The sequence below is a fragment of the Mustela nivalis genome, assembly GCF_964662115.1.
Source record: "Mustela nivalis genome assembly, chromosome: 7".
NCBI classification, from domain to species: Eukaryota; Metazoa; Chordata; class Mammalia; order Carnivora; family Mustelidae; genus Mustela; species Mustela nivalis.
The window spans coordinates 103,950,487-105,090,567 of NC_139026.1; the positions used below are offsets into that span (position 1 = coordinate 103,950,487).

A 1,140,081-nucleotide genomic window follows, 5' to 3' on the forward strand; every position below is an offset into this window, starting at 1 on the left:
AAGGCCCCCAGTCGCTAAAAAGGTATATTTATGGAATACTATCCTAAAGAGACAAGGGGGGTTTTTTGCCCCTCATAACTCACATCCTGGTTTTGGAGGGAAAAAAAAAGTTTGATAGGGAATGCAAAATGGCGACCCGCAGTGACGTCATGCCTGCTTCGGTCGCGTACCGGGCTTTCAGTAAGGGCGGAAGCGGGCTAAAGCCACCTCAGGCACCGCGGCACCGGCCGCCCCGGCTACCTACGCAAAAGGGAAAGTTTTAACGTCGGGCGGATGTGTCCCCGCTAATAATTTACTGAGGGCGGAAGCTCTCCTTTTAAGGGCGGAAAGGCTTCAACCCAAGGATAACAGCTTCAGCGCCTGTTGCGTTTCAGTCACTTCCGGGGCGGATCGGAAGTTGCTTTGTTTTGCTTCAAGATGGCTGCGGGGATGTATTTGGAACATTATCTGGACAGTAAGAGCAGGCTGGAGGAGGGGGTCAGGGGTCATAGAGTGGCGGGGGGGATCGGGGCTGAGGAACTGTACGGCCCCGAAGTCCCGGTGGTCAGAAAGTCACAATTACGAAGGGGCTCCGTGAGAGAAAATATTGGAGGGTGTGAAGAAAGAGGGGGCGGGGCAGCAGGGTCAAGGCCTGGCTTTTGGGTGTAGAGGAGGGAGGGACTGCGCGGTAGGGCTGAGGGGATGTCTCTTGAAGGGCTAATGGGCAGAGCTGGGAAGATATTTGCCGAGCCCATCTCCAGGGTCTCCAGCCTCAGGCTATTCACCGCCAACCCCCCCCCCCCGCCCGATCGTTCAGGATCGGTCGTTTTAGTATATCACCCCCTGCCATTTGGAGCAACGACAAAGACCAGCTCGCAGCTCCTCCGCTCAGTTCTTTCTCAGAAGCGGTTTCTCATGGGGATCGGGGGTTGTGAATGACCACTGCAGATGGTAAACTGGAACGCTTCTCTTCTTGGAGTAAAGATCCATTTCCTATCATATGGAAATCTGGTGTTATGTTTATGCCATTTGTGTAAACCACCCCTTCACAAAGCCTGTCACTCTTATGCGCTTACATTGTCTTAGTGTTGGGAGTCATCCATTCATCCATTCATTTATTGAGGCCCTGCTCTGTGTCAGACATAATGGCAGGTACTGCGGAGATACCAAAATGAGTAAGACACAGACCCTGCTCTCAAGTGCTCATAGTCTAGGAGGAAACCGATTCTGCTAATAAATAATCATAAAACTGACAAGTGAAATAATAGAAATACGTCAGAAGGACACTTGGTAGCACTGGAGAAAGAGGGGCTAATTCCCTGGGGATGTAGGTAAGGCTATCACAGATTTGAAGATTGAGTGTTTATTTGCGAGGGTGGAGAAATAAAGGAAATTTCTGATTGGGGAAAGCACCAGCAAAGGTATTAAGGTGGGTTTGTGGCAGGTCAAGGAAAAGTGAAGTCAGAGTGCTTGATATATAGGACTCTAAGGTGCGAGATTGGGAAGTGAGGCTGGAAAGAGGTTGGGGCTAGATTGTGCAAGGTCTTTTAAGTCAAGCTAAGAGGCTTGCACTTTAGCATAAAGAACCAACAGATTTTAAAAACAGGTTTTAATAAAGGAAAACAACTGATGTATGATAAGTTCAGGTCTCAGAGAGTGACAGAAGTCTTTAAGAGCTAAAAGGACAACACTGATTGATTGACTGGTTGAGAGAGAAGGAAGAATCTAAGGTGACCCCTTGATTTCCTGCTAGGGAAGTGAGGTGGATATGATACCATCAGCAAGATAGGGAATCAGGAGTAACAACAATATGCCTAATTCAGTTTAAACTTAAGCATAGGCATGGTAGTTGTGAGAGTGAGTGAGATGGAGATCTTTCAGAGAATGTTAAAGAAGGTGGGAAAATGAGAGGATTAAAGTATAATCTCAAGAAAACATTAACATTAAAGGGACAGGCTAAAGAAACATCACTGTTGTAATTATCAGAAAGTATATAAGGAGATTTGGAATCCTAAGAGGAAGAAAGTTGCTGAAAGGAAGAAGATGGTGCCAACTGCTGCAGACATATTTGATAAGATAGGACTAATAACAGATCATTTGTAAGATCAGTAAGTCACTGGTGACTTAAAGTAATCTCAGTAAACTGGTGGTGGCAGACCTGATGTTATAGGTTAAAGCAGTGGAGGTATTTTAGAAGTTTGAAATGGAGTCATGGGAAGAGATTTTTCTTTCATGGAGAGACTTGAGTTATATATGCATGCATTCAAGTATTTATGGAACACCCTCTATACACAAGTCATAGCAAAATAAGCAAGACAGATGTGTCCAGTCCTTTTGGAGGGCTAGGGAGATAGATACCAAATAACTGGTTGCACAATTCATGATTTAATTGCAGTTGGATAAGTGCCCAAAAGGGTAGAGCCAGAAAAACTTGACGGCATCATCAAGGGCACTTGGATTCTGAGAACTCGGAGTTGAACTGAAACTTGAGGAATGAACAGGAGTTTAGTAGGCCAAGAGGTATGGTGGAGGTGGGACAAAGAATAAGCAGTCCTTCAGGACAGAAAGCAGCAGAAAGCTGGGCAGCAGGACAAGCCCTGGCAAGTTGGGGGCACTCAGAGAAGGCCAGTCTGATGAGAGCAGACAGAGCACAAACGGGGAATGACCTGAGTCAAGGCTGGAGTAAGGCGAACATGGGCCAAGAAGTATAAAGGAGGAATAGGAGTTGTGTGAGAGGAAGTTACCAGATGGTTAAAAAGCAGGAGGATGACTTAACCAGATTTACATTTTTTAAGATGCTCTTCTGACTGTGATACAGAGAGCAGATTGGAAGTGTGTGTGTGAAGAATGGAGGATACCAGGTGGGTATTTGGGTTGAGGGCAAGGAGTTTGGAGGGAATCAAGGAAAAGGAGGGGCTGATGGATTGAGGAAGGTCACTGAAGGGGCAAATGGTGGGAAAGCTGTGAAGAGATGACACAGTGAATCATGGAGAGATACAGACACAGCTTCCACTGAGAAGGGAATGATGAGTACTGTTCTGGATAAATCCAGTCATGCCAAGGAGGGACTCTTTTCCTGAGTCTCCTTTTGGATCTGTGCTTTAAAAGCAGCTATAAACCTATAAAGGGCTGTGGTTCTCAGTTTTTCTTCTTCTCCCTAGGTATCGAAAACCTCCCCTTCGAACTGCAGAGAAACTTTCAGCTCATGAGGGACCTGGACCAAAGAACAGAGGGTACGTACAGAGTAAGGAGTTTGTATGTATAATGAATGTGTATGATTTTTTCTTTCTTCTGCTTGGTGTTATCATATCATCTGGTCTGATCTGGAAAACTGTGGCTTCTCTCTGACTCTCTTGCAATTCTTAAAAGGAGAGCAGTGAAGTTCTGCATTTCTAGATCAGCGTTTCCATAATAGAGTACTGCAATAAGGCCTCAAGAATTCAAAGGTGCTCTGTTCTTGATATCTGCGAGAAGAATTGAAAAAGAAGTCAACTTGAGAATCGTTGCTATTCTCTGTATTCAGTAAATCTATAGAAAGACTAGGATGTTTCTACTCTGCTGGATTGTTAGTCATGGTGGTAGAGAAGTTCTTAAAAAGAGAGAGAGGGGAAAAAAAAAAAAAAAGGAAAAGCTGCAATTAACAACAGGATCGCTACACTGTATTCTTCAACCTTAACAGAAGCTCTAGATACTATCTGTGGCCTTCCTTGGATGTTGAGCAAATCTGGCTGTATTGAGGCATTCACTTGGAGCCTGAGGCTACACTGCAGTGGTCAGATTGGTCTCTTCAAGGGCAAAGATGTCATCTGTTGGAGCCATGCCCCGTACCTGCTGAAGGATATATAAGTCTTACCTTCCATTCTTATGTAGCCATGCTCAAGGATGTAACAAGCTGGTGTTAGAAAACCTAAAGCTGTGATATCAGTTACTCTGGGTAAGTTTACTCATGAAAAGGTGAACATCATGTAAAATCCTGGAGGTAGGCTCCCCTCTCCCCAACCCTGAGAACTGCCTGCCAAATCCTGAGAACCAGCTTGCTTCCTTTGTATCATAGTCCCTACTCTTAAGTTCACGCACAGGAAGACCAGTTGGGAGATTATCAAACTACATGCATTTTCAGCTTCCTCCAAAGGCCTCCCACGAAATGGGGCACAAACATAGTTGTACACAGATCCTTCCGGTTGTCTGTCATTGCACCACGTTACAGTCACTCTTGTCTCTTTTCATCGACATTTTTTATGAGTCCTACCAGAGAGCCGGCAGTAAGCATCTACAGTCTCAGGGTCTGGGGACATCGCCAGCCTTCCAATATGAAAACATTCAGAGCAATGTCTTAAGATGAACACAGAAAAAGAGACGAGAAATACGAGCAGGTTGCAGATGATGAGCAAAGTAGGGTAGAAGAACTGTTACATAAATGAACTAGGGCCTAGTTTTAAACGATGAGTCACAGATGTACAGACCTGGAAGGCGGCCGCAGCAGATGACCCAGCCGGCTTCGCAGCACTCAGAGCTGGAATGTTTTTGAGACAAGAAATCCAGAAGCCTGTGAGACAAGATTCATGGTTCAAGAAGCACCAACCCTTTCAAAGCAGCATCTGCAGACAGGAACAAAAATATACTTCATATTAGTACGGTGTGCAAAGACTCCCCCCTCATTTTTCACTAATAAGTTCAGTTCCAACTATGGTAGCAATGTTTTCTGCACCTGAAGGCACCTTTAAAACAAATTCTGTCACTATGTTGCATTACTTGAGTAAATGGCGCAGTACCTATGAACTTTCAGGGCATTTTAGTTCGAAGGTTATGATGATGGTCAATGGAAAAGGCCCAAGAAACAAGAGGAAGAAGTGTGTTTCACGTAGCCACTCAGGGGCCTTTGTGACCAGGCCTCTGTCTCTGTTGTAGACCTGAAGGCTGAAATTGACAAGTTGGCCACTGAGTATATGAATAGCGCCCGCAGCCTGAGCTCCGAGGAAAAATTGGCCCTCCTCAAACAGATCCAGGAAGCTTATGGCAAGTGCAAGGAATTTGGTGACGACAAGGTGCAGCTTGCCATGCAGACCTATGAGATGGTATGGCCCTGTTCACGGCTCCCTACCTACCTCCCATCTAATCCTTGGGGTCCTAGACCCCTCCTTCAGCTGTGTCGGGATCTGTTTTGGGTCTCGGGAGATACATAGAATGTGCCTTAGCCTTATTTTCTTTGGCCTGAACCAGCCTTGTAGCTCTCTCTTTCCCTTCCTCGCACCTAGGTGGACAAACACATTCGGCGACTGGACACAGACCTGGCCCGTTTTGAGGCTGATTTGAAGGAGAAGCAGATTGAGTCCAGTGACTATGACAGCTCTTCTAGCAAAGGCAAAAAGAGTGAGGAGGGGGGCGGGGCCTGAGGAGGGGTGAGGATTCCGAGGGAGAAGCCGCCACCCTTGAGCTACCAGGGAGGGGCACCAGCTTGGAAGGAGGGGGAAGCAAGAAGACTTAACCCATCTTTCTGTCTCTCTGCCTTCTGGCTTTCCCCCTCTTTCCTAGAAGGCCGGACTCAAAAGGAGAAGAAAGCTGCCCGTGCTCGTTCCAAAGGAAAAAACTCAGATGAAGAAGCTCCCAAAGCTGCCCAGAAGAAGTTGAAACTTGTGCGCACGTGAGTGTACAGGGGGGGCACTTTGCCATGCGGCGTATTTTTTTCTCCTGTCCCGCACTCCCACCCCACACTGCCCCTTGCCACTCTCTCCATCTTCTGTGCCAGTAACTTCTCCTCATCATTGTGGTATTTGCTGGATAGAGAAGAGACGCCACAAGTCACTTGCCCCTCCAGGATGTCTTTCTACCACCTCTGTAGCTTCCCTTTCTGCAGATGACACGTTCTCTTCCTCTCGGCATGCAGAAGTCCTGAGTATGGGATGCCCTCAGTGACCTTTGGCAGTGTCCATCCCTCTGATGTGTTGGATATGCCTGTGGATCCCAACGAACCCACCTATTGCCTTTGTCACCAGGTCTCCTATGGAGAGATGATTGGCTGTGACAACCCTGATGTGAGAACCAACCGTTTTGCCTCCAGATGGGGTTCTGGGGGCCACGAGGGAGCGGGTACAAGAGGGGAAAAAACGGTTGAATAGTGGGACTGCAGAATAAGAGGAAGGTGGAGTTGGTTGGCCTTGGGACCTCCAAGATTTCTCCAAAGGGACGGAATACGGGAACACTTCTGAGGAATCTGTGGAGGAAACTTCTTTTCTTTCCTCAGCCCCCTGCCCCGGGCTCCTGACTTCTGCTTCTTCCATCTTCCTCCTTTTCAGTGTTCCATCGAGTGGTTCCACTTTGCCTGTGTGGGGCTGACGACCAAGCCTCGGGGGAAGTGGTGAGTGAGAGAGTTGCGGCAGGCGCCGGGCTGCCCCTGAGCTGCATGGAGGAGGGCACCCCCTCTCACTCACTTTCTCCCTCCGCCTCTCTGTCACATTGTTCCTCTCTAGGTTCTGCCCACGCTGCTCTCAGGAACGCAAGAAGAAATAGATAGGGGCGATGGATTCCCACGGTTTCTTCCACATCCCTGGACCCAGGCTAGTGGGGAGAGGAAAGCCTGTGCTGGGGCTCGGGGGCTCAGGGAGAGTGGATGGCACAGTGTAGTCATCCCTTCTCCTCCCCTCTCCCCACTCCTGGTGCTGAGGCTGCATCCACACCCTGGTAGGGAGGGGTGCCACAGCCGCTAAACATCTGTGCTCTCATTGTCTGCCCCCCTCAGAGGGAAGTGGTCTTGCCCACTGTCCTTTTGCCTCTGTGCTGAGGTTGGTGCTGTATTTCCAAGGGATGGTCCTCTTCACTCCCCTTGCTTTGTATTTAAGGATTGGGGCAGTAGCATGGGGGCACTCCCTAGCCCTCCTGACTCCCTCCCCCTGTAGGGGGGGCTCTGGTGTGATAAACTCTCTTTGTTCTCTTCCTGCTTTTTACATGGTGGGGGCTCCCCAGAGCATCTGGGCTGTGGCCTTAGTTGAAGGGGCACCCCTTCCTCTGTGCCAAGAGGATTCATCCTGGCCTTGTGAATGGGAGAGGGGGCAAGGCGGAGTGCACGTAACTCACGTGTAAAGGAACTTGAGTAGGTGAATAAAAGCTATCCATGTTGGCCTGCTGTGTTTATTGTAGAGACTGTATTTTAGAACATGTGCTATCCATTTTGTTTGCATCGTCTGGGTTGGATTAGACGTGGGAGGAAGTAGAACAAGACATGGAACCAGAAGCGGTACCTCTGCACAAGAATCCACATCTCACCTTGGGAAAGACAGAATTTGAGTGTGTGTGTGGGTGGGGGGGGGGTTGCCTCAGACCCGGGCTTTCCCAGACTTCTAAAATTATGCATCTTTTTTCCATAAAGCATCATTCACTTAATTTCCAATAAATGTGTATTTGTGTTTTATGCATGTACTATTATATTAGCTTGATTTCTTATTTTAAACACAACACATTTTTAAACACAAAAGCATTTTTCCCTTGTGCCAATGCCTTGTCTTGCTTGTGTCCCCCTGGGAAACCACTTCCTCAGACTGAACCACCAGGTGGAATCCTGAGCACCTCCTCACCTGAACCTGCTTGTTTCCTCTTTTGGCTCATTTCTTACGTGGAGGCTCCCTCTAGTTCCTACCCAGGTGGACCCTGGCTTTCCCGTACACTCCATTCCTGCCTGCCCCAGAATCCTGCCTACATTCCTGTCCAGGCCTCACCAACCGTGGGGCAGATTGGTTCTCCAGACCCAGGTTTTGTCATGTGTAAGAGAGGGATAACGTACCCACTTGCTGGGACTACCTCGGGAATGAAACAGGGTAATACAAAGAACAACACGGGGCCTACTCCGTCGAAGGTCCTGGGTCAGTGATAGTTTTTGCCGTCACTTCCCCCCGGGGGAGGGATATGACTCGCGTGAGGACCCTTACACCCCAGGCCAGCGCAGTGAACCCCGAGCGCGCGGCAGTTCCCGCGGCCCCGCCCCCGGCCCTTTGTGACGTCAGCGCCGCACCTTCTACTCCCCCGTCGGCGAGCCCGCGCCCGCCGGCTCTCTCTGGCTTGGCCCGTTAGAGGCCGCTTTGGTCCGGGAAACGCGGGCGGATCGACTGGGGCCATGAGGAAGCTAGCCGCTGGCTTCCTTCTCTTACTCCTCGAGGGTGAGAGCTTCCCGTCTGCCCGAGCAGTGTCTTCCTTCCGGGGTTCAGTCCTCCACCTCCCAAGAGCCCATGCTTTAAGGTTTCGAAACGCCTTCTCAGGGTGGTCGTCTTGGCTTTGCTCCTTGGCTTCTGGGGTCAGACCTTAGCCTCTGCCCCAGGAATCTCATCACCCTGATCCGCTGGGATCTCCGGCGAGACGCCTCCCCGGCCCCGCACCCCCCCCCCGCTTGCTGATTTCCACGGGGCCCGCTTGCCAGTCGGTCTGTCCAGGAACCCCAAGCCGGTATTGGAGTTCGGTCTGTTTCCCTGCCCCGCAGTGCTGCTCCTGCTTCTGCCACCTGCCCCAGCCCAGGATTCAATTTCGGCCTCCACTCCAGGCAGCCCTCTCTCTCCCACCGAATATGAACGCTTCTTCGCACTGCTGACCCCGACCTGGAAAGCAGAGACCACCTGCCGTCTCCGTGCAACGCACGGCTGCCGGAATCCCACCCTCGTCCAGCTGGACCAATATGAAAATCATGGCTTGGTGCCCGACGGTGAGGGCCAGACTAGTGGGGCAGCCCTGTGCTTGCTGGGGTCTGTGCTCGCTTGAGTCAGGAAGGGTATGGCCTGCTCCTTACCCTGAGGCCATATTCTCCACTCTGTAGACCCAAGGAGCCCACTGACCCTCCCCCTCAGGAAGGGAGTTCCCCTCCACTTCTGTGTGTTCACCTTCTCCACCCTTGCCCATTCTCAGGCGCTGTCTGCTCTGACCTCCCTTATGCCTCCTGGTTTGAGTCCTTCTGCCAATTTACTCAATATCGGTGCTCCAACCACGTCTACTACTCTAAGGTGAGGCCCCGGACATTGTCTTTGGCGTCAAGGACCACAGAGAGGTGGAAAGGGTGAAGCATTGAGGAAGGGCTCCAGCAGAGCCATCCTGAGATCCTTCCTCCCTGCCACTTTGCCAATCCTTTACTCACATTCCATAGGACCCTGGGCGTTCAGATGGTCGGAACCATCTCGTTCCAGCAAGAGAAGTAGGGAAGAGGGAAGGGAAGAGGCAAAGGGACAAGCCCCCCTTGCTTCTAACACTTGAATGATCTCATTCAAGTTAAACACAAGAGTGAAGGCAGAGGTGTGGCCCAGACATGGAGTCTTATCTCACAGGGGAACCCTTTCTCGGGTCTAGAGGGTTCTACCAGGGAACATATCCCTTCATCCCTGCCCAGCAACTGTGAGAGAGGAGACATGCCGGAAAAGGACTGAGCCGGAAGCTGGAGTAGAAGTCTGTCCTATGGGAAAGGCATGCCCACTGTCTCTCTCTCCTTACAGAGGGTCCGCTGCTCCCAGCCAGTCTCGATCCTCTCTCCCAACACTATCAAGGAGATTGACGCTTCCTCTGATGTCCCTCCCACCACAATGACCTCCCCCCTTTCATCTCACATCACAGGTGAGACCCTTCCAGTACCGGTGAGGCTGCCTCCAAGCCCTTCCAGAAATCCCAGAGCCCAGGACTTTAGGTGTTGGGGGTCAGGAGGGAATGGGGAAGAATGTTGAACAGGGCTGGGGGGTGGGGGGCACTGGCAGCACACAGCCAGTTACAAAAGGCGGGAGACTGCTTTTTTATGAGTACGAGGTGGGGTTTTCCCCAGCCCAGAGTATTTTCTGACAGTGCTTACAATTCTAGGAAAATTTGCTTTTCTCAGCTCCCCAGAATATTCCTGCATCTGGACGTCCTCTGGGACTTTCAAAAGCCGCCATCTTCACCCTAGAAAGCGTTCCTTGCTAGCTATTCAGCATCTTTGGAGTTTCCTAAGTGAGAGGGACAAAAGGTGGGATTTGAGGTGGGAGTTAGGGAAGAGGAGCCCTTGTCAGGGAGATGGAAAGGAGAACCACGATTGCCATAATCACCATGGCAATTTTTTTTTTAATTTTGATATTCGTATTCTTCCCCATGTCTTTTAGACTCGACTGTGTGAATAGGCTGCTTTCTTGTGCCTTTGTGTTTCTGTGTGTGTCCCTCTGTAACAAAGACCCTCGGGGGCCAGAAGCATGACTGTTCCTTTCCATTTTTCTTTCTCGGTCCTTCCCAAACCCTTCTTCAGCCACAGAACGACAGGCCTTCCAGCCCTGGCCGGAGAGGCTTAACAACAACGTGGAGGAGCTGCTACAGTCCTCCCTCTCCTTGGGGGGCCAGGAGCAAGGGCAGGAGCGCAAGCAGGAGCAAGGGCAGGAGCGCAAGCAGGAGCAAGGGCAAGAACACAAGCAGGAGGAAGGACAGGAGCAAGAAGAGCAAGAGGAGGAGCTGGAGGAGGAAGGAAAGCAAGAGGAAGGCCAAGGGGCGGAGGAGGGACTGGAGTCAGTGGCTGGGCTGCAGACAGACCCAGAGCTCAAGTTCCAGTCTGAATTCGTGTCTTCCAACCCTTTCTCCTTCACTCCCCGGGTGCGGGAAGTGGAGTCCACTCCCATGATGATGGAGAACATCCAGGAGCTCATTCGATCAGCCCAGGAAATGGATGAAATGAATGATCTGTATGATGAAGAACCCGTCTGGAAAAAACCAACCCGTGACAGGTACAGGCAGTTCTGACCACCCCTCCCCCCACCCCACCTGCCGACCCCAGCCACCAGCCCTATCCCCACTGCTGCCTTTTTTGGGGGGGAGGAGAAACTGCCTTTCCCAGCTTCCAAGACCCACTCAGACATGCTTAGACTTCAGGCATGCCTAGCAACTGTCTGCCTCACCTGCTCTGTCACTATCATTTAGCACTGCCTTAGACACCCGTTCTCCAAGTGATGGAGTGCCACCGACCCTGGACCTGGGCCTGGGTTCTGGTCTTGTCTCTGCCCCTGATTAGCACTGCAGCTTTGGGGAAGATTACTTCCCCTTCCTGGACCTCGGTTCCTCCTTTGTAAAAGGAGGCAGTTGGTCTGAAGGCCTCTAGGGCCTCATGGCCATGCTGAATGTGTGTGACTGAGACCAGACACCAAGGGGAGGGGCAAAGAATGGATGTGGCTTTCAACCTCAGCCCTCTGGCCCGTCCCCACCAGCCTGCACCGTCTTCTTGCAGCCTCCTGCAGATGCCCCACGTGGAGGCCTTGCTGGTACTGTGCTACTCGATTGTGGAGAACACCTGTACCATAACCCCCACAGCCAGGGCCTGGCAGTACATAGAGGAGGAGATCCTTGGTTTTGGGAAGCCGGTATGTTTGCAATGCTTCTTAATGGATACATGCTCATTGTCCATCCTCTGAGCCCGGCACTGTGCTGGGCCTTGAGAGTGTGGGAGAGAGGCAGGGATGCAGAAAGCATAAGGCATCATTGGAGAGAGTCTCTGCATGAGAATCCCTTCTTTGGGAGGACATCTCCAGCTCACCTTCAAAGATGAAGGCCCAAGACCTAGCCTGGAATCCAATACCTGTCCAGAGTTCATTCTTCATCTCTCTGAGCTGTTAGGCTTGAATTCCCTCCTGAGCTAGGTCATCCATCTTCAATACTTGGCTTCGCTTTGGATGCAGCTCTCCTTTCCAAAGGGGTCATAGATCCCATTCCAAGGATCGGTAGAGGGATCCCAGGTTCGGTGTGCCCTCAGCACCCAGCAAGTCCTATTCCCAGGAAGGAATTCTGTAGGTTTTCAAATAAGACAAGTTAGCAAACTTGTCTTTGCTAACTTCAACCATTTGTTCAGTATTGCATAGTGTCAAGCCCAGAGGATGGCCAATGAGCAAGTTAGATAATTGATTTTTTAGTACAGCGTACCAATTACATACTAGGTACTTGAGATGTCGGTGATGAGTAAAATAGAGCTAGTCATCTTTAGTGGGAGAGGCAGATGAGGAAACAGGCAGAATAGTGTGATGGATAAAGGCAGCCATGGATTAGTGCATAGTCCAGAGGCAGCAGATGGGGGTCCCCACGGTCCATGTTTGGAGGAGTAGAGAATTCTTAGAGGAACTGAGGTTTAAAACAGAGACCTGAAAATGAAAGATGTTTTACAGGCAAAGGAAGGGGCTTTGGTAGAGGTTCCTGCCAGAGGGAGTAGTAGGGCACCAAGAACGTCATACTGCTCCCACCCTTAAGAGGTCCAAGAATCATGAGGGATTCCATAGCATTATAAAAGTAGTATGCAGTAGTGTTGGAAAGAGACTTTTTAAAAATTATGTTTTAATTTTTTATTTTTAAAGATTTTATTTTGAGAGAGAGAGAACACAAGCAGGAGGAGTGGGAGAGGGAGAATCAGAACCCCCCCTGATGTGGGGCTTGATCCCGGGATCCTGGGATCATGACCTGCGCTGAAGGCAGACACTGAACGACTGAGCTACCCAGGTGGCCCCGAGACTTGTTTTGTTTTGTTTTGAGTGTAGGAAGTTCAAGAGTCACAGAGAGTTCCCTAGATATCAGGGTTTCGTTACAGGACCAGTCAGGAGCCCATTTTTACCTGGAGCAGAGTGGCAGGAGATGAGAGTCCAAGGTTAGGAAGAGTCCTAAGGGGAAAAATCTCAAACAGCAGTTTGGGACATTTGTATCGAACTTGGTATGAAAAGCTAACTCGGTAATGATCTTGAATCAGGGACATTGATGCTGCTCCCTTATGTGCTGGTATGAGTAAGCAAGGTGACATGAGAAATTCTGTGCACTGTGACGTGGGTACCCATGCGTGACTAGAGGCGGATAGCACTGACGGGAGGTGATGGTTAGCAAGCCCCGCCCAAGAATGGGGAGGAAGCCCAGTAGAGGCGCAGACCCCAGTTAGGAGATGGGTAACTCCGCTCTGAAGAATGTCTTCCAAGAACTGGGAGGTTTGGGACCTATGTTCTTGGATAGAGGCTAGGGACAACTGTGAGTTGGCTGGGACAGAGTTCTGCCATCTATTAGACGTGTGGTTCTGAGCAGGTTACTCGGCGTCAACCGAGCCCGTTCCCTCATCAGGCAGTGGGAGATGTTTCTCATACCCAGGCTAGTATAGAGCTCTGGTGAAGGCTAACAGAGGCAAGAGCATTTATGGCCGTGGTGCCTAGCACTATGTGGACTTTAGATATTAGCATTATCATTAGCAGAGAGAAGGAGAGAAAGAGAAGGTCATGAGTCCTTTTCAGAACCTAAGTTAGGAGTAATTGTAAATCTTTTTTAAAAAATTGGGGGCACCTGGGTGGCACAGTTGGTTAAGTGTCTGTCTTTGGCTCAGGCCATGATCTCAGGGTCCTGGGATTGATCCCCCTGGGATCGAGCCCGCTGAAAAGCGGGAAGTCTGCTTCTCCCTCTGCCTCTGCCCCTCCCCACTTCCGCACTCATCCACTCTCTCTCTCAAATAAATAATTTTTTAAATATTTTATTTATTTATTTGACAGAGAGAGACACAGTGAGAAAGGGAACACAGGCAGCAGGAATGGGAGAGAGAGGAGCAGGCTTCCCGCTGAGCAGGGAGCCTGACATGGGGCTTGATCCCAGGACCCTGAGATCACGACCTGAGCCGAAGGCAGGCACATAACAACTGAGCCACCCAGGTGCCCCTCAAATAAATAAAATCTTAAAAAAAAAAAGAAAAAAGAGTAATTATAGGTCACCTGGTGGTAGACACCTGTCGGGTACTTGGCAATGAGGATTTGGAGCTCGGGCAAGAAATGGGAACAGGTGATAAAGATTTGGGTGTTGCCTGCAGAAAGGTGAAGGTTCTTTGGAAGTAAACACATCATCCAGGAAGAGGGTGAAGAGTTAGAGCGCTGAGGAGAGGTCCTAGAGGAGCCTTTGGGGAGGGAGCAGGGAGGAAAGCCAGAGAAGCCTTCTGAAGAGCCTTCATGCAAAGACATTCTGCGGGGACAGCTCCGCAGGGCTACAAGTGTCTCAGCCTCAGTCTGTCAACCACACTCCTGCCCCAGGTCTGTGACAGCCTTGGGCGGCGACACACAGCCACCTGTGCCCTCTGTGACTTCTGCTCCCTGAAGCTGGAACAGTGCCACTCGGAGGCGGTCCTGCAGCGACAGCTGTGTGACAGCTCACACAAAACACCCTTCATCAGCCCTTTGCTCATAGCCCAGAGCATGTCCATCGGTACCCAGGTACCTAGACGGGCAGCCCGCAGTGGGGGAGGCCTCGGGCTCTAGGCAGGACTGGGCAGCAGGAAGGGAGGTCTGCAGGGGAGCTGGGGGCATGCACCTCTCCCCTGTCCCTTGTGCTACAGGTAGGGACCCCAACATCAGGCCGCTTCTATGGGCTGGATATGTATGGTGGGCTCCGCATGGACTTCTGGTGTGCCCGGCTGGCCACCAAGGGCTGTGAAGATATCCGAGTGTCCGGCTGGCTCCAGACTGAGTTCCTTAGCTTCCAGGACGGGGATTTCCCCACCAAGGTCAGCGCCTTTCCCCGAGGCTCAACCCTACCCAACTGTCCCCATTCCTTCCAGTGATTTGCTCCAAGTAGCCCTAAGATGTGCAAGGGGAGGCTAGGCCTCTGGCTTCTGGGAAACCAGTCCTCACTGAGCCTCCTGCCTCTTTCCAGTAGATACCCTTCCATCCCCTCTTCCTCCTCTCAAAAAGAAAAGGAAAAAAAAAAAGGTTTGTGTTTGTTAAAGGAGTAGGAATCAGAGGAGTGGGAGAGCATGGGATGGGGAGGCAGGAGACAGAGCTTCTGATCCCAGCTCTGCAGGGTCCCTGCTGAGGGCCTTGGGTCAAGCCACTTCCCACACTGGCCCAAAGTGAGACTCACCTCTACAACCAAAGATGAGGGGATGCCTGAGGTGTCAAGGACCTGTGACCCCATGCTCCAGTATGACAGGCTCCTTGACCTAGGTTCCAGCACTTTCCCTGCTCAGTAGAATCAACTTTGCTCCCCCTCTCCCCAGAGTGTCCTCCCCTGTAGCTCCAGGGGACTATTGACTGATAGCCAGGTCCCTCTCTCCTATGGTTTAGGAGGAAAAATCAAGGCCAGGAAAAGCCAGGCAGCTTAAGAAAGGGTTGGTAGCTGAGATGAGGGGCCCCTGCACAGCCCTTATCCCTGGGGCTGAGGAGAGGTCCTGGAGGAGCCTCTGGATCTAGAAAGGGTCTCAGAGATCATCCCTCCTCCTCCCCTGGATTTACAGATGGGGAGGCGAGGTCCACAGAGGGAAGTGATTCACCCAAGTTCACTCATGAGAGATTCTTCCCCCCTCTCCCTCACTTGGCCATCACTAGAAGGATCCCTGAGACTGGACCCCTGATGGAGCCCTGTTCCCATGCCCTGGTCCTCAGCTGCTTCCCCAGCAAACTGATGAGCAGGGCAGCCACTTAATTCTCCAGCTCCTGGCTTCTTTTCAGCACCGAACTGTGACTTGAGGGTGGGGCAGGAAAGACAAAGGGGCCAGAGACCTAGTCCTCAGAGAGGGGCACCGCAGGTGTGGAAGGTCTGGTTCTCAAAGGCTCTACCCCTGGCCCTGGTTCAGCCATTATGGGCTCTGTCTGGAGGACTGGTGTGTTAGCAGGCTTCTGATGTCTCCCCACCTCTCCATTCCTGGCTCCTGGCTTAGATTTGTGACACAGACTATGTACAATATCCAAACTACTGTGCCTTCAAAAGCCAACAGTGCCTCATGAGAAGCCGTGACCGGAAGGTGAGTCCTTCACCCCGCCCCCTCCTCCTCTCATCCCCTTCAACGGCCACCACAGGGGGGTCTATTCTGAGCACGCAAGTGCATGAACACACACACACACACACACACACACACACACCCCACTCTGCTCTGAGCAGCAGGAGAATAGTTCCTTGCTTGCATCCCTGGGCTGAGGCCTCCACCAAAGCCCTCTCTCCATCTCCCTCCTGTCTTGGAGTAAGTGAAGCCCTTCCAGGCAGAGATGGCAGCCCGGTAAAGGGGGGGGGCGGTCCAGGAGGGATGCTGCAAACAAAAGGAGAGGGCACCGCAGCGAGAATCCCTAGCTGGGCTGGGCATTGTATATTGAGGTCTCTGGCTTGCCTCTGGCTCTTACTCACCAAGAGTCTGGAATAAGTTACTTCCTCTTCCATCCTTAGCCTCCTTGCTTCTTAAAGGAGAGGCTGGGCTACTTGGTGTCTCTTGCAGCCTTAAAAACCCACATCTGCTTCCTCTCTGCTTCCACTGCCCTGTGCCCATCCCCACTTGTCTCTGGTGCTTGTGGGACCAATGCCACTTCCCCACCTCGGCGCCTCTGCCTCCTGGGCTCTGTGACACAGACTATGTGTCCCTGATCCCCGGGTAGGTGTCCCGCATGAGATGTCTACAGAACGAGACTTACAGTGTGTTGAGCCAGGCCAAAAGTGAGGACCTTGTGCTGCGATGGAGCCAGGAATTTAGCACCTTGACTCTAGGCCAAGCCGGATGAGCTGGGGTCCGTCCTATCTCCACCCCAGCCTGACCTTTCCACATTCCATTGCTTTTAGACCCCATCTATCAGTTTGCTTCCTGGCTGCCCCTTACAGGTCTCTTACCCTTATGGGTCTCTTACTCACGTTTTCCTTGGGTTGGGGCAGCAGTCCCAGAGAGACCCATGATGGGAACTCCACCCGCCTTTAAGGATGTCTTTACATAAAGTGTTTATTTTCAACCTGTGTGGCCTACTTTGGTTCCGATCCCATCCTCAGCACTGTGGTCCTGCCCCATGGGAACCAACACCAACCCCTGAGATTTATGGATCCTTCTGCAGATGAAAGGGCCTCAGGGATGGTGCTCAGGGAAGGAGCCAGGAGAAGACCTAAGGAATCAGGAAGTTAGACTGAAGAAGGCCATGGCCAGGGTCTTAGGGATTGTGTGGGCCATGAGGGCACATGTCTTTATTTCTGAAGCCTGTGACCTCAGAGGAATATAAGATGGTCCTTCTGGAGGGTAAAGGCCGGAGCCTGACTGAGGTCCTGTTCCAGGGGTGCGGGGAATAAGCCCAGGGAAGTAAGGTGGAACTTGCCCTTCATCAGGAGGGAGGAGAGAGCTGGGACCTGGAGCTCAGAAAACCCTTGATTTGACCTCCATTGATGGGCCAGATGATCTGAACATTGAGGTGACAACAATACATTGAGGTGTGACTCCAGCATTGACCTTTAAGAACTTGGGACCTCCCAAAATGTGTTCAAGGATGCACGTGTTTGGGAAACTCTACAGTCTCTCCTCCTTCAGGTGCATGGTGTTTAACAGCATTAAAAAAAAACAAACAGGGGCGCCTGGGTGGCTCAGTGGTTTAAGCCGCTGCCTTCGGCTCAGGTCATGATCTCAGGGTCCTGGGATCGGGTCCCGCATCAGGCTCTCTGCTCGAGAGCCTGCTTCCCTCTCTCTCTCTCTCTCCTGCCTCTCCATCTACTTGTGATTTCTCTCTGTCAAATAAATAAATAAAATCTTTAAAAAAACAAACAAACATTTGTTTATGGAAAAGTTCAAATATGCACAAAAATAGAATAACATACCCCATGAACCCTTCACCCAGCTTCAGTTATGAACACCTGATCAGTCTTCTCATGGCATGGTAAAGACCATGAGAAGCCCTGTCATAGAGAAACCTGTTCAGCTTAGAGTTTCTCAGACTGACTCGACCACAATATCCTTTTTCACATACAGTCAAAGCCTTTTAAGTTGTTTTTGTGTACTGGGCATGGCCAACATGCCTAGCCTTGTTGATACAGGAGGTCAGGGGCTCAGCCAGAGGGCGCAGAAAAAGTCGCTGCCATCCGAGTCTCCCATTCCCCAGAAGAAGGAACTCCTTAGGGGAGCCGGACAGAAGCAGGGAGGAATGGCCCTGGGTGACCATGAATGGCAAGAGCGAAACCACCTGCTGGAACCCAAAAAAGAAAGAGGCACCAGGGGGAACTGGTGTAAGTACAGCTCAGAGTGGGTGGTTAGTCATCCATCCCCGTGGGTGGGTGTGCCAGTTGGGCTTCCCGGAAGCTAGGGAGTGTGTGAGCAATGGGTGGGGGGAGCCATTAGTAGGCAAGAGTTGGGGCTGGACTAAGTGCCACTCTCTGCCGGGGTTTCTTCGCTGACGGGCTGCAAAGGCCACGGAGGGCACTGCTTCCTCTCTCTCTCCCTGCCTGTGTGGGGTTGACTGAGTGCAGGGAGCTGGGAAACCTGGAGATCTGCCGGGAGAATGTGTCCCCACCCATCTCAGGAGCAGGTCCTGCCAGCCCAGCCCAGAGCAGGCAGCGGAAGCCACAGGGAACACAGGTATGGGGGTGTCACCGGTGGGGCTGAACTTTGCAGGGGGCACAAGTCCCTCCTTTCGAGTGGGGTTCATGCATGGGGCTAGAGATGAGGAGGACCATGGGACCTGGAAAATTTTTCTGAATAGAGTGAAAAGGTAAATGTGGCTGCCTCCTGCAGTCTTTTCCAGAGCGAGCCCGGGGAGTCGGTCACCACACTAGGCACATCGAGGAATGCCCCTCTGAAGCCCGAGGCCCCCACACTGGAGAATCTTGGGCAGATATGTCTTCCCCTCCCCCCCCAAGGCCCCCACTGTTCTGCTGAACCCTGGGCTTCCCACAGCCCACTGAGGAGGGCTCTCTGGGGGTGGTGTCTAGCCCTGTCCCACTCTCCCAGACCCTTTCCCCCTCCCCCCAGGCCAAACCCTCTGCTAGATGACAATGAACTCATCTGATTAAACTCCACTAATGGTATTACTGGCACAGATGTGTTCTTGTAGCTATCCTTCCCAGCTAACCAAGGTTTATCTTAAACTCTTTTTTAAAAAATATTATTTGACAAACAGAGATCACAAGTAGAGAGGCAGGCAGAGAGAGAGGAAGGGAAGCAGGTTCCCTGCTGAGCAGAGAGCCCAATGCAGGGCTTGATCCCAGGACCCCAGGATCATGACCTGAGCTGAAGGCAGAGGTCACTGAGCCACCCAGGCGCCCCAACCAAGGTGTATCTTAATGGGATTTTTGAGAAACACCACTTCAACCCAGTGCGTCCATCTTCTGTACGAGATTAGACAAGATGCTCTCTAATGTCCCTATGACTCTGATAGAATATGGCTCATGAGTGGCACGAAGGGGATGGATGGCACAGGTGAGGGTCAACAAGGCCTTATAATAACTGGATCCCACTACTGAGGGCAGCTGCTTACCTGTTACCTGTTACTCCCACTCCTTTTAGGGTGAGAAAGTTGTAGCCCCAGGGGGAGATGGAGGCAAGGATTGAGGGAAAAATAGGAACTTGCCTGCACTTGTGAGACTTCCCTCCTGGCCACTCAGAGACTCTAGAGCCCAGCTCCTCATGTCTCTGCCTGATGATGTTGGCCCTCCCCAGCTTGCTCCCTGCAGAGTACACCCCAGCAAAATAGACACCTTGTGTGTGTGTTTGTGGCCGGGGGCGGGGCGGGGGTGGGGTGTGCCATGGGAAGGAGGCAGCGGAAAAGTGGAGGGCAAAGCCAGAAGCTCCAGAAAAGTGCCGCCCAAGTTCAGGACAAGGTCAAAGAGGTCAAAAGGCTCAGGCTTTCTTTTGGGGGGGCCAGGACCCAACCAGGCCCCAGAGCCAAGGGTAAGATGCGCAGGGACAACTCAGGGCACAGGGCTGTGGCAGCGGGCTGATCTGGTCCCAGCGACTTCTCTAGATAAGTTTTTCCAGGTCTTGAAAGCAGGGTGGAGGGAGATGTGCGGGTGGTGCGGTGACATCCACAGACATGGGATACCAGCTCCTGAGCTGTAGGCCACCTTTGCTTTCTGCTTTGGCCCAGAAAAAATGAGAGAGGTGAGGTCAGAATATCCAGAGGGAGAAGACGTGGCTGAGGAAGATACTGATGGTGCAGGAAGTGACAGGCTGAGGTGGGGCCAGGTGGGGAAAGGCCAGAGCAGGAATTTTGGCTGGAGACAGCAGAGCAGGCCTGGAACAGGAAGAGGGGCCATGGAGAGAGAACACAACAGCCCTGGGGAGCCTGTGCCAGAGGCTTCTCTCCTTGGGAAGATTGTGGCCACCTCCCCATCCCCGGGGGAAGGAAGAGGCCATCCACTCACCTTGGTGTCATTGTACTATCTCCACGCCACAGGCCCCTCAAACGAGCGGGGTTCATCTGTGTCCTCAGAACAGCTCTAGGACAGAGCTGTTCACAAAGCCTTCAAACTTTGGTAAGCTTCTGCTGGAGGCTTCAGCCTGGCTGGGATCTGTTTGGGGAGTCTGAACATACACATATAGCAGACGTATAAATTAGGGGCGCCTGGGTGACTCAGTCAAGTGTCTGCCTTTGGCTCAAGTCATGATCTCAGGGTCCTGGAACCAAGCCCCACATGGGGCTCCCTGCTCAGCGGGGAGCCTGCTTCTCCCTCTCCTTCAGCCCCTCCGCCTGCTCATGCATGTGCGCTCACGCTCTTGCTCTCACAAATAAATCTTTTTTTAAAAAGTATAATTTAGAATTAAGCCTGTCTGTGGGTAAAGGGGACATCCTGCCAGTATTGCCAGCTCACAGCTGTGGAAGTGGGCTTAGCTAAAGAGGGGTGGGTAGAGCGCACAGGGACTCTCAGCTGTGGCCTCTGGAATCTAAAATGAGGTTTGGGAGGCATCTGGGTGGCTTAGTGGGTTGAGCCTCTGCCTTCTGCTCAGGTCATGATCTCAGGGTCCTGGGATCCAGTCCTGCATTGGGCTCTCTGCTTAGTGGGGAGCCTGCTTCCTCCTCTCTCTCTGTCTGCCTATTGCCTACTTGTGATCTCTCTCTCTCAAATAAAAATCTTTACTAAAAAAAAAAAATAAAATGAGGTTTGGGGCTATTCTAGAATGCATCTTCCTGGGCAAGGAGGATGAGATCTGAGGTTCCTTTTCAAACTCCTAGAGGACATGAATGACTAAAGAGAGGAGACAGAGCAAGGCATTTTGCGGGTGTGCAGGAGAGGCGTGGGGCGGCGGGTGCACATGGAGAGTGTGGTGAACAGGAGGGAGCTGGACAGAGAAGAGTTATTTCTTTCCCCACCCTGCCTCCACCGTTGTCCGGAATCACCTATTCCCTTCTCTTCAGCCCCATGGCTGGTCAGCCGCCAGAAGGGTGGATAGCACAGGCAGGTTGTGTGGAGGAGAGGGAGGGATGACCATGACCTAGCCTCCTGCACATTTTTACTCAATTCTCACTTCCTGCCTGGCAGAAAATAGCTCTGCCCCTCTGGCTTATCTCAGCAAAGAGCAGCGCCCAGCCCAGCTCAGAGGGCAGTGGGACAGGTTCAAGAGGCCTGAGGTCATCAGGAACCTGGCCCTCTGATGTGCACCCAGGAAGCTGAAAGAGACCTGAAAGAGACCAGGGGAGGAGGAAGGTGGCTGTCCTGGCTCTGGTGTGTGAGTGGTGTGGAGGGTGGGTGGTGTGCCCTGGACAGTCCCCAGGGTGTTTCCTCAGCCCTTCAGTGTCTTGGCGCGGGGATCTGTTATGGGGATGGCTCCTGAGGCTGCCTGATGTGCTCTGTCTCTCTGGGTAAGAATACTGTCCCTAAGGCAAGGGCTGTGTCCACTCTTCCTCCTCTGGCCTAGTTGTCCGTGCCTCTGTGCATGCACCTACTTGTGTGTTAGCGGGTGAGTGCACATACCGGGGATCTTGTGTGCATGTCTATGTGACTTCGCACGCACATCTGCATGTGGTGCTGTGCTCGTAACCACATCTGTGCGCCTGGAGGTTATTAAGATGATGTGGGCCTCCAGGTCCCCCCTCCTCGCTGGGGACACAAAGCCCCAGTGTTTGATCCTTTCTGGGACAGTTGCTGTTTCTTTGGTTCCTCCATCTCTTCTACAACCTGACCTCTTTCTCAAGGCAGGATTGGGGTGAGATCCAGGGCTGCCCCCCCCCCCCCCCCAGCTAGAGCCCTCCTTCCACTTCCTGTTTGCCTCCTTTTGGGCAGTTTTCCCCATCTTTGCCATCTGGCCTGGCACCGTGCCCATGCAGCTCCACTGACAGGAGCCCCAGGGAAGCAGGCAGATGGGGTGGGGACCAGGGCAGGGCCCTGGCAGTCCTCGATGCCCAGTTCAGGCCCTTGTGTATCTATCAGAAAACAATGACTTTTCCACAAAAAGGACTTCTCCACTTTGGAGTCCAGTAACAAAAGCATTGCCATCTGCTTTACAAAAGGCCTTTCCCTTTAACTAGAAGCTCATCTAATACTTTTCGGTCTCTTGAACATTGTAACTTTGTTGTCAGAAATACTTGGGATTCTTGGTAAACAATTATTCATTCACTCATTCATTGTCTAGTGTGTGTAAGAAGCTATTGATTCTCCAGGTAATGGTTAAGAATGATCAAGTGTGACTGTAGTGACAGTGTAAATTGTTTTTGAAAATATAATGCAGGCTGTTTCCAAACAGGCCTTTTAGGAGGTGGAGTCTTCTACTAGATGAGTTATATACTTGGGCAATATAGGAGTGAGATAAGCGGCTGGCGGACCAACACAAGAGAGATTAAATAGCAAGATTACAGGGTGTGTGAACATGACAGGGAGGGGACAGATTTCCTTCCAGGTAGTCAGTGAATGTCACATGGGCCTGCTAAGCACAGAGACTGAAGTGTGAGTCCCAAGTGTGAGCTTGGGAGGAAAGCCATGGATGAGGGGGTCCCAACCCATGAGCTTACCATCTAGCGGGGGATGATGGAAGCAAATAAACACCCAGGAAACAATCTGAGAAGTTCAAAGCTGTGAACCAATAATGTGCTTAAGTAGGTAAGCAGACATGGTAAGGAGGGGCACTCCTGTGTGTGTGTGTGTGTGAGAGAGAGAGAGAGTGAGACAGCAAGAGGAGTCTGTGTTACCAATGAGAAATGGTGGGCTGTTAAAAAGTGTCTATTTCGGGGCGCTTGGGTGGCTCGGTGGGTTAGGGCCTCTGCCTTCGGCTCAGGTCGAGGTCTCAGGGTCCTGGGATCTAGCCCCGTGTAGGGCTCTCTGCTCAGCGGGGAGCATGCTTCCTCCTCTATCTCTCTGCCTGACTCTCTGCCTACTTGTGATCTCTGTCTGTCAAATGAATGGATAAATCTTTAAAAAAAAAAAAGTGTCTATTTGAACTGGGCAAATAAAGATGTAATTTTATCTGTGGGCTGAGATTTCTTACAGGCAGATGTAAGGGACCAGGTGCTCTGGGCCGCATGCACCCTCATATCCCACCATCCACTCTTGATGCAAACAGCCCTGGGGCAGCTGGGAGCTGGGTGTGAATTCTGAGTGTGAATGCTGATGGAACTCTAGAGCTGCTGTTTCCTGCAAAAACGAGGCTGAACACCTATCTCAAAGGCCTTCTGGAAGGTTAAAGACCACGCATGTAAAAATAGCCTGGGACGGGATGAGTGGCCAGTAAATCATCACTAATATTTTTCCCTCAACATTTATGGACATAGTGGCTGGGGAGACCAAGATGACTCAGTCACGGTCCACAGACCCTCCCTCGAGGAGCTCACAGTCTAAGGGGAAGGGCAGGCTAAGCACAGCTAATTACAAGACAGGTGGGACACTCCTGGTGAACAGTGTACAAAGGGGAATGACATCTGCCTTGCCGGGAGGGAGGGAGGGAGGCAGGTGAGGCTTCACAGAGTCCTAAGAAATGATTGACTTTGTCTGTTGGTGAGGGGGAGGCAGGGCATTCTAAGCAGAAGAGCCCACACTGGGGCATCTGGGTGGCTCAGTCAGTTAAGCGGCTGCCTTCAGCTCAGGTCATGATCCCAGGGTCCTGGGATCGAGTCCCTCACAGGACACTCTGCTCAGTGGGAAAGCCTGTTCCCTCCTCTCCCTCTGCATGCCACTGTGCCTACTTGTGCTCTCTGTATCTCTGTCAAATAAATCAATAAAATCTTAAGGGAAAAAAAAAAAAGCCTGCACTGCACGTGCAAGAGCAGAGTCCTGAAAACATTAAGACCTGTGCAAAACTGTTTTTAGTGTGGCGTGGCTGGAGCAAAGAAGCTTGGGAGGTGGGGCATGTGTCAGGGAAAGAGTCTGGTTTTATTCGCTTTTCAGTGGGTTTCAGCCCCATTTAAAATGATTTTTGTTGGTGAAATTGGTATTTTGCAGAAGAAGTGTTTATTTCCTCTAACTGTTCTCCTAAACCTCTTACAAGGCTTAAACTCTGGTAGTCATGGTTTGAGGGAGAACAAATGAACAACAACAAAAAAACCCACAGGAAGACTTTAGAATCAGGTTTACAGCTTGGTAAGATTTTAAGCAGTTCCTGGGCACCTGGTGGGCTGTCGGTGAGGCGTGCAACTCTGGATCTCGGAGTTATATGAGTTCAAGCTCCACGTTCAGTGTAGCGACTACTTAAAAATAAAATCTTAAGGGGTCTCTGGGTGGCTCAGTCGGTTAAGCATCTGGTTCTGGCTCATGATTTTGGCTCAGTTGGTTAAGCATCTGGTTCTGGCTCATGATTTTGGCTCAGGTCATGATATTGCAGGTCCTGGAATCAAGCCCTGCGATGAGCCCCACTTCTGGCTCTGTGCTCAGTGGGAGTCTGCTGGGGATCCTCTCCCTCGCCCCACTCCCCACTCATGCTCACACACGCATGCTCTCTCTCTCACGTAAATAAAGCAATCTTAAAAAACAATCTTTTTAAAAAATTCCTTTCGGGGCGCCTGGGTGGCTCAGTGGGTTAAAGCCTCTGCCTTCGGCTCAGGTCATGATTCCAGGGTCCTGGGATCGAGCCCCGCATCGGGCTCTCTGCTCAGCGGGGAGCCTGCTTCCTCCTCTCTCTCTCTCTGCCTACTTTGATCTCTGTCAAATAAATAAATAAAGTCTTAAAAAAAAAATTCCTTTCAAGAGGAATAAATCCAGTATCGGGATAATTGCTCAGGGTCTCTGAACAACTTTGTTCCCTCAGATGGCATTTGGACGTCACATTCATAGCATTATTCACAATAGGCAAAAGGTGGAAAAACCCAAGTAACCATTGACAGTTGGATAAAAAAAAAAAATATATATATATATATATATATATACACACACACACACACACACACATACATACATTATTCAGGGGCGCCTGGGTGGCTCAGTTGTTAAGCATCTGCTTTCAGCTCAGGTCATGATCCCAGGGTCCTGGGATCGAGCCCCACGTCAGGCTTCCCGTTCACCTGCTTCTCCCTCTCCCACTCCCTCTGCTTGTATATTCTCTCTTGTCTATCTTTCTGTCAAAATATTTTAAAAAATATATGTGTGTGTGTGTGTGTGTATAAAATTCAGCTATTAAAAAAGATTACAATTCTGATACATACTAAAACATGGATGGACCTTGACAATTTTATGTTAAGTGAAAGAAGCCAGACACAAAAGGACAGATATTATATGGTTCCACTCAGATGAGGTGTCTGGGATAGGCAAATTCAACTTGCACAGCTCAACACCAAAAAAATACAAGTAATCTGGGGCGCCTGGGTGGCTCAGGGGATTAAGCCCCTGCCTTCGGCTCGGGTCATGATCTCAGAGTCCTGGGATCGAGCCCCACATCGGGCTCTCTACTTGGTGGGGAGCCTGCTTCCCCCTCTCTCTCTGCCTGCCTCTCTGCTTGCTTGTGATATCTCTCTCTCTCTCTGTCAAATAAAATCTTAAAAAAAAAAATACAAGTAAGAAAAAAAATACAAGTAATCTAATTTAAAAAATGGGCAGAGGACCTGAATAGACATTTCTCCAAAGAAGACCTACAGATAGCCAGCAGACAAAGATGCTCAACGTCACTTCATCATCAGGGAAACGCAAATCAAAACCAGGATGATAGGGGCACCTGGGTGCCTCAGTCTGTTGAGTCTCTGACTTTTTTTTTTTTTTTAAGATTTTATTTATTTATTTGACAGACAGAGATCACAAGTAGGCAGAGAGGCAGGCAGAGAGAGAGAGAGAGAGAGAGAGGGAAGCAGGCTTCCTGCGGAGCAGGGAGCCCGATGCGGGGCTTGATCCCATGACCCTGAGATCATGACCCGAGCCGAAGGCAGCAGCCCAAACCACTGAGCCACCCAGGCGCCCCAAGTCTCTGACTCTTGATTTCGGCTCAGGTCATGATCTCTGGGTTGTGGTATGGAGCCCCGTGTTGGGATCCACGCTGGGTGTGGAGTTTGCTTAAGGTTCTCTCTGTCCCTCTCACTTTGCCCCTCTCCTCCTCTAAAAGAAAAGACAAATAACAAAGACTGGTGAGAACATGGAGAAAAGGGAAGCCTTGTGGACCATTGGTGGGAATGTAAATTGGTGCTGCCACTATGGGAAACAGTATGGAGTTTCCTCAAGTAATTAAAAATAAAATTACCATATGATCCAGTAATTGCACTACTGGGTATTTACCCAAAGAAAATAAAAACACTAATTCAAATAGAATAGGCAAATTCCTGGAGACAAAAAGTAGAATAGAGTTTTCCAGGAGCTGGAGGGAGTGCAGGGAGGGAATGGGCAGTTAGTGTTTGGCATGTATAGAGTTGTTTGGGATGATGAAAAAGTTCTGGAAATAGTAGTGATGGTCACAACATTGGGAGTGTACTTAATGTCACTGAATTATATACTTAAAGATGGTTAAAACCGTAAATTTTAAGTTGTGTATATTTTACCCATTCCCCCCCCACCACCACCACACACAAAAGATGGAATTTGAGGGTTAAGATGGAAGAGTAGCTTCTGTGGCATTAGGGCATTAAGGAAAGTGGGATTCTGAGACCGTGTCCTATCCTCTGGCTCATCTACCTCCTGGCCATATCTTTTGTCCGCCAGGGTTTGCCTGAGCACTGTGGCTGCCGTGGGCTGCTCTCTCCAGTGGCCTTGGCAGTGCCCTTGGTAACTCCTTGCCTCATTGCCACACGTTCTGGACTTAGGGTCCCCTCTGAGCCCTCACTTAAAAAACCCCTTCTCCCTCCATCAGAGAATCCCAGCCAGGAAGCTCCCTAGTCAGATCCTCCAGGGAAGCACCTGGAAAAGTTCAGCCCACTGAAGTTCACTCCACACCAAGAGTGTGCTGGTGTGTGATCAGCCCATAAGAGCCCATTATGTTATTGTCCCCACTTTACAGACAAAGAAACTGAGAGAGCAGTCAAGCAATCCAGTCGAACCCAGGTTGTTCTGACCACAAATCTAGCCCACACAAGAGCAATCATGGATGTGATGAATGAGGCCTGGATTTTGTACTGTCCTGGGGAATTTGAACTTTATTCTTTAGATAACGGGGAGCCAGCAGACCTGGGGAGTTCCAGGGGCAGTACTCCATCATATTTCTTACTATCTGACATAGGACCTCTTTACTTGCACTTTATTATCTGTCCCCCTTCGGTGGAAGTAAAGGAGCTGGGGTCAAGGCCTTTGTTTTGTTCAGGGCTGTGAATATGCCTGGAATCTTCTAAAGCTCAGTAAACATCTGCAAGAGAAAAGAAGAAAGGGAGAGAGATTATTAGTAGAACCTGTGTACTTAACACATATCTCGTTTAATCTAATAACTTCATGAAGTGGGAGATGCCCACCACTACCACCTTTTTCTCCAGGTAAGGAAAATGAGGCTCAGAGAGATTAAGTCAATTTTCGGAGGGCCTAGATAGGCAAGTTGGCCGAACCAGGATTTAAACCCAGGCAGTCTGACCCCAGAGCCTGGGCTTTTAACACTGTGCTATATAGCCTTACTGTGGAAAGCTATTGTGGCCTGACAGAAAGTTGGGGAAAGATCCGAGGCTGAGAAAAGACTCAAGAGGCCAGCCAGGTTAGCTAGATAGACATTTGGGACTCCTACGCTGTCCTTGCATAATCTTGATTTTGGCTTGCCTTCCTATTCCAGGTCTCCACTGCTGATGAAGCAGTGACCCAAAGTGTCCAACCCCCCCGACAGCCATCTGCCTCGCAGCCATAGTCCACATTCCCATGTCCTGCCTGCCCCAGGACGGTCCCTGCGCAGCCTCCAGGCCCCACTCTGGGAACGAACACGAGGCCAGGACCCTAGCGTGCCCAATGATGTCTCCAGCCTAGCTCCTCTCACACTGGTACCATGCAGCACAACTCCGCCAACAACTCCAGCCTTGCTTCCCAGTGCCCTGACTACCGGAACACCCACTACCTGCACATGGTGGTCTACAGCCTGGTGCTGGCCGCAGGGCTTCCCCTCAACGCGCTGGCCCTCTGGGTCTTCCTGCGCGTGCTGCGCATGCACTCCGTGGTGAGCGTATACATGTGCAACCTGGCAGCCAGCGACCTGCTCTTCACCCTCTCGCTGCCCCTGCGCATCTCCTACTACGCCCTGCACTACTGGCCCTTCTCTAACCTCCTGTGCCAGACGGCGGGCGCCATCTTCCAGACGAACATGTACGGCAGCTGCATCTTCTTGACTCTCATCAACGTGGACCGCTACGTGGCCATCGTGCACCCGCTGCGGCTGCGGCACCTGCGGCGGCCCCGCGTGGCGCGGCTGCTGTGCCTGGGCGTGTGGGCGCTCATTGCCGTGTTCGCCGTGCCCGCCGGCCTGGTGCACCGGCCCTCGCCCTGCAGCTACAACGGCGGCCAGGTGCACCTGTGCTTCGAGAGCTTCGGCGACATGTGGCAGAACAGGCTACTGTGGCTCCTGCTGCTGGCCGAGGCGCTGGGCTTCCTGCTGCCCCTGGCGGCCATGCTCTACTCGTCGGGCCGGGTCTTCTGGACCCTGGCGCGGCCGGACAGCACGCGGAGCCGGCGGGGGCAGAAGACCGTGCGCCTCCTGCTGGCCAACCTCGTCATCTTCCTGCTGTGCTTCGTGCCCTACAACGCCACGCTGGCGGTCTACGGGCTGCTGCGGGGCAACGTGGTGGCGGCCGGCAGCGAGGTGCGCGACCGGGTGCGCCAGGCGCTCATGGTCATGGTGCTGTTGGCCGGCTCCAACTGCGTACTGGACCCGCTCGTGTACTACTTCAGCGCCGAGGGTTTCCGCAACACCCTGCGCGGCCTGGGCACTCCGCTCCGCGCCAGGACCTTGGCCACCAACGGGGCTCAGGGAGGGCACGCCGAACGGTCCACCGAGGGCATCCTCATCACCGGTCCGGCTACCGCCAACCAAAAGCTGCTCCAGCCTTCCAGCTTCGGGACGCCCTTGACCCAGCGCCGCGAGGACTCGATCCTGTGAATGCACTGCGTACGGTTGCGCAATCACCCCCACCTCCCAGGCCTCCGCTCCGCTCATACGCGCACGCTCGCAGGGTATTGTACATGAGGGAAGTGGATCGGGCACTTGGACTTCTGGGCGGCAACTCCTGCCCGTAAATGCACAAGAGAACAAATTGTGGCCAGCCTGGGGCACAGGGAAGGAAGAAGAGTGCTGGTGGAAATGCCTTCTTTGCTTTGGTGGTGATGGTGAGCGTGGGGCGAATCCCTGGCCCAGTGAGGAGGGAGTGACGCAGTGAGCTCCCTCATTGCATAGGCAGACGACTGGATGACATGCCCTTAGTGTGTGGGCATGAAACACTATGGAAGGCTGGTAGATGGAGCAGAAAATGAGTGTCCTGGATTTAGACCAACCACAGCAGTCTCAGTGCCTCTGATGCTACCCACTCTCATTTCCACTTGGCCTTGCCCTGCCCAGCGTAAAGCCATGAGACACTGACAGAATCTGTTTCATTCTTGATTAGTAACTTGTAACAATTTAGACCTGACACCCAGCATGGGGTGGTTGGGGGCAGGACAAAACTGTGAGTTAGAGGATGTTTTCCCCCCAGATGCTGGTCTCTGTAGGCCTTTCTAGGTGTCCTTTCTCCTTCCACCCTGCCCCACTTTCCAGACCTCCTCCATTCTAGGTCCTAAATTCTCTCTCTCTGCCTCTGGCCCTTCATCTAGAATAAGGGAGAAAATTTTTTGTACGAAATTAACAGTTCTCCCCAACTTTGCTCTCAGACCCTTTTACAACTCTTAACAATCGAGGACTCCAAAAAGCCTTTGCTTATACCTTACCTTTTGATATTTAACCGTATTAGAAATTAAAACTCGTTAAGTCCTAACAATGTAACACACAAGCACACATTCCATTAGCTTTGAGAGCAATAATGTCATCACACTTCACGAAGCCTCTGGAAAACTCCTGTGAACAAGGAGATTGCAAAGTACAAACAACATTGGTGGGAGTAATATTCCAAAAATAACTTTGACCTTGTGGACATCTAAGAATCAGTATTAGAGGTCATGTGTAAAGTCTTCCCAGGGCATATGTATACATTGTTTTTTATTACTGCGGGAACAGAGAAATGCTCCACAAATCAATTGCTAATTCTAGTCCCAAAGGCTTGAGGGTTTGCAGGGGTAGATTGGAGCTGCACACCCAGTGCAACATTACTTTGGCTTCCTGGTGCGGGTGGGGCAGCTCTGAGGTGGGGGTGAACTAGTCACACAAACACTCGGAGGAGGGGTGGGGCTTCTCTTTCCCCGGGGAAGGGAAAAGGGAACTGTTGCCACAGCCAGGAAAGAAGTTTCCAGGGACATAAGAGTGCAACGGAGGACAGGAATAAGGTGTCTGTTCTTAGCAAGCTGGGGGCAAGGAAATGGAAGACTGATGAATGGACCACCTACTGTTTCCTTCTTCCCTCTTTACTTGGAGTAGGGCTGGGAGGGGTTGTGGAGTTGAGACTGCATAAGTGAGGAAGTTGCAGCCAAGAGTGTGTCCTGTATGCATTTCTGTCGCTAGGTCTCTCAATGGCGTGTGTGTGTGTGTGTGTGTGTGTGTGTGTCAGGGTTTTCCTGTGTGTGTCTCTGCGTGTTTTAGTTTGGAGTAAGCCTTTTGTGTGTCTTCAAGGGATTGCTCCAGATGGTGATTTACAGAGGTAAAATGACCCCTGGTGGCCAAATCGGAGAACTGACCCAGATTCCTCCTTGATCACTTTCAAGTAGAACCTTTCACCATCTCTTGGGAAGATGGAGCCCTGGGCTAGGCCCTCCTGTAGCTCTTGAAGAGGCCCAATGGTTAGCACCTGCTCCATCTTCCCTCGTCCTTAAGGTTCAAGACCCATGTCGTGAGAGCATAAAATGTGGTGGTAGTCCAAAGTCTCAGAACTTTGCCCTATCCAAACTAAACTGAATTGAAGACAGTTTTTTAAAAAATTGCTTGAGTATTTTTATATTCTGATATGTGAATGAGTTTCAAAACTCACAGAGAAAGTATCTTCTCACATACTACATAATTATTTATTTTTATAATTTTTATAGTTTTCTGTCTGTTCCCCCCCGCCCCAGGTAGAACCGAAGGTCCCTGGGGGCAGGGATTTTTGTTTGCTTGATTCTCTGATGTATCTTCAGCATCTAGAACAGCTCCTGGCACAAAAGAAGTGCATAATAAATATTTGTTGAATGATGAACTGTTGAATTTTGGTGTGGAGTAGTGTACTGTCTCATGGGGGACCACAGAACAAGTTAACAATTACCATTCCAGACAGAAGATGCAAGAATGCAGAGTAAGGTGTTGGCAGTCAATTCCGTGGGCAGTGGGAAGCCCCTAAAGGTTCCTGAGGGAGGTTTTGCTCACTCTGACAGACGGTGTGGGGTAAACTGTAGGGAAGTGGGGAGAGGAGTCTAAGGGGGAAAGGAAGACTGGTCAGGCTGCTGTTAAAATTGTCAAGGAGAGGTGTGACCATGGTGTGTGGAGGTGGATGGAAATGGGTCACCTCCAGTGTGAAATCTCTGGGGTTTAAGCTCTGGTGGACTGTTTCCCCGCAATCAGTGCATCCAAAGAGTTTCTATCACAAGAACAAAGAGGCAGGAATAGATTCAGGAGATGGGGCAGGCAGAGTGGAAATGAACAGAAGAACCTGACAAGCCACAGGCTAGGAAAGCTTAAGAGCATCTGGAGCCAGCCACTGCCGTTTTCATAGCATTCTCCAACACCGAGTGCACAGTAGGACAGATGCAAGATGTGGGGGTGATCCAGAGCCCTCACCCCGTGTCCTGCGGAGACCCCATTTATAGTTTAGGGAAATCCAAATGAGGAAAATGAGAACATCCTAGATGGAGGGAGAAGAGAGTGAACAAGTTTTGGAAATAACTCCCTATGCCAGGATCTCCATGTGGTGCTTATCACTATTGATTATATATTATTTAGTTATTGATTATCATAAGCCTCTGAGTTAAGGACAATTATTATCCCTATTTTACAAATGAAGCACCCTAGGGAAGCTGCAATCCGAAGGTCACACAACCGGGAAGAGGCACGGTAGCTATTTGGCTCCCTAACTCCTACTCTTTGCAGTACTTTCCACCGTCTCTCCCCTTTCTGGGGCTTCCCACCTTCTCATCCTGGCTCTGTCCCATCCATCCTCCCTGGCTTCCTGTCTCCTCCTCACCCGGGCTGCCTCTCCCAACTACTCCTCTCACCCTCTCTGCTCCACTACTTCCTCCATACTCCTAACCCTCTCATGCTCCAACACACCTGCCCCTTCCCCCTCCACCGGCCCCAGGTTCCTGCGCAGAGCACCTCGCAGCTCACTCACGGTTCCAGTTGTGTTGAGCCCCGAAACACACCCCATCAAAGCCTTAGAATGGAGTAGCTAGGTTGTGGCTCACCCAGGTGGGATGGCTCAGCCTTGGTGCAGTTGGCCATGACTCTCCTCCCTTAGCCGGGAGGTACCCAGCATCTCCAAGGCAGCACTCCTGCTTGTCCACCAACTAAGTTGAAGAGAAGACCTCCCCTGGTTCTCCTCAAAGTCTGCCTCTTCTGTAGGAAGAGTTCCCTCCTCTGTAGGTCCCTCCACACAGTGAGTAGCCCGGAGAAGAGTAACAATCATTGAAATAAAACAAATTCAGGAGAACCAAGGCCAAGGTAAGGGGGTCCCAAAGGGTCAGGATGCTTCTCTCTTAGCCCTGAACCAGCTTGAGGGAAATCCCTACTGGGTTGCCACCTGGGGGTCCCGTGGAGGAAATGGGAAAGGGGAGGTTAAATTTCACACCACGGGCCTGCCTTCTCCATTCTTTCAGGAGAACTTGGAGACAGAGGGAGGCCAGGGTAGCCTCACCATGCCATATCCTCTCCAGAAGAGATAGCACCAAAAAGGGAAGTTTCTCACACGGGCCTTCGGGAAACCCAAAGGCTCTCAGAATCAACCTGGGCGGGTACTAATTTCAGCTCTGTCACTTCTTGGCAATGTGACTTAGCAAGTTACTTCAACTCTCTGAACCTCTGTTTTCTCCTCTGTGAAATGGGGAATCACAGTATCTACTTGTTGGGTTGCTGTTCGGTCAATGAGATCACCTTGGAAAGGCACCTGGGAGAAACCCCAAAAGGGGGAGCTCTCTTTTTGACAAGAATGTGGGGAGTAGATGCTATTGGTAAAATCTGTTTGTGATGTTTCTGGAAGACAGCAAGGGTTCCAAGGTGAATCCTCACCCAGACAGGGCTCTGCCAGCAATCAGAACCAGGGCCAGGGGATGGGTGAGCAAGGCAGGCTGGGCAAGTTTCCACAGTGCTAGGTCAAGTAGACAGTTTTCAGGGGCAGAGACTGGCCTGTTGCCCTCTGGGGGCACTCTCTCCCCACTAGGCCTAATGTCTATCCCAGAGACAGAGGAGTGGGTAGAAAAGTGCCTGAAAGGGAGAGGAGAGGGGGCATGGGATGAAGAACCCAGCAAAGGAGAAAGGGCAAGAGAGCAGGCTGGAGGGGAAGTAAGGGCCCAGGCAGGCACAGGGTGGGGCCGGGAGAGGGGCCTAGGGCAGGAGGGCGGGAGGGAGCCTGGGAGGGAAAGCGCCGAGGAGGGAGGAGGGAGGGACAGGGAGGGAGACCAGCGGCGCTGACACAGCCTCGATGTGTGGAACGGGCTGGGGTTTGGCCCACAGGTCAGGCGTCTGGCAGTATTATGGGATGGAGAGGCCTTAGGAGACAGGGAGAGTATTATGGGCTGGAACAGCCTTAGGAGACTGGGGAATATTATGGGCTGGTGAGGCCCGGATCCAACTGGAGGCGGGAGGAAGGGGTGCGGGGCGGGAAGGGGGGGTGGTGGTGGAAGGGAATATTATGGGCTGGAGGCCTCCTGCGACCAGAGGCAAGAGTATTATGGGCTGGCAAGGCCTTCGGTGGCCAGAGGGGGGAGCAGCGGGGGATGGCACCGGCTGCATGTGACTGAGGGGGGGGCCAAGTTGGGGGGGTGGTGAGTGGGGGTGGGGGAGCATATTATGGGATAGCTCTTTGTACCTACTGCGGGGACTGCTTCTCCAGAAGATATTATGGGATGTCGTGTGTGGGAGGGGGAGTGGGGTTGGGGGGATTATTATGGGATGGTGGTGCAGAATGGGGAGGGCCTGAGGAGCTCTTCTCCAACCCCCCCACCCCTTACTCTCTTGCCATCCTCTCTCTAAGGTCTGCCTTCTCTCTCAAACGGCCCAAGGGGAACACCTGAAATCCATCCCCCCGCTACGCACACACTTTGAGCACCTCAACCCATCCTAGGCATCTCCCTTAACTAGCAGACACCTCCAAGGTGCTCAGGGGGAAAGGCAGCCCCTGGGGAATGGGGAGAAAGCCCTAAAGCAGGGTTGTAGCGGCCAGCAGATCACACCTCCCACCTGCACGATGTCCTCTTGGTTCCCAGTCCCCTTGGGCCACTCTCCTTCCCCTTCTCCCTCCACAAAGTGGGGGCCCTTGATCCTCTTCCCCTCCCCCCTCCTCTCCATTTCCTCTCCAGCTCCCTCCACAGCCGTAACCAGTAAAACAGGCGGCCAGCTATTATGGGATGGCTGCTCCCGGCAGCTCTGCAGGGAGGGGGCGGTCACCGCGGAATGTCTCTTGTGGGTGGCTATTATGGGATGGCCGCCTCTCTTTTTTGGGGGGGGGGGTGGGGGCTAGCAAGGAGAAGGATTATTATGGGATGTGCCCTGCACAACTGGGTGGGGCTGTCCTGGGTAGGTAAAGCTCTGGGGAGGTTGGGGGGGTGGTTAGTGGTGAGGAAGGAAAGGAAGGAAGAGGGAGGGAAAGGAGCTGGGGAGGGTGGGGTGAGCCCTGGAGCCAGACCTGAGGCCTGGCAAGAGTAACTAGCTAGAGAGGTTCTTCTGTGACAGCTGTTTGAAGGGGCCCCTGGGGCAGGCTAGAGCTGGTCAAATCTGAACCCTGGACACCTGGGTCTTTTTGCAGCTTGTGAGCTGCAGGGTTGCTGAATCCAGGCCCTGCAGAGCTGGGCTGGCGGTGGTAATGTCTGGGTTCTGTCTGTGTGGCACACCAAAGGGAGTAGTGCTCCTGGGTGACCACAGAACCCAAGTACTCTCCTCCCACTTTGCCTTCCTGGATTTGAGCCTTGGGACCACAGCTCAGGTAGGTGGGTTGGGCCACAGGGGCTTTGCAACCTTGCAGTCACACAACAGAGACCCAGTTGGCTCCTGAAGGGCAAATGCCTGGCCTGTCACCCAGCCCCTCCCCAAAGCCCTGCAGGACCTGCATCCTGTCTAGCCATCACAATGCACTGTCACTGTGGCTTTTCCTCCCTACGTTGTCTTTCCAAAGCCCTTTTTCTGACAAAGCAGGAGAACACTGGTCCCTTAGACCTCTTACAGGCAGTTTCTGGGGCTCACAGAAAATAGAGATGTAGAGAGAGCATGTACTGAAAACTCCATGGACAACCCACTCTGAGTGTTATTCTAGGTTCTTCTGTACCATGGGATGGAAACAGAACTCTAAGGTAACCGGTTACAGAGGTTGTCCCCCTGGGTGCATTAATCATGAGATTATCCCACCCTTAGTCTCTGTGGGCCAATCATGCTAGTGGTTTATTTGTAATTTATCTGGAAGGGTAGTGTGGGGCCAGGGAGTGGGGGAGCAAAGAAGCATAAAGACCACAAAAGCAATACATAAACACACTCATCCTAGCCCTCTCTGTAACTCAAGAGGCAGCAAAGGGATTCTAACATTCTCCTCGTAGTGGGAGCAGGGAGAGGTGGGCAGAGAGCTATGGGGGACAAATTCAATCCGTGTTTATGATCATGGGCACAAAGCTGTGACTACCCAGTTACAAAACTCTCTTCCTGGTTTATATTACGAATCACTGTAGTAATGGGGTTTATATATATGAGAAGAAAAGGCTATGGGGCAGATGGAGATATTACAGAAGGGAATTTGAGGCCCAGAGGCAGGCTGGATTCCCTGGAGAAAAGGGGAGAGAGGAGGGCATAATAGGTATCTAGCAGCTCTACCTGCCAAGGAGAATGTTGTTGAAAGAAGGTATACCCACGTTATGATATCATAACAGAGCTGCCTCCTCTCCCCTAAGTGAGGCTAACAAGGTCCATCCTAAGTACTCAGAATGGTCATGGGGGAGAGTTTGCTCGAATGAATGCGGCCCAATTTTTTTTTTTAAGATTTTATTTATTTATTTGACAGACAGAGACCACAAGTAGGCAGAGAGGCAGTCAGAGAGAGGAGGAAGCAGGCTCCCCGCTGAGCAGAGAGCCCGATTCGGGGCTCCATCCCAGGACCCTGGGATCACGACCCGAGCCGAAGGCAGAGGCTTTAACCCACTGAGCCCAATTTTGATGTCATGAGAATTGAATGAGGAAGACCATGGCAACCTTGTAGAATGGGGGAAATGGCCTTCACACCTCAGGGATGTGGCAAAAGGGTGCTCCAGGGAGTTAAGTCAGGTAGGAGTTGGTGAAAGGTGTATTAACACCACAGGTGCTCTGCTGAGAAGCAAAGGGACGGTAACTTCTTGAAGCAAGCTCTCACCTCTCCTGAATTTATTTCTCCTTGCCACAACTCCAGCCCAGGGGAGGGCAGAGTCCTCTGGCTAGGCCCTTTCTCTAGGAAAGTGAGGTTTAGAAGAGCAATGCAGAGACAGTGTGAGGTTCATCCTAGAAGATGTTCCAGGTTCTCTCCAACCTGTCTCACTGCCATAGTTCTTGGATTTGTATGGAAAAGGCACATGAGAGCAAAGAAAGACATTACCTCTGCCTTGGGGGTTGGTGGCAGCAAGGCAATGGTGCTATGACATTGGTTTTCATTTGGGTCCTGATTCTCTAGGGGCCAGGAAAAGGGAAAAATGACAGGTTTATGGGATCAGGCTCTCTGAGGACTAACAGTTCTTAAGACTGGGCTCTTGGACTTTCTAAGACTGGGTCCCCAAGGTAACTGCAAGATAGGCCCAGTCTGGGAAGGGGAGGGTATACGTTGGAAGGCTGCCTTGTAGCATAACTGAATGAAAGAGGCATCCTGGAATGTTGACTTGTACATGGGAGGAGGAAAGATGGTGAATATTATACATCAAAGGGTTTTTTTGGATGGAGAATGGACCCCAACAAGATGAGAATGGGGACAGTTGGAAGTATGAGACTTCAAGATATAAACAAGAAAGTGGTTAAAAAATACAGGACATAGGGGCGCCTGGGTGGCTCAGTTGGTTGGGCAGCTGCCTTCGGCTCAGGTCATGATCCCAGCGTCCTGGGATCGAGTCCCGCATTGGGCTCCTTGCTCCGCGGGGAGCCTGCTTCTCCCTCTGACTCTGCCTTCCACTCTGTCTGCCTGTGCTCGCTCTCGCTCTCTCTCTGACAAATAAATAAATAAAATCTTAAAAAAAATATACAGAACATTGAAGGTAAGCGGAATTTGGTGTTCAAGAATGAGGATAACAACTCTGGTATGTTAAGAGTCTCTGAAAAAAGAGGCCCATAACGATATTACAGGATTTCAGTTTTAGAAACACTGGATAGATGGACATTGTTTTCCAATCAAAATCCCTTTGTGTGGCAGGGAACAGATAGGAGATATTTTGACCACCCATCTATACTGTAAAACCCTTTTGGAATACCTTCTAGCTTCTCAAGGACTATCAAGAACCTCTACTGGGATCTGATCTCTCCAGTTAGGATCTCTTTTATTTTCTTTAACAGGAAATTGGGAAATAGCACTCAGCTGTGTTCCCTTGACACCAGACATTCTATCTTGTCCCATAGTTGTTTATGCTTTTTAAAGGGAGGCACCTGTGGTCCTTGCACTCCCTGTGGCGCCCAGCTTGCTGCCTTACTAGGTGCTCTGGCAACATCTGTTGAGTGAACAGGAGTAGCAGTGAGGAGGAGAGGAGTCTTGGTTCTTGATATATATAGCAGAATTCTCACTTCATATTATGGTGGGATGTCCATCCATGGGACTGGCCCAGGCATGCTGGACCACCTGACCTGGAGAGGCAGGGTGACATGGGAGAAGGACTGCTGAAATGCTGAGAAATAAAGTAAAGATAAGAGCTTATAATTATTATGGGATGCTATGGCTGAATTAAACTTTATGTAAATGGCTCATCTGATCAGCATGGTATTTGGTTGGCTCTACCCAAAACTTAAGAGCTGAAGGTAAGCATCTGGAGAATAACTGAATTTGGTAGGATTGGATGGCGCCCTAGGTTGACTCTCAGTTTCTGAGTGTCTGGAAATGATGGGATGAGGGAAGGTAGGGTTTGTCCTAGACATCAAGAGGCTTTATGCTAGGATACTACTTTGGCCCAGGAAGGGATAAAGATGTGTACAAGTTGGGGCGGGCACAGGGCAGTGTGGGTAGCCTGCTTCACCCTTGTGGCTCTGGGTGTTAGAATAGACTGACAGCCTGTGGAGGTGGGGGAGGTTTGAATATGAATATTATGGGATGCCTGGCTGGAAAGGCATAGGGGTGGTGGCTGGAGGTGAAGCATTATGGGATGTGACTCTAGGTTGTGCTGGGAGTATTATAGTATGTCTGGTGGACCACGGGCTGCTTGACATTATTATGGGATATCAGGGAGTGGGGTGGAGGAGTAGAACTATGGGATATCTTTCCAGGGTTAGAGGAAAGGAGATTACATGTCCATCTGTAGGGTGACAGTAGGACTGCCGATCATTATGGGATATCTCTCTGACAGAGGAGAAGGTTATTATGGGCTGTGGAGTTAGAATGGATGTATGAAGGCTGAGGGTGGTGTTCTGAGGATCTAGACCCTAGCCTGCTGGCGCTGAGGGCAGCTCAGGCTAGGGGGTTGCTTATTATGGGATGTGAGTATAGAAAGTGGGAAACTGATTATTACGGGATGTGTGTGGGAGGAGGCCGAAGTGTCCGTTGTTGTAATGTGGGGGGGAGGGGGGAGTTTCTGACTATTATGGGATATCTAACTGGGGGTGGATGAAGAGTGGTTATTATGGGATGTCTGTGGGGGATGGGGATGAGTATTATGGGCTGTGAGGCTGAAGTGCTGGGAGGGGTGCTTATTATGGGATGGCCATGGGGAAGGAGAGGTGACGAATTATTATGGGATGTTAGCATTAGGGCCAAAGTGAAGAAGTTGGCAAAGGATGACTATTATGGGATGTCTGAGGTGGGGAAAGGGTTAGTTGCAAAAGGTCTGCAATATTATGAGATGTCAACAGCCTTGGCATATAGGTGTATGGAGTGTGTGTGTGTGTGGGGGGGTGGTAGGGTGTCCGTGTGTATTATGGGATGGCCAGGAGGTGGGTGGTTGCCCGGGTGACACGCGCGCGCGCGCTCGAAGGGGGCGTGGCCAATGGTTGCCTGAGCGACGAGGGGGCGGGGGTTGCCCGGGAGACCTAAGGAGGAGGGTGGCGGTAGTGGAGGGGGGGTTGGAGTTGGTTGAGGTTATTATGGGCTGTCCGTGGGGGGGCGGGGCCTGTGCGGTGGGATTTCCCGGCCGGTGTTTCGGGCCCTTTAAGAGGCGACGCCGGAGCCGGAGCCATTTTCCCCCCTTCGGCCGCGGCGAGGAGGAGCCGGAGCGGGAGTGACACCGGGCCGGACCCAGCGCGACCTGCGGCGGCTCCGGGGTGAGGAGAGCGCGGGGTTCCCAGAGAGACGCCCCTCTCAGCCCGACCAGCCTCCAAGCTCATCCCTCCACCCACCCCTTCCTCAGACGTCCCGGACTCGTGGACCGCCCCCTGCCCAGAGGAGCCGACCCTTCCTTTCCTTTGCCTGCAGGGCGCCCTGCCCCCCCACCCCCGCCCTAAGCCGGCCGAGTCTTGCCCCCCGCGACTCCCACCTCGGGCTTGGTCTCCCACAATGCCCGGCGCCCGCCCCCTCGCCCTTTGCTCACTTGCCCCCCGGGACACGTGGCCCGGCCCCCTGCCCGGTGGGCGCTCCCTCGCCCCCCGGGTCCCAACCTCCAGCCCCCTGGAGCGCCCAAGCCTCCACGCCCCCTCGGCCCCGCAGCTCCTCCGGAGAACCTGAGTTGTCCCAGAGGACAGCCTTTGGAGAGCTGCCCTGTCTGGGGACTGGCCCCTCCCCAGGCGCAGGGAGGCGCCCCCCCACCCCCAAGTGACCTTGTGTCCCCGAGCTCCTCGCCGCCTGCCGCCTCCCCCGGCCCCCCCGCGCCGCGGCCACTCGGACCCCCTTCCCCCCCGCGTCACACCCTGCTCGGTCCAGTCTGGTTTCTCCCCCTCCCCACGCCTGCACCAGCCTGCCCTCGGGGGCGTCGCTCCCGCTCATCTTGGGGGCTCCGTTTGGGGAGCCGGCTTCCGGGCTGCCCTCGAGGAGTGTGGAACTAAGTTCAGCCTGAGTGGTTCGGGTGCCCTGCTAGGGTGGCTGGGGTGGGGGGGCCGCTGGTGGTGGTGGGCGGAAAGAGCGGGTGGGTGTGGGGGAGGGGGACAGTGCGCGTCACTGACTGTTCTCTCTTTCTTTCCCCCCTCCCCCGCACAGTGACTCGGGCCAGTGTAGAGGGCCCCAGGCCGCAGGCAGGAGCAGCTGGGCCGATTCCCTGGCCGGGAGCGGAAGGGGATGGCGTCGGGCCTGGGCTCCCCGTCCCCCTGCTCCGCGGGCAGCGAGGAGGAAGATATGGATGCACTTTTGAACAACAGCCTGCCCCCACCCCACCCAGGTAACATCTTCCCCAAGGGCCCAGGGCAGGAAGGAGGCATTTGGGCCCTCCCTAGCGACTCCGGTGAGGCAGGGTTGAGTTTCTCTCTCTGTGTGTGCAGAGTCTGAGGTGGAGGGCATCCGAAGGGAGTGGTTCTCTTCTACGGAGCTCCTGTGGGAGGGGGTGGAAGCCATGTGCCTCCTGGGCTCTGGGACCTCCATGCAAGCTTGCTGCACTGTCTTCAGGAATGCTATGCAGTTCCCGGTTGAGGGAGCTCTCTGGGCTGGCGGACCTTACCTTGTGCGGGTCCATGGAGGAATGCAGGTGGCTGGGACCCCTGGAGTGGGGGGTAGGAGGAGTTAGGTGTTTTGGAGGATTGCATTTTGGAGACCAGTCGGTCATCTGTGTTAGTAGGATCCTGTGGTTGCTGCTGTGGAAAGGAGAGAGGGAGTGCTGGTTACTCTCTATCTGATTATTTTTAGCTTCTGATCAGTTACTGGTTTTCTGTGCTGTCTCAACTGTGTGAAGTTTGAATTGCGCTCCTTAGCTGGGTTGTAGAGCGCTTTTAGCCAGGCAGATTGTTGGAATGTTTGAAGTGGGGAAATGATGGGGGCTAGGGGTAGGATGTCATAGCCTGAAAGATATACTAGGGAGGGGCAAAAGAACAGAGGTGACACCCTGCGGACTCCCCCCCCCCCCCCCGCCCCACTTTCCTATAGCAAGTGGACATAATACAGTCTTTTTTCCTAGAGGCTTCTGCCTCCATGCAAGGAGCCTAGGGTTTGGGCTGGTGGCATGAAGTGTTTGTGTAGGTGTGTTGGGGGTTGTTCTGTCTGTGTTTGGGGGTGGCTCCTTGGACTGGCCAAACCCGTATGGTTATAATCACCCTGCCTGATTGGAGTAGCCCTTGTCTCTTCTCAATTGGTGATTGATGTCATGCATCTAAGTGGTTGTCTTTCCTTTTAAAGAGCCCTTAGCTAAGTCACCTGCTTGTTTCCTTGACCTTTTTTTGAGCTTTTTTTTTTTAATGCCATTTTTTAATTCTCTGCTTATATTTATTTTTCTTTTAATTTCAGAGCTTGCTCGTCCTGTTTTCGTTTCCCATCAAACTTCTTTCACTTTTGCCTTTTCTCTCCTTAGCTCTAGCAGCAAGTTGAAGTGGTCTGGGAAAGATGTTTCTACATTTGGCGTCTTCTAAGTTGGAAGTCTTCATTTGAAACTGAGGGCACTTAGGAGAGGGGTCTTGTTACTGAATCTTAAGCTGTTGGGATAAGAAACTTAGACTTAGTCTCATCACCATGTAGGCCAAGGTGGCAAATTTCGGTGCTGTTGCCCAAGGTGGGGGTTGGGTGGTGGTATAGGTAATATGATCTGATCCTTTCTGTGAGGGGCCAGAGAAGTAGTAGTGCTATCCAGCCAATGCTGGTTCCTCATCTTGGCTTCCCATTGGCTTTTTGGTCTGGGGCTGCACCCCCCCCCCCCCAGTTGATTGGGAGCTGTGCAGGCTCCCAGGGTGAACTCTGCCCCAAGCTGTAGCGTGACCCAGTTTTTCCACTTGCCACGCCCCATTCCTGCCCCTTTCCCAAATCTTTTATGTCTCAGCCACTTTGCCGCATGTTGTCTCAGCACATTATCTGTCTGAGAAGTTTGGGGGTCTTATGAGGATGGGTGTCCCCTTCACCTGCATGAGTTTGTCCTTGTATCCAGTTTTTATGGAAGTGAGGAAGATGAGGAACGGAGAGATGGAACTGATTAGTGAGGGGGATGACATGAAGATTGCTGGGGAGAAGCCTTAAGAAAATGGTTCTTTCTGGTGAGATCCAGGCTGGTGTTCCATTCCCAAGGGAATGGGAGGGGCTTTCTTATGCCTGGCCTGATCCTGGGCTGAGTGGGGGGAGGCTGATGGTGCTTTGTCAAGCTTAATGTCTCATGTTCCCTAGTATCTGCTTTGCTCAGGAAGGGCGGAGCCAGAAGCATTTTAGGGCCAGTTCTGGGGGTCAGGGCCAAAGAGCATGTGTGTAAGATTGAAGGAAGCATATTGTTGTCCAGCACTGTCCAGGTGCTGCTCCTTTTTTCTTGGTGAAGACATCACTCCCATATATGTTGGATAAGTGGCTATTTGTAATCCGTGAGAGGTGGTTTAGGATTTATGGCTTGGACTCTTGGGGAGATAGGTGGTGAGGAGGAACCTGAGTTATAGAGACTTCTTGTGGGCTCCCATTCCTCAAGGTAAATCTTTTGGATATCAGAAATTTGAGAAGGTTGTATGCTCTGACCATAGCTCCACTGAGCCTTTGTTAAATCTTAGCTCTGATGATTGGAAAAATAACTATGATTGAGGGGAGTAGCCTAGTCCCTCTTGTATTACCCTTCACGTTTGTCTTGGGTTTCCTTGCCTAGGACATTAGAGTGGCCTCTCCAGAACTGTGTTATCCCAGAATAGGTGTTAGGAGAAGTGGCATGTGGACCTGGGGCCAGGTAGTAATTTGGGAAGTCTTTGTCAGGGTAGTCTTTCCTCGGCTACCTTTCCGAACCCCACCCCCTCCCCTGCTACTTCCTGTCCTATGTTGGCAGCTGGGTGCCCTGGGCTGGCTTCTGCGGTCAGGAGCCATTTTCCCTCTCCTCAGTGGGTGAGGCACTCCCTCCTTCTCTCCACTCCCTTCTCCACTCCCCCCCTCCCTGGGCGGGGGTGGCTTAGGAAGGAGAGAGAGGAGGGAGGAGGGAGGTGGTGTGAATGTGTGTTAGTTACAAAGGAAGCTGCATCCTGGTCTTCTCCTCCCCCTCTGTGCCCCTTCCCACCTATCCCTGCCCAGGAGCTCTCAGTATTACCCCAGGCTTTGTGTGTGCTCCCAGCCAGGGGAGGAGGTGGAGCCAGATGGGAGGAGGATTGGGGGGTGTGTGTGGAGGAGATGGTGACAGCTGGGCTGATTTGGGCCCCTGGGGAGAAGAGGCTACTGACCCAGGAGAAGCTGGGGAGGAACTGTGGAGCTGGAGATGGGGAAAGGAAATTATGTTTGGGAGTGGGTATAATACTGAGCTGACAACTGAACCTCTGGCTTGAGGATTCTGGTGGTTTTAAGCAGTGATGACCCAAAGTGGGTAGTGAAGGGTGTGGTTTCTGGGACCCCTGGAGTGATACTCTTCTGGGAATGTGGTTAAGATATATTCTGTCATTTTTGCCTTATGGGGAGGACCTTTCATTTTCATCCCCTGGTTTGTAGGATATTTGGTGGAAAGTTAGAAGAGGGCTAGACCTATTTCTCTTATTAGGTTTATTCTAAGCACCTTGCTTCAGCTGCACTGGTGAACATATAGAGGACTCCAGTGAAGGATGAGGGAAAGGAGGCAGGGGTCTGGACAGCTGCCCAAGGTGGGCCTGGTTTGGCCTGACAGGCCTATTTTGGGTATATACAGCTCTCTCTTTGTCTGTTTTTGTCCTGAGTATTAGCTTCCTTCTGTGGTGAGTATAGCAGTTCTCTTCAGTGGAATCTGGGACAAGAGGTGGGGAAATAAAGTCTAAAGCCTTTGGATTAGGCTCTGACCTTTTGCTATTGATCTTTTCTCTACCTGCCTCTCTCTGCCAAATATATGTAGAAAACGAAGAGGACCCAGAAGAGGATTTGTCAGAAGCAGAGACTCCAAAGCTCAAGAAGAAGAAAAAGCCTAAGAAACCTCGGGACCCTAAAATCCCTAAGAGCAAGCGCCAAAAAAAGGAGGTGAGTGGGTGACTGGATGTTTGGGGAATAAGAAGAAGGGAGAAGCTCTGATGAGAATGGTTGAAGGGCGTGGGGGGACATTTGTTTCTTCTTCTCCAGTGGTGGGCCAGGTCCTGGGGATGAGCCTCAGGGCTGTCCTGAGGTCAGCATGTGTGTAGCATGTGTGTGTCTGTCTCCCTCTCCCCCTTCCCTGCTCCAGCGTATGCTCTTGTGCCGGCAGCTGGGGGACAGCTCTGGGGAGGGGCCGGAGTTTGTGGAGGAGGAGGAAGAGGTGGCTCTGCGCTCAGACAGTGAGGGCAGCGACTATACCCCTGGCAAGAAGAAAAAGAAGAAGCTTGGACCTAAGAAAGAAAAGAAGAGCAAATCCAAGCGGAAGGAAGAGGAGGAGGAGGATGACGATGATGATGATTCAAAGGTGCCTGGACCTCTGTCCTCTCCTGTGTGCTTGCAGTTGGCTTCCTGTCCTCTGTCTCCCAGATACTGCACTGCCCCTTAGAGTGTTCTCTCTCTCCGGTTGTAATGATTTTCTCTCCGCTCTCCTCCCCTGGTCTTGCAGGCCTTCATCTCAGCTCAGATTCCCTTTAGCAAGTATGGACACTAGGTATCAGGTCCTTGACCTTGCTCTCTCTGCAGGAGCCTAAATCATCCGCTCAGCTCCTGGAAGACTGGGGCATGGAAGACATTGACCATGTGTTCTCAGAGGAGGATTATCGCACCCTCACCAACTACAAGGCCTTCAGCCAGTTTGTCCGGTAAATAGTGAAGGTCTTGGGCGCTGGGGAGGAGAGTGCCTGAATAATCTCTATTCGCTTCTCTCTCTGTCTCATTTATTCTCAAAGATTTTCCTCTTTGTTCTTGTCCATTTCTCCACCAGACCCCTCATTGCTGCCAAAAACCCCAAGATTGCTGTCTCCAAGATGATGATGGTTTTGGGTGCAAAGTGGCGTGAGTTCAGCACCAACAATCCCTTCAAAGGCAGTTCCGGGGCTTCTGTGGCGGCAGCAGCAGCGGCAGCAGTGGCTGTGGTGGAGAGCATGGTGACGGCCACTGAAGTTGCACCACCTCCTCCGCCTGTGGAGGTGCCGATCCGCAAGGCCAAGACCAAGGAGGGCAAAGGTGAAATGAGACCCACTGTGAGGGGGGATGGTGTGGGCATGGGATACTGAAGACTGAAGCAGCAGGTGGACGCTGTTCTGTCAGCCTAAAGATAGAGGAGTGTGAGGTAGAAATGAATCTTGGATTTAGGAGGGAAATTTTGGGAAGTTGGACATGGGGAAATGTGCTAAGGAGGAGAATTTTTTTTTTTTTTTTAAGATTTTATTTATTTATTTGACAGATAGAGATCACAAGCAGGCAGAGAGGCAGGTAGAGAGAGAGGAGTGGGGAAGCAGGCTCCCTGCTGAGCAGAGAGCCCGAGGTGGGGCTCGATCTCAGGACCCTGAGATCATGACCTGAGCCGAAGGCAGAGGCTTTAACCGACGGAGCCACCCAGGTGCCCAGGAAGAGAATATTTTATTAATCTTTTCCATCGGCTATCTTGTCACGTGTTTGGATTACCTGATCTTAAGTGTGCTCTCTGACTTTAGGTCCCAATGCTCGGAGGAAGCCCAAGGGCAGCCCTCGTGTACCTGACGCCAAGAAGCCTAAACCTAAGAAAGTAGCTCCTCTGAAAATCAAGCTGGGAGGTTTTGGTTCTAAGCGTAAGAGATCCTCGGTGAGAGCCCAGCCCATCCTGTTTTGGTGAGGGTGCCCTATCTGGTGCAGTGTTACTCTATGTCTGGGTCTGGCCTTCACGGTAGGCAAGTAAGAGTGGGGACTCTTCGCCCCAGAACACAATGACTAGGCTTCTTACTTGACCGTCCTTGCTGGGATTCTAGTACCCCCAGTAAGAGTGATCTCTTCTCTAGTAAATTCTCCTTCCCCTTGGCTTTAACCTCTAACCTTCTTTCATTTCATTCTGCCAGAGTGAGGATGATGACTTAGATGTGGAGTCTGACTTCGATGATGCCAGCATCAATAGCTATTCCGTTTCTGATGGTTCTACCAGCCGCAGTAGCCGCAGCCGCAAGAAACTCCGAACCACTAAAAAGAAAAAGAAAGGTGTGTTTCTTTTTTGGGTCTGTGTGTGATGGGGTGGGGTGGGGATGACTGGGGAAGAATCTCCCTAAGGAGATCGGGGTTGGGTTTATTTTAGAGGGGGTGGGGGGAGGTAGTTTTTTTCCAATAACTGGGCTTTCCCTCTTCCTTGCCCAGGCGAGGAGGAGGTGACTGCTGTGGATGGTTATGAGACAGACCACCAGGACTATTGCGAGGTGTGCCAGCAAGGCGGTGAGATCATCCTGTGTGATACCTGTCCCCGAGCCTACCACATGGTCTGCCTGGATCCAGATATGGAGAAGGCTCCCGAGGGCAAGTGGAGCTGTCCACATTGCGTGAGTACCTGGCCATTGTGGCCCTCTGGAACCCTCAAGAGGAAGGGTGGGGTGACCGAGATCCTTTGGGCCTGGGTGGTGGTATTGGTGTGGACTTCGGGAAGCATTCAAAGAAATGATGGGTGTGGTTCCAATTTGGGTGGGTGGGGGGGAGGTAATAATCTGACTCTGTGGTCCTTTACTGCAGGAGAAGGAAGGCATCCAGTGGGAGGCTAAAGAAGACAATTCAGAGGGTGAGGAGATCCTGGAAGAGGTTGGAGGAGACCCTGAAGAGGAGGATGACCACCATATGGAATTCTGTCGTGTCTGTAAAGATGGTGGGGAGCTGCTCTGCTGTGACACCTGTCCTTCATCCTACCACATCCACTGCCTGAACCCCCCACTTCCAGAGATTCCTAATGGTGAATGGCTCTGTCCCCGTTGTACGGTGAGTGACGATGCTAGCCAAGGTGGGAGGTATGGTTAGTGTAGTCTAGCAGAAGGGTATACTTTTTTAATGTGTAGGCTTCGGGGGGCTGAGGTGTAGGAGAGGTCACTGGAGAACTCTATCTTTTAGCCCTGAGACAGATTGTTTTCCTTTCTCATGTAGTCTGGGGATAGCTTTGTCTGGGAAAATGCAGGATTAGCTTTGAACAGAGGAGTTGATGCTTTGTCCTCTCTATTTTTCTTTCTTTTTTTTTTTTAAGATTTTATTTATTTATTTGAGAGAGAGAGCATGAGAGGAGAGAGGTCAGCAGGAGAAGCAGACTCCCTGCTGAGCAGAGTCCTATGTAGGACTCAGTCCCGGGACTCCAGGATCATGACCTGAGCTGAAGGCAGTTGCTTAACCCAACTGAGCCACCCACGCGCCCTTTGCCAGCTCTTTTAAGGGGTCTTCTTAAAGCCGTGTTTCTCCAGCCTAGACCATCCATTCTGTCTTGGCACTCAGCTTTGGGGTCTTGGTATTTTAGAATGGTTAATAGGATTACTTAATTGCTTTTCAGTTGCTTATGAGAGGAATTCTGGTACCCTACATCTGGGGGTTTTCTCTGCTTTTCTTGTTCTGGGTTATTGTTGAAGTCTCGCTATTAGCTCTGTTAAACACAGGAATGATAGGGGCGCCTGGGTGGCTCAGTGGGTTAAAGCCTCTGCCTTCGACTCAGGTCGTGATCCCGGGGTCCTGGGATCAAGCCTCACATCTCGGGCTCTCTGCTGGGCGGGGACCCTGCTTCCTCCTCTCTCTGCCTACTTGTGATCTCTGTCTGTCAAATGAATAAATAAAATCTTTAAAAACAAAACAAAAAACCAACCTCCCCCCCCCCCAAAAAAACCCATAGGAGTCATAGTATCACCCAAATTCTGGATGAAGTCCAGAAGCAGAGATGGAATTCTATTATTCTTTACATAAAATGGTTCTTCTTAAAAAGAGAATTCAAGAGTTATTTATTTATTTTAGAGAGAGGGAGAGGAAGAGAGCATAAGCAGTGTGGGTGGATGCGGAGAGGGAGAGGATCTCAAGCAGACTCCACACTGAGCCCCAGCGAGGGCTTGATCCCATGACCCCAAGTTTATGATCTGAGCTGCACCCAAGAGTTGTACTCCCAGCTGACTAAGCTACCCAGGCACCTCTTGAAATAAGATTTTAATAATCCTTTGATAAGGCTGAGGCTATGGGCTGTTTATTCTCCTTGGTAATGATTTGATGTTGCATCCTCTTTTTCTCTCAGTGTCCAGCGCTTAAGGGCAAAGTTCAGAAGATTCTAATCTGGAAATGGGGGCAGCCACCATCTCCCACACCAGTGCCTCGGCCTCCAGATGCTGATCCCAATACTCCCTCTCCCAAGCCCCTGGAGGGGAGGCCAGAGCGGCAGTTCTTTGTGAAATGGCAAGGCATGTCTTACTGGCACTGCTCCTGGGTGTCTGAACTGCAGGTAAACCTGGGATAGGCTGGAAATCTGGGGACTGCAGTGAAGAGGGTCATGAGAAACAGCCTTGTGGCTGGAAGGAGCGGATACCACTCCATGGTGGCTGATGTCTCTTTCTGTTTGCAGTTGGAGCTGCATTGTCAAGTGATGTTCCGAAACTATCAGCGGAAGAATGATATGGACGAACCACCTTCCGGGGACTTTGGTGGTGATGAAGAGAAGAGCCGGAAGCGTAAGAACAAAGACCCTAAATTTGCAGAGATGGAGGAACGTTTCTATCGCTATGGCATAAAACCTGAGTGGATGATGATCCACCGAATTCTCAATCACAGGTACCAGTGGAACAGGGTCAGACTGATGGTGGTCTTGGGTGAACTGGAGGTAGGCAGCATAGCCATTGGGAGACTGTTGCCGAAGGGAGTAAGCAAATGGATGTCACTGGTGATTTAAACTTGGAAGAGACATGTCAATGTATTATTATTAACTGACTGAATCCTGCTATTTGAGCCACAGGAGAAGGCTATAGATGAGATGTAATTTTAGGTCCAAAGACTACTGTGGTAGAGAGACTCTGAATACATGTGGCATCTGGCCTTCCTAGAAGTCTAGTTTGGAACATCTGTTATTGGCACTTTTTGAGAGTGAGGTGTCGTCTTCTGGCTCTGAGAGTTTTTTTCTCCTTGACCTTGCAGTGTGGACAAGAAGGGCCATGTCCACTACTTGATCAAGTGGCGGGACTTGCCCTACGATCAGGCATCCTGGGAGAGTGAGGATGTGGAGATACAGGACTATGATCTGTTCAAGCAGAGCTACTGGAACCACAGGTGGGCGGCTTTGCTGAGGTGAGGAGTTGATTCTTACTGAGAAGGACCTTGGGCATCTGTGTGATGTCTGTCTTCTTTCAGGGAGTTAATGAGGGGTGAGGAAGGACGACCAGGCAAGAAGCTCAAGAAGGTGAAGCTGAGGAAGTTGGAGAGGCCTCCTGAAACTCCTACAGTGGATGTGAGTTGGAGAAGAGGGAGGGGATGGTTTGTTGGGTGGGACAATACGTCTTGTGTACTCCAGTCTACGGCTGGTACTCCTGGCGATGCCCTGCCAGCGGTAACTTCAGAGCTAGAAGCTTCCCTTCTTCTCTCCATCATCAGAAAAATGAAAACATAGGCAGTGGTATTTTCTATGATTGAGAAAGTGTTATCTAGGGATGCATTATGTAACTAAGCTTTTATGAAACTTGTATTGGAATCTGGGTCTTACACATTTTTTTTTTTTTTTAAGATTTATTTATTTGACAGGCAGTGAGAGAGAGGGGACACAAGCAGGGGGAGAGGGAGAAGCAGGTTCCTCACTGATCATGGAGCCTGATGCAGGGCTTGATCCCAGGACCCTAGGACCGAGACTCGAGCAGAAGGCAGATGCTCAATGATTAAGGCCACCCAGGTGGCCCATCTTCTGACTCTTAATTCATGGCTCATTTCTTCTGGGGTTTATTTGTGCTATATAACATAAAGACTTTTAAGGTTAAAAAATAACTCCAGGGGTGTGGGGGTACCTCAGTCAGTTAAGTGTCTGTCTTTGGCTCAGGGTCATGATCCCAGGGACCTGGGATCCAGTTCCGCATCAGGTTCCCTGCTCAGCAGGGGAGTCTGCTTCTCCTCCTCCCTCTGCATTTCCCCCCACTTGTGGTTTCTGGCTCTTTCTGTCTCTCTGTTAAATAAATAAATGAAATCTTTAAAAAACAAAAAGCTGACTCTTTAGGGGGAGCATAGGATTATGGACCTGGTGCATCTTGATCAACAGAATTATTATCTTGTCAGGGAGGCTATGACGTGGTCTTTTAGCAGAGATCTGTAGGCCCAAAATCTCAGTCTTTCTGATGGGCTAGTTGTCCTGCTTCCTAGAGGATCCTAAATCAGAGTTACCAGTAGCCGTTGAAGATCTGTTTCCCCACAATTCCTTATGGCTCTTGAGGATCTGATGAGGATGTGTGAGGAGCAAGCATCCGCTATCTTAAGAAAGGAAGAGAGCGCCTTGGCAGCTTTTGACTTCCTTCGTTTCATCCTTCAGCCGACAGTGAAGTATGAGCGGCAGCCAGAGTATCTGGACGCTACTGGTGGAACCCTGCACCCCTATCAGATGGAGGGCTTGAACTGGTTGCGCTTCTCCTGGGCTCAAGGCACCGATACTATCTTGGCTGATGAGATGGGCCTTGGGAAGACTGTCCAGACAGCAGTCTTCCTTTATTCTCTCTATAAGGAGGTAGGAAAGCTGGAGTGGTTCATTGTTTTGTGGGTGGGTATTTCATGTTTGTGGGTTTTTCACACTCCTTAAGAGAGAGAAAAAGGAAAGAAAAATTGATCTGAGAACTTGAACACATTGAGTGACAGTAAGATAGACACATGTACACAGAGATAGATTGAGGGGATAGAGCTCTGGGTAGAATCAGTGGTGGATGCATAGAGCTTCAGGCTTGGGGGAACAAATACCGGTTGAGATAAGCAGAGTTGTGAGTGGAATTAGCACAGAAGGACATGCAGGAAGGGGTTGGGTTTTAGACTCTGTGTAAAGGTGGGTGTGTCGTGGGAAGGAGCAGGCAAAGTGTTTTCATACGTGAACAGAAGTGAGGGTAGGAGCAGCAGCACACATGCCAGTCCTCAGCTGGCCTTAGCGGCAGTGGTAGAGATGGGTGCCAGGCTGGTAGTGTGTTGGGGCCCTCAGTACTTACCCTGCTACTTCTTTCTCCAAGGGCCATTCCAAGGGCCCCTTCCTAGTGAGTGCCCCTCTTTCTACAATCATCAACTGGGAGCGGGAGTTTGAAATGTGGGCTCCAGATATGTATGTGGTGACCTACGTGGGTGACAAAGACAGCCGTGCCATCATCCGAGAGAATGAGTTCTCCTTTGAAGACAACGCCATTCGTGGTGGCAAGAAAGCCTCTCGCATGAAGGTATCTCAGTGGGTGGGAGACCACTCTAGAGGGAGTTGTTGCTGCAGACTTAGTCTGCTTCCTTTGGACTCCCATCGCTGGGGTGAGCCAGGAGGAGAACAGCTGGGAGGAGGGAAAACCCCATAAGTCCCTTGGGTTAGCCTGCACTAGAGGGGGCAAACATTAGTGACCAAGTCGTCTTCTTGTGCAGAAAGAGGCGTCTGTGAAGTTCCACGTGCTGCTGACGTCCTATGAGCTGATCACCATCGACATGGCCATCTTGGGCTCCATTGACTGGGCCTGCCTGATTGTGGATGAGGCACACCGGCTCAAGAACAACCAGTCCAAGGTGAGTGGGGAAGTCAAGGCCTCCGGCTTGAGCTTTCTACACCACTTGCTCTGGAAGGGGAGGGCCTGCGAGAGGCAGAAGGATCAGATGCCTTTTTCCTTTCTCAATTGGTGATTCTCCTTGGTGGCCAGCCTTTAGAAGGGAGATGGAAGGGTGCCTGGGGGGCTCAGTAGTTAGGCCTCTGCCTTTGGCTCAGGTCATGATCCCAGGGTCCTGGGATCCAGCCCTGCCTCAGGCTCCCTGCTCTGCGGGAAGCCTGCCTCTCCCTCTCCCACTGCTTGTGTTCCCTCTGTCTCGGTCTCTCTGTCTGTCAAATAAATAAATGAATAAATAAATAAATACATAAATCTTAAAAAAAAATAGAGGGAGATAAAGATGAAAGCAGTGTGGGGGCTTAACCACTGGGCAGCGAAACAGCTCAGGTTTACAGAGATCTCCCAGAGCCCGCTTTTCATTGGAATTCACCTTCTCCATCTGCTTCTCCAGTTCTTCCGGGTGTTAAATGGTTACTCACTCCAACACAAGCTGTTGCTGACCGGGACTCCGTTACAAAACAATCTGGAAGAATTGTTTCATCTGCTCAACTTTCTAACCCCCGAGAGGTTCCAGTAAGTGCGTTTCTCTGTAATCAGCTGATAATTCTGCTTCTAATTCTTCTTGTTGCCCATTTCCTATTACCACTTTCCTTTCTCTTTCTGAAGCAATTTGGAAGGCTTCTTGGAGGAGTTTGCCGACATTGCCAAGGAAGACCAGATTAAAAAACTGCATGACATGCTGGGCCCTCATATGTTGCGGCGGCTCAAAGCTGATGTGTTCAAGAATATGCCATCTAAGACAGAATTGATTGTGCGTGTGGAGCTGAGCCCTATGCAGAAGTGAGTCAGAAGGGACAGAAGCATTGACTCTGTTTTGTTACGCTAGACACCTGCTAGTCTGCAGAATTTTTTTTTTTTTTAAGATTTTTATTTATTTATTTGACAGCAGGAGAGGGAACACAAGCATGGGGAATGGGAGAGGGAGAAGCAGGCTTCCTGCTGAGCCGAGAGTCCAATGCGGGGCTCGATCCCAGGACTCTGAAGGCAGACAGGCTTAACAACTGAGCCAGCCAGGCACCCCTGCAGTGTTTGTGATTCCTCCTTGTACTCTGCCTCCGGGCATCTGGTGTTGGGAGCAAGCAAGATCTTACCTGATGCCATAGTGCTTAACTTAGTTAAATGCCTTATTTAACGTGATGGTGCCAGTAGTGGTGCCTGTTAGGTTGCCAGCCATTAGGTCCCAATGTGGGATGTGTTGGAAGGAAGATATCAGACCTGGGGACTGTGTTAGGAGTTATATAAAGGTTAGGTTTGAGTCCTGTCAAGGCTCTCGAGTCTGACTTCTCTCTCTACCTTGTCCATGTAGGAAATACTATAAGTACATCCTTACTCGAAATTTTGAAGCACTCAATGCTCGGGGTGGTGGCAACCAGGTGTCTTTGCTCAACGTGGTGATGGATCTGAAGAAGTGCTGTAACCACCCATACCTCTTCCCTGTGGCCGCGATGGTACGCTCTGCCTCCTCTCTAGCCCTTCACTGTGCTGATAGCGCTCCCGTGGGCTTAATGCTTTTTTCTTGTCTTGCTTCTTCCCTCAGGAAGCCCCTAAAATGCCCAATGGCATGTATGATGGCAGTGCCCTAATCCGAGCATCTGGTAAATTATTGCTGCTACAGAAGATGCTCAAGAACCTCAAGGAGGGTGGGCACCGCGTTCTCATCTTCTCTCAGGTATTGTGCGGGCTGGGCCGAGAGCTTGAGGAGAAAGTGGTTGGCCGCCCACTGCAACATGAGGAGAGCAGTTGTCCCCTGACTCGCTCTTCGTGTGCTCCCTTAACAGATGACCAAGATGCTGGACCTGTTGGAGGATTTTTTGGAACATGAAGGTTATAAGTATGAACGAATTGATGGTGGGATCACCGGGAACATGCGGCAAGAGGCCATTGACCGCTTCAATGGTAAACGCGGGGGAGTAGTTTCAGTTCACATGTTCTCATTTACTCATGTCTTTGCATGGATCACTTGTTCTCGTCAGTCTGCTTTTCTTTATGGTTCTTTAGGGTTTTTGTTAATTGTGATATGGAAGAGTAAAGCTTTTGAATGCCTTGATTGAAAGAATGTTTTGGACTATTCCTAGCAGATTTTTTTTCCCCCTTTGGAGTCTTCATTCTTTTTGCCACACGAAGAGCATTTTATTTAAGCCTCTTTGTTGTTCTTGAGTCCCAGAAAGGGACCAGGACTTACCAAGCTCAGTTAGCAAATTCGTAGCAGACCTGTCTCCGTAGCTGCCACTCCTCCCCCACTTCCCCTTCCTTCTTATTTTTAATTAATTTTTTTAAAGAAAGTATATTTTTCTGTTAATCTCTACTCCCACTGTGGGGCTCGAACTCAGGACCCCGAGATCAAGAGTTGCACGCTCTTTGAACTGAGCCAGCCAGGTGCCCCTTCGTTTTTCATTTTAAAATAATTTTGGAGAGGCACCTGGGTGGCTCAGTGGGTGAAAGCCTCTGCCTTCGACTCAGGTCATGGTCTCAGGGTCCTGGGATCAAGCCTGGCATCAGGCTCTCTGCTCCTCAGGGAGCCTGCTTCCTCCTCTCTCTCTGCCTGCCTCTCTGCCTACTTGTGATCTCTGTCTGTCAAATAAATAAATAAAATCTTTAAAAAAGATAAAATAATTTTGGACTTAAAAGTAACAAAAATCAATACAGAGTTCATATATATTCTTCACTCTGCTTCACTTGACAGTAACAGCTTATGTAACCACAGTACAACTGTCAAAAGCAGGGAAGTGATGACTGATGTCATACTAGTAACTAAATTGTAGACCTTAACTGAATAACACCAGTTTTCCTTCTAATGTCCTTTTCCTATTTCAGAATCCAATACCAGATCCCCCATTGCATTTGGTTGTTGTGTCTCTTCCTATCTGTGACAGTTCTTCATTCTTTCCTTTGCTCTCATGCAGTTGATACTTGTGAGGATCACTGGTTAGTTACTTTATAGAATGTCTCTTGAGTTTGGGTTTGTCTGATGTTTTCTCCTAGCAGGTTGAGCTTATTAGACATTTTGGGCAAGAATGCCATAAAAGCAATGCTGTGTTCTTTTCATTGCATCCTATCAGGGGGAGGACATGATGTTGATAATGTCCCATTACTGGTGATGTTAACCTTGATCACTCAGTTCAGGTGGTACCTGCTTAGTTTCTCCATGGTAAACTTACTTTTCTTCCCATTGGAATTGATACTGATAAATGTCTTTTTTTTTTTTTTTTTTCCAGTTAGAACTATAGTTGATACAAGAGTGTTACATTAGTATCAGCTGTGCAAGGTAGTGATTGGACATCTGTGAGTTAGGCTCCCCAGGAGTGTAGCTGCCATCTGTCATCACAATGCTATTACAGTATCACTCTGTATTCCCTGTGCTGTGCCTTTTGCCCCCATGACTTACCCATTCCGTAACTGGATGAGGGAGGTATTTGAGACTATGGTCATGCACTATTTCTCCTTAAACTCGCACATTGACTTCGGCATCCATTCCTGGACCTCGCTTACAGTGATTACTATTGTGTGGTGTTTGCCTGATGTTTTGTATTTCTGACATGCTTTCTACGTTAATTATTAATTAGAATTCAAGAGACTTCTAATGGCGTTTTGGTTCCTTTCTTAGCACCTGGTGCTCAACAGTTCTGCTTCTTGCTTTCCACTCGAGCTGGGGGCCTTGGAATCAATCTGGCCACTGCTGACACAGTTATTATCTATGACTCTGACTGGAACCCTCATAATGACATCCAGGTGAGCAGAGATAGCGGCTTTCGTATACAGTAACTGACTGGTAACCTAAGTGTTCTCTACGAGGGCTCCACCATCTGGAATTAGTTGTTTCAGGGGAAACAATAGATTCTTTTTGTCTTTTACCTTATTGTGAGCCAGAGAGTTTGGGTTAGCTATGGTCTTATTTGGGGTAACATGATAGAGGGTGTGATTAGGGGGGCAGGGTTTTAGAGTTAATGTGAAAGGAAGCTGCCTTGTGCTGAATTTAGCTTATTACGTGGACATCGGGGCAAGAGCAGAAGCCGGAAAATACAGTTTCTTCCATTTCTGAGTTTGTTTTGTGCCCAACTTCAGGCTTTTAGCAGAGCTCACCGTATTGGGCAGAATAAGAAGGTGATGATATATCGGTTTGTGACCCGTGCGTCCGTGGAGGAACGCATCACGCAGGTGGCAAAGAAGAAGATGATGCTGACGCATCTAGTGGTTCGGCCTGGGCTGGGCTCCAAGACTGGATCCATGTCCAAACAGGAGCTTGATGACATCCTCAAGTTTGGCACTGAGGAGCTATTTAAGGATGAAGCCACAGATGGAGGTGAGCTAGTCAGGAACTTGTTTTGGTCTGGGGCTTGGCTTCTTGAAAGGAAATATTTTATACTTAGGGTCCAGAGACATGGACCTAGGGTCCTGTGGGATTTGTTTTTACCACTGCAGCTGCTGAAGGTGACTGAGGGTGTGGACCTCTGATTCTTTATAGGAGGAGACAACAAAGAGGGAGAAGATAGTAGTGTTATCCACTATGATGACAAGGCCATTGAACGACTTCTGGACCGTAATCAGGATGAGACAGAAGACACAGAACTGCAGGGCATGAATGAATATTTAAGCTCGTTCAAAGTGGCCCAGTACGTGGTGCGGGAAGAAGAGATGGGGGTGAGTATGAGTCCAAGGCAATGCTGTGCTTGGTGATTGGTCTGCAAGTTGTTACTGAGACCAGGATGGTATTTGAGACAAGAAGAAAACATGTGTGCGTAAGTCAGTACATTGTCGAATTACTATACCTCTTCCTTTGAAAATAAATACTATCACATATGGGCAGTCACATATTCATTTTTACCATGGCTGTCAGGAAACTCACAGCCAAATTTCACACTCAAAACTTTTATCTGTATTAGTTCTTCCACAGAATCTTATTTTAGCTTATGTATTCTATTAACCCTACACATAAACTTCTGATTGCTGTCTCAGATCTCTTTGGAGAAAAGGCTAGAGATGAGATACATATCTAAGCAGCTGCTTCCCTGTACTTTTTAAAACATTAGAATTGTTTCCCCTTCTTCTTCCTTTTCTGGATTTCTTTTATCAAAAACAAAAAACCTGGGGCGCCTGGGTGGCTCAGTGGTTTGGGCTGCTGCCTTTGGCTCGGGTCATGATCTCAGGGTCCTGGGATCAAGCCCCACATCGGGCTCCCTGCTCCGCAGGAGGCCTGCTTCCCTCTCTCTCTCTCTCTGCCTGCCTCTCTGCCTACTTGTGATCTCCGTCTTTCAAATAAATAAATAAAATTTAAAAAAAAAAAAAACAAAAAACCTGGGGCGTATGAGTGGCTCAGTCGTTAAGCATCTGCCCTTGGCTCAGGTCATGATTCCAGGGTCCTGGGATCGAGCCCCACATCGGGCTCCTGGCTTGGCAGGGAACCTGCTTCTCCCTCCCCCCCCCCCTGCTTGTGTTCCTCTTTTGCTGTTTCTCTGTCAAATAAATAAATACAATATTTAAAACAAACAAACAAATCCTAAGTCTGCTAAAGGTGTGGCTTCTTTAATAATTACTCCCCCACAAAGTAGAGTATAAAATTTAAAAAAAAGGTTACTTTTTCTTCTGGTCCCCTTTAGACCACTCAACTCAGGGTTCTTTGAAATGGCATAGATTTCTGGTAGTCTTCTCCATCTTTTCTCATCCTTTCCACTCAAAACCATCTCCCTTGCTACATTTTTCTCGTATACACCCGTTACCTTTGTTCTTTTCTGGAGGTGATGCTGCCAGCCTTGGTTGTGTATAACTGTGGCTGAAAATTCTGACCTAGGTCTGTGGACAAGGGATATTCAGTCCCAGCAGCCCTCCTGTGAGCTGCTCCGTGTTTCTGTCAGAGTGGTGGCTGGCTGCATGGGGGTGATTGGCTGGGGCAGCACATGCTGAATGTTTGGGAAGGAGGGGTCCTCCCATTGATAACCTCTGCTCTCAGCTACTCAGGTATACAAATGGCCCTCTCTCTTAAGTGGCTCCAGCTGCTGTTTACCTTCTTTAAATCATATTTTTTGAATAAATAGTAATTCACTTTCAAGATTCAAGAGATACAAGATAATCTCTTTTCTGTCTAGGTCGCTCCCTGGAGATCACTGATGTTTTGTTTCTTGTATATTTTTCTAACGGTAGTTTATGCATACAAATTACATGTATGTCTGTCCATATATATGTGCACTTGCATGTGCTCACGTGTGCACAAAAACACCTTTTTCCCTTTCCCTTTTCTTTTTGAGAGAGAGAGTGCATGAGCACAAGTGGGATAGATGGAGAGGGAGAGAAAATCCAAAGCAGGCCCAGCATGGAGGCCTACATGGGGCTCAATCTCACAACCCTAAGATCTTGACCTGAGCCAGAATCAAGAGTAGGTTGCTTAGGTGCTTAACTGACTGAGCCACCCAGGCTCCCCTCCCTTTTCCTTTTAAACACAAAGTAGTTTGTTATACATAATATTTTGTACCTTGCTTTTGTCCACTTAATAACTCTTAGAGATTTAGGGGTGTCTTTGTGGCTCAGTCAGTTAAGCATCTGACTCTTGATGATGTTGCCTCAGGTCATGATCTTGGGGTCATGGGATCCAGCTCCCCTTCCCCCAAGATTCTGCGTTCAGTGAGGAGTCTATTTGGTTTCTCCCTCCTTCTCTTTCTGCCCTCCCCACCCCGCCCCCGCACACTCTCTTTCAATAAATAGATAAAATCTTTTAAAAATAAATAAGGGGGGGCGCCTGGGTGGCTCAGTGGGTTAAAGCCTCTGCCTTCGGCTCGGGTCATGATCCCAGGGTCCTGGGATCCCAGGGTCCTGGGATCGAGCCCCGCATCGGGCTCTCTGCTCAGCAGGGAGCCTGCTTCCTCCTCTCTCTCTGCTTGCCTCTCTGCCTACTTGTGATCTTTGTCCAATAAATAATAAATAAAATCTTTTAAAAAATAAATAAATAAAGAAGGGGTCCCTGGGTGGGTCATTGTGGTTAGGCATCTGCCTTTGGCTCAGGTCATGATCCCAGGGTTCTGGGATCAAGCCTCATGTCAGTGCTACCTGCTGAGTGGGGAGTTTGCTTCTCTCTATCTCTTCCCTCTCTCCCTCTGCCACTTCCCTCCAATCCTGCACTCTCTCTCGAATAAATAAAATCTTTAAATAAATAAATCTTGGAGATGTAGTCGAAATTGGTAAAGACCTCCCCTGTTAAAATTTTTTTAGATTTTATTTATTTGATAAGAGACACAGTGAGGGAGGGAACACAAGTAGGGGGAGTGGGAGAGGGAGAATCCGGCTTCCCGCTGAGCAGGGACCTGGTTGCGGGGCTCGATCCCAGAACCCTGGGATGATGACCTGAGCCAAAGGCAGATGCTTAACGACTGAGCCACCCAGGTAATCTAGATTTCATTTTTTAAAAAAACTTACCTATTTATTTGAGGGAGAGAGAGTGTGAGAGAGAGAATGAGAGGAAGAGCACAAGCAGAGGGGGACCTGCAGAGGGAGAGGGAAAAGCAGACTCCTTTCTGAACAAGGAGCCCAATGCAGGGCCCAGACCAATCCCAGGACCCTGAGATTGGGCCCCAAGCCGAAGGCAGACACCTAATTGAGATACCCAGGTGCCCCTAAATATTTTTTTTTTTTTTTAAAGATTTTATTTATTTATTTGACAGAAATCACAAGTAGATGGAGAGGCAGGCAGAGAGAGAGAGAGAGAGAGAGAGAGGGAAGCAGGCTCCCTGCTGAGCAGAGAGCCCGATGCGGGACTTGATCCCAGGACCCCGAGATCATGACCTGAGCCGAAGGCAGCGGCTTAACCCACTGAGCCACCCAGGCGCCCGCCCCTAAATATTTTTTTACGTGATCTCTGCATCCACTGTGGGGCTCAAACTTGCCAATTTAGAGATTTAAGAGTTGTATGCTATATTGACTGAGCCAGCCAGGCTCCTCTCCCTTTTTTCTTGCTGCATAATATATCCTTGTTTGGAAGTACCCTAACTTACTTACTTTTTAAAATTGAGGTGTAATTGACAGAAAACATTACCGTTTTAAGTATACAATGGATTGATTCAATATTTGTATATATTGTGAAATCACCATGATAAGTCTGGTCAATATCTGTCGCCATGCATACTTAACACATTTTTTTTCTTGTTATGAGAACTTTCAGGATCTACTTTGAGCACCTTTCCACTGTGCAATACAGTGTTACTAATTGTAGTCACCATGTTGTGTGTTGCATTCCCAGGACTTGTTTATAACTGGAAGTTTGTACCTTTGACCCTCTTCACCCATTTTGGCCACTCACACCACCAGAAATTTATTCATTTTGTTCCATAATGATGGACATTTAGGTTGTTTCTGCTTTTATGTTGTTAGTAGTGGTTTAGTTCTAATGTAAGGGATTTGGAATCAGTTACTTGTCCTGAAGTGTCTAAAAAAAATATAAGACTTCCAGAGGAACATAAACATTACTGGGATTTGAGAGGATATATGTGTATAATTTGTTGGTTTGTTTTTTGTGGGTTTTTTTTGCTCACAGTTGGCAAACTTTTATGAAGTTGTGAAGAACAGAAGAGCTTATGGCCCTTCTACTTTATGTCTTATGAAATATTTTGCAGCATTTCAGAAGCCCTTCTGTACTGCCTTGCTATCTAACCTCTCTTTTCTACATTTTTCTATTTCCCAACTGCATAGGTGTCAAAGGGGTTAGAAGAAAGCAGACTGTCTCTTTATTCTTCTCTTGTGATAACAGCGTCATCCCATGTTTTTCTTTAGTTACATTGACTGCTAATCCGTACGTAATTATGAGGAGCCATGTCCTGTCAACTAAATTTATTTTTAAGTTCTTAGGTCCAAGCAGGCATGCTAAGTATTTCAGGGTTCAGTCCTGAAAAGGAGCTAGCAGAATGGGAACTGTGAGGACCAGGGGTAGCTGGTGGTGCTGACTTCAGCAGCCCTGAGTCCTGGCCCTCCCTCTGTCCCAGGAGGAAGAAGAGGTAGAACGAGAAATCATAAAACAGGAAGAAAGTGTGGATCCTGACTACTGGGAGAAATTGCTGCGGCACCATTATGAGCAGCAGCAAGAAGATCTAGCCCGAAATCTGGGCAAAGGAAAAAGAATCCGTAAACAGGTCAACTACAATGATGGCTCCCAGGAGGACCGAGGTGTGTGTGGCCGGCCCCGCCCCCCACCCATGGGCCGTTCCACTAGAGCAGTGGGCCCCGCTCATCTGCCCTCTCTCCCTCCAGATTGGCAGGACGACCAGTCCGACAACCAGTCCGATTATTCAGTGGCCTCAGAGGAAGGTGATGAAGACTTTGATGAACGTTCAGAAGGTGAGAGCTGTGCCTTTCTGCTGGCTTCTTAAGTATCGCTTTAACACTCTTTCCAGTGTCACTCATGCATTCTTCTCTTGCAGCTCCCCGCAGGCCCAGTCGTAAGGGCCTGCGGAATGATAAAGATAAGCCATTGCCTCCTCTGTTGGCCCGTGTTGGTGGGAATATTGAAGTAAGTGTCCTTTGAGTCTAAGGAGGGGTTGAGTGAGTGCTAGATATTTGGTCTTTGATGGAATAAGGCCTGCTCCCTCTCACCTACGCTCCTTCTTTCTCCAGGTACTTGGTTTTAATGCTCGTCAGCGAAAAGCCTTTCTTAATGCAATTATGCGATATGGGATGCCTCCTCAGGATGCTTTTACCACCCAGTGGCTTGTGAGAGATCTGCGAGGCAAATCAGAGAAAGAGTTCAAGTAAGTTGAGAGATGGAATGAATAATGTAGAGCAAGAGCTTTTATTCTTTCTTATTCTTTTTTTTTAAAGATTTTATTTATTTGAGAGAGAGAGAGGGACAGATAACAACAGAGAGAGAGTGAGAGAGAGCAAGGAGCCTGACGCAGGACTCGATCCCAGGACCCTGGGATCATGACCTGAGCTGAAGGCAGATGCTTAGCTGACTGAGCCACCCAGGCGCCCCAAGCAAGAGCTTTTGATCTCTGGTCAATCCATGGTATGAGTCCAGGCTCTGCAGGGGAATTGGCAGCTTCCTCTGTTGAGGTTGGCAGAAGTAGCTGTTAGTAATAGGATTCTTTGTGCTGGTAGCTTCCCTGGAGGAGAACCTAGGGCATGCTGTGGGATCTGGAGAGCCGGTCTTCAGTGCAATGACAGGCTTTATGTCAAGATGGAGCCAGAGTTGTTGTCTAGGATAAGTGGGAAAGATCTCATCTAGGAGTTGGCCTGATTGCTGTTTAACTCATTCCTCACTTCTTTTCTACAGGGCTTATGTATCTCTTTTCATGAGACATTTATGTGAGCCAGGAGCAGATGGGGCTGAGACCTTTGCTGATGGTGTCCCCCGAGAAGGCCTGTCTCGCCAGCATGTCCTTACTAGGATTGGTGTCATGTCCTTGATTCGAAAGAAGGTGAGCCCTGAGCCTCTCTTCCTTGTTCAGTTCCTAGGGGAAACTGGAGGGCCAACAGGAAAGGAACCCAGAGCTGGAATCGGGTCTTCACCTTCTTGTCCCATTGCTATAGGTTCAGGAGTTTGAACATGTCAATGGGCGCTGGAGCATGCCTGAACTTGCTGAAGTAGAAGAAAACAAGAAAATGTCCCAGCCAGGGTCTCCTTCTCCAAAGACTCCTACACCCTCCACTCCAGGAGATACACAACCCAATACCCCTGCACCTGCCCCACCTGCTGGTAAGTCTGCCTATATTGTCCTTTTCTGTCCTTGCCAGTGCTTTTTCTGCTCTCCTGTTCTCAGCTCTGACAGGGGAGTCTGGCAGGACACACAGCAGTCTCCCTCTCAGTTTAGGAGAGCCGTCCTAAGAGTAGGGCTGGCTCTTAAAGGCACAAGAGGACAATTTAAGATGAGACCAACTGAGAAGGCATGACCTTCTCTCTGATTTAGAACCTTCTTCCTAATTAATTGTCTTCTCCTGGTCTGCAGAGGATGGGATAAAAATAGAGGAGAATAGCCTCAAAGAAGAAGAGAGTGCAGAAGGAGAAAAGGAGGTTAAGTCTGCAGCCCCCGAGGCCACTGTTGAGGTAAGAGCTGGGGTGACTAGATGCCATACCAAAGATGAATGGGTAAGCCCATTCATTCTTTCGGTTGCTGGCCTATCTGCCTCAACTTCTGTATTTTTTCCTTTGAAGTGTACACAACCCCCTGCCCCTGCCTCAGAAGATGAAAAAGTCCTTGTTGAACCTCCTGAGGGAGAGGAGAAAGTAGAAAAGGCAGAGGTGAAGGAGAGAACAGAGGAACCGATGGAAACAGAGCCCAAAGGTATCCACATTTTCAAGTTCTTGCATCCAGATCCCTGTGAAACTCCTAGACTTCTAGCTGGGCTAAGGACTTGTCAGGAGGAAGTAATACACTGGAGAATCCTGCACCCCGGATTTTTTTTTTTTTTAAAGATTTATTTATTTATTTGACAGACAGAGGTCACAAGTAGGTAGAGAGGCAGGCAGAGAGAAAGAGAGGGAAGCAGGCTCCCTGCTGAGCAGAGAGCCCGATGCGGGGCTCGATCCCAAGACCCTGGGATCATGACTTGAGCCGAAGGCAGAGGCTTTAACACTGAGCCACACAGGCGCCCCGCACTCCTGATTTTAAATTGAGGTTTTTAATCCCTTAAGACATCTTTCATGACATTTTTCATTGAGATTTAGGGTTAAGACTGTTCCAGTTGCCTATGATGTGGGATGGAGGAGAACATTCTTCTTTTTTTCCTTTTTTTTTTTTTCCCCAAGATTTTATTTTTAAGTAACCTCTGCACCCATCTTGGGGCTCAGACTTATAACCCTGAGATAGGAGAGTTGTGTGCTCTACCTACTGAGACAACCAGGCACCCCAGACCCTTCTTTATACACTCTCAATGCCATCTCTTCCCTCCAGGTGTTGCTGACGTGGAGAAGGTAGAGGAGAAGTCAGCAGTAGATCTGACCCCCATTGTGGTAGAGGACAAAGGTTGGTTTTTGGAGAAGCTGATTTTGATTTAAAAGGATTCTAAAACTAGATGCAAAGACTTTATCTCTGGGACACCACCCCCCTGACTTCTCCCCATCCACACCCCAAGAGCTATTTTATCCCAAGTTAAAAGACTCCCATCTGTCCCTTCGTATGATTATTATGGGCCAGTGGCGCCTTTTTCTGGGTTAGAGAAATACCTGTGTGGAGAGAGGGTGGAGGTGGCTGGATACTGAAAATGTAGAATGCTGTGGGTAAGGGCCATGGTGCTATGCTTCTGCCTGGAGCTGACTTTTTTCCCCCTGCATATCTGTAGAAGAGAAGAAAGAAGAAGAAGAGAAAAAAGAGGTGATGCTTCAGAATGGAGAGACCCCCAAGGACCTGAATGATGAGAAGCAGAAGAAAAATATTAAACAGCGTTTCATGTTCAACATCGCAGATGGTGGTTTTACTGGTATGACAGCGAGGGGCCAACTGGGGTTAGAGGGTTCTGAAGTGAAATTAGGGTTCTAGTCTGCAGCCAAGGTACAAAGCCTCATCTCCCAGATGAAGGGGCTGCCAAGTTGGTTGCACGTTCTCCTGTCTCTGTGTTAGAAAGCCAGAGGTGTGCTCCTAAGATGGCATCTGTGAGGAACGCCTGGGAGGCTCAGTGGGTTAATAAACCTCTGCCTTCAGCTCAGGTCATGATCTCAGGGTCCTGGGAGCTTGAGCCCTACATTGGGCTCTTTGCTCGGCAGGGAGCTTGCTCCGCCCTCCCCCACTGCCTCTCTCCGCCTACTTGTGATCTCTGTCTGTCAAAAATTTAAGTAAAATCTTTAAAAAAAAAAAAAGGGGGAAAAAAAGATGGCATCTGTGGGGACACATAACTTTTGGATTCTTACAGATATTGCCTTTCTTTTTCTCCCCAACCTTCCCCACATTCCTCTTCAGAGTTACACTCCCTTTGGCAGAATGAGGAGCGGGCAGCCACTGTCACCAAGAAGACTTATGAGATCTGGCATCGGCGGCATGACTACTGGCTGCTGGCTGGCATCATAAAGTATCCTTTGCCTGAGTCTGGGCTGAGGTTCTTGGTGAAGGGCTCTGACAGTACTACTGTGTGAGGTTCCTCCCTGGCTTGTTTTGTTTTTCCTGAACAACTTTCCAATAGCCATGGCTATGCCCGGTGGCAGGACATCCAGAATGACCCACGCTATGCTATCCTCAATGAACCTTTCAAGGGTGAAATGAATCGTGGCAATTTCTTAGAGATCAAGAATAAGTTTCTAGCCCGAAGGTTCAAGGTGAGCAGGATGGGGAGGAATACGGTGTTAAAGTGACAGCCTTTGAAGTGCAGAAGGGACTATAGAGGAGGGAGGGAGTCTGTTCATGCAGAGGTGCTGTTTAGTGTCTGCTCCTGCGTATTTGACTTAACTCTTGGTGTTCTGTGAGAGGCTTTGCTCCCAAGTATCTTAAATATTCGAAATCAAGACATGAAGGGGTGCCTGGCTGACTTAGTCTGGAGAGCATGACACCCTTGATCTCAGGGTATGAGTTTGAGCCCCGTGTTGGGGGTAGAGATTACATAAAATAAATACATAAATATAAAAAAGAAAAGAAATCAAGACATACAGAGTTGAAAACTAACCAGCTATTTAAGGGTGGAAGATGAACATGCCTAATGAATGAGACAGGTGAAGGGGTGTCTGGCTGGCTCAGTAGTGCATGCGACTCTGGATCTCAGGGTTGTGAGTGTGAACCCTACACTGGGCATGGAGCCTACTTAAATAAATGAAACCTAATAAGTGACGCAGCCGTGCAGTGGGTGTGTGAGGGGATCCCTGTAGGTTAGTGTGTTCAGGAAAGATACAGAGGTGGGATCGAATTCGATCTCTGAAGAGGGAGGGCTGTTGTGGGCTAGTGGTACTTTTTTCTGGGTTTGAGAGCCCCTGGGTGGATGCAAAGAGGCGATGCAAAGGTAGAGCTTCAGTCTCAGAATCACCAGGGTTAGTAAACCCAGGACTGAGGGGAGTCTCAGTCTGGAATTCAGCAAATGCATGTTGAGGGCAGCTTGTGTGCAGACCATCAGAGTCGGATACCATGAAGACAAGACATGTGAGATTTAAGCTGAGTGTCACTGGGGGAATAAGAAATGTACATCATGTGCCAAGCAGTGAGTAGCATAAGGATACAAAGACAAAGAAAGCATGGTGCCTGTTGTCAGGGAGCTTTTGGTTTAAGGTAGAGGCAAATGTGTGAGCAAATGCATGCCACCCTGTGTATTAGGAGAGATCCATAGGTGAGTTCTCCAAGGGGAATTTGGGGAGCCTGGAGAGAGCTCCCAAATGGCTTCATGGAAGATGGCATTGGAATGAAGTTTTGATTAATGTCCTAGAGATCGCTGGATAGAAGCAGAAGGTAGTTTGAACCAACAAGATTAAGCAGGGCAAAGGACCACGGGCAACAGAGCTTAGGGTGTTTGGAAGCAGCTGGTAGCCCAGTTGGGCTGTAGAAAACACTAGTGTTAGGTGATGGTGGCAGGTAGATTAGAGAGTGAGGGTAAGGGCTAGAGGTTAGTAGGTAGGTTTTTGACACCAGATAAGTGTTTGGACTTTACACTACGACCAAGGGAAATGGAAACAGAACACTCATGAGATTGTAGAACTATGCTATGGTCAAGAGAGGTAGTAAGGGCTGGCCTGTGATGCTGGTTTTGGAAAATGAAAAGGATAAGGTAAAGGAGACAAAATACCAACTAATTGATAAGATTTACTGCTGTGTTGTAGAGTCAGCAAACCTTTTCTATTAAAAGGCCAGATAACTCTTTCAAGCTTTGTGGGACACACATGTTGGAAATACTCTGTCATAGTGTACAAGCAGACACAGGTTCTAAAAGAAGAAGTATGAATGTGTTCCAATAAAACTTATTTGTTGACAAGAAAATTTGAACTTCATATATTTTTTGTAAAGTGTCACAGACCATTTTTATTTTTTCCATCCATTTAAAAATGTAAACAACAACAACAACAAAAAAAAACCCCAAAACATTCTTAGCTCTTGGGCTATACAAAAACAGATGGTGGGCCAAATTTGGCCCACAGGCCATAGTTTATGGACTATTGATTTGACTACTAATGGATTTGAGATACAAAACTAAACTTTTGAGCCCAAGTCACTGAAAAAAATTATCATTGGCCGATCAGGGAAGTGAGAAGAGGGAGCAGCATGTAGAAAAGAGTAAGTTCAATTTTGGAATAGTCTTAACTAATATCCTCCCACTGCCTTCCCCCCCACACCATAAACAAGTAGGATCAAAGAGTGATCAACTACATGAGTGGGATCAGAACACTCAATGCTTGAAATACAGGTTCAGAAAGTATCAGATCCTTTGCACAGAGGGGCTGGCTGAATTGGGAGAGGAGAAATCCCTTAAGGGAGTGCTTTAAAAGAACAGCAGCAAGCCAAGGGCTGATGGTCCTGGAGAAGGTTCATAGTTTGGGACAGGAGGAGGCAGTTGGTGAAGGAGACAGGGTATGTAGATCGAAAGTAGATGCTTGGTCAGTCCGGGGAGAAATTACTCTGCTCAGTGGAGCACGTCTTGTGCAGAAACAACAGCCCATTCTCATACTGTCCTATTTCCTGACCCCTAATGGCTTTATTGTCTTTAAGAAGCAGTGGATGGATACTTGAGCAAATTAAGTCTTATAACTTCTGAATCAACATTCTGTCTCTTGGAATATATTGCAAAGAACCTTTTACATAGCTCCGTCAGGTGACATGTGTAAGTGTTCATTGCAGTATGATTTTGGGGGGTGGGGCCCAGAGGTACCCTAGATGTTTGCCTGGGACATCAATTGGGAGTATGGCTGGGTAGAATGTGGATTCACATCATGGAGCATTTTAAGCAACAGAAGGAACGAAATAGATGTGTTAGAACAACATAAATTGAACGTTCTGAAAAGATCTGAAGTGGGAAAAGGAGTAAGAGGCTTTTTATGTATACAGAACAACATTCTGTAAGTTAGAAATGTGCACACGAAACAAAACTCAGTCTTCAAGAACATTTGCACAAGGCCACACAGTAGGTATAGTAGAAGCATTGTCTGTTGGAGAAAGGAAGGACCGGGACTGAGATAATGAAAACAAAAGAAAAGAAGCAACAGAAGTACTTTTAAAAAGTGAAACAACTCAAATGATACGATGTGGTAGGTAAATCCATAAGACGGACTACCACGCAACCATAAAAATCATCATGAAGGGCAGTTATAACAAAGGAAGCTTTTAATATGGAACTTAGAGTGAAAACACAACAGGTATGTAGAGTGATCTCAGCTACATAAAAAATCTAGATGCAAGGGAAAACCTCAACATGTTAACAATATCTGAGAGGTACAATTACTTAAGATAATACTTTTTTTATATACGATCTGTATTCTAGACTGAAATTTTAATCATTTTTGTATAAGCGAGTCCATAAGGGCAAAGAGTTTTAAAAACATAAACTTGCAAATGGGAGTAAACAAAGTAATGTGATGTTGAAGGGCTCGGGTGTTGGGGAGCCTTCGGTAGGGTTCTTCATAGATTGGGAGAGACCTATCAGAAATAAGCAAAGCAAGTGTCCGTGCAACTCCCCTCTCCTCTTCATCCTCTCCAGCTTTTAGAACAAGCCCTGGTGATCGAGGAACAGCTGCGTCGGGCAGCTTACCTGAACATGTCAGAGGACCCCTCTCACCCCTCCATGGCCCTAAACACACGCTTTGCTGAGGTGGAGTGTTTGGCGGAGAGTCACCAGCACCTGTCCAAGGAGTCAATGGCAGGAAACAAGCCAGCCAATGCGGTCCTGCACAAAGGTAGCCAGTGGCTCCCCTGCCTCCTGCTGACTCAGCCTTCCTCTGCTACCTGTCCCCAACAGAGAGTTACTTCTGATTTCCAAACCTTCTTCAGAGCCCCTGTCTGGGCACTTAGGATGTGCTGGGGATCTTTGCCTTCTTCCTCGGAAAGCTAATGTCTTAGAGGCAATCGAAGACAGTAGTTCTTTGCCTCTTTTGACTCAATGTATTCAAGTTCTTGGAGATGGAAAGCAAAGCAGAATAATACAGTGCTATCTGGGATACTGTAGAGGTAACTTCTGGTAATTTCAGATCCCAAATTCTAGACCCCTTTCAACATTTCTAATTAAATGCTGAGGGTGGGTGGAGGGTGAAATGAGAAAAAGAAGGCTGGTTCAAAGGAAGGAGAAGACGGCTCCGAAAGCAAAAATGGTGAGAAAAGGGAACAATGGAAATCTTCTTTCAAGGAGGGGAGAAAATAGTGACTGTAGGGAGCAAGGTACAGTGAGGATTAGGGGGTGTAACACTGCATAGCATCATGGACAGCTGGAACTGTAACAGGAGGAGGAGGAATGTGAGTGTGGCCGAGGCAGGTCAGGTGACTCAGTGGCCAAAAAATACCGCAGCACTCCAGCATATCACTTGCTGGGTCACTGAGAAGTAATGAGGGGCTGGGTTCTCTCCGTAAGAAGAATCTTAGCCTTGACCACCACAGCTCACCACCTGTTTTTTTTTTCCCCCTCTGCAGTTCTGAAACAGCTAGAAGAACTGCTGAGTGACATGAAAGCCGATGTGACTCGACTCCCAGCTACTATTGCCCGGATTCCCCCAGTTGCCGTGAGGCTACAGATGTCAGAGCGTAACATCCTCAGCCGTCTGGCAAACCGAGCACCTGAACCTACTCCACAGCAGGTAGACCTTTTTCTTCTGGCTGGCTTTCAGCAGAGCCATTCTGGGACTTGTAACTTCGCTCTCTGCCCCAAGTTGTTTCTTACACTGGTGGGGTCTTACCAGGGAGTTCTCCTGGGATTGGGCGGTTTCCTGTGGTTTGGGATTCTGACTTCCTTGGCTCTTTTTCCTACAGGTGGCCCAACAGCAGTGAAGATTGGGATTGATGATACCACCTCCACCGCTGAGCAGTGACCTTCCTCATTTTCCCTTGCCCAGCTTCTCCCCTGGGGCCTGAGAGACCCTCTCCTTCCTTCTGCCCCATCTTCCATGTTGTAAAGGAACAGCCCCCAGCGCACTGGGGAAGGGGAGGGATCGAGGGGCACCGGTGCCCTTCCTGCTGGAGAGACAAGCAGCAGTAGCGCCGGCGCCATCTGCAGGGAGCTGGCGGGCTGGCCGCCTTCTGGGCCCTGGCTTCTCCCCACTGTAACACACAAACTGTTACACACAAACTGTTGTGGGTTCCCGCCAGGCTTGAAGAAAATGATCTGAATTTCTTCTTCATTTTGGTTTTATTTTGTTGGTTTACTTTGTGTTTTCTTTTCTCCTTTTTGGGGGTATTCAGAGTGGGCCGGGCCCCTGGGCGAGACACAGCTACCTCTGTTGGCATCTTTTTAATACCAGGAACCCAGCGGCTCCAGCCACTGAGCAGCTAGAATGAAATAAAGTTGGAAAAAAAAAAAAAAAAAAAGGAAAAGAACCAAAAGCATAAAAAACCACAGCAAATTTCTTGATGAAAATTGAAAATAAAAGTTTCCTTGTATTTTAGTGCTCTGGTTCAGTGTGGGTGTAGGTGCAGGTGGGTGAGTGTGTATGACAGCAGCGCTGGGGAATGTGTATCTGAAAACGAAGGGGGGTTCCCTTCTGTTCCAGTGCCCTACAGAGGAGCCATGTTGTGTGTGCACATGTCTTGCATGCTCTGGACCAAGGGTCCCACCACCTGGAAAGTGAGGGGCTCCAAAACTACGCCTGGGTGCATACCTGTACCACTATTTAATGGCTTTGTGACCTAGGAAGTTAGCTTATCTGGGCTGTAGATTTCTCATAAAATAGCCCTTTCTCATAGAGTTGTGAAGATAGAACTAGTAACGCGGTTGGAAAAGTTTTTAACAGCTGCTGAGCACCGCCTTAGTGCTGATTTGGAGGGCTGGAGTTTGTTCGTTAGCTTGTGTGAAATTAAGACACAGGAGGTCTTCCTCCAGCCTCCAGGGATGGGAAGCCAGGCAGAGAACTTACTTGATGGGCTGAGCAGGGGTCTGTAGGGCCGAAGAATAGGGTTCCCTAATGAAAGGGTTGGGAGAAGGAGAATGTCCTGGGATTCCATGATCTTGAGACGATGTAGGGTGGAGCATGTCAGGAGGAAGGCCGCGATCTTAGGTACCAGTTTATCCCACTGAAGTCTGCAGTGAGGCAAGAACCCAAACGCTTTCCGGGACAGGCGGGGAAGTTGGAAACGGTTTTGTCGTCGTTGCTTTCTCCGCCCTGGGGGAGTGAGTGAAGCGGTCCGCCCCCCAATCTCCAGCGTCCCAGCCGCCAGCCCAGCGCGCGTCTCAAGCGAGCGTTTGTTCCGGGTTTGCGGCCACTTAAAAGCGACCGGAAGAGGCGGGGCGCGAGACGAGCGCGCCTCTGTGCGCCTGCGTGAAACGTTTCCTCGGCCTGTGGTGTCCGGACCCTAACCTCGGCGTGCACGTGGAGTGTTTCGCCGCTTACTGAGCGGGTGTCTTGTGTCTGGACCCTATTTCAGGTGAGCCGAGGCTTTGGGTGGGCGTGGAAGAAGTCGGGGACGGGTGTCTGCACCGATCCAGGCGGGGGCGTTGGGAGGCGGACGCAATGCAAATGGCGTGGGACCCAAAGGCCGGCTGGAGCGTGGAGTGGAGCTTTGATCATACCATGGTGGGCATCGGGGGGTGCTGAGTCGAGGTTCGAAGCGCTTCTCTTTCCCATTCTAATACGCTGAGTCTGCGGTGTCCGTTCCCCTTTCCCACACGCGTGACTCTATCCTCTCCCATTTTTCTCTTGTCCAGTACTATGGGGCGCAAGTTGGACCCTACGAAGGAGAAGCGCGGGCCTGGCCGTAAGGCCCGGAAACAGAAGGGTGCTGAGACTGAACTGGCAAGGTTCTTACCTGCAGGTAAGGGTTAGGCGTGCCCTCCCAGCCCCCACCCAGTTCTCCAGGTTTTGCACTATTGTTTCATCCGTATCACATGCTCCTCCGTTTTTAGTTTCTTTGTACACTTTACTGTGTTGGAGTGGAATTTTCTTTGAATGAGTTATAAGGTTATACATTTGAAGAGTAACCAGAGTATATTGTATGAGTTACTAGAAAGTAAGTATGAATGGAGGCACCGGGATGGTTCCGTGGGTTAAGCATCTCACTTTTGATTTCACCTCAGGTCATGACCTCAGGGTCCTGAGATTGAGTCCCTCTCTCACTCCCACTCCATGGGGAGTCGGCTTAAGATTCTCCCTCTAGGGCGCCTGGGTGCCTCAGCGGGTTAAAGCCTCTGCCTTTGGCTCAGGTCATGATCCCAGGGGTCCTGGGATTGAGTCCCCCATCTCGCTCTCTGCCTGGCAGGGAGCCTACTTCCTTCTCTCTCTCTGCCTGCCTCTCTGCCTACTTGTGATCTCTGTCTGTCAAATAAATAAATAAATATTTAAAAAAATATATATATATTCTCCCTCTACTCACCCAACACCTGCTTACTCTGTCTCAAAAAAACAAAAAAAAAATTTTTTTTTAATTAAAAAGATATTTAAGTATTGGGGCACCTGAGTAGCTCAGTGGGTTAAGCTTCTGCCTTCAGCTCAGGTCATGATCCCAGGGTTCTGGGTTGGAGCCCCACATCTGGCTCTCTGCTCAGCTGGGAGCCTACTCCCCCCCCCCCCACTGTCTGTCTACTTGTGATATCTGTCTGTCAAATAAATAAATAAAAATCTTAAAAAAAAAAACTTAAGTATGAATGAAACACTCACTGTCATCAGCACTTAGAAATTAGGGATAGGGCGCCTGGGTGGCTCAGTGGGTTAAGCCGCTGCCTTCGGCTCGGGTCATGATCTCAGGGTCCTGGGATCGAGTCCCGCATCGGGCTCTCTGCTCAGCAGGAAGCCTGCTTCCTCCTCTCTCTCTCTCTGCCTGCCTCTCTGCCTACTTGTGATCTCTCTCTGTCAAATAAATAAATAAAATCTTTAAAAAAAAAAAAAAAAAAAAAAAAAGAAATTAGGGATAATGTAGCAGAGACCCAAATACCCATGCAAGGAAGGGTGCAGTTTAACACTGAAGGAGGTTAGTGGAGAATCTACACAGAGTTTGAAAAGTTTTTTTTATTCGAGAGAGCACAAGCCAGGGGGCGGGGCAGAGGGAGAGAAAGAAGCAGGCTTCTTGCTGATCAGGGAGCCGGATGTGGGGCTCCATCCCAGGACCCCAGGATCATGACCTGAGTCACCCAGGTGCTGGAGTTTAAAAATATTTTAATCTGGTTTTGGAAAATGGCTGACATTTTAGTAAGTGTAATTTGGGAAGGGAACAGACCAGTCACCATCACCAGCATTGTGGAGGAGGAGGGCAGGGGAAGACACAGATCTGGCTCCCATATGCTGAATAGTCTACTGCATGGAAGGCTGGGTGGGAGAGAAGAGTGGACAGGTAGTTTGTCTTGGGCATTAATTAGATAGAAGATGCAGGTTTTTGAGATATTACAAAGTGCTGGGCACTGGGCACCTGGGTGGCTCATGGGTTAAGTGTTGGACTCTTTATATGGGCTTAGGTCATGATCTCAGGGTTGTGGGATCAAGCTCTGTATTAGGCTCTCTAACCCTTCCCCTGCTTTGCACACTCTCTTACTCTAAAATATAAATCTTTTATACTGAACCCTTTGGACCCATTGTGTCACCTCATTCTGTTGGTGCTCTGTGAGAGAGACATTGTTAAGGAAATGAATGCTCAGAGGTTAAGCAACTTGGCCATGTAAGAGACAGGGCTGAGATTTGATAAGCTTTTTATTTCTTGGAGAATGTATGGAAAACAGCAGTTATAAAGGTAAAAATCTGTGGTCGATTACTGATTAAGTTGAGAGCAGAGGAAAGCAGAAGAAAAAACAATTTTGTTTGTTACGGAAATCCATTTATCATAGACTTAGCAATGTTTGAAATGGTGGAAGTTCTGCTGGTCTTTGAATTCCTACAGTCTTCTGATCGCAGAGTCGACTGCTGCAGCAAAAATGGTGGGGTAGGTCCAGGCACCGCTGGCTCCCATCTTTATGCAGGATCCATAGTGCAAAATACCCATAGCTCAGTAGGCGGTGGCGTCCTTTTCTTTTGAGGATTTTATTTATTTATTTTAGAATGCAAGAGGGGGGCACAGAAAGAGAGGGACAGAGAGAATCTATGACCCTGAGATCACTACCTGATCCAAAATCAAGAGTCGGATGCCTAACCAACTGAGTGACCCAGGTGCCCACCATAGCTCAGTCGTTGCATTTTGGTTTTGCTGCAGAAGGAGCAAGTGTATCTGGCATGCTGGGTTATTTCAATTTGTCTTCACCATTTTCCTGAGGGAGGAATCCTAACGGATCCCATATTTACCAACCCATCACCGATTCAGACCTTCTTGGTGGGTTTAGCCATGTTGCTGCCAACCAGGTCACTAGGTCCAAGGCCAGAGAGAAAAGATGAATTTTGAGTCTCTGTTGTTACCAGGATTATAGTATTGCTGTTTATTGAAATGAAAAGTCTGGAGGGAGGCCCAGTTCAGATTTGGTTGATGAACAACCACATAGTGAGCATCTCTTTTACACTTGTCATTCAGCTCCTTGTAAAGATCTGTGGAGCAAGTTATAATCTCCTTTTAATTAGTATATTAATTCTTTCCCCACTTTTCTTTTCTAATGTTCTTTTACATTTTCCTTGTGACGTACTATTTGCTTTTTTTTTTTAAACACAGCTGGGGATGAAAATTCTAAGAGGCTGTCTAGTCGTGCTCGAAAAAGGTGAGTGTTATGTCCAGACTTCCATAGATTAAATTGGGATTGCTCATCTTTAGTCATGTAGTCACATGTGCTCATACTGACGGGAGGGGCTTTTTGGGGACTCTCTCATTTCTGTGGCAGCCCTAGAGGTATGTTCCATTTCCTAACTCCTTACATTTTTTTAGGGCAGCCAAGAGGAGGTTGGGCTCTGCTGAAGCCCTTGAGACACATAAATTCCCTGGGGCCAAACCACTGCCTGGAAAACTACCCAAAGGTCAGTGAATATAGGAGATGTGTGCTACATGAGGAATCTTCTGGGCCGTGGGTACGGAAGGGCTTGCTGATCATTTCTGGAGTGAAAGAAGCAGCCAGAGGACATTTCTGAGGGTAGAAAGTACAGGCTGCATCAGTGTGTGTGTGTGGCTGCCATCAGTCCAGAATTCTTCAAACCCTTAGGAGTCTCTGGAGGAGCTGTCCAGACACCTGGTAAGAAGGGAGCCCAGTTCTTCCTTCATGCTACTCAAGGCAGGAAGCGTCCAGCACCAACCCTCAGCAGTGAGGAGGAAGAGGAGGAGGAAGAACCTGAAGAGGATGGTGTGCTGAACCAAGGGGACCTCTGGGGCTCCGAGGACAGTGATGCCGATAAGATAGATGACTATGGTGCTGGTTCCAACTCGGAGAACGAGGATGAAGGTGAAGAGGTGAGGTTTAGCTCTAAGGGTATTCAGGAAAGAATCCTTGCCGTTTAGTGTTTCCGGGTCCTTGAGATTATCCCTTAGTGTCAAGGATAAGCTGAGCAGAGAAAAGGGGTTTTTGTCTTCTGCCACTGTTTTCTTGTCACCTGTGTTGGCTTAGTATACTCGCAAGAGTAGAAAAACTGGGCGAGAGCATTTTGAAATCGAGGACGCTCAGTGTTGGTGAGGACCTAGTCAGGTGGATACTTGAGTGCCCTGCTGCGGGGAACAGAAATGTGCACATGTTTTTTAATGAAGTGTCTGCTGTCTGAGAACCTTAGAGAGTTTCTTCCTTTTGACCTAGTAATTCTGTTTCAGAAGACAATCCAGAATGTGGACAGAGATTTATTTACTGAGGTATAAGAAGTTAGGGGGGGACGCCTGGGTGGCTCAGTTGGTTAAGCAGCTGCCTTCGGCTCAGGTCATGATCCCAGCGTCCTGGGATCGAGTCCCACATCGGGTTCCTTGCTCAGCAGGGAGTCTGCTTCTCCCTCTGCCTCTGCCTGCCATTCTGTCTGCCTGTGTTCACGCTCTCTCTCTCTCTCTCTGACAAATAAATAAAAAAAAAAACCTCTAAAAAAAAAAAAAAAAAAAAAGTTAGGGGCACCGGGTTGGCACACGATAGAGCACACAACTCTTGATCTTGGGGTTGTAAGTTTGAGCCCCATGTTGCATGTAGAGATTACTTTTTTTAAAAAAAAGTTATTTGGGACGCCTGGGTGGCTCAGTTGGTTAAGCAGCTGCCTTCGGCTCAGGTCATGATCCCAGGGTCCTGGGATCGAGTCCCACATCGGGATCCTTGCTCCGCAGGGAGCCTGCTTCTCCCTCTGACTCTGCCTTCCACTCTGTCTGCCTGTGCTCGCTCTCGCTCGCTCTCTCTCTGACAAATAATAAAATCTTAAAAAAAAAAAAAGTTATTTTAGGGGTGCCTGGGTGACTCAGTGGGTTCAAACCTCTGCCTTCGGCTCAGGTTGTCGGCCCGGGGTCGTGGGATTGAGACCCGCATCTGGTTCTCTGCTCAGCGGGGAGCCTGCTTCCTCCTCTCTCTCTGCCTGCCTCTCTCCCTACTTGTGATCTCTTTCAAATAAATAAATAAAACCTTTTTTTAAAAAAAAGCTATTTTAAGTATTAATATACAATTAGCATATGAGTATGTTAGAAAAACTCAAGCAAGGGACACCTGGGTGGCTCAGTTGGTTACGCATCTGCCTTTGGCCTGGGTCAAGATTCCAGGGTCCTGTCCCACATCCGGGTCCTTGATCAGTAGGGAGTCTGCTTCTCCCTCTGCCTGCCCCTCCCCTGGCTTGTGCGTGTGCATGCTTGCACGCAGTTTCTTTCTCTGACAGATAAACCAGTAAATAAGATCTTTAAAAAAAAAAAAGACAGAAAACCTCAGGTGATACAAGGTTGTAATGTATAAAAAGGAAGTTCCCATTTGCACCCTTTCTCCCAGTCTGCCTTTTCTCCACAGAATTGCTCTTATAAGATTTGCAGGCACCCTGTGGACAATAATGCCCAAAACTCTGGAAACAGCCAAAGTAACAAATACGCCCAAGTAAATTATAATTCCTTTACACACTAAGTCAATATTTGGCCGTCGTGTCTATGAAAATGCTGGTAATCTTTGAATGAGAAAAGGCAGGAAACAAACTTGAAAACACATCACAATTTTATTTTATTTTTTTAAAAGATTATTTATTTATTTGATAGACATAGATCACAAGTAGGCAGAGAGGCAGGCAGAGAGAGAGGAAGGGAAGCAGGCTCCCTGTCAAGCAGAGAGTCCGATGCGGGGCTCATCCCAGGACTTTGGGATCATGACCCAAGCCGAAGGCAGAGGCTTTAACCCACTGAGCCACCCAGGCACCCAAGAGTAGAAGAGTTTTTGTTGGAGGCTACGGCATGGTTGGAGTCATGAATCAAACCAGGCCCAGACTTGTGTCTCCTTTAAAGTCCGGACACCTGAGGTGCCTGGGTGGCTCAGTGGGTTAAAGCCTCTGCCTTCGGCTCAGGTCATGATCCCAGGGTCTTGGGATCGAGCCCCATATTGGGCTCTCTGCTTGGCAGGGAGCCTGCTTCCTCCCCGCTCTCTCTCTGCCTGCCTCTCTGCCTACTTGTGATCTCTGTCTGTCAAATAAATAAATAAAATCTTTAAAAAATAAAAAATTTTAAAAATAAAGTCTGCACACCTTGACAAGGGATTAAGGACGGGAAAGTTGAGTAACACTGAGGAAGGGTCTGTGCTATGTGTTGTGCGCTCGCCTACGTGACTTCCCACATGCTCTCCCTACGGAAGGGAACAGCTTGGTCAGGGTCATGAGTTCTTAGTTGGTCCTTGTTGTTCCTATACCTCCCATAACCCTGGTTGATTGTCTTGCTAATGGCATTAGCCAAGACTACCTGGCATCACGTGGTTTGCTTGTAGTTAATGTAAACTTGTTATAGAAACTTGTGGCCATCAGACTAGATACTGATGTATTATTCCTCCTATTGTGGTCTGCCTTATAAATGCTTGTAAGATGTGGAATAAAATCGGCACTGTTGGACATCATCCTCGTTGTTCCTTCTGCCCCCATCTCTTTGTCTCTTAATTTCTTCTCACCATCCTCTTACCCTCACGTTTCCTGGTCGATTTGTTGCACCAGCTGGGACAAGTTTTTATGAAAGCCTTGAATCTGTTACTTAGTTTCAACAATGGTCAGTATTTTGCCAGTCTTTTTTTTTTTTTTTAAAGATTTTATTTATTTTATTTGACAGATAGAGATTACAAGTAGGCAGAGAGGCAGGCGGAGAGAGAGAGAGGAGGAAGCAGGCTCCCTGCTGAGCAGAGAGCCCGATGTGGGGCTCGATCCCAGGACCCTGAGATCATGACCTGAGCCGAAGGCAGCGGCTTAACCCACTGAGCCACCCAGGCGCCCAGTATTTTGCCAGTCTTAAATTTGCTTCTTTAGGTTCCATACTTTTTTCTAAGGGTGTTACTTTTGCCTTCAGGAAACAATAAAACACAGAGAATTCTACCTGGGAGGGTGGAAGGGCAGGCTTTCCATTACTAGCCCCTTGTCTCTTTTTTCAGCTGCTGCCCATTGAGAGGGCTGCTCGGAAGCAAAAGGCCCAGGAAGCTGTGGCTGGGTAAGTTTTGGAAACTCTTAGGGTGGAGACCAGGCAGCAGCTAGGATGAAGAAATTGAGGGGGGAGCCAGTGTCTGTTTTCATCTATGAATCACTGTTTCTAAACCTGTTTTTAGGGGCCAGTGGAGTGAAGAGGAGACTGAGGAGGAGGAGGAGGAAGAGGAGAAAGGGTCTCCTGAGTCAGGCCCCCAAAAGTCTGACGAGACAGATGGGGGCTTACAGATCAATGTGGATGAGGAGGAGACCTTTGTGCTGCCCCCTGCTGGGGAGATGGAGCAGGATATCCTTCCAGTGCAGGGTGAAGGGTAGGGAGCAGATGCTTGGGAGAGCGTATTTCCAGGCCCTGGGACATCTTGAAACAGTTCCTTAACACATCCACATGCCCAGGCTCCAGACTTGCAACGAATTCACAAGCGCATCCAGGATATTGTAGGAGTGCTGCGTGATTTTGGGACTCAGCGGGAGGAGGGTCGGTCTCGTTCTGAGTATCTGCACCGGCTTCAGAAGGATCTAGCTACTTATTACTCCTATGGAGACTTTCTGCTTGGCAAGCTCATGGACCTCTTCCCTCTATCTGAGGTACTGAATTGCTAATCTAATGCCCTTTCTGCTTTTCTTTTCTTACTTTCTTTATTTGACACTGTGTGAGGAAGACAGTCATCCTCCTTACTCTTTTGTCATCCGGCTGAGCTCCTTGATCAGCCTGACTTGCTTGCTGCCATTTTGCTTTCCCAGCTGGTGGAGTTCTTAGAAGCTAATGAGGTACCTCGGCCCATCACCCTCAGGACCAATACCTTGAAAACCCGGCGCCGAGACCTTGCTCAGGTGAGGGGTGGATTTTGAGATTTGTTTATCTCAGGGAGGTGTTGACTTCTAACCCTGGAGACACCCCTCTCTCACTTTGACGGTGATGGAAGGGGGATGAGGGGTGGAGTTGGGTCTTAGTAAACGTATTCTTGGTACAGGCATGATTCAGAGGCAGACCAAGGAAGGCCTAGGGTCATGTTGGATTTATCTGGCTTGGGGCCCAGGATGACCTCTGTGAAGTGGGAAACTTGTCTCTTCAGCCTGTGCTCTCTGTAATAGGGTTGAGACACTGTTTCAGGATAAAATTTCTGCTGTCTCAGAACAAAATGGGAGTTGTCTGCCTTTTAGATCATTGAGGAGCTGGTGAAACTATGATTTCTGCACCCAGAAAAAGATATGATGCACGGGCACAAACAGTATTTTCAACTCATCGTTTCCAAGGGTTCAGGGACTCCATGTTAAAGACTGCCTACTGTTCTTTTTTTTTTTTTTTTTTTTTTTTTTTTAATTTTATTTATTTATTTATTTGACACAGAGAGAGATCACAAGTAGGCAGAGAGAGAGGAAGGGAAGCAGGTTCCCTGCCGAGCAGAGAGCCCAGTGGGGGGCTCGATCCCAGGACTCTGAGATCATGACCTGAGCTGAAGGCAGAGGCTTTAACCCACTGAGCCACCCAGGTGATCCTGCCTGCTGTTCTGTGGCCATTGGTGTGGCCTGTGTATAGTCTTTTCTCTGGGTGCGACGTTGACCTACCTGGTTCTGATTTTTCATGTGCTACGTTATAGGATGGTAAGGGGGCTGAGCCTATTGGAAAATCAGAGTTCTGTTACAAGAAACAGAAGGATGGGAGCTGGTAGTCTGCTCCATTGGGATTGAGTTCAGACCTTGGGTTAGAGCCTGAGCCAAAGGGAGAGGACATCAGAGGATGGTATGGGTGAGGCTGTGGTCCAAGAGTCTGTGATGATTGTGTTGTACCTATAAGCTCTGGGAGTTTGATGCTACGGGCCTCAGTAGAACCACATTTTCATATTCCCACCCATTCTGGGTATAGGAGCCTGTGAGGTTTTAAAATCTTAATCTTTCTTATGTTCAGGCACTGATTAACCGTGGAGTTAACCTGGACCCCCTGGGCAAGTGGTCAAAGACTGGACTAGTGGTATATGATTCTTCTGTGCCCATTGGTAAGTGTTTTCTGCCCAGTGGCCTTTCTGCCCCTGCCCTTGTCCCAGCATGTCACAGATGGGTTGTCCTCCACAGGTGCTACCCCCGAGTACCTCGCTGGGCACTATATGCTTCAGGGAGCCTCCAGTATGCTGCCAGTCATGGCCTTAGCGCCCCAGGAGCACGAGCGGATCCTGGACATGTGTTGTGCCCCTGGAGGAAAGACCAGCTACATAGGTATGAGGTGGGCAGGTAGGGGTAGGAGCCATCTGGCTCTCTGCTTCTGGAAGTAAATGGTTTCGCTTACTCTCAAGTGCTCAGGAAAACAGTGCAGAGCAGCTCAGAGTGCTGAGGAGTGCAGGCTGTGGAGTCGGCCTGGGTTTCAGCCCCATGTGCCACCAACTGTCCATACAGCCTTGGACAAGCCCCTGATCTTACTATCTGTAAAATGGGGTAGCAGCTGTGCTTCAAAGAAGTAAGTTAATCTGTGGGACCCAAAAGATGCTCAGTAACAAATAAAAAACCCACCAGCAGGCATGCTCATCAGTGGGTGCAGGTCGACAGATCCGTACAGTAGACAGGAGGCAGCTTACTGGGAGTGAAATGGCCTCGAAGAGGTGTGAGAATTCAGCTGTGGGTTCTTGGGCTAGAAGGTGGCTGGCAGACATGAGGCAGAGGAACTGGCTGGTGAGCTCTGTGCCTCTCTGCCTTCAGCCCAGCTGATGAAGAACACAGGTGTGATTCTTGCCAATGATGCCAATGCCGAGCGGCTCAAGAGTGTCGTGGGTAATCTGCACCGGTTAGGAGTCACCAACACCATTATCAGCCACTACGACGGGCGCCAGTTCCCCAAGGTGTGGCCCCCCCTCTGTGTGTCTTCCTGCTTCCTGACCTCGCAGTGTTTAGACTTGCCCCTAGGAAGTAATGGTGCAGTGCAGATTGCCAAAAACACCTAATCAGCCTACCCTTTTCCCCCAGGTGGTGGGGGGCTTTGACCGAGTCCTTTTGGATGCTCCCTGTAGTGGCACTGGGGTCATCTCCAAAGACCCAGCTGTGAAGACTAACAAGGTGAGGAGTTGGGAGGTGAGGCCCAGAGTGGGGGTGGGGACAGCTGAGAGGTCTGCTGGGCCTTCCGGAGCTGGAAGGGGAGGTGGAGGAGCACACTAAGCAGTTAATAGTTCACCTCTTCTCCTGAGGCTGTCTTTTTGAAATCTTGACATCCTTGCATCGGTCTTTCCTTGGGACAGGATGAGAAGGACATCTTGCGCTGTGCTCACCTTCAAAAGGAGTTGCTCTTGAGTGCCATTGACTCTGTCAATGCGACGTCCAAGACGGGAGGCTACCTGGTCTACTGCACCTGCTCCATTATGGTGAGGCCTCTGTTGTGGTGGAGCTGAGGGGACAAGGGCTAGGAGGGTGTTTGCCCCTTAGAGCTCCCTTCAGCTCCAGCTCCGCTTTTCCTTCTCTTTCTGCCTCCCCTACGTATTCAGGTGGAAGAGAACGAGTGGGTAGTAGACTATGCCCTGAAAAAGAGGAACGTTCGGTTGGTGCCCACAGGTCTAGACTTTGGCCAGGAGGGTTTTACTCGCTTTCGAGAAAGGCGCTTCCACCCCACCTTGCGTTCTACCCGCCGGTTTTACCCTCATACCCACAATATGGATGGTTTCTTCATTGCTAAGTTCAAGAAATTCTCTAATTCTGTCCCCCAATCCCAAACAGGTAAGCGATCTGCTCTTTCTGCCCTTCATCACCACCTTTGCCCTTTCCACCTTTCAGGAGGCATATGACTGCAGGGAAGGGAGGGACTTGCGCCTGCTTATCCCACCTTTGCATGCTTGGATGAGAGGCTTCTTTCATCCCAATTAGAATCGTTCCTGATCCTGGACCCCATCTGAGTATATGTGAAAGTACTTGTGCAGATGGGGACCTTTTGCTTGATTCTGCCAAGTGGCTGCAGTCTTTCAGCACTAAATGCATTCCCAATGCAGTTGTGGTTTGTTTTTCCTGCTTGGCCAAGGGCTGCCTTCCTGGTAACAGACCTCTGCTGGTCCAGCATTGTCAAGGTTGGCACAAGACTCCTCAGAACCATCAGCAGTTCTCTGAGCCCATCACACTAATTGCAAATCTTTTTCTCAGCCATCTTGAGTCTGGCCTGGATCTCAGAAGGGTGGGGTTTTCTGGAACAGGCTTGGTGGTTCTGCATGCTGGGATAGAACCCTAGGTTTAGTTGGAAGAGGGAGAGGCAAGTTTCTCTGAATACATACTGTGACTTACTGAGTTGATTTCTTTTTTTTAAAGTTTATTCAAGTCATCTCTCCCAATGTGGGGCTTGAATTCATGACCTTGAGATCAAGAGTCACATGCTCTCCAGACTGAAGCAGTCTGACACCCTCATATTCTTTTCTTTATAAATAATGTGCCTCACTAGAGTCACATCTGAATGTTAAGAGAAACCTTAAGAAGTGACAAAATTTGCTATAACTTCTTTTTTCCACCTTAACTTTAAAAGTTCGTATTTAATGTCCTTTCTCATTTGTGCCGCCTTAGCCTGTTTCTAGTTGGTGTGTGTGACTTATTTTCTTGCGTCTCATCAAAATCCACATGAAAAACAAAAAAAATCCTGTCTTTTTTTTTTTTTTTTAAGATTTTATTTATTTATTTGACAGAGAGCAATCACAAGTAGGCAGAGAGGCAGGCAGAGAGAGGGGGAAGCAGGCTCTCTGCTGAGCAGAGAGCCCGATGTGGGGCTTGATCCCAGGACCCTAAGATCATGACTTGAGTCGAAGGCAGAGGCTTTAACCCACTGAGCCACCCAGGAGCCCCATATTCTTTTCTTTATAAATAATGTTCCTCACTAGAGTCACATCTGAACGTTAAGAGAAACCTTAAGAAGTGACAAAATTTGCTATAACTTCTTTTTGCCACCGTAACTTTAAAAGTATGTATTTAATGTCCTTTCTCATTTGTGCCTTCTTAGCCTATTTCTAGTTGGTGTGTGTGACTTCTTAATTTTCTTGCATCTCATCAAAATCCACATGAAAAATAAATCCTGTCTTTTTTTTTTTTTAAGATTTTAATTATTTATTTGACAGAGATCACAAGTAGGCAGAGAGGCAAGTGGAGAGAGGGGGAAGCAGGCTCTCTGCTCAGCAGAAAGCCGGATGTGGGGCTCTATCCCAGGACCCTGAGATCATGACCTGAGACGAAGGCAGAGGCTCTTACCCACTGAACCACCCAGGCCCCCCAAAAATCCTGTCTTTAAAAGACAAAGCTGGGCGCCTGGGTGGCTCAGTGGGTTAAGCCGCTGCCTTCGGCTCAGGTCATGATCTCAGGGTCCTGGGATCAAGTCCCACATCGGGCTCTCTGCTCAGCAGGGAGCCTGCTTCCTCCTCTCTCCCTGCCTGCCTCTCTGCCTACTTGTGATCTCTGTCAAATAAATAAATAAAATCTTTAAAAATAAATAAATAAATAAATAAATAAATAAAAATAAAAATAAATAAAAAAGACAAAGCCTAGCACTTAACGTTTATTCAGGATTTACCTCCTGAGTCTCCTGTGACTTGCCCTCCTTAAGGGGACACAGCTTCCTCTGGAAACCTTGCCCAAGGATGAATAATGATCTCTTCTTCTTTCTCTCTCTCTCTTTTTTTTTTAAGATTTTATTTATTTATTTGACAGAGATCACAAGTAGGCAGAGAGGCAGGCAGAGAGAGAGGAGGAAGCAGGCTCCCTGCTGAGCAGAGCCCGATGCTGGGCTCGATCCCAGGACCCTGAGATCATGACCTGAGCCGAAGGCAGCGGCTTAACCCACTGAGCCACCCAGGCGCCCCTCTCTCTTTTTTTTAATCCCTTTCTCTTTATTATGAGGTTCAAATGTGACTTGGGTAAAGGCTAGGTGATACCAAGTAATTGGAATCTAGGTGGTCTGCTTTGAGGTGCTACCTGCCTACAAGGGCGCCCTTGGCTGACAGTAGTCAGGCACTTTCCTTACCTTAGACCTCAGCTTACTTCTTCCACTAATGATCAAATCTCAGTGATGATGCCCAGTTTCTTAAACCACATGTTTAATTTTAACCCAGGGAATTCTGGAGATTCTACCCCTGCAAACCTAGACTTGCCTGAGGTGAAAGGTCAGGTTACCCCCAAGCCTGAGGGCAGCAGCCAGCCTGCCAAGAAGGCAAGAATGGCTGTGAACGCAAAGCAGCAGTTGCAGAAACAGAAACATCCCAAGAAGGCCTCTTTCCAGAAGCAGAATGGCATCTCCAAAGGTACAGACTCAGGATTGTCCACTGTATCTTGTGACACAAAGTTCCAAGCTCCTTCCAAGGTCCAGGACAGTAGTCAGCCAGCTCCAGAAGCTGAAGTGATGAAGGGACCAAAGGTGACTAAGAAGCTAAAGCAAAAGTCAGCTACCCTGCTGTCCTCCAAGAAAGTTGCCTTCCGGAAGCAGAATGGTCCTCTTAAGGGCACCAGCAACAAAGTGCCTGTGCTATCCCTTTCCACGACCCAGGCCACTGTCAAGCCTGAGGACTGTGATCCGCCCCTTCGAAACACCAAAGGGGCTGAGAACGTAAAGCAGCAGTTGCCTTCCAAGAGAGCTGCCTTCCAGAAACAGAATGGCACCCCCAAGGGACCTGAGACTTCCACCATGTCCCTCCTTGGTTCCAGCCGGCCCCCACCAGCAAAGAGGAGGAAATCTCAGTCCAGAGGCAGCAGTTGTCCAGTGTTGTCTAAGATGAATGGTTGAAACTAGACTGGGATGGCTCACTGCTGTTGGCACTGGGTTGGAACTTTTTAACCAACTGAGCCACCCAGGCACTCCATTGGGTTGGAACTTTTTACCTCTGTGAGGTTGGCATCCCCATTGTGCATATGAAATCTAATACACGTTTTATAATCTCTGGTCACTGTGTGTTTTTTGAGGGGACTGGATTCTCGCTTTGCTGCTTTAAAAGTAGTGGTGGGAGGGTGGGCTAGGGCCCCCTCTGAAGAGAGGAAGCAGTGTGGTATCCTGAGAAATCCATTTCAGGCTCTTGGGCGACCTTGGTCTCCTCAGGGTCCAGGGTCGGAGAGTCTTGGAGAGTCCTGGAGTCGGAGCTTAGGGTGTTTGGACTCTGGGGACCACAGGAGGGCAGTAGCGGTGTAGAGAGGATGGGCATCCTGCCACCAGAACCCATGGAATACTGAAGGACCTGGACTTTATTTCTGTCACCCTGGTTTGGGAGCATGGATCGGGTCCGCTCAGCCTCAGACCCGGAAAGGTCCCGGTGCCGGCCTCCAACTGAACCTTTAATTGGCTTCCTCTCTGCCCCGCCCCGCCCCCTGACCTCTGCCCCTTCCGCCGGGCATTCTGATTGGTTCCCCTCGCGTCCTCCTGGCGCCTTATTGGCTCTTCTCCCTCGCCCTCCATCCCTGCTTCTGTAGCGGTCCCTGTCTCCCGGCAGAAGACGCAGCCATGAATCCGTTATTCGGCCCCAACCTCTTTCTCCTACAGCAGGAGCAGCAGGGCCTGGCCGGGCCGCTGGGGGACCCTCTGGGAGGCGACCACTTCGCCGGGGGAGGGGACGTGTCCCCAGCGCCACTCGCCCCGCCCGGCCCGGCTGCCTACTCGCCGCCTGGCCCGGGCCCGGCGCCCCCGGCCGCCATGGCTCTCCGCAACGACCTGGGCTCCAACATCAACGTGCTCAAGACCCTGAACCTCCGGTTCCGCTGTTTCCTGGCCAAAGTGCACGAGCTGGAGCGCCGCAACCGGCTGCTGGAGAAGCAGCTGCAGCAGGCGCTGGAGGAGGGTAAGCAGGGCCGGCGGGGCCTGGCTCGCCGCGACCAGGCCGTGCAGACCGGCTTCGTCAGCCCCATCCGGCCCCTGGGGCTGCCCCTGAGCGCCCGGCCCGCCGCCGTCTGCACCCCTTCGGCGCGGGTGCTGGGGTCGCCCGCGCGCTCGCCAGCCAGCCCCCTCGTGCCCTCCGCGGCCTGCCACTCGTCGCCCTCCACCTCTACCTCCACCTCCTACTCCTCGTCTGCCCGCTTCATGCCCGGCACCATCTGGTCCTTCTCTCACGCCCGCCGGCTGGGGCCGGGACTGGAGCCCACGCTGGTGCAAGGGCCTGGCCTGTCGTGGGTGCATCCCGACGGGGTGGGCGTCCAGATCGACACCATCACCCCCGAGATCCGCGCGCTCTACAACGTCCTGGCTAAAGTGAAGCGCGAGCGGGACGAGTACAAGCGGAGGTAGGGGACCGGGAAGGGGGGACGGGGCTCAGTGTCATGGCACACACATGGGGCCGGGACCAGGTGTGGGGCCGGGAGAGGAGATAGGGAGGAGTAAGATGAGAGTAAAGTTCCTGCTGTGTTAGGAGGAGCTTGGAAGTAGACAGACGGCATTGGGTACAGGAAGTCCGGAATCCACAGGGAATGCAGAAGTCGCACTGGTGACCGGAAGAAGGATCCTCAGAGCTGCGTACTGTGGGGCATACATATTTTTCTTGTGGCTTTTCTGTCTCATCTAGGCTGCAGTGTTTGGATGACTGGGTTCACCGTGGGGTTGTGTGCCCTGTGAAAGGGACTCACGTCTACCTCAGGGTAGACATCTGGGGTACTACTTAGCCTCTCCCAGCTCAGCCCTCAGAGCAGTTTTGTGATAGATGCCGCATACAGATCAAAAGTAAGAGATCAGGATATAGCTTTCACTTGGGAGTCTAAGTGAAATTAGAAGGGTGGGGGGGGGGTGCTGCATCTCCCAGTGGGCGATCCTGCTGTTGCTCTGGGTTTCCCAAGGTGATGCTGATGGAAACTGGGTGCCTACTCCAGTTCCACAGGAAGGGCTCTGGGACCTCGGAACATTGCTTAGAGTAAGTCAGAAAAAGAAAAGTAAAGAGATAAGGGGAAAGGAATTCCCTAGGGAAAGGGGAAGGGATTGCTGGTCCTCATAGGGCTTGTGGAAGCTGCAGGGGGGGTGGTGCGGTGGATCTGTGAAAGTGCAAGGAGCCAAAGGATGACGAAATGTGAGTGAAGCCAGCAGAGGAACCGAGTGCGCGGAAAAGTTGAGAATCTGGACACACCCTGTGAGTATAAGGCAGCTGGGGGCAGGCCCGGTGCTGACCCAGGATGAGGATTTCGCTTTCTTCGGGGAACTGGCAGGGCAGCCAGGTCCCAGGAGAAGGGACGTGATGCTGGTGCTGGCTGTATATCCTTAGAGGCCTGAGAACCCAGGCCATTAGGAAGAAGCACCGGATGCCGTGGTTGAGGAGGAAGATGACAGGTCTGGAGGAGGCTTTATTTTGGGAGCCATCAGGTTTAACCTCTTCATTGGCTCCTCTGACCCCTTGTGGGCAGGCTTGGGAACTACCCAGGCAGCCCTGTGTGGCAGATACTGGTGTGTAAGCTGGGGCGTCAGCTGGGGCTTGGCTGAATGTTCGGGAGCTTAGCCCTGGGTCTGGGGGCAGCCTTCAGGGAGCTGTAACCAGCCAGAGTCTAGCAGATTGCAGATAAGCATACTTTCTGACGCTGAGTCTTTCTTCATGCTGGCTTCCTTCGTCATACGTAGCCCACGTTATAAGTGCTTTGGGAGTCTCAGTTCTAAAGCCATCATTCACCTGCCCCCAGAACCAGCCTGCCCCAGTCCCTGCCCCAGCCCCTGTCCCTGCAGGAGTTAATTAACAATGGTCAGTGGCCGAACACAGTTCTGGAATGCCTAACCATAGAAACAGCTGCTGTTCTCGGGTATTTGTTTTTCTTTAACTGAAAGAGTGTTTGTCCTTGGTCCAGCCGTCCAGGGCAGCAGAGAGTTATTCCTTGGGGACTGGTGAGCTCATCGCTCTGCAGCACGCTGCTGTGCAGAGGGCCCCGCAGCTAGAGGTGTGTGGTACGTGACACTGGCGGTTCCTCATTCTTCCACCCCAGATCCTGTGCCCTCGTTCTGTTCCCTTGAAAATACCGTAGCTCCTGTCTGTGGCCCGGAAGGCATGGGTATAGCCTGAGCACTGAACTGGGAAGGAGCTGAGGCTTCCTGGGTTCTGTTCTCAGCTCCCCTGCTGTGTGCCACCTTGGGTGGACCGCTTCATCCTTCATCCTGGCCTCTGGCTTCCAGTGTGGGAATGGCCCCTGCTTCCTCACTTTGCTCGAGGGTACCATTTATTTAGGAGGGAGGTCTTTAGTGAAGGTAGAACACATGGAAATTGCTCAAATTCTACCCTGTCAAGGGAACCTTGAAAGTGAGACCAGATTGGAATGGAGGTCAGAAGGAACCTGTTTGTGGGAAAGTCTGGCTGCAAAACAATAGAGTTCTAGTAAGCTTCCAGGGGTGCCAGGCTGCCTCAGTCAGGAGCATATGTGACTTTTGATCTCAGGGTTGTGATTTCGAGTCCCACGTTGGGTGTAGAGATTACTAAAAATAAATAAATAAATCTTAAAGAATTCTAGTAAGCTTCCAGGCAATTTATTTTCAGATTTTTTTAAAACACTGTAATATTTTTGTTCATCTCAATCCGCCCCTAACTTCCTTACTTAAATTTCTACTGGAATTTGCTGCTTTCTGCCCTTCCCAATGCATCTTGCCCAGGGTCGCTGTCCCCTTGCCAGGCTTGCTTCCTCCAGGGGCTTACGGACTCAGGGTATGACGGCACTGCGTCCCATGGCTTCAGGTTGTCAATGAAGAAACCACAGGCCCAGGAAAGATAAATATGTCTGAACTGTGAAACTGTTTTACTTGATGCTTCTGGGACCTCTCACCGGCCCTGACCGTCAGAGGGAGAATACCAGAGCAAAAGGAGGAAGGACGTGGGGGCAGCAGGGATGGGGGTGGGGAGCAGAGAGCAAAGAGTCCGGGAAGCTGGGCTGCATGGCAGGCTGGCCTGGTAGTGGCTGAACCGGCTGCCTCTCCCTTGCCCAGGCAGGAGGGGCAGTGGGTGACGTTGGGGAGTTATTATTAGGAGCACTGCAGTGCAGAGCCCAGTGAGGAGCAGGAGGGCTTGGAGGGAAGAGGCTGTGGGCAGAGCCCAGTGGGGAGAAGAGGGCGAGGGGGGGGGAGAGATGGAGGTGGGGCAGGGAGGATAGAGTCCCACGTCTGCAGAATCTGCTCCGTCAGGCTTTCATTTTCTTGCCGTTCTCTCTGTGGCTTCTGGCCACCTTTCTGATCCTGCAGTGTGTCTCATGGTACCGTGCCCTCCTTTCTGAGCCTGTAAGAAGTGGCAGGAGGTGATAGGCTGTCTGAGTGGGGTCTGAGAAGTTCTGCCAGCCCAGGCCTCGAGTCTTGAGTCCTCCTGCAGCGTTCCACTCCAGCACGGCCCTTCTGCCTCTGCTGCACCATGACCTGTGCACTGGCTTGCTGTGGACTCCTGTCTAGTGGAAGCCCTGGCCTTGCATAGCAAGGGGGTAGTCAGGGGGTTCTCTTAGCTGCTTGTGCTCCTAGTTTCAGAATCCTGGAGCATAGGGGATGCCGCTGCTAGTTCCCACCCAGCGGATGAATGAGGCTCTTTTTCCTACTCTGATTGCCCTCGCCCTCGGTGTTTAGGTGCCCGGGACCCCGCAGGCTCCTGCTTTCCACTGCTTTCATGGTTCAGGGCCAGGCCCGTCTCCTCTCCAGGGCTCCCGTACAGGGGCTCCGGGTTGGGGGGAGCAGTTTCTGGACCTTTGCGAGGGGACAGACTTCGAGTGTCTCCTATCAGGCTCTTGACCAACCTTGTTGCTGTGGCGTGTGTCCTGCAGCTGCTTCTCCCCAGTGAAATGGCACCACAAGCAGCAGGGCAGCGGGCTAGAGGAGCCCTGGGCTGGAGCGGGCAGGAGGCGGGAGACCGGATCTGGGCCCCCAAAGGTGGGGGGCTGGGCCAGCGGGCCTGGGGGTCTGGCGCAGGCATGAGAGGGGAGGAGGCCAGCTGGGCAGCTGGCTGAGCCAGAGCCCAAGTGGGACAGGTGCTGTGGTTGCTCTTAAGTACAACTCCTGGGGCGTGGCCCGGAGGTTCCAGGAAGACAGCTGGCGTGCCAGGAAGTGTGGAGCCACCCGACAGCTGCAGCCGGCCGGCTAGTCCTGCCCACGGCTCCTGTACACCGAGGGCAGCAGAGCTAGAGAGAGAGAGCCCTAAGTGAAAGTGGCGGTGGGGGGTGCGCAAGGAGCCGCAGGGGTGGGGCAGTGCAGGACCCCACACCTAGGCTCCCTCCCTGTCCCCCATGTCTGCCAGGTGGGAAGAGGAGTACACTGTGCGGGTACAGCTGCAGGAGCGAGTGAACGAGCTCCAGGAGGTGAGGGCTTCCCCCGCCGTCCCTGCCGTGTCCCCTCACCCTGTCACTGGCCCCCGGCCCAGTCCTCTCCTGGCCCTTCTGTGTCCTTACCTGCCCCCCCGCATGGGCGGCATGGCTCACTCATGGGGCTTTCTCCCTGACTGCAGGAAGCCCAGGAGGCTGATGCCTGCCAGGAGGAGCTGGCCATGAAGGTGGAGCAGCTGAAGGCTGAGCTCGTGGTCTTCAAGGGGCTCATGAGCAACGTGAGTGCGGCCCCCTCATGCCTGGCACCAGCAGAGCAGGCCTTTCTGGTCTGGGCCTGTGGCTCTCCTGGCCACAGCCCTCACCCACCACGCCGCGCTGCTCCCCCACCCCCATACCTGTTCAAGAGGAAAGGCAGGAACCGAAGCTTTGGTGTGGGTGTCCTGTGCAGGGGGCAGTATGGCCTTCGTCGTTCCTGGAGGCCCTAAGCTGCAGTTAAGGACCCAGATCCCCACTCTGCCACCGGCCTGCAGGGGGGGCTTTCTGCATTCCGTCACTGCTCTGCTCTGTCCCCCTTCTCTGTGGAATGGGGTCATAAGGGCGTGTACCTTGCAGGGCAAGTCCAGAGATGAGAATGCACTTAGGGGCGTGCTGGCCCTGACTTCGTACTGAATAAGTGGTAGCCATTCTTCTTCGTGCACTACTTCCTCCACTCTTGGAGCTCCAAATGGGCTCTCTCTCTGGAAGCATAAGTTCTGGGTGGAGCCCCTGCAGGTTCTGGGCCGTGCACTCTAGGGCTCCCCCTCCGACCAGGGGGCCCGTGGCCTGCGCAGCGTGGGAATGCTGTGGGGAGGGCATCCAGGAAGAGTGACACACAGCAGCAGTGTGTGACATGAAGGCTGAGGCTCTCACTGGGCCTTGTCTTACCGCGCCCTGTGTTCCCTGGGCAGAACCTGTCTGAGCTGGACACGAAGATCCAAGAAAAGGCCATGAAGGTAGATATGGACATCTGTCGCCGCATCGACATCACCGCCAAACTGTGTGACGTGGCTCAGCAACGCAACTGCGAGGATATGATCAAGATGTTCCAGGTGAGGGGGCGGGGCTGCTCCCAGGCCCCCGGCCCCTGTGGCACCTGCCCAGTGCCTCAGCTCCTCACGGGAGGGGCGCCGGCCTAGAGCCCCCTTGCCCCTGCCCCCCGGGTCAGCGCCGGCCCCTCCTTCTTGGGGGCCTCACCCTGGCACCGGGGCCCCTCAGTGGGACTAGGCTGGGGGGCAAGAAACAGCCTCTGAAGAGAAGGTTCGAAAGCCGTCTCTAACGCCATCTCTCCCCTCCCCCTCTCTCTCCTCTGTCCGCCTCCTCTCCTCTCTTCCTTTCATCTTCTCTTGCTTTCTCCACAGAAGAAGCTGGTTAGTTTTGCTCTCATGCAGGCTTTTTAATGTCCCAGTCCCAGTTTCTAAGTCACCTAGGCCTTTGGCCTTCAGTTTTGACCCACTGGGCTTTTGGGCCCAGATTTTTACTCCTGTCTCTGTTCTCCTTGCTCTTTCCCCTTTGCTTCATTTCTTTCTGCCCCTTCTCCGACTTTCCAGATCTGGATGTGTGATTCAGACTTTCCTTTGTATACACCTCCTTGCAGCCCAAAACTTTTCCTTTCAGTTTGGTCATTTCATTAGAAAGGACTTTTTTTTTTTCTTTTTTCTTTTTTTTTAAGAAAATAAATCCTCTGTAGCCATTTTGCACATCTGATGTGGTTGCCCCGGGCCATTTCTTTCCTGATCTTACTGCCCTATTTTCTCTGTTTCTCCTTTTTCTTCCTTCTCAGTCTGCAGCCCTGCCCCCATCCGTGTGTGTCTGCCTGTCTCTCGGTAACTCCGGTGTCTGTTCCTGTCGTTGTAACTGTGTCTTCTCTCTCTGTCCACTCTGCCCTCCCGCTGATTCACGCTTCTCCCTCCCCCCCACCCCCCCCACCGCCGGCGCCCACCTGCCCACCTGCCCTTCTCCTCACGCACCCGGCCTCGTCTCTGTAGTCTCTGCACTTGTCTCCCATTAAGGTCCCATCCATGGGGGGGCGGAAGCGGGAGCGCAAGGCTGCCATCGAGGAGGACACCTCCCTGTCGGAGAGTGACGGGCCCCGCCAGCCCGATGGGGATGAGGAGGAGAGCACAGCCCTCAGCATCAACGAGGAGATGCAGCGCATGCTCAGCCAGCTGTGAGTCCCGAGTCCCGCAGGCCCGCAGGCCCGCCCCTCAGCGGCACCCCTGCCCCGAGGCCGGAGGCATCCCCACCCCGTGCCCTGCCCAACGCCCCGACAGCGGCCTGCTGCTGCCCGAAGAAAAGCCCCTGCCCTCCTTGACGGCGGGCTCCCTGTCTCTAGGAGGGAGTATGATTTTGAGGACGACTGTGACAGCCTGACTTGGGAGGAGACTGAGGAGACCCTGCTGCTTTGGGAGGATTTCTCAGGTTATGCCATGGCAGCCGCAGAGGCACAGGGAGAGGTAACGGCCCCTCCCAGCCTCAGGGCCCCTGCCAGTCCTGCCCAGACCCCCAGCTGGCCGCCTGTGCCCTCCCTCCCCTCTGCTCCCTGCACTCCTTGCTGCTTCCCCTCTGTGGCCTTCATCCTCTGCCTGCGTCTCCCCTCGTCCTTTCTCCTTTCTCTGGGCTGTCTCCAGCTTCCTTTAACAGGACTCTCTCTCTTCCCCACCTTGGCCCTGTGCAATGCCCCCATCCCACCCTCCCCACTGGCCTCCCCGTCCTTGCTTTCCTTTTTGCTCCAGCAGCAGGAAGACAGTTTGGAGAAGGTGATTAAAGATACGGAGTCCCTGTTCAAAACCCGGGAGAAGGAATATCAGGAAACCATTGACCAGATAGAGGTAAGGCTGGGGGGACCCCAGACACTTTCTCTTGTGGGGGAGGGGCCTTAAGACCTCGCTCTGCGCAGGGGGCCGGCAGGCAGATTTGGGTTCCAGTCTCAGCCCTGTCACTTGCAACTGCTCATGGGCTGCTTGCACCCTCTGAGCCTGTTTCTTCATTTGTCGATCCTGCCTGCTCACAGGCTTGTCTGAAGATCGGAGGAAATGAGGCCCGCAAGGAGCTGAGGGCAGGGGCTGTCAGCCTGGGAGGCTTTCTGCCTGGCGCTATAGTGCTTATTAGTTTTCCTACTGTCAGGGCCATAGCAGAGGCCACTGAGTGGACTCGAACTCTGCTGTTTCTTCAGCTCAGCCCTTCACCTGACGGAGGAACCTCTGTGGTCCTTCCCTAGCCTGGAGGAATCTTCCCGAGTGGGGAAGGGAAACTAGGGCTCTAAGCTGGAGCTAGATGTGCAGGCCCAAGGGCGGCTTTGTGGCAGCTGCAGGGCGGTGGGGCAGGATGTTGTTTTCAGCAGCCTCCCACTCCTGGAGAGAGCCCTTCCTGGAGCCCTGAGCACCCTGGCGTGGGGAAGAGGCCCCTGGGCTTCTGAAACTCTTGGCCTCTCTTTAAGCCCCTGTGGCCTATTTATGCCCTTGCTGCTCTCACACTGCTGGCATTTTGAGAAGGGACCGACAGGTGATTTTCCTACTTGCGCGTTCTCCCAACACACATCACTTGGTCCTGCTCCTTGAAGCTGAACCTGCTTTTGTTTCTTGCACAGGCAGACGGGCTGAGTTTTAAAGGCAGCAGCCAGGTGTCTGCTCCCCACGGAGGAGGGGAAGGGGAGAGCCACTTTCTGTCCACTCAGGACACCCATCTGGCAGGCTCCCTCTTGTCCTGCAGGAGGATGGCTTTAGGAGAGGTGTTGAGAGCTAACAGGGGGCTTTGGGTATGCTGCTGGCCCTGGTGACTCATGGAAGGTGGGAGGGAATTCCTGCCATCCTGCCTCCTTCCAGTCTCTTGAGCTGAAGCCCTGCCCTGCCCTCCAGTCTCACAGCGAGGCTGGGGGTTTCGGTGGAGGCTCTTGGGTGCCTCCTGGCTTGTGGTGGCTCCCTTCCCTCACGTGTGAAGGGGACCCATACACATGGGTAGAGGCAACTGGTGGCGGTCCTAGCCTTGCCTTTGGGTAGAATATACTTGCTTCATTTCTGTCTTTTTTGTCCTCGCCGGTGACGGGCTCTGGCAGCTGGCCCCTTCCCCTCCTGCTCTCCTTAGCTGGAGAAGCTGGGGTGGTGGCAGTGGCCAGCCCTCACAAGAGCGGGTGAGTGACCTCTATTGTCTTTCTGACGGAGCAGTCGCATGACCCGCCCTCATGGCCTGGCTCTGGAACCCTGGCTGTTGTGTGAGCTGTGCCCACTAGGGCTCCTGCCCCACCGGCGCCACCATCTCTTCTGGCGGGCCTTGTGACCCCTTTACTTCTTTCTCTGAGTTCCCATCCTCTCCCTGTCCAGTTGGGATTAGTTCTGGGTGGTTTCCTCTTTCCAGTTCGGATTATTCACGGGGAGTTTCCTACCCTTTATCTTTGCTTTGGGGCAGTCCAGCAGATCACCGCCCAGTAGTTTTATTCAGCCTCTCTGTTTGGCCCCCTGTCCTTTGTACCCAAAACAAAGAGAGACCAAGATTGTCTCTGGCCCAGATCTTTCCCGCCTTCGCCCTGCCTCTCAGCCCTACCTTTGCCAGGGAGGCCGTTTTTTCCTTGATCTCTGAGCCCACATTTTCACCATGGAACCTTTCTTGAATCGGGGTACATCTAACCATTGGGGCACTGGGTGTGGCCACAGCCTTTCAGTGAAATGCTGCGAATGGCTCACAGGAGAGATGAGAGCCCAGAGAGCCCTCTGGGGAGGATCGACCCTCTTTGAGCCACTCAGGCGGGTCTTCTCCTTTGTGACACGAGGCTTGTCAAGAAGTTCTCTAAGTCACCCAGCGTGGTGCTGGGCCTGTGCAGGCAGAGATGAATAAGCCATGGCCGGCCTTCCAGAAGCACCCGAATGAGTGAGGGAGACAGACGGGGTGCAGTGGTGCACAGGGGCCACGCAGGAAGCCCAGGGAGGGAGCCAGGCTGCGTGGACAGCTGCCCCGGGCTCTCTGTCCTGCCCGCACTTTGGTTCCTGTCATCAGGGAGGATCAGTTGCAAGAAGGCAGGCCCGTGGCAGAGACCCGTGCCTTCCTCTGCAGGCAAAGATGCCCGGGAAAGCTAGATGTAATGACAGTACAGGGGGTCCCCTCCTGCTGGGAAGACTGATTTTTAAATCTGAGGCCTTGCCCATGGGCGCCCAGGACCCCCTCCCCTCCCCCCGCAGTGTTCTTGGCATGTTCGCCTCCTAGGGGTACAGGCCGGGGCCCTGCTGACTTGCAGGGCCCTTCCCCTCCCCGCCACAGCTGGAGCTGGCCACGGCCAAGAATGACATGAACCGGCACTTGCATGAGTACATGGAGATGTGCAGCATGAAGCGGGGACTGGACGTGCAGATGGAGACCTGCCGCCGGCTCATCACGCAGTCGGGAGACCGGTGAGGACCGGCCCTGGAGGTCTTCCACCATGTCTTCCACCAGGGGCCCATGCAGGGAGGGAATGTGGTGGGTTGGTCCTGAACAGCCTGAGGGTCAGTCCCATCTGGACATGGGGCTCTTGGGAGGGGCACCCTGCATGTCCGGCCTGGCCCCCTGGCCTTCTGTCCCTCAGTGGTGGGGTGATGGGTGTGTGTCTGTTCATGGCTGGATGGCCCAAATCTCCTAGTACCACCAGCCTCGGGGGTTCCCTGGTCAGAAGCAGCTCAGAACTGCCGAGGAACAGAAAAGGTGTGGTGGCGGATTTGTATCTAAAGTCAGGGCCATAGTTTGTGCATTTGGCCCTGTGTACGTTCTGCCTCTACAAAGAAGTAAATTTTTAAAAGTCCCCAAAATACTACAGATGGACAAAAAGCTGGGGCAAGCTTTATGCAGTTGGCCTGTGCAGTTGGGACTCAGGCAACATCTCTCATACTGTGGTATGAGATCTTTTTTTTAGATGTTGTTTATTTGAGAGAGAGAGAGAAAGCATGAGTGGGGGGAGGGCCAGCGGGAGGGGGAGAAGCAGACTCCCAGGACCCAGGGATCCTGACCTGATCAAGGTCAGATGCTTAAGTGACTGAGCCACCTAGGTGTGCCCCTGTGATCTGAGATATTTTTGAACTCTGAGCCTCCCAGAGTCCCCAGGATAAAGACAGGGACCATATCCCCCATCACGGTGGGGTACAAGAGCTTTCCCTCCCCTTCCCCGCTTCCCTCACCTTGCCTCCATCCTCACCTCTGTGACCCACCTGTCCTCATCAGAGATGGTGTTCACCAGCCTGCCCAAGAATAAGGCCAAGGAAGAGAGGAATGCTAGCCAGCCTCGTCAGGATTCCTGCCTGCCCCAAGGTGACAGCTGGTGTTTTTTTCTAGAAAGTCTCCTGCTTTCACTGCGGTCCCGCTTAGCGACCCGCCGCCGCCAAGCGAAGCTGAGGACTCCGATCGTGATGTCTCATCTGATAGCTCCATGAGATAGGGACCTACCTCCAGCTTGGAGCCCTAGGGCCCCACCCTGCTGGGAACTCACCGAGGGGAGGGGTGGGGGTTTCACAGAGGGGAATATTATCCGTCCCACTGCACCAAGCCTCGCCCCTGGGGACTGGGGCACTCCTCCCTTGGGCTTCCTGCCTTTAGCCTTGGCCTCCAGGTTTCTAAGGTGTCTGGAGCAAGGCTTAGCTGGACCATCCCAGGCAACTTCCCCCACAGCAGGGGCTCTCCTGCCTTCATGTGTGGGTGTCTGCTACTTTCTCATCTCTAAAATGCTGCCAGTGATCATGGCCCCTTACTTTCTCCTCTGAGTAAGGAATGTGATTGTCAGATCTTCCTTCCAGTTCTGTGGCCTCAAGCCCGTTTACGGTCTGATTCTGTACTGGTGCTAACTGGCCCAGGCACCGGTATGAGGTGGATGAGGCTAGACATTGCATGGCTTGTGGAACCCAGGCTGTGTGTGGGAGAGGGCCTCGCTCCGCCCTGCAGGTGGAAGGACAGAATGGGCAGGGCGCGCTCCCTCCTCCCTCCAAGTGCTCAGGGCCATTTGCCTGTGGATGGCAGTGCCCTGGCTGCGATCCTTTCCCCAGGACAGTGCCTGCCTTCAGGGGTCTCAGTGCCCCCACCCTGAGCTGGGTGGATTCTGGAGCTGACTGGTGCAGCATCATGGAGGGAGAGAGACAGAATCCCTTGCTCGTTTCCCAGTCAGCACTGAGTGGCAGAGAAAAAAGTGAAGCTACATGTGCGTGTGTGTGAGTTGTGTGAGCACGTGCGTGTGCACTCAGGGTCTCAGTCTCTTCCAGTATCAGCTGAAGATGTGCTGTCTCCCTCTTGGTCACACACTGAGAGCAACAGGCTGAGATGTCCCAGACTTGGAAAAGCTTGTTAGAAACTAGGGACACGCGAATGAGGTGTCAGCCTGACTGCCGAGCGGACATTGGAATGTAATCTTTAATAATAATCAAACTGGAGAGTATTTATTGAACACTTTGGTGTCCCTGTTTTAAGCACTTTCTGGTGGTAGGTACGCAATCCATTCTGGGAGTTGCGGCCTGCTTTTCTTCCCCTCACAAGCAGGTGAAAGGCCAGGCCTAGGAGGTTGTATGTAAATTCAGTCTTATATATGGGGTAGCCTGTGCTTCTGCCCCAAGCTTCCCCTGCAGGACAGCACTAATCCCCTTCACACCCCCTCTTAAGTCCTAGAGGTGGAGGTTCACCTCATTTTCCTGATCATGGAGTACAGTGCTTACACAGCTGACCAAACAGAATCCTCCTAGAAGACCTGGGCACTGGCCTATCATTTTACAGATGGGAATAACTAGGGCACATAAAGCAAGAAACTTAGGCCAGACCTCACAGCTGGGAGGCAGAGTGGAGTTTGTCCCCTGGCACTCAGCTGTCCTCCACATTACTAGGGCTCTGCCCCAGAGTGGCCTGGTAACCAATCAAGGCCACGAGACTTGCTAGGCCAATTCCAAAGCCCTGACTTCCTGTGCCAAGGTTACCCTTCAGTTGGCTGCAAACAGAACAGCTTTCAGACAGAGGCACCAGGTCATCTGGTGACAAGACCACCTGTCCTCTAAAGGGATCACATCTCAGTCATGCAGCACCTATGGGCCTTGGAGGGATACTGAGCCAAAGCCAAGACCAATGGCCCTTGGAAGTGAATGCAGTGCTTATACCTTTGGGAGGGATGCTCCTGTTAGGCCCAAGACCTCTGGCAGAGTTCACACCTGGTTGGAGTGTGCTAGGCCGTCCCTGGGTACTGTCAGCAAGATTGATTTCTTTTGGCACTCAGCATAGCTCCCTTTATCCCAGACACTGGAAAAAGCTAAAACGCCCAAGGAGTTGGCTGGGTACAGTATACTTTATTGATGGTACATGACAAGGTAGGGCTCCCCAAGCCCCTCCCCTTCTTCAGGGGGTCTGGGATGGAAACAGTGGAGGTTGGGAGATTCTCAGTGTTTTAGGGGATAAGTTGGGGCAGGGATTCCCCAGCAGCTGAGGGCCTCTTTCTTCCTCTTGCTCTGGCTGGGGCTGGTGGTTCAGGGGGCTCTTATTCCTTGGAGGCCATGTGGACCATAAGGTCCACCACCCGGTTGCTGTAGCCAAATTCATTGTCATACCTGGAAGATCAAGGAGTGAAAGGCTATTTCCCCACACTGGGCACCAGAGGGCGCCAGACTCTAGTCACTTTTCTAGTTGTTGCTCCAACCGTCACCCCCCACGGCACCCCACATACCAGGAAATGAGCTTGACAAAGTGGTCATTGAGAGCAATGCCAGCCCCAGCATCGAAGGTAGAGGAGTGGGTGTCACTGTTGAAGTCGCAGGAGACAACCTGGTCCTCAGTATACCCCAGGATGCCCTTAAGGGGGCCCTCTGATGCCTGCTTCACCACCTTCTTGATGTCATCATATTTGGCCTAACAAGGTAAAAATGAGAGGTTTATCCAAGTTCCAATCTTGCTATTCTCCCCCCACCACCCCCAATCCCTAGCCTGCCACCTCTTCCAACCCACACTTACAGCTTTCTCCAGGCGGCAGGTCAGATCCACAACAGACACGTTGGGGGTGGGGACACGGAAGGCCATGCCAGTGAGCTTCCTACAGACAAGGGGAATCGGGCTCAGCACCATTCCTCTGCCTCTGCACTGCACCACCCCCCTCACCAAGTCCCTAGGGTAGAAAAGCAGCAAGGCACCTTACCCATTCAGCTCAGGGATGACCTTGCCTACAGCCTTGGCCGCACCAGTGGAAGCAGGGATGATGTTCTGGGCAGCCCCTCGGCCATCACGCCACAGCTTCCCAGAGGGGCCGTCCACAGTCTTCTGGGTGGCAGTGATGGCATGGACGGTGGTCTGGAAACAGGGTGGGGGGAGGATGGGGGAGGTGGCAGGAGTGAGGGCCTACACAGTACTCATGTCACCCACCCTTGGGAAGAATTAAGGGACAGAGTCACCTGACCTTGAAACCTCTGTGGCTACCCCCAGCCCAGGACCATGTTCTTCTTCTTTTTTTAAAAAAGATTATTTATTTATTTATTTGACAGAGAGAAATCACAAGTAGATGGAGAGGCAGGCAGAGAGAGAGAGAGGGAAGCAGGCTCTCCGCTGAGCAGAGAGCCCGATGCGGGACTCGATCCCAGGACTCTGAGATCATGACCTGAGCCGAAAGCAGTGGCTTAACCCACTGAGCCCCCCAGGACCATGTTCTAAGCAGAAATATGCAGTCCAGGATGAGAAGTCAATGGGCACTTTCCCCATCATTCATACCATGAGTCCCTCCACAATGCCAAAGTTGTCATGGATGACCTTGGCCAGAGGAGCCAAGCAGTTGGTGGTACAGGAGGCATTGCTGAAAAGAGGGAGGTAGGTCAAGGCCAAGCAAATCCATCCTGTGATACACAGTATTACTAGACTACTTCTCCAATCCTCTGCCCTCTGCCATGCTCACCTGACAATCTTGAGGGAGTTGTCATACTTCTCATGGTTCACACCCATCACGAACATGGGGGCATCAGCAGAAGGAGCAGAGATGATGACCCTCTTGGCCCCGCCCTTCAAGTGAGCCTGCAGTGGAGAAGTTCTTGTAAGCCAGGCCCTCCTTTCCTGTTCTAAGCCCCCAGTCCCCATTCTTCCCACTACACCTACACCAGAGCCCAGGGTCAACACCCTCCCACCTTTACTCTCCTTGGCACTCACCCCAGCCTTCTCCATGGTGGTGAAGACCCCAGTGGACTCCACAACATACTCAGCACCAGCATCGCCCCATTTGATGTTGGCGGGATCTCGCCTATAAGGTAAGACGACACCAAATTTAGGGATGTGACATACCATGTACCCAAGGTGGTCACCCCATCCTAGTACCTCCCTCAGAGCCAGTTTCCTGTTTCTCCTCCACACTTACTCCTGGAAGATGGAGATGGACTTCCCATTGATGACAAGCTTCCCGTTCTCAGCCTTGACTGTGCCGTTGAATTTACCGTGGGTAGAATCATACTGGAACATGTAGACCTGGAGGGATGGGGAAAGGAGGAGGGGGCAGTGAGGGGCTCTGCTTCAGTGGGGCTCTGCTCCCTAGCACGGCTGCAGGGGCAGCACTCACCATGTAGTTGAGATCAATGAAAGGGTCATTGATGGCGACAATATCCACTTTACCAGAGTTAAAAGCAGCCCTGGTGACCAGGCGCCCAATACGGCCAAATCTGAGAAAGACAAGGGGCGGGAAGGAATGAGTGGGGCAGAAGAGAAAAGCCTCCTGGGCATGAAAACAGTCTGAGGCCAACTCATCCCCTTCCAGGGGTGAGAAAATGGCACTTCCCTGCCACTATTAGTCCCAAGAAATCTAATTTTATCCTGTGCAACCCTGCCAGGACAGCATGGCCAATAAGTGAAGCCTTCCCAAGAGGTGATTAGGTTCAAACGCTTGCCCAACTCCCAGTGTCTACCAGTCCCACCAGGAGAAACAGCAGCTCAGGGCATGGTCTGGCCACTCCCACAGTCTGGGCACGTGGCACTTATCACCCCCACTATCTGTGCCCTGACAATGCTTGCACTGGTCTGGCCCAGCTTCAGGAAACACCCTCTGGGCAGCAAAGACTTGCACACTTAGCATCACCAAGCTCAAAGGGCAAGAGTAAAGGTCAGAAATTAACTGGACAAGGAAAGCACATCCCTTCCTCCAAAAAGCAAAGAGGAGGGGGGAAAAGGGTACTTCCCAACCCCCTAATCTCAGGAGTCCAGTTTGCTAACATGTCTGTCCTTGCAAGCCCTCTTCTAGAAATTAGGAGCAGAAGCAACAGGTGTGTGTGTGTGGTGGTGGTGGGCAGTGAGAAGTAAGAGAGTAGAAGCCCAGGCGGGAACTGCAGAAAGGTCAGGCAGCTATATTTAACCCTAGATTAGAGTGGAGTGGGGATCTGATTTCTGGAAGATGGAATAGGGAGAAGGGCAGGATTCCCAAGGCTCACCGACACCTAATCCTCCCAGTGACCTTTATAGCCTTGCCTTTTAGGGCTGGGTCAGCTCTAGGCATCGAAGGAAGGAAAGAGCTTCGAAGAGAGCCAGTGAGATGTAAGGGGCTGCTGCCACAGGAGCCATTTTGTGGTGGAAAATTTCTATCTACCCATGACTCAGCTCCCCCAACATGGCACTAAGCTGCAGCTACCACACCTCTCCTGAGAAAGAAAAAAAAATAACAAGACAGGACTCCCCTGAACCCACGTTTCTGATTCATCAGAGGATCATCTAGGAAGAGCATCCCCGAGGGAAATTTGGTTGGCAGCTTAAGGGATGTGATCAGGTTCTCAAGTCAGGCTCTTTCGAGAGCGAGGCTGCGGGAAGCGTTGCCTCACCTGGCCGACGGGATAGAGGCGACTCCACCCCAGCGAGGCAGGCCTCGGAGGTTTAGTCATAGGCGAGGAAGGAGGAACAGTGAGGAGCTACGGGAGATTTCCTAACGGTGGTTCCTTCACTTCCTTCCCCGTTGCAACATGGCGGCAAGGTTACCGCAAACGAGCCCTCCCGACGGGCTGCGCACCCAGCTAAGCGAGCCCCGGGAGCCCCCGGCCGCGCGCGCTAAGTGGGGGGTGGGGAGGGAAGAGGCTGGTGGGGGAGGGGCGCCTCCCCGGCACGTGACCCCGCAGGGCGCGAAAGCAAAGAAAGAAGCCGGGACTGGGGGATTAGGGGATGGCTCTTAAGCCGGGACAGCGGCGGACCGCTCGAACCCGCAGGGGTGGCATTGCAGGAGGCGCCACGGCCGGGAATGGGGTGGGGGCCACGAGGCTCTCTGGGGCCGGAACCTCCGCCAGGTCAGAGCGCCGACCTTGAGTTCTCCTTGCGGGTGTGGTGTGGGGGGGTAGGACCACCGCACCCACGTCCTCCACCCGCTCGCCCGGGGCCGCACCCTGCCCCATCCCCTAACTCACCCGTTCACTCCGACCTTCACCATCGTGTCTCGGGCACGCGGCTGCGGGGAGAGGAAGGCGAGCATTAGAGTCGGGGCGGACGGGGGCTGCAGTCCGGCCACTGCCCTGCCCTCCCCTCCCCCCACCCCCCGGCCTCCATTCCCAGCCCGCGCCTGGGCACGTCCGTCCTCCCGCCCCTGCAATGCGGAGGTCCGGCCGGGCACGCCCGACCAGCGGCCGCGCAGCCCCGCCCGGGTCCGCGAGCGCCCCTGGTCCCCTTCGGAGCCGTGCCCCGGCCTCTCGAGGTCCCTCTCTGTCTGGCTTTGCCGAGCTTTACCTGGCACTGCACCTGAAGATGCGGCTGTCTGTCGAACGGGGAAGAGCAGAGAGCATCAGAGGAGGCTGCAGTCCAAATTTATAGTGCCTGGGCGGAGCGTGGGGGCGCGGGCCCCGCCTCTCGCCGGCTCGCCCAGTCGGGGCCCAAGGGCGCTGAGGCCTGAGCTACGTGCACCCGTAAAGCCGGGAGTAGCCGGGCCCGAATTTTTGGACCCGCCTGCTTCTTCCAGAGTGCACGCACCTAGCGTATGGGCTAGGGACGGAGTGGGGGAAGGGACAGAGACCAGCTCAGTGGAGGAGGTGATTGCAAATGGCACTCGTGGGCATGCTGGAGACTGTGGACCCCAGGATCAGGCTCCTGGTGACAACGGAAGCCCTCCCGGAGCCAGAGCCGTTAAAGTTGCTTCACAGATGAAACGGGAGGGCTTCGGGAGCTGGTGGGATGGGGAATTGGAGCCGGAGCCGGGACCCCTCGCGGTTGTGCGCGGCCACCCCCCTCCCCTTTCTTTCAGAGGCTGAGAGGCGGGAAGGCTGAGGAACTTCTCCAGGCTCTTCGGTAGTGGCGGGGAACCGCAGAGGAAAAGGCCCGGGAGGGGTCAGCCCGCCTCCTGCCGCGCTTTGCCCAGCCCCCACCGCCCCCTCCCCGGGCCCTGGCTCCCGGCCTCGTTGGGCCGGGGGCCTGGACTGACACTGGGCAGTGGGGTCCTGGAAAAGAACTAGGGCTCGGGAGATGGCTGAGGAGTGGGGGCGGTTTCTGCGCTGAAGGTCACGCTGTCCTGCAAGCTCGGGCAGCCGGGAGGGCTGGTAATTGGGGCGGACAAACCAGGCCCTGTGTGCATCAGTTCCTCTCCCCGAGGCGGGGCTGGGCCGGAGGGGGATGGACGCGAGGCCAAAGGCCTCCCACAAAATCGCTCCTGGGAGACCTGAGTGCTGTGCAGCCAGAGCCAGGAGAGAGTGCCCCTTTCACCGCTTCCAGCCCCGGCCGGAGAGCGGGACGTGAGGGCGGAAGTCCCTCCCCATCCTGGGACGTGCCGGCCAGCCCCAGAGCTAGGGACGCCCCTACCCAGCCCCGCGCCCCGGGATGTTGGGGGAAGGGTGAGGAGTCCAGAAGAGGGATAAATTTGGGACGTCTTGGGCACGTGGTGGGAACCGGCCCTGAGCTCCACGCGAGGTCGAAGGAGGGATCCCTTCTCCTTCCCCATCTGGGGCCCGCTGCGCCGGGGTTTGCCAGCTTTGGACGGAAGAAAGGCTGCGTTCAGAACGCTTGAGGGTTTAGAGGGGATTGGGGTGGAAAGGACAAGTCCCATCAGCAGGTGCTGGGGGCGGGGGATCCAGGGGCCTCTTTGCTGGCCCAGCGTAACCTGAGACCAGCCCCCTTTTCTAGCTGAAGAGCCTGTGGCTAAGTTTAGCCCAGCCTGGTGATAACCTTTGCTTAAAAGGCAGAGAGTCCGCTCTCCGGCACCCCGACTGCAAACCACCCCCCCCCCCCCCCCGCAGTCCCTACCCTTCCAGGATTGCCCTCCCTCCTTGGGGCCCCAGAGCCAAGTCTGTGTCTGTCTGGCAGCCATGTGTATGGTTGGTTCCCAGGCTTTTCACGAACCCCAAGAGCAGGGCCAGAAAGCACCTAATGGTGATAGGAGGCCGGAAACACCACAGGTGGTCTGGTGGGGCCTGGGGTAGGGACTCAGCTGCTAACCCTTCTATTCTGCCCTAGCTCAGCCAGCACCATTAACCCTTTCCCTGGACTTGATGCTCCCACACTACCTAGAATGTGTCTGAGGTCCCATCTTCCCTTTTGCTGCACACACGTTCTTTTTCATTACTGTCTTCTGCCAAAAAGGGAGCTCGGTGCCCATGGAGCATTACCCATGCAGCCTGCTGTTGTCATGGCAGCAAAGACACCAGTGTTGTCATGAGAGCACGCTCACTGCCTAATGGTCCAGGTGACTCAGCAGAGCAGACCTGGGGAGCTGAGGGTGTGGACAAGCTAAAGCAGTGTCCGCATGTGGCTGACTTCCCACAGACCCTAGAACAGTAAAGTGATGCCTTGGTAGGCAGTCTGCACAGATGGTGGGGGGGGGAGCTGACCTTCCATCAACCCTGAGACCAGGTCAGTCCCCTGTCCCAGAGACAGGCTCGGGGAGCACAAATGGGGGAGGGGAGCAGGAAGACCAGCCCGGGGTCTAGAGAAGGGTTCTCTACCTTGGAACCACTGACTGACGCTTTGGGCTGAATCATTCTGTTGTGGGGTCTGTCTTCTCACTGTGTGGTATTTAGCAAAAGCCTTGGTCTCTCCCCACTAGATGCTGATAGGGAGCATCCCTCCCATCTAGGTTGTGATGACAAAAAAAATCTCTAGGCATTGCCAAATGGCCCCGTGAGGGCAAAACCGTCCCCAAGTGGAGCCCGTCTACCTGGAGACTAAACTCTCCGTGCTTCGCCACCGTGCAGCAATCCTGTCACTTGTGCAGTGTGGGGAGGTCAAGAAGGGGAAGATGAGGCACCAGGGTAAGCATGGAGTTTATCAGATCTTGAGATAGGCCCCAGGACTTTTGGGCTCCTCTTTCTGAATTGATAATCCTCTCCCTGCCTCTTGCATCTGGACTAACATGAAAGATGAAACAGACAAGCCTAGGAAAATCTAAAAGTATATAAAAATATTTATTCACTAGGAAATGAGGAGACTGGGAGACATACAATCCGGTGAAAGCAGCTCAATTCAGTTCAGTTGGGCTATTTTAAGAAAAATGCTTTACATTATAAAGACCATTAAATGTTAAAAAAGACAAGATGACAGGCAAACAAGTATTTTACAAGAGCAACGGACTTCTAGGTCACCCAGCAAGACAAGCTTCCCAGCAGGGATAAAAACAGGCAAGATGACCTCTTAGGTCCTGTGCCTTCGAGGAGGTGCTCGGCGGATGGGTGTAGTCTTCTTGGGTGTCTCATCTTCTGTCATCTCTGCTGAAAGCTCTACTCAGAGGATTGGAGGAATAAGAAAAAGCTGAGTCACAAAGATGGTGAAAAGTAGATCTCAGGGAACAAGTGGGATGGCTCCAGACCACGCAGAAGAAACAAAACCCAAACGGCACAAGGGGAAGACACCTCGGGGCGAGGCGGTGGAGACAAATCGATACAGCAGGACCCCATCAGAACCAGCCTCACCCCCCAAGTTACGCTCCCTCTGGGCCAAGGCCAGGAGGGAGCATCGTACCTTCCTCACTGGACTCATCACTCGAGAAGACGATTCTGGGTTTCTTTTTTGAAACTCGCTGTCGGGTGTCTGGATGCCGTTGGGTGGTACGGCGGGGCTCGGGGGTGACAAAGTCACCGTCTGATGAGGCTGCAGAAGCCAGATGCTGGTGCCGCTTAGAGACTAGAAAAGGCAGAGACAGAGTCCGCAAAAAGGAATCTTTCAGAGGAGGGCCGGATCTCTCCACCCATGGGGCAGCTTCACATACCAGTGGATGGTTTCTTGGCTGATGGAGCCCTCTGGCTACCCCCTTGGCCAAGCTCAAGGTCTTCCACTGCATCTAACCCTCTGGTGTGGCAGACCCGAAGCTTCTGTTCAAATTCATCTATTATAGCCTGGAAGGGAAGAAGACATGAAGAGCAGGCCTGGAAACACAGTTACTTCTATGATGAAAAAAAAAGTCATGAAAACACACAGTGAAAACTGAAATGCAGATCAAGGAGAGAACCTAAGCTGACAGGTTCACAGTGCATGACTGCAAGTATAGGATGTTCTGGAAAAGGCACAACTGTGGAAAAGTAAAACAAATCAGTGGTTGCCGGGGGTTGGGGGGACAGAGTGAGTGGGAGAGCCCTGAGGACTTCTTAGCGAAACTGCACTGTAGGATACTAGAATGATGGACACAGGACATTACTCTTGTCCAAACCCACAGAATGCACACTGAGAGTGACCCTTAAGATAAACTATGGACTTTGGGTGATAATGATGTGTCAACAGAGGTTCATCGATTGTCACAGATGTGCCACTTTGGTGGGGGATATTGATCTTGGAGGAGGTGGTGCGTGTGGGTGGAGGTAGGGGGCATATGGAGGAGTTCTATACCTCCCACTCAATTTTGCTTTGAACCTAAAACTGCTGTAAAAAATGAAGTCCATTTCAAAAAAGAGAGAAAGACAAAGAAACAGGAGGCAGAAACAAAAGAGCTGGGCTCAGGTGGTACTGCAGAATTGGCTGCAGGGCAGCCCGGGGCAGGCGAGGCGGGCCAGGCAGTGTGCAGAGGACAAGCCCGGCAGCCAGGCTCACCTTGCCCTCGGGCTTGGCCCCACGCCGCAGCTTTCCCACAACCGACAAGAAAGCACTGAAGATGGACTCATCCGACAGTTTATCCCCAAAGCAGTCAAAGTTGTCCAGCATCTTGCGGAGGCCTCGCTCTGTGAGGGGCAGCTGTGACACACAGTAGGCCAGGTCCCGGTACTGCCGCTCGGTCCTGCAGACGGCAGGGGGGAGTCGCGGGATAGAGGTAAAGGCCCATCCTTCCTCCCACGGCCTTGGGGCTACCCCAGGGGCAGCAGCCTACCTGGCTGTGCGAAAGCGCTGACACAGCTTCTCCACCAGGCTCTCAGTCTGCTTGTCCTTGGTGATGTAGGAGAGCAGCTGCCTAAGGAACGGGAGATGTGGACGTGTGACCTCCCAGGGACAGCCATCCCTCCCCGTGCACCAGCCTTCTGTTGCCCTCCTGGCCGGGGAGAGAATCCCTTCGGCCGTGGCCCATGCCTGCCTCACAGTTCCTCCTGCCCTCTTCCTGCGCCCTCAGAGAAAGGTCCACCCACCCCTGGAGAAATGTTCACCAAGAATGAAAATTTGTAACAAAAGCAGCTTGTCGTGCGGTGAGGACGCCTATGTGCCTAACTCGATCAAGAACTAAGGGGCCAGCATCCCAGGCCTCATTTGCTAGAGGAGGAGCAGATGCAGAGAGGTTAAGTTACTGCTGAAGGCCACGCAGCTAAAAAGTGGCAGAGCCAAAATGCAAACACAGGTCTGTCTGATTCCTAAGGATGAGCTACAGGAAAAATGTGCTCCCGGGCCCAGGCAAACGTACTTCATGATGGTGTGGAAAGGCTCTTCCTCCACCCCTCCCTCAGGGTCTGACAGGCGGCTGATGATATCTGGAAGGAGGTTATAGATCGCATTGCCCTGGGAGAGAGAGAGTCACGTTATAGGGACAGTGTTGTGCCCGCTCCTTCAGCAGTGAGCTCTCTGCTGCCTGGCTGCCTCTCACCTTGTGAGAAAGCTCATTGAAGAAGTTCTTGGCCAGGGCAGCGATCTGAGGTGCGGGGTCGATGAGCAGCACGGCCATCTCGCTCACCTGCCCCTTCACCTTCACCATGTCCTTTAGAATCAGGTGGGTCATCACCAGCCCTGCTGTTCTCCGCACCTGCTGAGCTGGGTCCCGGAGCCTAGGAAGGAAATCCTAACTCACTGGGACCAACACTGGCAGGAAGGGCCCTCAGCAACAATTGCCCCTACTTCTTTTTTTTAAACGTAAATTCTCCCCTTATATGGGGCTCACACTCATGACCCCAAGATCAAGAGTCTTATGCTCTACTGACTGGGCCAGCCAGGTATCACTGTATTATTACCCCCCCCCCCTTTTTAAAGATTTTATTTATTTGACAGACAGAGAGCGTAAGTAGGCAGGGAGGGAGACAGAGAGGGGAAGCAGACTCCCCGCTGAGCAGGGAGCTCGATGTGGGACTCGATCCCAGGACCCTGAGATCATGACCGGAGCCGAAGGCAGAGACCCAGACCACTGAGCCACCCAGGCGCCCCTCTATTACCCCTTCTTAATGTGACATTCTAGAAGAAGTTAGAAAACTGGGATTGGGGAAAGAGGCCAAGCTTGTAGCCAAGGCTTTGAACAGAGGCACCAATCCCTTTTGGGCCATATTTAGCTAAGGCCTGTACAGGTCAGGTATCAAGCAGATGTTCAGGGTAATGCTGAAGACCAGACAAATACAGTTTTAAAGATTCTAATACTGGTCACACTGCAGCCTCTGGGAGCTGGCAAGGCCTGCTAAAGTCTCATGAGGGGAGAGCCTGGGTGGCTCAGTCAGTTAAGCGTCTGCCTTAGCTAGATCATGATCTGGGAGTCCTGGCTGGGATCAAGCCCTGCATCAGACTCCCTGCTCAGTGGGAAGCCTGTTTATTCTCCCTCTGCCTGTGACACCCCTTGCTTTGTTCTCTCCCTCTGTCAAATAAATAAATAAAATCTTAAAAAAGAGAGAGAGAGAGAGAGAAAGAAAGTGTCATGAGGGCTCTCTTACCGAGCATACAGATGAGGTGTCCAGGGGTCCACCAGATTGGGGAAGCGGATGGCCAGATCCCCAGTAGCAATCATGAGGTTAGAGCGGACAATGGGGAGTGAGGACTTTTCCAGCATGGTGAATAGCAGACGAAGCTGGGAGTCACAGAAAGTGGCACTAGGGGGCCAGGAGAGGACCATCAGGGAGCCTGTCGATCCCCATTCTCTCAGAGCAGGCGCTTCCTTCCCCAGGGCCTACCTGATCATGCAGAACTTGCCCAGGGCAAGTGAAGCCGCAGCGGAGAGCTCTGGGCTGCTATAGACGCCAGGGTTGTTGCAGACTTTGAGCAGAAGTGGAATGAAGGCAGCCAGTACCTGTGTGCCTGTCAGAAGACAGCTCTCGGTTTGGGACAGGCTATCTCAGCTGGGGAGCAGACCCTTCGGCCAGTCTTACCATCTAGCAGCTCCTTCTCGCAGATGCCACGGATGAGCTCTGCCTCCGTGTCGTCAGCAGCAGCGCCCGCCAGTCCCATCTCCTCCTCCAGGGTGGTCTCAGAGCCGGTGTGCTGAGGGGAGAAACCAGGCATCACAGCCCATGCGGGGCAGCATCTATCTTCATCCCAGGCTATCTTTCTTTCTTTTCTTTTTTTTCAGATTTTATTTATTTGACAGAGATCACAAGTAGGAAGAGAGGCAGGCAGAGGGAGAGGAGGAAGCAGGCTCCCCGCTGAGCAGAGAGCCCAACGCAGGCTCGATCCCAGGACCCTGAGATCATGACCTGAGCTGAAGGCAGAGGCTTAACCCACTGAGCCACCCGGGCACCCCCATCCCCTCACCCAGCCTATCTTTCATTTTGCAGGAACACATCTGGGGAAAGGCAAGCTCTGCACAACCACTCACTCCTACACCTTTCAAATGCGTCTGTGCAGAGGGAGGACTCCTGAATTCAATAGGAAAAGAACTAGGTCTTTGTATTTTGTTTTCATGTTGCCAAATCTGAATTGGCAAATTCAAAACTGAACAAATGGCATTTATATTCAAGTTGCCAAAGCATATTCCTCCACCTCTGAACACATCCCTCAGAGAATCATGTCATTTCCTGTAAACAGTCAACAAATGGGTCATGTGGACAGTGGTTCAAGGTCACAGAGGTCAGACCTTATTCTACGGCTACAAGACTCTGTGTCTCATTGGTTTGCAAGACATCACTGCCTCTAGTGGAGAACACAAAGTTCCCATCAGGTGGCAGGCCCAGTGACCAAGGCTGATGGGAAAGGGGAGGGCGGGGGTGTGCTTGTCCTCACAAGGAGAGCCTCTGTGGGGGCAGCCTGTGCTGCCGGCTAAGGTCCCTAACTCAGTGCCGTGTTTCCTTAAAGCCTCCCTTCCTGGGTGACCGTGAACGGACTGCTCTGTCTTTGTTCTCACTAATGTCTCCCAGAATAACAGCAGTAAGGAGCAGAGCATCTTTCTCATTTTATTTAGGGGTAGAAAAGCAGGGATCCCCAGGAGGCAAAGTGACTATGCGAATGACGCAGTCCATGAAACAAATCTGGGCAACGCATGGGACACAAACCCATACGCCCAGGCTCTTCATTCACCTTCTCCTTGGGATCCTTCGTCTTCTGCTCCTGCTCCTCTCGGAGAAGCCGGCGCCGACAGAGCTCTCCACTCACTGCCTGCTCCAAATGCACCAGCTGCTGCAGGGCCACGTCGCCCGCCAAGGACAGCAGGTTCATCAGCAGGGAAGTGGGGAGCATGGGGGTGTTCTCTGGAGGAGGGGAGAAGGAAAGCAGTGAGAAAAAGACAAAATCACGTCTCATAGGGCCCTTAAACCCTGCTCTGAAAGCTCTTCCCCTTGCTCACAGGGCGGATCTGGGTGACAAAAGTGACAGAGGACAGTATGAGAGAGGTCAGGGGCTGTGGCAGGAAGCTATGTTGGCAAAGGCTTCTGGCCCGACAAGAAAAGCAGCAGAATCTGGCTGCTGCCCATTGGGGACCCTCTGCCCACTCACTGGGGCCCTCCTGGGTGCCGCTCTTCTCTTGCAGCTTCTCCAGGGCCTGTTTTGCACAGCCCTGCAATATCTGGGCACAGATCACCTCGGGGCCCTCTGCCAGCTGGTAAATGAGGGTCACCGCTTCCTCCTTGAATGGGATCCAGAGTGGGTCTGGGTGGACAAAGCCTGAAGTGGAGAAGGGAGAAGTTACCCAGTGTAGACAAGGGACTCGATTCTGCCCCAGGCCCTTGTGACAGCTCACCCTTTGTGATCACCTCCCGTAGTCGCTCGAAGAGCCTGTGTTCCTGAGGCAGCCGGAAGGGGGGGTGACGTTTGCTCAGAGAAGGCTGTGGAGAACAGCAAAGGCAAAACATGGGTATGTATTGCAAGTGGATAAGAGGATCCCTATTCTCCTGGGTTTGGAGACCCCACATACCTTTCTCCTGTCAGAGAGGTTGGCAATGGCATGGCACACCTGCTGGGCCAGTCTGTAGTCCTGTGGAACCTTCTCGTCTAGCCCTATGCTCACCAGTGTGTCTAAGTTGCTTCCCACAATTTCTGGTTTTCCTCTAGGGGAATGAAGCCACTGAGTTAAAGCTAGTCAGAAACAGCACTCTGTAGGGGACAGTGCCAGGTGGGGTAGGTAACAGATTTGGCGCAAGGCTTTCTGAGAGCCCTGGAGCACTACAGAAGAGGCTCTGACACGGCTAGCCCTCAGAGGCCCTCTTGCTATAATGAATCTGATCAATTCTGTTGGGCAGGCCGGGGGGAAGGGTTTGGGGGCTGGTACTTGCACTCTTTTATTTTTACTTTTCATTGAGGTAACCAGCTCACACATACAGCTGCTGGGCCTGACTGCCGGTACTGAAGGGAAGGGAACTTTCTCAGAGCCCTCCCTCCCTTGCCCTCTTATCCCTACTGCCTGTGGGGACCCAAGCCTCACCGTGCCATCATCCCAAGAAGCATGACAGAGCAGCAGCGCTCCAGAGGAGAGCAGGGGGCCTTCTCGGTTGCCCGCTCCCACAGCACCTGGGTCACTGCTGGCTTCAGTTCATCCTTCTGCACAAACTCACAGAGCTGAAGAGAAAAGAAAAAAGGCTCAGGCCAGAAAATAATGATTTGCCTGGTCCTCGGCCCACTTCTCTGACGAGAACACGGAGAATCTGAGGTGGGTAAAAGCAGCACTTAGGCATGGTGAAGGAGGAGGAAGGCTCGAACATGATCTCAGGGTTTGGGGAGGTACTTACAGCTCTGTCACTTTTTCACCCTCATGCCCTCAAAACTACATTTGTTAAGACAATGTATTGAAAGTGACTTTGTTTGAATCTGTGCGGATCCGTGGTTCTGACCACATTTGAGAGATTTCTCATAGGTCTTATTTCTGTTACCACAACTCAATAAGCAAAACAGAAGGCTTCATCCTTCCTTGCCTTCTCATTTTGCCCAGAGCACTCTTAGTCACATATATTTAGAACTAATTTTTTTCCATGTAGTCTTACCTATTCTTCCTTTTTTTCAATTTTAATTTTTTTATTTTTTAAAGATTCCATTTATTTATTTGACAGACAGAGATCACAAGTAGGCAGAGAGGCAGGCAGAGAGAGAGAGAGAGAGAGAGAGAAAGCAGTCTCCCCGCTGAGGCGAGAGCCCGACTCGGGGCTTGATCCCAGGACCCTGGGATCATGACCCGAGCCAAAGGCAGAGGCTTTAACCCACTGAGCCACCCAGGCACCCCTAATTTTTATTTTTTTTAAAAAAGATTTACTTATGTGGTTGGTGGGGGAGCATGCACATGTGCACACACAAGCAGGGGGTGTGGCAGAGGGAGAGGGAGAAGCAGGCTTAGCCCTGATCAGGAAGCCCGATGAGGACTCAATTCTGGGGTCCTGGGATCATGACCCAAGCTGAATGAAGGCAGATGCCCAACGAACTGAGCCACCCAGGTGCCTCCCCCCCCCCATTCTTCCTTTAAACTCTGTCTTAGACTCAGTTTTGGGGGTCTTGGATGGGTCAGTTGGTTGGGCATCTGCCTTCAGCTCGGGTCATGGTCTCGGGGTCCTGGGATTAGGCCCCACGTTGGGCTCCCCGCTCAGCAGGGAGTCTGTTTCTCTCTCTCCCTCTCTTGCTCCACGCTCATGTGTGCTCTCTCTCCTCTCTCTCTCAAATAATAAAATCTTTTTTTCCCCTTAATTTTTATTTATTTATTTGACACAGAGAGAGAGAGATCACAAGCAGGCAGAGCGGCAGGCAGAGAGAGGGGAAGCAGGCTCCCTGCTGAGCAGAGAGCCCAATGCGGGGCTTGATCCCAGGACCCTGAGATCATGACCTGAGCTGAAGGCAGAGGCTTAACCCACTGAGCCACCCAGGTGCCTCTCAAATAAATAAAGTCTTAAAAATAAATAAAGTAAAATAAATCAATAAAAAATAAAATCTTAAAAATAAAAAAAGGTGCAGTTCCATAGCTTTGCCTCCCACCCTGAGTCCAGTGTTCCAACGCTGCACACTGACAGCAGCCTCCTCTCCACCAATCTGTTCCCAAACGCCTACTCCATTGCGCCATGACTCTGCTCACCCTGTAGAAGTAGCTCTGCTTTGCCCACCGGAGGGGGTCCAGGCCAGGAGCTAGCCTATAAGCCTTCAGGCCAGGGTCTGCCAGCAGGGCCACCCCCACCCCCCAAACCCAGCCCCATCTCCCCCAAGGAGGGAAAGGTGGCCAGTATCATGCTCCATCTAGTGGAGGCCAGTGGTCAGTACCACCTCCACCTTCAGGCTGCGCAGTCCAAATGCTAATATGCCAAACAGCAGATCTGGCAGCAAACAAGGAAAAAGTCCAGGACACGTGAAAGGCCTTCAGGGACCTTTACAGTTCGGTTCCAACCTACTCTCCCACTTTATTATCTTTTCTAGGTAACAATTTCCATCCAGAACACGATATTCATTCTGGAACTTTCTGTACTCTGTTGACTTTCCATCTCTGTCTTCCCTCCTTTCTCTAATTCTCTATATCATACTTCTCAAGACCCCGTTTAAGTCCTACCACCTACCCCACACTGTTCTCTTTGCCTCTTGGGACTTGTCAGAGTAACACACAAGTTAAGAGTATGTTTTCCTGGGGCACCTGTGTGGCTCAGTTGGCTAAGCAACTACCTTTGGCTCAGGTCATGATCCTAGAGTCCTAGGATCGAGTCCCCACATCACACTCCTTCCTTGCTCACAGTGGGGAGCCTTCTTCTCCCTCTGACCCTTCCCCATCTGGTGCTATCTCTCTCATTCTCTTTCAAATGCATAAATAAAATCTTTGAAAAAAAAAAAAAAAAAAAAGGGTTTTCCAGACCTCTTATTGCCTGAGTCTCTCCCACAAACCAGCTGTAATTAGCTGAGTCCCTTAACCTCTCAGTGCCTCAGACTTCTCACTGTAAAATGCGCACAAACAGCATCACCCCATAGGATTGTGTGAGGATCACACAAGTTCGTACGAGCAAACTGCTGAGTAGCGCCTGGCATATACGACGTGTTATTATATTATCATTGCTGCTATAAACACTACTTGTGCACTAACTACCTATGTGCTACATCGTTCTATAAATGTTTTGCATCCTTTGGCTACTCGAAACACTGTTGGTTCCTTTTAAGTTGGGAACTTGAACGCAATCTTATACTTTGTGGGGCTGAGTATATTGCTGAACAGACAGTAACCACTGATACTTATTAAATGAATAAAGAAAGCAGAAGTAAGGGGGCGCCTGGCTGGCTGTGGAATGTGCAATACTTGGTCTTGGGGTTGTGAGTTTGAGCCCCACGCTAGGTGTAGAGATCACTTAAATAGATAAATTGCTTAAAAAGAAAGAAAGGAAGAAAAAAAAGAAGTAAGGAAACTTACAATTTCCTCAAGACACTGGATGGTCCCAACTGAGGCATTCACTAGCAGCAAAGAGAGATTCTGAATCAAAGCCTGGGCCTTGGCTCTGTGGGAAGAACAGAGAATAGAGGTCATTAAAAACTGCTAAGTCTGAACCTGGCAAACAGGTTATTAGGGCTATCCAAACACAGCGTTGTGTAAACACAGAGAATGGACTTGACTAGAAGTCCACTCCCACCCTGAGCTCCATTCCAGATCTATAGGCCTATGGATTCAGAACTCTTCTCGAACTGTGCCCCTGTTCCCTGCCATTTCTTTAGGGGAGTGCAGACGTCCTATGAGAGGTTGGCCTCAGAAACATCCACAAAGGTGAAGGTACCACACTGACCTGGCGGAGTCCCCCTTGGGGCTTAGGTAGAGCTGGCGGTAGGCATTAAGCACAGCTTCCCGGACACCAGGCTCCTTAGACCAGACAAGAGGCAGCATGCGGCGCACCCCGAGCAGGGCCTGAGGTACCCCAAATTGGAACACCGTCACAAAGAATTCAATCACCTCCTGTACCACTGAGAGGACAGACACATGTCATCCAACCGCTTGGCAAAATTCCCTTAGTACTTAGTGCTAGAAGCTTTCTTAGTGTGCAACGCTCAAGTGGCAGCTTTCCTCATTCTCCCTGAGAACGTCAACTCCCAGACGGCCCTCCCGGGAAATACTGTATGTGCTAACATGTGTATGCTCCAAGGGGCTGCACGCAGCCAAAAAAAATAAAGAAATCCCTTTATTTTTGAAGGAGGAGACAGTCGTCAATAAAATATGGATGAGACTGGTTTTTCCAGCCCCAAGACCCAGTCCTTTCAGAGAGGGAGGCTGGCCTACCCGTTGTCGTATTCTCATACATCATCTTGCTGATGATGCTGATGGCCTCGGTAATCTTCAGAGAGAAGCTATAGGCATCCTGCAGATACTGCACCAGCATCTCCTGCTTCACCAGCTCATCATGTTCCCTGGTTTTCCCAGGCTCTGACGCACTGGGCTTGTCTTCACAGACCGTCCGTTCTGGGCCCGTGTTCCTTGCGGGGCCCTGGGAATTCTCCTGTGTGGAAGCTGCTGGGCCTAAGAGAGAATTATGGGATGGTTGTTGCTCAAGGGCATATGGGACAATCCAACAGCTATTGGATGTGTTTCCTCAGTGGGAAGGTATACATTTAGAACCTACTCTAAATTATCTTGGTATTTCTCGATAAAGATTCTAAAGTCCTCTGTGGTTTGGAAACACTCTTTCACACTGTATGACTATTAATCTGAGGCCCTCGGGCTGCTTCCATTCCAGAGCAGAGCCATGGCCAGCCGTGCCTGGATTCCTTTAGCACTGGGTTCTGCTGGCCCAGTCAGCGTCTGGGATAAAGTCAATGGCCCACAAATTCTAGCTGAAATGTTTTATTTGCTAACTGAAAAGGGAGAAGGAATTACCTTTGAAAATAGTCTCCAGGAGATTCAGGAACCTGGCCTCCTCTGAGTCCTCTGGGTCCATGTGACTGAAAGGTTCAGACTCCTGGAAGTGGCCCAGGGCTTCTCGAGTGAGAAGAATGGCCTGCCTAGAAGAACATCCACCTGTTACCAACTTGGAACCCACAAGAGTGTCACTGCAACCTTCTGTCACGGAGCCTACCTCATGGTTCCATCAAGAAGCTAGACCTACTGCCCCAAAGAAAAGAAACACTTCTCATGCTTACAAAGTAGAGAAGTACCTACTCAGAGTAGAGATCAAAACACTTTTCCCATTTCTGAAGTGACAAGACTTCACAGTCTTCAAAAAACCTCAAATGATGCTTTTCAAATTTTAAAGGTCACAAACTTACTCCTAACATCTGGTTAAAAACTTTGCTAAGTCAAAGTTTGGAAAAAATAAATGTTCAACAACTGATTAATTTATGGTACATCCATACGATGGGATTCCGTGTGGCCATTAAGAAATAATGAGGCAAGGGGCACCTGGGTGGCTCAGTGGGTTAAAGCCTCTGCCTTCAGCTCAGGTCATGATCCCAGGGTCCTGGGATCAAGCCCCGAATCAGGCTCTCTGCTCAGCAGGGAGCCTGCTTCCCCCCTCACCTGCCTTTCTGCCCACTTGTGATCTCTCTCTCTCTGTTGAATAAATAAATTAAAAAAAAAAAAGAGGTAAAAAAAAAAAAAAGAAATAACGAGACAGCTATTTATGCATAAATATTAAAAACACTACTCTACATGGATCCATTAAAAAAAAGCCAGTTGGTAGATCAGTGGGTAGAAATTCGATCATCTGTGTTAGAAGGGGAGGAAAAGAACGTATGTTTGATTACATGTCTATGTTATCTCTAGAATAATGAGCCATCAACTCAGAAGGTTGCTTTTCTTGAAAAGGAGAACTAAGTGGCTGGGAAATAGGTTTAGAAGGGACTTTACAATACATGCCCTTTTTGTAATTTTAAATTTTGTACTATGTGAATGTACTAAATTATCTTTTAAAGATTTTATTTTTAAGGGGCGCCTGGGTGGCTCAGTCGTTAAGCATCTGCCTTCTCAGGTCATGATCCCAGGGTCCTGGGATCGAGTCCCACATCAGGCTCCCTGCTCAGTGGGAAGGCTGCTTCTCCCTCTTCCCCCGCTGTGTTCCCTCTCTCCCTATGTCTCTGTCAAATAAATAAATAAAATCTTAAAAAGATTTTAAGTAAGCTCTACGCCTAAGTCTAATGTGGAGCTCGAACTCATGACCGTGATCAAGAGTTGAGCCAGCCAGGTGTCCCTCATCAATCTCTTATTTTACAAGTAAGGAAACTGAGGCCCAGGAAGTTTAAAAAACTAACTTGAAATTATAGAGCTAGAATTACAGGCTTTCTTCTTCAAATGGAGAGCTTTTGCATTTTTAATTATAATATCATTTACATTTAGTTGTTTGTAAAGTTTCTTTTAACACTCCTAAAAGTACAAAAGCATGCTTAACAAAAGAAGTCAATCAGAGATAGAAAATTATCACATGATTTCTCTGATATGAGGAATTTGAGAGGCAGGGCAGGAGGCAGTAATAGGAAGGGGAAAAAATGAAACAAGATGAGATAGGGAGGGAGACAAACCATTAAGAGACTCTTATTAATCTCAAGAAAAAAACTGAGGGTTACTAGGGAGAGGGTGGACAGGTGATGGACATTGGGGAGGGTATGTGCTACGGTGAGCACTGTGAAATATGTAAACCCGATGATTCACAGACCTGTATTCCTAATAATACATTATAAGTCAATAAAAAAATTGCAGACTATGCCTTTTGCATCAATCTGATGTTCAGGACATTACTACAATGAAAACATCTACCATCACCTGGTGGCAGCATACCCTAAGTACAGTTCATTTTAAAGAAACCTTATTCCTCAAGTTATTTCTAAACATAAAAAGGACATTAAAGAATCTTTCGCATACTTGTAACTAGCCTTGGCAAGCAACTGGTGGATGCGTGTTTTCACATCTTCACTGGTTTCTGTTTTAGCAATAGCCTCAAGAATCTCTTCTTCCTGGGGAAGCTTTAGCAGTTGCTGCAGAGTAGCCTTCAACTCTGGCAGCATGGCTTCCCACTCCTCCTCTGGGTCCAGCACTGCAGCTGAAGGAGAAAGTCTCACTTAGACTCTTTCCTTGGACCTTCTGATGGCAGGGAGCAGCATGTCTAGGGTGGGGACTATGCAGGAACTACTTACAAGCAGCTGCAGCTTGTCTCTGGGCCCTCATCTCTTGTAATTTCTGGGTTTCTTTCTGCAGTGGTCCAGCAAGGTCATTGTCACTAAGCTACAAAGATCAAATGAGTTTCAGGGCCACTAGTCACAGAATTTGATACCTGTTTCCACTTAATTCCTTCTCTTTTGGGTAGGTCAAGCTTACTTACCTTGCAAGAAAAGGGATTATTGGCAAGAAAACTGGCCAGCAGCTGAATGGCATTTTTACATACTAACACCGACTTGTCTGCCAGACGTCCCACTGCTAGGGCCACCACTGCTTGGAAACGTGTCAAGGGGAGGGCCTGTGTGGGGCAGGGAGAGAAGGGTGAGCTCACATCCCACATCAGCCATTCTGCTCAAGTTGACCTTGAAGTACCCTCTAACTAAGCTCCCCACCCATTCTAAAGAAACTTTTTTATGGGATATAAAACAGTTTCTCTTTGTAGTGGTTAAGATACAATGTAATCCTTAAATGGAGCCAGGCATTCTTGTCCTTGGTAGAGGAAGACCTTTATCATTGCCAGTAACAATCCGATTCCGAGACTCTACTGTGGGACACTGGATTCCTTTGTTCTTTGGCCTGTACACAGAGTACTGTACATTTTTACCATGCAGAAGGTTAGTCACCTTCTGCTGGACAATTCGGGTAAAGAGCTGTAAGACACGGCTCCGCACAAAGGAGTTGACGTCATGGCCATGGGCTTGCAAGGTGTCCAAGAACTGGTCTCTGGTGTCTCGGGCTGTTTCTTCCAGCTGATCACCATTCAGAACCTGCAGAACCATCTCTGCCATGGCTGCCAGCACAGCATTGCGCATCATGTAATTCTAAGAGAGGGAAAAAGAATTGGTCTAAGGCACTGCACTCCAGTCCTAACTCTCCTTCCCCAAACTCTTGAGCCTGTCCAGGCACAAAGAAGTGGCAAGGCCTTAAGTTAAGGATAAGTTTGCTTCACTATGAATTTTTCTGGTCAGCTGCTTATGTATTCATCCCTGAGGCCCCTGGAAGGGGCTGTGTCTGCTCAGAGGAGAAAGCAGGCACAAAATAAACAAGAGCCCCCAATATTTTTTTCCCCATAAGCCTCATCACATCTACACACATTTGAAAAACATTCATTCCTACCCTTCATCGGAGGACTCAAAGCCTTTGGTCCTTACTAATAAAACAATGCCCACCCCCCACATGTTACTGACAAAGAATGAGACACGGCGAAGTACAAATCAGCCCTAGGGTGCCAAGCAAGTCCACTGCAGAAGGTGGTGAACAGGGACTGGGGTTTTGCCAGGCCAGGGGCCAGAGAATGGGGTCTCGCACAAGAAGTTAAATTAGATTAGATTAGATGACTGAGTAGACTGTTTTTGTCCTTGATGTTCACCTAGAAGTGCCCTGCATCAGTCTGAGCGGCAACCAGGCAGAATGAATGGAGAGGTGGCACTGTCTGGAGTGTGTGTAAGCTAGATGGTAGGAAGAATGGAAGGGGCTTTGTCCTGAGGAAGGGACCCCAAATCACAGCCAAGTGACTCTCACTAGATCTAAGGTGTGGAACTGCCATCCCCTCCATTAGACCTGGATAAACCCAAATGATACTAAAACGGGGATTAATCAGTGGCTCTTTAGTCAAATAACTATCTGCTTCTCTGGGAAGAAACTGCCACCGAGTTATGCTTACATAACCCGACTTCAAGGGAAAGCCGTCTTCTTGTTCTAAGAAACAGCCTTTCAGCAATGGACTTAAAATCCCCAGAAGAATCGATCCCTGGGGGACCACGTACCTCTCCATCCAGATGATCCAGCAAAACACACACGCTGGACATCAGGATGGCTGGGATGCGTTCTGCTAGTTCTGTCAGGAAGGCTGCAAAGCCCTTTGCCCCTGCAGGGTCCCGACTCAGCTCCTGGGGACACTTCTGCCCGATCTCTCTATGAGGGAAGCAAACATAGCCAAAACAAGATAATTCAGTTCCTAGCAAGGGGAGGTAAGACTGCTATCTCATGTCTAAGAAAGCTATCGTGCACAGAGAACTTCCGATCTTTCGGTATCTTCCCCCTGAGAAAGAGGAGAATTAGAAACTTAGAGAAAAGTCACCTTACAATCTCCCCCACTATGCTCTTCATTCCATAATCAGTTGCCCACAGGCTCACAGCTGCCACCAGTACAGGGGCCAGGTGTTCAAAGTGCTGCAGCATCTGGATGATCTTCACCGTGGCACCTGTGGATGTACTAAATTTGAGAAATTATAGGCAAAATGGGAAAAGTGGGGCAAAGCAGAGGGCTAACTTAACTGAGCATATGGTTATAACGTGTCAAGGCGACACCGAGCAGGCGCGTGATGGCATCCCGGGTGGGGCGGTTCTTCTGGTGACTAATGGTGGGGTTCTCCAGGAGGCGGTAGCAGCAGCCAGTAACCAAACTGGGAAAGGAAGGGAGGGAGATGATGAAGTCAGGTGTGTGGATTCCATTCCACTGGAGGCCCATCTTCATTCATTCTCCCTTTCCTGCCCCCAAAGTTAGCCGCTTTTAGCTTTCTTCATTGTATTTTTTTTTTTTTAAAGACTTTATTTATTTGACAGACAGAGATCACAAGTAGGCAGAGAGGCAGGCAGAGAGGGGAGGTGGGGGAAGCAGGCTCCCTGCTGAGCAGAGAGCCCGATTCGGGGCTCGATCCCAGGACCCCGAGATCATGACCTGAGCTGAAGGCAGAGGCTTAACCCACTGAGCCACCTAGGCACCCCTTCATTCTATTTTTTTAATATATTTTATTTATTTGAGAAAGAGTGAGAGAGCAAGCATGAGTAGAAGGAAGGGTCAGAGGTAGAGGGAGAAGCCCACTCTTGAACAGGGAGCCTGATGTGGAGCTGGTTCCCAGGACCCTGAGATCATGAACCCAGCTGAAGGCAGATGCTTAACTGACTGAGCCACCCAGGAGCCCCTTTCTTCATTCTATGGATTACCTTCTACACCATGTTGCTCTGCTGACTCTAGATAGGTGCTCTGTCTTTCAACTAGTTATGATGCCTACAGAGAACCCAAATATATTATAAAAGGTAGGAGAAAGTAATCAAAGACTTGTCATGGTTAATCCAGTCCTCATCTGGATCAACCTTTTAGCTGCATTGGTTGCAGCTGACCATGCCATTCTCCTGGAAACACACTTCTCATCTGGCCAGATGCCAGACTCCCTTCCCCAGGGTACAATAAGGATTTCTGCTCTCCTCTAGCTATGCTTACTGATTTAGTAATCTCATTCAGTCTTGGGGCCGTAAATACCATTTATGTAGATACACTGTATTCCCAAATGGCTATCCTAGCTCAGACTTCTCTCCCATGCTCCAGATTTGTGAATTCAACATCAGAGTTGGACAACATTGATTGGATGTCTGAGAAGCACCTCAAACTTTATATGCAAACCAGAACTTCTAATTGTCACCCCTGAAAAACGCTGCACAGCCTTCCCCATTATTTCAATGACTGCCAACTCTGTTCTTCCAAAAGCTTAGGCTCAAACCCTGGGGGCTTCATCCTTGACTCTCCCTCAGACCTCACACACATCCATCAGCTCAACCTGTAAGCTCTACCTTCAGGAAACAGGTACAGAATCCATGCACTTCTCCCCATCTCCATTGCCATTCCTGGCTTTAAACTCCCACCATCTCTTGCCCAAGTCACTGCAATAGACCCCTAACTGGTCTCCTGCTTTCTTTCCTTCCCTTCATAGTAATGACAGTAACCGGAGCGCGATGATGCTGTTAAAGCCCAAGTCGGATCCCTTGCCGCTCTGCTCGGAATCCTTGAGCAGGGCCCCACATCACGTTGAGAAGATGCCAAAGTCACAAAGGGCCAAGGAGCTGCACAGTTGCCCCTGCACTGCCTGTGGGACTTCACAGCCTGTCCCTCTCACAGGCCCCACTGTCCTATCTCCAGCCTTGCTGCTGTCACCTGTATACACCAGATACACGCCCTCCATGGGGTCTTGGTACCTGCTGTTCCATTGCTCCTTTCCTTGCCCTTGTTATTCCTCCAGATCCTCTCATGGCTCACATGGGCTCCTCTGGGTCTTTGCTCAAATGTCACCACCTCAAAGAGGTCTTGCCTGAATAGCTGATTTAAGATCACAGCTCTGTTCCATCAAACTCCCCATCCCCTCTTTTCTTGTTTCCACAGTAATAACCTATAAAACACACCATATATTTTACTTATTTTAAAAATCATCTTCTGCTCTATAAATAAACTCTAAGAGGGCAGAAACTTTTGTTTCCAGTGCCTGTCATAATACAGCCATGCACCCAGAAGATGGTCAGTAAATACTGTCATCAATGAATAAACGGGCACTAAAGATGAGAAATTCATGGCAGTTCCTAACATTTGTCATCCACGTCCTAACAACTCAGCGTGACGAGTATGTGTTATACAGACTCGAGGCATGAAATGACATATTCAGAAAGAAGACATATCTAGCAGCAGGTCTTCCCTCCTCACAGCTCACTATTACCTGGAGCCATCTCAACCACCCACCTGACAAACTCCTCTTCAATTACTGAATGGTTCCACAGGTGACGAATGTCCAGCTGGAGCAGCTGTGTTAGAAGCTGAAGAACTGGCTGCCTCTCTTCTTCCCAGTCAAAGCCATGGGCGGTCTTGGCCCGGGCTTTCTTCCCCTAAAAAAGAACCATATGTACATTTAAGGGAAAATAAGAAAACAAAGTGGGTCACGATCTGCTAGTCTGAGTGCCCAAAACTACCCAGTACTGAGACGAGGTAGAAACGAACACAGAAGACATAAACAAATTCCAAAATATAGAAGAGCTTCTTGTCAGAGAAGGATATGCTATGATACTTTTGAGTACTTCCTCATATACTCTAAATAAGGACAGAAAGGACTCTCAGAATTGTTCCCCTATCTCTCCCCATCCTATCTCTCCAGGCCAGAAACTCCAAATTACCTTCCCAAGGTCCAAGTCCATAAGGCTTGTCTGGCTGCTCATGGTCTCAAAGGATTCCAAGAGGCGTATCAGAGCATAACAGTTCATTTTGAGAGCATTTAGGTGGGCGCTCCTGACTGACACACTCAAAGCTTCATCATCCAGGACAGTGGGAAGTTCCTGGGAATGACGGGACACCACTGCAAGGGACAGAAGAGTCAGCTTCATTCACTTTCCTCATACATCCTGACTTCAAAACACCCAGGAATTGCAGCCATCAGATTACCAAAGATCTGTGTTTCATCTCTCAGTGGTCACAACACAAGCCAAGTCCTTTGGGACCCCTGACCTCGACGCCCTGAATGTGCCCTGTCCCCACTCTCTCACTCCAACCATCCCAGTTTCTCTCTGGTGACTAGAAGAACCGCCTCTATTAAAGAGGGGTAGTTCAAGAGTAGGAAATAGTTCTTGTTGGTCTGCCCTTACAGCGAACACACACAACTCTGTATTGCCCACCAAGATTACAGACCTTAATAGGTCAAAGGTCCCCGGGCTTAGCCAAACCAACTGAATCACCACAGCCTTGATATCATCACATGGCTGATCAAATGTAGGAAACAGTAAGCGAACAAACAGTGACAAACACCTTCCATCCCCTACCCCCTGACCCATAAACACCTTTTATCAGGAATTCCAGAGTGTCTTCCTTGAGGCCAGGATCTATACTTCGAAAGTGACTATGAGGGAAAGAAAGTGTGGGGGGTGAGACAGGAAACTGCAGAGCCCATTCTAGAGCAGATCAAACCTGAAGAATCTAATACTTAAAAATATCTGTGAAATTGGTAAACTGAATAAATGCAGTGTTAAGTTGGGGTCAATGCTCATTAGTAGAGATTTCAGCATCCAGAGCCTTTACCAGTGAACCTGTAATTTGGAATTTCAGGACTAACATGCAAATTTAGGGTCAATAGCCAACAGTTCTTAAACTACCAGCTAGCCATGTGCGTTATACTTACTGTAGAATGCTGTAGATGGTATCAAAGTGCTCCAGCATAGCCAGCGGCCCCTGAGCACGGAAGGCAGCCTGAAATGCTATAAAGATGAAAGAAACCAATTAATACAGACAGGAGAGGTCTTTCTGGTAAATTCCACCCATAGTAGAAAATTGAGTTAATTACTTTTATTGGCTGAATCACGAAAATAGTTCATTTCGAAGTAACCTATTATAATAATAGTAAATCTTACATTTGTCCTGTTTTATAACGAAAGCCTTACTTGAGTTTCATTACATCTCTAAGTTCAATAAAGCATTTGGTATTATGTCTATTTTAGGGGAAAAGGAATTAAGTCTCCGAGCAGTTGTGTGACTCGTTCAGTGTAGTTAGTAGTGAACACAAACTCAGGATCTCTCTCTTTTTTTTTATTTTGAAATTACAAAAGTGGCAAAAAAACCATACAAAGTTCGTACACTTCTCACTCTAATAGTGTTAACATCTTATATAACCACAGCACAAGAATCTATCCTAAACTAAGAAATTAACCTTAACTCGATGTTATTAATGAATGTACAGACCTTATGTGAATTCTGTCAGTTGTTCTATTTATGTCCTTTTCCTGGTCCAGAATCCCACCCAGGATCCCACAGAGCATTTATTTGTCATGTTTCCTCAGTCTCCTCCCATGTTTTTCACAGTCTTGACACTTTCGAAGTATGCTAGTCAGTTATTCTACAGAATGTCCCTCCGTCTGGGATTGTTTACTATTTTCTCATGATTAGACTGAGGTTATGCATTTTTGGCAAGATGAATGCAGAAGGGAGGTTGGGTCCTTTCAATGCATTCTACCAAGAAATACATGATATCAAAGCCTTATTACTATGTTAACTTTGACCCCTTGGCATTGTTTGCCAGGTTATCTCCTCTGTAAAGTTACTATTTTCCCCCTTTGCAGTAATTAAGTATCTTGTGGAGAGATACTTTGAAACTGCAAATATCTTGTCTCTCATCACATTTTGCCCACTATTTTAGGCATCTGTCCATGATTTTTGCCAGCCATAATTATTACTGAGGTATTTACTATATGGTGATTTGTCTTTTTTCTTTCTCTTTAAAAGATTTTATTTTTATGTAAGCTCTACACCTAATATGGGGTTTGAACTCACAACCCCAAGATCAAGAGTTGTATACTCTCCCAGCTGGGCCAGCCTGGTGGCCCTGTATGCTGATTTTTCTTTCTCCATCATTCCTTCTACACTTACTAATTGGAATGCCACTCAAAGGATGAGCTGTCCCTTCCCCCTCAATTATTTATTCAAATCAGAGTAGACTCATGGATATTTCTTTTATTCTGTTTTAATCCATTCCTCCTACTATCTATTTTGTTTGCTCAGATTATCCCATATTTGACCACTGGGAGTTCCTTCAACTTGACTTGTGTCCTTTCAACATGCTCCCTTCACTTTCACTCTCCCAGTTTCTTGTACTATAAGATGTTTCAGGCTCATCTGGTACTTTCCCTGGCCCAGTCTTGGAATTAACCATTCTCAGTAGAGTCCTGGTTTCTTTTATGGAAGTCCGACATCTAGGAACCAAGTTTGAGGCACTAGTTAGGCCTACTGCTATTGGGAGTATCATAGTTTTTATTTAGGTCCTCTCAGCAGAGAATAGGAGGCATGTGTGTGTATATACATATCCCCCATATCTATTTTTATTTGTGTATATATTAAGAACATGAGTTCATTTACATATTTCCTTAATCCTGGTATAAATATAAAAGAATTTCAAAATTGCTAACCAAACACTTATTTTAAAAAATTTACTAACTTAGATTATAATAATTGTGTTAAGTTCTTCTTTCCAGAGTATATAGTCAAACTACTACTGGTCTTCAGTTATGTAGGTTAGTTCTTTTCTTCCCTACTTTGTAATGTGATTATGTCAGACACTTGTAACATACTTGTTTGTAATTGTCCCTCAGAATAATATACTGCTTAAAATATAACTAACTAATGAAGAGTTGTACTGGTCATGCAAGCATGCTTAAAGATGACCCTGAGAAAAACCTGTACTAGCAGCAGGCCTCTGGTGGAGAGGATGATACATGTCAGTGGAAGCCAAGCAGCTGGGAATCCCTGCCCCATTCACGGCAGAAGGCTGTCTGGCTTCCATTTTTAGTAGTCTCCCATAGGTCAGAGAAAGCCTCCTGTTAAGGTAATCCCTGTAAGTGCATCTGCTCAACTACAAATCCAGGCTGCTGGACCAGACACACCTTACTCCTCTTCTTGTTTACCTCTAAGACTAAGACTTGTAACCAATATAGGACTCACATTCCTTCTTGTTTCCCTACTAGGCCTATGGCTATTGTATAACCTTCTTTTCTTCTTGTCGTTACCTTGTGTCTAATAAATGCCAGACTGAGGAGTTGCTCCAGCTACAGGCCTTCCAGCTGTCTTCCCCTGCTCTCTCTCTCTTACAGCTGACTTGTTTGTGCCTCATTCTTCTCCCAGGCCCCTTAGGAAAGTGGCACTTGTTACCACTTTTTATTACATTTTGAAAACACAGGGTCTTTTGATTCTCAGGTCCAGTGCTCTTTTCACCCTGATCGTATTGTTTCTAGATAAATACTTCAGTATCAAGGGGAGTAGAGTCGAATTATGTCTTACAACATGTAGGAGTGGCAAGGCAGTATGGGGATTAGGGTTTTTTTTTTTTTTTTAAAGATTTTATTTATTTGCCAGAGATAGAGAGAGAGAGTACACACAGGCAGGCAGAGAGGCAGGTAGAGGCAGCAAGAGAAGCAGGCTCCCTGCCAAGCAAGGAGCCCGATGCAGGACTCGATCCCAGGACCTTGGGATCATGACCCGAGCCGAAGGCAGCGGCTTAACCAACTGAGCCACCCAGGCATCCCTGGAATTAGGTTTTGAAGCAAGTTGTACACCAAACTCTTTCTGAGGAAGGGGAAGAAAGAATTCCCCTTTTCTCCAATACTAAATTGGTTTGCCTTGAAAGTAAAACCAGAATCTTGTACTCTAAGTATCGCTGCTGTCACTGACCTGATTCACTGTAGTGTTAGGACGTCCAACTATATATAAATACGCTGTGATTTTTTTTTTTTTTTTAAGATTTTATTTATTTGACAGGGATAGAGAGCGCACAAGCAGGGAGAGGGAGAAGGAGAAGCAGACTCCACACTGAGCAGGAAGCCTGATGTGGGGCTTGATCCCAGGAACCTGGAATCATGACCTGAGCTGAAGGTGATGTTTAACCATCTGAGCCACCCACAAGCCTCTTTTCTGTAATTTTTATTTTATTATTTTTTCTTTTTCTGTAATTTTTAAATAAGCTGTCTTATTCCTCCAGTTCTTACAGCCTCCTTAGCTCTATAATAATAACACATTCTCCTCTTCCTTTATACTTCTTACCCTACGCCTCTCTGACTTTAGTAGATGACGGTTTTCCACTTCATCAAAAAGAACAAAACCCAAAGCACAGGTTCTCACTTATCCTGCTCCCCTGTCAACAAGCCCCTCTATCAACATCTTCCCATTCTTTTTTTTTTTTTAAAGATTTTATTTATTTATTTGAGAGAGAGACAGTGAGAGAGAACATGAGTGAGGAGAAGGTCAGAGAGAGAAGCAGAGTCCCCATGGAGCTGGGAGCCTGATGCGGGACTCGATCCCGGGACTCCGGGATCATGACCTGAGCCGAGGGCAGTCGTCCAACCAACTGAGCCACACAGGCGTCCCAACATCTTCCCATTCTTTGCTTGAGTCTCAGGCAAAAAAGTTTCTCTCATCTAAAACTAATGTGTCTCACTGCCCCAAAGATTTATCTCCTCTTTTTCACCTTTGCTCTTACCCTGTCGAGGATGTGCTCTTATCCTGACAACAGGCTCAGGCCTCCCTTTAAAATAAATAAAACAGGGGCGCCTGGGTGGCTCAGTGGGTTAAGCCGCTGCCTTCGGCTCAGGTCATGATCTCAGGGTCCTGGGATCGAGTCCCGCATCGGGCTCTCTGCTCAGCAGGGAGCCTGCTTCCTCCTCTCTCTCTCTCTGCCTGCCTCTCTGCCTACTTGTAATCTCTCTCTGTCAAATAAATAAAATAAAATAAAAAATTTTAAAAAAAAATAATAAATAAATAAAACAAATATGCTCAATACCTTTCATTTGACCTTACTATCATATCCCTTTTAAATTGTGTCTCCTCTTTCAATTTCCTGAAATCTGTTTCTGAGATTTACCAATATAACAACTATTCTTCTCAAAGATTACCAACTACCCATTTTTCTTTTTCTTTCTTTCTTTTTTTTTTTTTTTTTAAGATTTTATTTATTTATTTGACAGACAGAGATCACAAGTAGGCAGAGAGGCAGGCAGAGAGAGAGGAAGGGAAGCAGGCTCCCTGCTGAGCAGAGAGCCTGATGCGGGGCTTGATCCCAGGATCCTGGGATCATGACCAGAGCTGAAGGCAGAGGCTTTAACCCACTGAGCCACCCAGGTGCCCCCCAAGTACCCATTTTTCATTACAATCAGCGATTTTCTTGGTCCATATATCTCTTTAATTCTTTGAAGCATTACCCACTGATCTAGTCTAGAGTCAGACTAGTCAAGGTTTACATTTGGCTTGAACATTTACCAGGCCAAGCTACTTAGCTTACTAAGTCTGTTTCCTCTTCTCTAAATTGCGTGTAATAAAAGATCACACTTCTAGGGCTTTTCAGGATGGTAAAGGTTGAGATAATCCCCACGAAGAAATCAGAACAATATTAAGCACACATATCTATCTATATTGTATGCACAGTATTTCTGCTTGAGGTCATATCACATATTTAATTCTCTGTTCTGCTTTTTAAAATTTAATATTACAATAAGCATATCATAAAACCTTTGTAAATAATTTTTAATGGTCACATAATATTCCACTGAATGCATGTATCTTAATTAATTTACTATTCTTCTATTGTTAGGCATTGTGGTTTCTTTCTTTCTTTTTTTTAGGTAGGTTTCATGCCCAACATGGGGTTTGAACTCATGACACTGAGATCAAGAGTCATATGCTCTACTGACTCAGCCAGGTACCCCTATTATTAGACATTATGGTCTAATTTTTTCCATTAAAATTCACAACACCGGGCACCTGGGTGAGCTATCAGTTGGTTAAGCATCTGCCTTTGGCTCAGGTCATGATCCCAAAGTCCTGGGATCCAGTCCTGTGTTAGGCTCCCTGCCCCGGGTCCCCCAAATTCACATGTTTATTCCCTTGGCAAATCTGGATTAAATACAACTGACTGCTTACTCCATTCGTGTAACCACACAAATAAAAATGGCTTGACAAAAATACACAATCATGCCGCCTATTCTCACTTTAAACTTATGACCATCAATCTCAAGTGGACCCTTAGTACTTCTTGCTAAGCCTATTACAAATTCCCAGGCCTACTCACTTTCCTCTAGGCAATTATTTCCTATCTTTCCTTTGCTCAGAAGATTAAGAACTTCTTTCCCAGCTCCCTTCCAGTTAAAGGGTTCACTCCTATTTCAGGGAGAAAATAGAATCACAAAGAAGAGAATTTCCAGTTGCCCCGAGATCTGTATCTTCCTGCACTATCTGCATCTGTGTCATGTACCCTGCCTTTTCTTCTGCTGCTACGGATAAACTGTCCCATGCTCTAATAAAAACATCTCCTCCCACTGTGCACTGGATCCCACACTCTCTTACCTATTACAGATACTGCCCCAACGCTCATCCTCTTCCCCTCCTGCACCATCAACCTTTCTTTCTCTGAGTGCTTTCATTCAGCACACACACACACATGTAATGCCACCCATCTTACCAAAAAATCCTCCCTCAATTCTATCTCTCCATCTACTACTACTCCATTTCTCTGTTCCACATTAAAGCAAAACAACCAGAGTTATCTAAACTGTCCTCCCATTTTCACATAAAACTCTTTCATTTAGGCTTTTGCCCCATCACTTCTCTGAAACCGCCTTCCCCAACACTGCAATAGCCACATTGCAAAATCCAGTCATTAATTTGCAGGTAAGCTCTCCCTTTCTTTCTTTCCAGGACCCTGGGATCATGACCTAAGCCAAAGGCAGAGGCTTTAACCCACTGAGCCACCCAGGAGTCCCAAGCTCTCCCTTTCTTTTTGAAATAGTCTCATCATTTAGCCTCCAGGTAGCACCTCTGTTCACTTTCTCCCTCAATGACTGGCTGTTAGTGTCTCCTACTGCTTTCTTCTCATCTTCCCAGCTTCTACATATTGGACTGTCTCAGATCTTATGTTTTTAAGTTGCTTTACATCTCTGTCTACATTCAAGTTTCTTGCTTTAAATGTCCTCTACATGCTCAGTATCAGACCCCAAATATATACCTGCAGATGGCATGTCTCCCCCCAACTCCAGAACTCTACAACCAACAGACTAAACCTGCTCCTCTCAGGCGCCTGGGTGCCTCAGTCAGTTAAGCATCTGCCTTCAGCTCAGGTCATGACCCCAGGGTCCTAGGATCCAGTCTCACATCAGGCTTCCTGCTCTGCAGGGAGTCTGCTTCTCCCTATGCTCCTCCTCCCACTTGTTCCCTCTGTCTCTCAAATAAATAAGAATCTTTTAAAAAAGTAAATAAACCTGTTCCTCTTATATTCTTCTCCATTTCAGTAAATAGCATCGCCATTCTTCCAAAAGCCCTGTCATGCTAGATTCTTCTTTTTCTAACCCTATAAATTCAAGCCAATCCATTAATAGTCTTGTTTGCTCGACTTTCAACATCTGTTCAGTACCTAATTTTTTATAATTACCTCCACTGCTATCACCCAGGCAAGCAACCTGGTACTACTGTATTAGTCTTGCAATCAGTCTCCCTCCTTCTTCCCTTGCCATTCACACTCTCTATTCAAAACAACAGTGATATTCTTTAAAAAAATATTTATTTACTTAATTTATTTGGCAGAGATCAAAAGTAGGCAGAGAGGCAGGCGGGGGGTGGGGGAAGCAGGCTCCCTGCTGAGCAGGGAGCCCAATGCAGGGGCTCGATCCCAGGACCTTGAGATCATGACCTGAGTCAAAGGCAGAGGCTTTAACCCACTGAGCCACCCAGGCACTCCAACAGTGATATTTTTAAAATGTCAGACCATGTCACTCTTCTGCACAAAACCCAATGGCTTTCAAACTCATTCACACTGAAGCTAAATCCTTAACACGACCTGTAAGACTCTAGATTAGTACTTCTCCAATTTAAATGTGCATCTGAATTACCTAGGTATCTTAAAAAATTGATTTTCTGATTCAGCAGTTCTGAGTTAGAGCTTGGATTTCTGATAAGTTCCTAAATCATGATTCTAATGTTGCTAGTCTGAAGACCACACTTGGAGGATCATGACTATAGAGGAATCTGGATCACTTCTCACCTGACCTCTTTTGCCCTAGCTTATTCCACTCCAACCAGATTGGCATTTTACCACCTCAGATCCTCAGCACTGGCTTTTGTCTCTGCTTAGAATGCCTATGAGAATTGGCATAGTTCACTTCTTCACTTTTTTTTTTTTTAAAGATTTTATTTATTTATTTGACAGACAAAGATCACAAATAGGCAGAGAGGCAGGTGGGGGTGGGGGGAGCAGGCTCCCCTCTGAGCAGAGAGCCCGATGGGGGCCCAATCCCAGGACCCTGAGATCATGACCTGAGCCAAAGGCAGAGGCTTTAACCCACTGAGCCACCCAGGCACCCCTACTTCTTCACTTTTAAGGCCTCTGCTCAAATGTCACCTATCAGAAATCCTTCTCTAATCATCCAACATAAAATGCAGTTCCTACTCTGCCACACCCTATCTTTATTTTTTTTTTAAAGATTTTATTTATTTATTTGACAGAGAGAGAGTGAGAGAGCGTACAAACAGGGGAAGCAGCAGAGGGAGAGGGAGACGCAGGCTCCCCATCAAGCAAGGAGCTTGATTCAGGACTTGATCCCAGGACCCTGGGATCATGACCTTAGCCGAAAGCAGATGCTTAACAACTGAGCTACCCATGCGCCTTGTGTCACATCATGTCTTGTTTATCTTGCTTATATTTCTCCCTGGCACTTCTAACCATCTGACAAATCCCATATTTATTTATTCCTTGTTGAGAACATTGAGAGAAAGAACTTTTCAACTTGTATGTTTTGTTCACTGTTGTATCTCCAGTACCCAGAAAAGTGCCTGCCTGACACACAGTGCATCATCAGTAAATACCTGTTCAACAAATTAAACAATTTGTTCTTGCAGAACTTATAGTTAGGGTTCTAGACACCAAAAACAATGGAACTGTTATAAAAACAACAACAACAAAACTCTAATAGTGATTATCTATTTAAAAAATGATGCACTGGGACACCTGGGTGGCTCAGTTGGCTTCTGGCTCAGGTCAGATCCCAGGGTCCTGATAACTCACTAATAGGCTCACTGATAACATATAAATCGCTTTGTTCAGCTCTAGGCTTCAATGGATAACTGCATTGTACATATACTGTTCAGTGTTGCAGCTGTATGTGTTTGTTTGTTTGTTTGTTTTCCCCCATTACTACACTCTTGGAAACAAGAGATCTAGACTTTAAAATTTTTTTACCTAAAACAGGTCAGATCAAGTCCCACTCATTTTGAGAAAGCTACCTTCTCCTATAACCTTTAAATCCACCCAAACTTAATTTTGGCGTATGATAAGAGATAAAGATTAAAAATAAGTTTTTGTCCAAAGAGTAGCCACATACACCCAGACTGTTTATTGAATAATTGAGGAAAGGAGGTCAATGTGTACATTCTTCATGTAATAATACATCCCAAACAATGCTAGGAAAAAACAGTGACTAGGAAAGATATGTTCTTTGTCCACATGGAGCTTAGTGGAGCAGACAGACAATATAATTACATGTGGGATGGTTGTTTTGAAGTGCTAGGCACAGTAGCAGCAGGGGGTCTTACCTCTAAGCTGCGATGGAAGATTTCTGATGGACAATATCTCTTGCACAACATACTGATTCACCCCTCCACTTTTCAACAACTCCTCAGGGGATAGAGGCAGACGAAACTCATACAGTTGGGGAGACATCTTTCTCCCACTGGCTCACAGGGCTGTAACCCAAACAGCAAATAGGTTAGGGTTTATATCTAAGGCCTGTCTTTTCATCTGGTTCTGTTATTCCTGCCCCTTCAATATATGATGCTTATATCAAACTTCTATCAAGCTGGTAACATTACCTCAGAAGACGTGAGATCAACCCTGGACTAGAATCTAATTCTAGTTGTGACTCTGCCACTTGGTCATGTCACATAATCCGGTGAACCGCATCTGCAGTTCTGGAGTTATTTAGCTGGAGTTACTTATCTCTGATTATTTTACAAAGTTGCTCTGAGGATCAAATGAGTCAAGGGCTCATTTTTACAGCTCATGTTTACAGAGCTGTAAATTGGTGTATCAATGCATCAAGTTAGCATTATTATTTCCGTTGTTATGGACAAAGTTTAACACAGAGACCGTCTCACCCGATGCCAGGACAGTGGGCCAGCATGGGTTAGTGGGTGCCCTCGCCCCAGAATAGGAGTATTAACATTTAATACATATTTGTTTACAATGTGTCACCTACTTGGTGGGCTATTTGAATACATCATACCTGATCTAGTTCTCCAAATACTAATATCAAGGAATGCATAGTAATATAACCCAATTTACAGATGAGGAAATTGAAGCTTAGAAAGTTCGGCGATTTGCCCATATTCCATAGCGGATCTGTAAAACGTACTGTTTCTACTACATCTTACCCCAAGGATATACGCACGGAACTTCCCGCCTCTCCTACCCGGTCTAATACCGCCTCATACTGCCTCGAGCCCAACATGCCCAGTCTCTCATTCCCCGCCGCCCATTAATACCATACCTCAGAACTCAGCCGTCGCTCCTCCGACTCAGGTCGCCAGGCGAAATGAAGGGAAAAAGACGGAGTGCACAATACGCACCAATCAGTACCGCAGCTCTCGAGCGGGCAGAGAAACCGGCCAATCCCCTGTAGCAGGAGGCAAAAACCCGCCTCAGAGCCAGGCGCCGCGCGGGCAAAGCCACAAACGTGGAGTTCAAATCTCAACGGCCGTTAGGAGGCCAATCGCAACACTCACTGCAGAAACCGGCCAATCACTCCGCAGGAGGCGGGAAGCCGGGCCGCGTTGCGGACGGAGGGGCGGGGTCTGGATCCAGCGTCCGTTCCCCTCGTCTGGCGGCTGCTGGGCTCTCCTCCGCTTCTAACCGGGAATTGGTAGCGTCCCTGGGCTAGGGCTCACTCAATCATCCCCCCAGGACAGGAGGCAAGTCCAAGCCGGGAGTTTAGAAGGCTTAGGCAATAGTCCACGTTCCGCCATCGCCTCTGCTGTGTGACGTCCAGCAGGTCACTTCACTCTGAGCCTTACATTTCCTCTCCAGTAGAAAAGGGGTAATAAAAACAGCTATAGCGCAAAACCGCTGTGAGGCACAGAAAAAGGAAGCTCGGGGTTCCAGGGTCTGCACCTTCATCTCCCTCACAGTTGAGGGACAACCCAGGACAGGGAGAATTTTCTTGAAATTCAGTTCGGGGGCCTCCCAGGCAACCACGAGAGTAGCGGCTCCGTCGTTCCGACGCTCCCAGACTTCTGCGGGCGAACCGGAAGCACCGGGGAGGGGCGGGGCGGGACTTTGTCCGGGTTCGTACTTTGGAACCAGGAGGGCGGGGCCTATGGCTGGGGAAGGAGGGGCCGAGGCGGGGTGAGGCCCAAGATGGCTCCCTCCGTCTAGTGCCCTCTGACGCTAGTGCGGAAGGTCCCTGTCATCTCTTTGAAGGCCACGTGCGACGCTGCGCTGTTGTGGGGGAGAGACGAGAGCAATGGCAGGGAGCCTCTCTTTGGGGGCAGGAAGGGTCCTATGGGGCCGGGTGCCCTTGGCCTGCATAAGCTTCTCTCTGGGTAAGTGACTCATACAGAAAAATGCCCGAGAACTGCTTGTTTTGTAAGCAGCTCATATTCATTCCATTTCTTCCCCATCCCTAGGTATTCCTAGAATGTTCCATGTAAGGCTCACTCTTCCTCCTCCCAAAGTGGTTGATCGTTGGAACGAGAAAAGGGCCATGTTCGGGGTGTATGACAACATCGGGATTCTGGGTAAGACATGACTCTGCGGCATAGAATCTCAGAATGGCAGTTGTACCTTAAAGACTTTTTTTGGACCAGCGTAGGAATGGTACCATGCTCAATAGTAAGAGTAGACACGTGCGTGTCTATTTACGTTGTGTACGGTGCTGTTACTTCTTAGAATAACTTTTTCACTTTACAGCCAAGGAACCTGAGGCACAGAGACATTGTGTGATTTTCCCAAAGCTAGTAAATGGCAAAATTTGAACCCCCAGCAACCTGAACAGACTGGCTCCAGAGACACTGTGTGTGTGTGTTTTTTTTTTTTTTTTAAGATTTCACTTATTTATTTGACAGAGAGATCACAAGCAGATAGAGGCAGGCAAAGAGAGAGTGGTGGGGTGGGAGTGGTGTGGGGAGCAGGCTCCCTGCTGAGCAGAGAGTGCTATGCGATGGGGGGCTGGATGCCAGGACCCTGAGACCATGACCTGAACTGAAGGCAGAGGCTTATTAACCCACTGAGCCACCCAGGCGCCCCGAGGCTGTGCTCTTGATCATGTGGTATAATGTGTCTTTTCTATAGGTGTAGGTCAGGAAATGGCAATTTTGTGCTGAAGGCTTAGCGGGTGGAGGCTGGCTTCCCTCTTGTCTTGGAACTAATACCCTCTCTCATATTACACAGGAGACTTTGAAAGGCACCCCAAAGAACTGATCAAGGGCCCCAGATGGCTTCGAGGCTGGAAGGGGAACGAATTACAACGTTGTATCCGAAAGAAGAGAATGGTTGGAAACAGGATGTTCCTTGATGACCTGCACAACCTTAATAAACGCATCAGTTACCTCTACAAACACTTTAATCGGCATGGAAAGTATCGGTAGAAGAGAAACCTGGGAACTGTGGAAGAAGCACATCTGTAACACAGAGAAGGGGAACAGTACTTTTCCTTATAAGGAAAGGAATTTGTATGCTCTCTGTAATAAAATGGGGCTTCTTTGGAATCTGTTATCCTCATACTTTATTTTACTCTAGTTGAACTTTTACTTTGTCATGTAGACTATGAAGTCTGACTCATCCATAAGTCTTATAGTCTTAGGTTTGGACTTAACCACCTGCCCTTTGCAGACTAGCCATACCTATAGCTTTTAAAAAATAAAAATTATTATTATTATTTTTAAAGATTTTATTTATTTATTTGACAGAGAGAGATCACAAGTAGGCAGAGAGGCAAGCAGGGAGAGAGAGAGAGGAGGAAGCAGGCTCCCCACCGAGCAGAGAACCCGATGTGGGACTCGATTCCAGGACCCTGAGATCATGACCTGAGCCGAAGGCAGAGACTTAACCCACTGAGCCACCCAGGCGCCCCCCAAAATAAAAATTATTATTTGCACTTTTTGACATTTAGCCCTTCATGTACTGAAAATGGTAACTTTTGATTACCTCATAATTCTGTTAAGTTAAATGTGTTTTTAAAAACACTTTCACACTGGTGGAAATGTAACAGATGGGATTATGCTTCTGCATTCTCATCAAAAATATTGGGTACCTCTTCTATAGGAAGAACAAAATGTAATAGATAATATTAAACAGAAAATAAATAGTAAATAGAATATAGCTTTTGTAAAATATTTTGTAAATAGAAAATAGCTTTTCTAGTTAGGGAATAAAGATTTATTCTCACATGTACACTTCATTCTGAGGCATTAAGGACCATATAAATGGTTTACATCCTAATCCTGACTAATCGTCAGAATCATCTTGGTAGTTTCACAATTTCAAAAGCCTGGTCTCTGCCTCCAAAGATTTGTGATCTTTAGAGCTGAGCTGAGTCTTGCACATCTATTGTGTGTGTTTTTTTTAAGATTTTATTTATTTATTTGTCAGAGAGAGAGGAGCGAGAGTGAGCACAGGCAGACAGAGTGGCAGGCAGAGGCAGAGGGAGAAGCAGGCTCCCTGCCAAGCAAGGAGCCCGAGGTGGGACTCAATCCCAGGACGCCGGGATCATGACCCAAGCTGAAGGCCGCTGCTCAATGAACTGAGCCACCCAGGCGTCCCTATGATTGTTTTTTTAAGACACATTTTAAAAATGTATCCTATATATGATGTAAAATTTAAAATTACTGAAGTGTAATAAAGTGAAAAGTTTCTAACAGACTTTTTTTGTGCTCCTTCACAGAGGTGACCACTCTTTTTTCCCCCAGAGGCAACCATTCTTAAAAGATTCTTTTTAGTCCTTTGGACATACAGTGTGCATGTTCAAGCTTATATTAACTATATAAGTCCTTTGAGAAGAGTAGCATTATATACTACTATTCAGTACCTTTCTTATTTACTTAGTATAACTTGGATATTGTTTTATATCCTCACATCTATACCATAATGTTTTACTAGTTCCATTTTGATAGCTAGTTAGATTGTTTCCAGGTATTTACTTATTCAAAGTATTACTCCTCTAGTTTTCAATAATTCTGATTGAAATCCCTCAGGTAATTTTCATTAGCCATGTTTGGAAACTTCTGACATGGAGATAAATGAGCTAGATAAGAGATTGTATTTGGCCTAATCAGGAGAGTTTTCCTAGAAGAGGACAGGGTTTCAGTAAGGGGAGAAAGAAGTGGAAGAAGTGGTAGAAAGTTTCAAGCAGGAAAAAGAAGAGTGCTCAATGGTGCATATGACCCAGCAATTCCACACCTGTTGGGTATATACGCAACAGAAATGAAAACATGTTCCTACAAAAACTGGTACACAAATGTTCATAGCATTGTTATTCAAAACAGCCAAAAAAGAAAGAACGCAAATTTCTATCAACTGATGAATAAAGAAAATGGGGGGTGGATACGTAGGTGGCTCAGTTGGTTGGGAGTCTGACTTCAGCTCAGGTCATGATCTCAAGATCCTGGGGTGGAGTCCTATGTTGGGTTCCACACTCATCGGGGAGTCTGCTTCTTTCTCTCCCTATGCCTCTCACTCTGCTTGTCTCTCTCTCTCTCAGATAAATAAAATCTTTTTAAAAATGTATATCCACACAATGGAGTATCATTCAGCCATAAAAAAGAATGAGTTATTGATACATACAACAACACGGATGAACCCTGAAAACACTATGGGAGATAAAGAAGGCAGTCATAAAAGACTTATATTTATATGAAATGTCCAGAATAGACAAATCCACAGAGACAGAAAGTAGATTAGTTGTTGCTAGGGGACAGGGCAAGGGATGATGAATGAGAGATGACTGCTGACAGGTATAAGGTCTTTTTTGGGATGATAAAAATGTTCTGGAGTTAGCAGTAATGGTTGCGCAACCTTGTGAATACACTTAAAATCACTGTATACCAAATGAGTGGATTAGATGGGATACAAATTATATCTCAATTTTTAAGATGGGGTAGGAGACTTGATTTATTCCTAAATTAAGCTTTATTTTTAAAATAAAGGTAATACATGCATATAGTTAATCAAAAAGAAGGGAAAATGGGGCATCTGGATGGCTCAGTTGGTTATGTGTCTGACACTTGATCTCAACTCTTGTCTGAATCTCAAGGTAGTGAGTTCAAGCCCTGCATGGAGCCTACTTAAAAAAGGAGGGGGTGGAAATGGACAAAAACATCAGTCCCCTACTTCACCCATCTACCCTCCAAACTACCTTTCTCTAATGAAATGCTTTCACTTCTTTAAAAATTTAAATTCAATCAATTAATGTATAGTATATTATTAGTTTCAGAGGTAGAATTCAGTGATTTATCAGTGTTAAATAATACCCAGTGCTCATTACATCATGTGCCCTCGCTAATGTTCATCATCCAGTTAACCCAAGGGCTTTCACTTCTTTGAATTATTCTGGTATTTATTATCATAACTTGAAATAATATGCCCTACTGCTCTTTATGATTTACCAGCTTTAGACTTTATTAGCTTCCTGTTATGAAAGATGAAGCTTTAGCCCTCCATGATTATCTTAGTTGATACAGAAAAGGGAGTTTAAAGATTCAACTCATATTTTTAAAAGCCTGTTAAACTAGAAACAGAACTTAACTTGGCAAAGATTATTTACAGAGATCAGCAACAAATATTTAATGAACAAGTATTCACTTTAAGATCAGCAACAAGGGGCACCTGGGTGGCTTAGCGGTTGAGTGTCTGACTCTTGATTTTGGCTCAGGTCATGATCTCAGGGTCGTGAGATAGAGGCTCATCTCAGCCTCCATGCTGGACACAGAGGCTGCTTAAGATTCTCTCCCTCTGGGCGCCTGGGTGGCTCAGTGGGTTAAATCTTCTGCCTTTAGCTCAGGTCATGATCTCAGGGTCCTGGGATAGAGCCCCACATCAGGCTCTCTGCTCAGCACAGAACTTGCTTCCTCCTCTCTCTCTGCCTGCCTCTCTGCATACTTGTGATCTCTGTCTGTCAAATAAATAAATAAAATCTTAAAAAAAAAAAAAAAAGATTCTCTCCCTCTCCCTCTGCCCTCTCATCCCACACTGCCCCCCCTCCAAAAAATCAGCAACAAGACAAGGATGCCTGCTGTTACTGCTGCACTTTAAGTTAGTACTGAAAATCCTAGTCAGTGTCATGGAAGGAAGAGAGGGAGGGAGTTATGAGGAAGGATGTGAGGGAGGAAGGAAGGAAGGAATCGAGGGAGGATGGAAAAGAGAGAATGGATATGAGGACTGAAAGAAAAGAGATCAAATTGTGGTCACTTACAAATTATATGATTTTCGTTGTCTAAAACAGGAATCTTTAAAACTTAAATCTAAGTGAGAAAAAGAAACAGAATAAGATTTAAAACATCATGTATGTAATTAAAAGTACATGAACAGAAAATAACATTTTGCAAAAACACAGAATTATATGAAACAATTTATTTGATTTTTTAAAAGACTTTTATTTATTTATTTGACAGAGACAGAGAGATAACAAGCTGGCAGAGAGTCAGGCAGAGAGAGGGGCAAGCAGGCTCCCTGCTGAGCAGAGAGCCTGAGGCAGGGCTCAATCCCAGCATCCAGATAAGGAGATGGAGACCTGAACCCAAGACAGAGGCCCAACCCACTGAGCCACACAGGCCCCCCATCAAACAATTTATAATGTCTATGGCTATGGAGGGGAGATAGAGGAAAAATAAATTTTAAAAAATGAAACATCTTTTGATGGATAAGTAAAGATCATGTGGTCTCTCAGAAAAAGAATGTTCTATTTTTGTCTTTAGGGTGATTTATATTCTAAGAAACATTTATTTCATCCTGTTGGTTTCTTAAACTTATCAGTGTTTATTTTAACAGGTCAAACTTTACACACCCTCAAGTACCTTTTGATATTCTCACCACCTATTACACAATCATGTGTAACATACATGTACAATATATGTATGTTTGTTGCTGATTTGGGGTATATAACATAAGGTACTTCAATATAGCTGTACATACTAGTTTTCTGGGGCAGCCATAACAAAATACTACAACTTTGGTGGCTTAAACAACAGTAATTTACTGTTTCATACTTCTAGAGGCTTAGCAGTCTGAGATCAAGATGTCAGCAGGATTGGTTCTTCTCAGGGCTATGAGGGAAAAATCTATTTCATGATTCTCTCCAAGCTTCTGCTAGTTTGCGGGCAATCTTTGGTGTTCCTTGTTTTGTAAATGTATGAGCTTGATCTCTGCTTTCATGTTAAAATGACATTCTCCCTGTGTGTGTGTCTCCAGATTTCCCCATTTTATAAAGATACTAGTCATACCAGAGTAGGGCCCACTTTACTTCAATATGACCTCATCTCTAATAATTACATCCGCAACAATCCTAGTTCCAAATAAGATCACATTCTGAGGTAGTGAGGGTTAGGACTTCAACAACAACAAAAAATTGTTTAAAAGATTTTATTTTTAAGTAATCTCTACATTGAATGTGGGGCTCAAACTCATAACTCCAAGAGTGAGAGTCACATGCTCCAAAAAAACAGAGCCAGCCAGGTGCCCTGGGACTTTAACTTAAAAAATTTTGAAGGACACTATTCAACTCCTAACAAGAGTCTTCAGTCTCCTAGATATATATATATATATATCTAGGAGACTGAAGACTCTTGTTAGGAGTTGAATATATATATATATATGTATCCCACTGGTATATATATATCTACTAATATACATACCACATTCTTTTGCTTTTGTTGTTAGTTCTTGAAATTCATGATTCCTTATAGCTTCAGCAGATTTTCCAGATTGGATTTTGGAAGAGGAAGCCAGTGGCCTCTATAAGTTATCTTGTCAGGAATCTAGATTTACACTTCTCAATCCCCTCCTTCCTTATGGTCTCCCCACCCCCACTCCTCTTCATCAAAATTATCTCAGGATTTTGGCTTAAATCAGTAGTTCTACATTACCAGGACCACATCAATATTGCTTGCTACTTAGTGTACAGTGGAATAACTTGTGTTTCTTATTTAAAAACTCTGTATCTTTACTGAGATATAATTTTCCCAATTCAATGGCTTTTAGTATATTTGCTGGGTTATACATCCATCATCGCACTTAATCTTTGAACATTTTCATCATTGCTCCAAAATGAAACCCTATATTCCTCAGTTGCTATCCTCAATTCCCTCCCAGCTCTAGACAGCCATTAACCCACTTTCTGTCCCTATAGATTCTTGCCTATTTGGGATATTTCATCTAAATGGAATCACACCCTATTTAATCTTTTGTGACTATTTTTTTAAACTTAGCATAGTACTTTCAAGGTTCATTCATGTTGTAGAATGTATCAGGACTTCATTCCTTTTTATTGCTGAATAACATTCCATTGTATAAATATACCATACCATATTTATCCATTTATTAGTGGGTGGACATTTGGATTTTGTTATTGTTATTTAACTTTTTGGCTATTCTGAATAATGTGACCTATGAACATTCATGACAAGGTTGGTTTTGTGTGGAGATTTTTAAAAAAAATTTTACTTATTTATTTGGCAGAGAGAGATCAAGAGATCACAAGTAGGCAGAGAGGAAGGCAGAGAGAGAGAGATGGGGGGAAGCAGGCTCCCTACTGAGCAGAGAGCCCGAGGTGGGGCTCGATCCCAGGACCCTGAGATCATGACATGAGCCAAAGGCAGAGGCTCAACCCACTGAGCCACCCAGGCACCCCTGTGTGGGCATTTTCATTTCTCTTATGTATATACCTAGAAGCGGAATTTCTGGGTCACATGGTAACTCTGTTTAACTGTTTGAGGAATTGCCAACTATTTCCCAGATTGGCTGCATTATTTTGCCTCTCTACCTGCAGTGTACAAGGGTTTAATTTCTCTTGGCAACAGTTGGTATTATCTGTTTTTGTTTGTTTATTTGTTTGATTTTTCCACTATAGTTATCCTGGTGGGCATAAAGCAGTATCTCACTTTGGCTTTGATTTGCTTTTCCCTGATGGGTGATGATGTAAAGCATTTTTCTTGTGCTTACTGAACATTTTCTTATCTTCTTTTGAGACATATAACTACATTTTCGTTTAAGACTTTTATAGTTTTAGCTCTTACATTTTAGTGCGGAGGCCAAGAAAAACAAAACTGTACCCACCTCGAGTCTAGCCCTGACATAAGTACAGCCATCTTGACAAAGCAAAAGCTGGCACCTTGCACCCCCTCTCCACCCACTCCCCTCCCCTCAGTAGTATGTGTGAATAAATAGTTAACTTTCAGAGATCACAATCCTGTAAGACAGGAGTCTCCCTCAGTTTACAAATGTCCTAGAGATTTACAACAAAGAAAATTAAATTTCTTCTAAACCTAAATCTCACTAACAAGGATGCTTGATAGAAGGAATGTGACATTCCACCAGGAAACTCCCAACTGTCTTCATGTTAGTACCTCATTAGAGGGAAAAATGGCCTTGGCTTGATAATAACCAGGCCTCAATATCCTGACAGTCTTCTTTACCCTGACAGCCCTTCTGAACACCCCCTTTGTCCTCACCCACCGCTGAGTCCACCCCTACTCTGCCTTTAAAAACTTTGGCTGTAATCTGGTTCGGGGTCCAAGTCCCTACTCCACTATGTTGGGTATACTTGGGCCCAAGCTTAAGCTTGTCAAATAAACCCTCGTGTGATTACATCGGTGTTGGCTCCTCGGTGGTCTCTCAGATGTGAAAACTCAGGCATAACATAAGTTTTTGATATATTTTGATTTAATGTTTGTGTATGGTGAGAGGTAGGCATACAAATTCATTCTTTTGCATGCTGACATCCAGTTGTATCAGCAACATTTGTTGAAAAGATTATTCCTTCTCCGTTAAACAGTCTTAGCACCCTTGTTGAAAATCAATTGACATAAATCTGAAGTAACTTCTATTTCTTATTTAACTTTTTATTTTTCCTTGAATAATTGCCTTTTTTTCTTTTATATAGTTTTCTATGTATCTAGCTCTAATTTTTTCCCATATGTATCATCAGACCTATAAAAATACTTGTTGATATTATTTTTCAAATATTTAATATGTCAGATACTTTACCAGTTTTTTCTTTGGAGACTTTTTTGCAGTTTTTTCTATACTCTTACTTAGGACACGTTGTTTCTGGGTCTGTGGCACAGCTACCATTCCAAGATTTTCTTTCATCTGTTTTGTGTGTGGATCCAGCATTCCATTCCCTAAATCTATGACCTTTCTCTTTCTTGTTTGCCAAAGCACATCGTCTAGTAACCTACTTGAAAAGAGAGGTAAGAGTTTGATGCTGAAAGAAATCTGTATTCTACTTTTTGATATTTATTTATTTTATTTTTATATTATCCTATATTGATAGTTTGGTTGATATGGAATTCTAGATTAATGATAATTTTTCTTCAGAATCTTAAAGGCACTGCCACATTGTCTTTTGTCTTCTAATACTTTATTGAGATGCCATTCTGATTCCTATTCCTTTTTCCACCCTTTTTTGAATTCTTTTAGGATCTTCTCTTTTTCCCTAACATTCTGATTTCATAAAAATGTGTCTTGATGTGCTTCTATTTACTTTGTGTTGGGCACACAGCACATTATTTAATCCAGAAGGATTTGTTCAATTCAGGAAAATTTTCTTGTATTTCTCTTATAATCCTGTTTTCTCATTTTATCTCATATCCTGTTTTCTCTTTTTTTGAACTCCTATTAGTCAGACATGGGACAATTTGGCTTGATTTTCCAACTCTTTCTTATTTCCTATTTCTATCTCTGCTGGCTCTTGCTCTTAGAACCTTGTTCCTTATTTGTTTGCAATTTTTGATCACCATTTACATTTCTTGGAACTGTATCTGTGGAAATTCCCCAGGGCCTGGATTGATGATGAGCTCATCTGGAGAGAATTGCATTGCTTCCCGCCTGGTGCTTGGTGGCACTATTTACCTAAAACCACTTTAAATTCTTACCATTTTGTTTTTAGGATCAACAAAACATTTGGCAGAAAAGCGATGCTTGGCTTTATAAATTCTTTGCTAGTACTTAAAAGAAAAAAGGTAAAAGATCTCCATTAGGCACCTAGGTTCCAGACAAGCAATTTTCTATAGCATCCCCTAAGGCAGTGTGGGTGTGAGTATACTTTAAATCCACTCTTCCATGACAATATAGGGGTTCTGACTTTATGGTGGGGAACTTCTGTGAGATTTCTAACCCTAGAAAAGCCCTGAGCTCTGTCTCCTCTGCCACAGTGGCATCCAGTGAGGCCATCAACATACCTAAATTCAACTTTTGAGCAAAGTCCATAACGCAAAACTAGCTTACAGTGTTTAGCTTATCTCTCTGAGTACCAGCTTTAACTTACTTTTTGGTCACACAACCTATATTTTCTTGTCAGCTCATAAAAGCATTTAAAAAATAACCTTTTGAGGCAAAAAATCTAGAATAGCTAAAACTATCTGAAAAAGAAAAGTAAAGTGGTAGAAATAATTCTATATGGTGTTAAGGCTTACTATGTACCTATAGTAATTAAGATAGTGTGTTATTGGCAGAAGGAAAAAGACACACAGATCAGTGGATCTGATCCACTGATCCCAGAAAACCCAGAATTAGACTTTCACAAATATGCCAAACTGATTTTTTAAAAGGAAATAATAATAATACCTTTTTATGTTTTTCTTCCAAGTCTTTATTTATTTTAAAGAATTTTAAAGATTTTATTTATATGACAGAGAGAGAGAGAGATCACAAGTAGAGAGGCAGGCAGAGAGAAGGGGGAAGCAGGCTCCCTGCTGAGCAGAGAGCCCTATGTGGCTGGATCCTAGGACACCGAGATCACGACCTAAGCCAAAGGCAGAGGCTTAGCCCACACAGGCACCCTATTTATTTTAAAAAATTGAAAAAAGTTGGGTGCCTGGGTGGCTCAGTGGGTTAAGCCGCTGCCTTCGGCTCAGATCATGATCTCAGGGTCCTGGGATTGAGTCTCTGCTCAGCAGGGAGCCTGCTTCCTCCTTTCTCTCTGCCTGCCTCTCTGCCTACTTGTGATCTCTCTCTGTCAAATAAATAAATAAAATCTTAAAAAAAATTGAAAAAAGTTTATTTATTTATTTTCAAGCATGAGTTGGGGGGTAAGGACTGAGGGAGAGGAAGACAGAGAAACAGACTCCCAGCTGAGCATGGAGCCTGATGCAGGGCTCTACTGCAGACCCCCAGGGATCATGACCTGAGCTGAAGGCAGACACTTAACCCGTTGAGCCACCCAGGCTCCCCTCAAGTTTTTATTTAAATTTAAGTTGGTTAACATATAATGCAGTATTGGTTTCAGGAGTAAAATTCAGTGATTCATTACTTACATATAATACTCAGTGCTCATCCTAAATGCCCTCCTCTTATTTAAAAAAATATATTTTATTTATTTATTAGAGTAAGGAGAGGAGAGAGATCATGAACCAGGGGTGGGGGCAGAGGGAAAGAGAGAAGCAGACTTCCCGTTCAGCAGGGACCCTGATGTGGGGCTCAATCCCTGGACCCTGATATCATGACCTGAGCTGAAAGAAGCAGCTGATGCCCAACAAGTGCATTCCTTAATGCCCATCACCCATTTAGCCCATTCCCCCTCACCTTCCTTCCAGCAACCCTCAATTTGTTCTCTATAGTTCAGAGTCTCTTACAGTTTTCCTCCCTTTGTTTTTGTCTTATTTTATTTTTCCTTCTCTTCCCCTATGTTCTTCTGTTTTGTTTCTTAGATTCTACATATGAGTGAAATCAAATAGTATTTTTCTTTCTCTGACTTATTTCACATAAAATAATATACTCTAGTTCCATCCACATTGTTGCAAACAGCAGGATTTCATTCTTTTTGCTGGCCGAGTAATATTCCTCTGTGTGTGTGTGTGTATCACCACTTATTTATCCATTCATCAGTTGATGGACATCATCATTTGGGCTCTTTCCATAATTTGGTTCTTATTGATAGCAGTGCTGTAAACATTGTGGTGCACATGCCCCTTTGAATCAGTATTTTTGTATCCTATGGATACTTAGTAGTACAATTGCTGGGTCATAGGATAGTTCTATTTTAACTGCTTGAGGTACCTCTATACTGTTTTCCAGAGGGGCTACACCAGTTTGCATTCCCAACAGTGGTTTCAGAGGTTTTCCCTTTCTCTGCATCTTCCCCAACGTCTGTGTTTTTTTCCGAAGTGGTTAATTTTAGCTATTCTGATCATTGTGAGGTGGTATCTCATTGTGGTTTTGATTTGTATTTCCTTGATAATGAATGATGTTGAGCATTTTTTTCATGCATCTGTTAGCCATTTATACGTCTTCTTTGGAGAGATGTCTGTTCATGTCTTTGGCCTATTTATTAACTGGATTATTTATTTTGGGGGTGTTGAGTTTGATAAGTTCTTTTTTGTTCCTTTTCCAGCTCCTTTAGGTGTGCTGTTAGGTTTTGTTGCCAAACTGGTTTTTGACAAAGGTGCAAAAGCAATTCAATGGAGAAAGGTTTGCTTTCTCAATAAATCGTCCTGGACCAGATGGACATCCATAGACAATAAAATGAACCTTGACCTAAACTTTACACCTTATACAACAATGAACTCAAAATAGATCACAGACTTACATGTGAAACATAGAAATATACAACTTATAGAAAATAAAATAAGAAAAAAATCATCAGGGTCTAGAGCTAGGCAAAGCTTCTTAGACTTTACATCAAAAGTATAATCCATAGAAGGAGAAGTTAATAAATTGGATCCTAACAGAACCAAAAACCTTTGCTCTATGAAAAGATCCCTTTAAGAGGATAAAAAGACAAATGACAGACCTGGAGAAAGCACTTATTAGACAAAGTACTTTATCTAGAATACATAAAGAAGTTCTAAAAACTCAATAGTTATAAAAAAAAAAAAGGGAGGGGGCAACCCGATTAGAAAATGGGCAAAAGGTATGAACAGACCCTTCACCAAAGAGGATAAATGGATGGCAAAAAACACATTAAAACATGTGCAACATCATCATCCACTAGAGGAATGAGAATTAAAACTACAATGATATATCACTACAGACCTATCAAAATGGCAAGAATAAAGAAACTACTGACAACACCAAATGTTGGTGAAAATGTGGGGAAACATTGCTGGTAATTAGTAAAGCGACTGTGGAAAGCAGTTTGGCAGATTCTTCTAAAACTAAACATGATTACTTTCTTACCCAATAATTGCACCTGTCCTTTAGTGAGGTAGATAGTTAAATTATGGCATACTCATTCCACAGAATACTACTCAGCAAGAAAACTATTGATAAGTTGGATGGACTTCCAGGGCATCATGGAGGAAGGGGTGCTTTGTCAACAAGTGGTCCTGGAGCAATTGGACATCCATAGGCAAAAATAGGAAAAAAGCCAATCTTAAAAGGTCTCATACTGTATGATCCCATTTATGTAACATTCTTGAAATAAAGTTATAAAGATGGAGAACAAATTAGTGGCTGATAAGGGTTAGATATGGCTATAAAAGGATAGCACAAGGGAGCCTGATAGTAATGTCATAGTTCTATATGGTGACTGTGGTGGTGGTTACGGGAATCTACACACATATTACATAAAAACACACACGAATGCGTGTAAGTAAGACTGGTGAAATATGAATAAACTCTGTGGATTGTACCAATGTTAATTTCCTGGTTTGAATACTGTACTGTTACCACTGTGGGGAACTAGGTGAAGGGAGATGGGAGGCCACCTTATGTGAATCTACAATTATTTTTCAACAAGTTTAAAAAAATCTTAATTTCGGGGCACCTGGGTGGCTCAATTGGTTAAGGGTCTGCCTTCGACTCGGGTCATGATCCCAGAGTCCTGAGATCAAGCCCCACATTGGGCTCCCTGCTCTGCAGAGAGTCTGCTTCTTCCTCTCCCTCTGCCTGCCTCTCTGCGTACTTGTGCTCTCTATCACCCTGCCAAATAAATAAATAAATAAATAAATTTTTAAAGCTTTATTTATTTATTTGACAGACAGAGACCACAAGTAGGCGGAGAGGCGGGCAGAGAGAGGGAGAGAGGAATGGAAGCAGGCTCCCTGCATAGAAGAGAGCCCGATGTGAGGCTCGATCCCAGGACCCTGGGATCATGACCTGAGCCGAAGGCAGAGGCTTTAACCTACTGAGCCACCCACGTGCCCTGATAAATAAATAAATAAAAATCTTTAAATAAAATCTTAATTTTTAAAAAATTCACTGATTTTTTCTATTGGTTTTTTCCAAGGGAGATTTTTTTTAAGATTTTATTTTTTTATTTGACAGAGAGAGAGAAAGAGAGATCACAACAAGTAGGCAAAGAGGCAGGCAGAGAGAGAGGAGGAAGCGGAAGCAGGCTCCCTGCTGTGCAGAGGGTGTGGGGCTCCATCCCAGGACCCTGAGCTGACCACCTGAGCCAAAGGCAGAAGCTTAACCCACTGAGCCACCCAGGAGCTCCTTCAAGGGAGATTGGGTGGGGTTTTTGGATAGATCTTCCTGGTGGTTTCTTAGAAGATGTATATGAGGGAGGGCAAGACTAGAATCAGAAAGATACATTTCCTTGATTCTAGGAGGCATTTTGTTTATACTTTAACATCTAAATTGGGATGTTTCATTACAACTATCAGCCAGACAGTAGTCATACTGTATTTGTCAAACCTACTCAGAAGAACCAAAACGTGCAAAACGGGTGTCTGAGGCTTGGAAGAAAATTCTAGAGACAGAAGAGGAACACTCTTAAGAAATGCTACATCACCAAAGCCGTTGATGGCATGCACAGAGGACTACATTGTGTGTAAGGCTGAGTATTTAAAAAAAAAAAAAAAAAAAGGAATCATAGGCATACGGCTTTGAATGTGAAGTTTTGGGAATACTGTTACCATGTTACTCTTTTTAAATTTCCTTTTTATGTACGCACTAGAGTGAGCTATTACAAAAACCTGTATCTATAGAAGTCTACACTTTCAATAAATGTAAAATAAAAAATCAAAATTATAAGAAAGCGTGGCATCAGTTCATTTGCCACCTTTTTTATCCTTAGCGGGAGCTACAATAACGGTTCAGTTTTACAACTCAGTGGGTCCAGGCAAGGGTAATAGTCTAAAGTGAGAGCAAGGGGACGCCCGGGTGGCTCAGTCGGTTAAGCGGCTGCCTTCAGCTCAGGTCGTGATCCCAGAATTCTAGGATCGAGTCCGGCATCAGGCTCCTTGCTCGGCAGGGAGCCTGCTTCTCCCTCCGCCTCTGCCTGCTGCTCCCCCTGCACGTGCGCACTCACTCGCGCGCTCTCTCAGACAAACAAAATCTTTGTAAGAAAAAAAATAAAGTGAGAGCAGGACGGTGATACGAAGGGAGCGAATCCTAAGAATGAAAAATCGACTCACCTCGGTGAACGGGTAAGGAAATCTAGGCTGGTTTCCAGGTGGTTTGGGCAACGGAGTCGATGTGGAGACCTGCGTGGGAGGGAGAGGGGGAGAGGGCGTGCACGGGTTGTTCGTTTTAGGAGACACCGCGTGAGGAGCTTGCTGGCTACGCTGAAGGAAAAAGATGAATGAAGTCTCCGCGCGGGGAACTGGGTGACGCGACCCGCGGCTCTGCCTCCTTGAATTCTACACCTCAGAGCTGTTTGTGAGGGGGTGGGAAGGTAGGGTCTGCCTACTTACCGAGCGCTCTCAAGTCTGGGCGACAGCGCGCTGGGGCCCGCCCGCGGCTGTGACTGGCTGGAGCTAGGGACCGTGGGCGGACTTTAGGAACTGCTCCGCGATTGGCTGGCAGGGGCCCAAGGGCCTTAAATCAAACTATTGGCACCGCCCTTCCAGAGAGCAGGAGCCTGTTTCCACTCAGCCCTTAGACTGGTAAGCAAAACTATAGTCGTAGTGGTCAGTGAACGATCCCCTCGGCCACCGCTCCTTCCCGGAGTCGGGCTGTGAGAGGAGAGCTGGGATTGGCCAACTTGCTGGGGTTGGGGGGGCTCGGCCGTAGTCGGGCTTGGCTTCTGGACTGACGCCTGTCCTGCGCGTTGATTGGGCCGCGGGGTTGTCAATGTTACTGGGAGGCGTGGCCGACGCTAATAAAGTGTGGGATCCGCGGGGTAGCTGCGGTAAGTTATACCGCAACTGGAGCTGTGGTGTGTGGTTGGAGGTGGAGTTTGGCGACTCCGTAGACTTCAGCCGCAGCGTTTCCCCGCCCAGGTATCTGGCCGCAGCCTCAGGAGACAAGATGGATCCCTCAACAGCCACAGAAATGTGAGTTGCCCCTGGTGTGGGGGGCTCGATACCTCCTTGCTAACTCCCACCCCCAGACCGGACTCTGCGGGACGGAAAATGGCGCATTGCAGCAGCTGCTGCGACGCGGGGAACCACCACCGCGCGCCGCCCCCAGACCTGGCCGCCCCTGGGGAGGAAGGGCAGCACCCCATTTTTGCAGTAGCCACAGCCAGCACCCCACGGGGGCGGGTAGGGGCGCGGGGGTCCCACTTTCATGGCACTCTCTCCTCTGGCTTGCGGGCGCCCCGTTCAAGTCTCGGTAACGGTGAAGCCCGGGACCGGACGAAGGTGGGGCATGGAGAGACATTGGGGAGGGGGTTCAAGATCCTTTCTTGTTGTCTGATCGAATCTGTACTTAGGGCTTCTGGAAACAGTAAAGAGTGCACCCGCCAGTTAGTAACTTGAGTTGCTCTGCGATCTCTGGATTTATGTATGCCCCTCGACCCATCTGTGCCGTGTTACCCTACTCGCCCACCCCCCTCTTAGCAGTGAGCAAAGATCCAGAAACTTATCCGACAGTTCTTTGGCGCCAGGTGAGCAGCTCAGAAAGACTCAGGGAGCCGTGGCATGTGGTTCCAAGCAGCCATTCATCTCAAGGCCACCTGTATAGGAGGTGTTTTCCCGTCATCCGGACCAGGCCAAGTTTGAAGAGAAATAAAACTGAGGATCCCTGACTTCCTCTAACAGTTCAATTTAGTGTCTGACCATCTTCAACACAACCGGCGTCTCAAGATCCTGAGGGAGAACTGTGGCAAGACGAATGAAGTATATCCCTCTCAGGACCACCATATATTTAATAGACACTTTTCTTTCTTATTATTGTCTGGAGTCCTGGCTTGTCTTAGATATATTTGTGTTGCTTCTCTTAGTGACAAAAAGGGGAAAAGATTTACTAATGTGATGTATGAGTTATGACTACCCCTGGATGTTTTATTGCTGAGTGTTCCCAACTCCCAACAAATAGTAAGTGAAATCGTCCCTTCAAATGCTTTATAACCATTTCGCTTTTTCTCTATTTGATTTCTGCATTTTTTTGAAGATTTTATTTATTTGTTTGACAGACAGAGATCACAAGTAAGCAGAGAGGCAGGCAGAGAGGGAGAAGCAGGCTGAGCAGAGAGCCCAATGTAGCTGGATCCCAGGACCCTGGGACCATGACCTGAGTTGAAGGCAGAGGCTTTAACCCACTGAGCCACCCAGTCACCCCAAAGTACTGATTACCGCCTGAACCGGACTTGAACCCTGGACCCTCAGATAAAAGTCTGATGCTCTACCGACTGAGATACCCAGGCCTCCCGGTGTAGCTCAGTTCTGATTTCTGCGGTTTTAACTGTGATTTTCTGTGCCTTTTGGCCAAGCCCTAAAATTCCATTTTTTCCTCCCACACACTGGGGAGGAGGGGGATGTACTGGTTCCCAACAGCACACATGTGGGATGAACTGAAGGAAATGGGGAAAGCATGGTGACAAGCAAGGCATCACGAGGTCTCTGACCTTAAAATTGTCATTGGTGCGACCATCCTGGACTGCTTCCAAGACCAAATACTGTCTGCTACCTACTCACTGAGTTTTCCACTTTTCAGAGAACTAGATTGCTTAGCTCAGTAGTAACACAAGAGTCTTCTGCCTTCCATGACTTTGTATCTTTTTTCTTTCTTTGTGCTTTAGAGGGAGATGAGAAAGTGATTTCTTTAATGGGGTTGAGTTGGGTATAGTCTGCTAGTAAAGCCTCTGTGAAGAGTTATTCTCTATCTTTTTAGTCCAAAAAAAAAAAAAAATCACTTAGGAAGAATTTCCTGGGTATCAGTTCTGTTGTGAGTAGTCAAGGCATTTCCTTTTTGTGATGATTTAATTCTTAATGCATTTACTCTTGGACTGCTCCTGTGAGGTATGTTTTGTGAGATTCTATTCTCCATCAAGTTTGAGAGCTCTCCCTCTGTTGGTGTATTCTTTCTTGGGAGAGAAAAATCTCATGCCTTAGGTTAGATTTCTGGGAATCTTCAGAAGGTGAATTTAGTCCCCATGTGTTGGGACATGGAAAGGATTTTATCTTGAAGACCTCCACTAGATTCATTCCTTCTAAGGCTAAGGGAAAGAAAGAATCTGTGTAGTAGTGTAAACCAAGATTTCTCTTTGGGACATAAAGAATTAGGGGAGCTTCCTGAGACTTGATGACAAATCTAGAAAAGGAAGGGACACGCTCTATGATGCATGTATGTCAAAGACCATTACCCATATTCTTGATTCCTGTCTGTGCTCTTGGAACAGTTTCATAACTAAGACAATTGCCTGGCACCCCAGGTTTATCTAAGTGAAACACCCATCTTCTCTGCCAAAAACAAAGCAAGTGAACAGTCCTGACTTAAATCTACCTACAGAAACCTTGCCTTTGGTGATTCTCCAAGATTTCCTTACAGCTGCTCCTATATACTAATCATTGTGTGAAACAACAGCTCAATTCCCCTAAGCAGAGTCTGTCAACTTGCTTGTGTTCTTTAGGCTTTGCATAAAAGAGCTGTTTGGTCCGTTAGTGTTAGTTTTTTTGTATGAATTTCTCTTAACCTGAATAGGAATTTTCCAGTTTGACTTCATGTGAAAGGCTTCTCCCCCCCCCCTTTTTTTATTTTAAAGATTTTATGTGTTTATTTGACAGAGAGAGACACAGTGAGAGAGGGAATACAAGCAGGGGGAGTCAGAGAGGGAGAAGGAGAGGGACTCAATCCTAGGACCCTGGGATCATGACCTGAGCCGAAGGAAGACACTCAATGACTGAGCCACCCAGGGGCCCCAAAAGGCTTCTTTCTGACAGTCAGGGAAGTGCCATTTAGTTCAAGGCTGGCACCTTTTCCCCTTTAGCCAATGTGCCAGACGATGTTTGAATTTAGGGCAAAGGATAGCCTCAAAGAAGATCTCTTGATGCCACCCTGAATGTCCCTGAACCCCTCCTAAATGTTGTTACAGGATCTTTCATCTTTTGCTTCTTCCTCTATGCTGCATCTCCCTCCTTGGTGTTGCCAAGAAGTTAGAATCCCTTCTGGTTGCATGGAGCCTCATCACCATAGCGTTTGTCATATGGGGCCAGAAAGCATGTGATTCCTTTCTTGTCTCAGTTACTTTGTGTACTCGGTCCCCTTCCCCTCCACAGGTCTGCTCCAGCTCAGCCTCCCACTGAAGGGGCAGAAGGGACTGCCCCAGGAGGGGGCCCCCCTGGCCCTCCTCCTAATACGACCAGTAACAGACGACTACAGCAAACCCAGGCACAAGTGGAGGAAGTAAGTGGAAAGCTTTTTCTCTGAGAGTTTCCAGATGATGGAAGTTTAGAACCTTTTTTTTTTTTTTTAAATAAAGGGGTGCCTAAAAGCTCTTAGAAGCAAGTCATCCCTGAGTTACACAGGACCAGACTTGAGATTCTGTTGTTTTTCACCCGTCTCTAGCAGGGAAACTTACTAGCTTTGTTTCTGCACCCCTTCAGGTTGTGGACATCATGCGTGTGAATGTGGACAAGGTCCTGAAGAGAGATGAGATACTGTCACAGCTAGATAACCGAGCTGACGCCTTGCAAGTGGGAGCGTCACGGTTTGAGACCAGTGCTGCCAAGCTAAAGAGGAAGTATTGGTGGAAAGACTGCAAGGTGAGTTTTCTTGTTCTCTCTGCCTTCTCTTCCTGGGCCTCAACTCCTGGAAGAAAAGAAAACGCTCAAGTTCTACCTTCCTCACCTCCTGTGGCACCGAGGAACCTTGAGGGGAGGAAATCCGAAAGCCTCCTTGAGATGCAGTACCCAGAATTGACCACCAGGGTAGGCTAGAGCGCTCAGAACCACTAACTGGGTGCCAGCCATACCCTGAGGAGTTGGGAAGTGGTCAGTTGGGCTGCTTTTCCCTCAAAGACGCCTGGGAAAATCTTGCCTCATCCTTCCCCACACACAGCCAACATTAACTCGATGGCTAGATTTAAATACCTGCAGCTTTTAGGAATAAGGTGAATACTTCACAATGGAAAATGAACCAACTGACTAAAGATCCAGTATCTGAGATCCAAAGCTTCAGGCAAAAGGAGCTAAGCGAGATGGAGTGAACCATAGACGCTCGGATGTTTCTGGGAAGCCTCAGCTGTGGTGCAGGGGTGGTTGTCTCATGGGGAACTGGAGGGTTGGGCCCGCCTATTTCCTGGGGGATGAGTGGTTTCTTCCACCGTCCCCAGGATGGAGGAAGTTCTTTTCCCACGTCTCTAGTGGGAACATCCTCTTTCCTCTTCCCCAAATCCAAGGACCCATTTTTATGTCAATGTTTCCTCAGATGATGATCATGCTGGGAGCTATCTGTGCCATCATCGTGGTAGTTATTGTAAGTAAGTATCGCTGAGATTGCTGGTGGGGTGAAGAGGTGGGAAGGTCCTGGAGTCTTCTCCCAGCCCTGCCTGCCTGCCTGCCTGCCTGGGGAGTGGGGCTGCTCTCACTGAGGTATGGAGATCGCTGCTGTGGGATCGTCACCTGGTTTGGGAGGGAGGAAGGGCAAAGACAAGGGACTTCCTTGATGGACAAGCCTTCCCTCTGCAAGATCTCATGGGAAAATGGTCCTTCCTATTCTGAGGAAGTGGGGCTGTGCTGTTTGTCACTGGCTTGGGTCAGAGGGAGACCACGGGATTGGGACACCTGCGACTGAAAGGCCTGAATGTCTAGTAACTTGATGTAATTTGCCCTCTTGTTTTCTCCTGTCTCTTTTTCTTTTCCATCTGGGACTTCCTGATTCCTGTGTCCAGTCTACTTTTTTACTTGAGAATGTGCCACCCCTCCCTGTTCTCCATTGCCATCCAAACTCACATCCCTCTCCCTCTGTTTGCTCTCTCAACGAACGTCCCCATCTACCTTCCTCCACCCTGTCCTGGCTTCTCCATCGCCCATTCCTCCTTTTCTGTTGCTCTCATTTGCACTGTGTCCCTCAACACTAGAACTGCTGCTCATGGCACAGTCTCGAATTAACTCCCTGAAGAGCCACAGCTGGCACCTCCCTACCCTCTTCTTATGTGCTCTCAAGTTCCCCCAAAGCCAAAAAGAATTGGAGGCCAAGAGAAGAGGAAGGGGTGTAGCCAAGGTGACGTGCCCAAGAAGCTGTTAAGATTGGGGAAGGAGAAGGGTGTTGGTGCCCATAGTGTCACCAGGAAAGGCCAGGTCACTGGCGGGAGGGGGCCGGGAACAGCAGGGAGAAGGGCAGCTCACTCTGGACTGCACTGATCACTAGGGGCTCTTCTCTTAGGCCAGACCTGAAAAGGAGCCTGGGGTGGGCCCGAAGTCCAACTTGGTTCTGGGGTAGTGCCCTTTTGGAAAGTCCAATCTGTTTTTGTAGTTATTTCTGATCTGTCCAAGACTTTCTGTCATCAGGGATCGTACAGTCTTTTGCTTTGTTTTCTGGAGACCTACAGAAGGCATCTTAATTGCAAAAGGACCAGCTTCATTCCCACCCTAGAAGCAGCCCTCTAAGCTCATAACTACAAGGGGTTGTCTCTCGTCCACATTTTCTGCAGGATTCTGTATCATTTATGAGAGCACCAAATAGTTTCATAGAGCCAAAGCTGGGGATTCTGAGTTAGTTTTAGTTGTTGGAGAGAACAAGTAGTAATTATAGAGAGACAACAAGTCAAGGGCCTAATCTGAAAATAACAAGCTTGGAAGAAGCCACTTGTTGCCAGCTCATTGGGGAGGGTCCCACTTCTCCCTTCCTCTTGATAAAGCGTGAGGTGTTAGAAATGAGGATACCTGGGCTCTCCAGGACTGCTTTCCTCTACACCCTTCCCATTTACTTACCAAAGATAGGATGAGGCTGGAGGTCTTTCCTGAAGCTGGCAGATTTCTGAGTATTCTGAGAAGTCCAGTATACGCTCCCGACCAGTCTTGGGTGGGAGGGGGGACCGTCTGTGGACAGGTGCGCATGTGCACTGCTGTGCCATTATGGGCCCTCTTATCTAAAGCCACCTGTCTGTTCTTCCTGTGCTGTGTTCCCCTTCTGAACCACCTGTACCCTTCTGAATTCTACTTTGCCTCCTTCCCTTTCCTCTCTGCATGGTTTATGGGGGGAGACAGTGGAACCTGAGGGTGGGAGGCCACGGCTGGGCTTCAGGATAGCTTGTGGAGTGGGACAGACCCAGGCGTGAAGGAAGGAGGAAGGCTGGGAGCAGCAAGGGGGAACACCCATGACCCCTTATTCCTCCCGTCCTCCAGCCCACAAGCAGGAAGAGGCTGAGGCCAGGCCAGGCCAGGCCGGGCTGGGTCTGGGTGCTTCCTTTCCATGCAGCAGCATTTCATTGCACAAAACCATCCTTCCTCTCCTTTTGCCCCTGTTTCCCACATTCCCTTCGTCCTGCCTCAGGGCAGGACTGAAGAGCTGGAAGAAAGCAGTCAGTGTACCCTCCCAACGGCCCCCCTCGAAGGTCTCCAATCTTCTCTGGGCTCCTCCTTGCCTAATGCAGGGGGTCACCGCTGGAGAAGAACTGCCACTGTCCTCGATGTGTCCCGAGCCTGGAGCAAATTCGCCCTCTTGGCCCATCCAGCCCTGTCACAGGAATTCTTTCCTGGGTTTCTGTCCCTCTGAGGCTCACCAGATGTAGTTGGCTTTGTTCTTTTGGGGATGTTTGGCCTTCTCCTTTCTTTCTCACCCCACCCTGTACCCTCTTCTGTGTCTTTGCTGTCCCTCTTCCCTCCCACCACCCATGTGCATGAGCAAATATGCAACCAAACCCTGGGACTTTGCAGTCAAATGAAGCCGAGCTTCCCACATCCCCTTCTTCCTTGGTTTGCCATGAGGCGATGTGGGGTTTCCACTGTGTGTCTGTCATCACTTCTGTCTTTTTTCCTACCCCCAACCTCATACTTGTATAGAATAACTGTTGTACTTCCACCCAACGCATGTGACATATTTACCGATTTCATGTATTCTGAACAAAGGCAAAAAATATATATATATAAATTCCTACCACTAAACTGACTTGGTTGTTGTTTGGGTTGGAGTAACTGAGGAGGGGCGGGGGAGAGGTTCTTTTCCTTTACGGCGTGTTGTTGCGTGAGGCCGGAAGGCTGGCTTACAGGTGCCATGTGGCACTCTCGAGATAAAAGATCCATGTGTTGGCAGAGGAAGTGGTCTCTGCTCTGCGTCTGTACCTGGCGCGGCCCAACTCTTCCAGGTGCTAGTGAGAGGAAGTGGTGACAGGAAGTTGAGTGGGCATCTCACATATCACATCAGAAACCACTGCAGGTTTTCTCTGACTCCTCTCCTCTGCCTCCTTCCTATGTCCTCGTGCTGCCCATCCTGTCCGAGGGGGCGCCCACATGAGGCCTCTGCGGACACACCCTGTTCCCCAGCAGCCTCACGTCCAGTTTTCTTCTGCTGAGTTCCGCTCTCCTTACCAGACACATCTTAGAGTTGGATGGAAGGAGAAATCTCTACCTGGCAGTTGAATGAGGGAGGCTCTGTCCAAAAGAGCACGACCTTAATTGTGGCTCAGGGTTCCAAACAGAGCAACCTGACATGGCGCCCCTGGGCCGCCTCTGAGGGTCTTCGTTTCATACCCTGAACACTCTGCCAGTGGGTGTGGCAAGGCTTGAGGACAGGGCTCAGTTGGGTCCAGTGTGGGGAAAGACAGGAAAGTGAAAAGCTTTGTTTCTGAGGACACAAGAGACTTTTATTTGGACAGAGTTCAAATGTTTGTGTGTTGTGGCCCAACTGCCACACCCCTTTGTCCCACTGCCCCTCCACTCCTTTTTTTAAAAAAGATTTATTAATTTTAGAGAGGGAATGAGAGCACGAGTTGGGGGGAGGGGCAGAGGGAGAGAATCTTCAAGCAGACCCCCACTGAGCATGGAGCCCCATGCAGGTCTCCATCTCATGAACCATGAGGTCATGACTTGCCCACTCTTGCCCACTTACTCCTTTCTTATTGTTTTCCCTTTTTCTTTCCTACCATAGGCTCATTTTGTAACCTCCTACTGAGACATTCTGCTTTCTACCACCCTCTCACCTCTTCACGTTTTCTCCCTTGGTGTTCAGCCCAGGGACACAAGGAAGGAAGGCAGAGACCCACACAGAGCCAGGGTCCCCAGGATCTGTGCCTTCTTCATGCCTTTTTTGGGGTCTTTTTGAGCTCTGAGACTTGGCTGGAGTCCTTCTGGGACAATGTGACTACTGTTCTCTTTTGCTCTGAGGCAGGAGGGTAGTTACCCAGAGGGCCTCAGAGTCTTGGCAGATCTTGGTGAGGTAGCTAGGAGAAAACAAGAAGGAAGGAGGATGTTTTCAATTGAGGTAATCCCAAAAGCCAGGGTCTGTGGTTTGGGGACTGGCTGGAACTCAGGACACTTGGGCTTCATCCCTGGGCTGGGTTGGGAGGTGGCTGGAGCTGGCTGATCTACAGGTAAGGAAGGACAGGGCAGGGCTTACCTTGCCGTCTCTGAAGCCCCAGGAACAGCAGTGCAAGAAGGAAGAGGCTGCTGGCCAAAAGGACTCCAAAGGCTGTTTTCTGCTCTGTAGGTTGAGAACAGCACAGGCAGGAATCAGTAGGTTGGAATAATTTTTGAGGCTGCACCTGCCCCAGCAAGAGGGACAAAACAGGGAAAGAAAGGGAGAGGAGAGAGAGAGCAAGTCTGCGCGTGCACCCCCATCCCTGGTTAAGGAGCTCTAGGCAAGCGTTCTGCTTTCACCTAGGAACTGGGCACACTGTAGTATTCGCATTTGTTGAAGGCTATGGGATGTCCATGTGTTTTCCTACCCCTTTCCACCTTGGGACATTTAGAGAGATTTAGGTTAGATAAGTTGTTGACAGGTAAACTGAAATTTTGCGACTAGCTGGGGAAACGAAGTAAGCTGAGACAAAACCCCAGTTATGGGGAAGCTTGCAGTCTGGTGAGCCACCAAATGGTTCCTGGGTGTTTGCATTTCTTGTTGAAAACCTCTTAATGACATTCTGTGACTTTAGGATGAAATTGCAGCCTGAAAGCCCATTGTGATCTGCCCTCTAATAGCGTAGAGGGTTTAAGGCTGGAGGGCAGTCAATGCCCATTTTTCATATTTTCTTTTTTACTAGGTAGGTGGTCTTGGGCAAATTCCCTGACATCTGTAAGAGCTAGTTTGCTCATCAGTAAAATGGGAGTCATGATAATACATGTGATCATATAGCTAACTACTTAGTACAGAGCTTGATTCATGTAAATGCTCAATAGATGTAATTACTTTCAAGCTCCAGGGCCACTTCTCCCTTTCCCCACATACCCTTGGGTCTAGCTGTGCAGTTCCCCAAGTTCTCCTGGGACTGTTTATAATCTGATCTTCACATATGCTGTTCTTTCCATCTTGGCTGTTTTCTCCCCCACTAAGCTAGCTCCCTCGGCTGGCGTCAGTGGTGTCAGTCCCTCCAAACTAACTAAGCTCCTTGAGGGCAGGAACCCTTGGTCTCCAGCTCTCAGTATACTGTCTGAGGCCCTGGAACCTGGGGTTTGGTGGAGTCTTGGGATGTGGGGGCAGCTAGGATGGGGGGCTGCCACTTTGGGAACCTAGAGGCAGAGGTTGAACAAAGTGCTGTGGGAAGCAGAACAAGGCCAGAGACTGAGCTGGGGGCAGGAGAGCCATGAGCCCAAGTATGGAGGTAGGAGAAAGGAGGGCAGTCCTAGTACCTGGTGGGAGGATCTGGGTGCTGGCCCCCAGGGGCTGCTCCAGGGAGCTGTGGGCGACCTGGCAGGTGTAAGTAATGCCTGCAGGGCCAGGTTCTACGGTCAGGAAGGAGGAAATGCTGTAGGTGCCCGCTGCGCTTTGCCGGAGGCTGGAGAAGGAGGCGCCAGAGACTGGGACCGGGGCTCCACCTGGCTCCTCTCGGCTCCACGTCACGGTCATGTCCAAAGGATAATAGCCAGTGATGCTGCAGATGAGGGTGGCTGGCAGAGTTTTGTTCTCCAAGCTGAGTTGTACTTTGGGGGAAGCTGGAAGAAAGAATGAGGAAGAAGATGCCAGAGGGCCCCAACCTGATGGCTTAATCTCCCAAAGCTTCCTTTCTCTTCCAGCTGGGAGTGAAAGTAGGTTGTGGGAGCTGACGGAATTAACCCCCAGTGGAGGGCCCAAGGTGGGTGTAAGGAGTCCACCCTGGGTGCAGGCCGGAAGGGAGCACGTCTTTCATAGGCAGTTGAAAAATAGTAGTAACCAAGTAAAGGTTGACTTCTTCCCATCACTATAGGCTGCTGGTTTTCAAGGACATCAGTGATTAAGTACTCCTGCCAGTCAGACAGCGCCCACGGCCCCTCCTCAGTTTGCTGCTGCTCCTTCTCAGGATGTGGTCCCAAGGACTGGGGTACTTGGGAGACAGCCAGCCAGGATAGGGCGGTGGGATCCGGGCTGGGAAACTGCCTGGTGGAATTCTCCTGGAGTCTGACAGGGAATGGTCTGTGCCTAGAGGTGATGGTGATGGCAGTTAGGTCATGGCAATGTGACCATCTGCCTCTTGGGGACTTGCCCTTGTGTGTTGGATTCTGTCCTGGAAAATGCTCCCATAGCATATCCCTTCCACTCTCCCACGGAGACCCAAGTATGGCCTCACCTTGGACATGGACCTGGATGATTTGTTGAGCTTGGTACAGAGAGGTGGTGATCTGACAAATGTAGGTCCCTTCATCCTTCAGGGTGAGGCTAGGCAGGGCAAGGGAGGCATCCCCAGCCACAAGTAGCTGTTCAGGCTGCAGCGCAGCGCCCTTGCGCTTGGCCTGCCGCAGCCCCCTGGTCCAGCTGTACACCAGCTCGCCGTTGCCCTTATGGTGCAGCCGCCACTCCACATGGGTCAGGTCCAAGCCCGGTGCCATGGAGAAGCCACAGGGCAGGGAGGCGGAGGACCCCAGCAGGACATTCAGGGATGGGGTCTGTGTTGTCACTTGGAGCTCCACTGCAGTGAGAAAATGAAGGGTGATTGTGGGTTGCTTCCTCCTTCAGCCCATTCAATTTCTAGCTGTAGGCACACGACTGCCCCTGCCCTCTCCTCTGGACAATGAGGTCAGTTGAGCTCATTTCCCACTAGTTGGAACCACAGAGAAATGGTGCTCTGGAAAGGCAGCCTGGCACACATGGTAAACCTAACTATTTTGGAGTCACTTACCCCCAGACAATCTAACAAAAGCTATGGACTTCTCACCAGACAGTCCATAGCCAAAATTAGTGGTTACCATTGACCTTCAGGTCAGGCCACTGGAATAGCAGAAAAAGCTTTGGAACCCTGCTCTTTCTACTTACTAGCTTTGTGACCTTGGGCAAGTCACTGAGGGTTGCCAAGGCCATCTGCTTAAGGCAAGGATGCTGTGAAGACAACATAGGAGTAAGAGATTTATTTATTTATTTATTAAAAGATTTTCTTTATTAATTTGACAGAGATCACAAGTAGGCAGAGAAACAGGCAGAGAGAGGAGGAAGCAGGCTTCCCACTGAGCAGAGAGCCCAACGCCGGGCTCCATCCCAGGACCCTGAGATCATGACCTGAGCCGAAGGCAGGGGCTTTAACCCACTGAGCCACCCAGATGCCCCAGGAGCAAGAGATTTAAAAAGCACACAGTGGTAGTATTTGTGCCAAGTGTGCTAAACCTGAATCTAATGAGGAACAATCAGACACATCCAAATGGTGGGATGTTCTTTGAGACAGTGGGCCTGGACTCTCCAAATATCAGTGCTGGGAGAAGAATGTTCTAGACTTAAGGAAGCTAAGAGCTTAGGGCCCCTGGGTGGCTTGGTTGGTTGAGCGTCTGCCTTTGGCTCTGGTCATGATCTCAGGGTCTTGGGATCAGGCCCCATGTTGGGCTCTGCTGATCAGCGAGCCTTCTTCCTCCCTCTCCCACTTCCCCTGCTTGTGTTCACTCTCTGTCAGGTGAATAAATAAAATCTTAAAAAAAAAAGAAGAGGGATGCCTAGGTGGCTCAGTTGGTTAAGCATCTGCCTTCCGCTCAGGTCATGATCCCAAGATCCTGGGAGTCCCGCATCAGGCTCCCTGCTTGGCAAGGAGCCTGCTTCTCCCTCTGCCTGCTGCTCCCTTGTTTGTGCTCGCTCACTCTCACTCTCTATCTGATAAATAAATAAAATATTAAAAAAGAAAAAAAAAGAAGCTAAAGGTACAGGACAACTAAACACAATGCACGATCATTGTTTGAATCCTGGCCTTAAAAAAAAAAACAAAAACAAATAAACAAACCCAAAATCAAACCAGAAAGCTATGCAGAACATTATTGGGGCAGCTGGAGAAGTTTGAATTTGGACTCTGTACTGAAAGGACTACTATATCAGTTTTACAGTTTCTTAGGTCTGATGCTCAGTGGCGTACCAAGCAGTGGTGGGGGTGATGGGAACAGACTGCCCTGGCAAAGGGGGAGTATTTTATCACTGATAGTGTTCAAGATTGCCAATATGGTGATGGCATAATGGTGAGAATATGCTGAACTCTTTGCATACTGTACCCCAGTTTGCCTGCACCACTGTAGACTGCTCCCCATCTTGGTTTGCTGTTGGGGTGATGGTTTTGTGATTATGAAGGAGAATATCCTTGTTTTTGGTTATAAAGTTTGTGTTCTAAAGGAATACATGCTCTGCATGGAAACTTCTGGGGTGAAGTGTTGAGATACAGGCAACTTACTTAGTTTGGCGGTTATCTATTCTCTCATTTATAAAGAGAGAGAATGTGGCAAAATATTAATAATTGGGTAGTCACTACCCAATTTACTCCCCATTATTCTTTCACCTTTTTTGTAGGTTTGAAATATCCCAAGATAAAAGGGGCGATATCTAGCTGTGCCAGGACTATGGTTGACACTGACATGAGAACCTCTGTTTTCTGATGTGGCAGGATAAATTTAGGTTGCACCACAGAAAACTTTAAGTGTTCTGGGGCTTTCTAAGGATAGAGGGTAGCCCCCTAATCTCTAGACTTGTTTGGGTATTTTTCAAGGCCAAATACTGGGTTTGATGAACTCTCGAGAAATCTATTGTGATGTTCTCAATTTCCTGTACCTGCTGGGATGTGGGTGGGAGAGGGCAAGGAGCAGGTTTTACTGATAAGAGATAATGAATGAATTTGCATCCCTGTCATTGCTTTAATCATCTTGAAGCACCAGACCAGGCTGGCTTTTGCTGGGATACAACTGGTATTTGGCTTAATAAGACTGCTAGGGACAGGGGTGCCTGGGTGGCTCAGTGGGTTAAACCTCTTCCTTCAGTTCAGGTTATGATCTTGGGATCCGGGGATCGAGCCCCACAGAGGGAGCCTGCTTCCCTCTCTCTCTCTGCCTGGTTCTCTGCCTACTTGTGAACTCTCCCTCTGTCAAATAAAAAATAAAATCTTAAAAAAAAAACAACTGCTAGGGACTGCATATGTGAATGGAGCATCACATGTCACTTCCTCAGATTAGGGAGGTGAAAATGATCCCAATCCAATTATTTGGGTCTTTAGGAGAAAGGACTGAGGCTAGGGGACACCTTAAGATGACTCAAGTAGACGAAGGTAGGCTTGTTCCTTCTCCTTCTATTCCGCAATAACTGACAACCTGAAAAAAAAAAAAAAAAACACCCAAAAACTTTCTTATTGCTACTTTTAAATTTCTCACCTGCAGTTTGTATCATCCCCTGGGAGCTCAAGGGCAGGTTCAGTGTGGGGTGCAAGACAGCCCCATTCTCCACATCCCTGGGAGTCTTCATCACCATGGAGACACTAGGTCCTCCTCCAGATACCTGCACGTTGGTGATGAACCAAGCTGCGTTCTCAGTGGCCTGGAGAAAATAGTGGGAGATCTCACAAGTCACCTCCTTCCCATTGCAGTCAGCATGGAGCAAGGCCTCGGCCTGGGGAATCTGTACCAAGTTCACTGCGGGGAGAAGGGCAGCATAGAGGTCTGGTTGGTTGGAGGACACCTGGCCCATGGGAAGCCAGCGCAGTGGGTGTACTCAGGCACCAGGCTATCTCAGCAGAGGGAGCCCAGAAAGATCAGGACACAGTGTGCAGGGCTCTTACCTGAGGCCTCGAAGGTAACAGGTGGTTTGTCTTCAGCCAGCGTGCCCCCTTGGAAGTCGGTAAGGCCTTCTAGGGAGCTGTCATCCAGCACTGGTACCTGCCTCAGCACGAGCAAGGCCTTCACCATGTTCCTACTGCTGGCAAAACCTCCAAGCTGCCTACCTTCCTCCACCAGGAAGCAGTCTAGGACCACATCCACTGCCCGCGACTGCCTTTCTGCTGCAGGTTAAAGACAGGGTGAGCACCCTCTTCCCAGAGAGTTGCTTCTGTGCCCAGGTTACCTACCCCAGCTGTGGAGTCATCAAGGAAGGAGTAAAAGTCTTGCAGGGTCCTAGCTGTCTCTGTGTCCCTCTTTTGTCACCCCACACCAACCTTTCTGGGAAGCACCTGCTAACTCCAGGTACATACTTGGTAGGAATTATTTAAAATCCTGGATTTGCCTTACTTGGAAGAGTTTATTACTACAACTGGCACCAAATACTCTCTTCAGTCAAGGGAATTCTCAGCTAAAGCAAATAAATGAGCAAAGCTGCCACCGGAAGAGGAGACAGGACACTTGAGTGGCAACCATCTTCTCGGTTTCCCAGCCGGCCCACTGGGTCTGCTGTGCTTTCTGCCATTACCGGTGGCCTTCCCCTCCCCAAACCTCCGGGGATCACCTCCTGCTCGGATTTCCTAGCTGGGGAACCCTTCCCCTTCAGGTTCTGCTCCCAGACATTGCCCTCTCCGGTAGGCCCCCCACCACATCCACCCAGGAGGCCCCTCTTCTCTTCATTTGCTTTTCTCACAGTCTTCTACCCTCTCCCCAACACGTTTGGTATCTTACTTTGCTGGCCTTTTCCTGTTGGGCTTAGGAGGCCATCCCGGGCCCTTCCCCCCAACGCTTTCCTCTTCGGGAATCACACCGCGGTGGTGGCTCCCTGGTGCCCTCCCCCATCCCTCCCACCCCCAGCCAGCGCTCCCCACTCACCTGGGTCTGCTGCCACCCCGGACAGAACCAAGCACAGCAGCAGGCACCATTTCTCCTCCGTGCCCATGGGGGCAGCGCTCCCGCCCCCCTCGTACCCCAGCCCCCCAATCCCCCACCGCCCCTCTTCACGGCTTCCCGCAGGCACCGCCCGGGTGGAGAAGAGGGGCCTCTCCAAACCACCCTTGCCAGCCTGTTGCTTTCTCTTCAGTCCTTGGCCTACTTCTCTTTCGCTTTCACTTCGACTCTCACCGCTGCTGCCTTTGCTCAAGAGTGAAGCCACCAGGTGCTCCTGCCAGAGTCCTGTTTCTTGTTCTCCTTTTTCTCCCCCGCCATGGCACCCCGCCAAATCCTCAGATTATCTCAAGATCTGACTTGACTTGCATGCATGCTTTTGGCTCCCCAACCAAGAAAGTGGAGCTGAAAAAGGCGGGGTGGGGGGGGGCAAGACTGAGGGGCTATTGGGGGAACTTTCTTCGTTTTCTGTGGGTGCCACACCCACTCGCGATCCCCACTCCCCGACTTGGGCGGGGCCCCAACGCTAGTCGGCCCTGGAGAGAGCTCCTCCCTCAGATCCCTGATCTGGGAGAGGAGGCTGGGTGTGGCCTGCACCGTGAGATTGGAATTTGAGAGAGAGAGAGACTGAGAGATTGAGCCCGCGGAGAGAGCTTCGGTGTATGGTTGGCTGTCACTTTATTGTGCCAAATTTTTAGGTCGGTGATAGAGCACGTGGTGGTTCTAGGGGAAAGTGTGTTCTCCACATAAGGCCCCACCCTTCCAGTGCAGTGCAAGGGTGAAGGTGGCTGGGCCAGGACACACTGGGGTGGGGGTGGGGCCCACGTCCCACCCTCCATCTCACCCCCATGCGTCCTTGTCGTTGCCAGTCTCCAAAAGGCACTTTCTCAAGTCTGCGCACAGGAAAGAGTCTTGATGACAGGATGGTACTGAAACCCCGGCTTGGGGGCGGAGGTGGGGGTCGGGGTGTGGGTGTGTGTGTGTGTGCCAGGTCTCTGTGCCCCGGTGGATGGCCGCTGGGGTGGGATGGAGGCGGAGAATTTATTGGAGTGATGACCCGCCCACCCAGCCTTCTCGGTGCGCAAGCTCAGGAGTAGGAAGCAGGTTCTGGTTTTCGGTAATCTTCCTGAATGGGGATGGCGCCGCCCTCTTCCTCCCTGGGGCCGCTGTATAGGCAAGCCTCAGCCGGCACCACTGGACTTTCTTCTTTGTCTGCGGGAGGAGAATGGGATGAACCTTGGGGGGCATTGGGGGTGGGACGTGGTGAATGGAGTGGAGATAAGCCAAGGAGGTTCAGGCTCGGGGAGGGCTATCAGGGGATTGCTAGCTGAGAGAAAAGGAAGAGGAGGGAGTAGCCAGGATTGGTAAATATGCATTGAACAAGCCTTTGATGAGGTTCGAGGCATGGTGTCCATGGGGGGCTGGGGTGTTAGGGTAGGGTGCAGGGACAGGACTGACGACCAGTATTTTGTCTCTTACTTAGTCTGCATTTTCTTTGTTGATGGAAGAACAGGGGTCCCATCACGGTGAAAGCAAGAAACATCCCAGAGAGAATGACAAAGATGCGGATGCAATCTGAGCTGCACAGGGGCCTTTGGGCTGTGATAGGCAAGGACCACGCAAGGGTTTTTGAAGATGGCCTCAGCCTTGATTCCCCTCAGCCCAGACCACCTGTCTCCCCTCCTCCCATCTCTCTCTCACCCCTCCCCCACTGCTACCATTTGACTAAAGTCTTTCCTAATCCCTAGACTCTGCTTCTTCCCCTTTTTTCCCCTACTCCTAGGAGCTTTCTGGCTGGCTTCCCTTTCCAGTATGCAGTCTCCCTGGGGGGTAGAGAATGGGGAGAAGACTCCCCATTCTGGCCAATGGGTTGAGAGGGCTGTGGCAGGCAGCCACCTGAAGTCAGCCAGCGTCTGCACCTGCAGAACTGTCCTGGGCTCCTGCATCCCTGCAGAAAGAGGCAGGGTGAGCAGCAGCAGGGAACCTCCCAGGGCACAAGCCTGGGAGGCCCAAGGCCTTACAGTTGCCCTAAGAGGCCCAGGGAGATGGGAAGGCTGACCAGCTGGCCAGGCAGCTGATGTGGGGAGGGTGATGTTTGGGGTGCATCCCTTATCCCTTTGGCTGGACAAAGCATTGGCCGGAACTTACTTTTGGCGTAAGGTAAGTGGGTGGGGTGTGGGAGTGGGTGTGGGTCCGGGGCCCAAGATGGTGGAGGCAGTGTCAGCAAAGGGTTTGAAGGAGGGTCACACTCTGTACACTCCTTGTCCCTGCACTGCCAGCCCTTGGGGCAGGCACACTGTGCATTTGCGGTGAGGGTGCAGTTTCGAATGAGAAGACCTGGGGACAGAAAAGGAACACAAGAAGCTCAGGCCTCGGAGACCTGCCAGGTGTGCTTGCTAAGTTTTGTCCTGAGCTCCCTCCCATCCCAGGCCCAGCTGCAGGGACTCCTGCCCCAATCATGCAAAGGCTGCCCCTCCCTCCCTGTCACCCAGAGCCTCTGCCTTTATTACTAGTGTCATTAAAGGGAAACACTTGGGTTTTTTCCCTTTACTCATGGTTCAGAAAATTCCAACTGTAAAAAGTAGAAACAGCTTGCAGGATTTTCTCTCCTATTCCCTGGCACTTTGATAACTTCTCATTGAAGAACAAGACACAGACAAAGACATACACAGGTCACAAGCATAAAACTTGAGAATGGCTTCAGATGGGAGCCATGAACAAGAGCAGCAGTGTCCCTTCCTAGTCACTACCTCCTCCCACCCACAGATAGCCACCAGCCTGACTTCCTAACGCTGCGAGTCACTTTGCTTGTTTTTGTACTAGTCATGCATGTGTACTCACTTGTGTCTGACCCTCTTCCTCAATCCCTTGTGAAATTCATCCATATTGTAACTGCGGACCACTCGTTCTCATGCGGTATAGCATTTCACTGTATGAATATACCGTGATTCATGTGTCTATTCTGTTAATGGGCATTTGGGTATTTTCCAGTTTTTAAGCAATCAGCAATAGTGCTGCTATGGTCCCTGATAGGTTTTTTAAACTTTACTGGAATGTTACTTGATTAGTAACATACCTTGGCTTTACAGTGTACATTTTATTCAAGTGTAGAGGTCAGGTGCAGACTGATTGCCAAAAAATTGTACTAGGGGAGGAGGATGTGAGGGGCACTGGGTGGGTTTGTGTTCACAGGTGGTTAGGGTTAAAAATAGGAGAGTGATTCTGGGGAAGGCACCAGCACCCGGATGTGGGCAGGCTTGAGCCCAGCATGGTGGGGCCCTGGGACAGTGCACTCGTGGGGACCCAGGGAGAAGAGCCCTGACGGGGCAAGCGGGGTGCAGAAAGGAAGGCTTGGAGGATGCCAAAGACAACGACCAGTGCTCTAACAATTCCTTTAGCAGCTGCCTTTTGCCAGGAAAGGGAGAGGGAGACAGATTCCTTCTTCCCATCCTTATTCCACTTCTTTCAGAATTCTGACTAGTAGCTGCTACCAGAATTTCGTTTCTTTGTGGCTTACCAGGAATCGTGAGCCAACCTGGACAAGGGTCCACAGGAGGAGAAGAGTGATGGGGGAGGTGACAGGGACTGGGGAGAGGAGAAGAGGTAGGCAAGGGCGAGGAAGATCACCTAAGACGCCAGAGGTGGTGGTCAGGAGGGTATCTGCCTGAGGGGAAGAAGGGTTAAAGAGAGGCCTGGGCTTGGTTCTGCAAGGGAGTGCCATCGTTTTCAGAGATGAGTATCCAGAGACTTGGGAGTTCTCTTCACCACGTATAACCTGTGCCCCCAATTCCAGGCTGATGTCTGGTGCTTCTCCATTTTACCCAGGGGAACACTGAGGTCCAGAGGGGCCACGCTTATTCAGCCTCCACTGGCCACCTCCCCCCTGGTGTCCTGCAGCCAGTAGCTATGTGGGTGCTATGGAGGCCCATGGGCTGAGTCTTACAGAGAAGTATCATGGCTTGCCTGGTCTGGAGCCCAGCATCGGGAGGGGGAGGCTGGCTCAGTGTTGGGAAAAGGCCTCCTGGCAGGGCCTACAGTAAGTGGGGAGACTCTGACTACAATATTCTAACCCTGCTGGGGTTGCTGCCAAGAAGAGAAAAATCCAGTAACAGATTTCTAAGTTAAGTGGACTGAGGAATACTTATGTATGTAAGCTATTGTTTTTTGACTGATTTGCAATGGCAAAACCTTTTATTTAGTTCATTTTTGAGTATGACAGTCTAAGAGGCCTACTGAGCCCAAGCATATTTTATAGACAAGCAGGGTAGTGGTTCAGTTCCAGAGCCCTCAGAAGGTCCTGAGAGGGAATGTTTGTTCAAAGGGGCCACTTTAAAGTCTGTGCCTCTATCCCGGCTGGCATACAGTTTCTGAAATTCTAGCTAAGCTGGAGGAATAATAAGAATTCATAACACAGCTGCAGACATTACACTTCTTCATTTAAAAAAGATAAAATTACAAAACAAACAAGAAAAACATGGGCTGCATACATATTCCTTTTCCTAAATTGACTTTTATGCCAAGAAGAAGAAAAAGAAGAAGGAGAATAAGAATAAGAATGTTCCCCACTGGCTGATATTGTTAAATCCTAAGAAAGATGTTCTCCAAGTTCCAAACAAATGCATGCTTCTAGACCAAGCCAGTTCACCCATGGGGGGTCACTCATCTGAAATCTAGGAACCTAGGGCCACTTCTGCTTCCTTTTCCTCACTTACTCCTTTTTCTTGTGGTGATCTGAGTGGTACACCCATTCTTGGCCGCCCCCCACATTCTGCTTACCCCTTCCTTGTAACACCAGAGTTCTCCCCATACCAGTACGTGTCCTGCTCGGGGCCCCCCACTTTCCCACATTGGCTCCCCTTGCAGTAGCCTCAAAGTGACAAGCTCTGCCCCCCCCCCTTGCTTCCCCACACCCACCTCTGCCACCTTGGCCCCCAGAGGCTTGCCCATCTCACCAGAGTTACAATGCCGACAGCTCTCACAGTGGCGCCGGGAATGGTGGTCTGGTGAGAAGGAGGCCCCCTGGATGCACGGGTCACACTGAGCAGACTCACCATGCTTGTCACAGTCCTTCATGAGGAAAGTCCCTGCAAGCAGAGGTCCAGGGTCAAGGCCCAAGGAAGGCCACTTCTCTGCCGTCCTCAAGGCTGGTACAGGATTCCTCTTTTTGAGCTCAGACTCACTCTCCGCTGCCCTTACCCCCAAGCTCCCAGCTAGCCCTCCCCTCTCACCTGGCTTGCACATCTGGCAGCACAGCTCTCCTTGGACCAGGTAGTGCTTCTCCGGACAGGGCTTGGGGGCTGGGGTCGCTGAGAGCCCCGCCAGGGTCCCTAGAATCCACAGCCAGCAGGGAGGTGCCTGGGCCATGGCTCTTGCCCAGGAGCCCTTTCTACGTTCCAGTTGCTGATGCCTGGCCTCCGTGGAGCTGGCCCCTTCAGTGGGGTGCTGGGGCCCTACTCTCAGTACCTCCTGGGCAGCAGCTGCAGGCCCTCTTCGAGCTGCTGGCTTCAGGTGGCAAGCCGACCTTTGATGGCAGCTGCAGCTCTGTTGTGGCTCGTTTTTTCCGCAGAGCCGTGACTTCCACCCCCTCCCCCTTTTCCGTGTGCTGGGTGCTGGGTGCTGGGTACCAGGGAGAGTATTAAAGGGCAAGTGCTGGCAGAAGACCTGCTGCTCTTCAGAGACCTCCATCCCCCGCAAGACGCCCGCATCTCCTGGTTACTGAGATCGGAACCCGCCCATGCCTCTTTTACAGAATGTTGGACACTCGGTTACCACCTCTTCTGTTCACGCGCACAGACACAAAGATGCCCACGTTGCCCCCTGTTAACAGCTTACAAGCTAATAACAGTTTAGAGAGGGAGGGAGAATCTGAATAGAGTATAGGTCCACAGACTTTTAGCTGAAAGTGTTGGGGTCAGATAAGTTTTAAAATGCAGAATTTTTCAGATTTTAGGGAGTAACTAACCCTACCAGGCATCCTCATGAGGCCAGAGTAGCACTCAATCAAGCACATTTCTGCAGCAAAAAAATTGAATACTGGGGCACCTGGGTGGCTCAGTCGGTTAAGCATCTGCCTTCGGGTCAGGTCTTGATCTCAGGGTCCTGGGCTTGAGCCCTGCATTGGGTTCTCTGCTCAGCGGGGAGTGTGCTTCTCCTCCCTCTGCTTGTGCCCCTCCCCACAGCTCATGTTCTCTTCTCTCTCTCAAATAAGTAAATAAAATCTTTTTTTTTTTTTTTTTTAAAGAATTGAATATTTAAACTAAGTGGGGTGAATGAGGACCGTAATTAACTCTTGCATCCACTGAGGTCTGGTTTTATGGCCAAAATACTTTGCTACAGAATTGTTCAGAGTTGTCGACAAGGGTCTTAAACCTGTGCTCTCCTCTCTGTTGAACTCTGCTAAGAGATCATGTGTGACCTCTTTTCATCCTCCTGCCAGCCTGTGGGATGCGTGTCACTCCTGTCCATCTAGCCTGCCCTTGTCACCTCACTGTCATCTTCATCCTACCCCCCCGACTTGGTGCTTGGGATTAGATTCCCTGGATCATCTCTCCCCTGTTTCCGCTGTTCTCCTGGGAAAGCTGATGTGGGGACATTGGAACTTGCTGGACTTTTCTCTCTCTGAGTCCTGGGAACACATGGCTTATTTCTCCAGGCCACTCTTCATTCAAGGGCTTTGCTGTTTCCAGAGTGCTCATAAAATGTCACACTCCTGTGACCTCACCTGTTAGCTCTGTTTTCTCTCTCACTCTGGTTTCCTTTCTCTTCATATTTTCCATCCTCTTGTCTTTCTCCAGCCCCCTCTTCTCTTTAAGAGGGTCCTCACCGTGGGAAGCCACATATGAGTGTGATCTGAAGAATTACTTCTACACAACCATCCTTTTCACTGTCTGACAGCACGCCTGAATTCCCACCTCAGAGTGATAAGCTTGGCATCTGAGGACTGTGCTATCACGAATGGTCCAGCCCCATCCCCAGATGATGGTCACTATTTTCACTATGAATCTTTTTATTTTAAGGTTTATTTATTTATTTGAGAGAGAGAGAGAGATTGTGGGGGAGAGAGGCAGAGGGAGAGAATCTTCAAGCAGACTCCCCATAAGGAGCTCTATCCCACCACCCATGAGATCATGACCTGAGCCAAAACCTTAGGATTGAGGTCACCTGGGTGGCTCAGTGGGTTAAGCCTCTGCCTTCGGCTCAGGTCATGATCCCAGGGTCCTGGGATCGAGCTGAGTATCAGGCTCTCCTTAGCAGGGACCCTGCGACCTCCTCTCTGCCTACCACCCTGCCTACTTGTGATCTCTCTCAGTCAAATGAATAAATAAAATCTTAAAAAAAAAAAAACAAAACAAAACTCTTAGGATTGGATGTTTAATTGACTGAGCCACCCAGGGACACCTCCTCTGTGAATCTTGAACCCTGGGCAGGCATGGTGAGGCGGGGTGTGAGGATGGATAACACCATGCAGGAACAATGAGGAGATGGGACCTTTAGAGAGAACGTTGTGGGAGGGGGAACTGGAGGACCCTGAGAGGACTGACAACTTTGACAGGCCGTGAGCTGCTCACCCATGCAAGGGAGCTTCAGAGGTCTGTGCTATGGCCCATCATTTCCTCTCCATGGGGGAAAGGACAGGAGCAGCGTCTTCCTGGCTCTCCTGGAGTACCCTGGGCAGGAGGAGGAGAGCCAGCTTTCTGGACCTCACTTTCCTCTGGCAAATGGAATGACCTCATCTTCTGCCTTCTGTGTTTGCATCAATTTCTGGTGAGTCTTGGCCTGTCCTGGACTGGCTCCGTGGGTAGTTTCTTCCTCTTGTCTACAGGCCCTGCGAGTGCAGCCTGCTGATCTCTCTCTGGGAATCTTCCACTACCACATTCTCTCCTGGAGTGCAGCTTCTCTCCACACCTGCTAGCAGAGACACATCTTCTCAACAGCTCCCTCCTCTGCTTGCATCTCCAGAGATTGGTCCACAGAAGCCCTTCTCTTTTGATGATTTTCATTACTTTTGAGGGCCTGAATAACCTCTCTGTCTGGAGCAATGACCATAACCAGCAGGTCATCCGGGGCCACCCTGCTCCTTGCTATTAAGGTGACACACTCTTCATCTTCAAGGCAGGATAGGTCCTGGACAGAGTGAGGAAGAGGCAGAACTGTCACCTGGCCCCAATTCCAGTGGGTCTGCTGATGTGGTCACCCCTCGTTCCCACTTGGCTAAAGTCCTATTTCTGCCTCTGTGCTCCTGGCTTATCCCTTACCTCTGCCCTGCCACAGGTTCCAAATTTGGGACACAGAACTTTCTGGAATTTTCCTCCAAACCAACTGTAAACAAAAGGCTGTTTGGTGTGGTGAAAATTTTGCTGAAGGTTTATGTATCATAGGGTTACAAATTGAAATTGCATTTTGGATGTGCTCGTTCTCAATGATCCTTCCCACTGCAGAGATTTATCAGTAGTCTGGCTACCTTACAAGGCAGTAAAGGCACTAGCCATTTTGCTGACACCATCCCCCACCCTGTACAGACTGCCTTTCAGATGTGTTCTGTCAGGCAACATAGCTCATCTGTCTTCAGCTCTTAATCCAAATCAGTCTTGGCCTTTTATTTGATTTATTTATTTTTAAAGACTTAATTTATTTATTTGACAGAGAGACACACAGCGAGAGAGGGAACACAAGCAGGGGGAGTGGGAGAGGGAGAAACAGGCTTCCTATGGAGCAAAGAGCCTGATGTGGGGCTCCATCCCAGGACCCTGGGATCACCACCTGAGGCGAAGGCAGATGTTTAACAACTGAGCCCCCCAGGCGCCCATGTCTTGGTCCTTTATAAATCTATAACCAGTCAAAATACTCAGTGGAACAAAGCTTTCTCCAAGATTTTTTCTTAAAAGGAAGTTCTGTTAACATTACATAGATGTCAGAAATCACTATTCCTGATCCGTATCAACCAAACCCCTTAGTTTTCCTAGGCTTCTTTGTCCCTCCACTCCATTCCTTCATCCTTCACTCCTACTTTTTTTTTTTAAACATTTTACGTATTCATTCAACAGAGAGAGAGAGAAAGAGGGAGAGCGCATAAGCCAGGGAGCGGCAGGCAGAACAAGAGGGAGAAGCAGACTCCCCAGTGAGCACGGAACCCATGGGGGCTCCATCCCAGAACCCCGGGATCAGGACCTGAGCTGAACCAGACACTTGACCAACTGAGCCAGCCAGGCACCCCTTCCACTCCTACTTTCTTTGGTGACACCTCCCTTACCCCTACCCCTCCCTGCTTTAAGTGAGTCTTCCTTTCCCACCTCCCTCCTTCCCAGTGAGTCTTTAAGAGACCAAGTGGGCAGGACAGTGGGGTGAACTCACTTCCCAGTTCCATAATTTGCATTTTTGGGATTTCTGTCTGGATCTCCCAGGGGACTGAGCATTTGTGGGCATTTCTTCCAAACTCTGACAACTTTTCAGGATCTCAACACCAGCTTCTAGTATTGTCTAGCACTTAAGGCACTCACTGAGAATCAGGTAGTCTACCCTCAGTCTTATTCCTAAATGGCTCTATCCATAATTGTAAGGTTAAAATTGCAGGGGGTCCAAGGCCACATTGACCTCCTAAATTCCACTCCTCATTCAACAAGAATCTGTTGCCTGTCCAGTCTGTGCCAGGTACCAGCTAAGTAATGCATTATTTACAAAGATAAAAAAAAAAATAAGCATGTGGTTTCTTCCTTCATGGAATCAACACATCAGTGAATCAGAAATTGATCAAGTCATCTTAAAGACACACACAAAGTTATTAGTAATGGTCATTACTGCAGCACCATGGAGGGCAGGGACTGGATATAAAGCAGGTACCTGTTCCCTCAGGGGTGAGGAGTGTTCAGCCAGGAAGTTTTGCTGAGCTGTGTGGGATCCGATAACTCTCCCTCCACCTTCTTGAGAATTGTCTTTTCCTTTGGTTTAGGTTTCTAGACACCACCCTCTTTTTTTTTTTTTCTTCCCTTTTGCCACTTTTCTTGAGCCGTAATAGTTTTTCTTATATACAGATGACAGAAAATAGGGATAATCTGTTCCTTGAAGTCTTGCGGAATGTGTGTGTGTGTGTGTGTGTGTGTGCATATTTTAAGTGTAGGCTTTTTACTGTGATTTAATTCAGGTTTTCAGTTTCTTCTAGAGTCAGTTTGGTAGGTTTTATTTTGTTGGGAGATTACTTAACCTGTTTCAGATTTATGGGTGTAAATTTTTAAATCACCACTAGATCTCTAGTTATTTTCCCCTTTTCATTCCTAATATTGTTTATTTATAATTTCCTCATTTTTTCTTGATATATTTGCAAGAGATATAGGTAAGTATCAATTGCTTCAAAAAACCACTTTTTGATCTCATTATGTTTTTCTATTATTTCTTTGTCTGTTTCATTTTATTCTCTGGTGTAATTTTTAAATTATTTCCTTCCTTTTACTTTCTTTGGGTTTATTCTGCCCTTCTAACTTCCTTTTTTAAAAAAGTTTTATTTATTTAAATAATCTGCCTACCCAATGTGGGGCTCAAACTTACGACCCCAACATCAAGATTTGTATGCTCTCCCAACTGAGCCAGCCAGGTACCCTCTTTTCTAACTTCTTAAATTGGACACTTAGTTCATTCATTTAAATTTTCCTTTTATAATGTATTGATTTAGGACTATAAATTTCCCTCTAAGAACTGTTTTGGGTATGCTGAAGCAAGATTTTGTGAAATATGTTATTACTAAATATTGTTATGTTGTTTAAAAATTTGTTGTATATTAATATTTAAGTGGGAGCAAAAAAGATCTTTTATGTTGTAAATATATAAAAATAACATTATCTTTAAATATTGTTTTCCCCAACTTTATCTCATTCTTTTTTACTTAAAAAAATGAAAGTGAAAATGGAAAAAAATTTAACAATTCTAGATAGGACTCAAAGTCCTCTTGATCAGTCTTCTCCCGCAGCCCTTATCTTCTCCCTGCCTCCTCAGAGGTAATCCCTGTTTCAGATTAGTGACTATTCTTCCAGAACTTTTCCTTCCTTCCTTCCTCCCTCTCTCCCTCTCTCCCTCCCCCTTCCTCCCTTCCTCCCTCCCCCCCCCTCTCTCTCTCTCTCTTTCTTTCTTTCAGATTTTATTTGTTTGAGAGAGAAAAAGAGAACGTGAGTGAGAGGTCACAAGCCATGGGAACTACAGAGCAGAGAGGGAGAAGCAGGCTCCCTGTTGAGATCATGACCTGAGGTGAAGGCTGCTGCTTAACCAACAGAGCCACCCAGGCGCCCCTTCCATAACTTTTTAAAAACACACAAATAAATTTATACGTGTGTATGTGTTACTAGTTTAGGAATGTTCATCCTTTTCCTTTGTTAGTCTGTATGGTAATAATCAGGTTCTTTTTATACAGCAGAGAATGGAAGAGCAAAACCTCTGCTTACAGACATCTATCAGCAAAGAATTAGGTGGATCTTTCCAACAAAATCTCTTTTCTCTCCTTTTTTTTTAAAAGTCCCTTTTATTTTCTACTTAAAATATTCTTAAGCCATAATCAATTATTTCTTACTCTGATCGCAACCCCTCCTCTACTGAGAACCCTCTGCTTGAATTTGTCAGAGGAGGGAAGACTCCTTGTCCGCCTGGGAAATGGGTGAAAGCCTCATGTACAGCATGAGATCACGACTTCTCTCTGGCAAAGGCTTATCTCCTTCTTCTATACCTGAGATCACTGACAATGAGGACACCTAATTTTAACCTTTCCTTTCTCATCTGGGGGCATGGTAGGTTACCTCTGTTCTCTAAAAGAAATATTACACAGGCCTATAGTAATTCTCCTAACACAGAACAAGAAATAAAGCCCAAAGAACACATCATGCATTTGTTCTGTCCGTTCCTTAGAAAATTATCTCTTAGGGGCACCCGGGTGGCTCAGTCGGTTAGGCATTTCCCTTCAGGTCATGATCCCAGGATCCTGAGATGGAGCCTGCATTGCCTGCTTCTCCCTCTGCCTCTCTGCCCCTCCCTCCACTTATAATCACTCTCTCAAATAAATAAATAAACAAAATCTTAAAAAACTATATCTCTTGGAAGTCAAACATCCCCAAGCCTGGCAATTCCATGTTCTTCTTGCATTACTTTTTTAAGGTCCATCTTTGTCCAGCTAAAGAAAGGGTTCTTACTTGGCCTGGCATCTCAGCCTGCCTCTCAGAAATCTCCAAGAACCTCAGCACAATTGTGTTTTGAGTTTTGTTTCATTTTTAAAAAAATATTATTTATTTATTTCTAGGCAGAGAGGCTGAGCCACCCAGGTGCCCCTGTTTCATTTTTTTCATAAATGATATAAATCCTTCTAGAATTTGCTCTCTGCTTTTTAAATCCAATAACATACCTTGGATGTCATTTTATGTTATATTTCTGGAACTTCTCATTTTGTTAAATAGACAGTGGATGTACCTAGGCTTTTTAGCCTTTCCCCTGTTCATGAATACTTCAGTTTTCTGCCCCCCAACATTTCATTATCACAAATGGTGTCGCATAAACATCTCATATCTCCCCGTGCATGTGGGAGTGTGTCTTTAGAATAAATCCTGGACACTGGGACCGCTGAGTCATAGGGTATGCATACTGTTCACTTTAATAGATCCTGGCAAGTTGCCCTCCAAAGCAGCTCTACCAACTCACACGCCCACCAGCAGTGGAATGAGGACACATACTTCCTCACATCCTGCCAGATTTCATATTAGCAAACCATTTTTGCAATCTAATTGGGGAAAATGCTGTCTCATTGTTGTTCCAGTGTGTGTTCCTTTGATTGCCAGTGAGGCTGAGCATCTTCCACCATCCTTCGTGACTTGGATCTCCTCTTTTGTGACGTCTTTATCCTCGTGTCACCACCAGTGTTCTAAAGTCCAATTCTGGCTCTTCTCTCCCAAATCCTCTGTGACCCAACCTGCAGGGCCTCTGCCAATCCCGTGGATCCCTTCAGATGTTTGCCTTCTGCCCTAAGGGGCTGAGAAAATCCTCCCAATGGCAAGGGAGGTCATTCCTGCTTAGGAGACTGCAGACCTGCTCAGAGAGAGTATCCCTGAGCTCATTTGGGAGATGGAAGTTGGGACATGGCTGACCCTTAGACTCTGTTGCTTTAGCACCACAAGCCTCCCTAAGGACTATAGTGGTCCTGAGCCCACACTGAAGGGCTCCTTGGTGCATGTTGACTTTTTTCTTTTTTTAAAAAAGATTTTATTTATTTATTTGTCAGAGAGAGAGAGAGAGAGCGAGAGAGCGAGTGAGTGCCCATAAGTACAGGGAGCAGCAGGCAGAGAGAAAAGCAGACTCCCTGCTGAGCAAGGAGCCTGACGTGGGACTTGATCTCAGGCTGGGATCATGACCTGAACAGACTGAATCACCCAGATGTCCCTGCACATTGACTCTTTTAAAGTTGAAATAAATTGAACACGTTAGTCATTTTATAATGTACAATTCAGTGGTTTTCAGCATTTTCACAAAGTTGGGCAAATATCACCACTATCTAATTTGAGAACATTCCCACCTCTCCTAAAAGAAACCTCACACCCCACCCATTACATTTAGTCCCACTTTTTCCTTCCGCATCTGCCCTTGGCGCCTGCCGCTGCCCCCCTCCCTTTTCTACCCTCTTCCACTCTCCCTTACTGCCTATTCTGAACACTTCAGGTAAATGGAGCCGTATAATATGTGGCTATTTGTATCTGGCTTCTTTCATTGTAGCATAATATCTTCAAGGTTTATCCATGTGCACCTTATGTCATCAGTACTTTGTTTCTTTTTATGGATGAATGATCCATTGATGGATACACCATTTATCCGTTGATGGGCGGTTGGGTTGTTTCCTCTTTCGGACTATTATGAATAATGCTGCTATCAACATTCATGTCAAGTTTTGTGTGAACATATGTTGGGTATACACCTATGAGAGGAATTGCTGGGTCATATGGTAACTCTATATTTAACTTCTTGAGGAACTGATAAACTGTTTTCCATAGCAACTGAACTATTTTACATTCCTATCAATGGTACATGAATATCCCAGAGAACTGCATAGTTACCAACACATGTTAAATTCCATAAAAAAATTATAGCCATCTTAGTTAGGGGTATCTCATTATGGTTTTGAGATGCATTTCTCTAAGACTAATGGTGCTGAACATTTTCTCATGTGCCTACTGGCCATTTTTATGTCTTCTTTGAGAAACATTTATTTCTTTGTCCATGTGTAAATTGGATTATTTGTCTTTTTTTTTGTTGAGTTGTAAGAGTTCTTTATTTTTTTAAGGTTTATTTATTTAGGGGCGCCTGGGTGGCTCAGTTGTTAAGTGTCTGCCATTGGCTCAGGTCATGGTCCTGGAGTCCTGGGATGGAACCCCGCATTGCACTCCCTACTTGGTGGGGAGCCTGCTTCTCCCTCTCCCACTCCCCTTGCTTGTGTTCTCAGTCTTGCTGCATCTCTCTCTGTCAAATAAATAAATAAAATATTAAGAAAAAAGATTGATTTATTTATTCAAGAGACAGCCTACATGCCAGTTGGGAGGGGCAAAGGGAGCTATAATCTCCAGCAGACTCCCTGCTGAGCACGGAGACTGAGGCTGGGCTGGGACTTGATACAGTGACCCTGAGATCTTCACCTGAGTGGAGTCAGTCACCCAATCACTCAACTGCTCAACTGGTTGAGCCACCCCAAGTTGTAAGAGTTCTTTATATATTCTGGATACTAGACCCTTATCGGATATATGATTGGCAAATATTTTCTCCATTCTATGGGTTGTTTTTTTACTTTCTTGACAGTATCCTTGATACATAAAAGTTTTAAATTTTGATGGAGTCCAATATCTTTTGTTGCCATTTTTTTTCTTTTGATTTTGGTGTCATATGAAATTTGTTGTCTATTCCAAGGTCACACAGATTTTTATCTATTTTTAATATTTTTATGATTTTAGCTCTTACATTTATTATTTTTTAATCAATTTTGAGTTAATTTTTGTGTATGATTTGAGATAGGGGTCCAGCTTCATTCCAGCACCATTTGTTGAAAAGACTATTCTTTTCACATTGAATGGCCTTGGCATCTTTGTTAAAAACCACTGACTATAGATACATGGGTTGGCTCTTCTATGTCTCTTGCATTTCCATAGGAATTTTAGAATTAGTTTGTCTGTTTCTGAAAAACGAGGCAGTTGGAAATCTGATTGGGATTGGGTTGCACCTGTATGTGAATTTGGGAGAGTACTGTCATCTTAATAATAGTAAGTCTTCCAATCCATGAACATAGAATATCTTTCCATTTATTTAGGTCTCCTTTAATATCTTTCAATATTTTGTAGTTTTCCATGTACAAGTCTTACCCTTTCTTCATTAAATTTATTCCTAAATATTTTATTCTCTTTTGTACTATTGTAAATGAAATAGTTTTCTTAGTTTCATTTTTGAATTGTTCATTGTTCAGGTAATGTGTTGACTGTTGAAAGAGGCAGTTGTTTTCCCACAGAGTTGGAAAGGGATACCTTGTGGTGTAGGTGTGTTGCTATCACACCCTGTGGGCCACTGCTTGGGGTTATTTGGAACTTATCTGAAGTCACAGATGGAGAGTTAGATTCTGTGACGCAAAGGGAAACATATCTGACTCATCTTTCCCATACCCCCTTTGGTTCTGAAGGCTTCCTCGACTGGGAGAGGAAGAGGGTGGGTCAGTGGCAGGGGCTCTCTCACAGTTGCTTCTCTTGACCCTTCTCTTCTTCATGGTTTTTAGGGGCCCCACTGCAGTTATTCTTGAAGAGCAAGGATTGTGGTAACCTTCTCTCTTACCTGCAAATTGGGCCCGAATCTTCCCTCCTTTGGTGAGCATTCTGGCCATAGAGGAATGATGAGGATGACAGGCACTGGCAGAGTCCTAGAGTCTTGCGGCAAGGGAAGCGGTCAGAGGAATCTTCTGGGGAGGGAGTATGAGGATCAACCAGATGGTGAAAACCTGAGAAGCAGAGGACCAGACAAGATAGATCTGTGATGCCTAGGTCATGTCCAAGGCCATCTTTCTGCTTGACCGCTTGCTAGCTGGGCCAGTTACTTAAACTATGAGTCTGTTTCCACTGTAACGTGAAGGTGCTGACACTCACTTCACAGGGTAGATGTGAACAGCTAAGTGTGGTAACGTGGGGACACACCCCACACAGGGCTTGATGCAGAAGGTGTTAGTAAATGTTCCTTGGAATATGAGCTGATCCTCAAAGTCCTTTCTTTCTTGGGGTTGAGAGTCACAGAGCTCATAATGGAAGGGAAAGGGGACAGAAATCCTTCAGGAGAGGTATATGGAAAGTATATGGGACAAATCTCTCCTTTACTAGAGCTCAGAGGTAGCAATGGGAGCTTTCACATGGACAATGAGGAGACCCCATTACATTTTATGCCAGAGAAATGAGACAGGCTGGCTAGGGACAGTTACAAGAAGTAGGTTAATGCAAGTTTGTATCTTTTTATATTTGGGGCACACACACACAAAAGGCTATTCATAGTTATAAGAATTTTAAATATTAGTTTATTAAAGCAATCAGCTTCAAAATCTAATTTTTCTCATGCTCTTTAAGTTTAAATTTCAACTTTTGTTGTTGTATTCTGAATCTAATAAATTTGAAAATCTTACTTATTGCTTTTCTTTAATTTCAGCCTATAGATTTTGTTTGATTATTTATAATATAATAAAAACAAAGACAATGATCTTCTCTTTTGGGGAGCATGTTTTTTATTGTGGTAAAGTACACCTAACAAAATTTACCATCCTAACCATTAAGTATGCGGTTCAGAGGTATCAAAGACATTCACATGGTTGTGCAACTGTTACCCTCCATTATCCATCCTTTTTTCCCCCCTAAGATTTTGTTTATTTCAGAGAGATAGAGAAAACACAAGTAGGCAGAGAGGCAGCAGAGGAAGAGGGAGAAGCAGCCTCTCTGCTAAGCAGGGTGCCTGACACAGGGCTTGATCCCAGGACCCTGGGACCATGACCTGAGCCGAAGGCAGATGCTCAACTGACTGAGCCTCTCAGGACCCCTCATTATCCATTCTTATAACATTTTTCATCTGGTAAAACTGAAACGCTGTATCCCTTAAAAAAAAAAAAAAAAGCTCTCCATCTCCTCCTCCCCCAACTTTCAACCCCCGGCAACCACCATTCTCCTTTTTGTATTTGTGATTTTGACCATTCTAAGTACCTCATGTAAGTGGAATCATATGGTATTTGTCTTTTTGTGACTGTATGAAATTCAATGTGTTTATTTTTTCTTTTATTACCTGTGCCTTTGATGTCATATCTAAGAAATCTTGCCAAGCCAATGTTGTGAAGCTTTCTTCCTGTGTTTTCTTCTAAAAGTTTTATTGTTTTAGGTCTTACATTCAGGTCATTTACCCATTTTGAGTTAATAGGTAACTATTCTTTTGCATGTAGACATCCATTTATCCCAGCACCATTTGTAGAAAAGACTGTTCTTTCCCCCATTGAATAGTCTTGGCACCCTTGTCAAAATCCTTTCTCTCTCTCTCTCTCTCTCTCTTTCTCTCACACACACACAAGTTTATTTCCAGACTACCTATTCTGTTCCATTGGTTTGTATGTTTGTGTTCATATTGATACCTCACTGTTTTATTAACTGTAGCTTTGTAGTAAGTTTTGAAATCAGCAAGTGTTAGTTCTCCAGTTTGTTCTTTTTCAAGATTGTTTTTGCCATTTGGGGTCTCTTGAGATTCCATATATATTTTAGTATGGATTTTTCTATTTCTGCAAAAAATACTGGGATTTTGATAGGGATTGCATCAAATCTGTAGATCACTTTGGGTAGTATTGACATTTTAACAATATTATGACTTCCAATCCATCAATAGAAATGTGTTTTCATTTATTTATATCTGTAATTTCTTTCAGCAATGTTTTGTAGTTTTCATCCTACAATTCTTTTACCTCCTTGGTTAAGTTAATTCCTAAGTATTTTTTTTTTTGAAACTACTGTATATGAAATTGATTTGGAACTTTGTTTTCCAGATTGTCCATTGTTTGTGTATAGAAATGCAGGTGACTTTTATGTGTTGACTTTATATCCTACTACTTTACTGAATTCATTAGTTCTAACAGTTTTATGTGTGTGTAATTTTTAGGGTTGTCTACATATAAGATCATGTCAGAGAGAAAATTTTACCTCTTTTTTTTCCCAATTTGTATGCCTTTTATTTCTTTCTCTTGTCTAATTGCTCTGGCTAAAATTTCCAGTACTGTGTTGAAGAGAAGTGGTAAAAGTGGGCATTATTAAGGTAATTCCTCATTTTGGAAGAAAAACTTTCAGTCTTTCACCATTGAATACTTTATTTGTGTGGGTTTTTCATATATGGATTTTATTATGTGCAGGTAGTTACCTTCTATTCCTTGTTTTTGGGAGGTTTTTATCATGAAATGGTGTTGATTTTTGTCAAATACTTCTTCTGCATCAATTGGGATGATCATGTGTTTTTTCCCTTTATTCTGTTGACATGGCATGTTACATTGATTGATTTTCATATGCTGCATGATCTTTGCATTTCAGGAATAAATCCCACCAGGTTATGGTGTATAATCCTTTTAATATGCTGATGAAGTTTATTTGTTGAGGATTTCTTTGCATCAGTGTTCATAAGGGATATTGTTTGTTATTTTTTCTTATAATGTCTTTGTCTGCTTTGGTGTCAGGGTAATCTTGGCCTTATAGAATGAGTTAAGAAGTGTTTTAAAAGAAATTTTGAGAAGGATTGGTATTATTTTGTAATGTTTGGTAAAATCCATCAGTGAAGCCATCAGGTCAAGGGCATTTCTTTGTTGGGAGATTTTGGTGTGGGGGGCATTTTGGATTAGAGATTCAATTTTCTTACTGGTTATAGGCCTCTTCAGATATTCTAGTTCTCCATGATTTAGTTTTGGTAGGTTTTGTGTTTCTAAGGGTTTGTTTCTTTCATCTAGGTAATCCACCTTTTTAGTTACAATTGTTCATAGTATTCTCTTATAATTCTTTTTTATTTCGGTCAAATAGGCACACAAATACTCCACATTCATTTCTGAGTTTATTCTCTTTTTCTCTTAGTCCATCTAACTAAAAGGTCTGTCTGCTTTTTTTTTGGTCTTTTTGAAGAAGCAAGTTTTGGTTTCACTGATTTTCTGTATTATTTTTCTATTTTCTATTTAGTTTATCTCTGCTCTAATCTTTGTCATTTCCTCCCCTTTGCTAGCTTTGGGTTTATTTTGTTCTTTTTCTAGTTACTTAAGGTGTAAAATTAGGTTGTTGATTTGAGATTTTTCTTATTTTTTTTTAAAGATTTTATTTATTTGAGAGAGATTGAGAGAGAGAGAGAAAGAGAGAGAGAACAAGCACAAGCAGGGGGAGTGGCAGGCAGAGGGAGAAGGAGAAGCAGGCTCCCTGGAGGGCAGGGAGGCCAAGTGGGGCTTGGTCCCAGGACCTCATCACAACCTGAGTGGAAGGCAGTTGCCTAACCAATTGAGCCATTCAGGGGTTCCTCTTATTTTCTTTTTAATGTGAGTATTTACAGCTATGAATTTACCCCTTATTACCACATTCATTGCATCCTAAAAGTTTTGGTGTGAGCCTTTTGGCTAGAACCACCATCTTCCAGTAGTTTGCCAGAATGACCAATACAAAGGGAAAGAGCAGAGGCACCCGCTATCTGTTTTCTAGGCCATTTAGAAAACATGGAGTAGTTCCTTTGGCCACATACATATGAATCTTCAAGAAAGGTGCTATTACAGACATCAAGGAAATGGGCAGTGTTCCAAAAGTACTGCCCCACAAATGTTACTATGGCAAAACTAGAAGAATCTGCAGGACTGCCTAGCATGCTATTGGTATTGCTGTAAACAAACACATTAAGGGTATGATTCTTGCCATGCAAATTAATGTACAAGTTGAGCATATTAAGCACTCTAAGAGCCAAAATAGCTTCCTGAAGCATGTGAAGGAAAATGATCAGAAAAAGAAGGAAGTCAAAGAGAAAGTTACTTGGGTTTAACTGAAGTATTAGCTTGCTCCAACCAGAGAATCACACTTTGTGAGAATCAAGGGAAAGGAGCCTGAGCAGTTGGAGCCTATACACTATGAATTCATGGCATGGAAGTCTAAAAAACAAACAAACAAACAAACAAAAAACCCAAAACCCCAAACCCAGAAACCTTTAGACTCTAAAAATATTTCTAGAAGTGTGATGTTCCCTTCCCTAAAGAAATAGTTAAAGCAAAAAACAATAAAAAAAAGTTTGGTATGTTGTGTTTTTATTCACATTTGTCTCTAAGTATTTTCCTTTTTAAAAAGATTTATATTTCTCAAAGTCTACAGTCTCTTATGGAGGGCATGTGCTGCATGGAGCACTGGGTGTGGTACATAAACAATGAATTGGAACACTGAAAAAAAGTAAAATAAAATTTACAAAAAAAAAAGATCTATATTTATTTTAGAGAGAGAGAGAGAGAGAACAAGCAGGAGCAGGGGCAGAGGGAGAGTAAGCCTCAAGCAGATTCTGCATGAGCACAGAACCCTGTGTGGGGCTCCATCCTAGGACCCTGAGATCACGACCTGAACTGAAACCAAGAGTTGACAGTTAACCAACTGAGCCACCCAGAAGCCCCTCTAAGTATTTTCTAATTGCCCTTGTGATTTCTTCTTTGGTCTATTTGTTGTTTAATAATGTATTATTTAATTTCCACAATTTCGTGAATTTTCCAGTTTTCCTTTTTAAATTAATTTTTAACTTCATCCTATTATAGTCAGAGAAGATAATTTGTATAATGTCTACCATTTTTCTTAAGATTTATTTATTTATTTTAGAGGGGGAGAGAGCGAATGGTGGAATGGGATAAAGGGAGAGAGAGAGAGTCCTAAACAGACTCCATGCTTCATGTAGAGCCCATCATGGGGCTCGATCTCATGACCTTGAGATTGCAACTTGAGCTGAAAACAGTTGCTTAACTGACTGGGTCGCACAGGCACCCCAGTATGATATTTACCTTTTAAAATCAATTGAGACTTAGTCTGCAGCCTAACGTATGGTCTATCCTGGAAAATGTTCCATGTACACTTGAGAAGAATATGTATGCTGCTTTTGTTAGGAAGGGTGTTTTATACATGTCCGTTAGTTCTAGTTGGTTTATTGTATTGTCTAAGTCCTCTATTTCTTTACTTTTCTGTCTATTTTTTCTACCCATTATTGTGAGTGGGATATTGAAATCTCCAGCTATCATCATAGAACTATCTATTTCTCCCTTCAATTCTGCCAGTAATATATATATATTGAACCATATATATATATGGTTCAAGCCCCTTATTAGGCCCCATGGAGCCTACTAATTAATATATATACATATATATATATATATATATAGAGAGAGAGAGAGAGAGAGAGAGAGATTGATTGAGACCTGAGATTGAGACCTGAGCTGAGATCAAGATTTGGATGTTCAAATGACTGAGTCATCAAGGCATTTCATCTTCTTGTGGTATTGAACGTTTTATTAATATATAGTGTCCTTTATCTTTTGTAAACTTATTTGATTTAAAGTCTGTTTTGTCTGATATTAGTGTAGCCATCCTAGTTCTCTTTTGGTTACTATTTGCATGGAATTTATTTTTCTGTTCTTTTACTTTCTATCTGTTTCTGTCTTTGGATATCAAGTGATTCTGTTTTAGACAGCATATAGTTGAATCATGTGTTTTTAGCCATTCTACCAATCTCTTTTGTGTTCAGCGACTTTAATCCACTTATTTTTTTTTAAGATTTTAAAATTTTTATTTATTTGAGAGAGAGAGAGGTGACAAGTAGGCAGAGAAGCAGGAAGAGAGAGTGGGGGAAGCAGGCCCCCTGCTGAGCAGAGAGCCCAACATGGGGCTCAATCCCAGGACCCTGGGATCATGACCTTAACCGAAGGCAGAGGCTTTAACCCACTAAGCCACCCAGGTGCCCCTCCTTTTACTTTTTTTTTTTTTTTTAAGATTTTATTTATTTTATTTGACAGACAGAGATCACAAGTAGGCAGAGAGGCAGGCAGAGAGAGAGAGAGAGAGAGAGGAGGAAGCAGGCTCCCCGCTGAGCAGAGAGCCCAATGCGGGACTCGATCCCAGGACCCTGAGATCATGACCTGAGCCGAAGGCAGCGGCTTAACCCACTGAGCCATTGTGCTATATTTTTTTATATGTGTTGTAGATTTTTTTGTCCCTCAATTCATGCATTTCTATCTTCTTTTGTACTTAATTTATTCTTTGTAGTGAAATATTTAGGGAAATAATGAAATACTACAGTGACATTTGGGGCATACATTTAAGATCCTGAAGTTATAATACTTTCGTTTGAACCTATACTGGCTTAAATGATACACAAAAACTCTGCTCTTTTATAGTTCATATCCATCCCCTTTCAATTTTTGATGTCACAGAATTACATTTTATACATTGTGTACCCCAAAACATAAACTAATAATTCTTTTACATGCATTACTTTCTTATATTATGGAGAAAACAAGATTTGGAGTTACAAACCATAAGTTAGAGTGATACCTGCTTTTCCACTAATAATTTTTTTCTTTAAATATATTAATCTCTTAAATCATATAGAAAACAAAAAGTGAAGCTACAAACCACTCTCATGATTGTGCTAGCTTTTATAATTGGCCGTGTATTTACCTTTATTGAGATCTTTATTTTCCATACAGCTTTGAGTTACTGTCTAGTGTCCTTTCATTTCACCTTGCTGGACTCCTGTCTTTAAGGGCAGGTCTAGTGGTCTTGAACCCCCTCAGCTTTTGTTTACCTAAGCATGTCTTAATTTGTCTCTCATGTTTGAAGGATAGTTTTGCTTAATATAGTATTCTTAGTCGATTTTTTTTTTCTTTTAGCTCTTGGAATGTATTGGCCCACTGCCTTCTGACTTCCAAAGTTTCTGATGAGAAATCTGCTAATAATCTCATTGAGCAGCCCCTGTATGGGATGATTCCCTTCTCTCTTGCTGCTTTCAAGATTCTCTTCATTTTTTGCCCTTTGAAAGTTTGATTATATGGGTCCTGGTATGATTCTATTTGAATTTATCTTACTTGGAGTTCACTGAGCTTCTTTGATGTCTTTCATCAAATTTGGGAAGTTTTCAGCCATTATTTCTTCAAATATTTTCTCTGCCCCTTTCTCTCTCCCCTCAGCCTTCTGGACCCCCTTAACGCATATGTTGATCCTCTTGATGGTGTCCCACGGGTCCCATTGGCCCTGTTTACTTTTCTTATTTCTTTTTTTCCTATTCCTCAGACTTGATAATTTTCATCATTTTATCTTCACGTTCACTGATTCTTTTTTCTGCCTGCTCACATATGCCTTGAATCCCTCTAGTGAAATTCTCATTTCAGTTATTATACTTTTCAGCTCCAGAGTTTCTTTTTGGTTTCTTTCCAGGTTTTCTATGTCTTTATTGACATTTCCATTTTATTCAACATCGTATTTTCTTTTATATTTTAAGATTTTATTTATTTGAGAGAGCAAGATAGAGAGAGCAAGAGAGCACAATCAGGATGAGGGGCAGAGGGAAGAGCAGGCTTTCTGTTGAGCAGGGAGCCTGATGTGGGAATCAATCTCAGGACTTTGGGATCATGACTGGAGCTGAAGGCAGATTCTTAACCAACTGAACCACCCAGGTGTCCCATATTTTCTTTTTTAAAGAAATATTTTATTAGAGAGAGAGAGCCCATGAGTAGTGGGGAGGAGCAGAGAGAGGGAGAGGGAGAAGCAGGCTCCCCACTAAGCAGAGATCCTGGTGTGGTGCTCAACCCCAGAACCTGAGCCAAAGGCAGATGCTTAACTGACTGAGCCACCCAGGTGCCCCTCAACACCATATTTTCTTGCCTTTCTCCACATCTTCCTTAATTCTTTGATCATTTTTAAGACAGACTGTGTTAAAGTCTCTGTCTAATATATGTGCTATTAGGATTGTTTCAGGGACAGTTTCTGTTGATGTGTTTATTTCCTTTGAATGGGGTATATTTTCTTACATCCTTGTGATTTTTTTGTTGAACACTGGACATTTGAATCTAATAATGTGGTAACTGTGGAGATCAGATTTCCCCCCTTCCTTAGGGTCTGTTTGTTTTGTTATTGTTATTTTTTCTGTTATTATTATTATTATTTTAAGATTTTACTTATTTATTTGACAGAGATCACAAGTAGGCAGAGAGGTGGGGGGGAAGCAGGCTTCCTGCTGAGCAGAAAGCCCGATGTGGGGCTCAATCCCAGGTCCCTGGGATCATGACCTGAGCTGAAGGCAGAGGCTTTAACCCACTGAGCCACCCAGGCGACCTTTTTTTTTTTCCTTTTTTGTTTTGTTTTGTTTTCATTGTTCTCTCCACACTGAATATCAGCCTGAAGTATAAATTTAGAAGTTTTCTCAGGTCTTTTCTGGGTCTTTCCTGGGCATACACTGTCACTTTCTAGTTTTCCCCATATATGCAGTTGCTTTTGAATGTCCTATTTGTTATTGTCTGGCTCCTGAAGGAGAAAGAGTAAATAAATGAAGAGTGGGGGAAGGGAAGTTGTCCTAGCACTCCAAGCTGACCTTAACAGCATTATGGCTGCTGCCTTGATTCTGCCTTTCGCCCTTTCCAATCTCATACATCTCTCTTGTGGCCAATCTTAACCTTGAACTGTTTGAAAACTGTGGCTTCATCTCCGCAAAGCTGACGTAGTACCAAGCCACTCTGTTAATTCCAAACCTTCTTGTAGTTTAAAGGACATCTCTCTGCTTCAGGGAGCAGTTTTCCTAGCTCGTGTGGCCAGTGTATGATCATGATCTGTAATTACCATCTCAAGAAGACTGAAGTTGTCTATTTGCCTGAGATTTGAGGGTTAGGATGCCCCACCTGTACCCACAAACATCTCTCTAAGTGGGTCTCCTTAACGGAGTGCGCTAAGTTCCCTTAAGTGTTTTAAACTCCATTTATAGATTTAATATTTTGTTTTTATCTAAGTTTATACTCTTCTGATGGGTTTAGATTTGAGCCTGCCTTCTGTATCCAAATTGCAGCCTCACTATAGAACACATGGCAGTCTGGGATCCCCACTCAAGCTGCAGCTACTCTTGGTAACTCTTGCCTTTGGCCTAATGACTGTTGAACCTTTCCTTATTCTTGTCTGAGTGGGTCACAACTATAGAGATGTTCCAATGACATCCTATGTCATTGTGCTCCCAACCTGGAAATCATACTGAGGAATCCAAACATTGGGTAAGGACCCTGCAAAATCCCAGGAGTGATTCCAAGGCATGGAGAGAAGTGTGTGCACTATGTATACCCAGGATCAGGATCATCATAATTCATATTACACATCCAGGGTAGAGCCAGGGAGGAATGTAGGGTTCAAGGCCACCTCTAGGAAAAGGGCTGAAGCCAGCAACAAGCACATGCAAACTTTTCAGAAAGAGCAGTGAGGTCCCCTATGGGACACTGGGCTTGTGTGAAAAGACTTTGTGGACCAGTTGTATAACCAGGAATTTAATCGCTTAGTGCCTGGGGGACTCTGCTCCTGAGTCCTACGCATTATCTGAGCCGAGGCAGGAAGCTTGTTTTTCTGTCTGTCTGGGCTTTGGGTGCCACCTTGTGGTAGAGTAATGATCCTGGGCTTCGGAGAGTCCCATGCCCTCACAGGAACCTGATCTTCTGGCTCAAAGGCCATTACTGCTAAAACATAAGGGCAGAGGTGCCAGTCACCTGACCTCTTCCCAAAGGTTTTCTGTGTCTGAGGAGCAGGCTGGGTTTCAGCGAGTCCTAGGGATTTGGGGAAGCCCCCAAGTGAAGTCAACTGATAGGAGGGAGGGACTTAGTCCCAAAGACTCCAGTCTGTAGCTGTTGAGGATTCTGTCTTTAATATAACTCCAAAGAATGTGCCAGAACATTATCTGATCTTAAAAGGCCCTGTACTTTCCAGCTTATTTTAGCCCAGTGGCTCTTACTTAGCTCTTTTCACGTCAAGGGGCTCCCCTGAGGTTCCAAAGAAAGATGTGGATTTTCCTCTGGAAAATGCACAAGTATACAATATTGTGAGTAGAATTTCAGGGAGTTAGTGAACTCTTCAGGGATCCAGGGATGCCTATAGTTTGTAAAAGCCCCTACCCTAGATTCCTGCTTCTGTTAGTGTTTCAGAGGCTTGATGCCCTCACATAGGTTAGCTGTCCCTCTGAGGAGATTGGCAGTGTCCACATAAAGACGAGATATCTGGAGAAGGAGAAAGGACATGGTAAAACTTCTTCTTGTGAGAGAAGTAGCATCATTAGCTTCAAGATGTATAAGGAGCTGCCTTGTGTTGAGAAACAGATGTTCCTTTTGTGAAAATGTCTGAGAAAGACAAATAATAAAAATAGGTGACTCATGTGATAAGGCGGAAAGCAAGTCATTCTTTGGAAGGGTATCCTCAAGCAGCCTTAGACTCTATTTCAGACAGTTTGAAATGTCTCTGAAGGACTTCCGGAGGCAAGGCAAAATAATTAAGAGATTCAGAAACTCACACTGGCTTGCTTCTAAAATAAAACTTAACATACTGATCCATGATCCTTTAAGGTGCATCTTTTTTTTTTTTAAGCTTTTATTTATTTATTTGACAGAAATTACAAGTAGGCAGAGAGGCAGAGAGGCAGGAGGAGAGAGAGGGGAAAGCAGGCTCCCTGCTGAGCAGAGAGCCCGATGTGGGGCTCAATCCCAGGACCCTGGGATCATGACCTGAGCCGAAGGCAGAGGCTTAACCTACTGAGCCACCCAGGTGCCCCTTAAGGCACATCTTTAAAGGGATTTTCTTTTGGTTTGGTGCTATCCATTTGCCCAACAGATATTTGCTTAATGCATACTGGGAAGGAAAAGTTTGGAGTTGGCAGAAACTTCAGGCATGTTACTCAGATTCCTTTATTCTCGGACAAGCAACATGAGGACCAGAGGGGTAAAACGTCACTCATTCATTTATTCATCATTCAAGCTTAGCAGTCACTTCCTCTGTGTCAGGAACTGGACTTTGTAGGAGGAATAAAAGAGGAAAAACTGAGAATCTAATGGGATAGAGAAGTATTTAGTAATTCATTAAAGTTAATTATTTTAATGGAGGCTCTTCAAAAAGCAGAGGCAGCTTAGCAAATAAACCAGTTATATCTGCTTTAGTAAGATTACTTTACAGAGGAAGTAGCACTTGGGCTTGCAACTTGACAGATGAATGGAGGTTTGCTAGGTGGGCTAGCTGTGTTTGTTCCACGCTTCAGAAATGCTATCCAGGTTGGTCAATCCAGTATGGCACGGGGCCAAGGGATGAGTGGGGCATGAAATCCAGCCTGCATTCTGCTGGGAGGAAGAGGTACCTTTTCCTATTTTGCACAAAGGCACCGTGTGGGTCTCCAGCCCTGAGATGTGGGCAAAGGCAGAGACTTGTAGAAGAATAAGGTATGTTCTGAGAACTATCAGCCCTGAGGAGTGTTAGCTCAGAGCTGCTAGCACAAAAGTGAGTGGGAGGTGATGAGTCCCGGTGAGGAAGGGCTTTGTCTGTCACCAGGGCTAGTGGTGGTCATGTTGGGAATGGGACCTGGGTACCTTCCTTCCCGACCATGACCTTTCTGTGGCACCAAATTGCGTCTGAGGAGACACTGAGCTCTGTCCCGGGTGCCGGAGATCACACAGTGAGGAAAATGCACAGGCCTGGGGGGCAGGGTCTGCAGTCAGGGCTGAACATAAGACCTACAGATGGAGGCTAAGAACAGTGAACTGTGATAGGGAGCAAACAGGAGGAGAAGGAGCACAGGGCACAAACTCGGTCCCCAGAAGCATTTTGCCTCAGGCCAGGGGCCAGGCCACCTGAGCAGGATTCAAGGTCAGGGCTGCCTGACTTCAAAGCCTTATCAATGCCCACACTCTAACTCAGCAACTCCTCTGGTAGGAACCAGTCCGAAGGAAGTAAACGAAGGTGTATTCAAAGCTATAAGGACAGTCTGTTAACCAATTTCTGTAACATTAAAACATTAAAAAACATTACAAACAAAAGAAGTAACTTAAAAACAAAACAAAGCAAAACACTAAACATTGGGGAAAAAAGGAAATAATCTAAATGTCCAACAATAAGAGATTGGGTAAGTGTATTTTATCAAAATTGATGGAATATAAAGTAGGTATTAAAAAGACATTTTATCGAGTCCCGCATCGGGCTCCTTGCTCAGCCGGGAGCCTGCTTCTCCCTCTGCCTCTGCCTACCACTCTGTCTGCTTGTGCTCACTCTCGCTCCTCTCTCTCTCTGACAAATAAATAAATAAATAAAATCTTTTAAAAAAATAAAAAGACATTTTATTTTTTTAAAGGATTTTATTTATTTATAGAGGGAGAGTAGGTGTGGGGAGGGGCAGATGGAGAAGAGAATCTCAAGCAGACTCCACACTGAGCACAGAGCCAGGTGCAGGACTTGATCCCAGGACCTTGAGATCATGACCTGAGCCGAAATCAAGAGTCAGACTCAACCGACTGTGCCACCCAGGTGCCCATAAAACGGTGTTTTAAAAGTATATTTATTTATCAAAAAGGGAAAGGTTCAATACATTATTTAATGAAATGAGTCAATTAAACTACATACTGCAAAATACTGTTTTTATAAAGATATTGAAGACCATATACGTGGTAGGGCACAACAGTGATTAACTGAAAGGGATGTGATGATGGGTGACTTTTATTTTCTATGTTTTTGCTCACCTGCATCTTCCAATTTTTCCTATAATGAGTAGGTCTTATTTATGCAACAACAACAAATACAGTTATAGCAGAGTATTGTACAAAGAGTTTCTATCTCCTCTCTGATAAGCTGGGGGCATCTGTTAGGATTAAATAAGATAAAGCATTTAAACATTCAGCATGGGGCTTGGCATATAGTTAAGCATCATTAAATGTTAGCTACCAATGCTATTATAGTAACCACTACAGCATTAATTACCACGGTTACTCTATTTACTAGTCTTACTGCAACAACACTACTAGGCTATCACTATCACCATTGTTACTGGCTCTGGATCTGGGCCAGGACTAGAAAGAACAGTCTGGAGCTGTGATTCTGGTTTTCAGAACACACTCCAATCAGAGGCTTTGTTTTGGATGTGAGGCAGAGTTAGAGATTAGAAAATAGGGCAGAGACTCAGTTCTCAGGCCAGCTCCTGACCTTGGAGATGTCGGGTTCAGTGCCAAGGTGCTGGGTTGGAGCTGCAGGTGCCAGGGGAGGGCCTGGATGTGGGAGTGGGGGCTGCAGAGGCTGAGGACTCCTCAGAGACTCTCACTAAGCCTGTGATTGCCATGAAGGTCCAGTCACTCTTGCTTTGGTCCATGTTCCATCTAAACCCAGATCCACTGAGAATCCTGCTCCCCCTTTCTTGAGTCCATCCCAGTGGAGATCTTGCCCACCAAAACAGATCCCCCTTGCCCTTTGTACCACCTCCCTCCAAGTTCTTACCCAGCTAGGAGTTCTCTTTCCAAAGTCAGACCTTATCTAATCTTTCTTTTTTTCCTTAAGATTTTACTTATTTATTTGAGACAGAGTGAGAATGAACATGAGTGGAGGTGGCAGGAGAAGCAGAGGGAGAGGGAGAAGCAGACTCCCCACCAAGCAGGGAACCTATTGCAGGACTGATCCCAGGACTCTGGGATCATGACCTGAGAAGAAGGTAGACGCTTCACCAACTGTGCCACCCAGGTGCCCCAAACCTTATCCAATCTTCTCACCACTTCCCAAGTCTGCAACAGTTGGTGGTGCTTTCTGGAATACCTTCCTCTTCAAAAATTGCCTCCCACTATGAGGTATTGGACCACCCCCCTAGCATCTTAGGCTATGGAAGCTAACTAAATCCAACCACTTCTGGCTGTTTAATTGATTTAACAGTAGGATCCCTAACTCTTAATGCCCCAACGGTAGATGATTGATTGTACATTCTTCATCTCTGGTAGCATTTTCTGAGAAGACATGCAGTGGGGCAGGGTGCAGAGGCACCTGAAAAGAGCTTGATTTTTTGCTTTAAAGAAGCTGGCATTTGCTTCGAAGTGTAATTTATGTGCAATACAACACATGATATTAGGTGTTTGATGAATCTGGACAATTGCATCTGCACATGTTACACCATTCTAATTGAGCTATGGAATATTTCCATCACTCTGGGAGGTTCCTGTGTCCCCATTTCCAACGGGTGTCTCCCCCACTCCACCAAATACAATGGTCGTTCTAATTTTTATCATCACAGATTAGTTCTACCTGTTCTAGAATGTGTTATAAATGGAATCATTGTTTTTGTCTAGTTTCTTTTGCCCAACTTAATGTTTTTTTTTAATTAAAAAAATTTTTAAAGATTTTATTTATTTGACAGAGAGAGAAAACAAGAAAGCAGAGAGGCAGGTAGAGAGAGAGAGAGAGAAGAGGAAACAAGCTCCCCACTGAGCAGAGAACCCGATGTGGGGCTCAATCCCAGGACCCTGAGATCATGACCTGAGCTGAAGGCAGAGGCTTTAACCCATTGAGCCTCCCAGGTGCCCCTGCCCAACATAATGTTTCTGAGACTTATCTGTGTTGCTGCCTGTATCCGTAGTTTCCTTTTACTGTTGAGTGTATTCCATCATGTGAATATATGACAATTTGCTTATCCACTCACTTCTTGGTGAAAATGTGGGTTGTTTTCAGTGTCGAAACTGCTGTGAACATTCTAATACAAGTGTTTTGAATATATGGTATTTTTCTTTTTCTTTTTTTTTTTTTTAAAGATTTATTTATTTGTTTGACAGAGATCACAAGTAGGTGGAGAGACAGGCAGAGAGGAGGAAGCAGACTCCCTGCTGAGCAGAGAGCCCAATGTGGGGCTCTGATTCTAGGACCCTGGGACCATGACCTGAGCTGAAGGCAGAGGCTTTAACCCACTGAGCCACCCAGGCGCCCAGATATATGGTATTTTTCTTTTCTTTTCTTTTCTTTTTTTTATTTATCAGAGAGAGAGGGGGAGAGAGCGAGCACAGGCAGACAGAATGGCAGGCAGAGGCAGAGGAAGAATCAGGCTCCCTACCGAGCAAGGAGCCCGATGTGGGACTCGATTCCAGGACGCTGGGATCATGACCTGAGCCGAAGGCAGCTGCTTAACCAACTGAGCCACCCAGGTGTCCCTATATGGTATTTTTCTTAAACATATATTTAGGAGGGCCCTGCATTGGGCTCCCAGCTCAAGCAGAGAGCCCGCTTCTCCCTCTCCCATTTCCCCTGCTTGTGTTCCCTCTCTCTGTGTCAAGTAAATAAATAAAATCTTAACAAAAAAAAGAAACTCCAAAGAGTTTTCCAAAGTAGCTTCAATATTTCAGACTTGCACTAGCAATTCAGGAGCATTCCAGTTCTACCTATGTACTATGATCTGTGGTTGTCAGCTTTTAAAATTTTAGCCAAGCTCTTTCATTAGCTTTGCATTTTATTAATGCAGCAGTGACACAAATTCTCCTTTACCTTTTAAAAATGTTATGGCTTTAAGTTATGACTTATTTTGATTGTGGAATAAATATGTGAATGAGAAAACCCACAGAAAGCATTAAAAAAAGCCTCCACAATGCTACACACTGGTAAGTGTATAATGGTATCTCATAATACCTTTGGATTATTTAGAAGTGTTTTACTCAACTTTCAATTATTGGGGGGATTTTTTGATATTACTTCTAATTTAATTCTGTTAAGTCAGAGAACATAATCTTTTATTTTTATTTATTTTAAAGATTTATTTATTTATTTTAGAGAGAGAGTGCGGAGGCTGGGCAGGAAGTGCAGAGAGAGAGGGAGAGAGAAAATCTCAAGCAGACACCCTGCTCCCACAACCCATGAGATCATGACCTGAGCTGAAATCACGAGTTATACTTATTTATTTATTTATTTATTTATTTGACACAGAGAGATCACAGTGGACAGAGAGGCAGGCAGAGAGAGAGAGAGAGGGAAGCAGGCTCCCTGCTGAGCAGAGAGTCCGATGCGGGGCTCCATCCCAGGACCCTGAGATCATGACCTGAGCTGAAGGCAGTGGCTTAACCCACTGAGCCACCCAGGTGCCCCACGAGTTATACTCTTAACTGGCCGAGCCACCCAGGTGACTTGAAACATAATCTTTTAAATTCAGTCCTTTCAAATGGGTGAGATTTGCTTAAAGATCAGCCTATGATATATTTTAGTGAAGGTTCTATGTGCACTTGAAAAGAATGCATATTTTGCTGTTGTTGGGTGGAGTGTGCTATGAATTTATGTTAGGTTAGATCCGTTGCTACCGTTCAAGTCTTCCACATCTTTCCTGATTTTCTTTTTCTTTCCTTCTTTTTTTTTTTTTTTCGTCTATGTGGTCTATCAGTTACTGAGAGAGGAATTTCTATTATTTTTTTATTTTTTAAGGATTTTATTTATTTATTTATTTGACAGAGAGTGAGCGAGCGCAGGAACAGGGGGTGGAGCAGAGGGAGAGAGAGAAGCAGGCTCCCCACTGAGCAGGGAGCCTGATGTGGGGCTGGATCCCAGGACCCTGGGATCATTACCTGAGCCAAAGGCAGACGCTTAATGATTGAGTCACCCAGATGCCCCAAGAGAATTTGAAAATCTTCAACTATTATTGTCTATTTCTTCCTGTAATATTTTTGTTTCATTTATTTTAAAGTTCTGTTTTAAGATTATTATACACTTAGTTTTATTAATTCTTAATTGTTCATAAGTAATTCTTTTTAGTGAATTGACTTTTTTATCATTATAAAATGAGCTTTAAAAAAATCTCTGTAATACTTATATTGAAACTAGCTGGAGCATCTGGGTGTCTCAGTCGGTTAAGCATCTGCCATCAGCTTAGGTCATAATCCCAGGGTCCTGGTATCAAACCCATATCAGGCTTCCTGCTCAGTGGGAAGTCTGATTCTCTTCTCCTTCTGCTTGCTGCTCCCCCTGCTTGTGTGCCCTTTCTCTGTCAAATAAATACATAAAAATGTTAAAAAAACAACAACAACTAGCTGTCTTACATTTATTTTGTACATGGTATATATATATACTTTTCCATCCTTTATTGTTAACCCATCTGCCTCTATTTTGAGTGTGTCTCTTATAAAAAGCATACAATTGGGCTTTGGTTTTTAAGAATCCAGTCTGATAATCTTTTACATAGAGTGTTTAATCCATTTACATTTAATGATTTGTCAATATGGTTGGGTTTAAGTTCACCATCTTATTTGATTTTTGTATGTGCCCTCTGCAGTACTGCCCTTAGACAGAAGAAAGACTGTCCAGGTTCCCACACCTCAGGGGCTCTTGTGCTTTGGAGTTGTAAGTCTCCCTCCAGTGCCTTGGACCAGTGAGCCTGGCAGGGTGCCTCGGGACCAGACCTGGTCCTGTATGGATGGATCCCTGCCACCAGAATGGTGCTGATACACTGGTTCGGGGTGTCTCTCAAGTTGGACACCTCAGAGCCCTGGGATATTAACGTGGCCATTGCCAACCCTTGGGCTTGAGTCATATGTGTGGGTCTGTGGGTGGGCTCTCCTCTGTTCATGTTACTACCATGGTGTTGCCTCTATTCTGTAGTGCTCAAAAGGGGAGAGGATGAGCAGACATCCTACCCTATATCATCCCCCCACACTCCAAAGGCAGTCACCCCAACCCCTTTACAGGTTCTGAACTCCGAGTCCTCCCTTGGCTGCAGCTGATGTAGAAATGTGTGCTTTTGGCTCAGTCTTTTTTTTTTTTTTAACCAGTTTTGAGATATAATTCAGTTATATCTGAATCATACAGTCATACAGTTCACCTATTTGATGTGTACAAGGCGATAGTGTTTAGAGTATTCACAGAATTATGCAGCCATCCCTACAATTTTAGAGCACTTTCATCATCCCCAAAAGAAACCATGTGGCCATTAGCAGTCACTCCCTATTTCCCTCATTAAGGCAGCCCTAGGCCACCATTAACCTACTTTCTGTTTCTATGGGTTTGCCTATTGTGCACATTTCCTATAAGTGGAATCATATGATATGTGCTCTTTTATGATTGGCTTCTTTCACTTAATGTAATGCTTCTGAGGTTTATCTATGTTGTACCATATATTTGTACTTCATTCCTATAATATCCCATTACTATACCATGTAAATTTTTTAAAAAAGATTTATTTATTTATTTCAGAGAGAGAGAGCAGAAATGGGAGGGGCAGAAGGAAAGAGAAAATCCCAAGTAGACTCCACACTGAGCATGGACCTCACATGGGGGTCAGTCTCACGACCTTGAGATCGGGACCTGAGGCCAAAGCAAGAGTTGGACACTTAACTGACTGAGCCACCCAGTGCCCCTCTTGTCATTCCTGAAGAATATGCACCCATCACCACAGTCAGTTTTAGAATATTTTCATTATTTCCCCAAAAAGAATGTCCACACTCCTGAGCCATCAGCACTCATTTTCCCTCAAACCCTTCCGGCCCTAAACAATAGCCAATCTACTTCCTATTTCTATGGATTTACTTATTCCCAACATTTCATATAGATGAAATCTTACAATATATAGTCCTCTGTGATTGATTTCTTTGACTTAGCATCATGTTTTCTTGCTTTACCCATGTTGTACTTCCTTTCTGTCACTGAGTAATACTTCATTGCATAGATATACCACATTTTATTGACCTATTTCTCAGTTGATGGACATTTACATTGTTTCATCTTTTGAGCTGTTATGCGTAATGGTGTCATCAACATTTGTGTACAATTGTACAGCTGTTTTGTGTGTGGATGTGTCTTTATTTTTTTCAGGTGTATACGTAGGACCAGGATTGTTGGGTCATGTGGTAATTGTTTTTTAAAGATTTTATTTATTTATTTGACAGACAGAGATTATAAGTAGGCAAGAAAGGCAGGCAGAGAGAGAGAGACAAGGAAGCAGGCTCTCTACTGAGCAGAGAGCCTGATGTGGGGCTCAATCCCAGGACCCTGGGATCATGACCTGAGCTGAAAGCAGAGGCTTTAACCCACTGAGCCACCCAGGTGCCCCGGTCATGTGGTAATTTTATGTTTAACCTCTTTAAGAGCTTCTAGACTATTTTCCAAAGTGACTGCAACATTTGACATTGTCACTAGCAGCTTATGAAGTTTTTAGTTTCTCGACATTGTTACCAACATTAGTTACTATCTGTCTTTTTAAAATTGTAATCATCTTAGTCAGTGGTATCTCATTGTGGTTTTTACATGCATTTCTCTAAGCTCTAATGATGTTGAACACCTTTCCATGGCTTGTTAGCCATTTATACATCTTCTTTGGAGAAGTATCTATTCAAGACCTTTACCCGTTAAAAAAAATTTTTTTTTTAAAGTAATCTCTACATTCCAACATGGGGCTCAAACTCACAACCCTGAGAGTCACATGCTCCACCAACTGAGCCAGTCAGGCACCCCAGTTCTTTACCTATTTTTGAATTGGGTTGTTTGTCCTTTTTAATACTTGTGTCATAGGAATTCTTTATATATTTTAGGTACAAGTGCCTCATCAGATGTATGACTTTCAAATACATTCTCCCATTCTGTGGGTTGTCTTTTTACTTTCTTGATGGTATCCTTTGAAGTACAAAAAATTTTAATTTTGATGAAGTCCAATTTATGCTTTTTTCCTTTGTTGCTTGTGCTTTTATTGTCATATTAAAAAAAAAAAAACAAAACCATTGCCTAATTGGGGTAAAACAGATTATACCCATATTCCTTCTAAGAGTTTTATAGCTTTATCTTTTGCATTTAGGTATTAGGTATTTTATCCACTTTCAGTTACACTTTTTAAAAGATTTTATTTATTTATTTGAGAGGGAGAGAGAGAGCCAGCGGAGGGGCAAAGGGAGTGGAAGAGAATCCTCAAGCAGACTCCCCACTGAGTGCAGAGCCTGATGCAGGGATCAATCCCAGGACCCTGAGATCATTACTGGAACCAAAATCAAGAGTCAGACAGTTAACCGATTAACCACCCAGGCACCCCAATACTGGGTTAATCTTAAACCATGCCTGATGAGGAATGAACATTCTTGTGATTGGCTCCTTGGAGTATTGCTCCATAGTTCAGGAGTCAGTTAAGGATTTGAAGGAGTTCGCTGATTTGGGGGCTCTCCTCTTGTTCCTTCTTTTCTGAGAATACCCTTCAGTTTCCAGCTGAGCTGACAATACCAAACTTGGACTCATTAGCAAGAGTGCCAATTTCTTCTTTGGCTCTATCCACCCTCCCCCATGTACATCATGAAAACCTGTAAAAGCCAGGTAATACGACTCTCAATCAGTATGTTTTTCTTTTCTTTTTTTTTAAAGCACTAAATCTCTTCCATTTTCTACCCTTTAGGTAATTCCCCAATGTCTTCAAATAATTGCTTTTTAATATTTTATTGAGAGTTTATAAATATATACAGTAGTCCGCCCCCCTTATCTGTGGGGGATACCTAAGAACACACATAGTACTGAACCTATATATACTATGTGTTTTCCTATACATACAGACCTATGATAAAGTTTAATTCATAAATTAAGCACAGAGGTTAATAACAACTGATAATAAAATAACAGAACAATGATAACAACATGCTATAAGTTATGTGATGTGGTCTCACATGTACACACACACACACACACACACAACACATCTTTTTGTACTCTTCTCACACTTCTTGCGATACTGTGAGATAACAAAATGCCTCTGTGATGAGATAACACAAAGTCAATGAGGTAGGCACTGTGATATGGTATTAGGCTACCTTCTGAGGCTGCATGAGAGGAAGGATCATCTATTTCCAGCCTGTGGTTGGCCAGCGTTAACTGAAACCACAGCAAATGAGACCACGGATAAGAGGGGACTACTGTATTCAATACAAGCTGCCCTGCCTTTATCAGAACAGTCTGATCTATATATAACCTCATGGTCAGACGTCAGCTGGTCTGCTTACAAGAATGTGGAAGGATCAGCTGTTTTCAGGACTGGAAAGTCCAAAATTCTGGCCGAGCCTCAATCTTCAAGGGAAATCTACTCACTGGCTCCTCTTTCTAACACTCAGATTCATTACCCTGGATTCAACATGAAGTGCTAGGCTAGCAGGAGGACTGTCTGAGACATGATTCCTGTCTTCAAGTTTACATCTAGTGAAAAAACAAACATGGGTGTGGTGTTTCACTGTTTACAGAGCACACGTTCTGTCACGTTTGATTATCACTGCAACTCCCATGTCCCGACTTTACAGAGATGGAAACTCTTTGACCACAACCTCCTGTTCTTGCTCAACCACGCCCACTGCACCTGGTCTTCCCTCCGGCTGCCAGTCCCCTGCCTCTCCACTTGATTTTCAGCCATTAGCTCCTTCCATTTTCACTTCCCTGTCCCTCTTAGATCTGACAGCCCACCACTACTTTTCATCATTCTCTTGTTGCTATTATAAAATCCTTTGTGTCCCTGACCTTTAATCACACCTTTGTGGAAGCAGCCTGATCCTGGATGGATGAACAATTTCCTTCTCTGTGCATACAACTGGGTGTCTGAGTACACTGGGTGGTCTCACAGGTCTGCATGGCTTCAAGTTTTTGGTCACCAGGAGAGCCTTTAACATTACCTGGTGATCCTGCCCCATCCCTCTGGTGAATATGTTCTTTCCCTCTGTGTGATGATTGCTCATACTTCCTCCATTCAAACTTCCAAGTCCTATCTCATCCTCTTGCTTTCAACAGCTGACTTGGCATCCATCTTTACCGAGAACCAAACACCACCAAATTTACAAATACACCTGCATTTACACATGTCCTCACTCCCTGTCCTCCTTTATAATGGACAAAGGTCCCTTCTCCTATCAATTCCCCCACATGCACCCAGAACCCCACTTTAAAAAAAAATATTTTATTTATTTATTTGACAGAGGAAGAGATCACAAGTAGGCAGAGAGGCAGGCAGAGAGAGAGAGAAAGGGAAGCAGGCTCCCCGCTGAGCAGAGAGCCCAATGCGGGGCTCGATCCCAGAACCCTGGGATCATGACCTGAGCCGAAGGCAGAGGCTTTAACCCACTGAGCCACCCAGGTGCCCCAGAACCCCACTTCTTGCAGCCTGCTCAGTAATCTCATATTGATGATTCTCTGCCTTTTGAGGTTTCAATCTCTTCTCTACTGGCTCCTTTCCCAAAACTTTTAAATATGCTTGAGCTTCTCCTCATCTTAAAAATAAAACAAAAAACAAAACCCAAAAACTCTTCCACTCAATATTGTTCAATAGTAGTTCTTCCCAACCTCATCTGTAGATTTGACACAATCCCGACCAAAATCCCAGCAGGTTGTTTTGTGTATATTGACAAACAATAGAAAGTTAAAAAAGATCCAAGGTGTGCCTGTCTGGCTCAATCGGAAGAGCTTGAGGTTCTTGATCTCAGGGTTGTGAGTTTGAGCCTTACATTGGGTGTAGAAATTACTTAAAAAAAAAAAAAAAAAAAGAAGGAGCTTCTGCGTGGCTCAGTTGGTTAAGCGTCTGCCTTTAGCTCAGGTCATGATCCTGGAATCCTGGGATCAAGCCCCATGTTGGGCTCTCAGCTTAGCTGGGAGTCTGCTTCTCTCTTTTCCTCTCTTTCTGTGATCTCTCTCGCTTTCGCGCTCTCATATAAATAAATAAAATCTTAAAAAAGAGAGAGAGAAAGACTCAGAGTAGCTAATTCAGTATTGAAGGAGAAGAATAAAGTCAGAAGAAGACTGACACTACCTGCTTCGTCTTACTATAAAGCTTTTGTAATTAAGATAGTATAAGATGGTGGGGAGCCTAGGTGGCTCAGTGGGTTAAAGCCTCTGCTTTCGGCTCAGGTCATGATCTCAGGGTCCTGGGATTGAGCACCACAACAGGTTCTCTGCTCAGCAGGGAGCCCACTTCCCCACCCCCCTCTCTGCCTACCTCTCTGCCTACTTGTGATCTCTGTCAAATAAATAAATAAAATCTTAAAAAAATAGTATAGGATGGGCAAAAAGAATAAACGAATAGATAAATGGAACCAAATAGAAAGCCTAGAAATAGATACAGAGAAATATAATCAACTGATTTTTGGCAAGGGACTAAAGGCAATCAATGGAGAAAAGATAGTTTTTTTCAACAAATGGTGCTAGAACAACTGGACATACAAAAAAAGAGACTAGAATAGGGATGCCTGGGTGGCTCAGTTGGCTGCACATCTTTGGTTTGTTTTGGGTTTGGTTTCGGTTGTGATCCCAAGGTCCTGGGATCAAGTCCCGCATCAGGCTACCAGTATGGAGCCTCCTTCTCTCCCTGCCTCTGCTTGCTGCTCCCCCTGCTTGTGCTCTCTTTCTCTGACAAATAAATAAAAATATTACAAAGAAAGAGAGAGACTAGAATAGACCTTATACGTTTCACAAAAATTAACTCAAAATGGGTAATAGACCTAAATGGATAATGCAAAACTATAAAAATACTAGAAGATAGTATGGGAAAAAAATCTAGGAGACCATGAACTTGGCAATGATTTTTTAAATACAAACAGCGAAAGTAGTGTTTGTGAAAGAAAAAAAAATTGACAAATGAGATTCCCATTAAATTGAAAAATTTCTGCTCTGTGAAAGACACCGTTAAAAGAATGAGGACAAGCCGCAACTGAAAAAAATATTGGCAAGACACAAATCTAATAAAGAATGCATGTTAAAAACTTACAAAGAACTGTTGAAGCTCAACAATATGAAAATAGGCAATTTAATTTAAAAAATGGGCCATCCAATGGGCAAAAAGATCTGAACAGACACCTCCCAAAGATGTACAGCTGGCAAATAAGCATATGAAAAAGAAAAGATGCTAAACCTCATATGTTATTAAAGAATTGCAAATGAAAGCAACAAGATAATACTGCACACCTATTAGAATGGCTAAAATCCCAAACACCAATCTCCCGTGAGTATACAGAACAGCAGGAACTCTCCCTCATTTCTGTTGGAAATACAAAATGGCAGAACCAACCTGGAAGACAGTTTGGCAATTTCTTACAAAGCTACATGTAGTCTTATCACATGATCTGGCAATTTTGTACTTCAGTATTTGCCCAAAAGAGTTGAAAACTTCTGTCTACACAAAAACCTGCCCACATATGTTTCAGTAGCTTTATTCATAATTGCCAAAACTTAGAAGTAACCAAGATATTCTTATATGGTTGAATGGTTAAAAAATAGTGGTACATCTACATCATGAAATATTATTCTGCAAAAAAAGTAATGAGCCATTGAGCCACAAAAAACAAAATAGAAAACCAGGGAATAACCTGAATGCATATTGCTAAGAGAAAGAAGCCAGTCTGAGAAGGCTATATATTGTTTGATTCCAACTATGACATTCTAGAAAAAGCAAAACTATAGAGACAATAAAAAGAATCAGAGGTTGCCAGGGGCTTGTGGAGCAGGAGGAATAAAGATGTGAATCATAGGGGATTTTTAGGGTAGTGAAACTACTTGGTACCATATGATACCATAATAATGGATACATGATATTATACATTTGTCAAGCCCACAGGACAGAGTGAACTCTAATGTTAACTATGAACTTTAGTTAGTAACAATGTATTGGTTTGGTTCATAAGCTGTAACAAGTGTATCACACTAATGCAAGATGTTAGTAGTAGAGGAAGTGGTGTGTGGAGGGGAAGGAAGAGTATATGGACACTCTGTATTTTCTGTGCAATTTATCTGGAAACCAAAGCTTTAAGAAATAAAGTTAAACAAAACAAAATAAACACTACCTTCCTTCAATTCCATATCCCCTTGTAGCTATTGTCATTTCTCTCTTCCCATGATGGCCATGCTTTTGAAAATGTTTGTCTAAGTGCTACAGAAAATGATAATTTACATTGATCGAATGCTTATTATGAGCTGAAATGTAGAGTGTTGTATTTACCTCTCACAACAGTCCTATTGTGTTGGTACGATTTTTATAGATTTGGACCCTGAGGTGTGAAATGTTTGAGCCACTTGAGCAACTTCACATTATTAGTAAGTGTTGCAACCAGTGTTTGAGGACAGGCTGTTGGACCTTATGGGTAATGCTCTTAAATCACTCTACTCATGGGCTCCATTTTCTCTCCAGGGGCTCAACATCAGACAACTCCACACACCACATTATTCTGTAGTCTGTGTAAATGGTGCCTCCTAGGGCACATTTGAAAGGAGCTGTCCAGGGTTGTGCCATGTGGCAGCCCTGCTTACCTCCCACCCATCCTTCATCTCACTTCATCCCCATCTCTTCATTGGATCTACTCTCACTAAGTTCCATGACTACATTTTAACAAATCCAACAGATACTCTTCCATCTTCTTATTTAACTCCTGAGCAGCTTTTGACATGGTTGAATGCCCCTTTCTTCTTGAAACATTTTCCCTCCCCAAACATCATGTTTCCTTGGTTTCTTTCTCCTTTGGGTGTTCTGATTCAATTTCCTTTGCCAGCTCTCCCTCCTCTCCCTGGCCATTGAATGTGGAAGTTCTGCAGGGTCTTGTCTTGGCCCTCTTCTCTTGGTACCCTCATACACCTTGTAGGTGATCTATTCTTACTCTTTTCTTTAAGTTTTTATTTAAATTCCAGTTAGTTAACCTACAGTGTAATATTAGTTTCAGGTGTCCAAATAGTGATACAACACTTCATACAACATCTGGTGCTCATCACTCCAACTGCCCTCCTTAATCCCTGTCACCTGCTTAACTCATCCCTCTACCCTCCTCCCCACTGATAACTAGCTGTTTGTTCTCTTTAGTTAAGAGTCTGTGGCTGAACATCTCCTTAAAAAAAAAAAAATATATATATATATATATATATATATATATATATATATTCATATATATCATGTTTTTTTTAAAGATTTTTATTTATTTATTTGACAGAGAAAGAGATCACAAGTAGGCAGAGAGGCAGGCAGAGAGAGAGAGAGGAGGAAGCAGGCTCCCCACTGAGCAGAGAGCCCGATGCGGGACTCAATCCCAGGACCCCAAGATCATGACCTGAGCCAAAGGCAGCGGCTTAACCCACTGAACCACCCAAGGTGGTGTTGGTTTTCTTCATTAGTTTTCTTCATTCATATTCTTTGCCTGTTTTTCTGTCAGATTGTTTGTCTTTATCTGATCTTTTTCTTTTAAACATTCTGGATGGTAATTCTTTGTCAGTTATATGAATTGTAAGTATCGTCATAGTCCTGTGTTTATGTTGTCTTTTAGTGGACAAAATTTTACATTTTAATATAACCAAATATATTAATAAATAGATAACAATGAAAAGAAATCCCCCCAAAACATAGAAAACAAACAAAAGAAATCAGCAAACAAGAGGGCATTCAACCATGTCAATAATCATGTTAGAAATGGATAGTCTAAGCATACTACTTAAAAGATGAAGTTTAAGAAGCAAGACCCAACTATACGCTGTGTACCAGAAATTCACATTAAATATAGAATATTCAATAGGTTAAAAATAAAAGAGTAGAGAAAGATGTACCATAAAAACATGAATCAAGGGGCGCCTTGGGTGGTTCAGTGGGTTAAGCCGCTGCCTTTGGCTCAGGTCATGATCTTGGGGTCCTGGGATTGAGTCCCGCATCGGGCTCTCTGCTCAGTGGGGAGCCTGCTTCCTCCTCTCTCTCTCTCTGCCTGCCTCTCTGCCTACTTGTGATCTCTTTCTCTGTCAAATAAATAAATAAATAATCTTAAAAAAAACATGAATCAAAAGAAACATGGAATGTTTATATTAATTTCACATAAAGTAGACTTCAGAACAAGAACAGATCAGGGAAAAAGAGGGACACAATATACTGATTAAAGGGTAATTTCTTCAAGAAGACATAGTAATCTTGGGAGTCTGGGTGGCTCAGTGGGTTAAAGCCTCTGCCTTCAGCTCGGGTCATAGTCCCGGGATCCTGGAATCGAGTCCCACATTGCACTCTCTGTTCAGCGGGGAGTCTGCTTCCTCCTCTCTCTCTGCCTACTTGTAATCTCTGTCAAATAAATAAATAAAATCTTAAAAGAAAAAAGAAAATATAGTAATCTTAAACGTATATGCACCTAACAGTAGAGCTGCAAAATATATGAAGCAAAACTAAAAGATCTAAGGGAGAAATAAAAAGATTTACCATTCTAATTTCTTGGGTGATAAAAATGCCTTTTGTTATTTATTTACTTATTTATATAGAAATTCAGGTTTTTTTTTAAAAATAAAGATTTTATTTATTTATTCAACAGACAGAGATCACAAGCAGGCAGAGAAACAGGCAGAGAGAGAGAGAGGAGGAAGCAGACTCCCTGCCAAGCAGAGAGCCCAAAGCGGGGCTCGATCCCAGAACCCTGGGACCATGACCTGAGCCGAAGGCAGAGGCTTTAACCCACTGAGCCACCCAGGCACCCCTAGAAATTCAGGTTTTATTTTTACTTATTCTTACACTGGTGGGAGCCAATGTCAGGAACTTACAGGTGAACAATAAATTTTGTTAGCTGAATGAAAAGAAAGACAATGGGGCGTTATCATTAGGCAAGACTTGCTTTTTCACATTTCACACATGAATGCGATGTTACCCTTTCTGGAACAAAATGACGTGATTGCTAAAGAAACCATCTTTGGAGGAAGTGTTTAATAAGCATATTCTATTTAAACAAATCCTCCAGGAGGAAATGGGAGAATTCATTGCCTCTTCTTAGAAGAAGGCTGTGTTTGTAGTTATCTGTCAAATTCATCTGTGCAGTTCACCAACATCTCCCTATTGGGAACATCAGTATTTCCACACCACGATTCCCAAAATGACTTCTGATTTTATCTTAATTTTTTAAAAAAGATTTTTGTTATTTATTTGTCAGAGAGAGAGAGAGAGCACAAGCAGGGGGAGTGTCAGGCAGAGGGAGAGGCAGACTCCTGGCTGGGCAGGGAGTCCAATGTGGGACTTGATTCTGGGACCCTGGGATCATGACCTGAGTCAAAGGTAGACACTTAACCAACTAAACCACCCAGACGTCCCACCAAAATGACTTTAAAATCCCAAAATTCTGTGGGGCACCTTGGTTGCTCAGTGGATTAAGCCTCTGCCTTCGGCTCAGGTCATGATCTCAAGGTCCTGGGATGGAGCCCCACATCAGGCTCCCTGCTCGGCCCGGAACCAGCTTCCCCCTCTCTCTCTGCCTACTTGTGATGTCTCTATCAAATAAATAAATAAATAAAATCTTAAAAAAAAAAAATAAAACCCCCAAATTCTTTGTCTCCTTTGGCTTCTCTCTTGATTCCACCTAAGCTTTATTAATAGTTCAATTTCATCATCTCCATCTTCATAATTTTCTTTAGAGCATCCACCAGTCCCTCAGTAGGATATATTTCCTACTGATGAGTGCTGTGGGAGGGCTTTTCTTTCTGCATTCTTTTTTCAACTTGGGTCAGGTAGTCCCACCACGTGTTTTCTGCTTTCTTTCTACATAAGAACTGTATCTGTCTTGAATTTTTTTGAACTGCCTTCCACGGAGATGGGTTTCAAGAGATTGTTCATGACCATGGAGTGACTCTTCCCATTCAGATTCTTTACCAAAAGATCAAATGAGGTCTCTGTGAAATGCACATGTGTGTTCTCAGTGGGGACTTGACAAACTCAACTTAAGGTGAGGTAGATCTTCACAAATTTATCTGCCGATCCCATCCGCAATCACTGATTTTCACTGTACATCCCATTGTCAAGGGAGCAACCATGGCAGCTGGCTTTTCATTGTCAAGGGGTTCTGCTGCTCTCTGCGATTTCAGTGGCATCTTGGTCTAGATTTCTGTCTCCATCTTGGACTTTCAAAGGTAAGGGCATCGTGTACTCTTTTTCTAGTGGCCTTTTCCAGCAGCACCTTCATCTCCCCTGGGTCTTTCTGGAGACCCAAGCTGCAGCCTTGGTCAGCTGGGCCCGCAAGGCAAGGCCCGGAGCTGCAGCCACACAGGAGAGAGAACAGGAAACAACGCAGGGAAGCTGCTTGCTCAGAGGCAGAGCCCGAGCCCGTCCCAGCAGGAGTCCCAGCCCAGCGCCTGTGCTTCCTGTGCGCACAGCCAACCCTGAGGCAGCTGTGACCGGCTTCCGCACGTGGCGCCTCTCAAGTGTGTTTTGTCTTCACGTGGTGACTCTTGGTGGGCTCTTGGATAGCTTCAGGGTCAGAACTGGTCACCAGGAAGGTTAAGCCGTAATTAGAAGTTTGGAACTTCTAGCTCTATCCACCCACCCTCCAGGAAGGGGAGCGAGGCTAGAGACTGAATTAATAATAGTTCTGTTTAGAATAAGGCTGCCATAAAAATCCCTAAACTAAGGGGTTCAGAGAGCTTGCAGGTTGTGAACGCATTCATGAGCTGGGACCACGGGACAGAGACTTGTGCTCTGGACTCTTCCAGACCTTGCCCCACGTCCCTCTTTGGTAGCTTGTTTGTATCCTTTATAATACTCTTTGTAATAAACCTGTCACTAGTTAGTAAAGGAGTTCCCTGAATTCTGTTAAACCGTTCTAGCAAATTATTGTAGGTGAAGACGGGGGTCTTGGGAACCCCTGATTTGTAGGCAACATGGACAGAAGTGTAGGTAACCCACAAGCTCTGGGTCGTTAGTGTCAAAATTGAGCTAAATTGGAGGACATGAAGTTGGTATCTGCAGAGAACTGGAGAATCTGCTGTGGAAAATGCATCCATTTGGTGTCACAAGTGTTGTGAGTAGAAACAGATCCTGTAAGTTGGTGTCAGAGGAGTGGGATTTGCTCAAACAGCCATGGCTCACAGAAGCATTGGCTTGGGATGAGAAAGTAAGGAAGGGGAGGAGATAAGGGATCTTTGACCCCTGCACGGCCACCTAGTCAGTCCCTCATGGTCTGAAACAGCAGCTGTGCTGTTAGAAGAGGATTATCTCTTCATGGGCTCAGCTGTGTGCTGTTCTCTAGCACTGATGCAAGAGTTGAACACTGGTTAAAAGTCCCTGTGTTTGGTTTTTTACAGATTCATAGCCTGGCTATGGGTGGTCAAAGGAAAACAGGACTATTAAGGGGATACCTGGATAGGGTGCGACCATGCAGAAATTACTCTGGGAATTTAAGGGGCACATGAAAGCAGGGCAAGTCAATGCCCACCAGAAGAACTCCCAGATTTAGAAGGTGATTGGCAACACGAAGTCAACATTTTGGGGCACTCCCTTGAGGTGAGTGGACACTTGGCTGCTGCAGCTATAAGTAGGGGCTGAATCTAGACGTTTTCCTCTTGCACTGTCTGCGCACAAAATGCCACAAGAGAGAGACTGTAGATGGCTCTGGGAAAGGTGCTGGGAGGAGGGGGAAGGGAAGACCATGTACACAGCTTGTGTGCACACAGCTGGACCAATGCTGGTAGCCCCAGGGAACTGTACATAGGTTCTAATAGGAATAGACCCTTATGCTGGACTGGGCCTTGTATACTTGATAGTAGACCCAAATGTTAAAAATATTTGATATAGTGATGTTGGTAAAATTCAACTACTTCATGCAAATGATCAAATGTATTGGGGGATTAAATTAAAGCGTCTTCAGGATATAATACCTATGAAAAATGATTGGCCCGAGGAAGACCTGGATCTAGCAGACCATTAGCTGATTTCTATGCTAAATAGTAATGTATAAACTTACTATAAGGTACAAATTGCAGTAAATTAAGGGGGAAAGTGAGTAATCAAATTAGTACAAGAATATTAAATGTATGTAATGGCTCTCCAGAACATGCTAGTTGTTTCTTTTCTTCTATCCCTATTCCATACTGGCTTGTCCTAATGTTAGGTATATTGTATTGGTACTAGTGCTGTGTCTGTTCTGTAAATGCCAAATGTCAGGCCAAATGAAAATGCTCTGACAGGTATGATCATTTTGCTCTAAAGAATCTGTGATCAGAACATCTTTTCAATCTACCAGATGTCCTGGCCAATGTAATAAGGCAAGAAAATAAAAGTTTTACAGATTAGAAAGGAAGGCATAAAACTGTTTTTGTTCGAAAATGACATAATTATCTGTGTAAAAATCCCAAAGGATCTACAAAAATGTTCCTAGAACTATTATGTAAGTTTAGCAAGTTTGTCGGATACAGGGCCAATATACAAAAGTCAAACATATTTCCATATCTCAGCAGTGGAAAATTAGAATTTGAAATTTAAAAATATGATTTATAATAGTCCCCCACCTCCCACTCCCCACTTAAGTATTTAAGTATACATATCACAAAGTATGGCCGGGATCTGTATATTAAAAACTATGAAACAGTAATAAAAAAAATCAACAATGATGTAAATAAATGGAGAGATATACTGTGTTCCTGGGTTGGGAAATTCAATATTGCATGGATGTCAGTTCTCCCCAGTTCGATTTAAAGAGTTAGTGTATCTTCAATCAAAATCACAGCAGGCCTTTTTAATATTTTTCTGATAGAAATTGGCAAGTGGATTCTAAAATTTATACGGGAAAGAAAAGGAACTGAAAGGAACTAAAAAAGGAACACCAGTTGGAGAAACTACCCTATTGGATTTCAAGACTTATTAGGAAACTACAGTCATCAAGATAGTGTGGTATTAGCAAAAGGGTAGACCCATAGGCCTGCAGTGCCAAGAGAGCCCAGAAATAAACCCACACAAGTATTATCAACTGAGTTTTGAAAAGATGCAAAGAAAATTTAATGTAGAAAGAACAGTCTTTTTCAACCACAAAAAAACAAACTTCAACATATACCTCATACTTAAACAAAGAGTAACAGCTCATAAGCTTAAACTGAAAGAATGAAGTGACAAAATATTTAGAAGAAAACACAGGAGAGGGGCACCTGGGTGGCCCAGCTGGTTGGGCACCTGAGGATCAAACCCCGAGTCGTGCTTCCTGCTCCGCGGGGAGTGTGCTTCTCCCTCTCCCTCTACACACACTCTCTCTCAAGTAAGTAAATAAACAAACAAGTAAATAAATAAAATCTTAAAAAAAAACACAGGAGAAAATCTGCATTAACTTTGGGCTTGGGTTTGGTGATCAGATTTCAGATACTACATCCAAAATGTAATCCATGGGGCACCTGGATGGTTCAGTCGGTAGAGTATTGCCACTTTTGATCTTGGGGTTGTGGGTTTGAGCCCCAAGTTGGGTGTAGAGATTATTTAAAAGAAAACACAATCCATAAAATAAAAAATTGATAATGTAGATCATATCAAAATTTAAAAACTGCTTTGTGACAGATATGTTAAGAGAATAAATAGGTAAACCACAGGCTAAGAGAAAACATTTGCAGACTGCATGCTTGTATCTGGAATGCATAAAGAATCCTTAAAACTGAGTAAAAAAAACAAATGACTCAATTTAAAAATAAGCAAAAGATTTAAAGAGACACTTTGGCAAATGAGGTATATGGATGGCAAATGAGCATGTGAAAAGACGATCAACATTAGACATTAGAGAAATGCAAATTAAAATCACAATGAGGGACCGCTGTTCACCTCCCAGAATTGCTTAAAACCAACACCACCACCATGAAATGTAATGGAGCATAAGGAATTCTGATTGCAGATGGAAATATGAAAGGGTATACTATAGTCACTTTGGAAGACAGTTTGGCAGTTTCTAGTCCTGAGAAAACATCACAAAAACCCAAACTGAAGGGCATTCTGCAAGTAACTAATTAGCATGCTTCAAAACTGCCCAGGAAAAAATAAGAAAAGAAAAAAAAAAAGAAAGAAACGGTCACAGATCAGACTAAAGGGTCATGACCACTAATACAATGTAGTATCTTAGATTAGATCCTGTACCAGTAAAAGGACATTAGAGAAAAACTGGTGCAATCTGAGTAAAGTCTATCGCTTAATTAGTATTTCAACAGTGTTAATTTCTTGCTTTTAACTAATGAATCATGAGTGTGTAAGGTATTAAAATAAGGGAGGCTGCGTGGAGAATATCCAAACTCTGTATCATCTGCGACTTTTTTGTAATTCTAAATTTATCCTAAAGGAAATAATCTACTGAGAAAAGAAACCCCAAGTGAGAAATAGACCCACTGAAGTGGCTAATAGCAAGGTGAGTAACAATCCCAAGTTAAGGTACATATGTGAAGCAATGCAAATCTCAAGCATTGCTGGTGGGATTGTAAATTACTTCCATCATTTTAGAAATGTTTTAGCAGTATTAACTAAAACCATACAGATTTCCATCTTATGATTTAACAGTTCTACTTCTATGTATATGCTCAAGAGAAAAGAGTGCATATGTCTGTAAAAAGACATGTATAAGAATATTTGTAGTAACTTTATTCAGAATTGCTGAAAACTTGAAACAATCCTTAAGTTAGAAAGAACCAAGAGAATGGACAAATTCAGGTGTATTCATACAGTGGAATACTACATGACAAAGTTTTTAAAAATTTTTTTTACAGAGAGAATGAGAGAGTGTGAGCAGGAGGGAGACTCAGAGAGAGAGGGAGAGAGAGAACCCCAAGGAGACTCCACAGCATGGAGCCTGATGCCGGGCTTGATCTCATGACCCTGAGATCATGACTGAGCCGAATCAGGAGTCAGACACTTAACCGATGAAGCCACAGGCACCCCTGTATGGCAAAATTTTAAAAAGAAACCAAACTACCGATATTAGCAACAGCAAGGATACATCTCGAAAACATGATATTGATTAAAAGAAGACAGACATAAAATGGCTAAATAGACAGCTTAATAGACTAATTGATGGGGATAAGTCACAAGTTAAATCATGAGTATCTCTATGGACTAATTGACGGGGACAAGTCATAAGATGAATAGTGAACATCTCTGGAGATATCCTGTATCTCAAGATATATATATATATATATTTTTTTTTTTTAAAGATTTTATTTGTTTATTTGACAGACAGAGATCACAAGTAGACAGAGAGGCAGGCAGAGAGAGAGAGAGGAGGAAGCAGGCTCCCTCCCCCCTGAGCAGAGAGCCCGATGTGGGGCTCGATCCCAGGACCCTGAGGTCATGACCCGAGCCCAAGGCAGAGGCTTTAACCCACTGGGCCACCCAGGCGCCCCTATCTCAAGATATATTACCTATCTCCCAGAATGTTAACTGAGACCCAAGCAGTAAGGTTTACTGAGGGGGGAGAGGCGTGAAATCTGGGACGCTAAGAAGGTTCTGTATCTTCTGGGATGTAACCCAGTTGTAACACTTCTTCAGGCTGTACACTTAAGATCAGTATACTTTACATAGTTTACCATATGTATCTTATGACTTAATAAAATGTGAAATGAAGAAGAATTAAAAACTAAAGTGTGGGAGGAAAAAGAAACTTAAGTGGTTTCCTATTGCTGTTAAAGTCCAAAATCGTTATTACAGTTGTAAGTCAGGCTGATCAGCTTCCTACCTACTTCTCCAGGTTCATCTCTCTGTTCCCAAGTTCCAGCCCAGCTATTCTTCTGATTACGGGACCTTGGCACGCACCATTCCCTCCTTCCACTGGGAGAATTCTCTCCTCCCCACTTCACCTAGCTCACCTTAATTATTCTGCAGGTCACATCCTGAATTTCCTCAGGGGAGCTTATCCTGATCCTCAAGCTTAGATTAGGTTTCTGATGATATGGTATGTTTCTACTTTATAGCACTTACTTTACTGTAATTATTTTTCAAACTTTGGAAGGTTAGGTAGTAAGTCCGTCTTGTTTGTGTTATCTTCTGATGCCCGGTATAGAGTGAATACTCATTTAATATTTACCGAATGCTTATTTTATTTTAAAGATTTTATTTATTTATTCGACAGAGAGAGATCACAAGTAGGCAGAGAGGCGGGCAGAGAGAGAGAGAGAGAGGAGGAAGCAGGCTCCCTGCTGAGCAGAGAGCCCGATGCGGGACTCGATCCCAGGACCCTGAGATCATGACCTGAGCCTAAGGCAGAGGCTTTAACCCACTGAGCCACACAGGTGTCCCCCGAATGCTAATTTTAAAAGTGAGCCTTGGATTAGTTTAATAAATGAGTAGTCCAAGGCCACAGAGTATGAGCTGAGACCCAAGGCCATCAACAAGTCCTGCTGACTCTGTTTCCAAGAGATAGCTTCAAACTGTACACTCTCCCCATCTGTCTATTGCAGGAGCCTTCTACCTGGTCTCTCGGGTTCCAGTCTTTATTCATTACCCACTGGATTATTACAGATAATAATGCCCTATTGTCTATTCTCTCAAAACAGCCAGATTGATCCTTTTTAACATGAAAAGAGATGGCACTTATCCCTTGCTCAAAACCTTCCAATGGCAGCTCTGAATTTAGAATATAACAAAAGTCCTTATCTTGGTTTATGAAGCCCACTGTGATAAGACTGACTCCATCTGGTGTGCCCCCACCCACCTGACTCTAGCCTAGACATGTATTCCCCTAACTCTGACGTCCCAAGATCCCAGGCACTTTCACACTAGCTGAATATTCCAAGAGGAACACTGGTTCCTTCTGGGTGTTCAGTTCAGATGCCCCCTCCTCGAAAAAACTTCCATGAACTCTTGTCTAAAGTAGCTAGGTAGTTACTCTCACTTTCACTATTTCCTTATTTCAGTTTTCAGTTTAACACTTACTGTTCCCAATTTATTTTGATCATCTGTCTCATCTAATGAGAGCAAGAGCGTGCCCTTATGGTCTGCTTAGCTCTGTATCTTTGATACCTAGAACAATGTTTAGCACATAGTAGGTGCTCAGTAGTTAAAATATTTGAGATTTGATGAATCCATGAATACCTCAATTCCTGGGCTCTTTGTTCCTTCCCAGCTGTTGGTAACCATAGGCTCATTGAATCTGGTTTCTTCATAGACCACTTAGAGCTGTGCTAGAGTCTAGTGCGGTAGCCACTAGCCACATGTAGCTATTTAAATATAAAATTAGATTGGGGCGCCTGGGTGGCTCAGGTCCTGATCTCAGGGTCCTGGGATCAAGCCCCGCATTGGGTTCTATGCTTGGCGGGGAGCCTACCTCCCCCTCTCTTTGTGCCTACCTCTCTGCCTCCTTGTGATTTCTGTCTGTCAAGTACATAAATAAAATCTTAAAAAAATAAGTATAAAATTAGATTAAATTTAAAATTTAGTTCCTTCAGGGGTGCCTGGGTGGCATAGTCGGTTGAGTGGCTGACTCTTGGTTTCTGCTCGGGTCACGTTCTGAGGTCCTGGGATGGAGCCCTGCACTGGGCTCTGGGCTGAGAGCAGAGTCAGCTTGACACTCTTTTTCCCTCTCCATCTGCCCCTCCCTTCATGTGGCTGGCAGCTCCCATATTGGACAACACAGATAATAATTTTTATCATTACAGAAAGTTCTATTGGACAATGCTGATAAAGTTTTTTACAAATGGATTAATCCCAAAGGGAGTTGTTAGGCCTTGAGTGTAAAAATAGTTGCCTTTTGAGGTCTTGTTGCTCTGGAATGGCTGCCTTATTTTTCCTCCTTTGGACTGGTTTCTGCATGAATTGCCCTATTTGATTGGACAAGCTGTTTTATCAGACAGGTGTGTGTGTGTGTGTGTGTTTAATGTTATGATGTTATGTTAGTCACCATATAGTACACCATTAGTTTTTGATGTAGGTTTTTGATGTAGTGTTCCATGATTCATTGTTTGCGTATAACAGCCAGTGCTCCATGATATATGTGCCCTCCTTAATTACCCATCACTGGGCTCACCCAACCCCCCCCCACCCTCGGAAACCCTCAGTTTATTTCCTGGAGCCCATAGTCTCTCATGGTTTGTCTCTGTCTCTGATTCCTCCCCCCTTCATTTTTCCCTTCCTTCTCCTAGTGTCCTCCATGCTATGTCTTATGTTCCACATATGAGTGAAACCATATGATAATTGACTTTGTCTGATTGACTTATTTCACTTAGCATAATCTCCTCCAGTCCTGTCCATGTTGATGCAAAAGTTGGGTAGTCATCCTTTCTGATGGCTGAGTAATATTCCATTGTATGTACCAAGATTTGGATCACATCTTCTTTATCCATTCGTCTGTTGAAGAGCATCTCAGCTCCTTCCACACTTTGGCTATTGTAGCCATTGCTCTATGAACATTGGGGTACAGATGGCCCTTCTTTTCACTACATCTGTATCTTTGGGGTAAATACCCAGTAGTACAATGGCTGGGTCATACGGTAGCTCTATTTTTAATTTTTTGAGGAACCTCCACACTGTTTTCCAGAGTGGCTGCACCAACTTGCATTCCCACCAACAGTGTAAGAGGGTTCCTCTTTCTCCATATCCTCTCCAACATTTGTTTTCTTGCCTTGTCAATTTTTACCGTTCTAACTGGCATAAGGTGGTGTCTCAATGTGGCTTTGATTTGAATTTCCCTGATGGCTAATGATGATGAAAATTTTTTCATGTGTCTATTAGCCATTTGTATGTCTTCTTTGGAGAAGTGTCTGTTCATGTCTTCTGCCCATTTTTTTACTTGATTTTATGTTTTTAGGGTGTTGAGTTTGAGAAGTTCTTTATAGATCTTGGATATCAGCCTTTTGTAGTGTCATTTGCAAATTTTTTCTCCCATTCTGTGGGTTGCCTCTTTGTTTTTTTGACTGTTTCCTTTGCTGTGCAGAAGCTTTTTTATCTTGATGAAGTCCCAAAAGTTCATTTTTGCTTTTGTTTCCCTTATATTTGGAGACGTGTCTTAAAAGAAGTGGCTATGGCTGATGTCAAAGAGGTTACCACCTAGGTTCTTCTCTAGGATTTTGATGGATTCATGTCTCACACTGAGGTCTTTCATCCATTTTGAGTTTATCTTTGTGTATGATGTAAGAGAATGGTCGAGTTTCATTCTTCTGCATGTGGCTGTCCAATTTTCCCAGCACCATTTATTGAAGAGACTGTCTTTTTCCCACTGGATATTTTTTCCTGCTTAGTCAAAGATTATTTGACTGTAGAGTTGAGGGTCCATATCTGGTCTCTACTCTGTTCCACTGGTCTGTGTGTCTGTTTTTGTGCCAATACCATGCTGTCTTGGTGATCACAGCTTTGTAGTATAGCTTGAAATCAGGCAATGTGATGCCCAGTTTTGTTTTTCTTTTTCAACATTTCCTTGGCTATTCAGGATCTTTTCTGGTTCCACACAAATTTTGGGATTCAAACAGGTGTTTTGAGGGTGAGTCCATAATTTGAGGATTTCAGAGGTATACAACTTAGAACAAGTAAATCTTTTCATGATAAGCACATAAAAACAAACAGGTGCCTAGAAGATACAGAACTATATAACTGTTGAGCAGAAGCACGGTTAGGGGATGTGTTGACCTTGGGTTGGGGGAGGTGAGAGACTGGCAGTCCTAGATACTCAACTAAATTAACTCTAAGGTAGAATTCCTTTAAGATGAATGGTTCTGACAGAAATATAAATATAATTATAAAACTATGACCAATATTTTAGGCCCAGTTCATGAATGAGAATCTGAAGTAAAATATTAGCAAACAGGATCCCAGAGGTCCATTCAAAGAAAAACAGAACAAGATTAAGTGTGGGTTTCTTCAGAAAAGTAAAGATAGTTTAGCATCAGGAAACTAATTTATGTAATTTATCAGGTGGATAGATATATAACGAACTCTTTAGAGGCTTAAATGGCATGTGTTTGCGTTTTGTAAAGATACAATATCCATTGTTAGTTTAAAACCACAGTGAAATAAGGGCACCTGGGTGGCTCAGTCGGTTAAGCATCTGTCTTCAGCTTGGGTTATGATCCCAGGGTCTTGGAATCCAGACCCGCATCGGGCTCCTTGCTCAGCAGGGAGCCTGCTTCTCCCTCGCCCTCTGTCCCTGTTTGTGTTCTCTCTCTTTCTCTCAAATAAATTAATAAAATTTTTAAAAAATAAAAACCTCATAAATAAAATCTAAAAAAAAAAAAAAAAAGGGACGTCTGGGTGGCTTACTCAGCTGAGCCACTGCCTTCAGCTCAGGTCATGATCCCGGGGTCCTGGGAATGAGTCCTGCATTGGGCTCCTTGCTCAGCAGGGAGCCTGCTTCTCTCTCTGGCCTCTGCCTGCCACTATGCCTGCTTGTGCGCTCTCTCACTCTCTCTCTTTCTGACAAATAAATAAATAAATAAAATCTAAAAAATTAAAATCTCAGTGAAATAGTAAGTGATGGATATTTTCTTAGTGTAATAAAAATAAATCTATTACAATTCCTGCTAAATGGGGAAATACTAAAAGTATTCCCCTTAAAATCAGGATGAAGACAGTAATGTTCATTAAAGCCGTTGATCATTTAACATTGTTCTGAAGGTACTAAGCAATGTATTTAGAGGAGATTAAAATATCTTAGAAATATAAAAATTAGATAGTTGAGAATAATTTCACAGGATTTAAAGGAAATGACCCAAGTGCATCTACTGAAAAGCTCTTATAGATGTTAAGAGAATTCAGTAGGTAGCTGGGTTAAAAAAAATTAAGTCAGAAAAGATCCCATTTCTATAGCATTTATAAAGATAAAACACCTAGGGGCACCTGGGTGGCTCAGTAGGTTAAAGCCTCTGCCTTCGGTTCAGGTCATGATCTCAGTGTTCTGGGATTGAGCCCCACATAGGGCTCTCTCCTTAGTGGGGAGCCTAGTTCCCCCCACTCTCTCTCTCTGCCTGCCTGTGATCTCTGTGTGTCAAATAAATAAATAAAATCTTTAAAAAAAAGATAAAACACCTAGGAATGGACTTAGCAAGAAATACTCATAATCTGTATTTTAAAAAATTAAACATTAAAACACTAACAAGCCACACAAAAGGAATCAACACATTGAAAGTCACCATGTTCTGTGACGCCTGCATGGCTCAGTCATTAACCATCTGCCATTGGCTCAGATCATGATCCCAGGCTTCTGCCCCACATGGAGCCCTGCCTGGACCCCCCACCTCCCCAGCACAGAGCCTGGAGCAGAGCAGAGCCAGTCCCCCTGCTCAGTGGGGAGCCTGCTTATCTTTCTCTCCCTCTGCCTGCTGCTCCCCCTGCTTCTCTCTCTTTCTCTCTGTCAAATAAATACATAATATATTTTTAAAAATATATCATCATGCTCTTGAAAAGGAGCCAGTGTGAGGAAGATGTTAGTTCTGAGTAAGATATAAATCTGGTGCGATCTCAATACAAATACCAGTGGGAGCTTTTTTAGGGCAAGGGGGACTAAAGACGCTGATCTTGAAATTTATTCAGAAAAGGAAGTAAGAAAACATTAAAACATTCTGGAAAAGGAGATCAAAAGGAGCTCTAATAGATATTAAAATATAAAGCTAAATTAATTGGAAGACTGTGGGTGCTAGCAGATTAAAAAGACAGATGAAAAGAGGAAACCTGAAAATCCAGAAGTAAATGCAAATTCTTACACAAATTTGGTTTATGTTAATGGAAGTGTTACCAGTTAGTGAAGAAAAAAATCAGTTTAATAGGTGATTTCAAGGATAGCAAGATAACATTTGGAAATTGTTCTATAGAAAAATAGTTAGAGATGAACAGACAGTGGAAAGTAAATTACAAATGACTCTTTTAAAAAATTTTTTTTAAAGATTTTATTTATTTGACAGAGAGAGATCACAAGGAGGCAGAGAGGCAGGCAGAGAGAGAGGGAGAAGCCGGCTCCCTGCTGAGCAGAGAGCCCGATGTGGGGCTCGATCCCAGGACCCTGAGATCATGACCCAAACCGAAGGCAGAAGCTTTAACCCACTGAGCCACCCAGGCACCCCATTTTAAAGATTGTATTTATTTATTTGACAGAGAGAGAGAGACACAGTGAGAGAGGGAATACAAGCAGAGGGAGTGGGAGACGGGGAAGCAGGCTTCCTCCTGAGCAGGGACCCCGAGGCGGGGCTTGATCCCAGTACCCTGGGCACCCCAAATTACTCTTAACATAATGAAAATATTTACTAGCAATAAAATGGAAAAGTTCACTCATAATAAGAAATGCAAATAAAAATTATACTCAGATAACATTTTTCACCTTTCAGATTGGCAAAGATCAAAATGTTTGCTAACACACTAAAGTTGGTGTTTGCATATGGAAATGGACACTCTTAAAAATAACTCATGTTCAGGGACACCTGGGTGGCTTAGTTGATTAAGCGTCTGCCTTCAGTTCAGGTCTTGATCCCAAGATCCTGGAATCAAACCCTGAGCCCAGCATCGGGCTCTCTGATCATCAGGGAGTCTGCTTCTGCTGCTCCCCCTGCTTGTGCTCATTCTCTCTCAAATAAATAAATAAATAAATAAATAAATCTTTAAAAAATAGCTCATGTTCAGTCTTTATGGAGGGCGATTTAGTAATGCTATCAAAATAAAATATACCTACCCTTTGACCTCCAATTTTATTTCTAGCAATTAAAAAAAAAGATTTTATTTATTTATTTGGTACAAAGAGAGAGATAGCAAGAGGGAGAAAAAAGTAGGGGGAGTGGGAGAGGGAGAAGCAGGCTTCCCGCTGAGCAGGGATCCCAGGACCCGGGGTCATGACCTGAGCCGAGGGCAGACACTTAATAACTGAGCCACCCAGGTGCTCAGCAATTTTTTGATAGCAATACTCCCACATGTGTAAAACAAAATATGTTATTATTGTGGAACTTTAAAAAAAAAGATTTATTTATCTATCTGAGAGAGATTGAGAATGCATCTGTGAAAGCAGGGGAGGGGCAGAAAGAGAGGAAGAGAGAGAATCTCAAGCAGATTCCCAACTGAGCACAGAGCCCAGCTATGTATGTACAGGCTCTCTCTCATGACCCTGAGATCACGACCTGAGCTGAAGCCAAGAGTCAGACACTGAACCAGCTGAGCCACCCAGATGCCCCTGGAATTGTTTTTAATAGTAAGATTAGAAATGAATTAAAATGCTTCAAAGGGATCCAGTTAAATGGGGTGACCATATAATGGGATACTATGTAGATGCAGATATAACAACAGAGGAGATTTTTGATACTGACATGGAATTATGGCCAAGCTATTTTGCTAAGTGAAAAAGACAAGGGGAAGGATATACAGAGAATGTGGAAAAAAGGAGGAAGGGAATATGAGTGTTTATATTTGTAAATTACCTCTGGAAAAAACATCAGAAACAGTGACAGTGGTTGCTTCCAGGAAGGGCACTGTGGTGTTTGAGGGTCAGAGTGGAAAAGAGACATTCCACTGTTTACTTGTTGATATTTTCTGAATTTTGATCCATATGAATACCCAAAGCAAGAAAATAAAGTTAAAACCAGAAAAGAAAACGAAAACTTAACTTGCTCTGATTTACACAAAAAGAATGTTTCATGAACCATGTTGTTTTCTTTTCTTCCAGGACCTCCATCCTCATCCTTTTTATCTCCCTGGACTTTTCCTCATGATAGCAAGATGGCTGCCACAACTCAGGCATTATGTTCTCACACAAACATCCTCCACAAAGAAAGAAGGGACAAAGAAAACCAAACACTTTCTCCTAATGATGTTTTTTGTCCTGGGAAGGAAGACTTCCCTATATACATCATTGGTCAGAAATGGACCTCATGTCCATTCTAAACCAATTTCTGGCAAAAGGAAACGGGTTTACTTGCTCCTGGGATTAGGGAAAGGGCCTCTTCTGCTAATATCATGGAATCTTTGTCCTAGTACAGAAATGGGGTTCTGTTCCTAGGAAAGGTACAGAAGTCTGCTGGGGAGTTTGTAGAAAGAATTTATCACAGCCATCAATGTGAACTGCTCCATCTTTTGAAAATAAATAAATAAATAAATAAAAACTTCATTACCCTGGGACAACATAGCCCCACATCTCCCACTGCCAGTACTCTATACCCAGTTATGTCCATCTCTCTTATGGACTGCTGCCTTAGCCTCCTTCCTGGGCTCCCTGCAGCCACGCTGTCATCAGTCTGTGTTGCCTTTGTCCCCTGTGTGATAGAGGAGTGGCATTCTCAGAAGTCAAGTATGGGAGGCTAACTGGATTCAGACCCAGTTGTCCCCTTCTCACCTCTTCTTGTATCTGGTTCTTTCATTCTTTTTTTTTTTTTTTAAGATTTTATTTATTTATTTGACAGACAGAGATTACAAGTAGGCAGAGAGGCAAACAGAAAGAGAGGAGGAAGCAGGCTCCCTGCTGAGCAGAGAGCCTGATGTGGGGCTCAATCCCATGACCATTGGGTCGTGACCTGAGCTGAAGGCAGAGGCTTTTAACCCACTGAGCCACCCAGGCGCCCCTGGTTCTTTCTTTTGAAGATAACAATCAACAGGCTGTCCTCATTGCTTTTCTATCAGCTTTCAATCTAGGGAGAGCTCCTCTCAATATTAAACATGCTCTGTTGGTGTGGCTTGGAGCCTGTTAACTCAGCTCTGGCAAAATAATCATGGGCTGTGTTATAGGCTGAATAGGAGATCCTATAGCCCAGTACCTCAGGACACGACTGTGCTTGGACATAGTCTTTAAAGAGGTAATTAAATTAAACTGAGGTCATTTGGGTGGGCCCTTATGCAATCTGACTGGTGTCTTTATAAGAGGTAGAGATTAGGGGTCCCTGGGTGGCTCAGCTGGTTGAGTGTCCGGCTCAGGTCATGATCTCCTGAGATAACACTCTGCACTGGGCTCGTGCTCAGCACAGAGTCTGCTTGTCCCTCTCTCTCTGCTCTTTCTCTCATTAAAGAAAAAAAGGAGATTAGGACGCAAACAGGAGGGAGAAGACCACGTGCAGACACAGGGAGAAGACAGCTATCAGGAAGCCAAGGAGAGAAGCCTCAGAAGAAACCCACCCTGCTGACACCTTGATCTTGGACTTCTAGCCTCCAGACTGGTGAGAAAATACTTTTCTGTTCTTGAAGCCCCCAGTTTGCAGCGCTTTGTGATGGCAGCCCTAAGAAATTCACACAGACTGGTGTGGTCCTAAGTGTGAACGGTGCCACCTAGGGCCTTAGCACCATTTCTTTAAAAAAGCTTTCATCCGTTTTATTTTATTGAAAAATGTATAAAATTTGGTTTTTATCTAAATACATTGGAGTAATGATTAAGGATTCACATAGTCTGGCTCTGGCATACTGGAAGAGAGGGGGATTAACTATAAAGATACAGCTCACTATAGCTTTAAAAAAAAAAATTAAGGGGCGCCTGGGTGGCTCAGTGGGTTAAGCCGCTGCCTTCGGCTCAGGTCATGATCTCAGGGTCCTGGGATCGAGTCCCGCATCGGGCTCTCTGCTCAGCAGGGAGCCTGCTTCCTCCTCTCTCTCTCTCTGCCTGCCTCTCTGCCTACTTGTGATATCTCTCTGTCAAATAAATAAATAAAATCTTTAAAAAAAAAAAATTAAAAAATTTTTTATTTTATTTTATTAGAGAGAGAGAAAAAGAACAGGGAGAGGGGCAGAGGGAGAAGCAGACTCCCCACTGAGCAAGGAGCCTGACTCAGGACTCAATCCCAGGACCCCGGGATCATGACCTGAGCCGAGGGCAGATGTTAAACTGACTGAGCCACCCAGGTGCCCCATGACTTAATTCTTAAAAAAGGAATTTGGATTTAATACTTTCATGGTCAACCTTAAATAACCCATCCGCTCAGTTGGCTCAGATGGCTACGTGTCCCGCAGCCGTGCCATCCTGATGAGCGCCAGCAACAGAGTTCTTAACACTAGACCCACACGGTGGCCTTTTATGGAAGGCGAAGTCCTCTGGCAGCTGCTTCCCTCACAATCCTTCATGTGCAGGTTGTCTCCACCAGGCAGTGACACAGATAAATTCTAGGGCCCAAACATTTCCTAGCAGAAGAGCTTGAGCAAAATAAGACAAAACGGAATAAACAAGTAAAAATCATGAGTGCCCCTTCTGAAGGAGCACCGAAGGAGGTTGGCCTGAATCTCTTCACCGACAGAATGTGAACTTGGTCTCTCATATTTTATCTCTGAAGTGCGTGTCTTTCCCTTTGACCGGCCATGTGGAAAGAACACTCTTTCCACTTTGCACTGTGGCTGGGGGTGTGAGAATTGGCTCCGACTGAATGCCTGGGGGACGTGAAGAAGATCTGCTTATTTGAGAAAACCAGTCCCCCATCCCGCCCCCACCCACCCTCCCCGCCACCCCCCCCTTTTTTTTTAACCTTTTCGGGGTTAAATTCTATGCAGGTGTGTGGTTTGTGAAGGTTTTACCTCCAGAACCAGCCTGACTGGGTGGAAATCCAGCTTTGCCATTTGCAACTGAATTGGGCAAGTCATTTACCCTCTCTGTGCCTCAGTTTCCCCATTTGTTCAAGGAGAATATTGAAAGTATCTCTCTCAGGGAGATGCAGTGAGGATTGCATAAGTTAATACTATAAAGTGTCTGGAGCACTGTCTGGCACCCTGTCAGCCAACCCAGGTTAATACTGTTATCACCTAAATTACATACACCAGCCCTTTGTAGGATTGTATTTTAATGTTTTGACCTTTGCCTTTGACATTGCCCCAGTGGAACAGCATTTCTCTGAGAATCCCAAGAAAATGAGTGATCTAGGTCTCAATCTGTTTATTTGCATGTGGTTACAATTTATAAATACACTTGCCATTTTCCTCCCCCTCCCAAACTCTCCCTTCTACCCAGTAACTGTGTCCAAACCCCCCAGTTGTCAGTCATTCCCTTTCCCGTCCAGGCAGAGAGGGGAGGGGCAATCCTCCATGAACCCCATCTTCCTACAGGGTCTACTTCAGTCCGTGTGAAGGGTGGGCTCTCAAAGGGCCTCTGAAGCTTGGGGAGGAGCACCATGAATCTGCTGGAGGTCCCGCGATGTCCTCACCCATGACCATGTGGCCGGCCTCCTGCTCGGCCGTGTGGAGGCTGTCGAGTGCCGTGGTGGGCGGCAGTGAGCATCACATGCCCGGTCCGTGCTGGAAGCTGAGCTGTCGCAGGCCCCGTGGGCAGGAGGGTCTGCAATGAAGTCTCAGGCCCGCTCAGCTGCTGGTGAGAGTCTTGTGGGGGGTACCTACCCAGCCAGTGCCCGGCCCTGCTCTCGGAGGTGCGTCTGAGGCCTGACCCCTCATGGTCTGCCTCTCAGGGGCCCGACCCAGGCCCTCGGTCAGTCCTGCGTGGGTAGGGCAGCCTCAGGGAGAAGGTGCTCTTGCACATCCCTTCTCCTGGCTGTTCCCAGACTCCAAGAGGCATGGGTGACAAGTTGGGTCCTTGGCTCTGTTAGAGGGCGTGGCAGCCCAGTGTCTCTGTTTCAGCCAGGTGCCAAGCTTTGCCATCCTCCTGGTAGGGTGTGGAGAGCCCAGGAGGGCCAGGGGCACCCTCTTCAGGGGTGGGGTATGGAGGCTCTGGGGAAGCAGGGGGATCTCCGGGGCCCCGTGCTCCCCCCAGAACCGGCCCATTGTAGATGTAGATGTTGCCGGTGACAGTCACAGACCCACCAGTGACATGAATGCCGCTGGTACCTGTGGGAAAGGAGGACGACTGAGAGGGGCTGATGGCAAGCTGTTGGGAGTCTCTGTCTTGCTCTGCTTCAGTCTTCTTATTTCCGTCTGGCCCACACTCGCCTCCTACCCACCATCCCTCCCACCCCACTCTTCCTTCCCTCCCCCTCTCCTCCCTGCTACCTGCCCTAGGCTCACCATGGGCCACCTGGCTTTGCTCTGGGAGCTCGGGCTCCAGCTCCCTGGCCTGGCTGAGAGGACTCTGCTGCTGCAGCATCTCTTCCTCCAAACCTGGGGGTGCTGGGAGCCTGGCCGAAGCGGGGGCCAGGTCTCCAAAGGGCAGAAGTGGCTTTACCAGGTCAGGGAAATGTGGGTTGACCCTTGGAGGCTCCCAGCTTCCATCAGCAGTATTTGATTCCTCTCCCTGGAGGAGAGAGGCAGAGAACCAACTGATGACATGGGCTTTCCCAGCTTTCTTGAATTCCCACACCCCATCCCATGCTTAGGCAGCTCACTGTTCTCCTCTACTCCACTTCATGTTCCCTGCCACAGGGCCTTTGCACTTGATGCCCCTCTTCTTGGGGCACTTTCCCTGAGATGTTCTGATGGATGGCTCCCTCATTTCTTCAGCTCTCTGCTCAAATATCAGTTTGTCAGAGAGGTCCTCTCTGTCCACTCTAAGATAATGTACCCCCACCCTTTGACACTGTCACTGTCCCCCTACTGAGCTTTATTTAGCAACTGTCACCCACTTATATGTATTTCTTTAACTTTAGTCTTGCTCCCTTGGCCTGTAACTCCAGGAGGGCAGGAACTTTGCTTTGTTCACTGCTATATCCATGGTGCCCAGAACGGAGCCTGGCACATGGTAGGCTCAAACACTTATTAATTGAGTGGATGTTGAAGCCTACACACTCTTACCCTGCCTATCCCACCCTGTTCACTTAGCCCAGCCTGGCCCTCCCTGCTGCCTTCTCAGCCTTTCCCATTACCTCTGGACGCCTCTTCAGCAGGGATCCTGCAACGGAAAATGAGATGGGGGTCAGGCCTCCAGTAGGCCCTGGGCCCCCTGGCTTGCACCGTTCACAGCCTGCCGGGGTATATGCCCCCCACCGTGGGTTCCCAGGGCTATCGTTGCCCTTATCTCCGGCCTCAGAATAGGGGGCTGGGTGGAGAGGATGTCCGTGCTGGGGGCGGGCATCGCAAGTCTTCCCTCCCTCATGCAGGTGAGGGCAGCCAGCTGGCCAGGCCTGCCTCCCTGCTTGTATCCAGCTTCTTCCTACCTAGCTTCCTGCAGAGAGAGGGGTGGCTCTTCCAGGTGCAGGCCAGGACGGTGGTGAGGAGCAGGAATGAGGCCAGTGGCAGCAGGATGGCCAGCACCATCATAGTTCCTGTGGGGACAGCAGACAGGAGAGCCGTGATGACAGGGGAAAGGGCAGGGTGGGCGGGGTGGGGGGCTACCTAAGGACCAGGTTTCCAGTAGTCTGGGCAACCTACAGAAAAGGGGGAGCAGCTTTTCCTTTCCAGACCCACTATAGCTCCTAAAGGCAGAATTAGAGAAACTTCCCTTGGGTTACAGAGAAGGGAAACCAAGTTGGACTTGGAGAGGACCTGCTGACAGCCAGGAGCAACTCACGGATGGAGATCTTTGGGGGTGGTGCTGGTGGCCACCACATAGAGACCAGGGAAAGAGGCACTTTGTGGGTCAGAACAGATGCATGGGCAGTTGGGTTTCCAGGGCTGGAAAAGGGGGTGGGAGGCAGTACAGGGAGGGTGGGGCTTAGGTTTGTAAGTGACTCAGGACACAGGGTAGAGCAACACTTCTGTGGACCTGCCTGTCCTAGAGAGAGGCCACTGTAGGGGATGAGTTTGCCCCTCTGTCTCTGTGGGGTGTTGCTGGGGGTGAAAGAGGAGAGGCTGCAAGTTCCCCACCCCCTTGCTCAGGGCCAATTCCAGGAGGGGGAGGGAGGGACTTGGGTTTCTCAGATTCTGGTATGTAGCCTTGGTAATTTCTGTCTTTCACAGCAGAGTCTATAGTGCCCATCACGTGTGTCTGGAGAAGGTTAGGAAGGCTTGGAGAGTTGCATCCTGGAAGCTTGCCCTTTCTGATCCACCTAAACTTGGGGCTTAAGGGAGGATAGAGTGGGAGGTCTGGGAAAAAAACTGGACCTGGAGTTCAAGACCTCTGGGTTCCAGCCCTGTTGGGTGACTTTTTAAGTCATTCCTCCTTTTGGACCATATCAAAGGTAAAATGAGGGGGTTAGGTACATATAGTCTAAAATTCCAGCTCTAAAGTGCCAGTGGCATGATACATGGTTATAAAATAACAAGAGGACATGGAAAAAGATTTAGGATATATCTGAGTGAAAAGTCAAGTTACAAAATATTCAAATGACTCCACTTTTAGAAAAACAACTGGAAGGATATATTAAGAAATGTTGAGTGGATATGTTAAGTAATGGTCCTGTGGGTGGTTTTTAGTTTTGTTTCTCTGAATTTTCTGATTTTCTACAGTATGCATGCATTTATGGCACGGGCTCTGAAGTAAGAAAGAACTGAGTATAGGTTTTCATAACATCAGTTACCACCTGTGTGATCTGGGGCAAGCCACATAAACTCTGCTGAACCTCCTTCCTTCTGTGAACATAATAACAGAACTACAGTTGACCCCGGAACAACATAGGGGTTAGGGGCGCCGACCCCTGTGCAGTCGAAAATCCATGTATAACTTTTGATTCCCAAGAAGTCTTCACTCTGAATAGTCTGCTGTTGGCTAGAAGCCTTACCAGTAACACAGCTGATTAATGCAGGTTATGTATTTATATAATACTGTGTTCTCACAATAAAGTGAGAGCAAAGAAAATGTTATTGAGAAAATCATAAGGAAGAGAAAATGATTTACAGCACTGTGCTGTATTTTTTTTTTTTTAAAAAGCCACATATAAGTGAACCTGCGCAGTCATGTTGTTCAAGGGTCATCTGTACTTTGTAGAGTCATTAAGCAAGATTAAAAGAGTTAGGGACGCCTGGGTAGCTCAGTGAGTTAAGCATCTGGCTTTGGCTCGGGTCATGATCCCAGGGTCCTGGGATGGAGCCCTGCTTCAGACTCCTTGCTCAGTGGGGAGCCTGCTTCTCCCTCTGCCTGCCTCTCCCCCTGTGTGTGCTCTCTCTCTGTCTCAAATAAATATATAAAATCTTAAAAAAATATATTAAATGAGTTAGTGATTGTCAGGTGCCGACAGAGTGTCTGACACACTAGCTCTTGATAAATGAAAGATATCATTATTTGGTAACTTAAAAAAAGTTAATAAACTCTCTCCCAACTAATAATCTTTACAGTCATTGAAAATATCCCTCAATCATTTGCTGGGCTAGGAAACCAATAAGCTCACAGAAACAAACAAACAAACAAAAAGCAACAAACTGAGAAAGAGTCAAATGTGGGGTGAATTTTCTAATAATATAAGCATGTAATGTAATAAACAGATTCTCAGTCTAGTGAGTAGATTATATGACAGTGGCAGGTCCAAAGCGATGACAGTGATGTCAGCTACAACTTCATGTCAGAGTAGAAGTGGTCCTTGGCACACATTGTATGTAACTTACAAGTTATATGTATATATATAACATTATGTATGTGTATACATATATATGTGTATACATGTTATAGATATGTTATGTGTAACATATATAACATGTACACACATATGTATGTATCTTTTAATGTTATATACATATAACATAAGTGTTATATGTTATATACATATTTTAATGTTTTATATATATATAACATAAAAATAGTATATGTTAAGTTGGCCTTGGGATACTCCCTAAGGAACTTCTCCACTTGCCCCAATTCTGAGATGCATTCAGCTTTTCCCCACTTTTTGAGATAGAAGGAATAAAGGCATCTTCCCAGACTTCCCTCCCCACCCTACCCCCACCCCCGCCCTGCCCCATGTGCCCCTCAGCCCCAGGCCCTCACCTGGCATCTCGGAGTGCTCTGGGGGATTTCTGCAGCTGGCGTCAGACTGGGCAGTGCCTGGAACTGCCTCCACCAGGCCCTGCTCCTCACACCTGCAGCAGAGAGGCCCGATTCAGGTGGGCACAGGGCTGGGAGTGGCAGGGTGAGCCCATGCGTGCGAGCATAGGGTGGTCAGCAGCTGGCACTTCTAGGATGGTGGAGGAGTGGGGTGAGGGGACACTCACCTTGTATGGGGCTGGCAGCGGGCCCTGGGGGAGGAGGTGTTCTGGAAGTGGCCTGCCTTACAGGGCACACAGTTTCTGTTAACTATCCCGACTTCATCTGGCAAGAGAAAAGCAAGGCCAGCCACGGTGAGTAGGCACGGGTGGGGGGCAGGTCTTTCCATGCTGTGAATTTCCGCTGGTCCCTGCCTCCCTGCCCATCTCATTCCGTGGCACCTTTCCTGATCTTCCTCTTGCTGAGAGAAGCTTTCTGAGATTCTGCCTCTGTCCAGGTGTCTCTGCAGACCCCTGTGGTGGGTCTTTCACAGGGAAGGAGAGGCGGCTCTTTATACCCAAGAGAACTACCTGGGCGGTTCCCCCCCCCAGCCCTGGAAGGTGCTCCCTGCACCCAGCGTCCTTCCTGCCCTCCTCCCACAGCAACCTCTGACCTGTCAGCTTGGCCTCAGTGCCTGGTGGGCAGTCGGAGAGTGGCTCACAGTGTACACACTCCGTGTCCCAGTGCACGCAGAACATTCCTGGCTGGCAGCGGCACTGGGTCTTCTGTCTGCTGGTGCAAGGCATGGTCTCCTCGAAGCCCAGCACTGGTGGGGAGACAGGAGAGCTCAGCGGAGGGCCCACGCTCTGGGTGATCCCAGCCTCCCCCGAGACCCCTGCCACTTACTCTGGTCACAGGGGCGGCACAGCTGGCAGAAGGAGAGATGGTTCCAGTGCTCGTTGTAGGAATTTTCGGGACACTGGGCACAAACGGTGTTCTGGCTGCGGCTGCATTCCATGGAGACGTGTGTGCCTGGAATGGGAGTTGGGCCCTGCAGTGTCAGGGGAGCCCGGATCCCCCCTTGCCTCTGCAGCTCTGCTTGCTGCAAGACCCTGTCCTCTGGAGAGCCACCCACGAAGGATGGCTGGCTGGCTTTCCTGGGAGATGGTGTCTGTCTTCCCTCCGAGGCAGCAGCGGGGTGGGCCAGAGTCCCCTGCCACTCACCTCCCATCCTCAGCTTCCTCGGGCCATTGCCTCTCACCTGGGGGGCAGCGGGAGCAGCAGACCTGATGCTTGGGTTCGTAGTACTCCTTTTCCCAGTCCCAGCACGTTCGGTTCTCCGTGTGGTATGGACGCTCCTTCACGGGGAGATGGAGGTGGGGGGGAGAATTACTCAGGGGTCTGCTGGGAAGGGCACAGGGACTAGAGAGGGGACTGTGCAGACCCCCTTTTGCCCTCCCAAGCCAGCCACCACCCACCTACATGGGCCCCTCCCTCACCAGTCGGGCCTGGGATGCTGCCAGGAGACAGCAGAGGCCCAGGATGAGAGGCCCCCAGGCCAGGCCGCAGGGGGAGGCGGCCCATGGCAGGCGCATGGCGGCCAGTAGGCCAGTCGGCCAGATGGGTGGAGGCCGGGGCAGGAAGATGGGAGGCCTGCACGTCCTGGGCAGTGGTGGCAGCAAGCTCCCAAGCCCAGGGCCTGGGACAGGGCTCGGGCTGACGTGCCCCCGAGGGCCGTGCGGCCGGCCCTGGCCTGGCCTCCAGGGCTCCAGCGCCGGCTCAGGAAGTGGGAGTGGAGCAAGCCGGCCTTCGGGGCGGGGACAGGGAGCTCTGGGAGCAGAGGCAGCTGTCGCAATCGGGGAAGAGGAACAGGCTTGGCTGCCCCGATGCAGGGCGGGAGGGGGCGGCCGGGAAAGCACGTGAGGGCTGCAGGGCCGGAACCGGGCCTCCTCCCTTCTTCGGAAGCCTGGCCAGCAGGGGAGGACTGGAGGGGTTGGCTAGGTGGGAAAGGGCAGCAGAGTCAGTGGACAATGCTCAGATGAGCCTTGGAGAGCAGGGCAGAACTGACTTGGAACAGAGAGAGACAGACAGAGCTGTGTCCAGCTGGGTGCCAGCTCTGAAAGTGGAAGGGCCTGTGGCTGACAGACATCTCCTTTGGGCAGGGACCCCCAGGGACCCACAGTCAGCCAGCCAGCCAACTGCAGCATCTGGGAAACAGAAGTCCCACTTGGCATCCATCTGGATGCCTGGGAGTTCCTGCCCTGTTGTGTGACTTTTTAAGACAAGCTACAAAGGCATAACAAGTCAGACAGCCCTCCCTGTGCATGATCCATCCCTGTGCTGCGCAGGTCACCAAGAAGACACTGCAGAGAGGGCGGCGGTCTCCGCTCCCCTGTTCTTAGATGACAGGGAGGAACGGGTAGACCCAGTACCCGAAGATGAGGAGGGGCAGCTGCCCTAAAGCTGGACAACCTTGGCCTTCAGTTCCAGCTTCCTCACCCAGGAGACTGAATCCCTCCGCATGGGAGGAGGCTGAAAGCGCACCCGTCCAGCCCCCTCGCCTCAAGGGTGAGAAGACGGAGGCTGAGGGGGCCACTGAGAGGAGACCGGGATTCCAGGGGGTTTGGTCTTATCCCTACCCCCTTTCTTCCCATCATTTCCCTGCGACCCATTAACAGCACCCCCATGTCCCCTGATGCCAGGCTTTCTGGTCTTTAGGTCTCTGTGCTCCTGGCTAGCTCCCATCTGTCCTTGAGCTTCAGCAGGGCTCTGGGGAGCACCCCCCCCATCCCACCCAGGCTGCTCGGCTCCCACCCGACTGCAGTCTGGGACCTGCTGCTTTCTGCCTCCTGCCCCACCAGGTTGTGAACTCTGTGATGGTCTGGGTGGAATCTTTAAGTCCGGCTCCCAGTGCTTAGCCCAGTCTGGCCCATGCCCAGTGTTCGGTATGTATTTATGGAGTAAACGAGGAGGCCTTGTTCATATCACCCAGACAGTCTGTGCAGACCCAGCCTGGAGTTCAGAGTTCCTGATTCCTGGGCTCCAAGCTCGATCAACAACCATGCTGCCTCCTTGTGACTTGGACTGTCTCCTTTGGCGTGAGGGTCTCACTTACTCTCCGGACATAGGCTGCCTAGGCACCGTCCCACCCCTCTCCCTGCAGGGCCCTGCACTCATCCTTGCAGTGGTTGGTCTGACTGGCTGGATAGGTCTTGGTGGGGAGCTGGGAAGTCCTGGTGCAAGAGTGCGTCTGGGGAGGAGGGCTCCCAAGAGAGTGAAGGGCCTGCCTGAGTGTAGACAGCTCAGTTCACTCTCCTGGTACAAGCCTGAGATCTGTACTCTGTGGGCAGTGTTTATCCGGAGGGTCCAAGGCTGCCTGGAAAGGGAAGACATTTCAGAGCAGCATGCACAGCTTGGGGCTGCTGCTCTTTCCCCGTCAAAGTAACTGGGGGCTGGGACTGGACTCAGCACTGAGCTCTCCAGTACATGGAGGCATGTCTGTGTGTCTGGGGTCCCCAGAGCCTTTTTTCTCCTTTTTCTTTTTTACATTTTATTATGGAAATTTGCACTAACATATACGTCCACAAAAGGGGAGAAAATAATATTGTGAACTCCAGCTTGGGCTCCTGGCAGTTTCCTCCATACAGCCTTCCTCCATTCTTCCAATCTTCCCTTGATTGTTTAGAAGCAACCCCCAGACACAGATCATGTCACTTGAAAGTATGGCAGGATTTGATCCAAAAGACAGGAGGAACTTCTGTTTCTTTTAACTGAGGTATAATTCATAAACAACGAAATGCATAAAGTATACTAACCTTATGCATACAGATCAGTGAATTTTCACTTTTGTATGTTTTTTGTGTATCTCCCTACGACACTTCCTGTACTTCAAAGGTTTCTGCTTCACAGGTAAGCACTATCTCAGGTCTTTTTAAAGCCCAACTGGCTGGACTACGTTCTTTTTTCTGCTGCCAATTTCATGCTGTCACGTCAGCCTTCAAGGACTCTCTGGATCCTAGACGAGAGCCTTAAGATCTGGACTTTTATCCTGGTCTATCACTTCCTCACTTCCTCTCTCTGAGCCTCTTTTTTTTTTTTTTTCCCCTTTGCCAGTCACCTGCCGGTTTGCTTACAGATCTGTTCTCTAGTTTCCTCGGCGCTGTGCTGAATTACTATTGGAAACTACATTTCCCAGATTCCTTTTTCCTCCGGCTTCCGGGTAGGTTCAGCCAGTAGGAAGACAGGTGGGAGGAGGACTGGCAGGTGGGAGGAGGAAAGAAGCCAGGCTCCTCTCTCTGCTTTCAGACATCGGACCTCACCTGCGGTTCGTTGTGCTTCTTCCTTCTCTCCTTTCATAATCCCATCTCCTCTTAGGCAGCCCCTACTATTTACTTCCTGCCGAATGGTTAGGGGGCCTCTGGGTCTATAATGCTACATGACCCTGCTGGTTTTCCAGCCCTGGAGGTGAGGCGGCTTCCTGCTTTGCTGCATTCTGGGTTGTCTTGCTGTCCCCCTTGGCTTCTTATCTCCTTCATCACCCATGGCCCAATCCCCTGGGTTAAATTTCTTCTACTTGAAAGACTCAGAGCTTTTCCTGTTTCTAAGCTGGACCATGATGGACAAAGCTTAGCAAGAAATGGTTATTACGCCCACCCAGTCCTCTCCAGGAGGTTGAAGGAAACTCACAGCGGAGATCCATGAATTCTTTATGGACAGGGCATTGTCTTGGTTTCTCTCCTTTGTGTTCTTCGCCAGCTTCCTTCAAGTTGTATTGATTTTCCTTGGGCAGCGCCAGGCCTCGACGGTGTACCCCACAGATTCTCAGAACATTTTGGGAGTGGGGCTCTTCTCCCAGGCCTTCCTCTAAGGGGCCTGCTGAGAGATCCTTCTTCCCAGAGGTCCAGGAAGAATCCAAAAAGGGGGTTGGTGGGAATGGATTCTTTAAAAAAAATTTTTAAGAAAGATTTTGTTTATTTATTTGACACAGCACAAGTGGTGTGGGGGGCGGCCGGGGGAGGTGGCAGGCAGAGGGAGAGGAAGAAGCAGGCCCTCTGCTGAGCAGGGCCTCGATTTCAGGGAGGCTTGATCCTAGCACCCTGGGATCATGACCTGAGTTGAAGACAGAGGCGTAACTGACTACGCCACCCAGGCGCCCCACGAATGGATTCTTTTGGATACTCTTGCTTTTGTTCCTCTTCCCCATGCTGCTCTTAGCCAACTAGTGCCCTTAGAAAGGGTCTGGGAAACACTGAGAGATGTGTCATGGGTGAGGGCCAGCCTCTTCCAGGTTGTTTGCATTTTAACTGGGGACCATCCTTCTCTATAATCCCAAAGAATCATCCAGTTGTCATTTGTGCCAAGGTAGAGAAATCCTGCCTTGACGCAAAGGAATAAACTTCTAATGGTGAACTTCTAAGCCTCCTGCCAGGTGACCGGAGTAGGAATGGCAAGGAGGAATTTTCTGGTGCATCCTTTTAGGTTAAGGAGAAATCCACACCATGTAAGTGCAGATAGAAGTATCACTGTTTTCCACAGTGGGCAGCCCAGTGTTGAAACGCTAATTAGCTCACTACTTAAGTGAGAACAGAGAGTTGCATTTAATTGAGTGACTCATTTTTTACACTAGAAAGGATAGAAGCTGAAATGGAAAAAGTGAAGGAAATTTAGATAAATTAATAGATGACAAATTAATGAGTTATCCAAGGAAATCAGGATGTTTGATGGAGATGCTTTCTTCTAGCGCATCGCTTTCTGTCAAAGATGAACCTTGAGTCTGAAGATGCTGATTTTGTGGTCTTCCGCAGAGTGGGTCAACGAAGAGTGATCAGTAGACAGTGGGGCCACCAAGATGAATAAACTTAGCACCTGTTCTTAGAGAACTCAGTAGGATCTGTGCACACGCACACACACAAACCCATATGTGCACACATGCACAGGTTAATAGTATCCAGCAGAAAGTGCCGCCATAGAATTCTCAACAAGGCTTCTCTGGGAGTGTGGGTGAGAAAGTGATTATTTCCATCATGTCCTTTTTCCCAGAGAGCAAAAGGCCAGAAGACCCTTTAAACTCAGGACCCTCATCCCACTGCAGACCCTCTATATTACTTCTCTCCCTGTAGCCTGTTCCCATTTTATGGTCAAAACCTAGGATTAGGGGATGGCTAGAGCTGGGAGGGAAGGAACAGCTTGGGAGAGGCTGGGGGAACTTCCAAACTGAGGAAAACAAGGCCCTGGGTCCACAGCAGAGCAAGACTCCACTTCTTTGGAAGTCAGGAGAAGAATACTGAGCAGGGAAAAAAGAAAAGGCTCAGTTGTCCTTCTGGCTTCCCTCCTAACTCCTGGGTGACTTTGGGCAGGTCACTTTGCTTCTCCGGGGCCATGGTTCCTTCTTGCATTAAGTCAATTGGAAGGGGCCTTTGGGACCATCTGGGCTGCCTCACCCTCACTTGCCCCTGCCATTTCACTTTTTAGATGAGAGCACAGGGGCCCAGAGAGGTAAAGTGCCTTTTTCAAAGTCACATAGTTTATTTATTTTATTTTTTTTTAAAGATTTTATTTATTTATTTGATAGAGAGAAATCACAAGTAGATGGAGAGGCAGACAGAGAGAGAGAGGGGAAGCAGGCTCCCTGCTGAGCAGAGAGCCCGATGCTGGACTCAACCCCAGGACCCTGAGATCATGACCTGAGCGGCTTAACCCACTGAGCCACCCAGGTGCCCCAAAGTCACATAGTTTAAAGGCAAATATGGGAGTCACAGAATACCTATGACATGGTCCCATTTACGAAAAAAAAAAAAAATACATGTAGACCTATAAAAGCACACCAAAAGATCCAGACCAATATATAGATTATGACGGCTCTCCTTGGGCAGAGGGGTGAGTGGAAAATGGAGCAAAGGGGAGCTTTTGTTGTTCTGTGTATTTCTGTATTGCTGGAAAGCTGCATTGCCACAACAATGTGTTTGGGCATGATTTCTGCACTTTTAAAGATCATGTTTTATTTTATTTATTTAATTTTAAAATTTTATTTATTTATTTGACAGACGGAGAGAGAGCAGGAACACAAGCCGGGGGAGTGTGAGAGGGAGAAGCAGATTCCCTGCTGAGCAGGGAGCCCCATGTGGGGCTGGATCATAGCACCCTGGGATCATGACCTGAATCGAAGGCAGACGCTTAAGGACGGGGCCACCCAGCTGCCCCTCAAAGATAATATTTTAAATGGAGCCAGGACAGAAACAGAAGTGTAGGTCTCAGAAACAGAAACAGGTCTCAGATTTCCATTTCTTGCAACAACAAACTTGATCTGGCCCATTCCAGATCTAGGACACTTTCTCTAAGCCCGAGCTCCCTCCCGGTACCCTGCCAGATAGTTCCAGGGACACCACGTGCTCCTGCTCAGCCCAGCCAGCCCTTGCAATTCTGCTCACAGAGCCCTTGGAGTTGAAAACTCTGTGCTATGCTGCTTTAAGCCACAGTTGGATATCAGACACTAGCAAGGGAATACAGAAGACAGGGAAGTGCCTCTGGGAAACTTCCAGATCAAACAGGCAGGGTGCTGCATACCCTGTTTGTAGGTAGGATCGCTCCTTGTTTAGGGACCTGACTTGAGGGAGAATGGAGGATCTAGGGGTGTCAGGGTCCCACAGGAATGTGGGGATAGTGTAACGAGAGCTTTTCACAGAGTCAGGGAGAGAACTGGGGACCCAGATTGCTGATGAGCCCATGCACTGTGTGTGAACCTTCATAGCTTTCAAAACCAGGTTCAGGGGAGCTCGAATTCCCCATGAGTCTCTGGCTGGTTCATTATGGGAAATAAATGGCAAATGCCCTAAACAGACAATCCCACAGGAGGAGAATTCTGATTTTGTGTTTCACTTGGCTGTCATTTTGTTCTGTGCCCTCAGAAAACTGGCTTCTTCTTGTGGAGGGTCAGTTTCTTCATCTGGAAAATGAAGGAAAGCCCAGCCTTTCCCTTCCTAGGAGGGGGCTGTCCCCTGCAGGCATCCAGGGAAGCCACGGGACTGGGCTGGGAATCCTGGTGGAGAGCAGCTCTCACTTTAAGAGGCCACAAGAGAACTCCTGTCCCAAGGGGAAGCCCCAGGACCTAGCTGCCCCCTGAGTTTGGAGTACCCCGCTTCCCTCTCGTGTGCCTGGTAGACTCCTCCATATTCCTCAAGATGCTGCTGAGATGCTGCCTTCTCCGGGAAGTCTTCCTGAGTTTCCTCAGGGCGAGTGCCTCTCCCTGCCCCTCCCCGGGGCTCTCTCAGCCCTTAGTTCTTATCTCTGCCCAGAGAGAGTCTTTATCTTCTGCTGCCCGCCTGCCTGTCTTCTTCCACCCGCCTCCTCAGTGCTCAGGCGCCTCCTCAGTGCTCAGGCGGTGGGTGTCTGCCTATCCCAGGCCTGCTGCCCCCAGGGAGTTGGCAGCAGCCAGTGACGAGTACTGGGGACTACCTCTGGTAGGGGTCTGCTGTTACTGACCTGCTTTTGGGCTCAGGGTCTGGGCTGTGTGGTTGTATCTCCTTTGCCTCCCTGGGCTTCTCTCTGGGACATCGCCCTGCACCTTCCCTCTCTGCGTGCTCACTGCTTACACTTCACTCTTTATCCTCTTGCTGGATTAAGTTTGGAGCTGAAATTTTGGAGGAAAAACACAGCCCCGACCAGTGAGCTTTTCCTTCCTTCCAAGGCTTGAGCAGATAGGGCTTCCTCCTTGACGCCCAGTGCTGCCCACATCCTCCCTGTCCCCTCGGTGTCAGCTGTCCCTAATGTGCCCTGGGCTCCAGGTCTGTGCCCGGGTGCCCTGCCTGGCCCCTGTGCTGCCTCTCGGTGACCACATTCCTGCAACCCCGTGACCACAACAGGGGACATTACACATTCCTGGCCTGGCAGCCAATGGTGTAAAAAAGAACAGAATGTCCCAGGGTCCCGCCCAAGCTTGAGCTTCACCTGGGCCCCTCCCTGGCCTGGACAAGGTAGGGGGTGGTAGCAAGGAGTCAGGAGGGAAGAGGATGGACCAGCAGGGAAGGCAGTGGGGCCAGGATGTGTTCCCACTTTATTGAGGAAGGAGGAAACTTCAGATTACCCCTTCTTCTTCTGCAAGACCTGGGGGTGAGGCTGACACAGGGGTGCCTTTGGAAGGAGTCCCCAGGGAGGGAAACTAGCTCCTAGAAGCCCACTTGGGGCTTCTTCCCCTTGATCTCCTGCCAGGGAGGGGAGAGTCCATTCAGGGCTGGCTCCCTCCCCATCACCCTCATCTCTTTGCCGCTCCTCCAACTCTGCCCTCCCTCCCGGGCCTCCATTCTGTCCTCCTCCATGGATCTCTCTTTTTCTGCCTTTTCTGTCCTCCTGGTCTCCCCGGCTTTAGTCCCCCTCATCCTGATTGGTTCTTTTTCCTTTGTTTTGCCCTCCTGGCTTGGTGTTCAGGATTTCGCTCCTAGTCCATGATCTCTGGCCCTCCCCTGTCCATCTGTTTCTGGTCTCTTTGTCTGTCAGCACCATTACTTTTCTGGGTGGGGGGCTCTTGCCTTCTCCAGTCCTGGGGAGTGCAGACTCCCCGGGCACCTGCACTCAGGAGCCTTCCGCCCTTTGGAGAACCCTTAGCTCAAACTCCTCCTTTGCCCCTCCCCCTGCCCTGCTCACCTTTAATTGAGATGCTAATGAGGCTTCTGTCGCTTCCATCCCAGCCTGGCGGGCGGGCTCCCTAGCCAGGCCGCTGCACCTGTCAGGTGAGGGGGAGGAGAGGCTCGCCTGCCAGATTCAACTGGAAAGGAACCAGTCCCAGTCCAGCCACAACCTGGGAGCTGGGAGCAGGAGGCAGTCCAGACGTCCTGGAGGCCTTTAGGCCGTGGGACAGAGGGAGTCAGGACACAGTCCAAGGCCAGGGACAGAGACACAGGAGAGAGCCCACCCAGACTGAGAGGGGGCAAGGTGGGGAGGAAGAGGAAGAGGCAGGATCAGAGAGCCTGGCACACAGACAGGAGACCGGCAAGGAAGAAGAGAGCTGAGAAAGAGACCCAAAGAGAAGCAGAAAGGATAGAGAGAGGGGGAACACAAGTCAACGCTGGGACACAGAGGTCCTGCAGGAAGGAGACTAAAGACAGGGCAGACTGATCTCTGAGACAGAAAGGGAGTGCTGGGACAGGACCCCAAAGGTATCTTCCTGTGGAAGCCCAGCTACAGCTCTCTGGCCTCGACTCCTGCAGGTCAGCCTGCTCCTGGGAAGGTGGAGGGAGGGAGAGAGGGGCGGAGAAGAGGGGGCTCCCAGCGGGGCCAGGAGCACCGTCACTCTGGGTCAAGATGATGAGGGGGGAGGCACCAGGGCTCAGAACTTCAGCACTGACTGCTCCCCCATGACCCTCCAAGGCTCATGAAAGGAGAGCAGCGTGAGGAGCAGGGGCCGGGCCCCGAGCCCGCGGTACCCCCGCAGCCCACAGAAGAGGAGGAGGCCCTGATCGAGTTCCACCGCTCCTACCGAGAGCTCTTCCAGTTCTTCTGCAACAACACCACCATCCATGGCGCCATCCGCCTGGTGTGCTCCCAGCACAACCGCATGAAGACAGCCTTCTGGGCCGTGCTGTGGCTCTGCGCCTTCTGCATGATGTACTGGCAGTTCGGCCAGCTGTTCGGGGAGTACTTCAGCTACCCCGTCAGCCTCAACATCAACCTCAACTCCGACAAGCTCGTCTTCCCCGCCGTCACCATCTGCAACCTCAACCCCTACAGGTCAGTCCGCTGTGCGGGGGGCAAGGCTGGGCCAGAGCGGGCAGGGGCAGACCACACATGTGGCGGGAGGAGGGGGTACTCCTGTCCCCTAGGAGATAGGGACTCCCTGACTTGATGGGCTGGGGGCACTGGCCAGCAGGGCCCTCGCACTGCCACACTGCTTATCCACAGTGTGGTTGTTGGAGCAACAGTGCCCTCCCCTTCTTGTCCCTTCTACCTCCCACGGGTGGGGGGGGGGTGCTGATGGAGGGAGATGCGGCTACCCTGAAGGGAAGGGTAGAGATCATTCCTGGCCCTTCCCCAGATTCCCCAGAGTGAGAGGAGGGTGAAGAACAAGGCCTCCTCCACCTTGAGAGAAGAATGTGGTGGAGAGGGGAAGCTGCGGCAGGTGCTGCGGGTCGTGGGTGGTGGGTAGGAGCTGGCAGACCTGTCTCTTGGTGTTGGTATAGAAGGGGGAGTTTGTTTTGGAGAAAGTGACGTGGGGGTGGCAGCCAAGCAGTCCCAGAGCGCTGAAGCTGGGGTGGAGCCAGAGGAGACCAGGACAGGATGGAACCCAGCCCCCTGGTCCTCTGTTCCCCCAAAGACCAGGTGACCACTGAGGTGCTTTCTAGCTCACCTACCCAGGTGCCTGACTTTTAAGTGCTGGGTGTGTCTTGCAGTTTTGGGTTTCATGGGTGTTCTTTGCCAGCTTTTCTCCTGGGAGCTGGAGGGGATGGTGACCACAGAGAAGAAAGGAGGGCGGGGCTGGGTGTTTATATACACCTTTTATTTGTGTTCATTCATTGGGTCACCTTTGCTGGCACCTGGAACTTGCCCCCACACAATGTGAGGCCCGGGGCAGATGGGATCACTCATTCATCCAGTCTTCCCCAAAGGCAGGTAGGTTCAGGGGGCCAGAGGATAAAATAAGATGAAAGAGACAGGCGCACAAATAACAGCCGGACGAAAAAACAAAGGAACGAGCCAACCCCCAAAACCAAAAACACAAGGCCGAGTGAGCGATCAGTCCAATAAAGACTGTGAGAGTCATAGTCTCTGCCTTCAGGGAGTGTAAGATTTATGGGTGCCTGCGGGGTGACCACACAGAGTGTGTGTGTGTGTGTGTGTGTGTGTGTGTCCCATTACGGATGATGGAGATTGGTCACATACTAAGGGTGGGGGCCCCCCCATGCATTCTGTTTGTGTCCGAAGGTGTGTCACGGACCAATAAGGGTTGGGACGTCCTGTGCCCCAGAGAAAACACTGTGGGCCATTCCAGGGATTGGCCTCCATATGCCCTCCTGGCAAAGGGCCCATTTCATGCACCAGCCGCTGCTAAGTACTCTGCAGTACCCCCAACTCCCCCACCAACCCCATGAGGCAGGGACTGTTATTATCCTTATTTTACATTGGAGGAAACCGAGGCAAAGACAGGAGAAGGCCACCGAGATAGTGACCTAGCTGTGACTCATCCTCTGGTCACAAACCCTTGCCTCTTCTTAATTCCCTAGGTGCAGGACATGGAATGGATGAAGTTTGTAGTCAGACATTTACATGTCATTTCCTGGCACTCCTTCCCCTCCCCCTGCCCGAGGTCAGCCTCACTTTTCCTCCTTAGTGCCCATGGGCTTTTGCTTCTCTTCTTCTTGACCCTCTGCTGCTTCCCTGCCCTGATCTTTCCCCCACTTATTCCCCTTCACCCCCTTGGGTCATGGTAGACCACTCTGAGCCAGCAGGGAGGGGAAGACAGGCAGGTGGGAGGGACCATAGGCTGGGTAGCAGGCTTGTGATAAACACTGTGCTCTCACACAGGTGTGAGACAGAGAGGGCCAGGCTCCATCTTTTGAGGCCTGTATATTACCTAAGGTTCTGCAGGGGCTGGGGTCATGGGTAGGGGTAATGGGCAGGCCACGAAGAAGCCCCAGGGATTGAGACCAGAGCAGCAGGCTGGGAGGCAGGTGTCCACAATAGAAAGAATCTATCTGGCATGACTGACTGATGGCCTCAGGGCTTAGTGGAGAGAGTGCGCCCGGGGATAGGAGGGGAGTCTGGGAAGGCCCCCCAGCAGGGGGAACAATGTGGACCTCCTGACATGGGCTCACCCCTGTGCTGTGTGCTTTATTTATTTATTTTTTTAAAGCTTCTTCTTTTTTTAAATTTGAGAGAGAGACAGAGATAGTGAGAGAGATATTGAAAAAAAATGTGAGTGGGGAGGAGAGGGAGAAGCAGGCTCCCCACTGAGCAGGGAGCCCCATGGCTCCATCTAGGGCCCTGGGATCATGAGCTGCAGGCAGATGCTTAACCAGATGAGGCACCGGGGTGCCCCTGGGTGCCTCATAAAGGACTGTCTCATAGAAACTTGGCAAGTCTGGGTAAGACATTATTATTATTTCCCTTTGGGAATGGAGGTGATATGATTTGAGTTAGTAAACTGAGCACTTTGAACAAATAATAAAGAAATAACGACAACAATAGCTAATACACGAATTCTATAGTACTTAATGTGTGCCGGATAGAAGTTTACGTTTTATGTGAAATTATTTAATTCTCACAAAAGACTTCTGAAGTCGGTACTAGTATTAGGCCCACATTATATATGAGGAGCTGGAGGCCCAGAGAGGTTGAATAACCTGCTGGAGTCACACAGGCAGTCACTCTGCCACACCCACCCACGGACCCATCCCACTGAGCAGCCAGTGCATCTCAGGTTACCGCTGAGTCACAAACCCAGTGTGTTTGATTTCAAAGCTCTTTCTCCCTCTGCACTTTAAGGAGGAGCCTGGTAAAGTGCCACAGGGTTGCAGGCTGCTGGTGGGGTCCTATGAGGAAGAGCAGGAATAAGATGAGGGGTACTTGGGGTGCCTGGAATGGTTCAGTTGGTTTGGTCAGGATCCCAGGGTCCTGGGGTTCAGCCCCATATTGGACTCCCTGCTCACTGCAGAGCCTGCTTCTCCCTTTACCTTCCACCCCACCAGCTCATGCTATCCCAAATAAATAAATAATTAAAAAAAAAAAAAAAAAAGCTTTGGAACGGCAGGTGCAGGGGACAGGCCAGATGCGTGATCCCTGAGGGGGGAGGTGCAGACCAGTGGACAGGACAGAAGAGCTGGGGAGAGAGCAGAGTCAGAGCAGGGGTGCCCATAGCCAGCAGCCGGATGTCCCTGGCCAGCAGAGACAGAGCGGTCCTAGGCTGCTAGGACATTTCCAGAAGAGGGGGCAAGGGGCTGAAGACCTTTCATACTAAGCAAGGAAGCGCTAAGAATCCAGTGTGAAGGGTCAGCCAGAGCAGTCCCGTTCTTTCTTGGAAACAAAGGGTTTTTTCTCACCTGAGAGAGAGCCTGTCATATCCATATCGAGGGAAAACAGAGCCTGAGAACATATTATTCATCTAGTCCCAGGAGGGACTGAGGCTGGACCTAAGGCAGAGCTTGAGATTCTCAGCAAAGGAGGTCATAGGATCCTTTCCCAAAGATGGTAAATCCCTTCCCAAGATTGTGCAGGGGTGGGATGAGGAGAGGGGTAGTTTCCCAAAGAGAGAAGCTGTTGGTGGGGAGGGCTCTGAGCTGGGCCTTCTATATCTAACCCTGCAGGGTCTGGAAATCAGGCTTTGTGGGTCGCAGACTGGGCAGGGACAAGAGCCCAGACTCTTAGGACTGCCCTCCTCGGCCCCCAGTGATGGGCTTCTTCTCGGGTCAGGACCCTACCCACCTCTGTAACAGCTGTCCTTTCAAAGTACTTCCTTGGGGGCACCTGGGTGGCTCAGTTGGTTGAGCATCTGCCTTCGGCTCCGGCCACGGTCTCTGGGTCCTGGGATCGAGCCCTGTGTCGGGCTCCATGATGAGCTTGGAGCCTGCTTAGGATTCTCTGTCTCCCTCTCTGCCCCTCTGCCCTCCCCCACCCCTGCACCTGTGCACCCTCCCTCTAAAAACAAACCAAACCAAAACAAAAAACCAAAACTTTCTTCCTTAAATAGAGCTGCAGTTGACCTCGTTAAAACTTCTAGCCTCTGCTTCTGGTTCTGTCTCTTTGAAGCAACCCTAAAGACACCTTCTCCTTCACCCACTGACTAGGACACTGCAGCTTGCAAAGTCCACCAAAGTCCATCAGATTCGGATCCTCCTAACAAGCTCCTTAGATAAAGGAGAGTCCTCTCTACCCCATGCCCCCCACCCTTGCCTCTGCAAGTCAGATGGGCAAACGGAGACTCTGAGAACCTACGGGCTTTGCAAAGGTCGCCCAGCTGTTAGGCAGAGGGGCCAGGATTGGAATCTGCTCTTAGGCTCTACCTTTTTAAGCCCACAGAGTTCCATGGTGGATAAGCAGCAGGCAGGACCCCCGTGTCTCCGTGGCCTGCACTTCTCCACCAAGATGGGATGAAGGCCTAGGCAAATCCAAGGTTGCCCAGTGAGAAGGGCTCTCCCGTGAGAGCAGTGAGAATAAGACAACAGCAGGAGCTGCACAGTGCCTCCTTGGCCGGGTGTTTTTCTCAGGACTTTTCCTGTATTAACTTATTTACTCCCCATAATAACCTGATGCCGCAAGTACTATGAATAGTCCCATTTTACAGGTGGTGAAGCAGAAGCACAGAAGATAAGTAACTGCTCCAAGACAAACCATCTAAACTGTGAGCAGGGCTCAGACATCCATCTGCAGAGCCGATTAGAACTTAGTTTCTTAGTTTTGGGATGAAATGGTTTCTCGAGCTTTCAGTCCCTGGGCTGTCCCTCCTCAGGACAAGCATTCGTTTGGGAACATGTATTGTTCTTAAAATGTTGCAGCCGGGACTGAGTTGAATATGCGGTCTGAGAGCTCAGAACTGATTCTAGAGGGGCTGACTCTGGCTTCACAGGGGCGGTGGTGGGGCTCACTGCTGAGGGGCTGCTCCAGGGCACCTGCCTGTGAACACAGTGTGGTGAAGGCTGAGTTCCCAGAGGTGGGGTGTGTGTGTGTGTGTCTTGAAGGGTTCTATCAGGGCTGTCTGTTCCCAGCCCGCTGGGAGGCAGGTTGGGGGCGCTGAGATTTGGAGGAGAATGGGGCTGAGGAAGGGGTCAAAGAAAGGGAAGTCAAGGAGTCTAGGTGGTCCCTGGAGGACAGAGGGAGGAGAGTAGGTCCCCAGATGCACACTGACTAGAGAGGAAGCTGGTGAGTTTCCAGGGCTCATCCTGCCTAGTGCCTCCGGAAGGCTGAGTGCAAAGGTTCTGCTAGGGTCCTCCTGGGAGTGGGATGAAGGCCTAGGCAAATCCAAGGCTGCCCAGTGAGAAGGGCTCTCCTGTGAGAGGAGGCCACCGAGGGGAAAGAGGGAGGGAGGAGCGGCACACAGGGAGGCAGCAGGGATCTCAGCCCCTAAGCCTCTCAGTCTCCCTGCTCCTGCTAGTCTATCCTGAGCAGGAGATGAGGGTCTGGAGGGGAGATGGCCAGGTGCTGAGAAAGAAGATTTTGCTCCCCATTCTCAAGCGCTTCTGAGCCCAGAGGCAGAAGTAGTGGGAAAAGCAGGGACCATGAAGTCAGACAGGCCTGGGCTCAGATCTTGGCTCTGGGACTTCCTTGCTGAATGGCCCTAGAGAAGCTGCCCGGGTGATGGATGGTCCTCAGTTTCTTCAGCTGTCAAATGGAGATAGTAGTGTCTGCCTGGCTGAAATGTGGGAGGGTGTGGGAGCTGGGTAGTGACCATGGCTGGGTAGGAGGTCAAGGTTTGAAGTCTGGGCTGTTCTGCTGAAGCCCCCATGTCTGCATTCTTTATTCCCTCCTCTGCCCTGCTCTCTTTCCAGCGCCCTCCCGCTTGCAGGATAAGAACTGATGTCATTAGCGGGTTTTACTCCGCATCACTTCTCTTAGTTCTAGCTGTCAGCCGAAAGGGAGGGAGGGATTTATTTTCTGAAGGGGGAATTTGGGGATGCTTCTCCCTTCCTTAAACAACTCCCCATCAACCAAAAGGAGAGAGGCAGACCTTGGGGGAGGGAGTGTGTTTTCTGTGGAGCCTGGCCTCTTCTGGAGGTGGGGTTGGGGTCTCATCAGAGACCTCTCTGGAAGAGGCAGGAAGGAGCCAAATAGGAAGGGGGACTGTCAAGGGGGAAACTGGCATAGGGACAGCCTGGAGCTCTTTGGAGGAGCAGTGTGGCTGGAGAAGGTGCTAGAATTTCTGAGTCGAAGATGAGGGTGAGAGAGTGTACAAGGCAGAAGATGGACGCAGAGGAACTTGAGACAGCTTAAGGAGGTGTGGAAAAGGAATGCTCAGCCAGAGATGTGGTGGCATATGTGACAATAACTCCAGCCAAGGTGGCAGACCTCGATTCTTCCTATGTGAATGGGAGAGAGACGGTTGCGTTTCTCAGGCTTCGGACTCCTGTCCGTGTCTTCCAGATACTCAGTGTCCTGTTCATTTCGTGTCACTGAATATTTTTTTACTTAACCCCCTGAGACCTTCACGTGGTATGGAGATCTAGTGTTATGCCCCTTTTACAGGTGGGGAGACTGAGGCTGGATTCAGAAAGAGTGAGTTACTTACCAACATGACCCAGCTGGAAGTGTGTGTTGGGAACACCAGGACGTACATCTAGTTAATTCTGGGTTCAGTGCTCCTTCTGGGGCAGCTTGTCAACCTCCTAAAATAGCCAGCTCTGGCAGGGAAAGAGTGGAGGACAATAAGATGGCAGGAGTGCTTTCTGACCCGGTTCCTGGCTGGGTAGACTTGAACAAGGCACCTGCCTCAGGTTTTTCACCTGCGAAAAGGAATGACAATAGTATTAGCTGACAGTGGCCAGCAGTTTGCTGAATTATACTGAATATTACATTAAATTATGTCCTTTCTAATACCACAGCGCCTGGCTCAGAGTAAGTGCTCAATAAAGACTAGCCGGTTCTGCCATCCTTTGAATTACCCAGTCACAAGCAAGTCTCTAGGAATGTCAGACACACACCTCTGACCTGAGCTACATTTTCTGAAGAGATAAGGGGCAGCTGGGGCTGATGCCTGGGGCTCAGCCAGATAGACTTTATGAAGGAGGGAGAAACCGAGCCTAGTGGAGGAGACAGTGAGGGTATGGCCTAGAGACTGGTTAGGGCCCTGGGGTTCTTATAAAACAACCTTGTTTGGGCCCCACCCTTTCCCACGAAACCCGAATCTCTGGCATTACTCCTGACACACACGTATTTGACCTCTTCTCTTCGCTTCTCTTCCCTTGCTCTCCTCTTCTCTCTCCTTCCTTCCTCTCTTCCTTCCTTCCTTTCTCTTATTTTTTTTTTAGAGACAGAAAGAGAAAGGGTGAGTGAGGGGAGGGGCAGAGGAAGTGGGAGAGAGAGAATCTTAAGTAGGCTCCATGCCTAGCCTGGAGCCCAGTGTGGGGCTTGATCTCACCACCCTGAGATCATGACCCAAGCCAAAACCAAGAGTCAGATGCTCAACTGACTGAGCCACCCAGGTGCCTCTTGACTTTTTCTTTAATTGAAGTATAACTGGGCACCTGGGTGGCTCAGTCGGTTAAACATCAGCCTTGGGCTCCAGTCATGATCCCACAGTCCCGGGATGGAGTCCCATGTGGGGCTCCCTGCTCAGTGGGGAGTCTGATTCTCCCTCTCCCTCTGCCCCTGTTCCTGCTCCTTCTCTCTCTCAGATATACATAATTATATACATATACATTTTATATACATATATACATACATGTGTATATATACATATGTATGTATATATGTATATAATTGATATACATGTATATGTATATATGTATATGTATGAACATATATGTATATGAACATGTACATATACATAAATATACATATATAATTGTGCATATATATACATATATATATAATTGATATACAGTAACATGCACAAATCTTAAGTTCTCAAGGAAGTTTGACTATCAAGATCCTGAACATTTCCATTATCTGGTGGCCCTTTGAAGTCCATTCCTCTCCCTTGCCTACTGTCATTCTCTTACTTCTGTCACCATCAGTTAGTTTGACCTATTCTCGGATTTTTTAAAGGAAATCACACTTTTTTTTTTTTTTTTGGCATGTGTCTGGCTCAACTTACTGATTACTGTATTTCTGAAATTCTCCCATGCTTTTTGCCTCCTTTTATTGCTGAGTAGTATTGATGGACACTTGGGTTGTTTTCAAGCTTTTTGCTCTTATGAATAAAGCTGCTATGAACATTCACGTACAAGTCTTTATGTTTTCATTGTGCTTGAATGAATAGCTATGAGTGGAATCGGGTAGAATATCCAGAAGTGAAATTGCTGGGTCATAAGGTAGATGGGTGTTTAACTTTGGTAGTCGAGGGCTACCAAGTGGCCCTCAACTGTGCCATTATAGACTCCCACCAGCTGCAACTCCAGCTGCTGTCCATTCCCACCAGCTGCAGCTCCAGCTGCTCTCCATTCTCACCGGCATTTGACATTGTCAATCTTTTAGGCTTAGCCTTTTTTTTTTTTTTTTTTAAAGTAGGTCCCATGCTGGGTGTGGAGCCCAAAGCATGGCTTGAACTCAGGACCTTGAGATCAAGACCTGAGCTGAAATTAAGAGTCAGATGCTTAACTGACTGAGCCACCCAGGTGTCCCTAGGTTTAGCTTTTCTAATGGATGTTAAATGGTGCCTCATTCTTGTTTGTTTTTTTTTTAGAAGTTTCCCTTTCTTAAAATTTATATTTTTTGTTGAAGTGTAGTGAGGACTAATTATATTGAGCACCTTTTCTTTCTTTCTTTTTTTTTTTTTTTAAAGATTTTATTTATTTATTTGACAGAGATAGATCACAAGTAGAGAGAGAGGGAAGCAGGCTCCCTGCTGAGCAGAGAACCCAACACAGGACCCTGAGATCATGACCTGAGCCGAAAGGCTTAACCCACTGAGCTACCCAGGTGCCCCTGTTGAGCACCTTTTCATGTGTTTAGTGACTATTTGTGTATATCTTTTGGTGCATTTTTACTTTTTTTTTTTTTAATTTTATTTTTTTTTTTATTTTTTATTTTATTTTATTTTTTTTAAACTTTTTTTTTTTTTTTTAAAGATTTTATTTATTTGTTTGACAGAGAGAGATCACAAGTAGGCAGAGAGGCAGGCAGAGAGAGAGAGGAGGAAGCAGGCTCCCTGCTGAGCAGAGAGCCCGATGTGGGACTCGATCCCAGAACTCTGAGATCATGACCTGAGCCGAAGGCAGTGGCTTAACCCACTGAGCCACCCAGGCGCCCGGTGCATTTTTACTTTTATTGTCTTTTTTTGGATTTGTTTTTGGTTCATTTAAAAACAATTTGCCTTTTTATTGCTGATTTGTAAGAGACCTTTATATTGCAGGATAAGGCCTTCCTAAGGTGTTTAAAATTTATTTTACTTAAATTCAATTAATTAACATATAGCATATTATTAGTTTCAGAAATGGAGCTTAATGATCCATCAGTTGCTTCCTTAGATATATATATGTGTGTATATATATAATATGTATAATACATATATGTATATATACACACATATATGGTATATGTATATAATATATGTATATGTATTATGTACGTATTTTTTTTACCAAAAAACATAACCTTAAGGTCATGAAGGTGTATCTTCGATGTTTCCTTCTAGAATCTTTCTGCTTCTGAATTTTATGTTTGGGTCTATGATCCAACCTGATTTAATATTTGTGTATAAACTGAGGTGGAGGTTGAGTTTCCTTTTTTTTTTTTTTTTAATTTTTTGTTTTTCTTCTCAACATAGCATACATCTGTTTGAAAAAATTATTTTCATTAGGTTTTGTCAAAACTCAGTTGACTGTATATGTGTGAGTTTATTTCTGGACTTTATTCTGTTCCCTTAATCTATTGTCTGTCCTTACATAAGCACTGCCCTTTTTTGCTGACTGAGGCTTCACAGTGAGTTTGAAGTCAGATAGAGTTAAGGACTCCAGCTTTGCTCTTTTCCAAAATTGTTTTGAGGGATGCCTGGCTGGCTCAGAAGAATATGGGACTCTTGATTTCAGGGTCTGAGTTTGAGCCCCACATGAGGTGTAGAGATTACTTAAAAATAAATAAATAAACTTAAAAACAGAATTGTTTTGACCACTGTACATTCTTTCCATTTCCACAAACACCTTAGAATCAGCCTGTCGATTTCTTCAGAATGTTTGCTGACCCATGAACTCATGTAACTCCCCATTCATTTTGGCCTTTGAGTTTTGTCAGCATGATTTTCAGGATAAAGCTCTTGCCTACCTTTCATTAAATTTATTCCTGGTATTTGATGTTGTTTATTTTATTTTATATGGTGTTGTTTTGTGATTTCATTTTTCCATCTTTTTGTTGCTATTATCTAGAAATACAGTGAATTTTTGTACATTGGTTTTGTATACTACAACCTTGTTGAATTTATTAATGTGTGTTTTGTTTTGGTAGATTCTAGCCCTAAGGCACTGCTATTATGGACTTTCATGATGGAGAGGGTAATAGGGCCTGTACGGGAAGGAATGTGATGATTTACACTGGACAGTGTTTAACTTCTAGTGTTTGGGCCCCACCCATCACTCATTAAAACTGAGTCTTTGATGGGGAGGGGCCGTGTGTGCGACATCTGTAGTTTTAAAGTTCCTGGGGAAGTTTAGAAGTGCAGCTCAGCACCCCTAATTTAGCAGGTGCTAGGTGGCAGATGGGCCCAAAGGCCACTTCGGGAGGCCCGGGGGGCCCGGGGGGCCCGCGGGGACCCGAGTGGGATGACCCGCACACCGCGGATCCGAGGGAGCGTGTGGGCGCAGGACGAGGCCACACCCTGTCCCTGCTTTGGAAAAGGGCAGAGGAGTTCCGGGCTCTCCTCTCCGCCAGGGCGAGTGGGAGGAGAGCGCCCCCCAGACAGGCGCCTCACGCCTCTCCCTTCTGATAAACAGGCCGTAATAACGCCGTCACCGCAGAGGCTCACAGTCCCCTTCACTGCCCCCGCGGAACACCTTGTCTACACCCCCACGTCCCCCGCCCTCCGGGAGAGCCCTGGTGCCACCAGAGCTATTCCCCGCAGGCTTCTCCTTGATGAACCGACCTCACCGGTTTCGGGCGAGGAAACTGGGGCCCTCAGGGGCCCGGGATTCGCGCGAGGCCGACCCCTCAGACCGACCCCCTTCCCAACACCCCTTCCAGGGACACGCAAATTAAAGGGGAGCTGGAGGAACTGGACCGCATCACCGAGCAGACGCTGTACGATCTGTACAAATACAACTCTTCCAGCACCGTGGGGGCCCACCCCCGCGGTCGTCGCGGCCTCGGGGAGACTTGGCCGCACCCCCTACAGCGCCTCGCGGCCCCGGCCCCGCCCTCCCGGGCCCGCCAAGCCCGCAGCGCCAAATCCATTGTGCAGGACAACAACCCCCAAGTGGACAGGAAGGACTGGAAGATCGGCTTCCAGCTGGTAAGGCCCCGCCCCCTGAGCCCGGGAGGCCCCGCCCGCCGCCCCGCCCCGGCGCCCGGGCCCGGGGGCCGCCGGGTTCCTCCTGAGCCTGGGATCCGCCTGCCTTTCCGGACCAGGCTTCAGTTGCCTAGCGACGGGAGGCGGGATCTTGTGGGCCAGCAAAATACTTTAATTAACTAACACCTTTCTGTGTGCGGGCTTGGGGGGGGGGGGTCTCCTCGCCCCGGCCTCTGTGGGAGCGTTCCAGCGGCCGGAAGTCAGCTCTGTTGTGAAAAAAGCACCTTTCTGAATTGTCAGTCCCCACCGGTGGGGCTCAGTTGGGACCCACCAGTAGGGAAGTGGGGCTCTGCCGGCCTAAGAGAGAAGGAGGAGACAGGAGAAAGACTTAAAAAGATTGTTTTAATAAAAAGTAAAATGGACAATAAGCGGAAGTGGGGGAGTAACAGGAAAGAAGAGAAACCCTGTTTGGGGAGAGTGGACCATACAGCCAGGAGACCTGGGTTCTCGTCCTAGCTCAGTTACTAGGGCAAACCTCTTGATTCCTCCGTCTTGCCATCGGTAAAATGGGGAGACGAATGCTTGCTCCACCCTCTTGCAGAGGCTGTAGAAATGACCCACAAAGTGTTTACAGCTCCCCTTCTCCTTAGCCAACCACTCCCTTAAGCCCCTGCTTTCCTGGTCCATTCTCCTCCGGGCTTCAGCTTCTGTCTGCCTTCTGTTCTAACCCCCTCCTGGCTCCCCACCCCATCTATTAGCCCTGGGGACCCCAGACCACTCCATGTTTGACCTCAGCCTGTCCTGCAGCCTGTCCCCTGCTGCCGGCCTTCTGACACTCTGTGGTCTCTGTGTCTAGTGCAACCAGAACAAATCGGACTGCTTTTACCAGACTTACTCGTCAGGGGTGGATGCAGTGAGGGAGTGGTACCGTTTCCACTACATCAACGTTCTTGCGAGACTGCGAGACACTTCTCCGGCCCCTGGGGAGGACATGCTGGACGACTTCATCTTCGCCTGCCGCTTCAACCAGGCCTCCTGCAGTCAGGCGTGAGTCCCTCGTGCCTGCCCTCCGTGCTCCCCACAGGGTCTCCTTCCCCGAGGCCAATCTGAGGCTCATGTGGGCCGCACCCGGCACCTGGGGAAATGCTCACATGCAAAGAGGAGAGGAGGGGCATGCACCTACCTCGCTCAGGTCCAAACCTCTGTCCTGTGGATTATCCTGCAGGGGTTCTTGGTCTGAGTGAGGCAGCCTAGTAGGGATGCCCTGGAAAGGCTGGATGAGGTTGAGGTCTGGCTTTCAGACTCCCATGGCTGGAAGCTTGCATCTCCATTTTTCTAAGGCCTGTTTGTCACTAGCCCAAAACTCAGAAGTGCCTGGGAGGTCATCTTCTCAGAGGAGGTGGACAGTAATGGTTTGGTGGAAATAGCATGGATTGAATCAGGGAGTGAGCCTGAGTCCCTGCTCTGGCTCTGTAACTTCCCAGCCAGGTGACTCAAGGTATTTGATATCGCTCTGCAGAGAGCGTTTCTTTGTTTATAAAATGGGAGAAAATGAGATCCGTTCAATGTTCATTCAGCAAATACTGTTTACTCTCTGGGCTGTGTGCCAGTCACTGTTCTAGGATACACCAAATAGGAAAATATATATAACTTTTGGCCTTTTGGCATTTCTATTCAAGCCATGAGGATGTTGATTATACCCATCTCCAAGTTCATGAGATAAGTGTGAGGGCATTTTATAAACTGCAAGGAGACTTGGGTCGCATCACCCTTGAACTCCAACAGATAGATGTGGCTTGCCCTAGGTTTCCAGGGCAACCCTAGCTAAGGATCCTTCCCACTCCCCTGCAGTGCCCGCCAGGCATTACCTGGGTCAGAACTCCAGTCATTACGTCCTCGCAAAGAGGTCCTCGCAAAGAGGTCGTGGCAGGTGGCAGCCTCTGGCTCCTCCTACCCCTGCCTTCCCCTCTTTTTTTTTTTTTTTTCCTGCCTTCCCCTCTTACTCCTGCTCCATGAGCTTCACGATTTCAGCGGCCATCTGGCTGTCTCTGCCTGGCTGAGGAAGGGTGCTGAGGCAGCATCTCCACTCTCTAGGGGCCTTTCCTTCCCATGTCACTGCAGCACGGCAGCAAGGACAGATGTCACCTGCTTCTGCCCCCATCCTCACCTGGCACACACACTCTGGCCCGCGTATGGGGGATTTTGTTCCTGTTTCTTGTCTTCATGTTTGTTTGAAGACAGGAGCTACCTCCTGGGAAGCTCACACCTGCCATCGAGTGTCTCTAAATGTCACCTTTCCAGAGGTCCTCTCACTGTGCCAGCCCCCTGCTAGTACCTCCCCATCAATGGAAAGTCCAGAGTTCATCTCAGTCTTGACGGTTAGGTCACTTCCTTAGCTCAGAGCCTGCAGCATCATCATATCTCACCCAGCTTATTATAATCCCCTCCCATTGTCTTTTGGACTCCAAATCCTCTCTTTATTCTGCAACTACCACCCCAGTGAGTCTTGCTTAAAATCCTCCATGGTCTCTCATGGCCTCTGGAATCGAGTTGAAGCCCCTTGTCATGGCTTTCTCCTTTTCTCTGTAATCTTTTCTCTAATAACAGTTGATTGAGATACAACACACCATAAAATTCATCCTTTAAATATATACCATTGAGTGATTTATAGTGTATTCACAGAAATGTGCAAGCCCGATCTAATTTTAGAACATTCTCCTCACCCCGAAAAGAAACCCTGCACCTACCAGCGGTCACTCCCCATTCCCTCCCCTCCTCCACGACCTTGGAAACCAGGAATCTACTTTCCACCTATATGTATTTCTTGTCGCGGGCATTTCGTATACATAAAATCATATTCTATGTGGCCTTTTGTCTCTGGCTTCTTTCACTCAGCATGATGTTTTCAAGCCTGTCCATGTTGTAGCATGTATCAACACTTCATTCTTTTAAATTTTTTTTAAAAGATTTTATTTATTTGAAAGAGAGAGTGAGAGAACACAAGCAGGGGGAGCAGAGGGAGAGGGACAAGCAGAGGGAGAGGGAGAAGCAGGCTCCCCATTGAGCAGGGAGCCTAATGTGGGGCTTGATCCCAGGATCTTGGGATCACAATCTGAGCCGAAGGCAGACACCCAATGACTGAGCCACCCAGGTGCCCCTATTCTTTCTAATTTGAAATTTTATTTATTCTTTAAAATTTTTACTTATTTATTAGAGAGAGAGAGTGAGCATGAGTGGGGTTCTGGGGTGGCAGAGGGAGAGGCAGAAGCAGACTCCCTACTGATCAGGGAGCCTGGACCCTGAGATCATGACCTGAATTGAAGATAGATGGTAAACTGACTGAGCCACCCAGGGGTTCCCGCCCCCAACCTTTTTAAAAAAGATTTATTTATCTGTTGCGGGGAGGGGCAGAAGAAGAGGAAGAGAGAATCTTCAAGCAGACTCCCCACTGAGCATGGAGCCTGACGGAGGGCTCGATCCCACCACCCATGAGAACATGGCCTGAGCCAAGGTCAAGAGTTGGATGTTCAACTAACTGAGCCACCCAGGCGCCCCAGCTGTTTGTTCTCTTGATGGCTGGGTAATACTCCATTGTATGGCTAGCCCGCATTTTATTTATCTGTTCCTCAGCTGATGGACATATGGATTGTTTCCGCTTCTTGACTATTACGAGTAACGTGGTTATGAACATTTCTGTACAGTTTTTTGTAGGGATGAATCTTTTGATTTCTCCGAGGCATCCACCTGGGAGTGGAATTGCTGGGTCATAGGGTAATTCTGTATTTAACGTTTTGAGGAACTGGCAGACTGTTTTCCAAGTGGCCATCATCCCAGTTTCCATTTCCCCAGCAGTGTATGAGGGTTCTAAACCCTCCCCTTCCTTCATTTGCTACCATCTTTTTTTTTTACTTTATAACCTTAATAGCAAACTTATATAGCTCTTCCTAAGTGCTAAGCCTCATTCAAAGGGTGATTTCATCCTTACCACACCCCTGTGAGGTAAGTACTGTTATCATCCCTGTTTTACTGAAGAGGAAACTGCAGTACAGAGAGATGAAGTAACTTGATGGGTCCCATGGCTCCTGCTTGTTCAAGCTGGGGTTCACATGTGTGTAGTTGAGTTCCGAAGTCTGTGCTCTTAACTGCCCCGTTCTATTGCTTCTCATAGATTCCCCTATTGTGCTGGATGTATATCTCTCTTTTTTTTTTTGCAAAATGTGATTGAGATGTATGTGTAAGGGGTGGTGCCTCATTTCACCTTTTTTTCTTAAAGATTTTATTTATTTGAGAGAGGAAGAGAGGGTGAGAGAGAGAGAGCATGGGGATGAAGGGATGAAGGGGCGAAGCAGGCTCCCCACTGAGCAGAGAGCCCAACGCAGGGCTTGATCCAGGATCCTGGGATCAGGACCTGAGTCGAAGGCAAACACAGCTGACTGAGCCACCCAGGCGTCCCTCGCCTTTTATTTATTTGTTTTTTTAGTAAGCTTTATTTTAAGGTGCATCCTTGTTGTTCCATCTAATCTGTTGATTCCACCTGCCGCATAGAGCCCGTGGTGGGCATCCACAACGTCGTACCTGTCTGTCCCCTCTCTCCCCTGAGCAGGGCTCATAGGCCTTCCAGGATGGGCCTCTGTTCACTTCCGGAGCCTCTTCTTTCCCTCCCTGAATCCAGCCTTTGCTCTGGAAATGCTGGCTTGCTAGCACATCCCAGAATGGGCACCCATCTTTCACATCTCTGGGCTTTTGTTCTTTAAGGCCAGGGGAATATTCCAGATCATCTAGTTCCAATCTCCTCCTTTGACATACGAGAAAAATAAGCTTAGAGAAAATGACTTGCTCAAGGCCATCCCAGCAGAACCTGGCTCATTCCTGCCCTGGGTGCTGACCTTCTTCCTCTCAGCTCTGTGCTCACTGCTGGTCTCACGGGCTCCTCCAACCCTGTTCGCTCCCAGTTCTCCACTTCATTTTTTGGCCCCTGTTTATTAACCATCTTCTCTATTGTCTGTATGCCAGGAACTGTGCAGTTAACCCAGAGATGATACAGAGATGAATGAGATGTGACCCCTGTCCTCAGGGAGATCACAGTCCAAATGGGGAACTAAGATACAGATACATGAGAAGCTAGGGACACTGCCAAAGTCTTCGTAATGCAGCACAGCGACACCAGAGAGGTCACAAGGCCAGTGAGGTCAGGTGGCCTGGGGGGAGGAGACTGGACTAGAAGGTAGAGGACCCGTTTTTGAGTCTCAAGTTTGTCATCATTGTTGGTGTGACCTTGGGCAGCTCCTTGACCTCTCTGTGCCCTGGCTTCCTCTTCTATGATGTGGGGATGATCCCTTCGATTGGTAAGAGTGGCTTAGGGAGCATGGGTAAAGCTTCCAGGGTGTGCCAGCACATAGTAGGTGGTCAGGAAACCAAGATCACCGAAAGTTCTCTCTCTGATCCCCTACATTTCCCTTTCTGATCCTACTTTCCCTCCTCCTGGATAGGAATTACTCTCACTTTCATCACCCGATGTATGGGAACTGCTACACTTTCAATGGCAAGAACAGCTCTAACCTCTGGATGTCTTCTATGCCTGGGATCAAAAATGGTAAGCCATTCCTCATTCCCGCCATCCCTGACCTCTGCCTCAGGGCTTCCTGCAGCCCTGCTCACCCACACTTACCCACCTTGTGCTCATGTCCTAGAGATGCTGTGTACCTTTGGGCTCCCCTATAACATGCCTGTCTCTATCCTGGAGGAGTCTTCTCTGTTCTTTGTCCCCCTTGGCACCACTGGGTCCACTCCAGGTGTGCTAGGAATCCCCGTCCCAATTCTGCCTGCCCCACCCCTCCCCAGTCCAGTCTAGGGGTTGCCAAATCCCTATGTAGGTCTTCCTGACCCATAGGAAGGCCCTCCTCAGGAGCAGTAGAGACTAGGCAGGTGGGAGAGGGGATTTCCATCCCCTAACACATCTCCAACTCCGCCCCAACTTTGCCCCCTCTGTACTCGCAGGTCTGTCCCTAACACTGCGCACAGAGCAGAATGACTTCATCCCGCTGCTGTCCACAGTGACTGGGGCCAGGGTCATGGTCCACGGGCAGGATGAGCCTGCCTTCATGGATGACGGTGGCTTTAACTTGCGGCCTGGCGTGGAGACCTCTATCAGCATGAGGAAGGCAAGGGTGCTGCCGGGGAGGCATGCGAGGGGAGAGCCACAGGTCGGAGAGAGCAGGAGAATTGACTCAACAGCCCGAAATCCGTAGAGGGAGATCATGTGGGGTGGGTCTGGGGCTGGTGGAGGTCTTCAAGGAGCAGCGTCGGGGACAAGGGGCTGGAGAAGTAGGGAGCCAGTGTCCTTGAAAGTATCCCTGGGATAGTCGTTGGGGGCCCCTGGGGGTATGTTTGGAAATGGCCAGGCAGACAGGAGGGGCTGGCTGGGTAGGAGATATAAACCCTCTGGGCTGAGGGAAGACAGAGAATTCAGGAAGGGGCCTGGGCCACTGGCTCTAACTGAGAGCCTCTGACTTCTGACCTCTGACTTCACTGTGCATGCGGGTACGCAGGAAGCGCTGGACAGGCTTGGGGGCAACTATGGTGACTGTACCAAGAATGGCAGTGATGTCCCTGTGGAGAACCTTTATCTTTCCAAGTACACACAGCAGGTGAGTCCAGCCTGTTTCTATGGCAACCATCTCCCAGTCCTGCCCTGTAGGTCAGTTGAAAGTTGGAGGGGTATATTTGTGTGTGTGTATGTGTGTGTGACAGGTGGAAAGAGGGGTTCCCTTCCCTGCTGTGTGGAGAGGGCAGGCCTGAACCCCCTTTCCCATCACCCTCCTCTCCTCCAGGTGTGCATCCGCTCCTGCTTCCAGGAGCACATGATCAAGCAGTGTGGCTGTGCCTACATCTTCTATCCACTGCCCAAGAATGCAGAGTTCTGTGACTACAGGAAGCACAATTCCTGGGGTGAGCCTGTAGGGAGCCCCAGTCTGACCCTGAGCCCCAGGACTTTCTTGGAGTGGGAGTGAGCGCTCCCCTCTGGGACCCTCTGGGATGCTAATTCTCTCTCTCCCCTGTGTTCCAGCCCTTAGACTCACTTCTCGGTTTCCTCTCACTCTCTCTCCTCTATCCCCATTCCTCCCTCTCAGCTTCCCTCTTTGCATTCTGGCTTCTGTTTGTTTATAGAGAATTGCCCCATTTAAAAATAACTTGCAGCATAAGGAAGGAAAAGCACGTGAGGAAAGTCTTTCTGAGGTCCTGAGATCCCAGTGCACACTTTGCCTATAGCTTCCCCACCTCACTTGGCAGGTGCTGGGCAAGGCACAAGACTGCTCACTGGGTGCTGGAGGAAAATACTAGAAGTTATATGGATCTCTCCATCTTCTGTTCTGTATATGTTTTATAATATACCTAATGGATCAGTTCTCTAGTAGCAAGTATGGAATTTATAAATCAATACATAGAGAGTTACTTATTTAAGATTTTTTTTTCAAAGATTTTATTTATTTATTTGACAGACAGAGATCACAAGCAGGCAGAGAGGCAGGCAGAGAGAGAGAGAGAGAGAGAGGGAAGCAGGCTTCCTGCGGAGCAGGGAGCCCGATGTGGGGCTCGATCCCAGGACCCTGAGACCATGACCCGAGCCCAAACCACTGAGCCACCCAGGTGCCCCTTATTTAAGATTTTTTTTAAAAAAGATTTATTCATTTATTTGGGAGAGAGAGAGAGAGAGCACGCCCGCACGTGCACATGGTAGGGGAGGGGGAGGTGCAGAAAGAGAGGGAGAGAGGAACCCAAGCAGACTCCTTGCTGAGTGCAGAGCCTGATGTGGGGCTCGATGTCCCAACTCTGAGATCACCACTTGAGTTGAAACCAGGTGCCCCAATTTAAGAATTTTTTTTTTTTACCTACAGGAGGGCACAATCAAAAAAGTTTGGAGAGCTCTGAAATCTCCAGGTTTAGGAGTAGACCAATCCCTGTTCCTTTCTGTAACTATAGTTGAGTCATGCTGCATGGAAGCTCTGTACTAAGAAGCTGAGAGAGAAAGAAAATCCCAAACAAGAAACTAGAAAGTAGAGGGTTGGCAGTCCTGGGGCACATGCTCTCACCTGGTTCCACTGACTGGTCCTCCTCCCCGGGCTCCCCTGGGCCCAGCTCTCCTCTCACTGGTGGCTGTGCTGGAGGAGGTGAGCCTCTGCACATGTGAGGGGACCCTGGAGGTTAGCGTCTGCCTCCTTTGGTTCTGTCCCTGTGGATCTTTCTGCCTCCTCCCTTCCCTGGGTGTGCTCCCCACAGGTCTCTCCCCCTGCCCTGTAGTTGGGAGTCCCCGCCTTCCTGTTCTCCTCTCTCCTACCTCAGGTCAGAGCACACCAGAGCTGGAGGGAAACTCAGGGTCCATCTGGCCTCACTGTCTCCTTTCTCAGATGAGCAAGCCAAGGCCCAGGGGGAATATGTGATGTGATGTCCCCGTCCCATGTGCAGAGTGGGGACTCCCTGCCCACTGCTCTTTGCTGCACTCAATGTTCTGAGTGGCTGTGCGTTTGAAGATCTGGGAGAGAAAAGTAACAGTGCTGATTGCTGAGAAGCCAGGAGGATAGGGGAGAGGAATGGGGGAGTGGGGGGAAACATGATCTGCTGTTCCCTAAGGATCTGCTGTTCCCTAAGGATTCCCGACTTCCCAGAGGAAGTGGCCCAGCTGCCCCCCTGCTTTGCCTTTCCAGACCAACCCCCACCCCCCACGCCCCCGTCCTGGCAGACGGGGATTTGGGTCAGAAATGGACGACTTCCAGAACGGGCAACTGAAAGTAGCAGGAATGACACAATAACCTTACTTAGAACTTGGTAAAGAGGGGAGAAGGGGGATCTGTAGAGTCATCTTCCCAACCTTTTTTAGGTAACAGCTTATTGAGATCATTTATCTCCCATTTAATTCACCCATTTGATTTTAGTATAGTTTTAGTTTTCAGTATACTCACAGAGCCATGCGGCAGCCAGAGTCAACTTAAGAACATTTCTATCACTCCCGAAGGAAACTCTTTTTTTTAAAGTTTTTTTTTTAAAGATTTTATTTATTTATTTGATAGACAGAGATCATAAGCAGGCAGAGAGATAGGCAGAGAGAGAGGAGGAAGCAGGCTGCCCACTGAGCAGAGAATCTGATATGGAGCTCCATCCTAGGACCCTAGGGTCATGACCTGAGCCGAAGGCAGAGGCTTTAACCCCCTGAGCCACCCAGGTGCCCCTAAAAGGTTTTATTTATTTGTTTGTCAGAGAAAGAGCACAAGCACGGGGAGTGGCAGGCAGAGGGAGAAGCAGGCTCCCCGCTGAGCAGGGAGCCCGATGCATGCGGGGCTCCATCCCAGGACCCTGGGATCATGACCTGAGCCTAAGGCAGATGCTTAATGGATTGAGCCACCTAGGTGTCCCCCCAAAGAAACTTTTTACCCATTAGCACTCTGAGCTCCCCATGTCCCGCACCCACAGCCCCCCTGTCCCAGCCCAGGAACCACTAATCCACTTTCTGTCTCTACAGATTTGCCCATTCTGGACATTTCATGGGACCGGAATCCTATACTGTGTGGTCCTTTGTGACGGCTTCCAGTATTTATTTATTTATTTATTAAAAGATTTTATTTATTTATTTGACAGACAGAGCTCACAAGTAGGCAGAGAGGCGGGGGGTGGGGGACAGGCCCCATGCTGAGCAGAGAGCCTGATGTGGGGCTTGATCCCAGGACTCTGAGATCATGACCTGAGCCCAAGGCAAAGGCTTAACCCACTGAGCCACCCAGGTGCCCCCGCTTCCTGTATTTAGCGTATGATTTTCCAGGGTCATCACGTGGTGGGATCTAGGGGTACTGGGTTCCTTCTCAGGGCTGAAGAATAGTCTATGGTACAGCTTTGTCTCGTGTGTTTACCCGTTCATCAGTTGACAGACACTTGGCTTGTTTCTATGTCCTGTTTCTGTTTCGTGTGTGAACATGTGTTTCAGTTCTCTTGGGCATATACCTAGAAGTGGCGTTTCTGGGTCATATCGTAACTCCATGTTCGACATTTTGAGGAACTGCCAGACTCTTTTCCAGAGGGGCCGCACCATTTCACATTCCCAGCGGTGAAGAAGGACATTTCTAGCTTCTTCACATCCTCCCAGACACTTACTTATTTATTTCTTTAATGGCCATCCTGGTGGGTGTGAAGTGGCATCTCACTGTGGTTTAAGCACGTGCTTCTTACACAGTTGTTCCCAGTTTTCTTTTTGACTTTAAGATTTTTGTCCATATCCTAGTCATCTTTACATGGATGTGTCCTGGGTTGTATTTGGGTTTGGGTTTTTCTTTTTTTTTTTTTGGATTTAAAAAAAAAAATTCCTGACTTAGCTTAATTTCTTTTTATTTTTTTTTTAAGATTTTATTTTTTATTTGACAGACAGAGATCACAGGTAAGCAGAGAGGCAGGCAGAGAGAGAAGAGGAAGCAGGCTCCCTGCTGAGCAGAGAGCCCGAAGTGGGGCTTGATTCCAGGACCCTGGGATCATGACCTGAACCGAAGGCAGAGGCTTTAACCCTCAGAGCCACCCAGGCGCCCCTTTAGCTTTATTTCTTAAACAGTTTTTGGTGCCTCCACTTGGGTGGCATTGCTATAATGCAACTTGGGATGTGTGTACCCACATATCTTGGGAGACCACTTGGATCTGGGGTGAAGAAGGTGGAGGTGCCCCAGGAAAATGGGCACATCTCTGCACCCACAGGTTACTGTTACTATAAGCTCCAGGATGCCTTTTCCTCGGACCGCCTGGGCTGTTTCACCAAGTGCCGGAAGCCATGCAGGTGAGTGTCTCCTTCCCCTGGGGCATGGGTTGGGCAGCTGGCCACTTGGCTGGGGAGAGTACAGGGTACTTGGGTAAGCCTTTGAGTGGGGGACCCTCACCACAAGCACTGAGCTCCTTTCTCCATCTCCAGTGTGACCGGCTACCAGCTATCTGCTGGTTATTCACGATGGCCCTCAGTGACATCTCAGGTAAAGTGGGTGTGTGTGTGTGTGTGTAAAACTGTGGTCTTCTCTGGGTATGTATATAGATGTGTTTGATGCCACACCATACTCTGTAAGCCTGAAGAATATGGGATGACCCCATTGACACCCCCATTCTTTTCCAGGACTGGGTCTTCCGGATGCTATCCCAACAGAACAATTATACTATTAACAACAAAAGGTCAGTCCTGCCCTGATCTGGCTGGGGAAAGGAGTCCGTGGGAGGAAAAATGAGTCTAGGAAGAGGATGTGATCAGGGGAGGGTGTTTATGAGGGTCTGAGAAGTTAATCCATTGCCATTTCTTCTACCCTCTCCTTGACTCCAAAGAAATGGCGTCGCCAAACTCAACATCTTCTTCAAGGAGCTGAAATACAAAACCAACTCCGAGTCTCCCTCCGTCACGGTATGTCCTTACTGAGTCTGTGATTCTCTTGGAGGTCTTAGTGGGTGGCTGTGAGGGAAAACAAGGGGGTGCCTCTGGGGGGCCACAGGGGTCTAGGCTTTGAAGGTAGGGGAAAAGGAAAGGAGAGGGGACAAGGATGAAGGTTGAGAAGGTTGGAAGAAGGGGAACTTGGACCGAAGAAGTCTCTGGGTACGGCGACAGGGAAGGGTGTGCCAGATGGGTATGACTTGGACAGAAGGGGTCCAGGGAACCACCAAGAGGCCGAAAGGGGTGGGTGTGGGCCTCGTGGAAGGAGGGATGGGGCTCTTCTTCCACCTTGGCCCTCATGGTCAGTGTGCCCTTTTCCCTTACAGATGGTCACCCTCCTGTCCAACCTGGGCAGCCAGTGGAGCCTGTGGTTCGGCTCCTCAGTGCTGTCTGTGGTGGAGATGGCTGAGCTCGTCTTTGACCTCCTGGTCATTACAGTCCTCATGCTACTCCGGAGGCTCCGAAGCCGCTACTGGTCTCCAGGCCGAGGGGGCAGGGGCGCCCGGGAGGTGGCCTCCACTCCAGCCTCCTCCGTCCCCTCCCATTTCTGCCCCCACGCCACATCCCCCTCCTCATCCCCACCAGGCCCTGCGACTTTCCCAGCCTTGACAGCCCCTCCCCCTGCCTATGCCTCCCTGGACCCCTGCCCATCTCCATCCAGCTTGGTGAGGACCAGTGCCTCGGCCTGTACTCTGGGGGAGCCCTGAGAGGGAAGGAGAGTGTCCCCCTCCACCCAAGGCAGGCGCTTCCCCTGGTGGGAGGGGGAAGGCTTGGCAGGATGAGAGAAAGTTTGGGGACTTCCTCTCAGAGCTGCCCAACTGCCTTTGGTGTGGGGGAGGGAAGCAGGATGGGAAAGGGGCTATAGAAATGGCCAAGGAACCTGCCCGGAATGGCCCTGTCTCCTGCCCTGTACCCTCTGGTCCTGTCTTGAGAAGACGCTGATTTCCCTTCTCAAGTGCAAACAAGTCTGCCTTTCCCTTGGATCAGCCAGGCTAAACTTGGAGCTTCGACAAGAAACCTTCCCTGGAAACCGCTGGCGACCGGAAACAAAACACAAGCAAGAGAACACAAAGGCATGCACATTTCCTACCCAGCCCCAGGCCTGGCCTCACTGCTTTCCAGTAGACACGTTAGCACCTCTTCTTGAACTTGAGTGGGGAACACCACCCAAAAGCCCCCTTTGTTAGTTCTTGGGCAATTCCCCTTTCCAGGGCAGGGACTGGAGCAGACCAGTGTAGGAAAGGCTTGGCCATTCTTAGGTGGCCCCAGGACTCTTCCAGTCTCATCTGCCCTACGTCCCCACGGAGCCATATCCCAGTGCCTCTGCGTCCTTTATACCTCTACATATTTGCTCCAGTTCTCTGCTCAGCCTGGAAGCTTTCCTCACCATCTGGAGAATTCCTGCGCATCCCTTAGAACCCTACTCTGACACCACTACTTCTGCAAAGACTGCGGTTCCTTCTTGTCTTCCCCAGAGTTGATCACTTCCCTCTCCCCTGGACTCCCGTAGCACAGCATAACATCTGTTTTAGAGCTGATGTTGCCTGATGTTTAGAGCTGATGATTTATGCTTTCTTGTTCCTTTGTGCCTGCCTCCCCAACTAGACTGTGGAGCTCCTTGGGGTCGGGGACGGGGTCTTGTTCATTTACGTATCCTCAGGGTCTAGCCCGGTGTCCAGCTTAGAGCAAGTAGGCAGGCGCTCAATAAATATTTGCTGCATAAGGAATGTCTGGAGAGCTGTGCAGGGGCACCATCGAGGAGGTAGGGAGGGGACACAAGTCCTTGGGTCACTGCCCAAGCTTGTCGGAGGTCCCAGGGTGGGGCGAGGGGACAGACCCTCCAAAGCCCTTGGCTTCACAATGGAAGCAGCCATTCTTCAGGGGTCTTGGCAGAGACCAACTGTACCGCCAGCTCCTCTGTGGGCATCGCTGAGCACCTGCTAGGTGGCCAACACCATGTTAGGGTTGGATGGCAAAGCCATGGTGCTGTCCCCCTTAGGACACCTACTGGGCAGTGATTGGGATGACTCACCCTCGTCCACGGTTGGAACTTCCTTTCCCTCCCCAACTTTACTTACGTCATCAGTCATCACCTCTCCAACTGCTAAGTGCAATTGGAGTGACTCCGCACCCAGTCTCAAGATAATGCCCTCACCTGCCCATCTCCCCATCAACTGCCCAGTAGTTTGTTAGGAGGGGTGGGGTGTGGGGGAGGATGAGACACAGGCCAGTTCGAACCTTCTGGAACCTCCAAGCCTGGTATATTCTTATCCTCTCATCACTGCAGAGAGCAGCAGCAGGAAGCCTTATGCTTGTATTAAAGGAGCAATGGGGATGTGAGTGGAGCCCCGGTTTTTGGAATCCCGGTTCCTTCCTCCATTCTAGCATCAGACCCGGAAGCCGGAAGTTACTCTTCCTCATCTTCAAGGACAAGTCCCTGCTGCCTTGGTCTTACCCCTCTCAATTACAATCTTCCCTGTCCTGAGGAGCCACGGGAACCTTGGAGAAGGAGGGGTAGGCCGTGAAAGGAACGGAGAGGTAGAAAAGATTGTGACAGGAACTGACGTGAGGACTTCAAACTTCCCTTTCCTAGACTTGAGCTGATGAGGGGAAAATGGTGGTGTCACAACCTCTGTTTGAACCCTCAGGTTCAGCCTGTCTTTGTCTTTGCTCTCTGGGCCTTTCCTCTCCCAGGCCCCAGACCCTCTCCTCTGGCTGCAGGACAAAGCCTGGAAGAGAGTGATCAGCTCCTCCTCCCCTCCCCCCACAACCCACAATGGAGTTTCTCCTGGCCCACTGCCTTTCCACCCTGAGCTGTTTATCTCTTATCTGTACAGACCCTTGGACCCCAGGGTTAGGAGTCAGAATGGGTGTCAGAGAAGAAAGTCTTCAGGTTGCTTTCTTTTCCTTATTGATTGGCAGGTGAAGTGACTTGCCCAAGCTTCTAATTCTTACAGAACCAGCGAGGTCTCCTGCTATGACCCATCCTGGCTCTCTGTGAGACATGGAGTCATGTGATGGGGCTGGGGCTGGAACCCCAGTCACCCAGACTTGGAGCAGTGTCCTTTTGATCATTCTGCTGCTACTGTGTGTGTGTGTGTGTGTGTGTGGTATGTGTGAGACACACACACACACACAAACACACACACACACACACGTGTGGCATGGGGGGAGGGGTCTGTGCTCTTTTCCCTTAATCTGTTAGTTTACAAGCCCTAACAGCCAATTCCATCATGCCTTAGTTCACCCCTCTCCTGTTCCTCCATCTCTTCCATTCCCTCCATCACCATTATTTCTTCTTCCTCTGGAGGGGTCATGACCACAATCTCACCTCCTCCATGAGACTAGTTAGCCTTTCATATGCCTACAAGCACCTACCTCTCACCATCTTTTTAAGGCAGAATTTTATTGAAAATTTATTTATTTTTATTTATTTATTATTAAAAATATTTTATTTATTTATTTGACAGACAGAGATCACAAGCAGGCAGAGAGAGAGGGAGAACAGGCTCCCTGCTGAGCAGAGAGCCTGATGCGGGGCTTGATCCCAGGACCCTGAGATCGTGACCTGAGCTGAGGGCAGAGGCTTAACCCACTGAGCCACTCAGGCACCCTTTATTGAACAATTTAATACCAAATTTTTCAAAATTTAAAGTAAATACACATTCAACCTCAACAATGAAAGAAACTCTCTTTTTGTGCCAGGCTATGTGTAATGGCTTTGACAGGTGGTGCAGACTATTAAAAATTCATCGTGACATTAAAAACAGGACATTAAAGTTGTTTTTTTTTTTTAATTTTTTTTAAAAGATTTTATTTATTTATTTGACAGAGGAAGATCACAAGGAGGTAGAAAGGGAGGCAGATAGAGAGAGATAGGGAAGCAGGCTCCCCGCTGAGCAGAGAGCCCAATGTGGGACTCAATCCCAGGACCCTGAGATCATGACCTGAGTCAAAGGCAGCGGCTTAACCCACTGAGCCACCCAGGCACCCCATAAAAGTTGTTCTTAATTGGGAATACTGTTAATTGTGCAATTACTAACATTGCTACCACTTATTGAATGCTTAATGTATGGTAAACACTTATTTTTTCAGAAGCTGGAGGGTGGGGTGAAGTCAGCCCTGGGTAGCAGGCATGTGAGCTCCATTCCCTTCTACAGATGCCATGCCCTCAGGATCAAAGAGGGGAGGCCAGGGAGAGCCAGGGAGGATGGAGTACAAGAGGTGGGGTCAGCTGGTAGATCCAGGAGAGAAAGGGCCAGGAGCTCTGGTTCCAAGTCACAAAGACCTCTCCGGTCTCCCTTTTTTTTGGGGGGGGGGGTGTACCTCGTGCCTGGGCTGGGCACTATGAAAGTCATTGTGCCCAGAGGTTATTAGGGTGAAAGTTGTACCCTTGTTGTGGGACTCATCTGGGAGATATCCTGCACAAAGGGGAGTGGCCTGAAACACCCAGAGGATGGTATCGTCTGATTCACGCGGACAGATAGAAAAGTGACAATGTTGTCTATCATAGTAAAATGGGCCCTTGGGCTGAAGTTGGAGCTCCCGGTTTCAGCTGGCATGCAGAGAACCTGCATGTGTAACTCCAGGTCTCAGTTTTCTTACGTATAAAGCAGAAGGCTGTGGCAGATCATGTTCAAGGTCAATTAGGATTGATATATCAGAATATTTGGGAGAGGGGCACTGAGAATGTACTGGTAAAACGTGATCGAGGTATCTTTAATTTCCAAAGCATTTTCACAGATACGATCTCATTAATCCTCATGACATCATTTCCCCCATGTAGGTGGGCCAGGCAATGTTACTCTCACTTAGTAAATGAGGCTCGGAGGAGGTTTTGCCTCAGGTCCCTCGATTTTTTGTGGGGGAGCCAGGATCAGCAGCTAGGGGCCTCAGCCAGGCAGGGTGGATGAGAACAGAGTAGGGGGGGAGGGTGTCAGGGCCCCAGTCAGGATGGAAAACTAGGGTGAGGGTTCACTCCGAGTCTGGGTTGGAGGGATAAACACCCAAGAAAGTGGGAGACTAGGGTGTCAGTGGAGAACTTGGGGGGCAAGGGAAGAGCTACTAAGGAACACTGAGTACCTGTCATGGGTCAGACACTCAACCTGTTCTGTCTCAGTAAAACCCTTACAACCTACCCCCTGAGCTAAGTTCTCTCCACGTGGCAAATTGGAAGACAGACTCACAGAGCATAGTTTGCTGGTCCAGGACCACCGAGCTAAAAAGTAGAGCTTCCTGAGCTGGAACCCAGTGACTGCTACTCCAAAGCCCTGAGTCGGTGTTCACGTGGGAAAGGTCGGTGACCGGGTGAATGAGGAGGGAGGAGCTTAGGGTCCCTTGGTGTTGGCTAGGGAGGGGTCGGATTGGTGGGTTGGGGTCCAGAGGCCGCTGGATCCGGGACTCGGGCGCCTCTGACTGAGCTCCAAAGGGTTACAGCCCTTCGCCCCCTCCTCCCGCCTCCTCCCTTCTCCTCCCCCAGGCTCTTCCTGTCCCGCAGTTGCAACACCCTATCTGCCGCTCTCTCCCTCCCCTCCCACCTCCTCGCTCCTTTCTGCTTTAATTTTCTTCCAGTTCTCAGGACTCGGGCTCCAGCTCCGGACTTTGGGGTTGGAGATCCCGGCCCGGGACTGAGCCGTGATCCTCACTCCAGTCTCCACCTCAGCTCCCCTGCCCGCGGCCCGGGCTGCTCTTGGGACCCGGCGGGCCCGCACATCACGGACTCCGCCGCCGCCGCCGCCGCCGCCGCCGCCGCCGCCACTGCCTGAGCCCTGATGGGGGAGTAAGAGGCCACCGCTGGCCGGTCATGGGCCTCCCCACCGTGCCTGGCCTGCTGCTGCCACTGGTGAGCCCTGGGACAAGGGCCGAGGGGGCTGGGGGAGGGGTGGGGAGAGAAGGGGAGGACGCCGCCTCGCCCCAGTGGGCCCTCGTCCCGGCCCCCGGCCTCGGGCCAGCGTGGCCCCACTTCAAACGCGGCCAGAAGTTCGGGTTCCTCATTCGGGCCGCCGGCGCTAGTGGGAGGCCAGGGGGACAGTGAAAGGGAACCTGAGGACAACCAAGGAAGTTTGCTGGGGCTAGGAGGTGGCCGGGAATGTGGGGGCAGGTGATCCCCGAGGATGGAGCAGATTCCAAAGAGTAAGGAAAGGAATGGAAGAAGGGAGTCCCCATGATTCAGAGTTCTGTCCTCTGGTCAGCTGGCCAGCGGGTGTGTGTGGGGGGTGGACCCTGTGCAGCGGCAGGGAGGTGGGATGCGCTTGGGCCCTGGCTGAGTAAACCCTGGCAGAGGGTAGGAGTTCAATGCTAGTAAAGGGGGAAACTGAGTCTGGGAACGGCTATGGGTTGGTGGGTAAGTTTGGGATGCTATGTGTTTTTGCCTGTGTGGAGGGGCATATTTGGGAGTAGTGTGGGAACTGGACAGGGTAGGGCAACCACGCAGAGCGTGTCCGCAGTGCACTTCCCAGGGCCAGGACGCCCACCTGGAGGCATTCTGCACCCCCTGCCTCTGGCTCAGCTTCTAGATGGGTGGCCTCTGTTGGACAACTAGCCTCACCTCCACCTGGTCCAGTCCTGTCCCTGTGCCCGCCTTCCGGCCCCCTTCCCACAGGCCTAAACAACAATCTCTTGGTTTCTTCTTTTACAGCACGGTTTGGGGAAGTTAGTAGAAAGTTGTTTTCGTCACTGGAAAATGTCCCTTTCTTGTGCCTCAGCCTCATTTCAGTGTATCCTTGATCTCCCTGCCTGTCCCGGAGTCATCCTGTGTCATACTCCGAGCACCTCTCTCCCACCTGCTGGGGTGGATTTTCCTGGCGTGTGCTGGCTGGTTTCTTCTATGTCTCTGCCCTTCCCTAGCCCAGATCCTCCCCACTCTCCTCTCCTTCCGTCTTCTCTGGGTCTTGTCCTGTCTCTCCTAAGCATTCCTATCTTTTCTATCGGTTTCCCCATGAGAGTCTCCTTTTTTGAAACGTTTTCTCTTTGGTTCCTCCCTCTCCTCTGTTTGGAGTCCACATTTCTAGACCCTGATCCCCCCAGTCAGCACCTCTCTCCATTTGGGCCTCACTCTTCTTCTCACTCTCCCACCTCCTGTCTCCCCAGTCACAAAGAAGTCAAGAAGTCTCTTGACTTCTCTCAAGGTTGTCCTTCTCCCAGGCTCCCTCCACCCCCCTCTAGCTGCCTGGTCTTACTTCCATTCTCTCTTAAGGGGTAGGTCACTTGGATTTAAATCCTGGCTCCCTCACTGACTAGTTGCCTGAAAACTTTGGGCAGGCTACAGAACCTTCCATGTCCTAGTTTCTTTATATCTAAAACGTATGTAATAAACACTACCTCCAAATGTCGTTCTGAAGATTAAGTAGATTGATACAAAGTTGACCCTTGAACAACAGGGGTTTGAACCACACAGGTCCACTTATGTGCAGATTTTCCCCATTAACTACAGAACTGTAAATATATTTTATGTTTATGATTTTCTTAATGACATTTTCATTTCCCTAACCTACTTGATGGTAAAAATATGGTATAAACACAGAACATACAAAATGTGTGTTAATCAATTGTTTCCGCCCTTGGTTTGGCTTCCAGTCAAAGGAAGCCTATGAGTTGTTAAGTTTTGGGGGAGTCAAAAGTTATACATGGATTTTTCATTAAGGGAGGGGTGTTGCCCCGTTGCTCCTAACTAATGTGTTGTTCAAGATCAACTGTGGGTTAAGTATTCAACTTATCAAGTGCTGGGTCTGTATTAGACATTATTTTTAAGTGCTGGGATGACAGCAGTGAACAAAATCTCTGTCCCCATGGAGTCTACATTCTAGTAGAGGAATAAGGTATAGCGAGTGGAAAGCACTTAGATTTGTCTTGTTCCAGTTAGTAGTATTGTTTGGTGGCTACTGTGTTTAGAAAACAGAAGGTAAGGGTAGTCTCAACAGATAAAGGAAAGTGCCTGGGGGCTGGGGTGGAGATGGTGGGGGACCCAAGCTCAGCCTGGAGCTGGAAGGAAAACGGAAGGTATGGAGGTCTGTCCGAGCTTTTCAATTGCTGGCCATTCAGTGGGCAATACTGAGCACTGGAGTTAGGCTTGTGTGGGGGGATAGTGGGGAAGAAGACTGGAGAGACTGAGACAAAGCCTGTAGGATTTTGCTATTCTCAAGGAGTTTATAGTCTGGGACCCAAGACAGCTTACAGCCAAAAAATCATTTCAGCACAGTCTAGGGGGGAAAATACCCACAAAAGCGTTTTGGTGTGGTGTCTTAGAACACTGATGGGGAAATGGGAGGCACAGCCAGGGAAGGGAATGAGCATCACTCAGCTGTCTCCACTCTGGTCCCAGCTGTCTCCACTCTGGTGATGCTCCAGGAGCACCTTCTGCCTAGACTGCTGTCTCTGACCCAGCAGAGAATGGGACGCATGAGCAGTGGTGCTCCCTAACTCTTTGTGGCATGAATCAAGGAACAGGCATGGGTCAGATGGAATGAGGAAGGGAAAACCTCACAGAAAAGTGGTTTTGGGGCTGAGATTTGAAGTCAGTGGCTGGCAGGGTGGCTGGAAAGAAGGGAGACTGGTTTGGGGAGCGGGGGGAGGGAGAGGTGGGATTTTGTGTTAGGAGTAGGTAGGGGTGGAAGGACCCCTTAGCTGGAGTGGAAGGAGCAGGTTGAAGAACAAGAAGAAATGAGAATGAGAAAATTGGAGGGATTGGGGGAGGAAATGAAGAGAGAATCTTGAATGGGGTCCGAGGTAGAGGAATACATTCATTCATTCGTTCATCCTTTCATTCATTCAGAAACAGTTCTCTGAGGGCCCATGGCTTCTGAGAATGTTCAGAATAGCAGCAATGGACCCCTGCAAGTGCTCATTCAGGGAAGGAGGGACTTGTGTGGACATGATGTTCCAGGTCAGGCTCTGGAGAAGTACAAGCTGAAGCGTGAACACAGACGAGTGTGTAGGATGGATCGGAGCAGTCAGCGGGAAGACAGTTGCAATAATCCAAGTGTGAGGCAACCCGTGGGTATGGCAGGACTGAGAGATCACAGAAGGAGGACTAGCAAGATGAACCGGCAGACCCAATGGATGGGGACTGGGTGGGGAGGTGCGGTGGGCAGGGCGCTCGAGGAGAGAAGGGCCGCAGAGCTTTTGGCACTGGTGCTGAGAAGTATGTTGTGTGACATTTCTAGCTCAGGAGATGGTTCCATTGAGTATGGGGCACCTTAAGGGTTCGGGAATAGCCAGATGAAGTATGCAACTAACAGGCTAGAGCGGGGCTTCTCAAACCCTTTTCTGCCTTCCTGTCATTTGTATGGGCTGCCTTCAGTCACCAGTGATGCTTAGGAAAGGAGCACTTGTCAGACTCTCCGGTCGGGGAGTGTGTGGGTGGGTGAGCATGTGTGTGGGAAGTTCAGGGCATGGTTTGAAAACTCTCCCCCGGAGGCAGGTCTGTTCTTACAAGGGGCACTGACTCTCTCCTCCCCTCTCTGGGAAGCAGTGGCTTCAGCTGGAGGGGAGCACAGATGAGTTGTTAGTCTGGCCAACCCATCATTATTTACTTTGCTCCTGTCATTTTGGGAGCTGAGGAGATACCCAGGAGGATAAGATGCTATCTCTGACCACACTCTCTCTCTGATCGTTCATCTCATAGAGTTTATGGTCTGTTTGGGGAGATCATATCGACTCCCCAGGATAATTATAACAAGAGCCAAAAGTAGATATTGTTAATTCGTGGTATTGAAGATCACAGGGGGCTGAGCATCTAATGAGCTTGAGCGGGGGAAGTGGGATTAATGGGGGGCTTCAGGAGAAGGAGGTGGGATTGCAACTGAGCTCTTGGAGGAGAAGCTGTCATAAAACTCCCCAGAAATTTTGACATTCCAAGAACAAACGCATTTTAATTTAATGAACAAATTAATGCAGGGGAAGGGCCCAGCTAAGGTCCGGAGGTGCTGGGCCAGGGTTAGACCACAGGGTCCCTCACGCTCTCTGGGTTTCTCCTGGGGCTTCTCCGCCCCCTTTGCAGCCCCAGCACAGGAAGTCACACTTTAAAGTCTCCCCAGGCGGAAGTTGTTGGGGAGTCTGAGGGGTGCTGGGCCACCCCCTCAACTGGCTCTACACAGGCACCTCCCAGCTTCCTGCCTTTCCCCTGCTCCTGGTGACAGGTGCAGGCTGGCTAGGGTCTTGGGGCTCAGAGCTTGCTTACCTCCTAATTTAGCTGCAGGGTACAGCGACTGAGGACCTGCTCCTTGAAGCCAGCCCGTGCCTGAGGCTCTGGCTACTAGGGGTCAGAGAGGGCTGGCTGGGGCATTGTGGAGGCTATAGAGACCAGGGAAATAGGGCTGGCCCTCTTCCATCTCTTCTCACCTGCTTCCTCACTCCTGGACGTGGGTGTTCAGGGTTCTGGAATGTTTCCTCAGCTGCCAGTGGACTTCTGGGGCAGGGGAGAGGGCTGTGGAGACTCAGAACTGGCCTCATTTCCTAAGGGTTGTTTGGGGACCCCAGGGAAGTCCCCAACCCCAATCCCACTGGCCAGAACCAGCCAGGCTGTGGGAATGCAGTGAACCCCGGGTGGGAGGGCAGCCTTGGTTTGCTTTCTTTTGCAGCTGGGGAGTGTCAGGGGGCTCCTGTGAGAACCCAGGGATAGGGCCTGTCAGTTGGGGACTGGTCGAATGGGGAGGAGGAGCCAGGCGGGACCTGGTCTAAAGGAAGGATGCTGAGGGGCGGGATGGAGCTGAGAGGCCCCTCAGGGAGGGGTGGGTAGTGACCCCGATGGGAGGAAGCCAGGGGTTGAGGAGACTTCCCTTTGGGATGGAATGGGAGAGGGAGCCATTTCCCGAAATACGTGGCCCAAGTGGGACAGGGGTCCTTTGCCTGGCTCTTTTGAGAGGGAAAGGGAGGGGGAGGAAGTGTACTCTGAGTGGGGATTGGAGGGAGAGCCTGGCCCACAGGATGAAGGGCTCACATGGGGTCTTAATGGCTGGCCAGTCCCTCCGTCTTTGTCTTTGTGCTGACTCATGACCCTTGAGGAGCTGGGGAAGCTGCTAGTTCTCTCTCCCTTCCCCTAGATGCCCTCCCTCCCTGGCCTGAGTCACTGGGCGGAGCTGCTGGGAAAAGATTTCCCTTTCCCGGATCTGACTTAACCCCCAAAGTGCTGGAGAGGGAAGGAGACACTAGGCTTCACAAAGCCTAATGTCTCCCTCCCTCGCTCCCATTCCTGGGAAGCTTATACCTCACATGCCAGTGGTCCCCGAAAAGCTCCCCACCAAGGCTGTCCCAGAACTGGAGCCCCTAGTTTTTCTCCCTGACTCTGTGTCTGTTGCTTGGCTGTGCTTCTGGGGGTGGAGGGGTGGGCGGGCTCCCATGGAATTTTAAGTGCCAGTAACCTTAGGCGCTGAGAGCTCTTCTTCAGGGAAAGGAACCACACTTTCAGGATTGGGAAGTTCTTCCCATAACCACCCCAAACTCTTCCTGTTGCCCTGAATGCCCCAATCTTGTTCAGGGGAGATGACAGTTCCGGAGTGGGTCAAGGAGGGTGCTGCCCTCGCAACAGCCCTTGCTACCCTGTTGCACAGGTTTCTGTTCTTGGCTGAGCCTCCAGCTTCCAGGCTGCAGCGTCCCCCAGAGGGTGCCTCAGAGCATGACCTCCCTACCTGCCTACCTGCCTGCCTGCCCAGGCTGCCGAGCCCTCCTGTCCCAGATGGGGGTTTCCATGATCTGATTATTAGCCTGTTGCTTCCCAGTGTTTAACACAGTTTGAGGACATCCTCTTATCTTGACATAAAGTATGTATACAGAGGGAAAAACAAATCCAGGCCCAGGGAGAGTCAGAAAGAGGCTGACCGGAGATCAAGGGACAAAGTCTGGGTTGGAGCTTGACCCCCACTCCTGGCTTTGCTGTCCCTGGCCAGAACAGAACAGGTGATTCGGTTGTTGTGCGCTCGCGCAAGACTGTGAACATGCCTCCCAGAATGCCCTGGTGTGTAGAGGGCTTCAGGACTCCCACATCCACCCTCAGCTCTAGACTTGCTGGTCCTTTGAGCCTGACCACCCGCTTCTGGCCAGCTCCAGCTGCGTGGAACCTACATGCCTTTGTCCTCTTCTAAACTTCATCAGTCACCTACCTCTTTCCTGACCCAGAACTTTCCCTTTTACTCCCCTCCCCATTTGTCCTGGCTAGCCTGGGGCCTCTGCAGATTTAGTGGTGGAAGAGGATATGGCCTGGAGGCCCAGGGCAAAATCCTAAGTGAGGTTCTTTTTTTTTTTTTAAAGATTTTAAAAATTTATTTGACAGAGAGAGGTTACAAATAGGCAGAGGGGCAGGCAAAGAGAGAGAGGGGAAGCAGGCTCCCTGCTGAGCAGAGAGCCTGAGATCATGACCTGAGCCGAAGGCAGAGGCTTAACCCACTGAACCACCCAGGCACCCTCCTAAGTGAGGTTCTGATAGAGATGTATAAAGAAATTCTTCCTTTTGCTTCTGCCCACTCCCCAGGAATGGTGCCCACAGAAACATCACTTACTTCCACGCCAATCTAATTTTATAAAAAACATTTTTGCCGATAGAACACAATCCAGGGGGCGCCTGGGTGGCTCAGTGGGTTAAGCCTCGGCCTTCGGCTCAGGTCATGATCTCGGGGTCCCGGGATCGAGTCCCACATTGGGCTCTCTGCTCAGAAGGGAGCCTGCTTCCTCCTCTCTCTCTCTCTCTCTCTGCCTGCCTCTCTGCCTACTTGTGATCTCTGTCTGTCAAATAAATAAATAAAATCTTAAAAAAAAAAAAAGAACACAATCCAGGAATGTGCACAGATCCTACCTAACTGTTCACCTCTGTGAATGTAAACAAGGCGAATACACTGTGATCATAGCGTCCTGATGGAGAAACGTCACCCCAATTCTTAGGGCTCCTTGTTGGAAGGAAGGGCCATAACTGAAGTCACTTGCAAGTTCCCAATCAAAACCACCACCACCACCACCACCACCACCACCACCACCCTTCCTTAAACACCTGCCCTGTGTCCAGCACTATTAGCTGCTATGAAAGAAGAAGGATAAAATAGAGCTCAGGGGTCCACTAGCCTTGACCTGGAAGGACAAAAATTAGTCCACAGAACAACGCGGGAAGAATTAAGCACTGGATCACATGGGGCCACCTGTCTGAGCTTAGAGGAAGAACATGGAGTGAGCCGGAGTGGCCTAGGGAGAATGTTCCACTGAGAAGGGACTTGTGCTGGGAAGGCTTTGACTTGCTACCTCCAAGGCTCCCATCCACCCTCTCCTGATGGAATCTCCTCTGTCTGACTCTTCCCCAGGTGCTCTTGGCTCTGTTGGTGGAAATATACCCCTTAAGGGTTATGGCACTGGTCCCTCACGTCAGGAACCGGGAGAAGAGAGCTCTTCCGTGTCCCCAAGGAAAATATATTCACCCTCAAGATAATTCCATTTGCTGTACGAAGTGCCACAAAGGTAGGAGAAAGTGGTAACAGCGAACCTGCTCAGTAATGGGGTCCTGCTTCTTCCTTTGCCTTTTCCAGAGGTTCTAGAACCTGGAACCTTACCTCCAGTCTCCTGACTTTGCTGCCTCTCCTGGGCTGGGATTTTGTCCCTTCTTTCCTCTCTTAGACACTTGGGGTGGGGGTGGGGGTGGGGGATCCTGGCTGTTCTCTCTAGCGGGGGTTCCTTCCTTGAGCTCTCGCTGTTACCTAACCCTGCTACTCCATCACAGGGACCTACCTGTACAAGGACTGTCCCGGCCCGGGGCTGGACACAGACTGCAGGGAATGTGAAAACGGCACCTTTACAGCTTCGGAGAACCACCTCACACAGTGCCTCAGTTGCTCCAAATGCCGAAAAGGTGAGTCTTAGGAGGCAGCAAGGGCTCTGAACAGAGTGTCAGGTAGCTAGGTTAGAGCAGTGCCTACGCCTATGTGCGAGGGCAGACATCTCTGCTCGTGGGTGTGGGTGGGAATGCTTGTACATGGGTGAGTGCATGGATGGGGGCATGTACAGAGAAAGACACACACTGCTGTGGGGCAGGGGCTCACACTCCATCTCCTCCGCTCTCCAGAAATGAACCAGGTGGAGATTTCTCCTTGCACTGTGTCCCAGGACACTGTGTGCGGCTGCCGGGAGAACCAGTACCGGCGTTATTGGAGTGCAACCCTTTTCGAGTGCATGAACTGCAGCCTCTGTCTCAATGGCACAGTGCACATCTCCTGTGAGCATGTCTCTCCCAACCCCAGTCTCCCCCCTGCCTCAGGGTGGTCCCAGCTCAGGCTCAGGAGGAAGCTCTCTGCCTCTGTGCCGCCCCCTCCACACAACACTTTCATTCCTTCCCACTCCCGAAGTCTGTGGGACCACCTACACTCTGGCCATCTACCCCCCTGCCCCTTCTGGTTTTCCCTGTGATCCTTGGGGTTGCAGGGGGGCCCTCCCCTAGCTGTGCTGCATCTCCCCCTACAGGCACAGAGAAACAGAACACAGTGTGCACCTGTCACGCGGGTTTCTTTCTAAGAGTCAATGAATGCATACCTTGTGTTCAGTAAGTATCTCTGTCAGCTGCTGGGCACTGGATTGGGTGGGGAGGGGGTTTGGGGTAGGATGGGGTGGCTGCAGGTGAGAGCCAGCAGCAGGGCAAGGGAGACACCCCAAGATGCTCTGGCTCTTACTGGCTGAGTGGCTGTCACTTCGTGTCAGTACACCAGACAGTCCTTCCTGCTACTCCTTCTCCCCACCCCCTGGGGACTTGCTCCTAAAATCTGAAGGAGTCTTTGGGAATGGAGGCTCATACTTCACAGCCTTGCAGTTCTTTTAATTCAGACATTTGGATTTTGGGGTGACAGGATCTACTACAGTTCATTGATTCTAGGACGTGCATTTCACATCTCTGAAATCAGGCTTCATCTAATAATTGAGAGGTATTATGGTTTAACTGGCAGCTCTGTGTGTGTGTGTAGTAAGTGATGGTGCTTCTTATCACTGATGGCAACTTTGCTGCAATATAGTATTTCTTCCCCAGTCTCTGTTCAGGCCTCCTTACCTCTTTTGGCTCCACGGAGCCTAGTCTTAAACACTTGCTTGCAAAGAAGGAACTCAGGGTTCTAAAGTTCAGTTGATATGGGTTTAAATATCAGTCAAGCCACTTAGGCTGTTTGACCTTGGGCAAGTTACTTAACATCTCGGGGTTTTAGTTTACTCACCTTCAAAGTAAGGCTGATGACATTCACTTGGAATTCACTTGGACGGTTATAGAGCTACAAAGTGTCTGACACTGAACTATTTGTTTTCTTTCTTTCTTTCTTTCTTTTTTTTTTTTAAAGATCTTATTTATCCATTTGACAGAGATCACAAGTAGGCAGAGAGGCAGGCAGAGGCGGGGTGGGAAGCAGGTTCCCTGCTGAGCAGAGAGCCCAATGCGGGGCTCGATCCTAGGACCCTGGGATCATGACCTGAGCTGAAGGCAGAGACTTTAACTCACTGAGCCATCCAGGCACCCCTTGTTTTGTTTTCCTACTGAGTCTGCTTTGCTGCTTCAGAGAGCTTTCACACTCATTCCATGAGGTTCTCACCAGGAGCTTGTGCGGGTGGGTAAAAGTGCCTCTTCCTGCTTTCAGATTCCTGCTGAGAATTCACCTTCCCCTGAACTCCTTTTAGCCCTCCATGGAGTTCTTATCACTCCATGCTCCCAACAGGGAAAGATATGCTTGTTCGAGAGTACTCTCTGGCTGCCCCCAACAATATGTATTTCAAAACTTTTCACATGCTTGCTTGATCCCTCTCCCAAAGTCAGGGATTGTTTATTTCAAGAAAAAGCTCTCCAGTCTCTCTTTACCAGGGGATTCTCATCATTCTCATGGGATTCAGTTGCTGTTACCATTTACTGAGCACTTACTATATGTCAGGCAGACAGATCTCACTTAACTCCTCAATTCTGGCAGGTGGGCAAGAGCCTTATTTTACAGATGAGCAAACTGAAGCTTACTGGTTAAATGGCTTGCTTGGAGTCACACTGCTAGCCAATGATTGGGCTGCAATTCCTAACCCGCCTCTCACTGCTTTTAACTTTTTTCTACACAGCCTCTTGGAGATCAGTTCTAAAATTTAATTATTTTGTGATTAATTGGGTTTCATTCCTCTCCATCAGGAGCAGTTTAATTTCCCAGCAGTTTCATTTTCCATTATATCAAGAGAGAGCTAAAATAATCATAAAGCAAAGGATTTGCAACACTGGATCCCCCCCCCCCCCCCCCCCCCGTCTTCCTCTTATGGAAGGAACCCTATTTACCTGTGCTATCTCTTCTTTTAGCTGTAAGGAAAACACAGAGTGCAAAAAGTTATGTCTACTCCCTGTGGAAAAGGTTACGGTCCCTCAGGACCCAGGTGAGGACAGATCACCCTGTTCCCATGCTCACCTGCCCTGTCCTAATCCTTGATCTTGCACCCACCCAGCCAGCCCTGCTGCCTCCTGTTGCCTCCTCCTCTGACCACAGCCTGCCTTGTCTCCAGGTACCACAGTGCTGTTGCCCCTGGTGATCTTCTTTGGCATTTGTGTTTTATCCTTCTCCATTGTTTTAATGTGCCGCTACCAACGGCAGATGCCCAGGTTCTTCTCCACTGGTGAGTGAGTGGGGCCTTTGGGAGGGGAAAGCATGCTGGCAGGGATGTGGGAGGAGGGTGAATGGGCAAGACAGACCAACTTGGAGGGGTATGAGGAGTGTCCCCTTAGTTTGCTGCTGAGAACCTTGTCGGCAGGAGACAGCTCCGATGGCTTGTGAAAGGTCACATTGCATCAATAGTTCTCTTGTCCCTGGGGCCACTTTAGCCCTGAAGCATGTCACCACAAGTCCCCACGGCCAGCCCCAGTATGGGCGCCAGGGCTGAGAGAGGAAGTGAAATTTGTGACGCTTTGTTTCTTTTTTCTCAGTTTGTGGGAAATCGACACCTACAAAGGAGGTAAGATGAAACTAGGAACCTACCCCCAACCTTCCCTGATTTTCCATAATAATCCTGTGGTACCCAAATGAACCCCCCCCACCCCACCCCTAACTCACTCTAATCCCAGCCCCCTTCAAGAGTAAAGAGGGTTAGGGCTGTTTTTCCTCTCCTTTGTTAATGCTGTGCCTTCTCTCTTTTAGGGGGAGCCTGAGACCCTGGCCTCGGTTCCAGGTTTCAGTCCCACCACGAGCTTCAGTCCCACCACGGGCTTCAGTCCCACCACGGGCTTCAGTCCCATCCCCAACCCCATCTTCACCCCCAGGTCCGTCTTCACCCCACGTGACTGGTCTAAGTTAAGGGCTCCCTCAGAGGCTGGAGAGATGGCCCCACCCTACCAGGAGGCTGGCCCCATGCTTTCCGCGGCTCCAGCCTCCACCCCCATTCCCACCCCAGTTCAGAAGTGGGAGGACAGAACCCACATTCAGCGCGCAGAAGGTGAGTTCCCAGCCGCAGCAGGCGGGGCTCCTAGAGTGCGCGTGCGCGGAGGGGGGCGGGACGGAGGCGGGCCGGGCGGCCGCTGGCGCCGGCTTGTGGGAGGCTCACCGCCTGCTTCCCCGCAGCCGACCCCGCGGACCCGGCGACGCTGTATGCCGTGGTGGACGGCGTGCCCCCGTCGCGCTGGAAGGAGTTTGTGCGCCGGCTGGGGCTGAGCGAGCACGAGATCGAGCGGCTGGAGCTGCAGAACGGGCGCTGCCTGCGGGAGGCCCACTACAGCATGCTGGCGGCCTGGCGGCGGCGCACGCCGCGGCGCGAGGCCACGCTGGAGCTGCTGGGCCGCGTGCTCCGCGACATGGACCTGCTGGGCTGCCTGGAGGACATCGAGGAGGCGCTGCGTGCCCCACCCTCTCTCTCGCCGGCGCCCCGCCTCCTGCGGTGAGGCCACGCCCCTCCCGGGAGGGGCCTGCCCTTAGGACCACCGCCCCCTCGCGGGGGGGGGCCGGAAGGACAGTGCTGGATGCCCTTGGACCCTTTTTCTGGACGAGGGCCTTGGAAGGGCCAGCATGGCTGTCAGCCACCTACTTGGTGCTACTCTCCAAGTGTACATAGATTATCTCAGCTGCCGGAGCACTGCCAGGGGCTCAGCCTTGTGTATGAGACAGGTGTGTGTTTGTGTGTGTGTGTGTGAGATCCTGAGAGAGGCTGAGTGTGCCAGGAGCCCAAGCTTGTGGCTGCAGAGATGGGGTGCCTCGCCTCACCGCCTATTTTGGGTTTGAAGAACCAAGCAAGGCAGCTTAGGGGCCTCTAGTTGGTCCCCGGGCCTTTTTCACAGTAGATAAGCAATCTTTGTATCAGTTATGTTACACTAATAGAAACTGGGCACCCCTCTGCCCCCTGCCTGCACAAGCAAAGAGTGAGCTGACCGTCAGAAGGCAGGCGTGAGCACAGAGCACAGAACAATAGGGCTGCCTGCTGGAACTGTGGACTTTTGTAAATACACTAAAACTCTGGAGTTAAAGCTTTGCTCCTGGAGGGGATAGTCCTTCTGAGTGGTGGGTGTGGGAGGCTGGGGCAGAGACCCGCTCCTGATGTGGGGTGGGGGATGGGAAAGGCCCTGAGATTGGGCCAGGCACCCCACCAGGTGACAGAGTAGCCTGTGTGAACTCTGTGACCCCTTCCCCATCAGGTTCTTTCTGCCCTTGTCTAGGGATGACCAGGCAGTCATTTTTATGCATGACTTTATGTGGGGCTCTGGTATGTCCACGGTACAAAAATGTACAGCACTTGATCCCAAAGCCCTCAGAGCAGGGAAGGCAGAGTGCCTGAGCCAGGCTTCTCAGTGGGAGGTGTGGTTCTTGAGGTAGAGTCCAGGGGTGGGGTGGTGACCAGCACTCTTGGGGAGAGATTTCCTCTGGGAGAAATGCCAAAAGTCCTGAGGGTTCCTCACACCTCTCTGAAAAGAAAGGAGGTGGGAGTCGGGTCAAGTCCGATGTGGCGTGAAGAGAGAGGCTGAGTGCCCTTCCTTGCCATCGCCCCCGCTCCGGTATTGCCCTCCTCTACCGACTCTATCCCCACTGACGTCCTATTCTGGCACTCCCTCCCACTCCATACCAGCCTTCCTTGCTCCCTCCCAGGACACATTCCCTTTGGCACTTACGACACGGACATGGGGGTGTCCAGCTGTACGATGCAGGATCCACGCATCCTCTGCAGTTGGCCCCGGGTCAGCTTCCGAGGCCTGCTGTTCCCAAGCTCGGGGATGCCCTCGATCCTTTGGCTGGCCAGGTCTTCCCGGATCTCTCTGAGCATATCTTCAGCCCGGAGGGTACGGGAGTGGGGGGTGCAGCCAGTTCCCAGGAAGAGGGACTCCTCTTCCTCATCCCCTGAGGACTCCCAGGGGCTTTCCCCAGCAGAGTCTGTGTGGGTCGGGGATGGGGGGAGCTTTCCCCGAAGTTGGGCCCGATGCAAGGTTTCTGCTACCACATTCCCTCCCACTGAGGTCCTGTCTTCTTCCTCCGACCAGGTTGGTGGATCGCCCCTGGGAAGGCTGCTTCCTCTTTGGATAACTTCCCTTGGCAGTTCAGGGGCACTTCGGCGTTGGGGAGCTTGGGGGTTTGGAGGCTGAGGGCGCAGAGGAACATCTCGGAGGTCCAGGGTGGAGAAAATGAGGCGAGGGTCACGCCGAAGGGCCTGTGGGCGTAGTCGGCTCAAATGGTAGGGCCCTTTGGGGGAGCCTGGGATCAGGGTGCCGTAGCCAGAGTCTGAGGTATCATCTGGAACCAACGGAGAGTCTTCGTCTGTGTCTTCTGTCACTACCAGGTGGGGGATGATGGTGGAGAACTCAGGGGTCCTACAAGTAACCATAATAGTAAATGGTTAGAGTCCCATGCCGAGGGGTCAAGTTCAAGTCCAGGAAGTCTCATCCCATCCAGAAATGGCCCCTCCTCCAAACTTGCTTCGGTATCACCTCTAAACCGTAAGATTATGTTCTCATCTTGCTGGCTAGACTGTGAGCTCCCCTAAGGCATTTTAGCCACAGCACCTGGGTCAGGACCAAGCAGGTGCTCAGGTATTTGCCAAAGGCTGCCTGAGCTCCCCTGAGGTTATCCCCCAGTGATGGGTCTTTTTTTTCCTTAACCACGCTGCTGAACAGCTGTGTCACTGTGAATGGACCTCTCACTCTCTCTGGGGGTTTGGACTCACCAGATCCCTGCAGCTGGAATGTTCTGCAAATCCACACTGGCTTTCCCTCTCCATCCCGGGCCTGGGGAGCCTGCTCCTCTCAGGGAGCTCATGTTGCTTGTGTCCGTTTCCTTTGCTGCCTCCCACCCCGCCCCCAGGCAGCCAGAGACTGACTCATCCCCGAGGCTGTCCCATGTGGTCCTTAGCATGACTGATCCAAACCTGTTCTGCTCCAACCCATAGCCCAAGTTCCTCAATCTCTTCCCAGTGCCCCCGAAAGCTGTGTTGACATTTCTCTGCCTTGTGGGTTTCTCTTCTCTCCCTTCCTCCCCGCAGCCCCCACTTTGAGAGACCTGTGGTCCCTGTGGGTCTTACCTCCCCTCTGCGCTGCTCTGAGAGTCCTCCAGGGAAGGCGAGGAGGGCCTGGTGCCTGGGGACTCCTGGTCCTGGTCCCGGTAGAGAGCCAGGAGCTCCCTCTTCTGTTGGACATACTCCTCTGCCTTCAGCTTTTGCAGGGTGACCTGGGATAGCCATACTTTCATTGATGAAGACTTGCTGTATGCCAGACTGGTGCTAAGTGTGCTACAGACATTATTTCATTTAATCCTCACAGATTCTGAATATATTATGAAGCCTATGAGGCAGATACTCTTTATTCTTCCTAATTTATTACAGAAAAACAGGTCACAAAGCAAAAGACAGTGGGATGGAATCAGGATCTGATCTCCTGAGCTGGCCCTGGGAGGGGTGGGTGGGGTGAACAGAAGTCTCCATTTCCGGCTTGCACAGTTCTTCCTGCTTCTCATGTCCCCTTGCTAGCCCTCTATCCAGTCTGTGCCCTCCTTTAGGAAGCCCTCCCTGATAGACAGTGATGGCGATGTAAGTGTTCTGAATGGTGCTGGGCCTCGAGTTACTCCTGCCACCAGGGTGGACAGGGTCAGGCTCTCTCCTCCGCTCTCCTTCAGGGATGAAAGCAAGACCATTGCAAGAGGAATGGAGAGAGGATACACTAGGTTTTCTGTCTTCTTCCCCCAACATTTTCACACAGGTGCCCTCAGAATCAAGTAGTGACATCTGAGAAGTGGCTGACAGGGCCCCTCCACAGGCCTGCGGTAATCTGATACACACCATCACCCTTCGGGGTGGATAGCATGGATACCAGCCCATTTTACAGACGAGGAAACAGGACCTAGAGAGGCAAAGGCTTTGCTCCAGGTCCCACGGGAAGAGAAGCAGAACTGGGACAGGGCCTCCTCTTTGAGTCCTGGTTTGGCAACTGCACTGAAGGGCAGCCTTAAAGGGTGGAAAGTTGCTAAAGGACAATGTTTGCTTGTGGAGGGGGAGGGAAGGCGGCAGAACCTGTAGAGAGGTTGAAGGCAGAGGCTGGGCAAAAAGGAGGTGCTGGTGGCAGCTGTGGGCAGCTCTGATATCAGTACTCTCTAGTATGGCCATATCATTGTTCAAATATTGGAGTACTTCCATAATTGCTCTCTCAGCCTCCTGTCTCCCTTCCCTAGGACTACCCGATCCCTCAAGATCCAGTGGCTAGAGCGATAACATGGCACAGTGGGGGGTCTCTAGGGCACCCCCTCACCCCCAAGATGCCCCACTCTAATTCGATAATGACCATGCTATACTGATTGTTAAATATTTTGATTATCTCCCCAGCTTGAGGTATAGGAACTCGCAACTCCTGGACACTTGGGCCTTCTCAAAACCTCTCCAGAAACACAGCGGGCATCTGGGTCAGGACAGAGACATGTTGGAAAAATGGATGAACAGGGATAGGAAACTGGCATCAGGTTTATATGGCAAGTTTCCTTTCTCTGGGCGTCCAGTCCCTCAGTCTCATGAGTGACAAAGCAGTGCAAAGATTCTTAGCAGTCTCAAAAGACTAGAGAGTTGGCCAGAGCGAGGGATGATGGTGCCCGGGGGTAGGAAACTGGCATATCAGGGCCACGTTCTATGATCTCCCTCCTCTCCAGTGTGGGATGCAACAAGAAATAAGGATGGTGGGCGGAGTCGTTCTTGGGGCCCGGGTGGAGCTGGAGCAGCCTGCTGGTCCGCTGAAATGCCGTGCCCTTGGCCCCACACGACCCAAGTTCAATAGAGTGTTCGGGAAGTCCAGGACAGGGATGGTGTGGGGAAGCAAAGAACTGGAAGGAAGGGGTGGGGTAATACAGGCATCTCCACTCAATGTGCCCCTGGCCCGACCATAGGAAAAAGCAGGGAGGGAGGCATCAGGAACGGGGCTGTCGGAGGTCCTCCCAGACATGCCAAGCCTCCCCAGCAACCCTGGGAGGATCTTCTCAGTTTGGGGAAGAGGACAGACAAGTTGGAAAGGGAAGAGGAAATTGGTTCCTGAGCCAAAATGCGACCCCTCCACAAAGCCAAGGAGAGGAAGGGAGGGCCCCCCCAGCAGGATTCTTCTTCCTTTGCTCTGGTAGAGAACACAGCCTTGACCAGAAACGCCTCTTCTTCCCACTGCTGCCTCTGGGGTGGCTCCTAGATTCATCTGCTCCTCCCAGAGCTGCCCAAGTGGACTAGCACGGATCTCTCAAGGTGCCCACGGACTCTGAACCGCTGTGAGGCCTTTCTCCAGTCAGCACACAGCCCTGCCCAGTCAGCACACCGCCACTATCTTCTAGTGATGACAATAACAAACATTTATGGAGCTCCATTAAGTGCTGGGCCTTGTGCCAAGCGGCAATAATAACTGTCCCATCGCTCCTGCACGGAGGTGCCCACTATCACTGCAATTCCCCAGATGGGGACCGGGGTTGGAGACGCGATGTAACTTCCGTGAGAGCAACAGTTAACAGGGGAGAGCTGGGCTCTAGCTAGTTCCTCAGCTGCCTGCTTTAGCCTCCCTCCCTGCTTTAGCCCTTTTTCGACCTCTGTCTCTTGACGGCTTTTTTTTGTTCCCACCACTGGTTCCTTTTCCCACTTCCCAGACCCTAAGCGTGGACCTTTCCCAGGATTTAGTCTGTCTTCCTTGGAGAAGTTCATTTTTTCCTAAAACCTTAGGCTCTCCAGGCTAGACCTGTGGGAATAAATAATAAAGCTGCACCTACATTTCTGTGAGGGGAGAAAGCCGTAGTGCCATCCCTGGGCGGTTGCTCTATGGAGGAGCCCCACAGCCCTCATCAGTTTACAAAGACTGGTGGCAATAGAGAGCAGTTTTCTTTAAGAATTCGGTGTGAGACAACAGCAGGACACACTAATTTCAGTTTCTTTGTCCTTTGCTTTGCTAAACGAGGCCAGGAGCTTGTGCGCTGCCTGGTTATGTATCAGAAGTGACCTCCTTTCCCTGTTAACCAGGAGTGAGACTTCTGAAGGTGAATTGGTTGGAATAATATCCTAATAGTTTTAGGGGTCCCCTGGGGGTGGGGTGGGTATGTGTCATCTTGGGACTGGGAACCCAAGGAAGAAGAGAACGTTCTGACAGTGGGGTGGTAAAGGAACCGGGCTCCAGTAAGGGCCCCCCACCTGCTGCCTGGGGAGTTCTGTGGCTTGTTTAGGTATTCAAGGAAGCGGCAGTCCTGCAGGGCTGAAAGACACAAGATCTTGAAGCCCTGTCTTTCATTCTTCTTTCTTTCTTTTTTTAATGGCAAAATCCTCATATTTATTTTTTACGCTCCTAATTCATAGTTTTCAATATACTATTTAAACAGAGACTAAGCTCCAAATTTCCTTCTTTTAAATAAGCTCTCCACATGATGGTACGGTATTATAGATAAGAGGGCAGGAAGGATGCTTAAAATTGTTTAAAGAACAAAACTATTTTCACAGGTTCCAGAAGCCGTAATGACCTAATGTGCCAATGACAAATCATTATTATCTATTCATTAAAGCAAGCGCTATGAGAACCACTAATTTGATTTAAACTGTAAAAATAATGAAGTTGCATTCTTTAGAAATAGTCTTTCTTTGTTCAAAATGTCCCCTTTTTTGGTAACTGAGATATAATTGACATATCACATTATATTAGTTTTGGGTATACAGAATAATGATCCAATATTTGTATATATTACAAAATAATCACCTCAGTAAGTCTCATTAATATCTGTCACTATACACTTCACACAAAAAATTTTTTTCTCTTGTGGTAAGAGATCTTAAGATCTGTTCTCTTAGCAACTTTCATAGTTCATCCTTTGTCCCCACTTGAACCTCAGGGCTGTGTTTCTATCCTTTCCAAAGCCCCAAGATATCTCCACTTGGCTACCCCCCACTACATCCTTTCCAAAGTGCTTCTGCTTAAAACTGGACAGTACCCTAGACTCACCCCTCCCAGGAAGCAACAACTAACCCAACAGGTATCTCTTTTTGTTAAGATTTCATTTCACTCTAGGGTTCCATTGCAATCTTTCCAAAGCAGTCTTTCAAATGGGAACTTTGGGAAGGAAGTCATGCTTTGTCCTTTCTAACCTGTGACCTGCATAAGGAGCGTTTACCTAGGGCTGGGTAGTAGGCTGCCTGCTTAATCAGAATGACTTCTTTGACTCTTCCCCATGAGGCAAGGACTGTTATTATTTAAGTCCATTGCAGGTGAAGACATGGAAGCTTGTTGGGGGGGTGGGCACATAATTCACCCAAGATCACCCAGCTAGGAAGAGGTAGTTCCTTTCTCTACTCCCATCCCCTACACATTTTTCATCCCTTTTTGCAACATGTTCCTAAGAACATGGCACTAAACCTCTGTATTTCACACCAAAACTAGTACCGTAAATCTCCTGCCACCAATATCTTCCTCCTCCAGCCCACCTATCACCCTGCCAGCTGTCAATTCAAGACGAACACAAGGGTTTCACCATGGCAATTTCTTGCTCAAGAATCTATGGTGGCTGTCTTGTCAACCCACTCGATTCAACCTTGTCCTGTCTACACTCTTCTGTAGCTCTTGGGAGTCCTGTAGAAACTGGCCTCTCATCACTTGCTCACACAAATCCTTTGCTCCAGACTTAGACAGACAGAATGGAACTGTGGCCGAGGAGGGAGTCACTGTCCCCAAAATAATCCAACCCAAATGCTCCCTTGACGTTCTGCTCACGGTCTTCCCTAGACTTAAAAGGCCAATTTAAATCTTTACTCTCTGGCCATTCTGCTCCAGTGGTGGGTTGAATAGTGGCCCCAGAAAGATACGTCTAGGTCTCACCCCTAGAACCTATTTGGAAGGTTCTACACTTATTTGCACATCTGCAAAGACCTTCAGTTAAGGATCTCTTGATGAGATCATCCTGGCTTTAGGGTAGACTGGTGTCTGTGTAAGAGACGGGAGTGGGAGATTTGGACACAGAGACATACAGAGAGGAAGTCCACAAGAAGACAGAGGCAGAGACTGGAGAGACATGGACACAAGCTAAGGAACACTTGAAGCCACCAGAAGCTGGAGAGGCAAGGAAGGATTCTCCCCTAGCATCCTGAAGGGGAAACAAGTGGGCTTGCTGACACTTTGAGGTCTGAATTCTGGCTTCCACAACTATGAGAAAATAAGCTTCTGCTGCTTTAAGCCATTAAGTTTGTGGTAACTAGTACAGCTCCATTTGGATCTTTTGAATTCCTCTAGCTTTTATCACATGAATCTGCCCTATTAAATACCTTCATTTGCTCCTTGTCATCTGTAGGACAAAGTTCAACTTCCTTAGCATAGCATCCAGTAGTAGGCACGATCTGGTAGTACCTACCTCCCAGCCTCTCTGCCACTACACCTGCCCTTGGACTTCATATCCTGGTAATATGAACTCCTAGGCCAGTGGTTCTCTCCACACACATGGTGTTTCATGTTTTCCACATCAGCACATTCTGCTTCTCCATTTGGAATACCCTTCTTTCCCATCCTTGTTCCCCTACACACTCCTAGATATCCCCACAAATGGTGATCAGACCATCACCCCTCTGTCAAGGTATCACAGCATCTGACCTCTACGCTGTCCCTTTCCCAACCAACCCATCAGACAGAACAATTACTCCCTCCTCGGCCACAGTTCCATTCTGCATACATGTTTCCATTATTTGTATACTAATCTGTCTAGCTAGGCTGCCGGCCATGTTCCCTGAGGGGCGGGATGATGCTTTATTCTTTTCTGAGTCCCTAGCACCCAGCCAGTGCCTGCACCTAGCAAGGGCTCCACTGGTGTCAAATGGAAGACAAAGTTCCAAACATCATGGTTTCGGGGTGTAAAGACCTTTAGGGGACGCTGTCTTGGGCTCTCCCAGTGACTGGTACAGTCGCTGGCCAAAGGCTTTCTTTCCTGCTCTTGTGGATGGTCAAGGCTATGTCTCCCTCCCGAGGGGCCGAACCGGACTGAACCCGCATCCATCCCAGCCTCTTTCTCTTCCTCCTTCCCTCTTGCATTCCCATCTCTGACCTCTGAGGACCCCTCCACCCCTCCCCACTTCTGGCTTTCACATACCTGGGCCTGTTGAGTCTTCTCTAGCCACTGGGCACGGTCTGTAGCACTGGGACACTGCACAATGAGGGCACTGGAGACACAGTGGAATTCAGTGAGATGGATCACCAGGAAGCTGTCTGGGCGGAGGAGAAGGTCTGCTCAAGGGCTAGACCTTATTTGATGCCCATCCTGACTGCTCCTTCCCCTTGCCAAGAGGAAAGGAGAAGGAAAAGGTCCCCAAAGAAGAGACATACTAGGGTCCCGTAGTGGTCGGCACACAAGCTTCTCCAGCATGAGTGGGGGGCGGATGACCTTGGCTTTGTTGAGCTTGCGCTGGGGCTTGGTCACTAGGAGCATGTCAGAGAAGAGGAAGAGGTACACGTCCAGCTGGGAAGCCATGCGTAGAAGAAAGAGACAGGGTCAGCTGGAGCAGGGGAAGAGAGTGGGACATGGATCAGGCCCCGTGTTGTGTGCATGCATGGGTGCACAGGTGCACAGGGGACAAGTGCACAACTGTGGAGTGCTAGAGCTGGAAGGGGTGTCACTTTGGTCCCGTTTCTCACTTCATAGGCCGGGAATGTGGCTGACTCAGGGGCATACAAACAACCAGAGCTTCACCATGCCATGTCCTCCTCCCAACCCACACAGACATAGACACAGATACACGAACACATCTCTTTGCCCATTTCCAGCGTTCCTGACTCTTATTCAGTCTCCCGGCATCCCTCCCTTCTCTGCGATCTCTGTTCCTCCTTCTCCGAGCTTCCCCATAGCCCCTCACCTTCCCTTCTCGCCCCTCCTTCACTCGCACGGGTCCTTCCAGCAGCAGCTGCCTGATGTACTCAGAAGCAACCCCCAGCATGGGGGACGTCAGGTCCAGGGTGCAGAACGGACGCAGGTTCTGAGGGACATGGGGTGGGGAGGATCGTGGTGCTGGGCAGGGCTGCCTCCCCCTCCCAGCCACGGTGGTTCTTTGTTCTGTCACTGGCACCTTCCCTTCTCATCCTTGCCCTCTTGGAGGGAGAAGAAGCATTGAGTACTTCCTTCTCACTCTCTGGAACTCCTCATGCGGGAGGAGTGATGCGCACGGCCCCTCTGTGGCCCCTCTGCCCCTTCTCCGCCAGGCCTCTGCTTCTTCTGTTTCCCTGGGGACCTTGCTTGTTCTGCGCCTCCTTGCCTCTGCCCTGCCTCACCTTCTGCACTTCCTCGCTGGATGGCTCCAGCACGTCGTAGGGCCCGATGCGTCGGGCTGCAGCCACCAGGCTCTCCTGCTCTTCGCTCCGGTGGACGAGTTGGTTGATGTGTCGCAGGAATGACTCCACAGCGGCAATCTACGTGATGGGTGGGGTGTGGAAGGAGGAAGAGCTCAGCCCCTTCCCCTGTACGTCTCCCCCAGTCAGTGACAGCACGGGCGACCAGTCAGTGCCACACGGCCACATGCATATGAAGAAAGAGACCCCTGAGAGTTCCTGGAAATCAGTTCCCACATGCCAGTTCCCAGCTCCCGAGGGCATGGCACTGCCAGGCCACCTACCATGGCGCTCAGTGCTTCCTGGACGTGTGCCTCAGGACTCCTCTTAAGCACAGCCTGGAGCAGCAGTGGGTACTTGGTGACCCGCTGGTGGGGCTTGATGAGCAGGTCCCCCAGCATCTGTCTCCCTGCGAGCTTGTGCTTCTCACACCACTGCCAGCAGAGGAGGGCAGGGGACGGTCAGGAGTCTGCAAGCCCCCTGCTGCCCCATTCCAGTAGTAGCCTCGGCCTCAGACCCAGCTGGAGATCAGGGATGACCTGGAGGTCTAGGGTCTGCCCCAGCCCCCTTCCCAGCACCCCCTCTCCCACCTGCACAAAGGCATGGAAGAGAGGATTATTGTCTTGCTGCTCCCGGGCGTAAGCCATGGTCCGCTTCACTTGTAGGCAGTATTGGACATAGGGCTGGAACCTCTGGCTGAACTAAGGGAGAGATATGGGCAGGCAGGGGGAAGAAGGTCATGAAATCTGGCCTCCAGCTGCAGAGCACGGGGAGCAGGAGGGAGAACCTCTCATTGACCCTTAGTCTAGCTCTCGCAATCCCTAACCCCCATGATGCTTTCCCCTACCTGTGACTGCCAGTCCCTTTCTCTGGAGTCCAGGGAGAAGATGAGGTCCCCAGAGGCAGACCCACTGCTACTCTTTCAGGCCCTGTGCACAGCCCCTGACCTACCCTGCCGCTCTGGACGTACTCTCCCACCATCAATAATTCAGCTGGAATGTTTGCAGGACTCTGCAGGTCCTGTTTCACACGGGTGGTGGCTAGTGACCTGAGTCTTGCCCAGAAGACCTGTTCCTGGGCTTGTTCCCAGGAGATGAGTGCTCCCCCCAACCTCTGTACCCCATTCTGGCTCTGCAAGGCCCAGACCTCTTCCTGGTCAGGTAAGATTGTGGAAGAAAGTCTGACCCCAGGCCTCTTGATTTCTCTTGTCCCATTTCTCCATGCTCTGGGTGATCTGGGGCCTTTTACGGCCCCTCCCTCATTTACCCAGAAGATGCCTTGCTTAGACCCCATTCTTCTCCCAGCTGTTTGGCAATGCATCTCTGGCCAAGAAGTAAGATTCTGTAGTTAAGAGATCAAGTATAACCCTTCCCTGAGATAGCTGCATTTCATTTCGAAAGAGTCACCCAAAGACCAAAGAACTTTTGGGACAGAGGTCATACCTGTGGAATGAAGGGCAGGAAGCGAGGAGATATTCTGGGGTGGGGGCTGTGCTCTCAGACCCCCTTCAAGCCACAGAAGAATGCAAGTGATAGAGGCATACCCTGCAGGCAGGACCTCTCTGGGCCCTCCCAGGCCTGCCCCAGTCAGATGTAGCCCTTTGCCATGTCTCACCGTCAAGAAGCCATTTTGCAGGCTGACAGGGTCCAGAGGCTGGCCTGAGGCTCGAGTCTCCCTCAGGGTGGGCCCCAGCACCTCCTCCCAAAAGCTCTTGTGAGCTCGAATCAGGCTGGGGACATTTCCAAAGAGGATCTCAGCTGATACCTGGAGGAGGGAGCAGAACTCAGCCACAAGCCTTGGCAGGTCACCGTCACACAGCTTGTCGGTGGCCAGGCAAGGACCCGTAAGCTTGGCTGGTGGAGGGTGGGCTCAGGATGAAACCTGCAGGGGAGCTGAGAGATCTAAGGGGCTAGGGTTTTCCCTTCTACTCCTCTGGCACTTGGGCTGAGCTCTGCTGAGTCCTGGAAAAGAGCAGAGGCCAGGCTGCTTGGGGTCTAGAGCAGGAAGGGGAGTAGGAGGGCAGGGGGTGTACTGGAAAATGAGGCCATGGGAATCCAGACAGAGCAGCCTGGGGGGCTCTCTGGGAGCCCACCCCCATTCTGTGGCCTCAGAGCTTGGGATGTGGCCAGGTCCTCCCGAGTGCCCACTCACCTCAGTCAGTAGTCCCACTCGCTGCAGATTCAGCAGGCCAGCGGTCAGGAGCTGGAGGCAGGGAAAGCCAAGGGTGTAGGCACCTGACTCCTCCTCTGGGGACCCCAACCTAGCCCTTCAATGTAGCCCCATCCCAGCTTTACCACTGCTAACCTGATTCCCAAGATCCCCAGCAGGTGTCCAATGGCGGGGGCGGGGGGGGGGTGGGATCTCCCGGTTACATGTCCCCGCCTTCCCTCAGCCCCTCTCCATGGCCCTCCCTTCCTGGCCTGGGAGAGTGGGGGCCATGTGAATGGCTGAGGTGTTGCCTGGGCCGGGGACCGGAGCAACTCACATTGGTCATGATCTTGAGCTTCCGCACATAGATCAGCTCGGTGGTCAGCAGCTCCCAAAGTGCTTCCTGTTGGTGGCAAAGCTCTCGGCTCATCTCCTGGGGTGGGGACAGCACTGGTTCAGTTAGGGAACGATAACAAGAACAGCAGCTGGCACCTGTTTAAATGCTACTAGATCTACCTCACAGATGATGACCTTTTAATCCTCAAGTGTGTAGGTGGTTTTATCCCCATTTTACAGATGAAGCCACTGAGGCCCTGAGAGGCTTCCTTTCTCCATCAAGGTGTCACCAGTAAGTGGCAGACCCAGGAGTAGAACCTACAACAAGATGTCTCCAAATGCTTTCCCCACGTGACCCTCCTTCCCAAGGCCTTTTTCCCCCCTTCCAGGGCGGATGTGAGTTGTCTGTGGGCATCTATGATACTGGAGGGACAGACTCTGTGTTCCAGGCCCACCTTATGCCCAGGCACCAGCTCCTTCCAGGACTTCTCAGTGACCAGGCTGCTGTCGCTGCCCTCTCCAATCTCCCAGTGCCGCCGCTCCTCAGGGGGCAGGCGGGGCATCCCAAACATGCTGAACGTATGCAGCCTCATCTCCAGCTGGCGGGCCTTGCTGACTTCCTGGGGGAGCCAAAAAGGGGATTAACCCTGGCCATATCCTGGGCACGCAGACCCCCGGCCTGGGGATGGCTGCGAGTGCTGGTACGTGCGTGTGCGTGTGTGCGTGTGTGTGTGCGTGTGTGTGTCTGGGAATGGGAGGTAGCACTGTCCCTGAGTGGGGGCACAGAAGCCTGGGGGCAGAAGAAAGGGCGTTGCTGGAACACGGACAGAGAGGCAACTTGGCCTGCAAAAAACGTGCCAGTCAGAGGAGTCTGACTGAGGCTCCCTGACCGGAAAGATACTTTCTAGGCTCTTCTGAGTCAGAACCTCTCATAGGGACCTCCAGGTGGAGACCAAGGGACCTGCGGTCTCAGGCAACATTCTGACACTTGCCTACAAGACGGACATTTTTATGAGGCAGCATGGCTTGCAGATGTGTCCCTGAGAGGGTCTCTCCACAGAACTGAATCCGGCGCTGTACGGGGGCCGGCCACTCTCTCTGCTCTGATCATCTGCGGACCATAAAGCTCAGGCTGTGAGCCTGGGGACAGGAGGAGAGGGACCTCTTACCTTGAATTTAGGGGAGTGTGGTGGACCAGACCCAAAAGGGCCTCCATACTTCTTCTCGGGCTCTAGTTCTTGCATCTTCAGAGGAGACACACCTCGGACCTGGCCAGAGCCCTTGGCAAAGGGGACATAGCCATGGAGGCGTCGGCGACTGGGATCCTGGAGGAGGAGGAAGAGCAGGGTAAGTTCTTAGGGGGCCTCCCTTCTCCCCGAAGTCCCAGAGAGGTAGCGGGGCCAGACTTGACTGCAGGTGGTGTCCTCTACCCCTGCAAGTGGGGCTGGCTCACCTCAAACCAGTCTGGGGTGAGTCACTCCTGCTCTGAGCCACAGCAGCTGCTGCCAGGGAGGCCAAGCTGAGCAGGGCAGGGGCCTGCCAACTTGGCTCCCCTAGAGGGCCTAGGGGCAAAAGTGGGGGCCTCTAGAGCAGGAGCACAGGCACCTACAAGCCTGGGCTCCAGTGTGGATACTCCCCCAGGGCCCGCCCGCTCACATGTGTGCTCCCTGTCCTGTGGGCGTGCATGCACAAGGCACAGTGCAGACAGTATTCTGGCTCCCTCCAGCTCCCCCTGCGTGGGAACGACTTCCCTCGCATGTGGGGATGAGGGCACACACATGTGAGGCCTCCTCCCCAGGGGCGTGCGGCCCGTGTCCTTTCCAGCTGGGAGTGGCTGTGCTTCCTTATGAGAGATTGAGACCACGGCCACAAGTCTCCTCCTGGGCAGGCCTGGTCACATTCCTTGATCTGCCTGTGGCCTAACAGCACATACTTCCTAGTCTCCCTTCCGGCCCTCAGCCCGGGAGAGTCCCCAGCTGTCCTCCCTCTCTCCCAGGGCCAAATCCTATTCCAGGAAGGCAGGGAATACCCCCAGTGGGAAACAGAACTGTCCTCAGGGTGCAGGGGCAGCTTGGAAGCTAAAGGAAAGGCATTTCAGGCAGGCCAGGCGGGTGGAGCTGTGGGGAAGCCAAGGTAGGCCCCCACAGCCCTCCCCACTTGCAGAGTAGGGACACCCTGAACCTTTGCTCTTCCTTCAGTGCTGACTCAGATAGAGTGGGCCTCAGGGAACCCACAGGCTCCTCCCAAGTAGAGGCGGGAGTCTGGGAAGTGCCAGGCTCCCTGCTCCCCGTGACCCCCCCAACCAACTCCAGGCCTCAGACCTGTCTAACAGCACCTCGTCCAAGGGCCTGGCTTCACCCATCTGCCTGGGATGGGTGTGGAGTCCTGAGAGCCTGGATCAACACTAACCTGCTCTCCCTCGAAACCCAGGAAAGAAGGCAGGGGTGAGGGACAGGAATAGACCACCTCATGAAGCTGCAAGAGAGATGTGAAAGCCTCACTATTCTCCCTCCTGCCCCTCCCAGGTCACTTTTGGGGCAGCCTGGACTCACCAGTCCAGGGGCAACTTGGGAATGGAGACGGTCAGCAGAACCCTGCTTGGAGGCCTGATAACGGCCCCCGTAAGTCTCAATGCGGGATGCCACAAGTCCTTGGAAGGGACACTCATCTGGAGGAACAAAGGTCTGCATCTCTTCTTTCCTGGGTCACCTCTGAAGGATCATAGCTTCAATGTCAAGGAGAAAATGTTCCCCTGAGGCTGCAAAGATTAAAAAAAGAAAAAAAAAAAAAAAAAAAAGAAAAAAAAAAGGAATGGAAGGGCCAGCCTTGATCAGTGGGTGGCACCAGGTGGGGGACCAATAGAGGGAGGGGGATGGGAAAGATAATGGAGTGGGGGAGGAAGAGTCAAGGGCTTGTCACTAACTGCAGGAGTATAGCTGCCTATCTGTGACTTCGTGGGGGTAGGGTATGGCCACGCATGCTGGGGAGGGAGCCCCATGGAGCTATGCTTCCTCCTTTACATGTAAGCACATCAGGCATGTGCTCCCTCACTGGCCTCAAAGGATGCTGTAGTCCTCAGAGCAGGTGGGAGCAAGGGTCACAGGCAGGTCCCCAGGCTTCCTGGATGTCCCTCCTTTCCAGGCACGGAGCCATAGCCTCCTTGTGGCCTAGGCAAGAGGTGCTGGGAATTCCTCGGGTGGGGGCACCCTGGAGACTGTACCACCTACCCACTATTTCTGTATAGCCCTAAACTAAGAATGCTTTTGACATGAGGAAATAATTGGGAAAAAAAAAATTAAAAGGATAATATTCCCTAACACATGGAAAGTATATAAAAATCAAATCTCATGATCCCTAAATCAAGTTTTCTTTCTTTCTTTTTTTTTTTTTTTTAAAGATTTTATTTATTTATTTGACAGAGATCACAAGTAGGCAGAGAGGCAGGTAGAGAGGGGGGGGGGAAGCAGGCTCCCTGCAGAGCAGAGAGCCAGATGTGGGGCTCCATCCCAGGACCCTGGGATCATGACCTGAGCCGAAGGCAGAGGCTTTAACCTACTGAGCCACCCAGGCGCCCCCCTAAATCAAGTGTTCTTGGAACACAGCCACATTTACACATCTCCAGTTGTCTACCACTGCTTTCTTGCTAGTTGAGACAGAGACTGTCCCTATAGACTTAAAGTCTGAAATATTTACTGTCTGGCTCTTTACTGACAGTTTGCTCGCCCCTTACCTGGACCCTCCTGCCCACAGACAGGGAGGGGAGGGAGGACAGCTATCAGGTGGCTGGGCTTAGAGACAGCAGGCTATGTTTGGTCTTCCCCGGCCTCTGGGAAACCTCCATGGAGCTGGGAGCCAGCCGGGGGCTCCATCCCTTCCCCTTAAACCTGGATAGAGGACCCACCCTTTGAGTGGGCAGGACCTGGAGAGCAGAGGCCTAAGCATGTGCTTGTTCCCCTTCAAATGGGCTTGAGGCCCCTGCTCAGCCCTCCCCTTACTTTTCTCTGATTTATGAGCGCAAGAGGAAAAAGTTCATTGTCTCCCCGGCCCCTTCCCAATAATCCTCCCTGCGAGGGTTGCCTCCGTCTCCTTTGCCCTCTCCCTTCCCCTGGTCCTTTTCGAGCTGGGACGCCGGCTGGCCTCCGCCTCTCGCCCCCGCGCCGCCCGCGCAGCCCGCACCCGCTCCAGCCCCTATCCCGCCCCGCCCCCATCCTCCCGGCCCCGCAGCCGCTCACCTGTGTCCGCAGGTGTCCCCGTGCCCGCCGCCCGCGCTGCCGCCCGCCGGGCTCCCGGTTCCCGACGGCTCCCGCGGCAATGCCAGCCCCGCTGCCCGGCCTGGGTCTGGGACCGAGCGGCCCGTGGGACCCGGGCAGCGCAAGGCCGGGCCGGGAGGGAAGGTGGCGGGACAGGGGCGGGGACGCGGGCTGGCGCCGCCCTCTCACCACGGGCCCGGGACCCGGCTGTGCCGTGTGGGCGCCGGTGTGGCCCTGGGGACGGAGGGTCCGGTGCCCGTGACAAAACCGCCACGCTCCCCGGGCAAGAAGAGCTCACTGCGCAGGGCTCCTCTTCCCCTCCCTCCTTCGCACCTGAACTCTCCAGCCACCCGGCCCGGGAACCGCGCGCCACGCTGGCGCTCTCTCCTCGCTGCCAGACCCCTTCCGGGCACCAGAGTAATGAGGCACACAGGCGAGGCTGGGCGTCGCAGGAGGCGGCGAGAGTAATGACCCGGTGTCCTCTGGTGCCCACCTTGCTTTCAGGTGCAGTGAGTGGCCGGCTCTAGGGGAGTGGGACTGCCAGTGAGTGCGGCTCCTGTGCCCCCTCGTGCCCATTCTGGGCTGAGTCCAAAGTGTGACCCGTATCTCTCACATGCCTGCCCTGGCCACAGGTGGAAGGCTATGTCTGGACTTTGCCTTTGCTCCAGGGATGGTACCAGGCAAAGACCTGATCCAATGCTTCTCCCACTACCTGAGACCTGCGGTGGGAGGACCCTTCACTGGCCAACAGGCATGTCTCAGGCTCCACCCCAGTGAGGGTGTCATCCCAGTCCACCGCTGGGGCTGCTGACATAGAGGCCTTCCAGGAAGGGCACTGGCAGTGCTCTGTAGGCTGTGCGCTGTAGGAAAGGACCACATTCTCACATTCCCACCTCACGGCACACACTGCCTGACAGGAGGGCTGGGTATTGGTGATCAGAAGTGTCCACAGTGCAGGGTCATTGTGATCTTACAATCAAGAAACCAAAGAGTCTGTGGTGGTGTGGGGGAGGGGGTCGGGGGGGGGGGGGCAGGCTCCAGCACCTCCACCCTGCCCTGTGGTCTTCCTGCCCCAGCCAGCCATGCAGTGACCCATAGGCCTCCTTCCATTTGTAGAGCATTTGGGAATTTATGAAGCACTTTCAAAAGCATAATCTCATTGTAGCACTAGGGAAAGGGTCCTCCATGCTCCTCTCCTGTCTGCCAGCTTAAATCCATAAGCGATTGGAAGTATTCTAGTCCTCATGTGGACTCTGATGACTCCGTTTTGTTTGGGAGAGGAATGTTTATGGGATGATTTCTAACTTCCTCCACCTAACTCTCCTCCTAAAACCATGGGATGGTTTCTGATTTCCTCCGCCCTCCTCCTTATTTGCCCTCCCAAATCCTCTTTTTTCTGAGCTTGCTGTTCTGTGATTGCTCCATTGTTTCAGAAGAGTTCCTCCAGCTTCCCGTATCCTATCTCTTGCTTCCCACCTCTGGGTTGACCAGCATTGGTTTCCCAGAGAGGAGTCCAGTAAGGCAGAACTGTACTGAAGAGAAGCCCTTTTCTCTTCCATTCACAGCTCTTGTGTGTCTATGTGTGTGTGAGAGAGAGAGATAGATTTAGGGGTGACAAGAGTAGCCATGAGGGAGAGAGAGGTAATAAACCAGGAGATGGTGATTACAGGCAGTATTAAATGACACCCCAGAGAGAGCTGATGCCAAGGGGCCTCTAGCTTCTGTTCCCAAAGTCAGAAGAAGGGGGAAGGAGGAGTAAGTGGGAAAGGGAGATTGAGAGAACACCAGAGACAGGCCTGGACTTATAGTGCTCTGGGGGAGCTGGCTGGACTGGCCCAGGGGACACACAGAGAGTTAACCCTTTTACTTCCCTCAAATCTGAGATCCAATCTCTGCCCGACACTGCTTCGGGGCCTGTCTTCGGCCTCTTTGGGAGGATAGGTTCCCAGGGAAAGCTGGAGTCTAAAAGTGGGAGGTGTGGCTGGGTGCAAGCTGTGGGTCGAGAGGTGGAACTCCTGGCTTCTAGTCCTTCTTTTCTGGCTTTGTCAGATCTTTGCCCTCACAACCTCTGTTTCCCCAGAGCCCTGACTCTGCTGTGGAGAGCTGCCTTCAGACAGACTGAAGGGGAACCCAGCTCAGGCAGCTGAATTGAAGCCCAGAGAGCCAGAGGGTTGGAGTGTCGGCCTCTACTCTGGGGCCCTGGGGAGCACCTGACCCTTGGCCTAGAGAGGGGCACCTGGATGATTGTTTTTCTTCCTGGCCGGCCAGGGCTTTCCTCCTACTTCTGGCTTGAGTCCTATTCCTTCTCTGAGCTTGAGTTTCACCCTTAGCGTGGAAACCCTTCATCAAGGGATGCCCCAGCTCCACACCACAGCTGATGAGAAAGGGTCTGTCTGTCCAAGATCAGAGCTTTGTGGATCCAGAGCGTGAGGGTGATTTTCTGGGGCTCCATGTTCCTCCTCCCTTCCCTCACAGGGAGACTCACTTGAGCCCAGAGCTCTGCCTGGCCGGCACCTCTCAGGGCAGGGCGGAGGCTATCCGGGTTAATGAGGTGCTAGCAGGGGCATCCTCCTTGGCCCAGGGTCAGGAAGAGGAAGGAACCTGAGGGCTCAAGCTGGGAGGCACCAGGGCACGTGAGGAAGCTTATCACCAGGAGGCCAGGCCACTGGGCACAGAGCAGAACTGATGCCCTCCTTCCCTTTGCTGCTTTCCTTCTGCCCCCCCTCGCTCTGGGCCTTCCACACTTACTGACAGTGCTCATCCGCACCAGAAGGTACGAGGAATATATAGAACACAGGTTCCCAGTATGAGGAGTAGTCCTCTTCCTAGGATAAGAGACAGTCCCTGGCCTCCAGGAGGCCACAGACTAGTGCAGAGACAGACGGATGGGGAACAGAACACTGATGTACACGTCATACGTAAAAGGAAGGAGCCAAGAGCTATGTACGGGAGCACTTTGGAGGGACTGACAGCGACGTAAAGCAGCCAGGAGAGCTTCATAGAGGAGGTGAACTTTGAGCTGGGACTTTAAGGATGAGTAGGAGTTTGCTGCACCAAGGAGGAGGAAAGGGTATTTCTGGAAGAGGCAACAGTGCGAACAAAGACCCTGACACGTGGAGGAGCGTGTTTAAAAGGCAAGGGGGAAAGGGCAGGCTTTCCCAAAGACCTCCTGAAAGTCAGCTGTGGAGGCTTCCTGGGGACCTCGTACCCTCCAAGCAGCCGATCTCTGGGCCGTGGCTTGGGAGGACGAACCCTCTTCCTGGCATTCAAGGACCTCCTCAATATGACCCCAATGATACTTCCTGCCTTTTCCTTGCTACTTCCCTACTCTATCCCTGGGCATGTCCCCAGTCTCTGAGTCTGCCTTAGTGGCCCTGATTCCATGCCTTTGCTCAAGCCCTTCCTCTCAGCTGGCACAATGTTCTTGGCCCTTTGTCCTTCCATCTCCATCTCTGCCCCCTTCAGGGTCCTTCCCACTAGTTGTTTGCTTCATGAACCATTTCCTGCTGGTTCCCCAACCAAAGGGACTACGTTACTCCCTGCTTTCAAGGCTCCCTGCTTTGGCCTCTGTGTTTCTTTCTTTTCTTCCTTCCTTCCTTTTTTTTTTTTTTTTTTTTTTTTTTTTTTAAGATTTTTATGTATTTGACAGAGAGAGAAAGCACAAGCAGGGGGAGTGGGAGAGGGAGAAGCAGGCTCCCCGCTGAGCAGGGAGTCTGAAGTGGAACTCGTTCCGAGGACGCTGGGATCACAACCTGAGCCGAGGGCAGACGCTTAACCATCTGAGCCACCCAGACATCCCTGCTATGTTTCTTTAAAAGACACCGCTCTCAGGGCACCTGGGTGGCTTAGTCATTGGCATCTGCCTTCTGCTCAGGTTGTGATCCCAGAGTCCTGGGATTGAGCCCTGTATTGGGCTCCCTGCTCCATGTGGAGTCTGCTTCTCCCTCTCCTGCTTCTACTGCTTGTGTTCCCTCTCTCCTTTCTCTCTTGCTGTCAAATGAATAAAATAAAATCTTTTTTTTTTTTTTTTAAGACACTGCTCTTATCCTGCCCAATACTGTTGCTATTCCATATGTCCATGTCCCTCACTAGACTCCAAGCCCCTTGAAGGCAGCCAGCCCCCAGCATAAGGCCTGGCCTAGGACTGGCCCAACCAGTGCCTGTGGTGTTGAACTGTATTGATCCAGATAGAGTCGACTTGTGGGTAGGCTTGCCTATTCTGTCATCTCTCTGTCCTGGCTCAAAGGAACCACCTTTGTTTTTTAAATATCTTGGAGTCTTCCCTAACTTTAGTTTGGCATTCCTGCTTCATTATAGAGTTTCAACATTTCCTCGGTGCTCCTGCTAAAGGATTCTGACCTGTTAGGATGAACACACCATGTAAGTTTTAGCTTGCACATCACTGCTGATGGATTAGTACCGATTTCCCTAGAATATTATGGCAAGGAGGATTCTGTGGATGATGAAGGCTCAGAAGAAGGGGCGCTAGGATGGCTTAGCGACACTCGCCATGTGAGGAGGCAGGGCTCCCTCCACCTTCTGTTAGTCCATCAGATCTTTACTTCCATGAAGCCAAGACTGGAGCACTGGGAGAGCCTGGGGCTTTTGCCTTTGGTGGGAGCTGAGGGAGGACAGTGAGCAGAAGAGCTGAGGGCTCCAAGGGTAGATTTATCTTCTTGAGGTTTTCTAGAGCAGACCTTGAAGTCCAGTGTCTGAACATCCGGGCTGGTGTTCTTACTGGGCTCCCTCCTCCTCTTGACATGATCACTCCCCAGAGGGACCTGTGGACTCAGCCAGACCAATAGGGCTTCATGGTTCGGGATTCCAAGCAGATTCCTTAGCAGGTAATGCTAAGGTGATGACATTCTCACCTGTGGGAATGTCCCTGATTCCTCTCTCCTCCTAGGCAGCTGAGGCTTCAAGAATGAAAGAGGGGGGGCGCCTGGGTGGCTCAGTGGGTTAAGCCGCTGCCTTCGGCTCAGGTCATGATCTCAGAGTTCTGGGATCGAGTCCCACATCGGGCTCTCTGCTCAGCAGAGAGCCTGCTTCCCTCTCTCTCTCTCTGCCTGCCTCTCCATCTACTTGTGATTTCTCTCTGTCAAATAAATAAATAAAATCTTAAAAGAAAAAAAAAATCTTAAAAAAAAAAAAAAAAGAATGAAAGAGGGGCACCTGGGTGGCTCAGCCGATTAAGCATCTGACTCTGATTTTGGCTCAGGTCATGAACTCAGGGTGGTGAGATCAAGCCCTGGGTTGGGCTCCCTGCTCAGGGCAGAGTTTGCTCCTCCCTCTCTCTGCCTCTTGAGTGTGCGTGCCTTCTCTTGCTCTCAAATAAATAAATAAAACTTAAAAAAAAAAGATTTTATTTATTTATTTGACAGAGAGATAGAGAGCACAAGTAGGCAGAATCGCAGGCAGAAGGAGAAGGAGAAGCAGACTCCCCACTGAGCAGGGAGCCCAATGCAGTGCTTGATCCCCGGACCTTGGAATCATGACCTGAGCTGAAGGCAGCCTCTCAACCAACTGAGCCACCCAGGTGCCCCTAAATAAATAAATAAAATCTTTAAAAAAATTTTAAATAATGACAAAAATGTATCAAAAGTGATTAATATCTAACAATGTTTTATTTCCCAGCTTCCTATCTTTGCTCCATTGCACTTGAGGGCTATGGTCTTCCCTAGTGGCATCCCCTGGAAGGGCTATGACTTGGTTTCTGGGGCCAGGAGTGGGCACGCCCCCAAGCCCTACCCTTTCCCACTTGAATGGACCCATGCGGTCTTGCAACCCAACATGCCTCCTCAGGTAAGAACACTGGCTAATGACCTTGGCAGACAGCCCCGGCCTCTACCTGATAACTTTCCACAATGCTGCTCCCAGAGTTTGTGCTTTTGTTCAAGTGGTTTTGATTAGTAGGGGCATGCTCACTTCCTTCAAGCCCCTTTCCTCCTGAGGAGTCATTTGATTTCCTCCCTCAGGTCTATGCTGACCATGGTTCCCCACCTCTTCAGCCTGAGGTTAACTCAAAAGTACTTGTAATTGTGAAGTTTAAGGCTTCAGTGGGTCTTTGCAGATGTTCTCCAAGTTAGAAGAGCTTGGCTCCCTGCCATGGTCAACTTCTAGCTCTGTGGCCTTCATTACTTAGTTGAGGATTGTCGCCAGCCCTTGCTCATGGCATGTGTATTTTGAGGCTCATTTATCCAGGACAGTTGACTGTCTCTTCCCATCTCATTATGACACATCTTGCCCAGTCCAGGAAGATGGGCGGGTATTTTATCCTTTGAGTGGATGCCAGCACCACAGTCCTAACCATTATTTCTAATTTAATTGGACCCTGATTTTCAGGAAGTTCTTTCTCATCTCTGACCCAAATGCCTCCAGCTCAAACTCAAGATAATTTCCTCAAACGTCTGGACCTGGCCTTCTCTGTAGCATGAACCCCTTTCCAGATCATTGAACCACAGTCTGGGTCATTTTAGAGACCATCCTTCAGAGACCCTGGTTCTCAGTTTGGGTTCATGTGGACAGACACCCAAGGCTGAGGCACCTTGGTCTGTACGCCAGGCATGGTATTGGATGCCCTGTGTAGATTAACCAACCTACAACCTAAAGCAAACAGGTATAACTGGTATCATCCCATTTGATAGATGCAAGGCTGAGTCTTGGAGGTAAAGTAACTTGGCTAAGGTCACAAAAATAGCATGTGGCACAACTGGGATCTCATCCCCACATCTTAACAGAGCTCTAGAGCTGGGAGTTGGTCCAACCCCTAGCCTCCAAACAAGAAACCTCTGTGAGCATTTAGGACAGATGTCTTCCTCTGACCTTCCTTCCTTTGTACATTGGTTTCCACCCTAGTTTTGCCTTAATCCTTTCAACCTGCCTGATTGACCTTCAGTCATGGCCTTACACACTCTTTCTGGATCCTTGTTCCGTGTGTCTTTGTTCAAAGGCAAGCCCTTCTCAAGGACTTCTGGGGGCAAAAGGAATTGACTTTTCTATGTCTCCATTCTTATATGTGAAATGAGGATAATAATATTAAATTTGGGGATCATTATGATAATCACAGCTAATATTTTAATAAAGCAGTTACTATGTGCAGGCATAATTAAGCACTTCACAGGTTTCATTTCATTTAATCCTCCCCAAAGTTCTGAGTCAGATATTACCCTCCTAGAACAAATGAGGAAATAGGCTCAGAGCAGTTACCTGACATGCTTCAGGTGACTGAGTCAGCAGGAAGAAAAGCCAAAATTTGAACTCCTATTTGTCTCACTCCAAAGCCTGCACCTTTTACCATTATCCAATGGGAAAATAAATGGGTGGCTGTGTGTAGTTTGCCATATCACAAGAAAACCACGGAACACCAACTGTCTTGTTTCAACTCTCAAGGTCATCTCAGTATTCAAAGAAATAGAAATCCAGCTCTTGAAGCCTTGAGAAGCAACATTGGTCTTTGCTAAAGGCTGTTGACCTAGGTCACAGGGTCTTGCGGCTTACCACACAGAAACATTTCTTAAAAAGAAGCCTCTTTGCATGTCATTCTCTGTCCCCAAAAAATCCCTCCTGATAGCCTCTGTTCAGACCTCTAGCATCCTCCTTTCTGTCTCCTTCGAACCCCTCTGCCTGGTCCTTCCCTCCCTAGCTCCATTCTTTTTCCTTTTCAAAGCCATCCATTCTCCTCTCCCCTCCTGCAGTTCTGTCCCCTCTTCTGCTCAGTAAAACCAAAGATTTTTCAGAGCCTGCTATTCTCTAAAGAGGGAAGAAAACCCGTATACAAATTGAATAGGACTGGCCTCAGCATACTGGGCACAGAATGCTTGTCCAAGCAACCCAGGAGCTGAGGACACAGTGGAGAGGGGATTTAGAAATTGACTTTCTGGGGCACCTGGGTAGCTCAGTGGGTTAAAGCCTCTGCCTTCGGCTCAGGTCATGATCTCGGGGTCCTGGGATCGAGCCCCGAATCGGGTTCTCTGCTCAGAGGGAAGCCTGCTTCCTCCCTCTCTCTGCCTGCCTCTCTGCCTCCTTGTGATCTCTGTCAAATAAGTAAATAAATAAAATATTTTTTAAAAATTGACTTTCCTCCTGGGTCCCCCATTCCATCTCTTTTTGTCCCCCCCTTTAGCACCTGGGGGAGGGAGGAGAACTTGGAGTGATCTGTCCCTCCTTACTCACCATCCGAGTCAATGCTGAACATTTGTGCAAGACCCAAATGAACCCCCGCCCGAGCTTCCCCACTTCTCCAGTGCACAGTGCCCTTTCCTACCTTTGGTTCCCGTTGCTTTTGCACCCCCCCCCCCACCACCATTTGTCTTGCTTTTCTTGTCACCAAGACTTCCAAAGTGGTCTCCTCTTCTTAGCTAGACTCTAGGCTCCTTGAAAGTAAGACCTTGTCTCACCATAGTGCTCACCGAGGTGCTGGGTGCATTAAATGGCGGAACTTGAAATGGATGCTCTGAAAGATTTGCTAGGGAGGTGGCTGGGAAATAATGGTAAGAGGGGTCTCTGAAATGTTCTCCCTGGGTCCCTCACTGTGGCTGATCATCCCTGGGTTTTTATGCCTCTGTGGCTCTCTGCATCTGAGAGTACCTTCCCACACTCCCTCTGAACCTCGCCTGGTGATTTGCTTTGGCCAGCAGAGTGGTAGAGTGATGAAGAATGAGCTCCAGTCTCAGGCCTCAGTAGGCTTTGTGCACTTTTATCCTCTCTGGAAACCTTCCCACCATCATACAATAAGCCCAAGGTAGCCTATGGGAGGAGGAGAGATCACAAGAACAGTCAAGTTATCCCAATTGAGACCAGGCAGACTACATGGCCCCCCATGGCCACAAATGCATGAGTGAGCCCAGCTGCAGGGCCTGGCCTGGTCCAAATCAACAGACCTTCTTAGCCAATGGAGAGGTTCACGCACAAAACTAATTACTTATCACTGGCCTGTTTTTGAGGTTTTGTGGATGCTTGTTGTGCAGCATTAATGGGGCAATAGAGAACTGATACAGCCATTTACCAGCTCTATGACCTTGGGCCAGCTATTCAAAGATTTTAATTAAATAATTAAATAATTAATCTGAGGGATAGCGGGAGAGAGTGAGAGAGCACAAGCAGGGGAAGTGGCAGAGGGAGAGGGAGAGAAGGAGATTGCTTCTCTCTGAGCAGGGAGCCCCATGTGGGGCTCTATCCCAGGACCCTGGGATCATGACCTGAGCCGAAGCAGCAGATGCTTAATGGACTGAGACATCCGGAGGGCCCCTGGGCAAGCTGTTTCATCTCCATGAACCTCAGCTTCCTTATCTGTGAAATGGGGGTGCATTGTTGATAACTTGCAGCCGAATCTCCCCTTCCATGGATTGCTTCAGCTGAAGAGCTGCCTTACTCACATGTCTGCCCCCTCCTCTGGGATAGCTTATATCCAGTGACTGGCTTATGTGCACGTATAAAGTTCTGACCCCCTTGTTCCAATCTGGGACAACTCTGCAGGGCCATCCCAGCTCCGGGGCTGCCTGTGGGGTCAGCTAAGGCTTTTCTTGCAGCTATGTCGTCTCCCTACTTCTCCCTCTGCCTAGTCCTGCTTCATTTGCCCTCCACAAGGGTTGAGGCCAAGAGTGCTTCCGCTGAGCCTCTTCCATTCATATCTTCATCTTAGAGTCCTATTTCCGGGAACTCACCCTTGACAAGGTCAGCCAGTGACTGCGTGGTGAGTTCTGACCAGTGGGGTGAAAGCAAAAGAATCACATGGCAGTTTCCTTACTATTCCTTATTAAAACTGCTCATTTCAAACTTTGTTACTACGACCAAAAGAATTTTGGAAAACGATATAGATCCTTGTGTATTTTTTAGATCTAACATTTTTCTTTATGGATTTAAATGTAACTTTTAGTGTATTAACATCAAGAAAGGATTTTTTATGTTAACTGATTTTAAAAACATTTTTTTAAAAGTTGCATAATAGGGATGCCTGGGTGGCTCAATTGGTTAAGCCACTGCCTTCGGCTCAGGTCATGATCCCAGGGTCCTGGGATCGAGTCCCATATCGGGCTCATTGTTCAGCAGGCAGCCTGCTTCTCTCTCTGCCTCTGCCTGCCACTCTGCCTGCTTGTGCTCGCTCTGACAAATACATAAACAAAATCGTTTTTAAAAAGTTGCAAAATAATACAATGACTTCTTGTATGCTCTTTCCTTAGATTCATCAATTATCAATATTTTGTCTTATTTGCTGTCTCCCATACTCTACACATCATTAGAATGATTAGAATGAAATTGATCAAAACTAGAAATATATTTCAAATTCACATTGAACTTAGAAGTTTATTGGGATTGTACTTCCCCTGTGAGATGGGCAGAGCTTCCCCCTGACCTAAATTTTTTTAGAGAGGCATCAGAGTGCAGGTGTTTAGCTCATGAATAAAGTCAGGCAGCCTGGACGTGAAGCCTGGTTCTGTCACTTATTAGCCGTTTGGCTTTGGGCAAGTTATTTAATTTCTCTGTGTCTCAGTATCTCCATAATAATATCTATCTCATATGGTTGTGATGAGGACGTAAGAAGTTAATATTATAAGGTCCTTAGAGCTTTACCTGATCTATTGTAAGTGCAATTTATGTGTATGATGCAAATAGAATGCATCAATGGACACCTAATTATTTATTCCTAAAATAATTAAGGTTTGGAGCAAATTAACAAGAAAATATGGATTAGCAGAAAATTGGAGGCTTACGAAAGATGTATTAATGATTGTTGTTGAATGCAGTATTTACAGGAGAGCACATCACAGATGTTATTAAATTAATCTAGTAGCAACATGGTTGGAATGAATAAATGAGCCAGGGAGTGATTGATAATTGACAGCAAGCAGGAGACTCGTACCCAAATTAGAGAGAAGAAAAGACCATGACTTTCCATCTTTCAATAATTTGGGAGTAAAGTAAATGAAATTTTTTTCTACAAGTCAATAAATGTTCATGAAAATGTAAAACACTGAAATGCCTTTGATATAGTTCTTTTTATTTAAAGATGTTGCGTTCATCTGTTGAAAGTAAATGTGAAACTTTTCACTTCCTCCTCCTTGAAGTCATGCAAATATGCAAAGAACAGACCCAGACCGGATGGCTGAGGGTTCTGGCTTGCCGCACTCTGTCTAACCCCGGGTTTCGCAGTGAAGGCGCGGAATGTGCTTCGGAGCAGGTCATCACTGTCCAGATCCTTTTTAGGAATCACGAATAGGGTTTTTTTTTTCTTTTTAAGATTTTATATATTTATTTGAAAGAGAGAGAGTGAGCGAGAGAGCGCAAGCAGGGGGGAGGGGTAGAGGGAGAAGCAGATTCCCCACTGAGCAGGGATCCCAGTGGGGAAATTGGTCCCATCATGACCAAAGCAGAAGGCAGAGGCTTAACTGACTGAGCCACCCAGGTGCCCACACATAGATTTGTTAAAAAAAGATTTATTTGGGGGGGGCGGAAGGAGGAGAGAATCCTCAAGCAGACTCCCTGCCTGAGCACAGGGCCTGTGGCAAGGAGGAGCTCAATCCCAGCACCCTGGGATCATGACCTCCGTGGAAATGAAGAGTTGGGTGCCCAACTCACTGAGTCACCCAGGCACCCCTACGAATAGATTTTTTTTTTTAAGATTTTATTTATTTATTTGAAAGACGGAGATCACAAGTAGGCAGAAAGGCAGGCAGAGAGAGAGGAAGGGAAGCAGGTTCCCTGCTGAGCAGAGAGACCGATGCGGGGGCCCGATCCCAGGACCCTGGGATCATGACCTGAGCTGAAGGCAGAGGCTTTAACCCACTGAGCCACCCAGGCGCCCCTATGAATAGATTTTTAAGTACTCTCTATACCCACTGTGGGGCTAGAACTCACAACCCTGAGATCAAGAGTCATAGGGTCTATTAACTGAGCCTGCCAGGCGCCCTTGGGAATCATGAATAGTTTTAAGATGGATAGATCAGGCATGGAGCTCTGCTATGGTAGTACCTGCATGATAGAAGATACCTTTAGTAATTCATTGCTTTGTGCTAAGGGATTCTCCCTCAAGACTTAGGCATTCTGGGACAACTTGGGGCCCAATTAATACTGCCATCCTGCTTCACTGCACTATGCTCGAACCAAATCCATGGGCCATGCTAGCTTCCTTTTAATTTTGCAGTGTGCCCATAACAAAAATATATACATGTCAGAGAAGACATGAAGACCTATGATAGGTCTGTGCTGATTCGATTACAAGGAGATTCACCAAAACCTGTATTTTGGTGTCTTTTTTGTTTGGGGCCTCCAAGCTTTTTGACTCTAAGCATTATATCTTTTTTTTTTTTTTTTTTAAAGATTTTATTTATTCATTTGACAGGGAGAGAGAGAAAGAGCACAAGCAGGGAGAGAGGCAGGGGGAAAGGGAGAAGCAGGCTCTTTGCTTAGCGGGGAGCTTAGCAGGGAGCCTGATGGGCTCAATCCTAGGACCCTGGGATTATGACCTGAACCCAAGGCAGATACTTAACCTACTGAGCAACCAAGGTGCCCTCTAAGCATTATATCTTAATAAAAGTCAGGAGGGATGAGGGGCTGAGGCTGATGTGTTTGACAATGTGTGGATTATATTTTTAACACCTTTCTCCTCTTTTAGACAAAATTATTTTCCGCAGTAATTGTGAAATGAACTGACTTCATTTCTTTCTTTTTTTTTTTTTTTTACTTGAAAGAGAGACAGTGAGAGAGAGCACGAACGAGGAGAAGGTCAGAGACAGAAGCAGACTCCCCATGGAGCTGGGAGCCCCATGCGGGACTCGATCCCAGGACTCCAGGATCCTGACCTGAGCCGAAGGCAGTTGTCCAACCAACTGAGCCACCCAGGCGCCCCGAAATGACTTCATTTCATGCCTACTCTTATTAAACAAAATTGTCCCACTTGGAATCAATCCTCCTTTTCATTGTTTTAAATTTTAAACACAAATAAAAAGTCCAAGTAGACAGAGGTAAAATAACTCGATTTACTTCTTCTGTCTTTATATTCTCAGCCCTGTCATCCTTTCCTTTGACCCTCCTGTTTAAACGCGGACATGAGTAGTTTGCCCGGATAGATGTGCAGACCTAGCGTGAAGGGGTCTTACAACTGGAAAGGGGCACACTCGCCTGAGTCAGGAGTCGAGGGGCCGCTGTATCACTGGAAATCTCAGAAATGAAATTCTCTGTAGAATATAATGTTTCTTGGGGACACCTGGGTGACTCAGTGGGTTAAAGCCTCTGCCTTTGGCTCAGGTCATGATCCCAGGGTCCTGGGATCGGGCCCCGCATCGGGTTCTCTGCTCGGCAGGGAGACTGCTTCCTCCTCTCTCTGCCTGCTTCTCTACCTACTTGTGATCTCTGTCAAATAAATAAAATCTTAAAAAAAAAAAAAAAGAATATAATGTTTCTTAAAAACACGTTATAAAAAATGTTAATTGACTAATACCTATTGTTGAAAGCTAGTGGTAACTGCCGTTTTAGTTTAGATTTAGAGCTTAGACTCACCAAATATTTTTTCAGGAAAGGAATATTTTATCACTGATGTTGTTTGGAATTGCTGCTTGAGGCTGGCTGGCTTTTGGTTGATCACTGTTTTAAATTCTCTCCAGTGCACCCCCCAGCCTGCCCATGGTGGTGGGGTGACAGTTCCCACTTCCTGCTCTTGCACACCGTTGATAAGAGGTCTTATAAAGTGGCAGGACCATGGTGAATGCCAGGAGGCAGGTGGGATGGAAGAATTGGCAGTTGCCTTGACTGCAGGCAGGAATGTCTCAGGAAGGAGGCGACGGGAATATGGGAGCTGGTGGAAAGAAGTCAATTGCCCTCCAATGGTGCCGAGAACCTGTTGGCAGGTTTAATGACCTGTTTCACACAGCAGCTAGCACAAGCCCTCGGTCCTGTTTTTACTTGCTTGTGTCTCCAGTCCTGCTTTCTGGAGCAGATCCGGTTGTCCTGGATCATGAGGCTGAGGGACTCACCTGTAGGGCTGGCAGTGTGGGAAGGAGCCTGGGACCCCGAGGACTCCATGAAAAGCACCCTGTATCTCCAGACTTGACTTAAGTGAGAGAAATAAGATTCCCTGTTTTCTGATACTTCCGAGGGTGGGGAAGGCCCTGACATTTAAGGGACCTGAGGTGTAAAGGATGAATAGGTGTTTTGTGAGTCAAAGGAAGAAGAGATTTCCGGGAGCGGGAAGCTCGGGTAGGAAAGTCAAGAGACAGCATGGTGAGTTTGTGGAAGGGAAAGAAGCTCCAGATGGGGAAGCTCAAAGTTCAAGAGGATATTGGGGGTCTTGAGAAGGAACCCCAGAAGAATGGCAAATGATATATCGTTGTGTGTGAGCCTTACCTAATATCCTAGTCGGGACCTCTGCGGTCCTAGGAGGTTCTCAGAGGCCAAACCCAGTGATCCAGGGCCCTGCCCTCCCAGAGTTGCCCCAGGCAACTTCTGTTGGTAAAGAATCCTGTTTATTATCCTCTGACTCACAGTCACCTGTGGTTCCCTTGGTTGCCACGCACAATATAGCATAAATCCAGTCCTGGAGGGTGGGGTCTGCAGGTGGGGCTCTTCTCTCCCTTGTCTGGTTCAGTACAAGGGACAAGGACCGCTGAGCTGCCCAGGATATAGCAGAGGGGATTGGTGGGGAGAATGTCTTTGTCTACAGTATCTCAGGTGTGAATTTCCTTGGGAGAGGAGGAAAGAAGGTGGGGCATGGAGCTGTCCTCAGGCCCGGGTGGTGGTGGGGTGGTAATACACAGTGTGTGACTGGGAACCATGCAGCCTCCGCTCTCTCCAAATACTTGTGGGAGGATTCCAGGAAATGGAGAGACAGGGAACATTGGGACACAGAAGGGTCAGAGCAGGATTTGGGAGACCTGGCAACCTTCTTCACCAGGGACAAGCAGGGTTTGTACCCTACCTATTACAAGCCAAATTTATAAATGCAAAGCCAGGAGGAATGGACTACTTGACAAATGGTGGGGTTATACATAAAGGAACCAAAAGAAGGGGAAGCCACAATATAGATCTTAAAAGTTATCTCATCTAATGCATTTGCACAGTCTTACAGATCTACACAATAGATACTTGTGTACCTATTGTCTCATTTGCTTTTCACAGAAGCCCTGGGAGGAAGCCAGGACAAAAAATACCAATCTATTTTAAAATGGGGAGGCTAGGGCTTATAGAAATTAACATAGCCAAGGTCAAAACCAGGACTAAAATCTAGCCTTCCTGGCTCCCAATCCAATGTTCTTTTTACTAATTCAGTATTTCTCAAACTTTGGCATCCATAGACCATTTTAATGGATGTCTGGTACACATAAGGTACCTGAATTTTTGATACATTTAAAAAATTGTCACAAAATTTAAACTAATGTAATAAAATGTTTAAGAAGTAACATCGATGGGTTTTAAAAAGTTATTTATTGGGGCACCTGGGTGGCTCAGTGGGTTAAAGCCTCTGTCTTCGGCTCAGGCCCTGATCTCAGGGTCCTGGGATCGAGCTCGGCAGGCATCGGGCTCTCTGCTCAGCAGGGAGCCTGCTTCCCTTCCTCTCTCTCTGCCTACTTGTGATCTCTGTCTGTCAAATGAATAAATAAAGTCTTTTTTTAAAAAAAGTCATCTATTTATTTGAGCGAGAGAGAGTGAGCAAGAGAGTATAAGCAGGGGGAGGGATGGGGAGAGGGAGAAGCAGACTCCCCACTGAGCAGGGAGCCCAATGTGGGCTCCATACCAGGACCCCTGGATCATGACCTGAGCCGAAGGCAGTTGCTTCACCCACTGAGCCATCCAAGCACTCCAATGTCTTTGTTTTAAGTCAATGAGGAAGATATATTTGGAATCTTTGCTTAAGTATTTGTATTCAGCTTGATGTCAGGTAGTTTGAACCATAGCTGAGATCCCATATCCAGTAGTTTTTTTTTTTTTTTTTTAACCATTTCTACTAAGTTAGGAAAATTGAAAGAATGGTGTCGAGTGTTTGATCAGACAGTCCTGGGTAAGCAGATTAAACTTGGATTTAGAACTGTGGGAGAGCATTCTCGGTGAAAATGGTTTGCCAAACTATTAGGACCTATGTCTGTAAGCACATTATGCACAAAGGTTGTAATATTGACTGTTTCAACCTGGGAGTGGAGGGCAAATGAATTCCTTATCCATTCTGGGGCTTTGTTCAGCACTGGAAAGCACTCTTGTTATGATGTAGAATTTCAAGGGCTTGTGTGTGTGTGTGTGTGTGTGTGAAAATACATAACATAATGCTTTCTATTTACCAAAGTGGTTTTAAATATGGCCAATAGTATGTTTTTTATTTCTTTCTTAAATAAATCAAATGTTGGGAAATAGTAAAGTTTTGATGCTGCTACTGGGCCAGAGTTCTAGTTTTGAGACATCCCAGTATTGTATCCCCAAAACTACAGTTGTGAAATTTTGGTCCGGATAAGTTCTGACATATCACTAAGGTACATTGTGTGAGTAGATGGTTTGGAGTTGGACAAATGTTTTTTGTTGGCATTATCAATGTCACAAAGCATCACCTTGCATTTAAAAAACTCATGTAATGAGAAGGAAGAAGTTAACTATCTTTATTGGCAGAGGACATGATCTTCTGTATAGAAGACCCTACAGAATTTATAAAAACACCAACTGGAGCTAATTATTAAGTTCAGCAAAGTTGCAGGATATAAGATCAATATACAAAAACCAGTTGTGTTTCAATACACTAACAATGTATAATCTGAAAGTGAAATTAAAAAAACAATTTCATTTGTAATAGCATAAAACATAATAAAAATACTTAGGGATAAATTTAACCAAAAAAGTACAAGACCTATACACTCTGAAACAGTGGTAAAAGAAATTAAAGATGATCTATGTATATCTAAGAACATCTTATGTTCACTGTCTGGAAAATTTGATATTGTTATGATGGCAAAACTTGCCAAGTTGATCACCAGGTTCAATGCAATCCCTGTCAAAACTGCATTTCCCCCCACCCTTGGAAATGGGCAAGCTGATCCTAAATTTCGTATAGAGTTGCAAGGGACCAAGAATAACCAAAACAATCTTGAAAAAGAGCAAAGTTGAAAGACTCACGTTCCCAATTTCAAAACTTACCACAAAGCTACAGTAATCATGACAGTGTGGTACTGGTGTAAGGATAGACCAATGGAGTAGAATTAAGAGTCCAGAAGCAAACTCACACATTGATGGTCAATTGATTTTTGACAAGGGTGCCAGGACCATTCAATGGGGACAAAACCTTTTCAATAGATGATGCTGGGATAAGTGGATATCCACATGAAAAAGAATAATTTTGGAGTTCTTGTATGGAGTTACATACAAGAACTTAACTCAAAGTGGTCCAAAGATCTAAATAAAAGAACTGAGGACAGAAAACTTTTGGAAGGAAACACAAGTGGAACTCTGTGTGGTTTCATATTAGGCAATGGCTTCTTAGCGCACCAAAAGAACAAACAAACAAACAAATAATATCAAAATTAAAAACTTTTGTAGGCCAAAGCACACTAACAAGAGTCTGAAAAGACAACACACAGAAGGTGGGAAATATTTGCAAATCATATATCTGATAAGGGCATAGTATCCAGAAAATATAAAGAACTTTTACAATTCAACAGTAAAAAAGATAACCCAATTTAAAAAAAAGGCAAAGGATTTGAATAAGCATTTTTCCAAAGATATATAAGTGGCCAATAAACACATGGAGAAATGCTCAATATCATTAGTTATTAGAGAAATGCAAATCAAAACCACAATGAGATGGCACTTCACACCCACTAGAATAGTTAAAAGAATAATAGTAACGACAAAAAGGAAAATAACAAGTGTTGACGAGAAAGAGGAATTGGAGCCCTCTTAAGCTGCTGTTGGGAATGTAAACTGGTTCAGTGGCTGTGGAAGACAGTTTGGCAATTCCTCAGAGTGTTATAGAATTCTCATATGACCTAGCAATTCCACTCCTAGGCATATGCCCAAAAGAACTGATAACATGTTCACGGGAAAACTTGTACGTGAATATGCATAGTAGCATTACTCACTCTAGCCAAAAAGTAGAACCAACACAATGTTCGTCAAACAATGTGATATCATCATATTGTGGAATGTTATTCAGCCATAAAAGGAATGAAGTACTGACACCTGCTACAGCATGGGAGAACCTTGAAAACAGTGTGCTAAGTGAAAGAAGCCAACCCCAAAAGACCAGATACTGTATGATTCCATTGATATAAAATGTCCAGAGTAGGGGCCCCTGGGTGGCTCAGTGGGTTAAAGCCTCTGCCTTCAGCTCAGGTCATGGTCCCAAGGTGCTGGGATCGAGACCCACATTGGGCTCTCTGCTCTGCAGGGAGCCTGCTTCCCCCCCCCCCTTCTCTGCCTGCCTCTCTGCCTACTAGTGATCTCTGTCAAATAAATAAATAAAATCTTAAAAAATAATTTAAAAAAATGTCCAGAGTAGGCAAATTCATAGACAGAAAGTAAATTAGCAGTTGCCAGGGGATCGGGGAGGGAGGGAATTTGGACTGACTGCTAATAGGGGTGGGATTTCTTTTTGGGGTGATAGAGGTTTTGAATTTAGTGCTGATGGTTGCAAAACACAGTACATAGACAAAAATTTCTGGAACATACAATTGAAAAACGAATTTTATGTTATGTGAGTTACATCTCAATAAAAACAAAATAGAACAGAACAAATTCATGTGAGCACCTTTGCCCTCTAGAGTCAGAGTACTTCCCAGGTGTTGGGAGGAGGAAGGAGTTTCTTCTATGTGCTGCTTGTTTCTACCTGAACACATTGGAAAGAATCCATCCTTGGTGACTGCAACCTGAATCACGGTGAAATGTTTCTATATCCTTCAACACTAAATTGGATTCAGGAGGCATATAGAAGACACTCGGGGGTTCTCTGTGAATTAAAGTGTTCCAACTGACATTCATGTGATGCTCACAATAATAATCTTTACTGAGTCCTTGCTGTCTGCCAGACATTCCTACGGACTTTGTATTTCTTATCTTATCCTTACCCTTTGTACTAATCCTTACCCCAACTGCATGAAATAGGTATTGTTATTACTATTAGTATCATCACCATTTCCAATTTTTAGAAGGAAAAAACAAGCACAGAGAGGTAAACTTTATCTTTATTTAAGATTTTAAAATATTTATTTTTGAGAGAGAGAATGAGCACAAGTGTCAGAGGGAGAGGGAGAGAAAGAAAGACTCCCTGCTGAGCAGGGAGCCCGATATGGGCTCCATCCCAGGACCCTGAGATCATGACCTGAGCCAAAGGCAGATGCTTAACAGACAGAACCACCTAGGTGCCCAGTAAACTTCCTTTATTACAACTTCAACCTCTGGCCTCCTTGCTCCCAAAGCCAGTGCTCCAGCTGTACTGATACTCACTGCTAATTACAAGATATTTCTCTCTAGTAGTCAGGAATTTTAGAGATAAGTAGAACAAAACTTCACTATTTTGCCATCATATCTATCATCCTCACGTTCACAACAATTTCACAGTTTGTGTTAGCGCCTGATCTGCCAGCTATGTGATGGCCAGCCGTGGTGTTTGATAAAGCTGCTTTCTCTTTAAGTGTTTAGATCCTTAACTTCACAGTTGGGTCGTCTGTCTTCTCTGTTGTGGCCTTGTACCTGTATTTGCTGGAATGGGTGAGGACAATTAAGAGATGTGCTCTATTTCTGGTGCCTTCTTCTGACTTTGGCACAAAATTAAATTTTTATTCTGGAAAGTGCTATTTTGTGCTTTTTCTTTTCTTTCTTTCTTTCTTTTTTTTTTTTTTTTTTCCAAATAAGCACAGGGAAAAAAAAAGAAACCATTAGTGCAAAAGAAGAAAGACAACAATCAAAAAAAAAAAAAAAAAAAAAAGAAAGAAAGAAAAAAACCAGTAGGCTCTGTCTATGACCGATATATAAATTTTGATGCCTTTGAACCATAATTTGACATTTTACTGCTGATAATGCATTGGGGACAAGGGAAGAATCGTCAATAAAACCTAGTTTCCAGGTAATCTTTGTGGCAGCTCCTATCTGCAGTTTCTTTTTTGCTTGTTGTGCAAAATAATCATTATTACATTTTCCTTTGTCTCGATACATGCAGACATATTATATTCCCACAGAAATCCTGTTTGCCGTATATGCATGACATTGTTCTGGGTTGTCAGATTTATATATTACTATCGTCATTGCTACTTTTATGACTCTATAAAGCTCTTTTGAACCATTAATGATTTTTTTTATAATCTGGGGATATAACATAGCACAACAGTGTGAACACACAAAGTACATTTTAAAACATAAGCAAAAGCATCGTAAGCTGGTTCCTGTAATTAAAGCAGTCCTGAAATCTTCAGGAATGTAATAATTATTAACATAATGAGATGTCTGTGACAGCCACAGTCAATGTCATATTTCAAACTTGTGAAACAGGGGGAGGAGAACTGTTTATCGTTTTTTGTTTTTTTCTCCTGAAACTACCAGTCTTCAGTTGGTAAACTGTTCTTGGAAACATCTCACTTCTCCAAGAGATTTTTATGGGACAGAGATGGGACGCGGGGAAGGTGACTGAAGGAGAAATAGGTAGACACAGACCGTGGGAAGGGTTGAGGGTACACGCCCTTGGGCGGAGCACATTCCCAGGGAATCCTGCCCTTCCTCTGGCCCCGAAGTCCCAGGGCCGAATTACAGCCCATCACCACCAGGGGGCACTGTACCACTAGGGAACGCCAGCCGCGTTCTTCTGAGAGTCCGTCTGGAATGCTGTTTGCGACAGGCATTCTCGAAAGCTACCAGGCCTCAGCAATATAATCCTATTTGTTTTGTTTTTCTCCTTGGTATTGAGGGTTCGTCACGTGGTCAGTGAACATCTAGACCTTATATATAAAATATGCCTGTGATAAGCTGCACATTTCTAGTTAGAGGAAAGTTTTATAGATTTTTTTAAAAAAAGATTTTATTTATTCTTGAGAGAGAGAGAGAGAGAGAGAGCATGACCTGGGGTGAGGGGCAGAGGGAGAAGCAGACTTCCTGCTGAGCAAGGAGCCCAATGCAGAACTCCATCCCAGGACCCCGGGATCATGACCTGAGCCAAAGGCAGATGTTTAGCCAACTGAGCCACCCAAGTGCCGAACTTTCATATTTTTAATCAAACTATCAGAGGGATTTGTGACGTCTTGACAACCAACCCCCTCCCCTCGCCCCAAACCCCAAAGTAATATTATCCCCTTGCTGGTATCAAGTGCACTGATGTCAGGTACTCATTTGTTGACGGCTACCTGTGGCAAGCACTTAATATATGTTGTTTAACATAATCCTCAAAACTACCTCGTGAGACACCTTCACTTCACAGATAAAGAGCCCGAAGATCAAAGAGGCGAAAGTGCTTTTTGCTCCAGGCCACACAGCTATTTAGTGGGGAGGCTGGGATTTAAATCCGGGAGTGGTTCATGCTCACTGATGTGGTTTTGGAACATTCGTGAAGTTCGGTGGGGTCCGGAGCTGATGAACAAGAAGGATTTCTTGAGACGTCTTTGGTGCGAATAAGCGGTTTATTAAAGGACAGGGACAGGGCTGGGGTTGGGGGCGGGGGCAGAAAGAGCTGCACTTGGGGATTGAGGGGTGGCTGATTATATACTGTGGGGCTGGGGCAAAAGAACCTTCTTATGCAAAGAAGACCTATCAGATACCTGTGGCCTTGCCATTGTCAAGTTAAGGTTGTTTTCCCCCCTCTAGGAAGGTATTAACTTTAAGGGAGTTGGGAGATTTCTGGAAGAATCACACGCATCCCACCCAGGAGTGGGGGTGGGGGAGGTTGCAGAGGGTTCCCTTCTGCTTTGTCTTCAGCCAGCCTTCTGCTCCCTCCTCATCACTGGGGAAAACGAGCAATTGGGACCCACTCACCTGCAAACATACAGGAGGCGCTAGTGTGTGTCCAGCAGCGTGCTGGGTGTTAGGGGGAAGGGGGGATGGGACACTTGCTTCCTGCTTTCCTGAACTTAGTGCCAGGAGGAGGTGCTGGTAGTGGCAGTCGTGTTAGTGGGAAACAGAGAGTAAACATAAACGCATGCAACTGCAAATTAAGGAAAGTGCTCCGAAGGAAATAAACAGGGGACAGCAACATGGAAAAATGGGGAAATCTCTGGGGAGGTTGGCTAGGGGTGGCCTGAGGAAATAGCAGCTCCGATGAGAGTAAGGGATAAAACAGGGGCGCCTGAGTGGCTCAGCCCGTTAAGCATCTTGCCTTCAGCTCAAGTCCTGACCTCAGGGTCCTGGGATTGAGTGGGACTCAGTGGGGAGTCTGCTTGCCCCTTCCCCTGCTTGTCCCTTCTTCCCCTGCTCTGTGCCCTCTCTCTCATGCTCTCCCGCTATCTCAAATAAATAGATGGAATATTAAAAAAAAAAAAAAAGATAAAAGAGGCAGAAACAGAGCTTTCCAAGGGAGGAAGAACCTGGCCTAGGTGTCCATCTGAGAGGCTGAGCAGGGGCTCAGCAGGGAACCAGGAGCAGAGCTGAGGGTGTCAGGGAAGCAGAAGTCACATTTGATGTGGGCAACAAAGGCAGAAGGAAATGTTGATAAAATTAAATGTCCTTATGACCTGCAGCCCACTGACAAATACTGAGGCAGGCAGACGGTAACCTTCCTTCAGGAAGCTCCCAACTGTCTTAAGGGGAATGCTTTGCTAGAGGGAAAGACAACCTTAGGTATCCGGTGAGTCTTCTTTAGCTTATGAAAATCCTTTTGGCTGTCGGCTCCGGACCTCACCAACACTTCTCCACAAAAATTACTTCAATATTCTCAGGGAAAGGAGAAGCTGTTGTAGGGTTTAAAACAGGTGAGAAACGCCCCCTCGTTTAAGTTTTTCTTATTTTATTTTTAACTGTAAAAAATCTACCATATTTTTAAATTTTAAATTTACCATATTTTTTAATTTTAAATTTACTGTAATAAAATTTACCATCTTCACCATTTGGTCAGTTTGGGTGAGCTCAGTAGTTTAAGTACATTGACATTGTGCAATGGACTTCTAGAAGTCTTTTGGCAAAATTAAGACTCTACACCCCTTAAATAACAACTCTCCCCCTACCCCACCCACTTCCCAGCCCCCGGCAATCCTACTGTCCTTCTGTCTCTATGAATTTGACTACTCCAGGCACCCCATATAAGTGGAATCATACGGTACACACAAACACTGTATTTTTTGATGACTGGCTTATTTCACTGAGTGTTATGTCCTCAGGGTTCATCCAGGTTGTACCCTGGGTCAGAATTTCCTTCCTTTTTATGGCTGAATAATATTCCAGGGTATGTATGTATGTCACATTTTGTTTCCCTAGTCATCTGTCAAAGGACACTGGGTTGTTTCCACCTTTTGGCCATGGTGAGCAATGCTGCTGGGAGCACGAGTGTACCAGTATCTCTTCCAGATCCTGCTTTTGATTGTTTTTCTTTTCTTTTTAATTCATGTTTTAGAAATGATAATGCATAAGCTTGAGATAAATTTCAAAAGCCACAAAATCACTCTGTCTGGGGTGGAGAAGAGTTGGAGACAGCCCAAAGTACAAGGATGGTATCGGGTCCAGGTCAGTGACAGGGTGGCCTGGCCTGCTGATGGGGAAGAGTGGACAGTGTTGTTCCATTTTTAAAGTCCTAAGAGGCCTGCAAGGGACCATGTCAGTAGGCAGTTGGGTGAGTCTTGTGGGGAGGAGAGAGACTCCAGGAGTCGCGGTGACACAGATGATATCTGAGGTCGTGGGGATGGTGGAGAGGGCCGAGGCAGAGCACACTGGAGAAGATGGGGGCCTAGGACCAGACCTTGATGTTTACAGTTGGCTGGAAGAGGAAGACACTGAGGACTAGAAGGAGAAGGAGGAAGCGTGGGGCCCAGGGGCCGAGAGGAGGTTGTGATCCACTGTGGGGTGGTCGCTGTGACAATGGAAGGCAGAGGAGAAGCACCCCCTGGGCTGGGCCACATGGAGCTGTTGGTGACAAGAGCAGTCCCAGCCCAAGCTAGGGGCAGAGTCCAGCAGGAGGGAGAACAGGGGTACGGGAGTGCAGACAGCTCTCTTGAGAAGCTAGGCTCTCAAGATCGACAGAGAAAGGGACAGTTCTGGGCAAGAGGGATGTGGAGAAAGAACGGGGTTCTGGTAGTTGTTTTGGCTTTTAAAATGCTTTCCACTGTGGAAAACAGTATGGCGGCTCTTTAACAATTTTAAAATAGAAAGAGCATTAGGATCCAGTAATTCCACTATTGGGTATCTGCTCAGAGAAAATGAAAACACTAATCCCAAAAGATACAGGCACCCAATGTCCACTGCAGCATTATTTACAATGGCCCAGATAAGGAAACAATGTTGCAAGTGTCCATCGGCAGATGAATTGGATAAAGAAGGTGTAGTAGATAGACAATGGGCTATCATCAGCCATAAGAAGGAATGATACCTTGCCATGTGCAATGACTCGGATGGTCATTATGCTAAGTGGAATAAATCAGACAGAGACAAATACCGCAGGATCTCTTATATGTGGAATCCAAAAAAACCAAACAAATGAACACGCAAACAGAAACAGATTCATAAATACAGAGGATGACCGGGTGCCTGCCCGAGGGGAGAGGATGGAGGGTGGACGGAACACATGAAGGGGGGTAAGAGGTACAAACTTCCAATTACAAAATAAATAAATCATGGGGATGAACAGCACAGGGAATAGAGTCAATAATATCATAATGACCTTGTACGGTGACAGGTGGTAACTACGCTTATCGTGATGAGCCTGTCACAAAGCTCAGGGCTGTGGAGTCACTGCGTTGCCCACCGGAAACTAATATAATGTGTGTCAACTGTACTTTAATATAAATAAAAATAAAGAAACTGTAACTAGAAAGCCAATGCCTTTCTAGGAGCATGAGTGATGTTGGAGGGAAGGATGCGGGTGGCAGAGAGAATGAAGACAGCTGGCAGAGAGGGCTAAGAGGAGACGTCGAGAGGGTGGATGGACCCAGGGCTCTCGGGGACTGCTGGTTTCTGGGTGGAGGGATCCGTCCTCCATGGTGTCTGGAGAGGAAAAGGGGATGGGGTCTGGTGTAGGGGGGTGACTTTGGTCACTGGAGGTTGAGAAAGCTCTTGTGTGATGGCTCTGTGTTCTGGGGAGGTGAGAAGAAAGCGGTTTGGTGAAATTCAGGAGTGGGAGAGGGAGCTTGCCTCAAAAAACGTCTTAGGATGGCTGGCTGCTACTGGGGCCCCCTGGAGGGCAGTAAGCAGGAAGTCACAGCAATGCCATCTGCCTGACTGCTGTGTGTGCGCCAGCAATTCTTGACTCTGTGTGGCCTGGAGAAGTTCATTCGGGGCTTAGGATTTGTTAGGCGGGTATGATGGGAGGGAAGGGAGGGAATTGAGGACTTGTGGAAGGGAGTGAGCCTAATGACGATCCACTGACTCTTTGCTGGTGGAGAGCGAAGAGAAGCCAGAGGAGGGGCTACAGGCTGGAGATCTCTGTGACATCAAAGGATTGGTTTACAGGCAGTCCCCGAGCAGGTGGCGGGAGCTAGGATGATGGGACAAGTGCCTGGGGAGGTGGGGCAGTTTCAGGTACATGATAAGATCCAAGGTGTGGCTCAGGAGTGGGAAGTTGAGGGGAGAGAAAAATTGTCATCAGGAAGGAAGGGGACCAGGAAAAGAGAGGCCACAGCGATGGCAGGTTGCATGTGTGGATGCTGAGGCTGCTTGAAGGAACAGGAGGAAGGGGGTGGAGAGCAAGATGGGGACCAGAAGTTTAGTCTTCAGGGAAGGAAGGGGAGTAGCTAGGAGGCCAGAAGATGCCACAAGAGGGAGGACAATGCGTTAAAGCTGGATGTCTGAATTCTTCAAGGATGTTTATAAGGGATGGCAGGGAGGGTGGCGGGATGTAACTTCTGGAAGCAGCCACGAAGAGCCAGAAGGATGCCAACCCTACTTCTGGCCCTTAAAGTATGTGGGGAATGTGAGAGTATGTTCAAAGCTAGATTTGAAGAAGAAATTTCTGACCTTGACAGGGCATGAGGCACAAAGACTGGCAGCTGACAGAGCCCTAGGAAGTGTTCTTTCTTCCTGGAGAGGATTAGGAGCACAACTGTCTCCTGCCTCCCAATCCTTCATTTCCCTATCTTCCAATCTTTTTGAAGTCTGCTAGGAGCCGCCGGCCTCATTTGGTGTAGAGACTAGATTCATTCCACATGATTCTACTGAGCCTCAGATTTGTAGACTGTTCCAGGCACTGCAGAGATAGCAGGGAACGTAAGACAGAAAAAGAAATCCCTGTCCCAAGAAGCTGGCGGCTTAGCAGGGGGATTTGTTTAGGTTGTTGTTGTTGTTTTAAAAGATTTTATTTATTTTAGAGGGAGAGAGAGCCAATGAGCTCAGAAGGAGGAACAGAGCGGGAGGGACAAGCAGCCTCCATGCTGGGTGGGGAGCCGGGTGCAGGGCTAGATCTCATAACCTTGAGATCACCACTTGAGTGAAAATCACGAGTCAGAACCCTTAACTGATTGAGCCACCCAGGCACCCTTGTTTAGGTTTGTTTTTGAAGCAAAAGCTACCAGCAGGGTAAATTACTCATGGGTGCTGGAATCTGGATGTGGAGTGCATTAAGAGAGTGAGTCACTCTTGTTGCTCAGTGGGTAGGAAGAGGTGGGGTGACCCTGGACAGAGACAGAAAGAACACCGGGGGCTCCATGTCTGAGGGCTGGGGCTCTGTGATCTTGAATAAATCATTTATTTTTTTAAAAGCCTTGTCCTATTGGCTGAATTGTAAAGCAGGGGAATAATCTCTCATTCCTTGGATTGTTGTGGAATTAAAAGAAAGTGTTGCTTAAATAATTAAGTTCTTTACAAATTGTCATTATGCTATTAAGTCTTCATCTCTTTCTCTGAGTATGGACACATAACAGCACTTACTTCCCCCAGGTGGCTGTGAGCATTAAATAAAATAAAGCACATAAAAGGCTTAGCAAGATGTTTGATACACGTACACGTACACGTAAATGTTGGCCACTATCATTAGTCCCCTGTTCATCTCCAGAGAATTCTTTGCTGTCTGACTACAAAGTTCCACCAGGACGAGTAAATGGGTAATTGTGCCAGGCTGAGGGCTGGAGTTCAGGATGCTGGGGGCCAGGCCTGGGATCCCCTTGGGCCTGACATGGTAAGCAGGCAATGCGTGGTGGGGGCTCACAGTAGTGTCTTCGCTCCTTGAGGATGAAGGAGGAGGAAGAGGGCCACTGATGAGGAAGTCTTATGAGACTTCTAGGGCTAAGTGTAGCTGGAGGAGTGGATGGAGACCCCTGCTGTCCTTTTGCTTGCTCCTTTCTCCTGCACTCCGAAGTCCCTCACCCATTCATTCATTGGGTACATTTTCATGGAGGGCCTACTGGATGAAAATCCTGCGCTTTGCATGCGGGGAGGGGGGTGTGAGAGTGTGGTGGGGTAGATGGGGGTGGGGGTGGGGGTAAGCCAGAGAGGCTCACTGTTCCCCGGGCCCACATCCCAGGTGGGGACAGTGGTGGAGAGGAGTGGTAGGTGGTAGCCTAGGTCATTGGTCTTCTCCCTGGAAGCTAAGGGACTGGTCTTTCCTCCTGGGGCTTGGGGTGCGTGGGGAGGCCCTCCCAGCTTCCGGCTCCAATGTGACATTGGCTTGGGGTCCCCGAGAGGGCCCAGAAACTCATCTTTTAAAAGGACAATGCATTGTGGGAAGACAGAGAGAGAGGCACAGAGAGAGAGAGAGAGAGAGAGACAGACAGACAGACAGACAGAGACAGAGACAGAGACTGAGACTGAGACAGAGAGAGAGACACTCCCCACTCAGTGGCGGGCGGAGCAGAGTGGAGACAGCGGGCGTGGAGACCCGGGCGACGCGTCCCGTGTGACCGCTAGGGGGCGCCGCGGGCCAGGCGCCGGGGCAGAGCCGGCGGCGTGGGGCGGCCGCGCCCGCGGGTGACTCACCGCGGCGGTGGGAGGATGAGTCAGCTGTCCCGCGCCGCGTCCGGACCTCGCTTTCCCCCCTCGGCGGGCCCTGGCCCAGCGCAGCAAGCTGGCCCCGGGAGCCTGTCGGGCCTGGGCGCCGCCCTGTCGGCGTGCACCCTCTCCTCGGGCTTGGCCCTTTCGGGACTCATTTTGGGCCCAGCCCAGGAACTCTAGGCCTTCCCGAAACCGGGGTGCGCGCTGGACCCAGCGGCCCGCGATTTTTCTTCGTGAGACGAGGGCTTCAGGAGGAGACTCTGTGCTCGCCTGGGCCCTGGGCCCCGGGATTCCAGTACTGGCGTCCCCTCAAAGCCCGCTATGTGCCCCCCCCCCCCCGCCCTGGCAGCCCCGAGGGGGGTTCCTGCGGCACGGCCGGGTGGCATTTTCTATGGCGCAGGGTGTCCTCCCGTCGGGAATTGCTTCCTTCTAGAAGGGACTCAGAGCCCCGCCTTGGCCTGGACTGGGATCTGCGGGCCTTCTCTGTGCACCAGGGCTGGGCTGTGGGCGTAGCGCAGAGGGAAACATTTCCCCAGCCAAAACCACACGGGGAAGAACCAGTTCTGTTTCTTGGGCGTGCCTGGGTGTTTTCACCTCTTCTCAGAGAAAGTTGGAAAGAATAGGAAGCCCTGGGTTCTAGCTGCAGGTTGAAGAAGGTGACCCCGGAGAGTCTGGCTTAGAACTTTGGGCTGTAAAGGCTTCCGGAGACCTGGGCTCTGAGCCTCGCTTTGGAGATTCCTCCCCGGAAGGGCTGTGGCTTGTCCCAGGGCCTCAGAGAAGGAGCCCAGAGTTCCTGGGTCTGGGCCTCCCACTCACAAGGTGCATGGACAGAACCCAAAATAGTGCCTGGCACATAGTCAGCCACTATATATTTATGTAGCTCACCTTTATAGGGCTCTTACTGTATGCCTGGTATTGTTCCAAGTGTTCTTCGCCTATTAGTGATCGTACTGGATTCTCACAACTACATAGAGACATAAAGACTAGATTACATACAGCAGCTGAGTAAACAGAGACTCAGAGAATTTAGGTAACTTGCACAAGATCACACAGCTAGCAAGTACAGTGTGGGATTACCCAGATCCGCTGCCTTTAGACACCGTGTATATGCGACTGACTTTGAATGAGTGGCATCTCGTAATACACTGGAAATGCTTTTGTTCAGGGTATCTGAAGAGGACAGCGTTAACCCAGCACCAGAGGGACAAGCCATTTTCCTCTGGCCTTGGCAGCTCTGCGGGTCCTGCCAGAGGCCCAAGCTCTGTGGCTTTCCTGAGGTGCCACAGGCCAGAAGAGAACCGCTGCTTGGCACTCTTGTCCCATTGCTGACCATCTGCATTGTGCCAGGACCCGGCCTCTGGCCTCCACCATTATCCCCATTATCCCTGCTGGTTTGGTAGGCCACACTTATGGCTTTAAGGAAAGTTACCTCTAGCAGGGTTTCTCAAATACTTGTCCACAGAATGAGGTGGACTTGGGGTTCATTGGAGTCCGTTAGGGAGTCTGTTAAACACACAGATCCCTAGCCCACCTGAGAGCAGACATTCTCAGCCTTGGTCCTACACGGATACTCAGTGAGGATATATACTTCAGAACTTGAAGAAAGGCTAGGTTCTACCTCTAGAGATACTGGTTGACTAGATCTGGGAGTCCGCCTGAGCACTGGGATGATTCCAGTGTGCAGCTGAGATGGGGCGCTGCCGTCTCAAGGACTGAGCCAGTAGGGTTGAGGTGGCTCCAGGAATCGGTAATTTTAAGAGACAGCTGCTGCCATTTTCTTGGGAAGACATGTTCGCCACCTCTGGTGTAGAACCCACTTTCTTCTTCTTTTTAAAATTTTCTATGTAAATTCAATTTAGCCAACACATAGGACTTCATTAATTTCAGATGTAGGGTTCAGTAATTCATCAGTTGCCTACAACATCCCATGCTCATCACATCACATGCCCTCCTTAATGCCCACCCCCCACATTACCCCATCCCACCACTGACACCGAACTCACTTTCTTCTAACTGACCTTGAACAGTGTTCCAGAGTCTTCCAGTGGAAATATCTGTGTCACTGCTTTGAAGTCGTGTGTTTTTCAACCTCCCCTGGCCACTGCCTCAGTTTATAGGATTTCTCCTCTTCCCAGGCACTGGCATTCTCACCCACCAAGTAAGGTTCACTCCTTGTTTGTCCTGGGCAGGGCGATCACACCTCTGAGCTTGTCAGCTGGAACGGTGACCCTTGAGCTCTGGCGACTTCGACCAGCCTGCGGGCAGCCCCAGGACCTCAGTGAACCCTCATATCTATCTTCTTTCCCCAGGTCTCTGGTAGACTGTGTTATCAAGACAACCTGTGAGCTGGGTAGAATGATCACTTTCCCTCCCGTTGCTCACATTGGTTATCCCTCTCATGCAGTGTCATAGTCCACCTTGGAGTAAAGTTGTATCTGTCATCTCCCAGTCTGATAGCCGCCCCCCCTCCTTTATTTTTTTCAGAGAAAGAGAGGGTGGAGATGGACAAAGGAAGAGGGAGAGAGAGAATATATTTTTTTTAAGATTTTGTTTATTTATTTGTCAGAGAGAGATCACAAGTGAGTAGAGAGGCAGGCAGAGAGAGAGAGAGGAGGAAGCAGGCTCCCTTCCGAGCAGAGAGCCCGATGTGGGACTTGATTCCAGGATCCTGAAATCATGACCTGAGCCAAAGGCAGAGGCTTAACCCACTGAGCCACCCAGGGGGCCCAAGAGAGAGAATTTTAAGCAGGATCGATTCCTAGTGCAGAGTCCGATATGGGGCCTGATCTCACAATCCTGAGATTATGACCTCAGCCAAAATCAAAAGTCAGATGCTTAACTGACTGAGCCACCCAGGTGCCCCTGGGTACTAAGTGTTTTAAAACTGGATGCTAGGTGCACATACTACAGTAAGTGTTAGGCTAGGAATCTAGGCACCTACCTACCTGTGTGCTGAACTAATTGTGTGCCCTGGGCCACATCACTTAACCTCTCTGCCCCTCAAATTCCACATCTGTTCAATGGTCACAAGTTTTCTGTGTGGCTCAAATGAGCTAGTCTGTAATGGTATGCTTTGGTGACTGAAAATCAGTCGTGACACTGATGTTGTCTATATTCATTGAGTTGGAGAAGTTGAGCTGTCTCTTTCCCAGTTGGCAGAAAGGGCAGAGTTAGTTCCCTCTCGTAGGGAATAACCAAGATGGCAGCAGCTGACAGCAAAGATCCTGACAATGGTATATCCTAGAAGCTTGCCTCCCTTCCTCATTGAATCAGAGTGTACTTGCTGAGAGCCTACTCTATGTTCCCAGTATGGAGTTAGGCATGAGGGTTCTAGGCTTTTTATTGGGAAGCAAGGCAATCCATATAGGAAAAAAAAGCGGGTAATGCTGGGTGAAAACTAAGGGTTATAAGCAGTGTATGCTTTGGTATTTCAGAGTGAGAGTGTAGCGTTAATGACCAGAGGAAAAATACTTTGTGCCGATAAAGAATGGGAACCAGCTAAGACTAGGCGGACAGATTGGAACTGGGTGGAGGGAGGGGGGGATATGGGAAAATGGGCCATGAGAGGAGCTGCCAAGCTGGGCTAAGGGGCCCCTAAGGGAGAGAGAGTGCATTTAAAGGCCACCCCTTGCCCTGATTTCTACTGTATCCCAGCTCATCGGGATTAACCCGGGGCCTGGAGGCCTCTTAGGCACCAGCATCACAAAGGGGTGTCATATAAATGCTCACCAAATGAGGCTCTGGCCCCTTCCTTTCCTTTTCCAAGCAAAAACACAAATCCTTCTTCTAGTAATCTCCTCTGTAGAGAGACCTGGTGCCATGCCCTTCTAGAGTCTGTCACTCACTGATAACCATTTTAGGTGCAGTGACAAGGAAGGATGAATGAAAGTCTTCTTTCTCTCATCTCCCTGGACGGGGGCAGGGGCAAGGCAGTCATAGTTTGATATATCCTTGTGGGCCAACACAGTCAAAGTTGCTTATTGACAACCGTCTAAACATGTGAGGTTGCCAGGTCACCCTGTATAGCGGACTCCCCCACAACCGACTCTCCTTCTCACTGGGTTCTCTGGCATCCCCTGTGCCACCTCATTCTGTGACTTCCTCCCCAACAGAACATCATTTGTCACTACCCAAAGGCCGCCTGCCCTCCCGTGACTGCTATCCATTGTTCTCTTAAAAAACGCTCTTTGGGAATGGAGGAAACAAGGGAAGTTACTCTGGGACTGAGGAGGAAGGAAAGAGGGACAGGAATGGAATGGGTGGGTGATGGAAAAAGTGACTTCCAGCCATTTCCAGGGCTTGGGTCTGGTAGGCAGTGCCATGGTTGCCGTGGTGATGTTCAGACAAGCACAGTGCTGTTTCCCCTCTTCTCAGGACTGAATAATGTTTGTTGTGCCTTTTCCTTGAGACTTGAAAACCTCAAGCCCAGGTCTGGTATGGAGTACAGATGCCCCAGGTTTCGCGATTGGGCCTCAGTTTCCCAGCCTGACCAAAGGAAAATAGAGTATGTTGGCTCTTCCGTTTGTCCCTCCATATGTCTTCTCTACCTGCTCTGCACCCCAGCAGGCTGGCTGTTGTGGACCTTTTCCAGTGGGCTCCTTTGCCCTCTGGCTTCTCATCAGCCTCTGGGAGACACCCCAGGGCCTGGAGGATGACAGAAAAATGGGATGGGCCCTCATGCCCCTGGCTCACTTGCCACTGGGATGCTGATTGGCAGAGGCTTTGTTCCTCTCCTGAAGTCCCCAGTTCCTGGAAGGTAGCATTTCCCTGAGTTTCCAGGCCGTGCTGGCTCCTGCTTCCTTGCCCTGACTTCTTCATGCCCCAGAGAGGCAGAGACTGCCAGCTCTGGCCAGCCCCAGTGTGCTTCACCATCCCTAGGTGGTTTCCTTCAACCAGCCCGTCGCCCTGTGGTTAGCCCCTGCATTAAACTCTTCTCAGTCACCCCTTTTGGATGCATACTCTGTCGTCGCTGAGACTCTGACAGATCCAGACAGTGTCTTAACAATGAGGAAGGAAGGTGGTAGTCTCAGGACTCCTCTGTGGTCAGGACTGGCTGTGTGGGTGGAGTAGCTTCCTCGGTGTCATCGGAGATGCACCCAGAAGAGTGCCCAGCTCAGAAATAGCCGGGCTGAAACCCTCAAGTCAGAGGAGGGACATTTCTCGGAATTAAAATGTTTATCTGTAAAGATGACACACCTCCTAGGAAAGGGAGCATGTTATCTTGTCATTCATTTCTCAACATGTCTTAATTTCATCAGATGATAAGCTTGACTGTAATCTTCATGAATGCAAGGTCTGTGTCTTCATTGTGTAGACATGGGTGTCATGGGGCCTGGTGAAGGGTAAATTTAAATAAATATCTAAATGGTGTATAAATTTAGTCATCATTCATCAACTGCTTCCTGAGAGTGCCTACTATGTTCTTGGCACAGTTCTGGGTGCTTGGGATATATCAATGAATAAAATAGACAAAGATCCCTATCGGGGAGAAAGACAGACAATAAATTATATGTACATATAATGTTGGAAGACGATGACTGCCATAGAAAAAATTAAAAGAGCAGGTAGAGGAGGGGTGGCTGGGTGGCACAGTTGGTTAGGCATCCGACTTTTGGTTTGGGTTCAGGTCTGATCTCAAGGTTGTGGGATTGAGCCCTGTGTCAGGCTCCACACTCAGCACAGACTCTGCTTGGGTTTCTCTCTCCTTCTCCCTCTGCCTTCCCCCTGTCCCCGTGTCTCTCTTAAATAAATCAATAAATCTTAAAAAAAAATAAAAGGCAAGATACAGGAGATAAGTGGTGTGGGGAAGGTGTGATTGAAATTTTATGTAGGGTGTTTGGGCTAAGCCTTATGGAGAAGTTGACATTTGAGCAGACTGAAGAGGGTGGTGAGGGATGTTGGCAGCTAGTAAAAGGGGAGAGTGATACACGCAGAAGGAAGAGCCAGAGCAAGGGCTCTGCAGCTGGAACCTGCCTGGCACCACTGAGACACAGTAAAAAGCCCAGTGTGTTCAGCACAGAGTGAACAAGGGGAAGTGGTTTGCTGTGATATCTTCTTGCTTCCTTTTCTGTGTCTGACCTACATTTTAGGTCTCACACATCAGCCCTTAGGCCTTCAAGAAGGCCCCTGGAGAACCTCACTGAAGCACCTAACTCAATACAGGTGACCTCTGTTCCTGTTGCTCCAACTAGCCAAATCTCCTCCTACTGCATCTGATCTCATGGACAGTGGATAAGGAAAGCAAAGTCTCCTAATCAGTGCAACAAAGATTGCTCCTAGGAGTCTTTAAAGTGAGTATTTTATACTCAATTCCACACTGGTGAAATTTAATGCAATGTAACAAACTGTGTTAGAGACAACCAGGTAGGTTGCCTGGGTGGCTCAGTGGGTTAAGCCTCTGCCATTGGCTCAGGTCATGATCCCAGGGTCCTGGGACTGAGTCCTGCATCAGGCTCTCTGCTCAGCAGGGAGCCTACTTCCCCTTCTCTCTCTGCCTGCCTCTCTGCCTACTTGTGATCTCTCTTTGTGTGTCAAAGAAATAAAATCTTAAAGAAAAGAAACAACCAGGTACTGTCTGGCCCAAGATGGCAGCATAGGAGGCTCCTATACTCACCTCCTCCCAGAGGACTCACCTAATTTATAGCTATACGTGGAGCAGTTTGCTCTGAAAGAGATACAGAAATCAAATCGGTGATTTCTATATGTTGGATAGATACATCAAAATGGTTAGGAAAGCCTGAGACACACTCTTGCCATCACTTCTACCCACCATGGCACAGCAACATGCAGTTGGTAGAGAACCCACAATTCCCAGCTTCTCCCTGAAGAGCAAGGGGCTTAGACCCAATATCTTACTTTTAATACTTCCACTTGAGGGCGAGGGTCCCCTAATGCCTACCTCTGAAAACCAATGGGGCTTGCATCCATAAGACCCACAAAGCTATAGAAAACAAAGAAATGATCCTTAATGGGATATCCCCAGGGCTCAGTATGGAGAGAGCAGATAGAAATGTTCACCTTTGTATTTCCCAGAAAGAGGCATATTTGCATACTTTAAAATCTGCTACCTGAGAGTCAGCCTTCTAAATTAGCACACATCTAGGGGCTAACTTATGATCCTCCCAGAGAGCAGAGCTGGGGAGGCTGGCAGGGTTGTCTCTGTGTTCACCCTCTGGCCTGCTCCAGGTAGCCTGTGTCTTCTTGGAAAGCGCTTGTGCACATGTTTGATGCTCTGGCTTTTGCAGCTACTACCTAGAGGATGCAGCCCTTGATCACTTGGGTCTGGTAGCTAGAAGAGCTTGTATTTGTGGATCCCACAGAATTGTGTCCAAAAGAGAGAAGAAGGAAAGAAAGAAAGAATGAATGAAAAGGAAAGAAACAGAGCATGGAGCCTGATGTGGGGCTCAATCCCAGGATCCCAAGATCATGATCTAAGCCAAAATCAGGAGTTGGATGCTTAACCAACTGAACTGCCCATATGTGCCAAAAGAAGCAGTTCTTAACCAGATATCCTCCTAGGACTCAGAGAGAGCAGACAGAAGTGTCCATCTCTCAGTCTTTCTCTGAAGGAGATCTACTTGCATACTTTAAAAGCTGCTGCCCCGAGGGTCCAGCTTCCAATAAGCTTGCACCTAAGTGTTGACTAAAATCTTCCCCTCTGGGACACTGACAGGTTTTGGCACACCCCAAATTGCTGGGAGCCACTGTGAACAAAGAAGGTGTCTTGGACAATCACATAGTTTTGAGAGACAACCAAGGGCTTAGACTGGGCTGAACAATAAGGTTCATCTTCTACATGATACCCATCCTTTAAGACTGGGAGTGAAGGCTGTTTTATCTAATGTGCAGAATCCAAAGCAAAGAGTAAAGAAAAGTGGAGAAATAGAGGAATATGTTACAAACAAAACTAGGTATAGAAGGAACATACCTCAACACCACAGAGGCCATGTATGTTAAGCCCACAGCTGACATCATGTTCAACAGTGAAAACTGAAGGGTTTTCCTTCTAGGATCACAAACAAGACAAGAGTGCCCACTCTTTACCACATTTATTCAACATAGTACAAGAAATCCTAGCCAGAGCAGTTAGACAAGAAAGAACATCCAAATTGTAAAAGGGCATCCAAATTGTAAAGGAAAAAGTAAAACTGTCTCTAACAGCAGACGACTTGATATTATATATATAAAATCCTAAAGATGCCACCAAAAAACAGAACTAATAAACAAATTCAGTAAAGTTGCAGGATACAAAATCCATATACCACCGACCCTTGAATAACACGAGGTTAAACTGTATAGGTGTGCTTACGTGTGGATTTTTTCCCAGATACAGTATTGTAAATGTATTTTCTCTTCCTAATGGTTTACTTCATAACATTTTCTTTTCTCTACCTTACTTTATTATCAGAATACAGTAAATAATACATATATAAATTTTGTGTTAATCAATATTTATGTTATTAGTAAGGCTTCTGATCAACAGTAGGCTATTAGTAGTTAACTTCTGGGGGACCAGAAGTTATACAAGGACTTTCTTTTTTTCTTTTTTTAAGATTTTATTTATTCATTTGTCAGAGAGAGAGAGTACAAGCAGGGGGAGCAGCAGGCACAAGGAGAAGCAGGCTCCCTGCTGAGCAAGGAGCCTGATACAGAACTTGATCTCCGGATTCTGGGATCATGACCGGAGTTGAAGGCAACTGCTTAACGGACTGAGCCACCCTGGCATCCCTATACAAGGATTTTCAACTGTGTTAGGGTCAACACTTCTCAGTCCTGCATTGTTCAAGGGTCAACTCCACAAAAATCAGTTAGGTTTATACATGCTAATACGGAACTATCAGAAAGAGAAATTAAGAAAGCACTCTTATGTGTGGGGTGCCTGGGTGGCTCAGTTGATTAAGCATCCAATTCTTGATTTTGGCTCAGGTCATAATCTCAAGGTTGGGATTGAGCCCCATATCAGGCCCCATACTGGGTGTGGAGCCTGCTTAATATTCTCTCTCTCCCTTTCCCGCTGCCCCCCCACCCCTCTCTAAAAAAGAAAAGAAAAGATTTTCATTTGCAATTGCATCAGAAAGAATAAAATACCTGGGAATAAATTTAAACCAAGGAGGTGAAAGATCTGTACATTGAAAACTGTAAGACATTGATCAAAGAAATTGAAAAAGACACAAGTAAATGGAAGGATAGTTCATGTTCATATATGGAAGAATTAATATTGTTAAAATGTTCATACTACCAAAAGCAATCTATAGATCCAATGCAATCTCTATCAAAATTACAATGGCATGTTTTTACAGAAATAGAAAAAACAATTCTAAAATTTGTATGGAGCCACAAAAGACTTTGCATAACTAAAGCAATTTTGAGAATGAAGAACAAAGCTGTAGGCATCATGCTTCCTGATTTCAGACTATACTGTAAAGTTACAGTAATCAGAACAGTTTGGTTTTGGCATTAAAAACAAGCATACAGATAGATCAAACAGAATAGAGAGCCCAGAAATAAACCCACACATATTTAGTCAATTGATTTATGACAAAGGAGACAAGAATATACAACGAGGAAAAGATAATTTCTCCAATAAATGGTGCTGGAAAAATTAGAAAGCTACATGCAAAAGAATGAAACTGATCCCTAACTCACATCATACAGAAAAATCCACTCAAAATAGATTCGAGACTTGAATGTAAAACCTGAAACCATAAAACTTCCAGAAAAAAACATAGGGGATAAGCTCCTTGACATCAGCCTGGGTAATGATTTTTTGATTTGACACCAAAGCGAAGGCAACAAAAGCAAAAATAAATAAGAGGATTGCATCAAATAAAAAAAGCTTTTCCACAGCAAAGGAAGACATCAATAAAATGAAAAGTTAATTTATGGAATGGGATATTTGCAAATCATATCTGCCAAGGGGCTAGTATGTAACAGATATAAAGAACTTGTACACTTCAATAGCAAACAAACAAAATTCACAAAAAAACTCCTAATTGGATTAAACATGGCCAGATGAACTGAACAGGTATTTTTCTAAAAAAGGCACACAAATGGCCAACAGATATAAGAAAAGGTGCTCAATGTCACTAGTTATCAGAGACATGCAATCAAAACCATAATGAGATATCACATTACACGTATTAGAATGGTTCTCCGCAAAAAAACAAGAATAAGTGTCAGTGAAGATGTGGAGAAAAGAAAATCCTGTGCACTGTTGGTGGGAATATAAATTGGTGCTAGTATGGAAAACAGTGCAGAGGTTCCTCAAGAAATGAAAAATAGAATTACCTTTCAATCTAGAAATCCCACTTCTGCCTATCTACCTAAAGGAAGGGAAACAGGATATTGAAGAGATATCTACACTCCTGTGCTCATTATTTACAAAAGTCAAGGTATGGAAGCAACCTGAGTGTCCATCAGTGCATGAAAGGATAAAGAAGATGTTATATATATGTATGTGTGTGTGTGTGTATGCATATACACATATGTGTGTATGCATATACACATATGTATGTGTATATGTACATATGTATACACACAGGAGATATGTGTATGTATATATACATATATATATACACACAACATAGGGGAATATTATTTAGTCATGAGAAAGGGAAATCCTACTGTTTGTAACAACATGGATGGATCTTGCAGGCATTATGCTAAGTGAAATAAGCCAGGTAGAGAAAGACAAATACTATGTGATATTACTTAGAATTCCACTTAGAAGTGGAATCTTAAAAAGGAAACAAAACTCACAGAAACAGAATGAAGAAAAGTGGATGCCAGGGGATGGGGCTGGGGGAAGTAGGGAGAGGTTAGTTAAAGGATATGAACTTTCAGCTATAACATGAATAAGGTCTGAGGCTCTAATGTAGAGCACAGTGACTATAAGTAACTATAATGTATTGTACAATTGGAATTGTTGAGAGAGTAGAACTTAAATGTTCTCACCAAGAAAAGAAAAGAAAAAAAAGACAGGAAGGAAGGAATGGGAAGGAGGGAGAGAAGGAAGGAAAACAAGGAAAGGAAGGAAGGAAAGAAGGATTGGTAAATATGTGGCTATGTGGGGTGATGGAGATGTTAATGAACTAGAATAGGAGTACCCTTTCTCAGTGCATGTGTATATCAAATCACCACAATGATGTATACTTGAACTATCTCATGACTTTATATGCCAGTTACACCTTGATAAGGCTGAAATAAAAACAGTCAGATACTGTACATGTTGTGTGTGTATCAATGTCCTTAGTTGCAAATATAGAAGTCATTCCTGTTGTGGTCAGAAAAGGAATTTATTTTGGAATATTTGATTCCCGGGGAACCTCGGGGAGGACCAGGGAAGCTAGTTTGCAGTTTACCCAAACCCTATCTCTGACTACATCAGAAAGGTCCGCCACCCTCCCTGGTCACGGCTAGTGCTTCTCAGGCTGCCCATGCTGGCCCCAGACATGGGAACTGCCCCTCCAGCAGCCCCCAGACCCCGGTGCCTCCATCTCCTCCATCACCCGGATGTGCGGCCCATGTGGTCGCTGCCTCCTTCTGCTCTGTCTTCACTGGCAAGGTGCCTCTGGTTGGTGGGGCGCTGGTCACATGCCTGCTACCTAGCTCCAAAGGAGGCTGGTAAAGCAAGTTTTCCTACTGCTGCCTTGGAAAAGGGGAATTCCCCAGACACAGGGAGGGTATTCAAAGTGTTGGGCCCTGAGAAACCAGGACAAATATCCCCCACTGTAGAGCTATGTGGGAGCTGGGAGGTGAGGGTGAGAGGGTCACGGGCTCTATCAGAACTGTGTTCTCAGATTCTGGTGACCTCAAGTCAGGGGACTTTATTGCAGGGAGGACGGAAGAGTAAAAGTGCATGGAGAGGGGGAAGCGGTAAGAATTATTTGTGGAGTATTTTCTTTGTGCTTTGTTGCACACATTCTTTCTTTGAATTCTCCTGTCAACCTTGTGAATTAGCCATGGTAGCTCCCTCTTCACAGGTGAAAAGACTGAGGTTCAGTGAGGTCAAGTGACCCAAGATCGGACGCTAGAGAGTCGCCGATGCAGAAATCACATTGTGAGCTTTCTGTTGTAAAAATCCCATGCCGCCTCTGTGGTTTGTTTCTCTTTACTTTTGTGTGCATGGATTGTCCAAAATCTCCAAATATTTTTCTGGCTCCTGAAGGCTGGCAAAGGCAGGAAGTGGGGGTGGCTGCCCGAGGCTGTGGAGGAGGAGGAGAGAGGAGGCAGGGGTGTGCCTGTGTGGGGCCCTTTGTAGTCAGGTATTTATAAATCTGGACCTTCTCCCTTGTAGCAAACATTGGAGCTATTTCTTCTGGCTCTTAGACTCGGGGAAGGTGTCCACACCAGTGTTCACAAGAGCTCATCCAAGAGGGGCCGTGCTGGGGGTCAGGTGAGGCCAGGCCGGCCTGGAGGTGTCCTGGAGACTTTGTGGTGTACTATATGACCACACTGCCCTCAGGCCTTCTGAGAAGAACCATCCTGAACCAGGGGCCTGCGGTGGAGCTTTGGTGTCAGGACTGTGCCCACAAGGGACTGACCGGGAGGGGCTGGACCATCCGACAGAGAGGGGGCACAAGCAGGAAGCCACCTAGGAGAGGGAGTAAAGCGACAGCCCTCCAAGAGGTGATCCGGGCTCTGGAGTGCCCTGGGTCCGGAGCACTGTCCCCTTCCTGAATTAGAAGACCCTCGGTATGGCTGTTCTTGGAATCCTCAGACCGTTCTTGCTGTAAATTCTTTACAAGAATCCTCTCAGTTTGAGATCTAATTCAGTGAGAGTGACGTGGCAACCAGGAGATGCATGAGGACTGTCCCAGATCCCAGATCCCGATGTGGTCTGCCTTGCCACCTTCACAGGCCTAGGGGAGGCCCACACTTGGGTCACTGGTTCCTGTGATTCATAGCGATGCCTCGGGGCTGGAGCCTGATGTAGGGGTAAGAAGGGACTAGAAGCCAAGGAGGGGAGAGAAAGGAAGGGCCAGAGGGACCATGGGGTGGGGGACGGTGAATTTCCAGTCATGATGTCACAACATAGCTCAGTTGAGGGCTAGGTTGGTTTTTTTTTTTGGAGGGCTAAGTGGTGTGTTACTCATAATAGTCAAAGCACTACTTTGTATGTTAAAGCATATATTTACTTATTTAACTATTTTAAAATTGAAAAAGCACAGAAGGGAATACACTGTAAAATCTCCCTTCTTCCCGCCTGGCAGCTCCCTCCCCAGAGGGAACTGTTGAAGAATTGTCCGCCTCCTTCCTGAAATGTTTTATGCACAGACCAGCAGACGTAGTCACACATGTTCTTTCCCCCTACTTATTACATAAATGTTAGCATACTATTCCCATTGTCCTTTACTTTCTGTTTTTCACTTGTGACTAACTAGCTTTTCCTCTCAAGAGAGTAGATTTGAGATCAGCCCTGTTACAAGGTGGCCCTGGCTCATTTGCATTCCGAAGGCCTTCTGGCCAGGGAGAGAGGGGGAGGGGCATTCTGGGCAGGGCTGTGTGTGCGCATGTGCAATGAGTGCAGGGGGGGTGGGGGGGTGGGGGGTGCATTTGTGCGTGCTCTACCAACAGGCCCTGCAGGATGGAGTGCAGAGGTCCCACTCAGAAAACCCAGCTCTAGGTCTAGGGTCCCACTCTTAAGCTGGGGCCTCGACCCCCTTCAGGCTGATTCCTTCCCACCAAGGGAGAACAGGAATCTTCCTTGGGATTGTTGTGGGGTGGACTGAGGAGGAGGTGAGAAATAGGCCTGCGAATGGTCAAGTCCTATGAGGTGAGGGGTTATTTTCAGCCTGACTGAGTCTAAAGTGGTTTCCTCCACTTTCCTGAAGGGCAGGTTGGACCTTCTCTGCTCCCCTCTCACCCACCTCCTCAGTTTGAGTTGGTGGTGTCATCTCTACCTCAGGGACTAAACAGAAGGCCTTCGGGTCTCCCACCCACACCCACTTACCCATTTATTGGCATCTACCCCAACTCACCTCCCTCCCACCCTCTCTTGGGCACCTGAAACCTGACTCCTCCCTTGTACTCTCCAAATCCTCAAACTCTCTCTCTTCTGGCTCCTTCGAATCAACATTTAAAAAGTAAACCTTCCCATGATCCCCCATTGCCTTCCACTGTTTCCCTCTTCCACTTGAGAGTCAAACTTTTTGAAAGATCAGCCTAGGCTCCGTACCTTTCCCTCGCCCAGTTTCATCCCTTCCTCAGCCCTCATGTTTCTTGGTTAAATATTTCTCGAGCTCTATGTGTCAGGTGCTATTCTAAACACTTACATGTACTGACCCTTTGAATCCTCACAACAACAACCCAAAAAGGTAGTTACTACTACGTGCCCATTTTACAGATGTGGAAACTGAGGCTGGAGGGGTTAAGTGTGATCATAGCGAGTGCAATCCCCACATAGCAAGTAAGTCATTCTGGTTTCAGAGCCAGATGGGCCATTCGCCTCCAGGGACAGTATGCTTATGATGAAGTTCTAGAACCTAGGTGAGGTTTGGTGGGCTGAGGTCCGGAGCTGATGACCAAGAAAGAATTCTTGAGACATCTTTGGTGCAAAATGGTGGTTTATTAAAGCACGGGGACAGGACCCGTGGGCAGGAAGAGCTGCCCCGGGTTGTGAGGGATGGCAGGTTATGTACCCTGCGGTTGGGGGAAGGTGGGGGGAAGGTGAGGGGAAGGGAGGTTTCAATGGAGTTTTCATATGCTAAAGAGGGCCTACAAGGTGCCAGGATGTCCCAGGCCTACGGGAGGCCTTGCCCTTGCAGCTGGATCAATGTTGTCTTTAGACCAGCCATTAACAGTAAGATCGTTGGGAGACTTTTTGGTGGGTTGTTACAATCCTGCTATCAATCGTCTTTGTTAGTGAGATTTAGGACATTTCTACGCCAAGGGAGACTCCTGTCTAGCAGGATTGTGAGCTCCGCAAGTTAACTATTTGCTTATTGTTCATGGCAGTCAGGGCTGCCTGAGGGATGCTACACAGAGGACTGAGGGGGAGCGGATGGGGGGGGGGGTACAAGGCGCCAGCTTTTGCTTTGTCTTCAGCCAGCCTCATACTCCCTCATCACTTAGGCACATCACTACCTGCCTTCTGTGGACAGTGGTCTAGTAAACCGATTTGTGCAAGGTCAGTGACCTCTGCTAGAAAACAAAATCCAACCAAGTAAATTTGAAGATCTAATTGGCTTTATGAAGTGTTTTATGTATTTGGTAGATGGGAGTCTAGCAGGGAGAGGGGAGCTCCCAGGAATTGTACAGAATGGAGGGTTTTTACAGGAAGGAGGGGAGGGCAAGAATGTTACTAGCAAAAGCAAAGATTGTTTCAGGCCAGGTCATTTTCTTTCCTTTATTTATTTTTCTAAGTAATTGCTACACCCGATGTGAGGCTCAAATACACAACCCTGGAGATCAAGAGTCATTTGCCCAACTAACTGAGCCAACCAGGTCAACCAACCCAGGTCATCTTCCTTTAGGGAGAAGGGCAAGGTGTCTCATTAGGTGGATTTCCTCCTCTTCTTCTGAGGGATAGTGAGGGCCCATGTGACAGATTACCTTATTGGAGCTGACCAGAACATTCCAGAAGGACTGATTGAAAATTCCATTCCTGGAGAAGTTGAAACTGCAGTTAAGTCTTGGTTTGCTGTCCTAGGGGCAAGTTTCCAAGTGTGGTAGACCTGGGTTCACATCCCAGCTCCTCTACTTTGCTGCACTGTGATCTAGAGGAAGTTCCTTGACTTGTTTCTCAGGGACCGAAGTTACGAAACCACTCAGCATGAAGCCAGTGAGCCAGGGCTCTGCTCCTCATTCTGTTCCGAACTGTCTGTCTAATCCCTGCAAACTGGGATCCCTATTGATGAAGAGAGAAAGAAGACTCAGAGAAGTGACAAGGTTAACTAACTCAGGGCCACAGAGCTATGGTGGCAAGCAGTCATCAAGGAGTTCTCTCCTCCTTACTGGACCCAAGAATGCTTTCTGAACCAACACGCAGGGGGCTAGAGCAAAGCTGTGTGAAATTGCATTCGACCCAGATGGAAAGTACACACACACTTTTACCAGAAAGGAGGCAGCGGGGCAGCTGAGTCATGCCACCTCCCATATCAGAATCAGAGTTCACTCCCGTTGTGGAAATTCCAGTGTCTCCCTCCAGATTTCTCAGACTACTAGGGTTGGAGGTTGGAACTCATCCTCTTGGTCAGTTGGCCCCGAGTTCCTGCTTTTGCCCAGGTAGTGATCTTACCGTGACTGACTGGGCAAGATCCTGTTTGTCAACCTCACAACCTTTTCCCCTTCTTTCAAAACTCGTCTCCTCCCCAAAACCATGAAGTGTCTTGTGTGGCAGGTTTTCCTGATGACCTGGGGAGATGGAAAGGAGTTGCTGAGCAGCTGTGAGGACTACAAATTGGAGATTAGACTGCATGTTCTCATTCAGGCTTCTTGTGGCCATTTCTAAAGCCGCAGCTCCTGCTCTCTTCCTGTGCCCTCTGTTGTCACTGTCCTCTTCCTCTCAGAAGTAAAATTAGCTTCCTCACATTCTTTCTTTCTTTTTGTAAAGATTTTATTTATTTGAGAGAGAGTGCACACAAGCAGGGGAAGCAGCAGGCAGAGGGAGAAGCAGGCTCCCTGCTAACTAGGGATCCCCACGCAGGGCTTGATCCCAGGACCCTGAGATCATGACCTGAGCTGAAGGCAGAGGCTTAACCCACGGAGCCACCCACAGGGAATTCCACCCTTCCTTTTTTTTTAAGGTTTTATTTATTTATTTATTTGACAGAGACAGACAGAGTGAGAGAGAGCACAGAGGGAGAGTGAGAGGGAGAAGCAGGTTCCCCGCTGAGCAGGGAGCCCGATGTGGGGCTCGATCCCAGGACCCTGGGATCATGACCTGAGCCGAAAGCAGACACTTACCGACTGAGCCACCCAGACGTCCCAGGAATTCCACTTTCTTTCACCCATAACGTTCATTTTGGCTCCATGCCTTCCTCTGGGGATTCTGGGTGTGGGCAGATGCTTTCTGAGAAATCTCTGAGAGTTAGCAGCTGCCTTGTGCTCTTGCACCGGTGGGGTTTGGCTCTTTCTGCCCCAGGAGCTGGGATGAGACAGTGTCTGTGGCCAGCCCAGGCGCTGCCCTTCCCAGGACTGGCCAGGTGAGAAGTCCACCTCCATCTGTCTGGCTTGTGGCAGGTAACACTCTGTTGCGAGGACAGGTCTCCTATGGACGTGAGCTGAAGTCTCCAGGCTCTGACCCAACACAACTCTGTGCTTTGTTCTTCTCTGTGACTCGGCCATAGTGAGTGAGCACCGTGGCCAGAGGGCTGGAAGGTTTGGTCTGAAATGGCACTTGACTGACTCGGAACTCAGGTAGGCACCTACCAGGAGGCCCCTGGTATCCCTCTCCACTTTGAGCTCTTGTATTTAGAGCCCTCCTATGCCTCCTCGCTGTCTACATGCCCTGTCCCTTGTTACAGGCTTTGAAGGCTGCCCATGAAGCACAACAGAGGTCACATTCCCAGGCTCTGGGGGTCTTTGGGTTCCCAAAAGGCATGCGGATACGGGACGCTGGTGCTGTGGGCTTTGGAGGCAGACAGACATGCTTCAGTCCTGACTCCCATCTCTGTCACTTACTGTGTTAATTTGGACCAATCACTTAAACTTTTTTTTTTTTTTAACACTTTATTGATTTATTTTACAGAGAGAGAGACAAGCAGGGGGAGTGGGAGAGGGAGAAGCAGGCTCCCGGCTGAGCAGGGATCCCCATGCAGGGCTCGATCCCAGGACCCTGAGATCATGACCTGAGCTGAAGGCAGAGGCTTAACCCACTGAGCCACCCAGGTGCCCTCACTTAAACTTTCTGAGCCTGAGTTTCTTCATTTGTAACTGTGGGGATCACAACACCTTCTTTGTGAGGGCTGCTCAGAGGATGAGGAAGATAAAATATGGCATGCACTTTGCACGAGACCCCCATGTTCAGGTCAAGGTCCAGGGAGCAGAGAGGCTGGCCCTGCCCTCTATAGCCTCTGGTGCCTCAGAGGAGGGGGGACTCTCCTGGCACTCCCACCCACCCCCAAGTGTGGCTTCTTCGGGCTCCTCGGAAAGCCTCACTGGGAGATTTGATCTGTCCAGCCAAGGTCACTCACGAAGGCAGCGGGGACTCTATCCCCCCGTGAGTGTTGTAGGCTGACACCCTGAGCTCTAGAGGCCCAGAAAGCTCATTTGTGGACATTGAGCTGCTCCTGGTTCCCTAATGACACCCCCAAATGACCCAGCCCTGGGCATGGACAGGGGCCCTACCGCTGTTCTCTGTGCATACCCTTCTATGTGAGCTGGCAAAAACACTCCATGGCAGGGAGTCTCTGTTTACGTGAGCACTTACGGTCTCTTAACCAGTGTTTGGACCCAAGAAGAAGGAGAAAAAAAAAAAATCAAATTCAGGGTATTGGTTCGATAATTTTTAGGGATACATTCTGTGCACTGGGAAGAACCACCTGTAGACCCGGGCCTGGTCTCCACTGACCCCCTTCCCACTCCAGTGTGCCCTCTGACCCTCTCTACCCATGAATAAACTTGACCTGAGAAGCTCTGGGACTCACGCTCAGGGGTCCTTCAGGGGCTCTGCAGCTGCGTCTCAGCTCCAGGAGAACAGCCTGGAGTCAGCTCGCTTCTGCTGGTGGCCGTGGGATCCCAGAAAGTTGAGTTGCCAGAATGGTGCTGACATGTTGATTTTGTGTGACTGCAACTGTTTATCTAGACAGTGGTCCAGAAAAGGAATATTTGCCCAGGACCACCTTGCCGCACCTGGAAGTAGCCCTGGCTCTGGGCATCTTGCCATGCCTAGAACAAAACAATGTTCTGCCTTCTAGGAGCTTCTACTATGGTCAGGGGAAAGAAATCGGGGTGACAGGGGCTATGGGAAAAACAGAAAGCAAGCAGGGTAAGGGCGTTAGAAGCGGAGGCACGCACCTGCTCACACCTGCTTGGCCTGAGCCGGAAGGAAAATGGTGGGGCTCTCAGATGCACGCCATCGTCTGAAGGTGCCTGTAAAGACTGGCTTTCATCCAGACAGGGAAAGCCACTGAAAGGTTCGAGCCGAGTGCATAATCTGACTTACGTTTTTAAAAGTGTGTCTCCGTCCATTCATGGTCACAGCTGTGTACTATCTCATAGGGCACAGGAAACAGCTCAGTTATCCGCTCTCCTGCGATGGCCTCTTGGGCTCTTCCAGCTCTGCAGCAGCAGAGTTGAGTCGAGTGGAGTCGAGTAGATCAGCTCCCGTCGAGTAGATCCGCTTCCCTCGGAGCGGCTCCTTCCTGCTCTCCTTTGCCCCTTTCTCCTTGCCTGCCTGACCTCCTGGCCATCCTTGGACCTCTTCTCCCTCCTGTTGTCACTTACACATACGTCCTCTCATCCAGACTCGTGACTTTCCTATCAAGTATATGCTAACGTCTCCCAGTTTTAGTGGCTGCCTAGACGCCCCTCTCCTGAACTTCATATATTAAACTACTGACTATGTCTTTCTCTACTGGGATTTCCAACTCTTATATCTAAAGTTCAGCTCCTGATTTCTTCACTCCCCACACCTCCTCCTCAAGCCTTCCCATATCGGTAACAGGCACCTCCATACTTCAGGCTTCTCACGTCCCCAACCTTGGAGTCATCCTTAACGTTTTCCCATCAGCAAATCCCATTAGGTTTGCCCTCAAAATGGTACCCACTTCTCCCTGCTTCCTCCCCTACTGCCGTGGTGGACGTCAGCATCGTCTCTCACCTGGCTTAACCCAATAGTATCGTAACCTGCATCCTCCTCCTTCACTTCCCTACCATCCATTCTCCAACCAGAGAGAAATCTTTAAGACATAAATCAGATCAGAACACTACCTCTGCTCAAAACCAGCAATGACTGCCCATCTCATTGAGAGGAAAACCTGCTGTCCTTGGAATAGCCTATGAGACCCCCCCTGCCCTCTTGCTTCCTTCTGACCTCCTCTCCTGTGACTCCCGCTTTTGCTCACTCTGCTCCAGTCTTGCTGGCTTCTGTGCTGACCCTGGGACCTGTGGGCACCCTGCTGCCTTAGGCCTTTGCACTGCCTGTTATCGGGAAGTAGCTTCAGTGTTCTTGTTTCTTTGCTTATCGTCCGCTTCCTCCCAATAAAAAGCTCTTTGCAGGCAGGACCTTTGGTTTCTTTTCTGCTGCATCTCTAGCATCTAGAACAGTGCTTGGCACAGAGTGGACAACTATCTCTTGAACGAATCAGCTAATGGATTATTATTATTAGGAACTATGTCATCTAACCCAGATAAAGAGGAAGTCGCATCATGGAGGGGGTAGGCGGGGAGAGGTGGTAAGATCAATTGTTGGGAGGCTCTGGGTAGGGTTGGGAGAGGGTTGCGTCTGGACTATGAGAGACAATGAGTTTCAGTGACAGGGAGAAATTAAAGAGTGTGATACCCGGACTGAGTGGAGGGAGGTTCTCCGTTCTACCTCATTGGCTACTTCATCTCAGTCTCCTTCATTGGTTTCTCTTCAGCTTTTTGATTTCCAAAACTGGAGTGAAGTAATGAAAAAGTCTGGGGCAGTCAGTGTTTTCTAACTTGAGAGACATTGCCCATTGGTGAATCATAAAATTTAAGTTGGTGCATCTATAAAAAATGAAGAGGAACAGAATAGGAAAGAGCAGAGCACAGTGCATGTGGCAAGGGTATCGTATTATAAAACTATTTCATTTATGTATGTGTGGATGTCGGTTTTATATATGGTGGGGGTTATACTGAGTCACGTGTATGGTTGGGTCATGGACAAACAAATGTGAAAAACATTGGCCATGAGAGTGGGTGAGAAGGTCAGACAACTGACAGGTCAGGTCATCGGAAGGAGTTTCTTGTGAATCCTGAAATCACCAAGACTTTATAGGGGTCGTACCGGAGAGAAAGATATTTTACCAGGTTCCTCATTCTTCAAGAAATGTCCTGAGAGTCTGTCGATGATTGCAATGAAGTGGGGCTCACTCCTTGCTCTAAGACTTCTCAATCTAATCCTTTCCCGTGCTTCCCCGGCCCAGAGCCTGCCAGCTCTTTTTTCTCCACCAGCATATTGCAATCTGCCCCAGGAGCCTTAGCCACTTGCTCCCGACTCCCGGGTCATAACCCCAGGGGGCTGGTTTCCTCACTCATCCCTCCACTGTCTCTGAGCCTGCTCATTAGTGATCACAGAATCCAGTATTAAGGTGAACCATCATTTACTGAGGCCCTCTCTGTGCTCTGTAGGAACCTGGCAAAGTACAAATTCCCCTTCATTTTAAGGAAGAGAGCTGGGAGTTCAGGGGTTAAGCAACTTGGGAAAAACAGAAGGTCACTCAGTGGCAGAGGTCAGGATTTGAACTCAGGTCTGTTTTCCCAGGGAAGCCTTTGCAGTGCAGCCCCGCTGCCTCCCTCAACGGCTGATGGATTCCCTCTTACAGACTGTCCTCACAGCATGAAATTCAGATTTCATGTTCCAATAGAACTACAAAGCACTACATTTCACAGAGGCTGGGTTCTACAATTCTGACTCTAGTTCTGATGTGTGTTTTTTTTCCCCCTACACCAAGGAATTCTCTGACAGCAGTGTAATGTCCTACAATTCCAATCAATTCTGACACCATCTACCCGGAGATGGCATCAGATGCCACGGGTTGAGGGCTCAGTCCCACAAGACTGTCCCTCCCCCTCTGCCCCGCTTCAGACCCCATTCGCAAGCTCAGATGGTCATTTGTGCCTCTAGCTGACTGGCTATCTGTGGGAGGTTCTTAGGATCCCCTCTGTGGATCTAATTAATTTGCTAGAGCTGCTCACAGAACTCAGGAAACCAGTTTACTTCTGAGATTACGGGTTATTACAAAGGATATTAAAGGATATGAATCAACAGGCAGATGAAGAGATACACAGGGTGGGGTTTCCAGTACAGGAGCTTCTGTCCCTGTGGAGTTGACACCATGGCACGTGGACACGTTCTTGTCCATCAGTGTGGAAACTCTCCAAACTCTATCCTTCTGGGTTCTTTTTTTTTTTTTTTTAAGATTTTTAAAAAAGATTTTAAATTATTTATTTGATAGAGAGAGACACAGCGAGAGAGGGAACACAAGCAGGGGGAGTGGGGGAGGGAGAAGAGAAGCAGGCTTCCCGCTGAACAGGGAGCCTGATGCGGGGTCGATCCCAGGACCCTGGGATCACAACCTGAGCTGAAGGCAGATGCTTAACAACTGAGCCACCCAGGAGCCCCTTACTTTTTTTGTTGTTGTTAAAGATTTTAAAAAAAAAAGATATCCTTCTGGGTTTTTATGGCAGTTTCAGCACATAGGTAAATTGGTTAAGACATTGGCCACTGGAGATTAATTCAACCTCCAGCCCCTCTCGTCTCCCCAGATGTCAAGGGGGTGTGACTGAAATTTCCAACCCTCTAGTCACATGGTTGGTTTCCCTAACACCCAACCCCACCCTTGGGTGCTGTTCCAAAAGTCACCTCATTCATATAACTGCAGATGGGGTTGAAAGAGGTTTGCTGTGAATATCAAGACACCGTCATTGTTCTTGTCACTAAGGAAATCCCAAGGACATTCCTAAAGGAGCTCTATGCCAGAAATAGAGGAATACCAAATACATATTTCTTATGGTAACTCACAATATCACAGGTTCTCTCACAAAGTTGATATGTAAACACAAAATTCTTTTGTTTTTACTTCATTTTTTAATGAATTAATTTTTAAAAGTAGGCTCCATGACCAACATGGAGCCCAATGCAGGGCTTGAACTCATGACCCTGAGATTAAGACCTGAGCTTAGATCAAGAGTCGGATGCTTAACTGACTGAGCCATCCAGGCGCCCCAACATCAGAATTCTTGAATGGCTTCTGTTTCCATTGAAAGCAAGCCTTGTACCCAGAACTGCACTGGGGTTACAGGGAAAGAGTGAAGGCCAGGCCCTGGCCTCGGGAGGTTACAATCAGGGGACTTGAGACCTCAGAGATTCCCCACATTTAACAAATGACAAAACTGAGGCTTGACTCGTAATGGAGAAAATATTAGAAGCTGTGGAGCAAGGATTTGGGATTAGTCATTTATAAACTCCTAGGTCATGCCTCAACATTTCTTGAAGTTTTTAGTACCTAGTAAAAAGTGTTTCCAACTCTATCCCTATAAAATCTTTTTTCTTTTTTAAAAAAGATTTTATTTATTTATTTGACAGACAGAGATGACAAGTAGGCAGAGAAGCAGGCGGTGGCGGGGGTGGGGGTGGGAAGCAGGCTCCTTGCTGAGCAGAAAGCCCGATGATGATGATGATGATGATGACACTGCTGCTGCTGCGATGACTCGGGGCTCGATCCCAGGACCCTGGAGTCATGATCCGAGCTGAAGGCAGAGGCTTTAACCCACTGAGCCACCCAGGCACCCCTATCCCTATAAAATCTTGGTGGCTTCAGAATCCAGGTTTCCTGTCCAGTAGTTTATACTTCCACAGGTTGAGACGATGAAAGGAAAGTATGGGACATCTATGAACTGGGCTCACAGTGCTAGGACTCTACCTAAATACCAGATCCTACCCTACTCCAGGTGTCCAGAGGCATGGGCTCCAGGTGATGCTGCAACCCTTCCCAGTCTTGGGCCTGGGTACTGGGGAATGAGTCTTCCTTAGTCTGACCCTCTTATGATAATTCCACTCTACTTGCCTAGATTTAAGAATGAGTGTGTGGGGCACCTGGGTGGCTCAGTTGTTAAAGCCTCTGCCTTTGGCTCAGGTCATGATCTCAGGGTCCTGGGATCGAGCCCTGCATCAGGCTCTCTGCTCAGCAGGGAGCCTGCTTCCACTCTCTCTCTCTCTGCCTGCCTCTCTGCCTACTTGTGATCTCTGTCTGTCAAATAAATAAATAAAATCTTTAAAGAAAAAAAAATGAGTGTGTAATCAACGAGGGCAGTGGGAGAAGCAGCAAAATGAGTGAAAGGGAGTGGAAGGTACAGGTTTCCAGGTATGGAATGAGTAAGACACGGGGAGGAAAGGCACTGTGCGGGGAATATAGTCAATGTTATTGCACTCGCCTTATATAGTGACAGACGGTAGCTACACTTGTGATGAGCACAGCATGACGGACACACTTGTCGAACCGCTACACTGGACACTTGAAACCAATGTAACATTGTGTGTCAACTGTCTTCAATTAAGAATTAAAAAAAAAATTTTTTTTTAAAAAGTAGGGGAATTAGGGGCATCTGCCTTCAGCTTGGGTCCTGATCCCAAGGTCCTCGGGTGGAGCCCCAGATCAGGCTCCCTGCTCAGCAGGGTGTCTGTTTCTTCTTCTCCCTCTGCCGCTCCACCTGCTTTTGCTCTCTCTCTCTCTCTGTGTCAAATAACTAAATAAGATATTAAAAAAAAGAAAAAATAGAAGTATTGGAAAAAAGAAGAATGTGTATGTAATCCATTTTGGCCAATGAGATGTGAAGGAATGGTTTCTGAGGGAATTTGGGGAATAATTTTCGTGTTCTTAAAAAGACACCCTCTTCTTTTATTTAAATATAGATGTTGTGAGAGGAGATGAAGCCTTGAGCTGGTATAGCCACCTGTGACCACGAAGGGACAAACTCAGGGCAAAAGCCAGTGTGCTGAGGACAGTCAGCCATGGAGCTGCTCTACGTCTGAATTTCTTGTACGTGAGTAAGTTCCTCAGTGGTGAAGATTTTTGAGCCTAGCCTCCTGAAGCTTGTATCCCAAAGCATCTTCACCGGTTAAGGTAGAGTGTGGCCTCAGGTGGCCTTGGCTTGGAGCGCTGTGGGAGGTCAAGCAAAGCAGGGGTCGGAGGCAGCCTGAGCTGTAAGCTCGCGACTGTGACAGATAAACCAGGAAGTCTTGGTTTAATGCAATACAAACTATTTTTCCTTGTGTCCCTGTCAGTGCATGGTCCCAATAAGGCGGCCTTTTGGGTGGTCATTTGGGGACCCATGATCCTTCCTTCCTTCCTCTCTGTGCTTGGGGTGTAGCTGCTAGGTGGGGGTGTGGAAGGTACGCCTAGTTCTTAAGCATTTCCAGCTGGAAGATCTACTCACCTACGGCTGCAAGGAGACTGGCTGGGCAACCCCGCTTCCAGTAACAACTGCATCCGCCACGGGGGGAGCAGGAAGAGCTGAGGGTCAGCGTGCCTTCTCTGCTGGTAGCTATGATGGTGGGTTGATGGGAGTCCAGGCTGGGCCTCGGGTGGGGAGGGAACTGGTGAGGGAGGAGAGATGGACTTTCAGTGGGTGGTTGTGGGCACAGTGTGTATTAAGGGAAAAAGCCGATTCAAAGGGGGTCCAGTTGGGGTAAGGCCTGCATTTGGGGTGGAGAGGTCTATACACTTGAGTGGAGAGAATGAGACCAGAATACAGAGGGCCTTGCACATCTGCGTCAATCTCTTGTGCTTTGTGTTCCCCAGAGTTGGGTTGGGCTGTTATGCAGATGGGCTCTGCTTGGGTCCCTACCTGGTAAGCACGAGGATTCAAGACCCACAATATTCCATGGCATGGATAAAGGAACAGCATGCTTTATTTATTTATTGAGGGGTGGGGGGCGGGGAAGAAACTGTATAAGCCCAGGGTCAGAAAAATAAGTTGTCATGTTCTAATAAAAAGACCCTGGCCCTTTCTACAGGGCAGATACAAAAGCAACTGTGTCAGTGAGAAAACCCACAGGCAGCTTGGGGCCAGTCAGTCTAGATTTGGGGGCTCACTGTTGGCCATAGGGGACGACCTTGGCTCCATGGGTTGGTAAGCTGTGGGCAGCTGAGTTTGGGACAGCCCCTCCCACTCAGAGAAGGGGAGTCCTGATCCCAATGTGCTCTGTGTCATGTAACACTGCGGGAGGGGTCAGAGCCCTTGGATTCGGTAATAACAAAAGGACTTATTGTGCACCTACCACATTCGAGGCACCTTCTATTTGCGCTTAGTAGGCCCAACAAGCAGGGCCCATGGGTTGTAAACTTACAGCCACTCTCTTTTGTCTCGTCCTGTTCTTAAATTGTGTTCAATGGAAGGAGTCTATCGTTGTCCGGGACGGATGTGTGGCAGTCTTAGGACTATCCTGGTGACTTTTAGGGTAAAGGCCTACAGCGACTTTGAGTCGCAAAACACAGTTTTCATTCCAGAATTACAAGGTTTAGTCACAGGTGATAGTCAAAGCTTCCAATTACAGTTAAAGTTATGGCTGCTTTCCTTGTGCTCGGAAAGGAGTGTGCCCAGTGTTTCCTTTCTTGCTTGAAACCTCTCCTCCCCTAACTGCATTTTCTGAGCTCCTTGTTGGAGGAGGTTAAAGATATCCCAGGCCAATGATCAGAGGCATAGAATCAGCCTCTCCCAAGCCCTCCGGTACCGGCAGCAGTGGGAACATGGCCCTGCGTCTGAGCTTCTGGGGTCTGATAGTCTGACCTCCTCCTTCTCTTCCCCTATCCTGTGGTTATTCCTTCTGCATTCCCTCCTTTCCTTTTCTGATTTTTGAGAAAGATGTGTTTAACCAGCTCCGTGTATTCGATTCTTTCTGATGCATTACCTATTTTAGATTCTGTCTTCTTGGTCAGACTCTGATTATACATTGGTTATTTAATGATATCCAACCAGCCACAACTGAAAAAAGATGTAGATTATGTTAAATATAATGGTCAGTTATTTATGGGGAAAATGATGTAATATTTGCTCATGTAAGCCAGGGTTTAATAAAGTACTGTTCTCCCTGGGAAAGATTTGTACTTAACTGAGTGCTATGACCTTCCTTCTCTGCCTCTGCTTTTAACCCAGAGGGCACCTAATAAATATGTCATTCATGGACCAAACTATGAATATGCCTTCCATCCCATCAGCATCATCTGTAGGATCTGGGAGTGGGAAGAGATGAGGGACTCCACTCTGGTCCAGAAGGAAATGGGGGGGGGGGCTTGATATAAAGCATGGTGGTCACTGAATTTGAGTCTAGGTTTTTCTAGGGCTAGTGGGGACAGGAGATGTGGCAGAAGAGATTAAAATGTGTCCCCCACCTTGACATCATGGGGTTGGATTTATTTTCAAGAGACTCAGAGGATTCCTAACTTTAATTTGCTGAATATCATCTTTACATGTCATCTTCATTCTCTGGTTCATTTAATTCCTGATAACTCTTTTAAAGAGGAAGAAAAATGGACTAAGGGGAGTTGGCTCCTCTTTATTGCCAAACCAAAGCAAGGTCGCTCAGTGAATGTTGTTGCCTTCTGTTGTTGCTTCCACTCCTCATTGTTTCATTAGAGTTGTGTGCTCCTGCTCCTTCTCCCTCCTCTTCCTCCCATCCCTCTCCTCCTCTCTCCCCCCTCCTCCTGCTTCCCCTTCCCTCCCCTTCTTTTCCTTCCCTCCCCTTTTCCCTCTTCTTCCCTTGACTTCCTCCTCCCCCTTCCTCTGCTCCTTCTCTACCTTCTTTTCTCTAATGGTTTTTAACAGACTTTGTTTTATGGGTTTCACAGTTTTGGTCAGAATCTTCAAATGTTTCACCACCTTTGGTGCACTCTTAAACAAAGGTACAATTTTACCATCAACCTTAAACATCAACAGAGCTGTATCATCCCACATATCAGAATCGTTGTGCTGAAGGCATACAAATGGGCAAGGAAGAAGGAAAATTCTCATTATATGCAGATGATATGATACTGCATATAGGAAACCCTAACCCACCAAAAACCTGCTGGAACTGATAAGTGAATTCAGTAAAGTTGTAGGATAGAAAACCAATGTACAGAAACCTGTTGCATTTCTACACACTAATAATAAAGCAACAGAGAGTGAAATTAAGAAAAAATCCCTTTACAGTCACACCAAAACCAATAAAATATTGAGGGATAAACCTAACCAAAGAGGTGAAAGACCTGTACTCTAAAAGCTATGAAACACTGAAGAAAGAAATTCAAGGTGATGCAAAGAGAGGGAAAGACATTTTGTGCTCCTGGGTTGGAAGAATAAATATTGTTAAAATGTCTATCCTACCCAAAGCAATCTACAGATTTAATGCAATCCTTATCAAAGTACCAAAAGCATTTTTCACAGAGCTGGAACAAATAATCCTAAAATTTGTATGGAACCACACAAGGCCTCGAATAGCCTAAGCAAGCTGAAAAAGAAAGACAAAACTGGAGGTACCACAACTCCAGATTTTTTTTTTTAAAAATAATATTTTCAAAGATTTTTTTTTTTTAAGATTTTATTTATTTATTTGACAGACAGAGATCACAGGTAGGCAGAGAGGCAAGCAGAGAGAGAGGAGGAAGCAGGCTCCCTGCTGAGCAGAGAGCCCGATGCGGGGCTCGATCCCAGGACCCTGGGATCATGACCTGAGCCGAAGGCAGAGGCTTTAACCTACTGAGCCACCCAGGCGCCCCCAAAGATTTTTATTATAAATCAAAACAGGGAAATGGGATAATAGTTGAAAGAAGTTGTGGGGTCTAAGATGGGATTTATTTTTAAAATATGAGAGTTTTTTGTGACTGTATGTTGGTGGGAGTGAAAAAGGAGTAAAAAATGAGAGTCCATAGGTTCCTGTGAATGAGCACAGAGGCTTGGAGCAATGTATTAATGTTCGCTGTACTAGGGGCAAAGAGAAATCCATTCATTATAATGGGAGGGAAGGCAGGTGCAAGGGCAGATTTAGTAAAGGGATGGTGAGGAGGAAGTAGAGGAGGTGACATAGAAGATGGAATAAAATGTCTATTTCTCTATAGAAGTGAGTCAGAGAGGAGTGAGAAAATATAAATGTGTTCTATGAGAGAGGAGGAGATCATCAGAAAAATATGGTAAGATAGCGAAGGACCCAGTTGAGATCTGCGGGTAGAAATTTAAATGGTATTATCAGTCAGCCAAGTTGTTCATGGCTCAGATGTACATATGGTATAAGTCGAAGTCTAGGAGCAATGAGAGTTGGGATGTTGTTAAGAGAATACCATAGAGAAAGAGAGGTCGAGGAACAATTCCAGATTTCAACTTATATTACAAATGGTAGTAATTACAACAGCATGTTACTGGCATTAAAAAAAACAAAACAAAACACAGAGATGAATAGAACAGAAAGCCCAGAAATAAACCGTAATTATATAGTAAATTAATCTTTGACAAAGGAGGAATGAATATACAATGGGAAAAAGACAAATGGTGTTGGGAAAATTGGACAGCTACATGCAAAAGAATGAAACCAGACTACCTTTTTTTTAACCATACACAGAAACAAATTCAAAATGGATTAAAGACCTAAATATGAGACCTGAAACCATAAAAACCCTAGAAGAGAGCACAGACAGTAATCTCTCTGACATTGGCTGAAGCAACATTTTTCTAGATATATCTCCTGAGGCAAGGGAAATAAAAGCAAAAATAAGTTATTGGAACTACATAAAAATAAAAAGCTTCTACACAGTGAGGGAAACAATCAACAAAACTAAAAGGCAACTAATGGAATGGGAGAATTATATTTGCAAATGACATATCCAATAAAGGATTAGTATCCAAAATATATAAAGAACAGATGCAATATAATACCCAAAAAACAAATAATCCAATTAATGAGGGGCAGAAGACACAAACAGACTTTTCTCCAAAGAATACATCCAGATTCTCAACATTCCTACTTACCAGCAGGGAAATGCAAATCCAAACTACAACGAGGTATCACCTCATACCTGTCAGAATGGCTAACATAAAAAACTTAAGAAACAATAAGTGTTGGATGTGGAGAAAAAGGAACTTTCTTGCACTATTGGTGAGAATACAAACTGGGGCAGTCACTCTGGAAAACAGTATGGAGGTTCCTCAAAAAAGTTAAAAATAGAACTACCCTATGATCCAGGAATCACACTACTGGATATTCACCCCCAAAATACAAAAACACTAATTCAAAGGGATACCTACACCTCTGTGTTTATTGCAGCATTATTTACAATAGCCAAACTAAGGAAGCAGCCCAAATGCCCATCGACTGATAAGTAGATAAAGAAGATTTTCTATGTATGTACACACACACACACACACACACACACACACACACACGTGCGCGTGATGGAATGTTACTCAGCCATAAAAAAGAATGAAATCTTTGCAACAACATGGTTGGAGCCAGAGAGTGTAATGTTAAGTGAAACAAGTCAGTCAGAGAAAGAGAATGCCATTATGGTCTCATTCGTATGTGGAATTTAAAAACTAAAACAAAGGAGCAAAGGAAACAAAAAAAGAGAGAGAGAGAGAGAGACAAACCAAGAAACAGACTCTTAATTATAATTATAGAGAACAAACTGATGGTTATCAGAGAGGAGGTGGGTGGAGGTTTGGGGGGAAATAGGGGATGGGGTTAAAGAATGCACTTATCAGGGCGCTTGGGTGGCTCAGTGGGTTAAAGCCTCTGCCTTTGGCTCAGGTCATGATCCCTGGGTCCCGTGTTCGAGACCCGCATCGGGCTCTCTGCTCAGCAGGGAGCCTGCTTCCTCCTCTTTCTGCCTGATTCTTTGCTTACTTGTGCTCTCTCTCTCTGTCAAATAAATAAATAAAGTCTTAAAAAAAAAGAATGCACTTATCATAATAAGAAACAAAACAAAATGAAGAAAAAAAAAAGGATCGTTACTCTGGCCTGCATGCCAATGAGTAGCCTTCAAGTTCTCATGGACGTCCATGGAACTTGCTACCACCCAGCACCACCATGGCAAGCAGGCTCAAATAATGTAACCAGTGTTTAGATGGATCCATAAAAAACTGGTACCCGGCACCCTACTGTGGACTCTTCTATCTACTCTATCTTGATGTCTGAGTTCAAACTTCCATGTTATCCTGTTATATACAGATTAATATTTTAAAATTGTTTTAAATTAATAGACTTTATTTGTTAGAGCTGTTTTTAGAGTCACAGGAACATTGACTGGAAAGTACAGAGAGTTTCCAAATACTTCTTCCGCCCTATGCCCCTTACACATATAACCTCCCACACCATCAACATTGGCATCAAAGGATACATTTGTCACAACTGATGAACCAATGCTGACACATTGTCATCACTCGAAGTCCATAGTTTATCTTGACACTGTATATTCCCTGGGTTTTGACCAATTTATGATGCCGTGCATCCACCATTACATACAGTATCCTGCAGAGTAGTTTCACTGCCCTTAAAATCCCTTGTGCTTTACCTCTCCATCCGCTCCCCCTTCCTAATGCTTGGCAACCATCTGTCCTTTGACTGTCTTCTTAGTTTTGCCTTTTCCAGAATGTCATATAGTTGGAATCACATAGTACATAGCCTTTTCAGATTAGCTTCTTTCTCTTAGCAGGATGAATTTAAGGTTCCTCCATGTCTTTTCACAGCTTGGTAGCGCGCCCCCCCCCTCTGCTTTTTAAAATACTTTCACTTTTCAAAACTTCCTTGTGAGTTATGTTGTATCAGTTCCTACTTACACATGAAGAAACCAAGGTCCAAGACCATGCTAGCTAAATGCTAGAATGTAGATCTGTTTTAGTGTCTCTCTCTGACCTTCCCCCATCACCAAAGGGCTTCTCTAGGCTTGACTGAGCTTTGTGGTCATGGGCAAGTCACTGCCTCTTTCCTTGGGTTCTCAGTTTCCCCATGTGTTAAGAATAGAGAATATTCCTCATGTTTCCCTGACTCCCAGGGCAGTGCTGAGGGCCAGTTGGATAGCCTACATCCTGCAATGAGATCTGTGGGTACCAGTGACTGCCCTTGCAGGGTGTGTTGGAATAGCCCCCCCGGGTCCCTCACTGCTTGGGTAGGTCAGTTCTGGCTCCTAGAGCCCTGCGGAGTAGTAGAGATTCCACATTGGGAAAAGATCGGATCCTGTCTGCATTGCTGCAGGGGAAGCAGATGGTTTGGGGAAATCTAATTTAAAAATAAAGAAATTGAATTAGCTCTCCAGGGGTCTGCTGGCCAGTGCTTGAATAAAAGCTATTACATTTGCTTCCCAGGCCTCTCCAAGTCAGCATTAAAACTGACGGCAGTCGGGTGGGCTCAGGGGACGAGGGACTCAGGGTGGGCTCAGGGGACGAGGAGAGAACTTAGCTCCATGGGGTGAAAGTCCTCAGCTTCTGATGATCCCTGGCTTGGGACTCATGAACTTGTAACTGCCATTAACTTTCCATGGTTCACAGACCTCTCTGGAACTTCTCTTTCTCAGAGACCCTTACATAAAATCCTGCCTCTCTTGGAGTGTGGTCACACTTAAGGAGAACATCCTCGCCAGGCATATTTACTCTGAGAATTCCATTGCAGGTCACATTGGGGTAAAGACTCTGTGTCAGGGCTCATCCAGGGTGGCTGACCTAGTCATCTTTGCGCCAGTTAGCTCTGACCAGGATGACCAAGACTCCCCAGGAAAGTGGTCCATCCTGGACCACTTTCCTGGGGAGTCTTTTCTGCCCAATTTCCTATGCTTGGAAGGCCATCCAAAGGGCATCCTGAACATTAACACTGCTCCCTTGGCCACAACCACGGGACCAGGGATGGGTGTCCTGACAAGGGATGCCAATGGATGCTTCTTATTGGGCAGGGCCAAACTAATCATTAGATCCCTTCTGCTAAGGGATCTTGAATGTGAGATGCAGGGAGAAGCAGAGATGCATTTGCAGAGCTGGGATGAGCCCAATCTTAGACCTCTGCTAGGCCTGCTGCACCATCCAGGCTAGAAATGCAAAAATCAGAAGTTGTGGGTGGTTGCTGAGATGCTGAATATCCTTCCAACAAACCTACTATTTAAGGACTGGGGTGCTCTTTTCCCTGCATCTTGAAGAGCCAGCAATGGCACTGAATATGGAAAATATGCAACAGTTTCAGATAGAAAACATTATTTTGAAATATTTTTGGGTTGCCCATAGAAATATTCATGGTTCCTATTACTTTAACCTTTATTAGAGGTCCTCTCCTCACTCTCATCCCTCTCCCCTGATAATGAAAAGGAAAACACACATATATAGAGAGAGCGAGCACTGGCTTCCTGATGGAAGGGCCAAGGGCAGGTACCCCAAGATGGGCCACTTTGGTATAAACATTATTTTGAATTAAAAGCCATCAAACCCCAGCACATTCAGGAAAAGCTCTCTACCTCCCCATCAACTGCCTGCTTGTACCAGGAAGAGAGCTGTTAACAGATTCCGTGTTATCTAAGACATTTATCTGCATAATAGAGCAACCTTTGTTTTCCAAGCATCTCTTTTCACCTTCTTGGTCTTTCTCCCCTTTATATCCTCATATCTTTACCCCCCTCCTTAGCTTATATAAGTATCATGTTGCCTGTCTTTGGAATTTCCATGTCTGTATGTATGGATTCCCGGTATGTATGCTCTTAAATATGGCTTCCTACTGTTAATCTGCCTCCTGTCAATTTGATTCTTAGTCCAACTGGAAGGACCTTGAACAGCAGAGAAAATTCTTCCACCCCAACACTGAGTATTTGCTTGGAGACGTACATCTCTATATGATTTTAGAGATGGGAGGGATGTAGGGGTTCCTCAAGGCCCCATTGGTGCAGGGATTGGCACACCCCATCTCCAGATTCTCCTGGAGCCTCCTTCACACTGTGGGGCCCACTACTCTGTTCAATAGCCCCAGGTTCCAAGGAGTTTTCCTTGTTTTAAGCCAACATCTGTTCCCTGTTAATTCTGCCATGAGTTCTCATTGCGGTCTCTGGGACCACATATGCCCCTGGTCTACCCTACAGTTCTTTAGATATTTGGAAACCAAGATTGTTGCATGTTGGTTTTCCCCACCTCACCCAGGTTAGAATCCTTTGGTCCTTCACTCTCCTTTGGGAGGACATGGTTTTAATCCCTCCCCTCTCCTATCTCTAGGTCTTTATTTGGCTCCCTTATTTTTTGAGGACAGGCCCCAGAGTGGAGCACCATACTGCCCTAAGGCCTGACTGCTTCATCTGTGGTAGCTTTATTATCTCCCTCCATCCAGACACCTATGTCTCTGGATGGAACCTGTAACAGCCTCACCTCACAGTTTTGGCTTCTTTAAGTTTGTGGTAAGCTACATTTCTTTGTCTTTTTTTTTTTTTTTTTCAAATGAAGTTATTTCTCCATCCTGCATTTATGTAATGAGTTTTTCCAATCAAGTGATTCCAGTATGTTCCTGTTAAATTTCTTCCTGTAGTATTATTAATCCTGGAGGCGCCACTATGTGAGATGTGCAGTAAGACTGGAGAAAAATAGAATTGGATTCAAATCTGTATCCAATATATTAATTGTATGTTCTGGGGGCAAATACGGAGCTTCTTTAAAATGGAATCTACTAACTTAAAAAAATATATTTTATTTATTTGACAGAGAAAGATCACAAGCAGGCAGAGAAGCGGGCAGAGAGAGGGGGGGAAGCAGGCTCCCTTTCGAGCAGAGAGCCTGATGTGGGGCTTGATCCTAGGACCCTGAGATCATGACCTGAGCCTAAGACAGGGGCTTAACCCACTGAGCCACCCAGGCGCCCTGGAATCTTCTATTTTTTTTTAATTTTTTATTTTTTTAAAGATTTTATTTATTTATTTGACAGAGGCCACAAGTAGGCAGAGAGGCAGGCAGAGAGAGAGAGAGAAAGAAAGAGGAGGAAGGCTCCTGCTGAGCAGAGAGCCTGATGTGGGGCTCGATCCCAGGACCTGGGATTATGACCTGAGCAGAAACCAGAGGCCCAACCCACTGAGCCACCCAGGCACCCCAAGATTTTGCATTTTAGATAAATGGGATACTTGTAGCAAGGATTTGCCCTTCTACTTCCTGCTGTGAATGTAGAGATGGTTGGAGCCATGGCAGCTACCTTGTGACAGAGGAAAGCCAAGAGAATCACAGAGATGCCATCTTTGTGAGTGTTTAGCTGCTGAATCAATACCTGTAGTTGTCTCCAGACTTAATGCACGAGAGAAAAACCCTATTACCTAGCCAGCCAAACATGCACTTAACTTCTTCTTCAGCTAGAAGTGTTAAGGGATGAGGAGCTGTGTTTAAACATATTAGTGTAGACTGCTTGATTTTACTTACTTATTATTTATTCCTCATAAGATATATCCTTTGTGTATCATAATCCAGTATTACAAATCCTGAGATCTCTCTGAACTATAATTGTGTTACTCACATTACTGGGTATTCCTCAGAGCTTTGTGAAACCTGTAATATTTCATAATATTCCAAGTTATTTAAAATACTGACCAGAGAGGGCAAAGCAGGGTCTCCCCAACCCCAAGCCCACCAGTGGATCTCTCCTCTTGTATGGGAGTGTTCACACAGCTATGGATCTGATTGTGCTGGAAGATCACCCAGACTATTCCATCCTGTGCCCAAGAAGCTCAGGAGATCCTTCATTTTCAGTGAAACAAAAATACACCACCCTTTGGGAGTGTCCTGATGCGCTAGTTCAGACTACTTGGCCAGGGAAATGGCAAAGCATGGAAGGAGTGCCTGATACCTGTGGTCTTGCCTCCACCCTCGCACCACTCAGCTCCACAGTAGAAGGCGTGGAGTTTGGGGATATTAAAGCACTCTCAGTCCTTGAAGGGCACCAGATAAAGTAATAACCTGTAATAACCTTTACTGTCCGTTTGTTTATATTCAAATTTGCTGCCCCTGTTCTGCCTTTCCCAGTTGAACCAAGAGGCTGACACATCCAACTGTTTCCCTTTCTCTTTTGCCCAAGGAGGTTCTTTCTGGACCCATAGCTATTACTGTTATTGGCAGTCTATTGCCTTTTTGTGACCTATAACTTCCTGAAGGACTTTGTTCCAAAAGCCCTTCAGGCCCTGAGAGCATTGGCCGATCTTGGTTTTGCCTTAGTTGTAGACCTTCAACTAGACCCATCCACCAGGAGTCAGGGCAAGCTTACTGGGCTGGACTGAGCACAGCGTGGACGCTCCCTTCTGGGGTCTGCCAGCTCTCAGTGATCCCTCTGTTTCTGATCTTAGGTTCAGTCTACAGGTGAGAGGATGGATGAGTCTTTACTACACGTACCCCTCCACTGAAGTCAGGGATAGATACTGCACTGAAAACTGGGGCAGATTTTCTCTCTGGAAATTTCAAGTGAGGCTACTGGAGGTTGTCTGCATAAACTTGGGGGTTGAACACCAGCTCTCTTTGCAACCCATGTGGATGGAGTAGCTAGCAGAGACAAGTGGTCTCTTTGGGGAGCAGAACACAGCACTCAGAAGTGCAAAGCTGCAGGAGTTCCTAGTCCGTGGTTCCAGAAACTTCCTATGGCTCAACTGTGTTTCCATTCTTGGGTTCCAGGAGATACTACTTGTGTTCTTTAGCTTTTGCTTAAGCTAGCCAATTGACCCATTATTTATGACAAACTGAGAAGACGGGGTATAATGCTGAGGTATTTCTCGATTTAAGTAGTAGCAAATCTGTTATACTCTGACCCCCACCTACTCTTCAGCAGAGAAGAGTGGAAATTGTGTAGATGGAACCTGCTTTACCTAGAGGGAGCTGGCAGTCACCAACAGGGCAGACATTAGAATTAACCAGGGATTATGATGCTGACTTAAGATGGGCTCATTCACATTTTCATAGAATAAAGAGTTGGCCTGCTATTTCCACATTGAAACAGTACAATTAGCTCTCAAATGCTCAGATTAATACGGCTCCTGGGGCCACAGAATAGCAATGAGATGCAAGCGCGCTAACTGTGGGTTTTCCCCCTCCTCACATGGGAGGCCTGAAAGGTAATGAGACATTTTGCAGCTCACACAAAACTGTTGCTTATTTTGCTGGCTCATGTCAGCTCCTCCAGCTCCTGGCCTGTGTTTAGCTCTAACACAGAGTGCTAGCCTCAGTGGGACCCATACCCCCATCAGAGGAACAAGAACTGACACAGAGTTGTCTGTCTTCTCAAGCTCCTGTTTGAGTTCTGGCCTGTTCTTGCTCTCCCCAAGGACATCCAGGTGTCCTTCCTATCTGCCCCCTGACCACAAGGCTTCAAGTTCCTGTGTCTGATGCAAAGCCAATGGTCTTAAAGAGACTATGCAAACAACGCTAATGATCGTACAAGGTCAAATCCGTGCAGCAAATTATACACACACACACATTCATATATAAAATGTAAATTATAATATATATAATATTTAACATTTAATATTCTGCCTCCCTGATCAAATGCCCTCATTTATTCAACAAATACTAGTTGCCAACAAATATTTATTGAGCACCTACTACACACCGGAGACAGTAGGTTCTAAGTGTTCGGGGTAGAGCAGTGAAGAAAAACTAAGTCCCCCGCCAACAGGGAGGTCACATTTACTGCTATCTTCCCGACATACAACCTATGATACAAGAAAGAGGCATGAGCTAGGTTCTGGTGCAGACTCTATTAACAACTGTGTGATGTGAGATCAAAATCCCTTCCTGTCTTGCTTTCTTCATTAGTCAAGTAGGGAGACCAACTTTTCCAACCTAATTCTCAAATAAATGAGGTTAGAAGACATTTGAAAAACAAATAGCTTTCAAAATATACAGGAAACAAAAACCAAAAACTGGTCCAGGATATTGTCATCATCATTTATTATGTATCAAATTGTCTTCAACATAAGTTACAACCTGATTAAGTATGATAGACATTTTTTTATCTGTTTAAAGACAAAAAAAATTCTCTTTATGTACAATATCTTTTGTCTAGAGTCTAGCAAATATAGTACCTTTCATTGCAGGATTTCTGCTTAACATAATAAGCAAAACAAACAACAACAACAAAATATAAACCAAAGCAAACCAAATACCCAAATCTCTCAACTATGAATACCAATATTGAATAAAGCATTAAAAAGACAAACATGGAATAACTTTTTTGTTTAGAAATGCAGAATGAATACTAAGGTTAGTGGCAAAAAAAAAAAAAAAAAAAAAAAAAAGTAAAAAAACCAGAAAAAGACAACACCAAAAACCCCCCCAAAACAAAAATAAAAACAAAACAAAAAAACTCCCAAAGCTAAAAAACAGAACCCCAAGAAAATAACCGACAATCTTCAGGACTGGACTTTCCTGCTCAGGGGTGCAAGCTGACTCTAGACCATCTCTCGGCTCCTGCGGATGGCACAGCACAGGATCATACTGAAGATCATGCCAAATATCTAGAAGACAGAAGGGAACATGAGGAACAGGGAGGCTTTGCCGAGGGAAGGGTGAGGGAGAGGAAAGACATGAGTCATCTGGGCCAAGACAAACAAGGATAGTGACCACAGGGCCAGGCACACTGAGGGGTGCCGAAGGAGAGACGGGGGCTGGGTAACGGGAAGAGTCACTGACTGCTGGGGTTCTGCGGGTCTGTGGTGACTTGCTCATGTAAATGGCACAAGCCACTTCCCTGAGGAAACTTCCAGAGCATGACAAATAAGCTCAGAGCTCAATTTAATGCTCAAAGGGCAGATATTCCAATGATCCACACAGGCTTGTACTGCTTTCCACCTATGTGTGTGTCTCTGTTTTATATTCCATTTTAAGAAGTACTGTTATGGTTTTTACTGAAAGTGGCCTTAAGCCTTTCTTAGGTGTAAATAACCACTAAGAAAGGAAGCAATTCTCACTTCTGGGATAGTCTTACTGGGGCAGAGGAGGGCTAAGTCCCCTACATGGTTCTTACTACTCCCTTTTGGGGCAAGAGGGGGTGACTGCAGGGAATCCTGGTTGCCCTTTAATGGTTTCTGGGAGTGCTGATTAGCAGGAGAGTAGATTATCTGAAGCCTGGAATCTTCCTTCTGGCTGTCCACCTTTGGATGCCTTTCAGACTATGGGATGTGTGTGTGTGTGTGTGTGTGTGTGTGTGTGTGTGTGTGTGAGAAACAATTCCTATCCATGTAACTTCTATTGAACTACTTTCTTGGGGAAAAGCAAAGCAGGTGCATAACAAAAACATGTCCTGAAGATTATTCCAGGCTAACAGGTCTGGGTGACCTCTACCCTCGCTACTCAAGAGTGTGGTCTATGGTCCAGCAGCACTGGCATCACCTTACACTTACTCCTGAACGTTGATGGTAAGCCAACATGTACTGGAGAGAGACGTACGGAACTCAAATCCCAGATGCTTCACACATGAGCTCAGAGGCTTTGATCAACTCAACCTCTCTGTCTCTCCACTCCCTAGTCTGTACAAGGGGCATACCAACAGCTCACACTCACAGGTATGGTCAGGATTAAATTAGTTGATAAAGTAATTGATGAGTTAACACACTCCCTGGCCAGAGTGTGTGCTTCATGGACGTTAACCACTAAGACAATCATTCCCTCCCGGTGTCCTCAATACTCACCATCACGACCGCAATCCCGATGCCCACCGCGCCGATGATGTGGAATTTGTTGTGGAAGACTTCTTTTATGGCCTCAGGGCAGGGCTGAGGGGGGCAAACCAGGACTCAGGTCACACACAATCCCTGCTTCAGTGTACCTCCTCCCTCCCATAGCACCTGTCTCACACCAGGAATGCTGGGAGGTCCCAGAAAGGACGCGGGACAGGAGTGCCCAGGTGTCCTGGCTGGTGGATGGAAGTGAGACCCAAGGGATATGGAGGTGGGTCCCTAAAGTCTGGGTAAGAAACAAGGGAAGGAAGAAGGGTAAGCCCCTGCTTTGGGGTCTAGCTCCCATGAGGCCATTGGGTTACTTCTGATTATTCTGAAGTCTGGACATTAGGTCCAGCTTCCAATCATGAACTGTTGGCACATTTAAATACTTCATTATTTCCCTGGTTTGGTCCTTGTTCTGCTGCCCTTGAGGAAGCAGAGGCCTGGGGGGAGGGGAGAAAAGAGATGGACCCACTGAGGGGCCCTTGCACAGGAGGAGAACTCCTCCCAGGAGGAGAGGGCAGGATTTCAAGTCAACCCTGGTGGGATTGGTCCAGAGCAGCCGGCAGGGGCACATGAGTTTACCTTCTCTGTGATGGTTGACAGAACATCCTTCTCGGGGCAGATGTCAGAGATAAACTGTTCCACTCCACCAACCAGACCACAGCAGTTCAGCTGCAGAGGGAAGGGCAGGGACAGGTGAGAGAGACGAACAATGCAGACTACCAGAATACAGACACCGGGTCTGGTGTGCTCAGGTCCCTGTGCACATGCGCGTGCCCAAGGAACTTTTGCGGGGATGACGTACCGCGTAGTGGATGGCTTTCAGGGTATCCCGCTGGGGCTCGTCCTTGGACTTCAGCTTGTTGTAAGTGTCCTTGTAAAACTCCTGGACTTCCTTAATCACCTGGGATGGGCAGAAAAGAGAGGGGCAGACAGGGCCTTTTCTTGGACAAATGTCACCTGTTCGATCTTGTTCCTGCTCAGACAACAGATTCCTGTGCTCAGAGAATGTCCCTGCAGACTGAAGCTACCAGACTGGTCCTGCCTCTCCCAGAGCCTCCAGGGCCCTTCTCGTCTCCTCCCACATCCCTAGGAACTCACGCTGGCCATTTTCCCTTCTTCTCTTGTAACTTTGGCTGGTCCCTTCCACCCAACTTAGCTCCTTCCCTTCTACTTGTGAACAAAATGGACTCTCCCCAGTCTAATGAACGGTAACAACAACATCCTACTCCTGACCAGGCTAGCTCCTCAGGCTTCCCTTTGTTTCTTTATCACTTAGAGGCTGTGTGAGTTCTGGCAAATTACCAAACCTCTCTGTACCTCCTTTTCTGCGTATGTAGGATGGAGATTATAGGAGTTTGTGCCTCAGGGGTTATGGTGAGGATTTACAGGAGATACTGCATGTTAAGCCCTTAGCCCGGTGTCTGCTACAGAGTAAATTTGGCATAAGTATTAGCAACTATAATATGAAGGACAATTATTCTCCTTCTGCACCGGGGTACACCCTAGTTTAACCAACACCTGTCTCTCGCCCTGACCAACATCCAGAATCTCTCCTTCAGCAGCTTCCACTAGCATCCCTTCCTATTTCCATGGTTACAGCATTTATATCTGGACCGTTAAATCTCTATTTTTTTCTCTCTTTAAACGGGGTCCAGGCATCCAGTCTCCCTGCACTTGCTGCTGCTGTACAAGCCAAGACAGCCCTTCCTAAAACACTGTTCTGATGTGGCCTATCCTGGCCCACAACTCTTTAGTGGCTCCCTGTGGGAGCCCATGGTCAGCTGTCTTTTTTTAAAGGAAAGTCCTCGAAGGGCACCTGGATGGCTCAGTCCGTTAAGAGCTGCCTTCAGCTCAGGTCACGGTCCCAGGGTCCTAGGATTGAGCCCCATGTTGGGGGTCCCAGCTCAGTGGGGAGTCTGCTTCTCCCTCTCCCTCTGTCACCCCCGCCCTGCTCAGGCTTGCTTCCTCTCTCTCTCTCAAATAAATACATAAATAAACATCTTAAAAAAAAATAAAATAAAGTACTTAGTCTCCCACCAACTTTCCTCCTGAAATCCTCTCCCTCATCCAAGGCTTGTGTTGATGCCCACTTCTCCATGAAGCCAGAAGAGATTTCCCTTTGGCATGCTACCATCTCCAACTCCTTGGAACTTCTGGATATAAATGACTTCTATGACACTTATCATGCATATCCTTCACCCAGGTGGCAGTTGCTTCAAGGGGGGCTTGCACATCTCTGGACTCACGTGGGGTCTGGACAGCACTCAGCTCATGGAGGCACATATTCAGAGACTAGGTGAAGGGGCGGGGGTGGTGGTGGGTCCAGCCCACACAAAGTCTTGTTTTCCTAAGCCATCTTTCCAGAGGAGATGGGGGCAGGGCTGCTGATTTGTGAGACACACATACACATACACAGACCCAGTGAGTATTTCCTGAACATCTATCATGTGCCAGCACCATCCACGGAACTGGACGGAGTGGCTGGCAGGACAGCCACATCCCCTTCCCTGGAGGAGATCACATTCTGATGGGCACGTGGAAGTGTGGTGAAATAAGAGGCATGTGCGATGGCTGAAAGCTGACCGAAGTGACCAACTGGGACACCCGTCCGTCCTCACCATTCCCACTCCCAAATTCCCAAACCTGTATTACTCCCAAGAGATCTTACGGGAGAAACCTACCTCATCTTTGTGGGAATATCCCCAGATGGCCGCAGCTATCTCAATGGCAAATATCACCAAGAGGAAGCCGAAGAACTAGAAGACAAAGAAGGGATAGGATGAGGATAAATCCCAGACAGGCAATGAGAGCAACCAAAGGGTATTCTGGAGACCAAGGAAGAATGGCAAGTCTCTGGGGGTCGGGCATCTGGGGGCACAAATGAACACCCTGGAAGGGACAGGGGAGAAGTTTATCAAACTGTGAGCCTTAGCTAAGGTGAGGAGTGAAAGCAGTGGTAGGAAGAGATTCCTCAGGAGAAAAGAACGGGGCACAGCTGACCCCAGAACTGGTACTTCTAAGGTGTTAATGAAGAGTCAGTGATAAAATCCCATCACTCACTCACAAAAACCACAGGGATTTGAGGAAATAAAGAGAGAATATACTGTGGAATTTGAAGAAATCTGTAACAAATCTTAAAATAAGAGAAAGCAAAGGTGCCTGCGGATTCAGGGAAAAAAAGCAAACGTGGTCGATAAAGGGGAAAACAAAGTCCTGGCATTTAGTCGCCTAAGGGAAGTGATAAGAGAGAGAGGCTCCAGAAAGGAAGAGGAGCAAGGCATTGCTGCGGGGAAGGAGGACAAGATGGCTGCCTTGTAGGAGGCTGGGGCGGGGCCTGCGGTGGAGTTGCTGAGGAGAGCTCAAGCCCTTAGGAAACCCTCTTCACTCCATCCCACCCCATGTGTTCTATGAGATCTTGGGGGCAGGGGTCTGGGGGTCAGAGTGGCTGCAGGGAGTGGATGGGGTACTCACCAATCCCAGCATGCACTGGGACTCTTGCACGGCTCCACAGCAGCCCAGGAAGCCCACCAACATCATGAGGGCACCAGCTCCAATCAGAATATAAACTCCTGAGGGGAGAGAACAGAGGGCAAGGCAGGGAGTCAGTAGTGTGGAGGCCCAGATATGTCCTACAATTCCTTTATCCCCTCCCTAAGAATCTGGGTTGTGCCCCCATCCTTATCACTCCTCCCTCAGGGGAGAAGTGTCCCATCCTTCAAAACAGCCTCCTCCATCCCTGCTCTTAAGTCTCCTTCCCACCAGTCTGTCTTCTAGGACCCCACCCCATCAAGCCCTCACTCCATCTTACCCTCGCCTTTCTGGAAGGTGCTCACGTCCCCCTAACCAGGACAAAGAGATCCACAGAAATCCTCAGATTTGACTCAGGACACAAACCGATCCAGTCTGTCAGCTGTTTCCAGCAAGATGAATCCACGCACACCAATTAAAACAGACCCTCCAGACTGGGACTGACTTCCTGGGACTCCGAGGAGCCTTGGCCTGGCTTCCCCCAGACAGAAGAGTGTGTCAGTGCAGGCTTCGGTAGGAAGGGATTGCAGTGATCAAACAGCCCTGCTTAGGGTGGGCCAGCTCTGCCTCATTCCCAGAAGGGGTGCCTCCCTGCCCTGCTTCCGGGGGGCAGTGAGGCACGCATGGTCAGTAAGGCCAAGGGCACGTGTTGGCCAAGGAATGAGTATTTGCTCTAGGGAGCAAAACATAGGCCTGGGGTCAGAAGACCTCCCACTTTGATCCTGACTCTGCTACTACGGGCTGTGCAATCTTGGGTAAGACACGTTCCCTCTCTGGGTCTTGGTATCTTTATCAGTAAAATCAGAGTCCGGTGATTAGAAAATTTCAAAACATCCCTTAAAGCACACTGAAGAGGTCTTAGGGTTGCAAATCATTTGTTCCAGGTGAAGGGTGAACAGGATCCTCCTTTAAAGGGAGGATGAGGACACGGTTTCTAAAGTCCTCAATCTGAGTGAGAAGGTCAGTGACTTTTTGCCTGGACCCAACATGGTATAAAACCCTGGGAGGGGAACACAGTGGAGCCTTGCCCTCGTCCTTCCTTCCGGCACCCCCCAGGGAAGGCCCAGAGGGGCCAGTCTTTGTAGTCCTATTCTGGAGAAGTCACAGTTGCCCCACTCCCCAGTGCAGAGGCCCCATGGGGAAGCTGGCAGAGAGGTCCCGTGCCTCCCTGTCTTGCAGGCGAGTTCTGTTCAATCCGGACAGGGGCTCCTGTCACGTGGGGAGAGCACGTCTGGGTTTGAGAGCCAGCTCTGTGACCCTGGGAAAGCGACTGCCTCTCTCTGTGCAATGACCTTCTATCTGTGAGACGGGAGTGCGAACGATGCCCACCTCAGGGTTCGCAGTGCAGACGAAGGGACAGGATCCAAAGGTGTGCAACAAATGCTGGCTGCCGTGATTCTGCGTAATACGAGGGTCAGAGGGCCATCACTCAGAACCACAGTGGTGCATCTTTATACACTTGCTGATCTCTCCTACTCACTGGGACTAGAGAGACTTCCCCCAAGTGCTGGCTGAAGCTGAGAGAGCGTGTCTGTGATGTTTCCGCACAATGCACAACGGGACAGTGCAGTGAGAACCTCGGCAGGTGTTACAGTGACTTCACTGTCCCCCATCTGCACTCCTAGTCCAGAGCTGAGGCTTTGCAGGCAACAAACCGTGCAGCCTGCAGCTGAGCTTCCCGGGCAGACCCGAGCGGAGCGCACACAACGGAGCATTTGTGTCTCTCCCCTTTCCCCCCCACATCTGTCGTGATGTCAAGTCACGTGGGTTTACTGGCAAACCCCTTCGTCGTATGAATATGGGTATTGTTCCCGTGCATGCCCGGCCCAGACTGGGCATGGGGACAAATGCAGCTTGTCCTCGAGTCAAGTCCTAGCCTCCTGGGCTGTCCGACAGTGTGGGGATGGCGGGCCGGACTCAGACAGGCCACGCGGCCCCACGCACTGCACGGGCACTGCGGGAGGGGTGGCCCTGCCATGGGGACACAGGCGAGCCACGGCAGTCAAATGGCCCCGGTTTCTCCCCGCTCATCGGCGGAAGACAACGAAGGATGAGGTCACTCCTTTGAGCTCCACAGCAAGGGCTGAATACACAGGAGGTATTAAGAGATCAAAAGGATTTGCAAGCACATGGAACAGAGTCGGAGAGGGAGTGGGTGGACATGTCTTCTGTTAAGTCCAGACCCCACTTCGTAAACCAGGACAGCCCTGGCAGAAGTCAGGGGAGTTGGGTTGGCAGCATGGAGAGCTACTAAAGGAAAAAGCACTTCCCTCTGCAGAGGGAGAGAGAGAAAGAGAGCGCATGCGATGGATTCTCCTCCTAATGGGCTTGCTTTCTGGTTAATGGTAAATATTCATTTTTGGGCTCAGCAGATGAAGACTGCAGGACAAAGGTCATTGGTGCAGTATCTTGTTTGGAGAGCTGCAGATGTGGGGGTGTCTTGGCTTCACCCTCTCCGGCTGGGGAGGAAGATAAGCAATTCCCGGGGTGGGGGGCTGTTGACAGGCACTTCAGCAGTGGCCATGAAGCTGCAGTCGGGGCTCCTGGGCAACAGGCCCCCTCCCCCACCTCGGAAGCCATGGACCACTGGAGGGTTTGGCTGCTTCTTCACAGGTTCCTGCTGGGCTTCCCTCTGGACAGGCTGCTCCTAGCCTACATCCTGAGCTTGTTAGCAAAGGCAATGACAAATGACAAAGCGTTCCCCTTTACAAAACAAATGAATGTTAGCTTTCTGTCTGACTCATGGAAAAAGTTATTCGTCACGGAGCCTTCTCCAGGATTACTGTATTAATTTGCTTAAGGGCTGTTGATTCTGTTTTCAGGCTGACATTATAGGCCTGGTCAGAGGAGAAGAAAAACCTTTGGTAGAGCAGAAGCATATGCCGGGATGTCCTTTATACACAAAACTGAGCGTTCTTTTCACCTGCGTATCAGGGCTCTGGGCTTCAGCTCCAGGGGGACACGTCGGCATCCTGCCCCGGCCCCAGCTTGCCACTGACAACAACAGTTTCTTGTCTCCAAATACTCAATCAGGGGTTCAAAGGAACCCTACGTGGCTCCCCAGTGGCTCTCTCTTGGTCCCGTTCTGTCCTGTAGGTGGCCGTTCGCACTAATATAAGCATCATGGTGATGCCCCACTTGCCAAGCACGGTATATTTCTGTTTCGGAGAGGCTGTGGGTGTGTGAGCTCTGCCAGTCTCAGGCTGGGGAGAACTGGGCACAGAGCAACAAAGCGCCCGAGGCCGCCGCAAGCTCGTTGAGGGCAAAAGCCACGTACCCTGGAAACTCTTAGGCGCCTTGTCCTAAGAAGAGGAATGGTCCCAGGGAAGGGTGGACCAGGAAATCCAGAGCCTCTGCCTGGGGCCCCCGGATGCCCTCAGTCAGTGGCTATGGTTCTGGAAGGACGCCAAGGAGTTAAGAAGGGCTGCTGGCCTGGGACCAAGAAAATAAAGTTCCCCAATGTGTTTGCGGCCTGGGATTATGGATACTGCTGACGGGCTGAATCTCCCAGGGCCTGAACTGGGGAGAAGGCCCATATAAGGCCGTCAGCTGCTCCGGATTTACTACTGACTGTTGTGAATGTTGGAAAGTTTCTTTTTTCACTTGCTTCTCAGACTGGTTATGCATTCTTTCTCTATTTTAAAAGCCGTTGCCCACCCTGGAAAAAACCCACCCCGTGGTCCTTCAGGTTTTCCGAAGGGCCGGTTGTGTGGTCAGGCTGGCTGGTGGGCTGCGCGGCAGATGGGGAGGCCCCCTGTGCAAGGTACGGTCACCCCACTATGCCCAGAATATCGGCAGGGGTGGAGCGGGCACTCCGCCAGAAGAGGGGACATGGGTCAGTACAAAGGCCGGTGTCACAGCTCGAGGGGGAAGGGTGACGCCTTCTTGGCCCTCTGCCCATGAGTGACGGTGACTCGGTTTCCCAGCACACTCGGTGAAGTACAAGGCCCAGCCAGACCCAAGTGGCCACTTATCTGAGGATGCTTGAGTGTCCCTTGCATTGCCCTCCTTTGTTGGGCTTCTGCAAGCAGAACACACTCTCCAAAGCTGAGCTCTTTCCCAGGGAAGCAAAGTGTCAGTATTCCTCTATTGGAGCCGAGGGAGCAGTGGTCGCTGGCCTCCAACTAGGGATCGCCATGTTTCTTTGGGACTGTGCCTCTGGTCACTTTGCGTAGGATCATGGCCATCCTGCACCCTGTGACTCCCAGAGGAAGGCCATGGCTCCTCCAACCATGTGCTCTTCACTCTCCTGCCATCCTGCGTGACTTCCCCACCTGTCACCTGCTGGCCAGGGCCACCAGTGCTGGGCGCTTCCCTTACCCCAACTACAATTTGGGTGAGGTCAAAGGCCAAACTAGCCTCCTCCCTGCCCACCTCCCCAACAGGGAACATCCAGTTGGTAGAGATACTTTCTCTTTCTACATGGGGAGTCCTCCCCACAATCTACTACGGGTAGGCCAAGAAACAGCTTTCGTAGGCCTGGGTTCAAATCCTAGCCCTGCCTTTTGACAGGTACGAGCTCAGCATGTTCTCTAATCCCTGGGTCTTGGTTCCTTCATTGATAAGGTGGGAATCATTTCATGTATCCTAAAGAGTTCTGAGGATTAAATCACGTAAGAACTCGCGTGAGACAGCGAGCAACCCACGGAGGAGGAGCTGTCTTCCTCCTGGTTCCTCCACTCGCCAGTGAGAGCCTCGCTTCCCAGATCCAGAAACATGGGGAATTAGCCACAGTCCTAGGAAGCAAAAGACCGAAGCCTGCCAGGCACTCTGCAGAGGACAATGGCAGCGGGAGCAGGAGGCCAGGCTCTTCTCAGGACACGGGCCCAACGCTGCCACCCGCTTCTCCATTCCTGGACAGATCTGCTCTCCTGTCTCCCCCAGAGGGCTCGCAGCTCCCTGGCATGACAAAGAGGAGGGCAGGAGGGAGTCAGGTCCCCCTCAGCACAGCGCCCCTATGCTGCTTCCTCTCCACAGGGCAGCATTCCAGGCCGCCCTCCCCCGCCACCCTGCAAAAATGCTGTTGCTAAAACAAGTCTGGGCACTTTGGAGACCTACTCCCTAAAAACTCTGTGTGTGTGTGTGTGTGTGTGTGTGTGTGTGTGTGCGCGCGCGCGCGCTGCATGCATGAGCATAGTTTTTTCAGAAAACATACTTGTACTATTCTTTCCCTTAGTTTCTTTCCGGAAAGTGGGAGACACGCCCTGAAAAATCCCCAAAACAACAGCAACAGGCAATACAAGCAGGGGAACTTCCACAGTGCCAAGTGCACGCAGCCAAGTGGCCCATGGGGGCCTGGCTCAGGTTGCGTCTGGGAGGCGGGAAGGGGGTCCCTGTGCCCACTGGCCATTGCGTCCTTCCAAAAGGCCTGGGGGCTCACTCTCTTCAGGCTGTGTTCTCCATCTTTTTTTAAAATAACTTCTTTGGTGGGTGGGAAGGAAATGACCAAACTTACACTTTGAGCCTGATGACACGGCAGCATCGTCCTAAAAATAGGGGGCTGCTCTTATTTCTCGTAAATGAGTGTTTCCTATCCCAAAACAGAAAGAGCAGTGGGATTTTGTATTCTGTGAGTTGACTAGAAACTGGGGAATTGCATTTGACAAGCCTTGGCAGTGGGTGGAAGGGACAGAATAATGGTAGAAAAGATAAAAAGATGTCCAGGAGCCCTGTGTAAGCTGCTAAGTCTATTTGTGTTTAAAGTGCAAACCTTTGCCCTAAAGCAAAAGCACTTCAGAAAACAAACAAATAAAACCAAATACCCGCCAAATACCCTCGAATACCAGCGGCATTAACCAACCCCCCGAGGTCTGCCAGGTTGGCATCTCTGCTAGACTCTCATTCATTTTGACTGTCTGATCCAGGAAGTAGGTGGTCTGGAGTCTCAGAGCCCCTGTCTGCACAGTGGGGAAGGCTCACCTCTCCTACTCCTGGTAGTCTGGATGCCCAGGACAAAGTTTTTTGAATTAAGGAACTGAGTAAGATCAAGAAGACAGGGCATTAAGAGAGGGTCAGGGAGCAAACACAGAGGTTCTTAAACCCTCAAGAGTGGCAGCAACTTAGGCACAGCCAGCTTCCTACTGGGGGGGATGGTCAGGATGCCAAATTTAGTCAGCATGATAAAAGAAACCACAACAGTCAAATGCAAATTTGTGGGCTGGACTGCACAAAGCATGGCTTGAAAAGGACAGGCCAGGCCAATGGGGGTGCCAGAGGAAAAGTCTTTGCCAAGGCCAATCCCTGGATCAACACAGAATCTCCACAGTTAAGGGGAGGTACTCAGCACCTCCTCCCCACTCACCTGTGTAAAAGCTGGAAGGCTGACTGTCTTGCTCGAAGATGCTCTTTGTCTGGGAGTCGAATCGGAGCCATAGTCCAACGGCAAGGACTGCGATTCCAGCAAGCTGCAAGATATCCCAGATGTGGGCATTAGTCCTGCCAGGGGAGCATAGCGCCATGACACCGGAAGGGAGGCTTGCAAAGGGCTCTGGGACCACCCTCGGTCTCTGCCTCTCACTGTGCACCTGCTAGTAACAGCAGCCAGTGTGGGGATCAATCCATTTGCTAAAAATATCAGCTGGTGGGGAACCACTACCTACCAGCAGCCCAGCGGCAGAACAATGCTGGAACACTACCCAGCCCTGAACATGGGCCACGGTTAGCCACATGCAATTCTATGAGCACATCTCATGGTGTCCAACAAGAGAAGCAAGGGAAACAAAAACACATGCAGTGTGATTCTTTATAGTTACAAATCACTTTACTGTTTAGGGGTCCATGTAAATGACAAAGGAAAAGGAAAAGACAGCAATTATCATAGAGTCAAGTGTGGGGTGCCCTGTAGGGGGAGGGAGAGAATAGCACTCACAAGGGCAGGGTCTAGGGCACTGGGAACAGTCTAGCTTTGGACTTGGGTGATGGTGCCATGGATACTGACGTCGTAATGAGGCTTTAAACCATTCGTGTTTCATGAACTACTCTGTATATGCACTGTATGGTAAAAAAGACGACAGATGCTCAGCGGGCACAGTGTAGCACGCATGAGAGCAGCTGTGATTCCTCACGAAATCACATGGCTCAGTAAGCGACTCAGCAGAGTCTCCCCGGAGTGGCCCACATTTGTCCTTTCCTTCTGTCTCTGACAAACCTTAGAGGCTGACTGGACCCATTCTAGGTTTTAGGCACATGCTTCCAAACGAGTGATCCTTATAAACATCAGGTAAGATACGTGTGAGTAATCCCCCAATCTTCCCAAAAATCCCATTTTATAGGTGGGCAAGTTGAGATACTGAACCCTGAAGGGCAGAGCTTCCCACTAGGAAGTACAACTAAGGTGCCACATCCCCGCCTGGCACTGCTGAACTAAAGGCCTGTGTAGGCGGCCCTCAGCCAAGCTGTCCTCGACCCCCAGGGCGGAGCTGAGCTCCCTCGTCTCTCACCCGGCCCGGGTTTTGTGTGAAAGTGACTCCCAAGCTGCATTGCAGGGCCCACGGGATGAGTGAGTGGCTCCCAGGCCACCCTCCTTGACACAGGTGCCCTGTGTCAGAGCCCCTGCTCCTGAGGGAGCTTGGTTCTCTGCCCTGGGAGTGGGCCAGCCATGGCAAGGCCAGGCCTCTCTCTCTGTTACTGTTTGCTCCTCTCCTTTTCCTGGGGAATTGGCACTGGGTGCAGATGTGCGAGGTGGAGGCGGCGACAGCGGCTGTGATGACCCAGGGCCTCGGCCTGCAGTAGGGTCAAACCCTTGCCCACACCTCCAGCACTGTGTATCCACAGCTCTGGAATTCCTGGCTCAGGGTTCTACTGCCTCAGTTTTCCCATCTGTAGAACAGGAACGGTGACATGTGGCCCCTCCTTACCATTTATGTATGGGTAGAAATAAAAGAGATGACATTAGAAGGGAGGGACCACCAAGTGGGCCTTGTGAGAGTAACTCAGTCAGCACTCAGGTCCCCAGGGTTGTACCCCTCCCTGCGGAGGACAGTCATTCAGCATCTCCTCTTAGCTCTCATCTGATGGAAGGCAACACTAAACATCAGTAAGAAGTAAGGACACCAGGTGACCCATAGCTACACAGTGCAGAATAGAAAAACTCACGGTGCCAAGTTTTCCTTCTTATTCACAAAAGACCTGCAGGTGAGTGAGGGCCTCCTGGCCTAATCCAAAGACAGCAGACACAGCTCTGGGGCGGGGGGTGAGGGCGGCAGGACGAGGGTAGTGTAGAAGTAGGCATCTCTCCCCCATTTCTAGCCTGGGTACCCTGGTTCAGACTGGGTTCTCCTGGCTCAGGAGTGCCACCATTGGGGCAGGGACACGGTGGGGCCAGCTCCGACATCCCCATCCCCATGCACTGAGTCCAGGACAAGCACACACTAAGTGGGGTCCTGACTGTGGTGATCAGGCCCTGGCCTAGCTCCCCTGGGGTCCTGGAAGAGTTAAAGGAAAGGCGGCAATACTTTCTCATCTCCCCACAACATATGGAGGCCCAATGAGAGCCCTGGACTATGGGAGACTGAGGCCACGGGCCTCCCTGTGGACATGATCGTGTTAAACTGAGAACACTATAGGCTGGAGGGAGGTCTCAATTTCAGTCCAAGCTTGGCCACAAACCTTGTCCTCAGTCCTCCCTCTTGCTGGTGCTATTGCTGAGAACACCTGGGACTGAGGAGAGGCCTGCCTTTTCTGCTCTATGCTTTCTCGATTATGTGCAATTATTTCTCTTCGGGAATGATTCCATGGATAACAGCAGGGGTACCCAAACCACACCTGCAATGGTTAGACCTCTTCCATTGTATCATTTCAAGGACCCTGAGCCAAATCTGTGTTAAGTCCAATCATTTCTCTGGTTTACACACACCAGTGGCAAGAAGGACACCAGGCTGGAGAACTGGAGCCAGGAGAAGAAAAGACTTCAGGTCTCACCCTGGCCAAGGACAGGGCCAGAGAGAATTGAGGATCCCACACATGTGCCCTTGGTTGTCAAAGCCACAGCGTTTCGCTAAAATGAGGAAGAAAAAGCGGCTGGCTCTGGAGAAATGGAAAAAGCAGTAATTGATCTCAGTTTTTTAGGCCTATAAACTCACGGAAAGAGAGAAAGAGGAGGAGGCTTCAAGATACCCAGGTAGAAGGGAGGGTCAGAGGTGGGTCTGAGAGCCCATGGTTCACAGAAATCAGAGGAGTGAGTCTTAAGGCCTTTTTGTATTGGATTACTGAGTTAATTGGCCTGAGGGGTAAGATATGTAAGCCATTAGCTGCCCTATTTTCTGGAATGCTACTGGGAGAAATTGCTTTAGTCTGCCAGGTCAGGATGGATGGCTTGGGGTCACAGGGCCACATATACTGGTCACCACCTAATAATGGCTCCCGGTTGTGCATGTGGCACTATCTAAGGGGCTCTGGAGTACTTTCTAGAAGAATTCAGTTTTTGGCGTGGTGCTGGGGGGTGCCCCAGCCCTCCGACCTGGCTCTCACCCCCAGCTATTTAGAACACTAGAAAAAAACAAACGGCAAGAACCAGAGAGAGCTTTCACTTTGAAAAAAAGGCACAGAATCAATTATGAAGGGACTCCATAAACTGAGAAAACAGGGGTCTGGGAGGCCAAAAATTTGCAGGTTTCCTCCTGGGTGAACAAGCTGACCTATGACAGGAACGCTGGCCACACCGATGCCCCGGCTGCCATCTTGCTTTTGCAACAATGCAGGATCCGAGCAGGTCTGATGGAGACGCTCAGTGAACCAGTTCCTCTCATAGGGCCCCTCCCGAAAAGGACAGCAAACTGTCCAAGATCACCAACTGTGTGTGGGGATGGAAGTGGAGAATTCCAAGCCTTGACTCCCAGCCTGAGGCACAGCGAGTCTACCTGGTTACCTTGTTCCCAAAGGAAGCCAAGGGGAAACATTTTGGTTTTGCCAAGAAAAGCTTCTTTCCCTTTAGGCCCCCAAATGGGCCCATCTATCTGACAGTGCAGAGAGAAAAAGAAGAGCTTTCCCCACTGTTGTGTTGGAAATGCTTGCGTTCTTCATGCATGTTTTTTCTTAGAAGATAGCCAGGAGAAAAACCCACGTTGAGGACATTCTACAAAATACTTGGCCCACGCTTCTCCGAAGTGTAAGGTTATCTCTGAGAAACCAGGGAAGACCAGACGTGTCACAGATCAGAGATGAAGAAGACATGGTAACTGTCACGTGGTATCATGGCTGGGATTCCAGAAGAGAAAAGGGTCTTAACCGTGAAATAAGTCAGGTTCGATGGAGCCTGGTTTAGGTTTAGGCAACAGTAATGTACCACGTTAGTTTTCTTCTTAGTTGTGACACATGCAATATGCTACCAGAGGTGTTAATCACAGGGAAACCGAGGGGGAATGGGGGGCTCGCTATACTCTCTCTGCAACCTTTCTATAGATCTGAAACTGTAGATCTAAACTAAGATCCATAGATCTAAAACCGAGCTGGGTTTCTTCTTTCAAAGCTTCCGTCTCTCGATCCTAAAATTCCAAATAGAAACAAACCCACTCTGCCTCCAGGTTCACTGCTCCCTTCTGGTTGCTTGGTGCTCTGACACCGAAACTGGTGGCTTATTCACCTCCAGGTCCCCACAAAGTAGTCACTGTAGAACACACCCAGCCTGCCTCCCGCCCTCCATGTGGGGCAGCAGCCATTTTCCTGAAAAGCTCATGCGGCTGAGGTCAATTGCTCAGTTTTAAGGTTTTTTTTTTTTTTTTTTTTTAAAGATTGTATTTATTTGTCATAGAGAGAGAGAGCATGAGCAGGGGGAGTAGCAGGCAGAGGGAAAGGCAGGCTCCCCACTGAGCAAGGAGCCTGATGTGTGGCTCCATTCCAGGACCCTGAGATTATGACCTGAGCCAAAAGCAGACACTTAACCAACTGAGCCACCCAGGCGTCCCTCGTTTTTAAGTTTTAATTAAGGCATTAGCTGTGGTTCAGCTTTTCTGATCTCTCAGCAGCATGACACCATTGAGCCCTGAGCCCACCTTCTCCCAGCCACCCCTTATATGGAATCACTCAGGTTCCCAAGTAAGTCTCCTGCCTTCTCTCCTCTGCTCATGCCAGTCCTTCCTCCTGGAAGACCATCCTGGCCACAGTGGCCTGCTGCTTCCCCACCAAAGATGTCCTCAGCCTCCTCCCAAGGAAATGCAAGCCCACGAGCTTCGCGTGTATTCTCTCCTGTGCCCTTACACTACACACACACACCCCCTTCCTCTTGCAGGGGTGCTGGGCTTGGGTCTCACTGGAGGCACAAGCTCCTTTATGGCAGGGCTGTTTCTCAGGCTTTCTAGTCCCTTGGCCCAGTCACACCTCGCACACAACAGTGAATAAATTATCAATCAACAAATAATTATCCCGTACATGAGACAATTACTTCAAAGGGACAGAATCTCTGAAACTCCCACCTGAACCTTCTCCTCTCTCTCTCTTCCCTTCAACCAACCTCCTTTCCCATCTGGCTTTTCATCCAGATCCAACTTCTGCTATCTCACTACCAAAGTCAAAAATTGCCAAGAACAGTAACTTGTCCAAAGAAAATACTGAGAAAGACCCACAAGGGCATGTGACGAACATCACAGTGAAATTTAGGGACAAATCCGAATGGAGTCTTTTGAAAATGAGACTTCATGCGGAGCCCCTGAGTCACTGTCCTCACCCCACCAGGAAGTCCAGTTTGACACTCGGATCTTTGAAGAGTGCACAGGTAACCCTGTCACCTGGGGCTCATGCCGGTTCCAGGGGACCTGAGAACCCAGCAGTGTACCAGCTCGGGCCCACAGTGGAGTTTCCTGGTCATCCCCTCTGCCAACGCTGAACACACACCTTGCTCAAGGCACCCACGTGAAGAGGAGTACTTCAGGGAGTCACCCCACAAACCTGGTGGGAGGGCCAGGCCCAGAAATCGTATGCTAAAACACACCTGGAGTTAGAGGAAATGTCTCCAATTTCTGAAGGCGGATTGAAAACAAATCAAAGTGTGATGCCACTTAGGGGCACCTGGATGCTCTGGACCCCATGCCAAGTTTGCAAAACTCGTTCTAGTTCCAACCTGAGGAGGTATTTACAGATAGGCAGCCCCTCGGATGGAAACACTTGAAGAAAGCCTGCAGAAGGATGTGACAAGAAGGAAAAGAGCAGCATGTGTATGTGTGTGTGTGTGGGTGTGTGTGTGTGTACATACGTGTGGCACCGCAGCCCACCCCCTCAGGTGGAAAGAGCCCTATCTGCCTTGGACAAATCCCAGTCCCAAGAAAAATCTTCTCATGGCAAACAAACTGCGTGGTCTTGGCTAGGCCCTTCTCTCCTCCAGGTCCCCTCTTTTCTCCTGCAATGCGACCTGAGGGTCATACTTTCTTCTTTTTAATAGGACAAAATATTCATTATGCTATCTCTATCCAGCTGCCTTAGAAAGCCCAGAGGGGGAGAGTGGCTCATTCTCCACATGTGGTTTCTCTGAGGCTGGCCTCAGACTTTAGGTAGTCACGTCAGCACTCTGGTGGGGTTGGAGGCAGGTCGCAGGGAGGGGCTGGGATAGGGGAAAGAGGGGTGCTTGCTATCCTGCTTCCCACTGTCCTTCTGGAAAAGCTATGGCTATTTTGTTCCCTTGGTGAACCTGTGGTCAAGGAGATGATGCAACACTGTTCCGTGAGGGGCAGGTGGCCTCCCAGAAAGAATGACAAACCAAGGAGTAGGAGGCCCCCGCTCCGCCGGCAGGGCCACCCAGGGCCTGATCTATGTGCGCTGGGCGTCAGAGTCCCCTGTGAGAATTCTGTAGGTGCTTGTGGAGTCCCGCACCCGCCAGGGGAGTCTCTGGCACACCTCTGCTGAGAAGCCATGGACTTGTGACCAGCCGTGGACTCTGGGTCTCACGCTCCTCTCTCCCAAGGTGCTGACACTAGCATTTTCCTTGACTTCTCCACACCTCAGAGTTCTCATTAGTGAAAAAAGATGGCAAGATCCCTGTCTTGGCTTTAACCTAGCTTGAAGTGGGGGATTCAGAAAGGTGAGGCACAGACAAGATCTTGTCTGGAAGCCACAATGTGGCATAGCCAGCTGGATTCTGTAGAGAAAATAATGCCAGTAATAAGAATAATAAACCTTGAGAAAGACACAAGACAATGGGGGGGGGGCGGGCGATTCACGGCACCCAGTGGCTGTTGGTTGTGTCCCTACGGTCTTAGGAGGCGGTCGGGCAGGAGGGAGCAGGGCAATTTAAGTCACAGGGGTTCTGGATTCTGTGGGTCTGTGCGAGCGCCCTGTGATGGAAGGATCATGGATAAATTTACCTTCCTCACACCCATACATGCCTCCCAGGAGCTCTGCAAGGATGAGACAGGAATGGTAATCCGAATGACCTCCGTGGGAAGGAGGTATTCATGGCGCAGAGAGGGAAGGGATTTTACCTCTTTACTTCCCTTCTTCAGAAAGATATGTAGCAGCCCTGGTTGTTACTATTATTATTTTTTTAAAAGGTACCAAGCCTGGGAGACCTGTAGGCATTGTTGCCCATGGCACTCAGGAAATCAATAACAGACTGAATACCAAGGATGGGAGTTTCCCCTATCGGCCTTTTCTGGGCCCCAAAATACCAGCCACACTTTAAGAAGGCTTCAGAAGTGGCGATAAGAGCCTCTATGTTCGCACAGGCTTCAACATTTACAAACAAGTCAGGCCACCCAGACCTGTGGGCTTGGGCCTCACCCATCTCCATGGCAACCCTGGCTCACCGCTGACTGACTGCCAAGCTTCAGATGGGCTGATTCACCCGTCAGGAGGCCAGGCCGGGCACTGGCGACAAGCACAAACAGGAGCCCAGGCCTTACCACCTCTTCAGATCCTCTGCTGGAACCCTCCTCTGCCACCTCCAGAAGAAGGCTGAAGCTGTTGCCTCTGGAAGGGCACAGGCACCCGGCGGGAGCGGAGGCTGGAATGCTCCCAAGAACCGGTCCCACGACATAGGGAAATACCACCAAAAACCCAATTCTGCTCTACTGAGCAGGAAAAAACTGCCATGACCTGCCTCGCTAAGGATCACAAGTAACTTACATGTGTTAGTTACTTCCGAGCAGAATTTGAAGGTATCAACATGGGCTTGTTATTAAGTTTAGTTTTGTTAGAGAGGAGCTGAATAAACGCCGGAGGTGACGGTCCTGGAGAGTAAGTCTCTCTGTGAATCTGGTCATCCCTGGGGTCATCTTGGCCCTCTGGGTCACTTCTGCCCTGGGGCATTTACCAAGACAATGAGGGCAGAAGATGGGCCACCGAGAAATGTGTGGACCCCAGACCAGCAGCAGCCAGCAGCATCTGGGGAATGTGCTAGAAATGAAAATTCACTGTCCGTGTCCTATACTTACTGAATTAGAGGCAGGTGGGGTGGAGCCCAGCAATCGCCCCAGATGATTCTGATGTGCCCTCACATCTGAGAACCAATGCTCTAGGCCTTTATGTAAAGACCAAACAATTGGGACCACATGGAGAAGCTTTCTCTGGGTGTTCTGAGCCCAGAGACTAGCTTCCTAGACGTCAGCGCTGAAGGGCAGGAAGCCATGGAGGGGTGGGGGTGGGGGATGAGCTCTCACTGGGCTCCACCCAACATGGGGCAGAATTTTGGCATTCCCGTTTACACTGCAATCCAGAGTGTGGGCTCAGCTGTCCCACCACAGGACAGGGCCTCAGGGCTACCCTGAACTGCCGCACGGTGACGGCGAACAGGGAGGATACAGGACAGGTAAGCAGGAAGGAAGCGAGAGGTATGAAACAGATAATGGCTGGACAACTCCATCTTGAACCCACTAAGCCTGAGCAGTCCTAGTAAACAGGTCAAGTTAGAACCTGCATTTGGCTTCCAAATGCGGTATTCATCCCATAGCCTCAGCCCTGTGAACTCTCTTCCCCAAGAAGCCAAAATGCTTCCCACAGCCTCTGTAGCAGGGCACTCCTGGTAAGAAAACTTCCTCCTGATTTCTGCAACCAGTGTTCTCCCCAGGTGGGGCTGCCATTATGGCTGAGTGGATTCTTTTCCTCAGCCAACCTTAATTTGGGGGGGGGGAGATTTTTTTTTTTTAAAGCAGGGGCTGATGGGTAATGATGTTGTAGGTTAGTGTTGAGTTGACTTCTGGCAGCCTTTTCTGTCATGAGCAACTCCTTCAGAGGCTAAACAAAGGAAAATCATATAAAAAATGGAGCAATTAGTTATTCTGAGTACCCATGCGTGTCCCACGTTACAGGCAGTGATGGGCATACACCATCTCATTTAATCCTCGTCACCTTTACTTTAGAGGTGAAACAGGTTCCAAGAGGTTAAGTAACAACTCGCTCCAAGAAACACAGCCAGCCAGAGGCCGCGTTCACACTGAACCTGAACCAGGCAGATGACGCAAAGCTCCCGTCCTCCTCAACTGTGCTCCCTCCCTGCCCAGCTGGAAATAGGAAGACTGGGGACCCCTACGGACTTTTCTTGGGGGACAAGAAGGTCCTCTGGACATGATGAATTTGGCTGAATGCTCTGCCCTGACTGAACCTTACCTCACCTGCTGCGGTGAGGTCATTTAGATTCAGGGCACCAGGCCCCACCTAAGGGAAGGCCAAGAGGGACGGAGCCCTGACCGCTAACTTCTTGGGGTTTGTTCTCGCTCTCCTTCCCCTCCCCGTCTGTTGAGGCTAAGAGAGATGGTGGTGGCAAGCCCACGATCACCAGGTGAAGAAATGGCACCCTCTGGGGCCAGCTCCACATTCCCTCTCCTCCCCGTGGTGTCCACATAGAAGCTGTGGTGACTTTGGCCCTGCCCTGCTCCGACACCTGGCTTCAAGGTATAAAGAAAGTTCTAGATAAGAGGAATTGCCCTCCTTTTGGGAAACATGAGAAGTGAACAGGAGAGGTGCTGAGGCCACCCTTCCTGGTCTGGAGGCAGAGCACATTTCTTTTTCCTATGGCTGTTGTTAAACTCTCAGACCCCACAAGGGGGAGGGGGGCTGGGGCAAACGGTCCTGATGCTGGGGCCATGGCCAGTTAAGGCCCAAACTGGGGCCTCGCCTCACTCACCTTTCCCACGCTGGGGATATCTCTGAAATGAGCATTTTGTGGACAGGTGGAAGGAGGGGTTCTTGAATTCACCTTCTGAAAAGGATGGAGTCTTGTGGTTAAGTTTCGGCCTGGAACAATCCTGTGTGAGGCGGCTTTACAGAACCAAAGCAAGAAGACACAGAGGAGTGTGTTTCGGACAACTCCAATCTCTGGAACGTTCTGAGTGGTCGTGGTAACAGTAACTACAGCCAGAGGGGCCCGAAGCAACCCCTGAGCTCTTGCTCTGAGCCAGGCACTGCCACACACTTCACATTAAATACACCATCATGTTCAACAGCCGTAAGACCCTGGCAGTATGACCTTCAGGACTCAAATAATAAAAGTGAGGCATAAGGAGAGTCACTGATTTGCTGCCTCCCCTAAGAATCTGCATTTCTGACAAGTCAACTCCTCCCACCCCCAACCACCCTCTGGGTCATAAAGGGCTCCGCTAAAGGGGGCTGCTCCTCGATGGCATGTCGGGAGGTCAAAACGCAAACCCAACCATCCTTGAGAAGCCAGGCCCCTGAGGAGGCACACTTCTGTCTCCTGTGACCATTTACTGCCCTAAATACTGAGAAAATGGCAACACCCATCCCACCACCTATATAATTCAGTATTTTTTTAAAAATCAGAAATATAAAATATAAAGTAGTTCAAAAAAGTACCTAGTTTCCCCACGATTCCTTGGGCTTACCTGCATCGCTGACCTCCTAAGCACCTGCTTAGCCTGCCTGCTGACCTTGCAGGGGTTCAGGTCCTGGGGATTCTGTGCACTTTGGGGTGCGGGGGTTCCTGGGCGGAGGGGCTCAACAGCTATACCATACGGGTACCCTCCGTTTGCTAAGCATGGCTCTTTGGGGCCATGGTGTACTCCAGCTTGCCTAAGACTGGTGCACAGCTAAGAGGGGAACACGCCCTGTAGGAACAACAGTGGGATTTCCCAGGGAGAAGAGGAATATGAGGGAACTAGATTTCTACCCCTTCTGAATCTAAGAGGGCTGGTAGGACTGCCTTATACCCTTTGAAATAGTTAGGATCATCCCAGTTGGAGATGAGGAAATGGGCTCAGAGAGGTAAAGTAACTTGCCCAAGGTCACAGAGCAGGTATGGAACGACTTAGCTATCAGCTCTCTCCCTCTGTCATCCTGTTCTGCGTATGACTGAGGGAGAGAGCTGATGGCTAAGAGCCAGGAAGAGGTCAGTTACTTGACTGCCTGAAGCAGCCCTGGTGGAAGGGAGTTAGCAAGGTCCTTTCTTCAGGGTGTGGCAGGGGATGAAGGGCCTTGTAAGCTTTTTTTTTAAGCACACCTTGATGGTAATTAGGCAGCAACCTGGTCTGAACAAGTTCAAGAACTGAGAAATTCTCCCTTCCAAGGACAAAGTCAGCATCATTTAAAAACCAGAGCTCTATTCTGCCCAAAAGAGAAAGAAAGTTTTAGCTAATATGGTATATTAATATTAAGCAGTTTGGGGGATGACGGATCCAGAGGGAGGGCCCAAGATAACCTCTTTCTAAACAAGAAACCTCACTGCAAGTTTCCACTGCCTGCTTGCCAGACATGGAACACACATCAGCCAGCCCATAAATCTGGTTCCTGCTGAAAGCAGGCATTCTGATCTTAACCAAAATCATCTGATGTGGGGGATTGTTTTGGGGATGTTTTGCTTTAAATTCCAGAATACCACACATTTGTTTTCCATTGTGTATGCCTCACTAAGATGCCTGGCGACCACACACACACACACACACACACTCACTCACTCACTCACTCACTCACTCTTGTTTAGACACTTTAGCCATGTGGACCAGCTAGCTCTCATTCCATCTGTGGGACCGGTTACCACTTGCCTGCATAGCCCTGAGTGGTGGGAGATGCCCCTTTGTTTAGACCTTTGAAGCCATGCCATGTGGTGTGTGGATTGGCAGTGCTGGCAACAGGCACACCCAGCTCTGCTCAGTGAAATGGCCCTCCTTCCTCATCATAAGGCATTCTGAGCCCAAAGCCAGGGGAGGAGCGGGGCCGAAGGTCTCCAACTGCTGCGTCTAACCTATCATCCATCCCTTTGCCATGATCTCTGCCTTCATTTTGGGTCTCTTAATTATAGTTGCATTTGCACACACAGATTTTAGTTTATATGCAAATTTTGCAGATAAATACACTACAGTTCTTCTCTACCGTATGATTTTATTTATTTATTTTTTGTTAAAGATTTTATTTGTTTACTTGACAGAGAGAGAGAGCAGAAGCACAAGCAGGGGGAGTGGTAGAGGGAGAAGCAGGCTTCCCGCCAAACAGGGAGCCCGATGTGGGGCTCGATCCCAGGACCCTGAGATCATGACCTGAGCTGAAGGCAGAGGCTTTAACCCACTGAGCCACCCAGGCGCCCATCCTTATGATTTTCTTAATACTATTTTCATTTCTCTTGATTATTTTAAGAATGCAGCATATAATACATACACAGAGTATGTGCTAACGTATCTTACTGTTTTCCGTAAGGCTTCTGGTCAACAGTAGGCTATTAGTAGTAGAGTTTCGGGAAGGCAAATGTTCGAAAGAGATTTTTGACTGCACAGGATTGGTGTCCCTAAACCCCATACTGTCCGAGGGTTAACAGTATGCTCCTGGCCAGCCGGCCTGTAAGTCTTGCTCTCCCCATACCCTGCCTGCAGCTCTTTGCCTGTACTCTTTAATTTTCACAACAGACCTACCAAGTAGGTAACATTTACTTCATTTTTTTAGCTGAGGAAACCTGGGCACAGAAGCAGCTCATCAGAGATCCAATAGCAAATAAGCGGCTGAGCGAGAACTTGTACCCCGGAGAGTCTGACTGCAAAGCCCAGATTCTCAGTTGTTCTGCAGAACTGTCTCCTTGATCAGTGTCATTAATTTCAGAGCCAAAATTTTTCACTTTTGTCCTGTCTCCCTCCCAGCCATAGCTGACTGCATTTCAAAAGTGCACCTTATATCCTTAAAAGGTCTCAGAGGAGCCTACTTGAACTAGAACGCCCTACCTTCTCAGGACAGGAAGGCACCTGCCTCGGCCACCTGGCCTGGAGGCATCCGACCCTGGGCTTTCTCTGAGGCCAGCTGCCCAATGAACAGAGTTGAGAGAGACAGAGAGACAGAGAGACAGAGAGAGAGAGAGAGAGAGAGAGAGAATGCACTTCTTGCTGGTCTGTGGCCTGAGAACTTCAACTATGCCCTTGCTGTACTGGCCAGAAAGTTGGTGTGGACACAGCACTGCTCTGGGAAACAGAGTCCCCAGAGTCACCTGGCGTGTCCTCTTCTCATCCCAGCTTTGCTACTACGGTAAGCCTTGCAGTGCAGACACGGTTACAGCTGCCCACTGGCCATGGTCCTTGCATCCCCCATAGGAATGGCCCCAAGGGGAAGCCCAGAACCTCTGCCCTTCCCCCACAGCACCATCCTGCCACCAAAGGGCACGAGTGGGCATAACCACAGGCCTGTATTATGGCCCTGGCTATGGGGTCCTGGGAGGAACCTGCCACAGGAGGAGGATAATGCCAGCTTCTCATCCTAACGGGCTCTCTCCCCAGCACTGGGAGAGAAGCTAATTTCTACTTGAAATAAGCTTTCTGGGTCTCTTAAGGGTTATCTGTCTTAGGGAATCGGAGCTACTAGAATATGGTGGGAATGGGAGAAAGTAGAACATGAGAAGAGGTTCTCAGGCTGGCAGAAAGAAAACTTTAGAAAGCCTAAGCATAACAGTAACGTATTTAAATCCACAGCCCTGTATCACAGGAAGCAATGGGGAGAGCAGGAGAGAGAGTCTTAGTGGGAAGGGACATGAGACAAGTTTCTTGTCTCTAAGGACTGGAGCAGGGGGGCTGCTGCCTACTAGAGGGGGGCACTGATGTGAGCTGGGCATGAAATATGGCACACCGCAACTGCTCACCTAGACGGGAAGAAGGGATGTTGATTTGAACCTGTGAATAATTATGTCTTAGCCTGTTTGGGTGGCTATAACCAATGACCATCGGTCAGGCAGCTTAACAACAAAAATTGCTTTTTACTGTCCTGGAGGCTGGGAAGTCCGAGATCAAGACACCAAAAACTTGGTTTCTGGTGTGGAATTGTTTCCTGGTCCACAGAGGGCTGTCTTCTTGCTATAATCTCAGATGGTGGAAGGGAGGGGGGCACGCTCTGGGGCCTCTTCTTTTATAAGGGCACTTATCCCATTCATGAGAGCTCCAACCGCATGACCTCATCACCCCTAAAAGCCTACCTCCAAATACCATTACACTGGGCTTTAGGATTTAACATATGAATTTTGGGGGAACACAAACATTCTAGTCTATAGCAAACTATCTTTTAAAAACACCAAAATTCTACTGACTTGAAAAGCAAGAGTTTGTAAAGATGATTTTGCTGATTTTTTTTTAAAGATTATATTTATTTATTTGTCATCGGGGCGGGTAATACAAGCAGAGGGATCAGCAGTCAGAGGGAGAAGCAGGCTCCCCAGTGAGCAAGGAGTCAGGTATGGGACTCAATCCCATGACCCTGGGAGCTGAAGGCTCCCGACTGAGCCACCTAAGCATCTGTCCCTTTGCTGATCTTTCTGTATAACGTTTTAATACATCAGGTTTTCATTTATCGTGCTATTGCTTCAATCAATGTAGGCTTAAAGATAAAACTAGAACACTATAGAAACCTGTTTTGAATTCAGTAAAACTGTCTGATTTACTTTATCATATTTTTAAGTCCCATGCAAGGGTCTTCTGCTATGATCCATGTGTTGTGGTGTTTTTATACTTGGAAACTGAAAAGCAGCTTATACTGGGAACAGAAGCAAGGGGCTGAGTCCTGAGCAATTTGGAGGCGAGGGCTTAGTAGAAATCACGGGCCATTGGTCTGCCCGGCCTGAGAGGTGTTCATTGGAACCCAGAATGTACATTGAACACAACAGTAACAGGATTAAGCTTTGAAGGCTGACTTTCCTTCAGCAAGAGCCAGCAAGAGTGACTGTTTCAGCATCCCTGTGCAGTGGCTGGCAAGAGGACTGAACAAGAAGGACCTTTAAAATCCAGATTTCTGATTTTTTTTCCCTCTAAGTCCATAGTCCCCACACCTCTCTACCCAGGGATCTTTGCCAGAATCAAATGAATCCAGGCCCCTCTCAGTTCATCCTCCTCTGATATTCAACCAAACTGAATATCATCTCCTCAGGAGTCCAAATCTCCAAACACCACCCCTGCACCCCCCCACCCCACCCCCCTTCCAAAGCCTTCAAGGGCAAGGCTGGGGAAGGTTGGCTCTATCACTCTCCATTTGATGGGAAGGAGGTGGAGGGAAATGGAGAACTCAGTTCTTCCTAAACAAATACAAATCACCTGAACTATGGGAAAAACTAACCCAAGAAGCAAAACTTGGCGAGAAGCTCATAAAGTCGGATTCTTCATGTGGATCAGAAATACAGAACACTCATTAAATTAATCGAGAGTCAAAGCCACTCCTTGGGCAATGATTAAGCTGAGAGTCAGAGCAAGTATGGGTGGGGAGGCTGGCTCTCCAGTCCAGGCTGCTCTTGATCTTTGGGGAACTCACGCTTTCTCAAGTCACCCCAGATTCCCCCACACAGTCCCTGGGTGGTGGCGAGGCAACCCCCGGCTTATGGCTGAAGCATGGGATTCAGAACAGAGAAGAGGTTGCTTGGAAACCAAGAGAGGAGAAAAGCCAGTATGAGGCATTCATTGGCCTCCAGAAAAAAAAAGCAAAAAAAAAAAAAGGAGGCAAAAGCATTTTTCTGGAGGTGGGTCTCTGATTTTTGTGGAATTCCCTAAAAAGGTTAAGGTCCATGAGCCTAGGACAATGGCACACAGTACTTAAAAACGATTCAGAATGAAGGACTTTTTGGGGGTGGCGGTGGTGGTTGGGGATGGGGGGTGGACAGGAGTTGGAATTACCGGATGGATGTAATTATTATAAAATTATCTCATCTGGAGACAGGATGCTGCTTTCCACAGCTGCATGCCATCACTTGATGGAAAATGAAAATGTCCCTGGACCAGCATTACTTTTTCCACAGAATGAAACAGGCAAGTGATCTGCAGTCAGACTTCAAAACATAAATTTTTGAAAAAGTGTATTGTTAAGATTAGCCCTTCTGGTCTCCTAAATTCCCTCAGTTGCAGAGGACATTTCTGAGTAGTTGAGAACATCGGGCTCTTGCCCAGAGTTTCAAAACCCCAGAATAAGTAAGTCACTGCTTTTTCGTTTGGAAGAGATGGTTTCTGCAGGGCTTCGGTTGAAAAGACCTGTGGCAGGCCCAGAGGCAATCCCACTGACCCCCCCACTCCCCTCCCCTGTACCAGGGAGGGGGGAACGCAGAATAGAAACTTGCTCCCCCTCAAACTTCACTCTCTTCTCCCCAGCTGGACACAGGTCTGTCAAGAATACTTGTCTACCAAGGAGACAACAGGCCACAGAAGCCATGATGACCCATGACCTCAGGTCCGTAACCCTTACCTACAGCCAGGCACACCCAGCAAAGAACTGTCAAGGCTTAGGTTCTTCAGAAGAAAAGGCGCTTTTGCCAGTTGGAGGTGTATTAATAAGTTGGGAACTGTGTGACCCAAAGCCACACCTCCTCATAAAATTGAACTGAACCGGAAAACAAGCACACAAATCAAACACATGACACCCAGCACTGCGTCTAACAGGAAGATTCCACATCTAATACAAAAGGGTGTGAGTACGCTGACTTGTGACGTTTGAAGCCACAGAAGACTCATTTAGCATAGTTGGTTAGGTGTCCTGGCAAGGACGGCCCTACATGGGCTGCTTATTCAAGTGGTTCCAAGTCCTCAAACCTCTTCCTTTGAGTGCAGAAGAGTCAGGTCTGGAATGGTGCCATGGGCCACTCTGAAAGGACAGGGGTAGCGTTTGTGTAGAGGAATCCCCCTGCCCCCCAAAATCAAGAATCAGAGCTTTGCTGTTGACAACCACTGCAGGGAAAAGTGAGGGGCGAGCCGTCAAGATTCCGGGCAGGGAAGAGGTCCTCTTTTTCTTAGCAGATGCAGACACCTGGCCTCCTCTCACCTCTCCCCAAACCTGCCAGCCTCAGTATAGACACCGCCAGCTTTACCAGAGCTCCCGCTGTTTGTGTGCCAAAGGTGGGGAGCCATTTCAGGCAAGCGTCCCAGCTGCTTGCTCAGCCCAACACAGAAGGCCAACAGCTTCTGGGGGAAGCAGCAAGTGGGGTGGGAGGGGCTTTTGCCCCTGTCTACACTGCTAGGTCTGTACATTGCCCAGGCCCAGAAGTCTGAGGTCTTACGGTTTCTCTGCCGTGTAGTTTATTTTCAGAATTGGGGCCGTCCCACAACAGTCAAACGTGGAGCCGCACACGCGATGGAGTGGGTGTCCTGGAGCAGGAATCATGGAGGAGGGGTGGATCACGAGGCTGGCCGGGATGCAGGAAGTCGGAAGGGGGCGGGGGGATGTGTGGAGTGTGGATGCCTGCCTACATCCCTGGTTTCAATTTCCACACTTCTTGGGGAAGGGCTCCTACCCTCCCCATGGCCTCAATCTACTTTCTCAACTGTGGAGTAATAGCGGCTTTGGTTGGAAGTTTACTGGGTTTGGCGCTAAGCTATGCCAAGAGCAGTTCATACGTTCTCTCGTTTAACCCACGGCAAGTCCTTGGCGTAGACACCAGCTCTGTCTGCTCATGGCGGGGGAGGGCTGAATGTACCATGCGCCAACCAGTGGGCAGGACTACCACGGATTGCTGAGGGCCAGGAAAACAGAGAACCCCTAAACAGAGGGACCCTATCCAGGGCGACAGAGGGAGATGTGAGGTCAACAGAAAAGAGACCAAGAATCAGGCCTCAGAGGTAAAGACCCAATTGTAAAAAATTGTAAAACCCATTGGTTTTACAGATGAGCAAACTGAGGTCTGAAACACAAAAGCCACCTCCCAGGGTCTCAAAGTGACCTGAGGACAGATCTAGACGAATACCCAGGTCCCTGTCCAGATTTCCACTGTTTTTTTTTTTTGTTGTTGTTGTTGTTGTTTTGGGGGGGGGAGTAGATGGGTAGGCAAGATGCCCCAGAGGAAAATATAGAAACAACTGAGAGTCAAGAAGTTAGGGTTGTGGGGTGTTGGACGAAAAGACTGGTTGCTGGTCTGGCTGTGAGCATCAGAGGCCCTACTCAGGGAGTGTGGGCTCAGCTGTCACTGGGGTTCCCCAAGGCCAGTGCAGACGTGTGCCATCTCCCCATCCTGATCATCCCACTGCTTCTCTCTCTGGATCGCTGCTAGGCCACCCCTCCCAGCATCCTTTGTTCATGAGGTGTTGCTGGCTCCTGGCCTACACTCCTGTTTTCCAAGGCCAGCATCAGATCCCAAATGCCAAGTTTAAAAATTCCTGGTCTCAAGAGAGAAAGGTGCCATCATTACAATCTGAGCCGTTCCCTTTAAAGGTATCTATGAGAGCTTGTTTCTGCCCGGCTGGGGATGGCAGCGGGTTGGGGTGGAAAGCAGACTGCACTTTAAGCCAACCAGATGTGGCTTTAAAAACTTACTCCTGATGCTATCCTGCCACATGACCCTGGATAAGTCACTTAACCTCTCTGGAGGTTACTGGTACCATAGGGATAATGCTTCCTGCTCCGGCTTCTCTCATGGGACCTGGAAAAGGCCTCTGCAGACTGTAGAACACTGCCCCAGTGGATCCCGATACTCCTTTATTCTAGCATCTCTTCAGGGACCTTAATACATACAGGCCTACTGAACAATCGTTAATTCAGAAAAATGTGGCTTACCCGCGCTGTCCCCCCTCCCCCAAGTCCATTACCAGGTCCCCTTGTTGGTTTCCTGATGGAGACAGAAGAGGATGGGACTTAAGTCAGGGACCCAGGGCTTATGGTATTGATTCGGTCTCAGGGATCCTGGGCCAATCACCCTACCCCTCTCTGGTTCTCTGCTTTCTCACTGTGAATTTCAGGGCTGGACTGGATAATCACCAAAGTCATTCCCAATTGTGGACCCAAACATTTCCAGATTCTATTTGTTTCATATTTGATTCATATTTGTTTTCCAGATTCATATTTGTTTCAGATGACCTGGCTGGCCAGCAGCGCCTAGTCCAGGTAGGGGCAGCTCTGAATATGGTTGGGGTGGTACAGGATGGAGACAATGAGACTGAGCAGATACCGAGGAGCACTGGAGCCTCTCATCAGGCTCCTGCAGGAGCCACATGGCAGAGGGTGTGTGTGTGTGTGTCTCTGTGTGTGTGTTTAATGAAGGCACATGGCAGTCTGTGGTTCCTCCCTGGCCCAAACCCCTGATGCAGCCGAGGCAGATAACTGAGGACTAAGCAACAGGGTGGCAGGGGAGATTGTGCTGGGGAGGGGAGAGGAAGACTCCCCAAGGACAGGGGTGGGGTGGGGCGGGGCTAGCCAGCCTTCTCACATTCTTTTCTGGTGCCAGAGGTTGGTGAGAGGAGGAAGCCCAGCCTGGGAGCCAGCTGGCTGGCTGCTGGGGGCTGGTGGGAACACAGGGAGGAAGAGTGCCCACTGCTGTGTGGGGTGGTCTCCTTAAAAGAGGCCAAGTGTTGGACATCTATGTGGCATCCTCACTAGAATATGCATTGCGTATAGCAGGTCAGACTCTTAGTATCGGCTCAGGAGAGAGGATTAAAATCTCAAGAGGTTTGCCCCAAGGTTCGTGGGGACCCCCGTGACCAGCTCCAGGGGAACAGGTACAGTATATTTTTTGCTACAAGGCTCTGGTGGCATGCCTGTTTCTACAGCCGTCACTCTAGTGGTACAGGAACTGCCTTTCCAAACTCCTTCCTTAACTGCAAGGAGCAAATGCCATCCATTTGTGTGCAGGGCATGGGGGCCTCCGACTCAGGACACAAAGATTCCCTTTTCCTTGCTTCTTTCCGTCTCTGGGTGGTCCCTTAATTCCCCAAGAGAAGGTGCCTGCCTCAGGCTTTCCAGTTGCAGACAGGCCCAGTGCGGCCAGCAGTGGGTGTCCTGCAGCTCCCCAGCTCGGTGTTCTATCCAGGTGAACTACTGTCCGTGGCCCCGCCCAGCCACTGGGTGGGCTGGCACAGGGGTGTAGGCCAGGCTGGAGGACCCGGGCTAGCAGTAGGCGGAGGGCACCTGATCTTCCCCCGGAAATGGGGAAACACAGGACTAAAAGCGCCAACAGGCATTTGCCCCACCTCTCCCCAACTCTCCCAGAGTTCGCTCCAGTTCAGATACTTATCGCCTTTGGGGAAAAAAAAATCAAGACAAGCTAGTCTTTCAGGTAGTTTCGAGGGAGCTCCGACTTTCTCACAGCGGGCTCAGAATCAAGCCTGCAGGCACCTCCTGGAGGGTGGAGGGGGTCTCCCACTCTCACTCAGGGACGCGTTCCCAATCCTCCCTCCCTCTCCCTTTCCAGTGTAAAAGTGTCAACAGCCCTGGGCTGAGCTCTCCTCGCCCCACTGAAGTCCTCAGAGCGCCCGCATCTCCCCCCATCCCCTCCTCGCGGCCCCCCGGCCACTTGTGAGACCCCACCCAGATCGCGAACCGTACTGCCCGCCACAGTCGTCCTTGGCCAGGGCCTGAAGTTCCCAGAAGGGTGCTCCGTTTCTCCCTGCTGCCTTCCCCTTCGGCACTCGGAGGGGCTGGGGGAGGGGAGGGAGCAGACGCGAACCCCACCCCAAACCCTCGGCGAAAAAGAGGGCTAGGGCCGGTCTCCCCGCCTCAGCTCCCTAGAGCCCCCCGCGCTCCGCTGCCCGGCTCGGGTTCGTTGGGGCCCCTACGGATCGTGCTCGCCCCGCTCGTCTCCGGACCCAGTCGAGGAGCCAGCTGGCGGCCACGGTGCCCTGTCTCCTCCCGCCCGGAGTCCACCCGGCGCGGGGTGTGCCAGTTACCGGCAGCCTCGACCGCGGTCAGGGTCCCCGGGATGAACAGGTGGCTCCGGAGAGGAGCGCGCGGCGGTTGGCGCTCACTCACCCAGAAGATGAAGTTAAATCCGAAGAGCAGGTATTTGATGCACTTGGTGCCTCCTTTGACCGGCATGGTGCGGGCTAGACTGGCCTGGGCCGGACCGGTGTGGAACTGGGGGCGCGCGCGGCCGGGACGAGGGTTTGCAGACTTGGGACCGGGGCTTCGGCGGCAGCGGGCTGGCCTCCGGGCTGCACTTTTAAAAAGTGCCACTCCTTACTGAGCCCGGTGGCTGCGGTGCGCATGTGCCGTGGACCCCGCCCCCGGCCGACTCGGCCCCTGGCCCCACCTGCCCCGCCCACGCCCAGAGGCCGGCTCCCGCCCGGCTTCCGGGGGGTACTGGGGCTCAGCGGTCTTGGAGCCCGCACTGCCCTTTCCTCTCTTTCCTCCGGGCACAGCCCTCTCGCTCACCTTCGCTGGCCCGACCCTCCTTCCCGCCGCCGACCTTCCCCTTTCCTCTCAACAGCCCCGGGATCATTCCAGACTGCTCGCTCCCCTCCTCCTCTCCGCTTTTACCTAGGAATTCTGTGGAAGCCTTGCCCTGAAGTTCGCGCTTCGTTGATTCTGATCTCCCTGCCTGAGCCCTCCGCCTCGGGAGACCTTTCTCGGGTCGTTGGGGGTTGGGGTTGGGATCCAGTCCCCTTAGTCCAGGCGGCTGCCCCCCGAGTGAAGGCTCTTCTTGCTCTGGGCTCGATTTGAAGGGGAGCCACCCGGCTTTATTTCTCCTTGAGGCGGCTCCTTGCAAACTTTCATTCATGGAGTACAGTCTTTACTTGGCATCTCACTCTGTGGAACAGGAATTAGCAACTGGCAGTCCAGGCGGCAAGAGTGGATGGAGGGTTATGGGAGTAATTTTCAAATATGGTTCCTGAACAGTAATATGGCTGAGGAAGTCGAGGGGTCCTGCCGTGTTTCCTGGTCTTGGGGTTCAGATGCCCTGAGAGAAGAGAGCGTTCCTAGCCAGGCTTCTGTTCTCACCTCTACTCCGCATGGCCTTTCCACTTGCCCTTTGACCTCTACATGCTGAGTTCTGATCCTGTTTCTCCTTACTTTCTGTAGCTCCCCACATTCAGTGACCTGAGTTGAAATTACCCATCTGGCATTCTGTTCCTCATCTCCTATCTATGCTGAATGCTGCTTTCCGGCCCTACTCAGCTCCCCACCTCTATGTGGCCTAGCCCTGCCTGTGGCATGTGGTGTGGGCCTTGGGGCTGCCTGGCCCTACCCTTTTCAGTTGGAGAAACTCCTCTCCCGTTTCTCACCAAAGGATGAGGAGATTCCTTTTGCTTTGGAAGTCCCCAAGCCCCTTTGTATTTTTTTTTTTCCCAAATGAAGTTTCCCTTACAAAAGCAAGAAACAGAAAATACCAACAAGCAAAAAAGGAGCCTAACTCAAATTTCACCCACTAGAAACAGAGGGTGTCACCCTTTGTAGCTCTGATTTTGCTTTTTATTATCACTCTCAGTTGTTTCATTGATTTGTTCAAAAACATTTTCATGTTCTACTCCTAAGGGGGCTCCTTAGGGGCAGGAGCTGCGTGTCCAGGGCAGGAGTGGAGCGACTCAGGTGGCCAGACAGTGGGGGAGAGTACTGTTTGGGGCTTGGAGATAGGCTTGGAGGCTGAGGGAGCTCCGTGGAGGGGCCTCTGACACAGACTGGGAAGTGATGCTGCAGAACCAAAGGGAAAGTTGTTTCACAGGAGAATCTTCTGGCAAAGCCTGGGGCCCTGGGGCTGTCTGGGGTCTGGGGTGGATCTCACAGCTGGGGGAGGTATGTGGAAGGTCAAGGTGGAGACCCAGCTGCTGGGGTGAGGGGGGGCCTCCCCTTGCTGTGTGATTTAGGTTGAGGGTTACCTGTATTTTAGGCTGTTGGGCGGGGAGGGCAGGAGGTGCAGGCAGCAAGCCCCTTGGGGATAAGGACTAGTGTTTGTCTGTCCCGACCTTGGCTCAGAGCTTTGGGGGATTATGAGGAAGGTGACAGGTGACGCGTTGTAACTGGGTAGTGTGAGGGGAGCGTGGGACACAAAAGGTGAGGTGGGGACATGTGGAGAGCAGTCAGGAGGCCCTAGGAGAGGTCAGGTGAGAGATAGAGAGACGTGAACAAGATGGGGCGATGGGGTATAGGCTGGAGAGTGCAACAAAACCAGAAGAGAGGACTCTGTGTGTGTGTGTGTGTGTGTGTGTGTGTAGGCGGGGGAGGGGGGGCAGATCTCAGCCAGAACAGCTGGAGCCAGATGATGGGGAACTCCATTCACGTGTTCTAAGGCTTCTTGGGAGCCTGCTGTGATGAGGAAAGAGAAGCGAGGAGCTGGAGCCGGGTTCCCCTCAGTGTTGCACAATACTAAGAGTGAGCAACTGCAGGAATTTTGGTAATGCTTCACCTTCGTCACTCACCCTAATCTAGTGTCCACTGAGGACGGCTGGGGCCGGGCAGTATGTGGGGGTGGTAGGAAATCAGACAATGTTCCATTGTGCTGCTCTAAGGCAGAGGCCACCTACCTAAGGAGAAACAGGTTGGAGGAAAAGAGGATTTTATCTTTTGGTGTTCTTCTCTCCTCTCCTCCCGGTTCCCCCACCCGTTAACCAGTGCAGGTGGGAGGAGAGTTCAGGAACTATTTAGCTTATACTAGAAACCCCTTCTCAGGGTAATGTGCTTATTGAATGAAGTAGTCCTGTAGGAAGGCTTAGTTCAGTGCCTGGCACACAAGTGAGCAAGAAATGTTACTGTTACTGTTACAGAAGCAATTGGGGGGGGGGGTATGGTGCAGCTCCAAATTACATACAATCAAGGGGGTCCTTATAACGTTGAGTGTGGCCATCTGAAGTCTTAATCCGACCCTTTGGTTTATTTTGGACAAGTCACTTGCTGTCTCTGGGTGTCAGGCTGTTCACCTGTAGAATGGGCACTTTGGGTTAGGAGATGGCGGGGTGCCCTCCATCTGACAATCCAAAAAGCCTCTGGGCCAAAGTGTGTTTATTATGGGCAGTTCTATGGGTAACCAGGAAAGGGAGAGATGGAAAAAAATGTGGTTTGCTGCAGCTGGAAGGGGAAAATTTGGGTAAGCCCCTGAGTCAGAGATCACATGGAGGCAGAGAGGGCTTCCAGGCTTTGTGGTGCTGGGAGTGGGAAACTTTCCCGCCCTTCCCTTGGGGTATCTTGTTTCTGGAAAAACCCGGGTTGGGGCTGAAGGCCCACTTTGGCTCTTGTGCGCCCCCTGGTGGTAAGGCTTGAAACCTCCGGGGCAGGCGAACTAACGACCTGCCACACCTATCTCCCCCGAAACTGCTCATCTCTCCAGCCATGGGAGGCAACAGGCAGGACCCCCGCTCTCACTGGGCACTCACTGCCCTCCTAGACATCCCACCACGGATCATTTGGGGGCTTGTTTTCTTCCTGCTGCTGCTGCTGCAGCAGCAGCATTTCACCATGCTGACCCTACCTTCTTTCTAGACATTTCTCCCTCGGGTATCCCTGGTGCTACATGTACCATCTTGGTTCACTCCCTTCACTTCTAGAAACTTCTTTCCTGCTCCTCTTACTAAGGTCAAATGCCACCACTTCATGAAGAACATCCCAGTCTTTTCCTCCATGGATTACCTTGTTTGAATCTCCCTCATGCTGACTTATTGACCTTCGTCATATTCTCTTGTGGGTTCACATTTTGGTGGTAAGCTCCTCTAAAGTAAACTTAACCTGATTAATTTCTGTGTTTTCCGTAGAACCCTGTCCCTTGCCGGCCCATCAGGCCCTCTGCAAACATGTGTGGAGAAGCTGCAGAGGAGTGAGCCTTCCTCAGGCTTTGGGCCTCTGCCCTCCTCTCAGCTCTCACGGGGCACTTGCCCCCTCTCACTTTCTCTCTTTGGAGCTGACCTCTCCCTAAACTCATCATGGTAACTGGGGGCCTGTTGGGCAGTTCCACTTTAATGGCCCGTCATGTCCAAACCCTCCAAATCTGTGAGGAGGTCACCGGGCGCGCCAGAGGGCTTTTTGCACAGGTGATTAAGTTAAGGATCTTGAGATGGGGAGGTTATCCTGGCTTATGCTGGTGGGCCAGGTGTGATCAGTGGGAGTCCTATGAGAAGAGACGGAAGGTCAGAGCCAGAGCAGGAGATTTGAAGGCGGAAGCAGAAGGCTGAGTGATGTGAGGTCACGTGCCAAAGAACGCAGACAGCTGCTTCCAAAAGCTGGCGGCAGCAAGGAAGCCGATTCTCCTCTAAGGCTGACTGAAGGAACAACTCATTTTAGACTCCAGGCCTTCAGGACTGTAAAATGATGTGTATTATGGTAAGCCACTAAATGGGTGGTAATTTGTTACAGAAGCAATAGGAATCTCAAAACAAATATCCAGATCAGAGTTCTTGACCTTGAGAGCCTCCCTGCTCAGGAGGTCATTCTCCTCACTGTCTCATCCGTCAGCAGAGAGATTCACAGCACCTGTGACTGCTTCTGCCTCCAGTCCCACACCTGCCCCTCGAATGTGGATCTTGCTTCTGGGAATCTCTCCCACCGCTCCTGGCAGTGGCCACAAGGCTGCCCAATTTAGAGATAAGGAAGCAAGCTGAAGAAGGAGGTGTTGGTGATTTATGGCCAAAGATTGGGTCTTGGGTCTTCTGTTGCCAGCTCTGAGTTTCTCAGCCTTCATTCCTCCTGTCTCCTGTAGGCCAGGCCCTCAAAGCTCTTTCCTCAGACCAAACAACCATTCCACCCTCTTCCTGACCCCCTGTCTTCACTTGTCCAGTTTGCACACATCGCTCGACCCATTGCCTTGCACTGTCACTGGGCTTGGGCTGCTCTGGGCTCCTCTGCTCCCAGCCACATCTTTGCATTGCATGAAACATGCACCCAGTCAACATGGGACCACCCGTGTTTAGTGGGCAGTCCCTGAAGATGCCATGGAGAGCTGGAGGAGGGGGGACTCCTCAAAGGCCAGAGAACACAGTTCTAAAAACCCTTTCTGGGTGTCTCTTTCTGCAAGCTCCCATTCCGTGGCAGCCGCTCCTGCCTTGTCCCCTGCCCGCAGCCCCCCCACCCCCACCCCGCCCCCAGACCTCACCAGCCAACCTTCTGTCCGTGAGGAGCAGTGAGTACTCACTGTGCATTTCCAGTCTGTATTCTCCACTCCCACTTCCCCAGCTCCGCCAAGCAAGTGTATTTCTCAGGATCTGTCCTCTTTAGGCGACTGAGGGGCAGGAGAGGTTGGAGGTAATGAATATTTAATATACTTTGTTGTACTCCTGAAGCTTTGCTTTGTTCTTTCCTACTCATTTTTCCTGCTTGAAAACCTCCTAACTCCCCCTGCATTGACACCGTTTTTCTGAGCACTTTCACCTAACAGACTAGAGACTTCTTTTCTCTCTCTTTTTTTTCGTTTTAAAGATCTTATTCATGTTTTTGAGAGCAAGAGCCAGCAGTGGGAAGGGGAAGAGGGAGAGGGAGAAGCAGATTCCCTGCTGAGCAGGGACCCTGATTTGGGACTCAGTTCTCAAGACCCTGGGATCATGATTTGAGCCGAAGGTGGACACTTAACCAACTGAGTCGCCCAGGCGCCCGAGTGGAGACTTTTCTTGGTATGTGTCCCGTTTATGGGCTGCCTCTTCCTGCTGGAATTTAAACCCCACTAGAGTGGGCGGTTTGAACTGTCCTGCTCAGAGATGTGTCCCCAGTGCCTTGAACAGTACCTGACACACAGTAGGTGCTCAGTAAATCTGTATTTATTGAATGTACAAAAAGCTGATGTTCCAATTCTAAACTCATCACAAAAGCCCTTTGCCCTCTTGTCTTAACGGATTGATGTTTACAATTCTGTCCATGTTCTTGGAGCCTGTGTGCACTCCCGCATCTAGACCTAAGTTCCCACTTCCTCTGTCTTCAGCCCCAGCCCCAGCTCCTGGCCCAGGGCCCTTCCTCCTCTCTTGCCCTGTATGCAGCTGACCCGGCTTTGGGGCCACTGGGGCCTTCCCCTGCCCCAGTACCCTTGGTCACATCAGTCTGCTCTGCCCCCCTCCACCCCAGTACTCTTGTAGGAATTTCTTTCTGAGTTACCTGTTAGACTGTATCCGGACATTGCCCTGGATGGTAATATGACATCTCATGTGTCTTAAAAAAAAAAATCTCCTCAACTAATTATCAGCTCCTGGGGTGCTGCTGTAGGCACTCTGGAGATACTCAGTGAAAAAATAGTCCAAAGCATAACACTTGGATGGCACGTATGATGTGCTAGGGGGCTGTTTTAACTGCTAGATAAGCTCATTGAGCCTGCAAGTGGCCCCATGAGGTTGATACACTTATGACCTTTATTTTACAAGTGGGCAAACTGAAGCACAAGAAGGTTAATGAATTTGCTAGGAAGCAGCAGAGCAAGGATTTGAACTCAGGTGGTCCAGCTCCAGGGACCAGGTGCTCACCTGCCTCTTCACAGGGTAAGGGGCTGTGTTAACATGGCACTGTTCTTTACTGGTTTTTTTTTTTTTTTTTTGCCTTTGATCATGGAGGAGGGTGATGCCCTGACGACGATGTCATCCTGAAGGTGCCTCTGAGCAAGCTGACTCTCCGAGCACAGGTGGTATTTGCACCTGGGTCTGCCTTTCCGAGCCTCCCTTTCTGCAGCTGTGGGAACAGGAGACTTGCTGCATTTTCCGTACTTCACTGGGTGGGGATGGCTGCTGACTTCTGTTCTGGGTGGTGGTTCTGGATTCAGGCGGAGGATCGGAGACTAGACACAGGCTCCTTGCAGAGGGGCAGTGTGTGTGTGTGTGTGTGTGTGACCTGGGACCTTAGTGTGTGGGTTCAGGTAAGTACAGACAGGTGAATTATAGTTAGGGAGAAATAGGGTTAAGAAGCTGTCACTAAGGGCGCCTGGGTGGCTCAGTCAGTTGGACGTCTGCCTTCAGCTTGGGTCATGATCCCAGGGTTCTGGGATCGAGCCCCACATCAGGCTCCCTGCTCAGTCAGGAGCCTGCTTCTCCCTTTCCTTCTGCCTGCCACTCCCCCTGCTTGTGCAGGGGCCGTCTCTTTCTGTCAAATAAATGAAAATCTTAAAAATAAAAATAGGGGCACCTGGGTGGCTCAGTGGGTTAAGCAGCTGCCTTTGGCTCAGGTCATGGTCTCAGGATCCTGGGATCGAGCCCCACATCGGGCTCTCTGCTCAGCAGGGAGCCTGCTTCCCCCGACCCCTCTCTGCCTGCTGCTCTGCCTACTTGTGATCTCTCTCTCTGTGTCAAATAAATAAATAAAATCTTAAAAAGAAATAAAAACAAAAAACAAAGCAAGCTGTCACTAGTGTCCCCCGGGACCCATGGGGAGGTTTCAGAGAGGGAGAATATGGCCACAGAGTCACTGCCCGAAGCTGCACAAGATAGGAGGCCCCTGGCATGGGCTGATGCCTGTCACCCATTTCCCCTCTTCAGCTCCTTATATGCTATGGCCGTTTTGCACTACTTTTCTTTTTTTACTTTCTCTCTCTTTCTTAATAGCTTAAATTTTTTTTTTTTGAAATTACTTTAAGTTTACAGAAAATTTGCCAAGATAGTACAGCTTCCCCCTAACATCTTACATAACCATGGGGTATTTGTCAAAACTAAGAAGTTAATATGGGTACAGTACTATTAACTGAACTGCAAATTTACTCTGATCTCACCAGTTTTTCCACTAATGTCCATTTCCTGTTCCAATACCCAATCTAAGATCCCAGAATGATTTAGTATTTTGTATTCCTTTTAATTCTCTGAATTCACTGGGCTCATTCCCATCCATTTGCCTTTGAGCCTGTGATTTCCTTTGTCTACAGTAGCTTTCCCATTCACACAAACTCTTACACATCCTGCAGCATCCCTTCCGCTGGGTTAGAAATAATGTGGGGCGCTTGGTAGGAGTGGGATTTGGGGATCTGGCCATTCTGCAGTATTAAGTGGGGAAATTGCCACTGCCTTTTCCACACTGAGGATCTCATCTGACTCTCGGTTGGGTTTTCTGCATCCTTCTTTACGCCCATGCAAGCAAATACTAACATACATTACTGTTCACTCCACCCTCCCCCAACCATGGTTCCTTAAGGGCCACAGGTGACTTTCCCAGGACAGTGCAGGCAGCTGGTGGCAGAGTGAGAACCTGAACTCAGGTGTCCGAGTTCCAGTTTCTTCTGACTGTCTCTGTGCTCCGTGCTTTGCCTGTCCCCACTGTCCCCGGTTGTCCAATTTGGGTGGGCTTTGGTACAACACTTGGCTCAATTTGGTGGACGGTGAGCTTCCTGTGGTGTCTCACCACCATGCATATTTAGAATGATTTTATCACCCTTGGCTTTGGGGGTTTTCCTCAGGTTATTCCAAGCTAGATTGTGACTTCTGTCCCCACCCCCCTTCTATCCACCTTCACCGAGAGGCCAGGAAACCCCCCAGAATGCCAGGCCCCTGGGCTCCCTGACTCTTTCTACCACCTGGAACTTTGGTGGGCTTTCTGCCACCCCTCATCCTCTCCACCCTTGAGTCTCCACTGCGTGGGGGCTTTCTTTCACTCCCCCCACATTTGGGGGGCCCTAACCCTCCCTTAAGCATTAGGTTTGGATTTTCCTCTAAATTTAACTTTAGATGATTAAAAGATAAAGACATAAAAGAGTAAGGAGGGAGAAGTGTCCCTTCTGGAAATTGTTCTAGATTAAGATTAAGGAGTCCTGTCAACTAAGGGGAACATGTGGGCCTGGTTGGAATCCTCCTTCAACCATACCAATGACTAAAAAAAAATTTTTTTTTTGTAGGCAATGGGGGAAATTTAAATATTGTCTAAGTATTAAATGATATTAAGGACATGCTGTTAATTTTTTTAGGAGGATGATGGTGTTGTGGGATATTTTTGAAAAACCTTATCTCTTAGAGATTCATCCTGAAAACCTTTTTTTTTTTTTTTTTAAGATTTTATTTATTAGTTTTACAGACAGAGATCACAAGTAGGCAGAGAGGCAGGTAGAGAGAGAGGAAGGGAAGCAGGCTCCCTGCTGAGCAGAGAGCCCGATATGGGGCTCTATCCCAGGACCCTGAGATCATGACCTGAGCCAAAGGCAGAGGCTTTAACCCACTGAGCCACACAGGCACTCCCATCCTGAAATTTTTAAGGCTAGAATGATCTTGTGCCTGGGACTTGTGTTATACTTCTCAGGCCCTTCCCCAAAAGTGGGAAGGTAAATGACATAAGAATGGAAAAATGGTGGTAATTGTTGATGCACGGTGATGGGTACATGGAGATCATTATACTTGTCTCTGTGTCTTGTGTGTATTTGAACCCTTCCATAATGACAAAAGATATCTTCATTGGACTTCTCCATCCCCTATCAGTCTAGCCCTCCCCCAGGAATGAATACCGGTTTTTATGCATGGTTCTTTATGCAAATACTCATATATTAAGACTCACTCCTTTTCCCCACCATTTTTTGGCACCTCGCTCCTGGTGCATTTGCCTTTTCCCACCTTTATTATATGCAGTAGATGGAATAACGCCTATCTGTGCAAATGTCCACATCCTTCTCCCCAGAACCTGTATCTATGTTACTTTATGTGGCAAAAGGGACTTTGCAGATATGATTATGATTAAGAGCTTTGAGATGGGAGATTATCCTGAATTATACAAGTGGACCCAGTCTCATCACATGGATCCTTAAAATCAGAGCCGTGGTCCTGGCTGTCATCCAAGGGAGATGTGACAAAAGGTCAGAAAGACAGGAGAGGGCTGGCTTTGAAGCTGAAGGAAAGGAACTCAAGCCAAGGAATGAGGATGGCCTCTAGTAGCTGGAAGAGGCAAAGCCCCCAGAACCAGGAGCGCAGGCCTGCCGGCACCTTGATTTCAGCCCAGTGAGACCCATGTGCCAGACTTCTGACTTCTCTAAGTGTGTTGTAACCTGTCAAAGCACCATGGAAAACTCCCACCTTCTATCTTGGAGATCTTTCTGTATTGGTACAGATGGTAGCATCATCAGTTCCTTGTATGACACACTGGTTCTGAAGTCTCACCGATCTGGGCTGGGGTCCTGGCTCTGCCACACACAAGCTGTGCAATTCTGGGCAAGTTACATCACCTCTCTGAGCCGGTCTCCTTATCTGTAAAAAGGGAGTAAGAAAGGGCACCTGGGGGGCTCAGTTGGTTGAGCATCTGCCTTCAGCTCAGGTCATGATCCTGGAGTCCTGGGATGGAGCCTGCATTGGGTTCCCTGCTTAGCAGGGAGTCTGCTTCTCCCTCTGCCCCTCACCCCGCTCTTGTTCTCTCAAATAAATAAATAAAATCTTAAAAAAATAAATAAAGGGGAATAATAAGAGCACCTGTGTCATAGTGTTGCTTTGAGAGTTAAATCATACAGGGCATGCAACACATCGAGCACAGTGCCTGGCAGATCAAGGGCACAAGGGGACCCTGGCAGGTTCCTGTGCTGCTCCCACCCGGCATAGCTTCTCTGAGGGATCTGTTCCTCCAGGGTCCCCCGTAATGACTCAGTAGTCAGTTTGGCGTGAGCTCACCCCTCCTCAGGCCGGGCTCCCACCATGGGGTAGTTGTGGCTATTGGAAAAGTTTGCACCCTGCCTGTAACCAAGTCTATGTTCTGCCCTCTGGGGCTGCATAGAATGTGTTTTCTTCCCCTCACACACAGCAGCTCTTCTGCCTTTTACATGAGTGTGACAGAAAGGTTGGGTGTAGTAGGGCACTCACTTGCTGGGTGGGCATGGGGTTGTGTGAGTCTTTTCTGTTTTCATCATCTGTAGAAAAGGAACAAAAACACCTATGTTTCAGGATCATTGTGGGACTCTATGGAAAATATCCCACACATAGTAAAGTCCAGCAAATTTGGCTTTCCTTCTCTCCTGCTCTAGACCACACCTTCTGGGTTCTTTTTTTTTTTTTTTTAAATTTCTTTTCAGTGTTCCAGAATTCATTGTTTATGCACCACACCCAGTGCTCCATGCAATATGTGCCCTCCATAATACCCACCATCAGGCTTGGCCCCACCCCCTCGGGCTAGGGGGGAGTGCAGGGTGCTGACCTATGGGCGGGCCTCCAGGAAATCTTCTGCTGCAGGGCAGTCTGCCTTCAGCCCCTCCTGCCCCACGGTGGGGCAGGGGGGGTGGGGAAGGGGGGTGCTGCCCCGGGGCCCTTCTCTCTGCTTTGCTTCCCCGTGGGAGCAGCCTCTTTCCTCTCTGGGGGAAGCACTGTCCTCTCTCACTGCTGACAGCTGAGGCCGGCCCAGCGCTCCCCTCTTCTCTGGCCCCACTGAGCTTGGTGACAGCGGAAACTCCTCTCTCCACCACAGGAACCCACAGATGCTAATACTTTCAGCTCTGGCCCTGGACCATCCCCCGGCACCCCTCTCCTCCTGAACTTGACCAGATCTGCAAATTTTTGGCCCAAGAGGCCAGCTGGGGAGGGCGTTATACACTGCTCTCTGCCTGCCCGTGTGTGCACTCTCACACACACAGACACACACATACATACTGCATCCTGCCTTGCATGGCATGGGGTTAGCTGTGGCTGGAGTCACCAGCTTTCCGAGGCAAAAGTGGTTAACCCAGAGATTACTGGACTTTCCCTCCCAATTTAAATTTAAGATGAACAAACAACCTCCTTTGGAACAAAGAGTCTCAAACCAACATTGACACAGAACACTGGGCTTCTAAATTGAGACCTGCGGTGTCTCCCCAGGCCTCGCAGACCGCAGTTCGACTCTCTCAAGGCAAGCTTGGTTCCAAGCCTATTCAGCATGAATTCCACCTCTGGGGATTGCTCCACTTCCAAACCTCGACTGGAAGTTCCTTGAGGGCATGGACATTTTGTTTTCATTCCTCCCTGCCCCACCGCTTCCTCAGGATGAGGAAGTATGTGTACGTCGCACCTGTGCTGTTCCCTCAGCCTGGATCCCTTTCCTCAGGACCCCTCCTTCTTCTGGACCTTTGCTATTGGATGGCTTCTCAACTTTACAAAGGACACAGCCCAGCCCCACCCACCCATTCCCTATGGTCCTCCTGGGCTTCTTTCCCTCCATCACCATTGTCACCACCTGCCTTGGTGCCCGTTGATTTGTTTTGTCTTTGTCTTCTTCCACTTGAACGTAAGTTTCTCAGGGACAATGGCTGTTTCTTTTATTTTCTGCTCTATCGCTAAGGCCTGGATCAGGCCTCCAGTGGGTGTTAATACATACTTGCTGGAAAGGAAGGGAGTGCTTCGTCTGTGTGGATGGGTGTGACTTGCAGCGGAAGCCTCTGGGCTGGGAGGGCTGGGCCCCTGGATAAGGACATTGTCAAGGGAGAGAGGGGCCGCCTTGGCTTCCCTTTGAGGGCTAAGTGGGCACCCACTATCTAGGCAGGACACAGAGCGGAGTGTGGGGGGCTGATGAGTGGGACTCCGTAGGAAGTCATGCCAGGCCTAGCCAGAGGTGAAGGGTCCTTGGCTCAGCAGCCAGCCATTCCTGCCCGTCCCTTCCTGTGCAGTGAGTCAGCCAGCCTGGGGAAATGTGCCGGGGAAGTGGCCCCTGTCAGGAGTATAGCAGGGTTAGGGGTCAACAAAACAGGCTCTTACTCATCCACTGCTCCTGCCCTGCCCATCAGGGGAGACTTTTCTGTATGGCCCATCTCTGTCTTGATCAGTGCATGTCTGGTATGGGTTGAACTGTTGTCCCCGAATTCATATGTTGAGGTCCCCACCCCCTAGGACCTCAGAATGTGACTGCAATTGGCAATCGGGTCATTGCAGATATAATCAGTCAAGTTAAAATAAGATCATACTGGTAGAGCGGTCCCCTAATCCAGTATGATTGTGTCCTCATGAAAAGAATGCCAAGCAGACAGGGACAAACTTTGAAGATATCGTGCTAAGTGCCATCAGCCAGACACAAAAGGACAGACATTGCACGGTTCCACTTAGGAGGTACCTAGAATAGTCAGATTCAGAGACTGCACGCAGAGGGGGGCTCCCAGAGGCTAGAGAAGTGGGGAATGGGGAGTTAGTGTTGAACGGGGACAGAATTACAGTCTGGGAAGATGCAAAAGTTCTGGAGATGGACGGTGGTGATGGTTGCCCAACGTCGTGAATGGTGCTTAGTGCCGCTGAACTCTGTGCTTCAGAATGGCTGAATTAGTTAAGTTTGTTGTTATGTATGTTACACACACACACACACACACATACATACACACACACGCGCACACACCCCCTGTGAAGAGAAAGAGACAACAGACAAAGGGAAGGCATTGTGAAGACACAGGGAGAACACCATCTGAAAGTCAAGGAACACCGGTGATGGCCCACCAACCCCCAGAAGCTGGGGGACAGGCATGAGACCTTGTCCCTCACAGCCTTCACAAGAAACAACACTGTGCACACCTTCCTCTCAGGCTCCTGGCTCCTGGGACCGTGACACAATAGGTTCCGTTGTTCGGTGCCCCCCAGCCTGTGGTAGGCTCTGGCAGCCCCGGGAAGCAGATACAATCCCCTCCTGCCTGGTAATTCTTTCTCTCCCGGTCCCTTGAGTTCGGGAGTTTTAAGCAGAAGAGAGAAGAGGAGCTTCTCTTGGTTGCTCCTTCCCTCCGCGGCCTCCTCCCCCTTCTCTACAGTCCCCACACAATATGTGAACAGTTACTTGTTCAGCATCTTCTCCCCCATGAGCCTGTAGGTCCGGGAGGCAGGGGCCTTTTGTGCTCATTCAGGGTGGTGTCCTCTGTGCCTGGTCCTTTGAAGCACTCGGTACAAATTGTAAATGAATGAATTCTGTAGAAGGGGAAGGAATGAGTCTTGTCTCCCCACCACCCTGCCGCCCTGGCCCCATCAGACATGCTATGACAAAAAGTGCTTATAATACGCAGGGGCAGTAGAGCGCCCCTGTGACCACGCCAGATGGTTAGGACCTTTTGTGGGTGGGGTGGATGCTACTACAGAAAGTGCTGGGGACAGGGCAGCGGCCTGGGGGAAAAAGCTGTTTCTTTTGGTCCACTCCACTCAAACCTGGACTTGTCCAGTAATAGAAAGGCCAAGGAGAAAGGTTTCCTGTATTAGGTCAGGCAGAGCCTGGGGCTGGATTGGGAGTGAAAAGCAGAGGGTTGATACTGCAGTACACATTCCTCTTTCTCTTTCTCATTCCTGCCCTCCTCTGCTTCTCTGCTGTGGGAGCAAAAAAATAGGGTTGGGGAGAGAATTGGAAGGAAACGAAAGTCCTCTCCTCATCTTCAATTCATAGATGCGAGGAGTGTTTATGGACTGACGATGTGCCTGGTACTGTGTTTAGGCCAAAGATGGAGAGAGGAAGACACTCAATCCCCGGTCTCAAGGAGCTCACGACCTGAACAGCGAGGTAGACCAGCAAATCGCCCCAGAACAAGGGCACAGCTGCTCTGATGGAGCCTTTGGAGGAGGCTGTGGGAGCGCGGAAGTTGCTCTGAGTGTGGGACTTGGTCAAGGCTGCACGAAGGAGGTGCCATTGGAGAAAGGCCTTGAAGGATGAATGGGACTTTGATGTGTAAAAGAAGGGGAGAGCTTGGAGCGTGGAGAAGGCGGTGGCCGCGTAATGTAATAAGCCGAGGGAATAGCACCTGACAAGGTGGGAAGTCAGGAGAGGGCCTTGCAAGTCTGGGGTAGGGGGCTTGGGCGTGCACGTGGTGGGCGGCACTCGTGGGAACCCCTGTTGTAGGGAGAGAGTGTGGCCAGACTGTGTCCAACTCATGCACTTGGACTTGCTCCTTAGAATGTGAGTGTGTGCTGGTTATTTTCTCTTTGCCCCACTTCTTGCTAGCCCACCCACTCTCTACCCTCTACTCGCCCTCTCCCTCTCCCTAGCTGCTTCCCCTACCCTCCCTGACCACCTGCTGGAAGGTGGGAGGAGAGATGGGTTGGGGTGTTTATCTCCCTGTTGCCTTGTCACATTCCAGGCAGTGGCAGCGTCTCTCTGCAGCCACAGCTCTGGTTTTCCTTGGCTTTGGTAACTTGCCTTCTTTCTCTGACCCTCAGGCTTAGGAAGGTAGAGGCTTCCCACGGGGCTAGTTCCCAGGGCCATCTCCATCCCTGGTTGGTTCACTTAACCCTGCAGTAAGCTCTCTTTAGATTTTTTTTTTTTAAGCTTTTATTTATTTGTCAGAGAGAGAGAGAAAGAGAGCACAAGCAGGGAGAACAGTAGAGGCAGAAGCAGGCTCCTCACTGAGCAAGGAACCTGATGTAGGACTCGATCCCAGGACCCTGGGATCATGACCTGAGCCAAAAGCAGAGGCTCAACTGACTGAGCCACCCAGGCATCCCTTAGACTCTCTTTAGAAGACCCCTGTGGTTGTTCCCTCCGTTTCTCCCTGGCAGTCTGCCTGATGCGGTAGGGGTGTGACTCAGTCAGCATTTGGTGGGGAAAATAGCCCTGGTGATGGTGTAGACTGGGGTAGGGAGAGGTGATATCGAGAGTGTTGATTAAGACACTTTTTTTTGAGAGAGAGAGAATGGGTGTGCAGGGGAGAGGGTATCCCTAGGTGAAGTCCTCTGTAGTACAAAATGCCTGACATCGAGAGCTTGGCAGGTGCTGTGGGAGCAAGAAAGCTGTGTGCTTTGGGGTTCACCGAACGCCTTCATCCACACGATTCTCTGTGCTTTTCCCGGCCTCTGAGACATTCATGATAGGTGGTGCTACTTCTGGTGACAGAGAAGAAGCCAAGGCACTGGTGAAGTTGGGTGACAGTGAATCGGGGACCCCGTGGAATTCACATGCACTATTGTGACTTTTGGTTCAGGACGGGCACACCTCCGTGCCACCTGTCAGGAAGGCCGTGCCCTTTCGGGAGTTGTTCCCAGATGGTGTTCCATAAATGCTGAGGGGTAGGCTCAGAGGAAGCCGGCTTGTGGCAAGGTCCGCCCTGGTCTGGCTGCTGTGAGATGGCCTTTGCGGCGGCCTGGCTGCTGGGGGCGCTGGAGGCCCAGGTTACTCGGTGGTTTATTTGGGGGACCTGCTGCGTCCACTGTTCCTGATGGATTGCTTCAGCAGGATTTGGTGAGCAGATCTCCTGGGCGACGAGGGGAGGCGGCAGACACTGTCTGTTTGCTGGGCTGTGAATAGCTCTTCCGGCCATTGTGCTCGCCAGTGCCCCGGGTCATGAACACAGAGACCAGGATGCCTTTGTAGAAGGCACAGCAACACCCTGTACTTCCCGCCCCCCCGCATTCCAAGGAGGCTCCTGAGTGTGGTCACTCATGGGAGGTCTCCCAGACGCCCGCTTCCTCTTCCTCTCCTGGACTCCATTCTCTTCAGGACACGATGGCCATCTTTGCCTTGTGACCTGGGAAGGGCTGGGGTGGGTGGCTGGGAGGTCTCTGACCATGCAGCTCCCGCCATGTTGGGGCAGCCCTCCTTCTAGATATATCTCTCGACTACACAAAATACTAACATCACAACAAACATTTTCTGATTTAGGCTCTGCTTAAGAGCTTTACATACTAATTTTGTCAACAGTTCCACGAAGCAGATCCTGTGGGTATCGCCCCACTTCCTGTTCCTAGGAAGGCAATGGAAGCATAGAGGGGTCTTTCTTTTCTTTTTTTGTTAAAGCTTTTTATTTTAGAATATTTTTAGATTTTTAGAACTGCTGTTGACGAGGTAGTACAGAGAATTCCCATGTACCCCATGTCCAGTTTCTCCTGTTACAGACCTCCTGCTTTAGAAGTCACATACATCACTATTCAAAAACCAATATCCATACATGATGATTAAGGTATGCCCACAGTTCATTCAGATTTCCTATTTTTTTTCTTAATGTCTCTTTTCTGCTCCAAGATGCCCTATTATAATTCTGTTGTCACATCTCCTTAGTCTCCTTTGGGCTGTGACCATTTCTCCAACTTCCCTTGTTTTTGGTGACCTTGACAATGTTGACTAGTATGGTCAGGAATTTTGTAAAATGTTCCTCAATTAGAATTTGTCCGATATTTTTCTCACAGTGGGGCTAGAGTTATGCCTTTTGGGGAGGAAGAGCACAAGGCTAAAGTGCCATTTGCATTATGCATCAAGAAAGCATACTGTCAACATGACATGTCCCTGTTGGTTTATTACATATTAAGAGTATGTATTGTCAACATGACCTGTGCCTGTTGGTGTTGACCATGATCACCCAGCTGAGGTAAGGTTTGTCTCTTGGAAACTGACTCTCCCTTTCCAATACTGTACTTAAGAGTTATTTCTTTGAGCACTATGAGGAGATGAAGCTGGGGACCCTCCTAGAAGCAGGGGGAGGGGAGGGAGGGCAGAGCAGGCTGATGGCAGGTGTCCTGTATCAGAAAAATCTGCACCTGGCCATGAGAAGCTGGTGGCCTCTGAGGTGGGCTTGATGTAAGAGAAGAGTTGAGGTCCAGGATCAGGGCCAAGCAGCCACTCAGCATGGCCCAGTGTTGGAAGACCCACCTGGGCATTTCCTGGAGAAGCAGGCCAGAGCTTGGGTGGCTGGGGTCTCCTTTTCATGGACCTCATCTCTCAATCAGCAACGCTATAATTAGACATGGAGACACAGTGATGGAACAACAACAAAAAAAGGTACATGCTGTTCAACGTTAAACTGCCATTTAGCTTACCATTGGGCCTTTTTGTCTAAGAGTTCAGCAGAAGTAAATATTTGTTATAACCTGGAAAGTATTTTGTCCATTAGCACCATGAGGTTGCATTATTCAGGATGGAACTGTAAATTTTGCAGTGTAAATATTTAAAATAGATCACAAGTGTCTTAACCTTGTTTGGGGACTTCCTCATCTTATAAAATATAGGTACTGATAATCACAAAAGATGGCTTGGCCGGGGCCCGCTCACAGGACCCCCCAAGAGACCATGCCTCCTTCAAGCACCAGGAGCTGGGGAGAGGGGAACCCCATGTTCAGAGGCCTTGAAGCACCAGCTGCCCCGGGGCTGCACCAACTCCGTGGCCATGTCATGATCTTGCATTCATCTGTCGGTTCCAGATTGTGAGCTCAATACGTGAGCCTGAATTTGGATAGCTGACCGGAGAGGCAAGGCTCTGGCTGGCCAGATTTTGATCCTGATGTTGGGAGGAATGTGGGAAAATAAAAGGGTGCTTTTTGGATGGAAGTGGCCATCTATGATTTTCAGCATAGCTCCAAAGGCCCGTCACTGTGCTGACATGACCTAATCAGAGTAAATATCTGTGACTGTCTGGGGGTCTAGGAGTTACCTGTCAAATGAAAATACTCTGGGATATGAAATCACTGGAGCTCTGGGCAGCTAATATGGCAGAGGAAGAAGTCAACTAGCTTCTTGCTCAGAGCAGAGTCCTGTGAGAGAGGGACCCAGGACAGAGGTCAAAGAAAGGCGGGGGTTAGGGCTGCAAGGGGCAGTGGGTGGGGAGACACAAGGACATTCATGAGTCTGTGGAAAGCTGTCCTGGTGACATCCTATTTTTAGCTCTTTGGCCTCAAATAAGTCACTCCCCCATGCTCTAGATTGTCTACTTGTCTGTGACATGAGGATGGTCCATCAATCAGGATGGGAACTTCTCCCTCATTTTCCCACCACACATTGCCACACAGCACCACTGCCACGGCTATATGCAGGAGCCCCGAGGCTCTGGGCTGCGGGCATAGCACAGATGATGCCTGATTGAATTCTCTCAACCCTGGGACATAGGGTTACTGCCCCCACTGTACAGCTGGGGAAGCTGAGCTTTATAGAGGTGAGAAAATATACCCAAGACCACTGGCCAGCAATGGGTGAGTGTAGGGCCCCCACAGCTGGGTCAATCTGGTTTGGGGCTGGCAAAATTTTCCTACAAAAAGTAAATATTTTAGGCTTCATGGGTGACATATGATGTCATGTCCTCTTCTGCTTCCTCTCTCTTCAACCCTTGAGGAGTATAAAACCATTCCTAGCTCGTGAATGGTACATGAACAGGCCACCAGCTGGATTTGGCCTACAGGCCATGGCTTACCAACCCCTGGTAACAAGGTAGACGGAAATGCAGAATGATGTGCCCTCCCATGTTTCAGAGGGGATCTGAAACCCACTCCGAGAATCCTGGGCCCAGGAGTGTGGTGGGGTTACCTAACTGGTCCAAATGGGTGCTGGTTTGCTGAAGACCCACTGGGATGTGGGCTCCGGGGCCTTTCTCATTGTCTGTTTTGTTGGGCAGCTTCACCCTTGCCCCTCTGCCTGCCCAGCCTCCCCTCTGCTCCCTATTCTGTGGAGAACCTTGTTGGGGTCCCTGGGCCCAGGCCTCTCCACCTCCACACCACACATTCTTGCTTTCCTTTCTCCTGGGACTTCTGTTCTTGGTCAGGTAAGTCCAACGGAGAAAATCTGTCATTAGCTGCTGGTCCCCAAGCCTTTCTGCCAGGCCGCCTTGGTGGCTGGCACGGGCTGGGCAGTGCTGAGGCAGAAGGAGGAGAAAAGGCATGGGAGAGCCACAGCCAGAAGGGAGGAATGCCGTGGTCTAGAGCAGGAAGCCCAGCAACCTCTTTGTTCCTAAGGCGTCTCAGAGTTGAGAAGGTTTGGGAAAGGAAGCTCTTGTGTAAACACGGGGCTTCTGTTTGGGGGGGGGGGGTGGCTGCCTTGCCTGTGTGTCGTATTCAGCCAGTGTCCCTGTGCCTGTGCAGAGGCCAGGTCGAAGGAGCAGGGGCCCCGGGTTCTAGGCAGCATAGAAAATAGTTAGGCTGGGCCTATACTCGGGTCCATCGTTGGCCAGTTACGTGGCCTGAGTCCAGTCCTTCAGCCTCCCAGATGCTCCCTCTCCTCATCTGTGAAATGGGAGGAGCCATCTCTGTCTCTGGGCAGACACTGTGAGGTGTACAAAGTAACGCTGTTTGTGAATGCCTCCTACACACCAGGCACAGTTCTGAGGGCTTTCTCTATAGAGTTGACCCACCCTATTTGTAGATTCCATATTTGCAAATTCGCCTCCTTACTCACATTTTATGTGTAACTCCCCAAATCAATCCTCATGTTTTCATAGACATTCCAGAACATGTGTGGAGCGGGGAGACATTTGAGCTGCCTGGTGCGTGTGTTCCCAGTGGAGGTCGAACAAGGCGACGGTCTGCCTTCTTGTTTCAGCTCCTACTGTCCTTTTTGTGGCATTTTAGTGCTGTGTTGTTCACAATTTTGTGCTTTTTTTGGATCACAATTTCACATGCCCCTGAATGTTGGGAAAACTGGACAGCGACATGCAAAAGAATGAAACTGGATCACCGTATTACGCCGAACACAAAAACAAACTCAAAAGGAATTAAATACCTAAATGTGAGACCTGAAACCATAAAACTCTTGAAAGAAAACATAGGCAGAAAGCCCTTTGACATCAGCCCTAGCAACATTTTCCTAGCTGGGTCTCTGCAGGCAAAGGAAACATAAGCACAGATAAACTACTGGTACCACACCAAAATAAAAAAATTTTCACAGCAAAAGAATCCACCAGGAAGGGACGCTTGGGTAGCTCAGTTGGTTAAGCCGCTGCCTTTGGCTCAGGTTGTGATCCTAGAGTCCTGGGATCGAGTCCTACATCGGGCTCCTTGCTTAGCAGGGAGCCTGCTTCTCTCTCTGCCTCTGCCTGACATTCTGCCTACTTGTGCACTCATTCTCTCTTTCTCTCTGACAAATAAATAAATAAAACCTTAAAAAAAAAAAAAAAAGGAATCCACTGGGAAAATAAAAAGGCAAACTGCTGAATGGGAGAAGATATTTGCAAATTATATAGCCAATAACAGGGTTAAAATCCACAATACATAAAGAACTTACAACACTCAACATCAACACACACACACAAAACCCCAAACAATTTGGTTTAAAAATGGGAAGAAGACCTAAATAGGCATTCTTCCAAAGAAGACATCCAGATGACCAGCAGACACACGAAAAGATGTTTAACATCACTAATCATCAGGGAAATGCAAATCAAAAACACAATGAGGTATCAACTCACACCTGTCAGAAAGGCTAAAATAAAAAAGATAAGAAATAACAAGTGTTGGCAAGGATGTGGGAAAAAAGGAACTCTTATGCACTGTTCTTTGGGAATGCAAATTGGTAAAGCCACTGTGGAAAATGGTATGGACATTGCTAAAAATATTTAAAATAAAACTACCACTTGATCTAGTAGTTCTACTCTTGAATATTTACCCAAAGAAACCAAAAACTCTAATTTGAAAAGATAAATGCACCCTATGTTTATTGCAGCATTATTTACAATAGAAAAGATATGGATGCAACCCAAGGGTCCATCTATAGAAGAATGGTTAAAGAAGTTGTGGTATATACAATGAAATATTGCTCACCCCCAAAGAAGAATGAAATCTTGCCATTTGTGACAACATGGATGGACCTAGAGGGGATGATGCTAAGTGAGAGAAGGCAGACAGAGAAAGACAAATATGGCACGATTTCACTTCTGTGTGGAATCTAAAAAACAAAACAAATGAACAAACAAATTCTCAAATACAAAGCAGTGTTTGCCAGAGGGGAGGCAGTGGGGAGTTAGGTGACCTAGAGAAGAGGGATTAAGAGGTACAAACTTCTTTTTATAAAATAAATGTCATGGAGATGAAATGTCCAGTGTAGAGAATCGAGTCAGCAATATTGCAATGACGTTGTATGATGACACACAGTGACCATGCTTCTCGCCGTGTGCCTTGAGTAATGTACGGAACTGTGGAATTAGTAGACAGTATGACCTGAAACTAATATAGCAGTGTATGCCAATTACACTTCAATAAAATAAAGAACAATGAAAGTGTCCCCCGAGTTTAGCACTGAAGTGCCGTCTGGTGCGCTCCTAAGCTCCAGAAGGCCGTCATGTGCCCGACGAGGAATGTAGGTATGTTGGAGAAGCTTCATCAGGACATGAGTCGTCGTCGTGCTGTCAGCCATGAGGTCACGTAAAGGCATCTACAAAACAGGTGTCAAGTGTGTTCACACCCAAAGCCAGACTCTGTACAGCCGGGCTGATGGAAGTGTGACTGCTTGCGGGAACCTAACCCTTCCTGTATGTCCCCAGAGGCAGTGGTTTAATCTTTGCTAATTTGGTGTACAGCCACTTCACAGAGCAGCACAACCCTGAATACCAAGAAGCAGCTGTGGAAACTCATTTCGTCATAACAATGACCCTCCTAGGGCTCTCATTATCAGCATTTTGCTGATGAGAACACGGAGGCCCAGAGAGGCTGCCTCTTTCGGCTGAGACCATCCAGCTCTAGGTGGCAGAGTTGGCATCAAAGCCAGCTGGTGGCCTCGGAGTCAGGTCAAGTCACGTGCTGAGAGTTTGAGGGGGCACCACCCCCATCATGTTCCCTCATCGAGGCTCTGCCACTCGGGGCCACTGAGGCCCTGGGATCAATGGTCTCTGAAGGTCTCTCTTCTCTGATACTCCAAGCCCTGTGATTTCTGCCCATTCTTCCAAGCTTGCCCTACATTGTAGGAGTGGGCTGGGTCTGCAGGCTAGGGGCTGGCGAGCTGTAGCTTCGGGAGCAGAAGTTGGGGTGCAGAGGCTGTGGGCATGGGAGGGAGCAGGCTGGACTGGAAGATGCTGTGGGCTCAGGTGCTGTCGCAAAGAAGCCTGGAAAGAAACTTGGCTGTCACCTCTCCTGTTGTCCCAGTGTCTTCAGAGCTGTCCCCTCACTGACTGGGGGTGGTGGGGAGGGCTACGATAGACTCATTCTTTTGCACAGACGTGTGGCATGAAGCTGAGAGAGCTCTCCAAGATGACAGGACACCTTGGGATAGACCAGGAACAGAGCTCATGAGGAGTGATATTAAAAATATTCAACAGTGGTGTGGCACAGCCTCCACCCAATATTCCCAGTTGCTGCTGTAGACAAGGAGACTGTTGGCACTGGGGATGTTGGCGGAATCCTTCTGGGGTGCAGGGGTGGTCCTGGCTACTCAGTTCTACTCCTCTGTCTCTTGTCACATACCCAGATGTGCAGAGCTGGAGGGATTTTTCTACTTCAGTAAGAACAGTACCATTGTCTGGGTCTATTAGGCTACATGAATCTTTAGAAGATGCCTTTCCTGGAAAATTCTAGTGCGTGTTATGAATGCCAGGGCTCACATCTCCCTCCCATCACAATGATTACCATTCAGTGCCCTGTCAGTGAGAAGTGAGGGCTGGGATTCTGGAGAGAATGTCTGAATTCAAATCCCAGATGTCCATCAGCCCTTGTCTGGGAGCAAATACGCCTGCCTTTCTGGGTCCGGTTCTCTTATAGTTTAAGTCAGATAAAATCACACACCTCACTGGGTGTTGTAAAGTTGAAGTACAATTTTACAGGTGAAAATGGGTCATATGTTGAAAAATTCTGTCTATAAAATGGAAAGAATTGAGCTGTGCCCTATCTGAAGAGGGGAGGGGGGGATCTTGACATTTAGGTCAGATGGAGCTCCTTTGGATAACCTAGGTAGCAGAACTGCCACTTGGCCACACATTCTCCTTCCCTTCTTCCATAGCCATTGGATTTTAGTAGGAAACTTGACTTCCAGGACTAAGTCTTAATTTCCCAGACTCTTTGGTCACACAGCCAAGCTCCAACCCATGGGATATGAGCAGAAGTGGGTGGAGGAGGGGTGCCTGGGTGGCTCAGTTGGCTGAGCAGCTGTATCTTGCTTTTAGCTCAGGTCATGATCTCAAGGTCCTGGGATGGAGCCCCCCATGGGGCTCTGTGCTCAGTGGGGAGTCTGCTAGAGGATTCTCTCTCTTCCTTTCCCTCTGCCCCTCCTCCTGCTGGCACTCTCTCTCTCTCTCTCTCAAATAAATAAATAAATCTTTTTTTAAACAAAGCAAAGAAAGAAAGAAGTATTGGTGCAATTTCTGGATATGTCCTTAAAGGGCAGAGCTCTTTATTCTACACCCCTCCCCCACCCTGCTCCTTCCTTCCTCCTCCTTCCAGAGTCCGGATGTGGTGACCAGCTGTCTGAGACCATGAGATATGGCCAGGGCCCTCCCTCCCTCCTCCCCAGCCTGGGGATGGCTGAGCAAACATGGATGGTGCTGGGTCTCCTGCCATGCAGAGCTGCTGTAGCACTCTGGGCTCCTGTGTACAGACTAGTGCATGAGGGAGAAATGCTTTTTGTCTCATTTACAGGGTTATTGTTATAGCAGTCAGATCTCTAGTTTACCACATGAAGGTGAACCTGATGGTGAGGTCAAAATGGTAAACCAGTTCTCAACAGGCTAGTTGCTAGAGCATTGCTATTTTTTAAGGCTGGGTGTTGGACTGGGAAGTTGGGAGGACAGGTAGATTTAAGAATACCCTTGAGGGGTGGCTCAGTGGGTTAAGCATCTGACTTTGGCTCAGCTCATGACCTTAGGGTCCTGGGATCCAGACCTGCATTGGGCTCCTTGCCTAGCGGGGAGCCTGCTTCTCCCTCTCCTGTTCCCCTTGCTTGTGTTCTCTCTCTCTCTGTCAAATAATTACTACACACACACACACACACACACACACATACACACACCCACACACACACATATATGTGTATATAAGAATGCTCTTGAGAAGGGCACAGCAAGCTGTCAGACATCTTTGGTTCATTCTGTGAATTATTTGTCAGTAGGCAGTACTTTCAAAATATCAATGGCATAAATACTCTTCTGCCATCTACCCGTTCCCTCAAGACTCCCTCTCTTCCTGGCTCCCTTCCTCTCTCCCTTATCATGCACCGCACATTGTCCCCATTCTGTATCCCTGAGAATACAGTGAGGATGGATAAGACACAGTTTCTGCCTTCAAGGCATGATACAATGCAGACTCCAGCCACTCAAGTCACAAACCCCAGGGTCAGCCTCAACCCTTCTCTCTTACACCCTGTAAAGAATTCATCAGCACATCTTGTTGGACCAACTTTCAAAATCTACCCAGAATCCACCCTTACATTCTGGCATTCTGATTCTCCTGGTCTAAGCCACCACCTGAGGCTCCCTAAGAATTTCTGTGTTTTCATTGATCAATGGAACAGAATAGAGAGCCCAGAAATACACCCTCAACAATATGGTCAACTAATCTTCGACAAAGCAGGAAAGAATGTCCAATGTAAAAAGACAGCCTCTTCAACAAATGGTGTTGGAAAAATTGGACAGCCACATGCAGAAAAATGAAACTGGACCATTTCCTTACACCACACACGAAAATAGACTCAAAATGGATGAAGGGCCTCAGTGTGAGAAAGGAATTCATCAAAATCCTTGAGGAGAACATAGGCAACAACCTCTTCGACCTCAGCCACAACAACTTCTTCCTAGGAACTTTGCATGAGGGAAGGGAAGCAAGGGCAAAAATGAACTATTGGGACTTCATCAAGATCAAAAGCTTTTGCACAGCAAAGGAAACAGTTAACAAAACCAAAAGACAACTGACAGAATGGGAGAGGATATTTGCAAACGATATATCAGATAAAGGGCTAGTATCCAAACTCTATAAAGAGTTTAGCAAACTAGAACCATAATAATAATCCAATCAAGAAATGGGCAGAGGACATGAATGGACCTTTCTGCAAAGAAGACATCCAGATGGCAACGGACACATGAGAAAGTGCTCCACATCACTCGGCATCAGGGAAATACAAATCAAAACCACAATGAGATACCACCTCACACCAGTCAAAATGGCTTAAATTAACAAGTCAGGAAACAACAGATGCTGGCGAGGATGTGGAGAAAGGGGAACCCTCCTACACTGTTGGTGGGAATGCAAGCTGGTACAATCACTCTGGAAAACAGCATGGAGATTCCTCAAAAAGTTGAAAATAGAGCTACCCTACGACCCAGCAATTGCACTACTGGGTATTTACCCTAAAGATATGAACATAGTGATCTGAAGGGGCACGTGCACCAGAATGTTAATAGCAGCAGTGTCCACAATAGCCAAACTATGGAAAGAACTTAGATGCCCATCAACAGATGAATGGATAAAGAAGACGTGGTGTATATATACAATGGAATACTATGCAGCCATCAAAAGAAATGAAATCTTGCCATTTGCAATGACGTGGATGGAACTAGAGGGTATTATGCTTAGTGAAATAAGTCAATCGGAGAAAGACAACTATCAGATGATCTCCCTGATATGAGGCAGTGGAGATGCAAAGTGGGAGGTTTGGGGGGGTAGGAAAAGAATAAATGAAAGAAGATGGGATCAGGAGGGAGACAAACCATAAGAGGCTCTTAATCTCGAGAACAAACGGAGGGTTGCTGGGGGGAGGGGGTCGGGAGAGGGTGGTGGGGTTATGGACATTGGGGGGCGGTGTGTGCTGTGGTGAGTGCTGTGAAGTGTGTAAACCTGGCGTTTCATAGACTTGTTCCCCTGGGGCTAAAAATACATTATATGTTTATAAAAATGTTTTAAAAATTACAAATAAATAAATAAATAAAACAAACCTATTAACAAAGAAAAAAAACCCCGAATTTCCATGTTTTTTACCCTCAGTCTCTTACCCATAGTCTCTTCTCAACAGAGCACCCAGAAGGACCCTCTTACACCATAAATCAGGTCATGACACTGCCCCCTTCAAAAGTTTCCAGTAGTTCCTCATCTCGTTCAGATTAAACCTCACATTCCTTTCAGGAGTCCATATAACCCGATGGGTTGGGCCCTCAAGTCTCTCGCCTCAGCTCCCGCCATTATGTGCGCAGCTCTCTTGGCCTTGGCTATTTTTTCCTGGATATTCCAAGACTTATCCCTCACACAGCCCTCTTCTCCCATATTACCTTCTCTGAGAGGACCTCCTGATGACCCTCTGTAAATATCACTGGCCCCATCACTTGCCACCTGCTTTACCCTACTTGATGTGCTTCCTAGCATTTATTACCAACTTACATTTGTTTCAGGGGCCAGCAGATGGAGTTGGGGGGGCTATCTTCCTGGTTATGCTATCACACTAGGGGGTTGGGTTTCAACAGATGAGTGTTAGCCTGCAAACAAACGGCCAGTCTGGGGCTCTTGTTCATTGACTTCCTCCCCCCACTAGGCATAAGCTCTTTGAGAGGATGGTCTAGGCGTCGGGATCTCCATTGCCTGCGATGATCACCAGCACGAAGTCCGGGCTCTGCACATTCACCAGATGGGGAGTGGGACTGCGGGATGAATTGCTCCAACAGAACACAGGGCCAGAGTGGTCTCCTCCAGGGGTCCAGAGAACGTAACTGGACCTGGGTGTTGGAGGGTGACAAAGAGGGAGTGCTCAGCCTGAGTCCATTCAGATGAGCCAGGCCAGCCAGGCCATGCTCCAACCTCGGTTCTAGGGAGTTTGGTTTGGTGACGAGGGAGCCATCAGGCTGGAGCTGGAGGGATAGATGATTCCTGTAGTCAGGGACTTTGTCCAGGGTGGTCAGAAGGGTGAGGTAGGGGCAGAAGGGATGGCTGGGATTAGAGAGAGCGGGCCTAAATCCAGGGGAAGGGACAGGAGGCAGGGGTGGTGGTGAGTGGGCAGGCTGAGGACTATGGCTGCTGGAGTGCCCCGTGGCGCCTGCTGTCCGCTCCCAGGCCTGGCTGGGTGTTTCCTTGACCAGTACTTTGGACAGCCTTGGCCTTTCCTTGTTGAATGTTACTGCTGAACTTCAGAGGCAGAGTTAAGTAAATACTGGCTCCCAGATACGGGAACTCAAATCATACAGGAAATGTGGGGGCGGGAGGGAGCGGGAGGACCACTTGTTGGTTTCCCCTGCCAGGGGCCCCCAAGAACACACACTCAACTCATTCACCCCTGGCCTTGTGAGAAGCGAAGTGGGTCGTCCTGTGTTTTCCAGTGGAAGCCCTTCTTCATGGCATTCATCTGTTCCTAAAGCTGGCAAACCCTTCCTGAGCCTTAAATGCCATGATCAGGCCAGGAATACAGAAACCTTTGTGTGCCCAAATTTGCATTCAATGTAGACGGTCTCCTGTTCTGTACTTTTTCCTCCTCTTACTCTTGAAACTTCTCCCCACACCAGTTGCACGCCCTAGACGGGTGCTCTATGCCTGGGAGTGGTGGTGTGCTGGTAAACGTTTAAACATCTGATCCTCGGGAAGGAAAGCCCTGATCTGTAGCTGATGAACATGGTGTCCATATTTCTACCATGGCTACACATGGCTACATTTTCATGCTGCCGATGTGATGGTCACTGAATGACAACGTGATGTCACCGAATGCAAAATTGGGCAGAGTAGCCCAGAGGAGGCCAGATAGCATATCCACCACGCAGATTCCATTGTCTGTCTATATGACCTCGAGTGCCTAGAGAATAGTAAAATCCAAAATGTGATTAGGGAGCGAGTTTTGAGTCGTTATTGTCTCTGTGTTAAATACAATTTAATTATAAACTTATGTAATTTAATTTTAAATAATGACTGTACTTAATAAAGGAGCCACAAAATTCCCAAAAATGTAAGTCAGCTCTTATAAGTCAGCCTGTCAGTGCCTGGGACCTTGTCCGAGAGGCCAAATCCTAGACTTTACACCCCATCTACTGAATCACAGTAGGAATTTTAACACTTTTAGCAATGTCCTCAGGTAATTTGTGTACATGTTGGAATTTGAGAAATGTGGCCCTAGAGATAATCACCATTTAGGGCTTGGTATCTTTTAGAACTTATTCACAGCAAAGATGTGTATAATTGTCTCTGGTGTTTTCTGTCTCTTTCTTCTTCTTTTTTTAAAGATTTTTTTTCATTTATTTGAGACAGAGAGAGAGAGAGAGCGAGCAAGAGCATTAAAGGGGGAGAGGGCAGAAGAAGAAGCAGACTCCCTCCTGAGCAGGGAGTCCGACATGGGGCGCCATCCCAGGACCCTGGGATCATGGCCTGCGCCGAAGGCAGACGCTTAACGACTGAGCCACCCAGGTGTTCCTCCAACGTAGTTTAAACAGAAGTGGTAAGAATGGGCATTCTATCTTGTTTGTTATTTTCATGGGAATGAGTTTACATTTCTTATATGTTCTCATTAGAATGAAGAGGTTTTGTTACTCTCAAAGTATTTTCTTTACTTAAGTATTTTTTCTATTTCCAGTTTGCTGAGTATAGTCATTATTTAAATTTGCCAAATGCTTTTTCTGCATCAGTTGAGATGCTCGTCTTAGTTAATCCATTATTTATTTATTTTTTAAAAAAGATTTTATTTATTTATTTGAGAAAGAGAGAGAGAGTGAGAGCGAGCATGAGAGGGGAGAAGGTCAGAGGGAGAAGCAGTTTCCCCACAGAGCCAGGAGCCCAACGTAGGACTCAATCCCAGGACTCAGGGATCATGACCCGAGCCGAAGGCAGTCACCCAACCAACTGAGCTACCTAGGTGTGCTAATTCATTATTTTATATTGAGATATAATTGACCTACAATATGATATTAGTTTCAGGTATACAGAATAAGTGATTCGATGTATATATGTATTGTGAAATGATCACCATAATAAGCCTAGTTAACATCTGTCACCATACATAGTTACAGAACTTTTATTATTTTTATCCCTTAGGTTGCTAATGTGGTGTGTCATAATTATAGATTTTTATGCTAAACCAATCCTAAATTTCTGGAATAAATAAAACTTTTTCATAATATATTATCTTTTTTTTTTTTTTTTTTAAAGATTTTATTTATTTATCAGAGAGAGAGGGGGAGAGAGCGAGCACAGGCAGACAGAATGGCAGGCAGAGGCAGAGGGAGAAGCAGGCTCCCCGCTGAGCAAGGAGCCCGATGTGGGACTCTATCCCAGGACGCTGGGATCATGACCTGAGCCGAAGACAGCTGCTTAACCAACTGAGCCACCCAGGCGTCCCTGTATATTATCTTTTTTATATACTGTTGGATTCAGTTGCTAATATTTTGCTTAGGACTTTTTACATTTACTTTTACCTCTGTGTTCATGAGTAATCTGGCCAGTGGTCTTTCTTTTCTCACTTTTCATTTCTCATGTCTTGTTTTGGCATCAAGATCATATTAGATTTATAGTCTGAAGTAGGGACACTTTTCCTCATGAAAGAGTCTGCTGATGATTCTCTAGTAGTTACTAAAGTCTTGAACAGAGCATCAACTACTCGCTGGCCATATAACTAAAGATTGCATTTCCCATCTTTCCTCCTTGTCCTGCATGTGGTAAGTTTTGTCACTACCTCTTTATTGGCACCATAGTAAGTCACTGCTCTATAGCCTTGACCACTGGGATTTATGTCCTGCATTGAGAAATAGGTCTTTGAGGGCATTTGTTTCAAATGGTGACCAGTTTCATTAAAACTAAGAATATGATCTAGCATAGAAGCTCCTTAATATGTATGTTTCTATATTGGGGTAGGATTAGAGAAATAACTTCATTGCTTCTTTACATCTTCCCTAGATACCTTAACATAGTGGGGAAAAAATATCAGTGCCTGAAGTCACTAAGCCAGCAATTACTTGCACGAAAGGATGTCAGTTATGAAACATTTTCAACTTTTACAAAGGTCTTTAAAAACTTTTTTTTAGTGGTAAGAAAGCTTGCTCCTAAATATATGAACCAATGCAACTTTTGTATTAAACTAATAATAATAATTGTTGTATTATTGTTGATGTGTTTCTTTGACTTTGTTATTAATTGGTTTATATAATTGGCTGCTCCCACGTTAGGAGCACAGATATTTAAAATTGTTAGATCTTCTTTTTGGACAGACCCTTTGACTATGATATAGTGTCCTTCCTCATCTCTTACTATAATCTTTGGCTTAAAATCTAATTTGTCTGATATAAGGATTACCATTCCAGCTTTCTTTTGATGTCCATTAGCATGGCAAATTGATTTCCACCCCCTCACGTTAAATCTGGAGGTGTCTTTGGGTCTAAAATGAGTTTCTTGTAGACTGCATATTGATGGGTCTTGTTTTTTTTTTTTTTTTTTAATCCATTCTGATACTCTGTGTCTTTCGATTGGGGCATTTTGCCCTACCATTGTATGTTACAAATTTCTTGTCCTGAGCTGCTTTCAGATTTTCTCTTTGTCACTAAGATTTGTAAGTTTTACTATGAGATGACGGGGTGTGGACCTATGTTTATTGATTTCAAGGGGGATTCTCTGTGCCTCCTGGATTTTAATGCCTATTTTCTTCCCCAAATTAGGGACGTTCTTGGCTATTATTTGCTCCAATATACCTTCTGCCCCTCTGTATCTTTCTTCTTCTTCTGGGATCCCAATTATTCTAATACTATTTCATAGTATCACTTATCTCTTGAATTCTCCACTCGTGGTCTAGTAGTTGTTTGTCTCTCTTTCTCTCAGCTTCTTTATTCTCCATCACTTGGCCTTTATCACTAATTCTCTCTTCTGCCTCATTTATCCTAGCAGTAAGAGCCTCCATTTTTGATTGCACCTCATTAATACCTTTTAAAATTTCAACTTGATTAGATTTTTCTTCTTTTATTTCTCCAGAAAGGGATTATCTAGTATCTTCCATGCTTTTTTCAAGCCCAGCTAGCACCTTGATAATAGTCATTCTGAATTTTAGGTCTGATATCTTATTAATCTCCATATAATTAGGTCCCTAGCCTTGGTACTTTGGTACTGCCTCTTGTTCTTTTTTTTTTTTTGAGGTGAGTTTTTCTGCTTTTCATTTTATTTAATTTTATTTTTTATTTTTAAAAAAGATTTCATTTATTTATTTGACAGAGAAAGTGAGAGAGGCAGGCAGAGCAGCAGAGAGAGAGGGAGAAGCAGGCTTCCCACTGAGCAGGGAGCCCAATGCAGGACTTGATCCCAAGACCCCGGGATTGTGATCTGAGCTGAAGGCAGTTGCTTAACCAACTGAGCCACCCAGGGGCCCCCGCCTTGTCCTTTTATCCAGATAAGAATAGGCGAATGAAAGAACAAAATACTAAAAGGGTAGAAATGACTTCAGAAAAATACACACTAACCAAATCAGAAGAGACCTGAAACCAGGGGGAGAAGAAAGAAAGAAAGAAAGAAAAGATGCATATACATACACACACACACAAACATATATATATATATATGTATGTGTATGTATATATATATATACACACACACACACACACACACACACACACACACACACATTAGACTGGTGAGTAGAACAGAGCCACGCACTTGATTTTGGGTGTATTTTGGTCTGTTAGAAGAAACTGCCTCCCAAAAATTTAAAGAAAGAAAACTTATATATATACAAAAATAAAGGTAAAAATGATGAAGGGATGGAATAGGATTATAAAGATGAAAATTTAAAATGATTCTTAAAAAAGAATTGGTAAGATGAGAAGTTTGTTGAAAAAAGAAAAGGAAAAAAAGAGGAAAGAATGTGATCAGGCTGGAGACTAGAACAAAGCCATGCACTAGATTTAGGGTATATTTTGGTCTGTTAGAAGAAACTGTATCCCAAAATTAAAAAAAAACAAACCTATACGTATACAAAAAATAAGGTTAAATACAATGAAGGGATAGAATATGACTATAAAAATGAAAATAAAAAATATTTAAAAAAAGATACTGATAAGATAAAATAGTTAAAAATCTTAAAATAGGAAAGAGGAAAAATTAAAAAAATAGAATAAGAAAAAATAAAATAAAAAAAATTTGACTTTGAAAAACTAAAGAATTATGGGGGAAAAGCCATGAATTCTATGTGCTGCATTTCCATAGCTCTGATGTATTGTAGTTCTCATTGATCAGTGAACTTGGGCTTGGCTGGATGTTCTTGCTAATCTTATGGGGGAGAGGCCTGTTGTAATGACTCTCAAATGTCTTTGCCTGAGGCTGAATTGCACCGCCCTTGCCGGGGCCAGGCCAAGCAATCTGCTCAGGTTCGCTCTCTGAGCTTTTGTTCCCTGAACACTTTCCATACCACTTTGGAGGAAGGGAATAAAAATGGCAGCCTCCCAATCTCTGGCCCGTAGGAGCCGAGAGCTCAGGCCCCACTCCTCAATGCACCCTCAGAGAAAAGCCCTCCTGTCTCTCTGGTCTCCAGCTGAGCTCTGAGCTCACTGGGCCTGTGACCGAGCGTTTCTATCTCTGGCACACAGCCCCATTTGGAGTCTCCAAACCCAGCAGATTCCTGCCGCTCACTCCTGTACCACTCCTTCCAGAGGAGGAAGGGGGGTTCCCCCGATCTGCCACTTGTGGGGTCCCTGCTCAAGGAGCAGTGGCCTGACTATGCCTCGGATCAGAGTTTAAGGTAACCCCCAGTGAGAGCCCACTGCTCAGTTCCGTCTCTGTAGCTGGCTTCCCTGCTCTGGTACCTGGGAGCTCTGCCGCACTCAGACAACCATGGTCTTTCTATGACCCCGCGGGTCCTGAGGCCACACTGTCCCCGCGTGGGATCCATCCTCCTGCTTAGCCTCTGGAGTGATATCCCTCAGTGGAGCAGACTTCTAGAATGCTGATTTTGTGCTCTGCTGCTCTCTCACTTGCCAGGAACTGGCCCCTGCCCCCGCAGTCTATCTTCCCGAGGCTTTGGATTCACTTCTCTGCACGTCCTACCTTCCAGAAAGTAGTCACTTTTCTCTTTCTAGAATTGCTGCTCTTCCTCTCTTCAATCTGATGTTGAGTTTGTGGGTGTTCAGAATGGTTTGATAGCTCTCTAGCTTAACTCCTGTGACCTGATGTCATCTCAGTCTGCTACTCCCTCCGCCATCTTGCTCTTCCTCTGACAGGAAGGTTTTAACACCAGGTCTTTGCTTAAAAAAAAAAAAAAAAAAGGCTCTATCCTTTGTGAATCACTTGCTGGGTGGAGGGGAGCTTTTTCAAGGCCCACAGTTGAGGATGCATTAAATTTTCCATGCAAATTATAACAGAATAATTCAGTTTCACAGAAAGAGGTTGAAAGCTTAAGAAGACAGAAGAATTAGAGGAAGTAAGAAGAGATACCCGTTTTTTCCTCCTAAATCTACAAATGCTTTGTAATACAGGAGAAGCTATTTCACATAATAATGATTCTGTTTCAGGCAGCCATGAAGATAGGAGGCAAGTTCCTGGGGCAAACGAATGTGCTGGTAGAAGCCTTCTATAAGAGAGTGTGGACTGCTTTGCAGAGGCATGATCTGTGTCCCCAAGCAGATGCGGGGACCTCTGGACTAACTGAATTAAAAGCAGGAATTGCTTGGTTCAGCCAAATCATCTCATCCCAAAGCTCTTTCCTACCAGTGAAGTCCAAGCTGAGAGGATTCCAGCCTGTGTTTCACAATAAACCAGCGAAGGCTCAGCCAGAGATTCTGGGGTCCTTCAGTTCTGTCCAGAAGCCAGTGCCAATTGGGAGAGTCCTAGAGAAAAGATCATCGCCAAGAGCCCCTCCATGTGACCCCTGATGCCTTTGCTTTTGGATTTGAGGGCTGAGCCACGAGGATGTCTCAGCTTGCACTAAACAGAGGGGAAGGCAGTGACAGTGTACAGTGGAGAGCACTGGACCAGGAATCAGAGGGCAAGGGGTGAACATGGGCTTTCCCACTCCCTCACTGTGTGGCTGGTGACAAGTCACTTCCCTGAGCACTGACTTCCTCATCTGCAAATTGGAAACAACATTGCCTGTTCTTCCTAACTCATGGTGGTGGTACAAGGCTCTGAGGAGGTCGTGTCTGTGAAAGTGCTGTGAAAACTGAAAAATACCACAGATAGGATCCCTATCATATCCAGCACATTTACCCTCTCCAGCCCTTTCTCCCACCATGTTTCCCCTTGTAGTCCTGTGTTCCATCCAGCCATGTAAACTGTCTTTTAATTTCTTTGTAGGCAGTTCTCTTCTGCCACTGGGCCTTTGCACATGCTGGCTCCATGCCCCCAAAGAGCTGCTTTGCTTGGTTTTCATCCTACTCATCCCATCAAGCTCAGCTCAGCTGGCAACCACTCCACCCCCCACCTCCAACAGTTTAGGTTGGATTGCTCTATTACATGTGTGCTTCTCTGGCACCACTATCTTACCAACATAGCTCTTATCACCATTTGCACTTCTAATTTGTTCAGATTCTTGTCAGTCCTTGTCCATAGACCATAAGCTCCTTGAGGTCAGAGAATGATATATTTTTACTCATCTTTGTATTCCCAGAGCTTAGCCCAGAAACCAAGTAAATGTTAGTGAATATAGAGTGGGGACAGGAGTGTGGATAGCAGGGATGCTGGATTTAGGAGCCAGGGTTAGGAACCTCAGAAAGAAAGAAACTAGTAAGGAGTGTCTCCTCTCTGAATAAGCTCTGTGTTTCCCCTTTTACTTCCCCTTCATTTGAGCCAAGCTATGCTCCACTATGTGATGTCATGTTGATGTCCATATACATTGTATACATCAAATACGGCAACTAATTGTTAATCGTAAATCAGGGGATGCCTCTGTGTCCATCAGGAGAGGCAAACAGCTAGGGGTCCAGAGAAGAGTCAGCCAGAGCAGGAAGTGGGTTTCAGAACAAGGAGCATAAGATGTGTTAGTAGATGCTGCTCTGTCTGGAACACTGCTTGGGAGACTTGAATTATTAATAAAAATTCTAGGAAGCCTGTGAGCTTTTCAGGAACTTTTATCCAATTAAGAGAAGATAAATTCCAAGTATGCTTCCAAGCACCATTAATTTTTTTTTCATTTTGAAAACCTCATATTGATGTACAATATTCATAAAGAAAATACACAGATCCTAAGTGCACAGTTCAATATTTTCTTACAAATTAGACACCCTGTGTCATCACCAGCATCTGGGTTAAGGAATCGAACATTTCCAGCACACCAGAAAGTCCCCTCATCCTGCCTTTCAGTCACTTCCCCCTCCTCAAAGGGGAACCACTCTTCTGATTTCTAACAGCTTAGATCAGTTCTGTCAATTTTTGTATTCTATGTAAATGGAATATCCAGTAAGTACTTTTTGAATCTGGCTCCTTTCACTCAACATTATAGTTGTAAAATTCACCCACATTGTTGTGTATGGGTTGTAGATCATTCTCATTGCTATATAATAACCCCTTGTTTGAACATAGCACAATGTTTTTACCCGTTCTACTGTTGATGGCACATTTGGGTTGTTTCCAGTTTGGGGTAATCACACATGGCAGCACTGATAAATTTGGTTTGTTGTAAAGAGATATTAAAAAGTAAGTCAGGGGGGCACCTGGGTGGCTCAGTGGGTTAAAGCCTCTGCCTTCGGCTCAGGTCATGATCCCAGTGGCCTGGGATCGAGCCCCACATCGGGTTCTCTGCTCCATGCAGAGCCTGCTTCCTCCTCTCTCTCTGCCTGCCTCTCCTCCTACTTGTGATCTCTGTCTGTCAAATAAATGAAATCTTTAAAAAAAAAAAAAGTAAATCAGGCTGTTTTTCATTTGTTTTTCTGCCTATATATTTTTTTTTTCTCCAAAATCTTTTCTAGAGAAGTGAGAATCTGGGTGAAGAGAGAGCCTACCCCTTTTCCTCAGAATTCACAGGTGACCTCTCCTTCCTCCTTCTCTCATTTGCAACTTTACTTTGTAAGTTACTTTCTGTATTTGATTTTCCCTGCTTCCTTTTTTTTTAACACAAAAAAAGTAAAGATCATTTTAAAGACATTAAGTACTATTACAAGCACATTGTGAAAAAACTGGAAAATATAGAGAAGCTTAAAAAAGAAAAGGACAACCTCCTCCCACCCAGAGATAGCTGCAAATGCGTTAGCATATTTTTTTAAAAAAAGATTTTTATCTTTAGCTAATCTCCACACCCAACATGGGGCTCGAACCCATGACCCCAAGATCAAGAGTTGCAGGCCCTACTGACTGAGCCAGCCAGGCACTCCATGTTAAGATCTTTCTTTACAGTGTTTTCTTCTCTATATATTTTATACAGTTGAGATTGTATGGAATATGCTTCTTCATCTCTCCTTTCACTTAAGATTATTCCATAAGTGTTTCTCCATGTCATTTATAACAGTTCTTCAATGCTGTTTTTCCTGGCTACGTGATAGTTCATCCCATGTGTGTGCCAAAAGGTACTCGGCTAATCTCCTAAAGTAGGACACGTAGGATGCTTACGCTTTCGTTTTGACGATTAGAAACAATGCTGCAGTGACTATCTTAGATGCAGATCTTTGCCCTCATTGTAGATGGTTTCCTTAACTTAATTCCTAGAAGTGGAATGAACTGCATCAGGAGTATGAGTATGTTATAGGAGTCTTGTACATCATGGGTTGCCAAGTTGTCATTTTTACACTCCCACTAACTTCATGAGCTGAGAGCACAAAAGAACACATTTCACTACATCTTCACGCACTTTGAATATTGCTTAATACGGAGTTATCTTCATATTATTTGGTTTTGAGTATTTATAGTTTTGAGAATTTTGATAATTTCTCTTCTCACTCTCTTTTTTTTTTTTCTTAAGTAGGCTCCAGGATGGGGCTTGAGCTCACAACCCTGAGATCATGACTTGAGCCTAAATCAAGAGTCAGATGCTTAACCGATTGAGCCACCCAGGCGCCTATAGATCAAACTTATTCATTGTTTTAAAAAAATTTTTAATTAAAATATTTTATTTTGAGGAGATTATAGATTCATAGGTAATTGTAAGAAATAATACTGAGAGATCCATTGTATCCTTTGTAATTTTCCTTAAGGATAACATCTTGCAAAACCATAGTAGAAAATTGCTTGTAGGAAGCTGAAGTGGATTCGGTCTATTTTATTCAGACTTCACTAATTTTACTTGTACTCATTTGCGTGTATGTGTGTGTGTGTGTGTGTGTGTATGTGTGTGTGTATTTAGTTCTGTACAGTTCTATCATGCGTACGTTTTCGTCTCCACCATCATGGCAACATAAGGCCATCACAACAAAGATCCCTCCCATTGCCCTTTGATTTATTTATTTATTTATTTATTTAAAGAATTTATTTATTTGGCAGAAATCACAAGTAGACAGAGAGGCAGGCAGAGAGAGAGGAGGAAGTAGGCTTCTTGCCGAGCAGAGAGCCTGATAATGAGGCTCGATCCCAGGGTGCTGGGATCATGACCTGAGGCTTTAACCCACCGAGCCACCCAGGCGCCCCTTTTTATTTTTTTTAAAGATTTTATTTATTTGTTTTACAGAGAGAGAGAGAGATCACAAGTAGACAGAGAGGCAGGCAGAGAGAGAAGGGGAAACAGGCTCCTCGCCAAGCAAAGGGCCTGATGCGGGGCTGGATCCCAGGACCCTGAGATCATGACCCGAGCTGAAGGCAGAGGCTTAACCCACTGAGCCACCCAGGCACCCCCCCATTGCCCTTTTATAACCACAAGCACTTCCCTCTTGTCCCCACCCCACCGTCTGCTCCTAACCCTTGGCAACCGCTAATGTCTTCTCTGTTTCTGTAATTTTTGTCATTTCAACAGTGTCATATAAATGGGGAACTTTTGGGTTTTTTTTTTCACTTACATGTTGTTTATGTATCAATAGTTTATTCTTTTTTATTGCTGAATAGTAATTCATAAATGGATGGACCACCATATGTTTAACTATTAACCCAGTGAAGGACATCTAAGTTGTTTCCAATTTTTGAGTATTATAAATAAAGCTGCTAGAATATTCATGTCTAGAATTTAGTGTGAACCTGTTTCCATTTCTTCTACATAAATGTCCAAGAGTGCAATTAGTGTGCTTAACAACTGTTTAAAAAAATGTCGACTTAACCGGTTTGATCTGTTTCACCCATAGATAATTGAGAAAGACTTTGAAGTTGACTTAGTGACTTATGTATTTTTAAGCTATTTTATGAGATGCATACAAGTTGAGAGTTGGCATAATTTTTTGTCTGCCAAACAAGAACCCCAGGGCTTGGTATAGTGGATCTGGGTTCAAGGTTCTGTGCTGCTGGAACCAGAAACTTCACCAGATGTAGTGCTTTGACACTCTCTACCTCTATGGCAGTAACAGTGTGGTGTCATAGTTACCAGGGGTTTGAAGTTGTGCCATTCTTGAGAACTTGTGCCGCAGATTCGTCATCACCATGATGATGCCTGTGGAGGAAGGAAGTGAGCGTACTATTTTGCCTACAGATGTCCCTGGGAGAAAGGAAGTGGAGGAGGATGACTTCCCTTCAGGTGCGAGCTGTATATGCTGGTAGCTGGGAGCCTGACTTGAAAAATCTGGTGTGTTTGTTCATTTGTAGTGGACTCTGGAGAAAGTTCTCTTACCTGTAGAGTTTGCACAGGAGAAGAGATACTCCAAATATACAAAGAAAGGCAAATATGAGCCCTGCTAGGATGTCTTTCCTCTTTTGAGGTTCTTTTGTATTTGTATTAGTTATGCTCAGGAGAATTTACTCTGCAGGCAGGGGTCGACTCCTGCATCCCCTTGCCTCTGGGCAACATTGCCCAAAGTGCCTCCCACCATCACATGTGTGCTATTCTCTGTTTGCATCAATTCATCATCCTTCAGGGGTCCCTCTTTCTTGAGCCTCATAGCACTTACTGTCCTCTCAACACTAATTGAGCAAGGCTGCTCTGTGAGAGCAGGGCTGAGCAGCATGTGGTTTCCGCCCTAGTCTCCTCTTGCTGCTGGAACACATTGTTACAAACTTAGTGGCTTAAAACAACACAAATATTTATCTTACAGCTCTGGAAGTCAGAAGTCTGAAATGGGTCAAAGTCAAGGAGACAGCAGAGCTGTGTTCCTTTAGTAGGTTCTAGGGGAGAATCTGTTCCTTGCCTTTTTGGGCTTCCAGAGTCTACCCACGTTGCTTGGCCTGTGGCCCTCTACCACTCCAAGCTCTGCTTCTGCGATCACATCTCCTTCCCTGACTCTGACCCTATTGCCTCCTCCAGTAAGAACCCTTGTGATTGGCTTGGGTTCGCTGGGCAATCTGGGATCATCTCTGCATCTCAGAATCTTTAACTTAATCACATCTGCAAGGTCCCTTTTGCCATATAAAATGACATCCACAGGGTTTGGGGATTAGGATGAGGACACCTTTGGGCCATATCTATATTGCCATTAGGTGGCTGGCTGTATCTGCTTAAGACCTGGGATCCCCTTTAGGCTCTCATTGTGCATCTTCTAGAAGATACCATCGGCCACCTGACCAGTCTGTTTGGCTCCTCTACTAATCCACGTCCACTGCAGCTGCAGTGGCTCACCCAGAGTCTACAAGATAAACACAAACCCTTGGGTTTTCAACAGATTGTTCTCATTTTTCTCATCTTATCTCCTACTAGTCATCTTTACTTGTTTTGATTACTAGACTATTTAGTCATTAATTTTAACATGCATAGAGCAATTCTGGTTCTGTGCTTTTACTTCTTTCTGTGCATCTGACATGCCCATTTCCCTCATTTTCACCTATCAAAGTCCTGTTTGGCTTTATCATCAAAGACCTTAAAATACAGATTACCACTGACCCAGAAATTCCACAGGAATTTCATACAATGGAAATAATCCTGAGGGTAGTGTATAGCTACAACTTCAAAATTCTTCACTCACTGCAGTGTTGTTAATAAAAACTAGGACCAACCTAAACAGATAACCAACAATATGGAATTGCTTACGTATGTTGTGGAAGGGAAGTGGAACATTATTCGGTGAACACAAGCAAAAACACTTCCTAAAATGTGAATGAGTTGAATATTTATGATATATTCAAAAGGAAAAAGCCAGATTATAAGACTATCTGTATGAAAAGATGTTATTTAAAAATTATATATATAATATTTAAAATATAAATAAAAATATTATATAAAATAGATAAAATATATTTATATCAATATATAATATATAAATAGAAAATAAATAAAATAAAAATAAATATTAAAATATATATTTTAAAATGGAAGTAACATGCTAAACTCTTGTTGATGGTTGCTTCTGTATAGTAGAATTATGCACAATTTTTTAAAAAAGTTTTTATTTAAATTCAATTTAATTATCATATAGTGTATTATTGGTTTTGGAGATAGAATGTAGTGATTCATCAGTTGTATATGACACCCGGTGCTCATTCCATCATGTGGCTTCCTTATTGCCCATCCCCCACCTCCTTCCCCTCCAGCAACCCTCAGTTTGTTTCCTAGAGTTGAGAGTCTCTTATGGTATGTCTCCCTCTCTGATTTCATACTTATTTTATTTTTCCTTCCCATCCCTTATGTTCATCTCTTTCGTTTCTTAAATTCCATATATGAGTGACATCATATGGTACTGGTCTTTCTCTGATTGACTTACTTTGCTTAGCATAAGACCCTCTAGTTCCATCCACATGGTTGCAAAGGATTATGGGCAAATTTTATTTTCTAGGTTTTTGGTCTATCCTTTTTTTCCCTACAAGAACCAGAGGAGACTTTTGTAATAATAAAGAAGTGATTAAAGTTGTTAAAATATCACTCTACCCTCCCTACGCAGGTCAGTTCACACTCCATCCTTTCCTGCTAGGGAAGATGTTGGCCTCCGCTGGCAATCGTCCTGGATGAAGGTGAGTGCTCTTTCCTTTAGCTCTCCAGCACGGTCTGTAAGCTCTTAGCACACCTCCTGTATTTTTATTTAAGAAACTGCTACAGAAAAACCTCTGGGAGAAGAATATTATCCCTATGGTGTAAGGCTCTGTCTGGGGCTGCTCTTTGCCCTCGGGAGTGCCGCTGGAGAGGGATCCCCCAAGCATCCCACACACCACACCACACCCTATGGCAGGCAGCCAGGAAGCGAGACTGGGTGACTGGAACTAGACCTGGAGGGTCGCTTTTGCTCCTGTGTTTGGAGGTGGGGTGGAGTCTGGGAGGGCAGGCTGATTTCCAAATTCCATTTCTGTTGTCATGGAACTGGTGGTCTAATTAGGGAGATAAGACATCAACACATTACGTTTTAGAAAAAAGTACAAAAATTGCCAACAGATATCTTAGGAATATGAGAACACAGGAAGGAGAGGTCATACAGGTCATGGCAGAGGGATGTGCTCTGGGCTGGTGAAACATCAGGCCCATGTGATTAGACCCCCACACTACATACAAATGTTTCTTAAACACTCACGTGGCTCAGGGCCATTGGCTCATGTCTAGAACTTTCCTTTCAAATAATGTGTTTTTAAACACAGAGAACCTTCTAGAATCCCAGGGAAATCAAACCACATCAGTGGAAATATTAACTCAGAAAAGCCTCCCTGGACAATTTTTAAATGTATTAACTGACCAGTTGCATTTACTATGTAAAATACCTATTAAAATCCTTGGGCTTGTACTGTTAAACGTGAAACTTGGTGGCCTGGCCTCTGACTTGGGATTTCCTTAGGTAATGGGGAATGGCCCAATTCTAGGTATGCTCAGTGGAATCAGAGGTCAGGGTTGGAGGGGGGTGCTGAGGGCTCTGCAGCCTGCTGCAGCAGCTCCCGGTGTCCCTCTCCCTCCAGCAGCCTTCCCTCCCCACCAGTGCAGTTCATGCAGCCCTCCGTGTGGCAGACAGGGAGTCCCAGTGGCATTCATCTCCCTGCCCCTCTAGAGAAAATAGTCTTCGTGTTCTAGGCAAGAGTCTGATAAAATAGAAGTACCAGGGTCATTTAGATATAGGAAGTACCAAGTATTGTGCTAGTTATGGCCACAGAATGCTAGATGAGGGCATGACCCTGGTCTGATGTCACTGTCCCGTCGCAGAGCAATCCTGTGACTCTCCTTGTGTAATTTCCTCCGACCACAGTGGCAAGTGCCCTTTTTCCCCCTTTTAATTTCTGTGTTAAACTGGAGAGCAGCTCAAGATCTTCCTCAGATACTCAGTAGCTATCTGCAGTTCCAGCCCTCAAGCTATGTTTTAATATTATACGCTAATTAAACACCACGGGGAGTTCAACAAACATTTATGGGGGCACTGGCTCCATGCCACGCTCCATGCCAAGTGCTCTAGAAGATACAGAGTTGAGTTAGGCATGGTCCTTGTTCTAGGAGAGCAAAGACTGGAGGAGATAAGACTTGAACAAGAAAATGCACAGTGGGAAGAGTCCCAGTAGAGGTGTCAGGGTGGCTCAAAGGCAAGAAAGTGGTTTCTAGTCAGGAAAGTGGGGGATGAGGGAGGGAGGAAAGGTAAATTAACTCCTGGAAGATTGACAGGTGCAGCGGAAGAAAGAAGCACTTGGCATCAGATGGAAGTGGGTTCAGATGCCTCAAACAGCATAATCCTTTGCAAGTTACTGAGCTTGTGTGAACCCTAGCATCCTCCTTGGTAAGATGAATGGTTTTTAGGAGGTGTGGTGGGTTGTATGGTGCTCCCCAAAAGATATGTCCACGTTCTCACTCCTGGAACCTGTGAATGTGACCTTATAGAGGAAAAGGGTCAGAGTGCCGGCCTGGCTCAGCTGACTCTCGCTTTAGGGGTTGTGGGTTCGAGCCCCACGTTGGGGATAGAGACAGCTTAAAAATAAAAATCTTAAAAAAAAAAAAAAGGAAAAAGGAAAAGTTGTAAGCTAGGGATCCCAAGATAAGATCGTTCTGGATTACTCAGGTGGGCCCTAGTCTCCATGACAAGAGTTCTTGTAAGAGACTCACAGGGAAGGCCCTCAGAAAGAAGAGTGGAAGGCCCGTGTGACAGGCAGACCTTGGAGTGAGGCGGTTAGAAAGGAAGGAATGTCTGGAACCACCAGAAGCTGCAAGAGATGAAGAAGTTCTCTCTCTGAGAGCCTTCGGGAGGAAGGTGGCCCTGTGGAGACCTTGACTTCAGCCTTCGACAGAACTGTGAAAGAATACATTTCTGTTGTTCCAAGCCATGTGGTTTGTGACCAATTGTCACTGCAGCCCCAGGAAATGGACACAGGAGGGCTAAGTAAAGCACAGAGCAGTGTCTGCGCTTGGAAGGTGTCCACCAGATGACAGATCCTTTCTGTCCAGGGGAGTGACATGGAAGGACGATCGCAGGCTGGAGTGGGAGAAGAGGAAGTTCTTTCGGACAGTGGAACTGAGTGAGCTGAGCACAGGAGGAAGTGAGGCCGGTGGGTAGGAGCAGACATTTTGGGGTGCACAGTGGTGCCGAGGCAGGCAGGAGGCAGTTAAGCACACCGACTGTGGGGCACGAGGCCCCAGAAGAGGGCTCTACAGAAAGGGAAGAGGTAGGGGCTCAGAGCTTACTCCGCTGCCCTTCCCTTTTGGTGTCCCTGCATTTTGGCTGCTCCTGCCTTGCCCACACTTTCCTGGGGATCAGGATGGAGCTGAAGTGGCAGTCTGGAGAGCCAGGGGTCCTGCCAACAGGGTCTGGGAGTTGGTGGGCTGCTGGTCTTTAAGGGAGTTGTGTGGACTTGGGAAGGAGGAAGTGCAAGGGGATGGGTTAAGATCTGAAACCTTGACCTTGCTTCCTGAGCTCATGGCATGCTCTGGGCTCTTTGGTCACCCTGCCTGTAAAGAAGGCCGCATTTTATTTGATTGAAGGAAAGCAATATGATGTGGCATGTCTTCTACATGGGAGTTTGGGGACTAAGATTATAGTCCCACCACAGATTGGGAGATAAATATTTACAACTTCTGTAATACTTCTAGGATTTCTTGGCTACCCAAAACACTGGTACCAGTATTGTCTCTGGGAAGGAAACTAGGGGACCGGTAGAGTAACCAACTGTCCCAGTTTGCTGAGAGCTGTCCCAGTTTTAGTAATGAAAATCCCACGTCCCCAAGTGTCCCTCAGGTCACAGCAAAGTGGGACAATTGTCATCCTCCTGGCAGGCAGGGAGGTTTGACTTTTCGCTGTGCATCCTTTCGAACACTGTGTTTTGTACTTTAACCTTGGGACTGTGTTACCTAGTGCCCTTCCCCCACCGAAAAAACATGAAACAAGTCCCCAGACTCTTGTACATAAGAATCCCCACCATAAGTAAAGATTAAAGGTACATGGAGAACTGAGAAAAACATTTGCGTATTAATGTCAGGAAAAAAGAATAATATTCTTTATCTATAAATAGCTTAAATAAATCAGCAAGAGAAGACAAACATCTCAGTGGAAAATGAGCTAAAAACACAAGTGAGAATTTCACAAAGGCAGAAATACAAATGGAGAATTTTATTTTATTTTATTTAAAGATTATTTATTTATTTATTTGACAGAGAGAGATCACAAGTAGGCAGAGAGGCAGGCAGAGAGAGGGGGGGAAGCAGGCTCCCAGCTGAGCAGAGAGCCTGATGTGGGGCTCGATCCCAGGACCCTGAGATCATGACCTGAGCTGAAGGCAGAGGCTTTAACCCACTGAGCCACCCAGGCGTCCCACAAATGGAGAATTTTAGAAACTCTTTCTCCGTAATTAAAGGAATCATTTCAAAACAATAATCTTATACCAGTCTTTTGCCAGTCAAATTACCAAATAATAAAGAAGAATTGTCTTAGCTCGGGCTACTGACTATTAAAAAAAAAAAGATGCTATTATTTATTTATTTATTTATTTATTTATTTGAATGAGAGAGGGAGGGAGCATGCGAGAGTGAGCGTGGGTTGGGGAGGGACAGAGGGAGAGAGAGAGGGGGAGAGAGAGAGAATCCCCAAGCAGACTCCCTGCTGAGCACAAAGCCCAATACAGGGCTGGATCACACAACCCTGAGATCATGACCTGAGCTAAAATTAAGAGTCAGATGCTTGACCGGCTGGGTGACCCAAGTGCTCCAGGCAGCTGACTTTTTAATGGTGTTTCACTATAACAAAATACCAGACTGGGTGGTCTTACCAACAGACATTTATTTCTCACAGTTCTGGAGGCTGGAAGTTCAAGATCAGGCTGCCAGCAGATTCAGATTTTGGTAAGGGTCTGCTTCCTCCCTTGCAGACCGTTGTCTTCTCCCTGTGTCCTCATGTGACAGAGAGAGAGAAAACTCTGTGCCTCTTTCTCTTCTCCTAAGGGCACTAACGCCATCACGGGCCCCAGCCACACGACCTCATCTAACCCTAATTACTTGTGAAAAGCCCACCTCCTAATACCATCCCATCGAAGGGGAAGGACTTCAACACATGAATTTTGGGGGACACAGTCATTCAGTTTCTAATGATCATAAAATGTTTTGGAAGCATAAATTGGTATAATTCTTGGCAGAATATATGAAAGTCTTAAAAATTTTTGTGCCTTTGACTCAGTGATTTTTTTTTTTTTTTTTTTACTGCTAGGAATTTGTTTGAAGGCAATAGGCCATGTATGCAAAAACGGGTGTGCAGGGACGCTAGTCACTCTGCTGCTGGTAAGGGCAAAGCCACATGCCAAGCTCCCTGGATTCAGGCCTTTCTTTCTTTCTTTCTTTTTTTTTGGTGGGTGGGGGGCCTTTATCTTTTCAATGAAAATTTCAAACATACAAAAAACCAGAGAGGATATTCTAGTAGATTAGATACATAGATAATGCAGTCAGCTCGGTCCCATCTGAACCTGTTTCCGTGTTTGCTTCATATTTTTGAAATGATTAGATAAATAAAACATATAAAAGGGGAGTATCCCTTTGTGTACTGCTCTTTGGATCTCATCTTCCTCATTCCTCCCTAAAGGCAGCCACTGCCCTGAATTTACTGGTTATCACACCGAGCATGTGTATGCGTACTTTACTGGCAACTAAACGTATTTGTAAGCAATAGTATATGGTTTTATTTTACACGGTCTTTAACTTTACATAAAGACTGTCACACTGTAGAGATACTTGCTTTTATTTCCCGCTCACTATTATTTTGGGGATTTATCTATGTTGGTACATGTAGTACATGTAATATATATTTTTTAAAGTAGGCTCCACACCCAGCGTGGACCCCCAATACAGGGCTTGAACTCACGACCCTGAGATCAAGACCAGAGGTGAGATCAAGAGTCAGTGGCTTAAGTTACTGAGCCACCCAGGCGTTCTGATAATTTTTTAACTGCTGTTTGGCATCTCATTGAATGAATGTACACAATTTATTTATTCATGCTGTTGAAGTATATTTAGGTTGTTTACACATTTTTGTGACCACGTTCACTGAGGCAAGGAAGCCTTCTGTGCAAGTTGTTTTGTGCACGTGGATGAAAGTTTCTCCAGGAGATATGTCTAAGACTATAATTGCTGGGTCATGGGAAAGAATATCTTTAAATATAATAGCTATTTCCACATTTTGCTCCAAAGTGATACACCATTTGTCCTAACCACAGCAAATGGGAGTTCCAGTAGCCCCACATCCTTGCCAATCTGATGGGTAGATAACTAACTGTGGTATTATTTTGAATTTTCCTGATGACCAGTGGGGTTGAATGGTTTTTCATATGTTTACTAGCCAAATGGGTTTCTTCCTTTTCTGTGAATTGTTTTTCTGTATTACTTACTGAGTGCCCTTGGGTTGTTTGTCCTTTTTTTTTTTTTTTAACTTTAATAGACTTGAGATATAATTGATATATAAAATTATATTAGTTCCAGGGCACCTGGGTGGCTCAGTGGGTTAAAGCCTCTGCCCTTGGCTCGGGTCATGGGATCAAGCCCCACATGGGGCTCTCTGCTCAGCGGGGAGCCTGCTTCCTCCTCTCTCTCTCTGCCTGCCTCTCTGCCTACTTGTGATGTCTGTCTGTCAAATAAATAAATACAATCTTTAAAAAATTATTTAAAATCATGTTAGTTCCAGGCACACAGTGTAATGATTTGATACTTGTATATGTTGTGAAATGATCACCACAGTAAGTCTAGTTAACATCCGACACCATCCATAGTTATAATTTTTTTTTCTGGTGATGAGAACTTGGAAGATCTACCCTCTCACCAACTTTCAGATATCCAGTATAGTATTCTTTTTTTTTTTTTTTAAAGATCTTATTTATTTATTTGACACAGAGAGAGATCACAGTAGGCAGAGAGGCAGGCAGAGAGAGAAGGAGAAGCAGGCTCTCCGCTGAGCAGAGAACCCGATATGGGGCTCGATCCCAGGAGCCTGAGATCATGACCTGAGCCGAAGGCAGAGGCTTAACCCACTGAGCCACCCAGGAGCCCCCAGTATAGTATTCTTAACTAATATCACCATGTTGTACATTATATCCTGTGAGGGATTGATTTTATAACTGGAAGTTTGTATCTTTTGACCCCTTTCACCCATTTTACCCACCCTGTCTCTTGCCCCTGGCTACCATCAATCTGTTCTCTGTATCTATGAGCTTACTTTTTTTTTTTTTTTAAATTTTATTTTTTTATGGGGGCACCTGGGTGGCTCAGTGGGATAAAGCCTCTGCCTTCAGCTCAGGTCATGATCTCAGGCTCCTGGGATCGAGCCCCACATTGGGCTCTCTGCCCGGCAGGGAGCCTGCTTCCTTCTCTCTTCTCTGCCTGCCTCTCTGCCTACTTGTGATCTCTCTCTGTCAAATAAATAAATAAAATCTTAAAAAAAAAAAAAAAGCTTAAATAAATAAATAAATAAATAAAATCTAAAAAAAAAAAAGATTTTATTTATTTATTTGAGAGAGAGGGAGAGACAGAGTGCAGTCATGTGAGCATGAGTTGTGGTAGGGGCAGAGGGAGAGGGAGACAATCTCCAGCAGACCCCACACTGAGGAGTGGAGCCTGAGAGAGGCCTGATCCCACAGTTCTAAGTTCATGAGTTCATGAAATCGAGAATTGGATATCTAAAGACTGAGCCACTCAGGCGCCTCTTTTCTTTCTTTCTTTTTTTTTTAAATAGCAATCTCTCTCTTTTTTTTATGGCATTTTTTACTTTTGTTTCCTTTCAATTTTTAAAGTTTATTTATTTATTTTTAGTAATCTCTATACCCAACATGGGATCTGAACTCACAACTTTAGGATCAAGAATTGCATAAAAATCTCATACTCCACCAAGTAGCCAGGCACCCCTGGAATTCCTTCTCCTCCAAGTCGGAATTCGTTCTTAAGTGCCTTACAGTATTTGTTTTATTGGTAGAGTCATTTTAAAGATTACATTTTATAATTACATAGGAACAGAATAGGTTTTGAAAATTCATCTTATTTTAGCAAGCTGCTGAATTCTTGGAATTTTTCAATGCAGGCAGTCACATCTTCAAATAATAACTATTTTTGCTTTTTCCCTTCAAAGTCACGTATAGCCTTGTGCTCTTTTATTGTACCAGCCTTAATGTCTGATCCAATGTTGACTAGCAGGGATGATACATGCCATCTTTGTCTGCCGGTTGTTAAAGGAAAAGTGGCTTATAATTTATCATGATTGTGAAGTTTCCTCTCTTTCCTAGGTCAAGAACATCCCCTTCTTTTAGCAGATTACTAAGTTTTTTTTTTTTTTTTAAAGTTTGTTATTTTAGAGAGAGAGAGAACGGGTGAGAGGGGCAGAAAAAGAGAGAGAGAGAGAGAGAATATCGTGCCGACTCCACACTGAACATGGATCCCAATGCTGGGCTTGATCTCGTGACCCTGAGATCATGACTTGAGCTGAAACCAAGAGTTGGAGGCTTACTGGACTGCGCCACTCAGGCGCCCTTTACTAAGATATTTTCGGTTGCATGTTTTCCATAAGTGAATGTTGTTTACTTTTACCTGAAGCTTTTTCACTTTGCCTTATAATTCAGTAATTAAAAAAATACATTTGGAGCTTATATTATGAAGTGCCCATGAATCTATAATTATTTCTTCCTGGTGTGCTCAACTTATTACCAACTTTTTATCCTCTTTATGTGTAAAATTTTTATCTTAGATCTATTTTGTCTGATGCTAGTATAGCCAGTTTTCTCTTGGTTGCTCTTGACTTTTGCTTTTTTTCCTTGCAATCTCTGTGTTTTTTATGTTTTAGGTCTTTCTCTTGAACGTTGCTGGATTGTGTGCCATTTTTCTTTGGATTGTCTCATTCTATTATGTTTCTTAGCCCAGCTCTCATTTTTTCATCTCCTTGTCTCTTTGGAGAATTTCCTTGGTTCTGTTTTCCAGCAGTTTTTTTTCTTCAGAAATGTCTGCTGTTTGTATTTGGATTTTTTCAATGAATTTATTATGTATTCTCCTTTCTTAAAGTTCTTTTTCAAGTCTTCCTGTTCTCTTCTCATCATGTCTTATTCCTCTATGTTTTCAATTTCTGATCTTTCACTTACCATATTTTTTAACACTTGGATTTTTTTCCATTTCTACCTGATGATTTTATTATCTGAAGTTCTTGGGGGGGGGACTCTAATCCTGCTTTGGGTTGTGACTGACTATTCTTGCACATGGTGGATTGTTTTCTCAAATGTTTTAACATTTGTGATTTTGAATTGCTGCTTGAGAGAGCTTTATCTCTGGATATCATATGGGCCAGGGGAAGAAAGTTTATCTTTTTAGATAGATTTCAATTATTTGTTTCTACTAGGGGCCCCAGGTACTAACCTAAGACTAACCTCTGTGTCCTCTTCTCAACTTGGCAGTTCCTGGACCATGTGTCAATGTCCATTTGAACCTGAAACCTGCCTGAGTGTGGACCCGTGGCTACAAATTCTAAAGAAAGGCTTCATTTTCCCATCAACAAAACTGATGGAGATAGACAAGCTCCTTTTCTTCTATGTTGGTGGCTGGAATTTTTCCTAGTCCACCTTTTGGAAGGTTTCCCTTCACATATCAACCTTATGTAAGGTCTTGTCCAGCTCTCTGCCTGGGTCAGGCCCAGGCCTTGTTTCATATTCTTGCAGAGCTCAGCCTCAAGACGAAAAGGTACCCAACTCACTAAACCTGTAGGCTGGCATTACTTCCTGCTCTGGGAATCCTTGATCCTTGGAGATATCCATTATTTTCCTCCCATGTCAACTGTGCGTTTAAAAAGTATTTGTAATACTTAACATGGCATTTAAAGATATTTCATAGTGGGCAGATTTTCAGGTTATTTGGTTAAAAAAAAAAAGCAAGCTGGAAGTGGAACTCTTTCAGTACCTTTTCTACTCTATCCTATGAATTATTGCCTCTACTACCATTTTCTTCCTCAGGAACATTCAACCTCCTCTTCTGGGTGGTAGAAGGAGTGGTAGAGCATGAGGCATGTGTGTGGGGAGTGGGGAGGTTGGGGGCAGAATGGTCTCCCAGAGTCTTAGGGCAAGTGGGAATCATACGTGAGAAGCAGTGAGGTGGGCTTCCTTATCTACATGTGTCTGTGTCTGCCCATGATGGTGCCTGGAATCCCATAGTGTGTCACCTTCCTCCTGTTTTTATCAGCTACCTGTTTTAGCAGGGATAGGTTTAGCAGATGATGTGGAGAATTTGGCTCTTCGAAATGGGAGGAAGGATTGAGGTATGTGTGTGTGGTGTGTATATGGTACATACATGCATGTGTGATGTGTGTGGTGTGTGTATTGCATGTATGTGGTATGTGTGTATATGTACACATGGTGGTGTGTGGTATTATGTGGGTATTTGTATGGTGTGGGTAGTATATGTGGGGTGTGTGTGGTATGTGGGGTGTGTGTGGTGGATGCGGGTGTGGTATGTATGTAGCATGTGTGGGGTATGTGTATGTGTGGTATATGTGGGATGTGTGCGTATGGTAATGTATGTGGTGTGTGTGGTCTGTATGGTGTAGTATGTGTATGCTGTATATGTGCTGTGTGTGTGATATGTGCATGTGTTGTGTATGTGTGGTATATGTGTGTGTAGTGTGGTGTTATATGGTTTGTAGTATGTGTATGTTTGTGTGTGATATGATGTGTATGGTGTGTGTATAGTGTGCATGTGTATGGTGTGTGTCTGTTATGCATATGTGGTGTGTATCTGTGTTGTGTGTTGCTTTGTATATGCATGTGCTATACATATGTATATGGTGTACATGCATGGTGTGTATGTATGTGGTATGAGTGTATATATGTGGCGTGTATGATGTGTATGTGCATATGGTGTGTGCTTGTCTGGTGCGTGTATGTGTGCATATGTGATATGTGTATATGTGTATATGTTGTATGTGCATGTGGGGTATATCTGTATATTGTGTGTGTATGTGGTGTGTGTGTATATGGTGTATGTGTATGTTGTATGTGTATATGGTATGCGTGCATGTGTAGTATATGTGGTGTATGTGTGGTATGTGTTAGGTTATGTGTATGTGCATGTGGAATGTGTGTTGTGTCAGGTGTGTGATGTGTGTCTATGGTGCATTTATGTGCATGTGGTAGTGTGTGTGGTATGGATAGTATATGTGGTGTGTATGTGATATGTGGGTATGTGTGTGGTATATGTGTTGTGTGTGTTGTGTAGGTGGTGTGCATGTGTGGTGTGTGTATGTGCTATGTGTGTATGTGGTATATATTGTGTGTGTATGTGCATGTGGGGTGTGTGTTGTGTGGGATACATGTGTGTATGCTGTGTATGTGCACATGGGGTATGTGTTGTGTGTTGAGTGTGTGTGTGTGTATGTGTGTGTGTGGTGTATGAGGTCAGGGACATGTCAGTCCCAGCAGTGGGAGGAAGAGTCTCTGGGGGGAGGACAAGAATGAAAGGGCCCCGGCCATCATTTTACAAAGGCCTGGGCTCAGGAGCAGGCCCTTCATCTAACTAGTCTGTGAATGCTAGCCCCGACTCAAGGGCCTGTTTTTGTCCAGGCCAGGACTACATCATTCATACCTTAACGTGGACAGGAAGCATCCGTTCTCTTCTTTCTCCAAACACAGTGGCTGATTTGGCTCAGGTCGAGGTGTTTTTCCAAACTTCCCCGGAGTCTGTCCTTGGCCACCGGATCCAGAGGCTGTGTTCATCAGGTCTGGACTCTTCCCTGGCCTGGACCAGCCTGCTGGGGGACAGCCAGCATTCCCGGTCATCACGTCTGTGTGGAGCCCTCCGTGCAGGGAGGACCAGGGTTGGGGCGAGGGGGGCGTGGGGATCGCAAGGCAGCTCATTATGGCAGCTGTCCGAGGTCTCCCACCAAACTCCTCCAAGCCTTATCGGCTTGGAGGTATTTCTAATACCATTTCCGCTCATTGTTCCCTTGTGGTAATTAACAGGAGGCCAATCCCCTGCTGGGGCAGCTCTCTGCTATTGTGGTGGGAAGGGAGGGGGGTTGGTGGACGTCACAACTTGGCCTTTATCTCCCCCTGGCTGTGGGAGTGCAGCCCCTGGGTCACTTAGCAGCAAGACAGCCCAGAGCTGCAGCAGTCCCTTCGGCCTTGGCTGCCCGGGAGTATGGCCTAGGCGGGCAGCACCTGTTGTGCGACGCTGAGCTTCCCAACGGACCTGGGGATAACTGCACCCCTGCTTGCAGGAAAAGGTCTGGTCTTTGGGGGGCAGGGCTGGATCAGTTCAGGGAGGAAGATCAGGACTGGTCCCAGCCCCTGGGAGAGGGGAGGTCCTCTGTTCCGGGGCTAGAAGGGCTTACTGGGAGGGTGACTCAAAGCCAGGGACCATCCAATGGCCTGCCCTCCATTGTCGCTAGGGAGTCCTGTGGCCGCCTCTGTTCACGTCCGACTTTACTGCATGTAACATACGACGAGGCAAGCCTGGAGTGAGTTTTGCACTTACCTCTGGCTGTGTTCTGGGAGCAGCTTGATGTACCTGAGTGTTGGGAGCTTGTAGAGGGTCACCTGCTCTGAGACCAAGATGTGGCTCTAGACGTCGAAGTGTCCCTCCCGCATATGCATGACAGATTGGGCTTGTCTCTCCTGGGTTGGATGAGGCACTGGGCAGGAAAGGTGTCACCCCCAGCAAATCTCTGGTGATAGATTCTGTATCTACTTAATAAGGTTTTCAAGAGGAGAGGGGCTATGAGGGTTTGGGGTGCTCTCTGTGGCCAGAGTCAATGGTCTCTCTCTCTGCGGGGAGGCACACTATGGGGGGCCTTGCCCGGATCTGGGGCTATTGGACTGCTGTCCATTCATCAGCTCATTGCCTGAGTAGCTCCTGGGGGCTGGCACCCTGCCAGGTGCTCAGGGCATCATGCTGGAGATGGACCAGCAAATGTGGTTGTCGAGCATTCTCGACATCTGGGGCCTGTGGTAGGAACAGAAGCATTTAATAGTTCTTTCTCCCCAGGATGCTTTTGGGTGTGGAAGGATGGAGAGGCAGGGGGGATTAGGTGTGTGTTAACTGCCGGCTGGTGCAGAAGTGTGGGGTAACGAGAGGCCAGGCAGTCCTGGGGGCATATGGACCAGCGGCAGAGCTTTCGTCCTCTGCCTGGGCTCGGGACGGCTGTTTGGAGAAGGGCACCTGGGGTCTGGCTCACAGTGATTGCTACTCTTGGGCCTGGGCTTGGCTGAGAGCTTTTTTAGGGGGGACCAGTGCTCCATGTTCAAGGCAAACAGGGGCCAGTGAAGATCAATCTTTTCTCTTGCTTAAAAAAAATGTTTTTCCCACTTCGCACATGGACTGTAGTGCATACCAGTGGCTATCTGTGAGGCCAGTGATCGGTGATGATTTCTCCTGCCTCTCTGCAGATGATTCCTGCCAGACTTGCGAGAGTGCTGCTGGCTCTGGCCCTCACCTTGCCAGGTAGGTCTCAAACTGCTTCCATTCTTTACTCCTGTCTCAGTGTCATTTGGAAAAACTCTCGTTGAGGAATCAGCAGGTGTGTTTGGAGCTCACCTGTGTGCCCAGGCCCGTGTTAGGCATGTGTTGGGCCTGCCAGAGTCACTGGTTCATTCCTCTGGCGAAGCTTCTTCCGAGCCCTGAGCCGCTTACCTGTATTCCTCAAGGAGCAGGTGGCTGCAAGTGTCAGTCTGATTGGACAGTTAAGAAGCACAAGGGCCACACAGGACAGTCCTCTGCAGTGGGGTTGCAGGATGGGGAAGAAGGAACTCAAGAATTGGGTAGAGACTGCAGAGGTCATCTAGTTGAACCTCTCAGAGTACAGACAAAGGGACTGATGGTCAGAGAGGAAAAATAAATGCTCCAAAGTCACATAAAGCAGAGATCAGAGGTCGGGTCTCCTAGGTCCCAGGAGACCTCTTTCATTGGATTACACTGTCTTTCTTCCCTTGCTGAGATACCGAGTCTGGGAATGGCAAGAGGGACCATTTTCTGACCTTGACTTGTCCTCACTTAGATCACTCAGGCCAGCAGCATTCAGCCTGCTGCTCACAGTGTAGTCTGGGGGAGAAATGGACATTTTTCGTACCCTCTACAGCTTCCTTCTAGGTGGGTCCTGTGCCAGTGGACCCAGGCAACTAGAAATTTCCTACTGTCCCATCTGACCACACAGACACACAGACACAGACACACACACACACACACACACACACACACACTGGAAAGGTGGCAGGAGGGTCTCCTGGGAGTTAGCATATGATCCTAGAGGAGCTAAGTCTTCATAGATTCTGTGTGTTGGACACACAGGCTAATTTGTTTTAATGTACACTGTTCAAAATATACCAGTAGATTAATGCATAAAGGTGCTCATTACAATCTACTTATATGTTAAAAATTAAAAAATGCTAAGAACCTAATAGTAGGGGCTTATACTCTATACATTCAGATGCAAAATATGGTCACTATAAATCATGTTTTGCAAGTATACACAATGGTATGGTAAATTCTTTATAATACCTGAAGAAATAGACATGTTATAAACAGTTTGTATAGGATGATCACAAATTCGTAAAAAAATCTCTAATTGTATAAATGTTGTGAAATACAACTGAAAGATAAAACTAAAACCTTGACTCTAATTACTGTTGAATGTTGGTTACAGGTGATTTTACCCTGTTTGTATTTTTCTTCTGTATTCTCCAAATTTTCTCTGATAAGCATGCATTACATTTTAAATCAGTGAGGAAACATCATTCAAACAAACAGATATCCTGAAAAGCTGTTCCTCGAGCATTGCTGTGAGTCCTGGGTCATTCTTGAGGGCCAAACGCAACAACCTGAGTCTTGTTTAGGAAGGAATGTGCTTCCCTAATTTTTATCAGGCACAGCTTCATTTCCACGAGGCTGAAGTGCTTTGGGCTGATGGTCCCAGTTTGCTCACCTGCGGTCTCTCCCTCCAGGGACACTTTGCATGAAAGGGACTGTCGGCAGGTCCCCGCTGGCCCGATGCAGCCTCTTTGGAGACGACTTCATCAGCACCTTTGATGAGAGCATGTACAGTTTTGCAGGAGATTGTAGTTACCTCCTGGCTGGAGATTGCCAGAAACACTCCTTCTCGCTTATCGGTGAGTCTGGGGCACTGAAGGGAGGGGTTCAGTTCAGATGCTAGTTAAGCTCAACCTCAGTGCGGGGTGGGGGATTGCGGGGATAGTCTTATGTCGGTGCCTGAATTTTGCAGATTCCTGCCGAAGCGTGGATGGCAATGGCCTTTCCATGACCAAGATCTTCCCTTAGCTATGTCTCTCTCTCTCTTGGGAGCCTGGTGGGGTGGAGAGAGTCTTCCTGCTTTTCCAGTGGTTTTCTGCATTGCTCTGGGTCCAGGCAGCACTCTGGGAGCTCCAAAACGTCAGGAGAAGTGAGCCAGGAGATGCTCTGTAATACCCAGTGCTCCTGGCATACGGAAGGGGCCGTTGCTATGTTCACAGAGGAATTCAGGGTACCTGGCTGATGTTGAGCCCCTCACATGCTCCTGGAGGAGTGCTGGTACTTGGCCCCTGTTAGGTCTGCACCCCACAGCAGCTCTGAGATGTGCATCCGGGTGCAGTCACCCCTGTTTCACACATGAAGAGCCGAGCCCAGGGAGGTGGTATGATCCTGCCAAGGGTTGATGGTTAACAAAAGGTCGAGCTGCATTTAGATCCTGGCTTTGTCAGGATGCAGAACGTTCCTCTGCACTAGAGAGGGAGCTCTCTGGGCCAGGGGTTGGGGGAGGTGGGGGGAGTGGGGTTGGAGGCAGTAATGGGAGCTTGTGGTTTGGCGACCCTAAGAATGAATCAGGTGTGTGCGATGGGTGAGCGAGAACGTTATAAAACTCGCAGAGACGGGGTCCATAGCCTCGGGGAGATGGCATAGCAATGGACAGACCCACACTGTTAAAGCACAGATTTCATGACATTTGGTAAAGATAGTTAGGAAGGCTTTATTCAAGAGGGACCACTGCCATGGGTTGGGGAGGGGTTGCAGTAGAGGAGAGACGTGGGGCTTCACACCAAGTATCATAAGGCCAAGTGGGGATTCACAGCCAAAGAGCTGGGTGGGGATGAGGGGATGGAAAATTACCATGGGGAGCACATCAGGGATAACATCTGGCTAAGCCCACTTGACAGGGTTCTGGTTAAGGCAGGCTGGGTGATAAGACATTGAGGGAGGGGTGTGAGGAGCAGGTCAGATATTGAGGATGGGGGATTTTCGATTAACTGACCCCACAAGATTCTTGCCGAACTGAACTAATCAGACCAAGGACAGAGCCTGAGGTAGGGGCTTACTTGAGAGAAGCCTGATTCAGGTTTGGTCAAGGAGAGATTTGGTCAACACCCAGACCCTTCCCGAGATGCAGGCCCTGGGGCCCTTGGGGCAGTCACTCCACCAGTCTTCCAGGCTGGATGCAGCCCTTGGTGCTCAGTGCAGGGCAAGATGGTCTGGGAGCTGCGTGGGCTGACAGCCGTCCTAACTGGGAGGCTCCTGCCGCCTTCCTGCCCACCCTGCCTCTGCTGGAAAGCCTGTCTCAGTGCGACTTCAGTGGGCTGAGTTTCTCTGGGCCACCACCTTCCCTTCTCCCCTGTGAGCCCCCCCCCTCCCTAAGGGCAAGGACCGTGTCTCTCTCATCTTTGTCCCCTGGTGTGCGGCTCACTGGGGTCTCCGGCAACACTGAAGGTGGGGGTGGGGTGCGGATTCACATAGCACAGTGCTCTGTTGTACCAAAGAGCTGATTTTGTGAAAAGCATGGCCTGTGAGGAGACTTGGGGGAGAGGTTCCAGTTGGGCAGAGAGGACCAAGAGGACGGGCAGGGGGCTGCATGCAGTGGGGACAGCCTGGGCACAGGGAAGAGGCTGAAAGGCATGTATGTTCCCTCAGTGCTGCCTAGTGGTTAGGTCAGTGTGGCCGGCACAGTTGTTCTCGAACAACTACCTCAGGATCGCTGGGAAGGCTGCTTAGAAACAGTTTGCTGGGTTCCATCGTCAGTGTTTCTGGATCTGTGCCTCTGGAGGGGGCCCTGCAAGGCTCATTTCCCAAGTTCCCAGGTGCTGCTGCGGCTGCTGGTTTGGGGATCAAACTTTGAGAAGCATGGAACTGGGGAGTCATAGGTGGTAAGGCTGGTCATGGGGTGAGGCTGACATCCTGAGGGGGGGAGTTTGTGTCCTGATTCAGCAGCACTGAGGAGCTAGTGTAGACGTATTGTGCAGCTGGAAGGATGAAGAGGGAATTGCTACTTAGCCAAAACAGTCCAGGAAGGGAAAAAGGAGGGAGTAGGGGGGTCTTGGCCTCAATAAAAAGGCAGGGGTTGACAAGGACCACAGACATCCCCAGACACCTGGCAAATGGAGGAAGCCATTCTGAACATTGAACTTGGGGACCCCTCTTGCTCCAGAAGCAGCAGCTGTGGAGAGACTTGGGAGAGTAGTTGCAGAGAAAAAGTACCCCTGACCTTCCTTCCCCCGGAGGCTGAAGGCTGAGGACCTCCTCCCTCAGGCAGCCCCAATGTTTATTTTAAGTGGATTTCTCTACCTGAAAAAGCACAGTGCATTGACAGCAACATGGAAGGACCTTGGGGGCGTCCTGCTAAATGAAGTAAGTCCGACAGAGAGGGACAAATACTGGATGATCTCACTTCCACGTGGAGTCTAAAAACAAAAAGAAAAAAAAAAGCCAAAAACAAACCCAAACTCTTAGAAAAGAGATCAGATGTGCGGTATCAGAGGCAGGTGGTAGGGAGAGGGGGTATTGGAGGCAGGTGGTCACAAAGTACAAACTTCCATGTGTACGACAGAGAAGTCCTAAAGATGGGCTGTACGACTCGGTGACTCTAGCTAACACTGCTATAGGGTATGCTTGACAGTTGCTAAGAGAGCAGGGTTAAGGGTTAAGGGTTCTCATCACAAGGCAAAACCCATTTCTCTCTTTTTTGTCTTGCTTCTCAATGAAAAAACCCATAGTGGCCTCTTGTATTTCCATAAGAAACCTAAAAGTTACCAGAGAGAATATCCAAGATTTTTTTTTTTAAATCCAACTTTTTATTTTAAGCTAATTATTGATTCACATGCAGTTGTAAAAAAAAAAAAAAAAAAGAATAAATACTAATCTGTGTACCCCTTTACCCAGTTTCCCTCTATTAGTAACATTGTACAAAACTATCCACAACTATCCCAATTATGAAATTGACATTGAAACCATCCACTGATCTTTCTATGTGTACTCAGTTGTATGCATCTTAAAAAATCATAGTGGGGTTCTATATAGACCTCCTGCCCAAGAACCCCTCCCTAAGATGACCCCGGGGTGTCAGTCGGAATGGATATTTAGGAGTGATGGGAGAAAGATTCTGAAAGAAGAAAGAGTGACACGCTTTCTGCCATGTGGTCTTGGGCTTCAGGGGACGTTCCAGGTTGGGGGACCCTACGGAGACCCAGGGATTACTGTCTTGACTCCCGGCTGTGGACTCCTTACCCTGGAGATGGATTTGAAACATGTGTAAAGAAATCTTGGGGCCAAGCACAGAGTGCATCTTCTGGGCTCAGGGAGGCCAGCATCATGTTGAACAAGTCCCCGTCCCCCACTGACACCCCACTTCAGACCCCTCCCCGCTCAGGGTTGGCCTCGGAGGCAGGCAGGGGACTCAGACTGTCACTGTTGCCTCCTCCAGGAAGCCCCTGACCACACTGGCAATATCCAGCCCTGGGCTCATCCACTTGGGGAGCTGGTTGTTTTCCATGTCCCAGCATGATGTGGCTCTGCCCCCAGCATGAAAGGGAAGTGTAGAAAGAGCCACAATTGTGGTTAGAAAGCGGCGTGCTTGTCTGGGCGCCCCCCTGTTCACGGTGTGTTCTTAGGGAAGTGCGCCGGTGCCCCCGCTGCCCCTTCCTCATCTTTAAGATGGGGACACCCTGAGGATTGAGGGAGAGAAATCACTGACAGGTATGCAGGATTACCCCCATCTTCATGGTTAAAAGCAGCCCCTTAACACAGGGTGTCCACTTGTTGGGCACGAACGTGGTGGGGCCATGGGCTGCGGGGCCCTGGGGGCCGTCTCTGTCAAGGTCAGGGGAGCATTAGTCCCTCCTCCCCAGCCTATCGCTTGGGTTTGTGCCCAAGGGCTGGCCTTTCTGCCCATCCTTTTCAGGCTTTCAAGGGCCAAGGAGAAAGTGCAGGGCTGTGTTAGGCCTTTCTATTTCAAAGCATTTCAGTGGGACACCCCCCCACACACACACTGTACCCTCCACTGGGTTCTTGTTCTTATAACAACTTGTCAGGGAGCAGTTTTCTGACAGGTAATTGGCCTAAAGCAGCGTACTGGTTCATCACACTTTTTTTTTTTTTTTTTTTTTTAAGATTTAATGTATTTCTTTATTTGAGAGAGTGTCCTTGCACGAGTAGGGGGAGGGGCAGACACCCCGCTGAGTGCTGCTTCCTCGGGAGCCCAGACATGGGGTCAGGCATGCTTGGACATGGCAGTTCCAGTTTCCACGTGCATGCCCGTATCCCCTCCCACACACCTCTGCCCCATTGTTCTCCAATGACATCCTGTTTCCTTGCTTCCAAACCACAAATTCCCATTCCTCTCGAGTGCCTGTGGACCTTGTTCATATCCTGGGTAAAGTGTTTATGTCTGAGCGTAAAGGACCACCTGGTGCAAAGGGCAGGGGACCCTGTCCTCAATCCTGGCTCTTGGTCAGGCCGGTCCAGCAGGCTGGAGCTATGGGGCTCCTGGCCCACTGGCACAGCGACGAGGGAGCGAGTCCCCTGGAGTCCAGGAGACCCCTGCTCAGAGAGACTGCTCTTCTTCCGGCAGGCTGAGGGATCCGGTTCCCATGCCTGCCCAGAGAGAGCCGTAGACTGACAACCCACCCTGTACTGAGTCATTTAACCCCGGGTGAGCCTTAGTTTCCATATCAGTAAATGGCGCTATTAGACTGGACCCCCATTCCTCAGGGTTTGGAAGACGATCACCTGCATGAGAATCACAGGAGTGGAGGTGGGTGTCTGTTAGAAATGCATACTAGTGAGTTTCACATTCTAAGGTCCAGGAAAGCACCCCGATCTGACGGATTCCAGTTGCCAGCTTGCTCCCCAGCAGACTTCCCGCTCCAACATGGGGCGGGAGGCCCTTGTTCCCTCACAGAGCCGCCTCGGTCATGGAGTTCAAGAGGCCAGGTGAGAGACAGAGCCATGGGGGAGGACGTCCCTGGTTTGCTCTGGCCCCTTGCAGGGGAGGCCCAGCCCATCTTCTCCCCGTGGCCATAGGAAGTTGGCCCCGCTGTGCGTCTGTGGAGTGTGGGAGTCCCCCCTGGGCTCACTGGCAATTTTTAACGGCTCATCTTCCTCATAGCTGCGCATTGGGATTCTCCCCTGAGTTCTGCAGGGAGGGAAGGAAGCAGGTAAAGATAGGGCTAATTGGGAGTTATGTGAATCCAGAGTGCTGAGTGGTTATGTGAATCCAGAGTGCCGAGATGTCCCGTTAGGCAGCTTTGTGTTTGGAAAGGCGATTTAGCCTTGGAGTCAGAAAACCTGTGGATGGGCTCTGCCTAACGTTAACAGCATAAACCAGTGATTCTCAACCTGGGTGATTGTCTCCCAGGGGACATTTGGCAGTATCTGGAGACATTTTGGATTGTCACAACTTGGGGATGGATACTACTGGCATCGAGGGGGTGGGGGGTCAGGGGTCCTGCTAACTACCCTAGGATACGCTAGAAGGCCCCCACGACAAAGAAGTGTCTGGGGACAGCTGAGTGGTTCAGTGGGTTAAGCGTCTGCCTTTGGCTCAGGTCATGATCCCAGGGTTCTGGGATCGAGCCCCACATGGGGCTTCCCATGCAGCGGGGAGTCTATTTCTCCCTCTCCTTCTACCCCTCTTTGCATTGCTCATGCTCAGTCTCTCTCTCCTCCTCAAATAAATAAAAAGATCTTAAAAAAAAAAAAAAAAAGGAAGGGCTTGATCCCAAATGTCAGTATTGCTGGTGTGGACAAACCATGTTGTAAACTCAGGCATCGTCTTCTCTACCTATGAAGTGGAGTCAGTCTAGATCAGTGTTTTTCAAACCAAGTCATAACGTATGGATTTAAAAGTAATGGGTGTAACCAGCATTTAAAGAAATTATATGGAAGAGAACAGAAAACCTTAGAAGGTGTCAGAGTGCATGGCACATGGGAAGGGTAAGTGACAGGAAGTGTGTGAGTGTGTGTATATAGCCTCATGAAGTCAACTGTGTTTTTACTCTGCTTTTGGGCAAAAACATCTTAAAGCCACCTGTTTAGACCATCCCCAAGATGGTGTTTTTCTTTCTCTCTCTCTCTCTCCCTTTTTAAGATTTTTATTCTTAAGTAAACTCTACACCCAACATGGGGCTTGAACCCACAACTTTGAGATCAAGAGTCATGACTGAGCCAGCCGGGTGCCCCCATAGTTTGTTTTTCTGTACTGAAGTCTTCAGGACACACTTTCAAAAATCTCCTTGCTGCCCCCCACCCCTGCTTTGGGTGTGGAGTGATCTGCTCCTCAGATGTTCAGTGTCAGAAATCCCACAGACTCCTCGAAGTTCAGCCTCACTGAGTGTCCCAATCCCCACTCTCCCTGGGTCCCCGGACAAGTGAAGGCCCTGGGCAGCCAGCTCCACCTCCCCTGACAGGGCACTCACTGCCTCACCACTCTCTCCGCTCAGCAGGTGTTCCCTGCCTTCCCAATGCCTACCAGCCCTCCAGCAACACGCTCCCTGGCAGCCTTGTTCTCCGGAGCCCTTTTGAATCCCCATGAGAGGGCGGGAGATTCTACAGGGAGAGGCACTCAGGGATTCCTGTCCTTTCCAGGAACGAGATGCCTTTGGCTCAGGGGCAACATGCTGGTCGAATTACTCAGTGAGGCAGAGGCAAGACCACCCATCTATCTGCTCTGTGACACTGGGCATGATGGCAAGGAAAGTCGCACAGTTTCTGTGGTCATACAGGACCCAGAGCCCCCGGCTTCTTGGGGTCATCATCCACCCTTTCCCACAGGCATGTGGTGAATGGAGCTGTGACTGGGTGGGCTAACTCCAGAACAGGCCCAGGAAGGGAGCTGCAAAGGCCCAGGGGCACGGAAGGCTCTGGGGAGGGATTGCCAATGGGAGGTGGTCACCAGGCTGTTCCATTTGCTTGTTTTTTCAAGATTTTACTGCAGAAATGTCCAACTATTTAGAAATGTTAAAAGAATAAGACAGCGAGGGGCACCTGGGTGGCTCAGTCGTTATGTGTCTCACTTCCACTGGGGTCATGATCCCCAGGTCCTGGGATCAAGCTCTGTACTGGGCTCCCTGCTCAGCGGAGAGCCTGCCTCTCACTCTCCCACTCCCCCTGCTTGTGTTGCTGGTCTTGCTGTCTCTCTTTCTGTCAAATAAATAAATAATCTTAAAAAAAGAAAATAACACTCATATACCCAGCACTCAGATTCTACCATTAACATTTAACTCTTATTTGTCCAATCACCTATCTCTGCGGTTGTGTTTATTTTTCTTTGCCTAATTTCTTGCTGTCAGAAGGTTTGCTTAACTGTTTATAAAGATTTGCTTGCTGCAATACTGTTCTAAGTGAAAATGCAGAGCAGGCAATCTCCTCAGGCAAACAGGACAAAAACCCCTTTAATGTGGCTAGCATCTCATTTTCCTCCTGACTGTGTCGGTCTGGAGCTCTGCAGACTGTGGTTTGTGGGCTGCGGCTGGTCTGGGGGCTTTTCCTGGGGGCCCCTGAGCTGCTAACAATGGATCATCTAGGAATCTAGTCTTAGAATGGGCCAGTTATTTCCCTGTGACCCCCTCACTGAAATCTCACCGGAAGCGACTGTATTTTCTGGTTGGTGCGTGTGGGTGTGTGTGCGCACGCGCGCCACAGCTCATCGCTGTCCTCCAGCGGCTCCGTCCAGCTCAGGCCTCAGCTGGGAACTCCTCCTCTCTGAGGTCAGTGGCCCAAACCATGGCAGCAGTACCTCATGCTAGCAAACCTTCAGGTCTCCTGCACTTAGTTCCACAGACATTCTTTTTTTTTTTTTTTTAAGGTTTTATTAATTTATTTGAGAGACAGAGAGCAAGAGCAAGAGCAGGAGCAGGTGAGGGAGGTAGTGTAGAGGGAGAAGCAGACTCCCTGCTGAGCAAAGGCCCTACACGGGACTTGATCCAAGGACGCTGGGATCATGACTAGAGCTGAAGGCAGCTGCTTAACCAACTGAGCCACCCAGGCACCTCAGTTCCACACACATTCTTGCCTCTTCTTTTGCTGAGCGGCTGGAGGCCGCACTCTTCTAGGAGAGGGACTGTTTCCTCATTTCCAAGGTTAACTTCTTCGCCTGGGTCCTTTGCCCTATTTCTGTAGGTTCCCTCAGACACTGAACCCCATCTTCGACCCCCTTTTCTCCAGCATCTTCCATCTCTATGTGCACTGCTGCCCTTTCTCATTCCTATTTTCAGCAACTTCCCAGTCTCCAAGGCTGGAGACTCAGCCTCCACGTTGTCCCTTCTGGCTCCTTCACCTCCGTGGCCAGTTGGTAATCTTCGAAGACCGCCAGTTCTCAGGGCCTTGTGGTGGGATTAGTCTCCATGGTGCTGGGGTCAGTGGGGCTCCTGCTTGTTCTCCTGTTCTCAGGTCACTGCCCCCACCCTGTCCTCTGGGTTGACCCCTCACAACGGAACCCTTGTCTCATGTGTTCGCCTAGTCACACATCTCTCGTGGCAGTATCGATCATTTATCGCCTCCTTCCTGAGATTCCCACGAGGAGTGAGGCACTTTGCCAGCAGGAGTTCTAAATGTCTCCCAGAGCATCACATTCAGTAAACTTAGACAGAACTCATGAATCTCTCTCTCTTTTTTTAAGATTATTTATTTATTTGTCAGAGACAGGGAGATCCCAAGCAGGGGGAGCAGCAGAGGGAGGGAGAGAAGCAGACTCCCTGCTGAGCAGGGAGCCTGATGCGGAACTCAATCCCAGGACCTTGGGATCATGAGTTGAGCCAAAGGCAGACAAGAGGCAGCCGAAAGCAAGAGGCAGGGCTGGATGAGAGCTCCATGTTCCGACTCCCACTGAGCTGCCCCAGCATCCCATGAGTCTCCATTTAAAACAAAGAGCCCAGGGATTCTGATTTGGGTTGTCCTAAGAGAACAATTTATATAACTCTATCCTAGGGTATCTGTTACAGATAACTCACAATGTGGCTTTTATTTGCCTCCTTACAGTATAGTCAATTACTTCCTGCTTCTTTTACTTAGATGATAAGCTCCCAGGGACACCTGGTTGGCTCAGTTGGCTAAGTGTCTGCTTCGGCTCAGGTCATGATCCAGGGTCCTGAGATCAAGCCCTTCATCGGGGCTCCTGCTCTGTGGGGAGTCAGCTTCTCCCACTGCCTGCCATTCCCCCTGCTTGTACACTCCCTCTCTCTCTGTCAAATAGATGGGTAAAATCTAAAAAAAAAAAAAAAAAAAAAAAAGATCGTAAGCACCAGAAGGGGTCATGCTTTTATGGTTTTCTTTTGAGAAGAAGAAACTATTGGCGGGCTATATATCCAGAAGGCATTCAATAAATATTTTTAGATGAATAGAAAATGAGTGAGTAAATGGTATTTTGGGGAAGATTTTATTGCCCATTTAAGTCCTTACATGGTGGGGAAAGTTTTCCATGGAGATGAGATTTTCTGATGTACATAAGATGATTAGAAATAAATATCCTAACTTTTTTTGGTAATAATCCATGATACTGACTCTTTTCTCTTTCAGGGGGCTTCCAAAATGGTAAAAGAGTGAGCCTCTCTGTGTATCTCGGAGAATTTTTCGACATCCATTTGTTTGTCAATGGTACTGTGCTGCAGGGGACCCAAAGGTAAGTCTGAAGCCCAGAATGTCTGCAATGTCTGAGTTAAAAAGGACAGGACGCTGGGACGGGTGGCGGGGTTTAGGGTGCTGGTGCCTGGGTGGCTCAGGCAATAAAGTGTCTGCGTTTTGCTCAGGGCATGATCCTGGGGTCCTGGGACTGAGCCCCACATCAGGCTCCCTACTCCGAGGGGAGCCTGCTTCTCCCTCTGCCTACTGCTACCCCTGCTTGTGATCTCTCTTTCTCTCACACTGCACTCCCTCCCAATAAATAAATACAATCTTAAAAAAAAAGAAAAAAGGACCCTGGGGATCTCTCTTGCAACCTCCTTGTTTTTTCAGCTGAGGGAGCTGGGGCCCAGAGAGAGGAAGTAAATGTGCCCAGGGAAAGCAAGAGGCAGGGCTGGGTGAGAGCTCTGTGTTCTGACTCCTGGTCTAGACCCTTAGTGACTTTGCACCAAGGTCCCAACACTGGACCAAGGAGTTGGGGTTGAAAGGTGGGAGAGACACCCAGGAAACACACAAGACTCACACTTCCCAAACTCATCCCTGTCCCTCCAGCATCTCCATGCCCTATGCCTCCAACGGGCTGTACCTGGAGACCGAGGCTGGCTACTACAAGCTGTCCAGTGAGGCCTATGGCTTTGTGGCCAAAATTGATGGCAGTGGCAACTTTCAAGTCCTCTTATCAGACAGATACTTCAACAAGACCTGTGGGCTCTGTGGCGACTTTAACATCTTTGCTGAGGATGACTTCAGGACGCAGGAAGGTAAGTGTCTCACGGATACCATTTCCCTGGAGTTGTGGTATTGTTTGTCATTTCCCTGCTTACAAAACCTTCATTAACACCCCTCCCCAGGCATATCATGTTTATTCTGCCCACCTTAGCTCTGAGCGTTCCACCCCACTGCCTAGACCTGCCCCCAAACCACATCTTGGAGGTTGGTTGGTTCATCTTGGCTTGGTTTAACTTGGATTTGCCCGCTTGGTTCATCTTGGCTTGGTTCAACTTGGATTTGCCCGCAGAAGCTTATACAGGGTAGGTGGTTGGTAGTTGCTGAATGGTTTCAACAGATCCTCCCAAATGAGTACAATAGGACTTCATGGAGGAGGTCTATAAAGGCAGGTCCGTAGTCCAAGAAGGCCAGTCTATGTGTGTGTTCATGAGCAATAGAATATGGACAATGTGGAAACCACTACTTATCTTTAACTGTCTTTTGATAACTTCAATTATGTGAGCATTTAATCAGTGATGCTTCCTTACAGAAGCTAAACGTTTGTACATAAGTTCTTCTTCTTCCTTATGGCCCAACTACCCTCTGATTAAAGGGTGAGCGGTAAGCATCTAGAGAAACAATTGACTGTTCCTTTCATTTCACTGTATATGTTGGAAAATAGTAAGATCATTTGTTTTCATCTTCTCCAGCATTGATTACTCAAAATTTGTATCATTCGATATGTATGCTTTTAAGGCTATACATTTTCCTCTAAATGTCATCTTAGCTACACCAATTATGGTATTTTCATTTTCACTTAGTTCTATGGATTTTCTAATTGCCATTGAATTCTTTCTTAACCTGTAGAGCATGTTCAAAATTTCCAGATGTTTAGGATTTCTAAAGTTATCTTTTGTAACTAAATTGATTTCTAATTTAGAAATTTGGGAGATTTGTTTGTAACCTCCTAGATGATCCTTTTATGTTCCAAAAGAATGTGTTCTTTGATTGGTGCAGGATTATGTATATACTTGTTGAATTAAGTTTGTTAATTATGTTATGCAAATATTCTACATATTTACTACTTTATGTCTTCTTCAACTACTAAGGGAAGTTGAAGAAGACATAAAGTAGTAAATATGTAGAATTGCTTATCTACAGCTAAGAAAGCTGTATTAAATTTTTCTGCAGTGGTGGTGAACTTGTCAATCACTTTGTGTAATTCTATCAAGTTTCCTCTATATATTTTGAAACTTTGCAATTAGATTTTAGAAATATTGAATCTTTCTAGTGAACTGTTCCTTTTATGTAATGACTTGCCATTTTAAAATAATGCCTTATGCCTTAAAATCTGACATTAATATATAAGTACCTCACTTTTTTTTTAGGTATTTGCTTGACATATTTTTTCATACTCAACTGGTCTGTGTAGTTTTGTTTCAGATGTATTACATGAAAGAAGCACATAATTGGGTTTTATTATTTTTTAAAAAATTTTATTTATTTATTGGACAGACAGAGATCACAAGTAGGCAGAGAGGCAGAGAGAGAGAGGGAAGCAGGCTCCCTGCTGAGCAAAGAGCCCGATGTGGGGCTCGATCCCAGAACAACGGGATCATGACCTGAGCCAAAGGCAGAGGCTTTAACCCACTGAGCCACCCAGGTGCCCCTATTATTATTATTTTTAAAGGTCAGATTTATCAAGGTATAAGTCATATACAGTAAAGGCCACTCTTCCAGGTCTAAGAGCTTTCAGGAAAGTGGAGAACCATGGAACCACCACAAACTAAGGAACAGCGTCCTCCCTCCAGAATTCTTGTGCTCCTTTGTAGGTGAACTCTCCCTGAGCCCCTAGCCCTGATAGCCACTGCCCTTTTTTCAAATCCAATAGTTTTGATTTTTCCAAAGTTCATGTAACTGTGACCATTCTAGGAGTACTTCGCCTTCCATGTCTGGCTTCTTTCACTTAACATCATCCCTTAGAGATCCATCTGTGTGGTTGGATGTATCAGGAGACTGTTCCTGTCAGTTGTTGAAGGGTACTGCTACAGTGCATTTATCCATGCACCAGGGAAGTGTCTAGTCTTAGGCAATTATGGATAAAGCTGCTATAAACAGTCATGCAGGGGCCTGTGTAGATCAGTCGGTTAGGCAACTGACCCTTGATTTCAGTTCAGGTTATGATTTTGGGGTCATGAGATCAAGTTCTGTGCTGGTGTGGGGCCTGCTTAAGATTCTCTCTCTCAGGGGCGCCTGGGTGGCTCAGTGGATTAAGCCGCTGCCTTCGGCTCGGGTCATGATCTCAGGGTCCTGGGATCGGGTCCCGCATCGAGCTCTCTGCTCAGCAGGGAGCTTGCTTCCCTCTCTCTCTCTCTCTCTCTGGCTGCCTCTCTGTCTACTTGTGATTTCTCTCTGTCAAATAAATAAATCTTTAAAAAAAAAAAAAAAGATTCTCTCTCTCATTTGTCCTCCGCTTCCCCTCCCCCAAATTCATGTATAAGGTTTTTTCCTCCATTTTAAAAATTGTGGTAAACAGGGGCACCTGCGTGGCTCAGTGGGTTAAAGCCTCTGCCTTCAGCTTGGGTCATGATCCCAGGGTCCTGGGATTGAGCCCTGAATCGGGCTCTCTGCTCAGCAGGGACCCTGCTTCCCTGTGTCTCTCTGTCTTCCTTCCTCTCTGCCTACTTATGATCTCTGTCTGTCAAATAAATAAATAAAATCTTTAAAAAAAATTGTGGTAAACACACATAAAATGATACTGACTGTCCTACTCATTTTTCAGTACACACTTCAATGGCATTAGGTACATTCACACTTTGATGCAATCAATCACAGGGTCTGTCTCCAGAACTCTTTTTCTCTTGCAAAACTGAAACTCTATACCCATTAAGTAATAACTTCCCATTCGGTCCTCCTCTTTCCCAACCCTGGCCACCACTATTCTACTTTCTGTCTCTGTGATTCTTACTACTCCAAGTACCTCATGTAAATGGAGTCATACAGTATTTGTCTTTTTGTGACTGGCTTATTTCGCTTAGCATAATGGCTTTACTATTAATCTGTGTTGAAGCATATATCAGAATTTCCTTTTTTTTTTGTATTTAAATCATTTATTTGAACACAGGCATTGTTTTAAATTTGTACCTTGTGGGTTTTTGTTGGTTTTTTTTTAAAGATTTTATTTATTTGACAGAGAGAGATATAGTGAGTGAGGAAACACAAGCAGGGGGAGTAGGAGAAGGAGAGGCAGGCTTTCTGCTGAGCAGGGAGCTCAACATGGGGCTTGATCCCAAGACCCTGGGATCATGCCCTGAGCCAAAGGCAGGCACTTAACTGACTGAGCCACCCAGGCATCCCTCATTCTTGTTATTTTAATGTAACCTAAACTCTCCTGTCTTCTTACTAGGAAGTTTTATATCCTCTTTTCGTTTATTTTATTTTCAGTTGTGGTGCTGGTGTATTTGGATTTCCATTAACCATCTTATTTTATGCTTTCTACTATTGCTGCTTTTTAAAATGTTACTTCTCTCCTCACTACTTCACTGACCCTTGTACCTTTTTTGAATATCACCAAATCTGGTGTTATTATTATAGCTTGACACAATCAGTGCTTCTTTAGATGTCCCTTCATGTTTAACAGATTCTTTGCTCATAATTTCCTCTTGTATCTTATTCTTTTTTTCTAGGTTCAATTTCACTTTTTTAAACAATATCCCTCAGTTCTTCCTTCATTCAGGGTCTGATAGTGATAATAGCGATAACTGGAACAAACACCCCCTCATTCTTACACGATACTTTAGCTAGGTATAAAAATCTAGGACATTTCTCATAGTACTTTAGAAGATGCCACTCCATTGTTGTTCCGGAGAAGTAGATTGTCAGTCCAACTGTTATTTCATTGCAGATAATATCTTTTATCTTTGTACACAAGTCATCTGAAATTCTGAAATTTCACTATGTTATCTAGATGTGTGTTTTATTTTTATTATCTTTTTAAAAATAGATCTTATGTATTTGAGAGAAAGGAGAGAGAGAGAGAGCACATGTTGGGAGGAGTGAAGTTAAAGGGAAAAGCAGGCTCCCTGCTGAGCAATGAGCCCAGTGTGGGACTCGATCCCAGGACTTTGGAATCATGATCTGAGCCAAAGGCAGATGCTTAACCAACTGAGCTACCCAGGTGCCCCAGTCTTATTTTTATTATCTTGCTTGAGGCTGTGATTCCTGAACCTGAGGACTCCTATCTTCCATCAGATTTAGAAAATTTTCAGTCATTTTCTCTCTGTCTGTTAGACATATATCAGATATTTTTATTCCACCCTTTTTTTTTTTTTAAACCTTACTTTCATTTTTCTATCTCTCTATTCCTCTTTGCTGCTTTTTGGGTGGTGCACTCATGCTGGCTGGTGAGAACCGTTTGCATGTGTCTTTACCAGGTCTGCATTCAATACTTCCAGATTGGTAGTTAGAAACTGGCCATGGTGGGAGTATCTGCTGCATGGAAATCAGCAAATCCTAAAAATCAGGACTTTGCATTTCCCCGGACAGCTGGCTTATCAGCCCATCACTACTTAGATGTATCTTCTGGTTCACTAGTTCCCTCAACTTGAATTTCCAAATGATTTTTTTAACCCACCAATTGGGTTTTCTTTCTATTTCATGACTACATTTGTAGCTTTAGAAGGTAAATTTGGTCCTTCTTCAACTCTCTTGTTTTTTTCTTATTGTCTTGTCTCCTTGTATGAGGTTTCAATTTCTTCTTTATAGTAATAATTTTAAGCATGTTTGCTTTAAAACCTCCATACGAAGATGGTATAACCTGAAGTTTTTGGAGCTCTCATGGTATATTGGAAAGTGGACAAGCCTCTGTGTCATGGTGACAAAGAACCCAGAAGGCACTTGTCATAATGCCTGGCACAAAATAGAAACTCCATAAATTTAAATTCCCTTGGGCTTTTCCCATGGCTTAAAACAACAGAAGTTTATTCTCTCCCAAGTTCAGGAGGTCCAGCATCTAAAATCAAGGTGTTGATAGGGCTGCACCCCTCCAGAGGCCCTATTGGAGAACCTGTTCCTTGCCTCTCCCAACTACCAAAAGCAATCCTTAACATGTGACTACATCACGTCTCTGTGTCTCTGTCTCTCCTCCTGCTGCCTCCCTCTGATAAGGATACGTGTCATTGGATCTAAGGCCCACTTAGATAATCCAAGATAAGCTTTTCCTCTTAAGATCCTTAAAAACTTAACCACATCTTTTTGCCCTATAAGAGAATACTCATAGGTTCCAGGAATTAGGAAGTGAATCTTTGAAGGGTGCCATTTTCCCTGCTGATGACATGCCAGATGCCATGGTCCTGCTTTCCCTTCCCCAAGGATAGTTTATTTTCTATTCTCGAGTACATTATTTGACCTTGAAACATACTTCAGTCTTCCAGACCTGGTTATGCAAAAGGACTGGTTGCCTCAATGCTCCATTAGTCCCTTGGCAGTGGAGACTCAGAAGGGGTATTAGGACTCTCCTTTGCCATGGAAGCCTGTAGACCCTGTCTGTTGTGGGAGATGATGGAGGCACAATCAGTATAAGACTAAGACCCCAATTCTGTGAGAGCCCGGGGGATGCAGTGACTGGGGGCTCAGGTTCCATGTCACTTTCTTACCTTCAATCTGCAAAAACATTTTGAGTGTCTACAAAGCGCCAGATAAGAATTCAGAGATAAGAGACACAGCATGTACCCTGAATTAGGGAGCTCATGGTTGAATGGAGTATGAATATTAAAAAAGGGAATATTAACACAGAGGGCGATGAGAGTTTTGATGGAAGGATGGCAGGGGTGCTGAGGGAACACAGACTGGGGCAGGGGGCTGGGAACAGAACTACTTCAGAGTGCTTCCTGGAGGAAGTGGCATTGGAGCTACATCTCAAAGAATGAGTGGAGGCAGCCAAGGTACTAGGGGGTGGAGAACATTCTGCACAGAGGGGAAAGGTAGGCAAGGGACGGGGAGACAGCGTGGATGCGCACGCTCCTCATCGTCTTTCACGCTGCCCTCCTCACTGTGCGCATCCAGCCAGCCACCCCTCTCCACACACGGGCTGAGCTCTGAGCCCTATGCCCTGTGGTAACCTGCTGAATGCTGCACAAAAGGTACTCCCCACCTCAGGGGCCTATGTACCAACCCAATGGAAGGTTGTTTCAGGTGACGACAAACCCAGAGTTTTCACTTAGTAGTCCTGGCTCAGGCTTAATTGTGACTTTGTTCCTGAAACCTTCTCCACAGGGACCTTGACCTCGGACCCCTACGACTTTGCCAACTCCTGGGCCCTGAGCAGCGGGGAACAACGGTGCAAACGGGTGTCCCCTCCTGGCAGCCCATGCAATGTCTCCTCTGAGGAAATGCAGCAGGTGGGTACACCCCAGCGGGGGCGGTCTGAATGGAGTGGGTCTTCTGGGATTAAGAGGCAGAAAGTCCTCTGGTCTTAGGTCTTCCACTGAGGCACAGAGTGGGCCTACCTCTGTGGTTCCCTCTTGCTCTTCAAAGAAGGGTTCCCACGGACCTCTTTTTTCCTGAAAACCAACTGTGGCCAGAGTTGGTTAGCTCGAATCTAACACTGTTCTGGGCCTGCACCTCTGAAAATGGGTTTAAGGAGTTGGTAGAGTGAACAACCAGACTTTTCTGCTTTACATTCTAATGCCCTCTCTTGTCCCCAAATATCTCCATCATCTCCTGCTGCCCATCTGAAATTCTGCAACGGGGAAACAATTCCTTTTTAGGTGTTCAACGAGTGGTTTTTAGAAAGTACGAATAGGAGGGCAAGGCCCCAAGGCCTTACCAGCATAAGAGCTGGCAGGGGGGTACTTTATATTCAGGGAAGCTGAGCAGAGAGGAGGGAGGTGAGTCTGAGGTGTCCAACCTGTATGTGATAATATTTTCCTGAGGCTGTGGTGGCAAATTAGTCACAAAATCAGTGGCTTACAGCAACAGAAGCATATTCTCTCATAGTTCTAGGGGCCAGAAATCTGAATTTAAGGCCAAGATCAATGTGTCAGGAGGGCCACTCTCTCTAGGGAGGCTCTAGGGGAAAATCTTTCCTTTTCCATGTTCTGGTGGCTGTGGCATTCCATGGCTTGTGGCCACATTAGTCCAGCAGTACCTCTGTAGTCACAAGGCCTTAAGCATCTGTGTGTGCCTCTGTCCTGAGACTCGGGACAGATGGTGGCACCTCCCATCCCTTTCCCCACAGCCCCTGTTTCTAACCATATGGCAGCTTCTTCCCCTTCAGAGTTGTCCCTTATGACCCCACTACCAGACCCTCCCCCTTGGAGAGGAGGGGGTCTGGTGGGAGAGAGTGGCAGGACGGTACTATGCCTCTACCTTCTGCAGGGGTGGCCTTGTGCCATGGTGGGTGGGGTGTTAAGAGGGTGATGTTTCGTGCGTAGGGGGCAGACCTCCCTTGAGGGATGACCCCTCTCTCCCCATGGGGTCCGGCTGCTGAGGCTGAGAGAGGAGAAGCAGCATGGCTCTGGGTAAAGCTGGGCCCTTGTCAGCACATGGATGGCCCTACTGAGGCTGTGTGCACACACTCACTGTCTGGGGGACAAGATTTCTTGGGGATGGCGTGAATCAGGTCTCCTGGGCAGAGAGTGACTGGAGACCTTCTCAGAAGCAGCATCTGTAAGGGAGTGAAAAAGGCAGCGCTGGGCAGTGGGGAGGGCGAATCGCCATGAACTCACAAGGCAGATCCTTCAGGGAGCTCTGAAACCTGGGGGGGGGGGGTGATGCCCACCACTAGGCAAGCCTGAACTGACCACTTGGTCATCGGATATAGGCTTCCTTTGGGGCAGGGAGGCGGGACAGCTCTCTTGGACTGAGGGCAATGCCTACAGCAACTCAGCTGTGAGCCCTTAGCCGCCAGCACTGTTAGCCGTGAGGGGATGAGTCCTGGGCTTTGAAGGGCATTCACACTGCCCTGGACATCCCCTGTAGAGAGCCATCCCCCAGCCCCCACCCAGGGAGCAACCACCCTGCTCCTGCCCCCAGCAAGAGGGCGGCCCCTGGCACACAGCCTTGACAGGCCTCCAGGGCCATGGTGGGCCTCCACAGTTCTCCAGAGCAATGAGGAAAGCAAAGCCTTGGGAGGCTAGGTACCTGACCAGCATCAGCCGCTGACAGGCTACAGAGTCAGAGTTCCCTGTCTCTGGCTCCCTGGTGTCTGCAGCTCTGGCCTCATTATCTCTGCCTCTGGTCCTTGAGTTTTCCCTGAGGAGATGGCTTCCAGGATTCTTAGGGTTCCTTTCAGCTCTAGAACACTGTATGTTTCACTGGATTGGGCTAGAGAGACAGTTTCCAATAAGTCTCAATAAATGTTCAGTGGGTGGTGTTATATGTCTGCAGATTGGGCCTACCTCCACGGTATCGATGTCCCATCTGCAGCTTGCAGAAGTCTGATTTACCCAGCTCTGCCCAGAAGTAGAGAAACTCCAGCCTCTCCTGCTCCAGAAGTAAAAGAAACACACACACACACACACACACACACACACACTCCCCTGCCTTATTGAGCACAAGAGACTTTCATTGCTAGCTGGTAACTCAGGTAGTGAGCCTTTTCCATTTTTGTGGAACAATCTGATCTTTGGAACCAAGGACTTTGTCAGGCACAGGAAAATATTCTAGCTTGATATTTAGTCCAGCTGCCGAGATTGTAAACACAATTTCCAATTTCTAAACAAGCATGATCCGAATGCCTCTTTTTCTTGGGTTTCCAAGGTTTCAGCGGTGCTAGGTTTCCAGCTTGTCCATAAACATCTGTGTCGCCTGTCCTGGCAACCGACTAAGGTCGACCAAGTTCTAACACCCGGGAGGAGGGTGCTGTTGTGTCGAAGAGGGTAGTTTACTCTTCTTTCCAGGAAAACTTTTGAAATATCTGGTGATTGCCCTTGGTAGACCCTCAATTTTTTTTTTCTCCTCCATGGGCCTCTGCATGATGCTAAGGATATGGGTTTGGGGTCAGGCCACTTCCTGGCTTTGTAACTCTGAGGAAGACCCTTGCCTTGTCCAAGCCTCAGTTTCTGCATGCATAAAATGGGCATAGGAAGAGCAGCTGCTACAGAGGGTCACTGTAAGAATAAGAGAAAGAATCTGTGTGGAGTGTTTAGGGCAGTGGAGTTCAACTGTAGGCACTGTTCTTGTTATTATTAATTACTGTTATTTCTTGACTCCCAGCATCTTCCTGCTGTCTGGGCTCTCGGTGGCAGGGGCTCTACCGCGAGTGTGGAAAGAGGCCAAGCACACATAGTGCTTTACGCCTAAGATCCAAAATTCATTCCTTTCTCTTCACCTCCCCTCTTCCTAATTATAACCCAGTTCCTTCTGGGGAAGCTGAGCAGAGACTGAGGTTAGAAGGAGAGAAGGTGTCTAAACACATCCACGCTGAGGGGCGGGTATGTGACCGAAGCCAGATTTTCTTCTAGAGCTGCTTGGCAACCCGAGTTAATTTCAGATGGAGGGCCCTCCAGGAATCAGGTGCGCTGAGGGGCAGGAAGGGAGATTTTGGTCATTTCTGTCTTTATTTCCTAGCTTCCTGTTTTGTGGCTGGCAGGCGCTTCCCCCTCTCCTGCCCTTCATATTTACTCTAGGCAGCGGTGGGATTAGGCAGGGGGTGCCTCCGTGGTGAGGTGGGGTTGTGGGTCACCTAAGTACCTTTAATGCTGAATCCGCTTCTCCAGAGCATGGGCTTTGTCTCACTGCACTTTGCAAACACAGGCCAGTGCCAAGAAGCGCTGGACAAATATTCCCTCACCCTTGGGATAGAAAGGGATACTCTCACCTATCCCTAAGAGGTGGGAGGTGAAGACAGGATTTTCATATGGAGAACCTGATCCTAGGCCACTCTGTCTGCTGGAGACAAAGGGGGGCGGGGGGGAGGGAGGACGAATCCATGAGAAGCCTTGTTTGTCTCCGGGGTTGCCTTTTGGAGGCTCCAGCTGCAGGCTTGCTACTCACTTTGTCTCCTGGGTGTGTTGAAGTCCTCACTAACCAGTGTCCTGGGAGCAGCCTGAGAAACTGGTTTCCAAGTTCTTAGGGCTGGGCTGAGCCCCCCAGACACGCCACACCTCCCCAGGCGCAGGCTTCTTTAAGCTCAGAGGTAGTATCAGGTTGTTTACCTGCGAAGACTGAGCTGGCTTGGTCTCCGCCAATCAGGTTGTGTTCACCCAAGACCGGGCGCCCTCATTGGCTTGGAAACGCAACGACTCATCTCCTGGGAGGTGATTACTGCGGGCTCTGGAATTGTTCTCCATCTGCTTGGTCCCCTGGGCCACCGGGTTCAAAAGTCAGGTCTGGTAAATGGGCATCACTTACAAGAGCTTGCCATTGTGGCTCTAAGGACCATTTGCTGTGGCAGAGTGTTCTGTGGGGAAGGCTACCTTGACCTAAGAACTTTTCTTGAGAGCCGCCAGAATCTATTCTCCCACTTCTCTGGTGCTCTCCTTTCCATGCTGGTAGCCAGGAGTCAGCTTATTCTGAGCCAGGTCATATTACTTATACCTAGGGGATGAATGTTTCCTTGTTATGCCAACAACCCCCCCCCCCTCCAGTCTCCCTGCTGGGACTGAAGAATGCCTTGTTTGACTGCATGCAAATTTCCAGGTTTTTTTCAGCCTTTGAAACAGAGGGTAGGGCTGCTGGAGTCTGGAGCTCAGGGTTCAGACCTAGTAATAAAAAGCCCCAAGCTCTAAATGCTCAGATAATTGATGTTAATTTGCAGGTAACTCTACTACATAATGAACATTTTAGAAAGAGTCTTGGGTTGCCCCCCTTTCCCCCCTTTTTTTAAAAATTCACATTCTGTTAGTCTGGGTACTGTCAGCAAGGGCTGAACCTTATGAAAGGATCCTTTCTTTGTCCTCAGTCCTCACAACGACAGCTAGTCCACCCAATATTCTTACTAACTAGACAAAGAGGCCCCTTCCTCAAGGCACTTCACCGCTCCCTGATGGGAAATTGCCATAATAAGCATTAGAAATGTGCATAGAATGTACGTGTACTTGTGTGGTATCTATGGTGTGAAAGATAAGGCCTCAGCATGTTGCCACCATGCACTGGACACCCTGCAGAACTCTACTCGATGGCTGTGATTTTGACCTTGCTTCCACTGGAAAACACAGTTGCTGTAGCCATCCTCCTCCCTAGGATCACCTCCCCCAAACTGGGAAGACCATCTCTTGCTTTTGCTGCTGCTACCTGAATGTAAGGATGCTTTCAGGCCCTAAGAGTTCTCTCTGTATACCTCCCCAGAGTTGGTCCTCAAGATGACCAGTCTTTCTTGGAAGACTGAGTATACCATATATTGCTTGGCCCTCCAGGGGTCAGTTGTCCTGCAGAAGCAGCAGCAGCAAAATTAGGCAGGTGTCTGGAGCAGAAGAAATTTTTTTCATCGATGTTAGGAATCTTAATTCAGAATGGCAGTGAGCCCGTGTGCGTGTGGTGGGTTGGAGGTGACCTTGACCAGTGTGCCTTTGGGGTCTAGTTTTATAACAGCAATCAGGGGCTGCCACAGGGTTCCCCTAGTCAAGCAGTATTTATTTGACAAACCCTTGAGGAGGGTCAGATAAGGTCCTAGTCCTCAAGTTTTCAGTTTAAATGGCTTCCTAATGTAACAATCTCAAAATCCTTTAACAAAATTAACAAAAGTGGCTTTCTTTTCCTTTTCCTTTCCCTGATGAGGACAAGAATGAGCAAGAATCTGATGGCGCCCATGTGTACATATTTACTGAGGTATTTTATGGGGTCTGGGTGATGGTAATCTGCATGGATTGGATCTACAATCTTGTTCAAGGGACAAACGCTTTTGGGAACATAAATGCCATCTTGGTTCTGTAGGTGACAGATTGCCATAAGAATGGCATTCTTATTACCATTAGAATGGTGAGTGGTGGTGTGGCTCTTAGCACAGAGCTGAGGATCTTTCCTCACTGGGAGCAGGATGAGCAGAGTGGTTCCATCCCCGGGCTTGGACAGACCCCAAACTGGGAACTTGGGGATGGTGCTTGGCCCACATCCCAGCCCACTGAGCCCTGCCCTGGTCTCTGACAATGGCTCAGATACCTTCCAGGAGACCAGGGAAGAGGGTAAGGAGGATCCTTTGGAATATGGGGACTTCTGTGACATATCCAGTTACCCTATTCCTCATGAGGACTGTACCCCAGTCATCTCAGAGAGAGGAATGTCCAACTTTGCAAAAAAAAAAACAACAAAAGAAACAAAAGAATGTCCATTTGGTGGAAATCTATCGACCAGTTTCATGGGGGCTTTGTGAGCCAGATCTTGGAATGTGGGTGGGAGTCCCAGGCCAGCCAGAAGATATAAATAGAATCAGCAACCCTCCCCCATCCGTCCTTGCTGGCTGACCAATGAGAAACTAGGCCCTGCCATGGGGTGAATTCTTGAACCCACTATTCTGGACCTGTTCAGGCGCCAGGCGCCTCCATACCTCCTCCAGGGCCAGCCGCAGAGCACCCACCCCAGGGCTGGAAAGATCAGGGCTGGGGTGAACAATCTTGCACTCTCTATATTAGCTTCTCCTTCCTTTGTTCACTTCAGTCCTAGGAATGCCCCCTCCCCTCTCCTTGGTCAGCTGTTTGGGAACAAACACAATAGCTAAACTTTAGGTCTCCTTCCCTGCCTGCCTGCCTGCCTGCCACTGGGGAGATGTGCTGCTTATTCTCTCCCACTCCCTCGCTCCCTTGGACGGGGCTCGGCATCCCCAGGGAAGAGGCCTGGACTTCTTTAATGAGCTGCAAATGTGATTAAGTTGGGCTGCTGTTGGCTCTGCACACCCGCCTAGGCAGGGTGAAGTCATGGGCTGACGGAGCTGGGGCTGGATCTCTCCCGCCAGCTGCTGGCACTGCAGACGAGATGAAGGAAGATAGAGGTAGCTGCTGCCAGGCACTGGAGCCAGGGACATGCTGGGAGCGAGCAAATGAGCTGACCATCGCTTGTGTCTCTGCCAGAACGGCTCCGCAGAGAGCTGAGGAGGAGCCATTTTCGCGCTGTGAGGCTGCTATTGACAATAGACTAGTGGCACTAGGGGTAGGGCCTCGATTGCCTTTCCCATGTAAACTTGTTCAGTCTTACTTTCCAGTATCCGGCTTCCGTAGGTATTGCTGTCTGTGTCCATGAGGAGTAGGTCCCACTGTGAGTGAGGAGACATCTAAAGTAACAGAGAGGTTTATTTCTCTCTTGGTGTAAAGAAGCCTTGGTGTAAAGAAGCTCAGGTAGGGTGTCCAGGGCCAGCACAGGATGCCTTGGTGTTGGGACCCAGGGTCCTTGGGGCTCGTTTTTCTGTTGTTGTTGGCATGGAGCTTCCATTTCATGGTTCAAGATGGCGGCTTTCACCTCAGGCATCACAGCTGCATTCCGGCAGTGGGGAGAGAAGGGGCTAAGAAAGAAGCACCCTTTCCTTTTGAGGACATTGCCTAGAACGTAGCCCGTTATCCTTCTGCTTATGCCCTACCGGGCAAAGCTTCGTTACGCCTACTCACAGCTGCCGGGGAAGTGAAGAGATGGAATCTTCGTGCCCAGTGGGCACATGCTCAAGGGATGATTGAAAATTGAAGGTGCTGTGACTAAGAAAGAAGGGAGGAAGAGATCCCAGACAACTTTCAGTCTCTTCTCCACTCTGCCTTCTTTACAGGGGAGGAAACAGGCACAGACTGGCAGGATCATTTTCCCACAGATGCACATTTTGGAAGTGATGGGGTTGGGACTGTAGAACAACCACGCTTCTAAAACTCGAGCTCTGTCTCCCATGCTCCGCTTATCTAACCTGGTATGAGGAAACAGGTGGGGAGGGTGGGGGCGTGGAGGAAAACCATGTAAATTGTGGTTTGGTGACAGGTGACAGGCATGTAGGTTGCCATCAGGTTTGAGCCCTGCCGCTACAGGAGTCTGTGAGCTGCGTGGTCTGATGATGCCCTGACACTCTTAAGAATGATAGAAGACACAAAAGAGATTTTCTATAGATTATCTGTTGATTATGGGTTTGGATTATCTATTGATATATACTATATTAGATACTAAAACGGAGACATTTACAGCAAACTCCTTTAAAAATAATAAACACATTATATTTAACATCTTTTTAATAAAAGCCACTATAAATTCCAAGCAGAAAAATGTGTAGAGAGAAGAATGGCATTGTTTCATAGTTTTGTAAATCTCTTTGCTATCTGGCTTAAGAGAAATCAGCTGGATTCCCACGTCAGCGTCAGTAGTCAGTCTGTGGTGCGATTATCTATCGTGGAGCTTCTGGAAAATTCCACTGTGCACTCATGAAAGAGTGAGAGCCCAAAGGCCAGAAAACATCTTAGTGTGATTATTAAAATAGTCTTGCAAGGATCTTGGAAAGTCTTCCAAGGATCTTGGGGGTCTCTAGGGGCTTTCTGGACCAAGTCACACTTTGTGAACCGCTGACCTAGTGAATGCTTTACTCTCTCCATGCCACAGTTTCCAAATCTGAAAGTCTGTTTATCTGGCCTTTCTCTGAGGAGTTTTGTGTTCTTAGAAGGTGTTTTAGGCTTATGAAGGGCCTGTTTGTGGGAGTGGGTGCCAAGGTGGTCTCTGAAACCTCTTTATTTGTTCGGGGGACATTGGTGATATGTGAGATGGGGAGTCGGTGGGGGAGAGCTGGACAGTAGCCAGGATCAGATCCTAGAATGCCTGGCCTCCTGCCTTTCTAAGGAGCTAGAACTTTGTCCTTTAAGTTGGGGTGGGACACCATCAGATGTGCTTGTTGAGTAAAGGTTTGGTCACCTCCTACCTACTGACATCTCTCCAGGTTCCGAGAGGATGCCGTGTCAGCTCCATCCTGGACTTATTTCTGTCTCTGGACCTGGCTTGGCCCCTCCACGTGGAGTGGGGAAGGCTGGGAGGCAAAGGTGGCAAGCAAGATGTGCTGCACTGTGGGGCCCTCAGACTCTGGTCACTCTAATAGGCCACGTTTAGGCCAGAGCCAACCAGAGGAAGACCAGAGAACAAGACAGGGAGACAGATTTTTCCTTTTGTCTCTAGCAATCCTAGCCAGATTTTCAGGTGCACATGGAGAGGCCAGAGGCATTGTTCTCAGAAGGGAGGTGGCTGTTTCTGCAGAAATCCACTCCCATCCTGCAGGCAAATAATCAGAAAACACCCTTCTTGCTACAGCTTTCTGTAAACCATTTAATATCTCAAGGGACCTCCCAGGAAATGTGCTGGAGGATGGGTCCCACTTTTCCCCTGAGCAGGGAACAGACAGGTTTGGGCCAGCTGGAGATGGGCCATGCTGGACTCTGCCTGACATCGCTCTCAGTGTGGGAGGGGACACTGGACTCCTGAGTCTCTTCTTTTTTCTGGTTGACGCTGTGCTGTGCTGGTGATGAACCCCAGGCGCCTGGTCCCTGTGGAACTGTCCTGTGATACAGGGGCTGCTCTGGGCTGCTGCCTGACAGACCAGGTGATGGCAGCATCACTCGAACAAAAAAACCCCCATGGAGTTGCCTTTTTGGGTTTTTCTCTGGTTCCAAATTTCAGATGAGGAGAAGGGCCAGCAAGAGCCCAAGCCTCTGGCCCTCCCCGGGGCACCCTTGGCCGCCCTTTGAGAGCCCAGGAACGTTTCTCTCTGAGGGGCCCATCTCATGGGCCAGACAGTGTAGCAGAATGGAAAGAACTAGACCCAGGCTCCAGCCTCCTCCCCCTGAGCCTCAGGAGAGTCTTAGACCTGCTTGTGGCAAAGAAGAGAGGGTCCTTCCTCCATCCCCTCGCTCAAAAGAGTCTCCAAGATACTAGTAAAGCGATTGTGTTGTCATGGTGGCCATGCATCCCAGTGTTGCCCAGTCTCCCCAAGATGCAGAGGGAAAGGGACAAAGATGTCTTCTGTCCTGCTGCTGAGCTGCCCACCATTCTGGAGGACAAGCCTCCTGGCAGGAGGGAGAGGGGAAGGGACCTCTTTGGTGGCCACGGTGATGATACGGAGTCATCATTTTTGCAGTGAAGCCTTTCCTTGCATGATTTCAATCAATCTCCACTACCATCACATCACATAGGAACTGTCATTCTTATCCCCAGTTGATGGAGGAGCAGGGGTCCAGACAATAGTCCAAGGTCACACAGCTAGCAGGTGCAAGAGGCAAAACTCAGATCCAGGGCTGTGAAGTTGTAACAAGTCCAGGGCAAGACTTTTCTGGCTTCGTCTTCTAAGACCTCAGTTTCCCCTGCATAAAATGCCTAGTGTGGCAAACAGCGGGATGCAGGTCATCACCCAGGACCTCAGTGGTCCTGGGACCGATTACAGTGGTCTTCATTCATGGATCGCTAGCTCAGTGCCGGGCACTGCGGTGTCTTCCCACTGCCTGCAAGGCAGCACCTGCTGGGATTATTCCCGCATTACTCCAGCGAGGCAAGAAGACTTGCTTCAGTCCCTGCCTCCAGCAACGGCAGGGCCTGGGCTTTAGCCCTGCAGTAGGTGTGGAGTCTCCATCCTGAAGCAGGTAAGCCCAGAGAGGTGGAGTCACGGAGGGAGCAGCGGCTCTCAGCAATGGCCGGGCTGGCTCATGGTCCTTGCCCTGCAGCCCTGCAGTCCAGCAGTCCCTGTGGCTGTGGCCTTCCTAACAGGTGCAGGGGAACCCACCACACCCACCTGCTTGGGCAGGGACCCTGGGCATCCTTCTGTGTCCTCCCTGCCCCCCTGCCTGCTGTGACCCCAAGGCAGCTGTGACACTCTGCCCTGCTTCCTAGTTCTGAGGACAGACTCCATGCAGGCCGGGGAAGGGGCAGGGTCCCAGCTCAGGTGGGCTGTGGGCAGGATGTGGGTTTTCCCAGAACCACAGCTTATCTTTGCTATCGCAGAATTGCTGTTCCTTTGGGCTTTTTTTCCCCACGGCCCTGCCTCCCGGCTCTTGATTTGCACAGGCTTGCTCTGGCTATCCTTCCGTAGGGTTTGAGCAGATGGGTTTCCTTCTCATCAGAGCTCTTTTTTACTGTCCCCTGTCCTCACACTGATTTGCTCCGATTTATTCTTCAGGGCACAGCCTTCCATTTAGATGCTCTGGTACTTCTTTCTTTTTGGCAGAAGGGTTTTTTTTTTTTTCTTTTTAAAGTTTTTCTTATTTGTTTATTTTTTTACTTACTTATTTAAAAAGTAGGCCCCATGCCCAGCGTGGGGCACAAACTCATGGCCCCGAGATCAAGAGTTGTGTGCTCTACCGACTGAGCCAGCCAGTCGGTAAACCTTCGCTGAAGGTTTTAAGTCCTTCCATTACTCTCCAGTTGGAGAGTGTTCTGTGTGTGAAAGGGCAGATGCCCCCCGTGGGGAGGACCTGTGGTGACCTTACTGTACTGTGTCAAGTCCTGGACATATCATGGTTCCAGGTGTCACTAAGAAAGAAAAGTCAAGGAGCAGAGAGAAGGAAGCAGAAAGTAAAGCAGTGAGAGGGAGAGAAATCAGAGGGAGGCCTGTTATCTGGGTCAGTGATCATTCACTAATTTTCCTGTAAAAATATACTAAACAGGGCGCCTGGGTGACTCAGTGGGTTAAGCCGCTGCCTTCGGCTCAGGTCATGACCTCAGGGTCCTGGGATTGAGTCCCACATCGGGCTCTCTGCTCGGCAGGGAGCCTGCTTCCCTCTCTCTCTCTCTCTCTCTCTGCCTGCCTCTCCATCTACTTGTGATTTCTCTCTGTCAAATAAATAAATAAAATCTTTAAAAAAATATATACTAAACAAATGAAAAACTAATTCTTTAATGTGTTCTGTAAATTTTCTTGGCCAGTATTCTGAGGCACAGAAGAGAGTCCTCGTTAGACAGCTAGAATAAGAAGGATTTATTGCAGCAGGTCAGATGGCTTACAGGTTATTAAGATGACTCAATAAAGATCTGTAGGGTGAGATTCCAGAATCCATTCTCAAGTCCAGAAAAAAAAAAAACTGCTGCCAAATGAAGTGTAAGATTGATTGGAACAGGCACCTTAACTTCAGAGACTTTATTTTGTCACATAATGGTAACGTTTATTTGGAGCAAATAAACAGGGAATGGCTTCCAAAGCTGTGACTCCAACCTCAGAGATTTTATTTATTTATTTATTTTAAGATTTTATTTATTTATTTGACAGAGATCACAAGTAGGCAGAGAGGCAGGCAGAGAGAGAGAAGGAAGCAAGCTCCATGCCAAGCAGAGAGCCTGATGCGGGGCTCAATCCCAGGACCCTGAGATCATGACCTGAGCCGAAGGCAGAGGCTTAAACCACTGAGCCACCCAGGCACCCCAAGATTTTATTTATTTATTTATTTGAGAGAGAAAGAGAAAGAGTGGGTGGGGCAGAGTAGAGGGGGAGGGAGAGGGCTCCCTGGGAGCCCATGCAGGGATCGATCTCACCACCTTGAGATCATGACCTGAACCTAAACCAAGCGTCAAATGCTTAACCAACTGAGCCATCCAGGTTCCCCATCAACTTCAGAGATTTTAAACTACACACACACACACACACACACACACACATAGTGCAGTTGGACTCATTAAAGCAGAATGTAGAGATGTTTATAAAGACAGCACATAGGATTGTCTCTATTACTGTGTTTCGGGAGTAGTGATCAACAATTTCCACCCCGCCCTGTGTTGAAGGTATTAACAAGGTGGTAAAAGCCAGTGTAAAATGCCAGTCTTTGCCTGGCAGAGGGTCTGGCGGACATTTCTGAGAATCCTAGCTTGTTTTTGTTGATGGGAACGGATTCCGTCTGGCGCCAGGAATCACCTGGTGAACATTGGGAAAACCTGTTGCTGAACTCCACCCCTAGTAGAACTCATTTCAATTTCTGAAAGTCCTGGGGCCCTCTCCTCCTGTGTGGTCGGGAAGGCCTGGTTGGGGAGAGGAGGAGGAGGAAGCAAGGTCAGCGGGAAGGAGATGCCGCTGGGTGTTCCCGGTGCCCGGCTCTGTGCTCTGCACCTTTCATTCCCCTCTCTCTGCTCTTTGCTTTCTTTCCTAGGACCCCCACCCTCACCCCCAACTTGCCATGACTGTTCAGAGGCCCTGGGCTCTGATGTTCAGGGCTCAGCCTGGGAGGGAACCTCAGTGTCTCCGTCTACTTCTGATAGCATGGGTTCAATATCTGCCCTTGCATTGGTAAGACTGTGAGAACAGTTCATCAGCACCTGCTCCGTGCCTGGCGTGAGGAAGATCCCCAGGTTTCCTCGTGGGGTGGGCTCTTCATGGGGCTGTATTCAGGAAGACAGACCCAGTGCCCCATAGAGCCGGGGCTGCACGGCTGCTGTCCTCACCGAGTGGCATCTTGTTCCTGCAGGGCCCGTGGGAGCAGTGCCAGCTTCTGAAGAGCGCCTCGGCGTTTGCCCGCTGCCACCCTCTGGTGGACCCTGAGCCTTTCGTGGCCCTATGTGAAAGGACTCTGTGTACCTGTGCACAGGGGCTGAGGTGCCCTTGCGAGGTCCTCCTGGAATATGCCCGGGCCTGTGCCCAGCAGGGCATGGTCTTATATGGCTGGACCGACCACAGCACCTGCCGTAAGTCCACCGCCCACCCTCCCAGCTGGGGACAAGTGGTATCCATCCCTCCTGTCACTAGGGAAGCCCTCCGGCTTGTCACGCTCCTGGGCCACCTGATCACAGAAGGCTGGCCTGCAGGGGGGTGTCCCTTCCCTTAAAGGCTGTGGCTAGGAAGGCCGCCCGGCCCCCTGCCTCCATCCGGGGCCATGCCTCCCTCAGCGCCCTGGACTCCTTTGGGAAATCTATTCCCTGGACTTGGAGAACATTCCCTGCCTCTGACAGGAAACCCAGCTGTCTTGATTTCAGCTCACAGCTCTGCTGCAGGCCTGTCTGCGTTGACGAGGAGCGAGGAGCTGTCCACACTGTCCATAGTGGTCATGATCTCAGAGAGACCGGCAGCCTCTCCATAAGCCCTTCCCTTTTGTGAACCCAGACTCTCTCCTCCCCACCCGGGGCTCCCCTTTCCTTCCACCTCAGGATGCCTGTGGTTTGGATCTCCCAGTCTCACCGGGTCCCTGATCCCTGTCATTGTCACATCCCCAAATTATCATAATTAAATAGGAGCTTCTTTGGTTCCGTTACAAGAAGGCTGCTCTTTCCCCAGACTCTCCACCGCGGACCAAAAGCCATGCATATGGACAGTCCGCTGTAATTACACGGGCCATCCTGGCCAATGGAGCCGGAACAGCAGGCCAAATATTTGCAGCACACACATGTTTTTCAGTGTGTGTGTTTTTTCCGCTTATAAATTAGAGCTTTTATCTCTGCTGTGGGGGTGTGAGAAGGTGGCTATTAGCAGCTGGCTTCTTGGCTGTCGGGTGGAGTGGCTGTTATTTGAGGTCTTTGAAGATAGGGTGCGGGGGGGTGGGGAGATGCCTCTCGGAGGAGAAGGGGTTCAGAGCCATTGTTCGGTCTTGTGAAGCCCAGGAAGTCACTGGTATGTTCTGGTTCTTCAGTGATTCTGAGCATCAGTCAGCCACAGGGTTGAGAGGCAAAGCAGGGGGGTCGGTCTTTGCCCAGGACGAGCTGGGTCCAGTGGGAAAGGACAGATGCTTGGGTGACAAGGCTCTGAAGACAGTCCTGCAGCGCAGTGGAAAATAAATATGGAGCATGTCACCCACGTGGGGAAAGTGGGCATGAATGGTACTGGGCAGGGGCCTTCAACGGGGACCAGTTTCATGAGGAAGGGGAGCCCTTAGAGGAGGGATGTGATGCAGATGCCACTTACCCCTCGCTTGGCCCACGGAGGACATTTATTTTCAACCTAGAGGACTTTGGAATTACCTTGAGAGGGTTTTAGGTGAAAGGGACAGAGCATAGGGGAGGTGGGGGGATGCCAAGCTGTTCACGGAGAAGCAGATGACCAAGGGGGAAGGGGTGCTGGTCCCAGGTGACTCTGCTGAGTCTTAGCCTGGCCCTATGAGAGGGAAGACTTCCCTTCAGGGCAGGGGGGGCTGGGCCATTGGGGTGCCACTGGGGTGGAGCTGGCCCCTGGGACCCTGAAGACAGAGGGGAGCAGAGGAGAGAGCGCAGGGGCTCTGAGGACAGCGTGGCTGGGAGGTGCCCTCTGGGAGGGAGCTGCTCCGGGAAGACTCCCATGTTTTCCCATTTCAGGACCGGCCTGTCCGGCTGGCATGGAGTACAAGGAGTGTGTGTCCCCTTGCGCCAGAACTTGCCAGAGCCTGCACGTCCAAGAAGTGTGTCGGCAGCCATGCGTGGACGGCTGCAGCTGCCCTGGTAATAAGCTTCTTACTCTACCACAAATCCGAGACCTTGCCGGTGTCCTTGGCTTGGGGAAGCCAGATGAAGGCCACTTGTGTTTGTATCCCGTGGCTGGAATCAGAAGCCTTTTATTTATTTTTTAAAAAAGTCTTTGTACAGAGGGATCAGGATCGAGCCGGGGTTTATTTTTAATTTCTGTTTTCCTGTGGTACTGTATCCGTGGAAGCGCGTGTGTCTCGGAAACAGAAGAACCGTCTGGGCTCTGACAGAGACTTTGTTTGGGGAGCACGTGGCCCGCTCTGAGCGGCACTTTTGTTTCCTCAGTTGAGTGTCAGGGAACGGGTCTGGGCGAGATATTTTAAAATGTCTCCTGGGTTTGCCATGGGAGCTCAGCTGAAAAGAGCTTTGCACTAGAACTTGTTTCTCCGGAGAGGCTGTGTGAGCTTTGGTGAAAAACACTGTTTAATTACTGAGAGTGAGGCCTGTGTGTTTGGACTAACGACTTCCCCGCTGGATGACCTAGAACAAAAACTCTTGCCTCCTTTCTTCATCTGTGCAATGGAAATTAATAAATAAATGACTTCTTCCAGTGCATGACTGTGAAAGTAAGGGTCGTACCAGTTCTCACAGCCTAGACTCATGCTTTCCTCACTGGTGGACCTTGAGCAAAGCTCTTTCCCCCATTTCTTCACTAGAAGAGAAAGATTAATAATCTCCCTCCCCCCAATATCGCCCTATTGGGACAGAGCAACATCACAGAGCAGGTTCTTTGAGATTCCTGAAGAAGCTTAAACTGTGGTCACCCACGGGCATTCTGGAGCTGCGGGATGAGTAATGATGATAAGTTGAGTTTTTGCCTTGATGCCCTTGAACACAGAGGGACAGCTCCTGGATGAAGGCCGCTGCGTGGGGAGCGCTGAATGTTCCTGTGTGCATGCCGGGCAACGGTACCCTCCGGGAACATCCCTCTCGCAGGACTGCAACACCTGGTATGTGGGGCTGTACCGTAGGGTCTGGGAGAGCAGCCCAAGGGCAGTGGGCATCAGGAAGGGCAGTGGCAAGTGCAATAGGATCTGGCTGGGCAGAGGGAGACGCGGTTGAGATGTGGGGGCAGTTTGAGGAAGGGGGGGACATCAATGAGGAGGAGCAGGGATGGGCCTAGAAGAGGGAGTTGGGGAGGAAAGGCCCCTTTACATGCAGACATAGTCTCTAGTGCTCCCCCCCAAGCTCTGCTGTAATGAATGACTCTCTGAAGGAAGACTACCTGACCCTCACCACACCACAGGCAGCTCTCTCTTTGAGGACGGTACCCCTCACTTCATCTTCTGGCCTCTTCCCTTTGCTGTCTTTCCCTTCTCGGCTGTCTTCCAGGAGCCCCCATGGGCTGGCCGGCGTGGGTCTGGGTGGCACCCCTTTCAGCACCCTCCCATCTTCACTTCTCCCAGCTGTGGGGAAGGGACAGCGCCAGGGGGCGGGGGGTGTAGGACTTTCATTGCGCAGTGGCTGGGTGGATTTTCAGGGATCCTGAAATTCCTGAAGATGTGTCTTCAGGGTCCCTGAAGACATGTCGGGTCCCCTCAGTTTTCTTCTCCTCTCTCTTTGTCAGGGTTGCCCCCTCTCAGCCTCATCCCCAAGGTGCTTCCCCCTTTGGCCACAGCCCTGCGCCATTCACGTCCAGCCTCATAAAGACCCCCTTAGCACTCGCTCCCCCTTCTCCCAGATCCCTCCCTTTGGGGGCTGTGGCATCTGTTCCTGGGCCCTCTTGTTTTAGTGATTTTTTTTTAATTAAAAAAAAATTTTTTTTAAGATTTTATTTATTTATTTGACAGGCAGAGATCACAAGTGGGCAGAGAGGCAGGCAGAGAGAGCGGAGGAAGCAAGCTCCCCGCTGAGCAGAGAGTCCGATGCGGGGCTGGATCCCAGGACCCTGGGATCATGACCTGAGCCGAAGGCAGAGGCTTCAACCCACTGAGCCACCCAGGCGCCCCTGTGTTTTAGGGCTTTTTAGTGTTTTTTAGTTTAGTGCTTTTTAGTGTTTTTTAGGCCCTCGTGCTTTAGGTCTGTTCTTGTGCCCTGGTGTTTGCACAACTAGCCACACCCTGTGCTTCTCTCCCCAACAGCATTTGCCGAAACAGCCTGTGGATTTGCAGCAATGAAGAATGCCCAGGTAGGAGCCCTTCCGCTCATCCCCCCTTCTCCCCGATGGAATGGTGTGTCGTCCTTGCTAGATAGGGAGGGCCTTGTCTCAAGGCAGGGGTAAGGAGGCCTCTGTGCCAGCTGGATACAGCCCTCTGACCACGGCTCCGTTTTGGGATCCCAGCTGTGCTGACCCACTCGCGGGCCTGGCAGAGGCACGCCCAGCATAGCTGAAAGGTGAGAATGCACCTGGGCTAAGGTTTTATTGTCCTTTTCTTCTCACCTGTTTGCTCAGGGGATTATGGATCAATGAACTGTAAGAACTGTAGCGTCACAGTCTAAACAAAGATGATGCAAATTCTTTGGAAATTGAGAGGAAAAAGGGCCTGGTAATTCTTTATTAAGTGAGAAGTGAGAAGTTTCTGGAATGCCTGATAGGAAGGCCTTAGAATGGCATCCTGTAAAATGTCTTTAGGAAAAGTTGCTTTATAATAATCTCTGCCCTTTATTGGGTTGTCTGCTTGTCCCCAGCTCTATTCTATTTGTTGCAAAGTTTGCCCATTTGAGGCTCCCTTATGCCTCACCCCCCCATAACCCTGGCTCTTCTCCTGATAATTTTCCCTCTTGTGGTCACTCACATGGTGTTTGCTGTGGGTTAGGCTCTGTGCTAAGCACTTTACATGCCAGCCTGTGGGGCAGGTACAGTTATTCTAGGTCAGAGAAGGAGGCAGAGCTGGAAAGATTACATAACTTGCTCAAGTCACACAGCTTCTAAGAGACAATGACAGGACTCAAACTCACAGCTCCCTGATTGCTGCTTTGCCCTTCCGTTTACTCTCCTTCCTGGTCCTCCATCTGCTTCTTTGCAGGAAGGTCTTTGCCATCCTTCACCGGCTCAGGAGAGGGCCCACGTTTAGTTAAAGACCAGCTCAACCTCAGCTTGTATGCTGGGTACTACTTTTTGGGTTCCCTTGGTCTGTAGAGCACAATAAAAAGCTACAAGGCAAATAGCCTGATAACAGGCTCCCCTCCTTTTGGCTCAAAGAGGCCACATTGGCTTTGGTGGGCTGGCAGGGCCTGAACTTGGATATTGGGGTCATATTTGGGGCCTGTTGGCTGGATGGTCATTTAGGATCTAACTCAATGCCCACCACCCTGGGAAAATTCTGGAACTAGATGGAAAGTGGGCACTAGAGCTGGGTCAGTTAGTCTGGCTTAGGGATAGCCAACCAGCAAGTTTATCTTCTGTGCAATTTTTAAAGGAAGCATGAAGAACAAAAGATTGTTCTTGCAAGGGATATCAATGTTCTGATATAACATCATCATACCCTGTGAAAGACCTAAGGAGCCCTTTGAAAGACAAGAAGTTGCTGTAAATGCCTTGCAAAAACACTGTTAATATCTAAATAATCATTATTATTGTGAGCCACAATAGACTGAATTAGGAATTCGTTTTTTGTCTTTTGTTAGATTAATGGATTTGGAATTCTTTTTTTTTTTTTTTAAGATTTATATATTTATTTGAGAGAGAAAGAGCACAGGGAAGGGCAGAGAGAGGGGGAGACAGAGAATCTCAAGCAGACTCCCCATCAAACACAGAGCCCTATGGGGGGCTGTATTGCACAACCCATGAGATCATGACCAGAGCCAAAATCATGAGTCCATTGCTCAACAAACTAAGGCACCCAGGCATCCCCAGATTAGGAATTCTTAATAATGACTTTCTGTAGGGAGCATCTTTCACTCAGCCAACTGTCCATCTGTCCATCCATCCATCTATCCAACTGTCCATCCATCCATCCAACTAACCATCCATCCATCCATCCATCCATCCAACAACGATTTGAACACTCACTGTGCACATGTTGGAATGCTTGGTCTGGGGCAGACTACAACCCCTGGTCTTCAGTTCAAAATTTAGAAGATAGCTTTGCTGAGGATGTAAGAAATTTTCTTGATTCCTTGATGGGAGGATAATCAGTTCCAACTCTGCAGTCTACAGAGTGGACTATCTGTATTTTGCCCACACAATCACTAAACTCATACTCAGCTCTGACCCTCTTTTTCAAGTTCTGGAGTTTAGCTGGTCATCTTCCATCTCCTGTTGTCTAGTTGTCTCCCATCTCCAAATGCTTGACTCCATTTCTACCTGTAGCACACAGGCATACTTCCATTATTTGCCATGATGCAGCTGGCAGTGGGGCTGTCTTGTGCCCCCAGTGTGACAATTGCTGGTAAAGCTTCCAATGGGAAGGTTCTGCAAGGGGATATGCTTGACTCTGCTAGCACAGCAAAGAACAGGCTATGACTTCTCCACAGTCCCTGGAAGAGCTGACATTGCTCCCTACTTAGAAGTAGGGAGCTGGGTTTTGATTCTCCGGGATAAGATGAGAGTGTACTAATTGTCTATTGTGTAACAAATTACCCCCAAACTCAGCAAACAAACTTTTTCTTTTTAATCTTAGAGCTTCTGTATTTCAGGAATCTGGGTGTGGTTGAGTCTGGCTCACTATTTCTCATAAAGTTGCAGTCCAGTTGCTGACTTGGGCTGTGGTCTTACCTGAAGGCTCCTTTAGGACTTTGATAGCTGACTTCTTCTAGGGTGAGTGACCTCAGAGAGAGTCAGGGAGAACAGCCAAAATAGAAGCCCTGGTCTTTTAAAAACCCAATTTCCAAAGTGATATCCGTCACTTCTGCTGTATTACATTTACTAGAAACAAGTCAACATGTCTAGTCTACACTCAAGGTGAGGGGATCACACAAAGACGTGAATACAGGAGGTGGGACCATGGAGGGAGCATCTTAGAGGCTGCCTGGCACAGGGAGTATTGTGTATGGGGAGTGGGAGGGAGAAGAAATTGCCCAGGAGAACATCAGTCTGTATGGGGAGGGTTGGAGCTTCAGAGCTCCTCTAGGCCTTCATTGCTCACTGAGGCTCTCTGTTCTTATTAGGAATTAGGGAAGCAGCAGGCAAAACTGTGGTTTTCTCAGACTTCCTTTTCTGTAACCCCAACCCTCTCTTCCCTCTCCTCCTCTTCCTTTCCTCTGCAACACATGCTGCCCAGGAAAGTCCTGCTAATTTGGTTCCCATTGAACCATAAATGTTTGATCGGGGGTCCATGAGGAAGGAGCATGCCTATGAACAGGGACTATTCTTCTAATAAAAGCTCTAGAATTTCAAACTCCTGATGGAAGAATGTAGAAGGTTCTCTTCTGCAGCTGGGAAGGAGTGAGTGGAGGGTTCCTCACTTGCCCAACTTATGCCCATTGACAGGTTATCTTAGCAGGGGGCCAAGCCAAGGGCCTGGGCAGTGGGGTGGACTCGGGCAGCCTGGCCAGAATTCCAGTCCCCCCACTTCCCAGCGGGGTGACTCAGCCTCAGTGTCCTCATCTGTGACACGGGGATGGTAACAGCAGCTTCATCCCACAGAAGCTGTTACTTGGCAGACAGCAAGCACTCAATGTTAGCCGTAAGCATTCCCAGTAGCCCCGGCTGCCTCATTAAGCAGGATGGGAGCAGGACTGAGACATACAGGCACACGCCCAAAGGAGTCTGGCCTGTGCAGGGATGGTTGGAGGCAGGGTGTAGCTGGGGCCTGCAGGGCAAGAAGGTCAGAGAGAACCCAGCCCTGCCTTGGACTTGGCTGCAGGGCAGGGGAGGGCCTTGGTGTAAGTTGTTCCTTGTTTGGCTCTGTATAATTTCTGATGCCTTCTAACCCAGCCCTATAATTCAACGTTAGGATTCAAGCTGTCTGTTCGGAAGCCTCTGGGAAGACAAACTTCCTCGTAGGCTAACACAGAAGGTGATCAGGACCAATGCCTGTCCAATGGGAGTGTGGATTCCTAGGCACCTGGGCTCGCCTGGGGGAGTGCCCAAGTTCATGGAAACACTGATGAGGCCTGCCCCAGTCAATACTGGGGCTTCTGGAGTCCCAGCAGGCCTCCTTCAGGACAGGCCAGTGTACTACCTTTAGAAGCCAGGGGTCTCCAAGAAATAAATAAATCTTAAAAAAAAAAAAAAAAAAAAAAAAGGAGCGGCGAGGCGTGCCTGGGTGGCTCAGTTGGTTGTGCATCTGATTCTTGGTTTTGCTCTCAGGGTTGTAAGATGGAGCCCCACATCGGGGTCTGCGCTCAGTGGGGAATCTGCTTGAGATAACTCTCTTCTCTCCACTGCCCCTCTCCCCACTCTCTCTTTCAGATAAATATAAATAAATAAATAGGAAGAAGCCAGGGCTCGTCTCCACTCAGTCTCCGTATCCGGAACTCAGTGGTACCTCAGCCCCTTGGCACGGGGCCCACGTGTGCCCAGGCTCAGGGTGACCCAGGCTTGGCCTTCACCAAGTCGGGCCTATGAGAAACCGCAGGAGCCAGCCCGTGGGGGAGTGCTGGGTGCTGTGGCGTGTTCTGGGCCCTGAAGCCAGGCACAAGGCCCACAAGCAAATCCCTGTCTGAGGACCTTGGGCCTTGGGTGAGTTTTTCTCTGCGCTTCGCTTTCCTCAGCTGCAAACTGGGGCTGGTGACAGCCGCCTCATGGAAGGAGTGCGTGAGACGCACCCACGGAGCGCTTGGAGTGCACCTTGTGCATCTGGGGGACAGGTCATGTTATTGTCTGTCTAGAGGCAGGCTTTGGGGGAAACTTCCACTGGGGAAGTCTGTGTTGCTTTGCGAAAGGCTGGCATTTCTGAAGGCCGTGTGGCAAAGAATAGAAGCAGACCAGCTGAGCGGAGAAGCCCCAGGGAGGTCTCAGGTACTGCAGATAGAAGGGTTTCTTTTAGATAAGATCCTGTGTTCCCACTGGGGGAGAGGGTTCTTTCCAATTTTTTCATGAGGGAAGATCTTTTTTTTTTTTTAAAGATTTTATTTACTTATTTGACAGCAAGAGTGACAGAGCACAAGCAGGCAGAGAGGCAGGCAGAGGGAGAAGCAGACTCTCCACTGAGCAGGAGCCCGATGCAGGGCTCGATCCCAGGACCCCGGGATCATGACCTGAGCTGAAGGCAGACGCTTAACCCACTGAACCACCCAGGTGCCCCAGTGAGGGAAGATCTTTATTCACAGAGCAGATCTGCATTAATTCCCGGCCATTCTACTTTGAGGCTCTTTTAAAGAATCACCTGTTCCTCACCAGACTGTCATTGCCTGCCTTCTCCGTAGGCTGTGCGGGGCGGGGGAGGGAGGGGGCAGCTGTTGATCGGGGGCTGCCCTTTGTGGCTTGACCAGCTAGCTGACTGGGAATGTCCTGGCCATCCTGCTCCAGGCAGAGGATGGGTGAGAGACGGGTTCCAGCTCCCAGGGCCATCCACGAGCCCAGCTTCCCCACCCGTGTTGTTGGGTTTCCTGCGCTCACAGCTCCATCCCTCAGTGGTACCAAGGCGATAAGCTAAATGTCATATTTAGATTTCGATTCCTGAGGAACTTCAGAGCACAAGTCAGTGGAGGTCGGAGCAGGAAATCAGATCGGGCGATTAGATTCAAGCTCTGGAAGTTCTGCTGTTGAATGTGCGTTTTTCTTCTTGACCTCTCTTTTCCTAGGTCTCATTGGAGATAATGCAGGCCCACTTTCATACTCAGATAAGAGCCCTCCTGAGAAAACAGAGAAAGGTCAGGGGAAGAATTCCCACCCATTTTATCGCCATGGGGTCAAGATGTTTGACACCAAGGTCCATATCATTCTGCAGGATCGTGGTGGATTCTGAGAAACAGCCCTTGCAGAAAGGCTTTCCTGTGACACCAGCCGATTTGGAATTTCAGCACATTTACAATGGGCTGGGATGACCTTTGGCCTGCCATGAACAGTGATCCCTCACTCTTGCTTTCTTTGGGGCCAATGTCATGGGAGGAGGACCTGACCTGTCCTATTTACAGCACTTCTGGCATGAAATGTGTGTGGTTTTTCCCCAAGCTAACCAATTCTTTTACTTTCTGGATGCCAGCTGGGTGTCCTACGATTCAGTCCTGACACTAATGACTGGAATCAGTGCAGACCCTGCAGGTTAGGGGCTCCGTCCCATAGAATGCCCCACTTCAGGTGCTGAGCCCAACTACTGGGCTCTCAGGGTACCCACTTCTGTTGGATTGGTTACAAGTTGGGAGTTCCCACAACGCCTTCCTCATGTCCAGTAATTTGCTAGAATGAGTCCCCAGACTCAGGCACTTCATTTACTATTACTGGCTTATTATAAAGGATACAAATCACCAACCAGGTGAAGAGGTGCACGGGGCAAAGCCTAGAAGGATGATGGTGAGCATGGGAGCTCCCGTCCCCGTGGAACTGGGGTTGGTCACCTCCTGCGCGTGGATACATTCACTGACCCAGAAGCTTTCCAGATCCTCTTGTTGAGGGATTTTAAGGGAGATTTTATTATGCACACGTGATCCATCCGTAATCCCCAGCCTCTCTCCGGTTCCTGGAGGCCGGAGGGTGGGACTGAAAGTTCCGACTCTTGCATTTCGCCTGGGTCTTTCTGGTGACCCGCTCCCATCCTGAAGCTGTCTAGGGGCCCACCAAGAGTGGTTTCAGTAGAACAACAGCTGCTCCTAGGATGTCCCAAGGGCTTTAGGAGCTCTGTGTCAGGAAGCAGGGATAAAGACCAAATGTATATTTGGTCTTTATCTGGGGCCTCCCTGATTTTTAATTTCTTCTGGGCTGAGTGTGCCTTCCTGGCCCATGTCATTTTGGGAGGGGTCAGCCGCCCTGGAGACCAGTCAGAGGACACTCACAGTGACCTGAGGCTACTCTCCCCTACCCCTGCCTTCCCCTGTCCTGACCAAAGGCAGGACAACACCCAGATCCAAAATTGTGCCCCCCATGCCTTTCAGTGCAGACGTGGGCCTGAGGCAGCAGGTGGTGGGGACCTGCTGAGCATGTATTCGCCCGGTGGACAGCTCCAATGGCCCCGACTGTGCGACAGACCCCAAGAGCAGCCCCTGGGGGTGGGCTAAAGTGAGACTGACTCTAAGACCATCTTAGGGGGAACTTTAGGTTTCGGCGGGATTAGTGCTCTGGAGAATAGGTGTCTGCAGTTTGGAGGTCAAGGGTGACTGGGTGGGAAGGAGGGCCCCCTACTTTATGGGATGGCCATGGTGGGTGTCTGTATTTCTCTAAAGAGTAGAAGGCACAAATGAGAGAGGAAATACATAGAAGGAGATTGGGAGGGATCCAGATGCCCACTTCAGCTTCAATGGGTCCATTGTGGGTCCTGGGGACGGGATTGCCCCGAGCTGGGTTGGGGCGTGTAGGGGATCACTGGAGACTTTGGCAGAGGGCCCCCCCACCCTGCCGCCCCTGCGCGGACACTGCGGGATGTGTGACCTCTGGTCTGAGGTGTCTTAGGCCAGCCGCATGGCGGGGCTGCGGTCTGGGGGAGGACGGAGTGGGGCTCAGATGGAGGGTGAGCTGAGGGCTCTGCGTGGCAGGGTGACCAAGGGGGGGTCCTTGTCCCCACCCACAGATGTGTCAGCCTGAGCTAGGGAGCTGGCTGGGGCAGTGGTGAGATCATGGGAAGATGGCCTCCCAGCCCCCCATTGGCCCCAACTGAAGTCACAACATGGACTTGTCCATGAGGAGGCCTTAGAGCCGCCCCTCGGCAGAGGGGCAAGGATGGTGCCCAGGCCGCTGCCCTGCTGAGCCTGGAGAATGCCCGCCTCACCTCTCCTCCGTCCTCTGCCTGGGCTGACCTTTCTGCCTGCTTGACTCAGGGGACTCTCCAGGGTAGGGCCGTGCCCCGGAGCCCCCCACAAGACCAGTACCGAGAAAGGCTCGTCCTGGGACCAAGAGGAGCCTGACCGCCGCAGAGCCAGACCCTGTGGGGTGGCTGTGGGGAAGGACGGTGAGCCACAGTGAACCAAGAGCTCAGGCTGCGGGCTCCAGGCCGAGCTCCGCTGCAGACTACATATGGCTCTGTCACTGCCCTTGGTTGTCCCTTCCAGAAAGTGAACCATTGACCTGAAGATCCAGCACTGACCTCTCACTGTTTGAGGACAGGGACCTGAGTTCGAGTCCTCCCGTAGAACTCATTTTCATGCCGATGTGGGGAGAGAATGTCTGTGGAGTTCCACGAGAGGGGCCCGGTTTGCTCATGTGTGGGCCTCCTTTGTCCCCCTCCCCACCCCTACCAGGGGTCTCCTGTTCTCACCTCCTCCCTCTGTGTCCCTCCAGGGGAGTGTCTCGTCACAGGACAATCCCACTTCAAGAGCTTTGACAACAGGTACTTCACCTTCAGTGGGGTCTGCCAGTACCTACTGGCCCAGGACTGCCAGGACCACACCTTCTCTGTTGTCATTGAGACTGTGCAGGTGAGCTGGCCTGTGGCCCTGCAGGAGGCAGTGATGGAAGGGGAGGGGCAAGGGGGTTCCGGCTCTGAGTGGCTGTGGTACACGCTATCCCTCTTTTCTCCAGGAATTGGAGCAAGGAGGGCAAATCTAGAGGGCACATGGCTCCTGCTGAGGACCGAAGTCCCAGATTTGCTTTGGAACCATAGGCCCAAGTAACAGGAAGATAGGCAGAGGCTAGGAGGATGGGAAAGGGTGTGGGGAGCTGCAGGGGTTGGGCAGCAGTGAGCACTGGGCTCAGGGCCTTGTCCCACCACACCTCCAGGGGACCTACTCACAGAGCCCATTCTGTGACAGTAGAATTGTCTCTCAGAAGGCCAGAGATTGCCTGGGGTTGCGCTCTTTCCCTGAGTAAATGGGTCCCAGGCTGGGGTGCCGGACAGGAGGTTTGTGGTGACGTCACTCTGTGTGGCTCTCTTGGCAGTGTGCCGATGACCCCGATGCTGTCTGCACCCGCTCAGTCACTGTTCGCCTGCCCCAATGGCACAACAGCCTTGTGAAGCTGAAACACGGGGGAGGCGTGTCCGTGGATGGCCAGGATGTCCAGATCCCTCTTCTGCAAGGTGTGTTCTGTCCTCCTCCACCAGGCTGGGGGCTGGTCCGCTCACTCCTCAGTCATGCTTCCTGTCCACCTGTGTACAGTCAGGAGGGCTATCCGTGGAGGGGTGGGTATCCTCAGCAGGCATCCTTGCAAGCAAAGAAGTCTTCCTGGAGGGGGAGGATGAGTTGAGGAAGCTGTCATTAGCAGTGTGTGTCTCCCTCTCACATCCCTTCTTGCAGGGTAAAAGGTATGTCTCGTCTTCAGGGAGAAGTGCTGTATGCAGCTCTGCACACTCTTGGCGCAGCCTAGAAGCGGGTGCAAGGGCAGAAGTGCCTGGGGGAATGCTGCGGGGTGTGGATGTGTGGTGTCAGGGATTTAATGGGAGGCAGAGCTGCCTCAGCAGAGGATGCTGGAGCCTCTGCCGCCCTCTTATGGCAGTGGAGTGAATGGCAGGCTGCCTCTGGGATACTGGGGCATCTTTCTCTGGAATCCATTTGTACCAGGTTTATTCTGCTTATCTTTCCTCCTGAGACCCCCTTCAACCTCATGGACATCTCCATCTGTCCTCAACTCCTTGATGTCATTGTTACAGTCCTTTGTGAGACACTCCGTCTCTCCCCACGAGACATCCGCCTCTCACCCCCCCCCCCTCTCCCCATTTCGGCTGAAGGGCTAAACCTTGTCCCTGCTCTGTTCCAGGTGACCTCCGCATCCAGCACACCGTGATGGCCTCCGTGCACCTCAGCTATGGGGAGGACCTGCAGATGGACTGGGACGGCCGGGGGAAGCTGCTGGTGATGGTAGGTGCCCTCCCGGACTCGGCCGCCTTGCAGCGGGGACCTTACAAAGTGCCTCTTGTGCTCTGGGAGAGTGGCTTTCTGTGGTGGGAGAAGAATTCCTCTCTCCCCAGGCCCTCCGCCCCCAGAGGGAGGAACAGGCCTCTCTTGTTTATGAGAGACTGGTGTTAGTTGTTTGGACGCCCCTTGTTTGCCCTGGGGGTTCTCACTTCTGGGGCTCTGGCTCCCCAGGGGCCCCAAGACTGGGTGGGCTCCCGAGGGGCTAAGAGATAGCATTTTGGAGCACAGCTTCCTGGCTGTGACAAATGGGAGCTGGGGGCATCTCCCTGCGGAGGTACCCACAGTGAGCAGAAAGGAAAGAGCCAGTCTGGAAGTGGCCACTGAGACCCTATGTTGTGCTCCCTTGGGGTGCAGACCATCCTGGCCCTGAAGGGTTGCACTGGGAACCACCAGCTCTCTCACTCCTTCCCTGGGCCTTTGCAATCTCGGGGGGCCACTCCCGGTCTCTGTGGTCCCAGAGGCACATTTGGGTAGCAATCCATATATATCACAGGGCTTCCTTATACATTGTTTCCTCCGGAAATTTCCTGAAGCAGTGGGGCAGTATGGTTTTCACTGCTATTTTTATGAATGAAGTGACTCAGACTCAGGTGAGTGGGGAGAGGTACCCAGCACCGCACATGAGGCTGGGGCAGAGCTGGTCAGCGCTCAGGACAGTGTCCTTCCTGCTGGACTGGTGCTTTCATTGTTTGGTCATCACATGCCTTTGTACTCTTACAAATTACTGAAGACCCCAATATCTTTTGCGAAGGATGTAGCTGTCAGTGTTTACCACACTAGAAATTAAATCAGAGGCTTAAAATATGTACTTATGAATTCACTTAAAAATTACAATAATCATATATGGCACACCTGAAACCAATATCATAATGTATGTTAATGACACTTCAATTTTAAAAAAACCCAAACAAAAAATAATAATAATAAAACCACTCCATGTTAATATAAACAATATATTTTTTAAAAAATAATCATGTTTTCCAAAACAAAAATAAGTTGTGAGAAGAATACCATTGTTTTACATTTCTGCCAGTTTCTTTAATGGATGGCTTAATAGAAGACAGCTGGAGTCACAAATATACTTCTGCATTCAATCTTTTGCAACATTGTGTGTCATGTAGCCTTTGGAAAATTCCACTGCACACTTGTAAGAGAATGAGAGGGAAAAAACCAGATAATGTCTTTGGATGATTAGGAAAATAGTTTTGGCCTCATGGATACCTCGCAAGTCCTCGGGGATCCCTCACCCCCAACTCCAACGGATCCCTAAGGCCACACTTGGAGAACTGCTGCCCTAGATCATTCCTTGGATCCCTGGAGAGTCCTTTCTGATGCACAGGGGTCCTGTGGGGCACAGGGCCCTTGGTATAATCCTGGCAGGGGCATTAGGGCATTCCTGATGAGATCTTGGTTTCCTCTGTCCTCATGATACCATATTCTTTCCCTTGTCTTAGAGTCCTGGAGAACGTTCCATCTTAGTGACTTTCTTTTCTTTTCTAAAAAAAATAAACCTTATGACCGCAGATCATAGAGCAGGAAGATCTTGGAGAACACCTTGTCAGCTGCTCATTTGCAATTAGAAATAAAATCCTTTTCTGGAACCAGAAAGAACTCACCCTGGGTCTTGTGGTCATTTAGTGACAGAGCAAGGACCCGAGAACTCAGGTCTCCTGACCCCCTCACCTCCTGTACCCTGGTCTTCAGGGAGGGTGCTCCCCTACCCTGCCAATGGCCATGCCACCTTCTCCACAACCTCCCACTTCCTGGAAAAGGTGCTCTTGATCTGAGGGCTGAGCCTACCCTTGAGTCAAGCCAAAGGGACTGAGGGAATGGATGACACTATTGTCTTAGTGGGGGGTGGTGGGACAGGAGGCGTGGGGTGACCAGAGGGACTTTGGGGGGCACAAGGGCACTGAGTCTGGGGATGAAGCGGGAGGGGAGGGTGCTGAGGCATGGGTAGTGGGGTGGTGGAGTGAAGATATCACTGATTTAGCTGCTCAGCTGGGGCCTGGCCTTGACTGCTAGCATGATGTTTCAGCCTGTGTCCTAGGGAGAGCCTCATTCATTCATGAACTCAGCCATTTGTTCAATCATTGACTCAACACAGCACCTTGTGAATGTGCAAAGTCACATTCAAGAGGCCGAGGTTGCAACAGTGAGACAAAACAGACAAGAAACCCTGTCCTGCTTCATTTATGTTTCCCTCAGGGGAGCCAGACAGGAAACCAAACCAAGCAGTAAATTATATAATATATTAGAAGGTGATAAATCCGGAGGAGATCAATAAAGCAGCAAGAAGGACAGGAAGTATCAGGGTCAGAGGATTTACATTTTAAATAGGGAGGGCAGGGCAGGTCTCCATGCCTAGAGTGGCAATACTTTTGTAAAGCAAACAAGGAAACATCACTCTATTCTCTTTCTTTTAATGCTATTTCCTTGGGTACGTTTTATATGGGTCTGGAACCTTCCACTAGATTGTTCATCCTGCATTCTGTGAAGTCGTAGCTAGAAGCTGGAAGGGGCTTCTAGAGATGACCATACGGGGCTCAGTCCTACCGTCTGATGGTTTCAACCCAGGAAGGCTGTCTGGCCATGTTAATTACATGCAAAGTAGGAGTCAGGAATCTGGGGTCCCAGCCCTGGCTCTGTCTTTGGATCAGGGCCCTCTTACTAGAAACTGGTGGAAGCCCCCCCCACCCCTGTAAAGTGTGAAAGGCAGTTTTGACTCTCCAAGTTGTCCGTGAGTGTGCACTTTGGGTTCAGAAGGATGGAGAACAAACCGTTTGCTGGTGGCCTAGAGCTTTGCCCCCAGAACCATCCTGGTCACCCACAGTAGACTGCCCCAGAGTCCTTGCTGACCCTAGCTTCTCTGATCATAGCCCCTGGAGTCCTCCTTGGCTCATGGTCTTTTTTCTCCAATGACACCCCATGGCTGAGTCGAATCCAGACGGGCAAGTGTTGTTCTTTGTCACCAAATGTGAGCTCTGAGACTACTTGGCCCACAAGGGCCCTGCTTCCCCGACATGTGTGACTGATATAAGTGTTCCGTAAAGGGCTCTTTGCACTCAGTTCTTCTGGGTGGCAGGGCTCGGTGGCAGGGGCATCTCCTCTGATAGGCACAGAGCATGCTGGATGCGGACCTGACCCAGCTATTTGTCCTAGCTCTGCCACCACCTCTGTGACCTTAGGCCAGTCACTTTGGCTCTCCTGTACTGTCTCTCCATCTTTAAATGGCTAGATGATCTCTGAAGTCCCTTCTAGCCCAGCTGCTCTCTGACTCTAATGATTTAAGAGTGGGATGTTGCTGGTGGTAAGCTTACACCCCATTTGGCTCCCCACCCCACCTCTACAGCCTCAGGCTTCTGCTGCAGTTTATTAAAATTGTGTTTATTTTTCACCCGGGGAGCGTTTTTTGATGAAAACCATCTCATTAGCTGATGGGAAGCTGTGGCTGCTTTGGCAGCCGCGGCTCCAAAGGGGTGTGCGTCTCCCCACAGCTGTCGCCAGTCTACGCCGGGAAGACGTGCGGCCTGTGTGGGAATTACAACGGCAACAGGGGTGACGACTTCGTGACGCCCGCAGGCCTGGCGGAGCCCCTGGTGGAAGACTTCGGGAACGCCTGGAAACTGCACGGGGACTGCGAAGACCTGCAGAAGCAGCACAGTGATCCGTGCAGCCTCAACCCGCGCCTGAGTATGCAAGCCCCCGCGGGGGGTACGGGGGGGGGGACCTTGCAGAGCCCTGAGGTCGCCTGGCTTCCAGTGCCTTCCATGGCACGGTGCACCCACTTTAGGGTACAGGTGCACTTGGCTTTTACCATCAGCATTTGATGATCTCCATCTGGATTGTTTATTCTTCAAAGTCCCTTGACTGCGCAACCCCTCACCACCCCCACCTCCCACGCCATGAGCCTAACCCTGGGAAAGAAGAGAACAGTCCATGCTTCTGTCCCTGGACCTTCTCTCAGTCTGTTGACGCAGCAGCCACACCGATCCAGAATTAAATTATTGGAAGATTAATGCTCTGGGGTGGCCATTTGCAGATTTATCTGTGGCAACATTTCAGGCCTGCATTAATTTCCCCCTCTTACCCTGCCCATCCTGGAACTTTCTCCCTTCTGTCAGTGGGTGTGTGCTCTGGAAATGCAGTTTGTTATGTATTTAGGCCAAATGTAATTAGGAGAGTTTATTGGCTGCAGAAGAAAAATCACAGTGATTTCCAGAGGGATGTGAGGTTGTTTTGTGGGGAGAGCTGCCAAGGGAGGAGCTGGTGGGGGGATTTCAGAGCCTGACGGGTCCTGGCTCTCTGGGGGCTGGGCGCTGAGGGAGGTGGGGCCTCGGCCAAACCTGCGCTGCTCTCTCTCCCGCCACAGCCAGGTTTGCAGAGGAGGCGTGCGCCCTGCTGACATCCTCCAAGTTCGAGGCCTGCCACCGCGCTGTGGGTCCTCAACCCTACGTGCAGAACTGCCGCTACGACGTCTGCTCCTGCTCCGACGGCAGAGACTGCCTTTGCAGTGCCGTGGCCAACTATGCCGCAGCCTGTGCCCGGAGAGGCGTGCACATTGGGTGGCGGGAGCCCAGCTTCTGTGGTGGGTGCCCTCCCTCCCCGCCAGTTCCCACACAACCCAGGCGAGCCCTCCTCGGGTGCCCTGCGAACTGCTGGTCCTTTTCTAGACACTGTCTCAGCATTATTGCGTTCAGAACTGGGCCCAAGGGCATTCAGCAAGCCTGGATCCTGAGAACTCTTCATTTGCAGCCTCTTTTTTTCTTCCATCTCCAGCAAGACGCGGTGGTGGGGACTGTCCCACAGGATAGTGTGATTACTCTGGCCTGTCCTAAGAGCTTGAGCTGCACCCTCCTACCTGGAGGTCCAGAACCTTGGAGTCCCTGCCAAGCAGAAATTTCCTGTGGCTGCTGCCACCTAGAGTTCAATACGTGTATGGGCAGGCTGAGGAAAGAGTGAGTCCCAGATCCCAATGGGTCTCTGCATCCCGGAGGGTCTCAGGAAGGCAGTAGGGAAATGCACACACCAGTCCTTCCTTATAACTCCAGGCAAACCATCAGTGGACTCCTGGCCCAAATCTCTAATAACACAGGCTGGCTGGCCCAGCATGGTCAGGCAATGCCAGCGGTGTGACTAAAGCCTGAACCTTCTTCCCTCTTGAGGCATAGGTGGGAACTGTCTCCCTGCTAGGTGACTACACACTGAATAAAAGATAATTAGATTAAGTCAGGGGCAGCCAAGGAAGACCTTCTGGAGGTGGTGTACTTGACCAGGCCTTAAAAAGACTCCACCTTGGCCAAAAAGAGCTGTTCCACTGTGGGACAGTAGTAGTGATTTGGGGGAAATGAGGGGGATATTCTGAGAGGATGAGGTGTCATAAATATTCTGAGTTTTAGAGTGATTTTTAGGATGTGCTTGGAGACAAAAATGTCCATGGTCTTGGCAGAAGCAGGAAAATAGAGGAGCTATGAGAAATGGTGAAAGGCCCTAATCTCATATCATGTATTTGAAAAGAAGCTTAGGTAGGGGGCTCTAGAAGTGTCTAGACCCTTCTAGAATGGTTGGGGCCTAAGTGCCATCTTGTGTTTGGAGTCTAAGCAAGGTCATAAAAAAGAGGAGCAGAGGCAGAAGTAAGTACAAAAGAGACCATGTTTATGCAGGCATGTTGTTGTGCCTCCCTGTCGCTCTGGGCCTGGCACGACACAGAGTCATGGCCAGCAGCCAGAGGAGGAGAATCTGAGGCCTTTCTGGAACCAGCCCTTGACTTCCCTGCTCTGCGGCCTTGAACTCTTCGTCTCGCCCTCCATGCCATAGCTTCGGCCTCGGGGTTTGCTGTTTAGAAATTAGGCAGAGTAGTGAGGAGTAAATGGCATACTGTTCGTGAATATGCTTGTCTGCTATATAATGGCTCAGTTGTCCACCCGCATTAGAAATTCTGTATTATCAGTGTGCTGCAGCATCGGAAGGATTTCCTAATTTAGGGCACTGTCCCAGAGGCTGAGGGCTTACCGCCATATTCGGTAATCTTGAAAGAGCCATCATCCTTCACCTCCATTGAGAACAGAACAGGAGGGAACAGGCTGAGATTTGGTTAGGGAGGCAAAAAATTTGAGGGGAGGTAGGAAGGAGTTTTCTGGATCTATGGGCTAACTTGGAGGTAAACCAGAGTAAAGGTTGGCCAGAGGGCCCGGGAGGCCTGAACCTAAGGAGGATGGTCATTTTCCTCCTGAAAAATGAACAGAGCTCCTTAAGCCACTAACTCCATCCTTAAGAAGAACCATGCTCACTGGGGATGCTCAGGGAGCAAGGATGGTTCACGCAGCTCCTCTGGGATTCTGAGAGAAGTACACCCTTTTTTCCTCTTCTTATAACTGGGCAAGAGCCCAGGCTCCCAGCAGGCAGGGACCAAGTCTTACCATTTCTGCATTCGTGAGCCTAGCACAGCCCCAGGACACAGTGGACACACAATACCCTTCTGTTAAGTTGAGGTGTGTACCACTTCTGGAGAAGAGGGCCAAAAGAGATATTTCACAGGGCTCTCAGCCAACTCTCCCCTCCAAATGCTCCTTAATGGGTGAAACGTGACCTTATTATCATAGGTTCAGTGGCCTGAAAGTGAGTCACATCTTTATGACCCAACACGCCCCATCTTAACCCACCCTGCTCTAAATATTCATCCACTGACCCAGCCTCTCTGCTGGTTCAGTGAAGAATCCACATCTAATATGGCTACGGGGCCCTCTCCCTTCTCAGCTATCCTCAAACCCCGAGCCCTGAGCATTTGCAGGAGGCGGAGGCCACAGGGGCTCCCCAGATGCTCCCACCCCCATGTCTGGGGCTCATGGCCTGGTCTTCCTGTGACAGCTCCCGTGGCACGTGCTGCCCGTAGGTTCCTACTGCAGAAGTGGATCCTAACAGAGAGGGCAGGGCTTCCAGTGGTCTCAGGATTGTGCTCAGAGTGAGGCCCTCCCTTCCTGGACAGCAGCTGGTGCGCAGCAGGAATGCCTGCCGAAAGGGCAAAGGGCTTCCCGCACACCCCAATAAAGAATTTCATCACTGGGGTGCTCCCAGGAGTGTGTGCAGTGGCCAGATCCCCCAGGAGTTTCAGGCCTTCCTCGCCTAGGCCTTTCTCTGGAATGCCCCTCCCTTCGGGACCCCGCGGAGCTCAGGCTGCGTTTCTCCAGTCATCACAGTGATTCAGTAGCCGCGACTGACCGTGTGCCACAGGCCGGGCCTGCCTCAGACCTGGTTGGTTCGCTCAGCCTTCACAACAAGCCAGGCGGGTATGAGTCCCTTCCGGCCAGGAAACTGCTCAAGGTCACGTGGTAACTAGTGACAGAACTGGGTGTCAGACCCAGGAATTTGGGAGACAGAACCCATCTCCTTCCCTGTGTTGCAACACTTGGCCCCACGACCTCTTGGCTCTTGGACGCCGTGCTGTCTTTCTGTGGGAGGCCGGGGAGAGTGAGGGCAGCAGGGAGGCAGGGCTGCCCGCCTTGCTGGAGCAGGTTCAACAGCGGCCGGCTCTTTGCGGCTGTCCTCCAAAGCACGGCTCCTTAGGGCAGTTTGCTTTTAGGGCATAATGGTGAAGAGCGTGAACTTTTGGGTCACGGAGAACTGGGTTCAAATCCTGCCTCAGCTTCTGCCTGGGAGGCATGATCTTGACCAGTCACTCAGCTTACGTTGAGTTTTCTTCCGTGTAGGATGGGGGCCATGAGATCTAGCTCAGTGAGAGGCGTAAAAGGCATAAAAACTGTGTGAAGAACAGGGTTACAGTAGGGGATAAATTAATGATCTTTATCCAGAGAGAAATGTCCTTGCCTGGCACTCCCAGTTCTTTTTAATAGTCACAATATCAACATCCCCCCAATTTCTACACGTCCCAGGCTTTAAGGCTTTGGAAACTGCTACGGCGGCAGCCCTCGGGTTCAGCAAAGGGGAATCCATGTGCATCTGTTATTATCAGAGATGTTTGTGAGCCTGAAAATGCAGTTTTGCTCAGAGTGGGAAAGGAAGGTGGTGATCGTATAGCTATACTTGGAGTCTTGGCTGCAAGGGTGGCACCCCAAGTCCCAGAACCCCAGCCCTTGGCATCTGTGTGCTTCCATGCTTCCACTGAGGCCTTCCTCCCCTCCCTTCTCTCCCAGCACTGAGCTGCCCACCGGGCCAGGTGTACCTGCAGTGTGGGATCCCGTGTAACATGACCTGCCGCTCCCTTTCTTACCCGGATGAGGACTGCGATGAGGTGTGCTTGGAAGGCTGCTTCTGCCCCCCAGGGCTGTACCTGGATGAGAGCGGAGACTGTGTGCCCAAGGCCCACTGCCCCTGCTACTATGATGGCGAGATCTTTCAGCCTGAAGACATCTTCTCAGACCATCACACCATGTGGTAAGTACGAGCTGTGGGATCGTGGACCCCAGGAGTGGCAGAAGTCAGAAAGAAAATGGTCCTCCATGTCCTTCATTTCATGGGTGAGAAACTGAGGCCCAGGAAGGGAAGGGACTCGCCCAGAGTTGCACAGCTGGTTGGAAGCAAAGCTGGGATTCACCCAGCTCGAATGACTTCCTTACCTTGTGGGGACTTAGAACAGGCTACCAGCAAGACTGCTTCGGCTTCATTGCCAACTCCTGTTTGCTGGCTTCCCCTTTTGAGAACAGTAAGTATCCCCTCCACTATAGCCCCCTGACAGGGTTCTCACGCAAGAGCATTTGAGCCAGAGGAAGACTGACTGTGGCAGCTTTTCCTCCCTGGTGCATGGCATCTTGATCTGCTTCTTGCACTGCCTGAAAAATAGCTCCCGCTGTATGCACTTCTTGTGGCCTTTTGCCCGGGGCCTTGGTCACAGTCAGTTTCAGTAGAGCTGTCACAGCCACGAGAGAAACCGGTAACACATCATTTGTTGGGCAAATGCTTCCTTGGCATGTGCTCTGCCCTGGGTGCTGGAAGGTGAACAAGATACACTGTGGGTCCCGAGGAAGCTGACAGTCCAGTAGAGGAACAAATGCACATGTCCTGATTCCAGAATATTCTGTCATGAAAGGAGAGACTGTAGTGTGAGGAGCCCTAAGGCATCCATCCCAGCTTTAGTGATGATCAGCACTTTGACAATCTTATTTATGTATCCCCACCTCTCCTTTTTGGCTGGAATAAAGAAAATCTCAACTCTTACGTCATTTCATCTGAAAATGTTTAAGTCTGTGTTTCTAACAGATAAGCACTTAAAAAAAAAGTGACCGTAATATCATTATTAAGCGAAGTGTTAACAGTAATTCCTGATAACACCTAATGTTCCACCCGTGTCCACTTTTTCCTGTCCATCTCCAAATGTCTTTTTATGTAGAACTGGTATGTTGAAATCAAAATCCAAACAAGGTCTAGACATTGCATTTGGTAATGAAGCTCACTTAGCTGAATTTACAGTCGTTCCTGATCTCCTGTGCCCGAGGAAGGTTTTTTACACTCAGAGTACAGTAGTTGCTGTCATCGGAGTTGGATTTCAGCACAATATGTTCTATTTTCCCTTGGGACCGTGACCTCCCCAAGAGTAGAGACCATATCTTAGGCCCTGATTCCCAGCACCCAACATACTTCTGGTAGGAAATAGGTACAATCAATGTTTCTTGAGATGAAAGAGCATTGTGTTTGGTACACTTGCCGTTTGGGAGACATAAAAAATCTCTACTTGTTCAGGAAAGGGCAGATTGCTTCCAGTTGGAGAAGACTCGGTGTAAGAGGTAGCTTTGGGTTTGAGGAGGATTCTAACAGTGGGCATGGGATGGGCCCATGGGATGAGGGCTTTGGGGTGGGCCCATGCCCAGGGACTGAAACCCACAAAGAGACCTTACCCATTACCAAGGTTAGTCCTCTGTCAGAGGGAGGAGAGAAGCTTGGAGGGATGTTGAGGGACTTTGAAAGGTAGGGTGAGGACTTGAGCAGTAGGCAGTGAGGACCTCAGAGGTGTTGAACAGAGAGCAGATAGCATCAGTGCATTCTGGAACCTTTGAGAGGCATGAAGACAGGGAGACCCACTGTGGGAAGAAGTGGGCACAATCTGGTCAAAAGGTGTTAAGGCCCTGGGCCAATACCAGTCGTGGAAATGGAGCAAGGGGACAGACACCGGAGACCCTGGGAAGTAAACAGACTGGGGGCATGGTAGGGGGATGAAGTTTGCTGAAGATGACCCCGGGACACTGAACTGGAGTGCCAAGAAGACCAGAAGGGAGGACAGGAAGAGCAAGAGGGCTCTTTGTTGGTAGAGGAAAGATAACGTGTTTGGTTTCAGCCCAGATGAATGCGTTACTGAGAAGGCATGTTGGTGAGTAAATGGAAACAGTCACAGGAATGATGGGTGCGGGTGGAACTTGAGTCTGGACAAGATTCGTGGGCAGGTCGGGGGATAGCCGTGGGGGTAGTGAGGTTCATGGAGGACGTGGGCCAAGGAGCAAAAAAGGGGACTGAGTCCAGAGCTTGGGGAGATGTTTAGAGGACCAGGACAGGAGAAAGAGGACCCTATGAGAGAGGCCAAAGGATCAAGGCCAGCAAAAAGGCATAACTAGGGCAGAGCCCTGTTGTGGAAGTGAAGGGACCAGGGGAGTAATAACATCTGTCGGGTTGAACATTGGGCCTTCGCCCAGTGGTCGTTTTACTGCAGTTGTCCGGCTGTAATTTTTAGGGTGTTTCTCTCTGGGACCTTAAAACAATGTTGTTAGGAGTCAAGCATTGCTTTTTTAGCAAAGAATGTGAGGCTTAGAGAGATTAACGCTTTCCCAAATCATTTAGCAAGTGACAGGACCCAGGGACTCCTGAACTTTTCCTATTACATGGAGAGTAGGCGGCTGGATTTGGCGATCAGAAGGTCATGGTGGCCCCCATGTTGCAGTAGCGTGGTGAGGAAAGCAGCTGGAGGGTAGGAGGCTGGGGTAACTTGGAGAGCAGCTAGTGTCCCTGGTCATTTTACTATATTGTAGGCACAGGGAAGGTGGGAGATGAGGTACCTTGGGCCCTGGGTGAATAGGGCTTGGGGGGAATAGCCCTGGCTTCAGGCTGTCTTTGGGATTTGCACATCAGTGACCTCTCCATGATATGGAAACCTCCTATTTCTGGTCTTCCCTTCAGGCACCAGCTGAAAGCTAGTGGCTGTTCTCTCTCCACTTCATTTAGAAAACTGGGATTTCCGGAGAGTAGGAGCCAATGGGAACTCAGGGCCTGTTTGTTGCTCTTTATATTTACTCTTGAGATGATCATGAGTCCCATGGACGCATGCTGGGGGCACCTACAACAGGTGGTAGGAAGGGCAAACACCTGTGCTAGCGTGTGTCTTCAGGCCATTTGGCTGGTCATCGAATGGGCCTCCCCATAGAGTGTTTGCCCTCTTGCAAGCCAAGATCTGGGACAGGAGTTGATTGTAAACCCTCCTGCAAGGTTTCTCTTTTCTTCTTTCTAAAAATAAAATTAAGCTTTTGTTTTTAAAGATTTATTTATTTATTTGAGAGCGAGAAAGAGAGCAGGAGCAGGGGGTAGGGAGAGGGAGAAGCAGGCTCCCCACTGAGCAAGGAGCCTGATGTGGGGCTTGATCCCAGGATGCTGGGACCATGACTTGAGCTGAAGGCAGATGCTTTCTGTGTGAGCCACTCAGGTGCCCCAAAATTAAGCTTTGGGTCACATCCAGATGACAGATCTGACATCTGCGGGAGGATATCTGTAAATCGAGTGTTAGCTAAAAACCAGAGGGTGCAGTTTCTGAAAGTGCCCATGTCAGAAAGGACTGATTCTCTTGCTCATTCGGTTCAATTTTGATTAAACAGCAGCCACATTGAAAATGTTCAAAATCATTACAGTCAGAGAAGTACAATTAAAACAGTGAGTGTTACTCATATCTATTAGAGTAGAAAAACTGGAACTCTGGATAATGCCAAGTATTGGCAGGACTGTGGAATATGGGGCCCCCGATCTGCTACGGGTAGGACATACCCTGGTTCAGAGAACCCAGTAGCTTTCCAAAACCTCAAGCTGATAATGTCATACTTCTGCTTGGAATTCTTTTCTTTTTTTTTTTTTTTTAAGATTTTTATTTATTTATTTGACAGAAAGAGACAGTGAGAGAAGGAACGCAAGCAGGGGAGTAGGAGAGAGAGAGAAGCAGGCTTCCCACTGAGCAGAGAGCCCAAAGTGGGGCTCCATCCTAGGACCCTGGGATCATGACACAGGCCGAAGACAGAGGCTTAACAACTAAGCCACCCAGGTGCTCCCCTGCTTGGAATTCTTAATAGTTTCCTTTCAGGAGGCCTTAGGATAGAGACCAAATCCTCAAGATGGTCTCCCAGGGCCCATGCACTTCGACCCCTGCCAACTCCTCCCCTCTCCAGCCTCTTGGCCTTCCTTAATCTGGAAGGTGGGTTGCTTCCTTCAAGTGCAAGGTCAGCTGCCCCTGGGAGAGCAGTTGGCACAGTTTATGCAAATTAGATATCCACCCTTGAGATCCCCACAGTTCCTTCTGGGGCATGTATACTAAAGAAATCCTCACACTGGCTCTTAAGAACACAGGTATGAAGATGTTAATCACATCTTTGTTTGCGGTGGCAAGGAACAGGTGACAATCTACGTCTATCCATGGGAGGGTACATATGTAAAATGTAGTGGATGCAAACAATAGAGAGCCAGGCAGCCTTAAAAGGACCCTGGCAAGTTGGTATGTATTAGCAGGGTGGATTGTTTGTTTGTTTGTTTGTTTGTTTTTGTTTTTTGAGAGAGAGCAGGGAGGGGCAGAGGAAGAGGGAGAGAGTCTTAAGCGGGTTCCACACTCAGCGCAGAGCCCAACATGGGGCTCGATTTCACGACCCTGAGATCATGACCTGAGTTGAAATCAAGAGTCAGATGCTCAACCGACAGAGTCCCCCAGGCTCTCTGGCAGGGTTGACTCTTAAACACATGGTGCTAAAGGAAACAACCAAACAGTGTGATATACGAGATAACACTGCTTGTGTAAATTAAACATACACACGCGTGAAATAAACACACTTTATGAGAGTACATTCAGGCAGATATACATTAAACAGAATAAGATTGTATTAGTTTTCTTTATCTATGGCTGCATAAAACAATGAACCTCAAATGTAACAGCTGAAAACAGTGAACATGTACAATCTCCCTCTAAGTTTCTCGGGTCAGGACTGCCGGAGCAGCTTGGCTGGGTGGCTCGGCTCGGGTTGGCTCCAAAGCCTGGAATCATCTGGAGCCTCAAAGGGAGCTGGAGCCTCCAGCCCCAGCTCATTCACACAGCTCTCGGCAAGAGGCTTCAGTTCCTCGCCCTGTGGACCTCTCCACTGGGTGGCTTGTGAACTGGTTTCCCCAGAGTGAGTGATCCAAGAGAGGGCACCAAGAGAGAAGCCATAGTCTTTCATCACCTAATCTTAGGTGACACTTGGTATGTCACTGTTGCCCATCCTGTTGGTCACATGAACCAACCTTGGTGCAACCGAGATGACACAAGAGTGTGAACACCAGGATATAGGCATCACCAGGAGCGCTTTAGGAGACCAGATATCATAGAAATAGTGGTGCATGGGAGGGGATTGGAGGAGAGGAAGAAAAGAATATAAAAAGTATATTGAGTACTTTATGCAAAGCCTTGTGCTGGCTGCTGAGGAGATAATGAGTGAGACCAGTCATGGCTTCTACCTTCTTAGATCTCATAGTCCAGTGATGGGGAGAGAGAGAGAGAGAGAGAGATGTTAACCAGATAATAACTCCAATGCACGCAAAGGCATGAGGGTAGGAGGAAGAGAAGTATATGGTCTATGAATGCTTGACATGGGCTAGAGGAAGGGCAGGCGGGGTTCCAAGCACATGGGACCAAGGATGCCATTGTAGGGATTTGGTCTGTATCCATCAGTTCAGAGTTTCTGCTTTGTCTGGATGAGAAGTAGTGGTGGCTCGAGAAGTCAGTCTGAGTGCCAGTGATGTTTTGGAGATGAAGTCCAAGGGCCGGATGATGGCCAGATATAGGGGTGGGGAGAAGGCGGTGGCAGGGCTGACCCCTCATTTGCAGGTTTGTGAACGTGGATGGATGGTGGTATCATACAATAAATCCAAGCACTGGAGGACGACTGGCTTTGGTTGGGGGGGGGGGGTCATGAGGTCAGTTTTGGACATACTGAGTTTGAAGTCTTTGAGACACCAAGATGGCGATCCTGTAAGTGCTTGAATGTATGGATCTCGGGTTCAAGGTGGGAGATCCCAGCTGCTGATGTGAGTGGGCGAGTCATCTCTGTCCTAGAAGCTGTGGATGACAGCATGGGGTGAGAAGAGAGAGTGGAGCAGGGGGTGGGGGGGCGAGCCTAAGGGAGCAACCAGGAAGGTAAGAGGAAACCAGGAGGGATTTTTTTCTTTTTCTAGAAGAACAGAATAGTCACAGTGATGAATAATGTTAAAAGGGATCAGGTAAGGAAAGAACTGAAGACATTCCATTAGGATTGGTAACGCAGCAGGCTGTGTTTCCGTTGACTTAGGAGACTGCCTGAGTTGGAGGGGTCAGAGGGTGAGTGGGAGGCAAGGAAAAAGAGTTGGCCAGGGTCTCCGCTCTTGCAAAGCTGGGCTCTGACCTTCCTGTCTGCAGCTACTGTGAGGATGGCTTCATGCACTGTACAACAAGCGGAACCCCAGGAAGCCTGCTGCCCGACACCGTGCTCAGCAGTCCCCTGTCTCACCGCAGTGAGTACTGGGCTCTCCATCTCCCCGCTGGGCTGCTCTGTCCCACGTGTGCATGCATTCCGGCATGGGTCAGGACTGACACAATGTTTGTGTCTGTATAACTGACTCTCAGGCCTTGAAGTGCTTTCGCATGTGTATACCCAGATTATTGAGGCAAGGAGGAATTTTAGGGGGAAAGATTGAGTTCTCTGCAAGGTGGATTCAGTGGGATTTCTGTTTTGCCCATGGTGACCTTAACCTAGAGGGCAGCTATAAGTTGGTCGCCTTGATTATAGGCGACCTTGGCTCCTTCCTTGGCTTCCTTTTGCCCACAGACATGCTGACAAGGATATCTGTCTGTCTATCTATCTATCTAATCATTTTGATTTATTTTTATTCATCATGATAAGTGCATTCATTAATCCCCCCCCCCACCATGCCCCTCCACCTCCCCTCTGGTAACCAGCGCTTTCTCTATAGTTCAGAGTCTGTTTCTTAGTTTCTATTTCTCTCTCTCTTTTTTTCCCCTCTGCTACTTTGTTTCTTAAAATCTACATATGAATGAAATTATTTGGTGTTTGTCTTTCTCTGATTGATTTTTCAAAGCATTAATACTCTCTAGCTCCATCCATGTTGCTGCAAATGGCCAGATTTCATTCTTTTTATGACTGAATAATATTCCATTGTACATTTATACACCACCTCTTCTTTATCCGTTTGTCTATGGGTGGACGCTTGGGCTGCTTCCATAGTGGGGTTACGTAAATAATGCTACAGTAAACACGGGGCACAGGTATCTTTTTGAAGTAGTGTTTTTATTGCCATTGGGTAAATATCAAGTAATAGAATTATTGGAATTATTGGTAATTCTATTTTTAATTTTTTTGAAGAAACTTATGCTGTTTTCTAGAGTGCCTGTACCATCTTGCATTCCCACTAACAGTGTAAGAGGTTCCCCTTTCTCCACATCCTCTCCAACACTTATTTCTTGTGTTGTTGATTTTAGCCATTCTGACAGGTGTGGGGTGGTATCTCATTGTAGTTTTGACATTTCCCTGATGATGATTGATGTTGAACATCTTTTCATATGTGTGTTGGCCACTGGATGTCTTCTTTGAAGAAATGTCTGTTTATGTCATCTGCCCATGTTTTAATTGGAATATTTGTTTTTGGGGTGTCAAGTTGTGTAAGTTCTTTATATATTTTGGATACTAACCCTTCGTCAGCTGTGTTGTTTGCAAATATCTTTTCCCATTCAGTAGGTTGCCTTTTAATCTTGTCAATTGTTTCCTGCACTGTGCAGAAGATTTTTATTTTGATATAGTCCCAATAGTTCATTTTAACTTTTGTTTCTCTTGCCTCAGGAGACCTATTTAGAAAAAAGTTCCTATAGCCAGTGTCAGAGAGATTACTTCTGCTTCTCTTTTCAAGGATGTTTATGGTTTCAGTTCTCACATTTAAGTCTTTAATGACTAGCATGTATGTTTAGAAAGCTTTTCAGATGGATTTGAAGGCAGGGATCTTGGACCCTTTATTCTCAGTTTGAAGGTCCTCATACTTGGTACGCAGTTTAAGGACAAGGCACAGAAGGGAGAAGGGGTTGGCCCGGCACTGGTGGGACCATATTCACATTATGGTTCAGGGAGAACTAATTGGCTTCCAAATGGAAGTCCTTTGCTTAGAAAGGACTGACCCAGTAGAGGGAGAGGAATGACTTTAGGCAGATTCATGTGCTATTTTCAATGTCCAGCTTGACCACCTCTCTCTGCCTTTCTCTTCCCTCAAGACCCCATCTCTCCAAGCGACCTGGGCGTGTGCTTTGCCTTTGTTCTCCAGTTCGCCCTGGGTGAGAAGTCAGGCTGCCCCGTGTGACTGCTTGGAGAGCATCTCTCAGCCTGGAGCTGGGGCAAGATCCCAAGCACGTGGGCAGCTCAGAAGTTGAAATAAGAACTTGTGACCTTCTTTTTATCTGTTCAGGCTGCCATAGCAAAATACCACAGACTAGGTGGTTTAAGTGTAAGAAATACAGATTTCTGTCTTTGTCTTGTAAATGTACTTCTCACAGTTATAGAGGCTGGAAGTCCAAGGTCAGGTGCTAGCAAGGTCCCAGTGAGGGTTGCAGACGTCTCGTGTCCTTCCAGGGTGGAGAGGGCTGGGAAGCTCAGTGGGCTCTCTTCATCAGGGCACGAATCCCACCCGTGAGAGCTCTACCCTCATGGCGCCATCACTTCCCAAAGGGCTCACTTCCTAGCACCACTACCTCTAGGGTCAACATGTGAATTTTGGGGGCGGCAAGACATTCAGTCCGTAAGAGACCTGAGGGTCACGAAGTCCTGCCCTGCTCTCTGGCAGTTGCTTGTGTCCCCACCCTCTTGGCTTTTTTCTATCCTATAGTCCCTGGAAGGTGACTTTTTTTTTTTTAATAAGTCAGGAAGCTCCTTTGTGCAATTTTGGAAGGCCCACCTAATCTTTTAGGGTTTCAGTTTCCTAACAAAGTTTCTGTGTAAAAATAAGGCTGGAACTTGTCCACAGGAGATAGTAAGTGCTCTATATAGTCAGATATAAATGCTGTGATGCACATGCAGGTTTCTGAAAGGAAAGTGCTGTAGCAACCCTCCTGTCATCATTTTTTCAATCAGCCCGTGATAGGTGCCCACGGTCAGGAGATACGATACATTCGTGTACAAAGGAAACAAAACCCCTTCCTTTGGGTTGTCTGAGTGGCTGTCGGTTAAGCATCTGCCTTTGGCTCAGATCATGTTCCGGGGTCCTGGGATCAAGCACTGCTGAACAAGGAGCCTGCTGCTCTCTCTCCCTTAGCCTGCCACTCCCCCTGCTTGTGCTCCCTGCTTGTACTCCCCCTGCTTGTGCGGTGGGTTCAAGGGGAATGAGGAGTGGGCTGATACAGGGATGCGGAGGGCAGACAGATGCCTTCCACGTGGGCGAAGGTCAGGGGCTCAGATGAGTAGGTGGGGTGGCTCTGCACTCTCACGGGGGGAGCCTGGCTCAGGGCAAGGCCTGCGGGAGCACCTGATCCCAGGCAGTGGGTGGCTGGGTCTCTGGATGCAAGTGTGTGTGGGGGGACCAAGGACAGTGTGAAAGTGAGATCCATTGACTCTTTTGCTTTCTTCTACTTCCAAGGTAAAAGGAGCCTGTCCTGCCGGCCTCCCATGGTCACGTTGGTGTGCCCCGCTGATAACCCAAGGGCTGAAGGGCTCGAGTGTGCCAAAACCTGCCAGAACTATGACCTGCAGTGTATGAGTTCGGGCTGTGTCTCTGGCTGCCTCTGCCCCCCAGGCATGGTAAGCCACCAGAGCCACCATGGAGCCTTGGAGGGTGGGAAGCCTTGCATTTTGCTGCAGGTAAAGCACGGGGCCAGGTGGCTCTGGAGCAGAGAGAGGAAGAAACAGGAGTGAAGCAAGAATGGTAACGGGGGGTGGGGTGGGGGGTGGAGGCTGTGACTGGGGTAGGGGTGGGGGACAGTCTTCTGTGGCTGACTCAGCCACCAGAGCCGGGAAGGGAGATGGTGGGAAAGTGTCTAGAGTCCATCCTGATGAGATCCGACAAAAACACAGGAATTCCGTGCACAGAAATGCCTCAGGAAGCACAGTGAGTATTTCCAGAAAATACTTACATTTCCCTTGAAATACTGGCATTTCCCTTGAAATTTTCCCAAGGGCGGCTGCATTCCCCGAATGAAGAGGAGAGGGCACACATATATTTGTATATCATTTGCATATATGTGTAGAACTTTCTGTTGCAAGAGATGATGTTGATGTTGCTGCCCCTTCACCAGCAAGGACAGGCCCCAGTCCCTTCCCCTCAGTGAGCCTGGTTTTCCTCACCTGGGAAGTGAGTTACGAGGTCTTGGCCAGCTCTTAACAGATACACAGCCTCTGGCCAGCAGTTCCCAGCATGCCTTGCGTGGTCCAAGGTCTGCTGATTTGCCTCTACCTGGTTCTAGACGGCTGCTGGTGGCAGGGGTCTGAGCGTGCCCAAGATCCTTGCCTTCCTCCCAAGTCTGCTGGTGGGTCAGTTTTGTACACATATATTATGGTCGGTCGTTCCCCTACCCACGGTGGAAGTTACCCACCGTCCCTGGGGTCCAGAATCAGGGGCTTGCTGTAGCCTAACGCCGTGTCTCAGTGCCTGTACCATCCCCCTCACTTCATCTTACCATGAGGCATTTTATTATCTCACATCATCACCAGAAGAAGGGTGAGTGGGTATAGTAAGATGCTTAGACCACATTCGTATCACTCTTCCTACAGTGTAGTGTTATAACTTTTATTTTTAGTTATTGTTCTTCATCTCTTCCTGTGTCTGATTTATAAAGTAAACTTTATCATAGGTATGTGTGCATAGGGAAAAAAACAGTATATATGGGGCTTGGTCCTATCTGCGATTTTTAGCATCTACTGGGGGGTCTTGGAATGTATTCCTGTGGATGGGGGTGGGGGGACAACTGCATACATAGGTTATTCTTGTCACCCTAAAGGAGGTAACTTCTGGGTTTTTCTCTTTCAAAAGCCTCATGTCTCTTGGCTTTTCCTGACTCTGATTCCCCGGTACCCAAAGTAAGTAGCTGGGGCTGGGGCAGGAGTTGGAGAGGCCATATGGGAGGGGGTAGGATGGCTGTCCTATATGACTGTACAGGATGTGAGTGATGCCCAGGCCTTGGCTTGAGGGGTGAGGTCCTCGGCCGTGGGGCTGCCAGTGTCCTGTGGAGGGAACCAGGACCCATCACCAGTGGCCCTCAGGCGGGTTGTGCATTGGGGGTGTGCAGGGCACGTGACTGATCTCTTTCCCTCCAGCTGTCCTCCAAGACAGAGAGACGAGTTGTTCACTCTGCCTGGGGTGTTCCCTCTGCCTTAGCCCCTGACGATTTTGTATTGTTTTTTCTAATGGGGGAGCTAGAGATTGGCCTGGGAGCACCCTTGACCTAGAAGGTCTTCTTTGCAGGAGGTGGCTATTCAAGGAGGTTAAATAAGGAGGGGAACCTCAGAGCTGCATAGCAGCAAGAAATAGGACAGGGAGAGGAAGCTTCTGCATTGCTCTTTTTATCCCAAGGGCCTCTTATTTGACTGTCCCTTCACTGTACCTGGAGAAGAAATTCTCCAGACATCAGAGAAGCCTCTGGGGGTCCCTAGGTGGCTCAGAGGGTTAAGCCTCTGCTTTCGGCTCAGGTCATGATCTCAAGGTCCTGGGATCGAACCCCGCATCGGGCTCTCTGTTCAGTAGGGAGCCTGCTTCCCCATCTTTCTCCGCCTGCCTCTCTGCCTACTTGTGATCTCTATCTCTGTGTCAAATAAATAAAATATTAAGAAAACAACAACAACAAACAGAGAAGCCTCTGGCAAGAAAAGGGGCATCCCTCAGGGGCTTATGTCAGCATCAGAGACTCTTTTAAATCATCCCCCCTTTTTTTTCAATGAAGCAAATGAGACGGATCATCTCAGATAATAACCACAATAGTCTATCGTGGTCCCAAATCCCCAGTGGGGAGCTAGACCTCACACACAGCATATGGGCACACCAGGAGCTCCCTGGCATTCCCCAAGCATCTGGCACACACTCTGAGGACAGTCTTTAGGTATCTGTCTAACAGCGAGGTGACTCTAACCTCAACCGCAGGGGACTCAATGCTCAAAAGCTCAGAATGTGAGAGATTGGCTTATTTTCACAACTGCCTCATTAGGATGCCAACAGAGGTGCAAATCGTTGAGGCTAGATTCAGCAGAGCAGAAAAGTCCATGATTTACGAGGTGCGCAGTCAGCTGGCCGCTGCACCGGACACGTGTTCCTGGCCACAATGCAAAGACAAAGGAGCTGTTTGGGCCCATGTGATGGTGTAGACATCCTACCCAGGGGTGTTTCTCTGTGTGGCCTGTCCTCGGGGGGAGATGTAAGGATGTGGCACAGGACCGAGGTCGGGAGTCTGCATCCTACGCACTTGAGCAGGGGGCCGGGGTGGGGTGGGGGTGGGGGCAGGGAAGGAGCTCTTTGCTGGGGCGCAGATCTTGGAGTGCAGAAAGAGCACCTGAATAGGAACAGGGTAGAGGGCCTGAGTTCTCTGTTCCGGCTTCACTCACCCTGGGGTGAGCGTTTGTTCTTTCTTTGAGCCTCGATTGCCTTACCTGTGACATGGGCATATAATTCCTTTTCTGCCTTCCTCACACATCGGCTGTGGGCCCGAAGGGGTTGTAGAATTGTAGGGATAGCTTCAATTCTTTTTGTAAATAACCAAGTCTCAGTCACAGAGGCTCTGTCGACCTCCTCCTGTCCACAGGAGAGAGCCAAGAAGGGCCCGTTTCCTTAAATTTTTGTTCTGTCGTGGACTAAAGCTTTTGTAGCTACAATAGCAGTGAATGATCAGAAAAAGGAAACAGTGAAAGCAAGGACATACAAAATATGTACAAAATGTGCACCCTCCTCCCCATTTTTATTTGATTCAACAGATGTGATGTATTACTCAGGTCAATTGCTGAAGGTTTTTCCAGTGCCTTTCATTTGCATACTCATTATCACAGAGTGACACTGGCCAGGGGACCACGCTGTTGAAGACTGCCTCTCTCTGTCCATACAAGGTATGGCTCCGTGTCCGCTGTAAGACCAGAAACTGTCTGAAAATGTTGGGAATGGATTGGGGGTCCCTCCTCTTTGCAGTCTGTGCCCGGCCTGGCATCTGCTTAGAGCTGGGGTTTCCTGGCCACTTTGTCTGCTCCTGACACTGGTGCAAAGGTCTCCTTGCACAGGACAAAGCCGGGAGGGATGCTTCTGATACATGGCCAGTGTCCTCCTAGGTAAATGGTTAGTGGAGAAGCTGAGTGGGAAGGGCACTGGAGTCCTGTCCTTCGAGGTGTGAACCCTGGCTCCTGACATTTACTTAATGGAGTGGCAAGTCACTTAAAATCCTTGAGTCTAATTTTTCTCATCTGTAAAACTTGGTTAGAAGGGCAGTTGGGAGGACTGGCGGTGACAGTGGCGGGGTCATGGAAGCTGCTTAGTAAGTGGTACTTTGATGACCTCTGTTAGAAGCTTGGGGAGGAAAACTATGAATCGTATTATGAATAGAGAGATGCTATAGGAAGTTATCACACACTGGGAGCAATTTTAAGACCTCAGTGTCCACATTCGGAGGCCCTTGAGATCAATCAAATAAGGGGGTTGCATTAGAAAAATTTCCATCTTTTTCTTTAGTTCAAAAATTGAGTGGATTTGCCTTTGTTGGAATATTACCCACTTTTACCACAAGGTGGCAGCAAAGCACAACCCACTGCCCAGCTCACTCATTCAGCCGCCGGATTAATTCTCTTCAGGAGCAGGATCCAGTGGTGAAGTGAGGAGCCCTAAGGACTCGGGGTTTCTGCCCCTTCTACAACACGGGAGTCTGAGGAAAGACAGGAACCAGAACCACTCAAGGCTACATAGTTCTATCCTGGAAATCCTGGTTTCCTGATTCCCAGGCTGGGACCCTTCAGCCCTATTTGCCTCCCTCTCTCCTGCGAGGTTGTCTTGGATAGTGTGGCACCCCAGCGTGGGGGACGCTGACTTACTCTCTGAAATCTAGAAGTGAGACTTTCCTAGCTGGTACCTAATTCAGCTGCTACGAGGAAGCCCTTGGCAGCTAGGAAACGTGTTCATCTCTCTGGTCCTTTCATGCCTGTTTTTCTCACTGGCCCAGTATGACGACTAAAGAGACTCTGGCATTGCTTTTTTAAAATGTAAAGTCTGGGGCTCTGGGGCCCCTTGGGGGTGGGCCTCACAGGTGGGCACTATAATCCTATGAGATGTAATTTTAAAAGGCCCCAAAAGCCTCTCTGTCTCAAAAATATCTTCTACTCTTTATATGACTGGTCACCTAATCGGGCCTACTGACATAAAGGGAGCATAAATTCATTTTGGCTAATAAGAGTTTTAGAAAAGCTTAATTTAAATTTAAATTTAAATTCTCACAGGAAGTCATTCACACCTTAGTGTGAATTATTTAATCAGGTTCTTGCTTCAGTAACAAACACCTAGCTATAATCAGCTACATTGACCTGGAAGTATTGATGGATAGGGGGAATGAACAAAGGATAGCTGGGAGGCAAAAAAGATTTTGGAGAATGGGTCAGTATGGTGTTCATGCATGGGAGCTGGATGGGGCAAAGGGGAAGATGGTGCCTTTTCAGAGAAGAGCAACAAAACCAATTTTTTTCTACTTCATAATTTTTCTTGGAGCTGCCCAATACCTCGTACCTTGTTCTTAGCATGAACCATTCTTCCTCAGGATGGCCCAAGTTGATGGATAGTGACAATGATTTCTGCCTGTTTTCTTCTCAAGTCTTGGAAGGGCATTTGTTAACTTTGTCTTATTATTGTTCTGGTGTTCCAAAGGGACAAACACTCGGCAGAGATGGTTTACTTTATTTTGAATGTGATTCTTAAGTGACTTTTCCCAGCTGGGGACTGCTGTCCTGACTTAGCCTATGTGTCTGACCAGTCCTCATCTGGATCCTCTATCCTCTTCATCCCCTGTGTTGTGCCTTTATCTTTCAGTCTCCAGGGATTTTTGTTGTTGTTGTTGTTTAATGCCTTAGGACTCTCTGGGTGTTTTTGGCTGAACTGATGTTATTTGATCTTCTCTCCCAAGTCAGAGCCTGTACTGAGGTGAGGCCTGGAAACTCTCTTCTTCCCTTTTAAGGTTTTGCTTTGTCCCCTCTCTAGTAGCTCTCACTTGTGGATCTAACTCCATACCCCTGTTGTCTATAGAAGTCCTCCTCCAGTACAAAGGTCCTATTTTTTTTAAAAGATTTTATTCATTTTTTTCCACAAAGAGACACAGTGAGAGAGGGAACACAAGCAAGGTGAGTGGGAGAGGGAGGAGCAGGCTCCTCTCACTGAGCAGGGAGCGCCAGGCGGGACCCTGGGATCATGACTTGAGCTGAAGGCTGACACTTAAGGACCAAGCCACCCAGGGCGCCCCCCCCACCCGCCAAGTTCCTATTTTAATACTGTAATCCATCCGTGGGTCAGGGCAAAGAGGAGCCTTGTGGTCTGTCAGTGAGAGTGCAGAAGGAGGAAATGGGAGCAGCAGTGGTGACTTTATCTCATGACCAAGCTGGCATTTAAGTTTCTGTACATTGGAAGGGGGCTGGACTCACCCATGGGCCGGGGGAGGGGCTACCTAAGCCCTGGGTGTGCAGCGCTTTTGTTAATGGGCTGAATATCCTGAAGAGAGGTAGAAACAGCCAGCATGCAGAACAGGAGGTGTGGGAGCCTCCACTCTCCCTGCTCAAAGGAGAAGGGGTAGTGCATATTCTGGTGAGGTGAGGTGAGGTGAGGTAAGACAAGGCGAGGTGAGGTAGGCAGAGCTCTGTTTCCTGGAATCGGACTCTGTGCATCACGTTTGTCTCAATAATGTTTCCAATAGGGAGACTTACTGTCTGGTGTCCGTCGTCGGTAGATGTGGGGGCTGGAGAGTACTTCAAGTTTCTCCAGCCGGTGCAGCGGTCATTCTCAGAGTAGCCACTAGGTGGCAGGCCTCAGACTTAGGTCAAGGCTGATGAAGCTTGGGGGTGGGGGATGGATATGTGGGAATGAACCCTAATTGGGACAGCTTCTGAAGGCTGTGGCAGAAACAGAGGCTGCCTCCTCCCTGTGCCTCCCCTTCCCTGTGACTCCCAAGTTGTCATCTTCTCTGCTGGGCGCCTAAGCTCACTGTCTTCCAAGAGCAGGACATGGTGGACCTGCTTCTTCCTCATTCTCTGCGTTCCCACCCTCCCCCTTAGGTGTTGAGGACTTAGGGTTGGATGAAGGTGGTGGTGAAGTAGTGGAGGTTTTTATTCCCATCCCCTCCCAACACACACACACACACACACACACACACACACACACACACACACAGCTTATGGTTCCTGACATGAAAGCCCTTTGTTCAGGCCCAGGCTGCCCTGTTGCCAGAGCCTTGTGGGAACTCGGGCTTGTCTGCGGAGTGACTGGAGCACATGGATCCTGACATATAGACCAGGAGCTCCTCACCCCTTAGGTAGCTCTGGCACAGAAGTGCCATGGTCCCTTCACCTGAGGGTGACCCAGGGCTCTTTGAGATCACCTGCCATTAGGCCACTCCAGAGCAGACAGCCACAGCTGCCCCATCACCCCAAGGGGCTGGGACAGAAGCATGTCTGCACACTGGGGTCAGAGGGTTTGGACAGCTCTTCTGGGACCCACTGGAGCCAGTGGTCTTAGTTCTTTTGTCCTCCTGAGGAGTATGATACGCTCACATAGTTCTTTCTTAATGGGCGGAGGGCAGGGAAGCAGAGCATCCCCCCGTGGAGGGTGTCAGAATCCTGGGGGACTGGGTGAGGAGTGGGCTTGTGGGGCTCCAACAAGCCCCCAGACTCTGGCTTTGGCCCATTCCTGCCTGTGACCAATATGCAGCCTTCATTTCCAGTGCATTAAATGCATTTGAATTTTATTAAATATATCGTCCATCTTTTCTGTTGGAAACATAATACAGGCTCACTGATGAACATTTGGGGAAAAAAAATTAAAACCAAAGACAAAAATAAAATTCCTCTATTCCTCTATCTCAGCCTTCCATTCGGATGGAACTCCTGTATTTCCTTCTAGTCTTTTTTGACATCCAGATATGTATATATATTGAGTGTGTGTATAGTTTTGATAGATATATATGTCATATATATATTTATAATTGGGACCATATGTATGCAAAGTTTTCCTTGTTTTAAAAATGAACAGCCTCAGTGTCTCTCACAGCATTTAAAAGTCTTCCAAAGCGCCCTTCCAAGAGCTGCAGAGGATGCCAGTACCTGGAGATTCTTTAATAGATATTGTTAAACGCTTGGTTGTTTCCATTTTTTGCCATGATAAATGTTTCTACATTAACCTTTGTCCATAAGTCTGTTTCCTGTGGAGAAATCCTCTGTGTGGAATTACTGGGTCTATGATATGCACATTCCAGGGGCTTTGGCCACAGGTTACCACACAGTCTTCACCATGGTCCCAGCAGGGTATGAGGGGAGAGGGTGGGTGGAGTGTCTCCAGCTGAGGAGGGAGGAGGCATCTGTGTGGATAGGGGTACATGTTTGCTGAGCCCCAGCTGGAGCGTGGCCTGTGGCCGAGGCTGTCTTCCCAGCACTCATTATGGCCCCCAAGACATTTGGATTCCTTTCTCTTAGGTCCGGCATGAGAACAAGTGTGTGGCTCTGGAAAGGTGTCCCTGCTTCCATCAAGGCAGAGAGTACGCCCCAGGAGAAACCGTGAAAATTGACTGCAACACTTGGTAAGGCCTGGGAGAGGCTTTCCTGGGTGGGGACTGGAGCCCTTGGGGTGGGGTTAGTGAGAGTGGGGATGTGGGGGCCGACACGGCCACAGGGTCTTTGGCACTTGCCTTTGACACCCTGTGGGAACATGGTTATTCTTTTCCATTTCTCTGTGCCTCTTTTTCTCTATCTATAAAGTGGGGGAGAATCTTTATTCTCCCCTGTGCTCACCCTACACAGACAGTCTCCTGGAGAGTAGCGTTCCCAAGAAGGACCGTGGCCTTTATGGGTCATTGCACGTGTGGCCAAGCTGCCAAAAGGCATGGGCTTTGGAGGTTCCCTCTCTGGCCTCATAATGTCCCCTCAGCATACTGTAAATGTCCTTGTAATGGCATGGTTCACCAAGGACCTTCTGAGTGTAGCTGGTTTTCTTCTTTCCTCTCTGTGGCTACCCTCCACTGGCCCTTTGCTCTGCTCACTCACCATGCTGTGACGTCTGGGCTGTGCACAGCTTCAGGGGAAGGCCTGTGTGGACAGAGGCAGCCAGGGCTGGGACCTGGAAGGAGCTTAGCTGTCCCTTGGATCAGAGCTTGTCACCTCTGATGCACAGAGTGGGCTTCCTGATGTCAGCTCTGGTTACTGGGTGGTGGGGGGATGGGGCGCTGTGATAGTGGGCAAATCACTGTAGATTTAAATATAGCTATGTACACACAAAACCTCTCCTGGCAGAAGTTGATGGTCAATCACTATTTTCCCAGCTCAGAACTTTCCTGCTGTTGTGGCTCATTCTCCCCATTCACCTGAGAGGGCCCTCACCCTCAGTGTACCTCTTCTGTAGAGACCCCATGGCCGCTCTCAGGCGTCTTCCAGGGAGGCTGAACTTTGGCAAATCCACAGCAGGCGGTCCTCAGAGCGTCTCTCCCTGGCTGCCCCAACCCCGTGGGTGAACTGTTTGCTTCTTTGCCTCCCTTTCCCCTTGTAACAGGAGAGCAGCATGGCTTCCCTCGCTCCTCCTCGGCTCTGTGCTCTAAAAATGTGACTGCTGATGACTGTGAACTGCCTTCCCACACCCACACCTCCCAGGTGTGGCTTCTAGAGGCTTCCTGGAGGGTAGGGGTAGCACCCCAGAGTGATCTGCATTCCTTCACTGATTCTCACTCCCCAATGCCCAGAAGAGCCCCTCACACCACAGCATCCAGCTGGTCATCCTGGCCATTACTCTTCCTAGTGTCTGTCGGGACCGGAAGTGGAACTGCACGGACCACGTGTGCGACGCCACCTGCTCTGCCATTGGCATGGCACACTACCTCACCTTTGACGGGCTCAAATACCTGTTCCCTGGGGAGTGCCAGTACGTTCTGGTGCAGGTGAGAGTGAGGGAGGGCAGGGGTGCTCTCTGTCTTTGGGGGGCGCTGGGAGGTGCTGACTGCCCTTTGGGGGTTTCTGGGTCAGATTCTGCTGTTCTCTCTGTGGAAACAGCTCTGGGGCTAGTTTCTACTGCAGCAATTTTCCAGCCCCTAGAAGAGGGGCCTGAAACTCAGAGCAATGGTCCATTTTCCTTCAGCTGACCCGGAGATTTACAAGAACAGGGCAGAAACTCCTTTGTTGACTGGGATGGGTGTGGGGGCAAGCCTACCCCCGGCCCAAGTTAGCACCCGCATGAATAGCTAAAGCATCGGTTCCTTTTGGCAGACAGCCTCAGTCAGGACATACAGGGGAGAGGGGAGCTCAGGCTAGACTCAGCCCCCTCACCCTCCCTGCTGGTAAGTGGCCCAGGACTGGGGGACAGTTGGAATAATCTCTGGAGTTGGCTTCCCGCCCTATGATCCTGTTGTCCAACATTTCCATTTTAAACCTAGTCCAGTTCAGAAGTGGGGGGGGGGGGCACAGAAAAGTCGTACTGCCCAGAAAATCCTAGCCGGTGAGTAAGGGGACCCGCCCCTCCATCTCCCTCTCCCCGCCATGTGGATTACTGTAAACTTCTCTTACTGGTTGACACCAAAGTGAGTAAGCAAGGAGATAGGAGTGCTTTTCTCATGAGGGATGAGACAACTTGATGCTGCGAAGCTTTAAACAAATGTGGTCTTTCTGTCTCCATTCTTGGGAAGAAGGGTAAGGGCTTGGCGTGGTCTCAAGGGAAGACCACAGACCCATAGGAGCCTCAGCCCCAGAGAGAGAGGCTGTGGGGCCCCATAAACCAGGTAGTGAGCGTGCCTGAGCATGCTTGTCTGCAGAACATACTGGGAGTGGGGCGGAACCGGCAGCAGAGCAGAGCATGCTAGGAGTGGGGCGGAACCGGCAGCAACGTAGAGCATGCTGGGAGTGGGGCAGAACTGGCAACAACACAGAGCATGCTGGGAGTGGGGTGAAATCAGCAGCAGCATAACACATGCTGGGAGTGGGGCAGAACTGGCAGCATCGTCAGCAGCTGTGGGTGGGCAGGGCATGCTGGGAGCGAGCATTGGCACCAGCTAACCAAGCTTCCATCTCCCATGCCCCAGTGTGGCCCCAGAAAGGCAGGCAGCATGCTGGGGAGACAGACAGGACATGCTCATTGTGACATGATTTTACTGACTCTTATGAACCTGGGGTGTATCCCTGTCTAGAGCTGTGCTACAGATTATATCTGGCAGCCTGTCTTTCAGTTATCTGCCTCCCAATGTTAGTAGCAAAAGATGAGGTGACACCAGCTCTAGGGCTCAACCACCCAGCCGATTTCAAACGTGAGCACCCAGACAGCACTCACTGGTTCAGTGCTATGAGAAGCAGCTGGTCAGATCTGCTCCCTGCTTTTCCCCTGCCCAGACAAAGCTTTCCCAAGTGGGCCAGTTTTAGAGTCCCTTTCAAAATGTGTTGCTTCGTGGGCTGCTTCTTTTCCTTCATAGCCAGTCCTGTTGTCCCCTTCTGATACTTTGTCCTGGATCTTCCCCTTTCTCCCTTCTTCCTTTGGGACATGTTGTCAAGACTTGACTCTTTTTGAGCCAAATTTCAGCTGCTTCCAAGAGCCATGAATAAAGCACCTGCACCTTTGTTCCCTCATTTACCTTTCACAATCCCATTAACACAGACCCATTTAATTTAACAATCCCACCATTGGCTGATTCTGTCTTTTAGAGGGACAGAGTGTATGTGTGTGTGTATGGGGGAGGGGGCGTCAGAGAGGTAAGTGACTTGCTCTATGTATCCAATAAGTGGCAGCACAAAGGCTCACACCTTTTTCTGGGTCTGGGACCCCCTTTCCCTCCTATCATACCACAGCAATAGCCACCATGGGGCAGTATTTGCCAGAAATATCCCCTCTTTCCTTAACTTTTATGCAGTTGACCAGCAGGGACCAGCAGTCACTCATCCTCTATCCCCAACCAGAGGGGTATAGCTCAGTGCCATGGAGCTGTGTCAGATGACCTTTGGTTACATTTCTGGGCTGACAGTCCAGAGGGATTCAGCTGGAATCAAGAGCCACAAAGTGCCTTGTGGTCAAACTGTCCCAGTTAGCTGGGTAAGACTAAGCACTAGCCAGTTCTGGGTAGGGGCCTTTAGGCTGATGTGTTCAGCAAAGCATACCACAGGCCTTTCCCCTCTCCCCTTCTCCCTCCTTTGCTCCCTTGTGCACGTTGACTCTGGTTCGTATGTCATGGTTGAAGATAACACACCTGTCCCTTCTCCCCCACCCGCATCTCATCCTCTTTCCCTGTCTCTCAATTTCATTCTGTTTCTCTGTCTCACACACACACGTGCATCGCACACACACACCTGTGCATGGACATGGTAATATCTTTTAACATGTATCCTTCAACGGTCTGAGATGATGAGATACCCATCTTCCAATTCGGGGAGAGAGAGCGGAGATAATATTCCTCTCCTGGGACCCCCTTTCCCCAGGACTACTGTGACGGCAACCTTGGGACCTTCCGGATCCTGGTGGGGAACGAGGGGTGCAGCTACCCTTCAGTGAAATGCAAGAAGCGGGTCACCATCCTGGTGGAAGGAGGAGAGATTGAACTGTTTGACGGGGAGGTGAGTGCCAGCCTTCCCCCCTCCACCCGCATAACCCCGTTGTTCTCCCATCAGCCAATTAAGAGCAGGCATCAAGCATTGTTTAGAGCTTGTGTGGTGGGATATATTGTACGGCTGTTAGAGGGCATGAGGTAGAGCTGTATCATCTGACCTTGACGTGATCTGTGAGAACAAGTTGCAGATGACTGTGGATAACACAGTCCCATTTTAATAAAGGGCAGAGGTGTGTGTGGAGAAGAACGTGTAACTGCCAAAGCACAGTGCTTACCTCTGGAGTGTGGAGTGGGGACTGGAGGGCAGGAGGCCTTTCCCTTTCATGTATGCATCTGTAGATGAAATATAGAGATATGAATGCACAAACAGCACGCATACACACCAACACACACATATGCATGCATGCGTGCACATGACACAGATACGTCACACACATATAATATATGCACCACACGTGGTATGTATATATCCACACGTGCACATATATAACATACACATTTATACATGCATGTGCATACATAACATATATGTAGCAAGGGATCCACCATACATATGCATATGCACATCCATTATGTACACATGTATACATGTCATGTATACATGTGTCCTATACCACACACACATGTACATAATATAAACACATACCACATATGTGCGTGGACACATATTTATCATATCTACATATCTGTACACATCTATATATCTATCATCTACATGTACATCAGCTATACATGTATATACAACATGCATATATATATACACATGTAATATATACACATGTAGTATATGCACATAACATACACATATATAATACACATGCATATTTACATATACATCATATACTAACATATATGCACAAATATAAACATTATATGTAATACTCATAAACATCTATTTTGGGAAGTAATGGTGTTTTGGGGGATTTTGACTTTATGTTTTTCAGTTCTTTTTAGATAAAATCTTTCTAAAAGAGCTCAAAAGAGAAGTAATCAGATTCAGTCCTTGTGTACTAAGAGTTTATGAAGTGGTTCTCAGAAGGGTACAGGAGACCCACGTAGAATTCTGTTTAAGATAGTGACCCTAGAGTCTACTAAGATTTTAAGTCATTGGGTCTGGGTGGGACCCCGGAATCTGCATGTGGAATGCCAGGGAGACTGGGCACCACCATTCTGCTTCTGCTGGTCTGGAAAGGGAAGCATCTTGTACTGGGGAGACCAGGCTCTGGGTTCAGACCTGTCCTGGTACCTTCATTTTGTTCCGTGGCCTCAGCCCGCATCCCTGTCTTCCTGCAAATATCCACCACCGATCTTAGGGGACCTAGGGGCAAATTCCCCATTATTACTGTAGGTCAGCAGTGTCAACTCAGTTTCAGAGGACAGATGACAATGGTGATGTCCGATAGGAGGTGTGCACTTATGATTAGCTCTGCGTGTGGTATGTCACTAAGGAGAGAATGCTTGCAAAGGGACCACAGGCCCTTAGCAATGACTTCAGTTTTACCAGTCAGCCAAACATGCTGAAATGGGCTCTGAGTGTTCAGCACTGGGGACAAGCGTGCTAAGTCAAGGGCTCAGGTCAGAGTTCTTCTGGAAATGGAAATCCATGATTCTGGCCACTAGTGCTGAGCTCCTCAGTGTCCCTTTTCTGTAAGTGGTGGCTCCTGATGGCAGGGACTCTGGGGAGCAGGGTGGGGAGAAGGAAAGGGAAGAGTCTACTGTTCATTTATATAAATGGATAGAATTTTATGTAAATTGCTTAGAAATGCTTAAAATCATGTTCATGTTAAAACCAATTTAGGGGACCACATGCATTTAATGATCAAGTATCAAAAAATTCTTTTTTTTTTTTTTTTGGCACAGTGATGGCTATTTTCCACTAGTTGGCTTCATTGTATTTTTAATCTCCTAATTATAATTTTGCTGCATTCTATGCTGTCATCGGCTAGTCATAAGATTATTGGCCAGTGATAGGGAAGACGGACCCAGAAGTGTCCAGGCAGGGTGCTGGCCTGGAAGGGACATGCTCTGACCGGGTGGGGTGAACAATTTGTGGTTCGGGGGGGGCTGCAGCAGCAGGCAGGGGTGTGGGGTAGAGGGAGGAGCACATCCCCCCTGCCTGCTCTCCACTCTCTGTTCTCTCTCACCTTCAGGTGAATGTGAAGAAGCCCATGAAGGATGAGACCCACTTTGAAGTGGTGGAGTCTGGTCATTATGTCATCCTGCTGCTGGGCAAGGCACTCTCCGTGGTCTGGGACCGCCGCCTGAGCATCTCCGTGAGCCTGAAGCGGACATACCAGGTCAAGGGGTCTTCTCTGTTTCCTCTTCGTCTTGTCTGTGACTTACTGTTTGCACCTTCTTCAGCCCACTGGCTTGCCTACCATCACGGGAGAGAGTGGGTGACCCTCATAGCCCAGTCTCCCTCCTGACACACGTAAGACTGTGGATTCCATGTGTGGGGTCAGCTTTGGTTGTTTCTTGAGTCAGCCGCATGTAGGAAGGATGGTGGGGGGCCCCCACCTCTCCCAACCCAGCAAAGAGTTCCTTGACTGGCCATGCTAGGCAGGCGGTTTCTATCCACAGAAGAAGGAAGTGAAAGATCAGACAACAGATTTTCTTAAGTTTTCTTAACTTAAAGAGGCAAACCGATCATGCACACTATTAGGAAAACCCTAGGAAATATTCTGGTGTGTGGCCTTGCCGTGGAGCCATCTACCAGCCCAGTGTGAGAGCTATTTGTAGAACTGCTGATATGCTGCTTTTGTGAAAACGATGGTATTTGTGGCCAGGTTCTGACAGTGTGTTGGGACCTTGTTTTTCTGATGAGCGTGGGACAAGGGCTCTGCATACTCTGGTAGCTGATTTAGTCTTGGGGCCTCTCTGACTGCACCGTTCATTTCAGCCGTCCTGAGGTGAGGCTACGTGGCCCTTATTTCTTGTTGTCGCCTATTCTCTTTCTGGAAAGCATTAACAATTCACACATTCATTTATTCACCAAATCCTTACTAAACTCTCATTGTGTCAAGCATTATTCTGGACACTGTGGATACAGTAGGGAAGAAACCACATGTATATCATACAAACATACACACATACATATATAATATATATTGTTACTATTTGGTGTAATATATATTATTATAGATACACATATATGTAACTATATATGTATCTACACATCCATACCTGCGTGTGTGTGTGTCTGTGTGTGTGTGTGTGTGTGTGTGTATGTTTTACGCCTTGTCTTGGTTTCCTATTGCTGCTGTAACAAACTACCACAAACTTAGTGGCTTAAAACAGCAGCATAAATTTATTACCTTAAGGTTCTGGAGGTCAAAAATATAAAACAGATAGGCAGGGCTGCTTTCTCCTGGAGGCTTTAGGAGAGAAACCATTTCCATGCCTTGTCTAGCTTCTAGGGGCCACCCACATTCCTTGGTTTGTGGTCCCATCCTCCATGTTCAAAACCAAGAACACAGCCTCTTCCAGTCTCCCTCTATGTTCCTGTCATCTCACCCTCCTCACTCTGATGCCTTTGCCGCCCCCTTGTAAGACCCTGTGATTATCCCGAGCCTACCTACATTGTCCAGGACCCCCTCTCCATCCCAAGGTCCTTAACCCAAATACATCTACGAAGTTCCTTTTGCCATGTGTGGATTAGGGCATGAACATCTTTGGGAGGGGGGCTGTGGTGTTGCCTCTTACAACCCTGGTGGAGATCATATTCTAGTAGGGCTATTATTTTAGCTTGGTTGGTCCGATGAGACCTGAAGGTGACATGAAGAGTCTTCAGGGAAGGGAGGGAGTCATGTAAATATCCAGACAAGAGAGTTCAGGCAGGTGGAATAGCATATGCAAAGGCCCTCCGATGGATGGAGTTTGGAGCATTTAAGCAAGGAGGCCAGTGTGGCTGGAGAGGAGGGACTGGAGTGAGTGGTAGTTTACAAGGACAGGGGCTGTACACTGGAGCCATGAGGCCTTTGTCCCACTGTGAGAACATTCTGCTTACCTGTTCCCCAGTAAGTTCACCCTTGTACCAAACCAAATTCTTCGTACTGAAGTGAACTAGAGCAAGTCACATCTCTCTGTGGCAGTCACATCTCTCCTGGCACAGAGAGATGTGACTCTAAATATGTGGCTCTAAATATGTTTCAAGAGCATCACACTTGTTTCTCTTCCAGGCCAGATAGTTCCAGTTCTTTACATAGTCCTTATGCCGTGGTTTCCATTCATTCAGTAACGACTTGTTTGGGACCTGTAGCTGGGCACGTGTGTGCCTGTGGTACGCATGAGGGGTGAACATGGAGACAGATGAGATATGATATGGACTCTGGTGGCATTCAGTATACAGCAGAATTCTGGCCAGCCTGTTCTGGACAGACATTCAGTTGCTCAGATAATGGGCTTGCTTGTCTGCAGTAAAATAGGACCAGAACATTCCCTCTTGGGACCTGCACACTCTCATTGACATAATGTTGAAGCAGCTCCCTCTGCTCGGCCTGTTGCTGGGGAGAGAGATGAACTCTGTTTAGATCTAAGATGGGCTGTGTGAGGAAGCCTGGGAGAGACCACGGTGGGGACGCGGCTTTGTCCATCGCCCTGGTCTGCTCCTGGGTCTCTGTCCTCATCCCGCTGCTTCCTCTGATGAGCCTGCCTCCTCTGCTGCCCCGGGGAGCCCTCCTTTCCCCAAATCAGAGAGTTTGCCCTGAGGTTTAGGGTGCTCATGACCTCCTCTTGTCTGTCAGGAGCGGGTGTGTGGTCTGTGTGGGAATTTTGATGGCATCCAGAACAATGACTTCACCAGCAGCAGCCTCCAGGTGGAAGAGGACCCCGTGGACTTTGGAAATTCTTGGAAAGTGAACCCGCAGTGCGCCGACACCAGCAAAGTATGTCTGGGCTCTCCGCATGGCCTGGACCCCAGCGGCCTGCTTCCCAGAACGTCACCCCACCCCCAGTACTCTCATGGAGGCTGGGGGGGTTGTGGTAGGGTGTGGGGCGGTTTGAATGGCTGGGGTGGCAGGGCTGGCCAGGAGGGTCTCAGGGATCCTTCTGGGTTGATGGTTGGGGGTCTGTCTGTGTCCTCTTGCCCTGCCCATCAGGTGCCCCAGGACTCGCCTCCTGCTGTCTGCCATAACAACCTCATGAAGCAGGCGATGGTGGACTCCTCCTGCAGGATCCTCACCAGTGATATTTTCCAGGACTGCAACAGGCTGGTGAGGGCTGGTGGGGAATAGAGGCAAGAGAGCCCTGAGGGTTCGTCCCATGGCTTGGGCCCTTGGAGCATGAGCTTTGCCCTGTGGACGCAACCTCGGAGGCTTAGAAGGGACCTGTATCACGTCAGCTCTCTGGTCCCTTTCTTGGCTTCAGCCTGGGAGACAGAAAGCATGGTGGCTGGTGTAGGAGGAGAGTGACGCCCTGTGAATCATTTCTTCTTCTGCGCAAAGTGTAGCTCTTCTGGGCACCTGTCAGTGTTTCTCCTTGGGCCTTCATCTTAGGGCTTGTCCCCCACCCCCGCCGCCATCCCCCACCCCGCAGGATCTTGTCTCCCGCATGAGAGCCAGGATTTCATCCTCCTGTTCCTGCTGCGTGTCCGGCCTGAGCGGGAACTCTTCTCGGGGCTGATACTCAGGGATTTTTGAGGCCTTGTTGAGACTTCTTTTCGGGTCTTTATCTCAAAGGGTGACAAGCAGTTCCCCCAAGTTGAATTCGTGTTCTGTCTCTGTGTGGGTGCCTGTGTGGGTCCGTGTGTGGTTATGTATGTACGTGCACACAGCCACATACATGCACGCTGCTCTGTGGCACCAACGTGGGAACATCTGGCCGAATTCCTGTACTCAGTGCTCCTTCTCCTGTCCTCTGATTTGTGGTCCCTGAGGATATGGCAAAGCTGGTTTGGGGGGATCCCTGGGCATCTGATCTGGAGGAATGCCGAGAGCCTGGCAGCCAGGGAAATCGGGATTGTTGGAATGTCTTGGGAACAGTGACCCACTTAGTGTCGTTCCAGTCACAACTACCTTGGACAAGGCCAGTGTGGGCAGCAGTGTGGGGGGTGAGGGCGAGGAAGGGGGAAGCGGTTTCTGTGGCTGAGGGTGGGTGGGGGGTGGGTAGGCTTGGGGGCAGAGTCCGGGGCGCCCAGGCCGGCCTGGCTGTCCAGGGAATAGCCCCGCAGCACCGCAGTGAGGCAATGTAAGCAGTCTGATGCGTCTCCTCCTTCGCTTTGCTGAATGGAGGCAAAGGAGGAAGGTGCCAGCTTGTACGTCTTTGTTTTGTGTAGAAACACGCAAATATCCATGAGGTTGGGAGTGGGTTATGGGAATGGCTGACAGGCTGAGCAGGTATGTGGAAAGATGGATCAAAAAGAATGTTCTGAAAAATTCTAAGGCACATTCCATTCTATGAAAGGCCAGCAGCACTCCTGTATCCAACTCTGCTTATTGGAGTCCAGATTAGAACTTGGGAATTATGCCTCTGTACCTACTCCCTGTTTGGGCCCCTGTCCAGCATGTCTCCTTCCAGCCAGAGGCCCCCATTGCCTGACTCTGGCCCCCAGAACATTCTCTCCCAGACCAAAAGCCCGAGTTCCTAAGTTCTGCCCAGGCCGAGGCCCACCCCAAGGTTCCCTTGCAGGTGGACCCTGAGCCATACCTGGACGTCTGCATCTACGACTCCTGCTCTTGCGAGTCCATTGGGGACTGCGCCTGCTTCTGCGACACCATTGCTGCCTACGCCCTTGTGTGTGCCCAGCACGGCAAGGTGGTGGCCTGGAGGACAGCCACATTGTGTCGTGAGTCCTGGTGTCCCTCACGATCCTGGACACCCGCCCTCCCCACTCATGAGTCTAGACCTTAAAGTGGGGTGCGGGAGGACTCCTTCGTGGGAGAGAAGACAGAGCTCCCGTATGGGGACCGATGGCCGAGGGCTGAGGGGAGGGAGCACATCAAGTGAGTCAGGAGGGACAGGGGGCAGCGACTGAAGACCTTAATATCTAGAGAAATTCCAGAAGAGGGAGAAGATGGAGCAGCGATGAAGAGAAGCGGGAAGTCAACGTATTAATTACATTCCGTATCTTTTAATTAGATGCCAACGTGAGCAGGCAACGCACACATTTCTATAGAGTCTTCCTCGGGTGGGGGCAGCTGATTGTTTTTATATGGAAAACTGATTGAGAACGTTTGGTTCCTAGTTGGGTGCTTTATTTATCTTTTTAAAGATTCTTTAATTTGATTCTTTTTAAAGAATTTATTTATTTGAGAGAAGGAGAGTGAGCACGAGCAGGGGGAAGGAGGGAGAAGGGGAAGCAGACTCCCCACTGAGCAGGAAGCCCAATGCAGGACTCAATACCAGGACCCTGGGGCATTATTTTATCCCAAAGCAGATGCTTAACCAACTGAGCCACCCAGGCACCCCTGATTAGGTGCTTAAAACATCAACAGCCTCAAATATTAGTGACTGCCCTGGCTGCTTAGTTCCCCACCATCACCATTGCCGCCCCCAGGGCCATGGACCCCACGGGTCTCTCCACCGTCTCTTTGGGGGACTTGGGTGCAGGCCTGGCTTCTCAGGTTGCACAGACTAAGGTTGTGTTCTGTTTCCACAGCCCAGAACTGTGAGGAGAGGAACCTCCACGAGAATGGGTATGAGTGCGAGTGGCGTTATAACAGCTGTGCCCCTGCCTGTCCCATCACGTGCCAGCACCCTGAGCCACTGGCATGCCCCGTGCAGTGTGTTGAAGGCTGCCATGCACACTGCCCTCCAGGTAAGGCACCTGCCCCGTGGTCGGAACTGGCGGGAAGGCTGGGCTGGGCTGGGCTGTCAGGAAGGGTTCCTCCCCGGGGGCTCCTCCTCCGCCCCGCCCAGTGCTGCCCTGTCCCTGTCCCTGCCACCCTGGGCTCTGCTTCTAGGTGCCCTTTCATCCAAGCCAGGCCAGCCATGGTTTTGTCAGGCTGAGCTCCTGCACGGGGCTTGTGCACCCCTATTTATAGGTTTTTCACCAAGACCATGTTCTGATAGAATGTTCTGCAAGGATGGGAAAGTTCTGCTGCACTGTGGCTGCTGTGTCTGAAAAATTGAATTTTCAGTTTTGTTTAGTGTCAGCTCACATTTTAATTTAACTAGTGGCCTGTGGCAACTACTTTAGAGGGTAGCACAGATGTGGAGTAATTAGCTATATTCTTTGCTGGCATGAAATGACCCTTGGAGAGAAGATTTCATTTGTCTTGAGGCTTGGGTGTGGTGAGAGAGGTTGAAGGAATACCCCTTCCTGGTCTGGCAGAGAGATGAAGCAAGGCCCAAAGAAGGAAAGTTCCTCCCTCGGTGGTGAGTTGCCCCTTGAGGGAGGAAGGCAGAGCGAGCCTCCAGGACCGGTCCCTGTAGTTAAAACCGAGTCTTCCTTGTGTGAAAGGCGAGAGTTTTGGCTGCTAACAAGGGATGTGTCATGCAGGGAAAATCCTAGATGAGCTTTTGCAGACCTGCATCGACCCTGAAGACTGTCCTGTGTGTGAGGTGGCTGGTCGTCGCTTGGCCCCGGGAAAGAAGATCACCTTGAACCCGGATGACCCTGAGCACTGCCAGATTTGGTAATACAGACCCTCTGGTGTTGGAAGGAAAGAGTCTTACTGTCTTCTCTGGGTCCTGCTCAGAGGTGGTTGTGTGGGGATGAACTCTGCTATGTGAATTGAGAAGTTGAATGCTGAGTTTATTTTGTTTCTAGAGTCTGCTTCTCTTTCTTTAAGGACAGGTCCCATTGCTTTGCAGGAAAACACCTCTTAAGAGGCTGGGGTTTTGGGCCTCTTCTCACTTAAGAAAGAAGGTGGTCTCTTATTGCTCCTAGAGGTCACATCTAGCCCAAATACAGGTGCCTCAGGGGAGTCAAAAAAAATTTTTTTTAACTCAGAGCCCCAACTGCTCCATGTGACTTAAACCCCTTGGGGCCACAGCTGAGGTCCCCGGATGGGGCTTTCATGTTTGGGAGGGAAGACACTCATCATGGCCCCCCAGGCTCCCACTTGGATTGCCTCTGAGCACTGGCCTTTAGGGAAGTGAGAAGAAGTCCTTAGGGCAGGCTGTGAGCTTTCTGGAGCTCTGCTCCCAAGTTGGGAGCATGTATTCAGACCTCGAGGTATTTAATACCACACCCTGACACTGATGGAACCTTATGGGAACTTGAACTCGAGAACTTAAATTTTCTGGGGAAGGGCTGTGGCCACAGCTGCCAGAATCAGACCCCCCCACCGCCATCTGTACAAACAATGGGGAACACTGCCTGGGGTAAATTTTCTAGCAGACACAGGAAACTAGAAAGTCTGTCACTCACACATTGTTGACCAGGGATTGAAGCAATAAATCGTGTGGGCCACAGGGAAGTAGGAATTAACTTCCCGGTAAGATCCTGCCAGCCTACCTTCCCCATGTTGAAACAGAGGCTGTAAGGAATAAAGAAGGGGGTGAACCCAACACTGGCTTGGGGTTCTGAGCCACACAGGCATGAGAGCTTAGAGCCCTCTCCCAACCTCCTTCTACAGGCCTGTGGGGAGGGGCAGCTACCAGGGAGCAGACTGTGGCTTCATACAGCTGTGGGTAGTAATTCCAAAGCAGGCTGGGGACATCGCCTGGGAGGCAAGCCATGGGGACCCTTCTCAGGGCTCAGGGCACTGTGGCCTCTCAACTTTACTGTGGGTGCTGAAGGCAAGTTGCTTTGAAGGCAGAGTGTACAAGTAGGAGAAGGTCTTTGTGGGTCTGTGGGTTTCTCTCATAGGGCAACTTGGTTTTCACCATGGTCTGGCATACTTTGCCATTTATAGGACACTGGTGAGGAGTGACCAGAAGGGTCTGGAAACTTGGCCTGGTAGTGCCAGAATTTATGTGAGGGCAAAGGCTCTGCCACAGGCTTGGGATATGTGCTTGGGGCTGGGCGCAGGGTCTAGGTGCTCCCTAGCACATGACAGGTGCTCACCATGTGGTTGTTGGAGGAATGGAAGAATGAGACACTGTTTTCCCCCTAATATCTAGACCTTCATGAATACAATTTCCATCTTTATTCTGGGATAAAGTTGGGATTTTGAATCTTTGTTCATCTTCCGAAAATGTTTTCACTCCACTTTTTCCTGTTTTTCTTAAGGCACAATGTATTAAACATGGTACAAAATTAATTCAGCTTAAATACTGGTACAATAAATACCATAAAGCATTTATCTTCAATAGGACATTCACATGCCCTGGCCAGCATCAACATTTTAGAGCAGTATTTGTTTTTGGAAACCCTTGCAAGAGAGTTCAGATTACAATTAAATATTTATCCTGCTAGAGGTATAGGTTGAGAAGACATTGACTTTGGATGGCTGTGAGGATGGCCTAGAAGCAAGAAGGGTTCTTTCTTGGGTACGACAAGGGGTTAGAGCTTTGGCTTCTAGAATAAAGGGAGGTCTTTGCTGTATGTGCACAGGTGCTGTTTGGGGACCTTTGTTAAAAAATGTTGGGTCCCTTGGGTGGGGAGTAGTCCATGGGAGCCCAGTTCAGGTAGGCCAGGCAGGTTGTTCTACAGGAAGGCTTGGAAGGGTTCTAGATAAGGTTGAGAAGTGCCCAGAGTTTCTCCCTGAGCCATATCTGGTCTTCTCTCTCCACCGCAGTCACTGCGAGGGTGTCAACCTCACCTGTGAGGCCTGCAGGGAGCCTGGAGGCCTCGTGGTGCCCCCCACGGAAGGCCCCGTTGGCTCTCCCACCCCATACGTAGAGGACACCCCCGAGCCGCCCCTCCACGACTTCTACTGCAGCCGGCTTCTGGACCTGGTTTTCCTGCTAGACGGCTCCTCCAAGCTGTCTGAGGGCGAGTTCCAAGTGCTGAAGGTCTTTGTGGTGGGCATGATGGAGCGTCTGCACATCTCCCAGAAGCGCATCCGCGTGGCCGTGGTGGAGTACCACGACGGCTCCCACGCCTACCTTGAGCTCCAGGACCGGAAGCGGCCCTCGGAGCTGCGGCGCATTGCCAGCCAAGTGAGGTATGTGGGCAGCGAGGTGGCCTCCACCAGCGAGGTCCTCAAGTACACACTGTTCCAGATCTTCGGCAAGATCGACCGCCCGGAAGCATCCCGCATCGCCCTGCTCCTCATGGCCAGCCAGGAGCCCCCGAAGCTGGCCCGCAATCTGGTCCGCTATGTGCAGGGCCTGAAGAAGAAGAAAGTCATCGTGATCCCCGTGGGCATCGGGCCCCACGTCAACCTCAAGCAGATCCGCAACATCGAGAAGCAGGCCCCCGAGAACAAGGCCTTCGTGCTCAGCGGTGTGGACGAGCTGGAGCAGCGGAGGGACGAGATTATCAGCTACCTGTGTGACCTGGCCCCCGAAGCACCCCGCCCTACCCAGCAGCCCCCTGTGTTGCCAGTCACTGTGGGTCCGGAGCTCTTGGGGGCGCCATCGTCGGGACCCAGAAGGAACTCCATGGTTCTGGATGTGGTGTTCATCCTGGAAGGCTCAGACAAAATTGGAGAGGCCAACTTCAACAAGAGCAGGGACTTCATGGAGGAGGTGATCCGGCGGATGGACGTGAGCCAGGACGGCGTCCATGTCACGGTGCTGCAGTACTCCTACGCCGTGGCCGTGGAATACACCTTCAGCAAGGCCCAGTCCAAGAGTGAGGTCCTGCAGCACGTGCGGGAGATCCGATTCCGGGGCGGCAACAGGACCAACACCGGGCTGGCCCTGCAGTACCTGTCTGAGCACAGCTTCTCCGTCAACCAGGGGGACCGGGAGCAGGTCCCTAACCTGGTCTACATGGTCACGGGAAACCCCGCCTCTGATGAGATCAAGCGGATGCCTGGAGACATCCAGGTGGTGCCCATCGGAGTGGGCCCTCACGCCGACCCGCAGGAGCTGGAGAGGATTAGCTGGCCCAGTGCCCCCATCCTCATTCAGGACTTTGAAAGGCTCCCCCGAGAGGCCCCTGATTTGGTGCTGCAGAGGTGCTGCTCCGGAGAGGGGCCGCAGCCCCCCATCCCCGTCCCCAGCCCAGGTAGGCGGGCACCTTGCCCTATGTGAGGGCTGCCGAGGGCGGGCGGAGCTGCAGTTCTTGGGTTCTGACCCTGCTTCCCTGCTCTGTGCCTTCAGTCAAACCTGGCCCGTAGAGTGCCTTGTTTCCTCACCTGCCAGCCAGGGGGATGCATCAGTGATCCTTTTGTGGGGGTGGAGGGACATATTTTCTTACTGAGTGTGATTGTAAATTCAAAGGTTACACGAGGCTGTTGTTACAATGTAAACAATGTCAAGGATACAGAATGAAAGATAAAAGTCTTGCTTTATCATGCAGCCTCATCCCTACCCAGCCCACTCCTTGCTTTGGAGGTAACCAGTTACATGGGGTGACTCTCAGCTTTGACCACGTGGGGCGGATAAAAGCACTCCTAGTAGCTGGTAATCTTTGGGGCAAGACCAGGAAGTTAGGTGACAGGGTTGAGTTTCAAATTCTGGAGCCCTTAGTTTGAAATTCAACTCTTGCCACTTACCAGCTGGTTAATTTGGAACAACTTACTGTTGGTAATAATTTTGGGGTTGCTTTGAGTGAGCATCTATGTGTAATACTCTGCTCATGTGTAAAATGGAGATAACAACAGTGCTTGTAAAATGCTTAGAACAGTACCCAGCACATAGACAAGGGCTCAAAAGCTGATTACCACCAGAGCTATGTGACTGCCTTCGTATCTGAAGCTAAAGTCTAATTGGGTCCCAGTTCTTGAGCATAGGAGTGTTCAAGACATTCTTTGGGGTGTTTGAGACTATCCCAGAATCATTAACTTCTTTTTTTCCCCCCCAAAGAGCTTTATTGTTTTTTTCTAATTGAAGTGTAATTAACACACAGTATTATATTAGTTTCAAGTGTACCACATAGTGACTCAATAATTCTAGACATTTCTCAGTGCTCATCACAATGAGTGTGCTTTTAATCCCCCGAGAGCACAGAAGTTCGTCCCCCAGCCCTCGGCGGCCACTCCGTCTCCTTTAGCCATCCATCTCCCTGCTGTGCCGCTCTGGTATTTTGCTCAGTTCTAGAAGAGTTGCAGTCTCCAGTTACCGAGGGAGCCGATGTCTCTCGCTTTCATCTCTAGGTACATAAACTGCCTTTGAGTGGACTTGGAGTCTTTCCAATGTGTCCAGACCTGGGGCACGCGTGGGCCTCTCTTCGCTCCCCCCCGGCCCGTGTTCTCACTGTGCGGGACCAACAGAGACACCCTCTCCTTCATGGTTCCGCACAGCGGGCAGCATCCTGCTCACCCTTGGATGTACTGGGTGCTGCGGGGGGCCTGGTGCCAGCCCCCCTGCTGGCCCCTGTGTATTCCCCCCTCTGCTCTCTTGGCAGACTGCAGCCAGCCCCTGGACGTGGCCCTCCTCCTGGACGGCTCCTCCAGCTTTCCCACTTCTTACTTTGAGGAGATGAAGAGTTTCGCCAAGGCTTTCATTTCCAGAGCTAATATAGGTGAGTGATGTCCCGGGTGGTGCATCCTGGGGGTCCCCACCCGATCCAGAGTGTGATTCCCACCTTGTCTTTCCCGCCAGGGCCCCAGCTCACGCAGGTCTCAGTGCTGCAGTACGGGAGCACCACCACTGCTGCCGTGCCGTGGAACGTGGCCTACGAGAAAGCCCATCTCCTGAGCCACGTGGACGTCATGCAGCGGGAAGGAGGCCTCAGCCACATCGGTAATCTGCCACAGTGGCCAGGAACTCCATCCGCTCTTAACTCCTGGCATCTGGGACCGAGTGACCTTGGCCGGTCCCTTGGCTCATTGGGCTAGTTTCCTTTCCGGGAAAGCACACAGGCCTTGCTGCTCTTCCGCATCTCCGCGTGTGTTTCCCTTCCTCTGAATTGTTTCGTTCTGACCACCTAAGGATCTGCCATGAGATGGGCTGCCTGACATTCCTGCTGTCGGGACTAACTTGGCGTGGTCTGTTTTCCACCGGCAGGGGGTGCTTTGGACTATGCTGTGCGGTACATCACCTCTGAAGTGCATGGTGCCCGGCCCGGAGCCTCGAAGGCGGTGGTCATCGTTGTCACCGACGTCTCCGCAGATTCGGTGGAGGCTGCAGCCGATGCCGCCACATCCAACCGTAAGTGTCTGGTGTTCAATGCCGAGACTCTCCTGGACCCCTAGAGCACCAAGAGTGGGCCCGGGGGTGGGGGTGCTTCCGGGTGCTTCCGGATGGTTATGAGTGCTACAGAGCCCCCCGTGGCCTGGTTTCAAACAGCAGGAAGTGGCCCAATCCCCGTGTTACTTGGAAACCTGACAGTAATAAATATGCATCTGTCCTTCATTGATCTTTATGCTTTCTACTGTGACCTATAATTTCTCCACATTTTCCCTGTACATCCAGGGCTGGGTCAGACTGCCACACCTTTCCTTTCTGAGGTGGTGTCCTTGCTCTGTCCCCACTCTCACCATGTCTGAGGCCAGAGTGACTCATTATGGGGCCGTGGGAACCATCAACCTTAACAGGCATGGGCGGGGTGCTGGTTGGACAAGAGAAAGGATGCAGCTTCAGGAAAGGGACAGGTGTGGGCATGACCCAGCCTTGGTGCAGCCATGCGAACCTGTGCTGTGAGTGGCTATGGAACATGAGCCAGGGCAGGTGACATCATGCCCAGGGAGGCCCAGGTGAGTGGAATCATGTTAAGTCCTCGCGTGGCCACCTGGAGACCTGTTCATCCTTCAAAATCCTGCTCTGGAGTTGTCTTTGCTCTGATGTCTTCCTAAGAGAGTTCTTTACTCTCTTTTCTGTGTCTCATCTGAACAACTAGCAGGAGCAAGTCACACTGTGTTTGTTGGTTGCATAGCTGTTTCTCACCAAACCTGGGGGTCTTGGAAGGCCAGAGCAACAGCTTGCTTATTTTCCTGTATCTGTGTATGGTGCACAAAAAAGGAGGCCATCTAATGTTTGTTGAATGAATGAAGGGGAGTTTATGAAATTGATTATTTTAGGGAAAAGAACTCTAAAAGAAAAAGGATATACATTTGGGTGATACAATGAGCTGATAAGAATGGAAAAGTTGCTGGTAGAAAATCAGCTCAAACCTTAAGCCAACTGCAAATACCTAGAACTTTCTGGAGAACTGAATTGGGGAATTTCAGGATAGAGACACCACTTCTCTAGTATCATGAATCCCAAGAAAGACTTTCGTCTGGAAGGGAAACAGTTGGAGTCTGGGAGAAAAAGACATGCTCTAGGGAAAGTCATTTAACTGTTCAGAGCCTCAGTTTTTCTTCAGTCAATGGGCACGTACATACTCTGGGCTCAGGCCTGTGACGTTTTCTCATCTCTTCTTACACGCATGCCCTGGCTGGTCTCATTCAGTGTCATGCGTCTAAAGTCATTCATACACCGCTGACCTCAATATTCCTGTCTCCCATCTGGATCTCTTGCCTCAACTCCATCTTGATGTTCTAAAGAGAAACTCATCATAAACCAAATTCACATCTGAATCTCCTTCCATAGGTTTTCCCATCTTAGACAATGGCAGCTCTGTCCTTCAGCAGCTCAGACGAAAGCCTCAGCATCTGGGATTCCTCCTTCTCTCTGAGACCCCTGTCCGATCCATTTACAAACTATAGCTCTGCCTTCAGAATAGATTGAGAATCCCACCCTGCCAGACCATGCCCACCACTGCCCCCTCTGTCTTCCACCTCGACTGTTGTAAGAGCTTTCTGATGGAACCCCAGCTGCCGTCCCCTCTAGTTCATCATCAACATAGCAGCTATAGGGACCCTTTAAAAATGGGTCATCCCAGGGGCTCTTGGGTGGCTCAGTCGGTTAAGGGCCCAACTTTTGATTTCAGCACAGGTCATGATCTCAGGGTTGTGGGATCGAGCCCCATGTCTGGCGCCATGCTCAGTGCAGAGTCTGCTTGAGATTCTCTCTCTCCCTTTCCTACCCCTCTCCTGACCCTCCCCCCTCTAAAATAAACAAATCTTGAAAAAACTTGGTCAGCCCGTGTCACTCCTCAGCTCCATAGTCTTGGCTGGCTTCTCATTTCATTCAGAGAACATGTCATGTCCTTATGTGTCGTATGAAGCTTTGCATGGTCTGTGCCCCACTCCCTCTCTTACTCGCTCTGCTCCCACCACCCCAGAACATTCACTCATACTTGCGCTCACTGTTCCCTCTGCTTGGGATATTCTCGAGGCTCCTTCAGTCCTTACTTCAGGTCTGGTCTCCTCACCAAATGCTTCTCCAGCCACCTTGCGAGAAACAGTAATTCCCACTCCTACCCCTGGGCACTCCCATTCTCATATCCCATTTTGTTTTTCTCCTAAGCACTCATACGTATCTGAAACATGGGGTACTTACTTATTTTTGGGTTTGGCGTCTGTCTCTGCCCAGTGTGAGGTCCATAAAGACAGGGACTTCATCTGCTCAGCTCACTGCATCCCCATTGTTTAGAATCGTGCCTGACAGAGTGGCGTCATTAATGTTGGTTGACTGATTGAATGTCTTATTCCCAGGGTCAGTTTATGTGACCCATCTGGAAAACACAAAGCTCTGTACAGATGTTGGGTACAGCTGTCCATTTGGGTCCCAGCTGACCAAAGCAGATTGACACAGACCCTTTCTCGTTCCTCTGCTAACCCCAGGAGTGACTGTGTTTCCCATTGGAATTGGGGATCGGTATGATGAGGCCCAGCTTAGGAGGCTGGCAGGCCCAAACGCTGGCTCCAATGTGCTGAGGCTCCAGCGAATCGAAGACCTTTCCACCATGGCCACCCTGGGAAATTCCTTCTTCCACAAGCTGTGCTCTGGTGAGTCTCCTCATGCCTTTCTTACCCCCTCGTAACACAAAAACAAAACCCATTCTAAAGACCTGAGGTTGGCCAGGTAGGCTCTGGCCTTGATCAAGACTGCTACATAGACCAGGACCTTTAAGTCCCTGCTCATGGAAAGTTCATACGACAAATGCCCAAGGGGCTACCAGAAAGTTTTCTGGGTATAGCCCTCCTCCCATCCTAACTGTCCATCAAGACTTTAGCAGAGACAGCCCATGCTTACTGGTGCAGAGTGATCTTAGACAAAGAAGTGTAAGACAAAAGCAGGGAAACCCAGCACCCCACAGACCATGGTCTTCTTCCCCACTCTCTATATTCACCCTCAGCATGCGTATACATGGCCTTAGGGAAAGAGCAACGTAAAATCTAATATCAAAGTACCATAGTTTATACTGACTTAGATTTTTTTTTCATATGTGATTTTTTTTTTCTTTTGCCTGTTTTTATTTATTTTCCTAAAGTAGCTAGATGTGAGTTAATACCTGCTACAGAGTTATTGCCCTTTTCTGCTGGAAGATACCTCTCCTGGCAGGACTCTTAAAGATCTCTTTCAGATTTGGGAGGATCTTACCTCATTTCCTCCCTTTTTCCCTCACTAGGCCCTGATCTACATATGAAATGGGAAAAGGAGATACTGACCAGGAGAGGCTTCATGCACTGTAGGGATTTCTGCGTTCTTGATATTGTTAGCACCATAATTATTAAGAACCACAAAGTATGTAGGGGAAAAGCCGCAGGGCCAGCCGGTGGACCAGCATCCCATGGTTAAACCCACTAAATCCTTTGCAGAGTGAAGCCCACTTCATGGATGAGCCCAGGATGAGCATAATGGGTGGAAATTCAGATCTTATTTGTATCTGTTTCAGGGTTCGTTAGAGTTTGCGTGGATGAGGATGGGAATGAGAAGAGGGTGAGTTCTTTTCAGCTGACTAAAGAAAGATCGGGAATGAGTATTTGGGGTGCTTTTGCCCCCTTGTTCCTCTTTCTATCTTGGTTCCATTCTTCCTCTTACCATTATGTCCTGCTTGTTTGGTGTGTATGTGTGTGTGTGGGGGGGTGGTTTCCACCTTTAGATCTTGTGTTCTGCATCCTTGCTGTTTGGGACAATGTCCACGTCCTAGTCTCTGTGTCCTCAGAGAGGGTCAGTTGCCCAGTTGATGGGCTTAGGGCTGGACTGGCTCAGCCAATGCCTTCCTGAATCTGCTTCTCTCTTCTGCAGCCTGGGGATGTCTGGACCTTGCCAGACCAGTGCCACACAGTGACTTGCCTGCCAGATGGCCAGACCTTGCTGAAGAGTCATCGGGTCAACTGTGACCGGGGGCCGAGACCCTCATGCCCCAATGGCCAGCCCCCTCTCAGGGTGGAGGAGACCTGTGGCTGCCGCTGGACCTGCCCCTGTAAGTCCATTGCTTCAACCAGCCTGGACGGTGTTATAAGGGCCGTGCTTTTAGCATGGCTGTGCAGAAATGGAGACCAGAAGCCCTTTCCCTCCTAACTACATGCAGCGTGTGCCCTTCACCTGTGTTCCCTCCCCCTTGTGTCCTTGGGCGTATTTTCATTCAGTCCCAGGGATCACTGTTCTCCTTCTGTATCTTTGAAAAGCATTCCCCCAGATCAGGCATAACCAGAAGGAAGAACTGATTTTCTGAGGTCAGTGCTCAGCCTGGCTATTTGCAAGTCAGCCTTTAGGAGTCTTTGCTGGAGAAGTATAGCAGGGAGAGTGACACCCCCAGAAAACTCTCTGCTCACACCTAGAGCTGTATGGGAGCTGGGTGCTGTGGTACATCATCACAGTGGCCTGGTGTAAGAGGAGGACAGGAGACCTGTGGAGGACATTCATCCACGGCGATGGGTTAGTGCTCTGCCTCGTGGTTGGGAGAAATGGTTGCATTTGGCGGTACCCACTCAGTGTAATTACTGTGTTGAACAGACACAACCAGTGGGATAAAAGCAAAACTGTACATTATACCCTACCCTCCCTTGACAATTTATTTAGGGGTGAAATGATCTCCTGGGACTGGTTGAGAATGCTATCAGAACTCATGTTATTTCTGTTTGTTTGTAAACAGTTCTATAGTTCCTTTATGTTATAAAACAAACTCTCAATTTGGTAATTGAGTGCCCTCTCCTGTGTAAGAACCAGAACCTTAAACTTGAATTAGAGTTAAAACAACTCCCTAATCCCAGTTTGGGCTGCCTGCCCCCAGGACAGGGGCGTGTCCTGCTTGTGGGATGCAAACCCATCTCTGGGAGGGGCCTCTTGAAAGTCCTTTTCATAAGGCTCAGTTATCCCATTTGTCCCTAGTGGGGCACCTGGGGGTGTGAGGCTCACAACGCAATAGGAGCTTTGTGCAAACAAATTTCTTAAATTCAGTCCCTCAGTACCCCTCTGGACTCGTTTTAAACCCTTGACTTTTTTTTTTTTTTTTAATTTATTCTTTATGTTCTCTTTTGTCAGTAGTGGTAAAATTTGATTTAGGCTCTTTTTTTTTTTAACGATTAAAAAATTTAAATTGAAACCATTTAAAATAGACACATTTAAAACTTTTTACTTTGAATAGTTTCAGATTTACAAAAAAAAAAAAAAAGTTTGCACGAACGGGACAAAGAATTCCTATATATCCTTACCCAGATTGTAGTATATCATACATAGTCACAGGGTAATGATCACGGTCAGGAATTAACCTCTGTAAAATACATCCATAAAAGTCTTAGTTTTTGTCAGTTGTCCCACTGATGTCCTTTGTTTAGTTGCAGGATTCAACCCAGAATCTCACGGCGTTAGGTTGTCATATCTCCTTAAATCTGTAGCAGATCCTTAGTATTTCTTTGATATTTATGACCTTAACCTTTTTTGAGAAGTTCTGGCTAGTAATTTTGTAGAATGTCCCTCAATCTGAGTTAGAGCCAGGTTATACGTGTTGTCAAGAATACCCCAGAAGACATTTTTTTTTTTTTTTTTGGTTCATCAAGAGGAGGCACATGGTATCAATTTGCTTTGTTACAGGTGATGTTAAGTTTGATCGCTTGGTTTAGATAGTATTTACCATATTTTCCACTGTAAAGTTACTGTTTTCCTCCTTGCAATTACTAATGATCATATACAGAGACATTTTGGAATTATGGAACTATGCTTTTACCCATTGAGTGTACTAGGCATAGGTGATCCCTACCTGTCACAATTTTTTTTTGTGGTATTTGCCAAATAGGGATTTTTGATTTCCATCATTCCTTCCACATTTACTAGTTGGAATTCTACTGGAAGGAAGAACTTTTCCTTCTCTGTCATGTATTAATTCAGTTAACTATTTGTCAATATGGACTCATTGGTTTTTACTTTATTTTAGGGGGTGGGATCAATTCCTAGCATTATTTATTTTCTTCATCAGCTGGTCCTAGATTTGGCTACTGGGAGTACTTTCTGTTGGGATGCATGTCCTTTTGATATCCCCAGCTCCCTCTCTCACACAGCGAAGGGCCTGGCTCTCATTAACCACAATATATTTCTATGTTGGCTTAATCCCAGAATACACATAAAGTAGTTGCAGAATTGCTAACCAATGCCCGGGTAGAAAACAAATCTACCTACTAACTCTGATATTCACACACAATTCTTTTTGTCTTTTGTCTTTGAGTACATAGTCCGTTTCCCCCCAAAGTTATTTAGGTGAGTTTCTCCCCTCCCTACAGCTCCCTACAGTTATGTTATTCATGATCATGAGTTTAATTTGCTTCCGTTTCTTCTGTTTTGGTTTTCCCTCATCCCCGTCCTTGCTGATTTTATTCATTTGTTTGTTTTCAGTACGTGAATTACTAACATGGGTCCAAATGTGAGAATGTACGGAGAGGTTAACTCAGATGTCACCCCACTGCTCCCTTTCCTATGTCCTTTTTGCTCACTTCCGCCTATGTTCGCACAGCCAACAATCTCTTTCATGCCAGGTTTATCCTTTTTCACAAATGAGCTTTGCCTTTTTTGCAAAAAAAAAAACATAGCCCAGAAATCCTCTCTATGAGCTCAAAGACCGCAGCGCAGTGGGGACCGGAGGGGATCACAGAAGTGGAGTAGTTTATCCCAGTCACGGGGTGGGAGCTGAATTCAGTCCTGGGTTTCTCTGGCTCGCAAGTACCCACTTGTCTGTAACGTTTCATGTGACGGTGGGCAGAGCCGCTCTCGCTGACTTACCGCATGGGAGCTAACACCATTTCTTTGCCTGTCACTTGTTACATCCTGATGGAGCTGGGGCTGATCTCCTTAAGGCTGGACGTTCTTCACAGCTGGAGTCTTGGGGCCACTTGCAGCGTGGGTGTCGGGGGCCCAATGGCGTTCAATACTGCCGCTTGGAAGGGACCATCTGCTTCAGGACGCAGGAGATTTTGAGTGGAAGAGCTCCTGGCAGGTGACTCAGCTCTGACAGCTGGTGCATCCAGCTCCTTCCTTTGTTGGTGGCCATGCTGCTTGACTTGTAGGCCACTCGTGCAGGTGGAGGTTGCCTAGACCTTGTGTGAGTGAAGGACATGAGCATCTTCTCGCTGACCCCCTAAGTCTGCCTCTCACTTCTTGGGCTTTTATTTAACCACCACCGTAGCTGTGGCCATGGTTCTCCAGCTTCATTTCGGTCCAAGATTAACTTTCAAATCACGCATGGTGGTGGTGGTGCCTTCCCTGGGAGCATTTTTATGGAATGGTCTTAGGCAGATGCAAGATGACTGGTATTCCCAGGTGGTGTTTTAATAGGAACCTTGAGAATTTGCTGACCATGTGAATGAATGAGTGGCAAATGAGGAAGTGCTGAGACCCAATCATTTGTTTTGGCTTCAGAAATTTTCCTCTTGTGTGATCTCTTAAAGGATCAAGTCAACATGGCCTCTTGTACCGTTAGAAACTTGGCAGCCAAGAGGACACATGTGTCTTTAGGTGAACTTTCTTTACAATGAGCTCATAAGCTCATGATACACTTAGCTCCTCATGATTTCAACAAGTCCTAACAACCCTGAAACTTAACTTTGTTTCCTGGGCCAAGGCATCCCTGTAGAGGACATCATTCACTTCGCACGCTGAAGTTTTTTGGAAGTATGGTTCTATAATTTTCCATTTTTTAAAAAATGTGATACTTGTCCTTCTAAATGTTTTCTAGAAAAATATTTACAGACCAAGGATTACTTACCTAAGATACTCTCTTAGAATTGTTTTCATATTCCATAAAAAGGAGGAAATTAGACTGCAGGACCTCAAGGGGCCCATTCAACTCTCAGCTCTGTTAACTGTGTGCAGCTTGGTAACACCTGCCTCTGCCTCTTCGCACGTATGGGAGTTTGGGGGAACGTCACACCCATCCTTTGCTCTCCTGTCCAGGTGTGTGCATGGGCAGCTCTACCCAGCACATTGTGACCTTTGATGGGCAGAATTTCAAGCTGACTGGCAGCTGTTCGTACGTCTTGTTTCAAAACAAGGAGCAGGACCTGGAGGTGATTCTGCATAATGGGGCCTGCAGCCTTGGGGTGAGGCAGACCTGCATGAAATCCATCGAGGTGAAGCACAATGGCCTCTCTGTTGAGCTCCACAGTGATATGCAGGTGAGAGGTGCTTTCTCTGGGTCCCGTGCAAGGCAGCGGCAGAACCTTGAAGAAGCCTCTGCTGGTGGTTGCTTTTAGCTGGTGTGTCTTTTAGGGACTCCACCTTCTGCCTCCCCAGTAGAGCACCCTCTTCTTAGGAGGGGCTCATTCCCATCTCCCTGGTGGCACAATTTCACGTTGTTCTGGCCCAGATGTGGAAGAAAGGATCAATTTTAGGTAGCTTTAAATTACAAGAACAGAGCTGGTTTCCGGTTGCTGGTAGAAGATTGGGGTTGGCTGTTTACCCAGCAGGCACTATGAGCCCCATGCCTAGGGCCTGTGAGCTTCCCGAAGGAGAATATTTTGAGCCTCAGTTAGGGCCTTTGAAAATATTTAGGGCCTAAACAAAATGTATGGCTCCAGAATTCAAAAAGAAAACTGAAAAACTGGTAAAAATAAATGTTTGACTAAATATTCACAAAAGGTTACATGATGCAAACTTATTTATTTGTTCGTTTAGAAATCGTAAGTATTTCATCAGATGAAAACAACTGGTAGGTTAGCTCCTCTCATTCTGTAAGAATTCCTGAATACACACACTAATTATTGAAAAATCATAGCCAGGCCTTTACTAAATGAGCCACTCACAGCCCCAGATTTTAAAATTAAAAAAAAAAAAACAACAACAACAAAAAAAGGCTTCCAAAATTTTTAACATGAAAAATTATGTTCCTTGTGGTACATGACTGCCTTTTAAAAAATATGTCTGATGTATAGTGGGGCCTCCAAAGAGCTAGTGACCCAAAACACATACATACATACATACATATATGGACTTACCATAGTTCCGTGAGATGCTCCTGGAGACACTGTCGCTGAGTTAGCAAAAGGCAGCTTTCTCAAGGCTGGCTTTATCCCCTGGGCTTTCGGGTTCCAGGAGCATGGCCATTTGTATAGGATTCTGATAATCTGTTCTGCTAAGCTGTGCAAAACCCTTTTATCTTAGAAGAGTTACTGGCAAATATCAGAGTTTGTGGATGACATTGGAGTTGAGTGTGGCAGAAGCATAGGGAGTGTCAGGAGCCTCAGGAAGAAGCTAAGAGCGAAATTCTAGGATCCCTTACTGCTACGACTACTGATAAGTCACTTCCTTCTTTGGCAGCTGACAGTGAATGGGAGACTGGTCCCCGTCCCATACGTGGGTGGGGATATGGAAGTCAATGTCTACGGCACCATCATGTATGAGATCAGATTCAACCATCTTGGCCACATCTTCACGTTCACTCCACGAAACAATGAATTCCAGCTGCAGCTGAGCCCCAAAACCTTTGCTTCAAAGACGTATGGTCTCTGTGGTGAGAACATTCTCCTTTGTTCTGGTCTCAGGTTTCTTGGCTGCTTGTATTTCTGGGTCCAGTTGATTGTAAGGTTCAGATGCTGGTGAACATGGAGAATGATCAGGTCTCCAGCTTCAATACGTGGGCACCCAGGGCGACCAAACTTGCCTTTCCTATCTGTCTAGGGATCTGTGATGAGAACGGTGCCAATGACTTCGTGCTCAGGGATGGCACAGTCACCACGGATTGGAGAGCGCTCGTCCAGGAATGGACCTTGCAGCAGCCGGGGAAGACATGTCAGCCGATCTCCTGGGAGCCGTGTCCCATCTCCAGCAGCTCCCACTGCCAGGTCCTTCTCTCAGAATTGTTTGCTGAGTGCCACAAGGTCCTGGCTCCAGCCACCTTTTATGCCATGTGCCAGCAGGACAGTTGTCACCAGGAGCAAGTGTGTGAGGCCATCGCCTTGTATGCCCACCTCTGTCGGACCAAAGGGGTCTGTGTCGACTGGAGGAGGACCAGTTCCTGTGGTGAGTCTCCGTAGGTGTCCTGTAAAGTTGTGAAGACAATCTGATTTGGGCTTGCTCAACCCTCTCTGGGCCTTCTCTTTCTGGGGGATAAAGACTGAAATCCCTGCTTTTCCCATTACCTGGTATCCCATTTAAGATCAAATAAGACAGTAGACATCTCAGTAATTTGAGTGTAGAATGTCTGTGTAAATGGAAACATTTCTATAGTTCAGACAAATGTGACTTCAATGTATTGGACATAGATAGGTATCAGCAAAGTGCAGAATGACTAGTTGCTTGGAATTCCCCCAGGGTAGCAGAGATTCACAGAGTGAACCATAGCTGAGCAGGATGTTGAAGTGTGAGTGGAATTTTGTCACTTAAATACCAAGAGGCATCTTAATTACAAAGACCACGGGATTGCTAGTGGAGGTACCTTCCCAAGGTCAGCTCCCTAACTTGGAGTTGGCATTTATTTATCATTTAGCATGTGGGGGATACCACAACAAATCAGATGTGCCTCCTGCCTCAAGGGGCACTGGAATGAAAAGAACACTAACTTCGGCACCTCCGGTTACTGGATATAATCCCTGACTTTCTCTGGAGGGCAACCAATATATGCAAGCCTCTTGGACTCTCAGAGTTTATTACATAGAGCAGTCGCAGCTCGAACCAGTGGCTGCAGGACTTGGGCACCTAGTCCCAGCTCAGGGGGTGATTAGCTGTTCTCTCTCTGGACCTTGCTTTCTGCTTCTCAGAATGAGATACCCCCTAGGTTCATTCCAGCTCTCCTGTTCTGAGTCTCTTAGCTGGTAGTGCCCCGTTTCAGTCTGCCTGCAGATCAAGGGGCAAATGATCGTTCCTGAGTTAGCCATAGTCCTTCTCTACTTACTCATTTCTTTGTCTACCCCTGGCTACTCATGGTGCGTTTACAGGAAAATGCTTGGTGCTCTAAATCCTTAGACACTCCTGCCCCCTGCCTTGGAGCGGTGAGAAGTGGTTGAACGGGGCTGGAGTGGGACAAATGAATCAATCATCTTGTACGTTTCCTCCAGGCAACTCTTCATAGCTGTGCATTCCTTATTTAATTTAGGAGTCGTTTTAAAGGACTCACCATACCTGTATTTAAAAGAAAGACCCATAAAACTTTCTAAGGATACATCATCCATTAGGATTAAATTTGGCTCAAATAACAGAGAAGTAAAAATTCTCTCTCACAGGTGTGATCAGAGGGTGCCTCCAGCTGTTTCTGGGTTTCAAACTGTATTCGAGCTTTTTCTCTGTCCTCACTTGGGTGTGCTTTTTTCTCCTGGTTTAAGATGGAGCTCTAGCTGTCAAACCCAGGTTCCAAATGGCGGCATGGGGGAAGAAAGGAAAAGGGACAAAGGACAAGCACAGCTGCCTTTTTATTTAAAAGAAAGAAAGAAAGAAAGAAAGAAAGAAAGAAAGAAAGAAAGAAAGAAAGAAAGAAATCAATCCCTGGAAACTGCTATTGGAGTTTACATCTGCGCTTACAGTTCATTGGGCAGAACTGCAGTCATGTGATTACACTTAGCTGCAAGGGAAACTGGGAAATGTAGTCCATATTCTGTAGTCAGGTGCCTCACTTCCAGGTATACTTTTATGGAAAACGGAGGAAATAAAAATGGGTAGTCAACCTCTTTGAAGCGGCTGTGTCTCTGTTTCTCTGTGGTTGGTATGGGCTGAGTGTGACCTTGTTCTCTGTCTGTAGACATGTCATGCCCACCATCCCTGGTGTACAACCACTGTGAGCGTGGCTGCCCCCGGCTCTGCGAGGGCAACACAAGCTCCTGTGGGGACCATCCCTCGGAAGGCTGCTTCTGCCCCCAGAACCAAGTCATGCTGGAAGGTAGTTGTGTCCCCGAGGAGGCCTGTACCCAGTGCATCAGTGAGGATGGAGTCCGGCACCAGGTAAGAGCCTTGGCCTTTCACCTCCTCATTTGCTCCCATGGGCTGCTTCTCTCTTGGGGAGGTAGGGTGAAGTGTTCACCAGTCAGTGGCCCCTCCGACTGTAGCATCAAGGGTCAACTCTGAAGGGGATCACTGAAGGATAGGGAAACAGTATTTCATAATGGCTTTGGAACCAGACATGTCTTGGTTTGAATCCCAGATGTGTCCTGTATTAGCCGTGTAAGCAAACACCAAAGTATTAATAACATGTTACTATTACTACTATTATTATCATCATTATATTCATGTCAGTAGAAGGCTATAGGAACCCAGAGGGATGGGAAAAGAATATTTATATTAATAGTGATGTCTACTGTGATTACGATCTATTATGTACCTTGCACTGTACTAAGCCCTATATATTCATTATCTCAATATTTTTTGAAGGTTTGTTTTGTAAGATATTAACAATCACCTATGGTCAAGAGAGTTTAAAGAACACTAGCTAAACAGGTTTCTTTACTGCAGCATTCTTTAAAGCTTTTAATGTGCTAATGTACAGTACAAGTATTTAAGAGGGTTTTTGCCTCTCAGCCTTATCTGACCATGGCACTTGTATGTGTGTGGGAGTGAGTGAACATGGGTATGTGTGTGTGTATGTGTGTGTGTGTGTATGTGTGTGTGTAGCATTCCCTTGGACAAGAGTACCACAGAACACATTGGGATGTCTTTCATCATCTTGTAAATACTTACAAAATCTTTGAGAGAGAACCAAGGCTTAGAGAACTTCTTTGCCCACGGACATGGTTTGTAAGTGATGGAGTTGGGAACTGGACTCAGTATTCAAAGCTCTGTCGGACTCCCAAGTATGCTCTTTTGATCTATGAAAATGCCGTTTACTCGGTCTTCTTTGGCTGATTTTTTGGGCGTCATGGGGTGATCAGTTCTTGTAGTCCTCTAAGGTTATTAAGTACATTTTGAAAGAATACTTACCAGACTCTCCCCCATCTTGGCCGACGACGGCAGTCATAGTGTCAAAGTTGACAACGTGGACATTGGTAGTAGATGGACAGTCTGTGTCTGCGTACACGTGGCTGTGTGCAGGAGTCCTGTCCTTCCTCTCAGACAGGGATACTGCAGAGCATGATAGAGGGAGAGCAGACTTGGCTTCTAGCAAAAGAGACTCTATTCTATGATCAGATGCTGCACCCCAGACCTAGCGTCTCCATCATCACCAGGGAGGACTTTTATCACTAAGTGAACCAGGTGAGGTGACTTACCATTATTTAACACAACTAGGAAAACTCCTGTTAATTAGCTGACCAATCTAGAGAATGATGAAAACAGTAATTCCTGTAACAACACTGTCTGTCCCAGACATTGTCAGCCACGAAATGCACCATTTCCTTTGACTCTCTCCAAAACTCCATAGGGTCATTATTACAGACGCCACTGATTGGGCGAGGAGACTGAGGCTCAGATAAGGCTGGGGTTCCTACCCACGACCCCAGGGCATCCCATAGTGTCCTTGCCCTGCCTTCGATCCCGTTGGAACCGCGAGCTAAACTTTGAGCTGTGTGTTCATGGACGCACAGGCGTTCATCCAGTTTTGTTTTGGGACTTTATCCTCGTGGGCCCCATTTGCTCTCACTGTGCAGCAGATGAATTAGGAGGGAAGACCAGTCCCACTCTACCTCTGTATTTCAACTTGCCAAATGAAGTAACTGCATGTCCCATAATACTCTCCAAAACGAGTAATTAAAACCTTACATTGCTCTCCCTGACCCGCACACTCCTAGAGTCCCTCCCACTGGCCTCGAAAGGTAGGTACTCTTCACATGGGGTACCAGGACCCAGTGGTCCTTTCAGCCTGGATTTGCTGGTGGTGGCAAGACACTCTCAGAGGGAGGCAGAAATGGTTTCTGCCCTCTTCTTAGGCATTCTGCAATGAGAAGGAAGCTGAAGTTTGTAAAGCGTTTCTAGCTCCCTGAGTGTCATTTGGCTGCAGGGTGCTGAGAGCTGGAAGCTTGTGAATTTTATCTTCCTGTCTCCACCCACCCCCTCTCACCTTCCATCCAACACACTGGAATATGTGTTCGAGTTGGGTAGAGAATGCTTCCAAGTAGCGCAATATTTTGGACATAGAAGCAGTCTTAGAAATGTATTTCAGAACCAAGTGACAGTAAAATTAGTTAATCAAAAACTACGAAGGGAACAGAGCCAGTTTCAGTTGATTGCAGAAAATGTAGTTTAAATGGATGAAAACAAATATCTGATCAGCCACCTGCGATTTCAGCTTTTCCATTCAAAGCAGAGAAAGAATGAAAATCTAACGCGGAGAACAGTTCCATTAAATGAAATGTCTTTAAGCGAAAAAGAAAGCCTAGACAGCTTTTCTTCAGGGAAATAATCCAGGGTGTAAGTCTCTGGTGGTAACGTTGGAAGGGCAAAATATTTACCAGTTTCCATAGCTCTTGTTGATTTTACAGAACGCAGTATAAACACGTGAGCCTTTGCGGCTGGCTCAGAGGGGAGCCAGGCGGAGCAGTGAGCAAGTGGCTGTCCCTCTCTGGTTTGGGGGCTGCGCAGGGGGCAGCAAGGACCGCCTCCATCACTCAGGGACAGAGCGCCTCTAGCCTGCGCTTCCTCCTCCGTGGTCTCTGCTGTGCCCTGGTGGCCCAGTGCTTACATTTTACTGCATCTTCCCCCAGATCTTTGGCTGGGGTGGGTGGTGCATGGTCACTGGCTGTGTCTCTTCTCTGACCTGGGGTTTTGAAGACTTCAGTTTTCCCTTACCATATTCTCTGCAGGCCGTTCTTTGTCATCTTTACTGAATTTAGAACTGCAGTCAGTTCTCATTCCTGTTCTGTCCTGGGAGTAGTCCCTCCTGGCCTTGGTACCCAGGAGGTGAGGCAGGACAGGCGGCTGGAGTTGACCTGTCCTGGTGCAGGAGTGCCACCTGCTGGCGTGTTTGCTGCATAACAGGACAGGTGATACCAGGGCGGAGCTGGCCGCAGGTGCTTTTTTATCCGGAAAGGGCTTTCTCAGGGACCACAGAGGCTGTCCCCTGCCTCGGGCACTCCTCATTAAAGCCTCCTGGGGAAATAAAAAATCCCTGGAAGAGGAGGCTTAACACCTGATTTTGGCCATCTGATGTTGTCTCTTGTTTACTCTCAGGATTGTGGGGAAATTGTATTATTTTTTTCTTGAATTTAGATATCTGAAGTTCTCATTTAAAAAGAGGGAAGAAAAACCCAAACAGGGAAAAAAAATATGATCTTCTCCTTTCTCATCTCATCACTTTTGTCATTTAAAGGTCTAAATATAGATCTTTGATTGGTCATTTTCTTGGAATTACTGTCCGTGCAAAAGGCAGGAAAGAGGCAGAACAGAGCGAAGCCTGGGGAGATGCGTGATGTCCCCCTCCTCCTTCCACTCCAGGCCTAAGAGGCCAGCGCCTGGGCCCTCCCTGGACATTCCCAGCCCCTAGGAGAGCACTGGGCTCTGGTGCTGGCTCCTGCCTTCTCTGTCCTGCTCATAGTCACCAAGGTTGTCCTTATTCAGCATTCTTCTCTCTGAGGCAGGGTCCTGCTTACAAAGTGTCAGGGTGAGTATCGCCTACCTTGTGAACCCCCACCCCCCCGAAGTGGACAGGGAAGACCTCTGGAATCTTCTAGATATCCACAAGGACCTTCCACCCTCTGCTCCCACTCAGAATGCCTTCTCCTTCCCTCTGCCTGGCTCCTTCCCACCCAGCACAGTGTGCCTTGTGAGACCTTTGTGGAGCACCCCAGCTTCTGTGAACATCTCTTCTGCCCTGCTGTGGCTCTTGTATTTCTCGTTTTTAAAAACTATACCTTTATTGAGGTATAGCTTCCTTACAGTAAACAGCTCCTATTTAAAGGGTACAATTTGATGAGTTTTACATACGGACATTCCCATAAAGCCGTCATCACAATCAAGACAATGAACATTTCCATCAGTCCCCAAAGTTTCCTTGGGCCTCTTTGGAAGGCATCCGTTGCCCCCATCTCCCATTCCCAGGCAACCACTGCTCTGCTTTCTGTCACTAGAGATATGTTTACATTTTCTGGAACTTTCTATAGATGGAATCATGCAGTGTGTACTCTTTTTCCCCCCCGTCTTCTTTCACTCAGTTTGATACTTCTGAGATCCCTTCGTCTTGCATGTTGCCATAGTTTGTTCTCATGGCTGAGTAATGTGCCAGGCTGTGACTGTATCACAATTCATTTCTTTCATTCAACTTTTCATCGATGGGTCTTATTTCCCCAGCTTGAGCATCAGTCCTTTGAGGGCTGAGATGGGGTTTTCAGCCCCTCCACCCCTCCCATGGCCCCGACAGTGTGACTTGCCCATTGGGGGCAGTGTGATTGCTGACAAAGGCAGCTGGAGTGCAGAAGAATGAGGTGTCTGGGGCCAGAATGCCAGGTTCAATCCTGGGGGGTACCTCCTGGTCTGGGTCTCCATGCATCATTTTTAAGTGTAGATAATGACAGTACTTCCCTGGTATGGTTACTGTAAGGAGTATGATGAGAATAAAGGTGAAGTCCTTAGACAGAGAACTTGAACATATTTAATGTTAGTTATTGCTGGGAGGCAATAGAGCATGGTGTCGAAGAGAGGGCTTGTGGGTTCATATCGTAGCTCCGCTGCTCTGATGGTATGACCCTAAGCAGAGGCCTCAACTTTCCCATTTGACAAGTGGGGTAATACAGATGTCCTCACTAGTGGACTGCAGTGTGAATTAAATGAGTCATTTATATAAAACCCATAGAACAGGGGTGCCTGTGTGGCTCAGTCTATTAAGCAGCTGCCTTCAGCTCAGGTCATGATCCTGGAGTCCCAGGATGGGAGTCCCACATTGGTCTCCTTGCTCAGCAGGGAGCCTGCTTCTCCTCTCCCCTGCCCCTCCCCACCAGTTCACACACACACTCTCTCTCTTTTAAGTAAATAAAATCTTTAAAAAAAAGAAACCATAGAACAGTGGTACAGAGCATATGCTCTTCAGAAATTGGCTGGTATTACATACTGAGTGAGGGGAAGGTATCAAGGTCAAAGGATTTAACCATAGAGGAAGACAGCAGCTTGGGGGAAGAGTGTTTTCCTTGGAGACCTCTGATCTTCCTTCTCAGCTGACTGATTGCTGAACCTGGAAACATGCAATAAATAAGACCTTCTTCTTCTTCTTCTTTTTTAAGATTTTATTTATTTATTTGACAGACAGAGATCATAAGTAGGCAGAGAGGCAGGCAGAGAGAGAGGAGGAAGCAGGCTTCCCACTGAGCAGAGAGCCCGATGCGGGGCTTGATTCCAGGACCCTGGGATCATGACCTGAGCCAAAGGCAGAGGCTTTAACCCACTGAGCCACCAAGGCACCCCTAACTAAGAGCTTCTTGATCTGGGAATTTTTTAGCCTTTGAGCTACTGCTTAAGAATGTGTTTATTCTCAGAGTGCCTAGGTGGCTCAGTGGGTTAAAGCCTCTGCCTTCGGCTCAGGTCATGGTCTTGGGGCCCTGGGATCCAGCCCTGCATCGGGCTCTCTGCTCTGCAGGGAGCCTGCTTCCTCCTCTCTCTCTGCCTGCCTCTCTGCCTACTTGTGATCTCTGTCTGTCAAATAAATAAATAAAAATCTTTAAAAAAAAAAAAAGAATGTGTTCATTCTTAAACACATTTTGGGGTGGGGGATTTATTTTATCTACTTTTATTTAAATTTAATTAATTAACATATAATGTATTATTAGTTTCAGAGGTAGAGGTCAGTGTTTCATCAGTCTTATATAACACCTGGGGCTTATATCCCAAGCCCTCCTTAATGTCCCTCACCCAGTTACCCCATCCCTCCACCCTTCTCCCCTCTAGTTATCCTCAGTTTGTTTTCTATGAATTAGAGTCTCTTATGGCTTGTCTCCCTCTCTGATTTCATCTTGTTTTATTTTTCCTCTCTTCCCCTATGATCCTGTTTTGTTTCTTAAATTCCACATATGAGTAATATCATATGATAGTTGTCTTTCTTTGATTGACTTATTTCACTCTAGTCCCATCCATGTTGGTGTAAATGGCAAGATTTCATTTTTCTTGATGGCTGAGTAATATACCACTGTATATATACACCACTTCTTTATGCATTCATCTGTTGATGGACATCTAGGTTCTTTCCATAGTCTGGCTATTGTGGACATTGCTGCTATAAACATTCGGGTGCATGTGCCCCTTCAGATCACTGCACTTGTATCTTTAGGGTAAATACCTAAAATACCAGTATGTTTGCTGAGTCGTAGGGTAGCTCTATTTTCAACTTTTTGAGGAACCTCCATGCTGTTTTCCAGAGTGGCTGCACCAGCTTACATCCCCACCAACACCACAAGAAGGTTCTCTTTTCTCAGGGACAGGCCATTTAAATGTGAATTTAATTTTAACTCTGAATTTGACTCTCTGGCTGAGCATAGAGGGATGCCTGGTCCTGGCTCGGTGGTCCTCGCCTGCACTGGTCACAGTCTGCACGGCCGAGGTGGGCCTGGTGCCCTCCGTTTGCAGGGGAGGAAACTGGCCTGGGGGGAGTGAAGCCCCACAGTGGAGTTCAGGCCTCCCTGACTTCACAGCCCTGTGCAGCGGGGCTGCCTGCAACTCTGGGAAAGCTTTGCCAACCATCATCTGCCCCCCGGTGTCCTAGTCCCGACAGTGCGACGAGTCTGAGAGTCTCGCTGTCCACCCCTCACACCTCTTCCTGTCCCATCCATGTCTTATCAGTTCCAGGAAGAAATGGAATCTGTTTCTCCAGCTGCATCCTGGCTTAGGAACCGGCCAGCTGTGTGGCATGGGAATGCTCACCTTCTCGCCCTGCTTCCTTTCAGCACCCCTGGTGCTTCTCCAGCTTTTTCCTCTCAGAATCTCACACTGCCTATCAGCGTGTGCTCAACTGTGTGGTTGTGACAGGCACGGCTCGGGCCCTGACCTATGAGGGGAGACCGGGCCGGAAGTGGGGGGGACCGACTTCCATGACCTCTGAGGCTTTGTGCCCCCAGTGTCCTGGGCCTTCTCTGACACTTGTTTTCCTTCAGTTCCTGGAAACCTGGGTCCCAGCTCACCAGCCATGCCACATCTGCATGTGCCTCAGTGGGCGGAAGGTCAATTGTACGTCGCAGCCCTGCCCCACAGCCAGAGGTGAGCGCCCCCATCCCTGCTGCTCCTGGAGGAAGGACCACTCCCTGGAGCCCTGGGCCACCCTGTCTGCATATCTGGTGGGCCAGATACAAACGTCTGTTTCTTCCACCCCTCCTGCCCACCCTTTCTTCCCTCACTGGACTCGGGGTCCCCTTTTCTGTACCTGGAGTAGATACTCTGAGAGATTAATCCTGTCCTCTCCACGCCATCCCTACCTTGGCCTTCAGACTCAGAGTCTCCTGGAAGGCACATTCGAGGGGGCCACCAGGACACACCGAGGAGACTCATTTGTCAGAGGCCCCTTGGCCCGATCCCTGGTGGGCCTCGCAGGCAGGGCCCGTGCTGGTTTTCTGCAGCATTCCGAAGGCTGCAGGCTGCAGCATCACTGATCTCTCTGACTTCTGTGGTCTTCTCCCTCAGCTCCCGTGTGCGGCCCGTGTGAAGTGGCCCGTCTCCGCCAGAACGCAGAGCAGTGCTGCCCGGAGTATGAGTGTGGTAGGTGTCCCGCCCTGGGCGCCTCCCCCAGGGTGCAGGCCCCAGCCCCAGGCGACCCACGCAGCAGGTACTACAAGGCACCTGTGGGCTCAGGCACAGGGTGAGCCAAAGGAAGCGGGTAAGGGCTGACTGGCTTTTCCCAAAAAATGGCAAGAGTAACCTCTACAAAGTAGGATTTGCTTCCTAGGAAAAATTCTGCAGTGGATTATGAAATGTAAGGTTTGAAAGCATTAAAGAAAAAAAAAAAAAAAAAAGAATGGGGTAATCTCTGGTGGGGGAGGCAGTGCAGAGATTTATTGAAGAAACAGTCATGCCAACCCGTATGCCTTTTCAATAAAATCCTGAGGGTAAAAGCTCTAGAGAAGGGCACACACAGGGCACCTTGATTTCAGCCAGTGACTCGTCAAAGGGTTTCATTAGAGGCTTGCAAACTCCACGGTGAGTAATGGGCTGAACAAACAGTATAATGTGATGAATCCAGAGCTGATGGAATCATGGTTAACATGACAGGAACTCTCCAGGGCCCCGCCGCTGTCCTGTCCAGTGAGCTTATTAATTGGACGGTGAGGACATAGAGCACAGGGGCATCTAATTTGCAACCACGCCGATCTTTGAGGGAGAGCAAATAGATCGAGGGACCGTTGGGGGGTCTAAAAAAGAATGAACTCATCTGAGAAATTTATTTATGCTGATGAAATTTATAAGGCCCAAAGAGAAAGCTTGCGTGGAGGGAGATATGGCTTGAGATAAACTTGTGGAAAATAGGGCTCAGAATGTTAATGGTGGAGAGAACTGGGGAAGCCGTTAGTTCAAGCCCTCATTTTGAAGATGTGATTAAGCTTCTATGATGGGCTAGACACTCCGTCTCCATTATTTCATGACATCTGGGAACTGGTCCTCGAAGGTAGCCTTCCTCACCATGCAGAAGATGAGACTGAGACCCAGAAGGTTCAGGTGACATGGCTGACATCTGGAAGTCCCAGCCGTGTGGAGAGTGATCAACATGGGCTTATCACAGGACTTGGATCTATCTGTCCGTCTACCTCCATGTCACCTCTCCCCTTCTCTCCTCCACCTCCAGCTCCATCCCATCACCATCACGCACCTAACAGTGGAGGTCTGGAATGTAGGGTGCCACGGGCAGTAGTGGCCTTGCTGACCTCTGAGTGGGTGTCTCTCTTTCCCGGCCTCAGTGTGCGACCTGCTGAGCTGTGACCTGCCCCTAGTTCCTCCCTGTGAAGGTGGCCTCCAGATGACCCTGACCAATCCTGGAGAGTGCAGGCCCAACTTCACCTGCGGTAAGGCCTCTGTGGATGAGGAGGGTGTGGCATGGCCGCTGTCTTCTGGCCTGGGGAAGGTGTCCTGTATTCTAGTTCATTGAAATCTGGGCTTTGGGCACACCTGGATCAGAGGAGGTCAGATTGCACCTGAATTGAACTTTCCAAGCCACATGCTGCTGCAGCCTACCAGGCATGGACATAGCTGTACACACCTCCCTCTGGAGCTGTGTTGAGAGACAGTCGGACCTGAGATGGAGAAGCATCCAGGCCCAGCCTGAACTTACTCCCATCCTCCCACACACCATTGAGGGAGGCCTAACCTTTGGGTTGTCCTCATCACTAGATCTTATTCCCAAGCAAATCTGTCAGTTTTCTCCCCCTTTGAAGAAACAGTCATGCCAAGCCATATGCCTTTTGTGTACCTACTGGGTCATCAGCTTGTGTCATGTGAGCATAAGGTGGGACTAAAGCAAGACATGGCAAGGAACACAATGCCATGTGTCTCCTTTGAGAATACCCACTTGATGTCGAGTGGGGTTCCTGTCCTGTTGGTCTGGAGTCTCACTTGAGCTCCTAGATGTGAGACCTGGACAGAGGCAAAGGACACAGGGAGGGGATGGACATTTATAAAAAGATGCTGTGGGTTTTTTTTTTTTTAAGATTTTATTTATTTATTTGACAGACAGAGATCACAAGTAGGCAGAGAGGCAGGCAGAGAGAAAGAGAGGAGGAAGCAGGCTCCCTGCTGAGCAGAGAGCCTGACATGGGGCTCGATTCCGGGACCCTGGGATCATGACCTGAGCCAAAAACAGAGGCTTTAACCCACTGAGCCACCCAGGCGCCCTGACACTGTGGGTTTGACATGGTTGCTAGCATTCTTTGTTCAACATTGTTGGAAGATCTAAAACTACAGGGCATCATTCTAGGTACTGAGCCAGGGCTAGAAAGCTACTAGCCTGTGAGAACGCATGGTGTGCCCAGGCCTGTCTGGGTCTTAGAGATTCTATGTCTGCTGTCTCTGAGATTCTATAGCTGGAAGGACCCTCCTTTAAGAGCGGAGACCCAAGTGGCCTTCACTTCTTCTCCATTAGAATTCCTAGCTTCACATTTCTCCTTTTGATTAATGTTCTTATTTCTCCTGTAGACTACTTTTTGGTATGATTGAAAATCCCACAGCCCCCAAGCCAGGCTCATGGACATTTCGGATTTTACAGTCTGGGGTCTGGAGTTTCCTGGGATCTTATGTCCAGGCTGAATACTTATGAACCCCGGCTGAGCGTACCGCCCAGTGTGGCAGGACGGGGACGTTACCTCATTCTGCCCCTCAGCCTGCAGGAAGGACGAGTGCAGAAGGGAGTCCCCGCCCTCCTGCCCCCCGCACCGGACACCGACCCTTCGGAAGACCCAGTGCTGTGATGAGTACGAGTGCGCCTGCAGCTGTGTCAACTCCACCGTGAGCTGCCCGCTGGGGTACCTGACCTCGGCCGTCACCAACGACTGTGGCTGCACCACGACCACCTGCTTCCCTGACAAGGTAGGGGCTGCTTCGTTCTGGCTGGGAAGATGGCCAAACATTGGGTCCTCACAAACTCTGCCTACCCAACCATCCCCTTCTGCCCAAACTGAGGGCTTTAATGGTGGCGAGCAGTCAGCATTCCATCACAGCCTGAATGGACATTTAATTATCTCAGGAGGTATTAGAGAGAACCTACCATGTTCTCAGCATGGCTAGGTGCTAAGGTTAAAGCAACCTATAACCCATGGCCCCTACCATTACAAAGCTTATTTTGTAGGTTAGCTAAGGAACTAATATAATTGCATGAATTATTAGTTAATAGTTTATTCATTTATTAATTGCTATCAACTCATCTAGGCCACCGTCCATCTATCCACCTATCCTTTCTTCCGTCCATCTATCCATCCGTCTGTCCATCCATCCATCTATCCATCCAATATTCATTGAGCAACAACTATGTTCTAGCAGAGCTGGTGCTATGTTAGGTGTTATGGGAGAAATGTAAGAGCAGATGACCTATGATCTCAGTAGTATATAGAAGATTACTGTTTATAAATCGAATATCATAAACAAGAGACAGTACCACTAGTAAATGCAAGTAGTGGTCTTTTGGGGGAGAGATGCACCAAGATGAGCTATCACGAGCCACAACTGCTGCAGGAAGACCTGGGCCCTCTTGCAGCTGCTGGATTATTGACGGTGAGCCTGAGAATGAATGCCAGGGAGAAGCCGTGATTCTCTCTCCCTGGATACTTGCTGCTTATGGGCTGTCATTGCCTCCAGACCTTTTTGGTGAATAGAGCTTGTAAATGTATTTCTAAAGAGGATAAAACTCATGCATTCATAGTAATATTTCAGATTCAAATCCAATTATAAGGTTTTAGTTAACTTCTTTGATTTATACTCATACCACTTCTCTTCTAAGTTGCAGATACTGGTTTCCTAACATAATTGACATCAATAGTTATTTGCTTCATACTATAAAATGCCTAGAAGAGTCTCAAAAATAACAATGCCAATACTGTTGCTAACAATTTAAGACAACTGAAAGAGGTTGATGATTTCTTTGCAGTTTTTTTGCCTAGGAATAGAACCCATTAGGGATATATGGTCAAAATCTTCGCTTTTTAAAAGTTATTTGAAATAATTATTTTCCTTGTGGGATCTTGCCACAGCTTTGCTATCCAGTTAATCAGATATTTCAGTTTGTTTCCGTTTTTAGGGCTTGCTTTTGCTTCCTTTTTGATTTACTATTTTGTTGCATGAAACATTCCATGTCATAGTAGCATAATTACTGATAACATTGTAACAGAGAGCCTCGTACACCTGTCATTTTATATCTGGGGCAATGTTTCTTTTGAGGTAGGTTCCTGGAAGTGAGATTCTGGGTGGTTAACATTTTCTAGCAGGTTCTTAATAGAAGAACCAGGGGTCTGATTCAACTTCATTATGCAGCAGCTGGAAGACTGAGCCGGTAAAGTGTAACGACTTATAAATACTTGTACTGCTATGGTGTGTGTGAGTGAGGGTCTCTACTTGTTCATAGCTTCTGAGGGCAGATTTGGGATTATGTCAAAACTGTCATTTAGGGTCCTAATCAAACAGTGCCTCATTCCTACAGAATAAAGTCCGAGTATTATGTTCAGCCTGGCTTTACATATTCTAATCTCAATCAACCTTTGTAACTTCATTTCCCCTATCCCTTCTGTGGCCTGTAGTTCTTCCAAGTAGGATCCCTTGTTGCCCAAGCATATTCCATTCTCTGTGCCCCAGGTTCTTTCCTTGTCCTGCTCCTTGTCATCTGTGGGCGTCAAGAGAGCACCTCTTCATAGCCCAGCCCTCACCTTCAGCGTACTCCTAATAGGACAGAGGGCTGTGTGTGGATGGGGGCTAAGTCCAAGGACTTCAGTGGGTGAGGATTAGGGAACAGTTTTCTGTGTGACATAGGAGGGAGTTAAATGCAATTAAGGCAGCGATGAAACTGGATTGAGGCAGCCACGTGAGTTATTTCTGAGCTTGTGGTCCAACACAGACTCACTAGAGGCCACTAGCATACACCCTCGATGGCTCTCGAGGGCTGGTGGGCGGGAAAGGGCAGAGGGCAAAACCTCCTCCATAAGTATCCCTCCAGGTGAGTGGAGAGCATGTCGGTTTTACATACTGCTGTGTTCTCAGCACCTGCAGCAGCTTCCCACACACAGGATGTGCTTCCTGATCTCTTGCTGAAATGGACAGAATGAGTTCGCTCACGGCAACCTTGTGTCTGCAGGTGTGCGTCCACCGAGGTACCGTCTACCCTGTGGGCCAGTTCTGGGAGGAGGGCTGTGACGTGTGCACCTGCACCGACTTGGAGGACTCTGTGATGGGCCTGCGCGTGGCCCAGTGCTCCCAGAAGCCCTGTGAGGACAACTGTCGGTCGGTAAGAGCCGTCAGGGCAGGAAGTTGGGGGGTGGTGTCCCAAGAAGGAGCAAGAAATCCCCTTTAGTAACTTCTGGTTCCTGGTCAGAGGTGAGGGGAAGGAGGGGGCTGGGGCTGGGGATGAGTGAAAGAAGGCAGGAGGAACGGATTGCTATTCCATCCTTCTGTGAGTCCATCCTCGGCTAATGGCCATGTCTCTGTTGTATGGTCTTCAGTTGAGAGCGCTGTGGAATTGGTTTGAGCATAAATTGGATTTAATGCCTACAGAGGAGGACCTGATATTTTCCCATGTCTTTCCCCTTAGACATCACCTCAGCCTGCCCCTACAACAGACGCACATTCTGATTGTTCTGAAGTTCCCCCAGTTTCAATGTCCTACAGCATATCTACACAGATGGGTAATTTTTACAGACTGCATGTCTAATTTGTGGGACAGGAAACATGGTCCCTGCTGCCCCAATTCAGTTTTTAATTCTTCCAGCGGTGGCCTGACCCCTAAGCCTGCTGTGTGCTCTGGGGCACTCTATTCTTGCTCATTTCAGACTGACGACACCCTAGACACAAGGGAGCAATGATGTGCAGGAAGAATTGTGGTTCAAATTCTGGTGGTAATAACTATTCTGACAGTGTTATCAGGAGATGAGAATGGTAAGAGGAGAGTAGCTGGGACAGACAAGGGCATACGTCTTGTGCTTGTCTTCATAACAGCAGTGGAGCTAATGCCCTTGATGCTGTCTTGGAAGTGGGGGCTTTGATGGTGGAAGGGAGGGCCTGAGAGCAAATCCCAAAGTTGGAGAGTCTGCTCAGCTCGTCTGCTCTCCACCTGCCTTGCTGGTACTGAGGAGGGATGCAATTGCGAGGCGCCCTTAGGAGAGGGTGATGTGGTATCCAGGTGTGTCCCCTGGGGACACTGAGTTTGGGAAACCTATCAGTCTCCATCCCTTCCCATAGGCCATGGAAGGTGATGGAAATAACTTGCCATCAAGCAAGAGAGTGCTCTTACAGGTCATTTCTATAAAACCAGCACCCAGTGCATACATGTATATAAATAACTTAAAGATTTTATTTATTCAAGAGAGAAAGTGTAAGGCAGAGGAGGGGCAATCAGCGAGAGAGAGTGGGGGAGAATCTCAGGCTGACTCCATGCTGAGCACGGAGCCTGACACGGGGCTCCATCTCACGACCCTGCGATCATGACTGGAGCCAAAATCAACCATCGGACATTCAACCAACTGAGCCACCCAGACACCCCAGCCCTCAATGTATTTTGCTATCAGTAGAGAGTTTTGACTGCAAAGAACAGACTCCAGTAAAGCTAGCTAAAATGAAAAGGGGATTTATGGAAAACACAAGGAAGCTTTCAGAAATGAAATACAAGAGATATGAGTGGGTGCCGTGGTCATACAGCCTTTCTCTTCATTCGTCCTGTGAGCCCCTGTCTCTGCTTCTCTCTGCCCATCTGTTCCAGCTCCTCCCTGCAGGCCGACTGCCTCTGGGAGGAAGTTTTGCTTTCTCGTAAATTTCCTTTGCATGTGACTTTATTGAATCTGGCTTCAACTCAACATGGCTTTGCAGATCCAGGGTTCATCCCTGTCTAATCTGACTTATTCGGTCTTCGTGTTCTACAGAGTAACTTCTCAGGAAGAAAACTGATGCACTCAGCTCAGTCTGTGGATTGGGTCCTCTGTCCAGTCCCCACTCTGGCCTGGTCAGCTGTTAGGGAGGGTGCAGGTCATGTGGTATAAGCCTGGCTATCGGAAGGCTGCGGTGCTGGAGGCAGTTTCACAAAGAAGACGGGTGCAGAGGTCAGGGGAGGGACCTCTGCACCCGTCCCATGTCCTGATCTCTTGACTGTACGATTGCTCGAGGGAATTGTCTGAGAGACAAGCCTGTCTTAGAGACTGAATGCTCACACCTTCCAGGGAGAAGGCGGCCTCGTGGTTTAGTTCAAGCTGAGGGGATGTGGGAGGCCGTGCAATGTGTTGAGGTGAGGTGGGGCATTCGGTGAACTGAGAGGGCCTCAGACTTCATTCTTCCAGGAGGGTAGCATCAGCTTGGGTCCAACTCTAGAGGTATTTGAACTCACTTGCCTGAATTCATTTGCTGTCTAGGTTGTGACACCAAGCAAACAAAGGATAGCCTTACCCACAAAGAATACCATTACCGTCACCCTCTGATTGTTCTTTTCTTTTTTTAAAAAATTAAAAAAAAAAAGATTTTATTCACCCATCTGACAGGCAGAGATCACAAGTAGGCAGAGAGGCAGGCAGGGCGGGGGGGGGGGGGGGACAGGGAAGCAGGCTCCCTGCCAAGCAGAGAGCTCCACGTGGAGCTCGATCCCAGGAGTCCAGGACCACGACCCGAGCCAAAGGCAGAGGCCCCAACCCACTGAGCCACCCAGGCGCCCCTGATTGTTCTTTTCTGAAGACACAGTGTGCAGAAATAGGCTTTCCCTGACCACCTCCATAGTTCTCAGCTCTTCATGTCAGAAAAATATAAACCTACCAAGGGGCATTTCAGGCTCCCCATAGAATTTGTAGCAGGGGGTGCCTATGGGCATACGGCCTTGCTTCCGTGTGGACAGCAAGAGGAATTCCCACTCCTTTGTATAAATCTTGGAAGAGCTTTTCTTTGAAGGCTTCTGACTGCCAATTCCCTACCCTTAGACTCCAGAATCAGACTAACTCATGGAAACTTGGGAACCATTCTGAGGGATTGAATATTAGGCATTGTATTTTATTTATCCTCATGATTCTCTTCCAGAAGGAAGAAGAGGCAAGGCTACTCTTCCCACTGGCTAGATAAGAAGCAGAGGACTAGCACAGGTCATGAAGTTGCCCATAAGTTCTACAGTTCACTGGAAGCTAGTGGTCATGGGAGTGTCCCAACTCCTGGCCCAGGGCGCATTCTGATAGACCAGTATACTGGCAACACCAGCAAGCATTGCAAGGGCTGGTCTGAAGAAGCCATGGGACAAGGACAAGGGACCAGATCTCCATGCCTCCCACCTCCATGTCAGCTATGGCAATTGTGCTGCTAAATGCATTAGGGATTTTTTATCAGGAGCATCTGTCTTAGATAGGGGAATAATAGTTATACTTAGTTCCATTCTTCTCTTCCCTTTGCTTCCTTCCTGTCTGTCTTTCTTTCTCTTTCCTTTTCTCTTTCTTTTTCATTTTTATTTTTTGGTAAAGATTTATTTATTTGAGAGGGAGAGAGCAGGAGTGGGAGGGGCAGAGGGAGAAGAAGGGAGAATTCCAAGCAGACTCTCCACTGAGTATGGAGCCTGGAGCCTGATGTGGGGCTCGAGCCCACCACCCCAAGATCATGACCTGAGCCAAGAGTCGGATGCTCAACCAACTGTGCCACCCAGGTGTCTCTACTTAGTTCCATTCCTAACTGGGGAACAAATGAAAACAGGGTGGAGAAGAGTAAAGAGAAGGTGTGAGATATAGATTTTGAACAGTTGTAAGCTAGAGGATTTGGAGAAATATGGGAAAAGAAGGAGAGGTGACATGTAGGATGAACCCTGGGAATACACAGCAAGAAGATGGGACTATTGGAGGCTTGGAGGGAATCTTAGAAAGATGGCGACCAAGAAATTTGGTGGCATGCCTAGGACTACCTGAGCGCGAGAAGTTGGTGGGGTTTTGAGAGCAAGGCTTCTGGTCTGGAGTTAGCCAACATATGGACAACATGTTTGCCTGTGATAGTGGGAGTGGGATGGGGCAGCAGCAAACAGGAAGATTATGCAAATCCAGGTGACTCAGCACTCTGAGAGAGGCACACAAGAGTGACTCTAGGTCCCAGAAGGCATTAATGACTCTCTTCTGTGCTCCCCTGAGGCTTTCTTTAATGGCACTTTGTGGATTCCGCTTGTAGTGAAGGGTGCCTAGATTGTACCATCCTCATTTGTTGGCTCCTCCAAAGTACCTAGTACATCATAGATACACAATAAATGACTAGACTCTCAGCTGATAGAAGACTTGGGACAGCTCAGTGGGCACTGTCATGACGCAGGTGGGGATGTGAGTAGGTCCCATGCAGATGGTACGAGGTTGAGCAGGGTCTCTGGAGTGCTTGTCTTCCCCGAGGGAGAGGTTTCAGTGTTGTGCGCATCTCCTCACTCAGCCTTGCTCATGAGTGTGCTTCTGCAGCAGAGCAGGCTTGCAGTCATTCCTTCTCTCTCAAGGACAGAGCTCCAAGATGAAGCTTGGTCCTGGGTTCTCTTTCCAGGGCTCCTGGGACAAACACACATAGCAATGTTTCACTCATTCTTTGCATATTGCTTCATAGTTTCCGTGGAGGATTTCAGTCCAAGTCCCTAAAGCTTTGGCCAGATGGAGGACCTCCAAGAAGCAAGATGGGTGGGCCTACTTGCAGGACCGTGGTCTCCTCAACACACTTTCTGGAAAAGATCAATCTGTGTACTTTCTTATCTTACTGTGTCCATAAACCACTAGGTCATATCAAGCAATGACCAGGGGAAACTCTGTATGTTGGTGAGAGATCAAGGTGTTCATCTTGTATAGTCGTTATCCCTGTGAGGACGGAGACTAGAGCCCAGGCATCCTGACTGATTTTTCTTAGTCAGTGAGGAGACCTAGGGTTGTCCTAATCTCTGTTCTGTGCATTTTTCCAGGGCTTCACTTACGTCATCCATGAAGGCGAGTGCTGTGGAAAGTGTCTGCCTTCTGCCTGTGAGGTGGTCATTGGTTCACGGCGCGGGGACTCCCTATCTCAGTGGAAGAATGTAGGTCTGGGGCCCGGGCTGGGGAGGAAGGAGGATGTTGACCTAACCAGCTTGGTTGGCCACCCTGTGGTCCGCTGCTGACTTTGATTTTACCCCCCACCCCCTGCAACCTTTCGGTCTTCCCACAGAGAGTTGTATCTGGCTGTGGTTTGAGCAAGATGTTCTTTGGGATGACTATGCCCTTGATAGGAACAGTTGAGATTGCCTCCGACTTCCCATTTGGTTGATGTGAGGAGAGGCCCAGTTCCTTCCCTAAGAGTTCTGTGAACTCCTGGGGGATTTGAGTCCTCCTATTTACCTTTGAATCTGAGGTCTGCTTCCCCTGAGTGCTCAGTGTGAGACACCCTCACCATCCTGTGTCTGTGGTAGGCCCACCACCGCCCCAAAACTCCACAGGCTCTGAGTACTGTTCTGCAGTTGGCCGGGCCACTCATCCACAGACCTGGAAGCCCAGGGGACAGATTGCTGGGCTGTGGGGGCCAGGTGCCAACATCCCTAGTCTCTCGCTATTTGCCTGTAGGAGTAAGTGGAAAGTAGCACCTGGCTGGGAAATGTGTGGAGTTCCTTCCCCATCCCTTCTGTGTCTGTCCTTGCTGCCGCTTCTCAATCGGAGTACCCTAGAGCCTCTGAGCTCAGCTCACTGCCAGTGCCCAGTATTGGGGGGGGGGGTAGTGTCCCAGGCTTCCCTAAGGTGGTGAAGACTCTGTCCATAGAAGGCATAGTCCTGAGTGAGGCTCTTGGTCAGGGAGACTTTGACCCAGACTCAGTGAAGGACTTGGCATGTGGCCCACTCGTTCCCTTTGTGGGCCTTACCCTGTGGGTGGGACTTAGACATTAAGCTGGAGCTCATCCCCAGATCCCAGATCAGCTCCCCGAGAGAAGAGCACACCCCTCTCAGACTCTTGGCCTCAGCCTTGCTCAACTCTGGGGCTCTTCCTGCAGGTTGGCTCTCACTGGGCCTCCCCTGACAACCCCTGTCTCATCAACGAGTGTGTCCGCGTGAAGGAAGAGGTCTTTGTGCAACAGAGGAATGTCTCCTGCCCCCAGCTGGAAGTCCCCACCTGCCCCGTGGGTTTCCAGCTGAGCTGTAAGACCTCAGAGTGCTGTCCCACCTGTCGCTGCGGTAAGACAACTCAGGGAGGTGGGGAGGATCAAAGTCCTCCTATCCATTCCTAATACTTTTGTAGGAAAGCAAATAAGAGGAGAAAAATATTACGGTTTCCTGAAGGTCATCACTGTGCTCAGTGGTGCCTTTCTACCATGGGACCTCCGTTTGCTCATATGAGTTAGGGAGTGGTGGACTCGCTTACTCCAGACTTCTCAGTCATTCATTGTAATGCCTCTGCTGGGAAAAGGTGCTCCAACTTCCCACCCCAAACCTGCCAACAAACAAACAAAATAGTGACTCTCTTCACCACCTGCTCTGAATCCTTTGGGATTTTAAGTTTCCAGAGTAGAATTTCCTTCTTTCAGAAGCCAAAGTGCCCTCTCACTCACTCCTTAAGTGTGTACCGTTTAAAAAGGGCTGTCCTGGGGCGCCTGGGTGGCTCAGTGGGTTAAGCCGCTGCCTTTGGCTCAGGTCATGATCTCAGGTCATGATCTCAGGGTTCTGGGATTGAGTCCCGCATCAGGCTCTCTGCTCAGCAGGGAGCCTGCTTCCTCCTCTCTCTCTCTCTCTGCCTGCCTCTCTGCCTACTTGTGATCTCTCTCTGTCAAATAAATAAATAAAATCTTTAAAAAAAAAAAAAAGGGCTGTCCCCTTGAGGACTTGAAGGAAAAGGATCTTCTCACTGTGGGCTGGGTGGTAGGAGAGGCCGCCTGCCCTTCCTTCGTAGGCCTGGTGGGGAGCAAGGCCACTGTGGCTCTGGCACTAGGACCCCCCGGCGCAACGGACTGCAGATGTAGGAGAGGGGCCCAGACTGAAAGGAGAAAACCCCGAGGGGATCAGCTCTGCACTTTTCTCTCCTCCCAGAGCCCCTGGAAGCCTGCATGCTCAATGGCACCATCATTGGGGTAAGCCTTCTTTTCCAGGGTGAGTTGTGGGGGATGCCTGGGGGTACTGTGGGAAGGGTAGGCAGCTCAGTCATTCTGAAGCGTAAATGAAAGGAAGCAGGGAGCCCTATCCTCCACTTTCCACTGCCTCCCAGCATCTTGGTGCCCAGGCTCCCAGCATCTTGGTGCCCAAGCTCCCCCCATCTTGCTAACTCTCTAGGGCCTCACCTTCCAGCCCCCACTCAGGCTCACAAGCAGCTCTTCTGAGTGTAGAGAAGGCCTCTGATGGCATGACATACATTTCAATCTATCCCCCTCTCCCACTTTTCAGCCTCCCTTTCGGGCATAAAAGCTCTGGCTTACTATTCCTATCCTTGAGGTGGGAGGGCAGGGAAGGAGCAGCCTACTGGACACAGGAGAAGTACGAGGGTGATGACTCATCTTGGCTGTGGGCCATGGGGCCCCCTTTCCTAAGGCAGATGGCTGAGGTGAGTGGGAGGGTTGGGGGGTTAGCCTGGGCAGTCTGACGCTGGTGCCTCTGGTTTCAGCCCGGGAAAAGTCTGATGGTTGATGTGTGCACGACTTGCCGCTGCACAGTCCAGGTGGGGTTCATCTCCGGATTCAAGCTGGAGTGCAGGAAGACCACCTGTGAGCCCTGCTCCCCGGTAAGAGGGTTTGTCAGGGACCCAGAGTCCCTGGGGACCCAGAAACTTGGGGGACCCAAGCACTGGGACCTCACTGGGTCTGTGAATAAAGATTTTGCTATTTTCTGATTGTGGGCAATATTTCACAAGTATAATGGAGAGTCTTGTTTTGTAAATTTAAAGAAAAAAGATAATATTTGCAAGGCCTGGGGAACCATATGTACACTTCTTTTCACACAACATTTTAAGGAGCATCACTACCATTCTTTGAAAACAGTAAAAATTAATTAGTTAATGAATATTGATCAAACACTCACTGTGTGCAAAATTCTACACCCTCTTTCTTGGAACGGATGTACCTCAGCTTATACTTTCCTCACTGGGCACTGAGGTGGTTTAAAACCTTTCACCCTGTTTCTGCCAGGTCACAATGTCACAATGACTCTGTTTGCTCTGAGGGTAGATTCCGAGAAGTGGAATCATCATTCTAGTTGTGTAGATAAAAACCGGCATTTCACTGCTTTAATGATGACTCAGCCCCACCTCCAGAGCTGGACTGACACTTCCTCCTCAACGTGCCGTCTGTGTTGGGGGCTCCTGCTTTTTTTTGGAAAACACAATTGGACGGATGAGCCTCTTGTCAGCCAGAGGCACAGAATACAGTAATAGCTCTTCCATTCGGTGCCAACGGAGGGCTTTCCCTCTCAGCTTTGTCAGGGAGCAGGCAGGCTGTGGGGCGGCGTCTGGGAGGAGTCCTTCATGTGAGTAGGAGCAGAGCCAGCCAGAGGGGGACTTCAGGAGGACAGGGACAAAGAACACTTGAGTGGGTCCTTTGTATGGAGCATTCCACATCTGTGTGCTTCAAGGCACTTGGCTCGGACTCATGCTCAAAGAAGGGGCGTAATAAAATATCTGCGGAGTGAATGGGTCTATAGGAGACACAGCTATTTCTGACAGAATGATTCCAAGAGAACATTCCTGCTCAATCAGAACGAAGCCAACTAAACACATGCTTTTTAAAAAAAAATCCCAGTTGTTGCTCTAGGATTTTGGGTGGTGTATATACACGTAACAGCTCCCCTAGAATACATATCAGCTTGAATAGGGAATTAAATAATGCTGTGTGGAGTTTACGACAGACCTCACACCTTGGACGTCCACTGAAATACAGTCAGTGAAGCAAGAAGTCCCCACCAACGTCTCCAAGGAGCACGTTCTAGAGGGCAAGCGGCTAACTCTCTAACAGCGCCCTCTAGTGGCCAGAAGGTGGCACAGTCCGCTCCTCTGCATCCACAGAAACCCAGCTTTAGAATCAATCCAGGCTAGCACTAGGTTTCAGCAGTTTTTTAAATCCACGCCTCTGCCTTTTTTTTTTTTTTTTTAATTTTTTTTTTTTTAAACTCTTCCTCCTTCCCTCCAAAATTCTGATATTCCCCCATGGCAGTGTCCTCACTTCCTTCCTCTTGAGAACTGCTAGATCTGTCTCCCTTTCATGTTATTGCTCAACTTTTGCTGAAAACTGCCTCAGTCGTCCCCATCCCCCAAGGATGCTGCCTCAGTTCAGCATCCTTAACTGGTCTCTGCTGTGAAGGTGAGAGAGGTCTCCTGCAAGTGAGGCGCTGTGGTGAATTAAGTTTAGGTAGGTCGGCTTGAACTGCCTACACCAGACTGAAGTGTTGTCATCACCATGTGAGTCCTTCATTTCCTCCCAGTGGAGACTGTGCTTATACGTATCTAAAAGGAGTCTGTAGAAGGTGATTTGTGCTGGTGGGTAGTAGACATGAAGCCTGACTGGTGAACTCTCAAGGAAGGCATGAGGAAGAGAGGTCTCCGACATAGAATGCGAGAAGGCACCTGGAGGGACCTGACCACGAGCTGACATTGAGTAGAGAGTTGAATATAGAGGACTTTCCAGGAAGGGGAATGGGGGCTGCACTGGCAGCTGGAAGTAAGAGAAGAGGACAGCAGAGGGAAGCAAGACTGGAAGGCTTTGAGCAGCTAATGCAATTTCTGGAAAGGGCCATGAGACACAGGCAGGACAGTGTTCGGGGAATGACTGGTCAGGGGCAGGACTGACTGGCTGCTCAGCCCTACAGAAGTGAGCTCAGGCTGCTAGGAACTTGGCTGGCAGGCAGAGGAAGTGGCTGCTCCTGATTGGATGTTTGGGGGAAAGCCCATTCAGCAGTGCCTTACTCTACGTATGGGTGCAAGTGCGCATGCGTATGTCTGCATAAGGAGCACATCGTGGTGCCAGGAGTGACTGGGAAGCCTCTCAGGGCCAGACAAGCCCTGTTACCTGGTGCAGCTGCTTTCTGGCCCTCTAAGGCAGGGGACCTGCGGAGGGAATGTTTTCTTTGTTTACTCCTGTAAGTGGCTCCTGCCAGGTGCCCCTCCCCCCTTTCTTTCTCCCTTGTTCCCAACTCCAAAATCATTGGCCCTCTCCTATTACCTTCTACCCTCTCTTCCTTTACTTCCTGCTGTTTTTCCTATCGTAACTCTGCCTTTCCTCTATTTTTGGCTTCATTGTGCCCTCTGCTTTTCTGGAGTGTGGGTTTTGTCCCCATTGTAAGGACCTATTTTATATTTTAGCAAGAGGCTTTCATTGAGGTTAAACAAAAACCTTGTTGCTGCTCCCCTTCCCCCAGGGGATTCACTTAAAAACAAGTCCTGGGGGGCGCCTGTGTGGCTCAGCGGGTTAAAGCCTCTGCCTTCGGCTCTGGTCATGATCTCAGGGTCCTGGGATCCAGCCCCGCATCGGGCTCTCTGCTCAGCAGGGAGCCTGCTTCCTCCTCTTTCTGCCTGCCTCTCTGCCTACTTGTGATATGTCTGTCAGATAAATAAATAAAATTAAAAACAACAACAACAAACAAACAAGTCCCGGAAACCAGCTCCAGGTAACAAAGCCCAGATACAAGGGTGGGTCAGGCCAGGTGGAGACATCCGATCAGTGGGGGGCATGCATACTGTCTCCCTAGCTACCGAGGAGTAGGGGCCCCCACCCTTTGGAAGCCTTTTTGGCACCAATCCTAATCAAGGTGTAATAGGTTGGTTCAAATGTCTACTAGGGTAAATTGTAACTCAATTGGTCATCTAGCATCACTGTGGAGTTTCCTGTGTGTGTTAAAATCTCATTGGCCACCTGTGCGTGGCCAGGCCCCAAAGCATGGCCTTTGCCCTTAAAAGCTAGTCTGTGAAACAGAGAAGGGTCGCCCTCTCTTTTAAGAGGTGCAGTCCCGAACATTCGGTTAGATTATTGACGCTTGGCGCGAAATAAAGCTTTGCTTGACCTTCGCTTTATATCAGTCTCGCTCCTTTAATCACAGACCCATTATTGGGGCATAACACCCATGACCCTGTCCCTTCACTTAGTGGTCCCCTCCTCCCTTTGTCCCCTGCCCACTCACTTTTCCTGTAAAGATTTTTCCATTTTCCTCTCCTTGGGCCTGCGGAGCAGAGCCTGTTTCCTAGTCTCTTCTTCTAACACTCACTGAAAAGAAAAACACCCAAATCCACGCTCCCACAAAATCCTGCCCTATTTAATCCCTGTTTAATCTCCTCCTTCTGCCTGGAACCACGCACACTCACGTACACTGTTTATTCCCTCCCTTTCTTCCTGTCGCCTTTACCTCAGTCGTATACCTTCCAGGAATTGTACGTTTTTGAAAACACAGTTAAAACTCCCTAGTGAAAGACAACCTGATGCCTCAGACTCTAGCGGTGTCCTTCCCAGCATGGAGAGTGTGGCCTGGACCCAGGAGCCCCGATTCTGTGCTGACTCCACACTCACGGGCTTTCTGCACAGCCTACTCCCTGACAACACATTGTGTTCAGAAGCATGGTTTATGAGTAGCAAATTGTTTACATTTGTTCTGCACAAGCTTATGGACTCCTAACCTTGTCTGCTGATTAGAAGCATTCAGCCCATGTGCGATGAACAAGGGAGCAATACAGAAAGGCCCGCATTTTCTGTCTGAGGGCTCCAAACTGACTGGCTAGAGCTTCGTGTTAGGAAAACCTCAGGACCTAGATGAATCTTCAAGTGGTGATTACTAAATGGGCAAAATGAGAAAAAGAGTGACGCTGTAGCTGGCTTCTCATATAATTCAATTTATTCTTTAAAAATGTTGTGAGATTATGTCCCCCCCACTTTTTTTTTTTTTTTTTTTTTTTGGAGTGGTGGGTAGCATGAAAAGAGCTTAAATTTTGAAGCAGTGATGAAACAGCTGATGGTAGCTTTTGGTTTTTATTTTGTTAACATTGCTGAAAATACACTTATTTGCAAGAGTCGGTTGCCCTGTATTGTCTCCCAAATTAGGGGGCATTTTTGCAAGACAGTGAGGTCCTATTTTACTGGAAGCTGGAAGCTCTTGCTTTTTCCAGCTCAGATGTAAATGAAGGATTGTCACTTAAAGCCACTGTCATGGAGTTCCCAGCTCAGCCAATCTTAGAGATTGTAGGAAGCCTACTTAGAGAGCCAAGTGCTGGGTACAAAAACAACGGCACAGACTTAGTTTGGAATTTACATGCCTCTCAGGGAGAACAAATGAAAATTTCAGATTGTGTTGAGTGTTGTTTTTTTTTTTTTTAAGACTTTATTTATTTATTTGTCAGAGAGAGCACAAGCAGGGGGAGCAACAGGCAGAGGGAGAGGCAGACTTCCTGCTGAGCAAGGAGCGCTATGCAGTACTTGATCCCAGGACTCTGGGATCATGACCTGAGCTGAAGGCAGATGCTTAACCAACTGAACCACCTAGGCATCCCTGGATTGTGTTAAGTGTTATAAGAGTGTGTGTGTGTGTGTGTGTGTGTGTGTGTGTTGTATCTTGCAAGACCTCTCTGAATAATGATATTTGAAATGATTACTGAAGGATGAGAAAAGCTAGTTATCCAAAGCATGGAGAAGAGCATTCCAGGTAGAGGGATAACATACATAAAGACTCTTAGGTGAGGAGGTTGGGATATTCATGATCCTAGAAGATGCAAAGGCATAGATTGTCAAAAGCAAGGGGATAGTGATAGAAGACAAGGTCAGAAAATTAGGAAAAAACCATACAGGGCCTTGTAGAATGTGTTAAGAAGATTGGATTTTATTCTGCATGTAATGGGAAGCCAAAGAAAGTCTTATTTTTGAAATTTTTGTAAAAGTATTATTTTTTAAAAATCAGGATAGTTCACCTACAATAAAATGCATAGATATTAAATACGTAGTTTGATGAGATTTGATAAATGGATAAGTCTGTGTAACCACTAAAATAGTAATGTGAAGAAATGCACCTAAAAGGCCAATGGGGGAGAGAAAGTAAAATTCTAAACAAATAACTTGATTAAACCAAAAGAATGTTAAACATTAACAATAGAACAGATAACAGAGAAGAAAACAAATAAAATGAATAACAGAATGGGAGATATAAACCCAAATGTATCAATAATTACATTAAATATAAATGGGAAAACAAAATCCCAATAAAAAATGGAACTTGTCAGGCTTGGATAAGAAAGCAAGACCCAGTTAGTATGCTGTTTACAAGAGACGCACTTTCAATTCTATTTATTTATTATTTTTTTAAAGTAAGCTCTATGCCTAAGGTGGGGCTTGAACTCAGGACGCCCGGATCAAGAGTCACACATTCCACCCACTATGCCAGCCAGGGGCCTCAAGATTTATTTTCACTTTAAAGAGATGGAGAGATTGAACATAAAAGGATGAGAAAAGATAATGCCAGTCAATGCTAAGAATTAAAAAGTTGCGATGGATAATCTACAAGATAGACTGTAAGATGAGGAATGTTACCACAAATAAAGAAGGTTATTTCATAAAATGCCATAAAAGACTACTATTTCATAAAAGACTACATAAAAGAAGGTTATTTTATAAAAGACTACTCTGAAGACACAGGAATCCTAAATGTGTATGCATCCGGTAGCAAAGTTTCCAGTATGTGAAGCACAAATTGACAGAACTAGATATAGACTTATCCACAACCATATTGCATAATTTTAATATTTTTTCTCAGTAGTTGATAGAACAAGTAGGAAAAATATCAATAAAGATATAGAAGATTTGGAAAACTATACCCACTCTCTTGACCTAATTGAGAATAATAGACTGTTATACTCCCAAAGTGCAGAACACACGTTCTTCTCAATGCACATTGAGAAAATTTTCACCTATCTGGACCAAATTCTGGGCCATTAAAAGGTCAATATATGTAAAAATTTTGAATTTAGAGTACATTCTGTGACCACAATTAGATTGAAATTCGTAATAAGAAGGTATTTGGTAACATGCCCCACCATTTGGAAATTAAATAAAATATGTTAATTCATGAATCAGAGAAGAAATCATAAGTGAGGATAGAAAATATTTTGCCATAAATAATTCCAGTTACTCCAGAAGTTACAATATGCATCCTTGACTTCTCATGATCTATCCTGGTTTGATAAAAAACACTTCATGAATGATGTACTTACCCCCCTATACTTTGTGCTATTGTTGTCACGTCACTTACTTCTACATGAGAAATGAATTCACAAGATGTTCTTTTTGCCATCCAGTGTCTTTCAACAATTGTTGAAAATATTTTGTCAAGAGTTTATAATCATTGTCTATAGAGGGTCAGTCCAATATAAGCTGTACTGCCATTACTACAACAAGAAGTCCATGAATGTCTTTTAAGCAGAGGAGTGACATGACTAGACTTATAAGAAAGTCTTTCTGACAGATGTGTAGAGACCTATAGGGTCAGTACAGGGGCAAGAATGGAGGTAGAAAGACAAATTAAGACTGATACCAGAGTCTAGAGGTATATGATGATTGCTTGGACTAGGTGATGACAGAGGACACTGGTCATGACAAGTGGAGGTTGAGTCAGAGAGAATTTTTGGCAAGATTTGATGAAGGGAGTGGGGGAATGCAAAAAAGAAAAGTCAAGAATGACTCCTAGATTTCTGGTTTTGAGCAACTGGGTAATGAAGCTATTTACCAAGGTAAGGTAGGACAGGAGAAGGATGAAATTTGGGAGAAATATCAAGTTGCATTTTGTAAATAAGTCTCGAGAAGATAAGATAAACAGTTGTTGAATTAAACAATTGAATTTGTAAGTCTGGAGCTCAAGGGAGGGGTCTAATTTAATAGGTCTGGCTGCTAGAACATGAACAAGGTGTACATAGGTAGAGGGAAGGAATGCCATCTAGGGGACTGAGAACTGACAAAGGTCAGCCAAGAGTTGAATGTTAACTTTCTGAGCTCTGGGTGCAACTGCTGGATGGGAGAGATGAGAAGCTAGAAAAGTAAGCCTACTTATGATGGGGTGTTCTGGGGGGTTAACCAAGGCTGATTTTTCTCCTGGATACAGGGTTACAAGGAAGAGAAGAAACAAGGCGAATGCTGTGGGAAATGTCTGCCTACGGCTTGTACCATTCAGCTGAGAGGAGGACAGATCATGACACTGAAGGTGGGAGCAAGTTGAACTCATGTCACCACCTGATTTCCCATTTTGGCATTTCTTCTTCAAGAAATAAAGACTAAGTTTGGGTCAATATTAGCTTCCCACCTATTTCTGATTTTATAGAGAAAAGATGGAGAGCCTGTAGAAGGTACAGAATTTTCTCTGTGATTTAGTAATTTTTTCACTCTCCTTGACCAGAGCGTAGTTGGCATAAGGCCTATGGTTTAGAGTTGGTTGATCTTTAAGATTTCTTCCAGCCTATAAGACTGGCAGGCAATCAGAATGACAGTAAGTCTGATCTACAAGAGTGTAAATTAGTTGTTAGGGATGGGTGGTGGAACCTGGATCATCTCTGATTCAGTTATTGATTTGCTAGTTTACCCTTACTATGTCTTAATTTTTTAAACTTCTAGGTGGTCAGAAGGGTTTGGGGAATTCTCCGCATTTATGCAGCCCTATTCACAATAAATGAGCTGGGACTCCACTTGTACTGTGTGCTCTGGGTGTGGAGACCATAGATGGTCTCAGTCTTGTACAATAGTCCTCCAGATTGTTTCAGCAACTTCAAGGAGTCATGATTTGAAGTGTCTTTTCAGATCAAAAACCATCTTCAGATTTGCTCTACCCATTTCCCCTCTTTGTTTTCAGCGTGATGAGACGCTCCAGGATGGCTGTGATAATCACTTCTGCAAGGTCAATGAGAGAGGAGAGTACATCTGGGAGAAGAGGGTCATGGGCTGCCCGCCCTTCGATGAACACAAGTGTCTGGCCGAGGGAGTGAGTAGTTAAAGCTCAGGCCCTAATTTCCTCTTGACAGCTCCATCTTTGACTCTAAGAACAGAGTCCTCTGAATGGTATGGTCTTCCCTGACATGATGTCCCAGTGTCCAAGGGAGACCCCAGACCTAGTTCAACAACCTATGAGGTTTCAATTTCAAAGCGTAGTGGAAAGACTATATAAGCACTATATGGTGCTTTCAATAGATACTTTTCCCTTCGGGGACACTGAATCTATGATCCTTGAATGGGAGGGTGAGAGATCAGATGATTTCTAGTCCCTCCTGAGAATGATGGTCCTGGTGATGCAACTGGGAGAGAATCTAGAATAATCAGAATTGTTCCAGCCTGGTCAGGTAGGGTGGTCAGTCTGCTCTCAGTTGTGATGTCAGTGCACATTTTATGTCTGGGGACTGAAGCTCGGGGCTGCGAGGCCAGAGCCAGGAACTGGCCTGGAATGACCTGGAAGCTGTCTGTTGTGTCCTAGTTGTGCCTAATCTGGGATTTTACTCTTTTCTTAGGGGAGAATCATGAAAATTCCAGGCACCTGCTGTAACACATGTAAGTATATTACCAATAGCTTGTCCCTTGAAATCTGTCAGACCTAGTCCAAGGACTGTTTTTTTTTTGGAGGAAGCTTGTTCTGGAAAGATCGTTCTTAACCACTGGCCAATCACTAGGTTCAGTTCTTCAGGGAACTGCCCCCGCCTTGAATGTTCTTAAACAGCCCACTCCTCAGATCGCCACTGAAATCCCTGTGAAGCAGTCTCTTCCCCTTTTCCAAAACTCCTTACTCCTTCTATCCTCCTATCTGCTTTTTCCCTCCCAGAGGCAAGGGTGGCTCATAGACCCATCCTGAGACAATATCTTCTTTTTCCGGCCAGAGCTCCTTGAAGAAAGGCACCCTTGATCCATAATCTTGACAGAGCAGACACTCAAGACAAATGTATTCTTTGAGGGTCAGACAGCCACCTCCCAGAGAAAGAGAAGCCATCGGGTAGCTGACATGAGCTCCCACCACAGGTTGTGAGGCCTTCGGATGCAGAGACCACAGAGTCTTCTCAAGAGTTCAGAAGACTGGTCTACATTGATTAACCTCCCTTCTTCACTCTCAGGCCCCTCATGGCCTTGCAGTTATGTTCTGCCAGTGGGTCCTCGTAGTTCACAGCAGGCTGCCAGTGCCCATCAGACTGTAATCTCACCACACATTCCCGTGTTCACGAGACAAGTAACTTTCCAAATCCTAGTGTTAGTGCTGTGGTCTCTGAATATAGACTGTTTTTTTTGTTTTTGGTTTGGTACTTTGTGTTTTTTTTGTTTTATGTGGGGTTCGTGGGCCCATGTTTGGTATTGGGTAAAGAAAGGGGGAGTGAAAGCATGAATACCTTCGGTCCTCAATCATTCATTCATTCTCTTCCTGATGGCTCACTCTGACAGTCCCTGCAGTTGCTGTAAGAAGGTTGCAGATCGAGGAAACACGCTCCGAAAGCTACTCTTTCTGTGATTCCTAGCTGCATGAGTTTCAGAATGCTGAAGTCTGGAAACCATCAGGGAGCATGAATTCTCTCTGGGCACATTTTGCGCATGGAATTTGGTCAAGAGACAGTTATTTGCCAAGCTAGCAGGGAGGCAGCAAGGGGGCCTGTGTTTGTCAGTACTCTTGGGAGGGTGGAGATGCTTCGTGAGGGGAGGAAGCCAGGCTCGGGGATTTAAATCTACAGTGAAAGAATATAGCCTGTTGGCCTAAATATATTTTCCTTATTCATTTTTTAAATGTGGTTGGCAGACTTTCACTGTAAAATGAAGTTAGTTGGAAATTGGGAGGCAGGCTAATATGTAGTTAGGGTTGATTTAGTTTGGGAGCCATTCAAGAATGGAAGAGCTCCAGTATTCAGATAGGGAATGGCGAGCTGGTAGTAAATCTAAGAATTATCAGTGGGCCAAGCAGAGGTTCAGATCTGAATGCCACTAATCCTGGCCATGCCAGAGACCGGAAACAGCTATTCCCAAAGGAAAGACTCCATAAGGGGTCCTAGGGATGCTCTTAATCCCCTGCGTGGTCATGACATTTGCCCTCCCTCTTTTACAAAGGCAAAGATAGATGTTAGTTATATTTATTGGCTCCTTCCTTGCCCATTAGCTTCCGGATATAGTTTTAAGCATAAGAAGATTGCTCCAGTCATTATGGTTTTTAGAGTCTACAATTACATAAAAGCGAATCTCGTCCATCTGTATCACCAACACACAGTGATCGGCCAGGCTCCTCCTGCCATTCAGATTGTACCACTAAGTGAATTAAACCCAGCTGTAACTATTACCTCTGAATGGGAGGGCCAGGAGATGCAGAGATGAACCAGGATAACTAGCTCCCCCCCTTGTAGCCCACTTCAGTGATTTGGTTCCTGTGAAACTGACCTTTTTCCAGTGAAGTGAGGGCGATGGGCCAGAGAGCTTTATATCAAACCTCAGCCAGGCCCCACGCCCCGTCTCTCACCTGTCCTGTAGGTGAGGAGCTGGAATGCAAAGACATCACAGCCAGGCTGCGGTATGTCAAGGTGGGAGACTGTAAGTCTGTCGAGGAGGTGGACATTCATTACTGCGAGGTAAGGGGGTCCTGGCTTCAGTGAGGCCGAGGTGGGGAAGGGTAGAATTGTGTTTCCTCATCAGACATGCATAGAAATTGCAGCTAGTAGGATTTGGATGTAATAGGACCATAAGGATGGGGGCATGTCAGACTTTCCTGAGATCTGCCTTTGCAAATTGCCTAGCAGGCCCCTCCAGTGTTGCAATGCCACCCATTACCCCACCTTGTTCCGTCACAGGGTAAATGTGCCAGCAAAGCCTTGTACTCCATCGACACAGAGGATGTGCAGGACCAGTGCTCTTGCTGCTCACCCATGCGGACAGAGCCCATGCTGGTGCCCCTGCACTGCACCAATGGCTCTGTGGTTCACCACCAGATCCTCAACGCCATGCAGTGCCAGTGTTCCCCCAGGAAGTGCAGCAATTGAGGTCGCCCCAGACCCTGCCATCGCCTGCCTCACCTGAGACTGGACCAGCCAGTGTGCTGCTCTTGCTCCTTCTCCTCCTCCTCCTCGTCGTCGTCGTCGTCGTCCTCCTCCTCCTCGTGCTCCGCTCTGGAGCCCTCCAGTGTCCACAATAAAGGCTAATCTCTCACCTTGCAAAACGCTGGTGGTTCACTGGCTCTTCCAGGCTGAGATGGCGGGGGTGGGGGGGTGGGGGGGATTGGGGGGGTGGGGTGGGCAGGGCCCAATCTCCGCAACTTGTTCTGGGGGAGAAAGCACAGGCTCCATCCAAAAAAGTGCTCCAGCCCCAGGCATGGCCAGCCTCTGGGAAAAAATGGTGTCCGCCTCCATGGGGTGGGGAGAGGATTGTCTGGGGCAGGACTTCTCAGAACCCAGCCACAAATCTCCAAAGGGATTTGCTCAGAACACTAGGTTCTCCAAGCTCTGGATCCAGGGGCTTCTGAACAGAGCAGAGAGGTGGGCCCTGGAGCCAGGCTCCTGCCAAGGCAGACGTGGTCATTGCCAGTGTGGCTGACCTTGGGCTGAAGGAACTTGAGCAGGTGTGCAGGGGTTTCTCCAAGCCCTTGGCTCCCTAAGTTACCACATATCCTCTAATACACTGAGGACTGAGGGACTGGAAATGGGGAGCTGGCAGGTACAGGAAAAGGGGCCCATCCAGCAAAATCTCAGTCCTGGGGGATGAGCCCCAGACTTGTGGGAAAGCCTGGGTTCTACGTGTGGCCCTCATTCTACGGTGTGGCTCCCAATAAAACCATTAGTGGTTCTCAGCCTTAGTTTCCTCATCTGGAGAATAGGAACATTAGTCTGAGTCATAGGGTTGAGAGTGTCAAATACAACTGAAAGTCTGGGGCAAACTGTCAATTGCTCTTTAATAACATAAGAAGCAGCAAGAATAAAAATGAGGGGAAATCAAGGCTCCAAGTGGGAGAATAAGTGTCTTGTCAGTGGCAGAGCATTAGGGACTGACTATATCCTGAGGGGAGGAAGAGCTGAGTTTCTTTTGGGCTGTATGCTGGATGCTCTGGCCCTGTCGACTCCAGACATCTTTTAGTGGAAGGACAGAGATAATGCCAACTTCACCCAGTCCCCAAATCACTAACTGGTAATGTCACTCTTTCTTTCTTTCTTTTTTTTTTTTTAAGAGATTTTTATTTATTTATTTGACAGACAGAGATCACAAGTGGGCAGAGAGAGAGAGAGAGAGGGAGAGGAGGAAGCAGGTTCCCTGCTGAGCAGAGAGCCTGATGTGGGGCTCGATCCCAAGACCCTGGGATTATGACCTGAGCTGAAGGCAGAGGCTTTAACCCACTGAGCCACCCAGGCGCCCCCGAGTAATGTCACTCTTAAGGAGAGATTGTCCTTCCTTAAACTTTATGTGAAGAGTTTATATGTATAAGCTGCCAAGATGGCAGAGACTCTAGCTGTGGAGAGAAGACCCATGAGAATGAGGGGAATACCCTGGGATTTTAACAGGAATTTGATGGAGAATTGATTTTCATTCCAGATCCTTTTAACCCAGGAAAGCCTCTACTCACTGGAAGGGCTGGCTGGTGGGGCTGGAAAGGATTTATATATCATCCAATCCAGTGCCCTCACCCCCACCTTTACAGAGAATAAAAACAGCTTGCCAAAGGCCACACAGCTCCTGGGTGGCAGGGCATATTCAGAACCCAGGTGCCTGACACCAAGGTAAGAACTCCCAGGTCACTCCACTGGAACCACGCTGTCCCTGTTGCTTACAGGGCAGGTTCTTGCTGTCGTGGAAACCAGTGACTGCTGCATTTCTAGGACTCACCCCCTTCCGATGCTGTGCGTAATCACACGGAGGGGACATACGCTACAGGCAAATAGCATGGATTGTGTTGAGCAGCTTTGGTGGTGGCTTAGTCAGCAGAGGAAAGGAAGAATGGATAGAAGTTTTATATAACTGCTCAATAATTCACAGGTTGTCATCTGTCCGTCCACCATCTCCAGGCCTCCAACTCTGAGTAGCCTCTGAGGTCTCTGTAGGAAACCAGATCTGGGGGCAGGGAATTACCTATCTCTCTTCTTACTGGTCGCCTAACACTCTACCTGGTGCTGAGGTGTTACTGGAGGCCTCAGCCCCAGAGAAACTCAGCAGGGAGGCTACCTTTCCAGCATAAGGTGTCAACTTTCCAACGGCCTATGCCTCCGTAGTCTGAATTTCTCCTCAGATTTACTGATGGGACAATTCACAGCCAAGAAAAAAGCCAAATCAGAAGCACTTTATGTTTTGATTTTTAAAAAATGGCAAGGAGCAGGGAAAGGAGGTTGCAGACTGAGAAAGCCCCAGTGGGGGTGTGTGTGTGTCTCGAGGGCTTTCCCTTCCTCCAGGGGTTTAACAGGACAGGGTCTGCCTCTGGTCCCAGGGACTCCTCCTGCTTGTTCTCAGAGCAGGTGACACAGAGTCCCCCCAAGGTGAGCGTTTCAGGGAGAATCTCAAGGAGAGCGTATACAGGGGCAAAGGGATTAGAAAGTGCGGGAGGAAGAGAAGAAAGGGAATGGATCAAGGAACCAGGGTAGAAAGGCTTCCAGGGTTCTTGGCCTTGAAAAGACAGGAAGGAGGGTCGCTGGGAGCAAATGGGGAGAAGGCCCTCGTTTGGGAGGGAAAGAAGCAGAAGAGCAAAGCCGTTGCCACACGGACGCTGAGCAGGCTGGCTGCTTGGGGATCCCGGCACAGCTCTTAGAGGCGAATTGCTTGACCTTTCACACTGTGGTCTCATCTGTCAGATGGGCTCGGCGGCAGCAACTGCCTCACAGGTACAGCTCACAGGTACAATCCCCCAGGTACAGCTCTGGGAAGGACATGGAAGTCCTGAATAAACATTAGCCCCCATCCCTCCTCCGCCCGAATAAAGCTCTGGACTGGGATCTCACACTTCTGGTTTTCCTTCGGCGCCGCCCCTGACTCCTCTGTGCTGTCTACTCCCCCTTGTCCTCTGACAAGCAGGGAGCAGTCGCCACCGGCCTCCCTTATCCGTGCGGGAGACGCGATTCCTCACTTCACACTGAAGAATAAATAGCATACTTGACCTTAGTAGAATACCCTTTCGCTCGTTTGGGTTCCTGGCGTTCTCTAACTTGTTTGAGCCTTGGGGCGTCTGGGAGTTGCCGATTCCAGCGCCCGGAGCGGCCCTTCAGAGGGTCTTCCGTGTCTCTGCTCACCGCGGGCACCTGAACCCGGCGGAGCGACGGCGCCCCTCGAGCGCTCTGGGATGGAGCTTCCAGACTCCCTCCTCCACCACGTCCCCGTCCCGAGCGTCTCAGAGGGACGGGCCCTGTAAGACTACCTCGCCCTCCTTCTGCCCCTCGCAGCCCCTCTTCCAGTCCTCCTGTCCCTTGTACCTTACCCCCCTCCCCCCGCCCCAGCCCCTCCGACTCCCGGGGAGGTGGGGGCAGCGGGTCGCCGGGCGAGGGGAGCCCGCAGTGCCCGGGACGGACGGGGCGGCGGGGCGGGACCGCACACTACTCCGCCGCACCGCGCGCCCCACAATTCGGCCGAACGCGCACCCCGACCCAGGTTCGGAGGCGCCTCCCCGGCTCGCCCCTCGGCCTCTCCAACCCCGGCACGGCCGGGACTCGGGCCGCCCGCGAGCGCGCTCCTTCCCCACGTGCCGCTAGGCTCGCCGGGAGCGCCCGCTCGAACCCGGGCGGCGGGGCGGGCGGCGCGGGGCGGCGGGCGGGGGAGGGGCGGGCGGGGGGCGGGCACGTCCGGGCGCAGCCGAGCGCCATGGAATTAGCCCCGCGGCGGAGTAAGCCTGAGCGGACGCCGGCGCCGCCGCGGGCCGGTCCGGCTTTCGTGTCCGGTGTGCCCGCGCCATGGCCGCCCCCGGGCTGCGCGGTGAGTCTCCCCTGCCCCGGACTCTGGTCCCGGGCGTCCGGCCAGCTGTAGGGGGGAGCGGGGCTGCGAGGGACGGAGCCGGCATCCCCGCTCCTAGCTTCTGGGGCCGCTGACCCCACGTGAACCCGGAGAGGGAGGTGCGGGGCCCTGGTCCCTTCCCCGCCGGGGTCGGGGAGCTGAGGGACGCCGGAGCAGTTTCCCACACACTTATTATTAGTATTCTTTATTTTTATTTTTATCGAAGAGATAAGGCAGGGCAAGAGGCAGAGGGTTGGTGCAGCGGCTTTTTGGTGATTGATAACCCATGCTTACCTCTGCGTTTTGGCCTCAACTCATTACTAGTCGTTAGGTGTTTAGTTGAGCTTATTTGGGGCAAGCAAGCAGCTGGGGTTTAATTCCCAAGCAGTCTGCTGAGGATGGAGGTTCAGATTCATCACCAACGACTTTGACTTTGGCTTCCCCAGGGTGTCCTCAGGATTTCAGGAAGCTCCCCCGCAAAAACCTGCCTTCAACAGGGACCTTTACACCCCAGGGTGCAGGGCCACACAGGCGCCCCTTTTCTTAGAGGAAAAGCAAGTGCAGGTGGACTTCCTGGGAGGGGGATATTATTCTGCCGCATCTCTCAAGTTATACTGAGCGGACACATGCACTTGGGCAGGGTTGACCTTGCTTGGAAAGGGATTATGTTGAGTGTCTTTCTTCGGGTGATTCTTGAGTGAGGCATAAGTGCCCACTCCATTGGCATAAACTGTGAACCAAGGGAACTGAAAGGTAGGTGTCGGGTACAGTCCTGGAGATACCTCTGGGAACCATGTGGACCCTGGGTGGGGACAGAAGGCCCTATTGAGTCATGTTAGATCCATAAGCCCAAAGGCAAGTGGCAGGTTGGGGGAGGATCTTAGACCCGTTGGGGTGAGGGGCGGCTCTCTTAGAGGTCTATGGTATTCTGCGTCCCTCTACTCTCCTGGAGTTTGTTGTCGGGACCTGACCCCAGAGCCCTGGCCCATCTAGCTGGGTCACCCTGACAGACATTTGCTCTTTCACTGTGTTTTGCCACACACCTGTCATTTGGGAGGCAGAGACCTAATGGGATGGTCCTTTCAAGCAACCTGTAATACTTTCTGAGTTGCATGGATGTGAGAGCTTGGGCTCCTTTGCTGGCTGAATGAAGTGGAGGTGTGAGGGGGAGCGGTGGGTTCCAAACACCAACATCAGGTTCTGGTCTGGTCACTCTGTGTACCTTCTTTGCCCTCGTCCATGGTAGGGCAAGGCTCCAGGACATGAGGCATAGGGCCTCAAGTGAAGCTTGTCTTTGATTTAATGAAACGAGAACCTGATTTTGTGGAAATTCACCCATCTGTGAACTCTTTCTGCTGGCCAAGAGAAACTTGTTCCACCCTGTGTGTGGCGTTCTTAGAGCACGTGGAGAACAGAAATTTGGCCACTAGACATAAAGATCTTGCTTCTAGTTGCAAAATAGACTTGGTCTCCATTTGTGAACAGGTGGTTAGGTAAGGCTTCTCTGCAGAGATGAGTTTGAACAGAGATTGTGTTGAATGAAAGAACAAGCCTTGCATATACCTGGAGAATGATCTCGCAAAGGCGAATATAGGTGAAAGACCCTGCCGCAGGAGTGTGCTTGAGCTGTCCAAAAAATAGTGGGGAAGCCAAGTGCTTGGAGAATAGAGATGAAGAGGGAGCGTGGCAAGAATGAGCCAGCTCCTGCAGAGTGCTGTAACTCAGGCCACCTGTTCTTGGCATTCAGAGAAAAGCTAGACCAATATTCATTAAGCATCTACTATATCTAGACTCTGTGCTAGGTGCTTTGCCTCACAACAGCTTTATTGTTGGCGTTCAGTCCATTTCATTGAAGAAGAGCCTGACGTTCAGAGAAGGGCAGAAATACGCTTGTTACGTTATGTTATCCACCAAATAATCACGGAAGGATAAAGTTAGAATTCAAACTTGTTTTCCCCAGCACGTCACCTTGTGGCTTTTGCTCTGTTTCATAAGAAATCATTAGAAGAAAGTGTATGTACCAGCAAGTGGGGTGGGAAATGTGGGGGGACCGGGGGCTTTAAGGGGGATACTGATTTTGCAAGGCTGTTGGGGAAATACGGTGGTCACAGGCCAGGCAGGGCTGTTATCTCTACACTACAGTTGACCCTTGAACAATATGGCTTTGAACTGCGTGGTTTCACTAACATGCAGTGTTTTTTTTTTTTTTTTTTTTTACAGTACAGTACCTGAAGTGTCTGTTCTCCTTATGATATTCTTAACACTTCCTTTTCTCTAGGTTTGTTCTAAGAATGCAGTATATAATACACATAGAAAACGTGTTAATTCACTATCTATGTTACTGGTAAGGCTTCTTATGAACAGTAGGCTATTAGTAGGTAAGTTTGGGGGAATCAGAAGTTACATGCAGATTTTTAACCACACGAGGGGATTGGCACCCCTAACCCTGCATTGTTCAAGTCAACTGTATTTCCAGTCTCAGATCATCATGGTTAGTTCATCTAGTGGGATCAAGCCCAAGGAGGCTGGATGTCATCACCAAACTTGTAAGGAAATGTACCACTGTGATCTCTGCTGGGGATATGTCTTAACCAGCACGGATTAGCTGAGTTCCGCATTTAGGGTTTACGTAGGCATGGGAAACTGACCTAGTGATGACGTTGGGGAAGACGTGTTTAATTCCTGATGGGCTCTAGCAAATCTGGCTCACTGTAGTATGCCCTTATAAGTGCAGCTCAAATCAGCTCAGAGGACACCTGTGAGCCAGACTGTGCCAAATACCGTGCTCAGGGTTGGAGTTACAAAGATTAATAGGGCACAACACCTGCCTGTCAAGACTGTATTTTCTAGACTCTTGGAACCCTAAGATGATCTTAATACTTTAGCAGCCTTATTCACTGCTGTGCATCCTGGGAAGGAGGAGGTGGTGTCAAACTTTGACTTGTTCAGACCACACCAATGACATTAGCCCGACCACACTGTAATTATTCAAGATGTACTCAACGTCTTTCTTGGACTCCTACCGACAGCCCTGCTTTTCCTCCAGAATCTTCAAGGACATAACTTTTAGTTTGTCTGGCTGACAACTCTCCCTCTAGGTTAGCCTGCACTGAAACTACTGAAGGATCTCCATTCTCACCATCAGCTGGTGTCACGCCCTCCCTCTGCTGAGCAAACACAAGCAGAGGACACACCACCCTTTGTTAAAAAATGAAATTCAACCACGTGAATTGGAAGGTTTCATTGGTTTTATTAGGTGGCACATGAATCGGGCAAATCCCATCCAGCAAATAGAGGGGAGCGCTACAAAATGGAAGGTTTTTATAGGAAGGTGGGCGGGGCGAGAAGTTATTAGCAAAAGAAAAAGGATTGTTTCAGGCCTGGAAATAGCTTTTTCCCCCCATGATTTGGGAAGATGTAATTTATATATATATATATGTATATAAATATTTAATTATATAATTAAATATATTTATAATTATATATTATATATATTAGAAATATAGATATATTTAATTAACTTAGAATGTAGTATTTGCTTCAGGGGTACAGGTCTGTGATTCATCAGGGTTACACAATTCACAGCACTCACCGTAGCACATACCCAATGTCCATCACCCAGCCACCCTATCCGCCTCTCCACCTTTTTTGGGGCAAGGGAATGATAATGTGTTTGTCATGCGGTTTACGACACCAGTGTTGATGGGGAAATTTCAGACAAACCTTTCAAAGGTTACATACCCAGGATAAAAGGTCACATTCCTGGGATAGGTTGAAACTGTTGGTTTGCTGGAGGGGAGGGGTGTGTTGTGTGCATGTGTGTGCAGATGACTCCGTTTTGGGCTCGTTTTTTTTTTTTTTTTTTAATCCCTTGTATCTTCTGACTTGTTCACTGACAGTGAGTATCAGTCCTTGATGCCTGATACATAGCATTAGCTAATTAAAAATAGCTTAGAGGCGCCTGGGTGGCTCATTGGGTTAAAGCCTCTGCCTTTGGCTCAGGTCATGATCCCAGGGTCCTGGGATCGAGCCCCATATCGGGCTCTCTGATCTGCAGGGAGCCTGCTTCCCGTCCTCTCTCTCTCTCTCTCTCTGCCTGCCTCTCTGCCTACTTGTGATTCTGTCTGTCAAATAAATAAATAAAATCTTTAAAAAAAATAGCTTAGAAAAAGCAATAATATACTTCCATTGTGGAAAACGTTTAAATACAAGTAAATAAATTAAAAATAAAAGTTCCCTGTTTTTAATTATTTGGTAATTAGTCTTCACTCAAACTCCTTTTTAGTCTGTTTTTATTTTTGCCTGTATCAAATAACTGTTTCTATTTACTATTTATTAATCTTCAAACAGTTTACAAAAGAGGAAACCCCAGATACAGTAACACTTAAATGAACAAATGCCAAGTAATGAAGGATTGGGAGAACAGTATTATATCACAAAACTTAGACTAAGAATAGTTATTGCAGTTGAACAAAAATTTATCTCTGAACTTCTGACAAGCAGGTCAGAAAACAGACAGCAAGTTGCATGGGTTTCATTGTCTGATAGAAGGAGGCTAGTTCGAGTTCATCAACATTAAACCTTAAGAAGAATGTCACAGTGATATTTGTGCTATTTATATAAGACATTGCCCAACATAATGAGCTGTAGTTTCATTAATAGATTTTTGGAAAGAGTATTATTCATCACGTGAGCATTTATTGTTTCTGATTTTTTTTTTAAAGGGGTGTTTGTGTGCTATTCTTTCCTCGGCCACACTACCCTACTATGTTTTTAAAAATGCTGTTTGCAAGTGGTCATCAGCCACTGGGTTAAACCTCTAATTTGAAAAGTAGTAGCATATAGCATATAAAAAGCTCCTTGGTTCATTCACGCATTTAGACCAGAGGCTGCCAGTCAAGGGACACAAGACCCTTCCTCAGGAACAGCTCCCCAGGTTCACTGTGGTACCGTTTCCCTTCTGCCTAAAGAACCTCCTTTAGCAGGTATTGAAGTGTAGTTCTGCTGGTGACAGATTCTCTCAGCCTGTATTTTTTTTAAAAGATTTTATTAATTTATTTGAGAGAGAGAGAGAGGGAATGAGCGAGCAGGGGGAGTGGCAGAGGCAGAGGGAGAGAGAGAATCTCGAGTGGACTCCCCGTTGAGCACAGAGCAGGCCTTGATCTCACGACCCTGAGGTAATGACCTGAGCTGAAACCAAAAGCTGGGTGCTTAACTGACTGAGCCATCCAGGCGCCCCTTTCAGCTTGTGTTTTCTTGGAAGACTGTTTTACTCTCCGTCCGGAAGAACACTTGCATCAGACACATTTTTCCTTTCGGGACTCCAGGTGTTCTCTGTTGGTCTTCATGGTTTTGATGAGAACTCTGCCTTAATCCAGATTTTTATTTTACTCAGTGTATAATAAAGTGTAATATTTTCCTAATCTGGTAGCTCTCGATATTAATATTTTATTTTTATTTTTGGTGTTCAGCAATCAGACTGTGATGTGTCTGGGGTGATTTTCTTTGTGTTTTTTCCTCGATTTTTTTTTTTTTACCTTCTTGAATATGGATATTTTATTTTATGAGCTTTTGGGATAATTTCTCTCACTCTTTCTTCCACTGTTTTTCTGCCTGATTTTCATTCTCTCCTTTTTCTAACATGTATGTTAGACGATGTGGTCCCACCAGTTCCCAAGACTGTGTTAAATTTCTTCAGTCTTAGTCTTCTGTTCTTTAGATCAGACCATTTCTACCGCTCCATCTTTATCTTCCACTGATCTTTTCTCTGCCTTCTCCAGTTTGCTGTTAAGCTCATCAAATGAAATTGTTCTTTTTCATTATTGTATATTTCAGTTCTAGGAGTTCTATTTTTTAAAAAATGCCAGCTTTATTGACATATAATCACATACCATAAAATCCATCCTTTAAACATGTACAATTCAGTCATTTTTATTCATAGAGGTGTGCATCTTTCATTGCTCTCTAATTTTAGAACTGATACACAACTTGGAAATATTTCCTCCCTTTCTCTAGGTTGTATATTCACTTTATTAATGTTGTCTTTTTTAAAAAAAAAGATTTTATTTATTTATTTGTTTGTTTGTTTGCTTAGAGAGGGAGCTGGAACAAGGGGAGGGCAGAAGGAAAGGGAGAAAGAAAATCTTAAGCAGACTCGACATGGAGCCTGACATGGGGCTGATCTCAAGACCTGAGGTCATGACCTGTGACAAAGACATGGGGCTGATCTCAAGACCCGAGGTCATGACCTGTGACAAAATCAAGAGTCCGTTGCTCAACAACTGAGCCACCCAAGTGCGCCATTAATGGTGTCTTTTAAAACATTTTTAATTTTGATGAAAGCTAGTTTGTCTATTTTTCTTTAATTGCGTGTGCTTTTTGGTTAAGAAACAAGTACTTAAGGTAATAAAGATTTACTCCTGTGTTACCTTCCACATGTTTTATATTTTTATCTATTACATTTAGGTCTGTGATCCATTTCTGGAAAATGTGAATTTTTATGTATGATGTGAGGAAACGGTCCAACTTCCTTCTTTTTTGTGTGGATATTCAATTGTCCCAGTACCATTTCTCCCTTTCTTTCTCCACTTCTTAGTTCCTTTGTTGAAATTCAAGGACTTATTTCTGGAATCCCAGTTCTTTTTTTTTTTTTTTTTTTAAGATTTTTTATTTATTTGACAGACGGAAATCACAAGTAGGCAGAGAGAGAGGAGGAAGCAGGCTCCCCGCTGAGCAGAGAGCCCAACGCAGGGCTCCATCCCAGAACCCTGGGATCATGACCTGAGCCGAAGGCAGAGGCTTCAACCTACTGAGCCCACCCAGGCGCCCTGGAATCCCAGTTCTAATGAGTGATTAATTCTTCTGTCCTTATGTCAATACCACAGTAACTTTGCAGTAAGGTGTTTTTTCTTTTTCTTTTTTTTTTTTGTATTTGATTTTGTATCCTGAAACTTTACTAAAGTTATTAGTCCTAACAGTTTTTTGATAGTCTCCAGGGTTTCTCCATATAATATTATGTCCTCTGAAAATAGTGCCAGTTTTACTTCTTCCTTTCCAATTTGGCTATCTTTATTTCTTGTTCTTGCCTAATTGCTGTGCTTGTAGTAAGTTTTGAAATCATGGAGTGTGAAGCCAATTACATTGATTTTTGTTTATATTTTCTAGTTCTCTGTACTTTTGCAGTTTCCATATCTTCCACTTACTAAGATCATAGAAGTATAAACAGTGCAACTAGGAAGGAGCAATGAGAACAAACACTAATCCCCTTGACAGGGCCAGATCCAGCACAGGTTATGTCTGTGTGTATGACCAAGGCTGGCCCAGCAGCCTTGCCAGTGCAGGTGTGAATCTTTCCTGAGGTTGGGGAGAGAGTTCATTGGCCCTGGGTCCCTCTGGGCCTACTGAAAAAGGCCAGAGGGCTGATGTGAATTTTTATTGCTTTCTTTGTGTCTTTCATGGGTCACTTTTGTCTGTTTCTTCCATGTCTAGTAAATTTTGATAGTAAAATGGACATTGTGCATGTTACAACACTATCTTTCAGGAGAGTTAAAATTTTTTTTTTAAGAAAAGTTTTCCAGCAGGTAGTTCAATTACGAGCTAATCCCTTTGAGCTTAATATTTAGGTCTAGTTTTCTGCTCATTAAGGTATATTTTTGGAAAATACAAGGTTTTTCCCATGATTCTTTAACTTGGTAAGACTCAGCCTCTTATGTGTCTCCCCTACTGATCTGTTCAGGTCTTGGCCTTAGAAGTTTTTAGGGATAGTCTGCTAGAAACATTTTTCTAGCGTGTGGTTCTTACTCCTAAAATGGGATCTCATGTCTCAGCTGGATATCTGGAATGTTAGGACATGTTAATGAGGTCTTGCTGCTCTGGCTGGGATGGAACATCAATGTCTTCCAGTACTGCATGACCTCCAGCATCTTGTTCTGATCTCAGGGTGGTGGTAGCCTCTCTCTGGTCAGCCTCATACATCTTGCCCTTACGCGTGTGGAGACTTGCTCTCAGCCGAGGACTCATGAAGGTCCTCAAAAACCTCTCTAGAGAACATTCTTGGCACATATTTCTCCTCTTTTTCACTCCGCCCCATAATTTCCAGCCATTTTAGTTTCTCCAAGCCTTGACCTCTGCCTCCTCAGTTCAGTGGGATTTTCCTTTACTTGGGTTCCTGCTTCTTGAACCCCAGTCAATAATGTGTCCTTATGGGATTACATTTATGACTTTCTATTCTTGAAAATTGTAGTTCCAAACGAGGGATGTGTTCAGCATCTGAAAATGTTTGGCTTGTGTACTTTGTCCTGTTTTACAGCTGTTTACAGCAGAATGTCCACCCCAGTACCAGTGATTTTATCGGTACTGGAAACAAGTTTATCAGCAGGTTTTTAGGTAAAAAGTATTCTGTTGAAAAGCAGTTTCAGTTGTAGGTCATTGGCAAAGGCCAGAAGTAACAGGACTTTCTAATATTATTCAAAAGTGATCTTCATGATTTAGAAAAGAATGAATTTGTTGTATTTATCTAATTTTAATGAGAAGCTGAGAAATTTAATTTCCATCTTAAGAGAGAGTTGGACTATGGAGATGTCTGCAGGTAAGGCCACAACTTTTCTTTAAAATCACCTTTGTTAGTGCTCAACAGTACTGGAACTCAACATAATGAAAGCTCCAGAATTCTATAGCACAAAGCATAGTGGAGATTATTTTGCACAAAGCATAGGGGAGAAATCCTTCTGCTCATCTTTTGGGCATTTCAGTTTTTTCATTTGCTCTTTCGTTGAGCACCTACTATGTGCCAGGCTGCAGTGAAGGTCAAAGATGATATCCAGTCCCTACCTTTGAGTATGTCTCCTGGCTTGTGATTTGCAGAAATTGAGGGGGGGCGGCTGTTAAATCTGTCAGGTTGGGAGAAGTTTGGGGAAGGGTCTGTTGAACTGGACTCTGACATGTGGGTATTTGGCTTGGATGGTATCTCAGTAGACTAATTACTGCACTTGTGAGTAGAGTTATTTATTATTATCTGCATTGCTAGTGAAGGGTACCGTGTTAGTTAGGGAAACAGCCGCTCTAATGAATAGACCAAAAAATAAATAATGAGTAAAACACGACAGTTTACTTCTTGCTAAACTAATAGTCCAGCTGAGTAAACAAATGACTGGGGTGGCTCTTATCCATATAGCTTTTCAGGGACCCAGCATGATGGAGGCTTAACCAGTTTCAACTCTGACTTCCAAGGCAGCCCCAAGGGCTTTCTTCCCAGTTATCTGAAAGGGGAGAGAGCATGGATGGGCAAGCAGAAGCATGCACAGAAGGTTTCTATGGGCTAGGTTTGAAGGTAGCATGTATCACTCTGGTTACATTCCTCTGGCTGGAATTGTCTTGTAGCTACATGTAATTGCAAGGGAGGCTAGGAAATAGGGTCTAGCTATGTGTCCAGAAAGAAAGAGAGAACATGGAATTTTGGTAAGCAGCTAGTAGTCTCTGTCTTAGGGACTTACCAAAAATGATAATTTTAGTGTGGCATGGTCACACTTATTTTCCTGAATTTAAGTTGCAGAATTACGTATTTGTCTCTCCAAAGAAGTCTCTGAGGTCTTCAAGTTTCAGCAGCCATGGCAGGACAGGGGTTGCTAAATACTTATTAAATGGTTTTTGAATGAAGGAATGAATTTTTAAATTTAGTTTTATTTGTCTGATGCCAAAGTCCCCAAATGATGATGATGATATTGATAATAAGAACTGCTATTTATTGAGCGTCTACTGCATGCTAAGCTTTGCAAATTGTTTTAGTTTTTGTTTGTCCTGGAAGCTTTTTATCTCTCCTTCTACTTTCAATGACAGCCTAGGTGGATGTAGTATTCTTGGCTGCATATTCTTCTCGTTTAGTGCTCTGAATATATCATGCCAGTCCTTTCTGGCCTGCCATGTCTCTGTGGATAGGTCTGTTGCCAGTCTAATATTTCTACTGTTGTAGAAACCTCTTGTTTCTATTGTACAGACCTCTTGTCCTGAGCTGCTTTTAGGATTTTCTCTTTGTCACTAAGACTTGTAAGTTTTACTGTTAGATGATGGGATATTGACCAATTTTTATTGATTTTGAGGGATGTTGTCTATGCCTCCTGGATTTTAATGTTGTTCCCTTCACCAAATTAGGGAAATTCTCTGCTATAATTTGCTCCAATATACCTTCTGTCCCCCTCTCTCTTTCTTCTTCTTCTGGGATCCCAATTATTTCAATATTGTTTCGTCTTTTGGTATCACTTATCTCTCAAATTGTTCCCTCGTGTTCCAGTAGTTGTTGATCTCTCTTTTTCTTAGATTCTTTATTCTCCATCTTTTGGTCTTCTATATTACTGATTCTCTGTTCTGCCTCATTTATCCTAGCAGTAAGAGCCTCCATTTTTGATTGCACCTCATTAATAGCTTTTTTTATTTCAACTTGGTTAGATATTAGTTCTTTTATTTCTCCAGAAAGGGATTCTCTAGCACCTTGATAATCATAATTTTCAACTCTAGTTCTGACATATTACTAATGTCCATATTGATTAGGTCCCTAACCATTGGAGCTGCCTCTTTTTCTTTTCCTTGTGTTTAATTTTTCCACCTTGTCATTTTATCCAGGTAATAGATGAATGAGAGAACAAAATACTGAAAGGGTAGTAACAACCCCAGAAAGACATACACTAACCAGATCAGAAGAGACCTGAAACCAGGGGGAGAGCAAAGAAGGAAAAAAAGAAAAAAATGTGTATATTAGACTGGTGAATAGAACAGAGCCACACACTTGATTTTGGATATATTTTGGTCTATTAGAAGAAGCTACCTCTCAAAATTTTAAAGAGAGAAAAACATATATATACAAAATTAAGGGTAAACATATTGAAGGGCTTGAATATGACTGTAAAGATGAAAATTTGAAAAGATTCTAAAAAAGGAATTGATAAGTTGGTTGAAAAAAAGAAGAAAAAAGACAAAAGAATGGGATCAGGCTGGAGACTAGAAAAAGCCATGTGCTAGATTAGGATATATTTTGATCTATTAGAAGAAACTGTATCCCGAAATTTTAAAGAAAGAAAAACCTATATGTATGCAAAAAATAAGGTGAAATACAATGAAGGGATAGAATATGAGTATAACTATAAAAATTAAAAAAGATTTTTAAAATGGTATTGACAAGATAAAATGGTTAAGAAATGTTAAAATAGTTAAGAGGAAACATTAAAAAATAGAATAAGAAAAAATAAAATTAAAAAAATTTAACTTTGAAAGAGTAAAGAATCATGGGAAAAAAGCCATGAATTCTACATGCTATACTCTGAGCTTTGAAGTTCTGCAGTTCTCATTGAACGGTGAACTTGGTCTTGGCTGGATGCTCTTGCTGATCTTCTTGGGGAGGGGTCTGTTGCCCGGATTCTCAAATGAGGCGTAATTGTACTGCCCTTGCCAGGGACCAGGCTAAGCAATCTGCTTGGTTCGCTCTCGGGAGATTTTGTTCCCTGAACGCTTTCCATACCTCTTTGGAGGATGGGAATGAAAATGGCGGCCTCCCTATCTCCAGCCTGGAGGAGCTGAGAGGTGGGAGCCCCACTCCTCAGTGCGCCCTCAGAGAAAAACACTCAATCCCTCCTGTCTCCCTGGTCTCTGGCTACGCTGTGAGCTCACCCAGCCTGTGACCAAGCATTTCTATCACAGGCCCACGGCTCTGTGTGGAGTCTCCAAACCCAGCAGATTCCTGCCGCTGGCTCCTGTGCTGCTCCTCTTAGAGGAGGAAGGTGAGTCTCCCTGAAGGTGAGACTCCCTGTGGGGTCCCTGCTCGAAGAGCAGTTGCCCAACTGTGCCGCAGATCACCGTTGAAGGTAACCCTGAGCTGAGAGCTCACTGCTCAGCTCCGTCTTTGCTGTCAGCTTCCACGATCCGATACCTGAGAGCTTGGCCACACTCAGAAACCCGTGGTCTTCCTGTGACCCCAAGAGTCCTGAGACCACATAGTCCCTGTGAGGGCTCCACCCCTTGCTTAGCTTCTGGAGCGCCACCCCTCAGGTGAGCAGACTTCTAAAAGTTCCAGTTTTGTGCTCCACTGCTCTGCCACTTATTGGGATCTGGCCCCTCCCACTGCGGTCTATCTTCTTGTCTCTCTGGATTCACTTCTCTGCACGTCCTACCTTCCGGAAAGTGGTCACTTTTCTGTTCCTAGACTTGCTGCTCTTCTTCTCTTCAATCTCCTGTTGAGTTTGTAGGTGTTTATAATGGTTTGATAACAACGTAGCTGAACTCCTGGGACCTGACTATATTTAGGTCTCCTACACCTCTGCCCTCTTGCTCCTCCCCCTTCAGTACTAACTTTTTACCAGATATGTCATTTCTAAATATTTTCTCCCATTTCGTAGGTTTCCTTTTAGTTTTGTTAATTGTTTCCTTTGCTGTATAGAAGCTTTTTTATTTTGTTGTAGTGCCAATAGTTTATTTTCTCTATTTCCTTTGACTCAGGAGACATATCTAGAAAATGTTGCTGTGGCCGATGTCAGAGAGATTACTGTGCTACTTCAAGGATTTTTATGTTTTCAGGTGTCACATTGAGGTCTTTAATCCTCTTTGAGTCTATTTTTGTGTATGGTGTAAGAAGGTGTTCCAGTTTCATTCTTTTACATGTTGCTTTCCAGTTTCTCCAACACCATTTGTTGAAGAGACTATCTTTTTTTCCATTGGATATTCATTCCTCCATATAGTTGGGGGCTCATTTCTGGGTTTTCTGTCTATTCCATTGATCTATGTGTCTATTTTTATGCCAGGCCATATTTTAATTATTATCACTTTGTAATACAACTTGGAATCTGGAATTGTGATGCCTCCAGTTTTGTTTTTGTTTTTGTTTTTCTTTTTTTAAAGATTTTATTTATTTATTTGACAGACAGAGATCACAAGTAGGCAGAGAGCCAGACAGAGAGAGAGGAGGAAGCAGGCTCCCTGCTGAGCAGAGAGCCTGATGCGGGGCTCGATCCCAGGACCCTGGGATCATGACCCGAGCCGAAGGCAGAGGCTTAACCCACTGAGCCACCCAGGCGCCCCCAGTTTTGTTTTTCTTTTTCAAGACAGCTTTGGCTATTCAGGACCTTTCATGGTTTTATTCAAATTTTAGGACTATTCTAGCTTTGAATGAAGAAATGAATTAATGGTTAGTCGGTATGAAATTAGTTAGCCAACAGATTCAGTTGCTTCTTTTAAAAAACTAAAAAAACTTTATTTTATTGAAGTGGTATCTGACTGGTGTGAGCTAGAGTAAGCAGATGAAGGTGTTGTGAGTCTTGTCTTAAATGTGAAATACATACTTCACTTGTGCTTGAAACCCAAGCAGTTCTTTGAGATGCTAAGTTTGAATGTGATTTCTCCTTTGGAACTCAGTGCTTTTCAGAATTTATACACCCTGATGAAATCAACACATTGGGTTAAAGGAAGGAGATGGAGAAATTATAAAAAATAATATATGAATTGGAGATACAGTTGCATATTTAAAAACTTTCTTTCAATAAAAATCTCATTATGAAGTATTGAGCCAGGGTACTGAGTTATGGGACTTGGGTATCCCTGATAGTGAGGTGATATGATAATGTTCTGCCTGAGGGTCGCCTTTTTAAAAAGTTGCTTTTTAAATGCATGCTGTATTAGGATGGTCTTATACATTGATCTTGAGGCTCTTCCTGGAATGGTGACAATTTTGAGAAAGATGCTTGCCTTTCTATTTGTTATGGCAGGTATGCGAGCCTCCAGTTCTGTATAAACTGTATCACATCATTGAGGCACAAGTTCACTACAGTTAATGACATTTAGTGTTTGGATTTACTTGGACCATGTAGAACTCATTCCTATCCCCTCGGATCTCAAGCTGGAATTACGACCTAAGCCCTCCAGTATGCTTTAGAAGGTCGGGGGCCAAACCAAAGCTACAAGAGTGGAGGGTCTTACCGCTGGTTAAAGCACACACCGCTTCCATAGCCATTGGCCCAGTGTGTTCATGGGTTGCCAAGTATGGTCGCTTTCTTTTCTTTCTGCAGGGACAGGCTTCCCTTGCTTCTTGGTTCATACAGCACCCACTTTTTTTTTTTTTTTTTAACACCCAGGCCAAGGGAGGTCTCTAAACTTAAAATGTTTAACTTGGCCAGGCAAAGTGGCACTTAGTTTTATTTGTCTTAAGCTCACTTTATTCAAGTTCTAGGTGGTGCTCCTTTCCTTCATAAGCTCCTTTCCTTCCTTGTGACTCGATCTCTGCCCACACTTTTGATTCTGTAGACCAGGGATCTCACCCCTGGTGGTAGAGTGGAGCACCTCACACAAATGAAGTCCAAATCTTCAGGTGGAGCCCAGACATCAATATTTTAACTTTCTTAGGTGATTCTAATTATGGATCTAGGGTTGAGAACCAGCCAGTTTCTCCACGGACCCTGACCTTTCTCAGTTGCTGACTGCTAATATTTTAAGTCGGGCTTCCCACGACCATCTCTTCCTCCCCACAGAGCAGCTCCTGGATGCTTCTATCTCTCCTTCTCCAGGACTACTACTTCTGGTTCTGTCCTTTGGAATGTGGTGACCATCGCCTCACTGATAGTCAAATGAGGACACATCTGGTTTTAAGTAAGAACAATTTATATTTGGCTAGGCCTAGTAGAAGTGGAGTTAGGAGAAATTAAAAAATGTGTCTCTCAAACTTTCCTCTCTCCTAGTTATTATGGGCTCTCCAGTCCTTTAAAAAGTCTGATTCAGTCCCTAGGGGTGTTTCCAGTGTGTTCATGAACAATTCTTCAGGCCTCCACGTGGCGTTAACCATCTTAGTTGATGCTTGAAGTTGTGAATTTCCTTCTCCCAAGTTGTGGAAAGACACTTGTCCTCCTCCTTCTGAAGCCAGTTATGTGCCAGTCCTCATGCTTGGGGCTAAGAATATGTGGTGAGCAAGATAGGCACTGTTCCTGTCCTCGAGGAGAGCACAAGTGAGCAGATAAGGTTTGCTGTCTATATGATATGAACTTACTCATATCAGTTAACCAGGCTGTAGCACAGAGAAAACTTTCGAGCAATTTCTTATAGCTTATACATGTATTTGAGATATTTTATAAAATTCTCAGATTCATTCATGTTCTTCTTCCCTGCTGAATCCCTCTGTATGCCTCATTTCTCATTCAGGTTGGAAGCTGGGATGGCCTGGGCAGGGAGCTCTGACTGCAAGAGCTGTCTTAGGCTTTAGTCTCAGACCCAGTCTATTTTGGGCAATGGAAATCTGTTCGACCTTCTTTGGAGAGCTGGGAATAAGACAGAGATCATCAATCTTGGTTATACCCCTGGTGATGAGAGGTGATGAGAGGTTGGTGATGGAGGAAGATGGGGGATGTTGCAGGAATCCACCAAATATGTCCGTGAGAGGACACCCTCACAGAGTGGTGTGCTTGTGTGTGTGGTGTTGGGTGGGTAGAAGAAGGGTTACATTTTGCTCACCATTGCATCATCATGCTCTTTTCGTGTTAATGAACTTTCAGAACAGGTTGTGGTTGGCCAACAGAATAGTTTTGATCAATTAGGCTGTAGACTGGCTGCTGCTTCCTGGTGTAGGTGTAGGGACGCTTATACATTAATCTCATCAGCCATACTCCAGACCACAGTGTAGGATGGGCAGCTGATGAGTAGGTTTCATCTGGAGAACTCCTCCAGATCCCAGTCCATGGGTTTTGCCACTGAGGGAAGCGCTTCCTGAAATTCTGATTCTTTTCCTGACCTAGAATCTTGGGTCTGAGCATTGACCATAAGTGCTTGTTGTTTGAATTTTGTAAAGGGTGGGGGGAGAGATGTTAAGAATGCTACCAGCAGGGACTTATCAGGTTGTCTTGGTTGAGAAGATATGTTTAGGGGCAGAAGGGAGTATAATTCCAAAGATCGAAGACCAAGGATAAGAAAAAGCAGGTCAGGGGCGCCTGGGTGGCTCAGTGGGTTAAGCCTCTGCCTTTCACTCAGGTCATGATCTCAGGGTTCTGGGATGGAGTCCCACATCGGGCTCTCTGCTCAGCAGGGAGACTGCTTCCTCCTCTCTCTCTGCCTGCCTCTCTGCCTACTTGTGATCTCTCTCTGTCAAATAAATAAAATCTTTTCAAAAAACCAAACAAACGAAAAAGCAGGTCACCTTAAGGAAGCTGCTGGTAGTTCAGTGTGCCTGGTGTGTGTGTGTGTGTGTGTGTGTGTGTGTGAGAGAGAGAGAGAGAGAGAGAGAGAGAGAAGTGGAGGGAGAGAAGTGGAGGGAGGGAGACAGGGAGGGGGGAGTAGCCAGCAGGAGATCATTGATACTGGCAGGTTCACAGAAAAGAGAGTAAGGGGCCTTGTAGGCCATGTTAAAAAGTGTGTATTATAAACCAGAAGGGTCCTTTCTCAGCCCCTCCAATCCCATCACATAGCTGGCCACCTGCTGGGACTATGTGGGTAGAAAGGAACATGAGGAGGAGGAAGCAAGCCTTGCTCTCAGAAGGTTGATGATCTGAAACAGCCAAGCCCAGCAGCTGATTGCAAAGGACATGCAAATGATTGCCTTCCTCCCTGCAATCCCTTTTCCTCCTTTGCCCTTTGGATTATGCCCACTTCTCTTTTCTAGATGCTTCTCAAAAGTCGTGTACCCTGGGAGGCCTTTCTTGCTAGCTCTAAGCAGAGCTGCGGGCTTCTGCTTCTGTAGGTTCTTGTTCATACTCCAGCTTTAGCTTTTCTCTTGTTCCTGAAATGATCTTCTTATTAGTATATTTTCCTTATTAATCTGCCTTCCTTGGGAGCACTCAAGGCAAGCCTTATATTTCCACTGTATTATATAGAGCCCAGGAAGTGAAATGGTTCTGAAATGAATAGAGACACAGTCGTTCAATCCCCCACCCTGCAACGACAGCCACTTGAGGTTGGAGCATGGCGTGATGGCTTGTGGTGGTGGTGAGGGGGGCGCTGCTCTGGGAGGGGTAAGCGGGCTGTGGATGGGTGTTAGATGAAGGAGTATTCAGACCGGTGGGCCGGGCCCAGATGTGTGCATATCAGACAATCTGGTCTTCATCTAAGAAGAGTGGATTGAACGGCAGTCACTTGGTCAGGTTGTGACCTGAGGATCAGAGGGGAGCAAGCTAGTGGCAGGGAGGCCAGTTAGCTCTTACTTACCCAGGTTCAAGGTAAGGATGCACACTGTCGCCGTGTCATCCTTAGGAAGGGGATACTTGAGCATCGGTGGACAGAGGGCTGTTTTTGAGTCTGAGAGGCAGAGCCCAAGACGCAGATCTGCAAATGGTCCTTTATTGTGTGGAGGGGACTGGAAGACCGTCCTTCTGTTGCTCAGGCCTCATGCAGAGTCTAGGAAAGTGCTGTTCAACAGCAGCTGTGGGGCAGGGCATAGGGTGATCAGCAGGGCCATTGGGTCCAAATTTTAAGCTTGGCATCTCTAATTTTGACTATCAAGTTCATTCAGGAAAGCAGGGTAAGACCTCTGCACAAGTGCTGACCCTACCTGAACTGCCATCCATCTATCCCAGGATGCTTGGGGAGGGGCCACATGAACATCCACAAAAGTCTGCACATGCCCAGGTCTCTCTGAACCCCACCTGGGGTCTTGTTCTCGACCTGGGAGGGTGTGGATGCGCTGTCTCCACTCAGGGTAGCCCTGGCCTGTCTGGCTTTACCTGAAACAGTGGCCTTGAAGGGTGGGGAGAGAGGCGGCCCTGTTCTTCCCTTCACACTTGCCCTGCCTGTGCTTCGTAACGAGGCAGTAATGATGCCATGAGGGAAGCTTCGAGGAAGAGCGCTGCTGCCTGGAGGTCAGGCTCCCATAGGACACCACCTGCTGCTGTTCTTTCTTGGAGGCTCTGGAAACCTCCGAGAGCCCCGATGACTCACCTCCCCCTCCTACTTGCCTGGGGAACCCACTTCCCGCTCCCAGTCTGTTCAGCCTTCTGCCGCCTTGCTCTTGGCTGTGCTTCCTGGTCCCTTTGCTCCGGTTCTCCCGCCATCCCCTACTGCCTGAGCGCTCCCAACCCCCCTCGCTCTCCACAGCCCATGCCTCGCCATTTCCCCTCCTCAGAAGCCCCGTCCCACTCCGATCCTTTGCTGTGACCCCAGAGTTTAACCAAACTGTTTGAGAGCCGGGGCATGGTTCGAAGGGTCCGGAAAGAACCCCTACAACATCTGTGCCCCCACCCGGCATGGTGCCCAGTGCCTACCATTGGAGGGTATTCCTCGCAGTGAGACCAGAGCCCTGACCCCTGCACACATGCAGGGCTTGGGACATCTCCAGAGTGCTTTAGAGTTTCCTGAATTCTTTCCCTTCTGTTGTCTCAGGATGCCAGCTTTTGGAGCTTGTAAGCTGAGACAGCAAACAGCTCAATGGAGGAATGGGCGTCAGAAGCCCCTGATGATGGATGGGAATGGGGACCCCAGCTGGGGAGGGGCTTTGGCTGGGCTGGGGGAAGGGATGGTGTGAAAGGGCAGGCCACGGGAGGACCCTGAAAACAAGCTCTACTTGCTTTTTCATTTAGATTTGGGAGCTCTTCCTGCCTTTCGTCTCTATTCCTTTCCCTCTGGATCTCAGATCCTGCTCCTTTGTCTGCCTCTGTGGTGTAGCCTAAGGCACCTGCAGCCCTCCTGAGCAGTGGAGGTGGGATCTGTCCAGAAGGGACAGAGTTCACCCCTGAAATTGTGGTTCTAAAGGCTAAGAAATTGTGCAATGGTGCCAGATGACAAACGAAATCCTGGTACTGGGGGATAGAGAGCTGGTGCTTCTCCTGCCTCCTCTAGGAGCACTTCCAGGGGGAGGTGAGTAGGAGCAGGCAGGCGGGTGGCAGAGAAGGGCAATTCTGGGACTCAAGGCCAAGCGACTGGTATGAAACAGAGAAGTGAGGGTGGGCAGAAGCATGGGAAGGGGCAGGCCCTGAAGCCCTGGGTAGGATTTGGTAACAATCCCTCACATTTTCTGTAGCTTGTGGACTTCCCAGGAGTTGTCATCTTTCCTCTTGCTCTGTCTCACCCACCCCCTTTGGGAAAAGATAGGGTAATGACACCCGCCTCTCAACTGTGGAAGTAGAAACTGACGTCAAAGAAATCACATTATTTTTCTGAAATTGTGGCAATGCCAAGGCGTGGTGCTGAGGGTCCCCCCGACTCAGCGTGGGGGTTGCCATGTGGCAGGGTGCTGACGGCGAGGCCTGCGAGGAGTGCTGGGGAGCAATGTGGTTGTCACCCCAGCACTTCTCAGTTGTCTGTAGATCCCACTCCACTGTGAGACACCCATGTAGTCCCAGATCACAGGCTGACATTTATTGAATTTCTTATTCCTGGCCTGGAAAAGAGTGTCAGCTGAGGTCTTGAACCACTCGGGTGGCAGGTTCTCCAAACAGCAAGCTAAGACCAGAACACTGCCCTCCCCCAAAAGTGTAGGCTGCCCCCCAACCAGTCACATGCCTTGTGGTTTCCCTGTGCTTCATCGTCTTAGCCAATAGAGCGAATAAGAATATTCAGAAAGAAGGGAGTGGGAAGGAGGGTGACAACAAGGCTGGAGAACACATGTAGCGTCTCTCAGCCCATGGTAAAGACTTTCTGCTCTGGCAATAGGGAGCCTTCGAAGGGCTTCCAGTAGGAGAGTGGGGCCGTGTGACATGGAAAGGTACCCCTGAAGGTGGAGGAGAGAATGGATCGGGGTGGCGGGGGAGGTGGGCAGCTGCTGCCAAGCTGGGGCTGCCCTCTGTCTATGTTTAGGCTCCGGGAGGCCTCTGGTCATTTTCATCCAGTTACACTTGACTAGGTGAGGAGGGCCTTCCCTTCCCCCACCCTCATGCTCTAGGAGGCTTGTGAGGGTTTGGATGGCTGAAGGATGGGCTAGTCCCATTTGGGGGAGTTGGTTGGAGTGGTCAGATCTGGGCAAAAGCTTGGAGGAGAGGGATTCCTTTGACTGGACAGTCAATGGCTGCCATCAGTAGGTTACCCTTATTCAGTGACCCCAGACAATAAATGCCCCACTCTTTGCGGTACCCTCCTGACCAGTGGAGCCCATGGGATAAAGCTCGGAGGCCTTCTCCTGCCAGCCAGACCTGTGTCTGTGTATCCCCCGAGCTCTCCCAGCACCACCTCAGCTTGGGAAACCGCAAGTCTTGTCTGCAGAGGGAAGCAAATTAGCTTTGCCTGTAGTGTCTGAATATTTCTGTCTTAGACCTTGAGCAGTAGCTTTTTGAAACAGTCATGTGTTACTTTTGATTTTCTGGGTCCCTTGTGACCCAAAGAGCAGGTGGCCCACAGCTAGACAAAGAAGCATAGCCTGAGAGAGGAACATGGGTCAGGCCCGGGGCTGGGAGAGTGTGTGGTGCGTTCCAGACACTGTCTACAGAGCAGCAGGGCTGGGACTCAGAGACGCAGTGGACCCGGGGAGCTGGCTGGGTAATGCAGGGTCTCACAGCTTGTGGGGATGGGGGAAGCACCAAAGTCTCCACACATGCAGGTGTCGCAGCCAGGCCGACTGTCTTTTGGGGAACAGTGGAGGCGGGCGAGGGTGGAAGCAGGGGGTGCTGTTGGAATGACCCCACCGAATGAGCATGGTAGTCTGGATTAGGGTGGTAGTCATGGAGGTGGTGGAAAACAGTTGGCTTTGGGAGCTGTTTCAGGGCAGAGTTCCTAGGATGGGTGACAGGGACTGTTGGGCACGGGGAAGGCTGGCTGTCCAGGCGGGAGTGTGGACAGGTGTGGTGGCGGCCTGGCAATGCTGGAGCAGGTCCTCATGTGGAGCAGAATGCAGATTTGGTTTTGGACCTGTAGGTTCTGAAGGGGGCGCCGAAACATCCAGGTGGAGAGGCCAGTAGGCAGGAGGGTGTTTGGATCCAGGGCGTTTGGAAGAAAATAAGGGTTAAAGACAAAATGCTGGGGCTCATGAGCACAGCTGATCATTAAGGCCAGAGGAGTGGATGAGAGTATCCAGGCGTAGGGTGAGAGTGTAGAGAAGACGTCCAAGCCTTGTGAAAATCTGTCCAGCTGATCCAGAGGTAGGGAAGCCATGCACCTTCCCCATCCCCCATGGCACTCAGAGCTCAGGGAGGCAGCTGCCTCCTGCATACCCAGGGTTCTGTTGGGCAAGACATCCTCAGCCAAGAGCCAAGTAAATGGTCAATAAAGGGAAGATTATTTTCAACTTTGTAACATGTTCCACAGGGTGTGTATGTAGGCCTTTCCTTCCGATCAGGCTCAAGTTCCCTCTTTTTCAGCTTCTTGGAGGAGTCCTGTGGAGTGGGTTCTCTTGTTGCATTTGTCCTGATGCCCAGGCTTCACTCTCCCCTCCCGACCCCTAATTTCATGGTGAGGCCAGCCGGCTTGAGTGTCTCCACCTTTGTGTCATTACTGCCTGGTGTGTCTTTCTGGAGGTGGAACGACTCAGCCATGTGCTGTGTTCTCATTGTTGGGTGCAGGGGGCCAGGGGAAGAAGGTGGTCATGAAGGCAGGGCCTCAGGCAGCTGTGGTCCATGCATCAGAGGCAAGCAGAGGGAGCTGCTGGGATGGCTGGTGGAGCCCTGGAGACCAGCCTCAAAGCCCAGGTTGTACCTTCAGGGGCATGTGCCTCTTGGATAGTGGTTTGATTAATGCTGGGCCTGACCCTGAATCTGAGCTACAGCTGTGAATGGGAATATAGCCGACCAGCGTGCTTGAGTGAGCCTTACCTTTGTCCTGACTGAGCACAGGTATACATGGGGGTGGTCTTGGTCTCTTTCGATGTGCATCTGGAGGTTTTCAAGCCTTCCCTGGGGACAGTTCTGCCCTGGGCCGTGGTAGGCAGGCATGCGAAAGGCACAAGGGGAGAGGGATAAGGCAAGATGAGGGACTGAGGAAGGAAGCCCTTCCTTGCTGTCCTGAGCCTCAGGTGCTCCATTCACCACCAGCACGCACACCCACTGTTGCCCTTCTGTGTTCTCCCCCTGCCTTTCTGAACCCATCCACCCTTCAAGACCAGAGTCGGGCTCAGTCCCTCTGGAACCTTCCAGCCTCGCTGGTCTCCCACAGTGTAGAACTGTACACTGGAGCCCACAGTGTAGAAGTAAATTATGAGAGCTCTGCTCTGCATTCTTCCTGCCTGCCAGCTCTGTCTTTGTGAAGAGATGATCAGGTTTTCCAGGACAGGGACCGAATGTTCTAGGGCCCCTGAACTGTCCAGCAGAGAGCTGGGTGCCTAAAGGGCTCTTCTGAACTGCTTTTTGTTCATTCTTCCTTAGAGCAGGTGCTAGGGGCTGAGCTGGATGTCCGCGGTGTGATTTCTTCTCCTACGCAGCTCAGAATGAAAATGAGAACAATTTATGACAACCACCTTTCATTGTGCACCCGTGGGCTGATGACTGCCCTGCGGGTCTTACATATGTATCTGCCCTTCGGTTTCTCACTCCAGCCAGCCAGTCTGGTATTCTTATGCTACAGGCAGGAGGAACAGGCTCAGAGAGGTCTGAGCAAGTGGCAGAGCTGAGGGGGAAGCCCCGGCACCCTGCGCTGTACAGCTTGGTTGGAAAGAGTATTTCTCAGAGGGGGTACAGATTGGGTCTCGTCAGCTTTGAGGTCCTGGCAGCTCGTGGGCCCTGCCTGGGGTGTTTAGTGCTTCAGTGCCCTCCAGTTCTGACATTCTGCAATTTTGTCACCGGCCTGCATCCTTTCCCTGAGGGGGTGAAACCAGGAGGTCTCTGAAGTAGCACTGGGACCCGCTGTGGGTTGCTAGGGGGCTGCTCCGGGGAGGGCTGGGAAGGGGCTGTGGAGCTCTGAGGCCCTGGTGGAGGCAGCAGGTGCGTGGAAACCCCTCAAGGGCATTGGAGACAGCGCTTTTGTCAGAGCAGGCCTCTGCCCTCAGGGGACCCACGGGTGGTGTGTCTGTCCTTGCTCTCGCGTCAAGGGTGCACCAGGGTGCCCTGGGAGAGACCCTACAACTCCAGCCTTTGGCATTAGTTTGGTGTCTCTCTAGGGAGTGCTCCCACTCACCCTGGCTCACCTGATACACTGTCCCCTCTTGTCTGGGAATTAGAAGATTGTGACAGCTGTCACCTGAAGGAGCATCTGCTGCTGGCTCTCCTGTGTGTGTGTGTGTGTGTGTGTGTGTGCATGTGTGTAGTGCATGAGACCTTCTTCCACATCCCACTGCTTCCTTCTATACTGTCCCCACCCTGTGGCCAGTGTGACTCTGCCTAAGCAAGACCGTGAGGAGGTGTGGCCTTTTTCTTAGAGATACCCCGGTTTCCCTCCCTCAGCCCCTCAGTTTCTCCGTGTCCTGGGTTTCCTGTCACCTGAAGCTGCTTTGCCTCCTTTGTCTTTCCCTCTCACAGATATCCCCCTGCTCCCTGGCTCCCCACGCCGGCTGAGCCCTCGGGCAGTGGCCAGAGGGGACCGGGGCCCCAAACATGGACAGCAGTACCTCAAGGTGCCATGTCCCCAAGCCCCTGGCCAGCAGGGCCGTTCTGGCCAGCAGGGCAGTTCTGATGGAGAATCTGGCCTGGCCTCCGGTGGAGGGAGCTCCTGCAGCGGCTCGGTGAGTGCTGGGTGGAGTAAAGGCTGACACTGTTGGGTGCCCCAAAGGAGCCTCTTGACCTGGGGCCCCTCTGCCCACAGGTGTGTGTATGTGTGTGAGATTGTGTGAAAGAGAAAGAGAGAAAGAGGCCCAGGGTTTTTGTGAGGGCCTTTTCCTCTCTTCTCTCTCCAAGTCCACGCTAAGTCTGTGGGCAGAGGAGAGGGAAGGGGAGGCGTGAGAGGCCACGTGGGCCCACCTGTTGGTCTGCAGACTCCCCGACTCCCCTGCCAGGTCTGAGGAAGCAGAGCTCTGCCGCAGCTGCTCGGAGGCTCTCCCCTGTGCCTGGCACTTCATCTGGTTGCCCAGGTGGCCTCTCAGGTGGCTGCAGAGGCAGATGGGTAGCAAACCATGAACAAACAGGGAAACCCCCAAAGGGAGGGAGGCAGGTCCCTCTCCTGCCCCGCCTTGGTCTTTCCCCTCCTCTTCTCTCAACCTCCCACCTCCGGGCTGGCGGAGAGCAGAAGCCGGTCCCCCTGCCGCGGTCTCTCGCAGGGTCCTGACTGGTCTCTGCAGAGCAGGAGGATGTGGGGCTGCGAGGGGCATAGTGTCGAGTGAATCCCTGGGGGGTGGGCCTGGGGTGGGCCTGGTGACAACAGATTGGCCTTTGTTCCGATGGATCCAGAGAACTTGCCCGTGAGTAGTCTGGGTGTGTCAGGAAGCGTGTGTTTGCGGGCCAGCCAGCAGATCTGCAAGGAGCGGGGTATGTGTGGGTGTGTTCCAGCACATGTGGAGGGCTGTGTGTGTGTGTCTGAGCGCCCTGGGGTGCTGTGTGTGTGTGCGCACATGCATGTGTGTGGGGTACCGCATGTATTTGCTCTGTGTGCATGTGCAGGAGCACCATGTGGCTCTGGTGTGCAGGGCTTTGCTGCTACATGTTCAGACTGTGCATGCAAGCGAACGTGTGTGTGTGGTGGCCAGAGTGGGTTGGAGGGCGGGGGTGGCCAGGCTGTGGACAGGTGTGGGGGGCTGTGTGGGCCGGGTGCGGCAGAAGAACCTACGCCACTCTGTCCTTCCACTGGGGGAGTCAGGGCCTCGGGACCTGTGGGGCTTCCTGGTCCCCCTCCCTGGGCCCAGAGCATGAGGTTAGCCCCCTTCATCACTCCCTTTTTCTCACCGGCCCTCACTGTCGCTATCCTATTCTCTCTGGCCAGGTCATCAACAACTACCTGGACACCAATGAGCCAGTGTCCTCGGAGGCCCGCCGGAGCCGCATGCACTTCCATGACAACCAAAGGAAGGTCGACTACGTGCTTGCCTACCATTACCGCAAGCGTGGGGTGCACCCTGGCCAGGGCTCCCCTGGCCAGTCGCTAGCAATTGTCTCCAATGGGGAGACAGGCAAGGAGCCTCATCCTGGGGGCCACAGTGACATTGAGCTGGGGCCTCTTGATGCCCTGGAGGAGGAGAAGAAGGAGCAGCGGGAGGAGTTTGAGCATAATCTGATGGAGGCCGGACTGGAGCTCGAGAAGGACTTGGAGGTGAGGTTGGGCAGGGGGCATAGAGCTGTGAGGTGGGATGGCCTTGCAGGATTGGCCTCCTGGTGATTGGGTCACCTGCAGGGAACATTGGCCTTGTTCTGGCAGGTGGCATTTTGTTTTTTTATCTGGTGGGCAAACCAGATTTTCTTGTTCAAAGATCTGAGGAAGAGCCTTGGTGTAGCTAGTGCCCCTGCCTGGGGGTTCCTGGGTAGTGGTGGTAGGGAGCTGCCAGTCTGTTCTGTGGGTGTTGGCCTCCTTAGAGATGGGAGGCAAGACATTTCTTCCTGGTGCTCAAAGACCCCATCCTGTGTTCTCCTCAAAGGTTTCCTCGAGGTGAAGACCCAGATTGCATGTCAAACTTTGGATCACATTCCTCTATAGGGGATATACGTCACTAAGGAATATGCTTGCCTGGGGCTCTCTGAGGGAGGGGATTCATTGGAAACTGAACTTTGGACATGTTTTATCAACTTGTGAGCGATATATGTTCTGACCTCTGGTCAGTAGCAGCTTAAGGGATTCCATGAAAATCTGTTTATTTACATATCCATGTCTCTCCATCCATCCATTGATCCATTTCTTCATATCACGTGATCCTTTAAAGATGACCTGCCCTAACCATCCCCTCCATACTCAACTTCTACCTTTCATACCCTCCCACACCTGCTCCAGCTCATTGGCCTTCTCTTGGTGGTGTGTTGGTCACCCTTACCTCAGGGCCTTTGCACTGGTTGTCTCCTCTGCCTTGAGCACCCTTCCCCAAACCCGTGCCTGCTCAGCCCCTCACTTCAGACCTCTGCCTAAATGTCATCTCTTTGCAGACATCTTCCTGACCATCCTAGTCCTTGGCGATGCTTTAGTTTCCTTCATCACACTTAGCATTGCTACCTGGAATGACGAGACAGATTTTTTTTTTTTTAATCTGTGCCCCAACCAGCTTCATGAAGGCAGGGGTCTTGTTTGGTTCACTTCTGTATCCCCAGTCCCTAGGACAGAGTCTGAAGAATAAGGCAGTGTATTAAGTGCTTAGCTAGTGTTAGTTGAATAAATAAGTTACCTCCCTGAATCTCACATTCCTCATCTGCAAAACAGTTCAGTGTCCTGCTGAGCTGTAGTTTCACACAGGTCCCATCCATGGATGGGGCAATGAAAGCATCTCACGCAATGTGTACTGCATAGTAGGTGCTCAGTAAATGCTCATTAGGATTATTTAAAGTAGAATCATGCTGAGGGGTGTGATGCCATTCTCACCTCTTTTGTAAGAGTCAAGTTAATACCATTCCCAAACTGGAAGGGACCCCTAGCGGACATTCATTCATTTCTCTGACTCTGAGAAATATGGCACGTCTGAGCTTGGCTCAGACCCTCGTCCTACTGTCCTGGGCTGCTTATCCAGACCCTTAGACTAGGAGCTGCTTCTATCATTCTTTCTACCAATGTAAGGACTGCTCTTTGAAGACAGACTGGAGCTCCCTTGGCTCCTTGATTTTTACTTTTTGGAACCCAGAGCTCACTTGGTGCCTCGAACTAGAGTCTGATGGGAAGGCTTCTCGAGGTACTAGTTTGTTTTGAGGGTCAAACAAGAAGCTCTTGGCTCTGTTATCGTGGGAGGCTCAGTCCCACACCTATCTCTGGGTGTCAGGGAGCCGAGGCCCTGGGCCTCGTTCAGCTGCTCAGTTGGGAAACAGCATCGTGCTCAGGAACGTGGTCTCTGGAGTCCAGAGACAGATGCTCACATCCCGGGTCTGGCATCTACGTGAATGACTTGCTCCTTGGGAGTCAAAGTTTCCATGTCTGTGTAAAGGGGAGAGCCGTACATTCTTCACTGGGTTGTTTGAAGATGAAAACAAGACAAGTGAATTAAGTACTTAGAACAGTAACAGTGCATGTCACTGCTATTATTATTATTATTATTATTATTATTTAGAGTTGCCAGATTTAGCAGATTCAAGATGCCTAGTTACATTTGCATTTCAGATCAACAGCAAATAGGGTTTCAGCAGAAGTATGTTCCATGAAACATTTGGCACCTGCTTAGATACTTAAAAAATTATTTGTTGCTGATCCGAAATTCAAATGGAATGGTGCAGGGGGTATAGTTCAGTGGTAGAGCATTTGATTGCAAATCGAACTGTACTGGCAACTCCCCCCACCTCACTCCCCTTGCCCTCCAGTTAAAGATTTTAATTCATTTGACACAGAGAGAGAGAGCACAGGCAGGGGGAGTGGCAGGCAGAGGGGGAGGAAGAAACAGGCTCCCCACTGAGCAGAGAGCCCAATGGGGCTTGATCCCAGGACCCTGAAGGCAGAGGCTTAACCCACTGAACCACCCACGCCCTCCTGTCCTGGCAACTCTTACTGCTGCCAGTGTCACTGCCCAGCTTTGCTGCCCACCAGCAGGTTCCATTGTTGTTGCTCTTGGGTTTTCCCATGGCTGGGAATTAGGAGGGCCCAGAAATAGCTCTTGGGATTGCCCAGTGTTCAATGGGGGCATGGAGCGGGTCCTAGATGGTTGTCCCTGGTCTGCAACCAGCCAAAAGCACCTCCCTCCCAGCCTCCCTGACCCCTTCCCCCGCCTTCATAGCCTACTTAATGCTTCTCCTTCAAGGGCAGGTGACTCAGCTCCTCGGAGCCCCCTTCTGTCACCAGAGCCCCCACCACTCATGTAGCCTTTGTGACCTACATTCCTGCAGTGTTGCCCCCCCTCCATTTTAAAAATTAATTAATGTTAGTTTTGGGACCTCTGATACGAAGTGCTAAGTTAATGGCCTTTTCGTTCAGGACGCGTCATCATCACTGGTCTGTGGGAGGAACCTCTGGTCACCTGCACAGATACCTGCCTGGCTCTCCCCACAAGCAGTCCTACCAGTGCTGTGTGTTTCTGGGGAATCTATGGTGGTGTTTTGGCTTTATGCGAGTTTTTAATTTGAAAAACAGACTTTATTGTTTAAAGCAGTTTCAGATATATAGAACAATTGCACAGAGGTTTCCAGCAGACTCCATACCCAGTTTCCTCTGCTATCAACCTCTGTGTTAATATGGTGCTTTTGTCACAATTAATGAGCAAATATTGATACATAATCCTTCAATAAACTTTCTACTTTATTCAGGTTGAGTTTTTCCCTCCCATCCTTCTTCCGTTCCAGGATCCCATCCCATACCCCACATGGCGTCCAGTGTCCTTGTCTCCTCAGGCTCCCCTGGCTAGGACAGTTTCTTGAAACTGGCCACATTTTTTGTGTAGCTAGGAGGCACTCCGTTTTACAGCTCACTCCATTTTTGGCTTTTCCTCTTAGCCCTGTATGGTGAGACCACTCGTGTTCTGCATGTGTCTCTAACCCATCTTTCCTAATGGATGAGGGCTTTGTAGCCACTGTGGTCCTCGTGCTTCTTCCCTAAGGATAATGGGCACCCATGTTGCCTCCAACTGTGTGCCACCCCAACAAGATGGAGTAGGAATTGCCCCCTCCTTCCAGGCCAGCAGTCCTGGATTGTCTCCCACTCTCCCCCTGCCCAATCCCTGCCCCCATGCCTGGCAGGAGATTGGTCAGCTGGAGCCTTTCGGGGCCTGAGCAGCTCTTTGGGGGCCTGCTGGGGCTGGCACAGCTCTTCTCGCTGTCAGGATGCTCGGTCTCTGCCTTGAACAGCAGGCTGCCGCTGGCACCTCATGGGAGCGGGGCTATGGCTCAGTGGCACCTGGGGGGCAGCCTGGGGGACACGTGTGGTTGACCCCACCTGCTTGGCCCTCCCTGCCCTGCTAGGCTACACTGTCTTTTAGGCTCTGGTTTCAGTTTGATTTTCAGATAAATGGAGAGGAAATGGGTTTCTATCAGAGACCCATTAAAACTTATTCATTTAGCCTTATAGATCAAAAGAGCTTTGCATCCATTAAATCCTAACTGACTGAATATCACAGGAGTCGTTTCCGGCCTCCATTGCTATCTGAGTGTGCCTGATGCAGGACCGTGATGGGCACGTACCTTCCCTTTGGTGTTTCACTGTTTTGTTCAGTGGGTGAAGTTCTGTGTATTGACTTGTCCGTGATCATATTTTATTTTATTTATTTATTTTTAAAGATTTTATTTATTTATTTGACAGAGAGAGATCACAAGCAGGCAGAGAGGCAGGCAGAGAGGAAAGGAAGCAGGCCCCCTGCTGAGCAGAGAGCCCCATGCGGGACTCGATCCCAGGACCCCGAGATCATGACCCGAGCCGAAGGCAGTGGCTTAACCCACTGAGCCACCCAGGCGCCCCCGTGATCATATTTTAAAGGCTGTTTAGTATTTATCAGATGACTACATGACGGTTCGCATGTCTGTTTTCTTACGTGTAGCCATTTGATTAGAATTTCATGTAAAGACATCATTGGAAATGCCCATGGGAGGCAGAGACACGGGCCCCCTCACTGTCACTTTGGGTACATGAGGGCAACCTGTCGAGAAGGGCATCGCTGCCGAGTGGCCGGCGAATGTGAGCATTTGAGGGGCTCGCCCTCCTCCAGCCTCCAGGTGGGGTTGTGGAACGGTGGGCTGAGCAAGGCCTTCTGTGACATGCCTCCTCCCACCTGCTCCCAAGCGCCCTGCCCTGACCCAGACAGCTGTCAGCACGAAGGCACAGACTCAGATGAACAAGGGCCACCAGGGGGATCCCAGAGCCAGGCGCAGTGCAGTGCATGTGCTGGCCCTGGGGGCGTATGTGGACTTGAGGTGTAAAGGCCTTCTCCTGTCCTGTAGGCCCTGAAATTCCGGCAGACATGGTCTACAGCTTCATCTGTGTGGGCAGCTGGACCTTCCAAACTGGGAATGGAGGAAAGGGCATTGACGGGGAGGCCAGGGGCCCCCTCGCTCCAGACTATCTCTCCTGGGGTTAGGGCACCAGAGGACTGAGAGCAGAAGGTGCCTTTTTTCAGCACGATCTGGCATCTCCGGCATGTCCAGGGCAGCTTTGGGCAGAGGCAGGTGTGGAAGGCAACAGGGGCCCACAGCTTTACTCAGGGGCAGAGCTCTCCCCTCTGCCTTGGTATCAGGTGGGGGCTCAGGACTCACTAGAACCTTTCCCTTTCTGCAGAGAGGAGAGTGCCCCCCCCACCCCCCACCCCCCATAAGTGTCAGGATGGCCCTGACACCTGACCTTTCACCCTCTAGCCCTGGATGTCTGGTGTCTCAACTCAAATTACTGTTCTGAGCCAGAGAAGTAGGCTAGGGGACATCTGAGGTCTAGGACATCATGATCTCCCACGGGGGCTCATTTGGGGGGAAAAAGTGTGGGCTAAGAAAATCAGAATGTCTTCTCACTTTCTTAAAAACAGAGGCCACTGTATCTTGACCTTTGTCATCAACTCCTGTTCCCACTTCCTTTTCCGAAAGGTTTTTATACATCTGATTAAGCAGCTGATAGGACCCTGTGTCCTCCTTGGCATGTGCACACAGCTGGGGTGACTTTGGGCAATGCTCTCTGTCATTAACCCGTGGTTATTGGGGAGGAAACCAACTTCCTGAGTGCCTTCTGTGTGGACTTGTGCTCCCTCTGTTAGTCTTTGCGAATCTCCTGCCGGGTGGCTGTTCTCCCCAGCTCTTTAAGGAGGGGAGAGAGGCTAGCGTTTCCAACATGGGGACATCTACGGAGTGATGGACCCAGCTGGGATCTGAACTCTTTCTGGGGTTGTTGTCATACCAGGGATGACTGCCAAGCCCCTGATAGTGCTCTCCTATCCCTCCTTGCCCAGAATTCTTAGGAGAAGCTCCAGCAAACGCAGGGAAAATGCAAATGTGGATCCCAGGATGGCCTAGTCCATCCCGTGTCTTGCTGTGGGCCACGGTGCTCTCATGAGTGTGGGGAGCACATGCACTATGGGCGACTTGACTTTCGCTAATGACTGAGGAAAATGTGCTGATTTCCCCCTGGCTTTGACTTTGTTCCTGTACCGCGTGCCCCACCCTGAAGCTGCACACGGGAGCCTTTGGCTTCTCTCACCTGCCTTTCTTTCCTGCCCCCAAGGGACCTTCAGGGGACACAACAAAGACAGCCCCAGCAACCCCTGCCCCTGGGACTGCACAGCTGAGTAGAGCAGAGCCTCTGCAGGGCTGGCTGGATCTTATCTCCCAGGGGAGGCCTTCACAGCACAGCCTGGTGGAGGGGGGCTACCGGGAGAAGGGAGGAAGTCACGTGCCCCCTAACAGGGTACCTAGTTCCTTTCCCAAGGAATTTAAACAATTAATACTCAGTATCCTCACTTGATGCTAATAGCATTCCCACTGAGGTGGTTAGAGCAGCTCTTGTCCCCTTGGCATAGGAAACCGAAAACGCCTTGCCAAGCCGGTGAGGAGCTGGGTTGGGCCTTGCAACTTCTCCCCCTGTTCTCTTAAAATGACTTTCCAGGAGTGGCATTTTGTCTACACAGCCCACCAACCGGGATGAGCAGTGTCGAGGGTGTGAAAGAGGTTGGGCGGAAGGCAGGTGGAGTTTGCTGCTGCTGGGGTGTGGCTCCCTCTCAGTTCCTTCATGCCTGGGGTCGGTCCTGCTGGTCCAGGGCTTCCAGAGCTCACTAGGATTCCTCAGAAGGGGCTTGGGAGGAGTGTCCAGGCTCTGACTTGCCAGTCCCACGCTACAGAGCAGAGGGCAAGGATCTGTGCCTGGCCTGGCTGAGGGCCCCCTGCCCGGGCCCCATGGGAGCTGGCGGTGTGTCCTGCTGGTTTTCTGTTACCAGGTACAACCCATGAGGTATGAGAAAATGTGACCATGGGAAATTAGAGTCGGGAGGACTCTGGATCCTTCCTTTCAGTTCCATCAGAGCAGGGCCCAGGGTTGCGAGGATGTGGCTTGTATGATCTCATGTTGCTAGTTAATGCCTTAAATAAATGAAATCTTGGAGATGGAGAGTGTGTGCCCCAAACAAGTCAGGAGGGCAAGCTTCCATCTGTTCGGTGTCTCATCCTGATAGCTGAGTTCCAAACTTCTGGCTTGGCTGAGGTCTGACAGGCCCTCCTGCTCCAACTGTGCCGGGGTCGGTGGCTGGGGCCCGTTCTCGCTGGCTCTTAAATATTTTGAGTATCACTTGTGCTTTCCAGGGGGGTTGGCATCACTCTCTGCATTTGGTGAAGAGAGGGTCAGGGAACAGTTGGTCTTTGTCCTGCTAGTCCTTCCCCTTCAGGGCAGCACTAGATGTTTTGGGCTCAGAGAGAGACATGGAGGAAGAAGGCCCTTCTCCGTTTGTGAACTGGTAAGTTTAAGGTCTTTGTGGGCCGGAGGTGGCTTGGGCAGTGACTTCAGCTGTAGACACTCAAGGGGACAGCTCTGGGGGAGACCTGCCAGGCTCTGCCTCTGCCACCCTCTCCTGCCTCTCATTTAGCAGAATTTTTTTTTTTTAATTTATTTTTTATTTTCAGCATAACAGTATTCATTATTTTTCACCACACCCAGTGCTCCATGCAATTCGTGCCCTTTATAATACCCACCACCTAGTACCCCAAACTCCCACCCCCCACCCCTTCAAAATCCTCAGATTGTTTTTCAGAGTCCATAGTCTCTCATGGTTCACCTCCCCTTCCAATTTCCCCCAACTCCCTTCTCCTCTCTAACTCCCCATGTCCTCTATGCTATTTGTTATGCTCCACAAATAAGTGAAACCATATGATAATTGACTCTCTCTGCTTGACTTATTTCACTCAGCATAATAATCTCTTCCAGTCCCGTCCATGCTGCTACAAAAGTTGGGTATTTTATAAACATATATTTTTATCCCCAGGGGTACAGGTCTGTGAATCACCAGGTTTACACACTTCACAGCACTCACCAAAGCACATACCCTCCCCAATGTCCATAATCCCACCCCCTTCTCCCAAACCCCCTCCCCCCAGCAGCCCTCAGTTTGTTTTGTGAGATTAAGAGTCACTTATGGTTTGTCTCCCTCCCAATCCCATCTTGTTTCATTGATTCTTCTCCTACCCACTTAAGCCTCCATGTTGCATCACCACTTCCTCATATCAGGGAGATCATATGATAGTTGTCTTTCTCTGCTTGACTTATTTCGCTAAGCATGATACGCTCTAGTTCCATCCATGTTGTCGCAAATGGCAAGATTTCATTTCTTTTGATGGCTGCATAGTATTCCATTGTGTATATATACCACATCTTCTTGATCCATTCATCTGTGGATGGACATCTAGGTTCTTTCCATAGTTTGGCTATTGTGGACATTGCTGCTATAAACATTCGGGTGCATGTGCCCCTTTGGATCACTACATTTGTATCTTTAGGGTAAATACCCAATAGTGCAATTGCTGGGTCATAGGGCAGTTCTATTTTCAACATTCTGAGGAACCTCCATGCTGTTTTCCAGAGTGGCTGCACCAGCTTGCATTCCCACCAACAGTGTAGGAGGGTTCCCCTTTCTCCACATCCTCGCCAGCATCTGTCATTTCCTGACTTGTTGATTTTAGCCATTCTGACTGGTGTGAGGTGATATCTCATTGTGGTTTTGATTTGTATTTCCCTGATGCCGAGTGATATGGAGCACTTTTTCATGTGTCTGTTGGCCATCTGGATGTCTTCTTTGCAGAAATGTCTGTTCATGTCCTCTGCCCATTTCTTGATTGGATTATTTGTTCTTTGGGTGTTGAGTTTGCTAAGTTCTTTATAGATTCTGGACACTAGTCCTTTATCTGATATGTCGTTTGCAAATATCTTCTCCCATTCTGTCAGTTGTCTTTTGATTTTGTTAACTGTTTCCTTTGCTGTGCAAAAGCTTTTGATCTTGATGAAATCCCAATAGTTCATTTTTTCCCTTGCTTCCCTTGCCTTTTGCGTTGTTCCTAGGAAGATGTTGCTGCGGCAGAGGTCGAAGAGGTTGCTGCCTGTGTTCTCCTCAAGGATTTTGATGGATTCCTTTCGCACATTGAGGTCCTTCATCCATTTTGAGTCTATTTTTGTGTGTGGTGTAAGGAAATGGTCCAATTTCATTTTTCTGCATGTGGCTGTCCAATTTTCCCAGCACCATTTATTGAAGAGGCTGTCTTTTTTCCATTGGACATTCTTTCCTGCTTTGTCGAAGATGAGTTGACCATAGATTTGAGGGTCTATTTCTGGGCTCTCTATTCTGTTCCATTGATCTATGTGTCTGTTTTTGTGCCAGTACCATGCTGTCTTGATGATGACAGCTTTGTAATAGAGCTTGAAGTCCGGGATTGTGATGCCACCAACGTTGGCTTTCTTTTTCAATATCCCTTTGGCTATTCGAGGTCTTTTCTGGTTCCATATAAATTTTAGCATTATTTGTTCCATTTCTTTGAAAAAGATGGATGGTACTTTGATAGGAATTGCATTAAATGTGTAGATTGCTTTAGGTAGCATAGACATTTTCACAATATTTATTCTTCCAATCCAGGAGCATGGAACATTTTTCCATTTCTTTGTGTCTTCCTCAATTTCTTTCATGAGTACTTTATAGTTTTCTGAGTATAGATTCTGTGTCTCTTTGGTTAGGTTTATTCCTAGGTATCTTATGGTTTTGGATGCAATTGTAAATGGGATTGACTCCTTAATATCTCTTTCTTCTGTCTTGCTGTTGGCGTAGAGAAATGCAACTGATTTCTGTGCATTGATTTTATATCCTGACACTTTACTGAATTCCTGTATAAGTTCTAGCAGTTTTGGAGTGGAGTCTTTTGGGTTTTCCACATATAGTATCATATCATCTGCGAAGAGTGATAATTTGACTTCTTCTTTGCCAATTTGGATGCCTTTAATTTCCTTTTGTTGTCTGATTGCTGAGGCTAGGACCTCTAGTACTATGTTGAATAGCACTGGTGATAATGGACATCCCTGCCGTGTTCCTGACCTTAGTGGAAAAGCTTTCAGTTTTTCTCCATTGAGAATGATATTTGCGGTGGGTTTTTCATAGATGGCTTTGATGATATTGAGGTATGTGCCCTCTATCCCTACACTTTGAAGAGTTTTGATCAGGAAGGGATGCTGTACTTTGTCAAATGCTTTTTCAGCATCTATTGAAAGTATCATATGGTTCTTGTTCTTTCTTTTATTGATGTGTTGTATCACATTGACTGATTTGCGGATGTTGAACCAACCTTGCAGCCCTGGAATAAATCCCACTTGGTCGTGGTGAATAATCTTTTTAATGTACTGTTGAATCCTATTGGCTAGTATTTTGTTGAGTATTTTCGCATCTGTGTTCATCAAGGATATCGGTCTATAGCTCTCTTTTTTGGTGGGATCCTTGTCTGGTTTTGGGATCAAGGTGATGCTGGCCTCATAAAATGAGTTTGGAAGTTTTCCTTCCATTTCTATTTTTTGGAACAGTTTCAGGAGAATAGGAATTAGTTCTTCTTTAAATGTTTGGTAGAATTCCCCCGGGAAGCCATCTGGCCCTGGACTTTTGTTTGTTTGGAGATTTTTAATGACTGTTTCAATCTCCTTACTGGTTATGGGTCTGTTCAGGCTTTCTATTTCTTCCTGGTTCAGTTGTGGTAGTTTATATGTTTCTAGGAATGCATCCATTTCTTCCAGATTGTCAAATTTATTGCCGTAGAGTTGCTCATAGTATGTTCTTATAATAGTTTGTATTTCTTTGGTGTTAGTTGTGATCTCTCCTCTTTCATTCATGATTTTATTTATTTGGGTCCTTTCTCTTTTCTTTTTGATAAGTCGGGCCAGGGGTTTATCAATTTTATTAATTCTTTCAAAGAACCAGCTCCTACTTTCGTTGATTTTTTCTATTGTTTTTTTGGTTTCTATTTCATTGATTTCTGCTCTGATCTTTATGATTTCTCTTCTCCTGCTGGGCTTAGGGTTTCTTTCTTGTTCTTTCTCCAGCTCCTTTAGGTGTAGGGTTAGGTTGTGTACCTGAGACCTTTCTTGTTTCTTGAGAAAGGCTTGTACCGCTATATATTTTCCTCTCAGGACTGCCTTTATTGTGTCCCACAGATTTTGAACCGTTGTATTTTCATTATCATTTGTTTCCATGATTTTTTTCAATTCTTCTTTAATTTCCCGGTTGACCCATTCATTCTTTAGAAGGATACTGTTTAGTCTCCATGTATTTGGGTTCTTTCCAAACTTCCTTTTGTGGTTGAGTTCTAGCTTTAGAGCATTGTGGTCTGAAAATATGCAGGGAATGATTCCAATCTTTTGATACCGGTTGAGTCCTGATATAGGACCGAGGATGTGATCTATTCTGGAGAATGTTCCATGTGCACTAGAGAAGAATGTGTATTCTGTTGCTTTGGGATGAAATGTTCTGAATATATCTGTGATGTCCATCTGGTCCAGTGTGTCGTTTAAGGCCTTTATTTCCTTGCTGATCTTTTGCTTGGATGACCTGTCCATTTCAGTGAGGGGAGTGTTAAAGTCCCCTACTATTATTGTATTGTTGTTGATGTGTTTCTTTGATTTTGTTATTAATTGGTTTATATAGTTGGCTGCTCCCACCTTGGGGGCATAGATATTTAAAATTGTTAAATCTTCTTGTTGGACAGACCCTTTGAGTATGATATAGTGTCCTTCCTCATCTCTTATTATAGTCTTTGGCTTAAAATCTAATTGATCTGATATAAGGATTGCCACTCCTGCTTTCTTCTGATGTCCATTAGCATGGTAACTTCTTTTCCACCCCCTCACTTTAAATCTGGAGGTGTCTTCGGGCTTAAAATGAGTTTCTTGGAGGCAACATATAGATGGGTTTTGTTTTTTTATCCATTCTGATACCCTGTGTCTTTTGACAGGGGCATTTAGCCCATTCACATTTAGGGTAACTATTGAGAGATATGAATTTAGTGCCATTGTATTGCCTGTAAGGTGACTGTTATTGTATATGGTCTCTGTTCCTTTCTGATCTACCACTTGTAGGCTCTCTCTTTGCTTAGAGGACCCCTTTCAATATTTCCTGTAGAGCTGGTTTGGTATTTGCAAATTCTTTCAGTTGTTGTTTGTCCTGGAAGCTTTTAATCTCTCCTTCTATTTTCAATGATAGCCTAGCTGGATATAGTATTCTGGGCTGCATGTTTTTCTCGTTTAGTGCTCTAAAAGTATCATGCCAGCTCTTTCTGGCCTAGCAGAATTTTTTTTTTTAAGATTTTATTTATTTGTTTAAGGGAGAGAATGAATAAGACAGAAGGAGCAGGGGCAGGGACGGAGGGAGAGGGAGAAGCAGATTCTCCACTGAGCAGGCAGCCTGACGTTTGACTCAGTCCCAGCACTCCTGGATCATGACCTGAGTGATGAAGGCAGATGCTTAACCAACTGAGCCACCCAGGCGCCCTCATTCAGCAGATCTTGACTGAGGTTTGCAGGTGCCACGTCCTGGGAGCTGATGACATGTATGACTACGGTGTGGTCCCTGCCTTTAAGGACCTCGTAGTCTGTTAGGGGACACTGACCTGACTGCAGAGAGTCACCTAAAGTCGATCTAAAAGTGCAGTAAGAAAGGGTGCAGGGAGAGCGACAGACTGTCTGGGTGGCTCCCAGTCCTGCATCTGTGTGGAAGCTGGATCACCGTCTCTCTGCCTGCCACAGGTGCAGGGTCCTGGCAGGCGTGAGCAGGCTGAGTCTCCTACTCTGAGCAGGTCTCTGGGCAGGATTCAGTCTGCACACTGAGCCACTGAGAGATGCTTGGCAGGGTAGAAAGTGTCACTCAAGCAGGTGTTGTATGTGGCAGGGTCTTGGAGCCTTCGAGGTCTGGAGACACTGGGAGTCATATCTGGTGCTTGGTAGGTGGCGAGGATGGTTCTGGGGCTGCTTCAGCCCAAAGCGTCTCCTCACTGGAGACAGGGTCTCCCTGTCACCTCAGGTCATCTCATCCGGGTGCCTCCTCCATACCTGATATCTGATGACCCTCGGACTGTGAGGCAGCATCAGGAGCTCCTTAAAACTTGGGGGTTCTGTGAAAGAATAAAGAGGCAGAGTGCATAAACATGGGTGGTAGAAAATTGTGCTTTATTTTTACCAACATTTAACTAGAACTTAGTGGTTATTTCAACTAAGGATATGGGCACAACCTAGATACCATGAGGTCCTGTAAGTTTGTCGCCAATAGAAAGCACACGCAGATTCCTATCGGGTGGCACAAATCTCCAAAAGCACAGATGCTTGTCATTACTTTGAAATTGTGACAGTTTTCAGATACACTGCCAGGTCTTGCTATTAATGTGTTTGACAGAGAAGCAAGTGTATGAGTAGATCGTGAATTTACATTTAAATGTTTTAGTAACTGTATTTCTGTATACTTACTCCTTCCTTATTCTGTTAATTATTTTACATATCTAAAAATATTCTGAGAAGGGATCTATACATTTTAGCTGACTGTCGTAGGCCTCCAAGGCCCCCAAAAGATGATGACTCCCTGCATATACCCCCTCAGGCAGTGAGGGGTGGTCCCACCTGGCTACTGGGGGAAGGGAGATCCCATGAGGACAGCCACTGGCTACTCTCTGGAGTCTGGCTGGCTGAGAGAAGGTTCCTGAGGAGTGCTTGAGGCAGGGTCTTAATTTGATGGGTGTGTCAGCTGAGCCGCTTGTGACATCAGCTAGCCCTCACACACTGCGGCTCCTTGGGGCCTGTGTGGCTAATAGCATTTGGAAGCGTGTGCTTTAGTCTATGATATACTTGAACCAAAGAAGGACACTGAGAGGAAAAAGGGTTGGGCTGAGCACCAGATGACCTGGGTTCTAGATCCCCTTGTGCCACCTGCTGGCTTCTTTCTGGACCTTGACTTCCGTGTCTGGAAAAGGAGAAGCTTGGGCATCATCAGGGATTCTCAGACTGTGTACTCGAGAGTCCTAGCTTCTTGTGACTTAAACTGATGTTGTCTGTGCTGAAAGAAAACTTGATACTGTTCTCTCATTTAGCAGGATAATTGCAGTGATGACAATAATTTCCTCAATTTAAAATTGTTCTTAGGGGCACCTGGATGGCTCAGTTGGTTAAGTGTCTGACTGTTGGTTTTGGCTCCGGTCATGATCTCAGGGTTGTGCGGTTGAGCCCCACATCAGGCTCTGTGCTGGCTGTAGAGCCTGCTGAAGATTATCTCTTTCTCTCTCCCTCTACCCCTTCTTCCTTTGTCCCCTCCCCCCAAATTGTTTTTTTTCCTTAAACCTTTGGAGGCTGGTCTGCCAGGAAGCACTCGATGAGGGCAAGGGAAGCACACGAGAAGTACAAGAACACGAATGGGAAAACTTAGAATCGGCCAGTCATGTTTAGTTGTGCAACTTACTTTTGGCTGTGGTTTTTTGTTTCCTATCCTGTGAGTTCTTCCACTTAAATTTGTCTTTGTGTGAATGTTGGGATCAAGCATGTTGGTATTCGACGGACTTCTTTAAAGGATTCTGCAAAGAGCACGATGAGCTATGGGTGTTCTGACAGCCCGAGTGGGCTCCAGGCTCCTGCCGGCTTGGCAGTGTGAACATCTGGCACCTGGGGGTGCCTTCTGCTAAGAAAGCTGATTTTTGTTCTGGATGAGGAGAAGGTGAGTGGGTGGATGAGTCTGAGTGGGGTGATGGCTCTTCTCCAGGGGAGATAGTGCTCCTGTTTCCTTCGGGCCACAAACAGAAGTGATAGAGCCCTGACGGGTTCCCAGCCTTCCCTGTTCCGTGCGTCATGACTGCGAGGAGGACAAACGACAGTACTTTTGAAGCAAAAAGAAGAGTGGTCACGGTTGTTAGCCATGTTACCATCTTCTGAAGTGGACAGGGCACTGCGGAGACCCCACCTGCCCATGTCCCTCCATCCCTCTTGACGTGGAACTCAGCTTCACAAGGCAAGAGTGTTGTGAATCGCCCAGCAGGACTCATGGAGATTGCCGTCCACGGTGGGATGGCTTTCAGGAAGCCCTGGGTGGATTCCGATGGCTTCCAGAATGTGTTCACCGTCCGTTGAGCCTCGCTGGTTTGGGGGTGTCATCTGCTGCATCACGAGGGGGGTGCATCACGAGGACATGGAGGATTTCCCATGGTGGGATTGTGTGATGCATACTAGCCCCCCATGGATAGCAGCCAGACTCTGGTTCAGTTCAGCTGTCCAGGGGGTGGGGTGACCACTGGCATGCTTATAACCCTCTTGTTGAGTTTCTGCTCATCAATCTGGCCATCGCTGTCAGGTGTTGAAGGGTGGAATATGTCTGGCTGGGAACGTTGTAGCTCAAGCTGTGTTTCCCCCTACTCTCTGAGCTCGTCCAGCCCAGGGAACTTACACTTAGCTCATCCACAGGCCCTTGAATTGTCGAGGTTTTGCAGGCCGCAGAGAGGGCCTGTGGCATTTTAGCACCTTTTTTAGGAACAGGAATTCATAAGGAGTGGAATTTGGTCTACGGCCATACCACCCTGAAAGCGCCCGATCTTGTCTGATCTCGGAAGCTAAGCAGGGTCGGGCCTGGTTAGTACTTGGATGGGAGGAGTGGAATTTGATGGGTAGGCTTTCTGTTGTGTTTCGTCAAGTGCAGAGGCAAGAACCCCAAAGGCTTTGGAGCTGAAGCCCCGGGGCCCTAAGAGTTTGCGTGAGTTTGCTGCTGGCTCCCTGCACACACCACCCAGCCCTGGTTACAGCGTCGTGTGTGTTGCTGTGTACTGTTCTCACCGTGCACCGTGGGGCTGGAAGGGGATGCGTTCAGACCAGCTCACGCCATGGTCTGTGATCAGGGCCCAGGAGTCCTGGCTCGGATAGTGGAGCATTTTAGAAAACCAGTGGCTATCAGTAGGAGTTACTTCCTGCGGGTCCCCTGGACTTGCCCAGCCGTGGAATGTAGTGGGAAGAGCTTTGTGTGTGGAGGGCAACGAGCAGGATTCACTGATGTGTGCTTTTTGTGCAAGTCTGTCAGGCATTCTGGGTTGGTTTTCTTTTCTGAGACCTGTAGCCAGCACCTTCCACCAGGGAGAATATTTAATAAATGTCAGAAAATGAAGTGTCCTTGTTTTCACAGTTCCTTATAGGAGTGGTATGGGGTTTCCTCGACCACACGACCCTGAGATCATGACCTGAGCCAAAACCAAGAGCTCTCCCACCTGTCCATGCTTTTCCATTTTTTAAACCTCCCTGTGAGCTGAGTTGAATTTCCTCCCCATGTTCTGAGTGAATGAAAATGCCCACTGTGTGGATTAGGCACATTAGGGAGACGAGATAGACACATGAGGGCTTGTGTGTTGACTGCTGCTTTTCTGGGTCAGAAAGTCTCACAATTTCAGTTTTCTGAAGACCATGATGGTGATTTTGATTACCATGGCTTACCCATTGTAGGATTTTCAGGATTGCCATTTACTATCTGTGCTGTTACTTGTTGAATATTTTTGCTAAGTTGGCTTGCTTTTTAAGTTTTTATTTATCTTAAAAGGAAATATTACATTGTTATACATGGAGAACTGATACCACTGACCAACAGGTAGACCATACTGCAAAAATGAACCACACCAGAAACATAATAACCTTATTAATTCCGGCTGGACACAGCTGGCTGGGGGGCCTGCTCAGTCTTCCTTGAGAAAGTAGGCTTGGCTAGTGTTGGAGAGGTTAAAGGTATATTAGCATCTAATTGAAACTGTATTTTTGCAGGATAATTGGAAAGGGCTGGGCTAACTTTCTCACTATTCAAAAATGCTTTTTTATAAAAAGGATTTATTTATGTATTTGAGAGAGAGAGAGAGAGCTTGCATGAGTGCTTACGCATGCATATGCACATGTGACTAGGGGGAGAGGCAGAGGGAGAGAATTTCCAAACAGACTCCCTGCTGAGCACAGAGCCTGAGGCTCTATCCCACCACCCTGAGGCTCTATCCCACCACCCTGAGGCTCTATCCCACCACCCTGAGGCTCTATCCCACCACCCTGAGATCCTGACCTGAGCTGAAACCAAGAGTCCGACGCTTAGCTGGCTGAGGCCCCTGGGCGCCCCGATCATGCTGTTTGGTGCTCTGTTGTATCTACTATTTGATGCTCCTTGTTCCGTACTTGGACAACATCATAAGAGTAGTTAGGATATCCTCTGAGCTTCACTGGTCCCTGGATAGACTGAAGACTTGGAGAACAGGGATTGTGTTTTCTGCTTTATTTCTTTGTACAGTGTCTGGCACATAGTTAACACTCAACAGTGTTTGTTGACTTGTTTCAGACGTGTAGCAGAGACAGTATGCTATAGTGTGGAGGGGAGGGAGAGATCAGAAGAGTCAGGCTTGGCAGGGGAGGCTTTCCAGAGATGGCCCATCTCACAGCGACCTGGAGCCTGTCCTTTCACTGCTCCTTGGGAGCCCTCTCCTGTTCTTCCTTCTTTTTCTTGGTTCCCTCACCTCCTTCTCCAACCAGAGCATCAACCCACTTTCTCCTCAGAGCCACCCACCCTGAGGAGAAGGCTGAGGGGAGCCAGGACCAGGGTGAGGGGTGGGAGGAATAGAGTCTGGGGGGAAAGTGAGGAAGGAGAGAGGTTGGGGGAGGGAGAGCTGGGCGGTCAGGAGACCTGTGGGCTAGGCCTGAGCCCTTACAGGCTGCCCGCAGGTCCAGCATTAAGGGGAGTCTGGTGCCTTCACAAGGGCAGAGGTGGAGCACTGGGTGTTTTCAGCTGTCCTTTTGTGTCATTCCAACCTCCTTCCTCTCTAGATGCTTCTCTTTCTTCTTGCTGACTGCACCCTCTAGCTCTGCACTGGTGGGTAAATCCCACAGCCCCGAAGACCCCTGTGGTGAAGCACTTAGTGGTGGTTGTGTTTATACAAGGCTGGTCTCTGGTATGTGATTATGTAGTCCTTCAGAAAAAGATGCAGACAATATTTGCTGTGGACACCGTATCAGGAGCTGCCCTTATGACCCATGGCTGTGCCCCGGAGGGCCTCTGGCATTGGGACCTTACTTTCCTCCAGTCCCTAGTAGTCCAGGTGTTGCAGCAGGGGTGGGGCTTACTTGTTCTCTCCCTCCCGCCATGGGAATCTGGCCCCTTCCCTCCCTGAGTGGCTATGTTACCCCGGCTTTCCAAGTTACTAGTAATGACCACAATTACTTCTACTGTGCTCAGTGCATCAGGTAACTCATTAAATCCTGATAACAAGCCTCTGAAGTATTTATTCCTACTACGGCTCTTTTGCAGATAAGAACACTGGGGTTACCTAACTCGGTGAGGGTCAATCAGCTGGTGTCAGGAAGGGATTCAGACAGACCCTGAGCCTGAGCTTTCAGGCCCTCTGGTGTCCCATCTCTCCAGAGATAATGCTTCTGCCATCTGAGCCTGGTGTGGGGAAGGGATGGCCTTATTATCACCGTTAATGTCACCTTATTCTCAGCAGTTAAAGCAGGTTCAGGAAAGGAAAGGGCAGGCTCTGAATCTGACAGTATCGTCTGCTTACCTCTTAGTTCCCTGTGGTGCACACCTGTCTTCTCTCCTATCTGCGTGGGAGGCCACAGGCTGGGGAACAGTTGCACCCCACAGATAACTTTTCATTACAAGGTTTGTAATTTGTGTTTGTGGTGAGAGTCAGTCCATTCAGGATGGGTCCTGAGATGGTTTGATGGGTGTGGAGCCAGCAGGCAGGGACAAGAGGCAGCAGGGTTGCCCAGGAGGGTGGGAGGGATGGCCTAGGGGGACACAGCAAGAACTGGTGAGCACATGGGTCTGGAGCTTCTTGGGGCTCCAGTAGGGAGGGCAGTGAGCCAGGCTGGAAGGTCAGTTTCCCCGGGGATCGGGGCTGGGATGATCCCCAGGTGTGTGTCCTGCCCTTTCCTGCCTTCAGGCAGCAGAGCTGGTATGGGGGACCAGGAGGTGTTGGTCTTAAGCGCGCTCAGTCTTCCTGCTGCGTGGCTTCTCCCACCCGGTTTTCCCATCACACCACATCCTTTGCATGGACTCTCAGGTCTTTCCTTCAGACCCTTCATGTCACCTTGCTTTGTACCAGCTGCACTTTAATGGGGATCAAAGCTTCAGGCTTTTGGACACCAGCAGGTGGAGCAGGGCTCTGGAAGTCACACCGCACTGGCTCTTTCTTTTTCCAAGCACCATGGCCCCCACAGGCCTCCCTCCTCCTTTCCCCCAGCTGTCATAAGCCGCTTACCTTAGAGCCTGATGCCGTAACAGCCAGGCCACTTTCGGGTTGGAATGCCCTTAAGTGCAAAGGCCTCTCTGCTGATTTGGGGTGAAGGAGGAGGCCGTGGTCAGTACATCTGGGGTAAGAGGGGTCAGTGTTTAATGAAGGAAACAGAAGGCAGGCAGTTTTTCAGGGTCCTGCAGGATGACCCCTGTAAACGTGCAGGGTTGTTCCACATGGGGCTTCTTGTGAGGGGGTGGGGTTAATCTGCTCACTGGCCTCCTACATTCTGGGTCATTCCCTCCTGCTGTTAGGATGCTCAGGAAATAGAAGCTAATTCAGTCATTAATCTTAGCCTAAGCCCAGCTGAATCCGACAGACATGCTAGGATCTTCCTCCCTCAGACGCAGAGTGTAATACCCTCCAGGACCGAAGGGCTGTGGCGTCTCCGCACTGCCCCTCACCTTTACTGGTTTGGGTAATTGGCAGCTGCCCAGGCCTTGTTTGCCTGTGTACGAAGGCACACATCCTGACTGTCCTGCTGGGATGACTGGAGCCAAGGGGAACAGGGCCGGAAGGTTTCCAGAAGGAGGAAGTTCTGATGTAAGCAAAGTCGGAACGCCAGACTGAGTCTGAGTCCCGGCTCAGCCGTGGAGTGATGTCTGTTTAACCTTGGGCAAGTGGTGCGACGTCTCCTGTCCCTTCAGTGTTCTTGGTGGATCTCTTTGAATTGTTTTGAGGAGATATTTGACACGTGGTGGACGCTAAATATTGGTCAAGGACACAAGTGGTTCAGTTTTGGTTGCTATTCTAGCTCCTTGGTCTCAGATCCAGAGATTCCCTAAAGCGCTTTTTCTGGCCCCTAGGCCGTCCTGTCTATAAATGAGATGCAGTCTCCCGTCCAAGTGATGACCTGGCTTCAGGGACCAGCGGTAGACCGCGACACGGGCCTGTTGTCCACATGCCCTGCGGGCCCCTCTTTAGAAGGCTTTCTTATCCCCCTTTTTCTTCTTTCTGGGGTCTCTGGAGCTCTTTCAAATACCTTACCAGAAGGCTGACTGGTCACTCACTTGGAATCAGAGAGACCTTTGCCTCCCTGGGCCTGTGACTAGGTCTGCAATCTTTGTGCCCTGGTGTGAGCTGTCAATTGTCTTGCCTGTTACATTGAATACTAAATTTTAAAATCCTTGTCAGGCTTGAAGGGTTTTCATGTCACTTGTTAAAGTAAGTGCTGCTTCTTTTTTTAAAAATTTTTAATAATTTTTAAATTTTTTATAAACATATAATGTATTATTAGCCCCAGGGTACAGGCCTGTGAATTGCCAGGTTTACACACTTCACAGCACTCACCATAGCACATACCCTCCCCAGTGTCTATACCTGCCCCCCCATCCCTACTAGCCTCCCAAAGTAAGTCCTTTTTCAAAGTGAACAATCGGTGTCGTTGATCTGCTTTCTAAACCTCCACTTTCACAGGGCACTCCCGTACCTCTCTCGCCATGCTTCAGTGGGAAATGCTCTATACCATACCGTTCTAAGCACATTCTGGCCCAGGAACCTGCAGAAGGAAGAGAGAACATAAACGGGCTCTCTCACTTGCCTGTGTGGTATTGGAAAACTCAAGAGGGAAGTTCTACTTGGGGTCTAACCTAACTCCCTCCAGGGCAACCGTCTGTTGGTGAAGGAGCAAATCAGATGGCATGCGCTTGATTGGCCCCGCTGGGTTTCACGTACCTGGGGATTTGTCTCGAGAGCCTCATTTTGAGGCTCCCATGTCCCAAGCAGTGGAGCCAGTGGGAGGATTGGAAAATATCTTCTTTATGGGGCCAAGGAGGAGGGAGTCTGGCCATCTGCAGATTGGGCCTCTTTTCCTAACGTTGTCTCAGACTCAGGCCAGTTGTAGGACTTTTCCCAGATCTTGCATTTCAGTGTTTGGGGCTGGTTTGGGTTCCTCCATGTCTGTCTCCTGGGCATCGATAAATAGGCCTGCTTGCCGTCTTCTGCAGAGTCCCATTTTCCTTGGTAGGCTGCATGGGACGCCTGCAGGCCATCTTGTCCTGTAGGCTTCCTTGTCTGTGTCCTTCAGACAACTGCCCAGAGACTTCTTTCTCACTTTAGATAATACATCCCTATGCTTTGTAGTGACAGGGTTCTTTCTAGAATCTGACTTGAACCTCTCTTGCTGCCATCTCAGTCCCTTGGTCCACCCAGTCCTGGCCTCTAGAGAGGCCAAGAACAGCTGTTGGGCCCCACCCCTGTTTCTTCCTCGTTCTTGGTGGGGTATCACCTCTGTGCACGTAGCTTGCGAATCCCCCGGCAGTTTCTTTGTCACTAGATCATGTTGCAAGCTCCTGTCCAAATGCTGTCTGGCTGCTTCCTGTTCCAGGCATCTCCCTCCCACCTGAGTATTTGTGTTTCTGATTATTTATCCCCAGATGCAACGGCCACATTTTTCCAGGTTGAATCTGCTCGTTGTTACTTCCTGCCTCGGTTTGCTAATATCTCCAGGTCCCTTTTGCTGCCTCCGCTAGCTGGGCGGTATGCAGACCGAGTGGAGCGGGACAGGGAGTGCCTGTTGTTCCCCTGCCGTGAGGGGCCCCACCCGTCTGAAGTCAAGGCCCTCCCCAGGAGGACATCAGAGCAGATGAACACAGAAAGCCATCAGACGCTGCCAGCAGGGGGATGACCTACGTGGAGACCTGTCACAGCTGTTCGACTTTCTCATAGTCTCCTGAGCCTAGAACAAGGGGACGCCTTCCTGCCCTCTCGGCCTTGGCTCTGTCCGAACAGCCATCACCAGTTCTAATTAAATACTCGGCAGATGAAGCCACCGAGCGCCAGAGGAGGGGACTGGAGCCACTTCCTGTCTGGGGAGGGTGCCGGGCCAGGATGGCAGGGTCCGCGCAAGTTAAAGGCAGAGGAGGCGCAAATGATCCCCCCCATCTTTTTTTTTTTTTTTTCTTTTTGAAAAGGAAGAGTTTATTTCATTTTAGTTTTTCCTCTTTTGTTTTATGGTGAGCCCCGATGACTCAGAACGTCAGAATTGCAAGGGACCTTTGAGAGTCTTTAATATGCTCGTCTCGTTTTTACAGATGGAGGCCCGTGGATGTTTGGTAACTTTCTCCAGCTCCCAGAAGCATTATAAATGGTCCCCTGCCCTCTAGATGGGTGCTGAGTATTAGGTGCGGAAAGTTAAAATCTCTTGAGACTAGGAGAAGCTCAGCAACAGATGCCTGTATAGACAAGCCTGTCTTCCTCCTGTTGTTCCTTTTGCTTCCCCCGACCCGGGGCTGGAAGGCGAAGTCGGGTGGGTGCCATGGGTGCTGTGGTGGTACCTCTCCAGCCTCCTGGGGCTCTTGGTTGACCTTGACTAAGTTGAGGTCCACGTGAACACAGGGAGTCAGATGCTTCTCCCGAGGGGGTGGCAGAAATTGAGTGGTGGGGGGAGGCCATTAAAGATGGAGCTCCTCGTACGTCCTGCCCCCTGGCCCGGGTCCCTTCCTCCCCATGCCAGCACAGTTTCTGGGTTTTGAACATGTTGCTCTTTAGAAGGCTTTCTTAGAAGATGCTGATGAATCTGGAGTGATTTAAAAATTCATCTGGGGAAATAAACAGCTGCAGCTTGAAACGCAAACACACACATTTGTGCTATTGTGTCCACACCCCCCTGGACCTGCCCCACTGCCCATGCGTCTAGGAAAAGCAAACATACCCAAACCACGTAGAAACACAGATGCCTGTGTGGATGGGCTGAACGAATGCTTCGAAGGGAAAGAGATGAGCTGTCCTGCAGACACGCATGTGTCTGGCCAGGAGATTGCATGGTCTTAAGAAAGTACGTCTGGACTCCTAGAGACCTTTGCATCCCTGGTTTGTGGGGACTCCTGGCAAGACTGGGCTGTCTGTCTTTTCTGAAAACCTGCTCTCCGAGGGAAGGGGGAGGAGGAAGGGAATAGCCCTTGTGGTCTCCAGAGTACCTGCTGGCCTCGTAGTGTCTTCAAGCTACTGTGCACATTTTCCAGTTTTATAGAAACTGAGGTTTTTGGAGATGAAGCTCCATCTGAGAGCCATGCACTTTCCAGGACACTGTACGGCCAGTGGAGTCCCCTGGCTTCTGTGGACCTTCCTGACTCAGGGTCTTGGCGTCCCTCTTCTTTGAGGAACTGTATGACTTTGCAGGTTAGCTGTGAACCTATGACATGTGTCTGTTTTCTCCTCTGAAGATGGAAGTCATGCCATTTGGCTATTTGGCCACATCGTTAGAATTCCTAATAATACAAGGACTAGAGTCCTCTGAGCTGTGATCAGGAATGACTATGAAAGCGGTGTTTGCCGGCCTCTGAAGCACCATTGAGGGGTCATTTGCATTAGTCTACTGTGCCTCTGCTGTGCCTGGGCACTTGTGGGCAGGACGCAGAGTCCCAGCTTGGGCAGACAGCAGGGAGGTTCTCTCCCACCTCAGCGAGAGACGGCCAGCTTTTTGGCTGCAGCCTGGTTCACATGCCTGTACCCCGTTTTTTTCTGTCATTAGGAACCCCTCTTTCAACTCTGTTACCCCTCAGTTATGACCTGCTCACTCTTGCCTCCTCTTAGCCAGGCTTAAAACTTCCTGTTGAAGAGAACATAGATCAGAAAAGCATAAGTGTGCAAAGTGTAAATGTGCAGCTGCATGGATACATCCTGTGACTGCCACCCAGGTGAAGAATTAGGGCACTTCCAGCCCTCCAAAAGCCCAGCTGGGCTTCTGCCTGGTCATGGGGCTCTGCCAAAAGTCTTAATAGCCTACTAGCTTCATGCACGAGTATTGCCTGTTTCTGAATCATTCAGAATAAATGGAATCATTCAATATATACTTAGTGCCTGGCTTTTTTGTTGTTGTTGTTCAATTTTATGTGTGTGAGATTCATCTCTATTGTGTATAGTGGTGGTTAATTCGTTCCTATAAAGGTATTTATTTTGTTGTCTGAGTGTACCACAATTTACTTATTTGTTCCACTGTCAGTGGATGGTAGGGTTGTGTCCTGCTTTAGGCCTGAATACTGTTGCGTTGACTGTTCTTTTGCAAATCTTTTGGTGAATGCACTTCTGATGGGTATATACTTTGGGCGGGGTGGTGGGGGGAGCTGGATCATAAGGTATATGTATGTTTGCTTCGCTTTAGTAGACATGACTGAGCAGTTTCCGAAGTGGTTGTATCAATTCATTCTCTCCATGAGCAGCGTGTGAGAGTTCCGGTTTCTCTGCATATTTGACGACACTTGGTATTGTCAGTTATTTACATTTTAGCCAATCTGGTGACGTACGTAGTGGTATCTTAGTGTGGTTTTCATCTTCATTCTCTGGTAGTAAATGAGATGAAACGTTTTCATATGTATTGTGTCTCCTCCCGCCCCCCACCCCGCCATGTGGGTATCATCTTTTGTGAAGTGCTTGTTCATGTCCTTTGGCCTTTTTAAAAGATGAGTTGTCTGCCCCTTTCCTCACTGATTTGAAGGAGTTTTTCATGTATTCTTGGTACACATCTTATCCTGAGTATCTGTTTTCAGAATATCTTTTTTTCCACTCTGTGATTTCCCTTTTACTCTTTGTATCTTTTAGGGGAGAGAGGGTCTTAATTTTATTTTAGTCCAATCTATTGATTTTTTTTCTAATGACTAGTGGTTTTTGTGCTCTCTTAAAGATATCATCTCCTATATAGTACAAGTCATGAATATATTCTTTTCTTTTGAAAGCTTTTATTTGTTTATTTGAGAGAAAGAGAGAGAGAGAGAGAGAGAGAGAGAGAGAGAGAATGAGAGGAGAGAGGTCATCGGGAGATGCAGACTCCCTGCTTAGCAGGGAGCCTGATGTGGGACTCCAGGATCATGACCTGAGCCCAAGGCAGTTGTGCTTAACCAACTGAGCCACCCAGGCACTCCATGAATATATTCTTTAGTGTTATCTCCCAGAACTATATTAGTTAACACTTCACATTTGGACTACAATCCACATAGAATGGATTTTTTTCTTGCGTGTGTGGCATGGTGTGAGTCGAGATTACCCACTGCCCCCCATGAGCATTTATTGAAAGAACCATCCTTTTCTATGGCTCTGCTGTGTGTTGTGTCATCACACATGTGTGGGGCCTCCTTCTGGAATCTTCATTTTACTCTGTGTGTCTGTTTGAGCATCTGTGCTCTAATACCTCATTATCTTAATCACTGTACTTTATATTAAGTATGTTATTAACTTTCAAGGTTTTTTTTTTTTTTTTTTTTTTACTATTTACATTTTTTATCTTAAACAAGCTCCTTCAGTTGGCCTTCCATTCCCACCACTCTGCCCCAAGTGCCCTTGTTGAGATGAGCATTGCTTTCTGGTTGGTGCTAAAACCTAACACAGATATTTTAGTTCTCAGCTTCCCTACCCTTATAGCAATATCAGCACAGCTGACCACTCCTTCCTGTTTGAAACACCATCTAACCTGATACCACACTCTCCTGATTTCCCTCCTTCTCGGGCTACCTCCTTTAAGGAGGGTTTTTCTGCTGGGTTATTATTTTAAATGTTAGGCTGCTTTGAATCTCATTTCTAGGCTCCCTTTTCTCATTTTACAGTTACTCTCAAGATGATTTATACCCAACATTTCTGCGGCCATCTTTATGGGAAGAGAGCTCCTAAATTTATATCTTCACTTAGAATTTTCTTCAGAGCTTGAAATTATGGATTATCTCAATCAGGGTTTTTCATCAGGGGTGCACTTACTGAATTTTTTTTTTAAGCCAGGATTTTAAAAAAAGATTTATTATTTATTTGAGAGAGAGGGAGGAGGGGCAGAAGGAAAGGGAAAGAAAGAGAATCTCAAGCAGACTCCCTGCTGAGTCCAGAGACTGATATGGGGCTTGATCTCATGACCCTGAGATCATGACCTGAGCTGAAATTAAGAGTCAGTGCTTAACTGATTGAGCCACCCAGGCTCTTTAGGAATATGTTTCTTTGTTTGGTTTTATTCATGGTTGCTTGAAGGATTACAGTAGATATGCTTATGTTTCCACTGTCTACCCAGAAGCAGTATTTTATGTCTTTAAGGGAAGTATAGAAACCTTACCACCTCATAAGTCTCTTTACCCTTCCTGCTTTGTCTCATTGTTTTCATATGTAGTACAGTTACATATATTGAAAAGCCCATCAGAAACATTTTGATTCCTGTTTTTGACTACTAAACATATATTTTTTTAAATTTTTTATTTTTTATAAACATATATTTTTATTCCCACAGGTACAGGTCTGTGAATCACCAGGTTTACACACTTCACAGCACTCACCAAAGCTACTAAACATATTTTTTAAAAAATCAAGAAGGGAAGAGTGGTATATTTCATTCACTCAGACATTTACCAATTGTGTGGCTGGCTGTTTCTTCTTTCCTGTTGTTCTAAGTTTCCATTTGGTGTCATTTCCCCCTTCTGTCTGAAGAATTTCCTTTACATGTGCTTTTACAGCAAGTGTGTTGACAATAAATCATCATAGTTTTCCTTCATCTGAGAAGCCTTTATTTTATTTATTTATTTATTTATTTATTTTTAAGATTTTATTTATTTATTTGACAGACAGAGATCACAGTAAGCAGAGAGGCAGGCAGAGAGAGAGGGGAAGCAGGCTCCTTACTGAGCAGAGAGCCCAATGCAGGACTTGATCCCAGGACCCTGAGATCATGACCTGAGCCAAAGGCAGAGGCTTAACCTACTGAGCCACCCAGGCGCCCCAAGAAGCCTTTATTTTAACCTTCGTTTGCAATTGATATTTTCACAGGATATAGAATTCCAGGTTGACGATTCTTTTCTTTTTGCACCTGCAAAATGTTCTTCCACTGTCTTATGGGCCTTTTGTTTCATAATGAGACTTCTATACTCTTTCACATCATTGTTTCCTGTTTAACTCTGGAGGTTTTTTTTTTTTTTTTTTTTTTTTTTTTGTCTTTAGTTTTGTCAACAGTTTGATTATATGTCTAGGTATGGATTTCTTTGGGTTTATCCTGTTTGGGATTTGATGGGCTTCTTCAGTCTGTAGGTTTACATCTTTCACCAAAGTTAGTAGGAAGTTTTCAGTTATTATATATTTTTTCTTCCTGTTCCTAACTCTTTCGTCTTCCTGGAGGCTTGGCAGCATTAATGTTGGATCATTTTGGTAATGTCCCACAGGTCTCTGAGGTTCTGTTTGTTGTTTTCAGTAATTTTTCCCCTCTGTTATTCAGATTGGATAATTCCTATTGATTTTTTTAAGGACTGTCTTCCTTCTGTCACCCCTATTTTTCTATTGAGCCCATTAGTGAGTTTTTGATTTTGGTTATTGTATTTTTTCCTGAAATTTCTCTTGAGTTCATTTGTATATCTTCTCTTTTTTTTTTGGCTGAAATTTTCTATCTCTTGAGTTCATTTGTATATCTTCTCTTTTTTTTTGGCTGAAATTTTCTACCTATGTATTTCAAGAATGTTTCTATCTATGTATTTCATCTGTTTCAAGAGTTCCTTCGTGAGGCATTTTTATAGTAGCTACTTTAAAGTGTTTGTCAGATATTCAGTATCTTTGTTAACTTGGAGTTGGCAACTGTTGTCTTTTCCCATAAAGACATTTCCTGGTTATGTGTATGCTCAGTAATTTCTGATCATATCCTGGACATTTTTAATATTATGAGACTCTGGGTCTTGTTTAAATCCCATTTGTGTTTTAGCAGGCAATTGATCTAGTTGGATTTGGGCTACAAGTTCTCACTAGTCCTCTGTGGGCTGGGTCTCAATGTTGGTTTCATTTTCAAAGTCTTGTGTTATTTGGATCTGTCCTGCAGATGCTACCACGTGCCCAGTCTGGGACATGGCTGGTGGTCTACCATATAATTCAGTCTCTAACATATGTAGCATGCTACTCAGGGTCAAATGTGTACGTGTGGATCCCAGGGGTAAGTGAAGGAGTTCATGAACTGCTTCATGGAGTCACTTTGCTATTTTCCTCCCTTTCCATGATCTTTCTGTACCCTCAATTTGCCAGGATCCCTTTTGTCACTTTTCCAGAAGCCTTGGAATTTGCTTACCCTCCTCTGCCCCATACTTTGCATCTGTATCCGGGGTCAAGTGGTGGGAGGACACAGAGAGGGAAACAGCAACAAGGATTTGCTCCACCCTCTCCTCTGTTTAGAGCAGAGCATTCCTTTCCCTTGGACTTCTAGGGGCTGTGGGCTAGGGTACAAAAGAAAGGGGGTTTGCGTCCATTCGCTCTGAGTGTTAAGAGAGTCCTTTTTTATTTCTCAAGTTAAAACTGGAGGGCTTCTCTTGGGGCTCTTTGTGATGCTGATAATACGGACATCTGGCTTTTGGACCACCTTGAGTCTCTGCTGGGGGGATACTGAAGGAGAGGACACCAGTTTGATATTAGTTTAAATTCCCTTCTTCTTCCTCAGACAGCCTACATTATTCACTTTTCAGAATTTTCAGATAGCTGCTCCTTACCTTCTGTTCAGGTTTAATAGCTTTACTCAGAAGAAAAGAAACTGGGAGTGTGCTTATGCCATCTTTCCTGGAACTGAAACTCTTGGGAGGTTTGTTTAAAACACAGATTTCTGGCCCCCACTCTAAGACTTTCTGATTCAGTTAGTTTCAGGGCCTGAGAATTTGCGATCTTAACAAGTTCCTGATACTGCTGATGCTGCTTGTCCCAGAACCACATTTTGAGAACCCCTGATCTAGTCTATCCTTAAATAAACATGGGAAAACTTTTTATCCAGAGAATATAAGTCAAGTTACTTCATTTTAATAATGTTAAATACCCAGTGGCTTATTATTTAATAAGCTGAGAAAGAGCAGTGGAAATTCCTTGGTTGAGCAGATGAGATTAAAAGAAATAAAACATTATGGAGTTTATTATCTATTAGATGGCCAGGGACAGGCTAGGAACTATGGTTGATACTTTACAAGTTTATAGAGCTCAAAACTTATGGAAATGTTGTAATGAAGAGTTTCCATTATTGAGATATCTGCTCTACATATACATTTTTAAAGCAGAGTGTTATGGAACATCAGAAACCCTTGAATTTCTTTGTAGGCTATTTCTTTGACCATAGGAAAGACAATAAGGGGAAGTAAATTTTCATCTCATTTCTGAATAACAAGAAAAAGCTGGTAGGCAAAGGAGGAACCCCATTTGGCCATGCCTTCTTGGCAGTGATGCAAGCCCAGAGCCTGGTCAGATATAGGTACCAAGCTTTTCATGTGAATATGATTTACATGTAAGAAAAAGATAGATATTGCTTGAATGTGTATCACGAGAATCTGACGTTTAGAAAAAAGAAATCCAGTTCCACTCCCTGCTCCTTAACACAGGGCTTGACAAGTGATTGCTGGGATGAATTCTTTTATCTTCCACTTTAATGTGTGCCTTGGGGAAAGTCCTAGATGTTAGAGCTGCTCAAAAATAATTAACTTCAGATTAAGTATTTATAAAGCCAGAGCAGTCTATTGATCTTTCTGACACGTGCATCTCTCACCTTGGGCTGTGGGTGGAAGGCCCTCCTTGGAGGGGACCCAGGCAGGTTTAAGGCCGAATCTTGTTCTACTGCCTGATGCTGTTCCAGTGTGACCAGCTAGAAGCACATTCTCCTCTGGCCTGTGCACTAGCGGTGAGGCTGCCAGCATCTAGAGCAACTGTCGTGCTAGAGGAATGAGCTGTGCAGCCACGAGAGGCCTTGCCACTTTCCCCATGCCCCTAGGGGAGATTTTCCATGCTGCCAAGGACTTGGTACTGGTGGAAATTACCACCTCTGGGCAGAATTGTTTTTCCCAAGTTGTGGGTCTGGGCAGAAAATTAAAAAAAAAAAAAAAAAAAAAAAAAAAAAGAGTGGAATTTGAAGCTCCAGGGGCCACAGACCAGAGAAGGCACAGACCTTATGAGTCCATTTTTCCATCTGTGAAACTCCTTTTTCTTCCACAGACGCACTGCCTCTGAGCCTCTGATTGTGTTTTAGGGCTGAACTCTTAGCCCCAGGGCATTATTTGCACAACTGCCATGAGACCTCCAGGCCACCAGGGGGAAGTAAAGAGCTGTGGAGGGCTGTTTGAGTACAACTCTGTAAGCCATGAAGTCACAGAGCCACTTTATTTTATTTTATTTTTTTAAAGATTTTATTTATTTATTTGACAGAGAGAAATCACAAGTAGATGGAGAGGCAGGCAGAGAGAGAGAGGGAAGCAGGCTCCCTGCCGAGCAGAGAGCCCGAATGCGGAACTCGATCCCAGGACCCTGAGATCATAACCTGAGCTGAAGGCAGCAGCCTAACCCCCTGAGCCACCCAGGCACCCCACAGAGCCACTTTAAGAAGAGGTTACTTCTCTTTAGGCCCTGACCTAAAATAGCTTCATTTTCTCTCTGCTTGGGAACTCCACATTGTCATTCCTGAGTTAATTGTGCATCTGCTGGCGGGCACATCCCAACCCTGGTACTCTCTGTGTGGGATGGGGACGGAGAGACTGTGGAGAGGAGGCCACGTGGTTGGTTTCCAAGAAAGCCACAGATTGGGGAAGGAGATAAGAGACACAAGACATTTAGAGTCTAAGAGTCCCATCCTGTGATCAGTCTTGACTATGGTTGTGACTCCTGGACACCCATGCCATACACTGGCCCACGTTTTAGCAAGTGTCTTTTGGAGTACCATTGCTCCTGCCCTGCTGTTAGCAGCGTGTGCACTCCTTGAGGGCAGGGGTCATGTGGCATTAATTTCTGCATTTCTGGGCATGAGTGGTATAGAATAGTGGTTCAGCTCTCCTACTTAGGGGCCAGACAAGTCTAGACTCAAATCCCTGTGTAAATCCTGGAAGCTTTATCTCCTTCATTAGGAGTTTGCATTTCCATTTAAAAAAAAAAAAGGAGGGGCACTGGATGGCTTGGTTGGTTAAGGGTCCCACTGTTAGCTTCGGCTCTGGTCATAATCTCAGGGTTGTGAGATCGAGCCCCGTGTGGGGCTCTCAGTCAGTGTGGAGTCTGCTTAGAACTCTCTCCTCCCTCTCTGTCCCTCTCCCACCTCTTAAATAGATAAATAAATCTTAAAAAAAATAAAAGTGCCGTATCAGTAGGGTGTACCCTTGTATGAGGCATGTAGAAGACAAGGCTGTGAAGAGCTTAGACCTGTGCTGGGCAAATTAAAATGTCCTGAAGACCTTAGTTCCCCTGCTCCTGTCTTACTCCTCCTCCTTCCTTGCTTCCAGAGCTTCTCACACTGCTTGGCATAGAGAAGGTGCACATAAAATGTTAGTTGAATGATTAAGAAAATGACTGAGGAGAGAAAACCAGTTATGACTCAGCAATATGGCTCATTGGGCCTCCTGGCGACGGGCTCCTGGGTGTCCCTGGGCACTGGTGGGAATGGGCTGTTGCAGGGCCTTTGGGAGGGGCCAGCCCCCAGGATCAGCATCCCCACTGGGGAAGCAGCTGGTTCTCAGGGTTGGTCCCAGCCCTGTGAGCATGATCTACCTGGAATCATACATTTTTACTGAGCGTGCTGCTGGGTCAGGTAGGGTTACTTACCTGAATAATTGAGTATTGGAAGATTTAACTTTCACTGTCCTGGATTTCTGCGAATCTGTCATTACATTTCATTGGTATTTGAGGCCTTTTTTTTTTTTTTTTTAAGATTTTATGTGTAAGTAATCCCCACACTCAATGTGGGGCTTGAACTCACAACCCTGGGATCAAGTATGTTCCACCCATTGAGTCAGCCAGGTGCCTTAGAATTCCCTTCCTTTTTAAGGCTAATAGTCCATTGTATGCATAGACCCCATTTTTGTTTATCTGTTCATCTGTCACTGGACAGTTGGGTTGCTTCCATCTTTTGGCTTGTGTGACTAATGGTGCTATGAACATGCTACGAACATGGGTGTACAAATACCACTTTGAGCACCTGCTTTTCCTTTTTGCTTTTCAACTTGCTTGGGAGGGTCAGGGTGGCTTTGGTTTGTAGGCTGGGAAGGACCTCTTCTCCTCAAATGCAGGTCCTGAGTCCTAGGTCAGGACCCTATTCTGTGTCATCTTGGCCCACTGCAGGCATGTACTGGGTGATAGGGTCTGTAGATTCTCCTGGCAATCCCTGCTCACGGAGGGGGTGGTGGCATACGTCTCTGGAAAGACAGACACAGGAAGGTTTGCTCTGGCTTTGGATGGAGTCAGCCTTGACAGAGGGATGCACTTGAGTACGTGCTGATTTGCAGTCGGGATCTGTAAGTCAGTGGAGGCAGGGCTGTATTGGCTCAGGGTCTTCATTAGCCACTCACTGCATAGCCCTCACAATCATCCCCGTTGTTGCTCATTAAGGTCTACACGGTTCTAAGGGATGTTCCAGAGAACTCAGACCATGCTGGTAGTGTGCTCAGTGGTTAAGGACTTGGACTCTGGATTTAGACTGCTGGGGTTCGCACCTTGGCTCTGCCATTTATGGACCCGCTGAGCACATGACCAAACCTTTCTGGGTTTGTCGAGACAATCAGATGAGTTAATGCTTTGAAAACCCTTAGCACAGGGGTGCCTGGGTGGCTCAGTGGGTTAAGTCTCTGCCTTCAGCTCAGGGCATGATCTCAGAGTCCTGGGATCAAGGCCTGCATTGGGCTCTCTGCTCAGCAGGGAGCCTGTTTCCCCGTCTTTGCCTGCCTCTCTGCCTACCTGTGATCTCTCTCTCTGTCAAATAAATAAATAAAATCTTAAAAAAAAAAAACAAAGAAAAAGAAAACCTTTAGCACAGTACCTGACATATGGTACTGTGCTCTTTCAATACTAGGTATTATTATGTTTGCTCGCAGCCACTTCCTTTGCTCAGCCCTGATCATTAGTCAGTAAGCATGAACCTCAGACAGAGTGTGGTCTGTGTCTGTCGTGCATTTTTCCTTCAGTTGTTCTCTCTCTGAAGAAGCCTGACATCATCTCACCTGACCTGAAGGCTTGCTGAAAAGTTCTGACACCTTGTAAAGCCTTGCTCTTCCCTTATAACTTTCTGTGTGAATCAGAGGCCGCCCAGAGTGTTTACACTTCCGGACCCCAGCACTGGGGAAGGGGTGGTGGCTGCCACTGGCTTTGTAAGCTTCCAGGCAGCCGGGGCCAACTGGAGAGGTCGACCCCACCAGAGGAAATTTTGTCCAGTTTCCACGGAATAGGAATATTAATCTGACATGGGGCCAGAGTAGACTGGACCAGAGGGAGATGAAATAGCAGAGCAAGAATGTGGTGCTTTTTTGTAGAGTCAGGCAATGGATGGCTGCAGCAAATCGGAATCAGATTTTCGAACATGGGTCTGATGGTGGCGGAAGGGAAGGTAGCCTTCCTGCTTTGGGTCCTCTCTGCCCTTAGTCCTCAGCCCTGCCCTGGGGCTGTTTGTCCTTCACCGTGCTGGGGGGGCGGAGAGTGTTTGTGGGGCTGGCTGCAGGCCTCCTTTTACTTTTGTTTGGTCCATTCTCTGTCCAGATGTTCTAGAGCAATCCGCAGGCCCAGTGTGTTGTCCTGGGTCATGGGTTGGAGAGAGGGCTCTAAGCTGTTGCTGTTGCCCTCCAGTAGAGACTATCAGGAGAGGGGGCAGCACCTTCCCCAAGCAGGCAGGACACCCCCGGGCCTGGCCCCCAGGAAGAGTTTCCTGCCTTTTGTGTGGCTGCTGCCTGTTCGCCACCTCTGGAATGGTGCAGAAAGTGTGGACTGTGCTGGGTCAGGACAGAGATAGCTTTGGGGGCCTTAGTGCCCCCACCTCGCCTTCCTGCTGTGATGGCTTTTTGTTCAGAGGTATTTGACATAGGAGCAGCAGGAAGAAGGGTGGGGCCAGGGGGTGCGGAGAGGAGGCTTTCCTGCCTGCCTTTGACTGGCATTCACGAGTGCACCCGAGGCTGGTCAGGAAGACGGGGTGAAGAGGACACCGGCCTCTGGACAGATGACCATGATTGCATCCACTGCTCATGCGCTTTATGGCGCCCCCCTGTGGTGGCAGCTAGAATCGCTGCCCACTTTGGCTGTGAGTGAGTGCTGCTGCGAACTGAACTTCGGCTGGTAAGAGGCCCAGGTTCAGAATGTCCTTCCCTAGGGGCGCCTGGGTGGCTCAGACTCTTGACTGAGGTTCAGGTCGTGATCCCAGGGTGGTGAGATTGAGCCCTGCTTCAGTCTCCATGCTCAGGGTGGAGTCCGCTTGGGATTCTCTCCCTCTGCCCCTCCCCCCACTAGAGGAGCTCCCTCTAATTAAATAAGTAAGTAAGTAAATACATAAATAAAATCTCTTAAAACAACAACAACGAGGAGCCCCGCAAACCAAAATGCCCTTCCCTTCATTTATGGCCAACCGGGCAATAGAGTGTCCAAGTTCAGTGGTTCCGGGTTTGGAGATAGATGACCAGGGTTCGCCAGCTCCTTTTTCACTAGCTGGGTGACCCTGGGCCACATTTTAAACTGTTCTGTGGCTCCGTTTCTCTCTCTGTGGAGTGGTGACTATTACGTGTCCTCACCAGGGCTGGTGAGGGGAGTAAGTCAGAGAGTGCACGGGAAGGGTTTAGAACACGGGTTGACAGAGAGAAGAATCCTGTGATTTTTCTGGTACCGATGGGGTGCACTTCTATTTGTGGGATTTACAGCTTCAACCCATTTTCCTGACATAGGCACAGGGTTACAGAGCTCAAACATTTTGCCTTTTTGCCTTGTTAAAAGCCCATTGTCAGTCAACAGTTGCTATTATACTTGCTCATTATAAATACCTGGCACTGTTTAAAGTAAATAAACCCAGAAAACATCAGAGCTAGAAATGGCCTGTGATGTTAGTCAGTGCAACCAACCTCTTGCTTCCATGGAGACACTGAGACCTGGCAAGGTGACGTGTCTTGCCAAGGCCCCAGTTCCAGGCTGTAGGAGAGCAGGAGCTTGAAGTGAAAACCTGAACTCCCAGCCCAGGGCTCAAACTGCTTCCCCACAGGGCCCTCTTCTCCAAACTCAGAGCGAGTCCTGCAGAACAGCCAGAGATCCAATGCCTGAGCAGACATCTGCAGGCACAAACCCACCCAAGTCTTTGTGCTATTTCCCATTGACGGTGTTGATGACTGAGCAAGAGAGATGACTCAAGGTGTGCATGAAACGAACCACTAAGTGACATTCCCTTGAGTGTTTGTACAGAGTGGCTGTAAGTTTACAAGTAAGCTCTTGGGCACAGGTCTGGTTCATCGGTAGAGGAGGTGGGCCTAATCTTGTCTTCTTCCTAGGGCGGACTGTGCGGGAGTCTGCATGGGCTGTGTGTGCAAGCCTCAGGTAGTTAGCTCATCTCTGTGTTCCGCATCCCAGCTGGTGACAAGAAGCCAGGGAAGGGGGAACCCAGCCACTCTGAGCTTGGAGGTCGACCCACAGGTGGTGGCTTCAGTGGTTTCCAGCAGGGTGTGCGGTGGGTGCCTGACGCTCCTTAGTTTATCACTAGCAGAGGAGCCCCAGGGCTCCCATGTGCACCCCCTGTGATCTCCTGTCTCCCCTTCCGGCTCTTAACCTCCTCATCTTCTAGAGAATTTTCTCTTTGCCCATCATCTCTCCAGCAGACAGCATTGAGTGACTCTGCGGATTGCAGTACCGTCCCCCTTGACCCCAGCTAGAGCAAGGTCATGGCCTTTTTTCTTGGGGCCTGCGTCTGCTGCTGGACTTGGCGTCAGGAAAACAAAGGGAGCTCTGTTTGAGGATGTGGGCGACCGGGTGCTCTCCTTTCTCCATCCCCTTCCTGTTCCCTAATAGCTCTTTCAGACCACCCAGCTAATGCCTCTCCTTGCTTTGATGTCGGTTTCCTCTGAAGCTTGGACCAGAAGACCTGTCACATGGCTTGTCCTCTGGCCACCAGTCCCTCTGATGTCTGATCAAGCTGTGAATGTCCTCAGTCCTCTGTCCAGCCGGCGGGCCAAGACCCGAAGCTGGCACAGCCTCTACTCCGTGCCTGTGGGGAGGGGTGCAGATCCTGGCCTGGCTGTTTGAAGGTATCATTAAGGGCCCTGGCTCTCCAAATCCCCTTCCCTAAGAAGTGGGAGAAGATCGAGCATGGTAGCAGTCAAGTCAGGTGGTCCCAGGAAATCACTGCAAACTTGACTTTCCCGTTTGTGAAATGCAGACCACAGCCTCATGGGGTCCGTCCACCTCCTCCTGGTGAACTTGGACCACTGATGGACACTTGAGCTGGGGGGAGGCACTATTTCTCTCAGACAGTAGGAGAGGATGGATTATACGGACCAAGTAGATACAGGTAAGGGTCTACTGCTATCAGAAAGTCTCAGGCTCAACCTGGAGATGTTTTTTGCCTGTTCCTTTCCTTCCCACTCTTAAGGATCCTTGAAAAAAAGGTCCTCAGTGTCTGTCAACTGGCCTCCCTCTTTCACGCATGGTTTATGTTTCGAAATCTCTTTCTTGGCCTCCCCCACCACCTACCTCCAAGCATAGCCCGAGAGAGTTAATTTGATTCTCGGCCCCTGCCAGGAAATCTCACTTTGCCAGCAGAGTCAGCCCGAGATGAGCATTATTGAAATTGCTAATTTATTTCTGTAGCTTCAGTCTCCAGACTGGAATGGAACAATGAGACCGCAAGTGTCCCAGACACATTGTTTGTTTAATAAAGGAACATTCTTCCAGCTGAGCTGTATGGCTGTTGGATTTTCTGGTTTGATTGGTTAACCCCTGTAAGCAGTTTGGCTTTCTCTTGTTAGAGCTGGTGGGCGGTCGCGGGATCCATGAGCTCCTCTAATTGTTCTATCGTTACTCCCGTGACCCTGACCTCTTACCTCCTCAAAAGGTTTGACTTCTGAAACATCGTCCTGCATCCGGAGAATTGGTTAAAGCTGTAAATCTCACAGAAATGAGCGTGCTGGATGGCCCCGGGAGAAATGACAGGACTGCCCCTTCTGAATTTCAACCCCTTTGGCTCTGAGAAGCCTGTTGATTTTATTATTGATCATTGAGTTTGATCTGATGCATTTCACAGAGACTTGGCTCTGTGGCTGGGCTGTTGGCTTCAGGGGCAGCAGCTACGCTGATGACGAGTTTTTCCGTTCCCCCCCGCCAGATGCAAGAGGTGGTAGGGTAGACGCAGACCTACCCCTCCCCTCCTTCTGGCAAGTCTGATTTGGATGCGTGCGTGTGTGGGTTTCTTTATGTTACTGATGGCGTGCGTTAAAAATTGTTCTTGACCTACTGCCAGCGGCAGGGGGATAGATGGAATGACCTTTGGAAGACCCTTCTTGGTAAAATAACTATGAATTTTTTTTTCTTATTATTCTATGGACTGGACATTTCCCTTTTCTTTTTCTTTTTTTTTTCCCCTATAGATATAGGTAGATGACTATATGACTTAGCTTGGAAGGGATGCCCTGGGGTCACGTTTATTTCTGTGGCTCTAGAAAAAAAAAACCCTCACAAATACAACCCATGATGCAGGCAGTGAGTTTAGTTGGGGGACTTGGGGATGGTCAGTATGAAGCACTTCCCTCCACCCATCATTTATCAAATGTCTGCTAAATTTCAGGAACAATGTTTGTGTGCTATTATTTAATTTCGCTTACTATTTCTATTCAGTGAAATCAGAGATGGTTTCAACCCTGTTTTAACTGGGTCTTTCTTTTGCATTTGCCACAATTGACCACTTCCAACTTGGGATTTTTTCTTCCAAAGGTTTCCAGGGTCTGTGACATGATTTGTTCCTAGGTTGGCTGTGCATCTCCGGGCGTCCTTACTCCTCCTCCTCATGTGTTCTCCCCACCTCACCATTTTCTGGTGAAGTAACAGTGTGTCAGGCTTCCTTCTTCAGCTCCTTTTCTCCTTTTCCCCTTACCCTTCTCTTTAGACTTTTTCCCCGGGCAGTTTCACCCATGTCACCACGGCTAGGTTATTATTTACATGCATATGATGACTCTCGGTTGCTTTTATTTAACCCAGCCCATGTGCTGCCGGCTCTTCCGCCGGTCTGCTGACCGTGCATGCCTGGGTGTTCAGGAACATCTCAAACTGATATTCGTAGATGAACTCAGCTTCTTCTTTGTCAGTTCTGCACCTGCTTGATTCTCTCTCTCGAGGGTTGTCTCCCCCATTTTCCTTCTCCACAATGTCAGAATCTGGAAGCCTCCCTGGATGTCTCCCTCTCCTCATATCCACGTGGAGATCAAGTCATGTCAGTCCTGTTTTCCCTATCTCTTCCTACCTGTCCTTCTCCAGGGCCACGCTCCCGATTCCAGCACTCAGTACCCACCGCCCTCGCATTATTGCAGGATCTCTTAACTGGTCCCCAGATTGCCCCCTCCAAACCATCTTCATGCTGTATCAGGGTGGTCTTTCTTCGTGCAAGTCTGACCAAGTCAGCCCCTTATTTAACATCTTGCAGTGACTTCCAAGCACCTAAGATCAAGATTACACTCCTTACGTGTGCTGTCAGGCTTCTGTGATTAGCTTCTTGCCCACGTCTTTTCTTTATCCCTAGTAGGTCTCTTCACTGACTTGACCCCAGACACACACCGGAGGTTCCAGTCATGCCAAACCATGGGCTGTGCAGCTTCTTGCCTCCACACCTATGCTCATGCTTTTCCCTCCACCTGGCATGGCTTTTCCCTACCTAAGGATTGGGTCTCCGCTCATGCTTGCTGTCTTCTGTGAAGCCTGCCTTGACCTACTGTGTTTCCTCCTTCCCCCTTCTGTTGTGCCTTGCAAATGTCATAATGATCTGTTTTCATGTTTGTTTCCCCACTAGACATCAAGCTTATTCCTATAACCCTAGTGAGTCACATAGGCCCTATATCCTGAGAGTACAGGCTATACAGCCCCCTAAGGTTATTTTTCCTCCTTAGGTCTGTACCTGAACTATAGAAACTTCATTGCTTGTCCGGTTCAACTCTTTCTGTCTTACCCTGTCGAAAATCCACCAGAGACCATGAGAACTTCTGAAATTAGTTTTGTTTCTCATGTTGGGTACAGTCAACTTAAAAAAGATTTTTTTAAAGATTTTATTTATTTATTTGACAGAGAGAAAGAGAGAGACAACAAGAGAGGGAACACAAGCAGGGGGAGTGGAAGAGGGAGAAGCAGGCTTCCCACGGAGCAGGAAGCCTGATGCTGGGATTGATCCCAGGACCCTGGGATCATGACCTGAGCTGATGGCAGAGACCCAATGACTGAGCCACCAGGGTGCCCCTACAGTCATCCTTTTTTATCTGTCTATAGTTCCATCTGCTGTTTTGATTGTGTGAAGGTGAAATTATTAGTATGGACTGAGCCTCACTTGGGTTCTTAGGCCTGATCCTGGTGCTGCCTCCTTCCCTTTGTTCCCACCCTTGTACCTGGGAGCGGGGACTATGGATGGCTGTAATGTCAAGCCATATTTTCAAGGGAGAAAGATGGAAGGACACTGTTCTGTTCTTGCAGACCCAGACCCTCCACATTTGTGGTTTTGCCAGTGGTCCCACATTCAGTGTTCTCAGTGGCCATTTCCACTTTCTTCCCTCTGATCTGCTGTTAAGACTGACCTGAGTAGAACAGGATTAGCATTCTGCTTCAGGATAAAATCTTAGAAGGTACGCCTTTGCTCCCTGCTCCATTTTCCGTGGAAAACTGAAATCGTAATGAAGGTAATGAGTGGTGCGTTCCCCCAGGGCAGTGCAAGTCTCACTGTCATCTTCCCTGGCTTCTCTAAGTAACAAAATACAAAATACGTGTTTTCAGCAAGGTTGTGTGTCCATGTAGGATCCTGTGTAGGTCACTGTGGGAATCTGAAGTTCCGATGAATCTATCCATTTATCTGGGGATTGCTGTTTAGCTTTGTAGCTCTTGGGTACTTGGTTTTATACTGTGTGGACTGGGCTTAAGAGAAAGTCCCTGATGCTAATATTCGGGGCAGTCAAGTGTTTGGGGGCACAGGTACTATTATCTGGGCCTCATGCAAGGGCTGGTAATGCAGTGGGGAACAGAACTGGTCCCTGCCCAACCGGGAGGACATTAAAGTCACATAGACCCGAGTGTAAATCTTGATTACCTCACCTGTTTCTGTGTGGTCCTAAACAAGTCACTTAACCTTTTGGAGCCTCCATTTCTTCACTTACAATTATAGTGAGGATTATTCTCCTTCCCTTGTCGTCTCATTGGAAGTATTAGAGAGGACATCAAGCACACTGTGGTCGGCACAGTGTTGTCCCCTTAATAGAGACTCACAATGACTGCTGTTACAGTCGTGATTATAGTCAAATAAATATAAAACTTAAATTCTCTGGTCTGCTTTAGCTGACTGTAATTGCTAAAGTTTATAAGGCCTGTTCCCTAATACAGACTCTGCTCTCAGGGGTTTCCATGTATTTATGCACTAAATCCTTACAGTACTTTTATTCTTTTGTCGAAGGGGAGATGGAGGCCCATGGCAATTGAATAACTTGCCCAAGGTCACCTAGCTGGTGAATGGTTGGCGGCAGCCTTGGCCCCGGGCAGTCTGGCTTCATGGGCCATGTTGTACTTCCTCTCTGTGAAATGCTTAGCTTCCTAGTCTATCCAAGTTGGTAACTGTATTGTTTGTTCAGGCTGCCATAAAACATTACCCCTAACTCATCGGCTGGTGACAACAGGAGTTTATTCGCTCACAGTTCTGGGGGCCAGAGTCCACAGTCAAGGTGTCTGCAGGGTTGGTGACTTTTTTGGAGGGAGACTTGGCCTGTGGCCCTCTCCTGGCTTTGGTGGTCGCCAGCAGTCCATGGCTTTCCTTGGCTTGTGGCCGTGTCCCTCCAATCCCTACCCTGTCTCTGCACTGCCTTTTCCTCTCAGTGTCCCTTCCTCTTCTGCTTCGGCCACCAGTCATTGGATTTAGGGCCTGCCCCAGTACGGTAGGCCTTCATCCTCACTGATTGTATCTGCAGTGGCCTATGTCTGGGGATCGAGGTGGGCTCGAGGATCGAGGACGCTATTCACCCCACTACAGTACCCATTTGCTCTTTACTTTAAAATGGGAATTGATGGAGGAAGGTTTATTTACTGCCTTATTCCCAAAGGCCGGTGAAATAATTCAAATGATGCTCTGACCATCTAATCATATTTTAGAACGTGATTCTTTTTTTTAATATTTCAGTTACAGTTAGTTAACATACAGCGTAGTATTAGTTTCAGGCGTGCAATATAGTGACTCAGCCCTTCCTTACAACCCCTGGCGCTTGTTACAAGTGCCCTCCTTCATCCCCATCACCTCCCGGCGCATAACCCCTCCATTTGTTCTCTGTAGTTAAGGGGCTGTTTCTTGGATTGTGTAACGCCCCCCCATTTTTGTTTTGTGAAGGGCTGTGGCCAGTCAGTGGACTCAGAGGACACTTCCTTCTTTCTTAGGTAGCCGTGGCCCTGCCCAAGCTCTTGCCTCAGCCTTCTCTCTAGTCAAACACCTTCATCCATTTTTCACTGGCTGTGGCCTTGAGTTCTTCTACTTTTCTCCTGCCTTTCCTCTGAGTGGGCTCTGAATTATCTGTTCCCTCTGCCCTCTTGAAATACTTTGGTGAGAAGGAAGTCTTCCTCTCTGTCATTCTAGACGTGGTCTTGGTCACATCAGCTCTTGGTATCGAAGCCCTGGGACCGGTGCTGCATGCTGCAGTGATGTGGAGCCCGTCAGAGCCTGTCCGAGCTCAGTGTGATCATTTGTGAAGTGGGGATCCTCACACTCAGTCACAAGGGTGTCCTGAGTCAGATGGCCTGCGCCGGGGCCGGGTGGTCTTTCCTGCCTGTGCAGTGCCACGAAGCTGGTAGTGGTAGGTGTTGGGCATTATCTGCAGGTTCAGAGGAAAGCACTGGAAGCTCCCACAGATGTCTGCCCTCTGTGGTTGATCCCCAGCCCGGGAGGGCTAGCCGTCTGGGTGAGGGGGTGGAGGAATGGATCCAGGAGGCAGAGTGTCTGGTCCAGACTTTTGATCAGGAGGGGCGCCCTTTGATGTAGCAGAATGGAGTTGCCTCCGAGAGCCGTGCCGAGGCCAGCAGGAGCAGGCCAGCTTGCGCCCTCCCCCCGCCCCCCACCGCGTTCCCTGGCAGGCAGGCACGAACTTGTGTGGCTGGGTTTCGGCTCTAGGCCATCCTCCCCTTGGGGCTTGGCTGCATCTTGAGATCTCCCCAGCCTTTCCTGGTGGTCATCTCCCTTGGTCATGAGACGTACAACGTACGCCATCATATCAGAGTGTGATGGGACAAGCACTCCCTAGATCTATGTATGCAGCATATCTAAGGCACAGTATTAGACTAGGATTTAGCAGTTCAAGGACACAAAGCCAGCCTTCAAGTAGACAGTCGCAGTAACGGGAGAGGGACCAGGTGGAGGTGTGTCTGTCAGGAAGACCCGACCTAGATTAACGGTTGACTGCCTGTGGCCTGCAGACCAAATCCAGCTGGCCACCTATCTTTGTGAGTAAAACAGTGCTGGAGTTCGACTGCGCTCGCTCATTTATGTATCACCTGTGACTGCTTCTGCACATCTGCCGCAGGTTTGAGTAGCTGTGCCAAAGAACGTGTGGGCAGGACTTTAAAATATTGGCTATCTGCCCTTTTACAGAAAAAGCTTGCTGCCCCCGTCCTAGATGACAGGTCTGTAGGCAAGGGCTCTGAATAAGAAATAGACGTGAATTCTATCTCGGGACCTTCCAGGAGCTTGTTTGTGCACCTAACATGGGATTCAGAGAAAAGTGAGCTGGAGCAGCTGGCCCGGGCCCGGGCGGAGCTTTGGAGCTGTGAGTGAGCTTTTTGACCAGGAAGCAAGAGATCGAAAAGCAGGGCAGGTGGGCAGGAGGCGTGAAGCATTGTGAGAGAACGGTGCGCGCACGGAAGCACTTTCACAGGTGCCTACCCGGGACCAAGCAACGACAGGAGGGCATTGCGGGGACCTGCAGCCATGCTGTGGTGACGTAGGTCACTCAGTGTCAGGCATTCAAGCCATACGTGACCCTGGAGTTGGAAGGGTCCTTACCCATTTTCCACCCCCGCCGCTCACTGCATCTGTTGCACAAGTGAGGACAAGTGAAGGGAATGGAGGTGGCTCATGTAAGCTCACCCAGCCAGTGAACAGCAGGTCAGGTGCAAGTCATGGCTTCCTCTGCCGGGTGTGACCCGGGACACTGACCCTGTGACCTGGCTCTTCACAAGAATGGTCTAGGAAACTCAAGCTCTTCCCCGAGCAGCCCCTCTCTCTTAACTCTTCTGTGGCTCTCAGACTTTCAGTCCTTTTTTCTAGCCCCTTGGAAAGTTCCCCTACCTGAGGGCAGGGTCTGGGTAGGGCTTCTCTCTGTGAGACTTTCCACGGATGTGTGTGAAAGCCGTGAGCCTCGGGGCCTTCATCCCCGTCTTCTCACGAGCTCGGGGTTCAGTGGGCATCCCTAGGGTGGTGTGGGAGTGGGGCGATGTTCCTGCTCACAGCTGTAGCCGGTGTCACTGGGGCGGAGAGGGCCCTCAAAAGGCCTGCGAGGCTGTCACTGAGACCTGACTGGCTTGACAGCTCCCGACGCGGTTTGTCCCCCGTGCGCTGGCTACCGCAGAGCCTTTCCTCTGGAATGTTTTACCACCCCTGAACAAGGAGCTTCTTTCAGTGCTGAGTGTCTCCCAAGCAGCCGCATCAGCTCAGGGAGGACTCGGTCGGGACACCATGCATCTTCCATGATTGACAGAAACCCCCACTTGTCCTGATGTGTTGACGGGACTGCTGGAAGCGCAGCCGGCGATGACGCTAGCTCTTGGCCTGTCCCTAACTGACAGGACTTTCTCCTGCTCGACTCCAAGGGAGTCGAGCAGACTCCCCTTGGCTTCCCCCAGCATGCTGGACGGGTGCCAGCCACGGTCCTTCCAGGGAGGCAGAGACGGCCAGAGACGTGGACAGGGAGGGGAAGGCGGCAGGCATGCCGTGCGGACCGAGTTGGACAGGGTTTGCCCACGCAGTCCCAGATTTGTCTGTCATCGTACAGTAACATATAAGTTGTCCGGAGTCTGAGGCAGAGCTGGCTCAGCGGTGGAGCCAGAGAACACAGGCCGGAATTCTGGGGCCCAGGGACACCAGGTGTCATGAGAGAGACAAAGAAAATTTCTTTAGGTGCGTACAGGCAAAACCTGCACAGTTCTGACCCTGGCAGGGCCTGTACCCTCCTCAGTCCCCATCCCCTCTCTGTCATCCCCTTAGCAGGTCTTATTTCCTTAGAGCAGTAGAGAAGCTGGTCACACATGGTGGCCGTGGGGATCTGGCAAGGTTACCAAATACTGAGGAAAAGAAAAGACCCAAGTGTAAATCATACCCTGTCACCGAAGGAGGCGATGAGGCCATGCACTTGCTCCAGGCACGCCCATGGCCAGGGTTCCCCACAGTTCTGCCCATCGGCTATTCATGGTGGTCCCGTGGAGGGCGTCATTTCTTCCATTCTGTGGTCCAGGGCTCCCCCCAAATCATATAGAAGGACCAGTAGGTCCGTCAGCTTCTGGAGACTGTTACTTTCCATGTCTCCTCCCAGGACCATGGACACATCCTTTTCCTGGGGAAGCAGTATTTAGGAGGACTTCCCAGAGAACTGGCCCTCCCTGTGGGCAGAAATGAAGGTTTAGGTAGCATGATTTTTTCAAAAAATTGAGATAGAATTCTCAGACCATAAAAGATTCCTTTTTAAAGGGTACAGCTACGTTGTTTTCCTCTCCCCCCAACAGCCTCCTCGTGGGCCTCAGTGACCGCTCTGAGTCCCAGGCAGGAGGAAGCGTTCATGCCCCTGTCACGGTTCCGCTGAGTGGGACCAGATCTTCACCAGCCTTTCATGCCTCAAGGGGTTGCCTCCTCATTGACCGACGAACTTAGTCTCTGGGTGGTCTTGCTGTGTGGAATCTGGGATCAGACTGTGAGCCTCTTTAGGACATCCCGGGCCTGCCTGAGCTGCAAGGATGTGGGTTAAATGAGAGGTGAGCGAGGATGAGGGAGTGTTCAGGGTACAGACCCTTCTGAGCAACCCAGGGGCAGGTGGAGGGTCCTTTGGAGAGCTCTCTGAAACAGCTGGACATGGGGAGAGGGAGAACTGAAGACATATCTAATTCTGACCTCATTTTCCTAGACCTTGTGAAAGCTGGCAGCCATCCTGAGACTAGTCTCTGGACGGCTTCTCTGATTCTCTTGGTTGCAGGATGAATAAAATGAGCTCAGAAGGTTGTCTGTCTCTAACTTTCTCTGGTTTTAGAAACATCCATGAAACTCCTGAGCATGGCCTGTCGGCAGGGCTTATGAAGGACTCTAAGTGGATGTGTTGTGCTTTCTGGCCAGCCGTGGTCTCTTTGTGGGCTAAGACTTAGGGCTTCTAAGTCCTGGAGTCTTTCACGACCTACACATAGGCTCTGCGTTCCTCCATGGGTCCCGTTCATCCCAGGGAACTGTTTGGAGTGCTTACTATCCCGTAAGTACTGTGCCAGGTGACTTCATGCTTGATGAGCAAGCCATGGACCCAGTCTTCAAGAAATTATTGCTTCGTTTGATCCTTTAACAAATACAGGTATTCCCAAGAGGTGTTCTGCTTTGGCCTACTGGTCACTAACAACTTGTGTAGATGACTCTTCTAGATTATATTCTGGAGAGCAGGTTTTGCTCCAGGGCCCTAGAAAGGACATTAAGTGCCTCTGTCCTCTTTCTGCTGGTTTTCCTGTGGGTCAGCATCCAGGGTTAAGATGGGTGCCACAGCCAGTCCATATGGCATCTTTGTGCCAATTAGGAAAAGGTCTTCCTTCCTCAAGATACTTTATTTCCATTTTTTATTTTTTAAATTTTTTTTCTTAAAGATTTTATTTTATTTATTTGACAGATAGAGATTACAAGTAGGCAGAGAGGCAGGCAGAGAGAGAAGGGGAAGTAGGCTCCCTGCTGAGCAGAGAGCCCGATGGGGCTCTCGATCCCAGGATGCTGAGATCATGACCTGAGCCGAAGGCAGAGGCTTTAACCCTCTGAGCCACCCAGGCGCCTTTTTATTTCCATTTTATTTATTTTTTTCAAAAGATTTTATTTATTTATTTGACAGAGAAGAGATCACAAGCAGGCAGAGAGGCAGGCAGAGAGAGAGAGGAGGACGCAGGCTCCCTGCTGAGCAGAGAGTCTGATGCGGGGCTCCATCCCAGGACCCTGAGATCATGACCTGAGCCGAAGGTAGTGGCTTAACCCACTGAGCCACCCAGGCGCCCCTTTATTTCCATTTTAAAAAATTGTTTTAATAGGATGATTTTTATTAAATCAAAACAATTTACTGCCATGTGTCAGGAAACTGTGGACTCTAATATAACTTCTCTGTGATTGGGACCCTCTTAATGTGACATCCTTGTGCAGTACATGACGTGCACAACTGCACAGGACCAGTTTGGGTAGGGTGAGTACTAGAGTTTAATAAGTATTTTTGCTGGCTGATGTCTGCTGCATTTTTCATCCAGGAGAGACGTGCCTCATCCTGATTTGTACCTTTGATCCTTTCAAGTTTTAGAATATGAGAGCAGAGATGGGAGCCTTGGGGAAAGAAGACAGAAGAAGTATAGCTCTGTTTAGGCAGTAATAGTTTCTGTGACTCTGTGCTCTCACTTACACCTGGGAGGAAGAAGGCTTTGCAGCCCATCAGTTTACTTTTGTGGTGGAATGACTGAAAGGCCAGTGCTTTGAGATGAATTGCTAAGAAAACTCCCAGCTTTCATAAAGTCAAAGATCTTTCAGTGTAGGCAGACCTGTTGAGTTCAACCTTATCATTTTATAGGGAAGCAGAAGGCAGAGGCCAGGGAGGCTCAGGTGTGACATCCCAAAGGTACCCCAGATGGGAAGGAAGTGCAGGGCTGGCACCAGGACCTGGGGCTCTGTGTCATCAGCTCGTGCCCCGTTTCTCCCCCTGCTCACTGTCAGCAGTGCTGGAACAGTGTAGGTCCACGTCAGCAGGAGGGACCAGAAGAGACCATGGGCTTTCTTTCTGCAGAGACCTCACAATCGTGGCATATCCTATTGGCTTGGGATAGAATGAAACTGCTATGCAGAGAAACACCTCCATCCCTGCTTCTCGGAGGGGGATTTTTCAGCACGGGTTGGTCTTTTACTTCCCTCCTGTTGTCCCCGATGCCAAAGTAGGCGAAGCCTCAAAGCCATTTTTGTGTTGGCTTCTTTTGTCCTTTAAAACACGCATGTTTAGTGAGAATGGGGGTATTCATGGATTCAGTGAGGGGCTCCCGCCTTTCTTCTAAGAGCCTGACTTGACAATGGCCCCAGCAGTAGCTTCTCTGTGGTGCCTTGCTTTTATTCCCAGAGAAGGAGTTCTACCTCATTCTCCCAATTAGTGTTGAGTGTAATAATTAATTATGAGGTTTTGAGCTAAAAGGGGCAAATAGCTCAGGGAAACCCCTGTAGTTTTGAGAAGCCACAGCCTGCATTTCGGCCAAATCGGAAGAGTCATTGTCAACAGGGGGAGGGGCATGTGTCTGCTTCATCGTGTTTCCCAGACCCATCATTCGTCCTCTTTACCCTGGACCCTGAGTGACCTCTGGTTTGTGCTCTGGCCTGAATACGGGTTGAACAGACCACATGTGTTTGATTCCAGGACACCCTGTGGTAGGCTAACTGCCCCAGCACACAGGGCCTTGAGATAAAGACAGAGAAGCCTCAGAAATAATCTCAACCCATAAAGGGTGAAGGAGAGAAATTCTTCTCTTTGTTGTGTTGTTTGAGGTGATGTCACTCCCTTCTCCCACTGTGTTGAAAACCTACTAGGGGCTGAGCCCATGGTGATGCCAGGAGGAGCCAGTGAGCTCCAGAGCTGGGTCTCTGTGACCCTGGAGGTAGAGAAATCAGAGACAGTGCTACGTGTCCCAGATGAGTGGTCAGTGAGGAGACGGGTCTCACTCACTTTAGGAGCCCGGAAGGGCTTCTTAGAGAAGGTGTGACTCGAGCTTGCATGGAGGACTGTCTTTGAAGATTATTTATTTATTTATTGATTGATTGATTTGACAGACAGAGATCACAAGTAGGCAGAGAAGCAGGCAGAGAGAGAGGAGGAAGCAGATTCCCTGCTGAGCAGAGAGCCTGATGTGGGGCTCCATCCCAGGACCCTGGGATCATGACCTGAACCAAAGGTAGAGGCTTTAACCCACTGAGCCACCCAGGCACCCAGGACTGTCTTTGGAACTGAGCCTCGGAGAATGCCTCGTGGCCCGGCCGGGTTCGACTCAGGGCACCAGCTCCTTCTCCGTGTGGCCTAGTGTGCAACTTCTGTCCGTATCTCGTCACTCACCTCTTACTGCCCATTCTCCCACTTGCCACCTGTCACCGCGGCCCCCAAGTCCTCATCTCCCAGCCTTCTTCCAGCTCCCCGCTCAGTGTCTTTGTTCCTGATTATTCCCCCCAGTTAGTTGCTTGCATTCTTCTGCATTGAATCTCATTTTGTTATTTCCTGTCCCATATTTCTTAAACTCCCCAGGTCCCTTCTCATTTATTTCCCCATCCTCTCTGTTGCTGTTTGCAGCGCCGCCTACTTTGTTATCATCTGTGGATTTAATTAGCAGAGCTGATGATCCTTGTCTTCCCCACCAGAGGAGGCTGCGGGGCAGGATGGGCGGTCTCAGGCAGGGCCAGCTTGATGGCAGCGTGCGTGTGCACAGAGTCACGGCTGTGGAAAAGCTGGTTTTGGCTGCATGGAGGGGACATGTTCCAAACTGGGCTCTCGCTTCATATAGAGGAAAAAAATGCCCCAGGAGCCAGGTTTTTCTGGGAAAAAAGGGAGGATGCTGGAAACTGGATTGCATAAACCCCCTCCATTCAAATTCCTCAGGCCCTTAGACACCATCTGCAGAATCCAATTACTGTTAGCATGGAGCACCTATAATGCGCCAGGTGTGGTGCTAGGCTCCTTCCTTACATCATTGCTGGTCTTCTCAAGTGCTCTGTGGGGTCACTGCTGCTGAGGATTATTATTTTTCTGTTTCACCAACCAGGAAAGTGTGGTCCAGAGAAACTACATACCATGTCCATGGTCACACAGGGGTGTAATGGAAGAGCTGGGATTTTAGGTCATGTCTCTCTGAACTCCTCCTTAAATGTATCCTGCTTCTCAGGGACCCCATATCCTTCATCCCCTGGCCCCCAAACCACTTTAGGCTGATGGATTATTTTCACAGCCCTCTTGGCGGGTGGGCTAATTCTGGTTTTTTTGGGAAGCCCACAAAGTAATCAACTCTTCTTTTTAATCATCATAGTGATGACTCTTTTCCTGAAGGTCCCTCCTCAGCAACTCAATATCAGATCCAAGGTCTAGATCTTAGCTAATTTAACAGCATTTACTCACAAGTAATTTCTTTAAGCTCCCCCTTATTATCGCTCAAGTCTGGGTCTGGTGGGGTGGGGACAGGAAATGGTGAGATAATTGCTTTTATGTCTGGTCTAATACATCTGCGGGCAGCACATGGGTTTGCACCTGTAGGTCCCTGAGCTCTAGGGTACTGATTCTTGGTGGAGCACTGGATATTTCAGGAAGAAGAATTTTCCTTGTGTGGGACTTTCCAAAACATTGAAGCGTATTTGATATCCCTTCCTCCGTCCACTAAATGACCACGGTGCTCCCCAGTCATTGTGACGATCAGAAGCTTTCACCCACTCCCAGGGGGGCGGGTACAACCCTTGTAGTTTGCATCCAGGTGACACAGAGATCATCTTAGCACTGAAGATGGCTGGTGAAGTTCTGGTCCTCCGAAGTTCGACCAGGACTGCCCCTTGAAATGTTTGGTTTGAGGAAGGGGATCTTTAGCTGAATAAAGCATAGTGTTGTAGCGGGTTTTATAGCTTCTTGGTACATGTTCAGAATCTACCTGCCTCCCTATAAAAGACCTCTCTTAGGAAGGCTGAATGGCCACTAGAATAAAGAGCCAGAGCCTCGCTTTTAAGAAATCTGCTTCCTCTGACCTGCAGAAGGTCACAGTGGCACCTGGGAGGCTTGCTCCTTTATTCTTTTGACCACAACCTAGACCAGCTGTGGAGCAGGGGGACAGTCCCTGCCCATCTATTGTATTTTTTAGGCTCACTGGCCATTGGGAGGATGTTCCCAGCTTGAGCTCTGCTGAGAAAGGAGGAAAGCATTTCCTCAGGGGGTACTCTTGTTACTTTTTATCCCATCGAAGAGCTCATAAGTGTAGGTACAGGGTTGATCCATCCAGGTTGCTGTTTTGTGAAGTTCATGGGCAGCGGTAGCATGGAGGGGGCAGAGTGGCCAGCACAGACCACATCTCCGCCCTCTGGCTCCCTGGCTTCTACCTGCTTTAGGCAGGCTGGGCTCCACACGCCACACACATTCCTCCTTGCACCTTTATCTGCCTATCCCTCTTCTCCCTGCCAGCCACAGCCCTGTCAGGGCTGTCGGTCCCATCCTACAGTGTTCATAGTACAGCTCACAGTCCCTGTCCTCCCATGGCATCCCTTTCTGGCTCCTCTAGCCCAGACTCAGCTCTTCTACTGATTTCTAAGATCAGGGAGAACTCTGGGTTGTGTGGACAGAAAACCCAACTCAAACCAGCTTGAACGACAAAGGGAATTTATGAGCTCATGCGATCAAAAAGCCCATAAGTAAATTTGGTGAATCTCGATCCAGCAGCTCAAATGATGTCCCCAAGGACTCCCTATTTCTCCCCTGTTCTGTTTAACCTTCTGCAGGTTCTACTTCTGTTGACTCAGTGGTCCCTTGGCTGACCCAGGTCTTCCCTTTATGGAGACAAATGACGGTCACTCTTCTCCCCAGAGTTCTGGCAGAAAGGGAAAGCTGCTTTCTCCCGAATCCCTGGCCAACATTTCTACAACGTCTTATTGGTTCTGACTGCATTACAGACCGATTCCAGAACCAATTGTTTTGGCCAAGAGGAGGGATACGCTGATTGGCTCAGGCTAACTGGGCTTAATTCTGGAGGTGGTGGTAGGGTCAGTTCCACTGAAGTCGTAGGCAGAGATCCAGGAGAAGTAATTCTCTCTGAGCAAAATCTGGCAATTATTGACGAGTGAAAGGCAAGAATCCTATGAACATTCACTAGTTGTCCTGTCCTTTTGGACATTTCTTACCCCTGGTCACGATGTTGTTCATCTGGTTCATGTGTTAGATATCATTCATCAGGTTTCCAAAAAGAGTCTGAAAGCTGTGTGTGTGATGGTATAGTAACATATTTCTTCTGTATGCCCTTAACTCTTAGTACATTGCTGAACACACCGTTGTTGCCCAATAAAGACTTGTTGAATTGAAATATGTTGAGATGATTGAATCATAGGAAATAGTGGAGTTATTCCCTGGGGGAGAAGTGAGTCATGGCTAAGAGAAGAGAGGGCACATCTTTGGGAGGAAGAGGGGTTAATTAATGATAGCCTGAAGGTTTTATACAAATGTCTTCAGGAGGGGAGAAAAGTATCAAAATCAAAGAAGCACATAAGTTTTGAGTTAGGAGGGATATTAGTAATGGTGTACTTGTATAGGTAGTAGAGACTTTTAAATGCCTGGAAATGCTTCTCTTTGAGTGGGACATTTATCACAGGGGCCAAAGGAAGGAAGGAGGCACTGGGTACGGCTGCCTGAAGGTCTGATGGCTGTTGGATGTAGTGGTACTCACTGCTGATCTGTGGGGTGACCCTAGGATTGACTGTCTGATCTGGGGCATTTCTGATGATGCTATGGTGCTCTATGGGGTTGGATGATGAGGTAAGAGAAGTAAACTGCAACTCTTCCAGCTCACCCAGGACCTGTGGATCGTCCTTGGTCTGCATATGTGTCAGTCACCAACGGCAGCCCTGTTGTCCACCTCTCCACATCTGCCCCCCCTTCCTCTGGGCATTGAAATGCTCACAGAGTCCTGCTAGGGGTGAGTGGGAAGCCCACATAGGGCTGAGAGCTAGCCTTCTGCAGCATCTGATTCCACTTGCGAGATGTCGACTGTCCAAAATACTTATGCTGTGATGAATAGGGAAGGCCAACATTTTCCTCTGGTCTTTGTCATAGTTTATGTGTGACCTCTTCCCCTTTGTCAGGGGCTGGCCCTGTGCACCTGAAGCCTGGTCCTCATCCCTCCTAACCTTCCTTAGTTTGGAGAGAGGCCCTGTCCTTTCTGCCAACATCTTAAGGGCTTATGGATTTTTATCCTCTATTTTTGCAGAAATTTGTTCCCTGGCTCATTGGTTCTATTTAGCTTGTTACTTTATACATTACAGATTCCCAAGACAAACATTCTCTTGTATCTTTGACCTCACTTGTTACTGTTGAGGGATGTGTCAGGAACTATTGCTGTGCTGGGCTTAGCTGTGCTTTCTCTTAAGTCGGACCCAAGAAGCCTGGTAGGATCCCCATGGAGGTCAAGGCCGTACGTTCTGTGATCCAAAGGCAGGAGCAGGCTCTGTCCTTTGAGTACCAGTACCTTTGAGTTCTGGTACTCCTTTGAGTACCAGAGATTCAGCAGTGGCTGTCCCCGAGTTCGCTCTCAAGAAAATCCTTTTTGTTTATACATGATAGTTTGCAGAATATTTATGTAATCTCGTCTACTTCTGAGCTACCGTGGGATCAGTATTAACTTCTGAATATTTATTTATTAACTAAAAACTAACATGGCATATTGTTAACCAAATAGCCTATTCATGTAACAGATTTTAATGAAAAATGAGGATCTTTTCCAAAAGAAAAAAATTATGAAAAATGTGGCATTGTTTTAGGTTTTTCCTCTAACTTTCCTGTAACTAATGGGTGATAAACTGCAACTATTCAAAGCATTGGGGCTGTTGAGCTCTGACTGACGTCTGTACATGCCTGCGAAGCATCGTCAGGATGGAGGTAACGGAAATACGTAGGCCTGAGAGAGTCTGTGGGTGTCTTTGTACTGTTTGTCCTTTTGTCCTCCGGGTGGTATTACTTATTACGGTTATTTTAACATTGTCTCTGACTTTCAAGACCTTGGTGACGCGTCATGAATGGCGTAGCCTGTAAGTGATAGAGCCAGGCTCCCAGGCTGGGTCCTGAGGCCCGAGTACCCACGGCCTTCCCACGGCGTGTCATATATGGTGAAGATTTGCTCTCTTGTCTTCTGCAGGATTTTTGAAGTAGAATGAAGCCCAGAGAACAGTTAGTCCTGCTCTGTACGTGCGGCTCTCTTTCCAGGGTGCAGTGCCGCCCTTGGTGGCCTCTGTGCCGGGACTGGCAGGAGGAAAGGGCTCTCTCACCCCCTGGTGTGTAAGAGGATCTGACTCTTCAGTTTTCCTGGGTTTGTCCTCACTACTTCATCTCCACCTGGGCTTTGAGTGGAGGTTTTCTGGAGGTTCCTGTCTGGAGTGCAGGGTTAGGTGATACATAGAGTCGACACTTCGGTGTGGGTCCAGAGATAATTGCTTCTGGGAACCTGTCCATTTTGGTAGGTTCCTCCCAAAGGATCCTCCCAGCCCTGAGTGTCCTCCCCTGCCAGGAACTTTGGTGATGACTATTTGCTTTGAGAAAAGGACAAGATGGGCTGAATTTTCATTTCTGCAGGACCCTGGCTAGGTTGTCCTGAGTCTTTGGTTGAGGATTAGATAAAGCCTTTCCTATAAGAGGGGACATGCCTTGGATATTTTGGGGGGGTTTCTGGGACAGGGTGCAGTAGGCAGTTGGTCCTGCCCTCTGCCTCTGCTGACCCATCCCCACCTTGGCCTGGAGAGGCTAGGGTTCAAGAGGAGGTTCCCTTGCTGTCACCCAGGGCCTCCCAGATGATCTGAGAATGTGGGAGTCACTGAGGGCTTCTGTCACTCTCGCTGTGGGACCGTGTGCCAATCCCAGGTAACTAAGGTTGGTGATACCTTAGGTGAGCCTGGCCCTGCTTTGTCCCTGTCTGTTGTCCACATGCTCATCTCCCCACCCTTCCTCTGACTGCCCTTTTCCTGGGCCACAATGTGCTGCTGCTGATGTTCTCAGCTCACAGCAGGGCCCGGGACCAGAGTACACTCAGGCGTCTGGGGTCAGTGTTGAGGCGGCTTGGCAGGCCTGTGTGGGAAGGCGGCTTGTGGAGTATCGGTTTCCAGTGTTTGGCTGGGGCTGCCTCCCATTCATTCTCATCTCTCTGGAGGGAGGACGTGGTCTTGTAAAGCCACATGCAGTCTTTGGATAACAACAGCAAGACATAAACAACACGGAGAGCACCAGGAGCGCTTGGCCCTTAGTCCCTGCCAAGGACCCTGACAAGTGGCTGGAACACTGGAGAGGGGTTGCTGGGGGTGCAGTTTCCTCCCATCACTGCTTTTCCTCCATCCCTCATTTACCTACTCTCCTGTAAAGGGAGAGGCTGCAGGATTGCCCTCCGATGAACTGGGCGCCCTCAGGGACGTGCGGTGCTGTCCCGCTCAGGCACTGTGGGACTGGCCCCGGTGTCAGGAAACCTGGATTTCTTTCCTGGCTCTGCTGCTCACTAGCTGCGTGTCCACGTCCAAGCAGCTGAGCCTCCTGCATTCTAGGTCTTCATTTGTTATTTGAGGAAGGTATATTAGCTATCTTTGGAGGCTTCTTTATGTCCAGAGTCCTTTGGTCAAATCAGTTCGTTCTTCTGACATTCACCACGCTCATTGGTGGGCTCTGCTTTGAGCTGTCTGTGTGGGGAAGCTGAATGGTACCGTGGAAAGCTGATGCTTGGCAAGTACAGATACCAAAGGCTTTTATAGTTGAAGTCCCTTTTATTTTCCAAGGTACCCCTGGTTCTTCTCCTTAATGCTGCAACACCCTTTAAGGCTATAAGGCAGAGAGTTCTAGGTATATGCAGTTCTAGCTCTGTACAGATTGCGTTTTGCGAGCACCAGAATGAATGTGTGCATGTGGGTTAGGCCTCCAGGAAAGGGAGTAGTGGTCTGGAAACACAGTGAAGACCAGAGGCTACTGGTGGGAACAGAGAGGCCCTCTTGCAAGGCCTTCATAAGGTTCCTGGTCAGATGGAATCTCGAATCACTTCCGTTGTTAACAGGAGAAACAGATTGAGAGATGACACTTAAGAGTAGTTGAACTATTCTCTTGAAATAGAACTAGATTTAAATGTGGCTGGCCAAAGGTCACCAATTGCTTTCTGCGCCGTGGTAGCCAATTTTTAGAAATTATTCACAGGCTCCAAGCAGAACTGACTAGGCATCTGTGCCTATTGGAGTTATACTACATACTTACTGAGTTTATACTATATGCCAGTTCTGTGTCGCCTGCTGAGGACAAATTTGTCACCAAGAGAGACACGTGCTTCGTCCTCCTAGAGCTGAAGGTCTAGTCAGGAAAAGAAGCACTAGATACCAAGTAGTAGCGATGGCACTAGTGGCCAGTGCTATGGAGGAGAAGGACGGGAGCCAGGCAGGCAAGAGGGGGACCAGGCATCATCCAGGGTTCAGAAAAGGCCTCCTGGAGATGTGATGATAAAGGTGAGAAGCGGTTATGAGTTGGCTGGGTCTGAGGGCAAGAGGGGACTTTGCAGGGGAGGAAACAGAGTGTGAGGAGGTTCTGAAGTGGGACACGGGCTGGGGCTGTTGGAAACCCCTGGGAAGGGCTGTGTGGCTGGAGTCCAGGGAGGGGTCAGAGGAGCTGGTGTGTTAAAGAAGGTGCCTGTGATCAGGCCTGCTGTCGAGGTGACTTTAGAAAGGAAGGAAGGAAGGAAGGAGAGGATGGGACACTGGCTGACTAGGCAGAGCACAGGTGCACAGGGGACCCGACTTGGCTTTGTGAATTCTGGGTTCCACTGATTTAGTTTGTGGTGAGCAGGTCTAGGAAACCAGCTGACAGCACCTCTTAAAGGAGACTGAGAGAGCTGAAAGTCAGGTTATGACTGAGGAGTACATATCCATGGGGATACCCTCCAACCCCCCCATGGATGCCTCCAAGTATGAATGGTACTGAACCCTACAGGTACCGTTCTTGTTTTATCTATACTTGCTTTTCATTTCCTCGACCAGAATGCCTGCATCCTCTTCTCGGGTATCTTTTCTTGACACCCAGGAGATGGAGACACAGAATCTGTAGGGTTTTATGAAGATAGAATCATGGTGAAAGCAGTCGCACAGTTTTGTGAGGCATTTCAGCTGAGCAGGAGAGATTTTTCTGCTCCGTTGTCTATTTCACATTTCTTGGGACTGGCAGAGTTGCGTCCCCAACACGGATGTGTTTGTGCTTGCTTGAAGAAATCTTTAGGCACTGTTTCCTTTGTCTGATGACCAGAACCAAATGACATGTGACCATTCCTTTTCTATGGATTTAAATTCTAGTTGCCTGATAAGGTGTGGGAGCCCCTCTAGTCACATGGGTAACACATTTATAAAATCTCTTCTAGAGATGGGGCCATATGCTCTACTAGGCCATCTCTTACCTACTTTATGTTGAATTTCATGTCGGTTTCAGAAAGTCCTGTTTTCTGCCCTTATCCTCAATGTCTGGAGATGTGCTCTATTTTGAACCTGTGAATTTCCTTTAGGACACATGGGACATTTTGAAAATCCTGTTGATAATTTTAAAAGTTCAAGGGTAGTGAAGGATTGTGTAGTCACTGTTGTAACGGGAACTGGTGTTCCCTGAGTCTTTCTGTTGACGGCAGGAATTCAAGGAGGACCTCCTCTGTGTCCAGCCCCGTGCTAGGTGCTGGAGGAGCTGGTTGTCCCTGCAGTCATTTCGGTTGGGTGGAGCACATCCGCACAGTCATGGCTAACCTCTCCCCTGGCCCACAGTCCAGGCCCTGTGGCAGGGACTTCGCAGAAACCTTCTCTCCAATCCTCACAACAGCCCTGCAGTTTTTCTCATCCATATTTAGATAAAGAAACTGAGGCTCATTTGGTTCAGTGCCTTGTCCGTCATCCTACAGCTATAAAATCCAGGATTCAGATCTGAATCTGTTTTTATCTGGAGCCCACACTCTTTCCACTCCCCTGCTCTGCCAGAGAGAATCTGAATACGGGAAGAATGGATGGTAGTTGGGCCTAGAGAAGAAGGAAACTTCTTCCCCCCCCCCCCCCCCCCCCTTTAAAGCCTGATCTGCGTTTCCCTTCAATTTTAGATTCCTGGGTTAGTAGAAAGAGCTTCCGTACTGGGCGATGGTTCTGCTCAGGGGTTTTCAAGCATTTGATTTTTCCTGGGAGACCTAGCTAACATTTCACGTCAGCTAGTGGACTTTCTTTTTACGAGAGGGCAACAATGTCGCACGGATTGACAGGGCCGTGGCTGGGTGTTAGTGCCACACCAACTGCACTCCAGCTTTAATCTTCATTTACTACAAGTCCTGCTTGAGAAGAACACAGGAGAAATATGCTTTGCTGGAGGGAACTAGCCAAGAGGTCAGGCTGCCGTTAATAGACCCTCTCAAGTCACAGTCTGTTGTGACACTCTGAGGTTAGGACCCAGATTTTCTCTTGGTACTTTGCTCTTTCTGGCCTTGACTTTGACTTTCAAGGTCTGATGTGCTTGGCTCCACGTTCTAGGCAACTGATCTGGGGAAGGGAGGACAATGGAGGGGCAAAGGGCACCCCTTTGCTGTCTTTGAAGAGTGTTGCCAGCAGCTGCTTCATGACACTTCCTCCCATACCACACGGCTTAGAAATCAGTGTTTGGTTATGCCTAACCATACAGGGAGATACAGACTTGATTCTGGATGGCCATATACTTAGCTTTAAGTGGATGAAGGGGATGGCTGTCAGGGGATGGATGGTGATCTGCCATCAAGGCCGTGGACTCAGACCCTTAACCTTCTCAACCCTCCCTCAAACTTGGAACATCTGCAGCCACTTAATGAACATTCAATATATACTTGCACTACCAATTATAGGTAAAGTTTTTTTTAAGAAAAACATTCATCACAATTTAAAAGCAAGGACAAAACATCATATATTAAAATCAGCAAGAGTCATGATTTCATCTCCAGGAGAAAGATGGTACCGTTTGCCATCTTTCACTAAAAACATTTTTACTGGGGCCACAATGGAGGGCTGGGGTCACAGGTCAGCTTCCCAGATGGTTTCCTTTCTTACTTTCCATTTTCACTAAATTAGAGAAGCTTAAATTACAGTTAGGAGTAGCAGCAAGTGATGGATGGCTCCATCTAGTAACCTGGGACATTATAACCACAGACAGACGTAGGAATCGAGGAGATTCCTTGCTGAAAGCCACTTCCGGTGTTTCGGCACAACGATGTCATCCTTGGAAGCTGGAAGGTTGAGTGTTTCATCTTAGGACTGCCTCATAGAGTCCTTATCCATCTTTTGATTGGATTTTAGTCCAAAAAGTGTGTCTTTATGTTCCGTTTCAGCCCTTGGAGGTGGTTTGTGTCTCTGCCTGGTAATATGTTCGGTCTGATAAGAAAATCATCAGGTAGAGCATGTACTGCTTGGGTCTAAATAGCTTTTTTTTTCCCTATCACAATATTTATGTAACTTTGGACCAACGATTTAGATTTTCCCTGCCTTGATTTCCTCAACTGTAAAATGGAGTAGGCGACAGTACCTGCTGACAGCCTGGCCCTGAATATCCTTTGTGCTAAAGTACAGGACTGTCTTGCTCTGTCCTTGTTCCTGACACACACTCAGTATATGCACATCACGATTATTGTTATTATTTTCAGGTGTTTGCAGACTCTCCAAGACTTTCATACTATAGTTAAGTCTTCCTGTAAAATCTTCATTTCTTCTTCCCTCTTCTTCCTTATAAATTGTAACCTTTCATCCCCAAAGTGGGGGGGGGGTAGGTTCTGGATGTTGAATTAATGAACAGATTGTGGGACTGCCATGTAGAGTTGTAGAGATGGTCTTCACTTGCATTATGAGCTCCGTAAATAGCTGTTTATCTTACTTATTGCCATGGTCCACATACTTCTGTGGGGGGAATGTGGTCCTCTGGTTTCCTACCTATTCTTCTGTCCAGAGCATTGGAGAAGCAGATGGTCAGGCCTGCATGTGGCTGGCTGCCACTGTTACCTTCAACACCAAATCAAGACCAGAGGGTGATTGTTGAACACATTCATTCATTCATTTTTTTTTTTTTTAAGATTTATTTATTTGAGAGTGACAGCATGAGTGGGAGGGGCAGAGGGAGAGGGAGAGAGACAGTCTCAGACTCCACGCTGAGCATGCAGCGGGGCTCCATCTTGCAACCTGAGATCATGACCTGAGCTGAAACCAAGAGTTGGAAGCTTGACCCACTACAACACCCTGGGGGCCCCGAACATGCTCATTCCGCGAATGAAGTTGGAGAATGATTTTTGAAGGGAATACCTGCTTTTACGTGAGTGGTAACACCTTTGCTGCACGCAGAGTTGGTGTCTTCTCAATACTGCTCTCTGTGATTCCTGCTTCACAAAATACGTGGGAATTCAGTAGAAACCTCGGGGGCTAGAGGGCCAGTGGAACAAGAAGCTGCGAGTGTTCTCTCTGCAGAGCACATGCACTAGGACTGGGTTCCCACGCTGCCCCTCGGCTGCACGCTGATGTCTGGGGCAGGCTGGTCCACCAGCATCTTCCCGCCCTGGGACCCGGGGCCTGTGTGATCTCCACAGCCATGTGATGATGAAGTAATGGTGTCCTTGGCTTGTTCCGCTCTTTCTGTGAACTCTGCAGGTTTGTAATGAATTCTGCAGGTGGTATTCATTACACCTTTCTTGAGAATGGGGTTTTTGCCCATTTTTCTGACTTGTTTTGGTTTCATCTCATTCTTTAGGACAAAACTAATTGAATGAATGTCAGTAGTAGTTGTTTTCTTTCTGTGCTTGTTTTGAAAAGAATTTGAGGTTTTATTTGAAGATGGGGAGAAATTGACACCTTCTTGTCATAATCTGGCCAGTATTTTATCACAGGCACTGTGATGAGGATTACTGAGTCAATAAGACCCGATTTTCAAGGGCTCATCGCTGCATTTCCTTTTCTTTCCATTTTGGGTGCATTCACGACACTCACAGAATCACTTACGCAGGGACATGGACGTAGATTTATAATCTGTGTTCACGCTGGAGCCCTGTTCGTGATTTATGTTTATGATGTCGTTTTTCATTGTTCTACCTTACTGTTTATGTCATACCTTTTGGGCTTCGTGAACCACTTTTGTTGTTTCGGCTATGACATAGCACAGTAGGAACACATGCAAATTTAACAATGAACAGTGACACTATGTGAACAGGACGAGTGTCTGGCTTTTTGTCGCACGCCAGCAAAGGTGACTCCTCTCACTGCTCGGAAAAGTGTAATAGATTTCTGCGAAAATCATAATTGCTTACATTTCCAGTCTGGGGACAGGCTCTTTTAAATTCTTCTTTCCCTCTGAAGCCATGAAGCCTCCAAGGACCATACTTTGGGAGCAGTACTCTGTGGTTTTTCATGAGAGCCTTTCTGGAACAGAGCTGGTGAAGGGGATATGGGCAGGAGGGGACTGGGTCTTGGTGAAGTTTCAAGAGAACAAACACCAGGTCAGGGCTTCTAGTTTGGGAGAGGTGGGAGACAGGAATTTAAGCTATGTCCTTCTAAGTGTTTCCATTTCTTTTTCCTTTGTACCTTACAGAATAAAAGCCAGGGATTCGTCTTTGTCCGGATACACGCCCCGTGGCAGGTGCTGGCCAGAGAGGCGGAGTTCTTGAAGATCAAAGTCCCCACCAAGAAAGTATGAGGATGTTTCTTCTGGGTTTGGGGGCCTCCTGAGGGCTGGCTGGATGGGAATAGTGTGGGGACAAGGCCAGGGTTTGAGGGATGAGGGCTTGTGGAGTTGAAATTGCACTTGCCTCCCCAGGAACCCTAAGTATGGGGCAGTGCTGTGGGTAGGGTGGGGAAGAAAATTGGGGTGCAGAGAGGGGCTGGGAAATCCCTTTACCTCGGAGCTCTGCCTGGGATGTGCTTCATGAGAAGCCAGATATGGCCCTGGTCCAGCTTCTTGGTTTCTCTGTTATACCACTCTCTCTCTCTTCTTGGTGTTCCAACACTGCCAAGCATTTTTTTCTTTTTCTTTTTCTTTTTTTTCTTTCTTTTCTTTTCTTTTTTTTTTTTTTTTACCAAATTTAACAATGAGAGCGACAGCAAGCCTTGCTCATTGGGTCAGCAGCATGCAAGGTTGTGACCCTGCCACTAAGTACTGCATGGTGGTGGCTTCCTCTGGTTTCTTCTGTAGGACAGAAGATTCTTAATCAGGAGAGTTGATAAAAAATATCATCTGGGGAATGTTTTTAAAATGTTTATGCCGGTGTCCCACCTCTTGGATTTTGATTCAGGTGGTTCATATGGAATGAGGTTCTGGCATCAGTATTGTGGGAAAAACAAAACAAAACAAACATATCTCTAGTAGGTTCTAATGCATATTTGAGTTGAGAACCACACGGTTCAGATGATTTTTCAGGTTCTTTTCAGCCAACATAGGTTATGTATGATTTCAGAATCTCCCCAGGGAATTTCTAGGTGAGTGTTCTTGTATAACAAAATTTAGCAAACACTTCTAAAGAGAAAGGAAAAGTGTCCATGGATTTACCCTTCTTTTGTTTTTATTAGGCATTTTAGGGGAAAAGGGTAGTTATGGACCTTGGCCATTTGTGATGTCTGTCGGAAGGGTCCTGGGGTGGATGTTACTCTGGTTTAACGATGGGTGATTTACAGATGATATCTCTCTCTGTCTCTCTCTCTTTCTCTTTCTCTGATTCTTTGTCTCTGTGTCTTCCTGTCATTCACACACACACACCCACACCCACACCCACAGTGCTTTATAAGCGGTGACCTAGCTCTGCAGAGATTGTTTTCCTCATTCCAACCACCATCACCGTGATTCCCACCCCCATCATGAACAGAACTCCATGTCTGTTGCCTGTGGCATCACCACTGCATTAGCTGCCTTCTCATCACTGTCTGCACTATCATTACCATGCTCACAGTCAGCAACACCACTTTGATGAGCATCTCATGGGCTATGTTTATACCATTGTCACGACCAGCAGATCTACTATCTCCATCAGAATTCACTCACTGACTACCAACGTGTGGGCCACCATCATGAATGGCCTACTCAAGAAGCTCAAGAAGCGTGAAGTCTGTGGGTTCTGTTTTTATAGGTTTATTAAGACAGACGATACCTTCATGGCAGGTGGACAAATGACTATCAAACAGTGAACACATGCAGATGTGACTATCAGCTACAGACCTTCTGCCAATAAAAAATAAATGTTTTGGGGTCACCTGCCTGAGTGTCTTGTTTTCATAAGGACCACACCAGGGTCTTCTCCCCTTCAGGGGCCCTGCTGTGTGGTCTTCTAGTTTTGGACCTCCTCCTCCTAAGACCATTGTTCCCATGCAGGCGTCATGGTGTGGCCCCCCACTCCTCCTCCACTGATCTTCTCCTCGACTCATCCCCAGTATCAGTCTTGGATGGAGGCTTTTGCTTCTCTCTGGTGGTGTCCTAACCTGGCCAACCCTTTCACTTTTCTTTCTTCTGCTTCTAACTTCAATATATTTCTTCTCTTTTCTTTGGTTTATGTGAGTATCAAACGTTCTCTTAATCTCATTCTATTTGTATCTTGCTTCTTGTGTTTTATCTTTGCTGGCTGATCCTTGGAAAGAAGGTGAGTGAAACTCTAGTGCCCATGCTATGGCTTCTGTCTCCCAGGACGCCCTTATAGCAGGAAAGCTAGAGGCACAGAAAAAGTATGTATCCTTCTCTTCCCGCTTATGTCTTTCTTCTTTGCTCGCCTTCCTAACCTTCTTCCCTTCCCCTTCCACCTCTCTCTCCTGATGCCTTTTCCTAGCCCCCTTCTCTGTTTTTGGGACATCCTACCATGCCTCTCATTGCTCAGTCACTTTCTTCTCCTCTTCGTTCCCAGACTTAGCCCCTGTATAGTGCCAATCCCTAGTCTCTGCTTATCCTTTCACAGGCTCATAGCTTTGAGAGTATAGATCTGCTTAAATGACCTATTTCCCACAGAGTTATGTGCCCCCAGACACTAGTCTACTGGGACTACTTATAGTTTAGGTGGTGCCTGCACTTGGATTTGTAGATGGGATGGAGGGCAAGGACATATTGCAGTGCAGCCATTTGTCTTTTTTTTTTTCCATTTTAAAAACAATTCAAATATATTTGATATAGCCTTGTGTAAATTTAAGAACTACAGCCTGTAAATTTGGTACACTTATGTGTGTGTGTGTGTTTGTTTTTTTTAAGATTTTATTTATTTATTTGTCAGAGAGCGAGCGAGAGCGAGCACAGGCAGACAGAGTGGAAGGCAGAGTCGGAGAAGCAGGCTCCCCGCGGAGCAAGGAGCCCGATGCGGGACTCGATCCCAGGATGCTGGGATCATGACCTGAGCCGAAGGCAGCTGCTTAACCAACTGAGCCACCCAGGCGTCCCTACACTTATGTATTGTAATATGATTACCATTGTAGTAATAATTAGCACCTCTGTTATACAATTATGCTTTTTAGTTGGAATAATTAAGTTCTAATCTCTTAGTGAGTTTGATGACTATAATTCAACTTCATTGTCTGTATTTGCTGTACTGTGCATTAGATCTCTGGCGCTTATTTCCTACTCATTGCAAGTAGGAACCCTTAAGCCCCATCTGTCTTATCCCTCCAGTGCCACTCTCCCCACCCTCCGCCCATTTCCTGGTAACCACTCTTTCACTTTCCGTTTTTACAGGTTTGGCTTCTTAGGTTCCACAGATCAGTGCTAGTACACAGTACATTTTTTCCCTCTAACTTACTCTCACTTAGCATCGCATGCTCAAGGTTCCTTCGTGTTGCCAATGGCCGGATGTCCTTGTTTCTCATGGCTGAGTGAGATTCCGCGGTGCCCACATACCACATCTTCTTTATCCATTCATCCGTGGATGGGCAGTTGGGCTGTTCCCACCTCACCCCACTTCCTTTTCCTTTTGGAGGTGTAGAGTGGCAGACACTAGGCTAGACGAGTCCTCAGAAGCCCAGACTTGTCACCTTGGTTCTGCACATATTTGCTGTGTGGGACTTGCGACTTGGGCATGTTGCTTCCTCTTTCGGAACCCTAGTTCCTCATCTGTGATATGGGCATGATAATGCCTGCCCTATTTTTCTTAGAACTTTGTTCTTTAAAAAAAATTTTTTTTTTTTTAATTTGTCTGAGAGAGAAAAAAAGAACAAGCAGGGGGAGGGAGTATCAGTAAAGAGAGAGAAGCAGACTCCCTGTTGAGCAGGGAGCCCAATGCGGAGTTCGATCCCAGGACCCCAGGATCATGACCTGAGCCGAAGGTAGAAGCTTAATCAACTGAGCTACACAGATGCCCTTCTTAGAAGGTTGTTCTAAGACTCTTAACTCCTAACCAGTGGTATGGAAATATAGGAGTTTATTATTGTGTCTGTGTACTCAAATATTTTTTTTAATTAAAATATTTTTTTTAATTTTTAATTTTTTATAAACATATAATATATTTTTATCCCCAGGGGTGTACTCAAATATTTTTATGTGCATTTTGGATTCCTAGTCCCCCAGTCAGCTTCCCTGCTGCCAGCACCGATGGAGGTCCCACTGTAGAGGGTCTTTGGAGAGACACTGCAGCGCACAGAAGAAATCTAGGCTCTCAGAGAGCTTACAGCCAAAGGGCACAACAGGAGGAACGTGCATACCCAGACAGCAAAGCACAAATTAAATGCTATTTCAAGTGGCAACTCATTAGCCCAGCACCGGTTTCTATGTAAATACGTTGGGCCAGGGAGTCTGGGGACAGCAAAGCCAGGTGGTGGCTCCTAGAAGGCTGTAGATATAACAGAAACAACTTTTCCCTAAAGTCTGTGGGCCCCAGACTCGACACAGGTGGGCTGCTGTGGTGTCCTTCTGTGGCTCTAGCCATGCGGCCCCAATCTTTGTATTCATCAAATGCAGTGGCTGACCTCACAGGGGATGTCATGACCAGGAGAAGGGGGTATAACCTGATGGCAGGGCGGGATGCATATGTTTTTCACAGTCAGTCTGAGAACCTGATTACAGGGCTAGAGGTGGGGGTTACGCCCAGTTCCTGAGATGAAAAGGGGGCATGGACAGGGAGGACGAGGCTGGGCAGTCTGCAGAAGGCTAACACTGGGGCCAGTGGTGTTTCCGTCCTGTTTCCATGGGTTTGGGAAGTGACTACAAGGAGAATAAACTGCATTTACCGGGGCCCACGTCCTGGTGTCCCGGGGACCACAGAGGAAGACTGAGGCATGGCGCGGGATCAGCTGAGTGTTCTCCAGGCCGGTGGAAGTTTGTATCTTTAACTCAGCAGGGTCTGGAGAGACCAGGAAGACAGGGAGGAAATCGCAAAGTTGAGATCTCAAACCTGGACAGATCCATAGTAATGCGTCCAGGGACTTGGAGTCCTGAACACAGTTATTAACCGGGAGGGGGAACCTTGGAAGGAAGCATTTGTTTTCCAGAAACAACAACAGGAGAGCCAGCATTTTGTGACACGCTCAACATCCATGCACAGGAAGGGGGTGGAGAGGCCTGGCCTTTGGCCCCAGGCAGCTTGGGGAAGTTTGAAATGGGTGCTTTTTCAGCTTTACTCATTACCAGCATTGATGTTCCTCTCTTATTCACTTTTTACCCACATGAATGAAATCCTCCTCCACCCCAGACCCCCTATTTCACTTATTCTCCAAGTGCTCCCTACAGTAGAGACAAGGCTAGGGTCCACTGAATTTGGATGAAATGACATGCCTGGGGCAGGTGAAAATCGCTTTTGTCCAGCCTGTCAAAATTTCCGTGGCTCTTCTGAGTAGACAGACTGATGTTGCAGGGGCCATGTTTGCTGTTCCAGGAGCCTGTGAGGAGTTTTGCTTGTGAGCCCTTTGCGTGCAAGAGGCTGTGAACTTCTTGCAGGTTCTACCTTTTTAGGCAAGCAGCCTTAGAGCAAACCTCATCTTCAAAACAGGAGTAGTGAATGTTGTGGGGCTGTTGTAAAGAGCTGTGCTGATGTGGGATGCCTAGCATCGAGGTGCAGGCAACTCAGGGTAGCTGGTACTATGACTTTTGTCGCTATTGTTGGTTGTATGTGAGGGGCAGAGGGCAGCACGGATGGCAATGCATTGGGTGGTTCATTCCTGCTGTTTCCCTCCACCGCCAGCATCTGCAGTGTTGGGGGAAATCAGACCCAGTTCTTTCAACCTGCCAAGGCAGCCAGAAGCCCAGGCATGGAATCTGTGGTGAGGCAGGAACAGATGGCCTTTGCGCTGTATGCTAGGGGATTTCTGTTTCCTAGAGCATGGCTCCTTGGGGTGTCCCTAAACATAATGGCTGCATATGTGAGGTCTGTGATGCAGTCCCCGGAGGAGCCAGCAGGAAGGCTGCTCAGCCCCACAGTGCAGGAGGGAGAGCTTGAAGACGCTCATTTCGGGGAACAGATAGCAGATGTGGCAACTGGAGACATGAGTTTGACTAGTGGCTCTGCCCTCATGAACCTGGAGTTATTTCAGATCTTCCCCTATTTCTGGAAACAGGACTTGTGAAGGGTTACGACTGAAGTCATAGATGCATATGGATCATTTTTAAAAAGGACAGATAACAAAGAATCCTGTAATCGGGGAAAGTAAGTGAGTGCAGGGAAAATGATGATAGTAGAAATGAAAATAAGAGTGACTCATGCCTGTGTGGCAGATTTCACTTTGAGCTTCCTGGCAGCCAAGGCAGAAAGGACTGGGACTCACATAATCCCTGGCAATGAGCAACTGTTTTGGCAGAGGAAGCAAACTTTTTCCTGCTGTTGAAGCATAGTTGTTATATAAAGGACACAAACTATAGAAGGAGCCTATTTTCAGTAATGAGTGGATAGAAGGTGCTGGAATGCTCTTTGTATAGCCACTTCTTAAGTGCTTCTGGATAAGAACTGGTAAATGATATTAAACTTAGTGCAGGGTGGGTTCTAGTACAAAGTAATATATGTCCCTTTCTGATGAACTGATGATTCAAAGACAAAAGGGTGGAAATGTCATTTATCCTTTAAGTCTCTCCATGGAATTCATGGTTTGAAATATCTTTTCTCTACTAAGCAGCATTTATTAAAGAACAATTCATCTTTTAATTTTCATTAACTGAAAACATGCATAACTGCCCGTAAGAAATTTCTGAGCAGTGTGAGAAAATTGGTGTTACCACACTGAATGACTATAATTCCAGCTAAAAAGCAAAGCCACTTGGCATTTTGGTTAGCCTGAGTGGCCCCTTTAGAAGAAGATATTAATTCTATTAAGCTTTGTAAATCATTGGAAGGTGTTTGGGTATCCACTACTGCATCTCTAGAGATTCTGATTTGGTAACCATGGCTTTTACAAAAGCTCCATGGGAACACCCTCTCTCTGGCTCCTGGTGTCCAGCCAGCTTCTGGGACTCTGCCCAGCCAGGACCAGAGCACCTCTTCTCAGTTGTTCAGATTTGCAGCTTGTATTAATCAGGGCTCTCCAGAGAATCAGAACTAATAAGATGTGTGTGTGTGTGTGTGTGTGTGTGTGTTTGGGTAGTATGTGTATTATATATATTATAAGGAATTGTTCCAGGTGATTATGGAGGCTGAGAAATCCCGAGATACGCAGTTGGCAAGCTGGAGACCCAAGAGAGCCCATGGTATTAAGTTCCAGTCCAAATGCCCATCAGGTTTGAGACCCAAGAACAGCCTATTTCAGTTCAAGTCTGAGGGCAAGAAAAGATCAGTGTCTCAGCTCAAAAAGTCAAGCAGGAAGAGTGCCCTTTTACTCAACCTTTTTTGTTCCATTCAGGTCTTCAACTGATTGGATGAGACCCACCCACATTAGGAGGGCAAGGTGCTTTACTTAGTTTACCCATTCAGATGTTAATCTCATCCAGAAACACCCTCACAGACACTCTCAGAACAACGTTTGGACAGATATCTGGGCACCCCATTGCCTGTCAAGTTGACACATAAAATTAACCTTCATAAGCACTTGTGATTTTGAGGTCCATAATCCTTTTTGTATTGGTTTGAATAGTGGTGTCCAGAAATATATGAACAAGCCCTAACCTGTGAATGTGATGTTATTTGGAAAAAAGACCCTGAGAAAAGGGTCTTTGTGGATATAATTAGGTAAGGATCTCCAGATCATCCAGGATGTAGGGTGGTCCCAAATCCAAGGATGGGCTAAAAGAGAATTGAGATCCACAGAGCCACAGGGGAGAAGACCAGGGTAAGGCTGAGGCTGAGATCAGGGTAGTGAAGCACCAAGCTCAGGGAACAGCTTCAGAGAGGCTAATAAACTTAACCTAAGATCACATGTCCTGAAGGGGTTAGATCTAAGACCCATTTCTTTCTGACTGCAAAGCCATACTCCTACCACACTTTAATGAGGAGTCCAAAATAAGGCTTGAGTTAGCATGGCCTAGAACAGCATTTATCAGAGCCTAAGCTGAAGAACAGTGGTCTTCTGATTTTTTTTTTTAAAGATTTTATTTATTTATTTGAGAGAGAGAGAGAGAGAGAGAGAGAGAGTAAGCATGAGCAGGGTGAGGGGGAAAGGGAGAGGGATACTCCCTGCTGAGCAGGAATTGGCTCCCCCGACAAAATGCAGGGCTCAATCCTGGGATTCCAGGCCCATGGCCTGAACCAAAGGCAGATGCTTAACTGACTGAGCCATCCCAGATGCCCAGTGGTCTTGTTTTAAAAGAAGTTCATGATCTAACAAACTCTAGAAACACTAATTATTATAGTTTATCTGACTAAAGTTCTGAGAAGTCTTTTAGAAAGAACATAGTTCCATTTTATTCAGCTCTTTTCCTGCTGAACATTCATAGGTTATTTGTAGCTGTATTCCTAGGTATCCCAGGGAAACAGTTATCTGTAGAACATTCTCTGGGAAACTCTGTCCTAGATTAAATACTCCTGGGCAGGAGATGCAACACATCTGAAATTTTCTTTCGTCATTGCTTTGGACTGGTGCAGTTAGTTACTTAGCAGTCCTGGATTATAGTTTTCTTGCTGTAAGGTTTGGAGGTTGGACCCTGTGACTTCTCTGTCATAGCTTTATAAAATGCTGGGGTCCACATGTCTGTCAGTTGAGTTAGCGAATTTGTTCATTCTTTTCTGTTATGATGTTAGCAGAGGGATCCAAGGACAGATAACTCCTGTGGAGTCATTCACACTCTGATTGTGGCCAAGTATCTAAGAGAAAGTGTCACACATCGGCCACTTCTTCAAGCTGTGTGTTAAATGAGGTAGTACACTTAGCTTGTGGGTCCCTACTCTGTATCTGGGGCAGCCCTTTGTCCCAGAGCCTGGTAATGTCACTGAATTTCCTCTGAGTTCTCCTGCCCACGACTTTCTGTGGAGCCTACACTGAGCTCCCTGATTTAGACTCTTTTCAAGAGGGAGTACTTTACTCTCTCTTCCAGGAGCTGGAGACTTTTCAGATCCTTTCAGTATTTGCCTCTGGTCCTGGAGTGATCTCCCCATCTTATCTACGTGGTAAACAATAAAGAAACTCTGTGTCCCAGCCCAAATCTCATTTCCCTCATAGACCCTCCTTTATTCCTTACATGGATTCTTAGGTAACCTACAGGTAGGATTTTTCTCATCCATTACTTTTTCCTTAATTGCTTCGGGTACCTTATACTCTCGTGTCTCCAAAGGTGCCATAAGCCCTCCCCGTGCTATCCCCGCCACCTGAACTATAGTTTATGTTTCCTGTCCCCTGCAAACTGTAGTATGATGTTGCCTAAATAATAGGTGGGTAAGTAAATACTGGATTAATCAGCTGACGGATGCCAGATCATGCTTGCTCACCCTGACCCCAGGACCTTCTAGCAGCTGTGACCCGCAGTGTAATAGTGGGCCTTTAGCTCGCAGCTGCATACAGTTTATGCCGTCTTCCAGAACAGGAGACACATTCTCTTCCTTCCTCATCTGGACCAGCTCCTTCCTTTTTCAGGTGGTGAGCTCTCTTTGGGGCTATTTTGATAGTTCAGTGAATCTTCTCTGGTGATCAGAACATAAGAAGCAGGAGAAACTTGGGCTTTGTCAAGGATGGAGAGCTTGTAGGCCCCTGCTCACAGGGACTGTTTTTATCATTACTGGCAGTAATTTTCATATGAACCAGAACTGTTGGTGTTTGCGCCGGGTTGGCTGTAGGTGGGGCCTTGCCCCATGTTGACATTGTCTGTTCCCAGACATTTGTTTTTAATAGAGGTGCAGCTGAGAGGGTAGTGTTTATATTGATATCTTTATGGGCTTTTGGTGCACGCTCTTTGATTACTATTTACATAGGCTGGAAAGAGTGCAGAATACTTTGACTTTTTATTCCTTCTTTGTTTTTGGTAATGCTTCTCATTTTCAAAAACAAAAACAAAATAATTGATGCCACCTATGTGCTGTGGTTTGCGCGAGGAACCTGACATGGCACGTGGCCATGTTCTAGGCGTGTGTAGGGGCCTAGTGAGACTGCACAGGCCTGGCCTACCTCACACGGCTCCGTTAGGAGATAAGCCTGACATGGGGCTCAAAAACAGTGATGCTGAACATATGAAAATGTAGTGGGAAGTGAATTTGAATAGCTGTATGAAGTTGTTTTAAGACTTGGGGTTAAAAAGAAAATGGTGATAGAAATGGCGGCTTTATTTTTTTACGGCCTGGAGTCATGTCTCTCTGAACTGAGGGAGTACCTGCCAGCCTGGGGCTGGCTGGGACCTGGACACCGGACCCAGTGCCGGGGGGCAGTGGACAGGCTGACCACTGAAGTTGCCATCCCAAGTGGGGTCCTGTGATTATGGCAGGACGTAATACTAGATGTTGAGTATGCCAGGACTGTCCTGTGTGACTGGGCCCAGTGGGCACTCCTTGAGCTTGGCCATGGCTGTTCCTGAGGGTGTATGGGGAAGGGTGAGCAGTCAGGGAGAGGCAGAGAAGCAGGCAGGGACAGTCAGCTTCTGGCACCTGGGGATCATGGCCGGAGGGCTCTTCTTACCCAGTTAGAACGGGTTGGTGACATGTTGACTCCTAATACCTCTTGAGATCCGATTTTTACGTTTTCAGGAATTTTGCAAGCTGGTTTTTAACACTACTGGTACCTTGAAGATGGCCACAGTGGACATTATTTAGACCATAGAAATCCGTCAGTGGTACATATCAGCAACGGGAGCCCCCTCCTCCAGGTGGTTGCTAAGCATTTTTCAGGATGGCATGATGAAAGCCCGAGGATGGGCACTGGGTGGAGCAGCAGGGACCATGGGTATGTCCCATGGCCAGGGCCTGGTCCAGCCTGAGGGTGTTCTGTGATTCCTGCTGTAGGCAGGAAGGGCTGTTGGTCAGACAGGGGCCAGGAATGACAATGTCTCTGTCAGGTACCAGAAAGGGATGCCATGTCTGCCACCTCTGGTACAGAAACTGATTGCCCACTACTCCCTACTTGCTCTCTCTGCTCTAGCCACACTGGTCTTCCTGCTGTTCCTCCAGAATGCCAAGCCCATTTCCATCTCAAGGCATCTCAGCTTGTTCTTCCCTCTGCCCAGAACACCTTCTTTCACTACCCACAGAACTCTCTCATGTCTCGGGGGCTGTCCTCCTATGTCCCCTGCTTGGACAGGCCAGGCCCCCTACCACTCTCCACCCTCTTCCATCACTTTTCCTTCCAAACACTTGGTGCTGTCCACCCTTGAGTCATGTGTTTGTGTCCTTGTTTGATTGTCTCCCCACTGCACAGGAAGCTCTGTGAAGGCCAGGATTTGGTTTTGTGGTGCAGGCGGTGCCTGGAAGGGGCCTGGGAGAATGAATGAAAGAATATTTCCCACAAACCACAAGTAATCTACAGTGGCAGTGCTGCAGACTGATGCCAAGTGGGCTGTAAGGCCCATCTGACGGCATTTGGGAGGACCGCTGCCATGCCTTAGGGCTGTCTGTAGGGGTGGGGCTGGCAGCCCATGGACCATGGTGGCCATCCCTGATCTGGGTTTTCAGCTGCTCCTTCAGTTGCTAAGAAACATTTGGGAAGAGTCTCACTGTACGTAGTTTGGGGCTAGGTTGTATAGAGGGGTTCCTAGCCTTTTTGGAAGGCTACATTTTTTCATTCATCCATCTATCCATCCATCTGTATATCCGTCCATCCACCCATCTGTCCATCCATCCACCCATCCGTTTGTCTCTCCATCCATCCACCCATCTGTCCATCCACACATCCATCTATCCATCCATCCACCTATCCATCCATCCACACGTCTGTCCGTCCGTGCTTCCATCCGTCCATCCATCCATCCATCCATCTGCCCATCCATTTGTCCATCGACATATCTGTCCATCCATCCATCCGTCCGTCTGTCCATCCATCCATCCACCCTTCCATCCATCCGTCCAGTGAATACTTGTTGAGTATCACTAGGTATGAGATGACCCTGCTGAGGGTGGGTGAATCAGTGGTGTCCACAAGTGGTCCTGGCCCCATGTGGCCTCCGCGTGGTGAAGATTCAGAAGAGAGCTGTATGAACTGGGAGGCACCCACAGAGGAAAAAGAGCAGGGTGGACAGAGAGACAGCCAGAGGAAACTAATTTAGGTGTGGGGTGCAGTGAGGGAAGCTGCCATTTGAGCTTAGACCTGAGGGCTGGGTTGGAGTTTGCCAGGTGGGGAGGGCATGTGAGAACCTTCCCAGGAGAGGGAAGCACACGTCTTCCAGTCCAGAGGTAAGAAAAGCCCCCCAGGAGTGGGGAAATGAGAGGAGGCCAGCATGCCAGTGTGCATGCAGCGGGAGGCGGGAGGCACGGCTCACAAGTGCTTTGTCAACCATGTAAGCAGCTTGGATTTTAGCATATATATATATATATATATATATATATATATATATATATATATATATGTATATATATATATGAAGATTTTATTTATTTATTTGACAGACAGATCACAAGTAGGCAGAGAGGCAGGCAGAGAGAGAGAGAGGAGGAAGTAGGCTCCCTGCCGAGCAGAGACCCCCATGTGGGGCTCGATCCCAGGACCCGGGATCATGACCTGAGCCGAAGGCAGAGGCTTTCACTGAGCCACCCGGGCGCCCCCTAGCTCATATTTTTAAGGTCACCAAACATCCATTCATGTGTAGAGGACATACCAAAACAGTAAAAAAACATAAAGGAATACAGAGGTAGACAACAGGAGCGTGCGTGTTTTGTAAAGTGTATCACTTTCCACACTCAGTGGTGCTTCAGGCAGGACATGGACCTGTAGGCACAGGTGGGAATGGAGAGACTCGTTAATTCCTGTTTTCGGTGTCACACAGTGTCTCCCTGTGGCCTAGGATGCCGCTGATCTTAGTGGCTCCTGGTGCCGTTCGCACTTTGGTGAGTAGCTTCACACTTACATGCAAGGGTAAATGCTTACTCAGGGGACTCCTCAGGTCGGATGCAGAGTGTGCACGCATGCGTATGTGTGTGTGTGCACGTGTGAGCCTCTCTCTGCCCCAGGTACCAACAAGGGGCACAAGAACAGGTAACAAATTCTGCGGCAGCTTTAGCTTCTCTTCCTCATAACTTCTTGAGTCAGGGGCTTCCACCCTTATGCGGCTGGTGGCCTGTGGTGCTAGGCTCCACACTGGCATTTCAGCATGCCTGTTTCTTTTGCAATTAAATGTGGGTAAGTGGGTGTGATGATAATCTCCATCCCAGCCCTACCTCTCAAGGTGAGCAAGCTGTCATAAATAACAACAGTTGGCCCCAATTATCCAGTGACCAGAGGAACAAAGGAAAGCATAGATTAAAAGTGGCAGATGGGGCACATGGGTGGCTCAGTCGGTTAAGTGTCTGCCTTCAGCTCAGGTCATGATCCCAGGGTCCTGGGTCTGAGTCAGCGGGCTGCCTGTCAGCGGGAAGCCTGCTTCTCCCTCTCCCTCTTCTGCTATTCCCCGTGCTTTTGCTCCTTCTCTCTTGCTATCCCTCTCTCTCTCTGTCAAATAAATAAATAAAATCTTAAAAAAAAAAAGAGGTAGATAATTAGAAGTAATACCTTTTGGGTTATGGGGTGTAAGCAGACACACATGGCCACAGCTTTACGACTGGTCTCTGCTCATCCCACTGACTTTTCCTGTTAGTTGTAAGGAAAGGTCTTCTTTGCTCACTACAGGTAAGGGACTCACAAAAAAAATCAGGATTATATTATTTATAGCTCATACTGTTAAATCTTCTCCTTGATCTTTGGGGTCATTGGACCTCTTCATGTTTGTACAACACTGGGCATGTTAGTGAAACTTTCTGTACCTTTGTTTCTTTATCTGTAAAATGGGGACAGTGCTGTGTATCAATTCATGATAGATATCACCATAGCCTTGGTTCCTTGCATCCCAGGAGGGAACATGATTCCAATGCAGGAAGAAAACAAATCAGCCCTCAGACCACAGTGTTGTGCCTCTCTGGAGGGGAGAGGCAGAAGGAGATGGGGGTGGGGGTGGGGGAAGAAGTAAGAAAAGAAGGAATCTCGGTAAACCTCTTAGACTGTGACAATGAGGCCAAAGTGAGCTTTTATGAGAACCACATTTGAGCCCTGGAATAAAAAATAAGAGCAACATACTTTAAAAATTATTTATGATTTTAAGCACATGAAAGGCGTATCGTGTACCCAGGGAGGGCATAATGGGGAACAGCTGGCTAACATGTGTCTCGCCATTTCTGAGGATGTTCATAATTCTCTGATGTCCAAGAATAACAGTAATAATGATGCTGCCTCTGAGAATATTAATGATGATAAAGAGGGCCAGGGTGCCTTTCCTAGATCCTTCTGGACCCAGGAGAAGAGCCAGACTGCTGGGTTTGGTGGGGACTGACAGGGATTCCCAGCCTGCATCCGTGGGCGATCATGGAACCCTTCCAAGGATCAAAGGTTGAAGGAAAGAGCCTGGATGGGGGAGTCAGGAAACCCGGTTTCAGGCCTGGTTCCACACCGATTCTGGCATTTCCTTGCCCCTCTGAGTCTCAGTTTTCCCATCTGTAAAATAGCAATGCTAACACTACTTGGCAGGCACACTTGCAGAGTTTTCATGGAGCCCAATGAAATGGTGCTCGCGGAAGTGCTGGACACTTCACAGAGCATTCTGTGTTGGAAGGGTCATCACCCTCTTTGTGCTTCTCCAGATCAACCACCGAGCTCAGTGCCTGGCATCTAGGAGATGCCTACAGTGTTGAAACATAGAAACATCAAGAGTGTTTCTTTTCATTAAATGTTTAAAGCTGTAGAATGTCAGACTTGGACAATACTTTACAAGGCACTTAGTCCAGTTCTTTCTTTTATGACTTGTTAAGGGATCTGGAGCAGTGCGCTGTCTAGGGTCTAATTATCCCGCACTGCTGAATTGACCTGAGTACCCTATCCAGTGCCGTGTGGATGATGAGAGTTTCCATTCTGCCTGACGAGAAGAGTATTTTTTCAGTGCTTTTAAATGGTTCTTTCTCCAGACTCAGCTAGTCCCCTGTATCCATGGGGCCAAATACCCACAGGGGACCTTCTGCAGACCTCTGGGGCTCCTTGGGAAGCTCTCTCCTCTGGGCTACTCTGTCCTATGACCTCCAGTGGCCTTGTCCTCCCCAGACTTACAGCTCTGTCACCTCAGGGGTTCGATGGGCTCTACTTGTCTCCCCTTCCTGCCCCAAGGCTGAGAACCTTTCTTAAGGTAGTGAGCTGGAGCCGTCCCAGCAGCTGTCTCACTTGTTTCCTATTTCCCAGGAGCTTTGTTGCCTGATGGCCAATATCCTGAAACCATGGTCTTGGTCCACTGGGGCTGCTGTAATGAAATACTACAGACAGGGTGGCATATAAATGAGGAATTTCTTTCTCACAGTTCTGGAGGCTGGAAGTCTGAGGCCAGGGTGCCACGTGTGGTCAGGTGAGGGCCCATTTCTGGTTCATAGCCCATCCTTCCTCACTCTGTCTTCACATGGTGGAAGGGGCTCCATTCTCATGACCAAGTCACCTCCCAAAGGCCTCACCTTCTAATACCATCACATTGGGCACTGAGGATTTCAAAATTGAATTTTGGGGGAACCCAGATATTCAGGGGGCCACAAACATTCAGACCACAGCAACCATTAGTTCAAAGTGGCCAACTTTCCCAGAAGTTTTTCTGGGAAAATTAATGCTTAAGCCTAGAAGGTAAAGGAGAGGTAGGGGCTGTCCAGGTGAAAAAGGGAAGAAGTTTCAGGAATAGGTACAGTGCATGCTCAAGCATGGAGGTAGGGAGCAGGTCCTTCATCCTGTAAGCTTAGTGTCCATGACATTGGGCCATGGGACCCACTTGTGCTTTATTGCAGATATGTGTCTGGTTCTATCCCCCACAAGTCCCTGAAGGCTAGGGAATCTCTTTCCAACATAAGTCAGTCAGACCTTTCAGCCTGGGTATGTTTGTGTTGGGTCTTGGTCAGGGCTGTGAGCAGATATTACCTTGATGTTTCTGATGAGACTCGCCTTCTACACCTGTTACATTTTTCCTGGAGGCAGATGATACTGCTTTCAGTGATCTGGAGTTCCCATCAAGAAGCAGTGAACATTTATCCTTGGCCTATGCCTCACCCCTCTAAAGACATAGCACATGTACCTACTCCTCCTAAGTGTTCCTCCCACGTGCACTCTACCAGAGCAGCCACCAAGGTGAGGGTCAAGAACTGCATGGAGGTTCTCAGCTAACCTTCTGCTAGAACAAAGCCCTGAGACAGCTGCTGGATGATTAATCTATAGCAGTTGAATATAGGCATTCCTGACCTCTGTTGGGGCTGGGCTCCAAAATACATTTGTAGGTGGTGAGGACAGGAAGAGAGCCAGAGTCTTTGGGCTTCTGGCTTTATTCTCCAGTCTGGTTTATTTCTATCAGGCCTGTTACCTTATGGCTGTTCTATTCCCAGCTTGGGCTCCTTCTGCAGCAGCAACTGTCATCATTGATGCTGATTTCCCTCTAATTTATCATTCATTCATTGATTCATTCATTCAAAGATAGGGAGAAGTTTGTAGAGTATCCTGTCTTCATGGAGATCATGGTTAAGTAGGGCAGCCACACATTAATCCAATAATCTCTTGAATAAATGTGGAATTATAATTGCAGTAAGTGCAGTGAAGGAAAGGAATTTGGGCCCATGAAATCCTAAGGGTGGGACTTGACCTTGTCTGGAAGTCAGAAGGGACTTCCCCTAGGAAGTGACGATTGAGGGAGGCATCAAGTGTGAACAGAGTTGGGGTGGGAGCAGGGTGGAGAAACATGTTGGGAAAACTGCAAGAGGGCCAGCAGCTGCCTGCACTGAGCAGGGACTGTGGGGCAGGGAAACATGGAGACTCTTACAGGGTCTGTGGGAAGACCTTTGTGTGAAGACATGGGCTGTGTTAAGAACTTTGCCCTTTATCATTAGAACAATGTAAATGTTGAAGGCTTTTTTAACAGGAAGGTGGTATGATCAGATTCTTGCTTCAGAAACATCACTCTGGCTCCAATTTGGAGAGTGAATTAGAGGTGTACAAGAGTAAGGTTGCAAGGTAAAATTTGGGATGGCTAGTTAAACTGAAATGTCAGATAAACAATGAATACAGTGAATATGTTTTTAGTCTAAATGTGTTCCAAATACTGCGTGGGACTGTACTTACGCTAAAAAATGGTTCACTGTTTATCTGAAATTCAAGTTTAACTGGACATCTTAGAATTTTTATTTGGTAAATTTGGTAGCTCTAGGCAGAAGATGTGGGGAGACCACTTATTGTAGTAGTTGAAGGCTTCCCGGACTAGGAGAGCAGAGGTGGACATTCAGAGAAGTGGACAAAGAAGAAGTACCATAGTGGGTCCAAGTCTGTCATTCCAAAGCATCTGGAAGACAGAGTCCATCAGCTTCCCTTCTGTTCTGAAACTCCCATTTCCACGCACATGCCATCGAAAGACACATGGTGATCACTATACAGTGAGCACAGTGCGGTCTCCATATAGGGCACATGCCTGGTCAGCACCTGCCTTCGGAGGTGACCTGTGAGATGTGTGCTGAGAATGCATGAGGGGGTCGTCCTTCTGCCTCCCTGTCCCTTTAGGCCCAAGGATTCCCGAGGGGTGAACACTTTACATTACAGTGACCAGTGTGCATGAAGGAGAGATTTGGCAGGACAGTCAAGAACTTAATGACAAGAGAGGCATTACTGTAAGTAGCACACTGTTTTTCCCCATGATAACTCATGGTTTAGCAAGTGAAGCAGTAGCATAGGGCAGTCAAGAACACAAACTTTGCCAGGAGCCTCCAGTGTTCCAGAGGTTACTAACTAATTTACACTCTCTGCGTGCTACAAAGAAACCGGGCCATTTAACCCCCTCTTCAGTGCAGCTTAAACTTTTCTACCTTTTTGTTTGCCTAGAACGTCTTTTCCTGCATCTCTGCCAGTCTCATTCAAACTATTTATAAGGTAATGTTAATAGGAGTGTGATCAAACAAGATAAAGCATGTATAGAAAATAAAATAAATGCCCGTCACTAGGGAAATGACTAAACCAATTAGCATTCACGTCTGCTGTGCAGTATTACACATTCGTTAAGGTAGTTGTATGTGAACTGACCTGGAAAGATAATATATCTGTGATGTATTGCTAAGTGAAACAGGCAAATGGTCAGACAATGCGTGAAATATGATCATAGTTGTGTTTAGAAAGGAATGTGTATGGAAAGGGGGAGGAAATGTACTTCAAATTGTTAATAGAGATTTCCTCTGGAAAGGAGGGTGGGATTGGGTTGGGAGTAAAAGGAAAATGCTCACACTTTGTTAATACCCTTTTATGGTTTGGGTTTGTTTGTTTACTAGACTGGCATTAATTTTGTAGTTGAAATAAAATTAAAGATGCATCAACATTTTGTTAGTGTAAATAAACCACGGTTATGTTTCAGCTGTTAGATTGGGGACGTTCTTCCCCTCCCCCAACTTACTGTTTTATTAGAGAACAAAATGGGAACAAAAGAAAGTTACCTCTCTCTAAAGCCCAACAGAAATGCTGCCCACAGATGAAACATTTTTCTGATTTGTCAACTAGGTGTCCTTTCCCTTTTTTTTGAACCCCTAAATGCTTTGTGTGACTTTTGTAGCATTTACCTTGATCTTGGATTTCATCCCTCTTTTACTGCCTCTCTAGATTTAAGCCACTGGAGGGATATCGTGGTAGAGAAGAAAATCGGCTCTCAAGCTAGAAGATCTGGCTGTTGCTCTTGTTCTGGTCTCCTTTTACAGCATGACAAGTTAGCCCACACTTAGTAGCTGAAAAATCAGTCACTTTTTTATTTCTCATGCATTTTTGGTCAGGAACTTGAGCAGAGCTGGGCCAGGGGATTCTTCTGCTCCATGGAGTGGCGAGTTGGATCACTTAGTAGGATTTAGCTGGACAGGAGGGTCCAAGAAGATGGCCTTCCTAAGCCTAATGCATGGCTGGGAGTTGAAAGGCTGGGCTCAGCCTGGGTCCTTTGTCTTTCTGTTGACTCTTACCTCTGCATGGACTTCCTCCTAGAGGCGCCGGCCTTCCAGAGACCAAAGCAGACCAAAGCAGGGCTGCCCATCTTCTGAAAGGATGCAGCTGGTGTAGTGTCCCTTCTGCTGTGCTGGTTAAGCACTGACAGAACCCACTCAGATTGAAGGGTGTGGGAACAGCACAGCACCTCTTAAGAGGAAAATTTGTGTGTAAAGTTTGTGGCCATCTTTAAATCCATCACAGCTTTGGCATGAGAAGTAGAACCTCCATGTCTCAGTGACTGCATCTGTAAACCAGGAAGGCCGAGGGCTGCAGTGTCTGCAGAAGCACCCTAAACATTATAACGAGCTCTATGTACTAGAGCTACCAATAATTATCTCAGTACTAACTCTATGCTTGATTTAAGGTAGGTACTTGTTAGGTTTCATACGTTGAGGGCAGACTCATTTATCAGATATTTCCTAAGAGAAACACACAAAAGCAGGGGTGTGGGTAATGTTGCAGGGGCACGGCCTAGCTGTGGAGGACAGACTTCAGTTTGGTTGACATGAGTTAGATCCACGCTGCTACTCATTACTATCTGTGTGACCTTTCTTGACGCCATCATACCTTTCTGAGTCTTAATTTACTCATCATAGTGTGAGAGTAGTAGTATTCGCTTAGCTGGGTTGCTATGCTCATTGAAGCTAATTTGTGTAGAGCACTTAGTATGGCGACTCCTGTAGTAGGTCTTCTGTGTAATGATGTGTGTAATGTAGTCGTGGAGCAAATTTGGCCTTTTCACTGGTTTCTCTGTCCCGGTTACCTCTGTTCACACCGATGATTGCGAGGGGGTCCAGTGCCCACACTCTTATGAAAAGGCATGGTGGGGAGGGGCTAGAAGGGCTCTGCTGGCTTCTGCCAGTTTCCTCCTCTTTCCAGAGTGTCCCCTGCTGGGGGTTCAGTACTCTGTGAGCTGTGGTTGTGAGTGAATCACTCTGGTCTCTGTTGGATGTGGCCTCCTTTTTAGGCCTGTGGTTTGCCTTCCCTAGATGTATGAGATCAAATCAGAAGGCAGCATTGCAAAGAAGTTCAACGAACTTCTGCAGAAGCTGAGCTCGCCCCTGAAACCCAGAGTTCCGGACCACAGTAACAACAAGATGAAAAACCTCTCCTACCCGTTCTCCAGGGAGAAAATGTACCTGTGAGTATGGATGCTGTGGGGGTAGGGATGTGGGCAGGGAAGGGGAGGGAAATCAAACAACACTCCATGCCCTGGGCTCCCACAGTGAGTGCCCTAGTGCCTGGGCGATCGAGGAGGGGGCATGCTCTCATGGCCAAAGTGTTCCCTGGATCTGCTTCCTGAATCCCCTTCCCTAAGTGAGACTAACCCAACGGCGCCCCATGTTTGTGGGGACACCTTCCGTTTCAGTCCTTTGGCACAATGGATGGCGAATTGTGGAGTATACAGCCATAAACCTAGGGACTCTGTGAGAAAATGGTCGAATACCAGTTTCCCTTCTGTGGGGAAACCATCCTGCCCAGTTCCTAGCCTAACAGGGTTTCACCGTATTGTAATCAACCAGAGAGAAGGAGGATAAAGCTTCGGGAATTCTGTGTCCCCAGCTGCCTCCTCATATACTCACCTCAGTTGCCAACAGTAAGTCCAAGTTGTTCCCTGTGCCTCTGACTGGCCAGCTGTAGTCCAGAGCTTTCCATGACATCCTCTTTGGGTTTGATTAACTTGCTAGAGAAGCTCTCAGAATTCAGAAAACTGGGTTTGCTCACTAGATTCCTGATTTATTACAAAGGATACGAAGCAATAGCCAGATGATGAGATGCAGAAAGGGAGGTTCTGAAAGAAGGTGCTTGTGTCCTGTGGAGCTTGGGGCCCAACATGGTGGCACATGCAAGTGTTCTGGTTCCCCAGCCTGGAAGCTCTCCAGATCCTTTCCTTTCAGATTTTTTTTCTTTTTATAAAGATTTTATCTATTTACTTGAGAGAGAACAAGTAAGCGAGAGAGAGAGAGCACAAGCAGAGGGAATGGCAGAGGGAGAGGGAGAAGCAGACTTCCTGCTGAGCAGGGAGCCTGATGCAGGAATCAATCCCAGGACACTGGGATCATGACTTGAGCCTAAGGGAGGTGCTTAACCTACTGAGACACCCAGGCATCCCTCCTTTCAGGTTTTTACAGAGGCTTCGTTAAGTAGGCCTGATTGATTAAATCATGGGCCATTGGAGATGGATTCAACCTCCAGCCCCGTCCTCCTCTTCCTAGAAATCAAGCATGGGACTGAAAGTTCCAGCCTTTTAGTCACGGCTGGTTTACCTGGTAACCAGCTGCTCCCCTCTCCATTTTAGGAGATTTCCAAAAGTCACCTCATTGACATAAGCCCAGCTGTGGCAGAAAGGGGCTTGTTATGCATAACAAGACATCCATCTCACCTTTGTGGCTCTGACTGGGAGACCAAATAATATGACAAAAGATGCTCCCATTGCTCTTGTTGCTCAGGAAATTCTAAGGGTTTGGGGAGCTGTGAGTCAGGGGCCCCGGATGAAGACCAAAAGATGTATTTATTATAAGTCACAATATCACCTCCCCTCATGAGGTGGCCATTCAGATAGAACTGTCTGTCTCTTAGAACCAAGACCTGGGGGCTGTTTGAGGTCAGACAGCATGTTGACCCCTGGCCTGCTGGTTTTTTCTTTCTTTCTTTTTTTTTTTTTTTTTTTTTTTTTTTTGTGCTCTGTACTTCTGCCATGCTTCCCCTTCCATGGGCCTGCCTTCATGCCCACGGTGGCATCTGGGCTGCCCTCTCCCATGCATCTCCCGTTCTTTCAGTGCCTGGGGCCCTTTAAACCCAGCTCCTAAACACCTCTATCTGGAAGAACCTTCTGTTCTTCCTACCCCAAAGATGCTCTCCATCCTCCGAGTTTTCCTAGCAGTGGTCTACTTACTACCATGTTCTTCTCTTCATCTGTTGCTTAGGAGACACCCCTCAACCTGACTGGGCTCCAGGGGTGGGGGCTGGGAGCATGATCTGGGCACCTGGGCACCCAGTGCCTGGAGTACACTCAGCTCTAGGCAGGTGTTCCCTTTAGTGGAAGGTCATAATTTAGAGTTTAGAACTGACACATACCTTGCATAGTTAGGAGTTTGGTGGCTAATTGATTTGGCAATGGTGACAACATTAAATGAAAGTTTGAAAAATGAAGAGTTACCATCCCAGCGTGTGGAAACTTACATTCTTTGGTGGTTGTTATATTTTTTACTATCTTTGTCCATTGGAATCCTTTCTACATACTTTTATGTTTAAAACTTCTCGTAGTATAATACTTTCTGTCACAGTCTAAAATTTCCTATTTATGAATTTCCCCTAATTATTATTTTCAGTGACTGCATGGTTGTCCATCCTATAGATCATAGAATTACATTTTATGTCCATAATCTTTATTATAAGTAACTTCATAATGAACATTTTTATGCATGGGACTTTTTTCTTCTATTGAACTTTTATTTCCTAGGATCCATTTCTATGATAAGCTCTCAGAATTACTGGGGCAAGAAGAATGATGTGTGAGCATGTGCGAGTGTGTGTGTCTTATACATCTTGTTGTGCTGCCTTGCAAAGGTTTGCTCTGGGCCTGGAGTGACAGTGGTCTCAGGACCAGGGTCATGAAATGAGTTGACCTTCTGTTTTCTTGGTGTCTCCAGGTACAACGTCCAGGACAAGGACACCTTCTTTGATAATGCCACCCGTAGCCGCATTGTAAGTACACAGGTCAACCAGGGGTGGCGGGCTGTGGAAGGGAAGGGAAGGCTGAGTACCCAGTGTGGCTGGCATTCCTCTGCTCTCCCTGCTACCTTCCCTTGTCATTTGCTTGGGGTTGCCAACAACTGAGAGGCCTGTCCCAGAGCTTCCCAGTCTTCCTTGCGAAAGGCACAGCAGACAATTGCCCTCACCCACAGGTTGAGAGAAGTGCCTTCTCTTTAAGATTCTCCACCTAGGCCTGTCTTGGAATCACAAAAAGAGGAAGTGTTACAGCTGGTAGGAACTTTCAGCTATCAGGTGATTCCCCGCCTCCCTTGCTTTATACCTGGGGAAACTGAGACTCTAAGAAACAATGGATTAAAAAAAAATTTATACCAATCATTGGTATCTGATTGAGGACCACTGCTGGGCTACCGTGTTTCTTTGCCTCTCAGAGGAGTCTTGTGCATTTATATCGTAGGGAATGCTGGAACTAGCTGGTATGTCCAAGAATAAAATTAATCACCAGCCCATTCAGTGGAAAGGCAGGATTCATGCCTGTAGCTGTTCTTCTACATTTCTTTCTTTTTTTTTTTTTTTTTTTTTGCCTTTTGAAATCAAGTTTTTGAATTCTGCAGCATGATTGCTTCTAATGAAAACCTGTATAGGGCCTGTGCCCTTCTGGCCCCTGTTCGAGCTGTGGCCTTTCTCCATTCACTGATCCATTTATTCTCTCTCTACCTAGAGAGCATTCAGGCTAAGGACAGAGGAGGAAAAGAGGACCTGAAGAATGTTGCACACTTCTTCATGCCCCAGTGGGAACCTGGCAGTGTGTTCCCATTGATTCCTAGGGAAGCACTTAAGCTTCTACAGGGGAGGAGTGAGGGTTCAATTTCTAGAAGGACTTCCAAGTCAGTAAGGTGATAAGGATTAAGAAAGGACAGGTGGTTAGAGGAAGCTATGGAACATTTCCAAGGCACACTTAAAACATGGCCTCGACTCTTTGCTTGCAGGTTAGGCAAGGAAACGCTGCAGGTCCCTTCGGGTTGTGTTTTAGCAAGGTTTAAAATGGGCACATGATTTCTTTTATCATCCTATGGAAAAAGGCATAAACTTCCCATTTTTTTGGTTGATGCTATTATAAGCCGTTTAAATCTCCCTGTGGCTTGGGTCTCATGTCTGCGGGGGAGTTATAGGGTGTTGTGGAGTTTACCAAATAATTGCAGAGTACTTATAAAATAGTACAATGCCATATAAACGCTGTTCCTAATTATTATTGCTGTTGAATTACTGCACAGTATTACAAGTGAATTAAACATTCTGGGCCCCATACTGCTGGAAGTTATTTATTTCCCACTCCCTCTAGGTCTGTGGCTAGAAGATGGGAGTGTGAATGATGATGGAGGAACACACTTCTCTCATTCAGCTCTTGTTCTAGAAGCTTCTCCCTTTCTCTAGTCCACCCCACATGGTTAAGAAGGGGGGGAAAATATTCTTCGACTTTTGTCTTGGGGTCTACTCTGCCCTGGACTTCTGTCTGAGGATTGTGTTCACATCTATAAACGTCATCCCGAGCCCCTTCCCTGTGGATTCTTAAGCACCCCAGCCATTTGTCCCAGAGCAGACTGCCTTGATTGGCCCCTGTTCATAGCCCGGCTCAGGCTTGAGATCCACTGGAGTGCACCAGTGGGCCAACAGGTTTACCTGTGTCCCTGTTGCCTCTGCAGGGAGGACTCAGCAGCCCTCCCTGCCAGGTGACAGACAGTCCCCTGCAAGCCCCATGTTCAGGGCTTTGTTCAGCTGGTTTAGGCATGCCATGGCCATTGAGCTGGTTGCCTGCCCTGTGCCCCAGAAGTGCTCTAAGCCGTGGAGTCTTGAGGAAGTGTCTGACTGGGGAGACGAGATAAAGACTCGGAGAAAAACTGAAATAATAGTAACAATGAGTAAGATGTAGGTGGTCATTTTTTCGTTTACAAAGCAGGTTCAAGGTTTCTTGAAGCAGCTCTGTGAGTCAGCTCCGTTACAGAGAAGGCCATGGACCGTCAGGGTCCACAGACAACTCGCTCAGGGCCCCTTGGCTAGAAGCCAGCACTGGAACTGGATTCCGTGGCCTCCTTGTCCTGTGCTTTCCCCAGCGTGGCAGGAATCAGGGCTGGTGGAGAGGACCGTCTCTTCTTCCCCTTCCCTGACAGTCTGGCCCAGGCACTTCCTTCCTGGCCCTCCAGAGGCATGTGGGTCTGGGCTCCCTGCTGTGTTTTCCTTACCTCCTGTAACTGCAGTCAATTTATAGCCTTTCTTTATTTTTTCAGGGTGGGGCGAAGGGGGGAGTGTGTGTGAGGGGCTTAGATTCTTTGTTTCCTCAAAGCACTCAAGTCTGAATGGGTTTGACAGGCCAGGCACGAGCTTGGCATATGCTTGGCTTCCCCCTCCCTGGAAGTGGGTCCAGCTGCCTGGTCCATCGCCCAACCTCATGTGGTGACACGCATGGCCATGGCACTCACAGCCCTGCTGTTGTCCTTCTTAGGTGCACGAGATCCTAAAGCGCACAGCCTGTTCCCGAGCCAACAACACAATGGGTAAGGACCCCCTCTCCTGCCCCTGGGCTGGTGGTGGTGATGGGCTGCTCAGGGGGCCAGAGCTGTCCTTTCAGTGGCTCCCTGTGGGGGGCGGTGTTGGGCAGCAAAGAACAAAACAAACAACCCGCCCCCACATAGGAGGGGAGGCTGCTTCACTCAGGGCCAGAAGTCCTTTTTGCTCTCCGGGAGCAGCAGTGCCTCATTTCTTGGGGGCAGGGTTCTCCTCGGGTTGTAGTAACTTCTCTCAGACCTTTATCCCTGTCTCCACAGTCTCTGAAAGTTTTTCACACTCACCCAAGTGTTACTTATTTCATTTTTAAGAAGAGAGGCGGGGGCACCTAGGTGGCTCAGTCAGTTAAGCGTCTGCCTGGGATCAAGTCCCGTGGGAGCCTGCTTCTCCCTCTCCCTCTGTCTGCCACTCCCCCTGCTTGTGCCCCTCCCCTCTCTGTGATATAAATAAATTAAAAAAAAAAATAAGGCATCTCAGAGGACAGTTAGTGCAGCCTCCTCCTTTATGTGTGAAAGAAGTGGCCTCCCACAGGGTGAGTGACTTGTCCAAGGCCACACGTTAGTCGGAATGTATGGCTCCTGAATTCAGCATTCTGGTCACCAGAATGTGGCTGTTTCTGTTCCCTTGGTGGTTTGTTTTTGAAATTTGAGGATATTAGTCTTTGCAGCAGGGATGTCAGCATTTGGGGGCGCAGAGGACAGGCCGACTGATGTTGGCGGACTTTGCAGAAGACACACATAATGGCTGAGGTAAACATGGGAGCTTTTAAGCAAAAGCACGTGGCTTTTCCACAGGAATCGCTCTGCAGGCCGAGCGCTTTCTAACGGTGTTACCATCACTCAGAATGGCTTATGAAACCTTTGAGAGAAAGTCCTTCGGAATTTGTTGTGGGGTACCAAATCTTTGGCTCTTGAGGCAGCTTTGAGTTACAGAGTCCAAAAGTCATTGAGAGGCAAGTCTAGTGAATTATGTAGTCACTCAAGCCAAAGAATAATAACACTGCTAATGATAATAATGGCTAATATTGGAGAGTTTGAGTGGGGGGACTCATAAGATGCCTCACTACCAAGAGAAGGAACCAGAATGGGTTTTATATAGTGACAGGGCTTTTACTGTAGCACAGAACTTCTCAAGAGGGCACTATATGTATGACTGTTTGCTTTGACGTATTCATCTTGTTACTGAATTACAGGTAACACTCCAATTTTTAAAAGTCAGGTCTTCTGTGTGACGTTATTTGTCTGGACCATGGTGCTGATGAGGCTGGGACATGAATGAGGGAGGTAACTAATTAGCCCAGCTCGATTCCATGGAATAGACTGGAGCCCTCCCTCGGAGCAGTCGTTTGTCCTTGGTTACAAGGACAACCAGAGGAATCAAGAGATCTTAGATTTTCTCATGGCTTCTATCAGAATTCTTGAATTTGTCTCACATCTTGACCAGTTCACTCCTCAGTTCCATTAATCTGCCTTTTATCCTGCATACCACCCCCAACTGGACCAAATCTGCTCCCTCAGATATCATATGTGAACTCCTACTTCCCACAGTTCATGGCCTTTTCCTTAGTCTTCATCTTTCTTAGCCTTTTACGTCTTTCCAAACCTTCTGTACCATCCCCTGTCTTCTGAGAGTTCATATCCAGGAAGGTGCTACTGCTGTGCTAATCTGCTGCCATTCTGTTTCTGCCTCCTGGACCACACTTTCTTTGGTTCTTCTTCCTTCTTCTAGATTCTTCCTTCTTCCAGATTTTAGATGTTTTCTTCTCCATATTCCTATGGCTTCCTTACTTTCTGTCTATACAGATGACTAGCGATCATGTATTTCCTTTTTCTTTTAAGATTTATATATTTATTTGAAAGAGCATGAGAGAAAGTGCACTTGGTGGGGAGGGTGAAAGGAAGGGAGAGAATCTCAGTCAGACTCTCTGCTGAGCGCAGAGCATCCTGCGGGATAGATCCCATGGCCCTGAGATCATGACCAGAGCCGAAACCAAGAGTCAAACTCTTAACTGACTGAGCCGCGCAGGCACCTCTGGCAACCATGTATTTCTATTTTGCCCTTTTCTCACCAGTTCCAGCCCAACATTTCCAGCTTCCAGATGGATATCTCCACTGAGATGTTCAATAGAACCTTAAAATCAATATAACAAATGTCCATTTCTATTGGATTCCCTCTCTCTCCCATTTCTCTTCCCGTTGACCTGACCATCACCATCTTCTCTGTTTATACTCACACAGTTCCCTTCACCTGAATGTCCTTACTCCATCTCCCCCATGTCCTTCCCCAGAGCAGACATGGCTGTCTCACAGGTTCTTCCAATGCCCTCTCCTTGGCACTCCCACCAAACTCATTGTCTTTCTTGCTAATTGCTATGTGCATGGCTTAGACTCCCAAACAGTCCTTGAGGTGTGTCTGGATCATCTTCGATGCCCCAGTGCAGCTAGCTGTCTGCCTTGCACATTCTACTCTGTCAGTTTAGTAAGTTAATTAAACATGCCTAGCTGGTAATTGTGTCCGTGGACAAATGGCTCAACTTCTCTGCAACTCAGTTTCCTTTGATGTCAAGTGGAGATAATAACACTATCTTTCAGAGCTTTTGAGAAGATTAAGTACAGAACTGTTTTTTTTTTTTTTAAATAAACTGGAAAATCCTGAAAAACTGAAGTTTATTTTGAGACAGTCTCTGGGTTGTTGGAAGGCCATTAGGCACCCTCTGCTTTAACACTGGAAGTTTTGTGTGTGTTTTTATTTTCCTTTGAAGATCTGAGTTTTTTGATGATGTCTCAAATCAAACATCTTAAGGATTTTGTTGCTGTTGAGTAGCTTTCCAAAATTTGTTCCTTTTTTGACATCCAGAAAATATTTATTGAGCATCTTCTAGGTGTCAAATGACATTATAGAAATGGAGAGATGCTAAGATGAATTTGACCTAATTTCTAGCCTTGAGGGGCTCTTAGCCTTGCCATGCAGACAGACAGGTAAATAAATAATTATGAGATAATCTGCTAGGTACAACTCTGGAGACATGTCCAGAGTGCAGAGGGAACACAGAAGTGGAAGCAATCACTTCTGTGCTTATGTCTGAGTATCAAGATAAATGGTCTAATATTCACTTTGTAGCTCAGGGGAAAGTTGGGATGTCAGTAATTCTGGGGACAGAGAGAACACATGATTTGTCCAGGATCACATACTGAATCACTATCAGAATTGAGTCTACAGCTTGGGTTTCTTTGCTCCAAATCCCATTTCCATTCCCCTTGTGATGCTGTGAACCAGAGGTGGAATTAGGTTGAGTCTTTAAAGTCTGTTACTACAGAAGCAATAGTTATCCAGCCACCAATTTATAGGCGCTTGAATTAGAAGGGAGAGCCTACCTTTTGTGGACATATATTGAACCTGAGATCCTAAACACCAAGGTAGGATCTTGGCAGGGACTTCAGCAGAGAAACATGGAGAAGTGAGTTCAAGTTCTATCTCCATTTAATTCAGTTAGGTTTTAGTAGGCTTTGAGGTGTCCATTAGCCTCAGTTTTCCTGCACTTATAAAACGATGAGTAAAATGAAGGAAAACTGAGGCTAACATATCATAAAGCCTCTTCCTTTAACTTCTAATGTAAGTTAAACCTGAAGTACGCAACTCACTGTACAATACATTTTAAAATTCCCTTGTTGATTTCTGTGCTTTATGCATGGGAATGATGTAAGCAAGTGATGAATAATTTTTTTTTAATCTAGATTCTCAGAATTATCTGACAACAGACTCGATATCTCATGCAGATCCTCTGAAAGAACCTCAACCCCAATGTAAACAAAAAAATACAGATTTCCTTTTGCAGAGACAACCCAGCTCCCATCCATGTACCCTAAACTTCAGTGAACTCTGGTTCTTCATTTTGCAAGCCAGAAACAATAACAGAGTATTGTTTGGTTGATCTTGTGAACATGTCTGAAATGGGTACAGTTTGACTGTTTACAACCACGATTCTACTCTATGTCAACTGCATTTTGTTTTTTACCTGAATTTACTATCCCAGTAAGAGGTCTTCTTAGCCCCAGTTCTGTCCATTTTTAATCCATGCCATAACATACAGCCTGTATAGCTTTTTAAAATGCAAATCTGATCATTTCACTGGTCTGCTTGAAATGGTAGAATAGATCCACATTTCACTTAGATAAAATCCAAACCCTTTAACAGTTACATATTGTTATGGACTTGATGTTTGTGCCCCCCACAACAGATCCATTCACTGAAGCCCTAAATCCCACCGATAGTGTGTTAGTTCAACAGTAGCTGCCAATGGGTTTGTAACCATTACTGGGTTTGTAACAAGGGACATATGACTGAAATTCTCTGATTCCCAGGGGAAGAGAGCCCTGAGGCTGATTTTCAAGTTGTTTGTTTTCTGTCTAGGAAAGTCAAGTTGCCCCTAAAATCTTTGGCCAATGTACCATCTTACTTAGAAGATCAGAAAAACTAAGGAATGTAATGACATGCAGAGGCCTCAAGATAATAACATGGCTCTTTGAGCCATGGGGTAAATTTTGATTTTATTGCCCTTCTCTCTGTTTTTATAGAGAAACACAAATGGCTAGATTTGAGTTGGATTCCTCCAGAGGATTGTTGCCTCATAAAAAAGAAGAGAAAAAGGGAGAACAGTGCTTGGCATTGTTTTCTAAGGTATTTTTGTTGATTCTTTAGCCCAGGAATTACCTTTAATATGGTCATTATTGCGGCCAGATTACAAAGCTTTATTCCCTTTGCCAGTGTACCCAGTTACGAAGGGAATTAGAAGATAGTGAAAATAAAGAAAGATTAGAATCGAAGATGGAAAATATATGAAAGATAATGATAATTTGGAAATACTTCCATTTATTCAGTATTATCACCTTTTTTTTTCATTGTGGAAAATACATATATCTGAGTGCCTACTTTTGCGAAGCATGAAGCTGTACACAAGGTGCATGTGTGGAATTATTTATATTCCCATCTTGTTCCACAAAATTTCTGAGGTGGCTTACAAGAAAAACAATAAAACAGCATAATATAAATAAATTAAGAAATAAGAACCAGGAAAAACACAAATTAAAATAGAATGCCAAAACTAGGGGAAAAAAATAGAATACAGATATTCAAACCATAAGGCCCTGTAGTTCTGCAGTTGAGCTGCAAATTTGACCTTGAACCAAAGTGAAAGGGGAATATGGGTTAGTGGTTTAGTTCTTGAGGTCCTCAGCAATGTCTTTTTATACAGAAAATTTTCTGAAATCTCTTGTACTATTCTCTGCTTTCTTATATAGGATAGATCAAGGTACCTTCTCTGTATAGATGCATATGTAACCTTTTTTTGGATGATTCAGGATCATCATTAAGAATACAAGTTTTTAAAATGTTTCCTTAATAATCATCCAAGTATTGTTAGGGTTGTTTGCCCCGCACTCTCTGATATCTTGAATTTCTGACTCTGGTAACCTCTGTCTCTGAATTCTGCTCTTTCTGTTTTGCTTTTGCTGTCAGGGAGACATAAGAACAAACTTGTGAGAGTCTGGGGTAAAGAGAGAGAGAGAGAGCAAATGCACTGAGGGAGGGTCTACGGGATTCTGCTGTGGTGAGGGTCCGCAACATTAGGGAATGGGTTTTTGAGATCTACGTACTTTTTCTTTCTTCTGGGTTCTCTGTGGTGAGGACAGATAAGCAGATAAGAGATCCCTGAACACATAAGGTATTATTATGACCAGAACTATAAGGACCCATTGCACAAGTACACTTCTACACTCACTTCTTGTGTGATCCTTGAAACCACCACACAGAGTAGGGTCAGCAGAGGTTAACCAATTTCAGGGCAGAGGGATGAACAGGCTGCCTAAGATCAGAAATTTAGAGACATATTTAAACCCCAGGTATCCTGTCTCTTTAAATTAATTAATAAAATAAAATAAAATAAAATAAATTAATAAATAGATGAGGCTTTTGGGGAAAGGTTTCCCAGAGAGGTGGAAGCTGAGGTCTTCCTGGTATAACATTCATTCACTTATTCAGTGGGTATTTACTGAGCACCTACTATGTGTCCTTCCTGCTCTAGAACTAAGGGATAGAGTAGTGAATCAGCCAGACACAACACACAGCAATCCCTGCTCTTGTGGGGCTACATTAGCATTTGAGGAGAAGAGATAATAAGGTGCCACGTGGCTGTGTGGCCAGAGAGACACATACAAGGAGAGCAAATAAGACAGAAGACATGATGGGAGCCTCTCCAGAGAATCACGGTCCCAACGGGAACAAATGACATGATCAAAGTAGGATAATTTAAGGTGGGAATTGAGACACCATTTCCAAAGGTGGGGACAGGGAGTTGGGAATGCCTGGAATGAGCAGCAGTAAAGCTCTTCCTTGCTGTAGATCCATGAGGTGAGAGAGAGGTTACTGGAACATGGATGAACAGAGCAGGGTAGAGGAAACCCATGGAAAGAAGCAGGTGGCTGTTCAAGGAGGAGGTCAGAGGGTCCCATCTCCCTCTGACTGCTAAACCCAGTAGAAAGCCAGAGAACAAGGGAGCCCATTCATGTCAGATAGAGAAGGGGAGAGAGTGTATCTAGAAGGGGCCAAAAGAAGATAGGCACACACCTGAAAAGGCTGAGAGGCAGGTGGCATTTCAGCTCTGGGATGAACAAATTGAGAACCGTAGGTCAAGTCACAGCCCCTCTCTGGGCCCATTTCTTTCTTCTCTTGTACCATAAAGAGGGACCCCTCAGTGTGCTCGAAGCTTCTAATTCCAGCTCCAGCATTTCATAAACTTGGATTCAAAGGAGCAACATAGTCTCCTTTCCATAAGAACCAGCTAGGCTGAGAGAAGGGACTGGATTTCCTATAAATTCACGGCGAGCAGGTCCCTGGGCCAAAGCCAGGACTTGAATTGCACAATGTTTGTGGATCTCAAAGACCATGGGAGTAGACAGTGGAAGGGAAGGTGAGGATTCAGGACTGCTGGCCAGGGTGGCTGGGAGCAAAGATGCACTCCTGCCTTGCTCCCTCTCCCGTGGCCATGGGTAACATTGCTCAGGTGCGGTGTGCTCCGTGGGTATCTGAGTCCCCTGGTGCATCTCTGAAAGCCCCGGCTCCCTGGGCCCCACACCGTATGTGCTGGATCAGAATCTGCAGGGGCAGGGTGCCAGGGGCTACAGTTTTAACAGGCTATCCAGAGGACTCTTAGGAACTTTAAAGTTAGATAAAGCAGATTATGGGCAGGCAGACTCCGCCCTCTTGGCCTACTGACATCTGGGAATGGAAAGAATGGTGCAGCGTGCTCTGTCCTCTGGGGATTTGGCCATTGGTTTTCTGAAGTATCCAAAGATAACCAAGGTGTCTCTGTGAAGAGCTTGATTGTTGCTAGGACTTTGCTAACATTTGTCATGTGGGCATTTAGTTAATTTAGTTCAGTCTCTTTTTGTCCTAGCCAACAGTAGGGCCCCGTGGACTCTCTTTGTCCTCCCTGCACCACTCTGGTGGAAGGATGTGCAGGAGGGTAAAAACAAGCATAAGAAGGCAAAGAAAGGGTTACTGACCATCAAAAAGTTTGGGTGTATTGGCATTGGCTGATGGTCTAATTTGTAATTGGGGAGATTTCTTCTGTAACCCAACCTTTCCCTCTTATTTACCCTGGAAGTGAGGGATTAAAACTAAGGCACATATGGTGTTCAGAGACCAGATATATTTGTGAGTTTGGGTTCTGCATGGTGGTGGTAGTGTGTGAACAGTCTTGGCCCAGTGAAACTTGGCCTGCCCCCATGATGCCTCCTTAGTCAATGTAATCTAAAATCAACTCTCAGGGTCCTGCAAATTCACCTTATCATGGAATGCCTTTCTAAAAATGGAAGTGTAATTAACATACAGTGTTATATTAGTTTCAGGTGTCCAACATCATGATTCAATGATTCTGTACATTGTCCAGTGCCCACCACGATAAGTACATACAACATTATTGCAATATCATTGCCTATAAGCCTTTAAAGTGCACTTCACTGTGGAAAGAAAGCCAAGCCCCCTTGACCACGTCAGAGGGAGAGAGACACCTTTTCTACTTCTTTCGTATGGAAGTTATTGCTTCGTCTTCATGGACAGAAAATTACAGATTGATGGAACTACACTTTCATAGACACTTCGGTGTCAGAGCATTTAAACAAATGTATGCTTCGGGCATCTCTCCTCCCCACTCAGAAGACGATGTCTTAATTATTTTGACCGAAGCCAGACTGTGTTGTGTGTTGTAAACATCTGGTTTATCATTCATCCAACTGAACTGGTTTATATTTTGTTAGAAGAAAAGGCTCGGGATTAAAGGCATTTAAGTAATTAAGCACACGTCAAGACAATTTGGTGATGGGTAAATATAGTCTCTGTTAAATGCACCGTCTGGGACCTCTGGTTTAGATTTACGTCCGGCTGGAGCACGGGATGAAAGCAGAATGCCGGGTGGACTGGGCCCTGTTCTGGGGGGGAATCAAAACCAAATGGGTTTTCAAGAGTTCACCACTCCTCTAAGTACCTGTCCCACTGGATGAAAGTTTCCTTTGAGTTTGGCCTGGAGGTCCCAGAGCTGCGGTCCCTGTCACCCAGCAGCTCTTGTAGATTTAATGAGGCTCTCTTTGGGAGGCCGACCGTAAACCATGCTTTGGTTGATCCTTTGTGTCCGGGAAACCAGAGATGTCTTGGAAGCTAAATGCTAGGCCTCGGGTTTTGTGTTCTGAGTGTGTGTTTTCAGGTACGGGCCTGGCGCCTGAGCCCACCTGTTCCTTGACCCTGACCCTCTGGGTGCCAAGGAACCGTGTTGCCAGGCCTGGCCAAGTCAGGTTGTAGAGCTGTGGTTAGCACTGGGCAGAGGAGAAGCATGAGCCTTTTCTTTTAGGGATTATAGTTCTAAGAGCAAGAGGTGTGAAGATCTAGTGACTTAAAGGGACCGGAGGGATCAGTGAGATGTTTCTCACTAATGTGAGATGTCTGAGCTGAGACACTGCTTCTGTTTGCAGGGAGAGGGAAAGGACAGTGTCCTCTGTGCTTTCTCCTTCTTCCTGGCTCCCCTTCTGGGGGCAGCGGGATGAGAGGTCGGGTCTTTCTCTCTCCCTGGGTCTAGAGCAGAGAGGAAAGACTAGATGTGATCTTGAAGAAGAAAGCTTTGCCATTATGGCCAGATGGATGGGGCATGATGGAACCAATTAGCTCATTTTTGCTGAAAAGAAAGGAAAAAATTCAGAATTTCAGTTTTCAAAGCAGAGACTCTTATTTAAAAAAAAACGTTTGATTATTTTCTTCTTCTTTCAAACTGATTTCCATGCTTGTTTGGGGGTAGGATGTTGGTTTCTGAAGTCTGTGGGTGACCCAGGAGGCCAGAGCAATTCCCATTCTTGGGTGAAGTTGTAGATGAATAGTTATTTTCAACTCTCCTCCCCCCTTCTCGGTTACTCCCCCTTTTATGTGCTGTTCCCTCCCTCTAAACAGCCAGTGATTGAGAGCACCCATATGATGCCATCTGGAAAAAAGGAGGCATCCAACCCTGGAGGACAGGGGCACATTCCCTCACTGCATTTTGGGGCTCTGCTTATCTGGGTTGGGACAACTTGGGTTTGAGGATCTGAATTGTGTTGGCCCCAAGACCAAGAACCGTTGGTTGTGCTTCTTCTCTAGGAAACAGACTAATCAACCCGAGTTCAAAGGTTCTTCATCAGCAGTGGTTGCCATAGAAAATTGGGGGAGTGAGGAAGATGGGTGCCTGGGGAAAATGGGAAGAGATTGTACAGTAATATTAGCCATGGGGCCGGTTGCTCTCATCAGCCTTTAGGCCTTCTGTGTTCCCAGCAGTGAACTAGCTGCCACGAGAGATACATTTGAGGGGGGAATGGGAACCTTGTGAGCCTTCAGGGGACACACAAAACAATGGGCAGACAACATCCAACAAGGGAAGTGAGCTGTTCTAGGCACGTGGTACGCAGGAAGCTTTATTTGAGATGCAAGGTGGAGTGTTTTAGACCTCCAGTGATCTGTGGTCCTGCTGAGGATCTGGCAGCAGGACCCATGAATTCCGGTTGTCAGCTTATGCTGTCAGGTGCTCAGCTACTATGCTCAGAGCCTCGCAAAACCAAGAATTCCATACCCGTTTAACTTTTTCCCCCATGGAGTTTGGGAACTGTCTTCAGGGTACCCGCTGCTGCTGTGGCTACCATGGCTGTGAGTGCAGGGAATGGGGGAATAGTGCGCAGGGTACAGTCTGGGTTAGAGCTCGCACTGCCTGTGGTGCTTCAGCCTCTGTCCTCATCGACTTCCCTTTTGTAGCTTCGGGCCACCCCCACCCCCTCTCCTGACTTTGGGCCCCTCCCCTTGGTTATTGTAGGGTGGCTTCACATTGCTGTGGTTACGGATCTTGAACTGATTAATGATGTTCAGAGTGAAATTGTAGTCTTGTGAGTAAGACAGATCTGCAACTCATTCAGCCCCTGGGCTCCCTTCCCCCATCCACACTCCCTTTACCCACCCCCTGCTCTCCCCGCCCCCCACCTCCCACAGTTATTTCAGATGGTATATGTTCATGCCAAGGAGGAAACTTAAAATAGGGAAAGAACTTGGCCCTTGGCGATGCTGCCGCTCCCAGCTCCCTGGAAGAGTGGTCCCTTCTGAGAGCGCCCCCTGCAGTCTGCCGAGGGCCTCTGCATCCACCTGGGGCCCATGGCCGGTCTTGCTGGAATCCCATGACCCTAGAAATGAGGCGAAGAGGGGCTGGGTTTGAGGAGAGAGGGTTGTTTGAGAGCCTCTGTGGTCTCTGAGTATGTGGGTGGGGTATCACTTGGGAAGGGGAGGTGGAAAATGTTGTCTAGATTGTCCTTGTCGTTTATCCAGAGCCGTGCAAATACAGATTACTTAGCATTAGTATGGGATACATGTTTCCCTGCAAACCTAATTTGCTTTCTTCTCATCTCACGACTGTCTGCAGTCTCTCTGGAAAGAATGGTTCAGGGCAGAAAGTGTGTTTGAGGCAAGGGGAGTCACTGAGTTCCAGAGCTCCCCCCTCCTCCTCCCTCTCCGTGATTACATGTGCATCCTTGCATGGTAGGGACCATGGTAGTGGGGGTTGGCGGGATATAATGTCTCCCATATGGGAACTGGTGACCCAGGACAGACTACCCTGAGTCAGGACGTACACTTTTACAGTCTCTGAATAAAGCCGTGAATGAAACAAGTAAACAACACTGCCTCCGTGCTGGGCGGAAGGTTCTCCGTTGTGACTATGCAGGAGTTAACGGGAGGGAGTCATTGACTCATTTAACATATATCCAGTAGGGTCTGCTCTGTGCACATCGTGTGAAATACTGTTGGGATTAAAACATGAAACTCTTGTGTGGTTTTCAGACTTTGTGGCCTCGAGAACTCTTTGCATTTTTAAAAATTATTGAGAGTATCCAAAGGACTTTGGTTTATTAGGTGGGTTATATCAGTCAATATTTATTGTATTGGAAGTTAACCCTGAGAAAATTTTAAAACACAAGGGTCCATAAGCACATACTCTATTAGCCGTTGGGGGTGGGTGATGCCATCCCATTCACAAAACGCCACTTTGTACTCAGGAAAGAATAGGAGGGAAAAAGCAAATAATGTCCTAGTGCTATTATAAAATTAGTTTTGATCTTGTGAACTGCCTGAAAGGGGTCATGGGGATGCCCAGGGCTCCCCAGACCACATTTTGAGAACCACTGCCCTGCGCCACCCTACCTTAGGCAACTAATGGTCCAGGCAGACCAGCCATGGGCAGGGATAAACACTGCTCCTGGAATGAACAGGAAGGCACCAGAAATGATTCTAAGAATGTGCTGTGGGATGCTCTGATGTAATTTTATTGATCCTAATGACAATAATCTATAGGATCATTCCTGCACTGTCACGGAACATAGGTGGTATCACGGGACAGTCATGGTGCTGGTGATAGAGTGTCTGTGGTGTCCTGGGGGCGTGAAGGCAGAGGCACATGAGGTTAGAGAGCAGATTTCATTCTGGGCCATAACTTTGTATTTGGGAAATACAAATATCATTCTTGTGCTGAGAACTAAAGCTTCACAGAAACTTCTAGATTGGGGGTGACGAGGAGCCTCAGCTGGGGAGGTGGTGGGGGATAATGTTTCCTGATGGACAGAGGTTAAGTTGAGAAACCCCTGCCCTACAGTTACTTTTTTCATCTTCCCTCCTTCCACAGGCATTAACTCTCTGATAGCAAACAATATCTATGAGGCTGCCTACCCTCTCCATGACGTGAGTATCCCTTCCACTGTGTGCTCCCCACAGTCTTCAAACAATTGTGTGCCTCAGGTGACACCATGGCTGAAGGCATCCCAGGCGGGGCCGAAGGGAGTCACGCCGCTCAAATACCTGGGCTGATTCTGGCCTCCTCAGAGGGAGACAACTGTCTCTCCCGGCATTGCCCCCGTGGCAAGCTGGTTTGGATACGAGTGTTCCCCATGCTCCCTGCGGTGGTTTTGGGAGGTGGTGTGAGAAGACTGACGAGGCATGCAAGTGTCTGAAGGGAGGAGGAAGTGGTGAAATCTCTCAAAATCCTTTATACTCTTGTTTGGTTAAGCAGAGAAGACAGAGAAACTGTAAGGAAAGCTTTCCTTGATGGGGGATTGTGTTAGAAACATCCCTGTGTTAGAAGCAGGGCAGTGACATTCTTCAGGATGCTTCATGAAGAACTTAACTGGCCCATGGATGAGATGCCCTCACAGTGGCTTTGGCCCCTGGCTGGTCACTTCCTTTGCATGGGTCACACGGTTATGCCACATGAGGCCGCCGGGGCAGGGGGTGCTCCCTGAGTGTCCGAAGGAGATGACAGTCTCTCCCCACTGATGGCTTTGCTGTGGGCAGATAGGATGTCTGGTGCTGCCACTTGTGGACAGGGGTGGGGGGAGTGTGCTGTGGCCCAGGGTGATGTCGGATGGTCTACTGGGTGCGTGCCCTCCATTGCCTTTGTTCTGAGGAGGCACAGGCTGATTGTGGATGCAATGGAGGGGGTCATCTTTGTGTGAGAGGCTGTCCACAGGAAACACTGCACGCGTTGCTGCCTAACAACATGGAATATTGGCTCCTTACCATGGCATGCTTTTGACTTTCCTCAAAAGGGGAATGAGAGAAAGGGATGACGCCAGAGAATAGAAAAGAAGATCCTTGCTCTGGCTTTGAGAATTCCCTTGGCTTTATGCAGCAGCACTCCTTTCTCTGTTACAGGGTGAATACGACAGCCCAGGGGACGACACGAATGATAGGAAGGTAAGCTGGCCCACGGCTGCACACAGCACTGGGGCACAGGGGACTGTGGGTGGGTGTGGGACTAGCTCCAAATGTCCTGAAAGTTCTGTTTACCTGCTTACGTATTTTCCAGCAGTTCTTCAAAGCTCCTTGGCCTCCAGGGGTTGGAAATGTGACTTCTGGTCACGGACATGACAGTGTGTGTGTGGGGGGTTGCTGTGGACATTTAGTGCCTGGATGGCCAGCACTGCTCACCATTCTGAGGTCTCCAGCTGTCCCACCCCCAGTGACCAGGGGGCCGCAACTGAGAAACACTGAGAGTCCAAATCCTGTCATTTCTAGGTGGGGAGACTGAGACACAGAAAGAGTGAGCACCTTGCCCATAGTGACACTGCCACCGTGAACAGAGAGGAGACTTGGGACGCTTCTGACTTCCAAAGCCAGTATCCCTGTTAAAAACATATTATTATCTATGCCGTTGTGGTTTTTTCTCAGGGTAGGGGGGATGATCTTTAACTTATTCTTCTTACCCTTGAGGCAGACAAGTGGGCTTTAGAAACCCGAGGGAGAGGGAGGCTCAGTATGCTCTGGGCTGCTGGGAATCCGAGGTTACAGTTAGTGAGCGAACAGTCCCTTTGGAAGGACCCCTCCTGTGCCAAATGTCCTGAAAGGTCTGTTTACCTGCTTACGTATTTTCCAGCAGTTCTTCACAGCTCCTTCACGGCACCTGCTCTTACCTCTGTCTCCTGGCTCACCACCCAGACCCCGGTTCTTCTGCATGGGTGCACCACCCTCCCCCGCCATGACATGGCACTCTAAGCGTCACCTGCCTCTTTAGTGGGGACTGCCTCATCTGGCTGTCAACCCCTTCATGCCCTTCTCCCACCCAGCTTCCCCTAGCCATCAGCAACTCTGGCAAGCAGAGGAGGGAGAGCAGGGGCGGGAGGGCTGAGGAATTGAAGCCCGAGGAGATCCCCCCACCCCTACTCTGTTGTCTGGAAAATTATTCATCCCCCAAGTTGCCTTTTGAGCAGCCTCCTTTTTATCCTGCCCATTAGTCCCTGTTATGAAGTGTTAAGTATTAAAAACATAAAAGGTCTTTTCCAGAAATACTGCTGTGATTGCTTACACATGTCCCTTCTCTGCCTGCCCAGGGAATCTGCTGTAGTACTGCCATGTCTTAACCTCATCTGTTTTCTATCTGATGCTAATCGTCTCGGTGTTTAATTTCCTGAAAAGTCCCGGATCAGAGTTAAAGGAAAAGGAGGAAGCGTTTCTCCTCACATCTCACCTAGCTCACCCCAACCATTTTCTGTCCTCCCGCTCTCTCATTTCACGTTCCTCCCCTTTAAAGGGTGATCACCACTGCTGCCCACCTAAGAGTCCTCCTGCTGAGTGGGTGGTGACCCCAGCCCAGCAAGGTGGAGCATTTTACAGGAACATTCCAGAGACCAGGAACACACAATAACTCTGGGGAGAAATCAGCCAGGCCTCTGTTATCTGCACGGAGGCAGAGAGAAGCAAATTGTAGACCATCTGAAATAGATGTTTATTTGTCTTTGGAACGATGTTGTGTTATTGTTAACAACACAATCTTGTAACGGAAATTTTCCCTTCCAGGAAATGTTTTGTGTAGGCCCATAGGATTATTTCCAGTGCACAGCTGAACTGGCAGGATGGGTAGACGTTGGGAGGCAGGGACAGAGCAGCTTGGAAGGAGCTGTACCTTGGTGGCTTTTTCCCAGAGTTGATATCAAAAGGCAGATAGATGTCTTTAAAAGACAGGAGGCTCCTTCCTGGTGGCTTTGCCTTCAGCTTGCTGGCCAGTCCTTATTTTCCTCTGCCAGGGTCATGGTTAGGGAAATAGGCTTTCCTGGGATGGGGAGAGAGGGGATCCACGAGAGAGGGGAAATTCCCTCCCCGTTCCACCTCGTCCATTTGGGTTGGAAAACTGATTCCCAGCAAGGTGAGGAGATGGTTCCAATGGCCGTAAACGGTTGTCAAGTCAGGATGAAAACCCTGGCATCCACAGCCCTGGCCAGCCCTGTATAGCCAGCTCCTGAGCATCTCGGGTGTGGCGAGGGGAATTCTCAGCGCAGTGCTGGCTTGTTCCTGCAGTTTTAGTATATGGGTGGGGCCTAAAAGGATCCACGTGAAGAAATAATCCAAACCTCCGAATACGTGCAGCATATTGATCTGTTTTAATTGCATTATAATAGTCTAGTGTTCTTGGAGAGGACTGCAAACAGATTTTGGTTGGGTGCCAGGGAGAGTCCTCGCATCTGTTGCTGCAGGGTGTGGAGAAGGGTCAGGAGCTGCAGTGGCATTGCTTCTCTGGGGGCCCGTAGAGGCGACTTGCAAGGGCATCCCAAGTTGCCCATCATGCCGGTACCTACATGTCCTCCTTTACTCTTCCCTGCAATTTGTGCCTGTCTCCCTGATCTCCTGGAGGCCAGGCTTCTCCTGGGCAGATCCCAGGAAAGCCCGGGGGCCCCTGAGAATGCAGTCTTCTTCCCTTCCAGCCTGCCTAGTGCATTTGTACGGTCTGGATGACTCAGCTTCAGCTAGGGGCTGGAAGTCTCTCTCTCCCCATTCCTGGAGGGTAATTAACAAGACGCACCCTGCCTCTGGAGAGCAGGGGTTTTCCGCCTTTCTAGAAAGCACAGCAGCAGGAAGAGGGAGCAGCATGGGTTTGGATGGGTCTCCCCTCGCTGCCTGTAGCTACCTAAATCCACATGAGCCAGACCTGCCTGGTTTTCTCAAGCATTGCAGGGAAGTGACCGTAAGCATCTTCGGAGGGCTGCCTGAGCCCCGCCACTCCCTGCAGCTTCCTCACCCACGTACAGGGGACCCTAAGGCCCATGACTGGACTGTGCTTCTCTTTAGCAGTGTTGAAACCCGGGCCTTGGGTTTTCCAGCTTCTGCAGATGATTGTCTTCTCTAGTGGATGGTTATAAAGTGACCCCACAAAAAGGTGTGTGAAGAAAGTTCTGTTTTTGTGACCAGAAACGTACTTTGGTCCTGGGTTGTCCCCTCTTGCCCCCATTTTGCTAATGGAGGAAGCCTAGAGAGTTGAAGGGACTTGCCAACAATTTGAACAGGTCATTACAGGATCTGAGAGTAGAATTCCTTTCTTTCCCATTCAGTTCACCCTGTCCAGTCACTAGTCATCCATTGGCGGCATCTTTCTTCCTGTTGGGGTCTGGCTCTCTGAGGAGCCTGAGGCCTTTGAGAGAGCCAGGAGTCACAAGCATCTTGCCATTCTCTGGCATTGTGAATGGTTTTCACAGTTGGGCTCCTTTATGGTTTCATGAAATACTTAAACCCACTGACCCACTGTCAAATGTGATCCCCAGGGAGCCGACTGGCTGCTTGAATGCTCTGATCCATCAGGCAGGGTGGTCCCCGTAGAGGTTTGGGGTAGGGCTGACATGTCTAGAATTACATCCAGGGCCTCTGATATAAGGGACTGTCCATGGAGAGGGAGCTGCAGACCTTCCCTAATCTATTCACAGGCATGGCCAGTCGTGAAGAGGACACTGGTATAGCTCTGAGGGAGAAAGTGGGTTTGCTAAAAGCGGCATTAGGAGGCTGTAGACACTGCCCATTTCAAGGGATTGTTCTAAGACACTGTGGATGTCTTCCTGCATTTTACTCCACCATACTCATCCCCCTGGGGCAGAGACTCCAGAGCACGCCGCCTTCTACCATGACTGCTAGTCTTTTCTGGGACCCTGTGGTCTGGGCTTTAGTGTGACCCCCTTGGTTTCTGAGTATGTGCAAGTGAACATTTCATAGAGATGGGGAAGGGTCTACGGTGCTGCCCACCCTGGCAGGGAGGCGTGAGCCAGCCTGGGCATAGCCACATGGGCATTCAGCCCTAACAGCTGTGACACTCCCAGGTCTGGTGCTCTGTGGCTGTAGGTCCCTTGCAGGGCTACCATGGGATGTCCTTGGTGCCCATCTAGCCCATCTGCCCCAGGCTCACTCAGCTCTCTTGGCTCACCCCTCATCCACAGCCAAAGACTGAATCCAGCTTCGTGCTCAGAAGGCAGCACACTGAGAAAGGGTGTTTCTTATAGCATGCCCAGGATCCCACTCAGGGTAAGGCCGGCGAGGGTGGCTTTCAGTTTGAGCCTGTGCCACGGTGCCATACTGGTTCTCGGGGATATTTTTTGTCTCTCCCTCCAGGGGAGTGGCAGATCGGAGCTCACAGGCTTAGCTTTTGGCTTGATCCATGACTTAGAGAGGGAGGAATCCGCTCCAGAGGTCAGAGCCTGTGAGGCAGGCAGTGACGAGCCACAGCCCTCAGGGGAGTCCTTGCCCATACCTCCTGACGCACGCTGGCCTCCCTCTGGGCCACAAATGATGTCACTGTGACTGCCAGGTGCTAGGGAGGGCAGGGCTTGCACCAAGGGAGGGAATAAAGACCCAGGGCAGTAGAAGCACCTGAGGTGAAGGGGAGGAGACGATCTAATGAGAACAGTAAGATTCAGTTAGGAGCTGCCTGCCTGGAAGGAGTGGCCTCCAAACTCGTGGATTCACATCCTGACCCACCAATCAGGCTCAGAGGGACCCCTTTATGTCTGGTTTCCTCCTTCACGGGTGGTGCTAAGTGTGGCTGCCTGTCTGTGTCTGTATATTTTCGGGTTCGGTGTCGCCATTGCTGGGAGATACTATGACAATAAAAGTCTAAACCCATTAAATAGGAATGCCAGTTCTTTTGTCAGTTTGTGAAAAAAATCTTGTCTTTACAGGGTCTGAGGTGAAAAGGATGACCTCCTGCTGTTCAACTAGCTATCCAAAATACCTGGTTAGGGCAGGTTCTCCTGGTCAGAATGCCTTGTGACTTCTGTGTGCTGGGTGAGGGGACTAGAGAACATGACAAGATAGCCAGTGTCTTGCAGACTTGTCAATTCTAGACCTATAATTTGATTACATGCTAATGTCTCAGTGTGGATGTCTAGATGATGTCTAATTACTTCATTTACTTGTGGATAATCTGTGAAGCCTGCCAGCTAAGTGTTTGAAACTGAAATGCCATTTGCTCCCGTGGTGACACCTAGGTTTTGTCCACGTGCTAGTTCTGCTAAAGTTGCCGTTCAGATATCACAAGATGGCACACCTTTGTGTGTAGGTGCATCATTTCTTCCTGTAACTTCTAGAATGTGTTCCACTCAGGCGTTGCCCCCACACATCCATTGAAACCACTCTTATCAAGGTCATGAGTGACTTTAAAGTCACCAAACCTGTATGTCGCTTCTTCATTCTCACCTGAACTGGTCTGTCAGCAGTGTTTGACACAGCGGGACATTGTTTTCTTTTTGAGACCAGCGGACCCTTTGCTTCTGGTGCACCACACCTTTCTAGCCCTGGACATCCCTGGCGGCTCTTGTGTCTCCTTTGCTGCCCCTCATCTCCTCCGCCTCTGAAGGTCGCCACGCCAGGTCCCAGTTGTCACACCTCTTCTTTACCTACTTCTTCTCCCTTGTTGGTTGCATCCATAGCTCAATGACCTTATAAATCATCTCCCATCAGACACCTCCCAAATTTTCATCTTCTTGTACATTTAGGAGGTCGACACACCTTTGAAATTTAGACACTTGCATCCGGTTGCATACTCAGCCCCACGGGGCTGCCTACAGAGCACCTCAAATGAGTGCACCCCGAAGTGAACTCCTGGTCCTGTCCTTCCCCACCTGCCCTTCCACAGCACACACCATCACCGCCTCCATGGGGAAGGCCACCTTCATGTCTCCTAGACCATTACAGAGACCCCTGCTCCTATGGTCACTCTCAGTCTCTTCTCCACAAGGCGGCTGGCGTGAGCGATAGGCGGTCCAAGCTGGGTGGTCTCTCCCCACTGCTGCACAGCTCCCCCCGGCTTCCTGCAGAGTGCAAAGATTTTAGCGTGACCCTCAAACCCCAAAGTGAGCTCCCACCTCAGTACCTTCTGAGGCTATCTCTGCCTATTTGCCTCACGCTCATGCTGCCCAGGCCACACAGCTTCCCTGTTTCCCCCAGGACATACAACGTGCACTTTTTCTCAGGGCCTTTGCATGGGAAGGGTGTTCTTCTGCTGGGTGTATTCCCTCATTTCCCTCAGGTTTCAGCTCAGCTGTCACCTCAGAGAGACCTTCCCTTGCCATCTGTCTGAAATAGCACCCTTCCCTACTCCCCTGCCCTTCGTGTTCTGCTCCCTTGCCTTGATTTAGCTTTCTGTGTTGCATTTATAAATCCTGTATGTTGACGTGTTTCTATCTGTTTCCACATGTGAGGGTGTAAGCTCTACGGCAGCAATGACTCTTGTTTACAGTGCTCTCCAGTGTCTGGCACTTAGTAGATGCTCAAGAAACACTTGTTTCATGAAGAAGTGAGGGAACATAGCAGGCTCATTTTGCTGGACTAAACCAGATGAAGGAGTGAAGAAGGTGGGGTTATGATTGGCAGGTGCAACAGAGTCTGTCCTGGAGTGTGAGGAAGGTCACCTTTAGTACATGGGGAAGGGCAGTCAGCCTCTATAGCCTCCCACCATTGGAGACCCTCCTTGTGGATGTCTTGGGAGAATTTTCCTAGAAGCTGGGCTTTGGGGACTCAGTTTTGACTTGCTAGGGTGGTTGCGGGGGATAAAATTCTGATTTGCTAAGGTGAACAAAAAGAAAGGTGAATGGTCTCCCCCGTCACCCCTAATCTGTTTCCCTTTTCTTTTTTTAGCTGCTGTATCAAGAATGGGCACGCTACGGAGTGTTCTATAAGTTTCAACCTATTGACCTCATCAGGTAAAATGTGAGGGGCACTCTTGGGAGGAATGTAGAGCTGCAAATGCTGAAACATACCCGTCAACCCTCTTAACCCCTGGCCATCTATTGGCCAAGTAGAGGGGCCTGCTTTTCTGGGCTGTATTGTCCTGCTGTATGTCTGACACATGGGGAAGCAGCTCAGGGGTGAGGATGGGGGTTGGGGTCTGTGTGAGGCAGCAGATAACGTAATGGATACACCATGACTTCCGTTTTGTGGTCTTTAGCACCATGGTCTCTCTTTCCCTTCCTGCTCCTCTGTTTTTGGGTGGAGGGGGGGTATGAATGCAGTTATCACTCTTACACATTCCCCTTCAAATTTGTCCTGGAGAAGGATGGGGTGAAGCAGATTCTTAGGTTATGAGCAAGTGGCCACAGTGTGGACCAGAGAAGGGGAGACCCAGCAAATCTCATGAGGAATGAGCTGGCTGGTCTGAGATGGCATGTCAGTTTCTGGCTTCTTCACATTAGAAGGAAGAAGAGACAGGGTCTTGGAATCCCTCCCTTCAGTGCTGCCCCCTCAGATGATGTCCTGGTACCTTGGGAGTTTCCCTGGCTTCTACCAAATGTTAGTGAAAGTCCTTCGAAAGAACTTACTAGAATGCTGAAGGTCTGACCACCCTAAAGTGGGTTGAAGGCTCTAGCAGCTCCGTGGGCTTGTTGAGCTGAGCTGCTTTCCCAGCTGGAATGTTGGGAGGCAGCACTGTGAGGTGGGAAAGCACTGGGCTGGGAGTGGAGACTGGGCCCACCACTGTGGCCTGTTGCTTCTTCGGGCAAGCCATGTTCTTTCCATGGTCTTCAGGATCCTGGTTATCATAAGTTGGGTTAAAAAAATGGGAGGTTGAATTGAGGGACCTGGGAGGAAATTTGGTAGCATACTCGTTTGGGAAAGATGGGCACTTTTGGCCCCATGCCTGACATAATGGCCTCACCATCAAACAGTCACTTGTGGCTCTTAGAAGGAGCTAATTAATCAGCTGGTAAACACAGAGAGTGTTCCTGGCTAATTGCCCTGGGCTGGGATTGTGAGAGGGGCAGCAGTCAGAAGGATTGTGTCCAGAGGGAGGAACTCCACCTTCTCCTTGGAAGAAGAAAGCAGCCTCGGGGCTGCAGTTTGGGTAGGTTCACCGCCCACACAGAGATACGACGACGGCCCTCCCGGGGAACTGGGAGCTCGGTTGGACGTCTCTTGACAGCGGGGGTGTTTGTTCCAGCTGGAGACCGTTAACTGCAGTGCTGGGGTCGCAGAGCAGGGCTACGGGGTGCCTGTGACTGAGGCTTCCTCACCCAGAGCCTCCCATTCCCAGGCTGCCTTGTGTGGAGCATGGGCCACCTAGACTGTTCTCTGGGCCACAGCCTTGGTGTGGCTGTTTCCTCCGTGCCTGGTGGGCTTTGATCTTTCTCTCTGCATCCCAAGTGGCCACCCACTCTGTCGCCTGTTTTCTCCAACTACTCGTTCGTTTTTTTTTTTTGTTTTGTTTTTTTAAAAAATATGATTAAAAAATAAGAATTCTCCCTACCAGAGAGCCTTGTCTTTTTCCCCAGAGACTTCAGGTGACTGGCCGCCAGCTAAGTGGGAAATGTCTCCAGTGTGCACTCAGTTTTGGCCACCAAAGCAGCCTCACCTGCAGGGGAAGAATTGCCTTTGGAGCAGAGCCCTGCTCTGGGGCCTGGCTGTTCCTGAGGACACAGAGCTCAAATCTGTCTAGACGGGGCATGGTGTGCTGCAGAGCTGGAGACTGGCCACTGCTCCTCACACATCAGATGGCTCAGGGAGCTCCTACAGTCCCTGGGTGAGGCCAGCAGCTTAGCTGGTTAGGCCGGGAAGAAAGAAGGCTGGGGACCCAGGCACCTCTCGGAGGCCAGCTGGAGGGGAAGGGAAGGGGACATTGGGTAGTGTGCATGTAGGGGCCCTGCAGAAGTGGGTGCTGCTGTCTACCCAGTGGTATAAGAAACTCACCGACTTCAAGGAGCTGCTGGAGGGAGAAAGTAGCAGTAGTGGGGAGAGAGGGAAGGGCCAGAGGCAAGAGGGGCAAGCGGAGGTAGTAGATGGGTAAGCAGAGATAGGTAAGCAAGAGCCAGTTGCTGGAGGGTTCATGAAGGGGGAATAGGGTGCAGGGTGTCTGGAATGGCTACCCACACTCAGCAGCCGCCTCCTGAGACTCACGTTACATTGCCTTCCAAGGCCCAGCTCACTCCTTCTGATTCTGCCAAAGCCACCTCCTTCCCCTCCTCTTTGTCCTCTGCCCTCTTTCTCACTGCCCACTGCCCTCTTGGACACCAGGTCCTGTGGGTGTTTTTCCATGCCCTTTCTCTCCAGCTGCTCTCTTTCATCTTCCATCTTTCCTGCTGCTACCTGTCTGGACCCACCGGACCCCAGAGCCCACCCTACCGTGGCTGCCTTCCCTGAGCCATCATTGGCCCTCACACTGGGTCATTGCTGTTCCATTGCTACTTACTAAGGTGAACTGTACCCTCTTGGTGCCTGGCATAGAAATTGTACCTGTGTGTTGGTGCTCAAAGATTGGTGAAGCAGTGGAGTCTTACATAAGTTAGAAATGATAATTCATATGAAGCTCCCCAAAAGTCCTCCCGCCTATTTCCTTGGACACTCAGTCCTTGTTTTCAGGATGGAGCTTCTATTCCTCCTGTGGGTCCCCAGGGCTCCTCTCTTGTGCTGAACATTTGGAACATTCTAAAGCATTTGAGCAGTTGAGACCTTGGTGGGGGTGGGAGAATTGTTTGCATTTTGAAAGCCCCAAGGTTAACTGTCTTTCCCTTCCCACAGGCCTTCAAGCCTAAACTGGCAGTTTGGGGTTTGAGGCTCCTTTCCCGGGTGTTGGAAATGGACAGAGTTCCTGCACCCCTCACCCCTGCGTCCTGCTGCTGCACCTTCATTCATGCCCAGCAGGCTGCACTGTGAGACTGCTGATGGGTGTCTCCCAGCCCAACAGGGCTTTCCAACCCTGGATCCCAGCTTTGCTCTAGAAAGCTCGGGTGGGGCCTGTAGGCCTGAGCTGACTGTGTGTGTGTGCGCGTGTACGTGTGTGTAAGCGTTGCCTGGAAAGTTCCCCAGGGAGGCATCCAGCAGGGATGCCAATCACAGTAGCTCTCTGGGAACTAGCAGCCAGCAGTGCTGGTGCCCTGGCAGAAACACAGCTTGTGACCAAGCCAGTGGATGAAATGGTGCCTTTGCTGGAAGGAAATGATCTTTTGGTCCCTTAGGAGCCATAAGAGGGTCCTCATAGCCAGAAAATAGATTTTTGCCTATAATGCCCTCGGTTAACTCCCCAACATCCCAGGAAGAAAACAGCCTTTATTGTCTGGGGAGCCTGGGGCCCGGGGCCTTTTGGATTTGTACAGGTGTGATCCACTGTTAGTCAGGGCCATGACCTATCTTTTCACTAAAATGAATGTCTGCTCACAGGCTGATTTTCTTAGTTGGAAGGTTTTGATACGGATGAGACAAAGCAGTAGGCTTTAAGCTGAGTCTGACTGAGCTCCTAGCTGTGTTGAAGCTGAGCTACAAAAATTTTATTTTCAGCCCTGGCCACTGCCTGCATCAGACTATATAAGAAAAAGAGGGGTCTAAAAGTCCCCTAAGCTTAGCGTGATGGCAGCCCATTGGCTTTGGGGAATTCGCCAAGGGGGTGATACTTGGGCAGCCTAGTGTTCGCCGTATGGAATCAGGACTATGGTGTGTAGAGGAGTGATGGATTGGCTCTCCCTCATTCCCACCCATCTCAGGAATGCCCACTTCACGAGTGAGGCCCTGGACACGAAACCCATCCCATGTGGCAGCTCCGGGGTTTTCTTAGCAATGTCCTGGCCTGAAGCCTTTAGGTACAAACACTTCCACAGCAGCTTGAGAGTGATTTCTCTAGGACCTACCATCTCAGGAGACTTTGGGCCTGGTCCGTGGCAAGATGCATGATCCTGTACCCCCACCGTGCTATGTACACTTCTCTGTCACTGAGGAAGCCCAGCTCTCTCCAGCCCCATCTGTGGGGAGCCAGTCTCCAGGCCTGACATCACAGCTGTTGCCTTTCCTTCCTCCTATGCAAGGCCAAGGTCCTCATCGTTGCTAGTGTTCTCCAGATCAGCCGCTTGAAGGCTGTGTGATAAGATTCATCCCTCTTGGTCTCTGGGCCCCACTGCTACACTCCTGAAATGTGACCCATCCAAATCCCTCCAGAAGGAAGACAGGGGAAGCCACATTCTTTCTTAGGAGGCTTCTCAGCAGGCCAGGCTCAGGAAGGACTGGCTGCAGCTGGTTTGAGGGAGGGAATGGAGAGGAAAAAATGTTGATCAACCCATGATTAATTATTTCCTGAGTCCTGCTGCCTCCTCCTTGATCCTTCTCTGGGATTTATAAAGGCGGTTCAGTCAAGCGCGGTAAGCATTTACTGATGCTTATGGTGAGCGGTCTCTGTGCTAGGCAGCATGGGGAGGAGTGGTGATGAGTAAGGTAGAGTTTGTGCCCTGAAGGTCTAGCAGTTCTGTAGGGAGGTAGGCATGTGCAAGGCAGGATGAAGTGAGGGCTTACAGGGCTGAGGACACAAGTACAAACATAATACTGCAGAACAACGGATGAAGAGTAATTGATTTGCTATGAGCAAAATAAGGGAAGGCTTCCTGGAAGAGGGGGCACTTGAATTAGAAATGTTCCTTTCTGAAGGGCTGAGGTTAAAGGACCTAAATGTGTCTTCATGGCCAGCCTGGGCTGCCCTGTGTACGGATTTACTCTTTAGCCAGCTATCAGTGGCCAGGAATGCCACTGACCCAAAGCTAGATCCTTCATGACTGTTGATTGCGAGTGGTTAGGTCCAAAAGTTGACTTGGAAGCCTCACCTGTGTAGATTCTGTGCCAATCTGACCCATGCCCCTTGTTCTGCCCTGTGACTTAGCAGAGAATCCAGGGTTGGAAGGAGGTGAGGCTAGATCACAGGGAGGGGAGACCGAGGAGGCATGAAGTGTGGGACTAGCGCCTTGGTCTTTGCATGGGTCCCCAACATTTGAAGTATTGGATTTAGCTGGGAACCATTTTGCAGGCTGGAAAGAAATAGTACCTTGTAGGCCTGAGAATATTTTTCTTTTCCTTCTGGGAGTGGGGGAGGGAGGGGACAGAGTAGACACGGAACAGCAGGACATAGCTGGTTGAGGCAAGGCCGAAACAAGGATGGTAATGTTCTGTGATTTTATGTTCCATTTTCTAGATCAGGAAACAAGTCAGGCTGTTTATTAATCTAGCTGTGACAGGGCTCTTGCTACCCCCACTGAGTGTCACTGACCTTCAGTATGCCCCCTCTGAGGGGGAAAGCCCATGGTCCGTGGCCTACCAGGAGTTGGGACAAAGTACTCTCCACTCCATGCCCAGAGACTGACTTGGTCTTATGAGGGTGGCCTCTCAAGCCTCAGAACAGACTTCTATGGAGGGTGGCTCCTGTTTCAGATCAAACTCTTCATCTTTCTGCTGTGGTATCAGCCATATGGTACAGATGGTGGATCCCCAGCACCAGGAGGTTGCACAGACACATATACACACATGCTCCCTGTGGCCACCCAGAATTCCGTGGGCAGAACAGGGGAAGGAGCAGGCTGTCTGGCTTGCAGCTCATTACACCTTGACTCTCTTATGTCCAGTTTCCCAGGGAGGAAGAGAGGCTGCTCTTGTTCTAAAAATATATGGCAAGGCTCTATATTCCATGTCCCTTTGGGCCCTTGTGAGCAATAATCTCTCAGATACCTGGCACCGCTGGGACGGAACTATGGTGGCACAGAGATGGAATGTGCTTCCTGTTCAGTAGCCTCAGGGCTTGGGCCTGGAATGAAGGGATGGAGACTGCTCTCATGGAGTATTTCTCTAGCAAGTACCCAGCTTCTGCTGCTTTTTTCTTGTAGTAGCGAGTGCCTTGCCTCAGGGGAAGCTTGTTTCTCTGCTGGACATTTCTAGCCATGAGGAGGTCATGGAACCAGAGCAAGAACTTTGCCGATTTCCCTCCTTTTGATTCCAGGTTTTCTCCCTGAAGCTCAGTCTTTTATTTTTTTATTTTTTATTTTTTTTTTTTAAGATTTTATTTATTTGTCAGAGAGAGAGAGGGAGAGAGAGCAAGCACAGGCAGACAGAATGGCAGGCAGAGGCAGAGGGAGAAGCAGGCTCCCTGCTGAGCAAGGAGCCAGACGTGGGACTCGATCCCAGGACGCTGGGATCATGACCTGAGCCGAAGGCAGCTGCTTAACCAACTGAGCCACCCAGGCGTCCCAAGCTCAGTCTTTTAAATAATGGAAAAAATCTCTTGGTTCTTGGGTTCCTAACAGTTCTTCTATACCTGAGCTTTTTTTTTTTTTTTTTTCTTCCACACAATCTACTCTCGGTCCTTTCTGCATATCCTCATGTGACATGGGCTCTTCATCCTCACGATGTTTCTCCGCAGGACTTATCGGCCTGGGGAGCTCAGAGCAGGGTCCCTCTACACACCTTACCTGGGGTAGTTGGACCAACACATATTTTGTATTGACCATATGTCAGACACTGGTGCTGGACATATGGAAATGAATTAAGCATGGCCCCGTTCTGAAGGAGCTGAAGTTCAGAGTCAAAGCTCTAAGCCTAAAGATGACCACAAGGCTTTTCTGGGAAATGAAGGGACAAACTGATGGAGGAATTTACAAAAAGTAACTGTGAGCTATAAAAATAGCATATGGAAAAGATCATGAGGGGAAATTGACCCCCAAACTAGTCATCTAAATTGGCTATGCCTCAGGCAAAGATTATTGGGGGTGACCATAACTCTTTCTAGAAACATCCATGTGATGCAGCACCCACAGACCCTGGAAATTGCCAGGAAACATTTTAGGATCATATCACTTACAAATCATGGCAAAGCCAGAGCTCATATGTGTCTAACTTGGGTCATCACGTCTAAAGAAAAAACTCCCAGCCAGACTGGAAATATTTTGGGGAAGTAAAAGTAATGTGATCAAAGATTTGGAGAGGATGCATCTGAAGACAGACTTAAACAAATAAGAGCTCCCTATCCAGGAAGAAAATGGAGGAGTGAGGCCGCCACTGATGAAGTTAGGGGACGGATAGAGAGTGTACATGTTTAAGTCCTGAGGCTTGGGCTTAGGGACATTCCTGTAGGCTAGGAGCAGTGCATTAAGAATGAAAAGAACTCAGTTTCAGCTCCAGTTTTGTTTCCAGTTAATGTAATGTCTGGACAAGACATTGTCTTCCAAACCTTAGTTTCCTTGGTATGAAAGAGGGATCATAACACCCATCCCACATGGCCCATGATATTATTTCGTGGACTGTGATAAAGTATTGCACAGATACTGTGTTGATGGACATAGGGTTAAGTAAAGGTATTATCTGCTCCCTAGAGGAAAACATTAGTATTCTCTACGCTAACAGGATTTTGCAGAGTCCTTCAACTCATGAGTTTTGACAAATACTACATAATTATTAGACTTTTTACAAAAAGATTTTATTTATTTATTTGAGAGAGAGAGACAGAGTGAGAGAGTATGAGAGGGGGAGGTCAGAGGGAGAAGCAAACTCTCCATGGAGCTGGGAGGCCGATGTGGGATTTGATCCCAGGACTCCGACATCACGACCTGAGCTAAAGGCAGTTGCGAAACCAACTGAGCCACCCAGATGCTCGACTTTTTTTTTTTTCTTACTGTGAATCAGTGTATCATGACTCTGCACTTTGTGTGTGAGTTCCGTGCTTCCTAATGACCCTGCAAAGTGGGTAGTCTTACCTGCATTTTACAGATGAGGATACTGAGCTCTGCGAGATAAGGAGCTTCCCCAAGCCACAGAGTCAGCCCATCTGGGATCAAACCCAGGCCTGTCTGATTCTAGAGACAATGTTTCTCCCTTGTAGCATGGGGCTAAAGGTGACAGAACCCTTCATCCAGCTGGGTGTCAGGCGAGCTGGGTCTCCAGCTCCCTGGTGTTAATCTCTGAGGGAAAACTGGTGTGGGCTACTGGTCAACCCCTGCTTTACCATGGCATCGTCCTTAGGAGCATTCCCCTGTATTTAGCAGGAATGATGGGCCCCTCTCAGGTTGTTGAGCTGGATAGGATCCTTTGTGCCTTTGTTAAGCAGAGAATGCCATGTTTTTGATTTCTCAATTCTATTTTTTATAGTCTGTTTGTTCTGGCTTCTTCCATGCTGTCAGGTTGTTAGTGGTCACTTCTTTTGTCAGCTGAGTCTCTCCCTGCATGCCACCACCACCATGTAGCTGGGTCTCATTGGCAGGTTTTGGAACCAGGTTCACACCATGCACCAGGCGAGACTCTTCCATGGCCTGTCCTGGAGTCTGGCTCCTGTCAGTGTGGAATTTTGTGGAAGGTCTGCCTTTGTCATGGGAATGTCTTCTTTTTGTTTCCCACTGAGAGTGAAATGATGTTTCTGAAGCTCAGGGGGCCTCCGAGATGGGACCAGAGTAAGTATGACACTGCCAGGTCCCAAGAAACCCAGACTCCCAGAGATTTTTCTTAAAACAGAACTCAGAGTCTGTTAACAACGTGAGGATGGATCTTTTTATCAAGGGTTTACTAGGTGAAGAACTTTGTCCTGGGGTTGCTGTCAAAGCTAAAAGAAGAGGCAAGGAGCAGGAAGCTCAAAGTGTCATGGCGGGACACAAGGTGCTCACAGTGGAACACTGCTGATGGAGGTCACAAGCTATAAGGAGTGCCCAGCAGGGAGCTGGCACACACACAGCTATATGTCAATGTGCCAGGCCCAGGTGGTAGAAGGTTTCAAAGAGATAGTAACTGGATTTAGTGTGGTTTTGTGAGAGAAAAAAAGCAACTTATGAGTTTGGAGTAGAAAGCAGAGATTTGAAGGTGAAAAGAAATATGGTTGGGAGATTTATAGGACTTAGATGAAGTCATTCCTGGTCAGGAGAGGCTAACCAGAGAGACTCAAGAATGGCTGGGGCTGAGGAAGGGCTGAGAAGAAAGCACAGGGCTATGGGCAGGGGTTGGAGGAGATGTTTGAGACAGTGAGGGAAGAGAGCCCAGAAAGAGGCCTTATGACAGGGGAGAACCAACTGTCAGGTGGTTTCTCTGGAAGTTAGGCAGGTGGCAAAACAGCATACAATGGCTGGGGGATGTGTGTGCTCCGAGCTGTGAAGTGAGAGCAGGCAGTTTCTCACCTTTTCTTCTGGGAAACTTTGGACAAGTCATTCAACCCCTTTGGATCTGGTGTGCTCTCTCTCTCTGACAGAGAGGAGAATCTGTTTTCCACAAAACCTCTAGGCTGGCCGTGGCAGGTGCAAGCCTGTCTGTGGGAGTCAAGGACTTCAGGTAAATCTGAGGGACTGATCTTGCCCTAGAAAGAGGGAGGGGACTAGCATATGGATCAGTTACCATGGACACAGCCCAACTGTTTGATCCCGGGAGCCACAGTCTCACCACGTGGCTCTGGAACCCTTGAGCTCCCTGTTCCTGCTAATGATATTCCCTTGAGTGATGTTCTCCACCCACACCACATGGGTATGTAACCAACATAAACAGAAAACGTCTTAACACATTGAATAACATTGGCGGATCACACGTTACAACAACAACCACAAGATAGCTAAATTTAATTAGCTCAGCACGCCCAGGCTTTTCACAGCGGGACATGCCTCTGTTTTAGAAACGGAAAACCACAGCATTTTGTGGGTCTGGAAGTCAGAGACACAAGCAAGAAACAAACAAAACAAAACAAAAAACAAAAAGCTTCAAGATCCCTGCCCGGGAGATTGCTGTCCTCTAGTACCTTTGGGATCATCTCAAGATATTCAGAGATATGGGTAGTTGGCTATCTGCCAAGGATTGTGGTCTGCCCTTGGCACAGTGGTTGAATCAGGCTATGGAAGATGTGGCACTTAACCTGGGTCACCCAGCCCACTGAAGGGACTCAGGAAAATCGTCCTTGAGGGCATAGGCCTCGGGGTTGTTGCCTCGGCCTCATTGGTTTCTTTCATAGACTCCATATTTAACTGAACACAGGAAAGACTGAGAGGGGCTTGGAGGACTGGGATTTTTAGCTTTTTATTTGGGCATTTTAGTCTGGATGAAGGTAAGGGCAATGGCTGGTTTCCAGCTGTTATCAGTAACAACACGGCGGTATTTCTTGAGGTTGATATTCTGCCCACTCCTCAACCTTTAGTCAGGAAGGTAAGCTGCTCGGTGGAGAGAAGAATTAAACCAAGGGTGTCTCTTTGCCCCACCCATGGGTGCCCTGCCCCCTGGAAGCCCCACCTGATGAGCCTGATGTAGATTCCTCTTGCAAGGGTTCCTTCCTTTTCACTTTGGTCATTCTCTATGCTTAAGCCATCATCTCTCTCCCCTATTTTTCAAATCCTGTGAGATCATATCTCCCTTTGGAATACAAGCACTTCTCTGAAGGCTTAGCATCTTTCTGTCAAATCCTGTGAGACTGTATCTACCTTTGGACATATTAGCCCTTCTCTGAAGGTTTAACATCTAACCGTGGAGTTGGGAAGAAGATTCCATGATTTGGGAAAGAGATTTAAGAGACCATGTAATTCAGTTCAGTTTTACCCAGCATATTCATCCAGCACTTTCTCCATGCCAGGCACTGTTCTGGGCACTGGAGTTAAAAAGATAAAAAGATAGATACAGACTGACTTTGGGTGATGAGATACTGTGTCATCTAACCGGGAACACTTTTGAGCAGGAAGGTGAGCACTATTAATAATTATGCCTAGTGTGCTACTCAGCTGTTGTCACAAGAATGCTGCATAACAAACTACCCCAAAGTCAATAGCTTATAATAGCAGGCGTTTACTTGTCATGCTTATGTGTTTGTAGGTTGAGTGGAAAAGCTCAGCTTCAGGCTGGTGATTGGTTGGGCTTCACCCCAGGGTCCAGACTAAGTTCAGGTCTTCATAGGTCTGTACGTTCTCCTTAGATCAGAAGATACCTGGGACATGTTTCTCTCATGGTGACTCAAAAGACTAGAAGCCAAGGAATAGAAACAAACAGTACCTCTTTTGGTATTGCTGACATCACTTTCATTAACATTCCATTGGCCAAAGAAGTCACATGACTAAGCAAAAATTCATGTTGCTGGGAAGTATACTCTTATATAAGGAAAGAGGAGTTCATGTTTGCTGAATGCTAATCTAACCTACCATATGGAGACGACAGGTGAAACCAGGACTGCCCCAGGAGTATCTGGACCTGTGTGGTCCACACTAGTTTGAGCTCATGGGCCTTGTGATCTAGCAGGGAACACAGATGATACATAGTTAATTTTACGTGTGACATGGTCTATAGTAGAGGACCATGGAGTGTAATGGGAATAAAGACACCGGATAATCCAACGTAGTTGGAGAAGGACTCCCTAAGGAAGTAACTTTGCACTCAGGTTTGATACGTGAGTGAAACCAAAGATAAGCCAGAGAAAGGTGAGCCGAGTAATGACAACAGCTAATATTCTGTGGTACTTCCTGTATGGTGAGCACTGCTTCAGCTCTTTGATTTGTAGCAGCCCTTTGAGATACTATTATAGTCATTTTACAGATGAGCTACTGAAACACAAAGAGATTGTTAAGTCCCCCAGGGTCACCCAGCTAGTAAGGAAGAGGGAAGATTTGGACTCCTAAGTCTGATTCCAGAGTTGGTTCTCTTCACCACTGTATATACTGGAAGAGGGTGCCTGGTGTGCAGGGACATTAGGTCTGCAGTGAGGGGAATGCTGGGGGGCCAGGCTGGGGTGAGGCAGGTGTCAGAGCCTAGCGGATCTGTAGAGTGGTGGAGGATTTTGCACTTTATCCTAAAGGAAAGAGTACATCCTTGAAAGGCTTGGCTGTGTGAGTGCACTTGTGTGGGCAGCACTGCCATGATCTGGGTGGCTTTTACTTTTAAAGGGCTTCAACTTCTTCCTTGTGGGGCATTAGGAAGGGATTGCTTGTTTTGTGCCAGACAGGATGGGGGGGGGGTGTTTTGACAGGGAATAACTGGGGAGAAGAGCAGCGTATACTCCTGGTTATCTTTTGTCCTTCCAAGAGGACATTAGGGATGTTTTGGGTGATGTGATGCTGAGCTCAGGTCTCTTTTATGTTCTCACCCATAGATTTCACTAGGTTGCAATGTCCCTGTGCCCCAGTGGCAGATGTCTCAAAGGGCATGGTGATGGCCATTACTGACAGCATCAAACACCACACTCACTGTGCACCCATTATCTGAACGGTTTTGCTACACTTTGCAGGAGGAAGATGCTGGCAGGACACAGGGGCTGCTTCCCGAAGGGGCCTTGAGGTGATGGTGGGGATAGTGGACCAATGTGGTCAGATGTTAGATGGGATAATGAAGGGACTCAGGATCTTTTAGAGTAGAACAAATCTTGTTCCTTAAGGGGGGTATTGCTGAAGATCATGAGGACTTAGGAATTTCAGATTTGGGGGGGGTCCTTGAAAGCCATCCCCTCACTTTATAAAAAAGGAACTAAGATCCTCTTAACAGATTTAATGGAGCAGAGGGACGGAGGTATCATGTCTGAGGACGTTTAGATAAAGAATCATTAACCTGTGCTGCTATCACCTGCTGATATTGAATATAGACAGTGGTGAACTGGAGGTAGGAGGGTGTGGGGGGTTAGAGGTGATGGGCAATGCTCCAGACAGGTTGACTTACCTGCCGCCTTCCTCACCTAATAGTAGAGGGGATGAGCCAGGTGATCTATAGCATCACTTCCAGGGCCAACTTTCTAGGTTCTATAGATAGAATCTCAAGCCTGAAGCTAGTCTGGGGTCAGGACTCCGAGTCTCACAAGGATACAGGTTGAAGTAGGGATTGGAGCCTGGGAGTCTGGATCCCAGTTCTAGACTCCATCCATCGGTCTTACCACCACCCAGGGCACTCCCGCCACTGCACCCCTGGATTTCTTTCGTTCTGTCCCCTTTCCTAAATACCCCATCTCTGTTTTCTTTTGCCTCTCCAGTTTTGATCACATCTGGAGCATTTTGTGGAGTTGATGAGTGTGTATTTTCCTATTGGGACACATGGTGTATATCAGAGACATTTAAGAAGCTTTGGATGAGTGGAAAATGCTGCATGGCATCTCAGGGGCTGCTGGCTTGGGAGTGGATGGCAGCTGCATGGCAAGAGACCTGGCAGGAGGGTTGGCTAACTCTCTGGGAAAGCCCTGAGGCCAAGCCTGGGGACTGCTGCTCCAAATGGCTTTGAGTTGTACTAGTGGGTTGGTGCATGGGAATTGTGTGCATGTGTGTGCACATGCGTGGGTGTGTAAGAAGAGTGGAAGGCCCTCTGCCTTGTGGCTATGGAATGCCACCCTTCAGGGCTTTGCTTTCCGTGGTAACTGGGGCTCTTATCTGCCTGTGTGCACATCAAATAACATAAGCCAAGGGAGACAATGAGTGATGAATGTGATACAGAACAGAGAGGCAGAGCAGTGCCTGAAAGGAAACAATAATTTCCAGTGAGCCACCAGGCAAGACTGCTGAGCAGTGAGGATAGATGAAATGCAAAGTGGGCTCCCCATGGTGAAGGAGTGGGAACATGCCAATCCCCTGACCAGGATTCTCTTTGCTGTCATTATCCTCTCTATTGGCATTGACCTTTAATCCTCAGAGGTCCAGGGATGGGCAAGAGGCAGTTGATATGTTTATGTAGGTGAAGATACTTTCAGGAAGTATCTTTAAGAAGAATGGTGGTGGTAGAAGCTGACAGTTTCTGTGAGAGTGATTCTGAAGGACCAAAGTCACCCTTGCTCTACTTTTCTTTCTTCTTTTCCTGGGTGGTCAGGAGGGGTACATGTGCCTGGCCAACTCTGTTTACCATTTATTTGGAGCCTGGTTTCTGGGCAGAGTGTTTCAGAGCCCATTATGGCTCTCCTGAATCCTTCCCACTCCCTCCCAGGGCTTGAGTTAGTGATCCTCAGCCTTCATGGCTGCAGACATCTCCTTCCATTGAATGGAAGGCAGACAGGAATAGTGACCCCACAGTCTTGCTGTGTGGTGGCCCTAGCTACCTGTGGAAATGAGCTGCAGGAATATTCATGGGAATGTTTATACAAATTCTACACACACACTGCAAATTTACCATCACCTTGGAGTTTTGCCAAGATGCTTTCTAAGAGCTGGTGTACTTGTTTGTGCTTCCTCTTCTCTGTTTTCTATGCTCCTGGGAGTAGAGGTTATGAAGAACAGAGGTAGCACTTGTTCGCTAACATCAGTCAAGGGGATTGTGTCATGCCATCTAGTCACTAGGCTCCAGGTCCTTGAGAATGGGAGGCATACTTAACAGATTTTCCATTGACACACATCTGGAAAAAGTAGTTACCTTGAAAGATAATAGAGTCAAGATTCAAAATGTCCTTTGCAAGTAGAATCCTGGTCCCAAACCAACAAGGTGAAATTTACTGGTGATAAATGAAAGGTCAGGACATAAATACAGGGCAGGACCTGAAAACCTGATGTGGCAGGCATCGGTGTTGGTCGTGAGCTGACAAGCTAAACATGAGCTCTCAGTTTGTTTTCAAACATTACCTTGTCTTAACTGAACTAATGAACTCTTGGGAGTATGGATGGGGTGTAATTTTGATGTTACTGACCTTGAGCTTCAGTCAGTCCTCCGAGGAACCTGGAGCTCAAATCTGGGCATTCCATTTTAAGAGGTATATTGATGTTAAAGAAGTCACAGGAATTGCAAATGAGTGGCCTTGGAGAAGATTTCAGTCAGGAGACATTTCAAAATACTTGGTCCAAAAGATCTTTTAAAAACATTGCATGTGCATATTTTCAGTCAGAACCTATGCTGTCTGGTTCCCACACCTCCCAGCATTCCCTGCTGTCTCATATCCAGCAACTCACATTTCTGCTCTGTGCCTTTATCCTACCCTTTAAAGTGTGACCCTTGAATTAAAGCAGAGATTCCCAATTCTAGTAGCATACACAAATCACCCAAGAAACCTTTTAAGCACTGATTCCCTACTTCCACATCTGGCCATGATGGAGTTCCTACTCTTGCACTAGCTTTTCTGCCATAAACTACTACAAACCTAGTTAAAATTTATGTCATAACCATTTCTAGACATCAGACAGCAGGCAAGTAATCCCTGAAAGATGGGGTTAGCCCTATTGTTGCTCTGAATAACTACAAAATAAAATAGCAAAATGGCATACTTCAGTTCAAGCATAATGGTAATTATATCAAATATAAATGGCCTAAACATCAAAATTAGGAGGTAGAGATTATGAGATTGGATACAAAAGAAGTATGTACCTATGCTGCCTACTACAAACATACTTCAAATATAAAGGCACAGATAGATTAAAAGTACAAGGATGAAAAGAGGGACAGCAAACAGACTAATCAAAGGGAAGCTGGAGAGGCCATGTCCATTATCAGAAATATGGATAATATTTGTGTTGATAAAGGAGCCAATGCCTTAAAGAGATGCAACAATCCTATTTATGATTGTGTGTACCTGACAGAACAATGGAACACAAATGAACAAAACAGAAAGGAGAAATAGACAAAGTCACAACGATACCTGGGAATTTCAACTCTCTCAATAGTTGACAGAACAAGTAGCTGATCTGTTGAGGATGTAGTAGATTTGAACAACATTGTGAATGCTGTAATCCTAATTAATAGTCATAGAACACTGCACCCACACTGCAGCAAGCACATTTTTACATTCTTTTCCTGTGCACATGGGCCACTTACTGAGCTAGACCATATTCTAGCCCCTAAAGCAAGTTGCTGTGATTCCTGGGACTTGAGGTCATAAGGCATATATCCTCAGATCACGATGGCATTAAGGTGGAGATCATGAACAAAAAGGCCCTCGTGCCTCTGCCCCGTGTTTAAGTAGGACCCTCCCCCCTCCCACATTCGTCTTTTGCACGCTGACCTAAGCCAATTCAGTCATGCACCATTTTTTTTGACAGCCTCTGAGGTTTTGAAGTAAGTGACATTTATTAACAAGTGTGGAAAATGATAGTTCATACGACGTGTTCAGAATGTCCTAACTCATTGTTCTTTTGTATTCTCTGACCATCTCCATGCATGAAAGATTCACTCCAGGCAAAGCCCTCAATTCCGGAGGCAGAACTTTGTCACCTTTATAAACAGTGTCAGGGAAATACAATCCAGAGACTCAGATGTGGGGCCATTTTGGGGTTTAGCCTGAGGCATCATCCCTAGGACAAGGGGTACAAGCCTCCTTGGATATTAATAAGCAAGGCTATGAGTATGTCTAAAATAGGTCAAGGCAGTCCACGCTACTTGAATACCTCTAATTCTGCCAAATGAGAACCCTTTTCTAGCATTCATTATGCTATTCAACAGGCCATTATTTTTACTCATGAAAATCCATTTCTGACAATCTATGCTAATTCACCAAGCTGTGCTTGTCGACAGAGATAAGCCAGGCAGAGATGCCACCTGTGAGCATGGGCTTGCTGAACACCTGGGCTGTCTTGGCTGGCACCTGCATCAGAGGTTCAGTCAAAGAAGACACATCCTCTCACGCTTTATGTGATGACGTATCTTGAAGTAAATTCTGCACATTGTAACATTTTCCTAGATGGTCTCCCCTTCTTTTAAAGATGTCCAGGAAAACACGCCCATTCCCTTTCCCTCCAGGCTATTCCAGTACCTCACAAAGTGATCAAGGTTTCCTTTTCCCCTTCCAGAACTGCTTCCAGTAACATCTTTATGCTTGTTTTTGGAGCCTCCCTCAAAATTTGCAGAGCCCCTACTGCCTGTCCTGCCTTGCAACTTTGATTTAAGACTCGTCATTCCTGAGGGCAGAGAGCAGAGTTGGCCGAGTTTCCTGCTAGCGTGTTTACAAGTGAACAGTCACGTAAATGGCTATTAGCTTTCTCTCTGTGGCTGTCATACTAATTGTTTTATGCTCAGATAATTACTTTCAGTGGTCGCATTGTTCACTTGTGTTCTCTCCTGAAATCGAAGGAAAGTCTGCACATGTTGAGAGACTAGAGGTGCCGCTGGACATTTTCTCTGGTTTCTTCTTCTGTGATGGCTTGTGGAGCCCAAGAAATCAGACATTGCTACTTAGATACCAGGGCCTGGGCTAAGTGATGCCTGGGAAATGAGAAGAAATGGGTTTCATTTATTTTTTACTTTTGATTTGGAAGTAATTTCTTTTTCTTTCTTTTTTTTTTTTTTATTTGGAAGTAATTTCAAACTTACAGGAAAAATGAAAAATAATGCAAAGGACTCCCTTATTGTTGGGACTGAGATTCATTGGTTGTTCGCATTTTGCTGCATATACTCTGTCATTCCCTCTCTCTTGCTCTCGTTCTCCACAGACATGGATATATTATGATTATTGAACCATTTAAGAGAATGTGGCAGACATCATGCCTCTTTATCCCTAAATTCCTGTGTGTTTTCCAAAAACGAGGGTTTTTTCCCCTCGCAGTGTAATTTTCAAAACCAGGAAATTTAACACTGCTTTTACATCATTATCTGTTCGAGAATCCATACTGGAATTTCAGTGGTTCCAATAATGTCTTATGTTACAGTTTAGGGTTAGTATACCTCCTTAGTCTCTTTTAATTTGTAATCTTTTCTTAGTCTTTCATAATTTTGATGTTTTTGAAGAATAAAGGATCATTTTATTGAAGGTCTCTCAGTTTGGGTTAGTCTGATGTGTCCTCATGACTGGATCCACATTATATATTATTAGTAGGAATCCTACATAAGTGATGTGTGTTCTTTTCAGTATATCACAACAGGAGGCTCATGCTGTCTGTTTGTCCCTTTTATGGTGATGTTAGCTTTGATCACTGGATTATGGTGTTGTCTGCCAGACTCCTCCACTGTGTGGTTACTAGTTTTCCCCTGTAATTAATAATATGAGAACAGTCTTTGAGACCCTGTGAATATCCTGCTCCTCATCAGATTTTCACCCATTACTTTCAGCAAGCTGGAATTGTTTTGGGTTCTTTTACATCTTGGGGCAGCATTCTGAAGGAGAAAGTGTGGAGGAACTCTTTATTAAAGGCTCCCCTTGGTGTGAGATCATTCTTTATTCCTCTTTCCTAACACCATACAACATTTCCTGAATAAAGTAGACTTTTAACCAGCCGAGCCACCCAGGCACCCCTAAAGTAGACTTTTAGATATTTAAACTGAGAATAGAGAAGGGAGATTAATTTACCTTTAAATGCCTTTGTGTGTGGGTGTGTGTATTTGCGGAGAGGAGAGTGATCAACAAATGGGGGAAAAGAAGCTTGGTTAGAGAGAAGGGAGTAAGCAAAAGACTGCTGAGTGAGTTCTTGTTTCGATAATGTCAATGCCCACTAAGTTTCTGTAGTTGAGCAGGTTTCCCATTTTAGATACAGAATCCTGGATCTAGGATGGTTCTCCAGAGGTCATCTGATTCAACGCTCTGCCTCTGGCAGGAATCACTAGAAATGTTGGATGGGTTGAGCTTTCCTTCACTTTTTGATACTTCAGAGGGGAGATACCACCATTCTTTCTTACATAATGCAGAAATGAGAACTTGGGGAACAACAACAAAAAAGATCAGTTGAAATCCCCATTTTTAAGAAACATATACTCTTCTAGGAAGATACTTCAAATCATCAATCAAGGTTCTTTTGGACTTTTTTCTTTTTCTTTTTTTTGGCCTGTACATCTAAAAGTGATGCCACTGTTTTTGGACTGTTCTGTCTGGACTATGACACTTACTTTATTTGTCACTTAACACTCACTGTCCCAATATTATTCATAACACTTTCTAATCGAACTGGTCTTACTTTGAGATGATCATTTTTTATTGATTCCAAGAGTCTGCTGATTGTAAGATACACATTTATTTTATGTAGTACTTAAAGGTGAACATTTAAATTGATGAAATACGGTATAGGAACATTGGTGGCAGAACCTGTCATTTGTACTTGCTTGTTTATTCATTCAGTATCCATTCAGCATCAAAGGTTGCCCTAGATTTTGTGGCAGAGAATTCCTTTCAGAAAATAGGGAAGAACAATCAGAGTTGGATAAATTTGAGTTTGATCCTCGTGCCACCATTTCCTAGCATGATGATCTTGGGAAACTCCTTTAACTTCTCTGTCTCAGTCCTCATCTATAAAATAGGGTTAATTATACCCATTTTTACAGTGCTGTTTTGGGGACTGGTTATAATATTTGAAAATCATCTCCTTTGTGTCTGGCACACAGTGCAGCCCTTACTAGGGTAGCATTCGATAAATATTTGTCAATAGATTGATTTATAGGCATGAATATGCTCTGTTCGCAGAGTGTGTTAGAACTGGTCATTGCGTTTGATGTCGGAATTGTTTTCCCTCTGTTCTCATGGAAGCCTTTTGTTCCATTTCCAGTGGAGATGAGGAACAGCTGGACATCAACCCTTTGATAAAGTCTGAGGGTCGAAGTGGACTCACCCTTATGCATGGGTCTTGAGACCACAGGGAAATGATGTATCACCTTCCCCATTTAAGTGTCCGAGATTTGGGGGCCATTTGTTTCTAGTCCCCTCTGGCAGACCACATGTCTGCTCCCACCCTCAGGGCAGTTACTTTCCTGGCTGTTAATGTTAATGACAGAGCTGGGTGCCACTGCTGTTTGGATCTGTCGACCAGCGACAGTTATTTCCCTAGCATGTTCCAAGCTTGCTTAAAACCATACTACGCATTTTGGTCCCTGGCCGTTCTTTTGTTTTTTTCCTTTTTGTTTCGAAATCTGAATGTGTTTTTCTGGCATGAGGAATGGAGGATGGGAGGGGGGGTAGATACAATCACATCCATATGTTCGTGATGCATTTGCCCCAAAATAATAAGACGGGATTGCTGGGGAAGAGCCTTTGGATGACTTAGGAGCCACTTTGACATTGCCCCATGCAATGTCAGAAACCTGGCCGCTATTTGCCAGGTGTTGAGAGGATCACGTTCATGCGGGGACACTGCTCTATTCTCTTCTCTTCCTTCTTGCTGCCTTGGTCCCTAGGGCCTTGTCTCTTCTGTATCCTCAGTATATAGTGAGGTCATAGCTGATGATGACCTCACTGCCTGATTAAATTACTATGACCTCACTGCCTGATTAAAAGACCGTTCTTTTTCTTATCTGCCTTGCTGAGGATTCTTGGTTGTTGCTCGAGCAGCAAGCCACAGCTAAGCGGCCCTTGTGCGCTTCTTCTCTCCAACCACCTGTTTACTTCCTCCAAGCTCATTCTGGTTTCCCCATCTGATTATTTCCTTTCTTTCACCCTAGCCCTTACTGCACATTTTATTTTATTTTATTATTTTTTTATTTTTTATTTTTTATTTTTTTTATTTTTTTTTAAGATTTTATTTATTTATTTGACAGAGAGAGATCACAAGTAGATGGAGAGGCAGGTAGAGAGAGAGAGAGAGGGAAGCAGGCTCCCTGCTGAGCAGAGAGCCCGATGCGGGACTCGATCCCAGGACCCTGAGATCATGACCCGAGCCGAAGGCAGTGGCTTAACCCACTGAGCCACCCAGGCGCCCCTTACTGCATATTTTAAAGGGATCTTTATCTTTTATGCGTCTGCGATCATGTGTCCGGGATTTCATAAGTTCTTTGGCAGAGGTTTGAATAAGGGATTTGTGACCTTCCTTTAAGATCTGGATGCTGATTTCTTCAGGGCCTTCCATGGCCAGGAGCTCATCTCCTCACATTCTGACGTGGTCCTCCCAGTTCCAGCATCGTTCTATACTCATACCTCAGGAGCCATGCCAAAGATCCGCAAGCATGTAACCTTTGACTTAAGCCTTAAGTTCTGCTAGGCTTCTACCTGTATGTACTGATGAAAAGAAGACATTGGGACTGCGGTTGCATCTAAACTCCAAGGAGCTCCTCATCCCTGGTTCTTAAGTCAGAGATGCTGGGAGAAAGCTCTTGGGGTTGGGTGGGGGTATTGGTGGCCAGAGCTGCACCAAGGTCGATTCTTCCTGGTCACAGAGATTGGTGCTGCCCCCGCATGGCTTCATTTCTAAAAGCCATTCACCTGAACAGTGAATTACCTGAAGCGTGCTTTCTCCTCCTTGCCGTTACTTGACACACGGGGGAGCTCACTTCACATGCTCACCATTCATGCATTCAGTGAGGATTCACCAATTGCTGGGAAAGGGCAGAGCTTTGTACAATGCCCAGGTGGGGAGAAAAAGATGTATAATCTCTGGGGTGTGACAAGACATGATAAGAAAGAATAGAGCCGCATGAGCTCAGGCAATGGAGGCAGAAGACATGGTCTTGGTCCCAGCATCCCCTGTCATAGCTCTTTGGCTTTGGGCCAGTTGTTTTGATCTGTGACCCTTACTTTCTTTTCCAAAGAGTGTTTGGGAGGATTGCATGTGATAGAGTATGTGAATGTACTTTGTACACTATAAGGTGCTGTGCAAATTTTCAGTATTGTTGATTTTGATAGTAAAGCTGCTGTACAATGCAGAAGAACTAAGGTCTAGAATGTAGGTGAGGTATGAAGACAATATGTCTGCCAACAGTGCTCATGGCCTCTGTGGGGTCTGAGGAAGGAATAATCAGACTGGGGGAGGATATTTTGGTTGTCTTCCTTGTAGCCTTGGTATACCTAAGCATATTTACCCCCAGCCACAGTAGGTGAGGATGGGGTTTAGATGTTGGTTTAGGTCAAAGTGTTGAGCGCATGCTGCTCCATTCATTACTGTCATTTGCTGCTTACAACACCAAAGGCTGCAGTGGGTGCTGGGCAGGGCCCTGGCCAGGAAGATTTCTGAGTCAAGGGAGCTTACTCTGTCAGAGATAAGAGAGGTACACATTGGAGTGATTAGAGGGAGAAAACTGTTTTGCTGAACCCCTGAAGAAAAGATTTATGGTGCTTAGGACAATGCATTTCAATCACTGGAAAAGCAATTAGGTGGTTTTTAATTTTTATTCTCCCATAATTTTTTTTATTATATTACATTAGTTACCATATTCTTCCATAATTTTTAACATGATGCCTATGAGCACGTGGTCATCTTCGGGGTCAAGATGAGACAATAGAGATTGTTCCTGTTTTGTAGGATCTATTTTTCTTTGTGTGTGTGTGTGTGTGTGTGTGTATGCACGTGCGCGCGTGTGTGGTGTGAGAGAGAGAGAGAGAGACAATTATTCCTGTTCTCTTAGCCATTAATTATATTCTATCAATAGAGGAGGGAGGTATAATTAGCAGTGGAAGGAAAGGGTTTGGAATTGGTACAGTGGGACAGTGGAAAAGATCAGACTCTCAAAGTAGGCTTTGTTGGAAATTGAGGTGCGTAGTTAACTGGGTGGGGATCTGGGACATGGGATTTACTTCTCTGATGCGTGTTTTCCTTATCTGCAAGTGGGAGAATAATTTCAAACTCATAGGGTAGGGATTAACTTATCTATGTTTGTAAAAAGCAGTGTAGGTGCTTAATATGGGTTCTTTTTCTTCCCTTTCTTGGTGGATGAGAGGGCAACAGATCTGGGGAAAAAAGAAGTCATTAAGAAGAGGTACAAAGGCCCAATGACAGAACAAACAGGGTTATTTTTAAGATGAGAAATGCCCCTTGAATTGGAACAAAAAGCCACAGGGGTATGTCCTGTGTCTTGGGAGACAGCAGACAGTTTGGGAGGGCTGAGCTCTCAGAGGGCTTTTCTAGAGGTGCCCCCATAACATCAGGTGTTCTTCAAAAACATCAATACCGACATTGTTCATGAGCTTATTACAGTAAAAGCTGTGCTTTGTATCAAGACGTTCTTTTCATCAACCTTTCAACATGAACTATAACAGGTTTCTTGGCATGATTGTTACACATCATAATGCTGGCTGTTCTTTCCCCTTGAGAATATTGAAGAACACTGAAGAATGATTTTTTTTTTTTTGTCATACGGGTAAAAAGGCTTATTTTTTTCTGCCACCCACACACATTATGGAATAGTGAAGTCAGAACAGTTCTCCAACCTCTTCTTATTCTCATCTCTGGCCTCTTTTCTTTTTGGAGGAATGCGGAGTAAGGAAGCCGCAGTCATTTGTGCTGGAACCTTCTGCTTTAGAATTCTTAAAGCACGTCTCATATGCTGTCTCAGTGGATATTTGTAACTGCTCAATGAGATGAAGTTCATTTTCATTTAACAGTGACAACTGCTTGCTGGGGGACTTTGAAGTAGGGCCATTTTGTGGCAGCTGTGCAGAGCTCAGCAGGGCACCTGGCTAAGGCAGTATTGGGGGCTTGGAATGCACTCCATGTTATTACCAAGCCATGAGCCTTGGCACTTCTTTCTCATTCAAACTGAAGGTAGCAGGGGTCTTGCCTTGGCCAGAACCTTTCTGGGCTTCAGTTTCTCCACCTCCCCAATAGGATTAATTTTAGAATCCTTATTCCAGAAGGATTGTGTATTTTTAAGTCCATGTCACCCCCCCCCCCGCCTTTTTTCCTAAACTAGATAGGGAATTAGCACACGACAATGACGATGGTGATGATGATGCTAGCTACCTAACTTTTCTGAGTATTTACTATGTGCCAAGTGCCGTTTTAAGCAATTCATATGTATTAACTCATACGACTGACTCTTTTAACGGTTATACCATGTATGGTCTCTGTTATTCCTGTGTCTTATCTCTTAAGTGTGGCTCTGCTTTGTTTTTGGTGGGGATTTTGGACAAGTCTGGTTCCTGAATCTGTCAAAGGAGAGGTTGTAACAGATCAGCAACTTCTAACTCTCCTCACATTCTTTTTTGATTTTTGAACTGTGTATTCTTTAGGAAAGAGGTGACACACTCAAAAGGGTAATTGATTAACAGAAATCCAGAAAGGATGCCAAGGCACTCTAGGGATCAGCAACAGTGGGGAGCTGTTAGTACCTCCAGGGCCAAAGGGGCAAGAGGAAGTTGTGGCTGGAGGGCTATGGCTGGAGCCAGTGTGCAGGAGAGGCCCCTAACTGCCAGCCCAGGGCTTTGTGGCCATATGGTTGGGGAAATCAGTGCTCCACTGTCTTTATTCCCTCTGCCCATCCATGGCCTGCTGATGCCTCCCATTGGCCAACCCAGACACCAGAGAGCCAGAGGATTTCGTTGACTCTCTCCAGTGAGGTAACCCTCACAGGCCATGTGGAGCTGGGTGGGTGGGGGGTAGGTGTATAGCTCCACATAGGTCATCCTCATAGCAGTGCATGTCTAATCTCCTAAACCCCCTTAGGAATTGTTTTTAAGTCAGTATTTTATGGGATAAGATGAGAAAATGATTCTAAGTAAAAATATTTTATTTTAAATTAATATTAATGGATGTTATCCTATAAAATTCATTACATATAATCTTTTATAATAGTCATTATACATAAAGACAAGTCTATCCTTTTCTTTTTTGACAAAGGTAGCACACTGTTTATGTTATCACATTAAATTATGCAAGGAAAAAAAAACATGTCCCAACAAATAAATTTTTAAGTAGCAGAGGGTGTTATCCTTGGTTTGGGAAATGAGGTATATAAAAACTTAGATTTTTATCATCATATTACATTTTCCAAATAGTCAGAAAAACACTCATTATTTGAAATTTGGAATGTTGTAATTTGAGTTCAGAATTTAATATTTATTCTTCATTCCCAAATTAAGAGCTAAAAAATAGTTTTAGGTTACTCTTGCAAGGATTTTTCTGCAGATGACATAGTAGTTGGGGACAACACTTAATTTTAACTCTCAATGTGTGAAAATCCAGTTGGGTAAAACTGGGTGTAATAGCCCCTCCCACCTTTTAACATTGAGTTTTGGCATTGAGGATATCTTTATATGTCATATTAATAATTTTGGCTGGTGGTATGGCATTTATGGATCTGTGTGAATATCACCTAAAGGTGAATTTATTGACTTTCTTGCCATTTTTATGTTTTGCACTAACATGTTTTATTTCAACATCAGTAATCCTTATGTTTCAATCTTTATTTAAAGATTGGTTGTGGGTAAAAAATAAACAATATTTAAGACTGAAAATTGAAACAATATAAAATGGTCAAAACCACTAGGTGATAAAAGACTGGGGGACTAGACACGCGTGTGCATCCGTAATCACCATCTGATGTGTCTTGGAGGCCCTCACGCTGCTCATTAGTAAACAGAAAATATCTACATAATCATTTTATTTTTATTTTTTTTTAAAGATTTTATTTATTTATTTGAGAGAGAGAGAGAGTGAGAGCATGAGAGGGGAGAAAGTCAGAGGGAGAAGCAGACTCCCCGTGGAGCTGGGAGCCTGATGCGGGACTCAGTCCCAGGACTCCGAGACCATGACCCGAGCTGAAGGCAGTTACTCAACCAACTGAGCCACCCAGGTGCCCCACATAATCATTTTATATATTACGTTTTTACAAAGAGAAATTGGAACAGGTGCCATCACTGGCTTCTCCAACATGAGTGTGTTTCTGGGGAGGGTCATAGGGTTTTGCAAACCACTGAGTGGAGAATTCTGTTTTAGATGAGACTCAGAGTTCCTTTTAGTTTTTTTTTTATTAAGATAGAAAATCACGATACTTGATAAATCATGATACTTAGTAAACCAGGAGGCTCCCGTCCGCGTTATCAGTTAGTCCATTACCGAGGGGATGCATGTCAGGGGTGCACTTGAAGTCAGGCAGCCGTGAATTGGAGTGCAGATTCCCGTCTTGTTATCTGTGTGCCTGCACAAGATACTCCGTTTCTCAAAGTTGCAGAGAAGAGGGATGGACCTAGGAACTCCCATCTAGGGTGATTGTAAGGAATTAGTTATCCACTAAGCACATGTTTATGAAGCCACTTCTGTATGCGAGATACATCCCAGGCACTAAGGAAGCAATAGTGAACAGGACAGAAAATGTCTGTGGTCTTGTGAAGCTTACACTCCAGCAGCAGAGATGGACAAGAGCACCAATAAACCTAGAAAACAGTGTTAGGTGATGAGAAGTGTTATGAAGAAAAATGAAGCAAGGCCAGAGGTTGGGTGACATTTGGGATGGGGGAGGTCACAGAAGACCTTTCTGAGGCAGTGAGTGTGAGAAGACCTGAGGAAGGGGTGTCCCTGGCTAAGGGCATAGCCACAGCAAAAGCCCTGAGGTGGGAGCAGATGTGGTGAGCTTGAGGAATAAAAGGGACAGCTGAGCTGGAGCAAAGCCCAAGGGGAGGGGGATATCAGGAGAAAATGGAGTTGGACTTGTTTCAAGGAGGTGAGGGGTATGGGGTCAGATCAAATAGGACCTTGTAGGTCATGAAAACAATTGCAGCTTTTATTGTACATGTGATAGAAAAGTCATAAAATTATCTTGAGCAGAGGAATAATGAATTTGAGAGATGTTTAAAAAGATTCTTCTATCTTCTGTGTAGTGAAGAGATTGTAGGGACATGGGTGGAAGTGACCAAGGAGAGAGATTACAGCAGTGGGGCCAGAGTGTGAGTGGTGAAGATGGTGAGCTGTGGTTGGATTTGGTGTGTTTTTGAAAGTAGAACCTACTTTGGATTTGCTGATGGATTGGATATGGAATGTGATAAATAGTCAGTGATCTTCCATGTTTTTGTCCTGAGAGCACTTGGACTGTGGTTCGGTGTCCTGAAATAGGGAAGACTGGGGAGGACATTTGAAGAGTGGCAGGAGAGGTGGAGAAATCAAGAATTGTATTTTCGCTGTGTTCACCTTGAGACTCCTAGCCACCCACGGAGGAAGTGTCCATTTGGCTGGTGGAATTGCGAGATTGGAAGCCAACAAGTTGGAAGAAATTGATCATTTTGCTTTTTTCTGTAGTTCCATCTCATGAGCTGGGGACAAATCACACAGCTAGAGAATGAAGCTTCTTGACTATTTTAGGGTCATTGGGAATCTGCTACCATTGCTGTTGACTCTTGGAAGGGCTTCCTGAAAGGTGCTCCTCTTTGCTTTGCAGTATGGGGTGGTAGTTGAGAGTAGGGGCTTCTGGACCTTTGCGGTTTAGAGTTTGAATAGTGCCTTGACAACCTAGTGGCTTCATCCACTTGGGTGTGGTGTTAGAACTTTGAGCTCCCATCCCTTCCTCTGTTAAATGGGGATATAATGCCTACGTCTCGGACTGCTCACAGTCTTGTGAGTTTTATGCCTTGCTCATAGTTGCCCAGCTGAGAGGGCAAGTGGGGGCTGGAATCTATACCACACTCGCTCTCTAGGCCTTGTACCTTGATGTGGCGCTGCATCTTCCGAGAGGAAGGAACCTTTTCATTCACACAAGGATGCCATTTTTGCCAAGCCCCGTATTCACTCACAGGATTCTTGTGAGCATTGTAAGAATGAATGCATGAGAGAATTCACCAGAGTACCTGGAATGAAGTGAGCAATCAGAGCTAGAGATATTTTATTTTGTGTTTTGTTTAATTTAATTTAATTTTATGATGTTTTTTCTTTTGGCTAGGGAGGCATGGCTGATAACAGAGATCTGCCCAGCTGCTAAAGGGAATCCACAAACATTTGGAAAGACCCAGGATCATAACTTGCCTTTAGTATTTCTCCTGGGTTCTGGAGAGGATCCTGCCTTTGCTCTGGCTTCTGGAACTTGTTTTTTTCCCCTCCCTTGCTTTTCCTACTTAAACTCACTTTCCTGGCCCTGATTTTTTGTCTGCCTAATTTACCTACCCATCACCTGCACCTTTCTTCTCTATTTGACCCTGGGCTTGGCATCTGGAACTTCTGGTCCCTGGCCCTCCCCAGACTTCTGTTCTATTTGCACGTCTAGACACATCTGCTGTTGCAGGCCCTGTGATGGGCCCCAGCAGTCCAACTGATTCTGAACCCTCTGCCTGGGCCTGCAGCTTCCCTGGCTTCATACGCTAGTTCTTTATTTGGAAACCTTTTAAAATAGAGGACTTGGGAGGGGAGAGGGAGACACTTGACAGTAGTGGCACAGGAGAGTGTCATAGACGTAGTGTGCTCTAATTCCAAGGAGTATTTTTTCTCCTTTGGAACTTCTGAAGCATTCCTATGCCATTCACTGGCATCTGTGTTGTCTCTCAGTGTCAGGACTTGAGCCAAGCCTGGTTCTCATAGCTCTGAAGCCTAGTCCTTTCTTCAGTCTACTTTCTGAATTTGCCCCATATTTGCAAAATGTTCTTTTCAGAATGAGGCCTTCTCTTGGCCTCTCTGGGAGGGCAAAGAACTGAGAGCCTTCTGGCCCTCCATTACTGATTAGAGGAGCCAGCTGCTCTGTCTGCTGGCCTGTGCCCAGCAGAGGGGGAGGTAGCCAGGCTTCTGCTGACAGCTTTGGCAGAGGGATGACAATCCAGGTGCTGCTTCCTCACCAGTGGGACCCCCACCTAGAGATGGGTCCAGTCCCTGGATTGCCAGTTCAGTGATCAGAAGGCAGAAGCTAGGAGGTGGGATAAGGGGAGGCCTGGAGAACCTGATGTCCTGGGACCATGGGCCCTTTCTCATGGGCATGTCTCTACTCCCTGGAGAGAAGCACCATGTACTCCAGGTCTTGGGGTTGTTGGCCCCAAGAAAATAAACCGATATGCACCACTCTTAAATAACTGTAGTATATATATGTACAGAAAATGTTGGAAGTCCCTTTTGATATATATTTTCTTCTTGGATTTATTTTCCAACAACCTTTCTGCTACCTACCCCCATCTCTCCTAGCCCCAGGGAAGATAAGGGGAGGAAGTACTCCCTAGGAATGGGGTAGGGATAAGGGGATAAGACGTGGGAAAATTCCCATCAGGCAGAAAGGGAAAGTAAACTTTTCCAATGAAAGAAGATTATTATAAGAGAGAAATAGAAAGGTGTAGAAGGGTAAGAGGTCATTATTCTGGTGCCTCCCTGCTTTGGGGTCAGACAGTTCTGGAGTTGGAGTGGGAGGTGGAAGCAAGAGGAGTGAAAGCACTTAGATATTTTGGGGTGAATCCTAGGACCCAGGGTTTGCACCTCATATCCGAGAGTGCAGTCTGAGGAAATTGCAAGTTCTTTGGAGAAGCCCAGCATCCAGCATGGTGTCAGTGTTTGTGGTGCTGCCCAGGAAGCTGACTAGGAAAGGCTGAGCATGAAACAGCTCCCCCTATGTCCCACAGACCACAAACACGGTCTGGAGGATCCAGAAGTTCTCAGGAACCATCTGCCTTGAAGAGGCTGTTGCTGGGAAAAGGAAAAGGCAGCACATGCTGGAGGTGCCAGCTGGATGCCCCAGTAGGACTCTGCTGGCCTGGCCACCCCCGCTGGATGCCCCCACAATGCTGGGGGCCAACCCAGCCCTGTGCAGTGACTGAGTGGGCCCAGTGCAGAGCTCCAAGGTCTAGGCCAGGAAATTCCCAGAAGCCCCCTCCCTTCTTCCATCGAAAAGATGCACACACTTCTCCCTCACCTGGATACTATTTTGTAAAGGGGATGGTGGTGGGGAAGCTTCTTGAGCTGGGCATGGCAATCCTGACAGGGAGCTTGAACCTTGAATTTACTGTATGTTTATCCCAAGGAGACTTATGAAAAAAACTCGAAAAAACCAAGTCACCTTTGGGGCGCCTGGTTGGCTCAGTCAGTTAAATGACTACCTTCGGCTCAGGTCATGATCCTGGGGTCTTGGGATAGAGCCCTATGTTGGGCTCCCTGCTCCGTAGAGAGTCTGCTTCTCCCTCTGCCCCTACCCCTTCCCCTGCTCATGCTCTCTCTAGTACATACTCTCTCTCAACTAAATACATAACATCTCTCTCTCTCTCTTTTTTTTTAAGAGTCATCTTTAACTGTTTGGCTCATCTGAACCAAACCTTAATTCTAACACTGATTTTTAACTTGCCTTGTAAGTTTTTGCAAGCATTAAATGACGTACTGTGTATAAAGCACTTAAGCCAGAGTTTGGCATATGGTACCTGCTGAATGAATGTTGCATTTCTCCCTTTGCTTTCCAGTGCTGACCCCATATGCAACCATTGTCCACTTACATTATTTCCTAGAGCTGAGGGTACAGGAAAGGGACATTAGTAAGGCAGAAACCACATTGGCCCCATCTCATGGTTTCACCAAGGAGAGGCCTTAGAGAGCTTGCCTAGTTTCTTCTGTGTCTGGGAATTCCCAGGCTGTCTTCCAGGGAACCATCCACCGTGAACTCTAATTAAAGGCTCTGAACTTTCTCTTGGGCATCCCTGCACCTGCCCACAGTTTGTCTCCCGAGGGCTGGAAAAGCCTGAGCTTTTTGTTAAGACCAAGAAGGAAGGTGCTGTGCTTGCCATCCTGTCATGCTGATGTGGGCTTGGCAGGAGTTGGGAGCAGAAGTTGCCCGCCTATCCTGACAGGGCCAGCTCCCCTGGAACACGCCCTGCTGCCATGTCTGGTCTGCTTCTGATCTGAATGCTTGGGAATGGTGAGGCAGCATCCAACTTCCACTACCGCCTTGGGCTACCCGGCCAAATGCCATCCTTGCATTTCAGGGCTGGCAGTCTAGTTCTGAAAGCCTTGTCTGTGCTTCATCAAGGTGAAAATTCCCTGTTCAGGTCAGGTGACAGACTGGGCCTGAAAGACGTATACATCTGATGTTGATTATAATGCCATCAGGCTTGAAGGCTAGAGAATGGACAAGGTGATCTTCCGGGAATCTGTTGGCCTGCAAATTATAAGACATGTGGTATCTCTTGAAAACCATTTAAAGGTATCTTTGTCTATTTGAGGTCTTTTGTAGTTCCATGCAAATTTTCATATTATTTGCTCTAGTTTTGTGAAAAATGCTGTTGGTATTTTTATAGGGATTACATTGTATCTATAGATTGCTTTGGGTAGTGTGGAAGTTTAAAAAATATTAATTCATTTAACCGATGAACATGGAATAGCTTTCCATTTGCTTGTGACATCTTCAAATTCTTTCATTAGTGTTTTATAGTTTTTGGAGTATAACTCTTTTACCTCTTCTGTTAAGCTTATGGGTTTTTTTTTTTTTTTTTTTTGGTACAATTATAAGTGGAGTTGTTTTGTTAATTTCCCTTTTTTTCTACTTTGTTATCAGTGTATAAAATTGCTACTGGTTTCTGGGTATTAATTAAGTATCCTGAACCTTCACTGAACTCATTTATTATTTCCAGTAGTTTTTTGTAGAATCTTTAGGGTTTTCTACATATAGTATTATGTCATCTACAAATAGTGACAGGTTAACTTCTTTATGAATATGGATACCTCTTAATTTATCTTGTGTGATTGCTGTGGCTAGGACTTCCAGTACTGTGTTTAAAAGTAGTGAGAATGGATATCCTTGTCTTGGTCCTCATCTTAGAAGAAAATCTCTCAGGGTGCCTGGGTGGTTCAGTGGGTTAAAGCCTCTGCCTTCAGCTCAGGTCATGATCCCAAGGTCCTGGGATCGAGCCCCACATCAGGTTCTCTGCTCAGCAGGGAGCCTGCTTCCTCCTCTCTTTCTGCCTGCCTCTCTACTTGTGATCTCTATCAAGTAAATAAATAAAATCTTAAAAAAAAAAAGAAGAAGAAAATCTCTCAGTTTTTCTCTGTTAATTAAGATGTTACTGTTGGTTTTGAGGTATGTTCCCTCTAACCCTACTTGGTTGAGAGTTTTTTTTTAAATCATGAATGGATGTTGATATTTTGTCAAATGCTTTTTCTGTATCTACTGATAGGATCATATGATTTTTTAAAATTTATTTTTTATTGTGTTATGTTAGTCAACAACAGTACATCATTGGTTTTTGATATAGTGTTCCTGGATTGTTTGCATATAACGCTGATTCAGATTCCTTTTATTTCTTTTTGTTGTCTGATTGATGAGGCTAGGACTTCTGTACTGTGTTGAATAGCAGTGGTGATAGCAGACGTCTCTGCCATGTTCCTGACCTTAGGGGAAAAGCTCCCAGTTTTTCACCATTCAGAATGATTTTAGCTGTGCGTTTTTCATAGATGGCTTTGATGATATTGAGGAATGTACCCTCTGTCTCTACACTGTGAAGAGTTTTGATCAAGAAAGGTTTCTGTACTTTGTCAAATGTTTTTCAGCATCTATTGAGAGTATCATATTGTTCTTGTTCTTTCTTTTATTAATGTATTGTATCATATTGATTGATTTGAGGATGTTGAACCAACCTTGAAGCCCAGGAATAAATCCCACTTGGTCATGGTGAATCATCCTTTTAATGTACTGTTGGATCCTATTGGCTAGTGTTTTGGTGAGAATTTTTGCATCCATGTTCATAAGGATATTGGTCTTTAATTCTCCTTTTCGATGGGTTCTTTGTCTGGTTTTGGGATTAAAGTAATGCTGGCCTCATAAAGTGAGTTTGGAAGTTTTCCTTCCATTTCTATTTTTTGGAACAGTTTCAGGAGAATAGGTATTAATTCTTCTTTAAATGTTTGGTAGTATTCTCCTGGGCAGCCATCTGGCCCTGGGCTCTGGTTTGTTGGGAGTTTTTTGATGACTGCTTCAATCTCCTTACTGGTTATGGATCTGTTCAGGTTTTCTATTTCTTCCTGATTCAGTTTTGGTAGTTTATATGTCTCTAGGAATGCATCCATTTCTTTCAGATTGTCATATTTGCTGGTATATAAAGATATAGTTGCTCATAATATGTTCCTATAATTGCCTGTATTTCTTTGGTTTTGGTTGGTTGTGATCTCTCCTCTTTCATTCATGATTTTATTAATTTGGGTCTTTCCTCTTTTTTTTTTTTTTTTTGATAAGTCTGGCCAGGGGTTTATCAATCTTATTAATTCTTTTAAAGAACCAGTGCCTAGTTTCGTTGATTTGTTCTACTGTTCTTTTGATTCCTGTTTCATTGATTTCTGCTCCGATTTATTATTTCTTTTCTCCTGCTGGATTTAGGTTTTCTTTGCTGTTCTTTTTCCAGCTCTTTTAGGTGTAGGGTTAGGTTGTGTCCTTGAGACCTTTCTCGTTTCTTGAGAAAGGCTTGTATTGCTATATACTTTCCTCTCAGGACCACCTTCCCTGTGTCCCAAAGATTTTGAACAGTTATGTTTTCATTTTCTTTTGTTTCCGTGAATTTTTAAAAATTCTTCTTTGATTTCCTGGTTGACCCATTCATTCTTTAGTGGGATACTCTTTATCCTCCATGTATTTGAGCTCTTTCCAACTTTCCTCCTGTGGGTGAGTCTAATTTGAAAGCATTGTGGTCTGAAAATTTTCAGGGAGTGATCCCAATCTTTTGGTGTTGGTTGAGACCTGATTCTGACCCACGATGTATTCTATTCTGGAGAATGTCCTATGTGCACTAGGAAAGAATGTATATTCTGTTGCTTTGGGATGGAATGTTCTAAATATATCTGTGATATCCATCTGGTCCAGCATGTCATTCAAGGCCTTTTTCTTTGTTGATCTTTTGCTTAGATGATCTGTCCATTTAAGTGGGGGGTGTGTGTTAAAGTCCTCTACTATTTTTGCATTATTGTTGATGTATTTCTTTGATTTTGTTATTCATTGGTTTATTTAATTTGCTGCTCCCATGTTAGGGGCATAGATATTTAAAATTGTTAGATCTTCTTGCCAGACAGACCCTTTAAGTATGATATAGTGTCCTTCCTCATCTCTTATTATAGTCTTTAAAGACTATAAAAGGTTTAAAGTCTAATTTATCTGATAGAAGGATTGCCACCCCAGCTTTCTTTTGATGTCCATTAGCATGGTAAATTGTTTTCCACCCTCAATCTGGAGGTGTCTTTGGTTCTAAAATAAGTTTCTTGCAGACAGCATGTCGATGGATCCTGATTTTTTAACCCATTCTGATACCCTTTGTCTTTTGATTGGGACATTTAGCCCATTTGCATTCAGGGTGACTATTGAAAGATAAGAATTTCGTGCCATTGTATTGCCTGTAAGGTGACTGTTACTGTGTATTGTCTCTGTTCCTTTCTGGTCTGTTACTTTTTGGCTCTCTCTTGGCTTAGAGGACCCCTTTCAATATTTCCTGTAGGGCTGGTTTGGTGTGCAAATTGTTTTAGTTTTTGTTTGTCCTGGAAGCTTTTTATCTCTCCTTCTATTTTCTTTCTTTCTTTCTCTCTTTCTTTTTCTTTTTTTTTAAGATTTTATTTATTTATTTGACACAGAGAGAGAGAGCACAAATAGGCAGAGAGGCAACCAGAGAGAGAAGGGGAAGCAGGCTCCCCACTGAGTAGAGAGCCCAATGCGGGGCTTGATCTCAGGACCCTGAGATCATGACCTGAGCCAAAGGCAGAGGCTTAACCCACTGAGCCATCCAGGTGCCCCTCTCCTATTTTCAATGACAGCCTAACTGGCTATAGTATTCTTGGCTGCATATTCTTCTTTTTGGTGCTCTCAGTATATCATGCCAGTCTTTTCTGGCCTAACAGGGTTTCTGTGGGTAGGTCTGCTGCCAATTTAATATTTCTACTGCTGTATGTTGCAGACCTCTTGTCCTGAGCTGCTTTCAGGATTTTGTCTTTGTCAATGAGACTTTTAAGTTTTACTATTAGATGATGGGCTATGGAGCTATTTTTGTTGATTTTGAGGAGGGTTCTCTGTGCTTCCTGGATTTTGATGCTTGTTCCATTCGCCAAATTACGGAAATTCTCTTCTATAACTTGTTGCAATATACTTTCTGCCCCCTCTCTCTTTGTTCTTCATCTGGGATCCCAGTTATCCTAATATTGTTTCGTCTTATGGTATCACATATCTCTCGAATGTTCCCCTTAGTTGTTTGTCTTTCTTTTGCTCAGCTTCCTTATTCTCCATCATTTGGTCTTCTATATATCACTAATTCTGTCTTCTATCTCATTTTTTAAAAAGATTTTATTTATTTATTTGACGGAGATCACAAGTAGGCAGAGAGGCAGGCAGAGAGAGAGAGAGGGAAGAAGCAGCTTCCCTGCTGAGCAGAGAGCCTGATGCAGGGCTCAATTCCAGGACCCTGGGATCATGATCTGAGCCGAAGGCAGAGGCTTTAACACACTGAGCCACCCAGGTCCCCCGTCTTCTATCTCATTTATCATAGCAGTAAGAGCCTCCATTTTTGATTGCACCTCATTAATAGTTTTTTTTTATTTCAACTTGATTAGATTTAATTCTTTTTTTTCTCCAGAAAGGGAATTCTCTAGTATCTTCCATGCTTTTTTTGAGCCCAGCTAGCACCTTGATAATTGTCATTCTGAACTTTAGTTCTGACATATTACTAATGTCCATATTGATTAGGTCCCTAGCTGTTGGTGCTGCCTCTTGTTTTTTGTCATGAATTTTTCTGTCTTGTCATTTTATCCAGATGAGAATAGATGAATGAGAGAACAAAATACTAAAAGGGTAGCAATGACCCCAGGAAAATATACACTAACCAAATCAGAAGAGACCCAAAAGCAGGAGGAAAAAAAAGAAAAATATATATACACATATATTAGACTGGTACATTGAACAGAGCCCCACACTTGATTTTGGTTGTATTTTTGGTCTGTTAGAAGGAACTACCTCCGAAAATTTCAAAGAAAATAAAACTTATATGTATAAAAAAATGGGTGTAAACACAATGAAGGGATGGAATATGACTATAAAAATGAAGATTTAAAAAGATTCTGAAAAAGGAATTGATAAGATAAGTTGGTTAAAAAGACAAAAAAGAGAATGTGGTGAACCTGGAGAGCAGAACAAAGCCATGTGCTAGAGTTACGGTATATTTTTATCTATTAGAAGAAACACTATTCTGGGGTGCCTAGGTGGCTCAGTGGGTTAAAACCTCTGCCTTCGGCTCACGTCATGATCCCAGGGTACTGGGATCGAGTCCCATATCAGGCTCTCTGCTTAGCAGGGAGCCTGCTTCCTCCTCTCTCTCTGTCTACTCACCTGTGATCTTTGTCTGTCAAATCAATAGATAAAATCTTAAAAAAAAAAAAAGAAGAAACACTATCCCAAAATTTTAAAGAAATAAAACCTGTGTGTATACAAAAAATGAGGTGAAATACAATGAAGGGATAGAATATGACTATAACAATGAAAATTTTAAAAGATTTTAAAAAACGTATTGATAAAGTAAAATAGTTAAAAAATATTAAAATAGGAAAGGAGAAATTAAAAAAATAGAATAAGAAAAAAATAAAATTAAAAAAATTTAACCCTGAAAGAATAAAGCATCATGGAAACAAAAGCCATGAATTCTATGTGCTGTATTCCTATAGCTCTGAAGTTTTGCAGTTCTCATTGACAGTGAACTTTGTCTTGCCTAGATGTTCTTGCTGATCTTCTTGGGAAGGGGCCTGTAGCAGTGATTCTCAAATGTCTTTGTTGGAGGTGGAATTGCACTGCCCTTGCCAGGAGCCAGACTAAGCAATCTGCTCAGGTTCGCTCTTGGGAGCTTTTGTTCCCTGAACGCTTTCCGTACAGCTTTGGAGAGCGGGAATGAAAAATGGTGGCCTCCCGATCTCCACTTGGAGGAGCTGAGAGCTCGGGCCTCACTTCTCAGTGCACCCTCAGAGAAAAGTAGTCAATCCCTTCCGTCTCCCTGGTCTCCAACTGTGCTCTGTGCTCACCCACCCTGTGACTGAGCATTGCTGTCTCTGGCACACGGCCCTGTTTGGAGTCTCCAAACCCAGCAGATTCCTGCCATACCCTCCTGTGCCACTCCTGGAAGAAGAAGGTTCTGCCACTTGTGGGGACCCTGCCCAACTGTGCCTCAGTTTAAGGTAATCCCGAGCTGAGAGCCCACTGCTCGGCTCTGTCTCTATAGCCAGTTTCCCTGCTGTGATACATGGGAGCTCTGCCGCACTCAGATACCCTGCTCTTTTTGTGACCCCGTGGGTTCTGAGATCACACTGTCCCCACAGGTCTCCATCCCCCTGCTTAGCCTCTGGAATGATGTCCCTCGGTGGAGCAGACTTCTAAAAGTTCCAATTTTATGCTCTGTAGCTACTGGCTTGCTGGGAGCTGGCCCCTCCCCTTGTGGTCTATCTTCTTGTCTCTTTGGATTCACTTTTCCTCATGTCCTACCTTCCAGAAAGTGGTTGATTTTCTGTTCCTAGAATTGCTGCTCTTCTTCTCTTCAGTCTCCTGTTGAGTTTGTTGGTATTCAGGATGGTTTGATAGCTATCTAGCTGAACTTCTGTGATCTGATGATGTTTTGTCTCTTACTCTTCCACCATCATGCTCCTCCCCTCATCAATGTGGTTTTGATTTGAATTTCCCTGATGCCTAATGATGATGAACAGTTTTTCATGTGTCTGTTAGCCATTTGTATGTCTTCTTTGGAAAAATGTCTGCTCATGTCTTCGGCCCATTTTTTTGACTTGATTATCTGTTTTTTCAGTGTTGACTTTGAGGAGTGCTTGATAGATCTTTGATATCAGCTCTTTGTCTGTAGTGTCATTTGCAAATAGCTTCTCCCATTCTGTGGGATGATCATATGATTGTTATCCTTCATTTTGTTGATGAGGTGTATCATGTTGATTGGCAAATATTGAACCTTTCTTGCATCCTCAGAATAAATCCCATTTGATTGTGGTGAATGATCATTTCAGTCATGAGAAAAAAAAACAAAGTTGAGGCATCACAATTCCAGATCTCAATATATATAGTACAAGGCTGTAGTAATCAAAACAGTATGGTATAGACACATAGATGAATGGAACAGAATAGAGAGCCCAGAAATAAACTCGTGATTGTATGGTCAGTTAATTTATGGCAAAGGAGCAAGAATATGAAGTGAGGGAAAAGAGAGTCTTCAGTAAATGGTGCTGGGAAAACTGGACAGCGTCATGTAAAAACATGAAACTAGACCACTTTCTAACACTATACAAAAAATAGACTCAAAATAGATTAAAGACCTAAGTGTGAGACCTAAAACCATAAAAATTCTAGAAGAGAGCACAGGCAGTAATTTCTCTGACACTGACCATAGCAACATTACTCTAGACATGTCTCTTAAGACAAGGGAAACAAAAGCAAAAATGAACTATTGGCATTATATCAACATAAAAAGCTTTTGCAAAATGAAGGAATCCATTGCTAGATCTAAAGAGCAACCTACTGAATGGGAGAAGATATTTGCAAATGATATATCTGATGAGGGGTTAATATCCAAAATATATAAGGACCAAAGACAATGCCCCAAACAATTAATAACCAACAAAAAATGGGCAGAGTAACCAAATAGATCTTTTTCCAAAGAAGACATACAAATGGCCAAAAGACACTTAGAAATATATTCCACATCTCTAATCATCAGGGAAATGCAAATCAAAACCACAATGAGAGATCACCTCACACCTGTCAGAATGTCTAAAATCAGAAAGACAAGAAATAAGTGCTGGCAAGGATGTAGAGTAAAAGGAATCTTTGTGCACTGTTGGTGGGAATGCAAACTGGTGCAGCCACTGTGGGTTAACAACACTATGGAGTTTCCTCAAGAAATTAAAAACCAGAAATACTAAAGGATCCAATAATTTCACTACTGGATATTTACCCAAAGAAAATGAAAACACTCATTCGAAAGGGCATATGTACCCCTATGTTTTTGCAGGATTATTTATAGTAGCCAAACTATGGAAGCAACGTAAGAGTCCATTGATAGATGAATAGATAGGAAGATGTGGCATATATATGTATATGTGTGTATGTTTGGGATGTATCATGGAATATTATATTAGAAAGGATGAGATTTTTGCCATCTGCAACAACATGGATGGACCTAAAGGATATTATGCTAATCAAAATAAGTCAGACTGAGAAAGACAAGTACCGTATGATTTCTCTTATATGTGGAATCTTAAAAAAAAAAAAAAACAGAAAAGAATAAACAAACAACAGAATCAGACCTGTTAACACAGAAAGCAAACTGATGGTTGCTAGTGGGAGTGTGCACAAAATGAGTGAAGGCAAGTGGGAGGTATAGGTTCCATACCTCCTGCTTCCAGTTATGAGATGAGTAAGTCACAGGAATAAAAGACACAGCATAAGGTATAGTCAATGGTATTGTAATAACATGGTGTGGTGACAGCTACACTGTGGTGAGCATAGCATAATGTTGAAACTTGTTGAGTCACTGTTTTATACCTGAAACTAACGTAGCTTAGTGTATCAACTACTCTCAAGTAAAACAAAATAATGAAAATTTAAAGATGAAACCATTTAAAATCAAGATATAATATACCTATAGACAGATACTTGCTGAATTTTTGCAAACTGAACACACTCATACAACTAGTACCCAGATCAAGAAAGAATATGATTAACACTACTATCTGGACTTCTAGCACAGCTATTTTGTTTTTGACTTTACATAAATATAAATAGAATAATTAAATATATATAGTTTTTACTGTGTGACTTCTTTTGCTCAACGTTGTGTTGATGAGATTTATCCATATTGTTGCATGTTGCTGTATAACATTCCATTGGGCAAATATAACACAACATATTTATCCATTTTATTGCTTATAGACATTTATGGTGTTTTATAGGCATTTATGGGTTTCCAGTGTGAGGCTATCCTAGATAGTGCTGCTGTTCTATGTCTCTCAATGTGCATGTATGCATTTCTGTTGGGCACATACTCAGGAAGAGAGTTGTTGCATCATTGGGGATGTCCAGGTTTAGCTGTAGTAGATATTACCCATCAGTTTTCTCAGAGTAGATCTACCAATATACATGCCACCTGCACCGTGGGAGCATTTCTGGTTTCTCCACATTTGGCCAAGACTTGGCATTTCCCCTCTCTTTCGCTTTTAACATTCTCTTGACTATACAGACTTATTGTGTTGTGATTTCATTTACTTTTCCCTGATGATCTGATGATGAGGAAAGTTGAGTACATTTTCATATGTTTATTGGTCAATTGGGTATCTTTTTGGGGGGAGAGGAGCAGAGGGAATGGGAGAGAGAATCTTAAGCACATGGGGCCCATCACAGAGCTTGATTTAGTAACCCTGAGATCATGATGTGGGTCGAAATTAAGAGTTGGTTGCTTAAATGACTGAGCCACACAGGCATCCCAATTGGTTATCTTTTTAATGAAGAGTTCCTTAAAGTCTTTTGCTTATTTTTTCTGTTGGATTCCTAATTCATATTCATCTGTAGAAGTTCTTTATGTATTCCAAATACAAGTCCATGTATACAAATATTTTTTTTTAACTATTTCTTGACCTGTCTTTTTACTCACCTAACAATACCATTTGATGCGCAGAAGTTTTCCATTTTAATGTAGTAGACCACGTGGGTTTTTAGAATAAGTGTCATCAAAACTTGCTTATTGTGTTCTAGACCTTGCTCATTTCATTTTCACATTAACATATTTTTAAATGGAAACAAAATGAAGCTTAGAGAGGTGGAAAGACTTTCCCAAGGTGGGAAACAGCAGAGGGAACATTCATGCCTGCTCTCCTCACTTCAGAGCCCCTGTTCTGGGACCTCTGCTATACCAGAGAGGACACCAGCTGATATCCCATAGACATTCTTTAGCCCTTGAATTTTTTGTTTGGCCTGTACATTTTTTTCCAGTTGAATTAGTTGCCAACATTGAAAAATTAGGAGAAATACAGATTTCCAGCTTTTCTTGGAAAATTGTAGGATCTGGCAATACTGGTCCCGTTTTCTCACATGTCTCCCAGGACTGTTGGAGCTGAGTAGTTACTGGTCCCTGTAGATAGAAATAAGCTCTCTCCTGTTCCACTGGAGATACTATGATTGGTCATGCTTGGCCTGCTTTGGTCATTTATGTTTCTTGCCTGGTTTCTGAAGGCATCCGAATTTTTGACAACTAAACTGTTGCCCTTAAATTGCATAACTGACTCCTTTTCCTTCTTTGTTTCATCTGTTCTTACCCTAATAGATTTTGACCTCGCTCGCTTCCTTTGCCAGGTGTCTGGGCTCTGTGTTCAGGCTTCCTGTCTACCTTTTTGGCTGTTGATGATTTTATAGTAAAAAGAGGAGTAAATTGCTTATGTGGAACAGCTAAAAGAACTCCTCAAAATATTCTCTCCCTTCCTTTAAGGGGTGAAGGTATTGTTTCTATAAAGCTTGAAATGTAATTCCTTTCCTGGAAGAAGTGATGAAGTACCCCAGTGAAGTTTAAGTTACCAGATCAGTTCCTTAAGCATAAACCTGGGAAGCAACGGGAGAAAAGATTTGTAGATTTTATGGGTTAAGAGACTGGTCAGGGAAATCTTCTATCTCTGAATGGCTGAGTACCTCAGATGGGAAGCTTTGGTGGTCTGGTTTCAGAGCTGGAAAAAACATGAGAACATGGCAGGGGATGAAGGATGAATAGGTAGCTATGATCTGTCTTTCTCTAACTCAGCAAATTTTCCCTGCGCATGTCCCCTGCCCAGCTATTTCCTTCCCTTCCCTAAGTCCCTCCTAGAAGTTAGTATACTGTGGAGGAATCTTGAGAGTTGGAATCTCAGTTAACCTCACTGAGTTGAATCTTGTCTCTGCTTTCTTCCCAGCCACGTGACCTTGGGGTACTATTTTTGTCCATCAGTTTCTTCATCTCTAACTGGAAGATAATAGCATACTACCTCATAGAGTTGTGGGGACTAAAAAAACGAGACAATATTTAGAATCTTCTTAGAACAGAGCCTGGCAAAGAATCAGCCCTCGATAAATTTCAGTCCCTATGACTGCTGTTGTTATCCTGGCAAGAGCACACGGAGGGGTCAAATGCCAAAGGACCAAATGCTTGTCTTGCCATCCACTAGCCATGTGACCTTGGACAAGTCTGTTTATCCAAAGACTTTCTGTTTCCTCACCTGGAAAAGATGTTGTGAGAATTGAAAGTGGAGTTAAATAAGACGATCAAGACAAGAGCACTAGGACAGTTTGTGTTTGTTATGTGTTATGTCTCTCCTATCTTCCCATTCCCCACTCTTCTTCCAAAGGTAGGCAATGTAGTCTGGAAGGGAAGGCAAGATGAGCACCCATGAGGGGGCAGCTAATAGTATCCCATGATCCTGGAAATAGGAACTGTAGTGATGTCCCTTTTTTCAGTCCCCATGTTGGTAATTTGTGTTTTGTCTTTCATCTTCTTGATAAGTCCGACTAACATTTGTCAATTTTATGGATCCTGTCAAACAACCAGCTTTTGGTTTCATGGGCCCTTTCTTTATGTTTCTTCTGTTTTCATTCTCACTGATCTCTGTTCCCCACTTTATTAATTCTTTACTTCTTTGCTTTGGATTGAATTTGTTCTTTTTCTAGTGGAAGTGAAAGCTTAGATGATTGATTCAGAGCTTTCTTATGTTAGTACAAGTATTCAATGCTATAAATTTCTAAGTATTGCTTTAATGGCATCCTACAACTTTTGGTAATATTATGTTTTCCTTTTCACTCAATTGAAACTACTTTCTAATTTCCCTTTTTATTTCTTCATTGACCTTTCTTTGGGTTATTTGGATGGGTGTTGTATTTCCAAGTATTTATAGATATTTTCAGATATCTTTCTGCTGTTGATTTTTAGTTTAACTTAATTGTGCTCAGAGAATAAAATTTCATTACTTTAGTCCCTTATATTTGTTAGATTAGCTTTATAGCTCAGAATATGGACCATCTTGGTGAATGTGTATTGGAAAGAATGTATTTTCTGCTGTTTAGTAGATGATTCTATACATGTCAATTAGGTCAAGTTGGTTTGTAGTGACTTCTGTGTCCCTACAGATTTTTTATGTCTCCTTGTTCTCTCCATTACTTGAGAGGGAAGTGTTGATATCTCCAGTTTATACTTGAGAATTTGTCTATTCATCCTTCTAGTTCTCTCAGTTTTTATTGTATGTATTTTGATGTATGCAGCTGATCTGTACATTTTACTATATTCATTTAGGATCATCAGGCCTTCTTAATGAGTTTACCATATTATCATTAATTGATCTGCTTCTTTATCCCAGGTAATGTTCCTTGTTCAGAAGTCTTTGTGTGTCCCACGTTCCTTTTGATTCCTGATTGTATGATATATTTTTTTACTTTTCTTCCATATATGCCTTTCTAATAAAAGTGGGTTTCTTGTATGCTTACATTTGTTATTATTAATGTATTTGTATATATTTTTAAATTTAATTTTATTTTTTTCAGTGTCCCAAGATACATTGTTTATGCACCACACCCAGTGCTCCATGCAATACGTGTTCTCCTTAATACTCACCACCAAGCTCACCCAACCCTCCACTCCCCTCCCCTCCAAAACCCTCAGTTTGTTTCTCAGAGTCTACAGTCTCTCATGGTTCATCTCCCTCTCCGATTTCCCCAACTTACTTCTTCTCTCCATCTCCCAGTGTCTTTCGTGTATTCCTTATGCTCCACAAGTAAGTGAAACCATATGATAATTGACTCTCTTTGCTTGATTTATTTCACTTAGCATAATCTCCTCCAGTCCCATCCATGTTGATACAAAAGTTAGGTATTCATCTTTTCTGATGGAGACATAATATTCCATTGTATAATGTATTTATATTTTAAAACTACCACATTACTATTTGTTTTCTATTTGTTTTGTCTGTAGTTTCTTTCGGTTTTTCCTCTTTTCATGACTTCTTTGCAAATGAGTATATTTTATGGTTCCATTTCATCTCCAATTTTGGTCTGTTAATTATTACCTATTTTTAAAATTCAGTGGTTGCTCTAGGATTTACAGAATCCTTTAACTTACCACATTCTACTTTAAAATAATATTATACCATTTCACACCCTGGGTAAGGGCATTATTACACTATTTCTATAGAGGGACCTATATATACATACATACATATATATATGTATATGTATGTACATACATATATATATATAACATATATAGTTTATAACGTAGATAGGAGTAGGACAAAACAGCACCTATGATAGGAGAGAGGAAAACTGAGAAATAGTGTATATATGTATGTATATGTATGTATGTATGTGTATACATACATACATACATATACATGTATACATATACATATACATACATATATACACTATTTCTCAGTTTCCTCTCTCCTATCATAGGTGCTGTTTTGTCCAATGTTTCTCTGCCTTTTTTCCATTACTGCTCTCTTCCATGAAATTTTAATACCACATATATCTGTATATCTCTTTATGTTCTGTGGTCCTTTGGAGACCTAAAACCACTGTAATACCTAAGATAGTTTTTGGCTTCCAAAGAACTAGTTTTATCCCCACGGGAGCACTGTTTCATATAGTATTCTGGGTTGACCGTTTTTCCCACCCCCCCCTTTCCATACTTTAAGGTTGTCACCCTGTTATCTTCTGGCTTGCATAGTTTCTGCCAAGAAATTTTTGTCCCTTTGTATATAATATCCTCCTTTTCCCATCTTTCCCTCCCCAGCAAAGCCTTACCCCCACCCCAGCTTAATTAAAGATTTTCTATCTTTGTTTTTCAGATTTGATTATGATATGTCTCGGTGTATAAGTTTCTGTTTTTGTTTTTATATTTACTCTGGTTGGGGTTCTTTGGATTCTTAAATCTATGTTTTGTTGTTTTTTATTAATTTTGGGAAATTTTTTAGCCATAACCCTTTCAGATATTTCTTCTGTCTTCTTTCTCTTAATCTTCCTGGGACTTCTGTTATATATATGGTAGACCCTAGAATATTATCCTGTCCTGCCCCTCCCCCAGAGCAGACTGCTGATCATTATCAGTCAGTGATTTGAATGAGAGATGGTCTTGGGAGATGGGTGTGTTTCCATGCCCCTCTGCAAATAAAGAGGCCCTTTCCAGTTTCCTATGTTGCCATACCCTCCTTGTGAGTACCAGATGGTGGTCATTGGCTGGGATCTTATGAATGACTGCAAACTCCTCTTGTGTCTGGAGCTCCCAGTTATTCTAAGCTATCATGCTAACCTATACTCAGCCTTTCAGAATTTACAAGATTATATCTTTTTCTTTGTACTGCCTTTTCCTTCTGTGGTCTGCCAAATCTGAAAGTGTTTGCATATCCCATTTTCCTTGGAGGTGCTTGTCACTTTTTAAAAAAATATTCACTTCACATGATTACCTTGTAGTCTCCACTCTATGATGAGTTCAAGGAAAGTTTAATGTTACAGATTATCTGGACTTCTCTTGTTGTTAGGGTGGAAGCCACATTATCTTGCCATTGTGTGAATCCTAGGTGAGAGCAGCCCCTTTGGTAGTGGACAAATAGATTCAATTCACTGTTCTTATTCTTTTGTCCTCACATCAAAGAGTGGGCTGCATTCCCATTTCCCTCCCGTGTTTTATGTCATAGCCTCTTAGGAAAGAAAATGCATGGTTTCTCTGTGGTTTGTATTTTTCTACTCAGGTGCCTGTCACCAATAGTTATTTAAAAGAAAAATTCCTTTTTTAGAGACAGTGTGACAACTTACTCACTTCCTGACCTGGGGATCAAAAAATATAATGGCTTGTTAATTTTCTCTTTAAAAGAATTTTTTAGTATAAAATTAATTCATTAACAAAGTAGAGAGTTTAAAAAATGCAAAAAAGTAAAAAATAAAGAAATAAAATCCATCCATAATCCCATCAGCTAAGGAAACCATTGCTAATATTTTAGCAAAATTCTTCTAGTCATTTTTCTGAGTTTAATGGTTTGTATACATAAGTATGCGTGCCCGCCTGTTTGTGTGTTTTAGTCACATAGCAAAGTTTTGAAAAGGTATTTTTCTATGGGTTACGGTACTCATGAGGTGATGTTGTGTTACTCATGTTTGTCTGGTAAAGATGCCAAAATGTATGGCCTATTTTCTGTTTGCTGTTAGGGCTGGATTCCTTCTTGGGACTATTTCATGTGAATAGCCATGATTCCCTGGGGGATATGTGTGTGTGTGTGCGTGTGTGTGTGTGTGAGATTCCCAAGGAATGTAATTCATAGTGGAAGAGACCAGTTCTTTGTGCTGAGGTCCCTCTTGCGCCATCTAACTTCCATCTCTTTTTATTTATGCTGACCCGTTGTCAGGTTTAGAACAAACAGAAATGGAGGAGGTGTATGATGTTCTTAATAAGTGTTGCAATTTTCTTTCTTTTTCAGAAAGTATTTTGGAGAAAAAATTGGACTGTATTTTGCCTGGCTGGGGTTATATACATCATTTCTCATTCCATCTTCTGTAATTGGAGTGATCGTGTTTCTTTATGGATGTGCAACAATCGAAGAAGATATTCCCAGGTGAGATGTTTTTAAAGAAAAAGCATCAGTTCCCACAGGGCAGTACTTTGGAGTTTCATCCCAGTTGCAAGTACAGTTCACACGCTTCCTTCCAAAGTCCTCACCCTCTATTCTCTCCTCCCCTTACCACACACGTAACCTCCCTCCAGAGACAGATCTGGGAACTACAGAGTCTGGGAATGGCTTCAGAGCCTGCTGGGATGGCTCCCTTTCTTTCCTAGTTAAGCTCTTCTCTAGGGCTAAAGGCTGATGTGGGCAAGTAGATTCTACCTGATGAAAAACCCCAAGCCTGAGAAATGCATTTTCCTCTCAACTGCATGACTTTTTTCTCTGGTTTCTCCTAAGACCTGAGGCGGGAAACGGTGAGTGGCATTGGATAGAGATCACATGTTGATATGGTCAAACACTGTTGGGGTAAAATGCTGTGAGGCTGTCTATAGAAGCAGGCAGCTCTGGAACTGAGGGGGGCTCAACCTCTGGTTCAGGAAGTCAGAAACTGCAGGTGGTGACAGGCCCCATGGTGGGGTTCTTGGAGAGTCAAGAGATGGAACAAAGGCTGGTCCTTATGGTGAAAAGAGAGCCTACAAAGAATATAAGCACTTAAAAATAGCATACTTGGGCTGCCAGGTGGCTTAGTTGGTTAAGCGTCTGACTTGATTTTGGCTCAGGTCGTGATCTCAGGGTCACGAAATCAAGCCCTGTGTCTAGCTCTATGCTGGGTGTGCAGCCTACTTCAGATTCTCTCCCTCTCCCTCAGTGTCCCCCCACACCACTCATGCTCTCCCCCCCCTCACAAAAAAATAGCATCCTTTAGGATGGAGAGCATTACATACTAGCTATAGGACTAGATAGTTCACTCCCCAGGTCTTCCTTCCCTTGGCTGTAAATAGTGATAATAACATGTACCTTGTAATGTTGTTGTAAGGATTCAGGAGATGATGTTTGGCACATAGTAAAATGTTAATAAATAATTGTTGAAGGAATCAACATATGTAGAAATAAAGTACAAGTGACACTTAACTTATATTTGGTATTTAAATCTCTTGCCATCTTCAGCACTGTCCTCAAAAACCAAAGCGTGATCAATGTATTTTAATACTTTATCAGTTGCAAGTGATAGAAATGCAACATCAACTAGCTGAAGCAAAAAAAAAAAAAAAAGGAATTTATTAGGATTCTGGGGTGGTCAGGGAACATAGTGGCAAGTGTATGGCTAGCCTAGGGGCCAATGGAAGTAGGGACTCCTGTTTATCTCCCATCACTGTTTTTTTCTTGTATTTGTTTCACTGCAGATTTTCTCCATTGGATGTAAACATTCCTACTAATAGCTCATGGAACTTGTATTTTAGAGCTTTCTCTATAATTGGTTCCAAAAACCCCGTTGGCTCATTTTGGATTAGGGTGGAGGCCCTGGGCCCATAGTCGGGGCTGTGGGGCTAGATCACTCTTTACCAAAAGGATGTTCCCTCAGTAGCCGGGTGGATGAGGATACTGGGCTGACTGGGTGTCCACTATAGTTGGAAGAAGTAATGGCTGTCCTGAAGAAAGGACCAAGAGCTGGGCTTCTTTGAGGAAAGGGTTTCACCAATGATCAATACTTAGACCTACTTAAATACTTAAAGCTAGATACTTAAAACTACATAACTTAGTGTAAGACACAAGGGTTTGGATATTTCTATGTGTAAAACCCTGGCACCAACTGCCCAGTGTTTTGACTGGGGATTCTGGGACCACGACACAACAAATATGATGGAGGTTTTGCCTTCTTCAGGCCATCTAGCATGAGGGAAAAACTAATACTTATCAAATGTCTTCCTTGTGCCAGGCATGGGGCTGGGTGTTTCTCAGATACCAGTTTCTTTGATCCTGTAGATAGAGATTATGGTTGTAACCTGTTAGATTGGTATTATTTTCCCCTAACAGAGGTGGAGAAATTATGCTACAGTCATGTAATGTGTCCAACTTCAGCAACTAGTAGTTGTCAGGGTTACAACTTGACCTCAACTGCCCCCTTTCCCCCTGAGATGTGACATCTCCCAGAAGGTTCATATCCTCCTTGGCAGCCAAGCAGTTTCAACGGGCCTAGCCTGGTACCTTCTCAGAAAACATGGCTCCCATGTTTCTGTTGCCCAGTTTGATCCCTATAGAGCTGGGCCTCAGGTTGATCCAAATGGGAAAACTCCACTGTGTGTAGAGAGCTAGTGCCAGAGTAGAGGGTGGACCATCGGCGTGCTCGTTTACATTGGGATTTAGAATTTGTGCCTTGGTTCCCCATATGGGAATACATATGAAAGGGACTGTGTGGCTGGAAATGACCATGGTCTGCAAGTACTGAGAAATACATATCTGCACTCATGCAGTCATGTTCATGCAAGTATACGTGGATGTGAAACGTGACCATTATCACTGCAGATGTCTCTTCTCACATGTCAGAGTGCGTAATGTTTCACACACTATGTCTAGCAACCCCTTTAGGGGGTTAGAGAACCAGCTGAATGGTTGTCTTTTTTTTTTTTTTTAAAGATTTTATTTATTCATCTGAGAGAGAGAGAATGAGAGAAAGGCAGAGAGAGAGTATGAGAGGGTGAGAGGGGAGAAGCCAGAAGGAGAAGCAGACTCCCCACCCAGCAGGGAGCCTGATGTGGGACTTGATCCCGGGACTCCAGGATTATGACCTGAGCCGGAGGTAGTAGCTTAACCAACCACCTAGGCACCCTTGAATGGTTGTCTTTTAAATGAGCTAAAATAGGATTGAGTAGAATGAAATACGATATTAGTATTCATCACAAGAAGGAAGTAATAGATATTGTTTCATGAGATTTTATTTAGCTATATAAATACGTTTATGGTGGGGAGAGAGAGAGAGAATGTTTGTATTCGCATGCTGGAATCTGGTGGAAAAGATTATTTTTAAATTACAGCTTACGGTAAAAAAAGTTTGAAGTTGACTGTTTTAAAGCTGAAAATTTGGTTGTTGGCTCTTCAAACTCAGGGTGGGGTGTGATTTTTTTTTTCTAATATTTACATCTTCCTTGTTTAAGTATATTATGAGGAATTTTTAAAAGAACTGCCCTTTAATCATAATTATATAGCCATCAAAAATCCAGGCTCAGTGGGCTTGACGAAAACTCATAAAATACCACTCCCTATCAACAAAAGAATAGTCTTTAGATCCCAATACTGAATCTAAACAAATTTATACTCTTCTGGGATCTGTGTCTGTCAGCCACACCTAAGCATGATTAAAAACTTGTACCATTCCTGGGATTATTTTAGAGGTTTCTAATTTTGACATTAAGCCTGGAATTTATTATCTATGTATCATTTTTAAAAATGTTCTGTTTTATAAGCATTATAGATTAATAGGAAGATAGTACAAAGAGGCCCACTGTACCCTTCATCCAATTTTCCCTAGTGATTATGTCTCATATAACTTTAGGACAATATCAAAAGCAGAAAATTTATATTATGTGGAACTTTAATTGGTACCTTTTATCACCGGCAACTTTGATATATGAATACAAATATCATTTATGAGTAATAATTCCATATGTGCATGATACATCTATAGAACTTTTCTCTACTTACCAAAGGATTGGTTCCATTTATTAGGCATTGGCTTACATGGGTAGGAAAGGCTAGAGGATTTAAAAAAAAAAAACAAAACTAAAAAAAGAGCTGATTGATCTAAACCATGTTTAAAAAAAAAAAAAAAGGTTACCTTAGTCTGAAACCTTGATAGCAGATGCTATGTCTAAATTTCTAGAATAATTCCCATGTTGCACCTCCTCCCTTTGTGCAAGCATGGCCCTATATCACCTAACTTATGAGCAATAAGTTACTGATTAAGGACACCACTCACTTTGGGGTCCTAGTTCAGCTCTTGTTGGCCATTTATCAACCTTCTTGTGCTTTCTAGAGAAAATGATAGACTGAAGAACTACAGCATTTGGTTTATAGCTACAGTTGCTTCTAACTAGAAATCCGTAGATGATGCAGCTAGTGAGTAACCCAGATGCGATTTCAGTTCTAGCTGAGCTTCCCTCACCTTTCTGCTTCTCTTCGCAGCCTTCTCTAGAGAGGCAGGCTCTCTCCGAGAACACAAAGTTGTTTTACACTTGACCTTAGCCAAAAGGCCAAGAAGCAACCACAAAGTCATTTTAATATCACTCCGAGGCAGAATTTCTCCAGAATTCTGTTCAGATTGCTTACATCAACCAGAGAAATCAACAAACAGAACACCCTAACAGCTCTAAAGCATTCTGACTTCAAGTTTAAATGATTTGGGAAGTATTCATGTAACTGCAGCGCCATTTTGTACAAATGGTTGATAGTTGACCGTCCTCCCATTGTAAAGCCAATAACTGAAGCAGGTCTTATGTTTCCAAGTGCTCTGGACTTTGGTAGCTGGTTGCTAACACTTTTTTATTCCTGACCTTTTAGCACTGATTAGCTTTGATTAGGATTAAGTTGGTTAGAAATGATCCCTTCCTCAAGTCTATGTGTTTAAAAAAAAAAAAAAAAAGCCCCAAACAACAAAGTGCTATTCCTGACACACATATTTGAAGGGCAAGACTGAGAAGCTTACGTGTCCTCAGACATGGCTTAAAAGCACAGCTCCTTACTCTAATTTATACAGACCAACAGGTTTCTGTGTGAATCTGTTTCCTAAGAGGGGACTCTCCTCTCAGAAAGTAGTGACTCCTCCTAGTGATACAGCGGATGCTCGTCTGACCCCAAAGACTTAGAATAAATCTTGCTGTCTGGTTACCCATTAAGAATGTGCCCAAGTGAAACCAGCACGGCTGAACTTACTATTAAGATGTTCCAATTAATATTGTCGTTGTGAATGAGTCACTGGTATTGACACTTGCCAATGGGGAGCTTAGCAGCAAGTTAGTGGAGGAATGAGGATTTACTCTCAGAGACATAGAGTTTCCATTCTCTCACGCAGAAGGCCTTTCCTTACTGTGGGCTTAATAGTTCATTAAAAACAAGCCTGAAAGCCGGGACTTGACAGACAGTGACAGCCCTCAGAAAAACCCTTCATCTTCTTAATGAAGGGGAGCTGGACCCAGGCACTGCTTTATTTATGGTTTTCATCTAAGCACTTGCTTTAGCACTTAGGGTACCAGCCGGCTGGGCTGACCCTGCCAATGGCCTCCCACTTGTCAGCCATGCTCTGTAGTGCCCTCTGCTGCCTCTTTCCAAAGGAAACACAGTGGTGGTTTTCATTGTAGGACCCCTGCCTCCTCATGACAGTGTCTCCTCACAGTCCGTGAGACTGTGTCTCACAGCTGCTCTGTGAGAACAGCCAATGCTTCATTTTCGTGAAATCTTGAGTTCTCCACCCTGTTCTCCCAAACAATGAGCTTAACCATCGACCCATCCCCCCGGGGAAATATTACACACCAGAGTGATGAGTTCATTCATTTTCCTACCAATATGTAGTGTGGAGGGACACTAGGGAAGCCAATTAGGGCTGGTGGTTCTTTGGTTCTTATCTGTAAGCATTCATATAAGCCTGAATTTATTGGATCTAGCTAATCACCTAAAGAGTGAATGGAATTTCAACTATGTGTTTGTCCGCTAAATAGAAATATACTGAGAATAGGTTAGAATATAGCTAATGGTTTTTTTGACTCATGCTTCTCTCTATTAGTATCATAGAACCTAGGCTTTGGAAGAATTTACTTTATTCTTCCATTCCCCCTCATCCCATTTCATGGTTTAGATCATTCTTATTAGGCTGAGGTTATTAATCCCCCTTCTACAAAGGGTCATGCCCCGATGTACTTAGGATGGGGCTTCCAACCCAGCTCTGACTCCATTCTTCTCCACATGGCTTGTAAGTAAGAGCTTGTGTTGATCCAACCACACACTTGTATTTTCTTCTCCTTGTGACCAGATCTCACACATTTGTGAGGTAGGCAGTAGGCTTTAAGAAGACCGCCTGTAAGTACAGGCATGACAAGGGGGAAATCTAACTTTTGAAAAGTGATGGATTCCTAGTTGTTGGTGCTCCCCACCAACCTCTTAGACTCAAAACATTTTGAAGGAACTTTATAAAGCACCATGTAATGTACAACTTCTCTGATGGATGCTCACTGATCTTCTGTTAGGACACTCTTAGTGACAGGGGGTCTGTACCTCAGAAGTTGCCCACCCACCTCATTGATAAAAATACAGGAATAATGCTTTCATGGTAAAGGATCCAGTTCCAACGTCTTTAACACACCTCGCTGTGGGAGTTGATCAGCTCAGCCACGGACTTGGAAGTGGGAGATGTTCTTGGGGTGATTTACTTGGGGTGGGTCTGGCTTGATGTCCTCCTGACCCAGCAGCCTCTCTCTACTGCAGCAAAGAGATGTGTGACCAGCAAAATGCCTTCACCATGTGTCCCCTGTGTGACAAGTCCTGTGATTACTGGAACCTCAGCTCAGCCTGTGGTACGGCAAAGGCGAGCCACCTATTTGACAACCCTGCCACTGTCTTCTTCTCCATCTTCATGGCTCTGTGGGGTAAGTGGTTATCATGAACCTTGCTTATTTTGCTGATGCCTTTAAATGGGTACAGTGACCATACTCTGAAGTCCGTATCCTTTGATTTATGTCTTTTAGTCCTTATATCTCAAGAAGTATTTTAGGGGCAATAGCTTTCTCTCTTTTACTTCTGTTTGTGAATAGAACAAACACCATCCTCCTTGGCTTTATATATTTTTTAAAAAATTAGAGGATGTTAATCTTATATTAATCTCATGTATGCTTTATTCAGAATTTGAACCAGTGCAAATCCCTAGCACATCCATGAGGCATTCCAGCTATCTCTACTAAGATACGTAGTCATAGATAGTCACTATAACACTTAGAGGGTGTGAGGAGACTGTCATGGCCACAAAGTTCACTGGTGGAGGAAGTGGTTCCAAACCTGCAGGTTCTGTGCAATTTCCAGGACACCATGAACACAGACAGTAGAGATTTTACTTAATGCCAGAGTAGTGTTTTCAGTATTTCCACCAAAGGGATTTGTGAAGGAAAGAACAAATAGTTCCTTCATTTTCCTTCTCCTCCCTTTATCCCCAGAGTATTAGGGTAATAAACTTTTCTGGGCCATAGCCATCTGACCATAAACACATACACACACACACACACACACACACACACACACACACACACACACACCTTTTCACAAACGTGGATAGAATAACCTGGAATAATAACCCCTGTGGTAACTGGACCTTTCCAAGAAGACATACCCATGAGGATCATACAAGGAACGAAGTCAACATGTTTCAGCCCATCTTGAGTAGCCACCTGATTTTCACTTTTTACTCCTCATTGGATATGCAGGCCCTTTGTTTCCCCTTTGGATCACTGAACAGCAGGGCTGTGATCCCACTGCAAAGGATGCTTGATTATCACTGACTCCATGGGGCCTGGAGGACGTGCCAGGATGGGACCATGAGTCACGCATTCCTGAAAGTGTGAAGAAGAGAGAGGGAGGAGGGGGAGTTCCATTCTCAGTAGTGCTGAGAGTACTAATACAAGCTTTCTTTGTTCCCAGCAGGGACCTCTCTTTGGGTGGAGATAGAACCTGAGTGGAAAGATTGCCATATTTCTAGGCCACCAGGGAACATTTCCAGGGGACACTCTATTCTCTGTTCTCATGTGGAATCGCCCCTGCCCAGGAACACATGGCCAGTAGTCAGCCCACAGAAGTAGGGGCAGGGAGTAGGAGGAAGTGGCGCTTGTCACCATGGGGCCCTGGAATTGTTCACAGGAGGGGTTCAGTAGAATGAGCTGGAGCTGGAGCTTGTTGCCTGGGAGTTGTAGGCAGCAAACTCTGTGTCTCCTCGTCAAGCAGGGCATCTCATGATTATCCCCAGACCCACTGGGACTGATTGGAACCCAGAATACATGTTCAGTTTTTGATATATTGCAATCCTAATTCCCATTCATTTGTCTTAAGAGAGTCCCATGACTGAGTAGCTAAAGCTTAATGACGGTGGGCCCATAATCCCTTACGGACTTTCCTGGGATGTGTAATTCCTTGTTGTAGAGAAACTGGCTTTTCAGTTGTACTTGGCCACTCTCAAGCCCCAACAACTACCTCTTCTCTTTCCTCAATAGCTGTAATTAGCAGATGGCTCCCAGCCCCTGGGCTCTGTGATCATTTACTGCCCCCACCCCTGCCCTTCTTGCTCCCCCTCACGTGGCAGCACAGGAGAAGCATGGAGGGTGGGATGTGTCAGAGCTTCCTGGCATAGCGTGGGGTTCAATTGTGTTTTTTAACAGTCTTGCTGAGTTTTACGTGATTGTGTATTTGGTCACAGCAGCCAAGAGCCGCTGGGCACAATTGCCTGCAAATTACAATGAAAAATAACAGTACTGCCTCTCATTACCATGATTATTATGATCAGCGGTGCTGTGCTGGGTGGGCCTGGGCTGGGGCCTAGCCTGCCAGGAGGAAGCCTGGGGAGAAGTGGTTCTCTGCAGAAACAGTCTGTCAGTGGAGCAGGAGTGGGGGCCCACTGAGGTGCTGGCCAGCAGGGCCTGGGTCTGTGGGGTCTTCAGGCCGAGCTCCTCTGTGGTTTGGCTTCAGACTCCAGGGAACTCTGGAAACCTCATTGAAAAGGGAAGTAAAGGGCAAGGGTTCCTGAACCCTGTTCTGAAGAGAAGTTACGGGCATTAACTTTGGTAGCAGGCAGGTCCTAGTTGCATGTCTCAGTCCTGCTCCTTGCCAGCTGGGGGTCCATGGCAAGACAATGTGGATGTAGCTCCATGTCACAAAAGTTAGCACCCTCAACCAATGTGCCAGGTGCCTGGGGCAAGCTTCTTAACCTTTGGGCATCACCCTGCTCATCTGTGAGATGGATGAAGGAGTTCCTACCCCACAGTGTTTTGGGGACAAGTGTGCAGAGCACTTGGCATAGTGCCTGGCAGGGGACATACGCCAGGAGCTGTGAGCTGCTCTTCCTTGTTGTGGTAGGCCTCCCTCGTCCTCATGGCCCCTCTGCAGGGACTTCTTTGCCCCTCTCCTCTGTTCCCATGCTCTGACTTCTCTTCTTCATAGAGATCACAGTCAGGAAGCACTGCGGACCCTGCTGTATGCCGAGCCCTCCTCGGGCACTGAGAAGAGCCTAGGAAAAGGAGGGATGCCTTCCTCCCCACCTTGTCCCCAGAACATCCCCAGGCCTGTGCCAGTGTTGGGAGGTCAGGATGCACTTAACACTGAAAAGCCGCAAATCCCTGGGAGAAACCCTATGAATCTGTGCACTGTAATGTAGCACCAAGTCAAACAAATGGAGCTTCTAGCAACTACACATTTAGCCGGTCTGTAGGTGTCTTTTCCGCTTGGTTCTCTGCTGTGCCCAAGGCAAACAAGCAGCCAAGAGCTTAGGAAGTTTACAGCCCTGTTACTCCACCACAGACCTGAGTTGCAGACAACAGTGCAGCGTGGCACCTGGTGAAGGGTGTCCAGGCTTTTCCTGTGGGTGGCGTCGAGGTGTGTGCAGGGGTGGCCTCAAGGAGTGTCCCTTCCCTTCCTTTCCAGGGCACCAGACCCTGAAGACAGTAGGAGCGGAGAGGAGAGGGTGCCCGCAGCTGAGTGGGCCAGGAAAGGATGAGGGTAGCCCATGGAGGGCAGCAGAGGGGCGCAGGGCAGTTTGTAGGACTTGAGTATGAGGAGGGCAGCGAGGAGGTGACATTAGCAGCAACCCAGGTATGAGGTTGTATGTTGACAGAGCAAGGGAATGGATTTAAACAGAGGGGTCGGGCCACATCCACAAGGTCTGCCCATCCAGAGAGAAGAACTTGGAGGGTAAGGAGCCATTGAAAGTCTAGATGGGGGAGTGTTGGCATTCTCCCTCTCCCTGCCCCTTCTTCACTGCCCAAATGCCATTGTTCTTCAAGACTCAGCTCAGCTGGCTTCTTGGGCAGCCAGCACTCCCTCGGCTGCATGCCCACAGCTCTCCACTGGGCCATTCTTAAGGCCCTGAGCACTTCATGCCTTGCATGGTAGCTATTTACAGTCCCTCCCCATAGACTGTGAACAGTTTGAGAGCAAAATCCATAGCAGAATCATCTAATCTCCCTCAGGATGTCTAGAAGGCTGTTTTGTACATTACAGACACCTTAGTCAGGCCCAGTTCTTTTTGCAGGTTTGGAAATTTAGTCCAGCTTGCTCAAAGAACAAGAGAGATGTTGTAAGAAAGCCAGAAGCTAGCTCCTGGATGTGGGTGACAAAAGGGAGCCAGGCATCCGGAAACTGGAGCTGGGGGAGCTCTCTGGAATTCTGGCCCTTTCTCCTGTCAGGTGCTGCATGGTTCATCCCAGTTCTGCTTCTCTTTGTGTCGCTTAGTTTCAGTTTTCAAAAGAGTGGGTCCATATGGTCCATCAGCAGGCTCCGGAGGAGGTGTCGGTCCTGGGGTAACGAGCCGTGGCTGTCAAGTGGAGGGTGCTGGCTCTGCCCGGAGCACGTTGGCCTGGCCCTTCGAGGGGCTTTGGGTGGAGCAGACTGACCTCGTGGGGATGGGAGACACTCAGCAGCTACTTGCTAAACAAGTAGAGGCCTGGGTGAATGCCCTGTAGGGGAGAGCTCTCCATCAGCCATGTGCAGGTGGGCTCAGAAATCAGGTGGAGCTATGAGGCGACTGTTACAGAACCTCAGGATGGGATAGTTGGGGCCCAGGGAAGGGAAGTGGTGCTGGAGACAGAAAGATGGGAGAAAATGAGTGAGAATGCTGAAGAAGGTGCAAGAGGAAAGAATGTACATGTAGGGAAGATGAGCTTTGTCCAAAAAGACTACAGACCCTCCCCTTCTTGTTGTCTTCATCCTTTCGTCCTTCCTTCATTTCTTGAGATCACTGTTTGCCCTCTTCTCATGACCTAGAAGTAGGGAGAGGTGCACGCCTGCATATGTGCTGGTGTGTCTCCCTTTACCTATATCTGTTGGGCTCTCAAGGATGGGGACTATTTGGAGCAGTTCCAGTTAGAAGTAAGAGGAAGGGAATAAGTGCTTTAAGGAGAGTCCCTAGATTTGAAATCTCTTAAGTTTATCTTCTGCCTCCATTGGTGATCCCAAAGGGTACTCAAAATTCAATCTTTAATAGAATTTTTTCTTTCTCTTTAAGCTACCATGTTTCTGGAAAACTGGAAGAGGTTACAGATGCGACTGGGCTACTTCTGGGACCTGACTGGTATAGAAGAGGAAGAAGTGAGTTCACTTGCATACTTCTCTGGATCCTTGCTTGGTTTCACCCTGCAAATAGATCTTCTTGAGTGAGGTGACCAATTAAATTTGCTGTCACATCAGCCAGTCCCTGGCTCCATGGTCTTAACTGTGGTTGGTATGCACTGAGGCCAAGAGCTCAGATCCCCACTCTTCTCCTGAAACATTGGACCTGATGGGTAGTCAGATGTCCCAGGGACCCTCTCTGGAAAAAGAGATGGCACAAGAGAAAAGCCTTTGTGGTTCCTTTTAGATTTAGCTTAACATTCTTCTACCTCCCATTTCATGGGTGCATGAAGCCAGAGAGTAGGAATTGCTCTCATGTAACCCAGAGCACACACCTGTCCGCATGCCTCTGTAAGCCTCCTGAGGGTCAAGGGAGAGGTATGGGTGCCAAGTGCTGATTGCCTTTGGTGCCTATGGAAGAAGAAAGAAGCTCTGAACTACTATAGTGTAAGCCAGTACAGCATGGGTGAAACTAGAGGATGAGCTAAGGGCAAAAGGTAGGTTCGTCTAGAAGGTTCTTCTCTAGTTTTATGAACAGATGATATTAAAGATTGAAAACAAATCAGCCTTTCTTCTGGGCTCTTACGAGGGCCCCAGGCCTGATGTTGGTGAGCTGGCAATGAGTAGTGTGTGTCTGGTTGCTCACAGTTCTTATCTATTCCCACACGCTACCACTGACAGAACAGTAGATGTAAATATTGGATAGGAACTCCTGATATTGTGGACATTGTTGTGAGGGGATGGGAACAGTGTCTAGAAAGATCAGGTGGCACTCACATCTGCCTGAGTACTGACTTGCAAAGGCTTTGCGCAAGCATAATGGCGGCTACGCGGAAAGCATGCCTTTTCTGTATTCTCCCCCAGTAACTGATGCGCCTCGCCTTAGACTAGGATTGCTGGCTTTGTGGCCCTGATGTTTTATGACCAAGCAAGGACCTCTCCAATTTAGTCTTGTTCTCAAGCTAACTTGGCTCCATATGTCTGTCGCATGATGTTGTTTCTTCTCCTTGATGCTCTCACTGAGCAGATGGGCATTCCATCCCCATGCACTGAGTGCCTGTGCTCACTGTGTTCCAGGCCCATGGATTAAGCATCTGCCTGGACACTAATGGTATCGTGGGTTCCGTGGCGGATCAGAGTACTTCCACGTGGGTTCTGCCTTCAGAGGGGATACAAATTAGGAGGATAAGTGTCAGAGAATAATGAAGGCAATTGTGTTTTTTGGTAATTAGTGGCCAAATGAGTGCTTCCAATAGAAAGAGTTATGGAAGTGGGACTACGGGGGTTTTCTGGTTGACATCCTTGCCCTATGGATGAGAGGGACAGAGAGGGAGAGAGAAGGTGGGGGGGGGGGCGTCCAGGGAGTTGTGGCGGGTGTAGGGAAGCAGGAGCTCCTGCTCTCCTAATGCAGGGCCTAGCGTGGCTCCCAAGAAGAGAAGAAGACACATCCTGGCATCCAAGCCTGCATGGGGCCAGAGACGAGCTAAGTGTGTCTGCTAAGTAGAACCGAGGAAGCCAGAAATTATCTGGAGAGGAGGTGTAACACTCACATGGAGAAAGCCATCGGTTATGACTCAATGTCCTCAAGAATCTCTGTTGCAGGCCCCTGGCAGGGAGTGTGGGATAATCCATTTTGTTTCTGGAGCCAGTTTTCCTGTTTTCTGATTAACCTAGAGATCAGGGATAAGTTCATAGGTGGACCATGATTTTAGGAACTCGTGTGCAGGCTGGGAGTGGGCTGGCCAAGACTAGTTTACCTGTGGCACAAGAAGAGTTTCGTCATGGGCCCTGTCGCTTCTGACAGGAGCTTACGGCAGGGCTTCCTGTCACATAGCAGGCAAAATCCTCTACTCACCTTTCTGAACTCAGTACATGTCATTGTCCATGCCCAGACCTTCTGGCCACAGAGACCTTCATCCTCTCCCCAGCTCATTCTAGTCTTTGCACCGGCTGTTCCCTCACCTAGAATGCTCTAGTCTCCACGCGGCCTACCCTTTCTTGACTGTTCCATCCCACCCAAACCATGACCCTGTTCAAATGGGCCTTCCCTGAATCCCTTTCGGAAGCAGCCAGCCACATTTTTTTTTTTTTTTTTTTTTTGGTGCAAAATGGTGGTTTATTAAAGCACAGGGACAGGACCCATGGGCAGGAAGAGCTGTTGATCCGGGTTGTGAGGGATGGCAGGTTATGTACTCTGTGGTTGGGGGAAGGTGAGGGAAAGGGAGGTTTCAACGGAGTTTTCATATGCTAAAGAGGGCCTACAAGGTGCCAGGAAACCGAGGCCTATCGGAGGCCTTGCCCTTGCGACTTGATCAATGTCATCTTTAGGCCAGCCATTAACATCAAGATAGTTGGGAGACTTTTTGGTGGGATGTCATAATCCTTCTATGGATCCTCTTTGTTAGTGAGATTTAGGACATTTGTAAGCCAAGGGAGACTCCTGTCCTGAAGGATTGTGATCTCTGCAAGTTAACTATTTACCATTTATGGCAGTCAGGGGTGCCCGAGGAATGCCACACACATTACCAAGGGGAGGGGAGCGGGTGGAGAGGGGGTGCAAGGTGCCAGCCTTTGCTTTGTCCTCAGCCAGCCTCCTGCTCCCTCATCATTCCCCCCTGAACAATTTTGACCCTTAAATATTTAAGGTGGTTGAAGGTGGAAGGTCTCATCTTCTGTAATTATTTCTTCAATTTTTCTTACCCCAGCTGCTGGTTTCTTACTTGTGCGTGTGTTTGTCTGCTGTCACCTTCCTCCCCTTGAAGATAATCTCATGCTCCACAGTGGCCTCAGAGCCTAGAAAGAAGGGCGGAGGAGCTGGAAGACTCTTCGATGAAGACATTTGTTGAGTGTATATTTGGGTCTACCTCTTTAGGTCAGAGAAGGTCCTGAGCTGTCCAGGGCCTTCCTTCAGCCAGCTCCCGAGGAGACCAGCCAGGTAGAGGTAGCTTTGGGAAGTATTTCCCAGAGTCGTGGTGGGACAGGTTATGTATTTGTGACGACTTTGCATCAGACCACCTGTCCAGAGAGGCCACGTGTTCAGAACATTAGGAATAAGGAGGACCCACCTGTGGCTGGGGGCGCTGGCACAGCCCACACACGGGCTGGATTCTGCTCTGGCCAGGAGCTCAGTTGTCCAGCTCCCGGCCTTTGGGGAACTCTGTAACCCCACCCGACCTTCTTGGCCACAGACAGAGAGATCCTTGTCTGACCTGCTTTAGCTGGAATGCAGAACAGCCAAAGACTCTGCTCTGAGAGTCTTGGACTCCTGTTCATGTGGCGAGAATGCTCAGCTTGTTTTAAACAGATGAAGGGTTCTGAATGGGGGCCCAGCCTGGGGTGAGGCGGGATGAGGGTGAGGTTGAGGCGGGTGAGAGGGATGGGAGGACGTGCCTCTGTGTGATTCACGGCTCATCTTTGGAAAGTCAGAGGCAGGTCAAGAGCAGCCTCCTAGTCAGAAGGGGAAGTTCCTTAACTCCTTTGCCAGGTATGAAAGGTAGGAACAAGGCTAGCTTGAGGCGGTTTAGGATCCACATTATGGTACTCACCAGAAAGGTTCTGCTCTAGTTTTTTAATGAAAATCTTGCATGGAAATAACATAAATGAAAAGCGACCAGATTTCAGGGGCCATGGAGGACAACTTCAAATCAAATTTCTCAAAACGTTCCCATAGGGTGTTCATTGTTGTTGGCAAAAGGATTTTTGCAGGAAATGTGTTTTTTTTTTCTCTTTTAATTTTTTATTTTTTATAAACATATATTTTTATCCCCCGGGGTACAGGTCTGTGAATCACCAGGTTTACAACTTCACAGCACTTGGAAATGTGGGTTTTAAAAACATTAAGCAAGTGGCTTCACAGTAGAACTTTTTGGAGCTAATATGCTCATTGTGACTCTCAGGTGATACATTGTGTGGGCTTTTCCAATCTCTTAACCCCTGGAATCCCTTTTTAGCTACAACTCTTAGCACACACATTAGGAAATGATGTGTTGGAGAATGGATGAAGGTGAGAGGCAAAATCAGTGAGCCTCACAAGCCTTTAGCGATTTCTGGGTGCTCCACGTGGTACTAATTACTATGAGAAATAGAAAATAAGACATACTAGGTTGCAGATCCTTGTATTAGTATAAAGAGACTCTCAGATGCAAAACAGCTAGGAAATCCTGGAAGAAAAATACGTAATTGAAAACTGCACGTGGTATAAGTTATACAATTCTAGGCTATTCGAGAGGGAGGAGACTCCACCAGGTTGGCTGTGGTAGAGAAGTCATGGAAGGGATGGGGCTGATGTGTCTTTGGAGGTCGGTAATGGTGGGCTGCCTTAAAACCCTGGAATAACATCACCTCCTGTTGTACCGATTATGTTTCTAAGCCACCTTCATGGTTTCTCCTCTCCAATGTCATGGCATGTCCCAGGAAAGCCAAAGACTGGTCAGGAACCTAACTTGTTGGCTTTTGGAATCTCTAATGCGTGAGCTTTGGTGAGGAAATGGTGTGTCCTCTGAGTCAGCTGTGAGCCAGCGCCTGAATCTGTGCACAGGAGTCATTGATAAATGATGCGGGAACATGCAGTCCTCACACCTGTAGATGTTCGTCCTCGGACGCTGCAGGGAAGACCTGCCAGTGAGGCCAGGTGTACACTGTTAAATTCCCTTTGAAGTAAGTCATGCGCCTTCCTGCTTCAGCACCTGCGTTGATTAGACTGCAGCCCTCTGGATTAGTCAGGTGCTCTTTCCCGTGCCTGGTGACTCACTGTTCAGGTTGTGTTGCTGAATGGCTCAGTGATATCTCTTGAGCATTGGTGTACTTGCCAATGAGTTACTCACCTAGGCTGCACAGGAAACAGGTTCAGGCAAGCAAGTTTTAAGATTCCCCGTGGCCATCTTTAACTTTGATGTTTATTGGTCGCCATTTTAGCTTGCAGAATAATGGAGCAGGAAGAAGTTTGGTCGTTGCCCTAACTCCCAGCTGCAGGGCACATCTGTTTCTCTAGCTGGGATTTGGCTCACTGAAACTTACAGTTTGAGGTATGAGAATAGTTAGTAGCATGACCAGATGCTTCTGTTTGTATCAGTTGCCCAGTTAACATTTCCTCTCTCCTTTCTCAACACCGGCGCCATCCCCAGGAACGTGCCCAGGTTTGGTTTTCAGTGTGGTAGCAACTGTTATGTGTTCCCTTTCTCTCCCGTACTTTGTATTCCTGGTCTAGACTCCTTGTGGTCGTGTGTGGTGTAACGGTTCATGTCTGATAGCATTTGATCCTAAGTCCTGACTTTAGTGTGCTTGTGGCATCTGGTTTATAACCCACAGGCCAGAGCCACTCTTCTGCCGGTTTACTAACTCCGCATTGACTCTTGGGTTTTAGGAACACTCCCGACCTGAGTATGAAACCAAAGTTCGAGAGAAAATGTTGAAGGCGAGTGGCAAGTCGGTTGTCCAGAAATTGGGTACCAATACGACTGAGAATGAAGATGAGGTAAGATGCTGGCACTCGCTGCTCACTGTCTTCTTTATTTCTTAAGATCCTGTCATCATCTCATTTGGAGTGCCTTCGTGGACAGAGACTGGGCTGGGAGAAGGGGTTGACTGGAATGGGACGGAAGGGAATGATTCATGACACTTCTCTTCAACCTATACGCAGAGCTCATGGGGAGCAGGGTTTTGCTGTGACTTGATTTATCTCTCTTTCCTGGGTGGCAGTGTCTGGGCAAAATGGGAGAGCAGGTTGGAGAAGAAAGAAACAGTTTCCGGCCCAGTTACTCTGAACTCCATCACTTAATTATCTAATAATGACAACTACCACCATATCAACAAGCACAATGGCAGCTAACCCCGGGCGAGGGCTTGCTCCAGGTCAGGTGCCATTCTCAGTGCATCATATCATTTTATTCTCAAAATAAATTTAGGAGGCTGCCATTCTTGTTGGGTTAATGAGAACTAGTGAAAAAAGTTATATTCATAACTTAAGTCAGTTGCCAAAGGTCACCCAGCCCGCATAAATGGTGTGTGGACCTGGGATTCTAATCTTGGTCTGTCTCTGACAGTTGGTGCATCTAATCACCAGTACTGCCCTCTGGGGCAATGAAGAGGTCCGAGCAGGAACTGGCTCTTTGGGCTGGCAGAGGCTAATTCATGCCTGTGCTTGCTTGAGCTGCTCATAGAATGTTCCTTATATTTCATTTTATCTGGGTGGGCCTTCATAAGTAGGAATGGGATGGTGAACATGTCTCCTGAGTCCTATTTCTGAGTTTTAGGGTGGCATTCAGACATTAAAACAGAGCTTCAGAATCTGTGCTGTGATCTGCAAATACTCTTGGTGTGCGTGAACTGGGGGGTTCGTGTGGGGGGCTCCTCTTTGGCAGTGCCTATCTCCTCTGAGCGCCACCCTGCTTTGAAACCTGTGTGTGTGTGTGTGTGTGTGTGTGTGTGTGTTTATGTCTTTCCTAATCTGGCTCCTGAAAAAAATCAACAAGATTGGAAATCTGTTGTTTTTGCATGTGTCTTTTCTCCATCTTGGATTTGAATTCAAATTTCATTTAATTTTACATTCTTAAAGTTGGAACCATTCATGTTAACATGCAAATTTATTCAAGCACCAAAACAGAAGAATGTGGTGTTTTTGAGCCCAGAACACTGGCTTTTTTTCTTCTTTCTCTCTCTCTCTCTCTCTTTTTTTAAAGAAAATAGGACTTAAACAGAAGAGAGAGAGGGTGGCCCTCTGAGTTTTTTTTTTTTTTTTCTTAGACAAAAAGTAACTGCAAGACCAATTATTTGGGGAAAATAATGAATTTGTTTTTAGGAAAGCCTAATCATCACCACCACCCTCATCAGAAAGCAAGCATTCTTGTACTGTCAGCTTCGGCAACTCCAGGAAACCTTTCTCCACCCTAGAGCAATATACAAGGGATAATTTTATGGAAATCACATGTAACTTTTATTGACCACTGACTCATTTAATTTTAATTCCATAGACGGGAATGCCAAGGAGCTGGAATTGCGTACATTGAGGCTGTGGTTCTAATATAAACTTTGCTTGGATATATATGCATGATAGGTCACATAACTTTCAGGAACCATGAATAATTGAAAAACATCTGAATGCATTATGAATGATACATATGTTTATGTTTTAGCATTCAACATCTATTTCCATTACACTGTCGAGAATGCAAAGCTCAAAGCATCTAATGTCTTACGGGTACTGGGGAGAAAATGACCTTCCCAGATGAGCAGCGCAAGATGAAATTGGCCTGGAATTTGATTGTCAACATTCTTCTTGTGTTCCCTCCATTCTGTTAATATTGTAAATATTCTGTTCTTGCTGTAAATCTAGCCAAAGGTGGGAAATGATCGGGGCGGCGGGGGGGAGCACATGTTGCTTCTGTTGGGTGGGATGCAGCTCTTGCAAGTGGAAAGAGTCAAGGTCAATGCTCACAGCATAACATGGCTCTGGGGGCACCCTCATGTGTGGGATATTTAGGAAAGACACCTTCTGCTGGGGAATAGAGAGGGACTAAGACCCAAAGTCTAGCTGGTGGTTTTGGATATGGGTCTTTCATCCCAGAGGATCATCTTGGCTCTGCCTTCATGGTGACCTTCAGGCTGCATATTCCCACCTCTCCTTACTTTCCTTCCTTTTGGATGATCAGGTACCATTTATTGAGACCCAGAGCAGTATGGGAATTTGCTGAAGGTCACAAAACTTGTGGGGAAGCTGGTAGTCAAACTCAGTTTCACCTATCTCCAAGGCCCGCTGCTCTCTCTCTTTTTTTTTTTTTTAAATTTGAGGATACCGAGCCCATTTTTAAAAACACCTTTATTTAGTTCTCAGACCATAAAATTCAGCCACTTAAAATTTACAATTCATTAGTTTTTATTATATTCACGGATTTATGCAGCCATTTCCACCATCTAAGTTTTAAAATATTTTTATCACCCCAAAAAGAAACCCTGTACCTAGTAGTTACCAAACTCTGGGAAACAATTATCTACTTTTTGTTCTATGGATTTGCCTATTTTGGACTTTCATGTCAGTGGAATCATACAAAATATTGTATTTAGCTTCCTTCATGTGGCAGAATGTTCTCATGATTCACCCATGTTTTAGTTACTTCAGTGCCTAATATTTTTTTGATTGCCAGATAATATTCTGTATTGTGGATATACCTGATTTATGACCTGATGGACATCCAGATGGCTTCCATTTTTGGGCTATTATGAATAATGGTGCTATGAATATTTGTGTGCAGGTTTTTGTGTGGATAAGTGTTTTCATTTCTCTTGGATATATGCCTAAGAGTGGAATTACTGGTTCTCTCATGGTGGCTGCATATTTAATACTTTGAAGAGCTGCCGTACTATTTCTCAAATTAACGATACTATTTCACATTATTATATATTTTAAAGATTTATTTATTTATTTTAAGGAGAGAGAGTGAGTGTGTGTGTGTGAGTACATGCATGCATGCATGGGGATAAGGGGAGGGTCAGAGGGAGAGGGGGAGAGAGAATTTGAAGCAGTCTCCCCACTGAGCATGGATCCTAATGTGAAGCTTGATCTCATGACCCTGAGATCATGACCTGACCTGAAACCAAGAGTGGGACACTTAACCAACTGAGCCACCCATGTGCCACCCATTTTATGTTCTAACCAAACAATGTACGAGGACACCAATTTCTCTACAAACTGGGAACACTTGATATTATCTTTTTTATTTTATCCATCTTAGTTGTGTGAAATGGTATTTCATTGTGGTTCTCTTTAGCATATCCCTAATGACTAATAATGTTGAACATTTTTTCATGTGCTTATTGGCTATTTGTATGCCTTCTGTGGAAAAATGCCTATTCAGATTCTTTGCTCATTTTTAAATTATTTTTTATGATTGTGTTGGAAGAGTTATTTACATAATATGAATACCTATCCCTTATGTGATATGATTTACAAATACTTTCTCCCTTTCTATGGATTTTTTTTCACTTTATTGGTATAATTCAAAGCTCAAGAGTTTTCTGATGTAACTCAACTCGTATGGATTTCCTTTTATCACTTGTGTTTTTGTGTAATATCTAAGAAACCATTGCCTAGTTCAGTGTCATAAGATAGACTCCTAGGTTTTCTTCTAAGAGATTTATAATGTTAACTCTACCATTTTAGGTACATGATCCATTTTGAGTTAATTTTTCTGTATGATGTAATTAAGGGGTCCAAATTCTTTATTTTATTTTTTTTTGTAAGTGGATATTCAGTTGTCCTAGGACCATTTGTTGAAAGACTCTCTTCCCCATTGAATTATATTGACACCCTCATCAACAATCTATTTACCATAATATTTATGGTGTGTTGCTTCCACACACTGTTCAGTTCTGTTAATCTGTATATCTGTCTTTATACCAGTGCCACATTGTTTTAATTATTACACCTGTGTAATGAGTTTTGAAATTGGGAATGTGACTTTTGACTTTCTTTTTCAAAATTGTTTTGACGATTGGGGTGCCTTGCATTTCTGTATGAATTTCATGACCAGCTTGTCAATTTTTGCAAAAAACCCAAACTAGAATTTTTGATAGGGATTGAGTTGAATCTGTAGATTAATTTAGGAACCATTGCCATCTTAACACTATAAGATCTTATAATCTATGAACATGGTATATCTTTTTGTTTAGATCTTCTTTAGTTTCTTTCAAGAGTGTTTTATATTTTCAGTGTACAGGTCTTATACATAGTTTGTTGAATTTATTTGTAATTATTTTATTCCTTTTAGTGCTATTGCAAATGTAATTATTTACTTAATTTCAATTTTTCATTGTTCATTATGAACATATAGAAATACAGTTGATTTAAAAAAAGAGATTTATTTATTTAATTTAGAGCGAGAGAGAGCATGTGAGTGAGCACAGGGACGGGCAGAGGGTACGGGGAGAGAAGCTCCAACAGACTCTTCTCTGAGTTTAGAGCCTGACACAGGGCTTGATCTCACGACCCTGAGATCATAACCCAAGCTCAAACAAAGAGTTAGATGCTCAACCAACTGTGCCACCTAGGGGCCCATTCACTTTTTGGTATATTGATTTTGTATCCCACAGCTTTGCTGAACTCATTTTTTAATTCTAATTGTTTTTAGTGAATTTCTTAGGATTTTCTATTTATAAAATCATGTCATCTATGAATAGAGATAGTTTTACTTCTTCCTTTCCCAATCTGGATGCATTTTATTTCTTTTTCTCCTCTCTGTCTCTCTCTCTTTTTTCCCCCAGCTAATTGCCCTGACAAGAATCTCTTGTAAAATGTTGAATAGAAGTGATGAGAGCAGACTTCCTTGTCTCGTTCTTGATCTTAGGAGAAAAAAATTAGACTTTCACTGTCGAGTATGATGTTAGCTGTGGCCCATTGCTTTTTTTTTTTCTCTATAAGGCTTCCCAGAGAACAATTTACATTGCATCAAGATGATACTGATCCGAAATGAAAATTCTCTACTGTAATGAGGTGGTAACTACACGTCCACATTGGGGAGGGACAGTGCAGAGTGTCCCAAGGTTGGTAGGGTCATGGTACTCTAATTAAGTAGCTGAACTTGTCTCTGAGCCTCTTCTGCTTCAGCTGTCACATGGGGAGAGTGAATTTTAGCCTTTGCAGTTCTGAGAGTTGGTGACTTTCTTTGTTTTTGCAAGAGATGATGTTGGTCATTAGCCCAGAAACTTTGGGGCATAGACTATCTCTTATTTGTCTTAGATGTTGTTAATTTGGATATTCTTACATCTATTTTTTTTATATCTGCTTTTTAAAAAAAGTTTTGAGTTCTAGTTAGTTAGCATACAGTGTAATATTAGTTTCAGGTGTACAGTATACTGATTCAACACTTCCAAGCAATACCTGGTGCTTGTCGCGACAAAGTACACTCCTTCATCCCCATCATCTACTTAACCTGTTCCCCTCCCCCACCTCCCCTCTGTAACCATCAGTTTGTTCTCTATAGTTTAGAGTCTCTTTCTTGGTTTGCCTCTCTCTCTCTCACTCTTTTTATTTTTTACCACTTTGCTCATTTGTTTTGTTTCTAAAATTCCACGTAGGAGTGAAATCATACAGAATTTGTCTTTCTCTGACTGACTGAGTTTGCTTAGCATAATACTCTCTGGCTCCATCTATGTCATTGCAAATAGCAAGATTTTAATCTTTCTGATGGCTGAGTAATATTCCTGTGTGTGTGTGTGTGTGTGTGTGTGTGTGTGTGTGTGTATACCACATCTTCTTTATCCATTCATCAGTTGATGAACACTTGGTTTGTTTCCATAATTTAACTTTTGTAGATAATGCTGCTATATACATCAGGGTGCACATGTACCTTTGAATTAGTATTTTTGTATTCCTGGTAGTGCTATTGCTGGATCATAGGATAGTACTATTTTTAACTTATTGAAGAACCTCCATACTGTTTTTCAGAGTGGCTGTACCAGTTTGGATTTCCACTCACAGTGTAAGAGATTCCTTTTTCTCCCATCCTCGCCAACACTTGTTTCTTCCCTTTTTTATTTTAGCTGTTCTGACAGTTATGAAATGATATCTCATTGTAATTTTGATTTGTATTTCTCTGATGATCAGTGATATTGAGCATCATTTCATGTCTGTTGTCCATCTGTATGTCTTCTTTGGAAAAATGTCTATTCATGTCTTTTTAAATGGGATTATTCATTTTTTGGTTATTGACTTTTATAAATTCTTTATATATTTTGAATACTAACCCTTTACTGAATATGTCATTTGCAAATATCTTCTCCCATCCTGTAGGCTGCCTTTTAGTTTTGTTGATTGTTTCCTTCACTGTGAAGAAGGGTTTTTTTTGTTTTTGTTTTTTGTTTTTTTTTTTATGAAGTTCCAGTAGTTTATTTTTGTTTTGTTTCACTTATCTCAGAAGACATACCTAGAAAGAAGTTCCTATAGCTGATGTCAAAGAGGTTACTGCCTGTGTTTTCCTCTAGGATTTTTATGGTTTCAGGTCTTGCATCCATTTTGCACCTATTTCTGTGTATGGTGTAAGAAAGTGGTCCAGTTTCATTCTTCTGCGTGTTGCTGTCCAATTTTGGCAACACCATTTGTTGAAGAGATTGTCTTTTGTTCCATTTGATGTTCTTTCCTGGTTTGTCAAAAATTAATTGATCGTATAGCTGTGGGTTCATTTCTGGATTTTCTGTTCTGTTCTAGTGGTGGCTGTGTCTGTTTCTGTGCTGGTACCATATCCTGTCTTGATTGCTACCACTTTGTAATATAACTTGAAGTCTGGAATTGTGATGCCTCCAGCTTTGTTTTTCTTTTTCAAGATTGTTTTGGCTATTTGGGGTCTAATGTGGTTCCATACAAATTTTAGGATTGTTCTATTTTAAACAATATTTGTTCTTCCAATCCATGAGCATGGAATGTTTTTCCATTTTTTGGTGTCCTCTTCAGTTTCTTTCACTGGTTCTATAGCTTTCAGAGTACAGGTCTTTTATTTATTCATAGGCATCTTATAGTTTTTGGTGCAGTTGTAAATGGTGTTGATACCTTAATATCTCTTTCTGTTGTTTCATTATTGGTGTACAGAAACACAACAGATTTCTGTACATTGATTTTGTATCCTGTGACTCTACCGAATTTGTTCACCAGGTCTAGCAGTTTTTTGGTGGATTCTTTTGGGTTTTCTGTTTAGGGTAACATGTCATCCACAAAGAGTGAAAGTTTCACTTCTTCCTGCTCATAGGACTTTCAGCACTATATAACGATGGTGAGAGTGGACATCCCTGTCTTTTTCTTGACCGTAGAGGAAAAGCTCTCAGTTTTCCTTATTAAAGATGATAATAGCTGTGGGTTTTTCATATATGGCCTTTGTTATGGTAAGGTATGTTCCCTATAAACCTACTTTCTTGTGGGTTTTTATCATGAATAGATATTGCACTTTGTCAAATGCTTTTTCTGCATCTATTGAAATGATCATATGGTTCTTATCCATTCTTTTATTAATGTGGTGTGTCATATTGATTGATTCATGAACGTTGAACCACCCTTGCAACCCAGAAATAATTCCCACTTGATTGTGATGAATGATTTTTTTTTCATGTACTGCTGAATTCATTTGCTAATATTTTATTGAGAATTTTTGAACCCCTGGTCATCAGGGATAGTGACCTGTAGTGTTTTTTTTTTGTTTTGTTTTGTTTTGTTTTGTTTTTTAAAGTGGAGTCTTTGTCTGGTTTTGATATCAGGGTAATGCTGGCCTCATAGAATAAACTAGAAAATTTCCTTCCTTTTCTTTTTCTTTCTTTCTTTCTTTTTTTCTTCTTCTTTTTTTTTTTTTTTTTTTTTTTTTGAATACTTTGAAAAGAATGGGTATTAACTCTTCTTTAAATGTTTGGTAGAATTCACCTGCAAAGCCATCTGACCCTGGACATTTGTTTGTTTGGCGTTTTCTCATTATGGATTTCATTTCTTTGCTGGTTATCAGTCTGTTCAAGTTTTCTATTTCTTCCTGTTTCAGCTTTGGTAGTTATGTGTTTTTTAGAAATTTGCCTGTTTCTCCCTGGTTGTCTAATTTTTGGGGATATAGTTTTCATAATATTTTCTTATGATTGTTTGTATTTCTGTGGTGTTGGTTGTGATTTCTCCTCTCTCATTTGTGGTTTTATTTATTTGGGTCTTTTTTCTTTTTTTGATAAATCTAGCTACAGTTTTATTAATTTTTTTTTCAAAGATCTAGCTGGTGGTTTCATTGATCTGTTTTGCTGGTTTTTGTTTATTTTTTTGTTTCTGTATCATTTCTTTCTGCTTTAATCTTTTTATTTCCTTCCTCTTGGCATCAGGCTTCATTTGTTCTTTTTCTAGCTCCTTTAGGTGTAAGGTTAGGTTGTTTGAGATTTTTCTTATTCTTTTTTTTTTTTTTTAAGACTTTATTTATTTGAGAGAGAGTGAGAGAGAGCATGAGCGAGGAGAAGGTCAGAGAGCGAAGCAGACTCCCCATGGAGCTGGGAGCCTGATGTGGGACTCGATCCCAGGACTCTGGGATCATGAACTGAGCCAAAGGCAGTCGTCCAACCGACTGAGCCACCCAGGCGTCCCAAGATTTTTCTTATTTCTTGAGGTAGGCCTGTATTGCTCTATACTTCCCTCTTAGGATCACTTTTGTTACATTCCAGAGATTTTGAACTGTTGCATTTTGTGGTTCTTTTTTTTTTTATTTCTTTTTGATTTCCTGGTTGACCCATTCATTGTTTTCTTAGCATGTTGTTTAGCCTCCATGTATTTGTGTTTTATCCAAATTTTTTAATGTGGTATTGATTTCTAGTTTCATAGTGTTATGGTCAGAAAAGGTGCATGGTATGATTTCAGTCTTTTTGTATTTGTTGAGATCTGTCTTGTGACCTAAAATGGATCTATTCTGAAAGTGTTACATGTGCTCTTGTAAAAAATGTGTGTTCTGCTGTTTTAGGATGAAATGTTCTGTAATATTTCTGTGAAATCCATTTGGTCCAGTGTACAAAGCCATTGTTTCCTTGTTGATTTTCTGCTTAGATGATCTGTCTACTGATGTAAAGGGGTTTTAAAGTCCCCTACTATTACTGTATTATTAATGATTAGTTGCTTTATGTTTGTTATTAACTTTTTTTTTTTTAGGATTTTATTTATTTATTTGACAGGCAGAGATCACAAGCAGGCAGAGAGGCAGGCAGAGAGAGAGGAGGAAGGAGGCTCTCCACCAAGCAGAGAACCCAATGCAGGGCTTGATCCCAGGACCCTAGGATCATGACCTAAGCCGAAGGCAGAGGCTTTAACCCACTGAGTCACTCAAGCGCCCCCATTAGTAACTTTTTAATATTTGGATGCTCTCCTGTTGGGCACAAAATATTTACAATTGTTAGATCTTCTTGTTGGATTGTTCTGTTAATGATTATGTAGTGTCCTTTTTGTCTCTTGTTATAGTCTTTGTTTTGAAGTCTAGTTTGTGCTACTCTAGTTTTCTTTTGACATTCATTTGCATGGTAAATGTTTCTCCATCCCCTCACTTTCAATCTGCAGGCATCTTTAGGTATCAAATGAGTCTCTTTTAAGCTTCTTACATCTATTCTTATGATTTTCAAGGGTATGGGCATAGCAAGGATTGCAGTAATGATAACATTATGGGTAATATTTGTGGGGTGCTCATTGTGTGTAAGGCTTTACATGTTTTGTTTTATTTAAGTCTCAAAACCGTTATGGTCTCCAGTTAATGCATGAGAAGCCTGAGGATTAAAGAAGGAAACAATTGCTCAGTGCTAATATGTGGGAGAGCCTGAGAGTGAGCCAGGTGGTCTCACTCAAAGCAATGTTCTTGAGCATTGTGCTCATTCTGTCTTTCGAATGTTTTCCCTCAACATAGCCTCAAACACTACTAAAAGGTCATGCTTGCTTATTCTTTATTGTACTAAGGACAAGATAGGGGTATTCATTGGAAGGATGGGTATAAGACCAACTTGCTGCTCTGTTTCTTTCTTTTTTTTTTTTAATTTTATTTATTTATTTGACAGGCAGAGATCACAAGTAGGCAGAGAGGCAGGCAGAGTGAGAGGAGGAAGCAGGCTCCCTGCTGAGCAGAGAGCCCAATGCAGGGCTCGATCCCAGGACCCTGAGATCATGACCTGAGCCGAAGGCAGAGGTTTAACCCACTGAGCCACCCAGGCACCTCCTGTTGTTTCTTTTTGTGTTAATGCTCACGGGGCGATGGTCTGTGTCCACTGAGGACAACAATGAGTAGAATTAGCTCAGTTTACAGTAGGAGGTTCAACAGACAGTAGGGAAAATTCAGGAACATAAACACACACATATATATATATATATATATATATATATATATATATATATATATATATGTTGTGTTTCCAAGGAAGAATATAGAGTCTGAGACTTTTTAATAAAAGAATAGGCTCTCTCACTTTCACACTCTCTCTCTCTTTTTTTCCCCCTGGATCAGTTTAAGTCTTTTCTGGACTAGTCTGTCCTGGACAGATTTGGAGGTTTTCTCAAGTTTCCCTCTGAGACAGGATTTTTCTGTTTTTACAGGATGATAAATCTCTAAGCTATCTAACCCTGCTATGAATGGCAAGGTTGGTGAGCAATCCTAGTCTCTCCTCTCATCCCTCTGACCTTTCACTCAGCCCCTTCTAATTCCAGCTCATGCCTCCCCCCGCCCCAATAAACTTTGTATTAGCCAGGGTACACTCAGAAAGCAGAGCATTTTCCAGTCAAGGGAAAACAATACGAGGACATAATTACAGAGGTGTTTGAACTGGGCAAGGAGGGGGAAACATCCAGGAACAGTGAGGCAGCCACAGGGACTTGCTGCCATTCTTAGGACTAGAAAGGCAGGGAGGGAAGTGGGCTTACCAGAAACTAGGCACCGGGACCACACAGTGGGAGCCAGAACCCTGCAGGAGGTGAAGCCCCTTCTAGAGATGCCTTCTGAAGCAGGTGGGGAGAGTGGAGGAGAAAGGACCTGAATCCCCTGCTCCCGCCCTCCTCTCTCCCACCAGTGCCCCGCCACAGGCCAAGCCCAACTCAGAGTCAGTTATTGCCTTCAGTCTGGGGATGTCATTTTCAGGGGTTAGTACCCGGCATCACTGAGCAGAGGAGGGGAATGATGGAGAGCGGATCTCAGAGCAAGGGGCAGAGGACCGGCACAGGTGTTCGGTCAGTAAGTCAGTGTATCCTTCCTCATCATAGCTGACTCGACACAGAGCCTTACCAGCCTGGCCCCAGCTTTGGGGAGTTGAGAAGCTTCTGGGGCAGAGAAATAACAATTTGGCAAAAACCATAAGAATGCCCACCACTGACAAAATGGTCAGGGGTTCAGACCACTCATGAGTCTTTGTGAACGTTTGTGTGAGCACATGTGAGTGTGAGTTCGTAGATGTGTGTTGGAGAGACAGAGCCTAGGTGTGATGGGGGTGATCTGAGTGATAGAAGTGGGAGCAGATCACCAACGGCTTCCACAAGGAAGGGAAATGGATTTTTGTGTCAAGGAGCAAGGAGGTTGTAGCAAGCTGGGGGGAAGGCAGGAGTGAGTCTTCAGAGCATATTCTCCCGTCAATCATACCACGAAAAGAAACCTAAGGCAAACTCCTGTCGAACTGGCCCCGGGAGTTTACCTCGAGGGACTTGTCGCCCAACTGTTTATCCAGCGTGGCCACGGCACCTGTCCTCCCTCAGCGCCCAGCACAGCTCGAGATGCTACATCTAATGAATGTTTTATAGGAGCATTGAAGCCGGAGCCTGTGCCAAGAGGAGGCCTGGGGATAGATGGGTGTTAATTTACTGCACAGTGCACCACCCTAGGGACAATTATTTCAAAAGAAAACTCATCTAAAGTTAAAGTATTGAAACATTTACGACAGATGCCTCTGGCAGGCGCAAACAAACATGTGGAATAAATTATGCATAATTGTAGGGCCTTTGACGTGGAGGCTGGGACAAGAGCAACAGGAAGCTCGGGACTGTCAGAGAGCTCTGGGGAGAAGGGGGGTCCAGGGAGGGACCGGCTGTCTGGGCCCTCACTCTGGGCCAAAGGGTCTGGCCCCGGCTTTCCACAAAGGCCCTTGGTTGGCTGTTGGGATGTTCCCGTGGAACAGAATAAAGTTCCCTCAGGCCTTCTTTGAAGACACTAACTAACTTGACTGCTTGAGGGTCAAGGAAGAAAAAAAGAATCTAAGTAATTCTCTCAGACTCTTCTTAGGGGTGAAAAAGATTCTCCATTGGCACAGGGAAACACTGGGGGCAGGAAATGACCCGGTTTGCCAAAGGGTCCCGTAGTGAGGAGCTAAGGTGAGGCTAGAGCCTGGGGCCATTGCTGAAAGCCTTGTATTTGCATCAGTGCCGACAGTCCCTAGTCTGCCTTATTTTCTGGGTGTTTCATGGCCTCTCAATATTAAGGATGAGTTTCTGAATGCTGGGGCCGTTCTGGGCCTTCATTCTGTCCTGTGCTTCTGCATGAACTGAGGACCAACTATCAGGAAAGCGGCTGATTTGATCCCACGCTACAGGGCCTTCTACAGGAGTCAGGCCCCTTGGTTTGCAGACCAGCCCCTTCAACTGATAAGGACTGACTGACTGAGGGCTGGTCCCCTCTCAAATCCCCTGGTGCCACGTCATTCATCTCTGCTTCCCTGGAATTCCTCAGGTTTGATAATAAGGCAAAGGATCAGGTCACTGTACAGTGGAGCTCTGTGGCGAAACACAGCTTACAAAGTTGACTTGTAACTGCAGGACCCCCACCCCCCAAGCCCCACTGACCATTTTATGTACTTTTATTTACTTTATTTTATTTTGTTTTATTTTATTCATTTTTTGTTTTTACTAATTGATTGTTATTTTCTTGTATTTTTTATTCATTGTTTTCAGCTCTGGCTCATCTGTTTCTCTCTCTCTTTCTCTCCATCGCTCACCCACCCTCTAGCTCTCACTGTCTTTGTGCCATCTCTCAGGGAGAGGCTTCTGTTTCTCACGCCAGGTCCCTTCCTCCCTGGGGCAGTCTTGCCAAGGAAAATGGGTAAGCAAAGGAACAGAGAAATGGATAGAGTGAGGGGACGATGAAATAAGTCCCATTTGACTTTAGAATAGAGATGTCTCCTTAGGAATAGTTAAGGACTTAAATTTGAAATTGTGGGGTTCTGCATCCCTTTCCCTCATTGGTGGGATCCTGCCCCATGCTTCCACATAGAGAAAGGGCAGGCTGGGATATATGGTTTTTGCCAGCAGCCTCCAGGCAACAGCCCCAGACTACCAGAGGACAGTGGCCTTCTTTGCCACAGTGTCACAATGTAAGGGGGCTGTGAGCAGTTAGACTCTGGGAAGGTGGCTCCAGGGGTTAATGTGGAAAAGTCCACAGGTGATGCTGACACTCACCCTTGAGAGTCACTGTTGTGGGAAGTGAGAGAAGATGGAAGTTTCCTGAAGAGGGAAATGTCATGAGGAACAATAAATGAGATGCGTTTGCCTGTCAGTGTCCTGCAGAGCCTGACTGAGTCCTTTAGTGACTAAGTCTCTTCACTGGAGTTTGGGACTGACCCTCTCTGCACAGAATTTAGCCTTATGTGAAGAGGTGGTTTAGGTAAAGTTTTTGGTATAGGTACATTAAAATTGTGGGATTTTTTGTTTATAGTTATACAGGAAGAGCATTCTCTTCAGGAGAAGTTCCACATTACAGATAAAATGCAGGGCTCCCCCATTCTCATCTCCTCCAAATGTTGTCTGTCTCCCTAGAGGTAGCCATAGTTACAGTTTGGTTTGTGCACTTCCAGACCTTTTCTTGGGAGTTTTGATTCATGTGGGATCTTGCATATGTTTTGGTTATGGGCTTATTTACACACACACACACACACACATTCAGGAGAGAGTCATGGACAAATAGTTTCATTATGCTGAGACAGTTTCTTAAGGCAGGAAGGCAGCGTTTTCCAGACAGTGCCACAAGATGCCCCCAGGGTGCCACAGTGACCTCACAGAGGTGTTGTAGAATTTGTGCACATCTCTGAGGGAAGCCCAGCAGGACCTGATGTCTGTCAGACACCATGTGAGCTACCGCCTTGGCTGTGTGAGGGTTAACACACATGATAAGCTCTTGAGTGTCCTTCCATCTGTGTGAGGTTGAGTTCCCAGTGCCTGTGGTACCAGCTCCGCACAAAGGCATCGTGGAACAGGAGGTGAGAGTGCTCATGTCCAGTCAGTCTCCAAGGTGGGCGAATTGGGATAGTGTCCAGCAGGTGAGCCTGTCCTTATAGTAAGTGGTTAAGGCTGAGAATGAAAGGAAATATTTTTTCCTTCAATTTGTGTGTATTTTTTTCCCCAAATGTCTACTAACATTGTTAGGACATACTGAGGAAACACTAATTTAGTTGGACTCACCTACTCTTTAAGTGGAACTGTTGAATGTTTCTTCTAGCCTAGGGCATTGTGTAAAAATTATGGAGACATTCAGGGTACAGTGAACCAAGAAAGTTTGGGAACTGCTCCATGGAGAACTTCCTAAGTTCTACAGAGATTTCAGAGTCACGTATAGGGCCAAGCACAGAAAAGTTTAAAGAGATAGGTAGTGAGTTTTAAAGGTACAGGAATTAATTTGGGGTGGCAACATTCTGCAGCAAAATGTGTGCTAGGAAGGTACCAGGAGGACCGTCTGCTTCTACACTTGCTTTGACTACACTCCTGGGCCTTAGAGTACAACTGCCCCAGGACAGGGTCTCTGTGTCTTTCTGCCTCTGTCTCTTTCTCTCAGTCTCTTTGCGCACGCGCGCACGCGTGTGTGTGTGTGTGTGTGTGTGTGTGTGTGTGTGTAGGGGCCTAAGGGTACTGATTCTGGGTATCCCTTTAAATCCATGGGCTTAAAAATAAACTTGACTTCTTCTTATCCAGGAGACTTTGCTTTCCTTATAGTCTCCAGGGTGGTTTGGGCTGCCTGGAGAGGGATGCCAGAGAAGCACAGAATGTGTCCATAAACATATCCCTCTGTGGAGCCTGGGAATTACTCATCCCAAGGAGACACTCCTCGGGTGGCCCTGGCCATCAGATGGGGGTCTCTGGCCCTCTTCAACAGACAGCCCACTCTCGGCATCAGAAGTGCTGGCTAAAATAAGACCTTCCCTCTGCTCTCTTTGTATACATTTCTACTGGCCCAGGTCTAAATAAAGAAGTTACAAATAAGGAGAGTCCCGAGGACTGTGTTATGGAGGAGACACTGGAGCGCAGTAGGGGAGGCAAAGCAGAGACTCTGGCCTTGGAGTGAAGACTGGGCACAGTCAGGATGGCATTTCAGACCAGACCTTCTTGGAAAACACAAGGCCCAAATATGTGCAGTGATGGAGAATGTTGGAATGGCAGACTAGCAAATGAAGGCCAGCACATACCATCGGGCTGTGTGATGTTTGCCACTATTGACTTGCAGTTTGGACTTTTCTTATTTTGGTCTAAATGATTTTTCCATATACGGCCTGAAGCATGTAAATTAAATTTGTCTTTTGCTGTCTGGGCCAAGGTCATTATTTCATGTCCCTAGAATTCACTGGAAGCACACATAAGCCCTTCAGGTTCCTCTGCTCTCTTCCCTGTCAAGGGACAGAAAATTGAGTATTTGCTCAAAAAAATTCTTCCAGGGTCAGAAGGTATTCTGGCTCCCTGTGACTCTTTTGACAAGATGGTCAAGAAGAAAGCTCCCAAAGAAAGCAGATGGTTTTATTCTTGGGCAGAGAAAACAGAGACCGCAAGACTATGCTCTCCTACCAGTCATATCCCAGGCTAGAGGAGGTTTCGGGAATGTCCCCCTTCCCCCAGCACTGTGGCCCGCTCAGCTGTGCTCCAGCTGGAGAGCATGGGCAGCTCTCTCTGAGCATCTACAGTCAGATCACTGAGTTCTCCTTGGTTGTGCCTTCTCCACTCCCATGAAGAATAAGACTTATAATAAGAACTAGGAAGAAAAACAAAAAGGGTCCTTGCTTAAGGTTCATCCAGATGCAGACCCTGAGCCAAGGAGTCAGGTGCAGAATTTAAAAAGGCCTCATAGTGGAGTAACAAAGTGATAGAGCAAGGAAAGTAGCTGCCAAGGGGTACCACCTTCTATGCCACAGCTCTTTTTGCTACATGACTGTGGGGTTTGTCATCCCCAAAGCGGACTCTTGGGAATTTCCAAGGAATTTGGATGAACTCCATTTTGGGAAAGGATAAGTGATAGGATGAGGAACATACCCCATACCCTTGTCCCGCCCCCCCCCCCAACCCCCCGTTCTGAGGTGTCTTAAGGTTATTCCTATGCTTTTTGTTCTGGATCTTCTGCCTCCATCATGGAGATCATTGAGGGAACACCACATCTTACTTACATCCCTTTTCTGTGTCACTGGTAGTCTGGCTCTCCACGGTTTGGTTTTGCTATTTCAGTTAGGTAGGTTTCCTTCCTTTCAAAACCTGGAATGTGCTGGGTTCTTTCTCTCTCTCTCTCTCTCTCTCATATCATTACCATGTAGACATGTTGGCTTTTACCTGTTCAATAAAACCAAATGTCAACATTCTGTTTGCTAGAAATAGTGATCTCAATTCATGCTAACTCCCCGCTCCCCCCACCCCCTGCTCCCAGGACACCCCAGGTCTTCAGTGTTTACCTCATTTGTTCTCCCAACCTTCCTGGAAAGAAGTATGTCCATGTAGTCTCCTGTTCTTTTAGATGGGGCAGCCCAAGTGAGGTTTTCATGACTAATGTGCACCAAGTCTGGAGCAAAGCCAGTGCCAGTCTCCACTTCCCTTGGTTACCACTTCTGAGTTGGGTTCACTTAAGAGCCAACTTAATAATCCATAATACGACTAAGAGTGCAGTGATCTACATTTTAATTTTTTTTAAATATCTAAGACCAAATCGGTAGGCATACTTATATTCACAGGCTGCTAGGAGAAGGACATCTTAGGAGAATGACATGCTTCTATCCCAAGCAAGCCATATAGTTCAAGGTAAAATATACATTGGAATTGGGTCTGTGGAGGTACCAACCCCAGAGACGAAAGGAGTTGGATCCCTCTGTGGGAAAGGCAAGCAGAGGATGTTAATTGGGTTACCTTCTTTGGGTTTTAGAGACTGGAGCAGTGTGATATAGGGAGCAAGGCAGTCCTTGAATTAACTCACTTTCCCTGTTATCTCTGCAAATCACACTTCTTTGAGAGAAAATGTCCAAAATCAACTCCTTTGGGGCCTTTCTTCTTTTCTGTTATCTTGACTTTCAGCTGAAGTCCTTGAGATGTGGTTATAAGACAACCTTGATATACAACTCTAGGTCCTCTGGGCTGACTTGGGCATCCCATTTTCTCTGAGAAATGAGCATGCATTATCCTCCAGCTGTTAAGAGATGAGAGAAGGAAAAACATGATTCCAGGCCTTGAGGAGCACCAGAGGCTTCTGCACGGTTCCTACATAGCCCCCATACCAGGTGTTTGCTACTGGCAGATGCCAGCACAGCTGGAACTCAGTGCTGGTCTGGGCCTGGGGCAGCCTGTGCCACGAGCCGTTCTTCGTCCCCAGATTTGCCAGAGTCAGTTCCTCATCTGGGGACCTGCTGCTGTTGCTTTTCTTCAAAAATACTATGCTTTCCCAACATTGTGTTGCCAGATGCAGGGTTTTCTGCACACTGGCTTTCTTTTTGCTTGGTGTAGGGCTGGGGGGCCTGTACTAATATTCAAGGCACCTTTTGACCATGTCCATCCCTGGGGTGGAAATACACATGACTCTGGAAGGATTGCCATCCACCCAGGGCTAAGCTGTCCTCCTCACCAGTGGCCTTGGGTTGGACCCAGCCTCATGATTCCTCGGGAAGGACAGACATGGTGTTCAGTTGGCTGTAGATATTTGACATCCAATTCATTTTTATTATAATGGTGCCGTATCTGCCAGCCAACTTACATAAATTTTGTTCTGAATTTGGGCATCTGCATTGAGTTTAGAGAATTGCAGCAGGAAGTTTGCCCTGGAAATGTACTCAGCTGATTATTCGCACTCCTTAGCATGAAGTGACTCCCATCCAAGAATCTCAGAGAGCTTGTCTATAAACATGAATGAATTAATCCTCCCAACACCACTGTATGCTCTTTGCCAGCTGGATTATTTTAAGGGAAGTGACCAGTCCAGGGGCCTGTAGTGAGTCATGAAAGAACTTGCTCATAACCGGAGGGTTTGGACCGCAGGACGCTGGGTGGAGCCAGGAACCACTCTGGACCCTTCAATCCCCAGTGCGTGCAGTGTCCAGTTGGGGGTCGGCAATCAGCGTGGTATTTCCAGTGATGGCTGGCCACGTCCCAGCTCAGCACATCCTCCTTCAGCAACCTCATCATCAGCCCCCTAAAACCATGGTTTTGTCAAACTAAATAACTTTGATTTTTCCTGTATATAAAAGTAAAATGTGCTAAGTGTAGAAAGTCTAAAAAGGGAAGTCATATATAAAGAAGGAAAGTAAATCATTCATTATTTCATCTCCCAGAAAAACTCTTGTAAGCCCCGTTTTCATGTTATATTGTCACATGGTTAAAAAAAAATCATTCTACATATTTAATTTTCTGTCACGATTTCTTTACTTAGGCTTAGAACATGAGGAGTTCCCAGTCTTGTTAAATACAACTCACGAGCATCATTTCAATAATTGCATAATATGTCATTATGGGGTTGTATTGTATTTTTCTTAGCCCTTACTCTGTAGTTAACATATGATGAACACACTCATTTCTTTCCATGAATTTTGTGTTATTTGGATTGATATTATGTGAATTTATTATAGTTTTCTTAGTCTCTGTGCAGTAGTTGAATATATTTGTACTTCTTATTTCAGTGGGAGGATGGTTTGGATTTTCAGGAGGGTTGTATTAATAGGAGAGATTACTGGAAGCGTAAGGTCTTTATTCAGTTGCTGGGTTCCTAATTGTACAGGCTGTTGTGCTTGTTGAAGGAACTACACAGATACAGCCCTGACATATGACTGGTAAGTGGAGGTAGCGTGAGGGTAATTGCCCTTCTTGCCATTGCTCAGTTGTTCACTGTGAGCGAAGGTGGGTCAGGTCACTGAGTCCATGTCGTAGGACTTTCCCATTGACTTGGGTGCCCCTTCTGGTACAGCAGGGGACCTTTGTTCTTTCTGCATGTGTGATGGGGAGAACAGATGTTCTGGGATATAGGTGGGTCATTATCTTAGTCTCCGGGTTTCATTTCTGGCCAGGGAGCCATTCATCACATCCTGGGAACGGGTGGGTAGCTTGTATCAAATCCTAGAACTGTCTACATCTTCCAACTCCATCATTAATATGGAAAAATGCTTGTGAGGCAATGGATGGATCATGAGTGCTTCTCCAATGAAGATATTTTATCATTCGAACTAAGGCCGATTTTTGGCAGGGAAATCAGTGGGACAAATTGTGAGCTATGGTTTTAGCTCCAAGAGGAAATGTGTCCCGGTTGGTGAATGATCAACCAAAAAAGTATGAAATGATAACTTAAACTTCTGGAAACAATTTAGAGGGCAAGTAGGGTCACTCTGACTTCCGAGAAAGGGAAAGATTTTCTTGTTGTTGAGATGCCGATTTTTTTCCCCCAGCTTTACAACATGTACACACAAACAGTGTTGACCTATGGAAAATATTATTAGTCCGCAGAAGAGCCCTCGATAAATACTTTAACATGATGTTCTTTCTTTAGTACCATTTTTCATTTGACTTGAATTTTCCATCAATAGTCACTTTGTCTCCCTGTGGTTCCCAAACGCACCTTCACACTCTTTGATATGTCTGGAAAATGAGTATTAGCCACAAAACTGATCTAATGGGGCTCAGAATTTAGAATGCATTTTGTGCTTTTTCCTGTCTTTGCTTTTCCAATCATACATAATTTAGGATAGAGGCTCCTAACTAGTTCATGCTGTGATTCTAAACTGGGCACCTTTGAAATTCTAAAAATGTAAATTCTTAATCAGAGTTAAAATAAGTAGACCTCATTAAAAGGAAGAAGGAGGAGGAAGAGACTAAAGAGAAGGGAGAAGAAAGAGGAGCCAAGGAAGAACTGTAGCTACTATTACTCATGGATAACAATGAGCGCCATGTTAGAACACCATTCTCCAGAGTTTTTAGCCTTTTCCCATAAATGGAGTGTTTCACGGCTATTTCTAGCTCTCTGGAGGCCCAGGCAGAAAACAAAGCAGGCAGTAGCTCCAAGCTTGTCAGACCTGGGGGTTGGCTAATGTTTCTTGGGCATGGTGTACAACCTGCCATAGCCTCAGCTGCACTGGAAGTCCCAGAGCCAGCCTCCCTGCCTCCTCTGTCCTTGTTTGATCCCTGTTGGATGACAGTAAGTGGGTTGAGGTTCCTTCTTGACCTTTGTTTGGACTTGGAGACTTGGGCTAAGAGCAGAGATGGAGCACTAATATGGATTTGGCTAAAATGATTGTGTCCTTTGAACTTTTGCCAGGCAAAGTTCACTCCCGAGTGAACTGATAGAGTGGCAGATAATCCACATGTGGGAAAGTAGAAGGAATGGACCAGAATTTTGGCAGGCCTAAGCGAAGCATGGAGGTTGCTTAAAGTCGCAGGCTCTGGGCCAGATCCTCATACTAGATCTTGTTTCTTCCGGCTTTAGCATCCCTCCCTTTGTCTCCTTTTCCTTGGCAGAATCCAGGAGCTGGCAGACAGAAGGGGAGCCTAAGGTGGCTCCCCGAGAAAATGAGACTAGTGTCTCTGGGCCAGCTGAGCCCTGAGGGGAAGGGTGTAGCTGGGAACATCTCCTTCCCCCACGCTTTTGTAGCCAGTATCATGGATGGTAGATGGTGGACGTAGGATTTCGTCTGGGAACCAGCAGGGGAGTCTGGCCACTTGAAATCTGGAAGGTGGTGGGGCTGCCAGGCTGAGTCATGCCAGAGGGGAATTGCTAACGACTACTCCATAAACAAGCCTGGAGTTCCCAGTTCCTGAGAGCCCACCACATGTCATCTTCCATCTTTCTCCCTAGAAGCTCCATAAACCTTGCCTCCTTGCACTGACCTCTCTTGGCGATTTGATTCATGTGTTGTCATGTCACAATGTTGATTATCATGTTTGCATACAGGGTCAGGGTTGGGGCGGGGGTTTGGTGTTCCTCTCAACCCCCTGCCCAGGTTTCCCAAATAGAAAGTATGGCTGGACCGGCAGCTTTCTGGAAGGAAATGTTTTCAAGTAATTGAGGACACAAAAGTTTATCTGTTATCTGTAGCCTTAGGTTAAAAAATTAGTACGAAACTAAATCAAGAATAATTCCATGTGTTGTAAAGTTGTTAGATGACACCGATTTTGAAGGATTGAGTTGTATAAGCAGAGACTAGATTCTTCCACAGTTGCTCTCTTCCCCTCATCCTGCTATCAGATGAACCCCTGTCTGCCAGGGTGGACTTAATATCCTGCATTTACCCCTTCTTCTTTATCCTCTGAGCTCAGGCCCTCATCAGCTCTTGCCTAAACCTCTTCGGTGACCCCCTGCCCCTGGTCAGGCCCTCTTCCAGCTGTGTCAGAGGGATCTGTCCAGATCACAAATCTGATTATGACACTCCCTTGCTGAAAATCCTCTAATGCGCTCCAGAGTGTTCGGGATTATTTTCAAGCTTCTTGGCTTTACCCACAAGGCCCTCTAGGACCCACCACTCCAACTGCGTATCCCGCTCTCCCACATGAAGCCTCTCTGCCAAACATTTCCCAACTACTTGCAGTGCTAGCAGTATGTCTTGCTGAATCATGCCTCAGTGACTTTGGGCATACAAGTCTCTTTGCTTGGAAGATGCTTTCCCTGTTTTTATCCAGTGCACTCCTTTTTGTCTAGAAAACTTAGGGCTAATGTCATCTCTACTGGGAGGCCATCTCTCACTCCCTTGGCAGACTTAGCTGTTGGCCTTTGTATTTATATTCCAGGGCTGTTATAACGAATTACTGCAAACTGGGTGGCTTCAAACAACAGAAATTTATTCTCTCACGGTTCTAGAGGTCAGAAGCCCAACACAGAGGTTTTGGCCAGGTCATACTGCCGCTGAAGGCTCTGAGAACTGTCCTTGCCTCGTCTAGCTTCTGGTGGCTCCTGGCACTCCTTGGCTTGTGGCTGCCTCACTCTGGTGTCTGCCTCTGTCTTCACTTGGTCTCCTCCCCTGTGTCTGTGTCTTTGCCCCTCCTGTCTCCCATAAGGACACCGGTCGTTGGATTTAGGTCCCCACGCTAAATCCAAGATGATCTCCAGGATCTTTTGCTCAGTTACATCTGCAAAGCCCCTTTTCCCAAATAAAGTCACATTCTCAGGTTCCAGGGGTTGGGACTCAGATGGAGTCTGATGAACTCAGATGAAGTTGGGAGTCACACTTCAACCCACTGCAGCCCTTATAATGTCCTGTATATTCCTTTTAGGAGGGGCTTTTCCATGGACTTTTAAAGCATTAATTGATGTTCCTATTCCCCCAAGAATTCAGTCTCTTTGAGGGCAGGTATTCTGTTTGACCTCCTTGTGTCTTTGGCTTCTAGCACAGGACCTGACTGCACCTCAGCATGACATTTTCATTACATTTAGGCCAATTGTCTAAGGGCCTTCCATATGTCTGCAGGTCCTTATCTTTAGCTCAGGCTGAGGGCAGCATGCTTGGAAGCAGCAGTCTGGACAGAATTGCCTCTGCAAAGCCCATCCCACTCAAGGAACCAGTTTCTGAAGTTTTGTTTGGATGAGAGTACATTTTTAGGCTAATTGATTTCAAGGACTATCCAGAGGAGGACTTGGGAATATCAGAAATCACAGGGAGAGTTCATTCTAGGTGATTTGTCTATTGGATGATGAGTAGGTCTATATACGTATTTTTAATGTCACCAAGTGGCAGAGAGGAAGCACTAACATTTTCGAGCATGTATTGGCATTGCCTGGATTTCCTCCATTTCAAGTCAGAGCTTGGCTTTCAAGGGAGGAGCCAGACTTGGGGAACTGGTCAGTAAATTCAAGTGTATTATGTTTAGGAGACCTGCCTCTGTTATTCTCTGGGCCTCAGTTTATTTATTTACTTTTTCTTTCAACAGAGTTGAAAAAGAACATAACTTTTTGATTTTCTTTATCTGCTTGTGGTCAGAATTCACCGTGGGAGTCCAAAATCCCATCTCCCAAATCAGTCTACAGATAATTAGTGTGGCCCTACTGAGTGCCATATCCTTATCCATGAGGCCTTTGTCTTTGACTCTTGGAGTCCTTTGGAAGCATGAAGCTTACCTTATTCTGAGGATTTTCATCTTTGGTTACAGGAGACAAATAGGAAAGTAATTTGGCAGGAGTCTTTTAGCTCCTGTTTAACCACTGACTTCTCTCTTTGAGGTCTCCCTTCCCAATCCACATTAACAAGACTGTTTATGTGAAAGAAACTATAAAATCAAACTGTTCTTTTGGAAAAGGGAGGATGCAGCTAATTCTCAGGGCTGTGTAAACTATTTACAAAAGGCTTAAGTGTTCTCGGTCATCTCTGCCCTATGTCACCGACAGGGAAGAGCCCTGAGTGCCAGGCCCTCTTCTCTATGCAGAGCCAGCCATACTTTTCACATCTCTGGGGAGCTCTCGCAGCAGCTGGAACCTGTCCTTGCTCTCTCTGTCAATCACCCACGACAGGTTGGCCCAGCATTCTAGAATCAAGGCCTCTGTAATCTTGGGCTTTTATGAAGGACTTCCCATCTTCAGGGAAAGCTTCTAATCACACTCTCCTTTTCAGCTTCTTACCTCTTCGGAAGGCCTGTCTTCATTCAATGTCTCACTACCCACCCCTGGCCATTATTTCTGCTCCTGAGTCCTCAACCCAGCTCCCAAGATCAGCTCATGCAGCATGGCAGATGTTCAAGGCCCTGCCCTCCAGCACATTCTCACTTTCATTGTGGAAATTTTCCAGTTCCCATCTGTGTCCCCGACCCCTGGATCCTTGCCTACCTCACCCCTTCTTCTCTGCATTTTCTTCCACGGCCCATACCTGCTGGCCCACAGTGCTTCCTGTCCTTCAAAACAGTTAGGCTGGGGCATGAGTTCCGGCGACCAGCTTAAGGCACTGGAACTGTACCCGCACCTCTCTGTTGAGGTTTGGGCACCCCCAGAATTTCCCACAGTCAGATCACCCTGATAGTGTGGAGAGGACAGGAAAGGAAGGAAGCGATGATGGTTGTGGGTCACTCATTTGCCTTAGATGTATTGCTTATAGAAAATACAGATTCTCAAAGAGATTTGTCAAATGGTATGTAGATGTAGAACCCTGTGTGTGAGTAAAGGAGCCGAGGTAAGCTCAGTGGAGGGGGATGCTGGGGAGGCGTTTCAAGTCCTCTCATGGCTTTCTTGGAGGCCTCTGGTTGGTTGCCAAACCCTCACTTGAATGCAACTGAGTGTGGCTCAGTATTGATCCCTTCCTGGGCTCAACAGTTATAGTAGTAGAGAAGTTTAAATACTTGGAAAGGGTTGAAATTAAACATATTTTGATCAAGAATATGCTTCAGAAAAGGGAGACTGTCAAAGGGAAGGGCACCCTCCTTTTAAAGACACAGTCTAGAAGTTGTATGTGAAACATCTCTTCCTATTTCATCAGCCGTAGGCCATGGCCACTCCTCATGGCAAGGGAGCCTGGGGGGTGTAGCTGCTCTTCTGGACATCTACAGATGCAGGTAAATCTGGGAGCTCCAACACCATGCAAAAGGAGAATGGATTTGGGGAACACCAGTGACCTTTGGGGGTGGGGGTCAATACATTTCATTAATTGCACTAAGTACCACGTGGGGGCTTGTGGAAAAGCCAGGTTTGCAAATGAACCCAAGTGATACTTAATTGCTTACTCTGTGAGTATTTATTGAGCACCTACCATGTGCCAGACGCTATGCTGGGAACTGCGGATGGAAAAGTGAATGAGACGGACTTGACCTCTCCCTTTGTGAAGCTTAAGCTTATGAGGATGATAGACTCTGAATGAGGAAATAATGAGTTATGTCCTAATTTCATCCAGCAACTCAAGTGGTACAGGACTGGGTAACAAGAGAAACTAGCCTACTTTGAAGAGTTGAAGAAGCTTTGCCAATGAATTGACACTTAGAGAAGATGGAAAAGCTGAGCAGAATCTGGGGGGAGAGAGGAGCTGAGAATAGGTAACATGTTTCATATGCCTCCCTAAGTGCCAGGCCCTGTCACTTTTAACTTTTACAGTGTGGAACTTGATGATCTCTGTATTTCAGGTCAGGAAATTGAGATAGAGCTCAAGTACTGTATCTAAGGTCACAGGGTATTGGGTAACCTTGGGTTACCCAGGGAACTCTTGACACCTGGGCAGTCTGACACCAGGGCACAGTCCCTGAACCACCATGTAACTGAACAGGGAACCTGCTTAGTAGTCAAGGAAAAGGATGCACTTTGAAATGTCCTGTTGAGAACAGGGGCTTAGATGGGGGCTAAAGGAGCTCTGTAGGCCTGGCTAAGGGTTTGGCCTTTATCTTAAGACCAATGGGAAGTCACTGAAAGATTTGAAAAGCAGGGACACTCCATGATCAGATTTGCATTTTTAGATGCTCTCTGGCTGCTGTGTGGAATCCTGGGAAAGTAATGCCACGTGCAACTAACATCAGTGATGCCTGTATCTTTTAGGCCAAGGAAGGAGGAGTACAGACAACTCCAGATATGTAGCAGGGTAAGTTCATCAGGTTTGGTTAGAGAAACAGGTAAGAGCCTCATGCAGGGGTCTTGCTTGAACAGATCGAGGTGGTGATTTTATTTACTAAGGTGGAGAAGACAGGGGAAGAGGCAGTTGGGGAAAGACATGAGTTCAGTTTTGTGCATACTCAATCAAGGGGTTTATAGAATGTCCATGCGGAGAGGTCATTTTGGCAGTTGGGCCCAGAACTCAGAAGAGAAGTCTGGGCCAGAGATATAAATGTGACATTTAGATGGTATTTGAAACATAGACATAGACAAAATAGGGATGTCTTTGTCGATAAATATCTTGCTATTTAGAATATATCATTTAGAATAAAATGAACACAAGACAGCTTAGCAGCATCACACAGCATGGTGTGAATTTCATATATGCCATCTGTTCAGAGGAAGGAGAAACCAGTGGGAGGCTGGGAAGACTGGCAGTGGTGGACAGTGTTTCAAAAATGAGCCCCGAGGATACGTGGAGCATCAGAGCATCCTCTGGGGGCTAAATCTGGGGGCAGGTTCCGTTTGCAGAAGGCCTCAGGCTCCTGAACCGGGTCAGAGACTTGCTTCTGTCACTTCTCACTGCCTCGCCTTGGGGAGGCCTTTGACTTCCCTGAGCTAATAGGATTGACACCCACCGTATCCGACACCCAGGCTGGCGTGACTACAAAGAGTAAACAAGATCTACACCTAAATGACTCACGTATGTTATGAAGCTGTGCAGGTTGAAAAGTTGTCTTGTTAAGTGAAATTCCAGGTCCACACTGGACAAGGTCATCTGGCTGGTAGGTGCAGGAGTTGGCAGGGAGCCTGGATCTTCCAGCTTTCAGGGGGAGCAATGAGGGTTGTGGGGCTCCTAACTCTACATCCTGGGGTAAGTTATGTACCCCGACTCTCCTCTCCCTCCCATAGAACTGAGGAGGTAATGCCATCAACTCAAGTATTAACTGTTTCTTGAATGTTTGCTATGGACCAGACACTGTTTGAGATCGCCGGATCACAGCAGGGAGCCAAGCGAAGTGCCTGTTTTCAAGGAGCTTCCACGCTGGTAGAAGGAGCGCAGGCCACGGGGACAAACTAGTGAACATGCAGTGTGTTAGAGGGTGGTGAAGGCTCAGAAGAGAGATAAAGCAGAGGACGGGAAGGATGGACAGGGAAGGTCTCTGATAAGGTAACATTTGAGCAAACGCCATCATGAAGCGAGAAAGCAAACAGTAAGGATACCTGGGGAGAGAGCATACACTCGGAGAAAACAGTCAATGCAAAGGCCTTAAGGCAGGAAACTTCCTGATGTGTTTGAGTAGCAGTCAGGAGTCCAGGGTGATGGTAACAGAAAGAGCAAAGGAGAGTGGGAACGGATGAGGTCTGAGAGGTGGCTGGTGGCTGGATCCTGGAGGGCCTTCTCAGGCCCAGCGGGGACTCTGTTCCGCATGAGACCAGCAGCTACCACATGGTTCTCAGCAGAGACGTAAGGGATAATATCTGTCCTCTCGGTAGAGTTTTTGTGAAGAGTAGATGTAGGTAATGCATACAGAATTGCTTGATGAATTGGAAAGTTAAGTTCAGGAATGTTCCCAGGGTCATATAACTGGCCAGACAGTAACAGAGCCAGCACAGAACACAGCGTCCCTGACCCCCAGGCCACCCCTCTTTCCATGGCACCCTGGGTCTCCCTCAGAAAGCGTGGGGGCACCATGTCAGTGTAGGACCAGGCCAAACCCTTGAGCAGGATCCAAGGCACTCTCTTCTTTCCAAGCCAAAGGGCTTTGGGAACCTCAGTGACCTGGCAGCATTTGACTCTTGGAAGGAGCTGTAGGGGCTTGTGATCTTAAATGGGTAGAAAGAAGGGAGCTGGAACATCCAAGGCAGTTGAGGTTTGGGCAGAAGACATTGTCTTAAATTAAACACAGACCTCTGCTCAGGGCTGGACTAGAGAAGCTAAAATATCAGGACTTAAGAGGAAAAACCAACAGTTATGATAGGTTTTGGAGAATTTCTCTAATATCTACTTAGGAAGCCACAGAGTGGCCAAAAATGACAGAGACCGAATTTGTAAGAATTTATAGTTGTTTATATAGTATTAGGCATAGATTAAGCAGATGTAATAGTGCGTGAATTGGGGTACTCGGAAGCGAGCTTGTATTGTACACCCCTCTGACATAGCAGCTCTGTAGATGGCCATATCTGGCCGAGGGCTCTACCTGGCTCTCCCTTTGTGTGGGCAGAAAGATAATGCTGCAGGAGGGTGACAGAGAAGGCACACTGGGGTCTTGGCTGGGGAACCTGCGGTTGGAGTTCTGGCCCTCTTGTATCTTCTCTGTTTAGGATTTTTTTGTTGTTGTTTTTTGTTTGTTTTATTTTCTCTTTCTGCCATCCTCTTTTTCTGGCTTTCTTTCCTTTTTTTCCCTCTCCTCCCTCTGTCATGAACAGAGGACATTAACTAACCTTTGATATCCCTCTATTAAAATTATAATAGTTCACAGGACAACTACATAGCACACGCCCAGAGTCCACCCCCTACAAGAAAATCTCATCACAGAATCCCCATTCCCAATACAATATGCCCTATATGCCTACTAAGTGGTCCTCATAAATCACCAGCTCTTAAGAAAACAAAGTGTCATAATTTTTTCAATGAAACTTTGTTGGATTCCAACTGTATAAAAGCCATAATGATGAACAATCTGTTAGGGAAATTATGTTTCTTAACCAAAGGTATGATTTTCCCAGAAGTGACAGGCAATTGATATTCCAATTTCAATTACTTTAAGTAGGTAAATTTTAAAAACACAACTATCTTGATGTCTGTGTATTTTTCAAACAATTCTTATTATAACTAAGGTTTCTTTGCCTTCATCTCTGAATCTTGGTAGACTCAGAAATAGATTTCCTCTAAAACCATAGAAAACATGGGGTACAATTGAAAATACGTATAAGAAATACAAATGGGGTATATAACACTCACACACTCACACACGCTTCTTCTTGCTAGAAAAGCTCACTCGGGGGGTTTCCAAGGGCAGAATCAAGTCCAAGTGGTAAAAGTTTCAGGGAAGACAGATTTCAGATTCCTCGGGGAAGAACTTTTTTAACAGTCAAATCTGCCCACCAACAGAATTGGCTGCATCACAAAGTTCAGTAAAAGGCTGGGTTTTTTTGAGAACTTTGTAAATACCAGAAGCTTCCAATGACAGGACTGTTCTAAAAAGAGCATTATTTTATGCCTGCCCATTTAAAAACCATGCCTATAGCAAGTAAAAAAGGAGCTGCTGTCCTGGCACATGGTGAGTGTGACCTGCTGAACTGGGAAGGACTGGGCGGTGATGTCATAAAAAGCACACGGACAGGGGTGGATGTAGATTGTGATCGATGATGGCAATCTTGGTAATGCAGGAGTCATGAGGGATTTCAGACATTTATGTATTCTGGCAAGAAGCTAATGCTCTGAAATGTTTAATTGCAATTCTGCAAATGTGTTCTATGCAATGAGTCCCCCACCTTGATCTCCGCCCCCCTCCCCCAATCTTTTTGCTCTTTTGGATCTAAGACTGAAAAATTCCTAAAATAGCACACGTCCTTGTCAAGTCAGATCCTGGGTATTCTGAATAAGTAATCTATTGTAGTGAGCTCCCCATTTCTAGAAGTAATCAAATAGAAGGAAATATGGATATTGTCAGAAACATTAAATAAGGAATTTCTGCTTTGTGTGACTAGGGGAAACAGATAATAGGCTTATGAAGTTGTGAAATACTTTGAATACACTGAAGAATTTAAAGGAGTAAACTAATGAGTACCTATGTAACCCAGACCCAGTTTTGTCATAAAGCACATTTTGTCGTATTTGCTTCAGATCTCTCTCTCTCTCTCTCTTTTTTGTTTTTTTGTTTTTTTGGTGAATGTCATTACAAATACAAACAAAGCCCCTTCTCTGACGTTCTCACTCCTTCTCTTCCTAGAGGTTACTAATATTCTTAAGTTTGTGTTTACTATTTTCATGGATATTTGTGTGTTTTTATTTAATGTACATGCACACAAATGCTCTACAGTATTTTTCACACGTTTGTAAACTTGATTTCAATGGAATACATATGATTCTGTTGCTGGCTTTTTTGCTCAGCATTGTTTTTTAGATAGATCATTTTGATATATGTACCTCAAGTGCATTCATTGAAACTGAATTACCATATCCCTTAGATTAGTATACTGACATTGATCTACCCACTGAGGTTGATTCCTTATTTTCTACTATCAGTGATGCACTTGTGAATCCTCTTACACATGCGTCTGGCAGCATTTATGTAGGAATTCCTCTAGGAATAGAATTACTTCTAGAGGTTATATATCTTTATAGGATATAATCAAATTATTCTCTAAAATGACTGAACTAATTTATGCTCCCACTAATTTATATGTCCCTACCCATTCTTTTTTTTTTTTTTTTTTAAAGATTTTATTTATTTATTTGACAGAGAGAGAGATCACAAATAGGCAGAGAGACAGACAGAGAGAGAGATGAGGAGAAGCAGGCTCCCTGCTGAGCAGAGAGCCCTATGCGGGACTCGATCCCAGGCCCCTGGGATCATGACCCGAGCCGAAGGCAGAGGCCCAACCCACTGAGCCACCCAGGCGCCCCGTCCCTACCCATTCTTGCCAATAGCAGAATTTTAATTTTGCCAAGTGATAATTATTAAATGGTATTTTATCAGTTTAATTTAAATGTAGTCCTATTTTTTGGGTTTTTACTATTTGTTTGTTTCTGTTTTTTTATTTTCCTTGGACTTGTGCCTCTTTGTGTTTCATTTAAGAAATCTTTCTCTGGCTTGTAAGATCATAAAGATATTCCATTTTTTCCTAAAATTTTTTTTAATGATTACTTTTTTACATAAATCTTGAAACTATCTGGAGTTTATTTTCATGTGTAGAGTGCAGCGGGGACCAATTTTCATGGTTTCCTGTATGCTAGTTTTATTTTACATTTTCTAGGCTACTAATAAGAATGAGCATCTCTTCCTATGTGTATTGTCCATGTGAATTGATTGTTCTAGTTTGGTCATTTTCGTCTTGAATTGTTTGCCTATTGACTTACAGGAATTCTTTATATCTTGTGGATACTATACTTGTGAGTCCTGTGAATTGCAAATATCTTCTACTAGTCTGTGTTTGTTTTTATTATGACTATGGCATTCTTTGATAACATTGGCATTGTTTTGGTTGTTTGATAGAACTTGTGATACATGGCTCTGGTATGTATTTGGTAGAAGGGCTGCAGCATTCTTTATCAGTCTGTTAGATAAAGTGTGCTAATTGTGATTTTCATGTTTCCTGTAACCTGGTTAAAATTTGCCTTCTTGCATTATCAGTCCCTGACTGTGCTATATTGAAATCTCCCCTGTGATGGGACATTTATGAAAATCGGCCCCGTCTCAAGCAGGAGGCAGGTCTGAACATGTTTTACAGAATTTATATTATGAAAATTATATTTTCTGAACACCATGGAGTTAATTTAGAAATGATTTTTAAGGGTTATCAAAACTACCTCCATATCTTTTAAAATTGAAATAATAAAAAAAGAAGTCTTCCGAAAAACTCAGGGGTTGAATAGCAATGAGAAAAGAATTGGAATTTAATGGTGACAATTAAATGTGGAATTTATCAATTTCTCATGTAGGACTAATAATTTTTGGTTGTTATTTGTTGCCTATTCATTTAGACTAGTAGATTGGTACATTTATTAGAACTGGTTCTTTCCTTGTTGTAACACTGGTTCAGGCATACCTAACGAAAATGCCATTTCATGTATTTTCCCAAGAATTAGTATGGTTTCCAGGTGCCTGGGTGGCTCAGTGGGTTAAAGCCTCTGCCTTCAGCTCAGGTCATGATCCCAGGGTACTGGGATTGAGCCCCACATTGGGCTCTCTACTCAGCAGGGAGCCTGCTTTCCCCTCTCTCTCTGCCTACCTCTCTGCCTGCTTGTGATCTCTGTCAAATAAATAAATAAAGTCTTAAAAAAAAAAAAAAGAATTAGTATTGTTTCCATGTTTGGAAGGGTCTACTCTGCATTTTTTGTACCACACTGCCAGAAATGGGAGTGCCTGTTCCATTTTCTGTGCAGTAGACAGTCACATTTTCTGCAAACAATGACAATTTTGGTTTTTTTCTGTTTTAATTTTTGTATTTTATTTGTTTTCTTGTCCTACTGCATAGCCAGTGTCTTTAGTACCATGTTCACTAAAAATGTAAGCTTGCATTTTATTTTATTTCTGATTTTAAATGGAATGCTTTTCAGATTTTATCCATAAATAGGAGTTTGCTGTGGTTTTTGTTGTTTGTTTTTTTGGTCAAGACCATTTATCAGGTAAAAAGAAATTCCCTTATGTTCTTATTTTGCTAGAATACTTAAAAATAAATTTTCAGATGCTTTCTCTTGAGTTTTTATTGAGTTGACTCAATCACGTGACTTTCTCCTCTAACCTTCGAATGTAAGGATCTTCAGTGATAGAACTCTGAAGTTAATCTAAATTAATCTATGCATGCATTCCCAGTAATGCCAAGATGGTTATTATGTACTCATTTTTGCATGTTGTCATATTTGGTTTGCTTATATTTTACTTATGATATTTGCATCTATGTTTATGAGTGAGGTTGGACCAGAGGTTTTCTTTTTCTTGACTATGTGTCTGGTTTTGGTGCCAAGATTGTAGCTCTACGTCATTAGTTCAGACTGTTCCTTCTTTTTTATTTTCTGCAGTATATTATTGAAGGGCATTTGTTTCTCCAAAGTCTGATACAACTCATTTTAAAAATATCTGGGCCACCTGGTGGGTTTTTGCGGGTGGCTTTTTAATTTTGGAATTCTTTTTACTGGTTCTGTTCTAGTAAGGTTTTTATCTTTTTGATTCTAGTTGTTAAATTATATTTTCCTAGGAAGTAAGTTGTCTGTTCTGTGTGTATTTTCACATTTATCAGTACGAAATTCTTCATAGAATTGTCTTTTGAAGTTCCCAATCTTTGTTGCACCTGCAATTATATTATTGCCTTTGTGATTCCAAATATTGTTGTGTCATCTTTCTTTTTAAAAATGCGATCAATATGGCAGATGTTTATTAGTCTTAAAAAAACAGATTTTGGTTTAATTTACTCTTTCTGTTGTTTGTTTTTAATTTCATTTATTCCCATCTTATTACTTCTTTCCTTTCTCCTTCTTTCTTTTTTTTTTTTTCAGATTTTATTTATTTTTTTGAGAAAGAGAGCATGAATGGGGGTAGGGGCTGAGGGAGAGGGAGTGAATCTTAAGCAGACTCTGTGCTGAGTATGGAGATTGGGAGCTTGATCTCACAACCCTGAGACCATGACCTGAGCCAAAACCAAGAGCTGGAGGCTTAACCTGATTGAGGTATTCAGGTGCACCCCCCTCCTTCTTTCTTTGGACTTTCTCTATGTTGTTGTTGAATGTTTAACTCACTCATTTCTAGTCTTACTTCTTTTATTCATATACATTTATTACCATTTAACTTGTTTATTTATTCCTTCCTTCCTTAATGCAACAAACATATATATGCCAGGCACTAGTCTAGGTTCTAAGAATTCATCAGTGGACAAAAACAACCAAAAACCCTGTTCTCTTATTTAAAAAAAATTCTAATTTGGTTTCTTAATTCCATGAAGTATGTTTTATATTTCTATTGATGTGTAGGGGTGGGAGTTTTGTATCTTGACTATTTCTAATTTACTTGAGTTTTGTTTAGAAAATGTAGTATGCATGATATTGATTTTGGGGGTGCTCTTGAGATCTGCTTTGTGACCTGGAATGGGTTGTTATTATTATTATTATTTTGGTAAAAGTTCCATGTGTGCCTGAAACGAATGCTAACCAAAGAAAGATCTTAAGATCATTTTCAACGTGGCAATTCAGTCATTCTCTGTCAAGGTCCGTAACCCTGCCTGATCTGACATGTTGTTTGAAGTCGTGGTTAAAAGGGCCTAATTCACATGGAGGCTGATTCTGTAGCGAGTCAGGAGTGGTGCTTGAGCGGGCCCATGGTAAGACGAGAGTTTAATGAGGGCCAGTCCCCTCTTCCTTTCTGTGGGAGTAGCAGGGCAGGAATTATGGAATATCAAAACCAGAAAAAGCCATTAGAGGGTGTCCATGGCTGGCAGGGCCCTCACGGCATAACTGTGAGTGTGCAACAGACACTTACATAGCGCGTCAGGCATGGACTTTACAGATACCGACTGTTCCCATTTGTACCCACGCACTTCGTCTTCATACCAGGCCTGCCAAGGTGAGGAGACTGGGGTGGATTAGGCAACGTCTGAACCCAGGGACCGTGCTGTCAATGGTTCCATGATGCTACCTCCCATGCAGATCTGATGGTAGACTTTTGTTAGAAATTAAAAATAGAGCATCCCTATGACCTTGCAATTGCACTACTAGGTATTTACACCAAAGATACAGATGTAGTGAAAAGAAGGGCCATCTGTACCCCAATGTTTATAGCAGTAATGGCCACAGTCACCAAACTTTGGAAAGAACCAAGATGCCCTTCAACGGACAAATGGATAAGGAGGATGTGGTCCATATACACTATGGAGTATTATGCCTCCATCAGAAAGGATGAATACCCAACTTTTGTAGCAACATGGACGGTACTGGAAGAGATTATGCTGAGTGAAATAAGTCAAGCAGAGAGAGTCAATTATCATATGGTTTCACTTATTTGTGGAGCATAACAAATAGCATGGAGGACAAGGGGAGATGGAGAGGAGAAGGGACTTGAGGGAAATTGGAAGGGGAGGTGAACCATGAGAGACTATGGACTCTGAAAAACAATCTGAGGGTTTTGAAGGGGCAGAGGTGAGAGGGTGGGGGATCCAGGTGGTGGGTATTAGAGAGGGCACAGATTGCATGGAGCACTGGGTGTGGTGCAAAAATAATGAATACTGTTATGCTGAAAAAATAAAAAAATTTAAAAAATAAAATCAAGTAAAAAAAAAAAAAACAAAACATATTTTCCTGCCCACCAAAGACTTCCAGTATCAAAATCCCTCCAGGAATAAAGTATCTTGTTTTGTTTTGTTTCTAAAACTGAATTTTTTTAAGTTTTTTTTTTTTTAATTTTAATTCTAGTACCGTTAACGCACAGTGTTGTATTAGTTTCAGGTGTGCAATACAGTGATTCAGCCCTTCTATATGTAATCCCGGGGCTCAGCCCAGGTGGACTCCTTGATCCCCATCATTGGTTTCATCCCGCTCACCTCCCCTCTGGTAACCATCTGATCTCTATAGTGGAGTCTGTTTCTTGGTTTTGTCTCTAGGAATAAAGTGTTGAAGGCCATGTATTCCACGTCTCCAGGTCAATTCTGATAGGTTTTGGAACTACTATTAGCCCATTCCCTTCATTTTACAGATGGGACAATAGGTGCTAGAAGGGAGGAAGGGAAAAATCTGATCCCCTGAGGCTTGCCCCTCGGTAATCTCTGTGAAGATGCTGGGGAGTTCAGTGATCCCGACATTGCCGGAGGAAGCCAGGCTCACCACTCTTCTTGCAGATCTGAACAGCTCAACCTTTCCCAAAGAAAATCCATGGAGACCCACTCCATCTGACTTTGAGCCCTTCTGTCTCTCTCTTTCTCTCTCTGACTGAAGCTCTGTCTCCTTAGAATTGAAGCAGAGATCCTGGAAGCTTTGGGGGTTGTGTGAGCTTTTGGGTACGTTCTTTTCTAGTGGAAAGAGTTTTAGAACCAAATGGGGCCGGTTCAAGTCCCTGATCTGCCACCCTCTGGCTTTGTCATATTGGACCATGTGACTTATTGTCCTCTCAGCTTCCTCATCTCTAGAAAGAGGGACATCGTAAGACTGACCTTACAGTATCTGGAGAGGACAAAGTGAGAGTACACTTGTAAATTTCCTGGGATGTGAGCACACCAGCATGTGTTGCTTGAGGCCCCGCTCTAAGTCAGACACAGACCCAGGCTGTAGGGATGCAGCAATGAATAAAAGGGACAAAATCCCTGCCTTCAGGAGGGTTTGCTGCCCAGTAGTGAGAGACAGACAATAAAACGAGGGAACAAGTAGGTAGATCGTGTGTTAGGTAGCAATATGCACTGTGGAGATAAAGCAGAGTAAGGGGCTAGACAGAAGAGGAAGATAGGGTGGTCGGGAGTGGCCTCTGGCCCAGTGACATCATGAAGCAGAAATGACACCGTGAAGAAGCAAGCCAAGTAGTGAGGGTAATGGGTTCCAGGCAGAAGGAGCAGCGAGTGCAAAGGCTCTGGGGAAGGGCAGATTTGTTGTGCTCGAGGAGCAGTGAGGAGGCCAGAGTGGCCAGACCGGAGAGTTCTTGAAAGAGGAGGAAGTAGCTGGAGGGAAAGGTGTGTGCGGTGGGGGCGGTGGCTGGGGTCACAGGTGGAGAGCCTATAGGCCTTTGGAGGCCTCTTGGTTTCCTCTGGATGAAATGAGAAGTCACGGGAACTCTGAGTAGGGACTGACATGGTCACTAACATTTTTGAATGTTCACCCTGGTTGCTTTGTGCAGACTAGACAACTATGGCAAGGACAGAGCACAGAAACAGTAGGATCCTATTACAGTGGTCTCTGGGGAGAAAACTGTGGACTAAATGAGGGGGCTAGCCATGGAGACAGTGAGAAGTGTCCTTGTTCTGGCTCTATTCCAAAGGCAAATCCCTTAAGATTTGCTGATAGAGGGAGCATGAGGTGTGGGGGAAAGAACGAAATCAAGGATGACTCTAAGGTTCCGGCCTGTGCACCCAAAAGGACGTTGGTTAGGGAGGAAATCCAGAACTGAGTGGCAGGCGTGTGACATGGTGACGGCTGTTAGGGATCCATGGAGAGATGAAGAGAAGGCCCTTGGATATGCTCAGGGGCACGTTGTCATCATCTATAAAGAGGAGCATCATAAGACTGATCTCGTAGGATCTTGAGAGGACTGGGAAGTACATGTGTAACCTGCCTGGTCACGGAATGGCTCGTGTTGATTGAGGCTGTGCTCTGAGACAGACACAGACCCTGGCTGGGGGCCTGGTGGCATTTAGAGGCTTTCCCAGCTGTGAGAGTCTCTGAGCTCACCCAGTGTGTAAGCAGAGGTGGAGAAGAGAGATGCCCAAGAACTGAGCTTGGGCCCATCTGAAGTTTAGAGATGAGGCCCAGCCAGATTCACCAAGAAGATAAGAAGGACAAAAACTTAGCAGTCATCCTTTATTCTTTTTGTTCCTTTGTCCCCTGTTATATGTAATCCACAATAAATACCTTTGGTTCTACTTCTGAAATGTATCCCTTATCTGAACACCTCATCCAAACCCCTATCACTTGCCAGGGTTATTGCAAGAACTACCTGCCTGCTATGTCTGGAGGCCTCATTCTCTTGTAGTCTCATCTCCACACATTAGCCAGGATGCGCTTTCCAAAGTATAGATCAGATAGTATAGATCATCCCCATAAAATCCACGAGGGGCCTCCCCCAGCCCTTTGTGTCTGTAAGACCCCACAGAATCTGGCCCCCATGCCTCTCTCTCCTTCCACACTTCCCCTTATTCACCACATAAGCTGGATTCACTCTTTTTTTCTGTCCCTGAAATATAGTTCATATCCATCCTAGGGTCTTTGGTTGACTATCCCTTCTTCTGTTAGGTTCTTTCTCAGTGTCCCTTTTGGCCAACTGCTCTCCTTATTCTGCTGTCAGCTTATCACTCCCTCGGAGAGATCTTTGCCAGCCCTAGCTAGAGCAGTCCTCCTGCCTTTACCTTTGTGATTTTCCTCGTAGCACCTGACAGTGCCCCAAATGGTCTTACTCATTTATTTCTTACTTGTTTGCTGACTGCCCCTCCCCTCTTTATGTCAGCTCCTTGAAGATGGGAAGTCTGTCATCCCAGTTTTAGCATATGTGCTGCTGAAGCGAGTGCAAAGATGGGGCGTCTGTCAGACTTGTCACTGCCATGTACACTGTCTCTGGAGTAGGGCAGAGTCTTAGGAGGTGTTCCCTCAGTAAATGCCTGCTGACTGACCGACAACCAGAACTTAAAGAAAGTAATTTTAGGTCTGGTTTCTGATTTTCATTAGGTTTCCAGCTTTATTTTTATATTGAGAACAGGGTAACTTGTTCCAAGTATAAGGGGCGTTGGTGATTCTGCCTCAACTTTTGAGCTGGTTGAGGCCAGGAGTGAGGGACCCTCTTTCCCAAGGTAGGTGTGTGGGAGGGGGCCTCACCTGCCTCAGCTCCCAGCCTCTGTTCTCACCAAACACTGCCACAAGACAGGGTGACAGTGGGACAGGAGGGAACCTCAGGCAGCCACCTTCGAAACTCTTGCCCTGGGGTCACTTGGCTGATGCCCCAGCTTGAGACCTTGATAAACCAGGCACAGAGCAAAGAAGAATTTCGCCCCGCGGAGGATGTAGACTTTGAGGAATCCAGAGAGCGGGCCAAGTTATGTTAACATGAAGCTGGCCAAGAGCTTTGGCTGCTTCGTTTTCCTCCTAGAGATCCAAAGTCAGTAGCAACTGTGGATTCCCTCATTTCAGAGCACTCACTCTTATTTGCCTTTTTTTTTCCTTTTTTTTTTAAAGTATGTTGTTTCAGGGGAATCCTGAGTGAGAAAATAGTGAGGCTGGGAGGCAGGCGGTTCCAAAGCTGTGGGTTTCAGTCCTGGTGGGTATGGGACAGGATTCAGGGTGGTTTGAGACCCTTGTCACCTTCCCCTTCGTGTCTCCCTCAGTCCCGTAAGTTAGTTCTGTTGTGAGTGCCTGTGTTAAGGAGTGACTTCATCCTTAGGTCCAGCCAGCCAGTCGGTTCTCAGAGCAAAAAATCTGCCTGGGTAATTTTAGACTTGACTTTGCCCTGCTGTGTCTGGCTGTGAGGGGCATATGGAGAGCTGCTTTCTGCAAGCGGTCTGAGACTTAAACATGTCACAACGAAGCTCACACACTGCCCACGTCGGGAGTCTGTCTTATGTCAGCCTCTTACACAAGCAACATTTTAGCTGCCTTGCTTAGGAAAAATCATTTTCCATGAGAAGCCTCCAAGAAGGGAGAAAGAATACAAAGCAGGCTGAAGTTCAACGATTATTTCTTGAGTGTTTACTATGTGCCAGACACTGGGCTGGCAACTCAGCAGGGTCACATCCTAAGCAAGGCCACAAGGAAGACCAAGACCACAGTAGGCCCGGCATCTCTCCTTAAACTCGCCCATTGCCATGGGCACCTCTTGGGATTCTCAGCCCCCCTGCTTGTGTCACACTGGGCTTGCAGGGGAGCAGTGCTCGAGGGGCAAGGCAGCCAAGCTCAGGAACCCCAGGTGAGTTTGGAGGAAAGGTAAGAGCTGGTTGTGAGAATGGACCAGAGTCGGTGAGCGCTTCGGAACAGGACCGCAGTCACTGTAGGCGAGTTGGGGCCCAGCTCTGGAGGTTGCACCCAGGGAGGAGCTGAGAGGCTGGGCCCACAGTTAGAGCCGTAGATTCCAGGTTCCACCAAGAAGGCTTTAAATGAAGCCAGTTCCTACCTCCTGCAAAAAACCTGTCTCTGTGTGCATGAGCCCATCTCTCCCTGTCCACTCCTGGGCTTTTACTTGACAAAAATGATCTTTTTTTTTTTTTTCTTTCACATTTATAATCTCTAATCCCTCATTATCACCTTTCTTGCCCTAAAACCAGGTCAAAGTCCTGTTCTCTTACAAATTCCCCCTGGAATAGATACCCCTCTCAAGTATGCCGTCCTTGATGCCACTGTCTGTCTCTTACTGCTCTTCTTCTGGAAGTTCCTACCTTGGCCTCCTTACATGCTCTTCAGTAACTTTGCCATCTGTTTCCCTCCCCAAATCTTCTGAAACAGTTCTCTCCAGAGATCACTTGTTGCCTTCCTAATCAGTACACCCTGTGGCTTTTACTTCATCTGGGCTCTGTGCAGAGAGAGGGCTAATCACCAATTTGAGGCCTTGGCCCTTGAAGACCTGAACTTCCTGTGTGGGACAGCGGGGTCTGGGCCTAGGAGACTGGTGTGGGGAGACTGGGGTTTTCTTCCTTTCCTCCTGCTTGCAGAGCTCTGAAAAGGGAGGCCCTCCCTCCCCCCACCCCCGTCAGGATTTTCTCTTTAGCAAAAAGAGAAACAGAGACTGTGTGGAAGAATGCCAGCCTTGGATGAACCAGGCACCACCCTGGGGCCCTGTTACCCTTTGACCTATTTGCAGAGGAATAGGCAAATCGGGATTAAGCTGTGTGCCATTGTCTCCTGGGTTTGCATAAACCAGCATGCCTAATTGAGATTTTCACCTTTTTGGTCTCTGCCCTTTAGATCTAGGTTCCCAAGGATTTGAGTAGGTACACATGGGATTAGATTAGTCAGTACTTTAAGCCTCTCTCAAAGGGGAGTTAGAGGAGTCAAGCCTTTGTTTGGGGGCAGCTGGGGCTTTAAGGATTGACTGTCAGAAAATCCTTGTTGAGGGTGTAGCCAGGGCTTTGGGCTAACTAAGAGAGCCCTCTGATTAAAGCAGAGAGGGGTGACTGATCCTCCTTGAGAAGGGTTGTCTTTGCTGGGGCCTCTTGGAACACTGAGCTGGTCTTTGCTTCTCAGACTCCCATTCTGTCCAGACTTCCTTCCCTTCACGATTTCCTAAAGTGCTGAGTGTTGCAAAGCCACCCCTAAAACCCCACAGAGCTGATGGGCTCAGCCTACTGATCAGGTCCCGATTCAACGGTAGGATTTTGGCCTCTTCCTCACCACTGTTGTTGTTCCTGCATTTCAGTCCTCATTTCTGTTCCCCTATAAGATCCTAATCACTGAAGTAGGAACCTGGAAGAAGAAGAGGGCTTGGAGCCATGACTAATACTATTTTTTAGTGGTCTTATTGGATTCCACCAGACATTCATGATGATAATACAACAGTCCTCATAATACGTATACTTCCTTAATGCTTTTAGCTGTCAGCAGCAAAAGGTCAAGGCAAAGGCAGGAGAAGGGACTAGTGTGGGGCATGAGGCCAGACCACTCCTTTTCAGCAGTCCTGCATTTGCTGTGTAACCTCAGGAAAGTTTCTCTCCTTCTCTGTGTCTGTCCCCCCACGTGTGCAACAGAGGTAATCATGCTGGTTCCCTCCCTGCCACAGAGGGAATGAGAGGATGAATGAGATCATGTCTGTGAGTGTGGAATTCCTTGGAGAAAGGTATTGTGGGAATTCACAGATGTTGGGTATTTGTGCAGCACTCCAAGTTCTCAGAAAACACAAGGGACACCTTGCATGCTGCTAGCACTCGGCATCCAGCCCCAGCCCCCATACCATACGACGGGGACCGGGTGTGCCCTGGCGGCCACACAGAACCCCACCTGACCGGCCCAGACTTATGGACCTGACTCCATCGGCAGAGTTTCTCCAGGAAGCCAATTGCATGTGCTTCCTTGGAATCATATCCCAGGGTTTCAGAAATCCCCCCTGGAAAGCAGTCTTCCCTGTGTGGGGCTGCACCCCCACTTCCTTTCCTTCCATATTCACTGAAGGTCATTCATTTTTATTTAGCAACTGTTCTCAGCTACCCGTGAGATCAGGTGGTGAACGGGTCAGGCTTCTTGAGCTGAGGGTCCAGTGCAAAAAGCAAATCACTGAAGGGTGTGTCACATGAATTGTGCATAATTTAAGCAGGTGGAAACAGTGTCTTGTCCCGTCATTTATAACGTAGCGTAACTGAGTTGGTTAAAGCACCATTTCTCAGCTCTTCTCGGCCCAAGTCACTCTAAGTGCTTAACTCAGTTACTTAAAATGTTTGGCATCCGTTTCTAGGTGGCCTCCTCTTTTTCTTCCGTTTCTTTTCTATACCCCAGGTACCCATCACCCTTTCCCCGGCCCCCCACAGCCATATTTTGGTGCAAACACGCACACCCGCACTTTCCGTGAACCTCCTCTACTCGAATTTGGATCTTTCGTCCTGGCTGTCATGAACAGCTTTGCAAAACATCTGGATTTCCTGAAGCATGGAATGGGACACAGTGGATGCAGAGGAGACAAGGAAATGTGGTGGGATTATTGTATTTTCACCAACTACACAAGGAAGGAACTAAAGGATACTTATTGAATTGGCATTACAAACCCTCAGAAGACCATGCCCACCCGGGACTCTGCTGGCCGTCTGAGTAGCTAGTGTCCTTGGGTGGGCTATTGGCTGCCAGGTTTTTTTTTTTTTTAAATATTTTATTTATTGACAGAGAGAGAGAGATCACAAGTAGGCATAGAGGCAAGCAGAGAGAGAGGAGAAAGCAGGAGGAGAGAGGAGGAAGCAGGCTCTCTGCTGAGCCGATTCCTCTGCTGAGCAGAGAGCCTGATGCGGGGCTTGATCCCAGGATCCTGAGATCATGACCTGAGCCAAAGGCAGAGGCTTAACCCACTGAGCCACCCAGGCACCCCTTGGCTGCCAGGTTTTGATGCTGGATGCTAGCTTCCAAGAGGGACCATGGGGCCCTCCAGCCCTCCCTTGAGATGCCCCTAGACCTTCATCACAATGAGCTGCTCCCCCTTTGTGGTTCCATAGAATTTAAATGGACTTCTCTTTTATTGCTAGTAATAGCAGACTGCCTTTGTGGCACCATTTAATGGTATAGACCTGTTTTCCCCTCTAGACTCTGTACTCCTTGGAGGGGATGGACCATCTGATTTGTCTTTATTTCTCCAGCACATGGTAAGTGCTTAATAAATATTTGGGAAAGAAGGAATGTAGGCATTTTCTGTTGGAATCCATAAGGAGAGTTCTGGAAATTCCTATCCATGGTACCTAGTTAGCACTGCAAGTTGCTAAGTGTTCTTTTTTTTTTTTTTTTTAAGATTTTATTTATTTATTTGACAGACACAAGTAGGCAGAGAGGCAGGCAGAGAGGAGGAAGCAGGCTCCCTGCCGAGCAGAGAGCTCGATGCAGGGCTCAATCCCAGGACTCTGGGATCATGACCTGAGCCGAAGGCAGGGGATTTAACCCACTGAGCCACCAGACGCCCCAACAAGTTGCTAAATGTTTAAGGAAGATTTTTTTTTTAATGCAGACCATGTAGGTCATGGTTCTGTAGGGGCCCACAGATTTGGCCTGGCTTGTGAGAGCATGTACATGCTTTCCATTTCCTGGGGTGCAGTGTGCAGGATGTCCATGGAGGACTCTGGCAGGGGAGGAGAAGTGAAACGCTGCCATTCCAGGGAGTTGCCCCAGGACCTCGTCCTGAGGGAGTCTGCATACTGTGTTGCTATGTAGAGGTTGCCCTGCCTCGTCTGGGGGGCTGGCCCATCTCTCCGGCTGCTACCACAACTGTTCCTTTTCCCAATGAGAGGAAGCCAGTCTCCATAGAATTATCTCTTCTGCCACTTGAGGGGAGTGCTGCTCCAGCTGAAGAGGTGGGGAAATGGCCGATTCCTCTGTGGGCAGAGCTATTTCCAGAAGCCAGGCTGGCTCAAGAAGGCCGCCACAGGCAGTCGTCCTGTCCTGCCCTCGGCTCCTCCTTGAGGCCCCTCTTCTCTGCTCTGGAGGGTGGAGATAAGGAAAGAACTTGATCTGACCTGGAGGGGTGGACTGTCACCAGCCCCTGCTCCTGCCATCTTTCCGTGTTCCCAGATACTGCTGGGGACATGCCTAGAGTATTGTTGGTACTCTCTAAGCCCCCAGACTTCCTACTGCTCTTCTCTAGTCTTCTGCTGATCGGCTCGGTACAGACAACCCCACAAGCCTCACTCTGAAAGCCAGGCCCCTTTCCAGGGTGGCTTAGCAGATGCTTGGAGCCTTCTTTGCCTCTTCTGCGACTGGCCATCCCAGGAGTAGAAAGGGCCTGTTCCTCATAACCAAGTCCACGTGGGCACAGGCAGGCTCCGGGTTGCCCCTAGTCTATGCTATATACAGATCTGGCCCCAAAGAACCCCGACTTCCTGAGAACATGCCATGTATGTGACAGAACTGGACCTTCCCCCTATATTATCTTATTTAGTTCCCATTACATCATCTTTTGGAGTTGGTTAATTTGATACATTGTGTAAAGGGGAAATGGGGGGTCACCCAAACAGGCAATGTACCTGATCTCCTAAACTGATAAGTAGTGGAGGCAGAATTTGCACCAAGGGCCCATGACTCCAAAGCCTGTTCTTTGAAACATTGTTTCAACAACAGCCTCTCTAGTACCTCCAGAGGGACAATGAAAAGGCAATGTAGACCTTATTCTTGGGGGGGTTAATGGTTAGAATGGGAACCAGTGTAACTCCATAGGAAGGAGATACCTGAGAATCTGCAGATGGGTGTGTCCTGCCATGTCTTCCATCTTCCCAGGAGCATAGATATTTAGGATAGAATACGGTTAGTAGGGAAAGGTTTACTAGAAGAAGTGATGTTTCGAGCAAGGTTGGACAGAGGAATGCTATTGGAGGAATATTTATATATATTGGAGGAACGGTATTCCCAGGTGGAAGCCAGCCTACTTTTACCTGAGACCACAGCCCTTCCGTGTCCCCCATAGAGGGACAGCTCCCTGTGCAGTGTCCAGGCCATCTAAACTAATTTCTTCTTAATCAGTTATTTCCCCCCATTGGATTATCAACTCCTTGATGGCAAAGACCTTCTCCATTTCATTGTGATATTGTCTATGTCTAGCCCAGGGCCTGTACTCAATGAATATTTGTGAACTGGTCCACTGATCCCTTAGAGGAGCAGTGGTTCACTGTTGGCAGTGGCCCAGGAACTGAAAACCCAGAGCAGCTGGGTTTTTAAATTTCTGTCACAGCTGCTTGCTGCTAGATCTTAGTGCCACATTGTGAGCTGAGGAGCCCTAGGGCCTGTAGGTGTGTGGGAGGGACACCTGGCATGAAGGGCCACAGGACAGGTGCTGGGCCTGCTGAAGCTTTGAGTGTGTCCAGGGGTGGGAGTGGGGAGGGCTATTTACAGTCTCCTCTTTTCATGCTTTCCTATCCCTGCACACATCTGCCACAGTGAATTATAGATGTTGGAACAGGGGGCCACACAGGCGTAAGAGGGATGACCCAAGAGAAGCTGATTCAAGAGAGATCAGAATGGGGGTGGAGGCAGGCAGCCGGGAGGCCAAGCCTTGGAAGGGCCAGACTAGCTGGCATGCTCCCTTGGAGGATGAGCACCATTTCCAAGTCCCTGTCATGGCCTCTTCCTTGAAGCCATCTCAGACCTCCCCTACCTCTACCAGCCTCTTCTTCCTTCCTCTTCTGAAGTTCTTTTGTCCATATCTTCTGTTTGACTCTTTGGTGCACGGTTACAGTGACTCTGTTTTCTGACCTGAAAATCAAGACATATGACCTGATGATGAATCTGTTAAAATTGAGGTTGTCCAGAAAAATCCACTGTATGTGGCCAACACAAAATTGACTCTGTGGCCTCCCCGCCTTGACTTGCCTATTTAAAGCTGTTGTTACTTATTTAGGGTTTTTTAGTTTTTGTTTTTGTTTTTTGTTTTTTGTTTTAGAGAGAAAGAGCAAGGGGGTGGTTGGAGGAAGGGCAGAAGGAGAGGGAGAGAGAGAATATTAAGCAGGCCTCATACCAGCACGGAGCCCGACATGGAGTCGGATGTAGGGCTTGATCTTATGACCCTGAGATCATGACCTTAGCTGAAATCGAGTCAGATGCTTAACTAACTGAGCCACCCTGGTGCCCCCAAATCTGTTGTTACTTGTTTAGTTTTAAAGTCTTCACTTGTCTGAGCCTTATCTCCTCAACCAGAGTAAAGTCTGTTGAAAGGAAGACAGTAGAAATGGCATTCCTTTGAGATTTTTGAATCTTTTACAGATCTCTGACAGTTCATCCATGCTTTGGAGAGTAGGAGAGACATTTGAATCTTTCCTCTATGATTTGACTTTTTTTCTCTCCAAAATGAGATAATTCAGGATCTTACTTGAGCCAGGTTTTCTATCTTTAGTTGTTGGCTTACATAGAGAGAGGGCCACGAGAAGGCTTGTGGTGATGATAAGGCAGAGGGCTGGTGGTAGTATGTCTCATAGCCCAGGCTCAGGATATGCTTGAGAATGCAGAGTAGAGACAGGTCCAAGAGCTCTGCAGGGAGGAGGTGGCCGGTGGCCCTAGAGGAGGTAACCCTACAGGACAGTGGTGACAACATCACAGCCCCAGTGCTCATAAGGTCCTGAGAAAAAAATCAGTGTGTGTGGGTTTTTCGTTTCTGTTTGTTTGTTTGTTTTTGTCTCTCCATCTGCCTCCAAATAAGATCAGATTTCACCCATTTCACTCAGGTGAGCGATCTTTGTTGTGTATTCAAATATGGTACTGACCAGATGGTTAGGTTAGGGCTTTGAAGTCAGAGATCCATTGTTTATCATTTTGTTTCCCACCCTACTTGGCATGGCGGTAGCCACATAGCAGAATTCAGTAAATCCAACACAGGGAAAGAGATGGTCAGGCCTATGTGTTGCCTGCTTTCATGCCTAACTGCCCTCACAAACACAGGTTCTTCAGGGCCTAACATAGTGTTTGTTTGTTTCTTTCTTTCTTTTTTAAAGGATTTTATTTATTTATTTGACAGAGAGAGAGATCACAAGCAGGCAGAGAGGCAGGCAGAGAGGAGGAAGCAGGCTCCCTGCTGAGCAGAGAGCCTGATACGGGGCTCGATCCCAGGACCCTGAGATCATGACCTGAGCCGAAGGCAGTGGCCTAACCCACTGAGCCACCCAGGTGCCCCTAACATAGTGTTTCTTGGCCTAGGATAGGACCTGAGCTGGACACTGAAAGTTTCCAGGGCACTGGAGCTGAACAGTATGAACTACAGAGCTCTTAGCCTTGCCTTTAGCCCGTGCCTGTGGATGCTGTGAGAAACTCACCACTACCCCGGCCTCCATCCCTCATTGTTATCTCAGACCTTCCATATTCCTTCCCTTTGCCTAGCCCCACCCAGAGAGAGAACGAGAGAAGAGAGAGAGAGAGAGAGAGAGAGAATATGCAGCCTGTAACGCAATCAAGAATAATGGTTTCTCTTGTAGATTTTTCATTTATTTCTTAAACCTCGAAAGACCAGAGCTCCCAACCTACTTGTTGGTTATGGTGAATATGGGAGTTGGCAGAATTTAAAGAATCCCAAACTGGGGGATAGGAAGCCTAGAAAGAAAGGCACAAGTCTTAAGATAAACAATTTAAGAACCATTGACCTACATTTATCTCTCTGTGTCTGTAGGAAAATCCATTACAGAGAAGGAATTGATAACATTTTAAAAATAATTTAAGTGAAGCAGTGGACATCTTCTTCCATAATTTTGTCCAGTTATGCTTTCTACCCTCTGTTTTCCAGCAGTCTATGTTTATCCTCTAGATCCTTGAAGGAAACTTTCCAAGACTGTGTTCCTGGGGGTTATTCAGAGGAAACGTAGGTCTGTGGGTTGACCAGGGAACCGAGGGGAAAGAAAGAATGTCAAGGAGGAGATGTAAGAGTTTAATAAATAGCCTTTTGACTCAAAAAATAGCCGCAGGGGCCATAAGTAGTAATGGGCTCCAGGGAGTAAAAAGAGGATATGAAGCTGAATAAGGAAGGAAAAGGTTAGAGGAAAAGAGTAAATTTCCTCCCGGGTAGAAGTGGCCCCAAGAGCAGTAGGGAATTGTTTCATTAACTTTAGTGGGACTTGCACTTTTACCATTATTCCCAGGCAGGGGAGTGGGAAAACGGGTGGGGTCAGCCACAACTGTCAAAGCGGGCCTCAGTGGAGCTTTTCTCCAGGGCTCCCCGGCTTTGGCCTCATCCTTGTGGGAAATTGATTACACCTTGAGCTCTCTATCCCTCCCTTCTGTGCTGTGACCTTGAAGTCACTGAACCAAAAGTCATAGAATCCATGACAGTCACAGCAAATGTAGGAGGTGGCCGCCACCAGCCTTACATATCTGCAGGCCTCTCTTCCCTTCCCAGAAGAGAACCCCAAGGACAGAGAGGGGACATGACTTCCTGGATGTCACAGGGCTGCTGCCACGTTGTGACTCCATCGCAGGTCTGTTGATAGGGACGCTGCCTGTTCCGGGTTTATCTGAGACATCTTCCTTGCTTCGGGCTTGCCTTTCCACGTGGAGGGCAAGGTAGTGCCCTGGTGCTGAAGTCTTTGCATGGGATCTGTGGCTGGATGGCAGTGGCACCAGGCCTTGAGGAACGCCTGCCTCCTCCACTCTGATGGGTCTCGGCCTGAGGCTGGGGCAGAAAGCTCTCCGTTCTTTCCCTACAGAGCCACTTTGCCATCCAGAGGCTGGTCCCTCATAAGAGCTTCATCCTGTCTGTGTCCTTTACCCTGAGAGCACCTGTAGGTCTGCTCCCATTCATCCACATGACCAGGATGCCAGCAGGTGGCCAGCCACGGCATAGCCCGTTAGTTTCTCATCATGCCCTGGGATCTTTCCTTTCATCATTATGTGGCCCTGAATTCATGGAGCCCCAGGGTTAGGAGGGACAATCCAAGGGGTCCAGTAAGTTCTACCAGGTCTCTGACAGGTGCTCATTGAAGTTTCTGCTTGATTACTTCTAGGGATGGAGATTTACCACTTCCTAATGCAGCCTGTTCCGCCTTTTGGTCAGAAAGCCCAGTTTTCACCAGGGTGTCTGAGTGCTGCTCTCGGAGCCTACAGAGCAGAGGCAGTGCCATCTTCATGAGGCAGATCTTCTGATGTTGGAAGGCAGTTGTCCTGCCTTGCTTGAGTGCTTTCCATTTCCAGCAAAGCAGTCCATTGATTTCCCCCATTCCTTACTAGATGCTGTTTCCAGACCCTTTCCTATTCTGGCCACCATCTCCTACTGATCAGTGTCCCTTTTAATACAGTGCCAGAGAAGAACTCCTAAAGTGAATAGAATTGGACTTACTGGGTTCGTTTCAAGTATCTTACATCTTTCAATATAAGCTAAGGCTTAGAGGCTGAATCACATTTTTGGCTTATGCCGAGCTCAGATTCTAGAGCACTCCCTGCATCTCACGGGGTTGAGCTGACGTCAGCATGGGCTGTACCCCACTCTGTTTTTCTCTGAACCTAAATGTAGGTCTTAGCAACGGTCAGGTTCGAACCTAACTTGTGAATTCCAGCTCCTCTCGCTAGGCTACTGAGACCTTCAGGGCTACCCCTGCTGCCAGACCTTCAGGGCTACCCCTGCTGCCAGCTACTGAGACCTTCAGGGCTACCCCTGCTGTGTCGATCTGATCTCTCTGTCTTCGTTATATCTGCACCTTTGAAGCTTCCCCTCTCTGTCTTTATCCAAATCATTGATGAAAATATTGACCAGAAAAAAGGAAAGGACTGGCATGCCGTCAAAAACTGTCCTTCAGGGGCGCCTGGGTGGCTCAGTGGGTTAAGCCGCTGCCTTCGGCTCAGGTCATATCTCAGGGTCCTGGGATCGAGTCCCGCATCGGGCTCTCTGCTCAGCAGGGAGCCTGCTTCCTTTTCTCTCTCTCTGCCTGCCTCTCAGTGTACTTGTAATTTCTCTCTGTCAAATAAATAAATAAAATCTTTAAAAAAAAAAAACTGTCCTTCATTATTTCACTTGTCAACACCCCTTGGGTATTTTTGCTCAAACAATTACAAGTCCATCTAATTCCATGTCGTACAGAAAAAGATGGTGTTCACTCCACATCAGCACTTTCCCTTGGAAAATGTTAACCTCAGTCCCCAGTGTTTGCCTCAATATGTCTCTTTACACAGAGAATGTGGTCCCAGGCATCTCAGTCTTTCCTTTGGCAGAGAGATAGGGCTGGAAGCTTGGCTTCCTCACCCAGAGCTCAGAGATACCCTCACCACCCAGTTGGTGCCCTGAGGATTTTGGCTTTAAGCATGGGGGGACTTGGAGGCAACTTGAGGCACCAGTCCAGGGCTCTGGCTGGACAGCCCTTCAGAATTCCTAACGTGAATGATTCTGTCACATCTGGTGGAGGGTGGGGGTGTAGGGATCCAGCCATGCAGCTAGTATTCCAAACTAAGAGTCTTTCTAAATTAGCATCAGAACATCTTCAGGGTCACCCCCAGGAAATTTATGTCAAAATCTGCCAGCTTCAATTACCCAGGGGCCACTGTCTCTTAATGCAGCCGGAGGAGTGGTACTTCTCAGCAAGGAATTGGGGCCCAGGGCCTTTCCTTGCTTCAGGAAAGAAAGCAGCATGTCTCACAGTCTCGCTCTTTCCCTGGATGGGTTTTCTCCCCTACCTCCAGCGGTTCTACCATCCTGCTTCTTTTCCGCACACTGGATTGATTCATTTTCTCAGCACTGCCCTCACTCAGGAGTGCCCGGCTTTCATGCGGCTCCACCCTCTTCCACATTCCCGGAGAGTGTGGGCTACGGGAGAAAAGAGGCCATCCAGGGATATTGCTGCTACCCCGGATGGGGGAGCTCCAGCATAGAGGCCCCTGTTTCCCATGGATGAAAAGATGGGACGAGTGCTCCTTTTCACTTTCCCAGAAAGGAGGTACCTTTGGAAAGGTATAAATCCACACGGGAAGCCACTGCCTTTGGTTAGGATAGCAGAGCCTTCCCGGGTCACCTGCACAAGGAGGGGACCATGGGTAGAGTCCCATGGGTGGTGGCCGTGTGGTGGGGGATGAGTGGTACTGGTAGCCTGGAGAGGGAAGGACAGCACAGAGAAGCTCCCCAGCACCCCAGGGGCACCTGACCAGGGCCTAGGCAGAACTGAAACATCGATTTTCCTTCTGTCTGCAAAGCCCCCTCTTGCTAAAGAGGGAGGAGGCAGGCTGGAGAGGGATGATGGATGCTAACCGGATAATAACTAATAACTAAGAAAGGATAAATGTATGTGGAAAGGATAGCATCTTATTGAAACTCCAGACACCAAGAGGGAGAATGATATCTTTGCTTATACTCAGAAGCAGGTTGTGGCTTGGCCCCGTTGCCTTCTGGGCCGTGCTGGTTTGCATTCCCCCTTTGTCTTCCATACGTCTGACTTCTGCATGAACAGGAATTTGTCTTCCATGCCGTATTTTCCTTTCCAGTGGGTTATGGGGGCCTTCCCAGCACCACACCCCGACCCTGCCTGATCCCAAATATCTTGTAGAGCCTCTTCCTTCCGCTGTCTCTTGCCCCACCTGGGTCCTGAGAGCCGCTGTGTCTTCTCTAGTGACTACAGCTCATGTGTTACTTTCTTCTCAATTTTGTGTCAGCTTTACAGTATAATTTTAAAAAGAAGAATCTTTTATTAAGCATTTTTATTATTTTTTTAAATTTTATTTATTCGGAGAGAGAGCACGAGTTGGGAGAGGGGCAGAGGAGATGGAGAGAGAGAATCTAAAGCAGACTCCAGACTGAGTGTGGGGCCCAGTGCAGGGCTTGATCTCTCGGCCCTGAGATCCTGACCTGAGCCGAAATCAAGAGTCAGATGCTTAATGGTTGAAGCCACCCAGGCTCCCCTCAGCATTTTTATTTTTAAAATCTTAGTATGGGGTGGCATTTCAAATGATACAGTGTATTTTTTTCCTTTTATAAAACAATCCTTGTTTACTGCAGGTAAATTAGAAACTATAAATAAGAAGCATCCTTCCTAAAGTGATATTGGTATTTTTGATATTGGTATTTTTCGTTTGAATCTTCGTGTGCATTTGTGTGCCTGTGTGTGTAAATAAGACGGAATGTGCAGTACACTTTGTGGCCTGAGCTATTCACCCAAGAATTATCGTGAACAGGGAGTCATGTTTCATCTTGTTTGTTGGCTTGATGCTTCTAAAAGGAAACAGTGGCGTCCTTTTGTTGTTCGTTCTTTGTCAGTACCAGACAGTTAGCTGGCGTGTTTGTTTCTCGGCCAAGCGGTGACTGAGGGCTCTTTTCATTCTCTCTGTACACCTGAGGTCCTCTTCCAGGGTCCGATGCCTCTCCAAAGTGTATTTCTCATCACGGTGCTCCGAGCTTCTGGCCCCTCAAGAGAGATTGTCAGCAGCTCTTGCTAAGAGCCCTGCTGTCCTCTCATCCCCTCCTGCCCCTGTGACGAGGAAGAGCGGCATGTCTGGTCCCTGGCGAGAACAGAGGCTCTGATGAGGAGGAAGGGGAGCAGAGTGGTTGCACAGAGCAGCATCTTGGAAGAGGGGATGTGGCTGCAGGTCCAGGAGAGGCCTGGAGGGAAATCACAGAGCCCTCCTGCCTTAGAAGGGTTGTTCCACCAGAAGTAGACATGTGCTGCTCTCCAGGGCCCTGAGGTTACGGTGAGCACAGGAGCTGCATGAATCACCAAAGCAGTAGAAAATGGAGAAATCATGGCCACCTTTATTTTACAGACAAGGAAACTGGGCTCCAGAATGGAGAAACTTTCATAGCAAGTAACAGCAGACCTGGGACTTGGGACCAAGACTCATGATTCCCAGAGCAGAGGTACTGCTACCGCCCATGTTGGAGCAGTCCTAGGAACCGACTGGACCACTGGTGACATACTGGGTCAGGGGCCAAAGGCAAGGGTAGCTCCTCCTCGAAAAACATCAGGAGTAAGGCTCAGTTCACTTCTTCTTTCCTCTAAGAAAGGCTGGGGTTTGGGGTTTGGGTTTTGGGGTAGGGATCTAGGGGAGGTGATGACCAGCAGCCCTTCCCGGAAAAGAAGCCATTCATCGAGGAGGTGTTCCATGAGTGCCAGATTGAGGCTGACACTGAGACCGGTGACTACGCGGCCCGTGCTGTCAGAGTGTTGGTGGAGTGCTGCATTGGGTGCTGGAGGCTTTGCCCATTATAAACACACTAGAGCAAGATGGGCAGTCATGGGCTGCAGCCAGCAGAAAAGTTTTGGGGTCACAGGGATGAATAGGTTCTGTGTATACACAGAGAGGTAGCAGGAAGAGCGTCACACTTGGCCATGGAGTCACCCTGACTGACACTCAGATGCCAGCTTCTCCTTACACTCCTTCCTTCAGCCATCCAGCTACCTCATCATTCACTCACTCATTTATTCAGCTACTATTTATGGGAGGCCGGGAGCTCTTACAGGTTTTAGGACTCCAGGAGGAGACACAGTAGATGCCCCCTACTCTCATGCTGCTCACATTCTAGTAAGGTTGCCGAGTGATCTTGGGCAGCTCAACCTTCCATCCCTGAGCTTTAAAGCTGGCCTGCTGACCCTGTTTCCCAGGGTTGCTGTGAGCGAGCGAGGCGGTATGAGGAGGATAGAGTGGGGGGCCCGCACAGAGCCCTTCTCAGCACCCAGCATTTGCGGGTCATCCGCAGATGATCGCTGTTGCTGATGACGTTATTATTATTTGTTGTTATTTGAGACTAAGAGCTGATAGTCAGAAACTCCCCTAGTGTCTGGGAGCACGAGGTGGCTGGCGGGGAGCAGGAGGAAATGAGGACAGAAACACGACATGGGAGAGAGCCCTGGAGACAGTGAAAGGAAAGCCAGGGAGCAGAGTTGAAGCCCAGCATGGTAGGCAGTGGGGGTGGTCCTGGTACTCAGCTCTGAACGCAGGCCAGGGGTTGCTGAGCCACGGTGAGAAAATAAGTCACATTTATTCAACTGTCCCAGCCTACCAGATGCTCTGCTGAACATTCTGCAAGCATATTTTCACTTATTCTTATAACACCCCCAGGGGGCAGACGTTTATAGATGGGGAAACTGAGGCTCAGGGAACTAAAATCATGACCCAAGACCAAGGGTTAGAAATAGGATTTAAACCCGGCACTTATAACCACTGCACTCGGGGTGGCCCTCCTAAAGTGTGGCGTATGTGGCTAGTAGCTGGTTTCCACAGAACTCTGTACCTTTCCCAGGAAATGCTTCTTCTGGGAAGAGGTGGTCACCACTGCCTGTAGAAGGCCATGGCCCTGGAGGGAGCCTCGTGCCAGCCAGCTTCCGTGTTTGAGACAGTGCTGCTTGCCAGAGCTGCGAAGTGCCTTCCGTTATGGCTGGGGGGAGGGATTTCCGTGAGTTCTGTGTGGGGAGGGAGATGTATTCAGGAGGAGATGGTGACCATGTTGGTTCCCGAAGGAGAGGCGAGAGCCCAGCACACAGTCTGGGGACTTGACCTGAGATTCTCCGGTGGCCTGGAAAAGATGTGTACCTCACAGATTAGTTCAGAAAGTTACCGGCCCATGGTGGTTTTGTTTGGCTCTTCTTTCCTTTGCTCATGAGCTACCGCAAATTTATAATTATTTATACTGGAGAGTGGAAAGTGGTGGCGCTCTATGTCTGAAGCAGTAACTAGCTCCTAGTGAGTTCTTCACGTTTGGAATCTGTGTAAACACTGTCTCCTCCAGGGCTCACCCTGTCTTGCATGTGACTGAAGCCAGAGCGAAGAAATGAGCCTTCGTGAGATCATCCGTCGGATCTAAGACCGGAGTTGGTCCTGGTGGCACGGGCAGGTCAGGGGTGAAGCCGGGAGCATGATTGTCCCTGGGTATCCAGGAGAGGCAGCAAGGAATCCGGGAGAGGATTTCTCATCCTTGCCCCAAACCTGGTGCTGCCACTTCACCCCCACTTGACCTGCATGCCCTTCCAGCTCAGCTCTGTCAAGGGGTGGGCCCGACTCTTGCCAGCAGGTAACCCTTAGAATCCAAGTGATTCCTAAAATGAATAAGAAATAGGAAGAAAACCATTATTTCTGCTTTTCTGGCGGGAGGGTAGGAGTGACCACTGGCTCAGGAAAGGCTTGTGTTACCAAAGTAAACCGTCCTTGGTCTGGCTCTGAGAGGAGCCAGCTCTCTGTCTCTTCAGGCTTACTCCAGGTGCCATTAATTTGGAACTTAGTAATCAATCAGATTCTACTAATATTTATTTTATGAAGTGGCTACTATGTGCCAAGTACCGGGCTGAGACTTTCACATAGTTAGGTCATTTAGTCATTCGAAGAGAGAAGGGCTCAGAATTTATCTTTGCATGATCTGTGAGGAAAACGTTTACTAAGCAAATGAGTGGTGTGTGCAAGGTTGCCAGGGGAGATATTAAAGTACTTAAGTAAGAGGACAAACTGCTTGTGAGAAGCCCGCCAGTGCCTCAGAGATGCTTCCTCACACAGTACTAAAAAACAAAATTCAACCGAGTAAATTTTTTTATTTCTTCAGTGTTCCAGGGTTCATTGTTTATGCACCACACCCAGTGCTCCATGCTGTCCGTGCCCTCCTTAATACCCACCACCAGGCTCACCCAGCCCCCACCCCTTCCCCTCCAAAACCCTCAGTTTGCTTCTCAGAGTCCAGTCTCTCATGTCAACTGAGTAAATTTTTAAAATCCTATTAGTTTTGTTCATGAATCGGGCAGGGTCCAATCTACCAGGTAGAAAGGAGCTCCAAAGAGCTGGACAAAGTGAGACTTTTATAGGCAGAAGGGCGTGGAACAAGGAAGTTACTAACAAAGAGTGGATTGTTTAAAGCAAGATCATGTTCTTCGCGGGGGAAGGCAGGGGTCTGTCAAGTGGGTGAGCTCGCTGGTCCTGGTCAGGAAAGTCCAGACTGACTGGTCCAGATCATAGTTCTGGGAGAGGCTGAACACAGAGTTGGGTTAGTTATTAAGTCTGGGTTTGGTGACGTGGGCTCAGCACAAGAGACCCCTTATTGGGCCTGTTGTCTCTCTCTCTCTCTCTTTTTTTTTAAAATATTTTATTTATTTATTTGACAGAGATCACAAGCAGGCAGAGAGGCAAGCAGAGAGAGAGAGAGGAGGAAGCAGGCTCCCTGCTGAGCAGAGAGCCTGATGCGGGGCTCGATCCCAGGACCCTGGGATCATGACCTGAGCCGAAGGCAGAGACTTTAACTCACTGAGCCACCCTGGCACCCCCTGTTGTCTCTTTTCTAACAGTGGGCAAAGAGCAGGTCAGGGATACGTGTGGGGAAGGACCCAGGATGGAAAGTCCACAGAGTCTGGTTCTGTGCCACGTCCAAGCCACTGCACAGTACCATCCGCTCCCCAGTTCTCAAGACGGTAGAGGTACAAAGACGGTAGAGCCTTCCTCAAGCCTTGCCGAAAGTATGTGACAGGGTGCGTTGTGTGCCTCCTTCTGTGTCCAAGGGGGAGAAAATGCTCATAAACACCCACATGCATTAGTGCTTCTGTGTTTATAAGACCTTCTGTAAGCTCAGTCAGGAAATCAGGAGTAGCAGGAGGTAGGAGCGAGACCGCTCAGGTGTGGACACGGATGGCTGGGAGACTCCTCACCATGCCAAGGACACACTGGGCTTTTGGAGCCACTAGGACACATTACCTATTTACAAACTAAATTCATGAAAAAGTCCTCCTGAAATCTAGAGACAAGGGGAGTTAGGGCATTATCTGCTCTAAGACACTACTGCTGGCTCTTTCTAAGTGCTCTGAAATGCTTTTTGAAATCGTTCTAGACTCTTGTCCAAGACGGATGTTATTCCTCATTGCCAGGTCATGGGGCAGAGATTGTCTATATATTGGGTCTCTATTACTTTCTTTACTTCCTCAGCAGGTGCGTGTGCATACATACATGCACACACCTAGAGAAGGCTGGCTCCCGTCCACCAGGGAGCTGACATCCAGGAATTATTCACACTTGGGCCGAACATAACCTGGAAAAAAAGAAAAAATGAGCAGAGCAGCATTTATCTGAAGAACTTGATTTTTTGGCCCAAGGACTGCTTTCTAAATCAAGAGCATTCAGAAAAGCATAGAACCCGGGACATTGCTGGGCCTCTGTTACCATTCACGGTCCTGGCCACCATGAGGCACGAATGGCCTCCTGAGAATGCAGTGACAACACAGCATATGCCATGCGGATGGACCACAATTATAGAGTTGCATTGGACTTTTTCTCCCAGTGTTGTGGCCTTGGTACATTTTTACATATCCTTGGACTGGAGGATGGGCGGCGAGGTCACGGGCTTAGCTTTTTACTCTGCTGGTTACCTCTTGGTTCTGTGAAAACCCAGGAGATGCTGCAAAGAATCCAGCGTGTGGGGAGTCCAGCCATGGCTCTGAAGAGTTGCTTGACTCGGGGAGGAAGTGTGGAGGCAGCCTTGAGCGGCTGGTCTCTCCAGCCCCCGGCCAGGAGGAGACATCCAGGCCGTGCCATGCCCAGGACATGTGTGCCAGGGCACGTCCCACTACAGGGCTGAGAGAGGAGACTGGGCAGTGTTTCTCATGCTCCTTGGGGTTTGCTGGTTGGCCAACTGATGTGTGGCTGCAAGAGCGTGAGAAGAAGTTAGAACATGGGTGTGAAAGCACAGCCCATCTTGAGACTTTCCTGTCATGGAGGAGGAGAGAATTCTAGGATGTGGGCTTTGGCAAAATATGGTCAGAGGAAAGAAAATGGCTGACTATGTCTGCACACTTTTGAGTACTGTTGTTGTTGTTGTGCTGTGTTGTTTTTCCCTTTTAGGGAAAATTGTATAGCTCCCAGGGTTAAACTTCCAAACAGATACAAGCCACAGCCAGCTCTAGCATTGCAGATGACCGTGTTCCTAGTGTGGGCTTTTGAAAAGTGTGTTCCTTTTGTTGAGCTCCATCCATCCCCTCTGCCTCCCCCCCACATACACATGCATGTAAATGTATACACGCACTTCTGTGTACATGTTCATATGCAAACACATAGTTCCTTCCTTTGTGGAAAAAATGGGCTGTTCTCTATTCTAGAGCAAATCCTTTGGAAGGTGAAGACTCTTCTGATGATATTCTTGTCTCTTTATATAGTCCATGCATAGACTTAAAAACATGACTATGAGCAGGTTTGAGGAAGTTGCTGAGAGTCAGGCCTGTGTGCTACACACTCTGGGAGCCTCTAGCGATGCCTACTCAGTGCTCTTGGGGACTCACACCAATGTTCGCAGATGATGATTGTGACTTCAAGGCAGCCCCGTGCTCCTTGAACTTCTTCTTTTTTTTTTTTTTTTTTAAGATTTTATTTATTTATTTGGCAGACAGAGATCACAAGTATGCAGAGAAGCAGGCAGAGAGAGAGGGGGAAGCAGGCTCCCTGCTGAGCAGAGAGCCTTATGCAGGGCTCAATCCCAGGACCCTGAGATCATGACCTGAGCCGAAGGCAGAGGCTTCAACCTACTGAGCCACCCAGGCGCCCCTCCTTGAACTTCTTAAATGAGAGGTGGAAAGGGGCCCTGGCATAGGAGAGAAAGGTGCAAAGATGTTTGTCCTCATCTCTACCCCCCTTTGCAGTGGGAGCAAACCTAGAAGCAAACCTAGACCTTCAGAGAACCCCTTTCCGAGGGCAAGCGTGGTTGTGAGTGAGCAGGTTCTGGCCTTGTGGGACAGTCACCGCCCCGGAGCTGGAAAGCTGGGGCTGGGGGAGATTGCATGGATGGAGGAACCTGTGGCCCCAGACACAACTGTCCCTCTAACACTGTATGGAAACCCCACATTTCCTTAGTTCTGCCTTGGTTCTCCACAGGTAAAGTGGGACCCGGAAGACTTGCCTCACGCTGTTGCCAAGAGGAGGGTTTTAAGTGCATATGTTACATGCCCAGAAAGGGAAGAGACAGTGGAGCAAACCTTCAGCTTCTCTTTTGCAGCTTTGGGAGTTACCAGCTCACAGCCAGCTGCTGTCATCTGTACCCCCACTTGTGGCTTTTTCCCCACATGTAGCCCCCAACACCAGAACGTGAGGACTTAAGGGAAAGAAACAATGGTGTGAAAGCACCTTCAAGGTCCCTAACAAGTAGTTCAGTTGATTATTCAAAATGTCTGTGGAATCTGCGATGTGGGCTTTAGAATGATTTCCGCCTGGCACCTGTGGGCGGCAGGGCGGGGCGGGGGGGGGGGAGGCAGATGCCACGTTCTTTCTTGCTGTCCCATGGTGAGAGGACCTAATTGTAGGTCAAGTGGCTTGTATGAGGTCATGTAGCCCCCAAGGGTTAGGAGGCTGACACTGGGACGCCAGTCTCCACATCCAGCGTGTGTGCCTTGCTCCACGCTGCCGCCTCCATGCTGGTTTTTCCTCCTGGCTATCTTCCTGGAGAGGAACGGGAGACTTGTGATGTTTGACGTGGGCTCGCAGTTCAAAAAGAACCTGTTCATGGGGCTCAAGGACCATGCGTCCATGGACACGACTGCTTACTGTCCCTGAGGGATCGGCACCCCCAGTTCAGTTCCTCAGCTCTCTGTGTGTCATTTCCTGCCTTGCTCTCCAGACAGTGGGAGATGAGTAGGAGATGGCCGATCAGCGATCTCCTGTGCATGGAGATGCACAGATAACTGGACCGAGCAGAAAGCAGGAAGCTTAGTCTGCCGAGGTTGCCAAGATGAGGCTGTGGGACTCCTAAGCACGCTGTCTCTGTGAAGGATTACTGATACAACCAAAAACTGCAAGCCTGGCACTGGGGCGATTTGTGCTGGCTCTACAGTTCTAAAAGCTGACTGCTAGGTTTAAGGCTGGCCCTGTAATCTTTTCATGAACTAAGAGACTTTTTTTTTTTTTAAGATTTTCTATTTATCCATTTGACAGAGGGCATGTGTGAGTGTGTGCACAGCATGGGGAGAGGCAGGCAGATGGAGAAGCAGACTCCCCAAGGAGCAGGGACCCCGATGTGGGGCTCGATCCCGGGACCCTGGATCATGACCTGAGCTGGAGACAGACACTTGACTGATTAAGCCATCCAGGTATCCCAAGCTAAGAGTCCTTATTAGGTCAGTTGCACAAACCACTGAAGGAAGAATGGCTCCCTCAACAGAGGTACCATCTAGAAATCTGTTATTCAGTATTATCCACCCTGGAAGTGGAGGCCAGCTGTGAAGAGTTAGCTAACTGCGCAGTGAGAAGGCCCACTCTGCACAGACCACCCTCACTTCTGATACAGATCGCAAGTCAGGGGCTCTCCTGTAATTCCCTTACATTTAGTGACTTGCTGGAAAGACTCAGAATTCACTGAAACCTGGCACCACTTATTTCAGAAAAAAAACAGGTTGGAACCTTCATCCATGTTGGACAAAGCATGTAGGGTGGTGTTCAAAGAAATACCAACCAGAGAATTTCCATCTCCCTGTCCAGGCAGGACTGTGTCACTTTCTCAGCATCCATGTATGACAGAATTCACAGAGTGTTGCCAATCAGGGCAATTCTCTGGATCATATACCACCTACATGGCTGACCTATGGTCTCCAACCTGCCCAAGGGTAGAACTGATGCTTTGTACCCAAAGAGCCCAACATAAGTCACATTATTATGGTTTCTGATGACCAAATCCCCCAGACAAAGATGCTCCCAGCAGGCATGGCATCCTAAGTAGCCAAGGGCAAAGGCCAGTCCTCCTTTTGGTTAAAGTTAATTACTTACTACACAACTATCAAAGACTCTTCATCTGCAAAAATATCAGTAGTCAACTTTGGGGGCTGGGAGGCTGAAAGCTTTGGGAGAGGAAAGGAGATGGACATAGCAATGAGCATAGTTATGAAAATCATTTTACTTTTTCAAGGGAAAATGTATTAGTGAGGAATTGAAACAATTTTATTTTTCTTTCTGGCTCCTGAATAGTCATGCAGCAAAAAAATCACAGAGCTGGCCTAGAACCCAACTTCAGGAGCGCTTTCTCAACACAGGCCAGTGGGGACGACGAGCCCTCGACTCTAAGGCAACCTGGGGGTTGCTGCCTGATGCCTTCCTCCCCACACTCAAGAAGGAGGGAGAGAAGTCAACAGGGGTGCCCCAGGCAGGAAGAAGAATTTGTGGCTCTCTTTCATTCCCCTTTGTCTTCCTTCCTTCTCTCCCAGCAATATTTCTCACCAACATGGTGAATCAGTTGGGAAGAAGGGAGAGAAAGCAAGAGTAAGAAAGGAGGCTTCTTGTTTCTATCAGGGATTTGTTGCCATGGTTCCTGTCTTCCAGGTTACCTGCCATGTTCAAGGGTAGATTTCCCTTCCTTCCTCTGCCTCAATCTTCACTGTTTTCGAATCAGACATAATCAAAAATAATGCATCATCTGTAAATTCTTATCTGGTTCACGCAGGATTCTAGAGAGCCCTGGGTGGTTAGGAGAGGCCAAGCTCTCATATTAAGCTGTGCATTTTGTTCCTTAAGTAAAGTGATGCCCTATGCATGACCTGGGAGCCAACTCCAGCCGCTCTTGGGGGTTAAGCATTCGGGATGACTTGAGCTCACTGGAAAGAAAAAAAAAAGCAAATCCTTAGCCTGTGACACAGTGAGGTGGCTGTACCCTGTGGTGCAGAGCAGGGAGCCTACTTGGAGCAGCTGAGCCTGCAGATTTCAGGGCAGTCATTGCCCAACAATGCAGTGAGTCAGGGCCTGGAGTGCAAGGACGTGACGTGTGTTGACTCCTTGGATGGGGGTGGGAGAGGGGAGGACAGGGATGTGGGGCAAGCTGCAGAGTGGAGGGGTTCCCCCAGGTGGCCACCACACTGGGTCACCCTTGGTTTCTGGTTCTTGGCTGCAGGTGGGTGAAGGCAGGGCCCCGCCTCACTTTCTGAGGCAGTGAGTAGTCTCTTCTTGGCACGGGTGTGCACGTCTGGCTTGGTCCTGCCAGTCTATCTCATTTTCAGGAAGACAACTGTGAGCAGGATGGAAAGAGAAACTTGAGAAGTAAGTACAGATCGAGCTTCTCCTTAATGCTGAAGTTGGGGACAGAGAGGCTGAACATTGGAAACAAGGCCACTGTCCTGACAGCCCAACAGTAACATCTACAGTGGATGGTATGAGGCTAGAGTAACCAGGAAGATGGGTCTTTGCCCGGGGCCAGTAACAGTTTAAGACTCAGAGTCAGGAGACAGGATGAGAAGGTTCCAAAGTACATGCAACCCCAACTTGCAGGTCATATCCCTCACTTCTGTGAAGTCTAATAGTCCCTTTACCCTCTGTGTTTCATGGAGATCCCAGCAGCCCAGGGGAGAGAACAGAGGTGAAGGGCCGTTGGGAAAAAAACATCTTCAAGATGCAAGCGGATGGGTTGTTGACTGGCATAAGGTCAAATCATTATCTGCTGACTTACTAATGTAAGTAAGGTTACTAGTGTAACCCTGGTCAAGTAACTAATTTCTTGGGTCCTAATTTCCTCAGGTGTAAATGAGGTCTAATAATTCCTATCTCATAAAGTTATTGTGAGGAGTAAGTGAGATCAGATAGATAAAGAATCCTGAAAAGTGTCTGTAACATAGTAAGCACATAGTAAAGGAAGGAAGGAAGGAAGGAAGGAAGGAAGGAAGGGGGGTTAGGTGGATAGATGTGTAGGTGGATGGATGGGTGATGGATGGATGAGTGGGTGGGTAGGTGGATGGGTAGGTGGATGGGTAGGTAGATGGCTGGGTGGCTTGGTGGCTAGATGGCTAGAGGAGTGCGTGTTTAGGTGGCTGGGTGGCTGGGTGGGTAGATGGATGAGTGGTGGGGGGATGGGTGGATAGAACAGTCAGTCTTGGACCGCTACCTTAGCTAAGCAGAGTTACTATTCTAGGGCACCCCCATACCACAAAGCATGATTGTATGTGTATGTATGTGCACATGTGTGTGCAAGCACTCATTCATGCATTCCTCTGAGTCTTTTCTGAACACAGAAAAGTTAGGAGTTCCTCCACCAATGCTTCCATGGTATCCTGGTCATGGCCACATCCCAACAAGTCCTCCACTGCACTGTAACTGTTTACCCATCTATCTCTGTCATGACATTGAGAGTCTTAGAGCATGGTACAGTCCCTGCCCACAGTAGATGCTCACAGAACCACTGTAAAAGAACTTGTCAGCACCTCCTCTCAATAGTCTGGCAGGTAGGGCCACTGCATCATTGACATCTGAGAAGCCTGACCCCAGCAGCCTATTAATGTATTATAACCCTTCTTGCATGTCAAAAATAAATCCTCTGAACTCAGTACTGCCTGGGGAGTACAAGGGGCCGATAACAAGGTCTGTATGTGGACGAGATGAGGGCTGGGTAGTGTGGCAGTGCAATGGGTTCTACTGATAGCATTGGGCCTCAGGTCATTCCCTTTCTCACCAGCTGGCCTAGAGAGAGTCATCTACAGCATCTGTGTGAGTCTGCTTGGATTCAGGAAGCCCCGTTTGCCCTCCCATGGTGGGACCTGCACACGCTCAATCCACTCAGTAACTCTGTGGGTGGAGCCTCATTCTGGGCCCTGTGGGGCAGTGGCAGCAGAGAAAGTTAGACAGAAACTACCTGTGCCTGCAACCATCCTCCCCCTTGCTCCTCCATTTCCTTCCCTCCCTTTATAGACTTTTCTTCCTCTCCTTTGCTCCACTCCCCTCTGTCTGCCAAAGCCTGGTGAGGCATGCCACAGACAGCCTGCCGCGGACAGTGTGCCAAGGACACTGATGTCTGGTATGGTCCTATGGTTCTGTCTGGGATATTCTCAGCCTCGCTGGACATGGAGGGCACTGAACCCAGAGGAGAAGCGTGCACAGATGGGGCAGGATCTCCCCTCACCTATAGTTCATACAGAAGGAGACATCCCTGTATGGATTATTTCGCTTTTTAATTTTAGAACAGATTGCTGAAGACTGTATATTCTAGTGGCTCTTAGTGTGTCCACAAGTGGTGCCAGGGCTGGTGCTGGAGATCACTGTTCTCCTGAAGCGTGATGGAGGACATCTCCCTTGACTGGGGCCCCCAGGTTTGAGGAAGATCAAGGGAGTGCTTCTGCCTGGCTAATCCCGTTTCCCTGGCTGGGGTCCCTTTCCATTTGTTCTGACCCCTGTTTTTAATGAAAAGGAATAGCAATGAACCACTGTCGTGTACTACCTAACAGCTTTGGAAACCAAACCAACAAACATTGCAGGCTCAAGTTCAGTGTCACCAGATATCATGATGAGAGTTAATTACAGTGCCTTTTTGCCAGTTTACTGTTGTTGCAAGTTCCTGAGCGAATGTTTCTCATGCAGTTCCAGACTAACGCTAGTTTACATGTGTACAATGTAACAGTCACACTGTGGTATAAGAGCGACAGCTCTGTCCCTGGGCGGAGGCCAGAACAAACTGACAATGTTACTAAAACAGTGAACAAAGTTCCCTTAAAGTTTATTATTTACTCATTTGCCTGGGGAATCTTTCGAAGGGCACACTCTTTCAATAAAAGTCACCAACACTTTTCCAAATGTCCTTTTTTTTTTCCTTTTTCACATGGAGAAAGCTGTCACCTCTGGTTTTGAATGGAGGGCAGTGACTGTCTCCTAATATGGTGCCTGTGATGCTGCTCTGCACACAGTGGGGAATTTAAAAGCTCAACAAATCCACCAAATGCAATGTAAACTTTACAAATGAAGTCAGGGAGTCAGCTGCCGCCTAGGTCGTCTCTAACATGTCAAGCAAATGGTTTGGAAATCAAACCAGGTCTCAGCGGCGGGCCTTCCAAGCACAGCTGAGGCCCAGTGGGTACTCCCCTCTCTCTTGCCTTTCTTACCCTGTGAGCTGCCGACACTGCGTAGCAGTAGAGCTGAAACGTATCCCCGCACTGGAGCACGACCGGTGCTGGCTCCATCCCTATAGTCAGCCTGTGGGAGGGCAGCGAGGGCGTGGCTGCCAGCCAGTTGGCAGCTTGGCCGGGCCAGCAGCACGGCTGCCATGACAGATTCTGTGTGGACACCCTGCTCGTGAGGGAGTGGTCTCCAGTCTTGCTTCCACGCTGTGAGCTCCTCTCCGAGACTGTTCACAGAGGGGCAGGCCGTAGGAATATGGGCCCCAGAGCAGAAACAGCAAGGGAGGGGTGAGTCCTGAAGAACAACAGTATTTCCCAAATGGGGCTGCTCTGTGGCATCACCCATGAAGCATTTTCAAAACCAGACTCTTTTACCCCCAAGATTCTGATTGGGTCTATCTGGGACATAGCTAGGCATTGGTTTCTTTTGAACAGTTGCCTCAGCGATTGTGATGATTAGCTAATGTGGGAGCCAGTGACATTGCCCTGGGTGCCCCATTCCAAATTCATCCCCGTCCAGTGGCCCCCATCTTCTCCTTGGCCTGAGCATCTGTGGGGGCAGTGAGCCCCCAACCCTCTCCTGTCTCCAGGACTCAGGACCTGCTTCCCAGTGTCCTGCCTGTCCCCAGCCCAGAAGGTGTGGAGACCCCCCTGCAGCATGACCGTGGTACAGAGATAATAGATACAGACAGGAATGCAGAGCCATGCATGTCTGGTAGAAAAAAAAATTCAGAACGACAAGTAGGTTATTCTTCAGGTACTTGAAGAAAGCAAGAATAAGGGGGGATTTCATGAGGAACTTCCCATTTGCAAACAAATATTTTGCAGATCAGTTCTCTCTTGTGTGGGCTAGAATATAAGGAAAGGGTGCACATTGCTGCTAGAGGCTGGTAGGTTAGACTAAGAGAGACTACGTGACATAAAGGGACAAGACACACCTGAAGGAGCTAAGTGTGGCTGCAGGGTGTCTGTCACATAGATCTCCCTGATTAGCACAGGATGGCTTAGGGCCTCTTTGCCTGGAGGCAGGAGGATGGGTCAGAACCCAAGTCAAGTATGGTCACAGGCTAAGGCTCTTCCCTATAACATTTTCCATGAGAAAAGCTGTCCTGATGGGCAACTTGTTCTTGACCATTTTTCTCAAAATCTTGAAAGGTCACCATGAATGTTTTGCATTTTCCTCTTAGGTCTTGGCACTGGTACATAACCTGAGGCAGTAGTATAACATTGTTTTGCGGGCTCCTCCTGTGTGAAACTAGGTTTGATGCACTCAGAGCCAAAATACTCAGGCCCAAACTTATGGGCACTGGGCGCTACCAAAATGAGCGAGGCTGTTGTTTGCCAACTGAAATTCACCAGCTGAGTCATACTTGCCCATGAACTCTATGGGCCCAGCTGACCTCAACGCTGGAGATCCAGTGCAGAATTAGACACACAGGCTGCCTGCCCCCGTGGAGCTTGTGTTTTCCTCTAAAGAGATGGAGAGGAGATAAATGAACAAGATAGCTTCAAGAGTGAAGAGGGTTGTGGTCGAGAATGGTAAGGGCCAGGGGATGGACTCGTGCATTGGGATAGACTTCATGGTAGGGGGGTGCCAGCACTGAGAATGGAAGGGTGGGCCAAGGGCCCAGCTGGGTAACAAGGTGGGAAAGGAGTCTGACAAAGGTTCTGGGATGGAAGCCAGCTGGTGTGTTCAGTGGACAGGACAATGGAAGAAAGTGGCATTAGCAAGAGATTGGTAAGAAATGAAGTTTGAGAGGAGCTAGACCCCCAGTTATGTCAGCCTTGGGGTCTGGCACAGGGTTTAGACACATTCTCGGCCCATGGTCATTCGACTTAAGGCCTTTCTGTGATGTTCTAGGTGAGGTTGTGTATTAAGGATTCACATGTAGTACTAGTGGAGGGAGTACTAGTGGAGTGTAGTACTAGGGAGGGAAGTACTAGTTTGGGCTGAAGGCAGGGAGGCCTGCAGAGGGACAGTGAAGTAGCGTGTCCCCTTGAGAGAATGAGTGGGAGGAGCTGTCTCTCTTCTGAAAGCAGGCAGGGCACCTGGTGGAACTGTGGGGACTGGGGTCAGGGAGGGAGAGGCGCTTGGTCTAGTACTGGAACCCAGGACGGCCAAGGCAGTTGGTTGGGAATCAGAGAAAACGAAGCAGTAAGCTGTCTGGGGAGCCTGAGGGGTCAGAATAAGCAGGCTTGACCTCAGGATGGGAGAAAGGGAGCCAGAGTCTGTTTTTCTATGTCTGCTGGGAAAACCAAGCAGTGGGAGGATCCAAGAATGTTTTCCATTTTAGCCACAAATTATACTGCATTCAGCCCTGGGCTTCAGGCATGCCTGTAGACTTAGGTGCTGGGCCACGTGACTGCCTCTGGCTCCTTTGCCAAGAATTCTCTCCTCGATGGAGGCCCTGTCCCTCAAAGTTTTTACCTCCAGACTCTTGAGATGGCTCTGGGCCTTAGTTGTGGGCAAGTCCACAGGGCTCAGCCAAAGAGGCCGTGTGCTTGGGCTGTGGGGACCAAGACCAGTCTGGGGGCCCTCGGGTTCAGCGAAAGGAGAGACATGCACTCCCAAGCTGGCCTCACTCTTCTGGACAGGCCATGAAGGCTTCCTGGAGGAGGAGCTACTTTAGGGGAGAGAACTTGAGAGAGAGAGAGAGAAGATGGTAAAGTTGGTGGGACCTCTGTTCCTCGAGTAAATGTTTTTCAGACTTTTTGAGGGCTCATCCAACACAGGGAGCTCTGAGCAGCCTTGTGTGAGGGCAGAGTGGCACCAGAGTGGCAGAACGAGACCACACAGGATGGTTGGGTAGTCTTGGAACAGGAAGAGTGGCCCCTGGGTCTGTGCTATAGGAAGCACTGCCCAAAGTGAACTGGAGTTTCTTTGTTACGTTGACAAGGAAACTTCACCTAATGTGTTCCAGCCAGAGCCAACGAGCCAACGTCCCTGGTAGGTGAAGCCACTGTAATGGTAATGACATTAGGTAACAAGTACTGGGTTCAAGCTGGGTGCCAGGCACAGACCCAGGCAGAGTCCCTTCTGTTTCCTCCTTTCATCTCCAGAAGCAGTCTTGCACAGCTGTCAGTATTTTCAGTCTTATGTTTAGGAATGAGAGAATTGAGGTGTAGAGAAGCTGGTCACATGCTTGTGGTCCCATAGTAAGTGTATAAGCTGGGAATCAGACCCAGGCAGCTGTGCCCAGGCTCACCTACCTTGCACAGTTCTTGGGCACACCACGGCTCTCCTAGCCAGGCTTCTGGGAGGCCCCACTCCAGCAAGAAAGCAGCAAAGGAGGGTGAGAGGGAAGATAAATGAGCAAAGAATGTTGTTTTTCTCTTTTCTCAAATGCAACTTGATGGCCCCATTTTATCGATTGCCAGCCTCCAGACCTGACTGCATGCCAATGGTCTTTTTCCTTGTTATTTTATTCAGCGTATATCTGGAGGGCTCCAGAAATTCACAGCAGAACGCCTATCGGTTTCTGGCTTTCATTTAGGTAGTGAAAGGGGACTGAATCCCATCTCTGTTTGCACAAACATTTATTCAGCCTACACTGTGTACCTGCCGCTTTGCTTAAACACCAGGTGCATGCAGACAAGTAAGACAGGGCCTCTGCTCTCCTGGAGCTGGAAGTCCATGAGGAGGAGAGACAAGGCCATGAGCAGTTAGAGCAGAAGGTAATGAAACCAAAGATGCTCGGGGCCTAAACTGTGGCATCAGCAGGAGAAAGGACAGGAGGAGCAGATGAGGAGAATGTTTCCAGAGCTAGATGCTACAGCACTTGAGGCAGCTTGCGGTGAGTGTTGGGGAGGAAGGAGCACAGGCGAATGCCTCAGTTTCAGGCTTTTTCTGCTCAAAGGGTCATGGTTCAGCTTACTGAGTCAGCGGACATAGAGAAGAAGAAGGTTTCTGGAGCAAGATGATTCTTCTTCTGGGACATTTTGAGCTTGGGACATTCCACTGAGCCTGCACCCTCGAGTTCCCTCACCAAAGCCTGTAATTTCCATCTAATTATGAGGAAAACTTCAGCTAAGCCTATATTAAGGAACATTCTATAAAATACTTGACCAGTACTCCTCCAAAAAGGTCATCACAACAAGGAAGTCTGAGAAACCACTGTAATCTAGAGAAGCCTAAGGAGATTATGATGATTAATAATAATATGGCCTCTTGGATGGGACCTTGGAACAGAAAAAGGATATTAGGTAAAAATAAAGAAAATCCAAATGAAGTATAAACTAGTTAATAGTAATGTACAGTGTGGGTTCATTGGTTGTGAAAAATATACCCATATTAAGAGGGTAATAGGGGAAACTGAGTATGTTTGCCTAGACTCTGTGCCATCTTTGAAGTTTTTCAGTTAATCTAAAGATCTTCAAAAATAAAAAGTTTAGGAGCACTTGGGTGCCTCAGTGGGCAAGCCTCTGTCTTCAGCTCAGGTCGTGATCTCGGGGTCCTGGGATCGAGCCCCGCATCGGGCTTTCTGTTCAGTGGGGAGCCTGCTTTCCCCTCCCCATCTGTCTGCCTCTCTGCCTACTTGTGCGTGCGCTCTCTCTCTCTCTGTCAAATAAATAAATAAATAAAAATCTTTAAATAAAATAAAAAAGTTTATTTAAAGAAAAGAAAGAAAGCAGAGGAAGAAATTCTCATGCGTTACTGGTGCAAATGCAGAATGGCATGGTCATTTTGGAAAACAGTTTGGCAGTCACTTACAAAATCAAACATAGATATGCTCTATGACTTAGCGATTCCACAACTTGGTATTTAACTAAGTGAAATGAAAACCAGTGCTAGTACTGAAAGCAATACGCGAAGACCTAAAATGACTTTATTCGTAATCACAAGAAACTGGAAACAGCCCAGACACCTCTCGGTAAGTGGACCATGGCATGTCCATGCAGTGAAATGCTACTTAGCAATGAGCAGGAACAAGCCCTGAGAACGCCACACGGACGAGTCTCAGCTGTGCTGTGACAAATGAAGGAAGGCAGGCTTGAAAGGCTCCACACTGTCTGAGTTTACTTACAGGGCATTCTGGGAAAAGCAAGACTTAAGGCACACATGGCAGGTCATGCCGGGTGCTGCAGCCTTGGGGGACAGACTCCAAAGGGACTTGGAGGGGTTGGCTAACGAGTGATTTGGAATTGCTCCTTGTCCTGATTGTGGTTTCTACATGACAGTGTACGTTCATCACAACTCCCAGAACTGCACACCAGTAAGGTGAATTTTGCTATATGTAAATTGTACCTTAATTAAAAATGAGAAAATAAAACAACTCGGGAATGACTGGCCATTTTTCAAAGCTGCTCTCCACAGGATTTTTTTGAATAGTATTCTCACCTGCTATCCTGCTCCCGTTTCCAACTGCTCAGTCGATCAGAAGGGCACTTTGCTGCTGTTTTGTGAATGTCGCTGGGCTGTTTGCTATTTGGAGCCCCGGAAGTGGCAGAAGTAGCAGTCACAGTCCAGGAACAAAGACCCAACACCACAGAGACAAAGCGACAGACACAGACAACAGCTAGGCTTGTTTATTAACAATGGGGACATTAGCTAAGTGCATTCCTAACCACCTGCTTTTGATACAATCGTGAAGCTGATGAGATCTTACTTTTGTACGGCTCCTTATAGCTTCCAAAGCTCTCATAGCCATTCACTTGTGATCCATACAACGCCTTTGTGGCTTAGGGGGCACAAGTGTTGTCACCCCCACTGTTAAAAGGAGACATGGCGCCTGGATGGCTCTGTCCACTGAGCATCTGACTCATGGTTTTGGCTCAGGTATGATCTCAGGGTCATGGGTTCGAGCACCACGTCAGGCTCTGCGCTCAGAGCAGAGTTTGCTTGGGATTCTTCCTTTCCCTCTCCCTCTGCCCAGTGCCCCCTCTCCCCACTACTGGTATGTGTGCTTGTTTTTTCTCTCTCTCTCTAAAATAAATAAATAAAATCTTAGGTTAAAAAAAAAAAAGTGGGATGCCTGGGTGGCTCAGTGGGTTAAAGCCTCTGCCTTTGGCTCAGGTCATGGTCTCAGGGTCCTGGGATCAAGCGCCACATCTGCTGTCTGCTCAGCAGGGAGCCTGCCCCCCCCCCCCCGCCTGCCTTTCTGTCTACTTGTGATCTGTCTGTCAAATAAATAAATAAATAAAATCTTCAAAAAAAAAAAAAAAGAGAGAGAGAGAGGGAGGTCTTGAGAGTTCTCACTTAGCTGTGTGTGCAGGTGCACTGGCTTGGCCTGTCCTTAGGCTGGTAATCAACATAAGACACAGAGTAATTCTGTGTGGTATTACTGTTTTATGTATTTTACAAATAAAGAATAGAATGACTTTATAGATGATGAACCTGAGGTTGTGGGTATTTTCTGACATCACTTGACAAGGAGGTAGTAGAGGCAAGAGTTAAACTCAGATGTTCAGCTTCCAAGCCTACTTCTCTTTCTCTTATCCCATATGTTGGTGATCGGACTTTCCTGCATAGTGTATTTAAATTAATGGCATTTTGCCATGAATCTTCACCTCTTTAATGTGCCAGTAAGTGGACAGTGTTAGTGAACTTCCACTACCAGAGACGGTTATTACACATAAAGTCTGCTTTAGTCACTGACATCTTTACTGGGAACTTTTCGGGGCTTGGAAGCAGTCTACAATCTTGTGTTTCTCTTAGCCCTTGTGTTTGAATAGTGTCTGAATGTATGAGAACTGTGTGTATGTTGGAAGCTGTGACTTTCAGAAAAAAACAAAACAAAACAAAAAAAACCCCAACCCCCCCCCCAAAATTCAGTAGGGTAAACATGAGAGGGAAGGTGATTTTTCAACAAACATCAGAGCATCTACATCATAATGAATCTTTTTCCCTCAGATAGCTGCTTTGAGAGGATATCCAATTCAGTTGCTTTTTAGCTGTTTCATTTTTATGCAAAATAGTAGCACCATGTTCCTTACCAGGATTAGCTCTGAAAATTCTTTCCTTTGATTCCTTGGTGGTCTCCTGAGCTCCTTCTGGGCTGGGCTGAGCCTTCTCCCCTCCATGTCCTTAGGTATCCAGAGCATGGCCTTCTGGGTGCTCAGACTGTGTCTTTTGAGAGGAACTGAACCAGAATTCATTCTCCAGGACAGAGTTGTCATGGCAGGGTAGAAGCTGGTCCGCAGACATTTTATCCCCCTTGACCTCTCGCCTAAAGAACATGGACAACGACCAGGCAGGAAGCCTTAGCCCAGGCTATCTCAGATGCCTGACCTTGCCCACAGGTATATTAGTCACTCTGTATACCTTTCTTTGAGCCCATTTGACCTTGGCCATATTTTCTGCTCCTTGACTTATGCTTCCCTTCCACCATTTCTTCCAGGACTGTCCAGCTCTGCCCTGAGGACCACTCTGAGCCTCAGGTCACCCTCACTGACTGGTTTTTCTCACCCCTTCCCCCATGCCATGGACCGAGCATAGGTTTTTCTAACTCTCCTTGCCCTGTTTCTCACTCAGAAGCCCCACTGGAAAGGAACTGGTGACCAGTGGAACCTCTAATTGGATTTTCTCTGGATCACCACCAATATTTCTGAGCACCACTGGTTTGCTGGGGTTTAAGGCAGAACCACTCACCTCTAAGCCAGAGAGAAGGAACAAAGAATCACCAAAACCTTCCCTGCACTGCAGGTACCTTAGGAAGAGCCCATCATGCTCTGCCATATTTCCATTCTGAATCCCTATTGAGTGTTACTGCCCACTACTCATCCTCAGTTTTCCTCCTCAAAATCTTAGAGGACAATTTCACCAGTGTGAGTGCAACTAAGAATGAACACTGAAGGAGATAAGTAAAAGAATGCTCTTCCCTTTTCATGTTGACTTAATATATGAATGAGCCTTATTCCAATCCTGATAGAAGTAAGTTTACATGCTCCCACCTATTCAGAATGGTTGCGACCTATAATTGCCTGTTCTCATTATGTGATGGAAAGTCTGCTGGTCTCAGAATCTAGAGCCTGGATTCTGTTGTGCCGTCTGTGACAGCTGAGTCTCGCATGCTTATGTCATCTGGGAATGACAGTGCCAATCACTGAGTGACTTCTGCCCTAACACTCCCTTGCACCCTCATTATTGAGCCAGCTCAGCCCTGTGCTCAGTTCCAGCATGCAGTGAGAAAGACACATCCTTCCTTTCTCAAGTTGCTTATAGGTTCGCTCTGCAGATAACCCTCTCTTTCGAACGGCAAGTGATTCCTGAAGCTTTCTGGTGTGGGTGTCCCTTCTGTCTCATTAGACTGTGAGCCCCCCTCCCAGAGCAGTGATCGTACCCACTTTCTTCTGTGTCCCCACCATGCGTGGCCCCAAGGTTTGCCCACGGTGGGCACCCACTGGCTTTTAGAAAGTCTTTCAGGCCAGGAGGGCTCTTAGCCTACAGTACAAGCTCTTAAAGGCTAGATGGCACTGTTGCTAGAGCCAAATCAGGTGTGTTGGGAAAGAAGGGGGAGGAGGGAAGAGAAACCAGAGCAGGAGGCCCTGGACTGTTGAGTTGCTGAGTTGCACTCAGACTTATTACAGAAATGCATGAGGACTCCTGCCAGCTGGCTTCAGTGGGTCCTCACCACAACCTTGGTAGTGGATAGGAAACTGCACCAATTCTAACTTTATAGAAAAGCAGCTCAGAGAAATCAAGTGCCTGGGCTCAAGTTAAGGGGCAGCTAATGAGCAAGGGTTTCTGCCCTCTGTGCCTTGTTGGCATTGCTCTGCCAGGGAGGGCCCCTAGAGTTCACCCAAGGAGGACTGTGGTTGATGGCATGGCTGTCCCAGGACAGTGGCTTGGGTGAACTGGACCCAGTGTGAGCGGAAAAATTAGGGTTTACAGATAGACTGACTGCAAGGTATCAGGCTAACTTCTGCCTCAAAATATTTACTTTTGTGACGAGGGGAGAATGCAGTCATTGTGGAGGAAACAAAGATAACACATACAGGTTCTTTGAAGAAGGTATAGGTACTTTGCACGCTTGCAAGGATCTAAGGTGAATCATTGATATTTCATCTGAAGAATGACTTATTTTGGGATGCTGCTCCATGGCTGGGTTCTAGCTGTCATTTGTCCATTGCTTTATTATGCTCACATGTTTCCTTATTTACCATGTAAATAAGACCGTCTCCTGCAGTAGGCAGAATGGGTTTCATGACTGTGTCCGTTTTACAGATGAGGACTAGAGGCTCAGAAATGGTCACACAGCTGATCATCCAAACTTCAGCTGTCTGAGGCCAGAATCAAATTTGAGCTCTTTGGAAAAACCATGTTTTTTTCAGGCTATGCAGAAATCACAAAATTAGGTGGGCTATTGTGGATATGAAGGGTAAGGCATCAGAGACTAGGAAGACACCTATTCAGAGTAGTGAATGATTAAGGATATGCAAATGTGTACAAATTTGAGGGAAATTGATACATCTGTTGTTTGTGCTATCTGATTGTATTCTCCTGTTTCCCTAGGATGATGAAGATAAGCTGACCTGGAAAGATCGTTTCCCGGGTTACTTGATGAACTTCGCCTCCATCTTGTTCATGGTAATTTTCTTGATGGAAATCCGGCCTATGACTTATGCATGTAGATCCCATAGAGCAAACGCCATGGGTATGTTATTCTAGCATGCTGTGGGGATAGTGAGGGGCTAGGAAAGATGAAGCCACAGTCCTGTCTAAACAGGGAGGATCTTACCTGATAGTGAGGCGCTGTGGGTGCCAGCCACCAGAAGAGGGAAAGGGGATTCCCTCAGACCTGGGTTGGGGGTCAGTGGCCTTCCATGGCTACAGAAGGGGTTCTGTCTTCCCAGATACAGGAAGGTAGAGAGATTCTATCTTCCCAGTCCTGCACACAAGGGTTTTGAACTTAGAACTTCCAGGGGTGGGCTGTGAGATGGTGTCTTCTATATTGAGAAAAACCAAGGCCTTGGAAGAGGTAGCCCAGGTAAGATGGCTACAGAATTGTGGCAGCCTATTTGGGCTGTGGGCTGGCTCTCCCTGAGGGTTTGTGGGATAGAACAGAGCCTAGAAACCACAGAGGACAGCCAGCTTGGGCTCTGTGCGAGCCTGATTCTTAAGCTCCCCTATAGTTGTGTCTGTTTCCCTATGTTCTCCCTTAGAGTTTGGAAGAGCCTTTTCAAAAGACCCACATGGGTCTCGGCTGTGTCAGGGAAGATGAGAAAACGGGTGGGATTCGTGTTCGAGTCAGATTAATAAAATGGTAGCAGGTCATTCCTGGGAGTCAGGGTGGGGGAGATAACTGTGAGCAGAGCAAGGAGACCCCAAATCTTCTTGTCCCTGAAGCTCAGGTTCCTGAGACCTCTGCTCCCCCTTTATGGGTAGATTCCTTCTAGTAGCCAAGACTGGAACTTCTGTTTTACAAAGGAAAGCTGTGTCCTTACAGCATTTCTAAGCAGGACTACACATTAGTTGTAAAGGTCGGGGATGGATTGCTTATTCTGGGACTGAAATCACAACCATTTTCTGGACCTCGTTGCCAGCATTACCTCTGGCCCTGACCTGAGGTGATTATAGCTGGCGTGCTCCTGGAACACGGCAACCATGTCTTAGTCTCAGAGATTTAAAAAGAGAAGGACTCCTAGGCACCTTTTATATCAGCACCTCATTTCACAGATGAAGTACAGAGGGGACGGGTGCCATGCTTTGCCAAAACTGAGATTTTGCATTCCTTACCTTCTCATTGCTTAAGAAGAGCAAGGCGTGCGGAATTTATTCAAGAATATGTGGTGAATCACAATGTGTTAAGCTGGAATGATGTAAAGTTTAATTTAGCATTTCAGAGCCTCCCACAATGTGCATACTGTTGTCAAAGAGTTTGTTCATTCATTCAAGAAATATTCAAGGGGGAGGGGTGCTCGGCTGGCTCAGTTACTGGAGTGTGTGTCTCTTGATCTGGGCATCGTGAGTTCAAGCTCCATGTTGGGTGCAGAGATTATTTAATATAAAATCTTTTTAAAAGGAATTTAAAAAATATATGTAACAGGTGCCAGCTATATAGTCGACACTGTTCTTAGGCATTAGGGATAGAGTAGAAAATAAAATAATCTCTCGTTTAAGGATTTTACAGATAACAAATATGTACATAAACAAGGAAATTGGTAAGTGAAATAGACTTCTATCTCCCGTAGCGGTAGGTTAGGATATTTGTAGCATCCCATTTTGCTGAACATAAGAAATATATATGGATGAATGTATTTTTCATTCTTTTTAAAGCCTTGAGGGTCTAATAAGTTAGTAGAGAATACTAAGCTATTCCTAGTGCAGATCCATCTAAGGGAAACTGAACCAAGGAGACAAATACTTGGCATCAATACTGCTTTTGCCTTGAGGACATTCTCCCATCTAAGGCAAACTTGGGCTTTGGTTTTTATGGTTTTATGGTGCAGAGAGGATAGAAATTGGGGTGCGGCTGGCTCAAAGTGGAGATGCTAACAGGAAGTTCTCACTAAGCCTGGAACTATACTAGATCTAAACTTTTAGAATAAAGGCGAAGTAGAACTAAACCCACCCCCCACACTTTCGGGACTGCAGAGAACATTGCTCTGGCTCTAAGCAGAACAGGGGGAAACAGGGAAACAAAATCCTGTCCTGAAGGAGTGGCCATAGACAATCCCCATCGTAGACTCCCAGCCCAGTTTTTCACTTGAGAAGATCCAGGAAGCTCAGACTGTGAATGTGGCCAGGGAAAGTCATGCTTCTGGTTATCCAGCAGAAGCAAGCACACGTTCTCTCTGTGGGAAGGCAGATTTACACTCTTCCTCAAAAAATCCCCCCAAAAGAATTTTTTTAAGGTCAAAGAAGAGAAGGCAGTTAAAAATAATCAATTATACAGAAGCTAAACACAATGAGAGAGAACCAGTGTGGAGAGACAGCAAAGACTAAAGATACTGGAAATACTCAGTCACAGGTCGAAATGCCCAGTTTAAAAATATCTGCAAAGAATAAGAAACTATTTTAAAGATTTTATTTGCTTATTTGTCAGAGAGAGAAGGAGAGAGAGAGAGAGAGCATGCACAAACAAGAGGAGTGGCAGGCAGAGGGAGAAGCAGACTCCCCAGAGAGCAGGGAGTCTGATGCAAGACTGGATCCCAGGACCCTGGGACTATGATCTAAGCTGAAGGCAGACATTTAACCAACTTAGCCACCCAGGTATCCCTAAAATAAGAAACTTTTAAAAATGACCTAAGGATTTGAAAACCAGCTAATAAATCTTCTGGAAATGGGTATATATCAATGAATGTGAATATATAACATATAATAATATATATCACACACACACACACCCCAGGGACGGGTTTAAAACCAATTAGACATAGCTGAAGGCATCATTTGTGAACTGTAATTCAGGTTAGAAAAAATTAGAAAAAAAAAATTGAAAACTCAAAATAGAAAGTAATAGAGTGAGAGGATTTCACTTGTATTTAATTGCACTATTGGAAGAAGAGGTGAGACTAGTAATGAATGATACACTGACTGATGGTCTCCTAGTTGGCTAGTTCTGCTAACAGAATTCCAATTCAGAGATTGAAGAATCCCAGTGAAATTCAAGCAGGAAAAATAAAAAGGACTCTATCTCTGTGAGACTATAGAATGTATGATACACAAGAAAAATCTCAAATGCAGTCAAAAATCAAAAGACAAATTACCCTTAATGAAGACTGTTTGATCAGCCATTGATTTCACATAGCAGTTGGAAGTCAGAATACAGGGACGTGTGTATCTTCATGCGCTGAAAAGAAAACAGTTGCTAACCCAGAATTCTATACCCAAGAAAAATGTAATGTGGAAGTATTAGTGTAAAATAAAGATATTTATAGCCAAACAAAAGCTGAGGGTTTGCAGCCAACTGAATCTTTCACTAAAAGAAATCCTAAGAATGTTCTTTGAATGTGGTCCCATCTGGAAAACCACAGTTTTAAGAAGGAATGAAGAAAAAATCGGTAAATATGTGGGAAAATCTATGTGGTATTTGACTGTAAACAAGGATGATGGTGTCTTATAGGGTTAATAATAAGATAGAGGGGTGCCTGACTGGCTCAGTCAGTAGAGCATAGATCTTGGGATTGTGATTTCAAGCCCCACACTGGGTGTGGAGCCTACTTAAAATTTTAAAAAAAAGTAGAATTACATTGTACACATTAATAATAGCATATAAGTTGGATGGGCAGTAATGAAACAATAACATTGTAAGGTCTTTATATTTCCTCCATGAGAATTTATAAGGAAGCAAAAAAGCTGAGAATAGTCAAGATACCCTTGGGGCAGATGGGTGGCTTACTCTGTTATGCATCCAATTCTTTTTTTTTTTTTAATTTCTTTTATGTATTTTAATTTATTTAACATATAATGTATTCTTTGCTTAAGGGGTACAGGTCTGTGAATCATCAGTCTTACACAATTCACAGCACTCACCATAGCACATACCCTACCCAATGTCCACACCCAGCCACCCCTACCTCCCTCAGCAACCCTCAGTTTGCTTCCTGAGATTAAGAGTCTCTTACGGTTTGCCTCCCTTCCTGGTCCCATCTTGTTTCATTGTTTTCCCTCCCTACCCCCCACAACCCCTTGCCCTGCCTCTCAAATTCGTCATATCAGAGAGCTCATATGATAATTGTCTTTCTCTGATTGACTTATTTCACTCAGCATAATGCTCTCTAGTTCCATCCACGTTGTTGCAAATAGCAGGATTTTAGTTTTTTGATGGCTGCATAGTATTCCATTGTGTGTGTGTGTGTGTGTGTGTGTGTGTGTGTGTGTGTGTATCATATCTTCTTTAACCATTCATCTGTTGATGGACATTTAGGTTCTTTTAATAGTTTGGCTATTGTGGACATTGCTGCTATAAACATTTAGGTGCACGTGCCCCTTTGGATCACTACATTTGTATCTTTAGGGTAAATACCCAATAGTGCGATTGCTGGGTCATAGGGTAGCTCTATTTTCACCTTTTTGAGGAACCTCCATGCTGTTTTCCAGAGTGGCTGCACCCACTTGCATTCCCACCAACAGTGTAGGAGGGTTCCCCTTTTTCCACATCCTCGCCAGCATCTGTCATTTTCTGACTTCTAATTTTAGCCATTCTGACTGGTGTGAGGTGATTATCTCACTGTGGTTTTGATTTGTATTTCCCTGATGCTGAGTGATGTTGAGCACTTTTTCATGTGTCTGTTGGCCATTTGGATGTCTTCTTTGCAGAAATGTCTGTTCATGTCTTCTGCCCATTTCTTGATTGGGTTATTTGTTCTTTGGGTGTTGAGTTGGATAAATTATTTATAGATTTTGGATACTAACCCTTTATCTGATATGTCATTTGAAAATCTCTTCTCCCATTCTGTTGGTTGTCTTTTGGTTTTGTTGACTGTTAACTTTGCTGTGCAAAAGCTTTTGATCTTGATGAAATCCCAATAGTCCATTTTTGCCCTTGCTTCCCTTGCCTTGGTGATGTTCCTAGGAAGAAGTGGCTGTGGCTGAGGTAGAAAAACATCTTTATTTTGTGCTAAATTTTCCTCATTTTTTTCATTAAAAAAAAAAAATCCTCAGTCTTCTAAAGAGAAGGGCTTGGCACTGCCCTAAAACAAGGCATGGGGTGGGAGACAAAGGGTTACAATGATGTTTATAAAAAAGTGAGATTTGCTTATAGAATTAGGGTAAGCCAAAGGCACATACTGCAACACACAGGAGTACTGAATACCCTTTCCTTCTTCACCCCGTTGACTACATCTTAGCAGAATGTGCCAAGGTCATGGTCATGGGGAAAGTTTTAGGGATGCTAGTCTGCCAGATCAGCTGGGGTAATTTTCATGGGATGGTGAGAGCACAACAATGGCCAAGGGCTGTGTTTCTTTTCCTCACCTGTGACAGAGGCCAGCCTCTTCCCCACCTGTTACAGAAGACAAAAGTGAATTTCCTCTTTCTTCTCCAACCCAACATGTTGACATGTTGAGCTACAGTTTCTGTCCTTTTATTTTTTCTTTTAAGTTTTATTTATTTATTTGAGATAGAGAGAAAGAGAACTTCAGCAGGGTGCGGGCAGAGGGAGAGAGAATCCCACTCGGGGCCCCACCCCACAACACTGGGATCAGGACCCAACTGAAATCAAGAGTTGGATGCTCAACCGACTAAGCTACCCAAGCGCCCCTTTCTTTCCTTTTTGAATTAAACTTGCTTTGTTTCCCTTTTATGTGGGAGGAGATTATCAAAAGCAGTGTCCTGGCTCTAGGCTAGGAGCCTGAGCCTCCCTCCTACATGCCCAGGACAATCATTTACTTCTACTTGGGAATTGGGAACCAGCTTCCAGAAGCCACCTCCTTCACCTGGCTTGTGCAAGGACCCCCTAATAGTGCACCTAGAGATGAGCAGCTAACTCATCTTTTTAAAATCTAGATCAAATCTCATGTCACTTCTCTGCTCAAAACTGCCTTAAGCATCGGCCTCTTATGAAATACAGAAGCCAGCATCTTCTGTACGTCCTTGCATGTCCTTGTCCTATGTCCTCCTCTCCAACCCCACCCCTCCCTTGCTTTCTTCTTTACCCACCCTCTGCCCAGAAGCCCCTTCCCTCAGACAAACCCCCTCAAGAGCCTTGCTGAAATGTTACCTCTTCACCTATGCTTTTCCTCACCACCCTCTTTTAAGCTGCAACCTGTCCCACTACTCCTGTTTTGCTTTATTTGTTTCTACAGTATTTATCACACCAGATATACTATCTGGTTGATGTTAGTTGGTAGTTGGTTGTCTGTCTTTCCTCTCTAGAAGTGCCACGAGGGCAGAAAGTCCTGTGTGATTTGTTTGTGACTATATCCCTGCCACTTAGCATGGTGACTGGCACACAGAAGGCACTCAAGACATATCTTATAAATGGCTGAGTGAGAATATAAGTTAATTAGTCAGATTAATAAAGTTGCCAGGGACAAGTTATTATGTCAGAGATAAAGCCATTAGTGTGTGTATGGTTTAAAATTGAGCCACTAATTTCATGCCCTGCTTTAGACTGGGTACACTCCTGCTGGTTAGCCCAGGTTGCTTCTGATTTTTCCATTTCTGATTGCTTTTTAAAAATTCTTTTCCCCAAGCCTTTCTCATAGGAAACTGACCCAAAACTACTTCCGTAGGATTTTCTCTAATCCCTCTGCTCTCTGTTCAGAGCACATGAGCTGAGCCTGTATTCTGTCCAGCTGCTACAAGGCTCATCTTTGTATATGTGCAATGATTTTCTCAACTTTGATGCAGAATGCAAGACCTGGAGGGTGGGGTCCAGACCCATTCTCCTTCCTGTTTCTCATAGCATTAAATAGGACTCTGGACTCCATAACCTGGCTTTCCTTACAGTTTGGCTCTATCTACAAGTAAAACTACAGGATCAAAACACAAACAGCAATGGGGAGCATGGTGATGTTCCCATGTACTTGAGAGCTAGATTCCTAGAGCTAGGGACCAGGCAATCTTTACCAAGCAGGTTCTATAGTGAGGCAGTGCTGTGAAACTGACACGAGGTGCAGAATGCAGTTATAAGACCAATCCCCACTTTTGGCCTATTTGGAGGGAAACCGATCACAAACATGAAATATATCCAGTGTATATTTGTTGAATTTAATAAGCAAAATCAACACTGCAGCCAGAGTGGTTAAAACAGTGCTGGATTTAGTACTAGAGGACGTGCATTCTAATGTCAGGATGGGATTGTAGGCATGGGAGCCACAGAGCAGAGTTCAGGTCCTGGATGGTTAGTAAATCACATCCAGAAAAGCCATATTTTATGCTATTGTTATAAGAATTACTGTTCGTGAAGATGGGCATTGAATAACAAAATTGAGAGGACACAACTAGATTAGTTCATTATGATGGTCCCACCATTAGCATCCCAGCTTTGCCAGGAACTGTCCAGACCTTGGACCCATCACATTGCTGCTTCTCAGTCCTCAGTTTCCTTATATATGAGATTAGAGGTTGGATTGGGATGATTCCTGAAGGCCAAAGTCCTTTAACTCTTACCAGAATCCCAGATATGAGGGTTGTAGTCCAGGCCTTGTGACCTTGAACAAATCTCTTCACTTTCCATGCCAGTTTCCTCATCTTCAAAGTGGTCACAGGATGGGATTGGTGTTCTCCAGGCTCTTTCAGCTTGAGAACTGTGATCCTTGTGAGTACCACTGTAAGACAGGTCAGAGCCTGGTTTCTCTAGTGGCATGGGAAATCAGGGGCTGAGAAGTTAGGATCAAAAGGAACAGCAGCAGAGGACTAGGGAAGGGTGTGTTGGAGGTAGGGCCAAGGAGACAGGGAGGGTGGGAAAAAGGGCTTTCGCAAGAGAGCAGTGCCTCTAGAACTTGAATGGGAATCTCGTTCAAGTGCAGATTCTGAGCCAGTGTGTCTGGAGCTGTACTTGAGACCCTGCATGTCCCCCAAGCTCCCAGCTGATACAGCAGGCCCACAGATCACACAGTGGGTAGCAACGAAGAGTTTTCTTCCGTCCCCAGTTGAGCAGCTGAGCTTCTTGGAGAATAGAAGCTGATCTCCTCCCCACTCATCCTCCATGCTCCACCCCCAAGACCCCAAAGCCAAGGATGTTTTTGCCATTGTTGTTTTCCCCCAGATGCATACATGCTCACTCTTTGATGCCCTGGCCTCCCCCACCCCCCGACTCTCATCAGTACTGCTATCACTGGCCTTTGCTGCAAAAGTGATTTTGGGGGAAAAGAATCTCACACCACATTTTCCAGGCTGTTACTGTCTGGCAGTGACAATCCCAGAGGAACGGGAAGTGAAGACATCTACATTGCTGGAGAACAGTGATGTCATGTCCAGGTTTTCCCACTTCCATGGGTCGTCATTCCCCCCTAGTCCTGGAGCCTGGGGCTGCTGCTGCTGCTGCTGCTGCTCCTGCCCCTACCCAGCATCAGAAGAGAAGCCTCCCACACAGTGTCCTTCCATCTAACCTCTCCTCCACCCTGACACCCCCTGGACCCAGAGAACATCGCCATGCTGCCTGCCTTCACATGGTGGCCCAGAAGACAAATAACTAATATTTGTATGGCTTGCAGGGATAATTAGCTAAGGCTGCATCCCCAGGCATCCCCCCCAGGGGTCTGATGATGGTCACACCATGACTCTTCTGCAACCCATTCCCCATTTGCTCACCAGTGTCCTGCACACTGCTTGAAAAACATTGCCTGAGCCAGAGCCCCCTCCTCCCTTCCGCTCTCCTCCCCTTCTTTCTATGGAGAGAACATGTAGTCCAGGACAATTTGTAGTTTCAGAGGGAACGTTTTCTCTCCCCATGTGTCCATGTAGCTCTCCACAGCTAGTGCCAGCCCACCATGCCCTGACCCCAGGGGGAATACTATCTGAACAGCCTTCTCTGTGGAAAGAATTCTAAGACTTCACTTGACTGACAAGAATTAGAATTTTGCTCAGAGCAGGTTATACACCTAGACATTCCGTGTTCTCCCTCTGCCCTCTCTGAGAGCTTACTCAGGCCACGTTCTTCCCCTGATATCCTCATGCTTCATGGAAATGGGCTTTCCTGGACTGTGATGGGAGAGGGAAGGGGCTCATCTGGGAGAGTGATTTATTGTTCGCAGGTTCTAGAAGGAGGAAGTGGAGGACCCTTAGAGGTCCAGTGGCTGGGAACCTTTCCTTTCAGTGTGAACAGCCAGAGGTTTTGGCACCAAATGAAAAATCTGAGTCCTCCATTACTGTTGCCTGGTAGAGAAATCTTAGTGTGATACTTTGTTCACCTGAGGACTGAGAGTCTACAAACCTCACTCCTGGTTTCTCTCCCTTGGTTCTCGTTGGGGCAGCCTTCCCACACCTAGTGCCCACTGCTTCTCAGCTCAGATGCCTTCCATGGCTCTGTTTCTCTGCACTGAGAGTCTATCCCATTACCCAACCTGGTCCGCTTGCCCCTCTGTACCCACTCCCTTCACTGAACACATAATACCTCTCCAGTAGTCCTCACCAAGAGTTCAGCTCACCTCCATAGTCGACTAGAAGCCCCTTAGTGAAGGAAACCACGTTGCGTGTGCCACACACCCCTCAGTGTCCGGCGTTTTCACTCTTAGGGTTTTGTGTGTGTTGTCAACCATTTGGTGTCTGATAAAAATGGAAGACTCACTCTTGTGGACAGTGTAACTGTCCTCAGGCTTGGCACGTGAGTTCAGAGGGTGCACACGAGTGGACTCCATATCCATAGTTTCTGACGTAGCGGCTAGGACGGTTGGCTGGGCAAGTAGAAGCTGCTCAGTACTTGTCTACTAGGCACTGACTCTCCCTGTTTCCCAAACAGATTGCCCTGACCTTCTCCATCGTCTTTGGGGTCATCGTGTATCGTATCACAATCGCTGCAGCCCTGTCTCTCAACAAGTCCACACGCTCCAATGTCCGGGTGACAGTGACAGCAACGGCAGTCATCATCAACCTTGTGGTCATCCTCATCCTGGACGAGATCTATGGTGCCGTGGCCGTGTGGCTCACCAAAATCGGTACTGTGTCCCCAAATCCCATTTTGCCCCAGGCCCCCTCAAATACGGGTCAGTTCAATATGCACAAGGTTAGTGGTGGTGGTGACCGAAAAGAAAGAAAAGGGACAGGGACAAAATGCTTTGTGCAATGCATTTTATTGGGGAAATGAGAAAGTATGGTGGTTCTGTACTTCCCCTGAGAATCATCTATGGGGTCTCTTCCTTTTAGCCCAGCCTAGAGACAAGACGGGTTGAACACTTCCTGCTATGAACTGCGGAGTTTTAGCCCTCTTCACTTTCCCAGGAGTGTTTACAGAGTCGAGAAAGCTCTTGATACTTGAGCCCTGGGAGGGTCTTATCTATCCCCATATTGCCGAGGCCCCAGAAAATCCACACATTCCCCACGCACTGAGCAGACTTCAAAGAGGCATATCAGACTTCCCCAGCTTCAAGCCAGTGAGAAAATGCAGTGGCCTCAGTATTCAGATGTGTCATTTGAGCTGCAACCTGCTGTTGCCTGAGCGCCACTTTTTGGCATTTGTGTTTATTAGGAGGGGGTGGGCTGAGAGCTGAGACCTTTTCCTCATGGCACATATCCTGGGGGGCCTAGAGGCGTGCACCTCTTTCCCCGGTTGAATGTGGGTATGGGGACTGTCAGCCTCTCACTAACCTCAGCAAAGTTGAGTTAATGATATGATATCTTTAATTCACTGATCAGTTAGAAGTTAGACACTTGATAGACTGACCCCATCTTCAAGAGCCTCCCCTTCTAAGAGGATCAGAAAATTCCAGAAAGGTTTCCCTAATTCCAGTCAAAAGGACTCTTTTGGTGTCTTTCCCTGGTCCTGGGCTCTGCTAACAGTGGGCATTGACTTTGGGTTTCCATGTGGCTCTAGGCAAGGTGCCATCTAGAGTAGAGGTCTGCTCCCTTTAGGCATGTGCATGTTTATAAATGTTCTCTGTGTTCCTTCATAAGGTTCTCGAGAAAAGTCAGCAGAGGAGGTTGCTTCGGTGTGTTTAGTGGTATGTGGGATTCTATGGAAGCACTGAGGGGGGCCTCCAACACTCCTGGGGACTCAGAGAGGCTTCCAAGACAAAGACATCACATTGGATTGCTTAGAGATAAGTGGTCTTCATACAGGCAGGTGCACAGGGAGGAGGAAGCAAGCAGGAGGACAGGAGTTTCCTGGCAGAGGGAACAGAATGAGAGGGAGAGATCAGATCCCTCAGAACAGGAAAGGCAAGTGGAGGGGTGCATGTGGGCTGGGCTTGGATGATGGCGATGATGGGTAGAATTTTGGTGCCAGGGAAGGAGCCGAGAGCTCAGCCTATGGAAGAAGGAAAACACGAAGTGCGTCCAGGATGTGCAAGGAGCCCAGCATGGCAGTTCCTTTTGGGTCTGTGGCACGTCCAGGGCACAGGAGAGTGGGGGCTGGACCCAGAGCATTGACTGATAGCTGAGTTTTCAGTGGAAGACCTTGGATGGCACTGAGAACTCTGCTTATTTTCATAGACAGGGAGAAAGTGTTTGCTAGAGCTCAAAGGGTCATCCAATAAAAAACTACCCATCTTTTTGGCCTGATTGCTGAACAAGCTGAGAAGTAAGGAAAGGCAGACCTAGGCAAAGGCCAATATTTCACTTTTAAAGCTAAAAACGGCTTCGTGGGAGGAAGCAGCTTAGCAGGAGAGCAGATAGGCTTCCTAATACCAGATGACAGACAGACTTCCCTGCCCAGTGCTGGCAGCAGAGGACAGGGAAGCCTGGGAAGTCTTAGGACATTGAGGGTGAGAGGGCCAGAAGAACACCTGCTTCCTGCAGGCCCTTAGCTCCCCATAGGAAGGGCAGAGGAAATGGGTGGACGAGGAATGCCAATGTCACCTACCAGACAGACCAGTGAGATAAGCTTCTGTCCCCCAAGAGGGGAAATGAGCAAGGTAGGGGAGACAGGGTGGGGCATGACGACTAAGCCCTCTCCCTCCCTAATATGGGTGACATCAGGGGCAGAAGGAAACGTTCCCCATTTCCCACAAGGGCTCTGACCTCACATCACTGGAGTGTTTGAAGAGGGTGATGCGATTGGAGCTGGATATTTGCAGAACTGTCCCGTCAAGGACTTAGGATGTCACTAAGAAGAGAGAGACGGGAAGGCCTAATGCAAAGGAGATTGCTGAACATGTAGGTAAGAAGGAAGGAGAGAGGAGCAGGAAACCAGCGGCGATGCAGAAATGTCTCCCTGCCACCCATCTGCAATACTTTATATCACCTGTCTTCCATAGCTCTAGAGACTGGGAGGCCTAGAAACTAGAGTGTGGCCCACAGTGCAAACCTCACTAACATGTATTTAGTGAGCACCTCCCATGCACAGGGCTGGGCAAATTCTCTTTGCATCGGGCTGTGAAACACTTCCCACACCGTGAAGCGACATCCACTGTTTGTAATAGCACTCCCTCCCTCACCCAAAAAGGTTAGCCTCCTTCTGGCTGAGAAGCCAGGGGTCAGGAAGGAAGCCTGTGCCCTGGAAAGGCGATGAAATTCTAACAACTCCAGTTTGTTCTTTGTGATAGTGATACTCATAAAGCAGCTTTAAACTTAAAAGAATTCCATTATCCCATTTTATCCTCACAAAAACTGTGTGTGGTCAGCAAGGGCAGTATTAGATCCTCATTTTACTAAGGTTCACACTCAGATTGTTCCTCTGAAATGCAAATACTTTTTGTGTGACGCTGACGTGAGTTTCTTACTGTCTGGAGAGAAGTGGTGTATTGGGTCTCCATGCATTCACCCACGTGGGCCTCGTCCCCAGGTGGCTACTCTTGTCTGCCTTACACTGGGTGTTTCCAGAGGGCTCAGAGAGGCACTTTTGTATAGTGGAAGGGCCACCCAATTTGGGAGCCCAGTGGAAGGAAACTTTGAGCACTGGGCCTGGTTCCTTTTCCCTCCCAACCCCAGATGTGTGGCACTGAGCAAACAGGGTGCTTCTCTGGAATGAAAATTTTTGGTCCTTTCTTCATCATTTTCCTCCTTCCTGTCCATGGGTCGTCCCCTCTGTGTCAGCTGTTGTCATAGCCTAAGGACTGTGCCCTTGTCTTTAGCCCCTTTCTCTGGACCTCTAGCTTAGAAATCCTACCCAGGCAGTCTCTCAAACCTTCTCCCTGGGCTGGGGGAGGGGAGAACCACTACCATCAGCACCATCCCCCGCCCCACACCAGCTTCCTTTTGGTCTTGGGTCAAATATCAACTAGGGTTTGAGGCCCTTGGCCACCCTCTTCCCAGTGTCCTCCTCCACTCTGGCAACCCACACCACTCACAGTCCCCCGGAATCACCCTGGTTCCCACCTCTGTGTTGTGCTTAGGCTGCTGCAGGCACTCCAACAGCCCTCAGTGACCCTCCTTTTAAAGGACCTCCAGAGGTCTGCCTCCCCTCTCCTTTTCTGGACACTCGGGCCTCGGGGAGTTTCCTTATACCCGCTTCTGAACTCCGGTGCAGATCATGTGTTCCCTAGTCCATCCCCCGGATGTGGAATGTCTGCTTTGTGCCAGGTACCATTCTGGAAACACAGCCATAGACAAGGAAGACATGGCCCTTGGTCTCACCGTGCTTACGCCCATATTAAAGGAAAGATAGGCAGTGAGCGGGGAACATTCCCCAGAGGGTGAGGGCCGTAGTGTGGTTGTGTGCGCTATGGTCAGGTGGTCGGGAAAGGCCCCTGGAGGTGGTGACATGGTGGCTGAGACTGGGGCGGCAGGAAGGCACCAGCACACAGAGACCTGGAGGGAGGTCTCTAGGAAGAGGGGACCCCACACCATAGACTGGTGGCCCATAAACCAGCAGGTACAAGTAAGCTTGCGCGCCTTATCTGTTCCACCCCCGTCTTTTCTCATCGCTGGACTCGTGTCTGTGTTTACGAGTCTTAGAATAGATGAGGTTCTGCCAGCGTAAAAAAACGAACCTCAAAATCTCAGGTGGGTGATGCGCAGTTGTTTATCTGTCCCCACGCCCCATGTCCCGCGTAGCAGGGCATGGGGCTTGGGCTCACATAGAAGCTTCACGCGGATGCCACGTTGTCTGTGAGACGCTGCGGGCCGGAAGTGCCTCCCTCACTTCCGGTCACGGCCCGCTGGCTGGAGCAGCCTGGCTGGAGAGCTGGGGAAATGTGTGGAAGTGCGTGGACGTTCCGCGAGCGGGGAGGATCACTGCTGCTGGCCCCTGCCAGGCCGCCGAGCCCTGGAGGACAGCTGCTTGCGCTTAACATTTCTTTGTATCCACTACATGGGGCCCGCCTCCCAGTAGACTTTAGCACAGATTTTTTGATGCCTTTATTGACTAACTCCATCTCTCTCTCCATTGGTGCCCTCGAAAATTTGTTTTCAAGGAATGCCCGTAGGCTAGGCACTCTGCTAGTCACTGTGGGTGCTACAGTGAGCATTTATGCATTGGGGATTTCCTGTTTAGTGGAGGATTTGAGGAAATTTTGAGGTGAAGAACGTACATGCAAATTGTCTTGATAGGTCAGTGACTGAGAGCTGCAGCCAAGGCATCAGAAGACTTGACGTGTCCTTAAGGGCATACGGTGGGTGTGAGCCCATGAACGAATGGAGGTGGAGGTGCCCAGCGGGGTGGCCGGTGCACCTACAGGCAGAGGTGTGGCTGCGGAGTCCCCCAGGGCTCCCTGGGGACAGAAAGCTGTGAATAATGCCACCTAATGGAACGAGGATTCTGCTGGGCTTAGGGGCTTCCTTTGCTATTCTCACGCTGGTTTAATACCCATCTGGCTTCTTGCCCCAGAACTCCTGATTGATGAGGAGGCTGTGACGACTGCCTTGCTCACCGGGTGCAAGCAGCTGGTGTTAACAACCCCAACAAGTTCCCAAGTGTTTCCTGCAAGGCTGGGTGGTGAAGACCGATTTCTTGGGAGCATCTCCCTATAGGCTCAGACATCAGGCCAATCCGAGGTCCTTTCTTGCCACAAATATTTGTCACCAAAAAACCCCAGAATTTGCTAGGAGTTGGCTCTGCAGTGGTACATAAAGGCAGTGATTGTCTCCGTGGCTGCCTTGTAATAATGGTCACCAGCTTGGGTGCAAGACACAGTGTTATCTGGTGGCTGCGCAGCACTGTGGGGCAGGGAATGAGCGAGAACCTGCGGTAGAGGGATGGGGCTCCTGGGGAAAAGTGAATGGAGCTCGGGGCCTTAGCGGCCAAGACCCTCTGTATAAGATGTGCAGTCCGGTTCAGTAGCATCAATGATGAGTTTGTGAGGATCCCCGTAAATGGGTAGGACGGGACGATCTTCAGTGATCTGTTCATTTTTTTTTTTTTAAGATTTTATTTATTTATTTGACAGAAAGAGATCACAAGTAGGCAGAGAGTCAGGCAGAAAGAGGAGGAAGCAGGCTTCTGGCTGAGCAGGCAGCCCGATGCAGGGCTCGATCCCAGGACCTGGGATCATGACCTGAGCTGGAGGCAGAGGCTTAACCCACTGAGCCACCCAGGAGCCCCTGATCTGTTCATTCTTAAAGGGGTCCCAGGTGGTGGTTCTAAGAAAGGCTCTGCCTCCAGGAATGGGAAACAAACCAGAGCTAGCCAGGACATCAGGACCTCAGCTTCCCAGGCCAGTCAGCCAGGGCTTAGCTGTCCTGGGAGGCCAGGGGATGAGGGAAGTGGCAAGGGTCACCAAGTGGATGAGCTTGAGGGGTCTGCTTTGTTCCTACTCTGTTCTGCTGCTATCCCAGAATTCCACAGAGTGGGTATCAACAGCGGAAATGGGTTTCCTACCCTGGAGGCTGGAAGTCCGAGATCAAGATGATGGCAGAGTTGGGAAAAGGTCCTGTCCCAGGCCACAGATGTCTGGCTGTGTCTGCCCATGGCAGAGGGAGTAGGGGGCTCTATGGAGCCTCTTTAATCGGGGCACTGATCGCTCTCGTGAGGGCTCCATCCTCCCAAAGGCACCACCTCCTGATACTGTCACATCAGGGATTAGGTTTTCAGCATGTGAATTTGGGATGGACACAAACACGCAGATCATAGCAGCTTTCTCCTCGAGACATGGGGAGATAGCATGCCTTTGAGGCAGCAAGCTCCTGAGCCCACATGGAGAGAGCAGAACTAGTGCTCCCGAAAACTGCAGGGACTTCCCCTGCCCCATGTAGGCATGGGTCCGCCTTGGCCTGGAAGGGGAGCCTGTCTGCAATCTAGCTGTGGGCATTCTTCTAGCTGGAGGCAGAGTGGGGGAGGCAGGGCTCACAGCGGGCTTCTAGACCAAATCACCCAGGTGCCAGCCGCTCCTTTGTCTCAGGATAAGTCTCAATCTCTAGCCCCACCACCTCAGCCTCCTCCTCCTCTCCCTTCCAAAAATGTGTGCGCAGTGCTGTTTGTACGTGGAGCTGGGCAGTTCACCGTTCACTCTCCCAGGTACAGGGTTGGGCTTCTTGTAGGTGCTCAAAGAATGGTGGCTGTGTCAAGTCAGAGTTTCCAATTCTGAAAATGACTGTGTTTGTGAGTTGTTTAAACACTGTGAATGTCCTGCTGCTGTGTCGCTGCCCAAGGGCCCCTGAGGTAGGGTGGGGACGTAAACAAAAGGAGGCGGTGGGGTAAAGGACCTGGTTTTAATGGAGTGCCCACCACCTGTTGGGGACACCGTTGGGCATGGCACATACATTGTGCCATGGACTCTTCACCGTAGGACCGGGAATTGGTCATTGCTTTCATTTCACTTCTGGGAAGCCTGAGGAGGTTTAGGAGCTTGGCTCGTGAGCACGTGGTTAGTGGTGTGTGTGTGTGTGTGTGTGTGCGCACGCACGTGCATGTACACAAGCCAAGCACTGCTCTAAGCACTCTCTGTTTATCAGTATATTGAATCCTTAGAAGTGCCCACAGGATGTCGGGAGTCTTAACATGCCCATCTTAGAGTCAGAAGACTGATTCACAGAGAGATGAAGAACAGGCCCAAGGTCTTGGGGTAATGGGGGTGAGTTGGGCCTCAGTGCAGGGACCATGACACTCTACGGTCTGGTAATACGTAGCTGTCCTTGTCCTCAGGAAAGTTCAGAGGTGTTGAGAAAGGAAAAGAAAACGCCGTGAGAGGCTCTGGGTTTACAGGGCAATGTCCCCACCCACATGGGTGCCAGGTGGTAGGGTCTCTGGAGAGCAGGGGGATTCAGAGGGAACAAGCCCTGCATGCCCTGTCCCCTGCCTCCTAGGCCTGCATGCATGAGGACACCTGTGTAGGTTCACAGACTTTGGGGTCCCTCACGCATTATTAAATTAAAAAAATTTTTTTTTCCAAATAATTGAAATGTCTCAGTGTAAAATTTTGTATCCAGTTCTAAGCTCTCCCCAGGGGAAAGTCAGTCTATTACTGTCCAGGAGAAGGAGAGAGGGAAGGGGAAAAGGGAGAGGAAGCTCAGCGCCAGAGGCTGTCAGACGTCGAAAATTCTTTTAAAGAACATCTTGAACATTCGTGGGTGGGTCTAATTTTCCATCAGATGTGGACAATGTGTGTTTTCAGAGTCAGGGGGAAGCGCTGCTTTGTTGGCTCTGAGCGTGGGGACAAGAGGAGGTGGTGTCACTGGGGCCTGAGCCTGCTCGGGAGCTGGAGCGTACTTTCCCCAGGAGGGATACGTGGGGATGCATGTGAATGTGTGTGGGCAGGGATGTGTGCCTTCCCGGGGTGGGGTTTGGGGGCGTGTGGAGACCGTAGTGCTGGTAATTTGAAATCTGGCCCGAGAGTCAGGTCTGCAGGGTCCATGCTCTGCCACCAGCTACAGACTCCCTGGGTGGCCTCAGGCAATGAGGGAGGAAGAGCCTCCTGCCTGGCCGTCTGTGAGGCCAGGGGAAGGGTGTGGCTCCAGGGGATCCTGCTGCTGTCTGGGGGCCCCCTCGCTGCTGTGGGCGTGAGGTCTTGTGAATGTTGTCTGGGCGGGACGAGGACATGGGAGGCCGCTGCTAATAATAAAAGGGAGCTGATCATGGTTATAGCCCAAGTTCGTGGCACAATTCATTCCAGTTATAGGAAACTATTATTAGTAACATGCTACTTATAATAGTTTAATACAACTGGCAAGAATCCCTTCCCAAACTTGAGCTCTAACTATGAACATGTCTCTTTCATGTTTCCAATGAATCACGGAAGCACTCCTCTCTCCTACTAGCAGGAAGTCCAACGTATTCCTCTCCTTCGAGGTTTCCAAGTACCCCGACTTAAGACTTAAGCCACGAGAAGAGAAAAGAGTATAGTGGGCATTGTTTGCTGTGTTTTCCCTCCAGACCCCTTCTCCCCTCTTCTTCACCAGGTCCGGTGGCCCCAAGCCCAGCAGCAGATGGTATCACAGGAGCTCCCCAGCTCTGGTTTCCCATTGGGATCAGTTGACAGGAAGCCATGGAAGAGCAGGAGGAAGATTAGCAGGCGGGAGAGGGAGTTGGGGCTAGTTCTTCCCTGCTTCTCCCTCATCTCTGGGAGAAGTACCTCCTTTCCTAACCATGGCTTCTATGGGATGAGTTCTCCCTCATGGTCCTTGTTGGCCTCCAGGGACACCATTTCTTCTTCTCACCCCTTCACCACTGTAAGTAGAAGCTTCATGAGACGCATGTCCTTTGAACATCTAAGGTGAATTCTGTTTCCTGCGGGGATCTTGACTAATAGAGGCAGTTGGGCCAACGCCCTTGTTTAAATAGGGATGTACCTGCAGTATGTCCAGCCTTCTGCTCTTTTGGGTCTCCCAGCTTCGCACCATGGCTCTTGGATGCCAGCCCTGTCCCATCTGACAGAAGAGGTTGGGCCTTCGCTGAGAGGGTCCCTCCATTCTGTTGGTCCTGGGCAGCCCATTGCTCCCCAGGGAGGAGACCCTCCCCTCCACAGTAAGCACTGTGGAGGGGCTATAGCTGTCACGGTCCCTGCTTCCAGGGACTTGTATACACCTCCACTCCCCATCTCCAGGATGCCCTCCAACCCATAGACTCAGACCAAGGACTCCCTTCTCCCCCAGGAAATCCACTCAAAGAGCATACAGCTTGTCCTCTTAAACTTGCACAACACAGTGAGCCTGATGCTACCCCTTTTCATCTCCCTCAAGGAGACGTTACCCTCAGCGACTCCAGGGGCTCTCGCCAACCCAAGTGATGGCCACCCCGACCTTCTAAAAGGCCCCTGTCAGAGATTCTTAGTAACATTCCAGCACCTCTCTCATGAAAGAGGAGACAAGTGTCCAGATTAAATGCCTGCTGCAGTGCTTTGCTACACTAATCAAAGCAGATGTTTGCACCCTTACTCTCTGCTTGGTGCTCCCAATACTTGATTTCTCTCAGTCTTTACAAGAGATGTTTAAGGAAGGTCTCATCTTAGGAGTTAGGACAGTGAGGCTCAGCAAAGGATATCACTTGTCTGGGAACGCTGGGACTTTTTAGTCCCAAGGTCTTCATCTGTTCTGTTACAGCCTTGTGACTTGTGTCACAGGACACAGAAGACCAGAAGCAGGAAGCCCTTGGGATATCTCCCAGTGCACTGTCCACCTGTGGCCACGACTTGCTCGAGGCTCTGGTTTGTCAAAGCTGGAAGGTGGCTGGATGCTTTGAAGGATGATTCGCAGTTGGTGTAGTGCTTCTCCCTGCTGGGGACGTGACCCCGGGGTACAAAAGCATGGAGTTCCAAGGACTCCATGTGTCCAACTTTGAGCTCTTAAGTTTTCCTTCAAACCTGTTACTTCTCACCCATGTATTTGCCATCTCAGGAATGGGAACTATCAACCATTCAAATGCTTATAGCCAAACCTGTGTGTCACCCTGAACCTCTCTCTTGCTCTCTTTTTTTTTCCATACCCAGATTCCAGTCTGTTAAGTACAGCCCATTCCACCTTCAAACATACCCCAGATCTGACTATTGTTCACAGGTTCCATCGTAATACTGGTCATCTCTTGCTTGGATCGCCGTACACTCCTCTTCAGTCTCTCTGCTTCTACAACTGTCCCACCCTACACACACACACACACACACACACACACACAGCTCATTTTCTGTGATCCTTTTAAAATCTAATCTAGCTCTATCCCTTTCCTCTGCAGAACCCCAAGCTGACTTCCCATTGTGCTTCTAATGAGATCTAAAGTCCTTTCAGTGGCCTGTGGAGGCCCATTGAGCTGCCCCTGCCTTCCCCTCCTGCTCTACTGCCTACTAAATGCTTTCTCCTCACTCTGACTGCTCCAGTCCCTCAGGCCTTTCTGTTTCCTGTGCATCCGTAGACCTCGCACATCCACAGCCCTTCCCCAAGGTTGCTACCCTGGCTCCTCCCCAGCCCTTCTGCGCTGGTTTCATAGGATCCCTGGGGCCTCAGCTGAGAGGTCAGCTCCCCAGAGGCCTTTCTTGACCATTCTGGTTGAAACAGTCTCCCTGCCTTTTATCCTCATTGCTCTCCAGAATGGTACGTGTGTCTGCACCCTCTCCTATACCATTAGCTCCACAGGGTGGGGAATGTATTGGTTTGGTGACCGCTGTGTTCCCAGTGCCCCATGCCTGGCACATAATAGCCCCTTGAGAAATATTTCTTGAGTGGAAAAGGGATGAAAAAGATAAAACGTTCCTTCTGAGCTGCCTTCCCTGGGAAGACGTGAGTAGACGGGCTACGGGGGCATGACTCCCTTCCCACTCACTGGGATTGGTTTCCAGACCAGTGTGCTTGTGAGATGACCCACTGGTGTCACGGGAGCCTCTGTGGTCCCACACCGGGCACACCTATTTACCTGTTCTTTCCCTGCTCCTCTCTTTGCCACGGGGAGACAGTCCGCATGGTGCAGCTGTGGCAGTCAGATGGGGAATCTGTGTTAAGGGCCTGGACAGCGCCTGGCACACAGTGGCCCATGAGGGGGCCCATCAATCTCTCTGTTCCCTTGATCCTCTTCCCCAGGAGCTCCCTGCATACTTAGTCTCCTTTCTTAAAATGAGGTGCCCTGGCGTGCTGTCACCTTGGGCGAAGCTGCTAGACAGCACAGTAGGTCTCCCATCCCTCTGGGAACTAGAGTCATCTTCCTGACTCTAACAGGGGGATCCCCTGCACTAAGACGCTCTTGTGGGCTACAGGAGCATCCACACTTAATCTGCAGTCCTGGGGCTCTCCGATCCCTTCGGCAATGCACCGGCTGCTTAATTACCCAGCTGGCTGGCTTTCCCTATGGTGACTTCCTGCCTTTGGCGATGGTGCAAACAAGGCAACAGCATCATGCAGGAGGCTGAGACACGCCTACCCGCACTCCCATAAACACACACAAATAGAGGGAAGGCCAGGACTGGTACTAGTTGAAATATACACTTGGGCGTCTCATTTCGTTTTGTCGCCATCGCTGTATCTTTGCTGGCTAGGCGTCCGGGACTCCGGGGACGCTGAGCTGCTTCTCGAAAATTCAGACCCTGCCCCTGGCATTCTCTCGCGGGCCCTGCCGTTTTCATATGATTAGGATGGAGCTCTGGGGACGTGGACTTCTGAGCTGGCCCCCTAGGACTAACTTGGGCTTTCATACTAATTATTTTCCAAGGCAGTTTACAGCTGGGTCATTCGTACTCATATTTTTTCATGACACAATGCTCCAGGGGTTTAACACTTCACAGAAAAGGGGGCTTGGGTAATGGCTCGGCCCAGGAATTCAATGTGATTGCTCTTCTGGTCCTGGGACAGCATCTGCCCTCTGCTGGCAATCTGCCTCGGCAGGTCAGGAGGAGGTGAAACCCTCAGAAGACCTCTAATCAAGGCAGGGTGACTTTATGGGGTACACAGGATTTGGGGAGCAAATAAGGATGGAGAGGGGTTGCCTTCTACCTGCTCCCATGGTCTCCACATTGATGCCCCTCCTGCACCCCTATAGCCATCGCAGTCTAAAGGCACTGTGTTCGGAATTTCATGAAGCACAAGGCTCTGGGCTGTTTTCTCATAGGCTTGGCTTCCAGCCCCTCTAGAGGTCTGTGTCTTTACGAGGGGATCCTGCCAGTGGCCTGAACTGCAGATTGTTCTTCTTGGCCTAAAGACATCATCCCCATCCCAAATGGACTCTGGGAGAACTTGTTCTATCTCTTGAGTCATGTAGCCTTTGTCACAGACAGATGAGGCTCCTTGTGTTGGCCACTGAGAGAGATCCAGCACTCCGACTGGAGCCTCGGGCTTTGACACGCCCCACGCCCGGTTATCTTCGTCCCTGGGGGTGTTCCCTGGACGGCTCAGCAAAGCCCGGAACGTGGCTGCAGAGCTTCTCTGAGGTGGGGGCATCCAGCTGATTTAGTGGCCTATCAAGGGGATTTGGATTGTTTATTGGAAGTGCCCATTATTTATGGTGGCCCATGGCCCTAAGAACACAGGCAAAGGCTGTTTTTAGAACTAAAACTAATAAATAATCACCAGGCCCATGATTTATCAGCTTGGAGGAAGGGAACCACTCATTTCCAGTTGGAGTGAAGTATCCCAAAAGGATCGGATTCTCTTTCCCAAGAACTTGGAGGACATTCCTGCAGGGATTGGGAGATCTGAGCACAGAGAGTTCCAAGGAGATTATAAAGAAAATCAAAGACACGTGCCTCTCTGTACCTCATTCTTAATCCTCTCCTTGCCACATTTACAAGACACGTTTTCTAAATTTTCAGCTCCTTGGACCTTATTACTCATTTTTGGATGAGATAAGTTTTAATTTTCTTATCCCCCAAATATTTTAAAATGAGAGACAAGAAGGGGTTGTTACTGTTGAATTGGCTGCCTCTGGTACACTGGGCAAAGGCTCAAAATCGCACTGAAAACCTTTTCCTTCCCCCTCGCTTCCTTCCTTCTCCCCATTCCTTCCTTCTTCTTTCCTTCTCTTCCCCTTCCCTTCCCTTCCCTTTCCCTTCCCTCCCTCTGTCCTTCCTCTTCCCCTTCCCTTTCCTTCTTTCCTTCTTTCCCTCCCCCCTCCCTCCTCCTCCTTTCCTTCTCCCCCTTCCTCTCCTCCTTCCTCCTTCCTCCTTTCTTCAACAGGGAAGTGGAGGAACATTTCTGCTGGGTGCCTCTGTCCCTCCCCCATCACTTACATTTTCTTCTTTGGCAGCAGCTCTGCCTCACCTCCTGCCCCCTCTCTGCCCCTCCCATGTCAGGGGCTAGAGCCCTTCTGGGTCCTGCCTCCAACTCCAACACCCCCATTTCTTATCTTCTGGGTAAGGTGGGGAAATTTAAATTAATTAAATGAAATTGAAATTGAAATGAGGGAGATTTCATTCTTTTGGCTGTTGCTTTCTTGTAACTTCATACCCACAGGCAATGGTCCTCCCTTGGAATGAGAGGGAATTTTTATTAAATGATAAATATTTTTTCATTATTCTAAATCATATCTTTTTCATGTCACTAATTCATTCATTCAATAAATATGCTTAGTCGGGCCCATCTGCTGCACAGGACCTGACTGTGCTCATTCTGGAAAAGCCATCCACACCATGTGTGGTGGGGCTGGGGTGGCGTGGGGCTAGGGAAAACCAAGGTTAACAGCCATGTGGGGGTTCAGAATCACGAGATCTTAAAATGGAAAGTGACCTTAGAAATGGATGGCAGGCATTTCTTGGGCCTCAGTTTTACTTCCTTTTGTCAAGGAAAATAGGAATCACACTAAAGAAGGATCTTGAGCCCAGCGAAGATTTGAGAAGCATGAATCCAATAGGGACCCACCGGCTTCCTTGTCAGGCAGACATCTTAGCAGGGAAGGAAAAGCCCTTACAGGCGACATATCTGTGGGGCTTTGCTAATGTCCTTAAACTGAAGAAGTCACAGTGTTCACTGTGAGCAGTGAGTACAGACCATCTTCCAAATGCTTGTTGGGCAAGGCTGTGTGGGATTGGCCTCCCTTCTAGCTCATGGGGCTGTGCCCGTGGCCCTCCAGGCGTGGCAGGAAGGAGAAAACCACAAAGCCGTCTGCCAGCTGAGGGATAGCACGGTAGACTTTTCCAGCTTCATCTCCTATAAAATTATGGCAATGTCTCCAGATTCCCTAGCAGACAATGTTTATTTCCAAAGTTGTCTGGGGGACTTCAGGAAGCATGGGCTGAGAGTTCTGGGGAGGTGGGGGGAGGGGCTATTTTGATTAGACCTTTCCAGCTACATGCCAACAGGGTCACCTATTAGCTGTCCTCCCCACTGGTTGGTAGAGAGTACTCATTAGTCAACATGATAATGATGCCCAGAACCTTAGGGTCTAGAGTCATACACAAATCCCTGGCCACAGATGGCTCAACTGTGCTGCAGAAAGCAGGGCTGCCGGCTTTGGAGGAGATGACGGCATTGGAGGACGCTATTTAGGACAACAGGAGCTATCGTTTATTGAAGTCCAGCACTTGCCTGGTCCTAGGCTAAGGGCTCTGTCAACATCCTATGCTGTCTTTAACAACTTGTGAGGGAGATGTCGGTACCCTTCCTCTATAAGTTCATTCCTCTAACTACACTCTGCATTTGAAGTCAGGTGTGTCTGATGCGCAAATCTGTCCCTATGGCCATCTCTGGAACAAAACAGCCAAGTAGTCACTGCTGTCAACATACAGCTGAGCCCAGAATAGCATGACTGGGTGATCTGTAGGTTCAGCTTGGCCTGCCAGGGCCTCTAGGTCTGCTCGAGAGCATAGCCAAACTTAAGTAGGCTTCAGGATGATAAGGCTCCCGGAGAATGAATCAGTTTTCAGTGTTGCTGGCTGCCTAGGGTGATGCCATGTTTCTTAGGGTTCACGGGGGCTAGGACATGACTAGAGGATGAGTAGCTCTCATTTCCCCAGGCCTTAGGGAGAAATCTGGGCCAGGATCAGAATTGTGATAGTAGCACTATGGTGTCTTAAGCTTTCTGGGGTTCTCAAGGCCTCTTCTGGGGCTGTGGGTTCCTAGGGGCTGACATCCGCCTGCGACAGTCTCCTCAGTAGGTCTCTGCTCACACGTGGACCACTGCTGATGCTTCTGGGCATCACCTCTCATCCTCAGGACTGTGTTCCAAGATTGCAAATGAATGAGGGGCTCTCTGTGCTTTGTGGGAAAACAGGTCATGGAAATCCTGCATTCTTCTCCCTAAGATCCCCTTGATGAAAGGGGAGAAGATTCCTTGCCACTCGCATATTAAGTCTTGAAAAGACCTGGCAGTTTGCAAAAGGCTCCCCCAGAGACCTAGGTAAAGGAAGCTCCTTATAGAAAGGCTGGAGTCGTCATTCATCCTGGCAGCCCCCAGCTGGGGCTCAATGAATGTGACCTGAACACTCAGAAATATTTCTTAGGTCCCTATCCTGTGGGCCAGGGTTGGAGGGTAGGGAGGTGGAAGAAGAGGTGTGATGGAAACAGCAGTCCAAGGTCCTGATTTCACAGTGTGGTGGTGTCTCTTTGGAGACAGGGGGATCTGGGTTCAGACCTTAACTCTTATGTAACCTGAACTTACTCCCCGTGTGATCTAGAGCACTTCTCTGGACCTTGGCTGTCTCTCTTTGTAGTGAGATGTGCTACCCCCCTTGTATAAGTAGGTACATGTCCCTTTGGCCTCCCTGGGGGTCCCCACAGCTCTCTACCTACAGGTGATCTCCGGTTGTGAGCTCAACCGCTGCACAGGATGAGGCAGAATTGCCAGGGAGTCAAGTCCAGTGGTACCCATCACCCAGTGAGGGACTGCATTTGCTTGTTCCTCAGGGTAATAATTATGAGGGGTGTTTCACAGTCTCTTCCAAGGACCCCAGGGGAACTGAGCCCCTGTCGCCTGTGGCATTCAGTTGTTCAGAGCACATCTGTGCTGCCCTCCCTCCCTTCTCTGCAACTGCCGCACTCCCTTACCAGGCTTCCTGGGAGCACTTCCCAAATAGATTACTTATTCCCAAACTACTTACTTCTTGACATAGCAGGTAACCCCAACTAAGAGAGAAGATCAATGAAAGGTCCTGTTGTGATTTTTGGAAGGCATGGAGGTAGGTCATTAATACTGAGAAATATAAAATACGGTAGAAGAAAAAGAGATTACCACCCTCTGAAGTCATCGGGGAAGGCTTCGGGGAAGAGATTACAGGCAACATTTGATCTGATTGCGATAGGTTGTGAAGGATTTGTACATAAGGGGATGGGTCCAGGAAGGGAATATCAGGAGAAGAAACCAAGTTTTGCATCCACTTTTCCAAAGATGTCTACTAAAGCTACATGTGAGTCAGGTGGGCAGACATTGACAAGTCTGTACGCCAACTTCATCGGGGCACAGAGCATCCCAGCTGGAATGGTCATGGTGCTTTGGCCTTGCCCTCCCTTGGCACACTTTCAAGTACACGATGCAGGGGTTGTGCTTGCTTTCTGCCCCTGAAGTGTAGCCCTGTCACTTCTTATCTTCGCCAAGACGTTTGTCACGATCCATGAATCCCCAGCAAACACTCGGCCCCGTTGTCCACCACAGCATCCCCCGGGTCTCGAGTCTTCTGAAGGCATCAGGGAGGTTTCTGCCCAAGGTTTCTTAGGCTTCTTGGGGGATTATGGGCCGACTCCTTGCCTGAACCTCATAGGACTCGCTAGGGCTATGTCCCCCGATTTGGAGACATTAGGCTTGTGTTTGTTTCACTTATCTGATGGTCCATCACCATTTGAACACATGAATGCAAGTTGCCCTGGTCTATCCAGAGGGCGTGCAGATTCAGGCTTTCCTGTCAGAAATGAAGAGACAAGAAGGAGGAACTGTTTCGTGGTACCCAAGACACGTCTTTGCTGCCTATTGACTGTAGTTCCTTGTTTAACAAGGCATTTTCACCAGGGACTTTCATTCAACTAGAATCTTACAGAAGTGGTAATCAGATAGTTAAAAGCAGAGTCCCCCCTGATGAGGTGAGCGTGGTTGGAAGAAGTTCTACCAGCTCAGATGGCATAAGAGGAGGGAAGTGGAGGGAGAAAGGTGATGATTATGCACACCATTTGCCTTCTGTAGCTTCATAGTACCTGGCAACCCATTTGGGACCTCCCAGATGAATTCAGTTCTAATGTGCCAGAAACCGATCTCTTGATTTCTACTCTGAAGGAAGGAGAGCTGAGAGACAACAGCTCATGTAGTCAGGATTAAAACTCTGAAGAGGTGAAAAATCTGTCTCGGGGCATCTGGGTGGCTCAGTGGGTTAAGCCTCTGCTTTCGGCTTGGGTCATGATCCTGGAGTCTTGGGATCAAGCCCTGCCTCGGGCTCTCTGCTCAGCAGGGAGCCTGCTTCCCCCTGCCTCTGCCTGCCTCTTCCTGCTTGTGATCTCTGTCTGTCAAATGAATAAATAAAATCTTAAAAAAAAAAAAAATCTGTCTCTCAGTCTTACAAGCTTTGCTCTTCTCTTTCAGAGGTTCCAAAAACAGAACAGACTTTTGAAGAACGACTGATACTCAAAGCTTTCTTGCTGAAGTTTGTCAATGCCTACTCGCCCATCTTCTATGTGGCCTTTTTCAAGGGGAGGTAAGTACACTGGTTTCACACATGGAAGACTGGATCCTCAGCTTGTGCACACTGCCAATGTACACCTTCTTCCAGCCCCACCACATTGTTCGTGAAGTAGTGGCATTAGCATTACATCATTTTGGATAGAATCTTCAGATTGTGATAACCAGGGAAACTACAGGATTTGACCCTGGGCTCCAAAGGAAATCTCAGAATAATCTGGGACTCCCAACTTCGAGCACGAGATAGGAGGGAATTTCAGGTCTGGCGAGTGGTTCTTAGGTCTTGCAATGCCTTTTGGACACTAGCTACCTTGAGTTAGCATAGATATCACAGGTTAAAGGCATTGTGAAGGATTTGTACATAAGGGGATGGGTCTCATGAGACTGCTCTCACTCCAGACATGAGCTGCAGGCTCTGGGGTACCTGTGCCACTCATGATTCAGACCAACTGGCTACAACCACTAACGCCTCAGGTTTGCTCATTCTCTAGATTGACTCACAGAACTCAGGAATGTCCTATACTTAAAATAACGGTTTTATTATAGAAAGAGGGTACAAATCCAAACCAGCAAATGGGTGAGGCACATAGGGTGAGGTTTAGGAGGGTCCTAAACAGAAGCTTCCAGGTCCTGCAGATGCACTAGTTTCCTGGAACATTGATGTGTCCCACCACCCAGGAAGCTCATTCAAGCCTCTGTGTCCAAAACTTATAAGGTTGCAGTACGTAGGTCTGATTGGTTGAATCATTCACCATGTGACTGGGCTCAGGGGCTCAGGGCCAACCCGTACCCCTCCCACCTCACCTCACCCCAACACTACCCACCCTCCCCCCCACCCTGCACTCACACAGTTGGTTTTTGTGTCCTCCTCAATTCCTGAGTAATCTCATTAGCATAAATTTAGGTATAGTTCCAAGAGCCCACCGTGAATAACAAAGAGAATCCTCTGGGGAAATTCTAAAGATTTAGGTGATTCTCTAAGAACCAGCAGCAAAGAATCTAGTCAGATTCTTTATTATGCAAAATGTCTAGATGTAAAATCACTTCCGATAACTATTTCTCATGGTCAGGTCAGTTGGCTGCCTATAAGGAGATTTCCCAGTAGGCATTAACTTTGTCAGGAAAGCTTCCCTAAGACCAACATCTCATGAAGCAGGCATCCATAACAAGAGCTACTATTGTGCATATTTGATAGTTTCTTACAAATAGGTTTGTGACAAAACCACAATCCCTTCTGGGGAATCTCTGCCCTTGACCCTTATGAAACTAGAGTAGCAGAGAGATTGTTCGTATTAATGGATATATACTCCACTAGTGTTTTCTCTCTAGATTTAATATCAATAGCAAGTTTCATACATAGATATTCTAGGCCAAAAAATAGGGTCCTGACCCTTTAGATAAATCTGTGGTCTGTTGAAAGAGATGGTATTGTAAACAGCCCGTGCAATGAGTTGCCATCAGAGAAGTATCAAGAGAGTGTCGGGGAAATACTTAATTGTGAACAGACAGACTTCACAGAGAAGGAAAGATTTGAGCTGAGCCTTAAACAGATGGGTAGGATTTCCACAGGTAGATGAGGGGTAACAGTTCAAGAAGGAGTCTTCTCATTACCTGGCTGTTCTGTGATTGGCTTTTTCCTCTCAACCTCCCCCCCCCCACCTTCTCCGTCTTCTTGTCCTCCAATAAGGTAGACCCTACTTGGAGGAGGAAGGAGGCTGGCTGTTTCCGTGCCTTTAAATATACTCAGTAGGAAGTTTGAATTATTCTTTTCTGATCCCAGGAATCACTGCTTGTGACTTTGGCCTGTCTCCCCCTCCATTTCCTGGGAGATCAGAAGCTCTCACTGAGGAGCTGTGAACAGAACTCAGTTCTTGACATTAGTTGAGGGATGAAGGTGAACAGATAGTACACTTAGGGATAATCCAAACCTCATGGTCTTGAGGCTCAGAAACTGTCACAGATACCCATATATGGGACCTTCCCAGTCCCTTGCCAGCCCCAGCCTCAGCCCCTGTCCCCTGGAACTCAGTTGAGAGGTGAACCCTCAATGGTGCAGGTGACAGCTAGCTGATAACACAGTGTACACGCCCACGCCTGGGTGATTTAGTGCCCACCCTGGCCAGTTCTTTCCACCAGGGTATTGGCCATTGCCTCACCCACTCAGAAGGCAGGCCTTCCAGCGGCCCTGCCTTCTCCTTCCCTAACTCTCCCACACTTCTGGACTTCAGGTTCGTGGGCAGACCTGGAAGCTACGTCTACGTGTTCGATGGTTACCGCATGGAAGAGGCAAGTACAGCCTGACTGGTGGTGGGTCGGTGCCCCCTGCCCTGCCCCGGGCCCCAATCTTGCCTGTCTCCCCCAGCAGCATGCCTCACTTCTTGCCCTTTCTTCTCTGAGCTCCATTTGGTCTAACCAGTCTTCTGTGATCTTCTTTTCTGGGCAGTGTGCTCCGGGGGGCTGCCTCATGGAGCTCTGCATTCAGCTCAGCATCATCATGTTGGGGAAGCAGCTGATCCAGAACAACATCTTTGAGATCGGAGTCCCGTATGTAATGAACCCCTCTTCCTCCTCCTCTCTCGCCACAGGGCCGGACTTCCAGCACAATGTTCCCGGCCTCCTCCTTTCAGAGAGCCTTGTTGTCTACTCCTGGTGGATAGTTTTCCCCATGAGGCATGGCCCCTCCCACAAGACTTGTTTTCTGATCTGATTTGGGAGGTTTGAGGCTTAGAAAGATTCATGAGCACTTGTTGCAGTAACATAATGGCTAAGTGGCAGAGCTAGGAGTCAGGTAGCTTAGACCTCGAAGTGTGAAATACATTTAATGCTCACTATAACAACAACAACAACAAAAATCTCATCATAGTGGATATAAGTGAACACAAAAATTTGGAAAAATTGTGTAATAATTTAGAGCAATTTCCCTAAGGAGCTGTGGGATATGTGAGTTTAGGAGGGGAAGGATGCAGACCCGGTAAAGCCCAGACTGGATCTTCACATGGATCTCCTCTCCCATCCCACATTGTTTGATACAGATTTCACAGAAGGACGTCTTTCAGTTAGGTATGGCGTGGAGATAGCCACGAGAAGAAACGTGGACTCACAGGCACTGGGTCTAAAAGAAACAAAAACTCAATAATGAAAATCTACCTTCAGGTCAAAGAAAAATATAAGCCCCCCCCCCCAATCTTGCTTTTTCTATTGCTTTTTGGTATTCACGTACCATTTTAGGTGTTTTTCTTTTTGGTGTTCATGTACCATTTTAGGTGTTTTTCTGCCCTCACCCTGAGACAGTCTTGGAAGCCCCTTGGGTGTGTGCTTTTCTTGGAGGAGGATGGGTAAGAACGTCTGTGTCTGGGTGTCTCTCACCTCCCTGCTTAAGCCAGCCTCTAGTCATCAGTCAGGACGTGATCACTTTTGAGAAACTCCACCCTCTGAAAGTGTACCCAGTTCCTAGCTTTCTGATCGAAAGCCATTCGGAGATAGTCAAGCGAAGCTAGTGAAACACATGGTCACCGTTCTCTAAGAGCTTACCATCTCAGAGAGAGACCACATTTGTTATGGATAAACATCCAGAAAATATACAGACCGAGAAAAGATGTACCAAGCTACATCTGGCTCCTTTGAAGCTCCAAGAGCAGCCCCTCCATTCCTGCTACAAAGGAAAGTCTCTGTTCTCCTCCAGACATCTGGGGAAGACACCTGTCCTTCCAGTGCGTCGTACTCTGCTCTGGACGGAATTGTATACAGCTTGCAGACATGAGACTTACTTATCCCTGGACATCTGCTCTACTGCTTAGTCCATTCACTCTGGACCCAGAGGGCATTTATAGAGGATAGGAGAGGCAAGAGCTCAGGCATATGTTTGGACAATGTATTGGCATGTCCCGTCACCCATCAACTCCATCGGCCCCATAACAGATGAAATTAACACACGGCTGTTTGCCTTGAAGGCTCAATTTTCTTGTTTATGCTTGATGTGTGTTTAATATGCCACACATTAATTGATGGCAATTGCACGGTGACACATAAAGCTGTGGGCAAGCCACTTCTCTAAGTCTTGCTGTCCTCCTCTCTAAGGTGTTCTCATTTCAGCTCTGACATTCAGTAAACTTCTTCTCTATTCAGTGACACTGGACACCGCTGCTTCCAAAAAGAGGTCACTTCTGTTTCAAAAGATCATTCCTCATTTCAGTTTCTTGTCTGCTAGAGGACACATACAACATAATTCTGTAGTTAATTTCATATATATATATGTATATATATATAAACTACTTAAGATATGTAGTTAATCATAAAAATAAATATGTAATTAATCCCTGAGGATTTAGAGCAAAAATTCTTCTACCAGGCCCAGTGTCTTTTATCTCCAGAGCTCTTTGTAATTCTGCAGGTTGTTTTCTGAGTTTGGCCACATGAAATCATTATGATGGTGATTATTGGATTTTCCACTCCCTACTCGGAGCCCACTCTCAAGAAATTGGACCCCACCCAATCCAGAGTTCAAGCATCTGGCAATACCCTTATGTGGGACACCATTGAGAAACATGACATAAGCAAGAGAATAAAAAGGAGTCTTTTGCAGTTAAGAGAGACATTACAGTTGAACATGACAGTAAGGAAGGAGAGGTATAAATTACAAAACAGACTCAGTGGTCTTGAATTTTGCAGAGGAGGTAGCTCATCTCAGTAGGACGGAGATTGTCCAACAGATCTAGATTTAAATTGAAGCTTTTTAATATACTCACTCTGTGACCTTGTTAAAGTTATCCTAAAAAGATTTTCATACACCATGGCTTATGTAAAAATAAAGGTTGGATGAATGCCCAGCTGCCTAGAAAATAGAAAATACGGAGTCCAAGAAAGGAGGAACCATTCTTCGGGGTTCCAGGCAGCCTGGGGGTCCTGAACGTCATTACCTTTATGTTTTTAAGTGATGCTTTGTGAGTGTTTCAAGTCCAAGAATGAGATTGAAAAGACCAAGTCAGGAGCACGGTCTTTCTCTTCTGTTCAGGACCTAACGGCTTTTGACTCCTGTGCCTTCAGGTTCTTTCCTTAGAGGAGATAAATACCTGTCTTAGAGGCTGATTGATTTTTAAAAACAGAAGCAAGTCTGAGAAGTTAGGTGATTATACTAGTTAAGGATACTTGGGATGGAGACACCTGGGTGGCTCAGTCGGTTAAGCCACTGCCTTCGGCTCAGGTCATAATCCCAGGGTCCTGGGATCGAGTCCCGAATCAGGCTCCTTGCTCGGTGGGGAGCCTGCTTCTCTCCGCTTCTGCTGCCACTCTGCCTGCTTGTGTTCTCTCTCTCTTTCCTCTCTCTCTCTCTCTGACAAATAAATAAATAAAATCTTAAAAAAAAGAAAGAATACTTGGGATGAAAAAATATAAGATTATACAGTTAGAAGATGTTTATCAACTACTTCTGAAAGTGATTTTCTAAGATTCCTCCCAAAGAAAATTTCGAAATATTAAAGACTATCTAATTGGCTTTTATCAGTAGCCAGTCAATAGCAATAATTTATTTGTCTCCTCGAAGGTGAAACATTCTCACTAGATTCTGTGTGTGGGCATATCTTGCAAAAATTACTATAACCACAATTTTGATGCCCTTGAGAATCTTACAGTCCAGTAGGTTTCTTGTAGAACATTATTTCCCAACTTCAGTGATTTGTGAACTAACTTTTAAAGTTTTTTTTTTTCTCCATACCTACCTAAACAGTTATCTGCATATTCATTTCCTCTAGATCAACTCACTTTTAAAATCCATAACATTTCTGAAAATGGAAAATGAATGCCACCAGCTACCAGGAATTGCAAAGCACAGTAGAAAGAAACGCGATTGAAGTAAACCTTATTAATTAAAGAACCGATGACTCGGCCTGAGATCTGTATTCTCTCTCTGATAAAGGAAAACGGTGTGGGCCCTGGGGTGTTGTTAAAAACATGCCAGCCACAGACCTGGGTTTTCTCCTTGACCACAGTCTGAGGGCCTGAACAACCGCAGGGAAGGAAAGAACTCTGCCTGATGTTCTCGTGAGATGAAGGCCAAGTGTAGCGACCTCCAGAGGTGTCCCAGTGAACTGCAGGTGCAAAGGGCATGTTGCTCGGGAACAGCATCACCTCTCTAGCAACAGCATCACCTGCTGATCCCACTGGTTTCCACAAGGCTGGGGCAGAGGCAGGCATGTCTGTGGATACCAAACAGCTCCCCTGGGGGGCCCAGATAAGCCTTGCCAGCTTGCCCAGACTCTCCTTTGCCACCCCTTGAATCTCGCAGGTGCTGGATCTGCCCCGAAATCCGCAGAGCCGTGCAGTAGCCCGTCTTGTCCAGGCACCTTACCGCAGGCAGCTGCAGTCCCACCTCATCCAGGCCCGATTCCGAGGCCCTGGGGATGAAAGAAACACAGTGCTTCAAAGGGATGCAGTAAAGCTGGGAGCAGTAGGCCCTTTAAGCGCAGCTCTGTGACTAATTGAGGACACGATAATAAATAAAACTGGATTGCGTGATCTGGCCTTGGACTCTCCCCACTCAGCAACCCCAGGCTCCTGGGGCCTGACAGAGTTGCGACAGATGCTTTCCAGAGAGGCGTCGGATGGTTTTAAACATCACAGGCCCCAGAACAACCCTCACCGGCAGCTCCCTCTGGCATGACTTCCGACATGGCGGGCGGTGTGGCAGAATGGGATCTTGTGCTATTTATTACCGGAGTCCCCTGATGGGGGTTCCCATTCCCTTCCCTGCCACTGCCCCTCTGTGCCCCGCCTTTCCCACATGTGTTTGTGCAAGATAGACTTTGCATCCTGATTGCATGGGTCCCTGACACAAGCCACCCATGTCCTAACTTCTCACCAGACTTCGCTCCAGTCTTCCTTGAAGCAAAATTGGAAATGGGCCTTTTATTATTAAGAAGCTTTTTTTTTTTTTTTTTTTTTTTTTTGATAAGAGAGAAAATGCTATCTTTTTCAAATGCCAGATTCTCTCCTCGGTAAAGTCCGAGGCAGACAGAGCAAATCCATGAATACTCCCACCAGCAAACTGTCCCCCATCCCTATTCTTTCTAAAAACACCAGATCACATTCCAAAATAGCTATAATGTACCTTGGACATGGACAGCAAGATTTTATAAACTTTCTGCTTCCCCCCCCCCCTAAATGTGATAAATACTACATTTCAAGACATAAAACAGTCTCTCTTTAAAGCCATCACAGGCGAAGGAGGTCTGTGTTCCTGAAGACAGTGGAATCTGGCCATGAATCAGAAGTTTAAGGAACAAATTTGAACCTTGTCAGGTGTCGAAGAAAAGAATACATAGCTGAGGTTGCTGTGTTCCTCTTCTTTGGCCCATTTAGGGCTTGGTTCTGCCTTCTCTGATAAGGCTTGAGGCGTGTGGAGCCTGAGTCTTGGAGGGCTGAGGAAGGCTGCCTGGGGCCCAGATTCCTGTGGCAGGAAGGCCTTAAGGTGTGATAGACAATCACCATGGTCTTGGGGTAAGCCCACGGGGCACAAGCAAAGGAAAGACTCTGAACCTTCCGGACAGTTTCTCAGACCTGTCATTAAAAAGGGACGGAAAAACAGCAGAGCGGATGAAAAGGACAAGGGGGGTAACATCAAAGGAGTTATTTTAACGAGCGAGTGCATCATACGGTCGGAATCATAATATGAAGTTTTCCAAACGGACCATCTGTATGTTATACAATTTGCGGGATTCCTGTTAAATCCTGTTCTCAAGGGACTTTCTTTATTAATTTTTTTAATGCTCACTGAGATCAGCAGGAGGGGAACTTTTGGGAAGAAATGGTGCATAAGAATTATTTAAGGATTTTTTTTCCCCCTCATCGTCCTTGACAGTCTTTCCTGAAACTCCCCTTATGCCCTTCCCTTCTTTGCCACTTAGGCTCACAGTTGACCTTCTGTTTTCTTACAACGGCTGCTTTCTTGCCCTTGGAAGGCTCTACTCCCTCTCTCCATCCCTTGACTGTTAGTATTCCTTCCCTGTGCTCCCTCCATAGGTGGGGCTCATTGCTGGGGTGTTGGTTCCTCTCTCCAGGATGATTCATATTATTGTTGGCTTCTATCCAGACCTGTTTTAAGGGCTCTAGACCCATGTATAAAATGCTTACTAGATATCCCTACTTAGTTATCACGTGGGATCCTCTTCCTCAACCATTCCTCCTCCCCTTCATCAAAATGGCCTCTTCTCTAGTGTTTCTGTCATAGCAAACTCTATCACTATCCACACCCATCCTGAAGACCCCAGAATGGTCCTTATTCCTCATTTTGCTTCCCTTCCCAGTTACAGGTCACTACCAGCTTCTTAACTCTGCTTCTTGAGTCGTCTCTATCTGTCCTCATGTCCACTGAGGTCACTATGGACTCTGTGACCATAATCTCTCATGTCAGCCTCTGCCTAAGATGGCTGACAAGGCCTTCCATACTGTGAACCTGCACTACCTTTTCACTCTTCTGTGTCCTTACTTTTTCTCTCCTACTACCTGCTTTGAGCATTTTGAACTCCTTTCAGTCCCTTCTCTGAGCCATTTTCATATTTGCCTTGAGCCATTGAACAAATATTGCATAGATAATCCTCTCTGCCTAGAACACACCTTCTCCCTCTTTCCCATAGTTCCATAATCTTTCATCCTTTAGTTGGTTTACATATCTCCTCAAACTTTCCCTGATTTAGATCACGTTAATTTTCTGCTTTCATAATTAGCTGAATTTCTAACTTCATAATACTCATTACACATTACTGGCAGCACTTATTTAAGTGTCCACTTTCCCCTGCTAGATCACCTCATTAAACACATCAGATGTCATGTTTTTGCCTGCAGACCATCCTCTGGGAATCTTCATTCTCCTGTTCAAACCAAAACTGTTCACTAAACCTTCTGCGTAGCTACCAATCCAGTTAGATCCAACACTTCCTTTTTCTAATGGATTTCTTGTTTGCTGGATTCCACTGTTTCCTCTCTTGTTTTATATCCTTGATTGGTGAAATTCAGCCTCCCAGAACTTAATGAGGGTGGATGCCTAGAAGGATATCTTTTTTAAAACCCTGCATGGTTTACATCTCTTTATTCTGCCTTTGCACTTGATGTATAATTTGGCTGGGTATAAAATCCCTTGCTAAAAGTAATTTGCCTTTTCAATATTAATATTTTTTTCTAGTATTTTCTAGTGTCAAGGGCTGATGTTGAGAGTTCTATTTTTTGTTTCCAAATAAATTTTAGAGAATCTGTCTCTCTGGACATGGAAGCTTTTATTCCTAGAGTGGTGAAAGCTCATGATGACAGGCTTTGGTAGAAGTCCTTTTTCTTATCATTATCCTGAGTAGATCCTTCCAATCAGACAATGCATATCTTTCAGCTCTGGGATATTTTCTTGTATTGCCTTGTACTTTCCTTACAATTTTCTCTGTCTTCTCTTTATGATTAAATATTGGAGTTGCTAGACTGATTAATTTTATCTTTTCTTTCTTGTCCATTTATTTGTCTTTTCTAATTTTTTCTGCGAGTTTATTAATTTTTTAACTTTCTACCATTTTTTTGGATTTATTGCAGATCTAAATTTCCCCAGCTCATTTTTTCCTCTGAATAAACTTTTTACTCCTGCTGGTATTGGGAAAATAGTAGTCACCTGGGAAATATGGGTAGAAAGAGACACTAGGGTCTGCTCTTCCTTAAAGAGTGCACTGACCAATCACTATTGCCTGCCTTTGACGATACCTGGTGCCTGAAACTCCTGAGCCCTTCTGAGATTGCAGCATGAGTTGGCTTGCTTTTCTCTGCTGTCTTTCCCTGTAGAGACTTGGTCCCTACTCAGCCATCACGGCTTTACTAACCCCTTTATCTACTGTCTCTCTTCCAAGATATTTATTAATATCTCTTATACCCTGTTGACTCTTTTCTTTAACCTTGTGGTTTTAGACATTTTAAAATTCATTCACTGTCAGTAGCATTTCAGAAGTGAAAAGGATATAAGTATGTGCTCAATTTTCCATATTTAATTAAAACTACTGATTGTTCTTTACTAAAGATTTGGCCGTTTTCTGATTACTGGTATCTGGAGCAAAAGTCTCAATTTGAGTTTTAATTCTGGACCTCCCTTTCATCCATCCTTCCCTCTCTCTCCTTTCGCTTTATTTCTTTTCTTCTCTCTCTCCTTTATTTTTTTTCTTCACGTCTTCTGTCTTGACCTGCAGGAAGGGTCTCAGCCAGTCCACACTGTTTGGCTTCAGAAACTTTAGGCTCCTCCTAGGTTTTTCTTAATTTATTATTATTACAGAATTACTGTTTGCTTTTTACCATGAAATATTGCATTTTACTGCTGCTTCTATGGATCTCAGCTCATTCTTTAAATCCTTCTGTGATGGTAATGTGATGATGATGATGATGATGGTGGTGGTGGTGGTGGTAGTGATGATAAGAACAAGGGTAAGCCCTAAGTTAAGCATGTTACATAGATTATCTCCTTTAACTGACCTTAAGGACTAGTTAATATTTATTTTCTCATAGATAAAATTAAAGCTTATGGAGTTTTGTTTTTTTAAACATTTTATTTATTTATTTGGCAGACTGAGAGACAGTGAGAGAGGGAACACAAACAGGAGTGATAGAGGGAGAAGCGGGCTCTCTGCTGAACAGGGAGCCCGATGCTGGGATTGATCCTAGGACCCTGGGATCATGACCTGAGCCAAAGGCAGATGCTCAACAACTGAGCCACCCAGGTACCCCAAAGTTTCTGGAGTTTTAATAGCCTGACCCAGAAAATACACCTGGTGAGCTGTGAAATTAGGTCTTAAGTAATTATTTTCTGCCATCAAAGATCAGACTTTCCCCCACTACACTACATCACTATACCCCATTTTCTTGATAGCAAATGATATTATTACATAGGACACTGATCAAAACATTATTTTTAACTATTAGATTTCCACTAACTGTCAGGAGCATATTTAAAATGGAAGCCATACCTAAATGATATTGCAAATGCTTTTCTGGAAATAGCTGCATAGAGGTTAGATGATCCCATGTGGGCAGTGTTGGGGGAATTCCTGCATTGGATGGAGCATGGACTTCAAAATCCCTTTAACTCTTCAAGTCTGTGATTCTTACTGTTCTGCTATTAATTCTCCTCCCAACTATTTCCTAGAAACTTTCTTCTAGATTGATCAGAAGAACTGGTACTTTGTTCCTTTACCTAATTTCATTCTCTGTGATGGTGTGGCAACAAAAAGTATGAAAAGACTATATACCATGAGGACTATATCCTCAGGCATATTTTAGCGTTTAATTTTTTAAGATTTTATTTATTTTTTTGAGAGAGAGAGAATGAATGGGAGGAAGGTCAGAGGGAGAAACAGGCTCTCACTGAGCGGGGATCCCGATATGGGGCTTGATCCTGGGACTCCAGAATCATGACCTGAACCAAAGGCAGATGCTTAATCAACTGAGCCACCCAGCTGCCCCATATTTTAGCATTTGGTATTAAAATTTATTATCTATTGAATGCTTACTGTGTCCAGATATTATGCTAAGGATCGTATTATAAACATCATTTCACTTGTTGACTAGTCTACTCGAGCTGCCATCACAAAATATCATAGACTGTGTGGCATAAGCAACAGAGACTTTTGTTTGCCTCCAGAGCTGTGAGTAAACTCATTCCTGTTGTTTAAACAACAAACAAAAAACCCTGACAGGTACTGATTCTCACAGTTTGGGAGGCTGGAAAGTCCAAGACCAAGGACTGGCAGAGTTTGGTTTCTAATGAGGGCCACCTACCTGGATTGCAGATAACCATCTTCCTTCAATATGTGAAACTTGGGGGGATTCAATTCAACCCGTAAGAATGGTAGACATTTAAGTTAGCTTTGATGGAGATATGTTGCTGTTTATGTTATTAGGACCAAAAATGTTTGAGCTGGGAGGAGAGCATCTTGTGCTCTCTAGACATCCTCTCTTCCTCTCGAAGAGGGTGGATAGATCACCTATTGGACAATAGTGTGGTCTCAGCATTTGGCAAGAAGGGCCAACTGTCTTGTTGCTTCTTAAACAGTAGGAAGAGTTCAGTTTCTTTGGGTTTAAAGAAACTGGACCCTTTGTGGGGGGAACCTTTCATCATCCTGTTAAAAAACCTCATGTTGTCTTAGAGAGAAAAGTACTCTTTTTAATGTCCCTCTCTTTCTGTCCTTGGAGCAGAGATGACTTTAGTGTCAAAAAGCCTTATTTTGTTGTTGTTGCTGTTGTTTTCTCCTTCAGTCTCTAGAGCTGACTTTGTCTGCCAGAGGCTTTTGATGACTGGTCCATTTCTTTCCCAGGAAACTAAAGAAATTATTTCGGAAGTTGAAAGATGAGACAGAACCGGGAGAAACTGACTCTGCCCACTCAAAGCATCCAGAACAGTGGGACCTAGACTACAGCTTGGAGCCGTACACTGGACTGACTCCAGAGTACATGGAGATGAGTAAGATCCTATAATTTTTCCTCCCACTTAGGAGAGGTTGACATGGGGGTTCTGCATGGAGGTCTGCAGGGAAAGGGGTTAGGGAAATGATGGGGTCAGTCTCTGCATCTTCTTGGGCTTCATGGCTACACAGTGTCACTTTCAGTGCCACATGGGAGTGATGAGGGTAGGTCAGAAGGAACCCTGGAATGAGAACTAGGAACAGCTCTATTACTACCTTGACACTAGGGTGATACACTCTTCTCCTTGGCTGCCTTCTCATCTATGAAGTGAGAAGTTTGGTCTCTCAGGCCCCTTCTCATGGTTTCTGTCATTGATAAATGTGAAATAGTGAAAGGGAAATAATGAAACTTAAATTTAAAACTGGAGGTTCCATTAAGGAAGAGTAAAGTAATCCTGGGACACTCAGGCCAAGGATACAGACATCTTTGACATGGAAAATATAGGAAAGCCCCCCATTCTACTCAGGTGGGGCAAAGTGCCAGGTTTTCTCTTCAGAAGTTGGGATGTTTTGTGTAGGGGATGAGAGGTAGATTTTTAGTTATAGAGCCTCTTGCTGTTCTTGACAAAGGCTGGAAAGCAGAAGCACATGTAGTACAGGCTCATGGAACGCAGTCATTTCACATGTGGGTTAAAAGCCATGAGTTCTCCATCATAAGTATACTAACTTAGATTGGCAGCCTTCAAGCTCTTGGTTACTTGGGACTAGTCCTGAACTTTTACTGGGGTGGGTATTTGAGAAGCGTCTCCACAAGATTTGGAACTAATGAATTAAAAACATAGGACCAAGAGGTCAGTCACATCATCTCAGCATTTACTCAGTCTAGAATGTGTGAAGAAACATCAGTCAGATCCATCAGAAGAATTACTCGGTATTCTATCTTTGGACGTATCATTGTGTTCTCGTAATGGCTCCTGCCTCCTCTGGTTCATGACTTGTAATAGGGCCCCCCAATGCCTCTCTGTGCACCAGGTTCCCTGCTTGTTACTTCTGATGGACATTTCCCCCTCTTCTGTTCATAAGAATGTGTGAATGTGAAGGGTAGAGGAATGGACAGGGTCCAGAGTAGATGGCTATAAAAGGTCTGTTCTTGTCCTGGGGTTCTAGAATTCCGCGCAAAATCAGTACTTTGTAATCTTAAATAAACTCACCAGAGTAGGAACAATTATTATATCTGCTTCAGGAACAACAGGCTAGGACCCAGTTCAGGTAAACGTGTAGTACCTTCATCTGAGTGCTACTGACCGTGAACCCCTGTCTGGCCCTGAACCAGGTGTTTACATAGAGGTGATTGTTCAGACTCCAGATGCCACTCCTCTGCGTCTCCATCCTATCAGGCAGAAGTTGCTGCCAGCTATTGAGGCTTCCACTGGGGAAGGGGCTTACCTTAAAAATCCCTGGGCTCTGTCTCCCAATGCCTACTCTCTAACCCCAGTCCCCCACTCCCACCCCCACCCCCCCCCAGTGGTCCATGCAGATTTTTCTGGCCTGTCTGCCTGTCTGTCCAGATAACTGGCTATTTCCAGGCTTCCTCTTTTTTGGGTCCTTAAGAGCAGAGATACTTGAGCCCTGTGTTCAAATCCTGACTCTGTGGCCAGCTATTTGGACAGCTTTGGGTAAGTGGCTAATTTTTATGTGTCTCAATTTGCTTTAGCTATAAATAAATAAGTAAAATAATAAATAATAATAATATCTACCTCATGGGATTATTGTATTCAATGAATTAGTATCTGCAAAGTGCAAGAAGAGTGTGTAGCACATTTAAAAGCTGTGTCAAGTACTGCTGTTTCTCTCAGTGGTCTTGAGGTGCCAGGAAAGCAGAGTGTAGGGATATATGGTCAGTCTGCCAGCCACTGTGGCACTGAACGGACACCCACTATGAGTTCAGACTTGGGCACTCTACAAAGTAATGAGAAGAGGAAAAAAACCCGAGAACTAGATTTAGTGGCTTTGGGAAGATGTTTATACCCCGATTTTGTAGAGAAATTCATTCTATAGATTAAATGAAACATACACGCCTACACACACACACACACACACACACACACACACAACTCTTTACAGGCTATCAGGGAACAAATAAACCATGTAATAGAAAGTTTGAAAATAGAGAAAAAAAGGGAGCAGGTCTCCCAAACTTACTTCATTTCAGCCCAATTTTTATTAGCATTTTGGTGCCGTCTCTTCTTAGACCCTTTTTGTTATGTGTATGATTTTAATACAAAGTTGTAATCATATGCACACATTTCTTGCTCCTTTTCCAGTTAGTATTAGATGAGTATTTCCAAGTTGTCGTATAATATTCAAAACTAAGAGCTGCATGATAAATGATCCTTCTAATAAACGTACCATAGTTGATTTGCTGATTCTCCAATGAAGCCCATTGAAGGCTCATTTTCTGATTCTTCCCATATTTTAATGATCTAATATATAGTGTCTTAATGCATATAATCTTTCCCATATTTACTAATGATTCCCCAAGGTAGATTTTTACAGATATGATTGCTAGATCGAAGGTATGACCATTGGATAGTTCTTGTTTTATTTTACTAAAATGCTTTCTAAAAGGATTAGACCAATTCACCGAGCCACAGGCAATGTACTAAATACTCTTCCAGTGAATATAGATTATTTAGTATCCTGACGTAATGTGATATGAAGGGATTAACAGTGTACAGTAGGCTTGGGATTCTCAGCCTGTGGTCACCTCATTCCACCTTGTTGATCTGAATATTCCAGACTCATCCTTTAAGACTTGGCCTTTTACCGTGCTTCCTCTGTGAAGTCCTCCTAGACCAGGCCCCATTCCTCCTAAGAGGATCATTAATTATTTGCTTTTTGTCCCAGCATTATGTTTGATAAACACACTGATGGTGTATCCTTCTGAATTATGGTAATATTGCTCACATATCTGTTTCTCTGCAGACCCAATCTTTCAGATTATAAAGAGCAGTGTGTAGCAATCATGGCTTATTCATTTCCATGTCCTCCATGACCCAGCACATTTACTGCCACATGATAAATACTCACTGTGTCCAATAAACAAATATGAGTAAATGAATGCTTTATTAATTAACGAAGGAAGGTTTCTTAACAGAAGTAAGTGTTTACCAACTTTAAGTGGCAAATGAAGGATCATCTTCAAAGTGGGGCTTGGTTGATGGTGGGTCAAGGATGTTTTAAAGAGATTTCCAGTGTAGATAGAAGGTTGGACTTGATCCCCAAGGTCCCTTTAGATTCTTTTTGTCTACATATTAGTGATAAGAGTAAGGGAGGTCATTCCAAGGAAAAGGACTCACAAGGTCGTTCAGTTTCCTGGCCATGAGTAAGCGTTGCCAAAGCAAATGGTGGATTTTGGGTAGGGAGGGTTTGGTTGAAGGTCTGGTAGGTTAATGGTGAACCCTGATGATCACACAAGTTTGTTTGTTTCATACCAGGCCATAGGGAGCAATTGTAAAATCTTGACCACTGTTGTGACTGTGTTTCCCTATAGGAAACAGGCAGCAAGTACAGAGAGGGGGTAGTAAGACAAGGAAGGAAAAAGAAACAGAGGAGCTTTCATTCACTCATTATTTTATTCATCAAACACTTATTAAGCACATAAGGGGAGGAACAAGTTTGGAGACCAGGACAGTCAACCTTTCAGAATGGTATTGATTCAGTCCACAATTCACTGATACTCATTCAGTCTTCTGTGGAAGAGGAAGCTGAATCACACATGGCTTTTCCCAGCTGAGTTCCACAGACACTCACTCCCAGAATTCTTTAGGTCATTAATTTTTTTTTAAAGATTTTATTTATGTATTTATTTATTTGAGAGAGAGAGAGAGAGAGAGTGAGCGAGCACAAGTAGGCAGAGTGGCAGGCAGAGAGAGGGGAAAAATAGGCTCTCCTCTGAGCAGAGAGCCCGACCTGGGGCTTGATCCCAGGACCCTGAAATCATGACCTGAGCCGAAGGCAGAGGCTTAACCGACTGAGCCACCCAGGTGCCCCTCTTTAGGCCAGTTGGCTAAGCTATCAGTCATTTTAGAGACATGACTATTTTATTTCATATTTTATATAAGTGCATGGACTATGTTTCTAAGGTAGGTTCCTTTCATTCCTTTGGCCTCTGGAATATCCTCTTCACCCTGGGAGGGAGTATTTGCTCCCATGTACAGTCAAAGTCTGGGCTGCACACTAAACTCTACCAAATATTAATCGGCCTAGTAGTGTAGACTAAGTGAGTGTAGGGGTAGGCTCTGGATTCAAACTACCCAGCTTCTAGTCCCAAGCCTGCACTGGCTAGTTACATGACTCTGGGCTTGATGCATAAAGTCAGCCAAGCTCGGTTTCCTCATCTAGAAAGCAGATTGGACGATAAAAGCACCTATCTTATAAAATGGTTCTGAGAAGTAGGTCGTGGATATAGAGTAGTTAAAAAACAGTGCTTGGTACACGTAGACTATCCATGAATATGACCTGCCACTCTTCTCATCAAGAGTCCAATCTCTTTCTTTTTCAGGAATTGGCTGAAAACAGTCTGAAGCTCAGGTCACCTAGGCAGCTTAGTCGTTTAAGTGTCTAACTCTCAGTTTCCACTCAGGTTGTGATGTCAGAGTCGTGAGATGGAGCCCTCAGACTCACAGAGAGTCTGCTTGAGATTCCCTCCCTCTCCCCTTGCCCCTTCAGCCAATCCCCACCCCACTCACTCATGCTCCTCCGTTCTCTGTCTCTCTCAAAGAAGAAAGAGAAAGTAAGGAATAAATAAATAAAATCTTAAAAAAAAAAAACAAAAAACCCACACAACAGTCTGAAGCACTCAGTGTAGGGAGCCCTGGATGTTCTTCCCAACCCTCGAGTGTGGAGTTGGGCAGTACTGTTGATAGACTGAGGCTACCAGACTCCAAAGCAAATCTAAGAATCCCACTCAGAATCCTGAGATGTAAACATTCCAAGATGTTTATCTCTTTAGAGAATTCTAAGCCCTTAGGGCTCTATTTGTCAAGTCTGGCATCTCAAATGGCTCTTTTGTCATCTGTTTATCTAAAACCCGCAAGCTTTTGTTCCTCCAGTCATCTAAAAAATGATCACTGTTGTCTTCCTGATTCAGAAATTCAGTTATCCTCCTTCAAGCCTTCCTCCAGCTTCTTGAGTAAAGCCCAAGTTTTGAGGCCCCTAATATGGGCAACAAGACCCATTTCTTCTGTAATTCACAGTCATTAGAGGAAGTCTTATTTTTCCTGGTCATGAGTTTACATCCTGTCAAACTTTAATAGAAGGGGGGAGGCACTGTGCTTGCAGTTGTACATATTCATTCACTTGGCGTGAAGGCCAGATCACGACCTTGGAGGGCCAAGGGCTATCCATCCCCCACCGTTGTCTAGATGCATCGACCAAGACCTGTGAGTGTCGACCAATAGGTGGAAATGTGTGGGGGCAGGTCTGCTCCGAGACCAGGGTTGCAACACCCTCCTGAAATTGCAAATTTGACCTTCTGGGTTCAGGAGTTGCATCCCAGAAATGGCACCCAGCCTGTGTGCTCCCAAGACTCCTCTCTGACTTTGCATCAGCTCCAGCTGGGGAGAGGCCTGCTCAGTATGATCCAGAATCCTTTATATTCATGGCTCCTTAGATCACTGGTTTTACAATTTTGCATTCCCACTCAAGCCCTCACTGTTCTTCCTTTTTCTTCTTCTTCCTCCTCTTTTTAATTTTTTAAATTAATTTTCAAAAGATTTTACTTATTTATTTGAGAGAGAGAGAGAGAGCATGAACAAGGGGAAGGACAGAGGCAGAGGGAGAAGTATACTCCCCACAGACCAGGGAGCCTGACCTGGGGTTGGATCCCAGGACCCCAGGACCCCAGGATCATAACCTGAGTAGAAGTCAGACACTTAACTGACCAAGCCACCCAGGCACCCCCTCTTCTTTTTTATTATTGTCTATGTTCCCCAGGATATCCTTTTCATCTCCATGGCTTATTTATTTTACAACCAGAAGTGCTTGCCTCCTTTGCATGACTGCAGACATCCTAACTTGCCCCCTGCTTCCTTTTCCCCTCTCTTTCCCCATTTCCTTCTCACTTTTTAAAATGGCTTTCTAAAATGCAGTCCAGAGCACGTTTTCTTTTCTACATAAAATCCTTCAACGTGACTGACTTCCCTTAAGTTAAAGTTCAAATATCCCTCAGGGTGTAGCTTCCAAGGTCACCCAGGAGCAGGCTCTGCAAATGCGCACCTGTTTGTCTCCTGCTTCCGGGGCTGGATTTGCCGGTGCTGGTCTGTCTGCCTGTAGCAAGTTCTTGCTGAGTCGCTCAGGCTCAGACATGTCTCCAGGAAGCAGTTTTGGGTTCTTCCACTGATAGTTCTTCTCAGCACCCCCCACCTGCTTTGGTAGAGGAAAAAATATGAGTGTTTGAAGGCAGAAGACCCCCTTATTCCTACCTAGTCTCAACTGGCACAATTTCTGGATGTAGTAAGACCCCAATAAAATGTTTTTTTTTTTTCCTTAAGATTTATTTATATTTGAGAGAGAGAGAACACGAGCTGGTGGGGCGGAGGGAGAGAGAGAGAGAGAGAATCTCAAGCAGACTCCCCACTGAACATGGAGCCTTATGCGGGGCTCGATCTCATGATCCTGAGATCAGGACCTGAGCTGAGACCAAGAGTTGGAAGCTTAATCGACTGCACCACCCGGGCACCCCCAGTAAAACGTTTCTTGAATGAATGGCACTTTAGGTCCCTTCCTTCAGTGGCAGAGAAAAAGAAGCCTCTCTTCTTTCTGTCCCATGATAGTTTGGCTGGTCTCCCTTTTCACTGTGGACATACTTAGATATATTTTTTATAAGCAGCAATTTCCATCTCCCAAGACTGAAGTAAACCATGTTTATGATCAGGGCTTGCCTCAAAGAACAGTCCCTGCTGGCTTCAATTTGCTCCTTTCCCTTCGGGGATCAGGTCATCAGCGGAAGTGGTCAGAGTGGAATGCTGTCCCTCAGACTCAGATTTAAGCTCAACTCCAGTTTCACGTCTCCCTCTGCAGTGGCCCCATCCTGGCCCTCCTTGAGGGTACTACTAGGTCAGGACCTGCGCCAGGCACCAGGCCCACAGAGGCAATGAGTGAGACCCAGGCCCTTCAGGACCTCAGGGGCTAGCGGCAGAGAGAGGGGGCAGTTAGAAGCAAGGGCCTCGTGGTCACAAAACAAAAACAAAAACAAAACAAAACAAAATGCAGCTAACGGCACTTTCTTCAGAGAGCCTGGGCCCTGAAAGCTTCCGTTTGACTGAGTAGAGATATATACAGAGGATTGTCCATTCTCTTCTACCCTGGCTGTCATTGCCTCCTCACCAAAATGCCATCGGTTTCGGAACCCATGTACTGAGGCAGAGTAAACTCTGGCCTGGAAACAAGAGACTCCTCACCCAGCCCCCCCCCTCAGGCTTGTTTTGAGGCATTAGACAAGGCCAGGAGGCGACTCCATCCCTGGGGAGACATTTCTCAGTCCTCTGCCTGGAGACTGTGCTCCTGGGACCCTCCTGCGTTCCTAACCATAGGTGCTTCAAGGCCCACCAGTCCCCGAGAACATCACTGTTCCTTCACATTTCTGTCTCCACACACCTCCAGGAGGTTTGATCTTGCCTCGGGAATATCTCTGGAAGCTGCTGCTTCTGCTCATTCTCTGAACCTCTTGAACCTGGGGCTTTGCCTAGCACACGCTCAACGCGGCCCCTTGCAACCACCACCATCCTGCTACTGCCCTGTTGATGATTTCCAGCATTAGCCTTGGTCTTACCATCCATTGTTCAAAGAATTCCAGGGTTCCCCTATCTTTACCAAGACCCTGTGGGACGTTCTTTCAAGGTATGGAACCCTAGGCCTCTTTACACACCCTTGGTCCAGCCAAAATGGACCCCAGTGACTTCTCACCTGCAGCCTCCCTTTCACTCCTTTCCTGTCTGACACTCCCTAGCCACCTTGCCCTGGAACTCCCTGGGCCTTCTCATTCTGGTGTCACCTCCTCCCCAAAGCCTCTCCCTTCCCATGCTCTCTCCTCCTCTCCCCTCCCGCCTCCCCCATTCCTTAGGATTTTAGCTGCCCGCACCCCCACCCCAGGATTTCAGACAAGCTGCCTCCTAAGACAGGCACACCTCCGATAGCTCTTGGTAACTCACGTCCTGGGGGCGGGTTGCTGGAACCACAGGGCCTAGCGCAGGCCCACCACCACACTAGCCCTGAACACACACCAAGGAGCCCCAAGAAGGAGTGACTGAAGACAGGAGGGTATCCCTTCTCTGGTTCTCATTTCTCTTATCAGCCCATATCTTACCTAGGCTGAAACATCTCCCTTCCAGCAGGGCTGCAGTCAGTTCTCCATAGGAATTGACTGATAATCCAGTGGTTGGATTACCAAGAAGGAGGTTAGCCCTGTTTCTCTTTCACTGCCCTCCTCCTCCTTTCCTGTCTCCCCCTCGTCCCTCTTCCCCTTTGCTTGTGCCTTCTGCCCTCCCCCAACTCAGCCTATCATGTACTCCGTTCCCGTTCCCGGGAGTAAGCCAGGGAAGTAAGAGAACGTGTAACATGAACCCTTCCATGCTGCTCTCAGGTAGCAGCCCTGGAAAATAGCTTGCCCGGGGGGGAGGAGAACACTGAAGTCCACGACTGTCAGAACCTTGTTGGGGGCGACAGTTTCTGCCATCCCTGGGGATGACTGAGGTTTGGTGGTAGTAATCCTATCACTGCTTCTGATTCCTCCGCACCTCTGTCTCCACAGCAAGCCCTTTTGTCTTCAGATGATCCCTGCAGGGCAGAGCAAGGAGTCTGTCCCCTTCCCATCTTCATAGGGTGTCTGTCAGGTGGGAAGCGGGTGTGAATCCAGCTCTGCCTTTATCCAGAAGTGTGGCCCTGAGCACATCAAAGCATCTCTCTGGGCCTCACTCTCCTCCTTGACATGGTAGGGCTGTAGACCAGAGGGGGATCTTTCCTTGCGGAGATGTGACCCACGGGTCTGTGGTCAAAACCAGCTGCGGAATAGGTCACAGGTCAGGTGCCACTACTACCGGTCACGTAGTTTAAAAATATAAGATTAAGCAGAGTCCACACCACCCTCACTCTCTCACATGTCTAGATTATTTTCGAGTGGGAGAGCAGGAGAGGTTTCAGCACGCACAGAACCTGGCCGCCGCAGGGGGACTGAATGGTGCACAGAACCGTTTGTCACTGATGTCTTGACAAGAATAAAGACTTGCAAACCACTGGACCCGGCAACCTCCAGGGGGTCTTCCAGTGCTGGCACCCCAGTTCACACATCTGGGTAGATGTGCGCCCTGAGGCCAAGAGGCGCAGGGAGTGATACAAGGCGCCTAACATTGCCCTAAAGGCCCATTAGTGAAACTGAGGCTAGTGCCCCTTTCCAGATCTCCAGATCATTGCACAAGAGACTTTCATCAGGACCCACAGGAACTTGGGCTTTCGTGGAGGGATAGGGGTAGAGGGAGCTTTCCTCTTTCCTTCCCAACAGGCTAGACCTCCCGATTCCAGAAAGACCCTTGTCTTGGGCTTTGAACAAAAAGGAGAGCAGTGAAACCAAAGCTGCCCACTCCCTCTGGTGTGCCTGACATGGTGATCCCTGGCTCCGTGCTCAGCTGTCAGCTTCCTTCCCCGTGATCCCCAGGACCACCCATGCAGACAGGAAGTGCACTGAGCCCACTCTGAGCCTGTCAGTTGTAATGGTGAGGCAGGTCATCAGTTGAGGGAGGCAGCAGGGAGAGATGTATTATATTTACATTTTTCTAAATTGAGCTGGAACCAGGGCCCAGGACCCAGCAGGCATGGGGGAGGGGTCCTGAGGTGAAGGGGAAGCTGGGAGTTGGGGGTGGGGCTGGGAGTCAGCCCGTGGAGGGGGCGCTGGCTGGCGGTAGGGAGCTACCTCTGGGCAGCACTGCAGCGCCCAGTGGTGGGGATGGGCTGGCCCCAGACAAAGAGAAACCTGAGAGTGAGGGATTAAGCTGGAGAAACCTGTGAGGGGGAGCAGCAAGTTTTCGAGGGAATCTCCAATATCAAACCCTTTTCCTGAAGAGCTTACTAAGGGGAACTTCAAGGGGAGTCCCCCACCCTCACCGCTGAGGGGAGGAAAGAATGCTCGCCCAAGAGCAGGCCATGACATTAATCATCACTGTCCCCAACCCCAAAATGAGGCTTCAGAGCTTTTTGGCCACAGGCCCCTCACAGCCCCATCGTGGAGTTTTCCCCAGGGCCTGATGGGAGGAAATTCTTCAGTTGCTTTAAGGGCTGCAAGTGTAGTTCTCTGACACTGACGGCAGTTTGGTTGTTACAGAGAGGAATTTGGCATAAGAAGGTAGGCCTGAATTTAATTCTGTAAGTTCCAAAGGAATCTCTTAATCAAGTTTTGTTACCATTTTAGCAGGTAAATAAGTGATACAATGAAACACCAGCAGCCTGTGTTCATGTTCATGAAATTGGGAAGGGAGCTTCTCAAGGGCAGAATTTGTGTCTTATTTATTCATAGTACCAAACCACAGGGCCTGGCATACAGTAGGTGCTGCATAAATGTTTCAAGAAGAAAAAGGAAGAATAGAGAATGAAAGAGGTGATGCTATAGCTAGGACCTTGAAGACAAAGTGACAGTTGGACTCTACAGCCATCTCTGTTCACCAGAGATCTCCAGACAACCTGGCTGTGTTGATTTAGCTGGGAAGGTCTACTGCTTGACTTCCCCCTAGCGGGGGGCCAAGATGCCTTATTTTCAAGTGCTTGTAATGAAGAAATGATATCCTTTCAAAGGCAGGTCTCCTACAGCAATACAAATTGGTAGGTTTGTCCCGTCATCTGGGTGGTTTAGGCAAAATATCCCATGTAATAGTCAGCTGCTGCTATGATAAAGCTCCATAACAAATAGCCCAAAGTCTCAGTGACTTGTCACTGAGACAGAGAACAGAAAGCAATGGAAAGAGCTGGCTTCAGACATCACTGAGTGTCTTCCCTGGGTAACAGTCAGGTAAAGGTAGCCACTTATTAAAGAGTGGAAAGGTTTGGATAGAGCAGTGACTCAGATGACACCCAAGACCCCTTTCCTATTCTGATATCCTTTCTTTGGTCATGGATGGGGGGGACCACACTGGGTAACTTCCAAGTTCCCAACAGACCAGACATACAAATTTAGTCCCAAGGGTGCCTTAGATGTAAGTGATGAAATATTCCAGAGTATCTGTACAGTCATCAGCACTGAAACCCAAATATTCTTTCATAGAACTCCAAGATTGTATGCTACAAGGCAATGGCTCAAAGAGCCAGGAAATTCCTTTCCCTGAGCCATCCTGTTTATACAAACTGAGTCATCTCACTGGATAATCAGGCACCTGCCGTCTTCTCCAAATGGCATTTAAACACAGTTCAGGCAGTATCCAGGGTCTCATTCCAGCATTTCTGGGAAGTAGGGTGAGTCACAGGTCATCTCTCTCTCTCTCTCTCTGTCATTCTCTCCCTGCCACCCCCCACCCTTTTTTTTTGCTCTTGGAGCATACATTTCTTGTCATTTTCCATGCTAGGAGTCCCTCTCCCCATACATACTTAAGAGAAAAGGCCACAGTATGTCTGGATACCATACCCCTTGAGGTTCTACAGAAAGCTCCTGACATGCAGGAGATGCCCAGGCAGTGCTTGTGAAATGAGTGGATGAGTAAGTGGAAAGCAGTCTTTAAAATTAAGACTTACCGAGACCTCCATTGCTTTCCCATTTCTCTTCTAGCTGTAACAGCCCAGAAGCTCAGAGTGCGCTCTCTTGCTCAGCCACAGCCCCAGAATGGGTCCTTGGAATTTGCACATTTGTTTCTTCCTCCTTTCCCTGTCATTTCCTTTTTGTCTAAAATTCTTAAACCTAATTATGTGTTCTTTTTATTGACTTTTCTACAGCTCTTTGGGAAGATGAAAGGGCAAAGGAATAAAGGAAACAAAGGTTCTCAGTCATGAGTTGTTGCTTGGGAACTTCTTTCTGGTCATGCTTACTTTCCTTGTCCTTCCACCTCACTGGCTGTGTTACCGCAGCCCAAACAGGTAGATGAGAGGACAGACGGATGGATGGATGGATGGATGGATGGGAGGAAGGAATGGATAACTGATCTTCACAGTCCCATTTTGCAGGTGGATAAAGTAAACAAGACTGAGTAAGCCAGGTCGTGCATTTGTTCACAATAAACATTTACTGGAAAGTCACTAAGCTGTTCTCTGAAAATCAGAAGTAAATCAGTAGATCTCATCCCTCAATTCTCTCTAGTTTTAACAAGGTGAATTAGGGGGCACCTGGTTGGCTCAGATCGTTAAGCATCTGCCTTCGGCTCGGGTCATGGTCTCAGGGTCCTGGGATCGAGCCCCATGTCAGGCTCCCTACTCAGTGGGGAGCCTGTTTCTCCCTCTCCCTCTGCCTCTGCATCTCCCCTGCTGTACTCTCTCTGTCTCTCTCTCTCTCAAATAAATAAACAAGTCTTTAAAAAAAAGAAGAATCTGAACTGGGTCCACTGATACAAAGTTTTTGAGGCAGCACAAATGCAGCCAGATAGAAGTGACACAGAAAACAGCAGGGACTGTCCAACGCACCAGCCACAGAAGACGTGTGAGTGAAGATGCTTTGGAGAGTGAAAACACCAGTACAGATTGCTGGTTAATTGTCCTACAGGAAGATTAGAAATTAGATTGGACAAGATCCAGTAAAGGAAACCCAAGAGATATGAAAGCAGCTAGGGAGGAGGATGGACACTGTCACATCAGGGCTGAGTATTTTCCTTTTTGTGTGGTGAAAGGACATGGAATTTGGGTGACCTCAGAAGCTGTCTTTGTTTCCCAGCTTCATCAATTGTTAGGTCTGTGGCCCTGGGAAAATTATTTTACCTCTGTGAGACTCAGCTTTCTTACTTGAAAATGGAAATAATAATACTTGTCACTGAAGATTGTTTTTATGAAATTTTTTGAACCAGAGAGCATGTGTCCCATGCTAGTAGATATGTAGGAAATGCCGGCTGAGGTTCCGTGAAGACTGAGCATTGGAGTTTTGTTTAGAGACTATGGAAAGGGAGCGATGGGCAGATTTTTCCAGAAAACCATAGTGTCCAAGCCTTTAAGCTCCCCGTGTCTGAGAGCCACATTCTCCTGCCCTTTGCTGTGGTCATCAGCAGGGTTGGTTCATCCCAGAAGGCTCCCATGGCCCCAGTCTCTCTTCCCAAGGTAGAGAAGAGAGCTACATATGGACTGGTCTGCATCGTACTGTCAAGCTGCATTCTTCTGTCCAAACTAGACTGAATTATTGAGTAGCAGGACTCTCAGAAATCACTGGACCTTCTTCCTCCATCTGGAGAAAGTAGTGTTTCACTGTTCATGTGGTGATAAAGTGTGGGCTGGCTCTCCCTTAATCACAAAGAAATGAAGAGAGTATACCTTGCCTGTCTGTCCCAATGTTGCATTTGTATGCAGTGAACTCTTAATATTTAAGCTGTTCCTTCCAGCCTGTTCCTTCCTGTTGTGACTTCCAGAGTTTCTGAATTGAGCCCGATCCTATGTATAAACCCCAAGTGACTCCATACAGACTGGGGAGGAGTTCCACCTGCGATCTTTATTTCCTAAGTAGTTTGTTTGGAAATTTGGATCCGTGGTTTTCATGACAGATCTTAACTACCAGCCATAAAGCCAACCTTCAAATGCTTTCTTTTCTTTTCTTTTTCAAATCCAGATTACTTTATTTTTGTTTTGTTTTTTAAAAAATTTTCTTGTGTTATGTTAATCACCATGAAAGACATCATTAGCTTTTGATGCAGTGTTCCAAGATTCACTATCGTGCCCTCCTTTTGCTTTGCTCTTCAAGTCCAGTGCAGTGGTTGTGCAGCTTTATGGATCTGCTGGTGAACGTGAATTATTCCTGCCCCAGTGCTCCGGAAGTGCTGCCGTTAGAGGTCTAACTCTCTGACACCAGCAGGGTCTGTCCACATGTCCACCTTCTCCACTGTGCACTGTGAGCTCTTGGGAGGATGGCACAGTAATTTGTTCATCTTCATTTCCTAGCAACAGACATGGTGTCCAGCATATAGAATGTGCTCAATAAATGATTGTTGGATGGATGAATGAATGGTAACTGATGGACACTGAGAACCTTCTTAAATTCTTTCAGCGCTTTTCATTGTTTTCCTAAGCAGTAGAGGCCCATGCTCATGCCCTCACTGTCTCTTCCTGTTTAACTATCAACTGATACTTGCAATTCCTTTTTACACCAGTTACCCTCTGTGCTGAGCCCAGTTGGCTTCCCTTGCCCTCAGGGTACGGGCATCACTGGGTACAGCCTTGAAATATGGGCTGACAAAATAAACAGTGATGACCTTTCCTTGCTCTATTTTCACATAAGTGTTTTTATTAAGGGACTGTTTCTAGCTGAATTGTTGAGAAGACCAACTCACATCACCAAGTCCCTTACTCATTTCCTTGCATTGCTTGTTAGTGGTTCAAGAAAAGGAGGATTCTTGAGCCCACAGTTTGTCATCCCCTTAAGAAGATTGTGTTGCTGGGGCACCTGGGTGGCTCAGTGAGTTAAACCTCTGCCTTTAGCTCAGGTCATGATCTCAGGGTCCTGTGATCATTCCACTCATTTATTTGACACACAGAGAGAGATCATAAGTAGGCAGAGAGGCAGGCAGAGAGAGAGGGGGAAGAAGAAGACTTGGGTTGCTTTTACTAAGCTATAGAAAGTTAAGGGAAAAAAGCACTATGATGACTTTCATTAGATTTAGACTCTCCTAACTGACTGGTTTTATGCTTTCTTCCAAGTCTTCCATGCAAGTTACAGCACTGAGAACTGCCATGTCAAGGTGTCAGCATTTCATGTCCCATTTCTCCTCACCATCACTGAGTCCCGTGATTTCCCTTCACACAGTTGAGTTGACCTCTTTTTGTATCTCTTTTGTGTTCAGAGCTGGTGAAAATAATAACCTTATATTTATGAACCAACTAACCTCTGAACACCTGCTGTGGGATAGGCACCACACAAAATTGTGGAGACTCAGAAAAGAATTTGATATGTCCGTGGTCCCCTGGGGCTCCCCATCTAGGGACTGAGTCGAGTAGACCAGTAGAGCTGTGTGTGCAAGGCACGGTGGGAGTGAGTGGGGGAGGTGACTGTAGCACTCACTTCTGCCTGGGCAAGGTGGTGGGACTAGGGTGGAGAAGGTTCTTTATTGCGAAGGTTAGGTTTGAGTCAGACCTGAAATGCAGATTGTAATTCATTCAGCACATGAGAAGAGGATGAAAATTCTACAGATAGTAGAAGTATGTATGAAGGCTCAGAAATACGGAAAACATGATGAGTTTGAAATGATTTTTTGAAATGGTTTGAAAGCAGGCAGAGTTGGTCTCCAAACATACCAGCTAAATATGAGCCCTGAGCTCAGAGCATGGGTGGGAAGGAGATGTGTTTGGAAAAATTAATTCGGGTTAGATCACAAAGGTCTTGAATGTCGTAACATGGATCTGGGCTTATGTGTGTGAGTGTGCATGCATACGGGCATATGTGTGATGGGAAGGTGGATATTTTCACTGAAGAATTTTAAATTAATGAGTAAAAACTGTGCTTGATCAAGAGCTCTTCCACAAATCCTGGCTAACCTATTCTACCTGATGCACTATTTTTCTTCCCGAAGTAGATTGTCTTGGAACGTCCTTCCTGGAAGCCATCTTGTTCAGTTTAACCCACTCCTCCTTGTTATTTTAACCTAAGCCCAGGTAACGAAGGCCAAGATTTTAATTGTCTCCAGCGTCAGGCAGTATAGGGCTGGTGTTGATTTGAGAAGGTCCTGGAGAGTGAGAGGAGAAAAGCAATGGACTTTGTGCCTCGGAGTGTTTCCAGTCTTTGTGCATTGCTGGACAGCAATTGTCCCAGCCCAGCATTGCTGGAGCTCCTTACAGCAGGCTTTGTAAAGATTTAGCTGAAAATCAACTTACGGATTCCTGCCTAATTGGCTTGGCCAGGTTTAACCTGTTACTGGTCAAGCCAAGCTGGCTTCTATTATGCAGTGCACGGAGGGTTCCCGGTGATGTTCTTATCCTAAGGCAGGCTGGCTGTTTGTAGAAGTCAATCTTGGTGTTGGTGAAGGCCAGTATCATTGTGTCCTCTGAAGTGAACCTAGAAGGACGCCCATCTGATACAACCTTTAGGTTTTTGACTTAAAAGAAAAAGTCTTGGATTTGGTATGTGTATGTTAGAGGGTTAGAGTTTTATATTTTTTTCCTCCCCCAGATAAAACAAAGCTTCCTATTTGATTCTGCCTCTTTGGGCTGATTCCTAGAAATGTACAGTGTACCCTGTCCAAGCAGGCAGCACTTACCGCTTAGGACATCTGCAGAGAGGGGGTCCTCATGGCCTAGGGTACCCTGCGGAACATCAGAGTGGGAACGGGGGTGTCCTGTCACTGCAGGCACAGCACCACGGGCCTTTCCTGAGCCCAACCCCTTGAGGTCATACAGGGCTGGACACATAGGCTTACATGGCAAGGAGAAAATAAGAACTGTGTCGTGGCCTTGGGGTAATTCAGGCGCACTGTGAGCATCGAGCCACCACTGAAAGTCGTTTATGTTGACCCAGGAGAGACCAAAGGGAGCCTGTAGGTCTGGAGAGTTTATGAAGGTAAAAAAACAAATCACCAGGGCAACCCCAGGGAGAGGGCTCATCTCTCCCCTGGAGATCACATGAAGAAAAGGAGGGAGAGGGCACAGTCCTATTTTCCTATTTCCTGGAAGACCCTGGGTGTCCGCGTGCCATTTGCGCAAGTGTGGTGATGGTGTGCTGTGTACATTGACAGCTGCTCAGAAGTAACCTGTCCCTTCCTCCCCCTGCCAGTCTCTCTGCCAGCCCCTTGTGGGGGCTTTGGAGGGTCTGCACGGTTTTGCTTGAGGAAGTCACTACCAAAAAGAAGAACACTTGCCCTGTAGAACTGAACTCATTAGAATCAAGAAGACCAACTTAGAAGTCCACAAATAAAGACACATTCATACATATACTTAAATACAGACATGTATTTTAAAGGTTGTAGAAAACTAGTCTAACATCTGTTTTGCTTTCCTTGTTAATTCCATCCCCTGCACCCCCCTGCCCCTACCCCTACCCCTGACTCTAAAGTGAATTCCTCAGCAAAGCCTGATTTAAAAGATGCCGGAGACCCTGTATTTTGAACTGGCTCCCAGAGCTTGTTTTTGAAGATTTCCCCTCCCACTCCGCACCGCCCCAACCCCTTCAGCCAGCCAGCTTGGCAGGCGTCCTTCCAAGGTCCCAACCTTGACAAATCTGCGCCTTCTGGTGATCTTGCCACCAACTGACACCTGCCAGTCCCCTGGGCCTGGCTGAGAACCCGCTGGGCATCAAGGACCACATGGAGACGGACAAGAGCAAAAACCCACAACTGTGGTCCCAAGCAAACTGCCAGATCAAAAGCAGTTCCACGCAGGTTCTCTTTCTCGAAACTTCTACTGCCTCAGGGCATATCCCTCTGTGAACGTTTTCTATTTTATTATTATTTTTTTTTTAGTTTAGATCCTGGGTTTTCATTCTTTATTTGAATATTCTAGAATCTTGAAGCTTGTCCAAGAGAATGAGAATCACAGCGTCATTACAGATCAGACCTGGAGAGGAATTTAAACCAGTCTCTTCAGGCCTTCTCAGTGAGGATGCTGAAGCCCATTGGGACAGAGAGAATTACGCAAAGACATATGGCTAGTGAGAACCATCTCCAACGCTGGAGGTCAGGCCTCCCGTCTCTCATTCAGAGCTTACAGCCTAAATTTGTGTCTGGATAACATACCTGTGTGCTGTCTACATCGCAGCCGCTCGTAAGGGTTGATATTTATCCCAGTAAGGGATAATGTTATTGAGCAATTATTAGGTGGCAGACGCTGTTCTAAGCACCTGATTCGTGCAATATCACTCACCCTTGTGACAACCTAGATGGGCATCGTCATTCTCCATTTGCAGTCAAAGTAACCGAGACCCAGAGAAGTTAAATAACTTGCCCTTGGCACGTAGGCGCTTCCTATTAGACTGTGGCTTTCCCAGGACTCAGGACTGTGGTTGCTGAGCCCCTAGGGATGGATGGAGCCCTCGCCTGTCTAGTGAAAAAGAAGTGTGAGTAGATGAGTCACAACAGCGCACGATGAGAGCTGTAACAGGCAGGCGCCAGGGCAGGGCGAGGGTAGAGAAGGAAGAAGGGACTTCTCTGAGAAGACGGCATTTGCATGGGCTTCGGGCTGCAGAAATGTTGTTAGCTGGAGAGAATGTGCACAGGCGAGGGGGGCGCCTGCTGCCTTTCAGGAAGATCCCAGAGGGGAGAAGCCTGGTGCCTAAAGGCAGAAGCATGCTGGCTGTGGGGGAGATGTGGAGAGATAGGGCTAGAGAGGTACGTGGGGATCAGACCATGAAGTACCTTCCTCCTGAGATAAGGAATTTGGCTGATAGTCAGGAAACAGAGGGGAGCCCAGAGCCATTTTTATGATAGGTAAGTGCCAGGATCAGGGGGAAGAGGCTATAGAAGCCTGGGCAGACTGGACAAGGGAAGCACTTAGGGGGTTGGGCTGTGGCCCAGGCAGACGCGGTGAAGGGCTGGGCACCACGCTGATTGGCACAGGCCTCCTCTCTCCTTTGCTCCCACTGCTTCCATGCCTTGGAATGCTCTCTTCAGCCCAGGCCCATCTTTGAAGACCAAGCTTAGGTGTTTGACCTGGAGGCTCTCTTCAGCCCCCACCATGAATGGGCTTGCGCTCCCCCTCTCCTGGGTCCCCGCCATCTCCAACACATTCCTCATTCTCCCTTGGCATGCAATCTTGGCACTCATCTTTGTGTATCTTTCTCTCTCAGCTCACCAAAAGCAGGACCAGACCTTTGCCTCCTGAAATACTTGGCAAGGTGCCTGACATTCAGTGAGCTCTCAATAAATGTGTGATGAATGAATGAACTTTCTAAAGACAGTGACTATTTATATGGAAAGATGAGGCCCAATTGGGGAAGTGATTTTTTTTTTTAAAGTGACCTTAGGGGTTGGCAAACTATGGCCCATGGGCCAATTCCAGCCCACTTTATGTACTGCTTTTGTGGATAAAGTTTTATTGGAACACAGCCAAGCTTATCTGTCCATGTGCTGTCCCTAGCAGCTTTCGCCCTACAATGGCAGGGTTAAGTCATTGTGACAAGATGGTGTGGCCTGCAAATGGAAAAATACTTACCATCCGGATGGTTACTGAGAAAGATTCTCAACCTGTGAGTTAGAGGACCAGGATTAGTGACTGGAGATAAAGAGTGATGGAAAGGAGAGAGTCAAGACTTTTCTTATTGTCAGATCTCCTCACCACACCTAGCGCAGAGTTTGCTCCGCGGCGATGGCCTTGGCCTGTGGGCCTGCAGGTGCTGGGAGAGAAAGACCATAGCTGTGGGGCAAGAGGAAGCGGGAGCTGGGAGACCAGGGTGGGAAAGAGACCCCGTAAGAAAAGACAAGGGGCCGTGGCTGCAAGGCCAGGTTGACCTAGATCCTGCTTCTCCTGGAGGAGCTCCTCACGCTCTTCTCTCCCGTAGTCATCCAGTTTGGCTTTGTCACCCTCTTTGTGGCCTCATTTCCTCTGGCACCTGTGTTCGCCCTCCTCAACAATGTCATCGAAGTGCGGCTTGATGCAAAGAAGTTTGTGACGGAGCTGAGACGGCCAGATGCTGTGAGAACCAAAGATATCGGTATGTCCCTTGCCTAGAGATCATGGCAGGCCCTCGCCTCCGTCCATCCCCTCGGGCTCCCTGCAGCTTCCTGCCATCACCATCTCACACTGGATCCAAGAGGGCTGGGGGAAGCCCTTGTCTCTCCATCCCTTGGAGCTCCTTGTCCTCATATCTTCGGGTTCCAGGAGGCCTTTATCCACACCCACTTGTCCCCCTGATTTCCAGACAGACGCATCTCAGCCTTCCTAGGCAAGCCCATTCCTGGGGGCCTCGCAGACCTCCATGGTACTTTGTCTGTGGATCCTCACCCTGGGCTCTGGCCTTGTTGTCACCAGACCAAGCGTGGCAGCGAGCCCGACGTGCTGCTCTCTGTCTTACAGGGATTTGGTTTGACATTCTCTCCGGGATCGGCAAGTTCTCCGTTATCAGCAACGTAAGCATTCCCTCCATGACACCCTAGCTCTGTGGGAAGGGAGCTGCCTAGGGGGCCTCTAGGGGAGCTGTGGCTTTCAAAGCAAGGTACCAGCCCTCATTACCTCCCAGCCTTTTACTTTGGAGCTTTGTTCAAGGCAGCCCCTGGTTAATAGTGCATACATGCCTTCTGACTCCTCCTGCAGTGGCCAGGGCTGCGTGACGTTCTTGTTAGTTTCACTATGCAAAAGGTAATTATCCACCAGAATGCATACCTTGGCCTTAAGAGTCAAAAATCTGATCTTTCTCCGGAGCCAAGAATAATGAGGAAAGAATTCCCCATATCTATCCATCTCTTTCTTTTTCTACTCCCAAACTAAACAATACCTGGACCGGTGCCCAGGTCCGTGGTTCCTAATTATGGTTCCTCTAAGCTGTCAATGCGGAGTCGCAATTACTCCCATGGATTCTGGCATGCGTAGGTTAGGATAGGACAGACAAGAAGAGGGGTCCTACCTGTCGTGACCTCCTTAACTGCCTTGCCAGACATGTCAGTATTTCAGGGGAAATCCTGCTGGGCCCAAGCCAATGGCAGCTTTTTGCTCCTGCCTTTTGTACGGATGGTGGCCCGGCAGGGCCTTTTGTTCCATCTCCCAAGAAAGTCCCGGCGGCCTGGCGCATACCAAGAAAGCCACCCGCCTGTTTTCCTCCTGGGAAAGAAACTTTGGTTCTGGCTGGGACTGGGTTGCCTGTTAAGAACAGGTAAAATGACTAGAGAGGCAGAGAGAATCAGCCCCCTGCATTTTGAATGCTCAAAGTAGGAAGCACACATCTTAAGTCTGGCAGATGAGGTGGAATTCAGAGACTAGATCAGTAGCTACTTTGGAGTTGTGTTTACTAGGAAAGGAACCTTGCATACTAGGCACTTTCCACCATACCACAGAATGACAAGAAATCTTACCTCCCTGGCCTTTCTAAGACTTCTTTACTTATCTGTAAGAATGGGAGAGCATAAGATTACCCACCAAAAAGGATCATTCTGGAGATTAAATGGGAAGATGGAAGGACGTAGAGCAAGAGCTCAATAAGTATGTTACTCATTCTCTAATATGGTTGTGGCCATTCATGCTCATATACACATGTAGGAAACAATACCTAAACTACATTTTAAAAAAATAGCTTTAATTATTGGTGCAGAATACAGTATAAACACCTGCCAGAAAGATTTAAGATTTTCTTTGCAGAAAGTACCTCCACATTCAAACATGCCATCATTCACTCGCTGTTTGCTTTGCTCCGTAGACAGTTATAGGACACTTAAATATACCAGACAGTACATTGGGTACGCGTGGTTGGATCCAGCAAGACCCACTCCTACCCCCTCCGTGTCTCAGTGTTCCTAAATCTGATGGATGAAAGCACAACTTCCTTTATGTGCTGTGCTAAAAAGTGCTGAGAGACGATGGTCAAATGGAGGGAACGTGGTACCATGTCCCTGGTACTCCTGGTTCTCTGGTGTCCCACAGAGGCAAAGGTTCATCATCAGCCAGTGTCCTTGCACGTTGCCTCTAAGTGGCACTCTTTTCACTCTGAGTAATTTTCTCAGAAATTCTTCCACTCTGCCTTGGCTTGGCCAACATCACTGTCAACTTGGATATTTCAGAGGGGCTCACTCCCGCCCGAACCCAACAGTCCACACTGGCTTAATACTCTCAGCAGCCAGCCACTGTCCAGTGGGTTCACTTACACATATCGAAGGTGGGAAACTGCATGAGCTCCAAGTAAGGACTTCTCTATCAGAGTGGTGTCTCTGGATGAGGAGCCCAAGAGAGACCCATCCCTCAGCCAGAGGGACCCTGTACCACCTGGACAGCTTCCTCCCTGAACACCCCGCAAGCCCCTGTGCTTCTGTCCTTCAGGCCTTTGTCATCGCCGTCACCTCCGACTTTATCCCTCGCCTCGTGTACCAGTACGCCTATAGTCACAACGGGACCCTGCATGGCTTTGTCAACCACACCCTCTCCTTTTTCAACGTTAGCCAGCTGAAGGAGGGAACGCAGCCAGAAAACTCACAGTTTGACCAAGAGGTTCAGTTCTGCAGGTAAAGTAATCCGGTGGAGGAGGGCAGCAGCAGGTGTCAGGAAGTGGTAGATCCAAGGAATTATCTGGAAGATCTAGATTTATATCACTCTCCTCTCCCTCAGCCCCCCCAAATCACTATAAATCAATTGCAGTGAATCAGTAAGTATTTATTGAGTGTCTTTTACCAGACACTACAGAGCAAAGAAGTATATAGCCTTGTCTTTACCATCAAGGCCTTTGTGGTCTGGTTGGAAAAAGCAAGCAGAGCAGATGGGACAGAGCGTGCTACTGAAGGACTCTATCTAGTGTGGACCGTGAGCACTGGGGGTGTTCAGAGGAGGGGAAGATTGGTGGGGGCTAGAAGGGAAAGGTAGGCTTCCTGGAGGGCCCAGGAGGAGATGTAAGATGGAAAGAGAGTAAGCTACGTGGGGAGTCAGCATGGGCTAAGTCATAGGATGAGGATGAATTTGGAGTGTTAGATGAACATTTAGAGGCTAGGTATTGTAGTTAGCAAGAAGAGCACTTAGAAGATAACAAAAAGGAACAGTTTTGGAAATACAGTATATCAGAACTCCTAGGATAATATAAGCCAAAACATTGTTGAATTTGAATAGATAGGCCGAAGTCGATGATAGGAAATCTTGATATATTGCAGGAATTGTAATATGATGTGAGAATGATAGGTAAAGTGTAGGCTTAGGAAAATTAGTCTCAGAAAGAAGTGTGGACTAGAATTGGGGGAACTCAGGGAGGGCAGCTAGGGTGCTGCCATCATTCAGGCATGAACCACGGCAGGCATGGTCCAGGGTGATGGAAGGAATTAGGAGGAAGTGAGGAGCTATTTACTGTAATACATGGTAGTGTTGGTGGCAAGAGAGTAAGAGGGAGCCAGAGCCAAGGATATCTCTCAAGGTTGGGCTGAGGTCAGAGGTGGGTCCATTGACAGGGAAAATGCTAAGAGAATCCAATTTTATGGCACATAGGATGAATTTGATTTCAATCACATTGATTAAAAAAGAATGGTGGGAAAGTTTTCACCTAACTCCAGGGCACACCTAAGCTGGAATTCCTAAGGGGTCCAGGTCAGAGTTGTGGTTGAAAACCACCAGCACAGGGAACATGGAAGCCAAGAAACAGAAAACTCCACTATTAATTCAAGAAGGGCAAATAAAGAGAGGAACAGATGGGAACCAATTTGGAACCTCATGAGAGGATAGTAAAAGACTTTGGCAAAGATCACAGCTCATATACCAAAAAGCATAGAGCAATAAATACAACAAAATCTAAAACCTAAGAAAGGTATTGAGGGATAAATGGAGGGCTTTTCTGGGCCATCCCCAAGCGTGTCTGACGTAAGTGCTGGTGACCTTCCATCGGAGAAGCAAGGCCTCAGTGGTTCTTGCCACCGGGGTGACCCTGGGTATAGCTGTCGTGTGTTCCTGCTTGATACCCAAGGCCTGCCGTCCGTGAGATGGCCGCTCAGGTTCAGACTCCCAGTCTGACGCCACACAGGAGAGGAGTCGATTGGTCCTCCCCACCCAGATGACCGAGTGACACAACCGTACCCTGTGTGATTGCAATGGAAGGGTATCTGGTCCTGGCCGGGAGAGCTGTAGGGCTACACTCTAGTCAACAAGGAGAAGGCTCAAAACCAGCGACCGGATCCAAGAACAGGTAAGTAAATTTAGTCACAGATAGTGATTTCTGTCAGCCTAGATGTTTCCAGTAACTGCATAGCTGGCGCCACAGGGAGTCTCACTCTGGGACTGAGGCAGGCAGATTTGCTGCTATGCAGTGCACAGTGGCCACTGTGCGCTCGTCACGCCAGACTGCCTGTCCTTGCCGCTAGGCTTTGGCCCACAGATGCGACAGACGTAATTCCAGCACACGGAGGGTGTGTCCCAGCCGCAGGCTTCCCTGGTAGCATCCAGACTGGCTCCAGCAGGGTACATGAGGTCGGCCAGCAGTCAGCAGTGCAAAATAGTATTTCCAGAATCGTTTCTGTAACCAGAAGGTATAGGAATGATCTTTTCGAAGCTCCCCATTCTACCGCGGATTAGAAGGGTAAAGAATTCCCTGAGTCACTGGGGTTTCAGGGACAGATCCTGAAGTAAAACTCACGTATATCCAAGAAAGCAGGTCAGCCCCCAGGCATGGCAGGGAGAAGCACCGTGTGGGTTGTGGGGAGGCAGGGCTGACACTGTGTGTTTTGTGTGTGTGTTTTTTTAAAAGATTTATTTGAGAGAGAGAGAGAGACCTCCCAGGTCAGGGGGGCAGTAAGAAGAGGCAGAGAGAGAAACTAAGCAGACTCCATGCTGAGTGTGGAGCCTGACACAGGGACTCATGATGCTGAGATCACGACCTGAGCTGAAATTAAGAATTGGACACTTAACCCACTGAGCCACTCGGGGCCCCTTTGTCTTTCTTCCCTTCCCTTCCACTCCACTCCCTTCACCTTCCCGCCCCTGCCCTTCCCTCCCCTCCCTTTCCTGCCCTTTCCGGCCCTTTCCCCTCCCTCCCCTCTCCTCCCTTCCCCTCCCCTCTCTCTTTCTTGGGAGAGAGGCTCCCCACAGAGCAGGGAGGCCAATGCAGGACTCCATCCCAGAACCCCGGGATCATGACCCAAGCCAAAGGCAGACGCTTAACTGACGGAGCCAGCCCAGTGTCCCATCCCCCTGTGTGTTTCTTTAGTTGGTCTAGAAGTACTGAGGGTCTGTGACCTTGCACCTGACCATCGGAACTTCCAGAAACACTGTGAATATGCTTTCCAGATATATCAGGGGCTTCACTGGCTTAAACATAAAAGGACTTGAATGGGCCGCCACATTGAAAGTTGAAAGTAGTTCTAATTTTAGGCAAGATGATTCAGTCAAGTCTGCCTACACCGAATCTTTCTCCACCTCCCTCGCAGTACTACTCTAGTCTACTACCAGCAGCTCCTAGGTCCAAGTCCAAGTGGGAACATACCTCTTTCCCAGTGATCCTGCAGAAGTCTCATTGGCTAGGATCAGTAGGCGTGCCCTCCCCAGAACCGGTCATGGTAGCCAGGGGAGGAGCTGGAGGTGGGAAATGAAATGATCTCAGTCTGAAGCACCGAGTAGGAGAGTAGGAGGTAGTTGCATGGGGAAAAGTTAAGGTGAATGGATACAACAGCAAATGTCCTGCACACCAGGTATTACTAGTACACATGGAGCAGGTCAAGCTTTGTTGTAGCTGCTTCCAGAGCCCCTGGACTGCCCAGCCAGTTCCAAAGCCCCGATAACTCCTCTCTCCATCGTTTCCATGTAAGCTGATGGGATTGTGGCTTATTGGAGACCCATTAAAAAACAACAAAGGGACGCCTGGGTGGCTCAGTCGTTAAGTATCTGCCTTGCTCAGGTCGTGATCCCAGGATCCTGGAATTGAACCCCACATGGGGCTCCCTGCTCAATGGGATGCCTGCTTCTCCCTCTCCCACTCCCCCTGCTTGTGTTCCTTCTCTTGCTGTGTCTCTCTCTGTCAAATAAATAAATAAAATCTTTAAAAACAACAACAACAAAATCCCCTCTTCCAGCAAAGTGGCAAAATTATTACTGGGAGCCATGTGTAGAAGTATGTTCTGTATTTCTGCTAAGAAAATGTTTCTGCAAGATGAAACCAAAATGATTTTTGGAGTATCTGACATGATTTCCTTACCCAGTGCCAGTAAAGAGTACGGGTTCACTGTGCAATTATTTTTGAGACCTTACAAGAAAGGCTTGTTGTTGGTTCCATGATAAGGAATAAGACACAATGCCTCCCTCAAGAAGTCTAGATGGAGGAGATGAGCAAGTAAGCAAGCAAATAAAGTCTAGCTTTAGTCATTTATAACAGGGTAACTTCAGGGAGCTCCGAGAGCCACACAGAAGGAGGCACGCACCTAACCCAGACCCGAGTATTGCCGTGAAGCTTCAGGGGAGCTAAAAGCTGGAGGTCAAACATTTTGCAGGTTTGGCCAGACTGATGCTCTTGTTGACGCTCCTTGTTCGCATGACCAAGCTGGCCTGGGAGGGCTGGGAGGAGTGCGGGGGTGCGGAGGGGACCGGAAGGGAGCCTCGAGTGCTGAAGAAGGTCTGGGGAGAACAAGGCCTTCCAGGTAGACGAGCTCCTTGGTGCTGGATGGTGGGAGCTGGAGTGGCAGATAAGCTCTGAGGGCGAGGAGGGAAGAGAATGTAGAAGCCAGACCGAGAAGAGCGTGGTGGTCTTACGGAGGTGCGTGGACTCCCCCTTAGGGCAGTGGGGAGCCGCAGGGAGCAGGGATGAGATCACACTTGTCATTGGGGTTCTCTCTGGCTGCAGTGTGAAGGCCAGTGGGTTACATGTTTCACTCCACGGTGTAAACAGGTGTCCAGAGTCGGCTCAGCCTATTATCTGGATACAACATACCAAATCGGTGTACTTTGGGGCTACTTCTCCTAGAGGGGCAATAATTATTGATGGAAATCTCTGCCTCAGTGGGTCCTACTTGCCTCATGCTGTGGGAACTTGGCCAGCTCACCAGCGTCTCAGGAGTTTCGGAGGGGGGCATAACCTACTGATGTAAGCCAGGCATCGTCAGTGGGTATAAGAGGTAGCAATGAAGAGGAGAGAGAGAGATAAGAAGAGAAGGAGAGGGAGGAGAGAGAGGGAGAAGGAGAGAGCACTCTAGAGCTAGTCCCAAAGCCAGTGTTTAAAGCTGCTTCCGTGGTGGGAAATGAAAAGTTTGTCCTGATTTCTGGCAAATAGTGTTGGGAACTCGATGACCCTTCTTATTCTTAGCTTTCAGTGACCTCTGGAGATAAATGTGGTCACATAAAACTGAGGGCTCGGGCTCCAGCCCAGCCTCGCCAGGCATCGAGGTATCCTAAAAATAGCAGTAAACGTTGGGACACGTCTCCAGCTGCCCATTTGAGATGCATTCCCAGCATTTTGGGAGCAGCGTTCACTTCGGTCCACTCGCTGCTCTGGCGGGGCCGCTCCATAAACAGTCCAGTGACGTGGGTCTGCGGGCAGGAGCCGACGCGGCTGACAGGGTGGAAGGGCTACCATGTCCTGGATGGCGGGTGGTGGCCCAGGCTCCCGGCTCCACGGGAAGGGAGCAAAGGGGTCGGCAGGGGAGGGCCTGGCTAGGGAGCTGACTTGGGCCTGGTCAAGCCAGTGGGACTGCTGGGGGCTGCCGAGCGTCATTGGGGGCGACTGCTGGGTTTCTCTGCAGGGCCCGAGTTCTTGCATCTCCCAAGGTCACGTGGCAAGTCTTCGGAGAGGCGAGTTCTCTTCAGTCTGAGGCTGTCTGTCATCTGCTCCGTGAATGCAGAGGGAGAGTCAGCTTTTCCGGGTGTTGCCATTACTGATCTTTATCGACCCCTGGATTAATGTGGCTCTCATTAGTTCCTAATTGCCTGTACTGTTTTCCCTCGTTAAGGGCCGGTCTCAGAAGGCAGTTTGAAGTAGCTCAGATGGAATGAAGATATTGTATGTAATTGTGTTTAGCAGGAAAATGACACTAATTGCCATTGGGACTATTAAAAATTTTTTTTAACATACCACTGCTTGGAGTTGAGAACCGTATTTACTAACTGATTCATAATGTAACTAAAACCTCATTTTTGGAAAAAGCCATCCCTGATGGTTGATGACTAAATCCTCAGTCTGTAACTTCAGTAGCCTTCCCGCCCACAGTGGTGTTGGATGAGGAGGAACTGTGGCAGATGTCCCTGTCACTGTCACTGGCCACCCCTGCAAGGGAGGATGAGTGGGGGACATCTGAGCGGGGAGTCTCTCTCTTCCCCCTCCGCACCTCAGTTCCCCATCTATAGCAGACATGGAACGAATGATCTCCAAAGATTCTTTCTGCTTCTTTCAAAAAAAAAAAAAATATATTTCATGATACACGTAATACTAAAAACTCTAAACATTAACGGACAGCCTCTCCGACTCTGTTCCACATCCGCCCTCCCCTCTGCCTGGTCCTAGGCACCTCCCCAACAGTACTCACGACGGGACATTTCCACACGTCTTTCTCAGACTTTCTTTCGTGAGTTAACATCAAGTGAGCTCACAGAAACTTTACGGGGTTTCATGGCTTTGTTTTACAATAATGAAATACATTCGGATTAATGGGAATGTTATTTCTTTAGGTAGTGTATAAATTCAAACTCCATGTGATTTTTCATAGTGTTAGAACAATCTAGATATAATCTTACATTAATTTAGAGCTACAATATAATGATGATTTTTCTACCAGTTTCACTTACCGTGTATGAGTCTGTCTCAGTTAACGCTATAATTTTGCTCCTCAAAGCTTAGTATTAAAATGTGAGTCCACCGAATATTGCCATTAATTATAGCCTCTTGAAATTGTGACTTTTTTTTTATTCAAAAGCAATTCTGTATAAATATGTATATATACAAAAGGAAAAGTCTTTCTTGATCATCCTTACCCCAGTCATTATCTCCCAGGAGAAACCATTGTGTTTATTCTTGGTAGAAGCCTCCAGAAATCAGACACATGCATTGTCTTATTTAATTTTCACTGTGCTTTCCTTTAACATTTAATGTACATGTACACACACGCAGGCCCATACTCATTTATTTATGGTCGGTGGGTGAGAGCTGGAGCACTTCTGTGTGCTCAGCACAGAGATGCAAGCTCCACTTTACAGATTAGAATGCTGAGGTTCAGAGAAAAGAAACAGGTTTCTCAGGGCCTTATAGCTAGTAAGTGACAGAGGCCACTCCCAGTGCACACTTGCTTTTTAGACACTCCAGTGGGTTTGTAATTGCAAGCCTCTCCTTATTATGAGACTCTCAAAATTAATATTAAGGCTCAAAGACAATAAAGAGAGCTCTGGAGGGGTGAGGATGAGGTTTAGGAATGGCTCCTAAAAATCCTATCTCCAAATTTAAATCCCAGCCAGCAGGTGCAGGAAGGGACCAGATGTGGGAGTTCTCCCAGTGCTTGGCCCCTTAGGGAGACTTTGGGAGAACCGCACTCCCTCAACCAGGGAGAAGCATCTGGTTTTGAAAGGCCTTTCAAAAGCTTCTGGGAATGGAGCAGAAGCTCTACCTCCCACGGGCCTGAGGCTTACCTATTTTGTGCCATTTACCTGGACACAAATCCTGAGAGAAGCCCCTGGAGTTGTGGCGCCAGCTGACTCTTTCTGATTCATATCAGCGCGAGGCGAAACCTGTAACATCTGTGCCCACGAGGCTCAGAGACCCCCCCTTCCCCAGAATGCCAGAAGCCCTGGGAGCAGTTGTGTATGTGCTCTATCCTCTTCCCAGGAGCGGTGTCAGCCACCTCCAGGCAAAGGGGAAAGAGTAGCTGTTGTTGATGGGGCACATGGAACATTGAGGCCACTTTGTAGACCAGCACCTTGGCCATCAGAATGTCGGGTAACTTGTGAGAGAGCATAGAACCAAAGTGATAGATGTAACACTGAGCTGTCACCTGGTGACTCTGAAGTGTATGCTTTTGCCAGTGCTGTGCATGGGGCTTAGACACCAGACGGACCTGTCTGACAGCTCATGTGTCGTGGTGGACACAGTGAGGGTCATTGGTCACTGGTCTTTTTTTTTTTTTTTTAAGATTTTATTCATTTATTTGACAGAGCCCAAGCAGGGGAAACAGCAGAGGAAGAGGGAGAAGCAGGCTCCCCACTGAGCAGGGAGCCTGATTCGGGGCTCGATCCCAGGACCCTGAGATCATGACCTGAGCCGAAGGCAGACGCTTAATGACTGAACCACCCAGACACCCCATCACTTATCTTTTGTGGCCATTTCTAGTCTTAAAGGTCTTAAAGATGATTATCTCTTTAAGTAGTGTCTTCTTGTTACTCACTGAAAACATTTGATAAGCTTGACTTCTTAGGATGACACTGGAAAAAAATGATGAAATCTGAATTTACATTGGAATGTAAATAACCAGTTCTTTCCTGGTGGCAGAAGCTTACGGGAATAATATTCTTCAATCTATGAGTCATTGTTCATGAGTGGGTTAGGAAATCACTTTAGTCGGTCATGATCAGCATTTTAAAGACGAGAATAGGATAAGACAGGAGACGATAGATTCAGAAAATATTGGTTCATCGCACATGGCGAGGGTATGATTTTCAGCTCAGTGACGTATACTTACGTGTGCATTAAAGGACAATGTATTTCTCACTACCGTAGGTCATGGGGTTTTTTTAAAAGTTAGCTTCAGAAAAGGAGATATGAACAGATGCATAACTCATTGAATTGTGCATTGTTCTTTTCCGTGGATCGTTTGTCCTCTAGTTCCTACCAGAACTACCTTTAGCCCATTGGCATAGTGGTGTTTTCAAATAAAGCTTTCTAGAAATATCTGTGTTAATCTTTCCCCAGATCTTTGATTCAGTGCATGTGTTTGTTAGATTTTAAAAATGTTTTGGACACTCAAAGGGACACTTCCAAAAGCTGTGGTGAGTTAATATCAGAGGTAGGACCAGGATTAGATTACTTATGGATTCTTTCCAGACTGGGAAAAAGATGAGTGAGCGGTAGCTCCTAGAGCAAGGTCAGTGAGCAGCTGTTCCTTCCTAAGTGGAGCTAGAACACGAGAAGAACAGACTTCGGTTGTAGCAGGAGAGATGGGACTGACCTGGGGAAGGGCGCTAGGTGTCGGGCCCGTCCCCCTGAGGTCTTGAGAAGAGTAGATAGATCCGCTTTTGCCGTGAGGTCCTTTGAGGGGCAGCTGGAAGGCAGCGAGCTTGAGCTTTTTCCCACCCGAAGGTGTCCCTCTCCATTTAGCCATGCTCTCCCTCTCTCCCGTTAACAAGCCTAATCTAGGGCTGGCCGTGCTTCTGTCCTCGGCCCCGCGGATACGAGGAATCCCGCCGTGTACTGCTGGGCTGCAGTTAGCTTTGCTTTTCAGCCGGATGTCAAAGCAAGCCTGCGACAGCTGTGATCAGCTGTTGGAAGGGCGGGGGTGGGGAAGGGGCAGCTCCTGGCCTCCTGCCCAACCCTAGTCAACTGCTTACTGTCCATGTCTGTTTGTCTCTTCCTGTTGCTGACTCTGTCGCTCTGCCGTTTTCTGTTTGTGTGTATCTCTTTTCCTTTTCCTCTTTTTTACCTTCCTTCTTCCTGCATCTCTGTGGACAGTTGGAAGCCACCATGCTTTTACCTGGATCTTTTAGGGCAGCTGGCTCATTCCAGGTGGGGAAGGGACAGAAAGCTCCCATTTCTGGGGCGCCTGGCTGGCTCAGTCCATTAAGCGTCTGACTCTTGATTTTGGCTCAGGTCATGATCTCAGGGTGGTGGGATCTTGCCCTGCATTGGGCTCTGCGCTCAGTGGGGAGTTTGCTTGAGATTCTCTCTCTCCCTCTGCCCCTCCCCCTACCTCTCTCTCTCAAGTAAATAAATAAATCATTCAAAAAAACCCCAAAACCATTTCTGAATCCCCTACCTCAAACCACAGCTGTTGGCGAGGTGCTTTGTGACAAGAGAGGAAAGGTCCGCCTTCATCCAGACTTGGATTCTCACGTTGACTGTGTCCTTGCTGGCCAGGAGAGAGACCTGGGCAAGTAACTGATCTTCTCTGAGCCTCAGTGTCCCCTATATTCTATGGGGGATATCAGCACCTGCTGGAGGATGCTATGGAGATTGAATGAGAAAGTTTCCAGAAAAGCTCCTTGCTTGGGGATTGGTGCGTATGGCATGTTCAGTGTAGGTCATTTTCCTTGTTGGCCCCTCGTCATGCAGAGTCCCCACCCTGCCTTCCTTGGCAGCCTGTACCCCACTTGGTGGCCTAATACCACCCCAGTCCTTCCCCCCAGGGCTTGTTTTGCTTTGACTAAACGTCAAAGATCGTTGAATTCCATGGAGAAAACAGTTCCGTGAAGGGTCATAATTCTTCTGGTACCAGCTCTTGTCACTTTTCCAGGCTTAGAAAAAAAAGTGAGTCCGAGAAAAATGAGCCTTTTTTTTTTTTTTTTTTTTTTTAGAGGCGGGGCAGGAGGGGGTGTGGGGAGCAGAAGAGGAGGGAGGGCTAGAATCTCAAGCAGACTCCCTGCTGAACACGAAGCAGGGCTCCATCTCACCACCCTGAGATCATGACCTGAGCTGAAATCAAGAGTCAGACGATTAGGTGACTGAGCCACCCAAGTTCCCGGAAAATGAGTGGTTTTTAACAAGAGTCATCACAGAATGGGGGTGAAAAGGCAGCGGTAAGGAAAATCTCTTCACGGGTCTGAGAAAGAGGCATGAGCAAATGTCAGGCACTGACATTTTGTTTCTTAAGCCACATGGACAGATCGTAAATGCAGTCAGTAGACAAGGATACTGACCAACCATCATTATGACAGCCATTCCCCCAGTCACTCAACCTTGAGCTTGGTTTGAGTCGGCCATCCTTGGGCTGCGAGAACACAGCTGTCTCTGTGGCCGTGGGCCTGGAGTAGCCAGTCAGAAGGAAACCTGGGGTTGTCTGCAGGCACCTGTGTCCCCGCTGAGCCCACGGGCTGCTGAGAACTGTCCAGTTTCTGGGCATCTTCCTCCCCTCTTGAGCTCATGGCATTTCCAGGCCAACACTGGGTGTTTTTTGTTTGTTTGTTTGTTTGTTTTTTAGGACTTTGGTCATTTTATGCAATGGACACTTGTTGGTGAGGCCGTGAATTCCTCCCTCCAGCTTCCTGCTAATTCCCACATCTGGGAGCCAGGAGCTTGCCTGCTGTTCTGTTTCGTGAGGGTCAGAAGCACCCCTTGCCCTCCATCTCTTCCCGGTCCTAACGCCACATTTCTCTCTGGGCAGGTTTAAGGATTACCGAGAGCCGCCGTGGGCCCCGAACCCGTATGAGTTTTCCAAACAGTACTGGGCCATTCTGTCTGCCCGTCTGGCTTTTGTCATCATCTTCCAGGTAAGCTGGTCGGATAAGGAGGAGAAGCCCAGCTGCGGGGGTAGAGACAGCCATGTCTCCTTGCCTGCCCCTCCGCTCCGTGTGTCCTATGTGCCGTGACACCGGGGTCCCCGAAAGCGGAGGAGGCAGGAAGCGCTCTCAAGAGGACCTCCATTAACGGGTAAATTGGCAGAGAACAGAACGCAGAGTAAGGTTACAGGACATATGTGGGGTAAGATGCAGGGTGGAGATAGATTCCCACTGAGACCTAAGACAAGAAAGGAAGCGAGAAAGGCAGTGGGGACCAGAGTCTCAACCCTGAAGCAGACAAACAGCCCCGCCTGGTCTCCGCAGCCCAAGAAGGGGCTCGAGTTCGGAACCGTTCTTCTTGATCTCAGCTGGCTCCCTCCTTTGTTAGTGTGCTCTGGCCCCTGAGACACCTGGCGAGGAGGGCCCCAGAGCCATCCGGCCATGCCTCTGGATGAATAGCAAACTCGAGCCCCCCGATTGCTATCTCTGACAATAGCCGTAGCTCAGGTTGCACGGCTGAGAGCCGTGGGCACGCAGCCCCAGGTCCCACGCGGGGTCCTGCCGCCCTTCAAGCAGGAGCCCAGATCCTTTTCTCTTCCACTCCCTCTGGCTTTTGTATTCCCTGAAGGCAGATCTCTGGGGGGCTCTAAGATATCCCGCCTCAACCCCAGCCCAGGAAGTAGAGAAGCCCATCGGCTAGTCTTTCACCTAAAGAAGACAGCCCTTCTTCCTCTGGGGAGATGGGGTGATGGATTTGAAAAGCTGCTCCCCCGTGCAGGCGTCCCCTGGCTTTCCCACAGGTGACATGCAACTCTTGTTAACTGCGTAAAAGTTGATTAAAAGAATGTGACTTGAAGCAGCTCTAGAGTGTGGGAAGCCCCCAGGAGCCCCTGAAAGCCGCAGTTGGTCCCCTGGCCCTCGCCTGGGCCCTTAGGTGTGAGTGAGATTCAAGGTCAAGGTGGGAATAGGTTTGGAGCCTGGAAGACAGCTGTGCCCTAAAGATCTTGTACTGGGTCCCATTGCTGTCCCTAGACCTCAGAGTGTGTGTGTGATCTTCGGGCAGAGAGTGCCACAACTGGGGGGTGAACTGGGCAGAGCATGGCTTGGGGAACTGGCGGGAACCAGATTGTAAAGGAGCGGTCACATCTCGGGCCGAGCTGGCGCTGTTGTGACGTGGTCCCCACTCCCATGGAAAATGCTGCCGGAAAGGGAGTCCTGTCCTACCTGCGCCGTGAGACAGGGATGGGGCTCAGCAGGTGGAAGAAGGAGGCCCAGTACGAGTGCACACAGAGGCTTGGAATGGAGAAGGGGGCTCTGGAGGCAGGGTCCCTAGCCTGGCCCAGGTGACCAGCTTCGCGGGATGGAAGAGAGAGCAGGATCGGGTGAGGGTGAGGTGGGCTGTGGCCAGTACTGAGCACAGAAACCAGATGTCCGTCTCTGAGCTGGAGGACGGAGGGCAGGCTGGGAACAAGAGAGGAGCAGCTGGCTCAGGGAAGCCCTAGGGAGGCCAGCGGGCCCTGTGCCCACTTCCCAGGGAGCGCTGGAGCAGGGCGCTGGAGGCGGAGAGCCGGCCAGGAAGGACAGGATGGGGACAGCCCCACCCCATGTGAGCTGTTGACTGATTTCGTCCCAACAACCTGGGGGACAGGTACTCTCCCTTCTCCACCCTGCAGGGCCCCTCGGCACGTTGGCTCAGAGCACCTGCTAGTAAGTAGCCAGGCCAGAAGGACACAGTGGTGTCCTGCTTCCAGGTCTGTGCTCGCCACAGCCCCCACCACGGCACCATTCCACCCGTCCCACTGCTGTGACCATTACTGACGGGGAGGGGTAGCCGGGGGCGTCCTGGTGTCCCTTGAGGCTGGGCCTCTCCTCTCAACCCCCCTCCCTGGCTTTTGGCAGAACCTCGTGATGTTCCTGAGTGTCCTCGTGGACTGGATGATCCCAGACATCCCCACGGACATTAGCGACCAGATCAAGAAAGAGAAGGGCTTGTTGGTGGACTTCTTCCTGAAAGAGGAGCATGAGAAACTCAAGCTGACAGACGAGCCGGCCCAGAGGAGCCTGGGAGGGGGACGTCGCAGCAGGAGCCGGGCACCCAGCTGGGCCCCCTCGGGCCAGAGCCAGCCGGGCAGCATCGCGTCCTCTGGTTCCCAGCACACAAACGTGTGAGCGAGCCAGCCCTGCTACGGGAGGGACGCCGCAGCCAGGGACCTCACAAAGCGCGGCTGTGCACCTGCGCGGGCGTGGTGGCCTGCACTTGCCAGGGTCTGGCCTGCTGGGGTCTCGGAACGGTGTGCGTGTGCAGAGAGGTCAGAGTGAGCGAGAGAGTGAGCACGGGCAGGAAGAGAAATGGGGCTGCTTCTCGGAAACTTCAAGCTAAAGTTTCTTTTAGGTCCTCTTTGTATCCTTTTAGGGACATGGTACCCTATTTTGAGTCACTTGGCGAAAGAATGGGTATCTTGACCCCAGAGCACCCAAGGGGCATGAGCCTTCCCTGTGGAACCTTAGGTGCCCTCTCTCAGGTGGCCACAGGCTGGGAGAGAAGTGAACCCCCATCCTGAGGGATCCCTCACCCCTTCCCACAATCTCCTTGAGCAGATTACCCCTGAGTCACTTGCAGCCAGGACTGTCCCAGCCCCACTGGGTGCAAATTAAGTCGCAGGGCTGATTGCTGCGGCCACTGGACTGTGATGGTGAGTGGCAGAGGTCCAAACCTGAGCTTGTCCTCAGTGCGTGTCACGGGGAGCTTGTGGAACTAGCTTAGCCATCACTTCATGCAGGCTCAGATTTAAAGTAATAAAATAAATGGAAACATTCTTTATAAAGATATGTCTCCTTGTCTTTGGTCCTCTTTCTTTCTGTTGCTTCCTACCAGTATTTACTGAGCACCTACGACGTCCCAGATGCGGTTCTCAGATGAGAGATACGGTAGAGTCCAAGAGGGAAGATCTCGGCCTCGTGGAGCTTCCTTTCTGTGGAGAGACAGACAGGACGCCGAGGAATGGATTTCAGCCAGTAACAAGGGCTAAGGAGAGATACAAGGATGAGGGAGGTCAGGGGCACAGGAGGGAAGGGGCTCACCATTTTACATAGCAATCGATGACAAACCCAAGATGCCCAAGATGGTTCAAAGGTTACACCTTTCCTCCCAGAGCCGGGGTTGGGGTGGGGGCTGAGATTTTCAAGACATCATTCATCATGGTCTTTCGCACACCTCAACCCCACCTGCGGTGCAGAAACCCGGGGCACGGTCTTGATCCTTGGGACTCGGCCCCCGTTCCTCCCGGGTCAATCTGACTAGAGTCCAACTCAGTGTCCAGGTGGAAGCTTGGTGGCGGACTGCGCTCCAGAGGAGAAATGCATGTTCTCAGTTTTCAGCTCACCAGCTGATTCGAGGCCCCACGGGTACCAGGCTGGGCATCCTTGCCACTCACCGAGGCTTCTGTTGCTCTCCCCCGCAGCCGTGTGCAGGATCCCACTGCCACAAGCTCTTGCTCCAGGAAGTGGTCCCTTCTTCTGTGGGGACACCAGGACACAGCTTTAGTGGGAGCCCAGACAAGGCTGTCCCACGCCATTCACGGACCGGTGGTCCTAGGGTACATTTTAACCACATCACGCCTTCGTGGTCATGCTCAGTATGTGAGCCTAGATGCAAACTCCAGTGTTAGCAAAACAAAACAGGGCATTGCCCTACAACACGCTGCTTCTGACTTGGGGAGAGGGGAGTGGCCCACAGGAGAGAAATTTCCCTGCAAGAGTGTTAATGACATGGAGATTCCGGGCCCATCAAAAGGAAGCTTTCCCCAGGGACAAGCCCTAACAGGGTTGGGGGGCTGGGGGTTGGTATTTCCCAGAAGCTGGAAGCCATGCGGGTTCACACTGAGGGTCGGAGGCCGCCTCCAGCACCCAGACACACACTGTACCCTGACTGTGGCAGGCTCACAACCCCACTTCTCCCCCTTCTTTTTTCAAGTAAACATTTTAATATATGATCACAGAGATGCCATCTGGACCCCAAGAGTCAAACAATCAGAAAACCAATGAAGAAGACAGTGAAATCACCCCACAGCCCCCCAGATTTAGAACCAGCATCAGCAACTGTGTTTCCCTCCAGTCCATTCCCTCTCAAAGGCATGCACATTTTTAACTTATTTATTACTTATTTTTACTTATAAATCCGTCTTTATTGGCATGTAATACATATACACATAAGTTGTGGAAAGAACAGCATAGTGAGGAGGTGGGTATACAGCTAAATGGAAACAGATTTTTTGTTTGTGTTTTTTTTTTCCCCCCCGAATCTTAGAACGCATGGGTATTTTTAGTGTCCATTCTGCAGTATATGCTATCTTGCTGTTTGTATGGGGTACTTGGGCTACATCCCTTGACACAATGTTTCCTGCCCTCAGGAGTTTGCAGTTCCTATGGGTGAGTCAGGAAGACCTCATGAACCATGAAAGTAAACCACATAGTATGTTAGAAGATATGAAATGCTATGAAGAAAAAGAAAGTCCAGCATGGTAGAGGAGATTAGTGGTGAGAGTAGGAGCTCCATTCTATTTCATTTGCATAATAGGCCTTTTGCTTGGTTTTTTCCCTGCCCTACTCTGTCCTGTTAAGGGGTTGGAGGTTGGGCATGGAAGCCTGAGGTAGCCAGAGCTCACACAGGAGGGGGAGGGACTGGGTCAGATGGTGCCTCCTGGGGAGAGGGAGGTGGAGAGGAAGGGAGATTTCATCTGCCCAGGTACAGGTTTCCACTCGGAAAGGTTTCCGAATTAGGAATTCTGTGATTTGTCCCACCCCGAGGCCCAGATCATCTCAGTAGCACCCCCACTACCAGCACGAACACCAGACGTGCCCACCTAACAAAGCAGCAACTGGGATTTAGGCAAAGTAAGAAGAACTTCCCCAAGGATCTGTTAAGTAGGGTAGAGAGACGGTAGGCGGGGTCCTAACTTAAATAATAAAACCTTCTCTGAGCTATGAGAGGTAATAATTAATTTTGACATTTCACTATGAAATGCAAAAAAAAAAAAAAATTGTGAACAAACATTGAAACACTGAAGAAAGGAAAAACTATCACTCCTTTTCCTACCCCCTTTCTCCAGAAATAATAACAGTTAATATTGGGGTTTGAGTTCATCTGTGTTCTCCTGCTGTATGTGTGGCCATCTACATTGGTCTGTAATAGCATCTATTTTGTTTAACCCTATGAGAAATATACACTCATCGAAGAATACTTAGAAAATACAGAAAAAGTAAAACATAAATAAAACAGAGGAAATTGTCTTCTTCCCTCCAAGAGAAACAGCCATGAGCCCCAGGTGGAGGGCTTGGTGAGCAGCCTTATTTGCCACAGGGTTCATCAGTTCTTCCTTATGAAGAATAAAAAGACATGGAATCCATTTGATAGTTGATTTAAATGAATCTTAATGGCTCTTTCTTTGATGCACGCATTATAAAGAAAAGAGGTGGAATAAAAGGAACAGAGCAGCCCTGTCTGAAGCATTCCTGCTTGGCAAAATAAATGGTGCTAATCTCAGTGAAGACTCCTCCCTCCCTCCCAACATTTTTCAGCTTTACTGAAAGGTATAATCAAAGTGTAATTGACAAAAAATTTGTAAGATCTTTTAAGTGTACAACATAGTGATTTGATACATGTATACATTATAAGAGCACTCCTCCCTTTTTTTTTTTCAAATTTTTATTTAAATTTTAGTTAACAAACATGTAATATGGGTTTCAGGAGTAGAACTGAGCAATTCACCACTTACATACAACACCCAGTGCTCATCATAAGTGACCCCCTTAATGCCCATCCCCCATCTAGCCCCTCCCCTGACCTCCAGGACCTTCAGTTTGTTCTCTTGTCATTAAGAGTCTCTTGTGGTTTGTTTCCCCCCTACTGACATGTTCATCTGTTTTATTTATTAAATTCCACATATGAGACAAGTCATATGGTATTTATCTCTCTCTGACCTATTTCACTGAGCACAATACATTCTAGCTCCATCCACATTGTTGCAAATGGCAAGATTTTGTTCTTTTTGATGGCTGAGTAATATTCCATTGTATATATACATATGCCACATCTTCTTTATCCATTCATCAGTTGATGGACATTTGGGCTCCTTCCATATTTGACTCTTGTTGCTAATGCTGCTGTAAACATTGGGATGCCTGTGGCCCTTTGAATCTGTATCCTTTGGGTAAATCCCTAGTAGTGGAATCGCTGGATCACAGGGTAACTCTATTTTCAACTTTGTAAGGCACCTCCATACTGATTTCCAGAGTGGCTGCCTTGGCGAGGATTTTAAAGACACAGAAAATCATCATTAACTCCTTCTCAAATGGCCGTTATTTTGCCATACTAGACTTTGCTTTTCTGGGAGATGAATGAAAGCCTCTAGGTTTGCTGAGCTGCCCAGCACAAAGTTCTATGCTTGTAGAGAGATGAGCCTGTATTAAGAAAGATGGGAAGGAAACTTACCAGGTATTCTTCTGAGCGCCCATAAATTGTGGTAAAAGATTCCACCAGGCTGTGGAAGGCATTTCTAGAAGCAAGGATAAGAATGAGTTGGGAAAACTCAGGGACCAGTCTTGGGTCCCATGGTTGCTTGAAATATGTAATCAAACAAGGTCTGGGGTTAAAAATAAATGAGGAAAATGCTTCTGTTTTTTCATACTGTCACTGTGTCCCCTGAGTTGGCCAGAGTATGCCTTTAGAAAAATATTTTTTAACAATATGGTGTTAAAAGTTCCCTGTGGGACTTAGGCACTCACCATTCCCCCCAGCTGCTGCTGATCACAGCTGGAAGCCCCTTTCAGAACCACAGTAAGTGGCTGCCTGGACCAGGGCCACTCCTTGCTTGGAGGCTGCCTCTCATCTCTGCAGGGGCACAAGCCTCACCTTGGCTCAATTCTGGATTCTTCTATGGCTTCATCAGCCCCAGAGCTCTATGTGCAATTGGCTGAAACTTACTGCAGCTCAGCTCTTCCCCCTACCCCATTCCGCTCACCTCGTCCCCCCACCCTAACACCAGCGTCCCTCTGGAGCACACGTCCCAGTCAACCCTCTGCAGGCCAGGCATGCAGCTCCCCATCCCAGAGTGGGCTTCCCGGACAGCCTTATCCAAGACACGACACACGGGGCATTTGCTTTTGTTGGAACGATGATTTGACCGGATTTACCTTTCTCAGGTCACCATCCTTACCTTCCAAATGCTGTGGCTCTGGCAATGAATGGTACTATTCCAGGGTTTCCGAGAGGGGAAAGAAAAAAATAATCTCTGGAATAAGCCTGATTGGTATTCCTTTGAATGTATCTTTTCCCAATCCTGCTTGGTGTTTATAGGACTTTAAAATGTATACTTAGAATTCAAACATTATACTGGGCTATGTCTTGATGTGCGTTTCTTTTAGTTAGTGTGCCTGAAATGAGGCGATCACCTCCAGTCCTCATACTTACTCCTTTCTCAGGTCTGGAAGGTATTCTCCCAATGCAGGAAGGTAGTCAAGTATAGCCAACCCAACTGTTTTGATTACTTTAAGGAAATGCTGAAGCTGTGCGTCAGCTTTCCGGTTTTTTATCTTCATGTCCTCCATCCTTTTTCTTAGCACGTCTCTCCCTGTCCTGGTCCTCTATATTTCAGGAGTTTGCCCTTCTTGGAGTTCCAAGTTCCTTTTTTTTCTCTGCCCCCTCCCCTTGGAATCAATCCATCTGTAATCTCCAATAAATTATACAGGCAGCTTAGAAGTTCTCACTTGTAAGACCCTCGACATCTAATCTGGAAGAGAGGTGAAGATTTCTCCTAACCTCCCCCATAACCCTACTCTTCTGAACTTCCTGTGCTGCTAATGGCCTTATCTTTACCTGCTGTATATATTTCCCAAGATAAGCCCCCTGCTAGTAAATGAAGAGGTTAGACTGGGCAAGTGCTAACATCCATTCCTGCACAGACACGTACAGTTCTACAGGTTAACTACAGTCCCACAAACATGAAGAGTATGGTCAATTTTACCTTCCACATCGCCATTCTAGTCATCTTTCACAATCCAGGCCTGGCCTTCTGTGTCTCCGATACCGTCACCCAGTTCAGCTCAGGGTGGAGATGCTGGGGTTTCTACTCTTGCCCCAACCCACCGTGGTATCTGATCTGCTCGGCCACAGCAGAGGGAGCCAGAGAGCAGAACCCGCCCTTGGAGGCCTAGCCCCAGTTCTGGAAGACAAAGCAGATGTTTCCTCAGAATGCAGCCTTGTTTGCACATCTGGCTAGCCTCCTGCTCCCCATCCCTGTTCTATAGAGCAGAGAATGGCAGGGCCCCCAGAACCAGACCCCTCCTGAACCAGGCTAGAAGACAGACGTCTCCTCAGGACTCCTGCCCAGATGCGGTGCAACCCGCTTACTCTTCTTCCCCTCCCATGGTGCATGTGACTTTATCTGCAGAAAGGAAGTGCAGGGTGAAAGCCAGATGGGAATTCAAAGAGACAGCTCTACGTATGAGTTCAGGAACCTTCATGTTTTATTGCCCTACCTTTGTCTCACTTCCTGTCTGTCTAACAGAGCAAGGAGCTGAGGACTGAGGCTTCTAAGCCAAGATGTCTTCCTCAATTAGGGGAATAAAGCCATAGACCCTAAGGGAAGGAGGCAGACTTTTGACATGGATCCCACATCATAACCTGCTCCTAGTTTTCTCCCTGCGTGATGGACTCTGGTTGGCTTGCATCTAATTCTTCAGAGAGTATGTGTCAACTTCTATCAAGAACCACATCTGCTTGGTCTGAGTGAGGCTGCTAGTCAAGAAACAGATGAAGGCCTGAAAGCAGGTCTCTTCGATCCTCTTCTATGGGGCCTCATTCCTACTCCACTCAGAAACTTTTCTCAGTATCAGCCTTAACAACTTCAAATTTAGTTTTCTTAGCAGCCAACCTCTGTCTTCACTGTCCTAACCCCACCTGTTTCTTCTGATTGTTCTCTGTCTTGTCACAGGGCAAGGTTTTTTTTTTCTCTGTATTTTTCTTCTCAACAGTTCCCACCTCCTTCCAGAAAGCCCCCTGAAGCTCCTCTCCAGGTCAATGGGCAACATATGTAGAAAGCTTTTCAGTATCATGATGTCAAAACTAAGTAGTAGTATTAACACGGGCAGATCCTGGCTTTGTGGGGCCAGAAGCTTCTACAATTCTAGGAAGACTCTTTAAGAAAAAGTTACCCCAAATTATAAAATAAGATCAGATACAAAAGTAAATATTTAGCACCAAAAGTTCCAAATACAAATTTTAGGCTAAACCAGAAATGTCACGAAATCCATTAACGGTTTTATCTTTTATCAGTGAACAGACTCACTCATCTTTCTATCACAATACAGCTCCCTCCACATCTTTAGTCCTGAGCTCTTGGAAGGCTTTCCGTAACAGTGTTTTTCATTAGGAAAGAGAAAGGTAACTCATTCTTTCCCCTAGCCAAGTTGATCGACATTTGTGTTATATTTCTTTTCTGTGTGTTTGTTTTTGGCAGATCCCGCCGCAGGTTAATTTGTACAAAGAGCTCAGGAGGACGCCGGCTCCGGGCAGATGAAAGCCCAGGGGTCCCAGTAGTCCTTCCATCCTCACAGCAACAGGTAGAAGTCTCTACCCTGGAGCCTTTGTGGGGCCCTGAGCACCTTTGGGAGCTGGAGTCAGAGTCTCAGCTGCAGCCTTGACCTTGGTTCAAGCCTTGACATTGGATTCTGGCCGGCGGAGCCTGAGACCCTTGGTAATGTGGGCACAAGTACATTTCTCGAGCTTGTAGGCAAGTGATGCAGGCCAGTCGATTGAGCCTGTGGTTACTGCCCTTGGGATCTTGGGCTTGACTTCCTTGGGTTTGACGAGGGCCTTGAAAGCCTTAGCATGTGCGCACATGACCTTGGCCTTGCTGGCCTGCATCTTGTTCAGGCCCTTCTTGCTGTGCTTCTTGGCAGAGCGCGGGTGTTCCTCAGGAAATTGGAGTCCTCCCCGTTAAGAGATGCATATCTTTGTGATGGGCTTTCCTGATGCCATTTCTGTGCCATTTCGTGAGGTTGTGCGTGGTGTGGTTCTCAGACTTGGCCATGTCTGCCCCAAAGCCTGTGCCTCCCAAAGTACCTTGGACCATGCGTTTTATTTCTGATGGAAACTAGAAACATAGAAAGTCTCTTCCAGGCTTGCTGTTGGGGATTGCATCTGACTGTTAAGATTATTGTCAAATTTGGGAAAGCTCCTCTCAAGTTTCTTTCATATATAAGCCTCAAGATATGAAAGAATTTTCCATACATTTCTGAAGTTGTTTTGCCCCCACTTTCCACATATCCTGGGCTCCCATGGGAGGAGACTGCCTTAAAGGTACCTCTTCTCATTGGCTCCATTTTCATTGTCACTGGAACCGAAGCTAAGAGAATTTCAAGCCCAGGTGCAGACTCCAGCCTGTGTTTCTTCGACATCAGGGCACCTCCCTCAGAAGCCCATGGGTCCTGGGTGCTCTGCCTGAGGCCCCTGGAGTGACATGATAGTAGTGACAGTGGTGACAATCCCTAGGAGCCAGTTGCTGTGCCAAGAACTGTCCCCTCATCACCTCACTGAATCCACACAGATGCCTGTGAAGCATTCCTCTGCCCCATTTTGCACTCGCCCAGATGAGCCGCACCCCTGCTTTGCCCTGCATGCCTCTCTTTCTCCTACCAGTCACCTGAGTGCCCGCATCATTTCGAACAAAGCTGGAGCGAGAAGCCACTGATATCACCTACCTTTGATGTCTCCAAGTCCCCAGGGTGTAGTCTACCCCCAAGGGGGGATTTCGGGGACCCCTTGAAGAGATGACAGGGGAGTATTCTGTCCTCTTTGGCTGATGCTATGCAGGGTGCCACTGGGGACATTTGCCATATTGACACCCAGGCTGAAAAGATTTCTAACCATAACGAAGTCATGCCCCACACTTGGGCTCCAGCGTATTTGAGGGGCTGATTCCCAAGGATTCCCAGGCTCACCCGTGCACTAGCTCCAGCCCTGCCCCTGGAACTGCAATATCCTTGTATTAAGTCAGGTTCGCCAACCTGGACACGCCTTCCCCACAGGGACATCCCCTCGGAGGCTCTGGGGTGTCCCTTACCACACTGATCCAGTCTGATAAACACCAGTTAGGGATTTTCCACTGGGGGTTTCAGAATCATGAGAAAAATCTTCCCTCTGGACCAAGCTGAGTCTAAAGGTTTGCCTCTCCAAGGCCACAGAAGCTCCTGGTCTCCTTCCACTCTGGGGAGTCCTTTGTCACATAGAAGGAAATCCTTGTGTCAGCCTTCTCTGAATCTAGAACCTCCAGTTCGACCTGGCAGAGATGGCTCAGGGGCCATGGCAGGGGACTCGGGTGCTCAGTCACACATAGATGCTCCACTTGAGGCTCCGAGAAGCTCTGCCTCTGTTCAAAAGTCCAAGGCGACAAAGTGGCCGAGCCGGAGTGAACTGCCATCTTTCTCCTCCCAGAGCCTCTGCTCATAACCATGCACTGGAGAAAAGCGAGAAGGCACACTGCTCAGCAGTATGTGATAAAGCTTTGTGGGGACAGCATGTCCTGTGAGGCCGAGACCATGTACTTACTGGAAGACACACTCTGTTTTGGAGCTGGACCTGGTTCCAGTACCCGCTCTCCCAGTCAGGTAAGCTCCAATTTCTCTGAGCTCTTCTCTGGAGCATGGAGAGGATCCCTGCCCTGCCTCCTTGTCAGGGTTGTCCTCAGTAGGTGGCCAAGCGTGAGATCCACATGGAGTGGTATCAGAACACACATGCGCATTTCTAAGAAGACAGACATCATCATCATCAAGGGCTAAGACAAACATATGTCCACTGTGAGATCCACTTCTGGAGGCTGTTGTGGCCAAGAGTAAACCCAGAGTCCAGGCGTGGCCATTCCAAGAGGGTGGCATGGATGCCAGGAAACGGAGCCCTTGCGTGCTGGAATGATCTCTGCCAAGTACCCAGCAGTGCCTGGTCAGCATTCTTGACATCAGCACGTTTGCTAAACTCCGTTTCAGTCTGGGTTTCCAGATGAGTAGACTATTGAGGAAGACCTCAAAGGCAATGTCACTGCCCGACATTCACTAGAATGATTGTCTTTCCTCACCACTTCTGTTAACGTGCCTTGGCTTTCAAAACAAATGCCTTGCTTTGACGTCGAATAAGTATGTCGTGGTTTTTTAAAAACATTGCACCAACTCCATTAAAAACATATCGAGTGATACCCAAGTATAAGCTTCAGTCACTAGACCATGATTTTCAGAAAATGCATTAATCTAAACTAATTTTTCATGGTTTTTGTGGTTTCCTTGAGTGGTCTTCATGAATGTCTACCAAAGAAAAGAGGGTTTATTGTGGGAGCAGGATAGATAGGCTTCTGGATTGAAATGCTTCATCATCAAGACTGAAATCCCCTCAGAAGAAAACTCGCTTTTCTACTGATCTTTGGATGAGTACTTCATGGCCTCACCGCTCAGCCAGAATCCAAGATGGCGACTCTGGCTCTACTACTGCCTGTTTGGGATGCCGCATGCAGGCAATTTTTTTCTAGGATCCCAAGTCAGAAAACGCCAAAGGACCTTCAGAAAATGGCAACCAAGACTAGGCTTTCTGAAAAGTATCCTCCATCTTTTAATGGAAGTCTACAGACTCAAATCTATTTTCAGGAAGGGTAGAAATGAAGAATCAGATGCCCATTGAAGAGCGCCCCCTCACATGAGAATTTATATTGGAAAGATGTGATGTAGCCATTTCTGTACCCCTTACAAGTGGGGCATGTGGGCAGGGGCATGTTGCTTGGAAAGCGAGGGGTCAGATAAAAGCATGTCTCACTGGCAAAGAGATTTTTAAAAACAGAAGACATTTTTGTTTCTTTATAGATTACCCACTTTGTTCTTTATATATATATATACACTCATACATAGAGAGCAAGCGCACACAGGGGAATGGGGAGGGGCAGAGGAAAAGAGAGAATCTTAAGCAGTTTGCATGCTCAGCACAGACTTGGGGCTCACACTCACGACTCTGAGATCATGACCTGAGCCAATATCAAGAGTCAGACACTTCACAGATCGAGTCACCTAGGTGCCGCTAGATTACCCACTCTGGAAAGAGATTTAAAGCCACTATTATATACACAAAGGAGTTAAAGTAGAGAGAGGTGTTGGAAAGTACATGCAGAGTGTGTCAGGCGATGGACAACACAAGGCTTATCGAGTCTTTAAGTTACTACAGTAGCGTCCCTGAGTATCTAACTGGATGCCTCAAGTTACTCCATCCTTGAGCAGGAGTGCCGCTCCGGCCTGGCTGTGGCTCCGGCTCTGACCCTCCGTACCACGCGTGATCGCACAGGGTACCCGATCCCTGACTGACCTTCTCTTCACCACTGCCATCCTCCCTGGCTGAGATCCCTGCCCTTCCCTCAGTTCTCATGCCCAGGGATCCCTTGTCGCCAGGCATGCCCTTCCCCGGCAATTCTTGGGGCAGGTCAGGAGACTTCTGGTCTACCGTGGTCATGCCCACTTGGACCAGGCTTCGTGTTCCACCAGCTCATTCGACAAACACTTTACCATTTCCTCCTCCATTCTGCAAGGGGAATTACACACACATTGTGGGTCTGGGGCTGAAAGGGGACGGATGTGTGTGCATATAACAGCCATTCATTAGGATATATTGGACCAGGCACATCAGAGTCGTTATTTGTAATCCTCGCAAGGACCCATAACAATGATTCCATTCTGTGGATAAATACCTGGTGTTCTAAGACACTCTCTACTTAAGGACACATAGCAAATACATTCATGAGCCACAGGTGAACCCCAGGTCTGTCTTAGAGGCCGCCCTCCTTCCTCTCTGCCACACCACCATCAGTTTTCCTCCAGCCTTCTCCCCATTATTTAATTGTATAAACTCTCTTCTTTGGCCAACCCATCTGGGGTCATCTCTTCCATATTCCCATGTTCCTTTCCTGGGCCTTGGCTGCATCTGGAATTCTCATTTCTGGTGGGCTGCCAGAAAACCCAAGCTTTTACACCTGACCTTCGGTTCCCACTCAAAACTACACACAACAAACGGCCCGCCTTTTCTCTCACTGTTGACAGTGCTTCCTCCCATCCCCAGCTCCTCATCCCTCTACTGTAAAACCCCTGCAGCTGGGCTTGCATGCCGGTGGGCCTCATGGGAGCACACTCATCCGTGGAAAGGTGTGGACAGCTCGTGCATGGGCTTGACTTTCCTTAAGGAGAATGAGCACATGTCTATCACCTCTGGATCCAGAGCCTGGCACTGCCCCTCTGGACACACAGTCTACACTCCATAAAGGTGGGTTGCTACAAGGCAGGAGGGTGGGAACAGATGGAGGAAGCTAAGGAGACGGGGGGGCTAGAGCAGCTGCTGCAGTAGGTGTTCAGAAGGTGGTCAGCCTTGAGGCTTTCACTGAAAAGCAACGATGGCCCGCCACAGTGCTCCCCCTTCTTGCACCTCATCGCCTTGCTCTCCGCAGAGAATCAGAGCTAATAGTCCATGGGCACACCAGCAAGACCAGATTGAGGACTAAATATTCAAATGATTTTCTACTAGATTATAAATAGCCACTACCCACCCCTCCCCACCCCAAGTTCTACTCCAAGTGTACCCCCAGACCACCCAACTACTCCCTGGAGGGCCCCTGCTCCTCCCTATGATCCTGGAAGTGAATAGAGGAGTGCTGCTTGTCACACCAACGGGACCTCAGGACTCTGTAGTCATCAAGGCTGGTACATACAAGTCCCAGTTCCTGGGTGCCTAGTCCTGGAAGACTCATCAATTTCCACTTGCCCTCCATCCCCCCCCACCACACCCAGAGACTCCCCTTCAGCCATGTCCAGCCATCGTTGGAATTTGCTCAGATACCCTGAGTGCAGGCTGCCCCTCTCACCTTGAGGGTCCTGGGTCCCTGCAGGTGGCCAGCATAAACAAACCCGGAGGAATATGCCCGAGTTCATTCCAAAGAAACAAGCCAGACAACTGCCTACCTTTGCCTTGGCTCCGTGACATAAGTGAAATCCAACACAGGGCAAACCTTTGGCATCTATCAAGCTGGCGTCTCTGTGGAAATCTTATCAAGAAACGTTGGCCCTTCCAGACTTCCTGAAGAGACAGTAGCAGAGGAAAACGCTTGTGTGTCTCCAGTTCCTTGGGTCCCTCAAATCCTAGGCTCTTCCTAAAGGAAAAGGTAATTATCATTTTTTAAAAGATTTTATTTATTTATTTGATCTTCTCCAAGCAATACATCTTTTGCAGGAGAGAGAGGACAGCGCTCACACTATTCTCCCTGCTGATACTTAATTCATTTCCTTCCCCTCTCTTCCTCCTGCATTCACAGCAGCATTCACCTATCATCACCTAAAATGTGAGGCTAAAATGTGCCAAGAGGCTAAAATGTGCCAAGCTCCGGCCTGGTTGGCGGTGACGTGACTCAGACACACACCGATAATTCCCGCGGCTTGTGGATTCCTCTGGAGGTCACTTCCTTCATCCCCTGCCTCCAGGCCAGGAACCATATCAAACTCATCCCAGACTGGTATATCAAAGACTGAACGGGCCAACGAGCCCCAGGCCTGGAACAAATTAGTCTAAGATGAAAGGAAACCATGTTCCAGGAAGAGAGAATGGCGACTGGAACAGATAATACAGACCAGCCTCCAGCACCATATTGCCCAAGGCCCGCGGTGGCCAACCTCAGGCTGGTGTCATGGCGGCCTCGGTGAATATGAGAATGGTGTACAGAATACTGGAGAGGGGGTGAAAGGCTAATTATGTCAAACTTAAATTCGGAACTTATCTGACTCAACACTGTTTTTAAGAGACAGAATTCCACAGCCACCATGAATTACACAGGTGGCCCATGCCGGCTCTCGTAGGTCCTGAGGTGAATGCAGCTGTGGTAGCTTTCTGGGGTTCATGTCCCACAGAAACACATGAATCTTTTCTCACCTAGGGTCTCTGTACTTGAGGTTCCTATGCCTGAAATTCTCACATCTTGAGCCTCCTTACATTATTCAAGCCACTACTCAACCCTCCCATCTTCAGAGAGGCCTTCCTGGACCACTGTGTGTCCACTCAGGGGTGCATACATGGATGATCTCTTCCATGCTTGGGAGGACAGACCCACAGAAGAGAGCGTAGAGTCCTGCGTGTGGGCTTGGGGTGATCCAGTCGGAAAATTCTGGGGTCTTGAAGGGGGGCATTCCTGGCTGCACGGGTAGCGTGTGGCCGGCAGACAACAGGACAAACACAAGTCTCCAGAGGATACATGCAGGCTCCTCTTTTCAAAGCCATCGCAGAGATGCAAGATGGCCTCTGATCCAGCCATCACTTTATTCTAGGGGAAAAGAGTAAAGGGGTTTCCTTTTCTTAGGAGATTTCTGGAAGCCGTACTCTGTAACTTCTGTTTACACCTTATGGTCCAGGACTTAGTCTCATCGCCCCCTCTCTGAAAGGGAGCCTGGAAGTGTCATTTTCTTCACTGGGCGCATTGCCTGAGGGGGTAGAGGTTAAAATCAAGGTTCCACTGGTGAGGGAAAAGAGGAGTGTAGGCTTGTGCTGGGCACAAGTGCTCTCTGCCCCCATTCCTTACGTGCCTCCTTTGGACTTCTAAATAAAGAAGAAAAAGGTCGAGTTTGAGGTTGGAGGTGCACGAAATAGAAGCACTGGGGGAGGAGAGGCTGTTCATCCAGGAAGGGCCCAGATCATAACCGGCCTTGAATGCCAACTTAGTAACCGAGAGGCTCCAGGTGAGGCCCGTGAGGCCTCCGGAGGTGACAGCTGCCTGTGGCAGGGGCTCGCTTTGTGCAGGGCACAAAGTCCAATGTCTTTATATACACGAGTTCACTGGACCCTAATAACCAAGCCATGAGGTAGATTTTATGGTTTCCATTTTCCACAGGAAGAACTGGAGGCTGTCAAGTGTCTTGGCTCTCAAGGGCTGGCTTTCTTCCTACTGTATCTGATTCCAGAGCTCACACTCCTATCCCCAGGCAACAGCCCTGCTCCCTAGAACCTTGGGTCCTCAGCCTGCTCTCTTCAACCACCATCCCTCCTTCCCTCCCCGAGACCCTTTCTTTTCCCAAGTTCCCTACTGTTATCCTCCTGCTGCGTCTCTCAGCAGCTACCTACAAGTCAGGGCTGGAGGCTGTCTCTGCCCTCCGGCCCCAGCAGGTGGCATAGCCCTGCTGTGAGGACCACTGGAGACCCTCGTGCTAATGAGCGGGGAGCCTGGGAAGACTTGGCTCGCTGGCTGTGGTGCAGAGAGCAATTAGGGCATACGGGCTACCTGAGAGCTTCCTGGGGCCTGATGGCAAAGGTTATGTTACACATTCTGGCAACACCCCCCCCCACACTTGGGGGTGTTTCTGAGACCCAGCAAGTAAGGAAATGTGCCCAGGTGGTGTGCCCAGGTGGTGACTCCACCTTCCCTCTGCAGTCCCCAAACCGTCTGCGTACATCCCCTGGCCTCCCCCTCCCAGAAGAAGCCTGCTTCTATAGGAGAGAGAGGGAGGATGGGAAGTCAGGAGGAAAGAAAAGGAGAGAAGGAGTAAGTGTGACACAAACCTCTGCAGCCTACAGGTCACGTGAACCTCCGGTGCCCAGCTCAAGCTCCAGCTCCATCTCACTGTTCTCCTTCCTAGGGATTTCTGGTCATGCCCATCCTTGGCAGGTCCCTTCTTACCCTCCCTGTCCAGCTTCCCTTGAGATGCCACTTTTCACTGCCCTATGTAGACAGAGACACATCCCTTAATTCTCTAAGATCAGACAATCAAGAATCAAGATTTTCAGGGCTTTACTAAGAGATAGTCTTATGCAACATCAAGTTGCAACAGGCAGAAATCTTCCTTGTATAACAGGGAAGTTCAGGAATAAAGTTGACCTTAGGAACCACAGACACCCAACTGGGTCTTCCTCCCTGCCTCTCTCCATCCCTTCCACTCATCTTTCTTCCTTTCTTTTCACTCTCAGGGTGCCATTAGGAGGGTAGGGCTAAAGGTAGCTCTAGGTCTACATCATCCCAACTTTGTGACTGCAGAAGGAAGAGTCACTTTCCTGGCATCTGTACAGAAAAAACCAGGGAAAAACTGTGATTGGGTGATAACTCTTGCCTGGTGCACTACTTGTAGCTATGAGCAGTTTTACCCTGTCAACCAGGTCTGACCTAGAGGGTTTTAATGCGACACACAGGAAGCCGGGATGTGGTTCCCAAGCTTTGCCATTTCTCCCAGGTGATCAGCTTGGTTCCTGAAGGCCTGTCCCAGTAGCCCAGAGTTCCCCTAGCAGAGATGCAGAAGAGTCCTCTGGAATCCCAGCAATGAACCTGAGTGCTCACGAATGAAACATGTCTCATCTAGAAAATGAGAACATGGGGTTCTGGAGGAAGGTAGTTCTAGACCAACTTCTTATGTTCCTTCCAGGGTTCATAATCTGTGACTCCAGGATGCTGAAGTCTTGGGAGAGTTGGTTACAATACTCCTATATATTTTTTCAGAATATACTTATTGGCTATACTTAGTATAAAGCCCCTTGTTGGCAAGCATGGCAGGGAGCTATCATGTTCATTCCACAGATGAGGCTCAAGGACCTGCCTTATTGCAGTGAGGGGGAGCTGGTCCCCTTGACCACCTCTTCCAGTGTTCTGTCCTCCATCACCCATTGGTTCACGGTCTTAGCCAGGAGACTACAGGTCCCAAGCCCACCCAGATAAGAAAACTCCTGGAGAGAGGGTCTTGTGTGTGCTCTTCGCCCTCTTCCTAACCTCAGAGACCACCGACCCTGGGCCAGCTGGCTCCCTCTGACATTCAACAGACTGCATGGAGAACGCTTTTTCCTTAGGACTCTCCCACGTCCCCCACCACACACATTCATGCACATGAGCTCACGCCACGGGGATCATATATTCCCTTCGTCCAGATGTTCACTCTGCTCAGACACTCTTTTGCAAGTTCCACTGGTGATGACAAGGAAGAGATAAGGGAAGTGAGGTAGATAGAGGTGAAACTGCGTTCTCTTCTTGCTGTCCGCACTGCCTGTATCAGAAGAGTTCACCCTTTATTGAGTGACGTGCCGATGCAGGTGGGTAGAAGGCAGTTGGTCCTGGGGATATTTTGGGGAAGTGTGAGAATGTCATCCTGCTGACCCCCTAGTTGGCAAGTCTGCCCTGAACATTTTCTCTTTGTCTGGTTCAGAACAAAGTGCTAAGAGAGATTCAGAGGCACAGAGGTACAGAATTGGGAAATGCAATTCGATAGATGCCCTTGAGAACACAACGTTCTCAGGAAGCAGTGCCACATGCCAAATTTGTGAACCAAAAACTTTTGGTGGACAGGGAAGCATTAGCTGTTGAGGTGCCACTTGAACTGAGCCAAGGAGTGTGATTGGTTTTCTGCAGATGGAAAAAAAAAAGGTGAGAAAGTTATGGCTGCCCAGACAGTAGATAGCTGGGCTGCTAGATGGGGCTGTGACTGCAGGGGTAGAGGGGGAAGGGTAGGTGGACGATGAATAAAATAAGAATTGGTCCTCCGTAAAACTCTAGAGGGCAGTTTGGATCAATGACCCTATCAATCAAGCAGCATTTACAGCATGCTGGGCACTGGTGACTCAGAAATGCACAAGACATGATCTGGACCCTGATACTAAAGCATAGAATATTTGGAGAAGAAGGCATTTGGCATAATAAAGGCATTTGGCATAAACTAGATAAGCAGCTATGAGTCTTGTCCTAGAGATGGCCATGGAAGACCAGACATCAGGCTCCCTATTGCATTCAGGTGTAAACCAATTCTCACTAATGGATTACGGTGAGTGACCTGGAAGTCCTTTTCAAAGGAGAGCATACCTTCTCCACTGCTCTGCCCACCTCTATGTTGGACGCAGAGTCACAAACAGAAGGAGTCTGAGTCCCTGACCCAGAATCTTTCTAACCAGGACACGGACGCTGGACTGTTACGAGAGTCAGAAATATACCGCTATTAAGCCAAGCTACTGACCTGTTAGGTTTTATTTACTACAGCAGCTGGGACCTCTTAGCTCTTTCACACTGGGCCTTCTCTGGAAGGAAATCAGTCAGGTAACCCCTTAGTAGCATTTTCTGGACCCCATTCTAGAGCTCAGGACACACAACGGGACTTAAGCGGAGTTCAGCAGAGCTGGAGCTTAGGTTGAAATGACTGTATCTGTTTCTTAGGACATTCTGACTCTTTCTACTTCCTTCATGAGCCCGGGAGGGAAACTGTCTCCTGCTCCTGCCCCCTTTCTTTCCCCTCAGGACTCACAATAACCTAGAGAGATTCTGTGCTCACCCTCCTTGTTTTCCTACAGACCTACTCAGGAGAGATCCTGGCCTGCCACTGAAGGAGATTCTATAATCTTCGATTTTCTGCCAGATCCTTGATTACGAAACATTTAATATGGTTTTAAAACTTGAGACACTAGTTGCATTGTGCAGCTTTCCAAAACCCATTTGAGCCATTTCCCAAAAAAGACAGAACATTGGTAATGAATCAGAGTAGATCCTAAGGAGAAGTGACACAAAGCACACGAGAGAGCGAGACAGTGATTGGGGTGTGAGGAGTGTCCTAGGACTCCATGTCCTCAGACGCTCCAGGCCCTCCAGACCCACCGGAGGGTCTGCTTGCCTCTGTATGGGGCCAGTCGTGGCAGATTGGAGCAGCTTGTCTCTTGTACCTTCTCACTGCCCCATCCCAAGCAGGCCTCCTCCTGAGGTCCTTGTCCAGCTTGTCCACTGTCATCCAGAACCCACAATATTCTGTTCCTTGTCCCACGTAAGTAGGTTTATAATTTCCACTCCCCAGACTTAAATCATTTTTCTTTTAACAACAACAACAACAACAAAAGGAGTCAAAGAAGCGCCTTCTGAAGATGGAAAAATAAGGCATGAAAGAAGAAATTACTATAGCTGTATAATACAAATTGGTGTAACCACTTCAGAAAGCTGTGTGACACTCATCAGGAGGCTAACATACACATTATCAAGGACCACCAGAGTCCACACCCAAGAATATACCTGGCAAGTATACGTATATTTGTGGAAAAAAAAAAAAAGACTATAAAAGAAAGCTAATACCGGCATTATCTGTAACAGCCCAAACTAGAAACCAACTTCATGCCCATCCATAGTACACAGATAAATTGACCATGATAGATAAACAATCGATAAACAATAGAATACCTTACAGCAAAGAAAAAAAATGCAAACTCTACTACATACAATAGCATGAATCTCACAGACATAATATTGAACAAAATAAGCCATACATGAAAAATATTTATATGACTCCATTTATATAGAACTTAAAAACAGGCAAAAAATATTTTAGGAAAAACAAGAGTACTGGTTATTTTGGAAGTGACTGACTGGGGGGGCAGGACGGAAGCTTCCGAGGTGATGAAGGGGGTGTTCTCAGTGCCTGGGACGTTCTATGGCCTTGACTTGGATGGTGGTTCATGTGCTTCAGACTTTGTGGGCCTTGTTGTACATATGCTCTACTGTGATCTTACAGAGTTCAGATAAAAAGGAAGCTTTATCTGAAGTTTTCATGGAATGCTAGAAAGTTTTTAAGTTTTTAAGATTAGGGAATTTAGAAACTGGATTTAAACACAGTTCAATTTTATTTGGTCTCTTTGAAGTTTCCTAAAATGAAGGGTCTATGGGCTTCTTCAACCAATGCCAATCTTATTTTATTTTCATATGACAAGGTTCTAGAGGTAAGCCACTGCAGAGGTGTAGAATTAGCACAGCAAACACTGGCAACTGGCGGTTAAGGTACTTACGATGGGGAGCCATCCATGGGGTCTGTGCCCTTGGTCTGTGGAGGAGCTAGAGGCATGGCTCCTCCTTGTCTTCAAGGAGCTCTGGACAGCGTGGGTTCGGCTCTCTGCTTTACCCTGTGTTCCCTCTGTGTGAGACCTGAATGGCCTTGCCAACAGAACCGGAAATAGAAAAGCTCAGCCCACCAGAGCCTGTGGAGGGTAGTAGTGCTGCTTGGCTGCCGTCTTCTCCTGGGCCATTCCCTGTCCTGCTTGGCTGGGTAATAATTGTTTTTTTCCTCCCCTCAGACCACCATCATGTCCCTCCTCAGCGTCCTTCTCACGGAGCATGCAGGAGCCCTGAGAGGCGGGACTCGGAGCCTGCCCATCGGCCCTTCTGCGCGTTCCTGTCCGGCCCCTCCGGCCCCACCTGTTTCTCTCTCTGGGATGATTCCCGTCTGTAACAGCTCCCACAGGAAGATGAAAGTAGAAAAACGTCTCCTTCCAATTATTGTCCCATTTCCCCGCTTTCCTTGAGAACACAATTTCACAAAAGACTAAAATCTCAGTGGTCTTCACTGAAAAGGCGTTTCTCCTGTTCTCTCTCGAACCCTCATCATCTGGCTTCGGTTGCCCCTGCTTGTCAAGGTTACCAAGCTCCTCCCGTTGTGCGGTCCACAGGTGTCGTCGGTCTTTACCCTGTTGAGAACCAGCCGCACCTGCTCCAGGGGTTGGCACCCTCCTCTCTCTGCAGCTCCCCGGGCTGCAGGCCATCTCCCCTCCCCCCATCTTCGCCCCGCTTCCCTGGTGGTTCTCACCCTCCTGCTCCTTTTCACCTGTTGGTTTCTTTGCTTCTTTTACTTTAGAGATTCCTCCTTGAGTCTTTTTTCTTCCCCCTCTCCCTACCCTTACCTCATTATTTCTCATGTAGTGTCGGGTTTTAAATACAAATTCAAAATATCTACCTCTGATTGCCTTTTGGACATTGTAGGGATATCTGATTTTATCTCAAATTTAGTATCTCCCAAACCAGATTCCTCCGGCAGGATTCCCAGCATATAGTTACTCTGCTTTCCAGTTACGCAGGTTAACAACCTCTCATGGTTTCAACCCTCCGTGGTCTTACTCAGCCCAAAGAGTCAGGCTTTCATCCAAATGCCACCACGATCTTGTTCATCTCTGGTGACGGAAACTCCATGCTTCCAGGCGCTCACATCAAAATCTTTACCATCACCTTTCCTCCCTCCTTCTTTCATGACCTCGGTTTGTCAGCTCTACTTCCAAACAACGTCTGGATTCAGAACACTTCTTGCAGGTGTACCCCTCCCCAGCCGCTGTCGCCCCTGCAGAACTGTGACCACGGCCTCCTGAGTCCCCTGCTTCAGGTCTTTGCTTCCTCACCATCTGCGTCAGCGTTCTCCACCTTGCAGCCAGGTCAGGCATTTAGACCTGTCCACTGTCCGTGCCCTTCCTCTGCTCAGAACCACCCCGGGGCCTCCCTTCCCATCCAAAGTAAGAGACCAAGTCTTTCCTGGACCCTGCTCCTTCTCCAACTTCGCCTGCGTCTCAGGGTGATATTCAGAACGGTAAATGACATGGAAAGGTGCCCGCAGAGGCACTGCCCACTCTGAATGGGTATCCACCATTGGGGTGGGGGGGAAGGGCATGAAGGTGTCCTGCGGCACCAGGCGTTCCCTCGTAGTCGTCGCCGGATCGGAGTTCCTAGGGGGAAGGTGGGCTTCTGTGGCTACAGCCATGCTGAGGTGGCACTGAGACTTTGGAAGAGAGGTTGTTTGCCAACCAGCTTGGACGCTTTGCAGTATTTTAATAATCAGTACTCCCGTACATGTACGTGTTGGCTGACCATCAGCATTGCTCCTGCTATGCTGAGCCCCACTGCCGTGTGCCAGGCACACCTGCGTGGGGTGCTCCCCTGCCTGGAACTCACCATCTCACTCCTGCACACCTCTGCTGGTGTTTCTTTTTCTCAGAGAAGCCCATCGTGATCATCGGCATACCCATCACCTGTATGTCCCTGGTTGTTCTCCACAGTTCTCTCGACAATCTGATATACCCACCATTGACCTGTTTATTTTTTATTGCCTATCTCTCCACTAGAATGGGAACTTCAAGAAGGAATGGGGTTTCCTTTTTCTGCCGCAGCTCCAAGACCTGCCCCTAGTAGGCACTTAATGAAATTGTTAAATGAATGAATAAATGAATATTCTGTCATTAAATGAGACCAATAATTAGTACCAGCCAACCTTCAGGCTAAAGCTCTGAGTAAGGAAAAACTTTGTGAGGGTCAGTACTACTCACGGGAGGAACCAGCAATTTCAAAGAAATGGTGTACTCTCAAGTTCAGGGACTCTGTGCATTATGCTGGGCAATCTGGCTTCCATCAGTCTGGGCCTCAATGATGCAACCTACTTAACCTGTCAGGGCCTCAGTGTCCCCATCTGCAAGATGGGGTAATATCACTCACGTCACAGGGTTGTGTTAACGGGATATGCAAAGTGCTTATCATGATGCCTTGCACATGTTAGTTAGGCTTATAGAGTTGGTTCCCTCCCCCTTCCTTCTTCTATCCCTTCAGGGGGTGTGGTGGTCCTCAGATGGGCTGCAGCTTCAAAGATGCACGAGTAGGTGGGGCACACAGATCCAGCCAGGGGCTGGAGAGCGGGGTGAGGGCAGGGATTGGTGCCATTGCTCCTGCTGGGGTGGCTCCAGTCTGCTGAGTTGGAGGGCACAGAGCAGGCCCCATCTGTGCCACCAGGCCTTCTGTGATGATCTGGGAGAAGTGACAAGAACTACCCCAGATCATGCATATTCAAAGCCCAGTCTGGTTTCCTGGCACAATGGGCCAGAACCACAAAGCAGGTAACAGCTTGCCTCCTTGAGTCAAACCCTGAGTAACTGGGTCGTTTAGGTCTGAATCAAAGGATAGGGTGGGATCCCAAGAAGATGCTATGTCTTTTTCTTTGAATTCAGGTGGCCTCTCTCTGAAACAAGGGTTCTCATCCAAGATTCCATGACTTCCAAGATATGTTTGGATAGAATTCACCCAAGAACTTGGATGGGAATAAAAACATGTTTATTTTACTAACCTCTTACTGAATTGTCGCACACATACTTCTATTTTGAGTGTAGGCACCAGCTCACATGACTAATAGTGGTACTAGTGGCTTTGTCACAACAGAACTCACAGATAGCTTCATAGCACATCCTCGTTGTTGCCAATGTCATGAAATACCATTATACTCACCACTGCTTTGAAATAATGGTAACTCTTTGGAATTGCTGCCATATCTTATTATTTAATGCTTTGCTAAAGACATTTTAATCAAGTTTTTGTCATATTTCAATACCTGTGTTTCAGTACCATTGGTTCCATTTATAATAATATGTGTTTCATTTGTAATACTATGTATTTCATTGTATTCTAGAAGATATTTCTACAAGAAACATTATTCTCTGAAGTGGCTTTGGGCTTTAACAGATTTCCAGAGTGGTCCTTGGGTGCTGGCACGTCTCTATTTTATATATATATATAAATCCAAATATATATATATATATATATATATATATATATATATATATATATATCCAAATTGAATGAGGTAATATATGAGGGAGAGAGAGAGATGTATGTTGTGCCTTGTGTGTCTTGTGTGTGTGTGTGTGTGTGTGTGTGTGTGTGTGTGTGCGTGCATAGATGTATTTATGTTCCTGACCCAGAATTAACCATCAATCTAATTTCAGGAACACTCCTCCATGTCAAACTCTGATCCTTTCCTCCTGCCAGAAAACCAGATTACCTGGTGTCAGCAGGCCTGGAGAATAGCTACCTATCAGACACTTGCTTTCCCCACACCGCAGTGAGCTGTCTCCTCTCACACGTGATTGGCTAGGACAATGGGCTCCTTATTCCTGAGCCTAATCCCAGCCCCGTCATCATCCACTCACCCAGGACCACACTGGCACTGATTATCTTCCTGAGCTTTCTCGTCTTTCCCCATCTGTTATTCACAGAAGGTTTGAGTTTCTTTTTACATCCAAAAACTTCACTCTATGAAGAAAAACAAAATACAGTACCATCAGCTGAAAATTAGTAGATTGTCAGGTCCCCACATAAAGAGATAGAAGCTTCAGAAGAGCCCAGGAAACTTTGTTGATGTCAGTGTCCAAGTCACCTATCTTCACTCCTGCTTCTCTAGGCATATTGGCAAGACTCCTTAGCCTGAAAGACACCTGGGTAGTCACCTTTGCTGTTTCTTCATTTTTAATGAAAGGTTAGGCCGGTAGAAATAAGAAAGGTAGCTGAGTGGAGTGTTCAGAACTGAGCAAGAGTACCCCTAATTTGGAGCTGTTGAAAGCCAGAACCTTCCCTCCCCTATCTCCATCTTGAGCGGCTTGACTATAAGAACCAAGTAATAAAAGCACAGACACATAATGAGAAAGTGCTAGTCTTTGCCCTAAAGACACAGTGGTGGATAAGATGATGTCTCTCCTCACACTTTGCAGAGGAAAATGAAACATAAATAAATGAAAAGAGAACAACATAACAGAGTATGTTAATGAAAATCTTTTTTAGTTGCATGTGACAGACACCCAATTAAAACTAATTCAGGGAAGAGAGCACAGGCAGCAATCTCTCTGACATCAGCTATACCAACATCATTCTAGAGATGTTTCCTGAGGCAAGGGAAACAAAAGCAAAAATGGACTGTTGGTACTATATCAGAATGAAAAGTTCCTGCAGACTGAAGGAAACAGTCAACAAGTCTAAGACAACTTACTGAATGGGAGAAGATAATTGCAATGACATTATGATATGTGATATGTGACATTATGATAAAGGTTTAGTATCCAAAATATATAAAGAGGGCGCCTGGGTGGCTCAGTTCGTTAAGCATCTGAGTTCGGCTCAGGTCATGATCCCAGGGTCCTGATATCAAGTCTTGCATCAGGCTTCCTGATCAGTGGGGAGTCTGCTTCTCCTTTTCCCCTCTTTCTTGTCCCCCTGCTCGTGCTCTCTGTCTTGCTCACTTGCTCTCTCAAATAAATAGATAAATAAATCTCAAGTAAATAAATAAAATCTTAAAAAAATAAAATATATAAAGAACTGATACACCCAAAAAACAATCCAATTAGAAATGGTCTGAAGACATGAATGGATATTTCTCCAAAAAAGACATACAGATGGCTATAGACATGTGAGATGTTCAACATCACTCATCAGGGATATGCAAATCAAAACTACAATGAGATGTCACCTCACACCTGTCATAAAATGAAAAACACAACAAATAACAAGTGTTGGTGAGGATGTGGAGAAAAAGCAGCCCCCTTGCCCTTTGCTGGGAATGCAAATTGGTGCAGCCACTGTGAAAAACAGTATGGAGGTTCTTGAAAAATTAAAAATAGAACTATCCTGCAATCCAGGAATCACATTACTGGAAATTTACCCCCTAAATACAAAAACATTAATTCAAAGGGATACATGCACATCTGTGTTTATAACAGCATTATTTACAATAACCAAACTATGGAAGTAGTCCAAGAATCCACAAATGGATGAATGAATAAAAAGATGTGACATATATATTATTCAGTCATTTAAACATTTAAAAAGAATGAGATTGGGAAGGAGCAAGATGGCAGAGGAGTAAGGAGATTTAAATATCATGGGGTCCTAGGACTTCAGCTAGCTCTCAAACCATTCCAAATGCCTACAAAGTCAACAGGAGATCGAAGAGAAGAGCAGCAATTCTAGAAACAGAAAATCGACCACTTTTTGAAAGGTAGGACCTGCGGAGAAATGAATTTGAAGTGACAGGAAGATAGACTGCGGGGGGGGGGGCGGGGGGGTGGAGGGGCCAGCTCCCAGCAAGCTGTGGAGCAACAGAACACAAAATTGGAACTTTTAGAAGTCTGGGGGTGCCTGGGTGGCTCAGTGGGTTAAAGACTCTGCCTTCAGCTCAGGTCATGATCCCAGGGTCCTAGGATAGAGCCCCGCATCAGGCTCTCTGCTCAGCAGGGAGCCTGCTTCCTCCTCTCTCTCTGCCCACCTCTCTGTCTACTTGTGATCTCTGTCTGGCAAATAAATAAATAAAATCTTAAAAAAAAAAAAATAAAGAAGAAGAAGAAGAAGAAGTCTGCTCCACTGAGGGGCATCGCTCCAGAAGCTAAGTAGGGGGTGGGACTCCCATGGGGACAGTGTGGTTTCAGATCCCACAGGGCCACAGAAGGATTGGGGGTGCCTGTGTGTGACAGAGCTTGCAGGTATCAGAGTGGGGAAGCTGGTGGTAGAGATGGAGCTGAGGAGTGAGCTCTCAGCTCAGGGTTACCTTAAAACATGATCTGAGGCACAGATGAGCCACTGCTCTTCTGGCAGGGACCCTGCAGGAGGCACATTTGGGGAGACTCACCTTCCTCCTCTGGGAGGAGTGGCACGGGAGTCCACTGCAGAAATCTGCTGGGTTTGGAGACTCCAAACAGAACTGTGTGCCAGAAACAAACACTCGGTCACAGGCTGGGTGAGCTCAGAGTGTGGCCAGAGACCAAGGAGACGAGAGTGATTGAGCGCTTTTCACTGAGGGTGCACTGAGGAGCGAAGCTGAACTCTTGGCTCCTCAGGGCAGACATTGGGAGGCCGCCATTTTCATTCCCATCCTCCAGAGCTCTACGGAAAGTGTTCAGGGAACAAAAGCTCCCAATAGCGAACCCAGATTGGTTAGCCTCGCCCCTGGCAAGGGAGATGCAATTCCGCCTCAGTCAAAGACACTTGAGAATCACAGCAACAGGCCCCTCCCATGGAAGATTAGCAAGAATATCCAGCTGAGACCAAGTTTACTGATCAATGAGAACTACGGAACTCCAGAGCTAGGGAAATAGAACACATGGAATTCGTGGCTATTTTCCCCATGATTTTTAGACCTCCAAAGTTAAATATTTTTTAATTTTATATTTTTCTTATTCTATTTTTAAAATTTGTACTCTTTCCTATTTTAACCATCTTTAACCATTTTATCTTATTAATATTTTTTAAAAAAATCTTTAAAAATTTTCATTGTCTTAGTCATATTCTATCCCTTCATTTTATTTAACTTTATTTTTTGTATACATATAGGCTTTTCTTTCTTTAAAATTTTGATGAACATGGATGCAAAAATTCTCACCAAAATACTAGCCAATAAGATCCAACAGTACATTAAAAGAATTATTCACCACGACCAAGTGGGATTTATTCCTGGGCTGCAAGGTTGGTTCAACATCTGCAAATTAATCAATATGGTACAATACATTAACAAAAGAAAGAATAAGAACCATATGATACTCTCAATAAATTCTGAAAAAAAATTTGACAAGTTCTTTTGGAGCTTGGAGTTCTTTCTTGATCAAAACTCTTCACATTGTAGGGATAAAGATACATACCTCGATATCATCAAAGCCATCTATCAAAAACCCACAGCTAAAATCATTGTGAATGGTGAAAAACTGGGAGCTTTTCCCCTAAGGTCAGGAACATGGCAGAGATGTCTGCTATCACCACAGTACAGAAGTCCTAGCCTCAGCAATCAGACAACAAAAAGAAATAAAAGGCATCCGAATTGGCAAAGAAGAAGTCAAACTCTCACTCTTTGCAGATGATATGATACTTTATGTGGAAAACCTAAAAAACTCCACTCCAAAACTCATACAGGACTCATACAGGAATTCAGTAGTGTCGGGATATATGTATTTAAAAAATGCACAGAAATCAGTTGCATTTCTATACACCAACCACAAGACAGAAGAAAGAGAAATTAAGGACTCAGTCCCATTTACAATTGCACACAAAAGCATATGATACCAAGGAATAAACCTAACCAATGAGGCAAAGAATTTATAGTCAGAAAACTATAAAGTACTCATGAAAGAAATTGAGGAAGACACAAAAATGGAAAAATGTTCCATGCTCATGAACTGGAAGAACAAATATTGTGAAAATGTCTATGCTACCTAAAGCAATCTACACATTTAATGCAATTCCTATCAAAATACCGTCCATCTTTTTCAAAGAAATGGAACAAATAATTCTAAAATTTATATGGAACCAGAAAAGACCTCGAATAGCCAAAGGGATATTGAAAAAGAAAGCCAACGTTGGTGGCATCACAATTCTGGACTTCAAGCTCTATTACAAAGCTGTCATCATCAAGACAGCATGGTACTGGCACAAAAAGAGACACATAGATCAATGGAACAGAATAGAGAGCCCAGAAATAGACCCTCAACTCTACAGTCAACTAATCTTCGACAAAGCAGGAAAGAATGTCCAATGGAAAAAAGACAGCCTCTTCAATAAATGGTGTTGGGAAAATTGGACAGCCACATGCAGAAAAATGAAATTGGACCATTTCCTTACACCACACACAAAAATAGACTCAAAATGGATGAAGGACCTCAATGTGTGAAAGGAATCCATCAAAATCCTTGAGGAGAACACAGGCAGCAACCTCTTTGACCTCAGCCGCAGCAACATCTTCCTAGGAACAATGCCAAAGGCAAAGGAAGCTAGAGCAAAAATGAACTATTGGGATTTCATCAAGATCAAAAGCTTTTGCACAGCAAAGGAAACAGTTAACAAAATCAAAAGACAACTGATAGAATGGGAGAAGATATTTGCAAATGACATATCAGATAAAGGACTAGTGTCCAGAATCTATAAAGAACTTAGCAAACTCAACACCCAAAGAACAAATAATCCAATCAAGAAATGGGCAGAGGACATGAACAGACATTTCTGCAAAGAAGACATCCAGATGGCCAACAGACACATGAAAAAGTGCTCCACATCACTCGGCATCAGGGAAATACAAATCAAAACCACAACGATATATCACCTCACACCAGTCAGAATGGCTAAAATCAACAAGTCAGGAAATGACAGATGCTGGCGAGGATGCGGAGAAAGGGGAACCCTCCTACACTGTTGGTGGGAATGCAAGCTGGTGCAGCCACTCTGGAAAACAGCATGGAGGTTCCTCAAAATGTTGAAAATAGAACTGCCCTATGACCCAGCAATTGCACTATTGGGTATTTATCCTAAAGATACAAACGTAGTGATCCAAAGGGGCATGTGCACCCGAATGTTTATAGCAGCAATGTCCACAATAGCCAAACTATGGAAAGAACCTAGATGTCCATCAACAGATGAATGGATCAAGAAGATGTAGTATATATACACAATGGAATACTATGCAGCCATCAAAAGAAATGAAACCTTGCCATTTGCGACAACATGGATGGAACTAGAGCGTATCATGCTTAGCGAAATAAGTCAAGCAGAGAAAGACAACTATCATATGATCTCCCTGATATGGGGAAGTGGTGATGCAACATGGGGGCTTAAGTGGGTAGGAGAATAATCAATGAAACAAGATGGGAATGGGAGGGAGACAAACCATAAGTGACTCTTAATCTCACAAAACAAACTGAGGGTTGCTGTGTGGAGGGGGTTTGGGAGAAGGGGGTGGGATTATGGACATTGGGGAGGGTACGTGCTTTGGTGAGTGCTGTGAAGTGTGTAAACCTGGTGATTCACAGACCTGTACCCCTGGGGATAAAAATATATGGTTATAAAAAATAAAAATTAAAAAAAAAAGTTTATATGGAAGAGAAAATACCCCAAATAGCTAGAGGAAATTTGAATAAAGAAAACCAAAGTTGGTGACATCATAATTCCAGACGTCAAGCTCTATTATAAAGCTGTGATCATTAAGACAGTGTGGTACTGGCACAAAAACAAAACAAAATAGAGATCCCAGTAATGGGCCCTCAACTTTATCATCAACTAATCTTTGACAAAGCAGGAAAGAATGTCTAATGAAAAAGACAGTCTCTTCAACAAATGGTGTTGAGAAAATTGGTCAGCCACATGTAGAAGAATGAAAGTGGACAATTTCCTTACACCACACACACAAAAAAATAGACTCGAAATGGATGAAGGACTTCAATGTGAGAAAGGAATCCATCAAAATCCTTGAGGAGAACACAGGCAGCAACTTCTTCGACCCTAGCCATATCAACTTCTTCCTAGAAACATCGCCAAAGGTAAGGGAAGCAAGGGCAAAAATGAACTACTGGGACTTCATCAAAACCAAAAGCTTTTGCACAGCAAAGGAAACAGTCAACAAAACCAAAAGACAACTGACAGAATGGGAGAAGATATTTCCAAATGACATATCAGATAAAATGCTAGTATCCAAAATCTATAAATACGTTATCCAACTCAACACCCAAAGAATATACTTGTTTTTTGGGTGTTGAGCTGGATAAGTTATTCCAATCAAGAAATGGGCAGAAGACATGAACAAACATTTCTTCAAAGAAGACATCTAAATGGCTAACAGACCCACGAAAAAGTGCTCCACATCACTCAGTATCAGGGAAATACAAATCAAAACCACAGTTGAGACACCACCTCACACCAGTCAAAATGGCTAAAATTAGAAGTAAAAAAAATGATATTGGCAAGGATGTGGAGAAAGGGGAACCCTTCTACACTGTTGGTGGGAGTGCAAGCTGGTGCAGCCATTCTGGAAAACAATATGGAGTTTCCTCAAAAAGTTGAAAATAGAACTACCTTACGACCCAGAAATTGTACTACTGGGTATTTACCCTAAAGATACAAATGTAGTGATCTGAAAGGGTACATGCACCAAATGTTTATAGCAGCAATGTCCACAATAGCCAAACTATGGAAAGAACCTAGATGCCCATCAACAGATGAATGGATAAAGAAGGTGTGATATAGATACAATGGAATACTATGCCCCATCAAACCCCTGAAATCTTGCCATTTGCAATGATGTGGATGGAACTAGAGGGTATTATGTTAAGCAAAATAAGTCAATCAGAGAAAGACAATTATCATATGATCTCTCTGATACAAGGAATTTGAGAGGCAGGGCGGGGGGTGATTTGGGGGGAAAGGAGGGAGAAAATGAAACAAGATGGGACAGGGGAGGAAGACAAACCATAAAGACTCTTAATACCAGGAAACAAACTGAGGGTTGCTGGAGGGGAGGGTGAAAAGGATGGGGTGGCTGAGTTATGGGCATTGGGGAGGGTGTTTGCTATGGTGAGTGCTGTGAATTTTGTAAGACTGATGATTCACACACCTGTACCCCCGAAGTAAATAATACATTATATGTTAATAAAAAATATGCAGATATTAGAGTGAGAAATTGTAATATTTATATAATTTTGAGGGTAAGTGTATCTTTGAGGAATTGCATACCTAGCAATTCCAGTCTAAACCTTAACCAGCCTATCAATTCACATCAGGGTAGAATTCTTTCTTTTATATATTGGGAGAGAGAGAAAGATATGAGAATATTCATGCAACAATATTTGATATAGCAATCAAAAACCAAAAACTAGAAAGTAGTAGGAACATAGATAAATAAATTGTGACCTATATTTTATATGCATAATTTATATGAATTATATTGTGACTATGAAATACTATCAAAAAGTGAAAAATATGGGGCACCTGGGTGGCTTGATCATTAAGCATCAGCTCAGGCCATGATCCCAGGATCCTGAATTGAGTCCCACATCTGGCTCCCTGCTTGGCAGGAAGCCTGTTTCTCCCTCTCCTACTCCCTCTGCTTATGTTCCCTCTCTCATCATGTCTCTCTCTGTCAAGTAAATAAATAAAATCTAAAAAAAAAAAAAGTAAAAAATGATGAACTATTATTATATAGATCATTGTGGATGAAGCATGAAAGTATAATGTGGAATTAAAAAAGGAAAATCACAGAAAGATACATGTAATATGATTTTACTCATACAAAGTTTGAAAGCAGGAAGAGAATGAACAATGGAATGATTTACTGAATAGAAATATAAGAATATGTGAAAACATAAAGAAAAGTGAAGAAATGATAGGCAAAAATTTGGATTACTTCCAGGGGATAAGGGAACATGATGGGATCAGGGAAAGCACACAGGGGCTAATGTTCTACGACTTGAGTGGAGCCTTGGCTTTATGTGCACATTTATTGATTTTGACACCCTTTTGTTTATATTGAAAGTATCTTTTGAATATATTCAACATATTAAAGGTATGGAAAAATACATATCAAGCAAATATGTACCATATAACCAAGTTTTTTCAGATAAAATGCATTTTGAGGTAAACTCCATCCAAAGGGAGAAAGAGATACTAAATATCAGTAAAATGAATATACAAAGATAATATAGTGATCACAAACATATATGCACCTAACAATAAAGCCTTAAAATATATAAAATAAATACTGACACTTAACTTTTGAGATAAATAGGTCAATCATTTGTTGTAGCTGGTGATTTTAACACATTCCTTCATGAAACTAATCAATTAATTTGACAAAAAAGAAAAGATACGATAGATTTGAATTATGCAACTGTGCAATTAATAAGCATGAACTAATACATATATATATATATATATATATATTTCACACCTAATAAATATAGAATGCATGTGCTTTTCAAGAACACATGGAACATTCACAAAAGTCAACATTAAACTTGATTGACAAAGGGAGCCTCAATAAATTCCAAAAAACTAGCCACTGCACAAAACTTACTTTGACTATGATGCTAAATAATGAAGACTTGATAACAAAAGGATAATTTTTTAAAATCCCATATAACTGGAAACTAAAATGAATGCTACTGAATAACACTTTGGTTAAAGAGGAAGTCAGAGGGAAAAGTATGAAGTACTAAACTGAACAGAATAAAAGCACCATATGTTCAAATATGTGGAGCACAACTAAATCACTTCTTTGAGAGAAATTTACAGCTTTAAATACATTTATCACAAAGCAAGAAAGAACAAAAACAAATGAGCTAAGCTTCCAGCTCCAGAAGGTAGAAAAAAAGCAGTTGAGTAAATTCAAAAAACTAGAGGTAATAGAAAATTAGAATGAGAAAAATAAATGCCGAAATGTATCTTATTCATGATTGGTCAGTCTAGCATTGTAACTATTCCAGCTCTCTCCAGAGTAATCTGTAACTTCAAGTTAAGTCTCAAAAGGATTTTTTAGAGGACATAAATTTATTCAAAATGTGTATCAAAGAACATAAGTCCACAAATAACTAATTAAACATTATAAAAATAAAGTAAAAAAAAAGCTTTGCAAAAAGAAAATAAGTCAAGATAGTCCTCTTACTAAAAAAAAAAAAGGACACCTGTGTGGCTTAGTCTGTTAAGCATCTGCCTTTGTCTCAGGTCATGATCTTGGGGTCCTAGAATAGGCCCAAATCAGCCTCCCTGCTCAGCAGTCTGCTTCTCCCTTTCGCCCTCCCCCTCGTTCATGCTCTCTCTCTCTCTCTGTAGCTTGCTCTCTCTCAAATTAATAAAAATATTAAAACAACTTTAAAAAAGAAAATGTGTCTCCCTGATATGAGGAAGTGGTGATGCAACATGGGGGCTTAAGTGGGTAGGAGAAGAATAAATGAACCAAGATGGGATTGGGAGGGAGACAAACCATAAGTGACTCTTAATCTCACAAAACAAACTGAGGGTTGCTGGGGGGAGGGGGTTTGGGAGAAGGGGGTGGGGTTATGGACATTGGGGAGGGTATGTGCTTTGGTGAGTGCTGTGAAGTGTGTAAACCTGGTGATTCACAGACCTGTACCCCTGGGGATAAAAATATATGTTTATAAAAAAAAATAAAAAATAAAAAAAAAAAACCACAATGTGATATCACAAAAAAAAAAAAAAAAGAAAATGTGAAAATATTACAAACCTATAGTAATGTAGCAATAAAAGCAATGTGATTTTGGAATAGGGATAGGTAAAGAGATTAATGCAATAGAATTCAGTGCTAAAAATCCTCATTATATTCATATATGTTCTTTTCCCTAAATGTATGTGTATGAGTCACCACAAAATAGTGATGAAAAAAATTACATTGAAAGAGAATAAATCGTATACTACTTTACCAAATGTAAATGTGATCTTTTAAAAGATTAATGACCTATATAGGAAAAGCAAAATTATCACATCATAAAAGAAAAAGGTAATACATCTGTATTTATTTATTTATGTATTTATTTTTAAGTGTTTTTTGATATTTATTAAGTGATCTACAAAAATACAAATGACAAAGAAATTTTTAAAAATGATACATTGGACGGATGGATTCCTGGAATCCATCAGAATCATAGAGGAGAACATAGGCTATAACCTTTTTTATATCAGCCACAGCAACGTCTTTCAAGAAACATATCTTGAAAGGAAACAAAAGCGAAAATGAATTTTGGGGACTTCATCAAGATCAAAAGCTTCTGCACAGCAAAGGAAACAGTCAACAAAACAAAGAGGCAACCCATGGAATGGGAGAAGATATTTGCCAATGACAGTACAGACAAAAGACTGATATCCAGGATCTATAAAGAACTTCTCAAACTCAACACAAACCAAAACAGATAATCATGTCAAAAAATGGGCAGAAGACATGAACAGACACTTTTCCAATGAAGACATACAAATGGCTAACAGACACATGAAAAAATGTTCAGGGGTACCTGGGTGGCTCAGTGGGTTAAACCCCCTGCCTTCGGCTCAGGTCATGATCTCAGGGTCCTGGGATCAAGTCCCGCATCGGGCTCTCTGCTCAGCAGGGAGCCTGCTTCCTCCTCTCTCTCTCTCTCTGCCTTCATCTCTGCCTACTGTGATCTCTGTCTGTCAAATAAATAAATAAAATCTTAAAAAAAAATGTTCATCATCACAAGCCATCAGGGAGATTCAAATCAAAACCACATTGAGGTACCACCTTACACCAGTTAGAATGGCCAAAATTAGCAAGACAAAAAACAGCTTGTGTTGGAGGGGATGTGGAGAAAAGGGAGTCCTCCACTGCTGGTGGGAATGCAAGTTGGTGCAGCCACTTTAGAAAACAGTGTGGAGATTCCTTAAGAAATTAAAAATAGAGCTTCCCTATTACCCTGCAATTGCACTACTGGGTATTTACCCCAAAGATACAGATGTAGTGAAGAGAAGGGCCATCTGTACCCCAATGTTCATAGCAGCAATGGTCACAGTCGCCAAACTGTGGAAAGAACCAAGATGCCCTTCCATGAACGAATGGATAAGGAAGATGTGGTCCATATACACTATGGAGTATTATGCCTCCATCAGAAAGGATGAATACAAACTTTTGTATCAACATGGACAGGACTGGAAGAGATTATGCTGAGTGAAATAAGTCAAGCAGAGAGTCAATTATCATATGGTTTCACTTATTTGTGGAGCATAGCAAATAGTTTGGAGGACATGGGGAGATGGAGAGAAGGGAGTTGAGGGAAATTGGAAGGGGAGATGAACCATGAGAGACTATGGACTCTGAAAAACAATCTGAGGGTTCTGAAGGGGTGGGGGGTGGGAAGTTGGGTGAGCCTGGTGGTGGGTATTAAGGAGGACATGTATTGCATGGAGCACTGGGTGTGGTGCATAAACAATAAATTCTGGTACACTGAAGAGAAATTTAAAAATAAATGAATAAATAAATAAATAAGACTAAAGACATGATAATAGCAAATCCATGATCTTGGATTTTCTTCGGTAATAAAGGACCTTATTGGAAAAATAGGTGAGATCTGAATAAGGTTTATATATTAAGCCCTAATCCTAATAATGCTGTATCAATGTTAAAATGCTAACTTTGATAATTGTATTGTGGTTATATAATAAACTTTCTTAATTTTAGGAAACAAAAAAAATTGATACATTTGACTTAATCAGAATTTTTGGTTAGCAAAAGACATCACTGTCAAGGAGAATCAACCAGTAACGATTGGGAGGTCTTTACAAAAATAAAAAAAACAGGGCACCTGGGTGGCTCAGTGGGTTAAGCCTCCTCTGCCTTTGGCTCAGGTCATGATCCCAGAGTCCTGGGATCAAGTCCCGTATCAGGCTCCCTACTGAGCAGGGAGCCTGTTTCCCCCTCTCCCTCTGTTGCTCCCCCTGCTTGTGCTCTCTCTTCTTCTCTCACTCTCTGTCTATCAAATAAATAAATTCTTTAAAAAAATAAAAACAAAAAAAATAGCCTAAGGTGTTCAACAAACAGAAATCAGCAGCAAATATGTGGGTTCCCAATGCAATAATGGGAAAAAAAAAACTATGAATAAGCAACCCACAATACGGGGAAACCCAAATGGCCAACAAGTATATAAAGAGAAGCTGAATCTCACTAGAAGTGGTGGTACTGGTAGCAGGAGCAAATGGTAGTAGTAGTAATTACTAAACATTTATATACGTACCACACTACTAGTTCATCTACTCCTCATAGCAACACCATGAGGAAATTATATTACTCTCTCCATTTTATAGAAGCAAAAAAAAGAGGCATAGAGAAGAATCTTATCCAAAGTCATGTAGGTAGTCAGTGATGGAGTGAAGATTTGAACCCACACTTATAACTATCACAAAACCTCAAACTTCGCTTTCATATGAGTGTCGAGGATATTGGTAAGGATGAGAGGAAACAGCTTCATGCCCTGCTGGCAGGAGGACAGTCTGGGGCTGAGGTTCTACAGAGAGCCTCAGTGGTGAGTACACCGAGTATGTCTTTCTTTCATCTCCTTCTATCATGTCCTTACAAGAGGATGTGAGCAGAGTCAGGGGCAGGGGCCCGGGTACATGTAAAGGGGTGAGTGCTCCCTGGAACGCCACGTAGTAGAAATCCAAACTGAGACTTGGAGGGACATAGAGCATCACAGCCAATCTGGCAAATGTACTTTTAAGCTAATTTATGTAGATTAAATACAAAAACACAATGTATTTAAAATGTGTTTTAGGAACTGCATTTCTATTGGGGTGCCTGGGTGGCTCAGTCCTTTGAGCGTCTGACTCTTGATTTTGGCTCAAGTCCTGATCTCAGGTTCATGAGATCGAGCCCCGCATCTGGCTCTGCGCTCAGCCTTGATGGATTGGGGAGTGGGGATGTCTGGTAAAAAGTCTCACCCTCCACCCCTCTCGTTTGTGTGCTCTCACTCCCTCCCGCCCTCTGTCTAAAATAAATAAATAAAGCTTAAAAAAAAAAAGAAACTCCATTTCTGTTAAGGATTTGTATCAAACACATTGGGAGAGCAGTGAGGGGATTAGGCATGGAGGACCTGGAGGAAAATATTAATACACCACCGCCAGTGGGGCTTGTGCCGGGTCACAGTTTGCCTGATTAGATCTCTCTTCCCTACCCAGCGGTGCGTACTCACTGCCTCTCCGATGTCGCCTGCTCCTGCAGAACCCCTACTGGGGGTTCTGCCTGGTCACGGCGGCCAGAACTCAGACTTGCCTCTCCGAGACCCTGGCTTCCCTCGGCTGTGTGATTCCTAGAACATGGAATTTTGGTCATGTCCAGACCTCAAGCCTGAGGCAGAGCTTTGGTACTTGGGGGGTACTGACGCAGAACTCCATCACAGCCAGGTGCCCCTTTGTGGGAGCATGGCTCTTCCTTTCCGGGGCCCACCCCCCATCCCACCCACCTGGAGCTAAGCTCAGCAGGTCCTCCTACCCAAACGCTTGCCCCTGTTACCGCCAGCCTCTGCTGGGCTCAGGGGACCACAGTGTCCCCGACCCAGAGCCTCCTTTTCCTTCCATCATCCCAGTAAGGGAGATGCCCTTCCTGCTCCTTGCCCTGAGTGGCACTTCTCCCAGACAGCCCCACCCTCCTCCTGTTGCTTGGCGTGCACACAGGCCTGGCACAGGGCCGCTGAGCTCTCAGTGTCAGACGGCAGGAGCGTGCCAGGTGTACCGCGGGCCAGCCTGGGCCCTGTGTTCCAGCTGTGTGGGCTTTCAGCATTTTTGCTTCTGTCTGAGCTGTGTCACTTGGCACTTTGAGATGTGTTGCTTCCTATTAAAGTCATTTCCCACGTATGCATTTAATGTCTTCTGCTAGACTGACAACTTTCAAGAAACAAAGCTTGTCCCACTCCCCATTTCCCTGGAAATGCGTAGGTGTGTGCCCCCGTGTAGCGGTTGTTCTGCTATTTTTCAGGGGTGGGATGGACCAGCCCTGAGCCAGGTATACCTAGGCAAGGCAGCCTTCCCTCACTGCCTTCCAACCTACACGACCAGGGTGCAGTATCAGGAAAACCCACAGAGCTAATGGGGTAGAAAGAACAACTCTTGGGGGTCTGGACCCCCACAGCATACAAAAGCCCTTTCACAGGTCATTAGGCGTTTAACTGTTCCAACCTCCCTAAGACCCAGCACCCTACCCAAACCCATGGGGCTGTAGGTGGTTGGGGCAGCCTGGATTTCCCATCTTCTGCACCTACCTCTGGGGTTTTCAGAGGAGCAGAGTCTGACCAGCCGCTGCCTTTCTGTTGAATGGAACACACAGTGCCTGTGCGCTGGGGTTTGGGCCCAGCCTTCTGGCCTGTCCCGCTCTACAGAGGCAGGACACATTCATGACCACCTCAGCCTGCAGGGAGGGAATGCTAACCAGCTCTAACACTTCTTCCCCCAAATGGCTTTCCTCCTAATCAATCCCAGGAGCTCCCCCTTTGGCTGCAGGGAGATGCCGACTGAGACTCTCCAAATGCTCAGCGCCGCACAGTAGCAACTTCGACTGTAAATACCCCAAATTGTGTTTAGACAGCATTAAAGCCTGGTTAGTTAGCAGCAGGAAGCTGGGCTAGGGCTGGCCTCCATCCTGGTCTGGCTGGCTCCCTGTTCACACGCGGGACAGAAGGCACCCAGTTGCTGGCCTGCTTCCCCAAGGAGTGTGTCTCTATCCCTATCTCTTGGACACAGCAGGGCTGGGGGGAGAGTTCCTGATGAAAACAGGGTCTCCTGGCTCCCCAGCCCTGATCATCCCTCCCTCTGTCCCGGGGCGGGTGTTGATAAGAAAAGCATGGTGCCAGGGGTGGAGTCTGGTTACTTCCATTTCCTACGGCTGCTGGGACAAATCACAGCTCAGGCACTTAAGACAACAGAAATGTATTGCCTCCCAGTTCTGGGCCCAGAGTTCCAGAACCAGCTCCACTGGGCCAAAGTCAGTGTGTCTGCTGGGCCTCCTCCTTCTGGAGGCTCTGGGGGAGAACCTGTCCTTATGTCTTCCAGAGCCCCTTGATTTGCAGGAACATCCCTCCCCTCTTCAGGGCCAACGTCTTCTCTCTCTCTCTGCTCACCCTCCCATCACCTTCTCCTTGGTGGAGGGTCAAGTGCCCCTCTGCCTCTCTCTTATCAGGATACATGCATTTGGGACCCATCCAGAGAATCCAGGGTCATATTTCCAATTCAAAATCTTTGCTTTGGTCACTCCTGCAAAGACTCCTCTCCCTACCACGTGTCAGGTTGGGTTCATAGGTTCCAGATACCAGGACGTAGGTATCTTCTGGGGGAGGAACATTTTTCAGCCTTTGACGTGTAATTCCTCGTGCTGTTGGAGAAGTTGACTTCCTCTCTCTGGGACTCAGTTTCCCCATTTGTGAAGGGGGAGGCCTGGCTAAGATGGCCTCTGAAGCCCTTCCAGTGTTCTGGTGTCATTAACCTCCCTCCACAAGCCAATCCAGCCGGATGACCCCGGAGGCGGTGTTTCCCGGGCACTGGGTGAGGGGGGACGCACGCACATTCTCTTCCCCACCAGGGCCATTTCCTGAGGAGTTTCAATTGCGCGAGGTGTTGGAGCAGTGACTGACAGGTGGCCAGAGCAGCCTGTGCTCTCACGGGGCGCCTGTCAGACCTGTGCCAACACCTGCCACCAAGTTCCAGGCCCAGGACAGGGAGACGGAAACAAGGGTGGGGAGGGCAGAAGTGTAGGACCCTCCCCCTTACACCCCTGCACCTAATGCACGCCCATCCGCCCATCCAGTTCCTTTGAACAGGAACACCGAATGGTGACCAGCCCCCGTCCTGCTGCCCCCTCCCCTCCCCTCCACCCCAGCTGCGTGCTCCCTATAGTAAACACATGACCTCATGTCTGGCTGCCTGGCATTCTGGAAGCTGTCCAAGGAGCCTAGGCAGGTGGTTATGGCAAGCCCCTCAGCACGGAGCAGCCACAACCCCAGGCTGCCCCATCAGCCCTGTGCTCTTGGATTTTAAAACCAAGCTCTGCTAACCTGGCCACAAGCCCCATGCTCTGCTCCCTTTCTGTTGTGTGGGGCAGCCCCCAAGCCCTCGTGTGTGGTGTGCGTGATGGTCTCCTGCAGCCTGGGGTGACCTTGCGTCTATTCCCCCGCAGCATTGCCGCTGCGCCTCCTCTCCCCCTGGCCCCAGCTACCAGGAATCTCGGCCCATCAGCAATTACCCAGGCAGAACTCTGTTTCCGGGCCCCTGGCACATGCCGAGGACACTGTTACATGTTCTACTCGTGCGGTCGAACTTAGTCCTCCAAACCACAATCCCTAGAAGTTTGTGTTATTCCTGTCTTCTTTACAGGAGAGCCAGTGGAGACCCGGGTAAGTCATGGATTGGCCTGTGGTGGCCTCGCTGGTCAAGTGGTGGCCTGGGGGTTGAACCTCCTTGCCCGAATTCAGCACAGGCCTCCCAGCAGCTGGGAGCCCTCCCACACGCCACTCTTGCCCCAACACGACATGTCTCCCGTCTGTCTCTTTGCCAGGCATGTCCTTCTCCGCCTCTGAGGCCTTGATCACCTCTCAACAACGTTGTCATGATTGCTCTTTTCCAGAAGACTCCTTGTACCTAGGTTCATTCCAGACCACCCTTGTCTTCACTGTAAAATTCTATCCAGACGCTCGCTTAATGTTGACAGAGGCCAGGTGCTGTCCTGAGCAGCTCTCGGGCCTCAGTTTTCCACCCTGCGGACTGGTGGGGTTCGATGAATCTATTGCCCTCTGTCTTCACCCCTGTTCCATTCCCTCACAGACCTGCCCACCGAGGCTGCTGGAGAGAGGAGAGAGAGCCAGTGCCAGCCCTGCCCCTCACCCAACCTCCTGGCCTCCAGCGTGACCAGCCCTGCTGAGGGTCTGGAAGGCCGTGGGGATCCAGTGAGCAATCACATTGTCCTTGCTCACCACACTGACTTTTCTTGGGGCACGGTCCATGGACTGGCCCTGCTGGCCTCCTCTTCCTGGCTTCTGATTGGCCACCTGGCAAAGAACACAGGCTGAGTAATCACAAAGACCCTGGTTGAATACCAGCTCTGCCACCCAACAGCCATATCCTTGAAACTCCGAAGGTCTCAGTTTTCTCTGCTGTAAAATGGGGATCATATGACTTCAGAGTGCCCTAAGATCTGAAGGAATGTGGCAGAGTGGCTGGCAAAAAGTAGGTCTGGCTATGGGTAGCTCCTCTTACTGGCCTCCCCCCCGTCCCATCCTCCCCTATATTCCTGCCCAGACTTGCAGCCTTGTGTCCCAGCCCTTGCCCAAGGCTCCTTGCCCAAGGTGGAACTTCTAGGGCTGCAGACTGCCTAGTACTGCCTGTGGTTTGGAGGTTCTGGCTAGAGCCCAGCGAGTGTGAACCTCAGGGATGCCAGCTCAGTGCCTCTGCAGGATGGTTTGTGGCATCCAGCCCCACTCCAGCTTTAGGCCTGTGGTCTGCCTGCCCTGTAGGGCCATATCATTGCCATACATCCAGACCCACTCTCTGGGCCTCTGCTTTCCCCTGTGGCACTTGTCACTCTGCCCCATCTCCTGTTGGCTCTTCCGCTGCCAGCTCTTATTTTGTCCCCATGACCAGCTGGCTGCTTGTCGTGTAGAGATGTAGCCTCTGGGGACACCTGCTTATCTACGAAACAGCCAGTCTGAGGAAGAACCTAGAACTGGACACAGCCTCTTTCAATTTGTTTTTGGGCCACGGAGGAATTGTCGGCAAAGATCGAAGAGGTAATCATAGCATGTGGGGTGCTGCCCTTATTACAACCTTCTAAATCAATGAAGGTTGGATTTTCCTGGGGTGACACAGGAAATTATGGTATCTGAAGCGTGGAAACAGTCAAGATAGTGCTGTGATTTCACATGGTGATAGCGATAAAGCCCAGCCAGGACTCAGAATCGGCTAGTGGAGGTCTGGGACTTGCCACCAACCCTAGCTGCCCCTACTCCGTCCCCACGCCAGAGAAGCTGTTTCCCTCTCGGTCCTTCCATGAAATCCTGCTCCAAACCTGCTGTTCCTACAGCTTCTACCCACAGACTGGGAGTAGTGGGACCCAAGGGACCAGCTGGACTTATGGTTCCCAAGTTTGGCTGCTCCCCAAAACCACCATCTAAAAAATTAAAGATATGGGCTTGTGCTCCAAGTCCACTGACTCAGAATTTCTAGGGGTGAAAGTCCAAGAGAGTGGGATTTTAAAAAAATTCCCAGGTTATTCTTCCAAACACCCAGACTATAGAGCCCCTGGCTAACCCCGGTTCCCTCATCACACAGCAGAGGGATGAGATTGAGGGGGATGGAAGCTGGTTTAAGGTCAGAGTTAAGCAAAGCAGGACTAAAGAGACCCTTGGAGGGGGTCCTCTGGCTACCGCGTGATCCCGTCCTATTGGCCGGCGGCATGCCCACCCTAAGCGTGCCAGGGATCCTCTGTCCAGGTATGCCTATGGCCATGGTGTTGGGCTCTGAGGTCACAGGCCAACTGTGAATCCCATCTTTCATCTGCAAACTGGGGCAGGCATGTAGTTTCTACTCTCCTCTGATCCTATCTGGGGAGTCTGGGCTGGGCTTTGCCCATGGGATCCAATTATGTGATCTTTCCAACTCAATTTGCCTCCAGAAGAAGAGGCCATTGAAAATAATCTATGCCATTCCAATTTGGGAACAAGTTAGATGTACCTAGATTCTTCTGTATTTTTTAACTCTACTGTGGATACATACTCCTTTTAGAATAGGTCACTCAGGCTGACAAAGCCTTGTATTGTCAGGGTGACTCTCTCCTTCCTCTTCTCCAAAGCGTAAAGCACTTAATGGAGCATCATTACCCCTGCTTGGCTTGCAGGGACATTGAGGAACAATGAGGGATGTGGATTTACAACATCTCAGCAAAATAGGAGAAAGTTGGTTCTAGACTCTTTTCATTCCTTGTGTCTGTATGGTAATACTCTGTCAAACAGGGACCACTCACATGGCATCCTCAAGGAAGGAAAATATTTTCTGCATCTGATTTCATAGTAAAAAGACAATATGTTCACATGGCTTTTATGTGGCTTTCTGTTTTGAGGATGAAACAAGCACCAGCCCTTCCTCCCCAAGTGAGAAATTAACATGTTTCATAGTTTACAAAATGCTTTCACATGCATTATCTCTCCAGACCCTGTGAGATAGGTGCTGTTCTATTGCCATCAGAATCCGTACAGACAAGGAAACTGAGGCCAGGTGGTTCAAGTTCCTTCCATCTGACTACTCTGGTTCTCTGAAGGCAGAGCTGACCCCCTTGGGGCCAGTCCTGCCACAGTGGTCTCATTCGGCCACAGGATCCTGCCCATCCCTCCCTGATCTCTAAGTCCCCTGCTCTGCTGCCGGCCATGCATACTTCCATTTCAGCTGTAAAATTGGCTCAAGTTTTGGGGCTGTTGAAACTTGGGCAATTTACAGACATCGCCCTATTTTTCCCATATGATTCAGCTTTGCCTTTAGGAGCAAATACACGGAGACTGAGAGAATGTCCTGTAGATTTTCCATGTGCCCCTCCAAATCTTTCCTCTCCCCGCTCTGTGCTACAGGGCTGACCCACAGGAGCCCACAAGGACCACACCAATGGACTCCCTTGCCCACCGGCATGCAGTTGGGCCCAGCCCATGCACAACACTGGCAGGAGGTGGGAGAAGGAGGAGAATGAGCTCCAGATGCTTTCCCGTTCCTGCCAACCGGTGCTCTCCACTCTGTCTGCAGCTTCCAGGAAGCGTCTCCTAACCTTGCCCTCCAGGGCGGTGGCCGGGCATGGCCATGTCCTGCACAGCCGTATTGGAGTCTGAGGCAATAGGAAAACTGAAGGCCTCTACAGAAATGCTTTTATATCATTTTTAATGATTTCTTTTGTTTTCTGAAACATTAACTGAACAAATATTAAAAATTGAAAACGGGTGTATCAAAGCTCACATTATTTTTATATTTTTAAAAATATTTTATTAATACTCCACACTGAATGTATTATAATTTATTTCCCAGACTTAAATGGAAGTGAGCTCATCGTTAATACTTTCAAAATTGATCTCTTGGCTAAGCTTATTTTCAGTGGAGAGTTGTGAGTTACAACAAATAAGAGAAAATAATTTTGAAAATATTTGATGAATGTAAGATTTTATCAACAGATATAATATACTTCCTGAATTTAAGAAGAAATGAGGAGTGCCTGGGTGGCTCAGTCAGTTATGCATCTGACTCTTGATTTTAGTTCAGGTCCATGATCTCCGGGTTGTGAGATCAAGCACCTCAGCACCTCATTGGGCTCCACACTAGACATGGAGCCTGCTGCTTAAGATTCTCTCCTTCTCCCTCTTCCTCCCCCCTGCGACCCGCCACCCCTCACCCTTTGCTTACACTCTCTCTAAAAAATAAATAAATCTTAAAAAAAAAAAAAAAAAAAATGCCACAACAAGTAGATTCCGAAAACACTATTGCTGAGGTTGCTTTCATTTTAAGCCAGGAAAGTAAAATTATGGTACAATCTGGTTTTGATATAAACAAAATATTTTAGTTTCAAATAATGCTGAGTTACAGCCACTTACTTTTAATTTTCAGTATTTTAAAAACTATATGTTCTGGAGAAAAATTAACCAAATTAACCACTAAAAATATACAGAACTATGTATCTGTAGGGATGCCCATTTTTTTCTTTTGCCTCAGGCTCCGACATGGCTCAGCGTGGCAAACCTGGAGCTTGTCTTTAGGATTTTGATATTTTGTTCTCTATGGTTTTTTTAAAAAAATATTTTTAGGGCGCCTGGGGGGCTCAGTGGGTTAAGCTGCTGCCTTCTGCTCAGGTCATGATCTCACGGTCCTGGGATCGAGTCCCACATGGGGCTCTCTGCTCAGTGGGGAGTCTGCTTCCCTCTCTCTCTCTCTCTGCCTGACTCTCTGTCTACTTGTGATCTCTGTCTGTCAAGTAAGCAAATAAAATCTTTAAAATATATATATATATATATTTTTAAATGTTCTTGCTTAAGTGATACCATTTAAAAAAAAATTTAAAGACTTTATTTATTTATAAGAGAGAGAGAAGAGCACAGGCAGGGGAGCGGCAGGCAAGGGGGAGAAGCAGGCTCCCCGGCTGAGCAGGAAGCCCGATGCGGGGCTCCATCCCAGGATCCTAGGATCATGACCTGAGCTGAAGGCAGACGCTTAACCAACTGAGCCACCCAGATGCCCTGGGTTTTTTATATTGACTTTAATTTGAAAAAAAATATTGCTTTAAGATACTCTTTATCTTGACTGCTGAGTTGTTCGGCGGCCCTTTCCTAGCTCTCCCTCATCTGGCTCCCCCTGGGTCATGGCGCCATGCCGTTCCTAGCCCCAAGGGACTGCACCTCCCCCTTGGGCCTGCATTTTTATAAACAACCCATTACTACAAATCTCTTCAAATTATCCAGTTTGACTGTACCTCTGCTTCCTGCTGGAGTCCTGACTGAGACAACAACATCCAGGACCTTGCCCAAGGTGACAGACCTAGCAGGTAGCAACCCCCAGGTTCAAATTCAATCTGTACGACTCCAGGGTTCTCGCCTACTCCCCCGTGCAGTGCGGCCTCCCTCGTGGGAACAAGGACTTGGAAAAAGTGAGACTGTCCCAGAGAAAGCTAACTACTGAGGCACCTGTACTCTCTTTTCCTGTCTGGGAGGGCGGGACTGCACAGGCTCCTTCCTACCCTGTCCCCCCACCCCCTAACTCCTTCCCAGGGTACACAGCCGGGGTGTTCATCCTCCACCTGGGAGTCCCCACGCCTCGGGCAGGCAGGGTTCAGGAGAGGATTCCATGCTAGACTTCTTTTCCAACTCAGCCTCTAATTGCAAATGACCCCATGCAGCTGTCAGCCTGGAGGCCCCGGGTGTCTGCACCCCAGCCTGTGCCAATTGTGGAGATCCTTGTTGTGATGACATCAAGCGCATACGCCCAGGAAGACATTAACAACTGGTTGTTTGCCCCTGACAGGAAGGCGCTGGGAAGCACAGCCTTGGGGCTCCTGAAGCCTGGCAGCGCTCCTAGAAACCGGAGAGCCACACGCGTGGTGCCTGTTCACAGACACAGCGAGTCCCAGCCTGCCCTGCGAGGGGTGGAGGCAGGTGGACAGAGGAGGTGTCGGGTCAGGGGTTGGGGTGGGGAGGCTTCTCTGCATGTTGCGGGTGTTGAGAGCACCAAGGGCAGTGTCTCAGAAGGAGCCACAGAGTGACTTTCTCTGGCACACAGTTTTGGGACAGAATTTGCTTTCTTGAGGTGGACTGTCTTGTTGAGAAAGCAAAGACTAAGGCTGGCTTACCCTCTCTGAGCCTGTTTCCTCCTTGGCAAAATGGAAGTAACTACAGTACATCTTCGGTTGAGAGGGAGGAAAGCATGATTTGAAGAAAGAAAACAAATGCTTCTCTCTCTCTCTCTCTCTCCCTTTTAACAGAGAAGCAAAGGGATTTAACTCTGAATTCCAAGTATAACGTTTGCTCTGTGCTGTAGACTGCCCCTTCACTTAATGATTATCTTACAAATCAAAACATTTTGAAGTATTAGGAGAATTAATGCGAACGCATAGGCTTCTGTTCCATAAACTCTTATCCTGAAGGTGGGGAAGACAAAGTACTGTTCACTGTGGTAGGTTTATGATGGGATGCAAAATGGCTGGGACCGCGGTGCAAGGTGGCCCACATTCAGCATCCAATCAGTAAAGAAACAAGTACACAATACAACAGAAGGTGGTGGTAAGCACTAGTCAGGGGATAGAGAGTGAAGGGCGTTGTAGAAGAAGAGTAGGGTACTGGTGATAGGGGGTATTTTAGCTCTGGGGGTCAAGGAAGTTCACTCTGAAGAGGTAGGGATTGAAATATCATAAAAATTATTCCATGGGGAGATCTGGGTCAGCGGGATCACAGGTAGAGGGCATAGGTAGTGCAAAGGCCCTGAGGCAGGAATGTTTGACAGATTTAAGGAAAAGCATACTTGCCCTGTGACTAGAGCAAGATTGGCAAGGGGGAGAGTGATAAAATGTGGTGAGAGAGGTAGTCGGGGATGGGTCTTTTGTGGTCTGATAGGTTCTAAGAAGTTTGGGTTTTATTGTAAGTGTGGTAGGAAGTTCACTGGAGGTTTTTGAGTTGAGAATGAACATAACCACACTTTTGTTTGAATGGGATCTTTTTGCCCACTGGTTACAAGAATATGTAGGGGGGAAGGATGGGAGCGGGAAGACCAGTTAGATTTGTGCAGAAGTCTGGGGAATAAGTGTTGATGGCCTTTGCGGGGTGGTGAAAGAGGCAATGGGATAAGGTTGGCTTGGTGGACATTGTGAGGGGAGGGTTATAGTGTATGTAATGGGTAAGCTGCAGTACAAAAGAGAAAGACAATAGAATATTTACATAAACAGATATGGTTTTGCTTTGTTTTTCATGATGTCCCTCTATTTTTGGTCCGAGTTGCTAGTTAAGCAGAGGAATACACTACAGAGGAATTACTTACCCAAACTTGGGCTAACCCTGTGGGAGACGGATTTGGGGAGAGGGCTGGAAATTGAATTTGCCTCTGCGTATTAATAGTATTTGCACAGAGAGATGCAATTTGAGTAAAATTTGAAGAACGATAAACTCATAAATTGTAAATATCTTGCTAATTGACCTAATTGCTGATCATTCATGAATCTGGCATTATCGTCAGACTTTGAGAAGAAATAACCAAATCTGAGCCCAGCGGTATATTGGCTTAGGCTCCTGCAGTTTTTCTGATGATGAACTAGTAAGTTCCTTGAGGGCAAGGACTCTGCCTTATTCATTTTCATCATTTCCAATGTCTCCCTGCTTTAGGATAGACTTCTAGCAAATATTCATTGAACCCAGAAGGGAAATGGAATGCTTCTACCCAAACAGGTTCAATCCTAGGCAAAACTACGAGTGCAGGTGTGCCTGTGTGCTCTTGGGGTTTCAGCCTGATTACTTCCCCTGACCTCAGGGAGACCCCTGCTGGGACACTCAGCCAAATCTGCGTCCCCCACCGGGGGTCTACCTACCTGCCTCTGATTCCCATTTCTCCTGCTAGCTCATGCCACCAAGACAGTGGTGGGGTGTGTGTTCGCCTACATGATGTGTATCATCTCAACTGTAATTCAAAAGACTGATTTTTCAGACCATAGTTTCGATGCCACAGCTGGCCCAAGTGGCTGATACTTTATGCCTCTCAGTTTTGAAAAGACCTTGAAAAATGAAATCATATCACATAGACAATTGTTTGTATGTCTTTACACATAAAGCTGGACTTTCGGGTGGGAAACCTATTTTTAAGAAATAAATTAGTGCAGAGGCAGAAAGACCAGACCCCATGCATGGATGGTCAAGGGAGCAAGATAGGGGAGGGCTGGGCTGTCATGGGGGAAGATTCTGGGTGTATCATCTCTAAGCTATTGCTGTACAATGAATCACCTGCAATGGCCATTCATTATCACTCACATCAGTTCTGCTGATCGGAATCGGGCTTGGCTAATCTCGGCTGATGTTGGCTGGGCTGGGCGGGGCAATTCTTCTGGTGGTGGTTGGGGGTCATATATGTGTCCCACCCTCCAGTTAGCTAGCCTGACACATGACAGTTCCAGGAGTCCAAGAATGAGAAAGGTATTGTGTAAGACCTCTTGAAACCTGGGCTCCAAATTTACTCAACAATACTTCTAGTTCATTCTTTGGCCAAGCAGCCACAAAGCCAGCCCAGATTTAAAGAATGGGGACATAGTCTCCACCTCCAGATGAGAAAAGTGTGAACTCACATTGCAAAGGACTCGATACAGGGTGGGATGGAAAAGTGGGGCCATTTGTACGGGGGGTGGGGGTGGGCTTCTGCTTTTCGTTTCTTGTCAAATAGGGTCCTCATGATGTATTGTATGGCATATTCCAAAGTAAGGACAGCCCCAGGGGGTGGGAGGTGGAGGCCTGGGCACCAGGAAGGAGGTCCTCTGTTTCCTATAATTCTCAGAGATGCTAGGTTGTAAGGCTTTTCATCAGAGGAGCAGTGACCTTTGTGAACGTTATCTTGGGCTGGACATCAGAAGCTCACCCCTTTCTGGCTTCTCCTTCCCTTATAGAAAACTGAAGTCTACGGCCATACCACCCTGAACGCGCCCGATCTCGTCTGATCTCAGAAGCTAAGCAGGGTTGGGCCTGGTTAGTACTTGGATGGGAGAAAACTGAAGCCCAGAGAGGGAAGTGGTTTGATCGAAGTCACACAGCTATTTCTGATTCCAGGAGAATCCAGAAGAATATGGAGAGAGAGAAAGTTGTTTTTTTTTTTGTTGTTGTTGTTGTTTTACTTTTATAAGGTAAAATGACAGCCTATTCCAAAGCAAGGGAGGGAGTTTGTATGAAAGCATTTGGAAGAGTTAAGAAAGAGATTTCAGGGTCTTATAGGATAGGGATGTGATGGACAAAGGGAGAGAAAATTGAGGTCTCAGTGTCCAGAGACCATCCAGTGCCTCTGAGCAGCCTGGCAGGAACCAAAAGGGCGTCAGATCTCAAAGAGCAGGTCATCTTTGAAGAAAAATAATCAGCATTACTTTTCTTTCCTGATTGAGGTCCCTTTCCCTGTCTTCTTTGCTCTACCATGCTATATTTTCTCCATCTCTTCATTAAAAAAAATGCACAAGTTAGGTCTTAAAACACTTCTTTATTTGTTTATTTTTTTAAGATTTACTTATTTATTTGAGAGAGAGAGCAAGAGCACGAGCGGGAGGGGCAGAAGTCACGGGACAGAGGATCTGAAGCAGACCCCGCACTGAGCTGGGAGCCCAACACAGGGCTCGATCCCACAACCCTGAGATCATGATCTAAGCTGAAAGCAGGAGTCGGATGCTTTACCGACTGAGCCACCCAGGTGCCCCTTAAACACACACCTAACATAATAAAATATGTTTACTGAATGCCTGCTATCACTGGTGTTGATAATCGCACAGCAGAAAGAAGAGACAGTCCCTGTTCTCGAGGTGCTTGCATTCTCGTGAGCACAAAAACACCAGATGGAGAAGACAATTCCAGGACGGGATCGGCAGGACAGAGACGGAGCGCAGGGAAGGCATCCTCGGGGAGGCGACCGTTAAAGTTTCCACCTGAAAGACAAGGAGGGGATGGCAGGTGGAAACGTGAGGAAAGAGCATTCGGGGTGGACAGAGCAGCTAGCGCAAGACCCCCGTGAGTGGAAGGGAGGGTCCTGTCTGCAGCTTAGACTAACCTGTGGCCTCTAACACTGAGCAGGTTTTGCCCTCCCGACAAAGAGCTGTTTCTGTTTTTCCTTTAAGCTTTTTTTTCCTAGTTGAGAACAGGCTGTCAGCGTTGGCTCAGGAACCATTTGTTCGCCCGACGGGGGCATAAACACACGGCCCCTGTGCCTTGATCGCCTTCAGTGGAGCCAGCGCCCTGGTGTGTGGGGCAAGAAAGATTTGAGCCCTGGAACCGCATCCAATTTCCCCCAACCCCAGTAACAAGATCTCATGTGCTTGACAAGCAGGCCCTCTCCCCACTTCCCGCACCATCCCTGCCCCTGGAATTCCTGGGCAGAACAGCTGCGCCAGGGGCTCAGTTTTCAATGAAACAATAAAATACTCCTGCGTGTCCCGAAGAGGATGGCATTTATGACTGGGGTGGGCCAGATTCCCTGCACAGACACCCCCTCCCCGATTCCCAGGCTCACCAGCCCAGACGGCCACATGTCCCACAGCCTGTCCTTAAGCCTCTGGGAACTGCTGTAGCATGGGTGCCTCAGAAGGTCCTGGCCCAGAGCACACTGGTGGAGGAGAAAGACACGCAGAGCCAGTAAACAGAAGGATTTGCCAAGAAGGACCAAGCACACATTTGCAGCCTGGGCCGTCCAGCAGGGCACTCTCTTTGGCACCACACCCTCGCCCAGAACCCTACCACCACACAGCTGCCTCCGGGAGACTTGTCTGCTCTCTGGTTCAAGGACAGGAAAGCCCTCCCTGGCCTGGGAGAGGGGAGAGGAGAGTGGGTGTGGCCCACATTCCGCTGGCATCGCACACCCCTCCCCCACTCCCCGCCTCTGTCCTGCGCTCTTCTTTAATGGAGCAAGAGGTCCTTGACATTCGTAAATTTCTCTTGTGCTTGCAAGGCACATTTGGGTCCTGCCTCCGAGTCCCAGATCGCGCACTGGTCCCCCGGGTCCTGCCTCCCAGTGCCAGATTGGAACTTCCACGCGGAGGGGCCAAACCTTGCAAGCTTCCACGTGGGGGCGCAGCCTGCCAGCCCACCGCTCCCTGTCCGCCAGCACCCTCTGCCTCAGGCTCCGAGTTTGTGCCGTTCTGTTACATTAATTTAATTTTGTCCTTCCTGCTTTATAAAGACAGAGCCATGGAGAGCAGAGGTAGGGGGTTAGGTCTCATAACCAGAGTATAAATGAGACGAAGATAGGCATCATTAGAAATGTTCCAGGAAGAGCAAAGGAGCCACAAGCAGGCGCTCACTAGAATGAAGCTGATGGACTTGGGTTCCAGTGGGTGCCCGATGCCAGCCCGCTGTAGGTCCTCTACCCAGAATGCTCTTCCCCTGGGCTTGCACAGGGCTCTCACTTGCCAACCTTCCAAGTCCTTGCTCAGAGCTCAGTATTTCAGTGAGGCTTCCTGACTCTCCTGTCTATCCTCCCCTGCCTTCTGGGACCTCTATACTCTGTTCTGTTTTCTATCTCTCTTCCCCCCCCCCACCCCTCCCACCCCCGCTCCCCCTGGCACTTAATCACCATCTCACAGACTGACTTATTTATTAAGTGTCCTTTTTATTGTCTGTCTCCTTGGCTTGGCTGGGGTCTGGTCCCTAAGACATTTGACATTTCATTCATATTGACATTTCGTTATGAATGTTGGATTGTAAAGGAAATAAATTAGTGAACGCATTCAAACGATGGGGCCTATTGCAAAAAATGCTCAAAACAAGGTGAGGTGTACTCACAACGTTACAATTTCTTTTAGATCCTGGGAAAACACATACCTCGGCCGTCTAAGGCTATGACTCTGCTTTCGGATATTTTACTGTGGTGACCAGTTTCAGAAACACTGTATATACTAGTAGGGATGGCTCTTGAACAAGCTGAGCCCAGAGTTAGAGCAGATATAGGTTATGAGCAGACTCCAAGGAAGGAGAGTGAAACCCAGAAAGACTTCCTGGAAGAAGCAGTGGGAACTGCCTTTAGAGTGGTTGATGTTTGGCACGCAGTGGGTCAGGTTTCGCTGTGGGCTCTTGCTAAGCAGGGACAGACTGGAGACTAGAGCCTGGGCGGGTCTGGAATTTTTCTGACTGGGTATACTTCCTTGTGCACTCCGTCCAATAGGAAATGGGGACAAAACAAGTGGCTGTTCCCCAAGGCAGAAGAGCAGAGGGTACAGCTTCCAAATGAGCCCTGAGGGAAGGGGAAAGGTAGATCCTCTGGAGATAGGACACAGTTGCTCCGCACTCTCCGGTTCCTTTGATTCTCCCAATCACACCTTTAATAAAAAACATCAGCTACCCCATGGTGGGCACCTGTGAAGCGCCGGGTCCTGTACTAAGTGCCCTACCCACAGCAATAACTCACGACCTTCTCACTGTGACAACTATCCTGTGTTCTTTGGTTCCCTTCCTTCCATTTTCCAGATGAGGAAAGGCAGGATCCAAGGAGCTCATTTGCCCCTGTTGCACAGTGAGTATAGAATGGAGTTCGGGTCAGAGCTGCAGCTGCCTGGCTTGGGAGCCTGTACTGTTAACCCCCTCAAGGGCCACAGAGAGAGGGGACACGCTGGGGGACCGGTGGGACCCCTCTCTCACCCACCTTTCCCAAGTCCCTCACCCGGGGGGAATGCAGAGGTTCTCTGTGGGATGGATAACAAAAACCAAACCCTTTCATGTTGCTGAAAAAGACAAATAGAAAAAAAACCTTACACAAGAAACCAGAGAAAATCTTATTTGGGTTGACCAGATGAATGGAGTAGACAATGCCCTCCAAGTCACCTTCGTTTTGGGTTCAGGGAACTGTTTCTCTTTCTATATGCAAACACAGAAAATGTGCATCATTTCCTCTTAACTGCACAGAAATTCACCGCAACCTGGGACTACAGGTCTGGACATGGGTGTTGCTGGGGTAAGGGGTGGTGACTGGTAGGGGGTGGGGTGGGGCACTGGATGTATGTGTTGGTTCAGTTCTTCTGAGCCCCAGCCTTCAACCTTGACCAAGGCTGATTTACCAGGAAATTATGAAGTTTTGGATTCCCTCATTGGCTCCAGCCCCTTCCAAAGACTGGAAGGCGCCCTTACAATGTCTTCATATGTGACATGATTTTTAAAATCTTGTGGTACTAAGATTAAGATTATTCTGACATCAAGAAACAAATTGTAACAAGAAAAATCTCAGATCACACTAACGTCTTAATTCATTGAGGGAAAGACACACATTTCAATAGAAATGATACATTTCTTTTTTTTTTTTAAAGACCAGGGGCCTTTTTTTTTTTTTTTTAAAGATTTTATTTATTTATTTGACAGAGAGAGATCATAAGCAGGCAAAGGCAGGCAGAGGGAGAGGAGGAAACAGGCTCCCCGCTGAGCAGAGAGCCCGATGCGGGACTCGATCCCAGGACCCTGAGATCATGACCTGAGCCGAAGGCAGCGGCTTAACCCACTGAGCCACCCAGGTGCCCCGAAATGATACATTTCTAATAGAAGTAATGAGTAGGTCTTGGCTTATTACATAATCCAGTTAAAGGAAAGAAATGAATTATATGTTCACATGAAAAAAAGATTTCTTTTCTTTTGCTGCTGCAGCAAAAATGGTTATCATTGACAAATACATAACATAACCCCACAGTGGGAGCGATGATGAATGTTGGCAATTCGGAGACAGGTGAGATCAATCCATGCATTAAAAAAAAGAAAAAAAAGGAAATGTCCTGACATTTTTCAGCTGATATGTGAAAGAACTTTAAAAAGAGGTTTTCCTAAATTTAGTGACCATTCTGAAAATGCACGTGATATTACCAACGATAAGTTATGAGCCTGGAAGAAACTTTGCCCAAATATCAGTATTGCAAAAATTACACGATCACCCATGTGAAAAGAAAAGCTAAAGGTCTCTTTCTCTTCTCTCTATAGAAAAAACATAATGAAACTATTGTCAGGTGTGAGAATTAAGCAGACAAAAAATATGGGAAAGAAAGTATCATAGGCATAAGCCTGGCAATTAATGAAATGAATAGTATTAGTCTTTTCATATTTTCTGATGTTTTAATAGGACCTGTCTCCTTTGATATTTATAATTTGTTGTGGTTTATTTTTCTTCTTTAAGCACCTGTACTGGTTTGTTGGGGCTGCCATAGCAGAGACCTACAGACAGGGGCTTCCACCATGGGAATGGATTGTCTCAGAGTTCGGGAAGTCCAAGATCAAGGTGTCGGTAGGGTTGGTTTCTTCTGAGGGCTGTGAGGGAGGGATCTGTTGGCTGGTAGATGGATGGCGGTCTTGTTCCTGTGTCTTCACATAGTCGGTCTTCCGTGTGTGTGTGTGTGTGTGTGTGTGTGTGTGTGTGTGTGTCCCCTAACCTCTTCTTCTTCTAAGGACATCTGTCAGATGGGATAAGGACCCACCCTCATGACTTCCTTTCGACTTCATTACATCTTTACAGACCCCCCCTCTAAGTACAGTCACATTCTGAGGTACTGGGGGTGGGACTTCAACACTTGAATTTGGGGGGCGGGGGAGGTGTGCACAATGATGCCTATAATCATATTCAGTCCTTTGTCCCTTGTTTTTGAAGAGGATGTCAGGTTTTTTTTCAAGTTTCCAGCACCAGGAAAGCTGGACCTCTGGGTATCTCTTTGTTTCTGAAGTTCATAATCCCTTGCGTACAGGAAGTCTTTCCAATTCAATAATGTTTATTGAGGACCTACTACGTGTGGGCACCACTCACCCTGGGGCTCCAGCGAGGACAGCCATGGGCCCAGCTTGCCCAGTCCCCAGGGGAGGTGAGTGCTGGGAGGGAAGCAAGCACCGAGGGTCTGGAGCCCAGAGCAGGAGTAGACGGGCCTCACAGGGGCGCCACCAGGCCAGTCCCCCAGGGCCCTGCCTATAGAGGGGCTCTGTGCTCGGGGTTCATATTTCCCTGTCACCACTTTGAAGTTATTTATCTGTGTTTGCCTTAAGCATCTGGCCCTGCAGATTCTATCCCCAGTCCCAAGGAGGGAAATTACAGCAGCAGCTTCTGGTGAGGGCCAGGTTAGTGCTGATGGCTGGCTAGAGTTTTCCCTTCAGAAGAAGTGGAAGATGAGCCCGCAAAGGGGGATCAGGGTCTGCAAGACACGTGGGAGCACTGCGTGTGTACTCTGGAACTCTCTCCCTTCTCACGAGTGGGTGGAAATGAGTTTTGTATGGGGGGGGCAGTTTGAGGCCTGAGTTCTGGAGACAGAGGATTCAGAACCAAATGCCAGCACTCCCCTTCCCCTACTGCACCTGTGGGCAAGGTACTGACCCTCCTGGCACTTAGGAGCCTCATCTGTCACAGGGCAGAGAGTCTTAAGTTCAAGAGTCAGGACTTCATACCCACAATCCCTCTCCTTTTCTGACATTGCTTTCAAGTTAGAGCAGGCTGGGGCCTGGGATCACTGTGCCTGATGAAGGTTGTGGTTAGGGAAGGATTGGGGGAGGCTGCAAGGGTGGGGTGGCTATGCCACGGCTGCGTATGCACATGGCGGGTCTGGGAAATACGGCAACAATCATGGAGGCTGATCTCAGGGTCTGTGTGAAAGAGAGAAATGGCCAGAAAAGAAACTGCGCTGCACTGTCAGTGACCCCTGTGCCCAGCCAGGAAGCTTGGACTCTAGCAATCGGGAATCTCCTGGAAGCATCTGGGTGGGGCCTGATGAAAGTGACATTCGTGTCTGGGAATCATCTCCTTCAGCTCCTTTACAAGGAGGGAGGAAAGAGAGCTCGGCTGCGGGGCTCCTGCAGGGAGGGGGTGAGACCTGCTGCTTCTGATCAGCTGCATAGGGCACACCATGCAAAGGGCTCTAGGGGGCCGCCAGGAGCCCCATGCTCTGAAGACCACCAGAACTGCGCTCTCTGTCTTCCTACCTCTTAAAGAATTGCAGCCTTGCTGCCTATGGATGGAGCAGGGAAGTGTGGGTCGCTAGCCTGAAACGGGGCCTGTGGGTTTCAGAGGCAAAGCAAGACTCCAAGACGCATGCCAGGAAGGCCAACTCCGCCGGGTGGACTGTCAGGCTGACATGAAGCAGGGTTCATGTCAAGAGTTCAGGAGGAAGCATGACAGGATAAGAGGGAGGGGACGCCAGGTGGGCAATGTGATCATCGCGGGACTGAGACCCAGCATCTGGCCTTCCAGCTGCGGCAGACCAGAAAAGGCAGGAACCAGAGCCGGTCCTTCCACCAGGCCAAGGGGACCAAGGAATGCACAGGGGGATGTCGAGGGAGGGGTCAGAACCAGAAGATGGCATGAGGGACGAAGTGGCCCTTGCTGAGTCCCGCAGCTCCTTTCTCCAAACCTGGTTTCAACCCGCCAGGAGGCCTCCCAGTGCTTTCCCTTCCACCTGACGTTGAGCGTGTCCTTCCCCCGGAGGGGATGTAATAGCACAGCCCGAGATGTACACGGGACCCATCAAATAGCTACCGTGCTGCCACCCAGGCTCCTCCCACTCCAGGCAGGCCTGGGTCTGCTCAGATCCAGGGAAGCAGCTGGAGCAGGTGATCCAGGGGATACAGAGCCCCAGAGGGTAGAGAGATGAAGCTCAGGGCCCTTCTTGACAGATGAGACTCTTGGACCCATGGTGACCTATCTGCTGAAGGCCAATCTTTTGCTTAGCTCCCACAGGACGCAGACTCCCCATTTTCTGCAGGACTAGTCCAAGTTCCTTAGCATTAGACAGTCGGCTTCCGTGGTGTGGCCCTTGCCATCCTCACTCCCTGCATCCCAACAGCACAGACTTACTGCTGGGCCTGCGGCAAAAAAAACCCTTATCTTTGCCCTAATGATAATCTGTCGTGAAACTACTGAAACACTGATGGCATTGCTATCTGTGTCCCTGTCTCCAGGACGACGCGCTGCAGCCTTGGGTAGGATCCTGACACAGGGCCGGTGCCGAGAGAAGAGGGCACGGATGTGACCTAGAGACTCTGGCCTCCTCTGCAGTCTTGTGGGGGGGACCGGTGTGGTCGGGTTCACATGTGTCTTTCCTGATGCACGCACGAGCTCTCACCTGTGTTTCTCCTGCCTCTTGCTAAGCAGAAAGGACCAGGATGGAGCAATGTGGTACCTGGCAGAAGCGGCAGGACCTGAGCCCTGCTGGAGACACCGTCAGCTAGAACAGGAAAAGACAGGAGGTAGATGCTGCAAAAGAAATTGGGAGAAATCAGGAATCCTCTGCTCTATGACCATCTTCCCACCCAAATGGTACTGGGCTTTCGGAACCTAAAGTTATTTTCAGGAGGACCTTAGGAAGCTTTCCCATTGGTCTGGACTACAACATCAGAAGCACTGGCATTGGCCAGGAATTGGCTGAGCTAGAGCATGACGGATCTGGGCAAGGAAAAGAAGTGCGTGTAGCAGTGGGCTGCAAGAAAGTGCACGCCTCTGTGCAGGTCCCCCAAGCGAGTGCCCACTACTGTTCTTCTGGGCTTCAACACTCTGAGAGAGGGGCCGGTAAGGCCCCTGGGACCCTACCCCAGGCTACAGCCCTCCACTGGCCCCCCACCGCCTATTCCAGCTGTAGACACCTTCACTCTCTCCGGAGAGGCAGCTCTTACATCGTCTCCATTTAAAGAGACCGAATGAAATCAGGGAACTTGCCCAAGATCTGTGATTATGAGTGGCCGGGACATGGGTCAAGTGTAGGTCAGCTGGACTTGGGTCCCCACATCACACCACAAACCTGAGGGGCAGTGTCTGGAGGGTCTGAGAGCCACAGATGGAAGATTCCTAGTGGAAAAATCCGGTCTCTGGTAAGTCCCTGGAAACAGTAGACACATTTGCTGGCAGGTCAGATGCTGGGCTGACATCTGCAAGGTCCTTGCGAAAGCACTTCTATGGATCTAGGAGAAGCATCTAGATGGCTCCTGTCCCTCACCCTGTAGCTCAGTCATGAAGGAGGCAGTGTGGAGGGTTTCTGAACAGAAGATCCCGTTCTCATCCTAGCTCTGCCCCGCCCATTAGCTGTGTGAACTTGGCTGGTTTGCCTGAACTCTCTGTGGAGTCCAGCTGGCTTAGTAGGTTGGGGTGGAAAGTAGTCCTGGTAGCCTTTCTGGAGCTTCTCAGAGGCCACCGTGCCTGCCTCTCCTTTGTGCAGTCTCAAATCTTTTACCCCAGCCACTCATTTTTAAGGTAGGCTGGTAGAGCGCCCATGATACTTTGTAACTGAAGGAGAAATGTTTTATTTATTTGTTTGTTTGTTTATTTATTTAACAGAGAGAGAGAGAGAAATCACAAGTAGGCAGAGAGGCAGGCAGAGAGAGAGGGGGAAGCAGGCTCCCTGCTGAGCAGAGAGCCTCATGCAGGGCTTAATCCCAGGACCCTGGGATCATGACCCGAGCTGAAGACAGAGGCTTTAACCCACTGAGCCACCCAGGCACCCCAGGACAAATGTTTTTGTACCCATTTTTCAGGAAGGAAAACCGAGGGCTGCAGAATAGAAATCACTCCACTATGGTCTCAAGAGAAGTCACCGTGATAGGGCCACAGGCCTAGTTTTCTTGACATATGACTTAGATGAAAGAAAGTTCCCTTGGGCACTCGAGCCAGAAACATAGCCTTGGGGGGGGGGGGCACAAACTTCTCCACTGACCCAGCTGGGGAGCTGCTCCCAGGAGCCAGAGAGAGTGGCCCTGCCCACCACCTGTTTCCCTCACCCCAGGGCTTTCATCATTTGGAGGGGGACCAGAGGGCCCTCCCTGATGGCGGGAGGGAGTGACTGAGTCTTGTTTCTCTGGAATGGAACAGGTTTGACAGGCTAAAAAGTCCCTCAGAGGGAGGGAAAGCTGGAGAAGACCCTCTGGGGAAGAGCAAACTATGCGGAAGGGAGAGAGGGGGTGCCTGAGGTCTCCAGTAAACAGCTTTGCCCAGAGATGATTCATTCATCGGGCCCTGTTTGCACTTCCCACTACTGAAGCCTGACTTTTGGTAGCAGATCCTGTGCCTCAGTTAGGGTCGTTAATGGCTCAGAGTACATGTGGTGCGTTTGGCCTCCCTTAGGTGTACCGCCGTGTCCGCCTTGAACTTCACAGCATTTCAGTCATGAGGATACCCAGTGGGTTACAGCACCACTCCCCACCCCAACCTGCTCCCTGCTCATTCCTATCCTTTGTCTGTTTCAGATTTCTTCTTAGCAGTGACCACTGCCTGCCTGAGGCTTCTTCCTTTATCTTTTTGCCGTGTAGCACACTCCAGACGGGAAGTCCCACTAGGGCATGGGCATTATCACTTTGTTTGTCATTTACTAGGCAATGCCCAGGAGGAGAGCCGGCATGTAGCTGGGTCTCTATGGAAGTCTATTGAACGAGGGTGTGCTCACTAGAATGGTTGAATGACCGCTCCACCGGTATACAAAAGGCTTTACTGAAGAGGTGTAAACACAGCCCTGTTTCACGGCCTCATGTTGCGTTTCCCTTAACTTAGGTTTAAAAGTTGTTTCCTTCCGGGGCCCCGGGTGGCTCAGTGGGTTAAAGCCCTGGGTCATGATCCCAGGGTCCTGGGATTAAGCCCCGCATTGGGCTCTCTGCTCAGCAGGGAGTCTGCTTCCCCCGACCCCCCCCCTCTGCCTGCCTCTTTGCCAACTTGGGATCTCTGTAAAATAAATAAATAAATAAAATCTTAAAAAAAAAATTGTTTCCTTCCAACTCGTGTTCTTGTCCCCACCTTTCTACCAATGGAAAAACAGAGGCTCAAAGCCTAGGACCGAGAAGGACATTAGGACTGTAGACTACTGGATGCTACAGATTTTGGAACTTTTTGCCTCCAAAACATATTCCTCTAACTCTTCATCGACATCTAAATTACTGAAGAGCAGTACAACCTTCCACACTAATCTGTTCTCCTTTAGGTTGAACCCAAATCCTTCCTTTGGTTTAGTAGGGGACCTCGTTCATCCGTTTGTGCTATAAATACCGATTGAAGGCCTCCTGAGAGTGGGGTGCCGAGTTTTCGGGATACAGTTCTAAAACCCATTCTGCTTACAGAGATTACAGCCAAATGGGCAACATATCCAGCAAAGGATCACACAAACACCCAGAGGAGTGACTTCGGTCGTGTTCTGTGGCAGGGGATGAAATTCTAGGTGTTGCGGGAACACGCAGCAAAGGGGAAGACTGGGTGACGAACTCAGGAGGAGGTTTCAGGAGAGGTTCCCCCCAGGGAAACGGAAATTACAAGCTGAGATCTGAAGACTGAGCAGGAGTGAGTCTGACCAGGGGAGTGGAGGACAGAGGAAGAACATTCCAGGCAGAGGGGCATGGCGCGTCTGTGCCTCCGGGTGGAGGGTATTGGCTCCTTCCAGGGTTTTTCTAGTAGAGGAATCTTTCATTTTCCTGATTGACCAAGGGGCTTTCAAGGAGACACGTTAACCTTGGTAAAGGTCTTAGGCCCCAAATAGAACACAGTAAGTACTTCCTTGCCAGAATCTTCAGATTTTAGCTCCCCAACATTTGACTTTTCCCTTTACAAAGGAGGCTGAATTGTCCTTGATTGGAGTATCCTCAAGCCAGCTGCCGAGGCTCTGTGCTGGGCCTCAGAATGTTCATCTGTTTCTCCTCGGTCATCTCCAAGCTGTCTTTCTGGCTTTCAAAGTGACACAGAAGGAGGGTGGACGAGACAGGCAGTGGAGGCGGGGCCACAGCCCCCTACAGGGGTCCAGAAACCACACCCCGAATTACAGATGAGCTCCGACCGGCCCACGGAGCTCTGACAACACCCATTTGCAGATGGTTGATCTACCCTGGGTTATTCCTAAATAAGTAAGAACTGTTCTTTCATAACCCTGAGCATAAAGCTATCTTAATAACTAACCATCTGTTGGGTCTGTGTACCTGGATGTCCCATGGCTTCCTTAAACCAATTGTCTATCATTCCTGCCTTCAAACCCGCTCGTCTCGCTGTCCTCTTGAATTTGGTTTGGAACCAGTGTGCCTCGAGAACGTTGTGGTGATCTTCCTTGACACCTCCCTCTCTCGTCTTCTGCCTCCAGTGGTGACCAAGTCTTCCTGACACCATTTCCCAAATGCTTCTCCAACCCGATGGGCTTCCCCAGCCCCGTTGCCTTCTCCTTAACCTGTGTCCCCTCTGGTGTTTTATGTACTGGCGTTCTTCCAGCAATCAGCCTAGCTCCAGTCTGTCTGTCGGTTACACTGCCCCCCAAATCATCTTCTTAAAAAAAAAGGCTGAAAAAGCCCTGTTGACTCCTCATTGCTTAGTAGACTGGTAATTCTCAAAGGGTGCAGCACCCGTCACCTGGGAACTTGCTAGAAATGCGAATTGTCAGGCTTCTCCCCAGACTTAAGGAATCAGGAACTCAGGATGGGGCCTGGCAATCAATTTTAACAAGGCTTCTCAGTGATTATTCTGATGCTAAGGTTGGGAGTAGCCAAATAATCACATACAAATGTCATAGCCTTTCTTTCACACATGGCTTTGCATTAGTTGGTCCCCGATGCTCACTCCAGCTTCCTATAATCATGAAATTCCTGTTACCCTGAACCTTTTACTTTCTTCTATGTATGTCAGACCCTTTCACCCTTACACACTTTTGTAGGCTGTTCTTCTGTCTGGGATATTCTTCTTTCATTCTTCCCTGTCACAAATTACTTCCTCCATGAAGCCTTACTTGACTGTCCCAAGCAGCATTTAGTGGCTTATTTTCTAGGTACCTGTAGCCCCTTTGTTGATAATTTAGTTATAGCTGTTGTATCTGTGGATGTAGCTTCAATATGGGAAATAGATTTCTAGCAGATAATTAGTCATTTTATAACAGAACCAGCTCTCTGGGAAGAGGCGCTTAGAGAGAAGGTGTGGAGATTATGAAGGCCCCTGTAAGCTGCTATCCCCTAACATTTCAGCCTTTCTCCACCGTCTCCTGGGAGGGATGACCTGTCTTGTGCTGAATGCGTATGCTTGGACAAGGTGCACAACATGTTATAGGCATTCCGTAAATTCAAAAGAAAAGCATAGAATGAATAAAAGATTTCTGCTTTGTAAGGGAGGATGAAAGTTTCTATCTAAATTTGACATTCCTGTGCTTCTACCTCCTTGCAAAGGCCCCAGAGAAATTATACAGCAATGCTGGTCTGTACATTTCAGGGACAAGCCATAGGCCCCCTCCCCTGATACTGTGGTTGCCCCACTGCTGGGCTGGGGGAGGGAAGGTGCAGCTACCGCGCAGTCTGGCAGCTCCCTCAGGTGGAACGATCATTGGGCATTTCTGCTGCACTGACCCTTCAATCTCCCCTGTGTGCCTCCTCGCTCCCCTTACCCCATCGCAATCCAGCCAGCAGGTTCCCCGAAGCACTTTGCATCCTCTCCATCACTGTGTCACTCACCCAGCTAAGAGCATCGTGCCTCCAAACTACACAGACCTCTGGGGCTCTGATCTGGGCCCTTTCCTTTACCAGCTGCTCAGCCTTGGGCATGGGACGACATGTTTTTTTTTGTTTTTTTGTTTTTTTTTAAACCAGCGTTCCCAACTGCAGGAAGAAGTGAAAACCAGGTGCACACAGGGCTCTACATGGAGGGACCAGCCAGAAAATGATCACCATTACTATTATTTACTCTTTGGTCCAGACTTACGTTCTACCCCTTAAGCCCAGCACCAGCTTCCAGCGCTTTCCTACCAAATCAGAAAGCCCACGAATCCAGCTCCTTCTGTTTTGGCTGGTGGAGTCTCCCCCATGTCTTTTCTGTCTGTAAATCCTCAACCCTGATCAGCCTGTTTTCTCATCCCAAGAATGTTCATTTTCCATATGCTCGCCAGCTGGCTACCAGCTCCATCTCCTAAAGGTTAAACTTGTGTTCCGGAGCACTCTTTTCGAGCATTACCTTTTCTTAAAAAAATGCAATACATCAGTGGTTAGGAAATCAAAGCAGCTACACACACACACACACACACACACACACACACACACACACACACGTGCAAACACACGCATGCCCACCCACCTCCAAACATCCCCACGTGAAAAACCATCTAATTCTGAAGAGTGTTTCACAATTTTCCAATGAACTTTTATGTCTTCTTGCCACCGAGTCTTTCGTAATTGACAGGCAATGCCGTTAACTGAGCTCTGTAAACTCAGCCAGACTCGGCAGTGATAGGCAGCTTCTAGAAACAGCTTCTAATATTTCTGGGCCATGGCGTTCCACCTCCTTGCTCCTCCACATGCCAGGCTCCCGCTACAGGGAAGTCTGTGCTTGTTTCCTTGGCCTTCCGTATGGCCAAAGACAGGCCAACCGTGAAGGAAACAAACCCACTGCCTGTCAGGGGCCTTCCAACCTGCTCTGTGGTTCTGCTCTGCCCAGCTGGGCCAGCCTCCGTCTGGAGCCAAACAAGGACCCAGGGGCTCCAGTCAACACAGAGGGGCTTGCGTTGCAGCCTGTGGTGAACATGTGGGCCTTTTGAGGCATCCACTCGCCCAGTGTAACTTGAGAAGGCCTATGTAAAGAGTATGGCTCTCCTTAGATGCAGGGTTAGGCTGAAGAAGGTTCCAGGTGAGAAAATCAGCCTTCTGTGGCAGTGGCTTGTCCTCAGTCTGAGGAAGCAAGCAATTCAAGGACCTTGGGCCAGGGGAGAGGACAGTGGTGGAGCGGGTGGGTGGAGGTAGGGGTGGGGTTGGAGTGGGAGGAGGGGCTACTATAGGCTGTTGGCTATTCTTGCTTCAGAGTGCCCTCAGTGGGGCTGAGCGGAGCTGGGCTCTGGGAGGAAGAACCACACCTAACTGAGGACCTGACATTGGCTTTGCATACCCAAAGCCATTTGAGTTTGAGGTCTGGGGGATGCGTCTTCCTGGTGAAGCCAAACCATCACTAGGTAGCCATAAACTGACTCCACAGATTTCATTTCTGAACACATGTTTAAGGGTGGTAAAATGAAAGCAGATGGTTTCTACAAGCCTCAGTGGAGGGTTTTTAAGTGGACTGACTAAAGCAAAAAGCACACACAGACACCCATACAGGAAAGGGAACAGCAAATAAAGCTTCAAAAATGCCAACCCAAAAAACCCAAAGAACCAAATGAACCAAAGTTCAACCTGGAGAAAGCTTTGTGGGACATAACCGAGATGAAGAGTAGCAAGAACACAGCTGTGTCACGCATTTTCAAGAAGAAACAAAAGACACACGCACACACATCAGAAAATCACAGTAAAGGAGGCTTAGACATACCTTTCCTGGTGTGTCAACTGAGGAGTCAAGGCCTGTTGATGAGAGGGGCAGGGGGATGGGGCAAACGCTCCCCTGGGGGCTGCATGCCATGGGGTTAGTGACGGATACACTTCAGTCAGGAATAATCCACCTGGAAGTTTGGAAGTTTCTACCAGAATTCCAGAATGAAGACCCGTGCAAATCCCCCGATAGCTACTCATCACCACCATCATCGGTAACACTCAGTGGAACTTACGAGCCAAGCACTGGATGATTTCATTACATTGCCAAGCACTCTGATGGCGTGGCACTGCCCTCACTTTACAGACTAAGAGAGAAAAGCTCAGAGAGGTTAAGTCACACGCGTAAGTCCACACAGCTTGTAGATGGAGGCAGCTGGGAGACTTAAGGGAGGGCAGAGAGAATCCCGCTGACGGTCCACAGGGCTTCTCATGGCGGCCGTCATTAAGGAAGTGAGGATCGCCTAGTCTGGCCACCGGCCCTCTGCGCAGCGGAAACTCCTGGTGCGGGAAAGCCCCATCAGGACAGGTGAGTCGTTTGAGGACACGGGGCTGCTGCTGGCAAGAAGCAGGGCTGCAGCCCGTTTCCTCCTGTCCGGTGAAGGTCTTCACACCGCAGCACACCTGCCTGTGTCCTGGAGCTCCAGCAGGAAACCGGGCAGAACGGAAACATGAAGGCAAATGTGGCATTCTCCTGGAGCCAGACTCCAGCCTGCCAAGTCTCCTCCAGGGCGGAGAAGAGCTTAATCATGGATCTAAAGCAATGGCAAGTGCATACACTAGACAGACAGGGGCCTCCTGTGAATCTTGAGGAAGGCTCTGCCCTGGGCCCATAAGCCCGACATGTTGACTTTGGCAATACTTGAATGCCCTTTTCTGCTAATAAAGCTACTCACATGGAACTGGGTAATGCGTTGCTGTTCTGCCACCCAGCACAGGGTGGGGAGGGGAGGGCAGAGCCGTCGCAATGGCCTGAAGGCTGGAATTCCTTTCTGGAAGGTCTTCATCTCATCCCCAGGCTCACTTTGTTGCCCTGTTGTTTAGGGACGGTGCCTTCCCAGGCCAGACCCTCTAGACAACCCCTACACCTGCTTGGAATAGCAAGTCCAGACGAGGAACATTAATTCTAGTTCGAGAAAAGGGCTTGGGCTTGACCATCAGGCAGCTGTCCCTCTGTCAGCGGGTACATTGTGTTCTTGCTCTTGAAGCAGGACCCACAAAAGGTTTCTGTGCAGGCGACTACACTTTCCATGTCCCTAGGACTGTAATGTTCATTCTGCCATGCCAAGTGTCGCACAGAAGGGGGGGATGAGGGGGACTAGTGAAGAAGAAACGAGACTGCGTCCTTTTTCAAGCATGGATGTAACTCTTCGCTCTGCCTCCTGCCGTTCAGTGGGCACGGGTGAGGGAAGTTCTCAGCCACATCTCCTCACCTGTAAACTGGAGTGATAATGCCTACTTCAACGGGCTTGTGACAAGGACGGGGGGCCGTGTTTGCAGGTGCCCCGCAGAAGTGGGTGCGAGGCAAATTCCTCCTGTCTTGTCTTCGGAGCTGAGGCGTCCGGAATCGAGTGCTGCCTTATGGTGCTCCTAACCCAAGCCACGGCGGTCGGTGGAGGCTGTTTCAAGAGGCTCATGCCACATAAAGAACACACATTTTCTTAGGCATGGGTTAGATCTCCGGGGCGTGGGCTGCTTGAGACAGAGAACACTCGGATCCTGAAGGCAGGGGAATTCAGGGAAGACCCAGGACAGTAATCCCAGGCAGAACACAGGGTACATGTGCCTCCGACAAGATGGGAGATGAGAGTCTACGGGCTGTAGGACCAGGGGGAGAGTCTGCTTCCCAGTGGGGTAGGGCTTGTAGGAGCCACTGTGTCCTCCTTGGGCCTGCCTCCTCAGGTGGTGTGGCCCTCACCACGGGGATCCCTCTGGGACTCAGGATCACCTTCCTTCCATTTGAACTTACAACTCTCAGAATGATGAACCCACCAAAAATGATACAGAGGAATACGATAGCCAAGAAAGAAGAGGAAGGGAAGGGAGAAGGATCGATCTGGAATGCCTCCCCTATGCTAGGAAGTCCACAGTGACAATTTAACTGAGACCTTATGACAGCTCTTTGAGTTAGCAGAATCCCCAAGTGACTTTCCAGCCCTAGGAACCCTAGACTTGGAGAGCCTTCAAAGCCTCTCCCCCAGTCACAAGGAAGGGAGGACCCAGGATTTGAACCCAGGTCTGACTCTGAAGTATGAGCATTTTCCAATTCCTCATGCAGCTCTGGGAGGGGTCCCCAGAGAAGGGAGGAGGCCATGTGCCCAGAGGATCTCAAATGAGGAAGTTCTCTTCTGTCTGTAGATTTTTCATGATCCGTTTCAGCTGGCCTCTGGGTAACCATTCAATTATTCTGTTACAAATAGTTAAAACATTTTTTCCTATATGCCTAAATGGATCAAAACCACTTACAGAAAGCAAAACAAAAGCCATAGCCCGCCCCCCACCCCCCGCCCAATCCAACCCTTAACCCCAAACCCAAAACAACAAATGTGCTGAAAAGAGACTTCCAAAACTAAAATTGCCAGGATTGTTGTTACTGTTCCGGGACTGTAACCTTGGAGCAAATTAGAGTTCTAACTGGCAAAAGCAACAGCCGAGAGAGGAGAGTAAGTCCCTGACAGTGAACTTGCTGGCGGGAATGAAGCGTGGAGCTCAAAGCTACTGTGTGTCATCCCAGGGGACGTGCCAACAGGGCATTTAGTGAACTGATCAAACATGAAGTAGACCAGAAAGGGGGTGGGCATCATTGTGTCTACACACAACTCTGACAGCATCTGATTTTAACAAGTTTACTAAAACGACAGTCATGGCCTTGACAAATACTGAATGCAGAATACTGGTGTACATAGATTTTACAGAGCGGCTCCCGAGAGCCAGGTCACAAAATAAGGTTTAACAGATGGGAGAGGCCTGAGGGAAGGCAAGCACACGGATTTTATTGAGAAAAAAGCTTATATACTGTAGGGTTGCTGAAGTTTAATAAATAAAGGTCAACTTATAATATATAAAAACAATATAAACATTTATATGCTACATGCATATCATATAATTTAAAGTAATAATTTATATATGGGGAGAGATGCCAATTTATGTTCTTCCGATTTTTCTCGACAAGGCACACACACAGGAGGTGTCTATCCGTATCCATCGCCAGCCCACAAGTTTATTGTTTTCTGACGTCAGTGCTCGGACGTAGGTCTGGGACGTTTTGCACTGAGAGTTCCAGTGTTTATCGTCAATGCCCCTGCAACCGTTTTTGACGGGCCTGGCTTCTTTACATCGTGTCTCATAAAAATATTGTTTGACGGGAGAGTTGCCGGTTTTGATCTCCCCCAGCACTGTCACCTGGTGTCCCCGAATGTCGATGGCCGATGACTTGTCGGTTACCCACAGACTCTCGCTGTCGCATACGGAATACTCCCCTCGGTGACTCTTGTGCTCCGCGTACCTCTTCCTCCGTGACGTTCTGTTTGCGGCCACAGGGTTGCCCACGTAATCCTCCATGAGATACAAGGGAGGGGGCTGCAGGGGAGTGCTGTCACTCAGCAGGACCCGGGGCGAGCTGTAGCGCCTCTGCTGCCGCAGCAGTTCCGTGTCCGTTGCAATCACTGGCTGGAATTCCGACTTGGCGGGCTCTCGCTGCTCCGGCTTGCGGGGGGCCTCTGCTTTGGGCAGGGTGCTCTGGTAATTCTCCTTAATGTCCACCATCTGCTTGGAGAGCTTGTTCTTCAGAATATCTGCCTGGATCAGCTTAATTATCAGGGAATTTAGCGAGTCTTCGGGCAAACTCCTTTGATCCATGTTGTTACCTTGGATGCCACGGAGATACGCGAGAAATATCACATAAAACAAGATGGACATCACCTTGTTCACCTGTAAGATCTGAAAAGGAAATGCAGGTGTTAATGGGAGCCTGTGGCAGCTCAGTCCATGTCACTGTGGGTTGAGCAACCCTGCGAGAGCGACCAGGCTCCTCTCTGATGTCGGGAGACCAGGGTTGTTGATTTCTCTCCTTGGGAAATACCGCCTTTGAATATCTAATAGTACCTTCCCCCACCCCTAGAATTTCACCTGCCTCTCCCCCAGTAATCTTTCCTGTAGCGTGGCGGCTGTGTGCTAGGGAAAGAGGGGTGCGTGTGCGCACATGTCATTGTGTGTCTCGTGCCCCTGAGCCGACAGAAGGCAAGATCGTTTTTTTTTTTTTTTTTTAAACTAAATAAACCAAAAACATAAGTGGAGAGGTCTTTGGTGTGGAAGAGTTAGGGTTTTCCACAGGACCTGGGTCGCCAAGAGTCTCCAAAGCAGAGGGAGGAGCAGACTCACACTTAGAACTTCTGCCTCCGCCCTCTTTCCTAGACAGAAGCCCCCCACGGCATCTGCAGACTTCTATTGTGTGTAGATGTTGTCCGGCTGCTTCTTTAAATATCACCTGAGCCCGAGAAGATCACAGTCCACTCCAACTTGGCAAAATGTGAAGCTGTACCTGAGAACTATGAAGGCATATCTGCATTCTTTTAGCAACAGGAACAGACTTGCGAATGGTCTTAAGGAACATAGCTCTACCGCCCTCCCCTACACCTGATGCAGCTTCTGGGTCTCTGGAAGGAATACCCTGAGGCTGGGGACGGGTCACCTGCCTGTGCACTGCAACATCTGCACGGGCTCATCTCTGGCCAGACCATGTCTGGGAAGCTGGTCCCCCACCCTGGTCATGAACATGGGGGCTGCCCTGCGCTCTGGGAGAGGGCCCAGCTGAGCTCGCCGAAGGACATGCCTCACCAGGGCCCCCAACGGCTTCCCAGAGACCCCTCCCCAGCAGAGCACTACCTGCAGGACTTGGAAGCATAGCAACAGCCAGCTCAGGTTAATGGGCTGGACTTGCCCGGAACAGCAAGATTCCTTGTGGATTCATTTTTTCCCCCCTTTGTATACAATGTTTCCTTTGGGGGTTACATTTTCATTTTGGTATCTCCTTATTTAAATGGAACTTGAACTCGTCCGCACTCTCCTTCTGTTGCCAGAGCAGAACCTCGGCACGCGGTTTCCGTTGGGTCCTTATGGGATTATAGGGCTGATCTCCAGATACCTTTCTGGCTGGTTTCTCCCTCACTAGAGCAAAGCCCAGCTTTTCCGAAGGTTGGCGCTGGAAAGAGACTCTTCAGGCTGGGAGGGCTGGCAGCAGGAGCGATCTCCACCTGCTCTCTGATCCACACCACCCCCATGAGGTAGCCAAACCTTAGTTACCATTGCTATCACTTCACTGGCCCCCAGGGCCTCACGGTTTCCTCTTTAAGGCCCTAAGCATGGAAAATAAAAGCCCTTCCCTTGGTTCACCTTTGGTATTTGCCGAGAGACTTTAGTAAATCCAGGGGGAACGTAGAAGGGAAATAAACAAGAGAGACACAGGAATCAGAGAAGCAACCCTGCTTACGAGGTACCCATGTCTGAGCTTGCCCACACTAACTTGCTCCCGGGACTTCCAGATGCGGCCTCTTTCCCCATCTTGTCTGAAGTACTGCTCTCCTGTCCCCAAAGGCCAGCAATGCTGCGAGCACTTTGCTCCAACTTCCTCCTCCTGGCTCGAGGCCCACCTCTTTGATAAGGGGATCATCTTCCTTCCATGGGAACCACTCTTGCGGACAACAGACTCCTTCAAGGTCAAAGCTGAGAGAAGGATTCTAGATTCACTGCCCACCCCTAGAGACTGCTCCAAGAATCCCATTATCCTAAGAAAGTGGTTCCCACAGGATAACTACTCTCCCTCCCACTCTGCATATAATTGACATTTCCTTCAATGTTGCAGCCCAACAAAACGAACCTTGAACACAAAATGTACAGCATGCATGCAACTAGAATTGCATGCCCTTTCTCCCCTATCCAAAGGGAATACAGCTGCAATAAAGCAATTTGGGATGAAGAGTCTATCAGAAAACAATTTATTAAATCCTCCCAAAGCCCAGCCACTGTAAGCAAAGAATACACAGGGTACCTGCTCATAGGGAAAGAGATCAAAGACGGACAGAGAGGGGGGCTCCCAGAGAGAATGAGAGTCGATGTACTGACCAGCCAGGGAGTGACAAGGGGCCCCGGACAGGAAGATAGATGGATGGGGCCGGTGGACTGGGGATGCAAAGGGGAGAGTCTTTATGGCTGGGGCCTGAACTCGGAAGCAAAGGGTTTCAGGTGTAGAAGAGCTGTATAAAGAAAGCATTGAATCCAGCTCCTTCATTGAATAGACGATGAAAACCTAACGGCGGTTGAAGAAGGAAGAGAAACGCACAGGGTAGAGGGGTCCTCTGCCCTCCCGGCCTAGTGGCCCTTTCTGTCAGGTTATGGCTGGGTGTGCACACCTGGGCCCCAGCCCATTTGCTCTTCCAAAGCTGCGTAACAAGCTTTAGAAGCCGTGTGCACGTGCTGTTCCCTTCTGCTGGCACGCTTTCCTCAGCTCTCCTGCTGAAATTACACTAATTCTTCAGTGCTGGGCTGGAAAGTGAACTTTTCTACGAAGCCCCCTAAAGAGCAACAAGCCTCCCAATGCGGCAACCATCACTTCCTTTGCATTCCTGTGGCATATTTCTGATTGGCTGTGGTGGCAGGTATGACCAGCCTCAGGGCTCTCCCTGCTCTACTCACTAGATTCCCTCTCCTCTAAGGCCAGGAGACCCTTCCTGCCTGTGCCTCCCCCCTGCGTCCACACCACGGTGAACACATGGTGAACACACGTTGAACACATGGTGGAGGTGGAGGTCTGGGTGTAAAGAGGTAGGGACGGAAGGGAGAGGGGCTGAAGGCAGAAGAGCGACCTGATTTGGAGGGCCTTGTGAGGAGACAATTTAGAGACAGGGTGGTGGCAGGAGGGGCGACTGCCTTTCAGCCAACTCTCCAAGCCCCCCACGTACATGCTCCATTGTCCCACCAGACCTCACTTACAAAACACAGATTTGAAGATAAAATTCTTAAGAATTTCCAAATGACCACCACAGGGCATTAAACCCTGAGTGTGGGGTCCCCTTCTGGGGTGCAGGGCCTTGGACGACAGGCACTGGTGGCACACCCATGAAGCCAGCCCTGGCTGCAGGAGTTAGAATGTTCCATTTTGGTGAAGTTGTATGAAGGTAAGAGTAGAAATTCATTTTGGGTTGGGAGGGATGGGCAAAGCCCAATGAGCGTTTCATGGGAGGAGACACATTCGGAGTTGTGGGCAGAAGCCATAACTTCAGCAGCAGTCTGGGGGGCAAGGAGAGCCCACTGGGGATGCACAAATTGAAAAGTCTCTCGTGACGACCTGCTTTCCTCCTCTGGGTAGTGGCAACCAGGAACTGTGGGAATGAGGGGCGCCAGGGTGTATCAGTCGGTTAAGTGTCTGTCTTTGGCTCAAGTCGTCATCCCAGGGTTCTGGGATCGAGCCTGGCATCGGGCTCCCTGCTCAGCGGGGAGCCTGCTTTTCCCTCTGCCACTCACCCCACTTATGCTTTCTTTCTCTCAAATAAATAAAAAATCTTAAAAAAAAAAATGGAAATGTGGGAACTAAATGGGGCAGTGGGAGATGTCAGGATTGTCAGGCAGAAACATTGTATCATGGAAATGGCCCCAAATTGCCAGGGTATGCTGATCCTTAAAAGCAGAATGACTTGTAGTTGATTTTATTACCGTTTTTAGCTTCTGCCCGGACAACACTCAATGCTGTCCCAGTGCGGACGGCTCCTACTACCCCACCTTACTGTGCCCTGCCTCCGGGAGCCCAAGGCATTGTGTGAATTAGAACCCAGGTCTCCTGACTCTTTTAGACAACTCAGCTCCTCTCGGGTCCCAAGCACAGAAACTCAACACAAAGAAATCAGGCCACCACTGTGGGTGGGGGTGAGACATACACGAAAAATTAATAATGTAAGAACATTTCCAAATGCCTCTTAGCATTGGCTCTACTTATTTCTGGAGCTCTGCTGTTCCTTACCATTGAATCCAAAACCTTACCATGATACTTGAGAATAAGTTAGGGGAATAAATCAAGTGCAGACTGGTAAGGGTTTCTAACCCACTTTTAAGGCTGCATTAAAACCCAGCAGGAGTGCCTATGGCTATCCCCTTGATGATCTGCTTGTAGTTTTTTCACAGTGAGCAAGCCCAAGAAATGGTGCTACCTGACCTCTCCAAAACACAGATGTCTGAAGCTGGAAAGGACCCCGTGTAAACCCCTCATTTTATAAGTAAGAAAACTGAGGCCCAGGGTGGCGATGGAGGGAGTCATCTGAGATTAGTCTCCTCAGTTATGGCAGAGAATGACAGAGGACACCTGGTTCTAAAGCTCAGTGAATAAATGTGGCTTGTGCAAAAGCAACATTATCATGGCGGGTAACGATGAAATCTATGTGAGAGCTCCCAGCACAGTCTCTGGCATGGAGTGGTACCCTGGGAATATTCGTTGAATGTGAATTTGAGTTCTCTGTGGCTGCAGAGTCGCTGTACACCTGTCCTCCACACTCACGTACGAGGTACCAAGCAACGGGAGTCAGGAATTCCTTTTCCGCATACAGCCCACAGCAATCTGCTCCAACACAGAGCATTCTCCCAAATGCCACTGCTAGCAAGTGCTTGGATCTCAGGCCAGCTACACGAGTTGTGCGAGAAGAAAAGATTATTGCCTATTGGAAGCACAAAGAAGAGGAAAATCGCAAAAGCAAACATGCATGGGAAACTGTGAAGTGGTGTTTCTGAATATGGCCGGGGGTAAGAACCTAGATCTGATCTCCGGGTCCTTCTGGTCACCAAAGCCTGCAACTTGCCCTCCATCATCTGGGATGGGTTTTCTCCAGAAGGCTAGTTCCCTTGAGTGGGGAGAGAAGAAAGGAAGGCAGCTCCGGCTTGACTGCCGTGACCCAGGCAAGGCACGTCAGTGAATTTTTCAATTTAGAAGGACCTCTATGGTCCTTCTCTTTTGGTCCCTGTTAATAAGGACCCCATCCAAGTATTCTGTTGTGTTATCATTGGCCTTATATCGTCTCTTGGCTGGGGGGGGGGGCAAGCCTTCTTCATCCACAAGTGCCCTCTGCTTAGCACAGAGCTGGTCCATTGCAGAGTCTCAAGGTCTACTTGGTGAATGAGTGCCTACCACAATCGAGACTTGCCCAAGACACTGCTCACTGGCCCGAGATCCCACAGAGGCTTCTTCTGCCAAGCCTGGTCTGGAAGCCACTCAACCCTGCTTTCTTTTTCCCAAAGAAAATACAAGGCCTGGCTCTGAAGTAGGCCATGGTCCCCAGCTCTTCTTGGCTATAATTGGAAAAAGACCTGTTAAAGACCTCAGTAAAACCCCCTTCCTACACTCTCCCCAGTGCCCATTTCCCCTGCTCAGAGTTTTCCAAGATCCTGACCAACTAGCAGATGCTATTTTCCTCACTTAGAAATGCTTTCCCACATATGGTGTTTTCTCAGTCCCTGGAGCAACATTCCTACAAGGTTTCACCATCCCTCAAAATACTCAAAAGAGAGCAATTTCTGATTTCTCCTTTCTGGCTCAGTTTACAGCACACACACACACACACACACACACACACACACACACACAGGGTTTTTGGGCAAAGCGGCTGAAATGGAAAAGAAAGCTGGGTGGGGAGTGAGGTGGGAAGGACCTGGCCCACAGCCACCCTTGTCTGTCCTGTCACACATGAACACCTGGGGTGCTCTCCTTTGAGTTCTAATTTACCTCTCCACGACTAGCTTCCCAGCACATGTGTCTCCTCCTGATCGTGGATCCGGAGCCCTTGCTTGCTCCACTTGTGGAATGAAGGTTTAGCCTGGTTGGAGTGGGAACATCAGCCAGGGACCGACATACATTAAATCTCTAATCTTGGTAGGTACTAACATTTCCCATTTCAGATGGGGAGACTGAGGCAGGAGATGGTTACTAACCAGCTAACAAGCATCAGAGTCAGGATTTGATCACAGTTTGGCTCGGGAATTGATGCCCTTATGGACTATGCTATGAGGTCTGTCTGTCCCTGCTCTGGAACATTCCAAAGAGTTTATTTCCAGACAAAGTTCAAGTTCTGAGGCTGGAACCAGGGAGTTTGAGCACCTCCCCCAGGAATCCCCAGCTCTGGGCAGAGCTTCTAGGGTTTGAGGCCACCACTCCTGTTTCTTCCTGCCCATATTCCCTGTGAGAGTGTTTGCCATGGAAGTAAACAAACTCCTGTCCCCCTTCGGTCCCGTTCCTCTGCGGGTCACCCATCCTTGCAAAGGCCATGTGTTGTAGTGGATGGAGCACCAGATGCCCCATCTCAAGGCCTGGCGTTGGCGCCAGTGCTGGAAATCAGGGTGACTTACAAATAAGGCATAGGGGCTGAGCTCTAGCTGTCCTCAGGGAGGAGGCATGAGATCAAAGGGAAGCACTTTTTAATGTGCCAAGTTTTTAATATGCAAATTCAAGAGATTTCATTATTTCTGGTGTGGCCATATCTGGAGGCAAATGCATTTCTCTGGCTGGGTTAACAAGGACACTGTCCAGCTGTATCCAGAGGGCCTAATTCTTTGGAGAATTCCTGCAGCTATGACATGGTCACTGACTAATGTCAAGGGCTCAAAAGACTACATCCTGCCAGATAACCCTAATATCTTATTCAGGGACGGGAAAGGGGGAGAGGTGGGAAAGCGACAGATTTAAAGTAGAATGACAAAAAGGAAAGGAATGTGGTGGAAATATTAAACTCAGGCCATACAGAAGACTGGCTAAGCATGTTCCCCATATCTTAATTGCAAAATTAATTCAAATTGGCTTTGTTCTGAACCCAGGTCCTGAGGCCTGAAAATTAGTCAGTGGGGCCATATGAAGATGTTCTGACCCATGACAAGGCTGGTCGCCGGGAGAGAGATCCCAGCGGAGCCTCCACTGGGGATTGGTCTGGTTTTGGTTAATCTCTTTATTAATGATCCGGAAGCAGGAGAGAGGAAAAAGTGGCAGATTAATTAAAATGCACAGATGACGCTCAAAGGGAAGGTGCTACAAACACCGGCGAGGACAGACCAATTACTCCCCAGCACCCGTGGGGGTTGGCAGCCTGGAAATAGCACGATGAGATTCAAACTGGAAACACGTAGGTTAACTCACTGGGGGCAAGATGAATCCAAAACCAACAAGGGAGGGAAATGCTTGTAAAGGGATGAAGGGAAAGAGCGACTTGGAAGGGCTACAAGGAGTAAAGGAGAAATGAACTCACATGACAAGGGCAGTGTGGGTTTCCACGGCCCTGGCTTCTTCCCCTATAGCCCTACGGTCTTTCCTAAATCCCACCTCATTCACTCTGAGCACGCCTTTGGAGTGGAGGCAACTCTTAGGTTCCCTGTCTTACAAAGCAGAAAACTACATAAGTTGAGCTTCAGAGAGGGCAAGAAACAGAGCCAGGACTGGAGAGCAAGGGGATGGCTATGCCCAGAAGATGCCAACCAGCATGTTCTGTGTTCCCCTGGACCGGAAGTGAGCGGTGATTGGAAGAAGAGCCTCCCCTCCATGCTTCACTTGGTGACACCTCATTTGAGAGCTCTGATCCCTGGGCGGAGACCGCACCGGCACAGTCCAAACATGAGAGAGCAGAGGCAGGGAGATGGACTGCTCTCCTGTTCCTCTTGTTAAAATACTTAACAAAAAATGGGGACAGGGACAACATGTGGCCTAAGATCTGGGATAGGACAAGGTCCTCAACTTTCAGGGGCTGCTGGCTTCCCAGGGGGAACGAGGCACACAGTCAACAGGGAAGGCTTATTCTAGAACGAAATGAAACAAATCAGAGCGCCTCAGAAGTTTTCCTCACCTCCCTCAGGAAGGAATTTCTGAAACTGGTCCCTTTTGGGAGCCCCAAAATGAGGAAGGCAGATTCCAGAATGGACAAAGAGTCCGTATTCAAAAACCAAGCTCGATGCCCTGAGATGGAAGTTGAGAGTTGTGAGTTTGCTTTGTGCAGCTGTTGGAAGAGGAATTTTACATTGTTCAAAGCTTAGTCTCCACTCTGGCCCCAAGGCAGTGAAAGACGGAAGGTATGGCATACGTCAAAACAGTGTGCCTCAGCAGCTCCAAGAGCAAGGTAGCACAATTGTTCCCCAGGCCACGGAAGCCTCTAGCGTGGCCCTGTCTTGGCAAAGAGATCTGAAAGGAGCTTCGTATGCCAACACAAATCCCAGGAAATCCAGATTTACTTTATCCTTTGCATACTGAACTCTCCTTTCATGGCCAGAGGCTGGACAAGGAAGGTTCTGCAGAGAAAATCTGAGTCAATCATCTACCGGCCATAATGTATTGTTACATTTAGTATTCTTTGTTCTGGGCCCTAACACTCACCCTCCACTGCACATAAAAGTGCATGCATGGGCTTGTGTGTGTGTGTACGTGCACACGTGCACACATGGGGGCACCAAGGCGTGTGCACAAACACACACACACACATTGTAGTCCCCAAGACATTACAGCCAGGCTATTTCTAAATTATTGCGTCATGAAATATCCTAAAACATTTTGATTTTGGTTTTGTTTTCTGCATTGGGGGAGACCCTGTTTTCCGAGTGTGAAAACACACAAGAGAAGCTTACTTCCATTGTATAGACAGCTGAGGGGTACAGCTGACATGAAAATCCCAGCATCAGAGAAGAACTGTCCAAATTAACCTTTTTGCTTTACATTTGTGCCTCATGTTGGGGTTGGGTTCATGAGCTGGACATCAGCACTACCTGCAGAGTTCTTTAGCTCTAAGTTAGTATTACTACAAGGTAGGGGCTGCTGAGTAATTGCTCTTTAATAAATATAATAAGTAATGATGACGATGATGATGATAAGTTATTTATTTTGTCCATCCAGCCAAGAATGAGTCTCAAAATGGCAGGAAAAGAAGTGGGCTTCACCTCGAGAGCTGGAAGCTCAGGGAAATCCCGAAGCGCGACTTCCATCCACGCTCTGGATGCCTCTTCCAAACCAAGACCGCAGCTGCCTTGGCAACACCCAAACCCCTGTGCATCAACCAGAGCAGTGGCAGGAGAACAGGATCAACCCAAACCATACTGGTTTGGCCCCATGAAGACTTGGCTGCGGTGTGGTCAGATGGCAGCCTTTCTCCTCCAGGCTTGGCGATCGGGCCTGTGTCAAATACAGCCTCTGTCTCCCCCTCAGGCTTCCCGCTGGCCCCACAGCCAAACTCCTTTCATGAGGATGAGGGATTGGCAAATGGTCCGGGCTTTCGTTGGTCTGAACCACCTCTCCAGGAAACCGTAAGGTCTGGAGACTCCGAGAGCCACGGCTTCCTTCTACTCTTCTGGGCATCTCTCCCCTCCGCTCACCCTGGCCACCGTCATTCATCTGAACACCCTGACAGACCAGGAAACCGAGGCAGGAGAGATGTCTGTGTGATTCCCTGAGCCTCTTCTCGCCTGCTTATGAAGTGGTGCTGGGATGTTGAAAATCAATCTTCCACCCAAACCGGAGTGTGCAGTAGGCACTTCATAAACATTATGACTCCGCTCCCCCAAACAGTCTACGGCTCTCTTTCTGGGCAGCTGGGCGAGACAGAAAACCAACCCAGAGCTTGTCCTCTGAAAGCAATTTTGGCACCAACACTCCAAGCCCAAAGCTGTCTTTAATCACAGACACAGTCATAATAATAGCTTGTAATAACGGCTAGCTAGCATTTACTGAGCCGCGCCATATGCTAAGGACTTTGTGGGACACTTTACACGGATTATCTCAATTAATCCTCACGGATACGATTATTATCCCCACTTCTCAGTCGAGGAAACTGAGGCTCAGAGGGATTAAGGCGTGTTGTCTGAGCTCACACATCAACGGAGGGGTAGAGCCAGCGTCTCAACCCATCTGGACAACCCCATGGGCCTTACTTCTAGCCAACACTGCCTCACACCTCCAAGTTCATTCCGAAGAATCTAAGTGACCTGCCACTTGCTTGCAGTGAACTAGGCAGTGAGTGCCATGCTGCTATATTAATGCTTCTTCCCTTTTTAGAGAAAGGGACATGCAGGACAGAGGCTCTGAAGTGTCAAGAGTACGTTTCACAGTCTAAGCCTGGTGTCACCAATTTGCAGTGGCTGAAAGATAAACCTACACTGCTTAGGGCTGTCAGGCTCCTTGATGTACCCCCAGCTTCCCAAGAGGTAAAATGCTTCTTTCCTCTCCCTCCTTATTTGATGGTGAAGAAGACCAAAAACCCAGGGGTTCTTTTTATTTAAAAATTGCTGGGTATTTTGAAGGTGAGGCAGATACCTGGTTCTTTGGTTTTCTTTGTAGTGTATCTGCAGTTGGCAAGGAGAAATAAAATAACATGGACTCCTGGCACGTCTCCTGCTCTGATTTATGAATAAAACCCAATTCTGCCACCCATGAGTTTTGTGGCAAAGGGAGAGTCATTGCTCGTCTTAGGGTCTCAATTCCCGATATTTCTCCACGGGGTGCCGCTGGTCTTCGGGCAGGGTAGTTCTTCACCGCTCGGCCTTGTCCCCCACACACGAAGCTCTGGTCGCCATCTACTGCACACCAGTCCCATCTTCCCTGTCCCTGTGACCACAGGAAGTATACACTTGAGCCTCACCTGGGCACGCTTTATCCCTCCTGGTTAGGAATCATATTACATAACACTGGTGGAATAAAGCAGGGGTTTTAACCATTTCTGGATCATTGACACTATCTAGAGTGTGACAGAAGCTAAAGCGTCTTTCCACTAAGCAGCATACACGTGCGCACAAAAGAAAACTTTTCAGAAAACTTTCGAGGCTGTGCAGACTCCCTGAAACCTCACCCAGAGGCCCACAGATCCCAGGTAAAGAATTCTTGAATGAAAGAATATTTAATTCCGGCTTATTCATTTGAGAGAACGAGTGTGGGGGAGGGACAGAGGGAGAGGACCTCAAGCAGACTTCCACTGAGCGTGGAGCCCAACTTGATCTCAAGACCAAGCCTGATCTCAAGACCTGAGCCCAAACGAAGGGTTGGATGCTTCAACTGACGGAGCCACCCAGGCGCCCCTCAAACTGAAGCGTTTTAAAGGCTCCTTCGAGCAGGAATACTCTATTTTTCTATTATCCTCTGTCAACCTTGAGCCATTCCTTCATCAGACTAAGTGATTCTCCTTACGGGTCTCATTTTTTGGTCCTCCCCATTTTGTCTGTGTCTCTCTGAAGCTATGGAGTCAGGCACCCGTATCCTAATCCACTCGGATTCTCGTAGCCTGGGAAGGTTATGGCAGGAAAGTGACCTGCCCCGAATGAAGCAACAAGTTAGTGGGAGAGCCAGAAATAGAAGCCAGCTCTCCAGAGGACCAGCCCCATGCTGCTCATTTGGAACCAACACAGGACACTATATTTAAGAACACCAGGAGGGAAACCTGTCTACAAGGCTCACTGCCTATAGGGCTTCCCTAAGAGGCAGAAGGGTCCCAGGTGAGCCGGGCCAGCATGGCACCTTCAGCATGACAGTGTGAGAGGGCTGGAGTGCTCATAGCCTGACCCAGCCAGAGAGGCAGCCTATAGAAGCAGAATCCTTCCCTGCTTCCTTGTGCAAATATCTGTGTCACATCAGCACCATCCCTCAGTGATATCCACATTCCTCAAGGGCTTTGGGATTTTGTGCATTTTCCTTTCCATGTCTGATTCTGCCATCTTGTTGGAAGGCCTCATGTCTACCCTGATGACTTTTCCCTCCCTTTGGTCTTCCTGTGCCTCAACACCCCCAAGACCATCATGTTGGGAAACCTCATTGTTTCTGAAGAGCTTCTCTGAATTCCAACCATTGTTATGATTCTGGGGATTCCAAGCCTTGAGTGTGGCTGCACGTGCTCTCAGAGGAAAGCTGGTCATATGTGGAATGCTAGAAACTTGGGAGAGCTTTAAGCGTATTTAGAGGCTCTCTTGATAAAACAGATATCAAAAATGGGTCAGTCTACAAGACAGTACAGCCAGAAAATACACTGGGGCCAGATATCACACACAAGCAAGTTGCTAGTTTGAAAACAGCTTCTCATTGCGGCCACTCCTGCCTAGAGGTGATGTCCACGTGCCCTCCCCTTATATGGGGGTAGCCGGTGTGGCCACTATGTGGTGGTCCCTATGACTTCTAGTATAGTGGAAGTCATGCTAGATGACTTTCAAGGCTCAGCCCTAAGAGGGCATGAATCTTGCACCTGTTGTTGGAGACTTGAGCTACCGTGTGAGTCACGTGACATTTCCAAGGCCACCATGCCAGAGAGGCACCCCCTGATGGTCTTCTAGCTGACCCTGTCAAGGCGCTAATCTTACAAGTAAAACTGACCCAAATAATCCAGACCAGCCCATCAGCCAACTGAATGCTACCGCATAACTTCTGGTAAGGCCCCACGGCACAGAAAAATCACCAGACCCAGCAATCCCCGAATTCCTGACCCACAAAATCATGAGAGATGTGAAATGGTTGCATTCTATGCCATTAAGCTTGGGGTGGTTTGTTACATAGTGAAAATAAGCAAACACTCAGAGCTGGAAAAAACTATACAGATTAAATGTGTCATTTCTTAGTTTCAATGATGACATTTCATGAAATCTGCCCGGAAGCGTCTGAGTAAATTCCTGGAGGACAGATCTAAAATGGACCTCCAGGACCACTGCCAGCACACTGCTGACGACTTGAGGCTGGAACTGTGAAGGGGAGGGGTCCCCGGGAGCTGCCAGTCACCGGAGGGTGTGCTCCAGCTGGGGTGCCGCAGTCCCCATGGGCCTGACTGCGAAGTGGCAAAGCAGGGGTGTGAAGCCCGGCTCTACCGTTCAAGGCTTCAGGGTGTGTGCGCGCAAGCACGTGTGTATGTGAAAGAGAAGGAGGGAGGGAGAGAGGGAATGAGGGTGGCAGACACAGAGAGGTGGAGAAGGTTTCACTGAACAGGGTTTTTCAGCTGACTCAAAGGACCATGGCCTGGGGCACTTTTTCCTGACTAGGGAAAAACAGGGGGCCTGGGAGTCAGTGTCCCCTCCCAAGACATCACCACGGTAGCCCCAGAGGTGGGCACACCTCGATCCATGTTAGAAACTGTTCCGCCCTGATGTGATTCCCCAGATCTGCGCTGTAGCTCCATCTTCTTCCCACCCACCAGAGAAGTGATCAAGCTGGTGATGCAGGTAACCAGAGATCAGGGACCGTAGGAAAGCCTGATGGCAGGAGCACTCAGGTTCCCAAGGAGCTTCTGGCAATGCTGTTGAGGCCCACAGAACTGGCCTGATCATTTGGGCCATTTGTGGCTCGTTCTAAGAGTGGGTGGGTGGGGGCGGTGCCAGTGACCCTTGGTCTTCAGAGATGGGGAGGGCAGGAATTCCAGCCAATGCATGTGTTGTTGGGAAACAGGCCGGGCAGAGTGTGTGCGTGTGGGGGTGTTTGTGTGTGTGTGAGAGTATGCCTGTGTGTGTCTGTGTATATGTCTATGTACATCTGTGTGTATGTACATAAATGTGTGTGTCCATGTGACTATCTGTGTGTGTTGTGTGCATCTGCATGTGAGTGTGTAATGTGTGTGTCTGTATGTGTGAACATCTGTGTGTATGTGTGTGTGGTGTGTCTATGTGTACATGTCTGTGTAAATATTTGTGTGTGATGTGTGTCCGTTAATATCTGTGAGTGTTTCTGTGTGGGTGTGTGGTGTGCAAGTCTCTGTGGATATCTGTGTGTGAGTGGTAAGTGTGTGCACACATGTGGTGAGTCTGTGTGTCTGTATGGATATCTTGTGTGGTGTGTATGTCCATACATCTGCGTGTGAGTGTATGGTGCGTGTGTGTGTGCCTATGTGAGTATCTGTGTGAGCGTGTGTATGGTGTGATTGTGTGGAGTGTGTGACTATGTGCGTGTGCAGCATGCTGGGAGAGGGATGCTGACAAGGGGAGAAAACTCAAGGGTTAAGAGGACTCCAAAGATGGGGGGCCCTCCCCAGCTGGTAGTCACTGTGAGACCTTGGACAAGCCTTTTTTTCCCCCGAACCTTCTGGGCATCAGTTTGCTCTTCTAGAGTGAGGGGATCAGAATAAATCATCCTCTGATGATTCCAGTGCTATCCGTGTGCCCCCCACAGGGTGTCTAAGGCAAGGCTCTGGGCTGAGCTCTGTTTCTGGCCCCTTGCACACAGAGGATTGAGAGATGGCTCTGGGACTCCTCCTTACCCCCCACCCCCACCACACACACACCACGCCAGCTCTGCTCATCTAAAGAGTAAGGCACATGGCTCCAGTGGCCTTGCTCAGTCCCTGTGAATTGGAAACATGTAAGGACAGGCAGGGGAGAAGCCCAGGAGATAGAAAGAGAAACTCTGGGTCAAGTTTGCATTTCTCATTATTTCTCCAACCCTTCTCAAATTCCTTTTGTTTAGAAACCTCCTTGAGTTTCTGAAGGCTTCCCCCTCCCCCATCCCACCCCTGAAAAACTCTAGAAGCTCCTCCAGCCTGTAACCCTTCCCGATAACACGTTCCATATGTCGGTCACTCTGTGCATGAAACGTTTGCACTCACTTTTCTGGTCACATCATCTGTGGGCGCCCCACACCGCCCCTCCCTAGAACAGCCCATCCAGCCCCTCTCAGGCCCTCTGCTCAAGCAGCGTGGGTTTGGGTCTCGCTGGAGCGCTCCGTGTGTTCCGTCCCAGGAAATTCCCACTTAGGATTCTGGCAGGTCTGCCTCCTGCGTGCCTCTGCCCCAGCCCGCCGTGCCAGCTGCCACCGCCCCTGCAGGGAGACCCTCCTTTAGGCACTGGGGCTAATTGAGCAGTGCTCTGACTGAGCTTGCCACATTATTTGCTTAAGAGTGTGCTTTTATAGGAAGGCAACACAGCATTCTATTGTCTTCCTCTTCCCAGCCTGGCTCCCCCCTCCTCCCGTGGCTAGCCACCATGGTAAAGGCTGAAGAGATTTTTCCAACATAACTTCCAATACTCCTCATGAGGATACAAACAGACCTTCTGTCCCTCCTCACCCACTCCTACCCCATGCACCACACCTCCTTGGCCCACCACCCCTTGTGACTTTCTGATGTATCTTTGGATGATTGGGCCTGACTCTTGAAAAATACAAGGCATGGCTTTGCACTAGTTTTTGTGCATTTCCACTGCTCTGGAAGGGTTGCACTGGGAGGGCTAAAGACCTCAGACTGGTCCAGGGAGCCTGAGGACTGCGTGTAGCCTCTCTTCCTCAAAAGCATACTTGCATTTAATGGCTTCGTCCCTACAGGTACTCTGGAGAGCAAGGAGAGTACCTTGAGACAGGAAGTGAGGCCCCCCATTAACCGAATGGATGCAGCCAGGAGCAAGTGGAGAAAACACGTGGGCCCAGGGGCTAGAACCAGGGCTCAGGGCCTTACAGAATAGACATGTGGGTCCCCGGCAGAGAAACACATCTGGGGACATGACAGAAACATCAACTCTCTTATAGGAAGGAAGGGCTATAACTCAGGCACCTGCTCTATGCCAAGGACGGTCAAACTTACATCCTACTGCCTTTAGGTTTTTTGGTCTAGATGGAGTTAGGAAAATTAAAAGAGGCTATTTGTGAGGGTGCCTGGGGGGCTCAGTTGGTTAAGCATCTGCCTTTGGCTCAGGTCATGATTCCAGGGTCCTAGGATCAAAGCCCGCATCAGGCTCCCTGCTCCGTGAAGAGTCTGCTTCTCCTTCCCCCACTGTCCCTGCCCTCCCAACTCTTGCGCTTTCTCTCTCTCTCACTCGCACTCTCTCAAATAAATAAAATCTTTAAAACAGTTAAAAGAGGGTATTTCTATTTTAAGGCTGAGAAATTTAGGGCATACAGGTGAATGATAAGGCTTGGTGTTGTCACAGCTGGAGGTAAAACTAGAACCTGAATCCCTGCTGCCTGACTCCTGGTCCTACACTCTTCCTCCAGGACAACCCTCTCTATCACCAAAGTCCTGAAGAGTCCAGAGGGCAGACCACATGCCCGTGATGCCCCAGGAAGCAGAGATCCTTCAGCTGTGAACTCTGGGGCAGCCCCCACAGTACAAAATGCACACTGCACTTTCCTCTAGGCTCACCTGATCTTTGATGCTCCATTTTATATACAGTGGGTCATTTCCGAAGCCGCGCTACCTCGGGCTACAAGAGCATCCCCCTGTCCAGGTAGATAGATGGGGCCTGCCATCAGCCTAAGTTCTGCACCTACTCCTTTACAAACCACCCCTACCTCCGCCCTCCCTCAACCGGCCTCCCTGTAGTGTACAGCTTTCCTGCGTTCTGGAGATCAAACAACAGGTTAAGCAAAAGTGCGCGTTAAAAACGATCTTTCTCCACAATACCTGCATTAAGAAAGTGACAACAGTCATGAAGGGAAACATGTCTGACGATGGATTGGGATGACGTGGTGGCTAATGAGACAGCTGAACGAATGTAATTGGGGGATCCGGCTTCAGAAGCTCCAATTATGCTTGACGGGCTTGGTGAGGCACGCTGCAATTTGGTGCTAATGAATGGATTAATCTGGAGGAGAAGCTGGAACCCAGGAATGTGCAGGAATATGTCCTGACACACTGCGCTGGGCATGCCGTGCTGGGGCCAACGAGGACCTACCTGATGGATCCAGGTGGAAAAGCCTGTAGGCTCATGGCAGGGCCGCCACTTCCGGCCGGCCGACCAGCTCTTCCGCCTCTGGGCTGACTCAGAGAGCACTAGAGCCGTCTCTGTGAGGGAGGTCTACTTCAGCTTACTAGAAAGCACGCAGTAGGGAGTCTCCAGGCCTGCAGGCTAAATGACCAGATTAACTGGATTTAATAGAGCCGACTGCAAAAAAGCTGCTTGCAGACCCGAGGCTCTGGGACAGTATGTTGATGTTGCAAGGGCAGAAACTCCACCGCAGGGAAGCCGATGAGGCCGCAGAGATGTGTGGGAGCCACGAGTAACTTCCACCCCAGGGTGGGTGAGTCATGGGGTTGGAGGCAGGGGATCACAGCAGGCTGTGGTCACACAGAAGGGTCTGGAAATACACTGACATTGATTCAGAACGTGGAACTTTTGATCCTATAAACATGATACAGTCTAATTCCCCTTGGTGATGTTAATAATGTAGTTGGCTAGTGCCATACCAACAGGATTTATGAAGTGCCACTCATCCAGGAAAAGGAAGAAGTAATGACCTCAGTGTGTACCCTACTCATGCTTCTGAAAAGGTTGAGTGCAAATCAAAGTTTTGTGAACTGAATTGTATTTGAAAGAATACTAGAAGGGCTTACAACAACAAAAAAATCTGACTGTGGATTCCTATGGGAAGCAGTGAAAGATCTTTCTTCAATTAAAAATACTATAGATAAGACTAGTTTTAGCTAGAAACATAATGGAGAGCAACCATGCTATAATTATATCACAATCGCACAGTGAACACATATGCTTTGAGATTAAACTCTTGACATCAGCCTTATTTGTCCTTTGATGAGCTCTTAACTATCTGGGTGCTCTAGGAACGTGCATTATTCCCTATGGGTTATTCTCCAGGAAACTAGAAATCCGGAAGAAGAAAAGAGGCAGCAGAACTTCCTGCTGCAAATTCCCATTTTTTCCCACTCTTGTGTCTTAAACCATGTCGGCCTACGTTCCCAGAGTAAACCACACATCAGTCTTCTCACAGGTCCCAATAAGGAAAGGAACAGAAGGAAAAGAGGGCAAGCAGCAATCATACAGTCTACTTAGTGAAGGTTCAAGACTAATTAGATGCTAGCTAACCTTACTAAGCATGACTCCACGTCAGGAACTGTGCTGGGAACTCTACAATCATAACTGATTTAGTTCTACAGTAACCTTCCCAGGAAGGTCCCCCAGTTCATAGTCTCTTCTCTGAAACCCTGTATGAATATAACCTAATACTCTCAATAGGCCTGGGGCAGTACCCCACGATGAAACGACCTCATATTTCTGCTGCAAAATTACCAACGCTCACCGAAGGGAGGGAGATTCAGGTCATATTTTGCAGCCAAATGGATCTGCTGTAACTTCAAGAAATGACACCGGCTTTTTGAGTTTCGGGGGTTTGGGAATTATAAAGATGAGACTGGGGGCATTTACTGCTCTCCCTCTTTCATAAATCAAGAAACCACACCCAAGGGGTGCCTGGGTGGCTCAGTGGGTTAAAGCCTCTGCCTTCGGCTCAGGTCATGATTTCAGGGTCCTGGGATCAAGCTGCATCGGGCTCTCTGCTCAGCAGGGAGCCTGCTTCCCTTCCTCTCTCTCTGCCTGCCTCTCTGCCAACTCGTGGTCTTTGTCTGTCAAATAAATAAATAAAATCTTAAAAAAAAAAAAGAAAAGAAAAGAAAAGAAAAGAAAGAAACCACACCCAAGAGAAAGTAGCTTGCCCGAGATCGCACCATGGCCATCCCATACAGTGAGTTGGTAATGAAGATTAGTAGCAGAGCTGGGATTCAAACCCAGGCATGTCTCACCCCAAAACCCATGTTCTCAGACACCAGGCCAGGCTGGTGGTGTTCCTCGGGTGAGTCCTGAGGGAATTAAAAAACTCCCTACAATGGTTTTCCAAGGAGACAAATTTAAACTGTGATTTCATACACCCTTTCTTATGTTTAAAGAATTTTTTCCTTAAATAAATTTCTCTAGAGAGTCTTTTTCTTTATAAAATAAGAGCATATTGAAGAATATTCTAAAAATGTACAAGTATATAAAGAAATCTATCAGCTCCCACAAGTATCAGTATGGAATATTTGTGTCCAGCCTTTTTTAAACACATGCGAAGTTTTTCTCTGCATTCCATAGTTGAGAATGGTTAATATATGGTGTTCTGTGACATTCTTCATCTCATAATTGAAGCATTCTCCCATCATATTAAAATTTTGATGGCTACATAATATTCCATCCTAGGAATGTGCTATAATTTGCTGGATTACACAACTTTGTAGGAAATTTATTATTTCCAGTTCTCCGCTCTCGTAAATAGAGCTGCAGTCAACGTCTCTGTGCACAGAGCTGACTGCTGGTATGAGTCACGGCCTGGAGTGTGGGCTCACCCGATCCGCCTGCTGTGGGCATGTCTGCCTCGGGTGTCAGGTGCCCTGGAGCCTCTGCCCTCCCTCCTGACTGCTGGGCTGCTCAGAGGCAGGCACAGCACAAACACAATATTTGCTGCCCAGCAAATTCATGCTCTCAGGTTCAACTCAGCCCCAGCTGTGGACCAACAACGCCTGCCGGTGTTTCTGGCTCCTCAGAGGACACTTGTTTCAAAATGACACTTGTCTCCTGAGGTCTCTGAGAACACAGAAAACCCTGCCTCTACTTCACAGAGTAGATAGGAACTCCTTAACTCCTTACCTGCTGGAACCCACTGGAATGCATATGGTTAGAGGAACGGATCCTGTAGCCCCAAACTCATACACTCCCGAAAGTGAAAGGAGGTGCGGCTGATCACGTGGTCGGGGGAAAGGCGGCATTGCCAGCCTGCTCTGGGTCAGCCTTCATTTCCTCTGAGTGGCCAGGTGTCCCTGTCCCAGCCCTCTCTAGGACCTACGGTGACACGTTGGTCCCACTCCCTCCCGTTTGCTCAGATGTCTCATTCCGTCCGGGCCTCCATCCTGGTTCTATCCTCAGCCTTCCCCACTATGGACTTTCTCCCTTCAGTTCATAGCGTCCATCTCTTGCCAACCTTAAAAGCAGAAAGTATTTGTTCTCCTCTAAGGATGACTACCTGTCCTAGCCCAGGCTTGTACAGCAGCACATGTCACTCCGTCCATTTCCTCAGTCCCTTGCAACAGACAGGATCCCCACCTTCCGTCACCAGGGTGCCATGTGACTCACAAAGCGGCGTTACCAGGACAGCCCTGAGCACCTCGTGTCAATCAGACAGACGGCTGCAGTCCTCCCATCAGCTGCTGTGACAGCACTCTCACGGTTCTGTCCAACCGCCACCAGCACGGACCTTCTCACGCGTTCAGTGTGGTTCCCCTGATCCTGTTTTCTCATCTGTGTCTGTGACTGCACACTCGTGCGTGCATGTCCCTGTGCGGCTAACTCCCACATCCCTGCCTCCAGCACGGACCTCAGTCCTAGATTCCATGTCTGTGGATGCAACTGCCCGTGGGGCCTCTCCACTTGAGTGTTTCAGAGACAGCTCGAGGGCAGTATGACCCCGGCCGATGTCATCGCCTTCCTCCAAGCCTGCTCCTCCTCTGGCCTCCTTGCTTGCTCGAAGGCAAGGGCACATACGCTGCTCCTGTCTTCGCCCTTCCCTGCCCCCCACATCACACTGATCTTTAATTCCAGGTGATTCTGTGTCTCCTCTGTTGCTGGCCTGTGCCCCTTTTCTGCGTAGCCCACCCCTCTATGGTCCGTGCGACTTCTCTTGCCAGGTGACATCAGCAGACTCTGAGGTGGTCTCTGAGACCCCACTTTTGTCCTCTCCCAGACTCCCTGGCATTTCTTCTCCACACTGGAAAGGGATGTGCTTTCTCAAGTTGAGCCTTATTGGGTACTCTCCAACTGTAAAAACGTGTCCTTTTCTACAACCTTTAGCATAAAGCCCAAATTCTTTGGCCACGCAGAAGGCCCTTCTCAGCCTGGCTTCGGGGTGCCACTTTCCTTGTTCTCCCCTTACATGCCACAGGGGAGGACCAGCCCCTGGGAGGGTCTTCAGTTCTGCAAAGGCCCCCAGTACCTTCTCACTCTGCGTGGATTCCCCACCCCTTTCCTGGCTAATTCTTATCTGTCTGGCCCCGCTTTTATCCCAACCCCCGACTGCATCCCGCAGCACGTCCCCATTGTTTATAAACATGCCTTCACTGTCCGTCTCCCCCAGTAAACTGCAAGCTCTCTTTCCATGTCTGGTGTCCCCAGCATCTACAAGAGTGCCAGGCTTGTGGTAAAGATTCTAGAAACAGAATCCCTGGGACAAAAGGATGAACCTTTTAAAAAGTATGACCATTTAAATTTTTCCTTGGTAGAGTTATTATTAGGTTCTCCCTTTCAGGCTCACTTTTCTCCAAAAGCTGTTGATATGGGCTACCTGCACCCTGGAAAGATACTTGTTCAGAGTCAAGTGCAAGAAAGTGGCCCAGTGAACCGCTGAATTTGCTTATGTGAGGGTTGGGGGAAGCAGTTTCTGGGTGTCCTGGGTGATGGTGACTGATGGGGCTGATTGATCTCTCCTACAGAATTCTGTGTCAGCAACTGCCAAGAAAGAATTCATCTGCTAAAAAGGGAAAATAAAAATTTCAGTTCTCAGAAGCCTGGGTGGCTCAGTGGGTTAAAGCCTCTGCCTTTGTCTCAGGTCATGATCCCAGGGTCCTGGAATCGAGTCCCACATCAGGCTCTCTGCTCAGCAGGGAGCCTGCCTCCCCTCTCTCTCTGCCAACTTGTGATCTCTCTCTCTCTCTCTCTGTCAAATAAATAAAGAAAATCACTAAAAAAATTTTCAATTCTCGCAACCCTAGCCCACTGTCCAGAAGCAGCACAGTTACCTCTCTTCAGGAAGGAAAAGCAAGGAAGAAGGCAAGTGTATAGAGAAAGGTGGGAAGAAGCGGCCCTGAGGTCAGAAGGCCCTCTGGACCTGAGCCTGCTCCCCTCTCTCCCTTCCTCTCTACCTACTAGTAGACCATGATGCCTCCAAGCAAGTCTTCCTGGTCCTGGTTCCCTCCTTCTAGACCTGGCACAGCAATGGTCTCAGACTGAGGATTCCTAGGCATGGGAGGGATGCAGAAGCCCAAAGAACCTGCAAATGAAAGCAAGTCCAATAGGACTTACAGATGTGAGATTAGGGCTGGGCCAAAATGCCCCCTTAGCCAGTGCTGTGATGGGCTGGGCTGGGCTGGGGCAAGGCCCCAGGAGTGCTTCCTAGCAGGTCAGGGGCTCCTGCAGCTCTAGGAGACCACGGGGCTTCAACGTAGCTGAGGCCAGGGCCCACACCACACTCACCTCAGAAACCTCAGTGTCTAATACAGTGCGTGGAACAATGTGAGCTGCACAATCCCATATATGGATCAGAAAACATCTGCTCCCAGGAGCTGTACAGGATCTAGGAAGAGCTTGGCAGGGAAAAGGTAAAGAAAAAAAAGGCTGCAGGGCTCCTGGGTGGCTCAGTCGGTTAAGTGTCCGACTCTTGATGTCAGCTCATGGGATCGAGCCCCATGTTGGGTTCTGTGCTCATTGAAGCGTCAGCTTGAGGTTTCCTCCCTTGCCTTTTGCCCATCCCCCTGCTTGTGCCCTCTTTCTCTAAAATAACAAATAAAAAAAAGAAAAGGAAAAGAAGGCTGAAATCCCTCATGGAATGTTTGGGCTCACTGTTTTTGAAAAGAGTAAGATAGGGACTGGGCTAGAATCTCCCCCAAATATATGCATACCTTATAAGTAAACCTCCGAGAGGTTCTCTTCTGGCCCAAAGAAAAATAAAGCTTGAGAATTTTCTTTTTTCCCCTTAAGAAGATCACTGAGTAACAGCTCTTGGGGTAAATTAATACAGTCATGAATATAGTAATCTGAGGACATTGATTCTCTAGAGCAGAAGCCAAAAGGCTAACTCCGAGACTAGCTCCTGGTAGAGGTCTCTGACCCTGCCACTTCCCTTAGCATCACCATCCTGGGTGGCCCTAGGAGGTGGGGTAGGAGGGGGAACAAGTGCAGAGGGAAGGGGACCAGTGAAAGTGCAATGCCAGGCTTGAAAAACTGCCCAGCCGCTCGGCATCATGGGAGATCAGCACCTGCCCAGCCCCAGGCGAGTTTAAATCATAGCTACAAAAAACTGACCAGAAAGAAGGATCGAGTAAGTAACCACTGAAGGGAAAACAAAGCAAGGATGGTGGCAGTGGTGGATTCCAAATGTCCTAATAATTCCTAACATATCTACTGTTCTGTATATTTTCAAATCAATCATTAACAGTAGTTCAATGAGATACGAGACCAACAGTCTTTTCATTTTAAACCTAAGCAAAATGAATTACATGAAGGTGAAATGAACCGTCCGATGGCAAACAGCCAGTAAGTGACAGAGCCAGAACTAGGACCCCCCAACCTCTACATGTTTTGTACACTACACAAACTACACAAACTACGCCCCATCAGGCTTTCCCTTCCTACTACACAGACCTCCAACGCTCTCTCACCGACACAGTCCTAGGATTCTTGCCCATTCCACAAAGGTAACATCTGGGCATAGATTTTTCCAAGTATTCCCCTTAGTAAACAAAAACTTGACACTTCTTGAGAGCCTGTGTATGGATACAGACAACCCTATTGTTGGCTAAGTAACAAACTTCTTGCCGTGATGTTTCCTGACAGGATCTCAGGTATCACATTTATCAAAATGAAGCCAGGTGAAAATTGACAGTAGGCAGACAAAGGTCTCAGGGCTCCCGGGCTGGTTTTCTGTCTTGTACATAACACATTCCTGCATCAGACTTCAAGGGATCATGCAAGGCAGTGGGGAGCTCATTCCCTGTCTCCGTGTGCTCCAACCACTGATCAAGACAAAACCTCCAGGATGCCAAACCCGCCTTTCTAACTTCTGCTGGGCAACAGACACTAAGTCATCTGTCCCCGAATTCTGCAGAGATATGGACATCTCTCCCCAGCGAACAAATTCAGACCTGTGCAGAGGTCCGACTACCTCCAATGCCTGCTGATGTAGATTTCTGACCATTCTTCCCCAGCCCCGACCCAGCCCCCCTAGACTCCAACCAGAGCTCCCTAAGAGTATGGCCACCCATTAAGGGCTGTGACTATAATGAGCCCACGCTGAAGCTGGCCCTTCTAAAAGGCTTCTGGGAGAGGCCATGGAACCTCTCAGTTGTCTATGCGCCTGCTGTCTACTCAAAGCTTCTTCCTGCAAAACCAGTCCCTTTCCTTTGGGGATGCTTTCGGTGAAAATGGGAATGTCAACAAGAGATCCTGTGTCTATACTTTAACTTAACTTTATAATTTCAATACACTATCACATTAGAGTTTCCCTAACCCACATAGGGCTTCTGTGTGACAGACGAGGAAACTAAGGCCTTATGAGGGAAGTGACGTATTTAAAGTTACTCCCTGGCTGATGACACAAGGCAAAGTAGGAATCCAGGTGTGCTGACCCCTTGTGAATTCCTGTTTCCAAAGGCGGTCTGCTCCACATTAATAGCCCATGAAACAGTCTATAAAAGCCAGAGGAATTTTTAGTGCTAGAGAGGACCTTAAAGTCAGCCAGTCCATGTTCCTCAACACAAATTATACTGTGGAAGAATAAACTATTTAACGTGTCTATTGCAAGACCCAGTAACAGGGCAGGAGAGAGGAGAGGAGGTCCTGGAGGAAATGAATTGCAACTTAGTTGCCAAAAGAAAGGGTGGGGAAGGGGAAGGGAAAGAGCTCAGAGCAGGTGTTGACAACATGCCCAGCTTCTGTGAATACCAACAGTTGAGAGACACACACATTTTGTATTTCAAAATAATAGCCTTTATCAGCCCTCAGCTAGGGATCATACTCATCTTACAAGCAGCATGTGTTTTATTCAAGACAAGCCTCAGTGCTGGGGGGCATGTCCTGAGAATGCCTTTGGACTCTGCAGGTGAGGGAAATATCAGGTCTTTAGGTCTCATAATAATGCTGGCTGGCACAGATGGGTAAAGGCAGGGGAACCCATTGATGGTTCCCCAGCCCCCCTTTCTTCGGCCACAGCTCCAGGACCCAGGAAAAGGCAGGGCACACTTGTTCAGGACAAGAAGTAAAGGGGAGGGCACAGCCCCTGCCCTCTAGCCAAAGGAGGATGAGTGGTGGAGGAAATTTATCAACAGGAACTGCACAAACCGTTCATTCAGGTTACAGCAGACCAAGTGCAATGCCCCTAGAACACGGATGTTCCTTCCATTTCGGCATGCAGACCGTGCTACAGGAATTGGGAATAGACTTCAGGGTATGGGCTGTTTTCCCACTGCAAAACTTGCACACGCTAGATACTCCCTCCTGGAGCCTGTGGCACTTAATCCAGCTTCCTGCTCTCACTGAAAGGGGTCTTGTCTCCACATCAGAGGAGGGGAAGAATCCCAACCATATAATCCCTTCCCATGAAAACCTGTACACCAAAAGCCCCTCTTAAAATGAGCTCATGATCAAGTAACAATGCAAAAGGGAAATGGAGAGCCTCTCATTCAGTTGTTGTTTTTCTTTTTTTTTTTTAAGGACAGAGTGCATGAGGAGGGGGTCGAGAGGGGCACAGAGAGAGAGAGAGAGAGAGAGAGAGAATCTCAAGCAGGTCCCATGTTTAGTGTGGAGCTCACCGTGGGGCTCCATCTCATGACCCTGAGATCACAACCTCAGCTGAAATCAAGGGTCAAGGCACTTAACCAACGAGCCACTCTCTTTTTTTTTTTCTCTCTCTCTCTCATTTATTAATATAGGGTGTCTCACTAAATCAAGGACAGGGGTAAGTAAAAACACAATGGAGGCCATGAAATAATCAAAAATTATTTCGTAAGAATTAAATGCTGGGACACCTGGAGAGCATAGTCGGATGAGCTTCTGACTTTTGGCTTCAGTTCTGGTTGTGATCTCAGGATTGTGAGATCTAGCCCCATGTCAGGCTCTACGCTCAGTGCAGAGTCTGCTTTAAACTCTCTCTCTCCCGCTGCCCCTCCACCTCTCTCTCTCTTAAACAAATAAATCTTTAAAAAAAACCCAAATGTTAAAAAATGCATGGTTCAGGGGCGCCTGGGTGGCTCAGTAGGTTAAATGTCCAATGTCAGGTCAGGTCATGATCTTGGGGTCCTGGGATTAAGCCCTGTGTCAGACTCCCCAGTCTGTGGGGAGACTGCTTATCCCTCTCTCTCTGTCTCACCTCTAGCTCGTGCTCATAAATAAATAAATAAATAAATAAATAAAATTGTAGAAAATGCATGATTTAAAATTATTTTTACATTACTGTGGAATGTGAAAGAGACACATACTCGGCAAGGTTTGTGACCTTCAAGGAAGGTTTGGCCAGTGTTCCTGCATTTTGCCTTACTGGTCTGGAATAATGATAAAACCCCATCCAATTCCATGCTCATCCATAGCCTTTAGTGAAGTGAAGATGTGGGGGCGTCCCCCTTACACTGTTCACTTGAGATGGTCACTACACGTCTGGCGAATGTATGTGCCCCCTGCCGTGGTGGTACCCCCCCCCCACCCTGGACAGTTCTCTGCCTATCTCCAGGACTCTGCACCCCCAGCCCCTCCCTGCCTCCCTCCAAAGACAGTGGCTGAGCTTTGTCCCTGCCCCCTAGAACTCTCCTGTCCTTGTCTTTTTGGGTAAGTGGCTCCATCATCACTACACTCTGACTCCTCCAGACTCTCGCTCTGAATGTTATAAAGTTAAATTTTCATAATTCATGAAACACTTTTCTCTCTTAAGTGCCTGGCTCTGGAAATTAAAGCCATGACTTGCCAGAATTGATTCTACGATTCAACTGACTTCCTTGTTCTAGATGGTATCCACCCTCCAGATGAGGTGTTGAGTGTTAATGACCTTGCAGGTGGGGGTGGGGGGGGCTTCATTATCACTCAGAATACAGTCTGGCTTCACTATATCCACACAACCAGTCCGTGTAATTACGGGGCTGGTACAATTCAGCAAGTGGGGCATGTACCAGGATTCTACCAGGAAGCTGCCATTTCTGAGTTCATTTCAGAGCTGTCTTCTAGGTCCTCCCTGAGTCAGAGCTTCCCCAGGGCCTCATATCCTTTCTTCCAGACGAAAGAAAGGACCTGTAATAAGATGAATGAAGACTGAGAAGGCAGCCCCGGTAGTGAGGACACGGAGAAGCCAATCACCCATCTCATTCATCCCTACCCCGCTACATGGATGAGATTTAGGACTGGGGAGAGAAGAATTCTGCCCTCTTGATAACTTGTTTTTGGCCCAGATTTAGAGAGCTCTTCTTAAAAAATAAAAAAAGCCCGTTAGAGTTCTCGAAATGATTACAATTTAGGTGATACGCATTAAGACACTGATTTGGAGAGAGATGAAAAGAAATTACAGGCATGATGGAAAGTGCATCTCTCTTTCAATCTGTAATATACATACATTACATGTAATATATATACATATATATGTCTTTAAGTGTGTGTATATAAAACAGCCTGAGAAGTGGAGGATACAGCGTGAATTACACGAACAAATCAAGGCAGAGTTGATATCACTGGACAGACTGTGATTATGTTGATTGAAACCAGGTTGAAAGAACCAGGGGAATTTGTTTGGGAACAGAAAACAGGACCGAAATATCCCCTCGGAGAGGAAATCTCATCAGAGGAGAACCATGGGGGTGGGGAGCAGTGGGGAGGAAGGGTGAGTGGGGGTGGGGGAGAGGCCGGGGTGGAGCAGGCACAGTGGCTGAGTTCAAGAAAGTGGGACGGATCTGTCCACTTGCAAGGGTGTACCAGATACACAGCAGGAAAAATCCAGGGGAGAGGGTGGCGGGGTGAAGCGGAATCTGGGCAGGGAGGGAGGAGAGCGGGGAGGGAGGGAAGAACGGGTCTGTCCATCCCTCTGCGGCTACGTGCTGGGAAATAAATTCACTCTGATTTGGTAACTTAACAGTGAAACATACCTCATCTCTAATTGTCGGAATTCAAGGATGAACGTTCATCATGTTCAGGTTTGAAGGAAGCAAGATTAATGGACAGGTCTAGCAGGATGAATCAAAAGAATCTTTTTAGGCGCGACCATTGAGGAGGGGTGAGAGGCAGGAGGTACAAGAATCTGGCATTCGGCCAATCTCTTGGAGAAGAAAATGGCAAATTCAGAATTCCTACCTTCTAGGCCAGTCAGAGCCACTCACAGCTGCTGGTGACCGCAGCCTGACCGAATGACAACCTCGCAGATACGTGACAGCACGAGGTCACACTCCCCTGGCGGATCTCCCCAAAGAGATGCTTTGAAATGACAGTGGCATTTAAAAAACAGTCGTCACGGGAGGAGAGGAGGATTTTAGCACTGGGAGGAATATGGAGGTCATTGAACTCTTCAGCCTTTATTTTACAGCTGAAGAAACCAAGGCCAAAGAGCCAAGGTGAACTGCCCAAGGTCACAGCCAGCTAATGGTCCAGACTGCATCGGGTTTTGTGTACCCAATTAAATGTCAGTTTCTACCTATTCTTTTTTTTTTAGTTTTTTTTTTTTTCCTTTCAATTTTGTGCTGCTTTTATGACAACATCGTAACCTTCTTTAGCTCAATTAAATCCTAGAAGACACTCAAGGGAATCTGGCCTAAGAATAAGTAAGTTAAACACAGAACAGAAATAAGCACCACACTCAAGCCCTTCCTCCTCCCAGGCACTACTAGGATGTGAGCATTTTGGGAGAATAAAATTCTGCCTCTTTGAAGGCAGTCACTGAAATAATGGGAAGAGCAGAGTAGAAGGGCTGGTGGAGATCACAGAACCCAGATTCCAGGACCAGCTCTTCCTAATTTCGTCCCAATGCTCCCAAAGTGAGCCTGCTAAGTCCCCACTCTTCAAGGGCAGGGAGGAACGCTTGGCGGGGAGGGTATGTTCCTGCTGCTCCCTTTCTCCATCTCCCTTCCCTAAACAGAACTAACAAGCACAGGGAGTTCAAGTTCCCTGATTGTCCCAAGGCAGACGGCTGCCAGTCCTCCTGGGAAATCCCAACCTACAGCATTTCTCGCCTATTCATTCTAAAGTGGAGGAATTTTTATTTTCAAGTTCGAACAGGAGACTCTACCCAGGGGGGAAAAAACCACACAAAAAAATGGCAAATAACATTTCAGGGAGTACGCAGTACTTTCTGGATATAGTTCTCTGCTATATTCGAGCAGATCCAAACTGCTCACTTCCCCTCTCCTCCTCTCCCCTGGACTCCCCTCAAGCGTGTATGTGTGCACGCATGTCACTTCTGGGATGACTGGATGCCTAGGAAAGTCCGGATCAAAAGGAGGTTTTGTCAGAAGAATTACGAGGGAACAAGAAGTCGTCATAAAAGACACCCCAGGGGCTGGCAGAACATTCTTCTGGCCTTATCCTTGCAGGCTGGTTTTAGAACTCAGCCACACGGGAAGGGACAGCCCCATTCCACTGACACACTGGGGGCAGCCGTGTCCCAGACCAGCAGCTTCCCTCACCGCGGGGCATCTCAGCCCTGGCCACAGTGGAACAGGACTCTCACTTAGAAGCTGGGCAGCCCTGAGTGAATCCTGTCATCTCTCTGAGTCTCGACAAGTTTCCTGTGGCAATGCTTCCTAAGTAGCCCCTCCTGGTGCAGGGGCTCTTAGCTAAGCAGGGGTGCTGGTGTGAGAGGAGGGCCAGTCTTTCTGGAGATGTCACTGCTGTGGCACCCTCAATGAACCAGCTCAGGAAGGTCCCCGGCCTGGGACTCAGGAGATGCAGAGACAACAGGTGACTCACGCTGTAGGCGGCTCTGATCCAAGAGTGTAGACTGGGACGTCAGAAAGACCCAGAAAGGCCGGCAGTTAGCCGTCCATGCTTAGATCACATGGTTTTTCTGGGCCTCAGTTGTCCTAGCTGTAAATCAGGCCAGCTGGGTTCACTGCCGACCTAGCAGAGCAGGGAAGAGGAATCAAAGAGACCTTTCATGGTTTATAGCCAGTATGCACCCTGCCTGGCACATAGTAGGCATTCAGTAAATGCTCGCTCCATTCATTTAGGAAAAGTCCTCCCTTTGACTTGAATTTTCCCACCGGCAAGCTTCTGGATAATAAACTCCTCCTTCTTTCTGCCTCATGGGAATCCCGTGCAGGGGAAGCACCGCAGAACGCTCCCTCATGGTGCTACGTACCCCTCTAGAAGGCAGACAGGAAAATCCGTCATTCTCAGCACCGGGGGTCATGCCAGATCAGAGCCGTGCCAGCTGCCCTGCGCTGGGTGACGGGATCCAGCCAGTTCTCTGCCACCTGGAGTCTGGCTCTGTGTGCAGCTGCCCCCAAGGACCCGAGCCCAGAGTGACCTTTCCCAACTCTGGAATCCAGTGCTTTGAGGAGGAAAAGGATGCTTTTGACTTAGCATGGAATGAGGGAGCGGCCCTGAACTGAGGGCAGGAGCCGGGCTCCGAGTGGTGGGCCTTACACTTGCTACTTCTGTGGGCTACGTGTACAGATTCCCCTCTCTGAGCCTTCGTCTCCATATCTGGAAAGAAGAGATAAGGACACCTGACCTGTCCTCTGTAGGGGGCTCTTTCCAGTCTCACTGGATACAATGAAGGCTTAAGGAGATGGTGCAGATCCTAAAAAAACACTTCCCATGGGAGTGATTTGCCTTCTGGAGGTTATAAGCTGTGCAGACACTTAGAAGTGTAGGTTTTACCATATTCTAGCTTATATTCTCCACCCCCAGCCCCCACTCTGGGACACAGACGCCTGCATCGAGTACACGGGAGAAAAGAGACAAATACTGAATTCATATAGACATAAGGGAGAGAGACCACGGTCTTTTTGAGTTGTGATCATTGAGAATCCTCCTTGGGTTGGTGCTCGCTAACCTTGGCCCAGCACCACGATCATGGGGAGAGAGGTTAATGTTATAGACTCCCGGGCCTCACCCCGGCCTTACTGAATCAAGGAAAGGGGCCCAGGAACCCACATTTCAAATAAATGCTCTATAATGACTCTAATAAGCCTAGGGTCAGGGACCTGCTCCTCCCTCCCTGTCTCCCTATCTGCCTCAACGTTAGCAGGAATCTCCACCCCACACGACCCCAGCACAGCACCCCACACAGGAGCTGCTCCAAAAGCACTGACTGAATCGAGCTGAGGTTCCAAGGCGGTGGCCCAGCAGAACACAGCCCACTGGAACCTCCCAGAGGACAAGGGTAAGCTGAGCTGTGTACTGGTGCCAGGGCAGAAAAGAGACAGAGCAAGGCTTCGGTCAAGCCCTGAAGTGGACCCCAGATTTCTACTGTCATGTGGAGACGGGTCCCAATTCGTTCCCACTCCTTTCTCAAAGAGGCACGGTAAATACATAAATAAACTTTCCCATCCCCTTTCATCATCACCACAAAATCACAGGTGTCGGACCTGGAACAGCCTAATTCAACCTCCTGGTTCTACAGGTGTGGAAAATGAGGGCCAGGGAGGGAGGCAGGAGCTGACCAAGTTATCCAGCAAGCAAGGGCCCCCGTGCTGTGGGGAAATGGGAAGAGAACCAAGCCAGCTGTCCAGTTATCCAAGCGTTCTGCAGACCTGCCGAGATCCCACGCTGGATCTGTTGGAGAACCCATAAGTATCATCAGCCTTCCGTCTCTGAAATCCAACCTCAGCAAAAGAAGGCATCTTGTCTCTCCGTCCATGCCCTTTATGTAAATCACCATCCTCATAACAACTGTATCCGCCGAGGCCCTTTACCTCCACAGCCTCACTCTGGGGGCCCCTTCTGCCTGTGGGTCCTACTGTCCCACTCCCACAATCCCTGCCCATCCATCTAGAGCACTGTGTCCAGACTGACCCCAAATGCTACAATCGCTTACCTCCTCCATGAAGCCTTTTGGAATCTGCCTCCCAAGGCATTTTGATGGTCTGTTTGGTAGACCTTCTATTTTTCCTTGTCCTTTGTATATTTCTTTATCCTCCATGACAGCTTTTAAGCTGTGTAAGGACAGCGACTACATTTTTATGCCTTTCAATAGTCCCTATATCGTGTAGCACACACTCAGGCAATTAATAAGTATTTATTCAGTTAAACTGAGTTTTGATCTGATGCAGTGGTCTGGGTCCTGCCTCTCATTCTAGAGGAAAGAGAAGAATGCCCTTGACCAGTTTGGTATGGAGTGCCCACACTGAAATGGAAAGATAAACAAGGTAAAGTCCTGAGAGAATTTGAAGCCAAAGGGAAGAGGTCTATTCAGCTTGTTTTTTTCAGTGCAGACCAGTAGGATAGGAAGTAAAATGCACGCACTGCACAGTGTGTGTGTGTATATATGTATATACACACACACACACACATATGTGTATATATATAATTACTTTTATATAAAAATACTTATAAATATAAATACTTATTATATATAAATTATATATAGAAATATATAAAAATGCTTTCTCAATATTTATATATTTCTATATATAAATTTATATATTTCTATATATAAATAAGTTATATATACATATAAACTTGAGAAAGTATCTTAAAAACTATTTATTTATTTTAGGTAGAGAGAGAGCACAAGCACAAGCAGGAGAGAGCACAAGCAGATCAAGAAGGAGAGAGAATCCCAACCAGACTCCACACTGAGCACAGAGCCCAAAGCGGGGCTCGATCTTACAACCCTGAGATCATGACCTAGGTGGAAACCAAGAGTTGGATGCTCAACCGAATGCACCACCCAGACACCCCCAGAAGGTCTTTTAAAGTCATTAATATTCTTGGGATATACCAATTTATGATACTAAGGCTTCAGTTTGCTCCAAGAATGGTCCCTGCACTTGCTGCTTGGCAAATACCACCTTCCCAGTCAGGAGGCAGGGCTGGATTCCAGTCTGACATTGCCTTATTTCCGGGGATGCCCTGCACAGCACTCTGTAGTCTTCTGACCTTGGAATGAGGTCAACTACAGTGAAACCTCCTCCAGAAAATCCTGTCCTACCATCTCTCTGCCAGTTGTACAAAGATCTCTACCAAGATCTCTTCTGGAGCTTCTTCAGCCACAGGAAGATGCCCCAGAGAGCCAAGTATCAACGCAGGCCCAGTGTTGCCACAGGGCTACACACTTAGCGTGTCAGGTCCTGACACGTGGGTGTTAGCCGTGTCCTCCCAGGGTAACAAGGAGGCATTATATCAGCTCACGAAAGAAAGATTTCACAGCAGTCTTGAGCATGTGAAGTTGAAGGGAGGTAGGTGGGGAGGGCCCAGCTGTTCTCCATTTGCCTTCATCGAGGATGATAAAAGAAGCAGCAAGGGAGAAAGAAGTACTATTTGTTGTTCCACATGTTGGGGGGAGCACACTGTGCCTGTGCCACTTCAAATTGTATTTGGCTATCATTTGCTGAGTGCTTACAACATGCCAGGCACTGTTCTAGGCACCCCCACATATGTTATATTTTATATGTTATCCTACTGAATCCTGACCTCACACCTTGGTATAAGCTAGTTTTGCCTATCAAGGACGAGGAAGCTGAAGTTAGATGATCATTATTAACAGTTAATTATTAAAAAGTAATAGGTCAGGGACTGGGATTTGGGTGTTCTGAATCTGAGCCTAATGTTCTTTCCATTAAAGTAGAGGTTTCAATGGGTTTCCATCTAAGTTCCAAATCCAATCGGCTGACACATAAGGTGACCTGGAGGTCTGTGTGGAGGATTAAAAGACTTGGTGAAACGCAGTGGGAACAAGGGCTCTGATTGGTTAGTGATGTCTGCTATGGGCAAAGGAGTGACAGCAGTAAGGAGTGATGTGATTGATTAGTGATGTCTGCTCTGAGCAAAAGTATAGAGTGTAAGCACGTGTGATGAATCTATTTGTTACCCTTACACCAAAGCATACTTCAGCGAACAAACAGCTTACCCTGTTACAAAGTTTGAACGCAAATACAATTCCCCACTACATCCTTTTTTTTTTTTTAAAGATTTTATTTATTTATTTGACAGAAATCACAAGCAGGCGGAGAGGCAGGCAGAGAGAGAGCAGGAAGCAGGCTCCCCGCTGAGCAGAGAGCCCGATGCGGGGCTCGATCCCAGAACTCTGGGATCATGACCTGAGCCAAAGGCAGAGGCTTTAACCCGCTGAGCCACCCACGCGCGCCCCCACTACATCCTTTTAACACTTATGCACACACATACCCCTCCAACGTTTTCAACATTCCCTTGCTTTTCTTTTCCCAAGTCTTCCAAGTTCTCCACATTTTTAAGTCGCCAGCCCCCAAAACAAGTCTTGGATTAGCATGGCTTATGGACACAGATATTCCCTTCTAAGGGCTTCTTCCTGTAGGCTGCCCCAATGTGAACTTCGTCATTATCCAGAAGGACCCCTTGGGGATAGAAAACGTTCTCAAAACAGAGGGTGGCGGGACGCCTGTGTGGCTCAGTGGGTTAAGCCTCTGCCTTCGGCTCAGGTCATGATCTCAGGGTCCTGGGATCGAGTCCCACATCGGGCTCTCTGCTCAGCGGGGAGCCTGCTTCCACCTCTCTCTCTGCCTCTCTGCCTACTTGTGATCTCTCTCTCTGTCAAATAAATACATAAATAAATAAATAAAATAAATCTTTAAAAAAAAAAAAAAACAAAAAAAACCCCAAAAAAACAGAGGGTGGCATGCTTTACCTGACCCTTGACAATTGCTCCCCGAAACGAACATTACCAACTGATGGAGCATGAGGAATGGAGTCCGGGAGAGTCAGGAGTGTGAGGACAAGGGAGGAGGGCGGCAAGCAGGCAGGACTGCACATGGGGGTCAGAAGTCAGCACACAGGGAGCTGAGCAGCCCATTCCAGAGTGCAGACAAAACCGTGCTTCCTGCTTCAGCAGGGACCTGAAGAGTGCAAAGAGCAAGGCCAATGACCAAAAGCTATTCCGTCTAAAAGTGATTCACCACCTTGTGGAGCCAACCGTCGAAAAAAATAAAATAAAAAGGAAAAGAGAGGGAGGAAACGTCTCTTCTTCATTTTCGCTGCACTGTCTTAATCATCGAAGTCATGTGGACGTCGTGCTGCAGGCAGACTGACCGCAGCTGAGAGCCTGGAGAAACCGGATCCTACCCTGGGCCCCCTTTAAAGCGATTAAACTTGTATCAGACCAGGCTGGACCCCCTGACAGCAAAGACGTCATGCTTGGAGCAGCAACCCAGGGAAATGCTCATTGGGCAAATCAAGACCTTAAAAAATAATTACAGTTCACACATCCTGAAGCAATAATGACTTCAAAACTCCCTTCACATGTGATTTATATATAAGCACATTTCCCCCTTGAACCTTCTCCCCCATTCCCATTCTGCTCACCCCACCCAAATCCAAGTGGTCAGAAAGTCAATATTCTTAGGTCCTGCTAAAAAGTCCAGATGGAAAAACCCTGGTCTGTATCAGGAGGAAAAGAACTGCTAACACCACCTGCCATTAAAATTCTTATACACCCAATTGTGCATGAATGTGAGTATGTGCGTGCATTCCAAGAAGTTCAAAGGAAAAGAGAGAAAAATTAATTAAGCCTTCACCTCTCTGCCAAGGAATCAAATGCTCTCTGGGGTCTGGTTTCTAAGGCAAAGAAATGTACTCCTACAGGGTTGCTGGTTCTGATCCAGTGTATTGCAGAAAGAAGGGAGAATGAGATTAAATCTGGGCCGGGGCACTGGGATTGACCCTGACCTCTTTCCTTGTCCCAAGGAAGGTGTCCCCGGTTGTGAGAGGGAATGACCACTCAATGTGCACCTCTTGTATGCCAAGTCTGGCATAAGTAGAGGGAAAAAAGTACCATACACAGATGGAGAAATCCCTTGGGTGGTTGGCCTTGTAGTGACTGATTCCACTTCCATGAGATCCCAAAGGGGGACTGATAAGTGGGATCAGGAAAAGGGAAATGCAAGAGGATAAGCTGGCCCCGTAGGACAAATTGCAAATTGGAATGAGCATCTGGGATGACGAATCAAATATGCTTTCAATGTCGGTCGTAAAGACATGAACCAACTGCACAGACTGAGCTCACATGTCTGTGAAGAAGAAAGAACCAGACACCCCAAAGAGAAAGCAGCTGAAGAAGGGTGTCCCCTCAAAGGCCCTGCTGATGATATCTGCTCTAGGGCTGTAGTCCCTTCTGGAAAACAACTGCCAAGCACCTTGATAACCTGGGTCTGGGACATCAGCTGAGCTCTTTTCTTCCTCATACTGCAACCACAGGTGTAAAGAAATGGAAATGAAATTTCACAGCCAGGCAAAGATCCAAGACGCATGTTCCTCCCTGAAGATAACTGAAATACGGAAACAGCTTCGAAGAGGATGGAATCACTTATAAGACCTCTGGGAAATAGCCTCTTGCTGGGGTGTGAAGGGTAGGAGCCAGGGCCGGGTGTCACCCTAGCACAGGAACAACAGCAACATCTTTGAAAGTGAGGGACAGACGTGTCCTTAACTGAGCAGCCTGTGGGGCAGGCGCTGAGCACTTGAGCATCTCAAAGCCTCCTCCTCCTCCACTAGCAAGAACTAGTTACCTCCTGAGAGCTGCCACGAAACTTTATGGGGGTCAAGGAGTAAGGGTGTGGTCAGTCTCCATCCTCTGACTTCATCCCATATGAGAATCCAGAGGAGGAAGAGAAGATGAACTCTAAGCTCAGGAAGGAGAAAACCAGTTGGTGGAGGGGGAGCAGGAGATCTGGTGTTTGCTTTGGGAGCAAGCAGAGGGCTCATCGATGAGAAATGGGCACAGGAAGGAAACCAGCAAGGATTACCCTACAGCCTTCCCTGTTAGAGTCAAACCTGCTTCCCCAGATTGAAGGCTGATGAAAAGTAAGTTACTGTTTTGTGTGTTTGGGCATGTCCATGTGTGAGCATGACGTCCGTGAGTGTGTGTGCACACGCACGTGTGTGTGTTTATGCTCCTTTTTTTCTACATCACTGCTCACAGAGAAAGAAGGACCAGTTTTTCTACCTGCCAAAATCATTTCAGAGCTTATTCTAAGCGACTTTCAAAGAAGGAATAAGCTCCTTGTGAGGAGGGATTATATCTCATTCCACTTTTTACCTGGCTGTGTCACATGGAGTAACTGTTCGCCAAGGCGAATGAGGGTTAGTCACCTGTTCTGGGAACTCAAGATGCCACTTTCTGAAAATGGGTTCCTTAATCCCAGGCCCGGTCTCAGATCTGAGTCCAGGTTTCTGCTGGATAAGCACCTTCCATTCACTCCTCTATGTATTCGACAACTACTGTAAAGCCAGGCACTGTGCTGGGTGTGTTTGGCGGGAATAGTTCCTGCCCTTGAGAAGTCTAGAGTCTAGTAAAAAAAAAAAAAGAAGAAGAAGAAGAAGAAGAAAAAAAAAGGTGTTGAACCAGTAGGTAGAATACAAAATGTTGGTGTGAGGAAAAACATTATGTGTATGAGAGCATGTGGGAGGGGACCCTAACACAAGGTCGGATTAGGGACAGACTCCCCACGGAAGACGTGTTCAAGCTGACACCGGAAGAGTGTTAATCAGACAAGAGGCATTGAGGGCAGAGAGAGATGGTTCTAGGTAGTGGGAACCATTACCTAAGAACTGAGGCTCAGGAGCAGGAAGGCACATTTTTATATTCCAAGAAACAACAACAAAAGCCAGAGAGGGAAAGAGGAGAGGGGAGAAAAAGGGGAGAGAGGGGGAAAGAGAGGGAGCAAGGATGTATTAAGAGGAGGTGATCATGAACAGTCTTGAGGGTCATGATAAGGACTCAGAATCAATGGAGAACCACTACAAAATGTCAAGGAGAACAATGACGCGATTAGCTCTGCAAAGTGTGGAGAACAGCAAGAGATAGAGGTGATTCTGATTAGTGTTGTGGCAGTGCAAACGAGGAGATCGGGACAAACTTGAGAAGTATTTTGGAGTTTAGAACTAGGATGACGTGGAGATGGCCTGGTCATGGGGAAGGAGGGTGGAACAAGACAGGGATCACTCCCCAGGCTTCTGACTCGACCGAGTGCGGTAGCAGGTGGCTCTATTTACTAAGCTGCGAAACAATGGAGAACATTCACTGGAGGCGGAGCAGGTCTGCAGCACAGAGGGGCCCAGGTTGATTTCGGGTACACAGAAGACACGTGGATGGCATAGCTGCTGGGCAGCTGGATGAATGGGCCTGGAGCCTAAGAGAAAGGACCTGTAGGTTTGGGAGTCAGCATTCCGCAGTTAAGGGAGGCCACCGGAATGCCTGACATTGGCTATGGAGAACGTGTGGGGAGAGGAGAGCCCAGGTGGGGCAGAGGAGAAAAAGTCAGCCAAGAAAAGTGTAAGAACGCTGTCCCAGAGATGGGATGAAAAGCAGGACAATGTGGTTGATCAGGGGAAGCCAAGAAAGAAGAGAGCACGGAAGATGAGGTTGGCTCTCTTCACTGGTTTAGTGACACAAAGGCCTCAGGCCAGAGAAGGCTCTGGGGCACGTCACTGGTGACAGCCCCACCCAGTGGGTCTGAGCACAGAACGGAAGTTGCAGGAATAGAGACCCCATTGAAGAAGTCAGGTTGTAAACGGGAGAGAATCAAGGACGGAACTGGAATGGCGCATCCTGGGGTGACAAGAGGGACAGCAGTGGCTTCTAGTTCACAGGCTCCAGTACTTCCTGGCAATGGCACCCGACGACTGGATTGGATTAATTTCTAACTTCTGACCACGTGGACCTCAAATCCTAATATGCCATGAATTTATACGGTTCCTGTTCTCTCTGGAATTCAAAACACTTCATAAATATGTCCTCTTTGTTCTCATTCCGTACATGTAGCAAAAGCAACGAGATGTCCTTTTCTTCTTTTTGCAGGTGAGCAAAGCCAGGCCGACACTGCCTCGACCCTGTAACCCAGTCAGGGGTGGGGGTGGAGATGGGACGGCAGATCAGCAGCCCCCTTCTTCCTCCCGCACCCATCAGTCCTGGACCAGCAACTGCAGGAAGCTTGGCACGCTCTTGCTACTAACAGAGCAGTTATTCAAGGGCTCTGATAAACTTGGGCCCCAATCACTTGACCTAAGGGAGCTTGCTCTGTTTCCCTGTCTATTTCAGGAAGCCTGGTAAAAATCTTGGCAAATATCAGAGCTGGGAAACTGAATCTGGTCCTCGTCATCCCATCTGGGCTGAGCTGTGGAGAGGGAATCTTACCCAAACCTCTCCTCCGACAGTTAGACACTTAGCAGACTAATGCCAGAGCTCTGACCCCCGAGTCACAGCTCCAAAGGGGAGGGGTGGAGGTGGGCTCCGCAGGCTCACAGCCAGGGGGACAGAAACAGAACAGGGACCACCTCTGCATGGAACGCTTTCTGCAGAACAAGAGGCAGCCCTGCCTGAGGCAGTTAGGTGCAGTCTGCCCCAGCAGCAGGGGGATGGATTAAATAACACTGGCAAGGATCCACCTGGGGCTGAAGATTCCCAAGCTCCCAGTGTTCAGTACGTTTCGAGAGTGAGAAAGGGAAGTGGAAGTTATGTTGCAAAATCACAAATGCTGGAGATCATTCATTTGTTTTTCATTCATTTAATCAATGTTGATCTATGTGATTCCCTGAAAGGGCTGGTACATCCCCTCCTAAGGGGCATTTGGAAATGTGTGGCGGTGACCTTGGTTGTCATGGTGACCGGAGGAGGGGAAGGTGGTCCCGGTGTTCAATGCTCACAGTTCAACCTGCACCACCAAGCACTGTCCCATGCAAACTGCCCGCAGTATCCCTCCCACAGACCCCCAGCCCACCCACTGACTGTGGAACTCCTAGGACCCTGGAAGGAAGGAGCCATTGACACGCAGACACCTGGCCTGCTCTGCGGTGGGACCACACCCCTCCCCCCTTTTTCTCTATTCCCAACACGGAGACTTACCCTGTCTGGGGTGGGCCATCATGATCTTTCTGTGCCAGAGTTGGTGCTGTTCCCCTAGATTCTGTGGACCATCTAATGCTTCCCTCTGCCTTTCATTCCTGACCCTTGTCCCTGCTTGTCCTTCCCTGTCCCCACCAATCGTGGAATCGTGGGTCTCAACAGAAGGATACCCCGAGCCAGCTTCTTGCATCAGTGTCTGGGAATCAGTGGCTCATTCTAGTTTATCTGCTGGGTGCCCCCAACCAAGACAGTCACTTCTCCGAGCCATCTCTAACCTCCCCATCATCCATATAAATAGGGTGCAGACCTTCGCTTCATATTACCCATGATGCAAGCCGGCTAAATCAGATGGCAAGGCCAGGGCTCGGGCCCCTCGGAATACAGGGCAGTGTGGGTGTCTGTGGGTACTGAGGAGAGATGAATAGGCCTGGCCCCGAGGTGCATTGAACTATTCAGGCAGCCCCTGTGCAGTCAAAGCTGGAGCCAGGCCCAGGCGCTTCTGCCCCAGCCCGCGTGCAGGCATCTTCCTCTCAGCTCCCGGCGAAAGCACGGGACAGAGCCCAGGCAGTCACAGGCTGTGTGCAAGAACCTTGGCATAGGCTCCTGGAGCTGACAGCGATCGAAGACAGATGTGTGCAGTCAAAGACTAATGGGAATCATGAAAAGGAGTAGCAAACTTACATGTGGAACGAGACAGCAGCTGGTGGGGGAGAGAAGTGGGAGCAGTTTACAGAAGAGCAGGCCGGGCACTAGAGGCACCCTGGGTGACCCTGTGGGAAGGCCAGCCCTGCTGGGGAGATCTTTCCGCAGGAAGAGGGGCTGGACTTTCTGCAAGGGGGCCGAGAGCTCCCTTTCTCTCTGTGTATTAGGCTCTAATTGAGAATTCTGTTTCGGCCAGGAAGGGACCCTAGGGAGCAGCCATCCACCTCCCAGTCTTACCCCTGGAGAAACCCAAGGCGCAGAGAAGTTGAGTGCTTAGGCCAAAGGCGCACAGCCTAGCAGCAGGGCTGGGACAAGAACTCATGGCTACTAAACAACCTTGTGGTGCCTCCTTGCCAATCTGGTGCCTCACTCACTGTACTTTCCTGATGTCTCCACTCCTGGCACACCCCTCCACTCCACTCTCTGCTTTCCCAGACCTCCACCGGCGACCCCGCCCACTGTTCTCTACCAGCTGGCTTCCCACTGCGCTTTCTCTCTGTGGGCCCTGGAAACTCCCAAATTGGTAGAAGAGGAAGGCAGGGGTCATGTTGGAAAAAAAAAAAAAAAGTAATGGCTTGAGAAGGCAGGCAGGACACCTTCCTCCTTGGCTACCAACTCTTGCTGAGACAGACAGACAACTACTCTAAGGTCTTGCCACTCTTCATCTTAATTCTGCAAAGAACTCGCTGTATTTGCACACGGCCTGCCCTGCACAGTGGGAATGTGTGAAGGACTGTGAACCCTTAAACAGGTTGAACTGTGTCCCCTGGAAGGAGAGAAAATCCGAAATCCCCAGCACCACAGAATATGATTTTATTCGGAAATAGGGTCTTTACAGAGGTAATCCAGTGACAGTGGGGTCTTTGGAGTGGGTCCTAACATAACCGGTGTCCTTATAAAATTGGGAAATTGGGACCCAGCCAGACATGCACAGCGGGAAGACAGTGTGAAAACACACAGGGGAGAATGCCATAAAGATCAAGGATTTGAGTGTCGCATCTACAAGCCAAGGGACACATCAGGCTACTAGAAGCTGAGGGAAAGGCGTGGGAAGTTCCTTCCCTGGCATCTCTAGATGGAGCAAGGCCCCACCAACACTTTGAGTTTGGACCCTGAGCCTCCGGAACAGTAAGGCAACTCATTCTTGTTGTTTTAAGCCACCTGGGAAACTCAAACGGTACTTCCCAGGTAATCTTCCTCGGCAGCCTGCCCTACCCTAGGGCCTCACTTCGTGGTCCACACAGACAATTCAGTTTTTATCAACACGCCACAGAGTAAAAGCCCCATCACGGATATCATGGATCCACAGGGCTCCTAGGACCCGTCTAAGAAACTTCAGCTGACACTCCCATCTCCCTCCACCCCTAAGAGCAGCCGCTCCAAGGAAATCCTCATCAACACGCCACCTCTGATGTTGCTGAGCAGATGACCGCTTCAGGACAGATGTCCCCGGTCTATGGTCAGCTGGGGCAGAGACCCCAAACTAGTTGGGGCACCGGAAGGGGCGTGGGGCTAGGCGAACGGGATGAGAAAATCATCCAACTACCCACACATCTGCTGGGAGAACGAAGCCAGTTCGACACAGATCTAAGAGGTTTCCGAGTAATAGCGAGAGTGGTCCTACGGTGCAGCACACAGACACAGCCAGCTGGAAAAGCTGCCGGCCAGGCTCTGATTCCTCCTCAGTGGAACAAACAAACTGATAAGGAGAGAGAGTCCAAGAGGAAGGAGTAGCATGCACGCGTGGGTAGATCAGGAAGCGTCGAGAAGCCCAGGCTCTGTAAAATAAGGGGTGTCTAAGGGGAGGGGAGAGAGAAGGAAAGAAAAAAACCTGAAAGGGAGGCGGGAACCGGTGTTAGGGACCCGAGAAAGTCGCTAGCAAGTCACAAGCACACAGCGGTGCTCACGCACTTGCAACAGACTCTACAAGTCGAAACAGTATGGGCACAGACATGAGGAGTGACAGTCTGTTACTGATTTATCCATCCTGAGATTTATTTAATAAATTGCCACTTATTAAGGGCTTCCTGTGAGCCAGGCATTGTTTGAAGCATTTTGCGTGGATTCGGTCATCTGGCCCTCACTCCATCTGATGACGTAGTTTCAATCATAGAAGAGGAAAATGGGCATGACTGGCAGAAACTAACCCGCTCAAGGTCGCCCAGCTAGTGAGAGACGGGGCCAGCCTGGCTCCCGCATCCCAGTTCTTCCCCACTGTGCGGCAGGAGAGGTGCACTTAGCAGAAAGGTGGCGGGTAGGGTGGGGAGAGAAGACAAGAGGAGAACCATCCAAAAATTAGATCAGGAACGCACATACACCAGAAGGAGCAAGCTAATGGTGTGAAGGGCGAGGGGACAGGCTTTCTTGTGAGCCTTCTGCTGCCCTGTGATAACCGTCATCTCAGACTCCTCACTTGGAGCTGATACACCTTCTGAAAATGACCACCTTAAAAAAAATGTTAATATCTTTAAGCCCAGAAAGGTAGCTTCTAGAAATCTATTTTAAGAAAATAACCAGATATGTGTATAAAAGTCTATATAAAAGGATGGTTAACTGTAATATAAAAACAGTGGCCAAAATGAAAATACACAGCAGCAGTGAAATAGTTCAAACATGGTGCATGACGGAGGGACACACAGTGAAATTCGTCTTACACAAGAACACTTGAAGATATGGGGAGACACATATGATATGTAGAGGTGGGAAATCCCACTTAAATCTGTTTATCAAGTACGATGAGCTCCCTTACTAAGAAAAGGAAACACACACACACAAGGACACATAAAGGTGCACACATGCATGCACACAGGGCTGCAGGGGGTACCTACTAGAAACTGTCTTCCTCTTCATTTATCCTAACATCTTCCTAATTGTCTCTTGTGAAATCATGCATTAGAACAGGTACTTGTTTCATCATCAGAAAACAATGTCGTATGTTGTAACTACTTTGGGAGGGTCCCAAAAAGCTTTGGCTGTCATTTTTGGCTTCTGTCTCATCTACTTTCCACCAACTGGGGGCAAGAAGAGGACATTCGAGTGGTCTCCATCAGCATGGTATTTCTTTGTTTCTGATCTTAATTTAGGAAGAACCACAACTTTGAATTAAGGAGAGCACTGTTTTTGTGTTCCAGTTAGATGAAAGCATGTAGATATATTATAGACATATTATAGATATATTAAATAGATATATTAATAGATATATAGATACATACACACACACACATATGTATATTAATGACACCTGCTGATTTGACAGGAACTCAAGGAAGGATCCTGCTCAGGAGGCCAAGTGGGCTCAGGGTACCCTGTGGCCAGGGACTGTAGCTTACTGCATCTAGTAAATGACAGCGGTGTCATTTACGCAGCTAGGGCAAGAAGGGGTAAGGCGCTAGAGAGGTGGGCAGAACAGAAGATGGGAAATTGTAAATAAACAGGAAGGCAGCCTGAAATAGTGGTTAGCAGCACAGACTCTGGAATCAGAAGAGTGATTCCAAGCTTGGTGCCACCACTCCTTAGCCATTTAACCTCAGATGAGTTATGTGGTTGTTCTACAAATATTTACTGAGTTAACTACTCTGTGCCATGTTCTACTCCAGGTCCTGGGGATAGACAATGAAGCCAGGATGCAAAAATGCACTGCCCCCATGGAATTCACTTATATGGAAGGGAGAAAAAGAGCAGTGCCTGGGTGGCTCAGTTGGTTAAGCCTCTGCCTTCGGCTCAAGTCATGATCCCATGTCGGGCTCCCTGCTCAGTGGGGAGTCTGCTTCTCCCTCTCCCCTCACTGCTTGTGCTTGTTCTCTCTCTTTCTCTCTCAAATAAATAAATAAAATCTTAAAAAAAAGAAAATAGGGACAAAAAGATAATACATTAGAAAAAACAAGTAAAACATGTAGTTTCTCAGATGATCTTAGGAACAACAGAGAAAAATCTGCCCAAGCCTCAGTTACCTTGTCTGCAAAATGGAATGGGGCTAATAAAATAGCTATTTCATCAAGTACTTGGGAGGATTTGTGAGGTCACACATAAGGCACTGAGCACGATTCCCACTTCAATAGATATTACCAATTGCCATTATTTTGAGATTAAAAGAGTCAGATCCACTCTTGTCCGAGTGATGACACAGGGAATTGTAAGAAATGGTCACAGCCATTCACAAATTGAAGAGCCAATGGGGCTTCATCCCCAGTAATGAGGAAACATCAACCCACCAACTCTAGTAGGGTATTGAGCTTCCTCCCGACTACGACAAAGAGCAAAATTTTTCTCCCTTGGGGTTTTTCCAACCCCAGAAGAAGTCGGAGGAATCCCTGATCATTTCTGTTATCATTGAACAAGGACAGTATCTACCCCTTAGTCTCTCCCACTTCAAGATTTAACAAAAGGCACCCGATCCAGGGAGCCTCACCGGCGTCCCTGCAGCTCTGCCGTCATTTCCTCCCCCATGTCTCTCTAAGGATGTCAGAGGTCAAGGGAAAGGAGGCCTGTAGCTTGTCTAAGTCTCCACGCGCCCAGGGCTGTGAGGGAGTCAGGAGATGGGTCAAAGATTCACATGGAGTTCTCCCATAGCCTGGCGGTCCCAGATTATAGATCACTGTGCAGATTTTCACACGGACTTTAGGAAGAACCCCCAGAATACAGGGGTACTTCTGACCCATGGCCCAACCACTGGGCCAATGGCCAAGGATTCTCTGAGGGAGGAAGGAAAGAAATGGTGTCCTGGCTAGTCAGAAGGAAAAGCTTTCCAGAAGTCCATTTTACAAGCCTTGGATTCTAGCCTCCTGGAGAGGTGAGAAGTCATGAGAAGTTCACAAAGGGCACAAAGAGAGAGAGGTGTGTATTTGTATGTACATAACGCCAGCATATGTGTGTGCAAGAATGTTTTAAGTAATTAAATGCAGAGCTTAAATCAGATGGATTATCCCAGGGTTTCACAGACCAGTAGCTTATTTTTGGTGGACCTCTGAGGAGCCAAATGATTTGTCTGCACTTGACATCAAAGAGGATAGCTTGTTAGTGCTTTTCCTCTTCTCTCTGTAAAGCCAAGTTTGGCAGAGCTCTGGCTCTAACTCAGGACTCAGAAGTGTTAGGATTTTCTGTGAAGTCTGCTGCTATGCTTATGCCCTTCCTTTCCTGGGACGGGGAGGGCAACACAGGGCTGAATACAACGGAGGATTCAGGAAAGTCGAATCTCAAAACACTACAAGCTCCAGAGCAGGAACCCGTGAGATGGAGCATTGTGTTAAACTAGGACCAGATGAGAAGACCCAGGAGGAGTTTCTAGAAAGTTCAAAGAATGCTCCAAGGGGGAAATAATGCAAACCAAAACCAGAAAAAGGGAAGAGAGGGGCCATGAGGGGATGCAATCTGCCCTTTCCCCCAAACTATAGTGCCCAGCTAGGGGAGAAATGTACCTTGAGACATAGCTTCTCTTACGGCTGTGCATGAACTCTCTCTTCCGGGCACATCGCTCAAGCCCCAAACACTGTGTGCTTTTCCCCACCGCTGTGTCTCTGACTGTGCTATCCAGATCTACCCCTTAGAACTCTTTTGCCTGAGCCAGGGGTCCTCAATCATCTACCCAATGTCCTTGGAGCTCTAACTGCCCTCCACGTAACAAACGCCCATTGCCTTAATCCTTTCTCTCTGGTTTTACTTAGTTGGGGATGTCTCATTTCCAGAGATGTGCTCAACATTCCTAGAGGTGAGGAACCACACATTTTTGTATTCCCCACAACGCAGGACACAATACCTTACCATATCAGGCACTCAGTAGCTCGCTGCCGAATGAGTGTTTTTTTTAAGAACCAGAATTTATGCCCATTAGGTCACTGAGCAGAGTTCATTTTTCAGAGGAGAGAAATGATGCATACTGAACATTCTGACTGCTTTCTTTCTCTTGGGCTCCTGCTAGGGGCACACACAGTCTCAGGCATGGAAAGCAAGCTTTTTCAGTAGGCCTCCAGAAGTCAACAAGAACCATGGTGCTGGGGCTCTGACAGCCCCTTCTTCCATCACAGCTTGCTTTCCCTCACCCTCCACGGCTTGTCCATCAGCAAATCCTTCCATCCCTCCTTCTAAAACAGATCCCCAATTATCTGGCTCCTCCGACCTCACTCAAGACCACCGAAGCCCAGGCCACCACCTCTCTCACCCTGGACCATGTTGGTATCTGATGGTCTCACTGCCTCTGCAGCTTGCCCCCCAACAAGGTAGGCAGAGGAACTTTCTAGAATGGTTAACCAGATGACATTATTTCCTGCTCCAAACCCTCCAGTGGGTTTTCATTACACCTGAGAGGGGAAAAAACTCTGGCTTCCCAACATATTTGCCAGGGGCACTGGGAGGTCCTGGCTTCTCATTACATGCTTCAACTCATCATACAAATAAACTCTGTAAATGGCCCATGAGGCTCTACATGATCTGGCTGGCCTCTCTTGCTGCTCTCTGTCCCAGCCTTCCTGCTGTGTCTTGAACATACCAATCAAAAATTCCCTCTCCCCTGCCTCACATCTCCTTGTTTTATTGTCCACTGTGGCCTTGATCCCCATACGAAAATGTCATTTTTGGATCTACTTATATGCTTGTTTGTTTCTGCATTTATGGGCTCTCTCCCCTGGAATGTAAATTCCGTGAGGGCAGAGCGTTAATTTTTCCCATTCACTGCTCTATCTACTCCATCAGAAACAGTGCCCAGCATACAGAAGGCACTTACTAAATGTTTCTGGATAGAAAAATCTTTTGGGATACTGGTGTAGGAATTACTTGCCAGCAGAGCGCTTTCTAATATCAATATTAATGCCGAAAGACATTCCTAGAGATCAGAAATCGAAAGCCATGATTTCGTAGCTCTTTTTAAAGTTATGTAGTTGAAGAGAACAGAAGGCTTTTAAAAATGGCCACAAACCTTCCCACAAAGATGTGCTCAACAAAGATAGATCTCGCGGAGCTGAAAAGAGTCTTGCCAATTTCTATTTACCCATTGGGCTACTTTAGGTTTGTTTGCTTGGGGTCCAGTTCAATGTAACCAACGTTTCTTGAACACTGGAATTAGGTCCTGGTGAATATAATATGATTAGCACAGGGCTCTTACCTGCAAAGATCCTAAGGACGCACGGGGAAGACCGACACATGAGCATCATATTTGTGGGGCGATCTGAGGTAGTAACGCAGTAAATGATAAACCAGAGATCTGTCTGGGGCCTCGGGGAACATTTCCTGCATGAGCACACCTCACAGTCAGCAAGGCAAACAAAGGTGGGAAGAAACCCTAAGCTTTGGGAGAAATGCAATGAAAGCATGGCTGTGAGAAACCCCAAAGAGGCAGACAGAGTGTGTCATGGAGGAACAAGCAAGTCACTTTCCAGGAGTCTGGACTGTATTTGGTGCAAGCACGGAGAGAGTCTTCTACTGTACCTTATTTATCCCAACACACAAGTGTTGGGTAGTATGGGATATGTCTACTCTTTTCTTCCATAATCAACAAAGTTGTTCATTACCAAGAAAATCCCACCTAATGTAGGAAATGGAGAGAAGAGTGAGAGGAAAGACAAGGGCTGAGACTTTGGAAGTCCACTCAAAAGTTAATCTAACAATTAGATAAGAGGCTACAATAAAAGAATTTCACATGAAATCCAGTGAAATTGTGTACCTCTTACAGAAAGGTATGTGGCTTGATGGAGAGGATGGACGAATGGAAGGAAGCCAGACAGACAACCATTGTCATCCTGATCGAGGAGGTGCATGGGTCACTGGGTAGCCTGTGGGGCTGGGAGTCAGACCTTGCTTCTGCTCAAGGCCCCACTGGGCAGTCTTCTTTACTTCTGAGTCTCAGTTTCCCCATCTGTAAAATGGGGGGAATTATGTCTCGGTGTCCTGTCTAGTTGCTGTGGGGACTGGGATTGTGCAGGGAAAGCACCTAGCACCATGGGATACTTGGTTCCACGACCCCAAGTGCAAATCAATCCTGAACACAATTATCCCATTAAAAACTCTCCTTGGGGATCAGAAACTGGTTATCTTATTTGCTTAGGGTTTAAGGATTTGAATCTGCCATTTGAGATATTCTTAAGGCCTTCATTGTTAATCCCATATTCAGCTTGGAAAATATAGGGAATTAAAAGTCTCACACAATTGGGAACTCCTATACCGTGAGGCACTGTGCTTTTGAGAAGAGCCCAGGGGATCTTCAGAGGGAAACTCTCAGCTCTGCGGTTGGGAAGGGAAGCTGAGCATCGGGAAGGCAAGCCCCAGGGCTCCCAGGGCTACACAGCATGGGTGAGGGAGAAGGAAGGGTCCGCCTCACTGAACCTCGCCAAGCCTTCCTAAACTACAAGCAGAATGCATTTCATGCTGGTCGACTCAGGTAAAGGCCCTGATTGAATGGTTACCCAAAGATAAAGACCAGGGATGGTCGTTAAGCATGTGGCTGGACAGATGTCCTACAGGAAAATGTGGAGCGGTCCTTTTCCTAACAGGATACTCTGCGTGATCTGCTCATTTGTCACATTTGTCTGCATTTTGCTAACTGCTTCTCTCCTCCCTGGTGTGGACGCTCCTAACTACAGTTCAGCTGTAGGCGTGGTGCGCCGTCCCAAAGAGACTGGTCTCTTCCGCCTGTCCCCATCCATCGTCACCTGAGAAGCCTCACACGCCTCATTGCTGTTTTCAGTTCTGACATGATTTATTGACCATTTTAATGGATAATTTGGGGAGTAAATGCTCAGTCCACAGGCCTGTGCTCTGAGAACAGCCGCATCTTTGTTGAAAGGCTGGGCTTCTGACGTTATTTATGGACTACATGACATGACCCTGCTCCCCGGTCCACGGCTCATGAACTCGCACAAACCTCTGACTTGAGCTGGGCCGGTCAGAATCTCTCTCTAAGGAATCTGCGATGGGGGCCCCGGGACAGTCTGTTGCTGGGTCTTGAATGGTGCGGGGTACGAATGCATGGAGAGTGGAGCCCACATGATCCTGCAGAGAATGGCCTCCAGGAATCTTGGTTAATGTCTTAGGAAACCCACTGGTAGTGTCTGCTCTTGGGTCCCTAAGATGGCACTGTGTCTAGTTACGTTTTTCCTTTGGGTTATTTAGCAGCATTCGAGATAAAATCATGATAGTAAATAATTAACATTTATTGAACCTTGACTGTGTTCCAGACTCAGAGAGCCACATTCTATGTCTCATTTAGCCCTTCCAACAATGTGATGATATCCTTCATACTTAAGAAAACCAACAGAATCTTGTCAATACCGTCAAGACTGCACAGCTAAGAAGTGAAGCTGGGATTTAAAACTGGGCTGATGGGTCTACTTTCAAGGACATACACAGCTGAGAGAACAATTCTGCCTGTGTAACCCCTCTAGCACCCCGCTGTTGGCGAGCACCCTGCTAAGATGTCTTAGCTGTTAACCCCCATCACTTCCACTGCAATGATGGGCTTTGATGTTTCTGCTGGCAGAAGCATTCTGAGAACTTTGAGGGGAATCCCTTTCAAGATGGCAGATGGTATCCCCTCCTGAAGACCTCCTCCTCCTCCTGTATCAAATTCATACACATAGGGGCACCTGGGTGGCTCAGTCTGTCAAGCGACTGCCTTTGGCTCAGGTCATGATCTCAGGGGTGCTGGGACTGAGTCCCCAAAGCCAGCATCAGGAAAAGAAAACAGCAAACTGGTACCAGAAAAACTCAAACCCAAGGAAGGCATTAAAAGAGGAATCAGGAAATTGAGTGAGAAGGAGAATTCTTTGGAATATCATTTTTCTATTTTATGTATATACAATCAATCAAGAAAATGAATTATGGACAAAACAAGCAATTGGAGGGAGACTGTGAATATTTTATAATCTCGAAAAAATAAGGTGCTTCATCCACAAAATGAGAATAGCATGTTGCAAGGAGATTTTCACAATGGTAAGAAGATACACCAGAAAGTCGTGTCGACCATGAGCTCTGCAGCCAGATCCAAGATGGCGCTGGAAAGGAAGTTCTGTTGGGCAGATACACTTGATGTATCTTGGCAGATATCCTTGAGGAGGGAATATCAATCACACAGAGCGAGCAGCCAGACACAAACGGGGTGACTGACCTGCACTGAAATGAACTCAGATTTCCTAGATGACATTTTGACTGCCCTGCTTGTGTCCATTCTTTTTTTTTTTTTTTTTCTTTTTAAGGTTTTATTTATTCATTTGACAGAGAGAGAGAGATCAGAAGTAGGAAGAGAGGAAGGCAGAGAGAGAAGGGGACATGGGGATCCATCCCAAGACCCTGAGATCATGGCCTGAACCAAAGGCAGAGGCTTTAACCCATTGAACCACCAGGTGCCCCTTGTGTCCATTCTTATCATTTTGCCCCACTAGCCAGCCCTCATGAATGGCAGGACCCTGAGCTTATACCGCAGGTGGCAGCATCAGAAAGATGTAAATTAATACATCGATTCTTTCAAGCCACACCTGGGATATTCCTTCCCATTTCTCACGGTGCCCCCCAAGGCTACCTCCCAGACTCTCAAGGTTTGCAGGAACATCCAGGTGCTGCAGGGTCTTTTTTTCTGGGAGTTCCCCCAGCCTGACTTGGAGGAGAGCCACCTTTCAATCAGAACAATGTGCTATTAGCATAAGAATATACCAGTTTAACGATAACATATACTTGTAAAGTAATTTACAGCTTGCAAAACACTTTCCTATGCATTATCTCATCAGCAACCCTGCATTAATTATCTTCAGTAGGTAGAGTTCATTATTGCAGTTTACAAGAGAGGAAATTAAGGCTCCAAGAGGTTGTGACCATTAGCGATTGACAGACAGAAGTAGAAACAGAACTGGGTATAATTCACTTCCCTTCACCACTCCCCCTAAGGCAGAAATAGCCCAAGAAGCATTTTCTCTTGAAGCTCCCCTGCATGATCCTGGGGGTGGGGTGGGGGGGAGGGAGACGACTTCACTACTCTTATCTGCTCTTACTGCCAAATGTACTTCATATGCCTCAGCACTAGTGTCAACTTTCTACTCAGTTCATGATCCCTTATTTACACAGTCTAGACTGGATATCGGAAAACAAAATAAATTGCCTCGTGTCCAGAAATAAATGCTTCAGCTCATCTCTCGCCTTTGAAACATTCTTGTCCTTTGACTTAAAAAAAAAAAAAAAAAAAAAAAAGGCCACTGTTGAAGGTGATTGCTAGGTTGGGGGCGGGGGGAATGGTGACAGCTACACACTGCCAAGAATGACTTCAGTTCCATCCACTTGCTACACACAGAGAGAGACAGCCCCGGGCTTCCTGCCTCCACTGTTCTTTGCAGGGCTTGTCTCTGGCTGTGGCAGTGCAATCCTTTGGCAGTCCCTTGTGCAGGATGAGGCCTGTCCCCACCTCACTGCCCGGTGCTGCAGATTGCGGTCACACCAAAATCTGCCCTCCGCCTATGAACCACCTTCCCAGTCTTCACATATGGTCAGCGTGGCTCACTCCACTGCATTGTAGCTCCTATACCATCCTTAGGCCACTCTCCGCCACCCGGAGAACCCCAAGTCCAAAACACATACGGAAGCCCGCACTTAACCATGGGTGTTAGACGCCCAGCCCCAGCCTGCCTGACCGCCTACCCAATAATATCTTTTTGTAAACGAGAAACCCAGAGACTGCGATGATTCCAGATGGTCCACTTTACAATTCAGGACTATGTGGTTGGAAGCATAACTTTTGCAGGCCTTATTCGTGTTTTCAAACCTTGGTTTTTAGCTTCCTTCTCTGACCCTTTGCTCCCTGGCTCTCCTGCGAGCCCTGGCTTCCCAACAAGAAAATGTCAAGGAAGAGAACAACTACTTTCTTGGACACAGAGAGCAACTGGTGAAGGCATGGCCTCAGGCTGTGCCTCCTGGAAGCCCCATCCCAAGATAAGCACTAGGGCTGGATGGCACAGTGAGAGGGGAGTGAGAGGCTTCCTTTCCCTCAAGCCTTCAGTGCGGAGATCAGCAGCCCTGATTCCCGGCTAAGCCTGAAGGAAGGTCTCTGACTGGTATGCACATTCCCAGGAAGCACCAGTGCAAGAAATCTGATCATTCAGAGACCACAAACCATTTTGCATCTTAAATGCACTATGGAAACCTGGTATAATATCTGCCTCTGAGGGCTATTGGGGAAACTAATGAGATGACATTTTACAAAAGTGCCTGCACAGCATTCATGTCCTGGGAATGCTGGTCTCTGCTTCTTTCTCCTGCTCTGCGCCATTCATCCTCAAACACCCCCTCCAGTAGATGGGGTAGTGGGGGCTTCGCTATCCACTGATGACCCGTGATCTGCCCTCCAGGTATCCAGTTTCTAAGGCAAATGCAAAGTAGTTAGGGTGTAGGAGAGCTCAGCTCAAATTCGCTAACCATCCTTAACTAGGTGAAGACGTCTTGGAAGGACCCCAAGCGTGAGGATGGGCACAGACAGCGCAGTATGGGATGATACTGTCAGTCAGTGGTTCTCAAACTTGGCCATCTGTTGGAATCACCTGGTGAGCATTCAGAAGTGCTGATGCCTCTGTCCCAACCCAAGATTTTCAACTTCGGTTGGCTGGAGTATCATCCAGAGCCACCACTGAGCCAAAGCTGAAAGATCAAGTGCAAAATGAGATCAGAACCACAAGAGCATGGGATGAGCTGCCTCAAAACCCTTTGAGACGATGATACCTGAGGTTCCCTTTGGCTTTACCAAGTGGAGTTCTGGCATTTCCACATCCCAAGTCACTGGGTGGCGTGCCAAGTGTCCATCTGGGTCACTGTCACACAGACTCTCTTCTAATATCCTAAAAACAGTATGGCCATGCAAAGAACTCTGTACAGATTCAATACTGGCAAAGAGGTTCTGTGGATTGGGGTATTTTCAGGAGACTCTGAAACACACATGCACACACACAGCCATAAGAATCATCTACAGGTGGATCTGATCTTCAGGACTCCGGGACCCACAAACCTTAGCATCTATTCACATTCCATTTTGCGCCTGGGAAAAGGTCTGTGCAAGCGGCCCCCTCTGGGGTCACAGTTCCATATTTTCAGGGGTGCCACTCCAAAGGCCACTTTCTTTCTTGTCAATGAAACAAAAATCAGAAGGAAATGCGTAGAAAAAGAAACCCTGCCAACCATCCTAAATTCTGAGCATTATGAGTTCCTAAGCCTAGTTTTTGTTCCCCTGCAGTCAAAGCCACTCTGTTTGTGTGTGTCCCCCCACCCCCACCCCCGCAATCCCTTCCAGGACTGGCATTCTCTCCCCCAGCCAGCACAAGTCAGAGTAGCCAGAGCCCACATCAGGCCTGACGCTCCCGCTCTGCCTTTCATTCACGTGTTCCCTCACTCATTCATTCTTCCATCAATCCAACCAACAGTCATTCTTTCACTGTAGCTATAAATTAAGAGCCAGAGTGATCCTCCTCTTTGGAGCCAAAGCCTAACTGTGGCCTCTCCAGGGGTGACCCCAAGTCTTCAGTAGTGCCCCATCACCCTTGGGGGAAAAGGGAGCCCCCATCGGCTCCTGCCTCCTGCACACCTCTCTGTACCCCTCGTCCCAGGCTGCCCTGTGCACCACATACTCGGGCTTCTTTCAGTTCTAACTGCTCTTCTCACCTTGTGGCCTCTTTCCACCTGCTTCCTCACCTGGAACTCTCTCCCCCCATCCCTCCTGCCCTCACGGATGCTCACAAATCACATCACACGCCGGCAGAAAGCCTCCCCGCTATTTCCTGGAGTTGTTTGGCTTGGAACTGCTCTCAGAGGAAATTTCTTTTCTATCTCTACTGTAGCCCCTGCTCACTGTTTCTCTTTGGACAAGAGTCTCAGACATGCCCGTGCCCCAGGAAAGCACACGAAAAACAACCGGAATCCTTTTCCAACCCCCTCATATTTTTTTCCCATTTTAGTAAAAAATCGGACCTTCTCGAATGGCTCTATCCTGGACGGTGCCTCTGTCGAGTGGTCCCCCAAATGACTCAGGAAACTTGCAGCAGACAGACGGTAACTTTATACAGCAGCCCCCAAAAGGAGATGTAAACACCGAAGGGGGCGCTGGGAAGACATATTCCCGATTCATACAAGAGCCAAAAAGTAAAAAGGGAACGTCGGAGGATTAGAGTGACAAGCTGAGGTCTCTCTGCCAGTAACCCAACCACATTCAACTTGATTTCCTAGACTTGCTAATAGACCACAATCTAAAATATCTTTCTCTCTTATTCCACACACACACACAGACACACACACACACACACACACACACACACACACACATACACTCTGAGATACAAGAACATGAAACGAATTGAACGTTTCCTTGGTGACCATTTAAATGCTAAGACAGAGAGAAAAGAGTATGAGGGTGAAGTGATGAAAACAACTTTTTCCCATTTTAATCCACAACCATGGAAAATGCGTGCAGAGTTAGAAACAACAACAACAACTTCATTAAAGCGAAGCCTGGATTCTAGCGTGACGGACTCCCACACTGGACCTGTGACCAAAGCTAGGGGACCGACACAGGCTTTCGGGTGGGGGGCGCTATCTTTGACTCAGGCACTGGGAGTGGATGGATCTTCAGAAGGAAGGTCCAGGAGAGGAGTTGGGGGAGAAACAGGGCAGACGACTCAAGAAGCTATTTACCCCCTGGCCTTTGTGTTCGTGCTGCCCCCACGACTCCCCTGGGAAGTGTGGTCTCTCGCACTATGTGGGGGCCCACCAGGACAGACAGGGCCACATCTCGAGGTGCCCCTCCTTGCACAGAATCCAAGTGGGACTCTGGTGCTGCTGCTTCCTGACAGGCTGGACCCAGGAGCCACCTCCCACTGCATGCAAGAGTGGCATGGGGGGCAGGATTAGGGATGGGATGGGAGGCCCAGCAAGCCCAACAGCCCCAGGGCACATGGTGGCCCTGTAGGTCTCAGAACTTTCAGTCCTGTGCCACGACACAGAGGGCTCCCTCAGGATGCTCTTGCTGACCCCTGGAGTGGTTACAGCAGACCCGGTGGGTCATGCTGCTCCACATTTCTTTCTGATCAGCCCAGTCTACAAGGACTCCTCCTTCCTCCAGACTCTCAAAGCCCCTGAGATCCCTGCCACTTACGTGCCGCTTACCAAACATATCCTGCCCCCTCAACCACCCCCACTGGTCTATTAGTCTGCAATCTGTCCCAGACTCCCAAACAGACTGCAAGGTTCTTGAAAGCAGGGTCCCTGCCTTTCAGACCTTGGCGGTCCCCAGGGTACCCAGCATGGTGGCTGAGAAGTGACAGGTGAGGCCAGAGGCCCTCTTAAAGTAACACTTTTGTTTAGTGGTTAAGAGAAACATCCAACAGATATGTTAGGTTGTTGTTGTTGTTTTTTAAAGGACCCTTATAAAATCCAAAGAAAGCATTAGTAAGGATCTGCTGTCTAGTGGTATCTGGACCAGTTGAAAACAGGATATGAAAAAAAAATGCTGAGGTTCTCACTGAGCAGGAGGGACTCAGCGGACAGAAGTGGACAGTAGATGGCAGTCTGTCCCTGTGTCAGAAGTGGTCACAGTGCCAGGAGCTACGCATGGAGACTGTCAGGAGAAGCAGTGAGCTTCTCCAATAGATGCACCACCCCTGTCTGTGCGGGCCCGACCCGGGAGCCAGAAGACTTCTGAAAAGCACACCTGCGAGCACATGCACTTACACATCTACCCAGCCCCAAAACCTGGACCACACACACCTGCCACAAACTCTTCCCGTGAAGAATCACAGGCCCAAGCTCTATGAAGCATCAGGAACTTGGGGATGAAGAGAGCCACTGCCCTGCAGAAGGCATGACTGCTCCTGACCAAGAGGATTCCCAGTCATCATTCACACTAAAAAACAACACTCCGGGCAGGAGCCCGGCATGTGCTGTTCTGTGCTCACACTGCTCCTCCCTGGAGGGCAATGATAGGGCACCCGACTCCCTCACCAGCTCCTGTATCCTCAAGGTCAGGGGCAAGGCATTCACCTGCATCTTCTCCAACAGCTAGCACAGGGCCCAATACTAAGCGGTGTTTCTCAAATAACCTTTGCACATATATTTTCCAAGTGTCTAGAGAAGGATTGCCTTCATTTGTAGGCAGTGACACCCAACTCACCTGTGACCAAGAGCCCAAATTTGCAGATGAGCTTGGCAGAGGAAGACATGGGGTGGGGAGTCTAGGAGGGGAGCAGGAAAAGCCTTTCCCAGTGAAGAGACAGTGAGCATCATGACCTCAGCCTTGGGACAGGCCCAAAGGAGACATAGAGAACACAGCCCCGGACCCTTGGCCAGGCGCGTCATTCTCTGAGCCCGGCTCTTAGCATTGCACAGTCTGGCCTCCCGGATGACCTGTCATGCACGCATTCCCAACACATTTCTGTAGCAGACACTGCTCAAGGTGTTGGGGGACACGAAGATGAAAAGTCCAGATCCGTTCTTCGCAGAGCTCGCATTCTAGTGAAAGGTAGGAATGCAAATAAAACCTGGGCTGTTAAGTGCTATAACACAGGGAGGCTGGGGAGCGAGAGGCGGGCTCTTTGGGGGAATGCAGGGAGGCTTTCCAGAGAAGGTAATGGTGAAGCAAAGATGTGAAGGATAATTTTCATATCCTTGGTGAAGAAGGAGGGGAGGACATTCTAAAGACAGAACATATCCTCCAGGGCCATCTTAAATTCAAGAACAGATTTATATTTCTGCCATTCACGATATCTTATAATCAAGGGACATTTCCCTTTACATTTAAGGCATATCCCCTTATCGATCCAGCCATCCAGGTTCTGCTGCTAATTCCGGATTTCCACTATAAAGGGTGAGGAAGGAAAGACTTTAGGGATCACCAAAGGTAGTAGTCCTCAGTGATCTCACTTAAAACCTGAGCAAAGTGAAACCTGGTGTGGGGTTCAGGGACCCCCCCCCCCAAAATTGCACAGTTCATCTCTGCTGGAGTTTAGGGCGGAGTCTGGCCTTCTTCCTCAGAGCTTAGGATCCTTCGGATTTAGCTTACTGAATTCTGCTACCCACAGACGGTTTTATTCCATATAAACCTCTCCCTACGCTCCCAACTTCCAATCCAAGATCTGCCACAAATCTGGCAAGCTTGCTTCTTCAACACTATAAACATACACTCATCCGTATGTTCAATAACTTATCTGGCATCACATAACTTAATTTCCTCCTCCACCCCCTCCACATCTCTGCACATAAGTCCTGCAGGCCAGTACGGATACCTGGAAATCCCAGGCATGGACCACAGGGAGGGTTAGGGAGCGGCAGAATCACAGAAGATGTGAACTGTCACAACTGGCAGGGGCCCTTGGCCTTCTAGTGAGTCCGGCTCACTCCTGTTCCACAAGGGGAAACAGAGAGACCTAAGGAAGGAGAGTGACTTGCTCAAGGTCATGCAGCTAGTTTGAGTTCTTTTGCCAGGAGAGATGGGGCAAGCTGTTCCAGGTAGAAGTAAGGTGTCAGGAGAGCTGGGCTTCTTCCTAACTGGGACATGCTTGTTGGCATCCAGCTGATTCCCAGAGCTGCACTTTCCTCCAGAACCCAGTGGAAGCAAGGGACAGGCCCTATGAGCCACCAGGAGCAGCAGGCCTGCTAGACACGGTATGGAAAGAATCCCAGACTACGAACGTGATACATATCCCCTAAGGGATAACTTAGAACCGGGGGTGGGGGGGAGAATATTTTTTAATTCTAGGGTCTGGAACCTAGAAACAGAAAGATGGGGGCAGTACATCGCCAGGACCTGACTATCATAAATAAATAAATAAATAAATAATGAAAGGGCTACGTCCTCTTATAGAGAAAAAAGCACCACCCTACATAAAAAAGTATTCTAAATACAATGAACACATATTTTTAAGCACCTACAATCTCACAGGCCCTTAGGTTAGTGTCCTACAGTTATCTGCCACTGCAAATACCTTCCAGCAACCAAACAAAGTCATTCTCATTAATTGCCTTGAAGAGGTAGTGAGAGTGGTGATGGGAAAATCAGTGGAGGGGGAAGGAAGAATAAGAGCCTCCACAGTTATGGCTTCAGAGATGGCAACATGCACCCCCAAGCATCCTTGTGTTTTCCCTACTTCTGGTACTGCTCAGAGATAGGCATGAGGCAGGCAAGTGCCAGGGCTGGGGGGGTCTCCAACTGCTGTGCATCAAACAGAGCCTGGGGATCCCAGGCATTAGCAGCAACCCCTACCCCAAACTTTCAGCAAGAAATCTACAACCACTTTGACCCCGGTGTAAATGAAAGGAGTTCACGAGCCTATTAGGAAGGCCGTTTTCCAAATTCTGAAGGACCCACATGTTCTCCACGCAGATTCTCTTTTACATTTTGTGCAACCCTCATCGCAGGACTCGAGAATGCTGGGACCTACCACCTCTTGTGGGCGTGTGGATCAAAACCAGATGTCCAGCTCCAATCTTATAGAGTTTACAAGGAGGCAATTGTGGCTTAAATCAATACCCCCATTCTGGAAGGGCAGATTCCCTTGTCAACAGAACGGGAAGTGAAGGGGGAGGGCTGATGGGAGCTAAGACAGATCGGACACATGCTTGCCAGCAGGTGGCTAAAAAGCCTCAACATTTGTCTTGCACATGAAGAAAACACAATCTGACTGGTGGATGATGGACTTGGGATGGCCACAGGCTTCAGGATAGAAGGCCTCAACAGCTATTTGTATAACTGTAACCATATCTCTCAATGTCAGGTAACCTCCGTCTTCCCATCTGGAAATGAGATTATCCTGGCCATTGAGATAATGCCATGCGATATTTGTGATAATGCCTGGTACCCAGTAAGTATTCAGATATTAACTATCCCCATCATCATCATTATCACCATCATCATCATCATCAATCATCTTAAGGGTGGGTACTTGTCGTAATCAGAAACATTGACACTAAAAGGCACTCCGTGTAGAAGCTTGTTGATAAGCATCGGGCTTACCTGCATGCCAAACCCAACTCCACTCAACTCTGTGTTCACTGGGAAGGGTAAGCCAACTTCATGAGCATTCTTGGCCAAAACAAAACACTATGGCAAATTCTTTGCATGCCTTTCTGCCTTTGACTAAGCCATTTCCCAAGGATAAGAAGCGGGAGTTCATTAAGGGTGTGCCAAGATGCAGTCTAAGCAAGGCACAGAGTATAGGAGGATGGTGCCACGGCAGAATCCCAGGATGGTGGAATTGCAATGGGACTTGGAGGTTTTCTAAATCAAGATCCTCCTTTACAGATGGGTAAATTAAGGCCCAGTGAGAATGCCGAGGGACACATAACAACAGCTAGTTAATGACAGAGACAGTCTCAAGAGTGATCCCCTACCTCCAAGTCAGCAGGCTTTCTGCTGCCCAGTGTTGCCTGATACCACCCCATTGGTCTGAGATCTTTTGAGATCAGTAAGCTATTGTTCACTCCTACAGCTCTGGCCTTAAATGAACCTTAAAGGAACCTTAAGATTTTCAAAAATCCCTGACTAAACAAATCCATAAAAGATCTGGGTCTTTTCTACAAATGCTATTAAAAAGTGAGCAATCACAACAGACCACACCAAAGTTCACTTCAAAATCTGTTCTTTCTCCAGCTAAATCAAACTTATACTCAGAGATATGGAGTTAGGCTGAGAGCCACAGACAGCCTCTGGCAGTTACCAGTTAAGACTGCTTGAGAAGGACCAAGGCATAGATGGGGACATGAAACAGCCAATGCATTTTCATTATCCAGAGGTGCATGCCTTTTTTAGTCCCTTGGCATTTTTAGGTAGGATGAAATGCCGAGTTACAGAAAACGATGAACAACAAAAAGTGCTTTAATGACCTTGGGCTCTCTGCACGGGTTTTCATAGGTTCTGAAGTTGAGTTCTCTGTAGGGTTTATCTTTGCCCAGCCTTAATCTTAATAGCAATCTGTCAAGGGTAGAGCAAGATACCATCTCTACTGGCCTCATACTTCTTAAAAGTTCCCACATCTCCATCCTTATATACAAATGATCTGAAAGAAGCTTCTACCAACTTTTCCCACAAGCTGGCCCTTCAGCAAGAAGCAAGAGTCACCAGCTCCACGTATCATCTAATCTGAGCCAGGCAGCCATGTACCTCCCACCCGTGACAGAGCTCTGCAAACGGCACCTGCCCATCCAGGGCCACTCTAGAGCTCATGTGTCCCCCAGCATGTACATGTGTACATGCTCCCGTGCTCCTTTCTCCCTCTGCACACGTCTGTCCAGGCACAAAGTACATCCACAGGCCTTATCAGCAGCACCACACGGGGCTTATGCTTGTCTCCAGTATAAGATTTGGTTCCTCTCCAACGGACCCGATTTTAAATAAAACTAAACCTAAAACCCTAGCAACGGTCATTAGTTCACCATCTCCACCGCCAGAAACCGCCTGCCTCATTAAAGAGTAAAACAGCAGCTGGTGAAGTCTCCAGGCAGGGTGGTGGGTTTTAAAGATCTTCTGTGTCGGCCTGACTCCCCTCTCTCACTTCAGCCAACTCGAGGATTTACATTCTCTCCAGTTGGGGCCAGAGCCCTGTAACTGCTCAGGAAAAGGTCTGGAGGAGCCTGGAGCAGAAGCCGCTGCTCTTGAATAGCGGGGAAGTGGAGCGGCCTGAACATCTGATCCATCTGGGAGTGGAATTGCAGGGATGGGAAATGTTATGTAATTAAACTCTGCCGGCCTGTCCCGCCTGGGGAATGTGAGACCCATCAGTAGTGACCTCTTCCAATCAACTTAATTGGCCCAATCTCGCCAAGAAAAGCAACAGAATTGGTTTAGTGCCTCATGGAAATAGCTTAGCTCCTGACTATTTATGGCCACTGAACTCAAAGATGGGAGCCTGACTCTGAGCCAGGAGTTGACAGCGCGTGCTGACTGCTGGGAGGACTTGGAGGCTTCAGTGGATTCCCTTGCCTCTCTGGGCCTCCGTTTCTGTCTCCGGGGGAAGGTGCTGTAACCGTGTGCTGTGTCGGGTGCACAGCACTCCGCAGACCCAAAGCCTCTTACCAGGCAGGCTCTTGCCTCCAAGGACCCACGGTCTAGAGAAAAACAGACCTTCACAGCAACCCGGGATAGCTGGACTTTGCTCCTCTTTTATTCAAATATGCCAAGGCCTGCGGCCATTTCCTTTGTTTCCAAAGTCATGGTCTATGTAGCTCATGTTAAGGAACAGGCAAATGTCTCTGATCATCAAGAACATGGATCTGGGGATCACCTTTCTTTGGAAGCATTCAAGGACCTTTTATGAATACAGATTCCCATCAGCTGCAATCTAGGCTTAGGCTGCCTTGGTTTATCGGGTTGAGTAAATTGAGGCAGTTATAGAAAGTTCTCTTTGCACAGTGTGGGAGCAGTAGACATGCAGTGGGTGTTAAGACTATTCTGCCAACTTGGGAAGGGGTGCAGATCCCATTTTTATTATGATTCACAGGCATGCTAACGCCCATGTTCAACGAGACTTCACCTCTGAGTAAAGCTTTGTATTCCTAAGCACTCAAAACTTAGGGGGAAAAAAAGAGGGAACTTTTCTCCTTTTTGAGTCGTTACTGAGATTAGGACACTGTCCCAAAGTCACCCTGCCTCCAAAGAGGCACAGCTGAACCGGAATCAAGGCATTCCCAGCACCTTTGGAAATATGTGCCACTGGATCTTCAGACCGATGGTTCAAGCCTTTATCAATTCTTTATTACATGGATGAGTTTTACCTAAAATGGAGCTAGGACCTCAAAGCGACAGCTCCGATGTCACAAATTTAAAACTGTCAGGAGTCAACTAAAGTCTCCCCCATAATATGCCCTCGTGTGATTAGAACCTAATAAATGAGGTTCCCTTTGACCTGGTCCAGGTAAGCTGCTATGTGTAGCCAGAAGCCCACCCTCCTTGTGGTATGAGGAAGTTACCTCACTAGCTGTCCTAAGGCACAAACGCCACCAGACTTCACCTTTCCTTCACTTCCCAAATGCTCCTGGAAGCCTATAGCTCTTGTTCTAGGTATACATTTTACACTTAAAATACACATCTGAGGGGCGCCTGGGTGGCTCAGTGGATTAAAGCCTCTGCCTTCGGCTCAGGTCATGATCCCAGGGTCCTGGGATCGAGCCCCACATCGGGCTCTCTGCTCAGCAGGGAGCCTGCTTCCTCCTCCTCTCTCTCTGCCTGCCTCTCTGCCTGCTTGTGACCTCTGTCTGTCAAATAAATAAATTAAAAAAAAAAAAAAACACATCTGAGCATCCAAGACAATTCTCATCTTTCCTCAGGCACAAAGAATTCCTGCAAAAACATATGCCCTCCCCCTCACGAGGGCCGGGACATATATGCCTCCAACCCTCAGGCTCTAGCTTTCTCTCAGTCACTTAACCTCAGCCTCACACTGTGCACATGCGTGTGCCCAAGCCCACGCACATACACGCACACTGGGTTAGCAGTATGTGCACAGCCCAGAAAACATCAAAGTGAACAAACACTCTCAACCCGCATCCTCCCTGATCCCAGCTTCTCTGTCACCAGCTCCACATATCAAGTCTCATTCTTGCTAGTGAGACCTGCACATTCCCAGAAACTCAATCCTTCGCTGTATCAGGACCTGCCTTCTGACCTGAATTGTGGCACCTGCCCCGATCATCGGCCCATACCTCCTACAAGAAATAGTCACACCTCTCACTCTCCTAAAACCATACATCATCCCTATCGTTATGCCCCATTTTTACTTAACCACAGATACATTTCAAGTCAGCTTCCCTTTGGCCCCCAAGATCCATAAACATCCCTAGAAACTGAATTACAGTTCTTGAAGAAACCTCGACTAGCATCCAGCTCTCTTCGCTCCTCTTGGCAAAACTGCAGCAGTCAGCTGAGTCCAAGAAGGAATTTTTCCAGGGCACTGTGCCATGCCCCAGTACCCAGCAATGGACTCAGCATCCCGTAGGCATTCCATAAATTTTAATTAATAATCAATATTAACTGGTGACAATGAATTCCTTTATTAAATAAGCAACCCATCATCCAGCATAGTATAACACGTGTCTCTGTCCCCAGGCGTGCAAAATGTATTCCTCCCCTCACTGCAGTCTTAAGTAGACATTCTCCCCGATCCTCACCTAGTGCCAACACACATGACTTTTCCCCTTAAATGTACACCCCTCATTCTAAGCCTTCTCCAATTCTTTCCTCTCTGAGGAGGTACAGAGGGGCAGAAGGCAAAAACCAACCCAGTCTCCTCTGCAAATGCCTTTTTTCTCCATAATGAGTGCCTGAGCCCATTTTCCTATCCCCTGGCTACCCCAGTGCCATCCTAGCCAAATTTCCCCACGCACACTCTTAAAGTTCACACTCTTTTCCCCAGATAGTCTTCCCCCACCCCACCCCCACACACATCCCTTTGGTAATCTTCAGGAGGCCAACTTTTCAGACACGTCCACCTTTTGCTCCTCCACACAGCAGCCCTCCCATGCCACACCCACTCCATGTGTCTGTGCAGACTTGCACAAGCCATCTGTCTTCGACACACTGTACCTCTCCTCCTGCTCTGACACCCTTCACAGGCACAGATTTCTCATTAGCTACACCTATGTTCCCACATGCTCTCATCTCCTGCCAGTCACACATATGCCCATCTAACAGACTCCCCAGAAACATACACCTCCACGGCACACCTAACAGGGGAGAGCTCTGGCTCTCTGACCACCCGCAGTACACACCCTGCTGCCGAGACTCTCCAGAAACCTCCTCCCTGACCACACAGAGTACCTAATGGACCTGGATCTCCCGCCATAGGAAAGCAGACCCCATTCACACAGAACCCGGTCTTCCACTTCCAGCTACAAGCCAGTCCTTACCAAGGCAAAATCTCACACACTCCTTGCTGCAGACTCGGTGTTTTCCTCCCACACTGTTCACAGAGCCTGCTTTCTCTTCGTCTCCCCCCAACTCCCAACACCATACCCAGGTCTAAGTGTCTGAGCCCAAGGCAGAGGTGGTTGGATTTTGTCCCCTGAATTCTACCTCTCAACTTTCTTTGTGCAGCACGTCAGGGAGGAATTGGGGGCTGGAGAGGGTAAGCTGAATATGCTGGAGAATTTCTGAGTGTAAGAAAAACAGAAGGGATTGCAAAGTTCCCTCTCTTACAACTTTCTCCCCTCCTGATGTTTAGGGCAGAGGGCTTACATATTTCTCTTGCTCTCTGTTCTGGAGGGTGGGAGAGGGCATCTCTTTATGAAAAAGCAGGTCGTCCAGAATATTCTCTAGTAGGTGAGTTACAAACAAGAGGCTCCAGGAGTGACACCCACCTCCGTTTAGGCCACCCCTCCCAGCTCCCGCCCTCAGCTCTTCTCACACACAAACAAGTCCCCCCAGCGCGGGTGTCCCAGCTCTCCAGCTCTGAGCCCAGCGCTCATGCTGCGTCCAGGCTGCGCCTCCACTCTGACTCTGAACCTGCCATCCGCCGCCAGAGGTCGAAAGGAGGCGGTCTAGTTCGATGTTTTCACCCACCTGGAGTACCTCTAGACACGCGGGGTGGGGGTGTGGGTGCTCCTTACCGGTTGGCAGCCCTCACCCGGTTGAGCGCGAGGTTCTCAGCTCCATGCATTTGAAGCGCAGCTGAGGAACGAAGCAGCCAACCACCCCACCCCCCGCCCCCCAAACAGCAGCGCCTCCTCGCCGGGCACCCACTTGTGCCAGAAAGCAACAAGCAGAGTCCCCTCCCCCACCCTAACCCTTCCTTTCCAGAACCTTCAACTCCCAAGCGTCCCAGATCTCATTTAGAGTGTGAGCAGCGCTTTGGGGCAATGGGGTAATTTGGCCCACCCGGGGTCCTTCTGACTCCAACCTAGCTCTGCCAGTCCCTGGTCTCCCAGCCTTCCCACACCTCCGCCTCAAATTCCTAGAGCTGGCCTGGAGAAATCGCGAGGAATTCCCCAGGGACGTCCTGGCCTGCGTGCCTGCGGCTCCCCCGCGGGGTCCCAGATGCGCGGGCTGCGCGCAGAGCTCCAACATCTACGCAGAGACCCAGGGTGGGGTAGCCACAGGGTGGGCGCTGGCCACCACGAACCCCGGGTGCGTGGCCTTTGCCAAGAAAAGCTTTCGGAAGAGGTAGGGTACTCCAGGACAGGTACACCGCGCTAGGCAAGGAGTTGCAACTCCCCAAACTGGGAAGCCTGCCTCCCGGTCGGTCGTGAGCTCCGAGTCCCCTCCCCCAGCCCACTCCCGGGCCGGGGGAGGGGGAGGCGTGCGGGGAACCCCGAGCTCTGGGGAGCCGGCCACAGAACGCGTGCTGGGGAACAGCCGCGGCACACTCGCGTCTTTCCCGCGCGGGATCCGTCTGCCACCCCCTTTTGTTACAGGATGCGCGGGGAGCCCTCTCTTGTAGGAGGAGACGGGTGTGTTTGTTGGGGGTTGGGGGGGCGGTTCTGCTGAATCCCTTTGCTGCCCTTCCGTCGTCCCTATTTCCCCTCGCCTCCGCCCCCATTCCCAATCCAGGTCCCTTAAACCTGATCACTTTCCCAGATACTGGACGGTTTTTTGGGTAGCCGAGGGACCGGAGAAGAGGTGGGGAGGAGTGTCCGTGTGTGTATGTTTGTGGTGGGGAGGGGGTGACTGCGGTCGCGCCTCGGCCTGGGCAGATCCTAGCGCAAACTTCGGGGAAGGCACAAGCCCGGGAAAGTGAGTGAGTGAGACACGATGGGGGTGGGGGCGGGGTGCAGTTGGGGTCTCCCCTCGCTAGTCCACAGGAAAATCTCCCCACTTAACGCCTTCACCCTCGAACCTGCCCACCCAACGTGCCCGCCTCCCCTTACCGTGGCAGAAGTAACCATGGCATCCGTGTGACTGTTTCCAGGGACGTCGACATGAAGAGAAAGGTGGACGCGAGCTCGGTCATTCAAAGTCTCCCCCACCCCGCCGCCGCCACTACCCAGCAGGGGAAAAAAAGAGAAGAAGAAAGAAAGAAAGGAAAGGGAAGAAAGTAGTTGCGCCGGGCTCTCTCGCGGGGCCGCGCGCGGAGCTGCTCGGTAGGGAGAGGAGCCTTCAACTCTGAGTCCCGTGAACATAATCTGCGCGGTTATAACCAGCCAACCCGGCCAGATGGCTCCGCGCTCAGCGCCTTAACCCCTTCCGTGCCGCGCCGCCCGCCCCCGCGCCCGGCCGCGCGTTTCGCCCGCGGATGCCCCTAAGCCCCTGCGGCTTGGGGCTCGGGGCCCAAAGGGGCAACGGGGTCATTTCTCCTAGCCTGTCTTAAGACAACGACAACAACAATAACAACAACAACAACAACACAACAACAAAAACTTCTAAATTAATGGTCTACTTCAGTATCCCCTTTTTAGAGACCCAGGGGAAAATAGAAAACGAAATATTCATTTTTTCACTACATTTTACATGTTCATGTCTTCAGCCTGTCTTATTTGTTCTTGTTCTTGAAAAAAAATCTTTTTAATTTTCTTTTTCTTTTCTTTTTATTTAAGATTTTCCTGTCTAGGCAAAAGGGCCTTTCTTACCCCTTCCCCCTGGAGGCTTGGGTCTAATGTGCAAACTCCTCCTCCAAACCTTAGACCCTTCCAGCTCTAGATCTCTCCCCACCTCCTATCAAGCCCACCCGTCACTCCTTCCCCCACCCCACAACACGAACACGCCCAAGGACAATCCTTCCCCAGCGAGATCGCTGCTCCCAGGGACCAGCACCCAGGACGCTGTGCAGGCCGTCAAAGACAGCGAGTCAGAGAGGTAGGGGGCGGGGGTCAGGGGGACCAAGGAAGGGGTGGCCCTGTGTGTATGTGTGTGTGTGTGTTTGCGCGAGCGTGAACGCGAACGTGGAAGAGAGAGGGGGAAGGATCGAAGACTCCCATTTGACCCAGACACCGACTTCTAAGCCCCTTCCTTCCAAACTAGGATGGGGCCCTGCAGCTGAGCACCCATCCAGCACCCACCAGTCTGCCCGCGGGGACAGCGCGGGGAAGCAGAAAAGGCAAGTCACAAACAAACCTCTTAGTAGCGCTCCCAAAGTAGTGACGCTCACTCCCCCACCCATAGATTATTCGAGGAAAGGATGGGAGGGAGGGGGCAAAATCTCTTATTTCGCGATAATTTTAGCTGCCCATTAGACCCCACTTGTTCTGAGATCGTTCTCTCTAAATTTACCGAGTTAAGTCATCTTTCTTTCGACCATTTGCCATCGAGAGAAGTGGCGGGGGTGGGGTGGGGGTGTCACTTAGGGGTACTTAGGGGTCAAGGAGAAATCTAGAGCATTTGAGCAGAATTTTGAGCTCCTGACCCCCCTCCGGGGCAGCTCCCCGGGCGTGGCGGACTCCCATCTCCGGGGCCCCCCACCACTTCCTCCCTGTGGCCTCTGCCACGCTTCGCCCTATCTCTCTCCAGGACCTTTTGACTCACGCGCGCGATTGGGGGAGGGGAGCAAGTATGTATCCGGTCTCGTCCCTGCCCTGCCATTCCAGGTGTCTAAGAAGCAACCCACTCGATGTTTCAGCCGGGGTCCAGGTTCAAAAAAAAATCCAAATTCTTTGGACTTGTTTGAGAATTTGGTCAAACACGGAGAAGCATTGGCAATGTCCTACCAGATCAGGCCAAGGTGGATGCAGAGAGAGGCGGCGGGGTCCGGGAGGAGGTAGGAAGGAATATGGACCCTGGGGGCTGCGTACTAGATAGATTGTACCTGCCTCATCATTATCCTGGCAGATGGAAGCAGCCACATCGAAAACGGCCGGAATGACACCCTGAGGCCCAGGGGCGGCGCTCCCCCAGTCCCTGGGAAGAGTGGGGTCCTCCTTCAGTGCCGGCCTCGTGCCAAAATGTCGAGGTCTTCCTCCGGACCAGATTAAGCTGCGGAGTTGTTTCCTCCACTGGGCACACAACACCACGAAGGTTTGGATTGGGCGTGATCTGCTGGGTTCTGGTTTTCTCCCTCTGCTCCGGCCCGCCTCCCTGCCCTCCCCCACTTCCCGCACTTCACCCCCACCTCCTCTGTCAAACGAGGGATTCAGGCCCAGTTTGAGCTCCACTGGCCAAGGTCTAGGGGCTCTTTTCTGGAGCTCCAGGTCCACCGGTAACCCAGGGGTTGCAGGGAAAGAGTTGGTTGGCTCCTGCTCCAGTGAGGAAGGGGTTAAAAACATGTGCGGGCTGATCCGCCTGCAGCTCCTCGGTCACTGGCAGTCTGGAGGGAGGAGGGGAAGGGAGGGGGCAAACTTAAATTTGAAAAATCAGAAGGGGAAAAAAAAAAAAAGAAGAAGAAAAGGCAGCAGTGAGTTTAAGACCCGATTTGTTCTGCAGATGCCGTGCACGGACTGGCGGCCACAGTTTGCCAGGACCTAGGCAATCGCTGGAAGAGTTTGTATTGTTTTCTGACTCAGGGGGGGTTTTGTTCTGTGCTGGTGGGTCTGTCTTTGCGTGCAATCAACACGCCTTGTAATATGAGAGGTGACACCTTAATCTTGCCAAATATGTGTGGTGCCTTTGGTGGGGGGGAGCGTTGCAGAGGGAGGGGCTGGGGGAAGGAGAGAGAGAGAGAGAGAGATAGAGAGAAGCAGACAGAAACCAAGGGTAAAAGAGGTTTTTCCAAATGGAGAGCTACTGGTCCTTTCCTTTGTGAAAGACCTTTTTTAGACAATCTCCCAGAGCAAGCAAGCTGCCTTTTCCTTCACTGTTTTCCTTTCTATTTCAGAGCTGAAGATTCTCTTCTCTCTAAAGAAGACTTGGGACAGATGCCCAGGTCTCTCTCTTGACTTTCAAGAGCATAGCAAGGTGATCAAAGAAGGTGGCCAGAGAAAGGAGTAGAAAGCATATATATTTTTTAAAAGAGTAAAAGATGATTGTGTATAATGTGATGCATTTTGGAACTGCAGAACATTGGGACTTCTAAGCAAATCTGTTTTTTCTAAATAGAGGAAGACCTTAATGGTGTAGATAGCTCAAGCAAAGAACAGAACTAGGAAGTAAGCTGATGAGCTCATGCCCCCGTAGACAGTGCTGGGTGTGGAAGTCCTTCCAGGACTAGTTCTTTTCCGATTGGCCAGGTAATTGCCTCTCTCCAAACTGACTCCTTGGTCATGGCCTTGGCCCTCTGTCCATCTGTTGACTGTATTTTTAGGTCGCTAAACTTTCTTTTTCTCCCTGCTGCTTCTGAGTGTAGGGCCTGACTCCTGAAAGTTGTTTGTGAGGGCAGGAATTAGATCCAGTGATTGAAAGCCCCCTTTCAAAACCTCTCTTAAAGCAGATTTCTAGAGCCTGCCTTTCTGCCCACCCTTATCTTTTGCAATAGCACCACTCTGTGGTTGAAACACTGAACAGAAACGAAATGGAAATGTTGGAATGAATTATGCCTTTACCTTGTGAAAAACAGTATTGATGTTTCAGTTAAATGGACTGTGTGTTGCGGGGTGGTGGAGGGTGGGGTAGGGTGGGGGGGTTGCTCAGCATGTGGCAGAGGAGGGGGTCTTGGGCAGTAACTGGATGTTACTGTGGTTAATCCATTATGACATGGGTGACCCAAGAAATGAGAGTCTTGGGCCTAATGGCCTCCAAGGACCCTTTCCTCTGTGACCACATGTGGAAAAGACAAGCTCAGTTCTTTGCTCCAGCACCGCAGAGTTAGCCTTGAATGTTTGTCCTCTACCCTTGTGGGTTCATTTGTTCTTTCTTTCTTTTTTTTTTTCTGTCTCAGATTGCTAAGCTATATTCCACACCTTAGCTCATCCTAGTGTTTGCAATTTGCCTCTTCTGCTGCTGAGGGACTGGGGAAAGGTCTATAGAATGCTGGCACCTGCTTTCTTCTGCCCTACCCCATCCACCCCCACCCCCACTCACTTAGACATGGGCTTGAGCTCCGCTCCTGGAGCCAGAAAGTCTATGTTTCAGAAACAATTAAAGTGCCTGCAAAAGGTATTGCATAGGGACTGGGAATTTAAGGGCCTGGGAAGACTGTGTGTTACCTTGGCTCCAGCATTCACAAGACTCCTGGCTGCTCACCCATTACTACACACACGGTAACTATAGCATTAGTAACCAACAGCCACATGAGCTGTCCTGGCAATTAGCAACTCCGCCCAAATGCCCTGAAGAGTCATGGGAACCATTCTTCCTCTTCCAACACCCACCCCTCCTGCAAAGTGGGTGCAGATGTCTGCAGAAACTGAGTGACTTTATGTTTATTTAGCGAACCCAGATCCTCCCTAAAATGTTCATCATCTTGAGAAAGCCCAGCTTTGCTGCTATCAACATTGATAAATGTTGATAAAACAGAGCAATGAGATGGATCAGATTCTGTCAGCCTCTGTGTCCCTTCCCCGCATTTAGTAGGTAAGAAAACTGAGGCTCTGGCTTCTCCATGAATTTCCCCAGGAAAACAAACAAAATAAACCCCCCCAAAACAAAACCAAAAACCCTCATAGTAACAGATCAGAAGTAGAACTCATTGAAAGAGTGGATCTTGGAATTGTACAAACCTGGGTTCTATGCTTCCTCCTTTGCTCATAACTGTGTGTCTTTGACAGGTCACTTAACTCAGAAGCTGTCCGTAATTGGCAGAAACAATGCCAGCCTCGTAGAAGTATTATTGGGAGCACACGAATTAATTTATTTAAAACTCCCAGTGTCAGGCTAAATGCACCAGCTCCCCCAATCTGATAGTCCTCCTATCAGAACATGGCCAGCTATGCTGGGGGGCAGGGGGGGAATCTGAGCTTCACTCTGGAATATCCTCTTTGTTACTTGTAAGCCGTCTTGAAACATTTCCCTAATGTAGCTTCATGGTTATATATTTTTCCCTTGGACGAAGACAGAAAAGAAGCAGCCTGACGTGGTGAACATTTTTAGAATTTATATGTTTCCCAGCGTGGACCTCAGAGAGCGTGAAAGGCAGAGTTGAAGGATTTCAGAATCTCATCTTATTCATTCTGTCTCTAAGGCAGGACTGCCTCATCATGTAAGAGGAAATTCCACCATGTCCTTCAACTTGTAACAGATTGCCTAGTATATTATTGGTTTGTTGTTACTGCTAATTATGTTCTAGAGCTTACATTGAACAATATGATGAATTACGTTGAATAACAATGGATCAACTCATTTTGTGGAATAGCATACATATTCATAATTATGTTTCAAGAAATTACCCATAATGATAGAGGGAAGGTATGTATTCCTACCACACAGGTGGATATAGAAATCATAATAAAGTCTCCTATTTCACCAGTCATGACATGAATTCCTCACCACCCTATAAATTAACTTTATGCTGCACCTAACTCCACTCATAAAAAAAAATGACATTAAGGTTTCCTAGGTAACTAATGCACTTCCAAAGGGAATAGGCCTCAGGAGACAAAGAGGGCAGGGAAAGGATGGGGGTGGGGAAGGGAAGAAAAAGGAAAAAAAAAAAAAACATTAGCTTAGACGCATGTGACATAAACAAAATATTTCATGGGGGGAAGAACTCATAAAGTTTTATTGCTTGGGCTCAAAATAGATATGGCACTGCCATTAATTCCATCTTCGGACAGTAAAATACTCAATAGGCTAGCCTTCCCATTAGGGATGCCAGCATCTCCTATTTGAGGTTCAGATTAACAAAAGATGAGAGTCATCAGTCCCTTACATTCATCTGCTAAGCTGTGTCCACTCACCAGCCAGCTGTTTCTTGAGCCCTCTATGGTTGTATTTAGACATAACCAAATGTTGAGATGAACGTGAAAAATTGGATTGCTTTGAATGTTTCAAAATATGCAGATGATTTTAATCTTACAGACTCTGAGAACCTCGGAGCAGGTATGTTAGCCTCAGGAGAGGGCCGGTACGTCAGGGTTGCAGTGACAGGGTCCAGTCCTGTTTCCAACCACTCTACTCCTACCTGGTGGTCTTTTTACCCTGGCTTCCTTCTTTCAGGGAAGGGTCTGGATGCTAACGAACTCTTGAATGCTTAGGAGGAGGTGAAAGATTATAGATGGAGTGTAGGTAGGCTTTCATTTATGCTGTAAGAATTTTGAGCAATTCTGAGAGACCATGCAATCCGGAGAAGATCTATGGGCTGGAGACTGGAAGAACGAGAATGTGATCTAACTTTGGCAATGCTTTGTGAGCTATGGGAAATCGCTGAGCTTTTCAGTGTCTTGGTTTTATTGTGTGTAAAAGGGACTTAACCCCATTTTCTTGTGTAACTGGGAATATAAATAAGAAAGCAAAGGAATTGGAATACAGTTGGGAGTTTTGTATTATCTGTTTTGCACCTACAGTGGCCCCAGAGTGACTGATGTCTGTGCGTGGAAACTCTAACTGGTTACAAGCCACAGCCAGGTGATTTCTCTGTGTCAAGTATGGTGAGTTTCCCTGGTGATTCCCATAGCGGAAGTGTTCCTGCCCATTACTACTGGGACAGTCAGTGTTGAGATGCAGCCTGCCTTTTGCACGTTCTATGCCCTGCTGAGGAAAGGACACGAGATGCAGGTTCATGGCTGAAAAGTTGAAAACCAGCACTGTTTGCATCACACTATACCTTCTCCCTATATTGGGGATTGAAGTCATTTGGGGATGTGGTCTGGCTGGGTCCTTGGTATGGGATTGAGGAGTAGAAAAATCTCTGCCCATGCCCTCCATTTACTAATTTTGTTGGGTCTAAGGGGTGGGAACACTCTGGGAAGCAAACATGTAGCAAACCAAAGTTGTAGGTTTCCCAAGGATTTAAGGTTAAGTAAGATGGAGACCCAGGTCTTCTTACCCTCATCCAGTGTAGCCATGTGTATGACAACAACATGTCCTGTGAATATTCTCTTCCAACACATCTTTCCCCAGAATTCAAGGCTTAGGTTACCTGACATTTGTCACTTCACCCATCCTCCTGACCCTAAGACCAGTCCTCACTTACCCCTGACAAGATAGATACAAACTATATGGGGTGGCTTGGTGGGCAAGGAAGGTTCATTCTATTATCCATGTATCCTTGAAAACATTCTCTCCACTCCAGTGGTCTAGGAAAATTGAGGAAGGAGAATTAATCACACACACAGCCTTTTACTTGAAAGACCTTATGCCCACAGTTCCCACGAAACAGCAAAAACAGGTATTAACAGTTCTTGGGGACCAAGGAAATTTGAGTTCAAGGTAAAATAAGCTTATATACCCCTACTTTCTGCAACACACACACATAAAGACAGGCAGAAATACCCCTGTAGACAATCCATCTGATGGTTTTCTATATTTATCAGTCAGTTCACTGACATTTCTGCTCCTGTTCTCACTCTCAGAGCAGGCTGTCCTCAGACCTTTGTTCGGAATGCAAATGATGCTCACGCAGAGAACAGCCCAGCTGGGATCTCATAGGAACAAATGCCCAGCTCAGGAAGGAATGCTAGTGGGTGGGAACTTCTTATCAGATCACTATCATCATCATGATCACAACAGGTAGCTTTGATTGAGTGTTTACTGAATGCTAGGTACTGTTAATAATATCAGCATAATGTGCCAGGCACTATTTCAGGCACTGTGTGTGTGCGTGTGTGTGTGTGTGTACTTGTCTTAGTACTGCAATAGAAACAGTGTTCATGGCTGAGATCTTGTGTGATCTTAGGCAAGATACCTGTCCCCTTCTAGATCTCATTTTTAAAGAATCTTTGAAATAGAGATAATAATAGTAGAGATAATCAAGTAGAGATAATAACAGTACCTACTTTGTAGTGTTTTCCCTAAGGATTAAATGATAGCAGGCACTATTTTTTTCTAACATTTTATTTATTTATTTGAGAGAGAGAAAGTGTGCAGGTAAGCAGGGCAGTGAGGGGAGTGGGGAGCAGAGGGAGAGGAGAGAGAGAGAATCTCAAGTAGATTCCCCACTGAGTGGGGAGCCCAACACAGTGCTCCATCCATGACCCTGAGATCGTGACCTAAGCTGAAATCAAGAGTCAGATGCTTAACTGACTGAGCCACACAGACCCCCGATAGGTGTTATCATTATCTTCACTTTATAGATTTAAAAAATTGAGCCATAAAGAGTTTACATAACTCGCCCAAGTATACATAGGTAGTAAATGAGGGTCTGAACAGAAGTTTGAATGGTGACTGTTACCTCTACACCATCCAACCCCAAGAGTGTGACATTTTAACAGACGAGGAAACTGAGGTCCAGGAGGGATGAGCAGCTTGCCTAAGCACACTAGGAGGAGTTCTGATGCGAGCCGGTTCTCCTGTCTGTGGTCCCAGGCTGAGAGCAGCAGCAGCTGGGCTGCGGTGTGCATAGAAACAATTCTTTTGGGTTCAAGGATGTCCTCAAGTGGGGAGGGAAGCAAGGAAGTAGACGATGAAGTCAAGTAGGATCAGGTCCATCTGTGGGTCCTTTGCATACATTTTTAGGTGACTGTAACTCACACTGCAACAGTGACTTGGTACATGGGAAAAGGACTGGTTTCAGCACTTACCCATCTCTTCAGAAGGTTCCTTTGTCAGGACACACCTGTGTAACTACATGACTGCCTTGGGCCAGAGAGCTTCTACAAGCAGCAGGACAAAGCCACATGGTGTCAGATGGCTTAGAATTCTTCTAAGGGGCCAAGCCATTGGCTTGGCTCCAGTGATTAAAAAGCTAATCAAAACGATGTTGCTAGTGTTTGCAACATCGAGATACGCAGTAAAAATGTTGAGTCTCAAGTCCCTCATAAGTAATACTTCTGTAAATGCCCACTTAGAAATTAGAGAGCCCTGGAGTAGAACATTATGGCCAATTGATGTTTTGCTACAAATATTTCACTTAAATCCTGTCATTTTGCTACAGGTGTTTCAGTTTGAATTCTGAACAGTCACAAATACATAGTCATACAAATGTCTCTCCCTCTAGCATAGGGATAGACTTAAATGCCACTTAGAGCTCAGTCTAAGTAGGGAAGCCAGTGTTCAAAATCTGCTTTTAATGAACTTTAAATCTGGAGCTGCTGCCAAGATAGTAAGCATGAGGCATCAGATTTGTACTTCACTGCTGCTCCATGTCCACACGAGGATAAGAGAATTCCACCGGTTCTTCTCCCAAGGCTTAAATGATGCCAGTGGTTTTCAACAGCGAGCCCCAAAGTTAGAAATTAGTTCCTTCCCAGTGAATAGAAAGAATAACATTGCAAATGATGATAACGATTATCTTTCTACCTGTATTGATCTCCTCCAATTAACTCTACAGACACCTTAAAAGTGAGGTGAATGGAAGAGGTACACAGCATAGTTGGAAAAAGCCTTCTATGGGTAGAAATGAATAAAACACCCAAACCATGTCTTTTTCCCCCAGGGTAGGCAGATGAGGATGGACTCATGATTGGCAAGAGACTCACAGTATGAATCACTGGTCCACACTCTGTATCTCAAATTGGAAAACAGAGGCTGGCTGCAATGTAGAATCAAAGAATGAATGACTCCTAACGACTTCTGTTCTTCCGGATGGGAAGGCGCCTGCGACTGCCTTAGCCAAATCCCTCTTTTTACAAGAAAGATATTAAGAAGCTCTTCAGTGAGAGCATGTAACTCAAACTCTTGATTCTGGGTGCTCTTTCTTCTATTCTCTTTCATGCAATGAAATTTCCCCAGGAAATAGACACATCTCATGCTTTCCTCGTGGAAATGTTTTCTAGTTCCCTCTGATTCCTTCCCTACCTTTTCTTCTTCCCTTTGTTTCATTACTTGTTTCAACTTAGTTTAATATTTCATTTCCTTTATTTTGTTCCCATTGTGCACCACTGGCAAAACAAGAGAAAATTAACTTCACATGCAGAAGGCAAGGTTTCAGTAGGAACTGGAAGAGAGCTTTAATCACAGGAGAGGTAGAAGGACAAATTTAAAAGTGAAACGGATACTCTCCTATTGGTTAGTCCTTTCTGAAGAGAAAGGATTAGTTAGATGAACTGTATTTTTAAATTATGTTACAGATAACTTTTTTAAGACTTCACAGACATGAATCTTTTTTCCCCCAAATTGTCCTTCTTGCTTTTTAAAATCTTTCCTTTGTGTTAAAGATGGCAAAGGATCAGTTTTTCTAGGGAAATATTTCTTCGGTAGATTAAAATTTTTTTCTTGCAATAAAGCAATCAATAAAACCTGGGTCAAATTATTTACTCTCCTGTTTGCCTCCTCATTCCTTCCTTATAAAATAACTGACGCCAATATCTGTTCTTGGCATTATGGATGTTAGGAGCATAGAAGCACCCAATATATAGGATTTGAAAAGAGTCAGATATCTACAGGGTTATTATGTAAATGAAAATGTGACTGTTCTGTAAGACTTCAAGGGGTAGGACTAGGATTGATGGGTGGAATTTGCAGGGATGCAAATTTCAAGTCAAGACAAGGGTGATGGTTCTGACATAGAGAATTTCCAAAAATAGAACCAATTGCTTCATAGCTAATGAGTTGTTTTCCTGTCACTGGACAAGCTCAGGCATAGGACCACCTTTAAACAGTGTTGTAGGGGGGGTTCATGTTTGGATGGGTGAATGAACTATCACATCTCAGTGATCTGGTCACTTTAGCAAGTACATACTTTCCCAAAGCAATATATATATATATATATATATATATATATATTAAAAGGGTTTTTTGATGGTACATAGATAAACATTTTAAATTACAGTAGTTATATTTAATTTGTTTTGATGTACCAATTCAAAAATTCCTTTAAAAATACATTTATTTGGGACTTTCACTTCTGATTATAGCAGACTAAATTGTAATATACCAATCTTTCCACCCAAATACCTGGAAAACCTGGAAAACATATTTTTAAAAGCTATCTGAAGGTTCTACTTATGATATGGTTGTTTTAAATCCTTCTACAGGTAACAGATACAGGTTGGGAACAAGAGAATGGAAAAGTAGGCAGATTTTCAAGGGGAGTTGACATTTCAAGAAGAGAACAAGATAGGATGCGTTTTCTGTCTTTATAATTTTTAACTTGAGAGCAGTCCTCAGTTGGTGTCACAGGAAGTAGCAAAAGCTTACAGGGAGAAACAGACAATCCCCAGTGATAGCTTGAGATTTTAATACCCTTGTCTATGCATTAGTAGAACTTAAAATAATCTAAATACCAGTAAAGGCAAAGGTGATACAATCAATCACCTTTACTTAATTGCTATTTATGGAACACTACACCCAATAAATGCAGAATACACATTCTTATCAGGTATATATGTTATGTTTACAAAGACAGTCTCTATGCTTGGTAATAAGACAAGCCTCATTAGATTTAAAGAAAAAAATCATGTAGCGCATATTCTTCAACTTCAATGGATTAAACCTAAAAATCAATAAAAATAAGATGTGAGAAACCTCTAAATAGTTAGAAATTAAGCAACACACCTTTAGCTCTTCTATAGGTCAAAGAGGAAATCACATGGGAAATTAGAAGGTATTCTGATCTACAATAATGAAAACAACATATCGCAATCTGTGGGATGTGGATAAAACAGTGCTTAGAGGGAAAGTTACAGCTTCAAATGTTTATGATAAAAGGAAGAGAGATCTAAAAATCAATGACCAAATGTTTCACCTTAGATATCTAGAAAGAGCAAAATAAGTGAAAACAAATGGGAAGAAGGAAATCATAAAGATAAGAAAAAAAGCAATGAAATAGACATTTACAGAGCCAAAATTTGAAAAGATCAACAAAATTTGTTACCTCTTAGATTGGAAATGAAAGATAAGAAAATAACCAATATTGGGAAGGAAGAGGGACTGTCACTCAGATCCTACTAATGTTAAAAGGAGAACAGGAGACTATCATGAAAAATTCCATATAATAAATTTGACAACTTAGAAGAAATAAAAGACACAATAATTGAGCTAATACATGGTCAATAGAATAGCTGAATAGCTTTTTACCTATTAGAAAAATTGAATTTGTTATCGTAAATCTTTCCACCAATAAAACAATAGAAAAAGGCGGTTTAAATTTAGGGAATAGTATCATACATAAAACACTTCATAAGTTGTTATATGTGGTCAGTGTAATGGTAATACTGAAGTTTGACAGGGACATTATTAAGAAAGGAAAAAAAGAAAGAGTAAAGAAAGAAAAAAAGAGGAGAAAGGAAAATGTGCAAGAAATAAAACAAATAAACAAAATTATAGGCCAATATCTCTTATGAACATAAGTGCAAAAATTCTTAACAAAACACATAGAATCCAGCAATATATATTATCACCAAGTAGGATTTATTCTAGTAATGCATGGTCAGAGAATGAATTATATTGATTGATTGATTAATATATTGAATATATTATATATATAGATAGATTTATATATAGTATATATATGATTGATTATATATTATATATGTCATATATGTTTTATATATATTATATAACATATATAAATCAAGCAATATAATTGATATATATGTCATATATTTATATAAATGACATGTTTTTATATTTAATACAAAATATATATGATATATTATTATGTATCATATATATTATATAATATGTATTATATATTATATAAAGTATATATAATAAAGAAGAAAAATCATAGTGTATTTTCAGTAGATTTAGGAAAAGCATATGACAACACTAAATTTACTACTTACCTGTGAATAAACACATACACATGTGTTATTCTAGGATTTAACAAAACACATAGACTCCAGCAATATGTATTATCACCAAGTAGGATTTATTCTAGTAATGCAAGGTGAGAGAACCAATTATATTGTTCGATTTACATATTGTTTATGTGTGTATATATATGATTGATTTAGATATTATATATATATATATATATATATATATATATATATATATAATGTGTCTCTCTATATATAATGTGTCTAAAGAAAATTGCCTGTAAAGCAATATTGAAATCAAGTTAATGAGACGCATCCTGATGTTTTTAAGGGAAGTGTCCTGATGGCCTTAATATATTTTAAAATACTTTAAAAAAAAAAAGCTGAATTGATGGATGGGCAGAAGGATAGATAGATGGAGAGACATAAAATAAGCCAATTGTGAAAAATGTGAATTATATAATCTGGTCAATGGGTATGTGGCTGTTCACTGTAAATACTTTAATGTTTTGTTTATGTCTGAAAATTCTCATAATAAAATATTGGAGGAAAAGAATATGTTTAAAGTAATTGGAAAGATACCATAGCAGTGTGACCATGAGGGGACAAGATCTCAGAGAAAAGGAAAACAGAGAAGTGACACCGATCTTTAGCTGCATTTTTCTCTTGAAGCAGATGCTGAGAGAATGAAAAACAGAGGTGAACTTTCAGTAATCTCTCCAGACTTCAGAGATAACAATTGGAGTTCAAGAATCACTGAGAAGTGCTTTCAATTTTGATTGTTGAAAGGCTACTTCTTAGCATAAGGAGAAGCCAAAAATAGAACCACTTTCCCAATGACAGAAACCCAAGTTTCAATCAGCTCAAAATAGGATTAAGATAATCTTTCCTTAGCCTAAGTGCCGAACAGAAACAAAAGAAAATCCTTCCTGGAGTACACCATGCTTCAATTATTTGCATAATTGTCCTTACACAGACCAGGAAAGATGTCCAAATGATTAGGAAACAAGAGAGAAAAATCAGACAATAGGAAGAAAAACCAAGTATATCAATATATTAATATTAGTAGACATAAATTTTAAAACAGATTATTATGTTAAAAATTAAAGGCAAGATGGGAAATATATAAAAGAATCAAATGTAAATGATAGAACTGAAAGACTACAACAGAAAGTTAAGAATACAGTTTAAATATAAGGAAGAAGAGACTGGTGTACCAAAAAAGAAATCAGTAGAAAATATCCAGTTAGAAGAGCAGAGTGAAAAAATTTTAAGAAATACATAAAAGAATGTAAGAACATATGATACACAGAGGAGAGGTCAAATACACTTGTAATTGGTACGAGTAAGGAGAGGAAAAGAGAATAGCATAGAAGCAATATCAGAAAACAGAATAGGCACGAATTTTCTAAAGTTGATTAAAGACATCAAACCACATATTCAAGAAGTTTGGCATACCTGGAACAAGATAAAACAGAAAGAAAACTGCACTGCACATCACAGTAAATCTGCTGAAAACAAAGACAAAAACAAAAATGTGAAAGTGTATACCAGGGAAAAAAGATACATTACCTTCAACTGCAGTAAGACTTATCAAAGACTTTTCAACAGAAACCATGGGAGTAAGAAGACAAGAAAATATCAAAGTATAGAAGAAAATAACCGTTAATCTTGAATTCTTCATCCAATAAAATATCCTTCAAAAGATGTAAAATAAGGTTATTTTCAGATAATTGAACTGAGATAATTTCTTACTGAAAGACCTGTACTGAAGGAAAATATTAAAGGGAGTTATTCTTACATTAGGAAAATAATTTCACATAAAAGTAAGGAAATGTAGGAAAGAAAATAACAGAAAGCAATGGAATGGTTAAATATGTGATAACTATGAATAGATACTAACTGTTGAACCATAAAATGTCTTACAGAATTAAATTCATGATATCAAAAGCACAAAGAGCAGTAAGTTGTAAATAAGAAAAATATTCAAAGATCCTTGCATTCTTTGGGAAGTGATAGTACTAATGTATATTAAACTTTAATAATTCAAGGTTACCTATTGTAGTCTCTATGATAATCACAAAACGAGTAATAAAAGATTCATTTAAGATGTTAATGGGGGGGCACTAGTTCCAAAAAGGCCAGAAAACAGAGAAAGAACATGTTTCAGGTGAGACAAAACTAATAGTAAAGTAGTAGAGAGTCAAACTTAAATACATGTTATTTGCAAAAAAGACTATTAGCAAGAAATGATTATAAAATAAAATAGAAAAAATACTATTTCAATGGAATAAAAACATATATATTAAGAATTAAACTAGTAAAAAATGTATAACATCTTTACATAGCAAAGTACAAACATTATTTAGAGAATTTAAAGAAGATATACTTGAAATGATATACCGTGTTCATAGATCGGAACACTCAACATTATAAAGATGTCAGTTCTTCTCAAACTGGTTTATTCATTTGATATAATCCCAAATAAAGAATAGGATAGCATGTGTGTGTGTGTGTGTGTGTGTGTGTTTGTAAATTGATGAGCTGATCCTCAAATTTATATTTTAAGTTTTTCTGAAAACCACCAAGTTGAGTCAAGTCAGTCTTGAAGAACAGCAAAGTTAGTGACTTATACTGCCTAATAACCTGAGTCATTATGAAGCTACATCAATCAAGACTATGTGGCATTTGCATGGGAACATACTAATATATTAATGGAGCAGTATAAGGAATACAGAAGCAGACCCATAGTATATGGCCACTGAAAGACAAGGAGATAGTTAAAAAATAAATAAATTGTGCTGGATCATTGAGATATTCATATGGAAAAATACACCTCTTTCCTCTATTTCATACTAGAAACAAAATCAATTACAGTTGTATTGAAAACCTAAACATGGAGGGTAAAATAGTAAGTTATATAGAATATACCATGAAAAATTTTTCATGGCCCTAAGAGAGGAAAAGATTTCTTAAGACATAAAGAAAACATTAATCATAAAAGATGATATGGATAAATTGGACTATATTAAACTTAATGTTTCTCTAAAGGAACCATTTAAGAGTAAAAGGGCAAATCAGAGTTAGAGAAGAAATTTACAATACATATTAAGAACAAGGACTTGTGTCCAGAGCATATAAATAACTACTACAAATAAATTAGAAAAAGTAAGACAATACAATAGAAAAGTGGGTGAAAGCTTGAACTTGAAAACACTTCATTGACTAGAATATCTAAATGCAAAGGCACATGAGTGTGGTACATAAACAATGAATCTTGGAACACTTAAAAAACAAAATAAAATTTAAAAATTAATTAATTAAAGTATAAAAAATTTTTAAAAATGCAAAGGTGTACAACTTCATTAGTCAAAATGGGAATACAAATTAAAAGCATTAAAATGCAATACTACTGTATTCACACCAGAAAGGCTAAAAATAATAATAAAAAAAACAACTCTGACAATAGCAAATATTGGTAAAGATGTAAAGCAACCAGAACTGTCATATACTACTAGTGTGAATATAAACTGGTACAATTATTTTAGAAAACAGTTTTATCACTATTTATTAGAGGTGAATACATACTTAACTTTGGTCCAGCAATTCCACTACAAAATACATGCTCAGTAGAAATATGTTGCGCTTCTGTACCAAAAAACATGTGCAAAATGTTTGTATTGCAATATTTTAGAGATAATAGAAATGCCCCTCACCTGTGGAATGAATAAATAAATTGTAGTGTATTCATACAATGGAATACTCTACAGGGAATGAAAATTATAATTATTTCTGCATGCAACAAATATAGATAAATCTGACTTCCAATATATTGAAGAAAAAGGGCAGACAAAAAGTCTTACACAATATCATAATTTCATTTTTTGAATTGCTAAAAGATGGGATACCTGGGTGGCTGTCAGTTAAGCATTTACCTTCAGCTCAGGTCATGATCCCAGGGTCCTGGGATTGAGTCCCACATCGAGCTCCCTGCTCAGCATGGAGCCTGCTTCTCCCTCTGTCTGCTGCTCCCCTGCTTGTGCCCTCTTACTCTCTCTCTCTCTGACAAATAAATAAATAACATCTTTAAAAAAAAAATCACTTTCTAAAAGAAGCCAAACTAAGTTGTGGTTTTTGAAGTTAGGATAGTGATTACCTTTGAGGATAAAAGTTTAGTGTTTAAGAAAGAGGCAGAATAAGGTCTTCTATGGTACTGGTGATCATTTCTTGCTTTGGATGGTGGTTACACAGAGTGTTTGCTTTTCAAAAAATTATATTTTATGTAAATTATATTTTATGTAAAATTATATTTATATTTATATAAATATATATTATTAAATGTAACAAATATATTATTATAAATATATGTATATAGAAATAAATATATAAATATGGTATTTATGTTATAGGTATACTTATAAATTTATAAATTTATATTTATATATTATGATTGGGAAACTACTCCACATGAATTTATACTTCAATATTTTTGTAATAAAAGAAACCATCTAAGTGAAACAAATTAATTAAGCAATTTAAAGAAGAATATTGTTTATAATAGTTTTATTGATATGCCTATATGGGGAAAATATTATATGGTTAGCAAAAGATAGACGTTTGGACAATATTGAGCTGTAGCAACTTATATTTCTCATTTTTGGGGTGTCTTTGTGTCTCTTTAGTCTGGGGACAAAGGCAGAAGCAATCTGTCCAAACATTACGTATTTCCTACCCTTCAGCCTTCTGCTGTCTGTAGGGCTGTGTCACACTAGAAAGCATCTCTTTTTTTTTTTTTTAATCTTCATCTATTTTTTTAAAATACTTTATTTATTTGAGAGAGATTGAGAGAGAGCATGAGAGGGGAAGAGGTCAGAGAGAGAAGCAGACTCCCCATGGAGCTGGGAACCCGATGCGGGACTTTATCCCTGAACTCCAGGATCATGACCTGAGCTGAAGGCAGTTGCTCAACCAACTGTGCCACCCAGGCGCCCCAAATCTTCAACTATTTTTATTTATTTTTGTTTTTATTGTTTGAAACGTTTTTATTTATGTTTATTTAAATATTTATCTGATCTCTTGAACCTCACAAGCAAAGGTACCAAACAACAGGGGAAGTTTCAAATGATGTAGCATGTCTCAGTCTCCAAGTGTAATTTAGCATGCTGCTTCTGTGAAATCCCTTCACCAGTACCCCCTTGGATGACTCCATCCTAAAAATGAGCTCCTTTAGGTGAAAAAGTATAGGATAATTAAAAAGAGAAAAGAAAGGAAAAGAAAAAAAAAGAAAGGAAGAAAAGAAAAAGAAGATGAATAGGAAAGTAAGGGCTGTAGAACCAAACTTGTTTTGAATCCCAACATTTTAGCCACTTTCTGGCTGGAGAACTTGGGCAAGATCACGAACATGAGGCTGCTTCTCTGAGCCAATGTTTTCTCATCTGTAAAATAAGTTGTTGTGACAATTAAAAAGGATAACAGATGGGAGGCCCTTGGTACGGCACCTAAAATAGAAAACCCACAAAATTTTGGGGTCTGCATTGCCTCAGCATTCAACTGCTTCAATAGAGGGATCAAGGGGGAGGAAGTGATCTCAAGGTATTCTGCATCTCAGACACAAGGTATTATTATTGATCACACACCAGGCAGTCTAACATGTGAGAGGGAGGGCAAGATTAACCCTCCTGAGAATATCTGTAATAGATGCCTCACGGGGCCTGTACTTGAAGAATGTTGGTTGAACTAAACCCTTACAAAGTCATGATCTCCCCAAGGCCTCTGTCAAAAAACTGTAAATTGAGGGGGGAGGAGTCAAGATGGCGGAGAAGTAGCAGGTTGAGGCTACATCAGGCAGCAGGAGATCAGCTAGATAGCTTATCTAAACATTGCAAACACCTACAAATCCAATGGGAGATGGAAGAGAAGAAGAACAGCAATTCTAGAAACAGAAAATCAACCATTTTCTGAAAGGTAGGACTGGCGGAGAAGTGAATCCAAAGCGATGGGAAGATAGACCGCAGGGGGAGGGGCCGGCTCCTGGCAAGTGGCGGAGCAACAGAACAAAAAACGGGACTTTTAAAAGTCTGTTCTGCTGAGGGACATCGCTCCAGAGGCTAAACCGGGGTGAAGCCCATGCGGGGTCAGCATGGCCCCAGGTCCCGCAGGGTCACAGAAGGATGGGGGAGTCTGAGTGTCACAGAGCTTGCAGGTATTAGAACGGGGAAGCCGGCTACAGAGACAGAGCTGAGGAGTGAGGTCTCAGCTCGGGGTTACCTTGAACCGGTCCCAGCTTGGGTGAGCTCGGAGTGCAGCTGGGAGGCCAGGGAGACAGGAGTTATTGGGTGCTATTCTCTGAGGGCAGACTGAGGAGTAGGGTCCCTAGCTCTCTGCTCCTCTGGGCTGAGACTGGGAGGCCGCCATTTCAATTTTCGTCCTCTGGAACTCTACGGTAAGCATTCAGGGAACAAAAGCTCCCGAAAGCGAACCCGAGCGGATTACTCAGTCTGGCCCCTGGTAGGGCAGTGCAATTCCGCCTGGGGCAAAGACACTTGGGAATCACTACAACAGGCCTCTCCCCCAGAAGATCAACAAGAAATCCAGCCAGGACCAAGTTTACCTACCAAGGAGTACAGGTTCAATACCAAGGAGAGCAGCGTAATTCCAGAGGAGGAGAAAGCAAAGCACTGAATCATGGCTTTCTCCCCATGATTCATTAGTCTTGCAGTTACTTTAATTTTTTTTTAATTTTTTTTATTCTTCTGCTAACTATTTTTAACTTTTACCCTTTTCTTTTTTAACTTTTTTTAAAACTAGTTTATCTAATATATATATTTTTCTTTTTTATATTTTTTCTTTATTCATTTTTTTTGTTTCTTTTTTTTTTTTTTCTGAACCTCTTTTTATCCCCTTTCTCCTCCCCATGATTTGGGTCTCTTCTGATTTGGTTAAAGCATATTTTCCTGGGGTCTTTGCCACCCTTTTAGTATTTTACTTCCTCCTTCATATACTCTTATCTGGACAAAATGACAAGGTGGAAAAACTCACCACAAAAAAAAAGAATAAGAGGCAGTACCGAAGGCTAGGGACCTAATCAATACAGACATTGATGATAGGTCAGATATAGAATTCAGAATGACGATTCTCAAGGTTCTAGCTGGGCTCGAAAAAGGCATGGAAGATATTAGAGAAACGTCTCGGGAGATATAAAAGCCCTTTCTGGAGAAATAAAAGAACTAAAATCAAACCAAGTTGAAATTTAAAAAGCTATTAATGAGTTGCAATAAAAAATGGAGGCTCTTACTGCTAGGTTAAATAAGGCAGAAGAAAGAATTAGTGATATAGAAGACCAAATGACAGAGAATAAAGAAGCTGAGCAAAGAGGGACAAACAGCTACTGGACCACAAGGGGAGAATTCGAGAGATAAGTGACACTATAAGACGAAACAACATTAGAATAATTGGGATTCCAGAAGAAGAAGAAAGAGAGAGGGGAGCAGAAGGTATATGGGAGTGAATTATTGGAGAGAATTTCCCTAATTTGGCAAAGGGAACAAGCATCTAGATCCAGGAGGCAGAGAACCCCTGCCTCAAAATCAACAAGAATAGGTCCACACCCCATCACCTAATAGTAAAATTTACAAGTCTTAGTGACAAAGAGAAAATCCTGAAAGCAGCTTGGGAAAAGAAGTCTGTACCATACAATCGTAAAAATATTAGATTGGTAGCAGACTTATCCACAGAGACCTGGCAGGCCAGAAAGAACTGGCATGATATATTTAGAGCAGTAAATGAGAAAAACATGCAGCCAAGAATATTATATCCAGCTAGGCTATCATTGAAAAGTGGTGGGGGGGTGGGAGGCTGGGGTACCAAGTGGTGGGTATTATAGAGGGCACGGATTCCATGGAGCACTGGGTGTGGTGAAAAAGTAATGAATACTGTTTTTATGAAAATAAATAAATCAATTTAATTAAAAAAATTTAAAAAAAAATAGAAGGAGAGATAAAAAGCTTCCAGGACAAACAAAAACTGAAAGAATTTGCAAACACCAAACCAGCTCTACAGGAAATATTGAAAGGGGTCTTCTAGCAAAGAAAGAGCCTAAAAGTAGTAGACTAGAAAGGTACAGAGACAATATACAGAAACAGTCACCTTACAAGCAATACCATGGCACTAAATTCATATCTCTAAATACTTACCCTCAATGTTAATGGGCTAAATGCCCCAATCAAAAGACACAGGGTCATTTGCAAATATCTTCTCCCATTCCGTGGGTTGCCTCTTTGTTTTGTTGACTGTTTCCTTTGCTGTGCAGAAGCTTCTGATTTTGATGAAGCCCAAAAATTTATTTTCACTTTAGTTTCCTTTGCCTTTGGAGACATACCTTGAAAGAAGTTGCTGTGGCTGATATCAAAGAGATTACTGTCTATGTTCTTCTCTAGGATTCTGATGGGTTCCTGTCTCACGTTGAGGTCTTTTATCCATTTTGAGTTTATCTTTGTGTACGGTGTAAGAGAATGGTCGAGTTTCATTCTTTTACATATAGCTGTCCAGTTTTCCCAGCACCATTTATTGAAGAGACTGTCTTTTTTCCACTGTATATTCTTTCCTGTTTTGTCGAAGATTAATTGACCATAGAGTTGAGGGTCCATATCTGGGCTCTCTACTCTGTTCCACTGGTCTATGTGTCTGTTTTTATGCAAGTACCATGCTGTCTTGGTGATCACAGCTCTGTAATAAAGCTTGAAATCAGGTAACATGATGCCCCCAGCTTTATTTTTGTTTTTCAACATTTCCTTAGTGATTCGGGGTCTCTTCTGATTCCATACAAATTTTTGGATTATTTGCTCCAGGTCTTTGAAAAATACCGGTGGAATTTTTATTGGAATGGCATTAAAAGTATAGATTGCTCTAGGCAGTATAGACATTTTAACAATGTTTATTCTTCCGATCCAAGAGCATGGAATGGTCTTCCAACTTTTTGTGTCTTCTTCAATTTCTTTCATGAGTGTTCTGTAGTTCCTCAAGTACAGATCCTTTACCTCTTTGGTTAGGTTTATTCCCAGGTATCTTATGGTTCTTGGTGCTATAGTCAATGGAAGCGATTCTCTAATTTCCCTTTTTGTATTTTCATTGTTAGTGTATAAGAAATCCACTGATTTCTGCACATTGAATTTTTATCCTGCCACGTTGCTGAATTGCTGTATGAGTTCTAGTAGTTTGGGGGTGGAGTCTTTTGGGTTTTCCATATAAAGAATCATGTCATCTGCGAAGAGAGAGAGTTTGACTTCTTCATTACCAATTTGGATACCTTTTATTTCTCTTTGTTGTATGATTGTTGTTGCTAGGACTTCTAATACTATGTTGAACAAGAGTGGTGAAAGTGGGCATCCTGTCTTGTTCCTGATCTCAAAGGGAAGGCTGCAAGCTTTTTCTCATTGAGGATGATATTTGCTGTGGGTCTTTCATAGATAGATTTGATGAGGTTCAGGAATGTTCCCTCTATCCCTATACTTTGAAGCGTTTTAATCAGGAATGGATGCTGGATTTTGTCAAATGCCTTTTCTGCATCAATTGAGAGGACCATGTGGTTCTTCTCTCTTCTCATATTAATTTGTTGTATCACATTGATTGATTTGCGAATGTTGAACCATCCTTGTAGCCCAGGGATGAATCCCACCTGATCATGGTGGATAATCTTTTTAATGTGCTGTTGGATCCTGTTGGCTAGATCTTGTTGAGAATCTTAGCATCCATATTCATCAATGATATTGGTCTGAAATTCTCCTTTTTGGTAGGGTCTTTGCCTGGTTTGGGGATCAGGGTAATGCTGGCTTCATAGAAAGAGTCAGGAAGTTTTCCTTCTGCTTCAATTTTTTGAAATAGCTTCAGGAGAATAGGTGTTATTTCTTCTTTGAAGGTTTGGTAGAATTCCCCAGGGAATCCGTCAGGTCCTGGGCAAATGACAGTACAGACAAAAGGTTGATATCCAAGATCTATAATGAACTCCTCAAACTCACCACACACGAAACAGGCAAACATATCAAAAAATGGGCAGAAGATATGAACAGACACATCTTCAATCAAGACATACAAATGGCTATCAGACACATGAAAAAATGTTCATCATCACTAGCCCTCAGGAATATTCAAATTAAAACCACATTGAGATATCACCTTACACCAGTTAGAATGGCCAAAATTAACAAAACAGGAAACAATATGTGTTGGAGAGGATATGGAGAAAGGGGAACCCCCTTACACTGTTGGTGGGAATGCAAGTTGGTGCAGCCTCTTTGGAGAACACTGTGGAGATTCCTCAAGAAATTAAAAATAGAGCTTCCCTATGACCCTGCAATTACACTCCTGGGTATGTACCTCCAAAATACAGATGTAGTGAAAAGAAGGGCCATCTGTACCCCAATGTTTATAGCAGCAATGGCCATGGTCGCCAAACTGTGGAAAGAACCAAGATGCCCTTCAGTGGACGAATGGATAAGGAAGATGTGGTCCATATACACTATGGAGTATTATGCCTCCAACAGAAAGAATGAATACCCAACTTTTGTCGCCACATGGACGGGACTGGAAGAGATTATGCTGAGTGAAATAAGTCAAGCAGAGGGAGTCAATTATCATATGGTTTCACTTATTTGTGGAGCATAACAAATATCATGGAGGAAAAGGGGTGTTAGAGAGGAGAAGGGAATTAGGGTAAATTGGAAGGGGAGGTGAATCATGAGAGACTATGGACTCTGAAAAACAATCTGAGGAGTTTGAAGTGGTGGGGGGGTGGGAGGTCAGGATACCAGGTGGTGGGTATTATAGAGGGCACGGATTGCATGGAGCACTGAGTGTGGTGAAAAAATAATGAATCCCGTTCATCTGAAAATAAATAAATCAATTTAATTAAAAAAAAAAAGACACAGGGTATCAGAATGTATAAAAAACCAAAACCGATCTATATGTTGCCTACAAGAAACTCATTTCAGACCCGAAGACACCTCCATATTTAAAGTGTGGGGGTGGAAAACAATTTACCATCCTAATGGACATCAGAAGTAAGTAGGGGTGGCAATCTTTATATCAGATCCATTAGATTTTAAGCCAAAGACTATAATAAGACACTATATCATACTCAAAGGATCTGTCCAACAAGAGGATCTAACAATTTTAAATATCTATGCCCCAACGTAGGAGCAGCCAACTATATAAACCAATTAATAACAAAATAAAAGAAACACATCAACAATAATACAATAATAGTAGGGGACTTTAACACCCCCCTCACTGAAATGGACAGATCATCCAAGCAAAAGATCAACAAGGCCTTAAATGACACACTGGACCAGATGGACATCACAGATATATTCAGAATATTTCATCCCAAAGCAACAGAATACTCATTCTTCTCTGGGGCACATGGAACATTCTCCAGAATAGATCACATTCTGGGTCCTAAATCAGGTCTCAATCGGTATCAAAAGATTGGGATAATTCCCTGCATATTTTCAGACCACATGCTCTGAAGCTAGAACTCAATCACAAGAGAAAAATTGGAAAGAACCCAAATACATGGAGACTAAACAGCATCCTTCTAAAGAATGAATGGGTCGGGGCGCCTGGGTGGCTCAGTTGGTGAGCGACTGCCTTCGGCTCAGGTCATGATCCCAGACTTCCAGGATCGAGTCCCGCATTGGGCTCCCAGCTCTTTGGGGAGTCTGCTTCTCCCTCTGACCTTCTCCTCTCTCATGCTCTTTCTCACTCATTCTCTCATGAATAGATAAACAAAAAAAGCTTTAAAAAAAAAAAGAATGAATGGGTCAACCAGGAAATTAAAGAAGAGTTGAAAAAATTCATGGAAAAAAATGATAGTGAAAACACAATGGTTCAAAATCTGTGGGACACAGCAAACACAGTCCTGAGAGGAAAATATAAAGCGGTACAAGCCTTTCTCAAGAAGCAATAAAGGTCTACGGTACACAACCTAACCCTACACTTAAAGGAACTGGAGAAAGAACAAGAAAGAAACCCTAAACCCAGCAGGAGAAGAGAAATCATAAAGATCAGAGCAGAAATCAATGAAATAGAAACCAAAAACACAATAGAACAAGTCAACAAAACTAGGAGCTGGTTCTTTGAAAGAATTAATAAGATTGAAAAACCCTGGCTAGACTTATCAAAAAGAAAAGAGAAAAGGACCCAAATAAATAAAATCATGAATGAAAGAGGAAAGATCACAACTAACACCAAAGAAATACAGACAATTATAAGAACATACTATGAGCAACTTTACACCAACAAATTTGGCAATTTGGAAGAAATGGATGCATTCCTAGAGACATATAAACTACCACAACTGAACCAGGAAGAAATACAAAGCCTGAACAGGCCCACAACCAGTAAGGAGATTGAAAGAGTCATCAAAAATCTCCAAAAAATCAAAAGCCCAGGGCCAGACTGCTTCCTGGAGGAATTCTACCAAATATTTAAAGAAGAACAAATTCCTATTCTCCTGAAACTGTTCTAAAAAATAGAAATGGAAGGAAAACTTCCAAACTCATTTTATGAGGTCAGCATCACCTTGATCCCAAAACCAGAGAACTACAGAACAATATCCTTGATGAACACAGATGCGAAAATTCTCACCCAAAGACTAGCCAATGGGATTCAACAGTACACTAACAGGATTGTTCACCACAACCAAGTGGGATTTATTCCATGGCTGCAAGGTTGGTTCAACATCTGCAAATCAATCAATGTGATACAATACATTAATAAAAGAAAGAACAAGAACCATATGATATTCTCGATAGATGCTGAAAAAGCATTTGAAAAAGTACAGCATCCCTTCCTGATCATAACTCTTCAAAGTGTAGAGATAGAGGGCACATACTTCAATATTATCAAAGGCATCTATGAAAAACCCACCGCAATTATCATTCTCAATGGAGAAAAGCTGAAAGCTTTTCCGCTAACGTCAGGAACACAGCAGGGATGTCCATTATCACCACTGCTATTCAACATAGTACTAGAAGTCCTAGCCCTCAGCAATCAGACAACAAAAGGAAATTAAAGGCATTCAAATCGGCAAAGAAGAAGTAAAACTATCACTCTTCGCAGATGGTATGACACTATATGTTGAAAACCCAAAGACTCCACTCCAAAACTGCTAGAACTTATACAGGAATTCAGTAAAGTGTCAAGATATAAAATCAATGCAGTTGTATTTCTCTACACCAACAACAAGACAGAAGAAAGAGAAATTAAGGACTCAATCCCATTTACAATTGCACCCAAAACTATAAGATACCTAGGAATAAACCTAACCAAAGAGGCTAAGAATCTATACTCAGAAAACTATAAAGTACTCATGAAAGAAATTGAGGAAGACACAAAGAAATGGAAAAATGTTCCATGCTCCTATATTGGAAGAACAAATATTGTGAAAATGTCTATGCTACCTAAAGCAATCTACACATTCAATGCAATTCCTATCAAAATACCATCCATTTTTTCAAAGAAATGGAACAAATAACCCTAAAATTTTTATGGAACCAGAAAAGACCTTGGATGGCCAAAGGAATATTGAAAAAAAAGCCTAAGTTGATAGCGTCACAATTCCAGACTTCAAGCTCTATTACAAAGCTGTCATCATCAAGACAGCATGTTACTGGCACAAAAACAGACACATAGATCAATGGAACAGAATAGAGAGCCCAGAAATAGACCCTCAAATCTATGGCCAACTAATCTTCGACAAAGCAGGAAAGAATGTCCAATGGAAAAAAGACAGCCTCTTCAATAAATGGTGTTGGGAAAATTGGACAGCTACATGCAGAAAAATGAAACTGGACCATTTCCTTATACCACACATGAAAATAGACTCAAAATGATGAAAGACCTCAATGTGAGAAAGGAATCCATCAAAATCCTTGAGGAAAACATAGGCAGCAACCTCTTCGACCTCAGCCACAGCAACTTCTTCCTAGGAACATCACCAAAGGCAAGGGAAGCAAGGGCACTAATGAACTATTGGGACTTCATCAAGATCAAAAGCTTTTGCACAGCAAAGGAAACAGTTAACAAAACCAAAAGACAACCGACAGAATGGGAGAAGATATTGGCTAACGACATATCAGATAAAGGGCTAGTATCCAAAATCTATAAAGAACTTAGCAAACTCAACACCCAAAGAACAAATAATCCAATCGAGAAATGGGCAGAAGACATGAACAGACATTTCTGCAAAGAAGACATCCAGATGGCCAACAGACACATGAAAAAGTGCTCCACATCACTCGGCATCAGGGAGATACAAATCAAAACCACAATGAGATATCACCTCACACCAGTCAGAATGGCTAAAATTAACAAGTCAGGAAATGGCAGATGCTGGCAAGGATGCAGAGAAAGGGGAACATTTCTACACTGTTGGTGGGAATGCAAGCTGGTGCAACCACTCTGGAAAACAGCATGGAGGTTCCTCAAAATGTTGAAAATAGAACTACCCTATGACCCAGCAATTGCACTACTGGGTATTTACCCTAAAGATACAAGCGTAGTGATCTGAAGGGGCATGTGCACCCGAATGTTTATAGCAGCAATGTCCACAATATCCAAACTATGGAAAGAACCTAGATGTCCATCAACAGATGAATGGATAAAGAAGATGTGGTATATATACACGATGGAATACTATGCAGCCATCAAAAGAAATGAAATCTTGCCATTTGCAACAACATGGATGGAACTAGAGCGTATCATGCTTAGCGAAATAAGTCAATCGGAGAGAGATAAGTACCATATGATCTCCCTGATATGAGGAAGTGGAGATGCAACATGGGGGGTTAAGGGGGTAGGAGAAGAATGAATGAAACAAGATGGGATTGGGAGGGAGACAAACCATAAGTGACTCTTAATCTCACAAAAGAAACTGAGGGTTCCTGGTGGGGGTTTGAGAGAGGGGGGTGGGTTATGGACATTGGGGAGGGTATGTGCTATGGTGAGTGCTGTAAAGTGTGTAAACCTGGTGATTCACAGATCTGTACCCCGAGGATAAAAATACATTATAGGTTAATAAAAAATTAAAAAAATGTAAATTGAGAAACACAGCTCATTCGTGCTCATTAGCACTTATCAGTTTATCAGATCAAATGGATCAGGTAAGGAAGGCTCATTCCACTGGAAAGAAGTAGTTAGCCCTATTAGTGGGGGCTGCCTGGTTGGTGTACCCTTACATGCCAAAGCGAATAGGAGAGAGAGTTCTGTCTAATGGCCAAAACCACCAAGGGGACTCCTTGGGTGGCTCAGTCTGTTGAGCCTGCCTTCAGCTCAGGTCAGATCCCAGAATCCTGGGATCGAGTCCCACATCAGGTCCCTGCTCAGCAGGGAGCCTACTTCTCCCTTTGCCCCCTTCTCTGCTCAGGCTCTCTCTCTCTTACAAGTAGAGAAATAAAATCTTTTTAAAAACCCCCACAAACTCTGGAGCCACTCTGTTTAGATTCAAATCCCTTCATATCTCTAAATTTAGAAAAAAATCACAAAATTTTTCTGTACCTCAGTTTTCACGTCTTTATAATGGAGATAATGGCTGAGTAGAAAATGACAGGGAGCAGGGTATGAGGACCATTCTAAGGAATGTCTACAAGAGTCATTTGCTTCTATTTCAGGCTCCTTACTTGAAAAGTCCTTTCATAAAGTTATGTAAAGTCTTGTTACTGTTTTGCCAAAATCAGTTGCACCATTAATAATGGTATCCTTATCTGATATGCCACTTAGGATTTAGAAAAGTGACCCAGCATAATGGAAAGAACACTGGATTAGGAATGTTTTAAACTGGTCTCCATCATGGATATACCACATAATACTCATTAAGCCACTTTCGCCCTGCGAAATTCACTTTTACCTGCAAGATGAGGGGCTGCACTAGACAATTTATAAATTCACTCCCAGTAATAATATTTTATAATCCTTTTCAATTCGTTGCAGGCTCTGAGCTGATGGAAGTGTTTGGCACATGCTGTGACCAGGTGATATTGCCCGGTGACTTCATGAGACGTCTTTTCCCATTCCTTATCCTGTGGGCTTGAGTGAATAACTGGACTTTTCTGTTCCCCTTGATAGATAATAGGGAAAGTTTCTATGTGTCTATGTATGGGGTAATAGATTCTAAATCTCTTTGCAGCCTCTATGGGAGAAAAAGACAAAGAGACAAAAAGTGATTACCCAGTAAATTCTTAAATTCAAATTTCTGACTTCCCTAAACTACACATTAACTTCTGAAATGAATTAGCATTTATAATCCTTGACAATTATTTATAATATTTGAGATATCATGAATATGTATCAGACACTGAAAACAGGCAGATATTATTGTTTTCAAAATAGGAGACAAAGATGACTTCAGGACCCTATAGTTTAAATTGAACATTCTGAAATGAATCTTGTGTAGGCAGCATGTAGATGGTTCTTGTTTTTTTTTATACATTCTGACACCCTATGTCTTTTTTTCTCTTTTTTTAAAAATTTAAATTACATTAGTCAACATATAGTACATCATTAGTTTCATATGTAGAATTCAGTAATTCATCACTTGCATATAACACCCAGTGCTCAGGACATCACTTGCCCTCCTTAATGCCCATCACCCAATTACCCCATCCCCCACCTACCTCTCCTTCAGCAACCCTCAGTTTGTTTCCTACAGTTAAGAGTTTCTCATGGTTTTTCTCTCTCTCTGATGACTTACCATTCAGGTTTTCCTCCCTTCCTCCATGATCCTCTGCACTGTTTCTTATATTCCACATACAAGTGAAACCATATGATACTTGTCTTTCTGATTGACTTATTTTTCTCAGCATAATACCCTCCAGTTCCATCCATGTCAATGTCAATGATAAGTATTCATCCTTTCTAATGGCTCAGTAATATTCCATTGTGTATATGAACCACATCTTCTTTATCCATTCATCTGTCAATGGATATCTTGGCTCTTTCCACAATTTGGCATGTGGACATTGCTGCTATGAACATTGGGGTGCAGGTGCCCCTTCAGATCGCTACATTAATATCTTTGGGGTAAATACCTAGTACTGCAATTGCTGGGTCATAGGGTAGCTCTATTTTCATAGCTTTCCAGAGTGGCTGTACCAACATGCATTCCCACCAACAGTGTAAGAGGGTTCCACTTTCTCTGCATCCTCTTCAACATCTGTTGTTTCCTGACTTGTTAATTTTAGCCATTCTGACTTGTGTGAGGTTGTATCTCATTGTGGTTTTGATTTGTATTTCCCTGATGCTGATGGATGTGGAAGGATACACTATGTCTTTTGATTGGAATATTTAGTCCATTTAGAAAAGATGATTAAATAGATGGCTTTGCGTTTTTAGACTAGAAGGTGATAGTTTCTAGGATCTAGGAAGGATTCACTGAAAATTAGTTGCAGCAGCTAGACTAGTCAGCAGGGAATCAGGTAGTCTCAGTAGGTTGAGGTCAACCTGTAGTCAAGTCCCAAGAGGCACGAACAGAGAGCTGTGTCTGTGTTCCATACTTTTTGTCAATGACTTGGAAGAAGATGAGTTCAAATTTTGCATAAAAATAGAACTACTCTATGATCTAACAATTATACTAGTAGGTGTTTACCCAAATGATACAAATACACAGATTTGAAGGGATACATGCACCCCAGTGCTTATAACAGCATTATCTATAATAGCTAAACTATGGAAAGAGCCCAATGTCCACTGACTGATGAATGAATAAAGATAGTGAAATATCACTCAGCCATCAAAAAGAATGAAATCTTCCATATGAAAGGATGTGGATGGATCTAGAGTGTATTATGCTAAGTGAAATAAGTCAGCCAGAGAAAGACAAATGCCATATGATTTCACTCATATGTGGAATTTAAGAAACAAAACAGATGAATGTGTGGGAAGGAGAAAAAAACAAAAAGAGAGAAGGAGAGAGGGGGAGGCAAACCATTAGAGACTCTTCATGGTAGGGAACAAACTGAAGGTTGATGGTGGAGATGGGTGAGGGATGGGCTCGATGGGTGATGGGTATTAAGAAGAGCACTTATTATAATTAGCATTGGTGTTATAGGTAAGCAAGGAATCACTAAATGCTACTCCTGAAACAAACAAACGAAAAAAAAAAAAAAGAGAGAGAGAGAGAGAATTCCAACTTTCCAAATATATCAGTTACTTCAATCTTAAAAATATTTGTTAATTCAATAAATGGCAGAAATAACATTCAAAAGAATTTTGAAAATTAAAATTTTGGGTAAAAGCTAGCAATATGAAATTAAAAATGAAAGAAAAGGACAAAAAAGTCAAGACCTGCATTTAGATGCAACAGCAGTTCTGCCAGATCAGGAGTTGGGTGATCTGGCTTGAAACTGAGTAGTTCACATGGAAGAGAGCAGGAGGTTCAGTCTACTGGACATAGTAGACTGTGTCCTATATGTAGTATAGGACAAAGAGTAGACTGTGTTTTATATAACGAGAACCAAGATGCATCCAATGACCTTTAGATTCCTCAAACTACCTAATCCCAGAGACACTTGTCAGACCTTTGGATGTGTACAGTAAGTTGGACTATCACAGGCCCTTGGCACCCAAAGTCCCTTACAACAAATTTAGTTGATTGTCCTTCTGAGTTCCAGTGCATTTTCACCTTATGTCTTCCAGCTGTTAGTGTAAGTTATTTCCTTTTCTCTCCACTGGATAGTTTATATTGTACATGGTTATGTTCAGAGCACCTGCCCATTAGGATGACAAATAAACTCCCCTGAAATCTCCCCAATTTATTGAATAGTTCTTTTTAAAAGCATTCTAGCAGCTACTCAAAAGAGCTTTTGGAGGCAAGGTGCTTGATCACTCAGAGAACGCGTGCAAGGGTCTTTTTCATGCCCACAAGATGAAGCTGTGTTCCTGCAGGAAGTTGTCGTCTGGAGTCTGATAGCATCAAGAAGGGAGAATTACAGTTTATCAAGTAAGTGAGAAAGGCTGATGGTTAGGAGCTGAGCTGTGCAGGTCAAATCTGGGTACAGGGACAAATCCCTGCTTAAGGACTTACCACGCTCAAGGACTTTTCCAGGCTTCTCTTTTCTTGTCTGAAAAATGGAGAGCATGATGATAACAGTACATACTTAATAGTGGTGCAATGAGTATTCAATGAGCTACTATGTTAAAGAGCATGGAAATGGCTGTGTGATCTTGGGTAAGTTGCTTGATGTTTCTGAGCTCTTAAGTGAGGATGACATTACCCACTTACCATGAATATTACCCACAGCCATGAAACTCAAGTAAGACTATATACAACATCATTTTCATAGTGTGTGACCCCTGGTGGGAGTGTTAACCTTGACAGACATTAACCAGAGGGAATACAATTTCTCTAGTCCTTTGACACATAACCTATTCCAAAATGAGGACCCTGGTCTGTTGCTAAGAATCAAAAATGTCATCAAGCGCATACAGAATAGTGACTGCCCTTCTGGTATCGATTAGCTGAGAATATTCACAATAACAGAGGGATACAAATTCAACAGTTCTTTTATTTTTTAAAGACTTTATTTGTTTATTTTTACAGAGAGAGATCACAAGGAGACAGAGAGGCAGGCAGAGAGAGAAAGGGAAGCAAACTTCCCACTGAGCAGAGAGCCCGATGGGGGGCTCGATCCCAGGACCCTAAGACCACGACCTGAGCCGAAGGGAGAGGCTTTAACCCACTGAGCCACCCAGGTGCCCCACCAACTGTTCTTCTAAACTCATGTTTATTTTGATAATCTTAGCATGTACATCCACCTGAAAAATGGTAGCACATGTATGTACAGAACACATGTGTATTACAGTGGCCCATGCTGCTGACCTAGGAAGACTGCAAATTCAGCAGTGTGTGGACATACTTCCATGTGTGCTTAGATGTGGCTGGGGGTGTGATCTACCCCTGCAGCTCTGGAAAACTCAGGTCATGGTGGGCTCTGCAGTGGGGTCCCCTCATCCTTGGATACTCATGCCACTGCTTCAGTTTGCATCAGGGATTTTTCCTCTCCCCTCCCTTTCCTTACAAAATGCCCTCCTCCCCAGCACTCTTGCCATCCTACCATGGAGTGATGAATTGGTCATGGGTTTTGGCATGGCAGTGACCTGCCCCTTGCTGCCTGCAATTCCTATCACCTGGTTCTTGACCTATACAATTGAGATTTTACTATTGCATTCCTTTCAAAAATAAGTAATATAATATATGTCAGATTCCCAACATCATGGCTGACAGTCAGCAGTGGCTAACTGCCTTCCTTGTTTCCCTTCCTCCTCCTCATTGACATTCTATCTCCCTATAATGCCCAAACCCAGTCCACTGTAGATAAGAGGTAATTAATAAATGTTTAGGTGATTAATGGATTGCCTGTCAGTTCTGTCTTTTCATATTGTTTGGGTGAATGGTTATTTTAAGTGATTAAGATGAGATATTAGGATATGATTAGAATAAAACATTCTCATATTTAAATAAGCCTTAACCCAAGGAATAACTATTGTAGGAATTTCAGGTACCCATATAGGCCAGTGGTCTACATATTTGGACCCAGCATCCTGGTGAGTCATCATACCATGTACATCATGGCAGGCTTTACCTGAGGACAAGGGGTCATGCAGGTGTGGCTCTTCTTCTGTGGTCTGTCCCCTTAGTCCATAGCTTCAATAAAGTGTATGTTATATGGCATTTTATTTCATCTACTTGTAGCTGCCTGGTCTCTATCAGACAGCAGGAAACTTTTCTGGACTGGGTCATATTCACCTTGGTACCACCAGTGTCTATGATTAGTTTGACATATACAAGGTGCTTGACAAATGTTGAATGCAGGAATGAAAAACGAAACAAGAAAAGCCAAATGATATGGCCCTCTTGAAATAGGAAAGTGTCCTACTCTTCTTTCTGCAGAAGGGAGGCTTTCATTTCCTGTGGTGGTGAAGCCTCATCTGACCCAGTGGGAAGGAGCCACCTTGACTCACCTCAGACAAAATGTCTCCAGCACTATTTTCAGGATTTGGCCTTGACATTTAGAATTGGACACTCCAGGCAGCCAGCAGAAGGCACACATTTCTCTTCCAAAAATACTATACTGGGAAAGAGGAAATATATCTTACTTTTCTAAGAAGTAATTTAATTATCCAACAGCTAACATGACCGTGGAGACTCCCCACACAGCTTTTGGAAGACTCTGATCTCATTCCTTTCTTCCTTCAGCATGGCTTTGATTCAAGTACAAAGTGAACCAATGATGCTGTGCCTGGAGGCTTTACAAAGAAGGTGCTTACCTTCTCTGGCCAGTGACCTTCCCCCTAAATCTGACCTCTTTGGCATTTGCCTCTTCTGAGAGGCTAAAAGAACATTGTCCAGAGTCTTGGGGGGGACATTCCATTCCTTAACAACCTCACCTCTGTGACTTCTTCACAGAGGAAACACTGGAAAATGGCCCAAAGCATTGTAGTCTCTTCCTAAACAGGCTCCCTATCTGCATTTCTCCCCATTCTGAGCATTCTCCCTGCTGCCATGTCAGTAATAGCTCCCAAAAAGCAGAGATTCATATCAGAATATTCTGCCTTGTCCAAGTTACAACTTTATTGTTGAGTCTACAAAATAAAACTGGGATCCAGCCCAATCCTTTATCTTTAGGGTCTTTTCTGTCTTATTGCCTAACCTCTCCCCACAAGAAACCATCTGATACATCCCACTCTTTTAATAGGAGCTTGTCGTGAATCACCTGTTCCCTCTGCCTGGAATTACCTTTGCATATTCAATCTCTACTGGAGTGAGAAAGAGAGCCTGGAGTTGTGGGGAGTTCCCCACTCCTTAGGGGAGCTCAATCCAGCAAACTTATATGAAGGACCTACTCTGGCCAGAAGACTCATTCAATCTGTTGGTTCTTTACAAAAATTGAAACTTTTGTTTTCTTGTGAGTAGCCTTAAGATATCTGATTTATTATGAGTATAGGAAACTTCCTTCCTATTCGTGGGCTGAATTGTGCCTCCCTCAATTTCATATGTTGAAGCCCCAACTCCCAGGACCTCAGAATGTGATTAAGTTACAATGAGGCAATTAGGGTGGGCCCCAGTTCAGTCTGACTGGTGTCCCTCTATGAAGAGGAAATTTGGATGCACAAAGAGACACCAGGGTTGCATGCATATAAAGGAAAGGTCATGTGAGGACACAGTGAGAAAGAAACCATCTGCAAGCCAAGGAGAGAGGCCTCAAGAAAAACCAAACCTGCTGACACCTGCCACTTAGACATGTAGCTTCCAGAACTAGGAGAGAAAACCATTTCCGTTGTTTAAGCCATCAACTCTGTGATATTTTCTTAAGGCAGCCCCAGCAGACTCATACTTGCAACAAGAAGAATTTTCATATTCAACTTATTCTTTAAATTCTTAGTACTTAGAGCTTCTTGGAAAATAGAAGATAGTAAATGTACATCAAATGACAGGAAGAATCTAGGGTTGGCATCATCCAAGAGGATATAGGCACCATGTTCTGAGGGAGAAGGATGCACCCAGCCCCAGAGAGATCTGGGGAATATGCAGGAGTTTAGGGCATTAATAAAAATGTTAGGGGACTTAGGCTCTGCCTTTCACTCCCACATCATCAGTCAGGCTCATGCTCAGCTACCCTCTGAAGATATCTCTTCCCTCCTAAAGGCCTTTGCATCCCTTTGGGTGATGTTTCAAGAGTCTTCACTTAGTTTTTGTTTATTATAAAAAAATAAGAGTAGGTCTCCTTTTTTCCATGTCAAAATTTATTAGTATAACCTCCACCCCACATACTGCCTTTCACCTCTTAAAAATAGGACATTCCTCTTTAGTGAAATAACATGCCAGCAACAAAGACAAATGGAGAGCAGCAAGAAAAAGAACTAGGGAGGCTGTGAATTGCTTTCTTTCTTTCCCATACAAATATAGCAAGAGAATGTCCGAACGCATAATAGTGCTTTGGGGAAAGATCTCAGCCCATTTATAGGGGAATAGTGAGGACTCTGTTTTTTACCGAGCCAACTTCTACTGGAGGGAAAATTGATGTTGGAGCCAAGTTATACCCAGAGTGACCTTTTCCCTCTATTTTTCCTCAAACTACATCTCCAGACTCTTTTCTGGGATTAGCTTTTCTGGGTCGCCCTACCTGTTGCAATGTGCCTCTTCCTCTGTGTACTTATCCCCTTCCCTTGCGCAGTTTGTGAGCTTCTCCAATTTATACTCGTTAGTATGCATTTTTTAAAATCAAGTTCATAAAGCTTTTGTTTCAAAGTGTGACTGCCTGGTTTATGTCTTAGCCCATTTGCTCTGCAAATGTTCGCTTACTATCTGAAACAACAGATGAGATTAAGTTTGTCTCCCTACCTCCACCCTAATGCATAAACACACACACACACACACACACACACACACACACACACACACGCACTTTGTGTTGGTTGACTGGCTATTGCCCACAGCTAAAGAGATCTGACCTGGCTGAATGTGTAACTCCAAGACATAGGGGAAAACGGTGAACTGAGGTGCTCCCAGAGAACTTAGAGAATAATTAGACACTGAAAAATGGAGACACAGAGAAGCCGAAGCCAATCACCAGATCCTGCAGATCCAGAATGGAAGGGCCTCTTGAATTTTAGTTCTGTCCTGGGCCCAGAGTCCTTTATGGCTGCCCAGTTTGGAAGAATGTTTTACCAGCTTGCCCACTAATTCTGAAATCTATCTAATGTACTTTCAATAAAATCTACATGCAGTTAGGGAGAGAGAAAAGAGAGAGGTGGGGTGCATTAGAGGGGAGATAGCAACAATAACCGGTTTGGTTGGGCAACCTTGCAGGGGATCCTCATAAACATCCCCCTTCCCTTTCTGCACACACATGCACACACAGAGGCACACACAGACACAGAGGCACACATACTTGCATGCATGTACACAAATAGTTCTCCATTCTGTATATTTTCCTTTGTGGCCCACCAGCCTCAATGGGTTGTCAGTTTCATCTGCCTAACAGGGTGTCTTAATCCACATTTGCCTTTAAACAGGGACTCATGCTCTGGACTGCTAATTCTTCATCAGTCCTATTGGAACTGCCCAGTCTCTCAGCTCTTGTCATGTCAGTTGTACCTACTCCAGAAAAACATTTATTAGCCCAACACAATTAATGGTGGCATGTCAAGTATTGCCAGAAGGCCAATGGGGAAAAGATTATTTTAAGGGAAAGGGGCCTCCTTAGATTACACCATAAGTGTTCCCTGTTTTTTAAGTTGGCTCTACTCGATGCCTTGGGGCTATAGACAGCCTGCTGCAGAATTTCTACCTTGATAAAAGTTTGGAGAGAAGCCTGATTAGACTTCAGTCTTTAATATGGTAAAGGGAATATCTCAACTACTTTGTAAAACATGTTCTCTTATGGCTCTATGCAATTCTAATATTTAAATATGGGTCAATCTGATCACTTCCTATTCAGTTAGTAACTCATTTCTATTCTGATCTCCAGGTTTTCATTGTGCAACTCTGTAAGGGAACAACGCGGTGTCTCCTCTTTTCCTTCAGGGTGTGGAGACTAATGATCTCAACCCCACAGAAGCCCTCCAGAGTTGGAGACAGCTGGTCCTCTAAAGTAAATTGGACAGTGCAGCTGATGAATGAGGCAGTGTTAATTAATGCACCTAGAATAAATGGCTTATGGTAATTCCTTCATTCGGCATATATTTACTCATAAAACAGCTTTGTTTTGATTTTCTCAAGGAGACTCTGACATCTCCTTGGAGGTACAGAAAAGTCAAAATCTGTTATTTTCAGAAATAAAAGGCTAGAGAAGAAAGAATAAAATTTAGGCTCCCAGTTTGAAGTCCCCAAGCCAGAGCATGCCATATGTGATAAAACATAGGTATTAATAGTCCACTTCTCCTTCTCATCGCTTTCTTATGTGGGCCCAGGAAGCCCTGTTATTCCCCATCCCGTCCATTAGCATGGCTAATGCAGTGATTCCTCCAATACTTCCAAATTCGTATTTATCCCAAGCATTTGTATAAAATGGATATTTAAAAATTTAGCATCATGAAGAATTGCAAGGAGAAAGGATTTGATATGCTAAGGAGGCTCTTCCCACTCCAGCAATGTGGGAACCGCTGATTTTTTTTTTTTTTTAAAGCTCACATTTTAAAATTAGTAAGAAAGACCGGTATTTCAGTTTTCTTGTTTGAGCAAATTAGTTAGCTCACCTCCTTAAGCCCTGCTCTCTTCATCAATGAAGTGGGGATAACTATACCTACCTTAAAGAGTTTTGTGTGCATATGTGAGTTTTGGGTTAAAAAAAGAAGATGCAAAGAAAAAAAAAAAAGAAGGTGCCTATGGAGTGATCATCCCAGTAGGTGGAACACAGTAGGTTTTCAATGACTATTAACGCCTGTGTCTTTCAAGTTTCAACTCTGAGAACCGAATGAAGCCACATTCACTTCTTCTTTGCATCATATCTGCCTTTTGAGCTCTGAAGTTTCTTCCTTCCTCATGGACCAGAATTATAGGAGTCCCCAGTCCTCATCCTGTGCCCTGCTTGACACCCTTGTCACCTCAGAGGACTCCATGGAAGAGATCCCTGTCTCAATTACCTTATTTCTCTCTCTCTCTGCACACACACACGTGCGCGCGCATACACACACACACACACACACACACACACTCACACATGTGCACGTATATGCACTCACCCTGGGATGGGTTCACAAAGACTTTTTCAGATACACCTATGCAGTCTCTAGCATGCTGTGAATAACTGATCAGGGTCAGTTACCTCAAGGTATGTTTCAGATTCAATTCCATAGCCTTATGTAATTAAAATACAGTTTTGGAAGGGCACCTGGGGGGCTCTGTTGGTTGAGGATCCAACTCTTGATTTTGGCTTAGGTCATGATCTCAGGGTCATGAGATTGAGCCCCACATTGGGCTCTGCACTGAATGGAGTTGGCTTGAGATTCTCTCTTTCCCTCTCCTTTTGCCCCTCTCCTGCCCCCACTCTCTCTCTCTCTGTGTATCAAGAAAAAAAAATATGGTTGTGGATATATAAAAAATGAAGCAAAGAATCAGTGCACTTCCTTGCATTAAATGGCACAAGAGCCTTAGTTGAGAAGCATTCTCTATGAAGGAGAGACCCAGGCCTGTTCTCTACATTGCTGAACTTCTCCACTTCATGCTTAATCACAACTCAGAGAAAACTCAGGAGGACTGCATAATCTAGCCAAGGGTAACTGTGTGCTAAACTCAGAAATCTCCTCCCAATATCCAGCAATTTCCCAGGCTCTCCAGTGAGGGCCTGCTTGGTTCTCACTAATTTAATCAGCCATGCAAAGGAAACAGAGGGGTTGCATTTGGCTCTGGGGAATTTTCATTATGCTGTGTTATTAGAAGGGAATACTACCTTATGGAATAATATCAGGGAGCGGCTCATGTAACATCAGACCTTGGAGACAATCCAGTTCAACCCCAGACTTTAAAGGACAGGAAACCAAGGCTCAGAGCGGGAAAGTGCCTTGCTCAGAGTGACAGATCTCAAGCAACAACCTGGGTTTCTAGGTCATGTTGCTGCCTTATCTGTTTCATCCTGGCATAACAGTTCTGTGGTCTTTGGAATCCAATATGCGGACGTTTGTATTCATCATTTATTTTTAAACCCTGGGGATTCTCCTTATTACTCTTGTTTCAGCTACTACTGCTTGAGGGAAGGACACATTGAAAAACTGGGACGAGTGAATAGTGAGTGAATGCTACTCTCAGCCTGCTGTCTGGCTACCTACACTGGCCTAAATGATATATACAGTGGAGAGTTATTGGCTTCATCTCGTGCCTGGCAAATTGTGTTCTTTCTCCCAGTACCTAGGAAAGCAGGCAGTCCCTCCTTTCTCATCCTCACAGTGCCTTCTGTACTGTAGGGGCTCAGTGACATCTTGCCAAGAACGAAAGAATGGATCAATGAGCAAGTGAATGAAGTGGATTCCATCTGTTGGAATTCCATTCTTTCTACCTTGCTTGCTGGAGTCCTTATTCTTTTTTCTGCAGTATGTAAAATCACAAATTTTTAGAACTGGAATGGCAAGTCTAGATTACCAGATCCAACCCACTCACTTTTCAGACTAATGTTTGGAGAGAGTAAATTCATGGGCAAGGCTTACAAAGGGGCTGTCAGGACAGAGATTGGATTCCAGCTTTTGTGACTCCTGGTCTAGGAGCTAAGTTTTTCTTATCACTCTATTCCTTCTCATGTCCTCTCCCCGAACATCCCATACTTTGGTTCTTAACCTGGAAACTGTGTTGCAAGAGCTACCTTAAAAAATCATGATATGATGTGTTCTAGTGTGGTATTCTCATTAAGAAAGAGCCCACCTGGTTGGAATAACGGCAAGTGTGCAAAGCATAGCGAATCCCCTCTAGTGAAAGATAAACTTTCACTTTCCTTCTAATTATAAGGACCAGTCTAGCTCAGCTGAGACTGATTTGTAAAAAATGATGCTCCACCAGTGTCTCTGAGGGCTGAGGCCAAGGAATGGGTTGACAAGCATCTTTGTCATTCCTCGCCATGGCACACTCTAGTTTATTCTTCTCTCATATGATGATCACAGATCTTTGAGGTTGGTCGGAGTAATATAATACCCATCCTTAAAGACATGGACGTGGAGACTCAGAAATTATAGTGATTTGGCTAAGGTCTTGCAATTACTATAACGGGGCGAGGACTCGGGTGCCTGGTGGCAGAATCAGGGTGAGATATTGAAGTGGGTGGATGTTCCTTAGTCTCCAATGCTGACCTCAGAGAGAACAACCGTTATTTTCCACATCGCATTCGGTGGCACCATAGTTCAAGAGAGAGAATTAGATTGGCAGAATTGTGAGTCTCAGTATGGAGTTCTCAGTTTTCTTCCTAAGACGTCCAGTGAGAGCTGTGTAAGTTAGGCCATTTGCTAATAACAAGACAACTTGAAAATACGGTCTCATTAAATAAGAAATTTTCCTCTATTTCATAATTGTCTGAGGTGAGTGGCTCAGACTGGCAAGAAGTTTTGCTCCTTGAGATCATACAAGGACTTGAGTTTTTCTTGTATTGTGGCTACGCGATTGCCTAGGATGTTGTCTGCCTTTGCGTGATAGAAACTGGGTCTTAACCAAGTCTCTCTTCCGGGCTGTGGGAAAGGGAATGAAAAGAAGTATGGACAAAACTTTGCCTTTAAGCAAGTGACATGGAATTTACTTATGTAGTTTTTCTTATTGGTGAGAACTTATGTCATGAGGCTACTTCCATCTGTAAAATCCTGAGAAAAATAGTTTGTAAATGAGTAAATGAGTGGGTATGTGTGCAGTTAATTTTGTACATGTGTGTGTGTTGGGGTGTGGTTCCATTACTAGAAGAAAGAAGGTAAAGTAGATACCAGGGTCAGTTAGCAGTCTCTAGCTATGTGGCTGAAAAATCAGGTACCTCTCTGAGACTTACCGATAATAAGAAAAATAAGAATAGTGAACTTTGATTGAGTACTCACTGAAGGCCAAAGACTAGGCTAAGTAGTTTATGTATGTTGTCTTATTTAATGTCCAGAAGAACCCTGTACCTACTAGGAAAATAACCACTCACCACTGTTCTTCAACTGTTAATTATGCTTACTGTAAAAGCAATCCAAGGTGGCATTTGCAGACAGTTTATTCATTCATTCATAAAGCACTGAGCACTTTCTAGGTAGCAAGTTCTAGGCTTATCATTGCTTATCTGATGCTGAGTAAAGTGGACAGGGTGTCTGTCTGCAATGTGTTTATAAACTAAAGAAGGGGATGGACATTAACTACGTAAGAAAAGCAACAACTAAAAATTCCACAACTACAAATTGTGGGTGGGAGGAGGTACTCACTCTAGGCTGAGTGATCTGGGAGGCTTGGAAGAAGGAACATCTCAACTGTGTTATGAAATATGGTTGGGAGGCATGACAGAAGTCTCCAGGGAGAGGGAACCGCCATGTAAAGACCTTCAGGCAGGAAGGTCTTCAGGCAGGAAGGCAGGAGATCACCTTATCTGGAGCTTAGTGAGTGGGGAAGAACCAGTAGGAGATGAGGATGTTCTAGAAGGCCCAGAACAGGCCACACAGAGCCTTGAAGGCTGTGCTAAGGTATTTTGTATTTGGGATGTTTTCAGGGGTGCAAGCTTTGATTTACCTTGTACTAAGATCCCTCTTTTTCACATATGGAGGGTGGAGGGGGGAGAAGCAACATTGGGGAAAGGAGAAAGATTCAGAAGCTATTACAATAGTTCAGCAATGATGGGGGCTTAAGCCAGGGGATGGATAGTGGAGGTGGAGAAGATCATGTCTGCTGGTGGTGTATTTTGGGTTGAGTGATGGATTGGATTGGATGTGGCGGATGGGTATGCGCCTGAGGGAAGTTAAGAAAGATGGGCTCCCCTGGGTTTCTGGTTGAGGGACTTGATAGGTGGCAAAGAGGGAGAGAGAGGCCAGTTTAAGGTGATGAGCTGGTGATAAGCAAGGTGGGCCCGGTATAGATTTTGGAACAAGTGTAGTGGCTAAGGGATTATAAAATTAGGTTAGGTCTGTTCTGGGCAAGAGAACTACATGTCCGTCACACATGCACATTGATAATTCATAAATGAGGGGCTCCGTGGGGCTTGAGTTGGTTCACCAGATCAGTCTGTGGGCAGAGCTTCTTGAACGGTGCCCCTAAGGGTGATTCCTAAATCATGGGGAGAGTGATACTGTACCCCAGGGATCCAATGCTGTAGAGAAAACAGGTTTCAAATTACTTTGTCTTCTGCTTTATCATAAAAGCTAGTGTGAAAAAATTTTCTGTTCCATAATATATATGCATGTGTATATAATATATGTACTTAATATGTACAGATATTATCTTGGAAATATTTATAAATATATTGACACATACATATCTTATAAGTATCTATGTACATAGGGTGTGATGATATTAGTATTAAGTTGTAGCTCAGATTACTAATCAGCAATTGACCATCCAGGAAGAAGCATCTCACTTACAACATGGTTTCCTATACTGCCTGGCATCAGGTCTGGCATTCTCAAAGGGGTGTGCCCCCTTTTTGAGGAATATGATGGTCAATGAATGAAAATTAGAATAGAATGAGTAGATCTGGCTCCAGGATCATCTTCAGTTTCGGGTGAGATGGCTCTCCCCATCCCTGAAATGATGATAATACTGTCCATCTACCCAGGCTTTTGCGCTCAACAGGCTCCAAATTGCCACCTACACCTGGCATATCATTTTTCTGATCGTCGGAGCAGGCATTGTCTGTTCTGACAAGAGGTGCTGTGCCTTTCTGCTCCTAAGCTGTCTGGTATGTGAAGACCAAATTAAGCTGAGTAGTAACAGCAGAACTATGATAATATGCTGCACTTCTGGAACTGACCCAGGGCACACACCACAGACAAACAGACACACACAGCCTTCTTGTTTGAGGAGGAAGTACCTCCCCAGTCCTGGGCTCATTTCACAGAAGTGGAGTGGGAGGCCTGGCTGGGAGGTGACCTTCATTAGCTCTGAACCTGCACTTCCTTCTCTTTCTTTCTCCCCTTAGAGATTTATTTATTCATTTAGTTTGGCGTAGTTAATGGGGACTCAGGTTGGGAATGGCGGGTGGCCAGTAGACTGCCGCGGATGGAAGATGTTATATATTGCTTCCTGAAAGGTGACATCTGGGGGTGGAAGGGTGACATCTGGGGGCAGGCAGGGCGGGAGGAAGGGAGGGAGTGAGAAGGGAGGAGATGGGCGGTAGAGGTCTGCTCTAATTGAATACCTAGTGCACAAGATGAATGATTCCCCCCGAGGGAGCAATTAGAAAAGAAGTAGCAGGAAGAAAGCAGAGGGAAAAGGCTGAATGGGGAAAGAGAAAAAAAGTCATAGAGAGACAAGGCCCTGTGGTGTCCAAATCTCTGAATAAGGCAGATAAACCAGGCAACCAAGGTGGGGATGGGGAGGGAGGCTAGAGCCAGTGGCTGCCTCATATCCAAGGGCAGGCACACCAGAGCGGGGAAGCTGCTGATGTGATTTGAGAGGAGCCATCTTGTCTCCCCTTTGCACCTCACATCTCCACGTTTGATGATGCCTGGAATTCATTATTTAGCTTCAGGATTTTGAGTCCCCTGAGGAAGGCAATATTTTAAACTGTTGTCATTGTTTTACACCACAGTGTGAATGAGCCCTCTGGTGGTCGTGGGGGGGGGCAATTTTAGGAGAAAGTTAACACCTGGGGTAGGGAGAAAGCAAAGAAAAGATAGGAGAGGAGGCATAGCGAGGAGTGGATGGGACCCAGGATGCAGATATACCATTTTTCCTCCCTGTCACCTGAGTCCTAGTGCTCCACGGCTGAGTCTGGAGGACTCAAGGCCTTGCTGCAGAAACACTGAGGAAGTGACACAGGAGGGGTGACAAAGAGGTGGAGAACAGGTGCAGCTGGCTGAAAGTAAGGAGGACAGGAGGGAGCATGTGTAAATATTGGGAGGGCATAGATAGAAACCTGGTTTAGGGACAAGTAAGCGCCCAAAGCAGAGGCTCTTACAAAGAAGCTGATGGGAAAGAGTTTTCAGAAGGACTGTGGGTGGGTCGTAGGCAAAATGTGAAGGACCTTAAATATACATGATGGAGCTTGGACTTGATTTTATAGATCACCAGTAAGAACCCCCAGAGCTCTCTGAGCATGGAGAAGAGAAGAGGAAGTTGTGAGGGAAATAACCCTGACCTTCTCTTCATAACACCCTGGGAAGGGAGGTCTCACCTCTGTTTCTATGGATGAGATGCTGGGGACCCAACAGGCTGTACAATTTGCCCAATAACCTTGCCCTGAAAAGCAGCAGAGCTGAGATTCAGATCTAGGTCTATCTGATTCCCAGAGCTATGCATTTCCATGACAACATGCTGGAGTGTCTTAGTAAGACTGAAATTTTCTGCCAATATGTCATGTTTTCTTAGAGAGTATATTAGTACTAGGGCTGCCAAAAATGAATGACCACAGACTCAGAGGTTTATGACAACAGAAATTTATTCTTTTTCAGTTCTGGAGCCCAGAAGTGTGAAATCAAGCTCTCTTCTGAAGGCAGCAGAGGAGAATCCTTCCTTGCTTCTTTCAGCTTCGGGCAACTCCAGGCCTTTCTTAGTGTGGGGCAACTCCACTCCAGTCTCTGCCTGTCTTCTCACAGCCCTACCTACATATCTCAGCTCCTTCTTGTCTCTTGTGAGGACTCTTGTCATTGCAAAGGTCTGTCTTAATACAGAACGATCTTATTCTCAGATCTTCTACCTGATTACATCTGTGATGACCCTTTTCCCAAATAAAGTCACTCTCAGGTTCTCAGGTTCTCAGTCTTCTGGGGGCCACTACTCAACCCACTGTGTGAGAGTGGTGAGGACTATGGAGACCAGGGCTCTGGGATATGCTTTTTCCCTTTCAGCCCCAGAATCAGTAGTGGTGTAGGTCTGGCTTCCTCTAGGTTTACCGTCACCGGTACAAAGAAAGGAGAAGGAAGAGATGGAGCTTGTCCTCTACGTAGATGGGGAAACGAGGCTCAAACTCTGAAAATGTGCCCTGTGGATCCGTAATCAGACTGGAACTTGACTCCCAGCTGGTGGTGGGGCTAGGGAGGGGGCCAATTTCTTTACCAACAGAAACTGCTCCTGGTTCCAGACCATCTGAAATAGTAGTGACATCTCTTCTCTTGCCTGTCCAGACCAGTCTCTTGTCACCACAATCTGGGCCTGTGCCCTGTGCTAAGTAGAGACTCTTAGCTAAAAAGACTCTTAGCAATGGCTGAAAGTGAAGTAAAGTTTTAATGATTTGGGCCAATAAGAAAAACAGGTCACTGGGTTTCAGAGAGCCAAGAGAGCACCTTTCTCCCATTTCAGGTGTTCCTTGGCTAGCTGGTGCAATTGTTAATGAATGTGTGGGGCTGATTCTTGCTGGCCATCTTTGGGACTCACCACCAATCCCTGAAGGTAGCGATGGTTACATTTGTGAATGACCTATGTAGGTCTTGATCTCCAGGCTCTGGCACTGCCTTCCACATGGCTGCAGGGGAGGAGGTGTTCTGAAATTTAAATAAACATCCTCACATATGCATAATTTACCAGCACCCTGGAGAAAAAGGTAAGGAGTTGGAAGACTTGGATGGTGAGACTCTTGGATTTGTTTTCCGTTAGCTGTACATTCTCCTAGTTAAACATAAAAACCTGTTTTCTCTCTTTCCTCACGGGATCCAGAAACACAGTAAAAGTGACCTCCCAATGAGGTCACTTCATTTTGTAGATGCTTGTCTGTATGGTGTGCTCTCCCTGATGAGCATAGTCTTAAGCCTATGCTTGGGACATTAGCAAAGGAAGGTCATCAAAATTTTTTTGGGGGGGAATAAGATAATATTTGTTCTGAAAGTCCTGGGCAGTGGTCACTGAATGGACCTGGCAGGTCAGACAAATAGCATGCTTTGACATGAATGTGTTTTATGTGTCAGGAGAGGGATTCCAGGAGTATTTCAGAGGTCCATAAGTATCCAAGTCAGGTGTCAAGCCAGCCCTGCTCCTCTCAGCTTGGAGAACAGCTTCCCTGTGCTGGGACCCAGATGTCTGACATGTGTTCAGTGGGAATAGGGATGGGGGAGAAAGGGAAGGGAAAGAACGGAAGAGAGTTTGGTAGAGGAGTAAGGACCGCAGAAAGACAGAGAAAGATAAATAAAAGGAAGAGAAAGGAGAATTTGAAGAGAGAAAAACTTACTGGCTGTTGTGTAAAGGGAAACTGAGAAGTCTTGACTGATTTGTTCAAAAGAATGGATAGCCGTTGATCCTCACATGCCATTGTCAGGATACTTTTTGAAGCCTTCAGCACTTAAAAATGTTGGAAGCTTCTAGCTATGTCATTTGAAGAAGAAGGAGAAGGAGAAGAAGAAAGTTCATCTAAGTTCTAATTTTTTTCATGATAACTTTTCTAAAAATCACAAATATGATTTCATGCTATTTCTCATGCAGCCATCTTTCTTTTGCTATCCCATGATGGTGCTTCTCTGCTGGGGTGAGGTCTCCTAGAGACATTCAGCCATATCTGGAGACTTTGCTTGTCACAAGCTGTTGGTGAGAGTTGCTCCTGGCATCTAGTGGGCAGAGGCCAGGGATGCTGGTAAGCATCTTATAATGCACAAGGTAGAATTCCACAACCAGTAGTCCCCAGTCTAAAATGTCGATAGTGATGAGATTGAGAAAACATGCCTTAGGATAAAATCTTGGGAGTGGAGCCAATGGGTCCTTGTGTTTGACTCTCAATATATGTTGGGGGAACATAAGCACCATGGCTAGAGCAGAAGTTCGGAGAGGTAAAGGGATCGGGGCCACAGCCCATGGCTACTAGCCAGGGTCACAGCTTTGGTGCAGACTACAGTCCAGAGCTGTCACTATCCTGGCCCAGCTGGGTCTCCTCACAGTCTTATGCCAAGAGAGCATCCAATGAGCTGTCTCAGGGCCAAGAGCTGATGAAAGATAAACACACCTGGGCCTTTGGGACTGAGGCTCTTGATGATATCAGGAGATACCCTCTAAACAGAACTCGGATTCACACTGTGTCAGGAAGTCTTCCCGAAACACCCTGGCCACGTTGCCCTGTCACGTTGCCCTCCTGTGCTCGCCTCTCGTTGCCTGCCCTGCTCAAGATAGCACTTTAACATGTCTGGTCCGTAGGAGGCCCTGAATAGATGCTTGAAAATGTCTGAATGATGATCAGGTTAATAGCTTTCTGTGAACTGTCCTGAGTCTGCAGTTAGTGGTCTGAAATGGTAACTATGGGAAAGTACATGCTTTTGAAACGTGGAATGGTGGCAGAGCATCCATGCTCTGCTTCATTTCCCAAGACTCAGTGGCTGCTCCCCGTCAGATGCTGGGGAAGTCCATCCCAGCACTACACTCAGAGCATGATCTGGGAGGGGGTGTCACCTCCATGTCATCTGTGGAGCTCCTTAAGAATGTGGATAGCTGCTTTATAGATTTAAAATCCATTACCTCCCTGGAGCCCAGAGCCATGTTTATCGTGCATAGTTGAAGCGAGGCTCCCCTTCCCCCACCACCATCATGGAAGGAGCTTGGGTGTTCGAGGGAATTGATTTGGGCAAAGCACAACTCCTTGTCAGCGAACGGGATGAAACTATAATAAAGCACAGGGCAGGGCAGGGGCAGATACTCCTTTAGCATAATAAGGTGAGGATTATTATCTTACAAGAAATAAAATTAAAGTAAAAGGAATACAGATTTCTCATGAAGGCCAGACAAGAGTCTTCAGAGTGACATTAATCCCCATAATGCTATAATGTGCTGGTGCCAGATTCTTAATGGAGAGAAACAGGGATAGTCCAGAGGAAAGCCCCTGCTACCCTAATTTCTTTCTCCCTGTTCCAAGTGTAGTCCAGAGCTCTCTCCCTACTCCACCCCTTCTTGCTGCTTGGAAACCAGAGCATCCTCCTTTGTTTGATTGGGATTGAGTGGAGGTTTCAGGCATAAGAAGACTGAAGAGGTGGGGGTTCCCATTGTTCTATCAGCCTGGGCCAGGGGAAGGGAAGAGACACAAAAAGCCAGGGTCTTGAAGGAAGAGAGCACCATAGGTCTGAGAGAAGAGCAGAAGAGGACACAGACATGCATGTGGGGGCCCTCTTCCTCAGGTAGGAGAGGACTGGTTAGTAAGACTAGGGGCTGTTTCCCCCTGATTCCCATTTCCCACCCCTTTCGCTCAGGCTGAATGTGACAGACTCCTTCAGTAGGAGCTGCTTCCTTGGCTGTGTGTTCAAGGTGGAAGAAAGCAAGGGAAAGAAAGAATGCCCACCCCATCCCTCACAGTCATCTAACAGGTATAAACTATACCCTTTTGATGGATTCCTGGGTAGCAGGAAGTATTTTTTGAGCCAGCTGGAAGCAGATAAAGAAAATTTCCCTTCTTTAGCATCCATCTCTGTGGGACAGTCAACAAGCATCGTCTATGCTGGTTATATTCAGATAAGAAAACTGAGAACCCAAGGGGTCTATGAGCATCATGGTAAAACAGCATGTTGCTGACAGAGGTGACCCACCTGTATGGCCTCTGGGGGGACAGTGGTGTCAAGCAGGGGGCACAGCTATCCACATAGCCAAGGGGGTGGCCATGATGTCCCAACGTATCCACCATATGAGGTTAATGAATCCCAGTGTGTGATTTATGGCACGTAACTTCTCCCTTCCATGCAGCAGCGGAACAGAGCGAGAGGGGCTTTGCTCTCACAAGAACCTCCGGAGAGTCTCTGACAGGCATTGATCATTTCAGAGGGCACATGACCTCCTCGAAGGACAGTTTGGCTGCAGTGAGCAGTAAAAGTGTGTAAAGTGTGCTGCAAATAGAAAGTCTCTATTGTCTGATGTGCGGTGGAACAAGTGCGCTGGGCTCCTTCCAGAGAGATCCTTCATATTTTTAAAGGAGCAAAAATATCCTTCATGCCGCAAAAATCACAATCCTCTCCTTATCCATCAAAGCCCTATGAAAACTTAACCTCTTTCTTTCTGTTTTATTTATTTTTAAAGAAGTGAACATATTGGCACAGCCCTTTTTTTTTTCCCTCTTTCCTTCTTTCCCTCGCTTCTTGCCAATTTTGTTTAAAGTAGTGCAGGCTGCAAGGTGGGTGTGGAGGAGGTGATGACCATGGTAATGAAAGGATAGACTATCAGGAATAGTCAGACATTCAACACGTATGTGGTTAGGCATGCTCTCAATAATTAAAAATATTTTTTCTTCATCCAACATATGTTTATTAAACACCTATCATGTTCGTACTATGAAGAATAAGCAAAATGAATGAGTGGGTCTAGCTGATAAGATGAAATGTGTATGTTGATGACTGCAGTATGAAAAGTCAGTGCCTTCAGATACGCATGTACCTATTAAAATAATACAGGATTTGAGAGAAAATGTTCAGCTCAAAAGATCGTGAAGGCTTAGTGGAGTCCCAAGGTGACATTTTTGTTGGGCTTAAAGAATATATAGAACTGAGGCATGGGTGGGTGGGAAGTAGTAGGAATTATTGACAAGAGAACCTGCCCAAACAAACAAGATGGCAACACAGAATTATGGGATAAACACTGGAGATGGTAAATCATACAGGTTGGGTGAAGTTTAGATAAAGTGTATGAGGAAAAGTAGTGGAAACTATGTTTGGAAAGATATGTTGGTATCAGATGGTGGACTATATCGGGTGGATTGTGCTGCCTGCATAGGAGTGGAGTATAATGAGAATGGTACTTCACCCACACTCGCAAACAGGTGCGTGAAACTGACGCAGGGAGAGCAGTTATGAGGTTACTATTGTGGCCCAGAAGGGTGATGAAGCCCTGAACTGTAATGACGGGATGGGATGGAGAGGCTGTTTGATCTCAGAAGGTGAATTGATGGGATTTATAACCGATCATTTTTCAGGTTGAAGGAGATGGCTTGAAGGTTTTCAGATTACAAAGTCCAAATCAGGGTGATCTACTAAAAGGATTGGGAAATAAAGGAAAAGAAGCTGATTCATGAGGGAAGATCAGAAAATCAGTTTTGGAAACACAAAATGTGTCATTCCACATGGATAAATAGACGGGGATGTGTATCAGCTCTTTTTCTGCAAATGCAAGGTTGCACTTTCAAAGTTGAGAGTTTTCAGAAGAAAGGCTATAATTAGAGCCAAGAGGCTGGCTGACATTATCACAAACACATCTAGACGAGGTGAAGAATGGGCCAGCGAAGAGAGCAGAGTAGAGGTGAGGTCAGATCTTTGGATAAACTGTGCTTTAAAAGGCACAAAAAAGAAAAACTTTTTTTTTTTTTTAAAGACATTGGAGAGATAAGAAAACAAGAGGAAGAGGAAGAGTGATCAAGAGGCATAATAAGGAGCTGGTGGACAAAAAGAACACTATAGTGCACTGGAAGCTGAATCAGACAGTATGAGGTTTGCTGTATGAAATGGAAAACCAAAATAACAGTGGTTTAAAATTTTAACTATTTGGGGTTTTTTTCCCCCACATAGAATAAATCTGAAGTAATCGATAGGCTGTCATGACTGCTCCATGATGTCATCAGGAACTCTGGCATTCTATGCTTCTGCTCATGACCTTTTGTACATGTTTTCTTGCTAAAGTTTGCCTTGTGATCCAAATGGCTGCTGGAGCTATAGCCATCACACTCACAATGCAGTAATTGGAAGAAGGGGGAAAAGACAAAAATGCATGTGTCACCTTTTTGCACTACTTTTTAGATCCTCTCCTATAAATCCCATCGGGTAACTTCTGCATTCCTATTATCGGCTGCATTTAACAGCAGTGAGGCTGGGAAAAGTGCTGTTTGCACAGCTGCCCGGAATAAAGTGAGAGTCCATTCATTTTTTAAAAAGATTTTATTTATTTATTTGACAGAGAGAGAGAGAGAACACAAGTAGGCAAAGGCAGGCAAAGAGAAGGGGGGAAGCAGGATCCCTGCTGATCAGAGAGCCCGATGCGGGGCTCAATCCCAGGACCCTGAGACCATGACCTGAAGGCAGAGGCTTAACCCACTGAGCCACCCAGGCACCCCAGTGAGAGTCCCTTCTTAAAGGGGAAACAGGTACTGGATAAGCAATCAGTAAGAATCTCTACTGTAGAACCTGGTGATTCACAGACCTGTACCCCTGGGGATAAAAATATATGTTTATAAAAAATAAAAAATTAAAAAAAAAAAAAAGAATCTCTACTGTAGAAGCCAAAGGTGGAGAGTGTTTCATGTAGGAAAGAAGAGCCAATAGCAGTGGTTTTAAAAGTGTGGTCACCAAATCAACTGCTTCAGCATCACCTGTGAACTTCTTAGAAATGCAGGACCTTCGGGCCCACCTTTGACCTATTGAACCAGAAACTTTGGAGGTGGAACCCAGCAATCCGTGTTTTGACAAGCCCTCCAGGTAATTCTGATGCTCCCTAAAATATGAGAGCCACCAATCAATAGGTTTAAATGCTGCCATTTGTCTCATATGGTTGCTTCAATTATCATGTGTCAGGCAGAGTATTAGGTCTCTCTGTTTATGTTATAGCATTTGACAGATGGTTTAGTTAAGGGACCATATGAACAAATAATAACAACTAAAATTACACCAAAATGATTAAATATTTCTCTGATTTTAAAAGGTCTTACTGTAACCCACTGAAATTCTTCTGAATATTGCTTTTTATTTTATAGGACTAAGCAAAAGTTTGATTATACAACCATTCTACTTATCTGAATATTAGATTTTTATTAACTTATTTGAAAGAGAGAGAACAAGCAGGGGGAGCTGCAGGAGAGGGAGAAGCAGGCTCTTTACTGAGCAGGGACCCTGATGTGGGGCTCGATCTCAGGACCCTGGGATCATGGCCTGAGCCGAAGGCAGATGCCTAACCAACTGAGCACCCAGGAGCCCCTACCTGAATTTTTAGGTAGAGTTTTGATTTAAATGACTCCTCAACCTCTTTGAATGTCTGGTCATGTGTACAGAGTGAGGCAGTGTCCCAATGGAAAACACACAATTATCTGCTACTCATTGAGGAAGAGAAGAGGCACATTACATGATCTTATAACTGTCAGGTGATATAACCATGGGCATTTACTTCCCCCTTGTAACTGCAATAAGAGCTGTGAACAGATAGAAGTAGACTGATTACAGTCTTTCTTAGTTCATATTTCCCCTTTGAAGAGACAAAGAAATAGGCAAATGATTCCAAAGACTGTTAGAAAATTAAGGTAGAAGCTTTTGATTTTGATGAAGTCCCAAATCAAAAGCTTCTGCACAGCAAAGGAAATAGTCAAAAAACAAAGAGGCAACCCATGGAATCAGAGAAGATATTTGCAAATGACAGTACAGACAAAAGGTTGATATCCAGGATCTATAATGAATTCCTCAAACTCAACACACACAAAAAATGGGCAGAAGATATGAACAGACACTTCTTCAATCAAGACATACAAATGGCTATCAGACACATGAAAAAATTGTTCATCATCACTAGCCATCAGGGAGATTCAAATTAAAACCACATTGAGATATCACCTTACACCAGTTAGAATGGCCAAAATTAACAAGACAGGAAACAACATGTGTTGGAGGGGATGTGGAGAAAGGGGAACCCTCTTCCACAGTTGGTGGGAATGCAAGTTGGTGCAGCCTCTTTGGAGAACAGTGTGGAGATTCCTCAAGAAATTAAAAATAGAACTTCCCTATGACCCTGCCATTGCACTCCTGGGTATTTACCCCCAAAATACAGATGTCGTGAAATGAAGAGCCATCTGTACCCCAATGTTTATAGCAGCAATGGCCACGGTTGCCAAACTATGGAAAGAACCAAGATGCCCTTCAATGGACGAATGGATAAGGAAGGTGTGGTCCATATACACTATGGAGTATTATGCCTCCATCAGAAAGGATGAATACCCAACTTTTGTAGCAACATGGATGGGACTGGAAGAGATGATGCTGATTGAAATAAGTCAAGCAGAGAGAGTCAATTATCATATGGATTTACTTATTTGTGGAGCATAACAAATAGCATGGAGGACATGGGGAGTTAGAGGAGAAGGGAGTTGGGGGAAATTGGAAGGGGAGGTGAACCATGAGAGACTATGGACTCTGAAAAACAATCTGAGGGGTTTGAAGTGGCGGGGGGGGGTGGGAGGTTGGGGTACCAGGTGGTGGGTATTATAGAGGGCACGGATTGCATGGAGCACTGGGTGTGGTGCAAAAATAATGAATACTGTTATGCTGAAAATAAATAAAAAATAAATTAAAAAAAAAGAAAATTAAGGTAGAAAAGATCATCACTCCAGATAGATAGCCCCTTACCACATGATCCCCCAGATAGTTAATGATGTCTATTCACATTCACTCATTCATCTATTCATTTCAGTAATATTTTTAAAATGCTTAGCACATCAGGTTTGGTACTGAGCCTGGGAGACAAAGAGAGGTCAGATCAGCATCTGCTCTGGGGAGTGCATGTACACTCTCTGAAGAGGGGAAGTGGGTAGGGGAGACACATGTCATTGCCAGTTATAGTGGTAGACATGGAGCCAAGCCTCCAAGGGCACAAGGTCAATTCTTCCTGGGAGAGAAGATTTCATTCTTTCATTTGCCTTCTATTCTAGTTTGAAGTTTTGTAAAAGTAGGAGCAAATCTATCTTCATTTTACAAAAACCCTTCCTTCCTCTTACTGCCTTTCCATGGGCCCGGTAAACCTTGAATGATGATAGTTTTACGGCTGCTGCAGCCAATGACCTCACATGCAGCAAAGTCTTGAGTATCGGGAGCCTTCTGCTGTTGCATGCTTAGTCTAGTGTGCAGACCCACAGTAGTATTCAGGGGTCAACTCTCAACTGTAACCATTGCTTTGATTAGCTGTGTGTGTGTGTGTGTGTGTGTGTGTGTGTGCGTGTGTGTGCATATACCACATCTGGATAACATTAAGAAAGAAAAAGCCCAACCCCATCATGCTGTAACACACTATTGTTATTGAACCTGAGTACCCTATAAAAGTTGTCTTTGACTCCAGAAAGAAAATATTTGTTCCTACACCTGTTGGCTGTTACCAAGTGATTGTGTATGGTCTTTGGTCAGATGCATTTATTTCCCTATTTTGACATTTTCTTCCCTAAGACATGAATTTCTCCCAGACACTGCTCTTCCACAAAACATGGTGAGACATTCCCCTGACAGTGAGGGGTCAGGCAGACCACTCCCAGGAGTGGCAATCTCCACTGCTTCTTCTACTCCTACTGTGCAAATGCCTACCTTGGGAGCTGAACTGTGATCCAACTCACCATCTTATAAGGGGCTGAAAAATAAGGCCTGCAAGGTGACAAAATTATGTTGTTCTTGAGATAGTAAAAAGCATAGCCTGACTGTAATACAGAGTGAACATAGTGTGGGTAAGACAGTGGGAGGATTTTGTATCATAGGCTAAAGAGTCTGGACTTTATACGTCCTAACCAGCCACTGGACCTTCATCAGGTCCCTAATGGGGACCTCTGTTTCTTCTTCTGTGAAATGAATCAGGTTGGGTTTGAGGCCTCTTGTGACAGGTGATAAAGAGGAGACACTTAAAGCAGTGCAGTGGTGTGTTGGAAAGGTTGTTGGGGAAGATTAATCAGGACTGTAGAATGGATGGCATTGAGGAAGTGCTGGATGCAGGGAATTTGCCCAAGAAATTATTCCTATGCCAGGCTGCTTCCCAGTCAATCCTCCAAAGAGTTCAGCATAACCTCTCCTCCTGGAGGGGTGCAGGGCGGGTCTCAGAGGTGGCTTGTCTGCCATCTTCCCTGCTGATTCTCAAAGAGCCAAGAAGTGCATTCTGCAGAATCTGGCTGCCAATATCAGTGTGGAGAATGGACCGTAGTTTGTCACGGAACTCACTTTCTCAGGTGCATACGAAGCTTTATGAGAGACAAAGAGGGGAGCCAAGAGGGCTGTGCACTGTCTCAGGACTTCTTGGCTCCTCTATAACACAAGGGCTAGCATTCCCTTTGGCCTTTGCCATCGGCACTTGCCAGACTTTAAATCACATCTGTGTTTGTGTGGAAATCCCACCCTCCAAGGAGCGATAGAGGTTGTTTTATCCATTTTATTTACAAGGAACCTGAGACTCAGTGATGGGGTGACCTACCCAGGTTGCGGATCTGTGTCAGAGCTGGAACTCTCTCTCAGTCTTCCAAATCCATTGATTGATTCTGGAGGATGGTCTTACAGGGGTCCAGGGAGTCCTCCCAGCCCTGGAGAGACTCAGCTACTGGGGAAGGAATAGTCCAACATTTTTCTTCTTGTACTCTAGTCTCCAGCCATTACCAGAACCCCACTGGAAGCTGGTTGGCGAGAAAGTCTGGGTGATGTGGGCAAAGAAGGGCAGAATGTGGCTCTGGAGGGGCAAATAGAGGGCCTTCAGCAAATCTGGTATCCCATGTGGGTCTCTATCCCTGTGCTTACACTGGCAGCCAGTTCCCCTAAAATGGACATCCTAAAAGCTGCCAGCATTCGATACCTGGTGTTCTGAGGTAGAAGGTCATAACCTTCTCTGACGTAAGTTAGGGGACCCATAAACTTGGGTTGGTAAAATGTCATGTTTGTTCTCACTCAACTCTGACTGAAATTTAGCATTTCCTTCAGTTATGAAATATGTAAAAAAGCTACTGTAGAATCAGCAGTAACTGTGACATTATCATCAATACAATATTTTTTACGTAGACTATAGATTTGACAGGTATCTAGAAATAGGCTTTACTATTCCATAATGGAAAGTGGTGACAAGAAGGAGCTGAATTAGTCAGCAGGGACTGTCCAGAGAAGCAGAAATTATCATACCGTGAAGGCCTCTCACCTCCTCTGGGTGTTTGGGTCCAAGGCCAGGGCATCTGTGGGTGGGGGGAGAAGAGGAGGGAGCTGGAGTGGGGGAGGGGTGCCCCACTTGGGGAGTCACAGCCCGGAAGGGGCGTAGCTGCCGCGTTGAAGCCAGTTTAGGTCCTTACCGCCAATGTTGAGTTTTCCTTTCCTGCGCCTCATTTCTCTTGTGCTCTCTTCCACCCTCCACACATGCTGGATGCTGCTTGCCTTCAACTCTTGGGGAATTAAGGACAACGCAGTGAAAGGAAGGGGTAGCAGCCTAGGGAAGTAAGCCAGAGCGGCTGATGGATGGCTGGAGACACCAGGATGGAGGTAACAAGCAGGGCCGACCTGCTGGCCTCGGGATTCCTGAGGTGTCCCCCCAAAAAAGAAGATCTGGCAAAGATCAGATTCCAGAAGTCACACACATTGCAGGCTTGGCTGGGTTCCCCTGTGACAGTGGATCCCTAAGGCCAACAGACTCATCCTAGCTCTGCTATAGACACACCCTACCTTTGCACACCCCTAGGAAAGAAAAAACTCTGCCATCAACCGGAAGAGGGATCCTGATTTCAGACATGCTAAAATGTGGATAAGTGTATTCTCAGAATTGATGGAATACAGGAGTTAAATAGTTAATTGAAGGGAGCTCCCTGTCCCAGGGTTGGCAGGCTCAGGGACATTCGTGTTTCCTGTGGTCATGGTTGGTGGCCTTGCTCTTCTCCCCATTGTGTAAGCCGATTCAGACCCAGGTCTGTGTCCTCGCCTTCGTGTTTCCTCAGCATCGAGCACCATGTCTTTCTCGCGGTAGATGCTCCAAACCTGTTCCTTTTGTTAACACCTGACTGCCTGAATGTACCAATGAAAGGGTGATTGATGGAAGTGTTCCTCAGTGGCTTTTCCAGGTGAGGAGGCAGAAGTGGAGGGAACTGTTCAGCCCAGCTGAAGGATTATTGTATCACTGACATATTTAGGATTTTTAGCTCACAGTGGTACTAAAAAGCAGATTGACTTTTAATCCAGTTTAATATTGTTTTCCAATCCTTCGCCCACAATGTGTGCCCTTGGTGTTTGCACTCAGGACGTATGGGTCCCTTGGGTATGCTTCACATGAATGTACCAAGTGGAGAAAATGCCAGTTTACCACATAGGGAGCCCAAGCAGAGTCCGTGACCACATGTCTTTGCTGCTGCTGCTGACTTCTGAGAGAGCCTCTGCTTTTGGTACCATGAATTGGGCAAGAAGAGTGTCCACATGGGGTTACTACCATTATCACCCTGAATCCCAGTCTGGCATCCCAGGGACTGATCCGGCAAGCTTGGTGATAGCGGACCAGGCCACATTTCTCCAGAGATGTTGGGAATAGGGAGATGAGGAGGGATTTATTCTCCGCTGCTTGTTGGGATGACTGGCCGGGGGTGGGGGGCTGGGACAGCCCTGGGTTCGTGAGTCACTACAGCTAAGTATAGTGCTGGCTTCTGTGGCAGAACAGATGGACAGTCAGAGAAGACAGTCCACCCGGCTCTAGGCCCACATGTCCCCATCCAATGGGTCAGCCTTTGGGCTGAGCCAGAGTGGCCAGATCTGTGCTGACACGGATATACACATGTCACAGGGCTCCCACGTCCTGGGAATGGCAGGCGGAGACCAGGAACTGGGACTGCCCATCATTTCTTCTCCACTTGATCCCTCAACTTTCACTGAGCACTGGTTACACAAACACAAGCCCCTCCCTCCAAGAACACACAGTCTGAAAGGAGGATGGACCCCAAGTGCACAGGTGTATCAACAGGAGGCAAACAGATGGCAAGTGGATGGGAAATAACAATGGCAGAAACTTGGACAGTGTTTCTTAATTAAGAAATCCTTCTCTGAAATCTATCATGTTATTTGCTTTAAACAGTAGCCATGCGAAGTTGTATTATCATCCCAAAGTTACAGATCAGCTGGCATCCGGGCTTCCTCACTCAGTTCTCATTTCAGAATCTATTTCACACCACTCTGCCCTTAGGTGAGCTTTTGAGGGGTTACTCATTTGCTCAGTTAGGAGACAGTGCGGTTTAGGGACGCCTGGGTGGCTCAGTTGGTTAAACAGCTGCCTTCAGCTCAGGTCATGATCCCAGCGTCCTGGGATCAAGTCCCACATTGGGCTCCTTTTTTTTTTTTTTAAAAAAAAGACAGTGCGGTTTAAGAGTCTTGGCTCATAACAGTAGGGGTGACCTAATGATCTCAGCATCTCCTGCTTCATCCATCTTTCCCTCAGCCTCTGTTGCCCACCTGGCATTTCACTGGGTCTCCCAAGAAATGGTTGCATGTTTTTCTTTCCTGGGCATGATGTCTTTTTCAAGAAATGTAATTTTCTTGCTTTTATGTTCACAGAATGTCTCTATGAATCGAAAAGAGAAAGTAAGAATATATTTGATTATTCTTAATAAATATAGATGTAGAAAAGGTAGATTGATAGATGTCGCTATACAATAATGCTCTTTATTATTATTACCCAATAAGAAGGTAGAAATCACTAGTGATTATCATATTTAACAATGTGGAGTTTAATAACAGTATTTGTATGTGATGATTTTCTAAAAGCTTTCCATGCTTACTTATTTTTATTTTATTTTAATTTTATTTCGTATCATTTCATTTTTGTTTTGTTTTGTTTTGTTTAAGTGGGAAGGAGGGGCTGAGGGAGAGGGAGAGAGAGAGTCCCAAGCAGGCTCCACACCCAGTGCAGTGCCTGATGTGGAGCTCTGTCTCTCAAACCGGAGATCAAAACTTGAGTCAAAATCAAGAGTTGATCATATCATCTCCTTGATATGAGGAAATGGAGATGCAAGGTGGGGGGCTTGGGGGGTAGGAAAAGAATAAATGAAACAAGATGGGATCAGGAGGGAGACAAACCACAAGAGACTCTTAATCTCACAAAACAATCTGAGGGTTGCTGGGGGGAGGGGGGTTCAGGAGAGGGTGGTGGGGTTATGGACACTGGGGAGGGTATGTGCTATGGTGAGTGCTGTGAAGTGTGTAAACCTGGCGATTCACAGACCTGTACTCCTGGGGCTAATAATACATTATATGTTTATAAAAAAATTTTTAAAAATTATACGAAAAAAAATCAAGAATTGGATGCTTGGCTGACTGAGCCACCCAGGTGCTCCTATTTTTATTTTTAATTGAGGTATAATTGATACATAACATTATATTAGTTGTAGGTGTCTAACATAACGATTTGATATTTGTATATATCGTGAAATAATCACCACAATAAGTCTAGCTAACATCCATAACCACAGATAGTTACGATTTTCTTTTCTTGTGATGAGGACTTTTAAGATCTATTCTCTTACCAACTTTCAAATATACAATTCAGTATTGTTAACCATAGCCCCATGCTGTATATGACATCCCACACTTATTTATTTTGTAATTGGAAGATTATGCCTTTTGACTCCCTGCACCCATTTCCTGATTTATCCTCTTTATAGCTTTCCCTGCTTCTTTGGGAATTATATTTTTCTCCAACCCTGAAGGCCAGTGTCCTGGACAGGGGATGGGCATGTTGGTGGGAAAGGGTTGGTGTGATTTTGATGGAGGAGATAGGAAAGTACTATGAAGCCTCAGTGAACCCCTTTATACCTCCCCAGTGTCCCATAAGACAATGGTCAGAGTTGAGTGCAGTGGCATCTACTTCACCCTACATCCTAGAAATTCATATCCACATGCAATGTCTTTAGGGAAACCCACACTTCCTCCAGGTAGGGAAAGCCCAGCATGAGTCACCCAGGTTGGAATCCAGACAGCTGTCTGTTTCAAGTTTTTTCTGTGCTTTTTCAGGCAAGAAATTTGGAGATCTTATTATTCTATAATCCTCTGGTATATAATCCTCTGGTGGCCACTTCCTGGGTGCTCTTGCCTGAACTCAAACATGCTTGCTGTTTTCCCTTTAGACATGGCTCTTGCTTATTTCCAGACTCCAGCTTTTAACACAAAATATGGAAGTGTCTGTAAGGATGAGCTCTGGCTACTCTTCAAATCAGGAGCAATGAATCCTGCTGGATGTTACTTTCTAAAGAGATGATTTGGATGCCTTTGGGATGTGGGGAGATAGTAGGCTGGAGGGGAGGGAGCTTGTGTGGGGGTGGTGGTGTTAGGGTGGGAGTGGGAATGCCGATGTTGGTTTATTGATAGTTGGCAGGATGACATTCTTGTTTCATCACATGATGAGTGTTTTCAAGGCACTGAGCCAAGACCAGCCATAAACCTGTCTAGGGAAACATCTCCGTGAAATATTCCCGAGCTCACAAAGCAGATGTCTACCGAGGCAGCACAGCTCACCTGATTCACTCCTTGAGGGCGCCATAAAACACGTGATCTGGAGAAGGTGGAGGTGGGTGGGCTTCTTGCAGCCACTTGGTAACAGAGCCAGGACTGGAACCTAGGTCTTTTGAACCCTAAGTTCATATTCTTTTCACAGCTCCAGAGTGTAGACACTCAAGGGATAGTCATTCTCATTCTAAGTGTGCCCCCATCAATTTCATGACTTTGGTTATGTTCCTTCTCTGCTCTGGGCTTTGGTTTCCTTTTCTGTAAGACAAGGTTTTGGAAAGGTTGACTTCTATCCCTCTTGGGCAAGGACTGTACCCCCAAGACATGGAGGGCGGCCTGGCCCCCTATGGAATGAATGCATGAACATTTCATGGTTCTATGATGTCCCTTCTCACTTTAGCTTCCTATCTTTAAATCTGTTCTCCATCTGTTTATCCTTGATCTTCTACACTCTGCCTATTTTGTAGGAGGGGCTTTAAAAAACAGCACCACCACCAACAACAAAATGAATCATTTCTAGTTTCTTCTGTTAGTATTATGCCCATTGCAACCCTCTTGTAATAAAAGAGACTTGGCTTATTCTAGGAACAGTGATAATGACAGTGGTGACAAGGCACATGTGGAAACTTTAGGTGTTGCAGTCCTTTCATTTGAGCGATGGTCCTTTTCTATCTTGTCCCTTATGCTTTGGGTCGTTGGTAGGTATCATATTAACAATTACTTCTTTACCTGCTTCTCATATTAATAAGTACATGAGAAGGTAGGTATCCATGAGTTTGTATATGTGTGTTCTATTCTTCACTGTAGCCAGCTTATGTTATTTTTATTTTTCCAACATCTTTTTTCTCTCCTTCTAATACCTCAGTTTTCTTGGGGTAACACCCTTCTCCTACTTTGACATTAGGTACCAGGAGTAGAGCAGACCCTACCTGCATCAGGTAGAGATAATTAAGGTATTAAACTCTCCTGGCCACAGGGTGTTGTTCAGCAATGGACATGTAATCTGATCAGATCTAAAGAGATTCGGTTCTTGATGAAACCACTGGAAATAAGGCTTTATCATTCTGCTGGGTTTGTTAATTGTAGATGTAATTCTGTACAGCCAGCAAACAATATTCCTACCTGTACCATGAGGGGAAATTTTGCTTAACAATGGAGATTACACAGAAGAAAGCAGAACTGAGGGAAATAGAAAGACATGATCCTAGATCCTGGAACCAATAGCACCTGAAGGCATCCTCCGCCAAGGTTTTAGTTGTGTGAGCCAAGACATTCATACCGCCAGTGCAGTCAGTCTGGTTTGGGTTTATTGCCACTTGCTGCTGAGGGATAAAATTCCATTGCACTGTCTAGATCTGGATCATCCTGACCCTCTGCATCTCCTCTCATTGTCAGGTCACAGTTGTAGGATGCTGAGCCCTGGTTTTGTCCCCCTTTTCTGGCCTGCCTGCTCAAGCACAGTCTTGGGCAGGGCCTCAGAGGAGCATGGTTTGGGGGTTTGGGGATGCCGAGTGGAGCCTGGCCCACAATTATCTGCTATCACAACCACTTCTTAGAATCTTCATCTAGTTTCATGGTTGTTTCCATATGTAAACCACTGTGTCAGGTTCATGGGAAGTTCAAATAAATCAGATATTCAATTTTTTCATATTAGGGACATTCTCTGTTATTTTATATGTCATTTTTTCTGGTCTTTTTTGTTCAGTTTTGACTTTAGGGAAATCAGTCACATAAATTATTCATATGTTGAGTTGTCTTTTCTCTCCTCTATGTCTATTGTGTTCCAATTGGTTTTCTCACATTACAACTTTTTTTTTTTTATATTTGCTAGGATTATCTTGAGCCCTTTCTCTATGTTAATCCTTTGACTTTCAACTGAAACTGTCCTTTTTCTCACTGTTTCTTATTTATATATTTTTTTGCTCTTGGATAGAATTGATTTTATTTCAAAGTTGTCTCTCAGATCTGCCAACCTTTTATTTTATTATCTGGTACTTAGGCTATTTTTAAAAATTTAGTTCAAGTTCTTATTGCATTTCTCTAGAGTACGAAGCATAAGCACTTTGATTCTGTTCCTTGAATTATCTTTCTATCCTGTTGAGATATCTTCAACCAATTTTGCTTCCTTGTTGTAGTTTGCACACAATGCTTGACCTGAGTGGTTTGCTCTGATACCTGTTGTGATTCTAATTGCTCCAAAATCTGTACATGATCTTGGCTCAGCTCCCTTCCCTTCTGTATATGAGTGTTGTTTGTCTTTGCTGTTTATCTAAGGCTGAGAGGTTAAGAATTGCATTCCTTCCACTTCTCTAAGGGACTGAGAGCTTAAAAGCAAAGTCACCCGGGGCTCTGCCCATTGTGTTTAATATCCTATATCACAAAGCACTGCCCAGGTGGGCATGTGTTCTCCTGTCCTGGTGACTATCCCCCAATTCAGAGCAGGTCGCAAGAGCTAAGTTTCCAACAGAGAGGGCCAACATACGTTTATTACTGTTTCATCCCCCTCTCTTTCATGCCCCATTTACTACCACCCCACAGGAGGTGGAGAGAGATAAAGATACCGACTTCATCTACCTCTCTTTAATTCAAGAGTTCTAATAAGATTTTCAGTACTTTGTGGGGTGCCTGGGCGGTGCAGTCTGTTAAGTGTCCAGCTCTTGGTTTCTGCTCAGGTCATGATCTCAGGGTGGTGCGATCGAGCCCAGGATGGGCCTCCAATGTGCTCAATGCAAAGTCGGCTTGAAATTCTCTCACCTTCTGGCTCTCGTGCTCATGCTCTCTCTCTCTCCCTCTCTGTCTCTCAAATAAATAAGTAAATCTTAAAAAAGAAAAGACTTTCAGTTATTTTGTCAACTCAGTAGTTCTGTTTCAGGGATGAGGGCATGCTAAGAATTCCCTGTTTGTATCCCTGGATTACACCTTTTGATGTTTTCAGCTTGAGGTTGTGTCCTTTTACTGGTTTGGCTGCTGATAGCAACTTTTTGCTGAATTTTAATATATTTGTTCTCTAGGTCTAAGTGCAGGAATCATCACCAGAGGCAACATGGCATCACCAAAAGAACAAAGTCTCTGCAGCCCGTCAGACCACCTATGGGACCCTGAGTCTCTCTGAGATCCAATCTATTCTCTGGTCATGGGAACTGTCATATTTGATTTGTAGAACTGGCGGAGGGGAAACTCGAAGGAGGGGGACATGGCTGAGCTTGGCAGAGAGAAAGGAAGAGAGAAGTGGTGGGAAAACAGAGGCAAAGCACCTCACAACCTTATCTCTCCAGTCCAGAATTACTTCCATTTTTAGAAATGCTGTATGCAAAATGCTTGGTATGTGATAAATACTCAAAAGGAGACTATTAGAAGGTAGGATAAGTGTCACGCCATGCAGGCTGGGCATCCTTCAGTGAAGTAGTGTAGAGCATGAGGGGTGATCATTCTGGAGCCATGGTTTACTGTGTGCACGTTCCTGTGCTTTTTATTTTATTTTATTTTTAAAAAGATTTTATTTATTTATTTGACAGAGAGATCACAAGTAGAGAGGCAGGCAGAGTTGGGTGCGGAGCAGGCTCCTTGCTGAGCAGAGGGCCTGATGCAGGGCTTGATCCCAGGACTCTGGGGTCATGACCTGAGCCAAAGGCAGAGGCTTAACCCTCTGAGCCTCCCAGAGGCTTTCCTGAGCCCCTTTCCTGTGCTGTTTGTAAAATTTCTTGGCAAAATATGGAGGTAGTAACTATGTGGGAATAGCATGTCACCTTTGCCTTCACATCAGCCTGACCCAATGATTTACTTGTTCTCTCCGAGTGTCTAACTGAGGACTAGATGTTGTTATCAGGGTGTGCTCTTGGTTTGCTACATATTCTTTCTTTCTTTTCTTCTACAGATCCTTTTATGAAAATCATATATGGCCGTAGGCAGAGTTGTGATCTGAGGAGGAGGGATAGCATCTTACCATTCCTGGTATAGCTAGGATGAAAACTCCTGGACTTTCTACCCACAATTTTTCTCTCCCATATTTTGTTATAGACAGTAAAACTTAAGTGATGAATGATCCCTAATACCTAAACTTGGTCTGTCTATGGATGGGACCAATGCTTAAAGCTGTCCTGATGCATCAGAAGGCTCTCCTTGTGTACCCCTCCCAATGGATGAGAAGTATTTGTAGCATGGAGCGAGCATGGGGACCCCTCTGGCACAGTCAGTGGCCTCTACCATGGTGTGATGATCAAAGGTGTACTTGAGTATGTATGACCTCTTAAATATTAGATAAGAAAAATATCTTTCAAAATCCTGAGACAGCCATGTACCAGGCCTACCATAGCCGTGGCTGAAAAATATAGGATCAAAGCACAAAGGTAGCAGAACAGAAAAGAGTACAGTAAGTTTATAAGGACATACGTCTAATTCTGTGACCTCTGTGACCTCATCTGTAAGGTGAAATAATAATATTACCTGCCATATAGCTTTGTTGTTAGGATTAATGGTCATAGAGCACCTGGTATATTGCCTGGCAAAAAATAAGGACTCAGTACATGGAATCTTTTAATGTTATTTTCTTGTAGTTGTTTATTTACTAGTTAATAGAGCTTGTGTGATGTACGTGTACACACAATGAAGGAGTTGTGTGATCTTTCTCTGTAAGTTGTATGCTTACACAGGGGAAACTAGGAGTTGTATCTTCTCTTCAACTTGTCTTCAGTTCCTAGGCACTGGGAGGGACTTCATCTATTTTGTTGAATTACTTACAGCAGGGTGCCTGGAGATATGTGTAAAACAGTGCCGGCATAGAGTCAGTATTCAGTAAATATTTGTCAAATAAATGCAAATGAATGAAAAAAGTCTCCTTTTAAAAATAGCGTCAAAGAAAATGAGCTTGATCCACAGTAAGCAAAGTGAGCCACAAGGGACTACTTCTCAACACCAAGCAATGACAGAGTGTAAGAGAATTGAGAGAGCAAACTGATGGTTACCAGAGGGGAAGCAGTTGGGGGACGGGTGAAATAGGTGATGGGGATTAAAAAGTACATTTTTCACCATGAGCACTGAGTAACACATAGAATTGTTTAATCACTGTGTTGTACACCTGAAACTAATATAACTCTGTATGCTAACTAAACTGGAATTAAAATAAAAAGTTACTTCAAAAAAGAGAACTGAGAGACACTGTAGACTCTTCTTTAAAAAAAAAAAAAAAGATAGTCTGAATCTAGAGGCAAAGGGAACAAAGAAATTAAGTTTCTAACCCCATGTACTCCTAAGACTCTAAAAGCTTGTCGGTAAGAATCTTTGATATTAAAGACCTACAGAGAGATGGGTGTTTTCACAAACCATTTGTGTCACAAATTCAAAGAATCAGTGGACCCTGGGAGAGTAAATTAAGACAAACAAATCAATGACTTAACCCAGAGCAAGACAACCCAATCAAATACCCATGCTTCAGTTTTAGGCCCTTGTTGGTGGTCAGGGTCCTGTGTTGTTCAATTTGTTCACCTAGTCAGGGCAGTGGTACAACCTTAGTGGACGGATTTGTGAATACGGATGCCTAGAATAGCTTGTGTTTTGTTACTTAGGAAATATAATCCTAATATCTTTGTTTCCACATCAATGTTGAACTTAATTGAATACCAATCCATGAAATCTTATGGGCCCTGCACTGAATTGAATTAGGATTGTGAATGAAAGTATGTGTGTGTGTGGGTGGGGGGGTGGGGGGGCGTCTGTGTGTTGACCAGAGAAGGGAAAGTGTTGAAAGAGCTCACCTTTCTGACTCAGGATCTCGCATTTGTTGACAATACCGTGCTGCCTACTGTGGCCAGTACCACCCAACTTGGCACTGAAGTATTCTTGAGTGGTTTCGCACATTAGTTCTCTCCCTCTGAAAGCAGACAACAGAGCTTATACTCTGATTTTTCCAAGTGCTTAGCTCAGTGTAAAAAAGGGCTGACTGATTCATGTGGATTGGCAGATTTCACTTACTAAGTGTTAAGCACCAGCATGCCTTAGACTTACCATGTGACAGAGTGTCAGATATCAGACAGCGCCCAGTATAAAAATCACCCATGAGGAGGAGCTGACTTAGCCCCTAGAAATTTCTGGTATTCATGACTTTTTATTTTTGTCTTTGGTAGGCAGAAAAAATTAGGGAGCCAAGGCTATTTGGTTTGTCATCGGGGAATTAGGAGGAATGGTATAGGAAAGCAGCAGTTATAAGTGTCCTAGGAATTTGGGTAGACATGTTTATGGGGTTGGCATTTTGAAGGCTGGATAGAAATACTATTGTGTGTGTGTGTGTGTGTGTGTGTGTGTGTGTGTGTGTATAAGAATGTTTTCAAGGGCCTATGCTAGGAACTTCTAGAAAGACAAGAAAGTGTGGAAAGAAGAAAAAAGCCCGTGACATATAATTTTTCGCAATAGATTATATTTTTAAGAGGAAAAAATACGGATATTGCTGTAACTACAGTTAGAGCATCTTTTCTGCACCTGCTCAACTATGACCCTGGGCAAACAGGGACAGGTGAACATTAGGATAGGAAACCAAGTCAAAGAGCTGTGCATGTCACAACGACACCATCACCACCACTCCAACCTCATGACTCAAAGACCATTAATTACATCAGTGTTTGGCCCAATATGAGCCCATGCTGGGAATTATTAGTCAGACATTGTTTTCACCTCAGATGGCATGATGGATGGGATTGAGACTTTAAATAAGCAGAATGTATATGATTCCTAAAAAAGACCATGATTCAGGTGCCATGTAGTGGCCCTAAAAAGCAATTAACATGGCGCCTTTGTAGCTCAGTGGGTTGAGCCTCTACCTTCAGCTCAGGTCATGATCCCAGGGTCCTGGGATTGGGGCCTGCATTGGGTTCTCTGTTTGGTGGGAAACCTGCTTCTCTTCCTCTCTCTCTCTGCCTCCCTCTCTGTCTACTTGTGATCTTATAAATAAATAATAAAATCTTAAAAAAATAAATAATAAAATCTTAAAAAAAAAAAAGCAAATAACACCCTTGAAAAGATTGCGAATGGTGAAATTTTTAAATTTTGTTTTATCACCACTTATGAGCATTCCTCCTTCTCGGTAGTCCAGGCTAATGGGAATGGCAACACTAGAGACGGCCAACTTGCATTGCTAAATACTGGGAGTCTGTGCTTATGTGTGAATGTGTGTGTGTATGTGAGGGTAAAACACACAAATGGGGAGGATGAACAGAGAAAAAATATATGCCCTTGATTTTGAAGAACATTTAATAATGCAGATATAGCTACTTACTGCTTGAGCTCCTATAACTGCAGAGTCAAATCCTCTCATTCTTAGGACTTTTTGAGCATGGCTACATCCTTTTCTCAGAGGAAGAAAAGATGCAGGCTTAGGTTCAGGTCAGATTTTATTGTTTCATAATTGATCTAGACAGAAGGAAGTTTTTAAATTAGGCTTCACATAATGAGCCAGAATTTATGAAATGCCCCTTGGATCCATCACCAGATACTTTTAAGAGAGAATTAATCATAGACCCCAGAGGAAAATGCTGCTGGAGGGGAAACTCGAGGGAGAGGGACACGGTTAAGCTTGGCAGAAGGAGAGGAAGAGAAAAGTGGATGGAGAACAGAAGCAAAGCACCACATGACCTCATCTCCCTAGTCCTGAATTCCTTCATAGTCTCTACTCTGCTTTCCGGAGGGACCCGGCAAGTCTCTCACTCTTCCAATCTACCCTGAACACTATAGTCCTATTAATCCTCCTAAATCACTGCTCCCTTCTCATCGCTCCCCTTCTAAAGAGTCAGAGGTGACTCCCTATTGCCTGCTAAATCAAATCTGGCCTCTCTGCCTCACTTGCATTGACTTCCGGAATTCAGCCCTCCCCAGCCCGTCCAGCAGCTCCCAACCAGCAGCTCTGTCTCAGCAGCCCGGACTCCTCACTGTGTCCTGCACAAATCAGGGCTTTCCCACGTCTATGCTTTTGCTCTGCGGTTCTCCTGATGGGACTATTGCTCTGCTTTGCTCTACCCAGCCTCCCTCTCTGACCCCTAGGGCCTAGGTCAAGCCCCACCCTCTCCAAAAATGTGGCTATCTGACTACTCCAGTCCTCTCTGAAGTCTCTTCTCCGAATCCAGTGATGTGCTGGTAGACATTTAACAATAGGCTCTCTGGGATGCGGGAGTGAGGGAATAAGTGCATTCATAATCATCCATGAGTTCATTATAGATTTTAGTGATATAAAGAATGTGTAGTACACAATTTACAAATAATAAGATATATAATGCTTTCTATTGTAAGTTCCGTGTACTGAATTTCTTTCTGTAAAATGCTTTCACTGATGCTTGTTAAACTTTTGTATCTGTAGCCAACCTATGATTGCGATTAACAAACAAGCATTGTTCTGATATGAATACTGGTTGACACTTTAATGGGTAAAATAAATGTGAAACAACAGAGACATATGTCACAGCTTCGCATGCTTGTCAATGGCGCAAGAGGCTTTCCTGAATTAGATAATAGTTTTCAAATGCTCAGGGTGTGTGTGTATGTGTATTATTCATGGTGTAATGATTATAGACACTCCTAATTTAGTTTGCGTTAACATTTTATCCATCACTATGCTAAGTCTAGATAATCAACAAAGCAGTAAACCAACCCTTGATTTGTAGCATACGCCAATTTGTGTTGTGTCAATAGTCCTGCCATGGCCAATTTCAAGCTCCCAGTGTGGTTTTACTGAATGTGATGTTGGGAGATGTGCAACAACCCAATATTATATAGTGTTTCCCCCATACTTCCTCTGGATACAACCTCAGGTGCACAGATAACAGGAAGATGTGACATAATTAGAAGGTGATGAATTTTGAGTATTCATAAATTTTGTTTTGAATATATCGAACTGCAAGCTTATATAATGTAATTTTCAATATTGGCTGACAAAATTCCTAAAGTTCAACAATAGGGCCTCATCAGCCAGTTCAAGCTGTCAGTATGAATCAACTGTATCACACCACTGTCTGACTTCAGTAGCTAGAAAATTAAGTGCCGGGCATCATGAGAGGAACTGAGGTAAAGAGATGAAAAACCCATCCTCGTCCCCAAGGAATTCACAATCCACTGGAGATGACAGATAAGCCAACAGATAATGACAATGGATTTGGACTACAGTGGAGGCATGACGAGACTTCTAGGGATTATGGAAGCCCAGAGAGAGGAGGCTATTATTAACTCATGGTGGTGATCAAGTGGGTGACACAGAGGAGATGATTTTACGTAGAACCCAGAAAGATTATGAGGAATGTATCGGGCGGAGTAGATAGGGCTGTACCTTTCAGGCATGAAAGAGGAAGCAGGTGTACAAAGACCCATGTTCATGCAATACTGGGTAATTTGGCTTGCCTGGAGATGCAGAGATGGAGATAGGCATGGCTGGAGGTGGAGAACAGTCAGACATGAAACTGTTTGGGAAGGCTGGAAGCTGATTTGAAAACACTCATAATCATGACCATACACTCAGTGTTTAATTACTCCCTATTTTCCCCTTGGTGTATATTATCAAAATGTTTCTTCTCATAAAGATAAATCTTCATTTTCACCCATAACTTACTCATTTGTCTGTCCTACTGACTGTGCAGAGAGCCAGAGGAACTTTTTGGATTGTTGGCACATGGGACCTTTGTGGAACTTTTTTTCTTTTCTTCTTGAATGTTTCAGTTCCTTTGATTTCTTTTTTCCCAGACAATGGGACATAAGACCTTTGTTCCCCATTATTTAGGCAGGCCAACAGAGAAGGTCCCGAGAAGTGAAAAGTTAAAAGAATCTTGAAAATCAAATATTTTCTATCTTTCAGGGCCACACCACTGGCCAGTGGCAGGACTAGATGAAAGATCTGGGGGTTTTTTGTTTTTGTTTCTTTTTGTGTGCAGGCGTCTGCCCACTAAACCAGTGATTCCACCTTAATACCAAATCTCAGCCACATGCCATTCATTCTCCTGAATGATTCTGTAGTTTCCTGTGACATGGTGATGTGGGAAATATTCAAAATATAAAAGAACATTTAGCAAACCAGAGAACTGTGTCAGTTGGCCTAAAAAGTTGAGCCAGTTTGAGCAGGGAGCACATAAAATATCTAAAAAACAGTCCGAATCTTGTCAGAAACATTTGGAAACCAAAACCTTTGAACTCAGAGCTGTAAAGGAGAGATCTTAAAAAATTGTTTTGCTCTGTATGTGTTCAGTATATTCAATTAATATGTGAGCTTGGTTTCCAAACATATGGAAGAGATTTTTCATCAAAAGAAAGACTTTATACTAGGTTTCAAATTTCTAGTTGTTGCCTGTCACTTGATATAAAATATCTGATTTTCAAGATCTTTTTAAAGCCAAGTAGAAAAGTAGATAAAATTGCTTTCCATTCTGAAGTGGGATGGAGGTGTATATGTGGGGCTTATAGGGGACAGTCGCCTTGGTGACAATGTTACAAATCAGTAATGGCTGAGAAGATGAGACAGACTAAGTGACAGGTAAGCATGCTCACTTTCCTACCGGGAAGGCTGATGAATCCTGCAGGGAAAGGTTTTTCGTTGCCATGGTGAATGGTAAGCGTCCAGGAGGAAGAAAGCTGTGGAAACACTTGAGAAAATCCCCTGAAGCTACACGGCTAGAAGTATCAGGACTACCTGCAAGGAAGAAGTGATAGGATGCATTTTCATGGCTGTATTGAAACATCTCTTCAGCATCAGTTGACAAGTAGAAAACCTACCTTCCCATTTATCTTCACAGTTCTCAAATGGTCCCATTTGGTTTCCCAACCAACCATCCAGTATGATATGCAAAAATCTCCTCATGCTCAAGAGATGGAATAAAGGGAAAAGGGAGTGATCTGCCTTCACCTTGGCAAGAGGTATTGTTGTCAAATCCCCTCACAGTTCGGTCCTTGATAATGGAGACCATGCCTAAGTCTGGGTGGGCTCTTATTTTGTGTTGTGTGTCCCTACATTGTAGTAGTTATTACATTGCTTTGCAACTTCCTGATTACTGATCTCTTCTTCTACTGGACTGCAAGCACCTTGATATGAGTTGTTGCCTCTCATCCATTTCTAACCCCAAATACAAGCTTTTACACTAAAGACTTTAATAAAAATAGGATGAATGCATTTTTAAAAATGAATTAACTCTAGGAAAATAATTTTCCTTTCTCAATTTTTCAATTTTTAAGATGAAGCATTGGTGTAAATTTCCTTCCAACTGTCATATTCCATGCATTTCTCTATGATTCCTCTCTCTTCCACTCTAACATACTTTCATTGGGTTAGAAATCATGTCTTCAACTACTCAAGAGAGTCTCTTTATGGGCTGTCAACTAATACTGATTAGGAAGCTAAATCCTGACTATATATGTTCTTTGCCTTCTTGTATTCAGATGAGGGTAGAAAAAAGGTGGATGTAAAAAGTATCCAGAAGTAAAAACAAAACATAAGACAACAAAAACAAAAACTTTTTTTAAATTTTAAAGTTTTAAAATTTAAATCCAATTAATTAACAAATAATGTATTATTAGTTTCAGAGGTAGAGGTCAATGATTCATCATTTTTAAAAATTAACATATAGTATATTATTAGCCCCAGTGGTACAGGTCTGTGAATTGTCAGGCTTACATACTTCACAGCACTCACCATAGCACATACCCTCCCCAATGTCCATAACCCAACCACCTGCTCCATAACTCTTTCCCCATCCACAACCCTCAGTTTGTTTTGTGAGATTAAGGGTCCCTTATGGTTTATCTCCCTTCTGATCCCATCTTGTTTCATTTTTTCCTTCCCTACCCCTCAAACTGCCCACTTTGCCTCCCAAATTCCTCATATCAGGAGATCATATGATAATTGTCTTTCTTTGATGAATTTATTTTGCTTAGAATAATACCCTCTAGTTCCATCCACATTGTTGCAAATGGAAAGATTTCATTTTTGATGGCTGCAAAATATTCATATATATACATATGTATATACCACATCTTCTTTTTTTTTAATTTTTAATTTTTTATAAACATATATTTTTATCCCCAGGGGTACAGGTCTGTGAATCACCAGGTTTACACACTTCACAGCACTCACCAAAGCACATACCCTCCCCAATGTCCATAATCCCACCCCCTTCTCCCAAATCCCCTCTCCCCAGCAACCCTCAGTTTGTTTTGTGAGATTAAGAGTCACTTATGGTTTGTCTCCCTCCCAATCCCATCTTGTTTCATTGATTCTTCTCGTACCCATTTAAGTCCCCATGTTGCATCACTACTTCCTCATATCAGGGAAATCATATGATAGTTGTCTTTCTCTGCTTGACTTATTTCACTAAGCATGATACGTTCTAGTTCCATCCATGTTGTCGCAAATGACAAGATATCATTTCTTTTGATGGCTGCATAGTATTCCATTGTGTATATATACCACATCTTCTTGATCCATTCATCTGTTGATGGACATCTAGGTTCTTTCCATAGTTTGGCTATTGTGGACATTGCTGCTATAAACATTTGGGTGCATGTGCCCCTTTGGATCACTACGTTTGTATTTTTAGGGTAAATACCCAATAGTGCAATTGCTGGGTCGTAGGGTAGCTCTATTTTCAACATTCTGAGGAACCTCCATACTGTTTTCCAGAGTGGCTGCACCAGCTTGCATTCCCATCAACAGTGTAGGAGGGTTCTCCTTTTTCTACATCCTCGCCAACATCTGTAGTTTTCTGACCTGATGATTTTAGCCATTATGACTGGTGTGAGATGGTATCTCACCATGGTTTTGATTTGTATTTCCTTGATGCTGAGTGATGTGGAGCACTTTTTCATGTATCTATTGGTGATTTGGATGTCTTTTTTTGCAGAAATGTCTGTTCAGGTCTTCTGTCCATTTCTTGATTGGATTATATATTCTTTGGGTGTTGAGTTTGATGAGTTCTTTTATAGATTTTGGATACTAGCCCTTTATTTGATATGTCATTAGCCAATATCTTCTCCCATTTTGTCAGTTGTCTCCTTTGCTGTGCAAATGCTTTTGATCTTGATGAAGTCCCAATAGTTCATTTTTTTCCTTGCTTCTAACCCCATCTTCTAACCCTTTGGTGATGTTTCTAGGAAGAAGTTGCTGTGGCTGAGGTCAAAGAAGCTGCTGCATGTGTTTTCTTT

General features: G+C 47.4%; 20 protein-coding genes, 4 long non-coding RNA genes and 2 pseudogenes across 76 annotated transcripts; 14 read left to right on the top strand and 12 right to left on the bottom strand.

Annotated features, from left to right (window-relative positions):
* The first annotated feature begins 348 nt into the window (after positions 1 to 348).
* Positions 349 to 7,398, top strand: ING4 (inhibitor of growth family member 4). 5 transcript variants are annotated; one of them, XM_082742709.1, is made up of 8 exons: positions 349 to 454; positions 3,141 to 3,212; positions 4,888 to 5,054; positions 5,235 to 5,349; positions 5,512 to 5,620; positions 5,864 to 6,011; positions 6,273 to 6,334; positions 6,447 to 7,398. In XM_082742709.1, the coding sequence occupies exons 1-8, from the start codon at positions 418 to 420 to the stop codon at positions 6,484 to 6,486; spliced, it is 750 nt and encodes a 249-aa protein (XP_082598835.1). In that variant the 5' UTR covers positions 349 to 417; the 3' UTR covers positions 6,487 to 7,398. The 5 variants fall into 5 exon arrangements, with proteins under 5 accessions (XP_082598835.1, XP_082598836.1, XP_082598837.1 ...); XM_082742710.1 differs by having other exon boundaries at positions 5,515 to 5,620; XM_082742711.1 differs by having other exon boundaries at positions 5,235 to 5,340.
* A 562-nt stretch (positions 7,399 to 7,960) lies between these two features.
* On the top strand, positions 7,961 to 17,456 carry ACRBP (acrosin binding protein). Its single transcript, XM_082742702.1, has 10 exons — positions 7,961 to 8,126; positions 8,444 to 8,662; positions 8,863 to 8,957; positions 9,441 to 9,558; positions 10,214 to 10,682; positions 11,180 to 11,312; positions 13,986 to 14,165; positions 14,288 to 14,455; positions 15,608 to 15,691; positions 16,314 to 17,456. The coding sequence occupies exons 1-10, from the start codon at positions 8,084 to 8,086 to the stop codon at positions 16,434 to 16,436; spliced, it is 1,632 nt and encodes a 543-aa protein (XP_082598828.1). The 5' UTR covers positions 7,961 to 8,083; the 3' UTR covers positions 16,437 to 17,456.
* A 212-nt stretch (positions 17,457 to 17,668) lies between these two features.
* Positions 17,669 to 31,303, top strand: LPAR5 (lysophosphatidic acid receptor 5). 2 transcript variants are annotated; one of them, XM_082742704.1, is made up of 2 exons: positions 17,669 to 17,910; positions 27,770 to 31,303. In XM_082742704.1, exon 2 carries the CDS (start codon positions 27,977 to 27,979, stop codon positions 29,078 to 29,080), a length of 1,104 nt encoding a protein of 367 aa, XP_082598830.1. In that variant the 5' UTR covers positions 17,669 to 17,910; positions 27,770 to 27,976; the 3' UTR covers positions 29,081 to 31,303. The 2 variants fall into 2 exon arrangements, with proteins under 2 accessions (XP_082598830.1, XP_082598829.1); XM_082742703.1 differs by lacking the exon at positions 17,669 to 17,910 and adding an exon at positions 17,977 to 18,259.
* Positions 27,141 to 32,744, bottom strand: LOC309870457. Its single transcript, XR_014314598.1, has 2 exons — positions 32,497 to 32,744; positions 27,141 to 27,358 (listed from the first exon to the last, which is right to left on the bottom strand). It is a non-coding gene; the product is annotated as an uncharacterized lncRNA (long non-coding RNA).
* Positions 32,745 to 39,416: 6,672 nt separating this feature from the next.
* Positions 39,417 to 70,607, top strand: CHD4 (chromodomain helicase DNA binding protein 4). Of its 18 annotated transcripts, none has more exons than XM_082742667.1 (40): positions 39,417 to 39,703; positions 40,572 to 40,749; positions 44,323 to 44,444; positions 44,644 to 44,859; positions 45,078 to 45,196; positions 45,319 to 45,560; positions 46,031 to 46,158; positions 46,409 to 46,544; positions 46,698 to 46,876; positions 47,064 to 47,303; positions 48,583 to 48,786; positions 48,907 to 49,112; positions 49,473 to 49,604; positions 49,686 to 49,782; positions 50,845 to 51,036; positions 51,524 to 51,724; positions 51,915 to 52,052; positions 52,539 to 52,660; positions 52,754 to 52,927; positions 53,454 to 53,595; positions 53,685 to 53,816; positions 53,926 to 54,043; positions 55,752 to 55,876; positions 56,210 to 56,447; positions 56,610 to 56,785; positions 61,108 to 61,288; positions 61,373 to 61,459; positions 61,543 to 61,631; positions 61,736 to 61,869; positions 62,394 to 62,538; positions 62,651 to 62,816; positions 63,067 to 63,164; positions 63,273 to 63,402; positions 64,012 to 64,083; positions 64,400 to 64,537; positions 65,014 to 65,122; positions 65,234 to 65,366; positions 68,717 to 68,912; positions 69,640 to 69,803; positions 69,976 to 70,607. In XM_082742667.1, the coding sequence occupies exons 2-40, from the start codon at positions 40,650 to 40,652 to the stop codon at positions 69,991 to 69,993; spliced, it is 5,739 nt and encodes a 1,912-aa protein (XP_082598793.1). In that variant the 5' UTR covers positions 39,417 to 39,703; positions 40,572 to 40,649; the 3' UTR covers positions 69,994 to 70,607. The 18 variants fall into 18 exon arrangements, with proteins under 18 accessions (XP_082598793.1, XP_082598787.1, XP_082598788.1 ...); XM_082742661.1 differs by having other exon boundaries at positions 44,665 to 44,859; positions 46,737 to 46,876; positions 68,717 to 68,915; XM_082742662.1 differs by having other exon boundaries at positions 44,665 to 44,859; positions 46,737 to 46,876.
* Positions 70,607 to 85,534, top strand: NOP2 (NOP2 nucleolar protein). Of its 2 annotated transcripts, none has more exons than XM_082742673.1 (16): positions 70,607 to 71,583; positions 71,864 to 71,970; positions 74,779 to 74,824; positions 74,989 to 75,077; positions 75,260 to 75,504; positions 78,611 to 78,666; positions 78,782 to 78,945; positions 79,045 to 79,244; positions 79,401 to 79,490; positions 80,566 to 80,653; positions 80,730 to 80,870; positions 81,348 to 81,487; positions 81,612 to 81,701; positions 81,881 to 82,003; positions 82,124 to 82,352; positions 84,713 to 85,534. In XM_082742673.1, the coding sequence occupies exons 2-16, from the start codon at positions 71,868 to 71,870 to the stop codon at positions 85,378 to 85,380; spliced, it is 2,472 nt and encodes an 823-aa protein (XP_082598799.1). In that variant the 5' UTR covers positions 70,607 to 71,583; positions 71,864 to 71,867; the 3' UTR covers positions 85,381 to 85,534. The 2 variants fall into 2 exon arrangements, with proteins under 2 accessions (XP_082598799.1, XP_082598800.1); XM_082742674.1 differs by having other exon boundaries at positions 71,396 to 71,583; positions 75,329 to 75,504.
* A 489-nt stretch (positions 85,535 to 86,023) lies between these two features.
* On the top strand, positions 86,024 to 98,259 carry IFFO1 (intermediate filament family orphan 1). Of its 12 annotated transcripts, none has more exons than XM_082742685.1 (9): positions 86,024 to 86,861; positions 90,806 to 90,866; positions 91,013 to 91,108; positions 91,778 to 91,918; positions 92,855 to 93,036; positions 93,202 to 93,322; positions 93,602 to 93,697; positions 96,117 to 96,247; positions 97,050 to 98,259. In XM_082742685.1, exons 1-9 carry the CDS (start codon positions 86,089 to 86,091, stop codon positions 97,078 to 97,080), a joined length of 1,632 nt encoding a protein of 543 aa, XP_082598811.1. In that variant the 5' UTR covers positions 86,024 to 86,088; the 3' UTR covers positions 97,081 to 98,259. The 12 variants fall into 12 exon arrangements, with proteins under 12 accessions (XP_082598811.1, XP_082598806.1, XP_082598812.1 ...); XM_082742680.1 differs by having other exon boundaries at positions 97,165 to 98,259; XM_082742686.1 differs by having other exon boundaries at positions 93,605 to 93,697.
* Positions 98,260 to 99,141: 882 nt separating this feature from the next.
* Positions 99,142 to 103,644, bottom strand: GAPDH (glyceraldehyde-3-phosphate dehydrogenase). Of its 4 annotated transcripts, XM_082742707.1 has the most exons (12): positions 103,515 to 103,568; positions 103,199 to 103,239; positions 102,279 to 102,448; positions 101,380 to 101,479; positions 101,182 to 101,288; positions 100,977 to 101,067; positions 100,729 to 100,844; positions 100,548 to 100,629; positions 99,982 to 100,133; positions 99,801 to 99,879; positions 99,517 to 99,698; positions 99,142 to 99,400 (listed from the first exon to the last, which is right to left on the bottom strand). In XM_082742707.1, the coding sequence occupies exons 4-12, from the start codon at positions 101,380 to 101,382 to the stop codon at positions 99,331 to 99,333; spliced, it is 882 nt and encodes a 293-aa protein (XP_082598833.1). In that variant the 5' UTR covers positions 101,383 to 101,479; positions 102,279 to 102,448; positions 103,199 to 103,239; positions 103,515 to 103,568; the 3' UTR covers positions 99,142 to 99,330. The 4 variants fall into 4 exon arrangements, with proteins under 4 accessions (XP_082598833.1, XP_082598831.1, XP_082598832.1 ...); XM_082742705.1 differs by lacking the exon at positions 102,279 to 102,448 and having other exon boundaries at positions 103,515 to 103,644; XM_082742706.1 differs by lacking the exon at positions 102,279 to 102,448 and having other exon boundaries at positions 103,527 to 103,562.
* A 2,504-nt stretch (positions 103,645 to 106,148) lies between these two features.
* Positions 106,149 to 135,980, bottom strand: NCAPD2 (non-SMC condensin I complex subunit D2). 5 transcript variants are annotated; one of them, XM_082742715.1, is made up of 33 exons: positions 135,437 to 135,945; positions 135,202 to 135,327; positions 134,249 to 134,398; positions 125,313 to 125,388; positions 124,975 to 125,033; positions 124,318 to 124,496; positions 123,890 to 124,032; positions 121,660 to 121,787; positions 121,463 to 121,586; positions 121,149 to 121,296; positions 120,006 to 120,203; positions 119,546 to 119,680; positions 119,361 to 119,448; positions 119,089 to 119,266; positions 117,112 to 117,236; positions 116,518 to 116,754; positions 116,030 to 116,204; positions 115,663 to 115,747; positions 112,726 to 112,859; positions 112,219 to 112,351; positions 112,045 to 112,129; positions 111,801 to 111,968; positions 111,387 to 111,556; positions 110,243 to 110,354; positions 110,048 to 110,171; positions 109,811 to 109,966; positions 108,766 to 108,943; positions 108,586 to 108,680; positions 108,064 to 108,144; positions 107,790 to 107,973; positions 106,975 to 107,101; positions 106,728 to 106,889; positions 106,149 to 106,486 (listed from the first exon to the last, which is right to left on the bottom strand). In XM_082742715.1, the coding sequence occupies exons 3-33, from the start codon at positions 134,373 to 134,375 to the stop codon at positions 106,401 to 106,403; spliced, it is 4,200 nt and encodes a 1,399-aa protein (XP_082598841.1). In that variant the 5' UTR covers positions 134,376 to 134,398; positions 135,202 to 135,327; positions 135,437 to 135,945; the 3' UTR covers positions 106,149 to 106,400. The 5 variants fall into 5 exon arrangements, with proteins under 5 accessions (XP_082598841.1, XP_082598840.1, XP_082598842.1 ...); XM_082742714.1 differs by having other exon boundaries at positions 135,202 to 135,980; XM_082742716.1 differs by having other exon boundaries at positions 135,281 to 135,975.
* A 35-nt stretch (positions 135,981 to 136,015) lies between these two features.
* MRPL51 (mitochondrial ribosomal protein L51) lies at positions 136,016 to 137,416 on the top strand. Its single transcript, XM_082742719.1, has 3 exons — positions 136,016 to 136,252; positions 136,337 to 136,447; positions 137,100 to 137,416. Exons 1-3 carry the CDS (start codon positions 136,174 to 136,176, stop codon positions 137,294 to 137,296), a joined length of 387 nt encoding a protein of 128 aa, XP_082598845.1. The 5' UTR covers positions 136,016 to 136,173; the 3' UTR covers positions 137,297 to 137,416.
* A 14,195-nt stretch (positions 137,417 to 151,611) lies between these two features.
* Positions 151,612 to 225,863, top strand: VAMP1 (vesicle associated membrane protein 1). Of its 3 annotated transcripts, none has more exons than XM_082742723.1 (6): positions 151,612 to 151,690; positions 152,027 to 152,080; positions 155,246 to 155,372; positions 155,573 to 155,731; positions 156,396 to 156,447; positions 225,405 to 225,863. In XM_082742723.1, exons 2-6 carry the CDS (start codon positions 152,055 to 152,057, stop codon positions 225,620 to 225,622), a joined length of 582 nt encoding a protein of 193 aa, XP_082598849.1. In that variant the 5' UTR covers positions 151,612 to 151,690; positions 152,027 to 152,054; the 3' UTR covers positions 225,623 to 225,863. The 3 variants fall into 3 exon arrangements, with proteins under 3 accessions (XP_082598849.1, XP_082598850.1, XP_082598851.1); XM_082742724.1 differs by lacking the exon at positions 151,612 to 151,690 and adding an exon at positions 151,816 to 151,935; XM_082742725.1 differs by lacking the exons at positions 151,612 to 151,690; positions 225,405 to 225,863 and adding an exon at positions 156,859 to 160,248 and having other exon boundaries at positions 151,941 to 152,080.
* TAPBPL (TAP binding protein like) lies at positions 159,746 to 167,539 on the bottom strand. Its single transcript, XM_082742720.1, is given in 8 exon segments — positions 159,746 to 160,322; positions 160,325 to 160,347; positions 160,524 to 160,607; positions 161,753 to 162,055; positions 162,667 to 163,005; positions 165,701 to 165,958; positions 166,105 to 166,323; positions 167,075 to 167,539. Coding segments are annotated over 8 exon segments (1,347 nt in total). The 5' UTR covers positions 167,142 to 167,539; the 3' UTR covers positions 159,746 to 160,268.
* CD27 (CD27 molecule) lies at positions 167,750 to 172,732 on the bottom strand. Of its 2 annotated transcripts, XM_082742721.1 has the most exons (5): positions 172,315 to 172,651; positions 172,039 to 172,170; positions 169,235 to 169,423; positions 168,566 to 168,685; positions 167,750 to 168,298 (listed from the first exon to the last, which is right to left on the bottom strand). In XM_082742721.1, the coding sequence occupies exons 1-5, from the start codon at positions 172,448 to 172,450 to the stop codon at positions 168,174 to 168,176; spliced, it is 702 nt and encodes a 233-aa protein (XP_082598847.1). In that variant the 5' UTR covers positions 172,451 to 172,651; the 3' UTR covers positions 167,750 to 168,173. The 2 variants fall into 2 exon arrangements, with proteins under 2 accessions (XP_082598847.1, XP_082598848.1); XM_082742722.1 differs by lacking the exon at positions 168,566 to 168,685 and having other exon boundaries at positions 172,315 to 172,732.
* On the top strand, positions 186,714 to 187,374 carry LOC309868615 (large ribosomal subunit protein eL21 pseudogene; annotated as a pseudogene). The gene has a single exon. The product of its transcript is annotated as a large ribosomal subunit protein eL21 pseudogene (transcript).
* Positions 211,356 to 217,532, bottom strand: LOC309868858 (calcyclin-binding protein pseudogene; annotated as a pseudogene). Its single transcript has 2 exons — positions 217,519 to 217,532; positions 211,356 to 212,187 (listed from the first exon to the last, which is right to left on the bottom strand). The product of its transcript is annotated as a calcyclin-binding protein pseudogene (transcript).
* A 2,700-nt stretch (positions 225,864 to 228,563) lies between the features above and the next one.
* LTBR (lymphotoxin beta receptor) lies at positions 228,564 to 235,250 on the bottom strand. The gene is made up of 10 exons (XM_082742726.1): positions 234,920 to 235,250; positions 234,682 to 234,778; positions 234,327 to 234,452; positions 234,094 to 234,246; positions 233,669 to 233,765; positions 233,445 to 233,536; positions 230,743 to 230,850; positions 230,452 to 230,477; positions 229,658 to 229,883; positions 228,564 to 229,480 (listed from the first exon to the last, which is right to left on the bottom strand). The coding sequence occupies exons 1-10, from the start codon at positions 235,013 to 235,015 to the stop codon at positions 229,239 to 229,241; spliced, it is 1,263 nt and encodes a 420-aa protein (XP_082598852.1). The 5' UTR covers positions 235,016 to 235,250; the 3' UTR covers positions 228,564 to 229,238.
* Positions 235,251 to 242,442: 7,192 nt separating this feature from the next.
* Positions 242,443 to 268,655, top strand: SCNN1A (sodium channel epithelial 1 subunit alpha). Of its 3 annotated transcripts, none has more exons than XM_082742728.1 (13): positions 242,443 to 242,525; positions 243,780 to 244,139; positions 255,228 to 255,495; positions 256,349 to 256,539; positions 260,982 to 261,085; positions 261,490 to 261,653; positions 262,041 to 262,139; positions 262,323 to 262,440; positions 266,221 to 266,299; positions 266,432 to 266,489; positions 266,627 to 266,682; positions 266,830 to 266,905; positions 267,259 to 268,655. In XM_082742728.1, exons 2-13 carry the CDS (start codon positions 243,784 to 243,786, stop codon positions 267,637 to 267,639), a joined length of 1,950 nt encoding a protein of 649 aa, XP_082598854.1. In that variant the 5' UTR covers positions 242,443 to 242,525; positions 243,780 to 243,783; the 3' UTR covers positions 267,640 to 268,655. The 3 variants fall into 3 exon arrangements, with proteins under 3 accessions (XP_082598854.1, XP_082598855.1, XP_082598853.1); XM_082742729.1 differs by lacking the exon at positions 242,443 to 242,525 and adding an exon at positions 243,064 to 243,142; XM_082742727.1 differs by lacking the exon at positions 242,443 to 242,525 and adding an exon at positions 243,170 to 243,619.
* Positions 268,656 to 272,241: 3,586 nt separating this feature from the next.
* Positions 272,242 to 285,364, top strand: TNFRSF1A (TNF receptor superfamily member 1A). The gene is made up of 10 exons (XM_082742836.1): positions 272,242 to 272,774; positions 280,213 to 280,366; positions 280,626 to 280,754; positions 280,968 to 281,117; positions 281,363 to 281,441; positions 283,206 to 283,279; positions 283,406 to 283,516; positions 283,824 to 283,852; positions 284,035 to 284,329; positions 284,455 to 285,364. The coding sequence occupies exons 1-10, from the start codon at positions 272,736 to 272,738 to the stop codon at positions 284,769 to 284,771; spliced, it is 1,377 nt and encodes a 458-aa protein (XP_082598962.1). The 5' UTR covers positions 272,242 to 272,735; the 3' UTR covers positions 284,772 to 285,364.
* A 192-nt stretch (positions 285,365 to 285,556) lies between these two features.
* Positions 285,557 to 301,675, bottom strand: PLEKHG6 (pleckstrin homology and RhoGEF domain containing G6). Of its 3 annotated transcripts, none has more exons than XR_014314634.1 (15): positions 301,376 to 301,507; positions 299,696 to 299,901; positions 298,313 to 298,468; positions 297,599 to 297,763; positions 297,145 to 297,240; positions 296,811 to 296,861; positions 296,274 to 296,423; positions 295,250 to 295,360; positions 294,944 to 295,093; positions 294,603 to 294,740; positions 294,191 to 294,310; positions 293,664 to 293,796; positions 293,431 to 293,546; positions 285,990 to 286,682; positions 285,557 to 285,785 (listed from the first exon to the last, which is right to left on the bottom strand). XR_014314634.1 is itself a non-coding variant. In XM_082742835.1 (15 exons), exons 2-15 carry the CDS (start codon positions 298,385 to 298,387, stop codon positions 285,776 to 285,778), a joined length of 2,154 nt encoding a protein of 717 aa, XP_082598961.1. In that variant the 5' UTR covers positions 298,388 to 298,468; positions 301,376 to 301,675; the 3' UTR covers positions 285,557 to 285,775. The 3 variants fall into 3 exon arrangements, 2 of the variants coding, with proteins under 2 accessions (XP_082598961.1, XP_082598960.1); XM_082742835.1 differs by lacking the exon at positions 299,696 to 299,901 and adding an exon at positions 287,390 to 287,535 and having other exon boundaries at positions 301,376 to 301,675; XM_082742834.1 differs by lacking the exon at positions 301,376 to 301,507 and adding an exon at positions 287,390 to 287,535 and having other exon boundaries at positions 299,696 to 299,913.
* Positions 301,676 to 366,917: 65,242 nt separating this feature from the next.
* Positions 366,918 to 399,680, bottom strand: CD9 (CD9 molecule). The gene is made up of 8 exons (XM_082742734.1): positions 399,283 to 399,680; positions 378,539 to 378,641; positions 372,181 to 372,278; positions 371,391 to 371,465; positions 369,512 to 369,610; positions 369,289 to 369,378; positions 368,674 to 368,757; positions 366,918 to 367,500 (listed from the first exon to the last, which is right to left on the bottom strand). The coding sequence occupies exons 1-8, from the start codon at positions 399,346 to 399,348 to the stop codon at positions 367,435 to 367,437; spliced, it is 681 nt and encodes a 226-aa protein (XP_082598860.1). The 5' UTR covers positions 399,349 to 399,680; the 3' UTR covers positions 366,918 to 367,434.
* LOC309870469 lies at positions 397,766 to 420,344 on the top strand. Its single transcript, XR_014314600.1, has 2 exons — positions 397,766 to 398,033; positions 419,210 to 420,344. It is a non-coding gene; the product is annotated as an uncharacterized lncRNA (long non-coding RNA).
* A 24,411-nt stretch (positions 420,345 to 444,755) lies between these two features.
* On the bottom strand, positions 444,756 to 451,970 carry LOC309870468. The gene is made up of 2 exons (XR_014314599.1): positions 451,582 to 451,970; positions 444,756 to 444,878 (listed from the first exon to the last, which is right to left on the bottom strand). It is a non-coding gene; the product is annotated as an uncharacterized lncRNA (long non-coding RNA).
* A 97-nt stretch (positions 451,971 to 452,067) lies between these two features.
* On the top strand, positions 452,068 to 586,449 carry VWF (von Willebrand factor). Its single transcript, XM_082742730.1, has 52 exons — positions 452,068 to 452,221; positions 453,384 to 453,438; positions 454,935 to 455,099; positions 464,764 to 464,866; positions 465,418 to 465,626; positions 471,847 to 471,971; positions 484,896 to 485,112; positions 486,709 to 486,831; positions 487,694 to 487,805; positions 488,937 to 488,983; positions 497,111 to 497,247; positions 497,708 to 497,846; positions 498,524 to 498,624; positions 502,179 to 502,374; positions 503,054 to 503,269; positions 506,832 to 507,072; positions 513,299 to 513,393; positions 516,514 to 516,674; positions 524,559 to 524,662; positions 525,871 to 526,009; positions 528,525 to 528,659; positions 530,803 to 530,949; positions 533,395 to 533,535; positions 533,749 to 533,862; positions 535,277 to 535,433; positions 536,247 to 536,405; positions 537,090 to 537,225; positions 539,275 to 540,653; positions 541,995 to 542,111; positions 542,192 to 542,332; positions 542,597 to 542,740; positions 545,260 to 545,424; positions 546,315 to 546,358; positions 546,668 to 546,845; positions 550,805 to 551,025; positions 552,167 to 552,359; positions 552,527 to 552,868; positions 554,580 to 554,779; positions 561,838 to 561,940; positions 562,361 to 562,435; positions 563,629 to 563,733; positions 565,044 to 565,249; positions 567,501 to 567,650; positions 572,292 to 572,402; positions 573,345 to 573,525; positions 574,375 to 574,415; positions 574,943 to 575,059; positions 582,394 to 582,492; positions 583,135 to 583,263; positions 583,784 to 583,823; positions 585,768 to 585,865; positions 586,085 to 586,449. The coding sequence occupies exons 2-52, from the start codon at positions 453,384 to 453,386 to the stop codon at positions 586,271 to 586,273; spliced, it is 8,442 nt and encodes a 2,813-aa protein (XP_082598856.1). The 5' UTR covers positions 452,068 to 452,221; the 3' UTR covers positions 586,274 to 586,449.
* Positions 586,450 to 590,032: 3,583 nt separating this feature from the next.
* Positions 590,033 to 932,949, top strand: ANO2 (anoctamin 2). 3 transcript variants are annotated; one of them, XM_082742732.1, is made up of 25 exons: positions 590,033 to 590,171; positions 613,511 to 613,713; positions 614,904 to 615,230; positions 675,721 to 675,819; positions 695,612 to 695,763; positions 698,276 to 698,330; positions 700,837 to 700,888; positions 713,128 to 713,183; positions 714,153 to 714,194; positions 720,888 to 720,952; positions 766,862 to 766,996; positions 773,357 to 773,517; positions 778,128 to 778,210; positions 783,594 to 783,704; positions 857,150 to 857,224; positions 866,985 to 867,180; positions 884,466 to 884,577; positions 886,790 to 886,847; positions 887,005 to 887,105; positions 896,885 to 897,030; positions 916,617 to 916,769; positions 917,132 to 917,184; positions 919,082 to 919,263; positions 930,010 to 930,115; positions 932,024 to 932,949. In XM_082742732.1, the coding sequence occupies exons 1-25, from the start codon at positions 590,150 to 590,152 to the stop codon at positions 932,291 to 932,293; spliced, it is 3,015 nt and encodes a 1,004-aa protein (XP_082598858.1). In that variant the 5' UTR covers positions 590,033 to 590,149; the 3' UTR covers positions 932,294 to 932,949. The 3 variants fall into 3 exon arrangements, with proteins under 3 accessions (XP_082598858.1, XP_082598857.1, XP_082598859.1); XM_082742731.1 differs by lacking the exon at positions 590,033 to 590,171 and adding an exon at positions 598,627 to 598,776; XM_082742733.1 differs by lacking the exons at positions 590,033 to 590,171; positions 613,511 to 613,713 and adding an exon at positions 614,155 to 614,385.
* A 48,757-nt stretch (positions 932,950 to 981,706) lies between these two features.
* LOC309868396 lies at positions 981,707 to 982,965 on the bottom strand. Its single transcript, XR_014313683.1, has 2 exons — positions 982,747 to 982,965; positions 981,707 to 982,165 (listed from the first exon to the last, which is right to left on the bottom strand). It is a non-coding gene; the product is annotated as an uncharacterized lncRNA (long non-coding RNA).
* Positions 982,966 to 999,290: 16,325 nt separating this feature from the next.
* NTF3 (neurotrophin 3) lies at positions 999,291 to 1,066,782 on the bottom strand. The gene is made up of 2 exons (XM_082738233.1): positions 1,066,435 to 1,066,782; positions 999,291 to 1,000,397 (listed from the first exon to the last, which is right to left on the bottom strand). Exons 1-2 carry the CDS (start codon positions 1,066,684 to 1,066,686, stop codon positions 999,603 to 999,605), a joined length of 1,047 nt encoding a protein of 348 aa, XP_082594359.1. The 5' UTR covers positions 1,066,687 to 1,066,782; the 3' UTR covers positions 999,291 to 999,602.
* Between the last annotated feature and the right edge of the window lie 73,299 nt (positions 1,066,783 to 1,140,081).

What these genes read in the sequence shown, in the direction of transcription:
- ING4 (XM_082742709.1), top strand. Translation starts at nt 418, where the DNA reads ATGGCTGCGGGGATGTATTTGGAACATTATCTGGACA. An exon ending in CCTGGACCAAAGAACAGAGG is followed by an intron (nt 3,213 to 4,887) that starts GTACGTACAGAG and finishes TCTCTGTTGTAG; the next exon opens with ACCTGAAGGCTGAAATTGAC. An exon ending in TTCTAGCAAAGGCAAAAAGA is followed by an intron (nt 5,350 to 5,511) that starts GTGAGGAGGGGG and finishes CCTCTTTCCTAG; the next exon opens with AAGGCCGGACTCAAAAGGAG.
- ACRBP (XM_082742702.1), top strand. Translation starts at nt 8,084, where the DNA reads ATGAGGAAGCTAGCCGCTGGCTTCCTTCTCTTACTCCTCGAGG. An exon ending in TCATGGCTTGGTGCCCGACG is followed by an intron (nt 8,663 to 8,862) that starts GTGAGGGCCAGA and finishes GCCCATTCTCAG; the next exon opens with GCGCTGTCTGCTCTGACCTC. An exon ending in ACCACGTCTACTACTCTAAG is followed by an intron (nt 8,958 to 9,440) that starts GTGAGGCCCCGG and finishes CTCTCCTTACAG; the next exon opens with AGGGTCCGCTGCTCCCAGCC.
- LPAR5 (XM_082742704.1), top strand. Translation starts at nt 27,977, where the DNA reads ATGCAGCACAACTCCGCCAACAACTCCAGCCTTGCTTCCCAGTGCCCT.
- CHD4 (XM_082742655.1), top strand. Translation starts at nt 40,650, where the DNA reads ATGGCGTCGGGCCTGGGCTCCCCGTCCCCCTGCTCCGCGGGCAGCGAG. An exon ending in AGAAAGCCTCTCGCATGAAG is followed by an intron (nt 51,725 to 51,914) that starts GTATCTCAGTGG and finishes CTTCTTGTGCAG; the next exon opens with AAAGAGGCGTCTGTGAAGTT. An exon ending in GAGCTGAGCCCTATGCAGAA is followed by an intron (nt 52,928 to 53,453) that starts GTGAGTCAGAAG and finishes TTGTCCATGTAG; the next exon opens with GAAATACTATAAGTACATCC.
- NOP2 (XM_082742673.1), top strand. Translation starts at nt 71,868, where the DNA reads ATGGGGCGCAAGTTGGACCCTACGAAGGAGAAGCGCGGGCCTGGCCGT. An exon ending in ACGAGGATGAAGGTGAAGAG is followed by an intron (nt 75,505 to 78,610) that starts GTGAGGTTTAGC and finishes CTCTTTTTTCAG; the next exon opens with CTGCTGCCCATTGAGAGGGC. An exon ending in GGCGCCGAGACCTTGCTCAG is followed by an intron (nt 79,491 to 80,565) that starts GTGAGGGGTGGA and finishes TCTTATGTTCAG; the next exon opens with GCACTGATTAACCGTGGAGT.
- IFFO1 (XM_082742678.1), top strand. Translation starts at nt 86,089, where the DNA reads ATGAATCCGTTATTCGGCCCCAACCTCTTTCTCCTACAGCAGGAGCAG. An exon ending in CGGGACGAGTACAAGCGGAG is followed by an intron (nt 86,862 to 90,805) that starts GTAGGGGACCGG and finishes CATGTCTGCCAG; the next exon opens with GTGGGAAGAGGAGTACACTG. An exon ending in CCGCAGAGGCACAGGGAGAG is followed by an intron (nt 93,323 to 93,601) that starts GTAACGGCCCCT and finishes TTTTTGCTCCAG; the next exon opens with CAGCAGGAAGACAGTTTGGA.
- GAPDH (XM_082742705.1), bottom strand. Translation starts at nt 103,221, where the DNA reads ATGGTGAAGGTCGGAGTGAACGG. An exon ending in CCACCATGGAGAAGGCTGGG is followed by an intron (nt 100,845 to 100,976) that starts GTGAGTGCCAAG and finishes TCTCCACTGCAG; the next exon opens with GCTCACTTGAAGGGCGGGGC. An exon ending in AACTCCCTCAAGATTGTCAG is followed by an intron (nt 100,630 to 100,728) that starts GTGAGCATGGCA and finishes CCCTCTTTTCAG; the next exon opens with CAATGCCTCCTGTACCACCA.
- NCAPD2 (XM_082742714.1), bottom strand. Translation starts at nt 134,375, where the DNA reads ATGTCTCCCCAACTGTATGAGTTTCGTCTGCCTCTATCCCCTGAGGAG. An exon ending in GAGACAAGCTGCAGCTGCTT is followed by an intron (nt 119,267 to 119,360) that starts GTAAGTAGTTCC and finishes TTTCTCCTTCAG; the next exon opens with CTGCAGTGCTGGACCCAGAG. An exon ending in CGAGAAGGAGCTGCTAGATG is followed by an intron (nt 110,172 to 110,242) that starts GTAAGACTGGCC and finishes GTCTTCTGACAG; the next exon opens with GCACACAGGTACTGGCTGCC.
- MRPL51 (XM_082742719.1), top strand. Translation starts at nt 136,174, where the DNA reads ATGGCAGGGAGCCTCTCTTTGGGGGCAGGAAGGGTCCTATGGGGCCGG. An exon ending in CTGCATAAGCTTCTCTCTGG is followed by an intron (nt 136,253 to 136,336) that starts GTAAGTGACTCA and finishes CCCCATCCCTAG; the next exon opens with GTATTCCTAGAATGTTCCAT. An exon ending in TGACAACATCGGGATTCTGG is followed by an intron (nt 136,448 to 137,099) that starts GTAAGACATGAC and finishes CATATTACACAG; the next exon opens with GAGACTTTGAAAGGCACCCC.
- VAMP1 (XM_082742723.1), top strand. Translation starts at nt 152,055, where the DNA reads ATGGATCCCTCAACAGCCACAGAAAT. An exon ending in CCCTCAACAGCCACAGAAAT is followed by an intron (nt 152,081 to 155,245) that starts GTGAGTTGCCCC and finishes TCCCCTCCACAG; the next exon opens with GTCTGCTCCAGCTCAGCCTC. An exon ending in CATCGTGGTAGTTATTGTAA is followed by an intron (nt 156,448 to 225,404) that starts GTAAGTATCGCT and finishes CTTTTCTTCCAG; the next exon opens with GACCTCCATCCTCATCCTTT.
- CD27 (XM_082742721.1), bottom strand. Translation starts at nt 172,450, where the DNA reads ATGGCCCAGGCACCTCCCTGCTGGCTGTGGATTCTAGGGACCCTGGCG. An exon ending in CTGTCGGCATTGTAACTCTG is followed by an intron (nt 169,424 to 172,038) that starts GTGAGATGGGCA and finishes TTCTGTCCCCAG; the next exon opens with GTCTTCTCATTCGAAACTGC. An exon ending in CCACTTACCTTACGCCAAAA is followed by an intron (nt 168,686 to 169,234) that starts GTAAGTTCCGGC and finishes TGCCTATCACAG; the next exon opens with CCCAAAGGCCCCTGTGCAGC.
- LTBR (XM_082742726.1), bottom strand. Translation starts at nt 235,015, where the DNA reads ATGCGCCTGCCATGGGCCGCCTCCCCCTGCGGCCTGGCCTGGGGGCCT. An exon ending in CTGCTCCCGCTGCCCCCCAG is followed by an intron (nt 234,453 to 234,681) that starts GTGAGAGGCAAT and finishes CTCCCATTCCAG; the next exon opens with GCACACACGTCTCCATGGAA. An exon ending in GTGCCGCCCCTGTGACCAGA is followed by an intron (nt 234,247 to 234,326) that starts GTAAGTGGCAGG and finishes TCTCCCCACCAG; the next exon opens with TGCTGGGCTTCGAGGAGACC.
- SCNN1A (XM_082742728.1), top strand. Translation starts at nt 243,784, where the DNA reads ATGAAAGGAGAGCAGCGTGAGGAGCAGGGGCCGGGCCCCGAGCCCGCG. An exon ending in TGCAACCTCAACCCCTACAG is followed by an intron (nt 244,140 to 255,227) that starts GTCAGTCCGCTG and finishes CACCCCTTCCAG; the next exon opens with GGACACGCAAATTAAAGGGG. An exon ending in GGAAGATCGGCTTCCAGCTG is followed by an intron (nt 255,496 to 256,348) that starts GTAAGGCCCCGC and finishes CTCTGTGTCTAG; the next exon opens with TGCAACCAGAACAAATCGGA.
- TNFRSF1A (XM_082742836.1), top strand. Translation starts at nt 272,736, where the DNA reads ATGGGCCTCCCCACCGTGCCTGGCCTGCTGCTGCCACTG. An exon ending in TGGCACAGTGCACATCTCCT is followed by an intron (nt 281,118 to 281,362) that starts GTGAGCATGTCT and finishes CTCCCCCTACAG; the next exon opens with GCACAGAGAAACAGAACACA. An exon ending in GCCCAGGTTCTTCTCCACTG is followed by an intron (nt 283,517 to 283,823) that starts GTGAGTGAGTGG and finishes CTTTTTTCTCAG; the next exon opens with TTTGTGGGAAATCGACACCT.
- PLEKHG6 (XM_082742834.1), bottom strand. Translation starts at nt 299,833, where the DNA reads ATGCAGACCTTTGTTCCTCCAGATGAGTGTCCCTTCCAAGGACTTGTG. An exon ending in CCAGCGAGGAAGTGCAGAAG is followed by an intron (nt 294,311 to 294,602) that starts GTGAGGCAGGGC and finishes CATGTCCCTCAG; the next exon opens with AACCTGCGTCCGTTCTGCAC. An exon ending in CAGAGCAGCGCAGAGGGGAG is followed by an intron (nt 286,683 to 287,389) that starts GTAAGACCCACA and finishes GGTTACTTGTAG; the next exon opens with GACCCCTGAGTTCTCCACCA.
- CD9 (XM_082742734.1), bottom strand. Translation starts at nt 399,348, where the DNA reads ATGCCGGTCAAAGGAGGCACCAAGTGCATCAAATACCTGCTCTTCGGA. An exon ending in CCCAGTGCATGCTGGGATTG is followed by an intron (nt 371,466 to 372,180) that starts GTGAGTACCCCA and finishes TTTGTCTTCTAG; the next exon opens with TTCTTCGGCTTCCTCTTGGT. An exon ending in GATATTCCCACAAAGATGAG is followed by an intron (nt 369,611 to 371,390) that starts GTAGGTTTCTCC and finishes TGCCCATCCCAG; the next exon opens with GTGATTAAGGAAGTCCAGGA.
- VWF (XM_082742730.1), top strand. Translation starts at nt 453,384, where the DNA reads ATGATTCCTGCCAGACTTGCGAGAGTGCTGCTGGCTCTGGCCCTCACC. An exon ending in CAGCCTCAACCCGCGCCTGA is followed by an intron (nt 502,375 to 503,053) that starts GTATGCAAGCCC and finishes CTCCCGCCACAG; the next exon opens with CCAGGTTTGCAGAGGAGGCG. An exon ending in ACAAGTGTCTGGCCGAGGGA is followed by an intron (nt 583,264 to 583,783) that starts GTGAGTAGTTAA and finishes CTCTTTTCTTAG; the next exon opens with GGGAGAATCATGAAAATTCC.
- ANO2 (XM_082742731.1), top strand. Translation starts at nt 598,686, where the DNA reads ATGAATTTGTTGTATTTATCTAATTTTAATGAGAAGCTGAGAAATTTA. An exon ending in TCCAGGGAGAAAATGTACCT is followed by an intron (nt 695,764 to 698,275) that starts GTGAGTATGGAT and finishes TGGTGTCTCCAG; the next exon opens with GTACAACGTCCAGGACAAGG. An exon ending in CAACCTATTGACCTCATCAG is followed by an intron (nt 720,953 to 766,861) that starts GTAAAATGTGAG and finishes TTTCTTTTTCAG; the next exon opens with AAAGTATTTTGGAGAAAAAA.
- NTF3 (XM_082738233.1), bottom strand. Translation starts at nt 1,066,686, where the DNA reads ATGTTCACGGGACTCAGAGTTGAAGGCTCCTCTCCCTACCGAGCAGCT. An exon ending in CCATGGTTACTTCTGCCACG is followed by an intron (nt 1,000,398 to 1,066,434) that starts GTAAGGGGAGGC and finishes TTTCCTTTTCAG; the next exon opens with ATCTTACAGGTGAACAAGGT.